This window comes from Mobula hypostoma, chromosome 12 (genome assembly GCF_963921235.1).
Source record: "Mobula hypostoma chromosome 12, sMobHyp1.1, whole genome shotgun sequence".
Taxonomy (NCBI): domain Eukaryota; kingdom Metazoa; phylum Chordata; class Chondrichthyes; order Myliobatiformes; family Myliobatidae; genus Mobula; species Mobula hypostoma.
Genome location: NC_086108.1, coordinates 47,796,292 through 48,913,711, shown reverse-complemented (window position 1 = coordinate 48,913,711; position 1,117,420 = coordinate 47,796,292). Strand labels below are relative to the sequence as shown.

At 40.9% G+C, this 1,117,420-nt stretch overlaps 6 protein-coding genes across 20 annotated transcripts; 2 read left to right on the top strand and 4 right to left on the bottom strand.

Annotated features, from left to right (window-relative positions):
- Positions 1-10,790: 10,790 nt before the first annotated feature.
- On the bottom strand, positions 10,791-70,510 carry npl (N-acetylneuraminate pyruvate lyase (dihydrodipicolinate synthase)). 4 transcript variants are annotated; one of them, XM_063064036.1, is made up of 12 exons: positions 70,387-70,510; positions 69,542-69,609; positions 69,368-69,441; positions 67,347-67,434; positions 60,016-60,073; positions 39,712-39,787; positions 31,878-31,970; positions 31,655-31,800; positions 26,090-26,136; positions 23,984-24,068; positions 20,599-20,638; positions 10,791-15,984 (listed from the first exon to the last, which is right to left on the bottom strand). In XM_063064036.1, exons 1-12 carry the CDS (start codon positions 70,405-70,407, stop codon positions 15,839-15,841), a joined length of 942 nt encoding a protein of 313 aa, XP_062920106.1. In that variant the 5' UTR covers positions 70,408-70,510; the 3' UTR covers positions 10,791-15,838. The 4 variants fall into 4 exon arrangements, with proteins under 4 accessions (XP_062920106.1, XP_062920108.1, XP_062920109.1 ...); XM_063064038.1 differs by lacking the exon at positions 70,387-70,510 and adding an exon at positions 70,097-70,299; XM_063064039.1 differs by lacking the exon at positions 70,387-70,510 and adding an exon at positions 70,117-70,299.
- A 56,681-nt stretch (positions 70,511-127,191) lies between these two features.
- Positions 127,192-205,000, top strand: tprb (translocated promoter region b, nuclear basket protein). 5 transcript variants are annotated; one of them, XM_063064035.1, is made up of 51 exons: positions 127,192-127,378; positions 141,678-141,782; positions 142,067-142,140; positions 143,086-143,182; positions 146,592-146,695; positions 148,680-148,844; positions 149,311-149,403; positions 149,799-149,879; positions 151,727-151,814; positions 151,926-152,066; positions 152,151-152,245; positions 154,840-155,037; positions 155,502-155,609; positions 156,004-156,230; positions 159,586-159,749; positions 162,486-162,637; positions 166,184-166,332; positions 167,006-167,168; positions 167,466-167,600; positions 170,409-170,549; positions 170,772-170,934; positions 171,570-171,736; positions 172,840-172,992; positions 174,602-174,718; positions 174,919-175,122; positions 176,190-176,374; positions 177,820-177,967; positions 178,177-178,314; positions 178,777-178,908; positions 180,810-180,940; positions 182,082-182,292; positions 184,148-184,294; positions 185,693-185,891; positions 186,586-186,812; positions 187,362-187,441; positions 187,756-187,964; positions 188,158-188,430; positions 190,057-190,187; positions 190,970-191,065; positions 191,466-191,654; positions 192,349-192,471; positions 193,550-193,622; positions 194,858-195,039; positions 196,852-196,923; positions 197,337-197,428; positions 197,782-197,888; positions 198,566-198,667; positions 199,880-200,039; positions 202,960-203,075; positions 203,848-203,946; positions 204,862-205,000. In XM_063064035.1, the coding sequence occupies exons 1-51, from the start codon at positions 127,225-127,227 to the stop codon at positions 204,915-204,917; spliced, it is 7,116 nt and encodes a 2,371-aa protein (XP_062920105.1). In that variant the 5' UTR covers positions 127,192-127,224; the 3' UTR covers positions 204,918-205,000. The 5 variants fall into 5 exon arrangements, with proteins under 5 accessions (XP_062920105.1, XP_062920102.1, XP_062920103.1 ...); XM_063064032.1 differs by having other exon boundaries at positions 197,334-197,428; XM_063064033.1 differs by having other exon boundaries at positions 188,155-188,430.
- Positions 204,744-243,157, bottom strand: prg4b (proteoglycan 4b). 3 transcript variants are annotated; one of them, XM_063064029.1, is made up of 13 exons: positions 243,135-243,157; positions 239,786-239,888; positions 232,127-232,243; positions 231,512-231,631; positions 230,408-230,584; positions 224,164-225,146; positions 216,698-216,788; positions 213,764-213,850; positions 212,801-212,940; positions 209,677-209,833; positions 209,001-209,147; positions 207,376-207,501; positions 204,744-205,192 (listed from the first exon to the last, which is right to left on the bottom strand). In XM_063064029.1, exons 1-13 carry the CDS (start codon positions 243,135-243,137, stop codon positions 205,107-205,109), a joined length of 2,337 nt encoding a protein of 778 aa, XP_062920099.1. In that variant the 5' UTR covers positions 243,138-243,157; the 3' UTR covers positions 204,744-205,106. The 3 variants fall into 3 exon arrangements, with proteins under 3 accessions (XP_062920099.1, XP_062920100.1, XP_062920098.1); XM_063064030.1 differs by having other exon boundaries at positions 224,188-225,146; XM_063064028.1 differs by lacking the exons at positions 224,164-225,146; positions 230,408-230,584; positions 231,512-231,631; ... (1 more) ...; positions 239,786-239,888; positions 243,135-243,157 and adding an exon at positions 217,636-224,149.
- A 59,072-nt stretch (positions 243,158-302,229) lies between these two features.
- On the bottom strand, positions 302,230-325,138 carry LOC134355160 (toll-like receptor 2). The gene is made up of 2 exons (XM_063064934.1): positions 324,932-325,138; positions 302,230-306,560 (listed from the first exon to the last, which is right to left on the bottom strand). The coding sequence occupies exon 2, from the start codon at positions 306,529-306,531 to the stop codon at positions 304,069-304,071; it is 2,463 nt and encodes an 820-aa protein (XP_062921004.1). The 5' UTR covers positions 306,532-306,560; positions 324,932-325,138; the 3' UTR covers positions 302,230-304,068.
- Positions 325,139-351,322: 26,184 nt separating this feature from the next.
- On the bottom strand, positions 351,323-902,347 carry hmcn1 (hemicentin 1). 4 transcript variants are annotated; one of them, XM_063064023.1, is made up of 107 exons: positions 901,834-902,347; positions 808,054-808,124; positions 802,768-802,926; positions 798,185-798,307; positions 772,523-772,694; positions 769,467-769,573; positions 738,879-738,999; positions 738,303-738,566; positions 735,563-735,707; positions 733,712-733,833; positions 723,248-723,523; positions 712,264-712,405; positions 707,287-707,414; positions 705,686-705,799; positions 700,115-700,273; positions 696,929-697,123; positions 693,714-693,809; positions 686,116-686,243; positions 665,200-665,344; positions 654,965-655,077; positions 646,088-646,247; positions 640,717-640,888; positions 639,495-639,622; positions 626,046-626,318; positions 623,134-623,229; positions 613,800-613,991; positions 612,779-612,909; positions 612,054-612,201; positions 603,011-603,137; positions 591,390-591,544; positions 585,769-586,047; positions 584,139-584,420; positions 583,033-583,141; positions 581,711-581,880; positions 581,230-581,384; positions 579,593-579,716; positions 575,632-575,733; positions 574,604-574,780; positions 572,211-572,362; positions 570,396-570,519; positions 546,149-546,324; positions 534,350-534,446; positions 532,205-532,327; positions 528,755-528,916; positions 526,092-526,373; positions 523,201-523,368; positions 520,343-520,456; positions 519,262-519,348; positions 518,563-518,751; positions 516,517-516,690; positions 515,177-515,290; positions 514,866-515,011; positions 513,215-513,365; positions 512,784-512,990; positions 508,618-508,731; positions 506,230-506,417; positions 505,536-505,632; positions 505,144-505,305; positions 503,622-503,735; positions 497,278-497,477; positions 491,832-491,913; positions 487,598-487,729; positions 483,787-483,936; positions 478,194-478,353; positions 475,912-476,036; positions 472,318-472,501; positions 466,931-467,028; positions 465,619-465,897; positions 464,988-465,184; positions 463,136-463,217; positions 461,008-461,144; positions 455,090-455,231; positions 454,417-454,558; positions 452,452-452,579; positions 449,816-449,972; positions 447,435-447,556; positions 441,834-441,998; positions 440,678-440,785; positions 430,540-430,677; positions 429,940-430,074; positions 426,950-427,219; positions 425,977-426,167; positions 424,962-425,175; positions 424,156-424,290; positions 421,420-421,610; positions 413,203-413,284; positions 409,904-410,173; positions 397,209-397,379; positions 388,841-389,011; positions 386,983-387,153; positions 386,356-386,526; positions 384,794-384,964; positions 383,125-383,295; positions 381,974-382,123; positions 381,275-381,412; positions 377,747-377,868; positions 375,875-376,112; positions 370,523-370,585; positions 370,294-370,413; positions 367,708-367,842; positions 366,986-367,099; positions 366,641-366,766; positions 363,332-363,460; positions 356,446-356,787; positions 354,823-354,942; positions 353,225-353,351; positions 351,323-352,109 (listed from the first exon to the last, which is right to left on the bottom strand). In XM_063064023.1, the coding sequence occupies exons 1-107, from the start codon at positions 902,111-902,113 to the stop codon at positions 351,743-351,745; spliced, it is 16,914 nt and encodes a 5,637-aa protein (XP_062920093.1). In that variant the 5' UTR covers positions 902,114-902,347; the 3' UTR covers positions 351,323-351,742. The 4 variants fall into 4 exon arrangements, with proteins under 4 accessions (XP_062920093.1, XP_062920094.1, XP_062920095.1 ...); XM_063064024.1 differs by having other exon boundaries at positions 429,940-430,071; XM_063064025.1 differs by lacking the exon at positions 356,446-356,787.
- A 174,122-nt stretch (positions 902,348-1,076,469) lies between these two features.
- ivns1abpa (influenza virus NS1A binding protein a) lies at positions 1,076,470-1,103,389 on the top strand. 3 transcript variants are annotated; one of them, XM_063064021.1, is made up of 16 exons: positions 1,077,335-1,077,496; positions 1,087,031-1,087,232; positions 1,087,504-1,087,766; positions 1,088,623-1,088,759; positions 1,091,007-1,091,176; positions 1,091,771-1,091,846; positions 1,093,120-1,093,293; positions 1,093,514-1,093,639; positions 1,096,630-1,096,737; positions 1,097,452-1,097,572; positions 1,097,812-1,098,030; positions 1,099,608-1,099,729; positions 1,099,982-1,100,108; positions 1,100,948-1,101,079; positions 1,101,244-1,101,417; positions 1,102,208-1,103,389. In XM_063064021.1, exons 4-16 carry the CDS (start codon positions 1,088,649-1,088,651, stop codon positions 1,102,465-1,102,467), a joined length of 1,920 nt encoding a protein of 639 aa, XP_062920091.1. In that variant the 5' UTR covers positions 1,077,335-1,077,496; positions 1,087,031-1,087,232; positions 1,087,504-1,087,766; positions 1,088,623-1,088,648; the 3' UTR covers positions 1,102,468-1,103,389. The 3 variants fall into 3 exon arrangements, with proteins under 3 accessions (XP_062920092.1, XP_062920091.1, XP_062920090.1); XM_063064022.1 differs by lacking the exons at positions 1,077,335-1,077,496; positions 1,087,031-1,087,232 and adding an exon at positions 1,076,470-1,076,740; XM_063064020.1 differs by lacking the exon at positions 1,087,031-1,087,232.
- Positions 1,103,390-1,117,420: the final 14,031 nt, after the last annotated feature.

The window sequence follows — 1,117,420 nt, the reverse complement described above, 5'->3', positions numbered from 1 at the left end:
CCGGCGGCAGTATCGGTGGGCGGGGGGGTCCGGCGGCAGTAACGGTGGGCGGGGCGTGTCCGGCGGCAGTATCAGTGGGCGGGTGGTGTCCGGCGGCAGTATCGGTGGGCGGGTGGTGTCCGGCGGCAGTATCGGTGGGCGGTGCGTGTCCGGCGGCAGTATCGGTGGGCGGGGGGGTCCGGCGGCAGTATCAGTGGGCGAGTGGTGTCCGGCGGCAGTATCGGTGGGCGGGTGGTGTCCGGCGGCAGTATCGGTGGGCGGGTGGTGTCCGGCGGCAGTATCGGTGGGCGGGGCGTGTCCGGCGGCAGTATCGGTGGGCGGGTGGTGTCCGGCGGCAGTATCGGTGGGCGGGGCGTGTCCGGCGGCAGTATCGGTGGGCGGGGCGTGTCCGGCGGCAGTATCGGTGGGCGGGGCGTGTCCGGCGGCAGTATCGGTGGGCGGGGCGTGTCCGGCGGCAGTATCGGTGGGCGGGTGGTGTCCGGCGGCAGTATCGGTGGGCGGGTGGTGTCCGGCGGCAGTATCGGTGGGCGGGGCGTGTCCGGCGGCAGTATCGGTGGGCGGGGCGTGTCCGGCGGCAGTATCGGTGGGCGGTGCGTGTCCGGCGGCAGTATCGGTGGGCGGGGCGTGTCCGGCGGCAGTATCGGTGGGCGGGGCGTGTCCGGCGGCAGTATCTGTGAGCGGGGGGGTCCGGCGGCAGTATCGGTGGGCGGGGGGGTCCGGCGGCAGTATCGGTGGGCGGGGGGGTCCGGCGGCAGTATCGGTGGACAGGGCGGGTCCGGCGGCTGCAAAGCGTGGCACCCCCGCCCCGGTCGAGTGCTGCAGGTGCACAGCTCACAGTTGCTCGGTTGTGACAACCACTGCTACGCCCACAGTAAATGTACTCTGTTGCAGATGATTTTGGGCGACGTTTTTTTTTCGACAAATATAAGACCAATAAATAAGTATTTTGTATGGATCTGGATTGTAAAAAATAGAAATGTACAAGAAAAAACTAAAAGTAGGCCAGAATAGACTCTCGATATTTATTGCTTATTTTTTTATGATTATTTTCTTTTTTTATATTTGCACACTGGTTGAACACCCAGATGGTGCGGTCTCTCGTTGATTCCATTATTCTATTAAGGATTTATTGACTTTACTTCTTACATCCTTCATATACATGAGCAATAAAAATCTTTTGTCATGAGGAGGTGTCTGGGAACGGACCCAAGTGCAAAACACAGACACTGAAGTACTAGGGACAGGACTAGGATATAGGGTGAGGGCTAGGACATGGACCCGAAAACCAGGAACCCAGAACAGGACTGGACAAGAGAGCTAGGAGCTAGGGCTTGGACTCCGAGCCAGAGACTGGACAAGGACCCAGAACCTGAGTCTTGACTCTGGCTCGGACCCCAGAACTAGGCAAGGACGTGACTTGGCTGGGAGGCAGGACGGGGCTGGAGTCTTCAGACTTGAGGCGAGGCTGGAGACCAGAGACTGGAGGCGAGGCTTGAGGCTTGGGGTCTTGAAGCTTGGCTTGGGGCGAGGCTCGAGGCTTGGGGTCTTGAGGCTCCTCCTAGGAAGGGCGCAGTACTCCTGGGCAGGACGTGGATCTCCACCCAACGGAAGGAAGGGACAGAACCCACCGCAGGGTAATGGCAATCTGGCCTGACTTACCCGACGGAGGCAAGGGACAGGACCCACCGCAGGGTAATGGCAATCTAGCCTGGCTTACCTGACGAGGGCAAGGGACAGGAAGGGAACTAGGTTCAGGGTGGCTCCAGGACAAGACTTCAGGCGAGACGAGGTGAGAGTTACCAGCAATACAAGGCAAGGCTTCAGTCAATGCAAGGCAAGACAAGAACTTCAGGCGAGGTGAGAGTTACCGGCAAGACAAGGCAAGGCTTCAGTCAATGCAAGGCGAGGCAAGAACTTAAGGGCAAGACGAGAGTTGCCGGCAAGACAAGGCAAGGCTTCAGGCAAGGAAACGGAAGACAGGAGAAGGGATACGAGGAGTAAGGACAAGAACAATCCAGCAGCTACGCCCTGGCCTCTGGAGATATTTATGCAGCCAGTCCCAACGAGAATCAGCCGCCTCAATTACTGCTCAACAGGAATAGAAACAGGGTAGACAGGAAAACCTGGAGCAAGGGTCGATGGACCGGACCATGAACTGGAATGCGGACTTCACGGACCGGACCATGACATCTTTACGCTACATCTCCATCTGAAAGCGCAATGTGCAAATTATAGTAATTTATAATAATTTATAATAAATATAACAGTCAATGTAATACAGAAATACACTCAAATCAGTGTAAGTTAATCAGTCTGAGGGCCTGGTGGAAGAAGCTGTCTTGGAGCCTGTTGGTCCTGGCTTTTATGCTGTGGTACCATTTCCCGGATGGTAGCAGCTGGAATAGATTGTGGTTGGGGTGACTTGGGTCCCCAGTGATCCTATGAACCCTTTTTCAAACCTGTCCTCATAAATGTCCTGAATCAGGGGAAGTCCACAACTACAGATGTGATGGGCTGTCCGCACCACTCTCTGCAGAGTCCTGTGATTGAGGGAAGTACAGTTCTCATAGCAGGCAGTAATGCAGCTGGCCAGGATGTTCTCAAATGTGCCCCTATAGAAAGTTTTTAGGATTTGGGGGCCCATACCAAACATCCTCAACCGTCTGATGTGAAAGAGGCACTGTTGTGCCTTTTTCACCACACAGCTGGTGTGTACAGACCACGTGAGGTCCTCGGTGATGTGCATGATGAGGAACCTGAAGCTGTTCACCCTCTCAACCCCAGATCCATTGACGTCAATGGGGTTTATCCCACCTCCATTCCTCCTGTAATCCACAACCAACTCCTTTGTTTTTTTGTGATATTGAGGGAGAGGTTGTTTTCTTGACACCACTGTGACAGAGAGATGACTCCTTTCCTGTAGGCCACCTCATTATTGTTTGAGATTAGGCCAATCAATGTAGTGTTGTCGGCAAATTTAATTAGCAGATTAGAGCTGTAGGTGGTGACACAGTCATGGGTATACACGGAGTAAAGGAGGGGGCTTAGTACACGGCCCTGAGGGGCCCCTGTGTTGAGAGTCAGAGGGGTGGAGGTGAGGGAGCCCATTCCTACCACCTGCTGGTGATCTGACAGGAAGTCCAGGATCCAGCTACACAAGGCAGGGTCAATGCAGAGGTCTCTGAGCTTCTTGTCAAGCCTGGAGGGAATTATGGTGTTGAACGCTGAACTGTAGTCCAAGAACAGCATTCTCAACTAAGCATCCTTCTACTCCAGATGTGTAAGGACGTTATGTAGAACAGTGGCTATTGTGCCGTCTGTCGATCATATTATACAAAGAAATGGCAACTATGCTTTACATGGCTGTTATGTTTTGTATCTCAAAAACATTAAAATAATTGAACCGAAATGACATAAGTCCAAAATGTGAGTCTAATTTGTTTACTAATAGACATTGTCTAATGTGTTTACTTCAAGTAAGGCGTGTACGTATCACGTGATAGCAGCATGATGTATATAATTCATGTATTTTTACCTATAATCCAGAACAAATTATTTAAACAAATAAAAATGCTTATTTAAACGATATATTTACAATATTACTGAAATATTAAATACACAACATTCCTCCCTGCTTAGCTATAAACTCCAACTCAACAGAGATTGCATCCCAACTATATACACAGTATATACAATACAATTAATATATACAGACATCCACAGCACAGCCAATTTTAAACTGTCCCATTCAGCCTAAAGATATAATTGCTGTGGAGGATTTCTTTCTCTTCTGGGATAACATCTTTCCTGACAAGGGAGGTCACTCTGCTTGGCAGGTGAGACTTGTGGCTGTGAAAACAACCTCAGTTCTGGGGCCTCCTCTGTACTGGTTGTAGAAGTTGACTCTGAGATTGTAGGAAATGGTTCTGACAGCTCTGGATACTTTTTTTCTCCTTCCTTTTTCTTCCTCTAATTTGTACATCTTGATCCTGGGAAGGTGCATTTAGTTCACTGGAGTATTCTCTTATTCATCCTTCTATTGCTCCCTTTGTAATCTGATGTCTCCTCTTGGTTTCCTCAGCCACCATATTATCTCATGAATCCTCTGTTTTTGTATCTCCATTGACTCCTTTCTTTTTGACCTTCCATTCATCCAGCTGGGCTTTGGTCCTTGTATTTACTTTTACAAGCAGCTTTTTGTCTCCCACTTGAAGTTCATGCAATAACCTTAATGCACTCAGAGTAGATTCTGGTTCTTTAAACTCACAGAAGCTAAATGCTTGCAACTTTCCCAAAATCCCTTGAACTCTCTTCCAGCATAAAACCAAGACACATTAATAATGGATGGGGTACGAGGGGGAGGTGGGGCATTAGCGGAAGTTTGAGAAGTCAATGTTCATGCCATCAGGTTGGAGGCTACCCAGACGGAATATAAGGTGTTCCTCCTCCAACCTGAGTGTAGATGAAGCCACACTCAGGTTGGAGGAACAACACCTTATATTCCGTCTGGGTAGCCTCCAACTTGATGGCATGAACATTGACTTCTCTAACTTCCGCTAATGCCCCACCTCCCCCTCGTATCCCATCCGTTATTTATATACACACATTCTTTCTCTCTCTCTCTCTCCTTTTTCTCCCTCTGTCCCTCTCACTATACACCTTACCCATCCTCTGGGTTCCCCCCCCCTTTTCTTTCTCCCTGGGCCTCCTGTCCCATGATCCTCTCATACTCCTTTTGCCAATCACCTGTCCAGCTCTTGGCTCCACCCCTCCCCCTCCTGTCTTCTCCTATCATTTTGGATCTCCCCCTCCCCCTCCCACTTTTAAATCTCTTACTAGCTCTTTCTTCAGTTAGTCCTGACGAAAGGTCTCAGCCCGAAATGTTGACTGTACCTCTTCCTAGAGATGCTGCCTGGCCTGCTGCGTTCACCAGCAACTTTGATGTGTGTTGCTTTCACAAGTAACTGCCGGATTAACATATCAGAAGCTTTCTCAGATTTGTTGCCTACAAAAACTGTTATAATCAGACCACTGCTTTTGTCACTTTCACGACTCCCCTGAGCAGCATGGTCCTTCCAATATGCTTTTCAACCAGAGGCACAGAGGTTGGCACCAACCCTCTGTTGGGCAATGGTTCATGGTGTACAGCATGGAGACAGTTGTGGCATCATCCAGTACCTTTCTTAATTTGCTTTTGGTTGACTCTTTTTCAGGGAATGTAACATGCAAGTCATGGATGGATGTCCAATCAAGCTGTTGTTGTCTCAGCCAGTCATGCCCCCACAATGCTAGTCCTATTTTAACCAATGTGGCTTGTTGGTTAATAGATTTCACTGCCACAAATGCCACTTCCACAGGAATTACCTTTTCTCCAATATAAGTTCTTCATTGGATATCTGCAGGCTTCAGTTTACTATCTTTGAAAAGCCATTCAAATTTGTTTTGTAGAATGACTGAAACAGCTAAGCTTATGTCTTAATTCCATTTCAATTAATTTGCCATTCACTTCTGGTGTAAGCTTGTCTATTGCTGGCTTTCACATTGCAAATCCAAGGCTTCCATGTCTTTTGTCACTGTCATCAGATTTTTCATCAACAGTATGCAGATCAGGGCTTCTTTTTTGAAAAAGCAGTTTGACTTTCTATCTTTTTCTCTTCCCTGTGCAGTCCATTTATTTTTTCCACCCAACATGCTCTTTGTACGTGTCCTACTTTGTTGTATTTTCTGCAAGTTTTGATTTTAAACTTGCATTAGTCTGATATATGTGATCCCTGGTCACAATGGTAACACAATTTGTTTGGCCAGGTCGGTTTCTGTTTAGACATTGCAATTTTGTTCAAGCTCACTTTCATTCCTGATTGCAAATTAATTGTGCATCTGTCTACTGTTTCCACTGATACAGCTATTTCAACTGCTCTTTGAAATGTGGGCTTCTGTTAGGAGCCATTTTTGAATGCTTTCTTGTGAGATTTCACAAACTAAGCAATCTCTTAATGCATTGTTAAGCCCATTATGGAACTGACAATGCTCAGACAATCTCTTCAATACAGCCACATACGTGGAAATAGGCTGCCTTTTGATTCTGCGTATGGAACCTAAAGCATTCTTCAATCAGCAATGGCTTTGTTTCTAAAAGTTTCTGCAATACTTTCATGAAATCAGCAAAGCTCATTTCAGTTGGTTCCTCATTGGTTATTCCGTTTGTGCTAAAATTTTGCTCAGTAAGCTCAGTAGATATTTTAGTTATCTGCTATGTAATCAAATGTGCCAATCTTTCTGTTGTAGACAGCCATTTCTGCTTTTTTAGGATTATCAACTTAGTTATCAATGTTTATGAACCCATGAATTCTTCCATTTTCTGCCTTTTATTAACTCAATCGCCTTTGCTTTTGTGAAGAAAACTAGCTGCGCTTTTTATTAACTCCACTGTTCCCACAGTACTTTTTTTTAAACTTGTACACCTTGCTGCAGTTCAATGGGTAGGTAGTTGTCTCAGGTTTGTTTCAAATTTCTTTGTCACCACTAACACGTTTTGTATCTCCAGATTAAATGAATTGAAAGGAAAAGTGTTTACTTTAAGTGAAGTGCATATCACATGGTAGCATCATGACATATGCAATTGAGCATTTTTACATAGAACCCATAATGAATTATGTAAACAAATAAGGATTGCTTACTCAAAAATATATTTACAATATTACTTAAATATTGCTGTCATTAAATACACAGCAACTGTAAGTCGATTTTGTTCATTGGATTGCACTGTGAAAGACAGTGAAGCAAACATCCTGATGATAACAGATGGGTTTATTTAAAATAGCACACAGAATTTGTGAGAATCCCAATTAAAACTGATAAGAAGAAAACATTTAGAACTAAAAGCAAACAAATCAGCAGCCAAGGGTTTGAAAGGGAGCAGCTTTAGAGGTGCTCTGAATATTATTGGTTAATGATTTGAAAAATTCACTGAATTCCAGAAGGGTTACAATTAGTTTTTATACTTAGTGTTGGTGAAATGTTGTATTCAACTATCAAAGAAGATTAGCAAGGCACTTAGGAATGCAGATTTTAAAAAAATCAACTAATCGCATTTGACAATGTAACCAATAGATTAGATAAAGGAAATCCTGTCGGTGTGATATATTTGGACTTCCAAGACATTTGGCAATGCTCTGTATACACTCAGTTGTCACTTTATTAGAAACCTCCTGTACCTAACAAAGTGGCTACTGAATGAAGGTATGTTCATGGTCTTCTGCTGCTGTAGCCCATCCACTTCAAGGTTCCATGTATTGTGCATTTAGAGATGCTCTTCTGTACAATGCTGTTGTAACACGTGGTTATTTGAGTTACTGTTGGTTTCCTGTCAGCTTGAACCATTCTGGACATTCTCTTCTGACTTCTCTCATAACAAAGTGTTCTCACCCACATAACTGCCACTCACTGGATTTTTTTTTTGTTTCTTGCACCATTCTCTATAAACTCTGGAGACTATTGTGTGTGCATGAAAATCCCAGGAGATCAGCAGTTTCTGAGATACTCAAAGCACCACGTCTGGCACCAAATATCATTCCATCGTCAGTCATTTAGATCACATTTCTTCCACATTCTGATGTTTGATCTAAACAACAACTGAACTTCTTGACCACGTCTGCATGCTTTTATGCATTGAGTTGCTGCCACATGATTGGCTGATTAGATATTTGCATTAACAAGCAGTTGTACCTAATAAAGTGGACAGACTATATCCTTCCAATCTGAAAAATATATTTATTTTGTTTTGTTTTCTATGCAATAATCAATTTTCAAACACTTTCAATAATCCCATGGTTATTGCATAGGAAAAAAGAGTGGGAATAAATGGGTGTTTTTCATGTTGGAAAAATGTTACCGGTGAAATATCATATACCACTTCTTGGCCATCAGATTCAGAATCAGGTTTATTATCACCAGCGTGTGTCATGAAATTTGTTAATTTAGCAGCAGCAGTTCAATCCAATACATAATATGAAAGAAAAAAAGAAAAAAACAATAATATTTAATAAATAATTACAGTATACGTATATTGAATAGATTGAAAATCTTGCAAGAAGTAGAAATAGTGCATTTAAAAAATGAGGTAGTGTTCATGCGTTCAATGTCCATTTAGAAATCGGATGGCAGAGGGGAAGAAGCTGTTCCTGAATCGCTGAGTGTGTGCCTTCAGGCTTCTGTACCTCTTACATGATGGTAAAAATGAGAAGGGGGCATGCCCTGGGTGCTGGAGGTCCTTAATAATGGACGCTGCCTTTCTGAGACACTGCTCCTTGAAGATGTCCTGGGCACTTAGTAGGCTAGTATGCAAGATGGGAGCTGAATAAATTTACAAACCTCTGCGGCCTCTTTTGGTCTTGTGCAGTAGCCTCGCCACCCCCGCCCCCCAAAACCCTCCCAATACCAGACGGTGATGCAGCCTGTCAAAATGCTCTCCACGGTATACTTATAGAATTTTTGAGTGTATTTGTTGATATACCAAATCTGTTCAAACGCCTAATTAAGTGTAGACGCTGCTTTGCCTTCTTTATAACTGCATTGATATGTTGCGACCAGATTAGGTCCTCAGAGATCTTGAAACCCAGGAACTTGAAACTGCACACTCTCTCCACTTCTGATTCCTCTGAGGATTGGTATGTGTTCTTTCATCTTACCCTCCTGAGGTCCACAATCAGCTCTTTCATCTTACTGATGTTGAGTGCAAGGTTGTTGCTGCGACACCATTCCACTAGTTGGCATATCTTGTTCCTACATATCCTCTTGTCTCCATCTGAGATACTACCAACAATGGTTGTATCATTAGCAAATTTATAGATGGTATTTGAGCTATGCCTAGCCACACAGTCATAGGTATATAGAGAGTAGAGCAGTGGGCTAAACACACACCTTTGGCGTGCACCAGCATTGATCGTCAGCAAGGAGGAGATATTATCACCAATCCGCACAGATTGTGGTCTTCTGGTTATGAAGTTGAGGATCCAATTGCAGAGGGAGGTACAGAAGCCCAGGTTCTGCAACTTCTCAATCTAGATTGTGGGAATGATGGTGTTAAATGCTGAGCTATAGTTGATGAACAGCATCCTGACATCGATGTTTGTGTTGTCCAGGTGGTCTAAAGCCGTGTGAAGAGCCATTGAGATTGTATCTGCCGTTGACCTATTGTGGCGATAGGCAAATTGCAATGGGTACAGTTAGGTCCTTGATGAGGCAGGAGTTCAGTTGAGTCATGATTAATCTCTCAAAGCATTTCATCACTGTAGATGCGAGTGCTACCGGGCAATAGTCATTCAGACAGCTCACATTATTCTTCTTAGGCACTGGTATAATTGTTGCCTTTTTGAAGCAAGTGGGAACTTCCGCCTGTAGCAGTGAGAGGTTGAAAACGTCCTTGAATACTCCTGCCAGTTGGTTGGCACAAGTTTTTGAGCCTTACCAGGTACTCCATCAGGACCTTCTGCCTTGCGAAGATTTACCCTCCTTAAAGACAGCCTAACATCAGCCTCTGAGATAGAGACCACAGGGTCACCAATTAATTATTATTTATATTTATTATCAAGAAGACAGAAAACAAGGTACACAGATTTGTCAATGACACAAAACTACATGGAAGTGCAAATTACAACAAGGATATTGTGACCCTGTAAAAGATGTAAAGAGTGAGTGGGTGAAAATTTAGCAAATGGAGTTTAACATGGGAAAGTGACTTCTGTTACAGAAATGAAAAGGCAGATTATTCTTGGTGGAACAAGATTCCAAATCAGTGATTCCCAGAGAGGTTGAGATGTTCTTGTGTTCAAATCACTTAGAAGTTCACAGATTGATACAAGTAGCTGGTAGATATGAGGTCAAATGGCATTTGGGTTTTTATTGTAAATATATTGGAATTAAGAAATAGTACTTATTTTACAATTGTATAAAGTGATGGTGAAGCCACAACTGGAGTACAGTGCACTTTTGGTCCCCTTACCCAGGGAAGGATAAGTTATGTTGGACACGGTTCAAATGGGATTCACTTCGTTAATGCAACGCATGCAAAATGCTGGAGGAACTCAGCAGGCCAGGCAGCATCTATGGAAAACAGTAAACTGTCACTGTTTCAGGTTGCGATCCTGATGAAGGGTCTTAGCCAAAATGTTGACTGTTTACTCTTATTCATAGATGCTGCCTGTCCTGCTGAGTTCCTCTAGCACTTTGTGTGTTGCTTCCAGTATCTGCAAATTTTTTCATGTTTGTGGTTCAATTCGCTAATTCCTGAAATGAGAGGCTAAACAGGTAAGGCCTGCATATTCGGGGTTGGAAGAATGATGTGATCTCATTGAAGCACACAAAAGTGTGAGGAAAAATGTCGACATTTTTGTTAATATTGAACAAGAGGACATAATTTTAAGAATGGGAAGGGTGGAGCACCACGGGAGAGATAGCAGAGAAGGAGCACGGGGCGGGGGGGGGTGGAGGGGTGTAGTGCGGGTACAGACACACCCAGCCCTGAGACACCAGGCAAGTTTATTTGATTCCCAACAATTAGGTTATTGATCATTAAAGAATGTTTCTCTTGTGCTTCCCACTCTCTGTCCAGGTTTATCATCACTCAGCCAAGATAACATTATTTTTTTTGTGGCAGCAGTGCAGTGGAATATATAAGATTGCTGCAGTACTCTGCAAAAATCTTGGGCACCTTAGCTCTATATACAATTGCAAGAAAAAGTTTGTGAACCTTTTGCATTATCTGGTTTTCTGTATTATTTTCTCATAAAATGTGGTCTGATCTTCATCTTAGTCACAATAATAGATAAACACCAATCTGTCTAAACTAATAGCACACAAACAACTGTACTTTTCATGTCTTTATTGATCATATTGTTTAATCATTCACAGTCTAGGCTGGAAAAAACAATTGAGCTCTTGTATTTAACTAGTGGAACCTCCTTTAGCTGCAATACTTCCACCAAACGTTTCCTGCAGCTGCTGATCAGACTTGCACAACAGCAAGGAGGAATTTTAGACCATTCCTCCATACAAAACTGTTCCAGTTCATCAGTATTTCTGGGATACCTTGCATGAACAGCCCTCTTCAGGCCATGATACAGCATCTCAATTGGGTTAATTTCTGGACTCTGACTTCGCCATTCCAAAACACAATTTTTTCTTTTTAAACCATTCTGTTTTGCTGATTTATTATTGTGTTTCAGATCATTGTCTTGTTGAATTATCCAACATCTGTTAAGCTTCAGATGATGGACCACTATGCTGACATTCTCCTGTAAAATGTCTTGATACAATTTTGCATTCATTGTTCCCTCAATGATTGCAAGCTGTTCAGGACCAGAGGCAGCAAAACAACCCTAAACTAAGGTGCTCCTTCCACTAGGCTTCACAGTTGTGATCAGGTTTTGGTACTGGTGTGCAGTGTCCAAAAAGTTCAACCTTTGTCTCTTCTGTCCACATAACATTGTCCTAGAAGCATTGTAGTACATCCAGGTGGTCTTTTGCAAACTTGAGACATGCGGCAATGTGGGTTTTTTTCTGGAGAGCAGTGGTTTCCTCCATGGTGTCCTTCCATGAATACCAGTCTTGTTCAGTGTTCTTCAGTGGGAGAGAGGCAACAGTACTGAGTTTCATCCACTTGTGGACAATTTCTCTTACTGTGGACTGATGAACACCCAGGTCTTTAGAAATGCTTTGTAGCCTTTTCCAGCTCCATGCATCTCTACAATTCTACTTCTTCTCAGGTACTTTGGAAGCTGTTTGGTTGAGGCATGATGCACGTAAACATATCTTTCTTGAGAAGAGCCGGTTCTGTCAGTAACCTGACTTTGTGTGTTTCCTTTATAGGGTGGGGCACCTGTACAACCCATACCTCCAACCTCACCCCATTAATTGGAATACCTGACAGGCTTTTTTAAAAGAAGGCATTACCCCAGAACTTGACTCTTTTTTTGAGCCGAGACTGTGATTGCTTAAATGGTGTACTCAGTATTGACAGGAAGAAAATGGTTTGTGTGTTATTAGTTTTAAGCAGATTATGTTTGTTCATTATTGTGATCAGACCACATTTAATGAGTAATTAATGCAGAAAACTAGATAATTGCAAAGGATTCACAAACTTGTTCTTGCAGCTGTATCTGACCAAGACTTTTGCACAGTACTGTACCTAGAAATAGATACAAATCTTTTTCTTTTTAAAAACAAATATTGGGAAATTGAAGGCTATGGGATCTAGAACAATGGGGGGGAGAGAGAGGGGATGGGGGAAGGGGGGGGAGAAGATCAACCTTAGTCATACTCTATGGAGGGACAAACTCGATAGGCCAGCAGGCCTAATCCTGCTCCTATTTTCTAGTGTTCATCTAGCTGTGAGACTCCTGGCTCCAAACAGCCCAGCCAAAAGAAACAACATCCCAAAAAAAAAAAATGAAGTGGTTATCTGAAATCATTAAACTCAATACCAAATCCCAAGGGCTGCCAAGTACCCAAACTGAAAATGAAGTGATTTTCCTTGATTGGACAATGAGAAATACTGAGGCAATATAGCAGTTAAAGGCAGATTGATTTTCTCTCTCATTCTGACTCAGATTTAAATGTCAGAGCACTGGAAGCTCAGGGTCACCTTTGCCTAATTGAGGTCTTCAAGAAGACTGTCACCCAATTTGCATTTCCCCTATATAGAGGAACTTAATCATGCCTGCCAAATGGATGTGCAACTGAATTGCTGAGGGAGTGGGAGGGATTGTATCCATCCCCGGATAGGGTCAAAGAGTAAAAAGGGTAGGTGTTGCACCATCTGTGGTTGCATGGGGAAGTATCAAAGGGGGAGGGGTGTTTAAGATGGAAATGCAAGGATGGAGCAGAGAGTCTCAGAAAGGAGAAAGTTATTTTCAAATGCTGAAAAGGGGAGGAAAAAGAAAGATAAACCTGGTACCTGAAACCTGTTGAAGGTGACCAAAAATATGGAAAGTGATTTGTTAAGTGCATAATCTGGTGTGGGGCTGAGGAAAGGAAATGATAATAGGAGGATATTCTGGCTGGAAAAAAGAGAGTAGCACCCAAAATAAACGGTATGAGGTTGTGGCACTATCAACTATGGGAAGAGGGAAGACGTTAAGAAAGGAAGACATCTTAAAGACTAATGTGAGAAAATCACATCACAGCAGTTAAAACAGAATTTGAGAGAATTGAATTAAATTTATTACTGGGAGCAAGATGTAGTCAACACGTAGGAACAGGTGGGTTTAGAAGAAATACTGCTGGATAATCTGCCCTTTGTGATGTTAAGGAAGTAAAAATGTCACATATGGACCATGCAAGAGCAAGAACAGCACAGAAAATGGCAAAGGTAATTAAATTTTAGAATGTTATGAGTACAAGCATCACCAATAGTCAATGTAATTTAAAGTACGTTGAGAGGAGGTCTGAATAGGACAAGGGGTATTTCCTGTATCCAGTGATGAGCCAGGTAAAGCTTAGACTGAAGTAATTCCCAATGCTGCAGCCTAAAGTAGCTTGTCTAATCTGCCATTGTCACAAAATCTTTAATTTTTAAATTAAAACCATAGTTACTTCTACAATTTTCCAGCATGCTGCTTCATTGTCCACTGCCACTATTAATAGTGTCCAAGAACCCACAATTTCAAAGGCAAAATATCACCATTTAGTACTGATAGGACACCCTATACAGAATGTCCACAATAAATATTCAACTTTAATACTTATTCTCTATAGAAAACACATTTGTGATAGGTGTAGTTTTCACAATATTAACAGGAAATTAATCTTCTCTTGGTTACTGATTGCACAGGAAATTCACTTTGTTTACTCGGAAGTCCAGTTTCACTTCACATTTGTTTTCCAGTAACAGGTTTAGATTTTTTGCTGGTGCAGCCTAGGAGCTTCTTGTTTAAAAACTCAATTTCCTTCCTCTGATAAAATGAGGCCTCAAGAATAGGAAACAATTGAAATAAGAAATTATTAGTAAATGATGATTATACTAAATATGCATGGTGGCTACTGTGATGAAAGGCATTGCTGCTGTAATGTAGTATACAGAATTTTTCATATGGCGTTGATGTAAATTTTGAAGTTGCCAAAACTAATTAGCAGTACAAGTCTAGTCACACTGCCAAAATTACTCCCTTCATAAACTCTTCAATAAGCAATTAAAATACAGGTCAATCTGCTTCATAACACACAAATGCCAAATTTTGACAAGTTTACTTTTCGTCAGCAAATGGAAAACAAATATACTTTAACATTTAAACCAGTGTAAACAGATTAATGTGTCATAATTAAAAAACACTAAAATAATGCAAAATTTAAAAATTATTTCAAAGTAACCTTGAAAACATCTGGAAAGAATACAATACTTTCAATACTCAATAAATTGAAAGCATTGTATTTTATGTAAACAGTATTTTGTTTTAAATAATTTCCCTTAAACTTGTCTCATTTAAGAATCAACAAACACACCCTGATGGCTGAATAGGTTTATGCAACAGAACAGATTAGTATAAAAGTCAATATTGTAAAGCTGATTTAAAATTTAACCGTCACTTTGAACCACTGCCCTCAGTTGGATAAGGTGGGAGAGGAATGTTGACACAGACTATGAGAGGCCCGCGTCGGGCATTTTCATGCCTTACAAGGCGCAGATTGGAAGTCTGTGGGGTGCCACTCCTCGCACAGACTACAGCAATGTGTGATTAAGTGCCTTGCTCAAGGGCACAAACACACTGCCACAGCTGAGGCTTGAACTAGCGACCTTGAGGTAACTAGACGAACGTCTAAGGTGAATAAACTCCTTACACTTGCCATTTAGAAATCTTGCAGAAGAGGTGAAGTACAGAAATTGGATGGGGGCAAATTTGCTTTAGTTACAAGGAACACAATGACCAAAAACAGTTTCAAACTCACTGCCATGACGGAGTGATTACAATTGGAATAGCAATAGATCCGAAGTATCTGTGAATACAGGTTTCAATGAGGAGCTTCTATGACCCAAAAAGCAAAGTTGTCGATGGAGAAATTTAAACAGTAATACATTTAATCAAGCTTGTAATTTATCAAAAGGAACCATCTCCTGAGGCTGATCCAGATTTTTACAATCTTTTGCCAACAGGTATCATGTGCTTCAGATGTTGACACTAAATTCCAAGTTTTAAATCCAATTTAATTGTCCAACCATCCCCTTGCATGCTCTTCCTCAAATATTTTTATTTTAAATTCTTACTGTAAGAAAAAATAAGCTGCTGCAATGGTTGGCAAGCTAAACATTGAATTCCACTTCAGCACAAATATAGATGCAACATTTTCCCTTCCTTTCCCATTCTAAGCATTTCACTGAAGCTTTCACATTCCCCACCTGAATATCCAGTTCCAGATGTGTAATTACTTGTAACACACCAGTAAATGACTGGCTAATTTTCAAGATTAAAATTTGTAAAATCTCTGATGCCCTTTCATTTCAACTGTGACCTGTAATCTGCTGCATTGACCATAAGTATGTTGCTTTGTCCAAATGTACAACTTCTGCAACTTTAAATCAAAAGGATTGTGTTAAATTGTGGGAAAGTTACAGTTATAAAACTGGCATGTGCCTTCTCAGCCTTTGAACCTGTAGATTAAGACAGCACATTTTAGCCACATGAAAGGTGCTGTGTTTTATGCCAAATTTACACTAATACAATTTACTTTCCCTCTCCAACGCAAATAAAATGGTCTCTGATACAGTGATGATAGCTAGAAATTGTGAACAAAGACACTTTCTCATGACAATGCACATCTATGATTCATCCCATACAATTAGGATTATTTAGCTCAACCATCCCAGGGTCTTCAGTTTGGCCAATATTTCTGCCTCCTTCTTCTCACTGCATTTCAACAACGGTAGCCTAGGTGGACCCAAAGGAATGTCAGAGATGAGTATCATTGTCGTCTTGTTTTCAGCCACACCAAAACCTGGGGGTGGGGGGGGGGGAATAAAATCGATAATGTACTGAATACAAATTTACAGCTGCCTTCATTCAAGATTGCTTGAAACAAATCCATAGTTTTTAAAAATCTAGATCAATTGTCACACTACAAAATAATTGCTCAATTCACCGCTTGCCCGGAAGATTAACAACTTCTCACATCAATAGAAACTAGGAACTATCACAGGTAATAAATTCTCTTTACAGCAATACAGGAGGCATGTCAAAAGAAAGCCGCACACTATTACAAATGAGGAGCAAGAGGACCATAACCTTGTCATTGGGTTTGGAGGCTTGTGTGCCTCAGTGACCTGGTAAGTTATGCTAGCTGGCAGCAGGGCCTTGTGCTTTGACTCCTGGTAGGGTCACCCGTGCCAAACAGGTCAAAGGGTAGAGGCCAGACTAAGAGTGGTCCACCGGTCCTCCAGGTTCAGGAGTCCAGCTCAGGGATAAGCTACTCAAAAAACAATTGTTATAAAAACAGCTATGAAGGTTCATTCGATATCTGTGTGTGACGGCATTCCCGAGTTTGCATGACAAACGGTAGTGAACACAGAGTGGAAGCTGCTAGCACAATGAAGGAAGCCCTGAACACCACCAAGACCAAACTAAAACTGGTTTCTGGAATGTATGACTGGTTGTTCGTCCATCGTTGACGTCGATGAGGACCTCGACACCATTATGATGGTGTCGAGACTAGCGCGTGATTTGGATTTAAGTGAGGGAGAGTTGCGCAGCGTCAGCCTCACTCTCTCTTCCCAATTCCCATCTGGATCCAGTGGCAAGACAGAGTCTAGATGGCTGGAGATGGGACTGGGCGCAGTGGATGACCAGGACGTCTTCTGTGTCTTGTCCTGCTCTACACGTTCCACGACGCTTGCAGAGACTGCCTTCTTGACCGTTGGACCTTCCATTGGTCTCATCCGCTCAATCCGCCGGAGTCTGTCTTCACATGCTGGGATAGACAACTCTCTATCACACCAAGGGTTTGAGACCCGTCGGCTGCCCTCATCTGGTTTAGCCGGCTTGTCGAAACCGTTCCGCGGGTTGTGGCCGCTGTCGCATGCAAACAGCTACGGGGAGCCACAGGTGACAGCTGAGTGCCAGGTGGGGACCAAAGGTGGACTAACCGCCCTGAAAAGGACGTGACATGTTCCCCCACCAGAGGTGCTACCCCTCCCTGACACCCCATACAACCATATATAACACTGGCATGCCAGCATAAATAACTGCAGAAATCCATCATTACAGCCTACATAGTCTGGGCATCAGTGAAAACAGATGGACTGGGTCTGGCAGACTAAAGGCAGCAACTGGTGAAACAGTTTTACACTTGGAAGGGAAAGATGTCAGCATCATGATGGTGTGGCTGTCATTTTGAAAAAAGGCCTCAAGCAGAAACCAATCAGTAGGCTGGTGAGAGTCAGGCTGAAAGGGAAGCAAGTGAACATGGCTAATCCAGTGCTATGCTCCAACTAACCACAGCAACATTGAAGAAAAGGGCGCCTTCAATGAAGAGCTGCAATCAGAGGTAGAATTAACACCAGACCTTGACATAATAATCCTGGGAGATCAAAATGCGAAAGTGGGAAGTAACTCAGTTCATTGGGGCCATAGGCATACATGAACGTGGAACGATGAACAATGGTGGAATTCTGTGCCATGAACAATCTGATCCAAGAAGGGACCATCTTTCCACACTGAAATCTACAAATTGACATGGTGCTCATCCAATGGATGCGACAAGAACCAGATTGACTATTTGATGATCAATGATACGTGGAGATGATCCTTGCAGGATGTAAAGGTGAAGAAAGGAGCAGATACAGGAAGTATCCACCTGTTGTAGCTGGGATGAAACTCAAGCCGAGAGGCACTGGAACCACAGCACATGTACGGAGACAATTTAATGTTGAGAAGCTCAAGGACACCTGTGTGAGACCTGCATTCACCGTTCAGCTTAAGAACAGAGTCCAGGCCTTGCAATACCTTGATGTGGATGTGTCAGTAGACAAGATTGCCAGTGTGGAAACCGATTGCCTCAGTCTTCAAGAAGAGCAGTGAGGCTTGTCTAGGATACAGAGCTGGAAAGAAGGAAAAAAATGGAAACATGGACAGCAATACAAGAAAGATGGAAAATTATCAAGGAAGTGCTAGATGGAAAACCAACTGGAATTAAAGTGAAACTTGAACTAGCATACACTGAAGCTAACATGAAAGTGAAGGGATTTGTAACAAAGGAAAAGAGTCTACGTGGAAGACCTTGCAGAGGCCAAAGCAGCAGGGAAATACATACAAGATTTTAAAACTGGTATGCGGAAAGTTCCAGGCCACATCCAGTGGTCCCGTGAAAGATGGGAACAGTCTGTTTCAATCATTGAAAAAAAACAGCAAGAAGCACGATACAGTATTTCAAAGAATTACCAAATGGAGCACAGCAGATGAAGAACTGGATATACACGAGGCTGCAGAGGACCTCAACATCACAGAAGCACCCAACAGGTTGTTGCTGCAATTCAATCATTAAAGCTCCCGTATATAATTTGAACACCAAACGTTCAAAGCTGAACCAGAAGTTGCAGTATTCATCCTACAACCACTGTTTACTCTAATCTGGGAACGGAGACCAGCACCCAGGAACCGGACAAAGGGAGTTATTGTTAGGATCCCAAAGAAAGGAGCGCTAAGTGATCGCAACAACTGGTGAGGCATCACACTTTTGTCAGTGCCCAGCATTATTCTCGCCAAGGTCATTGCCCAATGGATTAGATGCTGTGATATGTGATTGAGGAAAGAGCAAGCTGGGTTCAGGAAGAATGAAGGCTGAACTGACCAGAGCTTCACCCTGTAACATCATAGAACAGTATAGGGTGGCAGAGACAACTGTATGTGAATTTCATGGATGTTGAAAAGGCTTTCGATAGCATCCACAGGGAGTGCTGCTTGTGAATTCCCAGGTCACATAGGATCCTTTCCAAAATTGTCCATCTTTTGTCCACATTTTCTATGCTAATTTTACCTGCAGTTGGGGACCGCAATTTGAGCTTTGAAGTCAAGACAGGAGTCAGGCAAGGATCTGGGATGTTGGTGATGTTTCATAACCCACTCAATGAACAACAAGCAGGGAGACATTAGCTGGACTCTGTTCTCTACTTTAGAAGAGCTCGGTTGTGCGGATGACCTTGTATTACTATCACATACTTACCAGCACAAGCAAGAGAAAGCTCAGCTCCTGCAACTTTGGTGGATAGGTTAGACTTGGAGTCAGCCAGAGAAAGACCGAGAGCGTGACCTCAATGCAAGTCTCCAAGTCATCCTCCTCCTGTCATATGGTGTCGACTTACTCTGCTGATGCAGATTCACCTAGCTGAGCAGCATCCTTCAGCAGATGGTGGGGCCAAGGATGACATCCAGTGCAGACTGAAAGCTGGAAACATCTTCAGATCAATGAGCAACATATGGGGATCAACCGAGTACAGCGTCCACACCAAGGTGAAGCTGTACTAGAGAGGTGTTCTGTCAACACTTGTACAGGTCAGAATGCTGGCATATGACAGAACGACTTTGCCAAGCTGTTGCTATTCCATACCAAAAACCTCCAGAAGATCCTCTAAATTCTGGCCAAGGTCTCCAACCATGCCCTACACCTTCAGTGTCATCAAGGGGACATGGCCACAACTATGAGGAAATGCAGCAGATTGATTGGGCATGTGATGAGAAGACAGGCCAACTTCATCAAGACAGCACTCAACTGGAACCCTGAAGGGTAGAAGAAACCTGGGAGACCAAAGACAACTTGGCATTGTACTGCAGAGGCAGAAATGAGGACCCTGAGCGACACCCGTGGCACAACAGAGATGGAGGACCTTCATTGCAGCCCTAAACACCAGCGGCGTAATGGGCAGTAATTAAACAATTATGTAAATTGTCACTACAAAATAATGCTTAATTTTCTGCTTGCCTAGAAGATTAATAGCTTCTGACATCAATAGAAACCAAGAACCACAGGTAATTAATTTTCTTCACTGCAATACAGAAGGGACATCATGAAAGGAGCACACTGTTACAAATGCCAAAGTTTATGAATCCTTTTGATGAGATTAAAGAATCTTTCAAAAAATGTTTGAGGAATTGTTAAAAATTAATTTTTATAAAAAACATACACTATGGATTGAATTCAGAACACTGATATAAGTCATGGAAAATCTGATATTTCAAAACTGACCGTTTTCATAAAGTACTGCCACAGCCATAAAACATTCAGGCATATCCTGAAACAAATTTGATTGGCAATTTTCTATTATCAATATTGCACTCACACATTAACAAAAAGAATTATAGCGTAGTGATCAAGAGAGAGTATTCAAAGACAATTTTGCTTTTCTAAAATATTCATCACAGCAGTGAGCAGATCAGTCATGGATCAAACCTTAGTTTTGTAACAGGGAAAGAGTCTCCAGCACTGTAGTGCAGACAATCAAAATGCAAACCAGGAGTACATCTTGGAACAGTTAAGCACGAGAACTCACGTGTCATTAAATACTGACTTCAAACAGTACATTTATACCAGAGAGAATCTTGAATGTGTCAATCCACTCACCAAGTTTGCTCACATAACCAATGAATTCCTGAACTACAGCCTGCAAAAGAAAACAGTTCAAAGAAAAGTGCCCAATTATGCAGTCCTAAATGCATATATGTGACAGGAAAGGAAGCTGAAAATATGCAGGTATCCCATTCCCAGCAACATTTTTAAAAGACACACAAATATTCTATTTAATAAAAATTAAATCATTAGTTTCTCTTCAGATTTAAACATCCTTGCTTGTTTGACAATAAATTCAGAGCTGCTGCCACTTTGTCAAAGAATCCCATTCTGATTTCAGTTAAATCATTCTTTTACTTACATCCCTTAACTACTCTAGTTTTATATATACTAAAAGAGCAAAAATCAGTTACAGATTTAAGATTCATAATTGCTTTATCATAAATTACCATCAGAGGAAACAGCTCCAAAGCTCCCACCTGCTATTGCATGGCAGCTATTGTCAAACCCAGAGATACCATCTCAATATTCAAAAGAGAACCTTAATTTCTACCTCCGGCAGACAACTTTCACCAACACACAAAAGCCATGGATGATGTGGCCATTTTTTGGACAAATGAAATTTCTAGCCAAGTCAAAGCCAACTGTTATCATCTGCCATAAAGATTCCCATTAAAGTGACATGCCTATTGACTAGACTGGCAGACTAAACTGTTGTATGGAAGTTGACCAGAAACAAAGCTATGATTATGCTAGAATATGAAAGAAAAATAAAAATTTATGGAAATCAGGCAGCATCTGCTGAATATATATTAATTCTGTTTTAGTCTCCACAGACACTGCTTGCCCCATTTCCAGAATTTTCTGCTTTTACATCACACAGAAGGTCTGGATTTCATTATTTATTATTTTTAAACTAGTCCTCCTTGTCCTGGACTCTTGATGGAAATAGATTTTCCCTCCTACTAAAAGAGTTCCTTTAATATCATGAAACCTTCAATAGAAAAAAAGCCTGAAGCTTTCAAATTTCACAGCAAGAAAGAGGCGAGAGTAAGTATTGGACAGCTCAAAAATGATACTGGAGAGGTAGTAATGGGGGGGGGGGCAAGGAAATGGTGGACTAACTGAATAATTATTTTGCATCGGTCTTCACTGTGGAAGACACTAGCAGTATGCCGGAAGTTAGAGTGTGCTGGGGGAAGAAGTGTGTGAAATTCCCATTACTCGAGAGAAGATTCTTGGGAAACAAAGATCTGAAGGTGGATAAATCACCTGGACCAAATGGTATACACCCCAGGATTCTGAAAGAGGTGGCTGAAGAGATAGAAGGCATCAGTAGTGACCTTTCAAGAATCAATTAATCCAGGCATGGTTCTGGAGGAGTGGAAAATTGCAAATGTCACTTCACTTTTTAAGAAGGGAAGAGGGAGAAGAAAGGACATTATAGGCAGGTTAGTCTAACCTCAGTTGTTGGAAAGATGTTGGAGTCGATTATCAAGGATAAGTTGTCAAGGTACTTTGAGCCATATGATAAAATAAACCAGAGTCAGCATGGTTTCCCTAATGGCAAAATCTTGCCTGACAAATCCGTTGGAATTCTTTGAAGAAATAACAAGTAGGATAGACAAAGGAGAATCAGTAGGTCTTGTGTACTTAGGTTTTCAGAAAGCCTTTGACAAGGGGCCACACATGAGGCTACTTAACAAGTTGAGACCATGGCATTACGGGAAAGATACCAGCTTGGATAGAACATTGGCTGATTGGCAGAAGTCCGTGTTGGGACCACTTCTTTTTACTTTATTTGTCAATGATTTGATGACAGAATTGATGGCTTTGTGGTCAAGTTTGTGGATGATACAAAGATAGGTAGGGGGACAAGTAGTTTTGAGGAAGTAGAGAGACTTGGATGAGGAGAATGGGCAAAGAAGTGGCAGATGGATTACAGTGTTGGGAAGTGTATGGTCATGCATGTTGGTGATAGAAAGTGAAAGTGTAGACTATTTTCTAAACGGAGAGAAAATACAAAAACTGAGGTGCAAAAAGGACTTGAGAATCCTTGTACACGATTCCCTAAAGGTTAATTTGCAGTTTGAGGCTGTGGTGAGAAAGGCAAATGCAACATTAGCATTCATTTCAGAGGACTAGAATACAAAAGCAAGATGTAATGTTGACACTTTATAAAGCACTGAGGACTTACATAGAGTGTTGTGAGCAGTTTTGGGCTCCTTATCCAAAGAAGGATGTGTTGACATTGGAGACTATTCATTCATAAAAATGATTCCTGGATTGAAAATCTCACCTAGAGCAAACAAACACTCCTCAGATGACCTCTCCTCACTGGTGTTCAGAAGAATGAGCGTGACCTCACTGAAATCTACCGAGTATTGAAAGGCCTCAACAGACTGGATATGAGAGGATGTTTCCTATGATGGCAGAGGGGTGTCCTTTTAGAACAGAGATGAGGAATTTCTTTAGCCAGAATGATGAACCTGAGGAATTTGTTGCCACAGGTGGCTGTGGTGGTCAAGTCTTTGGGTACATTTTAGGCAGATGCTGATAGATTCTTGTTTAGTCAGGGCATGAAGGGATACGGGGAGAAAAAAGGAAATTGGGACTGAGAGGGAAGATGGATCAGATGTGATGAAATGGTGGAGTAGACTCGATGGGCCAAATTGCCTATTCTGTTCCTATATCTTACGGACTTATTTAAGTGTAATCTCATTCTAATTTCATTCTTGGAGTTACAGCATCAGTCTAAGTGTCTTATAAAGCATTTTCCAAAGAGTACAAAATGCAATAAATGATTGTACCTTGTGCATGATCCCAATTTTGGCAGAATATTTGATTACAGTTAGAAATAATGCTAATCAGCAATTTGCAAACCAAAATTCTGCAAAAATCTTAGATAACAATCACAAGTGAGAACAATGGCCACTATCACTCTTCTACAGTTCCTTTGCAGCTTGCTTTTCTGTAGTATTGATCCCATAGAATATGAAAATACCACAGGAAAAACAAACAAGTGCAGAAAAATGGAGATTGAAAGGTTGAAGAATGGGAATTTGAAGACATTTATTTTAAAGGTGGAAATTACAAAGAAGCAACTCAAAAGGATATACCAATTATTAGAAAATTAAAGGGTTATTAAATACAAGGCTTTTAGACTAGAATACTTGAGATGCAACTACAAAACATAATCCAGATCAATTGCTATTGTGTATTGACCTGTCAGCAGCAATAACCTAAATAACATCCAAGCAGGGATTCAAGTCATTTGTATACATCTCACATTTGAAACTGATGCAAAGCATCTTTATCTTCCCAGTGCGAGTTTTCTGCTTTTTCATGAATGCTAGAAAATGGAATACTAATGGAAAGAATATAAAAGGGTACGCTTTTTGTGCTAGTAAAAGTAAAATGTTAATGAGATTTAATTTACCTGCCGCTCTCCAGCTAATTTGTAGTCTCCTCTCTCAATATCCATCAGCATTTGGTTATACAACTTCCCAATGTAATTGTATGTGCTAAAGGAAAATGTCACATTAGAATTAGAAACACTGAAAAGTTTAAGGTTTTAAATTTTGTTAATTATTCAATAAACAACATTTTAAAAACCTGTGTAGGCTTTGTTTCCTTAGTGGTTTTCTACTAAAGAATTTATTAAGTTTCCCGAAATCTTAAACCCAAATGCTAATAATGAAAAACAACAAAAAGTAATAGCTCATAACCAAAGGCACCACCTTCGAGGGACTAAATAAATGAAATTTTATTTCCTCCTCAAAAAAATAACCAAGTGAAAGCCGGATACACAGGCAACAATTGCAGGTTTTACTTCAGCAAGTACTTCAAATGGAAATTGGCAATATTTTTATGAGAAGAAAAAGCATTTCAGGATACATATTGTATACATTTCTGACATTAAATGTGCCTTTGAAACCTTTTGAAATTTACTGGTTTATGAATAATGCTGTGATACATTTAAGGGTACAATGTGACACAGTGACATAACCTGTGGTCATCAGGAAATATTGGTAACATAACACAAAAACATACATACACTTCCTCAGTTATTGTTGGTTTGCATGTATTTGAGAGAGGTGAGGGAGGAGACTGTGCGAGAGTAAATGGGGGAGAAAAAGCTGTTTTGTACTCTTCTGCAACTTGAACTAAATGAAGTAGATCTGCCAGTTGAGGAAAGCCATTTTAAAATATTCCTATCTTTTCATTTTAAACAATTAGCCTATAAAATGAAATATTTTATTCACATTTAAAAGCAAAAATGTTTACAAAATGTTTCATTTTAAACAGCAATTTTAGAAATGATTTTTAATGTCTCCAAAGTATTGCTTTGGAGGTTTTATTTAGTTCTGCTCAACTTTAAGGGTGTGACAATCAAGTTGTAGTCAGTAATTTTCCTTTCAAAATTTCATTTAATGGATTGTGAACATCCTAACCATCTCAGGACACTCTCCTTCAACCCAAAGAGCCATCAGAACATTTAGGAACTTAACACTAAGAAACTCTTGCTTGTTTTTGCAAACTGCCACTGGGAGAATTACCCAAACTAAGTTGATACTTGATTGTCAGTGGGCAGTAAGAGACCCAACCACAGAAACATAAACAAAAAAAAAGTAACCATTACTTATGACAATAACCAATTTTAAAACTGCCATAGAAAAGGATCATGTTCTATACGTTGTTTAAAAAATGTGCTTTTACCAATGAACAGTAATCACAGCCTCAGTACTAAACTAACAAATCTAGTTATGTTAATCTTTACAATGTTTTGATTTTGTTTGTAAAGAGCATTCATGTTTACAGGGAAGCTACTGTAGAGAGGGAGTGTAGTTAAATCAACATAATTAAAGTGAGCTCCCAACAAACAAATGAGTAGCACAAGCTAAAAACATGACAGTCTTCCCCGGTAGTTCAAGATGTAGTCAATGCAAGCAGGATTTGCCGGTCGCAAGTCCTGCCCCCAAAAGGGCAAATAAAAGGAACCCCAAGGCTATAAAAATGTAAAAAGGGCAATTAGTGATAAAAGGACAAAAAGTGGAGATTAAAAGTACCAACAGCTAAACAACCTCAATAAATTCCTTGTTCTGCAACATATTAGAAGCAATGTTCCCTACCTCGAACACAATCTCGCATTACCTCACCAACCAAATTACCGCAGTGTAACATCACTAGCACTACATTACCTTAAAGATTCAAAATGGATTACTCATCTTATGAAAGACAACATTTATTCCTTCCTTCAAGAAGAGGCACATAAACAGGTGTACAGATCCAGATATTGGGATGAAAGAGGACATGCTAAAATATATTAAAGGCATAACACACCAAATGCATAATGACTTGTGGCTTGTGGATGCAGGTGGGATGCAATAGCTAAAAATAATGGCACAATTCCCAGAACCTCACAACAAAAAGTGAACTTACCAAGTCACCAAAAACTAATGCCCTATTGATGATTGTAATCAAGCAACTTCATTATTATCACTTTGAAAATATTCATACAAATTTGATGAAAATCAAAGGTTACCTGCCAACAGCGCCAGTTGCTCCCAATACTATTGCAGACAAGAGTATCTGGAGAACAAAACTTCTGGTTATATAAAAAAATTTTAAACTATCAAAGGTTTCCAAATTGCTAGAAGGGAATGGAGAAACGTCAAACCTATTACACTTGTATATCTGACCTGATTTATAGGACTAAAGGTCCTATATAAAAGTTAACACTAAAAAGCTTGCTCACTCTCGTTCTGCACAATGATTAAAGAGATTTGATGAAGACTCAAGGCAAGTTATTTCATCTTGCAAATACATTTAGAAATAAAAACATTAAGGAAAGAAATAAGCAAGGAAGCACAGAAGCATAGTGATTAACGGAACGCTTGACAGTGAAGGTTCAATTCCCACTGCTGCCAGTAAGGAGCTTGGGACTGCATAGGGCTCCTCCGGTTTCCTCCTGCAATCCAAAGACACACTGGTTGGTAGGTTAATTTGTCATTGTAAGTTGTCCCATGATTTGGCTAGGGTTAAATCAGGGGATGCTGGGCCTTTTCCACATTGTATCTCAATAAATAAAAAAAGTAAATAAATTTAGAAAACACAAATTTACTCATAATTGGCTATGTTTTCCTTTACCAAAGCATTAAAACACAGACTATTGTTAAATCTAGGGTTTAATTAATGTCCTGTACTAATTTGTTATTTCACTAGTCCTTGAGTGACTAAATTTTAAAACTGTGCAGAAATCAAAAAAATACCCAAGGAATGAGATGTTCAAAAAACCGCTAACAAATGAAGGACAGACACATTTACTTAAAGTGTACAACTCAAGGAGAGCTGTAGCAAACTGGAATGGTTCTCCTCTTCCTCCTGGTATGGTCGAGTACTTACGACTTGGATTTGCTCAGGCAAAGAGAATGCCTTTTCCTATCTGCTGGGGTTCACCTTCCATTGTCTTTTAAACCAACGATGCTAATCTGATGGAAAGCTCTTGAATGCACTTTCAATAAATAAAGTAATATTACTGTGCTGGGTTGAGCATCAAGCTAGCAACTGTGCCGCCAAATAAATAAATAAATAAACAGACAAAAATACTAAAGGAACTGAAAGATTGCCACCCGAAGTGCCACAAGGTGCAGAAGGGAACAACACTATCAACATTTAAAGAAACTCTTTGCAAGAAAAAAAATGCATCCTTCAAATTACAAGTTGACTTGAAGTATTCTTTGTGAAACATTGATTTGGCATTTATTTTTTTCTCTGAATTTTTATTAAAAGTTTCAAAGTACATTTTATTATCAAAAAATGTACAAGTAACACTCTCTTGAGATTTGTTTGCTTCCAAGCAGCCACAAAGCAGGGAACCTGAAACCTGTAATAACCCAGTTTAAAATAAACAATATCCCATGTGCAGAGAAAAGGGGAAAAAAATCATGTAAACAATAGAAGCGAGGAACAACATTCTGAACCAAAATGAGTCCTTAGATCCAAACACAGGAGTAATCGAGAGTAGGCCCAAAGCCTCGATATCAGTTCATCATATTAGCAGGTACAGCTAACAGCAGCCGGGGCAGTCTTCATAGCCTCAGTGCCATGGAGTGAGGAGTAAACATCATGGGAGAGCGAGCAAGATTGGCCCTCACTTCCGATCCTGACACCCTGTCTTTCCAGTCCATCTGGGCCAATGCTTAAATGGGCCAAACAACATATTGTACCTCGCACTACGACCTGAGCACTATTGCAGCAAAAGGCTCTGGGCCTAGACCACACCGCCTAGCAACTTGCTCCAGGCACAGATTTCTCCACCCGGTCCGAAGCTGCTCTTGATTTCTCCAAACAACAGGAATTCTGCAGATGCTGGAAATTCAAGCAACATACATCAAAGTTGCTGGTGAACGCAGCAGGCCAAGCAGCATCTAAAGGAAGAGGCGCAGTCGACGTTTCAGGCCGAGACCCTTCGTCAGGACTAACTGAAGGAAGAGTGAGTAAGGGATTTGAAAGCTGGAGGGGGAGGGGGAGATGCAAAATGATAGGAGAAGACAGGAGGGGGAGGGATAGAGCCGAGAGCTGGACAGGTGATAGGCAAAAGGGGATACAAGAGGAGCACCAGGCCATTGTCACCCACACCATCACCGACTTTATCCGCTCAGGGGATCTCCCATCCACTGCTACCAACCTTATAGTTCCGACACCCCGCACTTCCCGTTTCTACCTCCTACCCAAGATCCACAAACCTGCCTGTCCTGGCCGACCTATTGTCTCAGCTTGCTCCTGCCCCACCGAACTCGTTTCTGCATACCTCGACACTGTTTTATCACCCCTTGTTCAATCCCTTCCAACCTATGTTCGTGACACTTCTCACGCTCTTAAACTTTTCGATGATTTTAAGTTCCCTGGCCCCCACCGCTTTATTTTCACCATGGATGTCCAGTCCTTATATACTTCCATCCCCCATCAGGAAGGTCTCAAAGCTCTACGCTTCTTTTTGGATTCCAGACCTAATCAGTTCCCCTCTACCACCACTCTGCTCCGTCTAGCGGAATTAGTCCTTACTCTTAATAATTTCTCCTTTTGCTCCTCCCATTTCCTCCAAACTAAAGGTGTAGCTATGGGCACCAGTATGGATCCTAGCTATGCCTGCCTTTTTGTTGGGTTTGTGGAACAATCTATGTTTCGTGCCTATTCTGGTATCTGTCCCCCACTTTTCCTTCGCTATATCGACGACTGCATTGGCGCTGCTTCCTGCACGCATGCAGAACTCGTTGACTTTATTAACTTTGCCTCCAACTTTCACCCTGCCCTCAAGTTTACCTGGTCTATTTCCGACACCTCCCTCCCCTTTCTAGATCTTTCTGTCTCTGTCTCTGGAGACAGCTTATCCACTGATATCTACTATAAGCCTACTGACTCTCACAGCTATCTGGACTATTCCTCTTCTCACCCTGTCTCTTGCAAAAACGCCATCCCCTTCTCGCAATTCCTCCGTCTCCGCCACATCTGCTCTCAGGATGAGGCTTTTCATTCTAGGACGAGGGAGATGTCTTCATTTTTTAAAGAAAGGGGCTTCCCTTCCTCCACTATCAACTCTGCTCTTAAACGCATCTCCTCCATTTCACGTACATCTGCTCTCACTCCATCCTCCCACCACCCCACTAGGAATAGGGTTCCCCTGGTCCTCACCTACCACCCCACCAGCCTCCGGGTCCAACATACTATTCTCCGTAACTTCCGCCACCTCCAACGGGATCCCACCACTAAGCACATCTTTCCCTCCCCCCGTCTCTCTGCATTCCGCAGGGATCGCTCCCTACACAACTCCCTTGTCCATTCGTCCCCCCCATCCCTCCCCACTGATCTCCCTCCTGGCACTTATCCGTGTAAGCGGAACAAGTGCTACACATGCCCTTACACTTCCTCCCTTACCACCATTCAGGGCCCCAAACAGTCCTTCCAGGTGAGGCATCACTTCATCTGTGAGTCGACTGGGGTGATATACTGCGTCCGGTGCTCCCGATGTGGCCTTTTATATATTGGTGAGACCCGACGCAGACTGGGAGACCGCTTTGCTGAACATCTACGCTCTGTCCGCCAGAGAAAGCAGGATCTCCCAGTGGCCACACATTTTAATTCCACATCCCATTCCCATTCTGACATGTCTATCCACGGCCTCCTCTACTGTAAAGATGAAGCCACACTCAGGTTGGAGGAACAACACCTTATATTCCGTCTGGGTAGCCTCCAACCTGATGGCATGAACATTGACTTCTCTAACTTCCGCTAGGCCCCACCTCCCCCTCGTACCCCAGCTGTTACTCATTTTTATGCACACATTCTTTCTCTCACTCTCCTTTTTCTCCCTCTGTCCCTCTGAATATACCTCTTGCCCATCCTCTGGGTCACCCCCCCCCCGTCTTTCTCCCTAGGCCTCCTGTCCCATGATCCTCTCGTATCCCCTTTTGCCTATCACCTGTCCAGCTCTCGGCTCTATCCCTCCCCCTCCTGTCTTCTCCTATCATTTTGCATCTCCCCCTCCCCCTCCAGCTTTCAAATCCCTTACTCACTCTTCCTTCAGTTAGTCCTGACGAAGGGTCTCGGCCTGAAACGTCAACTGCGCCTCTTCCTATAGATACTGCTTGGCCTGCTGCGTTCACCAGCAACTTTGATGTATGTTGCTTGATTTCTCCAAGTTGGCTCAGTGCCCAGATCCAATCTTGCACCCAGGTCAGTTGTATGGGCATCAAAACTCAACAGCCTCAGCTTCTCTCCAAATGACTCACACCATCTGCGTTTATTCTGCACCGTATCAGCATGGTTCATCCTTTGCCTTCGCTTGCCTCTTCATTGTTTGCAGAGAGAATTCAATCACAATTTACTTTAGAAAAGGCGTTATTAGTAATGTTTAGTCAAATTTCTTGCCTTTTGAACTGGCAGTGAGCTGTTGCACGTGCTCGGTAGCACCATCTTAAACCAGAAGGATATCTTAGGAAGGATATGGATGCCCCCTCTCCACCCCACCCTCCCAAAAACACTTCTCCGAATCAGAATTAGGTTTATTATCACCGGCATGCGTCGTGAAATTTGTTAACTTAGCAGCAGCAGTTCAATGCAATACACACTATAGAAGAAAAATAACAATAAAATAACTAAGTAAATCAATTACAGTATATATATTGTACATATATAGAATATAGAATGTATGGTGATATCCAGAAAGAAGGAGAATCCTATCTACAGGCTGAGAATAAATGGGGAAGACATAAAACAAGTACAGAACTTTTGCTACTTAGGAAGCTGGGTGACATCAGATGGCAGGTGCGACATGGACATCAAAAGAAGAATAGGGATGGCAAAAGACACCGTTACGAGAATGAAGAGTATACTGACCAATTCTAAACTAGGCATGACAACCTGCCTCAGGGTACTGAAATGTTACGTTTAACCAGTTATGTTATATGGCTCAGAATGTTGGACAATATCTAGTAACATGAGGAAACGAATTGTAGCAGCAGAAACGTGGTTTTTGAGGAGGATGCAAAGAATATCTAACGAGGATGTCATGAACAGAGCAAACACAAAAAGAGAAATGACGTATGTGATCATGAAAAGGCAATGCAATTTCATTGGACATGTGATTAGCAAAGAGGAGTTAGAATGCACGGTAATTATGGGAAAGATTGAAGGGAAGAAAGCAAGAGGAAGACAAAGACAAATGATGATGGAGACAGCAGCCAGAGAACTGGAAATGAATACCAATGAATTGATCCACTTGATCCGAAACAGGAGAGTGTGGGCCATGGCAGTCAAAACTCAAACTGGGCATGGCACCTGATGACGATGATGATAATGATATATATTGAATAGATTAAAAATAGTGAAAAAAACAAATAATATATTAAAAAAGTGAGGTAGTGTTCATGAGTTCAGTGTCCATTTAGCAATAGGACGGCAGAGGAGAAGAAGCCGTTACTGAATCGTTGTGTGCCTTCAGGCTCATTCTCTTTCTTTCCATTACACACAAATGCCATATTATTATTCCAATAAAAGACTAATGCAACATAAATGAAATGTAATTAATAATCAATTAAAACTTCCATACCTCATCCTTTCCAAACAGAAAGTCAAACTTATCCTTGTAATTGTTAACACACAGACCAAAATCCAACAAGTCACTGCTGGTGAACTTCAACCCCTGGAAGGTTGGAATCTTTCTTTCAATCCCATCTAGCAGATCCACAACATTGACTGCAAGGAAAAAAAGCTCTATTGGATTTTAATTACCATGACAGTTGTGAATTCCAGCTGTACAGTTCAATACTTACAAGATACTCCAGTCATTTCAGGAAGATGGTAATAATAGAAAGGAACACCAGGAGCAGATGATGCCACTTTCTTCAGATACTCCACCAAAACATCTGAAATAACAAATGTGTTTACCAGCTTTATTCCTGATGAGAACATTGTAAGCCATTGCATTTCACTGTAAAATGTTCTGTAATGTTAAAATATAATAATTTCTTTATTATTGGTAAATTCCCTATTGTTGCTCATGGTAAAATTACTGATAGAACTCCTTGCTGTGGCAAAAGACATGAGGAAAAAACAGAGTGGGAAATTTTGTAAAATTGGTTTAAAATTCACATCCATATTAAGTGCAAATGTTAGGGATGAAGTCGTTTCAGAAAGGCTGAAATTTTCAAGAATGCGGTTAATTGGTGTTTCTTAGAACAAAAAAAAGATCTTTCCCCTCAAGTTACGTGTGAGAAATCTACAGTTACTTGCAGAAAGTCATTTGGATAATTATTTTAATACCATTACTAGAAGTTTTCAGTGATATTAAAACAATGGCCAAGATAATTTCTTCAAAATTGGTTTTGAGCCACTCTTGAAAATTCAGTTCTGGCATTCCCAAAATGTTAAGATCTAAGCTCAAAGTACAATTATCCAAGTATGTATACTTTATACAACCTTGAGATTAGTCTCCTACAGGCAGCCACAAAACAAAGCAACCCAATAGAACCCATTAAAACAGAAGACCGTCAAACACTCAATGTGCAGAGAGAAAACAAAGCCATTGTGCAATCAATAAAAACAAGGAAATAGCATTCAGATGTGAAGCATCCAAAAACGAGTCCACAAACATTAAGGCAGGCACAAGTGCAGCAGACTCAGGAGCAGGCCACTGCCTCAGTTCAGCACAGAGCCGAGTAAATGCCGTGGAGAAGTAAGCTGAATCAGCCCATCTCTTGGGTGCAGCTCAGACACCCTGATCTTTTCAAACTGGTATTGGGAGAAAATTCCAGGTAATCCTCATCTAAAATTTCCATCTTTAGCTTCACTCCCATCTTCTCCAACCCCCTTTGCAAATCCATCTTGCAAATTCACCTGCTGATTTCCCAATCCAGTTTCCAATGAACCACTGACCACCCAACCTCCCTCTGTGGTCTGCATTTTAGCTGATTTCATCTCCTCAGGATCATAACCTTCATCATCTATCCTCAAAATCCTTCAGACTTCTGACTTTGCAAGCCCCTTTCCAAACCTCCCTTTCTTTTCCCTAAACATTTCAACACATGACTTTACAAATCCATGTACTTGAACTCCTCTTCAGAGTCCCTGTATTCAGGTTAATCTTGACCAATACAAAAATATCACTGACCAAAACTACCTTTGACACCCTTTGTCATTACAATGAATATAACCTACATTTCATTAGTATTCCTAATGCCTGCAACCTTTGACACAACTGCCAATACCACTCTCTCTCTCTCTCAATACCTGTACAACTCTAGTTGCATTTGACCACATTTGCCAGTTCCATTTTTACTCTCCTCAATTTGTAACCAGAGCTACTGCAAAAAGCTTCCCATCCTTTGTGAAAAGCCAACATTACAGTACCCAAGGATCCATCCTTAACCCTTTCATTTATACTGATCCTCATGAATTTCAGAGCATATATTTCCTGTTCTGTACTGAAGAAAGTCAATTCCAGTTCATTACCACTAATTTATCACCATTACTGTTCAATATAATGGAGAAGTTTCCCCTTGGTAAATATTGGGAAGATTAACATCAGCATCTTCTATCCCAGTTAGCAGATTGCTTCCCTTGCAACGGGCTCCACTCCTTGCTCAGCTTCTGCAATTGAACCACACCACACAGAATTAGAAACACAGAAAATAGAAAATAGGTGCGGGAGTAGGCCATTCGGCCCTTCGAGCCTGCACCGCCATTCAGTATGATCATGGCTGATCATCCAACTCAGAACCCCGCCCCAGCCTTCTCTCCATACCCCCTGACCCCCGTAGCCACAAGGGCCATATCTAACTCCCTCTTAAATATAGCCAATGAACTGGCCTCAACTGTTTCCTGTGGCAGAGAATTCCACAGATTCACCACTCTCTGTGTGAAGAAGTTTTTCCTCATCTCAGTCCCAAAAGGCTTCCCCTTTATCTTCAAACTGTGATCCCTCGTTCTGGACTTCCCCAACATCGGGAACAATCTTCCTGCATCTAGCCTGTCCAATCCCTTTAGGATTTTACACGTTTCAACAAGATTCCCCCCTCAATCTTCTAAATTCCAACGAGTATAAGCCTAGTCGATCCAGTCTCTCATCATATGAAAGTCCTGCCATCCCAGGAATCAATCTGGTGAACCTTCTTTGTACTCCCTCTATGGCAAGAATATCTTTCCTCAGATTAAGGGGCCAAAACTGCACACAATACTCCAGGTGTGGTCTCACCAAGGCCTTGTACAATTGCAGTAATACTTCCCTGCTCCTGTACTCGAATCCTCTTGCTATGAATGCCAGCATACCATTCGCTTTTTTCACCGCCTACTGTACCTGCATGCCCACTTTCAATGACTGGTTTATAATGACACGCAGGTCTCGTTGCACCTCCCCTTTTCCTAATTGGCCACCATTCAGATCATCTGTTTTCCTGTTTTTGCCACCAAAGTGGATAACTTCACATTTATCCACATTAAATTGGATCTGCCATGAGTTTGCCCATTCACCCAACCTATCCAAGTCACCCTGCATCCTCTTAGCATCCTCCTCACTGCTAACACTGCCACCCAGCTTCGTGTCATCCGCAAACTTGGAGATGCTGCATTTAATTCCCTCATCCAAGTCATTAATATATATTGTAAACAACTGGGGTCCCAGCACTGAGCCTTGCGGTACCCCACTAGTCACTGCCTGCCATTCTGAAAAGGTCCCGTTTATTCCCACTCTTTGCTTCCTGTCTGCCAACCAATTCCCTATTCACATCAATACCTTACCCCCAATACCATGTGCTTTAAGTTTGCACACTAATCTCCTGTGTGGGACCTTGTCAAAAGCCTTTTGAAAATCCAAATATACCACATCCACTGGTTCTCCCCTATCCACTCTACTCGTTACATCCTCAAAAAATTCTATGAGATTCGTCAGACATGATTTTCCTTTCACAAATCCATACTGACTTTGTCCGATGATTTCACCGCTTTCCAAATGTGCTGTTATCACATCTTTGATAACTGACTCTAGCATTTTTCCCACCACCGATGTTAGGCTAACCGGTCTATAATTCCTCAGTTTCTCTCTCCCTCCTTTTTTAAAAAGCGGGGTTACATTAGCCACCCTCCAATCCTCAGGAACTAATTCAGAATCTAAAGAGTTTTGAAAAATTATCACTAATGCATCCACTATTTCTTGGGCTACTTCCTTAAGCACTCTGGGATGCAGACCATCTGGCCCTGGGGATTTATCTGCCTTTAATCCCTTCAATTTACCTAACACCACTTCCCTACTAACATGTATTTCCCTCAGTTCCTCCATCTAACTGGACCCTCTGTCCCCTACTATTTCCGGAAGATTATTTATGTCCTCCTTAGTGAAGACAGAACCAAAGTAGTTATTCAATTGGTCTGCCATGTCCTTGTTCCCCATAATCAATTCACCTGTTTCTGTCTGTAGGGGACCTTAACCAATCTTTTCCTTTTTACATATCTATAAAAGCTTTTACAGTCAGTTTTTATGTTCCCTGCCAGTTTTCTCTCAAAATCTTTATTCCCTTTCCTAATTAAGCCCTTTGTCCTCCTCTGCTGGACTCTGAGTTTCTCCCAGTCCTCAGGTGAGCCACTTTTTCTGGCTAATTTGTATGCTTCTTCTTTGGAATTGATACTATCCCTAATTTCCCTTGTCAGCCACAGGTGCACTACCTTCCCTGATTTATTCTTTTGCCAAACTGGGATGAACAATTGTTGTAGTTCATCCATGCGATCTTTAAATGCTTGCCATTGCATATCCACCGTCAACCCTTTAAGTATCATTTGCCAGTCTATCTTAGCTAATTCTCATCTCATATCTTCAAAGTTACCCTTCTTTAAGTTCAGAACCTTTGTTTCTGAATTAACTATGTCACTCTCCATCTTAATGAAGAACTCCACCATATTATGGTCACTCTTACCCAAGGGGCCTCTCACGACAAGATTGCTAATTAACCCTTCCTCATTGCTCAATACCCAGACTAGAATAGCCTGCTCTCTAGTTGGTCCCTCGGCATGTTAGTTCAAAAAACCATCCCACATACATTCCAAGAAATCCTCTTCTTCAGCACCCTTACCAAGTTGGTTCACCCAATCTACATGTAGATTGAAGTCACCCATTATAACTGCTGTTCCTTTATTGCACGCATTTCTAATTTCCTGTTTAATACCATCTCCTACCTCACTACTACTGTTAGGTGGCCTGTACACAACTCCCACCAGCATTTTCTGCCCCTTATTGTTATGCAGCTCTACCCATATTGATCCCACATCCTCCTGGCTAATGTCCTTCCTTTCTATTGCGTTAATCTCCTCTCTAACCAGCAATGCTACCCCACCTCCTTTTCTTTCATGTCTATCCCTCCTGAATAGTGAATATCCCTGAATGTTGAGCTCCCATCCTTGGTCACCCTGGAGCCATCTCTCTGTGATCCCAACTATATCATATTCATTAATAACAATCTGCACTTTTAATTCATCCATCTTGTTACGAATGCTCCTTGCATTGACACAAAACGCCTTCAGGCTCGCTTTTACAACACTCCTAGCCCTTATACAATTATGTTGAAAAGTGGCCCTTTTTGATTTTTGCCCTGGATTTGCCAGCCTGCCACTTTTACTTTTCACCTTACTACTTTTTGCATCTACCCTCATTTTACACTCTTCTGTCTCTCTGCACTTGTTCCCATCCCCCTGTTGTGAACTAACCTCCTCTCTCCTAGTCTCTTTAATTTGATTCCCACCCCCCAACCATTCTAGTTTAAAGTCACCTCAGTAGCCCTCGCAAATCTCTTTAATAGTGTCCTATTACTCCTGATTCAGATCTCACATCCAAGTTATAAGACTGCCGATTTAAATCTAAATAAAATCACTCACATCCACTCTCAGCTCACCAACTGTCATCATTTTCCTTACTACTTTTGTTAACTCTTACCAGCCCACTGCGTTCCAGGCTGGCCTGACCAGTCCTCCGGGCAAACCAGAGTTTATTCAAAACACTTCTTCCTGCATGCTAACTTGCACCAAGCTATGTTCACCTAGCACCATTAAACTGATGACAAAAAAAACAGTAGAGTTTGTCCCAAGTTCCTTGTCATAATCAGGTTTAACAGTAGTAATTAAACTAATTCACTCGCATCCAGAAGCCTCAGCTAATAATGTGAAGATGTGTTCCAATACCACCACGCAACATGATAAACTCAAATCCTAAAATTATCTGGAAACAAAATAAGAGAACAAAATAGTAAAGGCAGCAAGCGGGAATATTCTGAGGGGTAAAGCAAAAAGCAAAGCAAGACAGCATGGGATATCAAATGAGAAATTATAACAGAAATTGGGAGAGAGCGTGAGGGCAAGCCACTGAATACAGGTCTCCCCGGATTAGCAAATATTGGCTAAATGGAAGGTTTCATTTAATCTGATTCTTCATACAGGATTTCAGTCACTACATGAAACGATAGAGAATCCATTTCACTTCTTGAGACAGTCAAATGATGCGATATCAACACTGAAACCCAGCAATTCCATTGAATAAGTACTCAGTAACAGTGATATAGCTGGATTCAATGAGCAATATTTACAAGACAGGTCTGCACTAATTGAATTGGACCAGCCCTGTCTGAATAAGCTTCCCACCTGCTGGATTATGCTGCCACCAGACAATGAGCTGCCACACCAAGAACAACAGGTGCAAGTACTTACCTGGGAATTGGTGTTTGCACATGGCAACCGTGTAGGGAGCAATTCCAATTGGGACTGCAGTGACTTTTCATTCTAATGAAGTGCCGGAGATCAACCAGTTGATGGTTGTGGGTCAAAGAACAGCAAACCACCTCCTCTTAGGCTGCCTCGGGAGCACTGGATACACCAATGAAGAGGCCGCATCGGGAGCATCAGATATCTGGTGGCTATTTCCCGCTGGTTAACCATTTCAAATCCAGCCCATTCTCACATATTGATTCATGGCCTCTTCTGCCACGATAATGCCACTCTCAGGTTGGAGAAGCAACACTTTTCTGTCTGGGTCACCCCCAACCTGATGGTATGAACATCAATTTCTACTACTTCCAGTAAGATCACCTCTCCCCCATCTTCCATTTCCACTCAGGCTCTCCTGTTATCTCTTCACCTGCCAATCACCTTCCCCAGTGCTCTTCCTGCTCTTTCTCCCATAGTCCACTTTCCTCTCCCACCAGATTCTTTCACCAGCCTTTTACACCCATCACCTCCCAGTTTCTTACTTCATCCCCCCCACCCCCAACCACATGACTTCACCTGTCACCCATCTTGCACACCTTCTCCTCTCCCTTTTTATTCTGGAATGTTCCCCCTTCCTTTCCAGTCCCAATTAAGGATCTCAGCCTGAAACCATGACCATTTATTCTTTCCCACAGATACTGCCTGACTTCTAGCATTTTGTGTGCTGCAGAAATAATTTCTCAACCTTATCTCACTGTATCATTGCCATCAAGCCAAGAGATTTACCCAGTTTCACAAGCATAATCAGTGCCAAGAGTAGCACCAGGTATATACAGAACTGTGATATTGTTTTTACCAAACTGATATGCAGAAAATGCAAAGTAAGCAGCACAGGAAACCGACCACTAATAGAACTTCTTAATCTCAAAATTAACAGCCGTTGTAGCCCAACATACAACTGAGTGATGGTGGACAAACACGGAAGAACAGCCCTTGTGCTCAATGATAGCAAGACCAGTAACCAAATACAATAAACACAGCTGAACCATCTGCAATCACCTTGAACCAGAAATGTCAAGAGTTGATCCACCTGTCTCCTCCCAGTAGCACTGAAGATGTCCAGTAGCCAACCAAATGAACTCAAAATTTGCCAGCAGAACTCCAAGAATTGCAAACTCCAATACCAAAACAGCCATGGTGACAAGTGTACAGGAAAAGCAGAAACTGCAAACTTCTCACCAAATCGATTACCACAGCTGGATGCCACAATATGGATGAAGATGACTCCTCCCCCCAACAGGAAAATCCTAATTTTAAGACAATTAAGTATTTTTCAACATAACGGAGTAAAAATTCTGGGACAATATATATTCATTCTTCAATATATATATATTCAAACTTCATTAAGTTTGCAATGGTTCATCACATCCCTCAAGTATTATCAGGAGAAAAGTTAAATGCTACCTCATCAGCAATTTCCATGTCCCATGAGAAGAATAAACACGCAATCACATGACACCAAAAAGGGTCGGCTGCTGGCCGTGATACTCAAAAGCCTTGATTCTCAAGAGCACCGAGGTGAAATGTTGGGGAATTCATTGAGTTCAGGTATGTGCAGCAGGAAAATTTTCCCTTTAGACAAGTAGGAGGTGGAAAGAAATGAAGAGGCTCATTTAATTACAAAACCAGATTCATATTCTTTACAGTTTTTCCCTCACTCCAAAAATAATGTGGATGCATTCAAATTATATGATTCAATTAGATTTTTACAAATAAAATATTTATAAAGTGCTATTTCAATTATATCATTGTGGGTCCATTGTGCAAAGAAACTAATTTTACATGGATCTACTTTATATTGTACAAGCTGCACAAGGTAGCTACATTTAATATTGCAATTGTGTGGAATAATAACAAATAAACAACCTGCACTTTGAGGCTTGAAAAAGAACGGCGAGATGACGGCTATCCCAGAAGCTCTGCACTTGGCAGCATGTTCTGCCTGAAACAACAAGAACAAAACAAACTGAGTTACTTCATTTCAACCCTTGTGTGTATGAACTTCAACCACAAAATTATACATTTTTAAGATTAAAAATGATACTTTTTTTGAGTACACAGATCCATAATAACAAAACATGGTTAGATAGAAGACATTTTCCCCAGAATAGAACCTCATTTTCTTAAGGCCAAATCTGCTTAAAGTTTCAAAGTGTAACAATTATAGTTTATTATTAACAATTCACTTATGCAGTTTATCAAATCTTGAGCAGTTATTGCACAAACTGGAAAGAATCACTTCACTTGCTCGAGTCTACTACATGAATAAAGATAAACAGTTGTTGATTTTTTTTTAAAAACCATGTCAATAATTCTACTCAGTAGAGGTTCCCCTGCCACCCGCAGGTAGAGCGTTCCTATGAAACAGTTCGTAAGCTGAAATGTTGTAAAGCAAAGTAGCAATTATCATTTATTTATATGGGAAAATTTTGTGAGCGTTCGCAGACCCAAAAATAACCTACCAAATCATGCCAAATAACACATAAAACCTAAAATAACAGTAACAAAGTAAAAGCAGGAATGTGATAAGTACACAGCCTATATAAAGTAGAAATACTTTTCCACAATCATTGCCGGCACTGTTCTCCGTAGCAAAAATCTCACGCAAGCGCCGTCGGCTGAAAATCTCACGCAAGCACTGTTGGCAAAAACATGGTGCAAGCGCTGTCCGGTAAGCTTTAAACTATGGAGCTGCCAAATCATACCAAATAACACGTAAAAATACACAGCCTATATAAAGTAGAAATAATGTATGTACAGTGTAGTATCACTAACCTGAATTGGGAAGACAGCGCAGAGCACACTGATGATGGTGTGTTAGACTGAGTCGTCACAGGTTGGGTGGTGCAGTGGCCCCCACCCTCCAGGCTGCCGACCGATACATTGCCGCGAAGCACGCAGGGGTCCAGCGGTAGCCGGAAGGTACACAGCACATCTTTAAGAAAAAAGCCGAAATAAACAAGCTAATTAATTAGGTGCCGCCCGACACATAATTAATTAGCTTGTTTATTTCAGCTTTTTTCTTAAAGATGTGCTGTGTGCCTCCCGGCTACCGCTGCATTCTCCGCGTATTGGTATGTCTCCGTGGCCCGGGGGTTGGGGTGGTGGGACACTGGGGTGTCATCTCATCGTCATCTGTTTCCATTAGAGCAGGCGGCTCATCTTCTCCTATGACTGCCCACCTCAATGTCGAAGGTCGAGGTTCGTCGTCTGCTGTGGCTGATGTGGAAGGCTTGGTTGACTGCTGAGCCTCGCACATTTTTCTATCATACAGCTCTTTGTAAGCACTCAAACCATCCTGCAAATATCCCCTAAACCTACGTATGCTTTCAAAATTAAAGTCGTACTTTATCATTGCAGCGAAAATCTCACGCAGTTGCTTTACGTTCATTTCGCTACTGCATTCGGTTTTGAATGTTATCCTTTCCTCTTCCAATTGCATCAGCTCTTCATCTATCAGTTCTTGGTCATGGGATGCCAAAACCTCTTCAACATCATCTTCATCAGCTTCCACAAGCCAAACTCACTTAGTCCTTACTTCGTTCACCACGATCAAAACGCTTGATTATGTCTAGTTTTATGCTAAGTATAACACCCTTACAAGCTCTTTCAGGCTTTTCCAATACCTCAGAACTCATCTTGCAAACGGCTGTTCACAGGCATGTGTTAAAGCAATGCCGTTCCGAATCCGGGGGAGAGCGGCTGCTCGGGGCGCACACTGCCTTTTATCACGTGCTGATTTTTTTCGTAACAGTGAAAACACCTTCTGTTAGCGAAAACAGGGTACTAATGTAGGCACGTGGAATTCTGCAGATACTGGAAATTCAAGCAACACATATCAAAGTTTCTGGTGAACGCAGCAGGCCAGGCAGCATCTCTAGGAAGACGTACAGTCGACTTTTCGGGCTGATGGGACAGGAGGCCCAGGGAGAAGGAAAAGGGGGAGGGAGGGGAAACCCAGAGGATGGGCAAGGGGTATAGTCAGAGGCACAGAGGGAGAAAAAGGAGAGAGAGAGAAGGAATGTGTGTATATAAATAAATAACGGATGGGGTATGAGGGGGAGGTGGGGCATTAGCAGAATTTACAGAAGTCAATGTTCATGCCATCAGGTTGGAGGCTACCCAGACGGAATATAAGGTGTTGTTCCTCCCACCTGAGTGTGGCTTCATAGTTACAGTAGAGGAGGCCGTGGATAGACATATCAGAATGGGGTTGTGGATAGGCATATCAGAATCCTTTTTCTCCCTCTGTCCCTCTGACTATACCCCTTGCTCATCCTCTGGGTTTTCCCCCCCACCCCTTTTCCTTCTCCTTAGGCCTCCTGTCCCATGATCCTCTCATATCCCTTTTGCTAATCACCTGTCCAGCTCTTGGCTCCATCCCTCCCCCTCTCGTCTTCGCCTATCATTTTGGATCTCCCCCTCCCACTTTCAAATCTCTTACTAGCTCTTCCTTCAGTTAGTCCTGACGAAGGGTCTTGGCCCGAAACGTCGACTGTACCTCTTCCTAGAGATGCTGCCTGGTCCGCTGCGTTCACCAGCAACTTTGATGTGTGTTGCTTGTACTAATGTAGGTCTTTTGTAACAGTGAGGTTTCGTAAAGCGAACGTTCGAAAAGTGGGGGACACCTGTAATAGGGAGGTTTCTACATAATGCAAAAGGGAAGTGTTGCCCTATCAGGTTGTCACATAGTCACTCAAAAGATAATGAATTGAAGCTGGTCTGTATCCTAATGGCATGAATGTTTTCTAATTTAGGCAACTTTCCTGACCCTCCAGTCCTCCCATTACCCACCCACCTCCAGTTCTCCCAAAACCAGTCCACCTCTCGGTTCTAGTCACCCACAACCCATACGGTTTCCACACCAGCTTCTCCTGTTCACATCCTCCTCCCTCTCTTAACAGGCCCCCTCACCACCTTTTAGCCATCCACCTATAGTTCACGTTATAACCTGCTTAACCTGCATACCTCCTTTGTATTCCAATCACCTTCTCTCCAACCTTCACCCTCCTCTCCCCCACCCAATTTCCTCCATCTACCCCTTTTGCTTTCATCTCTGTCTACCCCCACCTACAACTGTCTCCCAACTCCACACTCCTAACCCCCCACCATGACACATCCTATCCATCATCTGTCACTTCTCCTCAGAACACCAATCACCTTGGTATCCTGTCTCACCATTCTTTTTCTTTATACTGACCATCTTCCTTCTCACTCCCAGTCCTGATGCAGGCTCTCGACCCAAAACACTGACAATTCCTTGCCACCTATCATCCCCACCCACCATCGGTACTGCCTGATCCACTGAGTTGCTCCAGATTGTTTGTTGCTCCCATTTCAACACAAAATGAAAGTGTTGACTCTGAGCTGTTTGTGTGGTATTCAGATGACCAAGTTATTAGGCGTTCTCCTTTGCACAAAGCCTTATCCGAAAGTTAAGTGAACATGCATGAGATTTTCAATTTTTTTTTTAAAACATTGGACTCTGACTAAAAATATAAAGCAGCTGACCTGATTGTTCGTAACATGACTTTTGGGAGCTTCTACATGGACATTATGGTCGCAGGAAGTGAATAGACAAGCAGTGACACACAAAATGTTTAAGGAACTTAGCAAGTCAGGCAACATCCATAGAGGAGAATAAACGGGCAATGTTTCAGACTGTCAGTCCTGATGAAGTGTCTCAGCCTGAAACATCGCCTGCTTATTCCACAGATGCTGCTCGACTCGCTCAGGTCATCCAGCATTTCGTGTGTTGCTCAAGATTTCCAGCATCTGTTTGAGGAAAACAGTCATAATGCTTCTAAAGTTCAATTTGGTACAATGCCCTTTCTAGTACATTACTGTGTATGACTATATAGCTGCAGATAAAGATATCAAAGTTCAATACTTTCAGAATCTTGAAGTTATGATAACATGATCATCATTCATCTAATGAAGCCAAAATAAACACCTGTTTTCACTGTGACAACTCTGCTGTTTCTGTTGCCATCACTAAAAACTATGATGCTTTAATAATGCGCAAGATTACCAAAGACATTACAATGCCCAATAGTGAAAAGGTGCTGCAACTTCAATAAAATATAAACTATTGGAACCACATCTTACTGCATTTTCACTGTCAACTTTCCTGACCAGAGGATTCTCCAGGGAGCGCTCATGGAGTGAAGTTGTCTTTGGCTTCGCTCCAATCCTGTTACTTTTTCTTTCAACTTATGATCTCCCTTACTTAACTAATTTTTGCCTAGACGATTTATTCTATACTACTGATCTTTCCTTGAACTGTAACTGTGAAATCTGAAGAAATGAGCAAAAAAATAAGTACAAGATCCAAAGTGCGTGAAACAAAAGATGGGAAGGATTCCGACGGGAACGGAGGAAAAAGGTGATCCTAAGCAAACGGAGCTATCTTATGAGATTATGAAGAAGCTTTTAGATGAAAAATTTGAAGAACAACATCAAAGTTTAACTGAGAAATTTGAACAACATCATAAAAGTTTTAAAGAAAAAGTCAATCACGGACTCTCTGAAATCGCTTGATTGTGAAGTTAAACAACATCGAAGTAAAATTATTGAATTAGATGCTGAATCTCAGAAGAGAGATTTAAAAATCGAGAAATTGGAGCAGAATTTATCTTTGACCACTAAACAACTGGAACATTTTAAATCCAAGATTATTGATCTTGAAAACTGATCTAGAAGACAGAACTTACGTATAATTGGTCTCCCTGAGGATGTCAAGGAAGGAGACCCTTCAATATTCTTTTCTCAATTTTTAAAGGATGTGTTTAGTTCTGTATTCCCCAATAATCCTCCATTGCTCGACCGCGCCCACCGCACATTGCATCCAAAACCGGTATCCTCTGAATCTAGACCGAGGCCAGTTATTCTCCGGTTCCATTACGTTAGCGTTAAAGAACATCTTATCCGTATTGCCCGCCAGCAAGGCATGATTAAATATTGACAACATCAATTCCGTTTGGTCGAGGACTACAGTCCCGAAGAAACAAAGGCACGGCTGGCTTTTAAACCTTTGACGTCGGAATGCTACCAAAAAAATCTCAGACCGGCTTAATTGTGTTCTGCATGTTTAAGAATTTCTCTTTCGGACTGATCTCATCGTGTCTTCCATTCCACAAGTGTGGCTCGAAGTTTTTTGGATGAGCACTACTCATCTGCTACGGATACCATGCTTTAATTAATGTTTTGCGCTCTCAGCATCGGCTCTGTTTTTCAGGTGCTTTTTTTTTTAAAAAGCCTTCGATTATTGTATGAAGAAAGTCTTTTATAAGTTCAAGATTTTCGTCTTTGGTTAGTAGTGTAGGTACTTTTCATAACTCAATTAAAGTTTATTTTCCCCGCAGATGATTTTACTTTTCTTTAATTCATTATTTTTTAATTATTTGATTTCAGACATTGTCATCAATGACTTGATGGTAAATTTTGACTGTATGGAGGAACATTTTCTTTATTTTTAGCTTTGTATAATTAAAATGGCGGTCTGTTTCCCTTTTCTCATAAGTTCCTTTGTTCTTTCTGTCTACGCCATTTTCTTAAGTTTCTTCTTCCCATAATTCCTCTTTTTTGAAGTGCCATTTCCAATTATTTATGTTTCTAATCGATTAATCATATGTATCGGCACTTATTTTTTTTTCTCGTTCATTTTAGAAATCATAATATGTAGATTATTATAGTACAGTTTAATTTTTTTTATTGGATTTCAGGGGGGTTCTTTTTAACATATATTTTTGGAGTTACCTTCTGGAGAAATGGGGTTAGATTTAGTATTAGTTCTTACTCTAGCCTTCTCTGGCTTAGCTTGGGGATTTCAGGGGTGGAGGGTGGGGGGGTTCTTTTTTTCTTTCTTATTAATTTTTTCTACTGGGCTGATTTAGTACCACAAAGATGTCTGCAGTGTCGTGATTTCCGGTTCCGCTCCCGCTCTTAATATTTATTCCTCTTCCGATCTCATGAGTTTACATTATGGTTAACTCTTTATATACCAAAGGGTTAACATTAAGTTATGGCTCACATTGTTAATTTTATCTCTTGGAATACAAATGGTTTAAACCATCCAATAAAACAAAAACAGATTTTTAAAGTATTCCAAAGACTAAATGCTCACGTTATTTTTGCACAAGAAACTCATGTGAGGAAAGAGGATAATCAAAGATTCTTTAGGTTTTGGAAAGAACAACAGTACCACTCGAACTCCCAAGGTAAAGTGAAAAGAGTTTCAATTTTTATAGATCCCTCAATAACATTTACTCATCAAGGTATGATTTCAGATCATAGTGGTAGATTTTTGTTAATTACTGGGTTACTTTTTAATTTAAAAAAGTTGCTATGGTTAACGTTTATGCTCCAAATGTGAATTATCCTGAATTTTTTAAGCACTTATTCACTTCCTTCCCTAACTTAAACGAAGATATGTTGATAATGGAGGGTGATTTTAATTGCTGTTTAAATCCCATGATGGATAGATCCATATCTAGTCCGGCTTTACCAAATAAGGTGGCTACTCTTATTAACTCTTTTATGATTGACTCTGGAATTTCAGAAATTTGGAGATTTCGACACCTTAAGGATAAAGAGTTTTCATTCTTCTCACATGTTTATCATTCTTATTCTTGAATTGACTACTTTTTTATTGACTCTCATTTAATTTCATCTGTAATTGATTGCAATTATGACATTATTGCCATTTCAGATCATATAACCATATAACAATTGCAGCACAGAAACAGGCCATCTCCGCCCTTCTAGTCCGTGCCGAACTCTTACCCTATCCTAGTCTCACCGACCTGCACTCAGCCCATAACCCTCCATTCCTTTCCTGTCCATATATCTATCCAATTTAACTTTAAACGACAACATCAAACCTGCCTCATCCACTTCTGCTGGAAGCACATTCCACACAGCTACCACTCTCTGAGTAAAGATGTTCCCCCTCATGTTACCCCTAAACTTTTGTCCTCTAACTCTCAACCCATGTCCTCTTGTTTGAATCTTACCCACTCTCAATGGGAAAAGTCTAACCACGTCAACTCTATCAATCCCCCTCATAATTTTAAACACCTCTATCAAGTCCCCCCTCAACCTTCTACGCTCCAAAGAATAAAGACCTAACTTGTTCAACATTTCTCTGTAACTTAGGAGGTGAAACTCAGGCAACATTTTAGTAAACCTCCTCTGTACTCTTTCAATTTTATTGACATCTTTCCTATAATTCCGTGACCAGAACTGTACACAATACTCCAGATTTGGCCTTACCAATGCCTTATACAAATTCAACATTACATTCCATCTCCTATACTCAATGCTCTGATTAATAAAGGCCAGCAAACCAAAAGCATTCCTCACTACCCTATTCACATGAGATTCCATCTTCAGGGAACTATGCACCATTATTCCTAGATCACTCTGTTATACAGCATTCTTTAATGCCCTACCATTTACCATGTATGTCCTATTTTGATTAGTTCTACCAAAATGTAGCATCTCACGTTTTTCTGCATTAAACTCCATCTGCCATCTTTCAGCCCACTCTTCTAACTGTCCTAAATCTGTCTGCAAGTTTTGAAAACCTACCTTATCATCCACAACACCAGCTATCTTAGTACCATCTGCATACTTACTAATCCAATTTACCACCCCATCACCCAGATCATTAATATATATTACAAACAACATTGGACCCAGTGCGCTGGGTCATGCTCCAATGAAACTTTCTATCAAGTTAATGGATACTTCTTCTACTATTAGACAATGGCAATTTAATTCTAATTTGCTTCAAGACCCAGATTTTGTTAAATTTATGAAAGAACAGATTGATCTCTTTTTTCCCCCCAACTAGTATTACGGAAGAAATTTCCAACAGGACAGCATGGGATGCTTTTACAGCTTATATCTGTGGACAGATTATTTCTTATTCCGTTGGTTTGAAAAAAAATATTGAGAATGAAATACTTCTGTTGGTTGACAAAATTAAAGAAATTGATAAGAAATATTCTATTGCTCCTCGTAAGGAGCTTTATAAACAGAGAGTCGAACTTCAAATGAAACACAGTTTATTATTAACATCCTCGATTGAAAATTAATTAATGAAAAGTAGAAGTGAATTTTACATTCATAGTGATAAATCGGGTAAATTATTAGCTAACCAATTGAAAATTACTAATTAAGCATCAAATTATCAAGATCCGTACACATGATGATACTTTGACAGTTGATCATGATGAGATAAACAAAACTTTTCAAGGTTTTTATACCTCTTTATACCATTCTGATTTTCCTCATGATTCTAACATCATGCATGACTTTTTAAGGAAATTGAACTTTCTGAAATTATCACCCAAAGAATGTTTAACATTAGAAACTCTTATTACAGATGAAAAAATAACAGCTGTTATTTCTTCAATGAATTCTGGCAAAGCACCTGGTCCTGATGGTTTTACAGTGGAATTTTTAAAGCCTTTTTCCCCCATTCCCCTCCTTGGTTGTCTAGAATATTTAAAGAAGCAATCAGATTAGGTAAATTACCACAATCATTTTATGGAGCTTCTATTTCTTTAATTCTTAAAAATAAAGATCCTACTGATTGTGCATCATACAGACCGATATCTATTTTGAATGTAGATTCAAAAATTTTTTCTAAAATATTAGCAACTAGGTTAGAAAAGGTACTACCTCAAATTATCTCTGTGGACCAAACAGGATGTATTAAAAACCATTATTCATCTTTTAATATCAGGAGGTTAATGAATATTGTTTATACTCCTTCACTTAGCACTCCGGAATGTATTATTTCATTAGATGCTGAGAAAGCTTTCCACAGAGTTGAATGGCCATATTTATTTAGTGTGTTTGAGAAAGTTAATTTTAGTCCGATATTTATATCTTGGATTAAATTAATATATCATACCCCTGTAGCTTCGGTTGGTACTAATAATCAAAGATCTCCCTTTTTCGTTTATCTCAGAGTACTAGGCAGGGATGCCCTCTTAGTCCATTATTATTTGATATCGTCCTTGAACCTTTAGCAATTAACATACGAGACTCACCTAACATCTTTGGTATTACCCGTGGAAATGAAATACATAAATTATCATTATATGCAGATGATTTGTTATTATATAGCTCTAATCCTGGGAAATCGATTCCCGTTATTTTATCTTTGCTGGCTCAATTTAGTAACTTTTCTGGTTATAAATTGAACCTTAAAAAGAGTGAACTATTTCCCCTAAATTTGCAGGTTCCTATTTATGGATGTTCACCATTCAAATTGGTTACTGATTCTTTTACGTATTTAGGAGTTTAAAAAAAAATCACAAAAAAGCATAAAGATTTATTCAAAGCTAATTTTTTTTATCTTTAATTGATCAGATTAAACTTTTGTTTACTAAGTGGTCACCAATGTCTCTGTCATTGATCGGTAGGAACAATGCTATCAAGATTATTATTTTGCCTAAATTTTTTTTAATATGCATTTTAAAAGGTGCCAATTTTTATTCCAAAATCCTTTTTTGATAATGTTGATTCCAAAATTTCCTCATATATATGGCAGAATAAAAATCCTAGGTTAGGTAAAAGACATTTACAGAAATCTAAAAAGGAGGGGGGTTTAGCTCTGCCAAATTTTAGATTTTACTATTGGGCAATTAACTTTTGATATTTAAAATTTTGGTTATGGGACTTGGATGTAATTTCAAGTCCACATTGGGTAAATCTTGAATGTAATTCTTTACAAGGGTTTTCGTTGGGTTCTATTTTAGGGACTTTGCTTCCCTTTACTCTTTCTAAATTGTATAAACAAATGGATAACCCAATAGTTAAACATACTTTACGTATATGGTTTCAATTTCAAAATTTTTTTTGAGTTGAATCAATTTATTTTAGCAAGTCCTATTACATCTAATTTCTTTTTTCAACCCTCTATTATGGATCAAGCATATCTGGATTGGAAAATTAAAGGCATAGTTCAATTTAGTGATTTATTTTTGGATAATTGTTTTATGTCCTTTGAACAATTAACTAATAAATATAATCTGCCTAGATCTCACTTTTTTTTTTAGATATTTACAGGTTAGAAATTTTTAAAATACTGTTTCTCCTAACTTTCCGAATTGATATTCAATGGATATTTTGGAAAAAAGTTTAGATTTAAATCTTTTTCAGAAACATGTTATAGCAATTATTTATAATACAATTATGAAATTATGTCCTGATGTATCTAATAAAATTAAGACTGATTGGGAAAGAGAACTTAAGATTATTGTACCGACTGAAAAATGGGAAAAAATTCTTCAATTAGTTAATTAATCCTCTGTATGTGCTAAACATGTGTTGATACAGTTTAAAGTAGTGCATGGGACTCATATGTCTAAAGACAAATTATCTCGTTATTATTCTTATATAAATCCTATACAGGTGTCCCCTGCTTTTCGGACGTTCGCTTTACGAAACCTCACTGTTACGAAAGACCTATATTAGTTACCTGTTTTCGTTAACAGAAGGTGTTTTCACTAATACGAAAAAAAGGCAGCGCGCGGGGAAAAGCAGCGTGCGCCGCGAGCAGCCGCTCTCCCCCGGATTCGGAACTGCATTCTCGCTGGCATTGCTTAAACACGTGCCTGTGAGCAGCCGTTAGCAAGATGAGTTCTAAGGTATCAGAAAAGCCTGAAAGAGCTCGTAAGGGTGTTACACTTAGCGTAAAACTAGACATAATTCAACGTTTCGATCGTGGTGAATGAAGTAAGGACAAAGTGAGTTTGGCTTGTGGAAGCTGACGAAGATGATGTTGAAGAGGTTTTGGCATCTCATGACCAAGAACTGATAGATGAAGAGCTGATGCAATTGGAAGAGGAAAGGATAACAATCAAAACCCAATGCAGTAGCGAACGGACCAAAAGTGAAGTCGTCCAGGAACTGAACATGAGGCAACAGCGTGAGATTTTCGCTGCAGTGATAAAGTACCACTTTAATTTTGAAAGGGTACATCGGTTTAGGGCAAATTTGCAAGATGGTTTGAGTGCTTACAAAGAACTGTATGATAGAAAAATGCTCAAGGTTCAGCAGTCAAGCAAGCCTTCCACATCAGCCACAGCAGACGATGAACCTCGACCTTCGACATCGAGGCAGGCAGACATAGAAGATGACCTGCCTGCCCTGATGGAAACAGGTGACAAGATGACACCTCAGTGGCCCCCACCCTCCGGGCAGCAAACTGATACCGATCTGCGAAGCATGCAGGGGTACAGCGGTGGCCGGGACGCACCCGGCACATCTTTAAGAAACACGCCGAAACAAACAAGCTAATTAATTAGGTGCCACTCGGCACGTAAATGTCGGCTCAGATCAGAGGCAATTGCCGATTGCGACATTTATGTGCCAGGCGGCACCTAATTAATTAGCTTGTTTGTTTCAGCTTGTTTCTTAAAGATGTGCCGGGTGCGTCCCGGCCACCGCTGTACCCCTGCATGCTTCGCAGATCGGTATCAGTTTGCTGCCCGGAGGGTGGGGGCCACTGCACCACCCCAACCTTCGACGACTCAGCCTAACACATCATCAGTGTGCTCAGTGCTGTCTTCCAGATTCCTGTAAGTGATACTACACTGTACATACTTTATATAGGCTGTGTATTTTTATGTGTTATTTGCTATGGTTTGGCAGCTTCATAGCTTAAAGGTTACTGGAGAGCGCTTGCGCCGTGTTTCTGCTGAGAACACTTGCGTGAGATTTTCGCTACGGAGAACAGTCTGGCAATGATTGTGGAAAAGTATTTCTACTTTATGTAGGCTGTGTATTTATCATATCATTCCTGCTTTTAATATATGTTACTGTTATTTTAGGTTTTATGTGTTATTTGGCATGATTTGGTAGGTTATTTTTGGGTCTGCGAACGCTCACAAATTTTTCCCATATAAATAAATGGTAATTAATTCTTCGCTTTACGACATTCCGGCTTATGAACTGTTTCATAGGAACACTCTACCTTAGGATGGCGGGGGAAAGCTGTATGTGATAGATGTCACTCCGAGATAGCTTCTTTAACCCATACGTTTTGGTCATGTTCTTTGTTGAAAAAATATTGGAAAAATATTTTTGATATTATCTCAACTGTTTTGAATATTGATTTACAACCTCAGCCAATTACTGCCATTTTTGGGTTACCAATGATAGAATCAAGTCATTTAACTTCTTCAGTTCGTCGGATGATTGCATTTCTGACATTAATGGCTAGAAGATCCATTTTGCTGAATTGGAAAGAGATTAAACCTCCTACCACATTTCATTGGTTCTCACAAATTATGCTGTGTTTAAATTTGGAAAAAAAATTAGAAGTGTTCTTTATAATCCCTCTATTAAATTTGAAAAGACTTAGGAGGCCATTTATTCAACATTTTCATATGATGTAATTTGACCTTTTCTAAACTTATTCTATTTCTTTGTAATATTTGTTGAGAGGAACGGAGTCATGACACTAATGGTTCCTTTTTTTTTTAAATGATGTGACATAACAGCCCATGTCTTTTTTCAGTTTAGTTGATTATCACTGTTTAGGTTAGTTTTTTTGGGGGGGGGAGGGCGTTATATTTTTATATTTTTTTCATGATTTTTTAAAAGATTTTTTTTGTTTTATATTGTTCATCTGCATCCTGTATGATTGGGAGTTTTAACATTTAAGTGTCAACTGGTCTTATATTTAACTATGTCAATTACAACGATGTATTCCCAATAACTTTGTATCAATACTATGCTATATTTATTATTATGAAACTAATAAAAAGATTGAAAAAGAAAGAACTTTCCTGACCAGCAGGATAAACATCAAGAAATTGAAATATTCAAAAGAAATCTAAAGGAAGGCCACAACAAAATTATGATTTTAGGAAATGGATATTATCACTCAATTGAAGATCCATTTAAAACTAAATTGTCAGAAATAACAAAAAACTGGAACCACTGAGAACATCTGTGGGGTGGGGGGGGGGGAAGAAAAAGCAGCATTCAAGTTTCAGGGTAAAGACTCCTCGCCTGAAGTCTAGTGAGTAAATAAGTTAAAATTTGGTTGGGGAAGGAATATACAATGGAAAATTCCTCATTATATATGGTCAGTATTGTTATAAATTACTCCAGCTTATCAAGCTACCTTGTTGATACTTTATTTCAAAGCTTTATATGCCTTTATTTTCTCTTCACCCACACTCACTAATCTTTTGACTGAATAGTTCCATAAACATTGAAATGCCCTCAGCAACGCTGCCCTCATCCAACAAAAATATTCCCATCTCTCCCTCACCACGTGCAAATCAAAACTAACTGGTCTTCATTTTTTAAAAAAAACACAAACACAAGGAAATCTGCAAATTCTGGAAATTCAAGCAACACACACAAAAAAAAATGCTGGTGAACACAGCAGGCCAGGCAGCATCTATAGGAAGAAGTACGGTCGGCGTTTCGGGCCTAGACCAGTCCTGACGAAGGGTCTCAGCCCGAAACGTTGACTGTACCTCTTCCTAGAGATGCTGCCTGGCCTGCTGCGTTCACCAGCATTTTTTGTGGTTTCATTTTCCCAGTTTGCATCAGGGTTGTACAGTCTGACCACAGATACCACCAGACCTGTTGAGTGTTACAACATTTCTGTTTTTACTTAGAATCTCCAGCAACTGCAGATACTGATTTTCATTTTCTGCTATTCACGTGCTGATTAAAAAAAACTTCGACCAAGATTGTCATAATTGCTTAATTATGTTCCAACGGGTATTACAACCTTTTAGAGAACTGTACTGACTTTACCAGTTAATTATTTCAATAAGGAGATTTATCGGCATTAATGGCACAAAGGCCTTCAGTGTTGCTAAATGTTTTGGTGTTAATACTGAAAAAATATACTGATGGCCAGCATCCAGTACATTCAACCCAGCCTCTGGGCTATATTCACTGGGTGGCACAAAGAACATGTTATATTCCATGCCTTAATGTTAACTGCACTGTGCAACGTTGAAACATTATCAGTGTGCCTGATTACATTGTTAAAGTTTCAAAAAATTATTTTAAACAGATCTGTAATGGGTAATGAATTGCAAGTTACAACTTGCTCAGGGTGGTTTATATTAAGTCTGCTTTAATTGACCAGCTGATAGTAAAGGTTGGATAGGTTAGGATTTTATTCACTAAAGAAGTGGAGAATGAGGAGAGATTTGATAGAGGTATACAAAAGTAGGAGGGGTAAAGATAGGGTAAATGAGGTCACGACTAGCTGCTATTTGATATGTCGAGGATGCAGCCAAAGACATTAGCTTGCCTTTGGAGTTCAATGTGTTGTGGGAGACAGAGGATCTAAGGCTGTGTGCCCAGAGACCCGAGATCTTTGGGCACAGAGCTCGGAAAAAGCAACGCAACGGACTTTTAACATCGTAAACCAGCGAGTTGTTTGCTGTCTCCCCCCTCGCTGTGAAACGGGACACCTCTTTCTCCCTTATTAGGGAGGGAGAGCCTGTGGTATGCTGAATACTGGATGAAAAGTACTCTTTGGGGTAATGCATGTCTGCATCTCTGCTGCATGCTTGAATGCTCGGTGGTGGGTGCTAATGCTTTTTTTTTAAATAATGCTGGGGGGGAGGATCATTGTTTTGCTGCTGCTTACAGGTGGGAGGGGGAGCTGGGAAGCAGTTTGGGGTTCTAACATTTACCTATGATTCCTTCTTTGGGGGCACTCCTGTTTTCACGGATGGTTATGAAGAAAAAGCATTTGAAGATGTAAATTGTATACATTTCTAACATTAAGTGTACCTTTGAAACCTTGAGACAAGAACTAGAGGTCACAGGTTAAGGGTGAAAGGAGAAATATTTAAGGAAAACCCAAGGGGAACTCTATTTCTCAGAGTGGATATGGATGGATCCGATTTTAACTTTTGAGAAGTTTAGTGAAGTACATGGACAGGTGTGGTATGGAGGGCTGGCGTTCAGGTGTGGGTTGATTGCACTAGGCAGAATAAGTTTGGCACTGCCAAAATGGGCCAAAGGGCCTGATTATGTGCTGTTGCACTTTATGACTATGAATAAAGGTATAGATTTTCTAAATGAAGTGCAGGGTTCCCTGAAGGGAAATTTGCAAGCTGGGCCAGTAATAAGGAAGGCAAATGTAATGTTAGCACTTATTTCCACAGAACTAGAATACAAACATCAGAAGTTGTAATGCTGAGACTTTATGTAGTGTGAGTTAATTAAGTCTGTTCTGCCAATTGACCATGGCTGATTTATCCTTGCACCCCCATCTTTCTGCTGTCTCCCTGTAACCTTTGACACTCTTCACTCAATGACTTGGCCTCCACAGCCATATACGTCAATGAATTCCACAGATTCACCACCCAAGAAATGTCTGCTCATCTCTGTTCTAAGGGATGTCCTTCTAGTCTGAGGCCATACCCTCCAGCTCTAGATTCTCACACTGCTGGAAACATCCTCTCCAAATCTACTCCACCTTGGCCATTAAATATTTGGGAGGTTTCAATGAGATCCACCTCCTCCCATCCCCACCCTCATTCTTCTAACCTCCAGCAAGTACAGGCCCAGAGAAGTCAAACGCTCATGTTAACACTTCCATCCCTGTAACCTCTGGCATATCCTTTCTTAGATGCGAGGCACAAAACTGTTCACTATTACCACCTTAGAAGAACAAGTTATCCTGAAACCCAAGGCATTATTGATTATGAATAGACTGAAAATTGGGGGGGAAACTGCTAATACAGGAAATAAAGCAGAAAATGCTGAAATAATTAGCAGATCAGGCAGCACCTGTGGAAAAAGAAGCTGAGTTAAAGTTTCAGGTTAAAGTACATCCTTTAGAATTGGGAAAACAATAAAAAACAAATACAAATTAGTTTCACATTGCAGAGATGAGGTGAAACAGATGGGACAGAGAAGAGTTCCCAACTGTCTTATATACATATGACTGAAAATAATTAATGCTCACCGACCAGACCTTGAGCTTCCATTTCAGGGGCGTATCTACGGAAAATAGTGCCTATGGCAAGCACTGAAACTGCACCCCTGTCCAAGCATCCGACACCCATCTTCTAGATAACTTTAACCATAATATCAGCTCAAAAATACAAGCTCGTTAATCTTTTAATTAACAAATTATGGCACTACATGAAAATTATAGCTGCACCTTCCTTGCTTTCACTGATGCAAATTGGTCTATGATGTGATCAAAGTCAGTTTTTTCCAGTTTCTTCTCTTTCTACACTCAGCAGAGCAAGATCACAGAGTCTGCCTTGACCCATGGAGGCTCTCAAATATGAAAGTATTAGTTTTAACTTGCTGAATGATCTCTCACAGCTGGCAATGGAAACTGCGACGGTTAGCATTATCTGAATAGCAATGCGAAGATTGGGGAAGAAATCATCTTCACACTGAACAATAAATTCAAGAAGCTCTTCAGGTCTTGATATTTTCATGTTGACCCACCTTGATAACAACATTCTGCAATCCAAAATTTCTTCATATAGCTGCTGTCCATCAACATCAGAACTGTACAATTCGCCCAAATTTCTGCACTTCTTTAGGTCATTACTGTCAGCACCGTAACACAGTCCCTCGACTGTGGAAGGAAACCAAACTTCAGTGTCGTGCAAACGAGTGAACCTTTTGTCCATTTCTCTGTGAAGACAGTTGTGTGCTCCCTTCATGACTCTTTCCATTTCCTCCTTAGCTTTTAACTCAGCGTCTTGAGTTCTCATCAGCCATTCGTTTCTTTCGTCTCTGACGTCTTTCAACTTCAATATTCCATTCTTGACAGAGACTAACTCCTTCTTTGAGTGGCTCACTGACCAACACTTCTCTTTCATCATAAAGATGATCTCAGAGGGCTTTCAAATCCAGGGCAGCATTGTGGAAGTTCGTGCCAGGATCCTGCAGCCTCTTTTGAATACGGTCAATATGAATGAGTACTTTGTTCCAAAATCCTAGCAAAATCAGAAAATCGTAACTCAACATGTGGTTGTACAGCTGCCTTGCGTCACTTCTTGTTTCACTGGTCTCGTTTTCATTGTCTATCATGTCCTGGAGAACTTGAACTATCTCTTCAAGGTACCTGCTCATGGTCTTCACTGCTTCTGTCCTTGCACTCCACCTGGTTTCGGACTCCGACTTAACAACCACAGGCACGGCGTTTCTGAGTTTTTCCCAGCGCTGTGTTGAACGAGAGAAAAACACAGAGAGCTTCGATGGTTCCAAAAAACGTGACCATCATTGTATCCTGCTTGGCTGCATGTACACCCATCAAGTTGAGTGAGTGATTGTCACAATTCACAAACACTGCCAGGTTGTTTTTCTCACTTATTGACAAACACCACTTCTGTGTCCAGCCATCACAGCAGCATTGTCATAGCACTGTGACCGACAATCTTGTAGCTCCATTTCGTCCTTCTCTAGCTGTCTTCAATCAAGATGTCTTCAATCAAGCTCCCAGCATCTTTCTGGCTTATCTGGATAAAACCAAGGAAGGACTTTCCAACACAGACTGTTTTCCTCTCAAAATCAACTTCTACGTACCTTACTACTTCTGACATCTGCTCACGGTGTGCCTGATCAGGAGTAGAGTTGAACATGAGACCATAGTACTTGGCTTTACAAATGCTTCTCAGTAAACTCTGGTGAACAGTGGATGCCATTATGTGGACGAATTCGTTCTGGACACCCAGTGAAAGACAAGATGTGGATCCAGGATGACTTTCCAAATGAGTGAGGTGTTCTTTTATGACAGGGTCAAAGATGGCCAGTAGTTTCAGTAAGCCAAGGGAATCTCCCACATTGGAGTCATCGTCTTGCTGAAGTGACTCCCTGTGTCCTCGCAAAGCCGGGTTTTGAGTCATAAGGAATTTTATGCAGTGAAGGATTCTCGTCAAGATATCACGCCACTTCTGCTTTTCCTTCTCAATCTGTGACTGAAATACTGCATCAATAACTCCCGTTTCCAGCTAAATTTCTTTCCATTTCTTTCCACTATGTGAAGCATTCCCGATGATTCTTGGCATTTGCATGAACACTAATCCTTTCAGGTGCTTTCCACTGGTTGAATCCACTTTCCTGCTCCAATCAGGATTGATGGTCTGACCGGGAATAGAGAAGACAACAGATACAAAACGCAGACTTTTTAAGAAGGGGAATAGACCAGCCATGAGCGAGTCACTTCCTCACCATGACCATTTCCCAATTTCCTCTTGAACCAAGTTTTGTTCATTGAGCAATTATTTGTTGGTAGGGAAGGCCCACCCCTCACTGTTCTGGGAATACTTCCAACCCAGCTTTATTATTTCTGTTCTCAATGCGTCAGGTAGAATTGCTTTTCCAGTACCCTTGTCGAACTTCAGAAGTCCAATGTCATGCTGTTCAATCACTTCTGGTTTGCCAGTTCGAGGCTCTTTGACACCATCCAGTTCACTAGGCTCAGTGTCGTCAGCTTCAATCTCGTCAGGTAAAATCTCATCAATAAACTCAACATCACCACCACCATCACCTTCCCCTCCTGTCATGTCCACGTTCTCTGTGGCAGCCTCACTCTTAATCCTGTCATACTCGGATTTATCTGACTTGACTTCCTCCTCGGCTTGTGACGCATTTGTACTTCATCCACCTTCGGATTCTAACAAACTTGTAGCAGGTGCAGGCGACTCCATGGAATGTGTCGAACTACTTGTTCCGGGGTTTTCAAAGAAGGGCATGAAGAATTTGCTCTTCTTGGCTTCCTCCACCTCCAACTTTCGTCTCTTCCGTCCTTCAGCTCCACTTTCCTTCTTCTTCGTGAAGAAACGTTTCATGGTCTTCTTACACAATGCTCTGAAATAAGGCCATCCTAGTGCTTCTCACCCATGATAATCAAAGACAGATCACACATCTGAAGAAAATTTTTTTTTTCCCACTATCTGAGGATGGCTTGTCTGACTTTAATAGAAATTGCTCAGTGGCGTCCAGGGAATGTGCCATACCTTAGATACACCACTGTTCCATTTCTTTTAGAAATTAAAACTATTTCCCATATCTTTGCACACGTCAGTCAATATAATGGCATAGATGCATTTAGCAATGGCAATTAAAGTACTCTTGATTTAATATCTTTCAGAAGACCAGAGTAAAACAAGTCTAAACAATGAGACCAAAAGTGTTTTCAGCACATGTAAAGTTCATTTTTAAATGTTCAAACTGTAATAGATTTGAAATGATGACCATTTATTTTGAGTGAGAAGCCTATTATACTGTTTCAGCAGGCCAACTTTAAGCCACCTGAAACAAAGGTGAAACTCCTCACTTTTTCCTCTCACGGTATTATCATTCAACATTCAGATTTGATCAAAGTATTATAATGCAATACAAAGTTGCTCACTACAGTAAAACCAGTCAGGTAGCAATTTATCTGAAGGCTACTTGTATTGTCTGGTTATAATATCATTATTTGCTCAGATTCTTAAGCAGCTTGCATAAGAGGTTTGATGTCCTCCTAATGACTTCCATAAAAAATACAGGCCTTAGAAGTGGTTGTTTGGATACAAGTTTTCCAGATTTTAGGCAAGGATAGAAGATAAAACAAGTCCCCTCAAAACAGTCACTTTAAAAGGAAAAGCAAACAAGCTAAAGAATACCATCTCAATCTAAAATGTTAACTAATAATTAAAACAATGCTGGAAACAGACATTTCAAATAAAATCTAAAAAGACAAAAGATTTATCCTCTTCTGCTGGGAATGGAAGATTAATATTTCAGCAATACTGTTTCAATTCTGATGAATCTTCTATGCATTTCAAAATTCTAATGTTTTCGTATCAGAAATTGTCAAAATTCATGTGTACTTTGCATCTCATTTTAAACCAGTTTTTTTTCCCTGCAAGTTGACTACAAACAAAATTTAAATGTACAACACCATTAAAAAACACTGGAAGATCTCTGAATTTATGAATGAAAATAAGCAGTCAATGTCTCAAGCTGAAATCCAGATTTGATGAAGGGTCTCAGCCTGAAACGTCAGCTGTTTATTTGCCTCCATAAATGCTGCCGAATCTGTTGAGATCCTCCAGTATTAAGTATGTTGTTCAAGATTTCCAGAATCTGCATAACCTCTAGTGCCTTCAAAATGTATACATAGCCATTTCATAAGTTATTGAAGCTCACCAATTCCTGAGATTCTTTTATACTCAAGGCACCAACGTGGATGATCACCTGATCTAACCTGCAGAGAAGGTGAGAAAGATAACATAATCAAGTTTAAAGTTCAAAAAGCAAGTGTCAACGTGACAAGTGGATGGAAAAACAGTGTTCAGGAATGAGAGATCAGCAACTGCAGTGTTCTATGGGCTTTTAGCACTACAGACTTATCAACAATTGAAATGGTAACAGCCTCCATGAATGATCAATGATAGATTCAAAAGGAGTTAAATGTAAACCATGTACAGAAATCAAACTAAAACTTGGCAACCACATCCTCGTCCTGAACAAGGGTAAGGGTCGTTGCCAAGTCCAGTATTTATTACTCAACCTCAAATTAATCCTGAAGATAAACTTTGTCACATGTACTGTACATCAAAGAAAATGCAGTGAAATATTTTGTTTGCACAATCATTTTACGAGCTGTCATGTTTCCAGCACCTACACAGTACGCCCAATTTGCCAATCCCACCGAATGAGAGGAATTTGGAGCACTCAGAGGAAACCGCAGTGGTTACAGGGAGAATAGCACCTTATAAACAGTGGCAGCAGTTTAACTTTGATCTTTTGATCACTGGTGCTGGTAAGTATTAAATTGCTATGCTATTATGCCTTGCAAGGTGGTTAAAGGGAAGAGAGAGTGAGGCTGACGCTGCACAACTCTCCCTCACTTAAATCCAAATCACGCGCTAGTCTCGACACCATCATTATGGTGTCGAGGTCCTCATCGACGTCAATGATGGACGAACGAACGGTTAAAGTGAACCACCTTATTAAACCACTGAAGCAGTTTTAGTGAAAAGCAGTTCATAGATTTCGATTTGATAATCATGAAGGAACGCTGATGTACTTCAATGACAGGAAGTATTTAATTTGAAGAAAACCTGCAGTCAATAATACTCACCTGAGGTTAATGCCTTTGTTATACTTAAACAGAACTAGTTTGCGAAGTCCCCTAGGTGAACAACAGCAATACATTTTACAGGCAGTAACACTTCAACAATGGAGGGAATAGGTGTTTATAGTGTAGATGAAGTGCCAATCATGCAGGCCGAATGTCAAGCTTCTTCAGAATTACTGGAGCTACATACATCAAGGTAAATTAACAGCAATCCAACACTCTCCTGATTTGTTGCAAGATACCCAGCATCTGACTTGTTCCGGTATTGATAAAGGTAGTACTGTTCTGTACTTGCTGCCTTTCTCATTCTTGATGAGAGAGGTTAAGTTTAGAAATGCTGTCAATATCTCTGTCTATATGAACTGAAAAATATTTTACAGATAGCAATCTAGAAATTTTAATTACCAGGGACTTTTGCAGGCAAACTTTTTTACCAATACACCTGTTGTCTACATTTTAGCTGCTTCATGTGCTCAGGAGTTGCGAATGGAATTGAAGATGATGCAATCATTTGTAAACATGCTCATTACTGACCTTACAATAGAATGCATTGATTAAACAGCTGAAAATGGTTGCTCCCCAAAAAAAACACTGAACCCGAGATTATTGATCCTCAACATCCATAACCATACTGCTTGATGAAAATTATCAAACAGCATTTTCCCCTCGACACCAATTCACTTCCATTTTCCCCTCAGACTCCATGCTCAACTATCAGATGATGGCTTGACATCCAGAGCTCATCTCTGTAATTTATACCTTGGATTCATTCTTGGACCAGGAACCTTAAAGTTAATCTTGTAATCTACATGCAAGGCAAAGGTATTCAAGTAATTGGCAAGTACAATTTAACATCACTGTTGATGACACATACTATTGCTCTGCTAAGGACTGAAAATAATTTAGCTGATGATTACTTGGATTTGGTTTGTCTGGCTTTTGTGAACAGGTAACACTGGACAATATTCAAGGTTTATACATGATACAGGTGCAGTTCATTCTGAAACAAATCTACAAATGGAAATGTTGTCCTGATACACAACTGTTTCTATTTCCACTGCGCTCAATCCTTTCTGACATCATGGGGAGTAATTGAAATTGGCTAAAGAATGACTTTTGTGATGGGGGGGGGGGAGGCATTTCAAGACAAAGCCAAAAATTACTCATTTACTTAGCATTTTCAGATGATCAGAATTGTAAACACTCATGCAAACAGAGTTAAAAAGTGGATGATGGGCCAAACATTAATGAGAATAAGCATGTCCTTGGAATCACCTCCTCTTGCTGGCTGATGAATAGTGAGACACAGCAGGGATGCAAGGGCTTATTCCAATTTATCTAGTCATTAAGCTCTATTATCTGTTGAGAATGCAGGGAGACCAATTCTGCAGCCTGAATGTCAAAGGCAAATTCTTTGAGTGTTGGGATGCCCTCCCAGGGGTGGTGGTAGAGGCAGATACATCAGACATTCAAGAAACCAAGACAAGCACATGAATGATAGAAAAATGGAGAGCTATGTAGCAGGGAACGTTAAGATTGATTTTAGACTAGGCTAAAAGTCAGCACAGCATCCTGGGCCAAAGGGATTGTACTGTTCTATATTCCGCGTTCTCCACTTCAACATATTTTTAGGCAATCCTATCGCTGGGCCCACTATGCCCTCTGAACTGAAGTTGATATTTCATTGTAGCAGTAATCTCAAGAATATGCCAGGACATAAAAGTTGTGGATACGAGTGGTGTACATTTCTGCTGATTTATGATCCTCAGAAACTCGTGAAAACTCAAGATTAGAGCTGCAGGTGTGTACCAAGTCTATCCGATTTAGTATAATTGTGTCATAACACAGTGGAGTGCCATTATCTTTTAACTCCAAAACAAATGTAATAAGAAAAATTACAATTACACATCTGCATAAATGCTAAAAGCGACCCTTTGAAAACTATCTACAGAGAAAAGACAAGAACTGTGGGGCACTACATTCTAAGGCATCTTCCCCCAATCCCAATGTGAGAGTCGGCCAAGGTCTTAGCTGCAAATAAGCAGTTATACAAGATCATAGAATGTTATTTTGAAATGTAATAAAATAAATAGAAAATATTTATTCATCGGACAAAGTTACCTGATAATTAGAATTCACAGGGCTTAGTGGGTGATAATTCATTGTTGAATTACAGTATCCCTGCATTTGAAAATTATTTCATATGCTCTTCAGCAGTTAAGGTCATCCAGATTGTGAAAGCCTCCATAAACTGAAATACTTATTTTTTTATATTAACATTTCATAGGAAAGAACACTATAGCTTTTTTTTATATAAATAAAATGTTGTGTAATTTAATATTCCAACTCATTAAATCAAAAAGATAAGGTCCTTTACTTCCCAAATAAATTCTAGTTGACCCAATGAACTGTAAGAATTATTTGTGCAGTCAAGTCATATTGACAAGATTCCTTTGCTGTCAACATGCAACCATCAAAACTCATGGAGCATACCTGATGTTCTTATGGCGAAGCCCAAGACTGGGATCTGCAGTACAATTTAAACAACAAGATTCTTAATCATTCTTAATAATCTAAATGAAAGTTGTATCTGTGACAAACCTATCAGAATTTTTTGAGGAAGTTACAAGTAGGCTAGACAAGGGAGATGCAGTGGATGTTGCAGTGAACAGAGCGGCGGACACCCCTGCTGAAATCTGGAGGAAAGCACACAGAGGATGCAGAGAGGGATCACAAAGGCGAGGAAAGAGGACCGGGTTGAGACAACAGAGACTTATGGAGAAGAGGAGTTCGGTGGGTAATGAAATGGACAAGTTGACAGCACTGGCCAGGAGTCGGAGAACATTTCCGGAGAGCAGAGTTGTGTGTTTTGCTGAAATGTGGCTGCACGAGGACATACCCGACCTAGACTTTTCCATGGAGGGCTTCCAGACCGTTCAGGCTGACCGGAAGTGCACTGAGAGCGATAGGCGTAAAGGAGTCGGGGGCTTGCTGTTCTGGTTAACAATGGATGGTGCAATCCTGGTCATATTACGATCGAGGAATGAGTTTGTAACCCGGATATTAAACGTTTTGCTGTTGGGCTCCAGCCATATTCCACTGAGATACCACACTGGGCTTCATGGGAGGTTGTTCCTGCCAGTGGCATTGAACTTTGCAGCTCATCCAGTGGAGGGTCAGACACCCTGAGCCAATAGGCTGGTCCTGGACTTATTTCCATCTGGCATAGTTTGCATATTGTTGTTTGATTCTTTGTGGTTTTTGTATTGCTATATTTATGCTCTATTCTTGGTTGGTACAGCTGTAATGAAACCCAATTTCCCTCGGGATCAATAAAGTATATCTATCTATCTATTTGGATTTTCAAAGGCCTTTGACAAGGTGCCACATATGAGGCTGCTTAACAAGATAAGAGCCCATGGAATTACAGGAAAGTTACATATGTGGATAGAGCGTTGGCTGATTGGCAGGAAACAGAGAGTGGGAATAAAGGGATCTTATTCTGGTTGGCTGCCAGTTACCAGTGGTGTTCCACAGGGGTCCGTGTTGGGGCCGCTTCCTTTCACTTTGTATACCAACGATTGGATTATGGAATAGATGGCTTTGTGGCTAAGTTTGCTGATGATACAAAGATAGGTGGAGGGGCCGGTAGTGCTGAGAAAACAGAGTCTGCAGAGAGACTTGGATAGATTGGGAGAATGGGTGAAGAAGTGGCAAATGAAATACAATGTTGGAAAGTGTATGATTATGCACTTTGGCAGAAGAAATAAACAGGCAGACTGTTACTTAAATGGGGACAGAATTCAAAGTTCTGAGATGCAACGGGACTTGGGAGTCCTCCTGCAGGATACCCTTACGGTTAACCTCCAGGTTGAGTCTGCGGTGAAGAATGCAAATGCAATGTTGGCATTCATTTCTAGAGGAATAGAGTATAGGAGCAGGGATGTGATGTTGAGGCTCTATAAGGCGCTGGTGAGACCTCACTTGGAGTACTGTGGGCAGTTTTGGTCTCCTTATTTAAGAAAGGATGTGCTGACATTGGAGAGGGTACAGAGAAGATTCACTAGAATGATTCCGGGAATGAGAGGGTTAACATATGAGGAACGTTTGTCCGTTCTTGGACTGTATTCCTTGGAGTTTAGAAGAATGAGGGGTGACCTCACAGAAACATTTCGAAAGTTGAAAGGCATGGACAGAGTGGATGTGGCAAAATTGTTTCCCATGGTGGGGGAGTCTAGTACAAGAGGGCATGACTTAAGGATTGAAGGGCACCCATTCAGAACAGAGATGTGAAGCAATTTTTTTAGCCAGAGTGTGGTGAATCTATGGAACTTGTTGCCACGGGCGGCAGTGGAGGCCAAGTCATTGGGTGTATTTAAGGCAGAGATTGATAGGTATCTGAGCAGCCAAGGCATCAAGGGTTATAGTGAGAAGGTGGGAGAGTGGGACTAAATGGGAGAATGGATCAGCTCATGATAAAATGGCGGGGCAGACTCGATGGGCCGAATGGCCGACATCTGCTCCTTTGTCTTATGGTCTTATGGAATTCAGCTCAAAATTTAAATTGTCAAAGGTAATGACTGAACACTTGACATGACCTTAGATACATTGGGCAAGAATGGAAAATAGCTGCCCTTCTTGCTTTTAAGCAACTTGTGTTGGGAAATGTGCATCATGAAGTTTAACTGTCGTACTCCTATCTCCATCTTTCATGAACATGGAGCATTTGAGGCAAAACAGTGGACAAGCATAGCTCATGACGATGTGCAACACACACAAAATGCTGGCTTCCTCGTGTTCGTGACAATGTGGCTGTGAAAAAAAAAATGCCTTCAACTGTATAAGGTCATGATGAATTATCTAAGAATGAGAAGCATCTATAACTACAGGTTTCCCCCGCCATCCGAAGGTAGAGCGTTCCTATGAAACGGTTTGTCAGCCGAAATGTCGTAAAGCGAAGAAGCAATTACCATTTATTTATATGGAAAAAATTTGTGAGCGTTCGCAGACCCAAAAATAACCTACCAAATCATGCCAAATAACACATAAAACCTAAAATAACAATAACATATAGTAAAAGCAGGAATGATATGATAAATACACAGCCTATATAAAGTAGAAATACTTTTCCACAATCATTATTGAACTATTCTCCGTAGCGAAAATCTCACGCAAGCGCTGCTGGCAAAAACACGGCGCAAGTGCTCTCCAGAAACCGTTAAGCTATGAAGCTGCCAAATCATACCAAATAACACATAAAAATACACAGCCTATATAAAGTAGAAATAATGTATGTACAGTGTAGTATCACTTACCGGAATCAGGAAAGCGCCGAGCACACTGATGATGGTGTGTTAGACTGAGTCATCGCAGGTTGGGTGGTGCAGTGGCCCCCACCCTCCAGCCCGCCGACAGATACCGAACCGCGAAGCATGCAGGGGTGCAGCGGTAGCTGGGAGGCATCCAGCACATCCTTAAGAAAAAAGCCAAAATAAACATGCTAATTAATTACGTGTCGGGCGGCACCTAATTAATTAGCATGTTTATTTCGGCTTTTTTCTTAAAGATGTGCTGTGTGCTTCCCAGCTACTGCTGCATTCTCCACGAATCGCAGGGTGGTGGGACACTGGGGTGTCATCTCATCGTCTGTTTCCATTAGAGCAGGCAGCTCATCTTCTCCTATGACTGCCTGCCTCGATGTCGAAGGTCGAGGTTCGTCATCTGCTGTGGCTGATGCGGAAGGCTTGGTTGACTGCTGAGCCTCGCACATTTTTCTATCATACAGTTCTTTATAAGGACTCAAACCACCTGCAAATATCCCCTAACCCTATGTACCCTTTCAAAATTAAAGTCGTACTTTATCATCACAGCGAAAATCTCACGCAGTCACTTTCGGTCCGTTCATTACTACATTTGGTTTCGATTGTTATCCTTTCCTCTTCCAATTGCATCAGCTCTTCATCTATCAGTTCTTGGTCATGGGATGCCAAAACCTCTTCAACATCACCTTCGTCAGCTTCCACAAGCTGAACTCACTTAGTCCTTACTTCGTTCACCACAATCACAACGCTTAATTATGCCTAGTTTTACGCTAAGTGTAACACCCTTACGAGCTCTTTTAGGCTTTTCCGATACCTTAGAACTCATCCTGCTAATGGCTGCTCACAGGCATGTGTTTAAGCAATGCCGGCGAGAATGCAGTTCCGAATCTGGGGAGAGCGGCTGCTCGGGGTGCGTGCTGCCTTTTATCGTGCGCTGATTTTCCCCGTGCACTGATTTTTTTTCTTAACAATGAAAACATCTTCTGAAAGTGAAAACAGGGTACTAATGTAGATCTTTCGTAACAGTGAGGTTTCGTAAAGCGAACGTTCGAAAAGCAGGGAACACCTGTACTCACTTCCCCTTTCCTTGCTTAATCCATTCTTCAGCAACCAATTTTCTTTCTTCAACACTAAGTGACATGCCCTCCCCAGTTGTTCCATTCACTGGAAAGCAACAGAAAGAAAACATTGTGGCACAAGAAGTTCTTAAATAAATTCAATTCTGGAAATAATTGCAGTAGATAAAAATGTTACAATAGATAAAAAAATGTTTACAATTAGTACAAATACTTTATAGAGAACATTAAACACAGCAAATTTAGTTGAACATTTACTTGCATCCCAAATGAAGTTACCTCACCCAGGTACAAGGAGAGAAACTGCAAACAAAATGCAACTGCAGATACTGTACCACTGAGGTGGAAGAACCTACATTTTGATATATTTAAGAAAAAACAATATTTGCAGGATCTCAGCAGCATCTGTGGAAGTCAAGAGATGGTCACTGCTTTGGACTGAGACCCACATTAGGACAGGGTGCAGAGGGAATATGCCAGTATATAAAAGCGAGAAGGAGGGGTGAGAGGGAGGCTGATACACAATAGGTAGAACCAGATTAATGAGGTGGCAAGTAATTGGGGGGGGGAAAGAGGGAAGGGAATAAATCCGATTAACAAGGGGGAACAAAGGAAAGGAGAACCCATGTGGATTACTGGGAGAAAGGGATTATGGGTATTGATTACCTGAAATTGTAAAATTCAATATTCAACACAAGCAACATGCGTATTTTATGTACTCAACACAAGGTAGGAAGGAGGGTGTTTTTTCCCCTGATTAGCAGTCTAATCAGCAGTGTTCCACAAGGATCAATGATGGGATGTTGCAACTGTATATGCAGCAGTCACATTAAGAATTATATGCTTGTCCAGTCATCACAGTACAGAAAGGATATGGAGGCTTTGAAGATACTGTAGTGCCAAAGAGGTTCACCAGGATGTTGCATGGATTAGAGACTACTACCCACGAAGGAGTTTAAACAAAGCCAGATTGTTTTCTGTGGAGAGTAGAGGAGAGGGGTAAACTTAAAGGTACATAAACTCATGGGAGGCACATAGTGGTCAGAGTCTTTTTCCCAGGGTGGAATTGTCAAATACAGAAGAGCATAGATTTAAAATGGTGTGGGGGGGGTGGGGGGAGGAGAGATTAAAGGAGATGTACAAAGCAATGTTTGTTTAGTGTTTTTTTTAAAAAGCAAAAGGGGTAGGTGTGCCTTGGGCATCTTGTCAGGGGAGATGGTAGAAGCAGACACAATGAACATGAACAGGCGGGAAAAAGAAAAATAATATGGATCACATTCAGGAAGCCAAGTTTAGTTAGACTGGTATCATTCCTGCACAGACACAGTGGGTCAAATGTTCTGTTCCTACACTTATCAGTTCTACATCTTATGGTTTAGATCTTCATCTCAGTTCAATTTGATTCCTAAGTATGTATGTATGTATTTATTTATTTATTTAAACATCTTGTGCGCACGCGCATTCTCTCCACTAAACCACATGAAAGACTACACATCACTTAAAATATCATTATTATATTTGATCTATAATTATTCTTTGGATGGCCTTGCACCATCCTATTTCTTATATTATTCACTCATTAGACAGTCTGCAACGAAAGTATAGAAGCCAGGTTCTGAAGTGTTGATATTGACAATTTTGCACCAAACTAGTAACCTTGCTTAGGAGGAGAGTTTGAATACACTCATACAAATGATTCCAACTTCAGTGGTTGTACAAGTCGAAGTCCCTAACACACAATTATGACCCACGCACAAGTACTTCCTACCCAAAATCAGGATTGACAGATTTGGCTACCCAATCTATAGTTCAGCATCTTCATCCTTGTGATCTTCAAGCACACAATAAAAATGACATCCTAACTTCTAAAGACTGAGCAATGAAATATTTAACACATCAGATCTATTTTGATTTTTTTTAATTATATAATAAAATATAATATTTTGGGAGATGACAGCAGCAGAGGAGAGAGAAATTACAAAAGTAGTAAATTTGTACCTGGAGTTCCAGGATAAACTTACCAAAAATCTTTCTAACCCCTTGGATCTTTACCAGATAATCAACGTATTGACCAATGACAGAAAGATTTATTTCACTGCAAGACAAAAATAAATATACATTTTATTTCCGGAAAATAAATTTGCTGGGAGTTGAATTAATGAACAATATAGTTTGAATGATGGCCATCTTCTTACTTATCATTTGTCATGGGTGTAAAAGTTGCTGCTACCAAACCGCTAAGCCTGCTCTTGCACATTGCCATCTGAAGAGAAAGCACATTGATTTAACGTTCGGAAGTTCAAAACTCAACTGCTCAATACAACGTACGACTGAGGGCGCAGTTGCAAGGTGTGTCATGAGGATACCATAAACAAATTATAAGAACAGATGATGAAAGATATTAAAGAGGATGAAACAAGACAACCTGTGAAGATCGACCGGAATCAGACAACTCTGATGAATTCCCCCGGAGAATTCAATCGCAGCTCTCAAATTTGAACTTGAAACGAAGTGCGGAAGGCAGTTAATTAGATTAAAGACTATTTCTAATGGAGTTTTTTTTTATTAAGCCTCCGGTCATCAAAATCCTGCCAAGCCTGTTAAGTTGCATTAGTGCCAGTTACCGGGAAGTAAACAAACAACACAGAATATAAGTTTTGACTTGTTTCTTTGATACAACAATGCAACATGTTATATCGGGACTCGGTGTTCGTGACAAGCAGAATAGAAATAAGAGCAACAACACGCACACGGAGTGACGGAGCACTACCAAGGCAATATCACGGGATCCGGGCTCGCCGCAAAGACGTCCCGTGATCGAGCAGCTGGAAAGTGCAATGTAATCACTAGCCTAATCATCACCGAAACAAAGAACAGTCAACTCTGAAACGCCAATACTTGTAAACGGCGGGCTCCTAGCTTTTAGATACATCAGTAACTTGGAGGCAATGAACAGGAATGGATTTAAACACTTCCGATTCACTCTACACTGCCTTCCGCACATGCGCTACAATCCTCAAACACACCGAGATCCTCTTACCTCCAACACATGATCCTCCATTGTTAAAGTACCAAGCGCTCCGACCGCTGGATTATATACAGTACACCCCGCGCCGGCGCTCTATCGCCCTGTGGCCTCGGCCAAATTGTGTGTCAGCTGATCGGCTGGAAATCGAGTTCCCTCTCCGCAGGAGGTGGAGCTGTGGGTGTCAGCTGCCGAATGAGCCTTCCCCTACACAGTCCAGCACTGGAAAAGAAATCGCACTTTTGGATGGAGACAATAACTTATCAAATTCTCTGCTTTAGAGGGCTGAGCACATGCAATTTTGAATACATGCGCTATTGAAATTAATAGATAGAAAGACAGATACTTTATTGATCCCAAAGGAAATTAGTGTCACAGTAGCATTACAAGTGCACAAATATAAAAACATCAAAAGGGAAGTAAGAAGGGATAAAAAAAAAGTTACCTCAAATAGTCTGACAAGAGGGAGTCATCACTTCCACAGCTATAGGTTGACTAATTTTAGAGCCTATTGGCCGACGGGTAAAGATGACCTCTAAGCACTCTTTGGAGCATTGCAGTTGTCTCCACCTACTACAAAAAGTGCTCCTCTGTTCGGCCAAGGTGGCATCGAGAGAGTGAGAAACAATGTCCAGAATTGCCAGGATATTCCGTAGGGTCCTTTGTTCTATCACAGCCTCCAGTGTGTCCAGTTTGACTCCCATAACCGAACTAGCCTTTCTAATCAGTTTATTGAGCCTGTTGGCATCACCCTTGGTGATCCTATTGTCCCAGCACACCATCGCATAGAAGATTGTTCTGGCGACAACAGACTGGTAGAATATGTGAAGGAGAGGCCTGCATAATTCCAAAGGACCTCATTCCCCTCAGGAAGTAGAGGCAACACTGGCCCTTCTTGTACACAGCTTTTTTTGTTGGTGTTCCATCCAAGTCCGTCATCCAGGTGCATTCCCAGTACTTGTAGGTCCTCACCACATCCACATCCTCACCATCAACAGTAACAGGGAGCAGTGCAGGCTTATTCTTCTTAAAATCCATCACCATCTCCTTTGTCTTACTGATGTTGAGCTGCAGATTATCCAGCTTGCATCATTTGACAAAGTCCTCTACCAAGGCCCTGTATTCATCTTCCCATCCTCCCTTTATACACCTAGCTATTGCTGAGTCATCAGAGAATTTCCGTAGATGACATGACTCAGTATTGTATCTAAAGTCCGGGGTATACACGGTAAACAGGAAGGGAGCCAATACAATACCCTGTGGGGACCCAGTGCTGCTTATAGCCATGTCTGACACACAGTTCTGAAGCTGCACAAACTCTGCTTTGCCAGTCAGGTTGTCCATTATCCCGGATACAATGGAAGCGCCAACTTGCATTGAATGGAGCCTTTCCCCAGCAATGAGAGCTGTATGGTATTGAAGGCACTTGAGAAATCAAAAAACATGACCCTCACAGTGCTGTCCTGCTTATCCAAATGGGAGTAGGCTCTGTTCAGCAGGTAGATGACAACATCGTCGACTCCAATGTGTTCCTAGTAGGCAAACTGCAGGGAATCGAGGACTGACCTGACCAGGGGTCAGAGCTGAGCCAGGACCAGCCTCTCTAGGGATTTCGTGATGCATGATTCTTAGATGTTTTGACAATCAACTGGGAATTAGGGGTTTGTGCAAATTCCAAGGAACCTGGAAAAACTGGGCCTGGCATAATGGAAGGGGTCATGTGAATTACTTATGTGTGTTACGTTCTGAAGGATAATCACCCTTGTAGGCAATTACAGGAGAAAAAACATTTTTTGAATAGTAAGATAACTCAACACCTTTGAGCTTAATGACTAAAAGAATTCAATTTTGCTGCTGTTTGAGGTACAAATGGAAACCATTTTTCACTTTCCATACATGCTGGGTGTTGCTCGCACTTTCTGCTTTTTTTTTCAGATTTCCAGCATCTGAATTTTTTGATTTTCAAAATTGACATCAGGGGCATTTACAGGATTTAAAACTTGCAGGCTTTTGGAGGGGCATGCATATCCTTTGTGAATATTATGAGACTGATATATATATTAGATTGTTTGGCTTCTTTATTGACTCCAGCCAGACTTCTTTAAGCCAGCTCCTTACCCATATGCCTTAGTGACAGACTACATGATGATAAGTCAGTTAAGTTTTGTTGTGAACAGGATATTATATATTTGAGAAACTGAGCAGTCTGACACAGACTAAGTTACTATATTTCATCACCATGTTGGAAGCTATTTCAACCCATTGGGTCTATGCTGGTTCACAGAGCAATCCCTGTAACTAAGTCAACCTGCATTCCTATTAATGATTTCTTAAAGTTGTTATAGTGGGGGTGGGGAGGTAGTGGGGTAAGCCCCCACTACCTATTAAATGTTCCCAATGGCGTACATCTCGTATACCCTCTGACAACCAAGTCCAGCTCTTGGCCTTCATACATGACTTAACTACTAAGCCCGGTGAAACCATTTCTACCAACAGGAAAAGGGGCAAGGACGTGTTACTGGCGCCTCAAAACCAGTTGTTTCGGGCAGATGCAGCTCGTCAGCTGTAGTTGGCAGCTCTTCTAGGAGAAGGAAAACTGATCTCAAACTCCTGCTGCCTTACTGCTCTATCCGTTCATGGGGAAGGCTTTGAGTGGAAGCTCCAAGGAAAAACCCAGAGCAGGAATCCCTAAGGCAGTCCTACGTTGAGTTCAACACTGGCTGACAACCTCTGTGATGCTGCTGGTGCCAAACTGTATTGATCTCTGCTGTACTTTTAGATTTATCAGCTGTGTGGAGAGGAGGAGCCTGTTACATGGGCAACAGCTTGCTCTCCATATCCTACTGCCTTGGCTTGCGCATCACGTAGATGGCTAGGATGCAACATTCCTGGTTGACCTGGACCAGTGGAGGGCTCCTATTAACTGATGTACAAATGAAGGGTAAACTGCAGCAGCCAATGAACCCTATCAGCTCACACATCTTTGGGATTTGGGAGGAGGCAGAAGCTCACAGATCAAGTTGGTGGAGGTCGTAGGAAGAATGTGCAAACTTCACACAGAATTGAAACTGGGGTGCCAGAATTGTAAGACATCAGCTGTGATAGATCTCTTAGGAGGTAGGCAGATGCATATCTCCCTGATACAGTTAGAGGATGCACACCGCAAGATCAAAACCCCCATCCTCAATCCAAATAAGGACAGTTATAAAGGTATGATATTGGAGTTGTCTAAGTTGAAGTTGAAAACTAATCTAAGAACGTGGGTGGAGTGGAATCGTTCCGAGACTGCAAGGACCCAACATACTGAAACAAAGAAGTAATTCGGTGTCAGGAACCCGGTTTCTTAAAGCAGTTGATGAAGTGTGGTGCAAGTAGCAGAGCCACTTTTTCACTAAGGGAGACCGGGGTTGAATGCTGTCCTCAGTGAGGGGCTGCCTGCTCCACGTTCTCCCAGTGCTGGTGTGACTGAGGGAAGTGGGATCTCTTGAAAATGAGCCTGATGAATTAATAAAAAGAAACAAAATAAAAATGACAGATACATTAAATTAATTGTTTTCATTAGTCTCCACCAGGTAGGGCACTGCAAAATATCCCTAAGAGTAACAATGGGCCAACTTTAAATAACATGGTGCAACTTGTAAGAATCACATTCATAAGAGATAAGCTTTCAGATAAACTCACTAGGGTAAAGGCAAACAAATTGCTATGACTTAACGCTGTGCAAAGGATTTTAAACGAAATGGCTGCAGAGGCGGTGAGCTGATTGGTTGAAATATCTTGAAACCTGCTAAATTCCAGAAGGGACGAGAAGATTTTAAAACAGCCCTCGAACGGACGAGAAGATTTTAAAACAGCCCTCATTCAATTAGCACACATCAAAGTTGCTGGTGAACGCAGCAGGCCAGGCAGCATCTCTAGGAAGAGGTACAGTCGACGTTTTGGGCCGAGACCCTTCGTCAGGACTAACTGAAAGAAGAGCTAGTAAGAGATTTGAAAGTGGGAGGGGGAGGGGGAGATCCAAAATGATAGGAGAAGACAGGGGAGGGGGGGATGGAGCCAAGAGCTGCACAGTTGATTGGCAAAAGGGATATGAGAGGATCATGGGACAGGAGGACTAGGGAGAAAGAAAAGGGGGGGGAGAAGCCCAGAGGATGGGCAAGGGGTATAGTGAGAGGGACAGAGGGAGAAAAAGAACCTGTGTATATAAATAACGGATGGGGTAGGAGGGGGAGGTGGGGTATTAGCGGAAGTTTGAGAAGTCAATGTTCATACCATCAGGTTGGAGGCTACCCAGATGGAATATAAGGTGTTGTTCCTCCAACCTGAGTGTGGCTTCATCTTTACAGTAGAGGAGGCCGTCGATAGACATATCAGAATGGGAATGGGACGTGGAATTAAAATGTGTGGCCACTGGGAGATCCTGCTTTCTCTGGCGGACAGAGCATAGACCTTCAGTGAAATGATCACCCAGTCTGCGTCGGGTCTCGCCAATGTATAGAAGGCCACATCGGGAGCACCGGACGCAGCATATCACACCAGCCGACTCACAGGTGAAGTGTCGCCTCACCTGGAAGGACTGTCTGGGGCCCTGAACGGTGGTAAGGGAGGAAGTGTAAGGGCATGTGTAGTACTTGTTCCGCTTACAAGGATAAGTGCCAGGAGGGAGATCGGTGGGGGTGTACAGGAGCGAGATGTACCAGCTAGTTGAGTGGTGTCGCAGCAACAACCTTGGACTCAGTGTCAGTAAGTGCAAAGAGCTGATTGTGATTGAGGGTAAGATGAGGGAGCACGAACCAATCCTCATAGAGGGATCAGAAGTGGAGAGAGTGAGCAATTTTGAGTTCCTGGGTGTCAAGATCTCAGAGGATCTAACATGGTCCCAACATGTCAATGCAGCTATAAAGAAGGCAAGACAATGGCTCTATTTTATTAGGAGTTTGAAGAGATTTGGTTTGTCACCTAAAATGCTTAAAAACTTCTATAGATGTACCATGGAGAGCATTTTGACAGGCCACATCATTGTCTGGTATTGGGGGGCTACTGCACAAGACTGAAAGAAGCTACAGTAAGTTGTAAAATTAGTCAGCTCCATCTTTCAAAGATTCAAAAAACTTTATTGTCATTCTAACCATACATCAGCTCTGCAGGGCAGAATGAGGCAGCGTTTCCCAGGAGCAGTGCAATCATAACATAACAAACACAACACAAAATAACAAACATAACAATAAATAGTAAACCACAACAGCGACATGTTAGTTAAAATCAAGTTATAAATGTCCAGTGCAAGTTAAAAGTGTCCAAAGTAGAGTCAGGTAGAACAGCTATTTAGCAGTCTGACAGCCTGTGGGAGGAAGCTGTTTAGTAGCCTTGTGGTTTTAGTTTTGATGCTCCTGTAATGTTTGCCTGATGGCAGAAGAACAAATAGTTCATGGAGAGGGTGTGAGGGGACTGGCCTCCATAGTATCCAAGATATCTTCAAGGAGCAGTGCCTCAGAATGGCAACATCCATTGTTAAGGGCCCCCATCACACAGGGCATGCCCTCTTCTCATTGTTACCATCAGGAAGGAGGTACAGAAGCCTGAAGACACACATTTGGCGATTCAGGAACAGCTTCTTCCCCTCTGCTGTATGATTCCTAAATGGACATTGAACTCATGAACACTATCTCACTTTTTAAAAAATGTATACTATTTCTTTTTGCACTATTTTGAATGTATTTTTATATACATATATATTTACTGTAATTGATTTATTTCTATTTTATCATGTATTGCATTGTACTGCTGCTGCTAAGTTAACAAATTTGATGCTATATGCTGGTGATAATAAACTTGATTCTGATTCTGATTTAAGTACCTCTCGGGTCCCTGCAGTTTCTGCACTAGCCTTCCATAAGGTCCAAGGGAACACCTTGTAAGACCCTGGAGATTTATTCACCCTAATTTGCCTCAAGATAGAAAACACCTCTATGACCTCGCTGCTACATTTCCTCACATCTATAGACTCTGTATCCATCCCCGGAGTAACTACAGATGCAAAATATCTATTTAAGATCTCCTCCATTTCTTTTGGCTTCATGCAGAGATGACCACATTAATCTTTAAGAGGACCAATTTTGTCCCTTGCAGTTTTTTTTTTCTTAATATGTCTGTAGATACCCTTGGGATTCTCCTTCACCTTGTCTGCTAGAGCAACCTCATGTCTTCTTGTAGCCCTCCTGATTCCCTTTTCAGTGTCCTCTTGTATTTCTAATACTCCTCAAGTGCCTCATTTGTTCCTTGATGTTGCTACCTGCTATGAACCTTGTTCTTCTTCTCAACCAGGGCCTGAATGTCTCTTGAAAACCATTGTTCCCTAAACCTGTTAGCCATGCCTTTTATTCTGACAGGAGCATACTGTCACAAACCCCGTGACGGGAATAAAGAACCAGCAGAGATGGAAAACACTTTGGAGTCTCGTATTGCTATAAACTAATAATATTTATTAGTAACTACGCAATACAGTAATATAAATGTAGATAAGTCAAACAGGTTAGCAATGATTTTATATATATAAGTAAGTAAGTCAGTAAGTGTGGAAATATATGTATGAAAAACCAAGCTTCTTTAAGTCTAGGGGTAAAAAGATACAGTCTTACGATGATGAGTAAAGTTCAGTTCAGTTCAGTTCGTGGTATTGAGTTGAGTAGTGATGGAGAGAGAGAGAGAGAGAGAGAGGGAGAGATTTGAGTCTTCAGGTGAGCTGACGCCGTCGATCTTCTCGTTGTCCTTCAAACTCCTTTAGAAGTCACGGACTGTGACTTTAACAAAGGGGACAGGTTTTCTGTGGTGGAGCTATCCCCCAGGCGAGGGTGGACACATGGACAACTCCCCACCAATCAACCCTTTTCCTCTTTCCACTGCAAGAGCGATGGATCAATATGCCTGATCAATCCTCCAAAACCCACTTTTTCTGCAGGAACAACAATGCTCATTCAGTGTCCAAACATGTGTCTGAGGTCTGTATCATCTGACCTCCTATTTTATCTTCCCATACTGGGTACCACCTATCATTCAAATAATCCTTCCTTCCATTCTCTGTGAAAGAAATGCAAGCAGGCAAAAATCCTTGAAGAAATATCAACAACCTGCCTAAAATCATAACATCGAGTGTCCATTAAATAACACGGCCTTCGGTCACCATAGCAACTCACGAGCTGCTCGGTGCTGTCTCCAACTCCATACTCAGTAGAAATCCAAAGTTACTTCCAGTGCCTTAAAGTGACAGTCCCACAGTTAGTCTTTGTCTCTCTCTCTCTTTTACAAACAAGCTATCGGTGGTAAATAACTCTCTCTCTCTCTCTTTTCAAAAGCACAGTTAACAGGGGTACTTCAGGATCCCCTCACAATACAAACTCTGTACAGTTTCACTTTTATAGACCTCCCACTTTCCATGCACAAATTTGCCAGAGAAGAACCTTGTTCCAATCCACACTTGACAGATCCTTTCTGATGTCAATGAAATTAGCCCTTCTCTAATTTAGAATCTCAATCTGAGGACCAGTCCTACCCTTCTCTATAATTATTTTTCAACTAATGGAATTATGAACACTAGATCCAAAGTGATCTCCTACACACAATTCTGTCATCTGCCCTGTCTCATTCCCTAACGGGAGATCCTCTATTGCACGCTCTGGTTGGGACCTCAATGTATTGTTTAAGGAATCTTTCCTGAGCACATTCGACAAACTCTATCCTATCCAGCCCTTTTACAGTATGGAAGTCCCAGTCAAGATGTGGAAACTTAAAATCACCTCTTATCACAACCTTATGTTTCTTGCAACCTTCTGCGACCTCCCACCAAATTTGCTCTTAAACGTTGTCCTATCAAGAGAGGCTAAACAGCTTGAGTTTATACTCCTTAGAATTTAGAAGAATGAAGGGCGACCTTATTGGAATTTGTGAGGTAAACTGGGAAAAACAATGAAATATCAATCTTTCGTGGTACTGGTCAACTGGCTGGCACATCCTTTGTGGACTGCCACAGGGAGCAGCTTCCATCTCTGTGCCTTCTGGGTTAGCTGGTTCGAGAAGAGTGTGCTGAAAATCTCTACTTCTTATGATGAAGTGTCCATTGGTTCACCTCCTGAAACACTGATGCTGTCAGCAGAGGACACACTTCTGTAGCTTCCATGGGTCCCCCATCAATTCGCTGGCATATATGTTCATGACTGTAGAAACTGCCTCCTCTCGTCTGCTTTGGATGTAAACTTTAACTAAGCAAGTCTTTATCCTCAGTCTCTCCATTCCACATGCCAGAGGAACATAATTTAGGTCATAATTTCCCTTGACTATTAATGGACCACTAACACTATTGAACTCCTGAGAATTTGTGCACCATGACCACTTTGCACTAAACCTGACTTTCCTGTTATGATCATGCTGTTTCTTGCTGTCTCAGATTCACCGGATTCTGGCAAGGTTCTGGAGGATTGGAAAATAGCAAATATCACTCCACTCTTCAAGAAAGCAGGGAGGCAGAAGAAAGAAAATTATGGGCCAGTAGACTGACCTCAGTGGTTTGGAAGATGTCGGAGTCGAGTGCTAAGGATGAGGTCTCAGGGTACTTGGAGGCACATGATAAAATAGGCCAAAGTCAGCATGGTTTCCTTAAGGTGAAACCTTTTTTTTAGATATAATTTTTATTTATTTATTATAAACAAAAAAACAAAAAAAAATACAGTACATCCACAAAAACCACAACCATAACTAATTCAAATTAAATATTGAGCAGCAAAAGGGAGAAAAATATAAAGACAAAAGTAAACATACATAGCAGAAGGGCACTGCACCAAAAAACCTCAGTCCTCACCCCGTAAGAAAGTCCAATACAGGACCCCATATCCTTTCAAAGATGTCCCCTCTGTCCTCATTACATAGTCTCAGTCTCTCCAAATGTAAAGTATTTGCCAGTTCTCTCAGTCACAGATCGTACATAGGCACAGAGTCCATTTTCCACATTTGCAGGATTAACTTCTTAGAAATCACCATTCCAAACAATACAGCCATTTTTTCATACATATTGGCTGAAGATGGGGAGTTTGTTGCTCCAAGGATGGCTATGAGCGGGTCTGGTTCCCACCGCTTCCCAAAAGCCTCAGAGAAACAGTGAAAAATACTTTTCCAGTATGCATAAAGCTTACAACATGACCAGAATGAATGTGACAAATTACTATTATTGTTACTGTTCACAGATTTACATCTATTACAAACTGGTGAAACATCAGGGTAGAAAGAGGGTAAAGTCTTACCTGGTAAATCTGTTGGAATTTTTTGAGGAAATAACAAGCAGGATAGACAAAGGAGAATTGGTGGATGTTTTGTACTTGGATTTTCATAAGGTCTCTGATAAGGTGCCACACGAGGCTGCTTCCCGCCACTGCCTGTAGGGAGTGTATAGCTTCTCCCCGGGACCAGGTTGTTTCCTCTGGGTGCTACGGTTTCCTCTCGTAGTCCAAATTTGTACCGGTTGGTGCGTTAATTGGTCATTGTAAATTGTCCTGTGATCAGGCAAGGGTTAAATCGTGGGTTACTGGACAGCATGCCTCAAATGGCCGGAAGGGCCTATTCCACACTGTATCTTAATAAAATAAGAACCTGCGGTATTACAGGAAAGATGTACAGAGGACTGATTGATTGGTAAGAGGCAAAGAGAGGTAAAAAAGGGAGCCTTTTCTGGTTGGCTGTCAATGACTAGAGGTGTTCCAGAGAGGTCAATTTTGGAATCGCTTCTTTTTACATTATGTGTCAACAAATTGGATGCCAGAATTCATACCTTAAGGTCAAGTTTGCAGGCGATACAAAGTGGAGGGGCAGGTAGTGTTGAAAAAGCAGGGAGGAAGGACTTAGATTAGGAGAATGGGCAAAGAAGTGACAGATGAAATACAGTGTTGGAAGTGTAAGGTCATACACTTCAGCAGAAGGAACAAAGGCATAGACTATTTTGTAAATGAGCAGAAAGTTCAAAAACCTGAGGTGCAAAGGGACTTGAGCGGCCTTGTGCAGAATTTGCTAAAGGTCAACTTGCAGGTTGAGTCAGTGGTGAGGAAGGCAAATGCAATGATAGCATTCATTTTGAAAGGACTAGAGGGCACAGCTTCAGAATAGAGGGATGTCCATTTAGAATGGAGATGAGGAGGAGTTTCTTTAGCCAGAAAGTGGCGAACCTGTGGAATTTGTTGCCGCATTTGGCTGTGGAGGCCAGACCAATGGTTATATTTAAGGTGGAGGTTAATAGGTTTTTGATTAATCAGAGCATGAAGGATATGAAGGATAAGGCATTCGGATATGGGGAGAAGGCAGGAGAATTTGGTTGAGAGAGAAAATGGAATAGCCAAGATGAAGTGGTGAAACAGGCATATTGGGCTGAATGGCCTAATTCTGCATTTACTACTTATGGTCTTATGGATTCATTGGGCCAAAGGACCTGTATCTGTGGTTTATTGGTCTCTGACTTTATGACTCTGTCTCTAGGGGGCTCCAAAGGGTAGATGTTGAGATATTGAGGGAAGTCGAAGCTAATGTAAAAGTAAAAGAGAGGGCATACAACAAAGCAAAATTAGTGGGAAGTCAGAGGATTGTGAAGCATTTAAAACCCTATAGAGAACACCTAAAAGAATCATTAGGAGGGAAAAGATGAAATATGAAAGCAAGCTAGCAAACAAGGTCAAAGTGGATAGTAAAACATTTTTCACGTATGTAAAAAAAATAAGAGAGATGAGAGAGGATATAGGATATACTTTATACTTTATTGTCACCAAACAATTGATACCAGAACGTACAATCATCACAGCAATATTTGATTCTGTGCTTCACTAGAAAATGAGGCTGGAGTAATAATAATGGGGGACAAGGAGATGGCTGATGAAATAAATGAGTATTTTGCATCAGTCTTCACTGTGGAAGACACTAGCAGTGGGCTAGATGTTGAAGGGTATGAGGGAAGAGAAGTGAGTGCAGTTACTATTACAAGGGAGAAGGTGCTCAAAAAGCTGAAAGACCTAAAGGTACATACGTCACCTGGACCAAATGAACTGCACCCCAGGATTCTGAAAGAGGTAGTGTTAGAGATTGTGCCAGTATTAGTAATGATCTTTCAAAAATCATTGAACTCTGGCATGGTTCTGGAGGACTGCAAAATTGCAAATGTCACTCCACTCTTTAAGAAAGGAGTGAGGCAGCAGAAAGGAAATTATAAATCAGTTAGCCTGACCATAGTGGTTGGAAAGATGTTGGAGTCAATTGTTAAAGATGAGGTTATGGAGTACTTGGTGACACAGGACAGGATAGGATAAATTCAGCAAGGTTTCCTTAAGGGGAAGTCCTGCCTGATGAACCTCTTGGAATTGTTTGAGAGATTACAAGTAGGATAGATAAAGGGGATGCAGTGTATGTTGTATATTTGGACTCTCAGAAGGCCTTTGACAAGGTGCCACATGTGAGGCTGTTTACCAAGTTAGGAGCCTATGGTATTACAGAAAAGTTACTGGCATTGACAGAGCATTGGCTGATTGGTAGGAGGCAGTGAGTTGGAATAAAAGAATCCTTTTCTGGTTGGCTGCCAATGACTAGTGGTGTTCCGCGGGGTCAGTGTTGGGACCACTTGTTTCTATGCTGCATATCAATGATTTAGATGATGGAATAGATAGTTTTGATGGCAAGTTTGCAGATGATATGAAGATTGGTAGCGGAGCAGGTAGTGTTGAGGAAACATGAAGGCTGTAGAAGGACTTAGACAGATTAAGAGAATGGCAAATGATATACTGTCAGAAACGGCATGGTCATGCACTTTGGTCGTTGAAATAAATGTACAGACTATTTTCCAAATGGGGAGAAAATCCAAAAATTTGAGATGCAAAGGGACTTGGGAGTCCTTGTGCAGAACACTCTAAAGGTTAACTTGCAGGTTAGGTCAACAGTGAGGAAGGCAAATGCAATGTTAGCATTCATTTCAAGAGGTCTAGAATATAAGAGCAATGGTGTGATGCTGAGGGCTTGTGAGGCACTGGTGAGGCCTCACCTTGAGTATTGTGAACAGTTTTGGGCTCTTCTTTTAAGAAAAGTTGTGCTGGCATTGGAGAAGGTTCAGAGGAGGTTCACAAGGATGGTTCCAGGAATGAAAGGGTTATCATACGAGCAATGTTTGATACCTCTGGGTCTGTACTCACTGGAATTTAGAAGGATGAGGAGGGGATTTCATTGAAACCTTTCAAATGTTGAAAGGCCTAGACAGAGTAGATGTGGAAAGGATGTTTCCCATGGTGGAAGAGTCTAGGATAAGAAGGCAAAGCCTAAGGATAGAGGGGCATCCATTTAATACAGAGATGCAGAGAAATTTCTTTAGCCAGAGGGTGGTGAATTTGTGGAATTTGTTACCACAGATAGCTGTGGAGGTCAGGTTGTTGGGTGCACTTAAAGCAGAACTTCATAGGTTCTTGATTGGACACGGTATCAAAGGTTATGGGGAGAGGGCCGAGGAGTGGGGCTGAGGAGGGGATAAAAGGATCAGCCATGATAGAATGGCAGAGCAGACTTGATGGGCCAAATGGCCTAATTCTGCTCCTACATCTTATGCTCTTATGGTCTTATGGGTTTCACTCATGGGAGAGATACAAAAAAGGGACTTTTTTCCTCAATAAATGGCTGGTTATATGAAACTAGATGCTTAGAAATTTGTTTTCTCAGTGGACGTCTCTGACCCAGAGAGTGGTGAAGGCCAAATAATTTGATATGGTCAAGATAAGGATAGACAAATATTTGAAAGATTGTAGAATTGAGACTTTCAGGGGACTGGCAGAGAAGAGGAGTTGATGTCAGCATAGATCCGTTATAATCAAATGGAGTGGCAGGGAACCCGATACCACTGAAATGGCATTGGGCTCTCCGCCTGCAAAGTCCTGAACTCAAAAGGAGATTTTAAGCCCTATCTGATATAGGTATCTACAGGTAACTTCACTATAGGGAGATTTTACTCTTTCAGTCTACTCATCAAAGACTAGTTTACATTCCTGTCTCTGCTGTGAGGTGCAGTTATCAATACCCTCCATTTGAGTGGAGGGTTCCCCCTCCCCTGCCAAGGTGTTGAAACTTACAGCTAACGAAGTAGCTTCAATACAGCTTACTTTATTTTTAATAATGTTAGACTAATAGTTCTTACAACACATTTAAAACTCATTTATAATCTTTTGTTACTAGTTGATATTATCTGTATGTGATATTTTTCAGATACCTTTATCAGGCCAGGTGAATGCACTGTTTAATTCTATTCATTGTTTTTCTCTTGCTCAAACACAGTTTAATCTGAACCTCATTGTTTACTTGTTTACAACAATGACTGTCTGGTTTGGGTTTCTTCAGAAGTTAATTCTGTTAATAAATTTTCTATTATTTCTCTTCTTGGTTCTTCAATTCCTCTATCCTTAAGTAATTTAACTGATAATTTTGTAGTTAAACATTTTTTGAGGATTTGGTTACAATTTAGAAAATTCTTTGGGTTATTTGGTTTTTCACTCTCTAGTCCCATTTTTTCTAATTTTTTTTAAACCTTCTTTGACTGATGTAGTTTTTAAAGAGTGGAATAGATTAGGTATTAAATGTTTTCAGAATTTGTTTGTTGGAAATAGTCTTTCCTCATTTGATCAACTATCTATTAAATATAATCTTCGTAAAGCTCACTTTTTAGATATTTACAAATTAGAGACTTCTTGAATTCTCAACTTTATACATTTCCTAAATGTCCAGTTAAGAATTTAATTGATACAATTTTTACCTTGAAACTTTTTCATAATGAATCTATGTCTAATATTTATAGTATGTTGTTGGCATTGAGAAACATTCCGTTAGACAAAATTAAAGATCTCTGGGAACATGACCTACAGATTTCAATTGATGAGGATACTTGGAATGAAATTTTTAAACTTGTTCACACCTCTTCGTTATGTGCACGCCACTCTCTTTTACAATTTAAAGTGGTTCATAGAGCCTATATGACTAAAGATAAGCTCTCTTGTTTTTACTCAGATTTTTCTCCATACTGTAATAGGTGTAATGTCAAAGCAGCCTCCCTAATTCATGTGTTTTGGTCCCGCCCACGGCTTAATAAATTTTGGAAAGAACTATTTCAAACTTTCTCGGAGCTTTTTGAAGTAAACTTTAAACCCAAACCTCTGACTGCCTTGGTTGGCATTGTTGGAGGAAATGATTTTACTCTTAAGCTGAATGATTTGCATATTTTGGCTTTTATTTCCCTTTTAGCCAGGAGAGTCTTTTGCTTAAATGGAAAGATGTCACTCTGCCTACTCATGCCCATTGGTTGATTGATGTTATGTCATGTTTAAACCTAGAGAAGATTAGGTGTTCTATTTCTATACCGAGACAAGATTTTTTCACATTATGGGGACCTATATGTTTGAATTTACGACTATATATCTGAGATTTTTTTTCTTTTCTTTCAACCAAACACCTGTTTTTTTCTGTTTTTTTCTCTCTCTCTTTTTCTATTTTGTTATGGGGTTTTGATTTTGCTTTATATTAGAATAAAATATACATTTTCAATATTATGGTTAATTTAAACACAGCATAGATGTATGTACACAACTATACATAGTTATAGGGAAATTCAATCTTATTTCTGTTTCCATAATACTATAATGTATTTTGTATTCATCTATGCAAGCAATTAATAAAAATATTGAAAAGATACTTGATCTCACAGAAACATTCCGAATGTTAAAAGACCTAAATAGATTAGATATGGCAAAGTTATTTCCTATGATAGGGGATTCTAGGACAAGAGGGCACGACTTCATGATTGAAGGACGTCCATTTAGAACATAAATGCGGAGAAACTACTTTAGTCAGAGGGTGGTAAATTTGTGGAATTTGTTGCCACAAGCAGCTGTGGAACCAAGTCATTGGGTGCAGTTAAGGCAGAGATAGATAGGTTCTTGATTAGCCACAGCATCAAAGGATATGGGGAGAAGGCAGGGGAGTGGGGATGACTGAAATAATTGGATCAGCCATGATTGAATGGCAGGGCAGACTCGATGGGCTAAATGGCCTACCTCTGCTCCTATATCTTATGGTCTTATGGTTTACAACAAGAGGCTGAGCAAGGAATATTAATGAGAAGTTTAACTTTGTCAAAAACAACCCTGACCCTCAGGAAGGTCATGCAGCTGTGTTAGGAGGCTGAGGTCGGCAATGAGCTCCTTGGGTCCTGAGAAGTGAATATCCATCACACTACCCCATCCCAATTTTCTTGTGTTCTTGTGAGACAGCAGCTCTGCTAACTGCACCACTGTGCTGTCTTATAGCTAGACTAGTATTTTGCGTAGTTAGTAAAATACAAGTTAAACAACAACCTCTTAACAAAAAGTATGGACAATGACCAACAAAATAAGTGTTTTAGTATAATAAGGAGCATTGTATAAGCATTATCAAAAAAAAACTTTCCACTGTCCCTCATGAGGACCTATTAAAAATATTGCAAAAAATTTACTCAGAGAGGTAAAGCAAGGCTAAGCCTCATATACACTATACTTCAGTGTCAGGTGAAAACTGAAATAAAACCATAAAACTATTAAAAATAGGAACAGAATTAGGCTAATTAGCCCATTGAATCTGCTCTCCCATTCCGTCATGGCTGATTTATTATCCCTCTCAACCCCATTCTCCTGCCTTCTCCCCTTTACCTTTAAATACTCTGTGCTGCCTGCCTGGAACGCGGGTTCAGGACATCTTATATGACCTGCAGAGGAATCTGCAGTGGGAGGGGAAAGATCCAGTTGTTGGGGTCCATGACATAGGTAGAATGAGGAAAGAGGTTCTGCTGAAGGAATTTGAGCAGCAAGGGACTAAATTGAGCAGCTTGGCAGAACCAAAAAGGTGGTAATCTCTGGATTTACCGATCCTTGAGCCACATACAAATTGACATAGGGTCAAGAAGATTAGAGAGGTAAATGCGTGGCTCAAGGATTGGTGTAGGAGAAGTGAGTTTGATTTCATGGGAAATTGGCACCAGTATTGGGGAAGGAGGGAGCTGTACCAATGGGACGGGCTTCACCTGAACCGTGATGGGACCTAGATCCTAGCGAATCACATAACTAGGGCTGTGGATAGGGCTTTAAATAAAATAGTGGGGGGTGGGGTGGGTTCAACAGATTGGAGAAGTATGGATAAAGTAAAAAAGAAATGTGTGGATAAAGATAAAGTAAAAGCAAAAGAATAAAAAGAGAAAATAAAAAGTGGAGTGAAAAAAGTCAAGTGCAAAAGAGTAAAATATTACAAGATTTTGAAAGCATAATGAGTGTAAAGGCACTTAATTTTTTTGAACTGACAAATTCAAAACAAGGTCAGTGAACTTGTGGCACAAAGCAATACAAAGGGTATTTAGTGGTCATTACGGAGACGTGGTTGCAGGGTGGAGAGGATTGGGAATTAAATATCCAAGGATATCAGGTAATACGGAAGGATAGGCAGGAAGGTAAGGGAGGTGGGGTAGCGCTCGATTAAAGATGAGTTCAGGGCAATAGTGAGAAACAATATAAGATCTAAAGAGCAGAATGCTGAATCCCTCTGGGTAGAGATTAGTAATTGTAAAGGGAAAATAAATCACTGGTGGGAGTTGTCTCTTGGCCACTGAATAATAACATTACAGTGGCACAGGCAATAAACAGAGAAATATCTGAGACGTGTAAGAATGGAACAGCAGTTATAATGGGGGACTTCAACTTGCACATAGATTGGGTGAATCAAGTCGGTCGAGGCAGTCTTGAGGAGTACTTCATAGAATGCATCCATGATGGCTTTCTTGAACAGCATGTTACTGAACCTTCAAGGGAACATGCTATCTTAGACCTGGTCCTGTGCAATGACACAGGTAAAATTAGTGATCTTGTAGCTGGGGATCCTCTTGAAAAGAGTGATCACAGTATGAGTGAATTTCTCATACAAATGGAGGGTACAATAGTTTGATCGATGGATAATGAGGACATGGAAGACTTTCAAGGATATTTTTCATGGTGCTCAACAAAAGGTTCAAAGGTACATTTAATGTCAGAGAAATGTATACAATATACATCCTGAAATGTTTTTTCTTTGCAACCATCCATGAAAACAGAGGAGTGCCCCAAAGAATGAATGACAGTTAAATGTTAGAACCCCAAAGCCCCCCCAGCTCCCTCCTCCCACGCATAGGCAGCAGCAAAGCAACAATCCCCCCTCCCCCACCAGCAAAAAAAAGCATCGGCACCCCCCACCGAACACTCAAGCGTGCAGCAAAGCATCAATAAAGACATAGAATTGCAGTACCCCAAAGACTACTCGCTCACCTGGTATTCAACATACCACAGACTCTCTCTCTCTCTCTCCCTAATAAGGGAAAAAAGAGATGTCTCCATTTCATAGTGAGAAGGGAGACATAACAAACAACTTGCTGATTTACGATGTTAAAAATCCATTGCGTCGCTTTTCCCGAGCTCTATGCCCAAAGAACTCAGGTCTCTGGGCACACAGCCAACAGCCAGCTTGCTGCTTTCAATTTTCCATCTCCCATGACACACCAAATCCTCGCAGAGGTACTGACCATGAGTCCTTCCGCCTCAGCGCCACAAAATCCCAGAACTCCAAAGGCAAGCTAATCTTCTAGGTCACGTCCTTGGTATATCGAATAACGGCCAGTCGTGAGATCCTGAGAGTGGGTCCCGTTCCTGCAAAGAACCGAAGTCAGCATATAACTCCTGGTCAGGTTCTTCAAAGGAACCCTGAAAGGGAGAAAATAGAGAGATTAAAGATAGAAATAGAGCTGTTTCTGAAGATGTAAGCAAAGGAGTTGCTGTTAGGCGCCATTCTTTATAAAAGTATATTCCAGTTAAAAGCAAAGACAGTGAGGGTGGGGAGAGCCAGCCTTGGATAACTAAGGAAGTAAAAGAAGGCATCAAGCTAAAAGCTCGTGCGTACAAAGTCGCCAAGAGTAATGGGAAACTGGAAGATTGGGAAATCTTTAAAAGGCGACAAAGAAACACTAAGCCAGCAATAAAGAAAGGAATGCTAGTTTATGAAGATAAACTAGCACAAAATATAAAAATGGATAGTAAGAGCTTTTATAATTAAGCAGAAAAGGGTGGCTAAAGTGAATATGGGTTCCTTGGAGGACGAGGTGGGGAATTAGTATTGTGTAATGAAGAAATGGCAGAGGCTTTCAATGACTATTTGGTGTCAGAGGACACGTCTGACATGCCAAAGAGATGTTATGGATGTGTTGGGAGGTTGGGACCTCGATACAATAGCTATCACTAAAGCATAGTGCTGAGTAAACTTGTGGGCCTGAAGATAGACAAGTCCCCGGGTCCTGATGGAATGCATCCCAGGGTACTGAAAGAAATGGCAGATGTTATAATAGAGGCTTTGGTGATAATTTATTAAAATTCTCTGGATTCTGGGCAGGACTCGGTGGATTGGAAGATGGCGAGTGCCACGCCACTGTTCAAAAAGGATGTAGGCAAAAGGCAGGTATCTATAGGCCAGTTAGTTTAACATCTGTACTTGGGGAAATGCTTGAAGCTATTAAAGAAGAAATAGTGAGGCATCTGGAAAGAAATGGATTCATCAGGCAGACACAACATGGACTCAGCAAAGGCAGGTCCTGTGTGACAAGCTTATTGGAGTTCTTTGAGGATATAATGAGCACAGTGGATAGAGGGGAACAGATGGAGGTTATTAACTTGGATTTCCGGAAGGTATTCGATAAGGTTCCACATAAAAGACTTATCCATAAGATAAGAATGCATAGAGTTGGGGAAGATGTATTAGCATGGTTAGAGGATTGGTTAACTAATAGGGAGCAGAGAGTTTGGATACATGGGTGTTACTCTGGTTGGCAATCAGTGGTGAGCGGTGTACTGCAGGAGTCGGTGCTGTTCACGATATACATTAATGATCTGGAAGAGGGGACTGAGTGGAAGATACGGTGAGTCTGCAGAGAGATTTAGATAGGTTAAGTGAGTGGGCAAAGGTCTGGCAGATGGAGTACAATGTTGGTAAATGCGAGATCATCCACTTTGGAAAAAAAAAATGGAAGAGCAGATTATTATTTAAATGGCAAATATCACTCCACTCTTTAAGAAAGGAGTGAGGCAGCAGAAGGGAAATTATAAGCCAGTTCTCCTGACTTCAGGGGTTGGAAAGACGTTGGAGTCTACTATTAAGGATGCGGTTTCAGGGTACTGAAGGCAGATGATAACATAGGCCCAAGTCAGCATGGTTTCCTTAAAAGGAAATCTTACCTGATAAAATGTATGAAAGTGCATAGTCATGCACTTTGGCAGGAGGAATAAAGACATGAACTGTTTTCTAAGTTGGGAGAAAATTCTAAAGGGACTTGGGAGTCCTCATGCAGCATTCCCTAAAGGTTAACTTGCAGGCTGAGTCGGTGATAAGGAAGGCAAATGCAATGTTAGCATTCATTTTGAGAGGATTAAAATACAACAGCAAGGAAATAATGCTGAGGCTTTATAAGTCAGTCAGATCACACTTGGGGTGTTGTGAGCTGTTTTGGGCCCCTTCTCTAAGAAAAGATGTGCTGGCATTGGAGAGAGTCCAGAGGTTCACAAGAATGATCCCAGGAATGAAAGCGTTAACATAGGAGCTGCATTTGTTGGCTCTGCGCCTGTATTTGCTGGAGTTTAGAAAAATGAGACGGGACCTCATGGAAACTTATCGGATATTGAATGGCCTAGATAGGGAGGGAACATCAACTCAGACCATGAGAGGCCTGTGTCGGGCATTTTCATGCCTTACAAGGCGCATATTGGAGGTCTGTGTGGGGTGCCACTCCTCACACAGATTAGAGCAATGTATAATTAAGTGCCTTGCTCAGGGGCACAAACATGCTGCCACAGCTGAGGCTCGAACTAGCAACCTTGAGGTAACTAGACGAACGCCTTAATCATTTGGCCACATGCCCAACACATGTGATAGAGTGGATGTCAAGAGGATGTTTTCCCTAGTGCGGGAGTCTGGGACCAGAGGGCACAGCCTCAGATTTGAGGGACGTCCATTCAGAACAGAGATGAGGAAAAATTTCTTTAGCCAGAGGGTGGCGAATCTGTGGAATTAATTGCCACAGACAAGTATGCAGGACACCTTCAATGGGTAGATTTAATGCAGAGGTTGATAGGTTCTTGATTAATCAGGGCATCAAATGTTATGGGGGGAAGGCAGAAGAATGGAGCTGAGAGGGATAATAAATCAGCCATGATGGAATGGTGGAGCAGACTTGATGGGCCAATTGGCCTAACCCTGCATCGGTGTCGATCTTAAAAGGAAAGCTTTATCACAACATGGAGTGGCTAGAGTTCAGAGATTAGTTTCCAAAGTGTCTCAAAAGTCCAGAGTTGCAAGGCTGTTTGCACAAGAGCTTATCAAAGGATGATACAGTCAGCTTTGCAAATTGCCTATGTTTGTCTAACGTCCTTGGGAATAAGCATGTCTTTATCATATTCACATAGATGAGTCGGCTGAAAATTTGTAATGGAAAAACAGAGAAAAAATAAAGACCATTTCAAAAATAGAGACTTGTATAAATTTATTAACTCTTCATTATCCAAACCAATTTGAAAATAAGAATTACATTTTTAAAAGTGAGGTATTTGTAAAATTGAATCTCTTGTCTAATCCCTACGATTCGATTGAAATAACTCTGATAAAAGTTCAGAAGAAGAGTCTCAACCAGAAACACTGACTGTCCATTTTCCTTCATAGCAGAAACTGATTTCAGGGAGGTAGCACCACCAATTTGCAGGAGACTCCCAGGAGAGGTGGGACGTCTGCAATAGAGTAGCTCCTTAGCAGCTGGCCAGCTAGTTTAAATAACGTTAGCTATGCTAGTGAACGAATGACACCTGTTAAACTCACCTCAACATGTCTTTTACAGTCTTAACCCACCACGGGCAACAGAAAAGTCACTGTTGCAAACAGCGTAGCGAGAAACACTGTCATTATTTTTGACCCCTATTAGGCAGGGGTGCACTTTAGTGTAGTCTGGGGTGACGTACATTTTATATTTTTTTGGAACATTCTGCCATGGCGCGCTCTCGCTCGCGGTCTCTCGTGCTCTCTCTTGTGGTCTCTCTCGCTTGCTTTCTCACGTTCACTCGCTCTCAAAAAATTGATTTCTGTGATATTGTATATAATTTGCAGGCATCAGGGAGCCACTATTAATATGCAGGAGACTCCCGGAACTTCCAGGAGAGGTGGGATGTCTGTCATAGATACTGCCTGACTTGTTTAATTCCGGCAGTGTTTTTTCTGTTGCTCCAGCTACCAATATTTGCAGTCTCGTGTGCTCCAATAAACGTGAATAGTTTTTTTTCCTTCAGTGATTCTGACAAAAGTAGTCTATCTCTCATCGACTTTTTATGACATGTTTATTTTTTGATAGGATTTACCCCTGTACAATGCTCCTTTGCCCAACATCTCCTGGATAGACCCTGAAACCATATATTACACTTCTTTTATGTGTTTTCTGTTTGTTTTCATTCTTGGATGTGATTCTTGAACTGCTGGAGCCTGTGATTTGCTGTTTGGAGATCGTTTAGATCTTCTTGCCCTCTGCAGTCTCTCAGAGGGTTCTGGGAGGCAGAGACAGCACGTGGCAACCTCGTGGTGACAGGCTGCAAGCCGCTGTTCGACTCCATTTCGCTGATTAAATCTTCCATTGTTTGCTGATTAAAGCAATGAGGGAGATCGAAACATTGAGGCAAATGTGGAAGCTTTGAGGTTGTTTGGGTGCTTCAGCATCTGTACTCTCCCAGAGGATTCCAGGAAACACAAACAGCGTGTGCAAATTTCGTGGTGAGAAGCCTGTAGAGTGGGGCGCGAGCCACTGTCCAACTCCATTTCACTAATTGAAGCTTCCATAGTTCTCCGATTCCCGAAGAGGGAGATTGAAACATCGGGGCGAGTACAGAGAGTATGCGCCAGATGGCTGTCTTTTCATGGCTCTGTTACGGAGAGGGTAAGGTCTGCTGGTGGGCCCAGAGTGTTCCTCAGGCTTTCTGCATTTTGGATGTGGACTTGGACTACAGACTTCTTTTAAGTCTTATTGTTTCTTCTATATTCTGTGTTTTTTGCCTGATCTTTCTTGTTTTTTTTTGTGTTGGGAGCGGGATTTGGGGGTTGATGTGCCTGCTCTGTTTTATTCAGTTTTTTGGATGGGAGGAGGGATTTGGGGTTTGATGTCCCTGTTCCGTTTTGTTTGTCTCGTTTGTGTGGGAGGAGGGATTTGGGGGTTGATGTGCCTGTTCCATTTTTTGTGCAGGGAGGGGGAATTTCTGGGGGCTGATGATTGTGCTGCCTTTGTTTTCGTTCTTGGTTTCATGGGTACCCGGAGAAGAATTTCCAGTTAGATACTTCGATAATAAATGAACCTTTGAATCATTTTTCTGAACGTTTATGATCTCTTTTTCCCCACCAGTTTTGCACCAGAGTAGAAGTGAGTGTGGAAATGATTAAATTGTGTAAATTATAAGAGGTGAAACAAAAGGCAAGTCTGGAGAAATTTGTTTTGAAAACATAATCAACAGCAATTTGAATCAGTTCTGTTAGAAGAACCAAAGGCAGTTAAATTGCCAGCTCTAACTGCAAGTAAGGCCAACTGAATTTCTTATCTGAAAAGCAAAACACCTGCAGATGCTGTAGATCTCAACTAAAATGGAAAATGCTGGAGATACTCAATGGGCCAGGCAGCATTTCAGGTTGTTGGCCTTTCCTTGGAACTGGCAAGCTAAGAAAACAATTGTGTCCTGAATGCAGAGACTTAACAGAGAGAGACAGAGATAGAGATAGAGAGAGAGATAGAGAGAGAGATAGAAACAAAGCAAAGGTCTGTGATCAAGTCTAGAGTCCTGGTGAAGGGTCTTGGCCCAAAACATTTGACTGCTTATTTCCCTACATAGATGCTGCCTGACATTCTGCTTTGTGTGTTTGCTTAAGATTTCCAGCATCTGCAGAATCTCTTAAATTCCAAATGGTCCTTTGTTTCAGAGAAGGGGACGAATGCTTGTTAATGATTGGGGCAACTTAGAGCAATATGAATGAAGGCTCAAAGGAGATGCTGAGTTTTTCAGTTTTAGCTAATATTCCAGTAAGATGGCAGTACGCTCGATCGCAACAGCTTCTACAGGGTCAACCAAAGCTGTTATTGTCTTTTTTTAAGGACTCTTTATGATCGCAAGACCATGCTGGACATTAAGGACTTTAAGTTCTGCAGGTCTACCCCATCAGCGAGTTGCCCGTTGGTGGAGAAACTGAAAGAGCTGGACTTGGTGCGGATTGTGGTGCTGCCTGAATCAGAGAGGCATCGGTGCGTGAAGGTGGTGTGCAGTCTCACACCGAGTGATTGTCTTAATCACTTTTCTTGTGATTGCAAGACCCTGTTGGACATTGTGAGTGTGGAATGTTGCAAGTCCGACTCATTAATATATTGGCGGACAGCAGGAGAGCCACGTGGCCTTGGTTGTAGCAAAGACTAGGCCTCAAGCCTGTTTAGAGCCACCCAGGGAAGGGGTGTTAGAGTCGGTGCACTCCAGCGGAGACAGTGAGGCTGGAGTCGGTGCTCGCTCGGCAGAAGAGAAGTTGTATCAACACTCACAACATGCTGGAGGAACTCAGCAGGTCGGGCAGCATCCGTGGAAGCGATCAGTCGATGTTTCGGGCTGGAACCCTTCGTCAGGACATACCTGTATTGTGTTCGACTGCAGACAGCTGCAGCATTCATGGATTCAGGGTCTTGGGCTACACAGTTTTTTGTGTGTCTGTATTTTACTGATATCTTATATGTGCTGTGCGTGACTGTGTTATGCACCTTTGCCCCATTGTAACACTGTTTCATTTGGTGGTATTCTTTGGTATTAATGTATGGTTCAGTGATAATTAAACTTGAACTTGAACTTTCCCCACTTTTTGATTTTCTTCTGGTTGTTACATTTTTTTGTCTCCTTTCCCTGAATTCTGCACCTCCCCCCCCCACCCCGCTATCACCCCTTCCTGGTTCTATTCACCCACTGCATACACACAGTTCACCCACAGGTTTCACCCTCTCCTCACCCTATCCCCATCCCCAGCTGGTTGTGGTTCTGTTTGCCATTCACCTCTTCCCTGATAGTTCCCATTTTCACCTCCTTTATTTTCAGATTCCAGCCACTGTTAGCCCTTTGTGTTCCACCACGTTGAGTGATGAGGTTCTGCAAAGGGAGTTCAGCGAGTTAGGTGCTAGGTCAAAGGGCAGGTCAGGTCACTGGTCTGAGTGCTACTGATACCATGTAACCCAGTACTAGCTGTCGCATGGTCGGGTGGTTGACGATTAAACTGGCTCCCCCACCAGGCTTGCCTGGTGAGGAGGGTGGCTAGACACCCTGCAGGACGAAAAACGAGACCTGTCAAAGGGCGGATGAACCCTCTCGGAGGGTCAACGGCCATCTAGCAAACATGTACTGTGAAGCGCGGAAAGGGCATCCCTTGCATCAAAGCTTGGTCTGGCCACTCACTGAAACAGAACTTCCCCCAGCCGTCTTGGACCCCACCATGCCGCTGGATCCGGAGGGGGATGTCGAGAGGGTGGGTCTGGACCTGTGCAACCCCCTAAACATGTAAATCCATTCACGCACACGCTGTTCCTTTCTGAGAGTGGGGTCAACCCCACTAACTGACTGAAAGGAACCATCATCATCCTATGGGATGGATAGCCAGAGAGAGAGGGGTCAAAGGGCAGTACTTCCAGGGTTGTGATCTCCGGCTTACTACCCGTGTCATATCTAGTGAAGCCAGGAAGAGAAAGATTATACAGCTTAACGCATTGCTAAGGATTTGGTGTAGGAAGGAGGAAATAAGATTTTTGGATCATTTTACTCTCTTCCAGGAAAGGTGGGATTTGTACAGAAGAGTCAGTTTGCACATGACCTGGAAGGGGACTAATATCCCAGCAGAAAAGTTTATTACTGCTGCATGGTGGGATTTAAACGACGGTTACAGGGGGATGGGAATCAGCGTGCCAGAACAGATAGTGGAGAGATTGTGGAGGCAGCCTCAGACAAAGCCAGGAATCAAAAGGTTGAGTATGGTGCGACTAGTGTCCTGAGCTGTGTATATATCAATGCAAGAAGTATCAAAGGAAAGGCAAATGAGCTCAGGGCGTGGATCAACACCTGGAATTATGATATCTTTGCCATTAGTGAAACTCAGTTGCAGGAGGGGCAGGACTGGCAGCTCAATATGCTATGTCTCCGTTGTTTTAGACGTGACAGAGTGGGAGGGATTAAAGGAGGAGGGGTGGCGTTACTAGTCAAGAAAAATGTCACAGCAGTGCTCAGTCAAGACAAACTGGAGAACTCCTTTAGTAAGGCATTATGGCTGGAAATGAGGAATAAGAAAGGCACGACCACATTAATGGGACTATATTACAGACCACCCAACAGTCCGAGGGTTTTATAGGAACAAAGCTTTAAGGAGGTCACAGACTGTTGAAAGATACATAAGGCTGTTATTGTAGATGATTTTAACTTTCCACATATTGACTGGGACTCCCATACTGTAAAAGAACTAAATGGGATAGAGTTTGTCAATGGGTTCATTAAAGTTTCCTTAATCGGTACGTAGAAATCCCAATGAGAGAGTGTTTGAATCTTGATCTGCTATGAGGGAGCGAGACAGGGCAGGTGACAAAAGTTAACGTAGGGAAACACTTCATATTTAGTGATCACAATGCCATGACTTTCAAAGTAAATATGCAAAAAAATAGGTTTAGGGGTTGAGATTGTAGATTGGAGAAAAGCCAGTGTTGATGCTATGAAAAATAATCTGGCAAGTGTGCATTGGGACAGGCTGTTTTCTGGCTAAGGTGAATTTGGTAAGTGGGAGGCCTTCAAAAGTGATATTTTGAGAGTATAAAGCATGTTATGTGCCTGTCAGAATAAAAGGTGTACCCCTCAATTCTACAGGAGCAAGTGTAGAAATTGGCGGGGCCCTACCCGAGATATTGAAATCATTCTAACTGACAGCTGAGGCCCAAAGGATTGGAGAATAGTTAATGTTGTTCTGCTGTCCAAGGAAGGTTCTAAAAATAAATTAGGAAATTATAGGCCAGTGAGCCTGATATCAGTAGTGAGAAGGTTATTGGAAGGTATTCTGAGGGACTGGATATATAAATATTTGGATAGACAAGGACTGATTAAGGGTAGTTAGCATGGCTTCATGTGTAGTAGGTCATACCTAACCAATCATAAAGATTTTTTCAAGTAAGTTACCAAGGAAGTTGAAGAAGACAAGGCAGTGAAAGTTATACAGAGAGCTATTGACAATTGTATTCTATCCAGGACCCTGTCCATCACAAATGGGAAACATGTTGTATATCTGCATATTATGTCTAAGTGTGGGATATTATATGCGCGTGAGATATAGAAAAATACTGCTTCAATATTTGTAACTCAGTGGTTTTTCAACAGCAGAGTTCCAGGGTATGGTTGGGACTTGAAGACCCAGAAATGGCATGGATTAAGAGACAGGAAACAAGAATGTTGGTGAGAGCATGGTTACGTCCAGCCTCAGGGCATGCAGTATGTAAGGTTGAAGGCAGGGGGTCTCTGCTATCTCCATGTTTTCATTTGTTGATACAGAATGTGCATTTTTTTTTGGGATTTGGCTGCTCTGAGTGGAACAGGAGATGGACAACGTGGTGAACACATCATCTTCTGGAAGAACAAACTGAAAGAGGCATGGCACGTTCAGTTAGTGGACTTTGCCATTATGAATAATAGTGTGGTGTCACAGCAATAACACCTGAGGGATAAGCGAAAACTTAATGACCTTCTAGTTCACTCTTACCAGCAAGCTACGTTCATGGGTGCACACAGTCCATCTCTGGGAGCCATGGATGAGTCTAAGGAGCATTGTTATTTTGACCTCAAATAATCCAGCCCATATCCAGAGGGAGACAAATTGATTCTTGTCATTTACTTCAATATCAGGGTGGGAAATAATGCAAACTCTCAGACAATGGGATAATCAAGGAGGGTTAAGGGAAAGATAAGTCAAGGTTGTTTCCCTGACAAAATGCTTGCATTTTAGTCTCATTCTGATCAATTTCTTGTTTGACCAGAGAGAGCTGCCACTTGTTAATCACAAAAAAAGGGAAAGACCTTACGGATGTCTGCAATAATCTGTGCAGTGCCTACGACTGTTAACTATTAGGCATGCCACTGCCTAATTTTATTTTCTACGTCATTCTGTCCTTTCCCCTCCCCATCTAGATGATTCCCCAACTCAGATGATTCCGAACAGGAGCCAAATGTCTGGAGTCCATGATAATTAGCACCTGTAAATAGACTTTGTTGCCTGTGAACAGTAAGTCCAAACATTTTTGAGCAACAATAGGCTCAGCACAGGTGGCAAGAAAGAGCACACCACCTCCCAAAGAAACTTTTGCGAATGTTGCTGCTAGAGTTGTTGATAGGGTTACTGCTAGAGGGCATGGGACATATGAAGTATTGGTGAGTGTCCTACTGTCATGAATGATAGGCTTAGTTCTTTCAAAGGAAGCACTACCAAAATTGTTGCACTTTGACATAACTCTGCAAGGATCATGCAGAATTGCCAGTCACGGTGGCGGCATGTGAGAATGTGATATTCCGAGGTGCAAAGAAGTATCGAGCCATCAAGTTGGCTGGCTACATTTTTGTACTGAAACTGCTAGCGTGGAAGTGAGATGCATTCAGCTACTGGATTGGTGCAGGTAGGACCTGAAGCAGTACTGAGATCTTAAAGCATTCATACGTAAAGATGAAATGGCCTTAATAGACAGGTGGGTTTGACCTTATCAAGTAGTCTACGGCTGGCAAAGATGTTACTGGAATGGGAGGGTTTGAATTGTAAGGAGAGATTGGATAGGCTGGGTTGTTTATCCTGGAGAGCAAGAGGCAGAGGGATACAATCATGAGAGGCATAGATGAGGTAAATGCTCACTGCCTTTTCTCAAAGGTAAAAAAAAGTATAAAATAAAGGATATTGTTTTAAAGTGAGAAAGGAAAGACTTAAAGGGGGCCCACAGGACCATTTTTTCCACAAAAGGGAGGTGGTCATATGGAACAAATTACCACAGGAAGTGATATAGCATATGGGAGATAAATTGAAAATCTGGTTGAATGGTGCCACAACAACAACCTCTCACTCAATGTTAGCAACACAAAAGAACTGATTATTCACAACAGGAGGAAGATGCCAGACATCCATGAGCCAGTCCTCATTGGGAGATCGGAGGTGGAGAGGGCTCAGTAACCTTAAATTCCTGAGAGCTGCCATATCAGAGGATCTGTGCTGCAACCAGCATGTTAGTGCCATCATGAAGAAGGTATGACAATGCCTCTACTTTCTCAGAAGTTTGCATAAATTCAGCATATCATCTAAAACTTCGACAATTTTTTGAAGATGCACAGTGGAGAAAATCCTAACTGGTTGCAGCGTGGTCTGGCATGGAAGCACCAATGCCCAGGAATAAAAATGTCTACAAGAATATAGAACATAGAACATAGAATAGTACAGCACAGTACAGGCCCTTCGGCCCAAAATGTTGTGCTGACCCTCAAACCCTGCCTCCCATATAACCCCCCACCTTAAATTCCTCCATATACCTGTCTACTAGTCCCTTAAACTTCACTAGTGTATCTGCCTCCACCACTGACTCAGGCAGTGTATTCCATGCACCAACCACTCTCTGAGTAAAAAACCTTCCTCTAATATCCCCCTTGAACTTCCCACCCCTTACCTTAAAGCCATGTCCTCTTGTATTGAGCAGTGGTGCCCTGGGGAAGAGGCGCTGGCTATCCACTCTATCTATTCCTCTTAATATCTTGTACACCTCTATCATGTCTCCTCTCATCCTCCTTCTCTCCAAAGAGTAAAGCCCTAGTTCCCTTAATCGCTGATCATAATCCATACTCTCTAAACCAGACAGCACCCTGGTAAATCTCCTCTGTACCCTTTCCAATCCTTCCTATAGTGAGGCAATCAGAACTGGACACAGTACTCCAAGTGTGGCCAAACTGTCGTTTTATAGAGCTGCATCATTACCTTGCGACTCTTAAACTCTATCCCTCGACTTATGAAAGCTAACACCCCATAAGCATTCTTAACTACCCTATCTACCTGTGAGGCAACTTTCAGGGATCTGAGGACATGTATCCCCAGATCCCTCTGCTCCTCCACACTACCAAGTATCATGTCATTTACTTTGTACTCTGCCTTGGAGTTTGTCCTTCCAAAGTGTACCATCTCACACTTCTCCAGGTTGAACTCCATCTGTCACTTCTCAGCCCACTTCTGCATCCTATCAATGTCTCTCTGCAATCTTTGACAATCCTCTACACTATCTACAACACCACCACCTTTGTGTCGTCTGCAAACTTGCCAACCCACCCTTCTACCCCCATATCCAGGTCGTTAAATAAAAATCACAAAAAGTAGAGGTCCCAGAACAGATCCTTGTGGGACACCACTAGTCACAATCCTCCAATCCGAATGTACTCCCTCCACCATGACCCTCTGCTTTCTGCAGGCAAGCCAATTCTGAATCCACCTGGCCAAACTTCCCTGGATCCCATGCCTTCTGACTTTCTGAATAAGCCTACTGTGTGGAACCTTGTCAAATGCCTTACTAAAATCCATGTAGATCACATCCACCGCACTACCCTCATCTATATGCTTGGTCACCTCCTCAAAGAACTCTGTCAGGCTTGTTAGACACTATCTGCCCTTCACAAAGCCATGCTGACTGTAGCTGATCAGATCATGATTCTCTAAATGCCCAGAGATCCTATCTCTAAGAATCTTTTCCAACAGCTTTCCCACCACAGACATAAGGCTCACTGGTCTATAATTACTCGGACTATCCCTACTACCTTCTTTGCACAAGGGAACAACATTCGCCTCCCTCCAATCCTCCGGTACCTTGTGGAGTTGTGGATAATATCCAGTCCAACACGAGGAAATCCCTTGCTTTCGTTGAGCACATTTACGAGGAGTGCTGCCATAAGAAAAGAGTACCCATCATCAAGGACCCCCATCATCTCAGCCATTCTCTCTTCTCGCTAATACCATTGGTCAGAAGGTACAGAAATCTTAGGTCCCACATTGCCAGGATGAGGAACAGGTATTATCTTTCAACCATCAGGCATCAGGCTTCTGAACCAGCATAGATAACTTCACCCAACTCAATGGTAAGCTGACTCCACAACCTATAGACTTACTTTGAAGGACTCTGCAGTTCATGGTCTCAGTATTATCTATTTACTCTTGTTATTATTTGCATGATTTATCATCTTTTGCGCATTGGTTGTTTTTCAATCTTTATGTGTAGTCTTCTGTAAATTCTATTGTATTTCTTTATTTTCCTGTAAATGCCAGGATAAAAATGAATCTCAAGGTAGTATATTCTGACACAGACATACTTGGTAATAAATTTACTTTGACTTTGATAGAAGTGGATACAATGACCACATTTTAAACTCATTTAGACAGCAACTATGGTGGAGAAAGGTTTCGAGGGATATGGACAAAATAAAGGCAAACAGGACTATCTCAAGTTGTGATGGATATTCACTTTCTTGCTTTCTCATGTTCTGCAAAGATCACTTTCTAAACATAGCGGCTGCCACTTGTAAGTTAACAAATAGATGTAAGCAAACTTCCAAATATTGCTTTGTTTAGTTTCTGGTTGTAAATGGAAGTCAGTCTTTAGTTCTTAAAATGTAAGTGGCAAGCAGTAATCAGTTTGAAGTTAAAACAAGTAATGTCTAGAGAACAGCTTTGCATACATTCTGTCTGTACGAAATAGATGTTAGCTCATCACACTTGCTTTATTACTGCTCAAGAATGCAGGATAAGACAATGGGGTTGTTTAATTTGGCTTGTTTCAAAACAGACAAGTTAACTGGAGAAAAGGCCAAGTTCACTCAACCTATTCTCATAAGGCATGCTTCCCAAACCAGGCAACATCCTTGTAAATTTCCTCTGCACCCTTTCTATGGTTTCCACATCCTTCCTGTAGTGAGGCAATCAAAAGTTGCTTATTTCAAGGAAGCTTGCAGACCACTTAGCATATCAAATAACCGATCTATTATTGTCGGGAGATTTATGTACTCATGGAATTTAGCTTTACACAATTAGCTGAGATCTGTATCTCCAAGATGTTTTTAGACCATTTATGTAAAAAAGGTATCTGAGGAAATATGATAGGAGTGTGAAGTCACCCGTGGCAGGAAAAAGGTATCAATGTAGAGAGCATTTCAGACCTATTGGGAACAGGGTAAGGTACATCAAGAAATATGGAAGAAACCTGGGGTAAGCGAGAATTAATTCCTTTGGTTTCAGTTTCTGCGATAGACGATTTGTTTATCTGCATCATTGTTATATCTTTTTAGTTTGTAGTAATTGTACTTGTGTTTTGGAAATCCTTTATACTTTGTGTGTTAGAAATGGTTTGTGTTTTCAAAATCATTCATATTTTAGAGATGGTTTGGAATTTGGAAATGTTTTATGATACAAATCCTCTGTGAGTTCTAAATGTGTTTTAAGAATGTGGAGTAACACACACAAAATGCTGGAGGAACTCAGCAGGTCAGGCAGAATCCATGGAAATGAACAAACATTTTTGCAGGAGACAGGGTGGGAAGAGGTATAGGCAAGATAGCTGTTGGAATCATTAGGTTCATAAAAGATGTTGTTTGACAGCTTGTCCCCAGAGATGGAGACAGAGAGAGTGAGAAAGGGGAGGAAAGTGTCAGAACTGGAGCAACTGAATTTTAAGGCAGGGTGGAAGTTGGAGGCAAAGTTGATAAAATTGACAAGCTCAGCATGGGTGCATGAAGCAGAACCAATGTAATTGTTAATGTAGCTGAGGAAGCGTTGGGGAGTATCACAATGGAAGGCTTGGAACATGGACTGTTCTGCATAGCCAGTGAAAAGGCAGACATAGCTGGTACCTATGAGGGTGCTTATGGCTACCCCTTGAGTCTGGAGAAAGTGGGGGGAGCCAAAGGAAAAATTGCTGAGGGTGAGGACCGGTTTTCAGACAGAGGAGGGCGGTGGTGGAGGGGACCTGGTTGGTTGGTTATTGAGAAAGAAGTGGAGAGCTTTGAGGCCTTTTTGATGGGGGATAGAAGTGTATAGGGACTGGACATGATGAAAATCATGTGGTCAGGGCCAGGGAATTAAAAGTTAGTAAGAGATTGAGAGCATGAGTGATGTCGCTGACGTGGGTGGGAAGGGACTGAACCAAGGGGGATAAAATGGAGTTGAGGGATGAGGACACAAGTTCAGTGGGGCAGGAGCAGATAGAGACAATGGGCCTTCCTGGACAGTCAGGTATGTAGATCTCGGATAGGATGCAGAAGCGAGGAGTGCGGGGTAAGAGAAGTATGAAATCTTTGGCAGTAGATGGGAGTTCTTCAGAGTTGATGAGGTCAGTGATGGTGGACCAGACAGTTCTCTGATGCAATGTGATTAAGAATATGGTTTGGGCTTAAACATTTATCACTGAAAATAATTGAATTGTATTTTAAATTACTTTATTAGCTGGAAGTATCATCTCCTTGGTAGGGAAAGGGGACACACTGCTCAAATAGTGAGTATTGGCAGCTAAACTCACCATGGAGGATAAACAGGGGAGTAAACTAGTCTGTGGAGATTGGGTAGTTACAGAATAATCTCCTTTTAATGAGATTACTTGTGTCTAATACGGACCAGATTGCATACACTCCGTTAGACTAGTTTTGTGAATATCTTTGCCCCTTGGAGCATCTCGAAAGCCATATTCATGAGTGGAAGGGGGTAGCGATTTTTGGCCTCTTTGAGGTTTAATCCCCTATGATCAAAGTACATCTACGAAGAAGAAGCCTGTGCCAGTGGGTGCGGTGGAGGGTTGAATGAAGCCCGTGGCAAGAGCTTCCTTTATACTTTCCTCCATTGCGCTTCTCTCTGGGCCTGAGAGTGCATATAATTGATCCTGGCTGGGGGGCAGCAGGTCTATAGCGCAGTTGTAGGGTTGGTGTGGTGGAAACTTTGAGGCACTGCCCTTGTTGAAGACCTCCAAGTCCTTGTAGATGAAGGGATTTCAACTGGTTTGGGTGACCTTCCTTTGAGGCTGACTCATGAGGCTTCTTAGGTGACAGGGATGACTTGATAGACCTCAGAGTCCTCTCCTTAGGCTCTCAAAGTTCATTTGCAGAAGCAGTGGCCAAATCAGAATCCAAATCCCCGTCTGTATCCTCAGGCAACAGCATCTTCTGGAAACCTAGTCCAGTCCTCAAGAGCGGACAAGCCGGTTCTGGCCAACAGGATTGTGCAAGTCCCAACACTATCTAGTCGGGATCCCACAGGAACCAAAGAGGGGGAATCTATAATTTAGGCGAGGTCTGAAGCAATGGCTTGGAGCCTAGACTCCAAGGATCAACGGAAAGGAATCTTTCCTTTCCTTAAGACTTGGCAGCTCAATTCCTTAAACTTAGCAGCAAGTTTTCTAGACTGCTCGGGCATCTCCTTGGATCTCTCCTTGATCTGTTTTGTTGAATAGGAAGATAAGGTGGATAGATGCACTGGAGAAGAAACTAAGATAAAACATTTTTTTTCCTCCCTGGTCAAGTGAAATTGATAAATCCATTAAGCTTTGTAGAAATTTTAGTCCCATAGAATATTGTATCTACACAAATTTCTTATTTGCCCTGATCAAACAATTGTGAATAGTTTGTGCTGTTGTGCGAATAATACCTTACAACAAAAATTAGTTCAGAATTATTTATGTCCTATAAATTTAATGATATTTCAGAATCAGAGTCAGAATCAGTTTTAGCATCATTGGCTTATGTGATGAAATTTGTTGATAAGTGGCAGCAGTACATTGCAATACATAATAATAAAAAACTAAATTACAGTAAGTATATATATCATTAGTTAAATTAAAAACATAGTGCAAAAAGAAAAAAAAGTAGTGTTCATGAGTTTAATGTCAATTCAGAAATCTGATGGCTGAGGGTAAGAAGCTAATCCTGAATCGCCAAGTCTGCACCTTCAAGCTCCTGAATAGAGTCATAGAGTCATAGAAAAGTACAGCACAGAAATGGACCCTTCAGCCCATCTAGTCCATGCTGAACTGTTTAAACTGCCTACTCTCATCGACCTACCCTTCATAGGACCATAGCCCTCCATACCCCTACCATCCATGTACCTATCCAAACTTTTCTTAAACATTGAATTCGAGCAATCAAGATGATTGTACTGCCACGATTTCTTTATCTTTTCCAGTCAATTCCATGTTTTATTCCTCTGTCATATTTTAAGCAATTGGTGTCAATTATTATACCCTTCATTTGGAATTATAATGCCATTAGAATTACTAATTGCCCAAGGAAGCAGGTGGTTTTGCCCTACCGAACGTTAAAATGTATTACTGGGCTGCCCACCTATTCATTCTTGCATGGTGGAAAAAAGGCCCACCCTCTAACTCAGACTCGTGCCCAGCATGGTTACTCATAGAGCGAGTGCTTTGTAAGAAGACATCCTTATCAGCTCTCCTTAATAGCCCCACTGCAGTTAATAAGTCACATTTTAGTAACAGCTTCGTGGTTGGCAGCACTATAAGAATTTGGAAGCCGATTCAACTACACATTAAGGCCCCAAAAACTTATATTGACACTCCGATTTGTGACAATCATTCCTTTTTGCTTGGCCTGAATGATACTGCTCTTTCTACCTGGAAACAGAGAGTCATCTGTACTGCAGGTGACCTATATATTGATGGAAACTTTGCCTCATTTGCACAGTTACAAGCAATTTACAATATCCCTGCATCTAGTTTTTTTTAGATATTTACAAATTCAAGATTATATTAGGAAATATATACCCAAGTTTGAAGTTTTAGACAAATCTGAGTCTCTGGAGGCAATAAATAAATTTGATTCTGTTAGTCGTAGTGCGGTATCCTATTTTTATCAGATCCTACATAATGGAGCTCGGGTGAATACTGCAGGTTTTAAACAGGCATGGGTGGATGAATTGAGTATAGAACTGATGGAGGAGGTCTGGGACGAGTGTTTAAAGAGTATACATGATTGTTCGGTCAACATCAGACACAGACTTATACAGTTTAAAACAATATGTAGACTCCATTATTCCAAAGAAAAGTTGCACAGTTTCTACCCTGATGTTTCACCAGTTTGTAATAGATGTAAATCTGTGAACAGTAACAATAATAGTAATTTGTCACATTCATTCTGGTCATGTTGTAAGCTTTATGCATACTGGAAAAGTATTTTTCACTGTTTCTCTGAGGCTTTTGGGAAGCGGTGGGAACCAGACCCACTCATAGCCATCCTTGGAGCAACAAACTCCCTATCTTCAGCCAATACGTATGAAAAAATAGCTGTGTTGTTTGGAATGGTGATTGCTAAGAAGTTAATCCTGCAAAAATGGAAAATGGACTCTGTGCCTACATACGATCTGTGGCTGAGAGAACTGGCAAATACTTTACATTTGGAGAGACTGAGACTATGTAATGAGGACGGAGGGGACATCTTTGAAAGGATATGGGGTCCTGTATTGGACTTTCTTACGGGGTGAGGACTGAGGTTTTTTGGTGTGGTGCACCTCTGCTGTGTATGTTTACTTTTGCCTTTATATTTTTCTCCCTTTTGCTGCTCAATATTTAATTTGATTTTGTTATGATTGTAGGTTTTGTGGATGTGCTGTATTTTTTTGTGTTTTTTTGTTTGTTTGTAATAAATAAAAATAAATAATTAAAACATTGAATTCGAGTTTGCATACTCCACTCGGTCTGGCAGCTTGTTCCACACTCTCACAAACATCTGAGTGAGGAAGTTTCCCCTCACCTTCCCTTTAGCCTTTTAACCTTTCACCCTATCCCATGACCTCTTGTTGTAGTCCCACCCAACCACAGTGGGAAAAGCCTGCTTGCATTTACCCTATCTATATCCCTCATAATTTTGTATACCTCTATCAAATCTCCTCTCAATCTTCTATGTCCCAATAATAAAATCCGAACCTATTCTATCTTTCCTTTTAACCTGGGTCCTCCAGACCCGACAACATCCTTATAATATTTTTCTGTATACTTTCAATCTTATTTACATCTTTCCTATAGGTAGGTGACCAAAACTGCAAACAATATTCCAAATTAGGTCTCACTAATGTCTTACACAACTTCAACATAACACTCCATGTCCTGTACTCAAACTTTGATTTATGAAGGACAATGTGGCAAAAGCTTTCTTTACGACCCTATCTACCTAAGCCGCCACTTTCAATGAATTATAGATGTGTATTCCCAGCTCTCTTTGTTCTTAGGCACTCTTCATTGCCCTACCATTTACTGTGTAAGACCTACCCTGCTTTGTCCTACCAAAGTGCAACACCTCGTACTTGTCTACATTAAATTTCATCTGCCATTTTTTAGCCCATTTACCCATCTTGGTGTCATCTGCAAATTTGTTGATCCAGTTAACCACATTACCATCTAGATTACTGATATGGATGACAAACAACAGTGAGCACAGCACCGATTGCTGTGGCACTCCATTAGTCACAGGCCTCCAGCCAGAGAGGCAACTATCTACCAACATTTGTAACTATTTATCTACTAATGCCGGAATTTGTCAAATGCCTTATTAAGGTCCATGTGGACAACATCCACTGGCTTGTCTTCATCAACTTTCCTGGTAACTTCCTTGGAAAAACTCGACAAGATTGCTTGGTTGTGACCTACCACGTACAAAGCAATGCTGACTATCCTTAATCGGTCCATGTCTATCCAAATACTTATATATCCAATCACTCAGAATACCTTCCAATAACTTTCCCACAACTGATGTTAGGCTCACTGGCCTGTAGTTCCCTTGTTTATTTTTAGAGCCTTTCTTGAACAACGGAACAACATAGACTATCCTCCAATCCTCTGGTACCTCAGCTATCGCTAAGGATGATTTAAGTATCTCTGCTCTTGCCCCTGCAGTTTCTACCCTTGCCTTCCGCAGGGTCCAAGGGAACACTTTGTCAGGCCCTGGGGATTTATCCACCATGATTTGTCTGATGACTGCAACACCTCTTCCACAGCAATCTGAATAGGGCCCATGAATTTGATGCTGCTTTGCTTGACTTCTATACACTCTGAGTCCATCCCCTGAGCAACTACAGATGCAAAGAATGATTTAAGATCTTCCCCATCTCTTTTGGCTCCACACTTGGATTAATCTCTCCCACTCTGCCGCATCTAAAACAGTAGAACCACAGAATACTGAGCTGCTAGTCCTGCCCCTCCTGCAACCAAGACTCAACCAAGTGAAATTAATGGCATTGTGATCGCTAAATGTAAGACACAAACTTCTATTATCTGCTCTGTCTCAATTCCTCATAGCAGATCAAGTATTGCGCACTCTCCTGTTGGGACTTCTGCGTACTGATTAAGGAAACTTTAATGAACATGCTGACAAACTCTATCCCATCTAGTCCTTTTACAGTATGGGAGTCCCAGTCAATATGTAGAAAGCTAAAATCACCTACTATAACAACCTTATGTTTCTTTAATCAGTCTGTGATTGCTCTACAAATTTGTTCCTCTAAATCACTCGGACTGTTGGGTGGTCTGTAATGCAGCTCCATTAATGTGCTCATACCTTTCTTATTCCTCATTTCCACCCATAATGTCTCACTAAATGAGTTCTGTCTGTCCTGACCGAGCACTGCCGTGACATTTTCCCTGACTAATAATGCCTCCCCTCATCTTTTAATCCTTCCTGCTCTGACACGTCTAAAACAATGGAGACCTGGAATATTGAGCTGCCAGTCCTGTACCTCCCGTAACCAAGTCTCACTGATGGCTACAACATCATAATTCCTGGTGTTGATCCATGTCCTGAGCTCATCTCCCCTTCCTATGATACTCCTTGCATTGAAATATACACAGCTCAGGACAACAGTTGCACCATTCTCAACCTCCTCCCTAATGATAGTAATGAGAAGAGGTCATGTCCTGGGTGATGGGGATCCTTAATGATGGATGCCACCTTTGTGAGACATTGCTCCTTGAAGATGTCCTGGATGATGGGGAGACGAGAGCCCATGACAGAGCTGACTGAGGTCACAAATCTCTGCAGCTTACCCTTTCTGAAGTCCAAAATCAATTCTTTGGTTTTACTGACATTGAGTGCTGTGACAGTGAAACCATTCAACCAGCTGATCTATCTTTCTCCCATACGCTTCCTCGTCACATATGAAATCCTTCCAATAATAAATGTGTCCTCAGCAAATTTATAGATGGTTTTTTTGACCTGTGCCTAGTCATGGGTGTAGAGAGCAGAGCAGTGAGCCAAGAACATTGCCACATCCTTGAGTTGTGGCAATGTTGATTATCAGTGAGGTGGAGATGTTATTTCCAATCCACCCAGACTATTGTCTTCTGGAGAGGGAGCTGAGGGTCCAGTTGTAGAGGGAGGTACACAGGCCAAGGTTTTGGAGCTTTTTCCTCAGTACTGTAGGAATGATTATAACATAGAACATAGAATAGTACAGCACAGTACAGGCCCTTCAGCCCACATTGTTGTGCCGACCCTCAAACTCTGCCTCCCATATAACCCCCCACCTTAAATTCCTCCATATACCTGTCTAGTAGTCTCTTAAATTTCACTACTGTATCTGCCTCCACCACTGACTCAGGCAGGGTATTCCACACACCAACCACTCTCTGAGTAAAAAACCTTCCTCTAATATCCCCTTTGAACTTCCCACCCCTTACCTTAAAGCCATGTCCTCTTGTATTGAGCAGTGGTCCCCTGGGGAAGAGGCGTTGGCTATCCACTCTATCTATTCCTCTTATTATCTTGTACACCTCTATCATGTCTCCTCTCTTCCTCTTCTCTCCAAAGAGTAAAGCCCTAGCTCCCTTAATCTCTGATCATAATGCATACTCTCTAAACCAGGCAGCATCTTGGTAAATTTCCTCTGTACCTTTTCCAATGCTTCCGCATCCCTCCTATAGTGAGGTGACCAGAACTGGACACAGTACTCCAAGTGTGGCCTAACCAGAGTTTTATAGAGCTGCATCATTACCTCGCGACTCTTAAACTCTATCCCTCAATTTATGAAAGCTAACACCCCATAAGCTTTCTTAACTACCCTATCTACCTGTGAGGCAACTTTCAGGGATCTGTGGACATGTACCCCCAGATCCCTCTGCTCCTCCACACTACCAAGTATCCTGCCATTTACTTGCAAACAACAGGAATTCTGCAGATGCTGGAAATTCAAGCAACACACATCAAAGTTGCTGGTGAACGCAGCAGGCCAAGCAGCATCTGTAGGAAGAGGTGCAGTCAACGTTTCAGGCCGAGACCCTTCGTCAGGACTAACTGAAGGAAGAGTGAGTAAGGGATTTGAAAGTTGGAGGGGGAGGGGGAGATCCAAAATGACAGGAGAAGACAGGAGGGAGAGGGATAGAGCCAAGAGCTGGACAGGTGATAGGCAAAAGGGGATACGAGAGGATCATGGGACAGGAGGTCCGGGAAGAAAGACGGGGGGGGTGACCCAGAGGATGGGCAAGAGGTATATTCAGAGGGACAGAGGGAGAAAAAGGAGAGTGAGAGAAAGAATGTGTGCATAAAAACAAGCAACAGATGGGGTACGAGGGGGAGGCGGGGCCTTAGCGGAAGTTAGAGAAGTCGATGTTCATGCCATCAGGTTGGAGGCTACCCAGACGGAATATAAGGTGTTGTTCCTCCAACCTGAGTGTGGCTTCATCTTTACAGTAGAGGAGGCCGTGGATAGACATGTCAGAATGGGAATGGGATGTGGAATTAAAATGTGTGGCCACTGGGAGATCCTGCTTTCTCTGGCGGACAGAGCGTAGATGTTCAGCAAAGCGGTCTCCCAGTCTGCGTCGGGTCTCGCCAATATATAAAAGGCCACATCGGGAGCACGGGACGCAGTATATCACCCCAGTCGACTCACAGGTGAAGTGTTGCCTCACCTGGAAGGACTGTTTGGGGCCCTGAATGGTGGTAAGGGAGGAAGTGTAAGGGCATGTGTAGCACTTGTTCCGCTTACACGGATAAGTGCCAGGAGGGAGATCAGTGGGGAGGAATGGGGGGGACGAATGGACAAGGGGGTTGTGTAGGGAGCGATCCCTGCGGAATGCAGAGAGAGGCGGGGAGGGAAAGATGTGCTTAGTGGTGGGATCCCGTTGGAGGTGGCGGAAGTTACGGAGAATAGTATGTTGGACCCGGAGGCTGGTGGGGTGGTAGGTGAGGACCAGGGGAACCCTATTCCTATTGTGGTGGCGGGAGGATGAAGTGAGAGCAGATGTACGTGAAATGGGGGAGATGAGTTTAAGAGCAGAGTTGATAGTGGAGGAAGGGAAGCCCCTTTCTTTAAAAAAGGAAGACATCTCCCTCGTCTGCCATTTACTTTGTACTCTGCCTTGGAGTTTGTCCTTCCAAAGTGTACCACCTCACACTTCTCCGGGTAGAACTCCATCTGCCACTTCTGCAACCTATTATATTAAATGCTGAGCTGTAGTCAATGAACAGCAGCCTGATATAAAACTAGTATTGTCCAGGTGATTCAAGGCCGCGTGAAGAGCCAATGAGATCGCATCCACTGTAAACCTGTTGTGATAATAGACAAATTGCAGTACCACCAAGTCCTTGCTTAGTTTGGAGTTCATTCTAGCCAGAACCAACCTCTGAAAGCACTGTAGATATGAGTTCTACTGTGTAATAGTCATTAACACAGCTCACATGCTCCCCTTGGGCACTGGTTTGATTGTTAGCCTTCTGAAGTAGGTGGCAACTTCCGACTGTAGAAAATACTTTTGAATACACCTGGCACAGGTTTTCAGAGCCCTAACAGGTACTCCATTGGAGCCTGTCACCTTGCAAGGGTTCATTCTCTTGAAAGACATTCTGATGTTGGCCTGCGAGACAGAGGTCACAGGGTCACTGGATGTTGCAGGGGTCCTCATAGCTGTAGTTTTATTTTCCCTTTCAAAACATGCATAAGAGTCATTGAGCTTGTTCGGGAGTGAAGCATCACTGCCGTTTATCATGTTAAATTTCACTTTGTAAGAAGTAATGGCCTGCAAACACTGCCAGAATTGATATGCATCCGATTCCACTTCTAGCCTCAATAGGAATTGCTCTTGCGATAGCCCTCTGTAAGTTGTACCTTGCCTTTTTGCATCATCCTGGATCAGGGGTCTATACACAGACTTGTATTTACCATTTATCTATTTCTCTGGTTTGTCCTCAACCCTGATAGAGTGAAGAGCAAAGACCACCCTGATCATGTTATCCGTCCTCTCCCTTTCCTAGACCTGAATACTAATGTTGTATGTATACGGATATGCATGTCTCTTGCTTCATCTTGGGCTGGCGGGGGGGGGGTGCGTTGGGATGTGTCTGTCTTGAATTATTGGTTTAATAAAATAACCTCAGAGAAAGATGAATCAACAAACATTATTTTATCACATACCTATTTGGATGTTGCTTACTTACTTTTTAATGTTGGTAACTTTTATATATATTGTTCTTAATATTTTATATAATGTACTTTGTAAATATGTTGTTCATTGCTAATGGTAGCATTGTGTTATCATGGTTTATACCTTTGACTTTTAAAACCATCTATCTTACTATATTTGTGTGTATAATGGTAAAAGACTTATCAGAAGGAGAAAGATAGCTACCCCAGAAGAATGCTATACTCCTGATACCATTTTTACTTATTCTGTTGTTATTTCTTCAGAAACAGAAATGTAATGCTAGCATCTTTGAGATCTACAAAGCTTTATATTGTTATAAGGTAGAACTATTTGAATGTGTATACTTGCAATTTTGGTATAAGCATATGTTGTGCATGTGGTACTCCTACAATGCAACAAATAGGACACCAGGCCTCCCAGTACTGCTATTCATGCTATATTTAAAGTTATAAGAACAATTTGTACATTTGGTTGATAAAATTCCATTGTTTGACAGAGCAGACTGAGTATTCTGGAAACCCACAGAAGTTGGGAAGAATGATCAATTCTTATCAATTAGGCCCAATACTTAACAGAGTAAAGGGGGAAACCTGAACAATTGTACCCAGAGTCCAGGGTCACAAAAATGGGAAGAAACTTATGCAGATGGTATTGTTGGTATTAAGTTACTGCTTACCAGTGGTGTTCACTCCCATGGGAGGGCCATAACCAACCCCTATGTTCTGACATTTTTTGTGGAGCTTAGAAATAAAAGTATAGACGGAATTTTAAACAGGACAACTGTATGCTTACTTCTGTAAATGTTTTGTTTTTAGGTATATTATTATATTGCAAAATCATGTAGCTGATGGATTTCATTTTCTCTAACCAAAATGTGAGATTACAAGTCCTTGGGCAAAAGATGACAGCACTACATAGTCAGTAACTTGTTTACAAGACTTGTTTTTTCAGAAAACCCAGGTGAAGTAGTGCACCACATTGAAAAGAATGGGAACATCCCCGTAAAAGCGTCGAACTATCTTATTGAAAGACATTGCCAGCTGACCTGATGAACTACCGGTGACAGAGACAGTGATTCAAAGTTGCATCAAGGAAATGGCAAGAATTGTTTGAGGAAGAGAATTTTAAAGATGGACTAATATGGACACTGATGTGCCGTTGCTGTGTATTTATGGAAAATTATAGAGGTGGCATTCCTTTCAGGTTTGGTAAATGTGTGCAGCTGAGATTAAGGAAGTTAGTACCCCAATGAGAAAATCATTGGGAAGTACTCAATGAATTCTTTGAGCATCCGATCGAAGAGAGCCTTTCCAGCACTGGTAACCTTGTGGAACGGCTGGTGGAATGATAGTCTGCTCCCAAGTGGAGTCTCAGCAGGAGTCACAATCTTGAAGCTGATACCCATTGGAAAAAGCTGGACTAGAAATTTTTGCTCAGCTGGGTGGGGATGGGGGGAGGGTGGTGTGATGGACATTCCCTTCCTTTCTGATATTTCGCAAAGCTCGCTTTCTAATCACAGCAGTTCTCAGCTGTAAGATCGCAAACCGATAAAGGTAAACTTCCATATATAGCTTTGCTTAGGCTCTGGTTGTAAATGGAAGTCAGTTTTCTTTTCTTAAAATGTAAATGGCAAGCAGTAATCAGCTTGAAGTTAAAGCTAGTATTGTTTATAGAGCAGCTTTGTGGACGCTCTATCTGTAGAAGCAGATGCAAGCTCACTACACCTGCTTTATTACCACTCAAGGGTGCAATATAAGGGGTTGTTTAAATTGGCTTCAAAGTTTAGAGTTGACAGTAAATTTATGATCAAAGTGCATATACATCTCCATATACAACCCTGAGATCCATTTCTTGTGAGCATTCACAGTAAGTTTGAGAAACACAATAGAATCAGTGAAAGACCAGCCTGAACAGAACAGGCAAACCAGCTATGTGAAAAAGGCAACAAACTGTGCAAACAACAACAACAACAATAATACTGACAGAAGGTAAAACGTATTTCTACCTAAAGGAGAAATCACAAATGACCCACCAAAATATCACTCTATTACTTGTTTACAAACTATAGGAAAAATTATATCATTATTTGTCTTGGAACAAATAACTCCTCTCTCGGACAACCACAATATACTGTATGCACAGAAAAGCAGAAAGGACGCTGTAAGCGCATGAAAAAATGTAAAGAACAACTGATAATAGATTCTGTAATTCTAAATCAAGCACAGTGGAAAAGCAGAAATCTTTCATGTTATTATATTCCTAACAAAAAGCATTTGATTCTGTTCCACACTCATGGTTAATGGAAGTTCTTTACCGTATATATATGTAAACTATCTCTTGCGAAATTCTTACAACATCTAATGAAGCATTGGCGTGTCCTGGACTTATTTCCTGGCATAATCTACATATTACTATTTAACTATTTATGGTTTTATTACTATTTATTATTTATGGTGCAACTGTAATGAAATCCAATTTCCCCCAGGATCAATGAAGTATGACTATGACTAAAAGCACACTATCTATTAACTAGCAAAAAAGAACAACCACTGTTACCATAATAAACCAAGTCGAATCCCTAAGCCCACCATGATTTTGTCTAGCTTTAAACCCACTCTAATTTACTGAACATTAAACAGAAAGAAAGGTGCAATAGAGAAAGTAGAATATAAAGCAGAGCAGCAGGATAAAATACAACTGTTGGATGAACATGAAATATATAAGTATCTGGAATATCAATAAGCAAGGAAAATAGGACATAGTGTGATAATGGAAAACTTTTGACAGAATTTACTTAAAGGCTTAAGAAAATCTGCCAAACAGAGCTCAATAATAAAAATACAACAAAGGCAATAAACAATTTCGTTATGCTCATATTAATGTATTCTTTTGGCATAATATCTTGGTCTGAAACTGATCTGTAAAATTTACAAAGAAAAATAAGAACTGAAATGCCAAATTTTAGAAAACACTATGTACAGTCAAACACACTTAGATTAACACTACCTAGGACAGAAGGAGGAATGGGGGTACGAGACATTAAAAATTACACAACAGTTAAATAAAACTTCTAAGGATATATTTTCAACAATGAAAACAGAATTCAGCACTCCATGCGAGAATATACAATTCTGATAAGTACCAACCACTAAACTTAAATGAAAGCAAAACCCAGAAAAATGACAAAATTATCACCATAGAAGGAAAAGTTAACCAATGGAAGAGCATAACTCTCCATAGAAGACATCCCCACGATCTGAGTGGAGTAGATGTTTACAAGAAAGTGTCAAATGCCTGCCTCAGAACTGGAAACCTCTTCCAAGAAACAGAAGAATCGGTTCCTTGTGGCAACACAGAACCAGGCAGTTAACACAAAAAATCATCAAAAATACATAATAAAAGACCAACAAATTTAAGATGATAAATGCAGAAATGCTAAGAGAAACCACAAACAATCCCCAACACAGTACAAGATCCTGCAACAGTTTAACTCAATCTGATTACTTACACAGGCATAATCAAGTGGAAAACATCATTCACCAAAATCTTGCTTTCATATACAAACTCACAAAAGACACCATAGTTTACTATAACTCCAAGCCTGATCCAGTTTTAGAGTCGCGGTGCTTCAAATTATATTACTACTGATCTCTTATTACAGATAGGACAATCCATAATAACAGTCCAGATATAAAATTACAGGATAAACAAGGAAGAACAACTTATTTAATAGATATAGACATTCGAAACACACACACAACATACAGAAATCAAGAAGTAAAAAAAAGCAGAAATATGCTTAATTAAAAGAGGAAATTGAAAAACTATGGAAAAGTAACAAGTAACACACATAAAAGTTGCTGCTGAACGCAGCAGGCCAGGCAGCATCTCTAGGAAGAGGTACAGTCGACGTTTCGGGCCGAGACCCTTCATCAGGACTAACTGAAGGAAGAGCTAGTAAGAGATTTGAAAGTGGGAGGGGGAGGGGGAGATGCGAAATGATAGGAGAGAACAGGAGGGGGAGGGATGAAGCCAAGAGCTGGACAGGTGATTGGCAAAAGGGATATGAGAGGATCATGGGACAGGAGGCCTAGGGTGAAAGAAAGGGGGAGGGGAGAAGCCCAGAGGATGGGCAAGGGGTATAGTGAGAGGGACAGAAGGAGAAAAAGGAGAGAGAGAAAAAGAATGTATATATATATATAAATAAATAACGTATGGGGTACGAGGGGGAGGTGGGGCATGAGTGGAAGTTTGAGGAGTCAGTGTTCATGGCATCAGGTTGGAGGCTACCCAGACGGAATATAAGGTGTTGTTCCTCCAACCTGAGTGTGGCATCATCTTTACAGTAGAGGAGGCCGTGGATAGACATATCAGAATGGGAATGGGATGTGGAACTAAGATGTGCGGCCACTGGGAGATCCTACTTTCTCTGGCGGACAGAGCGTAGGTTTTCAGCAAAACAATCTCCCAGTCTGTGTCGGGTCTCGCCAATATATAGAAGGCCGCATCAGGAGCACCAGACGCAGTATATCACATCAGGTGGGGTACAGGGGTTTTTTTATGGGATATGATGGATAAACAGGAATAGGGTACTAGGATGGTCAAAGATGGGAGGGTAAAGTGTAGGGGTGTGTGTGTGTGTGTGTGTGTGTGTGTGTGTGTGTGTGTGTGTGCGTGCGCGAGCGAGATTGGGTGAAGGGATTTAGATTATATGTCCAGTGCACATTCCAGAGCAGAAGGTGGCAGTAATGCATCATTAAGCTGGATGCCAACCACTGTAAAACAAGACACAGACAGACAGACTCACAGGTCAAGTGTCACCTCACCTGGAAGGACTGTTTGGGGCCCTGAATGGTGGTAAGGGAGGAAGTGTAAGGGCATGTGTAGCACTTGTTTCACTTACAAGGTTAAGTGCCAGGAGGGAGATTGGTGGGGAGGGATGGGGGGGAACGAATGGACAAGGGAGTCATGTAGGGAGCGATCCCTACAGAAAGCGGGGGGTGGGGGGGGAGGGAAAGATGTGCTTAGTGGTGGGATCCCGTTGGAGGTGGCGGAAGTTATGGAGAATTATACGTTGGACCCAGAGGCTGGTGGGGTGGTAGGTGAGGACAAGGGGAACCCTATTCCTAGTGGGGGTGGCAGGAGGATGGAGTGAGAGCAGATGTCGGTGAAATGGGGGAGATACGTTCAAGAGCAGAGTTGATGGTGGAGGAAGGGGAGCCCCTTTCTTTAAAAAAGGAGGGCATCTCCTTTGTCCTGAAATGAAAAGCCTCATCCTGAGAGCAGATGCGGCGGAGACGGAGGAATTGCGAGGAGGGGATGGCATTTTTGCAAGAGACCGGGTGAGAAGAGGAATAGTCCAGGTAACAAGTATACATTTTCTTAATTCTGTAGTAATGCTTACAAATGGTGTTATCCCAAAGTCACTACACAATAGCGTTAAACAATTCAGCTGATACAGAAATATTTAAGTAAATCTCCATAAAGTCATGATACTAAATGCCACCAGAATTGTCCAAAAGTTCCTAGCAATTGAGAAATGAGTGTGCTTGGCCATGTCCATACCTCGGTTTTTACCAGCTTGAGCTGAGAAAAAAATAAAAAATATAATAACAATAAATTAATAAGAAATAAATATCAAGAACATGAGATGAAGAATCCTTGAAAGCGAGTCCATAGGTTGTGTAGGAAGAGGTGCAGTCGACGTTTCAGGCTGAGACCCTTCGTCAGGACTAACTGAAGGAAGAGTGAGTAAGGAATTTGAAAGTTGGAGGGGGAGGGGGATATCCAAAATGATAGGAGAAGACAGGAGGGGGAGGGATGGAGCCAAGAGCTGGACAGGTGATAGGCAAAAGGGATATGAAAGGATCATGGAACAGGAGGCCCAGGGAGAAAGAAAAGGGGGGGGGGACCCAGAGGATGGGCAAGGGGTACTTAACTGAAGGAAGAGTGAGTAAGGGATTTGAAAGTTGGAGGGGAGTGAGTAAGGGATTTGAAAGTTGGAGGGGAGTGAGTAAGGGATTTGAAACGTCGACTGCACCTCTTCCTAGAGATGCTGCCTGGCCTGCTGCGTTCACCAGCAACTTTTATGTGTGTTGCTTGAATTTCCAGCATCTGCAGAATTCCTGTTGTTTCCATAGATTGTGTGAACAGTTCAGTGATGGGGAGAGTGAAGTTATCCCCTCTGGGTCAAGAGCCTGATGGTTGAGGGGTAATAACTGTTTCTGACCCTGGAGGTGTGGGTCCTGTAGCTCCTGTAATGGGAACAGAACACGGCCTGGATAGTGGGGGTCTGTGACGATTGATGCTGCTTTCCTGAAACAGCAGTCTGTACAGATATGCTCAGTGGTGGGGAGGACTTTACCTGTGATGGTCTGGGCCATATCCAATACATTTTGTAGGCTTTTCCATTCAAGGGCATTAGTGTTTCCATACCAGGCCATGATGCAAGTGACAGTCTATATACTCTCCACAATACATCTCTATAAGTTTGTCAAAGTTTTAGATGACATGCTGAATCTTTGCAAATTCCAAATAAGTTATAGCCACTGCTCTGCTTCCATCATAATGGCACTTTGGTGCTGGATCCAGGACAGGTACTCTGAAATGATAACACCGAGGAAAGTACAGTTACTAACTCTCACCATCTGATCCCCAGATGAGGACTGGCTCATGGACCACTGGTTTCCTTCTCCTGAAATCAATGATCAGCTTGTTTCAAAACAGGCAAGTTGACTAAGTTGCTTAGTTCAAGGAAGCTTGCAGATAGGGTTGTCAACTATCTTACTCCCAAATAAGGGACAAAAGTAGCAGTCAAATACGGGACACAAGGAAACTGGCAGATACTGGAATTTCAAGCAACACACATAAAAGTTGCTGGTGAACGCCGCAGGCCAAGCAGCATCTCTAGGAAGAGGTACAGTCGACGTTTCGGGCTGTACCTCTTCCTAGAGATACTGACTGGCCTGCGGCGTTCACCAGCAACTTTTATGCGAAATACGCGACACCCCTGTATACCCCATGAAAGACTACCATGACCATGAAGCCTTGCGCGGGCACCTGTGTGCGCATGCGTAACGTGTGCTTATGTGATGTGCGCCTGCGCGTACGTGCCGATTCCCCCCCCCCACCCAATCGGTTTTGGCTTAATCTTCCCGACTATACTGTACCTGTACATACATTGTTTCTACTTTATATAGGCTGTGTATTTATCATATCATTCCTGCTTTTACTATATGTTAGTGTTATTTTCAGTTTTATGTGTTATTTGGTATGATTCGGTAGGTTATTTTTTTGGGTCTGGGAACGCCGAAAACATTTTCCCATATAAATTAATGGTAATTGCTTCTTTACCTTACGCCATCTCGGCACGAAAGGTTTCATAGGAACGCTCTACCTTAGCGGGGGAAATACGGGACAAGAACGGTCCCGTATGGGACAAACCAATTTAGCCCAATATACGGGATGTCCCGGCAAATACGGGACAGTTGGCAACCCTACTTGCAGACCAGTTGGAAGCAACACTCAGCATATCAAATAATAGATCTAATTGTTGGGAGCTTTTGTCACAACCACGGATTCGGCAGCGCAGCAGACACGGCGACTGCGCTTGTGAATATGCACGTGTCAGCTAATTATTATTTCATTGTGATGGTATTTAACTCCATTCAGAAAATTCCAAGTGCACAACATTAACCAATTCTATCCTGCTTGTAACTTCTTCAAAGAATTCCAACAGATTTGTCAAGCAAGATTTTCCCTTGAGAAAACCATGCTAACTACAGCCTACTTTATCAAGTGGCTTCAAGTACCCCGAACCCACATCCTTAACAATCGACTCCAACATCTTACCAACCACTGAGATCAGACTAACTAGCCTATAGTTTGCTTTCTTCTGACTCTCCCCCTTCTTGAAGAGTGGAGTGACATTTGCAATTTTCTAGTCTTCATACCAGAATCTTGTGATTCTTGAAAGATCATTACTAATGCCTCCACGATCTCTTCAGCCACCTCTTTCTACCTATCTACTTTCAGACCATTCAGTTTTCCAAGAACCTACTCTCTGGTAACTTCATACCCACTGACATCTGGAACTTCTACCATACTGCCAGTGCCTTCCACGGTGAAGATTGATGCAAAATACTTATTCAGTTCATTCGCCATTTCCTTGTCCCCCATTACTACCTCTAATGCCATCCTTCCCATAGCTGGTGACCAGAAATGCACACAATTCTCCAAGTATGTACAGTTGTAATATGACTTTCCACATCTATGCCCTGACCAATGAATGCAATGATGCCAAAAGTCTTCTTAATCGCTAGGTAATCTATGGTAACCTACATGTAATTCAATAATAAATTTAGAATCAGAATCGGAATCAATTTTATCACCGGCACGTGTCATGAAATTTGTTAACTTAGCAGCAGCAGTTCAATGGTAACAGTGAGAAAAGGTCATGCCCTTGGTGTTGGAGGTTCTTAATAATGGACGCTGCCTTTCTGAGACACCGCTTCTTGAAGATGTTCTGGATATTTTGTGGGCTAGTACCCAAGATGGAGTCGACTAAATTTACAACCTTCTGCAGCTTCTTTCGGTCCTGTGCAGTAGCCCCTCCATACCAGACAGTGATGCAGCCTTTCTGAGTGCTCTCCAATGATACATCTATAGAAGCTTTTGAGTGTGTTTGTTGATATACCAAATCTCTTCAAACTCCTAATGAAGTATACACGCTGTCTTGCCTTCTTTACAGCTGCATAGATATGTTGGGACCAGGTTAGATCCTCAGAGATCTTGACACCCAGGAACTTGAAATGGCTCACTCTCTCCACTTCTGATCCCTCTATGAGGATTGATATGTCTGCCTTTGTCTTACCCTTCCTGAAGTCCACAATCAGCTCGTTCATCTTACTGACGCTGAGTGCCAGGTTGTTGCTGTGACGCCATTCAACTAGTTGGCATATCTTGCTCCTGTATGCTCTCTCATCACTATCTGAGATTCTACCAAAAATGGTTGTATCATCAGCAAATTTATAGATGGTATTTGAGCTATGCCTTGCCACACAGTCATGTGGATATAGAGAGTAGAGCAGCAGGCTAAGCACACACCCTGAGGTGCATCAGTGTTGATCGTCAGCGAGGAGGATATGCTATCACCAATCTGTACCGATTGTGGTCTTCTGGTTAGGAAGTCAAGGATCCAATTGCAGAGGGAGGTACAGAGGCCCAGGTCTGTAACTTCTCAGTTAGGATTGTGGGAATGATGGTATTAAATTCTGAGCTATAGTTGATGAACGGCATCTTGACATGAGGAAATCTGCAAATGCTGGAATTTCAAGCAACACAATAAAAGTTGCTGGTGAACGCAGCAGGCCAGGCAGTATCTCTAGGAAGAGGTACATTCGATGTTTCGGGCCGAGACCCTTCGTCAGGACTAACTGAAGGAAGAGCTAGTAAGAGATTTGAAAGTGAGAGGGGGAGGGGGAGATCCAAAATGATAGGAGAAGACAGGAGGGGGAGGGATGGAGCCAAGAGCTGGACAGGTGATTGGCAAAAGGGATATGAGTGGATCATGGGATGGGAGGCCTAGGGAGGAAGAAAACAGGGAGGGAGGAAGCCTAGAGGATGGCCAAGGAGTATAGTGAGGGAGACAGACAGAGGGAGAAAAAGGAGAGAGAGAAAAAGAAGCAACACACATCAAAGTTGCTGGTGAACGCAGCAGGCCAAGCAGCATCTGTAGGAAGAGGTGCAGTCGATGTTTCAGGCCGAGACCCTTCGTCAGGACTAACTGAAGGAAGAGTGAGTAAGGGATTTGAAAGTTGGAGGGGGAGGGGGAGATCCAAAATGATAGGAGAAGACAGGAGGGAGAGGGATAGAGCCAAGAGCTGGACAGGTGATAGGCAAAAGGGGATATGAGAGGATCATGGGACAGGAGGTCCGGGAATAAAGACAAGGTGGGGGGGGGGAACCCAGAGGATGGGCAAGAGGTATATTCAGAGGGACAGAGGGAGAAAAAGGAGAGTGAGAGAAAGAATGTGTGCATAAAAATAAGTAACAGATGGGGTACGAGGGGGAGGTGGGGCCTTAGCGGAAGTTAGAGAAGTCGATGTTCATGCCATCAGGTTGGAGGCTACCCAGACGGAATATAAGGTGTTGTTCCTCCAACCTGAGTGTGGCTTCATCTTTACAGTAGAGGAGGCCGTGGATAGACATGTCAGAATGGGAATGGGATGTGGAATTAAAATGTGTGGCCACTGGAAGATCCTGCTTTCTCTGGTGGACAGAGCGTAGGTGTTCAGCAAAGCGGTCTCCCAGTCTGCGTCGGGTCTCACCAATATATAAAAGGCCACATCAGGAGCACCGGACGCAGTATATCACCCCAGTCGACTCACAGGTGAAGTGTTGCCTCAACTGGAAGGACTGTTTGGGGCCCTGAATGGTGGTAAGGGAGGAAGTGTAAGGGCATGTGTAGCACTTGTTCCGCTTACACGGATAAGTGCCAGGAGGGAGATCAGTGGGAAGGGATGGGGGAGACGAATGGACAAGGGAGTTGTGTAGGGAGCGATCCCTGCGGAATGCAGGGGGGGGGGAGGGAAAGATGTGCTTAGTGGTGGGATCCCGTTGGAGGTGGCGGAAGTTACGGAGAATAATATGTTGGACCCGGAGGCTGGTGGGGTGGTAGGTGAGGACCAGGGGAACCCTATTCCTAGTGGGGTGGCGGGAGGATGGAGTGAGAGCAGATGTACATGAAATGGGGGAGATGAGTTTAAGAGCAGAGTTGATAGTGGAGGAAGGGAAGCCCCTTTCTTTAAAAAAGGAAGACATCTCCCTCGTCCTGGAATGAAAAGCCTCATCCTGAGAGCAGATGCGGCGGAGACGGAGGAATTGCGAGAAGGGGATGGCGTTTTTACAAGAGACAGGGTGAGAAGAGGAATAGTCCAGATAGCTGTGAGAGTCAGTAGGCTTATAGTAGACATCAGTGGATAAGCTGTCTCCAGAGACAGAGACAGAAAGATCTAGAAAGGGGAGGGAGGTGTCGGAAATGGACCAGGTAAACTTGAGGGCAGGGTGAAAGTTGGAGGCAAAGTTAATAAAGTCAACGAGAGAGAAAAAGAATGTGTGTATATAAATAATTAAATAACACATGGGGTACGAGGGGGAGGTGAGGTTTCCAAGAAAGGATATATGGCTGTGATAGCGAGTCTGAGTCAAAATGTGGTCAAAAAGTTGAAGAGCCAAAGAAATTACAGATGGGGAGCAGTGAGAGATGGTTTCACTGAACTCTCGTCGAAGAGAAGATTTAAACTTCTTCAGTGTAGGCATCACTGGAAGAGGCTTCCTTCAGTGTAGGCATCACCCGTTATTCATTTATTTATATACACACATTCTTTTTCTCTCTCTCCTTTTTCTCCCTCTGTCCCTCTCACTATACCCCTTGCCCATCCTCTGGGCTTCCCCCCTTCCCCTTTCTTTCTCCCTGGGCCTCCTGTCCCATGATCCTCTCATATCCCTTTTGCCAATCAACTGTCCAGCTCTTGGCTCCATCCCTCCCCCTCCTGTCTTCTCCTATCATTTCGGATCTCCTCCCCCTCCCACTTTCAAATCTCTTACTAACTCTTCCTTCAGTTAGTCCTGATGAAGGGTCTGGGCCCGAAACGTCGACTGTACCTCTTCCTAGAGATGCTGCCTGGCCTGCTGTGTTCACCAGCAACTTTTATGAGCATCTTGACGTAGGTGTTTGTGTTGTCCAGTGGTCTGAAGCCGTGTGAAGAGCCATTGAGATTGCATCTGTCGTTGACCTATTGTGGCGATAGGCAAACTGCAATGGGTCTAGGTCCTTGCTGAGACAGGAGTTCAGTCTAGTCATGACCAACTTCTCAAAGCATTTCATCACTGTAGATGTGAGTGCTACCAGGTGATAGTCATTAAGGCAGCTCACATTATTCTTCTTACTCACTGGTATAACTGTTGCCTTTTTGAAGCAAGTGGGAACTTCTGCCCTTAGCAATTAGAGGTTGAAAAAGTCCTTGAATACTCCCACCAGTTGGTTGGCACAGGTTTTCAGAGCCTTACCAGGTACTCCATCAGGACCTTTTGACTTGGGAGGGTTCACCCTGTTTAAAGACAGCCTAACATCAGCCTCTGAGACAGAGATCACTTTGAACTTCTTCACTACCCTATCTAACTGTGTCACCATATTCAGGGATTATGCACTTATTTCTGTTCTGCAAATATTTTTACGTGTATGTCAATAATTTGGATGCTGGAATTAATGGCGCTGTTGCAAAGTTTGCAGACGATATGAAGACCGGTGGAGGGGCAGGTAGTTTTGAGGAAGTAGAGTGGCAATAGAAGGACTTTGATTAGGAGAATAGGCAAAGGAGTGGCAGATGGAATACAGTGTTGGGAAGTGAAAGGGTAGACCATTTCTAAATGGAGAGAAAATACAAAATTCTGGGTGCAAAGGGATTTGGGAATCCTTGTGCAGGGTTCCCTAAAAGTTAATCTGCAGGTTGAGTTTGTGGTGAGGAAGGCAAATGCAATGTTAGCATTCATTTCAAGAGGACTAGAATAGAGAAGTAAAGATGTGATGTTGAGACTTTATATAGCAGTGATGAGGTCTCACTTGGAGTATTGTGAGCAGTTTTGGGCTCCTTATCTTAGAAAGGATGTGCTGAAACCGGAGAAGGTTCAAAGGAAGTTCGCAAAAATGATTCCAGGATTATACATCTTGTCACATGAAGAGCGTTTGATGGTTCTGGGATTGTATTCACCGGAATTCAGAAGAATGAGAGGTGACCTAATTGAAACCTATTGAATGTTGAAAGGCCTTGATAGAGTGGAAGTGGAGAGGGTGTTTTCTATGAGTCTAAGACCGGAGGATACAGACACAGAATAGCGGGGCGTCCTTTTAGAACGTAGATGAGAAAGTATTTCTTTAGCCAGAGAGTGAAGGAATCTGTGGAATTCGTTGCCACGGGCAGCTGTGAAGGCCAAGTCTGTATGTATATTTAAGGTTGATAGATTCCTAATTGGTCAGAGCATGAATTGATGCAGGGGGAAGGCAGGAGATTGGGGCTGAGAGGAAAAATGGATCAGCCATGATGAAATGATGGAGCAGACTCGACAGGCCAAATGGCCTAATTCTGTTCCTATATCTTATGGTCTTATACTCTGCCTGGGTTTTACAGGGAAAGGTTTTACAACCATCTTCAGGGTCCTGCCACATCTTGGCCTATTTTCCCAGTTGATTAAATCCTGTTGCTGTCTCAGACAATTTTCTTCACTGTCCTCCACACCACCATCTTTGGTATCATCTGTAAATTTGCTTGCTATGCCAACTACAGTCTCATCCAAATCATTAATGTCATTGACAAGTCAAAACAATCGTGTGTAGGTCTGCACATAACCAATTTGTTAATTTTATACATATTATCACTTCTCATGATGTAATTTAATGTACAAGGGGAATTAATGTTTTCTTACTTTAAAGAAAACAATCTAAGTGTAAACAACAGGAATTCTGCAGATGCTGGAAATTCAAGCAACACACATCAAAGTTGCTGGTGAACGCAGCAGGCCAGGCAGCATCTGTAGGAAGAGGTGCAGTCGACGTTTCAGGCCGAGACCCTTCATCAGGACTAACTGAAGGAAGAGTGAGTAAGGGATTTGAAAGTTGGAGGGGGAGGGGGAGATCCAAAATGATAGGAGAAGACAGGAGGGGGAGGGATAGAGCCAAGAGCTGGACAGGTGATAGGCAAAAGGGATACGAGAGGATCATGGGACAGGAGGTCCGGGAAGAAAGACAAGCGGGGGGGGGACCCAGAGGATGGGCAAGGGGTATATTCAGAGGGACAGAGGGAGAAAAAGGAGAGTGAGAGAAAGAATGTGTGCATAAAAACAAGTAACAGATGGGGTACGAGGGGGAGGTGGGGCCTAGCGGAAGTTAGAGAAGTCGATGTTCATGCCATCAGGTTGGAGGCTACCCAGACGGAATATAAGGTGTTGTTCCTCCAACCTGAGTGTGGCTTCATCTTTACAGTAGAGGAGGCCGTGGATAGACATGTCAGAATGGGAATGGGATGTGGAATTAAAATGTGTGGCCACTGGGAGATCCTGCTTTCTCTGGCGGACAGAGCATAGATTGTTCAGCAAAGCGGTCTCCCAGTCTGCGTCGGGTCTCGCCAATATATAAAAGGCCACATCGGGAGCACGGGACGCAGTATATCACCCCAGTCGACTCACAGGTGAAGTGTTGCCTCAACTGGAAGGACTGTTTGGGGCCCTGAATGGTGGTAAGGGAGGAAGTGTAAGGGCATGTGTAGCACTTGTTCCGCTTACACGGATAAGTGCCAGGAGGGAGATCAGTGGGGAGGGATGGGGGGGGGACGAATGGACAAGGGAGTTGTGTAGGGAGCGATCCCTGCGGAAAGCGGGGGGGGGAGGGAAAGATGTGCTTAGTGGTGGGATCCCGTTGGAGGTGGCGGAAGTTACGGAGAATAATATGTTGGACCCAGAGGCTGGTGGGGTGGTAGGTGAGGACCAGGGGAACCCTATTCCTAGTGGGGTGGCGGGAGGATGGAGTGAGAGCAGATGTACGTGAAATGGAGGAGATGCGTTTAAGAGCAGAGTTGATAGTGGAGGAAGGGAAGCCCCTTTCTTTAAAAAAGGAAGACATCTCTCTCGTCCTAGAATGAAAAGCCTAAGTGTAAATTTAATTTTAAGAACTGAGCACCACCTTTACTCATTATTTACAGAAGTGGACTCATCTGTTTGACCATAGCTGCCAACAGTTATTCTATTGCGAGGTCTATCTCATCTGCCCCGAAGACGTTCATTAAAATTGGAGGCGGCCATCGGGATAGATCATGGGCCGGTGTTTTTCCGCATTCCTGAGCACGGACGCGACAGCCGAAGCGCGAGCTCAACCGGCTGCGCGACGGCTGTTGGGAATTGTAGTTCAGTGGGGGGAGGACACAAAAGTACAATGTAATGTGTGGAAGATTCTGACCACGGTTGATGACCGTGAACAGCTCCCTGCATTGCGTGTGTGTAAGAAAATCTTGCAGGGAGGTGGTATTGCCTGCATTTTCCGGATTACATTTGTAGCTCCCCAAGGGAAATACGCGCTGACTTGCGTAGGCCTGATTCACAAGAGGCGCCTGTGGCGCATCGTAAGTGACGTCCCTGACGTGGCGGGCGGCGGGCTGGTTGTCGGCGCAGATGGTAACATGGCGGCGGTTGTGTTGCAGCAGTTGCTTGACCGTGCTGAATTTGCCAAGATACCAAAAAATGTTATTTGCAAGGTCGAGAAGCTAATCTCTGATAAAGATGTCGATATCGATGTGCTGAAGTCCAAGTATGAGCGTTTGAAAGTAGATAGCGGTATGTAAATAATACAAGTGCGCAAGAAGCCAGTGGGGTTGGCCTCAGGTTGCCACAGTTATCAGATGCTCTTTCGTTTCAGTTGTTTAGAGAGTTTGTTGTTTATTTCTAATCCATTCTAGGGCGTTTTTATAATGAAAGTCAACCGTCTTAAATAGTGACTCTTTCTTCTAGAAATGTTGCGTGGACTATTTCCGAACTTACATTTTAATGTTTTGCATTGTGTTACAAGTTTTTAAAAAGTTGCTGGAACTTGTCCTATTTATATAAAGGTTATAATTTCGTTTGATAGGGTTGTATTCACACTAATTAAGGATGCGTTCAGTCTTGTCCATATGAAATTATCCTATTATGTAAGATCACAAGGAACACGTGCAAACAGCAATTGAAAGAATTATAAACAATAGTGCTTTTGGATTTGGTGATTTTAAGCTCCCACTATTGATTTGGACCCTTCCAATGTCAGGGGCTTAAATAGGGGATAGTTTGTTAGGTTCATTTGGGAGTGTTTCTTGAAATAATAAAATACCATAGAACAAATGAGCAGCATTTGGCCATTGGGCCTGTTGAATCTGCTCCCTGCCATTCAATGATGGCTCATTTATTTTCCATCTTCACCCCATTCTCCTGCCTTCCCCCAATAACATTAGACACCCTTACTAATCAAGAACCTGTCAACCTCTGCTTTATCTAATGATTTTTCCCTCATGGCTGTTTGTTTCAATAAATTCCAAGGTTCACCACCCTCTGGCAAAAGAAATTCCTTCTTTAAAGGGATATCCTTCCACTATGAGGCTATCACGCACCTTTATTTTTTGAAAAAGCCTGTATTTGTTATTTCACTTCATAATTTAAGTCAGTTAAAATGTCCTCAATGTAAGCTGATAAGTTTTCTATCTTATCCAAGTATGCCTGGGTGTGCTTAGGCAGGATGGATCATGCATAGCAGGACAGGTTTTAGAAAAACTTTAAAGAATCATGTACACAGCTTTCAATGCATTGTTTACATGTATATCGGTATGTGATCAGGCTGATGCATGCGCTGTACGCGCATAGCATATTGTATGTACTCATTATCTTAAAGTAATTGAATTTTCAGAAGTAATTATGATAAAATGTCTTACCAACATTGCAACAACCACAATGCTTATATTTCTGGTGAATGTACGCTGAAACCTCAGAGACGGAACATGACTCTAAGAAAGCCTATTAGCTTTACTTTCAGTGTAAAATTGGTGACCAAGACACAGCCTGGGCTCCTCACATCTGTTGTGTAACATGCACTGTCAATCTTAGAGCTTGCTGTAGAGGTACAAGGAAGCCAATGTTGTTCGCTGTCGTGGTGATATGGCAAGAGTAGAATGATCATGTGACAGACTGCTGTTTTTGTCTGACTAGTGTGTCTGGTTTCATTGCTAAAAAAAACATGAAATCCATTGAATACCCCAATCTCCCTTCAGCCATGAGACTTGCTGCATAGCCACAAGAGACATGAAGTCTAGAGGAGGCAGATGAAGATGCCATGATGCATGAGCCAGGAATGTAAAATTGCACTGAAACTGATTATGAACCCTTTATGTCGAGTGAATCTCATCTGATAACTCAACTTGATTTAAATGTCCTGGTCAGAGACTTGGGTTTGTCAAAGGCAAAAGCAGAATTGCTGGGTTCAAGACTGCAAGGATGGAATCTCTTGTCATTGGGCACAAAAATTCCTGTGAAGTATTTTGATATTTTGAGGAAGGCATTTTTGTTGGTTCACAGGTCAAACGGGTCATCAATGACAGGCAATTTGAAGAACTTCTAATGAGACTGGAGAAAATCGCATGGAAAGCATTCAAGAATGTTGTTGAAAATTTTCTAGGCAACTACAGAGCACCAAACTACATGCAGCTGGTTGACAACATGCTTCAAGCATATAAAACCATGAACTACAGCATGTCACTAAAAATTAGGTTAGACATCTTGGCGCTGTCAGTGATGAACATAGTGAAAGGTTTCACCATAACATTGCAGTCATTGCGAATCGGTATCAGGGCAACTGGAATCCATCAATGCTGGCTGATTATTATTGATCACCTAAGCGAGAACCCTCAGACACTGAGTACAAATGAAAATCATCAAAGCATTTTTAGGTCAGTTGAACAATTGCAAAGTGTCAGTACTGTTATGCAATTAAACACATTATATTCAAAAAAGTTAATTATTTCTCCAATTTCTACGTTATACAAGTAGTCTGATGTTATATTTGTATCCAGCTTCAAGCTGTCTATCATAACCACAAAACGTTTCAGAGTATTTGGTATGTTTCAGTGAGATTTTCTTCTCATTCTTCTAGACTCCATTGAGTACAGGGTCAGAGCCATCAAAAGCTCCTCTTCCATTAACCCTTTCATTACCTGGATTATTCTTGTCAACCACCTCTGGACCCTCTCCAATGTCAGCAATTCCTTTCTTCAACAAGCATCCCAAAACTGCTCACAATGCTCCAAATGCAGTTTGACCAATGCCTCATAAAGCCTCAGCATTACATCCTTGCTTTTGTATTCTAGTAATTGGATAGTACAATGGGAAGGAGCCACACAAATCAAGTTTATTGTTATGTGGGCAGGTATGGTGAGGCACGGTTACTCTAGATTAGGGCTTCACTGACCCCTTTGTTAGTGGTAAAGGTCCATCGCATAAAAAAGGTTGGGAATCCCTGGTCTCGACCTTGTTTGGGAAATGAGCTTGGCCAGATGGTTGACATTCTGTGAGGAAGCATGGTGGGAGCTTAGGTCATAAGATTGTCGTGGACGACTGAGGTGAAAGCGCTAAATTGGACTTCGGCTTGTTACAATGGGGAGAGTATGTTGGGAGTAGTTGTTTACAGTAAATCTCCATCTGACCTGTGTGGGTCATGTAAAAGGTGAGCTCAGGACCAGCACGATCCTGTGAGTATGAAAGAAGGATGGAAAGTTTCGAGAATATCATTGGCAGATAAGGAGAAACTGAATGCATTTTAAATTACTAGCAAGAGGCTGGCTTGGGAGAGGTAGTTAAAGACAAGGGAAAAGGAGTGCTTCTATGCACGGAGGTGGGAAGGTTCTAAATGAGTATTTGGTTGATATTTACCAGTGAGAGGGACATGGATGATGGTCAGCTCATGGTAGAGTAGGTTGAATTAATGAGGAGATATTGGGTCTGTTGAAATATATTGAAATGTATGTGTCCAAGGGGCCTGATAGATCCTATCCCAATATACTGATGGTGGCAATGGAGGAGATTACTTAGTCCACGGAGAACTTTGTATCCTATTTGTCATAGTTGAGGTCCTAAAAGACTGGAGAATTTCCAATGTATTGTTTTAAGAAGGCATTGGAGGCATATCAGTAAATTATAAGGTAGTAAGGCATGCATCAGCAGGAGCCAAATTATGGAGAAGATTCTAAGGGACAGGATTTACTTGCATTTGGAAAGGCGTGGACTTGTTAGGGAAAGTTAGAATGGCGGTATGCAGGAGAGGTTCTATCTTATGAATTTGATTTTAAAACTGCAAACACGAGGAAATCTGCAGATGCTGGAATTTCAAGCAACACACATAAAAGTTGCTGGTGAACGCAGCAGGCCAGGCAGCATCTCTAGGAAGAGGTACAGTTGATGTTTTTGGCTGAGACCCTTCGTCAGGACTAACTGAAAGAGGAGCTAGTAAGAGATCTGAAAGGGGGAGGGGGAGATCCGAAATGATAGGAGAAGACAGGAGGGGGAGGGATGGAGCCAAGAGCTGGACAGTTGATTGGCAAAAGGGATATGAGAGGATCATGGGACAGGAGGCCAAGGGAGAAAGAAAGGGGGAGGGGGGAATCCAGAGGATGGGCAAGGGGTATAGTGAGAGGGACAGAGGGAGAAAAAGGAGAGAGAAAAAGAATGTGTGTGTATATAAATAAATAATGGATAGGGTACGGGGGGAGGTGGGGCATTAGCGGAAGTTTGAGAAGATGTAGCCACACTCAGGTTGGAGGAACAATACCTTATATTCTGTCTGGGTAACCTCCAACCTGATGGCATGAACATTGACTTCTCAAATTTCCACTAATGAAGTCATTGCAGCTGTATGGATTTTTAGTGAGGCCATTTGGAAGGAGTGTGTGAGTTTCACCAGTATGTTGTATGGATTGGAGAGTTTCACCTGTAAGGAGAGGTTGGACAAACTCAGATACTCATTGTTTTTGTTGGAGCAAAGGTATGACTGATGCAAGTATAAAAAATTATGAGACACAGGTAAGTCCTTTTTTTGAAATGTCATACCAGAGAGCATAGGTTTAAGGTTGCTTTTCAAAAGTTAATAACAATCAGTGGCAAGTAAATTCCATAAATTTAACTTGAGTTGATTACAATAGTATTTTTTAATGAAGTGGAATGAATAATAATATGAACTGTATGCAATTTTTTTAAAGGTTGAACTTTTTTGACCAAATGTTATGTGTATTGTATATAGACTGATAGAAACTATTGAATTAAAGGTTAATTGCAGCTTAATTGGGACACATAGGGACCAGTATATTTTGGCTGAACTAAGCAGCTGCCCCTATTAGCTGAAGAGTCATGGAAATATTTAAAGAAAGACAAACTACCATTTAACTAAGTGCAATTTGTATTTTTAAATGGAATACAGAACAAAATTAGAATGCTGCCAATACCTCTACTGTAAAACTGTATTCATTCCTAATAATTATCAATGGAGGAATTTATAATGGTGCAGTATTCTTTTGATTGGCAGTAAATGAACAAAATCAGTGTAGACACCTAGTACAGATAATGGGCTGCCTTCAAACAAAGTTTTCGATGATTGTATACTCCAAATCTTCATTTTCATTGTAACATTCAAAATAATTGTTGATATCTTCAAATTCTTTGTAATTCCTAACTTTTTGAACTAGTGAAATCATTTCATTTTCACTCCTAACTATTTTTGGCATCTTCAAGCCTGAATGCTTGAAACTGGAAAGAACTAAACAGTTCACTATTTCTCCCCAACTATCACTGACAAAAATCACTGCTTTTTAAACACAAGCACACACAAGTGACTCTATTTTAAAAACTGTTCATTCTAAGTATGTTGTTGTGTCTAGCAGCCACATAAATGCATACGATTGGCACTAGTTAAGTGTTTGGCAACTATCTCCTGTCCCAATTATGCGGCATAGAAACGAAAGGAGTCTTGGCTATTTTATCGATTAAGATGTTCTTTAAAATTTGTCCCAAATAAGCTGCTGCTTCAAGCAAAAGGTGCAAATGAGGAGACGAAACATTAGTTTAGAGAATAAGAATTGCCCTTCCCATGTTAACATTAAGGCAAAGTTTACAAAATAATATAGAAGGGAAACCTGTCTGAAGAGGACATAAATTTAAAATAAATTATATAAATGCATTTTACAAATTGTAATCTTTTACAGATAACGGCTGTAATCTACTTGCTTCACTCTTTAGGGTTTCGTATGCTACATGTCACGTTAATGGAAAGTTATATATTGCATTCTTCATTATGAAAGTTTAGATTGCTCTGTCCAATTCACATGACAGCATTCAATCAAAGTTTATTGTCCAAAACAAATTGAATTAGTGTTATTCTTCATTGCTTTTCAATGGAAAAGCTCACAAGCTTAACCGTACAAGTCAAAATACAGGGAAAATAAATACTGTGTCATTCTTGGTCAATTTTAAATGGAGCTGCAATACTCTGTTAGCTAGCCTATGCAGAACAGTCCAAGCCTCCCACAGTAATGCTCTCCATTAAAATTCTGCATTACATTGAGGACTGCATTGTTGCTGCTTCTTGCACCCATGCTGAGCTTGTTAATTTCATCAGCTGCCTCCAACTTCCACCCTGTCCTTAAATTCACTTAGTCCATTTTTGATACTTCTCTCCCCTTTCTCAACCTCACTGTTTCCAACTCTGGAGAAAAACTGTTTACTGACATGTTTTTCTCAATCTATTGATTCCTGTGGCTATCTTGGCTATACCGCTTCCCACCCTGTCTCCTGTAAAAAATGCTGTTCCCTTTTCTCAGTTCCCTCATCTCCATGGCACCTGTTCCCAGGACGAGACCTACTTTTCTAGGACATCAAAGATGTCCTCCTCCAAAGAACGGAGTTTTCCTTCCTCCACCATTGATACTGCCCTTATTCACGTCTCCCCCATTTCCTGGACATCTGTGATCACCCCTTCTTTCTACTACCTTAACAGGGATAGAGTTCCTTTAGTCCTCACCTACCATGAGTCTCCATGAGTCTCCACATCCAGCATGTTCTTTGCAACTTCTGCCACCTTCAATGGGATCCTACCCCTAACCACATCTTTACTTCTCCTGCACCCCCTCTGCCCCAACTCTGTAGGGATTGTTCTCTCTGTGATTCCTTTGTCCATTAGTCCCATCCCACTAATCTCTCTCCTGGCACACTTATCCCAGAAAGTGAGGTGAATGCTACACCTGCTCATCCACCTTCCTCCTCCCTCCATTCAGGGCCTCAAACAGTCCTTCTCTACATAGGTGAGACCCACTGTAAATTGGAGGATTAATTTGTCAAGCACCTCTGCTCTATTTGCCAAAAGTGGAAGTTCTCTGTGGCTAACCATTGTAATTCCTATCCCCATTCCCATTCTGACATGCTGATTCATGGCTTCCTTTTCTGCCATGATGAGGCCACTCTGAGGGTGGAGGAGCAATAGCACATATTCTGTCAAAGTAGCCTCCAACCTGATGTTATGAACATTGATTTCTCCAATAGATAATATTTCCTCTTCCTTTCCCCTCCCCCCTCGTCCTTCTTCTTTTCCCCACTTTAGCCTCTTGCCTCTGACCTCTTCTCCTCACCTGCCTACCACCCCATCCACCCCACCCCTGGTGCCCCTCTTTCTTCCCTTTCTCCCATGATCTACTCTTCTCTCCTATCAGATCCTTCTTCATCCTTTTACTTTTCCCACCCACCTGACTTCACCTATCACCTTCCAGCTTGTCATCCTTCTCCCTCCCCTCAGTGTTTTATTCTGGCATCATTCCCCTTCTTTCCCAGTTCTGATGAAGGGTCTTGGCCCAAGATGTCAGCTGTTTATTCATTTTCATCAATGCTGCCTGAGTTCCTCCAGTGTTCTGTGTGTGTTGCTTTGTCATTGATGCCCAATGGAGGCGGTTATCTGTCCTGAAGGGGCGTTAGGGGAAATAGAAGTTATCGGGGGGGCATTCCACGATTCTTTGGGGGGGGGGAGGGGATGGTAAGCGCCACCCTAACATGAGGCTGTTAGTAGGGCAGGCACTACCAAAAATAAGTATGAGGGACTGGAACACAGGAAGATCCATAGCTCTGCAGGCGGTAAGCACTTGTCGTCACAATGCATGTGAAGATCAGCAATCTCATCAGACCTTACCAACCAAACATATATTAGGGATGCATAAATTAGCAACCTGGTGCTCAACAGTTCCCCTTGGCTTGCAGCACAGAACAAGTTCACGCAATTTAACATTAAGTCAAATACACCCCCTCAACTTTCTCTACAGTTCTACGGGAAACATGCCTCGCAATGGTACGGCGCTGGCTGGAACCAAATGGTGAAATACAGCAAATCAGTGAACCTGCCGACCCTGAGGTGTTCAGAGCGGCCTTGGCTTCGTATATGCTGTCACGTACCAGCTCTGATTATTATGAGACCTTTGGTGATTGGTCTATCACACTAACTGGAATAGAATAAAGGTAGCTTGCTGAACCACAGCTCTATCGCACTAACGTTCAGATTCCAATCTGAATCCATGTCATCGTAATTTTCAATTCCACTGGATGAGTCAATTGTGAGACAACGAGGCATTGCTAATGCAATACGTATGGTTTATCAAAAATGGAAATGTTTATGAAGACCAACACACAGAAAATGCTGGAGGAACTCAGCAGGCCAGGCAGCATCTATGGGAGAAAAGTATAGTTGACATTTCGGACCGAAACCCTTTGGCAAGACTGGAGAAAAAAAAAGCTGAGGAGTAATTTAAAAGGTGGGGGGAGGGTAGAGAGAACCACCAGGTGATAGATAAAACTTGGAGGGGGAGGGATGAAGTAAAGAGCTGGGAAGTTGATTGGTGAGATGGGAAAAGGGGATGGGTAATGGAGAAGGGGGTTTTGGGGGCATTGCCCCCCACCTTTTAAATCTACTCAGCTTTTTTTCTCCAGTCCTACCGAGAGGTTTTGGCCTGAAAAATCGACTGTACTTTTTTCCATAGATGCTGCCTGGCCGGCTGAATTCCTCCAGCATTTTGTATGTGTTGCTCAGGTTTTCAGGATCTGCAGATTTTGTCTTGTTTGAAGCTTATGAAGAGATTCTCTTGAAAACGTATCAATAGAGGATCAATCTACCAAGAACTCAAAATGTATATTGAGGATAAAAGTACTCCAGTTAGGAACATGGTTTCTTGTGCAACACATGGCACCATATATGATAGGTTGCCATGCTGGTTCAGTGGCATTTATAAAAAAAGAAATTCCAAGTCCATTTGCAATCCATTCTGTAATTCATCATCAATGACTCGCAGCTGAAAACCTCACCCAGCAACTTTTTTCAAGCATGACTCTTGTAATAGAGGGGACGAACTAGAAACATAAGGATGGAGATGAGAATAAGAAAAGTTAAGAACGACAGCAGAATCGACAGAGCAGAAAGCTCAAGAAGGGATCGTACAGTATGGCCAAGTGAAATAGGAACTGATATGGGAGGTGAGGGGAGTAATGGATTAAAAGTAGTATATATGAATGCACGGAGTATAAGAAATAAAGTAAATGAGCTTGAGGCACAGTTGGAAATTGGTAAGTATGATATTGTGGGAATAACAGGGACATGGCTTCAAGTGGACAGGGCCTGGGAAATGAATATTCAAGGTATATGTCCTATCGAAAGGACAGACTGATAGGCAGAGGGGGTGGGGTGGCTCTGTTGGTGAGGAATGATATTCAGTCCCTTGCGAGGGGGGACATAGAATCGGGAGACGTAGAGTCAGTATGGATAGAACTGAGAAATTCTAAGGGTAGAAAGACCCTAATGGGAGTTATCTACAGGCCCCCAAACAGTAGTCTGGATGTAGGGTGTAAGTTGAATCGAGTTAAAATTGGCATGTCGCAAAGGTAATGCTACAGTTGTTATGGGGGACTTCAACATGCAGGTAGACTGGAGGAATCAGGTTGATACTGAACCCCAAGAAAGGGAGTTTGTGGAGTCTCTCCGAGATGGATTCTTAGAACAGCTTGTACTGGAGCCTACCAGAGAGAACGCAATTCTAGATTTAGTGTTGTGCAGTGAACCGGATTTGATCAGGGACCTCGAGGTAAAGGAGCCATTGGGAGGTAGTGACCATAATATGATAAGTTTTAATCTACAATTTGAAAGGGAGAAGGGAAACTCAGAAGTGTCAGTATTACAGTTGAACAAAGGGAACTATGGTGCTATGAGGGAGGAGCTGGCCAAAGTTCAATGGAACGATACCCTAGCAGGGATGACAGTGGAACTGCAATGGCAAGTGTTTCTGGGAATAATGTGGAAGGTGCAGGATCAGTTCGTTCCAAAGAGGAAGAAAGATCCTAAGGGGAGTAAGGGGAGGCCGTGGCTGACAAGGGAAGTAATGGACAGTATAAAAATAAAAGAGAAGTATAACATAACAAAGACGAGTGGGAAGCCAGAGGATTGGGAAACTTTTAAAGAGCAACAGAGGGTAACTAAAAAGGCAATACACGGAGAAAAAATAAGGTACAAAGGTAAACTAGCCAAGAATATAAAGGAGGATAGTAAAAGCTTCTTTAGGTATGTGAAAAGGAAAAAAATAGTTAAGATCAAAATTGGGCCCTTGAAGACAGAAGCGGGTGAATTTATTATGAGGAACAAGGAAATGGCAGACGAGTTGAACAGGTACTTTGGATCTGTCTTCACTAGGGAAGACACAAACAATCTCCCAGATGTAATAGTGGCCAAAGGACCTAGCGTAATGGATGAACTGAAGGAAATTTATATTAGGCAGGAAATGGTGTTGGCTAGGCTGTTGGGTCTGAAGGCTGATAACTCCCCAGGACCTGATGGTCTGCATCCCAGGGTACTTAAGGAGGTGGCTTTAGAAATCGTGGATGCATTGGTAATCATTTTCCAATGTTCTATAGATTCAGGATCAGTTCCTGTGGATTGGAGGCTGGCTAATGTTGTCCCTCTCTTCAAGAAGGGAGGAAGAGAGAAGTCAGGGAATTATAGACCGGTTAGCCTGACGTCGGTGGTGGGAAAGATGCTGGAGTTAATTATAAAAGATGAAATTACGACACATTTAGATAGCAGTAACAGGATCAGTCCAAGTCAGCATGGATCTACGAAGGGGAAATCATGCTTGACTAATCTACTGGAATTTTTTGAGGATGTAACTATGAAAATGGACAAGGGAGAGCCAGTGGATGTAGTGTACCTGGACTTTCAGAAAGCCTTTGATAAAGTCCCACATAAAAGATTAATGGGCAAAATTAGGGCACATGGTATTGGGTGCAGAGTACTGACGTAGATTGAAAATTGGCTGGCTGACAGAAAACAAAGAGTAGCGATTAACGGGTCTCTTTCGGAATGGCAGGCGGTGACCAGTGGGGGTACCGCAGGGTTCAGTGCTGGGACCGCAGCTGTTTACAATATATATTAATGATTTAGATGAGGGAATTAAAAGTAACATTAGCAAATTTGCCCGTGACAAAGCTGGGTGGCAGTGTGAAATGTGAGGAAGATGTTATGAGAATGCAGGGTGACTTGAACAGGCTGGGTGAGTGGGCAAATGCATGGCAGATGCAGTTCAATGTGGATAAATGTGAGGTTATCCACTTTGGTGGTAAGAACAGGAAGGCAGATTATTATCTAAATGGAATAAGTTAGGAAAAGGGGAAGCACAACGAGATCTAGGTGTTCTTGTATATCAGTCACTGAAAGCAAGCATGCAAGTACAGCAGGCAGTGAAGAAAGCTAATGGCATGCTGGCCTTCATAACAAGGGGAATTGAGTATAAGAGCAAAGAGGTCCTTCTGCAGCTGTACAGGGCCCTGGTGAGACCACACCTGGAGTACTGTGTGCAGTTTTGGTCTCCGAATTTGAGGAAGGACATTCTTGCTATTGAGGGAGTGCAGCGTAGGTCCACAAGGTTAATTCCCGGGATGGCGAGACTGTCGTATGTCGAAAGATTGGAGCGACTGGGCTTGTATACTCTGGAATTTAGAAGGCTGAGAGGGGATCTTATTGAAACATATAAGATTATTAAGGGATTGGACACACTGGAGGCAGGAAGCATGTTCCCGCTGATGGGTGAGTCCAGAACCAGAGGCCACAGTTTAAGAATTTCACCCAGAGAGTGGTGGATATATGGAATGCTCTGCCCCAGAAGGCTGTGGAGGCCAAGTCTCTGGATGCTTTCAAGAAAGAGATGGATAGAGCTCTTAAAGATAGCGGAATCAAAGGTTATGGGGATAAGGCAGGAACTGGATACTGCTTGTGGATGATCAGCCATGATCACAGTGAACGGCGGTGCTGGCTCGAAGGGCCGAATGGCCTACTGTACCTATTGTCTATAATATCTGCTATCAACAAAATTAAAGCTCATCCATTAAACAGCAGAATATTTCACCAGTTATACCAAGATAATTAATTTAAACACTTCTTCACACTGGAATGCACTGGCTGTCAAAAGGCTGCTGCTGAAAACATTTCTTTGATCTTTTTGACACTGATTGAATTTTTCATCAATGTTGATAAGAGCTTGGGAAACAAGATTGAATTTCTATGTGGAGATGTGGCATAGAAACTGACCATTTGAAATATGAAACTGCAGGGTGATAATTTCAATTTAGCCCAGGCAAGAAGTGCAGTGTCCACTTTTATCAGAAATATGTATGCAAAGCTTTGGGAGAAGAATGTTCTCAGTTTCCCTGCATGGAAAATATGGCACTCTTTCACAGACAGTGATTTGCACCTGCAGTCACTGAAGAAGGATTTTCAGAATTGATTCAAGGATTTGAATGATCTGGAAATTCTGAACTGGGTAATTAACCCATTTCTTTGCAAGATACAAGAACAGGAAGAGAGCTTGCAAGAAGAAATTATTGAAATTCAGAATGATGAAGAAGTAAAAATGCTTGTCAAAATGTCATCTTTTGTGGTATATGGCTACACTCTTGAAGTTTCTTGTTCTTTGGAGAAGACTCAGAATTGCTCTTTGCATTTCCATTCCTCCTACCTTATTAAGAGGCTTCAGTTCAGTGAACCAAATACACTCAAAAAGCAGAAACTTTGGACATTGTTACATGTGGGGACTTAAGGCTTTTGCTGTCACAACTTGAACCAAATATATCAACTCTTGCTAAAAAAAAACCATCAAGCTTAAGGATCACGTTGATATCCAAGCTGCTGTACAGTGCACAGGTACTGTGTAAGCTGGGTTTAAAGACAAATAAAAATTTAAAGCAGACTTATTTTTCTCATATTGGCATATGGTAGACATTTTTACACTACGGGGGGGCGCTGGAAAATATGTGGGGGCAAGTATGAAGGTGCTTTAGTGCAGTGTTGGGCTTAAAAAAAAGGTTGTGAAGCAGTGCTCTAAGTGAGCCACTTGAGATTTTTACTTTGGAATTCCAGTCAGAATCATCAGAATCCAGTTTAATATCACCGGCATATGTTGTGAAGTTTGTTATGCAGTAGCAGTGCATTATAATATATAAAAACTGAATTACAGTAAATGTTATATATATATGTGTGTGTGTGTGTGTGTATGTATATATATTGAAACAAGTAGTGTTTTTTTAAAAAAAAAAGGTAGTGAGGTAATGTTCATGGGTTCAATGTCCATTCTGAAATCTGATGGCAGAGGGGTAGACCAGATGATTCAGTTTTTTAAAAAAATTCCATATTGTGAATGATCTAAATTTAAATTGCAATGCTCATTTATGTATGCTTCTCAGTTGCTGGATGGGGGAAATTAACCATAGGTATATTTTAATGAAAGATCAGTAATTGTAATTATATAAAAAGATCCTGATTAGAATCATGATGAATCTGCATTGAAAAAGTTTTTTTCTTCAGCCTTTCGTGTGTAAAATATAGCTCCATAGCAACAGGTCCAGTGTAGTCAAGCCCTTATGTGAGCACATAATAGAGGCTTATGCATCATAATAGTATTACAATGTTTTGGTCACTACATTTGACAGCAGCATTTCTGCCTGCTCGTGACTATATCCCTGATCCCATGGCTCATGTTTGAACAGCAGGACCCCCTCCAATGCAAGACCATCCTTAATCTATAGACCAATAGCGCTGATCCCTATTTACAGAACATTGATCTCAAAGGTGATTGTGGGATTTTGTTCATAAATTATCTGCCACTAGATGCACTTTTTTGTGTGCAAAGTTGTTATTAGCCTGTTTAGAATTTTGTGATTTTCTGTAGGCAATGGGGGGGGGGGGTGGTGGTGGTGCATGTTATGTAAATAATCCTAAAATTGCAAATTACAGGAGGCTTCTGTTTCATATGAGGAGGGCAAGTGAGTTGCTTCTGATTTTATTATTTGGCTTTGTTTATTAATGGATGTTGAATTTGGTGAATCATTTGCTAATCAGTACTAAACATTTGTGGGGGAAAAATGGTGGTTTATTATATGATTATATATGGTCTATTGAATGATTAATTTTTTTTGCCCAACTTTGTTGACCAAACTCAACTGTATTAAACTGGGCTGCTGGTTTTATCAACCCACTTATGAAATTCTCAAAAGTCTGCCCACTACATTATTGGGAATTGAGTTTACATAATAATTGCTGCTCTGGCTAGTGATTCTCAAGGTTGTGTGATAGTAAAAATGATAGAATTGTTACAAATCATGTTTACTTCCTTGTCTTAACCATTACCATAATTTCATGAAATTGTACTGAAATTGTCTTTCCATTCGGACTAAAATTTTTTAACATTTCTGTTCCTGCTTAATAGATAGAATTAATTAGATTTCTCCTAATCCTAGCTGTGTACTCCTGTTTTGATTTTACACATCATTTGGGATTTGTGGACACATTTCTTGATGCATTGATATAATGTTATCATCTTTCATTAACTCTGGTAGCTTTTAATAGAGAACTGGTAGTTAGATAAGTATGTTGCATACACAGTAAGTTTTGCATCGTTGTTACAACTGCATGAGTAAAGTAGATTAAAAAAAAACTTTAATGTCTTGGTATAACAGCTGTAGAAAGTTCAAACTGAAAGTTTTAAAAAAAATATTTCAGAGCAACAGTATTTTGAAGTGGAAAAACGACTAACCCAGACACAAGAAAAGTTAGTATCAGAAACTCAAGAATGTCAGAAATTGCATGAGGAACTATCTACACTTAGTAAGTACTGCTGTACATTTTTTTTTAAGATAGCTTGATTTCTAAATCTTGATTTTAAATCTTGAATTTGCACGATATTGGGTATTGTCAGGTGGGTCCATCTTGAGATCCTGAGTTACGCTTGCAGGAGAACTGTTGCACGTTTGTGACTGGGTTCTAAATTTAAAAGTTATTTAATTTTCTGCATTGTGGAATGGGACTGAATATCCAACATTTTTGATAATGAATTATTACAATGTGCAATGGATCAATTATCTTTGCTTTATGGTATTTATTGCTTATAGGTGACGAATTAAAAGAAACTAAGAGTAAAAATAAGGATCTAGAATCTTCTAAGGAAAAACTGATGAATACAGAGGTATGTATTGGGAATTACAATGTTTTATTTATCCTTGACAAATTTAGTTAACAATGATAAGGAACCATGTACTAAGTTTAGGAATTTGAAATGGAATAGTGCCTTTGAGGATGGTAAAAGAATCAGGAAAGAAATTAAACAAGGAATTAGGAGTGTGATTGGGGCAATGAAACATCTGGCAAGTAGTGAGAATCCCAAGGCATTTTATATGTGTATTAGCAAGAAAGTAGATGAGATCCACACAAGGACAAAGGGGGAAATTTGTGTGTGGAGCCAGAGGAAATGGGTTAGGTCCTTAGTGGATACTTTGCATTGATAATCATCAAAGAGAAATTACTTGTGTAATAGTGAGATCACGGAATGTTATATTGATACTCTAGGGCATTTTGATATTAAGGTTAGGAAGGTGTTGGGTGGCTTTAAAAATCATTAAGATGGAAAAGCATTCAGGGCCTGGATACTGTAGGTGGCAGAGGAGGAAATTGCAAGGGCTGTAACAGAATTTTTTTTGTGATCTCTTTAGCCATGGTCAAGATCTCAGGTTTGTTTCTTTGTTTAAGAAGGACAGAAAAGATAATACAGAAAATTGTAGGTCAGTGAACCTTGCATTACTGGTAGGGAAGTTAGTGGCAAAGGTTGTTAGTGGAGATTTACTTGCATTTGACAAAGCATGGACTTGTTAGGGAAGGTCAGTTGGTTTTGTGTAAGGGCGAGTCATGTCACATTTTTTTTGAGGAAGTGACAGATGTTTACAGGTAATTGAGTGGTTGTTGTTGTTAAATTGAATTATAGCATTTGACAAGGTTCCTTTTGATCCAGAAAATGAAATCACATGGACCACAGTGACCAATTGTGGAAGCGAGGATGGAGTGGCTTGAACCAGCATTTTTTGAATCGAAAATGTAAATAACTGGTGTATTTAACTTTTATTTCATTTTGAAACAGGGCCAGCTTTCTCGTGCAAAAGATGAATTGGATAATGAAAAACGAGAGCTAGTAAGAACTCTTGAACGTAGATCACAGGAAGTGGAACATCTGAATGGTATGATGAGTACCTTCAATTGAAATTTAGCTTCACTTTGTACTTAAGGACACTATCTTTCTGAAAGATGTACCTAGTTTAATTCTGAGTTTTTAAAACAATTCTAATGCATATGATGTGCACAGTTGTTTATCAGTTAACTTTACATCTCATCTGCATATGTACCTGTTTCTTCTTGAAAGCTCTTGTGAAAGACAGAAAACTGAAATGGAGTTGGGAATAGTGACTTTGGTAAATGCAGATGATATAAGCAGTTGTGAGGAATGATCTTGCCTCTGAACAAGTTTAGTTCTAGTTTGGACAGAGATAGAAAGAGACAACAAACATCACTAATTGGAGTGATTGCACACATCTTCTCCCAATAAAATTTGTAGATTATTAATAAGAAAATAGGTCGTCGTGGCATGGTTAGATTAGTCTGCTTGCAAGAGAAGGTAGATGAAATTGATGAAACACTAAGTTCATTAGTTATATTTGGGATTATTTACTGGAGCACAACATTTCCAGCAGAATTTCTCGTGTTTACATGTTTAGATTTTGTTTCAGATTTTGTATTATGTAATGAGATGCAATGAAAGTGTAAGGGAGCATTGAGGAAAAATGGTCATGTGTAAAATATGATGTTACCCTCTTGGCAACCTTAGGTCAAAAACTAGAATAATAAATAAAACAAGTATAAGGGGTGGGAAAGCTGCACTTCACCTGTGTGTCTGTTGGGGTCATCTATTGTATCCAGTGGTCTCAGTCTGGCTTCCTGTATATCCGTGAGACCTGACATAGATTGAGAGACCACTTCGTTGGGTGCCTTTGCTCCATCTGCTACAAAGAGTGGGATTTCCCAGTGGCCACCCATTTCAATTCTACTTTCCATTCCCATTCCAATATGTTAGTCCATGGACGCCTCTACTGCCACGATGAGGCCACACTTGGGTTGGAGGAGCAGCATCTTTTGTTCTGTCTGGGTAGCCACCAACCTGATGGTATGAACATCAATTTCTTGAACTTCCGGTGATTGCCCCCCCCCCCCCCACCATTCCCCATTTCTGTTTTCCCCCTCTTATGTTGTCTCCTTTACTGCCCAACACCTCCCTCTGATGCTTCTCCCTCTTCACTTTCTTCCATGGTCTTCTATCCTCCTATCAGATCTCCCCCTCCTCCAGTCCTTTATCTTTTCACCAACTTCCCAGCTCTTTGCCAATCCTTACCCGCCTCTCCTGGTTTCACCTATCACCTTGTGCTTCTTCCTCCCCTCCTCCCACCTCCTTCATCTGACTTCTTTCCCCTTCCTTTCCAGTCCTGATGAAGTTGTGTGTGTTTCTGTTGGGTGGGAAAGATGTTTTGTGGTGGAAATTTGGTTAAGGTTAAGATTTCCTCTCTAGCTATGTAGACAAATGAAAGGTTCACTGATATTTTGAGCAACGCACAAAATGCTAGTGGATCTCAGCAGGTAATAGGTGATGCCAGGTGGGTGGAGAGGGGAGATGAAATTGGAAGGTTATAGATGGGGGGGGCGGGGGGGGAAGAAAAGGCAAAGGGCTGGAGGAGAAGGATTCTGATAGGAGAGAAGAGTGGATCATGGGAGAAAGAGAAGGAGGAGGGGCACCAGAGGGAGGTGATGGGGTAGGTGAGTAGGCTAAGAGGCTAGAGAGGGGAATAGAAGAAGAGGGAAGATGAGCGGAAAAGAAGAGAAAAAATATTGGAAAGGGGCTATTGATGTTTACTCTGAAATTGAAGGTCTCAATCCTCTTGACCTCAACATCATTGTAGATTGGAGCATGTGTGCTGCCTGCTTCCTGAAGTCAAGTTGATTTGTTAAAGAACAGAAATTGGACAAAGAATAATGTGTAATTTCAACATTTGTACTTAGCACTTACTGTAAGCTCTCTATAATTGTAGTTAATTTTGTATTCTATGTGTAGTAGGGTATTGAGTATTTGTATTTGATGGGAATCAAGTTATGTGGGAATAATTAATATATATCTAACATTTTTTGACCTCTGGAGAATTCGTAGTTAATTTTCGCAGATAGGGGACTTCAAATTTAAGAAAGTAAATTGAGTATGTTGCACAAATTGAAGTACCTTATAAAATTTGCTCAACATGAAAACTGGATGCATAGGTGTGAATTTTGATTGTGAGGAGCAAAAGTGAAAACGTTGAGAAAAAATTGCCTTGTATGATCAGCAAGTTTAGGAAATGTCATTGGTGACACCTTGTAATGGGAAGGCATAATTTCCTTTAACATATTGTCATTCCATAGCTTTCCTCTTTAACATACTGTAACTCTTCCCATCTATGAAAACAATTTTAAAATATTTTGTGTAGTTCTAAGAGCCATAAACAATGCAGTACTTTGACTGCCATCTCTTGATTTGTATCATAAATATAACATCTGGCATTTATCACTGAACAATGTTCAAATTCAAAGTGCATTTATTAAAAAAGACTATAAATTATACAATTTTGAGATTTGTTTGTTTACCGGTAGCCACAAAGCAAGAAACCCAAAAGAACCCAATTAAAGAAAAAAAAATAAATGACCAACATCTGATGTGCAAGAGAAAGAAAGAACCACAAATTATGTAAACAGTTGAAGTGTGCACATTTAATTTCCACCCTTTCACTCCCTTAAGATCAACTAGCTTGGCATAGATTGCTACCGGGTTTGTTTCCTAGTTGACTACCTTAAGTAAACGCGCGCGCATGCGCACGCACACACACACACACACACACACACACACACACACACACACACACACACACACAGAGCTTAGTAAAGGATGATGTTAAAAGACAGCATGAAAGCAAAAGAGGGGGCATACAATATTGCAAAAAGTGGGAAGCTTTTAAATACAAACAGGTGGCAATGAGGGGAGGAAAAATAAAATATGAAAAAAGCTAGCTACTGATAGAAAAGAGAATACCAAAAGTTATTTCAGATGTATGAAGAATAAAATAGAGGTAAGAGTGGACATCGTACTGCTGGAAAATCATGCTTCAATATGGAAGACGCTAGCGTTATGCCAGAAATTCTAGAGTGTCGGGGCTCAGAAATGACTAGATACTGTTACTGAAGACGAGCTGCTTGGGAAGCTGAAAATTCTGCAGGTGAATATGTCCAATGGACTGCACCCTAGAGTTCTGAAGGGGAGAGGTGAAGAGATTGTGGAGAGATTAGTAGTAGTCTCTCAAGAATTACTAGAGTCAGAAATCACTCTAGAGATCTGGAAAATTGCAGGTGTCACTCTTTAAGAAGGGAAGTGGCAAAAGAAGGGGAAATCGTGGCTCAGATATGTTGAATCATGCACTGTATTCTCTTTGATAGTCGATTGATTGTTGATTTGTTTAGTCATGAGTACATTTTGCAACAAAGCCGTTTATTGAATTGAAACATTTTGTCTTATTACAGCGGATTTAAAACGTCTAAATGATAAACTTGTGGAAGCAAATTCGGTTAAAATAGACCTTCAGTTAAAACTTGATGAGCTTCAAGTATCAGAAGTCTCTGTTAAGGTGAGTTTTTCAATGGCTATTGGATAAAATATTGCTGATTTAATCCTTTTTTGGTAAAACTGTTAGCTAATCACTAGACATTATGACATTTTCTTCTGTCATAGATGTCATGACACTGATTGCAATGTAACTCCAGACATACAGTTGTAAAAAAAAAGTTTGTGAACCCTTTGCAATTACCTGGTTTTCTGCATTAATTACTCATAAAATGTCTGATCTTCATCTAAGTCACTATAATAGACAAATACAATCTGCCTAAACTAATAGCACACAAACAATTGTACTTCCCCTGTGTTTATTGAACACATTGTTTAATCATTCACAGTCCAGGCATGGAAAAAGTATGTGAACCCTTGTATTTAATAACTGGTAGAACCTCCTTTAACAGCAATAACCTCCATCAAATGTTTCCTGTAGCTGTTGATCAGACTTGCACAATAGTGAGGAGGAAGTTTAGACCATTCCTCTGTTCAAAACTGTTTCAGTTCATTAATATTTCTGGGATACCTTGCATGAACAGCCCTCTTCAGGTCATGCCACAGCATCTCAATTGGGTTAAGGTCTGGACTCTGCCATTCCAAAACAAATTTTCTTTTTGTAGAATTTCTCCATATAAAATTTACTGGATGAGTGGGTGTAAGTTAACATCTTAATTGTTTAATAAGCTATGAATATTGTCCAAGCATAGACTATTAAGGTTATTTCAAAATTCCATGCTTTTAAATATTTGAATCTTTCCCCCCCACTTCTATACTTATAATGACTTCAATGTTGTTGAATGCAAGATGATCAAGCTGATACCTGAGATACAAATGAAAAGAGGAATAGTTGGATCTTGTGGTGGCTGCCTTTGAGGTTGGATGATGCTCCCTGGCAATACATTGGACTTTCTTATTAAGATTAAGATCCAGCCATTGCTGTGAATTGGATTTGATTCAGTGTACTTTTATGTTGTTTGAGTTAAACATCCAAAATGTACAAACCTTGAAAGTTATTGTAATCATAATAAGTAAGCATTGTTTTTGATACTCTTGAACACACTGGGTAATTATTCTTGAGGAATAGGGACATGAACTTCATGAGTAATAACTAGAACATGCTACTTCAAACATGCTCCAAGTATAAATATATTTCAAAAGCATCGACACAGATTAATAAACAAATTAAATTGTTTAAATGCTCCAAACGTAATTGATGTTAATAAACAGCTGGCCTCCATTGTCATGATTGGTAGTGATTTGACAAGATGCAGTCGTATAAAAAGAAACTTCTTTTAGACCAATGCACAGTATGGAGTCATTATCCAAGTTATATGAAAGCTGTTTACTTTGTATACAGTCACTGGTTGCTCATCATGTACATACAAAAATGGTTTGGAAAATTTCAAGGTGGTGTCTGGGGTTCACCTTGTATGTGAGCAGTGAGGAAAGATTGTAGCAATATCCTATTAGATGAGACTCCTGGAATGATATGGTGCTTTGAGAAGAGTTAAATAGGATTGGTATCATTTACTGGAGTAAATAAGTAGGATTGGTATCATTTACTGGAGTAAATAGGTAATCACAGTGAAAAATAGAATTTGAAAGGCATTAGTAAGTCAGTGCTGAGGGCCTATTTCTTCCTGTTGGATCAGTCACGTTAAATACAGTGGCTCCAAGTGTAATGGAAGACACTTGACTGGATCGAATACTGGATTACTACTCCAGTAAGTCTGCCATCTGGGACAAAGATTGCTGAACTGACAACCTATCCACTACCCTAAATGTTCTGCAGAATAGTCCAACTACTCCTTCCAAGCATGTGACCTCTACTTTGAAGGAGAATAAGTAGCAAGTGCATGGAACACCCCATGCAAGTTCTACCTCAAGGCTAGGATGTATATTGCCATTTCATCATCGTTAGATCTAAATTCTGGAGCACTCTGTCCAGTGGGCTTACCTTCAATGGGAATGATTCTGTGATTGGTAAACCAATTTTTTTGCAGTATCGTGAAAAGCGTCTGGAACAAGAAAAAGAATTATTAATGAATCAGAACAGTTGGTTGAATACAGAAATAAAAACAAAGACGGATGAACTTGTCGGACTTCGTCGAGAAAAAAGCAATGAAATTCTCGAGCTCCGATGCAATCTGGAGAACAAGAAAGACGAGGTAATCTGTCCTTTTTGCTTGGTGAATACAAACAATAACATTTCTATCTTTCTCAGCAACCCAAAGGTTCAAGACAAAGTTGAGTTTATTATCGTATGTGCATGTATATGCATGTGTAATCAAGCTTAATTGAAGCAGCATCACAGACATATAATACATTCAGAAGAAAAAAAACATAAATACAATTTTAAAAAGAAAGAACGAATTTAAAACAGTCCATTTTACTATTTTTTATCTGAACTTGATGGAAGGGTTTATTTAATTTGAAAGCTAGAAATTAAATCTACAACACTCAAACTCAGCACAATTACTAGGTTTTAATGTATCACATGCAGACTTGAAGGGAGTCTGCCACTTAATGCTTTTCTTCTTACTTTCACCTGTGAAACCTCTCTGAACGCATTCACATTTGATTCTCTGGCACTGACTAACCCGGTTGTTGATTTTTAACTGTTACCTTCTACAGATTTGCAGCCTAGAAGAGCAAATTCATACGTTAAAAGCAGCTAAGGAAAACCTTGAGGAGCAGGTTGAGGATTTAATGAATAAATTGAAGGAGGTTAGTCTTTGTTAACGGTAATTGAATGAGCAAAAATAATATTCAAAAATTGGAACATGTTTCCCCAGTTCAGTTATGGTGCACATTAAAATAGTTTCTGTCATTGTTCATCTTTCAAATTTATTTTTCTCTGTTAGCTTTCCAATGTACCAAGCTACACCAATAATCCACTACAATAGTTGGGGTAGAATTTAGCAGAAAGTTTTAAAAAATCAAGCCATTCAGTGTCTGGTATTTTCTGAAATCAAATCTGTAAACTTCTCTATATAGAGGAAATAGTGAAGCAGGTGTGTAGTAATAAATAAATTATACTTTCATTGGAAATTCATGTTTACGGCTATCTAGGGTTAGGTCTGTTTATACCAAGCTTACATCTGTTTCTGTTTTCTGATCAGTCCAAGGAACAGTCGGCAACTATGGAAGAGAGGTTTCGAAACGAATTGAATGCACATGTGAAGTTGTCAAATTTGTACAAGGTATAATCTTTTCTCTTTTAAATGTTACTTAGTTGCACAGAGCACTTGGAATTTCCAGAGAAATGCTGGTAAATTTTTCAAGGACTGTTTCCACCCATGGCAATCCCTCGCTTCTCATGCCAAAAGTAGATGAGGTGGTTTAGGATTCCATACAAGTGAACAAGTGACAGGATCCTGAAATGCTGGTAGTGGAAGTTTGGCGGGGGGGGGGGAGCCATTAATATCCCACATTAATTTATGCAAGGCGACAGTCACAGCTACAGGGGAGAAAACTAATTTTGAGGTAATATGTATGCCTGAAGATCTATCCTAGGCCCTATATATTGATGCAACTAGGCACAACAGTGGCTATATTTCAATAGAAGTTTGTTGAGACTGGTATGTCACCAAAGACTTGCAAATTTCTTAAGATGTACCGTGGAGAGCATTCAAATTGGTTGCATCACTGTCTGGTATGGAGGGCCCACTGCACAGGAAAAAGCTGCAGAAAGTTGTAAACTCAGCCAGCTCCATGATGGGAACTAACCTCTCCAGCATCGAGTGCATCTTCAAAAGTTGATGCCTCATAAAGGCATCGTACATCATTGAGGACCCGATTACCTAGAATATGCCCACTTCTCATTGCTACTATCATGGAGATACAGGAGCCTGAAGACATAAACTCAGCTTTTCAGGAACAGCTTCTTCTCTGCCATCAGATATCTTTTTGAATGGACATTGAATCCATGTAGGCTACCTTAATTTTTTTCCTTTTGTTTGCTCTCTTTTTGAACTAATTTCATTTTTATATGTATTTCTTATCGTAATTTATAGTTTTTTTAATTGTTTTGCAATATACTGCTGCTGCAAAACAACAAATTTTGTGACGTATCCAGGTGATATTAAACCTGATTCTGATCTTGAATCTGTCTTAGATTTTAAACAGATTTTAATGTTGGGACATCTTATATATTAACCTGCTCTTCGTGCGGGGGTGTGTGTGTGTATTGATATGGACTAGGAATTGGTTTAGGAAGCATGAATGAAAGCAGCAGGGTTCATGGGAGAAGGGTAGTATAGATGTTCAGCATGGTAATGGTTTAAAATGAGATGCCTCAGTTGTTGTGAAGTAGCTCGAGGGATTATGTAAAGGAGTAGGTCCAAGAGCTGGATGTGGCTACTGAGGCTCCTGCAAAGCAGCGGGTCACAGAAAATGACTCGCAGGTACTGTGCATTGCTGTAGTCCGAGACATCTATTCACATATTCTTTGACTGAACAGGGCATATCGTATCCAGATCTTAATTCTCCACTGTATGAGTGACGAAAAATAAAAAGGGACAAAATGTATCGTTTCTTTCACTTTTTGTGGTTATTGAATTATTTTCCTCACATGATTTCCGTGAGAATTCATTTTATTCCATAACTCAAATTTTTGTGCAATGTTGGGTGAATTCATAGAAGTGAATTTGCATAACCTGAATAATGAACTTGGGTGTTGCCTGTATGGATCTCTATCACTGCCATGTCTAACTTCATACTTCTCTATTAGCACAAGCCTGTTTGTTCCATTAACTTTAATGTGCTGTTTTGATGCTATTACAACATTCTTGCTTGTATTTTACACACTTCTTTGTGTCATCTGCCATGTTTTGGATTTTTTTGTCTCTTGACAGTTCCATGCTTTTGCTAATCTTTTTGAGTACCTGCAAGGTCCACATCAATATGACTTGATAATTTTGCATTTTTTAGTAATATTGATGGACCTGGCTCTCTTTTAAGAACATTCATTTGACCTCTAGTGATTGGATTTTAAGATAAACCACCAGTGAATGTTGTGTAGTAAATACCAAGCCTTCAACCTTTGCAGGGTGCAGCTGATGATTCTGAAACTAAAGCAACTGAACTCACCAGAGCTGTCGAGGAGCTTCATAGTCTACTAAAACAGGCAAATGAAGGTATATTCATTTCAAACATCTGTGTATTCTTTTTTGGTTCGAGTTGCTTTCGGTGTAGATGTTTTTGGTTTAAGTTCCTTGTAAAATTAACTTGCTTGATACTTGTTCTAGCTCATAAAGTAACCGAAGATCGTCTGATTGAGACAGAGACCTCCAAAACCAAAGCAGTTGCTGAACTAAATGAAAAGATTATCAAATTGGAAAAGGAACTGGAAAATGCTAACCATCTGCTTTCAACTACAAAGCTTAGAGGTGCCTGAGTAGATACAAAAACATATTTAGTAACAGTAAATATGTCTTGTTATGTACCAACTGGTGGTGTATTTTGTATGATAGGAGCTGCCGCTTTATCAGAAGAGGAGCTTGCAGCTATGTCACCCACTGCAGCAGCTGTTGCTAAGATCGTAAAGCCTGGAATGAAGCTCACAGAGGTACAAGACTGGTGCTAATTACTAATGTTCATTTCAGTTTATCTTGGAGAGGTCTACCATAGGAGGGTAATAATTGAGTTTCTTTGCTGGGCTTCAATCAAAAATTTTCAGAAGCTCATAGATAAATTATAACATACTTTATATACAGAGTGTCATGCATATTGTTTACAGTTACATTTTCTAGGACTCAAATTTTCACTGTCAGCCACTGAACTTTTCCTTGCACCTTTACAGTTTTCTTGAGCAATCAAAATTCACCTTTGTTTTGAGATACAGCAGCTTTTCAAAACTTCTGATAGCAGAATTTTACTTAAAGCACAGGATTTGTGACATAAGAGCAGTGATAATGAAACTGGATAGAGTTTAGAACCGTAGAACACTACAGCACAGAAAACAGGCCCTTCAGCCCTTCTAGTCTGTGCAGAATATATTCTGCTAGTCCCATTGACCTGCACCCAGTCCATAACCCTCCAGGCCTCTCCCATCCATGTATCTATCCAATTTATTTTAAAACTTAAGAGTGAGCCCGCATTTACCACGTCAGATGGCAGCTCTTTCCACACTCTCACCACTCTGAGTAAAGAAGTTCCCCCTAAACCTTTCCCCTTTCACCTTAAAGCCACGTCCTCTTGTATTTTATCTCTCCTAATCTAAGTGGAAAGAGCCTACTCGCATTTACTCTGTCTATAGCCCTCATAATTCTGTAAACCTCTATCAAATCTCCCCTCATTCTTCTACGCTCCAAGGAATAAAGTTCTAACCTGTTCAATCTTTCCCTGTAACTCAACTCCTGAAGACCCGGCAACATCCTAGTAAATCTCTGCACGCTTTCAGTCTTACTGATATCCTTCCTATAGTTAGGTGACCAGAACTGTACACAGTACTCCAAATTTGGCCTCACCAATGTCTTATACAACCTCACCGTAACAGCCCAACTCCTATACTCAATACTTTGATTTATGAATGCCAGGATGCTGAAAGCCTTCTTTACAACCCTGTCTACCTGTGATGCCACTTTCAGGGAATTATGTATCTGAACTCCCAGATCTCTTTGTTCCTCCACACTCCTCAGTGCCCTACCATTTATTGTGTATGTCCTACCTTGATTTGTCCTTCCAAAATGCAAAACCTCACACGTCTGCATTGAATTCCATCTGCCATTTTCTGGCCCATTTTTCCAATTGGTCCAGATCCCTCTGTAAGCTTTGAGAGCCTTCCTCACTGTCCACAACACTTCCAATCTTAGTGTCATCAGCAAACTGCTGATCCAATTTACCACATTATCATCTAGATCATTGATATAGACAACAAACAATAATGATCCCAGTACAGATCCCCGAGGCACATCACTAGTCACAGGCCTCCTGTCTGAGAAGCAAACATCCACTACTACTCTCTGTCTTCTCCCACACAGCCAATTTCGAATCCAGTTTACAACCTCTCCATGGATACCTAGTGTCTGAACCTTCTGAACTAACCTCCCACGTGGGACCTTGTCAAAGGCCTTACTGAAGTCCATGTAGACAACATCCATAGCGTTTCCTTCATATACTTTCTTGGTAACCTCGAAGAACTACAAGATTTGTTAAACATGATCTACCACACACAAAGCCATGCTGACTATCCTTAATCAGCCCTTGGCTGTCCAAATACTTGTATATCCGATCTCTCAGAACACCTTCCAATAATTTACCTACTACTGATATCAGGCCTGTAATTACCCTGGTTTACTTTTGGAGCCTTTTTTAAACAACGGAACAACACGAGCTACCCTCCAATTCTCTGGCACCACACCAGTGGCTAAAGACATTTTAAATATTTCTGCCAGGGCCCCCGTAATTTCTACACTCATCTCTCTCAAGGTCCGAGGAAATACCATTCAGGCCCGGGGGATTTATCTACCTTTATTCGCTGTAAGGCAGCAAGCACCTCCTCTTTAATCTCTATATGTTCCATGACACTACTGTTTGTTTCCCTTCCTTCCATATACATTATGCCAGTTTCCTGAGTAAATACTGATGCAAAAAAGAACTGTTTAAGATCTCCCCCATCTCATGAGGCTCCACATATAGACGACCACTCCGATCTTCTAGGGCAGTGGTCCCCAACCTCCAGGCTGCAGACCGATACCGGGCTGTGAAGAATGCAGCGTTCCGGCTACCGTTGCACCACTGCATTCTTCGCGGCCCAGAGGTTGGGGACCCCTGTTCTAGGGGACCAATTTTGTCCCTTACTATCCTCTTACTCTTAATATACTTGTAGAAACCCTTCGGGTTTACCTTCACATTATCTGCCAAAGCAACCTCATGTCTTCTTTTTGCCTTCCTGATTTCCTTCTTTAGTATTTTCTTACATTTTCTATTCTCTTCAAGTACCTCATTTGTTCTTTGTTGCCTATACCTGCTATACACCTCTCTCTCTTTCTTAACCAGATTACCAATATCCCTCGAAAACCAAGGTTCCCTATGTCTGTTGACTTTGCCTTTAATTCTGGCAGGAACATGTAAACTCTGCACTCTCTTGGGAGTTCTTTGGAATAAGAATGTATAAGTGTAATTTCGATGAAATAAAATGCTTGCTTAATGTTTCCACAGTTATATAATGGGTATGTTGAAGCTCAAGATCAGTTGCTATTGGCAAAGCAGGAAAATAAGAGAGTTAATAAATATTTGGATGAAATTGTAAAAGAGGTAGAGATGAAAGCTCCACTTCTGAAGCGTCAGCGTGAAGAATATGAACGTGTGCAAAAAGCTGTAGCAAATCTTTCAGCTAAATTAGAAGATGCCATGAAGGTAACTTTTGTTCTGTACTTCCTTAACTATTACTTGGTTTGAAGACATTTTCTGACCACAAATAACTGCAGTTTGAAAATATAAATAGAAAAATAAAGCTGGTACAAGCAAATGGGATTGCTATAGATGGGCAAGAATGTTGGCATGTATGTGGTGGCCTGAACAACCCGTTTCTCCGCTGTGCAACTGTGGTTCTGTAAGGCTGTACAAAGGCACAATGGTAGGAAGCTGGGTATTAGCTGTTTCCTTTTCAATAATGAATATCGTCTGTGCATAATCTGGACAAAATAGTTTTGTGAAACTTTATCACAACAATTGATTCTTATTGATCCATATTTTAAAAGCAGTTCTTGGGGAAAAATTGTCTTTGTTTAAACATTCCTTTAAAAATGCTATGCAAGCTAATTTATGTTGTAAAAGAATTGTATTAAAGTGAATTACATTGATAAAATCTGCTTCTGTAGGAAATTCGACGTTTACAAAAATGTACTGATGAAGCGAATAAGCAAGCGTCATTGCTTAGTAGAGAGAACCAGAGATACAAAATGCAAGTGTCAGATCTTTCACAGCAGGTTAGTATTTAGCATTATGTTACATTTTATTGTCATGCCAGTAAGTCAAAGCAGCTACAGCTGCTACGGTGTCTACAGCTCTAAATTTTAAAAAATTCACTTACGGGATGCGGGTGTCACCAGCTAAGCTAGCGTTCATTGCCCATTGCTAGTTGCCCTTGAGAAGGTGGTGATGAGCTGCCTTCTTGAACTGCTGACGTTCCTGAAATGTAGGTACACCTAGTGTTGTTAGGAAGAGAATATACTTTCTTTCATCTGCTGAATGGCCTATTGCTGTGCATTAGATGAGCTTTTGTATGTTTGAAAATTTAATTTACTTAGATCTAATGGAGCAGTTATATCCATGTGCCATTGCTTCTCATCTGACGTGGATATGTTTGTGCTCGTGATTCAGAATAGAATTCTTCTGATGGAGCTGGAAGATGCACGAGGAAATCATATTTTACGTGAAGATGAAGTTAGTTCTGCCAACATAAGCAGTTCCTCTGAGGTAATTTCTCAGCACCTGGTGACCTATCGTAGTGTTGAGGAACTGCAACAACAAAATCAACAACTACTGGTGACTGTTCGTGAACTTGCTGAAAAACAGGAAAAGGAAGAGCAGGAACAAACTTCTTCGCAGTAAGTTGTTTAATTGCTGATGACTTGTTGGTTGTTAATCTGTAAACACCTCAAACCAGTTGAAAAGTTGCTTTCCTTACACCACAAACATGAGGAATTATGCAGATGCTGGAAATTCAAGCAACACACATCAAAGTTGCTGGTGAACGCAGCAGGCCAGGCAGCATCTCTAGGAAGAGGTACAGTCGACGTTTCGGGCCGAGACCCTTCGTCAGGACTAACTGAAAGAAGAGCTAGTAAGAGATTTGAAAGTGGGAGGGGGAAGGGGAGATCCAAAATGATAGGAGAAGCTTCTCAAACTTCCGCTGATGCCCCACCTCCCCATCGTACCCCATCCGTTATTTATTTATATACACACATTCTTTCTCTCTCTCTCTCCTTTTTCTCCCTCTGTCCCTCTCACTATACCCCCTTGCCCATCCTCTGGGATTTTTCCCCCTCTCCCCCTTTTCTTTCTCCCTGGGCCTCCTGTCCCATGATCCTCTCATATTCCTTTTGCCAATCAACTGTCCAGCTCTTGGCTCCATCCCTCCCCCTCCTGTCTTCTCCTATCATTTTGGATCTCTCCCTCCCCCTCCCACTTTCAAATCTCTTACTAGCTCTTCCTTCAGTTAGTCCTGACGAAGGGTCTCGGCCCGAAACGTCGACTGTACCTCTTCCTAGAGATGCTGCCTGGCCTGCTGTGTTCACCAGCAACTTTGTGTGTTGCTTCCTTACACCTCTGTGTCTGTGTTTGTATCAGTTTTATCTCTGCGTTCCACACAGAGAAGAATTTCTTCTACAAACGTTTGTATATTTAATTGGTACTTTGGACATATTCTGAAAGATGACTCCAGTTTTTCAAATGTTTCTGCTGGAATCTAGCATAAAAGCAAGAATATGCTGGAAATAGTTATACTAAGCTGCATTGGACTGGAGGAAAAAATGTTACAAATCAATGATCTTTTGTCAGAGCTTGGAGCAGATCAAAGTAAATTTATTATCAAAGTACATATATGTCACCATATACAAGCCTGAGATTGTAGACATACACAATAAATACAAGAAACACAATATAATTAGAGGAAAATGAAGTAATAATAATAATAATAAATAAAAAAAATTATCGAGAACATGAGATGACGAGTCCTTGAAAGTGAATTCATGGGTTCTGGGAACATTTCAGTGATGGGGTGAGTGAAGTTCAAGTCAAGTCAAGTCAAGTCGTTTTTATTGCCATTTCAACCATAACTGCTGGTATAGTACACAGTAAAAACGAAACAATGATCCTCCAGGACCATGGTGCTACGTGAAACAACACAAAACTACGCTAGACTTCAGGCCTATATGGGACTACATAAAGTGCACAAAACAGTACATGACAGTACAATAATTAACAAACAAGACAATAGGCACAGTAAAGGACAAATTACAATATAATTGATGTAAATGTAAACAATGGTTCAAGAGCCTGATGGTTGAGGGGTAATAACGGTTCCTGAACTTGCTGGTGTGGGTGCTGAGGCTCCTGTTTCCCCATCCTGATGGCAGCAGTGAGAAGACAGCATTGTCTAGGTGGCTGGAGTCCTTGAGGCAAATGCTGCTTTCCTGCTACAGCGCTCCATGTAGATGAGCTCAGTGGTGGGGAAGGTTTTAATCATGAAGGACTGGGCTGTATCCACTACTGTTTCTAGGCCTTTCCGTACAAGGGCATTGGTGTTTCCATACCAGTCTGTGATGCAACCAGTTAAGATGCTCTCAACCACACATTATGGAAGTTAGCATTTTAGATGACATACCGAATCTTCGCAAACTTCTAAGCAAGTAGGGGTACTTATTCATAATGCACCTATGTGGTGGATCCAGGACCGGTCCTCTGAAATTATAACACCAAGGAATTTAAAGCTGTTGATCCTCTCCACTTCTGATCGCCTGATCCTCTGATCGATTGGTTCATGGACCTTTGGTTTCTTCCTCATGAAGTCAATAATCATCTCCTTGGTCTTGCTGACATTGAGGGAAAGTTTGTTGTTGTGGCATCATTCAGCTAGATTTTCAATCTCCTTCTTATGTGCTGGTCTGTCACCACCTTTGATTTGGCCAATAACTGTGGTGTTGTTAGCAAGCTAAATATGGCATTGGAACTGTCTTCAGAATAAAGCAAGTAGAGCAGGGGCTAAGCATGCAGCCTTGTGCATCTGTGCTGTTGTACAGGAGATGTTGTTGCCAATCTGAACTATTTGGGGCCTACAAGTGAGGAAATCATTGATCCATTCGCACAAGGAAGTATTGAGGCCAAGGTCTTGAAGCTTATTAGTTTTGTGGGATGATTGTATTAAATATTAAGCTGTAGTTGATAAAGAGCATCTCGAGTGTTAAGGAAATCAAAATAAACAGTGGAGTCCAAGTGAACCTGAATGATGCACATGGTATTGGTGCAAGCAGAGAGCTGGTGGTGAAGGCTTATTTATTAACTCTGGAGCGGTTGCATCAAATATGTGAACTGAGTGCTGCGGCTTTAAGCCTGCTCCGAGCTGCTCCGGTGGTTTGGACCTAAGAGCTCAATTTTGTTTGGATTGCTGTTGTTGCTCATTTCTAACTGCATGTTTTTTTTTTAAACCTCTGGGCACTGGTGGTTGGTCATATTTCCTTTTAAGTTGGGTTCTTTCGGATTCCGTGCTTTGCGACTACCTGTTAAGCAAACAAATCTCCAGGTTTTATAATTTGTACGTTTGTTGATGATGAATTGACTTAGAATCTTTGAATCTTTGGATCTAGCTGAAAGATGAATGAGAACACAGAGAGGGAAATGGTGGAAATGAGACGTAGAAGCAATAGTAGCTGGAATTGAAATTAAGGCCAATGTTGGCAACACCTAGCAGGATAATTAGCATCTGCTCAGTACATGCAAGCCAGAGATGACTGCTTGTTTTAATATGAAATTTCCCAAATGAACTTTCATTTCCTATGAATTAATGAATCAATTTCATAATCCACTAAATCCCTTTATGGCTTCACTGTAACTTCACACTATACCTTTATTTTAACTTTGGATACTTCCTGGCAGCATACTCTGCTGATATATTCCCAGTAATTGCATCGTAACAGATTGGATTTAGCATTATCAACATCAGTCCCTCTTACCCTCAAAACCTCATTGTCTCTCTGTTAAAGACCAGTTCTCTGTTGTCTCATGTCTCTGGGTTAAGTTTGTCATCAGCATATCCCCGCTGCTCCCTTATTGGTCTAGAGGTAGTGTTTTGTCTAACAGTTAGACAAAACATTTAATTCCGTTAGACTCTAAATGTTACCCATCAAAGTTGTCTTTTTTAGAAGTAATTCAATAGGTAGAATTAATAATCTCTTTGAACTGCAGAATTTCCGAACTTCAGCTGAATCTTGCAGAGGCTCTGAGTGAACTTGAACGCCTTCGTGAAGCCAGAAGTCATCAGATGCAATTAGTGGAATCAATTGTTCGGCAGCGGGACATGTACCGTACGCTGCTTACACAGATGACTGGAGTGACAATACCAACACAGGGTAAGGAGAGAATTACCAAATGTTATTTAATTTGCATGGCATGCTGAGTAATTCACAAAGTGAGATTTTGTGCATTTTTTTTTGTTATTCATGGGCAGTGTCAGAGGAATGAATGGGACATATGTACTTGTTTCTGAAAAGCATTGGAAGAAAATCAGTTACTTGTGTTGTGAACTGATAGAAAAATGTCACCAGAATACTTAAAAGCAATGAAGAAAAATTATTTTCAACTTTGTGATGCGACAAAATCAGTTATTAAAGGAATCTAGGGAAGCAAGGCTCTTTAGAGTATTTATTGGAGGGTAAAGTGTGAGAGTTTGAATTAGCTGGAGCTTATTAGGCCAGTGAAGAGTTAGAAAATGCTTGTATATCAGTCCAGAAGCATGTTGGCTTAAAGTCTAGAGTGCTCAACAAGCAAAATAGGCAGAGAGAGATCGCAACATTTAATTGAAACAAAAGTAGAACATGTAAAATGAATTTCAAATATTTAAATCAGATAACAAGCACTTCAGGATGAAGTTGGACAAGGGGTAATGGTGATGACTTAAAATTCAGTTTATTTGGCATTATTACACAAAAGGGCAAAGGTAAAAAAGTGGTATGTGTGAATAATTAGAATAAGCAAGCAAAATGCATTGGAAGTAGAAACTAGAAAGTAGTTGAGTAGCACAATTGCATTGCAATTAATGTTCCAAGGATCTCCAGGTTCTATCTGTGAAATTGCATATTTTCTCTATAACACTGTTTCGTTCGCATCCAAGTTGTAGCAGTAGATTGATTGGTACTGAAAATTTTCCCTCAGTATAGGACAAGAATAAAAGTAAGTTGATGTGCATGTGACAATGAGAATAGATTGTAGTGGTGCAGAGAAATAAGGTAACTGGAATAGTTTGCACAGAAATTGGTCCATAGTGGTTTCCAGAAGGACAATGTGTCAAATGTTTCTTGTGTCATTCTCAGTAAGTTTCAGTAAATTGGTCAGAGTGCGTTGAGGCATTTGATGATTGAGACTGAAAGTTTTGGGTTTGTTTCCATTATGAAAATGACTGGTCGCTTGAATATAACCCTTTCCCTTGGACCCAACAAGGGTTAGCTATTTCACAAAGCTTGTAGAAGCAAAAGGTGTAGGAATGAACTAAAGGATATTTGGAAGGCAAATAGTGCATGTAAAAATATTGGCAAGAAAAAAATCAAAGGTGGTTTTTACCTTTGAGGAAGAGGAAGAATAAAATCTGAGAGCAGAAAACATGAGTATGTTTTGTAGAGGAAATGAGTACTATAAATTAACCCTGACTACAGGAAGGTCTAAGCCACAGAGGGTACGGAGCATATTTGACGATGTTTTCACTGCTGGAGAAATTTATTTATGAGGTGATGTAGGCTAAGCTTAGCTTTTTGGCACTAATGCAGCTAAAAAATCAGGTGAACTGAGCTTATGGAGCAAGAAGGTTTGAGGGGATATGATCAAGGTGCAGACTTGACGTATGCATGGGCTAATTTAAATTAGGATTTCCTGTGATTGATATGAAAAAATTGATATGGCTTGCCTGCAGAAGGCAGAGGGTCGTGGTGGAGGGAGTACATTCAGATTGGAGGATTGTGACTAGTGGTGTCCCACAAGGATCTGTTCTGGGACCTCTACTTTTTGTGATTTTTATTAACGACCTGGATGTGGGGGTAGAAGGGTAGGTTGGCAAGTTTGCAGACAACACAAAGGTTGGTGGTGTTGTAGATAGTGTAGAGGATTGTCGAAGACTGCAGAGAGACATTGATAGGATGCAGAAGTGGGCTGAGAAGTGGCAGATGGAGTTCAACCCAGAGAAGTGTGAGGTGGTACACTTTGGAAGGACAAACTCCAAGGCAGAGTACAAAGTAAATGGCAGGATGCTTGGTAGTGTGGAGGAGCAGAAGGATCTGGGGGTACATGTCCACAGATCCCTGAAAGTTGCCTCTCAGGTGGATGGGGTAGTTAAGAAAGCTTATGTGGTGTTAGCTTTCATAAGTTGAAGGATAGAGTTTAAGAGTCGCGATGTAATGATGCAGCTCTATAAAACTCTGGTTAGGCCTTGCTTGGAGTACTGTGTCCAGTTCTGGTCGCCTCACTATAGGAAGGATATGGAAGTATTGGAAAGGGTACAGAGGAGATTTACCAGGATGCTGCCTGGTTTAGAGAGAATGCTTTATGTTCAGAGATTAAGGGAGCTAGGGCTTTACTCTTTGGAGAGAAGAGGATGAGAGGAGACATGATAGAGGTGTACAAGATAATAAGAGGAATAGATAGAGTGGATAGCCAGCGCCTCTTCCCCAGGGCACCACTGCTCAATACAAGAGGACATGGCTTTAAGGTAAGGGGTGGGAAGTTCAAGGGGGATATTAGAGGAAAGTTTTTTACTCAGAGAGTGGTTAGTGCGTGGAATGCACTACCTGAGTCAGTGGTGGAGGCAGATACACTAGTGAAGTTTAAGAGACTACTAGACAGGTATATGGAGGAATTTAAGGTGGGTGGTTATATGGGAGGCAGGGTTTGAGGGTGGGCACAACGTTGTGGGCCGAAGGGCCTGTAATGTGCTGTACTATTCTATGTTCTATGTAAAGAATCATGGATTTACAACCCATGAGGAGGCTAATTGACTTGTTTAAATCTATACTGGTTGGAAACTTGCCATGTGGTCAATTTTAAGATATTTTAAAAGACCTATTAAGATGTGGTTTACCCGTGCTGTCACCCAAAATTAGGAAATACAACAGAAGAGATGCCTTTAATATCATCCACTCCAAAACGGTCTCCAGGTCAAACAAAACAATTGCCACAGTTGACCTCCACACCAGTTCCAGTTCCTACAGTCGAGTCTGCAGAACTTGTTCAATCAAGGACAGCACTAAAACAGGTAAGGAGGGACCGCAGCACTTGTGTTCTATTTACTCATCTTAAACGTTGATTTATCTGGATTTATACTGGTGTTAATGTTGGTGTAATACAGTGAAAAATAGAGTAAACATTTAAAATGGCAAATAATATTATTTCATCTGTATTAGTGGTTGAGTTTTTAGAGATTTTAATCACATTTTTATTCTGCATAATTTAGCAGTTTCTGATATTTCATTAAATCATCTGGTTCCCACCACAAGCTTCAGAATAAGAAAAAAATCTTGCCACTGACATAATATGAAATTTATTGTTTTGTGGCGGCAGTATAGTGCAAAGTCGTAAAAATCTAAATTGCAAAAAAAGGTTGTCCAATAAAGGAATATCAAGGTAGTTCATGAACCATTCAGAAACTTGGTGGTGGCTGTTCTTAAATTATTAAGTGTGTGTTCTTAAGCTCCTGTACTTCCTCCCTGATGGATGTATGAGAAGAGGGCATATCCCAATGGTGAGTTGTTATTGATAGATGCTACCTTTTTGAGGCATTGTCTCTTGAAGATTCTGGAAGGTCGGGAGGGTTGTGTCCGTGATGGAGCTGGCTGAGTCTTGTAACTCTCCGCACCCTCTTGCAATCCATACCCAGCCTACAATGCAACCTGTATGGCTTTCCACAGTACACTTATAGAACTTTGCAGTAGTCTTTGTTGATGAAACAAATCTCAAATTCCAAATGAAATCAAGTTGCTGCATGTGATTGCTTCACTCTGCTGTGCCCAGGATGGATCGTTTGAGATGTCAATGCCCAAGAACTTGAAACTGCTCATTCTTTCCAGCCCTGACCCCGCAATGAGGGCTGGTGTGTGTGTTTCCTGACTTTCCCTACCTGAGGTCCACAGTCAGTTCCTCAGTCTTGCTGCTGCTGTTGTGTCACTCAACCAATTGATCTGTCTCGTTCCTGTATGCCTCCTCATTGTCATCTGAGATTGTACTAATAGCAGTAGTGTTGTTGCTAAATTTATAGATGGTGTTTGAGCTGTGCTGAAGCACACAGTCATGAGTGTCGAGGACTGGAGCAGTGGGCTAAGCACACATCCTTGGAGTATGCTTGTGTTGGTGGTCAGTGAGGGTAACACTAACTGTGGTCTCCTGATAAGTAGCTCAACAAAGAAACTTTGATTTTCATGAGAATATTTAAGGTTATCATTTAGTTTTCACATTGGGGATGAAATCAACAATACTGTGTATTAAAACTTGATTTTATTTGTTTAGACGTTGGATATGTGATTCTAATAATGTACTTTGACATGGGCAGATTGGAGCAGATGACCAACAACTTAGCTAAACATGAGTATATTTTAAAGAAAATGCAGAATCTGGACCCTAGACACCTTAAGCCAAAGTAGTTAAGAGTGCTCAATTTGGAGACTCACCTAACTTTCTATCTACATGGTTCAAAATCTTACATGTTGAGGATCACTGTTCATCGAAGAACCTTTAATAAATCTCATGGTTTTAAGCAGTTAATTCCAACCCATGTATATATTTTTCCAGATGAAGAATGTCATCCACTGCTCGTTTATTCTAAATATTAGCTTGTATCCATGCTCTTTAGTTATTTAGTTCAAATTGTGTCTTCTATTATTAAATACGTGATTTCCAATTGAATTCTATTTGTTTAACTAACTTGCATATGTGAAGATATCAGTAGACTTTTTAGAAATAGTAAGGCCTAATATATCCTACTTCCTGCCACAGCGTCTCAACCCAATTCCCTGCCATTGTATTTTTCTTGTTCCTCCTCAGATATGTTCATGAAACACTGAAGTAATTTAGAATCACAATTCTGTTTTCTGAGACCAAATCAACTTCAGCTATTCCTATTCCATGTGTAAAATCAAATTGCAGTCAATTGCAGTTGGCCATAAACCAGATGAGAAATTTTGCTGCTTGTCTCTCACTTTGTCCTTTTCAGTAATAATGCCAAATCAACTGAATTATGATCAGAATTACCAAAATGTTGTCACATTTCCCCTCCCTGTTCCCATAAACTGCCTTCGTTCCTTCTCTCTTGTAGGGCAAATAGTACTTCATAATTTGCATATTTTATTTTGTATCCTCTTGCCTTTTATGCATTTTTGAAATTCCCTTCTGTAAGTATCTGTTTAACAATTGCTGCCTCTTCAGGTTGACTGTCTTGTGGTTTATGATACATCCAGCATGTGGATCTAACCCCATAAGCCATGGGAGCAGAATTAGGACATTCGGTCCATCGAGTCTGATCTGCCATTCTATCATGGATGATTTATTCTCCCTTTAACTCCATTCTCCTGCCTTCTCCCTGTAACTTCTGACACCCCTCTCCCTTACTAATCAAGAATCTATCAACCTTTGCTTTAAATATACCCAATGACTTGGTCTCCACAGCTGTCTCTGGCCGAAGACCTTCCTCCTCATCTCTGTAAAAGGGAGACATCCTTCTGAGGCTGTGCCCCCCTCTCCCCCAGTCCTAGACTCCCCCACTATAGATTCAGTATTCAATGTTGTGTAATCTCATTTCTTGTACACAAGTGTAAAGGAGAATAGAATAATTGTACTCCCGATCCAATCAACACAATAAAAACACAATAAGATAAAGAAAGTAATAATAAGAAAACTATATGTTTATTCTCCTTTTAAACACAAATGATTTTAATGTTCTGAGCATACCATCCAACTCTGCAGCTGAATTCACTTCATGAGCTATTTGCTGTCTGGTCATGCAGTAGCCTGCAACTGGCAGTGATATTAGTGACCAACTGCTTTATGGTGATAAAATTGCAACACATTAAAATCTGGAGGTACCCAGCAGGTCCGGCAACATCTTGGAGGGGATTAAACAGATAAAGAGTTAACTTTTCAGGCTGAGACCCTTCGTCAGAACTGGAAAAGAAGGAGTAAAGTCAGAATAAGAAGGTGGGGGAAGGGCAAGAGTACAAGCTGGCAAGTGATAGTTGAAACCAGGTGAGGGTTCAGGCATCTGGGTAAGGGAAGGAAGATGAAGTGAGAAGCTGGGGAGTAGGGAACCAGAGGGATGTGATGCGTGGGTGGGAAGAGGTGAGGGGGGAAGAAATTACTAGAAATTAGAGAAATTGATGTTTATGCCATCAGATTAAAGGCTACCCAGAAGGAATACAAGATGTTTCTCTAATCTGAGAGTGGCCTCATGGCAGTAGAAGAGGCCATGGACTGGCATGTTGGAATGCAAAGTGGCATTAAAATAGGTGGCCACGAGGAAGTCCCATGAGTGAATGTGCTTGGAAAAGTCATTCTCCAGGCTGCATCGCGTCTTCGTCCAGCATCTGTAGATCTTTTTTAACGATAAATTTACAGATCAGGTTGATGTGCAGTTTGGAAGTGAACATGCTGCAGGTGGCACTATTTCATCCATAAATTTTGGGAACTTTAAAATTTAAAATTTTTGGTAATTGCTACAAAAGTAATTAAAATAAAATGAAATATTTATATTTGGTTGTCAAAAGCAAAGAATTTGTGTGTGGATTTCTAAGAATTTTAAAAATCACTGTTTCAGCTTCAATTACATTTTGATAATTACAAAAAAGAAAAGGCAGAGAATGACAAAATGTTAAATGATCAGAACGAGAAACTTCAAGAACAATTGACACAGATAAGAACAGAAAACACAAAACTGTCTACCCAACTGGAATTTGCCTCTAAACGGTATGTATGAGAATCTATCCTTTATAGTTTTCTTCAAAGGGTTACCTAAATTACAAATCTCTGATATGATGTAGTTCTCTGGTGTTTATTCCCTCAAACTCAAGCCTGCTTTTCCTGTATTCTGATTTTGAAAAGTTCTCTTCAGTGCATTAAAATATGCACCCTGAAGACCTATTAGCCTTGTGTTTCTGTCTTAGAATGGAAACTCTAATGACATTTTATTACTTGCACACAGGAGAAATTTGCTCCTTTTTCTGAATGTTTATGGGGCTACAGTACATCCAGTTCACTTTTTGTACTTTGTTTCTTTCTCAACTCAAAAAGCCTTGATATTTTTGTCATAATATTGTTCATATGGTACTTGCATTAATGTCACCCTCTTTATTTTATGTTTTTTTATGAAACCCTTTAACAAGGAATGCTGCTTAAAGTTGTGCTTATTATTTATGTTTACAGTTAATTCTGGAGGACAGGCATTGAAGCAAGCGATAGGGAGGAATTGACTTTTTTTTTGACTAGTTTTTTTTCTGAAAACACTGCAAGGCTCGATTGAAATAAAAGTATAAATCATGTTTGTCAGAAATTACCATAATTTTTTCTTATTTCTGTTCTAATCTGGCAAATGGCCTACTATGGATTATCACAAAATGTAACAATTCAATTTTAATGTTAGATATGAGATGCTGCAGAACAACGTAGATGGATTCCGCCGTGAAATTGCTTCTCTGCGAGACAGGTGTCAGAAGCTTACCACAACAGTGCAGAAGCAAGAACACATAATAAACAGCATGACTCAGGATTTGCGAGCATCAAATGAAAAATTGGCTTTAGAAGAGGTAAGAATTTTAAGGAGACAGTATACCTGGAGAAAACATTTTAAATTTGGAAGAGAGCACATAGTCACTTACCAGTTTTCCTTTTATTATACATACGGTGAAGTATTTCACAGGCTTTGTAACATTACTTGTTTATTAAATAAAGTTTGTCCAATGCTGCTACTTGGCTGTACCATGTTTTGTTTTAAAGTGTTTTATCTTTTTATGGAAAGAATCCATTTCATTTGAAATAAGTTGCAATAGTTTTAGGAAGCTGAGCAGTTGAGAACTTATTAATCTTCTGTAATGTTCTGACAGACCCGAGGAGAAAATTTGAGAAAAGAAAAAGATATGTTGAAGATGGCAGAAATACGCCTGACACAAGAGCGGGATTCAAAGTTCGCAGAACACAGGGGACAAAGTTTGTTACTAACGAATTTACAGTCCATTCAGGTATACTATCTAAAAATTTGTGATCTTGAAGTAGAAGTATTAGTTACAGAATATTTGGTGTAAGAGGTGACAGTAACTTGAATTATGGTGATAGCAGTTTATTAATACAGGTGGCCCCCATTTTCCGAACATTCGCTGTACGAAACCTGGCTACTACAAAAGACTTGCATTAGTTACCTGTTTTCACTCACAGAAGGTGTTTTTACTGTTACGAGAAAAGGCAGCTCGCGCCTGAACAGCCAAACTCCTCCCCTGGAACTGCATTCTAGCCGCGGCAGCCGCCATTGCTTAAACACGTGCTTTATCTCGATTTATTTTGTGCATCTGTTAGCAAGATGAGTTCTAAGGTATCGGAAAAGCCTAAAAGAGCTTGTAAGGGTGTTACACTGGTCGTAAAGCTAGACCTGATTAAGCGTTTCGATGGTGGTGAACGAAGTAAGGACATTGTCCACGCGTTGAACTTGCCTGCGTCCACCATTGGCACTATTTATACGCAGAGAGAAACGGCATTTGGTTTAACTGTGACAAAACTGCAATTTATTGGAAAAAATTGCCGAGCAAGACATTTATTTCGATAGAAGAAAAGCAGGCTAAGGGATACAAGGCATCGGAGGACAGGTTTACCCTAATGCATATTATTAACGCCACTGGTGATGCTATCCTTAAGCCTCTACTAGTGTACCATTGAGAAAATCCGAGAGCACTTAAAGGCGTTGATAAGAAAACACTTTCCGTTGTGTTCCGTTCACATCCAAGTGGTTGGAATACCCAAGTGCTTTTTTCTGAGTACATGAGTGGATACGTTAATCCTTTTGTTGAAAAATACTGCAGAGAAAATAACCTCGTACCTCAATAATAGGTGTCTTGTGATTGTCGGTAATTGTGCTGCTCATCCGCCTGGCATTACCGAGTAAGGCGGTAACATTCGTGTTGCATTCTTACCGCCAAATACGACATCATTGCTGCAGCTGTGTGACCGAGGCCTAATAGCCACAATTAAGGCTTACTATATGTAAAATGTGATGCGCTTTATCGTAAGTACCATTGACAGAGAGGGCAACTCCAAAGCGTCTTTGTGAGAGATTTGGAATGAATACAATATAAAATTGGCAATCATCAACATTGGAGATGCTCTCGATAGGCTAACAGTCTCAATGAGAAATGGCTTTTGGAGAAAATTGTGTCCCGAAGCAGTGAACGATTTTAAAGGCTTCGAACCATCAACAGTAAATATGGCATTAGTGAGTTTGGCTACTGTACATACATTATTTCTACTTTATATAGGCTGTGCATTTTTATGCACTATTTGGTATGATTTGGCAGCTTCATAGCTTAAAGGTTACTGGAGAGAGTGTTTCTGCTGAGCGCTTGCGCCAAGAGTGCTGCCGTGAGATTTTCGCTGCACTAGACAGTGCTGAAAAGTATTTCTAGTTTATGTAGGCTGTGTATTTTATGCGTTATTTGGTATGATTTGTTAATTGGTATGATTTGGCAGCTTCATAGCTTAAAGGTTACTGGAGAGAGTGTTTCTGCCAAAAGTGCAGCTGTGAGATTTTCGCTGCGCTAGACAGTGCTGAAAAGTATTTCTACTTTACATAGGCTGTGTATTTATCATATCATTCCTGCTTTTACTATATGTTACTGCTATTTTAGGTTTTTTATGTGTTATTTGGCATGATTTTGTAGGGTATTTTTTGGGTCTGGGAACGCTCAAAAATTTTTCCCATATTAATAAATGGTAATTGCTTCTTCACTTTACGACATTCCAGCTTACGAACCGTTTCATAGGAACGCTCTACCTTCGAATAGCGGGGGAAACCTGTAGTTCAGTGGTCCCCAACCACTGAAGCAAAGCATGTGCTACCGGGCCATGAGGAAACGATATGAGTCAGCTGCACATTTCCTCATTCCCTGTCATGCACTGTTGAACTTGAATGTAGGGTTGCCAATTGTCCTGTATTTGCTGGGACATCCCATATATGGGGCTAAATTGGTTTGTCCCGTATGTCCCCCGCTAAGGTAGAACGTTCCTATGAAACCTTTCGTGCGGAAATGGCGTGAAGTGAAGAAGCAATTACCATTAATTTATATGGGAAAAATTTTTGAGCGTTCCCAGACCCAAAACAAACCTAACAAATCATACCAAATAACACGTAAAACGGAAAATAAATAACACTAGCATATAGTAAAAGCAGGAATGATATGATAAATACACAGCCTATATAAAGTAGAAATAATGTATGTACAGTATAGTTGGGAAGATGATGGCAAAACCGATTTGTGGGGAGAAAAATTGGCACGTACGTGCATGTGCACACAGGTGCCCGCGCAAGGCTTCATGGTCACGGTAGTCTTTCCTGGGGTAAAGTGTCCCAGGATTTGACTGCTACTTTTGTCCCTTATTTGGGAGTGAGAAAGTTGGCAACCCTAACTGTAAAAGACATGTTGTGGTGAGTTTAACCCTACTTTAACACCCCCCCCCCCCCAGGTTGGTCGGTCCGCAAGAATATTGTCAATATTAAACCAGTCTGCGGTGCAAAAAACGGTTGGGGACCCCTGCTGTAGTTAATTTGTAGTTTGCCTTCAAATGAACAATTATTTTTAAAGAATATTTACATGTATAAAATTGGTCTTAGTAGAAACAATTCTCTTGGCAAGCATTGGAGAATAATCTATGGAGACTCGGAATAAAGATTTGGGATTATTTTCTCCTAGAATACATAGGATTGTTTTTTATGTTTTAAAAACCTTTGTTCATGTTTTGTTTTAAAGTAATTCTATTTACATTGAATTCTTGCCAATACATAGCTGAGTTTGGAACGTGCGGAAACTGAGACCAAGCAGCGCTTAAACAACCAGATTGAAAAACAAGAGCGTGAAATTGAGAAACTGAAGAAAAAATGCGAATATGAAGTGGATCAACGTCATTTACTCGTCAGAAACCAGGATGTAAGTTTACACCTTTAAAAATAATGGTATAGGATGTATAATTAATATTTTCAATAGTGTTTAGACAAATTTAAGAGGCCAGCAAATTATTGGAGGTCAGAGTAGAAAATGAAAGGGAACCAATATTCACAAATCATTTTACAATAGAGTAAATGTTGCTGTTTTGATTGGTTCTATAAATTTTTCCTTTAGATGTGTATTAATTTCTACCTTTTCTTGAAGATTCAACTTATGGAAATCAAGAAGCAGCTTGAGATGGAGTCTAATCTTCACACAAAGACGAAAGAACTTCTGAAAAACTCAGAAAAAGAAGTTAGTGCCTTGAAGCTACAATTGAACAATCTTGAAACTAAATTGGCAGAGACGAAGGGAAGTGATTCTAAAGGTAAGTCATCTATATGAACATGTGTAAATAGGTCCAAGTTCTTCTGTCTCTTGAGCCAGTGCTCACTCTCAACATCCCTCTATAATCTGGTGTAACCCTTCAATAGGAATATTTCATTTACAGCTTAATATTCACAGTTTTAATATCTGATTGTTTATGGATAATGTTTACCTGTAGGTATAATTTTGTATAAACTCTTAGATTACATAGTTTTAAACCAATTTTGTTATTGTTTTCCAATCGCTTATCTTGAGCAAGTTGTTATTGCTCTCATTCATAATGCATGGATGTAGCTTGCAAAGACTTAGTTTATTACCTAACCTGATGTGCTCTCAAGAACACAGAGCTGAGCTGCAAGGAAAAATAGAGTGAGTCTAGCTTAGTCAAACTTTAAAGAGTTTTTTTTTTCTTGAACCCTGCCCCTCCCCCTTCAACCCCCACACTACACATTTACATGGCTTGAGAGTTAGTGACTGAACTTGTTAGTGGAACTGCTCTTTAGGGAACAGTTACAACACTAGTTCACTATATGATAGTGAAGAAGAATAACATCAGAATAAATTACTTCCATAAAGAGTGAGGCGTTATTGTTGATTGAAATTTCAGTTAGCCATATAGCTCTGATCTATTCTCAGGTGACTCAAATACAGAAGAAGATATTGATAACCTTCGAGCACAGCTTAGGCATGCAAATGAACAGATGAGTGACTTGAGAGAACGCCTCAAAACTACTACAAGCAATGTGGAACAATACAGAGACATGGTCCTTAGTCTGGAGGAGTCTCTTAGTAAAGAGAAACAGGTAGGTAACTTCTTATATACATAGAAGAAATGTGTTGTTTTGATGATATGTTGAACGTGAGAAAATATGATGCAAGAGTTGACTTCCATTCGAGTAAGGTTTGAATTATGGCCATAAGACCCAGGAGCAAAATAAGATCACTCAGCCCATCAAATCTGCTCCTTGGCTGATTTATTATCCCTCTTAAACCCATTTCTCCTGCCTTTTCCCCATAACCTTTAATAGCCTGACTAACCAAGCACCTGTCAACCTCCGCTTTAAGTATACTCAATAATAGCCGTCTGTGGCAATGAATTTCACAGATTCACCCCCTTCTGGCCGAAGAAATTCCTCATCTCTGTTCTAAATGGATATCCCTCTATTCTGAGGCTGTGCCCTCTGGCTCTAGATGTTAATCCTTTCATTCCCGGAATCATTCTCATGAACCTCCTCTGGATCCTCTCCAATTATCAGCTCATTTCTTCTTAGATAAGGGGCCCAAAACTGCTCACGATACTCCCAGGTACAGTCTGACCAATCTTATAGAGCTTCAGCATCACATCATTGCCCTTGTATTCCAGTCCTCTCAAAATGAATGCTAACATTCCATTTACCTTCCTTACTACTGGCTCAACCTGCAAGTTAACTTCACAACTGATTTTTGAATTTTCTCCCCTTTTAGAAAATAGTCTATGTCTTTATTTCTTCTACCAAAGTGCATGACCATACACTTCCCTACACTATATTCCAACTGCCACTTTGCTCATTCTCCCATTCTTTCTAAATCCTTCTGCAACTCTGCTTCTTCAACGATACCCCTCCACCTCTCTTCGAATCATTTGAAAACTTGGCCACAAAGCCATCAATTTTGTCATCCGAATCACTGACATATAATGTTAAGAGGCAGTCCCAACACTGACCCCTGTAGAACACCACTAGTCATCAGCAGCTAACTAGAAAAGGACCCCTTTAAAATTAAGTTTGATATGCCTTATCATTTCAGTATAAATCTGCAATTTTAACAAGTTAGTACAAGAAGTTGTGCATGATTGACTAGATCAATGTCCCCTACGAAAGTAATTTTAATGGTGTAACTGATTTTTTTTTCTTTGACACATTCTCAGGTAACGGAAGAAGTACGGGCTGCAGTGGAATCTCGGCTCAAAGAGTCTAGTGAATATCTGGCGCAGTTAGAGAAGCGCATGTTGGAATCTGAAAATGAAAAACAAGCTATCACCGATGAGAAGCACAAGGCCATAGAAAATTTGGAGCAACAGGTATGACATTTCATTGGAAATGGCAGGAGTAATCCCTTGCAAGATAAAATAAAATGCTTTAAGTTGCTTAATATATGCCTAGTCGTGATTGTTGATTTTGGTGAATCCAGAGTTTGAATTTTAAGATTGCTACAGAGTGGATTAATTGGGCAATTGGTTATTCAGGGCTACTGCTTATATGGGACAATTCTTAAAGAACAAAAACAAATTGAGAAAATTGCCAAGAGTCCCTTCATTTGTTTGGGGCTTGATGCTGCTTCATTGGGGCAGGAGACTTGCCGAACAGGTTCTAACGAACATCAGTCGTGTACACTCTTGTGGCCGTCATTAACATAGATGACAAATAACATGGGCCCAACACCACTAGCCACAGGACTGGAGGATAGCTAATGCTGCTGCGTTGTTCAAGGAAAAAGAATAAGCTGGGAAGTTATAGGCAGGTGAGTAAGTAGTGGGTATATTATTGGAAAATTTTTCCAAGGGACAAAATACAGTAGTATATAAGTGTTTGGATAGTCATGCCCTAATTAAGGATAGTCAACATGGCTTTGTGCATGGTAGGTCATGTCCAACCGATCTTAGAGTTTTTCAAGGAGGTTACCAGGAAAGTTGATGAAGGACAGGCAGTGGATGTTGTCTACATGGACTTTAGCTAGGCCTTTGACAAAGTCCCACATGAGAGGCTGGTCCAGAAGTTTCAGTTGTGTAGCTCTCAGGACGAAATAGTTTAATTATTCATTTGCTTTGTGGGAGAAGCCAGAGAGTGATGTTAGATAGTTCCCTCCCTGATTGATGGCCTGTGGCTAGTGGTGCTGGGTCCATGTTTTTTGCCATCTATGTTAATGATTTGGATGATAATGTGGTGAACTGGTTCAGCAGATTTGTGGATGACAGCAAGATTAGGGAGGTAGTGGACAGTAAGGAAGGGCATCAAAGCTTGCAGTGGGATCTGGACCAGCTGCAAACAAAAGGGCTGAAAAATGGCAGGTGGAATTTAATACAGACACGTGTGAGGTGTTGCACTTTGGGACAACAAACCAGGGAAGGATTTATTCCAAGTATTGAGTACCCGAGTTGGGATGTTATATTGTATAAGGCATTGGTGAGACTAAATTTGAAGTATTGTGTGCAGTTTTGGTCACCTACCTATAGAAGAGCTATCAATATGTTTGAAAGAGACCAGAGAAAATTTGCAAGGATTTTGCTGAAACTTGAGGACCACGTTTATAGGGAAATGCTTTGTTTCTTTCAAAATAGAATGTGGAAAACATGGTTCCTTTTTGATCCACAAATATAGATTTCAATTACCTTAAGGCTTTATATATTTTTAATTTATCTTTTTGAATACTGCACTGATGTCATCTGCTGAATGGAATTTTGAGCTCGATGTATAATGTCATGAGCTTAAAGGGGTTAATTTCCCTCAAAGCTCTGCCAGTTGGTGTAAACCATAGAAACTTAAATATACGTTTTTTTTTGTTGCGTCAAGGAACCATCATGTCATGGATTTAATAATGAATAATTGTAATCCTTTAGCTGATATTTTATTGCTGGACCATTCATTGATGCAACTTTATTTCATTACATTATTCTATTGCATTGATTGCAGGCATCAGAACTGAGGAGGAATCTGAGCAATCTTCAGGCAGAGCTTCAGGATGCCGTTCAGCGAGCAGCTACTGCGGCAGCCAATGAACAGCAAGCAAGAGCTGATTGTCAGGAGCAGGTCTGCATAATTATCTTGGGCACTGTGGTTCTATAGTTGTATGAGTCATAACTGATCAACATAAAAAATTGTTTGACAATGATACATGCCTTATTTGATAGTGAAGTGGTTGGGGGTATTACCACAGTTTGTAAAGAATGAAACAGTTTGGTTTTTGCCCAATTTGTAGTTTTAACAGACCTTTTTATTGGTGTTTTTAGGCCAGGTTGGCATCGGAAGCACAGAATAAATATGAACGCGAGCTGATGCTGCATGCTGCTGACGTGGAAGCACTTCAGATTGCTAAAGAGCAAGTTTCAACAAATGCACAGGAACGGCAGAAGTTGGAAGATGCTTCTCAAAAGGCTGAGGCACAGATGTTGGAGTGCAAGGCTGCCAAGGATGAAATAGAAAGAATATTGAAGGTAAGTAGGTTTAAAAATTGTGCAAATAAGTCTTCTTATTTAGTTTGTTTCTGTAAGGAAATATAAACGGTCTCGGCAAATTAAATGTAGTTTGTATCTATTCAGAATTCGGTGCCAGTGACTCAATCGATTGTTTATTTGTCCTCCTGTTTGGCACTATTTAAATGATCTAAATTCAGTCACTTTGTAATTTTTGCTTTTGATCCATGTGGCCTGATTCAAGTCAGAGAAGAACAATCCAGTAAGTTTCCTGTCCTTTCATCGGCAAGATATTTTCCTTTTTAGTCTTTGCCCAAAATTCTACTTGATGCGGTTTCTTTCTAATCTGTGGGATTTTTGAAATAATAGGCATAGAAAAAGCAATATCCCTTGGATAACATCAACTAATCTTGTCTTTTATAATAGTCATTCTGCTGACAACTATTCAGTATAGGGAAATTTGCTGCAGTTTTCAAAGCACCATAAATATGAAGTAGCTAATTACTGATCTCTCAACCTGATAGCACAGGAATACTTTACAGTTCTTTTTGAACTTAATAATCTAATTATGGGTTTAGATAAAACGTGGGTACAGGTTGAATTGAAGCAGGTTATCTCTGTCAGAAAGCCAAGTGCAATTTTCATCTCAAAGCTGTACTGGGCTTTCTGACGGAGGGAACCCCCATTTGTAAAAGGAGTTTGGTGTAGAAGCATTAAGGAAGATTATGTGTTCATTGGCCACTTATGTCAGATCAAGGAAACTTGCTTATAGCCAATTAATCGAATAATTCCCTTCCATTTTGAGATCTGTTTACTTAATCAATTAGCAAAGCTTCAGATTATACAATTTCTGCCCAAGACTGGATATTTTGTGAGTGGCATGCCCATCTCCCCAAAGTTATTCATGTTATTCATTTATTTATTCAAAGTTATTCATGTCTTGTGTACCATCTACAACAATTCAGAAAGGATTGTCAGATAAGCATTGAAAGTTGACCAGCATGTGACTATCAAGGGCAGCTGGTACATGGGGTCAGCATGGTTACCAGGTATTCATCTAGATCAATATCATTTGTCTCATTGCGTAGGATGAAGTTTCCAAACTAACTGCACGTTGTGAAGATCTGCAGAAACAGAACAAACTGTTGCTTGAGCAAGTGGAGAGCCTTAGCAATAAGATGGTGACTACAGTGCAAGAAACAGCTCAAACCTCCTTCAATACATCTTTCAATGAAGAAGGAAAGTCCCAGGAACAGTTACTTGAAATTCTGAGGTAAATATAGGCAGAGTGTTGACATTTTCATTGATAGAACTCAGTTATGTGTACAAAATTGCATCTAAAACGTCATTTAGAGTTGCCTGCATCTTGTTTTAATCAAAATTAATTTTTCTTGTCTTTGTATGAAGTTTAATTTGTAATATAAGAAAGTTGGTGGAATAAATTGTTTGCATTGTTAGGTGGCACATTTGTAACTTACGATATTTATTTTAGATTGTTTTCTTAAGATATCTTAATTTTTATGTCGCTTAAATGACTTCATAATGGATGAAATGAAACAAATTTGGCAATAAGTATTTGTCTCATTTATTATTATTGGTCTGTAATTCATTTTCTTTCAATATGCACCGAATAGGCACCATCTAAAGGCAGCTTCTTTTGCTAGTTACCAAAGAGTCTTCATCCTGAGGCATGGCATTAAACTCCACATGTCAGCTGATATTTAGTTGATCTGCTGTGCTTCCTGTTATTCTTTAACTAATTGTTGTTGGAGGTTCATATTTGGAAAAGCTACAAACTTCCTTTCACTAAATGTTATTGGGAAGAAAGAGACCATTTTCTTGAGTTAAGTGTTCTTGTTACTGATTGCATTCCCTCTCCCAGCAGTGCTTTAGGCTGTACTAGATTGTGGAAGTTATACACATCTCACTCTACCCTCTACTTAATTCTGTCAAACTCCTGTACAATCTGTTACAAAGACCAACTCCTTGCATGTTATGCCACAGTTGATCTGCCACTGAAGACCTTTCTCTGTCCAGATTTGTAATACCCTGCTCAGTTGTAATTCTCAGTTTCTCCTTCTCCACCAGATGCCCTTGTGCCTGCCCATAAACTTCAATTCCTGGTCTGGATTTTACATATAGCTTCACTTCACCATTTGTTACGTTCAGCCTCTCTGCCTTTCCACCTCCCTTTTTAGCTGATTTGGTTCTGTGAAGTATCTTGGAACAGTTTTTTGCCGTCACTTGGCAATGGTTTTAGGAACATTTTGAATATGGGGATTGCCATAAATTGCTAAAGATTTGTATCACAGTTTGTCATAGCACTTCCCACTATATTTGGATAAAGTCTGCTGTATTACATCTCAGAGTAATTTGATGCCCTAATATTTCATCACTGTGAAAGATCCATCTCACAGTTGCTCTTCAGAACAGCTACTTTTGCTCATTCACTTCTGATCTACTGAATGCCTTCAATTTATAGTCTAGTTATGCTACTTTGGGATTTCCCACAATATTTTAACATTCCTGAATGTGCATCTGGATCCATCAGCTTCTTTTGCATTTGTAGTTGTGACCATCTTATTTTTGCCAGAAATTTCATTCTGCCTTCAGCCTTTATACTTAAGAGAGAAAGTAGATGCAAAAGAGAAGGAAAAAACACCTGGTTTCCAAAAAAAAATCAATGCTTAACATTTTAACCAAATCTGCATACCATAGGTTTGTGCGAAGAGAAAGGGAAATTGCAGAAACAAGATTTGAAGTGGCCCAAGTTGAGGCTCTGCGTTATCGTCAGCGTGTGGAGAATTTGGAGAGAGAACTAAAGGAGGTGCAAGACAGTCTTAACTCTGAAAGGGAAAAGGTCCAGGTAAACGTACTAGCTTTAATTATAAAATTCTTTCAGAAATTAAGGATGAGCTATAATATTAAGCAAATTAGGTGCCTTTGAACAATGGAGGTTATAGTTATTACTGGAAAGTACACCTTCCAAATGTTGCCTCCTTTAGCTCCCCTTGTTTAAATGTTTTAACAATTTTGAATTGAACAGTTTGCTTCACAGTTCTTTTTTGTGTGCAGGTAACTGCCAAAACACTGGCACAACATGATGAGTTAATGAAGAAGACAGAGACTATGAATGTTCTGATTGAGACCAATAAGATGCTGAGGGATGAGAAGGAAAGGTTAGAGCAAGAACTCCAACAATCAAGGGCAAAGGTCAGTATACCTTCCCAGAACAGTGGTTTGTGATGTGAGGGAATTAGTAGGATTATTAGATGGGATGATTGTTAGTATGGTATTTGAGTATAATGGACAAATCAGTTCAATCTGCCATGCAGAAAGGATTTGCAAATTATGAGAGCTGATTTGCTCTGAAATAGCAAAGGTGAAGCAGGTAGTGGTTTTAGAATACTGGGCAGTGCATTGGGGTAATTAATTTGGCTTACTTTTTGAAATTGTACTGAGATCTTTTGAGTGAATGGGTTACTGAGAGCAGAGGGGCCTTGATCCAGCACATTCGGCAGAGTGCAGTATCAGACAGGGCATCAATCAGATGCAGGCTTTAACTTCTGTTCCTATCTGTAATCTTTAAGTGAATTGTTACACAAGAAAAAGAATATTTTTAGGGAGCACTGATTTAAGACAGAAGTAGAATGATGTTTGTTATACAATTCTTAGATTCGTAAGCTAGAATCTGATATCCTACCTCTTCAAGAATCCAATATGGAGCTCAGTGAGAAAAGTGGTATGTTGCAAGCAGAGAAGAAATTACTGGATGAAGATCTCAAACGCTGGAAGGCCCGTGCCCAGGTATGCCTAATTTCCTTAAAAGTTTGCTTGACTTGTATTTCAAGGTTTAGTCGCTCATTGCTATTTGTATTGCTTTTGGTAGAAGAGCCCATATTAGTAACGTGCAGCTAAATTTGATGTCTTTGTCGGGAGCTAAACTGGGAATAATGAAACAAGCTTCACATTTATGCCATTGAAGTAAAAATATAGGACTGATCCATCCTATATATCACGTCATCTATAATTATTGTTTTTCCAAGTGCTTAATAACTTCCATTAGGTCACAGCCATGTTTAATTGATTGTTTTCCTAGTTTAGATTCATAATTATACAGCACAGAAACAATGCCATCAGCCCAACTTGTCAACACCAGCCAGCATGCCTGTCTATGCTAATCTCACTCACCTGCATTTGGCCTGCATCCCTTTAAACTATCCATTAATTTGTCCAGATTTCTTTCCAACATTGTAATTGTGTCTGTCCCCACCACCATTTCTTCCAGCTCTTTCCACATGTCCGCTTGCCTCTGATGGAACAGCTTGCCCTTCAGATTCTCTTCAAATCTTTTCCCTCTCACCTTCAACCTATGCCCTCTAGTTTTAGATGACTTTACCCTATCTATGCTTTTCATTATTTTATAAACCTCAGCCTCCTTTGCTCTGGGGAATAGAATCCCAACCTATCCAGACTTCAGTGAATCTTCTCTGCACCCTTCCTAGCTTACTCACATCTTGTGATCAGTGTGGTGATCAAGACTGCACATAATACATAAGGGGATCAGAGGTGGAGAGAGCAATGAATTTAAATTCCTTCAGATTAGCTTATCAGAGGATCTGTCCTGGGGCCAGCGTGTAAGTGCCATCGCAAAAGAAGGCACAGCAGTGCTTCTACTTTCTTAGAAGTTTACGTAAATTTGGTATATCACATAAAACTTTGACAGACTTCATTAGATGCATGGTGTGGGGTATCTAACTGGTTGCATCATGGCCTGGTGTGGAAAACCAGTGCCCAGAAGTAGAAAATTCTACAGAAGGTGGTCTGTTCAGCCCAGTCCGTAAAGGGAAAGGCCTCCCCACCACTGAGCACATTTGCAAGGAGTGGAGTGACTCCATCCAGGCCATACCCTCTTCTTACTACAACCATCAGGCAGGAGGTAGAGAAGTTTAGTTCCCAAGTCACCACGTTCAAGAACAGTTGTAACCCTACAACCATCATGCTCCTGAACCAGTGTGCATAACTTCGCTTACCTCAACTCTGAACTGTTTCACAACCTACAGACTCATTTTCAAAGACTCTACAAATCATGTTTTCAGTATTTTATTTATTTGCACGATTTGTCTTTTGCACATTGTCAGTTTTTGTTATCTATAGTTTTTCATAAATTCTATTTCTTTATTTTCCTGTATATGCCTACAAGAAAATGAATCTCAAGGTGTATGGTGACATATACATACTTCGATAACAAATTAAAAATATATTAATATTCCCAAATTTGGCTTAACCAATGAGTTACATGACTGTAACAAGACATCCCAACTCCCATACCTAATTCTTTGACCTGTGAAGGCAAGCACACCATATGCCATATTCACCACTGTCTTTGTATCCTGCTTTACAGAGCTATGTATTTGTACCCTAGGGTTTGACTATACAGTAACATTCACCAGAGTCCTATCACTCACTGTGTACTACACCATCAACTTCGGTGTCATCTGCATTCTTATCCAAATTATTGATATATATGACAAACAACAGGGAACCCAGCTGCAATCCCTGCAGGACAACATAGTTTGGATTGTTTTCTTCCTGTTAATACAATCTAATTCATAATTTTTTTGCTTTAAGATTTAACGAAATAATAATGATTGCTCACATTTGAAATTTGGATATTAAGTTTTTACTAAAATACTGTCGTATTTTAGCAATTAATCAGTCAGCAGAAGGAGACTGACCCTGACGAGTACAAGAAACTGATTTCAGAGAAAGATACAAATATCAAACGCATTCAACAACTAACTGAAGAAACTGGCAGACTGAAAACTGAAGTTGCTAGGTAAGCAAGTGTCTCATACATATGATGTTGAAACAAGACCAGTTGAAATTCTTTAAAGTACCTTGGGAGAGGGATTTTGATGAATTATGGTGGTGCAAATTTTTGTGCAGAGGTAAATGAATGAAGACCCAGAGGCTGAGAAAGTTTAGTGATGCAGCCAGAATATGAAATGGATTGTTTAAGTTTGTAAACAGAAAGGGGAAGTTGAATAACTCAGTATTCCTTGTGCATCAACCAGCCAGTACTCCATTATTCACTGTTTTCTGCCTTCTAGTCGTGCTCCAGCACAGTCCTTCCAGTTTGATTGTTTTCTCTAGCTGTTCCATTCTTCCATATTGGCTTAAGTGTTTTCTCACAGTCCCACCCTGTTGGACGTATAATAAAAATTCTGGCACGAGTACGTGGTTGTAACTTGTGGGCTAGCTACAGTGCCTTTATTTCAGACTTCTGTACATGCACACTAGTAGTATTATCAAATGGTTGTGCATTTTATCCCTCATTATACTTCTGGGCTCCCATTTTTGTCTAGGAACCATCTCTATAAGTTGGTGATCCAAAGAGCCAAGCACAATTCCTATCTTGCCCCTTAACTTAATGCCAGCCATTGTTGGTGGATACTTATTTGAAGGCGTTTGCTGGACATAGCTCTTAAGATAACCTTTTTGATTTTTACTCTCTCATGTTTTTTTTTGAGTTTCACATTTTTCAACTGTTGCGCTGTTTGAGACATGTTTGCCTGGTTGCAAAAATATAATATAGCCTCAGGGCCAGCATGAGCATAACCATGAGGTAGGTGCTAATTATTGCAATTGTGTCTAATTTTGTGATGAATGTTCACACCTATTAATCCAAAATGCTCACTGTACAATTAGCAATTGTGTTACAAAAATTGCATTGAAGACATTTTCTTTTTGTGTTGAAGATAAGGCAGATGACAAATATATCTTTGCAGGAATCCACACTTGCTGAGTGTTGATATTCCTTAACAGAACTTAAGTAAACAATTAGTGCACTCTTTTTCCCTTCTCAATTTTAATCAGACTTTCATATTAAATAAAAGTAATTAAAATTATAATGCAAGACCAGTAATTAATTATGTTACAAGAACTGATGCAATATTGTAATGCTGCTTTGTTTACAGACTGAATGCATCATCCTCTGTATCACAACGTGATGTGCAGACATTGAAGACTGAACTCAGTAGGGTGTCTGTTGATCGGGATAAACTAAAACAGGAAATGATGGCAAGGGTGGCAGATATTCAAGAAAAGAACAAAACTATCACCCAGGTTAAAAAGATTGGTCGTAGATACAAGACTCAGTATGAGGAGCTGAAAGCACAGTATGATAAGGTAACTTGTGAATAATTATTATACAGATATGTTTGTCCAACCTGGGATCAAATACTAATTTTTAATCTTTTAAGTCATTTCAGTTCAATGTCTTTTTATAGGTTAGTTATCTATTGTGACTACCATAACTCTGTTCATTATGGATTTTCCCTCTCCACAGTAAAAGTTGATTTCCTTGACTTAACAAATCTTGCTCTTAAAGATCATGTGGGAAAAAATATCTTCTAAGTGGTACAGGAAAGATTGTTTTGTTCAATAATGACAGAAAACTAGGATTGTCAATTGTACTTGAGCGCCCCCTTTTTATTTCCAAATTAGTATTATAATTTTTGGTATTTTTCTACTGATATATTAAGTTGAAAGCAAATATTCCAACAAGGACATTTAAACTTCAAACATCAGACTTTTGTCCTGGTTCAGTCTTTAACCTTTGTTATCAAAGACTATATCTTGGGCTACAGTTAAAGTTGGAAAAACTAATTGCAAACTGTAGTGGTAACTGTTCATAATGTATATAAATATTTTTAACAAATGGATCCATATCTTTTGCTAATGTTTGTCCAGCGTTAAATGTGGATGATTCAAAACTTCAATGTAATCCAAACGGGTAAGGTTAAAGTTTTTTTTTTGCATCAGAATTTTCAAACACCAAACCCAATGCCTGTGCAATCTTCTATATCAGTTTTTTCAGGAGGTATTTGAAGCCCACATCCTAAAGTAACTAATTTCTTTTATCTTGCATTCCCCCCCCCCAAAAAAAAACGTGCAGTTAGTGGATTTTCTGCCTCACAGCTCTAGCCATCTGGATTCGTTCATTCACTCCACGCATACTCCTAATCTCTGGTGCTGTATGTGTGGAGTTTCAGACTTTTCTCTGTGTCAAGATGTGTTTCATCCATTTGCTCTAATTTCCACCTATTCCCCAAATTCTCAAGGACTGGTACAATGGTAATTGGTTCCTCTAAGTTCTCCATAGTGTAAGTAAGTGATAAAATCTGGAGATAGTTGATGGGAATGTCAGAGAATTAGTCACATAGCAGAGAAGCAGATCCTTAAGCCTACCATGTCCATGCTGGCTTTTTTAGAATACAGGAGAATAAAATGGGGTTAGGGTAAATTTGTTTTTGGGGGGGGGGGGTTAAAAAAAAGTGGTGTTTTGTATTTGATGTGGACTTGGTGGGCCCAAGGACCATTTACCATGTCACTCATCCCCAAATCCCATTGCCTGCCAGCACTTTCTCCACCCCTACCCTCCACCTTTTTATACTATCTCCCATCTTTTTTTCAGTCCAGATGAAGGATCTTGACTTAAAATGTTGACAATTCCTTCGATAGATATGGTCTAACTCTCTGATAACCTCCAGCACCTCTGTTGTTCCAGGTTCCAGCATCTACAGGCTCTTGTGTCTTAAGGAAATGTCTTGGTTTGTTTTTGTTTCCTTCTAATTTCTTCAAGTATATTCCTACATCCCTGTATTCTGAGGTAATCCCATGTTCCCTGTTGTCTATATCTCCTCCTTTTTCATGACTGTTTCCACATAATCCCTTGTCAACCATGGTTGCCTAAATCTTTCCAGCCTTGCCCTTGAATGCTTGTAAATTCAGTCTTAACATTATTGTTCCTTCATACCTCCTTTCGTCAAAGAAAAAGATCAGATGTTGGTCTGTTTACCAGTTCTCTAAGTCTCAAACTTAAACCTGATCACCATTCCTAACTTCCCTCTGTTTGGCATCAGTTTTCATTATTAAATTAGTGAATGTTATTATGTTAAAAGGACAAGTGGAAACTTTAAGAGGACTACGCACATCATTTTATTATATAATTGTTTGCTAAAAAAATTGTCCTGTCTTCCAGATGGTTGCTGAGACTTCTTCTCAGCGTTCTGCAGATCAACAAGCAGAACAATCCTCTGCTCAAGCCACACAGGACTTGCAAGAAGCCTTTGCACAGTCTGAATCTAGAGCTAAGGCACTAGAGTCTCAGGCTGAAGCCCTGCAGAAGGTAAAATCACAGTGTAATTACTAACCATCCTGATATAGGCTTCATCTGACCATGAGATCAAAGTTTTGTCAGGATGCATAGTTTGCAGTGCAAGCATGTTAGTTGTCCATATTGAACATAATAAGAATGGAGTCAGATTTCTGTAATAGTCTGAGGTGCCCACTACCACCTGCCACCTTGTCAATTTTCTTGAGTAAGCTTTGAGTTATCTTTATTTTCCTTGCCTCATTGAATTTTGATTCAAGCTCTTAGTGTGGCTGGCACCATAGAGTGAGGGATCCATGAGCCAACAATATTCAGTGTAAACAATACTTCAGCAGGTCTGAGGAGTCACTGAGTGGCAGAGAAAGATGTGATGCAATTATGTTAGTGGGGGGGAAACAAGTAATTTAATAGATCACCTGCAGCATTAACTGTGAGCTTATCTTGTATCTTTTCTAAATCTTCACTAACCTGTAAATACTGGGAAGGTGTCATATGCTTTGTGAACTTCTTGCAACTTCCAATTGCATTGAAATATCAATATCAAAGTCAAATTTTGACCTTTGGAAAACCAAGTTCCATCTTGCCTCAGTCTGGAGATAACATCTAAAAGGCAGCTGCTCCTTAATGCCGATCTCATGCTTATCAAGTTATCCTAAATGGACGCAATGTGTTGGTAAAAATCCCTACCATGTAGCAAGACGGGTATTCCCTTCTCAGATTTTGTCACAAAATTTACAGTAGATTCCTTTCCTTGCTGGTTCGGAGAGACAATTCAAAGCTTACTCAAGAAAATTGATAAACTACAGTAAGATTTTTTTAAAACACTTGTGAAGAAGCCAAGAAATTCAAATGCTCTGCATGCAGATGATAATCCCCAAAGAAAACTGTTACTTAAATAAGGGAAAATATTGTGCATGGAAGCAAGAGATATAGAAATGACTACTGTATGTGACACCCATGTACAAACATACTACAGTTATTGGAAAGTTTAAATGAAAGCATCCAAAGCCTTATGGAAAAGGAAGCTAATACCGGGAGGTATCTTTTTCTCTTAAGAATTATCATCATTCTGGTTGACGCTATTTCAAAGTGACACAATTGTGTTAGGTGGCAGTTTAAAAACATCAGATGATAGAATGATTAAGAGATCAGTACTGAAATGAATGATTGGATCAACATTGATGCTACTGTGTTTATCTCAAGTCTTTTTAAAAACTTGGACTGATGAAAATCGTTTGCTGTGTTGGGTATAGAACTCCGTTGTCATTGATTCAGTAGTTCATAAGTTTGTTTATCCTTAATTGGTACTGCCTAACATATCATTGGGGTAATCTTGTATGCATAACCATTTGTCTTGTGCGCACAACCTACTGAATAATCACAACTTCTGCTTTCTGTAATTTCTTCCCCCAGTCTGTTACTGAGAAGGAATCCGAAGTTAAAAAATTACAGGAAGAAGTAATCCAGTTGCAAGGTGAACTTTCCCGCTTACGCCAGGAACTACAGGAGAAAGCAAGCCTTGAAGAACAGCTTCGGCAGCAGATATTGGAGAAAGAGGAAAAGACCAAAAAAGCAATATTAGTTGCCAAACAGAAGATAACACAGTTAGCTGGTCAGCCACTTGCATTTTTTAATGTGCATTACATAACGAATGGAGGAATTAATTGTAGAAAAGATTACTAGAATTTGAGCTTGTACCTTTGATTGCTTAATGCATGTTTCTGCACAACTCAGTGGTGCAGAACTACTTCAAGAACTTGGGTAGTGTTGAAGCATTTGCTTGTATTTTAACTTACTGTTTGAGTTCATTTCTTAAGATTGAAATAAGTGCAGAGTAATGATAAATAAACTCTCTCAGGCTTCTAGCCAGGTACAGGTATCTACTTTAATCGATGTTTCGATAACAAACTTTGCCATCTTCATCAGGGATGATGCCTAGGTATGTCTAGACCAGTGGCATATATACCCCCGTTGTCCGTCCCTCCTGATTGGTTAGTCCTCATCCAATCAGGTTTCTGCTGTCTCACCTTCTTTACATTCGAATTCCTGTTCTTTCTTCGAGTGAGGCCTTCATCTTTGTTAAAACTCTTCCTCTAGTTTTATTTCAATGGCTTCCCTGATGAAGATGGCAGAATTTAACATCGAAACATCCGTTAAAATCGATACCTGTACCTGGCTGGAGGCCTGAGAAGAGTTTATTCATGTACACCGGGAAAGCACTAGATCCTTTTTTCAGAGTAATGATAGTTTACTTATGGCTCAAATATTTAGTGGGATTTGTAATTAATCTGATTGGATTGTTTTAGGTCTGAAGGAGCAGCTGGCAAAAGAGAATGAAGAGTTAAAGCAACACAATGAAGAGTTTAAGCAGCGTGTTAGTAGTTTAGATCAGCAAAGAGAGGAGCTGGAGGTACGCATGAGTGCACTCAAATCCCAGTATGATGGTCACATTACTCGACTTAAACGAGAGCTGAAAGAACACCAGGAGCGACAGCATGAGCAACGTGAGGAACCTCAGGAACTGACTATTAAGGTATGTGGCTAAAGATTCTATGATAGAACTGGGGAACTGGAAATTCTTAGAAGTAATTGTCAAAATTAGAAAGAGAATTTGATATTTGGTTCCTTTATAATAGACTATGCTTTATTTTGGGATACTCAATATGACCAAATACTTGGAGAATTGTATTGCAATCAAAACTTAAATTTAGTATGTCACATTGATTTTTGTGCTGTGACATCCATAAAAATGCACCTAGTGTTTTTTTTTGAATTCTTTTCATCAGCTAATTCAGAGCAATTCTGAATTTAACACAACCAGGACGTTTAATTCATTTTGTGTTACTTATTTTCATCTTTGCAGCATGCAGATAATTGGTTCTGATCATCTTAGTAGCGCTTATTGAGTTCCGTGTTCTAATTGTGTCATAAAAAATCTAACGATTTGAGTCCTAATGGTATATAATGAAGAAATTATTAATGAGTTGTAACTTTGTTAATATACTGTGCATCTTTTTTGAACTGTTAAATAAAAGCATAACACAAATCGAGCTTAATGAGATGTATTTCTGTTTTGCCGTAGACTTCTGAGCCACAGAGACAGCTGGATCCACAGAGACAAATTACCTTGAAGCAAACTCCAGTATCAACAGACAGGGGAGGGTGAGGATAGCCATCATTCCCCTTTTTAAACTAATTGAGTATATTGCATATGACTGTCAGAAGTTTTAATGTAATTTAGTGAAGATCCTGTCTCTTTAAACATGAATTGGCCATTGGATTTAGCTAGATTTAGTGTTTAGAATCTTGTTTTACTTTTTAAAGAAAAACAAAATCCTCCTCTTAACCTTGCAGCTTTAGTAGTAACCTTGCAACTTAAATTTATTGTTTTCATTATGAAAGGTGATGTTTAATTTACAGCTGATTTACTTCTGAATGGGATACATTAACTAAATTTTCTTCAAACTTCCATGTAGTTCAAGCTCATCAGATCCACCAACAGCCAATATCAAGCCCACCCCCCTCGTGGCAACACCAAGTAAAGTTGCTGCTGGGCCAGTGCCTGGCAGTAAGTCCACACCGAGAGCCAGTATTCGTCCAATGGTTACACCAGCAACGGTCACTGGACCAGCCACAACGCCAACTGCAACAGTGATGCCAACAACACAGGTTGAATCTCAAGAAGGTATGTAGTTTAAATATTGAACCAAAGAGCAAGCAACCACTATCTGAAACTCGCTGCTCTGTAATATTTACAGTGGTTTATCACAGTAGAAAAATTTGATTTTTAAATCCAATTAATATTTTGTTTAATGGATAACAATGTTGGTTGTTAACTATGTCTTTGTATTAATTTCACATTCACCTTTATGCAGCAGCCATACAGTCAGAAGGACCAGTGGAACATGTAACTGTTTTTGGTAGCACAAGTGGAACTGTGCGTTCAACAAGTCCAAATATCCCAAACTTGTCACAGCCTATTCTAACAGTTCAGCAGCAACAGACACAGGCAACAGCATTTGTACAGCCCACTCAACAAACTCTTCAGCAGGTAGAGCCAGCAAATCAGGAGATTTCAACAAACCTAGCAGATGTTGTGCAAAGCTCCCCAATGGAACGACCATCCACTTCCACTGCTGTATTTGGAACAGGTTAGTTTATGCTATGATCTGAAAATTGCTTCAATTTATTCCTGAAAATCAAAAAAAGTGCATATGCTAATAGTCTAAAAGAAAAACCAAAATGCTGGAAATAACAAGTCAGTCCACATCTGTGGGAACATAAACAGTCCTTCAGGTTGGAGTTTCGATGCTTTATATCCAATATGAAGTATTGATTCACTTCTTATCCTGCAGCCTGGCCTGCTGAGTATTTTCCACTTCAGTTGTGAGTATGTTGACATGTAGGAGTGAGAGCTCTTGTCTGATCTGCCAATTCTGTAAGACAGTAGCTGATACCCTTCTTCATCTCTGGTAACATATATGACCTTGAAATGCTAAAATCCTATTGGCATCATTCTTGGAAGTGCCATTCGAAACATTGAAAAACTTGACAGGGTGTGTTGTGGGAGGAAGGTGGTGTTAGTTGAGGAAGAATTTTATTTTGACTGCCTCCAGATTTAAAATTGCATAACCAAATTCTTTGCTCTGAAACTCAAGAACCTAATTTTGGCTTCCCTGGACAAGGTAAAATTCTCCAGTTGAATGTGTTTAATCCCAGAATGAGACACATTTAATCTCCGTATCAAATGCAGTGGACCTTTGATTTCTCTATGGAATCTGTTCTGTTCAGATTAGTAGTTGGAAACTAATACATGATGTGGCTTCACTTGAAGTTCTACCTGAATGTAATGAGACTTGCTTGTTACTCTTGGGTCTCCTTTGTAAGAAAGACCAGTGTAGGGTCTCTGAATTCTTAGTGTAACCTTTTTGTGTGCAAAGATGCCCTAGTCCACTTAATAATATTTCCTCAACTCACAATATATAATTTTTAATAAAAACCTCTTCCATTTGGCATGGTCCTGCTTCATCTCATGGCCTATCCACAAATGACTTCAATCTTGTTACCTTCCCTGTAGTTGCCTTTCATATTCTGAATATTTGGATTCAATTTCTGGTATGAATGAGTATCAAGTTCAAATTGCTAAGGTCTAAATATTCTTTCATTATCCTCCAAGATGGTGCCAACCTGAAATTGCCGTTATTTGTATTGTTTTCTCCCTATTAATCAAACTTGAATCTTGGTAATTTCTTGCCCTTTTGCTTTATAGCCAATGAACTTTTGTATGCACTCAAATGGATTTTGCAGATTTTAAGTAATATTATGATGTGACATGACCAATTAATTTCTGACCACACTTAAATCACTTGTATTTGCCTCTACTTAGTTATTGTAGGAAACGAAAGCTAGGCAAGCTATTTCCAAGAAGCAAACGTTGTGGAAAGTTAATTGCAAATAGAATGCACTTTTTTCTTTTTGTGGGGAGCTGACTGCCTGATCTCCCTTGATCGAAAAAAGTTGAAACAAGTATTGTATAGGAAATTTAAGTTGAAGACCTGTACTTCTGCAAATCTACAATGCTACTTCAAACATTTTTGAAAGTTGATACTGGGTTCCTGAACAATGATACACTCTTACTAAATAATGTTACTGTAATCCACAGTAGCACTTATTAAGCTGTTTCCATGCAGTGATTGAACTTGTAGGCTTTGGGACTATTAGGTTCTCAAAATTTTTTAAAATTTGAAATAAAAGTATGAAAAAGTGTCACTTTTCAGTTTCAGGCTCCACTCCTATGCCTAAACGTCAACGTGAAGATGACGAAGAGACCAGTGCTGATAATACAGCTCATGGTCAGGATGAGTCTTCAGAACATCAGTCAAAGAAATTGAAACTCACCCAACGAGCGGTACGTAAGGTGGTTAATGTATTGCTGGTGTATTTAGAACATAGCCAGGATGTAGGGAAGGGAAGCTTCTCTGATTTGAGACTGCTTAAAATGAAAAATAACTCAATTACATAAATGGGGGAAAAGGAGTAAGATAAAATAATAGAAAAGGAACACAATTTGAAAGTACCTGTTGCTACAAAGAGTTACTGTAATCTGGAGCCTTTTCCCATTAAAGGTATGTGATTGGTGAAACAGGTACTATTTTCTGAAACATATCAATTATTAGAGAGCAGAGTATCAAAATAAAAGGTTGCACTATTGAATAGCAACAAATCAAGTTTATGTTCGGCTTGAAGGCATTTGTGAATGGCAAATAGATTAGAAATGTTAATGAATTTCATGGAGAATGTTGTAAAACTGGGGACTCCTGTGGTGCGGGACTGAAACATTCTTCGGACTATTGAATATTGCACATTTTATGTTACACAATAGTATAAATCAGATGCATTTCAAGGGAGCACCAGAAATGGAATCTTTGGTGAGCGGGAGGGATGCTTGGCAAACGTTACTCAACCAGCTAAATGCCAAACCGTTGAGATTGCTGGTAGTGGATTATCAGAGTTTTACTGAAGTTGGAAAAGGACAGTTCAGGTGTGTGGGGGGTGGGGGAGAGGGGTGATAATTTTCTCAAAAAATATATACACTGAAGTCCCTGCTCCATGGGAAGCTTTCATTTTTTTTTTGTAGAATTAATGTTAAATGCTCAAAGTATTGAACACCAGAATGTTTTTCATCTTCAGGAGGAGCATGTGCAAGAAATAGAAGCAAACACAGAAGCAGAAAATGAAATGCAGATCCAGTCTGAGAACCTGGATTCACAAGACTCTATCACCCAGGTCAGTTAATTATCACCAGTCAGTCTTGAGCTGTAAAGATATGGGTAATATTAAATCCTGATTAGGTATCCCACGGACAGTCTAGGAACCAAGCACAAGTTTAGATTTCATTCAGAGTCATTGCCATATTTTTTTAATTAACATTGATTTTCCTTTACATGAAACTCTTGCCATCAACTAAGGGAAAAATCCAAATTGCTGCTTAATTCCTTGTGGAACGAAATTAGCACATTAATTGTCGCCAATATTAGTCCCATGTTCAGAAGTTGATATGAAATAGGGCTACTTTCCTTTACTAAAGAAACATTATCACTCAATTTGCAGTGTCTTAAATTTCTTATTGCTATCTTAGCAATTTCCCCAATGAAAATAATTTCTTTTCTGACATTTTTTTTTGCAGGTGGTTATTGAGGAATACCCACCTTCTCAACTAATGGAAGATAATGAAGAGGCATCTCACCCTTTGGATTTAGACCCTCAACCATTAGAACAGCTAAGTACTCACTATTCACAGAGTTCTCAAACACCAAGTGAATACATTATTATTGAGAGTGATGAAGATCCAGACAATGAAGAGGACCAAGAGCAGGTAAATGTTATGAAGCTGGATGTGATTGAATTCAAATAGTGCTTGGCAGATTTATTAATCTGATTCACATTTTGAGCAGCATTTTATTGTTTTAGATTATCAGAGCTTCACTATATTTCTTCCAACCTGGAAAGGACACATTTTATACCTACTAATATTCAGTTGGTCTTCTGTCAATGCGGAACTTATTCACTTTGCTCTTCTTCTATTTGCATAAAGATCCAACCGACCGTTAAATAATCTTTTTACACAGTTTCCCCAGAGTTAAGTGTTGGGCAGCATGGTCAGTGTAACGCCCTAGTTAAAGCTGTGTGCAATGTCTAAATTCTGCACAACAGAAGGGTGAGAAGTAAAATTTTAAATAGCAGCAAACTATAAAAACTGATATTCATTAGAATTCTCATAAGTGTAACTTTTATTTCCGTAAAATAATTTGAGCAAAAATGGTCAAGAATACTCATTTGCACGAATAAACTTTCTACACAATTGGATAATCTTTCTGTAATATCAGAATTAGAATCCAAACCAGTGTCAAGCCTTCAAATATTTCCATGAAGAACATTTGTAGATTTTTCTTGCAAAACAGCTTACTTTTGAGTTCTAAATGTAGGAAGTCAACTAATCAAAAGATTTTTGCTTGGAGATTTTAATGATGAGAGCTGAAACGTTGACCCATATTCTCAATCATTTTTAGGGATATGAAGAGGACGATGAGGAAGAGGATGATGATGATACTGGTATTGAGGATGGTGATGGAGAGGATAGTAATGAGGGTAGTCCTGAGGGAGAAGATAATTATGATGATGGCAATGTTGAGGTATGCAATGCTTTGAGACCTGTGCATCTTAGATTGAAGCTGGCTAATGATAAAAACTTTTCATGGAAGATTTGGCTCAAGATATTTAATTTCCTAAATGTCTTTCCACTCTTGTCTGTCCTACCTTTGTTGAATTTACTGATTATTTGAAGTGCTTATTTTTGCTCACCCTCAAGCATCTCATTTCGAGAGAAAACTAGGCATGTTTGTGCAGCTTACCACCATGATTCCTGTTTGTGAACGAGCTGTTTTCTTCACCAAAAGCAAAGCCTTTTACTGCAGTTTGGTGATTATAACTGAGTGTATGATGCACCCATAGCTCCATATAATTGAAATGTCACTTTTTCTAATTACAAATTTTTTTGAAGTAACAGTCAACCTTCCATTAACCTTTTTCCCTCTTCTAACTACTTGTAACTTGTATCTTGTAACTACTTTGTTATAGCCTATTTGTTTGAAAAACTGAACTGTTATTTTTATCTTTTCACAATTGCTACCTCTTCGATCAATTGACCAATTACTGTTCACTCAAATAATCTTTAAAAAGGAGCCAAGATGCATATTGATTTTGGAATTAGAAACGTAAGCATGTCACGAACATACAACTATTCTCTTTGTTGGGAGAACTGTTTACAATTAGGATGAAATTGGAATATTTTAACTACTCCAGGTGAGAAGGCTTGGTATGGGAGCCAGTAGCTTGGTGTTGTTGCATGATGACCTGCTAATAACATTTTATTAAGGTTTTGGTTTGCTAGTATTTAAGTGGCTAAAATGATTCTATTGAAAGAGTAATAGTAGAGATGATAAGAGGTATAATGGTAAGGATTTGGCAACTTGAGTTAAGGGTCTTGAAATTAAACCACACTATGGGAACACTAAGAAATATATCCTCAGAATATATTTGAATATATTGGCTCACATATTTGAAGCACTCTAAATTGGTATGATCTGGGATTTGCCCTTTTTCAGTCATCATAAAGTTTTCTTACTGCTGAAATTAAGTTTTCACAGCTTGTACACTGGGTAGTATTTGTTCAAACCTCTGAGCTCTTAATCAAGGTTGCTTTTCACACAGGCTGCTGATGGGACAGATCCTAGTACAGATGAACAAGCTACAAAGGAAAATAGTCAGATTTCAGAGGATAATTGTAAGTCTTAGTAAATAACTGGCATTTAAAATGGAATTTGACTGGTAAAATGTAAAGTATACATAAAATGCATTGGAATTTAAATATTTTACTGAATGATCATAGTGACATGGCTTGTGAAATTTTTTTTTCTTGCCTCTTGAATACTGAATCATTTATCAGTTTCTTGGTTTCATTAAAATACACAAAAGTGGCAATTAATAATTAAATGCTGGAAGAACTCGGCAGGCGAGGCAGCAGCTATGTTTTGGGCCGAGACCCTTCATCATTCATTTTGTGTGTATTACTTTGATTTCCAGCATCTGCAGATTTTGTTCTGTTTGTAATTAAACATTAACTTTTGCTTCAAAAGGCCAGAGTTCCATTGCAGTGATGCAATGCACTGCTCATTACTCACTGAGTTCACACATAAGATGAACTAACTCCACCCTGGTGGGCCTTGCAGATGTAAGTGAAATTGTAATGAGAGGTCTTATGGAGTCCTGCCAATGTAAATGCTGAAAAATGTCTTCAGTAGCTGGCTAGGCCATGCTCCCAGCTTTAACAGCTGTTAACTAGTTTGAATAAAATTCAACAATTTTCAACATTCAAATCTATTGTAAGTTAATTAAGCAATCGATAATTCAGAAAAGTTAAAATTCTTTAATTGGTAACATACATATTAATACAATTCATTTAAAAACACAGCTGGAAATGACGTAAAACGTTGTCATTTGCAGCTATTCCATTCCTTTGAAATGAATAGTTACTGAATCTCTACCAAGTCCAACCTCCCTCTGGTGCTGGTTCAGCAGACAGATTCCCCAGTGAAAACAAATAGCAAGCTGGAACTCCCAACAATCACCTTTCAAGAATTTCCCATGACTTATGTCAAGGAATGCCAACATTTAAACTATTTCAATCCTATGTCCTTGTATAATTTAGAGGAGAATTGTATCCTTTGCAATCTTTTAAGATTGGTCACTCATGTTTGAATATGCAGATTTAGCAATATTATGTCATTACTTTGTGTCATATGCTTTCAAAGAATTAAAAATGTGGTTAGTTTTGTGTAGTTTCCTGTCCTGTATCAAGTAAGATTTTAAAAATTTAACTTAAATGTAATTGGATTAGCATAGAAATTTCAACCATGAAATAATTTTCATTTTGCAAAAATGTGTAATTTAGAAATTCTGTATGGTAAAATGTGCTAAAATTTCCCAGTAACAAGTATAATGTTCCCATTTTGTCTGTAGCTGGAGGTGAAGGTTGTGTCACCACCACGGAATCCTACACACCAGAAACTCCAAGAGAGCAACAGACAGTTGTTGAGAGACCAGCTTCACGAGCTCGGCGTTCACCAAGGAGACCACCACATCCTCTTCCACCAAGACTTACAATTCAACCTCCAGCCCCAGAACTGGGACCACCTGCACAGGTGCTTAAACCCAAGTTGTATATTTGATATCCACTCGTTTCTTACAGTTGTTCAGAAAATGAAATCATGGCATTTTTAAAGTTGCCCATTTTATTGTATGTTGACCTGCAGCTGTAAACAAAAGCCAATAGTTTTTGGATCAAGAAATTAGCAGCAAGCAAACGTAGTTTGTTTATATATTTTGTTTACTGGCCAATCTGTGTGTAAATTTCAAGATGCCTCTCAACTTAGTGGCATCTGTTCCAGCTATGTTGTTCATTCATCCAATCTGTAAAGTTTTTGTCATGTGCACTGTCATCAAATTTGCATGTATTAATATGCTATTCATCTACTTTCATTTCCCTGAAAGTAGTTTATTTCCCTGTTCTTAAATTATTTTCTAAATCTTTAGCCTTAAGAAGTAGAGGTGTTGGTGAGCTTCCTTGGCTGTGACATCAACATGTTTGGATCAAAACAGGCTATGTAGTAATGTTCACACCTAGGAACCTGCAGTTTTCAACCCTCTTAACCACTTAGTGTTGTAGACAGGAGCAGGTGAGCACCTCCCACCCCTTCTGATGCTTTATTGTCGGCATTGTTGTCGTGACACCATGTCACTAAGCTTTCTGTCCCTTTCTGATATTCCAAGATGTTATTATTTGAGATGTGGCCTGCTACAGCGGTATCATCGGAAGACTTGTAAATGGAGTTATTGCAGAATCTGACCATGCAGTCATGGATGGATAAGGCATAGAGTGCGGGGCTGAGGATGCAACCTTGTTGAGCACCAGTGTTTAGAATAATCATGGCAGAGGTGTTGCTGCCTTTTCTTACTGATTGTCCAGGAGCCCAGTCCTCTTTGGAAGCCATTGCTAAGGCCAGTAAAGTTGGTTGCTGGTTATGGTGTTGAGGGCATGATCCCATAATCAACTCCACTGCTTTTCTCCGATTAAGGCGTTGAGCAAGGTTGAAGAAGCCAATGAGGGTGAAGTATGGGTGGGTGTTCCGTGTCTGTGTTTAACTGGTTTTCCTCTCCTTTTTGCTTGCTGCTTTTGGAGGAAAGTGCCGGAATCTTGGGATCCACGTTGCAAGGATTGACCAGAGAGGCTGTGGACTTGTTTTTGGGGACTTTGGGGTTCATGTATATGTTCCTGGATTCTAGTTACTCTTTTTTTTGCTGTTTTTGAGTGGTTGGATTGGGGCAAACAATGTGGTCTGGGGTGTTTCAGCGTACAAGTGGGTTAGAGGGGCGACACAGAACTGAACTAAATTTGAATGTTATTGGCTTGATGTTTGATATTCTAGTTGTCCGCTTGCTTGGGCAATTTGTTCTTGCGCATTGGGTTTTTGATTTCCTGAGTGGGTTCCATGGTGTTTCTTTGTTTTGTGGCTGCCTGCGGGAGGACAAGTTGTATTTTGTATGCATACTTTGATAGTAAATGTACTTTGAATCTTTGAGTGGGCTTAGCTATATCCAGCTTTCATCATGCATGTTCTCAGATTTAGCACTGAGTTGGAGAATAGTGGCTTTGAGTTACACTCTGGATACCAGAACAAAAATGCAGTTTGAAACTCCATTGCATACCTCCTTGGAGGTGCCATTTTTAAATTGGGACAAATGTTAAATTCCAAGACACAATAAATATCGAGGCTAATGTTTATTTTGTAAGCAAAACCACTTTGCAAGGCCCCGATCAACTAGACCTTTTCCAAAATGTGTCCGTTTCATAAGCTTTGAATGATGTATATGACACTGTTTTAGTAGTTGATTATCATTTGAAGAATGGGATTTTTACATAACTTTTGTTTTCTGTTATCTTTTGTATTACTCAGAGATTTCCACCAGCGAGGCGACCTTCATCAAGTCGTGGGGGAATACAGCTTACTCCAGGCATTGGAGGTGTGGTAAGTAACGGAATTCTGAGTGTATATGTTAGAATTGTGAACTGCCACTTTGAGGTTATTTTTCTTCAAGCTGCTTTGTATTGTATTTTATGGTCTGACCATTTGGTGAACCAAAATGTGAACCATTTTTTGGTCTATTTTCTGATGGTTTTGTCCTGAGCACAACTATGATTTGTGGCATTAGATCTTTTGTCTGCATTAACATCAATTAATAAGACCCTATATTAGTCTCCTGTCCATCTTATTACTGATGCAGCATGCCCTCAGTTGTGTGTGTGGGAGGTATTAATTTTGAGTTTGGAAATGCTGTTGCGATGTTTATGAGCAGCATATACACTGTTGTTACTACTGGTCTTTTGTTTTCCAAACACTACCTTTTACATTGACTCACCTTTACCATTGTTTTTCAGCAGCAGCATTTTTTTGATGAAGACGATAGAATGGTGCCCAGTACACCAACACTTGTTGTGCCCCACCGATCAGACGGGTTTGCCGAGGCCATTCAGTAAGGATGTTTCTCTTTTATTGCCATCTATGTTCAAAATAAGACATCTTTTTTCAAAATGTCATGAGTAAATGGGGGGAATTTTTTTGGACAGTGATACAAGTAAAATTCTGAGTGGTGTAGATTTGTGGCAGTCGTTTGTTCTGATTAGTGTAGTTGGGGGAATTTGTGGAGTCCTTTTTAATGCTTGTGAGCTTTAAATAAGAAATGTGCGTCTTCCATGACATTGATATGTTTATGTGTTGCTTTCAAAATTCGGAAATTGATGCCCTGCCAGATGTTTTAAACTTGTTTGGTTGATGTACTTCTGTGCAATTCTGAATTTAAAAGCTCATTTCAGAAACTCTGGTTAGTTCTCCCCAGGTTGCAGGAGTCCCGCGGTTTAGGTTTGGACCACCTGAGGATATGAATCAGACTAGTTCAAGTCAGTCTGATCTTGGGCAGTTGGCGTCACAAGGAGGTAATATTTTTACAAAAGATTCTAAATCTTATCAACATAAATACTGCATATTATGCTCAATGGAGGTCCTTGAAACTAAATTGTAATCCTGAAGAGAACTGACATTCCGCTGATCAGTCAAGTAGGTCCTGGATTTGGTCAAGTTCTCTGGCAGTGAGTTCCATATATCTATAACTCTTTTCAAATTCTTTCCATTCATCTTAAATCTGTGCTTTCTTGTGTTTTTTTTTTATTCTCCTACCACAGCAAAAACAATCTATACCTCTATAATTTTATATTTTCTGTTTGGTCATCCCTCAGCCATCTCCACTCAAAACAAGCGTAATCTTGTCCAACCTGTTCGATATCTCAGGTCCTCAAATTTGGGCTCTGTATCCGTATTCCTGTGCTCCCTAGCTTTTAGTGTAATTTCTTACCCATAATTGACTTCCCAAGATGTATCACCTTGTACTTATTAAAATTAAATTCCATCTGCCAATGTTCCATGCAGCTTCCCATCTGACATTTCTGTTTTCAGTAGTCTCAGACAACCTTCATCACTATCTGCAGTATCAACATGAAATGTGAGATCATCTACTGTTAATTGTTTAATCAGATCAATGGCAGGTTATTTGCTTATTCTCATGATTTCACTGAGTTGGTTTTGTGTTAAAAGTATCCTCACCATGCTCCTACAGGATTGGGTATGTATGAGACACCAATTTACCTTGCTGCTGTTCATGAAGATGAATCTGGAGGCCGCAGTGTACCGACCACACCGCTGCAGGTTCATGCACCAGGTATGTATTTGTTGAAACTGCCCTAGTGGGAGGAAAAGCAATTGCACCAGGGATAGTGACTTTAATTTGCCGGTACTTTTCTGCTGAAAAATATATGAATTTTTCTTTGTTGCTTTTGACAATACAGTACAAATTTGGGCTTTTTTTTTTGTTGTAAAACAACTAAGACATACAAATTGCTAGTTTTGAATTACCTCGTCTAGCATAGTCTTTTTAACCTTCAGAAGGCAGAACTACACAATAAAAATAACTTTGCTATTGAGGTTGCTGTATGTAGCAACTCTTAATGAAGTTGGTCTGTTAATAATTTGGATATTTCTCTGCTATCCCTCCTTCCCGAACAACCTTCAGAAGGCAGCATCTGAAAACGCAGTAGCCTGAGCTTTACATCTAGCAAGTAACTATTCCATTTCATAACCCTGGCACTGTCACTGTCACAAATGTCTCTGATTTTTGCACAGGAGCTTCTATAATAGGAATGAAGAATTTTTAATGAAGTTAAGTTTGGATATTAGAGTAACTGCCAATTCCAGTGGAGATGTCAAAGTTGAAAGGGAAAGATGGATTGATGCATTTATAAATTTTTAAAAAAGCTATCTATCTGCTGTGACATTGAATGACGAGTAGGCTTGTGAGATTATTCAACCCTTTGTTGTGTTGCGAGTTTTTTTAATTGAATAGCTTTTTGTTTTACCTCACCCTTTTGTAAAATGGATCTATTTGTGGATTGCAATGATAGTTGAGGTTTTGTGTTGGTGAACTCAGTGATTACATATTCAATGTCAGGATTCTTTTGGTTATTGATTCTGAAGGCAGGTTGAGTTTTTGCATGTAAAAAAATTCCAAGGACACATGACCAGAAAAATGTTTACTTCTCTCAAAATGGCATCTGCTTTTTAAATAGCCCCCCCCCCACTTTTAGATTCTCCCTCAACAAAACAAGCATATAACTTTTTCAAGACCCCCAAGGACCTTAAATGTTTTAGTCAAGTTCTCTCAAACTCCTGCGATGCAAGCATAGCCTGTCTAAACAGTCCCTTGTGAGGTAACCTTTCCTTTTTGCAGGTAAACTTTTCTTTTGAACTACTTTCAATGTATTTGCATTCTTAAATAAGTATATTAATATTACATATTTGTTGCCTCATCATTTGATTTTTTAAAAAAATGTTGTAATCCCATATAGATACATAACAACTTTTTTTTTCCTTTCAGTGACTGTTTTCAGTGAGGGGCCACAGACAGATATAACTGAGCATGCCTCACAGTCTGTTCCTATGGTTGCAACATCCACAAGCAATCTGTCCAGCACAGTTGAATCTGGAGCTGGTGATGATGCGGATGAGGTGTTTATTGAAGGAGCAGACCAAGAAGGGTAAGAAGAAGGACTAGTGCTGTTCACTATCAGCACTTATTTTTAATCATTGACTTTTACAATTGATCAATTTGTTACGGTTTTCCAAAAATTAACTTACTTTGAAATGGCCTTTAGTGGTTTAATTTGACCAGAAATGTTGACTAAATTTTCAGTGGACTGTACATCAAAGGTGAATTGACCAACTGTTATGTGGAGCAAGACGGCATAGATAAGATCCTAAGTAATACTTTTAATTGGTATTTACAAAGGAAATTGACTTCGTAAAAGAAGGCATTAATAAGAAAGTAATAATTAATGCCTTGGTGAACTTAAAGGTAGATAAATCAGAGCAGGATGAGATGTAATCTGGGCTTTTAAGGTCGGGGGGGCAAGGGAAGAGATTGCTGGGGCTTTGAAATGTTTGCTAGCCACAAGTGAGATAGTAAATGGTTGGAGGATGGTAAACATAGTTTCCCTTTTCAAGAAGGACAGCGAGAATAGAGCCTGTTAATTACAGATAAATGAGCCTAATGGCAGTCATAGGGAAATTAATTAGAAAAACGAGCTGGATTCATGAGCATTTGGAAAGACATGGACTGGTCAGAGATGGTGAGCAAGACAGATCCTGTCTCAGCAATCTGTTTGAATATTTTCAGGAGTTTGTATGAGTGATGCCAGTGCAGAAGATGTGATTTACATAGACTTTCAGTTCAGTGCTTCACATTTGGGGACTAATCCAAAAGGCCTAGGGATCATGGGATCCAAGGGAAAGGGGAAATTTAGTTGAAAGCAAAATGTGGTAAATTGGCCAAGGGGCACAGCGCATGATGGTGGAGTGTTGTTTTTATGATTTAGATGTTGGTAACTAGTGGCGTTTCACAGGTCTCATTGCTGGCACCCTTGCTGTTTGTAACAAAAGTGAATAATGTTGAGGGCTTGATCAGTAAGTTTTCAGAAGACACAGGTATGGAATATATAGAAATCAATGCCATAGGCACAAGATATGCCCTTTATTGAGATGTGCTGTTGACCCCTCTATTCATGTTGATATCTTGGACTGCAAAATATTCAAGAATATACAAGCCCTAGTTAATAAGTTTGTAGATGACACTAAAATAGGTGGTATCATCAACAGTGAAGGTCATCAGGAATTACAGCGTGATCTTAGTTGTATAAGGGGCTTGGGAATAAAGTTTAATTTACTTGAATGTAAAGTGTGGCATATTGGAAAATTGAATCAAGGTGGAACGTTCATAGTGAGTAGTAGGTTCTTGCAGAATCTTGTAGAACAAGGGGACCTTGGAGTTACACTTCCATGAATGTTTGCAGTGACAGGTAGACACTATGATGGTGAAAGCTTTTTTGTATGGTGACCTTCATCTTTCCAGGTACAGAGTGTAGAAATTGATGTAATGCTGGGTATGCTTGACGTTGGTGAGGCAGCATTTGCAGTGTTGGTCATCCTGTCTATCATCTTGTTAAAGATGCTATTAAACTGGAAAGAATGCAGCAAGTTTTACAAGGAAATTGCCAGGGCTCAACAGTGTCATGACTCATAGGGTGAGGTTGAATAGGCTAGGAGTTTGTTCATTACAGCATCGGAGACTGAGTGGCACTATGTTATAGAGATTGAATGTAATCATGTGATGCATAGCTAAGATGAATGCACTTGTCTTTTTCCCAGGGTTGAGGAATCAAGAACTAGAGCATACAGCTTTAGATGAGAAGGGAAAGATTTAATAGAAACTGATGTCAGCTTTCTTTTTACACGAAAAGATGATATGTATATGCAGTGAGCTGCCAGAATAAGTGGTTGAGGCAGGTAAAATGACAGCTTTTAAAAGACAGTTGGACAGGTAGATGGATATCAAAGATTTAGAAGGATCTGGATGGAATACAGATACATTGGATTAGCTTGGATATGCATTATGGTTAACATGAATGAGTTGCGCTAAAGGGCTTACTTTCATGTTCTTTGACTCTTAATTACAAAGACTTATGTGAGGGGAATGTAGGTCTTGGGACAAGATAAAAATTCTTCCAACTTGCCATTATATAGGAATTGGTTTGTTGAGATGTTTTTGCTATGCTAACGATTTTCCATACCAATCTGCCTGTTGAATAGTGTAATGAATGTAACAATGACTTATCCTCTTATTTTCACCAAATCATACGATAAACTGTCTAACCAGTGCAGAATCTTGTTTCTGTTACTTTCATCTCCAAAAACCTCACCCCTCCCACCCAACACCTATACATTTCAAATAAAAGAAACAGTGTATTCTATGCTGTTAGAGTCCAAGTCCCTTATTACATGTCCCTATGTGGTGGAAAATCATGCTCACTGGAGCAATGCAGCATTTTCCATTTTAAATAATGTAAGTGAAGTGTGGCATACAGCATTTTTGCTGAACAACGTTTAAAGTCCATTTAAGAATTACAGGTCCAAGGGTGCAGAGCTGTTCTGGATGTTCATTGCGGGATCCTGAGATGAAAATCTGCTCATGCATTTGTTAACTGTTACACCGCAGTTGTGCTTGTTATGGTTTTAGTTTAAGTACATTTAGTTAACATTTTCCAAGCACTTTCTTAATTCTGGTTGAGGGAAGTGAATTGTATTCATCAGATCAATGATCTCTGCTATTGTGCATTTGATAGTTTGGTTTAACATCTTTTTTCATTTCCTATTCCGTTTTCTTTAAAGGCATCAACATAACTCAAATCAACTGTCTGTCCAGATGGTAGATTGGAAACTGTATATATTTATTTCTAGAAGTTCATTGACATGTTTATGCTCTAGTATAGTTTATTTATTTTTTTGTTTTAGTGTGACTTTAATATACGTTTCATTTGCAATTATTCATAATGAATCTTATGAGGAAAGTTTCATCCTCTGCAATGGTTAGCAGATAAACTAAAGGTACCTTTCTTTCCCTAGGCTTAGTTCAGATGTCATGTTGGAGATTGAAGGACATCAGGAGGAAGAATCTGCCCAGCCTTCAGACGAAGCTGATATTCCATCCACTAGTCAGGACCCTCCTTCTAGTTCAGCTGGTATGTAATTTGAAAGGGCTATGGTGGATTTATGTATTTTTTTTTTACACGGCCTGTAGATTCCACATGGTGCCCTTGTACCAAAAGGCATTGCCAGTCAATGAGAACAAATTCAGGGGGGGAGCAATGTTGTTAGTTCCACAAAATGTAATGGGAAGTATATTTAAAATTCGTGTAAATTTCTTTTTGCAGAAAGATGTATGCAATTTTGTAAGGCCTTTTCACAGTATCACACCTCTTAAGTCTTTGAGATTTATCATTGTGCTTTGCATCTGATGAAAATGTAAAGCTGGAAAGCTGGCAGCAGGGTCCCACAAATGGCAGTGTCATGATCAACATTTTCTGCATGGTGCTCATTGAAGGGTAAATTATCCAAGACACCAGTTCTTTTTAGGAACTCGTATCATACTGTGTCTTCTTTCTTGAATCAATTGAGGAAAAGTGCCCTGATTTAACACCTCTTAACACCACACCTCTAACAATTCTGAACTCTTTCCATACCATATTGGAATATCAGATTAATTTTGTATTAGGCTCTTCAGTGGGGTTTAAACCTGTAGCCTTCTGCTTCAGAGGTATTAGTTTACCTCAGTGGTTGATGCATTACTGTACAGATGACTTAAGATCACCTTGGAAGGCTATTTGTTAAAAAGAACACAAGAAACCTATTGTTTGTCATGAAGCTACCAGTATCATAAGTGTTTTTAATTTAGGTTTGATGTCCTTACTTATCCCCTTCTGTGAATATCGATTTGTTTATTTTTTTTGATAGATGCTGCCATCACACAACCTAAACCTTTAAGAAGAGTAAGGCTGTATCCACAGATGGGGAGAATTGCAGCTCGAGGACGACAATTCATTAGTCGAAGAGGCAAGAACAATTTCATTTTATATCGAGACCCTGCTTTACAGGGGAGAAATGAACACCAAGCAGGAAAAGGAAGGATTTTGACTGGAGTCTTTCGACAACAGTTTTGAGATGGGATTTTATGATATTTAAGTGTACATACAAAGTGGTGAAAAGGAACTCCTTCCTGATGGAAAAGCCAGGTTCTTCAGGGGGCTGTATATGTTTGTTCAGACCAGAGAATGTTTTTCTTAGGCATGTGGTGGGGTGGAAATCTAAGATTGGAGTCAATCTGTGACGGTGCCAACTGACCCAGCTAATATCTTTGTTAGGTAGAATATGGCCTCAGTTCTAGGTTAAGTATATTGATCTTTGCAGATATAATTCCAAGGAATGGCATTTGAGAAAGTTGTGCTTGAGATAACAGTATTTTTCTTTTATGATATAGAAAATATAGAAATTATCATAATCATAATCGTGCCAGACGCCGGTCCCCTAGGCCTGAGTCGACGTATTATTATATAGAAATGCATTGCACCAATGGAGTCCCATTTTTGTGTATTCCTACAACTCATTTTCACTCAGATGGCTATCAACTGCCCTTTGATTCTTTTGCCTTACAGTAGCCAGTTAACCTATCAGCACCTCCTTAAGATGAGGGAAGAATCCAAAGGAAACCCTTTGGGTCATGGGAGAAGGTGCAAACACCATACAGATGCTAGCTAACCATGCTAAACAGATCAGGGTTTCAAGAGTTGTAAATTTACCAGTAAATGAACATTTTGGAGTGTGCAATCTACAATAATGTATAAGGCTACATATTTATGCTTCAGTTTTTAATTGTACAGGGTTATATTGTAACACAGCAAGGAGATAATTCATTTTATAAAGCAGTTGTTCTCTGTCATAATTCCAGGTTATTATGTTTCCCATTTCCAGGTATGAACCTTTCAATGGGAGGAAGAAGAGGCATAAACAGAGGAAATCATAGTTGAAGAACATACTACTATGTGAATGAAGCATATTGATCTTTAGTCATTGGTTTGGCTCCTTGCTAAATAAAACAATTTTTTGAGCTTCCAACATTTGTGGGTTCCTGTCCTGTTAGTCTTTTTCCATGGAAAAATAAAATGCTTTCCTTTTTAATTTATGTTGAAACTTGTTATTCTTTCCTTTTTGGTTTGTTAAAGGCATTTGTACAAGTCCTTTGTTACACTTCTTTTCATATAAGTAGCTTTCTGGTTCACCGGATCAACCTTGTAGGATTTAGCTAAAATGGAGAGAAGTAAACGAAGGAATGATCAGACACATGAAATATTTAGTTTTCAAACTAGAAGTTGCTTCCTTTTACTGTGTGGATTGGAAAGGAACTTAAAACAATGTAAAGTTGAAATTTGAAATGCTTACATTGCTTGCTTGTAGTTAGCAAAGTTATTTTGATTATACTATACATCAGATCTTTATACAGTTAAATTATTTTCAATGGCTAACCATTCAGGGTGGAGAGGATAGGAAGGAAGCTCTTGTCAGAGTTCTAATGCTAGTGAATTAACTTTTAATAAGCAAAATTACTACAAAGGAGGGTTTTTTTTCTATTATTCGTGGTTTGTGATTCTAATGTAAGAACGGGGTTATTTTTCACCCACTATCACTACTGATGGGATTACGGAACCTTTGGCAATTCCATTATTTTAATCTCAAATAAACAATTTGTATCTGAAATCAACAGGCAATATTTTCTAGATTCTGGAAACCTGAAATGAAAACAAAAATGCTATAAGTACTCTGCAGGTCAGTCAGCATCTGTGGAGAGAGAAATGGAGCTAACATTTCCAGTTCTGGTGAAAGATTATCAAACTTCATTTCTCTGGATGCTGTCTGACTTGGGTATACAAGAGGTGCTGTGAGCTGTTTTCTTTGAAAGACTGGATGATGCAACACCTAACAGTATTATTACAATTCTTTATGAACAATTTGATGTTGGAATAAGACTAATCTTTTGCACATAAGCTCTACTGACCTTATGCTTTTATCTCTGCATATTGCTATCCTCAACAAAAAAAAATTGCCTTTGGTCTTAAGGACAGGAATATGAAATCTAATTTGATTCTGCTTTCTCATTTGCATTCCGTACCATTTCAAACTTGTCACCTTGAAAATTCTAAACACAAGTACATAGTCAGGTTTGTACAACTATATAGTGCTGCAAATTCTGCTGTCCCAGTAAATTAGTTGTATTAAGTTTCGAGGGCACTAGATCTTTGAGATAAGGTGCCAAGTACTGCTGCTGAGTTTTGACCAGGCTTTGTGTCATTAAAGCACACATTCTTATATGAGTTACAAAATTGGTGCTTTATGATCACATATTGTGGGACCCAAGTGAAATTGCTTAGGAGAAGTATGAACAGGCCTGGTCTCTTACCTAAAAGAGGAAATGTATGTAGTGGAATGGTTGCAACAAAATTTATCAGATTAATTCCTGTACTGAGAATTTTGTTATCTGAGGAAAGTCTGGGCCTTTTCTCTCATGCCTAGAAGACAGGATAGTTGCAATGATGTTCTCTGGTTGGAGATTGCAATACCAGTATCTCTCAAGTGTTAGCCATGTAGGGCAGAGGAGTAAAAGTTCCACCAAATTGATGTGAATCTTTGGTATTACCTATTCAGGAAACTGAGTATTTTTAGAACAGGTTCTTGGATGTTAAGAGATTGAGGGGTATGGGCTTAGTGCAGGCAAGTACTGAAGTAAAAGAATTAACTGCTCTTTTTCAGTGTTACAGCAACTACTTGAAATCTCCAGTTTTCATTTTATTCTTTCTGTATCTATCTGATGCCTTTTAGTATCTTGTGCATTAAGATGCCCACTTCCTTTTATGCCTTCAACTCTACATTTCGCCTTTAAGCAAATGTTTTGAACACTCTTCCACTTTTCCCAGGAGGATGATGATGTCATGCCTCCACCAAGAGATGTATTTCAGTAAGTTTACTTCCCGCAATATTTTTAGTGAATTTCTTGTTCTTATTTTTTGCAACTAGTTGGGCTTCTTAATGTTTTCTGCAAATTTGGAATTTAAATCTTTATTAAAATAATGGAAAAACTGATGTCTATGGTCTATGTTCTCAGATACAGTACTTTCCACATCTTACAATTAGAAAATTACCTTTATCCCAGCCTCTAAATGAACATTTTTTAAAAACTAATAAACAGTAAATGCCTCTGCCTACTTATGATCTTTCATACTTCCAGTTTATTGACCTGATGATTTAACAAACATCTGCTGTTCACAAATGCCTGCTAAGTAATGCATGTCTAAATACTCCCCTTCACTGAAATGAACTAATGCTTTCGACAGCTGCTGTTAAACTTGTTTAAATAGAGTAAAAGTTTTACTCATCCTTCTTAAATACCCTGTTGATAGCCAAGTGCACAAAAAGAAATCAGGCTGAACTTACCCCGTGAGAGCACATAATATTCGTATTTTTCTGGAAGTCCAGGATTTGGAAGTGAAATGGCTGATGTGACTGTTATAGGAAAGCCATGCCAGTTTTTCCTTATTGACATTTCAACAGAAAGTTCAGCTGAAAGAAAGTTAATTAGTAGTGGAAAGTAAATTATTTTATTGCGTAACACAAGAGAAGTAGTTAATGTATTTTCCTTTCTTTTGAGCTGGTTCAACTCTACCCAGTTCAGTCACTCATTTTGGAAAACTCGTTCTGCTCCAGAACTTCACATGATGCCTTGATATCAGATAAGTTCTTTGAAGCATAGGAGCACAGTGGCTAATTTGCATACTTCCGGTTCTTATTAGCTTGAGCCTGCTGATGAATTTTTTTTCAGTGATGTGGGGAGAAACTAAAAATATTGGCCTGAATGTAACTTTAATTTCTCCACTCTTTGAAATAGTGCCAAAGGAATTCACAGATTCCTGACAGAGCAACAGGACTTGACTTTCTGCTGTAGGATAAAATTGTTGCCCTTTCATGCCACAATCTCTCAGTACTGCACAGGATAGTCAGCTTTAGAGTTTTGTTCTTTGGAATGGGATAAACTCACTGTCTTCCGACTGAGATGTAGATGCTACCAGGCAAATCTCAGTTAATCTGCCTTGGTTTGCAACTAGGAAATTAATCTTCCAACAACTTCATGTAAATTAAGGCTTTCAACCAATGTTCCCATATGTTCAAATACAGCTACCTAGGGTGAGAAGGATCATTCAACATTATTCAGTTTTAATGATAAATTCAAGATTTATGACAATTTGCATTAATTTTAACTATACTGTAAGAGCCAGATGCTTATTTAAAAAAAACACAATTGCCCTCATTTTTCTCTCTCGACATTTGCTCTACTTGCGTATTCTATTCAAAAGGTTTATAGTATCTGTTTTGGGGGGGAAAAAATCACCAAAAAGCTGCAGATGAAGAATTAACATATTTCTGATCTGTTCCAGTGCAAATCTTTTTTTGATTTAAAAACTTAAAAACAAAATTAAAAAGTCCAGACAGGTCAATTCAATGGGTTGAATCACTAGCATCATTCCAGATTGTACCATTATATAACTTGCACCTGAAAAAATAAGATATTAAAAAGAAATAATTGCCCAATTTCTAAGCAATTATAAAAATTAGATCAACATTTATGAAACTCTCTCTCAATAACCACATAAATAGTAGCAATGTGCTTAGTTTTGTGCTTTCTGCAAAATTATCCATTGTATTTTTTGGGAAAAAGTACAAGATATGATTTGCTGTTCCAAAACTATCATTCTTGAATAGTTGTGCATGTCATACTTCAGAATGTGTTCAGAACAAAGTTTAAACTTTATATTTGCACAACAAATTTAGTAATTGAGCCAAATAAAATTTATTTTAATTCAGTAAAATTGTTTATTGGCATCTCCATTTTCCTTAATACTCAAGGCTTATGAATCTTAGCCTAGCCAATGAACGGAAAATAACTCTGACAGTCAAATACTAAATTTTAATTGTTTTGGAAGTTGACTAACTTTGAACTCCATAAGATGGCTTCAAAACCATGTGCTTTAGTTACTGAATCTGAGCACAGAAGAATTCTGTACCTGTAGTTTGAAGTTTCCTGCTTTTCTGTATGGCAACCATTGTTTGCCGCCTGTAACGTCTTGCCACCTGATAAGTATAGGGGTGAGTGCGTTCTTGTGGGCAAGATGTGATGGGTCTTTGATATACATATTTCTGGTATAATCCACCTGGAATACAGAATGCATTTAATTATGAAAATTAATTCCCAAATTTTGTGCATTTACAGTGCAGTTGCACAAACTTAAAGGGAATTACTTACAATGAAAGACTGCTAATTAGCCCTTCAAGTCCATGCTAACTCACGGCAAAGCAATCTACTCAGTCCCAATCCATGTCTTATTTCCCCCTCATTCCTTTCAACTCCCCTTCATTTCTCGTTCTATTTGCCTACACTAGTGCTATTTTCAATGGCCAATTCATGTACCAACATCTTTGGGATATGGAAGTAAACCAGAGTACATGGGAAAGCCACAGTTATAAGGAGAACGTGAAAACTCTACACAGAACACCTTTGATCAAACCCAGGTTGCCTGAGCTGTAAGTTTGCTCTTGTTAATAATGTCTGATGTTTAGTAATGAAATAGTGTACTTTTGAAGACAAACATTAAAATACGATACGATGCATTGCATGTGTAAACATTCATTAATCAGAAAAAATAAATAGGGAAAATATTTTTACAAGGGAACCGAAATAACCTTTTTTGAAGAAATACACCATTTCAGGTCTGTTACGGTATGCAGCCACTGAAAGTGTAGCCGTTATTTCCCCACTCAATCCTGAAAAGCCGGCTGCAATTCTTCGAGGATAGCCACTGTCCATGTGCCCATTCTGAAATCGCCAGTACTGGTCTCCCTATAAATTCAACAAGAATCGATGCTTTAAGAGAAGTTTCTATTGAAACGCAATTAATAAACTGACACACTTAAGTAGGTGGGAATTCAAATTAAACAGCCGTCGCATTGATAACACATTCCATTTGGTTCTTTTTAAACTCATTCTGCTGCAGATTGGATAAATTTGCAGGAAGTTCAATAAATGGAATTCATTGTTATCCACACTGCTCAGTTTTTACAGTACCTGAATTTGAGTACAAGGAGTCACTTACCAAGTAGTATTTCCAAGTACAATTCTGCTCTCAATTTCCTAATAGTTTTTGCAATGCACAACTCTTTGCTAGAGGTGCTACAAGATCCCCCCACCACCAGCTGAAAGCTGAGCCAATGGCCAATTAAACACATAGCGAATTGAACTCAAAGTACCTCTGGTTATGGCAGTTGCCTTTTTGACTTTAATTGTGGGCATGTCCAATACAAATTTATTGTCATTATCAGCTGTTGTGTTCATTGTTTTGTGTTAGCATTCTTGGAGAATAGGCTCTCTGCATTTTACCTGTACTCTTTCACCACCTCTCTTAATGGTAGCTTGTGTATTAGAATTAGATTTAAAATTTTTTTCATTTTTTTCTTGCAACAAGGGAGTAAAAATCTTTTATTTTACGTCTCCATTGCTATGTACAAGCAGTAAGGAAGGAAAATGTAGGATATTGCCCAAAAACTGATTGTGTTCTGTATACATGTATGTACAGTCAGATATGCAATCAGATCAATGTGTACTGATCAATCTGGCCTGGTGAAAGAAGCTGTCCTGGAGCCTGTTGGTCCTGGCCTTAATGCTATGGTACCATTTACCAGAGGGAAGCAGCTGAAACAGATTGTGGTTGGGGTGGCTGTAGTCCCTGTTGATCCTCTGGGCCCTTTTTACACATCTGCTGCTGTAAATGTCCTGAATAGAAGAAAGTTCACATCTACAGATGTGCTGGGCTGTCCACACCACTCTCTGGAGTGCCTTGTGATTGAGGGTAGTACAATTCCCAGACCAGGCAGTGACACAGTCAGGATGCTCTTGGTGATGGTGCCCCTGAAGAAAGTCCTGAGGGTTTGGGGATTCATGTGAAACTTCTTCAGCCACCTTGAGGTGAAAGAGGTGCTGTTGTGCTTTTTTCACCACACAGCTGGTACGTACGGTTCAGGTGAGATCCCCAGTGATGTGTATACCAAGAAATTTGAAAATACTCACCCTCTCAAATACAGTCCCATTGATGTCAATAGGGCCTAGCCTGTCTCCATTCCTCCTGTAATTCACAATTAGCTCCTTTGCTTTTTCGACATTGAGAGAGAGGTTGTTTTCCACTGTGTTGGCATTGACTTCTCTGTAGGCCAAATCTTAAGAACTCTCCCCACGTCCTAAGAACTTTCTACAGGGGCACAATTGAGAGCATCCTGACTGGCCGCATCACTGCCTGGCAGAGGAACTGTGACTCCCTTTGTCGCAGGACTCTGCAGAGAGTGGTGCGGACAGTCCAGCGCATCTGTAGTTGTAAACTTACCATTATTCAGAACATTTACAAGGACAGGTGTGTAAAAAGGGCCCATGAGATCACTGGGGACCCAAGCCATCCCAATCACAATCTATTCCAGCTGCTACCATCCAGGAAGTGGTACCGCAGCATAAACACCAGGACCAACAGGCTCCGGGACAGCTTCCACCAGGCCATCAGACTGATGGACTCGCGCTGATTTGAGTGTACTCTATATTACATTGACTGTTTTATTTATTATAAATTACTATGATTGCACATTGCACATTTAGATAGAGACATAACGTAAGGATTTTTACTCGTGTATGTAAAGGATGTAAGAAATAAAGTTAATTCAATTCAATTCATCGTTGGAAATTAGGCCTATCAATGTCGTGTCAAGTGCAAATTTGATCAGCGGATTGGAGCTGTGCACAACAACACAGTCATGGGTGTAGAGGGAGTAGAGGAGGGGGCTCAGGACATAGCTCTGGGGGTTTCCTGTGTTGAGGGTCAGAGGGGCAGAGGTGAGGGTGCTCATCCTTACCACCAGCCGGCGATTCGACAGGAAGCCCAAGATCCAGCTAGCTGTACAAGGCAGGGTGCAGGCCCAGGTGTCTGAGCTTCTTGTCAAATGCTGAACTGTAGTCCAAGAATAGCATTCTAACATAAGCATCCCACTTTTCCAGGTGAGTGAGGATGGTGTGTAGTGCTGTAATTATGTTATCATTTGTTCATCGGTTATGTCGGTAGGTGAATTGTAGGGGGTCCAGTGTGGGTGGTAGCATGCTGTAGACGTAGTCCTTGACCAGCCTCTCCAAGCATTTGCTTATGATTGAGGTGAGTGTGACAGGATGCCAATCATTCATACATACTATCTTGGTTTTTTTTGTCTAGCCTCAATGGTGAGTGCAGAGATTATGGATAATAGATTGCAAATGTAGGTGTGTAATTTCCAGCACCTTTCTGATGTAGTCTTAATTTAGAGGTGCAATTGGAGACCCATGTTTGCATGATCTTGTGATGCTTTTTGCATCAGTATGGTTGCTTTGCAATTCAGATTTTTGCAGTTCTTGTAAGCAACAACCTTGTAATTGATTGCATAGATGAAATGAAAGCAGTAGGCCAGAAACCTTTCGTAATATTATCTGGACTGAACAGCCTGGAAGTGTGGTGCAGCAGAATCTACACAAACTTCAGAATCAACCTAGATAAATAAATTGCCGGGCCAGAGGGATATGACGATGTGTGGGACAAATTGATCTTGTATTTCAAAGATCCTATGTTACTTTTTGTGTTCTGCATCTTTAGAATGAAAGCTGTGAGAGGGAATGTTAGGTTGGTTTCTTGAGAAAAGACATGGGAAAATGTTAAATCAGCAGCCATTCTGCTTTACAGCAATTACAAACACCATTGTTATTTTGATCTCCTCATTGGACAAGGAATAGGACAAAGAAACTTACCTTAAAAAAGTATGTATTTCCAAGGCAGTTGCACCTTGTGAAGACGGTGTCTATTGGGGATGGAATGCCCCACACATCACTGATCCTATGTGGATGGTCTAATAATTGTCCTTTCTGGTTTATTGTCCAAAATAAATGGCCTGAAAACATAAAATTAAGCCACAATTCAGCTTTGTCAAATGGAAAGGATAACTGGTGTTTACGAATATCTTAAATTAAGAACCCTTGCCATCCAGGTCATGCCCACTTCTCATTGCTACCATCAGGGACGAACCTGAAGACCCACACTCTCCATTTTAGGAACAGCTTCTTCCCTCTCACCATCAGATTCTGAACAGACCATGATCACTATCTCACTTTTTGCTTTCTTTTTGCGCTACTTATTTTTTATATTTCCTGTTGTAACATATTGTAATTTGTAATGTATTGACTGTTCTGTCATAAAGCAACACATTACTGGACATATGCCAGTGATAATAAACCTGATTCTGCTACTTCTTAATGATTGCTAGGCAAATAATCAATGATATGATCAGCACTGAGCATTTAATGCCATTATATTATTGGCAAAGACAGATGGATTTAAATTCCAATTTACTTAATCCTATATTCTACTGGAAAACATTCAACATCCTCTCCCAATCTTCCTGGTCAATGTATTAGCTTCATTTGGGCAGCTTGTGAGCTGTAACATTTCCACTTCAGCAGACCCGCCCATTCTGATTGGCATTCACTCCCTTTGGATTAAAAAAAATGAGCCAAACCTAAGACATAAAACATTCCTCTCTGTTAAATCAGCTTGTGATCAGTCCATCCATTTTTAATCATGTGTAACTTCTGAGATTTGTCCAGAGTTGAGGCACTGACACTCTCCCAGAGGTGGAGCCAAACATCAGAAAAAAGTATTCAGATTCGCATTTAGATTTTTTAAAATATATTTACAAAGTTTCTTTAACATCTTACCTCTAAAAATATATGTGGTTCCATTTTGTAGAGTTGTCATAGCATCTGAAGGCTTCTTATTACACAAATTGGGATCATTAAGGATGTCTAAATGATAATTTTAATAATAATTTGATTTTAAAATCAAGAAATCATCCACATCTCATAATTGTTAACATTTGTTGAAACTTTCATTTCATGCTTAGTTATATGATTCATTGACAACTTACCACTTGTGATATTCAACATCATGTGCCATAGAGATGCAGTGTTAAAGCATTATTCAAGTCAGAGTACTACAGTTCTTCAGCCATCTAGACCATACCAACCTAATCTTCTGCCTAGTCCCATCTACCTGCCACTGGACCATATCCCTCCCATCCATGCATCTATCCACAATTCTCTTAAATGTTGCAATTGTACTCCCATCTACCATTTCCGCGGACAGCTCGTTCTACACGCAGACCATCTTCTGAGCGGAGTTCCTCTCTAGATTCCACTTAAGTATGTCAACTTTCACCCTAAAACTACGACCTCTAGATCTCACCCAACCTCAGAGGAAAAAGTCTACATACATTCACCTTAACGATACCCCACATAATTTTGTATACATTTTTAAGATCTCATTCTCCTGTACCCCAGAGAATAAAATCCTAACCTTTCCATATAACTCAGGTCCTCAAGTCCCAACAGCATCCTTGTAAATTTTCTCTGCACTGTTTCAAGCTTATTGATATACTTCCTGTGGATATATGACTAGAAATGCACACAGTATTCCAAATTTGGCCTCAGTAATATCTTATATAACTAACAGAACATCCCATATCCTGTACTCAGTGCCCTGATTTATGAAAGCCAATATGCCAAAAGCTCTCTTTACAACCTCATCTACCTATGATGCCATTTTCAAGGAATTATGTGTTTCCATTCATTCTACTGCATACCTCAAAACCTTACCATTCACTGTGTTAGTCTTTCCAGGCTTGTCCTCCCAAAGTGCAACACCTTACACTTGTCTGCATTAAATTTCAATGGCCATTTTTCAGTCCATTTTCCCAGAAGGTCCAAGATCATGCTGCAAAATTTGATAGCTTTCCTCAATATCCACAATATCCCCCACCATGGTGTCATCTGCAAATTTACTGATCTTACCCCATTATCATCTAAATCATTAATATAGATGATAAACTATAATGAACCTAAGGCACACCACTAGTCACAGGCCTAGAGTCAGAGAGACAGCTACCTACTACCACTCCGTCTTTGCCCATGAAACAAATGTTGAATCTAACTGAGGACTTCATCCTGAATATCAAGCAAGTTAATGTTTTAACCAGTCTGCCTTTGTCAAAGACCTTGCTAAAACCTGTATAAATAACATTCACTGCCTTTTCTTGGTAACTTCCTCAAATAAATACGGCATATGTTTGGTTAGACACAACCTACCAAGCATAAAGCCATGTTGGCTATCCCTGATCAGGCCCTATCTATCCAAATATTTACATACCCTGTCCCTTGTGTGGGCACATGTCCAAGTGGTTAAGGCAATGGACTAGCGACCTGAAGGTCGTGAGTTCGAGCCCCAGTTGATGGAACGTGTTGTGTCCTTGAGCAAGGCACTTAATCACACATTGCTCTGCGACGACACTGGTGCCAAGCTGTATGGGTCCTAATGCCCTTCTCTTGGACAACATCGATGGTGTGGAGAGGGGAGACTTGCAGCATGGGCAACTGCTGGACTTCCATACAACCTTGCCCAGGCCTGTGCACTGGAGAGTGAAGACTTTCCAGGTGCAGATCCATGGTCTCGCAAGACTAACAGATGCCTGTCCCTTAGACCACCTTCTAATAATTTTTCCATGACTAATGTAAGACTCACACTGCCTATAATTTGTTGGCTTATTCTTAAAGCCTTTTTAAAACAACAGAACAGCATTAGTTATCCTCCAGTCCTCCAGCACTTCACCCATGGTAAAGAATGTTTTAAATGTTTCTGCCAGGACCGCTGCAATTTCTGCACTAGCCACCTACAAGGCCCAAGTAGACACCTTGTCAGACCCTAGGGGTTTATTCACCCTAATTTGCCGCAAGAAAGCCAGCACCACCTCTCCTGTAATCCAGATCTGGTTCATGACCTTACTACACATTTGCCTCAATTCTACAGTCTCTGTGGCTGTCCACAGAGTAAATACAGATCTTCCCTCATCTTCTTTGGCTCCATGCATAGATGACGACAATGATGATCTTCGAGGATCATTTTTGTCCCTTGCTATCCTTTTGCTCTTAATATAGTGCTAGAATCTTTTAATATTCTTGCTTACCTTGTCTGCAGAGAAACCTCATGCCTTCTTTTAGCACACCTGATTTCTCTCTGAAGTGTTCCCTTGCACATCTTATACTCATCGAGTCACTCACTTGACCCTAACTGCTTGTACCTGATATGTGCCACTTTCTTCTTCTTCACCAGGGCCTCCATGTTCTGTTATACCACATTACTGAAGTGACTATGTCCCTACAGAAGTATTCCAACATATTTGCTTCTTCTCTGGTGTTATCCTACATTATTTTTTGTAGTATTTATTTTATTTGTAAGTTATACATCTTTACATCCTTGCACTGTACTGCTATCACAAAACAACAAATTTCATGCCTTATGGAAATGATAATAAATCTGATTTTCATTACTGAATTCAGTTTCATAACTTGTCATGGATCAATTTGAAACCAAGATATAGGGGTTACATATCTGTAGACAATAGGTTACAGGAGCTTCCTTTCTGAATGTGCAACAATCATTAACTGCCACTGCACCTCTTTCCTTCAAACACTTTTTTACTGCTCATTTACTTATGCATATTTGGAGCCCTTTGCTTAATGTTTTCTTCTGTTCTGAGTTCCTACATGGATACCCTCAACATGAATTATAATCAACAGCAAATAAATTGAATGTCCTACCTTCATATGATTGGGGTTTTCCAATTATCCGATTTGTCCCTTCATGAGTTGGTTCAGTTACCATGTTATCACCCCTAGTAGGATTAGGGACCTATGAAAAATAACAGTTAAGTGTTTTTTTTTCTCCAATGAATAGCTTATTTGACTTTTATTTTCTGAAATGGATGACCTTTACCTGGGCTGAAATCTTTTGCAGGACAATGCTACAATTATGCCACTGACAATTGATTAGACCATTATGATGCTTTTCAATTAGGCATAATTATGACACTGTAATATCTCAAACCTACTTGAACCTTTTAAAATCTGTATTATGCAAATCAGATGAACCTACTTCTAAAAGAGCTGCTGATGAATGTAGTGCACACTTTCAAAGAAAGGCATTGTGCTTCCACCAAAAAAAATCTTTGTCAGAAATAACTGGGGTGGAAGAAATACTGTAAATTTCTCCTGTCAAAAGCACCAAGCTGACACAGTCCTCTCACTGCTGTTTTTCTGCATCCAGAACTTGCAGTGTCATTAATTGTTAAGGGGTTCTCCCTGGAGATGGAGGGGAAGGGAGTGTTGGCTTCTACTGAGAGCCTAAAGCACTGACCAAATTATTTCTGATTCGAGTAACAGCTTCTCTCTTGAGTACTTGAGAAATAACCAGCACAAAACTCTTTCCTTTGCAGATTTGTGCTGGAAGCAGGAGACTTCAATTTTAAAATTATTTTCTTGTGGAATTGCAGTTGGAGATAGAGCTGAATTCAACCTTCAAGGTGGACAATTAAGTTTCTTTTTAAATAACTATTTCTATTAGCAAGCATATAATTGCTGAAGCAATGGTTCTGCATTATCGAATTTTTTGATATTTAAAATAGAAAAACTATTTACTGTGAATTCTGGGAATTGATAATCTGCATGGTTTTGTTTTAATTTATGTTAAAATCTGTTACCTTGTGTTCAACAGGAACTTTGGGCTTTATATTTTCTCTTTTTAACTTTGAATTTGTAGCAACTAATTCTTCTTTACTGATCTTTATTTCTATATTTAAGTTAACAGGTTCCATTGTTACAGGATTCTGTAAGACATTGACCCATGCCATCTCCACGGTTTTCAATACTGGATCTGATGTTACAGGATGTGAAGGTACAATGGATTGTGATACTCTCCCTTTGTTTAAGTTTGAACCGATGGAACTAGTTTCCTGAGGAATTGTAGGCTGTATTTGTTCTGCAGTATGGAAGCTGTTAAGATGAAGAATACTTTTTTCTGAAGTGGGGCTTGTTACTCTTTCATTATGCAAGAGCTTGGAGATTTTAGGGTCATCTTCTGGAATTATGCCTCCTCCTTTGTTTACCACTTTAGACTCCATGGTTCTATACCCAGTGACGGAATGCTCTGCACTTCCTTTGTCTAAGAATTTAGTCTTTGAAAAAGCAATAGGAATAGAGGGTGCTGTAGCTCCTTTATTTGAGGCTTTAGGATCTGTGGAACTACGTTTGTTAATGGAAGATGCTGTCATTCCTTTGCCCAAGATTTTAGATTCTGTGTTCCTATATTCTAATTCAGGATGCATTGATGTTCCTTTATTCAAAGGTCTGGAATCTGTGGAAGTTCCAGCAGTTGTTGTCATTTCTTTAGCCAGGATTTCATAACTCATGGAACTATATATTTTAGTTAAGGATGCTACTTTTCTTTTATCCATGATTTGAGAATCTATAGTCCCATCTTGGGGCATACCAGACATTGAATCTATTCTCAGCTTGTCAGGAACTGCAAAGTCTGTTAATCCAGCATGCATGATTTTAGGATCTGTGGATTCATGCACAGGAGCAATGGTTGGTGCTTTTCCTTTATCCAAGACCATAGAATCTGCAGAAGCATCTTTATGAACCGAGGGAACTGTTGGTTGGTTGTTCAGGATTTTTGTATGAGTGGAATTTTCTTGAAGAACTATGGTTGTTATTCTTTCATCTGTGGTTTTAGAATCCATGGTTGCATCATCAGGAACAGATGGAACTGTCTTTTCATTATCCAAGACCTCAGAATCTGTGGAAACATCCCCATCAACAGTGGAAGTTGCCAGTTTATTAGCCAAGACATCAGAGTTTGTTGATGTTATTTCATTTTGGATTTTAGAATCTGTTATGCTACCTAGAGATACAGGTAGTGTGGTAACTCCTTCATCCAAGGTTTTCCGATCAGTGGAATTATTGGTGGGAACAGTTGTTGTTATTCCTTTATCCAAGATTTTAGAATCCATGGTTCCATCTTCCGCAACAGAAGAATCTGTCATTGCATGAACCAAGATTTTTGGTTCTGTAGAAATATCCTCTGTGATGAAGACTGTGGCCACTGTTGTATCCAAGATTTTAAAATCAGTGTTCCCATCTGCAGGAACAGAGGAAATTGACATTTTGCTACCTGAGATTTGAGAACTCATAGAAACACCTTCACTAACCGAAGGCACTGTCATGCCTTTGTTCTGGATTTCTGAATCAATGGAATCATCTTCCGTTGTTGCTAATTTATATTTAATTTTAGAACTACTAGTGCTATCTTCAGGGCTGGACAGATTGTCAATTCCTTTTTTTAATTTACTAAGTTTTAACGAGATTTCTTCCGGGAGGATCTGTGTTGCATTTTCTCTGTCCAACATTTTAAGTTGAATGAAAGCACCTTCAGTCATAAAAGCTTTAGTTATTTCATTACCCACGAATACAGAATCCATGGTACCATTTTCAGGAACAGTTACTTCTGATATTATTTTATATGGGATTTTAGAAGACGTTATTGTGTCTTGAAGAACAGGTGACACTGCTATTGTTTTAGCCATTACTTCTGAATCATTTTCAGGAACAGTGGTTATTAATTTTCTGTCCAAGATTCTAGAATCCATGGTCCCATTATCCAAAACAGAAGGAGTTGTCAATACACTATCCAAGATTTTGGAATCATTAGAAGCATTTCTAGCATTAATAGCGGTTGACAATATTTTACTCAAGGTATTATAACCTGTGATATCGTCAGTAAAAGAAATTTTGGTTACTCCTTTATTCATGGTCCCATTATTGGGAAGAGAAGTTGTTATTTCTTTATCCAAGATTTTAGATTTCAGGAACTCATCTTCAGGATCAGTGGGAGCTGTTATTTTCTTAGTCGAGAATGTGGATGCTGTATTTGCATCTTTGGGATATGATGTCATTATTGGATGAGAGGTTTTAGCACCTGTGGCTTCACCTTCTGGAACAGAGGATGTGATGTTTCTATTATCCAAGATTTGAGAATCTGTAGAAGATTTTGTCAAAATAGAAGGATCTGTCATTCCACTAATCAGTGTAATAGAACTTTCTGAAGCCTTATCAAAGATGTTGTGTGTTGTCAATCTTGTCACAGAGATTTTAGATTCCATTTTAGCATCTTCTCTGAAAAAGGCCATTGTCATTGTTTTACCCAAGGTTGTAGAATCTGTGGTCACATCTACAGGGAGAGAGGAATCTGTCATCTCTTTGTCCAAGATTTTAAAACCTGTGGAAATGCCCTCAGTAATAGAGGGCACTGTATGCCAGTTCTTCCGGAGCTTTGTATCTACAGAACTGTCTGCAGGAGCAACTGTTGTTACCACTTTATCTGGTAATTTGGAAAGATTGTTCTGATGTTCAGGAACAGGGAATGCTGTCATTCGTTTATCCAATGTAGTAGGAACTGGGGAAGCTTCCTCTGGGACAGTGGGTGTTGTAACTTGCCTGTCTGAGAGTGTGGGTTCTATCGAGGCAACCTCTGTGGTAAAGGCTGCAGTCATTCTTTTATCCAAGGATGAATAATCCGTGGTGTCCATTTCAGGAATTGTGTCAGTTGATGTTATTTTATTCAATATTTTAGAATGTGTTATCTTACCTTGAGAAATAAGTGATGCTGTGGTTGTTAGTCCTTTATCTAACGTTTTAGAAAGCATGGTCTCACCATCAGCAACTGGCAGAGCAGTCTTCGCATTAGCCAAGGTTTCTGCTTTTGTGGAAGCATCTGTCATATTAGTAGGTAATGTTGTACTATTTTGCATATTTGTGTTTTTGGGAAACAAGGACTGTGTCACTATTTGATGAAATGCTTTCAAATTTGTCTTTTTACTTTCTGGAACTGAGGATGTGATGGTTCTGTTATCCAAGGTTTTTGAATTTGTAGAAGCAAGTACAGGAACAGAAGGAGTTATTCTTCCAATAACTAATGTGCTAGAAGCCTGTTTAAGGATAGTCTGTGTTGTCATTTCTGCCTCCAAGAGATTTGCTTCCCTGGAAGTAACTTGAGGGATAAAGGTTGTTGTCATTACTTCATCCAAAATATTAGATTCTGTAGTCACATCAACTGGAATAGAGGAATTTACCATTTTATCATACAAAATTTTAGAACTTGTGTAGATGTCCTCAGCAACTGGGGGCGTTGTCAGCCTATGGTTTTGGGTATTTGAATAAATAGATTCATTTTCAGGAATATTGGCTGCTGTCTTGTTCTCCAGGATTTTAGAATTATTGATCCTTTCTTCAGGAACAGTGGATGTTGTCATGTCTTTGTTAAATATACTTGGAACTGAGGATGCTTCATCTGGGTCAATATATGTTGCTATTCCTGTGTTTGAAGTTTTAGGTTCTGTAGGAACAACATCAGTGTTTGAAACTGTTGGCAATCCTTTATCCGAAAACATAGAATCAGTGGTGCCATCTTCAAGAGTAGTGCCTGTTGATGTTATGTTGGAACTTGTGGAAATACTTCTAGTAATCAAGGACATTTTCGCCCCATTGCTTGTGATTTCTGAATCCATGGAATAATTTTCAGGAACTATGGTCGTTTTCATTCCTTCAGCCAAGATTTTAGGATCTGTGAACCCACTTTCAAAAATATTGGATTTTTTAATTATGTTATCCAAGATTTTAGAATGCATCTTCCCATCTTGAAGAACGGAAGTTTTAGTCAATCCTGTTTCCAAGAGTTTAGAATCTGTGGAACTACCTTCATTAGCAAAGGGTGTTGTTAATCCTTCACTGAATACTTTAGTAACCATTGTCCCATTCTCAGGAACAGATAATGTTGTCAATACTGTTTTAGAATCATTGGTTCCATTTTCAGGAATAGCTGATGTGCTGACCATGATGTTGGTGGTTTTAGAGTCTGCCATTCTATCATCAGTAACAGCAGATATTGCAAGTATTTTCATCAACATTTTTGAATCCATGGTTGTCACCGGAAGAACAAAAGGAGTTGTCATTCTGTTATTGACAATTTTAGAATCTTTGGAATAATCTGCTGGAAGAGAGGGAGTTGTAATTTTGTTCAAACTAATGGAAAGACTGTCAGTAACTGACTGTATATTTGTTCTATTTTTCAGGATTTTTAAATCCATGGAATTATTTTGAGAAATAATGGTTGTTGTTTTTTCCAAGATTTTATTATCATTGGCCATGTCTTCAGGAGCAGGAAACATTGTCATTTCTTTATCCAATATACTAGGAGCTGCTGTAGTCTCTTTTAGTGCAGTATATGTTATTTGTGTATTTGATGGTCTTGTTTCTCGGGAATCAACTTCTGCAGTAGAGACAGTTGTTATCACTTTATCCAAAGATATAGATTCTGGGATATCATCTTCTGGAGCATGTGAGGTTGTTATCCCTTTGTTCAAGACTTTTGAATCTGTGGAAGCCATTCCAGGACGAGAGGCTTTTATTCCCTTATTCGTGGTTTTAGGATATGTGAAGCTGTCTTCAGGAACGCTATATGTTGATGTGCTTTTATTTGAGTTCATAGAATCCCTGGTCCCACCTTCAAGAAAAGCTGATGTTGTCAATACGTTATCTAAAATTGTAGAATCCTTGGTGCCTTCTTCAGGAAGAGAGGGCACATCCAATATTTTTGAAACTGTGGATGTATCTGCCGAAATATTGAGTATTTCCAATTTTTTAACCAAAACTTTAGAATCTGTTATCCCATCTACAGGAAAAAGGGGAGTTGTTATTCCTTTTTCCATGACCCCATCTTTAGGAATAGGTGGTGTTGTCATCCCTTCAAATGAGATATTAGATTTTGTGGAACCATCTTCAGGAAAAGGGGATGGTGTCATTACTTTTAACGGTGGCTTTGAATTTATGGTCTCATCTGTTGGAGTTGGGAGCATTGTTGTTCCATTTTCCAAGAATCCAGTGTTGGATAAAGGGACAGAGAGAGTTGTAATTCCACTCTTGGGTATATTAGGATCTATGGACATCTCTTCAGGAACAGTGTCTGTTTTCATGCCTTTTTCTAAGATTTTATATTTTGTGGAATTATCCTGTGGGATAAAAGCTGTTGTCCCTTCTTTACCTAGAATTTTAGACATCGTTGAAGCATCAGTGGGAATGGAGGGAGTCTTCATTTTGTTATCCAAGGTTTTATAACTCATGGAAGCATCTTCAGTAATTGAAAGCATTGTTATTTCATTGTTCAGGATTTTTGAATCCATGGAATCTCTCGCAGGAACAGTGGGTGTTATTCCCTTATCTAGGGTTATAGATTCACTGGTCACAACTTTGGGAATGGAGCTTGTTATCATTCCCTTGCTTGGTTTACTAGGATCTGAAGAAGATATTTCTGGGACAGTGTGCAATGTCATTCCTGTATCCATGTTTTTAAAGTCAACAATCCCATCTTGAGGAACTGTTATAGAATTTGATCTCTCATAATCAGGAACCTTGGACCATGGCATTACTTTATGCAGCATTCTAGAATCTGTTGTCACCTTTCCTGGGATAGGAGAAGTTGGCATCCCTTTATAAGATACTTCAGACCCCATGATCCCATTTTCAGAACTAGTTGTCATTTCAGTATCCAATTGTTTTAAATTGAATGAGGTGTCTTCATAAAATTGTGTTGACAATTTGTGATCCAAGATTTTGGAATATGTGACTCCATCTTTGGGGAAAGGGGAAGTTGTAAATATTTGATGTGGGATTTCAGAATAAGTGGCCTCACCTATCTTAGTAGGGAATGAAGTCACTCCATCATACAACATTCTTGCATTTGTAGAGGCATCCACAGGAACATGGGAGGTTGACATTCTATTATCCAATATATTAGAACCCATGGAAGTCTCTACTGGGGAAGTGTTCTTTGGCATTGCAGTGTCCAGAAAGTTATAATTCCTGAACTCACCTTCAGAAGCACTATAGGTTGTCACTTTGCTAGCCAAGGTTTTAGAATACTTATTCCCACCTTCAAGAACAGAAGGTGTGGTCAGCCTTCTATCCAATATTTTAGAATCTGTGAAACTACCTTTATTAGCAAAGTGTGTTGACAGACCTTCATCTAAACCTTTCACATCTACGGTCCTATCTTCAGGAACTGAGGGTGTCATCACTATATCATCCAAGATTTTAGAATCACTGGTACTAGCCTGAGGAAATGGGGAAGATGTTATTATTTTGTGTAACATTTTAGATGCTATAGTGGCACCTACCGGAACAGAGAGCGATGTCATTACCTTGCCTGAGATTCCAGCATTTGTAGAAGCAGCTTCAGGAAGAACAGAAGTTGTTTTTACATTCTCCAGAACTCCAGGACCAGTGACCTCTTCAGGGTCAGTGTTCGTTGTCAATCCCTTCTCTAAAATTTTCGAATCTGTGGGCACATCTTCTGGGATAGGGGATGTTGTCATTCCTTTATGCAGGATTTTAGAATTTGTAGAATAATCTGCAGAAAGAGTAGGTGTTATCGTTTTATTATCTTGAGCTTCAGAACTCTTGGAAATATTTTCACTAACCAAGGGCGCTTTTATCCCATTGTTTGGAATTTTTGAATTGAGGGCATCGCTTTCAGGAACAGTCACTAATTCTTCATCTAGGGTGTTAGAATTGTCTTCAGGAATGGGAAATGTTATTGTTCCTCTATCCAGTTTATCAGGAACTGAGGAAGTCTGTTCTGAGGCAGAATGAATTGTTGCGTGTGCATCTGAGATTGTAGATTCTGTGGTGGTAACTTCCATAGAGGGTGTGGTCATTGCTTTATGCAAAGGCATAGAATCTGAGCTAGCATCTTTAGGAATAACTGTTGTCATTTCTTTATACAGAATTTTTGAATTTGTGGTAACGGCAGTGGTTGTTTTTTTTCCTTCATTCAGGGTTTTGGGGGTTGTAGACCTATCTTCAGGAACATAATGCGTTGTCATTCTATTTTCAAAGGTTTTAGAATCCATGGTCCCATCTTCAGGAGTAACAGATGTTGTCATGACTTTCGCCAAAATTTTAGAATTGAAGGTTCCATCTTTTGAAACAGATGGAGTTGTCATTCCATTATCCAAGGTTTCAGATTCTCTAGATGTATCTGTAGAAGAACTAGTTGTTGTCATTTCTTGATCCGAGATTTTAGAATCTTGTTTTCCAAGTTCAAGTCTGTTGGGATTGATGATGGTCGATCCTTCACTTACTTTAGCACTTCCATTTTCTGTAAAAATAAATCATGATAAATCAGAAAAAAATGATGATTCACTAACAAGTCATCTTTATTTGCTTGGGGCATACTCCTACTCGGCTATCAATAAATTACTTTACAATGGAAACATTGTTTTACGTTGCTTGTGGACAAAAATCTTAGAAATGATTTTGTCCTGTCTTCTTCCGATGGTTAGAACATAGAACAGTACAGGAGCTTCCGCCCATAATGTTGGGCTGATCTTTTAACCTACTCTAAGATCAATCTAACCCTTCCCTCCTAAATAAACCTCCATTTTTCTTGTCATCCATGTTCCTACCTAAGAGTTTCTTAATTGCCCCTAATGTATTTGCTTCTTCCTCCATCCTTGGCAGGCCATTTCACACACCCTCTACTCTGTGTAAAGAACTTAACTCTGACATCCCCCTGTACTTTCCTCCAATCACCTTAACATTATGCCTTCTCGTATTAGCCGTTTCTGTCTTGGGATGGGGGGGGAGAAAAAGCCTCTGGCTTTCCACTCTATCTATGGCTCTGTCAAGTTACCTCTCATCCTCCTTTGCTCCAAAAAGAAAATTCCAAGCTTGTACAACCTATCTTAATATTTCCTTCTGTCCCTAATTATTCACCCATTACCTTAAAGGACAAACCACTAAGGGGATCTGTAATCCCATGTTTAGCTAAGATTGTCTTTTGCTAATGTTCCTAGAAGATTGTTGTGACATACTGTCTTCTGGCTATTCAAAATATTCATTTGATATTTCAGCGGATCTTATTCTCCACGGATGCATTGCGGTGCCTCAGGAGTGCCTACCTTTGTGGCTGGATTTCCTATGCCTCTACCACAAATGGATTTCTTCATTAAGTGAGATCCATGTGTTTTATGTCCCTAATATTACCAGCGGACCAGGTCAGAGATTTGTTTGTCCTCTCCATTAAGATTTCCGGATCAAGGGGTTCCACTTCTAATCTGTCTACCAAAGTTGTCCTTCCTCATACAAGTTTCTTTCAACTATGATAAAAGTCATACCTACGTTGCAGGAGGCAGGTACCTGGGTTGCTGTCAGGAGAGGGAAAGGGAATAGGCAAAGTAGCCCTGTGGGTTTTTCCCTTAATACTACATATATCCACTGTTGGGGAATTCACAGGGACAAGGTCTCTGGCACTGAATCTGGTTCTGTGGCTCGGAAGGGAAGGGAAGGGGGAAAATAGGGGTACAGTAGTGATGATTCCGTAGTTAGAAGAATGGACAAGAGATTCTGTAGACATGAAAGAGACACCAGATAAGATATTGCATCCCAGGTGCCAACGTCAGGGATGTCTCAGCATGCTGAAGGGGGTGTGTGAGCAGCCCGAAGTCATGGTACATATTGGTACCAACGATATAGGTAGGAAATGGGAGGAGGTCATGAAGAAAGAATATAGGGAGTTGGGTAGAAAGGTGAAAAGCAGGATCTTCAGGGTAGTAATCTCCGGATTGCTGCCTGTGCCACACGGCAGTGGGGTGGCATGGTAGTGCAGTGGCTAGCACAGTGCTGTACAGTACAGGTGACCCAAGTTCAATTCGCGCCAGGGCCTGTAAGGAGTTTGTATGTTCTCCCCATAACTGCATGGGTTTCCTTCTGGTGCTCCGCCTTCCTCCCACAGTGCAAAGAGGTTCCGGTTGATTGGTTAATTGGTCATTGTAAATTGTCCCGTGAGTAGGCCAGGATTAAATTGGGGGATTGCTGAATCGAGTAGCTCAAAGGTTCAGAAGGCCTACTCTGAACTGCACCTCAATAAAATAAAAATAAATAAAAATAAGAATAGGTTGATTTGGCAGATGAATGTGTGGCTGAAGAATTGGTGCAGGGGGCAGGGTTTCAGGTTTTTTTTAGATTATTGGGATTTCTTCTGGGGAAGAAATGATCTGTTTAAAAAGGCTAGATTACACCTGAACCTGAGAGGAACGAATAGCTTTGCAGGCAGGTTTACTAGAGCTGTTGGGGAGGGTTTAAATTAATTTGGCAGAGGAATGGGAACAGGAGTGATGGGGCTGAGGATGGGGCAGTTGGTATACAAGTAGATGCAGTGTGTAGTGAAACTGTGAGGAAGGACTGGCTGATGTTCGGGCAAAACTGCAGTGATGGAATGAGGTGCAGTGTAATGTGGGAGCAAAATTGAAAAGGGTGATGAATGTAGGACTGAAGGTGTTATAATTGAATGCCAGTAGTATATGAAATGAGGTAGATGATCTTGTAGCGCAGTTAGATATTGACAGGTATGATGTTGTGGGCATCACTGAGTCATGGCTGAAAGAAGATCATAGTTTGGGGCTTAACAACCCAGGATACACAATGTATTGAAAGGACAGGTAGTTGGGCAGAGAGGCTGGTAAAAAAATAAAATCAAATCGTTAGAAAGAGGTGACATTAGATTGGAAGATGTAGAATCCTTGTGGGTGCAGTTAAGAAATTGCAAGGGTAGAAAACCTGATAGGAGTTATATACAGGCCTCCAATCAGTAGTCAGGATGTGGAACACAGATTACAATGGGAGATAGAAAAGGCATTTAAAAAGGGGCAATGTTATGATAGTCAGGGGGGCTTTCAATACGCAGGTAGACTGGCAAAATCAGGCTGGTGCTGGAACCAAAAGAGAAGCTTGTGGTTGAGCCCACTAGGGGAAAGGCAATTCTGGATCTGGTGTTTTGTGATGAAGCAGATTTGATTAGGGAGCATAAGATAAAAAAATCCTCAGGAGACAGTGATCATAATATGATAGATTTCACCCTGCAGCTTGAGAAGCAGAAACTGAAATCAGATGTATCATTATTACAGTGGAGTAAAGGGTATTACAGAGGCATGAGAGAGGATCTGGCTACGGTTGCTTAGAAAGGGACACTAGCAGGAATGAAGGCAGAGCAGCAGTGGCCGGAATTTCTGTGAGAAGTTCAAAAGGCACAGGATAGATACATCCTAAAGATGAAGAAGTATTTGAAAGGGAGGGATAACACAATTGTGGCGAACAAGGGATAAGAAAGACACAATAAAAGCAAATGAGAGGGCATAAAGTATAGCAAAAAAAAAAATGGGAATTCTGAGGATTAGGAAGCTTTTAAAAACCAACAGAAGACAACTAAAACCTGCAAGGAGAGAAAGGATGAAATATGAAGGCAATATAGCCAATAATATAAAAGAGGATAGCAAAAGTTTTTTGCAGATCATATAAAAAGTGAAAAAAGAAGCATGAGTGGATATTGGAGTGCTGGAAAATGATGCTGGAGAGGTAGTAAAGATAGACAAAGAAATGGTGGACAAACTTAAGTATTTTGCATCAGTCTTCACTGTTCTAGTTTACTGTAGCAATGTTCTAGAAATTCAAGAGTGTCAGGGGGCAGAAGTGAGTGTAGCTGTTATTACTGAGGAGAAGGTGCTTGGGAAGTTAAAAGGTCTGAAAGTAGATAAGTCACCTGGTTCAGATGTCTGCACCCCTGGGTTCTGAAAGAAGTAGCTGAAGAGATTGTGGAGGCATTAGTAATGATTTTTCAATGAAAACTAGATTCTGGAATGATCCCAGACAACTGGAAAATTACAAGTGTTATTTCACTCTAAGAAAGGGAAGAGGCAGAAAAGAATGGAAATTATAGGCCAGTTAGCCTGACGTCAGTGGTTGGGAAGATGTTGGAGTCCATTATTAAGGATGAGGTTTCAGGGTACTCAGAAGCACATGATAAAATGGGCCAAAGTGAGGATGGTTTCCTTCAAGGGAAATCTTGCCTGACAAATCTGTTGGAATTCTTTGAGGAAATAACAGGCAGGATAGACAAAGAAGAGTCAATGGATGTTGTTTGCTTGGATTTTCAGAAAGCCTTTGCCAAGGTGCCACATATGAAGCTGCTTAATAAGTTAAGAACCCATAGTATTACAGGAAGATACTAGCATGGATTGACGATTGGATGACAGGCAGGAGGCAAAGAGTGGAAATAAAGTAGGCCTTTTCTGGTTGGCTGCTGGTGAGAACTGGTGATCCTCAGAGGCTGGTGTGTGGAACTGCTTCTTTTCACATGATTTGGACAATGGAATTGATGGCTTTGTGGCCAAGTTTGCGGATAATACAAAGATGGGTGGAGGGGCAGCTAGTGTTGAGGAAGCTGGGAATCCACAGAAGGACTTGGAAAGATTGCAAGAATTGTCAAAGAAGTGGCAGATGGAATATTGTGTAGGGAAGTGTGGTCATACACTTTGGTTGAAGAAATAAGGACTATTTTCTAAATGGGAAGAAAATTCAAAAATAAGCAGTGCACCTCCTAGTGCAGAATTCCCTAAAAGTCAATCTGCAGGCTGATTCAGTGGTAAGGAAGGCAACTGCAATGTAAACATTCATTTTGATAGGACTAGAATATAAAGTCAAGGATATAATGGTGAGACTTTATAAGGCATTTGGCAGACTGTACATAGAGTATTATGAGCAGTTTTGAGCCCCTTATTTTAGAAAAAATGTGTTGACATTGGAGAGGATCTAGAGTTCTTAAGAATGATTCCAAGATTTGAAGGGTTATCATATGAGGAGTGTTTGATGGGTCTGGGTCTGTCTATACTTGCTGGAGTTTAGAAGAAAGAGTGGAATCTCAATGAAATCTATTGGATATTGAAAGACGTAGATAGAGTGCATGTGGAGAGGATATTCCCTATAATGAGATCGTCTAGGACCAGAGGGATGCTATTTAGAACAGAGATGAGAAGAAATTTATTTAGCCAGATGGTAGTGAATTTGTGGAATCCAGTGCTATAGATGTCAGTGGAGGCCACGTCACTGGGCATATTTAAAGCAGAAGTTGATTGGTTCTTGATTAATCAGAGCATCAGAAGTTACAGGGAGAAGGCAGGGAAATGGGGTTGAGAGGGATGAAAAATCGGCCATGATGGAATTACGGAGCATACTTGTAAGGCCGAATTGCCTAATCTGTTCCACTGTCTTATGGTCTTATTATTTCTGTGTCCCCTTACCCATTTCCAGACCTTTAGTTAAGATACCATTACCAATTATTTCTCTATCCGCTCTCCTTCCTAGAATTAGCTCTGATTTGTTTTGATAAGTATCTTGAGAAATTTTGCTCAATCCTTAGCCCTCTGTAAAATGATCATCCTGTCCTATAAGTTAAGCAACCTGTGCACACTGTAAAATATTATGCATTTTAATTATGAAGCACCTCCATCAAATAAATCAATTATATGTTAAAGTCCAGAATCTGCAAACAAAATCATTCATTTTGTTATAAATGCTTCCCCATACTTAGCTTCATGGATTCTTCTTTGATTTTTGTGTTATCATTCAAAAAGTTGGCAGCATCTTGTTGGAGCAATGTATCATTGATAAACTCTGGTTTCTCTGCTGTTGGCTGTCTTGTGGAGCTGGTGAACACTAAACTTGCTCTTGTTGTTGCCACGAATGCAGGATTTTTCCAGATATCTGTGATTATATGTAATAACAGGTCATGATCCATGACAAATTTTATTGTTTTAATTTCATCTTTTCATAATCAAGGTAGAGCTTATGCCAGCAATACAATAAAGGGAAACAGTGTGGCCGAGAAATTGATCTTCGGCTTTTAAATTGTGCTAAGAGGTTCTTGGAAGGCATGCCAAGAAATAATTTGTTCATGGGTTTTCTCCAGCAGAATTTAGTGGCACCTGTGACCCAGACCAAGGTTGGATCAAGGACAGGAATCGCTGTTAGCAGGGAAACTGATTGGAGCCGAGGAAAGGAATGGCTTTCTGTCGAAGCATGAAGGTGGGAAGAATAGATACAGGAACTTGGTGAGGAGTCTAGATAGAGATCAGTGCCAGCGTATTTGAAGAGGTTCAAGAGAGATAGTCATGATCATATTCCACATGGGCAAAAGCAACTTCAACCAAAACAATGATACACATCCTATTTCGTATGCTGTTCATTCATTGCAAGTTGCAACATTAGTCAGAGATGAGGAACAGAGAAATGGTGAAATTGATCTTTAAAAATTTTATTTTGAAAGCAAGTCTATAAATCCATTCAACCAGGAGCAATATTTTTGAATTCATATTCAGGAATTCAGAAATATTGCTGTAATGGGAAATGATTTCTTAATCTGTCTTCAAAATTACAGTAGAGTGAATGAAATTTACTGAATTTTTAAAGATTTGCCAGTAATTGAAGACAAATAACTTATCTGAACATGTTTAAGCAACATTTTTGAAACTATTCTGTGCTGCTTACTGAATAAAGCTCCTCATGGAACATTTGCTCATCCAACACTGAGGTTCCTGCACTACCAGAACTACCAACACAAACAAAGCACAGAAAAATGGGAAAAGCAAAAGATCTGTAGCTTCATTTTCACACCAGGAGACCTTAACCTACCTTTTCCACAATTTGCAACAAAATCAGAGCAGCAGTCCCCGTAGTTCATGCAGGAAGGATCACACTGACATTTCCGTCCACGCTCATGTTGCTCAAAGCAGCGTCCAGAACAGGAGGTTTCTGTCCAGAGTCAGAACAGATTTGGTACACAATGCAATGTAAAAGGAGCGTAGAAATACAAGGTTACTTTCAGTAGACTGGTGAGAGTGATATAGTTCTGAGTCAGACATCTTCGTTACATCTCTGCTGGAATAGTACTGGAAGTTTAGGATGAACACAACTATTGAACTTTTACCTCGGGCATGGACACAATTAAACTTACTAGTGAAACTTTCCTACCTTGCTAACAATATGCATAATGAATAACCAAATGGTTGAGATACACAAATGTGCCCAAGCCTCTTGGGGGTTGGTTGATCATCAACATGGGTTACCGCATTCTCCAGAAAATTTAGGGTTGAGCAATTCATTTTATTCATCAGGATCATGAAATAACGATATGATTAAGACTGTACTTAACAAAAATCCATAGCTATTAAAGAGGAACAAATGAGGCCACTCTTACACCCTTGGTTTATATGACACTGCCAAGAGATCGCGGTGGCTGCTGGTTACCTGACGTGCAGAGGATCCTGTAATCTTCGCAGCATTCACCATAACGAATACATTCACCGTCACAGTTACACTTGCTGCTTCGGTCGTACCCGGAAGCACATCTGCCGCTACAACTGTCTTCATTTTACAAAAATAAAAACAAATTGAACAGATATGAATAAGACTTTCAAATATTGATCCAATTTACCGAGACGCACTCTACGAGATCAATCGGAAATTGCCTATACCTATTTCTACACCGATTTTAAGTCATTTTCTGGATATAGCTATTTTGATAAAGAGCTCGAGAATTTCGCTCGAGAATGTGCGGCTACTGAAAATCGGCTTTTCCCATTTTCTGTGCTTTGTGTTGGTAGTTCTTGAGGTGACGAAATGTTTTATGTTTCACAACAGCGGGGCTTAAGGTATCATCTCAACTGCCCAAGTGAAAGAACGGAGAGAAAGCGGGGCTTCCAGCGGGTGGTGGGGCAGGCAGGGGGCATTACTGAGGCTCCGAGAAGGGTGTTGCCGGTGGAGAGTGGCGCTCTGATTACGAGGATCACGGTGTAAACTAAGAACATCAGGGCTTCTTCGTGCTGAGGCTGAGTTTTTGGAGGAAGCTGACTGCGGCACCTGCGTCTCGTTGGAAACCAGAAAAAAGTACTTTTCACATGGGGGGTGTGGTGGTGAGGGGCTGCACTTTAGACACTTTAGTCGCGAATGGTGGGACAGAACATTCAGCAAAATGGCATCATTTCTCGTGTAATGCATTTCGAATATTCGGTTTTTTAGAAGTAAAATGCTTCAAGTGAAATGTAAGAAAAAAGATTGCGGGGAATGGGAGGAGAGAAACGATTGAAAGAGGGTGTGTTTTGCATCTGTCTCAAGGGAAGTGGAGGTGGGTGGGGGATGAGTGACGGCGAAGCTGGGGCGGGTGGATAGGGTGGGGGACTAAGATGTCATGGGATATGAAGTAAACTCACGGAATACGTAGTGCGAGAATGAGTTTTGGTCATTTTAGGAGATCAGATTATTATTTAAATGGTGAAAGATTGCAGTATGCTCATGTACAGAGGAAATTTTGAGTGCTTGTGCACGAATGGCAAACGGTTGGTTTGCAGATATAACAAGTTATCAAGAAGGCAAATGGAATGTCGGCCTTCATTGCTAGAGAGGTTGAAATTGAGAACAGGGAGATTATGCTGCAACTCTGTAGGGTACTGGTGAGGTTGTAGCTGGAGTGCTGTGTGCACTTCTGATTTCTTTATTTGAAAGATATCCTGGCTGTGGAGGCAGTGCAGAGGAGGTTCACCAGGCTGATTTCCAAGATGAGGAGGTTAGCCTGTGAGGAGAGATTGAGTTGCCTGGGACTATACTCACTCGAATTCAGAAGAGAGAGAGAGGGGATCTTATAGAAACATTAAATTATGAAATGGATAGATAAAGTAGAGGCAGGAAAGTTGTTTCCACTGGTGAGTGAGACAAGAACCAGGGGCTATAGCCTCAAAATTCTGGACAATGAATTTAGGATTGAGTTGAGGAGAAATTGCTTTTCCCAGAGTAGTGAATCTGTGGAATTCTTTGCTCAATGTGGTATTAGAGGGGACCTCACTAGGTATACTTAGAACACTGTTAGATAGATTTTTGCATAGCAGGAGAATTAAGTGTTATGGGGAAAAAGCAAGTAGATGGAGCTGAGTCCACTGCTATGATCTTATTGAATGGCAGAGCATCCATGAAAGACTAGATGGCCTACTCCTGCTCCTATTTCTAATGGTCAAGGACAAAGTCCAATATATTTGGCTGCTTAGCGTCACCCCGAACCCATCTTCCTCTTAAAGTTTTTAGAATCAGACATGGATTTAACAGGGTTTTAGACCTGATAGAGCGGAAACTGTTAAAGGGAGAGGGGTGGCATTACTCATCAGGGAAAATGTCATGGCAGTGATCAGATAGGACAGACTTGGGGGCTTTTCTACTGAGGCTATGTAGGTGGAAATGAGGAATGTGAAAGGGATGGCCATGTTAATGGGATTATATTATGGACCACCCAATAGTCAGTGGTATGTAGTGGAGCAAATTTCTGGAGAGATCGCAGACAGTTGCAGGAAAATAAGTTTGTGATAGTTGGTGTGATTTTTACTTTCCACATATTGATTTGAACTCCCATACTATAGAAGAATTGTTTGGAGTTTGTCAAATGTGTTCATGGAAGTTTTCTCAATCAATATATAGGGGTCCCAACTAAAGAGAGCACAATACTGGACCTCCTTTTAGGGAATGAGACAGGACAGATGACAGAAGTGTGTGTAGGGGAACGCTTTGTATCTGGTGATCATAATTCCAATAGCTTCATGATAATAATGGAGAAGGATAGGACTAGTCCTCAGTTTGAGATTCAAAATTGGAGAAAGGATCTGGCAAGTGGGCATTTGGACAGGTTGTTTTCTGGCAAAGGGATTCTTTGTAAGTGGGAGTACAGATTTTGTATGTTCCTGTTAGAATAAAAGGCAAGACTATGAGGTTTAGTGAACTTTGATTTTCAAGGGATGTTGAGGTCCTGGTTAAGAAGAAGGAGGAGGTGCAAAGCAGGTATAGGGAGACAGGAACAAATGAGGCACTTCAGTATTAGAAATACAAGAAACACAAGAGAGGGAAATCAGGAGGGCTGAAAGAAGGCATGAGGTTGCTTTGGAAGATAAAGTGAAGGAGACTCTCAAGGATTTCTACAGATATATTAAGAGCAAAAGGATAGCAAAGGACAAAATTGGTTCTCTTGAAGATCAGTGCGGTCATCTGCTCATGGAGCTAAAAAAGATGAGGCAGATTTTGAATGGATTTTTTTGTGTCTGGATTTACTTGGGAGACAGACACAGAGTCTGTAAAACTGAAACAAAACAGTCGTAAATTCATGGACTGAATCCCGATTAGAGAAGAGGAAATGCTTGCTGTATTGAAGCAAATTAGGGTAAAAAAAAAGTCCCCAGAGACTGACGAGGTGTCTCCTTGGACTTTGTGGGAGGCCAGTGTAGGAATAGCAGGGGCCCTGACAAAGCTACTTAAAATGTCTTTAACTACGAGTGAGAAGAAGGAGGACTGGAGGATAGCAACTGTTGTCCTGTTGTTCAAAAAAGACTCTAAGAATAAGATGGGGAACGATAGGCTGGTGAGCCTGTTATCGGTAGTGGGTAAGTTATTAGAAGGTATTCGAAGGGACTGGATATGTAAGTATTAGGATAGGTTTGTGTGTGGTTGGTGGTGTCTGATCAATCTTATAGAGTTTTTTTTGAGGGGGTTACCAGGAAATTTGATGAAGGAAAAACAGTGGACATTGTTTACATGGACTTTAGCAAGGACTTTGACGAAGTCCCGCATGAGTGGCTGGTCAAGAAGGTTCAATTGCTTGGCATTTAGGATGCGGTAGTCAATTGGATTCAACATTGGCTTTGGGGAGAAGTCAGAGAGTGGTAGTAGATGTTTGCCTCACCGCCTGGGGGCCTGTGATTAATGGTGAGCCACAGGGATCAGTGCTGGGTCCATTGTTGTTTGTCATCTATATCAACGATCTGCATGATAGTGTGGTAAATTGGATCAGCAAATTTGCAGATGATATCAAGTTTGGAGGCATAGTGGACAGAGAGGAAGGCAATTAAAGCTTGTGGTGGTATCTGGGCCAGTTGGAAAAACGTGCTGAAAATGGCAGATGGAATTTTATGAAGATAAGTGTGAGGTGTTGCATTTTGGGAGAATAAATCAGGGTAGGACTTGCACAGTGAATGGTAGGGTACTGAGGAGTGTGGTGGAACATAAGGATCTGTGACTACAGATCATAATTCCTTGCCTCACAGGTAGGGTCATAATGAGAGATTTTTGTACATCGGTATTCATAAATAAAAGTCTTGAGTGCAAAAGTTGGGATGTTACGTTGAAGTTCCATATGACACCAGTGACAGCTAATTTGGAGTATGGCGTGCAGTTCTGGTCACTTACCCACAGGAAAGATTGAAAGTGTGCAGGGAAAATTTACAAAGATGTTGCTGGGTCTTGAGGATCTGAGTTTTTGGTAAAGGTTGAATAGGGTTAGGACTTCATTCCTTGGAGCATTGGAGAATGAGGGGAAATTTGATAGAATTGTACTGAATTATGAGGTAAATGCAAGTAGGTTATTTTTTCCACTGAGGTTGGTTAAGACTGGAACTAGAGGTCATGGGTTAAGGGTGAAAGGTGGAATGTTTAAGGGGAGCATGTAGGGGAACTTCTTCAGTCAGAAAAATGGGGAGAAGACAAAGGAAATCATTGTGGACTTTAGGAAGGTACAGACAAACCATCCCCTTCTGCCCTCTGCAAATACATGGCTCCTCTGTAGGATCCCACCCATCCATCCAACATCCTCTTTGACTTTCTACCATCAGGCAGGAGACTACGATGCATAAAAACAAGAACGGTCAGGATGAGAAACAGTTTCTTTCCCCAGGCCATTAGGCTTCTGAGCTCCCAGCCGCATTGTATCAAAATGTCACTGGTTAATCTGTTCCGTACCTTCCATTAAAAAAAATTAATGCATTTCTGTTTGTTATTTATGTGCGATTCATCTGTAGATTTTATGCCACCTTCATAAGACATTGTGTTATGTATACTACTGTACTTAACGCACTGGTTCGAAGAAACGTCTCGTTTCTAAATACATTTTATAGTTATATACATTATATACATATATGTAGTTAATGACAATAAACTTGACTTGAATGGGCTGGCAGTGGATGTGGGTTTGATTGTACCATGTAAGAGAAGTTTTGATTAGTACATGGATGGGAGCGGTATGGAGGGCAATGGTCCTGGTGTAAATCAATGGGATTAGGTGGAAGAAAAGTTCAGTTTGGAGTAGAAGGGTTGGAGGGCTTGTTTCTGTGTTGTAGTGCTTTATGATTATGACTCTCTGACATTTTGTCCCATGTTGTGTACTAGGTAAAAGGAAAGAAAGAGAAATTGAAAACTGAGAAGACAATAGAAGGAATAAAAAGGGAAATGCAGAAGCCCTAACATGAAGATTATTTAGTTGGTTAATACACACAAAGTGCTGGAGGAACTCAGCAAGTCAGGCAGCATCTGTGGAAGGGAATAAGCACTCAATGTTTCAGGTTGAGACCCTTCACCAGCCCGAGGAGGGTGAAGGCTTGATTTAGCATGAGGCAAAGGGACTCTGTCTTGTTTGGGAATCAACTACTGAAGTTGGTCAGGAAATCTCCAGTAGGTCAGATATCTCTGTGCGCAGACTTGTCAGACTTCTTTCTCTATAGTGTATCAAACATTCCCGCCATTATGATACTCCAATTTGTTTATCCTTTTTATTATAATAAACTTATGATACATGAGGAGGATATTTCAGCCTTTTGTGTCTAGGTCAGTGTACAGAGCAATCTCATTCCCCATATTCCTCTATTTTTGCAATTGTTTCATTCCCCCGTCTGTGTGTCTCCTTCTCCCTCTCCCCCTTCACTCTCCCCCTTCACTCTTCCCCCCTCACTCTCTCCCCCCTCACTCCCCCCTTTCCCCCCTCTCTCTCTCTCACACACACACTATGTACAGGTATTTTGGGGAAGTCAAATGGGATAGGAAATATCCAATCCTACACAGTTGGATATTATGGAGTGTTGAATGGAGATCCCAAGCAGTTCCCTGTAAATATCAGTTTAGGTTGCTGGGTGATGAAAAGGTAGATGACTTGCTTGCATTCATAGGTCAGGGCATGTAATGTGAAACCTGGGATGTTGCAACCTTACCAAACACTGGTTAGGCCTTTCTTGGTGTATTGTAATATATAGCTCTGGTTGCCTCGCTATAAGACAGGATGTGAATTGTGAAGGGAGAGTGCAGAGGAGATTCACCAGGACGTTGGAGGATTTTAGTTATGGGGAGAGACTGGGCTTGTTTTCCTGGACTGGAGGACACTGAGGGGTGGCCTGATTATTATAGATAAGAGGTTATGGGAGACATGGATAGTGTAGTTAAAATCATTTTCCATGGTGGTGTATCAAAACTGAGGGCAGAGGGTTAAGGTGAGCAGAAGGAGCTTAGAAGGTAATCTGAGGGCTGAGTATTTTATAAAGAGTGGTTGATATCTGGAAAGTGCTACTTGAGAATGTGGTAGAATCAGATGCAACAATTGCATTCAAGAAGCATATAGACACACATGGGTAAGTAATGCAATGGTATGAACCTAATGCAGGAAATTGGGATTAGTGCAATGGGAAAAAAAGATTGCCATGGATGTAGTGGGCCGAAGACTCTGTTCTGTATGAATCTAATACTTCCTTGTATCTTGTTCTTGCCACATCCCCATGGGCTTCATTTACAGTGCCTTTGGAAAGGAAATGGAGTACGTGGATGAAACCTATGTGTCATTGGAAGAGCAGATAAACTCCATACACAGGGCACTGGAGGTGGGCATTGAACCAGGGTGGCTGGAGTTGTAAGGTGTCACCGCAACTGTGGTATCCTTGTCCATTAGGGATGTCGATCATCTATTGGACATACAGGATGCCCCATTCTACTACTCTTTCACCACTCCTGATTTAGGTTGAGGGATGGTGGCCATGAAGGAATTAAAATGTGGGGAAAAAGATCTAACTGGAACAAGTTGGGGAGTGTGGAAGTAGACAAATCAAATGTCTCTATTCTTGCCATGTGGTTGAAGGAATGGAGCTGCCATTTTGTGAGACTGTTCTGCAGCCTTCATTTTGTGAACTGTTTTGTAAACTGGTTTTGTTTGGGAATTGCTTGATCAATTAAAGGGAATCGAGGGTTAGGTTTTTTACAGAGACCTCCACAGAGAACTATGGAGAGCGATTGATATCTGGCAATAAATGTAAATTCTCACTTCCAGCAATCAATTATCTTTGTCTCATGATGATACCTTGATGTCTGAGATTTCAGGTGAACTGCTTCTGATGCCACACCTGCCCTGAGATATTTTGCACGACTATAACAAGAATAGTACAAAGGCATGAACTGAATCTGCGTGTGGTTCTGAATATGGAAAATCTATTTCTGATTATATTGTAGGCATTATCTGACTTGCAATTCAGTATATTTTTTGTTTTCAGTAGTATTTACAAGTTGTCGCATTTATTCAAGTTCAATGTGTTCTGATAAATGATGAATGATGGCTGATGTTTAAGCTCACTTTCATCTCACAAGTATGATTAGCACATGAGGAATCTTTGTCAAGATGGATGAAAAACTTGCCCGCAAAGCAATTGCTGGGTCATAAATGAAAAGGTACCATATATGCTTTCTCTTGAACTCATTGGGAAAACTTTTGTGGCCTCAATTTAATACTTATTCACTTTGCAAATAGTTATCTTCTGGTTGACTGATATGTCAGAAAGCACGGGAGTCAAAAATTGAATATTAATTTGTAATTTGGAACATCAATGTGTTGTCCAGTTTTGGGTGTTCGGAGCACTGTAATAGGTGATTTGAGTTCTGGGGCATTATAATTTGGGGCTGTTTCTGACATATTATAGTTGTATGTAATAATAATAATTGTTTTTTTATCTTGCCTAAGTGGAGCAATACAACTCTGTTGTAGCAAAAGTGCCCCAATGTCTTTATCTCTGCAATCTTAAAAACTTAATGAAATCATTTTGTTGTTAACGTTATTTCATATCCATCACTTACCTTGAGTTTCGATCACTTTTAGCAAGCTAAGCGATGATACTGTTAAAAGGATTGTTCGCCATGTGATGAGATTTTGAGGATTAGCCATCTTATTTACTTCTAACTGCACAAAAGAAGAAAAGGTTTATGGTAAAGGAGGTGTAATCCAAGGTAATAAAGGCCAATTGTTATTTTGATTAAATTTAGTTCAATTAGCATAGAGTAAGGATGAACCTTGAGAGCAAGGATCAACTACCACTTGTACTGGCAGCTCATTCCACACTCTCACGACCTTCTGAGTGAAGTAGTTTCCTTTCATGTTCCCCTTAAACTTCTCACCTTTCCCCCTTAATCAATGACCTCTGGTTGTAGAACCATCCAACCTCAGTGGAAAAAGCCTGCTTGCCCTATCTATACCCTCATAATTTTGTATACCTCTATCAAATCTCTCAATTTTCTACATTCTTAAGAATACAGTCAAAACCTATTCAATCTTTCCTTATAACTCAGGTCTTCCAGACCCAGCAACAGCCTTGTAAATTTTCTGTACTCTTTCAGCCTTGGTTACATCTTTCCTGTAGGTAGATGACCAAAACTACACACAATACTTCAAACAACTTCAATATAACATCCCATCTCCTGTACTCAGTACTTTGATTCATGAAGACCAATGTGCCAAAAGCTTTCTTTATGACCCTATCTACCTGTGATGTCACTTTCAACAAATTATGTACCTGTATTCCCAGATCCCTCTGTCTACCGTACTCAGGGTTTTATTGCGTAATATTTATTTCCAACAGCAATAATTGGGTCATTTCATATATTAAAAGCAGCGTTGCTGCATTTTGTCTACAAGCAAGTGTCAAATAGGATGTGTTCTTCCTATAAGGAGCTGCATGTGATACTTAGTTGCTATTTTATTTTAGCTTTGACCACTGGAGCCACTGCGAGGAGAAGACTGTTAAAGGGTCGAGTGATTTGAACAAAAATAGTTAATCAATAAGGGAACCTTCAGTGAATTGATTTCCCTATTACTGATCATTGAAACAGAAGCTAGCGATATTGTGTGTGTTAGCTCAGAAATTCTTTTTTAAAATCGGTGTATCAACTCTGATCCTTGGTGTCATGCTTAGTTAATCTGTGAATGATCTATGGTTCAAGTTCGCACAAATCTAATTTCTGCTTGCGGTGGAGGTCATTGGGAGAACTCTCCTTTTTCTAATAGGTTCAGGGGTCTTCTATATCCACCCACAAGATGACAGATGGTATCCCTGATAGTAGACCACACTCTTGCCATTATATTCAAGTGTTACAACATTTTAGTCTTCAAGTTCTTGGAACAGGCGTGAACTCAAACCTTTGACTCAAGAGTACTGAATGCGATTTACCACAGAACACGGTGATAGTAAGCATGACATCCCCACAATTTGCCTCACTTAACTTCATCGCCTGCTCATTTTTGAAGGACTGAGTTCATCCGACTGCTTTCCTGGAATGCTGACGGGACAAGGTTTGCGATATTCTGAGATTTATGTGATTATTGGACTGTAATTTATATTGGTCTTCAGTTTTTTGGTGTTTTCTTTCTTGTGGCCGATCTGCAGGTGGTCAATATGTTTGTTTTTGTGAGAGGGAGGGTTTGGGGATTTAGGGTCTGATATTCATGGTGTTTTCTGTGTGGGCGATCTGTTAGTTTTTATGTATGAGTGAGGGGTCAGAAGTTTTGATGGTATTGTTGCTCTTCTTTTCTGAGGAGGAGGGGGTTGTGGACTTGATGTTATTGCTGATGTTTTTCAGCAGGGGAGGGAGTTGGGAATTTGATGTTATTGTTGCTTATTTTTCTCTCTGGGGGTTTCGGGGTTTGCAAGGTTTGTTTCTTTTTCTTTTTTGTGCTGGGGGTGTAAGTTGATATCTAATATCTATTTTTCCAACGACTCCCATGGTTTTTCTGTATTTTATGGCTATTTGGAGAAAGTAAATATCAGAGTTGTATTGCACATGCATTCTTAGACAATGAAATAAACCTTTGAACTTTTTATTCTTTTCTGTATTGAAAACTTGACTCAATATAAGGTTTGTAAGACTTTTCAACAAACCATTTTTTTTATTTGTGTAAGTTTTCTCCTCTTCCTAAAATTTCCACGCTTCAGTGCTGAAGTGGCTACTCACAGTAATTCTTTCATTTGTCATATCTTTCCTCTTTGTAGGAGGCATGATGCTCTGCATATTGATGTTGGTCATTCAATCACAGTTTTTAATTCAAAAACATTGTCAATGAAATGGGTAACTCTTAAGTTAACATCATATCTTTTAGGTTTGGAATTGTTCGTTCTTAATTAATCTGTTAACCTTAAGAACATTTGGAAAGGAATATATCTTTGTGTTAATATTTAACCTGGCTCTAATATTTCAGTGGGATTTAATCCATTTCTCATTAAGGCTTTTCTTTTAGACTGAAGACTACCATTAGTTAAAACATGCATCTGATTTCTGATTTGTAAAATCTGTGCTGAAAATGACTAATTCTGCTAATAAACTGCATTCTCATTAAATTCTTACAGGTGCAATGAAATACTTGCAGCGTCATTACAGGCATACAGCGTCATATCAGCAGCATTCACAAGAAAACAAAATAAGCAGAAATTATATACAATTTGTAGAAGAAAACACAAAAGAAATCAAAGTTGATTTTTAGTGCAAAATGGTCAAAGTAGTCATAGTCCCACTAAACTATAGTGATTAGGGTTTTGCCAGTTGATTCAAGAATCATTATCCGTTATATGTAAGCTAATCATTTATTGAAACTAGTGACAATCATTTGAATTCAGGGCATCAATTCAAAAATGCAAATATCATAGATTTAAAGATTGCTACCTTAAGAAAATATTCCTCCTGTAATTTGTGTTAATATAAATGAAAGCAATAGTTAAATTAATGAATTGTTTAAAAAAATGAATGTGGTAGAATTAACGTTGCTAATTGTTTGTCCTTTTGAACTGGTCTTTCTTGCACTCACCTCTTTGATGCATTCATATGAAATGCTCTGATACATTGTGATATTTTCAAAGCATTTTTAACATTATCTTTGTTAATTTCATGTAATTGTTAAATAACCAGTATATAGGATATATTCAAAAGTCACTATTATGTTGCCAGACAATTCACCTGGAGAATTTTGACAGTCTTTCAGAATTAATAACTTTATTTGGTCTAACATTATCCTCTTATAAAATGCTTAAAACTTTTTTAAAAAATAGAATGCGCGAGGAATATATCATCAGAAAAACGAATCTAACAAATAGTTGCATTGGCAAATAATGTTTAAATCAAAGGAACTGAATCAGTATTCTAATGCAATTTAAGTACTCACCATATCAATCGAGTCTCAAGAAATTTTATTAATATGAATTTCAAGGTCTCTGCTTTTATAGTCTTTTGCAAGGTGATGAGCATGACCAAACAAGATCTGATTTGTCAAACTTTTAACCTATTGCTGTCTGAACAGACTAATTGCAATATCCTGCCAATGAAGGCAGTTTTTCTCCATAAACATTGAGAAATAGCTTTCTTAAAATAAATCATTCATGTGGTTTTCAGTGAGGCTGATCTTGAATATTATTGGAGATGGCTTTAACTTGAAGATTACACACCAATTCCCAGTTTTGTGCCAAATATGTTGCAACTCACATCCACATTAGAAGAAAACATGTGTATAATAAGAAAAACAAAGTTACCATAAATGGAACGAATCATTTATTTGAGAAAAATTGAACCAGGCTTTAAATTAAGGTAATGCTCTAGCTGGAAAGAGGATTGTTCGCATGATATTTTTTAAAAAGATGGATTGACTACTCAAGGAGAAGCCCAAAATCAGGCAAACTAGGGCATAGATATTCACATAAGCATGCCCATGCAAGCTGATCAGGTAGTTAAGGGCTATTAGTTGCAAGGTATTGGTAAATATGGCTATTGAATAGGAAAATAGTTATGCTGGAAGTAGCAGAATCATTACCAACAGCTGCTGTCTAGGGGAAAATTAGAAGCAGAGATTATATATGAAATTATTGGACTCTCAGTGGAATCTGGGAGGCTGAGGTCTGCCCAATCAAAAGATGGGAATTACTGTTCCTTGAGTTTATTTTGTTCTGGTGAAACCCTGTGTGCAAGTTAGAGGATAGGGTTATATGGAAACATGGTGATTGGAAGCCCAGAAACTGTGCTTGGTCTCCCTGGTCTGGAAGAGATTAGGTCATGTGTTATAACCACATCCCTCCATTTTATGGAGAGCAATTGTTTCTACGTTTTCATACATATTTCCTCCCAACCCATCCTTATATTTACTTATCCTATTTTTACACCCTTTACTGTGTAGCATCATCCATTTTGACATTTAAACAATATTGTCCGACACCCATCATAAAATCACTTGTTCATCTTTCCTCACTTTACCTGTAACTGCACATCTTCATCTCTGCTTCATCTCTCTTTCCAGTTCATCCAAAAACGAATTATGCTTCTCCCTCAGCAGAGGCTGTCTGGCTAACTGAGTGTTCCTATTAGTTTTCTTTTTTATTTGATTTTGTGTGTTCATTATATTTTTCTTTTGTATTGGACTGGTTGCTTTATTAAGATTCAAACCAAGATCTCAAATCATCTTTATAAATGTAGGATAATATACTTTGCAGGTTTGGTTTAGTTTCTTTGCCCAATACACAAATATTTGATAATAGCAAAAAAAACTTCACCCATCATAAGAAAACTTCATTCTGTATCAGATTTCTGCTTTTTATTTTGTAGCATTTCATTTGACCAACTCAACTTTGTGTGTTGATAACTTGGAATCTTTTTTTTCAAATCCAAAGACCTAGTCGAAGAATCCTTCGAGGAAATAACTTTGAATTAACTTTACTTAGTACTTTTAATTCAACTAGAACACATTTAATGTAAAACAGAACCAATTAGAACTGTGTACAAAAATGTAAGCTGCCATAATCTACTAACTTGGTGACTCCTTGGTAATAGTAATTGTACCTCATTGGCAGAAAGTCCATCTCATTCAGATCAGGAAATTAATTTTAAGAAAGGATTAAATATTTTTTTTATTTGAAATTTTTTTGCATCATGATTTCTCTCAATACCTTGCAGCTGAGCAGTGGTTTTAAAGTCCTTTCACTATGGTAATGTAGGGAGGAATAGCTGAAAGCAGGTGATCTAGTGACATTACTTGGGATACAAATATTGGTTCAAATACCAGGTTTAAAAAATATATCCTATTCATCTTCTTGTGTGTTTAATGCATCCACTGGACAAGACCTTTGGTTTAATGTCTTTTGAAAGTTGTCACTTCTGAGTATGTGGCAACCAGATTCTGAGGTGGTGTCCATCCAGGTCTTCAGAAATCAATCCAGTGGGTCTGGAAGCAATGATGATCTGAAACTGCAGCTGAGCCATGCCTAACATGGTTTCGAAGCAGTGTGAGCTGAAGGTATTCTCAAGGTACAGTGAGCCTGCTGTTGGTAACAGACTGTTAGTGACTCTCTTCAGTAGCACTGTACTCACTAGTTTTTTTGGTCAACAAGCACTCTTACAAGTCCCTAGGTACTTGTCCTCTAGTTTTAATTGCTTCCAAGTTGAAAAGATTTCTGAATTCTACCCCATCTATACCACGTATAACTTTTACTGTATATATCTCAGTCATGACCCTCTCTTTACTTCCACTCCAGGGGAAACAGAGCTAGCTTCACCTGTCTCTCCTCATAGCTGAAAAGCACCATTTTTGTGAATTCCTTCTGCACTTGTTTGTTTTTAAGTTCCAAAGCATCTGCAGACTTGTAGCCCTTGTCGGAAGGAGTTATATATAACCAAAAATGCAGCTATCAAAAATGGTAGTTGCAATGGTTATTGCAAAATAAAGCAATAAAAATTAGTTCTTTGGGATATTTTAAAAATGCATTGAAAGTTGTTGGGCTTTGTATAATTGAAAGAAAATTCACAAAAACCTGAAGAGAAAGTTTGGTTTGTGTGAAAAATATCATTTAGTTGGTAATGAAAAAGAAGTTGAAGGATTTTAATACTCACTGTCACCTAAATCTGTTGTCATCATTGCACCAATGAGAGAGGTGCTATCATAAGGCCATAGGACATAGGAACAGAATGGGATCATTTGGCTTATTGAGTCTGCTCAGTCATCTGATCTGATGTATTTCCCCTCTCAACCCCATCATTCTATGCATCTTCTACAAAAAGTGACTAGAAGGATAACTGATGTCTTTCAGGACCCCGAGACCTCTAAGTAATGTAGCTTCAACAATTTTCTTCATACTACTGCCTTGATGGTAGTAATTTTCCTGAGATTTACCCTTTCTGTTAGTTTCTGATTTACAACTATTTCTGGGATGTCACTTGTAGTGTTATAGTGATAACTGACACAAGATATCTGATTAATTCTTCTACCATCTTCTGTTATTACATTGCATCAATGAGGAAAGTGAAGTTACCAGATGAATACTTCAAGATCTGTATGTTTAATTTTAATAAGCTTTTCAAATGTGAACTCTTCTGCAGGACCTTGAGATATTGTGAATTTTTCAATATCAGAAAAGAAGATGTCAATGTTCAGACATGACTTCAGTTCAGGGTCTGCATGAATCATGTGAAGCTAACCACTGAATCCTTAAAATTTTCCATTCACTGACTGGCCATTCTTAGCAGTCAGCCATCGAACAAACTTGGCAATCTAAGGATGTGTAGAAATGTTAATTGAATTTCCATTTGCTGAGTGAACATTCCTAGGAGACACTCGGAAGGATTTGAAATGTAACTTGGCACAGCATTAAATAATGAGCTCAAATCTCAATGGGTACCATTGCAAAATGGCAGACAAAAGCATTATTCATTTCCTGTTATGTCTATGAATGTACCATGTTTTCAGCTAACAAAATGTTGAATTTTCAACATCTAAGTTTCAACTTAAGATATTCTATGTTGCTACTACTAATGGGTGCAGAATTTCTGAACAGACACTTTGAAATCAATACAGTGCAAAGGTGAGTGTGAATAACAGGAAATATTTAGATGATGGATGATTTTGGCTCATTTCCTTGGAGCAAAGAAGGAGGTTAAGGATGATTTCTGATTTAAACTCATCAATAATGAATTGTAAATTAGTTTTGGTTTGTACATATTAATAATAGGGTCTTGCTGTTTTTATTTCAAAACTGAATTTTTGAAATGCTGATAGGTGGAGGTAATAACATTTCTATATTTGTGTGAATATAAAGATTACATTAACTTTAATGTGATGGCTGCCATTACCATTCTTTCTGTACCTTTGCATCTCTCTCTGCAGCAGACCAGGGGCTCCTTCCATCTCTGGAATGACTTGGCAGCCTTTCCACTGGTGTCTTCTTTAATCTTGGACACCGCTGAATCCTTGACTCCTTTAAAGTACTCAGGAATTCAGTTCAAGCCATTTCCTCTTTTGTTGGTGTGGTATTTTGATTTACATTTACCTTGATATATTTTTAATAGATTACAGATCTCCATTTGATTTGCATTTTGGAATGGCAAATACATCCCATAATTCTACGTGTTTGTGTACAACTAATTTTATTAATTTTTCAGCACCTCGTTCCTGTCTGATTGAATTGCTCTTCTGTCTGACTCTTATAATTCTAAGATAACAGTTGCGCTGTTGCATTCTGTTGAAACATTGATCATTTTCGAAGAAATATCTTTGGATGCAAATAATTCTGGGTTTATCTGCATGAATCCTGTTCATCTGCATGAATCCTGTCTGGTTGATGCCAGGGCTTTTAATTTCCTTTGAATTTTAGTCTCTTGCACAGCTATGACCACAGAGATTCAGAGAGAATCTCTGTTGTCCTCTCCTGAATCTGCCTCTCTCAAGTTCATTGGAAGATCATGACAGCCTCTGGGCTCCTCTTGGCATGCAGCATATCGAATTAAAACACTTTCTGTGTACGTGCATCATAGAACTTTACGACATGGAAATGGTCATTTGATTCAACTAATCCATGCCAACCAGTGGACATCCTTCTGCGCGAATATGATTGCCCAGTACTTATCAGCAGCTCTTTATACCCAAGAGATTTAAATACTATCTAGACCTGGCTTCAATCACACTCTCAGTAAGGTCATTCCAGGTACTTTCTGCTCTCTTGGTGAAGAAGTTCCCCCACATGACCCCTCTAAAACTCTTACTCCTAACCTTTAATCTATGTCAAGGCATAGGAGCAGAATTAGGCCATTCAACCCATCATGTCTTTCCTCCATCCTTCATGGCAGATTTACTTTCCCTCTCAACCCTGTTCTCCCGCCTTCTCCTCATAACTTTTGACGCTTTTACTAATTTAGAACTTATTAACCTTCACTTTAAACATACCCAATGACTTGGCTGCCACAGCTATTTGTGGTAATGAATTCCACAGATTCACCACCCTCTGGGTAAAGAAATGTCTCCTCATCTCTATTCTAAAGGGAAGTCCTTGTTTTCTGAAGCTGTGCCCTCTGGTCCTTGAATACCCCACTATAGGAAACATTCTATTCATATCCACTCTGTCTGGGTCTTTAAACCTTCAGTATGTTTCAATGGGATCTCCACTCGTTCTTCCAAACACCAAAGAGTACAGGCCCAAAGCCATCAAATGTTTCTCATTGTTAACTTTTTCATTCTCGGGATCATTCTCATGAATCTCCTCTGGACCCTCTCCAATGTCAGCACATCTTTTCTTAGATAAGGGGCCCAAAACTGCTCACAATACTCCAAGTGCGGTCTGACCAATACTTTATAAAGCCTCAGCATTAGACCTTTGCTTTCACATTCTAGTCCTCATGAAACGAATGCTAACATAGCATTTGCCCTCCTCACTACTGACTCAACCTGCAAGTTAACCTTTAGGGAATCCTGCATGAGGACTCCCAAGTCCCCTTACACCTCTGGTGTCTGAATATGTTCCCTTTTAGAAAATAGTCTATGCCTTTATTCCTTCTATGAAAGTGCATGACCATACACTTCTCTACACTGTATCCCATCTGACATTTTGCCCATTCTCCCAATCTGTCCAAGTCCTTCTGCAGACTTCCTGCTTCCTCAACAGTAGCTGCCCCTCCACCTATCTTTGTGGTATTCATAAACTGGGCCACAAAATCATCAATTCTATCATCCAAGTCATTGATAAATAAGATCAATACTGACCCATATGACACTGTTACAACCTCAGCTCTCAGGATGTGTCACAAAGGAGTCAGACGCCAACAGGAATTACAAACAAAAGATATTAAATTGAAGTTACAGTAAAGGGAAAGAGAGTGAAGTGTGGTGTGGTAGTACTGTCTGCAGAATGGGAGGAAGCGTGGGAGTAACTTTTAAGCAGTCCCCAGCAGGCACTGGCAATGGAAAGGTAACTGCAACACAGGTTAAAGATGAAACACAGGCCAGCACGTATACAGGACACTGGTCACCGGTAGCTAACAAGGCTGCTGCATTGCCTTCTGCAAGATTTCCCTGAAAGGAAACCATGCTGACTTTGGCATATTTTCTTTCTTTTCAAATCTTTTTATTGTTATGTTATACAAGAAAAATAACTTGAGTACATTGAAGTAACAACACTTACAATGCCTCAAAAAAAATCTTAAAGATTGAAAAAAAATTTGTGATAACCAAAAAAACCTACTAAGCAGAAAAGTGAGAGAGAAAAAAAGAACCCATTAGGTGTACAATCCCAGAGTCATGCGTCATACAAAAAGCTTCTAAAAATAAACATCAAACCGCCAGCAAGAAAAGAAAATATGCTCAAAAATTGACAATTAGATCATGGAAAAATTATATCAATTAACTCAAATGATAATAACAAGCAAATGAGCCCCATCTTTTCTCAAAATCAAATAAAGGTTCAAAGGTTTGACTTCTAATTTTCTCCAAACTAAGACATAGCATCACTTGAGAGAACCATTGTGACAAAGTGGGAGTTGATGTATCCTTCCACTTCAACAAAATGGCCCTCCTAGCTATCAATGTAACAAATGCAATAACATGTTGGTCAGACACAGAAATATCATGAATATCTTGAGGAATTATTCCAAAAAGCACAATTAATTTATTAGGTTGTAAATTAATTTTAAGTGCTTTAGAAATTGTTGAAAAAACCGACTTCCAGAACTGTTCCAATATAGAACAAGACCAAAACATATGTGTCAGTGTAGCTATCTCAGTTTTACATCTATCACAATGACTATCAACATTAGAAAAGATTTTAGAAAGTCCCTCCTTTGTAAAATGACAACAATGTACAATTTTAAATTGAATCAATGAATGGCTAGCATAAATTGAAGAAGAGTTAACCAACTTCAATATCCACATCCAATCCTCTGTCATAAAAGTCAAATTAAGTTCCTTTTCCCAATCCTGTTTAATCTTAGATAAAGGACGTTTATCCTATTGTAATAATAAATTATAAATTCTTCCAATAGAACCCTTAATCAAAGGATTCATACTCATAATAGTATCTAACAGGTCAGCCTCCAATATGTAAGGAAAATTACTTAAATATTTTTGTAAAAAGTGTCTAACTTGAAGGTATTACAGAAAGTGTGAGTATGAAAGAGAATATTTATCAATTAATTGTTCAAAAAACATCAATCTATCTTCTTTAAATAAATCCAAAAAAGAATTAATACCTTTATTTTTCCAAAGTAAAAAATTGGATCACTCAAAGAAGGCTTAAAAAAGTAATTTTGGTAAATTAAACTACAAAGTTTAAATTTTTTAAGATTAAAAAAATTGCAGAATTGGAGCCAAATTTGTAAAGAATACTTAATCACAGGATATACGTTTAAATTAACAACTTTAACTAATTGCATAGGTAAAGGAACTCCCAATAACGAGGTTAAATAAAACTGTTTTACGACTTTCAGTTCCAGGTCTACCCACATTGGCCGATCACTCTTATCAACTCAGTATAACCAAAAAGACATATATCACACATTAACAGCCCAATAATACATTCTTAGATTAGGCAAAGCAAGACTTCCATCCTTTTTCAATTTTTGTAAATGACACTTACTAATTCTTGGTCTTTTATTATTCCAAATAAAAGATAAAATAATAGAATCAAACCGATCAAAAAACTTCCTAGTCAAAAAAACAGGAATATTCTGAAATAAATATCATCATTTTAACTATATGAATATGACCAACAAGTGAAAATGTAAGTGGACTTCTTCTACTAAATAAATACTTCATAGAGTCTACTAAGGGAACAAAATTGGCTTTATAAAGATCCTTATATTTTTTAATAATTATAATACCTAGATATCTAAAAGAGTCTGTAACTTTAAAAGGAGTATTATCATATATAGAGACAGAATAATTTAAAGGAAACAATTCACTTCTACTAAAATTTATTTTATATCCTGAAAAACCTCCAAATTCTTTAAATAATTTTAGCAAGGCAGGAATGGATTCGTCAGGGTTAGATATATAAACCAATAAATCATCAGTGTAAAGAGAGACCTTATGCATGGTCTCATTCACAAAAATCCCATGGATATTTTTAGCCTCACGAAGAGCAATAGCAAGGGGTTCAAATATTAAATTAAACAACAAAGGACTTAATGGACAGCCTTGCCTTGTCCCCCGTGAAAGCTGAAAAAAAGGAGACCTGCAATTGTTAGTGATAACAGTAGCAATAGGGGCTTTATATATCATTTTAATCCAATTATTAAAATTAGCACCAAAGCCAAATTTCTCTAAAACATTGAATAAATATTTCCATTCGACTCGGTCAAACGCTTTTTCAGCATCCAAAGATACAACACATTGTGGAGTTTTAAAAGAGGACGCCTTAGTAATAGTAACTACACTCACTTCTGCCCCCTGACAGTCTCAAATTTCTAGTGTACTGCTAGTGTCTTCCACAGTGAAGACTGATGCAAAATATGTATTCAGTTTGTCCATCATTTCTTTGTCCCTCAGTAGAACCTCTTCAGTGTTATATTCCTGCCATCTGATATCCACTTTTGCCTCTCTTTTACTCTTTATATATTTGCAAAATCTTTTGCTATCTCCTTTACAATATTGGCAAGCTTTCCTTCATATTTCATCTTTTCTCTCCTTATTTCTTATTTTAGTCACCTTCTGTTGGTTTTTAAAAACATCCCAATCCTTTAGCTTTCAACTAATATTGAATACCCTCACTTTTGCTTTTATGCTGTCTTTGATTTCCCTAGTCAGCTACAGTTGCCTCATGCTCACTTAAGATTGTTTTCCTTCTTTGGGATGAGCTGATCCTGTGCCTTCCAAAAGATTTCCAGAAACTCCGGCCATTGATGCTAGTGTTCCTTCCAATCAAATTTGGCTAGTTCTTCTCTCATGCCCCTGTACTTCTCCTTACCCCACTGGAATATTGATATAACTTATTTGTACTTCTCCCCCTCAAATTGAAAGAAAAATTCTATCGAATTATGACCACTTTCTCCAAAGGGTTCCTTTACCTTAAGCACTCTAATCAAATTTGGCTCATTACACAACACCCGATCCACAATTGCCTTTTCCTTAGTGGACTCAACCACAAGTCACTCTACAAAGCCATCTCATTGGCATTCTATAAATTCCTTCTCTAAGTTTCCAGAACCACTTTTTTCCTAGTCTACCTGCATATTGAAATCCCCCATAACCATTGTAATATTGCCCTTTTTACATGCCTTTTCTAGCTCCTGTTATAATTTGTACCCCTCATGCTGGTTACTGTTCGGAGGCCTGATTATAACTCCCATCAGGTTCTTTTTACCCTTGCAGTTTCTTAATTCTACCCACAAGGAGTCTACATCTCCTCTAGTTTCTCTTCAGCTCTGATATGGAGAAAAGCTTCTGCAGTCAGTCCTGTCTATACCACTTGTAATTTTATATGCTTCAAATGTCCCCTCCTGAATTTCAGGATGTATATTGTATACATTTCTGTGACATTAAATGTACCTATTGAAACCTGTTGGCCTACTCCACTAGAGACATGGTCTGTCCATTCCCTCCTCATAATAAAACACTTAATCCAAGATGAACCTTCATTGTACCCTCTCCAGTGCTATCACATCCACCCTGTTGCATGATGACCAGAATGGTATCCAGTGCTCCAGCTGATGTTATATAAAATTGCATAATCTGAATCTGCAGTATCCTTTGACCAGACTAATGAAGACTAGTATCATATGCATCTCCTCCAATATTTTGCATTCATTGCTTTTGATGTGACCTCCTCCTCATCAGCGAGAGCAAATGTAGACGAGATGACCATTTAGTGAAGGACATGTGCTTTCTTCATCCTGATGAAGTGTCTTGGCTGTTTACTCTTTTTCATAGATGCTGTCTGGCCTGCTGAGTTCCTCCAGCTTTCTTCGTAAACTTCTATTTGCAAGTCATTTCAATTCTTTCCCACTTCCACATTGACCTGTCTGGCCTCTACCTTCTCCACTGCCACATTTGAGATCAAACACAGACTAGAAGAACTTTTCAAATTCCACTTAGGTAGCCTTCAGTCGAATGGTATGAACAATGAATTTTGAAATGTTACGTTACTCACACATTTTGTGTTTCATTCCCCTCTTCTACCAGTTTACCAAGGTTATTTCTCCCTTTGTTCACCTTTTCTATTCTCCATTCCCCTTTATTCCTTCTGCCCATCATCCACACCTATCCACCTGGATTTCTTCTCTCCTATCTCAAAACTCTCCCCTCTGCCTTCCTTTCCTGGCTCCACTATCCACTTATTCCCTCTTATCTCAAAACTCCCCACTTCTCTTAACTCCACTTGTCATCTATCGATCCCACTCCGACCCCTCCTCTTCTCCTGACTAGATCTTGACTCTACATCACAGCCCTGATGCAGGGTTTGAGCAAAGCCTCAAACCAGCCCTTGGCCTTCACATGTGCTGCCTGACCTGCTAAGATCCTCCAGGAGTTGTTTTTGTGCCCCCATGTGCTTTCCAAGCTACATTGTCACTTGCGTTGCCCACTTCAGAGGTGGAAAGGAACTTGGGACTCCTTATACAGGATTCCCTAAAGGTTAACTTGCAGGTTGAGGTGTTGGTAAGGAAGGAAAATGCATTGTTAGCATTCATTTCAAGAGGACTGAATACAAAAGCAAGGATGTAATGCTGAGGCTTTATAAGACAGTGTTCAGACTACAGTTGAAGTATTATGAACAGTTTTCGGCCCCTTGTCGAAGAAAAGATATGCTGGCATTGAAGAGGGTCCAGAGGAGGTTCACAAAAATGATCCTGAGAGTGAAAGGGTTAACTATGAGGAACATTTGATGGCTCTGGGCCTGTACTCGCTGCAGTTTAGAAGAATGAAGGGGGATCTCATTGAAACCTATCGAATATTGAAAGGTCTAATAGAGTGGATGTGGTGAGGGTGTGTCCTATACTGGAGTAGTCTAGGAGCAGAGGGCACGACCTCAGAATAGAAGATCATCCTTTCAGAACAAAGATGAGGAGGGACTTCTTCATTGCAACAAATGGCTGTGGAGGCCAGGTCATTGGGAATATTGAAAGTGAAAGTTGAGAGGTTCCTGATCAGTCAGGGTGTAAAAGGCTATGGAGAGAAAGCAGGAGAGTGGTGTTGAAAGGGAAAATAAATCAGCCAAGTTGGAATGGTGGAGCAGACTCGATGAGTCAAATAGCCTAATTCTGCTCCTATATCTTATGGTCTTCAAGAATCCATGGATTTGTACTCAAGGGCCCTCTGTTCTTTGTACTCCCTATGACCCTACCATTCATGGTGCATGCCCTGGCCTCAATTATGCTCCCAAAATGTAATGTGTTGTTATTGTTTGGATTAAAGTCCATCTGCCATCTTTCTAGCTCATTTCACCAATGCATCAATATCTCGCTGTGGGTTCTATTTTGCCCAGAAACAGATCCAATGCTCAAAGAATTTGCAGCCTATCCACCTGTTCCATCCTGACAGCCGCACATTCACTTGACCTATGCCTCTGTTTCCTTGTTCACAGGCTCCGGCAATGGACATAATATAGAGTTTACAGCCATTTGATGTCTTGCTCTTTAAGTTGTTACCTTGCTCCCAAAACTCATGTTGTAGATACATGGAGTTATACAGTACAGACACAGGCCCATGGACCTAACTAGTCCATGCTGAGCAAAATTCCCATATGAGCTAATCCCATTGGCCTGCTTTTGGCCCACATATTTAGAGTCTAAATATTTTGCATCCTTGCATCTCTGCAAAAGTCTTTCAAATATTGTCAATGTACCTTCCTCAGTTCATCTGGGAGCTTATTTCAGGTACTGATCACTTTCTAGATGAAACTTTCTCCTTGGGTTCCCATTAAATCTCTCGTCTTAAACCTATGCCTTCTAGTTCTTCATTCTCCAATCCTGGGCAAAAGACTGTGTGCCTTCATCTTATCTGTGGCTTCATAATTTTATAAACCTCTATAAGATCATCATTCAGTACTCCAATGAAGAAAGCTCCAACCTGCTCAAGTTCTCTCCATAACTCAAGTTTCATGAGTCCCGGCCATATCTTTCTAAATCTCCTCTGCACTCTTTCCAGCTGAGTGGTATATTTCCTGTATCTGAGCACAAGACTCCAAATGCTGCCTCACCAATATTTTGATCAACTGCAATATAACATTTTAACTCTATTCTCAATGCTTTACCCACTATTAATGACTCTGGTCATTTTAATAACATCTGCAAATGTTGCCAATCCTCAACCTTTGTCCTGTCAATGTGATTGTACCATGATCTCTGGTAGTTCTGTTCTTTGTCCCACTGTTCCCTCCCTTTCAGAATGTCCTTCAGCCCTGAGATGTCCTTGAACCTAGCACCAAGGAGGCATCCTATCAAGCTGGAGTTTCTTTTGCAGCTACAGCTGATCCCCTTATGATAAAATCCATTACTGCTATAATTTTCCTGGTCTTGTTTTCTCCCACTCCATCCTTCAAACAGGTAGCAGCCACTATGGTACCATGGACTGGGCTGTTGCTCTAGTTATCCACTGGGAGGCCATAGTTACACCTCTTCCCCACTCCCCCAATTCCAACAACAGTATCCAAACTGTTAGTGAGGGGAATAGCCACAGGATGCTCCTGCCCTACTTGCCTACTGTTCCTAATGGTCCCCCGTCTCCTGTCTTTCTACACTTGTAGAGATAACAGCTTACTAAACATATTGTCTACATCAGTCTCTGCATCTTGTATGCTCCATAGTAAATCCACCTGAAGAACCAACCAGTCTGGGCAGGTGGCCATGCCCATGACCTTTCACATTCTGAATGAGGAGTATACTAGCCTCCATTAACTTTATGACTTCTCCATTTGATTACGACAGTAAATTAGAGTACAAAGAATCTTGCCTTGTCACTAATCACTCTAGTCATTGAAGCTTGATGTTCAGCAAAACCCACACTTTGAACTCGATAGCCATTCTCAAGGTCGCAAGGCTATCTTTACTGTACAGCTACCTGGCCCCTGTAACACCTACCTGCACATTTATCACAGGTATGTGTACAATTGCTAAGACCTTCTGTAAATGATTTAAATTTCTGAATATTATTAAATACTTCATTAAAAAAAGAGTGCTGACTTGTTCTTTCATGCCTTCAGATAAGCCAGAAGCATTATGTCCCCCAGGATGAAGATTATGTTACTGTTCATTTGTGTTTAAATTATCATTTTATACTTGTATCAAGATTGTACTGTATGATACGCTTCTACCGACTTTTGCTAAGTTTTAAAAACAATTGCAAATTTTTAGAAATAATTTTGAAAATTTTAACAGCCACAAGCCACAGTAAAATGTTAATGCAACTCTGACAGTACCTGGGAAAGCTATAATAGTTGGTTTTGATTCTGACAGCAAGACTTATATTGATCTTCCTAATTTTGTTTGCTGTTTCAATTATTGATATTCATCGATTCCATAGGAATGTTCGTCCTTCCAACTGCCGACGAATCTCAAAGATCATCCCTCTTTATTGGGTTCCATGAGGAGTTTGCCATAATTGATGTTATAAATCTGTCAGTATGTGCAGAGCTTTTGCATGTGTGAACATAATAATAATAATATTTATAGAGTACTTTTCATACTGATGATGTAGTTCAAACTGCTTTACAATGAAATGAAGTGCAAACATGAAAATAAAAGACAAAAGATGTTAGTAAAAAGCAAGGTTAAATAAATAGGTTTTGAGCTGTGTTTAAAAGTGTCAACTGAGTCTGCATTTCTTATATTTTTAGATATTGAATTCCACAGATGAGGAATGTAGTTTAAAAAACTGACCTGTCAATTATCTTTTGAAGGAGATTGGTTAAATTTAAGAGACTGGCGGAAGAAGACCTGAAACCTCAAGCAGGATTGTAAAACAAAAGTGTTTCTGTGATGTACTCTGATCCCAGACCATTGAGAGTTTTAAAAACAAATAAGAGACTTTAAAATCAATTCTAAAAGGTACAGGAAGACAATGTAGAGTAGCTAGGACAGGGATGATATGTTCCCCCATTCTGGTTTTAGTTAAAAGTCTAGTAGTGGTCTTCTGAACGAGTTGAAGTTTGTCAATAGTTTGCTTTGGAAGGCCAGTAAAAAATGCATTGTAGTCATCTAATCTATTTGGCTATAAAAGCGTGAATTAATTTTTTAGCATCATTATGTGACAGAAGTGGACTCACTTTTGCTATATATTTTAAGTGTAGAAATGCTGCTCTGATCACTCTATGAGGGAGTTAAAATTCAATTCTGAATCAAAGCTAACTCCCAGGCTTGTGCTCTCTAATGATGTCTCCGAAGGAGAGCATGTGTAAGGAGAAGAGTAGGGGACCAAGACAGATTCCCTGAGCAACACCATCTCCCGGAACGGGAATGCTTCATATTGTGAACTTCATGATATTTAAATGGAATAAATGTTGATGGTTTAGTATGGAATTTCTGACATTGAATAGCAATATTACGGCTATTGTTGAAGCACTGATGATGCTTCATGTGCTATTTCTCTCTGTTTCAGAGGAACACTTCTAATGCCATTGCATCTCTGTGGCATTTTCCCTTCCTGCAGCACATATCTTAGTGGCATCTGAGTAATTTTCATGATTCTATATTAGGGGTGCCTCAATTCTGCAAGTTCAAACTGAGTCAGTCTTCTTTCATGGTAGAACTTTTCATAGTTAAAGTCAGTTTCCTGAGGGGTCCAAATCTTTGTGCCATTTTTTGAACTAGCCAGCCACTATTCTTCTGAACTACCCATGGCTTTATGGGACAGTGTCATATAATGTGTAATGCAAGAAACTTCATCTGGTTTTCAAGCTTCAAGATGCTTGAGTGACACAAACAATGCTGGGGGAGCTCTGGGTCAGGCAGCATCTATGGGGGGAAGTGGACAGTCAGCATTTTGGGTGGACGAGACAGAGGGTAGATAGGTTGTATAAACAGTGAGGGGACGTGGTGAAGCAGGAGCTGGTAGGTGATAGAGGAATCCAGATGAGAGGGGTGAAAAAGGCGGATGGGGAAGGGGAAGGGCTCGTGGATATGATGAACAAAGCTGGGGGGGGGTGATCAGTGAAACTGACAAAAGGGAGCTACTAACTCACCTGGCTCGTCTGCCATAATAGTCAAAATCTACTGGCTGTTCTAGCCTTTCTAAATCTACTTCCCATTTCCACACTGATATGCCTGTCCATGCCCTCTCTACTGTCAAACTGAGGCCAGGTACCGATTAGGGACAACTCGTATTCCATCTGACGGCACAAATGTAAATACTACATCCCCAACTTCCGTTTACTCTGCTCTGTATCCTCTTTGTTTCCCCTTATCTCACTGGCCCCATCACCCATTCTCTTCCCCACCCCTGCCTTTTTGATCTGTCTGTCACCCACACACTCTTTGCTGTGATTCCCTCTTCAGCTCCTTCCCTTTATTCCATTGTTCTCTCTTATCAGAATCCGTATTATTCGGCATTTTATCACTTCCCTCTATCACCTCCCAGTTTCTTCCATCATTCCCACTGCCCCCTTCCCCCATCTATTCGTCTTCTCCTCTCACCTGGATTCATCTATGACCCACCAGCTCTTGCTCCCTACCTCCCCCACCATTTCATATCGACCTCGTTCTTTTCCAGACCTGAAGAAGGGTCTTGATCCAAAAAAAATCCACTGTCTACTTCCTTCAATAGATGCTGCCTGACCTGTTGAGTTCCTCCAGCATTTTGTGTGTTGCTCCCAGATTTTCATCATCTGTAGTCCCTTTTCCTGTCCTTAGAAATTCCTGAGGCAGAGCAACTGAAGTCATTTCCTGCGTATATGGTTCAGGGGCTGTAAAGCTCCCTGAGGGTCCCATATGATACTGTTCATGTAGAATTCCCATCCACTGATTGAATTTTTTAAAGAATTTATTTAAATATTACTTTCTTTTAATCACTGGGTTTTACTTACCAGGTGTCTGTCATAATATTTTCCTATCTTTGCCTTTTTCTCTATTGATATTTTCCCTAATGTTCATTTCTTGGTGTTGCCTTCTCCCACAACATTACCTTCCCAATTTTGTTTTTCAAAATTCCTTCTTACGAAACTTATTGTTTGAATTCACTTGAAGACGTGAGTTTTTTTCTGGTCTAGATCACAACTTGGCATTTGTACACATGTTCTCTGATGCTTTGTTGTTCCTGTTGATGGTTGTGGAGACTGGCACAGGAATGGGTTAACACTTGGGGGCATATTTAGAGATTTAATAAATGTGTATGTTATTGTCATCAATTCCTGCCATCTAAATTTTCTACCTTCCAAACAACCTGTGAAGAACAGAGCTAAATAGGACCTGATGTCAGATTTTGCTGATCTTACTTGAGCTTATGGCGTAGAGAAAAGAAATGTCTGAAGATCATAACAGTTTGACCTTTTACTGAAAGTATTCTGTGTGGAAGCTGTGCCAGCAGACTTCATAGCTGCTGCACCCAGTCAACGAGGCTGACTCAAATTAACTGTACAAGGAAGAAGATGCTCAACTAACGTAATGTCTCCTTAGTCATGGAAAGAGGATATCTGGAAAACCATCTGCCTGACCCACACCCACTCCCACTCCAGTCTAGCTGATTAAAATAGTACATCATTTGAACGTAAACAAGTAAGGCATTATTAATAACACTATGCGAATATTATTAAGGAATATCAGTGCAATTTTTTGAAAAGGAAATTGTCTTTGACATACCTTAGTTTTTTGAAATGTGTTTCAAAAGCCTGTGGGTAGACCTAGAATTTTAGAAGACATTACACAGGATTATGTGTCATTGGTTGTAAAATGTTAGCATTTAGTGAAAAAAAAATAATTAATGGACAAATTATACTTGGATTTTTCAGTGTAATGTAACCAGCAAAGTACAGGAGTAACCAGCAACACTTGTGCAGCCTATATTAGAATCCAAACCAGTAACTTAAATGAAGGGACAAGGTGTAAAGTTTCCAAATTTGTTAATAAATACAATTTTCCATTTACCATGTGCCCTTAATAGAGCAAACATCTCCACTGTGAACTTTAGAAAAAAATAAAAACTGAGCCACTTCAGAAGATATGACCGATAACTAATTTGATCAAAAACTTGCACTTAACGCTTGTTTTGGCTGTGTGAATTCCCCACCACTTCCACAGCTGAAACCAAGACCTACTGAAAGGTTAATTGGCTGCTGTAGATTAACTGTAGTGAAAAAGATGAGGTGAATGTCTGAGAGAAAAAGTTACAGGCAAAGGAGGAAGAATGAAACTGACAGAATTACTCAGATAGTTTGGATAAACTCATTGGGTGGATGGTCTCTACAGAAAGAGTGGGAAAGAGAAAACAAACAATCTAGGAAGGGAATTTGGAGCTTGGGGCCTTAGCAATTGAAGGCAAGATGCAAGCAACAGAACTGTAAAATTAAAAAATGTAGGATATTTAGGCACCAAAAGATGGGTGTAGACAAATCCAGTATCTCTTGGATTACTGACTACCAGACAGATAGACCTCAGGTTTGTAGGACTGGGTAGTTCTCTGTCTGAGATGGTGGTGAGTGACACTGGAGTACCACAAGGGACTGTCCTGTTCCTGTTCACACTGTACACCTCAGACTTTCAGTACAAATCTGATTCTTGTCACTTGCAGAAGTTCTCTGATGACTCTGCGATGGTTGGGTGTTTCAGAGATGGGCAGGAGTCAGAGTACAGAGCTTGAACTCTGTACTCTGGACGAGCTTGAGGAATGTGGCCAAAACCAGGGAGATGGTGATTGATTTTAGGAGGAAGAGGACTGTGATGAGCCCTGTATACATTTGGGGAGAAGAAGTTGTGGTGGTGGAGGAGTACAAATACTTGGGTGTTCACCTCAACAACAGACTTGACTAGAAAACCAACATCAAGGCTGTTTACAAGAAGGGGATGAGCAGAATCTATTTTCTAAGGAAGCTAAGATTCTTCAATGTGTGCAGCAGACTGTTGGAGATCTTTTACCAGTCTGTTGTAGTGAGTGCAGTCATTTTTACAGCTTTATATTGGGGGGCAACATAAGTTTCCTTAAGGGAAAATCTTGCCTGAAAAATCTGTTGGAATTCTTATAGGAAATAACAAGCAGAATAGACAAAGGAGAGTCAGTGGATGTGATTTATTTGAATTTTCAGAAGGCATTTGATAACATGCCGCACATGAGGCTGCTTTACAGATAAGAACCATGGTATTACAGGAATGATACTATCATGCGAAGATCATTCATGCATGAGAAGGCCTTGGCGGACAGGATTAAGGAAATCCGCAAGGCATTCTACAAGTATGTGAAGAGCAAGAGGATAAGACATGAGAGAATAGGACCAATCAAGTGTGACAATAGAAAAGTGTGTATGGAACTGGAGGAAATAGCGGAGGTACTTAATGAATACTTTGCTTCAGTATTCACTATGGAAAAGGATCTTGGTGATTGTAGGGATGACTTGCAGTGGACTGAAAAGCTTGAGCATATAGACATCAAGAAAGAGGATGTGCTGGAGCTTTTGGAAAGCATCAAGTTGGATAAGTCACTGGGACCGGATGGGATGTACCCCAGGCTACTGTGGGAAGTGAGGGAGGAGATTGCTGAGCCTCTGGCAATGATCTTTGCATCATCAATGAGGACAGGAGAGGTTCCAGAGGATTGAAGGGTTACGGGTGTTGTTCCCTTATTCAAGAAAGGGAGTAGAGATATCCCAGGAAATTATAGGCCAGTGAGTCTTACTTCAGTGGTTGGTACGTTGATGGAGAAGATCCTGAGAGGCAGGATTTATGAACATTTGAAAAGGCATATGATTATGAATAGTCAGCATGGCTTTGTCAAAGGCAGGTCATGCTTTACGAGCCTGACTGAATTTTTTGAGGATGTGACTAAGCACATTGATGAAGCCGTAGATGTAGTATATATGGATTTTAGCAAGGCATTTGATAAGGTACCCCATGCCACGATTATTGAGAAAGTAAGGAGGCATGGGATCCAGGGGGACATTGCTTTGTGGATCCAGAACTGGCTTGGCCACAGAAGGCAAAGTCTGGTTGTAGACGGGTCATATTCTGCATGGAGGTCGGTCACCAGTGGCGTGCCTCAGGGATCTGTTCTGGGACCCTTACTTTTCGTGATTTTTATAGATGACCCGGGTGAAGAAGTGGAGGGTTGTGTTAAAGGTTGGAGGTGTTGTGGATAGAGTGGAGGGCTGTCAGAGGTTACAGTGGGACATTGATAGGATGCAAAACTGGGCTGAGAAGTGGCAGATGGAGTTCAACCCAGATAAGTGTGAAGTGGTTCATTTTGGTAGGTCAAATATGATAGCAGAATATAGTATTAATGGTAAGACTCTTGGCAGTGTGGAGGATCAGAGGGATCTTGGGGTCCGTGTCCATAGGACGCTCAAAGCTGCTGCACAGGTTGACTCTGTGATTAAGAAAGCGTACAGTGCATTGGCCTTCATCAATCGTGGAATTGAATTTAGGAGCCGGGAGGTAATGTTGCAGCTATATAAGACCCTGGTCAGACCCCACTTGGAGTACTGTGCTCAGTTCTGGTCGCCTCTCCACAGGAAGGACGTGGAAACCATAGAAAGGGTGCAGAGGAGATTTACAAGGATGTTGCCTGGATTGGGGAGCATGCCTTATGAGAATAAGTTGAGTGAACTCGGCCTTTTCTCCTTGGAGTGATAGAGGATGAGAGGTGACCTGATAGAAGTGTACATGACAATGAGAGGCATTGATCGTGTGGATAGTCAGAGGCTTTTCCTCAGGGCTGAAATGGCTAGCACAAGAGGGTATAGTTTTAAGGTGCGTGGAAGTAGGTACAGAGGAGATGTCAGGCGTAAGTTTTTTACGCAGAGAGTGGTAAGTGCGTGGAATGGGCTACTGGTGGTGGCAGTGGAGGCGGAAACGATAGGGTCTTTTAAGAGACTCCTGGATAGGTACATGGAGCTTAGAAAAATAGAGGGCTGTGGGTAAAGCCTAGGTAGTTCTAAGGTAGGGACATGTTTGGCACAGCATTGTGGGCCGAAGGGCCTGTATTGTGCTGTAGGTTTACTATGTTTCTATCTTTCTATCATTGCTGATTGGCAGGAGGGCAAGAGAGGGAATAAAGACAGACTTCTGGTTGTCTGCTGGTGACTGGTGGTGTTTTACAGGAGTTGGTGGTGGGACCACTTCTTTTTACATTATATATCAATGATTTGGAGGATGGAATTGGTGGCTTTGTGACCAAGTCTGCAGATGATATGAAGATAGGTGGAGGGCAGGTAGTGTTGAGGAAGAAGGAAGGCTGTACAAGGAGTTAGACAGATTAGGTGAGTGGGCAAAGAAGTAACACGGAAGCAAGGCAGTGTCAGGAAGTGTATGCTCATGCACTTTAGCAGAAGGAACAGAAGCATAGACTATTTTCTACATGGGGAGTAACTCCAAAAATCTGAGGTGCAAAGGAAGTTGTGAGTTCTTGTGCAGAATTTCCTAAGGATTGACTTGGTGGTGAGGAAGGCAAATGCAATGTTAGCATTCATTTCAAGAGGACTAGAATATAAGAGCAAAATGTATTGCTGAGGCTTTATAAGGCACTGGTGAGGTCTCACTTGGAGTATTGTGAGCAGTTTTGGGCCCCATATCCAAGAAAGGATGTGCTGACATCGGAGAGGGTTCAGACGAGGTTCATGAGAACAATTCCAGGAATGAGGAGGAATTTCTTTAGCCAGATGGTGATGAATCTGTGCAATATGTTACCATAGGGAGCAGTGGAGGCCAGGTCATTGTGTGTTCCTGATTAATCAGGATGTGAAAAGTTACAGGCAGGAGAATGAGGTTGAGAGGGAGCAGACCTGATGGGCCAAATGGCCTAATTCTGCTCCCATCTCTTATGATCTTATGTCTGCATGTTTTTGTGCATTGAGATGGTGCCGTATGATTGGCTGAATACATATTTGCATGAACAAGCAGGCATACAGGTGTACCTAATAAAGTGGCCATTCAGCGTATGTTGGAAATATGAAATGATGTACAAGGAACAGAAAAGCAGAACGTTTTTGAGTGACTTATGGTTGCAATATTTGGGAACTTGTGTACACATCATGAAGGCATAAAGCAAATTATTTGTTTTATTGCTATGGGTTGGAGAATTAAACAGATGTAGGTGCTTTGTCAGTTTGCCTGGGGAGCACCATACAGTTTCAGTTTGCACACCCAAGGATGTGCTTTCATTAGACTGGGTGCACAGAAGATTCTTTTGAATTGTAGCTGTTTCCTGATGAAACACACAAAATGCTGGAGAAACACAGCAGGTCAGGCAGCATCTATGAAAATGAATTAAGAGTCGATGTTTCGGGCTGAGACCCTTCATCACAACCTGTAGATTTCCTCGTGTTTGTATTTCCTGATGATGTCGGTTGAATATAATTCCTAAATTCCTATGCTCTTATCAACAAAATAAAAAATTCTAAGATTAAAGTTCAAAGTAAATTTATTATCAAAGTACGCATATGTTTAGGTAGTGGGTAGTGGCTCCATCTGTCACTACTACAGGGCGTGACGACCCTGCCTTACATGAGTCCCAGGCTCAGCTGGCTCCGGCTGACAGTACCCGGTATGGGCCCCTATCCAGGATTACGGATCCCACTGCCTTGTGGGTATCTTCGGGAGAGGAGAAGGCTAAGGAGTAAACCCTACACAAATCCGGAGTGGAGCCCCTGAGGCGGTTGGATGTCTTATCACATCACCTCCCAGCAGCTCCTGCAACCAAGCTGATGCCAAATGTACTGCTTCACATTCCTTTGGACCACATCCACGAGGCCGAGAGGGGGATCTTGATGTCTGGGCAGCCCAGAATCTCCATACTCATCGCCCAAGCCTGCGCCCTGGAGAACCAGGCGCATCTGTTGTCTACTTGGACAGACAGAGCCATTACATTTACATATATGTTACCAGATACTAGCTTGAGATTTGTTTTTTTGCACGCATTTACAGGAAAAAGTAAAGAAATACAATAGAAGATAGGAAAACCTATACATAAGTAAAGACTGTCAAACAACCAATGTGCAGAAGAAGGCAAGTAAAAGATAATACTGAAAACATGAGTTGTAAAGTCCTGAAAGTGAGTCTTTAGGTTGTAGAATCGGTTCAGAATTGAGGTGAGTGTGGTTGTCCTCATCGGTTCAGGAGCCTCATGGTTGTAGGGTAGTAACTGTTACTGAACCTGGTGGTGTGGGACCGAGGCTTCTCTACCTCCTGCCTGATGGTAGTTGTGAGAAGAGAGCATGACCTGGATGGTGGGGGTCTTTGATGATGGATGCTGCTTTCTTGCGGCAGCGCTCAATTTAAATACACTCAATGGTGGGCAAGGCCTTGTCTGCAATGGACTGGGCTGAATCCACCACTTTCTGTAGTCTATCCTGTTCTTTGGCATTGGTGTTTTAATCTGAGGCTATGATCAACTAGTTAGGATACTCTCCAATGTCTCCATGACTTCGTCAAAATTTTTGGTGACATGCTGAATTTACACAAATGTCTAAGAGAGATAATTTTGTGCCTTTTTTATGGTTGCTTTTATGGTCTCAGGACAGATCTTTAAATTTAAAGTTATAGACCCTCGCCACTTCTGATCCCGTAATGAGGAGTGGCTCGTGGACCTCCAGGTTATTCCTCCTGTCGTCAATCCTCGGCTCATTGGTTTTGCTGACATTGAACGAGAGATTGTGATTGAGGCACGATTCAAACGGATTTTCATTCACCCCCTTTTATGCTGATTTGTCACCGCCATTGATTTAGCCAAAAACAGTGGTGCCGTCAGCAAATTTAAATACGGCACTGAAGCTGTACGTAGCCTTACAGTCAGAACTGTAAAGTGAGTAGAGCCGGGGTTTAAACGCACAGCACTGAGGTGGACCTGTGCGGATGGTGATTGTGGAGGAGATGTTGCTGCCAACCTAGCCCTCCACAGATTTTGAATTTCTTGCTTTAACCGGGGGTACTGTTTGGGGAGGAGTTCACTGATTTTGTAAGGACACATCTGTCCACAAGTATCTTTATGAAGTCTGTGACAACGGAGGCATATTCATTCAGGTCCTCTTGTGCTTGAACATGGCTCTATTCACAGAATCAAAGCAATCCTATAGGTGTTCCTCTGCCTCTCCTGACTACCTCTTTGTTGTCCTTGACAGAGAAGTTATGGTAGGCAATGAGACAGGGGAGTTATGGTGGGGTACAGTGTACAAAGGCTGTAATAAGTCTAGTCAAGAAGAAAAGAAAAGCTTACAAAAGGTTCAGAGAGCTTGGTAATGTTAGAGATTTAGAAGATTAATAGGAAGGAGCTTAAGAAGGAAATTAGGAGAGTCAGAAGGGGCCATGAGAAGGTCTTGGCGGGCGGGATTAAGGAAAACCCCAAGGCATTCTACAAGTATGTGAAGAGCAAGAGGATAAGATGTGAAAGAATAGGACCTATCAAGTGTCCAGTATGTATGGATCCAGAGGAAATAGCAGAGGTACTTAATGAATACTTTACCTTGGTATTCACTATGGAAAAGGATCTTGGTGATTGTAGTATTGACTTGCAACAGACTGAAAAGCTTGAGCATGTAGATATTAAGAAAGAGGATGTGCTGGAGCTTTTGGAAAGCATCAAGTTGGATAAGTCGCTGGGACCGGATGAGATGTACCCCAGGCTACTATGGGAGGCGAGGGAGGAGATTGCTGAGCTTCTAGCGATGGTCTTTGCATCAGCAATGGGGACGGGAGAGGTTCCAGAGGATTGGAGGGTTGTGGATGTTGTTCCTTTATTCAAGAAAGGGAGTAGAGATAGCCCAGGAAATTATAGACCAGTGAGTCTTACTTCAGTGGTTGGTAAGTTGATGGAGAAGATCGTGAGAGGCAGGATTTATGAAGATTTGGAGAGGCATGATATGATTAGGAATAGTCAGCAAGGCTTTGTCAAGGGCAGGTCGTGCCTTACGAGCCTGACTGAATTTTTTGAGGATGTGACTAAACACATTGATGAAGGAAGAGTAATAGATGTAGTGTATATGGATTTCAGTAAGGCATTTGATAAGGTACCCCATCCAAGGCTTATTGAGAAAGTAAGGAGGCATGGGATCCAAGGGGACTTTGCTTTGTGGATCCAGAACTGGCTTGCCAGTCTGGTTGTAGACGGGTCATATTCTGCATGGAGGTCGGTCACCAGTGGCGTGCCTCAGGGATCTGTCCTGGGACCCTTACTTTTCGTGATTTTTATAAATTACCTGGATGAGGAAGTGGAGGGATGGGTTAGTAAGTTTGCTGATGACAGAAAGGTTGGAGGTGTTGTGGACAGTGTGGAGGGCTGTCAGAGGTTACAGCAGGACATTAATAGGATGCAAAACTGGGCTGAGAAGTGGCAGATGGAGTTCAACCCAGATAAGTGTGAGGTGGTTCATTTTGATGGGTCAAATGTGATGACAGAATATAGTATTAATGGTAAGACTCTTGGCAGTGTGGAGGATCAGAGGGATCTTGGGGTCCGAGTCCATAGGACGCTCAAAGCAGTTGCGCAGGTTGACTCTGTGGTTAAGAAGGCATACAGTGTATTGGCCTTCATCAATCGTGGAATTGAATTTAGGAGCCGGGAGGTAATGTTGCAGCTATATAGGACCCTGGTCAGACCCCACTTGGAGTACTGTGCTCAGTTCTGGTCGCCTCACTACAGGAAGGATGTGGAAACCATAGAAAGGGTGCAGAGGAGATTTACAAGGATATTGCCTGGATTGGGGAGCATGCATTATGAGAATAGGTTGAGTGAACTTGGCCTTTTCTCCTTGGAGCGACGGAGGATGAGAGGTGACCTGATAGAGGTGTATAAGACGATGAGAGGCATTGATCGTGTGGATAGTCACAGGCTTTTTCCCAGGGCTAAAATGGTTGCAACAAGAGGACACAGGTTTAAGATGCTGGGGAGTAGGTACAGAGGAGATGTCAGGGGTAAGTTTTTTACTCAGAGAATGGTGAGTGCGTGGAATGGGCTACTGGCAACGGTGGTGGAGGCGGATAAAAGTCTCTTTTAAGAGACTTCTGGATAGGTACATGGAACTTAGAAAAATAGAGGGCTATAGTAAGCCTAGAAATTTGTAAGGTAGGGACATGTTCAGCAGAACTTTGTGGGCCGAAGGGCCTGTATTGTGTTGTACATTTTCTATGTTTCTGTGACTCTGGTGCCTTGCTCTATAGTCTCTACCTATATGCAGGTAGGAAAAGGACACTCAGGCTGTCAGATTTCCAGAACTGCAGTCGAGGGTAGAGCGGTAAACATTCTTGATGCTAGTGTAGCAGTGGTCGAGTGTGTTGGTCCTCTGGTGCTGCAGGTAATGGGCTGATTGTAGTTAGGTAGTGATTTCTTCAAAATAGTCTGATTGAAGACCCTGGCAAGGATTGTAAAGGCATCAGGGTAGGCTGTTGATCATGTCATTCAATACATCAAGTGCTTACTTGACTTCTGTCTTTGGTGGTATGTAAATAGCAATCGGGGTCATAGCGGAGAACTCTCTTGTGAAGTAGAATGGTCGGCATTTAATCATTAGGTGTTCCAGGTCAGAAGAACAAGACAGAGACAAGACTGTTATGTCAAAGCGGTGTTTATACTGAAGCGATGAGTTTACACTGAAGCAGACACCACCACCTCTGATCTTTTTTTTAGTAATTCAAATTTTTATTATTATTTATTCTTATTTTACAAAGCACCACAGCATGTCACAGAGCAGATAGAGTACAGCATATTTACACAGCCATCCCATGACAGAAAAACAAGTAAAACTTAGAAACAGAAAGAAGTTCTAATTTAAGTTTAAACTAACATAGAACCAAAATTGATGCCACGCGCATTGCACTTTTTCCTCACTGTTAATCCTTTCCAACATGTGTTCATATGATGAAATCTTAATCATTTCCTCAGTCCATTCCTTCACAGTGGGACATCTGGTTTTGTTCCAGTTTTGCAATATAATTTTTGCAGCTGTGATGAGACCCACCTTTAAAATAGTGAACTTGTCATTGTTTACATTAGGTATCATTGTCCTGTCACCCGAGAGACAAAGCCGTGGGCACAAGGGCAGTGTGGAACCCGACCAACTCCCCAACAGATCAAGAACTTTACACCAAAATGGACGAACCACAGAACACTCCCAAATCATGTGAAAATATGTGTCCACCTCATTTTTACATTTCCAGCATAAATTATTATCAACAATCCCCATTTTGTAGACTCTAGTTGGTGTCCAATAATATCTGTGTACTGTCTTATATTGAATAAATTTCCCTCTCGCTTCCCTAATATGTTTACCCACATTTGATAAAATATTTGACCACTCATTATCTTCAATATCGCTTCCAAGATCCTTCTGCCATACTGCTTTGAGATTGTTACACGATTCACCCACAGAGTGCTTGAACATTTTATAAAACACTGATGCTTTATGAACTTCTTGTGGTAATGTAAAGTATTCAGTTAAAGGGCTACTTTGTGGGTCATCGTTCTTGAATATGCTACTAACGCAATGTATTATTTGCAAATACTACCAAAAATTCCCTTTATCTGCAAAGTTTTATTTCCTTTGCAAATCCACATATGACATAAAAATCCCATTCTCACAGAGATCACCTACTGTATTTACACCTTTAATCTTCCATTCTTTCCAGTACACCATTCTTTTCCCAATGCATATCTCAGAGTTATTCCAGAGCAAGGAGTATAACTGGTTTAAGTGTGACATTCTACAAGCTTTATGAATTGTACCCCACACACTCCTTGAGTGAGATAGTATAGGATTTAGATTAGTCTTGTTTTCCACATGTTGTGAGAGGATATTAAGGGGAGAATGTGGTGCGGCCAGGCTCCGTTCTATAATTACCCAGCCTAAATCAACATCAGCGCTGTCCCAATGTTTAGCTACCTTGGTCATTTCAAAAGATAATTTATATGCCCTGACGTCTGGTAAACTGAGCCCACCCATGTCCCTGGACATACACATCTTACTCATTTTAATTCTAGGTTTCTTCTTATCCCATAGAAAATCCCTGATAATTTTATTGTATTGCTTGTAGATCAAAACTGATATATTTAAAGGAAGCATCATAGAAAAATAGTTAAACTGAGGTGCTATGACCATTTTAACTACATTGACTTTAGCCCAGAGTGACAGTCTCAGTGCCCCCCACTTATCCAGATTATTTCTTATCCTACTCAATAACGGGTCATAATTTAAAGTAATTATTTCATCCAAATTCTGACTGAGTTTGACCCCTAGATACTTCATTCCAACTGGCACCCATCTGAAATTAAACTGAGATACTGAATTTGAAAAACACAATTTTGACATTGGCATAGCCTCAGATTTATTGCAGTTGATTTTATAACCAGATACCTCAAAGTATAATTGAATAGTTTTCATTAGTGGGAGTAAGGAGTTAGAAGTGTCACTAATCAGTAATAAAATATCGTCAGCATATAACATCAGCTTATGCTCCTTTCCACCTCCCTTCACTCCTATAACATTTGGATCTGCTCTAATCTTGATTGCCAGTGGTTCCAAAAAAATCGTAAATAACAGTGGGGAGAGGGGGCAGCCTTGGCGTGTACCGTGTGAAATGTTGAAAAATGGGGATATGATACCATTTGTATTAACTGCAGCCTTAGGGTTTTTATATAAAATTCTAATCCATGATTTAAAGATAGAGCCAAACCCAAAGAATGACAAGGCTGTAGTTAAAAATCTCCACTCAACCCTGTCAAAGGCCTTTTCGGCATCCAGGGAGATGGCAGTAGCTGGGATACTACTTGAGGAGTTCAGCCATATTAAGTGCAGTAATCTCCTTACATTGTCAGTTGAGGATCTGCCTTTAATGAAGCCAACCTGGTCAGTATTAATTATAGATGGCAATACTTTCTCTAATCGCAAAGCTAGTATTTTAGTCAGTATCTTACAGTCCACATTAATTAAGATTATAGGCCTATAATTGGAGGGATCTATTGCCTCCCTGTCTTTTTTTGGGATCAACGATGTTAATGCTTCATTAAACGTATTCAGTAGAGATTCCAAATTAAGTGCTTCTGAATAGATTTTTGTTAGAATAAGAGCCAATATGTCCAGAAATTTCTTATAATCAACTGGGAAGCTATCATACCTGGAGATATCCCCATTTTCATAGCCACAATAGCCTGTCTGACCTCATCCTCAGTAATTGGAGCATCCAAGGACTCAGCTTGTTGTGGGGATAATGTAGGCAATTTTATGTTAACAAAAAACTGATTCAGCTCCTCCTGGTCATGGTTAAACGGCAATGCATATAGATGTTCATAGAACTGTCAAAAGACTTCGTTTATTTCTTTAGATGATGACACTAATGTATCCCCTTTCTTAATTACAGGTATAACACTATTCGTATTCTGCTGCTTTAAATATCTTGCCAGCAGCTTACCAGCTTTGTCACCACCTTCGCAGAAATTTGTTTTTAATCTAAATAATGCATATTCTGCTTCTTTGTTATATATGTTATTTAGCTGGAATTTCAAATTGCACAGATCTTTGTATAAGTCATCGGTATATTGTCTTGCTAAAACCTTTTCAAATGTGGTTATTTCTGCCTCCAGATTTTTTTTTTGCTCCATACTTTCTTTCTTCCTTTCAGATGTCTGTGCTATTAATTTTCCTCTTATATACGCCTTGGATGCCTCCCATACCGAGGACAGCTTTACGGAGGTCCCTAGGTTCAATTCAAAAAACGAAGTCAGATCCTCAGCCAGTTTATCACTGAAATCCTCATCTTTTAACAGCATAGTATTCATTCGCCATCTACCCCTCCTTCCCCTTTCAGTATTTAAATCAATTTGAATTTCAACTGGTGCATGGTCTGATAATGCTATCGGGCCAATTTTACAGTCTATCACCTGTTCAACAATGGAGTTGGATATTAGAAAAAAATCTATTCTAGAGTAGGATTTATGTCGCTGAGAGAAAAATGTATATTCTTTTCCGGATGGATTCACCAATCGCCATATATCCACTAGACTGATATCCTCAATAAGTTGATGTAAGGCAGCCCTATCCCTCGGTACTGGTGATGTCTGAAATTTGCTTTTCTGAATAACAGGGTCCATTACTTGGTTAAAGTCTCCTGCTAAAATTATTTTTCCTTCCTTGGTGCCTAAAATTTCATTCACCTTGTTAAGAAAGTCTGTGTCTTCCTTTTTAGGTGCATATATGTTACAAAGTACTACTTTCACCCCATTAATAAGTGCATCTGTACAAATTATCCTGCGTTCCTTGTCTTTAAATTCCCCAAGCAATACAAGATTAAGTCTTTTGTTAATTAAAGTCATTGTCCCATTTTGTTTGCTATTAAGTGATGAATAGAATACCTGGCCCACACAATCTCTTCTAAATTTCAGTGCTTCGACATCTTTAAAATGTGTTTCCTGGACAAATGCAACATCAATTTGTTTACCTTTAAGGTATGATAAAGTCTTTTTCCTCTTGATTGGGTTTCCACACCCATTAATGTTCCATGATATGATATTAACCATTTTCATGTCCTAAACTTCATGCCCACATGTGCAAAAATATACATTTTCCTGGATGGCTGAGTCTGGAATGCAATAACTCCAAAAAAAAAAGTCGGAAAAAAACCTGCTGTACTCTATCCCCGTGCTCAATTATTACCAAGAAACACTGCAATTACTGTGCTCTCAAACAACAAGTAAACAACCAACATAACCCAAAGACAAATAAATAATATATTCCTGCCAGATTAACTAACAAATAAAAACAAACAGGCAGGATAAACTCCACAAAGAAACAGAAAAGAAAAAGACACGTAATATGGTCTGCAAAGTGCTGTGCCAACTAGCAAGCCTCACCCTAATCAGACCGCTTCATCCAGCTCCCCACCCACACTGTTATACCTAAAAGGTTATCTCCACCTATTACTGTGATCAAATCCTGTCTCTGAGTCAATGCCAGCGCCGCAGTTTTTCTGAATAAATTTCTCTGATTCTGCAGCAATAGTAAAGAACTTGTTCTTTCCTTTCCCCGTGAAGTGTAGAACTGCTGGATAAGTGAGTGTGTACCTCACATTGACTTTTTGCAGCATTTTCCGACCTGTAGTAAATGCCCTCTGTTTTTCAGCTAATTCTCTGGACATATCTGGAAAGAAGGAAACTTTGCATCCCTCCCACTCAACTTCTGTCTTTGCTTTGGCCACTTGTAGCAGTTTCTCTCTGGCTGAAGAGTGCAAGAAGCATATTAGGACCAGCTGGGCGTGGTGGGAGGGAATCCTCGCCCGGCCTGGGAGCCGAGGCCCGATGCGCCCTCTCAATCTCAAACTCTGTGTTCAGTTTGATGCCAAATCCTTCGGACATGATTCTTTGCACACACTTAATCAGACCGCCCGTTTCTGCACCCTCCTTTAGACTGCTCAGCCTGATGTTGTTGTGTCTGCTCCTGTTCTCAAGCTCCTAGACACAGTTCCACAGCAGGTCCAAGCATTTCTTACTCTGCTCGCTGGCACCCACCAGTTGCACAGTGGTGTCCTCCACACTGGAGAGACAGCCCTCGGCTTCCGTCAGCCTCTCTTGAATGGCATTGACGGAGTTCTCCAACTCTGTTGTTGTTTCCTTAATCGCAGATACATCAGCAGCCACCATGAGTAGAGTGGAACTCATACGACTAACCTCAGCCAGTAAATTCTCCATGATGGAGCCTTGGTCCGTCTGTGTCGTTAGCGTGGCTTGAACTTCGGATTGTGGGCTCTGTCTTGTAGCCACATGGCTCGCTGTAGTGCTCTTAGGTCTCGGCATCATACAGAATTATCTCTCAAAGTTGTTATTAGCCGTTTTAGTGAAAAAAACAGTTTTTAACTGCAGGACAGCTGCATCCGGACAAGGCGGGATAAATATGATCTAATTAATAGAATTTCATGGTGGGTTGTCAGAGTTCTGCTAACGTGCGGTCATCTTGCCTGGCACCCACGTGACTCCCCAACTCTGATCTTGATTGATGCCACTATCCTAATTTTCCACTGGATTGAGAACCCCTCAGGCTGGAGTGTGGTGTCTGGACTGTGTGGGTGAGCCATGTCTTAGTGAAAAAGAAGATGCAGCAATCCCTCATTTCTCTCCAATGCAGCAATCTGGCCCTTAAGTCCTCTATCTTGCTCTGTAATGAAAGTACATTGACCATGTAGACTCTAGGTAGAGGAGGTTGCGATCCCCATCGCTTCAATCTGGCCTGAAGTAGCCCCCACCCTTTGTAGCCTTGCTTCTGGTCACCTTCAGGTGCTTTACCTACATTTCTGAGAGTCAAGCTCTGGGCACCACAATTCCTGAGAGACAATCGATTGCATAGCGGGAAAGAGAGAGTTCAAAAAATGTGAATGGGGGGAGTTGGGATATTCCCAACATCTCCCAAGGAAATGTTGGATTGTGCATAATTAGGCACTTGGCAAGGGCCAATAAAAAGAAGTTAGGTTTAAGCAGAGGGGCCATTGTGGGAATGGCCATTGTGTGAGTGGTCTAGTGTTAGAGTGGGGAGCCCAGGCTTTGGGTCACTGTCTTTGTTGATGAGAGAGAGAGAGAGAGAGTGTAGGTACATTTTTTTGCTTAAAGTTTTTTTTCTTTCTTATTGCACACTTTGAGTGGCGGGGTTGCCAGGCAGTATGGCAGTATACTGGATTGCTCCTCTTGCAGGATGTGGGAAGGCAGAGAGATCTCCACTGTACTCCATGTCTACACCTGCAAGAAATGCAACCACATGTAGCTTCTTCCAAACCGTGTTAAGGAAGTGGAGCTGGAACCACATGATCTCCGGATCATTCTGGAGGCTGAGGAGTTGATTGGCAGGACATACAAGGAGGTAGTTCAAGGTGCAGGACACAGGTAACTGGGTGCCCGGGATAGGCAGCCAGTGCCGAGTACCCAGGTGGCAGTTCCCCTCAGCAACAGGTATAGTGCTTTGGATACTTTTGGTGGGGGGTGGGGGGATTGACCTAGCAGAGGAAAATCACAATGTTCAGGTCTCTGGCAGTGATTCAGCAGTGGTGGGGTGGGGGTGGGGGGGAGGGGAGAGGAGGAAGATAAGTGATAGGGGATGCTGAAGTTAGAGGAGCAGACAGGAGATTCTGTGGACATGAAAGTTAGTATGTTATCTCCCAGGTGCCAGGGTCAGGGATGTCTCAGAATGGGTTCAAGCATTCTAAAGGGGGAGGGTGAGAAACCAGAAGTCATGGTACATATTGGTACCAATGGTATAGCAGGATGTCCTGAAGAGAGAACGTAGGGCATAAGATTAAAAAAAACTGAAAAGCAGGACCTCCAGGGTGGCAATCTTGGATTGTTGCCTGTGCCATGTGCTAGTGAGTGTAAGAATAGGATGATTTGGCAAATAAGTGCATGGTTGATGAATTGGGGCATGGTTTCAGATTTCTGGATCATTGTAAACTCTTCTGGGGTAGTATGACCTTTACAAAAAGGATGGGTTACACATAACCTGAGGGACACTAATATCCTTGTTGGGCAGATTTGTGAGAGTTAAATAACTTGGCAGGGGGTTGGGAACCAAAGTGATAGGGCTGAGGATAGGGCAGTTGGTATACAAGTTGATGCAGTTTGTAGTAAGCCTTTGAGGAAGGTCAGGCAGACGATAGGGCAAAATCGTAGGATGAGATGAAGTGTAACATGGGGGCAAAATCGAAAATGGTGACAAATATACGTTTGTAGGACTGAGGGTGTTTTATTGAATACATGTCGTATACAGGGTGGCAGTAGATGATCTTGAAGTGCAGTTAGGGATTGGTAGGTATGACACTGTGGCATGACTGAGTTGTGGCTGAAAGAAGATCTAGTTGAGAGCTTAAAATACAAGGATGCATATTGTAGCCTTTCAATACAAAGGACAGGCAGATAGGAAGAGGGTTTGGGGTGGATCTGTTCGTCAAAAAATGACATCAAATTCTGAGAAAGAGATGACATTAGACAGGAAGATATAGGATCCTTGTTGGTAGAGTTAAGAAACCGCAAGAGTTATATACAGGCCACTGAACAATAGCCAGAATGTGGGGTACAAATTACAGCAGGAGATAGGAAAGGCTTGTAAAAAGGGAAATGTTATGATAGTCATGGGGATTTCAATATGCAGGTAGATTGGAGAAAATCAGGTTGGTGTTGGATCCCAAGAGAGGGAATTTGTAGAATGCCTATGAGATGGCTTTTTAGAGCTGCTTGTCCTTGAGCCCAGTCGAGGAAAGGCAATTCTGGATTGGGTGTTGTGTAGTCATTGAGATTTGATTGGGAAGCCTTATGTGAATCCTTAGGAGGCAGTAATCATAATATGATAGAATTCTCCCTGCAGTTTGAGAAGAAGGTAAAATTGGATGTATCAGTATTTCAGTGATGTAAAGGGAATTACAGAGGTGCGAGAGAGGAGTTGGCCAAAGATGATTGAAAGGGGACACTGGAAGTGATGACAGCAGAACAGCAATGGCTAGAGTTTCTGGGAGCAATTCAGAAGATGCAGGAATACATCTCAAAGATGAAGAAGTATTCATAAAGGATGATGAGGCAACCATGAGAAACAAGGTTTGTAAAAGACAGCTATAATGAAAAAGAGAGGTCATATAATATAGCAAAAATTAGTGGGGAGTTAAATGATTGGGAAGTTTTAAAAAACTAAGAAAACAGCTAAAAATGAAGTAAGGAGGGAAAAGATGAAATATGAAGGTTAGCTAGCTAATACTATAAACTTTTTTTAGATATTTATAAAGAGTAAAAGAAAGGCGAGTGTGGATATCAGACCATTATAAAACAATGCTGGAAAGGTAGTAAAGGTGACAAAGAAAAGGCAGAAGAACTTAATGAGTATTTTGCATCAATTTTCATTGTGCAAGACACTACCAGAATGCCAGAAATTCAAGAGTGTCAGGGAGCATAACTGAGTGTAGTTGTTAATACTAAGGAGAAGGTGTTTGGGAAGCCAAAAGACCTGAAGGTAGATAATGACCTGGACTAGGTGGACTACATTGTTCTGAAAGAAGTAGCTGAAGAGATTGTGAAGGCATTAGTAATGGTCTTTCAAGAATCACTAGATCCTGGAATGGTTCTGGAAGACTAGAAACTTGCAAATGTCACTCCACTCTTTAAGTGATGAAAGCAGGAGAAAGGAAATTATCGGCTAGTTAGCCTGAATTCAGTGGTTCGGAAGTTGTTGGAATCTGTCATTAAGTATGAGGTTTTGGAGTACTTGGAGGCACAAGTAAAATAGGCCACAGTCAACATGGCTTCCTTAAAGGGAAATCTTGCCTAACAAATATGTTGGAATTCTTTGAGGAAATAACAAGCAGGATAGACAAAGGAGAGTCAGTGGAAGTCGTATACCTGGTTTCTCAGAAGGCCGTTGAGAAGGTGCCACACATGAAGCTGCTTCACGAGGTAAGAGTCCATGATATTACAGGAATGATACTGGCATGGATAGTAGATTGGCTGACTAGCAGGAGCGAAGATTGAGGAAAATAGTGGCCTCTTCTGGTTACCTGCCACTGGTTAGCTGGTCTTCTGTAATGGTCCATGTTGGGACTGCTTTTCACGTTATGTCATGTCAATGAATTGATGGCTTTGTAGCCAAGTTTACAAATGATACAAAGATAGGTGGCTAGGCAGGCAGTGTTGAAGAAGCAAAGTCTGTAGAAGGACTTGGAAAGATTGGGAGAATAGGCAAAGATGTGGCAGATAGATGGACTATAGCATAGGGAAATGTATGGTCATGCACTTTAGTAGAAGGAATAAAGGTGTAGACTATTTTCTAAATGTGGAGAAAGCTCAATCTGAGGTGCAAAGGGACTTGGAAGGCCTCATGCAGGATTCCCTAAAGGTTAACTTGCAGGTAGAATCATTGGTAAGGACGGCAAATGCGATACTAGCATTAATTACTAGGATGTAATTGCAAGGATGCAATGGTGAGGCTTTATAAGGCATTGGTCAGATTGTACGGAGTATTATGAGCAGTGTCTAGCCCATTATCTAAGAAAAGATGTATTGGAAAGGGCCCAAAGGAGGTTCATAAGAATGATTCCAGATATGAACGGGTTAATGTATGAGGAGCACTTGATGACTCTGGGCCTGTATTAACTAGAGTTTAGAAGAATGGTGGGGGGGGAGGGGGGTCTTAATGAAACCTATTGAATACTGAAAGGCCTAGATATAATGGATGCTGTGCAGATGCTTCATATAGTTGGGAAGTGTCTGACAAGAGGGCACAGCTTCAGAACAGAGGCTCATCCATTTAAAACAAATACAAAAAGGAATTTCTTTATCCAGAAATGAATTCTGCAGATGGCAGTGGAGGGCAAGTCATAGGGTATACGTAAAGCGGAGGTTCTTGGTTGGTTAGGGCTTCAAAATTAGAAGCAGAAGGCAGGAAAAATGGGGCTGTGAGGGATAGTAAATAAATGATGATGGAATGATGAAGTAGACTTGACGGGCTAAATGGCCTAATTCTGCTTCTATGGCTTATGTTTTTAAGATTCCTGAGTCCTTCAGGCTCATCAGGTTGTATGATCGCTAATGCATTTAGATAACTCACATGTGTGTTTCTTAATGGAAATTACAGCCCGAAATTGCAGAGGTAAGAAGATGCATATTCAGTATTTTTTCTGTGAGTTGCCTGTAAACAGTTGTTGCATACTGCCAGCATTTTTGTTTTGTTTCCTTGTCAGGAGTAGGAAACTAAGGATCATAATTGCAAAATGAAGGGTTGATCTTCTTCACTGGAAAGTTATGTATAGTGAAATTCTGCAGCACAGGAGAGTGGGGATATTCAGTTGATAAGAATCGTCAACACAGAAAAGGCAGATTTTTTTTGCACTAACTGAAATAACAAGGGGAGATAGCTGGAAGTATTGAACTGTGAACTTAATAAATGATTATGGAACTAATCAATACAATTTATGCAACTGCTTTTCAGAAAATATTTTTAAAATTTATTACCAATTTTGTGACTTTTGATTTTGCTCGTAGAAGGCTTTTACTTTGTATTTCAATATTAAAGAAATGCAAGGTAAATTTATTTATTATCAAGATATACACACTGTGACCACTTTATTAGGTACACCTGTACACATGCTTATTAATGTAAATATCTAGCCAGTCAATTATGTGGCAGCAACTCAATGCATAATAGCATGCAGACATCGCCAAATTCCAGTTGTTGCTCAGATCAAACATCAGAATGAAGAAGAAATGTGATCCAAGTGACTTTGACTGTGGAATGATTGTTGGTGTCAGGTGGGCAGTTCTGTGGGTAAAAATACCCTGTTAATGGTAGAAGTCAGAAGAGACTGGCCAGACTGTTTCAAGCTGACAGAAAGGTGGCAGCATCTCAATTAACCACACATAACAACAGTGGTGCGTGGAAGAGCATCTCTAAATGCACAACACATTGAACCTTGAAGTGGATGGGCTACAGCAGCAGAAGACCATGAACATACACTCAGTGGCCACTTTATTAGCTACAGGAGATACTTTATAAAGTGGCCACTAAATGTATATCTCACCATATATTAGCCCGAGATTTTCTTACAGGCATTCATAATGGAACAAAGAAATACAACAGAAGCAATTAAACAACACACAAGGATTGACAAACGACCAATATACAAAAGAAGACAAAATGCAAAACTAATTAGATAAATAACCAATACTGAAAACATGAATTGTAGAATCCTTAAAAGTGAGTCCTTTGTTTGTGGAATCACTTCAGTGTTGAGGGTTATGAGGTTATCCACGATGGTTAAGGGTTGAATAGTAATAACTGCTTCTGAACCTGGTGGTGTGGGACCTAAGGCTCCTGTACTTTCTTCCTGATGGCAAAAGTGAGGAGAGAGCATTGTCTGAATGGTGGGGTTCTTTAATGGATGCTGCTTTCCTGTGCTCAAAGGTAGGAAGGGCTTTTCCTGTGATGGACTGGGCTATATTCACCAGTTTTTTTGTATGCTTTTCCATTCTTGGGCATCGGTGTTTCCAAATCAGGCTGTGATGCGACAGGTCGGGATATTCTCCACTGTGCATCTAAGTAAGTTTGTCAAAGGTTGAGATGACATACTGAATCCACATAAACTTTTAAGAAAGTAGAGGCACCATCGTGCCTTGTTTGTAATGGCACTTATGGTTTCGACCCAGGACAGATCCTCCGAAATGATGGTGCTGAGGAATTTGAAGTTGCTGAACCTCTCCACCTCTGATTGCCTTCTGAAGTCAAATATCGCTTTTTGGTTTTGCTGACATTGGGAGAGAGGTTGTTGTCGTGTCACCATCAAGCAGATTTCAATCTCCCTCCTATACGCTGATTTGTCACCGCCTGTCTGGAGGTAGAGCGGGTAATGATGGCACTAAACGGCGACTCCTTTGATTGCATCTTCAGAAGCAGCTCTATTTCTATCTTTAATATCTTTTTTTCCCTTTCAGGGTTCTTTTGAACACCCTGACCTGGAGTTACATGCTGACTTTGGTTCTTTGCGGGAATGGGACCCGCTCTTGGGGTTTCATAACCGGCTGTTGTTGTTTGGCATGCCAAGGGCTCGGCCTAAGAGTCCAGCTTGGATTTGGAAGCCTAGGATCTCGGGGCTCTGGAGACGGGCAGATTGAGGGTTGGTGTCATGGCAGGAGATACATGTGTTGTTGGAGGAGTCGGAATATCTATGAGTGTGTGCCTGGAGACCTGGGATCTTTGCGATCTTCAAGGCACAGAGCTAAAAAAAAAACAACGTAATGGACTTTTAACATCGTAAACCAGCGAGTTGTTTGTTATGTCTCCCTGCTCGCTGGGAAAATGGAGACACCTCTTTCTCCCTTATTAGAGAGAGAGTACCTGTGGTATGTCGAATACTGGGTGAACTAACATTTAACTGTCGTTCATTCTTTGGGGAACTCCTCTGTTTTCATGGATGTTTGCGAAGAAAAAGCATCTCAGGATGTATATTGTATACATTTCTCTGACATTAAATTGTACCTTTGAACCTTTGCAACACAAACAAAATGCTGGAGGAGCTCAGCAGGATAGGCAGCATCTATGGAAAAGAGTAAACAGTTGATGTTTCGGGCCAAAACTCTTCATCAGGACTGGAGAAAAAAAGAAGAGAAGTCAGATTAAGAAGGTGGGGGGGAGGGGAGAAAAGTACAAGGTGGTAGGTGATAGGTCAAACTGTGAGAAGGGGAGGGGTGAAGTAAAGAGCTGGGAAGTTGATTGGTGAAGAAGATAAATGGCTGGAGAAGGGGAAAACTGATAGAGGGTAGAAGACCATGTAAGAAAGGGAAGGGGGAGGAGCACACAGGGAGGTGATGGCATGTCAATTCCTTTTTTTTAAAATTTTATTTTTATTTGGATAAGGAATTCACAAGTATCATGTACTTTTTTCACACGTATAGCCTTTTCCATTTTTTTATATGTATAAAACTATAAATATTTATACATTCTTAAGTACACATTGAGATGATATAAAAGGAAATTAGACACTTAAATAGATAATTATGTACAGTGGTAATTCTAATCTATTAGGCTAAGTAATGGTATTAGTTGTTAAGAAAAATAGTAATAATAGTTTCCATATATCTCTTCTGGACCATTTCTACTGGTCCAAAATGTTGTATGTAAGCCTATGTAACAACCATTGTAGGTGTTTATATCCTAACTTGTACATGCTTGCTCCTGCCCCCAGACATAATTATCCAATCCCTATGTACTTATTTACTTAATTTTATCATTTTTTTTATCCCTTTCCCAAATCTTTTCCTTTACTTGTATTAATTCTCTATTTTCCAAAAGAAAACAAAAACAGTAAACATTTAGACTAGGGGTGCTTACGTTGGCAATATTACTGTGTTGATGAGAAGAACAGTATAAATCATTAGGAGAGTCATCTAAAGTTTGCTCGCATTGGGGTTATATATTCAATCCATTTATTCCAGATTTGATAAAATTTTCCTTTTTGAATTCTCAGGGAGTAAGTCAACTTTCCCATTTTAAATATTTCCAAGATAATTTCGTGCCAATCTTCTAATGTAGGTGGTATTGGATTTAGCCACTTTCTAGTGATTGATTTCTTACTTGCCGCTAAGAGGGCCTGCAGCAACTTTATATCTTCCTTCTGTTCAAAAAAACAATACATGCCCCAAATAGAGCGTCTCAAAGTTCAGAGGTATCTGGGACCTAAGTACCTTAACTAATGTTCTACGAATACCTTCCCAATATATACTTAATTTAGGGCAATCCCAGAAAATATGAAAATGATTTGCCTCCTTGGAGCCGCACCTTCTCCAACACATCACGTTTGTATCTTTATATTTTTCCTGATATGGGGTCTTGATTATATGGATTATTTTTCCAACAATGTTCTCTCCAAGTCAAAGAATTAGTCGAGGACCACTGAAAGCTGCATATTTTCCCCCAAGCCTCCTCTGAAAGTACCAACCCTGCTTCTTTCTCCCACTTCTCTTTAATATACAATGTGTTTACATTTTTAGCATGGGAGAGTGTATTATATAATCGAGAAATTGATTTACTTGGTATTGAACTGCAAGCTGAATTCAGAATCTTGAAAACTTCTAATTCTACTGTTGATAGGTCCGTATATCTACAACTCTGGTTAACATAGTTTTGTACTTGAAGGTACCTAAAAAAGTCATTGTGTTCTAGGCCATGTTTGTCCTGCAGGATTTGGAAACTTTGTAATACTCTTTTATCTATAAATGAGAGGTAGGTTGTAAGACCTTTCTTTATCCATAGTTCAAATCTTTTATCTCCTCTGTTGGGAAGGAATTCGGTATCATATGCATATCATCTGAAGAATTTTAACATGTTATTAATTCCACACAAATTAACCACCTTCTGCCATACTTTTAATGTAAGATTTATCCAACTGTTTTTAAATTTTTCCAACTGGGCCATCAATCCTTTGTCAGCTATTGAGGCCTGTAGAGGAAAACTGTCAACTAATCCAAATTCTATTTCCTTCCATCTAACCTTATATTCCCTATTACCCCAATATAACAGAGGGGTTATCTGTGAGGCAAAAAAATAATTTCTCAAGCAAGGAAGAACCATACCTCCTCCTTCCTTCCCTAACTGTAAGGTGTTATATCGAATTCTAGGTTTGTTTCCTTGCCAAATGAAGCGAGAAATCCATTTGTCCCATTCCCTGAATTGATTATCATCCACCTCCACAGGTAAAGTACAGAAAAGATACAGTAACCGAGGAAGAATATACATTTTTATAGTATTTATCCTTGAATTTAAACTTAAAAAGGGGACAAGATTCCGTCTATGCATATCTGCTTTTATCTCTGAGGTTAATGGCCCATAATTTACCTGTGACAGCGTTGAAAGATCCTTCGGCAGGGTTATTCCTAAATATTTTAATGATTTAGCTTCCCACTTAAGATCGTATGTATCCTGCAATTTTTTGGATGGTGTATAATTTAGGGACATAACCTGCATTTTCTTTACATTTATTTTATAACCTGATATTTTCCCAAAGTCATCCAACAGTGTAAACAATCCTATAAATGATTTTTCTGGTTCACTCAGATAGAACAAAACATCATCTGCGAATAACGCCACTTTCTGTTCAATCCCTGCCACCTTGATACCTTTTACAATTTCGCTCTGTCTTATTAGTTGGGCAAGTGGTTCAATATATAGCGCAAAAAGGAGAGGAGAAATTGGGCATCCCTGTCTAGTGCCTCTCTCTAAGATGAAGGAGTCAGAGAGGTCCCCATTTATCTTAATTCGGGCTGTAGGGCTGTCATATAGAGTCTGAATTACTTTAATAAACTTTTCTTGAAAGCCGAATCTTCCTAACACTCTGTATAGGGATGCCCAACTAACCGAATCAAAAGCTTTCTCAGCGTCTAATCCTACTACCATTGTCTCTGTCTCGTTCTTATTAACCTGTTCTAATATGTGTAGAGTTCTCCTTATGTTGTCCTGTGTTTGTCTTTGTTGAATAAATCCAGTCTGGTCTAAATGGATTAGGCCAGGTAAAAGCTTTTCCAATCTGCGCGCTAATATAGATGTAAATAGTTTGTAATCTAAATTAAGAACACTAATTGGCCGATAATTGCCACATTCTAGTTTATCTTTACCCTCTTTAGGAATAACTGAAATAATCGCTTCTCTCCAGGAAGGTGGAGTTTCTCCTCTCTGCAAGATCCAATTAAAGGTGTTAAGTAGTAATGGGGCTAACTGTGACTTCAGCGATTTTTACCACTCTGAGGTAAACCCATCAGAACCCGGAGACTTTCCAGCCTTTAACCTAGAGATGGCCACGTTCAGTTCTTTGGCAGTTACTGGTTCTAATAAACTTTCATTTCGTAAATCTGTAAGTTTAGGTAGATCTAAAGAATTCAATAAACTGTCTATATAGGGCTCATTGGGGCCCGGGGTTGGGAGTACAGCTCTCGATAATATGTTTCAAAACTCTGTTGAATTTTCCCTATTGTACTCTCCACAAGCTTTGTCTTTGGATTCTTTATTTTATGAATTGTATTGTCTGCTTGTTGTTTTCGTAATTTATATGCTAATAATCTAGCTGATTTTCCTCCTACTTCATAATTCTTTTGTCTCAGGTAAAGAAAATTTCTTTGAGTTTCCAATGTATAAATATCGTCAATTTCACTTTGCAATTTCCTAATTTCCTGTTTTAGATTTGAATTACTTTTGTTGCTATCTACAACTTGAAGTTGTTTTAATTTTCCTTGAAGGTCTTCTAATTTTTGTGCATTGATTTTTTTCATGTGAGTAGTAATGGAAATAATTTTCCCTCTCAGTACAGCTTTCAATGTATCCCATAAGATCACTGGTGATGTTTCTCCTGTGTCATTAAGGTCTAGATATTCTTTGATTTCGCCCCTTAATCTCTCCATTACTTCCGGGTTATTGAGTATATTTGAGTTTAGCCTCCATAGTGTTTTCCTCATTTTCCTTTCCAGGATTAGAGACATAGAGACTGGGCTATGATCCGACAGATCAATTGTTGCAATATTACAGTTTTTTATCCTGAGTCTATCTGTATTAAAGATAAAGAAATAGTCTATCCTTGAATAGGCTGAATGAGGGAAAGAGTAATGTGTATAATCTTTACTAGTGGGGTGTAATTCCCTCCACACATCTATAATTCCCAACTCCTCCATCAATAAATTCATTTTCCGAGTCAGAGGTTTATTCTGAGTAACTATTCTTGAAGAATCTAATACAGGATTTAATCTAATATTAAAATCCCCTCCACAAATTACTACCCCTTGAGAACTGACCATTAGGTCAAAAATGTGTCTATAAAATGACCATTCACAACCTGGAGGAGCATAAACATTCAGCAAGGTTATTTCTGTACCTTCTATTCTTCCTGTAATTTTTACAAATCGTCCATCTTTGTCTTTAGTCTCTGAAATATGTTCATAATTAAGAGTACTTGATATTAAAGTAGCTACCCCTCTTTTGTGGCTCAATTTATATGATGAATAAAATACATGCTTAAAGCCCATTCTCTTTAATTTTCCATGTTCAGATTGGCTCATATGTGTTTCCTGGAGGAAAGCTACTTGTGCCCTCTCTTTTTTCAATTTAGACATAACCTTATTTCTTTTAATTGGGTTCAAAACCCCACTAACATTATAGGAAATTATTTTTACCAATTCAGTTTGCATTTTTCTCTAGTTAAAAAAAACACTCTCCTTTTCTAACCAAACAGTAAGCAATCCCTTCTCAACAGTAAACCAAAACATATAACCACACCCTAGACATTTTTGAACGTATAACATTTGAAAATTTTTCCCGACTTCCCACAGTGAGGCCTGAGCACCGACCCGCCTCAGTTCAGAGGGATAACCTCTATCTTCACCCTGTGTTAGAGGGCCCTCAGCAGTTTGAATAATCATAGAGAATTTTCTCCTATTTATGTCTCGACCATATTGCTATCATTCAAGTTATTCCGCCTAGATTATTTTCAGTTACCAGTTTTCATTTTACTTTTAAGTCCGATTTACTCTTTTCAGTCATTTCTCTTAATTAATCTGTATTCTTTGTACATTCGCGTCTGAATACTTGCAGCTTTTCCTTGTAGTTTGACACTCTGGTTCGTGTGGAGCGTCCTCGCCACACTGGCTTCCACGACTTCTGCCGAATCCTCTCCAGTAGCGACTCCGGTTGGGTGATAACTTTAATAGGTAGTCCCCGGTCCGCCAAGTCCGACGTTGTCTCCTCCGCCGTAGCGTAAGTTTTTATCCCTTCATTGTAAAAGACTCTCAGCCAAGCTGGATACAGGGTCGGAAATCTGATGTTGTTTTCCTTCAGGACCCTTCATGTTTCCTCATATTCCTTCCGTCTGGCAAGGATCCCTGGTGCGTAGTCATGGTCTAAACTGATTTTACAGTTGCTCCACATTAAACCTTTCTTTTGCCATGCCCGTTTAAGCACCTCTTCCTTTGTTCTGTAGCTGAGAAATCTGACCAGAATTGATCTGGGTTGGGCGCCTGCCAGAGGCTGTGGTGCCAACACGCGGTGAGCCCTTTCTATCTGTAGGTCTTTTGTGGCCAGTATATCAAGGTTCTCTCTAAGCAGCTTCTCTACGAAGGGAATCATCAACCCGGGTTTACCTTCAGTTCCTTCGGGAACTCCGTAGATCCTCACATTTTCCCTTCCTGAGCGGCCTTCTTGGTCTATGAGCTTCCACTGGAGCTGCTCTTGCAGCTTTAGCATTTCTGCTATCACTTCCTCTGCGTTTTGTAGCTTTTCTTCAATTCCAACAATCCTTGCTTCGGCTTCATCTATCCTCGAATTAGTTTTTACTATTTCTCCTCTAATATCTTCCAGCTGTTTGCTGTTATCTTGTTGGAACTCGCGAATCTCTCTGAGAATCAAAGACAGAGTCACCGATTCCCCCTCATTCTCTCCATCCTGGCTTGCCGTGGGGGAGCTAGGCCCGTCGCCTTGCTGCATCTCTTTGTGCTTATCAGCCTTTGGAGCGGACTTTTTAATCTTGTTCTTAGACATCATCCTTGCCCCTTTTATTAATATAGTTATGCAATATTAAGTATTTGTCTAAATTCGATTTTGGGGCAGTTTACCTTCTTTTTTGTCGAGAGACCTTTTCCTTACGCCACCGTTCCCTTGATGACCCAGAAGTCTCCGGCATGTCAATTCCATGGCCGCCTCTAATGCTGCGATGAGGCCATACTCAGGTTGGAGGAACAACACCTTACAGTGGTGCTAGGAAGTTTATGAACCCTGTAGAATGTTCTCTTTTCTCATAAATATGACCTAAAATATGATCAGATCTTCAAGTAAGTCCTAAAACTAGATAAAGAGAACCCAATTAATTAAATAAATAGTGCAAAAAAAATTACACTTCATTTATTTATTTATTGAAAAAAATGATCTCATATTACATGTAGTTGTTAGAAAAGTATGTGGACCTCTGAGGTATTGCCTTCTACCAAAGCTATTTGGAGTCAGGTGTTCCAATCAATGAGATGAGATTGGAGGTGTGGATTGTAGAGGTGCACTGCCCTATAAAAAGACACACAAAGTCAGGTTATAGACAGAGCCCGCTCTTCTCAAGAAAGATCTGTTTACGTGCGTCATGCCCCAATCAAAACAACTTTCAGACAACCTTAGAAGAAGAATTGTAGAGATGCATGAAGCTGAAAAATGCTACAAAATCATTTCTAAAGACCCGAGTGTTCATCAGACCACAGTAAGAGAAATTGTCTACAAAGGGAGGAAACTCAGTACTGTTGCTACTCTCCCTAGGAGTGGGTGTCCTGCAAAGATCACATCAAGAGAACAATGTGAAATGCTGAAGGAGGCGAAAAAGGGTAACAGTAAAAGACCTGCGGACATCTCTAGAACTTGCTAAAGTCTCTGTTTATGTTTCCACTATAAGAAAAACACGCAATAAGGATGGTGTTCATGGAAGGACACCATGGAGAAAACCACTGCTCTCCAAAAAAACATTGTTGCACATCTCATGTTTGCAAAAGACCACCCAGATGTTCTACAATGCTTCTGGAACAATGTTCTGTGGACAGATGAGACAAAAGTTGAACTTTTTGGCAGAAATGCACATTGCTATGTTTGGAGGTAAAAGGTGCTGCACACCAACACCAAAACCTCATCCCAACTGTGAAGCATGGTGGAAAGAGTGTCATGATTTGGGGCTGCTTTGCTGTCTCAGGGCCTGGACGTCTTGCAATCATTGAGAGAAGAATGAATTCAAAATTCTAAAGGCATTTTACAGGAGAATGTCAGGGTAGCAGTCCATCACCTGAAAGTTAATAGAAGTTGGATAATGCAGCAAGACAATGATCTGAAAGACAGGAGTAAATCAACAACAGAATGGTTTAAAAAAGAAGAAAATTCGTGTTTTGGAATGGCTGAGTCAAAGACCTGACCTTAGTTCTATAGAAATGTTGTGGGAGGACCTGAAGCAAGCTGTTCATGCAAGGAAGCCCACCAACATCCCAGAGCTAAAGTAGTTTTGTAAGCAGGAATGGCCTAAAATTCCTCCAAGCTGATGCACAGAAAGTGTTTTGTTGAAGTTATTACTGTACAAGGGGTCACAGCAGTTACTGAAAGCAAAGGATCACATACTTTTTCCAACAAATACTTGTAATATTGGATCAGATTTTTCAATAAATAAATGAACAAGTACAATGTTTTTTGTATTTTCTATTCATTGGGTTCTCCTTATCTAGTTTTAGGACTTGCATGAAGGTTTGATCATATTTTAGGTCATATTTATGCAGAAATAGTGAAAATTCTATAGGGTTCGCAAACTTTCTAACACCACTGTATGTTCTGTCTGGGTAGCCTCCAACCTGATGGCATAAACATTGATTTCTTGAACTTCTGGTAATTGCTCCACCCCTTCACCCTTCCCCTACTCCTGTTTCCCCGTCTCACCTTAACTCCTTACCTGCCCAGCACCTTCCTCTGTGCTCTTCCTCCTTCCCTTTTTCTCTATTGTCTTCTACCCTCTTCTATCAAATTCCCCCTTCTCTAGTCCTTTATCTCTTTCACCAATCAAATTCCCAACACTTTGCTTCACCCCTCACCCTCCTCAGATTCACCTATCGCCTACCACCTTGTACTTCTTCCTCTCTCCCCCCCCCCCCCGCTCTGACTTCTCATCTTATTTCCAGTCCTGATGAAGGGCCGCAGCTTGAACATCGACCGTCTACTCTTTTCCATAGATGCTTCCTGGCCTGCTGGGTTCCTCCAGCAATTTGTGTCTGTTGCTTGGATTTCCAGCTTCTGCAGATTTTCTTGTGTCTGTCACCAGTTTGAATTTGGCCAAAAATAGTGGTGTCATCAGCAAACTTAAATTCGGCATTGGAGCTGTACTCAGCGTCACAATCAAATCTTTAAAGCAAGTAGAGCAGGGGGCTAAGCACGCAGCCATGTGGTGAACCTGTGCGGATGGTGATTGTGGAGCAGATATTGCTGATAATCCATACTGACTGGGGTCTGCACGTGAGGAATTTGAGGATCCAGTTCCACAAGGAGGTATTAAGGCCTAGATCTTGGAGCTTATTGATTACTTTGAAAGGGATGATAGTGTAGACGTATGCATCTTCACACTGTCCAGATATTCCAGAGCTGAGTGAAGAACTACTGATCCAAGATCCGAGTTAGTCCTCAGGCAGGAGTTGTGACCAGCCTCTCAAAGCATTTCATCACAGTGGATGTAAGTGCTACTGGATGATAGTCACTGAGGCAGGTCACCATGTTCTTCTTGGGCACCAGTATAATGGAAGCCTTCTTGAAGCAGGTGGGTATCTGAGGCTGCTAAAGCAAGAGGTAAAAGACGTTGGTAAACACTCCAGCCAGTTGACTAGTCTTCAGTGCTTGCCCAAGTACACTGTCTGGGCCAGATTTTTTTCCCATGGGTTCACCCTCCTGAAGGATGCTCCCACTTTGCCCTCAGAGACTGAAATCACAAGGTCACTGGGGGCTCTGGGAGTTCGTGAAGTGAAGGTACCTCCATGTTTTGTTCATCAAAATGAGATAAAAGGCATTGAGTTCATCTGGTAGCAAAACCTTGTTGCTACATTTGTTGCCTGGTTTTCTTTGTAGGAGGTGATAGCATTCAAGCCTTGGCACAGCTGTCAAACATCCTTCTGTGTTTCGTCAATATTTGTTGAGTCTGATATTAATGCATTGTAAGTATTTTTATTCCATATCAAGCATGACACCTACTGGTACTTGGCAAAACATCATGCATACACGTTTGGAAAATGGCACTTCATAAAAAAATGCTTATGATTTGCAAAATATCATTCTTCAGCTTGTAAAATATGATTGTGTCAAACAGCAAGGAATGAAGCAGCAGCATTTACCCACTAGACCCTTACACTTTTAACAGTAACATTCCATAAGTGGAAATGAAATCTATGTTGATTTGTTTATGTCAGAAGTAAGCAAATAATGCCAAAAGTTTGCAAATTGTGAAGTTTTTTTTGGTGGAGCTTAGGAGGAATGATGGCGCCTAACGGCGACTCCTTTGCTTGCATCTTCGGAAACATCTCTATTTCTATCTTTAATATCTTTGTTTTTTCCTTTCAGAGTTCTTTTGTAGACCCTGACCTGGAGTTTCACGCAGGTTTCGATTCTTTGCAGGAAGGGAACCTGTTCTCGGGGTTCCACGACTGGCCATTATTCGACTTGCCAAGGGTTTGGCCTGAGAATCTCAGTCGTGTTCGGAAGCCTAAGATCTCAGGACTCTGGAGACGGGCGGATCAAGGGTCGGTGTCACGGCGGAGACCCGCATGTCGAATCAGGGAGGCCGGAAAATCTTTCGCTGTGGGCCCGAAGACTTGAGGTCTTTGCGATCTTCAGACACAGAGCTCGAAAAAAGAAACAATACGGACTTCTAACATCGTAAACCAGTGGGATGTTGTTATGTCTCTCGCTCGTTGTGAAAATGGGGGACACCTCCCCCTCCCTTGCCAGGGAGAAAGAGAACCTGTGGGTTGTCGAATTCGGATGAAATGCAAAGCTTTTGGGGTAACTTTGGTCTGTGTCTTTGCTATTGCTTAGCTCACGGTTAGTACCGATGTGCGTTTTTTTTTGCTGGTTGGGGGAGGGATTATCATTGCTCGCTGCCGCCTATGCGTGGGAGGGAGAAGCTGTGGGGGGTTCTTTGGGGTTCTCACATTTAACTGTCATTCATTCTTTGGGGCACTTCTTTGTTTTCATGGATGTTTTGCGAAGAAAAAGCATTTCAGGATGTATATTGTATACATTTCTCTGACATTAAACTTGACCTTTGAACCTTTGAATGTACAAACAATGGATATTCAAACAAAATGCAAACATTTTCTTTGCTATTATATTCTTGTGATACTTGTTCATTTGGGCATTTTGGTTCAAACTGTACACTAGAATTTTTCCTCTGAATAAACAGATGTACCAACATCTTCTGCTGTCTTTTTGCCATGTCATTTCATAGCCATTTCTTTTAGCTGCTTCTCAGGTTCTCAGATACAGTCCAAGCTAGAGTGCATTTCAAAATATCATAATTTTGTTCTTTTCTAAAATAAAAAGGTGTCACATGCACTTTGCAATTTCTATATTTGGTCTTCTATCAAGATTCGCTATTTCAGATGATCAGATGAATGTTTAGAAGTATTGAGTATAGAGCACTATGCCCAGAAGCAGGACCTTCTGGTCTTTAGACCATGCCAAACTATTGTTCTGCCTAGTCCCAATAACCTGCACCTGGATTATCACCCTAATTAACCCTCCTATCCATGTACTTATCCAAATTCTCTTTAAATTGTTACGTACCCCGTAACTGGGTTGCCAAACCAGCAGAAATGGATCACTCAGTTGGAGTCTGGAGTACTAGAACTAAGAAAGTTTTATTACAGAAACAAGCAACACAGTAATCGAAAGGATAATAAATGCAACAGTTCAGTGATGATAAACACACATGTGCACAGAATTAAGATAACAGCATCAATCAAGCTCTATCGTTGTCTTGGGGTAAATGACCAAATTTCAAAGTGACTCAAACTTCAGTCCAGTTTAGTAGTTCAGTTCGCAGTAATCGTTGCCATGGCGGTGGACAATGTGGGGGAAGAGAGAGATAGAATAGGAACAACTCATCATTCAGAACGGCTTCACTCACAGACCAGCAGGATGGCTCACAGACCAGCGAGATGGCTCACAAACAGCTTTTTTGGGCGGGTCCTTGGTGATGTCACCTGAGGTCACCGACTGTGACCCCTCCTCCAGATGCGGTCGATCCTCTGCAGTGAACCCGGCACCCAGGCAAGGGCGGACACACACCGGGTTCCCGCTGATCGTACCTTTCCACCCTTGTCGTTGTCTGGGACTTCTCACCCACTCGTGAGAAGCGCACCGCTTCCAGGGTCTCGTTACCTCGGGTGGCGTGTGTGTGTGTCTTAGCGAACCTGTCCCTTTTTATCCCCCTGCTGGGGTATCGCCTGTCCATCACTTCAAACAGTTCAGGGTTCAAAGGGGGGAGCCGCTCCAGACAGCTCTTCCTCCCACATCCCTTCATTACACATCTCCAGACGCTGCTCCATTGTTCCTTATCTCTCCTTCCCCTGAGGGCAGGTGGCAGACCAACTGCTGATGCCACTGATGCTAGCCCAGGCCAGCAAACATCTTAATTTTATGTGTATTCTCGTAACAAAATGTTGAAATCAAACCCACATCCACCACTCTGGAATGGGCTGCCAGCAGTGGTGGTGGAGGCGGAAACGATAGGGTCTTTTAAGAAACTCCTGGATGGGTACATGGAGCTTAGAAAAATAGAGGGCTATGGGTAACCCTAGGTAATTTCTAAAAGGTTTTCTATGTTTCTATGTTTAACCTATGACCTTCAGTTATAGTCTCAGAAGAAAAAGGCCTGCTTGATTTTATCCTATCTATAACTCTCTTAACTTTGTATACCTCTATCAAATCTCCCCTCATTCTCCTACAGTCCAAGGAATAAAGTCCTAGCTAATCCAGTCTTTCTCTATAAATTGTGTCCTCAAGTTCCAATTGTATCATTGTAAATTTTCTGTGAATTCTTTCAATCTGCACACAGAAGTCCAAATTAGGCTTCACCAACAACAACATAATATCTCAACTCCTGTTCTGAATACTTTATGAAAGCCATTGTGCCAAAAAAGCTCTTTTTATGACAATGTCTATCAGTGACATCACTTTAAAGGAATTATAGATCTGTATCCCATGATCCCTCTGTTATATCACACCTCTCAGTGTCCTGCTATTCACTGTGTAAATCCTACCCTTGTTTGGCCTTCTAAAAAGCAACTCCTTACTTTTGTCTGCATTAAATCCCATCTGGCATTTTTCAGTCCATTTTTCCAGCTGGTCCAGATCCTGCTGCAAGTTTTGATAGACTTCCTCACTGTCCACTATGCTCCCAATCTAGGTGTCAGCTGCAAATTTGCTTATCCAGTTGACCACACTTTCATCCATATTGTTGACATAGATGACAAACAAGAACAGACCCAGCACCAATCCCCATGGAACACCACTAGTCACAGGCCTCCAGTCAGGAGGCAACCATCTACTACCACTCTCTGGCCTTTCAATGAAGCCAATGATTAAACAAATTTACTACCTCATCCTAAATACCAAACGAAGGAATCTTCTTGACCAACTTTTCATATGGGACCTTGTCAAAAGGCCTGCTATACTCAATGTAGTCAACATTCATTGCCTTTCCTTCATCAAATTTCCTTCGCAAAACTCTGTAGGTTTGGTTTGACACAACCTATCACGCACAAAGCCACGTTGACTATCCTAATCAGACCCCTGTCCAAATATCCAGTCCCTTAGAATACCTTCCAGTAATTTACCCACTACTGATGTCAAGCTTGCTGGCCTATAATTTTCAGGCTTATTCTTAGAGTCCTTCTTAAACAATGGAACACCATTAGCTATCCTCCAATCCTCAGGCGTTTCACCCACAGCTAAAGACATTTTGAATACCTCTGCTAGGGCCCCTGTAATTTCTGCATTAACCTCGCACAAGGTCCAAAGTAACACCTTATCAAGTTGCAGAGATTTATCCACGATAATTTGCCTCAAGTCAGCAAGCACCTCCTCCTTTGTAATCCATATATGGTCCATTAGCTCACTGCTGGTTTGCCATAGTTCTATAGACTCTGTCCGTTTCTCAAGTAAATACAGGTAATTTTACAATCATCATAAACAGTCCTAATTCATAGTTTTTAATAAATTATTTGCATTTCATGCCAGAACACATCTTGAATACATGTTGTTGTCCAGGTATTGCCTCAGCTTCCTTCCTGTGGTGTGGAGTTTCCCAGCTACAGTTGCTTTGGTTCTCTCTGGGCCAATTACTTTGCTTCTATGGAGCATGAGTTGTCTGCTTTGTACTCAAGATTGCTTTTATTACTGCTCCTGATGCTGCATTGGCATGGACAGCAAAGGCATTGGCGAATTCCCACTAATGAATAGTTGCTGCTTTAGATGGTTTTCGATAACAGCTGATTGCATGAACCTGGATGTTGATTCCTTTCCTTTCTTCTGTCATTTGGTCTAATGAGCTGTGTTGCTCAGCCATGGAAGGTAAAGGCAAGCTGTAAAAGAACTCGCTGTGGTGTGTTTGAAATGGAGCCATGCAGGCTTCAAGCTCCATATTGGTTTATTTTTATTTGGAGATGCAGCATAGTCACGGACTCTTCTGGCCCAATTAGAGCATACTGTCCAGTTACACCCATGTGACCAATTAACCTTCTAACCATCTCTGGAATGTTTTAGAAACTGAGCACCTGGAGCAAACCCACATGGTCACCGGAAGAACTTCCAGACAGTGGTGGAATTGAAATTGAGTCACCGGCACTGTAATAGAGTTACACTAATCACTATGCTGCTGTGCTGTCCATTTAAACAAAGCCATGAAATGTAGTGGGAAATCTGGAAGGGTGGGAAAACTTTAAAAGTAAACAAAGAACCACCAAACGAGCAATAAGGAAAGGGAAGATAGATTATGAACGTAAACTAGCACAAAATATAAAGTTACAGCAAAGGTTTTATAATTATATAACGCAGACAAGGGTGGTTAAAGTGAATGTACTGTAGGTCCTTTGGAAGATGAGAAGGGGGAATTAATATTGGGTAATGTGGAAATGGCCAAGCCCTTGAATGACTGTTTTGTGTCTAACATGCCAAAGAGAGATGTTATGGATGCAATGAGAGGTGAAGACCTTGATACAATTTAGTGATGAGCAAAGTAGTGGGCCTACAGGCAGTCATATCTTGATGGGATGTATCCCAAGGAACTGAAAGAAATGGTGGAAGTTGTATTAGACATGTTTATGATAGTTTACTAAAATTCTGTAGGCTCTGGGCAGGCCCTGGTTGATTGGAAAACAGTGTATGTCATGCCACTATTTAAATAAAATGTAGATAAAATGTGAGTAACTATAACTTAACATCTTCTCTTTCCAATATTTTTATTAATATATATATATATATACATGTATATATATATATATGAATACAGAGTACAGGAAAAAATATATACATGTCAATACATTAAACTAAATCGCATATAAAGACTCCTTACCCTATATTCGTACAAGTCAATTAGTTCATAACATTGAAAAATAATAATTTTATTATGTAAAAAAATTAACCCACTGCCAAGACCGAAGCTGGTTAGTAGAAAAAAAAAAGAAAAAAGATTGTTAGTCATCATCTGTACTTTAGCAGTAAATCAAAGATTTTGAAAATAATTCAGAAAAGGTCCCCTCAATGTTTGAAAGTCTTGATTAGATTCAAAAATTGAACATCGAATCTTTTCTAAATTTAAACATGACATCACATCACGTAACCATTGGGGGTGAATAGGAGGGGCCACATCTTTCCATTTAAGCGAAAGCGTCCTTCTGGCCATAAGAGACATAAAAGCCAAAATGTGCAAATCAGATGGCTCCAGAATAATATCCTGTCCTCCAACAATACCAAATAAAGCAGTCAAAAGATTAGGCTTGAAATTTACTTTAAAAAGTATTGAGAAGGTTTGATATACTTCTTTCCAATATTTTCCAAGACTTGGACATGTCCAAAACATATGAATGAGTGAAGCTTCTGTATTATTACATTTATCACAATACAGAGATATATCTAAATAAAAACGAGACAACTTATCCTTAGTCATATGGGCCCTATGGACCACTTTAAATTGAAGCAGAGAGTGACGGGCACATAACGATGAAGTGTTGACCAAATTAAAAATTTGATTCCAGGTTTCCACAGAAATTGAATGCTTTCAGGACTTGTTTGTAGAGGGAAGTCTTTTTTTTGTTTGAACAATTGTCAACTAAATATAGTTTACCTAAAACACATTTTTTTTGATATCTACAAATAAGAGATTTTTTACGGTCTCAAATAAGTACATTTCCTAAAAGTCCTGATAAGAATCTACCAGATGTAATCTTTAATCTGAAACCTTCTTATAATGGATCTATATCTAATATTTATAATATGCTGTTGGGAATGAGAAGTGTTCCTTTAGATAAAATTAAAAATCTTTTGGAACAAGATTTATAACTTAACATCTTAACATCTATAGTTGGGAAAATTCTAGGAGCTATCCTTAATGAAGAAATAACAAGACATCTGGATAGAGGTGGTTCTGTGGTTCCATCAGGCAGACAGCGTGGCAGGCCCTGATTGACAAACTTACTGTAGTTCTTCGAGGATCTAATGAGCACAGAGGATAGAGAGGAACAATTGGGTGCTGTCTTTCATTGTTTCTTGTATTTACTGTGAATGCCCACAAGAAAATTAATTACTTGTTGTGTATGGTGACATACGTGCACTTTGATAATAAATTTACTCTGAACTTTGAGGAGAAATTTCTTTACCCAGAGATTAGTGAATCTTTGGACTTCACTGTCCAGAGTAGCTGTAGACGCTACCTCATTAAATTTGTTAAAGACACGGATAGACTTTTGCATAGAACATTTTTCTTAAGTTTTTAAGAAAAGTAACCTCATAATAATAGTTCTCAAAGTATATTCATGGAGCTATAACTTTTCCAGGTTGTCTGCCTGCCAGCAAACCTTAGACCAGAGCTTCAGGGTCAGAAGATTTGTTTGGATGGAAAAGGAGTAGATGAATTGATTTATAATTCAACTGAAAAGTATATTGCTGTTTCACTTTTCCCTGCTCCTTGAAATAAGTAAATCACAAACATTGCTCTTCAAGCAGAGTGCCTATCATATAGATGCTATGATATATTGAAGATGTTGCTTGACTTATTGAGTTAGTCATAATGTTCTACAACATAGATAAATGGTCCAATGGTGCATGCTGACCAAGTTGCACCATCCAAGCTAGCCCTGTTTGTCAGCATTTGGTCCATAACCTTCCAAACTTTGCCAACCTATGTTCTTATCCAGCTACCTTTTAATAGTTGTTACTGTATAATGATGAAGGGGATGAAGCTGTTGCGCTTTGCTGGGGGTGGCACGGCGCGGTGTGCAGAACGGCGTTGGAGCTGCCCGCCCAGGGTTGCGATGGACAGAAGATGAGCTCTGTTATGGCTGACTGCAGATTCTTCTTTCTCGGCGGCACTCAGTGGACTCTTCGGGGCAGTTTGCTTTTCAGCCGTGGGAGGAAGAGGCGTCTGAGTTGGCGCTCGCTACTGGGGGCGGTGTATCGCAGTTGTGGTGACTGAAGATTTCAGATGGACTGAGGGGTTTGTACATATATATTTGTGCGGCTGTGATTTTACTAATATTCTATGTGTGCTTGTATAGGCAGGAACTGGGCCTCAAAGCCACAGATTCGCTAAACATGAGTCAGGTTCCGGACCAGGACTGAGCCTCAAAGTGGCAGTGTTGCCCAGGGAGCGTTGGGGCCCGCCGACAGATGGCATTGGTGGGTTATATATATGCATATTCTGCGTCATATATATTTTTACTGATATTTTATATAGGTTTGTTGACTTGTACGTACAAGGACTGGGCATCAAGCTGTGGCATTGTGGGGGGGGCGGGTAGTGTGGTGGGTGTCAAAACTCTTATTACGTGATTGTGATCTTGTGTATGCTTACTGTGTGACTGTTGGTAATGTGTCTGCATATTGACCCCGTAGTAACGTCTCATTTGGCTGTGCTCATGAATATTCATATATGGTTAAATGACAATTAAATTTGAATTGAATTGTACCAGCTTCAATCACTTTCTCTGGCAGCTCATTACATATAGATACTACCCTGGTGTAAAAAAAATTGCCCCTCAAGTTCTTCTTAGATCTTTCCCCATCACCTTATACCTATGCCTTCTAGTTGAAAATTTCTTCAACCCTGGGAAAAAGAGTGAGTGAATTCACCCTAACTATGCCCTTCATGAATTTGTACACCTCTGTCTCCTATATTCTAAGGAATAAAGTCCCAGTCTCTCCAACCTCTTTCCATATAACTTAGCACTTCAATTCCTGGCATCATCCTTGTAAATATTTTCTGTACTCTTTTTCAGTTCAGTAACGTCTTTCCTTCAGCAAGGTGACCAAAACTAACCACAATACTCCCAGTGTAGCCTCATCAATGACTTCATCACCTCCCAACTTTTATACTCAGTGCCCTGACTTGTGAAGATCAGCATGCCAGAAGCACTCAGGAAAAGGGGAGGTGCAACGAGACCTGGGTGTCATTATACACCAGTCATTGAAAGTGGGCATGCAGGTACAGCAGGCGGTGAAAAAGGCGAACGGTATGCTGGCATTTATAGCGAGAGGATTCGAGTACAGGAGCAGGGAGGTACTACTGCAGTTGTACAAGGCCTTGGTGAGACCACACCTGGAGTATTGTGTGCAGTTTTGGTCCCCTAATCTGAGGAAAGACATCTTTGCCATAGAGGGAGTACAAAGAAGGTTCACCAGATTGATTCCTGGCATGGCAGGTCTTTCATATGAAGAAAGACTGGATGAACTGGGCTTGTACTCGTTGGAATTTAGAAGATTGAGGGGGGATCTGATTGAAACGTATAAGATCCTAAAGGGATTGGACAGGCTAGATGCGGGAAGATTGTTCCCAATGTTGGGGAGGTCCAGAACGAGGGGTCACAGTTTGAGGATAGAGGGGAAGCCTTTTAGGACCGAGATTAGGAAAAACTTCTTCACACAGAGAGTGGTGAATCTGTGGAATTCTCTGCCACAGCAAACTGTTGAGGCCAGTTCATTAGCTATGTTTAAAAGGAAGTTAGATATGGCCCTTGTGGCTACAGGGGTCAGGGGGTATGGAGGGAAGGCTGGGTTCTGAGTTGGATGATCAGCCATGATCATAATAAATGGCGGTGCAGGCTCGAAGGGCCGAATGGCCTACTCCTGCACCTATTTTCTATGTTTCTATGTTTCACTACCCCATCTACCTGTGACTCCACTTTTAGTTAACGATGCACTGCAATACTCTTTTGTTCTACTACACTCCCTAGAGCTCTGCTGTTCACTGAGAAAGTCGTACCTGGACTGAACTCTCCAAAACAACACTGCACACTTAACTGATTTAAACTCCATTTGCCATTCCTCTGCCCACTTACTTGGATGATCAAGATCCCCTTATAATTTTTAATAATATACCACATGGTTTAGTGTCAACTGTAGACTTAATAACCATGTCCTGTAAGTTCTTATCTAAATTGTTGATATAGATGACAAACAACAATGGGCCCAGCATCAATGCCTGAGGTATGTCACTAATCATAGTCCTTCACTCTGAGAAACAACCTTCACCCCATTACTCTCTGCTTTCTATTATACATATTTAATTATGTATTCAATTAGCCAGCTCTTCTTGAATAGAACATGCGAGAGTTGTTTTATGTGCTTAACTAAAGCCGCAGTCCTTCACTTTCATTAAAAACAAACCAAAAGCAGTCACCTCGTACCGATGTCATTATGTCAGACACTGTCTCTTACAGTGAACACAACAACTCAATGACAGTATTTCTATTATGAACAGTAGGTGTCATCTGTCACCCATTACATTATTCTACAAAGCACCCGCCCACCCCCTGAATTCATCAAAACTGGCATTGTAAGTCTCTCTGGAGCTCGTGTGAGCTGCCTGGTTTGGGTCCAATGTGCCTTGGTTTGAGTAACAGCAGGTTCCTCTGGCTCATCTGGGGTGAGTTGACATGCCCAATATGACCCGTCTACAACCACGCTTTGCCTTCTGTGGGCAAGCCAGTTCTGAATCCACAAAACAATGTCCCCTTGGATCCCATGCCTCCTTACTTTCTCAATAAGCCTTGCATGGGGTACCTTATCAGATGCCTTGCTGAAATCCATGTACACTACATCTACAGCTCTACCTTCATCAATATGTTTAGTCACATCCTCAAAAATTTCAATCAGGCTCGTAAGGCGCGACTTGCCTTTGATAAAACCTGCTGACTATTCCTAATCATATTATGCCTCTCCAAACGTTCATAAATCCTGTCTCTCAGGATCTTCTCCATCAACTTACCAACCACTGAAGTAAGACTCACTGGCCTATAATTTCCTGGGCTATCTCTACTCCCTACTTGCCTACTACTGAATTTAGACTTTTTGTCTATAGTTTCAAGATTTTTCTTTGCCACTCTTCTTAAATAAAGGCACAGCATTCAGAATGATATTGCAAATATCTCAGCCAGGGCTCCTACAATTTCCTCTCTAACCTCCCACATTATTCTTGGATATGCATAGTCAGCCCTTGGAGATTTGTCTGTCTTCATACATTTTAAGAGATCCAATATTTCCTCTACTTTGAAGCATACTATCCCCAACACTTCCCCATTTACCTTTTCTAGTTCTGCTAGTTCTGAAGTTTTCTTGTCTTTTCCCACAGTAAACTAGAGGTAAAGTATTAATTAAGGACTTTGCCCACCTCCAGTGACTCTGCACAAAGATGTCCACTTTGGTTTTTGAGGACCTTATTCTCTCCCTAATTATTCTTTTCCCCTTAACATGCTTAAATCTATCTTAGAATTTTCTTAATTTTCTTTGCCAAAAGCTATCTCATGCTCCCCTTTTGCCCTCCTGATTTTCTTGTGATGCAGGAGGTATGGTAGTGGAACCATCCAGATCTTGGTGAGCCAGTCTAAAGCAATCTACGGAAATACATTCAGCTTTACCTTTCCTATCTACAATAAAAGTCTTTTCGCCATTCAAAATGCTTGAATATACCAAGGATTCACTTGATCCCAGCTCTCTCTACCTGACCCATACTCATTTATTTTTGGAGGGGGCCTCAATATCACTCATCATCCAGGGTTTCTATCTCCTACCTGCCTTGCCCTTCACTCTAAAAAGAGCACGCAGAACTTGAGTAACACAAAATTTTGTGGCAAATGCCCAACTAGATGTAGTCCACATTCAACTTTTGCCTGAGTTGGTTATTCACATATTGAAGCATTAGACATAACTCCTCTGAGTTCAGACAAAGAAAACTCCTAACGTTCCTGTACAGCTCAGATGACACATGGTGCAAACATTACAAGGTTGCAATTATATTCAGTTATTGTAGACAACATGTACAAATTTTGGTAGTGGTAACATACCAATGTCACAGGAATTAACTCCACACTAACACTGACACAGCCATGGGCTGTATCTTTTCTTTTACCTTGTTTCTTCATTTAATTTACGTGTTTGAATAAGACTATGAGTGGATTGCTACAAACATATTATGGGCACACTCCTGCCTTATCCAGAGCTGAAATCTTGTTTAAAAAAAAAGATGACTAGAATTTCCACCTGGTGAACAATAAATTACAATTACATTTTCACCATTATTCAAAACAAAATCTTACAAAGTGAAGTATACATACATGATGTATTTTATTTCAAACTTCTAATTGCTATGTCATTTATTGCACATATGAATGCACAATGTACTATATATAAGCATTGTAGCAGAAAGTACTTGGTATAAATATTCAGAGGGAAAGTAACAGTTTCAATGTAAGTAATCTTTGCCCTTTATTTTGAATGTTTTGAAGCCACATGGCTTTGTCAAATGCACATCCTGTCTGACCAATCAGTCTGATATGTTTTGAAGATGCACCCAAATTTATGAATGCGGGAAGAACAGTAGATGTGGTTTACATTGCCTTCAGTAAGGCCTTTGACAACCTTTCACATGGGAGATTTGTCCAAAAGGTTAGGGCCTATGAGATTAAGGAAAATTTGACAAACTGGATGCAAATTTGGTTTGACAATGGAAAAAGTGCTTAGTACTAGTCATGTTACTCAAGGACTGGTGCTGGAACTTTTGCTGTTTGTAATATATGTAATTGATGTGGCTGTAGGAGAAGTGGAACTAAGTCAGCAGATGATACAGAGATTATAGAGTCATGAATAGCCTGGTGGGGAGTCAATTTACAGAGTGATATTAATGTGTTGGTGAAGTGGGCTGAGAATTGGCAGATGCAGTTTAATCCAGATAAATGTAAGATGATGCATTTGGGAGAACAAATGAGGCTAGGACATGTCCAATAAATGGTTGGGTCAAAGGGAGCATTGTTGAATAGAGAGATCTTGGAGTACAAGCCCATAGACCCAGAAGGTAATTAGAAAGACAAATAGAATACAAGTCAGAATACATAAGCGGGGAGGTAGTGCTCCAAATTTATCAAACTATACCTGGGCCTCAGTTGGAATTATAGGAAGGATGTGATATTGCTACAGAGAGTGCAGAGGAAATTCAATAGCATGTTACCTGGGATGTAGAGTTTCAGTTAAGAGCAAAAATGGAGAAGCTACGTCTGTTCTCCATGGAGCAGAAGAGGTTAAGAGGTGATGAGATTAAGATGTAGAAAATTATGAAGGGTGTAGATAGGGTAGACTGTAGAAAACATTCTCCATATCAGGGCTAGAGGAAACAAAAGGATACAGATTTAGTGTAAGAGATTTAGACAGGATATAAGGAGGACTGTTTTTCACTAGAGAGTGGCGAATACCTGGATGTACTAAGAGAGTGGTGGAAGCAGATTCATTGACAGCATTCAGTGTCCAGACTAGTATTGTGACTATGAACTGAGTCACTGTAGGTGGTTGATAGAAAATATTCATCACAGAAAGGGCTAGTGGAGAATGTATTTTTGCTCTCACCACACTCAACAGTACAATGTTGTTTCATACTTTTCAAACACATAGATAACAGTGAATGATTAACCACAGTTTTAATTGCTATAATTGCCTACTTTCATACTTTGAGTATTGACAGATAACTTTTAGAGAATAACATAATTCCCATTGAAGTGACAAAACAGATATGTCCTGAACTGTGTATTAAATGGCAAGGATATATCTTTGATGTGTTAATATAGAAAATGACTACTTAATGCCTTCCCTGATCCCATCACCAGGTTTTCAATAATGGCCAATTATCATGAACTTTCAAGTATTTTCTTCTTCTGTGTAGTTACAATGTACTGAATCAGAATGTCATGAGCCCAATGATTGGTTTTGATGACTTTAAAGTAACAGTGGAAGTTAAACTGTGAACTTGAAGACTAGTTTGCATTTTAATTTATACCTGCTTTACACATAATTTCATAACTCTGGATTAATCTTCAATAATGAGCATTTGGACCACTTCGGCATAGAAGGGTATGGGGTAAATGTTGAAAGATGGAGTCAGAGCAAATGAGTTTCCACCACTTTCTGTGCTGCACAACTGCATGACTATACTGTATATCTTTGTGATATTTATGGATCTAATTGGCCCGCCTTATTATGCTCTCTTCTAGAACAATTTGAATGGAAATCCAAGTTTAGGACAGCTTTCAATCTTCTCCAGAAGAACCCCTGTTGAAACTCATTCTGGGGCCACTCCAGGTAGGTGTTGCGATTCATCAGCTTCCTCAGTTTACAGAATCGATCTGGAATAGAATTCTTTGGGATTGGTTCCAACAGGAGCAGGATAAGACTATCCTTCCTATAATCAAATACCTGTTGGTGGGCAAAGAAAAATTCATAGTGGCACCATTCACTTTGCACAAAGTGTTTTGACAGGATAAAGATGGTTTTGTAGCTTTTTGATATGCAGTCAATGATATTAGTAATGATTGGCTTTCCAGGTTTGAAATCTCTTTCGTGGATGCAGATACGATATGGTGGATCATTGTTCTCTAGCTGTACCAGCAATTTGTTCTTCACCCATAAGGCATCATGTTCACTGTATGAAATAAAAGCATTGAACTCATAATTGTTTTGAATCTGGCTGACATCTAGATTTCTTTTAGCCTTGAGCCAAAGCCAAAGTGTACGTATATACCAGGTGACTTTATATTTCATACACAAAATAACACATACAGCCACTATAAGTGCTACACATGTCATGAGGAGCCCAATAAATAAGGGGATGTTGCATTCAATGGGAGAAAATTTCAGATATTTGATAACTCCATTTCTGAATTTCAGTGGAACATAACATTCATACTGATCAGGCCAGTTAAGAACCTTGGTATTTGTTTGTTGAACATAATTGGAGAAAGACTGAATTGAACAGAAACATTCAAAAGGGTTATTGCTCAATTTCACCTCTGTTAGATTCCAGGACTGCAATAAGCCTACATTTATATTGGTTATTTTATTGTAGTCAATATGCACAGTTTTCAGTGAATGACCTGTGATTTCAGGTAAAGATGCAATGACATTTCCTGTCAAAAATATTTCCTGGAGATCTTTCAGTGTCTTGAGGTTTGGCACAGTGGCGATGGAGTTATAACTTAAGTCTAAAGATTCCAGTGATTCTGGCAAACATTCAAACACATTTTCTTCCAATCTATTGTGTGATAAATCTATACGTTTCACTGTTTGAAGCCATGCGCAAGTCACTCCATTTGGCAGGAATACATCATTATGAGTAACACTTATATTGGACAAGCTCCTTAACCTGGTTGTCATCCTGCTGAGTTGTTGTAGATTTGTAAATTTGTTCCTGTTTAGAATGAGGGTTTTAAGACTGGGTAAAGGAGTTGAACATGTTTCAGGAATTAAGGTGGATACTTGAAGTAAGTTGGAAGATACGTCCAAATATGTTAAAAAAGCCAAAATTTCTGTTACTGCACATGGAACATAGAACAAACTCCCCTCAGTTATTGTTAGCTCCCGAAGTTGTGAAAATAGATCAATTAAATAAGAAAGTGAGTAAAATTTATAGAAATTTGGATTAGAAACATCAGTTATAGAAATTCTACGCAAATTAACCTTCTCTACTGGTACAGCCTGTATGTTCCAATTGCCAATGCCATTCATTGTAATAGTGTGCAAATATAAGTCTCTTATTTTTGAGCTTAGGACACCATTAAAGAAATAAATAGCCAAAGAATCAGTGATGGAAATATTCTTTACAATTAATGTGGAAACATTTGATGTGCTTAAAGGGAAGAACAGATCTACATTATTACCATATTTGGCCAGATCGGTATTTAGGATTTCTAATGTGGTTGTCGTTATTGGAATATCCTTGAAAATATTAATCAATAATTGTGGTTGCTGCCCAAACTGTAAATCTAAAGAAAGTTTTTCCATGCTTTGTATCATACTGAGTGTTCCAGGTTCATATGTCCGCAGCTCTCCAGTGATCAAATAGATCTCCTTAATTTGGATTGCATGAAGGGCAAATAAGGAACTCGAATTCAGAGAATATAGCCTAGAATTTCCAAAACGTAAAGTGTGTAGCTTCTGCAACCTGCTAATCTCTGCTCCAAAGTGAGCTGTTTCAAACCTATTGTTGGTAATATCCAAGTGTCTTATTGATTGGAGATTGGTAAATGGCAAGACTGAAATATCATGCAGAAGATTATTTGAAAGATCAAGATACTGTAGTTCTGAATTTTTTGCAAATGATCCAGGTTCTATTGTTGCGATCCAATTGAACTGAAGAAACAAAACTTTCAGCTTGGTAAGATTTTGGAAGTTCTGCTGTTGAATCGTTTTGATGTTGTTGTGGGAGAGATCCAACTTCACTGTGTCTGAGCCCAGGGTACAAGGAGAAAGTGGATATCTAATCCCCGAACAATTCACTAAAAATGTTTCTACCTTCTTTGATGTTACACAAGTAGCAGGTGCGGAAAGATAAGTTAATGCAACAATTGCCACCAACAGAGTCATCTTCACCATGATGTATGTAAAGAAAATCCTGCTTCCAAGTTTCAACACTTCCATTTTCCACCAACAGCCATCTTCAAGAAGTTCTACCAAAGGAACAAATTTAATTATAAAAATGTCATTAATGCAACAACAGTATATTTACACATGTAACAGATTTTTCTGTAGCAGCAGTGTTTGGATTATGGCTAGAGATAATAGTGGCTTTGGAATATGCACCGTCAAATGAAGGGAGTGTCTTTTTCTTGTTGTGTGCCTGTGACTGAGGTGATCGGGGTCTTTTGTTCAGCGGAAGATGAAGAGAGAAGATGCCAGAAAGGAGAGGTTGTGGACACCAGAAAGGAGTGGAGTTGGAATGGGGCCAGGAGTTGACAAAGCCAGGAGAAATCGATGGAGGACCAACGGAAGGGAAACTGTGAGCTCCAACGTGCACATTGGACTGTTTCATTAAAATGGGCCCTTTTCTTTTTATTTTACTTTACTAATCCTTTAGTCAAATTAAGAATTATAAAGCTAAATCATTTAATTGCATATGGTATACTGTCTATTATTTTGTGGTACTGATTTGTAACAGGGTAACACATCACGCAGCATCCATCCAAACAGGAGGTTTTGCACCTCAGATTTCACACGTTTGGTGGGGCCAGAGACCGTCTTCCCTAGACTAACACCGATGGCCGAACCTGAGGGTTACACACAAAAGGGAACTTGGTAGTGAAACTCCAAGAAGTGTGCTGTTCCCATTTTGGTGGTAATTGATTTATAGGAGGTGCTGTCAGAGTAGATTGTAGAGATTACTGTGGTATATTTTGTCAGCTTTGAGATGCCAAGTAGCAAATCACTTACCTTGAGTTAGTTAATCTATGGCATGCTTTTACTGCCAGAATATTTTGTGGCAGATTCAGTAGGGGTTCTGCTCAGTCACAATGCCCAGGATACTTGTGTGGGGTAGGGAAACCAAATCTCAAAAGTTAGTTTGCTGACATATCTAATCTGGGTGGGAAAGTAAGTGATAAAGAGAATGACAATTGGCCACAGTATTATAGCATGGACAGTCCGAAGGTGGTAGATGGAGTATAATATGGGATATGAGATTATTGTTTTATTAAGGAAAACAATGTTTTAAATGCTGAATAACTATTAAATACTGATTTAATCTGCAAGTCAAAAATATGATTCCTCCTCCTCCAGTCCTTACCTGTTTCACCCTTTCACCCACGCACTTACATTTCCTCCTAACGTGGCTTTACCTATCATCTATCAGCTGGTCCACCTCCTCTCCACCCACCATCTTACCCCATCTTTTTCAGTCCTGATCAAGGGCCTCAGTTCAAAACCTCGACTGTTTATTCCCCACCAAAGATGCTGATCAATCTGTTGAGTTCCTCCAGCATCTTGCGTGTGTTCCTCTGGATTTCCAACATCTGCAGAATCTTTTGTGTTTAAAAAGTCAAGTGATTTGCTTATCTATTTTCCAAGGGCTTGCCAAGGAAATTCTGCTTAAACTGTACAGAGCTTAAATGAAACAACATCCAGACGTGTGTGTGTGCAGCTTGTGATTTGCGATTTTACCCAACACTTAGAAACATTGCAGTGAAAGTTATTTAGTCTGTTTCATGTGATGTAGAGAGATTGTGTAGTCAGGCCTGTAACATCTAGGGTGTTAATGCAATATTATCATTCATTTCGAGAAGACTGTAATATAAAAGCAAGGATGGAATGCCGAGGATTTATAAGGTAATGGTCAGACCGCACTTGAAGTATTGTGAGCAGTTTTGGACCCCTTATCTAACAAAGGATGTGCTAGCATTGGAGAGTGTCCAGAGGAGATTCCCAAGTATGATCCTGGGAATGAAAGGGTTAATGTATGAGGACCATTTGATGACTTTGGGCCTGTACTCACTGGAGTTTAGAAGAATTATGGGGGGGCGGGGATCTCATTAAAAATGATTGAATATTGAAAGGCCCAGATAGAGTGGACATAGAGAGGATGTTTTTTATAGTTGGGAGAGTCTAGGATCGGAGGGCACAGCCTCAGAAAAGAAGGACATCCCTTTAGGACGGAGATGAAGAGGAATTTTTTAGCCAGAGGGTAGTTAATCTGTGAAATTCATTTCCACAGATGGCTGTGGAGTCCAAATCCGATATATTTAAAGCGGAGCTTGATAAGTTCTTGTTTGTAAGGGTGTCAAAGGTTATGGGGTGGATGGAGTTGAGAGGGATATTAAATCGGATGATGGAAGGCAGAGCAGACTCAATAGGCTGCATGGCCTAATTCTGCTCCTATGTCTTTATGGAGGAAGAAGAAATAATCTTATTGGAACATAACATTTTGAGAGGCCCTGTTAAATTAGTTGAGATGTCTGTTCCCCATTCAAGGTAATACTGAGCCACTTAGTAATGAAGTCACAAGAGCCTGCAGACGTTAGAGATCTGGAGCAACACACAAAGGAACTGAAGGAACTCGGTGGGTGGGGCAGCATCGATGGAGGGAAATGGACAGTTGACGTTTTGGATTGAGAGCCTTCATCAGAACTGGGTGTGGAGCTGCAGAGTAAGAAGTCAGGATTAGTGGTCTCTTTTGTACGACTTTGGAATTCTCCGCCTCAGAGGGATGGTGATATACAAGATGTCACCAACGCTGAGCGCTGAAGCGACCTGCACCTTGGTCATCTCTGAGGCTGAAGTACGCAGGTGTTTCCAATGACTGGGCACTCTGTGGGACCAGACGGCATCCCAGGGCGGGTACTCAGGATGTGCGCGGCACAGCTGGCAGGTGTGTTTACAGACATTTTTAATCTCTCCCTCTCCCAGTGCAGAGTGCCCTCCTGCTTCAAAACATCCACCATTGTTCCTGTACCTAAAAAGACCCAGGTAACATGTCTGAATGACTGGCGTCCTGTCGCACTCACCTCAATAATAAGCAAATGCTTTGAGAGGCTGGTCAAAGACTACATCTGCGGCATGCTCCCACCCACACTGGACCCCCTACAATTCACCTACCGACATAACCGATTAATAGATGACACAATAGTCACAGCTCTACATACCTCTAGAGAAGAAGGATGCTTATGTGAGAATGCTGTTTTTGGACTACGATTAAGCATTCAACACCATAATTCCCTCTAGGCTTGACAAGAAGCTCAGAGACCTTGGCCTTCACCCTGCCTTGTGCAGCTGGATCCTGGACTTCCTGTCAGATCGCCAACAGGTGGTGAGAGTAGGCTCCTTCATCCCTGCCTCTCTGACTCTCAATACAGGAGCCCCTCAGGGCTGTGTCCTAAGCCCCCTCCTTTACTCTCTGTATATCCATGACTATGTTGCCACCCACAACTCCAATCTGCTAATTAAATTTGCTGATGACAGTACATTGATTGGGCTTATCTCAAATAATAACAAGGCAGCCTACAGAGAAGGTCATCACCCTGACACAGTGGTGTCAACAAAACAACCTCTTCCTCAATGTTGCAAAAACAAAGGAGCTGGTTGTGGATTACAGGAGGAATGAAGACAGTCTAACCCCTATTGACATCAATGGATCTAGGTTCAGAGGGTGAACAGCTTTAAGTTCCTTGGCATGCACATCACTGAGGACCTCACGTGGTCTGTACACACTGGCTGTGTGGTGAAAAAAGCACAACAGTGCCTCTTCCACCTCAGCTGGTTGAAGAAGTTTGGTATGGATCCCCAAATCCTAAGGACTTTCTACAGGGGCACAATTGAGAGCATCCTGACTGGCTGCATCACTGCCTGGTATAGGAACTGTACTTCCCTCAATCACAGGACTCTACAGAGAGTGGTGCGGACAGCCCAGCTCTTCTGCACATGTGAACTTCTCACTATTCAGGGCATTTACAGAGACAGGTGCATAAAAAGGGCCCGGAGGATCATTAGGGAACTGAGTCACCCCAACCACAAATGGTTCCAGCTGCTGCCATCTGGGAGATGGTACTGTAGTGTTAAAAACAGGACCAACAGGCTCTGGGACAGCTTCTTCCACCAGACTGATTAATTCATGCTGGCACAATAGTATTTCTAACCTATATTGACTGTCCTGTTGTATATCTTATTCTACATACTATTTATCACAAATTACTATCAATTGCACTTTGCACACTCAGCTGGAGACGTAACGTAAAGATTTTTACTCCTCACATATGTGAAGGATGTAAAAAATAGTCAATTTGATTAAAATTAATGTGGGGATTGATGGGAAAGTGGAGTTGAGGTCAAAGAACCAGCCAAGATCTTTTGAATGATAGAATATGCTTGAAAGATTATGTGGATGCAGTTCCCATTTCTTATGTCCTTAACAATGGAGCAGAGACATAATTTATTCAATTATTTTGAACAGGTGAATTTACATACAAGTGGACAGAGTGACTTGATGGGGAAATGTGAAAACCTACTATTAAAACCTCCATATAATTTACCATAAAAGCCCATTCATATTGCAGAGTTCCCATAAAGAGTGCCAGACAGAGAGAGAGAGAGCCTAAAACAGGGGTTCCCAACCCTTTTTTATACCATGGATCAATACCAATAAGCAAGGGGTCTGAGAAACCCAAGTTGGGAACCTCTAGTCTAAACGTTTAATTGCTGCAACACAGTCCAACTCCAACTTAAGTAAGCACGATATAAAATAACCTTCTCATAGTTAGGCGTAACAACATTTTCTGTTTAATTCCTATTTATTCATAACAACATTCCTATTGATCCATACTCCTGCTTAAAAAATGCAGTGCCTTTGGTGTTAGTAGCAGCTCTTCCCCAAACTGGGAAAGCATTATAATTTTTTAGATTCAATGGCTTTGCTAAGAGAAAGGAAGTACAACTTCAGAGAATTTGTGATTGTTAGTCCCTTCAATGTAGATGACACTGTGATTAACTTTTAGAAGTTCCAATAGATATAACCATATAACAATTACAGCACAGAAACAGGCCATCTCGGCCCTTGTAGACCATACCGAATGCTTTCTCTTACCTAGTCCCACTGATCTGCACTCAGATATGATGGAAGGCCAGGGGATTCCTGAAGAAAATGGGTGAGAAGTACTACTTACACCCACAATTTAGTTTGCACTGGAAAATATACATAGAAACATAGAAACATAGAAAATAGGTGCAGGAGTAGGCCATTCGGCCCTTCGAGCCTGCACCGCCATTTATTATGATCATGGCTGATCATCCAACTCAGAACCCAGCCTTCCCTCCATACCCCCTGACCCCTGTAGCCACAAGGGCCATATCTAACTTCCTTTTAAACATAGCTAATGAACTGGCCTCAACAGTTTGCTGTGGCAGAGAATTCCACAGATTCACCACTCTCTGTGTGAAGAAGTTTTTCCTAATCTCGGTCCTACAAGGCTTCCCCTCTATCCTCAAACTGTGACCCCTCGTTCTGGACCTCCCCAACATCGGGAACAATCTTCCCGCATCTAGCCTGTCCAATCCCTTCAGGATCTTATATGTTTCAATCAGATCCCCCCTCAATCTTCTAAATTCCAACGAGTACAAGCCCAGTTCATCCAGTCTTTCTTCATATGAAAGACCTTCCATCCCAGGAATCAATCTGGTGAACCTTCTTTGTACTCCCTCTATGGCAAAGATGTCTTTCCTCAGATTAGGGGACCAAAACTGCACACAATACTCCAGGTGTGGTCCCACCAAGGCCTTGTACAACTGCAGTAGTACCTCCCTGCTCCTGTACTCGAATCCTCTCGCTATAAATGCCAGCATACCGTTCGCCTTTTTCACCGCCTGCTGTACCTGCATGCCCACTTTCAATGACTGGTGTATAATGACACCCAGGTCTCGTTGCACCTCCCCTTTTCCTAATCGGCCACCATTCAGATAATAATCTGTTTTCCTATTTTTGCCACCAAAGTGGATAACTTCACATTTATCCACATTAAATTGCATCTGCCATGAGTTTGCCCACTCACCCAACCTATCCAAGTCACCCTGCATCCTCTTAGCATCCTCCTCACTGCTAACACTGCCACCCAGCTTCGTGTCATCCGCAAACTTGGAGATGCTGCATTTAATTCCCTCATCCAAGTCATTAATATATATTGTAAACAACTGGGGTCCCAGCACTGAGCCTTGCGGTACCCCACTAGTCACCGCCTGCCATTCTGAAAAGGTCCCGTTTATTCCCACTCTTTGCTTCCTGTCTGCTAACCAATTCTCCACCCACACCAATACCTTACCCCCAATACCGTGCGCTTTAAGTTTGCACACTAATCTCCTGTGTGGGACCTTGTCAAAAGCCTTTTGAAAATCCAAATATACCACATCCACTGGTTCTCCCCTATCCACTCTACTAGTTACATCCTCAAAAAATTCTATGAGATTCGTCAGACATGATTTTCCTTTCACAAATCCATGCTGACTTTGTCCGATCATTTCACCGCTTTCCAAATGTGCTGTTATCACATCCTTGATAACTGACTCCAGCAGTTTCCCCACCACCGACGTTAGGCTAACCGGCCTATAATTCCCCGGTTTCTCTCTCCCTCCTTTTTTAAAAAGTGGGGTTACATTAGCCACCCTCCAATCCTCAGGAACTAGTCCAGAATCTAACGAGTTTTGAAAAATTATCACTAATGCATCCACTATTTCTTGGGCTACTTCCTTAAGCACTCTGGGATGCAGACCATCTGGCCCTGGGGATTTATCTGCCTTCAATCCCTTCAATTTACCTAACACCACTTCCCTACTAACATGTATTTCGCTCAGTTCCTCCATCTCACTGGACCCTCTGTCCCTTACTATTTCTGGAAGATTATTTATGTCCTCCTTAGTGAAGACAGAACCAAAGTAATTATTCAATTGGTCTGCCATGTCCTTGCTCCCCATAATCAATTCACCTGTTTCTGTTTGCAGGGGACCTACATTTGTCTTTATCAGTCTTTTCCTTTTTACATATCTATAAAAGCTTTTACAGTCCGTTTTTATGTTCTCTGCCAGTTTTCTCTCATAATCTTTTTTCCCCTTCCTAATTAAGCCCTTTGTCCTCCTCTGCTGAACTCTGAATTTCTCCCAGTCCTCAGGTGAGCCACTTTCTCTGGCTAATTTGTATGCTACTTCTTTGGAATTGATACTATCCCTAATTTCTCTTGTCAGCCACGGGTGCCCTACCTTCCTTGATTTATTCTTTTGCCAAACTGGGATGAACAATTGTTGTAGTTCATCCATGCAACCTTTAAATGCCTGCCATTGCATATCCACCGTCAATCCTTTAAGTGTCATTTGCCAGTCTATCTTAGCTAATTCACGACTCATACCTTCAAAGTTACCCCTCTTTAAGTTCAGAACCTTTGTTTCTGAATTAACTACGTCACTCTCCATGTTAATGAAGAATTCCACCATATTATGGTCACTCTTACCCAAGGGGCCTCTCACGACAAGATCGCTAATTAACCCTTCCTCATTGCTCAAAACCCAGTCCAGAATAGCCTGCTCTCTAGTCGGTTCCTCGACATGTTGGTTCAAAAAACCATCCCGCATACATTCCAAGAAATCCTCTTCCTCAGCACCTTTACCAATTTGGTTCACCCAGTCTACATGTAGATTGAAGTCACCCATTATAACTGCTGTTCCTTTATTGCACACATTTCTAATTTCCTGTTTAATACCATCTCCGACCTCACTACTACTGTTAGGTGGCCTGTACACAACTCCCACCAGCGTCTTCTGCCCCTTAGTGTTACGCAGCTCTACCCATATCGATTCCACATCTTCCCGGCTTATGTCCTTCCTTTCTATTGCGTTAATCTCTTTTTTAACCAGCAACGCCACCCCACCTCCCCTTCCTTCATGTCTATCCCTCCTGAATATTGAATATCCCTGAACGTTGAGCTCCCATCCCTGGTCACCCTGGAGCCATGTCTCTGTGATCCCAACTATATCATAATCATTAATAACAATCTGCACTTTCAATTCATCCACCTTATTACGAATGCTCCTTGCATTGACACATAAAGCCTTCAGGCACTCTTTTACAACTCTCTTAGCCCTTTTTAATGCTTGCCCTGGATTTGTCGGCCTGCCACTTTTACTTTTCCCCTTTGTACTTTTTGCTTCTACGCTCACTTTACACCCCTCTGTCTCTCTGCACTGGTTCCCATCCCTCTGTTGTGAACTAACCTCCTCACACCTAGCCTCTTTAATTTGATTCCCACCCCCCAACCATTCTAGTTTAAAGTCACCTCAGTAGCCCCCGCTAATCTCCCTGCCAGGATATTGGTCCCCCTAGGATTTAAGTGTAACCCGTCCTTTTTGTACAGGTCACACCTGCGCCAAAAGAGGTCCCAATGATCCAAAAACTTGAATCCCTGCCCCCTGCTCCAATCCCTCAGCCACGCATTTATCCTCCACCTCATCACATTCCTACTCTCACTGTCGCGTGGCACAGGCAGTAATCCCGAGATTACTACCTTTGCGGTCCTTTTTCTCAACTCCCTTCCTAGCTCCCTATATTCTTCTTTCAGGACCTCATCCCTTTTCCTACCTATGTTATTGGTACCTATATGTACCAGGACCTCTGGCTCTTCACCCTCCCACTTCAGGATATCTTGGACACGATCAGAAATATCCCGGACCCTGGCACCAGGGAGGCAAACTACCATCCGAGTCTCTGGACTGCGTCCACAGAATCGCCTATCTGACCCCCTTACTATCGAGTCCCCTATCACAACTGCCCTCCTCTTCCTTGCCCTACCCTTCTGAGCTACAGGGCCAGACTCTGTGCCGGAGGCAGGGCCACTGTCGCTTCCCCCGGGTAAGCTGTCCCCCCCAACAGTACTCAAACAGGAGTACCTGTTGTTAAGGGGCACAGCCGCCGGGGTACTCCCCATCACCTGCCTTTTCCCCTTCCCCCTCCTAACCGTGACCCACTTGTCTGCCTCCCGTGGCCCCGGCGTGACCACCTGCCTTCCACTCCTCTCTATCACCTCCTCGCTCTCCCTGACCAGACGAAGGTCATCGAGCTGCAGCTCCAGTTCCGTAACGCGGTCCCTTAGGAGCTGCATCTCGATGCACTTGGCGCAGATGTAGACGTCCGGGAGGCTTGGAGACTCCAGGGCCTCCCACATCCGACACCGAGAACAGCAAACTGCCCTCACAGTCATAATGCCCCTCTCCTCAAATAGCAACAGAAAATGAATGTCAAACCTTCCTCACCTCGCCCGCTTCCGCCTAAGCCCGGTGAGCCGAAGCCCTTAAGTCTTCACCCTGCTCCTGGCTCACTCCGCTGCCCGCAAACTACGCTGCCCGCTCTCTGAGGCTCTGTTCCTTTTAAATCTGCCGCGCTGCACTGCCCGACGTCACACGCCTGCGCAGTCCCGCCTCTCAGAAAGCCGTTGGAGAAAAAAAATAACGAAAATTTCAAAAATCTCTTTCTCGGCACTCCCACTCAGACTCTCAGACTCCTTCTTCGAATCAAATCCGAAGCAGGATGTCTGCCCTTTTAAATCTGCCGCGCTGCACTGCCCGATGTCACACGCCTGCGCAGTCCCGCCTCTCAGAAAGCCGTTGGAGAAAAAAAATAACGAAAATTTCAAAAATCTCTTTCTCGGCACTCCCACTCAGACTCTCAGACTCCTTCTTCGAATCAAATCCGAAGCAGGATGTCTGCCCTTTTAAATCTGCCGTGCTGCACTGCCCGACGTCACACGCCTGCGCAGTCCCGCCTCTCAGAAAGCCGTTGGAGAAAAAAAATAACGAAAATTTCAAAAATCTCTTTCTCGGCACTCCCACTCAGACTCTCAGACTCCTTCTTCTGTAGGTTTTCGCAAATAAAATGGGAGAGCTGTCATAACGTCAAGAGCAACCATAACTACTCACTTTTATTGTCAAACACAGAACGTAAAGCGCAGAAAAAACCACACCATTACATCATCACATCAGACTGGCCTGTTAACGTGAATCCAACTCAATGTTGGTGGTTGTGAATTATGCATATGTTTCCAGCCGTTACATTACCCTGTCTGGAGCTCAGATAAGCTGCCTGGCTTGGGTCCTATGTCCTGTGTTCCATGGATGGAGTAACAGCAGGTGCCTCTGGCTTGTCCTCATGCTCAGGTCATGTTACGATGCTAGGGGAATGGTAGTGAAGTCTTCCAACTTTTTGTGGGCCGGTTTAAGGCAATCTACTGAAATCCATTCAGGATGACCCCTCCTATCTATGATAAAAGTCTTTTCTCTCTGTTCCAAAATGTGGAACAGGCCATCATAAGGGGGCCTAAGGGGATGTGCATCATGGCGGATGAAAATGAACAAGGCAGAGTGTAGGTCAATATGAACCCAACAGTGCCTAGTGCCATGATGGGAGGTAGAAATACACGCAGAAGGATGAGTTTACTGAGGAGGATGGAATGCTGTTGAGAGGACAACCAGGCCGTTGTGATGTCAGGAATAAAATCACAAGGCACTCCTAATGGCTGTCCATATACTCACTCAGCCCTGGCCTACAGCTGGTCCTCTTTTGGGGCCGTTCTGAGCCCCAGCAGGACTCATAGGAGATGATCATGCCACCACTCATCCATCAGGGAAAACCCTCAGAGCAACTTTGTGGTGTGTTCAGACTCTGAGAGTCCAAAAGACTGTGAGAGGTGAGTTTTCAGCATGCGATATTTTTCGATTTCTGGCTGGTGTTCAATCAGACTCACCACTCTTATGGCCATGGAACCACGCAGTGACACTACTATGTAATAATATCTAGTGTTATCCGTGGAGATTTCTTGCAGCATGAATTGGGCCTTGCTTTGTACAAGCCAAGTGACGGCATTTTGCTCCCAAAACTCCAGCGGTCTCAAAGTGACTGCACTGGCCGACACACTGAATAACACTGGAATCGTCCTAGAGCATCGGGGTCACCAATGTAAGTTTTTGCAAGTAAAACGATGGAGGTGTTTTACGTTTAAGGGAAATTGTAACAATTCACTCTTATTGTCAACCAAACATAGAACATAAGGCGCAGTAAAATCTTCATGTCATCACGTCAGACCAGCCTCTTAACTCCAACTCAATGATTGCGAATTATGCATGTATTTCCACCTATTGCATTACCCTAAAATACCATTGTTCTGGGCCCCTCTATTCAGAATCTCCACAGCAGTAGTTACCACTTTATTCAGCAGGAAGTGCTGCTAATGGGGGCAGGACAATACACTCTCCCCTTGCCTCTCTCCCTGATCTCCAGCTGTTCCTTGTAGTGCATTTCTGGATCACAGTACAATGTAATCTGAAAATTGGATTACACGTTGCCTGTTCTTTGGATAGTGTGTAGTTCAGTTTAGATCTTAACTATTATTCATTGTGCTGGAATCATGTCTGGGCCACATTGTGCCGGACATGAAACTGGACTGGGTACCTCCATATTGGCAGCATTGACATTTTCTTGGCATCAGACATACATCATATAACATTCTTAACCGCTAACTACCCACTCTCACCCTTACCAGAGAATCGCAGCCTTCTGCTCCTTTCTAACTGCATTGCCTCGACAGAACTTGGAACATGTTATCCTGATTCTGCCAGCAGAAGTGACATTCTGTTGAATGGGGAGATCTGACTGACAGCTCTAATATAATATGTCAGCCACCAAAGAATGCGCAAAATGTCAGTGTATTTTTACATACAAATTTAGCTACTGCAATACTCATGCAATATTTATTTCAGCTATGATATCACTGACAATAATTCATTACTGACAAGTGGATCAGTAAGTGGAGGCAAAGGCATAAGCAATGGAGAAGACCCTATGACACATTCTACCCAAATACATCTATGAGCAAACTTTTCAGGTTCAGGTTGAGAATTTCAAGTTGAGCTTTGAGGTACATTACATGTTGCAGGAAGATCTATGGCTATGTTCTCATGCCTAGACTGCTCTCTCCATGAAGGTCAAATTTTTCACTACAGGATCTTTCCGAGCATCTGCAACAGATCTCGGCCTTGTCTTCTAAGGAGCTGCTTACCACCCGGGCAGTGTATTTGCAAGCAGTAATTTCAAACAACATCTTGGATGTAGCACTTTGCCTCATAGGTGGCTTCCCATGGGTTTAGACAACCAATAGCTTCACTAGAATTGCTTCTCTTCAGAGCACAGATCTTCTTATGAACAGGAAAGTTTTTCACTGCCTCAGCCTACAGATGGTTATGGATTATAAAAGAAAGTAGCTCAAGGTAAGTGTTATGTTTTGAGGAAACACATAAATCATCTTCAATGAATCTTTGGCTTCCTATGGAGGCTCCAATGCACAGGATCAAAAGAAGCTTCAGAGGATTGTAAACTCAGCTAGGTCCATCATTGGCACAAGCCTCCCCCCCGCACCCCCACACTGAGGACATCGTTGAGAGAATGTGCCTCAAGAAGGTAGCATCTATCATTATGGATCCTCACCGTCTGGGACAGGCCCTCTTCTTATGAACTACCATCAGGTATGAGGTACAGGAGCCTGAAGACCCACATTCAATTTTTTAGGAAGTGCTTCTCCTCTGCCATCAGATTTCTGAATGGTCCGAGAACACTATCTCACCATCCATCCATCCATTCATGTATCATCGATATATCACTCTATTTCTGCCAGAAAGCAACAAATTTCACAACTAAGTTAGTGAAAATACATCTGATTCTGAATCAGATCCTGAATCACTTATCCAGAGGGATCCCATGTTGCCAAACATTTATAGCAGCTGATGTTGACACTTGACAAACTCCAGGGTACTTCCAGCAAGCCTTGCCATAACCAATGTCCTGACAGGCACATAGGTTAAGCCACAGTCCAAGGGCTCACTCCTGATAAATTATATCGCCATCCGAGTGGGGAACTGCAAAGTTGTTTGCAGTACTCTGCTAAGGTGGTGACTGATTACTACCTCATCGACTCCATTTCCATCATCATCCTGGCCCTAGAATGGCAGTGTCAACACAAGGATCAATGCCAGAGCTCTCAGGGATCTGAAAGAGGTAGTTCTTCTCCATCAGCACCTCACAGACGTCCTGTTAACTCTCCACCTTCGGGAACTACAACTTACTGTGAAGCATCTGGTAAGGTATTAACGACCAAAAAATATCCAGAAATGGCTTGATAAGATGACTAGAAGATGGAGGAACTAGTTAATCACAAACTTTAGGTGTAACTGAATTGGAAGCTCCATGTTCCTTAGGGTAAAGGAAAAATTTCTACTGGTACCTGAAGAGTAGGGTCCAGCAGAAAACGCTTAACCTAAAGACATGATGGATGGAAGAGCAACTCACAACCATTACATATGCAGGATCTTCAGTGCTGTAAAAGCCATCAGTGGCCCAGATAGTCAGGGACCCAATGAGAACCAACAGTGGGCGAGGTTATCAGTGACAGAGAAGCAGCTAAATTTGCTGAAAGGATCATATCAAACATAGAACATAGAAATTTACAGCACATAACAGGCCCTTCGGCCCACAATGTTGTGCTGACCTCAAAGACCTCATCAACTGTGTGGTGAAAAGTGGGAGTGACAAATCCAAAATTTTAATCACATCTGGGAAGGCAGCAAATTCCAGGCATGGTAGAGTTGCCTTATCTGTGACCAAATTCAAGAAAATTAGGAGTGACAGGGTAGCTAGTGGTTAGCGTGAAGCTATTACAGCTCAAGTGACTGGGGTTCAATTCCACTGCTGTCTGTAAGGAGTTTGTATGCTTTTCCCATGACCATGTGGGTTTCCTCTGGGTGCTCAGGTTTCATTCCACATTTCAAAGGTGTATGGGTTAGGGTGAATAAGTTGCGAGTGTGTTTTGTTGGCGCTAGAAACATTGCAACACTTGCGAGCTGCCCCAACACACACTTAAGATTGTTGGTCATTGACAAAAATGATGCAGTTCTCTGTGTGTTTCAATGTACAAGTAACAAAGAAAACTAATCATAAAATCTTTAAAAAAAAAGTAGACAAGTTCGACTGTGCAACCACATAAGGTTTCCCTGCTGTCTGCCACAAGAAAGTCATCACCAGCGTGTCCTCTGGGTGGTGTGGCTTATTCTGATTATCAAAAGTTGCTTCTGTCGTGATTGGTTAGTTTAGAAACTACAGCTGCATTTCCTATGGGTTAGCTACCTGGTGTCCATTTTCAAATATCCTGGGTATGTAGAAAGCACATGTAGGAGGTTCTACCTACCTCCCTTTGTTGAAGGCAAGTGCTGCACATGACCATTTGGAAGGTATGCTCTGTGCACATTTTTAACTAAGTTTGTTTCTTGAATATTCAGCTTTCTAGTGTCTATAACTTGGGGAACATGAATGTTTGGTTGAATTTTTACTGTTTGTGAATAAATGATTTAATATACTCATTCACAGTCCATGCATCTTCTGTCTCACTTGCCAGACCTGCAAACCTGACTCAACGTTACACAGGGTTCCTTCTAACTTGCTAAAGAACTGCTTCCGCAACTCACAACGTGGATTCTGTCTATCTGGAGGCACAGTGAATGTGATCTTAATTATGTGACAACTCCATGAAAAATACAGGGAGCAGCTTCAGCTGTGGCATGTGCCCTTTCTAGATCTCACTGAAGTTGTTGGCTCCATAACTCTAGGGAACAGTTTTCTCACATACAGCTGCTCACTGAAAGTCATTTCCATTTTATATTTGCTTGATAGTATGTCAAACATGAAACTTGCTAACAGATTAACAGTGGAGCAAATCTTAGTGAAGTCCCCTGTTGAGTAAGGCTGCTCTGTTGCCCAATTGCATTTCTCAAACTTTCATGCAGCAATATTGAAATTCACTTACACAAACCTTCCTTTATGGCTGGAGCTAAATTTCAAGACTAATTGAAACAGCTCAGTTTACAGTTCACTCCACAACTATAGTCACCCAAATCTCAGAGGTAGAGCTGCATATGCAGTCTACACTAACATTCACATATACTCATTAATCATCTTGGACTTGTTCATTGAAACAATACAAGACATTACACTCAACATCTACAGGACAAGGATTCTCCACCACTCTGCTTCCACTACATCACACTGGGGTCCACCTGTAAAGATTCTCACCAAGATACTGAAAAATATGTGAATCAGATCTTAGCCAAGAGAGATATCGGCAATGGTATTCACAACTTTCAAGTGCCGCCACAGCGTTTATGTCATGGTCCGGTCCATGAAGTTCGCATTCCAGTTCACAGTCTGGTCCATTGATCCTTATTCCAGGTTTTCAGGTTTTCCCTTGTCCTGTTGTGTGCCTTAATTGAGCCACACGATTCTCATTTTGGGCTGGCTACATAAACAGTTCCTGGGTTCAGCTTCAGTTGCTGGACTGTTCCTTTCCCTTCCCCTTCCTTCTGAAGCCTCGCCTGCTAACTTCACCTGAAGCCTCACCTGCTACCTTCGCCTGAAACCTCGCCTGCTACCTTCGCCTGTGTCCTTGCCTGTAATGCCGTCAGGTTCAACTGCCAGGGTGAGATCAGGGCCTTGCTGTGTCTAGATAAGAAACTGTCTTCCATTGTATGGAACTGGCTCTTTGTGTCCTCGCCTTCGCGAGGTAGATTGGGCTGTTTGCCGCTGCCTTGAGTTGGGAACTGTCTCTGTATCCACACCTTCGCTAGGTAGGTCCAGCCGTTTGCCGCTACCTTGAGTTGGGAACTGTCTCTGTGTCCACGCCTTCGCTAGGTAGGTCTGGCCGTTTGCCGCTACCTTGTGTTGGGAACCGTCTCTTCGTGCCCTCGCCTCTGCTGGGTAGGTCCGGCCATTTGCCGCTACCTTGAGTGGAGATCTATCTCTCAGTGTTCTGTGTATGAGTCCCAGCCCTACATCCTGCTCCCTAGGAAGGGTGATGACTCTGTGTTGAGCCCTGGCCCCAAGTCCTGTTCCCAACGACGGGTCCTGGCTCTGTGTTCCATGTTCCTGTTCTCTCATGACCAAGGCTCTGCATTCCTGTCCCCCTCGACCAAGGCTCTGCGTTCCTGTCTCCCTCGACCAAGTCAAAGCTTCGTGTTCTTGTCCTGTCCATGTGCCTCACCCAGCCCAGGAGTACTTCACCTAGCCCAGTGCTGGGGTTCCCTAATCCTGTTCAGGAGTCTCATGTCCAGTCCTGTTGCCACTCCTCGTCCTGTAGCTACGTCTTGTCCTAACCTAGATACGGGGTCCGAGCCAGAGTCAAGACTCGGTTCCGGGTCCCTGTCCAATCTCCGGCTCGGAGTCCTTGTCCAGGTTCCAAGTTCCTTGTTCCTCGTCCAGGTCTCGCTTTCCTAATCTTGTCCTAGCCTAGGCCCTGTATCCTGGTCTTGTCCAGGGCCTGTGTCTTGTCCAGCATCATTTCTTCCCCACTTCCCTTGCTTTCTTGACACACTTAGTCCTGTTCCTAGTACTTCAGTGTCCGTGTCTTGTATTTGGGTCCGCTCCCAGCGCCCCCCCCCATGACAGAGCAGTCCAGTCAAATATGGACCTAGTGACACCGACACTGTCATTTTACTCTTGCAATCCTAGGTTCCCTCCTGTTGAATGCCCCCCCCCACCCACCCGTGTTGTCCTTTGTCCTGGAGAGCCTGTTCTGTCACCAGGAGGCTCCCATAGAAGAGGGGCGGATACTGTCATGGTCCGATCTGTGAAGTCTGCATTCTGGTTCACGGTCCGGTCTGTCGATCCTTGTTCCAGGTTTTCTGGTTTTCCCTTGTCCTGTTGTGTACCTCAACTGAGGCACGTGATTCTAATTTTGGGCTGGCTACATAAACAACTCCTGGGTTCAGCTTCAGTTGCTGGACTGTTCCCTCCCCTTCCCTTTCCTTCTGAAGCCTCGCCTGCAATGCTGTCAGGTTCAACCGCCAGGGCAAGATCGGGGCCTTGCTGTGTCTAGATAAGGAACTGTCTTTCATTGTTTGGAATTGTCTCTTTGTGTCCTCGCCTTTGCTAGGTAGGTCCGGCCATTTGCTGCTACCTTGAGTTGGGAACTGTCTCTGTGTCAATGCCTTTGCTAGGTAGGTCCAGCTGTTTGCCGCTACCTTGTGTTGTGAACTGTCTCTTTGTGCCCTTGCCTCCGCTGGGCAGGTCCGGCCATTGGCCACTACCTTGAGTGGAGATCTGTCTCTCAATATTCTGTGTATGAGTCCTGGCCCTACATCCTGCTTTCAAGGAGGGGTCCCGGCTCTGTGTTCCAAGTTCCTGTCCCCCTCGACCAAGCCTCTGTGTTTCTGTCCTCTCCAAACTGAGGCTCTGCGTTCCTGTCCCCCTCAAGGCCGAGGCTCTGCGTTCCTGTCTCCCTCGACCAAGTCAAGGCTTCGTGTTCTTGTCCTGTCCGTGTGTGTCACGCAGCCTAGGAGTACCTCACCCAGCCCGGTGCTGGGGTTCCCTCGTCCTGTCCAGAAGTCTCACGTCTAGTCCTGTTGCCACTCCTCATCCTGTAGCCACGTCTTGTCCTCACCTAGATCCGGGGTCTGAGCCCACCAGGTTCCGGGCCCCTGTCCAGTCTCTGGCTCGGTGTCCTTGTCCGGGTTCCAAGTTCCTAGTTCCTCGTCCAGGTCCTGCTTTCCTAGTCTAGTCCTAGCCCAGGCCCTGTATCCTAGCCTTGTCCAGGGCCTGTGTCTTGTCCAGTATCATTTCTTCCCCACTTCCCTTGCTTTCTTGACACACCTAGTCCTCTTCCTAGTACTTCAGTGTCTGTGTCTTGCATTTGGGTCCGCTCCCAGCGCCCCCCCCCCATGACAGTTTAGTTGATTGAAGAAAAGTTTATTTTAGTTAAGGACCTCAGATATGCACAGAGCTTATGGCCAAGCTTCTGAGATCTGGACTACTGACAACTACTGAGATCTTGAATGACTGGAGGTATTATCACCAAAGTGGCCTCCGCAAAATGTGCTAATTCAACAGACAGACATGGAGACAACGTGAGTATCCACCCTGGGGCCAATGTCCTCAGTCATTTTCTTGGCCACATTGCAGACTCTCCATTCTAGGCTACACACACAAAAAATGCTGGTGAACGCAGCAGGCCAAGCAGCATCTATAGGAAGAGATACAGTCGACGTTTTGGGCTGAGACCCTTCGTCAGGACTGACTGAAAAAAGACTCCATTCTAGGCTATGTCATTGGAATAGACAACCACACAAAAGAAAAGATTCACAACCGTGCTCAAAGCCCCTTTGAAGACCATGGAGACCATTCAGTAAGCCACGTCCCCACTGACTCCTGACCACGTCTGGTTCACACCTGCTCAGGTAGGTAAAGGGGCGCTGGGGATGGCATTAGGAAACCCAACGATCGGGAACCCAACATGTAGAAACCCAGTGTTTAAGTGTCACAGCCGAGGAGTCGACAGCGCAACAGATTCGGCGATAGCGCTCCTGAATATGCAAGTGTCAGCTAGTTATTATTTCATTATGGCGGTATTTAACTCCCTTCTTTTTTGTTGTAGTGCTCGTCGAGACTTGCGAAAAGCCCAGCGACGTTACGCTGCCTGCTTGCATTCGGCCTTACCTGGGGAAGTGGGCTATCGAGTCGACTGACGCTGAAGACCAACGGTATTCCGTTGTATATTTCGATATACCTTTCAGCCGCGGTGTTGGTATCTAGTTGTCCGTTTGAGAGTCTTAATTAAAGACCGTGTTTGGCCTAGCGTTTATTGTTTTCTTTTCCCTTGAAATCCTGTTTGCATTAAAGTCTGTGAACTATCGACTCGCTTCAGTGTCTCTCTCTCTCTCCGCACTTGGGTCGTCTCCGAACGTACTGACGGGAAAAGGCAGAATGAGTGAATCATGTCACAACTTACTCGCCGACCCAGAAAACCTGAGTGCAAACAAGTTATTCCCCATCCTGGAGAACTGTTTAAAAAAAACCAGTACTCAGCACTTCCACCCGCCCGCTCCCTTTATGAAAGAATCAATAATTCTTTGTTGGTCTGATCATCCCCGAAAAATCCAAGTGCAAACAAGTTATACTCCACCCGGTACTGGCGTGTGCGCAATCGGCAGAGTTATTGCACAATATTGGTTGATCCCGATCAAAACATGTTCACTTTTTAAAGTAAATTCTTACCAATTAATTAATCGCCCGCGATGAATGAAATAACTATAAACATTTGGGAAGGGACCCTGCCGAGGTTAATGTTTCTCTCGAAGCCGGGCGAGTCAGTTTCCCTGACAGAACGCAGAAACTGGTTTTCTGCTGTACTGTACCGATTTCGGGCGGATCCACCTGACTCACACTTGATTGCACATTTCGGAGAATAGCCTATGGCTTCACCTTCCCGAAACATACCTTCAGACTGTTTTTCGAACACTACGCCTGTTATTTAAAGCTGCTTTTTCTCCTTGGAACGAGTCTGTTGGAATGACGCTGCCTGGGAGCAGGTAGTTTCGGCTCCTCCGGGAGTAATCGTTCCCAACAGGAGCTCGTTGTTCCTGTGTGCGTTTGTTCGCCGTTGTACATCCACAATTCTTTTCCCACACCCTGGATTCCGACTCCCTTCCGTACATCGCACTTCTGGAAATTATTGTAGACTCTGTTCCTACCCTTCTTTTCAAACAAGGAGGCGAGGTGTTTAATTTAAAACAACATTAACTGATACTGCCTCTGGTCCTTAGCTGACCACTCTAGTGCATGCACTTCGCCACTGGAAATAGACAGACACCCCTTTGAATCAGACAGACATCCAGGCTGTGATCAACACATCTGGCCACTGATTCGATGACAAAACCCTTCATAGCCTTGAAAGTCAGGCTTTAAATTGCTTCCTGATCCCTTCTGCCTGAAAGAGAACGGGCTAATGACTGCAGTCACCCTAACAAATGGTATCTGTGGTCAGTGTGGGGCTGACCCAAAGTAGCCCTCAAGTGGGTGCAGTTCCTGCTCTCCAGTGCTGGCTGTCCCCAGTTCATCATCACTAATGCAATGGATCCCTGGAGTGTAGAAGAATGAGGGGAGATTTGATAGAGGTATATCAAATTATGATGGGTATAGATAGAGTGAATGCAAGCAGAGTTTTTCCACTGAGGCAAGGGGAGAAAAAACCAGAGGACATGGGTTAAGGGTGAGGTGGGAAAAGTTTAAAGGGAACATTAGGGGGGGCTTCTTCACACAGAGTGGTGGGAGTATGGAATGAGCTGCCAGACGAGGTGGTAAATGCGGGTTCTTTTTTAACAATTTAAGAATAAATTGGACAGATACATGGATGGGAGGCGTATGGAGGGATATGGTCCGTGTGCAGGTCAGTGGGACTAGGCAGAAAATGGTTCGGCACAGCCAAGAAGGGCCAAAAGGCCTGTTTCTGTGCTGTACTTTCTATGGTTCTATGGTTCTATGGATGTGATTTCTGCTTTGTGCAGCTACACTGGACCATTTAAACTTGGGAATTCGGACTACAGTGGGTGTCAGGATGTAAGATTGTTATGCAGCCGTAGGCTTGGATTGCTTAAACAAGCTGAAGTAATTAAGGTTCTGGTTGACAGGATTTTGGGTTCTGACAGTCAGAATCACAAAATGATCATAGGGCAGAATCGGGTCCATTCAGTCTGTTAAATCTGAGAGTTCTGTTCCAAAGCACAAGCACAAGAAAGTCTGCAGATGCTGGAAATACAAAGCAACACGTGCAAAATGCAGGAGTAACTCCACAGGCCAGGCAGCGTCCAGGGAAAAGATGAGACCCTCCATCAGGACTGGTAAAAAAGATGAGAAGTCAGAGCAAGATGGAAGTGGGGTGGGGGGAGAGGAGGAAGAAATGCAAAGTGGTAGGAGTCATACTGCCAGATTCAGTGACAGTTACTACCCTCAACCTCTCTCGAACCAAACATTTAATTCCACATCCCATTCCCACTCTGACATGTCTATCCACGGCCTCCTCTACTGTAAAGATGAAGCCACACTCAGGTTGGAGGAACAACACCTTATATTCCGTCTGGGTAGCCTCCAACCTGATGGCATGAACATCGACCTCTCTAACTTCCGCTAGGCCCCACCTCCCCCTCGTACCCCATCTGTTACTCATTTTTATGCACACATTCTTTCTCTCACTCTCCTTTTTCTCCCTCTGTCCCTCTGAATATACCTCTTGCCCATCCTCTGGGTCACTCCCCCCCTTGTCTTTCTTCCCGGACCTCCTGTCCCATGATCCTCTCGTATCCCCTTTTGCCTATCACCTGTCCAGCTCTCGGCTCTATCCCTCCCCCTCCTGTCTTCTCCTGTCATTTTGGATCTCCCCCTCCCCCTCCAACTTTCAAATCCCTTACTCACTCTTCCTTCAGTTACTCCTGACGAAGGGTCTCAGCCTGAAACGTCGACTGCGCCTCTTCCTACAGATGCTGTTTGGCCTGCTGCGTTCACCAGCAACTTTGATGTATGTTGCTTGAATTTCCAGCATCTGCAGAATTCCTGTTGTTAACTTCACTCAACTTCACTTGCCCCATCATGGAAATGTTCCCATGACCTATGGACTCACCTTCAAGGATTCTTCCTCCTACGTTTCACTACTTATTGTTTATTTGTTTATTTATTATTATTTTTGTATTTGTGACGTTTGTTGTCCGGTTGTATGCCCTGTTGGTGCGGTCTTTCAGTCATTCTATTATGGTTATTATTCTTTGGATTTATTGAGAATTCCTGCAATGTGAGGGCTGTATATGCTGGTGTGTGTGTGTGCTTTGATAATAAATTTACTTTGAAGTTTGAACATTTTGTCAGTCTGTTTTGTTTTATATAGTCAGACGGTTGTTAGAAATTTTAAGTAAGTTATGTTAGATAGTTGAGAAGATTGAACTTAAAAGATAATGTCAGCTAATTGTATAATTTATTATATTATGACTAGATAGTATGCAATGAGGTTTCAAGGGGGTGGAATCCAAAGTAGAAGTGAGGTAGATCTGGAAGTTGAGATAGGATTCATTGAGATTAATGATAGTAGGCATGACTGGCAGCTGGGTGTAAGGATAAAAGACTGTTGGATTAATTTGCATTTATTTTCAAATAAATGTTGGCGCGTGGCCAAGTGGTTAAGGCGTCGGTCTAGTGATCTGAAGATTGCTAGTTTGAGCCTCAGCTGAGGCAGCGTGTTGTGTCCTAGAGCAAGGCACTTCACCACACATTGCTCTGCGACGACAGCGGTGCCAAGCTGTATCAGCCCTCGTGCCCTTCCCTTGGACAACATCGGTGGTGTGGAGAGGGGAGACTTGCAGCATGGGCAACTGCCAGTCTTCCATACAACTTTGCCCAGGCCTGCGCCCTGGAAACCTTCCAAGGTGCAAATCCATGGTCTCATATGACTAACGGATGCCTATTATTTCAATGCAAGAAGTCTGACAGGTAAGGCTCACAAACTCAAAGTTTGGATAGCTATATTGGACTGAAATATTATTGCCATTTCAGTAATATGGCTAAGGGTACAGTTTCTATGAGAAGGATAGAAGTGAGGATAGGGGTGAGGAAAGAGGAGAGAAACACACAGAAAACACTGGAGGAATTCAGTAGGTCAGGTGGCATCTATGGAAGGAAATGAACAGTCCATGTTTCATCAATGTTTTGAGGACACATTGCATTTCTGATTAAGGAGTACATCGTGGTAGTAGACTGAGGGATTGTTCAGTAATTACTGAGGCTTTAAGAGTAGAGCTGACAAAAAAGATGGGATGATAAGCTTGTGCCCTTTTTTAAGAAGGGCTGCAAAGAAAGACCAGTACACCTAGCAGCTGTGATAGGGAGAGTCTAGGACCAGAGGACACAGCCTCAGAATAGAAAAGGGTCTTGAGCCAGAGAGTCGTGAATTTCTGAAATTCATTGCCACAGACAGCTGTGGAGGCCAAGTTACTGGGTATATTTAAAGCAGAGGGAGATAGATTCTTGATTAAAGGCTCCAGGGAGAAGGCAGGAGAATGGGGTTGTGAGGGAAAATTAAGCAGCCATGGTGAATGACAGAGCAGACTTGAAGGGCTGAATATCTAATTCTACTCCAATGTCTGATGATCCTATCGTCTTTGAGAAGGGATTCTGAGAGATAAGATATACAAGCACGTGGAAAGATAAGGGTTGATTGGGGAAAGTCAGCATGGCTTTGTGCATGGGAGAACGTATATCATAAATTTGACTGAGTTTTTGAAAGAAGTAACTAAGGAGTCGATGAGGGTAGAGCGGTAGATAAAACCTATATGGATTTCCGTAAGACCTTTAAGGTTCTACATAGTAGGCTGCTATGGAAAGCTAGATCGTGTTGGATCCAGGGAGAGCTAGCTAACTCGATATACAGTTGGCCTGATGGTATGAAGTAGAAGGTGATGGTGAAAGATTGTTCTTTGGGACAGCAGGCCTGTGATTAGTAATATTCCTCAGGGTTCAGTGCTGTTTGTTTATCGATATGAATGATTTGGTTGAGAATGGACAGCTTGTAGCGATGTGCTACACACAGCGCTAGAATAACCACACGGAGTCGGTGAGTTAGAGTTGCGATGAAAGAGATTTATTCAAACTTCGCGGCCCGCTTTAAAGCCTTCCTGTTCCCGCCCTCCCTGGGCGGGACTACTGTGGGGAATGTATATTCCCAGACCCTTTCTGCGCGCGGGATTTCCCCCCTGCTGGTGAAGATGGCCTGGTGCCCTTTTTGCTGCCGGCCCCCCTGCCTGCGCGCGCTGTTGTGAGCCGGTTTGTGTGTGCCAGAAAGTGGGTCGCCACATAACCACCCCCCCCCCCAGAACCCAGAACCGGCGATACCTCCCCCAATGTCCACAGTCTGGATCGGCCTCTGTTTGGGAGGTCTGCCCCTGCGTCGCGGTGCCTGAGCCTGGACCGGTTGCGCCAAGTCCACATGGGCCGGTTTGAGTCGGTCCACTGTGAAAACCTCCTCTCTCCCCCCAATGTCCAGCACAAACGTGGACCCGTTGTTCCCGATCACCTTAAACGGTCCCTCGTAGGGCCGCTGTAGCGGTGCCCGGTGTCCGCCCCGTCGTACAAAAAGAAACTTACAGTTCTGCAGGTCTTTGGGTACGCAGGTCGGACTCTGTCCGTGCTGTGAAGTGGGTATGGGGGCCAGGTTACCGAGCCTCTCTCGTAGTCTGTCCAGGACTGCTGTGGGTTCTTCCTCTTGCCCCCTTGGGGCTGGTATGAACTCTCCTGGGACGACCAGGGGCGTGCCATACACCAACTCGGCCGACGAGGTGTGTAGATCCTCCTTGGGCGCCGTGCGGATTCCGAGCAGGACCCAGGGAAGTTCGTCCACCCAGTTAGGCCCCTCCAGGCGGGCCATGAGAGCCGATTTCAGGTGACGGTGGAAGCGCTCCACTAGTCCGTTCGACTGTGGGTGGTAGGCAGTTGTGTGGTGTAGCTGTGTTCCTAAAAGGCTGGCCATAGCCGACCACAGGCTGGAGGTGAACTGGGTGCCCCTGTCGGAGGTAATGTGGGCCGGTACCCCAAAGCGTGCTACCCAGGTTGCGATCAGTGCTCGGGCGCAGGATTCGGAGGTGGTGTTGGTGAGCGGGATGGCCTCTGGCCATCTGGTGAACCGGTCTATCATAGTTAGGAGGTACCGCGCTCCTCGTGACACTGGCAGGGGCCTCACGATATCCACATGAATGTGGTCGAACCTCCGGCGGGTGGGTTCGAACTGCTGCGTCGGAGCCTTGGTGTGCCGCTGCACCTTGGCCGTTTGGCACTGCATGCACGTTCTGGCCCATTCACTGACCTGCTTACGAAGTCCATGCCACACCAACCTGTTGGAGACCAGCTGGACGGTTGTCCTGATGGAGGGATGCGCTAAGTTGTGAATGGACTCGAAAACCCGCCGGCGCCAGGCTGCTGGGATGACGGGGCGGGGTTGGCCAGTAGCTACGTCACATAGTAGGGTCCTCTCTGGATCTCCTTCGGTAGAACAGGGAGCAATGGTGGTGGCAGAGGTTGCTCCGAAGAAGACAACGGAATTGCGCATGCGCAAAGAGGAGCGCATGCGCAAATCGACACAACGCAAACTACAAGAACCGACACCCACTTCAATTGAAAATGACTCAGAGTCAGAACTGGATTCTGCAGAGAACACAGATGAAGAAGAGGAGGAAGAATTGGAAGCGAGTGGAAGTAAAGGAGATGATAGAGACATAAGAGAGGCTGTATTGCGATCAATGGCTGAATTAAGGAAAGTAAGAGAAGAGCTTAGAGATACGAAGAGATGCTATAATAAAGTTATGGAAAGACAGGACAAAATGGAAAAGAAACTTCAGAAGATGGAAAGAGCAATGGGGCTTATGAATGATAGAGTGGAAAAAACAGAAAATGATTTGCTTGTCTGGAACTCGGAAAGAAACCGACTTGGAGAAAGTGGACATGTTGGAAAATTTCAGTAGACGTAATAATATAAAAATTGTTGGTCTTCCAGAAGGTATGGAAGGAGATAAGCCAATAGAATTTTTTCAAAGATGGATCCCGGATGTTTTGCAAATGGGAGAGGAGGCTCGATCAATTGAAATTGAGCGGGCACATAGAGCTTTAAGACCAAAACCAAAAGATGACGGCTTTCTGAGAGGCGGGACTGCGCAGGCGTGTGACGTCGGGCAGTGCAGCGCGGCAGATTTAAAAGGGCAGACATCCTGCTTCGGATTTGATTTGAAGAAGGAGTCTGAGAGTCTGAGTGGGAGTGCCGAAAAAGAGATTTTTGAAATTTTCGTTATTTTTTTTTCTCCAACGGCTTTCTGAGAGGCGGGACTGCGCAGGCGTGTGACGTAGGGCAGTGCAGCGCGGCAGATTTAAAAGGAACAGAGCCTCATAGAGCGGGCAGCGTAGTTTGCGGGCGGCGGAGTGAGCCGGGAGCAGAGTGAAGACTTAAGGGCTTCGGCTCACCGGGCTTAGGCGGAAGCGGGTGAGGCGAGGAAGGTTTGACATTCATTTTCTGTTGCTATTTGAGGAGAGGGGCATTATGACTGTGAGGGCAGTTTGCTGTTCTCGGTGTCGGATGTGGGAGGCCCTGGAGTCTCCAAGCCTCCCGGACGTCTACATCTGCGCCAAGTGCATCGAGATGCAGCTCCTAAGGGACCGCGTTACGGAACTGGAGCTGCAGCTCGATGACCTTCGTCTGGTCAGGGAGAGTGAGGAGGTGATAGAGAGGAGTGGAAGGCAGGTGGTCACGCCGGGGCCACGGGAGGCAGACAAGTGGGTCACGGTTAGGAGGGGGAAGGGGAAAAGGAAGGTGATGGGGAGTACCCCGGCGGCTGTGCCCCTTAACAACAGGTACTCCTGTTTGAGTACTGTTGGGGGGGACAGCTTACCCGGGGGAAGCGACAGTGGCCCTGCCTCCGGCACAGAGTCTGGCCCTGTAGCTCAGAAGGGTAGGGCAAGGAAGAGGAGGGCAGTTGTGATAGGGGACTCGATAGTAAGGGGGTCAGATAGGCGATTCTGTGGACGCAGTCCAGAGACTCGGATGGTAGTTTGCCTCCCTGGTGCCAGGGTCCGGGATATTTCTGATCGTGTCCAAGATATCCTGAAGTGGGAGGGTGAAGAGCCAGAGGTCCTGGTACATATAGGTACCAATGACATAGGTAGGAAAAGGGATGAGGTCCTGAAAGAAGAATATAGGGAGCTAGGAAGGGAGTTGAGAAAAAGGACCGCAAAGGTAGTAATCTCGGGATTACTGCCTGTGCCACGCGACAGTGAGAGTAGGAATGCGATGAGGTGGAGGATAAATGCGTGGCTGAGGGATTGGAGCAGGGGGCAGGGATTCAAGTTTTTGGATCATTGGGACCTCTTTTGGCGCAGGTGTGACCTGTACAAAAAGGACGGGTTACACTTAAATCCTCGGGGGACCAATATCCTGGCAGGGAGATTAGCGGGGGCTACTGAGGTGACTTTAAACTAGAATGGTTGGGGGGTGGGAATCAAATTAAAGCGGCTAGGTGTGAGGAGGTTAGTTCACAACAGAGGGATGGGAACCAGTGCAGAGAGACAGAGGGGTGTAAAGTGAGCGTAGAAGCAAAAAGTACAAAGGGGAAAAGTAAAAGTGGCAGGCCGACAAATCCAGGGCAAGCATTAAAAAGGGCTAAGAGAGTTGTAAAAGAGTGCCTGAAGGCTTTATGTGTCAATGCAAGGAGCATTCGTAATAAGGTGGATGAATTGAAAGTGCAGATTGTTATTAATGATTATGATATAGTTGGGATCACAGAGACATGGCTCCAGGGTGACCAGGGATGGGAGCTCAACGTTCAGGGATATTCAATATTCAGGAGGGATAGACACGAAGGAAGGGGAGGTGGGGTGGCGTTGCTGGTTAAAAAAGAGATTAACGCAATAGAAAGGAAGGACATAAGCCGGGAAGATGTGGAATCGATATGGGTAGAGCTGCGTAACACTAAGGGGCAGAAGACGCTGCTGGGAGTTGTGTACAGGCCACCTAACAGTAGTAGTGAGGTCGGAGATGGTATTAAACAGGAAATTAGAAATGTGTGCAATAAAGGAACAGCAGTTATAATGGGTGACTTCAATCTACATGTAGACTGGGTGAACCAAATTGGTAAAGGTGCTGAGGAAGAGGATTTCTTGGAATGTATGCGGGATGGTTTTTTGAACCAACATGTCGAGGAACCGACTAGAGAGCAGGCTATTCTGGACTGGGTTTTGAGCAATGAGGAAGGGTTAATTAGCGATCTTGTCGTGAGAGGCCCCTTGGGTAAGAGTGACCATAATATGGTGGAATTCTTCATTAACATGGAGAGTGACGTAGTTAATTCAGAAACAAAGGTTCTGAACTTAAAGAGGGGTAACTTTGAAGGTATGAGACATGAATTAGCTAAGATAGACTGGCAAATGACACTTCAAGGATTGACGGTGGATATGCAATGGCAGGCATTTAAAGGTTGCATGGATGAACTACAACAATTGTTCATCCCAGTTTGGCAAAAGAATAAATCAAGGAAGGTAGTGCACCCGTGGCTGACAAGAGAAATTAGGGATAGTATCAATTCCAAAGAAGTAGCATACAAATTAGCCAGAGAAAGTGGCTCACCTGAGGACTGGGAGAAATTCAGAGTTCAGCAGAGGAGGACAAAGGGCTTAATTAGGAAGGGGAAAAAAGATTATGAGAGAAAACTGGCAGAGAACATAAAAACGGACTGTAAAAGCTTTTATAGATATGTAAAAAGGAAAAGACTGATAAAGACAAATGTAGGTCCCCTGCAAACAGAAACAGGTGAATTGATTATGGGGAGCAAGGACATGGCAGACCAATTGAATAATTACTTTGGTTCTGTCTTCACTAAGGAGGACATAAGTAATCTTCCAGAAATAGTAAGGGACAGAGGGTCCAGTGAGATGGAGGAACTGAGCGAAATACATGTTAGTAGGGAAGTGGTGTTAGGTAAATTGAAGGGATTGAAGGCAGATAAATCCCCAGGGCCAGATGGTCTGCATCCCAGAGTGCTTAAGGAAGTGGCCCAAGAAATAGTGGATGCATTAGTGATAATTTTTCAAAACTCGTTAGATTCTGGACTAGTTCCTGAGGATTGGAGGGTGGCTAATGTAACCCCACTTTTTAAAAAAGGAGGGAGAGAGAAACCGGGGAATTATAGGCCGGTTAAGGAGGATGCTAAGAGGATGCAGGGTGACTTGGATAGGTTGGGTGAGTGGGCAAACTCATGGCAGATGCAATTTAATGTGGATAAATGTGAAGTTATCCACTTTGGTGGCAAAAATAGGAAAACAGATTATTATCTGAATGGTGGCCGATTAGGAAAAGGGGAGGTGCAACGAGACCTGGGTGTCATTATACACCAGTCATTGAAAGTGGGCATGCAGGTACAGCAGGCGGTGAAAAAGGCGAACGGTATGCTGGCATTTATAGCGAGAGGATTCGAGTACAGGAGCAGGGAGGTACTACTGCAGTTGTACAAGGCCTTGGTGAGACCACACCTGGAGTATTGTGTGCAGTTTTGGTCCCCTAATCTGAGGAAAGACATCTTTGCCATAGAGGGAGTACAAAGAAGGTTCACCAGATTGATTCCTGGGATGGCAGGTCTTTCATATGAAGAAAGACTGGATGAACTGGGCTTGTACTCGTTGGAATTTAGAAGATTGAGGGGGGATCTGATTGAAACGTATAAGATCCTAAAGGGATTGGACAGGCTAGATGCAGGAAGATTGTTCCCGATGTTGGGGAGGTCTAGAACGAGGGGTCACAGTTTGAGGATAGAGGGGAAGCCTTTTAGGACCGAGGTTAGGAAAAACTTCTTCACACAGAGAGTGGTGAATCTGTGGAATTCTCTGCCACAGCAAACTGTTGAGGCCAGTTCATTAGCTATGTTTAAAAGGAAGTTAGATATGGCCCTTGTGGCTACAGGGGTCAGGGGGTATGGAGGGAAGGCTGGGTTCTGAGTTGGATGATCAGCCATGATCATAATAAATGGCGGTGCAGGCTCGAAGGGCCGAATGGCCTACTCCTGCACCTATTTTCTATGTTTCTATGTTTCTATGTTAATATCCACGATCGATTTTAATAAAATTCTTAAGATTTCAAGACAAGGAAAGGATTCTACAGGTGGCTGTTCAAGCTGCCAAAGATAGAAAAGGGCCATTGATAATTAAAGAGAAAAGAGTTTTTTTCTACCCTGATATAAGTTACGAACTTTTGAAGAAAAGGAAGAAGTTTAATCCAGTGGAAAAAACCCTATGGGAGCATGATTATCAATTTATACTGCGTTATCCTGCAACTTTGAAGATTTTTTTGTCTGGTGGAGAAAAAAGATTTTTTGATGACTACCAGAAAGCAGAGCAGTTTGTGCAAGATTCTCTGAATATTCACCAGATACAAGAACAAACTCACGAGAGGGAGATAGATTGAAGATGAAGATTGGGTTTAAGAATGGATTTGTTGGATTTTTGAAGCTGGATGAATGTATAAATATAGTATTAATTATATGAGGGGGGTAAGAAAGGTTAATACTGGAGGAAATTAGCTGGGAATAATAATACTAATTTTGTTTATATATATATAACTTTTTTTTTGTTGCGGGGGAGCTGGAAGAAGCACTGATCGATTGCTACGTTAATCATGTGTGCAAGCGTGGCTTTTGCCGCAACCCGTAAAATGGAGGGGGGTAGTGTTGTGTATCTTTTCATTCACAACATTAGTGGGGGGGTATTTTGTTTTTTCTTTTTTTTCTCTTTTTGCCTGGAAGGTTGGAGGGGGGGAACACATAGCATCATGGTGAAGTTTAAAGTGATTCCCCAAGGAACTATGAGAGTTGAGAAGATAAGTAATATTTTAGATTGGAGTAACTTTGTTAAGAATAATGACTAATTTATTGAATTTTTTGAGTTTTGATGTTAATGGGCTTAATGGACCAGTGAAAAGAAAAAGAATCTTAACATATATTAAAAAAATGAAGATAGATTTAGCTTTTTTACAGGAAACGCACCTAACAGAAACAGAACATCAGAAACTAAAGAGAGATTGGGTGGGTAATGTTGTTGCGGCCTCATTTAATTCAAAAGCGAGGGGAGTAGCAATTTTGATCAATAAAACGTTACCAATTAGGATACAAAATGTAATAACTGATTCTGCGGGGAGATATGTGATTATACATTGTCAACTTTTTTCCGAACTATGGACTTTTATGAATATTTATGCACCAAATGAAAATGATGCAAAATTCATACAAGAAACTTTTTTGAATTTGGCGGATGCACATGAAAAAATATTAATTGGAGGCGACTTCAATTTTTGCTTAGACCCAGTCTTAGATAGATCAACCAAGGCTGTTATAAAATCGAAGGTAGTAAATCTAACTTTATCATTGATGAAAGATTTAAATTTGATTGATATATGGAGAAGAATCAATCCTAAAGAAAGAGACTATTCGTTCTATTCCCACAGACATAAAACTTATTCAAGGATAGATTTTTTTCTATTATCAATGCATATTCAACACAGAGTGAAAAATATGGAATATAAAGCAAGAATATTATCAGATCATTCTCCTTTATTAATGACAATAATAATGGCTGATAAGGAAGAAGTGGCTTATAGATGGAGATTTAATTCAATATTATTAAAACATCAAGATTTTTGTGATTTTATGAAAGAGCAGATTCAATTTTTTTTTGGATACAAATTTTCATTCAGTGGAGGATAAATTTATATTATGGGATGCGATGAAAGCATATCTTAGGGGACAGATAATAAGTTATACGTCTAAAATTAAGAAAGAATATATGGCAGAACTAGATCTATTGGAAAAAGAGATTACAAGAATAGAAAAAGAATCACAAAGATATATGTCAGAAGAAAAACGAAGACAACTTGTCAATAAGAAGTTACAATATAATACACTTCAGACATATAGAACGGAAAAAGCAATTATAAGATCTAAACAAAGGTATTATGAATTAGGTGAGAGAGCACATAAAATTCTTGCCTGGCAGTTGAAAACAGAACAAGCTTCCAAAACAATAAATGCAATTAGAACAAGGGCAGATAAAATATCTTATAAACCTCTTGAAATAAATGAAACCTTTAAAAATTTTTATTCTGAATTATATCAATCAGAATCCCAAAACGATGTTAATGAGATAGAAAGGTTTTTATCACAAGTTTCTCTTCCAAAATTGAATTTGGAAGAACAGAGGGGATTAGATATGCCTTTTACATTAAAAGAAGTTGAAGAAGCTTTAGGATCACTTCAAAGTAATAAATCTCCAGGAGAAGATGGTTTTCCACCTGAGTTTTATAAAAAATTTAAAGATTTATTATTTCCTCTTTTTATGGAATTAATACGTCAAGCAGAAAAAATACATAAACTTCCAGATTCTTTTTCAACAGCGATTGTAATAGTATTGCCAAAAAAGGACAGAGATCCTATGAAACCAACATCATACAGGCCTATTTCTTTATTGAATATGGATTATAAAATAATAGCAAAAATTTTATCGAATAGATTATCTAAATATTTACCAAAATTAATATATATGGATCAAACAGGATTTATTAAAAATAGACAACTGGCAGATAATGTAACTCGGCTACTCAGTATAATTCATTTGGCACAAAAAAGGGACGAGAAGAGTATAGTAGTAGCTTTGGATGCAGAAAAAGCATTTGATAGATTAGAATGGGATTTTTTATTTAAAGTATTAGAAAAATATGGGTTAGGAACATCTTTTATAAATTGGATTAAAAAACTTTAAATTCTAACCCTAAAGCTAAAGTAGTGACAAACTCTCAAATTTCAACACCATTTCAGCTAAAAAGGTCAACTAGACAAGGTTGTCCACTATCACCTGCTCTATTTGTATTGGCGATAGAGCCATTAGCAGAACTAATTAGATTGGATCCAGATATTATGGGTTTTAGAGTTAACCAAGAGGAATATAAAATTAATCTTTTTGCCGATGATGTTTTGATCTATTTAACAAACCCACAACATTCATTACATAAATTATCTTCTAGATTGGATGAATATGGGAAGGTATCAGGTTACAAAATAAACTGGGATAAAAGTGAAATTTTGTCTCTTACTAAAGGAGACTATAGTCAATGTCGATTAGTAACCCAATTTAGATGGCCGGTAAATGGTATAAAGTATTTAGGTATAAGACTTGATAGTGATGTAAAGAATTTATATAAATTTAATTATTTACCACTATTGAAAAAAATTCAAGAAGATCTTGACAAATGGATGATACTACCAATAACATTAGTAGGTAGAGTCAATGTTGTAAAAATGAATATATTTCCGAGATTAGAGTATTTGTTTCAAACATTACCACTACAATTGCCACAGAAATTTTTTCAAGAGTTAAATAAATCTGTGAGAAAATTTCTTTGGAAAGGTAAAATGTCAAGAATATCATTGGAAAAACTGACATGTAAATTTAGGTTAGGAGGGTTACAACTTCCAAACTTTAAAAATTACTATAAAGCAAATCAACTTAGATTTATTGCATCTTTTTTCGATGATCAAAAACCAGCATGGATTAAAATAGAACTAGACAAGATAGGAGAAAATAAACCTGAAGATTTTATATATAAATGGGAATCTAAATGGATACGGGAAAAGAAAGAATCTCCTATATTAACACACTTGATTGATCTATGGAATAATATAAATGTTGATAAGGAAACACAGAAATCTCTATTAGCAAGGAGACCTTTGTTTCAAAACAGACTTATTCCTTTTACAATAGACAATCAACTTTTATATAATTGGTACCAAAAAGGGATTAAATTTATAGGAGATTGTTTTGAGCGAGGTATATTGATGTCATTTGAACAATTAAGGGATAAATATAAAATATCTAATAATACTTTCTTTTGCTAATTTCAGTTAAGGGCTTACTTAATAGGTAAGCTGGGTCAAACAATGTTTTTGCCAAAAGCTAATGAAATTGAAATTTTAATTCAAAAAGGGAAAATTAAAAAATTTATTTCTTGTATGTATAATTTGATTCAAGAACAGACAATTAAACAAGGAACCCATAAGTCAAAGCAAAAATGGGAAACAGATCTGAATATTAATATTGATGAAATAAATTGGTCAAGACTTTGTCTGAACAGTATGACAAATACAATAAATGTTCGACTTAGATTAGTACAATATAATTTTTTACACCAATTATATATTACACCACAAAAAATAAATAGATTAAATTCAAATCTATCTGATAAATGTTTTCGGTGTAATCAAGAAATTGGTACTTTTTTACATTCTACTTGGTCTTGTTTTAAAATTCAACCCTTTTGGATAAATTTAAGAGTCTTATTGGAACAAATTACTGGAATTCAACTTCCACATAACCCTGTATTATTTCTATTAGGTGATATTGAAGGGATAAAACTGAAACTTAAATTGAATAAATATCAGAAAGAATTTATAAAAATTGCATTGGCAGTAGCTAAGAAGACTATAGCAGTTACTTGGAAATCTGATTCGTATTTAAGTATGGATCGTTGGAATAATGAAATGGCTAGTTCTATTCCACTTGAAAAAATTACTTATAATTTAAGAGATAATTATCTAACATTCTTGAATATTTGGCGCCCTTATTTACAAAAGATAGGATGTCATATTTAAGTGCTCCGACAAAGAATTTGGTTACTTGGGGAAAATAACGAATAATTATACCAAATTTATTTTGAATCCCATGGAGCATGTGGAAACCTTCCAATACCCAGGCGGCTCTTTTTTTTTCTCTTCTTTCTTTTAGGTAGACTACATATATGGGGGGGTGGGTAGATTTTATCTTTTCATGTATTCTTTTTGAAAATTCAATAAAAATTATATAAAAAAAAACATAGTAGGGTTCTCTCACCTGGGCCTACGGGGAGGTCTTGAAGCTGTAAACCGGAGACTGCAGTCCTGTAACTGGGGATCTCAGCGTCTGCCTGCTGTGTCTCTGCCAGCGCTGCATAGTCCACCCCCTGGGACAGGGCCTGTATGGTAGGTCTGGAAAGTGCGTCCGCCACTACGTTGTTCTTTCCAGAGACATGCCGGATGTCCGTCGTGTACTCGGAGATGTAGGACAGATGTCGCTGCTGGCGGGACGACCAGGGGTCGGACACCTTAGTGAACGCAAAGGTAAGCGGTTTGTGGTCTGTGAACGCGGTGAAGGGCCTACCTTCTAAGAAGTACCTGAAATGCCGGATTGCCAGGTATAGTGCCAATAGCTCCCGGTGGAAAGCACTGTATTTGAGTTCGGGTGGTCGTAGGTGTTTGCTGAAGAACGCCAGGGGTTGCCAGCGACCCTCGATGAGTTGTTCCAGCACTCCACCGACCGCTGTGTTGGATGCGTCCACCGTGAGGGCAGTAGGAACGTCCGTTCTGGGGTGCACTAGCATCGCGGCGTTTGCCAAGGCTTCTTTGGTTTTAACGAAAGTGGTTGCGGCCTCTTCGTCCCAGGTAATGTCCTTGCCCTTACCTGACATCAGGGTGAACAGGGGGCGCATGGTTTGGGCTGCTGAGGGGAGGAAACGGTGGTAAAAGTTCACCATACCCACGAATTCCTGCAAGCCTTTGATTGTGTTGGGTCGGGGGAAGTGGCGGACCGCGTCTACCTTGGCGGGCCGCGGGGTTGCCCCGTCTTTAGTAATCCTGTGGCCCAGGAAGTCGATGGTGTCGAGTCCGAACTGGCATTTGGCTGGATTGATTGTAAGGCCGAATTCACTCAGGCGGGAGTAGAGCTGGCGGAGGTGGGACAGATGCTCCTGACGACTACTGCTGGCTATGAGGATGTCATCCAAATAGATGAATGCAAAGTCCAGGTCGCGTCCCACCGCGTCCATTAGCCGCTGGAAAGTCTGTGCGGCGTTCTTTAGACCAAACAGCATTCGGAGGAATTCGAAAAGTCTGAACGGGGTGATAGTGCTGTTTTGGGGATGTCGTCCGGATGTACATGGATTTGATGGTATCCCCGGACGAGGTCTACCTTGGAAAAGATCCTTGCGCCGTGTAGGTTTGCTGCGAAGTCTTGAATGTGCGGCACAGGGTAGCGGTCTGGCGTTGTAGCCTTGTTCAGTCTGTGGTAGTCACCGCATGGTCTCCAGCCCCCCCCGTTGCCTTGGGCACCATGTGAAGGGGGGAGGCCCATGGGCTGTCGGACCGTCGTATGATCCCTAATTCCTCCATCTTCTTGAACTCCTCCTTCTCCAGTCGGAGCTTGTCCGGGGGTAGCCTTCGAGCACGGGCGTGGAGGGGTGGTCCCTGGGTCGGGATGTGGTGCTGTACTCCGTGTCTGTACTGATGGGAAATCCGCCAGGACCCTGGTGAATTCATCGTCGGACAGCGTGATGGAGTCCAGGTGTGGGGCTGGCAACTGTGCTTCACCCAGGGAGAACGTTTGAAAAGTCTTGGCGTGGACTAATCGCTTCCCTTGCAAGTCGACCAGCAGGCTGTGGGCTCGTAGAAAATCTGCCCCCAGCAATGTTTGGGCCACGGCGGCCAGTGTGAAGTCCCACGTGAACCGGCTGGAGCTGAACTGTAGCCGTAGTGCGGGTGCCGTAGGTTCGTATTGTGCTGCCATTAGCGGCCCTCAGGGTGGGTCCCGGTTCTCTGTTCCGGGTGTCGTAACTTGTTGGAGGTAAAACGCTGATCTCCGCTCCGGTGTCGACCAAAATGCGGCGTCCCAACTGCTTGTCCCAGACATACAGGAGGCTGTCCTGATGGCCACCCACCGTAGCCATCAGCGGCGGCTGGCCCTGGCGTTTCCCGGGAATTTGCAGGGCGGTCTGCAGCGGCAGGCCTCCATGCCCCACCACTGGTGGTAGAAACACCATTGTTCGTTGGGCTCCTCACTCCCATTGCCGGGTTATGTAGGCTCTGCTACCGGGCCTGGTCTGGTCTGTCGTTGGGCATGCGGCTTGGTGATCTGTGCGACGGGTGCCCCACTCCTTCTTGGCATTCCATAGCACATCTGCCCAGGCGACCACCTTCCGGGGGTTGCTGAAATCTGCGTCGGACAGCAGCAGGCATATGTCCTCGGGCAGTTGCTCTAGGAACGCCTGCTCAAACATAAGGCAGGGTTTGTGTCCTTCAGCCAGGGCCAGCATTTCGTTCATTAATGCTGACGGCGGCTTGTCTCCCAAACCATCCAAGTGCAGTAAGCGGGCAGCTTGCTCGCGCCGTGAAAGTTCAAAAGTCCTTATGAGCACGGCTTTGAATGCTGTGTATTTGCCGTCCTCCCGGGGCGACTGTATAAACTCCTCAACTTGTGCAGCTGTCTCCTGGTCGAGGGAGCTCACCACGTAGTAGTAATGAGTGGAATCCGAGGTTATCTGCCGAATGTGGAATTGTGCTTCTGCTTGTTCGAACCATAAATGGGGTCGCAGCGTCCAGAAGCTTGGCAGTTTTAACAAAACTGCATGAACAGATGCAGTGTCGGTCATCTCTGGTCCAAATATCGTTTGGGCCGTCGGGGTCACCAATTGTAGCGATGTGCTACACACAGCGCTAGAATAACCACACGGAGTCGGTGAGTTAGAGTTGCGATGAAAGAGGTTTATTCAAACTTCGCGGCCCGCTTTAAAGCCTTCCCATTCCCGCCCTCCCTGGGCGGGACTACTGTGGGGAATGCATATTCCCAGACCCTTTCTGCGCGCGGGATTTTCCCCCTGCTGATGAAGATGGCCTGGCGCCCTTTTTGCTGCCGGCCCTCTGCCTGCACGCGTTGTTGTGAGCCGGTTCGTGGGTGCCAGAAAGTGGGTCGCCACAAGCTAATAAGTTTACAGATGGCACCAAAATAGGCGAGTCATTGAGAATGAAGATTGTCATCAGGATTTATAGAGGGATCTTGATCTGCTGGATAAGTGAGCCAAGGCATGGCAAATGGATAAATGTGAGTTGTTCCATTTTGGGAAGACAAATGAAGATGGGACTTTCACAGAGTGTGATAGGGCCCTGGGGAGTGTTGTAGCAGAGGAATCTAGAAGTACCAGTATATGGTTCCCTGAAAGTATACTGTGTGATAAAGAAGGCCTTTGGTGTGCTGGCCTTTATTAGTAAGGGCGATGAGTATAGAAGCTGGGATGTTACATTTCATTTGTACAAGGTGTTGGTAAGATTTCATTTGGAATATTCTACTCAGTTTTGGTTACCCTGTTATAGAAAAGATGCCATTAAGGTGGAACAAGGCCTTTCAATATTTGATTGGTTCAATAAGAATCCCGCCCCACCGATTCTGCCAAACTCCTGCAAGTAGAGTCCCAAGCAATCACATGCTCCTTGTATGTTAACCCTTTCGTTCCTGGAATCAATCTCATGAAACTCCTTTGCACCCTCTCCAAGGCCAATATTTTCTTTCTTATATTAGGGGCACAAAACTGCTTACAATACTCTGTGTGGTCTGACCAATGCCTCATAAAGCCTTAACATTCCATCCTTGCTTTTACACACTAGTCCTCTTGACATAAATGCTAACATTTCATTTGCCTTCCTCACCACTGACTCAACCTGCAAGTTAATCTTTAGGGAATCTTGCAAAGGACTCACAAGTTCCTTTGCACCTCTGATTTTTGGATTTTTTTTACCTGTTTAGAAAATAAGTCTACACCTTTCTTCCTTCTACCAAAAAGCATGACCATACACTTCCCTACTCTATATTCCATCTGCCACTTTGCCTATTCTCCCAATCTGACTAAATCCTGCAGATTACCTGCTTCTCATTTTCTCCTCAGCCTATCCTGCCCATTAATTCCTCAAAAAAATACAGCACATCCACAAAAACCACGACCTTAACAAGATCAAATTAAATATTGAGCAGCAAAAGGGAGAAAAATATAAAGTTAAAAGTAAACATACATAGCAGAAGGGCACTGCACCAAAAAACCTCAGTCCTCACCCCGTAAGAAAGTCCAATACAGGACCCCATATCCTTTCAAAGATGTCCCCTCTGTCCTCATTACATAGTCTCAGTCTCTCCAAATGTAAAGTATTTGCCAGTTCTCTCAGTCACAGATCGTACATAGGCACAGAGTCCATTTTCCACATTTGCAGGATTAACTTCTTAGCAATCATCATTCCAAACAATACAGCCATTTCTTCATACATATTGGCTGAAGATGGGGAGCTTGTTGCTCCAAGGATGGCTATGAGCGGGTCTGGTTCCCACCGCTTCCCAAAAGCCTCAGAGAAACAGTGAAAAATATTTTTCCAGTATGCATAAAGCTTACAACATGACCAGAATGAATGTGACAAATTACTATTATTGTTACTGTTCACAGATTTATATCTATGACAAACTGGTGAAACATCAGGGTAGAAACTCTGCAACTTTTCTTTGAAATAATGGAGTCTACGTATTGTTTTAAACTGTATAAGTCTGTGTCTGATGTTGACCGAACAATCATGTATACTCTTTAAACACTCGTCCCAGACCTCCTCCGTCAGTTCTATACCCAGTTCATCCACCCATGCCTGTTTAAAACCTGCAGTATTCACCCGAGCTCCATTATGTAGGGTCTGATAAAAATACGAGTAACAGGATCAAATTTATTTATTGCCTCCAGGGTCTCATGTTTGTCTAAAACTTCGAAGTTAGGTATATATTTCCTAACATAATCTCGAATTTGTAAATTTCTAAAAAAACTAGATGCGGGGATATTGCAAACTGCTTGTAACTGTGCAAATGAGGCAAAGTTTCCATTAATATATAGGTCACCTACACTACAGATGCCTCTCTGTTTCCAGGTAGAAAAAACAATATCATTCAGGCCAGGCAAAAAGGAATGATTGTCACAAATCGGAGTGTCAATATAAGTTTTTGGGCCCTTAATGTGTAGTTAATTCTGCTTCCAAATTCTTATAGTGCTGCCAACCATGAAGCTGTTTCTAAAATGTGACTTATTAACTGCAGTGGGGCTATTAAGGACAACTGGTAAGGAAGTCTTCTTACAAAGCACTCGCTCTATGAGTAACCATGATGGGCACGAGTCTGAGGTAGAGGGTGAGTCTTTTTTCATTATATGCTGACGATGTCCTTTTATATATCTCCAGACCACAAACATTAATAGCCACCCTTCTGACTCTAATTACTAATTTTGGTAGTTTCTCAGGTTTCTCTATTAATTGGAATAAGAGTGAACTAATGCCAGTCACTGCAGTGGTTAATACAACGTATTTACAGTTCATTCCCTTTAAAATAACTTATGATATTTTTTCTTATCTTGGTGTGACTATTACATAAAACCCAGATGACCTTTTGCAAGTGAATTGGCGAAACAAAGCTGAGCAAGTTAAACACAATATTGACTTTTGGAAAACCCTTCCAAGTTCTTTGGTGGGGAGGGTTAACACAATCAAGGTGATTGTACTGCCACGATTTCTTCATCTTTTCCAGTCAATTCCATGTTTTACTCCTCTGTCATATATTAAGCAATTGGATTCAATTGTTATACCCTTCATTTGGAATTATAAAGCCATTAGAATTACTAAAAAAAACACTTGTCAAAGCCCAAGGAAGCGGGTGATTTTGCCCTACCGAACGTTAAAATGTATTACTGGGCTGCCCACCTATCCATTCTTGCATGGTGGAAAAAAAATTCCAACGGATTTGTCAAGCAAGATTTTTCCTTAGGGAAACCATGCTGACTTTGGCACATTTTATCACGTGCCTACAAGTCCTCTGAAACCTCATCCTTAATAATGGACTCCAACCACTGAAGTCAGGCTAACTAGCCTATAATTTCCATTCTTCTGCCCCACACACTTTGTAAAGAGCGGGGTGACATTCAAAATTTTCCAGTCCTCCAGAGTCATCCCAGAATCGAGTGATTCTTGAAAGATCACTTCTAATGCATCCACAATCTTTTCATCTTCCTCTTTCAGCACCCTATGGTGTATACCATCTGATCCAGCTGACTTACCTACTTTCAGACTTTTCAGCTTGCCAAACACCTTCTCCATAATAATGGCAACTTTTGCCCCTGACATTTTCAAATTTCTGGCATACCACTAGTGTCTTCCACAAGAAGACTGATGGAAAATACTCCAGAATAATTTTCCAGTTGTCCGACTTTTGCCCCTCTTTTACATTTTATATATCTGAAAAAAAAATTTGGAATCCTCTTTTATATTATTGGCTAGCTTATCCTTGTATTTCATCTTTTTGTTCCTTATGGCTTTTTTAGATGCTTCTGTTGGTTTTTAAATGTTTCCCAATACTCTACCTTCCCACTAATTTTTGCTATATTATATACCCTCTTGTTTCCTTTTATGTTGCCTTTGACTTATCTTCGGTACGGTCGCCACATTCTCTCTTTAGAACATTTCCTCTTTGGGATGTTTCTATCCTACGCTTTCCAAATTGCCCCCAGAAATTCCAGACATTGCAGTTTTTGCCATCATCCCTGCTATTGTCCCGTTTCAATCAACTTTGATCAGATTCTCTTTCATACCTCTGTAATTCCCTTTACTCCACTGCAATTCTGATACACCTGACATTACCTTCTCCCTCTCAAACTGCAGGGTGAATTCAAAGTACGAAGTACATTTTGATAGCAAAGTATGTATAAATTATACAACCTTGAGATTCATCTGCTTACAGGCAGCCATAAAACAAGAAGCCCAAAAGAACCTAACTTAAAAAGACAAACACCCAATGTGCAGAGAGGAAAAAAAACAAAACAAATTAAATCATGCGAACAATAAAACAAGCATCAACACTCAGAACGAAATTGAGTCCATAAATCCGAAGCTGGAGTAGATCCATAGTCTTGGTCTCAGTCAAATTGCCATGAAGCCTTACAGACACTAAGCCCTGAGCAACCTGGGCACAACACAGCCTCAGCACCAAAGTAAAACATTGTGGAGCAGAACCGGCTTGATGCTTGCCTCTGTTCCTGTCACCTTGTTATTTCAGTCCATCTGGCCCGGTGTTTAAATTGTCCAAGGACCGGGTTGCCCCCAGAACTCGGGTCCGGACTCTGCTGCAGTAATACACTGTGGGCTGCTTCCGGCTCATACTGGAATTTCCAAATTGGCGCGGTGCGTAGATGGATCAAACCTCACTTCTGGTTTGGGTGAACAGGCTCCAAAGCAGCTCTGCTTCAGCTTTTCCCTTTTCCTGCTCCAACTCCATCTTCCCCTGGAACGTGCATCAAGCTCACTCCTGTCTCGCTCCTACACACCTTGACCCATGGATCAGCCTTGCCTTCGCTTCCCTCTTCATTGTGTGCAGTGATAATTTACCACAATTTTATATATAAAAGTGTTATTAACAGAGTATTCAGTCGAATTCCTTACTGTGAGAAGCACCAGTAAGTTGTGCCCAAGTTCAGTAGCATCTTCTTAAACCAGAAGTCCTTCATGTTATGACTACTGCTTCCTAAGGTCTCCTAAATCTTAAGCTCCCTAATCAAATCTGGTTCATTACATAGTTCCCAATCCAGAATTGCTTTTCCCCCAGTGGGCTCAACCACAAGCGGCTCTAAAAGTGTCTTAGGCATTCTACAAATCCCATCTCCACCTCCTCCCTCACCACATTCAGGGCCTCAAATAGGCGACACTTTACCTGCCTGTCTCTCAGTGTCACCTATTGTAACTAGTGCTCCCATTCTACATTGCTGAGTCCTGATGTAGGTGGGGGACCGCTTCATTGAGCACCATTACTCCAGCCGCTGCAAAAGACACAATCTCCTAGTATCGTCCCATTTCAATTCAGCTTCCCATTCCCATTCTGACATAACAGTCCATGACCACCTCTACTGCCACGATGAGGCTGTACCCAGCTTCCCCGCGCCTGGTCTCACATATCACCTGCCAGGTGTATTCCCGTCCTCTCTCTACCTGTTTATTGTGGCTTCTGCCCCTTTTCTTTCCGGGTCTGATGAGGGGGCTTGGCCCGAAACACCCACTGTTTATTCACGTGTTGATGCTGCCTGTCTTGCTGCGTTTGTCCAGCATTTGTCTGTGCTACTCAAGACTTTCAGTATCTGCAGACTCTTTTGCGGTGGAAGTAGATTAAGATAGCTTATATGCACTGATTGTGCGCCCATAAAGTGACACTAGGCTCTATGTAAGGTGACTGATGGGAAATAATAAAGTGGTGGTGGAGGTGTTGTTAAGTCGTACTACCTGGGGAAAGTAACTGTTTTTGAGTCTGGTGGTTCTGGTGTGAATGCTAGGTAGCCTCCTCCCTGATGGGAGTGGGACAAACAGTTCATGAACGGTGTGTATGGGATCTCTCAGGATGATACTGTCCCTTTTCCAGTGCCTTTCTGTGTACATGTCCTTGATGGTGGGCAGGCTGGAGCCGACGAAGTGTTGGGCTGTTTTATCTACCCACTATAGAGCCTTCCTGTCTGCCACCGTGCAGTTTTTGTACCAAGCAGTGATACAGCTTGTTGGGATGCTCTCTGTTGCGCACCTATAGAAGGATGCAAGTATGGATATGCAAAGTCCAGCTCTCTTCATCCTCCTCAGAAGGTAGAGATGCTGGGGAGCTTTCTTGACTGTTTTCCATGTATTCTGGGACCATGAGAGATTGTGTGTGATGTGCACTCCCAGGAGCTATGCTGCCATTGTAAACGGGGTGTGAGTGCTGTGAGTTCTCCTGACGCTGACAATCATCTCCTTTGTCTTGTTGACATGATATTTATACATTGACAGAAGTTTCTGAGACATCAAAGCAGTTAAAATGTTTACTTACATTTTTCACATAACATCATTTGTTCTATATTTTTGCCCATTCAATAAATCAATCCATATGCCCCCAAATCTCTGCATTCTCCTGACAGCCTGAACTGTTATCTTCTTTTGTGTCATCAGCAAACCTGCTATATTAACTGAATCCCCTCATTCACATCAGTGATATAGATTGTCAACAGCTGGGGATCAGCATCAGTGACACTGCATGTTCTGATGAATGTTCTCAGCCCAAACGTTTCCTGCTCACTCCTTTCCATAGAAGCTGTTTGCCCTGCTGAGTTCACCCAGCATTTTGTGTGTGTTACTTTGGAAAAATGATCCATTTATTCCTACTTTTATTTTCTATTAATTAATGTATCCTCAATCCATACCAACATATAACCCAATACTATGCACTATAAGTTAATGTACTAATTCCTTTTACAGCAAGTTGTTAAAGGCCTGATGTTCAAACACAGTATCAATTGGTGTCCCTTTGTATACTCTACTAAGTATAATTGCAAAAAAAAACAAAAGGTTTGTCAAACATGATTGCCTTTCAAATATCCACATTGACTCTTTCCAGTCCTGTTATCATTTTCCTTTCTAGAGACTTAATAATATATTCCAGAAATTTCCCTGCTTTCTCTCTCCTCTTCTCAGATAATGGTGAGTGTGTTTGAATCTTGCAACACTGGGCATAATTCCCTTGTTATTAATAGGATTTTAATAAGCTGTCAGTAGCTGTGACGTACTTGCATGTTGTCCTATTAAGAGTGGCTAAACAGGTTCAGTCTGTTTTCTTCTGAATGAAAGATGAACATTTTGAAACAAAACAAGAGCCCAAGGGGCATTACAGATTAGATGGCAAGATGTTTTCACAAGTGAGACTGTCTTAAGGTAGTGGACAATTATTTAAGAATGAGAGATACAGGAATTTCTTTTTAGCAGAGAGTGAACCTTTGGAATTCATTATCTTGAGATTTATGAAGGCTAACTCATTAGAAGTATTTAAAGTGGAGGTAGACAGATTTTTCTTTAAAAGATAGGTAGATTGAGAGTTCTGAGGACACTTCCTGACAATGTATTCCATCTGCCACTTCTTTGCCCATTCTCCTAATCTGTTTAAGTCCTTCTGTAACCTCTATGCATCCTCAACACTACCTGCCTCTCCGCCTATCTTCGTATCATCCGCAGACTTGCCATCAGTTCTGTCATCCAACTCATTTACACATAAAGTAATAACAAGTGGTCCCAGTACAGGCCCTAGTGGAACACCACTAGTCACTGGCAGCCAGCCAGTAAAGACTCCCCGTTTTTTCCCAATCTTTGCCTCCTGCCAATCCAGGTGAGTACCTTTCCTGAAATGTCAGGGGCTGTTAACTTGTTAAGCAACCTCATGTGTGGCACCTTATTAAAGGCCTTCTGAATATGCAAGTACACAACATCCACTGATTTGGTGGTGGTGATGGTGGCATAACTATAGGTTTCAATAGGTACATTTAATGTCAGAGAAATGTATACAATATACATCTGGAAATTTTTTCTTCGCAAACATCAACGACAATTATTTAGCACTTGCAGGAAGATCTGATCACAGTTTAGGTCATATTTGTGCAGAAAATAGGAAATTCTGCAGGGTTTTCAGACTTTCTAGCACCACTGTGTACAATGCGTGGATAATGTTTTTATCCCCAGTCAGGTTTTGGATGGTTAAAGTATAATAACCCAATCAATAGTTTAGTGATCTTTGACTGCAACATTTAATAAGGGTAAATAAATGGAGTGCTCACAAGAAGTTAGAAAGGTGTGATCATTTATTACACTTCAGCCTTTGTGGGTAAAAAATAAATGATCCATAGGTAAATGCATATAAAATACACAGAATTGTTCATATATACATTTCATAAAAATAGAATACATCTTGATATTTGACTCCCAGAACTTGTCGCTTTCTTATACAGTGTAATGACTTTAAATGGCAGGTGGTCATTTGATCAGAACTTTGTTAATCATTCCACTGCTGAGAATGACCATTTGTCTCCCTTGTTCAAACAGCTTAGTAAAGCGTAGCCTGCTGCTTGCAACTTTCAGCTTGCATACTGCCAAAACGTAGCACCATTTTCACAACTGTATTAGACAATGGCAGATTTCAAATCTGTGCTTCCGGTTGATTTGACTCCTTTTTATTTGGGTGAATAAAAACTATATGTCGTAGTTTATTTTAGTATGGGTATGCTGACACTGCTATATAAACTATAAAAGTAGTCTGATATTCAATGTTTCCATTTGCACTGTATGATGAAGCTCGTACTTTCATCCTGTACGTCTGAGGCTCCTGTAGCGGTTTAATTGTGAATACAACTCCTTTCATGTTTTCATCTCGAATTGCGAAAGGTAGCAGTGGGTCCTCATCAACCACGTAGAAGACAGTTCTGGGATGCATCACTCCATCATGAGTATAAGCCACCAGACGGATAAGATCCTGGTTAGCGGCAATACCAAATGGAAGGGCAACAAGTTTATATTCCAAGGCATACGGACTGAGAGCACACTCCAGATTATTGGGCGGACAGTTTTTCAGGCAAAATCTACAAAACAAATACGTATTTCAATTCACAAGCTCGAAGAAGGAGAAAAGACTGATTCACTCTATCATTATTATTATGAAAGGAAGCACTGTTTCCAAATTTATTCCATTTTGCTATTGATGCCCCTGTCTGTGACATAGGTTAATCACTCCAAAAAGCAGCTTTAGATCCATTAGATCTATATTGAACTGGTGTGAACCTGTACCCACTTACCTGATTTAATTTGGTTTTCACTGAAATATTCTTAAATTTGAGCTACTGGGCTCTGGCTCATGAATTCAACCTTCCTGTGTTCAACCTAACACCACCAGTTTCTCTGGAATTTTGTTTTACATTTTGGAGCAAATATTTGAATTAGAAAAGAACAATGCAGTAAACCCTAGACACTAAATATCAAGGCAGACAAAAAATTTGAAATGCATAGTATGTCCTCCCATTCTTAACTGTCTAGCATATTATCAATTATATTTTTTAAGAAGCTAATGGGAGCTGGAAGGAGAATGACATTGGATATAGAAAACAATAATCCTTTCAGTCCTTTTATAACTTTTAGTCACAAAATTTCAGAACATTTTTTCATGCAAGTGTATAAACTTGTTTAAGCTATTGAAGTGAGTCATAATTCAAAACAACACAATCACAAACATTTCATGTGTGACTTAAGGATTGTATGATTGCTTTCTGGTTGACAGCTTCATTGGGCAAACTATAAGAAGGAAATGTTAATAATTATCATCCTCATGCAGTATTCTACTGGGAAATCCAGTTAATTAGGATTTGATCAGCACCTCCATAGACCGTTTGTTTATAAAGCAAAACAGAACTTCCTATCTTGTCTCTTCTAATTAGACACGAATATTGAAAATAAATATAGGGGATTATTTAAACTAACCTCCTGTAAGAAATTTTAGTCTTCAAAGAATGTGCTGATACATATACTTCTAAACCTTGATTTGCTTAAAAAGAATCAGGAGAACAATAGGAATGAATGGGAAATAATTTGTTAACTGGATGAGAAGTTGATAATCAGTTTCCTCTGTACATGTAAAAATGATATAAAACAGGGTAACAAAAGATAACAGTAGAACAAAGCTAATTGCATTTGTGAATCATACCCGGTAACTGGATCTCGCTGGTAGTTGGGTGGACAAGGTGTGTCTATGCACTGGTAACTGCCTCTCATATTAAAACACATACGATTCGCTCCACAATAGATGTTTTGTTCCAGACATTCATCAACATCTGCAGATGCCAGAAAAGAAAATATTACCGCAATGTTTAAAATTGCTTAAAATATGTGAGTGCTTATGACTGGAACATATCAAAAATAAATGAATTTTTCACTATTAGATTAAATTTTTATATTTTTTCACTGAAAAATTAAGGGGCATGAAGATCTTCAAGAGCCTACTAATGAAAGCCATAGGACTGGAGTTGTTGAGCTTTGTTAAAATAACAGATATATATCATTATATAGGAAACATGGATGTTCTGCTGTTTAAGATTGAAAGTAGTATCGGTTTTGTAAATTTTAATGCAATGTTTGACAACTAAAGCAAAATATGATGGATGTAAGACTATGCATATGTAACATTTATTACTGTTTCTTTTTCCCAATCTGTATAATCCTTTGCCCTTCATCCGATTCCAGTAACACATTTTTATTATTCTTTTCTCTCTCAGGTTTTCAAGAGAGTCCAAAAATACAGGTGTAGTTCAAGGTAACTTTAAGTGAGACATGTACATGTCATGTGGTAGCGTGATGACTTATGCAATTAATATATTTTATATATAACCTGTAATTAATTATTTAACAGAACAAGAATGCTTAATCAAACAATATATACAAGATTACTCAAATATTATTGAAATATTAAATACACAACAGCTTCCTCTTAAATCCATCCATGGTATTCACTTCAATTACTTATCGTGAGGAAATATACTCTCTTAGTAAGGTGCTTCTGCATTTTCCGCCTAGTTCAAATGTGAATTTTAACATTTGTAACCTTTGCTTTTGGTTTTAGACAAGTGGAAGTAGCAATTTCAGTGAAATTGTGTTGCGAAAATAACTATTTTAAGCATTTGGCTGGTGAGTCTACATCATAAATACTATCTCTGGGTCTGGTCAAAAATAATTGATACGAATTGATTTGTCAGATGAAGAAAGATTAAGTGATTTGGTTCTGTATCATCTTAAAAGAGGTTTCACTGATACCCACCAAATTTCTATTCAGCTTGTTAGATGGGTACGAGAATGTTATTTCACTAACTGGGGTTCTTGGAACAAGTGGTGTAGTGAAAACAAGCCAATGTGGTGAACTGATGCCGAATGTAAGTTGCTTTTACCTTTGCTCAACAGTCACAGTATCAAAATAAGGGGTTAACCATTCAGTATTGGGATGAGAAAAAATGTCTTCATCCAGAAGCTGGTGAAACCTTATTTCTCTTCCCAAGGGAGTTTTTGAGGCTCAGTTGCTGTGCATATTTAAGATAGACTGGTAATATACGTAGCTATCAAGGGATGTAGTGTTAACGCAGGAAAATAGTATTAGGATAAATGATCAGCCATGATCTTAGTGAAGACCACAGCATGTACAAGGAGCTAAGTGTCCTTCTCCTATTTCAGATGTGATTTTCTTAATTAATGTATCAACGATGAAAGTAATAACTGCACAAGTTATGACCAGGGACTTGTAAGACTCCACCCTACCATGACATGCTTTTCCATTGGACATGAGCCTGTATCCACTGGGGCAGAGACATTGGTAGCTCCCTGCTGTGTTCTTGCAGTCATGCTGACAAGGTTCCTTGTTTTCACATTCATCAATATCTGTGAATAGAAAAGCTGACATTCAGTAAGATCAACTAGGTATTAATCACAATCAATGATTAACAAGTGAAGGTGGTCTTCAATGACAGAATTTCTGCCATTGTTTAGATAGAATTCATGATTTAATAGATATTCAGGCATGAACTTTGCTGCATTATTGTTTAAAAATTAATATAAAACTTAATAGAATGAAATGAATTTTAAAAAGGATTGTATTTACTTTGGAAAATTTGCCCTGTCTGAAATAGGAGAATTAAAAAAAATTGGTCACTTTCCCACTTCCTCCAAGTTCTTCCTTTTCCTCTTCCCACAAATGTTAAGCTGCAAGCAGCCTTCTACCAGCTGTTTCAAGGGCTTGCTTTTCATAAGTGAGAACAGACATTGTTAGCTAGAAATCTATTGTGTAGTGAAGTGGTCGTAGTCTTGTATGTGCAAAGGAGCAGCTGAACATATATCGGTGATGCACTGCCTCTGTAATGCAGATTAAATAGTAAAAACGACAATAATAAAGAGTTTGTGTTGAAGAAAGAGCATGGGTCCAAAATAGGATTTGGCTATCTTCCTCTGACCTGTCCTTGGGTGCCCATTCTGATCTTACTGCTGATGTGGGTACATCCTTGTTTTTAAGTGGGAATGATGTCTGATACGTTTGATGCCTTCTATATGTAAACATTTCGGATGGCAGAATGTCCCATCATCCTTAAATTATGCTCAGTGGCCACTGCCATCTCTGCTTTGCCATTGCTCTAAACCAGCCCATTGCTCAAGGGCAGATCCCATTGGGAACAGTCTCCTTAAATCTAAAAGTCTCACTCGTAGATCTCTGTTGTTTGTCTGCACAGTAACCACAGCATACTTTCAAAGTCTTTGGAAGACACAATGCTGTCAATGCCCATCTACAAGACAAGTTTGCAGTGCTGGTTTCCTGAACAGAACTGTTTTAACAATTGTTTAAGTGCATGAAAATTTCTAGCCATTTATTTTTATTGTGTGTTATGGGACTCTGTAAGCACATCTGTTTTCTAAGTATCAAATTTCAGATCCCACACATCAAGCCATTCAGGATGTTGAAATGCATCTAACTGATACATAGATTCCTTTTCACTCGAAAATTAGGTATATTAATGACTTACTGAAACAGCAAGCCCACTGGTTCAGTAGCAGAATGAAAACTATTTGTACGTTTTTTATTCACTTAGATCAGTTCATACTGGACCCTGAGGCTATGCTGATGTTGAGGTTAATGCATATTCAGACTTCGGGAAAAATACCATGGCTTTATAAAATCAAATGATGAAGGTATATTATGACAGAAGGAAAATAAAAAATTACATTGCTCATAACCTGAAGGCAAAAGATGAGTTAGATTAGTGAACATAATCAAGAAGCAATTTCCTGTGCAGTGATACTTCAGCTTTCCAGCCTTAAATACATTTTATTAATATTTTTCCAGCTTATATTACATAAAAATGAAGTTTTTCATTTACAAAGGGTGATGTTTACCTATGCAATTGCCATGCTTTGCCTCATAGCCTTCAGGGCATGTTTTTCTAATGCTCTTGCCAGTCCTGGAGAAAGGTGCATGGTAAAGGCTTCCGTAGCCCATGTGGGATCTATACTGCCAGGTCTGATTAAAGTGTTGCTGTTGCTGGATGAAGGAACCCACACTGGGGAAATGGCCAAAATTATAAATTCCCCTATACTTTGGCAATCTTTCTAATCCAGCGCAAGATTTCCCATCACCTAACAAATGTTGTCCAGGTGGACACACGCACTTGAAGCTGCCAGGTGTGTTGATGCACTGGTATGCACAAGGTTTAGGCACCTGTTCACATTCGCCAATGTCTGCTCATATGACATGGGTCGCAGCATAACATACCATGAAATGGAAAGAAAAGAGAACACAGAAAAAGAGGATCAGTTTGGATAACACAGTAAGCCTATCATACATAGAGTAATCTGATTTTACTGATTTTACAGGTAGGATTTAGAATAAAAAAACTTTCAACACAGTATTATCTGTTTGACAGGAACATGTATAATGTGAATGTCTCTGACTGAGGCACATTTCCAACCTGCCTTACTTTTTGAACAATAATATTTCTGATGCAACCAGGTGTTATGGGAGTTTAAATGAACATATTACTAGGAGAGCTACAGACTGGTTATGAATCTTAGACCTTTTTGACCATAAAACATAAGACCAAGGAGCAGAATTAAGCCATTTGACCCATCGAATCTGCTCTGCCATTCCATCATGACTGATTTATTATCACTCTCAACCTCATTCTCCTACCTTCACCCTGTAACCTTAGATACCCTACTAATCAAGAACTTATCAACCTTCGCTTTAAATATACACATTTGAAATGGACGTCTCTCTATTCTGAGGTTGTGCCCTCTGGTCCTAGACTCACCCACTATAGGAAACATCCTCTCCACATCCACTCTAACTAGACTTTTCAATATTTGATAGTTTACAATGAGATCTTCCCTCATTCTTCTAAACTGCTGTGAGTACAGGCTAGGAGACATCAAATGCTCCTCATGCATTAATCCTTTCATTCCAGGAATCATTCTTGTTAAACTCCTCTGGACCCTTTCCAATGCCAGCACATCTTTCTTAGATAAGGGGCCGAAAACTACTTGCATTACTCCAAGTGTGGTCTGACCAATGCTTTATAAAGCCTCAGTATTACACCTTGCTCTTATATTCTGGTCCTCTTGAAATGAATGCTAATATTGCATTTATCGTCCTTACCACTAACTCCACTTGCAAGTTACCCTTTAGGGAATCCCGCAAAGGACTCCCAAGTGCCTTTGCGTCTTTGATTTTTGAATTTTCTCCCCATTTAGAAAATATTATTTATTCCTTCTACCAAAATGCATGACCATACCCTTCCCGACACTATATTACATCTTTCACTTCTTTGCCCATTCTCACAGTTGGTCTAAGGCCTTCTGCAGGCTCCCTGCTTCCACAACACTACCTGCTCTTCTAGTGTCCCCTTCCAATCAACTTTGACCAGCTCCTCTTTCGTACCTCTGTAATTTCCTTTACTCCACTGAAATACTGATACATCTGATTTTAGCTTTTCCCTTTCAAACTACAGGATGAATTCTATCACTGTAGAATTCCTCCTAAGGGTTCCTTTACCCTAAGCTCCCTAAACAAATCTGGTTCATTACACAATACCCATTCCAGAATTACCTTTCTGCTGGTGGGCTCAACCACAGGCAGCTCTAAAATGCCATCTCCTGGGTATTCTATAAATTCCATCTCTTGGCTTCCAGCACCCAATCGACCTATATATTAAAATCCCTATGATTATTGTAACATTGCCCTTTTTACATGCCTTTTCTCTCTCCTGTTGTAATTTGTATCCCACATCCTGGCTACTGTTTGGAAGCCTGTATATAACTCCCATCAGGGCTTTTTAACTCTTGCAGTTTCTTAACTCTGTCTACAAGGATTCCACATCTTCTGATCTGATGTCACCCATTTCTATGGATTTGATTGCATTTTTTTTACCAACAGACCTATCCCACCCTCTCTACCTAACTGTCTGAACTTTCGATACATTATGTATCCCTGGATGTTAAGCTCCAAAATACAATCTTCTTTCAGCCACAATACATCTACATCATTCCATATACAGCATGCATTCAAATATAACACCTTCAGTCCTGGTCCTGGATTAATCACCCTTCTTTATTTTGCTCCCATGTTACTCTTCAGCTCTTCCCAATTTTGTCCTATCATCTGCCTGTCCTTCTTCACAGTCTCACAACACACTGCATCTACTTGTATACCTACTGACCCGTCCTCAGTCTTATTACTTCGGTTCACATCCCCTGCCTAAATAGTTTAAACCTTCCCCAACGGCTCTAGCAAACCTGTCCACAAGGATATCAGTCCCCCTTGGGTTCAGGTGTAACGTGTCCTTTTTATACAGGTCCTTCCCCGGGAGGGAACCCAATAATCCAGAAATATGGAACTCTGCCCCACACCAATTCCTCCAAATCATCCTATTCTTATGCTCACTGGTGCGTGGCATGGGCAGCATCCAGAATTACTATCCTGGATGTCCTGCTTTTCAGCTTTCTACCTAACTCCCTATATTCTCTCTTCAAGACCTCCCCCCGCCCTTTTCCTACCTATGTCATTGGAGCCAATACGTACTGTGACTTCTGGTTGTTCACTCTCCCCATATAGAATGCTGTGAACCCAGTTTAAGATATCCTTGACCCTGGCACCCGGGAGGCAACATACCATCCGGGTGTCTCTTTCTCATCCATAGAATCTCCTGTCTGTTCCTCTAACTATGGAGTCCCCCATCACCGCAGCACTTCTCTTCTCCCCTGGCCCCTTCTGAGCTACAGCGCCAGACTCAGTGTTAGAGTCCTGATCTCTGCACCTTCCCCCAATAAGTCATCGCCCCCAGTACCGAAAGTGGTATACGTACTTATTATTGAGGAAAATGGCCACATAGGCACCCTGCACTGGCCTCCTATTCACTTCCCCTCTCCTGACAGCCATCCAGCTATCTGCCTCCTGCAATTAGGAGTGACTACAGCCCTTTAGCTCCTACCCATCAAGTCCTCATTCTTCCTTAGGAGCCAAAGATCACTGAGCATGGTTTCTAATTATACCATCCTGAGTTGGAACTTAGAGATGGCATGTGGTTAAATAACTGCAGGATGAATCTTGGCTTAATCATCTTGTAATTTTATTTTTTTAATGTAATTATCTGCTCATTTTAAGTGAATCTTGGAGTTCTTTCCATTTCTGACATCCATGATCACTTGTAACATTGTCCCTCCATTTATAACCTTATTAAAGAATCGTATAAGAGAACTGGTGTGGAATTTTATTTCTATTTAAAACGCATGCATGACAAATGAAAAGTTGCTAAATAGTACCAAATTATGAGTAATTTTAAGCAACTGTAAGTTTAGTGTTTTGGCAGTTTAATGCAGTTCAAAAAAATCTGACATCTTTCCTTCATCAAGTGGATAACACAGGTTTGTTACATGAGGCTGTGATTAAAGCAACACTAGTGATGTTGTTCATTGGATTGTGTATGTTAGTTAAAACCTAGCAGCTTGTGTATCATTGTTAAACATGAGATATCAAATGAATATTTAATAACAAAATAATTTTATGTATGCTGACCCTGCAGAAAATAGAACATTGATAAAATCAAATTTCTGATCCTGATCTACAGAAAATAACCACAAATAGGAATAAGCTGTATGATCATCTAATGATCCCAGACAAATATTACTTTGGAAATATCTGATAACAACTTTGAAAACTAATAATTTAGCATGGTGAAAACTATGTCAATAGTAAAACAGTAATTGATGATGCACTGTAAGTACAATATTAAACTGTTACAACAGCTAAATTTATTAAAATAGAAGAATGAATAATCATTACTAATTACTTTGGACTTAATATTCTAGAATAAAAATAGTTGAATATTCAAATAACTAATTGGCATATATTGTAAGTATACATTGGGCACCATGGTAGCATAGCGGTTAGGGCGATGCTATTACAGGCCGGGGCGTTCTGGAGTTTAGAGTTCAATTCCACCACTGTTCTATAAGGAGTTTCTGTACGTCCTCCTTGTGGAATGCATGGGTTTCGCCCTGGTTTCTCCCACAATCCAAAGGCATACTGGACTATATACGCACAGTCTATATTTGTTTGTATATACAAGGACTGGGCCTCAAAGCCATGGATTTGCCTAATGGGAGTTGGGCGTTGGACGTGGACTAGGCCTCAAAGCCACGGTGTCGCTTAGTAGGTTAAAAAGCACCAAAACCACACAGCATTCTCCTACAGGTAATGTGGGATCCGTGAACATAGAATGTGAATGTGTGCCTTCAGCCACAGGTTGAGGAACAGCTAATGAGCAGCACATTCCAAATTAGGAAATGCAAATTAGAATTGTGAATTCAATGTCAAATCGTACATAAAGTTAAATAAAATGAAGGAAAGAAAGACCAAAATCAAGAGAAGGATAAAAGAAAGTGAAGAGAAGTAAAAAGAATACTTATTTGAAAATAAAGAAATTAGAATCTACAATTGTTAAAAAAAAATACACTGAGATCTTATTAGTAATCATCAAGCTAATGCAATAGAACAAACAAGCCCTATTCTTCCCCATGTTTGGTAGATGGATAACATTTAAGTCCACCATTCCCTATATGTCAATGCAGTCTCTCAGCAAGTCACCTGTATAGCACTGGAACTGGAGGCTACTGGAACAGCAACTTTCTGATTCGATGTTTAGCTGTACATGTGCATACATTCACAAATGTGCAAGTTGTACAGAATTCCTTTTGGTGAACGCTTTTGACCTCAACATTATTTCTGCAGCAAAATCCACCTCATTTGTCTTTGGGGAAGAGACAATGAAGGCTTGTGGCTTGCCGTATTTTGCTGGCTGGTCCTTTTCAAACAATGGATCACAGAAACCTTTGCAAAATTAGGACATTAACTAACAGTGGGAACACTTAGAAAAACAGCCAGCAATAGAAAATACCATTACACAAAGTATATTAAGATTAAAATATCTGTAACCAAAATTATAATTAGGATTTGCGCAGGACCCTTATGTGTCTGAAATAGCACTTCTTTGGTTAGTACGGACAAGATGTTCTGAATGGACCCTGTTTATACTGTAAACCTCTGTGAAGTTGTTTTCTCTGCTCTCCAACCCAACTAAAAGGTTGAAACTTCTAAATCTAGAAACATAGTGTATATTGCTTTGATGTAATTTAAGACCTATTAGCTTATCAGCTCTTGTTGGCAAGATTCGGGAGTCTATAATCAAAGAAGGAACAGTTGGTCATATAGAGAAGCTTAGTGTAATCAAATTAAGTCCACATTGTTTATGAAAGATACATTTGCTGGGAATCTTTGAGGATGTAAAGAGCAGAGATGATAGAGGGGAACCTGCAATTGCAGTAAATTATAAGTTTAAGAAGGCTTTAGATAAGGTGCCACAACAAGCTAGTGAACAAGAGTACACTGTATCAGGGGGAATGTGTGTGGAATAAAGATTGATTATCACATGAAAGACAGAGTTGCATTATTTCTTTCACAGGCTGAAAGGATGCAACTATTGGTGTGTCCCAAGGACCAGTTCTTGGTCCTCAATTAGATACAAATTATATTGATGATCTGAAAGAAGGTTGAGTGTAAGGGATTCAAGATGGCTGACAATGTGGAAATAGGTGGGAACGTGATTGAATGTGTAAGAGGCAATTTGGTACATAGTTGAATGTGGGAAAGCGTGAAGTTAGATTCCATGAACCAGAGCGTATAAAGTGTCTAAATGGAGAGAGAATGCAGATGAGTGAAGTACTGACTGACCTGGAGGTACCTGCACACAATAGGCAAAAAAAAGAACATAGCAGGCAGAAGCATCAAGCAATCCAGAAGCATTTTGGCCATTATTGTAAACAGATTGAAACTTGGAAATGAGAAAGTATTGTTACAGTTTTACATAATACTGCTGAGGACATACTTGAAATACTCTGCATTATTGTTGGTCATTTTATTTAAGAAAGGATATATTGGCATTGGTGGCATTGAATTCCAAAGAAATTCATTAAGCTAATTCATTGAATGGAAGGCTTATCTTAATCACCAACTAAAGAAATAAGATCTATATTCTTTGAACTTAATGAAGGGTGTTTTTAGTGAAACACACAAGATCCATGGGGGTATGAGAGGTTAGATGTTGAAATGTTTCCAGTCTTGGGAGAACCTTAAATGCTGGACAGTTACAAGAGTAGGGAATAACACACATGTGTAAGAACAATCTTTCATGGAGATTATTGGAGAATCTCTGGAATTCTCTTCCCAGAGGGTTGAGGAGGTGAGACACTGGGAGTATTGGAAGAGGAAGTAGAAGCGTTTTTGAAAGATGGGCAATTGGTACCGAAGAGCTGAAGTTTAGGGCAAGTCAGCCATGTTTACTGTGAATGGTGGGGCAGTCCTGAGGCGTCAGGTGGCATCCATCTGCCCCTAGTTTCTTGTACTATAGTCTGAGAACTTCTGGAGCACTACTGGTTAAAAGAAGTGTGAAGCAATTAAAAGTAAAGTTTTTGATATAACTAAAACTCCAGCTTTGTCTTGCATCAGTAAAAGAAAATGAACAATAGCCTACGGCCACTCCACCTTCTCCTCCCCCTCCTCGAACAATTTCGACTGGTTTAATGCTGTACCCAGCCATCTATCCCAATGATGGTAAATTTCTATACTTTTCTTCCTCTGGTTACCTGATTTTCTTAAAAAAACAATCCGATCTGGTTTAACATACCAATGTTATATGAAAAAGGAAAACAATAATTACTAAATTTTACTGACCAATGCAGGGCCTTCCAACTCCCTGTGACCTGTAGCCTCGTGGACAAACACAACGGTAGCTTCCTCGAGTATTTTCGCAAATCTGGTTGTAACGACATTGATGGGTGCCATCTTTACACTCATTGATATCTATAGAGAAAAATGTATCAATGAAAACTGCATCAATGCAGAACATACTGTATCAAACTCATTTTTTGTGCAATGTTTGCTTCACAGATAACATTTCTTCATGCAGAACACTCTTTTTATGAACTGTGTTAAAACATAAAGGCTTTTCACGCTATTTGACCCAGTAAATTCAGTTTGTCATTTCATTCAGTTTAGCATTTAGATTGGTACCTGGAGTGGTAGGGTTTAGAGGGATATGGGGGATTGGGACTGGTTGGGTGGACTTACTGGGCTGAAGGGAGTGTATGCATGCCATATTGCCCTCTGTCTCTGACTATCTTAACTAAAATAGGATTAACACTTCAGGTTAAAGATGCTGCCTAACATGCTATTTCCTAAATCTGCAATATTTTGCTTCAGTATTTGGAGAAACTCCACAAAGAATTCAAATTCTAGCAGATATCTATCAATCAATCAATAACTGTATTTTGCAATCCCTCTGACAGAAGAGATTGGCAACAGGTGACTATCCTGAAAATAGGCAGCCAGCAGTGGAAAAGTGGATAGTCATTGTATGAAACAGAGGCTGTGAGCCCTGCAGTTCCTCAATCTATTCTGTCATTCTCTTTGTGAAATACATGAACAGTTCTATACTGCATCCACTTTCCTCCCCACTCCTATTTTTGATGAACAATCTACCAATTTTTGTCTTGCATACACTGATTGATTAGCCATAGGCCCTAGTGATAGAAAATTCCAAGGACTTAAAGCATAGAAGTATGAATCTCAGTCCCAAATAGCTGATGCTTTCTCCTCATTCCGCTACCCAGTTTCAGACACGCCAACCAGAAGAAAGAGTCTCCTGGCATCTACCTCGTCAACCCCCTTTAGAACCTTGAGCTTTAATGAGGTCACCTTCCACTTTTACAAACTGTAGATAAAGATCAATCATTTCCACTGAGTCTTTCTGTTAATAATACAACCCCTCAGCCTAGGGATCAGTTGAGTGAATCCATGCTACACTGGTTCTCAGCAAGACATCTCCCTCTTTGTCCAGAGCCTGTCGACTGCTCATAGGAATCCATGTGTAGCCTCAGAAAATATGAACACAATTTAGCAAGACTTTCTTACTTTGGTACAATTGTGCACCATTATTTTTTTGCTATTGTACCATTTTAAAGCCAGTTCTGTTCCTCACACCTTCCTTTCACTTTCCATTGTGTCTTGCTTTCTTATGCAATCCATGACCTCAGTGCTCACTTTCTCACCTAATTCGGTACCACCCGCAGTTTTGGGTATTCTAGCACAGTCCAGGTATTGTTGCAGCTTGAACACTATTGAACTGTCAACAATCTCACTCCTGTGCTCTGTCCTGTTAGGTAAGGTAGGGGATGGGCTGGCTATGGAGGGTTGGATTACAGTCTAAGGGGCAGAAGTAGAATTGATTACCAGCAGAAGAGTCACGCATACTTTGGGCAGGGGAAATATTGATGATGTTGTTGGTTGCGGTTGGTGACTGAGAGAAAGGAAGAATGTAATGGCACTTGGTATCATGAGATCCCTGTCCATTGCAGTGTTGAGAAACGAGGTTGTCCTAGAAGTGTCCAACTGGTTCAGGCACGATGTGGGCATATTTCCCCAATAATGCTTCAGGAGGAGCATTACATGAGGATTGATGTCATTTTATGTAGTTCTGCTATTAAATTCATGTCATTTACAGAAGCTTGAACCAGAAGAGCCTGGTCAAATTTCCCAAAGATCACAATTTGACCAAGCTTTATTTCGAGCATGTTCTGGTGCAGCAAAAGAAAAAAAAGACTTTCAGATGGAGGGTAATAATGGAATTCCATATGAATTTCTAGGCCATGGTCCCATAATCCCTATAGATGGTGATAAAAGGCTCCATACTGATCCCTAAGATCCTAAACACCTGTCAAATATAAAAAGGATTTGTTTATCATAGCGATTCCCAATGTGCCAGTCTCTTCAGAGGGTAATAATATCTCCATACTTCGACTTCTTATGTTAGATCAACAGTCTTTTCAAAATCCAGATATAGCACATGCATTGATTCTCCCTTAAATACCTTCTGGTTGCATTCTCAATGAATTAATCTCATCATTTATGATTTCTCTTTCATCATGTCGACTCTCATATTTTGATTTTCTAAGTAAGCTCAGTGTTAACTCATCCTTTATAACAGATAGCAGCAACTTCCTGTTAATTATGTCCATGTTCCCTGGTTTCTCATGCATTTTTAAATAATAATGCCACATTTGCTACCTGCTTCCAAATAGACAAAACATCTTCAGAGCTTAGGAAACTTTGGAAGATCACCAATCTATTCATGATGTCCACAGCTAACTCTAGGAGAACCCTAGGAATGTAGTATATCACTCCAGGGATTTGCTAGTTTCTAATGTGCTTTATTTTCCCCATCTGCATTCTTGTACTCGCTTTTGTCCAGCTGAACCAATTTACAGTTAAGCTTTTAGATGGACACTCACTACCCTCAGTCTTCCCTCCACCTCCAAACAAAACACAGGCAGGAAATTGTTTAAGCACTCAGTTTCCATCCTTAAACGTGCCATCAGAGCCCAACTGCAATTATCTTAAAAACCTACCGGCAGCTTCAAGCAATCCTTCCTTTAAGCATTATACAGTATTCTTTAAAGGATATTTCACCAGAGAACTAAGTTTTTGTTACGATTTTGTGCTCAGGCAAAATAGCAGTATTCTCCTATACCCACAAAAGTCTTTAGCTGACTACAGCTGCCTTGTTTTCCCAGGAGCTCCTTGAGGCAAATCTATGCAGCCAAAATAGCAGAACATTAATATATCTCTTAAAGAGTTTTTTTTTGGTGGGGGTGGCGTAAAGGTGGCACAACAAAGTTCTCAGACAATTTCTACCACCAGTTCCTTCCCAGGGATTAAGCAATTTAAATTTATTCCCTCTAATCTTGACTAGGTTAATGCAATATATTAGAAAGGTTAATGAATCCTGGCTCAAGGTAACTAAGTGTTATAAGCCTTTAAGGAATTGATGATTCTGAGGTGCAACTGCACTAAGTACTAGCTTTACTAACTTTTAAACAAACTGCAGTGTCAGCATCTATTGATGCAGAAAAAAATATGATCCATTTTATTCCAAACTACTACCAATGCTTAGAAATCAGAGCAAACACACTGCTTCAAACTTACCAATACAGCTTCCATTTTCAGCTTTGGTCATTCCACTTGGACACAGATCAATGCACCGAAATCCCCCTCGAGTGTTCTTGCATTGTTGATCGGGACGGCATACATTCTGTCTGCACTCATTGATATCTGCATAGTACAATCAATACAAGGTCTGCGGCGTTGATGCTTGTGAATTGTAGCTTTTATAGAGCTTTTAGCAATTAACTTTATTGGAATCCATTGTGTGAATAACGGCCTTTTAAAATTTGCTCATTTCTGCAATGTTTACACATTGTTTTTTTTTCTGCTTGCAGACAAGTTGGAATAATGATGGTTAATGTAAAGTTTCCTACACTTTGTACCTACCCATACATCTTCTCCCTCTTAACTGATAGCCTCTGTTGCATGCACACCGGTAGCTCCCAATGGTGTTCAGACAACGATGTTGACAAGGATTAAATTCTTGACATTCGTTGATATCTGGCACAAAGTAAAAGAAAATATTTCATTTTGTATGCCAAGGTTTGCTTGGTTCACTCTTGCAGAGGCTAAAGTTCTATTATGCAGAATTACTACTTCATCTGAAATAGGATAATTCTCCAAAGCACACTCTGAAGGAATAGGCAAGAAAAAGTAATTAATTAAACCTTCCACTGTCAAGAGTCCACATCCTTTTTATAATGTAGTTGACACAGCTGGAACTTTGCATCCTGGTTAGATACTAATAACAATGGCCACCAACTAGAAATAAGTTTATACTGAAAAACTGAATTAAAATAAAACGATGAACTAAACTGTTTTTTTCTCAAATCAGAATGAATACAAATGGAGGAGAATTGATTCAGGTTGTCAAAGCTGTTCCTTCCATTTTTTCTCCTTTAATGTTGAATGGATAGGTTGTCTGTTTGGATCATTTCCCTAGGTCCATATAAACTACTAGCTTGAGGGATATTTTAATATGGATTGTTTATTGTGGTCACAGTTAATTTTCCCACCCTCCCTTTAACCACACGTGCACTGGAAAGCAAGACCCAGAATGTGGCAAATATTCCTTGTGAATTGTTTCAAGGGATGTAAAACAATAATACCTTGGCAACTTAACCCCTCTGGAGTCCGACTGAAGCCAATACTGCACCTCATTATGCAGCGATATGAGCCAATGGTATTTTCGCAGTCTTGTCCTGCACGACAAATGCGACCACTTGAAGCACATTCATCAATATCTGAAAAAAAACAATGACTAGTGTTAGTGGTTTAGTTTCACAATGATTTGAGGAAGGTTCAAGTTATCTCTCCAGGTAGAGGAATTGTTTATAAGACCATAAGAAATAGGAGCAGATTTAAGCCATCCAGCCCATCGAATCTACTCTGTTATTCTATCGTAACTGATTTATAATCCCTCTCAACCCCATTCTCCTGTCTCATTTTCCTCATCTCTTTTCTAAATGGATGTCCCTCTATTCTGAGGTTGTGCCCTCTGGTCCTGGACTCTAGCACCATAGGAAACACCCTCTCCACATCTACTTTATCTAGGATTTTCAATATTTGAAAGGATTCAATGAGATCCCTCCCCCACCACCTGCACATTCTTCTAAACTCCTGCAGTACAGGTCCAGAGCCATCAAACACTCCTCTTATGTTAACCATTTCATTCCTGGGATTATTCTCATGAACCTCCTCTGGACCCTCTCCAATGCTGGCACATCTTTTCCTAAATAAGAGGCCCAAAACTGCTCACAATACTCCGTGTGGTCTGACCAATGCCTTATAAAACCTCAGCATTACAATCTTGTTTTTGCATTCTAGTCCTTTCGAAATGAATGTAACATTGCATTTGCCATCCTTACTACTGACTCAACCTGCAAATTAACGTTTAGAGAATCCTGCACGATGACTCCCAAGTCCATTTGCACCTCTAAGTTTTGAATTTTTTTCTCCATTTAGAAAATAGTCCATGCCTTTGTTCCTTCTACCAAATTGCATGACCACGACTTCCCTACACTATATTCCATCTGCCACTTTGTATTTGGAGTTACATGACAAAATAGGCCAAAGTCAGCATGGTTTCCTGAAGGGGAAATCTTGCCTGCCAAATCTGTTGGAATTCTTTGTGGAAATAACAGGCAGGAGAAACAAAGGAGAATCAAGGCTGTTGTTCATCTGGATTTTCAGAAGGCCGTTGACAAAGTGCTGCACATGAATCTGCTTAACAAGGTAAGAGCCCATGGTATTACAGGAAAGATGCTAGCATGGATAGAAGATTGGCTGATTGGCAGGATGCAAAGACAAGGAATAAAGGGGCCTTTTCTCATTGTGCTGCAGGGATTGGTGTTGGGATTGCTTCTATTCACGTTATATGTCAATGATTTGGATGAAGGAATTGATGACTTTGTGGCTAAGTTTGCAGATGATACAAAGATAGGTGGAGGGGAAGATGGTATTAAGGACGGTAGGGTGTCTGCAGAAGGACATACAGATTAAGAATTACAGTTGGAATGATAAACAGATACAAAAGTGGTCTTGGTATCCTACTTCTGATATCTAGTTTCTGAAATCAATGCAAGCAAATACTGAGAGAACTACGAATCAATACCATCGATGAATATTTGTCAGCAAAGATGCATTTCTACACCATCAGTGACCATCAGCTATTGTCAAATATTTAAAACAGCTTTGCTGCTTAACTTTGTTTCTGAAATTTTCATCATTTATGTTTACCTTAAAACCAGAACCAGAAGCTACTTTGGGCAATATATTGCTTTCCCCCATTTATCCCTTCAAATATTGGCAAAATCATAGCTACCAAGTTAGTAATTAAGAGAATACATTTCTGCCCGTCCTGCTTTGGAGTGTGCATCTTAACTATGAACACAAAAAAAATAAGTTCTTGTTCCTCCACTGATTTTTTCTCATTGACAGATACTGGCAATTTCAATGTTGCTGTAATGGGATAGAATAGAGAAGGGCATTTTAAGACAGCAAAAATTCCCTAAAGCTCATGAAATGACCTTAACACTGCAAGTGCTGGGCGACAACATGTTTCAAGCAGCAAGTGCTGGGCTTCAATGGAAAAGACAAGAATCTGCTACAAAGTACTTCTTTAAATAGTGGACCACTGACCTTTGCGAGCATACGTGTTTCAAAGACTAGCATCTCTTTCCAGATTGTAACTGTGGTGTTGGCGGGTTATGCAAAATATTTGTCATGAAAAGAAAACCTTAAGAAATACTGTTTAATGTTTCCGTTTTTATGTGGCAAGTGGGTAGTAGATGAAAAATAATGATGGTGTGAGAGAGAGAAATTTGTTGAAGGTGTATTAGTGATAATAGATGCCTTGCCCACAATTTTTATCCTCTTGTTTTCTAAATTTAGAAAGGATTGTGTGGGAAAATAAAACCCATTGTGTCCTTATACCCATTGTGTCCTTATGACTCCTTATACTTCAAGAGTAATTAACTTGCTCTGTGCGTGAGTCATAGCCAATAAAGAACAAATAATTGGAAATGGAATTTTATGTAACCATCTCAGTAAACCAAAGCAGACTCCAATATTAGCATAATTGAAGTTTTAAGGATTGGGAGTCAAAAGAAATACCAAGTTACTTTCTTAATGTGTTTATTTTTTTTCGCTGTTGAACACTGATTTGAACTTTGTTCAGTCAAAATACAGTTTACCTTGGCAAGTTCTTCCATCAGCAGATATGGTGAGACCTTCAGGGCATGAGCAGTAATATGTCCCCATTGCATTGTGGCACACGTGAGAGCAGGGATTCCTGATGGCACACTCATCTTCATCTGTATGCAATAAGCAAAGGTTTTAAAAAAGATTTTGTCCCATTTGTTTTTCTCAAAGTATCTTTGTCAAATGAAAAACCTTTGAGATGAATGACAATATTCAACCCACCTGAGCAAAAAGGCCCAACTGAATCCAAAACAAAACCACTCGGGCATTGGTTACTATGGTCACCTGCATGAAACAAATAACTTTTAGTCTTGGAGAATTTGGGATTTAACTACTTATAGAGAATTGTTAAGACAAACCTCTCATCTTGGCAGTCTTTTACCTTGGCCAAATGGCAAGAATGCTTGACTCAGACAAATAAGTGAGATATTTTGATATGGTATTTTTTTCTAAATCCATATAAACAAAATTATTTTATATATTAAATGATGTTGCTATAATATAAATTGTAACAGAAAATCCTGAAAATATATAGCAAACCTATCAGCTGTACATTATGAAGACAGGCTGATGTTTTGAAATAGTTGCATTACTGGTGATATTTCTGAGGTACAGAAGATATCCAAAAAGTGAATCTTTTTGGCTCTATATTTTCACTATTGTGTTCTTTTTTCAGTGTCATAGTTTCAGACTCTTTTTATTGTATTTTTTTTAACTGGCCAGTTTTGTTGGAGAGACAGTACTGTCAAACATATCACATGCTCATTTAACACAATGATAAATGTGGAGGCTGCTGAGGGAGTTCTCCGCTGTCACCCTGGCAGTGCTGTACCTTCCACCTCTGGCCAATGTCAGGCAGGTACTGGAGAAGCTGAGCAACGTACTCAGCAGGCTTGAAACACACCCTGATACCTTCCCTATCACTGCCGTCGATTTCAACCAGGCCAGCTCGATGAAGTCCCTGAACAACCACAACCGCCATCGCCCCTGTGGAACCAGAGGAGCCAACACACTTGACCACTGTTGTGCCACCACAAGAATGCTTACCATGCCACCCCACGTTTGCACTTTGAAAAGTCCGATTACCTGGCTGTACTTCGACTCCCGCTGTGCAGGCAGAGATGAAAGACCACAGTAACAGTGGTGAGAGCCAGAAGGGCATGGTCAAAGGAGGCGGAAGAGTGCTGACAGGACTGCTTTGAGACAGTTACTGGTCAATATTCAGAGATTCATTTTCAAATCTGAATGAATATGCTACAGTTGTCACTGGTTTCTTCAAAACCTGTGTGGATGAGTGTGTGCCTTCGAGAACCTACTGGACTTACAGACATACCCTGGTTCAAACTAAAGGAAGTGGATAACCAGGAAATTAGTAGAGGGCTAGATCTGTAGCATTCAAGACTGGTGATCCAGGGCCATACCGTAAGTCCAGGTACGACCTATGGAAGGCTATTTTAAGAGTGACAAAACCATTCCGATTGAAGTTAGAGATGGAATTGGATACATGTCAGTTCTGGTAGTATTACTTCCTAAAAGCAGACCATTACTTCCTACAATCAGACCAGTACTTCCTACAAAGCAAAACCTAACTTCATGAATGGCTGTGATACTTCACTTTCAGATGAGCTCAACACCTTTCCTCATTCTTTGAAAGGCAGAATAAAACAGCACCTGTGCAAATCCCCGCAGCATCTAGTGACCTAATTTCATGATGTATAACGGTGATACTAAACCTGATTTTGATTCTGTATTTGAAAGCTGTGAAAGCGCTCTTTCTGTTAACCTGTAGAATATAGAACAGTATTGCACAAGGCCTTTGGCCCACCATGATGCCAATTTCACATATCTCATCTGGCTGCACTTGGTCTATTTCCTGTCTGTTTATGTGTCTGTCAAAAAGCCCTACCCTCATCAAGTATCTTTGTCAACTCAATGAGATCTGTGACAAGCAGCCTCTCTGTACAAGTCCACACTAATTTTCTCGAACAAGTCCATGCTTTTCCAAATGCAAGGAAATCTTGTCCCCAAGAAACTAATGCAGTCATTTTTCTGCCAGTGATGTAAGGCTCACTGGCCTGTAATTTTCTAGTTTGTTGCTTTTCTTGGCTAAATAGAAACATAGAAACATAGAAACATAGAAAAATGAACAACATTGGCTGTAAATTGATGCAAACCATCAAATTTGGTATGGTAGTTGAATAATTCTGTCAAATATTTTAGGTATTTGTGGTCAGTTAACTAGTAACAGGCTGATTGTTGCTTCAGTCAAAAAATCTGTCCGAGACAAGAATTTTGTGTCTTGGTGTAATTGTTTTTGTGAAGCTACGGAGTAATTATTTTTTTATATTTCCAACATTAAGGATTACTTGTATCCCAAATACAAAATACAGTTAAATCTGTATCTATTTTTTTAAAATCTATAAAAGCTCAGATAAGATTCCTATTTCTACTGGAATAAAAATTAACAGCTGGAGAGCATACAATATGGAGCTGTGTAGCAGTGACAACCTCCCCATTGTGATCTGTCATTACAACAATGAACTAAATCTGGAGGCATCCAGATCATTGAATATCAAAAACTGTGACTCAACATCACAGAAAACATTCAAAATAAAGGTTATTGTTAAAATCTGCTCTCTTAGAGCAATGAAATTTGAAGAACAGGAGTAAAATACAAATGGTATGCCAAGGAAAAGGTGAATATTAAGTGAAATAGTTCTGAATTTGTAATAGAACACATTACTAAGTCTTTATAACACTAGAACAGCAGACTGAATTGAACTTTAATGCTTTGAAATATATTAAGGAAGCTATTGTTATAAAGCAATAGACATCAAAGTTGCTGGTGAACGCAGCAGGCCAGGCAGCATCTCTAGGAAGAGGTACAGTCGATGTTTCGGGCTGAGACCCTTCGTCAGGACTAACTGAAGGAAGAGCTAGTAAGAGATTTGAAAGTGGGAGGGGGAGGGGAGATAAAAAATGCTAGGAGAAGACAGGAGGGGGAGGGATGGAGCCAAGAGCTGGACAGGTGATTGGCAAAAGGAATATGAGAGGATCATGGGACAGGAGGCCCAGGGAGAAGGAGAAGGAGGAGGGGGAGGGGGGAAAAACCCAGAGGATGGGCAAGGGGTATAGTCAGGGTCTCCTTTTTCTCCCTCTGTCAATCTGACTATACCCCTTGCCCATCCTTTGGTTCCCCCCCACCACCTTTTCCTTCTCCCTGGGCCTCCTGTCCCATGATCCTTTCATATCCCTTTTGCCAATCACCTGTCCAGCTCTTGGCTCCAGCCCTCCCCCTCCTGTCTTCTCCTATCATTTTGGATCTCCCCCTCCCCCTCCCACTTTCAAATCTCTTACTAGCTCTTCCTTCAGTTAGTCCTGACGAAGGGTCTCGGCCCGAAACATCGACTGTACCTCTTCCTAGAGATGCTGCCTGGCCTGCTGCGTTCACCAGCAACTTTGATGTGTGTTGCTTGAATTTTCAGCATCTGCAGAATTCCTCGTCTTTGCAGTTATAAAGCAATAACTAGAATTCCAGAAATTGAAAGACCACTTATAGTTTAAAATGCATGAAACTGATAAATTGGTCCATTATTTTCTCAAACACGAGAAAATCTGCAGATGCTGGAAATCCGAGCAACACACACAAAATGCTGGAGGAATTCAGCAGGCCAGGCAGCATTCATGGAAAAAAGTACAGTCGACATTTCGAGATGATACAGACTGGAGAGAAAAAGCTGAGGAGTAGATTTAAAAGGTGGGGGGAGGGGAGAGAGAAATACCAGGTGATAGGTGAAACCTGGAGGGGCAGGGATGAGGTAAAGAGCTGGGAAGTTGATTGGTGAAAGAGACAGAAGGCCATGGAAGAAAGAAAAAAGGTGGAAAAGCACCAGAGGGAGGAGATGGGCGGGCAAGGAGATAAGGCGAGGGAGGGAAATGGTGAAGGCGGTTGAGGTTCTGAGGGCAATACTGGAAGTTTGAGAAATCTAAGCTCTTGTCATCAGGTTGGAGGCTACCCAAACGGAATATAAGGTATTGTTCCTCCAACCTAAGTGTGGCCGCATCACGACAGTGCAGGAGGCCGCGGATGGACATACCAGAATGGGGATGGAAGGTGGAATTAAAATGGGTAGCCACTGGAAGATCTGCTTGTTCTGGTGGACAGAGTGTAAATGCTCGGTGAAGCAGTCTCCCAATTTACATCGGGTCTCACTGATACACAGGAGGCCACATGGGAGCACCAAACACAGTAAATGACCCCGAAAGACTCACAGGTGAAGTGTTGCCACACCAGGAAGGACTATTTAGGACCTTGAATGGTAGTGAGGGAGGAGGAGCGGGGACAGGCGTAGCATTGTTCCGCTCGAAAGGATAAGTGCCAGGAGGGAGATCAGTGGGGAGGGACGAATGGACAAGGGAGACATGTAGGGAGCGATCCCTACAGAAAGCAGAAAGTGGGGGAGGAGGAGAAGATATGCTTGGTGGTGGGGTCCACTTGGAGGTGATAGAAGTTTCGGAGAATTATGTGCTGGATGCGGAGGCTGGTAGGGTGGCGGGAAGATGGGGTAAGAGTAGACGTGCGTGAAATGAAAGAGATGTGGTTGAGGGCAGCATTGATGGTGGAGGAAGGGAAGCCCCTTTCTTTGAAAAATCAGGACATCTCCTTCGTTCTAGTATGAAAAGCCTCAACCTGAGACCACATGTGGAGATGGAGGAACTGAGAGAAGGGGATACCAAAGTACAGTGGAAAACCTGTCTTGCATAATGTTTATACAGATCAATTCATTACAACAGTGTATTGAGGTAGTAAAAGGCAAAACAATAACCGAGTGCAAAATAAGGTGTTACAATTGCAGAGAAAGTACAGTATAGATGGACAATAAGGTGCAAGGTCATAATAAGGTCATTGTGAGAATATCCAGGATCACAAGATGCTACAGAGGGTTGCAAATTCAGCCAGATCCACCACAGGCACAAACCTCTCCACCATTTGTCGTCGTGGCTATCCCTCGGGGTCGAGGATGATGATCTTCGTTCTGTTGTGGCTCTCAAGTGGCCATTGAGGACATCTTCAAGAGGTAGTGCTTCAGAAAGGCAGCATCTATCATTACGGACTCTCACCATGTGGTACATGCCCACTTCTCTTTATTAATGGAGCCTTAAGGCCCACACATTCAACGGTTCAGAAATAGATCCTCTCCCTCCACTATCAGATTTCTGAATGGTCCATGAACACTACCTAATTGTTCCTTTCTTTGCACTATTTACTTATCTTGCAATTTATAGTAATTTTATGTTTTGAATTGCACTGCTGCTACAAAACAACAAACCTCACATCCTATAAGACAGTTTCTAATACTGATTTTAATCTTAATGTACCAGGGAACTGTTTGATAGTCTTCTAACAGCAGGATAGAACTGCCCTTAAGCTTCATGGATGTGTTTTCATGTTTTTGTATCTTCTGTTGTTGGGAGGAGGGAGAAGAGAGAATGTCCAAGGTGGGTAGGGCCTTTAATTAGATTGGCTGCTTTACCAAAGCAGTGCGAAGTATAACTAGGTTTCTGTTTCATTACCTTTTGTGATGATAGCATGAACCTTGTACTCCAGAATTTCATCCAGTGGGCTATAAGTTGCCTCAATGGCTGTGGCTTGGAGCGTCTCCACAAGAAACGGCATTCCGCCTTGATTATGATCATAAGTAATGGTGTGATTCCAAGAATATGGTATGCTGGCATCATCTACTGTAAACATCCTGGTGGAGAAGGCATAGATTTGACCTGGTCCAGTCTGAATGTAGTCCTCTGAGTAATCCTGAACACAACAGAATTGCATGCATTTGTTATGCTTGAGTATCTAAACTACAGCTAAGGTTTACATAAGTAGTGCTTATTGATGATCAGATTCATTGTTTTTGCTTCAGTACAGATACACCATAAAGCCCCAACTTTGTTGCAATGTATAACATATCTGAGCACTAAACTGTTATTAATTTAAAAATTGCCCAACAGCTTGTGAGGATGAGGTAATCCATGAATTGTAAATCATTGCAAATTGCTGGCCTGTTTATGCCTCTATCCCAGGGGTCCCCAACCTTTTTTGCACCGCGGACCGGTTTAATATTGACAATATTCTTGCGGACCGGCCAATGGCGGGGGTGGGGGGGTGTGTTCAAGTAGGGTTAAACTCACTTCAACGTGTCTTTTACAGTTAGGGTTGCCAACTTTCTCACTCCCAAATAAGGGACAAAAGTAGCAGTCAAATCCCGGGACACTTTACCCCAGAAAAGACTACAATGACCATGAAGCCTTGCGCGGGCACCTGTGTGCGCATGCATGACGTGCGCATGTGATGTACACATGCGCGTACATGCTGATTTTTACCCCCACATATCTGTTTTGCCTTCATCCTTCTGACTATACTGTACATACATTATTTCTACTTTATATAGGCTGGGTATTTATCATATCATTCCTGCTTTTACTATATGTTAGTGTTTTTTATTTTCGGTTTTATGTGTTATTTGTTATGATTTGGTAGGTTATTTTTTGGGTCTGGGAACGCTCAAAAATTTTTCCCATATAAATTAATGGTAATTGCTTCTTCGCTTTACACCATTTCGGCACGAAAGTTTTCATAGGAACACTCTACCTTAGTGGGGGAAATATGGGACAAACCAATTTAGCCCAATATACGGGATGTCCCGGCAAATACGGGACAGTTGGCAACCCTATGTTCAAGTTCAACAGTAAGTGACAGGGAATGAGGAAAGGTGCAGCTGACTCATTTCGTTTCCTCACAGCCCGGTAGCACATGTTTTGCGGCCCAGTACTAGTCCGCGGCCCGGTGGTTGGGGACCACTGCTCTATCCCATCTACTTTGTGTGAAATGACAGCTGGCACTTTTATTTAAGTCTAATAAGAGCAAAATCTTGTTAAACTCTCTTTAATAACACATACTGATGCTTCTCATTCAATGAAACAGAATTATAGACTCTCAAGATGTTGAGAAGATTTGAATTACCACACCCTTTAGTCTCTATTTTTATGCTAATTCAGTTTTCCTTCCCTTCATTTCTTTGGTACTTCCTCTTTTTCTCACTTCCTCAGTCAGATTGCATAGGGTATTTGTCCCATCATACACCAAAACCCTACCAAATGTTATTAGCCTGAACTTGCAGCAACTTGGAACATAATCTTTTCAAGCCACCTCACATGAAGGGGACCACACTCCTGCAAATTGAACATTTAAATGCTGGAGTAATAATGGACTGAGGCTTAAGATGGGCTAGTGCTTGACTGGTTGTTTCCAGATATGACAGACTTTAACAGCTTTAAGCACATCGCAGCACTGGAAATTTGGTAGGAATTTGCATGCATTTTAACTTAGCATTCTAAGTTGCTCTTGTTCTCATATTACAAAAAATCATAATGCATTTCTTATTGTACCTTAACATTAAGGTTTATGGATGAGGGAAGTTGCAACACATATCCGTTCACCACAATGTCCAGTAATAGTGCCCCATCAGAGTCCAGGCCTCTTGCAATATGCGTCATTCGCAGTATTTCTCCTAGAAACCAAAGCGACCAAACAAAAGCAGAATTCTCATTGATGCCGCCTATGCTATTAGTAATCCTTCACCATGTGGTATTCAATTCAACGGTAAGAGATTATAGTATATAAATACATCATGTCTGCTGCATATAAACTTTGTGAAATGGGGGACAATTCAGATATTCAAGAACTTATAGGCATTTCTTCAGAAGTATTCACTACTACTGATTAATGGTATGTGGAGCTAATAACAAGACAGTTTAACAATAAGAAGTGCTTAATACCCTGGAGATAGGACTCCAACCTCAGACCCAAGGTCCAAAAAAATTTGGTTTGCACATCCCTTAAGTGGTTTGCCCTGTATGAATTCTGTGAAATTAAGTTTCAGTCATGGTTTTTCAGCATTGTTGGACAAATCCTACAATAATATGTGATGAGGTGAATTAAAAGAAACTTGATCTTGATGGATATTGTGGGTAACAAAATTTCTTGGTATATGCTGTACAAAACTCAAAAGGCAAAGCCAGTCAAGTATGGACACGTTTCTGGTGACCAAAAGATGTTTTTAGAACTCTGAACCATTTAGGTAGAATGGATACAGAGAGAATGGTTCTACCTGTGGGGAGACTTTTGGTGAGCAAGAAATCCAAAAAAGTAATTAAGAAGAAACTCCTCTCGAGAAAGAGTGGTAAAAATGTGGAAGTCACTGTACTAGAAGGTAGGACGTACAGCTATATCTAAGGGAAGCCAGAGAAAGGGAGAGTGAAAGAGGGTGAGAGAAAGTGAGAGAGTGAGAGAATGAGGGAGGGAGAGGAAGAGAGAGGGTGGGAAAGGGAGGGAGAGGAGGACAGAGGTATAAAAGGTTACAGTATAAGATGTAACTGAAGTTCAAATCTACCATAGCTGTTGGGATTGACTGGTTGGGTTGAATGTTTCTGGATCAAATACCTTATATTGTCCCTTGAAGGGGGGAGGGGGTTGCTGTTCAAGGCAAATTAAAGGGAACATTGTTCAAATTAAAGGGTCCATTAAAGGACACACAGAGAAAAATAGGGTGGGTGTAAAACATTTCGGGGTTCTCTTAGTCATTTTTTTCTAGCTGTTCCTGCTAGGAGCTTATCAGTACAGGTGTCCCCCGCTTTTCAAATGTTCGCTTTACAAAATCTCACTGTTACGAAAGACCTACATTAGTTCCCTGTTTTCGCTAACAGAAGGTGTTTTCACTGTTATGAAAAAAGTGCATGCGGAAAAAAGCAGCGCGCGAGAAAAAGGCAGCGCGCACCCCGAGCAGCCGCTCTCCCCTGGATTCGGAATGGCATTCTCACCGGCATTGCTTAAACACGTGCCTGTGAGCAGCTGTTAGCAAGGTGAGTTCTAAGGTATCGGTAAAACTAGACATAATTATGCGTTTCGATCGTGGTGAACGAAGCAAGGACAGGGTGAGTTTGGCTTGTGGAAGTTGACGAAGATGATGTTGAAGAGGTTTTGGCATCCCATGACCAAGAACTGATAGATGAAAAGCTGATGCAATTGGAAGAGGAAAGGATAACAATTGAAAGCCCAGTGTCCCACCACCCCAAACACCAGGCCGCGGACAGATACCGATTCGCGGAGAATGCAGCGGTAGCCAGGAGGCACCCAGCACGTCTTTAAGAAAAAAGCCGAAATAAACAAGCTAATTAATTAGGTGCCGCCCAGCATGTAAATGTCGGCCCAGATCAGAAGCGATTGCTGATTTCACTTGCTCTATGTAATCGGCAATTGCCTCTGATCTGGGCTGACATTTACATGCCGGGCGGCACGTAATTAATTAGCTTGTTTATTTTGGCTGTTTTCTTAAAGATGCACTGGGTGCGTCCCGGCTACCGCTGGACTCCTGCATACTTCACGGTATCAATTCGCTGCCCGGAGGGTGGGGGCCACTGCACCACCCCAACCTCTGACTCACCCTAACACACCATTATCAGTGTGCTCAGCGCTGTCCCAACTCTGGTAAGTGAAACTACACTGTACATACATTATTTCTACTTTATTTAGGTTGTGTATTTTTATGTGTTATTTGGTATGATTTGGCAGCTTCATAGCTTAAAGGTTACTGGAGAGCGCTTGCATGAGATTTTCTGCCGACGGCGCTTGCGTGAGATTTTCGCTACGGAGAACAGTGCAGGCAATCGTTGTAGAGAAGTATTTCTACTTTATATAGGCTGTGTATTTATCATATCATTCCTGCTTTTACTATATGTTACTGTTATTTTAGGTTTTATGTGTTATTTGACATAATTTGGTAGGTTATTTTTGGGTCGCGAACGCTCACAAATTTTTCCTATATAAATAAATGGTAATTGCTTCTTCGCTTTACGACATTCCGGCTTACAAACCGTTTCATAGGAACGCTCTGCCTTCGGATGGTGGGGGAAACCTGTACTAATTTGAAAAGTCTGTTGTAGAATTTAAAGGTCCAGGTAAGTGACTTCTATTAAAATAAAGCAAAAATTCCCTCTAAGGGTACAAGGTGCAAATATCTTAATTCTTGATATCAAAGCTCAGGATAGTTACAAGTCAGATTGCAAATGAGAATCTAGGTTTGGGAAATGTGACCAAGGAAATCCATTTAATTTGACTTCATATTATATTTGAATCAGAAATCTATTTTAACCATATTTGAGCTTTGAATTCTAATGATATGTACTTGCTCATGTGTTTAATATTAGGTTTATTTAATTACCTCAGATTTTCCATTGGAGAATTCTGATTTGATTTCTGTTGTGCATTATTATTCCATTATGTAATATGCTCGCATTTATCTGTCATTAAGCTCTTTAAAGTGAACTGTCTATTAAAGTAATTTGGGAAGGAAGTTAATACAAGTACTTCAGCAACAACATTAGAAGTACTGTACTGGACATTAAACTTTTCAGATGCAGCAATATGAAATGTCCCCATGGGTACTCATTAATTTAAAGCATGCTTGTTTGTCAGCATAATATAGGTTCCCATACATTATTAGAAATGCTTATTACTTCAATAAGCAACGAGTTAAAATGGTTAGAGCATGAGAAGCTCTCCTAGATAAGAAGAAACAGTGTCTAAATATAGCTATACCATATAATTAGCAGCATGTAAGATCAATTAAGAAATTTATTGTTACCATATTTCATAACAGCAAAGGAATTTCCTGAGAGCTTATATTGGAAAGTTTTGATTTTCAGACATCCATATTTAATGAAAAAAATTCTCCACCTAACATTGATATCAATACTTAAAGGGACAGCCAACTATTTTGCATTGACCAGGCTGTATGGTAAAGAGAAATCAGTCAGAGAGTTATAACTATTTCTAAGACAACAGTTGTATCAGATAAAATGATTAATCTCCTCTTCCAATTTTATGCACAATGGAAAAATTAAAAATATTTAACTAACCAGTAGCAAACTCAACTTGTGTCTCCCGCCTGAATACTCCTTTTGTTAGCGTGTATCCATTAAAAGCTTCCCCAATTTCCTTTGCAGTTGTCCAATAAATGGGGTTTAAGATTGAAATGAGTTTCCTCATGGCGGGGCCTAAAATACAGCGGAATTTGTAACACAAAACAGTATATTACAAAATAGCAATCAACCTAATACCTACAGCATGTATACCATAACTCCAGGCAACTCTGGGAATGTGTGTCTCCCAGATGTAAGATCATTTTGACCCATTTCATGTATTAATAGTAGTTTATCGGTAAGAACACACTTTAGGGTTGTTGATAAAGGAAGGGTCACATTCTTACTTATGAGAGAATTAGAAAGTGAGAAGTGGGTTGTTCATTGCCATGTCAAAATATATTATGCAATGAAGGTGTTCTCTCGCATATTATGTCAGCGACAAAGGCAACAAATCTGTTCAGTTTCAAGTATTATCTCCTTTCCCTCCCATGCCTTCACTCCTAGTCTCTTTATTCAATTTCTTCCTTTGATTTCAAATATTCTCTTCTGTCATTTTGCTTGATTTAAGGTAAATGTCAATTGAATTGATCTCAAATTCAGTTTCTGAATACAAAACCCATTGAACAGCCATGACCCTTCAGTTATGTTCACATCAAAGAGGTTCTATTGATGAATTAAATAGCAGCCACTTACCAATGCTTCTTGGTACATTGAAGATTTGTGCTTGTATATTTCGTGTCCCAGTTTCTGAACTGTCATAGATGGTGGCATTTAGCGAGGCAACACCAAATTCCACATTATTAATATTGCCTATAACACTTCCTCTGGCATATTGAGGACCACCTGAAGCGAAGGAACAAAATTGCAGCACATTACCTGTCACCCGAGGCACAGATTAAAATCTGTTAATAGCACAATTCATCAAAATTGCGAAGGCTGATAAGTGTTAACTTTCCACCAGAAATTCGTAAGATTACACCAGAAAATTTATTACCCAATAATAATATTACTGTTTTTTGTTTTCAGAAGTTATGTTGGACTAAATCATGTGAAGAATATTTGCTTGATAATGTTCTAATTTTAAAATAAGACCTCTCACTTTGATCAATCTTTTGGTCACTTGCCCTAAAGGTTCTTATTGGACCCATTTTCACGTTGTATTTGACATATGCTCTTGTGCAGTGTCCTGGGCTGTTTCATAATGTTAACAGTGGTATTTAAATACAACAGCCCTGTTCAACACCAGGAATCCGACCGGCTCCTTGCACGCTTTCCATCCATGCTGGGTTCAGGATCAAGCTAGCAACTTGGCCTCATGAAAAACAGACAAATGCTAAATAAACAGCAAGTTTGCTGCCCGATGTGCCACAAGATGTGTAAAGGATCAACAATTCAACACCGGATTCATACAGCACAGAAAGAGGCTCTTTGGCCCAACTGCTACATGCTAGCCACATTATCCTCCCTACCAGTCAATTACCCATGTTTGGCCCCATGACTCCCCATGTCCTTTCCCTCTATGTACTTCTAACCCCATCTCATAAATGGAAAAGGTAGTGAAGAAGAGGAAAATATCTGGGTGAAGAACTACTGTTGGTTATAATGGGTTAGCAAAATTTATTTAACATTCAGGGTAAAGCCAAGGTCATTCATTATCAGCAAGTGTCTCTATTGTAGAAATGAAAGCACAGGCGATGGTCATGTACCCAGAACTAATTTCAACACAGTCCAGTGATATAAAATGATGATATCAGTAAATGTAATGATAAAGAAACCTTTTTAAAGTGGACTTTGTTAACTTCAAAGCCAGTCTCCCTGACCATTCAATAAAAAACCTTACAAACCTGGACAAGGTTGAACTTGACACCTGGAGACCTGTGAACCATCTCCTGGGCACGAGCGGCCCCCATTCAGTGGTACTGGGTTGTTGCACACACGGAGTCTCCTCTGGTCCCCACCTCCACAGGTTGCTGAGCAATCATTCCAAGCCTGCCAAGGACCCCAGCTTCCATGCACTTTGGGAGAAGTAAATGAGATTATTGGGAATGGTGATTATTAGCGTATCTCTTGGTGATTATTGCTGTAACATGAGGCCATTTGTCCGGCAGCAATAACACCTCTTATGATGAGCGGCAAATCAGTTTTCTATTATAGTTCCAGTGCACCGACTTTTTCATTTGCATTAAGTGAGAATGGAAACAATATAACAGAACAATATTCTGTCACCTGTGTTGTACAACTCTACAAATACATCTGAGAGCATCTTGTCGTGTCTTAGAACAAAGTGAATCTTGAATAAACAGTACTTGCTCACCAGTTCCTGCCAAGGACTACATTACACTTGATCCTGGATTTGACTCTGAAGTCACAGGATACTTGGTTTGCTCTTGTGAGTTGGGAAGGTGAATTCCCTACCACACAGTAGCTGTATGAAGCACATGTCATGAGAGTATTATTTTTTACAATATATATATTAAGCAAACAATAGCTTGAACTGATTACTCATCCATACTGTCGTCCAGTAGGGCAAACTATGTAAGCAGCTCTGAAAAGAGTAGGGAAGTAAATTTATTTTTTTATTTAGAGGTAGAGCATGAAACAGGCTCTTCTGGCCCACTGAGCAACCAACCCACTGATTTAGCCTCAGCCTAATCATAGGACAATTTACAATGACCAATTAACCTAGTAACTGTCACATCTTTGACCGTGGAAGGAAACCCATGCGCTTCACGGGACTGACATACAGACTTTCTGACAGAGGACGCTGGACGCTGGAATTGTACTCCGAACTCTGACACCCTGAGCAGTAATAGTGTCACGGTAACTGCTATGCCACTGTGATACCCCACTTCTCTAACAAAAGCCTCTGTTGGGTTACCTCCATGTTTGCAGGGACAGTAGAAACTTTCAGAGCACAAAAGATTGAGTCATTAGTTTGGATAAACCTCTTGTGCGATCTCCCTCATGTGGCTATAGCATGTGTTCCAACACAAAAATAACACATAGAGAAGAAACATTCAGAGGAAATCTTCATCCAGACATCACACATCCCTTTGATTATACCTAAAGAGGATGTAACTTTCGTGGCTACTGTGGTATCTGATGCTGCACTGTATATGCATCTCATCTGACACATTGCTCAAATCTGCACACTTTCAGCACAGTACTTCTTTCCTGAAAGACAATAAATAAAACTGCAGATGGGAAATCTACAAAAAAAAAAGACTCAGAAAATACTAGAGACAGAAGATCAGATGGCATCTATGGAAGAAAAAACGAAGGCAAAGTTCGGTCTCGTTAGAACTCTTCACTAGAACTGAGGGAAAAGGGAGTAGAGAGTAAAGAGAAAAACTGCACAAAAATCACATATTGATGACAGGCAGAAATGTTTGGTTCTGATACAGACAGAAAAAGTTAGTTAACAGATTGGAGTTTGATACTTGCACCTGAAACTAATTAGTTTTCTCTTTTTTCTCCCAGTTATATATACTAATGTAAAATCAACCAGCTAACCTGGGCAAAGATCAGTGCTGCACCGATGAATCTGTGTGTCGGCACCTGCACAAGCCCTTCCGCCACTCGCTGGCCTGGGATTGTCACAGGTACGATAGCGTCGCATTTGGCCTCTGTTGCACGTGCGACTGCAGGTTCCCCAGCTGCTCCACGGACCCCAGTTCCCATGAACTGAAGAAGGAAATGTTATTAGCATTATTAACACTGTTGTGACTTGTAACAGAAGTGTGTGGAAGATAGGACAAACAAGACCACTGTTGAGCATCCAGGGCCGCTAACAATCTAATCAATCTCATATAGTTTTTAGCCTTGATGAACAGCCACCATTATTGGCATATTGTCTGCGGAAAAAGAATTAACAAATTTGGAAGTAGGAAAATGACAAACATTGGAATGCATTTCTTAATCAGAGAGATGAAGCACTTGGAATGGGCCTTTGGGTAAGGCTTGTGAGATGATGTGATGAGGAATGTACATTCAGCCTTCTATCAATCGTGTTTATCTTATAATGTTGCAAATGATATGTAAAATAGCTGATTATTTGTCTTTGTTACTGCTCAGATAATGTTACTTATAAAATGTGAAAAACAACCACAGACATTGTGATAGTTTTGGGTTCCCAGCCTGCAAAGCCCTAAACTCAAAAGAAAATTTAAAGCCCTATTCAGTATAGATATCCACGAGTACCCTCACTACAGGGAGGTTATACTCGATCGACCTACTCTTCAGAGACTACATGATTTCCCTTTCTAGTCTCTGCAGTGAGGTCCAGCTGCCAATACCCATTAGAGTGGTGGGTCTCAACAAGAGGTTGAGCAAGGAATATTTATTAGAAGTTTAACTGTCATGAACAACTCTGACTCTTTGGAAAAATTACAGTACTGTAGTGGAATGCTGAGGTTAGCAATAAGCCTCTCAGGCTCTGGAAAGTGAATATCCAGCACAACTTTAAATTCATGACTGACTCAGTCCAGTTAAAGATACACTGCTTACCGAGCCTTCATCAGTTCGTGCATGTATGTAATGATGTAACTTGTTTCCTGTAAAGACAGCCATGTAACACCTAAACCAGTAGAGTTTTTTTGTCAACATGCCAATTGATATGGAAGATCATTTAATTTAATTACTTTGAAGCTAGAAGATACTTAACAAATATGCAAGCCATTTCCTGGCCGATAAAACTTCAAACCACAGGAATCCTCAAAAGGAAGATTTTCCACTTACTTAATTTCACATCAGTGTTTAATTACAAATTGACAACAGCAAAAGATTCCCAAAACTTCTGCTAGATTATTATAAATTTGGAGTGTTAAATACAGTAATAGATTAGACACTGGTGACATGAAAATCTAATCCTAAATTTGTGACCAAAAGGAAAACGGCAAAGGAAAATAAGCATCTAATGAACAATAATTAGATTTCAGGCCGAGACGATGTTTAAAACCTCTGATCTCAATGTTAAAGCACCTGATACTAATTTTGATTTTCTCTACGGATAAGTAAACTGGAAGTGTTGAACTGGGGACTGTAATAGTTCAGCTAATTCTTTCACTCATACTCACTTGGACATGGATCACTATTACAGAAGTCCATTTGTACATCACTTCCTTCACAGTAGCGGCCTCCATACCGAGGGGTGGGGTTTGAACATGTCCTGGCCCTTTGGCGAGTGCCTCCTCCACATGACACACTACAAGCACTCCAGCTGACCCAAGGTATCCATTTCCCATCCACTGAAACAGTGAGATACCACAAAAACAAAAGATCAAGGTTGCTGATCTTCAAAGCCTCATTAAGCCGACGGGGATTAATGACATGTCAAACAGGTTGGAATAGGATGACCCAGGTTATATGCAATGAGTAATGACCAACTTTGTGATCCATTTCAAATATTTCCTAATATAGGCTCCTCTCACTTAAGATTAGAACTGAGCAAGCACTTGAAGAATATTTGTACAATGTCTTCATTTTGTTTCAAAACCAGTGGCCTTTATTGTAGTTGTGCTCAGTGCTGATATGCAGGGATGTAACCAGCATTTAGTCTTTTGGTCTGATTCAGGTAGTGTTGGCTGAAGTATAAAACCTTTGTCTAAATGCAGAATGCCAATTCCATCCCAGAGGCTAAAAGTACTTGCTGCTCTGTTTTACACAGCAGACTCTCTTATGCTCATTATTTGCCACTTGCTTACCTGGACACATCCTGTTCTTGCAAACGCGTGTCTGTGCATCTTGCCCTTCACAGTGCGTCCCGTCAAATGATGGGGGAGGATTGTTGCAGAGTCTTAATCTAGTCTGAGTCCCCTTCCCACAAGTCTCACTGCATGGACTCCATGGCAACCAGGAACTCCAGCCGCCAGTTACTGGAGAGAGATTAATAAAACGGAGAACAATATTTCAGTCTAAAAAAACATACATAATTAGGATATCTTATCTAGAAAGCTAGTCAGTAAGTTAGAACTGGACAAACCTGTGCTGTCACTGAGAAAAACAAATCTTAGTCTATTATTTCCATATATTTGACCAGGAAGGAGGTAATTTGGCCTATTCAGTAAGTTGACTTTCAAAGCATTCCTGTCAGCCATATTTCCATGACCACTCACTATTACAGGTCCTCTCCTTGATTCTTCTGCAATCCCACCTACGCTAGAGGGTAATTTACTGTAGAAAATTAATCTATCAGAACAACTTTGGAATGTGGGAGGAAACCTAAGCAATCATGTGAAAAAATCCACTCAGGCAGCACCAAAATAAGTATCAGACCAAGTCAGGAGAGTAGCTCTATCTGCTTCATTGCTTTTCTTTCATACCCATCTTGTGGAATTGACTACACTAGCCTGGCAAAATCATTGCATAATCTGGAGAAGGTGAGAACACTGATTCAATATGTCAATCATTCCACCCCACCCTGAATCATCCATAAAGGATGTGCACTGACTGAACAGTAGCTGAAGGCATATTTGAAAGTAATATGTTTAGTCTTGACCATTGGTTTGCAAACATAAGACATGATGTCACAGAAGTACTGAAATATAACAAATATGACCTAAGCTGCACTTTGCAACTGGGTGTGTACATAACCAAGAACAGGAGATTCCTTTTCACCTTCAATTTCCTAAGTTAACAGAGACTCTTAGAGAAATCCAGGAGAATCCATTCAATGTGATTGAAGTTCAATATTTGTTTAGCGTGGATTGTATTTTGCTACCAAGAAATTTTTAGCAGGATCTCCCTCCTAAGGAGTATTAAGGAAAGTGATAAAACACTGGTCACCTTGGGGAGCTTGTCAACTGTATTCACCTTCTTTGGATTGAAAAATCTTACTCTCAAATTCAATGTCACACCATTCCTGTCTCGTGATTTATTTAATTTGCTCAGAAGCATTTGCTTTTGAGCCACAATATGGATCAAGGACACATCGTGGTGCAGTGATCTGAATATTTTGGAAGCTCTGCTAATAACTTGCATAGAATTAAGTAGATAAAACATTTTGCAACATTTCAGAACACTATATTTAATTCTATATATATATTTTTTATTGGATGCCTGGAGCTTACCTCAATACTAATATCTTTTAGACAAGGCAATGAAAGAAAGAGGCCACACAACTGGAAAAAAGGGCATGCTTAAAAACATTTAAACATTTATGAAAGGAAACAGTGTAGAAAAGAAACTTCGTTTCAATTATCTAAAGATCAATGCATCATCTTAAATTTCTAATGAGGAGCGTGTTGCAATTCATGGCTTTTGTTAGAAAAGGAGCCCTAAGCCAATCTATTCTTTTCATTTTGTGGAAAGTGGGTAGCTCAGAGTTAAAGTGTGGGGCTGGACTCACAATAGTCACACCAGATAAGGAAGGCAGGTACCCTTCTATGAAGGAGCCAGAATTTTTTTTTATTAACACTGGTCCTTCCAAACCATTTAATTATTTAACTAGTTTTAAATTCCTTGGGATAATGAGAGCATAGGTACAAACACAGTATTTTCCAGAGGTCCTGGTGAAGGGAGCAAGTGATTGTAGGATTGAACATTTGGAATTAACTGGTTCACCTGGACATGGCTGGATGTTGCACATGATGGCCTCCACTGCCTTGCCTTCACATCGTCTCCCTCCGAACTGCATGGTTGGATTACTGCAACTCCTAGTCCTCGTCCTGTTCCCCTGGCCACAAGTACGAGAACACTCTTCCCATTGACCCCACTCTGACCAACTGCCATCCACTAAAGACAGAAACATTCATTAACACCAAGTCTTAGTAAACAATATCCGCAAATTTCTCATCCTACTAAGAATGTTTACAAGAGGTCATGTATTGGAATTCATTTGAAGCAGGTGATAATGCTAACGCAAATAATGTATAAAAATTAAATATAAAAGTTAGCTTCCCTTCTCTGACATTATGCTGCATGTACCTAAATGTGATTCTACGGCTTCTGCTCCCTTCTGATACAGTGGCATGCAAAAGTTTGGGCGCTCCGGTCAAGATTTCTGTTACTGTGAATAGTTAAGTGAGTAGAAGATGAACTGATCTCCAAAGGTCATAAGGTTAAAGATGAAACATTCTTTTCAACATTTTAAGCAAGACTAGTGTATTATTTTTGTTTTGTACAATTTTAGAATGAAAAAAAAAGGAAACGAGCACCATGCAAAAGTTTGGGCACCCCAAGAGATTTGTGCTCTCAGATAACTTTTACCAAGGTCTCAGACTTTAATTAGCTTGTTAGGACTATGGCTTGTTCACAGTCATCATTAGGAAAGGCGAGGTGATGCAAATTTCAAAGCTTTATAAATACCCTGACCCCTCAAACCTTGTCCCAACAATCAGCAGCCATGGGCTCCTCTAAGCAGCTGCCTAGCACTCTGAAAATTAAAATAAATAATGCCCACAAAACAGGAGAAGGCTATAACAAGATAGCAACGTGCTTTCAGGTAGCCGTTTCCTCAGTTTGTAATGTAATTAAGAAATGGCAGTTAACAGGAACGGTGGAAGTCAAGTTGAGGTCTGGAAGACCAAGAAAACTGTCCGAGAGAACTGCTCGTAGGATTGCTAGAAAGGCAAATTAAAAACCCTGTTTGACTGTAAAAGACCTTCAGGAAAATTTAGCAGACTCTAGAGTGGTGGTGCACTGTTCTACTGTGCAGCGACACCTGCACAAATATGACTGTACCATATAACCTACTGTATAAAATAGGACTACTTTATGTTGTACTAATACATAGTATTAAACATGCGCTATTAGGCATGTATGGATCTGTATATATGTGTGTTCAGTTCGGTTTTAGTTAGGAAAAAACCCTGTTAATTTAGCTCCCGTCTCCAGCGTTTTTATTAATGATATTATTGTGTAAACCGGCCAAATACACAACAAATTGGCGACGAGGTTAATGAACCTACATCGTATCAGAATGCCGCATTATAAGTGATAACGACACTCAGAAGAAGAGAGCAAGGTACGAGTCCGAAAGGAAGCGGAAGACACAGTCGGAAACGCAACACGTCCAGCCGAGGCCAGAGCCAGCGCTGACCTAAGGGGCTGAGGGTCTGCCTGCTTCAGAAGGGAGATTTAAAAAAAGGAGCGACACACCCATCTAGCCAGAGTACGCTTGCGAAGCTAGCAAACAAAAAGATCACTTGAGTCAAAAAGAAAACAAGGGACTGGGGCTAAATTAACAAGGGACCAAGCCTAAATTAACATAACAAGAATGGCATTAATTGGAACCATTACAGCATTTGATAGTGGCATTGAAGACTGGGCAACTTATATTGAAAGAATAGAGTTATATTGTGATGCTAACGATGTTAATGAAGAAAAGAAAGCCAGCATCTTACTTAGTGTAATGGGCGTGAAAACATATGGCCTACTATGGAGCTTGTTAACCCCTGAAAAGTCAGATGACAAAAGGTTCAAGCAAATAGTAGACACTCTCCAACAGCACTTAATCCCCAAACCACTGGTCATTGCTGAAAGATTTAAATTCCATAAATGGAATCATATCAAAAATGAAAGCATTTCTGAATATTGTGCTGAATTGCTCAAATTATCAGAACATTGTCAATTTGGAGCTGGTCTATCAGATGCACTGAGGGACAGATTAGTGTGTGGCATGCACTGTGAAACCACACAGAAGACGCTCCTGTGTGAAAAAGACCTTACATTCGAGTAAGCACTAAACATCTCAATATCATTAGAATCAGCCTCATGAGGTGCTTCTGAGATACAACAAAAATCTATGGAATATGCCACAAATAAAATGTCACTGAACAGAAATGAAGGAAAGAAATGTTACTGTTGTGGGAACAGGTCACATGACCCTGATGATTGTTGGTTTAAAGATAAAGAATGCAGAAACTGTGGCAAATAGGGCCACATTGGCAGAGTATGCAAAGCTAGTAAACAGCAGAAAAAGGACAAAATACAGAAGGAAAATACAATAATGTGCACAAAATTAAAGAATACAATGCTGATGAAAACTACTCAGACAAAAGTAAATTGTCTTGTCTGCAACTTCACAGCATGAAAGACACAGATGATCGAAGAGTAATATGGATCACTCCACAAGTGGCAGGCATGAGACTGAAAATGGAGTTGGACACAGGCTCAGCTTTAACAGTGATCTCTACACGACTACAAACGACTGTTTCCTCACATACCTCTGAAACGAACTAAACTACTGCTAAAGACTTACACAGGACAGAAAGTGCGTCCCAAAGGTAAAATTAATGTGACAGTGACCTACGGAGACAAAACCCAGCAGCTGAACCTCTATGTACTGAAAAATGGAGGACCACCGTTGCTGGGACGTGAATGGCTGAGGAAAATCCAGTTGGACTGGCACACCATCAAGGCACTAGATGTGTCAGCAAAGTAGGGCAGCAAGGCTACATCTGAGAGACTGTCACAAATACTTGCTGACTCTGAGGAAGTGTTCATGAAAGGAATAGGAACGCTTCAGGGCATGAAGGCAAAGATTGAGATTGAGGAAAATACATATCCAAAATTATACAAAGCCAGACCAGTGCCATATGCAATCCGTCCAACAGTAGAGGCAGAGCTGAAAAATCTGGAGCAGACTGGGGTCCTATCAAGGTGGTTTGGAGTGAATGGGCCACGCCTATTGTTCCAGTGATGAAGAAAACCTCCAGCACAAAACCAGGAAAACCAAGCAAGGTGCACATATGTGGTGACTTTAAAGTGACTGTTAACCCAGTTCTCCGCACAGTACAGTATCCTCTACCTCGTATTGAGGACATCTTTGCTTCCCTGTCAGGAGGGAAACATTTCACAAAAATCAACTTGACCCAGGCTTACCTCCAAATGGAAATCGAGGAAGCATCCAAGAAATATCTGACAATAAATACACACAAAGGACTTTACCAGTACAACAGGTTGGTGTTTGGGATAGCATCAGCTCCTGCAATCTGGCAAAGGGCAATGGACCAGGTTCCGCAGGGGATTCCAGGGACCCAGTGTTAACCTGGATCACATCATTGTCACCGGCAAGGATGACGACGAACATCTTTCTAACCTAAAACAAGTGCTCACCAGGTTACGAGAATATGTGCTCAAAGCTAATAGACAGAACTTTTGAGTTTTTCAAAAAGGAAATTTCATACTGTGGGCATGTGATCAATGAGGATGGCTTACACATGTCTCAAGACAAGATAGAAGCGGTGCTTAACGCACCACCACCTGAAAATGTGTCTCATCTGAGAGCATATCTTGGCCTAGTGAACTACTACCACAAGTTCTTGCCTAACCTATCCACAGTCCTACACCCACTAAATGCATTATTACAGACAGGGACACAACGGAAGTGGACTGAGAGCTGTGAGAAAGTGTTTCAAGAAACTAAAAGACTCATAATTTCAGAAGGAGTGCTCGCGCACTTTGACCCCTCCTTACCTATCCGACTAGCTTGTGCTGCCTCGGCCCATGGGATAGGAGCTGTGTTATTGCACAAGTTTCCAGATGGCTCCAAAAGACCAATAGCCTTTGCATCAAGAACGCTAACTTCAGCTGAACGCAACTATGCACAGATTGACAGAGAGACCCTGAGCCTCGTGTGGGGAGTCAAGAAATTCAGTCACTACCTGTATGGCCAAAAGTTTACTCTGTTGACTGACCATCAGCCTCTTGTGTCAATCTTCGACCCAAGGAAAGGTGTTCCAGTGATGACAGCACAAAGGCTGCAGTGATGGTCCCTTTTCTTAGGAGGTCACAGGCATGGCATTGAACACAAAGGGACCAAGCAACACAGCAACGCAGATGGTTTGTCACGTTTACCACTGCCCACTTCCAAGGTAACTACACAAGTGGATTCAGCAGAGGTCTTTCACACAACAATAGTTGAACAATTGCCAGTAACAAACAGCCTTATTGAAAGGGAAACATGCAATGACCCTATGTAGTCAAAAGTGTATGACATCACGGTAAAGGGGTGGCCAGCATGGGGTAACACACTGTTTCCAGCCTTCTCAGCGAGGAAGGAGCAGTTGTCAGTGTGTCGGGGAAATCTAATGTGCGGTTCACGAGTTGTGATTCCTCCCAAGCTACGCACTAGCGTGCTGGAGGAACTGCACGAGGGGCACCTGGGTACCGTGAAAATGAAAAGTCTTGCCCGTGCCTATGTGTGGTCGCCAGGAATCGATAACAAATTGAGGACTTGACCAAGAACTGCTCTGGATGTCAAAAGATCTAGAACACACCACCACAAACCCCCCTCCATCCATGGGAGTGGCCCTCATCACCATGGCAATGAGTGCACATTGACTTTACTGGCCCATTCATGGACTCTATTTTTTTAATCGCAGTCGATGCACATTCCAAATGGCCAGAGGTCATCAAAATGAAATCAACCACATCAGAAAAGACCATTACAGTTCTGAGGACCATGTTCACCAGGAATGGCATACCAAAACAAATCTGCACAGACAGTGGACAACAATTTGTCTCTGAAGAATTCTAAAATTTTATGAAGAACAATGGAATCAAGCACTTTACATCTGCCCCTTATCATCCATCCACAAATGGCTTGGCAGAAAGATTTGTATAGACATTCAAGGAAGCCATCAAGGCAATGGACAGTGAAAATTGACCACTGCAACACAAGATAGACAACTTCCTCCTTGCCTATCGTAATGCAGTACATGCAACCACCAATCAGACTCCAGTGATGATGTTTCTGAACAGGAACCAGAGGTCCCGCATGGATCTTCTCAAACTAGATGTACGGCGTGATGTGGACAACAGACAGTTCAAACACTTGAATGCTAAGTCAACACGGAGCTTCAGTGTGGGACAGTCAGTTCTTGCACGTGATTACCGGACTGAAAAATGGCAGCCAGGTACAATTTCCACCATAGACGGACCACTGATGTATACAGTGGAGGTGGGAGAGAACGTATGGAGATGTCATGTGGACCAGATCCGGGATGCTTAGGTGAAAAACTCAACAACACCTTGCCCGGACTTCCATGACATAGAAGCACATAATGTGGATCAAATCCTGAATGCTCAGGTAAAAAATACAACACCACCTTGCCCTGACTCCCTGGATATAGAAACAACTACATCAGTTTCATCCACAGATAAGCCTGTCATCAGTGCTGAGGACCCACCTGATGTACCTGTGGAGACTATTTCCCCAAAGCAAACGTTTCAGGGCAGACATTACCCGGAGTGCTATAAGAAGGCCCCCCCTCAAAGACTCGAGTTATAATTATTATAATTATTATTACTACATTATTCTATTATAATTTGATATTATTAAGTTACTAAGTAAACAATTGGTAAGTGTTGTATGTTAAGGGTACACATAATTATTTAGCGTAGTGTCCCCAGTTAAAAAAAAAGTTGATACACTATTAAAATAAAAGGGGAGGAGTTTACCATATAACCTACTGTATAATATAGGACTACTTTACGTTGTACTAATACATCGTATTGAGCATGTGCTATTAGGCGCATAGGGAACTATATATATGTGTGTTCAGTTCTGTTTTAGTTAGTAAAGAACCCTGTTGAATTAGCTTCCGTCTCCAGTGTTTTTATTAATGATATTGTTGTGTAAACCGGTCACATACACAACAATGACCTTCATGGAAAAGTCATCAGAAGGAAACCTTTCCTGCGTCCTCACCACAAAATTCAGCGTCAGAAGTTTGCAAAGGATCATCTAAACAAGCCTGATGCATTTTTGAAACAAGTCATGTGGTCTGATGAAGTTAAAATAAAACTTCTTGGCCGCAATGAGCAAAGGTATGTTTGGAGAGAAAAGGGTGCAGAATTTCATGAAAAGAACACCTCTCCAACTGTTAAGCGTAGGGGTGGATCGATCATGCTTTGGGCTTGTGTTGCAGCCAGTGGCACGGGGAACATTTCACTGGTAGAGGGAAGAATGAATTCAATTAAATACCAGCAAATTCTGGAAGCAAACATCACACCATCTGTAAAAAAGCTGAAGATGAAAGGGGGATGGCTTCTACAACAGGATAATAATCCTAAACACACCTCAAAATCCACAATGGACTACCTCAAGAGGTGCAAGCTGAAGGTTTTGCCATGGCCCTCACAGTCCCCCGACCTAAACATCATCGAAAATCTGTGGATAGACCTCAAAACAGCAGTGCATGCAAGACAGCCTAAGAATCTCACAGAACTAGAAGCCTTTTGCAAGGAAGAATGGGTGAAAATCCCCCAATCAAGAACTGAAAGACTCTTAGCTGGCTACAGAAAGCATTTACAAGCTGTGATACTTGTCAAAGGGGGTGTTACTAAGTACTGACCATGCAGGGTACCCAAACTTTTGCTTCAGGCCCTTTTCCTTTTTTATTATTTTGAAACTGTAAAAGATGGAAATAAAAAAAGTAATCTTGCTTAAAATATTAAAGCAATGTGTCATCTTTAACTTTATGCCTTTTGGAAATCAGTTCATCTTTTACTCACTTAGCTATTCACAGTAACAGAAATTTTGACCAGGGTGCCCAAACTTTTGCATGCCACTGTATGTTTTGGGGAATAAGAAACCATTATACCCTGCGGTCTTTGAACAATAGTAACTGCAACAGATTTCAGGAAATTTACAAGGTCTGTAACTGGATTTTTTACCGTATTGTCATTTCAGAGGATCTGTCCTGGGTCCAGCATCAAGTGTCATTACAAAGCATAGCAGCACCTCTGCTTTCTTAGAGGTTTGCGAAGATTCAACACGTCATCTGAAACTTTGACAAACTTCCATAGATGTGTGGTGGACAGTATCTTGACTGGATCACAGCCCAGTATGGAAACACCAATCCCCGTGAACGGACGAGCTGACAAAAAGTAGCGGATACGGCCCAGTCCATCATGGGTAAAGCCCCTGACCCACCTCCCACCATTGAGCACATCTATATGGAGCGATATCACAGGAAAACAGCATCCGTCAACAGGAATCCCCACCATCTAGGCCATGCACTCTTCTCACTGCTGCCATCAGAAATAAGGTACAGGAGCCTTTGGACCTACACCACAAGGTTCAGGAACAGTTATTAACCCTCAACCATCAAGCTCTTGAACCAGAGGTGATAACTTCATTTACCCCATCACTGAAGAGTTTCTGCAACCTATGCACTCACTTTCAAAGACTCTTCACCGCATGTTATTAATGTTTATTGTTATTATTATAATTTCATTTTTTTCTCAGCCTAAGCTGGTAAAACCTGAGGTACGGGCATAGCCAAGCACACTCATTTTGCAATTGTTAGGAATTTTTGGACTATTCTAGTGGTGTTTTGTATTGTGGCTTTGCAGAGATTTATATAAACATTGCTACATAGGCCTAATTGTTTAATGCTATTACACAGTGACCTTGTGATGATACCAGTTGTAGATATTACTACTGGGACACTGTATATACTGTTTATGTTTCATGGTCTTTCAATTTTCTCTTTTAATTCTGCATATTTCAGGTGTCTTTCACTTTTTGATTTCTGTATGTTGCGTGTGTTTGGAATGGCTATATCTAAGTTGTTCTTGCTAGTTTACCCCGCAATATTTTTATTACTTTATATATAAGATTATTATTATTATTATTTCTTTTTTATTTTTGTATTTACAGTTTGTTGTCCCTTGTACATTTGTTGGGGGTGGATTTTCAGTGATTCAATTGTGTTTCTTGTATTTACTGTGAATGCTGTTAAGAAGAAGAATCTCAGGGTTGTATATGGTGACATATATGTACTTCAATAATAAATTTACTTTGAACTTTGAATATTTTCCCACTGCAAACAGATGAACACCTGGTGAAAGCACCATTTCCCTCAGGCATTACTCAGTGCAAGAACTGGGTCAATGGCAGAAGTTTAATTCACATTAAAGCATAATTTTCATTGACATTCTAAACTATTATGTAACATTATATTGTGAAATTAAAACAGACCTGGGCAAGGTTTGGACTGACATTCCCATGTTTCTGAATCAGCGCCCTGGCAATGCCGTCCTCCATTTGCAGGTATTGGGTTATTACACAGTCGCAGCCGTTTCTGCACTCCCTGTCCACAGGTCACACTACACGGTCTCCACTTCAGCCATTCCGAAAACCCACCATGCACTGTTGGAGAGAATACAACAGGAATTCAAATAGGCAATACTTCACTTGGCTCCTGTATCATGCCATAAAATTCAATGTAGGAACTGGCATATGTGCTTAAAGTGGTTTCACCTCAGAGGAACAATGCTTTATTTCAGATAAACAAATTCAATTCATGGCCTTTAATAAGATTAGAGACATAAAACTGTGTAACTGTGTGGTAATTTAAAATAGTCTTTGACTTGAACTGTTAGCTCTGTTTCTCTTCCCAGGCTAGACCTGTTGAAAATTTACAGCATTTTCCATTTTCCATAAGTCCAAGACCATAGGACATAGGTGCAGAATCAGGCCGTTTGGTGCATCGAGTCTGCTCTGCCACTCAATCATGGCTGATGCTTTTTTTCCCACTCCTTAGCCCAGCGCCTCAGTCTTCTCCCCATAAGTTTGGATCTGTGGCCATTCAAGAACCTATCAATCTCTGCCTTAAACACCCAATGACCTGCGGTAACAAATTCCACAAATTCACCACCCTCTGGATAAATAAATTTCTCTGCATCTCTGTTGTAAATGGGCATCTGTCCATCCTGAAGCTGTGCCCTCTTGTCCTAGACTCCCCCACCATGGGAAACATCCTTTCCACATCTACTCTGTCTAGGCCTTTCAACATTCAAAAGGTTTTAAAAAGATTCCTCCACCCCCATCCTTCTAAACTCCAGTGAGTAAGGGCCAGAGCCAATGCCAGCACATCTTTCCTTAAATAAGGAGCCCAAAACTATTCATGATATTCAAGGCAAGGCCTCACCAGTGCCTTATAAAGCCTCAGCATCACATCCCTGCTCTTGTATTCCAGATCTCTTGAAATGAACATCCCTGCCAGCATCTCCTTCCAATTCACTTTGGCCAACTCCTCTCTCATTGAAATACTACTATGGCAGACTTTACTTTTTCCTGATCAAATTCCAAGTTGAACACAATCATATTCTGATCACTGTCTCCTAAGGGTTCCTTTACCTTAAGCTCCCTAATTGCCTCTGGTTCATTACATAACACCCAATCCAGTATAGCTGATCCCCTAGTAGGCTTAACAATAAACTGCTCTAAAAAGCCAACGCATAAGCGTTCAACAAATTCATTCCCTTGGGATCCATTACCAACCTGATTTTTCCCAATCTACATGAATCTTAAAATCTCCCATAACTATTGTAACATTGGCCTTTTGACATGCCTTTTCTATTTCCCATTGTAATCTGTAGACCACATCCCAGCTACTGCTGGGGGGCTTGTATATAACTGCCATCAGGGTCCTTTTACCCATGCACTTTCTAAACTCAACCCATAAGGATTCAACATCTTCTGATCTTATGTCACATCTTTCTGATGATCTGTTGGCATCCTTTACCAGCACAGCCACGCCCCCCCCCGCCTACATTCCTATCCTTCCAATACATTGGACATTCAGCTCCCAACTACAACCATCCTTCAGCCACGATTCAGTGATGGCCATATCACACCTGACAATCTGTAAAAGTGCCACAAGATCATCCGCCTTATTTCTTAAACTCTGTGCATTGAGATATAATACTTTGAGTACTGTACTTGCTACCCCTTTTGATTCTGCATCCCTAATGCACTAACACACATCCTGCTGGCTGCAATTTTGTCTTATCATCTGCCTAACCGTCCTGACAGTTTGACTGCACACTACCGTTTTTTAACCATCCATCCTATCCTGAGTCCCTTCACTCTAGTTTCCATCCAACTGCCAAATTAACTTATATCCTCCCCAATAGCTCTAACATACCTGCCTGTGAGAATATTGGTTCCCCTCATGTGCAGGTGTAACCCATCCATATTGTACAGGTCACCTCACCCAGAAGAGATCGCAATGATCCAAAAACTTGAAGTCCTGCCCCCCGCACCAGCTTCTAAGCCATGCATTTATCTGCAAAACCATCCTGTTCCTACCCTCACTAGTGCGTGGCACAGGTAGACATCCAGAAATTACTACCCTGGATGTCCTACTTCTCAGCTTTTTGCATGGATCTCTAAATTCTGTCTTCAGGACCTCATTGCTTTTCTTTCTTATGTCATTGGTATCAAAATGTACCAAGAAATCTGGTTGCTCTCCCTCCCTCTCCAAAATGGTGTGTTTTCTTTTATAATTCGGTTACTTCCTGTCCTTCCATGCATTCAAACACATTGAACGATTAACTTACAAAAACGCTGTAAGCTCCACAGACTAAGTAACCTGCTTTCTCACCTTTGGCTAGACCAGTGGTTCTCAAACTTGGCTCTCAGACCACATCCCCAGTGCCCCCCACCCTTCCAGCCATTACATAAAAACTATCAAGAATTTTGATTTACAATGGACAGTGAAAGAAAATAAAAACTACAAATTCAAATCAGTGACAAATAATTGTAAAAATTATTCAAATCTATTTAAAGCTACAAATAAAATTATTTATTTAATTGAAGTAAAACAATTTTAGATTGTACATTAGTCCAACTATTTACTATTTCATTGCTTTTTCACCTTTCAGTGGATGTACTTGGTGCGGTGATGTTAGCCTCTTAACATCAGGCTAAATGTCACTCAGAAGGAATCTCAGATCCCCAAGTTCAATAATTTGCATTTGGTTTTGTTGCTTTGAAAGAAGTTGGGTGACTGTACTGAAACCACGCTCTGCTAAATATGATGTTGAAAAGGCGATAAAGAACATTTTGACCAATGCTGGATAGTGTTCTGAGATTGCTTTCTCCAACTGAAAGTCTGGTTATGATTTTTTAAACCTCTGCTTTAGCTCTAAGTCATTCTGTACAAGGTCAGTTCTTTCTCAATCCTTCCTGTTAATTCCTCATTACAAGTGTTCAAGAATGGATTTATTACCTAATCTTGAATTTAGATCAAAAGAAGACCTTGAAGTCTCTCTTACGGGTCTTTATACAGTTAACCTAGGTGGTTACAGTACACTTAAAGATCATCATCTGGTATTCTTTTTCTCTTCCAACTCAGAGATATTCAGAAATTGGAAAAGGTCATGACAACCCGAGTTAAATAGGGTTAACTTGGACAGAAATGTGGAGACAACTGATTTGACTTTGATAAGATTTACATCATTTCCTTGCAATTAAAAATTGATTTAATTAAACTTTGTGAATAATTTCAACAGTTAAACAATTCCATGCCTAGTATTCTTGAGTTGATTACTGAATGAAACATTTGAGTCTTCAAAGAATTTTATCACAGTTTCAAAAAGCACACGAAAGCATTTCAGGAAATTTCCTTTTGCGAGCCATCTGAATTCTGTGTCCAAAGCAAACGTTTAAACTGTTCATCATTCTCAACACAAAGCTCTCGAAATAGTCGAGAATTGAGAATATAGAATTTGATTTTATTTACCATTGTGATAACAGTATTTAATGACTTGGGTTTTCTTAAAACAAGATGTTGTCTGTGAAGTACACATTGAATTATAAATATGTTAGGTACAGTTTTTTATCAAGGAAGTAATAATCAATTCTTCTCCAATTGTATGGGGCTTTCCAGATTTAGCAATGAGCAATGAAATGTTGTATGACGTATGCAAACCATCACTGTTTGGTTGTGAAGCGCTGGCAAACATGCTTTGAAGTGCTTTCCATTCCTGAATGTTATCACGGAGTGAATGCAAATAAGCCAGTTTCTTGTTTGCTTTATCAAAGTGCATTCACTTCAATTGTTCAAGGAGCCTGGACTCATTTGAAAAAAAGCGCTTTTTCACACAACAGACACATTGGCTACTGCTGGTTGCTTGGTGCTGGTATAAATCCTATTTCTAATACTCCACACTATATTGTCTGTACTTCATTTTCATTTGCTTCTACCATTTTCATTATGGATTAATGACCACAGTCAATCGCCTTTTATTTATGTCCAACCTTAAGCATTGTGATCAATAAAGGGAAAAGTTATGACATCATCATAGCTTAGGCAAAACCTGACTCTCTGTCTAAGGTACATAAAGTGATGCAGCATATCTTGATTGGGCTATGGGCCAAAGAAATGCAGTCAAGACCATTTAAAAGGGCAGATGCTGAACTTTACCCCATTGAATGCCACACCCTAATTCACGGGAACTGTGTCACTATGTAATGAGAGTATGGGAATTGTACTAGCTAACACTGTACTGCAGTAGTGAATGTCAATAATGTGTGGGCCAGGCCCAAAAATAACAAAATATCTTCAGTCCAGATTTCTCATGATTTGCCAAATACAGAAATATCACATTGCTTTTCAACAACTATAATGCACCGAACAAAGTCCAAGAGGACAGTGGGATAGCAGGAGATGAGGTGATCTTTATTACGAGGCACCTAGGATCAAATGCTTATAATATGTAATAAATTTCTTAAGTTCAGCCTGTATCCCTCAACTGTCCCCCTTGTCACCGAGCAACTCTCCCCTACAGTCCCCTTTATCTTTATCACCTTCTTAGAAACTCTCACTGCCCTCCCAGGGGTCGATATCGCCCACTTTGAGAACCACTGGTCTAGATGGTGATTTGGTTAAGAGGTAGTTTGCAAATAATTGTAACATTTTAGAAACATAAAAACACAGAAACATAGAAAACCTACAGCACAATACAGGCCCTTTGGCCCACAATGATGTGCTGAACAAGTACTTACTTTAGAAATTATGCAGGGTTACTGATAGCCCTCTAATTTTCTAAGCTCCATGTACCACCAAGATCCTATTGTATCTGTCTCCACCAGTGTCGCCGGCAGCTCATTCCACGCACTCACCACTCTCTGCGTAAAAAACTTACCCCTGACATCTCCTCTGTACCTACTTCCAAGCACCTTAAAACTGTGCCCTCTCGTCCTGGCCATTTCAGCCCTGGGAAAAAGCCTCTGACTATCCACATGATCAATGCCTCTCATCGCCTTATACACCTCTATCAGGTCACCTCTCATCCTCCGTCGCTCCAAGGAGAAAAGGCTAAGTTAACTCAACCTGTTCTCATAAGGCATGCTCCCCAATACAGGCAATATCCTTGTAAATCTCCTCTGCACCCTTTCTATAGTTTCCATATCCTTCCTGTAGTGAGGTAGACCAGAACTGAGCACAGTACTCCAAGTAGATTCTGATCAGGGTCCTATATAGTTGTAACACTACCTCTCAGGTCTTGAACTCAATTCAACGGTTGATAAAGACCAATACACCGTACGCCTTCTTAACTACACAGTCAACCTGTGCAGCAGCTTTGAGTGTCCTATGGACTCAGACCCCAAGATCCCTCTGATCCTCCACACTGCCAAAAGTCTTACCATCAATATTATATTCTGCCATCATATTTGACCCACCAAAATGAACCACCTCACACTTATCTGGGTTGAACTCCATCTGCCACTTCTCAGCCCTGTTTTGCATCCTATCGATGTCCTGCTGTAACCTTTGACAGCATTCCACATCATCCACAACACCCCCAACATTTGTGTCATCAGCAAATTTACTAACCTACTTCCTCATCCAGGTCATTTATAAAAATCATGAAGAGAAGGGGTCCCAGAACAGATAGCTGAGACAAACCACTGGTCACTGACCTCCATGCAGAATATGATCCATCTACAACTGCTCCTTGCCTTCTGTGGGCAAGTCAATTCTGGATCCACAAAGCAATGTCCCCTTGGATCCCATGCCTCCTTACTTACTCAATAAGCCTTGTATGGGGAACCTTATCAAATGCTTTGCTGAAATTCATATAAACTATATCTACTGCTCTTCCTTCATCAATGTGTTTAGTCACATCCTCAAGAAATTAAATCAGGCTCGTAAGGCACGACCTGCCCTTGACAAAGCCATGCTGACTATTCCTAATCATATTGTACCTCTCCAAATGTTCATAAATCCTGCCTCTCAGGATCTTCTCCATCAACTTACCAACCACTGATGTAAGACTCACTGGTCTATAATTTCCTGGGCTATCATTACTCCCTTTCTTAAATAAGGGAACAACATCTGCAACCCTCCAATCCTCCAGAACCTCTCCTGTCCCCATTGATGATGGAAAGATCATTGCCAGAGGCTCAACAATCTCCTTTCTCACCTCTCACAGTAGCCTGGGGTACATCTTATCTGGTCCCAGTGACTTATCCAACTTGATGCTTTCCAAAAGCTCCAGCACATCCTCTTTTTTAATATCTATATGCTCAAGCTTTCAGTCCGCTGTAAGTCATCCCTACAATTGCCAAGATCATTTTCCATAAAGAATACTGAAGCAAAGAATTTCACTCTTAAGCTCCTTCCTGCTAGCCTTATAATCTTTTAGATCTTTATCATTGCCTAGTTTTTTGAACCTTTTGTAAGCTTTCCTTTTCTTCTTGACTAGATTTTCAACAGCCTTTGTACACCATGGTTCCTGTACCCTACCATCCTTTCCCTGTCTCATTGGAATGTACCTATACAGAACGCCACACAAATATCCCCTGAATATTTGCCACTTTTCTGCCGTACATTTCCCTGAGACCATTTGTTTCTAATTTATGCTTCCAAGTTCCTCCCTGATAGCTTCATATTTCCTATTCCTCCAATTAAACGCTTTACTAATTTGTCTGTTCCCATTCCTCTCTAATACTATGGTAAAGGAGACAGAATTGTGATCACTATCTCCAAAATGCTCTCCCACTGCGAGATATGTCACCCGACCAGGTTCATTTCCCAATACCAGATCAAGTACAGCCTCTCCTCTTGTAGGCTTATCAACATATTATGTTAGGAAACCTTCCACCTCATCTAAACCCCTTGCTCTAGGGAGATGCCAATCAATATTTGGGAAATTAAAATCTCCCAGTACGACAACTCTGTTATTACTGCACCTTTCCAGAATCTGTCTCCCTATCTGCTCCTCGATGTCCCTGTTACTATTGGGTGGTCTATCCCAGCACGTGAAGACAGACTCCGGCGGATTAAGCGGACGAGACTAATGGAAGGTCCAACGGTCAAGAAGGCGGTCTCCGCAAGCGTCGTGGAACATGTAGAGCAGGACAAGACACAGAAGATATCCTGGTCATCCACTGTGCCTAGTCCCATCTCCAGCCGTCTCGACTCTGTCTTGCCACTGGATTCAGATGGGAAAAGTACTAAGGAGAAAAAGTAAAAGTGGCAGGCCGACAAATCCAGGGCAAGCATTAAAAAGGGCCACTTTTCAACATAATTGTATAAGGGCTAAGAGAGTTGTAAAAGAGCGCCTTAAGGCTTTGTGTGTCAATGCAAGGAGTATTCGTAATAAGGTGGATGAATTGAAAGTGCAGATTGTTATTAATGATTATGATATAGTTGGGATCACAGAGACATGGCTCCAGGGTGACCAGGGATGGGAGCTCAACGTTCAGGGGTATTCAATATTCAGGAGGGATAGGCATGAAGGAAGGGGAGGTGGGGTGGCGTTGCTGGTTAAAGAAGAGATTAACGCAATAGAAAGGAAAGACATAAGCCAGGAAGATGTGGAATCGATATGGGTAGAGCTGCGTAGCACTAAGGGGCAGAAGACGCTGGTGGGAGTTGTGTACAGGCCACCTAACAGTAGTAGTGAGGTTGGAGATGGTATTAAACGGGAAATTAGAAATGTGTGCAATAAAGGAACAGCAGTTATAATGGGTGATTTCAATCTACATGTAGATTGGGTGAACCAAATTGGTAAAGGTGCTGAGGAAGAGGATTTCTTGGAATGTATGCGGGATGGTTTTTTTGAACCAACATGTCGAGGAACCAACTAGAGAGCAGGCTATTATGGACTGGGTTTTGAGCAATGAGGAAGGGTTAATTAGCAATCTTGTCGTGAGAGGCCCCTTGGGTAAGAGTGACCATAATATGGTGGAATTCTTCATTAAGAGGGAGAGTGACATAGTTAATTCAGAAACAAAGGTTCTGAACTTAAAGAGGGGTAACTTGGAAGGTATGAGACGTGAATTAGCTAAGATAGACTGGCAAATGACACTTAAAGGATTGACGGTGGATATGCAATGGCAAGCATTTAAAGGTTGCATGGATGAACTACAACAATTGTTCATCCCAGTTTGGCAAAAGAATAAATCAAGGAAGGTAGTGCACCCGTGGCTGACAAGGGAAATTAGGGATAGTATCAATTCCAAAGAAGAAGCATACAAATTAGCCAGAGAAAGTGGCTCACCTGAGGACTGGGAGAAATTCAGAGTTCAGCAGAGGAGGACAAAGGGCCTAATTAGGAAGGGGAAAAAAGATTATGAGAGAAAACTGGCAGGGAACATAAAAACTGACTGTAAAAGCTTTTATAGATATGTAAAAAGGAAAAGACTGGTAAAGACAAATGTAGGTCCCCTACAGACAGAAACAGATGAATTGATTATGGGGAGCAAGGACATGGCAGACCAATTGAATAATTACTTTGGTTCTGTCTTCACTAAGGAGGACATAAATAATCTTCCAGAAATAGTAAGGGACAGAGGGTCCAGTGAGATGGAGGAACTGAGCGAAATACATGTTAGTAGGGAAGTGTTGTTAGGTAAATTGAAGGGATTGAAGGCAGATAAATCCCCAGGGCCAGATAATCTGCATCCTAGAGTGCTTAAGGAAGTAGCCCAAGAAATAGTGGATGCATTAGTGATAATTTTTCAAAACTCGTTAGATTCTGGACTAGTTCCTGAGGATTGGAGGGTGGCTAATGTAACCCCACTTTTTAAAAAAGGAGGGAGAGAGAAACCGGGGAATTATAGACCGGTTAGCCTAACGTTGGTGGTGGGGAAACTGCTGGAGTCAGTTATCAAAGATGTGATAACAGCACATTTGGAAAGCAGTGAAATGATCGGACAAAGTCAGCATGGATTTGTGAAAGGAAAATCATGTCTGACGAATCTCATAGAATTTTTTGAGGATGTAAAGAGTAGAGTGTATAGGGGACAACCAGTGGATGTGGTATATTTGGATTTTCAAAAGGCTTTTGACAAGGTCCCACACAGGAGATTAGTGTGCAAACTTAAAGCACACGGTATTGGGGGTAAGGTATTGGTGTGGGTGGAGAATTGGTTAGCAGACAGGAAGCAAAGAGTGGGAATAAACGGGACTTTTTCAGAATGGCAGGCGGTGACTAGTGGGGTACCACAAGGCTCAGTGCTGGGACCCCAGTTGTTTACAATATATATTAATGACTTGGATGGGGGAATTAAATGCAGCATCTCCAAGTTTGCGGATGACACGAAGCTGGGTGGCAGTGTTAGCTGTGAGGAGGATGCTGAGAGGATGCAGAGTGACTTGGATAGGTTGGGTGAGTGGGCAAATTCATAGCAGATGCAATTTAATGTGGATAAATGTGAAGTTATCCACTTTGGTGGCAAAAATAGGAAAACAGATTATTATCTGAATGGTGGCCGATTAGGAAAAGGGGAGGTGCAACGAGACCTGTGTGTCATTATACACCAGTCATTGAAAGTGGGCATGCAGGTACAGCAGGCGGTGAAAAAGGCGAATGGTATGCTGGCATTTATAGCGAGAGGATTCGAGTACAGGAGCAGGGAGGTACTACTGCAGTTGTACAAGGCCTTGGTGAGACCACACCTGGAGTATTGTGTGCAGTTTTGGTCCCCTAATCTGAGGAAAGACATCCTTGCCATAGAGGGAGTACAAAGAAGGTTCACCAGATTGATTCCTGGGTTGGCAGGACTTTCATATGAAGAAAGACTGGATGAACTGGGCTTGTACTCGTTGGAATTTAGAAGATTGAGGGGGGATCTGATTGAAACGTATAAAATCCTAAACGGATTGGACAGGCTAGATGCAGGAAGATTGGCCCCGATGTTGGGGAAGTCCAGAACGGGGGGGGGGGTCACAGTTTGAGGATAAAGGGGAAGCCTTTTAGGACCGAGATGAGGAAAAACTTCTTCACACAGAGAGTGGTGAATCTGTGGAATTCTCTGCCACAGGAAAACAGTTGAGGCCAGTTCATTGGCTATATTTAAGAGGGAGTTAGATATGGCCCTTGTGGCTATGGGTATCAGGGGGTATGGAGGGAAGGCTGGGGCGGGGTTCTGAGTTGGATGATCAGCCATGATCATAATAAATGGCGGTGCAGGCTCGAAGGGCTGAATGGCCTACTCCTGCACCTATTTACTATGTTTCTATGTTTCTATGAATTGGTAAGAGAGAGTGAGGCAGACGCTGCGCAATTCTCCCTCACTTAAATCCAAATCATGCACTAGTCTCAACACCATCATAATGATGTTGAGGTCCTCATCGACGTCGACAATGGATGAACAACAACATAAAAACACCCAGTAGAGTTATTAACCCCTTCCTGTTCCTAACTTCCACCCACAGAGACTCAGTAAACAATCCCTCCATGACTTCCTCATTTTCTGCAGCCATAACACTATCTCTGATTAGCAGTGCCACGCCCCCACCTCTTTTGCCTCCCTCCCTGTCCTTTCTGAAACATCTAAAGCTTGGCACTCTAAGTAACCATTCCTGCCCCTGAACAATCCAAGTCTCTGTAATGGCCACAACATCATAGCTCCAAGTACTGATCCACGCTCTAAGCTCATCCGCTTTGTTCATAATACTCCTTGCATTAAAGTAGACACATCTCAAACCATCGGTTTGAGCGCATCCCTTTTCTATCACCTGCCTATCCTCCCTCTCGCACTGTCTATAAGCTTTCTCTATTTGTGAGCCAACCACCCCTTCCTCCATCCCTTCAGTTCAGTTCCCACCCCCCAGCAATTCTAGTTTAAACTCTCCCCAATAGACTCAGCCAGGATATTGGTCTCCCTGGGATTCAAATGCAACCCGTCCTTTTTGTACAGGTCACACCTGCCCCAAAAGAGGTCCCAATGATCCAGAAATCTGAATCCCTGCCCCCCTGCTCCAATCCCTCAGCCACGCATTTATCCACCACCTCATTCTATTCCTATTCTCACTGTTACGTGGCACAGGCAGTAATTCTGAGATTACTACCTTTGAGGTCCTGCTTCTCAACTTCCTTCCTAACTCCCTGTCGTCTGCTTTCAGGACCTCCTCCCTTTTCCTACCTATGTCATTGGTACCAATATGTACCACGACCTCTTGCTGTTCACATTCCCATTTCAGGATATCATGGACGCGATCAGAAACATCCTGGCACCTGGGAGGCAGACTTCCATCTGCATTTCTTTCCTGCGTCCACAGAATCTCCTGCCTGACCCCCTAACTATGGAGTCCCCAATAACTGCTGCCATCCTCTTCCTTTCCCTACCCTTCTGAGCTACAGGGCCAGACTGTGCCAGAGGCACAGCCACTGTTAATTCCCTCAGGTAGGTCCCCCCTCAACAGTACTCAAACAAGGAGTATTTACTGTTAAGGGGGACAGCCACAGGGGTACTCTGTAGTATCTGACTCCTGCCCTTCCCTCTCCTGTTACCCACTTATCTGTCTCCCGAGGTCCCAGTGTGACTACTTGCCTATAGCTCCTCTCTATCACCTCCTCACTCTCCATGACCAGACGAAGGTCATCGAGCTGCATCTCCAGTTCCCTAACACGGTCCCTAAGGAGCTGCAGCTTGACGCACCTGGTGCAGATGTGGCCGTCCGGGAGGTTTGGAGTCTCCCGGACTTCCCACATCTGACACCCAGTAAAGAACACTGGCCTCACAGACATACTTCCTATTCTTCATAAGTAACTTACCTCGCTCGAAAGCCCTCCAACTCTGATTCTGTTTACCTGTCGCCTGCTCTGCAAAGCTGTCTTCTTTTTAAACTCTTCCCGCTGGTCTAACTCACTGACGTCCATGCGCTTGTGCAGTCATGCCTCGATTTTAATACAGTAAAATGCTCCAAGGCCCTGTACGAGCAAAATTTGACATTGGGCCATTTAAGGAGACATTGGAGCAGATGGCCAAAAGCATCATTAGGGTGATAGAGGGGGAAAGAGGGTGGATAAAATGGTTTAGGGAGATCATTATGGTGTTCAGCACCACAGTAGGGACGATCAATTGACATTGAAATCTGGGATTACTTTATGTTCCCCTTTAGTCTTGGAATAAAGCTGTAAACAAGGAGAAGTGACCAAGGCAACTTTGCCTTTTGCACTAATCTCAGAATAATTATGGACATATGAATTATAATATAAGCATACTTTACACTCACTTTTTCCATACAAGTTAAACAGTTGAGTGAAAGGTGGGCTATGACGGTTAAAAAGCACTTTTTAAATTCTCTGCATTCAAAATCCAGGCAATGCCAATCTCCATTTGCAGACATGAGGTTATTACAAGATTGCAGCTATTTCTGCAGACCCTGGTAAAACTATACAGTCCCTACTGTATAATTGCCCTGGCATTGTGCGAGACCAATCCACAGTAAGTGAACGACAGTCCCTGGTAAATGATCATCTTCACCTGCCCATCAGGGCAGAGAAGTGAAGACTGACTAAGATGTGGATAGGTAACTGCTTTGGCACCTATGTTTTTCTGCTCCCTAGCTGGGCAATAGCGGTAACCACCACTATTCCACGAGCACTTATCTTGTAGAAGTAAAAGGATTCAAGAGGATCGGTCCAAACCTTGTACAGTTAGGGTGATTTTGATAAGCACTGAACCCAGCAGGTTCCTGGCCACACACTCGTATTCTGACGTGTCTTCCTTCTGCACAGCAGTGAGCCGCAATGAGCTGTTGGATAGGACTGTGATCCTGTCATTTCCTATCAGGGGCCGTCCTTGCCGGGACCATTCGACAGTTGGAACTGGCTCTCCTCCCGCTTGGCAGTTCAACATCACTGTGCTTCCAGCATCAGCAATGGTATCCATGGGTTCGACCGTGAAGACTGGGGAACCTGCAGGAAAATAAGGAGAACTTAGGGACTAAAATTAAAAGAACCCATACTCATGCATTCTGTTAAACTGAGTGATCTCTGTGAAGATCTCTGGGACTCTTCTGCAGGGGACAGTCATGTGAATAAAATGTCTCTATTAAGTTAACAGCAACATTCAGAACTTCAGAGAACAGATATAAAGGCTGTGGTCAAAGGAGAAATTGGGGATAAGTCCATAAAAATCAACAGAGGTGGAAAATAAATGTGTAGGAAAGAGAAAAATTGCAACAGCAAGCAGAAAGGGAAAGGCTAGATACCAGGGGTTCAAGGAAGCACATAGTAAACAACAGTGTTTTATAACCATTCTTAAACCATATCAACACAATCACATACACCATGGGGCAGAATATGTGCTATAATGGCCTGTGCCACACATTCACCTCCTGCACTAGACTTTTAGGGTCCCTTGGGTGGAATTGGGGTAAAAGCTAAGCTGCCCCACGAAGCAGAGTTGCCTGTGATTAGTAACTTGACCTCTGATAACCCAAAGCTCCCTGAAGCTTCGGCTGTCAAAGTCCTTTACAACTATTTCTCAGTCTCCCAACTGTTGTTGGGAATGAGAAATGATTCTTTAGACAAAATCAAAAATCTTTGGGAACAAGATTTACAGACCTCAATTTCTGAAGAAGCTTGGAATGAGATTTTTAAATTGGTTAATACTTCATCGTTATCTGCTTGTCATTCCCTCCTACAATTTAAAATGGTTCATAGGGCTTATATGACCAAAGATGAGTTATCTCAATTTTATAGGGATATATCTCCCTACTGTGATAGGTGTAACAATGGAGAAGCTTCACTTATTCATATGTTTTGGACGTCCCCAAGTCTTGGAAAATATTGGAAGGAAGTATTCCAAACTTTTTTTGTACTCTTTAAAGTAAATTTTAAACCTAATCCTTTGACTGCCCTGTTTGGTGTTGTTGGAAGGAAAGATATCATCTTGAAGACATCTGATCTGCACATTCTGGCTTTTATCTCTCTTATGACGAGGGTGCTTTTGTTTAAATGGAAGGATGCTGTTCCACCTCAGTGGTTACGGGATGTTATGGCATGCCGAAATTTAGAAAAGATTCGTTGTTCAATTTCTGAATCGAACCAAGAATTTCGAAATTTGTGGGTGCCGTTTTTAAATTCCTTTTTTCCCAAACGGCTTCGACTTTGGTAGAGGGTGTAGATTTTTTTAAATAAAATTGTTTATACTGTATTCTAATACATGAATTAATCTAATCTATATGAATATAGAGTAAGGAGTTTGTTAATGTGATTCAATATACTGTATCTGGTATTATTATATTTTTTCTTTTGTTTTCTAATATGTATTCTCTTGGACTCTGTATTCTTCTATATAGAAATCAATGAAAATATTGGAAAAATAAAGAAAAAAAAGAAAAAGAAAGAAAGAAAGAAATTGTTTTAATAATGCTTTAAAGAGAAAGACAAACACTACCCTCTTTCATTCAGGTCAACATTCTGTTATAAAGAATGTGGCCCATCCCATGATGTATCTGACCCTCAGCATGGACAAGTGCCCAGTCTCATGGTGGAGCAAGAGCTCATGTGCACCAATGCTCTCATTACATACATATTCACGTGACCGGAGGGCAGTCAATAGACTAAAAGTATAATTAGAATCTAAACCAGCAACATGGCTACTAAACAGACCAATAACAGAAGTAACGATTCACCTTTTCTGATTCTATGTAAGTTTTATATACTTTTACATAACCCTACTGATGTTGTCAATGTTTGGTTGCAATTGTTCATCAGATGGATGCCTATAACCACATTAGTAATGCTGGTCATTGGCCGAATCTCAGGTGGCGACAAGGTGGCAAACAAGAGCGACATAGATCGGCTGATTGAGTGGAGTCACAACAACAACCTCGCATTCTACTTCAACAAGATTAAGGAATTAACTGTGGATTTCAGGAAGGGGAAATCAGGAGAACACACACCAGTCCTTATTGAGGCGTCAGTGGTGGAATCCTGGGTCCAAAACAAAGAAGGCATGATAGTGGCTCTACTTCATTAGGAGGTTTTGGCAATTTGATGACCTTTGCAAATCTATAGAAATCACCAAGGACTCTTGCAAATCTCTACAGATGCACAATGGAAAGCATTCTGACTGGTTTCATCACAGCCTAGTTTGGAGCCTTCAATGCACAGGATCACAAAAAGCTGCAGAGGGTTAGACTCAGCCGGTTCACAACTTTCCTGCTGTCAAGGACATTTTCAAAAGGCACTGCCTGAAGAAATCAACATCCATCACGACCATCCTGAACATCCCCTCTTTCACCATCAGATTTTGGAAAGGTCCATTGAACCCCATGAACACTACATTGTCTTTTGTAGTATTTATTTACTTTGCAACTTAAGGGTAATTTTAACTTTTTGCACTGTGTTGCTGCTGCAAAACAACAAATAAATAATAAACGTTATTTTGATTTTGACTTGGCAATCTAGTACTATAGCCTTAAACACAAAACAGCATTGTATCGTATGTTGATTTACTGCAAGAGTAGATCCAGAATCATGGGTGAATTAGGAAGTTTGAGCTTTTTTTCCCTCAGTGGACAGGGATATCAGGAGGCATCTGGAAATACACCAATTCCTTCGTACATTCTGCAGCAGTGCTGAGTAAAAATCTGGTACTATTTGGAAACCAAAAGATCTGCAAAAGAAGATTCTGTTGGATATAGAAATTTGATTGCACAAATCTAAGCCAATCTGGAAAGAAGCGCAATGATGGTTAAACTTAAAGTCACATTTTTAATAATGGAAGCATATCTTAAATCCAAATGGTTTAACCTTGGCCTGAATAAAATGTTGTGATAAATGATTTAAAACTATTAAATATTTCTAAATGAAATGATGTGAATTTCCATTTACAACAATTTGTTTTGGGATGGGCATAAGATTCAGTTTCCTCAATCAATATGAATATTTTAATGCACGAGTTAACGCAAGCAACCTCAACAATATAGACTTACTCTGCAAAGTCAGGGTCACGCTCCGCTCAATCACACCAGCATCATTCGTGGCAATGCATTTATAGTCTCCAGCATCTTCATTCTAAAAAGGGAAAGGATTGAAACCGAAAGGGAGCTGAAACTTTCGAATAATTTCAGGCCACCTGCATTCATTTTTCTCATACGAGGGCTGTGTGGATAATCTATATGGAGAGCAGATGATGATTAAATTATGTAACTTGTACCAATTGCTATTACTTTGTATTTATTTAGAGATACAGTGCAGAACAAGCCCTCCCAGGCCAATGAGGCACATCGCCCAGCAATCCACCTATTTAACGCTGGCCTAGTCATAGGATGATTTACAATGACCAATTAACCTATTATCCAGTACGTTTTTGGACTGTGGGAGGAAACCGGAGCCCCAGGAGGGAACCCACACTGCCACGAAGAGAATGTATAAACTCCTTACAGATGTCACTGGAATTGAACTCTGAACTCTGATGCCCGAGCTGAAATAGTGTCATGCTAACCACTATGCTACCCTTAAGCAAGTTAGTTATTTCCACGCTAAAAAAACCCTGGGCCAAACATATGAAGAATATGTTGCATTTATGTTTGTTTCAAAAAATTAGCATCATCTTATATTGCAAAGTTATAAAATTTAATGTGCTTATGGAAATCTTTTATTGTCCATTTCCATCACCATGAAAATTGGAACTTTAGCAACTTCGGTAAAGACTGCACTGTGATCATTCCAACTACGAACAAAAACATGCTACAGTATATAACTAGAACATGTTGTGTCTTCCATTTTGATCAGTGCCGTGATGCAGATAGCGAGCTGTTGCCCCACTATTCCAGTGATCTGGTTTCAATCCTGACCTCCGTTGCAGCCACTGTGACTTTTGTTCATTCTCCATTGGCCACACGGGCTTCTGCCAGATGCTGCAGTTTCCTTCCATGTCCCAAAGACACAGAAGTTGGTGGCCTAACTGTAAGTTGCACCTGGTGTGCCGGTGAATAAGTGGAAGTGGTGGAACCTGGGGAGAGTTGATAGGAGAAAAAAGCTGAATTTCCCTGTGCATGCTTGCTGGTCAGCACGGACCTGATGGGCTGAAGGGCTTGCTTTCATGTTGCATGTGATTGCAATTACACAGTGACTCAAATGACATGAACATTTTATCTCTTCCTCACTCCAAATGGATAGAATAATACTTTAAAGGATTGGTATACTTTGAAGAAGCATTCGTCTGCTTCTTATGTTATATTTATAGTAACGATTTGTCTTCAATGTAAGCATTGAAGCGAAATAAAACTTTAACTATATTCAAAGAGACACAATAAGGTTCTATTTAAATGTGAATTTAACATCTTAGCTGAAAATAAAAGATCAGAGTCTGTCAATAAATCAAAATATTATTACAAAAATATGGCACAATTAAATCTTTTAAATTTCTGGTTCAAAAACCAATCATTCTTGGACAGTAAGATCAGTTCAATAAAAAATAAATCTTTGGCTTTTAGGTGTGATAAAAAACATTCCTCTAAATAACTGATATATTTATGACATTTCGTGATGAAGTTTAGTATTACAGTCAGTAAGAAAACAGGACCTATGGTCCAGCATGTCCATGTTTATCATTTGTCTTGAGTTTGCCCCGTATCCCTCTAAATCTTTCCTATGCATGTACATGTCCAATATCCTTTAAATGTTGTTATTGTGGAGGAGGACTTCTGGGTCATCAAGGGAATGGCGGCATAAGGAAAAGGTCTCTCGACAAAAAAGAAGTTAAACTGCCCCAAAATCGAATTTAGACAAATACTTAATATTGCATAACTATATTAATAAAAGGGGCAAGGATGATGCCTAAGAACAAGAATAAAAAGCCCGCTCCGAAGGCTGATAAACATAAAGAGACGCAGCAAGGCGACGGGCCTAGCTCCCCCACGGCAAGCCAGGACGGAGATAATGAGGGGGAATCAGTGACTCTGTCTTTGATTCTCGGAGAGATTCGCGAGTTCCGACAAGATAACAGCAAACAGCTGGAAGATATTAAAGGAGACATAGTAAAAACTAACTCGCGGATAGATGAAGCCAAAGCGAGGATTGTTGGAATTGAAGAGAAGCTACAAAATGCCGAGGAAGTGATAGCAGAAATGCTGAAGCTGCAAGACCAACTCCAGTGGAAACTAATAGATCAAGAAGGCCGCTCGAGAAGGGAAAATGTGAGGATCTACGGAGTTCCCGAAGGAACCGAAGGTAAACCCGGATTGATGATTCCCTTCGTGGAGAAGCTGCTTAGAGAGAACCTTGATATACCGGCCGCAAAAGACCTACAGATAGAAAGGGCTCACCGCGCGTTGGCACCACAGCCTCCGGCAGGTGCCCAGCCCAGATCGATTCTGGTCAGATTTCTCAGTTACAGAACGAAGGAAGAGGTGCTTAAAAGAGCATGGCAAAAGAAAGGTTTCATGTGGAACAACTGTAAAATCAGTTTAGACCACGACTACGCACCGGGGATTCTTGCCAGACGGAAGGAATATACGGAAACACGGAGAGTCCTGAAGGAAAACAACATCAGATTCCAGACCCTGTATCCAGCTCGGCTGAGAGTCTTTTACGATGAAGGGACAAAAACTTACGCTACGGTGGAGGAGGCAACGTCGGACCTGGCGGACCAGGGACTACCTATTAAAGTTATCACCCAACCGGAGTCGCTACTGGAGAGGATTCGGCAGAAGTCGTGGCAGTTAGTGGGGCGAGGACGCTCCACTCGAAACAGAGTGTCAAACTACAAGGAAAAGCTGCAAATATTCAGACGCGAATGTACAGAGAATACAGATTAATTAAGAGAAATGACTGAAAAGAGTAAATTGGACTTAAAAGTAAAATGAAAACTGGTAACTGAAAATAATCTAGGCGGAATAACTTGAATGATAGCAATATGGTCGAGACATAAATAGGAGAAAATTCTCTATGATTATTCAAACTGCTGAGGGCCCTCTAACACAGGGTGAAGATAGAGGTTATCCCTCTGAACTGAGGCGGGTCGGTGCTCAGGCCTCACTGTGGGAAGTCGGGGAAAATTTTCAAATGTTATACGTTCAGAAATGTCTAGGGTGTGGTTATATGTCTTGGTTTACTGTTGAGAAGGGATTGCTTACTGTTTGGTTAGAAAAGGAGAGTGTTTTTTTTCTACTAGAGAAAAATGCAAACTGAATTGGTAAAAATAATTTCCTATAATGTTAATGGGGTTTTGAATCCAATTAAAAGAAATAAGATTATGTCTAAATTGAAAAAAGAGAGGGCACAAATAGCTTTCCTCCAGGAAACACATATGAGCCAATCTGAACATGGAAAATTAAAAAGAATGGGCTTTAAGCATGTATTTTATTCATCATATAAATTGAGTCACAAAAGAGGGGTAGCTACTTTAATATCAAGTACTCTTAATTATGAACATATTTCAGAGACTAGAGACAAAGAAGGACAGTTTGTAAAAATCACAGGAAGAATAGAAGGTACAGAAATAACATTGCTGAATGTTTATGCTCCTCCAGGTAGTGAATGGTCATTTTATAGACACATTTTTGACCTAATGGTCAGTTCTCGAGGGGTAGTAATTTGTGGAGGGGATTTTAATATTAGATTAAATCCTATATTAGATTCTTCAAGAATAGTTACTCAGAATAAACCTCTGACTCGGAAAGTGAATTCATTGATGGAGGAGTTGGGAATTATAGATGTCTGGAGGGAATTACACCCTACTAGTAAAGATTATACATATTACTCTTTCCCTCATTCAGCCTATTCAAGGATAGACTATTTCTTTATCTTTAATACAGATAGACTCAGGATAAAAAACTGTAATATTGCAACAATTGATCTGTCGGATCATAGCCCAGTCTCTATGTCTCTAATCCTGGAAAGGAAAATGAGGACAACACTATGGAGGCTAAACTCACATATACTTAATAACCCAAAAGTAATGGAGAGATTAAGGGGAGAAATCAAAGAATATCTAGACCTTAATGACACGGGAGAAACATCACCAGTGATTTTATGGGATACATTGAAAGCTGTACTGAGAGGGAAAATTATTTCCATTACTACTCACATGAAAAAAATCAATGCACAAAAATTAGAAGACCTTCAAGGAAAATTAAAACAACTTCAAGTTGTAGATAGCAACAAAAGTAATTCAAATCGAAAACAGGAAATTAGGAAATTGCAAAGTGAAATTGATGATATTTATACGTTGGAAACTCAAAGAAATTTTCTTTACCTGAGACAAAAGAATTATGAAGTAGGAGGTAAATCAGCTAGATTATTAGCATATAAATTACGAAAACAACAAGCAGACAATACAATTCATAAAATAAAGAATCCAAAGACAAAGCTTGTGGAGAGTACAATAGGGAAAATTCAAGAGAGTTTTGAAACGTATTATCGAGAGCTGTACTCCCAACCCCGGGCCCCCAATGAGCCCTATATAGACAGTGTATTGAATTTCTTAGATCTACCTAAACTTACAGATTTACAAAATGAAAGTTTATTAGAACCAGTAACTGTCAAAGAACTGAACGTGGCCATCTCTAGGTTAAAGGCTGGAAAGTCCCCGGGTTCTGATGGGTTTACCTCAGAGTGGTACAAGTCCCTGAAGACACAGTTAGCCCCATTACTACTTAACACCTTTAATTGGATCTTGCAGACAGGAGAAACTCCACCTTCCTGGAGAGAAGCGATTATTTCAGTTATTCCTAAAGAGGGTAAGGATAAACTAGAATGTGGCAATTATCAGCCAATTAGTGTTCTTAATTTAGATTACAAACTATTTACATCTATATTAGCGCGCAGATTGGAAAAGCTTTTACCTGGCCTAATCCATTTAGACCAGACTGGATTTATTCAATAAAGACAAACACAGGACAACATAAGGAGAACTCTGCACATATTAGAACAGGTTAATAAGAACGAGACAGAGACAATGGTAGTAGGATTGGACGCTGAGAAAGCTTTTGATTCGGTTAGTTGGGCATTCCTATACAGAGTGTTAGGAAGATTCGGCTTTCAAGAAAGGTTTATTAAAGTAATTCAGACTCTGTATGACAGCCCAACAGCCCGAATTAAGATAAATGGGGACCTCTCTGACTCCTTCATTTTAGAGAGAGGCACTAGACAGGGATGCCCAATTTCTCCTCTCCTTTTTGCGCTATATATTGAACCACTTGCCCAACTAATAAGACAGAGCGAAATCGTAAAAGGTATCAAGGTGGCAGGGATTGAACAGAAAGTGGCGTTATTCGCAGATGATGTTTTGGTCTATCTGAGTGAACCAGAAAAATCATTTATAGGATTGTTTACACTGTTGGATGACTTTGGGAAAATATCAGGTTATAAAATAAATGTAAAGAAAACGCAGGTTATGTCCCTAAATTATACACCATCCAAAAAATTGCAGGATACATACGACCTTAAGTGGGAAGCTAAATCATTAAAATATTTAGGAATAACCCTGCCGAAGGATCTTTCAACACTGTCACAGGTAAATTATGGGCCATTAATCTCAGAGATAAAAGCAGATATACATAGATGGAATCTTATCCTCTTTTTAAGTTTAAATTCAAGGATAAATACTATAAAAATGAATATTCTTCCTCGGTTATTATATCTTTTCCGTACTTTACCAGTGGAGGTGGATGATAATCAATTCAGGGAATGGGACAAATGGATTTCCCGCTTCATTTGGCAAGGAAGGAAACCTAGAATTCGATATAACACCTTACAGTTAGGGAAGGAAAGAGGAGGTATGGTTCTTCCTTGCCTGAGAAATTATTTTTATGCCTCACAGATAACCCCTCTGTTATATTGGTGTAATAGGGAATATAAGGCTAGATGGAAGGAAATAGAATTTGGATTAGTTGACAGTTTTCCTCTTCAGGCCTCAATAGCTGACAAAGGATTGATGGCCCAGTTGGAAAAATTTAATAATGCTTGGATAAATCTTACATTAAAAGTATGGCAGAAGGTGGTTAATTCATGTGGAATTAATAACATGCTAAAACTCTTTAGATGGTGTGCATATGATACCGAATTCCTTCCCAACAGAGGAGATAAAAGATTTGAGCTATGGATAAAGAAAGGTCTTACAACCTACCTCTCATTTATAGATAAAAGAGTATTACAAAGTTTCCAAATCCTGCAGGACAAACATGGCCTAGAACATAATGACTTTTTTAGGTACCTTCAAATACGAAACTATGTTAACCAGAGTTGTAGATATACAGACCTATCAACAGTAGAATTAGAATTTTTCAAGATTCTGAATTCGGCTTGCAGTTCAATACCTAGTAAATCAGATTCTCGCCTATATAATGCACTCTCCCATGCTAAAAATGTAAATACACTGTATATTAAAGAGAAGTGGGAGAAAGAAGCAGGGTTGGTACTTTCAGAGGAGGCTTGGGGGAAAATCTGCAGCTTTCAATGGTCCTCGACTAATTCTTTGACTTGGAGAGAACATTGTTGGAAAAACATTATAAGATACTTCAAGACCCCATATCAGGAAAAATATAAAGATACAAATGTGATGTGTTGGAGAAGGTGTGGCTCTAAGGAGGCAAATCATTTTCATATTTTCTGGGATTGCCCTAAATTAAGTCTATTTTGGGAAGGTATTCATAGAACATTAGTTAAGGTACTTAGGTCCCAGATACCTCTGAACTTTGAGACGCTCTATTTGGGGCATGTATTGTTCCTTGAACAGAAGGAAGATATAAAGTTGCTGCAGGCCCTCTTAGCGGCAAGTAAGAAATCACTCACTAGAAAATGGCTAAATCCAATACCACCTACATTAGAAGATTGGTACGAAATTATCTTGGAAATATTTAAAATGGAAAAGTTGACCTACTCCCTGAGAACTCAAAAAGAAACATTTTATCAAATCTGGAATAAATGGATTGAATATATAACCCCAATGCGAGCAGACTTTAGATGACTCTCCTAATGATTTATATTGCTCTTCTCATCAACACAGTAATATTGCTAATGTAAGCACCCCTAGTCTAAATGTTTACTGTTTTTTTTGGAAAATAGAGAATTAACACAAGTAAAGGGAAAGATTTGGGAAAGGGATAAAAAAAAAGGAAAAAATTAAGTAAATAAGTACATAGGGATTGGATAATTATGTCTGCGGGCAGGAACAAGCACGAACAAATTGGGATATAAACACCTACAATGGTTGGTATATAGGCTTGTATGCAACATTTTGGACCAGTGGAAATGGTCCAGAAGGGTTGTATGGAAACTATTATTACCATTTTTCTTAACAACTAATTTCATTACTTAGCCTAATAGGTTAGATTTACCACAGTACATAATTATCTATTTAAATGTTTATTTTGCTTTTATATCATCTCAATGTGCACTTAAGAATGTATAAATAATTGTAGTTTTATACATATAAAAAAATGGAAAAGGTTATATGTGTGAAAAAAGTACATGATAATTGTGAACTCCTTATCCAAATAAAAATAAAATTAAAAAAAAATGTTGTTATTGTACCTTCCTTAACCACCTCCACTGGCAGCTCTTTGCATATGCATATTGCCCTCTGCAAAAAGTTGCCTCAGGTCCCTTTTAAATCTTTCACCCTCTCACCTTAAACCAATGCCCTTTAGTTTTTGATTCTCTTTCTATGGGAAAAGGTTTGCATTCAATCACCTTATTGATGTCTCTCATTATTTTATACACCGCTGTAAGGCCACCCCTCTGTAAGGCACAGTCTCCTGTGCTCCAATAAATATAGTCCAGGTCTCCCATTCTCCTCCTAACTCAGGCCCTCAAGTCCTGGTGCATTCTCATAAATCTGCTTTGCAGTCTTTCTAGTTTAATGCTGTCTTTCTTGTAGCAGGATAATCAACACTGCACACACAATGCTTCAGGTACAACCTCACCAATATCTTGTACAACTGTAATGCAATGTTCCAACTCTTATACTCAATGCCCTGACTGATGAGGGCCAGCATCACCACCCTGTCTACATGTAATGTCACTTTCAGGGAAATATTGTGTTTATATATTTAAGGTAAGGATTTTACGATGTTTTTCAAAATTACTTCATAAACAATTTATTGTGAGAACTAACCAGTTTCATAATTTCTTGATTGGCTATTAGTATTGAAACTGTTAGATTATCAAGATATAACAAATCTTTTTCAGTTTCTCTGGCTTACCACTGTGCCATAGATGGCCAGAGAACCATTGTGAAGTTGACGGATCCTGTTGCTGATCGGAATATGGATTCCTTTCTTACTCCACTGAATAGTGGGGAGTGGATCACCTCGGACCTCACAGTTGAGGATCGCGTTCCCTCCAAGAGGCTCAATGCGGTTTGGATTAAAGTCACCATCAAAGATTGGAGGCTCTGTGCAGAAAGTTAGTGCTTAAGATTCAACAGTTGTAATGTGACATATACATATACATTTAGGTCATGACACCAAAATTTGATGCACAGTACTGACAAATTATTGAAAAGTCATGGTAGTTTTCTCTCCAATGTTCCTTATGTTGGCATTTGTTGATGTTGATCTTTCACCAGTCTATCAGTAGGTACATTAAATTGTAAATGTCGCTCCACTCTTTAAGAAGGGAGGAAGATAAAAGAAAGGAAATTATAGGTTGGTTAGACCAACTTCAGTGGTTAGGAAGGCGTTAGATTCCATTATTAAGGATGAGGTTTCAGGGTATTTGAAGACTAATGACAAAATAAGTCAGTCAGCATGGTTTCTGTAAAGGGAATCTGTAAAGGGAAATCTTGCCTGACAAAGGTGTAAGAATTCTTTGAGGAAGTAACAAGCAGAGTGGACAAAGGAGAGGCAGTGGATGTCATTTACTTAGATTTTCAGAAGGCATTTGATAGAGTGCCTCACATGAGACTGCTTAACAAGATAAAATCCTATGGTGTTACAGAAAAAAAAACTGGCATGGATAGGGGAATGGCTAACAGGCAGAAGGCAGTGAGTGGAAATAAAGGGGCCCTTTCTCGTTTCCTGCCAGTGACTAGTGGTGTTCCTCAGGGGTCAGTATTGGGACCGTTACTTTTCACAATCTTTGTCAATGATTTAGATAGAGGAATTGCTGGCTTTGTGGCAAAGTTTGCAGATGATACAAAGATAGGTGTGTGGGGGGGGGTAGGTAGTGCTGATGAAGCAATGCAATTGCAGCAGGACTTAGACAAATTGGAAGAATGGGCAAAAAAGTGGCAGATGGAATACAGTGTTCGGAAATGTGCGATAATGTATTTTGGCAAAAGGAATAATAGTGCAGACTATTATCTAAATGGGGAGAAGGTTCAAACATCAGAAGTGCAGAGGGACTTAGGAGTCCTCATCGAAGACTCCCAGAAGGTTAATTTACAGGTTGAGTCTGTGGTAAAGAAGGCAAATGCAATGTTGGCATTCATTTCAAGGGAAATAGAATATAAAAACAAGAGGTAATGTTGAGGCTTTAAGACACTATTCAGGCTGCACTTGGGAGTGCAGTCAACAGTTTTGGGCCCCATATCTCAGAAAGGGTGTGCCATCATTGGAGAGAGTCCAGAGGAGGTTCACGAGGATGATTCCAGGATTGAAGGGATTAACATATGAGGAGCTTTTGGCAGCTTTGGGCCTGTACTCACTGGAATTTAGAGGAACGTGTGGGGATCTCATTGAAACCTACTGAATGTTGAAAGCACTAGATAAGGAGGATGTGGAGAGGATGATTTCTCTGGAGGGGGTATTCAGAACTAGAGGGCACTGCCTTAAAACTGAGGGGCCACCTTTTAGAACGGAAGTAGGGTGGAATCTTCTTAGCCAAAGAGTAGTGACATTGTGGCATACTCTGCCACAGACTGCGGTGGAGGCCAAGTCTGTGGGTATACTTAAGCAGAAGTTTATATCTTCTTGATTGGTTGGGGAATCATGGGATATGGTGAGAGGGCAGGTGCGTGAGGTTGAATGGGATCTGGGATAGCCATGATGAAGTGGCAGAGTGGACTCAATGGGCTGAATGGCCTAATTCTGCTCTTACGTCTTATTGTTTTATTATTTTTCAGTTGGATTTCTCTGAAGCCAGGTCAATTTTCACAATTAATATAAAACATCTAGCGATTAATTTATTAGCTCAGCCCCTTTAAAAAAGCAATGATAATTAATCTTCATTTAGTGTCATTGATGCAAATTCTTTACTGTATTTCTGCTCCTAGTTGTGCGTTTCACCCACTTTAAATGCTTAATGAAAATTCAGTGGCTGTGATTTTGGATTTCCTAACCAGGAAATTAAGCGCAGGCTCTCAGCTACTAATTTAGTTGCAACAGGTAAGTGATCTCATTTGAAGCAGGAAGTTGGAAATGTAAAACGTGCATTCTACTTTTACGAAATCTTCACTCTAATTTGAAACAGAAAGCAGTCTTGCCAACACAAAACAGTTGATTGGGCCCATCAATATGAACAGGATTGCTTATCAACTCAAATGTCTTTCTGTACCAATCAAAAATATTTTCACATTTTAACAAGAAAAGCAGACACGCTTTTTGGGATCATCTTAATTTTTTGCAACGATCTAATCTTATATCAATTGCAATGAAATGTCATGTAATACTTGTAATATGTTATGATACAGGCCTGAACGAGCCAGTTCACTGGAATCTAAAGACTATGTGTGGTTTTATCTGAGTGCACGCTCAGATGCATCATTTTACCAGATATTATAATGATATTTTCTCTTTAAAGACACTAATAGCTCTCAATTAAAAATTCAGGATTTTCCACATTCATTTCAATATTTAAAACAAATGTTTTGGGTTAGAAGTTCATCATCTTTTCATGTAAATGCTGACAAAACAGTCTTTTACAGTGGTGGGTAGGCAAGCTGGTGAACTGCATTGAAATGACTGAATCAGGAAAATAAAATAATTCCCTTAATTCACCTTTGACGTATACAAATCCAATGGCTTTGATAGATCCGACTCTGTTTTCTGCTGTACAAACGTACGTGCCCGAGTCATCCTTTGATGTCTTTTCAATGACCAATTTGCTGTGTCCGTTGACATCATCATATTGGGCTGTAGGAACAAAATGTGGTCATTTGTCAAAATACATCTGCCAGTTGCTTCTGAATTTAGGATTTCAACATATCATTCAAACTAAATTTATTATCAAAGTACATGTATATACTATCTTGAGAGTCATTTTCTTGTGGGCATTCTCAGTAAATACCAAGAAAGACGATAAAATCAATGAAAATTCACACAGCAAATATGGACAAACAACCAATGTGCAAAAGACTACAAACTGTGCAAATACAAAATAGAGAAAAAAGTAATAAATAAATAAACAAACAAATAGATAGATAGATAGATAATTAATACCAAGAACACGCTGTAGAGTCTGTAAAAGTGAGTCCATAGATTATGAAATCAGTTCAATGTCAGGGTGAGTGATCCACTCTGGTTCAAGATGGTTGAGGGATGATAATTACAAAGTCCAAAGTGATTTTTAGCTTCTGTTAGGGAAGATAGGATAATTCAGAATTTTCTGTGTCTAATGTAATGATAGGTTTTCCAAATTTTTAAATGAACAAAGGATCGTGCAAATTTAGAGAAGAGAAGCTTGAAGGTACACTGTGCCTATTCTTATGACCCTGCTTATTACCCATAACCTTGTTAAAGTTCTTCACCCTGATCTAACAGTAAAACAGACTCTCAGTTTGCGCCTTTGCCTTAGGAATTCTTACCAGGTATAATGTTGTTGTTGAAGGTCCAGGTAACTTTGGGTGTGGGAATACCATTTGCTGCACAATTCAATTCCAGACGTTCCTCCCTGTTTAAGGATACATCTCCAGGCAGCTCTGTAAAAGTAGGGTGGGTGTAGACATTCAGGGTAATGGTCTTGGTGTCACGACCGGCCATGTTGGTAGCCATGCAAGTGTAGCTGCCAGTGTCGTCAGGCTGGCAGAGAATAAAAGAAAATTAGAATTAGGATATCAACAGAAACAATATAGATTAGCTTTATTTGTTACAGCACATCGAAATATCGAAAGATACAGTGAAATGCATTGTTTTGCATCACTGACCAACACAGTCCGAGACTATGCTGGGGGCAGCCCACAAGTGTTGTTATGCTTCTGGTACTAACATACATGCCCACAACTTACTAACATTAACCTGTACACCTTTGGAATGTGGGAGGAAACTGGAGCACCTGGAGGAAACCCACGTCGTCACAGGGAGAAGTTACAGACAGGCACTGTAAAGCTTTATACTGACTCCTACGCTATTCTGCCTCCCTTAGTCAGCACATGAGGAAATCATGAGCTATCAACATTCCTGCTACTCTATTCCCAGAAAGATGGCAATCTGCATCACTGATACATTCCAGAGATACAGTCCAACAGCTCCCGGGCACCAGATTTATGTGGACCAGGAAGCATTACCACATTGCAATTACCATACATCTTCAAAATATGTTGCATCATGTCAGCAGCTGTACCGGTTATAACCAGTAAAAAGCAAAAGAAACGGAAATGGGTGTTGTCTTGCTGACCTCAGGGATTGCTCCAACATTCAATCCTATCATGGCTGATTCTGTACCTCAATCCATTTTCCCTCTTGATTCCCACATCCCTCAATTCCCTATGCATCCTAAAATAAATAGGTGCATTAAAGTACATGTGCTCATCTAAACAATCTCATAGAACCATAAGCATCATTCCACATTCCATGATAAAAGGCAAGACTTTTCTTACTTACCACCGCATTTTCCACAAGGAGCTCTCCTGACGGCAATAATTTATATTTTCCTAATTTGTTCTGCAAGATTTTGCCATCTTTCTGCCAGGTCAGTGCTGGCTCAGGTACACCATCAGCGCTGCAAGGAATTATTATCTGAGACTGCTCAATCGCCACAAACTCAGTGGCAGAGGTGTGCATGGATGGTGGAACTGTAAAAGGAAGATTGTGTAAATCGTAACTTCACACTGGGAGCATCATGAGACAAAGACTTGTCCAAAACCTTCATACACACTGATATCTCCTTTCCAACTTTTGTGACTCTATTCCATAAACAACATTTTTCCCAGTTCATAGTCTGTCTACAGTACACTATGAACCCTATGGAATGAGAGTGTAGTTAGGAGATGAAAATGCATATCACTTTCTAGTAGATGATTGATAACTTGACACTTGATAAGTTTCTTTCTGGCTTTTGTGCAAGTGATTACCTCTCTCTCAACCTCATGGCTGAGAACTTCTGTTCATTTAATCTCTGTTACCCTAGAGCTGAGCTAGCACATGCTGTGCTAGTCAGATAGATCCGATCAACTAGGATGGGGGATCTGCAGTCGAATCAGAATGAGGTTTCACCATTAGACTAATTTCCCCAGTGTTTGGCAATCTACTTATGCATTTCAAATACTCTGTCGATCAGATGGGGTAAAAATCTTAAGTCCATTGTAGAGTCTGGGAAATGCAGACTAGCTGAACAATGCTGGAAAAAGTACAGTGTACATTTGACTTTAGTTTGAGTCAGGAGAAGAATTAACATTCTTACTGTTACAACAAAAGTAATTTTAAAGTTAGGAGCTTTTGATTGGTGTGCTTCCGGCGATTACTTCAAAGACCTCTTGGTAACTCTGTTACAAGCACCGACAGGAGGAGCATGCAGTTAAAGAAATCCAACTGATCTTAAAGATGAGGATGTTGACATAGGTAACGTAACACTTACTGTGAACCGTTAAAACCATGACTGAACTGCTGGAACCTGCAGAGTTGGCTGCTGTACAGGTGTATCGACCAGTGTCCTGGGGTTGGGCAAAGGCAATCTGGAGGGCTCCTGTGCTGAGGATCCTCTGGCGAATGCTCTCGGAAACAGGATGTCCATCTTTGTTCCAGGTGACTTCGGGATTTGGGTAACCCTTGGCCTCACATACCATAGTGACGGGTTTATCCAAAGTAACAACATAGTTTGTTGGGTGTGCCATTATGACTGGAGGCACTTCAAAAGGAAAGTAACTTAGTCAAAGGTACATCTAAGCAGATTAATAAATACTTAGGCATTGCATTATATATTCCTCCAAAACTTATGGTGAAGACAGTGTTAATTAAGAAGCAATCATGGGACAACATCAAAAACATGTTACCTAGCAGCAGGATTTCACAAGGCCAATGAGACCTACTTCATTATGCGTTAAAGGAGATCAGCCTGAGCAAGTCTTAATAAGGTAGTTGCAAATAACTAGGTTATGTCATCTGCTTTTCTGGTTCTCCTTTAGATCTTCCACCCAGCCCCCCAGTCAAACTCCTGATCATTGTCTAACCCTGCCTATCTACTAAAAGCATCTGACACCCACCATCTGCAGACCTAATCCATCTTGACAACCTCACCTATCAATCCTTGGCGATCAGTCCGAGGTCAAACTGCAAACCTCACTGTTCCCATCTGTAACCATTGATTTAAACTCTGCCCCAGTCCCCCCTTTCTCCTTAGCACGAACCCATCAGTGACAGCCAATTCCGCATCTTCATGACTCCCAGAATGGCCACTCTTCCTGTGACCCAATGAGTCCAACTCGCGTACTCCACCACACTGGCCTCAGTGTTACCACTCCCTCAGTCACTGTCCAGAAGCAGAGCATTAAATGGGCTGGCACAAACCATTTACTTAATAGTCCTTGACAGACACTGACCCATATCCAGTAATACCAGGAGGAAGGGTTGCTAACTACTTCAGGACAGCAGAGTGGTGCAGCTGGCAGAGACGCAGGTTCAATCTTGACCTCAGGTGCTGTTTGTGTGAAGTCTACATCTTGTTCTGTCATCACAAAAGCTTTCTCCCTACATGTTTCAGCTTCCTCTCACATCCAAAGTGCTAATTGTTTATTGTAAGACCACCCAAGTGTGCAGTAAAGTGGTAGAATCATGTGAGGAATATGGGGACCAACATCTTAGGAACAGCTTGATCTCCTCTGCCATCAGAATTCTGAATGGTGTGTGTGTATATATATATATATATATATATATATATATTACAATGTACTGCTGCTGCAAAACAACAAATTTCATAACATATGTCAGTGCTAAGATCAAAAGACCATAAGACATAGGAGCAGAATTAGGCCATTCAGCCCATCGAGTCTGCTCCACCATTCCATCACGGCTGATCCTGGATCCCATTCAACCGCATACACCTGCCTTCTCGCCATAACCTTTGATGCCCGGACCAATCAGGAAACTAATAACTTCCATCTTAAATTTACCCACGGAATTGGCCTCCACCACGGACTGGCAGAACATTCCACAGATTCACTACTCTCTGACTACAGAAATTCCTCTGTACCTCTGTCCTAAAAGGTTGTCCCTCATTCTGAGGCCGTGCCCTCTAGTTATGTATACCCCCAACATAGGAAACATCTTCTCTACATCCACCCTACCTAGTATTTTCAACACTTAGTAGGCTTCAGTGAGATCCCCAAGCATCCTTCAAAATTGCAGTGAGTAATAAAGCTGATTCTGACGGTAGGAAGCAGGATTAATGTAGGATTAGTGTACTTAGGTGACTGGTGTTCAGGCAGATTCAGCTAGATGAAGCGGCTGTTTCTACATCTCTGTGACTGTACTAATGAGACTAGATTGCTATGCGGAAGAGACAGGTTGTGCAGACAATTCCACAAATTAACCAGGGTATACTATCTCTGTAAGCTTCAAGAGAGCAAAGGGCTGTGAACGTCCAAGTTGCGGGTAGAGATGGAGAGAAGCAGAAGGTTACGTTGCCCTGTGTGCTTGTTAACTATCCACAAGTACAGTACATTATTGGCAGTATAGGAATGAAATAGGTTCCATTGTAGGAAGTGATTATCTTACAAATCATCAGCAATTACTGCAGCTGTGTCAGAAGAACTTGTTTGTTTACACAAGGTATTTCATGTTAAACTATGATTAGGTGGTTTCAATAACAGAAGCAGATAAGCTTTGATGTTTGAATTTTCCCTTTGGCAATGCCATTGTTTTCTGAATTTGTTATTCACTTGGTATTTCCCTACCAAACAAAATTCCATTTTAAACTAACCCTACTGTAATTCCAGAAGTTGCATCTGACCACCTGGAATTCAGAAATCATAACATTTTGATACGTTGGAAATTGTACCAGATAGCTGACAGAGATACCAGCAGGAAAGGAAAACAGAGCTCGTGTCTGTTGATTCAGTCCTGGTGTGAGAGCGGAAGTTTGGCAAGGTTTGTTGTTAAATCAAAGGAGAAGCTGCACTGGTCATTGCTTAAGGCCAGCAGGTTTACTGCACTGCGAGAGGAACACTGTTGTCAGCCCAGGTGACCAGCCCTGTGACCGCAAGCTATGCCTTATACGGCTGCAGGTAGATTGAACCTAAAGTAATCCTGCGTATACATGGGGTCCAGGTCACAGAGTAAATTGTTGGAAGGGAAGGGTATTGTAGAGTCTGCTGTTAGGCCAAAGACAACTTTTATTTCTCAGTAAAAGGTATTTCACAATGGAATAATGAATCCTGGTCTTCTGCTAGAAATTGTGACTCAGGCCTTCTTCACAACTGGTGGTAATTCAATTACTGGCCTGTTGCAAACGTGAGCAGCTGAGAAAAGATTACTGTCTTATAGTGTGTTACAAAAATTATTAAAGTGAATGACAAGATTACCTGTCATTTGGCTCAATGTTAAGAGTTCAGAATTTACAGAGCAACTTACCCTGCACTCTCAGCCTAATCTTTCCCAGCGCTGTGCCAGATGGGTTCTGTGCAACACACATGTACGTCCCAGTGTCTTTCACTGCAGCTCGTGCAATCTGAAGACCTCCATTGAGTAGGACAGTGTAAGCTCCTACTGCAAAGACAAAATATTACCTTAAGAACCACTGGATGAAATCATGCTAAGCAATGATAATAATTCAAACAAGAGAAAATCTGCAGATGCCGGAAATCCATGCAACACACACAAAATGCTGGAGGAACTCTTAAAGCCAGGCAGCATCTATGGAAAAGAGTAAACAGTCGACATTTTGGGCAGAGACTCTTCAGCCTGATGAAAGGTCTCAGCTCAAAACATCAACCGTCCACTCTTTTCCATAGATGCTGCCTGGCCTGCTGAGTTCGTCCCGCATTTTGTGAAGGATAGTAGATGTCCATTCAATTTTTATGAAGAAATGTTACTAATTCATGGTAGTTCAAAGTAAGGATATAGAAATGAAGTGAATTATTTGCCTGATGATTTCAATAGCCTTACTACTTTCAGAATTTAGTAAACTTCAAAGTTTTATTTGGAATTAAGAAATGATGATGACTACTTTACCTGTGGTGTCAATACTAATGCCTTCTTTCTGCCATGTAATTGTGGGGTTTGGGTTTCCAGTTGCCTCACATGGAAGAGTAATAGGATTATTCAGAATCACCTCCAGAGTGCTGGGCTGAGGTTGAATCACAGGAGGTTCTAGATGTAAAATTGAATCACATTGATAAAGAACCATAAAACTTGCAACCAATCAAAAAGTAAGGTCACTCATTTTCAATGTTTAAACTTCAAAGCCAAGATAAAGAGCACAAGTCTGTTCTAGTGCTTCTCAGTACTTTCCACTCCAAACTATATTTGTTCTAATTGCAGATCAAGTCAATCAAGTTTGTGATTCAGAGTTTTGGAAATTGCTGTCAATTTGTATAGAACCATAGTTTATGTTCTCCCTCAAGGTAAATGGAATGCCAAGGCTATCCTGGTGCATTTCAAAATCAGATTATGATAGCATAGCCATGAGGTTATCATTGAAATGCCACGGAAATGATAAAGCCTGCCGTACACTCTGGTGGCCATTAATGAGGGCACTGATGTCATGGATCAATGGCTTGGAAAGGAAGTGTGGATTCAAACAAGCTTGCGGTCCTTCTGAGCAAGACTTTAAGTGCTGTCGAATGCCCAAAACGTTTTATGAATTTTGCATATTATGTTGAGTACTTTATAAAGTCATACAGACCCTTTGGCTCACTAATTACAAAGTCGCCCAGTAATTACAAAGTCAAGTTTATTGTCCAATACACAAGCACATGTATGCACAGGTGAAGAGAAAAACTTACTCTGCACAGCATTACAGGCACATGGCATATATAAGCATCATTCACAAGAAAAACATAGAGTAAGCATAAATTATACACAATAAAACACAATCAGAATAAAACAAAACAAAGCCGATTTTAATGCAAAATGGTCAAAGTGTTGCTAAACTGTAGTGAAAAGGTTTTACCAGTTGGCTCAACAACAAAATGGTTGAAGAGGAGTTGTCATTGAACCTGTTGGTGTGGGATTTACAAACTTAAGGGGCTGGAAGCTTAAAATTCCTGGCTACAGGGTTCTCATGTGACACAGAGGAGTAAGAAATGAGACAGCAGCCATATTAATTCAAGAAACAATCTGTCAGATGGAATAATATTTTACAAGGATCATTAAATAAAATAAGATGGGTTGAACTAAAGAATCAAAATAAGGGAAATAGACTGTTGAGAGTGTATTGGGAAAATAGAAGTACAAATCTGGTACACTACAGTAGCAATATGTGGGTGAATTCAGTCATTCCAATATTAACGGAGATATAACCAGTGTAAATGATAGAGGACACAGATTTCCAGAATTGCATTTATGACAATTTCTTTTGCACATTCAACAAAGTAGCTGGGTGTCAATTCCAGATTTAGTTTTAGTGAACAAATCTTGTAGGGTGAAAGGAATATTTGTGCAGATACCAAGAACCTAATTCCAATTTAATGCAGCAGAAAGCCCAGAGACTATAAGGATAAGGGGAAGGCCTGTAAAAATAAAATAGGTAAAAAAAAGACTCTGTAAGTGTGTAAAAGATAAGAACTTAACATGCATGGCTTGTTAGCAATCAAAAAGGTAAGTTCAGTAAGGTGTTCGGACAGGTACTTAGATAGGACAGATATAAGGGGTTACAGGCCTAATACAGATGGCCACCATGACCAGTACAAGTGTTGTGACTGAAAGAGTCAGTTTCTGTGCTGTGTGTTTCTCTGATCTTATAATCATTAACTAATACTTAGCAGCTGTCTTTACAAAAGATATGGATAATACCAATGCTGTAGATAAGGAGAAAGAGTGTGAAATATTGGACAGATAATGCCTTAAAAAGAGAAAGTATTACTGGGATTAGCATCGGGAAAAGTGGATAAGCTTCTAGTTTTGAATGAAATACATCTCAATCAGCTAAAACAAAGAAGAGAAGAAACTGTAGGGGAAGGGATAAACTAAGAAATTTGATTCAATCTGCTTGTTTAATTATCAGAATGTATTCTGCACAACAGTAAACATTAATTTAGGAAAAAATAGATTAATTGAGGACAGGCTACGTTATTTTGTTCAGGGAAGGTCATGTCTGACCAAAGTCACAGACTGCCACTGCTCAGATGCAGGCTTTTCTTCCATTTCATCGCTAATATGATGAGCTGATAAGTGAGGCTTTGGAGCTGCTCTGGGCTGTGGATCTGAGGACTCATTCTTGGTTCAGAATGCTGTTGTTTGCCTCAATTGTTTGCATGGCTCGTATTTCTTTGTCTCTTGCGCATTGAGTGTTGTGGTCCTTTATTTTTGTTTTTACTTTTTTTTTTAATTGGATTCTTTAAACTAGAATGGTTGGGGGGTGGGAATCAAATTAAAGCGGCTAGGTGTGAGGAGGTTAGATCACAACAGAGGGATGGGAACCAGTGCAGAGAGACAGAGGGGTGTAAAGTGAGTGTAGAAGCAAAAAGTACAAAGGGGAAAAGTAAAAGTGGCAGGCCGACAAATCCAGGGCAAGCATTAAAAAGGGCTAAGAGAGTTGTAAAAGAGCGCCTGAAGGCTTTATGTGTCAATGCAAGGAGCATTCGTAATAAGGTGGATGAATTGAAAGTGCAGATTGTTATTAATGATTATGATATAGTTGGGATCACAGAGACATGGCTCCAGGGTGACCAGGGATGGGAGCTCAACGTTCAGGGATATTCAATATTCAGGAGGAATAGACATGAAGGAAGGGGAGGTGGGGTGGCGTTGCTGGTTAAAAAAGAGATTAACGCAATAGAAAGGAAGGACATAAGCCGGGAAGATGTGGAATCGATATGGGTAGAGCTGCGTAACACTAAGGGGCAGAAGACGCTGGTGGGAGTTGTGTACAGGCCACCTAACAGTAGTAGTGAGGTCGGAGATGGTATTAAACAGGAAATTAGAAATGTGTGCAATAAAGGAACAGCAGTTATAATGGGTGACTTCAATCTACATGTAGACTGGGTGAACCAAATTGGTAAAGGTGCTGAGGAAGAGGATTTCTTGGAATGTATGCGGGATGGTTTTTTGAACCAACATGTCGAGGAACCGACTAGAGAGCAGGCTATTCTGGACTGGGTTTTGAGCAATGAGGAAGGGTTAATTAGCGATCTTGTTGTGAGAGGCCCCTTGGGTAAGAGTGACCATAATATGGTGGAATTCTTCATTAACATGGAGAGTGATGTAGTTAATTCAGAAACAAAGGTTCTGAACTTAAAGAGGGGTAACTTTGAAGGTATGAGACGTGAATTAGCTAAGATAGACTGGCAAATGACACTTCAAGGATTGATGGTGGATATGCAATGGCAGGCATTTAAAGGTTGCATGGATGAACTACAACAATTGTTCATCCCAGTTTGGCAAAAGAATAAATCAAGGAAGGTAGTGCACCCGTGGCTGACAAGAGAAATTAGGGATAGTATCAATTCCAAAGAAGTAGCATACAAATTAGCCAGAGAAAGTGGCTCACCTGAGGACTGGGAGAAATTCAGAGTTCAGCAGAGGAGGACAAAGGGCTTAATTAGGAAGGGGAAAAAAGATTATGAGAGAAAACTGGCAGAGAACATAAAAACGGACTGTAAAAGCTTTTATAGATATGTAAAAAGGAAAAAACTGATAAAGACAAATGTAGGTCCCCTGCAAACAGAAACAGGTGAATTGATTATGGGGAGCAAGGACATGGCAGACCAATTGAATAATTACTTTGGTTCTGTCTTCACTAAGGAGGACATAAATAATCTTCCAGAAATAGTAAGGGACAGAGGGTCCAGTGAGATGGAGGAACTGAGCGAAATACATGTTAGTAGGGAAGTGGTGTTAGGTAAATTGAAGGGATTGAAGGCAGATAAATCCCCAGGGCCAGATGGTCTGCATCCCAGAGTGCTTAAGGAAGTGGCCCAAGAAATAGTGGATGCATTAGTGATAATTTTTCAAAACTCGTTAGATTCTGGACTAGTTCCTGAGGATTGGAGGGTGGCTAATGTAACCCCACTTTTTAAAAAAGGAGGGAGAGAGAAACCGGGGAATTATAGGCCGGTTAGCCTAACGTCGGTGGTGGGGAAACTGCTGGAGTCAGTTATCAAGGATGTGATAACAGCACATTTGGAAAGCGGTGAAATGATCGGACAAAGTCAGCATGGATTTGTGAAAGGAAAATCATGTCTGACGAATCTCATAGAATTTTTTGAGGATGTAACTAGTAGAGTGGATAGGGGAGAACCAGTGGATGTGGTATATTTGGATTTTCAAAAGGCTTTTGACAAGGTCCCACACAGGAGATTAGTGTGCAAACTTAAAGCACACGGTATTGGGGGTAAGGTATTGGTGTGGGTGGAGAATTGGTTAGCAGACAGGAAGCAAAGAGTGGGAATAAACGGGACCTTTTCAGAATGGCAGGCGGTGACTAGTGGGGTACCGCAAGGCTCAGTGCTGGGACCCCAGTTGTTTACAATATATATTAATGACTTGGACGAGGGAATTAAATGCAGCATCTCCAAGTTTGCGGATGACACAAAGCTGGGTGGCAGTGTTAGCAGTGAGGAGGATGCTAAGAGGATGCAGGGTGACTTGGATAGGTTGGGTGAGTGGGCAAACTCATGGCAGATGCAATTTAATGTGGATAAATGTGAAGTTATCCACTTTGGTGGCAAAAATAGGAAAACAGATTATTATCTGAATGGTGGCCGATTAGGAAAAGGGGAGGTGCAACGAGACCTGTGTGTCATTATACACCAGTCATTGAAAGTGGGCATGCAGGTACAGCAGGCGGTGAAAAAGGCGAATGGTATGCTGGCATTTATAGCGAGAGGATTCGAGTACAGGAGCAGGGAGGTACTACTGCAGTTGTACAAGGCCTTGGTGAGACCACACCTGGAGTATTGTGTGCAGTTTTGGTCCCCTAATCTGAGGAAAGACATCTTTGCCATAGAGGGAGTACAAAGAAGGTTCAACAGATTGATTCCTGGGATGGCAGGTCTTTCATATGAAGAAAGACTGGATGAACTGGGCTTGTACTCGTTGGAATTTAGAAGATTGAGGGGGGATCTGATTGAAACGTATAAGATCCTAAAGGGATTGGACAGGCTAGATGCGGGAAGATTGTTCCCGATGTTGGGGAGGTCTAGAACGAGGGGTCACAGTTTGAGGATAGAGGGGAAGCCTTTTAGGACCGAGGTTAGGAAAAACTTCTTCACACAGAGAGTGGTGAATCTGTGGAATTCTCTGCCACAGCAAACTGTTGAGGCCAGTTCATTAGCTATGTTTAAAAGGAAGTTAGATATGGCCCTTGTGGCTACAGGGGTCAGGGGGTATGGAGGGAAGGCTGGGTTCTGAGTTGGATGATCAGCCATGATCATAATAAATGGCGGTGCAGGCTCGAAGGGCCGAATGGCCTACTCCTGCACCTATTTTCTATGTTTCTATGTTTCTATGTTTCTATGTTTTTGTGTTTCTTGCTCTGTGGCTACCTGTGAGCAAGCAAATCTCAAGGTTGTATAATTTTTACGTTCCTTGATAATAAACGTACTTGAATCTACTCCATGCCAGCCTGGTCTTCTGCCTAGTTTCCTCTATCTGCAACTGGATCATATCCCTCCATAACCCTCTCGTCCATGTACCTACCCAAACTTCTCTTAAATATTACAATTAACCTCACATCTATCACTTATGCTGACAGCTTGTTCCATCCTCACACAATCCTCTGAGTGAAGAAGCTCCCCATCATATTTCCCTTATACATTTCACTTTTCACCCTAAACCTATGCTTTCTAATTCCAGTTCTACTTAACCTGCAAACATTTACCCTTCCTATAACCCCCATAATTTTGTATACCTCAATATGATTTCCCCTCATTCACCTGTGCTCCAGAGAATAAAGACCAACTTGACTGATTTTTTTTCAGAAAGTAAGAAGTAGAGTTGATGAGAGGAATGACTGTAGTAGGTCAAACGGATTTCAGTGAAGTTTTTGACTAAGGTCAGCATGGCAGAGTGGGCAAAAAAGTTGAAATGCATAGGATTCATGGGAAATTGGATTCAAACTCTGCTTAGGATAGTGGTTGAGTTGTGCTTTTGTGACCGGAGGATTGTTACCAGTGGGTTCTACAGGTCTCAAAACTAGTCTCTTGACTTTTATTGTGGGGAGAGGTATATGCAGGGGGCACGATCGAGAAATCTGTAGCTGACCCAAAGTTTAGCTACACACATCAAAGTTGCTGGTGAACGCAGCAGGCTAGGCAGCATCTCTAGGAAGAGGTACAATCGATGTTTCAGGCCGAGACCCTTCGTCAGGACTAACTGAAGGAAGAGTGAGTAAGAGATTTGAAAGTGGGAGGGGGAGGGGGAGATCCAAAATGATAGGAGAAGACAGGAGGGGGAGGGATGGAGCCAAGAGCTGGACAGGTGATTGGCAAAAGGGATATGAGAGGATCATGGGACAGGAGGCCCAGGGAGAAGGAAAAGTGGGGGGGGGGATCCCAGAGGATGGGCAAGGGGTATAGTCAGAGGGACAGAAGGAGAAAAAGGAGAGTGAGAGAAAGAACGTGTGTGTATATAAATAATGGATGGGGTAGGAGGGAGAGGTGGGGCATTAGCTGAAGTTAGAGAAGTCAATGTTCATGGCATCAGGTTGAAGGCTACCCAGATGGAATATAAGGTGTTGTTCCTCCAACCTGAGTGTGGCTTCATCTTTACAGTAGAGGAGGCCGTGGATAGACATGTCAGAATGGGAATGGGATGTGGAATTAAATTGTGTGGCCACTGGGAGATCCTGCTTTCTCTGGTGGACAGACCGTAGGTGTTCAGCAAAACTATCTCCCAGTCTACGTCGGGTCTCGCCAATATATAGAAGGCCACATCGGGAGCACCGGATGCAGTATATCACCCCAGCCGACTCACAGGTGAAGTGTCGCCTCACCTGGAAGGATTGTCTGGGGCCCTGAATGGTGGTAAGGGAGGAAGTGTAAGGGCATGTGTAGCACTTATTCTGCTTACAAGGATAAGTGCCAGGAGGGAGATCGATGGGGAGGGATGGGGGGGACGAATGGACAAAGGAGTCGCGTAGGGAGCAATCTGTGGAAAGCTCCCCAATCGATGGGGAGGGAAAGATGTGCTTAGTGGTGGGATCTCGTTGGAGGTGGCGGAAGTTACGGAGAATAATATGTTGGACCTGGAGGCTGGTGGGGTGGTAGGTGAGGACCAGGGGAACCCTATTCCTAGTGGGGTGGCGGGAGGATGGAGTGAGAGCAGATGTGTGTGAAATGGGGGAGATGCGTTTGAGGGCAGAATTGATGGTGGAGGAAGGGAAGCCCCTTTCTTTAAAAAAGGAGGACATCTCCCTCGTCCTGGAATGAAAAGCCTGATCCTGAGAACAGATGCGGCGGAGACGGAGGAATTGCGAGAAGGGGATGGCATTTTTGCAAGAGATAGGGTGAGAAGAGGCATAGTCCAGAAAGCTGTGAGAGTCAGTAGGCTTATAGCAGACATCAGTAGATAAGCTGTCTCCAGAGATAGAGACAGAAAGATCTAGAAAGGGGAGGGAGGTGTCGGAAATGGACCAGGTAAACTTGAGGGCAGGGTGAAAGTTGGAGGCAAAGTTAATAAAGTCAACGAGCTCTGCATGCGTGCAGGAAGCAGCGCCAATGCAGTCGTCGATGTAGCGAAGGAAAAGTGGGGGACAGATACCAGAATAGGCATGGAACATAGATTGTTCCACAAAGCCAACAAAAAGGCAGGCATAGCTCAGACCCATGCGGGTGCCCATAGCTACACCTTTAGTTTGGAGGAAGTGGGAGGAGCCAAAGGAGAAATTATTAAGAGTAAGGACTAATTCCACTAGATGGAGCAGAGTGGTGGTAGAGGGGAACTGATTAGGTCTGGAATCCAAAAAGAAGCGGAGAGGTTTGAGACCTTCCTGATGGGGGATGGAAGTATATAAGGACTGGACATCTATGATGAAAATAAAGCGGTGGGGGCCAGGGAACTTAAAATCATCGAAAAGTTTAAGAGTGTGAGAAGTGTCACAAACATAGGTAGGAAGGGATTGAACAAGGGGGGATAAAACCGTGTCGAGGTATGCAGAAACGAGTTTGGTGGGGCAGGAGCAAGCTGAGACAATAGGTCTGCCAGGACAGGCAGGTTTGTGGATCTTGGGTGGGAGGTAGAAACAGGAAGTGCGAGGTGTGGGAACTATAAGGTTGGTAGCAGAGGGTGGGAGATCCCCTGGGCGGATAAAGTCGGCGATGGTGTGGGAGACAATGGCCTAGTGCTCCTTAGTGGGGTCACGATCGAGGGGCAAATAAGAGGAGGTATCTGTGAGTTGTCGCTGTGTCTCGGCAAGGTAGAGGTCAGTGCGCCAGACTACAACAGCACCCCCTTTATCGGCGGGTTTAATAATAAGGTTAGGATTAGTGCGGAGGGAGTGGAGAGCAGAGTGTTCGGAAGGAGTGAGGTTGGAATTGGAACAAGGTGTGGTGAAGTCGAGACGGTTGATGTCCCGTTCGCAGTTAGCAATAAAGAGATCCAGGGCAGGCAGAAGACCAGAGTAGGGGTGTCCATGAAGAGGAGGAGGGTTGAAGGCGGGAGAAGGGATCATCGGTGGGGGTGGAAGAGTCCTTGCCAAGAAGTAGGCTTGGAGACGGAGACGGCAGAAGAAGAGTTCCGCATCATGGCGAACACGGAACTCGCTGAGGTGTGGGCGAAGGGGGACAAAAGTGAGGCCCTTACTGAGGACAGAGCGTTCTGCCTCAGACAGTTGAAGGTCGGAGGGGATGGTAAAGATCCGGCACGGATGAGAGCTGGGATCAGAGGGGGGAGTTCAGCTGTGTGCTTCATAGGAGAGGGAAAACTTTTGACTGAGGAAGGAGAAAAAATTATCTAGTCAACTGTGCAGAAAAACGTAATTAGTCTAAATGCAACAAAGAAATATAAAATAAATGAAATGGTACTGGGAAGTGTAAAGAAATCGAAAGCCATTGGAGTGAAGCAACTGGACAGGGAAATAAGATGGATATAAAACTTCAGAACATAAGAATACAGCAGTATGCAGAGGTGTTTTGGCCCCTCAGGCCTGCCCTGTACTCACATGTCTCCTTTGTGTCAGTTCCCCATCAGCCTCTCTTCCCTGACTGTTCAAAATTTTATCTACTTCTCTTTTACATATCCTAAAAGATCTAGCCTCTTCAAACCTCCAGGGTAGAGAATTCCAGAGGTTCTTCATGCTCTGCAAGAACAAATTCCTCCACACCTCAGTTTTTAAATGACCAACGACTAATCTTCTAACTATGTCCCATTGTTTGAGTTCCTCAATTGTGACAACATTTTGATATTTATCCTTTCATGTCAGCAGGAGTCTTGTGTGTTTCATTAAGATCACCTCTCAAGGAGAATCTTAAAAGGAGGAAAGATGGATAGGGGAGCAGTTTCACAGAGAATTCCAAAGTGTTGGCAGCTCAGAGTAAAGCTGCCAATGGTGGGTTTGATCTGGAGATCAGATTTGGAGGAGCACAAATATCTACAAGGTTTGTAAAGCTAGAGGTTACTGAAAAAAAGGCCAGGAGTGATATCACATACAGATTTGAAGGCTAGGATGAGGATTTGAAATTTCAACTTGTACCTATTGAAAGCCATGAAACATAAGCGCTGATTGAGACTGTATGAGTAAGAACCTGGGTGAGAGTATCTCTGACAATCTCGCTTCCAGACTGGGAGGAGGTATGATGGCCAGAATTTGGTTGAACAAGTTAAACCTACTTTTCAATAGTAGATAAAACTAAGGCCAAAGTTAAGAGTCCTAAGAGTAAGTAAAAGTAGAGAGTGTTCTGAAATGTGACTATTAGCTCAGTCTAAAACCAACTGGAGTTGCAAATAGTTGTTCTTTCTTGAAGAGCTATATGCTTACAATATGTTTGATTTCAAAATTATGCAATCCAACAAAGAAAAGCAATGCAATAAACTCCCGGTGACTGGAGATTCTTATACAACTGATTAAATAGTCCCTTGAATGATTGAGTAAATTGGCATGACTGTGATATTGGGAAGGAATAGTGATGAAAACAAAAGTAATTTACTTCACAATGAATGGTGTTTTAATTCCTGATCATGGAAATAAAATTGTGTAAATATAACTACCTACCTTGCACACGGAGATTGACTTGCCTACGTGCAGAGCCAGCAGCATTCTTTGCAATACATGTGTATCTTCCTGTGTGATTGAGCTGGGCAGCACTGATCTCAATTGTTCCTGAATTAACAAGAAGTTGTGGTGAAAGAAAAGCTAACTGTACAATAATAATATATTTATAGTTTACTTGTTGTACAATAATAAAGATCTGTCACAAGCCAAAAGGTGCCTACATGTTAAAGTAATCAGAAAAGTAACAAAATAATTAAAATGGATAAAATCTTCCTTAAAATTTAAAGTCAATGAAAATATATTTTTACTTGCAGGCTGACTTAATCTCTGCGGTGTGTCTTTATATAGGAAAATATCCTTAATGTCCTTAGTATTCCGCATGCTCAATTTATATGATCTTCCATTCAAAAGCCTTGGTGTTTCCATACTAGGTTATGATGTAGCCAATCAATATATTCTCCATGTATAAACTTTATGCTTAATATTGGCTGATAGCTCATTCCCAGTGGTATCGCAATATTAACCTTGAATTCATTGTCAGCAAAAACTGATTGTAGACTTCAAACAGGGGAAGTCAGGGGAGCTGCACCAATCCTCACTGAAAGGTCAGTGGTGGAAAGGATGAACAGCTTCAAGTTTCTGGATATCAGCATTGCAGAGGATCTACCCTGGGCCCACCATGTTCATGTAATCACAATGAAGGCACGCCAGCAGCTACACTTCATTAGGAGTTTGAGAAGATGTGGTATGTCACCAAAGGCAAATTTGAACAGATGTACTGTGGACAGCACTCTGACTGGTTGCATCATCCCCTGGTATGGAGGCGCCAATGCACAGAATGATAAGAGGCTTCAGAAGTTTGTAGACTCAACCAGCTCTGTCACCGGCACGAGCCTCCCCACCATGAAGACATCTTCAAGAGGCAGTGCCTCAAAAAGGCAGAAAGACCCTCACATCCAGGACATGCCCTCTTCTCATTACTACCATCAAGCAGCAGGTACAACATTGCAGCTTCTTGGCAAACAAAGAATGGATTCTTATTTTTATTCTGGCAGATTATCAGTTCTTATATATAGAAGCTTACTTTTCTCTATCTTTCAGGTATTGTACCCCTCCATAATTTCCAGAACTTCAAGGAATCTGTTCACACTATTACCTGTGGAGAGAATGAGATAGCCTTCTCCTTGTGCTGGCAGCCTGACCCCATCTTTGGTCCAGTGAATCCTTGGTTCTGGGACACCAGAGGCAGTGCAAGTAATAACAGCTGGTGTCAACCGTGTTACCAACAAATCAGTCGCCTCATCAGCAATTGAAGGAGGAACTAAACAGAAAGTTCAAGTTCAGTTTATTGACATTCAACTGTACACATGTATACTGCCAAGCGAACCAATGCTCCTCCGGACCAAGGTGCACAATACAGTACATATAATTCACACATGCAATACAAAGTAATATTGCCAACATTAAATTAAGAAATAATAAGGTGCATTTACTACACAAGTTAAAAAACAAACAGTATAATACTTCTGCCGCCTCATATGTGATAAGATCTGGGTGGTGGCTGGGAGTTCAGCAGTCCTCTCAGCCCAGGGGAAGCAGCTGTTTCTTCATTCTAAAAGTCCTTGTCTTAATGCTATCATACCTCCTGTCTGATAGTAGAGGATCAAAGAGATTGTTGAATGGATGGGAAGGATCATGGACAGTGGCAAGGGCCCTGAGTAAACAGCACTCCTGATAAATATCTCAGATGGGTGGAAAAGAGACTCTGATGATCCTTAGGGCCAATAGTTCTACTTGAGCTGAATCAATCAAACACAAGAAGAACAACTGGCACTCTTGTCAAGAGGCATTTTATTGGTAGGAAAAATAAGTAGCTTTGATATTAATGAACCCAACTTCCAAACAAAAACCACTCAACACTAATTTTTCAGTTTTTACTTGAACATGAGTGTGGCAGTTACCCATGAGTTGGAATGGAGATGATCTTAACCTGAAAAATGCACATGAACTAACACAATCAAAGACACATACACACACAGTTACAGATGTCTTTTTATTCCCATCCACATTTTAAACCAACTAATACAGTTTAATACATAGCTAAGGAGTTGGTGTAGGAGGGAAGGCATAAGATATTTGGATTGTTCCAGGAAGGTGGGACCTGTACAGAAAGGGCGGCTTGCACCTGAACTGGAGGGGGTCAATATTCTAGCGGGAAGGTTTGTTAATGCTGCACGGTGGGGTTTAAACTAGAGTTGCAGGGGGATGGGAACCACAGCGCCAGAACAGTTAATGAAGAGGTTGTGGAGGTAGATATTGGCAAGACCTCAGGTAGAGTTAGGAATCAAAAGGTTGAGCATGGTGTGACCAGTGTCCTGAGCTGCCTATATTTCAATGCAATAAGTATCATATGAAAGGCCGATAATAGTGCTGATGATGAGCTAGCTGGTTTACAAACAGAGGCAATGTGTAGTGAGGGGAGGCTGTTGATAGGGCAACATTGTAGTCAACAGAATATGTCGCAATGTAAAAGGCGGACAAAATTGAAAAGGTTGAATACAGGACTGAAGGTGTATTTCAATATGTGCAGATTATGGAATAAGGTAGATGAACCTGCAGCACAGTTCCAAATTGGCAGGTATGATGTTGTAGGTGGCTGAAAGATTATAGCTGGGAGCTTAATATCCAAGGGTATACATTGTATCAAAAGAATAGGCAGGAAGGCAGAGGGTATGGCGTTACCCTATGGTAAAATATGAGATCAAATCATAAGAAACAGGTGACATAAGGCCAGAAGGTGTTGAATCATTGCGGTCAAAGCTAAGGAACTGCAAGGGTGAAAAGACCCTGGTAGGAGTTGTATACAAACCTCCAAACAGTAGTAAGGATATGGCCTACAAGTTACAATGGGAGATAGAAAATACATGCCAAAAGGACAATGTTACAATGGTCATGTACTTTAATATGCAGGTAGATTGGGAAAATCAGGTTGGTGTTGGATTACAGGAGAGGCAATTTCTAGAATGCCTACGAGATGGCTTTTTAGAGCAGCTCATGGTTGAGCCCACTAGAGATCAGTTATTTTGGATTGGGTGTTGTGCAATGAACCGGAACTGATTAGGGAGCTTAAGGTAAAAGAATCCTTAGAGCAAGTGATCATAATATGATCGAATTCACCCTGAAACCTGAGAAGGAGAAGCTAAAGTCAGATGTATCAGTATTAGAGTGGAATAAAGGGATTTACAGAGGCATGAGAGAGGAATTGGCCAAAATTAATTGGAAAATAACATGGGCAGGGACGATGACAGAGCAGCAATAGCTGGAATTCTGGAAGGAATTTGGAAAGCACAAGATATATACATCCCAAAGAGGAAGACGTAATCCAAAGCAAAGATGACACAACTGTGGTTAGCAGGAGATGTCAAAGCCAACATAAAAGCCAAAGAGAGGGCATATAATAGCACAAAAACTAGTGGAGAGTTAGACGATTGTGAAGCTTTTAAAATCAACAGAAGGCAACTAGAAAAGTATTAAGATGGCAAAGATGAAATACAGAAGTAAGCTAGCCAATAATATTAAAGAGGATACCAAAAGTTTCTTCAGATACATAAAGTGTAAAAGAGAAGCGAGAGTGGATATTGGACTGCTGAAGAAAGGTGCTGGAGAGGTAGTAATGAGGGACAATGAAATGGTGGACAAACTGAATAAGTATTTTTCATCAGTTTTCACTGTGAAAAACATTAGCAGTATGGTGGAAGTTCCAGGAGTCAGCGGGCATGTGTGTGAAGTTACCATAATTAGAGAGAAGGTTCTTGGGAAATTGAAAGATTTGGAGGTAGATAAGTCACCTGGACCAGATGGTGTACACCCCAGAGTTGTGAAAGAGGTGGCTGAAGAGATCATGGAGACATCGGTAATGATCTTTCAAGAATCATTAGATTCTGCAATGGTTCCAGAAGACAGGAAAATTGCAAATGTCACTCCACTTTTCAAGAAGGGAGAAAGTCAGAAGAAAGGAAACAATGGGCCAGTTAGTCTGACCTCAATGGTTGGGAAGATATTGGAGTCGATTATTAAGGATGAGGTCTCAGGGTACTTGGAGGCACATGATAAATTAGGCCATAGTCAGCATGATTTCCTTAAGGGAAAATCTTGCCTGACAAATTTGTTGGAATTCTTTGAAGAAATAACAAGCAGGATAGACAAAGGAGAATCAGTTGATGTAACGTACTTGGATTTTCAGAAGGCCTTTGATAAGGTGCCATATATGAGGCATTACAAGGAAGTTTCTTGCATGGATAAAGCAGTGCCTGATTGGCAGGAGGCAAAGAGAAGGAATAAAGGGAGCCCTTTCTGGCTGGCTGCTGGTGAATACTGGTGTTCCACAGGGGTATATGTTGGGACCAATTCTTTTTATGTTGTATGGCAGTGATTCGGATAACGGAATTGATGGCTTTGTTGTAAAAGTTGCAGACAATATGAAGAGAGGTGGAGGGGAATGTACTTATTTTTCTACAAAAGGACTTAGACAGATTAGGAGAATGGGCAAAGAAATGTCGGATGGAATACACTGTCGGGAAGTGTATGGTCATGCACCTTGGTAGGAGAAAAGAAAGGTTTGACTATTTTCTAAATGAAGTGAAAATTCAAAATACTGAGGTCCAAAGGGACTTGGGAGTCCTTGTGCATGCTTCCCTAGAGGTTAATTTGCACATTGAGTCTGTGGTGAGAAAGGCAAATGCAATGTTAGCATTCATTTCAAGAGGACTAGAATATAAAAGACAGGATATAATGTTGCAACTTTATAAAGCACTGGTGAGGCCTCGCTTGGAGTATTGTGAGCAGGTCTGGGCTTCTTATCTTAGAAAGGATGTGCTGAAACTGGAGAGGGTTCAAAGGAGGTTCATGAAAATGATTTCATGATTGAATGTCTTGTCATATGAAGAGTGTTTGATGGCTCTGGGCCTGTATTCACTAAAATTCAGAAGAACGAGGGGTAACCTCATTGAAACCTATTGAATAGTGAAAGGCAAACATGAGGAAATTTGTTAGTCCTGACGAAGGGTCTCGCCCAAAATGTCGACTGTACCTCTTCCTATGGATGCTGCCTGGCCTGCTGCGTTCACCAGCATTTTTGGAATAGTGAAAGGCTTTGATTGAGTGGATGTGGTGAGGATGTTTCCTATGGTGGGAGAGTCTAGGTCCGCACCCTTAAAATAGAGGGGTGTCCTTTTATAACGGAGATGAGGAGGAATTTCCTTAGCCAGAGAGTGTTGAATCTGTGGAATTATTTGCCACAGGCAGAGGTGGAGGCCAAGTCTTTATGTATATTTAAGGCAGAAGTTGATAGATCCTTGATTGGTCAGGGCATGAAGGGATACAGGGAGAAGGCAGGAGATTGGGGCTGAGAGGAAAATTGGAACAGCCATGATGAAATAGCAGAGCCGCTTCGATTCTGCAGCTCTATCTTTTGGTTTTATGGTCTAATTAACCAACCATTTTTCTAAGTATAGCAATAAACATTAAATCGCAGCAAGTTATTAACTGAGGTAAATGATTCCAATAGCAACAGATGGAATTCCATACTGAGAGGTTATTTGTATCAATGGGACTCTGCATATTTTATGCAACAGGTGATGTGACCTGATACATGAGTGTACAGAGGAATATAAATTCAGCAGTATTTGTGAAGGGAAGTGGAGAGTGGCCATTCCCCCTTCATGTACATCTGGATTGATATCAAAACTCACAATATATTTTTTTCAGAGTAAAGAATTGACTAACTTACTTTAATAAATTGTGGTTCCATTAATATTACTATGGGTAATACAGTGGATTCCACTTAATTGGCCATTGGCTAATTGGAGCAGTCACTTATTTGGGACAACTCTTAAAGGACAAAAACTAATTGAGAAAATTGCAGGGATTCCTTTCATTTATTTGGGACACTTTGCCACTGGAGACTGTTGCCGTATAAGTTCTAACTAGCACCAGTCACGTGCTCTTCTGTGGCTGTTAGATGCTACACTGCACTTAGAGTGATCAGTTGTTTAATGGCATCAGTAATGTGTGTATTGTGCATTAAAAAAGTGATTTTTTTTGTCAGTGACAGTTGACGAGGAATAAGCAGCAAGACAATTCAGAACTGTTTTTCTCACTGTCCTTTCAAACATTCAGGCTTGGAGATACCAGAATCGTCCAGGAGTGAAAATTAAATGATTTCACTACTTCAACAAGTTAGGAACTATAAAAAATTTGAAGGCATCAACAGTCATGCTGAATGTTACAATTAAAGTGAGTATTTGGAGAATGCAGTCATTGGTAACATTGTATGAAGTCAATCCATTATCTGCACTTGGTGTCCGTAATGATTTTGCTCATTGTGCATTAGGGATGAATTCTTCTATTGATTACTATTAGGCACTAATACACAGTTTTATACTGTAGTACTATTGGTAGTGTTCTAATTTGTTCCATTATTTAATTTAATACATAATTTACTACTCAGTTTGTCCTTTTATACCATTTTAACTGTTTCCATGAGACTTCGACCAATTATGGCAGCGGCTTAACTGTGCCAAAATGTTCTAATCCTGATGTGTTGCAATTAACCCGCAACTACTCTAGTTATTAAAAGTAAATAGGTTGTCAGCTGTGTTAAAATAAAGCACAAAAGCATGCATTAAACAGGATGAAGCTGTAAGTATCATGCTCTCAAAGTGAAAAATCAGCTGCAACTTAACTTGATAATACCCACCTTGTACAGTAAGCTGGATGGCTTTTTGATCTTCTCCAGCATGGTTCGAGACTTTGCACTCATAACGTGCCGTGTCTTCCACAGTGGGTGAGATGATTACAAGTGAACCAGAGGAAAGCAGTCTAATGCAAAGATATTAAAATAGTTAACTCATGATAAATGTTTTCTTTTATCACATTGTTTTGGTCCACTGCCTAACTGAATCCTCCTTCAATCAGGAAAGATGGGTAGCCTAGGCCTAGTTGTAGTCTCATCCAACCTCTGTGGAAAAAGCCTGCTTTATTTACCTTTCCTGTACTCCTCATAATTTTGTATACCTCCATCAAATCTCCCCTAAATCTTCTACATTCTAGGAGTAATGTTCTAACCTATTCAACCTTTCCTATAACTCAGGTCCTCAAGTCCTGGCAACATACTTGTAAATTTTCTCTGCGCCCTTTTAATCTTATTTATATCTGCTTTTCTTTCTCTATGTACTGATTAAAGAAACTTACCTGAACACATTTGACAAACTTTTTCCCATCCAGTTCTTTTACAGTATTCCATTCCCAGTCAGTATGTGGAAAGCTCAAATCACCTACTATCACATAAGGCTTCTTGCAACAGTCTGCCATCTCTCTACACATTTGTTCCATTAAATCCCATGAACTGTTGGGTGGTCTATATACAATCCTATTAATGTGGTCATACCTTTCTTATTCTTCAGTTCTGCCCATAAAGCCTTACTAAACAAGCTATCCAGTCTGGTCTGACTGAGCACCGCTGTGATATCATATAGCATTTTTTATATAATGAAGTAATATAGCATTTTTTTCTTACTGCATTAACAAAAGGACAGAATTTTTCACAGAGTAAACACAAAAGAGTCTTCAGCTGCTGGAAATCAAGGGTAACACATACAACATGTTGGAGGAACTCAGCAGGTCAGGCAGCATCTATGGAGAGGAATAAACAAACAACATTTCAGGCTGAGACTCTTCATCAGGACTGGAAAGGAAGGGGAAGGAACCCAGAATAAGAAGGTGGGGAGAGGGGAAGGAGTACAAGCTGGCAGGTGATAGGTAAAGCCAGGTGAGAGGGAAGGTAGACGAATGGCGGAGGGGAGGATGAAATGAAAAGCTGGTCGGTGATAGGTGGAAAAGGTAAAGGGCTGAAGGAGGAGGATAGGAGAGGAGAGTGACCATGGGGAAAAGGGAAGGAGGAGGGGTACTGGACGGAGGTGATGGGCAGGTGACAAGAAGAGAAGAGGTAAGAGGGGAGCAACAATAGAGAATGAATGAAGGGGGAAGGGAATAAAGTACCATTCACTGGAGAAATTGATGATTATTCTGTCAGGATGTTCAAGGGTATCCTCCAACCTGAAGACAGTAACACTGAATCACCATTCTGGTTCCCTCTTACCCCTTCTCCTCTCCTCATATGCCTATTACCTGCCTATGGTGTTTCTCCTCCTCCTGTTTCTCCCATGGTCCACTCTACTCTATCAGATTCCTCCTTCTTCAGCTTCTCACTTTATTACCCCCCCCCCCGCCCCAACACCTACCTTCGCCCTCACCTGGCTTCACTTATTACCTGTCACCTCTTCTTTAGTATAAACTTCCAGTTTCAGGAACAGTTTCTTACCACCCACCATCCGACTTCTGAATGGACAATGAACTCATGAACACTACTTCAATTTTTCCATCTCTTTTTGCACTAGTTAGTAATAAAAATTATAAATTATGATAAGGACATATAAAAATAAATTATGTATTTCAATTGCTGCAAAACAACAAATTTCACAACATATGCCAGTGATATTAAACCTGATTCTGATTCAGATTCAGTTCAGCAAATGATTATTTTGTCTTACGAGTGTAAGGACCGATGTGAAAATAATAAAAAACAGTCAATCAAACAAGGGCAAATTTATCGTCATTGCCTTTCTGAGAAGTTGCTGAGTTCTTTGAGACACTTTGAAGCTTCTGAAAAGAGACTGGATTGGCTGAGTTTGTTTCTCCTGGAGCAGAGGAGGATGAAAAGAGATATGAAAGGAATGGGGGACATACTGTAGATAGGAAGCAGGATTTCACCACAGCAGGATTATCTGAAACCAGACAACAACATTTTCAAGGGATCTTTGGAAGAATCTTTTCACCCAGGATGCTGGAATATGAAACGCACTACCTGAGTGGATGGGTAAGGCAGGTGCTCTCACACATTCATAAAGTACTTCGATGAGCATTGAAACAGCAAGGCACTGTAAGTTCTAGATGAAATGCTGGATTATAGATAGGTGGTTGGATGGGTGTAGTGAGCTGAAGGGCCTGTGACTGTTTCTTATGATTCCATGATTTTATAAATTATAAATCATTATTTTCAGGACCACGAGGTATAATCACCTGTACATATTCTGATTCTGATCAGTGCTGAGTAGGCGTCCATTTTTCTTCCAGCTGACTGTTGGCTTTGGGATACCAGAAGCTTCGCAAGCCAGAGTGGTCTGCACATTGACTAGAATGGTGATATTGTTGAGGCCAGGAGCAATGGATGGAGGAACTGGAAGAAATCATGGAAAACTGACTTGGACAAACGGAGCTGTTTAATAATACAATGAATGCTTCAATGGAACTGTGTGGCTCATTTGCACAGATAGATAACAATCTGTAAAGGTTGCTTAGTTCTAATAACGAAACATTACTGATAAGAAATGCGATAGCAATTTAACATAGACAGTACATCCTGTACTGGAAGTGAGCAGGACATATTAAATACCATATCTTCTGCTTCTTTTGAGCAGTGGTGGTTGGTGCATTGAAAGTAAGAGAAGGTAATTAGCTGGAGACACATTATGTGGTGCACATCCAAACTGAAAATAGACGATTCAGCTCAAGTAACATTTGTGGAGAGAGAAAAATGATAACCTTTCATCTTAGTGACCTTTTATAGGAACAGTGTAAACTATGTGCCAGAAAATGAAGCATCATTCGTAAATGGGTCTGAAGTGCCTGATGAACAAAAATCAAATTTAACAAAGAAATACACATGATAAGGGTGGTATTGCAATTAAGGGGCTTAGGAAACTCATTCTATTCAAGAAGTAAAGTTTATTTGCTCATGTGAAAAATTCTTCCCAATGTTTTTAATTGTTTACAATTATTTGGAAAGTAGCAGGTCTCCTGAGATTCCTCAGCCTGTTCTAGTACAAAATACAGAAGTTGATCTTCCCTGTGAGAGCAGAAATGTGGTATTGAGATGACAGAGCAGTGCTGGGGGACAAATGCTCTATTCCTGCTCCTATTTTTAGCATTTCTATGTTAATCTAAAAGCAGACAAAGATAAAATAAAATGTGCATTGCATGGGATTCTGCCTCACATTATCAACTGATTTTACAATGGGGTGTCACAGTGGTTTAGTGGTTCGCACAGCAGCTCGGGGCGTTGGAGTTCAGAGCGCAGTTCCGGCGTCCTCTGTAAGTGAGTTTGTACGTTCCTTCCTATGTGTGCATGGGTTTTTCCCAGGGTGCTCCAGTTTCCTCCCACAATCAAAAGATTTACCGGTTAGTAAGCTAATCAGGCATTGCAAATTGTCCCGTGATCAGCCTACGATTAAATCGGTGGGTTGTTGGCTGGTGCAGCTCAAAGGTCCATTAGGACTTGTTCCAAGCTGTAACTCTAATAAAATAACTTAACTGAAGACACTTATAGCTGATGTGACTTCAAAAGAAGCAGCCTGTGAACGCAGCCGGCCAGGCGGCATCTCTAGGAAGAGGTACAGTCAACGTTTCAGGCCGAGACCCTTCGTCAGGACTAACTGAAGGAAGAGTGAGTAAGGGATTTGAAAGTTGGAGGGGGAGGGGGAGATCCAAAATGATAGGAGAAGACAGGAGGGGGAGGGATAGAGCCAAGAGCTGGACAGGTGATTGACAAAAGGGATACGAGAGGATCATGGGACAGGAGGTCCGGGAAGAAAGACAAGGAGGGGGGAACCCAGAGGATGGGCAAGGGGTATATTCAGAGGGACAGAGGGAGAAAAGGGAGAGTGCGAGAAAGAATGTGTGTATATAAATAAATAACAGATGGGGTACGAGGGGGAGGTGGGGCATTAGCGGGTTAGAGAAGTCGATGTTCATGCCATCAGGTTGGAGGCTACCCAGACGGAATATAAGGTGTTGTTCCTCCAACCTGAGTGTGGCTTCATCTTTACAGTAGAGGAGGCCGTGGATAGACATGTCAGAATGGGAATGGGATATGGAATTAAAATGTGTGGCCACTGGGAGATCCTGCTTTCTCTGGCGGACAGAGCGGCCACACATTTTAATTCCACATCCCATTCCCATTCTGACATGTCTATCCACGGCCTCCTCTACTGTAAAGATGAAGCCACACTCAGGTTGGAGGAACAACACCTTATATTCCGTCTGGGTAGCCTCCAACCTGATGGCATGAACATCGACTTCTCTAACTTCCGCTAATGCCCACCTCCCCCTCGTACCCCATCTGTTATTTATTTATATACACACATTCTTTCTCGCACTCTCCCTTTTCTCCCTCTGTCCCTCTGAATATACCCTTTGCCCATCCTCTGGGTTCCCCTCCCACCTTGTCTTTCTTCCCAGACCTCCTGTCCCATGATCCTCTCATATCCCTTTTGCCAATCACCTGTCCAGCTCTTGGCTCCATCCCTCCCCCTCCTGTCTTCTCCTATCATTTTGGATCTGCCCCTCCCCCTCCAACTTTCAAATCCCTTACTCACTCTTCCTTCAGTTAGTCCTGACGAAGGGTCTCGGCCTGAAACGTCAACTGTACCTCTTCCTAGAGATGCTGCCTGGCCTGCTGCGTTCACCAGCAACTTTGATGTGTGTTGCTTGAATTTCCAGCATCTGCAGAATTCCTGTTGTTTGCGTTTTTAAAAGAAGCAGCCTTCTATTTTGAAAGTGAAACCTCCCTGTGCATAGGTTCAAGACCTTTAACAGCAAATCAGATAGGATCCAAGATGCTATCAGCAATTTATGCCAATGATTTGAAATGCATTTACCATAGATCTGTACATCAATTCTCTTACGAGCTGTTCCTGCTGCATTGGTTGCCATACATAGATAACGGCCTGTATCTGTTACTTGAGCTGAGCCAATATGCAATGAACCATCCTCTGAGAAGGAATACCTGGTTTAAAAAAAAGAAACAGGAAGTGCATCTAAATAGGGCTTCTCTTTTGTCTTTTCATTAGTACCTGTGCTTCAGGACCAATTAGTTACTTGTAGATTGCAGCAGCAACTGTGCATTTTCTGGTTTAACATTTTGCAGAGTTTACAATCCCACATAAGGTCTTTGGTTAACAACTGCTGTCCAGCTAGATGTACAAAAGACTAGCAGGATATAGATTTAAGCAGGTGGTTTTCAACACGATGTGAGCATTTAAGTAGAGGCAATGGGCTGTGGATGGCAGGAACATGGTCGTGCCTCCCAAATGGTAATCCAAAAGTCTCAGCTATCATTTCGGAAGGGCCAGGCTCAAATCCCATCATAGTGGATTAAGAATTTGACAAGTTAAATTGTATTGTTACAAATCTGGAAAAAAGCTTGATATCACAGTTGTTACTAAAAGCTAATTAGTTTGGTCACAGTCTTTCAGGGAGTAATTATGTCACCGTATACGGCCTGGCCTTCGTGTAATTCTGTTGGCCAGGTGAGTAGAGCTGAAAAGAGCTATCTGTGCACTAAAGTAACCTGAGCTCAGCAACTGGCTTGAGGCGGCCAGAACTGATTTGAATGGGTCTGGCTCTGGGAGAGAAAAAGGTGACATAAGGCACAAATTCTCCTTTGGTGGAAGATTAATGAGCTAAAGTAGCCTTGGGTCAGATCCAATGAAGGGTTGACATAAACTAGCTAGATAAATCAGAAACAATGAAATCAAAATCAAACTGATAAGAAAAGGGGATAAGAATAAAGCATTTTGTATGTCGAAGTTGCAGGGACTGAGGGATGTCTGGGTAACGTGAACTTCACTTCCTGGACATTAGCCTTTTTATTCTCAAGGAGTGTTAGAGAAACCTAGTGGGCATGCACACAGACATTTAACATTGTATGAAGTGCATTCTTGCTTTTAACAAAACTGAATTTAGCTCCTAACTAAATCAGTAAAGGTAACTGTTAGTTAATACATACTCTCTCTGGGTCTAACCAACATTGTTGTGGGCAGTGGAAACTAGGAACAATTCCACACCCACACCAATGCAATTGACACTTCTTTCTCCAGTAACTTTGCAATCCAATAGATCATACAAAGTAGCTACAAGGAATAAGGATTGTGGTCACACTAAATAGACTGCTGTGATACAAAGAGAGTGGGAAGTGCCTGGGACACACTGTCAGGGGTCCTGGGAGAGGCTGATACATTAAGGGAAGCCTAAAGCTTCTGTTTACATACTGGGGAAGGGAATGGCATGTGTATCAAGCATTTGTCTGATGTTAAAAGAAAAGGTGGGATAGATTTTTGCATAGTAGGTGAATTAAGGGTTATGGGGAAAAGGCAGGTAGGTGAAGATGAGTCCATTTGCCAGATCAGCCACGATCTTATTCAATGGCAGAACAGGCTTGACGGGCCAGATGGCTTACTCCTGCTCCTATTCCTTATGTTCTGGTGTTATTGACTGTAATCCTCACAGGATTAATAATTCAGTCTCTTTGTGGTTTGGATTAGTTTGGCTCTTAATAATCCTTTCTTTAGAGTGAGACAGGAAACAGAACTGCACTCTGTTTGACCAGTGCCTTCCAGATAGGCCGGGAGCAGAGGCCACAAGGTATAAAAGCATGCCTACCAAGGACTGACTGACAGGGAAAAGCTGCAAATGATTCCTGAAGTGCCTTATTATTTAACAGAGCTATACAAGGAAGCAAAAAAAGTGTCTGAAACTATAAAAAATATTTGCTCAGCATTTCCCTGGAAACCATCCCCATCACATAAAAAAGAACAAATGCTACATAAGCAATGGTTCCCGACCTCAGGTTGCTTGCTGAAAGAATGGCACCGTCCTTTCTCCAGGTAACTTGGGGAACTGGTAACCCATTCACAACACATTTGAGCAGTACTGGTTGGTTCACGTGGGCAGTCACCATCTGCGGACCTTCGATGGTCGGAGCAACTGCATGTTAAAAGCAACAGAGTATCAGCACCAGTTCAGCATGTTTAAAGGCACATTTGTAAACAATTAAAATCCTTTTTTTTAAAGTGCCTTTTATTTATCATACGTTTTGTATAAAACAGAGTTCCTGCACCTTTAAAATTCATTTTAACTCTTTATACACATAAATTATTTGATTTTACCATTCAGAAAATTATGCCAAATGGGTGTCAGCTTTGCAGTTATGGTAGGCGTTCTCTCGGCATCATGAGAAAGAACATACATAAAACTTGGTGCAGACCATTTGGAATTTCTCAAAATATTGCTTTAGCACTGCCAACCTTAAGAAATGACTTTTGGATTCTGATGATGCAATAGGTTCAATTTCTTGTTAAGCTAAATCTCAAGCCAGTACTCTTATTGTCTTTCCAATGAATCTTTTACAATCGCAGTCGAATTTCATAATTCTATCTACCTCTTCCATGATTACAAATTGTGCTGATAATTGCTGTATTGTAGGAAGCTGGGAAAGATTTGAATGCATATACTCACCGTTCACTGCTACAGTGAACTCTCTTGTCATTTTCCCTGCAACGTTGCTCGCGACGCAGATGTATCCAGCTGCATCGCCAAGCTCCGCATTATTAATCTGAAGGTACCTCCCACTAGACAGGATACGAATACGAGGGGTGGCCTGCAGATTGAAGTAATGAAGCGTTAGCTTTGCAGCTGCTATGGCAAGACGCACGTTAGGCTACATCCACATTAGACCGGAAAAATCTGTAACCGAAGCTTTTTCTCTTCGTTCTGACCCTCCATCCTCACTGAAACGGCGTTTTCCTCCCCCAAAAACAGAGTTTTTCAGAAATGCTCTCTAGAGTGAATAAATCTGAAAATGCCTAATATCTGGTGTAGTGTGTACGGGGTAACCAGCTATTTTTAAAACCGCTGTCATGACGTGCCGGAACAGATGGTGACGGCAGCGCGACATTTCATTGTTTTCTTGAACGCAACCTCCAACACCACAACGACAATATCTGACAATAGATGTGTAACCGTCTAATGTAACATTGTATGGAAATACAAGATAACACTGATGCAGACATGTTTTATACATTTAACAAGGTGCTTTATTAATGTATTGCTTGTGCAAACATTCAATAGATGCAATTGTCACTTTTGCCCAGTAACTTGTTTTATTGCACATGTTAAATACAGCAAAATAATACAGAGACATGGCAAAAGTAAAGGCAAACAAATGAGATAACAGCATATTTCACTTTTGCCCAGTAACAAGCCTTATTGCATTTAGTTGTAGCTGTCATCCCTTTCATTGGTGAAGAGACTATGGTTGTAGGAAATGTTTCTGAACAAACTCATTCCACCGAGATGCAACACTGAGCATCATAGGAAGTCATTCCTGCCTGTGGCCATCAAACTTTACAACTCCTCCCTTGGAGGGTCAGACACCCTGAGCCAATAGGCTGGTCCTGGACTTATTTCCTGGCATAATTTACATATTATTATTTAATTATTTATGGTTTTATATTGCTATATTTATACTCTATTTTTGGTTGGTGCAACTGTAGCGAAACCCAATTTCCCTCGGGATCAATAAAGTATGACTATGACTTTGACTATGACTAAATGTTCACCAAGTCTTTCGTTTGGCAATTTCCTTTTAAGTTTTTCTAGTCTGTAACTGGACAAACACGCACCAAGTCTTTTGTGTGGCAATTTCCTTTTAAGTTTTTCTAGTCTGTAACTGCACAAACGTGCACCAAGTATACTGTTTCCTCTTCACTTGTTTTCTGTGTATCCTGCGCATGCCCATTAGGGGGAGATTTGCCCAAAATATTCGTTCTAATGTAGACGGAGGTATTTTAAAAAAATGCCTGGTGTGGACGCCTATTGTTTTTCAAAATTATCCGGTCTAGTGTGGATGTAGCCTTAGGGAACAAAAAACAGCACAAAATCTTGAAGTGATCAGTAGCACCCAAAATTGAATTTAAAATACTGCTCAGAACAATGGTCTTCCTGGAGCTGCAGACTGGGGTTGAATGCAAACCAGGAAGTAGCTCATTGACCTGAGATGTCTGCATATGTATGAATGCAGCTCAGAGTCAGCAGTGATTAACATTGACTTTGGGTATCTGGAGTGTTGGTGTGAAGAGCTAGGTGTTTGAAAATTTTATGTAATTCAAAGAAAGCATTATGAATGCATTGTAACTAGATAAATTATCCTGCTGTTACCTTTGATCCTTAGCATACAAAATTGTGATTAATATTGGGTCAGGGATCCTCTCTCCAGAGTCACTCCAAATGCTGTCAGCTTGTGTGTGCTGAAGAAAGACTTTTATCTTACAAGCTGCATGTCTCTCTGGTGGCTTTCATTGACAGTCACAGCATTTGGGGGCTCATCTGGGATATGCTTGTTCTGCATTGTGTGGCCAGCAATCTCAGCAGTCTACATGGGTGAGTATTTTTAAGATTAGCAACCATGATTAGATCTGTTCAGGTCAATGGCTATGAGATCACAAAGTATCATGGATACGGCAGAGAGCTGAACTGGTAGATATAATATATGGGACACCAGTGGGGTTTGGGGAACTATAGTAGCAGACTCGTTTGTGAGTGTGTTTGTGTGTTTTTTCACAATAAGTCTGTAACCTTGGTGTAAGAGTTTTAAATGCAAAGGAATACAACAGGCATTATGTGCTCAGATACACACAAGTGGCAGGTGGCAGATTGCAGAGTAGATATTCTGCGGTTTTAAGTATGTACTGTTTAATTATTATCCATCATTTATATTTTTTGTAGTGTGGGAATTAGTGTAAAGATATTTGAGGGAGAGGTTATACCCAATTCATGACCCATTGTGTGGTCAGTGATCTCAGCAGTCTTGACCCTGATAAGCCCTATATCCCCCAGGGAGAAGCAAACCTTTTTAGAGCTGCCCTCACTTAAAGTCATCTGCGGGAAAACAAGAGTTCTGGTGCAAGCTCGAGGAAATGATTGAAATTCATCAGATGCACCCCAAAGGTTTACATGTGTTGGTAAAAGTGAAATGCCCAAGGAATATGTGGTACAGTATGGGCCAGGGAGTGTAGGATGGTACATGGGCAACTGCTGGGAACTCCAGCAATGAAGAGAGATATCACTTGTTTTAGGGGAATGTGAGGTAGGGACTGGGAGGAGGTAAGAGTAACTGGGGAACAATAATGTCAGTGGATCAGAGAACTGATAAGCCTGCCATAGATTTTGCAGAATGTAAGTGTCAAGTGTATGAGGACTATTCATGGTTGGATAATCCAGGGAGGGTTGAACAAGTTTTCCTGAAAATGTTGAAGGAAGGCCTGAGCTCAGCCCACCAGGAAGTTTTACATTTGGCGACAGTGGTGGGATCGACCTACCCAGCAAAAGAATTGAATGGCTTGTCATATGAAGAGTGTTTGATGTCTCTGGGCCTGCATTCACTAGCATTCAGAAGAACGAGGGGTAACCTCATTGAAACCTTTCAAATGGTAAAGGCCTTGATAGAGTGGAGGTGGAGAGGATTTTTCCTATGGTGGGAGAACCTAAGATCAGAGGACACAGCTTCGGAACAGAGGGGTGTCCTTTTAGAACGGAGATGAGGAGGAATTTGTTTAGCCAGAGCGTGCTGAATCTGTGGAATTCTTTGCCACAGGTAGCTGTGGAGGCCAAGTCGTTATGTATATTTAAGATGGAGGTTGATAGATCCTTTGTCGGTCAGGGTGTGAAGGGATACAGGGAGAAGGCAGGAGATTGGTGCTGAGAGGAAAACTGGATCAGCCAGGATGAAACGGCAGAGCAGACTCGATGGGCCAAATGGCCTAATTCTTCCCCTATACCTTATGGTCTTACAGGCTGGGAAGATACATCAGAGGGAGAAGAGAAGTGATAAGGCGGGTCCGATGGATGCAGCTGCTGTGATGTCAGGGGACTTGCTTGGTGTGCTAGCAATTGGGCACCTAGCAAGGAACTGCAGGAATAGACGTGGAAAGGTAAAGAAGATAATTTGTTATAGCTGTGGTCTCTCAGGTCACAACTGGAAGCAGTGGCCTGGAAAGGGCAGAAGGTGTGAAAATCACTCACTAATGCAGGCAGAACCAACAGCAGTGGCCTCTTTTCGATTTGACTGCTGACTAGATTATAGAGCTGGTGAAGTCAGCATCCAGGTCAGATAAACGGCTAGTGGCAGCTTTGATTGCCAGTGGTGGTCATCCATCGATGTACACAAGAGGTTTATTGGGGGGGGGTGGCAATGTGATATGTAGTGGACACAGGGTCATCAGTATCGATGCTATCTTAGATTTGGGAAAGGGAGAAATACAGTGGAAAAGACAGGAACAGCGAACGTCTATGATCCACAGACCAGTCAACACAACTCACAGAGAGACAGCAGCCCCAAGCAGGGGTAGGAGGTGGAACAATGATTGTGAATCATGTCAGGAGCTCCCAAGAGTTGGGGCCAAACACAGTGAAGAGCTGTTGGAAGTTGTGCAGCTGCCTGCAGAGGTAGCAGCAATTGAAGTAAAGACACACCAGAAAGGGGAGAGTAAGATACAGAAAGGGAGTGAATGTGCAGATCAATGGACAAAGATAGCAACAGAAGAACATGAATGACAGAAATTGAAGAGGAAGAAATTACTGGAGCCACATTAGTAAGACCATATGGAGATGTGAAGGACCATAGTAATCAGTTTAATGCATTGAGGGACAGAGAAAACAGCAATAACATATTGCTGATCAGGGCAAGCTGGGGGGGTGGGGGGGAGGATAGTCCTCCCACAGCCAGGTGGCCAAGTCATGGTGAGAGAGCTGCCTGAAAAGGCAGGGTTTTCTCCCAGATGGATAGGACCACAAGTGGTACTTCTGACAAATGACACCACGTTTGTGTGCAGACCTGACAAGCTAGCCCGGGGAAACACTGGACTCAGGTTAAATCATATGACTCATCTTCTTGTCGCCTCTCAAACAGAGCAAAAAAATAAGTGTTCCCATTAACAGTGTCATTGCAGGGAACCCAAGTGACTAACACCAGCCAGCTGTGTCAGATCTGACCACAGCTGACAGAAGCAGACCCACAACAAACACAGATGTAGAGGACACAGAGAGTGTGACAGCAAGCTGTGAGCAGCGCAGTTACAGTGTAACAAAAACTGAACTCTGTAATGAAGGCTGGCTAGATGATTAGTTGTAGAGATCAGATTAGAAAGATATTGGGGAAAATTGATGGGATGGAATCCGAGTTACAGCAGAGACTTCAGGTTCCACAACTTCGACGGTGTGGCAGACCTGAGAAAGAGAAGAAATTACACACAGTGCCTGAAGGCAGACACCTCAGCCTGAATGGTGAGTGAACACAAATGAGCTTTGTGTGAGTGATTGGGCCAGCCATTGAGTGGACAGTCAGGGGTGAGGTGCTTGCAGCCATTCAAACAGAGATCACCCCAACCCTCCTATACATCAATGAAAGGGTCTGAGAGACCAGTTGCCAGATTCAGTCACATTTTGATCACAGCATGGACTATGAATTGTTGCCTGTGAGCTTGAAAATAGTTAACTTGTTGGTGCCCCTGACCAGAGAGTAACCACTGACAGCCACTGCTGAGTTTTAGCAGTGAAGAGGCGAAGATAAGAACATGATTAATCTGCAATCGGCCAGCAGGGAAGGAGGCAACAGACATACAAATGATAAAGCTGCATTTTAAAGATTGTTGGTAAAACTTCTGGAACAATCTCTGCTTAGAGTCTTGTAGGTAGCATTAGGGATGAGAGCGTAGATGTAAATGCACATGGGGATATGACAGATAATTGAAAAGGGGGCATTTTTGCTGCCCTACTTGTTAGATCCTCCTTAAAATCTGGTGTGTCCTGGAACAAATTTATTTCTGTTCAGGGTGGCCAAGAGGAAGGGATGTTAGGGTGTGTTCTGGCGTTGTGGAATATAGCAAATATTAATTTCAACAACAACAAAATTTGCCTGAAGGTTCTTTAGATTAATTGTTGGAATGGAGAACTGAACCGCAGGGTAGGAATGAACCAACTGGGCTTATATTTTCATGAGTTTAGAAGAATAGAAGGTGGTGTCATTGAAACAGACAAAATCATTCTGAAGCATGGTAGGGTTAACCTGACTGGGTCTCCTATACAGAACCAGGAATTCAAGTCTCAGAATAAGTGACCAGCCATTCAGGGTGGAGATTTCTCCATGCAGAAAACAGTGAAACTATAGAATTCTTAACATATGAGATGATAGTGCTTGACCACTCAGGATGGTCAAGACTGAAGATCTTAGATCTCTTGATTCTTTGAGTATATAAAACTATTTCAATCTCAGTCTTGAACATAGTGAGGAGAGCCAGGAGAGCCCAATAGCCTACTGCTGTTTATATTTCGTCTATTCTCAAGACTCCCAAAATCCAGCTGCAGAATTTGGCTCCTACCTTTAATGATTTGCCATCCTTTAGCCAAGACAGTGTTGGAGGTGGTACAGCATCAGATTTACACTCCAGGGTTATCTGCCCATTCTTGAACACAGCCAAGTCCTGTGGTCCACTTTGACCAGCAATATTTGGTGGAACTGCATCAGAAGTACAACAGCAACAAAAATAAAACCAAACAACAATGTCTAAGTAGATTCCCATGTACTCATAGAAATACAATTTGCTTCAGTTTTTGTAAAATATTAGGGGTATTACATAAAGTAGGATGCTATCAGAATAATGATTTCACAATTGACTTTCCCAGCTTGTATTCCACAGAAACCTAAGCTTGCAGGTGACACTGAAGGAAGAGAAGTTCAGCTCAGAGCATGGCCAAACACAGGATGGTATATACCTCCTGTAAGATCTTCAATTTATTCAAATGTTGGAACAACTCTCAATAGCAGTGTTCTCAAATCGTAGAGTTCCCCAGAATCTGCCAACAAATTCAATTTATCTGTACAGTTTTCCTTTAGAATATTGTAAAAAAAAAATCAGTGTCACAAAAGATGTACAGAAGGGTATCAATATTCAAATTAGCAAATGACAAATGTTATTTTTGGCTGGAAATTCTTTTTCCTCATTTGAGGGCATTGTAACAAGTAGTCATATCAAGAATCTCAAACTATGCAAAATACATCTAGCACACATCTGCTGGTCTACAATGCATTTATCAGATGTAGAATCAGGACTAGGTCAGCCAGAGGGCCTGTTTCTGTGCTGTAGTGTTCTAAATAAGAACTAGAACGAACTTAAAAAGATTATACAAATCCTCAAAGGAGGCAGTAAACAAGGGTAGAATTACAAATTTTAACAGATATTTAGACAGGTGCATGGGTAGAAAAGTTTTAGAGAGATTTAGGTCAAGTATGGACAGATAGGAGTAGCTCAGGTAGGCAGCTTGGTTGGCAAAGGGCCTGTCTCTATGCTGTATAACTCCAGCACTGAATCACATTGTATAGCCATATATTTGATACTTCTTTACATTTCAATGCTGGTGAAAGTCACTGATCAACATCTAGCAGGATTCAAAAGCATGAATCAGATGAGGGACAAGTCCACCTGTACTAGCAAACAGTGAACTTCCATGTCAGCAATCTGACTCAATCTACTCCAGCCTCTGGAAGCCAAAGTTCTGCTTCTTCTTCTCCGTCTTGTTTTATGGCGGTTGGCACCCAGCTTAATGGTGCCTTACCGCTACCTTCTGCTCCGGAGTGTGCAATAGACTTACATTCTAAATCCCTTCACCCAATCACACACACACACACACACACACACACACACACTCTAACCTACATGTTATCCTCCCATCTTTGGCCACCCTAGTACCCTATTCCCGCTTATCCATCATATTCTATAAAAATCCCTGTACCCCTTAAGAAAGCTAAAAATACCCTGACCTGTGCTCTCTCACCTATGCCCAGCAACCCTTTTAATGTGAATTCCTGCACCCCCAAATCCCTTAGATTAATTCTCATCATCTCTGTCTGTATCCCATACTTCCTGCAACTCAGAACTACATGTTCTACTGACTCCTCTTCCTGACATTCCTCACACAATCCTGTCTGGTGTTTCCCTATCATCTTCAATGTTTTGTTTAATGTACAGTGCCCCAGCCTTAACCTAGTCCACACAGTTTCCTCTCTTCTGTATCCACTACGTACCCTAGTACCTGCAACACTCTTTTGTATTTGATATAAATGCCTCCCTTTCCCCTCCCTGTCCCAACTTTCTTGCCACACCTGGAAGCCAAAGTTGAAAATCCTGACTTAAATGTTCAAGCGACCGCGCATTCTTTACTTAAATTCTTTCTGCCGGTGTGGTGAATTAAGTCCAATATCATGTATGGCTAATCAAAATGACACAGTTATATCCATTTGGCATGAGGTTTCCTGTGTTTGGTAAACCCATGAAGGGTCAATGTCTCTGAGTTGCATTGTCATGATGGAAATTGATCTGGTCAGATGTACAGTGAAATTCAGTCAAAAGTTTATGCCACAAGGACAGACAATAAGCTGTATGAGTTAATCAGAGATTCTAATGTCAACAGCCCATCTCTACGGCATGTCCATGTATTCTGTTAACTTACCATGCACCCTCACCAAATATTCTCTGTCATCATCTCCTGCTATACTGGATGCCAGGCAAGTGTATCTGCCTGTATCTTGCACCTGCCATAGGGGAAAAAAAACACAAAAGCCTTAAAATAATCTACATTTATTTAATATTGTTAGGGCCTTTACATTGGCACATGGATGATAGAAAAATGGTGAGCTATGTAGGAGGGAAGAGTGAGATAGATCTTCGAGTAGGTTAAAAGGTCGACACAACATTGTGGGCTCAAGGGCCTGTACTATGCTGTAATGCTCTATGTTTATTGTATCATAGCAACAATAACGGGGAGTGAAATGCCGGACTAAAGTATTGATGTGATAAGCTTTATTCTCACATCACTTCTGTGAAACAGTCACTATCAGATTTATAAAACTTCATTACTTTCCAGTTTTATTGGAGAACCTTGTAGACATAATGAGGAAACCTCTGTGTGCCTGAATAAAAATTGACACAGAGGTACATTAGCAATTCTACCACATAGGTTATAAAACCCAATGTATAAACCATTACATTTTTGAGGACTTCAGTTTTAGAAAACAATTCTTTAAAAATCCTGCATCCTGCCATAAACTGTTCAATATCCATGTGGCTGAGAACTACACACTACAAGGCATGGCCTATCCTTAGAATCATAGACAGCAGAGAGTAGGAGCAGGACATGGCTTTTTATCCCACCAGGCTCCTTACTAATGAAACAGTGGGAGTGAATATAGGCACGGGAATTACAAGAGGAAGGATCTTCATGGGCAGGTCTGGCTCAGATCAGAGAGAATAATTGATGAGGGGTGGGGTGAAATGGAGAAATAGAGTGGGTAAAGGAATATTTAATGTTTGGATCGAGAGAGAGGGGGTGTGGAGAGATGTAGAAGAGAGAGAGAGAGAGGGAAAGAGAGAAAAGAGGGAGAGAGAGAAAGGAGGGAGAGAGAGAAAGGAGGGAGAGAGAGAAAGGAGGGAGAGAGAGAAAGGAGGGAGAGAGAGAAAGGAGGGAGAGAGGGGGAGAGGAGTGGAGAGAGGACGGGAGAGACAAAGTGGAGGAGGAGAGAGATACCAGTGATCACTTGGTCTCAGACCCCTCCCTTTGTTGGTCTCTAGCCCTCCGTCAAATTTTCTCCAGTCTTGCCCTCAAGGGTTCTATTAAATTTTCCTTTTCTCAGGCACACCCAGTGCTTCTCAGATGGGGATCACCAGCAGGGGAAAGCCCTACCTTGAAATATTGCGCCTAACTAGGCACTTCCCCCAAGTGAAACCCACTCCTGCTACTGAAGACAGTCTGCTTCCTAACATCGTGTGGCAGGGGTTAGGGGAGCGGTGCTGTGCGCTGGAAGAGATAAGGGGTCCATTTGACAGTAGATGGGTGGAAGGAGGACTGTGCCTGACATCTAGGGCAATGTGACAGTAGGCTGTGGTTTGAGAAGCGGGAATACTCCTCCTGCTGATGGAGCAGCTCATTGTTTGGGAAGACTTTCCAAAATACACATCGTGTCTGAGAAAACCAGTGTATAATTGCACCTCCTTTTTGGACCTTCAGAAATATTTCCAGAAGTATCTAATATGCCGGATTTTAAAAACTATCGGGATTTGTAAGTTTTATTTCCTCAATGGCGCAAATAGTATTAGTATCTCTCTGTGAACACTAAAACATTTGACGATAACTTATTTAATTACAGTGATAAAGATTATTTAAAGCAGGTCTATTAATGCATTCCTTCTGCAAGCTCTAGTGTTAAAGCAAAGCCTGCAATGAAATATGCAATCATCACATGTCTCCACACTGTTTGCAACTATTACAGAGAAAGAGCCAATTTGCATAGGAGCTTGCACCACACCTGAGCGTTCTCTATTCTCAACACTTCGCCACCACGGAGAACGTGAATGGTGTCTGTCTGAGGCAGTGGTCGTCCATCCTTAATCCAGGTCAATTTGGGAGCTGGGATGCCCGTGGCAACACACTGAAGTTCTAAGGGATTGTTCACCACCACAGAGGTTTCCTCCGCAAAATCAGAGCCATTAATATGAGGTGGATCTGCAATATGCCATAAAATAAAACTTAAACGAGTTTTCTTGAAATTCTGTAAAAGAGTGAAGCAAGTGATCCAATGCATGGAAACTAAGTTTCTTAAACAAATAAGTTAAAAAATCAAAACCGATAATAAAACTAGTCATATGTTTTTAACTTTTCACTCTGTAGGCCAGTTAATCTTCATGCATTGTCTTACCACTGTGACTGGCTTTAGTGTCAAAATTTACCACTTGCCATTTCTGCAGCAGCAGATGATGCAATGGCAACTATCAATGATATATCTGTGAACTCTGACCATGGGGATTTTTCCGTAGAACAAACTTCTGATGTCTCTCTGCCTAGGAGATGGCTGCCTCCATCAATTGCCCATGGCCAGTGCCCAGACTTATTTGCCAGAGCTTTCCTTCATTCGTGGTGGTGTGTTATGTCTGACTTACCAAGCACTTTCAAGCTGAAGTGTTTGCTGACCTCCCCAGCTTCACTGACAGCCACACAGGTGTATGTTCCACTGTCTTCCACCTCCGCTGCAGAAATCTGCAGTGACATTCCCTGGTTTCCAACTGTCATGTGAGGACTCAGCTTAAGAGGTTGTGTTTCTTTCAGCCAGGCTAATGTTGGCATTGGTATTCCATCAGTGATGCATGTTAGGGCTGCTGGATTCCCCTTCACTATCGTGAGGTCTTTGATGCTACCAGCGCCATCCATCCTTGGAGGGACTGCGTTCGGCAAAGAAAACAATGGAAAGTAATGAATCGTTTTGACTCTGCTCATGCAATAACTACGGTGAATGTGTAAACAACAGGAATTCTGCAGATGCTGGAAATTCAAGCAACATACATCAAAGTTGCTGGTGAACGCAGCAGGCCAAGCAGCATGCTGCTTGGCCTGCTGCGTTCACCAGCAACTTTGATGTATGTTACGGTGAATGTGTAGTCTGTGCGGGAGTTTATCCCTGCTTGTCTCATTCAACATTGCAAACATGTTCTTTATACGCATGCTCATAAATAGAGTGGACAGCCAGTGCCTCTTCCTCAGGATGGCCATGGCTAATACCAGAGGACATACTTTTAAGGTGAGTGGAAGAAAGTTTTGGGGAGATATCATAGAGGTAGGGTTTTCTTTACACAAAGAGTTGTGGGTGCCTTGAAGGCACTGCCAGGAATGGTAGTAGAAGCTGATATATTAGGGACATTTGAGAGTCTTGGTTAGGCACATGGATGAAAGACAAATGGAAAGTTACGGACTGTGTCGGCGGGAATGGTTAGACTGATGTCTGGCACAACATCACGGGCCAAAGGGTCCGTACTGTGCTGCCCTGTTCACATATCGATCTGCCATACCCACTAAATCAAATACACACACATAATAAATTCAACCCATGAGACACACGATATTACCCTTGTTCAATAAAATAAATCCTAGGCAGCAGTCCCTGGGTGTCCAGGTGAGCCCAGAGTTTCAAGAAGGCAGGGTGCTGGGGAACCCAAGGGAAGGGAAGAAGACTGTTAAAGGATGCGACCTTTCTGCACAATGGGAAAAGCAGCTGCCACGTGATAAATAGTCAATAATGCAGGATCACTGCCTGTGGCCTCATTGCTGTTCACCCTTACAGCAGTCTCCTGTGCCAATGAAACTGTTCAACGATTCAAATTTGCAATGTAAATAAACTCTTTTCCACAACATATGCTTAGAAACTACAGACTAAGAGAATGCTGTAAAGTAATGCATGATCCCTGTTAGTAAACTCACCATGCACTATTAAGTTGTAATGCTTGTTGTCCACACCAGCTCGATTAGATGCCACGCAAGTGTACGTCCCATCATCTGACACCTGGGCCCGCACAATTCTGTGAAAGAGTGATAGACCATAAAACCATAAGGTAAAGGAGCAGAATTAGGCCATTTGCCCCATCGAATCTGCTCTGCCATTTCATCATGGCTGATCCAATGTTCCTCTCAGCCCCAGTGTCCTGCCTTATAATAATAAATAGTTCTGACTATCTAGCTTCACCTGGATTTGGGGGTTGGGGACAACGGTATTTGTTGTGGTTACATTTTTGGCTATTTTTACCATTGATGCTGCTGACTCAGGTGTCTATCCCACGTCTTTTCATGCAAGCTCCCCAATGGGAATACTTGATTGTTGCTCAAGTCAATTAAGTTAAGCTAATTATCAAGTTCAAATCAGGAAATAACAAGTGTGAAGAGTTCCTTAGGATATGGATTAACCTAAGACTTCCAATTAAACTTGACTTCTGAGCCCAAATATTATTCTTAGGTTATATATTCAACCTGAAATAAAACCAGAATTGCAAACTCAGATCTTTTGGCAAATGGAGATAGAGAGAATCATTTCCAGTTTAGGCAGACATTTTGTACCAGTATCGCTCCTCCTTTATGCTCTAGGAGCTGTCTTTCTCTCCACACCTATCCAGCTGTTTCCACTTTTATTTGAATGCAAAATGGCACTTCAGTGGAACGGTCTGGGCCTGCCATTACACTGACACCCTGTCTGGTGCTGCCTCCTGGAGTGCTGATTTATTGCAGTGCTTGAGGTTATACATGCACAGGTACATAACACTGAAACTTGGCATTAACTTCGGCTACGTACTTGGTGTGACTCCTTGCCCTTCCTACTGTTGTGCTGCACTCCTGGAGTAACTGCCTACCTTCTGCTTGCACTCTCTCAGTAACGAGTCACACCACAGGGTTGACATAGTTAAGCTGTGGTGAGTGATGTAGTTGTTCGGTGATGGGATGTGGGGCTAGTGGCTGCAGTCGATTGGCACGGTGAGATGAGTACAGGCCAGTACTGGGGAACAAACAGCTGGCCGCAGGGTACTCTCTAGACTAGGGCAACTGGACAAAGAAAGAGGGAGGCATTACAATCAGTAGGTGATGAGGGAGATCGTAGGATCTGGTAGTCATAGAGTACCACAGCTTTGACCATAAAGCTGTAAGAAACAAGAGCAGAATTAAGCCAGTTGGCCCATCAGGTCTGCTCTGCTCTTTGATTACAGCTGATTTATTTTCCCTCTCAACTAGGGTTGCCAACTGTCCCGTATTAGCCGGGACATCCTGTATATTGGGCTAAACTGGTTTGTCCCATACGGGACCGCCCTTGTCCAGTATTTGACTGCTACTACTCTGTAATCACCAGAGGGCACGCTTACAGACAGATCCTAGATCTGATACAACAGCGTGTGTGCGTGTTGTATGTGCTGTTGACGCCACGCACAAGTGATTCACCTGTCATCCAATCACAGGTCCCCTTATGCGCATCAGTTGTGTGCTATATTTTGCCAATTCCTGTCAAAACAAAAAGTTTCAGTAACGTCCGGTGTTGTTTGGTTGGTTTGGCATGAGCCAATATGGATAAACCGCCAAAAAAGAAAAGACTGTGCAGCTGTAACAAGCAATGGGAAGGAAAAACGACGTGGGTTAAGCCCGTCAGCGGTGACTCGACGTCGACGAGTCTTTATGCCGTCGGGAATTCTCAATTGGCCATGGAAGTGAGAATGACCTAACTCAGCATGCTTCCACACAACTGCACAAAAAGGCCACACTAGCTAAAGGTGCAAACAATATTGGTGCATTCTTCGTGAAATCTACTGCGGAAAATGACAAAATCGCGGCAAGTGAAGCCTCATATGTGTATCATACGGTTAAAAACGGACTCAGCTACAACAGCACCTACTGTCTTGCTAAGCTCAACGGTGCTTTGTTTAACAACTCAAATGTTGTGAAGAAGATGCACTTGGGAAGAGCGAAAGCCGAGATGATTACAATGAATGTTTTAGGACCAAAGACTGTGCGGGATATTATGGATGATCTGTCCCTGACCGAAGAAGGTGAGCCCACGGACCCCGCGTATTTCTCAGTTGGCACCAATGCCTCAAACAGGGGAGATAGAAAAATGTTTCCAGTGTGCGTGAGATATTTCTCTCTGTCTGATGGAGTGCAGTGTAAGTTACTTGACTTTTATGAAGACAGTATGAAACTTTTATGAAACTGCAAATGGCATACATCAAGCTCTGATGAGCTGTCTGGAAAAGTATGAACTGGATATTAGACACATCACAGCCTATGCAGCAGATAAAGCCAATGTAAACTTTGGAAAACCACACTCAGTTTACTGGTTACTGAGCAGGGCCAACAATCGCATTCTGAAAGCTAATTGCTCAGCTCACATAGCTCATCAGGCCTGCAAACGCGCCTGTGGTCAGCTGTCAGTGGATATTGAGACAATTATTCTCAAGGTCTACAGCCACTTCTCAATATCTGCTTCCCAAGGAGAGGACCTGCATTCATTTTTTGCCTTTGTTGACATTGAGTGGTGTGAAATTCTGCGTCATGTTTGCACACGATGGCTCTCTCTTCATCTAGCTGTCGAACGTCTCCTGCAAAGCTGGCCAACTCTTACATCATACTTCAGGTCCCTTGAGACCTGTCCTGTGGTACTGAAGAGGATTTTTGAGGATGAAGAAAGACTGGAGCTACAAAAATTTATCTGTGCTTTTTCCACGACATGGGGTGTGTTTTTGACTAACTCATAAAAAAGCTGGAGGAAACAAAACTCTGCATCACAGATGTTTACTAGGAAGTCCGAAAGTTCAAAATGAAGATGCTTCAGCGGAAATAGGACAGCTTTTCTGGATACCAGACCAAGCAGCTGATGGACAAACAAGTGCCAGCACAAAGGTTCAAGCAGCAACAGGACTTTGTGAAGTTCTATGACTCTGTCATTACATACATTGATAAGTGGTTTGTTTTTTCACCAGTAAATGTAACGATGAAACTGAAACCAATCGGCCTCTATGAGGAGCTCTCCTTCACTGACCTGGAGCAGGTGGTGGCTGCCCTCAAAATGACAGAGACAGTCAATGTGGACCAACTCTATGAAGAGTTTTGCGCTAGCCGGGAGGAAATACAGAAAGCCAGACAGGATACCACAAAATCCACCAGTGAGAAATGGGTGGCAGTTTTCCAAAACATAGGGAAAGCCAACTTGATCAACATGTTCAGGATTGTCTCATTTGTCCTCAGTGAGCCAGGCTCAAATGCCTTTGCAGAGAGGATCTTCTCTCTGATGACCATGAACTGGTCAGACTCAAGAAACAGATGCAGCACAGAGCTGATCAAAAATGAACTTCAAATATCTGTGAACTGTCACTTGTCATGTAAGGACTTCTCTCTGGCTGTGCAAAAAGACAAAGGAATGCTTGAATCAGTCAAGAGCAGCAAGAAATATCCATGGAAAAAGTAGACTTAGAGAGTCCCTTCCTCTTTTCCTCTTTTGCAGTGATTATACGTCTACTCTATAGGCACGTACAGATAGGGTTATTTGGTGTTATTTCACGTCTGACTGGTAGTCAGATTATGTTCTGTTATAATTTGGTGTTACATTTCGTATATAACACTGAAGATATGTATATATGGTTCATATACTGGATTTGTTTACCTACTCAGGGTTGTTGTTTTTTTCTCTCTCTCTCTCTTTTGAAAAAAATTACCATGTTTACAAATCTGCTAGCTGCCAGCCTCCTCAGTCACTTCATCCTGGGCCTGCACCATACCCACACCGCCGTGGCATGCCACCTTTTGTCCCTTATTTGGGAGTGAGAAAGTTGGCAACCCTACTCTCAACCCCATTCTCTTGCCTATCAAATTCCACCTTAAACATACCTCGTGACTTGGTCTCCACAGCCGTCTGTGGAAATGAAATCTACAGGTTCACCCCAACATCCTACCTGGATAAAAATATTCCTCCTTGTCTCTGTTTTAAAAGGACATCCTTCTATTCTGAGGTGGGGTCTTCTGGTTCTAGACTCTTCCACTATTAGAAGCATCCTCCCTCTGGAAACTCTATCTAGGCCTTTCTATATTTGGAAGGTTTCAATGAGGTCCCCCTCATCCTACTAAACTCACTGAGTACAGACCCAGAGTCATCAAACACAACTCATACATTAACATTTTCATTCTTGGGATCTTTCTTGTGTATCTCCTCTGGAACCTCTCCAATGCCAACACATCCTAGCTTAAATATGGTGCCCAGAACGGCTTATAATACTTCAAATGTGGTCTGACCAATGCCTTATAAGCCTCAGCATTACATCCTTGCTTTATTATTCTAGTTCTCTTGCAATGAATGCTTAAATTGCATTTTCCTTTCTTACTACTGACTCAAATTAAAAGTTAAATGTTTAAGCTTCACTCAAAGCCTATGACAACTGGTTCTAGTCTCACCCAGCCTGAGGGGGGAGACCATCAACACATGGAGTAGGTGCTGTCAGTCCTCAGCAATAACTATCCTTTGGAGTGTAGCCCCGTGCCCCACATCTCATTGCTGAGCAGGCGAACTGCTCACCTGGGCCCACCCAACTGCAGTTTGTAGTCCTCACAGCCAGCCTCTCCATACTAAGCCATGTCAGTGATTCATTGCTTGGCCAGGTTTCAGTACAGAAGTACTGTCGGCAGCACATCATGGTATGTCATCGATGATAGCTCTGATTCCTGAGAAGGCATCCTGAGTGGATTGCAGAGTACCAGTGTAGGAAGTCCAGAAGGTAACCTCAGTGCTCACTTACTGATTCCTAAAGTGCCTTTGTAACCTCTCAGTCTTCAGAATCCTCAGAGTAAATCGAGCCTCAATGAACTGTCTCCAATTCAGGGACCTTTCATCCATCATTAACCATAGTGGACATGGTCTTTTCACATTACAACCATTAGGGAGGAGGTACAGGAGCCTGAAGTCCCACACTCAATGTTTTAAGAACAGCTTCATCGCCTCTGTCATCAGATATCTGAACGGTCTGTGAACCCATGAACTGTACCTCACTATCGGCCTTTTGCACTATTTATTTGTTCTATTTTTATTGTAATTTATGGTAATATTTTACGTCTTGCACTGTACTGCTGCCACAAAACAACAAAGGTCACGACATATGTCAGTGGTAATAAATCAATTCTGGTCCTGATTTCCCGGGATTACCTCTTCAGCCTTCTGACTGGCTTGAAAAGTTCAGATGTGGCAGAACCTAGGCCTCTGACAACCTTGGGTATCCTGCACCAAACGGGCTTTGAATCTTCAGATTAAAAAAATTCAATGAAAAGTCATTGCCCTCCAGAAAACTAACCTCAGAACTTTCCCAGCGGAGAGCAGCCGGATCTGAGATGAAATTGGAAGAGGAAGACCGTTCTTTAACCAGTTCAGCTGTGGAGGTGGGGAGCCAGTAGCCTTACACTCAATATTAATAGAGTTATCCAATATAGTTGTCAGTTCCTGGTTCCCCATCTGATTACTGTGAATGACTGGTGGAACTGGAGAAGAAATGGCATTGATTTATTAGTTGATATCGTGACTTACTACTATATAAATAGATCATATTGAAACCCTGCCTCGTACTTTAACAATTATACTTTAAAACAATTATTTCCCATATCTCTAAGTTTTTAGTTGAATAAATGGTATAAAAGAACTTAAAAATGTTACAAGATATATTGAAAAAGAGAATTAAATACAATTTATGATGATACATTAATAAACAATAAGACACAGATGTACTTTAAATGCATCAAGTTAAATTCAACAGGTCATTAGTTTCATTTCTCATTCTTCCTTTTTCTGAAGCTTCTAATGTTCTAGATGTTGAGGTGACCTGGTACTTCACTCAATGTTGACCTGGTTGTGAGCCAAGTCAGTGAATTTGGGCAAGCTATTTCACTTGGAAGGGTCTCAGCCCAAAACGTCAACTGTTTACTCTTTTCCCAGTTTGGCAAAAGAATAAACCAGGGAAGGTAGTGAACCCATGGCTGACAAGGGAAATTAGGGATAGTATCAATTCCAAAGAAGAAGCATACAAATTAGCCAGAAAAAGCGGCTCACCTGAGGATTGGGAGAAATTCAGTCCAGCAGAGGAGGACAAAGGGCTTAATAAGGAAAGGGAAAAAAGATTATGAGAGAAAGCTGGCAGGGAACATAAAAACTGACTGTAAAAGCTTTTATAGATATATGAAAAGAAAAAGATTGGTTAAGACAAATGTAGGTCCCTTACAGTCAGAAACAGGTGAATTGTTCATGGGGAACAAGGACATGGCAGACCAATTGAACAACTACTTTGGTTCTGTTTTCACTAAGGAGGACATAAATAATCTTCAGAAATAGTAGGGGACAGAGGGTCCAGTGAGATGGAGGAACTGAGGGAAATACATGTTAGTAGGGAAGTGGTGTTAGGTAAATTGAAGGGATTAAAGGCAGATAAATCCCCAGGGCCAGATGGTCTGCATCCCAGAGTGCTTAAAGAAGTAGCCCAAGAAATAGTGGATGCATTAGTGATAATTTTTCAAAACTCTTTAGATTCTGGACTAGTTCCTGAGGACTAGAGGGTGGCTAATGTAACCCCGCTTTTTAAAAAAGGAGGGAGAGAGAAACCGGGGAATTATAAACCGGTTAGCCTGACATCGGTGGCAGGGAAACTGCTAGAGTCAGTTATCAAAGATATGATAACAGCACCTTTGGAAAGCAGTGAAATCAATGGACAAAGTCAGCATGGATTTGTGAAAGGAAAATCATGTCTGACGAATCTCATAGAATTTTTTGAGGATGTAACTAGTAGAGTGGATAGGGGAGAACCAGTGGATGTGGTATATTTGGATTTTCAAAAGGCTTTTGACAAGGTCCCACATAGGAGATTAGTGTGCACACGGTATTGGGGGTATGGTATTGATATGGATAGACAGTTGGTTGGCAGACAGGAAGCAAAGAGTGGGAATAAATGGAACCTTTTCAGAATGGCAGGCGGTGACTAGTGGGATACTGTGAGGCTCAGTGCTGGGACCCCAGTTGTTTACAATGTATATTAATGACTTAAATGAGGGAATTAAATACAGCATCTCCAAGTTTGTGGATGACACGAAGCTGGGTGGCAGTGTTAACTGTGAGGAGGATGCTAAGAGGATGCAGGGTGACTTGGATAGGTTAGGTGAGTGGGCAAATTCATGGCAGATGCAATTTAATGTGAATAAATGTGAGGTTATCCACTTTGGTGGCAAAAACAGGAAAACAGATTATTATCTGAATGGTGGTCAATTAGGAAAAGGGGAGGTGCAACGAGACCTGTGTGTCATTATACACCAGTCATTGAAAGTGGGCATGCAGGTACAGCAGGCGGTGAAAAAGGCGACTGGTATGCTGGCATTCATAGCAAGAAGATTCGAGTACAGAAGCAGGGAGGTACTACTGCAGTTGTACAAGGCCTTGGTGAGACCACACCTGGAGTATTGTGTGCAGTTTTGGTCCCCTAATCTGAGAAAAGACATTCTTGCCAGAGAGGGAGTACAAAGAATGTTCACCAGATTGATTCCTGGGATGGCAGGACTTTCATATGATGAAAGACTGGATCGACTAGGCTTATACTCGCTGGAGTTTAGAAGATTGAGGCGGGATCTTATTGAAATGTATAAAATCCTAAAGGGATTGGACAGGCTAGATGCAGGAAGATTGGCCCCGATGTTGGGGAAGTCCAGAACGGGGTGGGGGGGGGTCACAGTTTGAGGATAAAGGGGAAGCCTTTTAGGACCGAGATGAGGAAAACCTTCTTCACACAGAGAGTGGTGAATCTGTGGAATTCTCTGCCACAGGAAACAGTTGAGGCCAGTTCATTGGCTATATTTAAGAGGGAGTTAGATATGGCCCTTGTGGCTAAAGGGATCAGGGGGTATGGAAAGAAGGCAGGTACAGGGTTCTGAGTTGGATGATCAGCCATGATCATACTGAATGGCGGTGCAGGTTTGAAGGGCCGAATGGCCTACTCCTGCACCTATTTTCTATGTTTCTATGTTTCCATAGATGCTGCCTGGCCTGCTGAGTTCCTCCAGCACTTTATGTGTGCAACTCTGCCGGATCCAGTTTATGGACACATGATGTGGAAAAGATCACTGGAGAGTAGAGATTTTTCAGAAACTTGGCAACAAGATACCGCTGAGGGTCTCTTTGGCTTAATGAAGCTCAAACTTTACTTCAGAACTTCAACCTATGATCCACACAGTAATTCTACAGTGCTTGAAGATATTCCACTGCACGGTATGTGGTTTCTCAGTTGATGTCTGAAGCAAGACATGAACGTTTACTCATAAACTGTATTTAGTTCCCTTTTTCAGTATTTCTTGTGGTCATGATTAACATTGTTCCTTGCATTGTTGAGAAAACAGAGGAGTGTGTCCCATGTCCTGATGAAAGTGACAACTTGGCCAAAATTGTCAGATGTTCACATTGAATTTATCACCATAGCTTTGCTATAAACAGTAGTTGCATACTGTAGCCTATAAAAACAGTTGCTGCTTGCTTTGAAGTAATTGATGATATTTGTGAATAAAATGAAAAAATGGAAATACTTCATTTTGACTTTTTCCATTTGTAACCTGGGGACAACTAAATCATGAGAGCATCACCTCCATTCCAGTCATCTCAGTTCAGACCAGGCACTGAACTTCAGCTCACCTGAATCCTGAATTACCTACTCAGCATCACACGGATTGCATTGGGTGACGTCCGTGAAATCAGTTCAGACCAGGCACTGAACTTTGGCTCATCTGAATATTGAACTATCTACTTAGCTACCTAGGAATCTTGCAGAATCTGTCTCTGCCACTTTTTGTATAGCAAAAACTAAAAGCATAATAGAGAACGGTAAACTTTAAATAAGTTTCATCTCGTCATTGACATTACTCACCATAAACATTGAGGTTAAAAATTCGATCTTCCTCACCAGCAGAGTTGCTGGCCACACAAGTGTATTTGCCAATGTCTGTAGTCATTGTCCTATTAATGTGGAGGGTGCTGCCATTTGAACTCACTCTGGAGGAACATAGTCACACATTATATATAAATCACAACAACAAACTTTTCTTTATTGAAGTACACAATATATAATACCCTCCATGGCCATGCCTGACCTCTCCTGGAGTTGCTGCAATGGAAGCTATTTGGCAGCTGTTTTCACAACAGCTTTGATCACCTGCGTGACACTTGGCGGGAGATTGAGAGCATAGCCACAAGAACTCTACATACACTACAATGGTTAACCTAAGACTAAACTGTTCAGAATCCATTGAGAAATATTTTTAAAAGTACATCAGGGACAAGAATTGCCTGATTGTGTGGATTATGTGAATAAATCTACAACTCAATGATAAGCCTCAGGTGAATTTGTTGTTAGTAATTGCAGTTATATTAATTTGTAAACTACACATCAAGGAAAATATGGAAAATAGGTTTGCAACTAACATTTGAAAAGAATCCTGTGCATTGATTTCAGTTCAGCGTTCAATACCATCATCCAGCAGAGACTAGTGGAGAAACTGTCGCTGCTTGGCCTTAACACTACCATGTGTCGCTGGATTCTGGATTTCTTGACAGAGAGACCACAGTCAGTCAGTGTTGGCAGGAACATCTCTGACTCCATCACGCTGAACACTGGATCCCCACAAGGCTGTGTGCTTAGCCCATTGCTGTTTACACTGCTAACACACGACTGTGCAGCCAGATTCAAGGAGAACCTGATCATTAAATTTGCTGATGATACCACAGTGGTGGGGCTCATCAGCAAAAATGATGAAACAATGTACAAGGAGGAGGTCAAACACCTAGAGAGCTGGTGCAGTGATAACAACTTGATGCTTAATGTCAGCAAAACCAAGGAGATGATCGTTGATTTCAGACGGGCTCAGCCTGAGCACACACCCCCCAGCATCAGCGGCTCCACAGTGGAGAGAGTGGAGAGAGTGGAAAATATCAAGTTCCTTGGGGTGCAGATCTCGGACAATCTCACCTGGTCCAGGAACACCACTGGGATTGTGAAATGGGCCCAGCAGAGATTGCACTTTCTGAGGAAGCTTAAACAAGCATCACTCCCCACTAACATCTTAACTACATTCTACAGAGGTGTGGTTGAGAGTGTGCTGACCTTTTGCATCACAACCTGATACTCCAGCTGCAGTGTTGTCGACAGAAAAGCCTTGCAGAGGGTGGTTGGGGGAGCAGAGAAGGTTATTGGGGTCTCCCTACTTTCTGTCCAAGACCTCTTTCAGAGTCGATGCCTCCAGAAGACTCGATACATCATTAAAGACCCCTCACACCCTCTCCATGAACTGTTTGTTCTTCTGCCATCAGGCAAATGTTACAGGAGCATTAAAACTAAAACCACAAGGCTACTAAACAGCTTCCTCCCACAGGCAGTCAGACTGCTAAATAGCTGCTCTACATGACTCTGCTTTGGACACTTTTAACTTGCACTGGACACTTACAACTTGATTTTAACTGACATGTGGAGGTTGTGTTTTACTATTTATTGTTATGTTTATTATTTAGTGTTGCGTTTGTTATGTTATGATTGCACTGCCCCTGAGAAACACTGTCTCATTCTGCCCTGCAGAGCTGATGTATGGTTAGAATGACAATAAAGTTTTTTGAATCTTGAATCTTGAATCGTTGAAAAGCATTATTATCTCCGGGGCTTGCAACAAAAGACACTTATGCAATAGTGTGAAGACAATCTGAAGTTAAATGGATTTGGTTAGTGTTTCATGAAACTAATTAAGTGTTTGTTCACTTCACATTGTTAGGCTTGTTGAGACCGACAGATAGAATATGCCACAGATCTTATGCAATTGTTTTTTTAGATTCTTGTGTCAACCTTTGGAGTAGATTTCAAGTAAGGTTTAACTTGTTCAGTGCCCTTACTGTGTCTTACACAATTGGGGATGTTTGCTACTGCACCTGACTGTAAAGAGAGAAGTATTGCTCTTCATCTCAAAGTGCAGACATTGCTGATTATGATGAAGGTTGAGAATGAATGGAGATGAAAGGAAATAAGAAATAAGTAAACATAAGTATTTGGTTGAGTCTGCGGTCTGTATATGGCAATTAATATTACATGGTCTGCAAAGAAAAACATGGTGAAAGAATTTACTAATTGCTTCTACAACTTTGAAAAGATTAAAATTTCTAAATTACCTTATTCGTTTATCGTCAGTGTCATTCAGAAGTTTGCTGTCTTTAAGCCACTGTACTGAAGGTCTGGGAATGCCATCTGCAGCACAAACCAGCTTCACGTTTTCACCCTGTAGAACACTGACTTCACTGGGCATCTCGGAACCAGAAATACTAGGAGGGACTGTAACACAGCAGTCAGGAAAACTGTACAGAGCTATCAATCACAATATCAATTCCAATCACATCTCTAAAACTAAACAGTTATGAAATTACGGTGGCTTTCAGAAAAAGGGAATGTTAGTGTGCCGGATACCTTATGCATCACCGCAGCTTCAAGGACTTTGCTTCTTATTTTAGCCTCAGGTTTCTCTCTTTTACATTAAGTTTCTTATTTGCCCTTTGACCGAACTTACTACGATTCTACAGCAATTACCTTGCAATGTTCTGCACAGGTCTATAATTCCTTGGTGGGAAGAATCTGCTTGATTATTCTTGGTTTATTTTATTTCGAGCTGGTATTTGAAACTTTCACAAATTGTAACAATCGATCCAACCTTCCCACTAATCTCTCTATAATCTTGAAAATACATGGAGGATATGCAATGTTTTGCAAAACTTCTTTGACCTGGGGTTCTAAGCAATATCAGCATTAGCTCTATTCTGTTATCATATTTGATTTACAGCTTTTACTCCAAATAAGCACTCAGTCCAATTGTTTCTAATTTCCCTTCAAGTCCCTCAATTATGGATGTGGGAGCCATCAGATTTTAGTTTTTTTTAACAAATATAAATGTATTTGCTATGGAAAACACTATGTTTCTTTTTAAGCAATACACACAAAATACTGGTGGAATGCAGCAGACCAGGCAGCATCTATAGGAAGGGGTACAGTCGACGTTTTGGGCCAAGACCCTTCGTCTGGACTAACTGAAACTCTCACTATCTCTTCTTTCAGTTAGTCCTGATGAAGGTTCTCGGCCTGAAACGTCGGCTGTACCTCTTCCCATAGATGCTGCCTGGCCTGCTGCGTTCACCAGCATTTTGTGTGTGTCGCTTGAATTTCCAGCATCTGCAGATTTCCTCGTGTTTACATTTCTTTTTAACTGTTCAGTAGGAGATTTTCTTTCTACTACTTCATGTTCTCAAGTTTTCCAGTTTTTCAATGTGTTGGAATAAATTGGAATGAATTAGAGAGATTCAGGGACCAAACTGTTCTTTGGATAATTACATCTCCTTCTTTTGTACCTACTCCACTGAGGTGTGTCAAGTCATTGTTCCCTGATTCTTTCCCTTTGTTGCCTAAGCATTGTTATTACTTCAGATGGTCACATTAATGAATTCTCAGGAGAAAAGACATCTAGACTAGAACAAGGTAGCATTATTCCTCTTTTGAAAAGTTACAGAATCAACACCTACATTCTACCGTGTAGTATTTTTAACAGAAGCAGCCAGGCAAATGCTGAGCAACAGCAGATTTAATCAAGATTGTTACAAAGCAAACACCAGAAATGAGGATGGAGAGGGGAAAGTGTGCAGTGAGAGATGAAAGTCTGGGATGAGCTTGGATGCTGAGTCAGGATGATCCAGTTCCAGAGAGGTTTTTAAAACTAGGAGCAAATAATTTGGAAGGTGCATAGGTTGTAGAATGAGGTAAGAAGCATTACGATGCATTAAACAACAAATACCACAACATACTGTGTGTCAGTGATATTAAACCTGAACCGGACTCTGAGGAATGGTGGGGGCAGGTGGTTATTCTTTAGGACTTTATGAAGTTAGAGCTTACATAATGAAAGCAACCTCAGAGAAACTAAGCTCAAAGTTTAAGAAAGTCAAGGTAGAGTGGGGTAGGGGTGAGGTGGAGGTTTAAAGGATGCTGCAAACGTAGTGAAAACAGAGCCTGATCTTAAAATTTTTGATTGTTATCTGTCTGGTTTGGATTGAACAGATAAAAGGTAACTGGACGAAATTAGGTGCCAGGAGTATGTCATGAGCAAGTTCAATTAACCATAATTTTTATTAAATCTGATGCTGTTCTATGTGATCATTATTAACATTAACATGAAAAGGATTGGGAGGGTGAAAGTTGGTGAAGGGTTCTCGTATGTTCTTCGCTCTTGCACTTGCTATACAATTGCCTTTGTTTCGTTCTTCCTCGTTATGCACACAAACTAAGCAAATTGATTATGACAGCAACCAGACTGATATTATGATCTAATGATAAGCTCAAAGCAGAAGGAAAAGTAGTTATAACGCAAACAACAGGAATTCTGCAGATGCTGGAAATTCAAGCAACATACATCAAAGTTGCTGGTGAACGCAGCAGGCCAAGCAGCATCTATAGGAAGAGGTGCAGTCGACGTTTCAGGCCGAGAACCTTCGTCAGGACTAACTGAAGGAAGAGTAAGTAAGGGATTTGAAAGTTGGAGGGGGAGGGGGAGATCCAAAATGATAGGAGAAGACAGGAGGGGAAGGGATAGAGCCGAGAGCTGGACAGGTGATAGGCAAAAGGGGATATGAGAGGATCATGGGACAGGAGGTCCGGGAAGAAAGACAAGAGGGGGGGGTTGACCCAGAGGATGGGCAAGAGGTATATTCAGAGGGACAGAGGGAGAAAAAGGAGAGTGAGAGAAAGAATGTGTGCATAAAAATGAGTAACAGATGGGGTACAAGGGGGAGGTGGGGCCTTAGCGGAAGTTAGAGAAGTCGATGTTCATGCCATCAGGTTGGAGGCTACCCAGACGGAATATAAGGTGTTGTTCCTCCAACCTGAGTGTGGCTTCATCTCCACAGTAGAGGAGGCCGTGGACAGACATGTCAGAATGGGAATGGGATATGGAATTAAAATGTGTGGCCACTGGGAGATCCTGCTTTCTCTGGCGGACAGAGCGTAGATGTTGAGCAAAGCGGTCTCCCAGTCTGCGTCGGGTCTCACCAATATATAAAAGGCCACATCGGGAGCACCGGACACAGTATATCACCCCAGTCGACTCACAGGTGAAGTGATGCCTCACTGGAAGGACTGTTTGGGGCCCTGAATGGTGGTAAGGGAGGAAGTGTAAGGGCATGTGTAGCACTTGTTCCGCTTACACGGATAAGTGCCAGGAGGGAGATCAGTGGGGAGGGATGGGGGGGGACGAATGGACAAGGGAGTTGTGTGGGGAGCGATCCCTGCGGAATGCAGAGAGAGTGGGGGAGGGAAAGATGTGCTTAGTGGTGGGATCCCGTTGGAGGTGGCGGAAGTTACGGAGAATAATATGTTGGACCCGGAGGCTGGTGGGGTGGTAGGTGAGGACCAGGGGAACCCTATTCCTAGTGGGGTGGTGGGAGGATGGAGTGAGAGCAGATGTACGTGAAATGGGGGAGATACGTTTAAGAGCAGAGTTGATAGTGGAGGAAGGGAAGCCCCTTTCTTTAAAAAAGGAAGACATCTCCCTCGTCCTGGAATGAAAAGCCTCATCCTGAGAGCAGATGCGGTGGAGACGGAGGAATTGCGAGAAGGGGATGGCGTTTTTGCAAGAGACAGGTTGAGAAGAGGAATAGTCCAGATAGCTGTGAGAGTCAGTAGGCTTATAGTAGACATCAGTGGATAAGCTGTCTCCAGAGACAGAGACAGAAAGATCTAGAAAGGGGAGGGAGGTGTCGGAAATGGACCAGGTAAACTTGAGGGCAGGGTGAAAGTTGGAGGCGAAGTTAATAAAGTGAACGAGTTCTGTATGCGTGCAGGAAGCAGCGCCAATGCAGTCGTCGATGTAGCGAAGGAAAAGTGGGGGACAGATACCAGAATAGGCACGGAACATAGATTGTTCCACAAACCCAACAAAAAGGCAGGCATAGCTAGGACCCATACGGGTGCCCATAGCTACACCTTTAGTTTGGAGGAAGTGGGAGGAGCCAAAGGAGAAATTTTTAAGAGTAAGAACTAATTCCGCTGGACGGAGCAGAGTGGTGGTAGAGGGGAACTGATTAGGTCTGGAATCCAAAAAGAAGCGTAGAGCTTTGAGACCTCCAAACTAAAGGTGTAGCTATGGGCACCAGTATGGGTCCTAGCTATGCCTGCCTTTTTGTTGGGTTTGTGGAACAATCTATGTTCCGTGCCTATTCTGGTATCTGTCCCCCACTTTTCCTTTGCTACATCGACGACTGCATTGGCGCTGCTTCCTGCACGCATACAGAGCTCGTTCACTTTATTAACTTTGCCTCCAACTTTCACCCTGCCCTCAAGTTTACCTGGTCCATTTCCAACACCTCCCTCCCCTTTCTAGATCTTTCTGTCTCTGTCTCTGGAGACAGCTTATCCACTGATGTCTACTATAAGCCTACTGACTCTCACAGCTATCTGGACTATTCCTCTTCTCACCCTGTCTCTTGCAAAAACGCCATCCCCTTCTCGCAATTCCTCCGTCTCCGCCGCATCTGCTCTCAGGATGAGGCTTTTCATTCTAGGATGAGGGAGATGTCTTCCTTTTTTAAAGAAAGGGGCTTCCCTTCCTCCACTATCAACTCTGCTCTTAAACGTATCTCCCCCATTTCACGTACATCTGCTCTCACTCCATCCTCCCACCACCCCACTAGGAATAGGGTTCCCCTGGTCCTCACCTACCACCCCACCAGCCTCCGGGTCCAACATATTATTCTCCCTAACTTCCGCCACCTCCAACGGGATCCCACCACTAAGCACATCTTTCCCTCCCCCACTCTCTCTGCATTCCGCAGGGATCGCTCCCTACACAACTCCCTTGTCCATTCGTCCCCCCCATCCCTCCCCACTGATCTCCCTCCTGGCACTTATCCGTGTAAGCGGAACAAGTGCTACACATGCCCTTACACTTCCTCCCTTACCACCATTCAGGGCCCCAAACAGTCCTTCCAGGTGAGGCATCACTTCACCTGTGAGTCGACTGGGGTGATATACTGTGTCCGGTGCTCCCGATGTGGCCTTTTATATATTGGTGAGACCCGACGCAGACTGGGAGACCGCTTTGCTCAACATCTACGCTCTGTCCGCCAGAGAAAGCAGGATCTCCCAGTGGCCACACATTTTAATTCCACATCCCATTCCCATTCTGACATGTCTGTCCACGGCCTCCTCTACTGTGGAGATGAAGCCACACTCAGGTTGGAGGAACAACACCTTATATTCTGTCTGGGTAGCCTCCAACCTGATGGCATGAACATCGACTTCTCTAACTTCCGCTAAGGCCCTACCTCCCCCTCGTACCCCATCTGTTACTCATTTTTATGCACACATTCTTTCTCTCACTCTCCTTTTTCTCCCTCTGTCCCTCTGAATATACCTCTTGCCCATCCTCTGGGTCAACCCCCCCCCTGTCTTTCTTCTCGTACCTCCTGTCCCATGATCCTCTCGTATCACCTGTCCAGCTCTTGGCTCCATCCCTCCCCCTCCTGTCTTCTCCTATCATTTTGGATCTCCCCCTCCCCCTCCAACTTTCAAATCCCTTACTCACTCTTCCTTCAGTTAGTCCTGACGTAGGGTCTCGGCCTGAAACGTCAACTGCACCTCTTCCTATAGATGCTGCTTGGCCTGCTGCGTTCACCAGCAACTTTGATGTATGTTGCAGGAAAAGTAGTTAGACTCTTGGCTTTTGCGCACCTTGAATTGTCAGGATGTAGGTTTTGTGAGCCATCCCCTCCACATTTCTTGCCACACAGGTGTAGGAGCCACTGTCAGCAAGCTGTGACCGAGCAATCTGCAGTTTGCTGCCCCCAGAAAGAATGTGCATCTCCAAGGACTCTGCATTTTCTGAAGGAAAAAAAAACACAATAGAAAGTTATTTTACTGGTACTCTTGTCAGAAGCCATTGTCCATTTTAGGGTTAAATGATAATAGAAAGATGAAAATTCAAACAATTTGCATTCATTTAAAATCAGTTGATTCTGATTAAAGAGTTGGAAGAGGAGTAAATGCCTCCTCATTTGTTAGTCTTTAATAAGGACAGGAGAGGTACGTTGCATCCGGAGTTTCTCCGGTTAGTGGATGATTTCCCTCCATTCCTCTCTGACGTAGTGAGAAGCCGTGTACGAGGCAAGTTACAGCAGTGGTCTTTAATAAAAATATGAATTTAGCTTATTGATGATTGAACTGCTGAATCACTTACCAGTTGAATCCAGCTTAGATGATTGTACATTGTGAAGAATACCTTAACTTTCAGAAAGTGTTGCTGTTGTAAATATGAAAGCTATCCATACAAGATCAACCAAGAAGTAATTAAAAAACCATATAAAGGGTAGAATTAGTTCAAAATGAAAAGTAATTAAGAATTTCATTCTGAACATTTTATGTTACAGCATGTAAAACTTTATAAAATGTCAGTAATATGAATGCCTATTGCTACTCAAACCAATTAAAGATCGATTTATTCTACAAAATGTATTTTTAAAGTAATTGATGTGTTGTTACTTTATCAGCATTTTGTTTTTCAGTGAACAAATAAAACTGGAAAATTCTGGAAGTACTTGGCTGGGTAGGCAGCAGCGGTGGAGAGGGCTAATGAGAGAGTGCAGCAAAGGTTCACCAGACTGATTCCTGAGGAACTGCTGTATGAGGAGATGTTTTGTCATGAACAGGAATGTGGTATTGAAGTAGATGATCAAATTGAATGGCATAGAAGGTTGGAGGAACTAGGTAGCCTACTCCTGCATTCAGAGTCACAATTAAGTAGCCCAAGCAATTCCCATTTCTTTTCCCTTTTGGAGGAGTGGAGTGACTTACTGATTGCTGTGGTCAACCATAAATGTGAAATCACTAAGAGATGATCGATATTACAGGTTAATAACGGTGGTATATTCATCATGAAGTTACTCTCAATACAAATTTTTATTCCAATGTGCGAGAAATAGAACAAAATTCTGTTTGATTGAAGTTCATCAAGGGCACATCTTTATTCCGTCTTTGAGAAGAGTTAAAGCGGATTGGCAACTCTTCAGTTGGTCTGGCTATCTCCAGGAACACTTGACAGATCTCCCAGACGGTGCTGCCAGCATTGCAAGAGAAACTTACCTGTGGTTTGTGGCAAACAATTTCCTTTCTCCTGTCTGCGCACTGTACTCCAATTCTTGGAGCCACTCACACTGGGAATTCAATTATAGGGACTGCAGTTCACGTTTGTAAGGAATTCAGCTCCAATAAGGCAAGTTAAAATAACATTTGCAAACTGCAGGCAAGTGCAGCTGTCACACAATAAGATGTCATGTGCTTAAGGTACCACCATATCCCAAGGAAACAGAAGGTTGTCAAAACCAATAGAAAGACCCCTTCCAACATAATTTGTTTCAGGTAACTTTAAAATTAGTCAGAAGATCTTTATGGATTCAGCACCATTACCTGAATTCTAACAAAAGGTCCTTGACCTGAAGCATTAATTCGCTTTCTACCTCCACCTATACTGCCTGACCTGCCAAGAATTTGCAGCAATTCTGCTTTTGTTGTAATAGTGCAGCAACTGAATCCTTTAAGTCAAAATTAAAAACTGTGTTCAAATGTACTTTGTTTCCTATATTGTATAGTATTACTGTGCCAAAAGAAACAATCTTACACGCTTTAGCACTGATTTACACAAAAGCTATTTTAACCATTCCAAAAGAAAGTAAAATCAGTGGTATGCTGACATTCACTGGGTCTACTGGAAGTACAGTACTCTGCAAAAGTCTTAGGCACATACATACATATATGAGAGAGAGAGAGGGGGAGAGAGAGTGGGGGAGAGAGAGAGGGGGGAGACAGAGAGGAGGAGAGAGAGAGGGAGAGAGAGAGAGGGAGAGAGAGGGGGAGAGAGTGGGGAGAGAGTGGGGGAGAGGGGGAGAGGGGGGAGAGAGAGGGGGAGAGAGGGGGAGAGAGGGGAGAGGGGGGAGAGAGGGGGAGAGAGGGGAGAGGGGGAGAGGGGGAGGGGGGAGAGGGGGGAGAGGGGGAGAGAGGGGGAGAGTGAGGGGGAGAGAGAGAGGGGAGAGAGAGAGGGAGAGAGAGGGGGGAGAGAGAGAGGGAAGAGAGAGGGAAGAGAGGGGGAGAGAGAGAGAGAGGGGGGAGAGAGAGGGGGAGAGAGAGAGGGGAGAGAGAGGGGGAGAGAGGGGAGAGGGGAGAGAGAGAGAGGGGGAGAGAGAGAGGGGTGAGAGAGGGGGAGAGAGAGGGGGAGAGGGGGGAGAGAGAGGGGGGGAGAGAGAGAGAGGGGGAGAGTGAGGGGGTGGGAGAGAGAGACAGAGAGAGAAAGAGGGAGCTGGGTTGCCTAAGACTTTTGCACAGTACCGTATTACCTTTATGCACTGCCCTGTACTGCTGCTGCATGAGAAAACGTATCTCATGACATGTGTGACTGATTCTGATATGGGTCTCTACGGCGCATTGAGAGTGGGAAGGGGGCAGGGAGAGGACAATAATGTTTGGGAAAAGGGGAAGGGAGAGGGGAGGAAGCGTGAAGCACCAGAGGGACATCCTGTAATGATCAATAAACCCAATTGTTTGGAATCAAATTACCTTGGCCTGGTGTCTCAGGGCTGGGTGTGTCTGCACCCATGCCAGACCCTGCCCTGGCACTTCGTCTCTGCCAACTGTCCCACACCCCTCCTGCGGCACTTCACCCTCGTCATTCCCAACATCCCTTACTTACACCAGATTTACAAACTCGCTCTCCACCCTACGTTGACAAATACAGTACTGTGCAAAAGTCTTAGGCACCCTAGCTATATACAGTATATGTGCCTAAGACATCTACGCAGAAATGTATGAGGGGTGATTGATAAGTTCGTGGCCTAAGGTAGAAAGAGTCAATTTTAGAAAACCTAGCACATTTATTTTTCAACATAGTCCCCTCCTACATTTACACACTTAGTCCAGCAGTCGTGGAGCATACGGATCCCTTCTTTGTAGAAGTTGGTGTCTTGGACCTCCAATAGATGGTCCACAGCAGGGGTGATTGATAAGTTTGTGGCGTAAGGTAGAAGGAGATGATTTATACAGCTCTCGTTACATGCACGTGCAGTTCAACTCTTTGAGTGATTATGCAGAAGGTCTGAAGTTAATAACAGCTCCTTCTACGTTAGGCCACAAACTTATCAATCACCCCTGCTGTGGAGCTCTTTCTGGAGGTCCAAGACGCCGACTTCTATAAAAAAGGGATCCGTATGCTCCACGATCACTGGACTAAGTGTGTAAATGTAGGAGGGGACTATGTTGAAAAATAAAAATATGTTAGGTTTTCTAAAATTGCCTCCTTCTACCTCAGGCCACGAATTTATCAATCACCCCTCGTAAGTAAACAGAGAGAACAATAGCTGGGAATAAAAACAATTCTTTTCCTCAAAATAATGCTGAATTTATGCTATTATTTCAATTTAACCACCAGGGGGCAATATCTGACTATCTTAATACAAGCAAAAGTATGAGTTCTATATTTAGTGCCACAGTATCTTACCAATGGTCATCCCATTCTTCTGCCAAGTTAATATCGGTGGAGGAATGCCAGTTGCATCGCAGGCAAAAGTGACGGGATTGCTAATAACCTCATTGACTGTTTCCTCTGCCAGGCCTTCAATTCTGGGTGGGACTGCATGAGAAATAGAACAGTTGTGAATGATGTAGAATTATATTGTTTTTTCACTGGCAAATACTGAGTATAACAAAGCTGCACTGAAAACTGACCAAGAATTGCAAGCCTATTAATGTGCCTTGAGCCTCACCTTTTGCACGTTCAGAGATACTTATGATTGAAGTTCTTGCCGTGATACAGTTTGACATTAAACTACGTTGGGGAAAGATCAATCATCTACTCTTGAAAGTGGCAAAAACATACATTATAATAAATGTGTACACAAAGACATGCATTCACACAAAGTTATGAGCTGGATTAATTTCACCCAGTTTAATCTGGAGGGGTGAAATCAACTCCTGCGATGGTTGGGAGCAGCTAATTTCAGACAGTACTGAATTACATGGCACATTGGGTAAAGTTAGAGAGACATCTGGCCACCACAGGTATGGTTCTTTAAAAAGAAAGCAACACCTGCTTTAATGGGAATAGAAGCACCACACAGTGTATAATTTTATGCTCTGATGACATTCCTTAGCAGTATTTAATATCTTCAAAATGCTGAGAAAAGAATGCCAGTGTCAATGATGTTCTTCAAATGTACCACATGAATGTGCAGTATCAGGTGCGCTCATCTGGGGAAACAATAATGACAATAAACACAAGAGATTCTGGAGATGCTGGAAATCAGAATCAGATTTAATATCACCAGCTTATGTCGTGAAATTTGTTAACCTTACAGCAGCAGTACAATGAAATACAAGGTAAATAAATATGAAGTTACATTAAGTGTGTGTGTATATATGTATGTATATCTATTAAATAGTTAAATTAAAACAAGTAGAGCAAAATAACAGAAATAAAAATGTAGTGAGGTAGTGTCGCAGGGTTCAATGTCCTTTAGAAAGCAGATGGCAGAGGGGAAGAAGCTGTTCCTGAATCACTGACTGTGCGCCTTCAGGCTTCTGTACCTCCTACCTGATGGTAATAGTGTGAAGAGGGCATGCCCTGGGTGGTGGCAATCCTTAATGATAGACAGTGCTCCTTGAAGATGTCTTAGATACTACAGAGGCTGGTAGCCATGAGAGAACTGACTAATTTTACAAGTCTCTGCAATTTACTTCGATCTTGTGTGGTAAACCCCCTACTACCCCACACTAGATGATGATGCAGCCAGTCAGAATGCTCTCCACAGTACATTTGTAGAAGCAGTACAATCAAATACATTTGTGGCAATCTAGAGAGCAACACACACAAAATGCTGGAGGAATTCAGCAGTTCAGGCAGCATCTATGAAAATAAATAAACAGTCGACGTTTCAGGGCAAGACCTTTCTTCAGTTCTGGAAAGGAAGGAGGAAGACACTGGAATAAGTAGATGGGGGAGGGGAAGGAGGACTAGCGTGAAGGTGAAAGGTGAAACCAGATGGTTGGGAAGGTTGAAGGGCTGGTGAACTAGGAATCTGATAGGAGAGGAGAGTGGACTGTGGGAGAAAGGGAAGGAAGAGGGGCACTTGGGGGAGGTGAGAGACAAAGGAGGAGAACAGGTACAAGGCCAGAGTGGAGAATAGAAGAGGGAAGGAGAGGGAAAAGCAAAACAAACAAAAAATGACAATAATAATTCTGCTTCTGCAAATAGCTGTGAAGTAACAATTTTCCATATCCCTGATTCTGGCACTGAGCTCCTTCTGTCACCATTTGAAGTGCCAGGGAAGAAGTCAAAAAGTTGGGTCTTGAATTTTTGCAATTGTTCCTAATAATTTTCTAACTTAGGTTTCTTCTAAGCACCTCACATGCACAGAGATACCCTCAGGGCATGGAGAATGTGGATGTTGAAGGAGAGAGGACTCACATGTTGGCATTGGTCCTAACAAAACACATGTTCCTGAGCCAGAGGGTTGCTCATTCAAGACGGCTGAGCATTTATTTTGTGGTGTTGAGCTCAGAAGTTGAAGTAATCCTCCAGAAGCTGAGTTTACTACCGCAGGATAAAAGTGCAGTGCAGTACTGCGGAAGTCTTGTACTGTTGGAGGTACAGGTATTCCCAGATTTACAAACATTTTCACTTTAATGTCACAAACTCTCTGGGGCACGTGATTATGATTTTTTTTGCAATAAAGAATAGTGTGTCACCCTCTTTTCAGAGAAGCACTCAATATAGAAGAACTCTTCAGCAATTTCCCCCAGTCTTTGGAGTTATGAATTTTTTCTTTATGAAGAGATTTCCAGAAGCGCACTTGTGCAATTTCATGAATGTGTACCCTCAACTCAAACAAACCAATGCGGCTACTGGCAACCTAGCATGGGGTGGTTGTTATCCTTGTACGATGCGCCCTCTGATCAATCCAATAATAATGTTCCAAAACGTCGAAGAACTGTAGTCTGCCTTTTATTAGCAACTAGCAAAATATACAATCTTGAAGCAATGCGATTAAACCATCAACAAAAGATATGTCACCCGATGGGCCCCAGAATAAAGCACAAATACGCAACTTATTCCCTTTGCTTTTACCACGCCACCACACATGTGACTTGTTGTCATAATAAATGTGCAACACAGAATACAATGCAGGTAGAAGAGAGATGCATGGATCCTACTGAATAGCTGTGCTATCTTTTGCATGAGGTGAAATACCGGCCAGGTCTCCTGCTCCAATGAATGTAAAAATATGCAGAATTTTCCCAAGTGCAGATAGTTTCCATGGTGGTTTGGAGCAAGACAAATTTAAGCATTGCCTAAAGAGAAGTACAGATTATTGAACCACATGTCTCCCCAGTTTGCATAATCCGGCCACATGCATATTAGTTTTCACTTTGTCCTATATAATAATTTCAGAACTTTTGTCTCCTCCACGGGATGACCAAGATCATGAAAGGCTTTAAACAAATCATTTCTTAGCCTGATACTCGAGTGCCATGCAGGAAACGATTTGTACATTATAGAACTCCATTTAGTATAATATGAAGTGTGCTCCACTGTTGGAAGTACTGCTCTTGGAACAGGATATTAAATTATCTTTAGTTTGCCTTTTGACTTCACCTTGTGGGATCTTGTGCCTAAGAGACCAACTTCAATGTTTGAACGACACTTCAAAGGATTTGGTTGTTTATGAGGTAGTCTAGCCTGTCCAATATGTTCCTTTTTTTTTAGTGGAAGTGGACTTTTGAAGCCAGGAGGAAGGTCATATGGTTGGTTTATTTAGGGAAGGAAGAGATTTTGATGAAGGAGTGGAAATTCAAACATAAAGGAATGAAGTGGGTGTGGGCACACACTCTGCAGCTGTCTGGATAGTTTGTAGCTTAAGGGAGAAAATGGGAGGTGACACCTCAGTGATAAGGAAACCTACAGCTGTGCAAATATACTCCAAATAAATAACTCTTATTTGCATCCAAGTTGTTATAATTAACACATAAGATGTCAAGATGCTGAAATACATCCTAGGATGCACTGGGACACATCATCAGTGATGTAACCTGGGGTCATTGGGTGTTAACGGTCTTTCAACATCAGACATTCTCACAAGGATGTCTTGCACCCCACATTTTCTGCATGCAGTAATTTCAGATTTCGTGTTTCTTGTCCAATATACACCTTCTCCTGACGTAACAAAAGCAAAAATAAGTGGCAGATGCTGCAAACCTGACATAAAAGCTGAATGACAGAAAAAAAAATCAGGTTAGGTAGCATTTTTGGAGAGAGGAACTAAGTGAGGGTCAACAATTTCCCATCAGAACTGAATGCCTGAAGGAAGGTCATTAACATAAAATTATCAGCTGTTTCCTTCTTTACAGATTTTTCCTGACCTACTGAATCTTTACAAAGCTCTTGTTATTCACTGGCCCTTGCCATCCTCTTTCAGCAAACACTGTGCACCCCCTGCCCCCCCCCCGTTCATCTTAACATTGACCTTTTCCTTTCTCCTATCTCCTCTCTATCTGTCTCCCTCTTTCATGTTTTATTTTGGATTTTTCCTAGTTCTGAATTTTCCCAGTTATTCTCCCTCCACAAATGTTGCCTGACCTGCTGAGTATCTTTCATATTAAACAGGAAACAATGTTGGATTTTGATTAGATGTATACTCCACGTCGACATAAACTATACATCTTCAAAACAAACTTACCATGTACATTGAGGTGGAAATTCTTATTCACTTGCCCAGCAATGTTTGTGGCTTTACAGACATATTGGCCTGTGTCTGAAACCTAAGAAAATAAAAGAAAGATAGAAATTTTCAAAAGAAAAAATTGAAAATAGTTTAGTATTTTGGGGATTAATAACTCACATAAATTAGTCTCAAAGAGGGCTCTGTGGCTATTCAAATGGATAACAATTTAATGCTACAGAATACAAATTTAGTTATACATTATGGAAGACATAAAGACATGCTCTTCAAACCGGCTTTCCAGCTGTGCTATTATTCCAGTAATGTAAGTTTCATGCTTTGAAGTTGATCTCCATATATTTTGGTAAATCTGAAAGAACAAATTTAACTGTATTTTTCTTTAAAGAAGGATTGCAACTGAGAATGTATTAAAATGTTACAAAATGCAAAATATTTGGGATTAAAAAGATCTAATTAGTGAAAAGAAGATGTATAATGGATATCAGAAACAGCGTCTGCAATACGGAGGTTGATTACTAACACAGCTCTAGATTTTACATGTTGAATCCCTGCCTTGAGGACAGTTGGTATAAAGATTGTGCCTGTTTTCACTTGAATATGTCTTGCAAAACTCACAGACTGAATTGACCACCTGTCAACAATTGCTTTAACCACTTTCCTACATTTTTTCCCCCCACTATGGAATTTCCACCCTCATTTCCTTGACTCATAGAAGGTAGCTATTGGTTTTCCATGACTGCCAAGTTCAAATTTCATACATAAAAATCTAATCATGGAGCAATCAAATGTCTAAAATTCCTTTCAATAAAACCCAGGAAAATGCCTGATTTCTTTTGGAATGCTAATGAAATTACTGGAATGCATGATTTTAAATATATAACCTCTGCACATCTAGCTTCAGTATTGGCTTTTAAACACGGCAGTTAAAAGCCACCACTGAGAAAGCCTGTCAGGACATGTAGAGGAGGCTTGATCCAAATGCAGAGCAGCAGAGATGAATTAGCGGGATGTGGTAACTGTAATAATAAACCACAAAATAACATGAAAGGCCACAAAACAAGAGAGTAAAGACACTTAACACAGCAAGGTAACAAGGTAACTGAAGCCTAGGAGCTGAGGCTAGCTGGCTTGATGAGTGAACTGTGGCTGAGAATTGGGTTTAAATAGATTGTAGGTGATCAGCAATCGACGCCTGTTAGCTGGGTGTAGACTGTAAAGGCCTGATAGATTCTGGGAACGAAAGAACTTCAAAATGATTTTAAAAGCTGATCCTTAAGCACTAAATTATTGTAGATCATAGTGGAAACCGATATAACATTTTAAAATTGCAGTAACTATATCACTCTGTAGTTACTGATCATGTATAGGAAAAGCTTAAATGCGCCTGGAACTTCTGACAAGAAAGTATGATGGGTAGTAATCGAAAAGAAAGCAAACAATAATAACCAATGAACTTTGGACAACTAAACAGTATATCCTATTTTCTATTAGGTGTCCTTTTCATGGTTGATTACAAAGTGACGATGAAAAATAAGCTATTCATTAATAAAAGGCACAATTCAACAATCACAGCCCACTTTCTGATGAGCATCCTCTGTGCAATCCAGAACAGAATAAAAATTTTAAGAAAAAAGCTGTTTTCTAATCACTTTGGTATGTAGCATCTCCAGAGGTGGCAAGCATATGGCATGCACGCTAAAGGTGGCACATGCAAAAGCTTTGTAAGCACACGGCATGCAGTGTTGCCTTTTGATTCTTTAAGCCACACTCATAATAAAGATACATAATGATTATCTTTACTGCCAAAGAAGCAGCAAATGATTTCTCACAACCCAAGAGCAGTGAAGTGTTTTCACAGGAACTGTCTTGCGCTGGCTTTACACCAACTAGACAGCTGTGAGAATATGTGATGTTATTTTGAAATCCTCACAGGACTGGGTGTACACAACAGTATTTGAATAGTAAATGGTTGGGCCAGTTGACATGGGTTTTGCTCTGCTTACATTTTTTCTTCTGTTGTTTGTGAGTGAACAACGGATATCCAATGATAGTAATGGTAAAGAGTGTATGTAGCTTAGTGCCTCCATGAATAAATAACTTTTTCAATAAACATTTTACTTTATAAGTAAAACTGTTATTTAAGTTAATTGGTGAGATATTTTGAAATTGTTAACCCTTTTCAGATTGTTCAGCAAACTAACAAAAATATTCAAATGACGGGAGAAGCAGCAAAGATTTTCGAGCGTGTAATCAAAAAGGGTAATAAAGATAATGCATCTTACGATCCTACACAGTGGGTGTGCAGGACTTCCTCATGAGAAATGGCATTACGAAACTCTTCATAAATGGCTTTATGATAAAAGTGAACAAAAACAAAAAAAGAACACATTTCCCAAGAAATCAGCAACAACAAAAAAAATGCAGTCAAATATTTTGATGACATTTAATTCACGTAGTTCAAACTTAGTTGCTCTTAATTTTAAAGTCTCAAGTTTATTGCTTAACGTGGAAAATCACTGAATGGACAGTATATTATAGAATCATGGCTAGAGTGTGCTCCTTTCCTTTTTGAAAGCTTTCCACCAAAAAAAAATCAGTGCATTAAGGTTTTGCCATTGAGCAGCAACAGAATAAAAGAATATTAATGACGGGAACAAACATAGCGGAAAAACTAACAAGAGATATCGGCTTATTTAAATGTCTTTCCATTTGCCTTGAGAACACTAATTCATCAGCTAGGCTAGCTATTATTGCTTGATTTTGTAAGGGACAATGAAATATGCAAATTACTGATTAACCCAATACCATTACCTGAACACACCCCAGGGATTGAAATATGTAAGGCAGTAGCAAAATAATGGTCTGGTCGACAAGTTAACCTTTCAACAACAGTTTCCATGACAACTGACGGTGTACCCAGCATGACTGGAAATGAGGCAGGTGCTATCAATCTATTTGCAAAATTTGTTGGACATCTACTGGTAGGCTTGCATAGTATAGTGCACGAAGAGGCTTTGTCTGCAAAAGCTGACCTGAGGGAAACTTGAAGAAGTGATGAAAATTGTAACCAAGGTAATTATTTTTATTATCGGACATGCTTTGAAATAAAGACAATTTCAGAATTTACTGAGTGAAGTGAATGCAGTTATACAAGACTACTTGTGTACAACAATGTTTGATGGCTTAATAGATTTTCTATTTTTAGAAGTAACCTTTATGATTCTTCATTTAAATTTGAACAGATTTGGGGACCTTTTATTCGATATTTTCATTTAATGTAATATTTACCCTTCTTGTTTTTTTTTCACTGTTTTTAATGGAGGTCGGGATTGAGGACGTGATTTTAAGTTTAACTCTGTTTGGTTTCAAGTTAGCCCATTGCTTTGCCTTGCTTTTAGTTAGCTGCACGGTGGGTTTTTTTGGGGGTTTTTTTTTCTTTTTTTTCCATTGATATATATAAAATTTAGTATACTATTATGTTATCTTGGTTTCTTATGCTTAAATTACATTGTTTGTAGTATTTTCTTTTTGGTATTGATATCTTTTGGAATTTTATTATACTTTAACATTGTATTAATGTTTATATGGCTTACCTTTTTTGTATACTTACTCAATAAAAAGATTTAAAAAGAAAAAGAAAGATTTTCTATCCTTAAACAAATTGCTGAGTGTTTGAATGAAATTTGCCTGTTTCTGAGCAATGAAAATTTTCGTGTAAAGAATTTATGTTGTGTGGATTCATGTATTTTTTTGCAGATTTCTCCTCACATTTAAATGACTTGAAAACCAAAACACAAAGGATCTGACAAGACACTTGTTTTGTTTGATAATATGAGAACCTTTGAAATCAGACTGGAAGCATTTAAACGTGATGACATGTTTAAATATTTCCCAATCCTTAAAAAAAACCACAAGACAGATATCAAAATTCCTGAAATGCTAGAGCCTTCCAATGCGAATTTTGAGTATCATCCATCCAACTACTAAATAATTTTCTTTAAAATTCACAAAATTAAGATCGTTTGAAGAAACTGCACATTTTATGAAGTATGAAGATAGTGTAACATTAGACAAACTGAATTTGGAAATGTTGCAGGGTATTTATTTGGTTAATTTTGAAATGCATTTGATTGATTTACAAAGCAGTTCAATTTGGAGGCAAACATTTGCTGATTTAAGAGATGAACTAGAAGACATTGAAAGAGATTTGTTTGTGATTTGATCAAAGCAGAAAATCCAGACAATGAGGTTCTGAAACTCTGGAATTCTTGACACTCCTAACTGTCTGAAAATTCTTGCAATGGGAATATTAACTGTATTTTACTGACATACACTATGCGTCATTGTTTTCAGTGATGAACTTGCTCAAGCCTATTATAGGAGTGGACTTATACAAATCAGATATAAAATATTTGTCATTGTAGTGCAGCAACAGAAGTCTCACTGCGTGTGAAGTGTGTTTATTTCCCTTTCCTTGATCTTTTACAGATATGCACAAAAGTTTATGAGTTTACCTTTATGTTTCTTATGTTATATATAACAATACTATTTAGAAATGATATTATTTTTCAATTCTTTTTAAAAGATTAAAATTAATGATATTTGAATATGTTTTCTAAAATGTTTCATTTATTTCAATCTGGGTTTGTTATATTTTTATTAATAGAAAAATAATGAATAAATATAAATAAGCAACAAGACTTGTTCTTTTTCTTTAAAAATCCATAATTATTGTTACTAATTCATTAATCAATGATATTCTCTGCTCAAATTACTATAGCGTGCGAGAGAATTTTTTTAGAAGGCTATCGCCAGTTTGGGCACACAGTCTCAAAAAGGCTTACCACCCCGGTCTAGAAAATAGGCTGGCATTCCAGACTGACCCACCAGGAATATTATCAGAAGATTGAGAAAAAAATTTGTTCAAGGGCTGGATTTGTATTTTTGGAAGCAGATGGATATTGTGTTTCATCTTTTACACGTGGCTATATTCCTAACCTGTGCATTTTGGATGAAAAGTCAAACAAATTAACAGGGTAATTGCATTTCTATCCTTGTTACCATTTACTCCCCCCCCCACCCCAATCAATGCTGTTGAATTAAGTGAGCCGTTTGCTCTCTGCTGCTGATTGTGGTTTCTTGATCAGGGTTCGATCAGTGATGGATAACATGGGTTTATCATAGAAATAGAGCAAAATGTGCTTCATGGCCTTGGTGGGCTGAAGGGCTTGTTTTGGTGCTATATGACTAGATAGTACTCTATCTTTATTGGTTTTATTGCAATTTTTTATAATGTCTATAACTTGTTTACTATCAAATTAAAAATTAAATGTTACCTAGCTATAATTAGGGATCTACTTGGTGGTGGGATGTGATATTGTTGCAAAAGGAGAGTTTAGACTGTGAGATCTAGAAGCACGTTCCACTCTTTGAAAGACCTTACCTCAGCATTTGTAATCTCCAGACTTTGGCCATTGGCCAGAGTTCGAATGTTGCTGGACTCAATAACCGGGCGGCTGTTCTTAAACCAGGTGATGATGGGTGGTGGCACTGCATTTGATTCACACTCCAGAATTGCTGTATTCCCAGTGCGGACACTGACTGAGTGAGGGGAATCCCCTGCACCCTTTATAGTTGGTGGAACTATAAGAAAAGAAAAACCTTGAAGATGGCTGAAGGCGATGTTTCTGCAACGCACCTCAAACAAAAGTGGAATATGATCATTTTAACACATGCTGGATGCAGACTACTTTATTAGACCTCCACAAGCAATAAGTAAATAGCAATGACCTGCATTTTTCTACTGAGAACTATTCTGTGGGATACCAGTGGTGATAGATGCTGTAAATACACCAATTTTTGTTTTGCAAAAAGCAAACTGCTGAAGGAACTGATTATTCCAGATGCCAATAATTGCTCACCCCTTCCACCCCCAAATGCTTCTCCAACTGTGGAGTTGTTGCAGTGGTTTGAGTGGCTCCAGGCTGCAGCAGGGACGAAGACAAAGATCAAAAGCAGCAGGAGATCATAAAGCCCCTGCAGCGTGCCAAGACATATTCTAGTCAATGTTTCTCTCTAGTTGTCTCATTTCATGATGACCCTCCGTGCCCAAAATCCTACCAGTCTTAGGCCACGTCCACACTAGACCAGACAAATCCGTAACCGAAGCCTTTTCTCTTCATTTTGACCCTCCGTCCACACTGAAACGGCGTTTTCCTCCCCCAAAAACGAAGCTTTTCTAAAACACTCTCCAGAGTGTTTAAATCTGAAAATGCCGGTTGGGCGTTGTAGTGTACATGGGGTAACCGGCTAGTTTTAAAAACGCTGTCATGACGTGCCGGAACAAATGGTGGGGGCAGCGCAGTATTCCATTGTTTTCTTGAACGCAACCTCCAACACCACAATAGATGTGTAACCGCCTAATGTAACATTGTATAGAAATACAAGATAACACTGATGCAGACATGTTTTATACATTTAACAAGGTGTTTTATTAATGTATTGCTTGTGCAAACATTCAATAGATGCAATTGTCACTTTTGCCCAGTAACTCGTTTTATTGCACATGTTAAACACAGCAAAATAATACACAAAGACATAGCAAAAGGCAAACAAATGAGATAACAGCAAATTTCACTTTTGCCCAGTAACAAGCCTTATTGCATTTAGTTGTAGCTGTCGTCCCTTTCATCGGTGAAGAGACTATGGCTGTAGGAAATGTTTCTGGACAACACGCACCAAGTCTTTCCTTTTAAGTTTTTCTAGTCTGTAACTGGACAAACGCACACCAAGTATACCGTTTCCTCTTTGCTTCTTTTCTGTGTGTCCTGCGCATGCCCAGTAGGAGGAGATTTGCCCAAATATCCGTTTTAATGTGGACAGAGGCATTCTGAAAAACGCCTAGCGTGGATGCCTATCATTTTTATGCGAAACCGGCATTTTCAAAATTATCCGGTCTAGTGTGGACGTAGCCTTAAAGCTGATTTATACTTGTGCGTCAAATGTACGCCGAAGGTACTGCGTACTCTACGCCGTACCCTACGCCATAGGGTGACATGCACTGCCTCAAAAATGTAACTTACGCGTCGCAGCGACGCAGACTGCAACAATTGTGATTGGTCTGCTTGGTAGCATCGCATTTCCCCCTACGCATTTCCGGTTGCTTTTCTCCGCCATGTCTGTACACTGATGCGAAATAAATGGTTGGAGACGATGAACCAAATTGTCAAATCCACCTGCCAACATCCGAACATATTTGAAATGCATTTCCTCGTCCATGTCTCTCACGAAGAAACTCAACACAGTGGCATAGAAACCCCACCGCCAACCAGCGCTTTGGCGGTGAATTCCAGAGAGACGCAGACACAACTACGCATGCTCACTACGGCGTAGGGCTACGCAAAAGTATAAATCAGACCTACGGCGTAGCCCATACGCACAAGTATAAATCAGCCTTTAGTCTTCAATTCCATTGACAATATAGCCACTGTTCATTGAGATGTAGTATTCCAAAGCAAACAGCCTGGGGGCATTCACTGTGATGGGACTGAATTATAAGTGTGACTATGCAACTGAAACAATGCAGTGTGTAGTTTGGGTTTTCAAAGCTGAAATACGTTGCATGGATGTGGTGCGACAAACGTTTATTAGGTTGATTCCTAGGTTCAAGCACTGTCCTCCAAAGACAGATTGAGTAGGATTGTATTCACCCTTTGAACTTTACAAGAATGAGAAGAAAAAATATAAGGTTCTGAAAGTCTGTTAGAATGGAGGGTCTAGAGGGTAAATCAGGGAATCGGTATTGATTACAGATGTGGCAAGAAGTTTCTTTCCCTTGAAGATTTGGCTCTCCCCATTGCTGCATTATCATTTATATATAACAATACAGAATCCTGAAACTATATGAACGTGTTGATGGATTAGATGGTGCATGCTGATTTTCCCACTACGATGGCCTGTGACAGGTAGATCAGATGGGACTAATAAACTATTTAAAACACTTTACAATCTGCAGGAATATTTATAGAGTACTCAGTTCAGTTATGTGGGTTAAATAATGACTGTCTATATGCGACAAGCGACTTCCCTATCAATATAAACACAAGAGACTAAACTAAACCATATTCTGTGTTCACAGAGAAGCATTAAGGGTGAAACAAAGAGTTGATCCATACATGGACAAAGCTTTAAAGTGCATTTCTCTGAGTGTTCTGTCAGTGTACAGATGATAGAATGACCAGCCTTTACCTTATAGCACCTCTGATAATTAACAACTTCTATTATGTAGAATGTTTATGTCCAGCTTCATGGTGTTTATTTAAACTGAGACGGACCTCTTGACAAGAGTTGGAATTGGGCCAGTCGCATGCAGATTGTCAACAGTTTGTAAAAAGAGCAAATCTAACTGCACTTCATTACTGTGGATCCAAAGCCAGATGGACGATATTCTATTACAGGGTAATATTAAAACCATAAGGTGTTACTTCTGCTCTCCAAACCAGATTTGTGGGATAGTTTTCATTATAGTGCTTGTGTGGGCCGTAAAGTAAAATGAAAATACTGTTTAAAAATGCTGATATTCCAATGACGCAGTGACAGTTCTTCAAACGTATCAACAAAATACAGACTAAAATTACCAAAGTTCAATTCTCTGTACAAAGCCACAATGAAACAACTCATTTAATGTACATATACAAATTAAGACTATATGAGCATTTAACAATTTGATTAAAAATTAGCCAAAAATTGATAAGTATTTGTATGATTGAAAAATCATTGAAACGAATTGCTGGCCAAACTTACAGATATTTATCTGAAATAATTTAGGCTTCAGTCTTCATAATTATAACAACTGATCGGAAGTTTGAGTGTATTAAAATGTAACTGACAAAGTTATTAATTCAAAATGAATTAAACAAACTTCACTATATAAAATAAATAGGGTCAACAAGTATTTAGTTGAGCTTGAGTTCACTGGTATATATATCATGGTTGTGGTCAGTCATAAGATGAATTGGGCAAATGAAAATTGATGGTTAGATTGGACTGTTTGGTTTAAGGTTAAGTGGAAGAAAAGAGCGATTAAATGAAGCAGGTTTTAAACAAATCTTTTATAATAGATAAAAATTCTGCTGAATTTTGTAGTTTTAAGTATAGTTGACGAATTCAAATCTGTTGATCACATCTATCCTCATGCATAGCAATAGCTGAACAAGTTTGCTGACATCTTTAGGTGTTTTATGAATGGGAACACTGTCGCTCGGAAACAACACAAATTTTACAGTAATATTTTGCATTATCAATTGCAAAGCAACAAAACATTAGCAAGTCGGTACAAGTAATTTACTTACAAGAAACTTAAAGCTACTAATAATGCAATAAATACAATTTTTGCCAGTTATACAAGCAATGAGCTATTTTGATTAGCTGTGTGTTAGACACGGTTTGTAATATGGCAATAGAGCTTTTTCATTTTAAAAGCATTAAACTCAAGATATTGATACCTGTGTTCCTTCTTCATGACAATGCTTTAAAAGTGGGAATGCCATCAACCATCCTAATAACAAGGTAATCCTCAGTTAATTTTCCCATGATTGGAATTCCTTACCCATTGATGATGGGAACACTGCAACAAGAGTTTGCCCACTGAACCTATTCAACCCATCACCTTTATCTTTACTAAACTGCAGCTCAGTTCTATTTCCTAGCTATGCTACCCAGAGATGACAGAAATTTTTCCAAACAAAAATCTATTGGACTCAATGTTGTTCAATTAGTCTGGATTCTTCTGGATAGCCAAGAATTGAAAAATAATTATATGCAAAGAATGTAGCTTCAATACTTACCCTTTAATGTTATAAATAAGAATTTATATATGTTTATCTTTTTCTATAAATACGTATAAGAATTCCAAACCTTGTTTTCAGCCAGCGTTCACCATTCCAGCTGTAATTGCATAAACCTTATGGAAATTCACAGGTTCAATGCTCCAGTGGAATGACTGGCTGAGAATCAGCGGGATCTGTAACATTACATCTCCACTCATTTCCATCTTTACAACAATTAACTGCTATGGTATCTCTCGATGCTGGAAACATACCCCACCCATTCATTAGACATGAGCACAGGTACAACTTTCTGCAGGTAACAGTGATGTCTCAGGGCAAAACTCATGGCTGGTTTCTGGAAGACCTTGGAAATTTCTTCTGACTCCTCAAAAAAAATGAAGCAAAAACAGTGAACTACACAGACTATCACAACCTTCGTGTAACAGACACTAGATAATTTATTGTTTACCAAATGTGTATCTGTCATCCCAACATTCTGTGATTCAGTTTAACTAATCTTTTGAGGATATTAAATATGCCAGTATGGTCATCTTAGTGGAAACACAACCTCTTTCCAATGTAAGCGCCTGTGCCAGAACAATTTTCCCTTCCTCAGAGCTAGAGTGCCCAATTCCATTTGTCAATTTATCAAATGTATCACAACATCTAAAAGATACATAACATACAATTTGAAACTACACAACACAGGCGTCTTTGGGATTTCTTTTGTTTAAATTGAAACATTTGAAACAAATTTACTGTCTGGTTCCAGTTGATTTACAGTAAAATAACAACAGATAATCCTTTTATCTGCATACTTACAGGTCATGCATCCCACATCCACATCATTCCTTTAAATTACAGACAGTAAGGGTCCCAGCAGATCCCTGTGGATCACCACCAGTTACTGGATCCCACACATATCCAACCTTCTAATATCACCCTGTGTCTCGTGTTCCTGAGTCAATTATGGATCTAATTTACCAATATGCTCTGAATCCCATCAGCCCTCGCTTTCTGAACAGACTTGTCATGTGAGACCCTGCCAAAGGCCCAGTTGAAGTCCATTTAACCATATCTACTGTATTGCCCACACTAATACACTTGTTTATTTTTCTAGAGACTGGTTCGACAAGGCATGTCATAAAGAAGGTTCCTTTTCTTCCCTTGCTCTGCCCTTATGATCTGCCCATCACCTTACTATGGCTCGCCAACTCCTTCCTTTTATCCCCTTGCCCACTGCCCTCTAGTATTAGATTCCTTCTTCTTCAGTACCTTAACTTTTCTACCTACCATCTCCCAGCTTCTAACGTCCTCTCCCTTCCTGCCTCCTGCTAGCATGTTCTCCTCCTCCACCACCACCACCCCCCACCCATCTTCTTACTCCGGATTCTGTCTCCTTTCTTTCCAGTCCTGATGCAGGGTCTCGGCCTGAAATATCAACTGTTTATTTCTCTCCTTGGATGCTGCCTGACTTGCTGAGTTCCTCCTGCCATTTGTGTGTGCTGTGCAAGATTTCTAGCATCTGCAGCGTCTCTTGTGAGCCTGGGATAAATCTCACCTGTCTCCGGTGAGTTTAAGCTCCCTAAGGCTTTGAGTACCTGCTATTTATTTACGAAGGCTTTCACCTTCCCGTTTATTGAATCCTCCAGGAAAACAGTCTGTTTCCTTGAAGAGAACCAATGAAAAGCATTCGTTTAGGATCCCACCTTTACCTTCTGGCCCCTGTTCTTCCTAATTGGGGCCTGGTGTTTCCCTGAAACAATAATTCCTAGATCAACATTCCATTTTCGCAGACCTTGCTTCATTCATTTCCTTTTTAAAGGGTACTTCACCTGGGCAGTACTGTTTCCTGTGCAGTATTACGTGTTTCTGATGAAAACTTTATAAATTACTATTGCTGTCTTTCATCTTTTTGGTGCCACTACACCCAATTCTGTTTGTCCTGATGTATACTAACCATAAACTGTGAGATAAATCTGCTTTTCAGCCCCTCCTGCTTGATTCATGGCCAAACACGTGTATTTTCCTCCGTCTGAGAGCTTAGCCCGAGGCAACTGAACAGTCCGGCCTCCTGAGAGACAAGAGGATTTCAAAATCAGAAACAGATCTCACTGTTCATCAAACCCGAGAACTCACAGGATAGATTCTGTGGGTATTATACACATTTAGGTCAATGAAAAACCACAGGAACATGCTAAGCACTTCACCCTCCCCAGGATACAGATTTAGAGTAAGAGACAGAGATTTAGAGGGGACCCTTCTTCACCCAGATAGTGGAATACATTACCTGAAAGGGTGATGGAAGCAAAGTCACTGACAACACTTAGCACAGAACTGCCTAGCACTTGAATCACCACAACATTGATGACTATGCTGGGAGATTAGCTTTATTATTTGTCTACATTGAAACATAAGGTGAAATACATTGTTTGCGTCAATGATCAACACAGTCTGGGAATGTGCTAGCGGCAGCCTGCAAGTGTCGCTATGCTTCCGGTGCTGACATTGCATGCCCACAACTTACTAGCTCTTACCCCTACGTCTGTTGGAACATGGGAGGAAACTGGAGCACTCAGAGGAAACCTAAACTGTCATGTGGAGAACGTACAAACTCCATACCATCCGTGGTGGGAGCTGAACACAGATTTTCCGGTCACTGGCGCTGTAAAGCGTGATGCTAACCGCTAATGGTTGGCAGGGAAGGAGTGGACCAGATGGTCTGTTTGTGTGGCTCATTGACTATTGTGGATTCCATGCATGATGCTATGAATGATGTATAATGGAACATCAAGTTGGGCAGATTCTACTTCTTCAACACGCATAAATACCATCTCCACTCTGATAGCTAAATTATATTTTTATTTTTTATAATTATATTTTTAGAAAGCACTACTCAATCCCTGGCTGTCAGTGGGGTTGTGTTTCCTTTGAATAACAGAGTGCTAGTGACAAACACCAAAGAATTCAGGTACTCTATAAATGTGGTGGCTGCTTTGCAGGAATATACATTGTGTTGAGCAGAATGCGAGACATGTGTAACACGGTCACAACTCTCCCCGTCATTGAGGGCATCTTCAAGAGATGGTGACTCAGCATTCAACATTAAGGACCCTCATGTTCCCAGACATGCCCTGTTCTTGTATTACTGTCAGGGGGAGCTACAGGACTCTGAAAACTCACATACAATGTTTTAGGAACAGGTTTATCCCCTCCACCGTCAGATTTCTGAATAGCCCATGAATACTGTATCATTGTTCCATTTTTTTGCATTATTTGTTCTGCAATTTATAGTAATGATATGAATTGCACCATAGTGCTGCTGAAAAATAACACATTTCACATCATATAAAACATTAGTAAGATACCTGATTCTGATAGTGGTGAGTGTATTCGGTTCCTGTCTTAGCAACAGGATCAACCAATTGGCTCATTAATGAAAGATTCAAAAGAAAATTCCACAAAATGAATCAGCTTCCTACCAGGCAAAATAAGAACGTTGGTGTTGGAACGTAGAGGCTTCCCGTCCTTAAGCCAGCTAAGGCTGGGTGGTGGGAAAGCTGTGGCTTCACACGTCAAAGAGAAGAAGTTATTTATCACAACAGTCATGTTCTCTGGGTTGATGCCCATGATACTGGGAGGCACTATTGAAGAAAGTGAATTTCAATTATATTTCAAAGTTTTCTTCATGAAATACAAAAGAAGACAACTTAGGTTAGCTTGTTGAATGTCAGGGCCCAACTTAGTCTTTGGTGATCATTTATACCATTTCCATGGCATCTGTGGTAATACAAACTATTTTAGAAACTATATCATGGGGTTTCTGATTTTCTCAGTGCAACTAAAATTGCTGTTTAGTATTGGTATCACTCACCATGGACATTTAAATTGAAGTATTTTTCGGTATTTCCAGCTATGTTTTCTGCAAGGCAAATATACCTGCCAGTATCTGACACTTGAGCATTGAGAATCTGTTGGTAAGAGCAATAACATAATCAGTAAGACCTTAATAACTTGTACAATGACACAGAAATATTATTTACCTTTACGAATTACTTTGTACAGTAGGTAGTCACAGTACTTTTCAGCAATGTGTTTGATAATTAATTCTCTGTCCAACTACTTTTCCTTCAGTTTTCTCACCTTTCCTTCAAAAGAGATATCTCATCGCTTGTTTCCAAGACATTAGAAATCTTAATGGAGACTGGCATCAGATCAATGAATTATGAAAGATATTGTGGCCAAGTCCTATCAGCTGTGAAATAATGTCCAGATTAAGGCATCTTCCAATCTTAACCTTGTGTGCACTTTCCCTCCCTAACTTGGATTCACAGGCTGATAAAGGAACAGTATTACAGCTCAAGCAAGGAACAAAGTCAGGAAATCTGGCACACAACATCTATAGGATTCAACTCCACACTGAAAAATGTACCAATCCTTTGAATCTTGTGGGGACGATCCCACTCTCTGAATAGTGATTCTTCTGAAGATACTGGGAGTAACCAAATTCTTGATTTTAGCTACGAACTGTTTTAACACCGACCCATTAGACAGAAGATTAACAACACCTGAAGAGTTCGTCCATTGGACAGGAGTTGGTTGGGACCACTTGCTCGTAATTGCTGGCCATCCTTGAGCCAGGTGATATTGGGAGTGGGTGTTCCACTGACCATGCAGTCCAACATGGCAGTTTTATTCACCAGCACAATGATGTCTTCGGGTAAATCATTGTCAGCCCGTTTAATAGTAGGAGGAGCTGGGTGGAGAAGCAAAATGAAGAGAATAATTGATCAGCAATATCTTTTGAACTCTTTGTGTGAAGCAATGAAACTTTCTGTTCCAATTTCAGCCTTATATAAATTACAGATGGCACTCAAGTTCCCAAAAGAGACATTCTTGACATCATAAAGATTGACCTAAGCTAATCAAAATTTGTGATACATGTGGAATTTCTAGTTTCCAGTAAAATAGCACCCCTTCAATTGCTGGCCATGTGTTTGGTTTATTCGTCACAGTGTACCTTCTGTCAGGCACATAACTTACATTGATGACTGTGACCACAAGAGAGATGAAGGGAAGAGATTTACCCATGATTTTTTTTTAAATGCATTGGCCTAGGCATTGGATAACATGGTGCTACACTATAATATGTAGGAATGAGTTAACTCAAAAAGTATTTTCAACAACAAAATATAGACTTAATAATAGTTTTACAAGGTCCACAGTTTTTCTCCATTCAGTCTATAATAGACCTAACCCGTTGTTGTTGTGTTTGTTATTAAGGGATAGTGCACAGCACACCAGGATGCCAGTCTGCAGGATATTCAACTGAACTTTATTGATAACACTGCTTGTACAGAATATAACCCTCCATCCTACTGCCAGTCTACCCTCTGTACTTATCTTCTCATACTGTTCCAGCAAAGCCCGAAGAAGCTCAAGAAACAGCACTTCTGCTTCTAATGTCACATATTATCTCCTTCATGATTTTACAGTGAATTTGATGATTTTGGAGAAGCAGTCTTTCCAGCTTGTTTGAATACTGGCTAGTTCTGAAGAAAGGTTATCAATCTGTTATATTAACTTTGTTTTATTCTCTCTATAGATGTTGCCTGACCTGCTGGGTATTTACAGTATATTTTGCTTTTGTTTCAGGTTTCAAATATCTACAATGTTTTGATTTTCATGCTCCCCTTTATCTCTACGTCTCCTTAAGACAGATCAGCTGCGTCCGAGAAACCCTTGTTACCCTCTCAAAGTCAATACCACCATCACTTGTAATCTTCAGTGACTTTTGGTCTGTACCTTTACGAAGACTTTCCACCTGTTCTATCACCTTCTCAAATAGATGCATGGAAACAGTCCAAGCTAAGCTGCATTTGGCTTGAATCCCTTTAAAGGTGCACCAATCCTGGCATTGCTAAACCACTTCCGTTGGTGTCACTTTCCAGATGCCCACCATCTGATGACCCTCCAGTTCCTACTGAATCTCTCCCCTCTCACCCAAAACGTACATCCTCAAGTTCTTGATTCCCTGAGCCTAGGAAAGGTTCACCTTACCTTTGTCCCTCTTGAGATGTTTTAAATGCTAAAACCATGTTTGATTTCTAACCCTTCTCAGTTCTGATGTTTCTGACCTGTGGAAAACTTACAGCTTTCTGCATTTATTCAAGCTTCCAACATCACTCTTCTGTTTTCTGCAATAGTTCTTCCAAATCCCCAGGGATTTTGATCACAAAATGCACAGAACAGCCCATCAATAGACAGCATAAACCTCTCACGCAGAGACAGACCTCCCCAGTCTATATGTGCTCAGCCTCATTGTAAACCAAAAGGGACCTGCTACTGTGGGAAGGTGGAGTTCTGCACCCAGAATCTGCCCCATCTAGGTCCTCCTGACTTACCCTCTACAATAGCTCTTTATGATAGACTTCTATCTGGAATACACAATAGGAGCAAGACCCTGGGCTCCAGCATTCTGATCATGTCCCTGCAATACAAATGAGTCTCAGCTTGAATCTTTCCCCTCTGTCACCCAAACTTTAGGTCCTGCCCTACCATTCTCCCCATCTTCAATCTGCTGCCCCACCCTCGCTCAACACCCAGCAGCCAATCACACTCTTCCCCAGTCCAGACAGCCATGCCTTTTCACAATCCCCTCATTAAAACTAATTTCACTCTCTCCCTCTACTTCCAACCCCCACCCTTAATCTATTCCACATATTTAATCTGTTTCCTGCTGGTGACCTGAGATGTGCCCAGTTTCCTTTAGGTGCTCTGCCATCGTGAAATGTGCAAAGGAAAGACCCTGCAGACTTCAAGGCACTTTGGGCCTCATGAACTGCAGAGTCTTCCAGCAGCAGACCATAAAACAAAGGGTTAAAGTTCCATTAAAACGCGAATTAGGCGTGATTGTGTTGTGAAATTGATCGACTTGGCTGATCTATGATACTCACTCATAACCCTCAGTTCATACTGAATAGAATCTTCGCCTGCTTCGTTCGTTGCCACGCATATGTATCTGCCAGCATCCTCAACTTGTGCTCTGGGTATCTGTAGAACACGTCCTCCTAATGGGTAAAAAGCACAAATTAATGTTATCTCTTTTTTCATAATATGAGGATGATGGTAGGAATTCAATTCCATTCAATTCAAATTTAATCGTCATTCAACCACACATGAACACCTATGAATACAGCCAAACAAAACAGCCTCACTCTGGGGTCAAGGTGGAAAACACAGTACCAACAGTCACACAGCAAAAAGCACACACAAGATAGCAAGCACAAATAGTATCATAATCACGCTATAAAAGAGACCAAAACTTACACCATAAATCCACAGTTAACTACAATAGAGCTCATCTCCAGCCACGTGAACAATGGCAGGGGGTGTCGGCAGCACCGAATCAAGCCTGTCCCCCCCAGGTTCTGTTATGAGCTGCAATTTTAGCTCATGTTTTGTAAAGTCCAATCGATTGCATATGGTGTTGTTCACAGGTATTCTGCATTCTGAATGCACACTTTTGGTAATTCAGCTTGTAATACCATTCCTACTCCCCTATTTCTCCCTCTATACCCTCTCCCATATGGCATTAGAGGAAGAAGTTTAAAAGAGTCCTAACATAAACCAGAAACTAATTACATTTGAGAACTTCTCACGGTTGGCAGCTGTGTAGCAAATCTTTGGGGGAGTACATGATTATCTTATTTCAAGAAGGGATAACTGGGTATGAACATAAACTCATATTTTTGCATTTCTTACACTGTGCAGTTGTAATGAATTGACATTTCATACAAAGGATGAAATCTTTACTGTAAGGTATAATCAAAACTTTATCAAGTTTAGCCAAGCAAGAAGATCTTGCATTATTGCAGCAACTTTGATGGTCTCCAGATGTCCACCATTGGCTACTGGGCAAGAAATGCCAAACTTACAATAATTTCTTTGCCTCAGTGGTCAATGTTAATAGCTATTAACAGTGGAACTGAAATTATATTAAATCAAAACTGCAAGGAATCAGTACAAAAAAAAAGAGGAAGTGCCTTGATTTTCTGCCGTTTTGGAATCCCAGCAGGTTTGGAAAGTATGAGACTGCAAATACTGGAATTTGAAATAAAATTTTAAAAAATCATATAGTCACAAGTCAAGCAGTATCAGTCCAACAGGCAAACCACAAGAAGGTCTAGAGATGTTTGTTCCTAGCTGGAGGAGAGCACTCTGCGTGCAGTAAATAAAGTGAATAAAATTGGAGGAAATGCTTGAAGATTTCAATCTCATGCAATAAAGCTTGTCATTTGGTGGGGGGGTGGTATGACTGAATGTTAATACAACTGCAGGGGCTTCATGGGAGGGTGTAGCAGATAGTTTGGCAGATACAGGGAGACAGAGTGGGACAGAATGGGGAGGTGATTAGGGGGCTTAAGATAAAATAACCCTAACCTTAGGAGGCAGTGATCACGATATGATTGAGTTCAACTTGAAATTCGATAGGGAGAAAGTAAGGTCTGATGAAGCAGTATTTCAATGGAGTAAGGGAAATTACAATGATATGAGAGAGGAGTTGGCCAAAGTAAATTGGAAGGAGATGCTGGCAGGGATGACAGCAGAACAGCAATAGCATGAGTTTCTAGGAAAAATGAGGAAGGTGCAGGATAGATGTATTCCAAAAACAAAGAAATACTCAAATGGCAAAATAGTACAACTGTGACCGGCAAGGGAAGTCAAAGCTAATGTAAAAGCAAAAGCAAGGGTATGCAACAAAGCAAAAATTAGTGGGAAGACAGAGGATTGGGAAGCTTTTAAAACCCTATGGAGAGCAACTAAAAGGATCATTAGGAGAGAAAAGATAAAATATGAAAGTAAGCTAGCAAACAATATCAAAGTTGATAGTAAAAGCTTTCTCAAGTATGTAAAAAATAAAAGAGAGATGAGAGTGGATATAGGACCGCTAGAAAATGAGGCCAGAGAAATAATAACGGAGGCCAAGGGGATAGCAGATGAACTAAATGAGTATTTTGCATCAATCTTCACTGTGGAAGACACTAGCAATGTGCCAGATGGTGAAGGGTGAGAGGGAAGAGAAGTGAGTGCAGTTACTATTACAAGGGAGAAAGTGCTCAAAAAGCTGAAAGACCTAAGGGCACATAAGTCACTCGGGTCAGATGAACTGCACTCTAGGGTTCTGAAATTGGTAGCGGTAGAGATTATGGAAGCATTAAAAATGATTTTCCAAAAATCATTGGATCCTGGCATGGTGCCAGGGGACTGGAAAATTAGAAATGTCACTCCACTCTTTAAGACAGGAGGAAGGCAGCAGAGAGGAAATTATAGACCAGTTATCCTGACCTCAGTGGTTGGGAAGATGTTGGAGTCAATTGTTAAGGATGAGGTTATGGAGACAGAGGACAAAATAGGACAAAGTCAGCATAGTTTCCTTAAGGAAAAATCTTGCCTGACGAACCTTTTGGTTTTCTTTGAGAAGATTACAAGTAGAATAGATAAAGGGGATGTTGTATATTTGGATTTTCTGAAGGCCTTTCATATAGTGCCACACATGAAGCTGCTTACCAAGCTAAGAGCCCATGGCATTACAGGAAAGTTACTGGAATGGTTGGAGCACTGGCTGATTGATAGGAGGTAGCGAGTGGGAATAAAAGGATCCTTTTCTGTTTGGCTGTCAGAGACCAGTGGTGTTCTGTAGGTTCAGTGTTGGGACTGCTACTTTTTATGCTGTATATCGATGACTTAGATGATGGAATAGATGGCTTTGTCGCCAAGTTTGCAGATGATACAAAGGTTGGAGGAGGGGCAGGTGGTGCTGAGGAAACAGGCTGCAGAAGGTCTTAGGTAGACTTGGGACTACTTAGAATCCATGTGCATAACACCCTAAAGTCTAACTTGCAGGGAGGGTTGGTGGTGAGGAAGGCAAATGTAATGTTAGCATTCATTTCAAGAGGTCTAGAATATAAGAGCTAGGATGTGATGCTGAGGGTTTATAAAGTAATGGTTGGACCTCACCTTAAGTATTGTGAACAGATTTGGGCTCCTCATCTAAGAAAAGATATGCTAGCATTGGAGAGGGTCCAAAGGAGGTTCACAAGGATGTTTCCGGGAATGAAGAGTTATCATATGAGGAACGATTGATGGCTCTGGGTCTGTACTCACTGAAATTTAGAAGGTTGAGGGGGGATCTCATTGAAACCTTTTGAACGTTGAAAGGCCTGGACAGAGTAGATGTGGAAAGGGTGTTTCCCATGATGGGGGAGTCTAGGACAAGTGGGCACAGCCTCAGGATATAGGGGCGTCCATTTAAAACAGAGATGCAGAGAAATTTCTCTAAACAGCGGGTGGTTAATTTATGGAATTTATTACCACAGGCAGCTGTGGAGGCCAGGTCGTTGGGTGTATTTAAGGCAGAGCTTGACAGGTTTTTGATTGGACATGGCATCAATTGTTATTGGGAAAAGGCTGGGGAGTGGGGCTGAGGAGGGGAGAAAAAGGATCAGCCGTGGTTAAATGGTGGAGCAGACTCGATGGGCTAAATGGCTTAATTCAGCTTCTATGTCTTCTGGTCTTATGGAAAATGAAGCAATGTTAGCAGAAGACACAGGAAGGAGAGAACCTTGCTTGGACACAGCAGTGAGATGGAGAACCTACAGTAATTGATGCGGGTCATTATACGGCAAGGAATACGTGCTGGAATTTGTTTGATAAAAATCATACAAGTTCAAGATTTACCCTGGTGGTGAGAGAATTTCCACCCTGTGGGTCCTATTTCACCACATGTTCATAATGGGCTTGATTTGCCAAAGTAATTCAGATTGTCAATTGTGCTAAATGAGAGTTCTCCTGCCGTGATGAAGAATTGCCACGATAATAAAAAAAATCATGAAATTCACAAACATATATATTAACTCTAACATTAACTTCCCTGCATTTTTGGATGTAGCCACAAAACAAAATATTTATTCTCAAATATTAGCAAAATAATTATAACGAGTGATCTGCATTAAAATTTCATGGTACGTGTACTAACCAACATAATGGTTTGATTGCAGCTATCATAAGATTTCATATAAAGAGGGTTTTGATTCCCTCGGTCTATGACAATAATACATACCTGGCAGTATCTGAACATGACTATTAGATGTCAATGGCATGCTGTCTTTGTACCAAGTGAGAGATGGTGGTGGGATAGCATTTGTCTCACAATACAAGGAGATGGGGTTGTTAATGACTACATCCTTGAAAACAACTGTCCTGCTCCCTTCCAGTGTATTTCCAGTTATATCATAGCTATTTTCTGGTTTCACAAAACTTGGCGGAACTAAATTGAGGATTAAAAAACAAACAGATATTAAAAATGTGCTTTGTTACAAATCTCCATATTAAGTTATTTCTCTGTGATAAAAGGATAAAAACAACCATTGAACAGATATCTAATAAGCAAAAATGATAACTTGTAGTAAAGATGAAAATAATGGAGATTTACTTAAAAGGATCACTGCAACACAAAACACATTTAGGAGTAAGCAAATAATGCAATCTAACCTTGAACATTTACATCATAATCTTTCTCGTCCTCTCCAGCAATATTGGTGGCCACACAAGTATACCGTCCTGTATCTGAAATCTGGGCATTCTTGATTTGAATAATCCTGGTGTTTGCTGTGATGGTGTTGTGCTCATCTTTCTGCAGAGGCTTGAAATTGAAAGATTTGACTTTTTCTTCCAATAAAAAAATTCAGAGTGCTTGATCTTTATTTATTTACCAGAAGCAATCTCAGAAATACAAAGAATGCAATTTGATCTGTACATTTGCTGAAATGTGGTATGATTGGAAGCAGAGACTATGTCTTACTAACACAATTTGAATTTCTTCTCTTCTCTGAAGGCACCCATTCCATCAATTTTTCTAATGGCAGTCCGAGAATATATGACTACTCTATGCATTAGAGCCATGCCTGAAACACTTCTAATTTGGCCATAACCTAAATAAGTACACAGTACTTTTTAACAAGACCAGCAGTTATTGTTCAGCCCTGACTGTCTATGAGAAGGTGCAGCCGAGCTATTGAGTGACCCTACCTGGGGAGATCCAAACCTTTGACCTAGTAGTGACAAAGCAGTAGTGATGTATTTCTAATTTCGGATGGCATGTAACTTGAAGGGAACTGCAGCAGTTCAAAAAGGCAGCTCCTCTCCACCTTCTCAAGCGATTTAAACATGGAACAGATGTATGCCTTGCCAACAAAGTCTGTACGTTTGTCTATATTAATGTCAGGTAATAAGAGATTGTGGCAAGGCTTTTATGAACATTAACTCATATATAGTCTGGGATCAAGACTGAGCAAGAACTGGGTGTAGTGTCCTGTGTCAATAATTTTCTTGCCCTGTTTGGTGGTTGAAGATGCAGAGAAGGCAGTGAATTGCTGAAGTGCAGTGTGTAGACAGGATGCCCTGCAGGCACAGAGAGCTGGTGGTGGAGCAGTGGATGTGAAAGGGGTGAATTGGATTTCTTCTTGCACTACTTTAATCAATGATAAGTGTTACTTGATTCATAAAGAATAATAGAATATTATGTTTCAGCAATCACACACAGTATGATTTTCAAATTATTACTTATAACTGGGGATCATTTCATCAAACTTTGAAAAACTATGATGTTTCTATCACTATTCACCCTCCTCTTGTCTATGCTGGCTCTTTGCTGGATGAATACAAAATTGTTCTAGTTGCTTCATTCTCAATTCAAAAGCCTGTGCTTTCTACCACCTCTAGTATTCAATCAACTCCTCTCCACTTATTTATATTTTAATCCATCTGCAATCTTTGATCCCGGAACTAGGATTCCTGTCAAGATAAAGGGATGGGCAGATCCCACTTTGACAACATCAATGAAATTTAGGGTTTACTTATTCTATTCCATCCTCAATTGCTATGAAGATAAATACACCACATCACCTAAAGTATCAGGGCTCAGGTTCTTTCAAGGTTCTGATAAGTCATTTAAGAAAAGCAAGATAATCGGTCTTTCAGATTTCATGAAATTATTAATCTGCTGCTGTTCATTGTGGTACTTGAATGGTTAACACAATTGTGCTCTGGACAATGCAAACTGCAGTACAAACACATTCTCCTATCGTGCAAGACCATCATTTTAAACATTCATTCAGTATTATACATGAAGGGCTAAACACACCTGTCCATCTTTGTACCAGTGAAGTGTGGCTGCTGGAATTGCGTAAGATTCACACTCGAGAGTCAGGGTGCTGTTTACTTTTATCTTAACTTCTTTCGGTGACAGACCAAAATCCGGGATATCATCTTTGTTGATAGTAGGAGGAACTAGGAAAATTAAATGGAACAGCAAGTCATTATACACCCAGCTTCCTGAATAAAGTGGACACCAGCAAAATTCAACATGATCTTATTTACTGTATTGACTGCTTGCTAACCTATTAGGTCTGTCACAGTTTTTCAGAATAAGTGATCCACATTGTAAACACTTACTGTAGACCTTCACTTCATAATTTTTTAGCATTTCTCCAGCCTCATTAGTAGCAATACAAGTATATCTTCCAGCATCCTTCTCCTGAGCTTTGAGAATTTGAAGCGTTCGCCCGCCTGACATTAGGAAGAAGAACAGGGGAATATCTGAGTATATTGTAATCAGTGAAAGTCATGACTTGATTAGTGCGAAGATTCAGCATGAACCAATCACAACAATACAGGACAGGGACCTCCTGTCTTCCATGTATGAAATCTACCAGAATGCTGACTTGGGTATGATAATGGGTTATATTATTTCTGAAATGAAATACTAGTGAATAATATTCAGTAAACAAACTGCTTAACTGAACTTCAGAATTGTTAATGTTTTTCACTTGGGTGTGCCAGCTTAGAGCCAACAACTTCACCAATCATCTGAACTTGGTCGATAAAGGGCCAATTGATCCGGCAGAAATTTTTTGAAGGGGATGCCAAAAGGATGGTTTGGCTGTATGACCAAGTTAAGTGTTCAGAATGTTTTAGAGCTCAAACCTCTGAGATGATGGCTACACTGCAGAATGGCACGTTGCTCTCTAGAAGCCATACACTGATACTGGTACAATGTGAATTTGATCTGGCCCACTTATCAAACCCATCGCCATCAGCTTTACTCCATTCCTATGACAAAACTAATGTTTTACAGCCCCACAAATTAAACTGTTCTCCAGGTCTCACTGCCATGGCTGTACTGGGAAGTAGAGCTTGTATTGAGGTATTGTTAACTGTTTTTTGAATGCCTCTGATAATCAAAGACAAATAAAACTAACTGAAAGATTTTTTAAATTATACTGAAAACTCAATCCAGCCTGATACCCATTATCTCTAGAGTCCGTCTTGAGCTCAGCAGCAAGTGGGAGATCACATAAACAAGCGTAGGAGCTACAACAAGTTCCTAACTCACAAACTGAAACGTGCTGATTCACACACTACAGTTAGTAGGCAGTTCCCTATGGAATTATCAGCTAGCTGTCGTCATGATCTGGAATATTTGTCATTCACTCTAATCTTTAAGAAGCAGAGAAGCCCTTGGAACCAATAAAAAGTATGGCTCAAGCACTCTGGCCATAAAAGGAAGCTTAAACCAAGAGCTTGTGACTAAGTTGAGAGCCACCACCTGAAGCAAGCCTTGAGTATTTCCCATTAGAGTCGAAAAATTAAACATCTACCTATAGTTACCTATCAAAACAAAAGCAAGTGGCATTCAGCTCCTTGGGGATCATTATTCCAACTCACCTGCTCTGCATGATTTAATAATTTGCGTGATATAATTATAAACTTGGTTCTAATATTCTTTTATTTACCTGGAAGAATCTGCACATGATTGTTGGATTCGAAAGGTGCTCCATCTTTAAGCCAGGTGATAATTGCAGGTGGGTATGATTGTGCCTCACACACAAGGGAGATGGGGTTATTCAGAATAACTGTGACTTCCTCTGGAATGCCTTGTCTGTCAACGCCAGGAATTTTAGGAGACACTAAATGGTGAACAAGGAAACTGAAAATAAGTTTTTAAACTGATTCAAACTCGGAAGAAAGGTCTCAAAACCAAATTGTTGACTTGTTTCTCTCTCCACAGATGATGTCAGACCTGCTGAATTTTTCCAGCATTTTCTGCTTTTCATTCAAGCTCTAGCTATGGTAGAATTAAAAATAAATGTTGAATATATTTTATAGCAGAAAAATATTATAGGTGCCATCAAAATGGTTCCTTAATGATTCCTGAAATCTCATCAGATGTTACATTTATCTTTAATCAAACATTTTAACTTCCCACACTAACTCATTATTTTAGGGTATTACTTAAGGACACGAAGAACACTGACATCACTGGAGTGCTGAAGTCAAGCCATGAACACATATAGGGTGGCTACATACAGCATTTGTGGGCCAATGCAGGTAAGCTGGATGGTCCTCGTGAAAATTTAGCACAATCTAGAATGTCCCAACTGCCTACCTTGTCAACAGAACATTATGTTTGACAGGCCTTTTTTGCATTGTGATAAGCTTTGTACAGTTAAGAACAGAGTAAATTTCTTGTTTCCTAGGTTCTTCCCATCTTCACAACACAGACACAAGAGAAAACCTCAAACTACTGTGCCTATACTGGTTGGATATATTACTGGTCAAATGACAGTTGTCCTGAAGCAAAAGACTGCAGATGCTCTCGTATGGCTGAGTAACTTTGCCTGTACACTAGCAATCACTGTGCAAGATCCTCAGTTTTCTGGCAGTGATAAACAAAATCAGGGGCAGGTAAAGCTTCAGTTTTCATCAGTTTCCGTCCTTGAGTTCCTGTTTCCTCATCTTCCATCCCAGTACCCATCTCTCCTGTTGTTGGACTTTTCAACCCTCACTCAAAGCTCATCCTCATGTCCTTCCTTAGAACCTTATCTCCATGGTTACCTGAGGTCCCAGCCCCATTTCCCAAAGCCCAAACCATCAATCTCCATTCCATAGCCCCCTCCCCAAGTTCTCAACTCCTAAACTCTCATTTCCGGACCTCTACTTTTCTGTTCATACCTTCACTTTTCAACATCTTTCCCACCATCACCCTCTCCTACTGCAGCAGGGAGAAGGGAATGGGGGCACTGGAGACAACGTCTGGAACTTGTTACCTGGGCAGCAGCCAGCAATGTGATGCTTCAATCTCATGGGCTCCAAGAAGCAGAGCTGAGAAATGCAATCCAGATTCTGGTAGATTTGACAATAATACTTTAGGTCCAATAGAACAAGATCATAATGTCCAATAGTTTTAGGCGTTGCAGACCTACTACTTGTAGGCCAAAGCTCTGTTCAAAGTAAAATTTCATCATTCTCATTCTATAAAAACTATTTACCTGAATAGTGTACCCAGTTAATGACTAATCCCTACTTTGCTCTTTAGAAATGAAAAGTCAGAGTCATCAATTCCAACTGTTGTTTGTAAGGAGCTTGTACATTCTCCCTGTGACCACGTGGGTTTCCTCTGGGTGCTCCAGTTTCCTCCCACAGTTTAAAGACATACCAGTTGATAGGTTAATTGGTCATTGTAAAGTGTCCCATGATTAAGCTACGACTAAATCGGGGGTTGCTGGGCAGCCCAGCTTGAAGGGCCTAATCCATGCTGTATCTCAATAAACAAAGAAAGAAAGAAAGAAACAAACAAACACTTTCTGACACATATATGAGCTTGAGTTATATCAAAATTGCTTAAGTACCAATGTCAGATGACTGGTGACAACAAGGCACTCTTTTAATTAAATGCCTTCACTCTGAGAAGTTCAAATGCATAGATACCTAGAAATCTAGGGAAGTTTTATCTTGTCTAGTGGGTTTAAAATTCGAGGAACTGTGTTAAGTGTACCAACCTAGCACATTTAGGTTGAAGTTCTTGTTCTTGCGTCCTGCTGTGTTAAAGGCTATGCAAGTATATCGACCGGTGTCAGACACATGTGCCTTTTCAATCTGTAGAAAACGCCCACTGGAGAGGATCTGATGCTGATCTTCAGTCAGAAGTTCACCATCTTTCAGCCATTTTATTTGTGGAACCGGATTACCTTTTCATGAAAAAGAGCTTTGTAAATGATTAGTAGTACATGTAATTATTATCTTTGATCAAACAGCAGTAGCACATCTACATATATAGACATTTACTTAAAACTATTAGTATATTAATTCCTAACAATATACAGTGATACTTTTGTGGAATGTTGGATGGATTAGCTGAAAAGAAAATGCCTAGTTTTGCCATCAGTTAAAAAAAAAAGCTTATTCACATGTTTCTAACATAGAAATAAATGAACTGGCTGTGTGGACTGGAATATTACAATCATAATAATTTTTCATCCTTTATGTGGGGTGCACATGGGAATGTAACGTCTCTGCAAGGCTTTGGCTGCATAACACATACATAATTCTAAAAGATGCCACAAACATTCTTCATGCCTCTGCTTCACATGCTCAGAATGTTGTTCAGCGTGTACTCGTGCACCGGCATCACACATAAATCATAACTTTTACCAGCCAGGTTAACAAGCAGCTCATCTCAGAATCGTTTGTGTGCTTACCTGAAACCTCACAAGAGAGTGTAATACTCTGATTCTCCTTGACTTTCGCATCTTCTATCTTATCTTCATTAACTATGCTGGGTGGTACTATTTACAGACAAGAGTAATGGAATTAAATACTATAGTGCAGCAAATAGAAACACTTTATATCTCTTCATAAATTGCTGACCTGTTGGCAAATACAGCAGTCAAATTGCTCGGAGCAAGGTTTCCTCATCGTATTAATTGAATAAATATATTTGGTAATTTTGGTCAAGGAAGCAACATTTCTTGGAACTTCATCTTTTCATGTATGTGTATGATTTCATCCACCCAGCTGAAGAGGCTTAACTTAATGTCTCCTGATTTACAGTAATCTAATTTCTAATTCCTACATATATTTTCTAGTTTATACTCTCCCAGTCTCTTGGAAGAGTTTTCAATCCATTGGATTGTCAGGGCTTGCTATTCTTACCCTACTCACAGATGCCAGGTTGAGGTTGCTATAGGGGGGCAAATGCCTGACCCTGAATATCTTTGTGCAAGAGCCCAAAACAACTTTGTTATTAATTGCCAATGCAGTGAATGGTGAGTATCATTTCGTAAGTACTGACTAAAGCATCCATCCCAATGTATAATTGATTTGTAGAAAGGAATCCTGGTAGTTCAGCAGCTCCGATGAAACTAAAAAATGACAATGAAAAATGAGCCTTGAATTTTTTTTATGTTATTGAAAATGAAGCCCGAACAGTCGAGCTTTCATAAGGAGGCAACATTCCTGGAGCATCATCTCACATAAGTGGGATGACGTTTTCCAAGCATGGTTCAAGCACTGGTGATGATGATGATGATGATGATGTCGACTCAGACTTGAGAGGCCAGCGTCGGGCATTTTCATGCCTTACAAGGCACAGTTCGAAAGGCTGTGTGGGGCGCCACTCCTCCCACAAGCACTGGTAAATGTTTAAACATTTGGCTGTTACCCCATTTTCACAATACCATGAAGGTTTGTTTGATTTATATTGTCACTGACAGGTTTTGCAGTGTGATCAGGAGGCAAGTAAGTGGAAGTTGATTTGTTGAATTATTTTTGCTCTCATACCTAAGACGTTGAGGTCAAAGCTTTTGATCTCTTCCCCTGCAGCATTTGTGACCACACAGGAATACAGTCCAGAATTTTCCTCTGCTGCATGAATCAAGCGTAGTATGCGACCTCCTATTGGAAAATAAAATGTCAAATGTTACTTAAAGTCAGCCATTACAACCACAAAAATAAATGCAATATAGCAGAATGTAGCACATATCGCAGACTTTCTAACAATGTTGAAGTGGAGTCTCCAAAATAATTCTGACTAAACTTTAAGACAGAAGAAACAACATTAAAAAGGGAGCAGGAGGGAAACAGAAGGCCTTTCAAGCCTGCCCTGCTATTTATCTAGGTAACGGTTTATGTTCCACCCCATGCTATGCTATCGAGGGAATTTTCACTACACTCTCTCAATGGCAAATGTATCCTTTTTCATATCAGGAGACCCACACTGTAAACAATTCTTCAGGTGCGGTCTCATCAATACCCTGCATAACTGCAATAAGATATCTTTATTCCTGCACATCAGTCATCTCCTATTAAAGGCAACCATTGCGTCCTAATAACTTCCTGGCTTTTAGCAACCTGTGAACAATGACTGTTTGAAATTTAACATCACTCAGTCTCGTCCCATTTAAATTTTTGGTAGATGCTTTCCTGTTTGTACACCAAAATGGATAGTTTCCCATTTTTTCCACATTATATTACATATGCCACAATTCTTGCCCATTTACAAAATATGAAGCCTCTTTACATCCTCCTTCCTCCTCACAAATCCCAACGCGTTGAATCATCAGCAAGTATGGGACTACGACATTTGATCCCCTCAGCCAAAACACTAATGTTGATTGTGAATAGCGGAGCCCTAGCTACAGATCCATATGGTATCCTACCAGTCACAGATGGCCAACCTGGAAGAATCCGTTTATTCCCATCCTTTGGTTTCTGTCCAACAACCAACTCTCAATTAATATCATCATGTTATCTCTATTTCTGTTTGCTTTGTCCTTGTTCTAAGTTCAAAGTCCAAAGTAAATGTATTATCAAAGTACATATATGTTACCATATACAATCCCAAGATTCATTTTCTTGTGGGCATACTCTATAAATCCATAATAAAATAACAGAATCAGTAAAAGACCATTTGTCTTTTGTTCAATCAGTGTGCAAAAGACAACAAACTATGCACATACAAAAAGAAAGAAATAACATAAACAACCAAATAAGCAATAAATATCTGAAGAACATATGATGAAGAGTCCTTGAAAGTGAGTCCATAGGTTGTAGGAGCTGTTCAGTGATAGGTCAAGTGAAGTTATCCCCACTGGTTCAAGAGCCTGATGGTTGAGGAGTAATAACTGTTCCTGAACCTGGTGGTGTGAGTCCTAAGGCTCCTGTACCTTCTTCCTGATGGCAGCACTGAGAAGAGAGCATGGTGGAGTCCTTGACTATGGATGCTGCTTTCCCGCAATAATGCTTTGTGTAGATATGCTCAATGGTGAGGAGAGCTTTACCTGTGATTGACTGAGCTATATCCACTACTTTTTGTAGGATTTTCCATTCAAAAACGTTGGTGTCTCCATACCAGGCTGTGATGCAGCCAGTCAATATACTCACCACTACACAGCTACAGAAGTTTGTCGAAGTTTGTCAAAGTTTTAGATGTCATGCCAAATCTTTGCAAACTCCTAAGGAAGGATAGGCACTGTTGAGTGTCTTCGCAATTGCACTTATGTGCTGGGCCCAGGACAGGTCCTCTGAAATGATAGCACTGAGGAATTTAAAGTTCCTGACCCCCTCCACCTCTGATCCCCCAAATGAGGTCTGGCTCATGGACATCTATTTTCTTCCTCATGAAGTCAATAATCAGCTCCTTGGTCTTGCTGACACTGAGTGAGAGGTTGCTGTTATAGCATCACTCAGTCAGTCAGACTTTAAATCTCTTTCCTATATGCTGATTCATCACCACCTTTGATTTGTCCTACGACAGTGGTGTCATCAGTAAACTTGAATATGAGATTGGTACCATGCTTAGCCACATAGTCACAAGTGTGAAGTTAGTAGAGCAGAGAGCTAAGCACACAGCCTTGTGGTGCACCTGAGATGATGGAGATCGCGGAGGAGATGTTGAGATGTTGCCAATCCAACTGACTGGGGTCTGCTAGTGAGGAAATCAAGGATCCAAATGCACAATTCTCCGCTCTCTTGTGTGGGACTTTATTAAAAGCTGTATCAAAATCCAAATTCACTATATCCACTGCTTCTCTATAGCTGTAACTACTGGCCATATCCTTAAAAAAAACACCAGCACACTAGTCAATCATGACTTTTCTTTCATAAATCCATGTTGGCTCTTCTTAATCATACCATTTCATCATTACATCCTTCATGTTGCTTGCCGATGATATTATGCTAGTACATTACTGCTTTCGCTCTGCCTCCATTTGCTGTTGTCTGATCCACAGAAGCAATCCTAGAATTTAACTTTGTTATCAATTTCTTGAAAGAAATACCTAAAATCTTGTTAGGATTATTTTACAATAAATCTGCTTCAGTGAATCTGGTAGAGGCTGAAGTTACAGCAAGATTGGTAGTAAATCTAATAGCGGACAAAAGAATTGTGCTAGACCGATGAAGAAGCTGGCCAGATCAGGGCTTTGTACAGATTTCTCTCTATTGTTCACAAAATGAATGGTTTGCTCACACCATTTCAATATCATGGAAAAGTGATGGCACTTTATTGCCGAGCATTTACTGGTGCATGCAAAAATGGTACAGTTCTGCTGTTAAGATTCATGTCAAACTTCAAATTAGCCTTAATGCCTAATCTTTTGTAAAAACATGCAAGTACTGCTTTGTGATACAAAGCTTACCTGAGAGTATTCTCAAAGCATTGCTCAGACTGATTGGCTGTCCATCTTTTAGCCATGTGATTGATGGAAGTGGAATGCCTGAAGCTTCACAGATCAATATAACTGGATTTTTAACCAGAACACTGACATTCTCTGGTACTCCCAAGGCTCCACTAATACTTGGTGGCACTAAGAGAAAGAACATGAAGACCGTGTGATAAAAGTTATATTTATGCAATAAAGATGTCATTACAAAATCCAGATAGACTTGTCTTACTGATCAACAGTGAAAGATACCACTCTTTAAACATCTTTGAAACTGAGTTAGAATTATGTGAACTAATAATCAGCATTTACTGAAGATCATGGTCAAAATTATGTAGATAAGTAATTCATTATTTCTAAGATATTGTCATTAAAATGTTTCCATCTTTCTTTTTAATATCTTTGCTTTCAAAATACAATTTGTTTTCAAAATCCTGTGAAAGGAGACAAGGATTGATTAATAAGACTATAAGACACAGGATAAGAATTAGGCCATTTGGCCCATTGCATCTGCTTTGCTATTTGATCATGGCTGATTTATTATCTCTCACTCCTCCATTCCCCTGCCTTGTTCCCATAACCTTTAATGCCCTTACTAATCAAGAACCTATCAACCTCCACTTTAAGTATACCCAATGACTTGGCCTCCACAGCAAACTGTGGCAATGAATTCCACAGATTCATCACCCTTTGGCTAAAGAGACATCCCTCTAATCTGAGGTTGTGCCCTCTGGCCCTAGAATCCCTCATCATAGGAAACATCTTCTCCACATCCACTCCATCAAGGCCTTTCAATATTCAATAGGTTTTAATAAGATTCCCTGTCATTCTTCTGAACTCTGGCGAGTACAGTCTACAAGCTATCAAACGCTCCTCTTATGTTAACCCTTTCATTCCTGGAATCATTTTCCTGAATCTTTTTGGACTCTGTCCAATGCCGTCGTGTCTTTTTTCAGATAAGGGGCCCAAAACTACTCACATTACTCCAAGTGCAGTCTGACCAATGTCCTATAATGCCTTGGCGTTACATGCTTGCTTATATTCTAGTTATTTCAAAATGAATGCTAACATTGCATTTAACTTACTTACCATTGACTCACTCTGTAAGTCCACTTTTAAGGAATCCTGCATGAGGACCCCAAGTCCCTTTGCTTCTCTCTGTTTGTAAAATAATCTAATGCCTTTATTCTTTCTACCAAAGTGCATGACAGTACAGTTTGCCCATTTCCTAATCTTTTTCCATCCTTCTGCAGACTCAGTGCTATCGCAATACAACACCCCCACATCTTTGTAACATCCACAAACTTAGCCACAAAGCCATCAATTCCATCATCCACATCACTGACATATAACATGGAAAGAAGGGTTCCTAACACTGACCCCTGCAGAACACCACTAGTCACCAGCAGCCAAGCAGAAAAGGCCCTTGTTATTCCCACTCTTTGCCTCCTGCCAGGCAGCTAATCTTCTATCCATGTTAGAGTCTTTCCTGTAATGCTTTGGGCTCTTATCTTGTTCTCATGTGCTGAACCTTGTTAAAGGCCTTCTGAAAATCCAAGTAAACAACATCCACTGACTCTCCTTTGTCTATGCTGCCTGTTATTTCCTTAAAGAATATCAACAGACTTGTGAGGCAAGATTTCCTCTTAAGGAAGCTATGCTAACTTCAGCCTACTTTATCATGCACCTCCAAGTACCCTGAAACCTCATCCTTAATAATTGACTCCAACATCTTCTTGAGCATTGAAATCGGGCTAACTGGCCTGTAACTTCTTTTATTTTGCCTCCATTTTTTCTTAAAGAGTAAAGTGACATTAGCAATTTTCCAGTCCTCTGGAACCACACCAGAATCTATTAATTCTTAAAATATCACTACTAATGTCTTCTCAATCTCTTCAGCTAACTCTTTCAGAACCCTGGGGTGTAGTCCGTCTGGTCCAGGTGACTTATCTACCTTCAGACCTTCCAGCTTCCCAAGCGCCTTCTCCCTAGTAATAGCAACTACACTCAGTTCTGGCCCCTGACCCTCAAATTTCTAGCATTGTGCTGTTGTCTTCCACAGTGAAGACTGACACCAAATATTTATTAAGTTCATCCACCCTTTCTTTGTCCTTCATTACTACCTCTATGTTGCTGTAATGTGCTCTGTAATATTGCTGTAAAACTCATCTCCATGTCGTTGAGGTGAGTCCCTCCAATCTCATCCCTTTGCTTGGACTCCACTCAGTTTCCCTTTCACTGTTCAGCATAGCTGCAAGATTGGATTTTTATTTTAAAAAATGGTGATGGCATTCCATTTGAGGAAAGTTTTACAGTTCCAATTAGATTATTTGAATTATATAATTATTGCCTGGACATTTAATCTAAACCTTTGGCAGAAATGCACACACATTGGTTCCAGGGTTATCCCTTGTTAGATCTGATTTTGCAGTCAGACTAAATTCCTTTAATGTTCTCTTAATTGGTGTCTCAACAGCCAATAATGTTTGTCAACCACTGAGTTCAATCTGAAAGTATTGATGAAGCTGAGGAGATTCAAATCAGCTTTTGCTCTCAATTTTAGAGAAAATTGCAGACAAATAGATAGTGAATAATATGTAATTGACATATCCAGAAAGCCAAATACTAACCAGCTGACCCAGAGGACTAACCCTCATACTTTAAATATCAAACTACAATATGAGGAAAAGAGTACAGATGAAAGAGTTTGTACTGACAAAACTCCCTGGCTGCACAGCAAGGAACCCTGGGAAATGTAACACTTAGGCAGAATCTATTTCTTTCCCTGCTAGTGGGAACCTGTAACCAAGAATTGGGAAATAATTTGTCCATTCCAGTTTAGCCAAAAGATGAACTATATTACTTGCCATGTACGTTGAGGTCATATTTCTTCTCAACTTGTCCTGCTACATTCACAGCCACACATGTGTACCGCCCCGTATGGTAAACATGTGCATCCTTAATCTGCAGTAGCTGTCCACCATTCAAAATGGTCACTCCTCTGTCATTCACAAGGGGGCGGTCATCTTTCAGCCATGTCAGTGCAGGTTGGGGAATCCCTTGGGCTTTGCATTCTAAGGTAACATCATTTCTTCGGATAACAATCACTTCTGTTGGATAACTTCTGCTGTTGTGAATGATTGGTCGGGCTGTCAAGTGAAAACAAATTAAACTCTAAAGAGAAAACATGATTATTGTTATATTTACTTAGCTGTCTTCAGTTTTCTTTCTTCAATGTTTTAATTTAATTTATTGTTTGAGAGATGTTGCCTTTCAAAATAGAAGCAACTGAAGACCCTACAGAATATAAAGTACAATACTAGAACAGAGGTAGAAAGGAGAGAAAAAACATTCAATTTGCTCTAACTATTTTTATTTCATAGAGATGTTTATTTTACTTTCAGCATGTTAGTTTCTTTATTTTTTATAGTTCAGTAAAGACAACTATTAAAACAAAAATACTTCTGTCGATGTACTTAACTCAAAAATGTATAACCCATTTTGAATAAATTGTTACATTTTTTTGTAAGATGTATCAGTCATAAATGGTCAGTGTTATGTTTGTTCTTAGTAAAGACAAACTTAGCATGGGTAAAACTCTAAAACATTTTATTCTGAACACTGTTCAACCAGCGTGTGTGACCAGCTCACCAATATAATTTCCAGTTCTGGGTGTATAATATTACAGGACACTATCCAGCTGTACTTACAGCTAGGGCTTAGGGCTTAAGGTTTTTAAAATATCAATAAACAGAAATAAAGAGAACAATTGTCAATCAAAATGAGATGCAAGTGCTGTTCACTCATCAATCTATCATTTGTGGTTATTTTGTTGATTCACACAGAATATTTAAATTCTCCTCATGTGAATGACAATCAGAATATTTTTTTGCAAATTGAGAATGAAAATGAAAGTATAAGACACAGCCACTTAATGACAATTATAAGAGATCATTCCAAAAGGATAATTATCCTATGTTTCATAGGGAAGGTGGCAAACTTTATTTGCTGTAATTTTCAGTGCATGTATGGTTATCAAGCCAAGAAATCTCAAATAGAACTTGCGAATATTCAAAATACCTTCAATACATCATTACACAAAATTAGAGCATAAGTTATTGGAGTAACATCATAGTAAGGAATTAAAATTAATTAATGGATGGAGTGCAGAGAATAATGAAGTAAATGGGCTGTGCAATGGGGAACCCCACTATTCACAACCTATATAAATGAGTTGGATGAAGATATGAGTGAGGTATCTGGACTGGCTGATAATACAAATCTGAAGAGGCAATGTACAGAGAAGCTTTGGGGAGATAGACAGGTTGATTGAATGGGTAAGGACAAGGATATAAGGAGGAAGGATGTTTAGATGGAGCACACAAAATGGGAGGAAATCTTATTGAAATGTCCAAAGTTCTGATGGGCCTTGACAGGGTATTAGTGGAGATGTTAGTTCTCAGATTGGAGCATCGAGAACCAGGGGTCAAAATCTCAAATTTTTGTGACTTCACCCAACTGCTTGTGAATCTTTGGAACTCTCTAACCAAGAAGGCAGTGGAGGCTCAGTGGGATGATCAACCTACAGAGCTATGTACCAAGAGAATGGCAAGTGAGGTTAGGCTGGACCTTACAATTCCCTTGCCTGCAATAAATTTTGAAAATTCTATTACCATTCTTCAAATCATTCTTCATAGCACACATAAAAAAAAATCACTGCAAGGAATTGTAACTATGTTATGCACTAGCTAGCCCAGGCATAGGAAGGTCAGTTTTAACTCCTTGCTTACTGGCTAGGCTTTTTAGCCATTTGGCCATTATGGAACCTTTCACAAACTGACATCTAATTATAAATGAAAATTAATTTTATCTGATGTTAGCTGCAGTGCACCAATGTAAAATTGTTTTAAATGTTCTTCAGAAAGGGAATAAAGATTGAGAAAAACAAACATTTATTAGAGACAACATACAATAATTTATCCTACTTGGAATTAAACATGGATCAAAAACTATAAAATCATTTTGTGTTCAGTTGATAAGAGGCATACTTAGCACATACCAAAGGATCAATTATGTCTGAGGTAGCAAACCAAGCTAATAAAATCCTTAAACCTGTTGTTCACTGCCAAATGATTCTGAATGCTCAATGCAGATGTTTCCACTTAATGTGGATAAGACAGAGCTCTAGTTTGAATCACAGGAATTCATTTTCTATTTATTGAACACTATCCTTTTGTTACACTCGTCAAGAAAAGATAAAATAAATGTCAATAGGAAGCAAAGAATTTCACTTCAATGGTCCATAAGTCTGTCAAGAGTCTCCTCATTTACTAATAAGTAAGTGTAAGTGGATGTGCGCCTTCAATCAATATGAAAGATTATTATTCCTTTACCTTTCCAGTTTGATTCACTTTTGGCAAACATTAAAGATAATGGCAGTAATATCCCTATATATCAATTGTTAGATAATTAATAATTGGAAGAAATTGAATATATTAAAATTCCATTACGGTAATGATCAATTGCATACCATAGACTTCCAGCACGTATTCTTTCGTTGCAGTTCCAGCAATATTGGATGCCACACAAGTGTAGGATGCACTGTCTGATTGTTTAGCATTGGAGATCTGCAACTGTCGCCCACCTGAGACAATGCGAACTTGTCCATTCAGATCATTCAGCAATACAGAGCCTACAAGTAAGAACAATTAACAAAATAGGTTCAGTGAAAAACACTGTGGTAATACCTTAGTACCTTCATTATTTAGTTTCACACAACATCATCAAGTTCTATTAGTGATATTAAAGAGAATATTAGAACTACAGAATTCATATACACCTTTGTAAACCTTTGCCCTTTGAAATGTGTCTTCTTGAAGCTATGAATCACCTCTTAATACTCATTAATGCACAGAGAGGATTGGCAAACTGGAAACAGGTGATGAAAGAACAAACTGGAAAATAATATTAGTTTAAACAAAAATGCTGGAAAGCTAAGCAGGTCAGGCAGCATCTGTAGAAACAGAAAGAGTCCACTTTTCACATCTTGGACCCTTTATCAGAACTCATCAACGAAGGATCTTCAACCTGAAATATTAACTGTTTCCCTTTCCACAGATTCTGCCTGACATGCCAGGTCTTTTCAGCGTTTATTTTTGTTTCACATTTCCAACCTAAACAATGGTTTTTGATTTTAAAATTTCATACGATAGTGGAAACTTCTTCACTGCACGCCTGACATTCCAATGAGGTGAAATGGAAAACATCTACATTGGCAAATTGGACAATTTGTCATTACTAACAACTGCAAAGTGCTGTAATAGGAACAAGATTTCAGTGCTGGGTATGAACAAATGTTTATTCAATTCAAAAGAAGCTCTTTAAAGTTGAAACTGAAACCTGGTGTGTCAGCAAATTTTTATGTTGGCCTAGTCTCAAAGAGGCCATGAAACTACTTCCAAGTATTTAAGAGGCTAAATTGGTTAAATCTCTTTAAAACACCACAGAATCTGTACTATATGATTAACCAACATCCATTGCTTGAAGCCTGCATTGGAAACTATCTTCATGCTGTCTGCTCATTTGTATGGCAGCTGTGTGCAGACTGCACTGTTGAATGACTTACTACTCAGCAAGTGGCCCAAATGTTACTGTGGTGAACTTCACTCATTTATTATTAAACCCATTCCACACTTCTGAAGAAGAAAGTGTATTGTGGCTGGAGCAAGTGGGGAAAGTCAGAACGGAGATTATGATCTGGTGTGAAAATTGTAAAAGGCTAATACTGCACAGAGCAGGAAATGCAATTTTCAGCCAATAAAGAGCAGGACTGCTTGGCAGAGGAGGACTAAAGAAGAAAAAATGTACTCTCTGCATAGGTCAGAGAAGCTTATCAAACAAGCAATGTAATGGCATTGGGAAGAGACAGCTGTGACAGTACAAAAATATAGGACAAGTAAGATCAGGCTAATCAACATCAGGCTAGGCTTGTTCATCAGCAGAGTCTAAAAAGCAGTGGAAAATGTAATTGATAATGCTGCCAAGAAGCATAAAGTTACCTGTGACCCAGCTTGGATTTTGCCGAGACTGCCTGGTTTCAAAACTTGTCAAAGCTTTTGTCCAGAAATAGATGAAAGGGCCAAAGTGAAGTTGACTGTTTTTAACAACAAGGCAGCATTTGACTAAATATTCATCTAGGAATCCTCATAAAGTTGAAGACAACGAGAGCCAATGTTGAAATGCTCCTTTGGCTGGTGTCATACCTTGCAATAAAGGAGATGGTCCTTAGGAATCAGTATACCAGCCCCAGGACATTCTTGCAAGAGTTCCTCTGAACAGTTTTCTGGACTCGTACCTTCAGCCACTCCACTAATGACCTCTCAGCATTAGATTAGAAATTGGGATGTTCAGTAAAGATTGGCACAATGTTCAATACTTTTCAGTATTTCAGAGAAAATTCTACAGACAGGACCTCAATGACATTCTGACCTGATCTAATAAATGCAAGTAATACATCTGACAAACAAGTGCCCAGCAAAGATCTTCTTCACACATAGATTCTAACCATCTCCTCTTGATAGTCAATGGCATTATCATCACAAAGTCTCCAACCAGCAATATTTTGAATTTGTCATTGACCAGAAACTTAATTGCACTGAGCACATAGACATTGTGATTCCAATGGCAAGACAGATATTGAGTACCTTGCACCAAATTATTCACTTTTCTTGGTTCCCAAAAGCCGTTCCATAATCTACAATCCAAAGGTCGGGAGAACTGTACAAGTAAAGCTCCACTAACACAATAAAAGCTGAATACTAATGTAGCAGATACATTGGTAACAAATGAGAAACAAATCTGTTTACACTTCCAAATCTTCTTAACAAGTCAATTTTTAAAAACTGAAGCCCTGAATATGCTGCTCTCACATCAGATGTGCTCACCTCTGCTGGACAGGGATTTTCAAGCCAGAGTCCCATGGATGTAACAACTTCAAAACAAAATGGATGATTACATTTCTGCAACGAGCACCTGGAAGCAACACAAACCTCCCTGTGATACAGTCACTTAGAATTGGATTAATGTTTACCACCTCTGGATCATAAGACCGTAAAATACAGGAGCAGAATTAGGCCATTTGGCCCTTTGAGTCTGCTCTGCCATTTCATCATGGCTGTTTCAATATTCCTCTCAGCCCCAATTCCCTGCCTTCTCCCCATATCCCTTCATGCCCTGACCAACCAAGAATGTATCAACCTCTGCCTTAAATATACAAAAGACTTGCCCTTCACAGCTGCTTCTGGCAAAGAATTCCACAGATTCACCACTCTCTGGCAAAAGAAATTCATCCTCATCTCCATTCTAAAAGGACATCCCTCTATTCTGAGGCTGTGTTCTCTGGTCTTAAACTCTCCCACCACAAAACGCTCTTCATAAGACAAGCCATTCAATCTTGGATTATAATGCACAATAGGATCAGAGCTATGATGCACCAGATTGCAATAGGATAGTACAACAACTTGATACATCCAGACACTGGCTGTGTCCTGGCAACAAATTGCAGCTGCAGTATCAGATCTTTCTTCAATTCAGAGGCAATGTTGTTGCAAACTGTCTGTAATGAGCTTTGCTCAAAAACAACGATGCTTGGGAAGGGTCTTTTCCAGACAGCATCAATGTGATACCAGTGGCAACCGGGAGCAATGGCACCAAGGAAGCTGGTCTACTCCTGGACAGAAGCAGCTAAGGGGTAGGTGTGCCAATGCCAACAAATGAGATTGGCAAATAAATCCCATAACCTTTATAGGAATTTATAGTATGGTGACAACATGTTGTTACTGTAAGTTACAAGTCAGTTTAAAAAAATAAAGACACAAGTTGCTGGATTTTAGTGATCACTTGGGTGTTATCTAACAGCATCTGATACTTATACATTATATTAATGGTACACAACTACTTCAACCAAGTTTTAGTCACTCACCATTCTTCTTCCACATCAAACTTGGTGGTGGAATACCACTGGATTCACAAATTAAGCTGATTAAGTTTCCTTCTATGACTGTCATCTTGGATAATTCATTTGATCCTTGAATACTGGGTGGAACTAAACAATCAAATATAATTAGGTTAATTTTACAGAACAGTTATGTAAACGTAGATACTTGTTAACTTAAACTGCATATAGGGTGAAGATGTTAAATGTACAAAGAGGTGAACTAATCGTGAACAATTCTAGTCTGATGCATGGATAAAATGCCTATAAAGTGAATTTAATTGAAGTGTTTAATGTAGAAATAACTTCAGATTTCATTATTAAGTTCAATTCCTATTAAACGAAGTAGCTTCAACTGGCCCCAGTCAAAAGTGCTTGGAACATGTTCTACAATTTTATTAGCCTGAACTGAAATGAACTCTTAATTTTCAGGAGGCTTCTGGCCAATTATTTACTGATCTACAGTGTCTTAACATTTCTCATATGTTTCAGAATAATCACTTTGTGAGAAATTGTCCAAAATTAAGAGCTATATTGCTAAATTGTTAAAGCAACAATCTTTTTAACTACTTTTTAATCTCCTGTGAATTTCACATGAAATTTAGTAGAATCAGCATTAATGACTGGCAAATGTAGCATTTTAATTCAATTACACTACTAATCTCATCATCCCAAATATATCAACCATGTATCAGTTTAATACTTGGTACAGAAGAAAGTAAACTGACAATGGGAACACATAAAAGTGTATTCTGGATGAGGTTGCTGAGATGCATCAATTCATGGTTCATTTTGAATGAGCTTTAATCCTTGGGTCAAAATGACAAATTTAGCTAAGTTAAAAGATGCCAGAAAACAGGAGCCCCTTTACTTTTTGGCACCATTCTTCAGATCGAGAATTCCTGAGTGAAAGATTGTCCAGCCAGACATAAAAGTAAAATTGCCTGTTACATTATCCCCACAATGTTCTTGAAATTTAACCACAGAAGAGTAAGTTCACTAGTCTGAATGTTCAATTTCCCACGCTAATCATCCTTGTAGCCTCCTGGAATTATAATATCAAGCTCTCAGCAATGTGGATATTTTTGGCCAGCTTCACACATAGTAATGTGGAAGCACAGCCATTAGCAATTGGATTAAAAGCTTGTTCACCCATTTCATTTGAGATCTGCAGTATAAATTAAACTGTACCATTGGACTGGTTAATACCTCCGTCGAGGTGGTACAGTAATGGTTAGCACAATGCTACTGTAGTGCCAGCAACCATGGTTCAATTCCAATGGTGTCTACAAGGAGTTTGTACGTTCTCCCCGTGACTCCATGGGTTTCTTCCGGGTGCTCCAGTTTCCTCCCACATTCCAAAGAAGTGCTGGTTAGTAGGATAATTGTCACATGGATGTAATTAGGCAACATGGACTTGTTGGACTGAAGGGCCTGTTACCCTGTTGAATACCTGAATAAAATATCTCCAAATCAGGTGTTCCCAACCTGGCGACAACAGACCCCTTGCTTAATGGTATAGGTCCACGGCATAAAAAAGGCTGAGAACCCATGTTCTAAATAAAAAAATAAAACTTCAGCTTTACAAAAGAAAAGTCGCTGAGCTCTAGACTAACCCAACATTCTCCAATGCAATAAAGTTGAACATTTCCTTCTCCAATTTCTTGCACAGTTGAGGTGAGTGTGACAGCCCTGTGATATCAAGACAATGCTTGACAACATGGTGAGGTGCCAGCAGCCAAGTCTCTCCTCTCACCAGCCACATTCAGAAGCAGTAAGTCTATTCCAGTCTCTACACTTTCTTGGTGGGAATTTCCTGTTGCTGAAATAGGCTTCTGTCATTCTCAGTCCACGTGATTCCCATAATATGGCAAGGATTTTTCTGGAGCTTGTAATTACTCACTGGATAAACCACAGTCACTCTTTTAATTCAATGGTTGCAGGAATGTGAATGTGACAAAAAAAACCTACTCTGCAGACAGCAGTGGAGGAATTCTGATACTATGAAAATATTACCCAATGATACTGGAAATGAAACGGAATAGTAATCTACTTACAAGTTGTACACAAATGCTACTTACAATAATTTATGGATGTTCTTAAGCATACTTGAGCAGTAGGAAAGCAGCTTACCCAAAATGTTTAAATTGTAGTTCTTTTCTGTTTTACCAGCTATGTTTATGGCTTCACATGTGTAACGTCCTGTATCCAGGACTTGTGTAGATTCAATCTGAGAGATAAGGGAAAAATATATTTCATATTTGGAATGAGCTTCCTTTTTTAATAAATTTGATACTTATACTGAAGCACATTAATGTTATGTTAGCTTGTCAGATAACGTAAGTTTCTTGCTTCTACATTTCCCAATAACTGACTTTTTTCAAATGCAGGCGATAGTGTCAAAGTCAGGAACTTTTCAGGGGGTTTGAGGATCAGTGCCTCAATTTACTGGAGCCTTCTCTCACCAACCTGAACATTTATGTCAAATGCAGTGAAATTTTATTTATTCTTTTACAAACACAGCAGATTCCAATTAATTGGGACACATTGAGACCATTGCATTTGGCCCAATTAGTTTTATGGAAATAGTTTTAAAACCTACTGTTCAAGTGAGTCATAAATTATGAAGTACAGAACAAATTATAACACTACTAATGTTACTACAGTACTATAAAACTGTGTATTAGTTCCTAACAGGTATTGACGGATTCATTCATCCAGTGAGTCTGCCGTGTTCTTTTGATGGACTGTAAATGAACAAAATTAGCACAGACATCTAGCACAGATAGTGGACTGCCTTCATTGCCTTCCTGCATGAAGTAGCGTTAAAAATCACTGCTCTTTAAATTCAGTATCAGTCAGCCCAAATGAATAGCATAACACAAGCACACGCAATTGAAGCTATTTAATAAAATGTTGCTCTAAGCAGGGTGTAGTGTCTCACAGCAGCACAAGTGCACACGACTGGTGCTGGTTAGAAACTGTTGCATCCTCCAAGACTTTATTTTCATTGTAACACTGTCAATACCTTAAAATTCTTCATGGTTCTCAACTTGCTGAAGTAATGAAATCGCCTCATTTTCACTCCTGGCAGTTTCTTGCATATCCAAGTCTGAAATCTTGAAACCGCAGTACGCAAAACAGTTCTGAACTGTCTTACTGCTTATTTCTCACCAATTATTAGTGACAATAATCACTACATCTTGAACACAAACAAGCAAAACTAATGCTTTTTAAAAACTGTTCTCGCTAAGCATTTAGTCTATAATGGTCACACAAGGTGCAAGCATCTGACGCTAGTTAAAAACTGTTTGGCAACAGTCTCCTGTCCCAATTAAGCAACATAGTGTCTCAAATAAACAAAGGAAATCCGGGCTATTTTCTCGATTAATTTTTGTTCTCTAAGAGTTTCCCAGATAAGCACCTGTCCCACTAACCAGGATTCACTGCATCTTAAATTATTTGGTGCGGTACACCAAATGCTGGAGGAACTCAGCAGGTCAGGAGGAAAATGGATAGTTGACATTTTAGATCGAAACCTTTCATCAGTACTGGGTTAAATTATTTGGTCCTTATTTATTAGTGCCTGATATCATTTTGCATTTTATTATTGCCTCTTCCTGCACGAAGTTCAAAAGTCCAAAGAAAATTTAATATCAAAGTACATACTGAGATTCACTTTCTTACGGTCATTCACAATAGATACAAAGAAACACGATAAAATCAATGAATGTGCGTCTATGCTCCCTTTAACTTGGAAAATGCCTTTACCAGACCAATTGGTAAATAAGTATTGGGCATAATGAACATGCAACAGTTGGCATGACAGTTACCCAATAACGTGGAAAATGCTGCAGTTACCAACTGCTCACAAAAAACAGGGCAACTTCAAACCTGCTAATTACCCCTATTCAATCTTCTCTCATTCACTCGCAAAGTGCTGGAAGCAACCAACGCTTAGTCACCAACAATGTGCCCACCGAAGGTAGGTTTGGGCTCCACTAGTGCATCTCAGTTCCAGATCTCACTGCAGTCTTAATCTAAAGCAAGGACCTCGAGACAAATTCCAAAGGTCAGCTCAGAGTGACTACCTTTAACAGCAGGCACCATTTCACTAAGTGTGACATCAAGGAGCACAGCAAACCTTTGAATAAAAACTATACAATAATCAGCACCATGCTGTACAGAAAGGAAAATGGACACTATTGTGGGAATAGTCTGTGAGCCAGTCGGGTTGGTTGGTACTATCTGAGGGGAATAATGCTCATAGTGATTTTTGGCAAGGTATATTTCTCTAGAGTTAGAAAATATGTGATAGCATTGCATCAGTGGTAGCTTTACGTGTGCCATCATGCATTTTATAACACTACCCTAAAATAAGCATTTCTGAAAAGTGGCCAGTATAAAGTACAACATATATATTCAAGCTAGTGGTATTTTGTCATCAGTGATCGTTAACATTGAAATTTGTCACAATGATAGCTGAGTTCAAGCACTTTTCATCAAATGTTATAAAATTCTACATTGAAAACTATGTCATTGGTGGCACTCCCAGTACAGTTCCCAATTTCAGTAAAGTGAATCATTTCGTTTTTAGAAAAATATTTTTCTGTTTTTTATTTTGGAAATGTCAATAAAAACCATAGGACACATATTACCACATGGATTTGTAGAGAATTTATTCAGGAACTCAAATAAGTAATCACTTTTTGTATATATTCCACATTAACATTAGTACAGCAGAAAATTACCCCACCCCCCCAAAGGTAAAAAACCTCATTTGGAGAGATTTCTGGAGTTTTATCAATGTCATGATATTTTCCATATTGTTGTATCAAATCAAAACAATCTTAAGCTTTTGTCATAGCATATAGAATTACTGTACAATAATTCAAACGTGGAGTTCCACACGACCATAACCTAGGATCCATTTGGTTATAAAATAAATATATTTAATCTAAGGCTGCTTTCCATACTTTGTTTTCCATACTTTCATAACCTATTAATTATCATAATAATTTTCCACATCTTCCACATCTTCATCTGAACTTTCCACACTCTCTGAGGTGGATGCCTGGTTCTCACAGTCTGCCAGTCCACACATGTCAATACACCTGAGGCCATTTGCAACACACATACATCTTGGGAGTAAACATTTTTCTGGACAGTTACAGGCCGGTAGATCCAGGCCGGCATCGGGTGCTGGTCTTTGTTCACTGTGGCTTCAATAGCCTGGTCCACAGGGACCTGCCCAAAGGGGTTGTTACCTGACAGCTGCACTGAGAATTGACCTGTCTTGAAGGCCTCATACACAGAAGGATTCTTCTCTGGGAGGTTCATCATCTGAGCAAAGTAAGGGGACAGGTACCTGGCATAATTCATCTTATCATAGGAAAAGCACCATGGGATCATGGTTCTTATAGCATGGAGGTGCAACTCCCAGACCCCCTCACGAGAGGTGTGCAGAAGCCCAAGTACCCGTTCTCTTCCATGCTAATGTATGATATGCAGAATGCGAATCGCTCTCCATTGTTGTGACGGAGGTGTTCCAGAATGTCTGTCTACAGGGTTATCAGCTCAGCTAAGAGTGGACTTTGCAGCAGATTGTTCAACTTCTGTTGGTTCAAGTCATTGGCCATGTCGTTCACATGGTCTAAGAATGATTTGATCATCTCATTCCTCTCTGGAACGTTGTCCTCAACCCATGGAGTGAACTCTGCCCATGCGAGTCTCATCAGTGCTTCATAGATGTACTTGTGGACCCTGACAGCACGACTGTAGTGTTTACCATCAAGGACTCCATTGATGGACCCCTCTGTGACAATTCCAGCCTCTATGCATACGTCCTTTAGACCAGCATCCTGAAATCACTTTCCTAGGATGGCTAAGGCATTACATATGGTATGGAATGTCCCCATCCTGAGAAGAATGTTGGAGAAGCGCTCTTTGTGCTTCCAGGCAATTTCAGTGGCTTTTGCATAGAGTGCTTGATCCATGACTGCCACAATTGTTTCTAGATGAAGTTCCCTCCTGATTAGCTCTGATTGGTTCAGGATTTCAGATACTGTGGTCAACTCTGTGGCTGGTGAATTGATGGTTGGCAGATACCCAACAATATCTTGTGAGATTGGTTCTTGGTCCCTGGTGTTGATAGTAAAACCAGTCCAGCTTGGGATTGTCTAATTCTCTGGATCTGTTTGCCATGCAAGTGTCCACACCTGCAGGCAGGAAGAGCAGCTTTCTTGGTTTCCTGGACACAGTGTTCCCTGGTGGGGAAAGGCTGTGGGCCCACATGTGCACCTGCTACATACACTTCCAGTTCTTGGTCCTCAATGGTGACTGATCTCTGCTTCAGTTTTTCAATGTGTGGAAGCTCAGCTCTTGGCAGATGTGGTCCATAGACATTGGCCTGTACTACTATGCCATTGATTCTATGTGATGTACCCTTTCCAGTGAGGGTTTCCTCAAGTCTATCGATATTGTCCCATGCAAGACTGGTGAAGACGTGAGACTTGATGGAGGCTGGAAATATAACTCCCTGATTGGAGGCTGTTGCTATCTTTTGGGGACACAAAGCAGTGTCATTCTCTTCAAGTTGGGAGTGAGACACCCCATGCCCAAGCCTGTTCAGTGTTTGGATGAGCTCAGTGTTACCCGTCAGTGTTTTTACTGCATAAGGAAGCAGAAGGTGCTTTGGTGGTTTATGTTGACCACATGTCACAGCATATATTATGTCCTGACTAAATGACTGAACCAGAGCAGTGACCCTCTGTGTTTGAGTCTTGGTGTCAGGATTTCCAGTGAGCAATCCAACAAGAAACTGCTCTAGTTGATCCGGTATGGAGGTATGAGCACTGTCTTTCACATCTGATGGATGGAATGGTCAGGGAGTCACAGTCATCTCCTGTCTCATGATTGATCTGATATGTGATGATCTATGATCTTGTCGAAATTGGTTGCCTTGGCCCTCCAAACTTTGAGTTCCCTCTGTAGAGTTTGATTTTCCAAGATAACGTCCCTTAATGAGACACTTTCAGGAACCATTAACAATTTTCCTTTGTCATCTGGAAATATATTTACTGAATTGCCCAGCTCCGATTCCAGTTTCCTACGAATGTGCTTCCTTGTAGAACCTTGCAGGAGTGTAACTCCACCAGGTAGCATGAAAGATTTGAGTTTCATGACCAAAGAAGTGACTTGTACAATCATCTTGTTAGTTATGATATCAGTTCTGATATACACAGAAAGCTGCCACTGCTGCAATGCTATCACATATTTTCTAGCACTAGGGGTAATAACCTTGCCAAAAATCACTATAAGAGTTATTCCCCCCAGATGGTCCTGGCTCACGGACTAGAAGTCAGTCATGTTATTTCAGGAATTCCTCAAGATAGTAATTACAGCCTTAAAAACTCCAGTTGCTTCATGAAAGACCTTCCTTCTGTCATAAATTCACATGTTCGCTATCTAGTGCACAGTTTTCTATTGTATTTCTATCTCCTCAGCAAATGATTAGCCAATACTATCATTCTGTACAAATGAGACAACATTCAGTCATGGGATCATGAGGGACAAATAGCATTCCTGGTGTAGAAGTGTATCACAAATATTACTTCAGTGCTATCTATTCTTGCCATTCAAGGTTTTCCCATCAATACAAAATTGAGATGGGCAATAAATGCTGGCCCAGATCCTGAAAAATGAATAATTATAAAATGTAAAGAAGCCCAAGAAATTAGGCAGGAATTCCCATCACAGTGGATAAACTACATTCTTGTATGGATCCCTTGAGTTCAGACTGGGAGATAGAATGAAGTTGCAATTAGGTTGTAACTTAGGCAAGAAGCTACTATTTGGCTAAATACAGAATAATTTCAAATATCGTATTTCCAAGATCTTATATCAATAATGAATATACAATCAATTCTCGGAACACAGAACCCCCTTACATCTTTCATGGCTGTTCATTTAAAATATTTCAACTTTGCTTTAACAATGCCACTTTTGAGAAGGTTAATCTCAGGTAATTGATTGGAAACCTTTTGAAATGCATCAGAACAAAGACCAAAGACATCTCTAACAATATGCCATAATTTAATTTTAGACAACCTATTATTAGTAGCATGTCCCCCAATGCAATCAAGTTTGAGATATTTTTTTGGAGACAAATAGCTGAGGTTGAGAATTGCTGATATTCCATCAATCATACCAGGGCACCTACAATGTGAGTGAACAGGAAAGAAATGGTGAACCTCCTAAACCAATCAGAATATCATGAATCAAGAACAGGATGTAAACTGAAGACAGGAAAGAGAGAACTACTGGATGTTTGAGATGAATCATACATTTGTCTCAGACCTGTTAATAGCAACTTCCTACTGGATATAAATATCAACAAGCCCCTTTGAAAATAGTTGGCTAGCCATTCACAATACTTGGAATGGCTTTTATTCACCCATAAATTGAGCCAAAATAAATAGCTGCTTTCCAAAGTACATCTCAGTTTTTGTATCAGTCACTAAATGATGTGATCAATTGAATGGAATTGTCTTGAATTGGGTGATGTGAAATATTGCCCATAATGTGAAAGTTCTTCCTTGTTGATCTGAGTTGTTCCAGGCTGCAGCAGTGGGGTCTAGAATAATAAAGAAGTGGGGACACCCATGCCCACCAAAATAAATTATCACGCAGCTTTGATACCTCATATCGGCCCAACCAAAGCTTTGTTGGCCATTAAAATGACAAGGAAATATAAATATTGCTGAATATCCTTGACATTCAAAAACAGTTCAAAAATATAAAATATAAAATGTAAAATGTAAAAATAAGAATAAACTAAAATCTAAAACCTGTTCAAAACTCAATTTACATTAACTACAATTAAACTATTATTAACCATATAACCATATAACAATTACAGCATGGAAACAGACCATCTCGGCCCTTCTAATCCGTGCCGAACTCTTACTCTTACCTAGTCCCACCAAGTAAAAGTAAAAACAGTAACAATTTCAATATGCTAACAGAGTAATTAACTTTTGGACTTGCAGCTCCATTATCCCTTTTGAAATAAATTGTGGTTTGACACAGAATAAACCTCATTAAGATGGAGCTGTGGCATTGGGCTGTTACATGGTCCTAATGTCCTAATACCCAGTGGCTACAGGGCCTGAGACACTTCCCTTTGCATTCGCTAGACTAAGCTCCAATGTATCTCTCAGCATATACATTGGCATGCACTGAACAGGAATGTTTCTTGTGGGCATCCCCTTATACTAGAAGGCTAACGAGGCTTGGCAGAGCAAAATGTGTTTTCCACCATAGCATTCCAGAATCACATGGCGCTGCTGGATCTAAATAGTTGGTTTATCCTTATCCATAGATATGAATAAATTCTTTATTTTCTTTATGGATATACAGTAGCTAAACACAAAACAGCACCATCTTAATCACAATCTTCTTACTCTCTTATCTATAAGCTTTCTGCTGCCGTTCCGCTGTTCTATCAACACTTAATAAAACAATTATGAAGCAACAAGTTTTATGCCTCGTTCCTGACTTCTAAAAGAACCGCAGATTAAAACACCAAAATTCATCAGTGCTTGTGTCTGGATGTTTCCCTGGGAACAAACCATAGATCACAGGGTCACCTGTCATGCACCGCTTGAGCTGAACCTCTGGAAGGACAACCGCACCCTTTTGTAGGCCTCACTGGGAAATAAACAGTGCATGAAAAGATAGACAACCATCTCATCCGCACTGCAGGCATCCCGAAGTTAGCAGTCAGTGGGACTGCAGTCCTAACTGTGCACAAAGGATCAGACGGGAAGGGCCCCTCTCACTACCAGCCAAGCAAGGGCTTGGGGTTTGCATGTCAGTTCCTGCAAAGAGGCATGGAACCTGGCCACCATCTTCTTCTCCAACACGGTCTGGTGGGCTTGTGGTCAAAGGGGATTTTCCACAGGCATTTTTCATCAAAGGCAGGCGGTGCAGTAAAATCCAACTGAATGGAATGTTGCACAGGAACAAAACCAGGGTCATCCTTTGTAACTCCAGCACATTACCTCTGAAACAATTCACATGATAGCATTGTTTAAAGAGGCAACATGAGTGGTACTGATGCATTGTAAGATAAAGTACTGAAAGGATGTACAATGAATGTAAGAACAATTCATATCCCAATTGTACTTACAGTATATATTATGAAAAAAGTTAATATTTTGGAAGAAATGGATCTCACGAGAACCCAGTGGTAGAATGTACTGAAACACAGAGTGCCAGCAAATGGTCAGTTAGTTAAGGGCTTGAGTGAAGGTCCTAAAATTGCAGTCCTTCAAGCTGACATATAGTAGCAGCTCACATTCAGAAGTAACAGCATTTGCGAGCAAAAAGCAAGTGTAAAGAAATCCATTTAAAAAATATCAACTTATAATTCACTCTCAACATAACAGAGACTAATAACACTTACTGTTCTGAAGCAGAAATAGTACCACAGTAAATGCACATGCATGATAAACAGGAAATGCGGGAGTGAGAACATAGAACAGTACACCACAGGTACAGGCATCAACCTATTACGTTGAATCGAATTGACTTCATTACTTACATCCTTCACATACATGAGGAGTAAAAATCTTTACGTTACTTCTCCATCTAAATGTGCAATGTGCAATAGTAATTTGTAATAAATAGTATGTACATCAGGACAGTCAATATAACACAGAAATACAATTGTATCAGCATGAATTAATCAGTCTGATGGCCTGGTGGAAGAAGCTGTCCCGGAGCCTGTTGGTCCTGGCTTTTATGCTGCAGTACCGTTTCCCAGATGGTAGCAGCTGGAACAGTTTGTGGTTGGGATGACTCGGGTCCCTGATAATCCTTCGGGCCTTTCTTACACACTTGTCTTTGTAAATATCCTGAATCATGGGAAGTTCACATCTGCAGATGTGCTGGGCTGTCCGCACCACTTTCTGCAGAGTCCTGCGATTAAGGGAGGTAGAGTTCCCATACCAGGCAGTGATGCAGCCAGTCAGGATGCTCTCAATCGTGCCCCTGTAGAAAGTTCTTGGGATTTGGGGGCCATACCAAACTTCCTCAACCATCTGAGGTGAAAGAGGTGCTGTTGTGTTTTTCTCACCACACAGCTGGTGTGTACAGACCACACGAGATCCTTGTTGATGTATATGCCGAGGAACTTAAAGCCGTTCATCCTCTCAACCCCAGATCTATTGATGCTGAACTAATTAAGCTAATGTCTGAACATGGTCTACATCCTTCCATTCTCTACAGTTTCACGTGCCTATTTAAGAGTCACTTAATTGCCTCTATCGTATCCATGTCTGCCACCACTCCATTCAGCATATTCCAGGCACACACTACTCTCTGCATGAAAAAAAACTTGCCCCACACATGTCCTTTGAATGGTCTACCTCTCATCTTAAATAACTATCTATACCTCTCAACTTCATTTAACTTCAAAAGTTACTGTTGAATCGCAGAGTACAGCATCGGCTTTGTATAATCCTCTTGATGTCACTAAGCTGCAATCTGCACTGTACATTCAGACTAAACCCAAAGTTGTACATTACAATTTAACAACATTTCAGTGATATCATAAGTAATAAACATTTTGTATTGATAAATTACAATCAACAGAGATAATTTCACCCCCTTAGTATTTTAATTATCAAAGATTTTATAGATTTCTCAATATAATTCACAAGAAGCTATCAGGCAGGTCCAACAAATATTTCAGAAGGCAACAGCATTTTGGCATTCACTGTGAAGAGGTTGCAGTTAAAAAAAGGGGGGTTTTGTTGCAATTGTATAGATTGTTAGTGAGACCTTACTTGCAAATATGGATAAAGTTTTGTTCCCCATATCTGACAACATATGCAGTAATATTTGAGGCAATACAAGGGAGATTCATCAAGCTAATTACTGGGATGAGAGGGTTAGCCTGCCAGAAGAAACTAAATAGGTTTGGCCAATATTTATTAGAGTTCAACAGTGTCATGGTGCGGTCCGTGAAGTCCACATTCCGGTTCACCGTCCGGTCCATTGACCCTTGCTCCAGGTTTTCCGGTCTACCCTGTTTCTGTTCCTGAGGAGCACTAATTGAGGCAGCTGATTCTCGTTGGGTCTGGCTGCATAAATATCTCCAGAGACCAGGGCATGGCTGCTGGATTGTTCTTGTCCTTACTCCTTGTATCCCTTCCCCTGCCTTCTGTTTCCTCGCCTGAAGCCTCGCCTCGCCTCGCCTCACCTGAAGTCTTGTCTTGGAGCCACCTTGTACCTAGCCGTCTTGCTGTTACCCTGTGGTTGGTTCTGTCCCTTCCTGTCCTTTGCTTCCGTCGGGTAAGCCAGGCCGTCTTGCCGTTACCCTGTGGTTTGTTCTGTCCCTTCAAGTCTCTTGCCTCCATCGGGTAAGTCAGGCCAGATTGCCGTTACCCTGCGGTGGGTCCTGTCCCTTCCTGTCCCTTGCCTCCATCGGGTAGAGTACTGCACCCTGCCCAGGAGTACCGTGCCCTGCCTAAGAGGAGCTTCAAGACCACAAGTCTCTAGCCTCGCCTCGCCTCGAGTCTCTAGCTGAGTCTCACCTTGAGTCTCTAGCCAAGCCTCGCCCCAAGCAAAGCTTCGAGATCTCAAGCCTCGCCTCAAGTCTCTGGTCTCCAGCCTCGCCTCAAGTCTGAAGACTCCAGTCACGTCCTACCTGCCAGCCTAGTCACGTCCTTGCCTAGTTCTGGGATCCGAGCCAGAGGCAAGACCCAGATTCTGGGTCCTTGTCCAGTCTCTGGCTCGGAGTCCAAGCCCGGGCTCCTAGCTCTCTTGTCCAGTCCTGTTCCGGGTTCCTGTTTTCGTGTCCATGTCCTAGCCCTCACCCTTTATCCTAGTCCTGTCCCTAGTACTTCAGTGTCTATGTCTTGCACTTGGGTCCGTTCTCAGCCACCACCTTATGACAAACAGAGCCTTATTCAAGCATCCAAGGTCCTAAGGGAGATTGACAAGGTAGGTGTTAGGATGGTTTCTCTTCTCCCATGGCAGGGAGGGCTTGATGGCCAACACCTGCTCTTATTTTCATGCTAAAAATGTTAAGTTCTGAATTTTTTAAATTAATGTTTTTGCCCTTAATCCATTCTTTCTTTTCCTTTTACTGTATATAATATAGCATCAAATTCAGCCACACTAACACCCTTCTTTGTCTTTGTGTAGTTGATGTCACAATATTTTAATCAAATTTACTTTATGGACTTCACAATGCTTGTCCTGTTAACATAGAACAGTACAGCACAGAGAGACGCCCTTCGCCCACAATGTTGAGCGGAACCAGCTAAAAAGTAAATTTAAAAAGAACCTCAAAAACTAAAAAGAACGAATGTTCACTCAGGTTTCCCTGGACCATGTGCCCCACAAAAAAAAAAACACTATGCAATACCAAAAACCTAAAACTGTTGGGTAAAATCTAACCATTATCACACTCCAGTACATGTATTGTGCTTCTACAGTTTGTTATCCTCCAGTAATTCCTTAGATAATTTGAGGTTTATTTATTGCAACTCATAGCAATAGTTAAAACTTAAAACTACAGCATATTTGTTTTGTAAAGATTTTAAATAAATAGATATTATTCTTATGAATTTGACTCAATGTCTCAATTTTTTTACGCCTCAGGGCATGTTCAGTGGTTCTACCCAAGCTCGGTGAAAATATCAGTCACTTATTCATATTTACTCCAGCATTTTTCTTCAAGTAAGACCACTGAGGTAAAATGATAACCTAATATGAAGAGCCTTCCTTGATGTCATTTTGACTTATTTAGAATGTCATAATCAGTGCAACTCTGTGCAAGAAAAAATCTATTACAAATCATCTGTTACAAAGGTAAAGCTACAGTCGCATATATATGTAGGTAACATTGTTGTAACTTACCTGCAGGGTACTTCCGTCATCGGAAACAGTGAGGCCTGGCTTCTTGAACAGCGGCTTTCCATCTTTCAGCCAGTTGAGCATTGGAGGAGGGATTGCATTGCTTTGACACTTCAGCACAACACCTTGGTTGATGGCAACTGAGACATTTTGCTCCTCTCCCATGATATTTGGGGGAACTGCAATAAAAAAAAAAGGTTCATAGTACTCTCTGAGATGGATTTGTATCCTTGCTATGTTCTACAGTAATTAATTTATACATAACTTTAACATGGAATTCATTTATATTATGTTCATTGAAACACTGTTAAAAGCATACAAAATCAGGTATAGAATCCAGCTAAAGTTCAATACATCACATGTTGGAGGGCTGAATTGTGTACTTAATATTTCAGTAATATTTGAGTAATCTTGTAAATATGCTGTTGATTAAGCATTTTTTGTTTGCTTAAATAATTAATTGAGTTTTATGTATACATATATGCATTGCACACATCATCACGCTACTATGTAATATGTGCGCGCCTCGCTTAAACATGAAGTTAGACCTGCATTTCGGACTCCCATGCCTTCCTCTGAATTAATTTAATGTTTTGAAACATTGGTGATGAGGAATTTTAAAAAATAAACTTGAGCCACCTGCCGACTTGAAATGCAGCGATACGTTTGAACTAAAAAAAAATGCAGCGAGGAAAGTTAAGTTTAAAAATAAAACAATGCAGTATGTGTTCTTTGGAAGGGAAGTCATGATTGATTAAAAAAGGTAATAAATGGAGGAATTCACAAGTTCATACAGGTGATAATAATCATTAACAAAAAACAGAAATGGCTGGCTATGTTGGGAAAAAATTACATTTGGTTACACAAAAGATAGCTGAAATATGTATTCTGAGATAATTCAAGAATATTTTGAAACAAATGAAATAGACAATGAGAAACAAGTACCAATTTTGCTAAGTTCATTAGGTTTAAGGGCATACTACTTTGCTTCAAAGTTTAACTGCTTCAATCAGACCAGCAGAAATGAGATTTGCTGATTGTCAAAGTAATGCAGAACATTTAGAACCAAAGCCATTGTTGATTGCAGAGCAGTTTTGGTTTATAAGCCAAATCAAAAAGAAGGGGAGTTCACTTCAGCGTAGGTGGCTGAATTGAAGAGATTGTCAGTTCAGTAATGGGCTTAATGATGCACTGAGAGATAGTTTAGCTTGTGGAATCTTAAAAGAAAGCATTCAGAAATAGCTCCTAACTGAAACACAACTTACATTTAAAAGAGCAGTTGAAATTGTTGTTTCAATGGAAATCGCAGAGATGCAATTGAGTTGCAGTCAAGAATGAAAGTGAGCGTGAACAAAAATGCACCAACTAAACAGAAACCAGCCTGTCTAAGCAAATAGTATTATCTTTGTGGCAGGGGCTCAATTACACCAAACAAATGCAGATTTAAAGGTGAAACTTGCAGCAAATGCAACAAAGCTGGACACATACAGAGAGCACGTTGGGCAGATGACAAAAAATGGACTGCTCAGGGAAGAGAAGAAGCTAAAAAGTCAAGTTGCAGTTTGAAAAAGAGCACTAATCTGCATGCTGTTCATGAAAAATCAGATAATGATGACAGTCTTCACCATTATTTTGGGGGATTTTAACCAGGCCAGCTTGAAAAAGTCACTAAATAATTACCATCAACAAATCACTCGTAGTACCAGAGGAAACAACACACTGCACCACTGTTATAGTACTATTTAGAGTGCCCACCATGCTTTTCCATCCCCACTCTTCGGAAAGTCTGATCACCTGACTGTACTTCTATACTCCCTGAGTATAGGCAGAGACTGAAGTCTAGTACCAATAGTGAGGACTAAGAAGGTGTGGCCAAGGGAAGCACAGGACTGCCTTGAATCGGTGGACTGGGCTGTATTCCGGGATCTATCTTTGAACCTGGATGAGTATGCAGCAGCTTTTACTGACTTCATGCAAACCTGTGTGAATGAGTGTGTGCCATGAAACCTTACTCTACGTCCCCAAACCAAAAGCTGTGGATGAACCAGGAGGTTCGTCATCTACAGAGGGCTAGATTGTGGCATTTAAGTCTGGTGACTCAGGTCTGTATAAGAAAACCAGGTATGACTTGTGGAAGGCTATTTCAAAAGTGAAGAAACAATTCTGAGCGAGGTTGGAGGTAACATCAGATGCACATCAACTCTGGCAGGATTTGCAAGACATTACTTCCTACAAAGTGAAACCCAACAGCATGAATGGCAGCGATGCTTCACTACCAGATGAGCTCAACACCTACTATGCTCACTTTGAATTGGAGAATATAACTACAGCTTGAAGATCCCTGCTGCACCCGATGACCCTGTGATCTCTGTCTCAGAGGCCAATGCCAGGCTGTCTTTAAGAAGGGTGAACCCTCACAAGGTGGCAGGCCCTGATGGAGTACCTGGTAAGGCAGTGAAAACTTGTGCCAACCAACTGGAAGGGGTATTCAAGGACATTTTCAACTCTCACTGTTCAGAAGTTCCCACCTGTTTCAAACAGTCAGCAATTATACCAGTGCCTAAGAAGAGAAGTGTGAGCTGCCTTAATGACTATTGCCCACTAGCACTCACATCTACGATAATGAAATGCTTCAGATGGTTGGTCATGACTAAAATCAAGTCCTGCCTCAACAAGGACCTGGACTCACTGCAATGTCCATCACCACAATGAGCCTAGGTGTACACAATCTCAGTGGCTCTGCAGATGGCCTTGGATCATCTGGACAATACAAACACCCATGTCAGGATGCTGTTCTTTGACTATATTCAGCATTTAACACCATCATCCCTACAGTCTTAATCAATAAGCTACAGAACCTGGGCTCCTGTACCTCCCTCTGCAAGTGGATCCTTGACTTCCTAACTGGAAAACCACAACCTGTATGGATTGGTGATAATATCTCCTCCTCATTGACAATCAACACTGGTATACCTCAGGGGTGTGTGCTTAACCCACTGCTCTACTCCCTCTACACCCATGACTGTGTGGCTAGGAATAGCTCAAATACCACCTACAAATTTGCTGATGGTACAACTATTGTTGGTAGAAACTCAGATGGAGATGAGAGGACATACAGGAGTGAGATATACCAGCTAGATGAGTGGTGTTGCAGCAACAACCTTGAACTCAAAGTCAGTAAGCACTTCAGGAAGGGTGAGATGAGAGAACATGAACCAGTCCCAATGAGGGATCAGAAGTGGAGAGAGTGAGCAATTTCTCATTCCTGGGTGTCAAGATCTCAGAGGATCTACCTGGTCCCAACATATCAATGCAGCTATAAAGAAGGCAAGACAGTGGCTATATTTCACTAGGAGTTTGAGCAGATTTAGTTAGTTATCTGACTAACTCTCAAAAATTTCTATAGATGATGTACCATAGAGAGTATTCTGACAGGCTGCATCACTGCCTGGTATGGGGATGCTACTGCACAGGACCAAAAGAAGCTACAGAACTTTGTAAAATTAGTCAGCTGCATCTTGGATACTAGCCTCCATATTATCCCAGACATCTTCAAGGAGAGGTGCCACCGAAAGGCGATGTCCATTATTAAGGACCCCTATCACCTAGGGCATGCCCTTTTCTCATTGTCACCTTTGGGAAGGAGGTACAGAAGCCTAAAGGCACACACTCAGCAATTCGGGAATCACATTTTCCCCTCTGCATACGATTCGGGAATAGCATCTTCCCCTCTGCATAAATGGACATCAAACCCATAAACGTCAGAACATAAGAAATAGGAGCAGGAATAGGTTATCTGGCTTGTCAAACCTGCTCCACCAGTAAATAAGATCATGACTGATTTGGCCATGGACTCATCTCCACTTACCTGCCTTTTCCCAATAACACTTAATTCCCCTACTAAGCAAAAATCTATCCAATCTTGTCTTAATTATATTTACTGAGGTAGCCTCCACTGCTTCATTGGGCAGAGAATTCCACAGATTCTTTTCCTTTTAAATATTTTTATTAATTATTATTGAAAATCAACAAGAGAGAAAAATACATCAAAATAATCAAGATAACATATCTATATGTAGAGTAAGAGTTAAACTATCAACCAGGCTAAACAGTATATCAATAATAATCAAAAAAACAAAGTATTAAAGCTATGGAAAAAAGGAAAGAAAGAAAAAAAAGAACACCTACTAACTAAAACAGAGAAAACCCCTAATAACTAAAAAAAGGGAAAAAAAAACATTTGGAGCACGAACCCGGAGCTATGCGCCATACAAGCTTCCATTAAAAAAAAAGACATCAAACTGCCAACCAAATCCATATACCCAAGCATCAGAAAAGGACCATCTTTATTAACTCAAGTCAAATGATAATAACAGGCAAAAGAACCCCACCTTTTCTCGAAGTCAAATTTAGGATCAAAAGTTCGACTTCTAATTTTTTCCAAACTAAGACATAACATCACCTGAGAGAACCATTGTATCAAAGTGGGAGCAGAGGCATCTTTCCATTCTAGCCAATAATGTGACAAATGCAATTATGTATTGGTCAGATATAGAAATACCATGAATATGTTGAGGAATTATACCAAATAAAACTGTCAATTTATTAGGTTGTAAATTGATTTTTAAAGCTTTAGAGATTGTAGAAAAAACAGATTTCCAAAACTGTTTCAATACAGAACATGACCAAAACGTATGTGTCAATGTAGCTATCTCAGTTTTGCATCTATCACACTGACTATTTACATTAGGAAATATTTTAGACAATCTCTCCTTTGTCAAATAATAACGATGTACAATTTTAAATTGAATTACAGAATGACTGGCACAAATCGAAGAAGAGTTAACCAGCTTCAAATTTCTCAACCAATCCTCTGTTATCAAGGTCATATTAAGTTCTCTTTCCCAATCTTGCTTAATCTTAAGTAAAGGATAATTATCCTGTTGTAATAGTAAATTATAAATTTTCCCAATAAAACCTTTCACTAAAGGGTTCATTTGTAAAATAATGTCTAACATGTCAGAGTCTTGTATATATGGAAAATTACTTAAATATTCTTGTAAGAAATGTCTGAACTGAAGATATTGCAAAAAACATGAATATGAGAGAGAGTATTTAGTTACTAATTTCTGAAAGGACATCAATCAACCTTCTTGAAACAAGTCCATAAAGGAAAAAAATCCTTTATTCCTCCAAAGAGAAAAGGTAGGATCACTAAGTGAAGGTTTAAATAAATAGTTTTGATAAATTAAACTAAAAATGTTAAATTGTTTGAGATTAAAAAACTTACGGGTACCAGATTCGAAATGATTGATTAATCATAGGATTTATATTTAGAATAGAAATTTTGGCTAATTGTACAGGTAAAGGAGCTCCTAATAACGAAGTTAAATGAAATTGTTTCACAGTTTTCAATTCCAAATCAACCCAAGATGTTTGTTCCTTTTTATCGGTCCAATATAACCAAGAACACGCATAACATATATTAACCGCCCAATAATACATTCTTAAATTAGGCAAAGTAAGACCTCCATCCTTTTTTAATTTTTGTAAATGACATTTTCCAATTCTTGGTCTTTTATTATTCCAAACAAAAGATGAAATAATAGAGTCAACCTGATCAAAAAACTTCTTAGTTAGAAAAACAGGAATGTTTTGAAATACATATAAAAACTTTGGTAAAATCATCATTTTAACTGCATGAATTCGATCTACTAACGAAAGTGTAAGTGGATGCCATCTAGAAAAAATTGTTTCATAAAATCCACTAAGGGAACTAAATTAGCTCTATAAAGGTCTCCATAATTTTTAGTGATGATAATACCTAAATATTTAAAAGAATCCGTAACTTTTAGAGGAACGTCATCATATATAGAAGCAGAATTATTTAAAGGAAATAATTCACTTTTATGCAGGTTTAATTTATATCCTGAAAAACAATCCAAATTCATTTAATAATTTCAATAAGCTAGGAATAGATTTTTCGGGATTCGAAACATAAACCAAAAGATCATCGGCATAAAGGGACAACTTATGAATAGCCTCTTCCTATAGATGCTGCTTGGCCTGCTGCGTTCACCAGCAACTTTGATGTATGTCGCTTATGAATAGTCCCATTTATAGAAATTCCTAGAATATTTTTAGCTTCACGAAGTGCAATAGCCAAGGGTTCCAACATCAAGTTAAATAACAGAGGACTTAACGGACATCCTTGTCTCGTACCCCAGGAAAGTTGGAAAAAGGGGGATCTACAGTTATTAGTGATAACAGTGGCAACAGAGCTTTTATATATCAGTCCAATCCATTTATTAAAATTAATACCAAAGCTAAATTTCTCTAAAACTTTAAATAGATATTTCCATTCAACGCTATCAAATGCCTTTTCAGCATCTAGAGAAACAACACATTGGGGAGTCTTAGAGAGGGATGAGTATATAATATTTAACAATCTCCGAGTATTAGAAAAGGAATAACGGCCTTTTATAAAACCTGTTTGATCCTGAGAAATAATTTTAACTAGTATATTCTCCATCCAATTAGCCATTATTTTTGAAAGAATTTTGGCATCCACATTTAATAATGAAATAGGTCTATATGAAGCACAATCAGTAGGGTCTTTATCTTTCTTAAGAATTAAAGAAATAGAAGCTTCATTAAATGTGGAAGGTAACTCTCCCAACAGAAAAGAATCTTTAAGCACGTCCAACATATAAGGAGTAAGCAAATGTTCAAATTTTTTATAAAATCCTACAGTAAAACCATCCAATCCAGGAGCTTTACCAGATTGCATTGAAAGAATAGCTTTCTGAATTTCTCTTTCAGTAAAAGGAGCATCAACAGATCTTCAACAGATATTCTAGGAAAATCAATCTTTTGTAAAAAGGCATACATATTAGAACGGTCAGCTGAAAACTGAGATTTGTCGAGTTCACTGTAAAGTCTTGAAAAATTTTATTAATCTCTTCATAATTATAAGCTAAACTACCATCTCCCTTACGAATTTTTAAAATTTGTCTTTTAGCTCTAACTGCTTTAAGTTGAGATGCTAATAGCTTGTTACTTTAATCTCCAAACATATAAAATTGACTTTTTAATTTAAGCAAATTTCTTTCAGTAGGATAAGTTAATGGTAAATTATATTGTGATTGAAGTTCAACCCTTTGTTTAAATAAATCAACATTAGGAAAAACTGCATAAGTATTATCCAAATCTTTAATTAGTTTGGAAATTTTATCTAACTATTTTTGTCTGTTTCTTGAGTTTAGCCAAATAAGATATTATCTGACCTCGCAAATATGCTTTGAGTGTATCCCATATAATAAATTTTGAGACATCTCCCGTATTATTAAAAAGAAAGAAATCTTTTGTCTGAATCTCTATAAATTTAACAAAGTCCAAACTTTGTAATAAATCTTCTGGATAGTGCCAAGGCAAGTTTACATTACTAACATCATTTAACTCAAAAGTTAAGCTTAAAGGCGCATGGTCCGAGACTGCAATAGCATCATATTCACATTTCTGGACTTCGGACAAAAATCGGAAATCAGCTACAAAATAATCAATTCTCGAATAATTATTATGAACATGTGAATAAAAAGAATAATCTCTGTCATTAGGATGTAAATTTCTCCAGATTTCTATCAAACCATAATCAATTAAAAAGGAATTATTAAGTGTTGCCGAATGACTCGGAAGCTGCTGATTGGTTGAACTTTTGTCAATCAAAGGGTTTAAACAACAGTTGAAGTCACCTCCCATCAGTACTATATATTCACTTAAGTCTGGTAATAAACCAAATACATTTTTAAAAAAAGAAGAATCATCTACATTAGGTCCATATAGATTAACCAAGACAATTTTTCTATTACAAATTGTTCCTTTAATAACTAAAAATCTACCATTATTATCTGAAACAATGTCTTCTTGAATAAATATCAGATTTAATAAAAAATAGATAGCCCCTTTGTTTTATTTTGACAAGTAGCATGGTATTGAAGGCCCTTCCATGTTTTAAAAAATCTATTTTGATCGCCCGTTCTGATATGCATTTCTTGAGCAAAAACTATATTGGGCTGGAATTGATTAATAACTTTAAATGTCTTCCTTCGCTTAATAGGGTGATTCCAGTCATGTACATTCCAACTAACAATGTTTATCTGTGTAAGTACCATTGGATTTATTCTTAAACATGACAATACACGCATACCGTCGCGTGCTAATCAAAGATGGCGGTGATGAATATAACCAACTAGAAAACGCGCATGCTCCAGAACTGCATAATGGAAAAAATACAAAAAGTGTGTGTGAAAAAAAACCCCCACAATAAACCCCAAAATACAAAAATACCCCAAACCTCCCACCATCCCCAAAGAAGGAAATCCGGCAAAAGAAAAAAAAAGCCGGAATGCATCCCCAAGAAAAGACCTAAGAACGGAATTTCGCGTGCAGCTCAATTTAAATAATGATTAAAAGTTTTTTCTCCCAATTCCCCCTCCCCCTTACAAAGAAAATACGTAACCTTAAGATAAGAAAGCCCAGCAAAGAAAAAAAATGCTTATACTTAATTATTGAAAATAAGCTAAAGGAATGCGAAGACAGCCTCCAAAGACACCAAAACAATACTATTAACCCAAACAGTTTACTCTCTAAAGAGAGAAAAGCAGTGCCATTATTCGTTAACTTACTACCTTATTTAACAAAAAAAAATTAAGGCTAATTATCTATTACTAAACACTCCTTAATATAAGAAAAAAGTCTATATAAACTGTAAGCAAACTATCACTTAATTAATAAAGAAGAAAAATAGAAACAGATAATCAAACCAGTTCACAATCTATCCGCTGTATTAATTCACTCCGTATACTAAACAGTCTTCAAAAAAAAGTCATTCTTTAGTCAAACGAAGAAGATCACCTCTTCTTTAAGTAATCCATCGATCAAAAGATATCTTCAGCATACCGAAATCTTCAAAACCTGTTTTCTTTCAGAAAAGTATTCAGAAACTCTAATATCCTTCATACATCAGCCGATTCCACAATAGAATTGACAAAATCCGATGCCGCTTGGGGATCCAAGAAGACACGAGGGGTAGAATCTTCACGAAATAACTTTAGTCTCGCTGGATATCTCAAGGATGGAAAAAGTCTTTTTTCATGAGCGATCTTCATGACTGATATGAACTTGATCTGTTATTCCATAACTTCCCGTGGATAATCTTCATAAAAACAGATCTCGGAACTGTTAAATTTAAAAACTTTCTGTTTTCTTGCACATTTTATGATTTGGTCTTTAACTTTAAAGCGAAGAAAGTTGACTAAAATTGGTCGAGCTTTATCTGACGAAATGAAGATTTTGTGAGCTCTTTCAATATCGGGAGGCTGAGATAGATTATCCGGAAACAGAGATTGAAACAGATTGGCAAAATAATCCAATAAATTCCCATTTTCGGAGCCTTCCTGAAGACCCAGAATACGAATGTTATTCCGACGAGACTTTGCCTCTAAATCGACAATTTTGTGTTGCACCTGTTCCAATCGGGTTGAAATATCCGCAGTCTGACGTTTCGGTTCTTTAAACTCAGTATTCAAGGAAAGAATATTTTCCTCAATAGTCTGTAAGCTCTGTCGGAACGACTTCAACTCAGAAGTGTTATTGTCCATTTTGTTATCGAGACCCATCAACGCACGTTCCAAACGCTCAGCCCAGACAGGCGTATCTTCTGATTTCCCTTTTGAAGTTTTTCCCTTTCCATTGTTGGGTTCAAAATGCTGTTTTCCACTTCTTAAAGGATACGACATAATGACCACCATTTCCCTCCAAGATCCAAAAAAAAAAGTTGAATAATTCAAGGTTTAGATTGGGGAAAAGGAGGAATTAAAGGCAGCCACAAAATTTATGTGTTACTCCATTCAGCTACAGGTGGAAATCCCTTCCACAGATTCACCACTCGCTGGGAATAGCATTTCCTCATTTCTGTCCTAAATCAACTCCTCAGAATCTGGAGGCTATGCCCCTAGTTGCAGTTCTGAACACTAGTTCACTTTTTAAAATATATATTATTTCTGTTTTTGCACTATTTATAATCTAATCTAATATATATCACTTACTGTAATTGATTTACTTACTTTTTTCTTTCTATATTATGTATTTTTTGTACTGTTGCCATAAAGTTAACAAATTGCACAACACGTGCTGGTGATAATAAATCTGATTCTGATTCTGAGTGACACCGGACTGACTAGCCTTGAGCTTTAAATGTTAAAACTAACAATAGATAAGTAACATAGTTTACATCCAAAGTGAACAGCAAATTAATTAAATGAAATTGGACGCTGCTTCTGTTGTTTCAGTCATTCCACAAAATAAGTTTGAATGGCATTTCAAAGATACCAAGCTGAAACCCTCAGATATTTTTCTAAGAACTTATACTGGAGGAAAGATCATTCCTGTGAGAATAGCATTCGTAACTCTGAAATACAACAACCAACAAGCCAGATTGAGCTTGTATGTGGTAAAAGCAGAAGGACCAGCACTGGGATTGGTTGAGACAACTATAATTTAATTGGAGACCCATCCACCATTTGCATGCCACATACCCTACAATAAAGTCAACTGAAAGCAAATTAAAAAAGGTACTGGATGATGCCATGCTTGTCTCTATGCTGAACACCATGAACCGTCACCTAACAGAGTACAAACAGGTATTGGTGCGACATCTGTGTCTCTGGTTGCAAAGCATATTAGACCAAGGATGGGCTGTACTGTTCAGAGAAATCATGAAAGTGACAAAAGCAGTGGACTGACTACAACAGCTTTTGTAGGCAACATATCTGAGGAAGATTCTTATGTTAACCAGGCAGTTACTTGTGAAATGTGTCTTGGTTTTAGCTGGAAGAGAGGTCAATGTGCTTCAAGTGTAAGCATTCAGCTTTTGTGAGTATAAAGAACCAGGATCTACTCCGAGTCCAGTGGATTCCGGTTAATTGGGCCGTCAGTTAATTGGGACAGCAGTTACATTTGGGAAACTCTTCATTAGTGGGCAGAGATGTTAATCCTTTTATGAAATATGCACTTGGATTGGCTTCTAGTTTTAAACATTTGATGTTTAGGAGCTGGGCGGATACGGTGAGGTGAAAGAACAGAACAGGAGTTTCTGAGAGAACAGAAAATTCAGACAATTTTTGTGCAACAGAAAACTGAATTTTACAATTGTTGCCTGACATGCAAAGTGTTTTAAACATGTTTTTTCTATTTTGCAAAAGATTCAGATATTGTTTGATTCCGCACGTTACATTTTGTAACTCCAAATTATTAGATTAATTAAAAGAAAGATATTGTTGCTGAGAAATGAGAGTACATTAGTTCATGTCTACGTTCAGCGAGGCACATGCACATCACGTGATAACATATGAAGTCAGTTTTCAGGTCAATAAACCTTACTGAAGACTTGCAGATTTAAAAAAAAATATAAATATTTGTTTTGCTTTCACATGAATATAACATTAAAGTCACATTCTTTTCGTGCCACATAACTCTAAGGTGAACTTGAATAACACAATCTTAATCCAAACACTTACAATTGTGAAATAAAACTAACACAGTCTATCTTCTTTGAATTTATGTAGTTTGAAACTGTAGATTTAAAAGTCATGTTAATGACCATATTCTAATATGGTGGGTGATTTTGCTGGCTTTTGAACTTGCAACAGTAGTGATTATTCAACCTGACATAACATATTGGACTGGATTATCTTGTCACATGGAAGCAGCCAATATTCAGTTCCTAGCCAAAGGTGGCCAGATCACAGAAACTGATGAGACTGCTCCTCCTTTCAACTGCCAGACCACTGGTGAATCTGATCCCTCAGCTGGCTTGAATTCCTGGCCTGTGAATTGGCTGACAGCCTGTACTTTCAGTTCTACCAAGATTTTTCAGCTGACCGCAGTCACTGAGTAGCAAGAGGCTTCAGAATGAAGTGACTGTGGAAAGGAATGGGTAATGGAGCACTGGGATTGGTTGCATGGGGAATGGTAGTGGGTGTATAGAGGGATTGGAGAGGGGTAATGAGTGGGGAAAACTAGAAGGTTTTAGCCCATTTGAAAAAAGATCTACTACAAAATATTTATTTAATTTGGGATGTATAAAATGCATTAAATCCATGTTATGCTGCATTTTATGCTTTGTTTTGATTTATTGATTTCACATCATACACACACAACAGTGATTTTAGTGCCAGACAATATGATACAAAAATTTTGTCTTCCAAGATAAAGGTTGAGTGATGACATTCTCATTATAGATAAGTTCCATTTCCCACTGCAAATGGGGTCAGCTTGTTGAACTCAGTTGAAAGTTGCAAAAGCAAAGGAGCTGGTTGTGGACTACAGGAGGAATGGAAACAGGCTAGCCCCTATTGACATATTGGATCTGGGGTTGAGAGGGTGAATAACTTTAAGTTCCCTGGCATACACATCACCGAGGATCTCACATGGTCTGTACACACTGGCTGTGTGATGAAACGGGCAGAACACTGCCTCTTTCACCAGAGATGGTTGAAGAAGTTTGGTATGGGCCCCCATATCCTAAGAACTTTCTACAGGGGCACAATTGAGAGCATCCTGATTGGCTGCATCACTGCCTGGTATGAGAACTGTACTTCCCTCAATCACAGATCTCTGCAGAGACTGGTGCAGACAGCCCAGCGCATCTGTAGGTGTGAACTTCCCATGATTCAGGACATTTACAAAGACAGGAGTGTCAAGAGGGCCCGAAGGATCATTGGGGACCCCAGTCATCCCAACCACAAACTGTGCCAGCTGCTACCATCCAGGAAACGGTACCGCAGCATAAAAGCCAGAACCAACAGGCTCTGGGACAGCTTCTTCCACCAGGCCATCAGACTGATTAATTCACGCTGATGCAATTGTATTTCTACGTTATATTGTCTGTCCTGTTGTACATGCTATTTTTTACAAATTACTATAAATTACACATTTAGACGGAGACGTAGCATAAAGATTTTTACTCCTCATGTATGTGAAGGATGTAAGGAATAAAGTCAATTTAATTCAATTCAATACAGGACAGTTGTGAACAAACATCAGGACAAGTGATTTGTCCCTTCTTTAAGGTGCTTAGTGAAGATTGTAGACTATCTTACTTTGTTCAAAGCAATATGTGCATGGAAACTGTTATTTAAAAACATATTTGGAGGTGAGGATGGGCAGACTAATTAACTTGTTCAGTTCCTTTTGAAAGATTCTCTCAAACTACTCATTGCTATTTCACTGCACATTTTACTCTTTTCACATTTCTCTAATTATTTTTCCCTTAGTATCTACCCATGACTAAACTTTCAGCTCTTGGGCCTAACATTTCCTTATTTTGTTCAGAGCCAGCTTTTGGTCATAACCCAGAAAATATCTTAGATTGTTTCACTAATTTAAAAGGTGCTTTCAAAATACATGTCATTGCAGTTACTAAACTAATTATTAGAGAGATCGTTCCCAAACCTACAATTTTTCACAGTCTGTTTTATTGAAATAGCTGACAAACTTATTTGACAGTTGGCTTTGTCTTCATCACTTTCTTTTGCATTTTTATTTCTTCGTTGTTACTCATCCAGTTCTTCTAACCACATTGCTGAGCTGCAGATTTCACGGCAACCGGTCTTTATGATGGTCTGTGCTGAACCACCTGGAATCCTCAACTGATGAAGTTGTCTCCTTGTTAAGTATGTCTTTCCTTTTGAAACATGGCATTAATTCAATGTTACATGTCTCGCCGTCCAGTAGCTTTCCTGAAGAGTGGCCAAACAAACTCAAAGAAAGTGGATTTTAATGAAGGCTAATCAAGGTACCTTATTGCTCAATCTCCAAAGCTTAGCCCCTTCAATAAAAACTTAAACTGTCATTTGTAACAACAGAATATTTAGTTCCAGCAGTGTCTCTGAGAGAGAGAGTCCTGTGTGCTGCACTGGAATATAAATACCTGCAGCGTGCAATAAATGGAACCTTATTAAACAATAACGCAACTGCAAGTAAATTTACTAAAAAAAAAAGTACCAGATTTCAGTAAGAATCTGCTTCCTAAACTAAATTTATGGCTTTGTGTACACTGCCAGCAACTAAAGTGGAATAACAAGCAGCAGGAGGCTCGGGGGATTGCTGCATCCTGGAGTTGCAGCAGAAATGGATTGGAGTTCTAACATCTGGCAAGACATATAGTGTTGGCCATGTGAATCAATAACTGGAATTAATAACTAACAGCTTCTTCTATTTATTCAAAAGAACAGAACAAGCTATACCTGGTTGCATGAAAAGAGTTTGCCAGACTTTTCAACTACAGCTGTGCTTGATTTTATCAAAAGCTTTCTCTAATTACAATATTAAATCCCTATTAGCCTGTGTTGCATTAGTAACACCAAACATCTTAACCCCCATGAACACTAGAAACAAGGATTAAACTAGAGAAAAAAAATATTTTGCACTTAGAGATTCTGCAGATGCTGGAAATCCAAATCAACACACATAAAATGCGGGAGAAACTCAGCAGGTCAAGCAGCATCTAAGGAAATGAATAAACAGTCGACTCTTTGGGCCGAAGTCGAAGTCTTCTTCAGGATTGAAAAGGAAGGGGAAAGATGCCAGAATAAAAAGGTGGGGGATGGAGAGGAAGGAGGACTAGCTAGAAGGTAATAGGTGAAGCCAGGTGGGTGGGAAAAGTAAAAGGTCTGGAGAAGAAGGAATCTCATTGGAGAGGAGAGAGGACAATGGGAGAAAGGGAAGATGGAGGGGCACCAGGGGGAGGTGACAGGCAGGTGAGGTGAAGATCCAGAGTGAAAATGAAAGAAGAGGAATGGGGAGGAGGGAATTTATTTTTTACTGGAAGGAGAAATCAATGTTCATGCTATCAGGTTGAAGGCTACCCAAACAGAATATGAGGTGTTGTTCCTCCACTCTAAGAGTGGCCTCATCATGGCAAAAGAGGAAGCCATGGACCAATATGTCAGAATGAGAATGGAGATAGAATTAAAATGGTTGGCCACCAGGAAATCCCACTTTGGGCGGATGGAGCAGCAGTGCTCCAATTTATGTCAGGTTTCACCAAAGTAGAGGAGGCTGTTTCAAGAACAGAGGATACAATAAACGACCCCAAAAGATTTGCAGATGAAGTATTGCTTCTCTTGGAAGAACTGTTTGAGGCCTTAATTTTACACTTATGCCACAGGTCTGGGTGGAAGATATGAAGTACCTTTAGAAAAGCACACACTGTACTCTAAAATGATTAAAACAGTCTCAATGTCTTAATTTTCATAATTCTCTTTTGAAATTGTGATTAAGAGAGATTTATATGCTGGAAGATATTTTACAATGATATAATCTGATATTAATGCATCACATTTATTTCAATCTTAAAATAACCTTTTAATTTTTAATTATTAGAATGTGAATTACAAAGTACAGTATTACTCATGAATATCCCATATCAGAATACATCCCTTAGATTGGATGCTTCACATATGATCTGAAAACTATTTCATTTGTGGTCACTATATGCAATGAATTGACTGTGAATATTTTTATTGCTAATTAATATTAATTAACATTCTTCAATCTACTCATGCGTGTTTCTAGAGCTGAATGTGATCCGGATCATCTCTCTACACATCTTTCATTCCATTTCTGTTACTAACACAAAATGATACAGTTGTGGATAGTGAGGGAGGCTGTCACAGGATTCAAAAGGATGTAGACTAGTTGGGAATACTGTCAGAAAAATGGTAGATAAAATTCAATCCAGACAGTGTGAGGTGTTGCACTTTCAGAGGTTAATTGTCAGAAGAAAGTACACAGTAAATAGCAAGACCCATAGGAGCAGGAGCACCGATGTACAGAGGGAGGTGCGTAGCTTCCTGAAAGTGACAACACAAGAATTATGGTGGTAAAGGCAGTGTTGGGCATACTTGTCTTCATTGGATGGGGTGTGGAATATAAAAGTTATGAAGCCATATTGTGACCCGGGGTTTGAGGCTGAGGGGCAACTTGATCACAGTAAATGGAATTACGAGAGGAGAAGATGGGGTAGATAGCCAGAGTTTTATTTGCCAGGGTGGAAATGTCAAATACTAGAGGCCTTAGCTTTAAGATGGGAAAGGAAAAGTTTAAAGGAGATTTGCATGGCAAGTTTTTACTTCCATAAAAAGTGGTAGGATTCTGGACCGTGCTGTCAGCTGAAGTGGTGGAAACAACAATGTTCAAGAGGCATTCAGCCAGGCACATGAACAGACAGGGAACAGAGGGATAGAGATCACATACAGTTTAACCTTGACATCTTGACTGGCACAGATGGCGTGGGCTGAAGGACTCATTCCTGTGCTGCACTGTCCTTGATTTCTCAAATGCAACTTTTCTAAAAGCTCAAATTAGATTTGATGAGCTCATATAAACAATGTAGTTGTTTATATATGTCTAATATTCTACAGTTCACAAGACTGGCAATCTTTTAGCTTTATCCATTGCACTCTGATGGATAATGGCTCAGAAAACAGATTTCTAAAAGAAAATTATTTAACAGAATAAGTGTACAAAGTTGCTCCGTCATTTCTACTGCACTGTTTCTAAAAATCTGGAAATCTGTAGAATATGTGGATTGACAAAATATGGTACTTTGTGGGTTGATTTGAAACTGCATAAGGTGATTTTATGTAAAAAAAAGGTGTATGATGTACTTTCTATACTGTTAAATGCAGTATAATTCTGTATTTTATTAATTTATTGATTTTTGTTGAAACAGAGTTTATATAACTGTCTTCCATTGCTGCAAGTGGAAACTGAGACCTGAACACTGCAACATGCCCACATGAAGGACGAGGTCTTCATCAAGTTTACATTATTCCTAACCCATTGCTTCTCCTGTTGTTTTTTCCTTGACTGTGACCTCCCCACAACACAGATGACAATGACTTCATAAACAACTCATCATTTCCCCTCTCCTCTGCTCTCATCCTTTTCTCCTACCCAGTCAGGACAACAATAGAGTTTCCTTGGTTGTCACCCTCCGCCCCAGCAGCTTCTGCATTTCATAGCTATATTGCTCTCAGTAAAAGTGAGGGAACTTTGTGACTACTTCAATCAATAAAACAACTCCATAACCAGATTGCACAAACAGTTCATCTATTTCACAACAGTGACTCACAGCTATGGGAACATGTTGTTCCTCCTGGAATGTAAATTAAAGGCATCCATTAGTCTTGTGAGACCATGGATCTGCGCCTGGAAAGTCTTCACTCCCCAGGGTGCAGGCCTGGGCAAGGTTGTATGGAAGACCAGCAGTTGCCCATGCTGCAAGTATCCCCTCTCCACAACACCGATGTTGTCCAAGGGAAGGGCAAGGGCCAATACAGCTTGGCACCGGTGTCATCACAGAGCACTGTGTGGTTAAGTGTCTTGCTCAAGGACAAACACGCTGCGTTGGCTGGGGCTCGAACTCACGACCTTCGGGTCGCTAGTCGAATGCCCACACTGGAATGTACAGCAAAACTAAACTCTGGCCTCACAATACACAAATATGTTCTGACACATCTACCCATCAATATTTCAGCAGATGGTCTGTTCTGTAATTATGTGAACATAATGGCATTAGAAGCAGTAGGCCATTCAGCTTGCCAACATTGCATTTGCCTTCCTCACCACCAACTCAACCAACAAACTACACTGTTATTCCTTCTAAGAGCATGACCATACACTATACTTCACCTGCCTCTTCTTTGCCCATTCTCTCAATCTGTCTAATTCCCTCTGCAAATACTATGCTTTACAAACACTACCTGCCCCTCCAACTATCTTCACATTGTCCACAAACTCGGTCACAAAGCCAAGAATTTCAGCATCCAAATCATTGACATATAACATGAAAAGAAGCGGTCCCAAACACCAACCCCTGCAGAACACCACTCGTCATCGGCAACCAACCAGAAAAGGCTGCCTGTTATTTCCTCAAAGAATTCTAATAGATTTGTCAAGTAAGATTTCCCCTTAACGAAACCATGCTGACTTTGGAGAAGATGATTCTTCTTTCCATTTGGAATGTGATCATGACCACTTCAGTTCCATAAATGAACCGTGAAAATCCACATGCATCCTTGACCAGGTTTGTTCAGCCAAGACATTGGGATAAGAAGAATGAATGATGAATTCTTGAGATGTCATAACATTGTTGGTGTTTCTTTCTTCGGTGTTCTCTGACTTCTTGTCCATTCCAGGGCACCAGACCAGGATTCTGGCATCTTTGTACTTGTGGTATATACATGGGTGACATTCACACAAGTGCTTTAAATAACTGTTTTTCTATAGAGGAGCAACAATTCTACATCCTCAAAGAATCACACAATTCTGGAAGTTGAGCCACTACCTCTTAGTGTAAAATGATAACAAAACATTAACATAACATTCTCCTTCCCATTCATACTGGATGGGTCATGCAGAGGGTGGTCATATCTCCTCACTGTTGCAAGAAACTGAGATGTGACTGCAGTACTGCCCATCTATTCCAGTCGTGACAAACCTCAACCAATATTAGAGCATCAGCTCAAGATGCATCAGCCCAGAGCATTCGTATTCCGACTGCTTTCCACAAAAACTTGTATGCAGCCAGTGTTAATGCTTATCTCTCTACACTGGCTGAGGCTATCAGAGGAATCTCAAAGGTTTCACCACAAACATCCAACAGAAGCTTGTACACATGAAAATTGTAACATTATGACCACACTGGGACAGGTTCTTCACTCTGTAGTTACCTTGCTCATCTCCATTTTCTGAGTAGTGTGATTAAACTACACAAATATAAAGGACAACACATCACAGGTTGTTGGGAATAATTTGATGGCTCAGAAAGAAGTTGTTGTGAATTCAAAGCAGCTGATTGGATGCCAGAACATTACTTCTTGTTTCTTTGACCACATCCTAATGGTTTGTGATTTAGCAACTCATGCCGAGGTCCTAAGAGTTTGTTTAAAGATTGTATGATCATCCACATAGCAATAATGCCCTAGTTTTTATCTCAATCATTCTCTTCCTTCTTCAAAATGTTGATATACTGCATACCTACTAGATTCATTTTAATTTACTCTGTATTCCCAGTCACCTGCAACATCTGGCAAACCTTGGATCAACACAAAACTATCTTTTGTTCTCCGGAAGATGTCTAGAGCTGATGCCACCCCAAATAGAAATCTGCTGTACTTGGACAATCTAAAGTGAGCACTGCCTGAACCTCCAATCTGAGTCAAACTGTGGGTGAGCACATGAAGTATGAACGGCAATGAAAATTTGTCCTCCACCTAGCTGTAGTGGGTATCTGTCTGCATTTATTATTGTGAACTTAACCGTATCTATATATCCATTCGAAGTAGGCTGCCGTGGGTTTATTGCATTCACTCTCCAGAAGTGGCTGCGTGACCTTGGCTTCACTAGAAGAGAGATCAAGTCAACCAGCAGGTCTGTAGCTGAGGCAGCAGAGAAAGGATCAGCATGGGTGTGGACCAAGTATGTCCAGAGGGGCAGATAGTCAGACAGTGTATACATATCTTGCAAACACTTCAGTAGTTGCATAGACACCTGAAGAGCAGACTATCTGTTGGATGGAAGTGACCAACAACTCTGACAGAGGCAGATGCCAAGTGTTTAAGCTCACCAGTGGGAGGTTGTGCTTTAGCAATGCTGGCCCACCACCTCGAGGGAGTCTTGATCATAGCGGGCCGAGACTCCTGAAGACAGGTGGCAGATCAACTGATGATCCCACTGGTGATAGCACAGGACAGTTAACATCTTAGTCCACGTGTATTTTGTAACTCTATCGTACAGGAAACACTGTAGCAGCCTAATCAGAAAATTTAATTAGCTCGATACTTGCTTTCCATAGCATCATAGCTCTTCCACAATTTTAACTTCTTATGTAATGCACATGTTATGTTTTTAAAATCTATGCCACGTTATGCTTTGAATACTGCAATTATACCCAAAGCCTTCGAGCTCCTGCTCTTCCTCCATTCACGCTGAATTTTGTTAGCTAGTTCTGACTTACCAAATTGAATCTTTTCCTTCAGTCAAAGAAGCCGGTATTTCCTCCACCCTCCACCATTTCTCATTCTGATCTCACCCATCCCTATTACCTTAATCCTTTCCCCAGTCTGGGTATGAAGAAAGTGGAAGATCCCACTGCACCAGCTGGCTAACGGCACTTCAGCTCCTGCTCATACATAACCAATATTCACTTTTCACTGACACTGCCTTCTCATCAATGTATACAACGTAGAGAGAACTTCAGTAGAATTCTCACCTATTGTGAGCAATCCAAGCAGATCACCTATGTGAATTGAATTGAATTGACGTTATTTCTTACATCCTTCACATACATGAGTAAAAAACTTTATTACATCTCCAACGAAATGCACAATGTACAATTTATAGTAATTTGTAATAAATAGTATGTACAACAGGACAGTCAATATAGTACAGAAATGTCATTGTATCAGTGTGAATTAATCAGTCTGATGGCCTGGTGGAAGAAGCTGTCCCAGAGCCTGTTGGTCCCTGACTTTAATGCTGTGGTACTGTTTCTTAGATGGAGGCAGCTGGTTGGGGTGACTCGGGTCCACAATGATCCTTTGGGCCCTTCTTACACACCTGTCTCTGTAAATGTCCTGAATAGTGGGAAGTTCACATCTACAGATGTGCTGGGCTATCTGCACCACTCTCTGCAGAATCCTGCGATTGAGGGAAGTACAGTTCCTATACCAGGCAGTGATGCAGCCAGTCAGAATGCTCTCAATTGTGCCCCTGTAGAAAGTTCTTAGGATTTGGGGGCCCATACCAAACTTCTTCAACAGTCTGAGGTGAAAGAGGCGCTGTTGTGCCTTTTTCATCACACAGCTAGTGTGTACAGACCACATGAGATCCTCAGTGATGTTCATGCCGAGGAACTTAAAGCGGTTCACCCTCTCAACCCCAGGTCCATTGATGTCAATAGGGGTTAGCCTGTTTCCATTCCTCCTGTAGTCCACAATCAGCTCCTTTGTTTTTGCTGCTTTGTCACTGTTACGTATCAGCAGCAATGGATCACAAATTGAGTCAGGTTTTAATGTTAAAACCACCATCTTTATTAGTACCTACTCAGAAATATAGAAAATTAAACAAAATGAACTTAAGTTAACAGTGTTATGTGTGTGTAGCTCCCAAACTGTCAAGCTTAGAAACAGTTCTTAAAGTCTTAAAGATGGCAAAGTAGAAAGGTCCAGTAATCCACAAAATAAGTGAGGGGAGAGATTTGTAAATCCACATTAAAATGTAGAGAGAAGGCGATTACGAAGAATTCCACAGGTTCCACACTGGGAAAACAAAGTAACAGTTGTCGAAGATCTTATCCGTCGAGTCGTTCTGAAATCCACGTAGAAATATCCCAAGGTGACAGTCACAGAATATCCCTTCACACAAGTGGTTACCACTTAACACACCCAAATCCAGGTAAGGGTTGCCACAGGATACTCCAACAAAATCCACATATGGATCATACGAAGTGACAGTCACACATCCAATGTGCACGGTGTGCCTTTAATCAACCCAATCCTTTGGGCATGGAAGAGTATCAGACTTTACCCATTTTTACAGCAAGCTACGGCTGACAGCTTACGGTCCAATACTTACTTTTACTTATCTTTTTTTCCTCTCTCTCTCTCTCTCTGTCTCCTCCTCTCCCTCTCCTCTGAAAGTCCCAGTGGTCTGTCACAGCTTGTTATACTGACGTCATAGTCCCGCCTCACACAGGTGCTTCAATGTGACACTCACAGTAAATGAAACTATGGTCATGTAACACCACCAAGTTCCTACAACACCATTAACCCTTCTTTGTTTTCAAGTCAACTTTACATATGTCCCTTGGTACCACAAACATGACAATCACTTTGGCTCTGTACTACTCAAGCCAGCATTGTGTGCTCTCACAGTGATAACATCAGTCTGTCCAATGGCACTTCCCTTTCCCAGATGCTGAACAGCCAGTTCTGGGTCTGTTGACCTCACCGAGGGATGTTATACATCATATGCTTGCTTGGCCACTGCTTCCATTATCTGAACAAGATCAATCACCTGCTTAAGATTCAGTTTCATCTCAGAGCAGCCTCTTTTGACGATGTACATCTCAGAACACACAAACCATTCAATCCAACAACACCTGTAAACTTGCACCTACTTGCAATGTTTTTTTTCCAGTTATCCTCTGTTCAATGACAAGATCACTGTCAGTTTCACCTGACTTTAAGCTCGTGCTTTGAACCATGGGACTGCGGTGGGATACTTATGGTGTTCAGTTAGCTAAGCTAGTTCAATCAGCTCTGCAAACTTTTTATCTCCTGGTGGACTGGCGCCAACAATATCTTCATCAACTTCTACGTCTTAGCAACGATAACTGAGATCAAAGTAGGCAGCTTCCCATATGGATGGTCATTTGCAGTCATCTTTACCACAGATCAGATAATTAAAAACCAAACATTACAATCTAGAGGATTAAGAACTGCGTTTTCAAAGACATACTGTATATGGAACATGAGTGACATGAGCTACTCAATTATATGGAAGATCAATACATGTGAGGTGTTTAAATGAAAAAAATATTCAGAGGGAATGTAGAATCCAAAAAAAATCACAGAGAGTTGTGTGTACTCAGACCAGTTGTCATGAAAACTAGCTTTCCCTCTAGTGACTCTATCTATGCTTCCTACTGTTTCCATTGCACTGCTTCAATGTACAGGTGGCCCCCATTTTCCGAACGTTCGCTTTACGACACCTTGCTGTTTCGAAAGACCTACATTAGTTACCTGTTTTCGCTAACAGAAGGTGTTTTCACTGTTACGAAAAAAGACAGTGAGCGCCCGAACAGCCAAGTTCCTCCGCCGGAACTGCATTCTAGCCGCCATTGCTTAAACGCGTGCTTTATCTCGATTTATTTTCTGCATCCGTTAGCAAGATGAGTTCTAAGGTATCGGAAAAGTCTAAAAGAGCTCGTAAGGGTGTTACACTTAGTATAAAACTCGACATAATTAAATGTTTCGATCGTGGTGAACAAAGTAAGGACATTGTCCGCGCGTTGAACTTGCCTGCGTCCACAATTCTCACTATTTATATGTAGAGAGAAAGAATTTTGAAAGTTGCCGATGTTACTGTTGGTTCTGCTCATAGCAAAGTTGTTTCTCTTAGTTGGCATCCAATAATGGATAAAATGGAAAGTCTATTGCTTGAGTGGATTGATGGGTATACAAAGCGTGGTGTTCCGTTAAGTTTCCTTATACTTAAGGAGAAATCAGCCAGCCTTTTTAATAAGCTGAAACAGAGAGCACTGGACGATGGTGATGAAAGTGTTGCAAAAGTGGAATTTAAAGGTAGTCATGGGTGGTTTGATCAGTTTCCGAGGTGAGGGCAGCTTCATAGTCTAACGTGTACTGGAGAGAGTGCTTTGGCTGATACTGAAGCTGCTGAAAAGTTCCCAGCAGAACTGAAGAAAATAATTACAGAAGGTGGTTATTCATATAAGCAAGTGTTTAACTGTGACGAAACTGCAATTTATTGGAGTCTTCCCGAAACTACACTGTACATTATTTCTACTTTATATAGGCTGTGTATTTTTATGTGTCATTTGGTATAATTTGGCAGCTTCATAGCTTAAAGGTTACTGGAGAGAGTGTTTCTGCCGAGAGCGCTTCCGCCGAGAGTGCTGCCGTGAGGTTTTCGCTGCGCTAGACAGTGCTGCAGGAAAGTATTTCTACTTTATATAGGTTGTGTATTTATCATATCATTCCTGCTTTTACTATATGTTACTGTTATTTTAGGTTTTTTATGTGTTATTTGGCATGATTTTGTAGGTTATTTTTTGGGTCTGGGAATGCTCACAAATTTTTCCCATATTAATAAATGGTAATTGCTTCTTCACTTTACGACATTTCGGCTTACGAACCATTTCATAGGAATGCTCTACTTTCCGATAGTGGGGAAAACCTGTACTTATGCCTGGAATTATCTGTTTGGATGACATGCAAAGGAAAACTTTTCATTGTATCACCGTACGTGACAACAATAAACTAATTACCAGCAAATTGGTCCTTGTTTGTGTTTGTGAATCCCAGAGTACTTTAAACCTATGCATCAGGGAACACCATGCAAAAAGGATTGGAGGAACAGGTGGAGTCTGTAATAACATTACCATAAACTCTGAGATCAATGTCCCTCTGCTGTTCTCCCGCAGCATTCACGGCTACACAGGTGTATTTGCCAGTGTCACTGATCTGAGCACTGGTGATAGCAAGCACTCGACCCCCAGACACAACCTGCAAGCAAATGAAAAAGCTTAAAGCAAAGAACTTTACAGAACACTAGTGTGAACTTACTGACATCTTTAGCTTTCACTTTATACAGGAACGTAATAGAAGTAGAAGTAAGCCTGACATCTCTCCTGCCTGCTCCGCTATTCAATTAGATCATTACATTTGTTTATTTTTATTTCAGCGTCGCCTTTTTGTAGTATCTCCATGTCCCTTGATTACCTTAATATTCAAAAACTGATCCATTTACCTTGAAATTTTCTCTGTCTTGAATAGCTTCACTAATTGAAATGCCACAAATTTTACATTTCAAAATTTAAAGGATATGAGCAAGCATCTGTTCTGGGGGTATTGGTCTTAACATTAAGTGGTCCTACTGAATGTAAGGATAGTGAGCTTAAATGTACACCTCTTTTGGACAATTTTAAATGACTGCTGAAATAGCTCACAGAGTTAGGGTGCACCACAGAACCTCCTGATGGACTTGGTGAAATGTCCATCAGGCCTTCTTAGAATTCAGTCAGCAAAGTGTCCATCCCTTCCAGACTACTCACCGGAACAGAGTTGGGTAGACTGCAATTTTGTTTCCAACCTGAGTCCTCCTTTCCTAACATCATAGGAACAGTCCTACATCTTGCCACCTCAGGGACTATTCAGTACTATCTCATTCTGCAGATTGCTTGTGGTCAAGAATTCCAAAGCAAGAACATCAACATTTCAGTCACCACCCAGCTCACAAATAAGGCGTCAAATGTGTAAGTTACGGATTCCAACAGTCCACATAAGTAGTCACCACCTTCCTGGCAGTGAATGTGGTCAGTTAGATTTGTGGCAGGAATGTGCAGTTTGCTCCTGCTGATTATTTATTCATTACCAGAGGACTGCCTATTTCAGCACAGGAGGAACACAAATCTAATTTAATGCAGATGTAATCAAATATTATAACACAAAATTGTGCATAAATAGTAAAAAGAATTCAAAAACACATATTTACATTTACAAAGGATTATACTTGTTTGTGTTAATTCAGCTTTCAACTGTAGCTCTGCATGCTGGGAATGCAAAGCTGAAGAGGTTTATATCATAATCAATGTTCAGTTTTACTGAGATTTTTTTTTAGGCATCCGTTAGTCTCGTGAGACCATGGATTTGCGCCTTGCAAGGTTTCCGGGGCGCAGGCCTTTCCTGGGCAGGGTTGGAGGGAAGATCGGCAGTTGCCCATGCTGCAAGTATCCCCTCTCTACGCCACCGATGTTGTCCAAGGGAAGGGCACTAGGGCTGATAGCACCACACCTGGGTTGTATTAGACTGGTGAGGGACAACTCTTCTTACCAAAGGCGGAAAGGTATAAATTAATATCCCACTGCAACTTTTTAAACACATCAATTTAGGCAAAAATAATGCTGCAAGTTCATCAAATGGCTACATTGTGAGGGGGGCAACTTTGGTACAATGTTGAAATAGGGCCCTATGTGCCTACTTAGTGAAAATTCCATAAAGTACTATTGGTAAAAAGCAGGAAGCCTCCCAGGGTTCAGGTAGATGCAGACTAAATTTCATTCATCTTATTTGAGGTTGAAGGATTTTTCTTCCTGAAAACTGGTTGATGTGTAAGTTGCTTCCTTTTGAAGAAAGTCAGTTCAGCACAACTCTATGTTTTCATGTAATGAGTACAATAAAGCACAAATTAGAATTACCTGAACAGCATCTGAAAAGCTGGCAATTGGGCTGCCATCTTTCAGCCATGTCATGCTTGGCATCGGGATACCACTGGCCTCGCATTCCAATCTAACAAGGTTGTTTACCACCACAGTCACCATGTCACTGCTGCCAGATATTGTTGGAGGAACTGCAGAGTGAAATCATCAACATGAGAACTCAATAATGTGGTCTGGTCAGATAATGACCATTCTTTCATGTCAATTAAAACACAGTGCATGGGTTGCCTTTACTGCAAGCCAGCTGATATAAACCATCATACAGGGATGGCGAACCTGTGGCACACATGCCCAAGATGGTATGTGCAAAAATGTTGTTGGCATGCAGCATACAGTGCCACCCCTTGATTCATTAAATTCCACCCATAATAAAAAAGATACACAGTCATTATCATTACTGCCAAGTAAAGCAGTAAATGATTCTGGTATGACAGTTCGAGGCTCTTTTAGACACCATCCAGTTCACTAGGTTCAGTGTCGTCAGGTTCAATCTCGTCAGGTAAAATCTCATCAATAAACTCAACATCACCACCACCACCACCATCGTCTTCCCCTCCTGTCATGTCCACGTTCTCTGTGGCAGCCTCACTCTTAATCCCGTCATACTCGGATTTATCTGACTTGACTTCCTCCTCGGCCATGATAATCAAAGACAGATCATACATCTGAAGAAAATTCTTTTTTCACTATCTGAGGATGGCTTGTCTGACTTTAATAGAAACTGCTCAGTTGTGCGCCCCTTCAAGTGCCATTCCTGCCATACCTTAGATACGCCACTGCAATTAACATAATTATAACATCAGAATCAGTGCAATATTTTATAATATCACTTTCCTGAACTTTGTAGGTATATATCTTTGTATATTTGGGCAGTTTTTCCACCGTCTTGATCTTTGCAAAAAATTCACTAACGTCACTTTGGTTTCATGTCAGTGCTGTTGTTTTTGGCACACTGAACACTGATAATATGCATTGGCTGAAATACTTTAACATAAATTGGAAGTTATTTCCAGAGCTATGTTTGACTATGCATGTGAAATTGCCATAGGTTTTTTTTGTATTAAAAGAATCAGTTAGCTCAGTTGTTAAACAATGCCTGAACGGAACTGAAGTGACGGAGGAAAGGGAGGTTGGCTCACAAATAGAGAAAGCTTGGAGACAGTGCAAAACGGAGGATAGGCAGGTGACAGAGAAGGGATGCAGTCAAACCGATGGTTTGAGATGTGACTATTTTAATGCGACGAGTATTATGAATAAAGCACATGAGATCTGCTGATGACAGAAAGGTTGGGGGTGTGTGGATAGCGTGGAGGGCTGTCAGAGGTTACAGCGGGACATTGATAGGATGCAAAACTGGGCTGAGAAGTGGCAGATGGAGTTTAACCCAGATAAATGTGAGGTGGTTCATTTTGGTAGGTCAAATATGATGGCAGAATATGGCATTAATGGCAAGACTCTTGGCAGTGTGGAGGATCAGAGGGATCTTGGGGTCTGAGTCCATAGGACATTCAAAGCTGCTGCACAGGTTGACTCTGTGGTTAAGAAGGCATACAGTGCATTGGCCTTCATCAATCGTGGGATTGAGTTTAAGAGCTGAGAGGTAATGTTGCAGCTATATAGGACCCTGGTCAGACCCCACTTGGAGTACTGTGCTCAATTCTGGTTGCCTCATTACAGGAAGGACGTGGAAACTATAGAAAGAGTTCAGAGGAGGTTTACAAGGATGTTGCCTGGATTGGGGAGCATGCCTTATTAGAATAGGTTTAGTGAACTCAGCCTTTTCTCCTTGGAGTGACGGAGGATGAGAGGTGACCCGATAGGGTCTCAGCCCGAAATGTCCACTGTACCTCTTCCTAGAGATGCTGCCTGGCCTGCTGCGTTCACCAGCAACTTTTATGTGTGTTACAACATGCTTGAGCCACTTGAATTATTCAACAACTTTTTAATACTTCTAGCTACTTCAATATTTTTTTCAGTCTACTCTCATTTCCAGAGCAAGATTATGTGCATTTATGAAAGCTCCTAATTTGTCATAAATTAATGCCTAAAGTCACGTGCAGGAAACAAAGAGCTCTAGCAGGCATTTCTGGTCTGAGGTTCTTCACAATTATGTGCGTTATCTAATCAGGTAAGTCAGGCAGAGACATCGCTTTTATTGATAGGACTTGATTATCCAGTCCTATCAATTATTATTTGGTATGTCACTGTAAGTTTATGTTGGAATTTAAAGCAAAATGTATAAATACAGCTATGCTCAGACTAACACTATGTGCAAAGTACTGGTTCACTGCACTGTTATGCAAGCGTAAATTTCCATTAAAATTCAATTATTATATACTAACTTAAGAAATGCACAGTATGTATTTGCTTACCATAAACATCCACCTTATAGGTTATTTCGGCAGCTCCAGCCACATTGATAGCTGCACATCTGTACACACCCATATCTGTTACCTGGGCACTAGCAATCTGGAGAAGTTGTCCCCGATTTAATATGGATGCTCCAAATCTTGTGTTGATTGGCTGGTTGTCTTTGAACCATGTTATAGCTGATGTTCAAAAAAAACACAAAATATGCTTTAAATAAGAAGGGTTTGACAGGGATTGAGTTATTACAGAAGAGAATATTTTGCAAATGACACACCAAAAATGTTGTTCCACTTTTGCCATATTCATTAACTTCACAAGATTTCATGTTCCTATTACTTGTACACTGTATAAACATTCCATTTTATATGTGTAATTCATGAGCTTCCTGTGGTCAGATTAAATCACATGTTCTGAAATGTTAATGAACCAGACCATCACATCTATTTATTTAATCCAGAGTTTCCCTGGTGGATTGATATTAACTGCAATCTTTACATTTTCCACCTGTTCCTGCTTCTCTGAAGTTGATGTATCACAGTGGAGTGTACTGCTATAAATAATGGCCCCTGCATAAGACCTTGTGTGTTCGATATCAGTCCTTGGGATTTTTAAACTCAGGAGTCGTTGTGACGAAGCCTGGCTTGCCTTAGCCATCTGTGCTTCTTTCATTTTGAGTGCACTTACCACATTGATACAGAGAACAGCCAGAACCAACCACCAGCTTTGATGTCTACCACATTAAGCTTGGTTGAGGTCTGTGATGCGCCATGATCAAAGCCACATCACATATCGTTGTTGCAGCATTTACATTTTGTCAACTAAGGATTTGTAAAAAAGAAGTCCATTTTTTAAAAAAAATTTATGAATGTCTACCTTTGAAACAATTGAACATTTTCCCCAAACTACAAGTACTTAAATGAAGGTTTCTGGTGAAATTCTAACACTTGAAACTGGATGCTATTCATTCCATTGATCAAGCAAACAAGCAGTTCAACCCCTCTGCAGTATGGGTTGGAATTTCCCATCCTACCTGGTACTGGGGTTCCTGATGCTCTGCATTTCAGTTCAATGGGATTTCTAACTATTACCGTCTTGTTCAGAGTTAGGCCCCCATCTTCGATGGTCGGAGGTTCTGGAAAACAAAATAATTTCCCATCAGTAATAAAACGGATTGCTACATGGAGTGGTTGAAGCTGATAACATCGAATGACAGGGGGAGTGGGGGGTTAAGGCGAATTTGACAAAGGTGGAAATATACCGCTCGGGGGTTGAGAGAAGAAATAATTTAAGTGAGATAGATTATAAATAACAACCTGGTCTGTTTGGCTGAATGCTGAGCATATCCATGTAAGATGACATATTACAAACACAAGCAACCGTAAGTGTGGAATCTGGTGCAATAATTAAACTGCTGGTAGAACTCAATGGTTCAAGCAGCATCTATGGAAGCAAAGGGATGTTTGATGCTTTGGGTCAAGACACTGTGCCTGGTCCCAGAATGTCGAACACCCTTTGCATCTATAAATGCTGCCTGATCCTCTGACTTCTTCCTGCAGTTTACTTTTTTATTCCAGTGTTCATAGTCTTTTGTATCATATATGCCTCTATGTTCTCTAAGCTCAGGATCTTTACCATGAAATTTTAATCTGTTTTCTCAAACTGGCTTGCTATATTCATAGCTCTGTGTACATTTTCTGCAAAGTCTCTCTGTTTCTCTACCTACCGTACCCTTTATATCATTCAGCCTTCCCTGTTCTTCCTCACAAAATAAGTCTCTTTCTACTATTCTGATTACATTTGACAGACAGGTGTCTTCCATACCATCATTATATTTTCTCTGAGTCCATTATTATTATCCTCCTCACTATTTATCACATGTAGAAGTTTTATGTCACTTGCAAATTTTGGACGATGCATGCACATCTAAATTACCAACAGGTAATCAGGACCTTACCATCAAAGGAGACAATAATCTTTCTTCAAGCTCAAAAAACTACCATAAATGTTTCTTGTCAATGCTAATTTTGCAACGACGCTGTCACTATCACTTTTCTTCCATTAACTCAATTTTACTGAAATCATGTGGCACCTTATCAGAACCCTTCCGAAAGCTGATCTACACTCACTGGTTACTTTATCAGGTACACCTGCACACTAATGCAAATATCTAGTCAGCCAATCATGTGGCAGCAACTCAGTGCATAAAACCATGATCAAGAGGTTCAGTTATTGTTCAGACAAAACATTAGAACAGTGAAGAAATAAGATCTAAGTAACTTTGACCATGGAACGCTTGTTATTGCCAGATGGGATGGTTTAAGTATCTCAGAAACTGCTGACCTCCTGGGATTTTTGTGTACAACAGTTTCTAGAATTTACAAATAATGGTGCAAAAAAAAACAAAAAAAAACACTGAGCAGCAGTTCTATAGGTTAAAAACACTTCGTTAATGAAATAGGAGCGAGGAGAATGGCCACATTGGTTCAAGCTGACAGGAAGGTGACAGTATCTTAAATAACCACGTTGTTACAACAGTGGTGTGCAGAAGAGAATCTCTGAACGTATAACACATCAGACCTTGAAGCGATTGGCTACAGCAGCAGAAGATCATACCAGGCTCCACTTCTGGGGCCACTTTACACCTTACCAGGTACACTCCTGTACCTAATAAAGTGGCCACTGTGCATATGTATTGACCACTTTGCCTCATGAATTGCCTCAACCAATTTATTTATGGGTGACTTTTACCAAATCATTACTAGTTTTCTTTTATTAATCCATAATTATCCAAATGACAATTCCTGCAGCTGCCTGTAAGGAATTTGTACATTCTCCCCGTGACCACATGTGTTTCCTTCGGGTGCTCCAGTTTCCTCCCACAGTCCAAAGACATACCGGTTGGTAGATTAGTTGGTCATTGTAAGTTGTCCCGTGATTAGGCTCGGATTAAATCGACGGTGGCTGGGCAACGTGGCTTGAAGGGCCAGAAGGGCCTACATTACACGCTATCTCAATAAATTAATCAATTCCAACTAATTTATTATCACTACCAAGTTAAACTGATTGAAATGTGTTTGTTAATCCATCTTGATATACATTTTATTTTAAAACAATTTCTGCCATCTTCTAGTTTCTTGTCATCATTCTAGAGTCTGAAAACAATTGCAATAAGTAAAATTTTGAATCTTATTTCCCATCCAGACACACTGCCAGACTTTATCAATGTTTAGCTATCCAATATTTAATTATCTTCCCTTTTATTCTGACTTCGGCAGTATTGACTTCATTTGCTACCTTTGCCATCCACTTTCTCTCCATGCATTAATCTCTTTTTTGGTCCCTAATCATCTTCCTTTCTCTCATCCTGTTACCTGTTTGTTATCAATAGGACTTATTTTCCAAGTAAGTTAGACATCAGCTCATTCATTATCTCTCTGCAACGCTTAGTTTACAATACTTCTGATCTTTCTCTATTCAGCTAGTTTCTTGTATGTCTTGTCTGGCATTTGACATCTGAAAATCAAAAAAACATCAATTTCTGGAAATTTGACATAAAAACATAAAAAACTCAGTTGGTCAGGCAGTATCTGTGAAAAGAGAAAGACTGTTAGCTATTCAGTTTGAAAACCCTTTATCAGAACTTTCTTTTGCTGTATTTTAATGTTTCTCTTTCATCATACAGAGAGCTTTGGATTTTGCGGATCTACGTCCTTCCCGGATGAGAATGCACCGAACCACTTAATCTTTAAGAACTACTACCCTCCTCTCACTGAATTGCCTGACAGTCTTTGATTTCACTTACCCATGGCCAGATTCCTGGAATGTGCAAGCTTAACTCCACTTTTGAAATGTATTTAATATATTTCCACTGAAATGCATTCAATTAATAGTTAAAAGCTGAGATAATGCACAAATATCAATACATTGCATGTCAAGTGCTTATATAAGAAAGGATGAATTTCTTCTGCACGGTATCTTGTTGTAGCAGCAACCAACAGCACCGCACATTTAATAAGTTGAAGAACAAGAGAAAACTTTCAATCCATGGGATATATTTTAAGATGACCCATACCAGCAGATACTCTTGCTACAGTTTAAATGATGCTTGAGGTAGGAGAGAACAATCACATCCAGATGGATCAAGAAAAGTCATGGCCAACTATACTACCGTCTGCAAGCAGGCTGAGTTGAATATGGAGGGACAAACTTTTATCTGGATAACCAGTCCATGACATTTTTGTGACTTTGATACAGACTGCTTCTATCATGGTCAGCAGGGAAAGAAACCTGATTGGTGAGGGTGAAACATGGTTGAGAGCCCAAGTCGAGGAGGTAACAATTACCTTCAAGGGTCTTGGAAAGGAAAACTAAAGCAGGACCTGGGCTGGTCACTTGCACAGGCAGGGAGGTGAAGAGTGGGTTCTCTGAGGGGAGAGCGATGGGGTAGAAAGCAGTTCCACAAATAAAAGGAACATTGAGCAAGTGCACCATCTGGAAGACACTGGTGGAGTCACTTGATCATTATCATGAGAGGAAGTGATAAGCACACATACCCAAACAACTCAAACAAATTTTGATCGCTCTTTAGTTTTCTTTTTGGCAACAAAATCTTTGAAGAATGTGGCAATGTAACATTATGCTTTCCCTTTTGACAGCTATAGACATTTTTAGTCTTAGGGTTTTTATATTCTACGTTTTCATTTGTTCTTTCTCATTTTTTTGTGCAGGAGGAGAGGGTTTGGGGATTGATGTCCTTGTTCCGTTTTGTTAGTTTCTTTGTGCGGAAGAGGGGCTTTTATGGGTTGCTGAGCATGTTGCCTTTCTGTTTTTGTACAGAGGGTGGGTTTGTTGTTTCTCTTCTATGCTTCTCTTTGTTTTGTGGCTATCTGGAAAAAGCAAACCTCAGAGTTGTATACTGCATACACACTTTGATAATGTGAACTTTGGAAGGAGAATGGAGTTGGCATACATAGTAATTATGTATTTCTTACCATGCACATTGAGTCTGATGTGCTGCTGGGCTTCTCCAGCTGTGTTTGTGGCCACACAGTTATACTGGCCTGCATCTTCCAGCAGAGCGTTCATAATCTGCAGCTTGTGACCCGTATACTCCAGCTACAAACACAGTAATATCACGTAATGTTACCAATCACCTACCCGCGCTGCTTGTTGAGTTCAAAACAGCGATCTGATCCCCAATACTCATTTTAAAATCTCTTTTAACCCCGCATTCTAATCTGACATAAAACTTTGGAATGGAAAATTTACAAATATAGTTTTTATGTAAATTTAATCTTTACACCTGCTTGATTTTATGCTTTTCCAGTTCAATGGAGCTAAAATTGCTGACCTCAGCTGGAAGGTGAGATACTTGCTGTAGTCGGAGCAACCTCTGATGTACTCCTGTACTGTACCAACTTTATTTCTATGGTTACTGTTTAGCAGCTGCTCTGATGTGTAAGAAGGAAGGAAGGAACGATCTGGTTTAAATTTTTATAAATTTTTTGACAGTAGGATACATGGCACCAAGTGAGCACAGGGGAGGAGCGAGGAGGAGATTGTGTGTCATAGAGAAGTTATGAAGAAAGGGTGGCAATGCAAGGGAAAGATTTCAAGCATCCTGTTTAGATTAATGGATAAATTACAAGAGACAATAGTGCAGGAGATACAGAATTGGGAAACACTATCTTGAGAGGCTGGGCTGACATACCCATTTTAAGCAGCAAGGGACAGCAATAGAAGGGAGAAACACTTGTGTGTAAGTGGCCTCTCCATGCTGGCCTTGCTGCTTTTTATTCTTCAGAATGATTGAAATAAAATCCCTGTGTTGATGCATCCCAGCTGCCGATGTTTGAGTCAATAAAGTAGTCTTGCAGAACAGCAAGCTGCAAAAATGAATATGGTGTAGGACGGCAGCAACTAAGGCACGGGAAGAAATGTATTTGTAAGAGGTTGGTGTGATGCATAGATTGTTTTTTTCCTTCACATAACCACAGTTGCTGTCTGCTTCCACCTAATTGCTGAAAGGTCTGATCTTCAACATTTAGGATGAAGTATCACTGACATTTCTGGAAAAAATGTTTATAGAAACAAGATAGAGTAAGTCAATGAATAGGTTCCAAATAGGTTGTACAGTGTAAATCAGACTTGAAGCACATTGTGTCAGGGTTGGAGTCATATTTAACAGCAAAGGAGAAAATCTGCTAATCTGCAAGTCAGGCAGTGTCCTTAGAAAGAAGAGTTATAGTTTTACATTGAAGGACCTTTGTCAGACCTCTTATTAATTGTAATTAAGTTAGGGTCCACTTTTGGAGATGAAATGAGTCACTGCACTATCACCCCACTCACCACCCCTAGGAATGTTAACAATGGTGTTCTCATTCATTCCAGAGATATCATAGACTACCACTCTGGTGAGACACTGCTGCACCATTAGCAGTGTTGTGATTCTGATGAAATGCACCTAAAATTGAGAACAATGTATTACTGTCTCCTTGGGATATATTTCCTTTGGAAAGAGCTATCTCTATAATTTCTTGACCACGTATCACTAGCAACATAAAATTACAGGTAACAGCTAAAATATTTTACACTATTTAATGTGTTTTTATTTACTGAGTGAACAAACCTTGATGTTTCCTCTTGCAGTGTTTACCGGCCTCCCATCTTTAAGCCATGTAATGGTAGGGTGTGGAATGCCATTAGCTACACACTGCAGGATCACTGTTTTATGAACCACAACTGATCTTTCCAAAGGGCCTGTTGATCTAATTGTTGGGGAAACTGTATTGAATTGGGGAGAAAAAGCATATTTTATTCCAGTTACACAGTAATATACATAATTTTTAGCTGTCAATTTCTGACATAAAGCTAACTTAGTGAATCCTAAATCAGAAGAGTGGAACAATGAATGGACAATAAACAATGGACAATCATTACAGAAGGAATTACCTTATAAGTTATTTCTTTAATGAGGGAATGCCAGTTGAATAGTATTTAGAAAATTTTAAAAACATGGCTTCTAATTGATGTTAATTAAGGCAAACAGAGTCATAAAACAAAAATTCAGAACAGAATTTGAAACTCTGTTCTTGACATTCAGGGGTTACCTTGAACAACAACATTAAATTCTCGCTGCTGACTGCCTGCTTCATTGGTAGCTACACACTGGTATCTGCCTGTGTCAGTGATCTGGGCTTGGGAGATGATCAACTTCTGGCCATTGGCTGTAATTTGAACACCAGCTGCACTTTTAATTGGTTGCCCATCTTTCATCCACCTAAAACATAATGTATTTTTAAATCAACAAGATTCAAATAGTTGCAGTTTCAAGTTGTTCATTGTAAATGCGCAGAGGATCAATGCATTTCTTAATAATCGTAAGCTGAGAAAATATATCATTCATTTTAAACAGTAATTTCTGCAGGCTAATGAATTTTAAAGACCAATTTTCATCAACATTTAACTTCTCCAAAATGTAAGTTCGACTTTTCTTAATTCCATGTCAAGGTCACCAACCCAAAATGTATTTCTATTCTCCCCTCTGAGTATCATCTGTTTTAATGAACATTTCCAACATTCTCTTTATTTTGTTATTATTGTGAACTGCTCAGCCTATTTTCAAGACACAGCCTTTTATTAAGTACAATTAGGAAACTTTTTGAGCAGTTGAGGGCCTAAAATTTCTTCAAGGTTCTTAAAAGGTTGCAACAGCCAGTGTGTGTAGAAATTTTTAGATGAAGTTTTCCTTGATAATCACATGCATTCCTGTTGTTGGGTTAACAATTAAAGTAGTTCTACCAAGAGACTTCTGTGCTGGCTCTGGTCATGGTGTCAGATGTCATTTACCACAGTCAAAGGGTCTCTACTTTTACACTACTGCTTTACTTCAGTTAAGGATTCTGATATATAATACTGTGTTTTTTTATATGGTTGCCCCTGGAAATATGTTACAAATGAAGGAGCAGCCTTGGAAATTCAAACAAGCACATAACTGGTAGAGCCCTTGAAAAATGAGTGGAATGTCACTCTGTACAATTAACATTGCATACAATGCACTTATCTATTTCAGACTGGATTCACTTCCACATGTCATGCAGGGTCCAGAAAATACGATGAAGAGACAACCCTACCGGGACCTAAAATACCTCTCCTACCACCGCACTGAGCGCTGAAACCTATAGGGTATTTTATCCAGGGATCACCCGTCAGGTTAGCCCTGTAAGCCATCACCTCCACTTATCCTGTTATGAAAGGATGGATATTCAGAAAGACAACAATAGAAATGGAATAAAGAACATGAACATATTAAAAATATTAACTGATGTTGCTAGTTGTTTGCCTCATGGTGAGGGGTTCTTTTTAAGGATCTTATCGCTACTACTTCCGTTTGTTTATTTTGTGATCGAGGCATTTGCAATGACTTACTCACATGATATTTGGAGGAGGGCTTCCAGCTGCATTACACTCAAGTTCCAGAGGATTATGGACAATTACTGAGGCATTGGAGGCTTCTTCATTCCCTTCAATGGCTGGAGGCACTGCAGAAAGGTAAGCTGTGCAAGTACTAGCGCAAGTAATTGCTTACATATTGCACAATTACCAATCTATTGGTTCTTGGGCACTTCGGGCAATCAGCTACATTCTGCTGAACAATGCCAAACATTTCAAAGTACAAATATACCTGCATGCTCCAGGAAACAACCACTGCCACTTGCTTTAACTTCTGTGAAAATTATGGGCCCATTAGGTGAATAAATGTGGAACTATCTTCAAATGACATCATATCTGTTGTATCTGGGCATCTACATATCAATTAAATAAAGGCATTCACATTGCAGAGAGAAGGAGAGAGCGGGCTGCAGGACGTGCATGCGCAGAAAACACAAATCAATGCAAACAGGTAAGTTATCAGTCCATAAGTAGTGCTAAAGGGAATCACTGCTCTCAAAAAATAGATCCATACATTACAATATCCTTTGTAATTATCGAATCAAGTCATAAAGAAAAAACGGAGAAGTATAGAAGCATTCTCTTGCTGAAATATTCTCTGCATGAGTAACAGAAAAAATGATATGTTTGCATTTGTGTACCAGTTTTGCCACTTTATTCTGAAATGTATGGACCAAGAAAGGTTTTACACTTTTCAGACAGAAATCGGTCCAATGGGAGTAATTCAAGTCTTTATGCCTGCTTGGAGAAGTTTCACTTAAACAATGGAGTTCATAAACAAGGATTAAAGTAAACAAAACCTGGTTTAATGAGTGTAGCAAAGGCTGAATATGAACAAATTTTTGCCTTAGCATTTAGACATATTGGGAGCATTCAATGTGAGTGAGGTGACAGACCAAGAAAAAGCACTTCATCCATCAGATTGTCTGAATGTAATCTGATAGTTACCTTCAAGCTCATTCAGTGATCTTCAAGCTCATTAGGCAAATCAGTGCTGGAGATCTACTCTCATCTCTGATCTTAACAAATACTATCCTTTTGCAATTGTGAATTTACAGGAATAACTCATGTTTTTTAATACCTTACCTAGAACATCTAGGGTGTACTTTATTTGGCTTTCACCAGCAATGCTGCTTGCTACACACGTGTAGCCACCGGCATTTGACACGGCTACACTGAGAATCTCTAATGTCCTGCCTCCCTGCAGGATACGAGTGTTGTTACTTGCTTTCACAGGTACCCCATCCTTCAGCCACGTAAGAACTGGAGGTGGGTGGCCAGATGCTTCACAATGCAGAACCACCATGTTATTAGTAATGACCTTCTTGAGCTGGGGAGTTTCAAGCTGTCCTTCAACATTAGGAGGAACTGGAAAAAGAAATGTAATCAGAATAGATTAGTCTTCTTAAATATATAAGAAAAATGTTTTATTAGAAAGTTGTGTATGGCCTTTTGTTGGGGATTAGAATCATTGATCTGAACACTAAAGCACAGTGAAGCATTTCTGCTATAGAAATTCATGTTAGCTGTGACTTTATGACTTGACTTATGCTTCTCATATATGAGAGGTAAGAAATTTGCAGGAGTCCTTTATTTGATTGGTTCTGGGAAATTGATTATTAGGAGTAGAACTGAGACTTTACCCAGGATCTGAACAAAGATTGCTTCCTCAAAGAGCAGTAAACCAAAAAGATCAATTCTTCCCTCATCTCATTCTCTGGGCATAAAAAGTCAATCAAGTACATTTCAGCTGTGATATAATGTTGCACTTCTGAAAGAAGCAACTTGTCCTTGTATAAAATCCTCATATGCTCAGTTCATCCTAACACTTTCCTGCCTATGTGGTTTTATAGTCAAAGCTAACAGCCCATCTCAATACAAAAACCTAAAAATAGCAGGGTGATGAATGCCTATTTAATCTTGCTTTGTTGAGAAAGGGGCAAAGTAAATATAAATTTACTGAGAATAGAGCAGCTTTTTTTCTCTGCTGGCTTCCTTTGATGAGCAAGTTGCTTCCACTTATAGATTCAGGCAAAAACTAATGCCCAATGCTGGAGACATTATGTCATCAATTAATTCCTAAACTACAAAGAATCACCACCACTGGGAAAATAAGGACCAGTGACAGTCAAGGAACAGAATTTCATTTTGATCTGACTAATTCCTCTTCTTGTATTTAATTTGTTTCAGCAGAGTTTCTAATTATCTTAGACTTTTAAATTAACCACATATTCAGCCTACTGCAGTCCAAATATCACTTCTTTCCATATAACAAGAAAAAAGATATTCTTTGTACTTTCTCTTCTTAGGGATTAGTTAAACTGCAAGAAAAGTCAGAATTTCTTATGGGTGTCAGTGCTGATAAACTAGTCAACACTGAGTGAACGGGAACGTCCACAGTAAATCACCTCCAAACATGCCTTGACTCACGAAGGTTCTATAAATGGGTGTGAAAATGATTGTTTGAGAAGCTGGCAAAACAGCATCAATTGAGATTATCCATATTCAGGATTCTTTTGTGTGGTGGGAGAGGGAGATGCTTTAAATCTACTGCCAAATACCAAAATAACCCACAAATTTTATCATAAAAATGCAGGCCAAAATTGCCTTTAGAAAAACAAAAGAGTGTTTTGTTACTTCCCTTAACAGAAAATAAGATGTTCCAAAATGGATATAAAAATAGGAAAGGAAATGTGAATAAAAGTAGAATTATTACCATACACATCCAGCTCATACAGCTTTTCAGCAGTTCCAGCGACACTGGTGACACGACAAGTGTATTGACCAGCATCTGACATATGGGCCCGAGGTATTTGAAGGAAGTGCCCTCTGTCTATATACGTAGCTTGCGGACTGGAGATGATTGGCCGATTGGCTCTGTACCATGTTATGGCAGGCAGGGGAATACCACGAGCTTCACATTCCAGGAGGATGGGGTTATTTAGCAGAACAGTCAGGTCAGTTGTGGTATTACCTCCTTTAATGGTTGGTGCAACTTTTGGAATGAAAATGAAAACAACAGCATAAATATAATAATTGAACAGTTGAAAGAAATGCTTCTATAGTTTCTAAATACTTAGATAACTCAAGTAATAGAAAACATTCTGGCAGATTTTAAGACTGGGGCTGCAAATTTAAGTTTAAACAGCAAAATTCAGCAGGCAATGTGACCAAATGACATGAAACTGATTCATATCAAGAAGGACTGAGTTAATAAGTTAGCTGATCTCAAATAAAGCCAAGGCACAGACTTCAGCACCATTGAGTAAACTGGGAGAGATTTCAGAATATTCCATTGAATGAATTTCATAAATTTAACAGAGCTCCCAGAGCAGACAGTTTATCAGTCGTCAAAGCACATTGACTGGATAGTCAATGACTCAGTTTGCTGTGAGTTGTATTACAATGATTGTCCAGGTGATTATGGTTCTCTCACATTATCACTGTCAGATACCTCATCATTTCACTGTCTGTAAATGTTCACTATCAACCTGTGCTATAATATGATTACCTCTGTTTGAAAAGTAAAGGTTGTTCATTCATTTGATGATGAACAGTGGTTAAACTGTAAATATTTCATATTTTTACATCTAACTGTACTTCGCACTTGGACCTTGGGTAAGTTAGGCATTAAATTGTCTAATTGAAACTTTCAAGAGACAATTTTCAAATGCAAGTAATTTTTGTCTTAATCACAGAGTAATAAACTTGCTATAATTGGGTACTTAACCTTAACTTTAGAAAAACACCCTTCACTTCAGTTGCCTACAACAATAAACCTCAAGTCCTCACAATACAAACGTAGTGCTGGTTTCTGATCAATTATACTTAATTTGATGCTGAATGTTAAGTTGTAGCTTTGCATTAATTATGAACTGGAAAGAGAATGTCCCAGTTAGGTTGTAAACAGCCATCCTCAAACTCGTCTGGAGCCCAGACTGGATACCCACCAACCGATGTTGATTTCTCTATATTCAAACATTCATTCACCTAGCATAGTTGCACAACTAAGAACATCTACATGCAAGGGCAAAGAGTTATTCAAATAACACAAGAACATTATACCTACCTGTCAATCTAGTCCCTCTAATAAGACATAAATATTCTAGTATTATGAACTTTATCTAACGTGTACAATTTCCCAAGGTGGTTATATCAATTATATGTTAGAGGAAGCAATTCCTCAATTTTCAAACACACGTGAATATGAATTTACATACATTAATCTCATAATACAACTGGGTACTGAAAACCTGTGCTGACCAACCGGCTGGAATATTCAAAAATATCTTCAACCTTTTGCTGCCATGGTTCTGAGGGCCCACAGCATCAAAAGGGCAGCAATCGTTCAATGCCCAAGAAGAGTAGGGTGAACTGCCTCAAAGACTGTTGCCCATTAGCACTCCTATCTACTGTATGAAGTGATTCAAGAGGTTGGTTGAAGCTCGAATTAACTCCAGCCTGAGCAAGGACCTGGACCTGCTGCAATTTGCCGACCACTGCAACAGGTCTGTAATGGGTGCATTCTTACTGGCTCTCCACTCTGCTTCGGAGCACTGAGACACCAGCAAGACATACTACATATCAGACTATTTTTCCCTGATTACAGTTTGGCTTTCAACAATATCATTCCCTCAGTTCTCATAACCAAGCTTAATAACCTGGGTCATTTGTACCTCCCTCTGTAGCTGGATCTTCAACTTCCTTATTGGTAGACCATAGACAGTGGGGAAAGGTAATAACACCTCGTTGGCTGTCAACGTTGGTGCATCTCAAGGATGTATGCTTATCCCACTGCTCAACTGTCTCTACACTCAGGACTGTGAGACTAAGCACAGCTGAAATGTCATCTGTTATTGGTGGAATCCCAGGTGCCAATGAGGAGGTTGACAGGAATGTGATAGATCATCTGATTGAATGGTATCACAACAACATTGCATTCAATGTCAGCAAGACAAAAAGAACTGACTGTGGACTTCAGAAATGGGCAGTCTGAGGAGAACACATACCAATGCTCACTGCAGGGACAGCGGTGGAAAAGGCGAACAGCTTCAAGTTCCTGGGCATCAACATCTCAGAGGATCTATCCTGGCCCAAACATATTAATGCAATCACAAAGATGGCACCTCTACTTCATGAGGCTTTTGTCCAGCTTTAGTATGTCACCAAAGACTTACATCTTTCTACAGAGAAACAGTGGTGACTGGGTTGCATCACGGCATAGTACAGAGCCTCCAAAACACTGGATTGCAGGAGACTGTAGAGGGTTATAGACTCAGCCAGCTCCATCACGGGCACAAGTCTTCCCCACCACTCTTCATGGCCCACTCTGCTCTGCAGCGACAGCCTCAATATCCAGGGTGCCTGGCCTACTGAGCACCAAAAGGCAAGTTCAGCCATGGGAAAAGTGTGGCAATTCAGGAACAGACCAGGATGAAACTTCATCCTCACTCAAAGATTAATTTTCCACATTTTCCAAATTTGGGAAGCATGGACAACACCAGGCATTGGAACTACATTTTGGGATATTATGCTTGCGCTGTGCACTATGCTTTAACTATGGAATTTGTGACTAAGGAACTAACTATAGGTAGCACCACAATGACTTTTCCTTGTATTTGACTGATTGACTAAACTGCCAATAGGTAGCATACGTTTGTTGCTCCATCTTATGGTGTCCTTAGCAAATCCAGTCATTTATTGCAATATATAATCAACATGAATGCCATTCATTCTTACTTCTTACTTTCTCAAAAAATAGAAAATAACAGAAATGCTCTTGATTGAATGTGATGAAAGACAACATTTGAAATGTTAACTAATTTTTTCATTCCAATGTCAATTAACTGCTTATATTCAACAGCATTTTCAATTCCTTTTAAATTTGCCAGCTTTTCATTTTTGATATATAAATACTTCTAATCAACAAAGCATTATCAATGCATAATCTTTAATAATTAATATACGTCATTCTTGTAGAACTGAAATATTTTAAAAGTATAGAGAGAAAACAGCATGAATACTCAACAGGTCAGATAGCAACTGCGAGAAAGTGACAGGGTCAATGTTGAAAACTTATCAGAACAACTAAAGGTGAGAATTTGAGAATAATACAGTATATACAATGTGACAGAGGAGGGGAAGGGGTGGGAGAAACAAAATAAGTATCCGTGATAGGGTGAAGACCAAGAGAGGCTGATTTTGTCTGTTGGGTCAACTATTCTCAGAGCCATATAAGTATGTGAGAAAGTGCTGGTCTTCAGAATTGTAAGTTAGATAAATTGCAACTGTTGTGAGGGATTTTTTTTGTAGCAGAACATTGCAAAAGCCTCTGAAATGTTGACAAAACTGCATTATAAGATCTCCTACCACAGGCTATTCATGGTTGTGTGGGCCCTCTGAAAGCATTAGCCATTTAATTAAACTTCATTGCCCTTTTCCATGGCCCCACAAACCTTCCCTTTTAAAGTATTTATTTATATATAGGCATCCGTTACTCTCATGAGACCACGGATTTGCGAGTTTCCAAGGCGCAGGCCTGGGCAAGGTTGTATGGAAGACCAGCAGTTGCCCATGCTGCAAGTCTCCCCTCTCTACGCCACTGATGTTGTCCAAGGGAAGGGCATTAGGACCCTTACAGCTTGGCACCGGTGTCATCCCAGAGCAATGTGTGGTTAAGTGCCTTGCTCAAGGACACACACGCTGCCTCAGCCAAGGTTCGAACTAGCGACCTTCAGATCACTCTGAAGAGATTTACACATTGCTCTTTTGAAATTGCTTTCAGGCAGTGCATTCCAGATCATAATACATCAGTGCATTATACAAAAGGGTTCTTCAGCTCCCTCTTGGGATTCTATTTATTTTGTTAGAAACCAATGTTTTGATTTATACCATCAATTGCAAATTTCCTGACATTTAAGCTTCATATTCCCCTTCCTCTGATGAAGAGGTAGATGCCAGAGGCTATCAGGAGTTCCTGCTATCCACTGCAACTTTATGAAAGTACTGGATGGTACATTGGAGAGCATAATTCAAATATTTAGATATTATTTAAATACACTTTTTCATGTCTCACTGCTTGTATTGAACATCAATCATCTTTTCTGGTAGGAAATCAAAAACATAGCAACATATTTGGGGGGGATGGTGGAATGCACCTCTTGAACATCTCCTTCCCTGGGAAGCATAAATAATTGTTCCAATCATTTACTGGTGTCCCAGAACCATGGAGTTTTTCTGTGTATTGCTCACTGAATATTCTGCAGAATAGCTTGATGTGTGATTTCAGGTTGAATTGATCAGCATTCTTCCAAATATCCATGTGTATGAACACTTAGATAAAGAGGAATGAATCAAACAGTATTTTTCTTACTCAGTTCTCATTAAAATTGTTCATTGAATGTATTTGATTCTTTCATTGAAAAAGTAAATGATTAAAACAGGATAAATCATTTGCTGAGGGCATGAATTTGCAAACTCTAGTCATAACTGCTCACGGCTCTCTGAGAAGCCCAATTAACTCATTAGTTTGGTAAGACATCATGTTTGATAATGTAAGTCTATCCAGCTGTTTTGTTGTTGAGATAGTTGCTCTTCATAGCCAACAGCTGGTTTCTTGCACCATGCAGTACAAGGTGTCTTTATCATAAGACTTTATCTACACACTCTGTTCGTAAATAGGTATTTATACAGTGACTCTATAATTCCTGGGTATGATTAGCAGTATGAGAGTTTAACTAAATTAACATTGCAGCTAGCCTGAGGTGGGGGTGGGAAAACCTGTTTTCACTAATGGTGTTCTTTTGCATTTTGACCCTGCGTCGAAAGCATTTTGAGAATTGCAAATTTCCTCTTCTATCCATTCTTAACAATTAAAAGGCTTAGAGTGTAGTCACAGAGTGGTTATGTCATGGAATAAGAAATTCAGAGGCCTGGACTAATGACTCAAAGATATGAATTAAAACCCCACCTTGTTCAGTCAATTAAGCATATCTAGAATTAAAAGGCTGATGTCAATAATTAGGTTCATCTAAGTACTGGTTTATCATATGTATTTTGGAGAAGGAATTATATAATCCTGATATGGTCTGAATCCTGAAGCAGATCATATTTTGGTGTGAAATGTAAAGTTCAAAATCCCACCTATGACTGGATAACTCAGATTTGAATCATCCCCTGAGAAAGCTGAATACCAGCACCACATTTTTATGACCAGCCTCTGAGAATGTGACTCTTTACCAGTTTTTCAGTTTAGTAACTCAACACAAAATATAACATGTGCTAAAATTCAAACCAGCAGGAGCAGTTAGCTTTTCACATTGGAAGAGCTGCACTAACCGTAGATGTTGAGTTTGAATTTCTTGAATCGTTTTCCTGCAGCATTTACTGCACTGCACTGGTAATGGCCCTGTTCAGATAGACGTGCATTCTTTATGTGGAGCATCTGGCCATCATTTCTTACCTCTATGTTGGGGCTGCCCAGGAAAAGAACCCTGTTGTGCAAAGCATGAAGAACTGTTATTACTATTGCTTCTGGTACAATGCAATGACAAATTTGGAACCTGATAACACATGACCCCTACAAGAAAACTCTGTGAGTTTTGAAGGACAAATTTAATACTTAATGGTCTTCTATGATAAAAGTGCCAAAATTACATTCTACTTAGACTGTTGTGCTGCATTTATTTATTCTCCTGGATGTTTAGCATCACTATTATGTAGATGAGGGAGCATTAATGCTGTTAGAAGAGCTTGCAAAAACAGAAAAGGTATTTCACCATTTTGTTAAAGACATCAGATATGAACTGCCAACAATGGACTATGTCACTGTTACACTAGGGCTGTCCTATCATGTATGTTGCTGCAAATATTTTTCAAGCTGTTCTGCATAATACAATCAATTCTAGATAATTGGAATGCATTGGGACCAGTACATTTTGGCCCAGTAAATGGCTGCCCCAATTAGCCAAAGTTTAATGGAAAAAGACAAACTACTGTTTAAATGAGTAACAAATTATGCATTTAAATGAAATAGAGAACAAATCAGAACACTATCAATACTACTGCAGTACCATAAAATTGAATATCAATTTCTAATTGTTATCAACAGAGGAATTTCCAGCTGCAGACACCTAACGTAGATAACGAACTGTCTTCACACAATTCTTTCGACGATTGCATCCTCCAAATTTTCACTATCATTACAACATTCAAGATGGGTATCGATACTCTCAAAATCTTCATAGTTTCTAACATGTTGAAGTGGTGAAATTGTTTCATTTTCACTCCCAGCCGTTTCTGGCATCTCCAAGCCTGAATGCTTGAAACCACGGTGAGCATTGTCTTACCGCTTATTTCTTGCCAACTACCAGTGACAAAATTACTGCTTTTTGAACACAAGTACACGCAATTTACACTATTTAAAAACTATTTGCTTTAAGCGTGGTGTAGCGTCTAACAGCCACACCAGTGCACTTGACCGATGCTAGTTAGAAACTGTTCAACAACAGTACCCTGCCCCAATTAAGTGGTATAGCGTCTCAAATAAATTAAGGCAATCCTGGCTATTTTCATTCAGGGCCTGCCCCTACTCTTCCTTCCTCACTACCACTCAGGGTCCTAAACAATCCTTCCAGGTGAGGTGACACTTCACCTGTGAGTCTGCTGGGGTCATTTACTATGTCTGGTGCTCCCAGTGTGGCCTCCTGTACATCGGTGAGACCTCCTGTATAATCGGTGAGATCCGACGTAGATTGGGAGACCGCTTTGCCGACCTATATTCCCAGTGGCCACCCATTTTAATTCCACTTCCCATTCCCATTCTGATATGTCTATCCATGGCCTCCTCCACTGTCATGATGAGACCACACTTAGGTTGGAGGAACAACACCATGATTCCCTTTGGGTAGCATCCAACCTGATGGCATGAACATCAATTTCTCAAACTTCCAGTAATGCCCCCACTTCACCATTTCCCCTCTCTCACCTTATCCCCTTGCCTGCTTATCTCCTCCCTCTGGTGCTTCACCCCCTTTTTCTTCCTTCCATGGCCTTCTGACTCTTTCACCAATCAACTTTCTAGCTCTTCCCTTCATCCCTCCCTCTTCAGGTTTCACCTTGTGTTTCTCTCTCCTCTGCCCCCACCTTTTAAATCTACTCAACTTTTTTTCTCCAGCCCTGCCAAAGGGTTTCGGCATGAAACGTCAACCGTAATTTTTCCCATGGATACTGCCTGACCTGTTGAATTCCTCCAGCACTTTGTGTGTGTTTCTCTATTAGTGTTTGTTCTTTAAGTGTTGGCCCCAATAACTGGCTGCCCTGATTAACCAATGGCCTACTTAACCAGAAACCACTGTACATCTACTCTGTTTGTTCTGTAGGCTAAGAAAATTCACAAATTTCATACCTTATGAATATAATTTTAAAAACTGGATTTTGCTCTGACGTCTTGATTCAGTATGAAGATGTAGGATGTTAATGATGGGTTCTCAAACTGTGCAACGGCAAGAGTTTGGGCTTGGTCCATATTCTTACTGGTCCCATCAACATATTCACTGATTTGCAAGAATAATTTCTCCAACATTTAATTATTCAAAATCTTATTAAATGTTTCCTTCAATACAAAATGTAAGTGTCCAGTTATACACTTAACATCACTTTAATCCTATCATACCCTGAGGACATCGACCCTAATGCTCTTTAAGACCATAAGATAAAGGAGCAGAATTAGGCCATTTGGCCTATTAAGTCTGCTCTGCAGTAAGAGACTAAACACTACCCCTTCCTTTACCTTGAACTGGCCTAGCATATCAGTACGCTCGGCCATGATCTCCTTACCCTCCACATCCTTCTCCTTGGTAAATACTGATGTAAAATGTCTATGAAGGTTCTCAGTCATTCAGGTCTTTGTATATCAAGCAGCAATAAATCAAGGTAACTGGACTTGCTGTGTTGTCTAAAAGACGTTTTGCAGGGCTAGAGATGTTAGGACTACATCGTAAACAGCTGATAGGTGGTGTCGTACCCCACCACCTCTGTTCAGGGATGGGTTTTCCAGTTTGACGAAGATGCCCTCTACCTTGGCGAATCCACAACAGTTCACACCTCCATTCATGCAAAGACGAGACTATTGACCCTCTCATTACCTCTACGATTCTTAACGACCCTCATGTGAGTGTTATACTTTTAAACAACTCACAGAGTTTATAAGCTGGTAAACTACCCACCATGGATCAGAACTGAAGAAGCCTCTCGAATGAGTGGTGAAATATCTTCTAGACAACACAACAAGTCCATTTGCCTTGATTTACTACTGCTTCATATACTGATGTAAAGTACTCAGTAAGGACCTCACCCACATCTTCCACATTCAAGCAAATGTTCCACACCCCTTTATCCTCGAGTAGTCCTACTCCCTCCATAATTATTCTCCTGCTCCTGATGTCTGTAATAGAATGCCTTGAGATTCTCTTTAATCCTATTTGCCAAGGACTTTGCATTGCCCCTCCTGGCTTTCCTAATTCCATTCCAAGTTCTTTTTTGGCTTCTTTATAATTCGAGCTTCCTAAACTTTACAGATTTTTCCTTTTCCTTCTTGACTAAATCCCTCACCTTTCTCGACATCCAAGATTCTCTTACCTTGCAATCCTTGTCCTTCTTTCTGACTAGAACATACTTTACCTGTCCTGAACTCTGCACGGATGGTCCTTAAACACACTCCACGTGTTGGTTGTGAATGCCCATGAACAGCTGTTCCCAATGAACTCTCCCTAGTTCCTGCCCAATGTTCTCATAATTTGCTCTGCTCCAATTTAATACTCTCCTGCAAAGTCCATATTTATCCTTATCTATAGCTCTCTTAAAACTTAGGGAATTGGGGTCACTGTTCCCCACTGAAAGGTCTCATTATCCAGTGCTAGTTCCAATGCAGCCCATCTTCTTCTTGGATGATCTACATATTGATTCAAGGAACCCTCTTGGATGCAACTAACAATTTCTGCCCCCTCTAAACCTTTTACACTAGGAAAGTCCCAGTTTATATTAAGAAAGTTGAAATCCCCATGACAACAACACTATTGTTTTTGCACCTTTCCTTAATCTGCCTGCCTATCTATTCCTCAAAGTCCTGGTAGCTATTGGAGGTTCTGTAGTATAATCCCAACAGGGTGATTGCACTCTTAGTTATAGTCATAGTCATACTTTATTGATCCCGGAGGAAACTGGTTTTCGTTACAGTTGCACCATAAATAATAAATAGTAATAGAACCATAAATAGTTAAATAGTAATATGTAAATTATGCCAATAAATTATGAAATAAGTCCAGGACCAGCCTATTGGCTCAGGGTGTCTGACCCTCCAAGGGAGGAGTTGTAAAGTTTGATGGCCACAGGCAGGAATGACTTCCTGTGACGCTCTGTGTTGCATCTCGGTGGAATGAGTCTCTGGCTGAATGTACTCCTGTGCCCAACCAGTACATTATGTAGTGGATGGGAGACATTGTCCAAGATGGCATGGTCAACTTTGACTTCTATCCAAACAGACTCAATGGATAGCCCTCCATTATATCATCTCTAAGTGCAGCTGTGATATTATCTCTAGCTAGTAGTGTAATTCTCCCACCTCTTTTACTTTCCTCTCCATCTTTTCTCAAACATTGAAATCCTGGAACTTTCAGCAACCATTTCCGTCCCTCTCTCAATCAAGTCTCTGCAATGACCACAACATCATAGTTCTATGTACTGATCCTTGTTCTAAGGTTATCACCTTTATTCATAATACTCTTTGAAACACAAACACTTCAAACTATCCATCCCATTGTATCTATTATTTTGCTCCAGCCTGTTTTTACTGGCCTTGACACATTCCTTCCTCTCCATCCCTCCACTTTCTGATCTGGTGCTTTGGTTCCCATCTCCTGTCAAACTAGTTTAAACCCTCCTGAGAAGCACTTGTGTACCTTCCAGCCAGGACGTTACTTCTCCTCCTATTCAGGTGCAACCTGTCCCTCTGGTATAGGTCACCCCTGTCCTAGTAAAGGTTCTAATGATACAAGAACCTGAAACCCTGCCTGCTGCATCCCGCACCAGTTCCACAGCCACTCATTCATCTGTACTATCATCCGATACCTGCCCTGACTAGCACATGGCACTGGGCATAATCCAGAGATTACTACCTTGGAGGTCCTCCTCTTCAGCCTCTTTCCTAACTCACTGTGCAGGTGCTCTTCCCCATTTCTACCCATGTCATTAGTGCCAAAGTGCACCATGACTTCTGGCTGCTCTCCCTGCCCCTTGAGAACATTCTGCAGTCAGTCTGAAACATCCTGGACCTTAAATACCTGAAAGGCTACAAACCATCTTGGTTTCTCATTTGCAGCCACAGAATCTCCAGTCCATCCCACTAACCATAGAGTTTTCTATCATTATTGCTTTGCCTGAATTTAACCTTCCCTGCGAAGCCTCAGAATTGGCACAGAGATACTGGCCTGGCTGTTGCTGCTGTGCCCTGGTAAGTTGTCTATCCCCAGCAGTATCCGAAGGAGTATTCCTGTTGCTGAGGGAACTGCAACAGGGGAACCCCCCAACTAACTGCTTACTCCCTTTCCTCTCTCTGGTGGTCACCCAATTACTGTCTGAAGTCTGCACTCTGGGTATGATCACCTTGGCAAAAGTTTCATCTATGAGGTTTTCAGCATCCTGGTGGTCCAAAGTACATCCAGGAGCGATGGGTAGACCATAAAACCATAAGACATAGGAGCAGAATTGGCCCATCTAGTCTGCTCCACCATTCAATCAATCATGGCTAATCCTTTATCACCTTCTCAGTCCCACTCCCCGGCCTTCTCCCCATAACCTTTGATGCCATTTCCAATCAGGAACCTATCAATCACTGCCTTAAGTACACCCAATGACTTGGCTTCCACACCTGCCTGCGGTAACAAATTCCACAAATTCACCACTCTCTGGCTAAAGAAACTTCCCTGCATCTCTGTTTTAAATGGGCGCCCCTCTATCTTGAGGCTGTGCACTCTTGTCCTACACTCTCCCACCATGGGAAACATCCTTTCCACATCTACTCTGTCTAGGCCTTTCAACATTCGAAGGGTTTCAATGAGATCCCACCTCATCCTTCTGAATTCCAGGGAGTACAGGCACAGAGACACCAGATGTTCTCTTTCCAGAAACATCTTTGTGAACTCCTCTGAACCCTCTCCATCTTTCCTTAGATAAGGAGCCCAAAACTGTTCACAATACTCAAGGTGAGGCCTCACCAGTGCCTTATAAAGCCCCAGCATCACATCCCTGCACTTATGTTCTGGACCTCTTGAAACGAATGTTAACATTGCATTTGCCTTCCTCACCACTGACCCAAACTGCAAGTTAACCTTTAGAGTGTTCTGCACAAGGACTCCCAAATCCCTTTGCATCTCAGATTTTTGGATTTTGCTCCCCATTTAGAAAGTAGTCTGCACATTTATTTCTTCTACCAAAGTGCACGGCCATGCATTTTTCAACATTGTATTTCATTTGCCATTTTCTTGCCCATTCTCCTAATCTGTCTAAGACCTTCTGTAGCCTTCCTGTTTCCTGAACACTACCTGCCCCTTCACCAATCTTCATATCAACTGCAAATGTGGCAACAAAACCATCTATTCCATCATCTGGATCATTGATATACAGCATAAAAAGCAGTTCCAACACCAACCCCTGTGGAATACAACTAGTCACTGGCAGCCAACCAGAAAGGGATCCTTTTATTCCCACGTTTGCCTCCTACTAATCAACCAATGCTCTAACCATGCCAGTAACTTTCCTGTAATACCATGGGCTCTTAACTTGGTAAGCAGCCTCATGTGTGGCAACTTGTCAAAGGCCTTCAGAAAATCCAAATATACAATATCCCCTTTATCTATTCTACTTGTAATCACCTCAAAGAAAACCAACAGGTTTGTCAGGCAAGATTTTCCCCTAAGGAAATCATGCTGACTTCGTCCTATCTTGTCCTGTGTCACCAAGTACTTCACAATCTCATCCTTAACAATTGATTCCAACATCTTCCAACCACTGAGGTCAGGCTAACTGGTCTATAATTTTCTTTCTGCTGCCTTCCTCCTTTCTTAAAGAGTGGAGTTACATTTGCTATTTTCAGTCCTCTAGAACCATGCCCGAGCCCAATGATTATTGCAAGACCATTACTAATGCCTTCCCAATCTCTACCACTACGCCTTTCAGAACCCTTGGTGCAGTTTATCTGGTCTGGGTGACTTGTGTACCTTTAGGTCTTCAGCTTTTTGAGGACTTTCTCCCTAGTAATAGTAACTGCACTCAATTCTCTTCCCTCACACCCTTCAACACCTGGCACACTGCTGGTGTTCATTAGTTCATCTACCATTTCCTTGTCCCCCTTTATTTCTCTGGCCTCATTTTCGAGTGGTCCTATATCCAATCTCATCTTTTATTTTTTATATAATTGTAAAAGCTTTTTTCTATCCACCCTTGATATTATTTGCTAGCTTGCTTTCATATTTCATCTTTTCCCTCCTAATGATTTTTTAGGTTGCTTTCCATAAGTTTTTAAAAGCTTCCCAATCCTCTATCTTCCAGCTAATTTTTGCTTTGTTGCATGCCCTCTTTTTAGCTTTTACATTAGCTTTGACTTCCCTTGTCAGCCACAGTTGCCATTTTGCCATTTGAGTATTTCTTTGTTTTTGGAATACATATGTCCTGCATCTTCCTCATTTTCCCCAGAAACTCAAGACATTGCTGCTCTGCTGTCACCCCTGCCAACATCTCCTTCAAATTTTCCTTGACCAACTCCTCTCTCATACCACTGTAATTTCCTTTACTCTGCTGAAATACTGCTATGTCAGACTTTACTTTCTCCTTATCAAATTTTCACATTGTGATCACTACCTCCTAAGGGTCCCTTTACCTTAAGCTCCAGAATCACCTCTGGTTCATTACATAACATCCAATCTAATATAGTTGATCTCCTCGTGGACGCAATGACAAACTGCTCTAAAAAGCTGTCTTGTGGGCATTCAAAAAATACACTCTCTTGAGGTGCATTACCAACCTAATTTTCCCAATCTACCTGCATGTAAAAATCTCCCATGACTAGCATAACATTAACCTTTCGACACGCCTTTTCTATTTCCCATTGTAATCTGTGGTCCACATCCCAGCTACTGATTGGAGGCCTGTATATAATTGTCATCAGTGTCCTCTTACCCTTGCAGTTTCTTAACTCAACCCACAAGGATTCAAGCAACATACATCAAAGTTGCTGGTGAATGCAGCAGGCCAAGCAGCATCTGTAGGAAGAGGTGCAGTCGACGTTTCAGGCCGAGACCCTTCGTCAGGACTAACTGAAGGAAGAGTGATTAAGGGATTTGAAAGTTGGAGGGGGTGGGGGAGATCCAAAATGATAGGAGAAGACAGGAGGGGGAGGGATGGAGCCAAGAGCTGGACAGGTGATAGGCAAAAGGGGATACGAGAGGATTATGGGACAGGAGGTCCGGGAAGAAAGACAAGGAGGTGGGGGGTGACCCAGAGTATGGGCAAGAGGTATATTCAGAGGGACAGAGGGAGAAAAAGGAGAGTGAGAGAAAGAATGTGTGCATAAAAATGAGTAACAGATGGGGTACGAGGGGGAGGTGGGGCCTTAGCGGAAGTTAGAGAAGTCGATGTTCATGTCATCAGGTTGGAGGCTACCCAGACGGAATATAAGGTGTTGTTCCTCCAACCTGAGTGTGGCTTCATCTTTACAGTAGAGGAGGCCGTGGATAGACATGTCAGAATGGGAATGGGATGTGGAATTAAAATGTGTGGCCACTGGGAGATCCTGCTTTCTCTGGCGGACAGAGCGTAGATGTTCAGCAAAGCGGTCTCCCAGTCTGCGTCGGGTCTCGCCAATATATAAAAGGCCACATCGGGAGCACCGGACGCAGTAAATCACCCCGGTCGACTCACAGGTGAAGTGATGCCTCACCTGGAAGGACTGTTTGGGGCCCTGAATGGTGGTAAGGGAGGAAGTGTAAGGGCATGTGTAGCACTTGTTCCACTTACACGGATAAGTGCCAGGAGGGAGATCAGTGGGGAGGGATGGGGGGGGACGAATGGACAAGGGAGTTGTGTAGGGAGCGATCCCTGCGGAATGCAGAGAGAGGGGGGGAGGGAAAGATGTGCTTAGTGGTGGGATCCTGTTGGAGGTGGCGAAAGTTACGGAGAATAATATGTTGGACCCGGAGGCTGGTGGGGTGGTAGGTGAGGACCAGGGGAACCCTATTCCTAGTGGGGTGACGGGAGGATGGAGTGAGAGCAGATGTAGGTGAAATGGGGGAGATGCGTTTAAGAGCAGAGTTGATAGTGGAGGAAGGGAAGCCCCTTTCTTTAAAAAAGGAAGACATCTCCCTCGTCCTAGAATGAAAAGCCTCATCCTGACAGCAGATGCGGCGAAGACGGAGGAATTGTGAGAAGGAGATGGCGTTTTTGCAAGAGACAGGGTGAGAAGAGGAATAGTCCAGAAAGCTGTGAGAGTCAGTAGGCTTATAGTAGACATCAGTGGATAAGCTGTCTCCAGAGACAGAGACAGAAAGATCTAGAAAGGGGAGGGAGGTGTCGGAAATGGACCAGGTAAACTTGAGGGCAGGGTGAAAGTTGGAGGCAAAGTTAATAAAGTCAATGAGTTCTGCATGCGTGCAGGAAGCAGCGCCAATGCAGTCGTCGATGTAGCGAAGGAAAAATGGGGGACAGATACCAGAATAGGCATGGAACATAGATTGTTCCACAAACCCAACAAAAAGGCAGGCATAGCTAGGACCCATACGGGTGCCCATAGCTACACCTTTAGTTTGGAGGAAGTGGGAGGAGCCAAAGGAGAAATTATTAAGAGTAAGGACTAATTCCGCTAGACGGAGCAGAGTGGTGGTAGAGGGGAACTGATTAGGTCTGGAATCCAAAAAGAAGCGTAGAGCTTTGAGACCTTCCTGATGGGGGATGGAAGTATATAAGGACTGGACATCCATGGTGAAAATAAAGCGGTGGGGGCCAGGGAACTTAAAATCATCGAAAAGTTTAAGAGCGTGAGAAGTGTCACGAATATAGGTCGGAAGGGATTGAACAAGGGATGATAAAACAGTGTCGAGGTATGCAGAAATGAGTTTGGTGGGGCAGGAGCAAGCTGAGACAATAGGTCGGCCAGGACAGGCAGGTTTGTGGATCTTGGGTAGGAGGTAGAAACGGGAAGTGCGGGGTGTGGGAACTATAAGGTTAGTAGCAGTGGATGGGAGATCCCCTGAGCGGATAAAGTCGGTGATGGTGTGGGTGACAATGGCCTGGTGCTCCTTGGTGGGGTCACGATCGAGGGGTAAATAAGAGGAGGTATCCGCGAGTTGTCACTGTGCCTCGGCAAGGTAGAGGTCAGTACGCCAGACTACAACAGCACCCCCCTTATCGGCGGGTTTAATAATAAGGTTAGGATTAGTGCGGAGGGAGTGGAGAGCAGAGCGTTCCGAAGGAGTGAGGTTGGAATGGGGACAAGGTGCGGTGAAGTCGAGACGGTTGATGTCCCGTCGGATTCAACATCTTCTGATCCTATGTCTCATGTTTCTAATGATTTGATGCCATTCTTTACCAGCAGAGCTATGCCATCACCTCTGCCGACTTTCCTATCCCTCCAATACAATGTGTAACCGTGGATCTTCAATTTCCAACTACAACCATCCTTCAGCCACACTTCAGCGATGGCCATAACATTATTCCTGGCAATCTGTACAAGTGCACCAAGATCATCCACTTTATTTCTTATACTCTGTGCATTGAGTTATGTACTGTATTTGCTGACCTTTTTTGATTTTGCATCCCTAATGCACTGATACTCACCCCACTGGCTGCAATTTTGTCCTATCATCTGCCTGCACTTCCTGACAGTCTGACTGCACACTATCTTTGCTTTTTTACCATCCATCATTTGACCCTTCACTCCGGTTCCCATCCCCCAGCCAAATTAGTTTGCACCCTCCCCAACAGCTCTAACAAACCTGCCTACAAGAATATTGGTCCCCTTGGATTCAGGTGTAAACCTTGTTTGTCAGGAGCTGTTCCTCGACCTTGTCAGTCAGGAGCTGAAGTTGGGTGTACTTCCTGCGGATGTAGTCATCAGAGAAACTGTTAGGTATCCTGTAATCCAACATTTTACAGGACAAGTATTCCACTGTTTGAACTACCATCTTGCCTACACTTCTTATATCTTTGTCTCTCAAGCCTTAGCTTCTCAAACTAAGTTCTACAATCAAATAAGTAACTCCAAAATACCCAGCACTGTTAACCGCTGCCTTTTCTTGCCAAAGCCTGACAATGCTAATAGTGGCCCACTCCAACAATGGCCACTCTGCTTCAACCTAACTTATTTTTGTTGGCCTTTGCTAAGTTACTAATAACCTAAGTGATCTCCCATTCCACAGACAAGTCCCAATAGGCACTACTCACTTTTTAAATACTAGTACGTAAACTCAGGAAGTAACTATCTCCAACACTTTTTGCAACCTCCTGGTTTGCAGACAAATTCCGAGGCATCGCTTACTTTTTAAAACATGGGAAGGATCAGTGAGGCAGCATGAACACAATAGGTTGAATAACCTTTTAAATTGTAAGAAAATAAGAGAAAATGTTTCATAATTCTTAAGTTAAAAAAAAATGAAATACATTGCTAACCACTGCTCCAAACTTTACTTCAGGGTAGGCTGATTGCTTGAAGCAGATCACGCATAAACATCCAAAAAGCTTGCAAAGGAGGGAGAAAAATGTACATGTTTCTATTTTGCTCTATTTCTCTCTGTTTCATGTAGTTCTGAGCAATATGACCTTGAAGTCAGAGAACATTAGCTTGTACACCTAGACCACTGTGATTAAAGCACCTCCAACAGCAGATTATTGGTATGGTAGGCAAAGGAGCTTACCTGTTGTCTTTGTACCACTGAATGTGGGGAAAGGGAATGCCTTGGACTTTACACTCAAGCGTTGCTTCCTGATTCAGAATCACTGATACTTCACTTGTAGTGCCAGCGCCCATTATACTTGGAGGGACTTCGGGAAATCAGATGCAGGAGAAGTAAAGGAAGAAAGATAAACAAAACAGACTGAGGTAAGTGGTATGAAAACTAACAGAAACTTGGTTCATTACATATTTAGAAAAATCTGGGTGAAGGGCAAAAACAAGGCAATAAACAGGGTTGTAAAGATTAGGATCTGGAATTAATCAACCATTAGTGATGATATAAGATGAAGTAAATGCTTTTAAATTTATAGAAGGAATGAACATCAAAGGAGATGAGGGATTCCCTGGCTTCAAGATTCTCTGAAGAGAATTACACTGCATATCTGTCAATAAACAATTGAATACAGTTGAAGTCAGAAGTTTACATACACCTTAGCCAAATATAATTAAACTCAGTTTTTCACAATTCCTGACATGTAATCCTGGAAACCATTCCCTGTTTTAGGTCAGTTAGGTTCACTACTTTATTTTAAAAATGTGAAATGTCACAATCATAGTAGAGAGAGTGATTTATTTCAGCTTTTATTTCTTTCATCACTTTCCCAGTGGGTCAGAAGTTTACATACACTTTGTTAGTATTTGGTAGCATTCCCTTTAAGTTGTTCAACTTGGGTTCAAATGTTTTGGGTAACCTTCCACAAGTTTCTCACAATAAGTGCTGGAATTTTGTTCCATTCCTCCAGACAGAACTGGTGTAACTGAGTCAGGTTTGTAGGTGTCCTTGCTCACACATGCTTTTTCATTTCTGCCCACAAATCTTACATCAGATTGAGGTCAGAAAATGATGTCAAGTCTGGTTCATCCTTGGGAGCAATTTCCAAACACCTGAAAGTACCACGTTCATCTGTACAAACAATAGTACGCAAGTATAAACACCATGGGACCACACAGCCGTCATACCGCTCAGGAAGGAGACGCGTTCTGTCTCCTAGAGATGAACGTACTTTGGCGCGAAAAGTGCAAATCAATCCCAAAACAACAGCAAAGGACCTTGTGAAGATGCTGGAGGAAACAGGTAGACAAGTATCTATATCCACAGTAAAACAAGTCCTATATCGACATAACCTGAAAGGCTGCTCAGCAAGGAAGAAGCCACTGCTCCAAAACCGCCATAAAAAAGCCAGACTACAGTTTGCAAGGGCACATGGGGACAAAGGTCTTACTTTTTGGAGATATGTCCTCTGGTCTGACGAAACAAAAATTGAACTGTTTGGCCATAATGACCATTGTTCTGTTTGGAGGAAAGAGGGTGAGGCTTGCAAGCTAAAGAACACCATCCCAACCGTGAAGCATGGGGGTGGCAGCATCGTGTTGTGAGAGTGCTTTGCTGCGGGAGGGACTGGTGCACTTCACAAAATAGATGGCATCGTGAGGAAGGAAATTTATGTGGATACATGGAAGCAACATCTCAAGACATCAGGCAGGAAGTTAAAGCTCGGTCGCAAATGGGTCTTCCAAGTGGGTAATGACCCCAAGCATACCTCCAAATTTGTGGCAAAATTGCTTAAGGACAGCAAAGTCAAGGTATTGGAGTGGCCATCACAAAGCCCTGACGTCAATCCGATAGAAAATTTGTGGGCAGAACTGAAAAAGCATGTGCAAGCAAGGGCAAACTTGATTCAGTTACACCAGTTCTGTCTGGAGGAATGGAACAAAATTCCAGCAACTTACTGTGAGAAGCTTGTGGAAGGCTACCCAAAATATTTGACCCAAGTTAAGTAACTTAAAGGCAATGCTACCAAATACCAACAAAGTGTATGTAAACTTCTGACCCACTGGGAAAGTGATGAAAGAAATAAAAGCTGAAATAAATCATTCTCTCTACTATTATTCTGACATTTCACATTCTTAAAATAAAGTAGTGATCCTAACTGACCTAAGACAGGGAATGTTTTCTAGGATTAAATGTCAGGAATTGTGAAAAACTGAGTTTAAATGTATTTGGCTAAGGTGTACGTAAACTTCTGACTTCAACTGTATATGGTCACTTAAGTCTGATCTTCCAATCAATAAGATTGTAGCTGATCAAATTGTAACCTTTACAATAAGTTCCCTGTTCCCCGAGATAACATATAACCCCTCGTTTATCAAAAATATATCAATTTTTGCTCTACAAGATATTCAGACTTCTTTCAATACTCTTTGAGGAAGATAGAGATACAATTCTGATGTTGGATCCCATCCCAAAATGTCACTGAGTTTGTTTTTTGAAAAATAGTTCCAAAGAGTCATGTGTCTCCAAAAAAAATTTCCACATCTGTCTCAAATTCAACTCCTTAACATATATTAAAAAAAACTTAGAGATACAACACAGAACGTACCCTTCCAGCCCAACAAGCTACACGGCCCAGCAACCCACCTATTTAATGCGAGATTAATCACTGGACAACTTATAATTAGCAATTAACCTACTAACCAATACGTCTTTGGAATGCGGGAGGAAACCAGAGCAGCCAGAGGAAACCCACATGTTCACGGGGGCAGACGTACAAACTCCTTACAGACGGTATCAGAATTGCACTCTGAACTCTGACGTCCCAAGCTGTAATAAGCCTTGCAGTAATCGCTATGCTACCCTGGTGCCAATTTTACATAATGACCCAAGTTCTAGTTTCAACCATGAGGGTGTATCCTCTACATTGACCCTGTCAAGAATCTTCAGCACTTTAATATGTTTCAATCAAGTACCTTTTTATTCTTCTAATCTCTAGAAGATATGACCCAACATGACACGATGTTGCAGCAGCTAAAACTGCTGTCCCTTAGCTCCAATAGCCAAGGTTGAACCTGGGTCTCGGGTGCTGTCTGTGTGAAGTTTGCCCATTCTCCTTGTGACCACACGAATTCTCATCAACAGCCCTGGTGTCCTCCCATATCCAAATGACATGCTGGTTGGTTGATTTGTTATTGTACATTACTGCATTGTACAGATGATTTGTAAACGAATCAAAGGGAAGTTAATGGGCATAGTGTGAATGAATAAGATGCTAGGCTCTAGAAAAACTGGGAGGGGGAATTGGACTATTAGGATTGCTCCCCTGGGAGTCAGCATGTTCCAATGGACAAAATAGCCTTTTCCGTTGTGACTAGTGGATCTGTTCTGGGACCTCTACTTTTCGTGATTTTTATTAACGACCTGGATGTGGGGGTAGAAGGGTGGGTAGGCAAGTTTGCAGACAACACAAAGGTTGGTGGTGTTGTAGATAGTGTAGAGGATTGTCGAAGATTGCAGGGAGACATTGATAGGATGCAGAAGTGGGCTGAGAAGTGGCAGATGGAGTTCAACCCGGAGAAGTGTGAGGTGATACACTTTGGAAGGACAAACTCCAAGGCAGAGTACAAAGTAAATGGCAGGATACTTGGTAGTGTGGATGAGCACAGGGATCTTGGGGTACATGTCCACAGATCCCTGTAAGTTGCCTCACAGGTAGATAGGGTAGTTAAGAAAGCTTATGGGGTGTTAGCTTTCATAAGTCGAGGGATAGAGTTTAAGAGTTGCGATGTAATGATGCAGCTCTGTAAAACTCTGGTTCAGCCACACTTGGAGTACTGTGTCTAGTTCTGGTCACCTCACTATAGGAAGGATGTGGAAGCATTGGAAAGGGTACAGAGGAGATTTACCAGGATGCTGCCTGGTTTAGGGAGTATGCATTATGATCAGAGATTAAGGGAGCTAGGGCTTTACTCTTTGGAGAGAAGGAGGATGAGAGGAGACATGATAGAGGTGTACAAGATATTAAGAGAAATAGATAGAGTGGATAGCCAGTGCCTCTTCCCCAGGGCACCACTGCTCAATACAAGAGGATATGACTTTAAGGTAAGTGGTGGGAAGTTCAAGGGGGATATTAGAGGAAGGATATCAGAGAGTGGTTGGTGCGTGGAATGCACTGCCTGAGTGAGTGGTGGAGGCAGATACACTAGTGAAGTTTAAGAGACTACTAGACAGGTATATGGAGGAATTTAAGGTGGGGGGTTATATGGGAGGCAGGGTTTGAGGGTTGGCACAACATTGTGGGCCGAAGGGCTGTAATGTGCTGTACTATTCTATGTTCTATGTTCTATAATAAGAAGCCTGCAAATCTATCTTCTCAGGATAAACCCCTAAAAGAGATTTCAGTCCAGCAACAACAGGAATTCTGCAGATGCTGGAAATTCAAGCAACACAGATCAAAGTTGCTGGTGAACGCAGCAGGCCAGGCAGCATCTTTAGGAAGAGGTACAGTCGACGTTTCAGGCCAAGATCCTTCGTCAGGACTAACCTGATGAACGGTATTGGCCTGAAATGTCGACTGTACCTCTTCCTAGAGATGCTGCCTGGCCTGCTGCGTTCACCAGCAACTTTGATGTCTGTTGCTTCAGTCCAGTAATCTTTCTCTGAACTGCTTCCAATGCATTTACGTTCATCTTGAAAAAAGGAGACTAATTCTGCATACATTACTAATGTTACTGCCCTATGTAATCGAAGCCTAAACTCCTTCCTTTTGTATTCAAATCTCTTCGCAAAAAACTATAGCAGTATTAGCTTTCTGAACATTTGCTGGATTTCTATGCTTGTCTTCTGTGATTCGTGAACTAGAACATTCAGAGTAAAGAGATTTATACTTATGCGTACTAGCTTACGCTGTAGCCTACGCAAGTGGGCTACGCCGTTGTGAGCATTTATATTTGTGCGTTGGTGTGTCTGCATCGCTCTGCAATTCACCACCAAAAGTTGGCGGTGGGGTTTCTATGCCACTGTGTTGAGTTTCTTCGTGTTGAAACTCAACACGAAGAAACTGAAACTGAAGGAGGGTGAATTTTCTGTATGTACAGTGTAGTGTCACTTAACAGAATTGGGAACTTTGAGCCAAAATCGGATTCAAAAGGCTTCATGGTCATGGTAGTCTTTCTCGGGGTAAACAAGCTTAAGGCGAGCGTCTTTTTCCACAAAAGCAAAAATCCTCTTTTGGTTAACAAAATCAGGTACTAATGTCGGTCTTTTTTAAATTCAAAATGTATCCTCCACAATTTCGGAGGTCTGTAAAGCTTTATGGAAAGCATTGCAGCCAGAGTTGCTACCAAACGGACCAATCACAGTTGTTTCGGTCTGCGTTGCCATGACGTGTAGTTACATTTTGGGAGAGGTGCATGTTAGGCTACAGCGTAGGTATCTACGGCATTGATTTGACGCACAAGTATAAATCAGCCTTAAGGCACATAAAATACTGGAGGGACTCAATAGGTCAGGCAGCATCTATAGAAATGAATAAACGTCAACATTTTGGGGTGAGACCCGTCTTCAGGACTGGAAAGAAAGGGGGAAAGATGCCAGAATAAAAAGGTGGGGAGAGGGGATCTAGGACTTGGTAGAAGATGATGTGTGAAGACAGGTAGGTGGGAAAGGTAAAGGCTGAAGAAGGAGGAGTCTGATAGGAGAAGAGAGTGGACCATGGGAGAAAGGGAGGGGAAAAAGGAAGAAGAAAGGCCATCAGGGGGCAATGATTGGCAGGTGAGGAAAAGAAGTAAAAGGCTAGATCAGAATTAGAATCAGGTTTATTATCACCAACATGTGACGTGAAATTTGTTAACTTAGTAGCAGCAGTTCAATGTAATACATAATATGGAAGAAAATAAATAAATAATAATAATAATAAACAAACAAATCTTATTCAACATATATATAGAGTATACGTATATTGAATAGATAAAAATCACGCAAAAAACAGAAAAACTATATATTTTTTAAAAAGTGATGTAGTGTCCAAGGGTTCAATGTTCATTTAGGAATTGGATGGCAGAGGGAAGAAGCTGTTCCTGAAATGCTGAGTGTGTGCCTTCAGGCTTCTGTATCTCCTACCTGATGGTAACAGTGAGAAAAGGGCATGCCCTCGGTGTTGGAGGTCCTTAATAATGGACACAGCCTTTCTGAGACACCGCTCCTCAAAGATGTCCTGGGTACTTTGTAGGCTAGTACCCAAGATGGAGCTGACTAAATTTACAACCCTCTGCAGCTTCTTTCGGTCCTGTGCAATAGCCCCTCCATACCAGACAGTGATGCAGCCTGTCAGAATGCTCTCCATGGTACATCTATAGAAGCTTTTGAGTGTATTTGTTGACATGCCAAATCTCTTCAAACTCCTAATAAGGTATAGCCACTGTCTTGCCTTCTTTATAACTGTATCTATATGTTGGGACCAGGTTAGATTCTCAGAGATCTTGACACCCAGGAACTTGAAACTGCTCACTCTCTTCACGTCTGATCCCTCTATGAGGATTGGTATATGTTCGTTTGTCTTACCCGGAACCCTTCCGGAAGTCCACAATCAGCTCTTTTGTCTTACTGACATTGAGTACCAGGTTGTTGCTGCAGCACCACTTCACTAGTTGACATATCTCACTCCTGTACGCCCTCTTGTCACCACCCGGTGGAGCATCAGCAAATTTATAGATGGTATTTGAGCTATGCCTAGCCACACAGTCATGGATATAGAGAGAGTAGAGCAGTGGGCTAAGCACACACCCCTGAGGTGCACCAGTGTTAATCGTCAGCATGCAGGAGATGTTATCACCAATCTGCACAGATTGTGGTCTTCCGGTTAGGAAGTCGAGGATTCAATTGCAGAGGGAGGTACAGAGGCCCAGGTTCTGCAACTTCTCAATCAGGATTGTGGGAATGATGGTATTAAATGCTGAGTTATAGTCGATGAACAGCATCCTGAGATAGGTGTTTGTGTTGTCTATGTAGTCTAAAGCCATGTGGAGAGCCATTGAGATTGTATCTGCCATTGACCTATTGTGGTGATAGGCAAATTGCAATGGGTCCAGGCCCTTGCTGAGGCAGGAGTTCAGTCTAGTCATGACCAACCTCTCAAAGCATTTCATCACTGTAGATGTGAGTGCTACCAGGCGATAGTCATTGAGGCTGCTCACGTTATTCTTCTTAGGCACTGGTATAATTGTTGCCTTTTTGAAGCAAGTGGGAACTTGTCCGTAGTACTGAGAGGTTGAAAATGTCCTTGAATACTCCCGCCAGTTGGTTTGCACAGGTTTTCAAAGCCTTACCAAGTACTCCATCGGGACCTTCCGCCTTGCGAAGGTTCACTCTCTTTAAAGACAGTCTAATATTGGCCTCTGAGACAGAAATCACAAGGTCTTCAGGTGTAGCAGGGAACTTCACACCCGTAGTTGTATTCTCCCTTTCAAAGTAGGCATAGAAGGCGTTGAGTTCATCTGGTAGTGAAGCATCACTGCCATTCATGCTACTGGCTTTCACTTTGTAGAAAGTAATGTCTTGCAAACCCTGCCAGAGTTGCTGTGCATCTGATGTCGACTCCAATCTTGTTCAAAATTGTCTCTTCACCCTTGAAATAGCCCTCCGCAGATCATACCTGGTTTCCTGGTACAGGCCTGGGTCGCCAGACTTGAACGCCACAGATCTAGCCTTCAGCAGACGACGTACCTTCTGGTTCATCCAAAGCTTTTGGTCTGGGAATGTGCAGTAGGTCTTTGTAGGCACACACTTATCCACACAGGTTTTAATGAAGTCGGTAACAACTGCAGCATATTCATTCAGGTTCGAAGATGAATCCCTGAATACAGTCCAGTCCACTGATTCAAAGCAGTCCTGTAGAGTTGCATCTCTAGCACCAGTCCCTGAGGTAACCTCTCATTACATCGTGCTAACCAGAACATTACCCATGCATGTCTCCTGTCTGTTTCCTGTTCACCAGCCAATCTACTATTCACACCTAAATGTTTAATTCCACACCATGAGCTTGCTGCAAAAACCTTTGATGTGACACCTCATTGAATGCCCCTGGAAATCTAAATATGGTGCATTCACTAGTTTCTTATTAACCACAGCATATGACTTCTTCAAAGTGCTCCAATAAATTGATCAAACATGATTTCCCTATCACAAAACTGTGCTAACTTTGTCCATTTATCTCAAATTTTTCGAATTGCTCTGCCATAATTTTTTTAATAATGGCTTCAAACATTTTCCTTTTAGCTATTTTCCCTATTAAGATAAGCAGTATCCAGCTTTCTGCCTCATCCTGTTTGGAATAAGCAGTAAATTGCTAATTTACTATTATGAATAGCTTTATAAGAAATAAAAGTGGTGCATGTTGCACGGCAGTAAGAAACCCTGGAAGGGCAGCAGCTTAAATATGATAACGTGGACCGCAAATTATCCTCTCTAATCAAAATAGGTAAAACCTATAAACACATAATGGCCTTAGGGTTAATGCTAGTCAATGTCAAACCATGTATAATAGTCTGCGTTCATTGTTCTATGGCTGAGAACTTCAGTAAAATTGTTTGACGTATAAAATTATTTGTCCATGAGTTCAGATGTATTATGTTTATTGAAAACACATACTACATGCACTGGAACTGATCAAAGATGACAACATCTGGGCAGACTGGACATGGAGAAGCTGCTGCCAACAATGGCCCTCCCTCCCTGCGGGTGATGCACTGGCCGTGGAGGTACTAGCAGAGGGCAGGGATTCATGCTAGTTCCCCAGCACAGCAACATGGAGGGCCAGGAATGCCCAGATTCCTTCCTGTCACCGTGGGTGCTGCCCAGGCTGGTGTCTGTCATAAAGAACAGCATGGTGCAAGTATTTGGAATGGATGACCAAGAGCATTAGATTGAATCAGTATTCTGCAGGGTGATGCTAGACTGGGAAACAGTGTCCGTGGTATATTGAGGTATGCAAACAATGAGATACACAATAAAAAGAACAGACAATAGTGGATTTGCTCAGTAGATCAAGCTGCATCAATTGAGTGATAAACAGGGAGAATATTTCAGGCAGCTACCTGAGGTTCTAAGCACTCTCTGCTTTTATTTCAAGTTTCCTGTAGCTGGTGTATTTCATTTCTAAATTACTGTATGATGTGTAATATTTTTGAAAGTCTCTGATATTCAGCCCTGCTTCAAATCTATGTCTACTCACCCAACACTTCCAAGTTGAAGCTCTTCTCTGCAGTTCCGGCAATGTTGATTGTTCGACACGTGTACCTCCCTGTGTCACCAGCCACAGTCTTGTGCATTCTCAGGATCTTTCCTCCACTCATTATCTGTATGGCATTACTTTCTCTAACCTTGAGGGCATATTGCAAACATATTTTACCATGAACATTTAGTCTTCAGCTCTCATTATATGTACACGAGATAATATCAGGTTTTCCGAGATATGTTTCTGACATCTTGTACTTCTGATCTATTTGTGGGTGGGTATTCACCCATAGCAGCATTAATATATTTCTAATACCTCTAGGACCTATAGATATCCCAGTACCAACTCTGCATCTATTTATTCATGTTGATAAAAATAAAACAATTCTCTCATGTCTGGTTTTGGATGACCTTGGTACAAGCCCTTTACATCTCTGCTTTAATCCACCTGCATCCACAAATGTTACTGAGGCCTTCTTCCTGAGAACTTTACCTTGTACATTTATTACTGTCCATGAATATCAATCATGGACAAAGATATTTCAGCTGATTCAATTCTTTCTTTGAATCTGCCAGTAAAGACAGCATTCATTTCCAAAACCAGGCTGCATCTGAAAAGACTGTGTGCCAGTTATTCCATATTCCTGATTTTAATACAGGAATCTAGATCTCTGAAGGATCATCAACAAAGTTATTTGCATAATTTGACAAATTACCACATACAGGCAGTCCATCTTTGTACCAGGATATGATGGGAGTAGGGTGTCCTGACACATCACAGAAGAGGCTGATTGGCTGGTTTATGACCACTGACAGGTTAGCTGGCTTTTCATTATCCCTGATATCAGGAGGGACTAGAAAAAGACAATTAAAGTTATTTCTCCAAGGAGAAAGCAAACAAAATTATCATCTTAATTGAATGAACAAAGGATAATTTGTAACCAAAAAATGTGTGAATTTCCATAGAACTGCAGGATAGAGTGAAGATTTATTTGGGGCAGCTTATACTATATAAAATTAATATTTATTACTTGTACTGGGATGGGGGTGCTGGGGACCTTGCACAAAATTGACAGAAATACCTCTATAAGAAGCTGTACAATTTCCAGTCTTGTTTTCTGCTTGTGCTCCATCTCCAAAATGCTCAATGGGAACCAAGAGTAAGAAGTGAACTGAACAAGTAGAGAAATACTTGCCATATATATCATCTCGATACGATAGTGGTTCACAAGCTAATAAACATTTCTGAAATGAAGTAACGTTAGAAAATAGGCAAAAAGGGCACTTGGTTTACCTACAGAAGGGTCCTAATAACAATGGTGATATCAATGAACACTGGTGAAGGGTTAAATATGACCAATCCCTTGGTAGGACTGGGAGAATATTTATTCTTTCTCACCCATTGGAGCAAACAATGTGCAATTCAGTTTAATGCTCCTTCAAAAGACAGCACCACAAACAGAAACACAATCCATTAGCATTTTACTCAAGCATCAACCAAGAGTGTGTGCTCAAATGTTTTGGAGGGATTAGATTTCAAGCCCTCTGACTCACTGAGCCAAAGACACACTGAAGTTTAAAAATCTCTTTAAAAGGGTTAGAAAGGGCACGGTGGACAGGAAAAAGGTACAACTAAAATCGGTTCCAGTCAAGCATTTAAGGGAATTATGAAGTATCTTTTCTTTATCTACACAAGGAGTACTTTGGTCTTTAGATTGGAGAGCATGAACATTTCGTTACCTACCATGGACCTTGAGCTGGTATTTCCTTTCTGTTGATCCAGCCTCATTGACTGCCACACAGACATACTCTCCATCATCATGCAGTGAAACTGTATCAATGAGCAAAGTTCCATCATCCAAAATGGACACACCAGGTTCACTTCCAGTTAACTCTCTTCCATTACGTAGCCACTTGATCACAGGCTTCGGGATACCTAGTAACACAGAATTACAAATTACATGATAAAAGAGTCTCTTTAAGTAGTACAGTCTAGTTACATGTTCAAGAAAACTCAGCAGTTATCTTTGATTTAACTGATTTCATTTGGACTGTGTAATTGTTATGGGACATTATATAAAGCTACCACAAGAGAGAAGTACTATTTAGATGGTGGTGTCTCCAATAAAGAACCCATAGAAATGCTTTCCTTAAAAATGTACAGCATTTTCAAATACATTTTGGTGACTAGAACTCATCTTTTAACTTTAATTGTCTTTTTTTCTGATATTTGACAATATTTTAATAGGACTGATCAAGTTTACCTTCCTTGTTGGCTCCAGATATGTAACAGATGACATGACATTATTAAATATGTGCATTTGTGATCAGTGTACTTCTGCAATATTTCTCAATGATAAAGATCATTTCTTGGTAGGTGGATACAATGAACAATGAGAATAGAACTGAAAGTTTTTTGAAAGAAAGGTTTTCATTTTAAGCAGTGACAGAAAGAGTTTAGAAAAATTACATATTACTGTATTGTCCCCATTTTACTGCATTTTCTTGGTAAGATCATCCCTTAAAGAGACTGAATGCCCTATTATTGAAAAGGTTAAATCCTTGCTAAGATTAATTCAGTGGCTGTACAATATATTTAAAATCATATTGGATTGGATCTTGTTTGGATTTAAGCACCACCAAATGCATTTTTAATCTTATTACAACTTGACCAATACCATTCACTGACTGTATAAAAGCTTCAATCAGGATATATCCACTGGGTACCTAGTCACTCCTCCAGATTTCCAGTTGGATTCCTCCAGACAAGAGAATGAAGGCAGAAGTTGGGCAGGCTAAGATTAGTGGCTAGGTTCACACAAAAGCTGATTAGCAGTCACTGCAAGACTGGCACTGTTCAGGACAACTGTTGCCATACCCGATGTAGTAAGTGAGACAGCGAGCTCAGGAAATAAATCAGTAACAAATGACAACCATGTTTCTACCACTATGGTGTATAAAGCTCTGCTACCCACTGTAATGTTGATAGCAGAGCTTTATGGACCATCACAATGCAGATTCATTATAAGCAGTAGGGTATCTGTCTCCTTCGAAATAGGTATAATGAAGTATGACAATCTTTTAATTCCACTAAATTCTTTGATTAATAATTGAGATTTGAGTTTAAAGTTATCTGCTAGAGTGTTTCTCTCTACTCTTTGTTTATGGAGATGCCTTCATATTAGTTCTGGTTGTTAATTCTTCACCTGAGGCAGTTAGCTTATTGTAAGGCATCCATTTCAGTTGTATTTCATGCTCTTCCCCACCCCCACCCCCAACTCTACAACTTCATTTTCCACAAGTACATATTCAAGTCCCTTCTAAAATTCTCAATTAAATTTGTTCCAGTTGCCCTCACAGGCATTGAATTCACTCTGTGCATGCAAAACAAAGGAAATTTTTCATATTTCCCATATGCAAATTATTTTGTATCTGCCTGTGTCGACTCTCAAGCCAGTGGTAATGTTGACAACTTCTCTCTTTTTACCCATTTTAAATCAGTCACAATTGTATACTTGATCAAATCTCCCCTGAAGTTTCCGTTCCTCCACTTTTGCAGCTGGAATCCCTCATCCCATGAACCATACAAATGAACCTCTTCTGAAATCTCTTCAGGATTTTCAGATCCATTCTGAAACATGACATCTAGAATTGGATGCAGTACTCTCAATTTGGTTTAACCAGCACGTTATAAAGGTTTCACATCATATTCACGTCTCTGTATAAAGCTCAGGATTCCATATGCTTTATTAACAGCTTTCTTACGTGACAGCATTTTCAAAGTTAAAGGCAATGTGTGCACATCCTTTAGAATGGGTTAACATTTAGCCTACATCGTCTTTTCCCTTTCCTTCTGCCAGAAATGCACCACTTCACAGTTCTTTTTAAATTTATTCTGCCACTTGCCCGTCCATATCCTCTGGTAGCTTCTACTAAAATTTTGGAACTTTATCCAGCATCCTCATGTTAATTTAATCATAAAAAACAGTGGTCTTAGCCCTGATACTTGGAGATGGTTACTTTCCTCTTGTCTGCAAACAACTATTAATATTAATTTCCGGAGGACTTCCAGTAGCGCTCATGGAGTGAAGTCGCGTTCTTGACTCGCTCCATTACCTCTGAGTTTTTTTTCTTATGATCAGCTATATTTTAATTAACCATTAAGGCATCAACTTTTACAATACTTTGAAATAAATTGGGCTCTTCGATAACTGGATGCGTTTAAGGTCTGCTATGTCTAAGAATGGGAAAAACGGGAAGGATGGCAAACCTCCGGTTAAACCGAAAGGTATTGATTTCCCTCCGACTGAACCACCGGTGACTTTGAAAGCTATATCGGAGTTAATTCAAAGGGAAATTTCAACCTCTGTTACGGAGCTGATTCGTGCGGAAATTTCAATTAATTTCCAGAAAATTGCCGATTCAATCAATAAGATACAAACATCTATTACGGAACATCAGTCGGCTATATCTGATCTTCAAATATCCACGCAACAAAGTGAGCTTAAGATGGGGAAAATCGAAGAAACAATTAATGTAATGAAGAAGAAACTTGACTTTTTGACCTTTAAAAACTCTGACTTAGAATCTAGAATGCGACGGCAGAATCTACGAATGATCGGGGTGCATGAAGCTGTTGAATCTGATAACCCTATGAAGTATTTTTCTCAACTTTTAAAAGATGCATTTCCTACTGTATTTCCTGACCAACCACCGCTATTGGATCGCGTTCACAGAGTTCCATCATACTCGCTTAGGTCAGATAAACCTCGACATGTCATTTTACGGTTTCATTACTTTCAAGACAAGGAGAAACTGTTTCGATTCGTTCGATCTAAAGGTTTCATTGATTTTTTGGATCTTAAGTTCCGATTCGTGGAAGATTTCAGTAAACCAATCCGGGATCAACGGGTTCGTTACAGATCTGTGATGTCGGAACTCTACAAGATGGATTTAAGACCAGCGCTTCTTTACCCTGCACGTCTAAGGATTTGTACGTTGGATGGAGCCCTCCGTTTTTTTGACTCTCCATCGGATGCCCAGAGTTATCTGGATCAATTTTCACCTTCAACATCTTAATTGTAATTTTTTAACTATCTCCGTTGATTGGAGGCTGTGAATTTGTCGGTCTTAATTTTTTTTGCCTTATTTGGGCAGAAAAGTTTATTTTTGATTACTTAATATGGTTGCTAAACTTTTTTTTAACTGCGTTATTTCTTTCTTTTTCCCAGGGGATTCTGGGTGGTTACTTCCTTATTGTCATTTTATGTATTTCCTTTGTGGCCTTAAATTTTGTAGTTTTTTTTAAAATCTATTTTGTTTCGTAGGTTTTTATAATTAGTTTATGTTAATAATCTTATTTTTTTTGTTGTTCTGTTTATTCATGGGTCTGGGGTTTATTGTGGTTTTTTTATATATTTTCTGGCTTTTATTCTGTTATGTGTTTATTTTAATTGAGTTAACTTTTTTTTTATTCTTTTACTGTTTTATAATCAGCTGATCTTTTTTATATTTACACTTTTTTTTTAGGGAGCGTATACCGGAAGTCATGGGGGTAGTTTTAGTGCTTGCTTCTTTCGGGCTGGTCTGCGTTAGATTTAGCCTTGAGGTTATGGGCTGGGGGGTGGTGGGAGGGGCTTCACGTTTTAGTTTCTTTCTTCTTGGGCTATATACATTATTGAAGTATTGGTTGTGTTCTTCTTCCCGGTATCTCTTGTATGTTCTGTTCCCTCTCCGGGTTCGTGGGTCGAGCCTATCGTCAATCCTCCTTGTTGTGGGTTGACTTTAGGGTTTATGGAGTCTATTATTAATTTTGTCTCCTGGAATACTAATGGTCTTAATCATCCTATTAAAAGGAAAAAAGTTTTTAAAGTGTTCCGGAGACTTAAAGCACAAATTTTATTCTTACAAGAGACCCATGTGCGGAGGGGGGACAGACTACGTTTTTTTAAATTCTGGAAGGGTCAACAGTTTCATTCGAACTCCAATGCTAAGATTCGAGGCATCTCTATTTTTATAGACTCCTCAGTTACTTTTATACAACATGATATTATTTCTGATCCGAATGGTAGATTTCTATTGGTTAGTGGTTTACTATTTAATAAAAAAGTAGTTTTGGTTAATGTTTATGCTCCTAATATGGACTGTCCGGAATTTTATAAATCATTATTTAATCAGTTTCCGAATTTGAATGAGTTTTCATTGATCTGGGGCGGAGATCTTAATACCTGTTTGTCTCCAGCTTTGGACCATTCGGCTCCTTTACGGACCTTACCTAATAAATCTGCAACTTTGATTAATTCATTCCTTTCTGATTCTGGGTCGACGGACATTTGGCGTTTTTTGCATCCTCAGGAAAAAGATTTTTCTTTTTTTTCATATGTTCATCATTCCTATTCAAGAATTGATTATTTCTTTATTGATTCTCGTCTTATTTCCTCAGTGATTAAATGTGATTATGATTCTATAACCATTTCGGATCATGCTCCACTTAAGCTTTCTATTAAAATTCTGGCCAACATACAAAATAATAGACAATGGCGTTTTAATTTGTTGTTGCTTCAGGACTCGGACTTTGTTAACTTTATGAATGAACAGATTGATCTTTTTTTTACAATTAACCATACAGAGGATATTTCTGTTAACACTCTTTGGGACACTTTTAAAGCTTATATTCGTGGTCAGATTATCTCGTATTCTGCTGCTTTGAGGAAGAAGCAGAAGCAGGAGGAGTTGGTAATTGTGGACAAGATTAAGGAAATTGATAAGAAATATGTTATAGCTCCTTCTGAGGAGTTATATAAACAAAGAACTGAACTCCAAATGGAACACAGTTTATTACTCTCGTCCTCGATTGTAAACCAATTAAAGAAAACAAGAAGTGAATTTTATGTACACAGTGACAAAATTGTCAAACTGTTGGCTAATCAATTGAAGTCTAATTATGCTAAATCTCAAATTAATCAGATTTATAACCAAAATGATCGACTGATACTTGATCATGTGGGGATTAATCAAACCTTCTGTGATTTTTACTCTTCCTTATATCAAGCAGAGTCTCCTCGAGATTCTAAATATATGAATGATTTTTTAGATAATTTAGACTTCCCTGAGATTTCACAGGATATGGCTTCTATGTTAGATACTTCCATTACCATGGATGAGATTAAGAATGTTATTTTCTCTATGAATTTGGGGAAAGCTCCTGGCCCTGATGGGCTTACCGTAGAATTTTATAAATGTTTTGCTCGTTCATTAATCCCTTGGCTCTGTAGGGTTTTTGAGGCTTCATTGAAACTTGGTAAACTTCCTGAATCTTTTAATAGAGCGTCAATCTCTTTAATATTAAAGAAGGATAAAGATCCTGCTCAATGTGCATCTTATAGACCAATATCTTTATTAAATGTTGATTCTAAAGTTTTTTCTAAGTTATTAGCAAATAGATTAGAAAAAGTACTTCCCTCTATTATTTCGGAAGACCAAACGGGTTTTATTAAAGGTCGTTACTCTTTTTATAATATTCGTCCACTGTTAAATATCGTTTATACTCCCTCACAAAATGTTCCTGAGTGTGTTATCTCTTTAGATGCCGAGAAAGCTTTTGATAGAGTAGAATGGCCTTATTTATTTAAGGTGCTTGAAATGTTTAATTCTAGCTCGGAATTTATATCCTGGATTAAACTCTTATATTATTCTCCTGTGGGCTCGGTTCGTACTAACTCTTTAAGTTCACCTTTTTTCCCTCTTTTTCGAGGTACTCGACAAAGTTGTCCTCTTAGTCCCTTATTATTTGATATTGCATTAGAACCTCTTGCAATTGCCATTCGAGAATCTCCAAATATTACTGGGAAACTCGGGGCTTAAAGTCCCATAAATTATCACTCTATGCTGATGATTTACTTTTATATATTTCTAATCCTCAAAAATCCATCCCGGCTGTTTTAGAGTTATTAGCACAATTTGGTCTTTTTTCAGGTTATAAATTAAATCTTAGTAAGAGTGAACTCTTTCCGATTAATAAACAACTTCCCTTATATTATAAATTTCCATTTAAATTTATTAATAATTATTTTTCATATCTTGGGATTAAAATTACTTGTAAATACAAAGATTTATTTAAGACTAACTTTTTACCATTAATAGACCATATTACTCAACTTTCATCTAAATGGTTTCCTTTATATTTAACTTTGATTGGTCGTATTAATGCAGTTAAGATGTTTTTTTTGCCAAAATTTTTATATATATTTCAGGCATTACCAATCTTTGTTCCAAAATCTTTTTTTGACAAAGTCGACTCTAAAATTTCTTCATTTATTTGGCAGAATAAAAACCCGAAACTGGGTAAAACACATTTACAGAAAGCTAAGAGAGATGGAGGCTTAGCATTACCTAACTTTAGATTTTATTATTGGGCAATTAATATTCGACATATGAAATTCTGGTTATTGGACCAGGATATACTATCCATTCCTAAATGGGTAGCATTGGAATTACAATCTGTTCAGGGTTTTACACTTGGCTCTATTTTAGGTTCCTCTCTTCCTTTTGATTGGAAACGCCTTAAACAGGTGTCTAACCCGATAGTTAAATATACCTTGCGTATTTGGTTTCAATTCAGAAAATTTTTTGATCTTAATCAATTTGGGTTAGCGATTCCTATTTTAGGTAACATATTTTTTCCTCCCTCTTTTATGGATCGTGCTTTTCAAATTTGGAAGACTAAGGGTATTTCACGGTTTTTGGATTTATTTTTAGATGGTTCCCTTATGTCTTTTGAACAATTATCTAATAAATATAACTTATCAAGAATACATTTTTTTAGATATCTACAAGTTAGAAATTTCCTAAGTACTATACTTTCTTCCTTTCCAATGCTTCCTCCTACATACATTTTAGATACTATAATCAACCTTAATCCATGTCAGAAAGGTGCATCGGCTATGATTTATAATATTATTATGAAACTTAGGAAAGCTCCATTTGATAAGATTAGGGTAGATTGGGAACAGGGATTGGGGTTTACCATTTCCGTGGATGACTGGGGGCAGATTTTACAATTAGTCAATACTTCCTCTATCTGTGTTAAACATTCCCTAATTCAATTTAAAGTTGTTCATAGAGCACATATGTCCAAAGATAAGTTAGCGCGCTTTTATTCTCATATTAATCCTTTTTGTGATAGATGTCCGGGGCAGATAGCCTCTTTAACTCATATGTTTTGGTCTTGCCCTACTTTGGAAACTTTTTGGAGAGACATTTTTAATATTATCTCCAAGGTATTGAATATAGATATCTCTCCTCACCCTATTACTGCTATCTTTGGACTACCTAAAATTTCCAGTAATCTCTCCCCTTCAGCCCGTAGAATGATTGCATTTCTTACTTTAATGGCGAAAAGATGTATCTTACAACATTGGAAAGAGCTTAATGCTCCAACTACCTTTTTTTGGTTTTCTCAGACGATATTATGCTTGAATCTGGAGAAAATTAGAAGCAATCTTTATGACTCCTCATTTAAATTTGAACAGACTTGGAGATCTTTTATTCAATATTTTCATTTAATGTAATATATACCCTTCTTGTTTTTTTTACTGTTTTTAATGGAGGTCGGGATTGAGGACGTGATTTTAAGTTTAACTCTGTTTGGTTTCAAGTTAGCCCATTGCTTTGCTTTGCTTTTAGTTAGTTGCACGGTGGGTTTTTTTTGGGGGGGGGTTTCCTTTTCTCTATTGATATATATATAAAATTAGTATACTATTATGTTACCTTGGTATGTTATGTTTAAATTACATTGTTTGTAGTATTTTTTTTGTATTAATATCTTCTGTAATTTTATTATATTCTAACAGTGTATTAGTGTCTATATGGCTTACCTTTTTGTAAACTTATTTAATAAAAAGATTTAAAAAGAAAAGAAAGAATATTAATTTCCTGCTTTCTGCCCTTAAGCCAATTATTGATTTTCAGGCTATCACTGGTTCCTTTATTCCATGAACCTTAATTCTGCGAATTGGCCTTTCTAAAAGATATTTGGTTTTCTTTACACAGAAAACACAAGTTTATGTGGCACTCCCACTGAAATCAATGGTTTTACAGCAAACACACAATAACATCTGTTACATATAAGCTGCAGCTATTGGTCTCTTTGCATTGATTCAAATAGTCAGGGTATACTTAGGAACCACGGGTTGCATACTATTGAAAACTCTGGCTTACTGTTTGGATTACTAACCCCTACTCACCATTATGGATGAACTAAGATTATGGGTGATGATTGTGTCTGAAAGAAACTTCGACTCGAGCTCACAAACTCTACTCCACACACAATCCATGACATTCTCCCAGTGGATCAAACCAAAACTTGATAATAAAACATTTTAATCAATCAGTATTATTTTTAAAAAGCTGCCTAGCTATCTCTTATCCCAGAATTATGTTACATACCAAACTCTATGAAACTGTGACAAATAAAGAGTTCACAATATCCCAAGGAATTAAGCAAAGCTGTGTGCATGCAAGAGAAAGGTAACGTATAAAGTACAGCATATACATTAACCAAAATGATGTGGATTTGAGATCATGCCAGTTCTCACAGCACAACCTGATACAGTGTGCAGCATCTCCCAGAAGATCACGTGAATCATGATATGACAAAGTGCTATAAATTCACATGTAGAGTGGAAGATCAACGATAAACCCTTCCCAAAGCTGTGTTCCCAAGGACAGGCTATCACCTCACTTCAGAGTCCACTGATATTTCATTTGCAGTTCTTATATTTGTAAGAGCATACAATGAACTAAAACAGCACATAGAAACTTCACAACAAATCTATCCTCAATAGCATATGCTGAATATTACCTGCATGTTCCTATAACCCATGTTATCCTATATAACAGAAAGCTTTAGGTTCTGCACCCCAGGACATTCCATGATTTTCCCTACCTGCAGTGTTAATCTGGGCACTGGAAAGTAATGCAATAATACCACCTAAAACACAAAGCATCTTTACTGAGAATACAATTGACAATATTCAATGGATATCGAAATGCAGTATTAATGCATTTCATAGACATACCCTTGGCTGGACATGGAAATGCAATACGCTGGTTTGCCATTCTCTCTTGGAAAGGAGTATTAAATGGAGGTCCTGGGTCTTCAACAGTAGGAGGTTCTATAAACAAAATGGAAATAATACCTACAATTTATTCAATTCACCATGAACAAAAGACTAAAATATGAGCTTGGAAGACTCACAACTGGTTTAGTCAATCTTCGCTTGGATTTTCAATCTTCTTGCAAAAATCACCTATTACATTTAGGACAACCAGGAATCCAAAGATAATCCAGCCTTCAGCTCAATCATTTTCTGAAATATCCCTCCCCTTCAGCTACCTTTTGCCCACTTCGTTTCCTACATTATGCAAAGAACTCCTGGATATCTAATGTACAGCCAACATCACTATTCTGACCTGAACCTGGCTCATTCCTCAGACACTGTCTTTAGCTTATCCATGAGTTCCATCACTTGCTCCATTGACTCTATTCCACTAAACCATTTAGTTTCAGATTTCCTTTTCTGGCCTCCATGCTGGTATTGGCTGGGGTTTTACTGGTATCTGCTGTTGGTTCAATCCACTGAACCCACCTGATTCTGTGATAAAGATTTCAGAGCCAAAGTGTGGTGCGGTCCACTGCAAGGCCCAGGATAGCAGCAGTGCAAAAGAGAAGCTTTTGGCAGCTTTTATCACTGAAACATATGTTAGCTTTCACACCTTTTAAAATGCCTTCAATGTTGAAGTAAACAACTGTATATTGCCTTGCAGTTTGCATGGGAAGAATTGCAATTTGGAAATAAAAATAAAAAAAGAACTTTTAAACAATTAAAAACATCCAACAAAAGATCCCCAAGTCATGAGGGTTGGTAGATTGATTGGCCATTGTATTTGCCCCTTGTGTGTAGGTGAGTGATAAAATCTGGGGTGGGGAGAGTAGTAGAGGAGAATGTGGTGAAAATAAAAATGGGATTAATGTAGGAGCAGTGAAAAATAGGTGATTGATGTTCAGTGTGGACCCGAAGGCAAAAGGACCTGTCTCTATGCTGTATCTCTCCATGATGAGCAGGTTATTTTTAGTAAAGGAACTTATCTTTCCTTACTTTTCTTCTTGACATCCCCACAATTTATCCTAAATGCCCTGTGGTTGTAGATCACGTGCCAAGTCTAGCCTGGTACATGATCCAAGAAAAGCCAGGACTAACAGGCTCTGGGACAGCTTCTTCCACCAGGCCATCAGATTAATATGATTTCACATTGCACATTTAGATGGGGATGTAATTAAAAGATTTTTACTCATGTATGTGAAGGATGTAAGAAATAACGTCAATTCAATTCAATGTAATTCCCCAGCTTATTGGAACACTGAGTTCTGAATCAGGTTCTCCTACCTTGAATCATTCACATGCTGAAAAAGCACTAACGGGGTTAGCAGCTCCATCCCTTCACTCTAAATAGTTACATGTCTTCTGATATATGCTTCCTTACATACCAACTCTCCTCTTCAAAAGTAAAAGCATATGCTTGCCTCTGCCCCCTTTTTCCTTTTTATAATTCCTAACAATGCTTCATCAGCCAAATCTATGCCTATTTAATTCATCAGACCATCATCTTCTCCTCCTTATCCTCTACTATCTCTATCAGTGGACATAACCTTGATTGGTTTTATCCTGATTTATTTAATCATATACAGGACAATGCAATCCCCAAATAATCCAGTGAATGAAGAAAATCTACTTAGTGACCAAGACATTGCCAAATGTGGAGCAGAAGATGAAATTGAAAAATGGTGCAAACAAAATGCATTTTCACATGCTTGTATACAAGCATATATTAGATCATGATAAAACATAGGTGGCCTACATAAATAGCCTCTCCTGAGCGGTGAAAATTCAGTGCAAAAGTTCATCAATACTGTAAGCTTTTGCATTGAGGAAGCTGCAGGTCCGAATACAGAAACATTCGCAAATCTTTTTTGACCTCTTGGCATTTTGGAAAGTAGAGGAAGATTTGAGGATGAATTTTGAGAGGTGGGAAAGGCTGGGAGAATGGAGACAACCTCACAGCAAAGGATATAAGACTGCAAGAGGGAGAAGAAGATTGGGGGAGTGGGTAGGCAATGTGCTGAGCATTCCAGGGTGGTATGAATCTTTGCTGGAGAGATGACCAGGAACTAGGAGGGCCAAGAAGTTGACTGGTGGTGAAGTCCACAATAATAACTGTGGGTTGGGAATCCTGAGGAAATGAGGGGATAGAGCCCACATTGGACGGTGAGGGAGCAAGATATTTGAATGAGATATTTGAGAAACCTTAACCATTTAGTCTATAGTTGGGGTAGTGATGTCAACAATCACTCAGGAAGTAAGTTTAGGGAGAGATCTACACGTTCTTGACTTCCAACAACATTACCAAAGAAATAACCTAAACACTCTGGTTAAAATATACTTCCAATGTTCAGGCTTCAAATATGTAGATTATATCCAAGTCATGTTAATTGAGCTTTATATGACATTGAATGTGAACGCACGTGCCTTGTGGCCTGCAAGCATAAACCCCGATCAAACTTCCATAAGTCAGATGGATTTAATAAAAAAAACTTTGCTCACATAACTCATAAAGTTTTGTACTATGTGATAAATTTTTCAGGTCCCCATGCTTCCTATAAAAATATCATTATTGCAGTTAATAAAATACGTGGTCTATTTGTTGTATGTTGGCATTGCTTAATTTTTAAGACCTCTGACTAATACCATTAATTTTTCCTTTTTAAAGTGTATGCTAGTTAAGCCTGCAGAGCCAGTGAATACCAACATTTTATACAAAAGGTTCTCCACACCTTTGTGATCAGTATTCAACTCAGTCAATGGTAGGACATTTTGCTCTTCATATTTTCACTACTTTGCCAAAAATGTCTTTATTTTTCATCGGTACCTACCATGAACCTGTACAGTTGTATTTACTTCATGTTGTCCAGCCACATTCTTGGCAACACATGTATAAACTCCATCATCATTGAGTTGGACCTTCTTAATAGTCAACGTTCCTTCTGTGTCCACACTGTACTGTTCTTTATTGAATGAAATGTTACTCTTTTCTTTATACCAGCTTACGCTGGGAGTTGGCACGCCCTGTGCATTGCAGGGGATATCAATCCTTTGACCTGCTTGGACTTTTATAATGCGGGGTCCAGACCGAATTCTTGGAGGAACTAAAGAACAACAAATAACATAATTTTTAGAACACAAGAACACATTTTTTAAGATAGAATCTCTGTCTTTCAGCATGATACCATATCTAGTAGTAACCACTTCGGACAAAATAGAGATTGTACTCTCTGACTTTGTTGGATTTAGTTAGAAACTTGTGATATAAAATATTATTCAATTTTCCCCAACAGTGGTATCCATTAACACTACTCTGTTGCACAATTTTACCTACTTCATTCAAATTAAAAGCAAGCAGAAGAGAGTTGAGTCTAAACTGTTGCTCAAAACTTTAAATATGCAGAGAAATACAGATTATACTAAGCCAGCACTTCAATCTTCTCAGTTACATTCTCTTTAATAGTGCTTGCTGTCTTATTGTGGAAGACTGCATTAACATCAAGGTTATGACTAAAATTACCTCTCAGGATGTGACAGCTTGTTTCTTATTGGGAGCTATTCCACCACCACATCCTTCCCATTGATCCTCTCCATCCACCACAAACCCACCTTCCCTATATGAAAATATTCTCCATTATTGGCTTTGCACAAACTAACATGATGCCTGTGGCCCTCATCACCGAATAATGTTTCAGTATGTTTCTCTGCTAACCTGGCAGCATCTCCTTTGGGCATCCTCACTTTATTTTAGGACTCGCGCTGGCCGTGTGAACAGAATCCTCTGAAAACCTGTTTTCTCAGAGTTTTTGACCATGGTTTGTATATAATACAGTAAGTGGTCCTGGACAAATGAAGATATTTGGATTTTGCAGAAGGGGTAATGCAAGGCAACAAGCACCCAGTTATTGCAGGGTTAACCAGATATCACTTCCAACATGTGCAAAAATTCAATTAAGCTGGATATTAGTGTCTGAGATACTTCGTCCTTTCACAGGTTCTTCGATTAGCAGCCCTCATTGATAGCTTAGACACTCTTAATCAATATAGTAGCATCATTTTTGAATTTTTGCTCAATAAAAACATGATAAAAGCTTTAAGTTTGCTGTATACAGGTATTGTTTAGTATCAAATGACATTTACTATCAGCAAACTCTCTGGCCTTGCAAATGTAACTGTGCGGCTATAGTTAAAAGGTGTTGCAGGTAACATTCATGTTTGTTTTCCTTTCCTTTGGCCTCATCTAAAGTAACATGCTCATTACTGGTTATCATATCAGAGTAATAATGTAAGAACTTTCGAAGTTTTACAAGAATACCTTCTGGGATGAGGGACGATGGTTACAAAGGCAGATTAAAGAGACAGAGTAAACCTGATAAAGGATCTGGATGGATGGTGGAGGCTGCACCCTCTGATGGAGGAATTGTGGACAAGCTGTCACAGGTATTAAATAAAAGGGGAAGCATAACATGAACAGAAACTTCCGTGCAGAATCTGGAAAGTACTGCCTGTGAACGTGGAGGGGTCAGGTCCCATTGTGGCCTTTCCAAGAGAGATGGATAGATTTATGATGACGAAAAATATTGCAACGTTGGTGATAAAGAGTCAGGGGTGGAATTAGTGATTTTACTTGTAGGAAGATGGGACAACATGCAGAATAATGTTCTGTGCTGTAACCATACTATGATTCTCATAAAACACCATCCATATTCAATGTCAAGAGAGAGATAATGACACATTTTATTGCCTGATTTCATAACCATAGTCTAAATCATTTGAGAGTAGATGGCAGTGACTGATGTTTTCCTTACACCTCACAAGACAGAGCAGCTCATTGCCAACGACTGGTAGTTTAAGTCAGTGGTCCCCAACCTCCAGGTCGCGGACTGATACCAGGCAGCAAAGCATGCAGGGGCACAGCGGTAGCCTGGATGCACTCAGCACATGGGCAGGAATGGATTCTCAATATTCCTGGATTTCAGTGCTTTAGAAGGGATAGAGAGGGCGGAAAAAGGGGAGGAGGGGTGGCATTACTGGTCAGGGATACTATTACAACTACAGAAAGGGTGGGTAATGTAGCAGGATCCTCTTTTGAGTCAGTATGGGTGGAAGTCAGGAACAGGAAGGGAGCAGTTACTCTATTGGGGGTATTCTATAGGCCCCCTGGTAGCAGCAGAGATACAGAGGAGCAGATTGGGAGACAGATTTTGGAAAGGTGCAAAAATAACAGGGTTGTTATCATAGGTGACTTTAACTTCACTAATATTGATTGGCACCTGATTAGTTCCAAGGGTTTAGATGGGGCAGAGTTTGTTAAGTGTGTCCAGGATGGATTCCTGTCACAATATGTGGACTGGCCGACTAGGGGGAATACCATACTAGATCTAGTACTAGGTAATGAACCGGGTCAGGTCACAGATCTCTCAGCGGGTGAGCATCTGGGGGACAGTGACCACCGCTCCCTGGCCTTTAGCATTATGGAAAAGGATAGAATCAGAGAGGACAGGAAAATTTTTAATTGGGAAAAGGCAAATTATGAGGCTATAAGGCTAGAACTTGCGGGTGTGAATTGGGATGAAGTTTTTGCAGGGAAATGTACTATGGACATGTGGTCAATGTTTAGAGATCTCTTGCGGGATGTAAGGGATAAATTTGTCCCGGTGAGGAAGATAAAGAATGGTAGGGTGAAGGAACCATGGGTGACAAGTGAGGTGGAAAATCTAGTCAGGTGGAAGAAGGCAGCATACATGAGGTTTAGGAAGCAAGGATCAGATGGGTCTATTGAGGAATATAGGGAAGCAAGAAAGGAGCTTAAGAAGGGGCTGAGAAGAGCAAGAAGGGGGCATGAGAAGGCCTTCGCAAGTAGGGTAAAGGAAAACCCCAAGGCATTCTTCAATTATGTGAAGAAAAAAAGGATGACAGGAGTGGAGGTAGGACCGATTAGAGATAAAGGTGGGAAGATGTGCCTGGAGTCTGTGGAAGTGAGCGAGGTCCTCAATGAATACTTCTCTTCGGTATTCACTAATGAGAGGGAACTTGATGATGGTGAGGACAATATGAGTGAGGTTGATGTTCTGGAGCATGTTGATATTAAAGGAGAGGAGGTGTTGGAGTTGTTAAAATAAGTCCCCAGGGTCTGACGGAATATTCCCCAGGCTGCTCCACGAGGCGAGAGAAGAGATTGCTGAGCCTCTGGCTAGGATCTTTATGTCCTCGTTGTCCACGGGAATGGTACCGGAGGATTGGAGGGAGGCGAATGTTGTCCCCTTGTTCAAAAAAGGTAGTAGGGATAGTCCAGGTAATTATAGACCAGTGAGTCTTACATTTGTGGTGGGAAAGCTGTTGGAAAAGATTCTTAGAGATAGGATCTATACGCATTTAGAGAATCATGGTCTGATCAGGGACAGTCAGCATGGCTTTGTGAAGGGCAGATCGTGTCTAACAAGCCTGATAGAGTTCTTTGAGGAGGTGACCAGGCATACAGATGAGGTTAGTGCAGTGGATGTGATCTATATGGATTTTAGTAAGGCATTTGACAAGGTTCCACACGGTAGGCTTATTCAGAAAGTTAGAAGGCATGGGATCCAGGGAAGTTTGGCCAGGTGGATTCAGAATTGGCTTGCCTGCAGAAGGCAGAGGGTGGTGGTGAAGGGAGTACATTCAGATTGGAGGATTGTGACTAGTGGTGTCCCACAAGGATCTGTTCTGGGACCTCTACTTTTTGTGATTTTTATTAACGACCTGGATGTCGGGGTAGAAGGGTGGGTTGGCAAGTTTGCAGACGACACAAAAGTTGGTGGTGTTGTAGATAGTGTAGAGGATTGTCAAAGATTGCAGAGAGACATTGATAGGATGCAGAAGTGGGCTGAGAAGTGGCAGATGGAGTTCAACCCAGAGAAGTGTGAGGTGGTACACTTTGGAAGGACAAACTCCAAGGCAGAGTACAAAGTAAATGGCAGGATACTTGGTAGTGTGGAGGAGCAGAGGGATCTCGGGGTACATGTCCACAGAGCCCTGAAAGTTGCCTCACAGGAGGATAGGGTAGTTAAGAAAGCTTATGGGGTGTTAGCTTTCATAGGTCGAGGGATAGAGTTTAAGAGTCGCGATGTAATGATGCAGCTCTATAAAACTCTGGTTAGGCCACACTTGGAGTACTGTGTCCAGTTCTGGTCACCTCACTATAGGAAGGATGTGGAAGCACTGGAAAGGGTACAGAGGAGATTTACCAGGATGCTGCCTGGTTTAGAGAGTATGCATTATGATCAGAGATTAAGGGAGCTAGGGCTTTACTCTTTGGAGAGAAGGAGGATGAGAGGAGACATGATAGAGGTGTACAAGATAATAAGAGGAATAGATAGAGTGGATAGCCAGCGCCTCTTCCCCAGGGCACCACTGCTCAATACAAGAGGACATGGCTTTAAGGTAAGGGGTGGGAAGTTCAAGGGGGATATTAGAGGAGGGTTTTTTTAGTCAGAGAGTGGTTGGTGCGTAGAATGCACTGCCTGAGTCAGTGGTGGAGGCAGATACACTAGTGAAGTTTAAGAGACTACTAGACAGGTATATGGAGGAATTTAAGGTGGGGGCTTATATGAGAGGCAGGGTTTGAGGATCAGCGCAACATTGTGGGCCGAAGGGCCTGTACTGCGCTGTACTATTCTATGTTCTATGTTCTACATCTTTAAGAAAAAAGCCGAAATAAACAAGCTAATTAATTAGGTGGTGCCCAGCACGTAAATGTCGGCCCAGATCAGAGGCGATTGCCGACTGCCGCCTGGGTGCGTCCCCGCTACTGCTGCACCCCTGCATGCTTCGCGGACCGGTATTGGTCCGCGGCCCAGAGGTTGGGGACCACTGGTTTAAGTCATGGAAGAGTATGAACAAATTAACTTTCTGATACATTTCTGGACACATTAAGGCGAGATGAAGAGAAGGAAAGAAGTTCTCTAATTTTAGGGACCAGTAAATTCTCCAGACAGAGAGACAAAGTTGCTGTGGGCAGAGAGGTCACGAATAAGTTCAGCTCCAGGTGTTAATCCCAGAGGACAATGATGCAGTGTTGCAAAGAAGTTTAATAACTTGACAACTGTAGTCAAGATCAGTGAAACCATTATCAAATCCCTTCTACAGCTGCACTACCAGAATTACACATTGCTCTATACAAGCCATCACTCATCTCACAACAGCATCTATCAGACAGGTCTTTGGCTTCATATTCATGAATTCAACTGAACCTCATATTTACTACCATTCCAAATCTGACACCAACAACTTGCAACATCTGCACACCACCAGCTGTTCAAACTTGGCACATCACCCAGACACATTGTAAGGCAACCATACAGAGGTTCGTCTGTTCTGTGGGAGAAGGTTCTGTGCAACAGGTGCCAGCAGCAACAGACTGGTGCAGAGACCACAAGGATGAGAGAATCCATGTGTTAGAAGCTAATGAATGTTTTCCTGTATCCTAATGAATATCATTCCCAAAGTTAATAAGGATTAACATATGGCTTTGATTATATCATGTGGCCCAGTCTAGCGATGCCACTGTCAGCATAGATCAGTATCATCAGTCACCCAGTTTGCAAACCTCTGTCACTTGCTATACCACTGAATAATCTTCCATGTGATGGGAATTTCTCAAAAAAGCGCTTGGCACTCACAAACAAAACTGGAGGCAAATGATTGTCCACAGTACTACACAAAAAAGCACAGCCTGTCTTCATGTACCGAGGGAGAATCTTATACCTGATAGGTTGAAAGCCTCTCGTTTTCTCAAACTACTGATAAAACCACAAAATTATTATCTTTCAGCACAGTCAACTGTGAACACTATTCCTTTATTGCTAACTGCAAAGTCTGGACTATGATCTATAGAACATCTAAGGAATCAAACATTTAGGTAGTTTTTTAAGTTTAGCGTCATAAAATGTCAATAAACACTAAAATATGATATCAAACAAATATAGCAGTCTCAGGATCTTTCTTGTAAATACAACATGCTGACTCCTCTAAAAGTGATCTACCTTCATTACCTCAACACAATTTTATCACTTGAAAATATCCCATGAATACCCTTGCTCCCAAACGTAATGTTCCAATAATGCATTTCAGAGTGCAACAACTGTTATTTCTGTTAACAATATAAATAGCAACCTTCCTACAAAAGGATGGTAAATATTTGAAAACAGACATTAAGACTCTGTTGTAGAATATTATATTTCTTTTCAAGGAAAGTGAGATGTTGGTTATATCATTATTTTGGTATTTATAGGCATCCGTTAGTCTTGTGAGACTATGGATTTGCACCTTGGAAGGTTTCCAGGGCGCAGGCCTGGGCAAAGTTGTATGGAAGACCGGCAATTGCCCATGCTGCAAGTCTCCCCTCTCCACGCCACCGATGTTGTCCAAGGGAAGGGCACTAGGGCTGATACAGCTTGGCACCGGTGTCGTCGCAGAGCAATGTGTGGTTAAGTGCCTTGCTCGAGGACACAACACGCTGCTTCAGCTGTGGCTCAAACTAGCGACCTTCAGATCACTAGACCGACGCCTTAACCACTTGGCCACGTGCCAACACAATTTTGGTATTTATTGGTATTTTATGATGTCTCCAGTTAATTGTGAGTCACTTATCTGGCATGCTACAAATTTAGGTAGCACGCTGTTCTTGTCAACCATTTAGTTTCAGAAGCCTAAATCCCTTAACCCTTCCTTTGACCAGGATCGTTCTCCCCATGGGTATAACCACTAATTTTTCAGAGACTAATTTTGGTCACCATTGGACAAAAGGTGAAAATCTCAGGAAAGGGTGATTCAGGAAGCAGCCAGTAGATGTATTAATCTAGGTTCATTTCTGTACTTAGCAATTTTAGTGCCGTTGCATTGGAGCAGGGCTCCCCAACCTTTTTATGCCATGGAGCCTTACCATTAACCAAAGGGTCTGTGGTTTCAACAGTCTTGTCACAGGAAAAATAAAAATAAAATTACAGGGTTAGGTCTAGATTTAGATTATAATGAAAAGAAATCAGAAGAAATTATTCCACTTAATGATGTGGAATGTAACTAGGGAAGGGGGCATTCAGAGGGTGCATGGATGTTAATCTTTTCTGAAAGTCTCCTTTCTGTTGGACCAAATGGCATTTTCCTGGCGCTATAAATGCACGTTGCTACTGTGAACGCTTCATATTAACTAATTTTAATTTAAAAATCATGCTAATTCCACTGCCAATCTGTGTTGTTAGTGAGAAGTTAAACTTTTCAAATATTGTGTCTTTGGGTTTATCAAATCCAATAAGTATTTATAACAATTGGCCTTCACATGTTTGTCTACCGTTATTCCTCATAGTACCCAGAGCCACTTTTTTTTCGTAACGAAGGTAGCCAACGTATTGCAGGAAAACTACATTCACACCATTGGTTATCAGCTTCCAGTTGTCTAGAAAGGGAAATATTTACTTCTTGGAAGTTGGTGCTAAATGTAAAATTTGTGGGACCTGCTAAAAATGGCAACTAATCCTTGAGTGAGTTCTGACAAAATTGCATTTAGCTTAGCTGTGTTGTTGCATATTATTCACCGCTGCATTACCCAAATGAATAACGATTCATTTCTTCAAATTTGACCCACTGGCGCTGAATACACTTTCCACATTAATCTGGCAAATTTACAAATAGGCGTTTGAAGGAATTCCAAGAAAAATCTAAATTCCCATAAAGATTTAAATGACCATATTGAGTCAAGATAATGTTTTAAAATGATCAATTTGCCATAAACAACATACCAGTGCTGATGTGCCGTAGCATAGTAAGGTTTAATTTCCATACCTAAGAGCACAGATGCCTGGACTTCCAATTCAGAGAGTGTGAGTTCTAATCTTATTTGGTCATTTGCAATTATGCATTCAGTTTCTTGAAATTTAAAAAAAAACTTGTCTGTGAAGCTTTGGAAAGGGACTCTGCCATCCTTAACCTATCAATCTATGGTTATTTTTTCCAAGTGCTCTTTCAGTTTAATACGTCATTTCATGGCTTAAGGAAGCAACCTAGACCCTGACTTTCTGGGCAACTGAGAATAATCAACACATGTGAGTACCAGTTTAGTCAAAAACAATTGCAGTTGAAATGAAAATTTAGATTATTAGTGTACTTTTAATGTTTATTTCATTTGCTAGTTTTCTATCAGAACAAATAAAAATTCCCCGATAACTCCTACTTCAAAATCACCACTGAAAGTAACGTTGAGAGTGGAATGCAAGCTGAGGTTGGACAGAAAACTAAACATATGGAAGAGTTTTAGAACAAAAAATGCATAAGTGGTGCTTGCAAAGGAAAATTCAATGTGTTTTTAGGGACAGATGTCTGGCACATCCTCCCCTTTCCCTGGGTCAGCCCACTTTCTCACATCATACAGCAGTTTCAGACGAGGACACTGTATGTATGGGCAGTGCATTCACATACACTTAAACACGACCCCATAAACCACTGTATGCTTTTGTGACTGTAACTAGAAGGCATGATTCAAAATCAGAATCAAGAGGATCAGTTAGATTTATTCCAATAACTACTTTTCGCTCTACAGACTTAACATTAGACATGCTCCATTGAAAGGAGTAGATAGCAATCTTGTTCCTTCACCCCTGGAGATGCACTACTGAACTGAATGCTAGAGGGATATGCAGAAGTCAGTGGACAATTTTCCATCAGATTTCCCACTCATTGGTAATTATATCATTTGCTCATTATCTCAGAGACACATTATCCTCAGCAGTGTCAAGAAGCCAAATCATAGCCAATGGATGTGGGTACTTCAGCTTACTTGATTTCTGAGGTAAAAAAAAGTTTAGCTACCTCAGGAAATTTCATGATGGTTAGACAGCATTTAAAAAATTCTTCTCCATCTGCTCTGCCTCGTTCTGGAATTCCTTACATTAACAGTTGGGCTAAGGACTCTGCCACTACACCAGCACCTAATTTAGCATTCAGTTTATGTTCCCAAGAGTAAGAGTGCTAGTGGAATCAGCACTGAAAGAGTCATGACAGCATGTCCTATTTACCAGTAGATACACGTCTGGTGGTACAGAGAACTGACGTTGTGCTCTGCTGCGCCAGGGACCCGATTGCGAGCACTGTCCTCTGAGGCTGTCCCACGGCAAACAAACAGTTAAAGTGATTTAATTATTTCATGGCTGAGTGTGAAGTGATCTACTGAGGCAAAGTGCAATAGCTGCCTGTGGGGGTAGGTAGTGCAAGCATGACAAACGGACCAGCCACTCTACTCAGCTGTAACCTGACAAAAATATATATTAGACTATAGGGATAAGAGTAGGGGCTTGGGACTAATTAAGCAAATCTTTCATGAGGTTATCATCTGCATAATGGTTAAATATCTCCTCTCTGCACAGTTGGGATCTATGCTTTTGGAATTCCATTTTAGTACTTCGGCAAATATTCAAGATGAAGTCACCAACAACCTTCAACAATGCAGTTGCAATTTTTAAGTTCCAAGTTCAAAGTCCAGATATATGTCTCCATATAAAACCCTGAGATTCATTTTCTTGTGGGCATACGCAGCAAGTCCAAGAAGCATAACAGAATGAATGAAAGGCTGCACCCAAAAGGACAAACAACCATGTGTACAAGACAACAAACACTGCAAGTACTAAAGAAAAAGAAAGAAATAATAATAATAATAAATTAATAAGCAATAAATATTGAGCACATGAGATGAAAGAGTCCTTGAAACTGGGACAATATATTGGGGGGAAATCTCAATGATGGGGTGAGTGAAATTGAGTAAAGTTATCTCCTTTTGTTCAAGAGCTTGATGGCTGAGGGGTAGTAACTGTTCCTGAACCTGGTGATGTAGATTCTGAGGCTTCTGCACCTTCTTCCTTATGGTAGCAGTGAGAAGAGAGCATTGTCTGGGTGGTGGGGGTCCTTGATAATGGATGCTGTTTTCCTGCGATAGCGCTCCATGTAGGTGTGCTCAATAGTAGGGAGGGTTTACCCGTGATAGACTGGGCTGTATCCAATACTTTTTGTGGGATTTTACATTCAAGGGCATTCAGGATGCTTTTGCTGCTGCCTGTGCATGGCAGGGGTTTCCATACCAGGTGGTGATGCAGCCAGTCAATATACTGTCCACGACATATCTATAGAAATTGGTCAAGGTTTTAGATGTCATGCCGAATCTTCACAAACTTCTAAGGAAGTGGAGGTGCTGCTGTGCTTTCTTCATAATTGCAATTACGTGCTGGGCCCAGGACAGATTCTCTGAAATGATAACACCAAGGAATTTAAAGTTGCTGATACTCTCCTCCTCTAACCACCACACCTGGCCCCCTATGAGGACTGGTTCGTGGACCTCCTGATTCCTCCTCCTGGTCAATAATCATCTCCTTAGTCTCGCTGACATCGAGCAAGAGGTTGTTGTTGTGGCGCCACTCAGCCAGATTTTCAATCTCCCTCCTATAGGTTAATTCATCACTGCTCCTGATTCGGCCAATGACAATGGTATAGACAGTAAACTTAAATACTGCATTGGAATTGTGCTTAGCTTCACAGTTATAAGTATAAACTGAGTAGAGGGCTAAGCAAACAAACTTGTGGTGCACTTATGCTGATGAAGATTTTAGAGGAGACATTGCTACCAATCCAAAAGATGTTTTTGTAGACCCAAGTGACTTCATCAAGTTCATCTATGAAACAGTTTCTTCTTTTTTTTCTCATCTCTCTTTTCTTTTCAAGGTGGCTGGGGTCCTATCAGAGTCCATAACCTACAGCTGCAGCTCAAACTACGGTTCTCCATGGGTGGTGGGTTCTTGTTCTCGGACGTGCAGTGTGGCCTGCTGTTTTGAAATCTCCAGGTGCAGCCTGGAAGATGTGCACCTTCGACAACCGATTCCTTGTTGATCTTGCTGACAGAAGCATCATGGGAGATTGAAACACTGGGATGGCAGGCGGTGTGTGCTGCTGGTGGAAGGCCCCTGCACCCCAGCGATCTCTCTCTCTCGAGTGAGAGGGGAGGTTGGATGCTTTTGCTGCTGCCTGTGCACGGGAGGGGTTGTGGGGCTTTGGAGTTCTGATGTTTTCTGTCATTCATTGTTTAGGGTTTCTTCTGTTTCGTGGATGTCTGTGAAGAGTAAGAATTTCAGGTAGTATATTGAATACATTCTGAGATATTAAATTGAACCATTGAACTGACTGGGATCTGCAAGTGAAGAAGTTGAAGATCCAATTACCCAAGGAGGTATTGAGGCTAAGGTCTTCAAGCTTACTGATTAGCTTTGAGGGGATGGTGGCATTAAATGCCAAGCTGTAGCCGATAAAGAGCATCCTGATGTATGCATCATTGCTGTCCAGAGCCAATGAGATGGCATCTGCCCTGGACCAGTTGTGCTGGTAGGCAAATCGGAGTGGATCCAATTGAACACTCAAATCAGTATAATAAATACTAATTGCATTTTTAATGAATGCCAGTGTTCCTACTTTGTTGATTATTTGATCCTCTTCCAATTTGAGAAGCTTAAGATTAAAAGAAACAGGCCACTCAGCCTCTCAGGCTTGCATGACTATTCAGTAAGATCAGGGCTGACCTTTAACCGCACTACAACTTTTCTGCTCTATCGCCAATTTCCTCAATTCCAGTAACATCTAAAAATCCATCCATCTCTCTTTGTAATGCCAAGCAAATGAAGAGACCAGACTAAGTACAATAACATAAATTTAGTTTCACTAGGGTTACAACACAATTGAAGCAAAATATTTCTACTCAAGTCCTCTGGCAATGGAGTCCAACATAGTGTTTGTCTTTCAAACTGCTTACTATATCTACTTGCTAACCTTCACAAGTATACTTGGCCACCCAACATCCCCCTGAACACCAACACCTTTGAGTCTTCCACAACTTTAAAAAAACACTCAATTATTTGGAATTTTAGCATAAAAATTGATGCCTTGCATTCTTCCACATTATATTCCAACAGCTATGTCTTTGCCTACATTTTCATGAAATCTCTCTGTATCCTCTTATAGCCCACACTGCCATCTAACTTTGTATTATCAGCAAATTTAAACATATCACATAATCCCCTCATTCAAATTATTAATGTACATTGTGGACAAATGGATCCACATAAAGCCATGGTCTCATCTCTTTATTCCTTATCTCTTTTCTCTATTCATTAACCAATCCTCAAACTATCACATTATATTTACACCCTACTCCTTCACCCTGTCTTAACTGCAATTTAAAATAGGTTTGAGTAATTTCTACAAGTGATTGTAGATGCAGTTGAAATAGATGTTTGTAATTAAATTCAAAGATTTGTTTCAGGATGCTATAAAAAAATTATTTCATTATAGAAATGAGAGTGCAAACCTCAGTACACTCTGTAAGAAAGCATAAAAAATGGGCAAGGAAATTTTTGAATGAATTGATTTTGAAACTAAATGCATGATCAAGTCTTGAATTTCTACCCAACACACACAAAATGCTGGAGGAACTCAGCAGGCCGGGCAGCATCTATGGAAAAGAGTACAGTCGACGTTTCGGGCCGAGACCCTTCGGCAAGTCTGGAGAAAAAAAACGAGGAGTCGAAGTAAGAAGATGGGGGGAGGAGAGGAAGAAAGACAAGGTGACAGGTGAAACCAGGAAGTGGGTGGGGAAGGGATGAAGTAAGGAGCTGGAAGGTTGATTGATGAAAGAGAAACAGGGCTGGAGATAGAGATACAGGGCTCTCCTATCAGATTCCCTTTTTCAGCCCTGTATCTCTTTCACCAATCAAATTCCCTGCACCCCCTCTCCACCCCACCCTCCTGTTTTACCCGTCACCTTGTCTTTCTTCCTCCCATCGCTCCACCTTCTTAATCTCTTTTTTTTCCAGTCCTGATGAAAGGTCTCTGCCCAAAACGTCAACTGTACTCTTTTCCATAGATGCTGCCTGGCCTGCTGAGTTCCTCCAGCATTTTGTGTGTGTTTCTCGGATGTCCAGCATCGACAGATTTTCTCTTGTTTGAATTTCTACCAGTTGTGTTTGTTTATGTGTGTTTGTGCGTAAGTGTGCATGCGTGTGAATTTTCAGTGCTGATTGAACCTCAAATTTTCTGCAAGATGCATAGTTTTATGGGACTCCTTTGTGAGCAATTAGTAAACATTAAAGCTTGTTGAGCTGGTATTGTTTAAACAGTGATTAGCAGTTCTCTGAGAAGCTAGTCCCTAGAGTTTGAGTTTTTGACATCTGAAGAAAGAACTGATGTCATTATTGATTTGCACTGCAATGGAAACATACCATGCACACTTAACCTAATGTATTGTGTAACATTCCCAGCAATGTTTGTAGCAACACACTGGTATGTTCCAGAATCAGACAGTCTGGTTTCAATAATCTTCATTGATCCAGTGGAAAGTTGGGTGTGTCTGGAATACAAAGTATATTCCCATTAAAAAATCATCAACATCTTAAGTATACAGAAATATGTTAAGATAACAATATAGACAGTGACTAAACCAACATAAGTTGAACAACATAGAATTGTAACAACTGCTCTGATGTTTTTTCTGTACTGACCAAATGGAAAGATTCCATGATTTGGAGCTTGTCCAGATTTCTCTTTTGTTTCTTGATTTGAAAGCAGCTAATGCATCTAAACAGCAGATCTTTTGTTGTTTTTTAAATCATGCAAACAGTAAACCAGAAAATGTTGGAAATGCCTTACATGTCACTGTATGCATGAAAAACAGACAGGTCAACGTTTCTATCATCTGCCTACTTAATGGTTGAAAACTGAAAGACAAGAAAGACAGCCAAACAAGGGGAAAGGAGGGATGAAACACTTGTATGTACTCTAATCACAACAAGGAATTGGGCCGAAGGATTTGCTACCCATTATGAAATCAACTTATAGAATGGAGAAATCTTACAAATTTGGTCAAGAAGAAATCAGAGAAACAAAAGAATGTGCAAACAATTGAACACTGGGAAATGTTGGATATTCAAAAATAAATAAATGAGTATATCAAGCAAAGCCTGTGATCATTAATTTGAAAATGTATCATCTTGTAAACTGATTAAGATGAGCTCCACAGTACTTCCTTACAATTTGAAAAGTTCTTTGAACATTAATAATTCATATTGTCGATCGGCTCTTCTGTGTTGTGGTTTTCATTAACGCATATCAAAGCTATTCAACTTAAGGACCATGTGGGCATGCACTGAGGGGAAGTACACACAGAAGTTCAAAATACTCATCCCAGTCAGCAGTGCGGTTGCAATACTATGAAAAGCAAGGGAAAACAATGAAAAGATTTACTGGTCATTTCCTAATCTGTAAAGAATTTAAAGATTAAAAAATCAGTGATGTCAATAATAATGACTATTACTCAAACGAAAATATGACAGCTATGTTTATTTGCCTCATATTCTTGCTCACTATCCACAGCTGTACATAGCACACTTCATAGTAAAATATAAGAAATCCCATAATTCAGACCTCTGTTTAATCTCAAATTACCTTGGTGAAAAAGGAGAGATAAGTTGCATATTTTTGGCCCAGTGGATAATGGGAGGTGGGAAGCTATGGACTTCACAAGGCAATGTGATATCTTCTCCTTCGATCACTGATAACTCTTTTGGACTTCTTCTCTCAGATCCTCCTCTTGACTGAGTAACGATTCTCGGTTTAACTGGAATTTAAATTTGAGTAAGTTCTACAAGCCATCTTACATGCAGTAGGAAGTTATTCTGAATTAAAATGGTCAAGCATTCCATTCATTTGTAAACAAAACAACCAAGTCTCACTGCTATACTTGGTCAAAATAGGCTTATTAGTAAAATGCATTTTATGTTTTACATGTTTTGATTATTGAATAAGAATATAAACTGATATTACGTGACTTGGGAAGAGGTATGTTGAGAGATACTGGATACCTCTTAGCCTTCAATGCGATCGAGTCAACTCTTTTCAGAAGTGCTCAGATACATTGTGTGTGAAAGCAATGGAGAGGCACTGGTGATGTCCCCCAGGTTTTTAATTTAGCAAGATATTATACTCACTCACTGGTGTGGCGCGTGGCCAAGTGGTTAGGGCGTTGTGCTCACGATCTGAAGGTCGTGTGTTCGAGTCTCGGCCAAGGCAGCGTGTTGTGTCTTTGAGCAAGGCATTTAACCACACACTGCTCCAGTCCACCCAGCTGAAAATGGGTACTGGCAAAATGCTGGGGGTTAACCTCACGATAGATTGACATCCTATCCGGGAGGGGGGGTGTAGTCTCATACTCTCAGTCGCTTCACACCACAGAAACCGGCATAAGCACTGGCCTGATGGGCCACAAAGGCTCGGGACAGACTTTAACTTTTTTACTCACTCATCTAGGATGATGGAGTTGAAGGATTCCTGTTTTTGATCCCATCTAATTACCACTTGCATCAGAGTATGAATTCTTTTTCTGTTTTTATCCAAAATGACGATCAGCTATAGGCCCATGCATGCTAGATTCACGAACTCTAAGAACATGCTAATTATTGTGGTTGGACCAATAGGTAAAGTGTATGGACTGTCATTAAGGTGTACGAAAACCGACAGTTGAAACCATCTCTGCCATTGAATGGGAAAGTTTGGTCACAGGAAAAGAAATTGCAGTAAATTGTTTGAAGTTTTATTTTCTTGCAATGTTATGCATGGCTGTCTGCAGCAGTACTGCCTTATGCAATGGAATAACAGGGCGGTTTTATTCCTTGAACTCTTGTCACTGAGTTCCACTTTCTTGTTAGATTGCTGTGGCAAGGTACCAAACGGAAATCCGGCACTCTTTATTTGGGAAAGTTAAAAAAAACTGTAGCAGAGGGAAGCACACTGGATGAAGTACATATTTCTCTAAGAAGATACTTCATTGAAATAATAGGAAATTAGCAGCTCATAAGGAGCAACTAATCCATTTACTATGGAACTCTAACCAAACAAGAGGATAAGGAATTGGAAAAAGCTGCCTGTTAATTAGACCTGTAATATAATTTCTGTGTTCATTCTAATACATTATCTTTAATATTTCAGCATTTCTCGTGCATCTCATGTGAGCCACATTAGGATAGTATTTAGCATTGACTGGTTCCCTCTGTGAGTATTGCTGATTCTTCTTGTGACTTGATCAATCAGAGTTAGTCTGGCTTTGTGATTACCTGTGCCTAAACTGAGTTTTATAAAGTTGTACCATGATATCCATGTTCTTCTAATTCTGTGGCCAGGCCAAAGGCAGCCCACTTCCTTTATGTCAGACATCCCACCTCTCCCAGAAGTTCCGGGAGCCTCCCGCATATGAATAGTGGCTCCCTGATGCCCGCAAATTATATACAATATCACGGAAATCAATGTTTTTGAGAGAGTGCGAGCGAGAGAGAAAGCAAGCGAGAGTGCAAGAGAGTCTCCCGCAAATTGATGGTGCTACCTCCCTGAAACGAGTTTTTGCAGGGTGGGATGTCTGTTATGTCATCTTCACTGCCTGCATTGCAGCCTTCACAGAACTACGGACTTGAATACCAAAGTCCTTCTGATCCTAAATATTCCTTAAGACCCTACCATTCACTGTATATGCTCTATCCTTACAAGACTTCCAAAAATACACCATCTAGCACTTATCAGGATTGAAGTACATCTGCCATTGCTCCAGCAAAATTACCAATTGATCAATATTGTTCTGTAATTTAAGACTATGCTCACAATCAACAAAGTGTGGAGCCAAGAAATTTTATATTCTTTACTTAGCTGCAAATCCCTCTTAGTTTTGTTGGTATGTTACTAACACTGCTATTTTATCACTAAAATTGTCATTTTAGAATATCAGATTTCCTTTGAAAATCATGTATTATTGGAAATAATTCTGAATTAAAACTTGCAATGGTCACCATGGGTTATTAAAAAACATGAATTTTTCAGAAATATTGAAAATACAGTGCAATAACAAATAGGAATAGCTCAAATAGCTCTTTGTTTTGTAATTTTTCAAAAGCAGGGACATCTGCACTCAGTAGCCATTAGTTATCTCCTGCCTCTAATAAAGTTCAGAGATGCTCTTCTGCACACCACTGTTGTAACATGTACTTATTTGAACTACTGTCGCCTTCCTGTCAGCTTGAACCAGTTTGGCCATTCTCCTCTGACCTCTCTCATTATCAAGGCATTTTAGCCCAAAGAACTGCCGCTTGCTGGATGTCTGTTTTTAGCACTATTCTCTGTAAACTCTAGAAAATGTTGTACGTGAAAATCCCAGGAGATCAGCAAGTTCTGAGATCCTCGAACTACCACCTCTGGCATTAACAATCATTCCACGGTCAAGGCCACTTGGCTCAGTTGTATTCCCCATTTTGATGTTTGCTCTGATAAACAACTAAACCTCTTGACTACGTCTGCATGCTTTTAGGTATTGATTTGCTGCCACTTTGGCTGATTAAATATTTACATTAATGAGCAGGTGTACAGGTGTACCTAATGAAGTAGCCACTGAGTGTACATGCAGGATAGAGAAGGCACCGATACGTCTTGCAATCTGCCACCTCTCACAGTGTACAAGGTTGGACGGTGAAGGAAAACAATCATCAGACTTGCATGTCAGTCAGTGTCTGGAGAAATGTGGAGCGGGATAATTCTCTGAAATTGTTTGCCCATGAGCTTGGAGGAAGAAAAGCCATTAGATATACAAGGTGGAGACAGAGAAATATTTGAAAGATTGGGAACTGAGGGTTATTGGGAACTGAAAGAGAAGAGGAGCTGAAACGAGCATAGATCAGCATGATCACTCTGAATATTGGGGCAGGTTTGAGGGGCCTGAAGGCCTAATCTGGATCCCATACTGGTACAGATGAAAGGTCTCAGCCTGAAACAATGATGTTTGTCTCTCGCCACAGATGCTGCAAGATCTGCTGAGTTCCTTCAGTATTTTGTGTGCATTGTTCATGATTTTGAGCATCTGTAGAATCTCTTTTATCTTCTGAATCCTATTTTCTTGTATTCTTATGATTCAGTGATCCAGAGAAACAAAAAGTAAATGCACAATAATAGTGTCTATAAAAAGTATTCACTCCGCCCCTTGGAAATTTTCATATTTTATTGTTGTACAACATTGAATCACAGTGGATCTAATATGGCTTTTTTGACACTAATCAACAGAAAGAGACTCTTTTGTGTCAAAGTAAAAACAGATCTCTACAGAGTGATCGAAATTAATTACAAATATAAAACACAAAATAATTGATTACATCAGTATTCACGTCCTTTAACATGACATACCAAATCATCACTGGTACAGCCAATTGGTTATAGAAGTCACATAATTAGTTAAATGGAGATCTGTTTGTGGAGACCAGTGTGCAGTCAAGGTGTTTCAAATGATTGTAGTGAAAATACACCTGTATCTGGCAGGTCCAACTGGTGGTGAGTTAGTATCCTGGGAAAATCTACACCATGAAGACAAAGAACACTCCAAGCAACTCCGTGAGAAGGTTCTTGAGAAACATTAGTCAGGAGATAGATACAAGAAAATCTCCAAGTCACTGAATATCCCTTGGAGTACAGTGAAGTCAATCATCAAGAAATGGAAACAATATGGCACAGCTGTAAGTCTGCCTAGAGTAGTCCATCCTCAAACACTGAGTGACCTGTAAGAGGGGGACTAGTGAGGGAGGCCACCAAGAGACCTGTGACAGCTCTGGAGCAGTTACAAGCTTCAGTGGCTGAGATGGGACAGACTGCGCATACAACTGTTGCCCGGCTGCTACACAAGTCACAGTTTTATGGGAGAGTGGCAAAGAGAAAGCCACTGTTGAAAAAAAACTCACATGAAATCTTGGCTAGAGTTTGCCAGAACACATGTGGGAGACTCTGAAGTCAGCTGGAAGAAGGATCTATGGTCTGATTAAACCAAAATTGGCCATCAGACTGAACACTATGTTTGGCATAAGCCAAACACCGCACATCATCAAAAACACACCATCCTTACCACGAAGCATGGTGGTGGCTGCATCATGCTGTGGGGCTGCTTCACTGCAGCAGGCCCTGGAAGACTTGTGGAGGGTAAAATGAATGCAGCAAAATACAAGGAAATCCTCAAGGAAAATCTGATGGTGTCTGCAAGAGAACTACAACTTGGGAGAAGATATGTTTTCCAGCAAGATAATGACTCCAAGCATAAAGACACAGCTACACAGGATTAACTTAAAAACAACAAAATTAATGTCCTGGAGTGGCTAAGTCAGAGTCCAGGCCTCAATCCAATTGAGAATTCGTGGCAAGACTTGAAAAGGCTGTTCACTCACAACCCCATGCTTACACAGCTTGAGCAGCTTTGCAAAGAAGAATGGGGAAAAATTGCAGTGCCCAGATGTGCAAAGCTGATAGAGACCTATCCACACAGACTCTAGGCTGTAATTGCTGCCAAAGGTGCGTCTACTAAATACTGACTTGAAGGGGGTGAGTAATTATGCAATCAATTATTTTGTGTTTAATACTTGTAATAAACTTAGACCAATTTGTAGAAATTTGTTTTCACTTTGACATGAAAGAGTCTTTTCTGTTTATCAGTGTCAAAAGCGCCAAATTAAATCCACTGTGATTCAATGTTGTAAAACAATTAAACATGAAAGCTTTCAAGGGGGTGAATACTTTTTAAAGGCACTGTACATAGCCTCATTTGTTAAATATAACAACCAGAAATTGTTATATTTTATAAGATCAGGGGAGGGGATTAAACATTATTGGAGAAGTATTAAAAATATGATTACCGGGTCAGTATAAAAGAGCTGCACTACCATCAACAGTTAACACATTCTACAAGCTAGTGCCTGCAATTTCTAATATTTTTTATCGTATGAAAAGATTAAAAATGTACTCATACCATAAACAGTCAGCTGAACTTTGCGTGTGGTGTAGCCTGCAGCATTTGTGGCTGTGCACACAAATTCCCCAGTCTCTGCACCACTTGGAGAAAGAATTAATAAACTGCCATCTGATTCCACGCTGAAATTCCCCAAACGCTGGATAATGAGTTCATCGTTCTGTAAGAGAAGGTACAAATTATTTGCACAAAATGAATCCTTTTGCTTTTATGGACTTTGATGAACATGGGCAACACAGGATTATCATTTGATATCACACTCATCACGGTCAACCCTGCAGTGCGATTGTCAAAGGACCAGTATTAAACAATGATCTCACACCACTTTGCAAAATATTTATCAAAATTTCTACAATTTCAGAGGTATTCTTGTTATCACCTTCTCAAATTATTGCTAGAGGCTTGAGCCAAGTTGGTATAAAGCATCGTACAAATTCAGAATAGAGATATCTAAGATAATTCTGAAACTTAAGGATTTTGTCAAAAATCATAAAATTCATTGTATATTTTGTCATACTTATAGAGATCTGTATCTAATACATTTTGTTCACACTTTAGCTGCATAAGCATTTTCACAGACTATAGGTGGGGCCTCATCAGTTATCAAAGTGTGATCGCGGGACCATCGCAGCAGGACAAGGAGCAAAGGGCTCGGGAGAGTGCTGAGTGCTGGGAAGCAGCTGAGGAGCTGAGGTGAGTGTGCTTTAAAAGGAGTGTGGAGGGCAACTGAAAGGCTAAACAGAGTGTTGATTAGGGGGAGTGAGTACTTAAGATAATTGGCAGGGACAAATAAAAGGAGAGATAACTGAAGAGGAGCGGCCAGTGTGTGAGTGGTTCAGGGCAGGAGTGGAGCTTTGCGGCTTTGGCTCGAGAGGCTTCGGCGAACAGATGCTGAGCCTGCTCCCAGTGAGGTAAGGCTGGGTAAGTTCCTTTAATTAACCTAATTAAGAGGAGTAGGAAATGGAGGCAGCAGTTAGAGCAGTCGAGTGCTCCGTTTGCAATATGTGGGAAGTTAGGGCGAGCACAATTTTCCCTGATGATTACACCTGTGAAAGGTGCATCCAGCTTCAGCTCCTGACAAACCAAGTTAGGGAGCTGGAGCTGGATGAACTTCGGATCATTCGTGAGGCAGAGGCAGAAATAGACAGGAGTTACAGGGAGACAGTCACCCCTAAAAGTCAGGAGGAGGTAGCTGGTTGACTGTCAGGAGAGGGAAGGGGAATAGACAGAAAGAGCAGAGCACCCCTGTGGCTGTTCCCATCAACAATAAGTATACCATTTTGGATACTGTTGGTGGGGACGACCTACCAGGGACAAGTTGTAGTGGTCGCGTCTCTGGCACCGAGACTGGACCCTCAGCTCAGAAGGGAAGGAGGGAAAAGAGGAGAGCAGTAGTGATAGGGGATTCGATAGTTAGGGGGTCAGATAAGAGGTTATGTGAGAGAGATCGAGAATCCCGGATGGTCTGTGGCCTCTCTGATGCCAGGGTCCACGACATCTCAGATCAAGTTCTCGGTTCTCAGGAGGGAGGGTGAGCAGCCAGATGTTGTGGTCCATATAGAGACCAATGACGTGGATACGAAGGAGGAAGAGGTCCTGCAAAGAGAGTTTAGGGAGTTAGGTGCAAAGTTGAAGGACAGGACCTCCAGGGTTGCAATCTCAGGATTGCTACCCATGCCACGTGCTAGTGAGGCTAGAAATAGGAAGATAATGCAGCTAAGTACGTGGCTATGGAGATGGTGCAGGAGGGAATGCTTCATGTTTCTAGACAATTGGGCTTTGTTCCAGGGAAGGTGGGACCTGTTCCGACGGGATGGTTTGCACCTGAACTGGAGGGGGACTAACATCCTTGCGCGTAGGTTTGCTAGTGATGCTCCCGGGGGGGGGGCGTGCGCGGTTTAAACTAGATTTGCAGGGGGAGGGGAACCATAGTGTTAGAGCAGATAGTGAAGTGGAGGAGGACAAAGGTCATGCAAGGACTGCATACATAGACAGAAATCAAAGGTTTGTACGTGATAGAGATGTTCTCAGGTGCATCTATTTCAATACAAGGAGTATTGTAGGTAAGGCAGATGAGTTTACAGCGTGGATTGGCACGTGGGATTACGATATTATTGCTATTAGTGAGACTTGGTTGCAGGAGGGGCAGGACTAGCAGCTTAATGTTCCGGGGTTCCATTGTTTCAGACGTGATAGAGGGGGAGGGATAAAAGGGGGAGGAGTGGCATTACTAGTCAGGGAAAATATCACAGCTGTGTATAGATAGGACAGCCTGGAGGGCTTGTCTACAGAGGCCATATGGGTGGAAAAGTGTGACCACACTAATAAGGTTGTACTATAGACCGCCCAATAGTCAGAGAGAATTGGAGGAGCAAATCTGTAGAGAGATAGCAGACTGATGTAAGAAACAGAAAGTTGTAATGGTAGGGGATTTTAACTTTCCACATATTGACTGGGACTCCCACACTATGAAAGGGCTAGATGGCTTGGAGTTTGTCAAATGTGTTCAGGAAAGTTTTCTAAATCAATACATAGAGGTATCTATGAGAGAGGATGCAATACTTGATCTCCTATTAGGGAACCAGACAGGTCAGGTAACAGAAGTATGTGGAGGCGAATATTTTGGGTCCAGTGACCATAATGTCATTAGTTTCAAGTTAACTATGGATAAGGACAGGTCTGGTCCTTAAGTTGAGGTTCTAAATTGGAGAAGGGCCAACTTTGTGGAAATGAGAAAGGATCTAGGAAGAGTGGATTGGGATAAGTTGTTTTCTGGCAAGGGTGTGTTCATTAAGTGGAAAGCCTTCAAAGGCGAAATTTTGAGAGTGCAGAGTTTGCATGTTCCTGCCAGGATTAAAGGCAAAGTTAACAGGCATAGGGAACCTTGGTTTACAAGGGATATTGGCGATCTGGTTAAGAAAAAGAGAGAGGTGTATAGCAGGTATAGGCAACAAAGAACAAATGAGGTACTTGAAGAGTATAGAAAATGTAAGAAAATACTAAAGAAGGAAATCAGGAAGACAAAAAGAAGACATGAGGTTGCTTTGGTAGATAATGTGAAGGTAAACCCGAAGGGTTTCTACAAGTATATTAAAAGTAAAAGGATAATATGGGAAAAAATTGGTCCCCTAGAAGATCAGAGTGGTTGTCTATGTGTGGAGCCTCACGAGATGGGGGAGATCTTAAACAGTTTTTTTTGCATCAGTATTTACTCAGGAAACTGGCATAGCGTATATGGAAGGAAGGGAAACAAGCAGTAGTGTCATGGAACACAGAGATTAAAGAGGAGGTGGTGCTTGCTACCTTACAGCGAATAAAGGTAGATAAATCCCCTGGGCCTGACATGATATTTCCTCGGACATTGAGAGAGATTAGTGTAGAAATTGCAGGGGCCCTGGCAGAAATATTTAAAATGTCCTTAGCCACGGGTGCAGTGCCGGAGGATTGGAGGGTAGCTCATGATGTTCCGTTGTTTAAAAAAGGCTCCAAAAGTAAACCAGGTAATTACAGGCCAGTGAGCCTGACATCAGTAGTAGGTAAATTATTGGAAGGTGTTCTGAGTGATCAGATATACAAGTATTTGGACAGCCAAGGGCTGATTAGGGATAGTCAACATGGATTTGTGCATGGTAGATCATGTTTAACGAATCTTGTAGAGTTTTTCGAGGAGGTTACCAAGAAAGTAGACGAAGGAAAGGCTGTGGATGTTGTCTACATGGACTTTAGTAAGGCCTTTGACAAGGTTCCACATGGGAGGTTAGTTCATAAGGTTCAGACACTAGGTATCCATGGAGAGGTTGTAAACCGGATTCGAAATTGGCTGTGTGGGAGAAGACAGAGAGTGGTAGTGGATGATTGCATCTCAGACTGGAGCCCTGTGACTAGTGGTGTGCCTCAGGGATCTGTGCTGGGACCATTGTTGTTTGTTGTCTATATCAATGATCTAGATGACAATGTGGTAAATTGGATCAGCAAGTTTGCTGATGACACTAAGATTGGAGGCGTTGTGGACAGTGAGGAAAGCTTTCAAAGCTTGCAGAGGGATCTGGACCAATTGGAAAAATGGGCCAGAAAATGGCAGATGGAATTTAATGCAGACATGTGAGGTGTTGCATTTTGGAAGGACAAATTAAGGTAGGACATACACAGTAAATGGTAGGGCCCTGAGGAGTGCGGAGGAACAAAGGGATCTGGGAGTTCAGGTGCATAATTCCCTGAAAGTGGCGTCACAGGTAGACAGGGTTGTAAAGAAGGCTTTTGGCATCCTGGCATTCATAAATCAAAGTATTGAGTATAGGAGTTGGGATGTTATGGGGAGGTTGTATAAAACATTGGTGAGGCCAAATTTGGAGTACTGTGTGCAGCTCTGGTCACCTAACTATAGGAAGGATATCAGTAAAATTGAAAGAGTGCAGATAAGATTTACTAGGATGTTGCCGGGTCTTCAGGAGTTGAGTTACAGGGAAAGATTGAGCAGGTTAGGACTTTATTCCTTGGAGCGTAGAAGAATGAGGGGGGATTTGATAGAGGTTTACAAAATTATGAGGGGCATAGACAGAGTAAATGCGAGTAGGCTCTTTCCACTTAGATTAGGAGAGATAAATACAAGAGGACATGGCTTTAGGGTGAAAGGGGGAAAGGTTTAAGGGGAACATTAGGGGGAACTTCTTCACTCAGAGTGGAGCGAGTGTGGAATGAGCTCCATCTGATATGGTAAATGCGGTCTCACTCTTAAGTTTTAAGATTAAATTGGATAGATACATGGATGGGAGAGGTCTGGGGGTTATGGACTGGGTGCAGGTCAATGGGACTAGCGGAATAAAGTTTCTGCACAGACTAGAAGGTCCGAATGGCCTGTTTCTGTGCCGTAGTGTTCTATGGTTCTATCGTTCTAAAGGTTTACTGGAGAGGAACTGGCCTTTTACTTGCCAATCCACCTCTCTGAGAAAGACAGCCCTGGCTGGGGGCGGGGGGGGGGGAGCGCGGGGGCAATGCTGGAAGGAATCATGTACTACAAAATCTGAACATCTCAATATTCTGTCCAAAAAGCCAAAAGATTTGTCATTTCTTCCATCTTCTTTGTAATTTCCTTTCCTGCAATTTATCATATGCCTTGAAATTGAAAACTACTCCAGTATTGTGAACACTGAGTTATGAAAGACCACAATCATTATATATACTTGCTTTGGGGACAATGTACTGTACCTGCACAATTATCATAATATTCCAACCTAAATGACAACCATTATAAATGTTGAAGCTGCAGTTAACTTGTCTCTTTCACGAATCCTCTTCATTTTTGTAATTAACAAGACCTACTCTGGTACTTGATTTTCTGGGCGATAGAAACCTCCAGAAGCTTGCACAGTGTGTGGTTATGTGTGAAAGCCTCAAAGTGATGGTTTACAGACCACTCATGCACAGCACTTTCTTACAGTGCATTCCACCAATCATGGTGACTTTTAATGTAACACCCTTTGCCTCTGGTCAACAGATCCATTGCCAAATTTTGGAAATCTGATTATTTCACATTTGTGAACAATTATTGTTCAACTATTCACAATTTTGCATCTAGTTACGAACATATTTAATGAGTTTTAATTCCCTAGAGACATAGAACAATACAACATGGATACAGGCCCTTTGTTCCAAAGAATCCACACTGCCTACAGTGCCCACTCAGTTACTCCCAATTACATGCATTCAGCTCATCCCCCTCCAAGCCCTGACCCTCCATGTACCGATCTACGTGCTTCTTCAATGACACTATTCTACCTGCCTCAACCACTTCTTCTGGCAGCTTGTTCAACACACTCACCACCCTTTGCTTTAAAACATTGCCCCTCAGGTCCCTTTTAAATCTATGTGGCTAGTTTAGGAATTCAAACCCTGGGGAAAAGACTGCTACAATCCTCATTACATATGCCTCTCATCTCATAATTGTAAACATTTCTATAAGGTTGCACGTCATTCTCCTACATTCGAAGGAATAAAGTCCTAGCCTGGTCATCCTCTCCCTCTGGCTCAGGCCCCCTAGGCCTAGCAACATTCTCATAAATCTTTTCTGCACTATTTCCAGTTTAACCACATCCTTCCTATAACAGGGTGATCAAAACTGTACATAGTATTCCAAGTATGACCTTACCAACTGCAACATAATTGCCCAGCTCCTATACTCTGTGTCTTGGTGAAGGCCAGCATGCTAAAAGCCTTTTTCATTACCTTTCCTACCTGTGATTTCAATAGATTATGCACTTGTACTCCTGGGTTCCTCTATTCCATAAACTCCCTAGTGCCATACCATTCATAGTATAAGTCCTACATTGGTTTAACTTTCCATAATTGCATCACCTCACACTTATCTGTATTGAAATCTATTTGCCATTCCTCGTCCACTTCCTTAACTGATCGAGATCTCCCAAGAATCTATGATAACCTTCATCACTTTCAACAACACCTTCTGATTTTGTGACATCTGCAAACTTAGTGATCCAACTTTGTGTACTTGCATCCATGTCATTTATATAAATAATGAATGACAGGATTACCTACACCTGTGGCACACCACTAATCACTGGTCTCCGTTCAGAGAAAGAACCTTCAACCGTAACCCTCTGCTTTCTACCAATGAGCCAATTTTCAATCCATCTAATCAGCTAACCTGGATTCTGTGGACCTAAACTTCCAAACCAGCCTACCGTGAGGTACCTTGTCAAATACCTTGCTGAAGTTCAAACTGACAACATCCACTGCCCTAACCCTCACCTATCCTTTTGTTTACTGCTTCAAAAAAACTCACAAAACTATGCTGAATCCTGATCAGACTCCGTCTATCCAGATGCTGGGAAATCCTGTCCCTCAGGAATTCCTCCAGTTACTTCCCCACTACTGATGTCAAGGTGACCAGCCTTGTGTTTCCTTTCTTGTCCTTGCTACCCTTCTTAAACAATGGAACATTAGCCATCTTCCAATCTTTGGGAACCTTACCTCTGCAAAGAACAATACAGCACAGTACAGGCTTTTCAACCCACAATGTTGTGCTGATTTTTCAACCTTAGATCATCCTAACCCTTCCCTTCCACATAACCCTCCATTTTTCCTTCATCCATGTCGCTATCTAAGAGTCTTTTTAAATGTCCTGAAAGGGAAGAAGGTTATCGCAGATTACAGGGGGACCTCGATCAGTTAGGGAAGCGGACGAAGAAAGGCCGAAGGATTTTAATATAGAAAAGTGTGAGCGATGCATTTCTTAAAGTTAAACCAATCGTGCCTCTACCGCCACCCCTGGTAGCGTGTTTAATGCACCTACCATCCTCTGTGTAAGAAACTTAACTCTGACTTCCCCACTATATTATCCTGCAATCACCTTAAAATTACATCCCTTGTGCCATCTATTTCCACCTTGGGGCAAGCAGCTAAGTGTCTCTGGATACCATACTCATGGTAGACTTTCTGAATGAGGCTACTCTGGGGAACCTTACCAAAAAGCTTATTAAAATCTATATCCACCTCATCCATTGCTCTGCCTTTGTCGATTTGTTTTATCATTTCCTCAAATAATTCAATCAGGGTTATGACCTGCCCCTTAGAGGTCATGCTGATACCCCTGGCCTCTGCAATTTCTTCTCCCATTTCCCATGAAGTCCAAGGATGCACGGTGAGGCCCTGGGGATTTATCCACTTAAGGCATTATAAGGCTGCAAATACCTCCTCTCTGGCAATATGAATTTCCCCTAAAACATCACTTTTTCCCCCCCTCATCACTTGAGCAACTGTGATTTGCTCCTCAGTAGACACTTAGAAATACAGTTTTCACTGAAAATCTGATCATCTTCTGTGGCCTGAGACATAGGTAGTCATGCTGATCTCCAAGGGGACCTGCTCTCTCCATAGCCACCTTTTTATGCTTAATACATCCAGAAAACCTCCAAATTTTCCTTAACCTTACCTGCCAGATCCATCTCATACCCTCTTTTTGCTCTCCTGATTTTCCTTTTGGGATAATTTTTAAATCTTTTTTTATATTTATCTAGAGATTCATTCACCCTTGACCCCTTAAACCCAATGTAGACTTCTTCCTTTTCCTCGACCAGATTTGTGACATCTCGGATCAGCCAAGAGTCCCTGATATTACCAGGTTTTCCCTTCATTCGAACAGAAATATGCTGCTCCTGGACAGTACTGCTCTTAAAGCTAAATATTCAAATCAAAATCTCAACAAGGTGAGTTATCTGCAGAAATCATCTGCTGTCAGGATCATTATCAATCATATAATGTTTTGAGCCTTATGACGTAGAAGTGGTCTAATGAATAACACACTATTTCATTTTTTACATTCCAACGCCATGATATATTGATGCATGCGAACTCTACATTGGACAGCTCAGCTTTTATGTGACTGATGCAGTTCAAATGTGACTTGAATTTACCAATGCTGGAAATAAATTCTGTTTCATACAATGAGAGTCTTTTGCAGCATCAAAGGAACACAGGCAACTCTAATGTATTTCCCAGACATCAGCTATCAGCTAATTTGTGTTTCAAATAAATGTTTTAGGAATATCTCAAAATGGCCTGTTGTGCACGTAGAGGAGAAATGCTGCATAATATGTGAATTCCTCAAATGTATTTCAATGGGAATCTACTCTATTCCATTATAATTTAAATTGTGAAACATGTACATGATGATATTTCAGCTTGAATTTAGTAGTGTGTGATTATATTATTAGCAGAACAACAGAGGAATGCGTACTTATGACATTGGAACACTAATCAATTTCAGAACAAATCATCTGGGGCAAATATTTCAGAATGAGTTTCCTGGCAATTCTAAAGGCAGGAGATTTTGGCAGCCTGCTTGCAAATTAGGGCACATACCTTTGACCAGCTAATGGAAGGCTTGGGAATACCATGTGCTTTGCAGGGTAGCCGAATTGGGACTCCCTCAATGGTACTGAATATCTGAGGTCCATGTTGGATGGTGGGCACAACTGAAAGAGATGAAGCAATCCATTAATGACCAGATATATAGGACAGGATCCAGATCTATTTGGACGATGGTCCACTGGGAACTGGTGCCTGTCCACCCTTCTATATTCAACAGGTCTTCAATTTCCGACTCTAAAAATTGAATGATCAGTTCAGAAATATGCTGGGGCCCAGATATTGGTACACTGGACTGCCCCTCCCCTTAAAGACACCACTCATTCCAGGCTTCAAGCTCCTTCACCAATATCTTAACAACTCTTTATCACCATCACCAAGGTCGTAAGTTCAAGCTTTCTGCTTAAGTTTTGCACCTCACTTGCTATTTAAAAAAAACGTATTCAATAATTAATTTATTTTCATTTTTTAGAAGTTTTATAATACATCTTGAACAACTTTTAAAGAGATACTTGAAAAGATATTAGGGCAGTGACCAGAAACCTGGTCAAAGAGGTAAGTTTTAAGGATCATTTTAAAGGAGAAAAGAGAGGCATAATGGCAAACGGGTTTCAAAGCTTTAAGCTTAGAGTCAAAATAATATAAGAAAAATTAGTCATCATTACTGGAGACCTTAGACACCACTGCAGGTGTTTGAGAGGGCAGGTTCCTCGACCTCACTGGTGTCATCTCTTTTTCACAAGTGGCTGTTAGCTATACTATACTATACGCTCCACTATATTGGCTCGTATGTGTCTAGGGGAAATCCCGCCCGGCGCCTGCCTGGATGCTTCCCGCTTGGTCGGTTGCTGTACCACAGCCACCCGAATCAATCCCAAACATCAATCATCAGCCAACACCCACAGTACCTTTTACCAGGTACACTTTATAGATATTACTACGTCTATGAAATTAATATAAGTTTGATACAGAAAAGGAAGTAATGGAGGAAAAAAAGCACCAGACTTATCAAAGTCCAAGTTCTTTGTGCACAAGTTGGAGCTCAGAAATTCTTGGCGACCACCCGGACCCTGTCGACTCGCAGCTCGGGACCACCCGGACCCTGTCGATTCTGGGCTCGGGACCGCCCGGACCCCGTCGGCTCGCGGCTCGGGACCGCCCAGACCCCGTCGGCTCATGGCTTGGGGCCGCCCGGACACTGTCGGCTCGCAGCTCGGGACCACCCGGACCCCATCGGCTCTCAGGACCACCCCGAATGATCGACTGGAGCCTTTTCGCACGTCCGTCGTCCTCCTTGTCTCTCCTCTGACTCCCCACCAAAAAACCCCACACGTCCACCGTCCTCCCCGTCTCTCCTCCGACTCCCCCCAAAAACCTCCGTTCCCAGTCATATGAGACAGCATTATCACCCCAAGAAATAATAACATGAATACCCATTGGCTAATAGCACCTGCTATCTGTATTAACCCAAGCAAATGTCTAGCTAGAGAGTTTCCCAGCATTTAACATAACAAAGAAGCCATTTTAAACCTAACATACAAAGAAGAGACCTTGTATACTAACAATGTGCTAACATGATGTCCTGCCCTAACACTGTTCCCCAAGCAATGCAGCAGGACCTATACAACATAAAACACATCTATTTGATGGCAGCTGCAAGCAGTTTGACTCTTGAGGACCTAAAGAAACTAACTACAGTCCAAGTTTGAAAAGTGGCTTGAAATGTGCATTATATCCTTGTACAATGGGGCAACAGCAAATTTTTAAGTATATGCGTTGGATCTGAACCAGTATGACTGGCAATTAATGCTTTGAGGAATGAATGGTGGCTGTCACAGCCATATGCTTTATGCTTGTAAATGGGGTAAAAGGCAGTCCAATTTCTAAGCCACTATCAAATTATAAATGGAACATTTTATCACATTTGGGAAATAGAATATTCTGCTGCTAAAGTGTTTATGATACTTAAAACTTACAAAGTTTAACATTTCTGCTGGACTTCATTTATTAATTTCAAGTATATACTTGACACAAACTCAACATTGTCATTTATTATCTTTGAACTTGCAACATTTTTAAGTATGACACCTGAAGATGACAGAAGTGATGGAAAGACCTGCAGTGGTTTGTCCTGTGCATGACACTTAGTTAACAGCTTTTCAGGTTTAGCCCTGTTTTGGGCATTTTGTAGATAAGGTGGTCTAGTCCTGCTATTTTCTCATTTGCTTTTTTTCCCCTAATTTGATTTCTATAATTATACAAATGGTGTGAATGATGGAGGTGAACTGGAAATAGCCTTTCAATGAGATGTTATCAATTGCATTTTGGAACCCGTACCAGTGTATGGGAGTAAGAAATATTTTCCAGACTAAGTCGCCGTTCACAGATTTAAAAAGGAAAAGAGGGAATTCTTAAAGTGTTGATGAAAGTAGTCCAAATCATTACTGATAGTGCACAAAAGGGAGAATTTTTCACTGCTCATTCCATGTTGTGTTTATTCCAAGTACATGTGATTATACAAAGTTTGAAGAGAGATTTAAAACCATAAGACAGGAGCAGAATTAGGCCATTCAGCCCATCGAGTCTACTCTGCCATTTTATCATGGCTGATCCCAAATCCCACTCAACCCCATATACCTGCCTTCTCGCCATATCCTTTGATGCCCTAACCAATCATGAAACGATCAACTTCCACCTTAAATATACACACAGACTTGGCTTTCACTGCAGTCTGTGGCAGAGCATTCCACAGATTTACTACTCTCTGGCTAAAAAAAATTCCTCTTTAGCACTGTTCTAAAGGGTTGCCCCTCAATTTTGAGGCTGTACCCTCTAGTTCTGGATACCCCCACCATAGGAAACATCCTCTTCATATCCACCCTATCTAGTCCTTTCAACATTTGGTAGGCTTCAATGAGATCCCCCCATATACTTCTAAATTCTAGTGAGTACAGGCCCAAAGCTGCCAATGTTAAACCCTTCATTGAGCTCTTATGTTAAGCCCTTCATTCCCAGAATCATCCTTGTGAACTTTCTCTGGACACTCTCCAATGACAACACATCCTATCTGAGATACAGGGCCCAAAACCATTGACAATACCCTAAGCACGGCCTGACTAGTGTATTATAAAGGCTCAGCATTACCCCCTTGCTTTTATATTCTATTCCCTATTAAATAAATGCCAACATTGCATTTGGCTTCCTTACCACAGACTCAACCTGTAAATTAACCTTCTGGGAGTCTTGCATGAGAACTCCTAAATTCCTTTGCACCTCTGATGTCTCCCCATTTAGATAATAGTCTGCACTATTGTTCCTTTTACCTAAATACATTATCATACATTTCTCAACACTGTATTCCATCTGCCACTTTTTTGTCCATTCTTCCAATTTGCCTACGTACTGCCACAATCACCTTGCTTCCTCAGCACTACCTACCCCTCCACCTATCTTTGTATCATCTGCAAACTTTGCCACAAAGCCATCAATTCCATTATCTAAATCACTGACAAGCAATATGAAAAGTAGTGGTCCCAATACTGACCCCTGAGGAACACCACAAGTCACTGACAGCCAACCAGAAAAGGCCACTCACTGCCTCCTGCCTGTCAGCCATTCTGCTATCCATGCCAATATCTTTCCTGTAATGCCATAGGATTTGATCTTGTTAAGCAGCCTCATGTGTGGCACCTTATCAAACGCCTTCTGAAAATCAAAGTAAATGACATCCACTGCCTCTCCTTTGTCCACCCTGTTTGTTACTTCCTCAAAGAACTCCAACAAATTCGTCAGGCAAGAATTCCTTTTACAGAAGCTATGCTGACTTTGCCTTATTTTATCATTAGTCTCCAAGTGCCTTGAAACTTCATCCTTAATAATAGACTCCAAAACTTTCCCAGCCACTGAGGTTGGGTTAACTGGCCTATAATTTCCTTCCTTTTGCCTTCTTCCCTTCTTAAGGAGTGGAGTGACACTTACAATCTTCCAGCCCTCCAGGACAATGCCAGAATCAAGTGATTTTTTAAAGATCATGACCAATGCATCCAGACTCTTAAGACTTAAATGTTCCAAGCAACAAAACAGTAAGCTTTAGCAGAAAAGTTTCATAAGTGTGTGTGTGTGTGTGTGTGTGTGTGTTTTTGTTTGTGGGGGGGGCTAGACTAAGTTAATTTTGAGTACTGATGAAGTTGGCTTTAAAAAGTCAATGTTAAAAGAACTTTTTATTTAGAACATTTTATGTTCATTTTTGTGCTGTGCATATAAAGCAAGTGCTAGTTTTTTCTAAAAACAGAGGAACTAGTACATAGATTTATCTTTCTCCCAGATTAACTCTGCAGTACAAGCATATCATTCAGTCTGGGGAAGTCATTAACTGGAGAGGACACAAGCTGGTCTGCCAGTTTCCTGTTGAGAACTCTGTGTGGACCTACTGAAGTTATTAAGAGTTGCTCATTTTTATCTGTCAAAGTCATCATAACATTCAATGGACAAGTGTTTCAATGTTATTGTTATCAATATTTTAATCACCACTGAACTCAGTTAACAGAATATCTATGAAGTGTAACATAACCTTCATTTCAAAATAGAATTTTAAAGTCTTTTTTTTGGATTAGAAAGCATAATGCAATGGTAAGACTTTGATGAATTTGTCTTCGATTAGCTAAAAACTTTCTTAAATACATTCCTTTAATTTGCTGTGCCAGCCAAGGATAACTAAATGATAAAGATGAAGGAGGAAACAGAGTGCAAGAGTAATCTATAAAGTAACATAAAAGCACACAGTAAGACTTTGACAGGTTTATAAGGAAAAAAGATAGTAGGTAAATTCAACATTGGAAACTGAGGAATTAATAATTGGAAATAGAGAAATAGCTGTGATTTTAAATTATCATTTTGGATTGATCTTCAAAATAAATATTAAACATATGGAGTCTAAAGGGGTTAGAGGTGAAGGAACTTGTAATAATCTCTTTAGAAAACAATTCAAGGCAAACCCATAAGACAAAAAGAAAATTGTAGAGAAACTACAGAAGTTGGAAATCTGGAAAAAAATACAGAAAAGGAAACAAAGATTCAGTAGAAGAGAAAACACTTCAGAGAGGGAAAACTGAATTAATATTGCAGATGGATAGCGTACAGTAGAACATCTATCTATTGTCTGTTCATTTATCTCTACTTCAATCCAACTACGTATGCGTACATGCATGCATCTACCTCTCTCTCTATCTATTAGCTACCTATCTGATACAAATAAAGGAAGTGAGTAACCTGAAATTATTGAATTCAGTGTTGGAAGGTTTCAACTTGTCCCAACAGGAAATGGCAGGTTGCTTGTCAAAGATATCAGCATTTGGAAACTCATGGCCTAATTAGGGAGAGCCGGCATGACTTTGTGTGGGGCAGGTCGTGCCTTACCAACTTGACTGAGCTCTTTGACAAGGTGATGAGAGAGGTTGACGAAGGTAGAGCAGTGGAGGTTGTCTACATGGATTTAAGTGAGGTGTTTGACAAAGGCCCTCATGGGAGGCTCATCACTGGCCATATGTGATTTGCTTGCTAAATGACACTTTAAGAAGTCAAGTTTCCAAATATCACTCCACTTCTTCCCATTTGTAAATTCCCCAGCAACTTTTGCATTGTGCCAAGACCTGTATTGTACATCAATATTTCTCATAGCTATATATTTTGACCTCGTGAGCTTTCAGTGTAGAAGTTTCTACTATTTCATTAAGCCATTCTGCTTTAAATAAACTAACAGTTCTTTTGCACTTCAGGCCCTTTGTTTCTTTGGAATTCAACTTAATGAATCAATAATTTCTTCAATAAAAACAGTATAAATAAGCCAGTTCTAAAATCTGCAGACAAATCATCACAAATTCCATGTTGTCAACACTGTTTGCATCAGAAACCGGAAAAGGAAGTGTGATTGTGTACGATCACGAAATATACTTCACATGCCTCCGAAGTATAGGGTGACAACCTTTTGTGCTCAGTTTAAATTCCTTTGTGCGCTAGCGGCAAAAGAGGTGTTCACGTGCGCACTTAAGAGGGAACATAGGTTAAGAGGGAACATAGGATTGGAAAATGGACATGGACTTGGGGGAAAAAAGCTTGTGTTTCCCCCAAACATTGCGGCTACAACACTCCGGCCAGACATGGTCCTGTGGTCCACAACAGCCAAGCTGGCATATGGTGTCGAAGAAGTTTGAGAGGAAAAAGACCAAGTACTCTGAACTGGCAATTGAAGCTGCCCAAAATACCTGGAAGACCAAGATTTTCCCTGTAGAAGTGGGATGCAGGGGATTTATTGCTACATCTACGACCAGCCTATTGAAGAAGATGGGGGTGAGGGGTCACTCCCTCCAACAAGCAATCAAGTCCTTGTCAAACGCAGCAGAAAAAAGCAGCAATTGGATTTGGATTAAAAGGAAAAACTACAACTGGGCTGCAAGGTGAAGACAGGAGGGTATGGAACTGAGGGGGGTGTATCTGGGACGCCAGGTAGCACCGTTGAGCCCTCTGGAAACGTCGTGGGCTTATCAATGAAATGTCAAAAAAGGAGGGTGCCCACCTGAAGACCCCAATGACATACCTACCCTCCCTCCTTGTCACCACTCCAAGCCCACTGCCAACATTGGGAGTGCCGACTTACCATAGGGATTGAAACATCAAGTCCTAGTAGCGCTACTGCAGCAAATTGGCTGTTTGGATTCAGAACTTGCTTGAACATAGAAGACAGCGGGTGGTGATTGAAGGGATTTATTTGAGTTGGCAGTCTATAATTAGTGATGTTCTGCAGGGATCTGTGCTGGGACCCCAGCTGCTTGTGATGTATATAATGACTTGGCTGAAAATGTAGTGGGTTAGTAAGTTTGCAGATGATACTAAGATTGGTGGAGTTGTAGATAATGTAGAAGACTGGCAAAGAATACAGCGAAAATATAGATCAGTTGCAGATATAGGCTGAGAAATGGCAGGTGGAGTTCAACCAAGATAATTGAAAGACCTTAGCAGTCTTGCTGAGCAGAGAGGTCTTGGGATCCAAGTTCACAGCTTCATGAAAGTCGCTACACAAGTCAATAAGGTGGTTAAGAAGGATGGAATGCTTGTTTTTATTAGTCAAGGCATTGAGTTCAAAAGTCAGGAGGTTATGTTGCAACTTTATAAAACCCTAGTTAGGCCACAACTGGAGTACTGTGTACAGTTCTGGTCACCCCACTATAGGAAGGATGTTGAGGCTTTGGAGAGGGTGCAGAAGAGGTTTACCGGGATGCTGCCTGGTTTAGAGGGCACATGCTATCATGAGAGGCTGGATAAACTTGGGTTGTTTTCTTTGCAGTAGCGGAGGCTGAGGAGAGATTTGATAGGGGCTTACAAGATTATGATAGGCGTAGATAGAATATACAGGGAGCATCTTTTTTCTAGGGTAGAAATGTCTAATACCAGTGGGCATGCACTGAAGGTGAGAGGGGGTAGGTTTGAGGGAAATGTGAGGGGTAGCCCCATGGCTTCCAGAGATGACCAAGGAGACTGGTAAATTGCAAATGCAACATCATTGTTCAAGAAAATAGGAAATTATTGGCCAGTCACCCTAACACGTGTAATGGAAAAAAATGTTGGAACACCAGGAATCAATAAGAGAAATAGGCCCTTCTGCCCAATAAATCTATACGAACCATCAAGTGCCCATTTATCACCCATATTCCTCTCAAATACTCACCTATGCATCCACTGGGATCAACTTACTGTTTTACATTACAAACCACAAGACTATAAGACATAGGAGCAGAATTAGGCTATTTAGCTCATCCAGTCTGCTCTGCCATTCCATCATGGCTAATTTATTATCCCTCTCAACCCCATTCTCCTGCTTTCTCCCCATAACCTTCGACGCCATGACTAACCAGGAGCCTATCAACTTCTGCTTTAAATATACTCAATGACTTGACTTCCACAGCTGTCTGTGGCAATCAATTCTACAGATTCACCACCTTCTGGCAAAAGAAATTCAGCCTCATCTCTGTTCTAAATGGACATACCTCTATTCTGAGACTGTGCCCTCTGGTTCTAGACTCCCCCACTTTTGGAAACATCCTCTCTGCATCCACTCTATCTAGGCCTTTCAATATTCAATAGGTTTCAATGTGATCTCCCCTCATTCTTCAAAACTGCAGGGAGTACAGGCCCAGAGCCATCAAATGCTCCTCATGTGTTAACCCTTTCATTCCTGGAAGCATTTTTGTGAACCTTCTCTGGACCCTCTCCAATGCAAACATATCTTTTCTTAGATAAGGAGCCTAAAACTGCTCACATACTCCAAGTGCAGTCTGACCAATGCTTTATAAAGTGTCAGCATTACATCTTTGCTTTTATATTCTAATCTTCTCAAAATGAATGCTAACGTTACATTTGGCTTCCTTTCAACCAACTCAACCTGCAAGTTAACCTTTGGGGAATCCTACATGAGGACACCCAAGTCCCTTTGCACCTCTGATTTCTGAATTTTCTGCCTGTTTAGAAAATAGTCTATGCCTTTATTCCGTCTACCAAAGTGCATGACATTACATTTCCCTACATAATATTTCAACTGCCACTTCTTTGCCCATCTCCTAACCTGTCTAAGTCTTTTTGCAGACTCCCTGTTTCCTCAACACTAGCTGCCCCTCCACCTATCTTCATATCATCTGCAAATTTGGCCACAAAACCATCAATTCGGTCATCTAAATCATTGACATCTAACACGAAAAGAAGTGGTCCCAACACTGACACTTGTGGAACAATTTTAGTCACCAGCAGCAAACCAGAAAAGGCCCCCTTTTTTTCTACTCGATATGTTGATGATCTGGATAACAGAACTGATGGCTTTGTGCCAAGTTTGCAAATGATACAAAGATAGGCAGAGCAAAGATCTGGTAGATGGAATATAGTGTAGGGAAGTGTATGGTCATGCACTTTGGTAGAAGGACTAAAGGGGTAAACTATTTTCTAAATGGGGAAAAAATTCAGAAATCAGATGTACAAAGGGACTTGGAAGTCCTCATGCAGGATTCGCTAAAGGGTAACTTGCAAGTTGAGTTGGTGGTGAAGAAGGCAAATGCAATGTTAGCATTCACTTTGAGAGGACTAGATTACAAAAACAAGGACAGAATGTTAAGGCTTTATAAGGCACTGGTCAGATGGCACTTACAGTACTGTGAGCAGTTTTCAGCCCCTTATCTAAGAAAGGGTGCTGGAATTGGAGATGGTCCAGACGAGGTTCACAAGAATGATTCAGGAAATGAAAAGTTTAACATATGAGGAGCATGTGGTGTCCCTGGGATTGTAATCACTGGAGTTTGGATCTCTTGAAATCTACGGAATATTGAAAGGCCTGGATAGAGTGGATGTGCAGAGGATGTTTCAAATAGTGGACAAGTCTAGAACAAGAGAGCAGAGGCTCTGAATACAATCACAAGGGTGAGAAGGAATTTCTGTAGCTAGAGGCAGGCGACTCTCTGGAATTCATTGCCACAGATGCCATGCCATAGGGTATACTTACAACACAAGTTCACAGGTTCTTGATGAGTAAGGGTGTCAAAGGTTAAAGGTTGAAGGCAGAAGAAAGGGATTGAGAGGGAAAATAATTGGCCTAATTGTTTTCCCATGTCTTGTGGTCTAACTTCAAAACTGAGAACAAAAGTTCCACTCTTGAACTACTGGTGATGTCATGGGAATGGAGCCGAGGCTAGTAAATCAAGATACATGTTGCCCTTGACTTTACTGATTGGTAAGGCAGGTGGAGAGACGGAAGGGTGAAATAATTCCTCCTTTTCCAATACTCCTGTGAATAAAACTAACAGTCAGGAGTAAAAGCATTCAGCCATATCTTTTTTATTGTCCCTCTAGACAAAAACATAAAAAGGAAATGACATTCATTGGAAGGGGACAGGAAACCTACCCAAAAAAAATGTTCTTGTACATAATCTGTTATTGTACACCTGGTTGCCCCTGGTGACACATCTGGTAAAGTTAACATGTCATGTGGAAATCACTTACAATTCATTTACCATTATGTTTTTTCACAATCGTTAAATAACAAAGGTAAAATGTAACATAATTTCAATGGCTCCAAATAAAAAGGCAGAAATAGGGATCAACATTATCTCAAATATTTCACAACTCATCAACTTGCAGTGCTCCTTCTACTCCAATCACGTGGTCTCTTGGGACAGCAGTCGAATCACACTCACCAAATATATTCACAGTAGTAGTTCTGTTGCTTGTTCCAGCAACGTTACTGGCAAGGCATGTGTATTTTCCACCATCTCGTAGGCGAATCCTTTCAATATGAAGACTTCCATCTCTACGTACGGTCACGTAACCATCTGACGTCACCTAGAGGAGGGCAGAAAACTTGTGGCATTGACATAGAACCAACTGATTCGCTCACAGATTTACGCTTCTCCACAGTAAGATATCAGAGTTGCAGTTCTGTGGTGGGAAGTGAATTGCCACCAGAAAATAATGATGATGCACAGAAGTCGATAAGCAGTCCTGAGGAAGATTCGCAGCCTGAAACCTCGACTGTTTGTTTCCATGTATACTGCCTGACCTGCTGAGTTTCTCCAGCATTTAGAATGTGTTGAAGTAGATAAGCAGTTTACAATTTTGGGAATAACTTACACTTGGAAGAATTACATTGACAGCTTTTTCCCATGTTTTCCTTATCCCTTTACTTCACTATGTACATCTGGCTCAGCTTCACCTACTCCTGGTTCCTGCAGCTGCCTGGAAGGAATTTGTATATAATCCTCAAGATCGCGTCGGTTTCCTCCGGGTGCTCCAGTTTCCTCCCACAGTCCAAAGACGTATTGGTTAGTAGGTTAATTGGTCATTGTATATTGTCCCGTGATTAGGCTAGGGTTAAAGCAGGGGATGGAGGGCAGCACAACTCGGCATGACTGTGTTCTGTACCACAATAAGTAATTTTTAAAAACTTCATGTTTCCTCTTTAGGGGCCACTGATGAACACAGGTGTCTCTGAGATACGTCTAGCAGAGTCCTGCTTTATCCTTCAAATCCTGTTAACCAGCTGTGAATATAATTGCGCTGATTTCCGAAAGCCGAACCACACCGCATCCAATTTCTCATCCAAGCAGTGTACAATGTGCTTCCAAGCCCATCAAACCTGTATACATGGGGCAAGGCAGAGTCACCTGCGTGCCCACTGTGCTCCAAGCGAGGAACCCTGCAGCACATCCTCAGCGGCTGTGCAAGGGCGCTTGGTGAGGGACGGTACAGGTGGAGGCATGATCAGGTCCTGAAGACCATCGCTGAAGCCGTCAGCGCAGGAGTTGAGTGGGCGAAGCAGTCCCGACCCTCCAAGCAGACCATTGCCTTTGTCAGAGCTGGGGAGCAGTCAATACCCGCCAAAAGAACATCTGCAGGCATTCTGACCTCTGCAAGGGACTGGCAGCTGTTGGTGGACCTCAAAGGGCAGCTGAAGTTCCCCAACCATATCGCAGCCACCACCCTGTGAACAGACATTGTCCTAGTGTCTGAGTCTACTAAGCAAATGGTGCTGCTGGAGCTGACAGTCCCATGGGAAGATCGCTTGGAGGAGGCCTTTGAAAGGAAGCTCTCCAAGTACACAGGACTGGTCAGCAACTGTCAGCAGGCTGGATGGAGAGCGAGGTATCTCCCAGTGGAGGTTGGTTGTAGGGGATTCGTAGCCCGTTCTTTAGTTAGAGCCTTCAGCATTTTGGGCATCGAGGGAGAGAGGAAGAGGAGAGCCATCCGCAGTACCACCGATGCGGCAGAGAGGGCCTCAAGATGGCTGTGGCTCAAAAGAGTGGAGCCATGGAGTCATAAGTAGCTAGCCATCTGGACACAAGATGGGGTCTGATCAGCCCCGGCTGGGTCACCTGGAGGAGGTTGTATGATGTTGAAAGACCCGAAACAGGAACATCACTGAAGGTGTGTCCAGAAGCATCAATAGATGTATGTACACAGCCACTCCCAAACTTCCCTTTGTAGGTTTCAGCGTATTTTTACTCATTCAGTTTCTTTTAAAGTGGGAAGATGATGGTATATGTTGTACCTTCTTTAATCGATGTAATTAATATACAGCAATAACCATTTCCTATTGGAACTGCTTAATTAGAATTTCCACTTCCATATTATAGGCTGGTTTATGCCTGATCTGGCCTGTGTCTTGCACTAACTTCCTGCAGCTGTAAAAATCTTTTACAGCCTCGCGGATCCAAGCAACTTCAGAAACATAGAGTGTAATCAGGCTCAGCTATGATAGCTTTCCCCCCCGCCCCCAAAGAAGTGCTGATAGGTTAATTGGTTACTGTCAATTATCCATAGTGTAGATGAGTGGTAGGAGAATACAATGTAAGAGGTGGGCAAATGAGACCATGAGACTGTAAGACATAGGAGCAGAATTAGGCCATTCAGACCATCGAGTCTGCTCTACCATTCAATCATGGCTGATTTATTATCCCTCTCAATCCCATTCTTCCTCCTTCTCTCCGTAACCTTTGATGCCCTGGCTAATCAACAACCTATCAACCTCTGCTTTAAATATACTCAGTGATTTATCCTCCACAGCAGTCTGTGGTAATGTATTCCACAGATTCACTACCCTCTGGCTAAAGAAATTCCTCCCCATCTCTGTTCTAAATGGATGTCCCTCTCGTCTGAGGCTTTGCCATTTAGTCATAGACTCACTCTTATTGAAAACACCCTTCCCAGATCCAATCTATTCAGGCCATTCAATATTTGATAAGTTTCAATGAGATCTCCCATCATAACTATAAACTCCAGAAAGTACAGGCCTAGAGCTATCAAATGCGCCTCATATGTTAACCCCTTTTTTCCCCGGAGTCATTCTTGTGAACCTTCTCTGGAAGGAAGAGGTTCCAGCTAACCCTGTGGGGAAAATACCGTCCTTGAGAGTTCACTCTGAGCTAACATTGTTTGGATGGGTAGAAAGGCCTCCTTCTATATCACAAGAATATATTGACTGGCTGCATCACAACCTGGTATGGAAACACCAATGCCTTTGAACAGAAAATCCTACAAAACGTAGCGGATACGGCTCAGTCAATCACAGGTAAAGCTCTCCCCACCCCTGAGCATACCTATATGAAACATTGATAGATGTGCAGGAAAGCAGCATCTATCATCAAGAACTCCCACCACGCAGGACACGCTCTCTTTTCACTGATGCCATCAGGAAGAAGGTACAGGAGCCTCCGGACTCACACCATCAGGAAGAAGGTACAGGAGCCTCCGGACTCACACCAGCAGATTCAGGAACAATTATTATCACTCAACCATCAGGTTCTTGAACCAAAGGGGATAACTTCACTTGCTCCATCACTGAAATGTTCCCACAACCTATGCACTTATTTTCAAGGACTCTTCATCTCATGTTCTCAATATTTATTGTTTATTTATTTATTATTTCTTTCTATTTGTACTTGCAGTTTGTTGTCTTTTTCACACTGGTTGAACAAAAGACAAATGGTCTTTCATTGATTCCATTATGGTTATTATTCCATTACGGACTTACTGAGTATGCCCGCAAGAAAATGAATCTCAGGGTTATATATAGTGACATACATGTACTTTGATAATAAATTTACTTTGAACTTCTGAAAAGCCATTGAATAGTTTTTAAATGTCACTGATGTTCTAAGACATTTAAAAACAGCTTGAAAGAATTAAAATAAGCTTAAAGGTTTTTTTTAAAGTCAGTAATAAATTTTTTATAAATACATTTAAGTGATATTAATTCATTGAAAGTGGCATTATTAAGTAAATTAGATAACGAACACTTGGCATTAACCCTTTCACATCCCCAACATTTTAAGGGAATAGCAAAACTGACTTAACCCCAGAGTGAAACACGACTGGTGTAGATATTCAGTGTTCAGTCCAGTGGCAGAGCGGGGTGCGTATGCAATGATGCCCACCTTCAGCTGGTCTCAGACATCCACGCTACACCATGGTATCGCCTACAGAGTGCAGATCGCAAAAGAGTTGCATGCTGACACTTCTTTACAAAACTACCAGCAAAAGTAGTTTCAGCCCAATTTTTACATAACATCAATGCTGGAAAAAAAAGAGGATATTCTGTCTATTTTGCATCTGAATGAAACAGTAAAATCCCCTTCAAAAATGTAATTGAGTGATCTAGATAACATTCATACCAAATTTGTTCGGACAGCTGATGCATATCGAACAGTAGCCTTTACCTTTATTGTGATCATCTCATCATAATCCTTGATTATGGATCAGAATGTAACTACGATCTAGTCTATTCTCTTGGCAGAAGTATTAAAAAGCAGGGGAAAGATTTCCGTTGCTCAAAGCCTCAGATATGTTCTGCTCTTGGCCACTGGCAGAGGAAATTGGAATATCTGCTCTGTGCCACATGTAAATGTCATAAAGCTAATCCGAGAGTGAATGGGGATTTCCTGCCATGGAGGATGGGTTTCTTCTAGGCAAATATCTAAATGGAGGAATGCTAATAAAAAAAAATTCAAAACAAAACTGCTGATTCCTCAGATTGCCAGGAACTTAGGGGTCCTGTTTTATTATTGAACAAAGAGGTTTAGACATGAGGATCAAGCAACATACATCAAAGTTGCTGGTGAACGCAGCAGGCCAAGCAGCATCTGTAGGAAGAGGTGCAGTCGACGTTTCAGGCCGAGACCCTTTGTCAGGACTAACTGAAGGAAGAGTGAGTAAGGGATTTGAAAGCTGGAGGGGGAGGGGGAGATGCAAAATGATAGGAGAAGACAGGAGGGGGAGGGATAGAGCCGAGAGCTGGACAGGTGATAGGCAAAAGGGGATACGAGAGGATCATGGGACAGGAGGCCTAGGGAGAAAGACGGGGGGGAGGGTGACCCAGAGGATGGGCAAGAGGTATATTCAGAGGGACAGAGGGAGAAAAAGGAGAGTGAGAGAAAGAATGTGTGCATAAAAATGAGTAACAGCTGGGGTACGAGGGGGAGGTGGGGCCTAGCGGAAGTTAGAGAAGTCAATGTTCATGCCATCAGGTTGGAGGCTACCAAGACGGAATATAAGGTGTTGTTCCTCCAACCTGAGTGTGGCTTCATCTTTACAGTAGAGGAGGCCATGGATAGACATGTCAGAATGGGAATGGGATGTGGAATTAAAATGTGTGGCCACTGGGAGATCCTGCTTTCTCTGGCGGACAGAGCGTAGATGTTCAGCAAAGCGGTCTCCCAGTCTGCGTCGGGTCTCACCAATATATAAAAGGCCACATCGGGAGCACCGGACGCAGTATATCACCCCAGTCGACTCACAGGTGAAGTGATGCCTCACCTGGAAGGACTGTTTGGGGCCCTGAATGGTGGTAAGGGAGGAAGTGTAAGGGCATGTGTAGCACTTGTTCCGCTTACACGGATAAGTGCCAGGAGGGAGATCAGTGGGGAGGGATGGGGGGGACGAATGGACAAGGGAGTTGTGTAGGGAGCGATCCCTGCGGAATGCAGAGAGAAGGGGGGAGGGAAAGATGTGCTTAGTGGTGGGATCCCGTTGGAGGTGGCGGAAGTTACGGAGAATAATATGTTGGACCCGGAGGCTGGTGGGGTGGTAGGTGAGGACCAGGGGAACCCTATTCCTAGTGGGGTGGTGGGAGGATGGAGTGAGAGCAGATGTACGTGAAATGGAGGAGATGCGTTTAAGAGCAGAGTTGATAGTGGAGGAAGGGAAGCCCCTTTCTTTAAAAAATGAAGACATCTCCCTCGTCCTAGAATGAAAAGCCTCATCCTGAGAGCAGATGCGGCGGAGACGGAGGAATTGCGAGAAGGGGATGGCGTTTTTGCAAGGGACAGGGTGAGAAGAGGAATAGTCCAGATAGCTGTGAGAGTCAGTAGGCTTATAGTAGATATCAGTGGATAAGCTGTCTCCAGAGACAGAGACAGAAAGATCTAGAAAGGGGAGGGAGGTGTCGGAAATAGACCAGGTAAACTTGAGGGCAGGGTGAAAGTTGGAGGCAAAGTTAATAAAGTCAACGAGTTCTGCATGCATGCAGGAAGCAGCGCCAATGCAGTCGTCGATATAGCGAAGGAAAAGTGGGGGACAGATACCAGAATAGGCACGGAACATAGATTGTTCCACAAACCCAACAAAAAGGCAGGCATAGCTAGGACCCATTCGGGTGCCCATGGCTACACCTTTAGTTTGGAAGAAATGGGAGGAGCAAAAGGAGAAATTATTAAGAGTAAGGACTAATTCCGCTAGACGGAGCAGAGTGGTGGTAGAGGGGAACTGATTAGGTCTGGAATCCAAAAGGAAGCGTAGAGCTTTGAGACCTTCCTGATGGGGGATGGAAGTATATAAGGACTGGACATCCATGGTGAAAATAAAGCAGTGGGGGCCAGGGAACTTAAAATCATTGAAAAGTTTAAAAGCGTGAGAAGTGTCACGAACATAGGTCGGAAGGGATTGAACAAGGGGTGATAAAACAGTGTCGAGGTATGCAGAAACGAGTTCGGTGGGGCAGGAGCAAGCTGAGACAATAGGTCGGCCAGGACAGGCAGGTTTGTGGATCTTGGGTAGGAGGTAGAAACGGGAAGTGCGGGGTGTGGGAACTATAAGGTTGGTAGCAGTGGATGGGAGATCCCCTGAGCGGATAAAGTCGTTGATAGTGTGGGAGACAATGGCCTGGTGCTCCTTGGTGGGGTCACGATCGAGGGGTAAATAAGAGGAGGTATCCGCGAGTTGTCGCTGTGCCTCGGCAAGGTAGAGGTCAGTACGCCAGACTACAACAGCACCCCCTTTATCAGCGGGTTTAATAATAAGGTTAGGATTAGTGCGGAAGGAGTGGAGAGCAGAGCGTTCCGAAGGAGTGAGGTTGGAATGGGGACAAGGTGCGGTGAAGTCGAGACGGTTGATGTCCCGTCGGCAGCTGGCAATAAAGAGATCCAGAGCAGGCAGAAGACCAGAGCGGAGTGTCCATGAAGAAGAGGAGGGTTGAAGACGGGAGAAGGGGTCATCGGTGGGGGTGGAAGAGTCCTTGCCGAAGAAGTAGGCTCGGAGACGGAGACGGCGGAAGAAAAGTTCCGCATCGTGGCGAACACGGAACTCGCTGAGGTGTGGGCGAAGGGGGACAAACGTGAGGCCCTTACTGAGGACAGAGCGTTCTGCCTCCGACAGTTGAAGGTCGGAGGGGATGGTAAAGACCCGGCACGGATGAGAGCTGGGATCAGAGGGGGGAGGGGGGAGGCTGGGGGTGTCAATGGAGAGGGGAGGGTTGGGGTGAGAGGAAGATGGAGCCTCTGAGGGCCCAGGAGTTGACGGTGGGATCTGAGGAAGACGGGGTTGCAGAGTGGTGGTGGGGGAAGGGGAGACGGGAGTCACAACAGCAGCACATAAAGACCCGGCCTGGAGTTCAAGGCTGGAGTCGCAGTTGGTGGTTGCGTAATCACTTCGAATGTGTCCATGGTCGTTGAATATGTCCTGAGGTGTTGGAGCCGCCGAGATCAATGGTAGGCGCCTCCGTCGCCAACTTACTCCAGTTGGCTTTAGGATTCGTTTCCAAGCCTCTCAATTTGGACCTTCTGAGGATCCCAGGTACTCACATTTTATTGACTCTGCCTCTCGCCGCTTCTCCCGTCAAGCTCTGAAGGCGACGCTCTCCGCCATGAGGAGGTACTTGGTGTCCCTATCCCAGACCCTTCCACACCTTCGGGACACTTTCTTCGCCTTCTGTAATGGTCCTACCCAGTATTTCATCCTCCGTCGGATCCACGCCTGCAATCGCCGTTTTTTTGACTTTGTCATGTTAGGCAAAGATCGCAAGATCTTACATCTACGGACTCCAGAGCCTGCCGGCCCCGACGCTAGCAGGCATGAACTTTCAATTGCGGCACCTACCATTGATCTCGGCGGCTCCAACACCTCAGGACATATTCAAAACCTGGACTCCAGCAACGACCATGGACACATTCGAAGTGATTACGCAACCACCAACTGCGACTCCAGCCTTGAACTCCAGGCCGGGTCTTTATGTGCTGCTGTTGTGACTCCCGTCTCCCCTTCCCCCACCACCACTCTGCAACCCCGTCTTCCTCAGATCCCACCGTCAACTCCTGGGCCCTCAGAGGCTCCATCTTCCTCTCACCCCAACCCTCCCCTCTCCATTGACACCCCCAGCCTCCCCCCTCCCCCCTCTGATCCCAGCTCTCATCCGTGCCGGGTCTTTACCATCCCCTCCGACCTTCAACTGTCGGAGGCAGAACGCTCTGTCCTCAGTAAGGGCCTCACGTTTGTCCCCCTTCGCCCACACCTCAGCGAGTTCCGTGTTCGCCACGATGCGGAACTTTTCTTCCGCCGTCTCCGTCTCCGAGCCTACTTCTTCGGCAAGGACTCTTCCACCCCCACCGATGACCCCTTCTCCCGTCTTCAACCCTCCTCTTCTTCATGGACACTCCGCTCTGGTCTTCTGCCTGCTCTGGATCTCTTTATTGCCAGCTGCCGACGGGACATCAACCGTCTCGACTTCACCGCACCTTGTCCCCATTCCAACCTCACTCCTTCGGAACGCTCTGCTCTCCACTCCTTCCGCACTAATCCTAACCTTATTATTAAACCCGCTGATAAAGGGGGTGCTGTTGTAGTCTGGCGTACTGACCTCTACCTTGCCGAGGCACAGCGACAACTCGCGGATACCTCCTCTTATTTACCCCTCGATCGTGACCCCACCAAGGAGCACCAGGCCATTGTCTCCCACACTATCAACGACTTTATCCGCTCAGGGGATCTCCCATCCACTGCTACCAACCTTATAGTTCCCACACCCCGCACTTCCCGTTTCTACCTCCTACCCAAGATCCACAAACCTGCCTGTCCTGGCCGACCTATTGTCTCAGCTTGCTCCTGCCCCACCGAACTCGTTTCTGCATACCTCGACACTGTTTTATCACCCCTTGTTCAATCCCTTCCGACCTATGTTCGTGACACTTCTCACGCTCTTAAACTTTTCGATGATTTTAAGTTCCCTGGCCCCCACCGCTTTATTTTCACCATGGACGTCCAGTCCTTATATACTTCTATCCCCCATCAGGAAGGTCTCAAAGCTCTACGCTTCTTTTTGGATTCCAGACCTAATCAGTTCCCCTCTACCACCACTCTGCTCCGTCTAGCGGAATTAGTCCTTACTCTTAATAATTTCTCCTTTTGCTCCTCCCATTTCCTCCAAACTAAAGGTGTAGCTATGGGCACCCGAATGGGTCCTAGCTATGCCTGCCTTTTTGTTGGGTTTGTGGAACAATCTATGTTCCGTGCCTATTCTGGTATCTGTCCCCCACTTTTCCTTCGCTATATCGACGACTGCATTGGCGCTGCTTCCTGCACGCATGCAGAACTCGTTGACTTTATTAACTTTGCCTCCAACTTTCACCCTGCCCTCAAGTTTACCTGGTCTATTTCCGACACCTCCCTCCCCTTTCTAGATCTTTCTGTCTCTGTCTCTGGAGACAGCTTATCCACTGATATCTACTATAAGCCTACTGACTCTCACAGCTATCTGGACTATTCCTCTTCTCACCCTGTCTCTTGCAAAAACGCCATCCCCTTCTCGCAATTCCTCCGTCTCCGCCGCATCTGCTCTCAGGATGAGGCTTTTCATTCTAGGATGAGGGAGATGTCTTCATTTTTTAAAGAAAGGGGCTTCCCTTCCTCCACTATCAACTCTGCTCTTAAACGCATCTCCTCCATTTCACGTACATCTGCTCTCACTCCATCCTCCCACCACCCCACTAGGAATAGGGTTCCCCTGGTCCTCACCTACCACCCCACCAGCCTCCGGGTCCAACATATTATTCTCCGTAACTTCCGCCACCTCCAACGGGATCCCACCACTAAGCACATCTTTCCCTCCCCCCTTCTCTCTGCATTCCGCAGGGATCGCTCCCTACACAACTCCCTTGTCCATTCGTCCCCCCCATCCCTCCCCACTGATCTCCCTCCTGGCACTTATCCGTGTAAGCGGAACAAGTGCTACACATGCCCTTACACTTCCTCCCTTACCACCATTCAGGGCCCCAAACAGTCCTTCCAGGTGAGGCATCACTTCACCTGTGAGTCGACTGGGGTGATTTACTGCGTCTGGTGCTCCCGATGTGGCCTTTTATATATTGGTGAGACCCGACGCAGACTGGGAGACCGCTTTGCTGAACATCTACGCTCTGTCCGCCAGAGAAAGCAGGATCTCCCAGTGGCCACACATTTTAATTCCACATCCCATTCCCATTCTGACATGTCTATCCACGGCCTCCTCTACTGTAAAGATGAAGCCACACTCAGGTTGGAGGAACAACACCTTATATTCCGTCTGGGTAGCCTCCAACCTGATGGCATGAACATTGACTTTTCTAACTTCCGCTAGGCCCCACCTCCCCCTCGTACCCCAGCTGTTACTCATTTTTATGCACACATTCTTTCTCTCACTCTCCTTTTTCTCCCTCTGTCCCTCTGAATATACCTCTTGCCCATCCTCTGGGTCACCCCCCCCCCGCCTTTCTCCCTAGGCCTCCTGTCCCATGATCCTCTCGTATCCCCTTTTGCCTATCACCTGTCCAGCTCTCGGCTCTATCCCTCCCCCTCCTGTCTTCTCCTATCATTTTGCATCTCCCCCTCCCCCTCCAGCTTTCAAATCCCTTACTCACTCTTCCTTCAGTTAGTCCTGACGAAGGGTCTCGGCCTGAAACGTCGACTGCACCTCTTCCTACAGATGCTGCTTGGCCTGCTGCGTTCACCAGCAACTTTGATGTATGTTGCTTGAATTTCCAGCATCTGCAGAATTCCTGTTGTTAGACATGAGGATGCTGCTTCTAACAGGCACTGGATAGATCAGATACTGACAATCACTTTCACTGGTACAGCCATACACAGTGCTTCTTTTTTCCCAATTTGGCCCTCGTGACTGGATCAACACCAGCCTGTTTAAGTTACTTGTGCTGGATGTAGGTTTGCCTGGATGTAGGTTTATTAAGTGTGTGTGCGTGTGCATGTGGAGGAAGGGTGGTTGGGAAGGGAAAAACATGAAGAAAAGACAGTCCTTTTGTGTTTAATGCAGCTCCAATTATCCTATTGCATACGTGCAGCTCTGCAGTGGGCCACTCTGAGAACAGTGCTTGGCTCATCGTCCCTTTGTACAGTAACACATACCCTTTAATTATTCTCATTAGGTCCATGGCAGTGTGTTCTGTCTGGGAAATGGAATATCTGGCAAGAACACACTCAGCTTCCCGCCACCCGCTCCATTGCAGTGCATACCTCCTGGCCACTGAACCCTGATCAGAGCAGAGCAGCAGTGGAAACTTCACAGGCCAGACCTTGACAGCTATTGCAGTTGAAGAAAAAAGTGTAGTGGAAAAAAAAAAGGAGGAGAGATTCTCTTTAGATCATTACATGTTATTCTGTGTGCTTCAGGAACTAAATTAGCAATCATTTGATTTAGTTTTTTTAGCCTTTCAGATTGTTTGCAACTTGAAGAAGCAACAGTAACAAGAGATGATTGATTTGTAGCAACAGACTGAGATGTCATTAACCCAGTCAAAAATGAAGCCAATTTCAATAAAACACAATACTAAAACCTTCAGGTATCAGGTATCTTTTCAATTTCACATCTTATGCACTTTGGAAACAATTTTAATCATTAATGCAAAAGTACCGAAGATGCAGATTATACGGTAATCTTTCACATGTCAGATCCTAGGAAACAGTCTTTCCAAGATAGCTAAGATCTGTTCTATCTGACTTAGACAAGCAGCATTACAGCGCAAAGCCATCCTCCTACAGGCAGGACTGGACTGAGGGACCATTGTATTCAACGATTATGGGTTGGTCTTTGTGGAATAATGTTAAAATTGTAATTTATGTCAAAATAATAAACATTCTTTTGACTTGTTGATTTTATTTAATTTCAAGCAGTCTGCATCTTTCAGTGCCAACATTTGCAAATTCTATTGGATAGTCCAACTACTGGTCTAAGGACAGAAAACCCTGTGCATACTGCTACAAATATGGACCACAAACTGCCTGAGAAAACCCATAAGTCAGCATAATTTAGTAAAGAGCCCATCATTTTACTTGGGCTGATGTGCTGGGTTGATTTTTACAACTTGTCTCTCGTTGGGTGGGACCCCTTTAGGGTTTGCATATTCTGCTCCACTGTCTATTCCCTGGCTTCATTCTGGATGTCCTTCAAAGAGCAATGATAACAACAGACCTCACCCTATCACATTGTGGGCAACTCCCACCTAACCTAAACTGAGTATAGGTCTAACCTCCCCAGATTCAAGTCTCTTTTCGATCATCACTCCACATTTTCAATCTACCTACTTTCCTGATCTAACTCCACAATGGTGCAGCTTGCAGACAAAGGGCACACACATAGTGTAATAGAAGATGCCTGCTGGGAACCATGCACAAGATTGCCTTTAAAATGCTGCCTCTGCTTCTCTGCCAGGCATAGTGTATTTCATTAGCCAAGACATTCCAGGGACAAAGTTCCTCATTAAACACATTAAAAAAGCAACACAAGACCAAATATGCCAGAAATGAGAGGAGACACCGCCATAATATTACTACTCTAAGCTGTCAGAAGTGTGTCCTTTACTCATATTTCAAGGCTAGAGTAGTCTTAGTGAGGCCCCAAAAAGATACGTTGCCTCTTGTTTCAGGAAGATAGCACTATGAGTTAGGTAGAAAAGCAGAAAATTACACCCTATCCTCGTTATATGTGTCTTCAGACAATGCGGATTCACAGTTATGCGAGGAATCTATTTCTACCAGTGTTGGCGCGTGACCAAGTGGTTAAGGCGTCGGTCTAGTGATCTGAAGGTCGCTAGTTCGAGCCTCAGCTGAGGCAGCGTATTGTGTCCTTGAGCAAGGCACTTAACCACACATTGCTCTGCGACGACACCGGTGCCAAGCTGTATCGGCCCTAGTGCCCTTCCCTTGGACAACATCAGTGGCATGGAGAGGGGAGACTTGCAGCACGGGCAATTGCCGATCTTCCATACAACTTTGCCCAGGCCAGCGTCCTGGAAACCTTCCAAGGTGCAAATCCATGGTCTCACGAGACTAATGATGCCTATATATTCCTTATATGCATCCAAAACTCAGTTATGCGAGGAGCACCGCTTTCCCGCCAAAACAAGTCACGTATGCACACCTCACAGTCTCACTCCCGCCAGTCTTGCATTGGTTTTGGCAATGTGTGGATGTGCGATTTTGCACTCTTAAACTTTTGTTGTTTTTACCTATGGTGCAGTGATATTGTGCTTGAAATATTTAACTATGCTTCCTAAGCGTCCGATGTCAAGTCCTGGGCCATCCGCCAAGCATCAGAGAACCGCTTTAACGCTTGAAAAGAAGTTGGAAATTATAAACAGGGCAGTGTCAGGTGAAGGTAACACAGCTCTGGGACGCTACTTCGGCCTGGGTGAGTCCACGATCAGAAACATAAAGAAAAATGCTGAGAAAATAAAAAGTGCAGTGATTGATTCATCACAAGTGTCTTCAAAGATTGTTACCAAAGTGCATAAACCGATTATGACAAAAATGGAAAAAGTGTTGAGTTTGTACATTGAGCATGAAACAAAGGAAAAAACAACACTTAGTTCCGATCATCTTCGTGTGAAAGCTTTGGAAATTTATCATCGCCTTTGTTCAGAGGCTAGTGAGGAAGTGTCAAGTGATATTGTTAGCGTTAATGCAAGTAGGGGATGGTTTTCTAAGTTTGTTAATCGTCACAGGCTTCACAACTTAGCTGTGCGTGGTGAGCAAGCTAGTGCTGACCACAAAGCTGCTGAACGCTACCCTTTGCAGTTGTGGGCTATGATAGCTGAGTTAGGCATCACGCCAAAGCGGGTGTTTAATGTAGACGAGACCGGGCTTTTTTGGAAACGTATGCCGAAACACACTTACATCAGTAAGGATGAAAAACCTGTGTCAGGTTTCAAAGCAGCAAAGGATAGATTGACTTTGCTTATGTGTTCTAATGCCGAAGGAGACTGTAAGATGAAGCCTCTCTTAGTTTACCATTCACTAAACCCCCGTGCTCTTAAGGGTTTGAGTAAGAATATGCTTCCTGTCCACTGGGCAGCTGACAAGAAAGCATGGGTCACTGGTCAAATCTTTGCAGATTGGTTTGCTAATCATTTTGCTGTTGAGGCTGACCGCTACTGCCGGGAACAGAATCTTGCCTTTAAAGTTAACAACGATGAAGAAGGAAGTGTCGAGTTGCAGGTGAAAGATTTTACGGTGAAGCAACTGGCAGAATTTTTTAAGGCTGCGGAACACTTGGCACAAATGGTGATGGACACAGACCTAAGTTTAGAACGGAGTCAGCATTTCAGTCGTCCCCTGCAGTCAATCATTCTTCCCTACCAGCAAATTTATGCTGAAAAACAAAATGCTGCCAAGCAAACAGCCAACACCACTTTCTTCAAACTGGTGTCATCTCCTGCTGCCGGCAGTTCTTAAGAGTTCTGTGAGTCTTCCTTCACCCCTTGCTGTCCTTGATGATCCTGATGACCCACAACCATCCACCTCATCCATGTAAAGCTGCCCAACACCACAACAACCACTCTTCTCCCAGAGCGAACACACCTGTTAGTGAGTACTGTACACCCTAGTATGTTAACTTTCTATGATTTATTACGTATATGTTTAGGTAGTGGGTAGTGGCTCCATATGTCACTACTACAGGGAGTGATGACCCTGCCTTACACGAGTCCCGGGCTCAGCTGGCTCCGGCTGACAGTACCCGGTATGGGCCCCTATCCAGGATTACGGATCCCACTGCCTTGTGGGTATCTTCAGGGGAAGAGAAGGCTAAGGAGTAAACCCTACACAAATCCGGAGTGGAGCTCCTCACGTCACCTCCTGGCAGCTCCTGCAGCCAAGCTGATGATGAATGTACTGCTTCACATTCCTTTGGACCACATCCGCGAGGCCGAGAGGGGGACCTTGATGTCTGGGCAGCCCAGGATCTCCATACTCATCGCCCAGGTCTGTGCCCCCAAACAGGCGCATCCATTGTCTACTTAGACAGATGGAGCCATTATTAATTTGTTGAATATTACCTTAAATTGATGAAATATAATACAAATGTTGCCTTGTGGTACTGCTTTTGTGTTGTATTGGTATGAAAATGTGAATAAATTACAGATAAAACATATTTAGGAAGCCCTCCAGAATGCATCCCTAATTTCTCCATTTAAATAATTATTCACATTATGCGTTTTCACACTATGCATCGACTGCGAGGAACGTATCCCCCGCATATAACAAGGATAGGGTGTATTAGGTTTCTTCTTTAACACTTTAAGAGCAATGTACTTAGTACCAACTACACTATATACATTCCATGCCATTTTAACTATTTCTAAAGTTAACCATCACCCATTCCCTTTTAAAAAGGTATTTAGTAGTCCAGTTGATCAAATGACAATAGACAATAGGTGCAGGAGTAGGCCATTCAGCCCTTCAAGCCAGCACCACCATTCACTGTGATCATGGCTGATCATCCACAATCAGTACCCTATTCCTGCCTTCTCCCCGTATCCTTTCACACCACTATCTTTAAGAGCTCTATCTAACTCTTTTTTGGAAGAATCCAGAGAATTGGCCTCCACTGCCTTCTGAGGCAGAGCATTCCACAGAACCACAACCCTCTGTGTGAAAAAGTTTTTCCTCAACTCCATTCTAAATGGTCTACCCCTTATTCTTAAACTGTGGCCTTTGGTTCTGGACTCCCCCAACATCGGGAACATGTTTCCTGCCTCTAGCTTGTCCAATCCCCTAATAATCTTATATGTTTCAATCAGATCCCCTCTCATCCTTCTAAATTCCAGTGTATACAACCCCAATCGCTCCAATCTTTCAACATATGACAGTCCCGCCATCCCAGGAATTAATCTCGTGAACGTACACTGCACTCCCTCAATAGCTAGAATGTCCTTCCTCAAAATTGGAGACCAAAACTGTACACAATATTCCAGGTATGGTCTCACCAGGGCCCTGTACAACCGCAGAAGGACCTCTTTGCTCCTATACTCAACTCTCCTTGTTATGAAGGCCAGCGTACCATTAGTTTTCTTCACTGCCTGCTGTACCTGTATGCTTACTTTCAGTGACTGATGAACAAGGACACCTAGATCTCATTGTACTTCCCCTTTTCCTAACTTGACACCATTCAGATAGTAATTTGCCTTGCTGTTCTTGCCACCAAAGTGAATAACCTCACATTTATCCACATTAAACTGCATCTGCCATGCATCTGCCCACTCACCCAACCTGTCCAAGTCATCCTGCATTCTCATAACATCCTCCTCATATTTCACACTGCCACCCAGCTTTGTGTCATCTGCAAATTTGCTAATGTTACTTTTAATCCCTTCATCTAAATCATTAATGTATATTGTAAATAGCTGCAGTCCCAGCACCGAGCCTTGCAGTACCCCACTAGTCACTGCCTGCCATTCTGAAAATTAATCCCTACACTTTGTTTCCTGTCTGCCAACCAATTTTCTATCCATGTCAGTACCCTACCCCTAATACCACTTGCTCTAATTTTGCACACTAATCTCCTATGTGGGACCTTATCAAAGGCTTTCTGAAAGTCCAGGTACACTACATCCACTGGCTTTCCCATGTCCATTTTCATAGTCACATTCTCAAAAAATTTCAGAAGACTAGTCAAGCATGATTTCCCCTTCGTAAATCCATGCTGACTCTGACCTATCCTGCCACTGCTATCCAAATATGCCACTATTACATCTTTTATAATTGATTCCAGCTTAATTAAATGCTTCTAAAAGGCACATCCTTAACAAAATACTGATTACTTTCTTTCATGCACTCAGTTATAATCACACCAAACTAATGGAAAAGAATCCATCCCATTTCTGTGTCAACACAATCATCTCTATTTAATTTTTTTCATGACTTCGTTTGTTAATGTAAAAGTAATCCTGGTCTCTCCTCAGCATCAAGGCCTTCATCCTTAGTAAAGTACAACTCTAATAATCTGGTACCCTTGGGACCTTTTTGAATGTTGGACTGACAAATTTTCTTGAGTTTAAAAGGAGCATGGGAATGAAGTGAGTTAAAATGAAGCATGAGAACGGCATCCAGATGTGCTTAAAGCGAGGGAAACAGGGCTGCAATGCATTAAAAAGCAGTAGGGGAGCCGAGCTCTAGTGAGTTCAAAAGAAGCCTGGGAAACAGGCCCCAAGTGAGTCCAGAAGAGAGTGGAAAACACACCCCAATGAGTCTAGAAGGGATTGGGAGTCGGGGCCCTTGTGAGTTTAAAAGAGAAAGGGAAACAGGGCCCTGGTGAATTTAAAGAGACTGGTATCAGAGTTCTTTTGAGTTTAAAAGAAAATGGAAAGAGGGCCCAGGTGAATTTAAAGGGACAAGTAACAGAGTTCTTTTGAGTTTAAAAGGGAAAGAGAAAGAGGACCCAGGTGAATTAAAGGGATGAGTATCAGAGCTCTGGTGAATTTAAAAGGGAAAGGGAAAGGGAAAGGGGCTCAGCTGAATTTAAAGGGACAAGAAACAGGGCTCTGTTGAGTTTAAAAGGGAAAGAGAAAGTGGCCTAGGTGAATTTAAAGGGACTGGTACAGAGCTCTAGTGAGTTTAAAGGGAAAGGGAAAGGGAAAGGGGCCCAGCTGAATTTAAAGGGACTGGTACAGAGCTCTAGTGAGTTTAAAGGGAAAGGGGCCCAGCTGAATTTAAAGGGGCCCAGGGGTACAGGGCTCTGTTGAGTTTAAAGAAGCCTGGGGATGCTGCTCTGCTGATTTTAAATGGAGCCCTGGTACTTAGAATGAACATGGGAAACAAGCCAGGTGAGCCAGGCGTTGAATCAAGGAGATTTCTGAACATTACCACAACGAGGATTTGGGAGTTTTGCTGCATCTGCTGACTGAACTCATTCTGTGCTTCCTTCATGGCTGTGACAGCTTCCTGAAAGTAAACCTCGTCAAAATGTGTGGGGACACAAGGGACTGTAGATGTTTTAATCTGCAGCAACGCAAAGTTTATAAACCTATTTATTCAACTTATCCTTCTATTTTTAACTTGAATATTGAAACAAATTCTCTGTTAGTCTCTCCAATGAAATTAATAATATAAAGTGACCTTTAAAGGTATTATCAATAGATCCTTTTTATAACTGTTGTTTCTTTCTCTCTTTAAACATGCTTTGACTTTTTTTCACCCAACACCTGATATGTCATGATACTGGGTTTTGCACGGGAGAAAGGGGAATACTGTGGAAGGGACAATAGACTTGGAATTAAGAATCACCTTCTCACAATCCTATTTAGTTGGAAGTGCAGAATTTTCCAGCGTGATACTTCTAAAGCTAGGAACAATCACAAATTGCCAAGCAAAAGCAAGTTCTGCCTGCCTGTCATACTAGATATGTCATAGTGTAACATCAGCATGTTGTAAAATGTCTCTAAAATTCACCTTCACTGAAGTCATAGAGTGAATTTCAATGCTAGAGTACAATACATTATTGCTACCATATGACACGGTCGCCCTACTGTTCAAGTTCAAGTCCAAGTTTAATTGTCATTCATCCATACGTGAATATCCATGAATACAGCCAAACAAAACAGCATTCCTCCAGAGTCACACACATCAAAGTTGCTGGTGAACGCAGCAGGCCAGGCTGCATCTCTAGGAAGAGGTACAGTCGACATTTCAGGCCGAGACCCTTCGTCAGGACTAACTTAAGGAAGAACTAGTAAGAGATTTGAAAGTGGGAAGGGGAGGGGGAGATCCAAAATGATAGGAGAAGACAGGAGGGGGAGGGATGGAGCCAAGAACTAGACAGGTGATTGGCAAAAGGGATACGAGAGGATCATGGGACAGGAGGCCCAGGGAGGAAGAAAAGGGGGAGAGGGGGAAAAACCCAGAGGATGGGCAAGGTGTATAGTCAGAGGGACAGAGGGAGAAAAAGGAGAGTGAGAGAAAGAATGTGTGTATATAAATAACGGATGGGGTACGAGGGGGAGGTGGGGCATTAGCAGAAGTTAGAGAAGTCAATATTCATGCCATCAGGTTGGAGGCTACCCAGACGGAATACAAGGTGTTGTTCCTCCAACCTGAGTGTGCCTTCATCTTTACAGTAGAGGAGGCCATGGATAGACATGTCAGAATGGGAATGGGATGTGGAATTAAAATGTGTGGCCACTGGGAGATCCTGCTTTCTCTGGTGGACAGAGCGTAGGTGTTCAGCAAAACGATCTCCCAGTCTGCGTCGGGTCTCACCAATATATAGAAGGCCACATCGGGAGCACCGGACGCAGTATATCATCCCAGCTGACTCACAGGTGAAGTGTTGCCTCAGCTGGAAGGACTGTCTGGGGCCCTGAATGGTGGTAAGGAAGGAAGTGTAAGGGCATGTGTAGCACTTGTTCCGCTTACAAGGATAAGTGCCAGGAGGGAGATCAGTGGGGAGGGATGGGGGGTACGAATGGACAAGGGAGCTGCGTAGGGAGCGATCCCTGCGGAATGCAGAGAGAGGGGGGGAGGGAAAGATGTGCTTAGTGGTGGGATCCCGTTGGAGGTGGCGGAAGTTACGGAGAATAATATGTTGGACCCGGAGGCTGGTGGGGTGGTAGGTGAGGACCAGGGGAACCCTATTCCTAGTGGGGTGGCGGGAGGATGGAGTGAGAGCAGATGTGCGTGAAATGGGGGAGATGCGTTTGAGAGCAGAGTTGATGGTGGAGGAAGGGAAGCCTCACTATCAAGCCTCTTTAAAAAAGGAGGACATCTTCCTCGTCCTGGAATAAAAAGCCTCATCCTGAGAGCGGATGCGGCGGAGACGGAGGAATTGCGAGAAGGGGATGGCATATTTTCAAGAGACAGGGTGAGAAGAGGAATAGTCCAGATAGCTTTGATTCCTCCAGAGTCAAAGTGCAAAACACAGTACTGACAGTCTGCTGTCTTATATGTGCTATGTGTACACATAGACAGAAGGCAGCAGCAAAATACAGTCACACACAAAAAATATATTCCACATTCCTGGGTCCATGAGTGTTGCTACAATTTGCAGTTGAACACAATATATCTTGTCCTCTGCTGAGTGAGCACTGGTGAGCAGCATTGACTCCAGCATGCATGCCATGCCTCACCGTCCCCAGCACTCCAGTGAAGTGCAAACTCCGACACCTCTCTCCTGGGCAGCTGCAAGCAGGCAACACTGTGGCTTGAGGCCTAGTCCTTGCTACGACCGAGGCCACACAGCTCCCCCCCCCCCGCCATTCGCACCCACTATTCGCCAAGACTCCAGTGCAGCATTCCACATTAACAACGTCCAAAGGGCTCTTGTGATCACAAGAAAAGCAACTAAGATTATCACTTGCTGTTAGACTCCACATCTCCTTTGTACATCCACTCTGACACCTCTTTGATGCAGACAGCAGCACAATTTGCAGCAAGTCCAACTCCTTCCGTTTCCCCACCAATGACTAACTTGCTCATGGGTTAGACCTACAGTACTTTAAGTTCCTAATGTCCAGCAGGGTCTTGTGATTGTAAAGACATACATTTTTTTAAAAAAGATAACAACACCTTTGTTTGGCCCCATAGAAGCCGTTGTGTCAGAGTGTGCCAGTGTGCCAGTGTGCCACCATCATACCGGAAGCATCCCTCCCTGATGTAGAGATGTTTCCAGGTAGTGGAAAAGCAAAAAAAATTGGAGATACTAGACAGATGTAGTAAGAAAAGATTCTGCGGACTCTCCAAGAGATCATGCAGCAAGGTGAAGAGCAGAAGTGTCAATTTTTCAAGTCAATAATCATTCGTGAGAAATTCCGGCATTTATTTTCACTGCTGGTTACCTGCTAAAAGCAAGCAAATCGACCCAAGGAAAACAGTGTGTGAATAGAAATCAAGAATGTTGCCAGCCTCAGGTTCCCCAACTTGCAGTTGAATGGTCCAGTGGCATTTGTTGGCTCATTTGTCACAGTACTGGCTTTGTTTTGAAAACACACTTCCACTGAAGGCTCAAAATGAAATCCTACACTGATCTGTAAAGGATAATGGGAGGATGGTCATTTCCACATTTAACCACGTCTTTTTGCTGGTTTACCTACCTTAAAATTATTTTTTATCCACAGTCGCCCTGGGAGGGGATTTCCAGCCAATAACACACATGGCAAAGTCAGAGGCTGCCCTTCAATGATGTTCACCACAGCTGGTCTGATTCCAATCAGTGGTTTAACTGTGGGAGGAAAGAGCTGTAGCGTCAGAACTTACAATGATAATCACCATACTCTCATCAGTAAAAAGACAAGCAGTTACAGCCTTTCAGGATGTCTCAAAGCCCTTTGTAGCCAACTAAATGTGTCTGAGATCCATTCATTAATGAAGTATAGGAAATATGGCAGCAGATCTGAGCTTGGTAAGGATCCAATGATTTAACAATTGTCCAAGCAGCGGGCAACAAAACTATAATGAATATGCTTTCACAATTTGTTTTAGATTGGTTACTGTTATAATTGTTAGCAATAATGTCAAGTCTCCAAATCTCCCATCCACCCATATTTAATTGAGTACAAAAACTGTTATTTCATTACAAAATTGGTCAAGGTTCTGTTTATAATTTGCTTTCTCCAAATTCTCGTGTTTGATGCTGTAGCAGCTCACCAACTCCAGGCCAGTGCTTTCCTCTTTCCCTCCTAGACCCATTTTTCTTAGCTGCCCACTTCCTGGCCTCATCCTTGCCCAGACCTCTCCAACCTCCCACAGGGAAGCCTCAGGGTAAAATACTGGTGCTGTGTGGTGGGTAGCAGTTAACAGGTGGGTTGGTTGGCTATCAACAATGGAACTGGATTCACCCAGCAAAAGTGTCTCAGTCAGCTGCCACCATTTTGTAAAGATAGCCAGACACATTGGCCCATGGAGCCATGTGTCATAATACTCTGAACTTTCAGAATCTCAGTGTACTCAAGTTTTGTACATGATTTTTTTTATTGTTAAGACTCTACCTTCTAAATGTGTGGCAAATTACTATATTGTTTTAAAATGGCCAGGAGAAGTCAAGAGGGATATGGTCCAAACGCAGGCAAACGGAACTAGTTCAGGTAGACAACTTGGTCAGCATGGAGAATTTGGGTTGAAGGGCCATCCTGTGTAACTCTTAGACTCTGATTCTGAAGCCACAAAACTTAGCTGCAGCATCAAGGTATACTGTATTCTGACACAGTTAGATACTTGTGAGTCTCTATCTTGGTCATAAACCTTTGGAAATTTGGTAAACACATTGTCAAGGCTGGGTGGAGGAACTCAGTTATTTTGCGTCTACAGACTTCATCAGTGGATACAGCAATTCACCACAAAATGTTGTGCCAAAATATAAACTTTACCACACCCTGGTCCTCCAGAATTGATGATAATTCGTGGTAGTTCTTGCAGAATTTGTCCATACACTGTGATTCATGTACCTTCTTCAGCATCTGATCCTCCTGGAACTTCAGTAACCTGACATCTACAGGAGATGTTTCTGTGTCCATGATTTTGGAAACAGGACAGCTTTCAATAGTCATATCAATTATAGATTAGTTTAAAAGGAAGGCAAAATAGGATCTCCACTTCTGCAAGTATTCAGACATGCCCTTGATGTTATTAAGTGGTCCTTGAAATTACCCTTTATATTCCACAAGTTAATGATGATTTGCATGATTTCCATTTATGCCTTGAGACGAGGAGAGTGGCTGAAATCACTGACACTGTCTGTGATGATGATTCAGTTTGCTCTGGAAACTGAAGATCCGATGTAATTTTAACCTTTCCCTGGGATGCTAATTTGAAAGCTTCAACATTACCCAAATCATCTATGAAATATCAAGTCAAGTCAAGTCACTTTTTATTGTCATTTTGACCATAACTGCTGGTACAGTACACAGTAAAAATGAGACAATGTTTTTCAGGACCATGGTGCTACATGAAACAATACAAAAACTACACTGAACTACATAAAACAACACAAAAACTACACTAGACTACAGACCTACCCAGGACTGCATAAAGTGCACAAAACAGTGCAGGCATTACAATAAATAATAATCAAGACAATAGGCACAGTAGAGGGCAATAGGTTGGTGTCAGTCCAGGCTCTGGGTATTGAGGAGTCTGATGGCTTGGGGGAAGAAACTGTTACATAGTCTGGTCGTGACAGCCCAAATACTTTGGTGCCTTTTTCCAGATGGCAGGAGGGAGAAGAGTTTGTATGAGGGGTGCGTGGGGTCCTTCATAATGCTGTTTGCTTTACGGATGCAGCGTGTGGTGTAAATGTCTGTAATGGCGGGAGAAGAGACTCCGATGATCTTCTCAGCTGACCTCACTTTCCGCTGCAGGGTCTTGCGATCCGAGATGGTGCAATTTCTAAACCAGGCAGTGATGCAGCTACTCAGGATGCTCTCAATTCTCTGTAGAATGTGGTGAGGATGGGGGGTGGGAGATGGACTTTTCTCAGCCTTTGCAGAAAGTAGAGACGCTGCTGGGTTTTCTTTGCTATGGTGCTGGTATTGAGGGACCAGGTGAGATTTTCCGCGGGGTGAACACCAAGAAATTTGGTGCTCTTAACCATCTCTATGGAGGAGTTGCCAATGTTCAGCGGAGAGTGGTCGCTCTGTGTCCTCCTAAAGTCAACAACCATCTTTTTGTTTTGTTCACATACAGAGACAGGTTGTTGGCTCTGCACCAGTCCGTTAGCCGCTGCACCTCCTCTCTGTATGCTGACTCATTGTTCTTGCTGATGAGATCCACCACGATCGTGTCATCGGCGAACTTGATGATGTGGTTCGAGCTGTGTGTTGCTGCACAGTCGTGGGTCAGCAGAGTGAACAGCAGTGGACTGAGCACTCAGCCCTGGGGGGCCCCCGTGCTCAGTGTGATGGTGTTGGAGATGCTGCTTCCAATCCGGACTGATTGAGGTCTCCCAGTCAGGAAGTCTAGGATCCAGTGGCAGAGGGAGGTGTTCAGGCGCAATAGGATCAGCTTTCCAATCAGTTTCTGAGGAATGATTGTGTTGAATGTTGAACTGAAATGGCAATGGCGTCATCCGTTGAATGGTTGGGATGGTACGCGAACTGCAGAGGGTCCGGTGAGGGGGGCAGCAGAGTCTTGATGTGCCTCATGACGAGCCTCTCGAAACACTTCATGATACTGGATATGAGTGTGACGGGATGGTACAGGTGTCCCCCGCTTTTCGAACGTTCGCTTTACGAAACCTCACTGTTACGAAAGACCTACATTAGTACCCTATTTTCACTTTCAGAAGGTGTTTTCACTGTTATGAAAAACAATTCAGCGCGCGAAAAAATCAGCACACGATAAAAGGCAGCGCGCCCTGAGCAGCCGCTCTCCCCCAGATTCTCGCCGGCATTGCTTAAACACGAGCCTGTGAGCAGCTGTTTGCAAGATGAGTTCTATGGTATCGGAAAAGCCTAAAAGAGCTCGTAAGGGTGTTACACTTACGGTAAAACTAGACATAATTAAGCATTTTGATCGTGGTGAATGAAGTAAGGACAACGTGAGTTTGGCTTGTGGAAGTTGACGAAGATGATGTTGAAGAGGTTTTGGCATCCCATCACCAAGAACTGACAGATGAAGAGCTTATGCAATTGGAAGAAAAAAGGATAACAATCGAAACTGAATGAGTAATGATAAAGTATGATTTTAATTTTGAAAGGGTACATCGGTTTAGGGGATATTTACAGGATGGTTTGAGTCCTTATTAAAGAACTGTGTGATAGAAAAATACGCGAGGCTCAGCAGTCAAGCAAGCCTTCCACATCAGCCGCAGCAGACGACGAACCTCGACCTTCGACATCAAGGCGGGCAGTCATAGGAGAAGATGAGCTGCCTGCTGTAATGGAAATAGACGACAAGATGACACCCCAGTGTCCCATCACCCCAACCCCCAGGCCACGGACAGATACCCATTCGCGGAGAATGCAAAGGTAGCCGGGAGGCACACAGCACATCTTTAAGAAAAAAGCCGAAATAAACATGCTAATTAATTAGGTGCCGTCGGACACGTAATTGTCGGCCCAGATCAGAGACACGCAATCGGAAATCGGCACTGATCTGTGGGGGGGGGGGGCGGTGTTCAAGTCGGGTTAAACTCACCTCAACATGTCTTTTACAGTTAGGGTTGCCAACTTTCTCACTCCCAAATAAGGGAAAGTAGCAGTCAAATCCCGGGACACTTTACCCAGGAAAGACTACCATGACCATGAAGCCTTGCACGGGCACCTGTATGCGCATGTGTGACCTGCGCATGTGCGTACCTGCTGATTTTTCTTTCTCCCACAAATCCGTTTTGCCTTCATCTTCCTGACTATACTGTACATATATTATTTCTACTTTGCATAGGCTGTGTATTTATCATATCATTCCTGCTTTTACTATACGTTAGTGTTATTTATTTTCAATTTTATGTGTTATTTGGTATGATTTGTTAGGTTATTTTTTGGGTCTGGGAACACTCAAAAATTTTTCTCATATAAATTAATGGTACAATAATTGCTTCTTCACATCATGCCATTTTGGCACGAAAGGTTTCATAGGAACGCACTACCTTTGCGGGGGAAATATGGGACAAACCAATTTGGCCCAATATACGAATGTCCCAGCAAATACGGGACAGTTGGCAATCGTATGTTCAAGTTGAATGGTGCGTGACAGGGAATGAGGAAAGGTGCAGCTGACTCATATCGTTTCCTCACAGCCCAGTAGCAGATGCTCTGCGGCCCAGTAGTTGGGGACTACTGATTTAAACTATTGCTAAGTCCACCTATCTGGGAGAACTGATCATTTCAAGGCAGGAATTCATAACATTACAATATTTCAGTTTTAAACTTGCAACGTGATCTCCAACAGGTGATGCAACAAACAGAACAAGATTCTGGAAATTTGTCATCACATTTAAGAATTCAATGAGACCTAACTATTTCCCTGTCTTCCAGACATCCATCCAGTACACCATTGAGATGGTCTATGTAATGGTTACGGAATATTACGCACACTAAATGCTGGCAGAACTCAGCAGGGCAGGCAGCATCTATGGAAAAGAGTCAACAGTTGATGTTTTGGGTCGAGACCCTTCATCAGGATTGGAAAAAGCAGATTAGAAGTCAGAGTAAGAAGGTGGGGGGAGGAGAGGAAGAATCACAAGGTAGTGGGTGATAGGTCAAATGAGAGGAGGGGCGGAAGTGAAGTAAAGAGCTGGGAAGTTGATTGATGAAAGGGATAAATGGCTGGAGAAGGGGGAATCTGATAGGAGAGAACAAAAGGCCATAGGAGCACCAGAGGGAGTTGTTGGGCAGGTAAGGAGATAAGTTGAGAGAGGGAAATGGGAATGGGGAATGGTGAAGGTACACTGATTCCCACAGCTACCTGAACTATATCTCTTCCTACCCTGTCACTTGTAAAAATGCTATCCCCTTCTCCCAATTCCTCCATCTCTGCCACACCTGCTCTCAGGATGAGGGTTTTTCATTCCAGAACTAATGAGATGTTCTCCTTCTTCAAAGAAAGGGGCTTTGCTTCCTCCGCCATCATCACTGCATTTATCCACATTCACGCATATCTGCTCTCCCCCCATCCACCCACCACCCCACCAGGGATAGGGCTCCTCTTCCCCTCACCTACCACGTCACTAGCGTCTGCATCCAGCACATAATTCTCCATAACTTCCACCATCTCCAATGGGGTCCCACCACCAGGAACATCTTTCCCTTCCCCTGCCCCCCACTTTCCGCTGGGATCACTTCCTACACAACTCCCTTGTCCATTCGGCCTTCCCCACTGATCTCCCACCTGGTACCTATCCTTGCAAGCAGAACAAGTGCCACACCTGCCCCTACACCCCCTCCCTTATGACCACTCAGGGCACCAAACAGTCTTTCCAGGCGAGGCAACACTTCATGTGTGAGTTGCTGGGGTTTCTACTGTATCCAGTGCCCCCGGTGTGGCCTCCTGTATATTGGTGAGAGCCGACATAGATTGGGAAACTCCATCCGGCAGAAAAAGCAGGATCTCCTGATATCCACCAATTTCAATTTTACTTCCCATTCCCATTCCGGCATGTCAGTCCATGGTCTTTTCTACTACCACAATAAGGCACAGTCAGGTTGGAGGAGCAACATCTTATATTCCGTCTGTGTAGCCTCCAACCTGATGGCATGAACATTGAGTTCTCAGACTTCTGGTAATTGCCCTCCCCTCACCTTCACCATTCCCCATTCCCGTTTCCCTCTCTCACCTTATCTCCTTACCTGCCCAACAACTCCCTCTGGTGCTCCTCCCACTTCCCCTTCTTCCATGGCCTTCTGTCCTCGCCGATCCCATTCTCCTTCTCCGGCCCAATTGACTTTCCAGCTCTTTACTTCACTCCTCCCCTCACCCAGTTTCACCTATCACCTACCTCCTTCCTCTCTTCCCCCACCTTCTTACTCTGACTTCTAATCCTTTTTTCCAGTCCTGGTGAAGAGCCTTGGCCCAAAACGTCAACTGTTTTCTCTTTTCCATGGATGCTACCTGGCCTGCTGAGTTCCTCCAGCATTTTGTGTGTATTACTTTGATTTCCAGTATCTGCAGAATTCTCTTGTTTGTGATAACAGTATTATCTTCTCTTCAGCAATGTTTTCTTCCTGTCAACATCATGGGTTGTTCCATTAGCAACACACATTCCAACGTTCATCAGCAGAAGTATTACAATCAGGTATTGCTTGTGATTCCTCCAGAACTGGGCTGACTACAGGTTGTTTGCAACACCATCCACCTTCTCTCAACATCATCTGCAACATCTCTCTGTACTATGGCACAACACTGAATTTTGCTCCGTCTGTCATTTGAAGCAGAGAAAGCTGGGGAGGGGGGTCGATTTAATCAAGATGCATACAGGCCCAGATAAGGTGAATAAGAAGGACTTTCTTCTCCTCAGCAGTGAGTCTATTAACCTAGCATTCATAGATTTAAAGAAATAGTCGGAAGTTTAGAAAAAGTGTGAATATGGAATTCATATCCTGTAAGGAATGCTGAGGTTAAAACCTTCATTATATTTAAAACATAGCTGGGCGAACAGTTTGTGTGTTATGACCTTGTAGGCAATGGATGGAACATTTGTAACTTGGATTAGTTTCAATAGCTCCTTAACTTTGAACATGGACACAGTGAGCCAAGTGGTTTCTTCCTGTGCTACAGACATCTGGAATTCTGATTCTTTCCATATCAAAACTCAGCATCAATGAAACCTTCCTTAGAAAACCTGCTATTTACACAAATGTCATCAGACAACCTGAAACCCCAAGCATGCTTCGTTAGAATCCGGGACTCAAACTTCTTAAGATTTCATAGCAGAATCATGGTATTAAGTACACAGTTGCTAGACAATTTCCTCTGGTGACAAATGACTGCACCTGGAGCACCATCTAGTTCATCAAGTTTGCTCTCAGAGCTGTGAAGCAAAAAGCTATATGAATAGACATCCCCAAATCATGTACGGTCATATCTCATAGAAAAGGCAAAGTGAAACATTAGCTTAAAAAAACATATAGGTAGAAAGCTTTTGCAAACTCCTTTGGTAACTGAAAACTCATCAATTTACTGTCTATGCTTTCACCTAACTTGTACATTACATGACATCTGCCAGGAAATATTACTTTTCTCAGGTCTAACCACTTACCCAGTCCTGTGACTGTTACTGTGGCTCGAGCCTGGATCTTTCCAAACTGGTTTTCAGCTTCACAGATGTATGTAGTTTCATCGTCCACCCAAAGATCTGATGCAAAGAAAGTCAATCAACTTAGTTCTACTGATTCCTACCATTTATTTGATCATTCATTCTTGGCAATATATTTATAACGTATTTCCATACTATAACTATTCCATACTATCCAATGGTGAGAGGCCTTGATAGAGTGGATGTGGAATGCACGTTTCCTTTGGTGGCAGAGGCTGTGACAGAGGGGTGTCCTTTTAGAATGGAATTGAGGAGGAATTTCTTTAGCCAGAGAGTGGTGAATCTGTGGAATTCTTTGCCATAGGCAGCTGTAGAAGCCAAGTCCTTATGTATATCTAAGGCAGAGGTTGATAGATTCTTGATTGGTCAAGGCATGAAGGGATACAGGGAAAGGCAAAAGATTGGGGCTGAGAGGAAAATGGCGGAGCAGACTCGATAGGCCAAATGGCCTAATTCGTCTCCAACATCTTATGCTCTTATGATCTTATAACACAAAGAAGTGGAATGCCATCCCCTTTTAATTAAGGTGGAGAGCATTTTTAAACCAGGACTTCTTTTAAAAATATGTTAAAACAATGAATCACCTTCAAAGAATAATAGTCAATTCTGTAACAATGCATTCCACCATTGTATAGTGGAGATTAAGTTTACTGAGAAATCTCAACAGTTTCACAAGAAACCTGAAGCACTAGGAGATCTGTGGCTGAAGTGCGAACATAGGAGTTCCAGTGGTGCAACTTACACTGAGGCATCTGATGGAGATGGCATCACAGTGGATGAGCCCATGGAAGAACCTCCCATGGTTGCCAGAAAGAAAGATAAGAATAAGGTCAATTTTATTCTATTTTAATATTGCTGTTATGGAATATATCATACAAAGCTCTGCCAATGGGATATCCCATGTCATAACTAGCAAGACTATCCATCCATAAGGATAGCATCGAAGGAATTGTGCGACAACAGCATACTTTAGTAGTGAGTGCTGGAAATGAGTCACATTCAGTCAGTTCTGGGTCATTAGTTCAGAGCCAAATCAATTCCTTGGTGCACAGGCTCCCTGAAAATAGTTAATACTCCAGTAGCAATAAAGGACAGATAGAAGGATAGATATTGACAGTTTGACTAAAACAAATAGAATGGAAGATCAAAATAGCTTCCAACTTGACAAAGTCCAGCTAGAGGGTTGGAGTTATTCAAATGCTGAATATCTTCAAACTTATTTTACGCCATGGAGCCTTCCCTTACCATTAACTGGGGGTAGGGGTGGGTCAATGGACCCCACATTGTGAACCCTTGTAAAGCTGAACACATTGATTTTGAACTCTGATATAATTAAGGGATCTGGAAGCTCCAAAGGAAAGTATATATGAGTTAGTGGATCAACTATGACCTTAATGAATGGCGGAGCAAGATCAAGGGACTGACTCTTAGTCTAGTTCCAATTTTCCATGTTGCTTAGTTTAAAAGCGGAGCACAGGAGCCTGAAGTCCCACTCTGAATGATTTAAGAACAACCTCTTCCCTCCACTATCTGATTTCTGAACAGTCCAGGAACCGATGAACACTGCCTCGGTATCCTGTTTCTTTTGCATCATTTATTTATTTCTGTAATTTATAGATTTTTATCTCCTTGCCCTACACTGCTGCTGCAAAACAACAAATTTCATGTCATTAACAACAAATTTCATTTCATATGTCATATCAGTGGCAGATGGAATACAGTGTTGGGAAGTGTACAATAATGCATTTTGGTAAAAGAAACAATAGTGTGGACTTCACTCTAAATGGGGAGAAGGTTCAAACATCAGAGATTCAGAGGGACTTAGGAGTCCTCGTGCAAGACCCCCATAAGGTTAATTTACAGGTTGAGTCTGTGGTAAAGAAGGCAAATGCAATGTTGGCATTTATTTCAAGGGGAATAGAATATAAAAGCAAAGAGATATTGCTGAGCCTTTATAAAACACTGGTCAGGCCGCTCTAAGAGTATCGTCAACAGTTTTGGGCCCCATATCTCAGAAAGAATATGTTGTCATTGGAGAGAGTCCAGAAGTGGTTTGCGAGGATGATTCTGGGAATGAAGACGTTAACATATGAGGAGCGTTTGGCCTGTACTCACTGGAATTTAGAAGAATGCATGGGGATCTCAATGAAACCTACTGAATGTTGAAAGAACTAGATATAGTAGATGTGGAGAGGGTGTTTCCTATAGTGGGGGTATCCAGAACTAGGGGGCACAGCCTCAAAATTGAGGGGTGACATTTTAGAATAGAGGTAAGGAGGAATTTTTTTAGCCAGAGAGTAGTAAATCTGTTGAAGGCTCTGCCACAGACTGTGGTGGAGGCTAAGTCCATGCATATATTTAAGGCAGAAGTTGATCGTTTCCTGATCAGTCAGGGAATCAAAGGATATGGTGAGAAGGCAGCTGTACGGGGTTGAGTGGGATCGGGATCAGCCATGATGGAATGGCAGAGCAGACTCGATGGGCTGAATGGCCTAATTCTGCTCCTATGTCTTATGGTCTTATAAATCTGATTCTGATGAATACATATTAAAACATAAGGAATAATTTATATTCACATATGCTATCTTTTGTCCTGTAAAAATCTCTGTCTTAGATATCACAATATAGCAGTTTGAAAATGTAGTTGTTAACTCCTGCACTCCAAATAGAATTCAGTAATACAAAAAATGGACGGAAAATAACGGAGTCCAGAAACTCCTCATGATTGTACATTCTTTATATGTTTTGCAAGGATATCACACATTAGAAATTTAATGGCACCTGCTTGGGTATGTTAATTCTTAGTGTATGGCAGGCTGACAACCCTGATTTCCTTGGACAAAAGTGCCAGAAGTAGCATCCAAGAGTGTTGTGCGCACTGCACACATATGCTCCGGCATGTATTACCTGTCAGATACTTAGAAGACCTGGTTGGAAAACCATGAACTTCATACAATTTACAGTAAATTCCTTCATTGTTTATTTAAATTAAATCAACCAATGAAGGAAAATGGTGCAGTGCAATATGTAGATACTAAAACAAGTAGACAGGACAGTAAAGAAGGTGTATGGTAGCTTTTTCTTCCTGGGTGTTTTAGCTCAGTAATGAGTGTGGTGGAATGCTTATAGGTCTGATGAAACATCTACAAGTGACTTACTTCTAAAGGAGAGACTTCCTGTTCTCAGCTGAGTCACAAAACTAACTGCAGAATGCCTTGAGAAGATGGACTTCCCATCTACTCGCCGCCACCTGATCCGGGGAGTGGGGTATCCCTGTGCCTGGCAAGGCAAAGTCAGGTTTGAACCAATATCCATGGAGATATCCAATGGGGCTTGTGAGAAAACAGGTGAAGCTGTGGAAAAAAAAATCATAAGTAGATTAATGCTATTGGTATGGAATTTTCCCACAGTAAAGAATCAATATTAAGATTTTTTAAAAAAACATGATAATCCTGATTATTTTTATGGAAATACTAGTCAAAGGACACAAGTTTTTATAATTTTATTGCATGTAGGTCAAAGGATGGTATCTTTAAACAAAAAAGACAGTAATTTAAACCAGTATAGAAGAAAACGTTGGCATTTTTCCCATGATACCATAAAATGTGACAAACACACGTTACGATTGATAAATGAGGCAGGGAAAGCTGAAAGGATACTTTTGAAAACAGGATGGTTTTGATGGGCCATGTGCCTTTCTTCAGTCTTTTCCTTTCTTTTTCTATTAGCTGCTTTCTTCTCCAATACTTCTGAAGTATGGACCACAGCAGTGATCGCTAGCTTTAACCCGGCCAGTTGCTTGACCATAATGCATCAAGTGGATAATTGTTCACAATGCTAGTCGATTACATACTGCTGTGTTCATTGAAGGACATTTACCATTCATTCATATTCTAGACTGGAGGTTAAAGGCTTTTTTAACTCCTATTTTCTCAAACTTGCTCCCAACAGGAGGTGGTCGGCCCACAGAGTCGATACCAGCTCTCAGAGCAATCTCAATAACTTGATTGCCCTGTTTATCTCAGATATTTATTAACACCCTCCATGAGCTACAGCATCATTTTTCTGTAAATGGGAATCAAAGAAAGCCTTCATTTAAAATCATCCAAAAGCCTTAAATGGGGTGTTGTTAATTTAATGTGAGAGACCCATGACACCTGAGTTTGCAATAGTCCAGCTTCTCAAGCAATGACCAATTCTGCATTGTACAAAGCATTTAAAATAACTTCTGAAAAATGGGGAACGGGTAATTCTTGTGATATCATTAACTTTAGAAAAATAGATTTTTATCACAGCTTTTACTTTGAAAAATACTCAGACCAAAGAGTTGTTGGGTCCTACTCTGTAAGGTATGTCGATGTCATGTTGAAGTTATTTGATGTACTCCAAAGGACCACAAAGGCAGAAGTACAAGTTCAAATTCAACTATGGAATCTATAGATTTTAAACTGAGTTAATGAAATAATCTGGTATATTAAAACACACAAAAATATAGCTGATCAATATACACCATGTCCTGGATGGATGTTGTGAAGTAAGTGGTTCATTTCCAAACAAGAAGCAAATCAGAAGCATGAAAGAGTATTTCCCAGTTGCCCATTCTTTGAAATGTTCCCACAACCAGTGGACTCACTTTCAAGGACTATTATCGATATTTATTGATTATTTATATTATTGTTTCTTCTTTTTTCATTTGCACAGTTGTTGAATTCCACACTCTGGTTGAAAGCCGTGGTTTGGCGATTGTTCATTAATCCTGTTATCATTCTATTTTATAGACATGTTGAGAATTCCCACAAGAAAATGAATCTCAGGGTTGTATATGGTGACATAAATGAAAATAAAATTTACTTTCCTCTGTTGTGCTGTTCATTCCCTCTATCGCAATCTCGCTGTCATTACTCACCAAGGTTAATCTACCATGTCAGTATCTTCCCAACCCAACCCATGACCTAGACTTCACTTGCCTTACTTCTGGAATTCAGTTCCTTGGTCCACGTTTGGGCCAAGGCTGCAATGAGGCTTAGAATATGGTAGTCCTGCTAAAATCCAAAAAGGACAGCAAACAGGTTATTGGCGAGTAAGTGCAGCTGGACAGCTCTGTCAATGATGGTTCTATCACTCTGCTGATCACTGAGAATTGACTGATACATAGGTGTATAGTCACATTAGCTTTTTCTTGCTTTTGATGAACAGAACAAACTTAGGCAACTTTCTACATTGCTGTGGTTGCCAGTATTGTTAATGTATTAAACTAGAAACAGCAGAGGCATAAGAATACCAATCAACAGGTTCCCCTTCAAGTCAGCACCATTTTGATGAGAAATATCCCACTGCCCTTTAATTATCATTGGGTTTAATTTTGGAACCCCACCCCCAACAGCACTATGGGAGAACCTTCACTGGAAGGACTGCAGCTGCTGGAAAAGGCACAATTTTCTCTGAAGTAACAAGGATGGGGATCAAATATAAAACTCTAATAAATCCTCAAAGTATCAATCTTCCTAGAGTTAACTGCTCCAGACCTATTAAAGATTTTACCGTTCAGAGGTTCCCAAAATTACTTGCAGGAATCTCACCTTGCACTAGATAAGCTAGTCTAAGGAATGTCTAGGAATTCCCTTCTCATGCTCTTCTAAAGCCATTAGGAGTTCGGCAAACATTAATGAAGTGGGCAGATGATCCATCAATGAGATCATCACTGGGAATTAAGAGGACAGGAAAAATAGAGTGGAATGTGTGGGCCACCTAATTCTAGGTTATTCTGGACAGAATTCACAATATTTACTTCATTAACTTTAATTTAAAAAAATAGGTGAACTGAAAATAATTCATTTTTCTATGTAATTCAATAGTAATCTGTAAATACCAACATTTCTGGAACATCTTCTTGTGTACATGTCTTGCATCCTTCATCTCAATATACAAAATTCACAATGTTTGACGGTTTGCAGAATCTGACTTACTCAGATTTCCTTTCCTGTAAGAAATTATGATTGTTCCTAAAACCATACAGATTGAAAAAAACTGGGGAAATTTTTAGCAGCCATGGGAAAGTATTCTTTCAGAATATACATTTCTGTGAAATTTTAGAAATTCTCCATTAAATGTTGTGGAGATAATTGATTCCATGTTCCATTTGAATCCATGTCATCAACTAGCCAAAGATTTATTTTGGTAAAATTTAATTTTGCTCTCTGAAACTAATTCTTTCAAAATTTTAATCTGTACAGTAGAACTAGCAAGTGAAAGAGCAAACAACCTTAAATGAAAAACACAAGAACAACTACAATTGAAATAAAAATAATAAAATAAAAATTAAAAATAATTTGGATAAAACTTACAGCCAACATCCAAAGTAATCTGGCCAGAAGCTCTTCCAGCGTCATTCACAGCCAAACAAGTATAGTCTCCAGCATCTAATTCCTGTGTTTCCTTTATCTCCAGAACACCCCGATGTGTATCAATGCTCAGAAAATTGGAAGGATTCAACTCAAGGTCACCTGGAAATCATTGAATGTGGATATTTAAAAATAAGAATAATGAATCTTACAGGAAGTGAAATATCACCCACAGCTTTGACTTTTCTTGAACACAATGACACTATTATGTCACAAACATTTTGAATGCTCTTATCAGACTGCCAGAAGGATCCCCTTATCATAATACATAAACAAAACAATAATCTATTGCAGAATTACCATACTTCTTACAGCTTAAGCCAGAAATGTATGTAAATGGAAAACTGGTTAACTGCTTGCCAATCATTACAAATAAAACAGACTGAATTGCCAACAATAACCAGATGAAGTTCCCTGACTTTTACATTAACTCTTTTGACTGATCTTCTGGACAAATGAACTTTGCAATTGGACTTTACAAGTCTGGGCAACATTTATATGTTTGCATCCAACTGGCAAGCATATCTGCCAAAATCACCACTTTTAGGAGCAATTGCCCAATTGTCTTCCATTTTTACAGAATCTATTCTCAAAATGGAACATTATGGAAAGCAGCACATCCATATAAAATGAAATGAGATAACAATGAAAGTCGTTTATTATGTTGTGAAAACTAAAGGAATCTTAATCACAGAGACTGTGATGTTATGAGTATCAATTCATTGCATATTTTCAATGGGCTAGATATATTATTGCAGAGTGAGGAAGGTGGGACGGTGTCATATGTGGTTCTACTCTAGCTACTCCTTAATAGAATATTTCATTAGATATAAAATGGTACATGATGCAACACAGTAGTGTAATTACTCACTAACCGTTTCACCATGTGGGGGTCAAGTGACAAGTTTAGACCCACATTTAGCAACACGTTGGTAAACAATACTTGTTAAGGAACTTAAGGAAAAACCATCAATTCAAGATTATCAATAGTTCAGTCATTTATTCCTCAGCATTCCCTATGGTTTGTTTCTAAAAATGTAGCAAAACTTCACCGTCTGCGTACTCAGCAGGAGATTATGCATGATACTTAAGTGGGCAGGACATAAAAGTGGCAATTCTTAAACAAAGAGAGGAACAGAGAAGCAAATTAAATAAAAATGTTGCTTTGAAACTGCTCTGTCCCAACAAGATCTTCATTGCAATAGGAAGACATGGTCTTGTGTGTTCAAGCCCTCATTTTTATTCTCACAAGTAAATTTGCTAATGATTTCCACACTGGAAACACTTGGCTGTACTTATATTTTTTCTATATTTTCCCCTGCCTCTGCTCATTCATCTAAAGGCAGTGCCAAATTTTATGACACAGTGCCACATTGGAAACTTGCTCAACAGATGGATATTTAAGATTCAAGATTGCTTAATGTAATTTCTAGTACACATGTGTAAGGAGAACAAAAATTGTTACAATTATTACTTCATATATAGAAAATATGAACCATTATGAACCAATATGAACCATTATTTCAATGGTATAGACAACTGGTGACTTGTAACAAAGTCACAGGGGGTGACCAGTGAAGTGTCTCAAAACCATTAGTGGAACCTTTAAATTACCTTGTGTGTACATGGTTCAGAACTGAGTACAGAGGAAAAATAGACTAAAATTGGCTGAGACCATGATAGAAAGATATTTGAAAGTGATGAGAAGTTACTTCATTGCAAATTGAAAAATAGAAAACAAAATAGCATTAAAATTCTTCAAATTGACTAAACTGGGTAAGGATTTGTGGGTATTCATGAAGAGACCTTTAAAATAGTCCACACAGGGACAGGACTGCATGGTACATGGAATCAGAAGTAAATGAGAAGGAATAGTCTTGGATCGACACAGGATATTGACGTTAAGCAACACTGTTTATAAGAACTGTGGATAACCTGGCTGATGTACAACTGAAAAGATATCAACAGAGAGCTGCCATCAAAGAGGTGAGGCACAAAATGAGACCACAACGACAAGTTTCTTTCAACTAAAAGCTGAGAGTATTTTAGTGTGACATACATAATACCACAGATAAATGAATATTGTTGCAGGCCAGCCAGCCTAGTCATCATATGGGAGCCCAAGCACGGGAGGATGAACCCTGGGCACCCTCCCAAGGCTATGATCAACACGCTCCTAGAAGACAGCGGCACGGCTAATGTAGATGAACTGAACACACTGACGAAGGAGAGGGAGAAGTGGAGAGTCTGTCATCGTGCCTGACGCCGGCCCCCTAGGCCTGTGTCGACGTAGTAGTAGTAGTAGTTGCAGGCAAGGATAACCCACTTCAGTCTGGTTCTATGGATTCTAAGCTGACTGATGGAGGCCAAAGTGGGAAAGTCAGACTCCTCAGAAGCTAGAACAGGGCAGAAGGTGCCCAACAAGCTGGCAGATTATGTTATGACTCTATCTCTTGTATGCACTGGTTTTCTGTATGGTCTCCTACGTGGACTTGAGGCCTCCTATGCCGTCTAAAATGTCCCTCTTCCCTTTTGAGTGGTCCTCGCTTTTCAAGAGTACATCAAGAACATCCTAAGCACAAGAGATACTGCAGATGCTAGAAATCTTGAGCAACACACTCGGAACTCAGCAGGCCAGCAGCATCTATGGAGAGGACGTTTTGGGTCAAGACCTCCCAACAAGACTGTTGGAACTTCTTCTGTCCAACTGCTAATCTCTCCCCATGAAAGAAATCTAAATATATAGCCATCAAATAAGAAAGCTCTCCAATGGCACAAAAAGTACCCTCCAGGCAGTAAAGAGCTTAGCTGAAGTTCAATAAGTTCAATGTTCCTTCTAAGGTGTGTGTGTGTGCGCGCGCGCGCATACACAAACATCTTTGTTAAACTGCGCACAAAAGGTTGTCACCACCTATCTCGTCAGCATGTTAATATATTTCACAATCATACACAATCACATTTCCTTTTCTGGTTTCTGATGCAGATGATGTTGCCAACGTGGAGCTTGCAATGATTAATCTGCAGATTTCAGAACTGGCTTATTTATACTGCTTTTATTGAAGAAATTATTCAGTGCACATATGTTGTTGTCACTGGGCAAAAAATTGCACAGCACAAGATTTTTTTGCACAGACTGGTCATTACATATTAGAGGGAATGTTGCTGAAGTTCATGAGTGGAAGAAAATCTAGATGACAATTATACTGTTAAATCAGCTATTCTATTGTAAAAATTCAGACTTATTCAAATGTAAGTCAGGCCAGTGGATTATAAATATGTCAATTATACAGTCCAGTTACTGAACAATGCAGAACTGATCTAAATAATACAAACACCACAAATATACAGTATATATTCCTTTGCAACAAAATTGAATGATCTCACTTTAAAATTCTAAACAGTTGCATTATTCCCATTTGAAAATGCATTATTTTCAAACAAGTGATGAATTTCTCAATACTTTATACTTACAACAATTTGCAGCAATATTTTAGTAAGAGGCATCACAATCAATTCATAAGCATTTTTAGTGCGTGGATTGCCACATCATTAAAACATTGACTTAAGCGAATGGGAAATGGTTGCTGACAGAGCCAGAAGGACTTCTTGTAGTTTTATTTGACAAATCTATGTATGAAGCTAATAGATGGCTCATGTGGCTAACTCCCGGTCTGGAGTCAGTACATGATGTTCTGGAATTCCAGTTCATTTTGCCATGATTAGTCAAGCTTATCCCATTCATGCCAGAATGCTGAACGACTCTTTGTAACCATGGCGCACCTTGCTGTGGTAAATGAGGCAACAATTCGTAGTGAAGACACAAGAGACTGCAGATGCTGAAATCTGGAACAATGATCCAAAACAAACCAAACATCAAGTGATTCTTCCAGCTCAGGATAACATGAAGTAGCAGGAAGGCAGCAATCATGAAGGGAAGATAGGAAACCAGACATTTATAATGTAAGTCTGTTTTATGAAATAAAGCAAAGACAATTCTGGAAATACTCAAGTTAATGAGCTGTCAGAATTATTAGAGATTTTACTGTTTCGAGTCACAAGAGAAGCAGAGAAAGATGGGGAGGGACTGTGAAAAGGCAGGGAAAGGGATGGATTAATGTCTGTTTGGCAAAGGCAGTATTATAATTGGACACATGAGGGAGGAGGAGCTGTTAACAGCAACAGGTAAATGACGTCCAGAAACTGCAAACCAAACCAAAAACAAAATTGAGTAATGATTCTGGCGTGAGAATCTGAAATCATTGCCGATTTCAGGAAGATACATTGATTCCTCAGAAGATCAGATGCTGTCTCCTAACCTCCATTGAGCTACAAGACAGCAGTGGGACATTGAAGGAGACATCAGGAAGAATGGGATTGAGGGACAGAGTTAAAATGGCAGGAACTGGAAACCTGAGGGATATTCTTGCAAAGCAAATAAAGATGACTGATAGAATGTTTTCCCAATTTGCATTGTTCTCCAGTGTCAAGCAGACTGTAATATATAAAATATTTTAAATAATATGTGGTTAGTGTAGATGGATGTTTGATCGTTAGGGTGGACTCGGTGGACTATAAGCTCTGCTTCTGTGCTGCATGACTATATTCTAAAACTACTATTTGAAGGAGTAAAAACAATAGCTTGAGAATATGTTCTGTATATACATGCTTAGAAGCATTTGGACTGTTCCTTACGACACAGAGTCCATACGCTTTAGGACAGAGAACATTAGAGCACTGTACATGCCCTTTGGCCCTTGATGTTCTGCTGACCTTTTAACCTACTTCAAGGTCAATCTAAACTCTCCTTCCTAAATACCTCTCTATTTTTCCTTCATCTACGTGCCTTCTGAGAGACTCTTAAATGTCCCTAATGTATCTGCTTCTACCACCACGCTGGCAATGCCTTCCATGCACTTACCATTCTCTATGTAAAAAAGTTTCTGACATCCCCCTGCATTTTCTTCCAATCACCTTAAAATTATTCGTTCTCAATTAGCCATTACCACTGTGGGAAAAAGGCATTGACTCCAATCATGCCTTTTATCATCTTATACACTTCTATCAAGTTGCCTCTCATCTTCCTTTGCTCCAAGAGAAACATCCTAGCTCACTTGGCCTTTCTTCATAACGCATGGTCTCTAGCCCAGGCAGCATCCTTGTACATCTCCTCTGCACCTTCCCTAAAGCTTCTACATCCTTACTATAAATGAGGTGATCTGAATTGAACACAATACTCCAATGCATACAAAATAATATTGCAAAGTCCTTTGACTCAATTCCACAAACATCCAGCAAGTTAGATCAGAAGTATTAGAAATAAGTCTGAAGCAAAGTACACACAACTGAAAATATTTGACGCTCTTCAAAATTCCAAAAGCTCCTGGTTACAAATGGACAAACAATGATCACACTGTGTTTTTTGACATATAATGGTACCATACTTGTACCAGCAGGCAGCTGGTTTTTTTGAAGTGGTGAATCCCGTGGGAGTTTCAGTCCAGCTAGTTCTCTCACCTTTGAACCATTTGACCTCTGGCTCTGGAACACCAGTGGTTTTACATTTCAAAACTGCAGTGTCCCCAAGGCCAATAAGGATTTCCTTTTGGACAACAGTAACCTTTGGAGCCTCTGTGGAGAAGAAAAGTAACATATTACAACTCCTAATGGAACTGCTTTCAGAACCTAAAATGAAAACCATTCTTTTGCATCAACTTTCACCAAACATTTTATCTGGCTTGGATCTAAGCTTATTTTTGCTGTGGTATGTTAGGCACAAGCTAACCTTGGTCGTTAAACTAGACTTTCATAGCAATATGAAGGTACTCTGAAACCCTGCTCACTTCAGTCTAATAAAATCACACAAATTATATCTAAATTTAAAAAGAGTACAGAAGTCCTGAACTTAACTTTCCTCATTATTGTATTGAAATATTTTGGAGCTACCTTTCTTGCTACCTTGAGAATAAGCTTAAGACTATGAAACTGAACAAGGAGTAATGAATTGAATGATGGTCAACAACACATTTTTACAAAATTGAGAAGTATAAGAAGCATTAAAGCCTTTTTCAGCTCTCGATCCAACCAGCAATCTTCTTAAGTTGCACAAGTATCTGCTGAAAGAATGAAAGTAAAAAGTAGCTCAGCCTCTTGTTGGTATTGGGCAAGAATCAAAGCCACAGGTCTGATAATCTGCTCATTGCCCAGACCTAGCAACAATCAGCTTCTAATTTTACCCAAATGCATGATGCACAAAGTTTACAAGTTACTTGTCAACTCAACAAAATGTAAGGTTTCAGCAAACTTTTTGCTAAAGTTCACACAGCACAACTGCAGTTTGATTTGCTTAGGGGATTTATTGATAAATTATATCAAAATCTGTCCTGTTTCAAGGAAACAGCCTCAACATCAATTTGACAGATATACAGCTCATGTAAGAAGCCAGTTTTACTCATCTAGTAAGGGGCTGGACATTTTTGGAATGACATGGTGTGCAATTTATGGCATTCTATGCTGACTAATTCTGCCACTGTACAACAACTTTGATCAACTTGGACGTTATTCACAGAGCAACCAATGTTTTGCTGAGCAACAATACGGTAAGTGAGAAATGATGCCAGAAAATCAGATGGGCTCTGCCTTGAGAGGAAAATGAGTTCAACCACCAAAATCATCTTAAATCAAATTGCCTTTGTTGACACTGCTGCAAGAAGTAATTCCAAGTAGCTGTTGGACAGGTTTTCACAGAAATGTCATGACAAAGGCTCAGGGAAAAGTTTGGAGAATTATGAGCACAAGATTACTTGCATGTTGTGGATTTTTTAGGGTGTAAACGTTTTCAGATAGGGTTACCACCAAACATCTCATATCAAGTGTCAGTCCAGGATTTTAATATAGCTTGCTGATTATCACAATGATGACCTCATCTCCTCGTACCGCAATTTTGTAGCAATCTGCAATACATTTAACTCCTGCAGGACAACACCAGCTTTGTAGTCCCACCTTAGTCAATGCATTTTCCAATCAGGACTGGCACTTTGCTGGCAGCATAGGACAAAAGTTCACCCTTCAGCACTTTAATGTATAACGCACAGAAATAGGAGGATTTGCCCACTGACCTATATAGGTGAGAATGGATGCTTGTCTGTCTGTTCCTGCAGAGCTACTGCCCAGGCAGGTGTAAATCCCAGAATCCTTCTGAGAAGCTGGTCTAATAATTAGACTGCCACTCTTGCTCAGCATATGTCTTTAAAACAGAAAGAAATTAAACTTATTAGACATGCATTTGCTGTAAGATAGATTTTACTGTTGATAAAGTTTACTATTGAAGGCCACAAACTTAAAATATAGCTTCACTGTAAATAATTCTTTCAAAACCATGGAAGAGACCATTATATCGTGGTATTTAAAATGCTCTCTGTTTTAACCTTCTATTGTATGCTGAAACACAGATCCATTGGTGACGTTCTATACAATCTAGACATATTCATTTTTTTTATCTTGGAGATTTACATGTGGCAGGAAGTGAGATGTGAGGAGACGTGGACCTTTTGTTAGTGGTTTGCTTGGGGGCGGGAAAGATGAAGAGTGGATTACAGCAGAATCACTTGTCACCAACGCCCGCAATCACATACATTTCTCAGCAGTCATGACTGGTAGCATAGAGGCACACTCCAGACCCCCACTTCTTCCCCACTCCCTCCAAACCGCTGCCTCCTTTGCCACTGATGAAGTTATTACTCATTCTGACACCAGCTGGGGTCAGTTACCCCAGTACAAGCTTGGAGATAAACTAGGGTCTTGTGTGTTCTGTATTTTTGGACCCCACAGCAAGGAGCTCTTACTAGCTAATTTGAGATGCTGAACAGTCTTGTCTTCATTGGCAATGTGGATATACGCCAAAGAGGCTAGCAGGCCATACCACAGTTAAACCCACAGCCTCACTCCTCTCGCAGATTTACATTTGATAGCAACAGATTCATAATTTTTTGATTTAGGCAACAAAACACTGGAATGGCACTGGCTCCGCACAATTCAAAGAGGGCCTGCCAGAAAATTAGAAATAGGGCCACAAATCAAACAAAATTCCCTTGGTTAAGAGAACTATGCCATCATGTGATTTCACATTGCTCTGTAATGCTCTGCTCTGTTTGCTTCACAATACCAGATATTTTCACACCACAATCTCACTCCTAACACTGTCAATTCCAATTTTGCTGTGAGTTGCACTTGATTTTTCCATACACAAAATTTAATAGTAATGAAGGTCAACCAAACAGATTTTCATGATTCTAAAGGTTTCTAATTTGCTTCAGTATTGTCCTCAGTGCAGAATCCTTCCCTCTCATTTTTATCTCCTTACCCAGTGCTAAAAGAGTAAACCATGAATCATTTGTCGAATGTTGAAAGGCCTAGACAGAGTAGATGTGGAAAGGATGTTTCCCTTGGTGGGGGAGTCTAAGACAAGAGCGCACAACCTCAGGATAGAGGGGTGTCCATTTAAAACAGGGATGCGGAGAAATTTCTGTAGCCAGAGGGTGGTGAATTTGTGAAATTTGTTACCACAGGCAGCTGTGCAGGCCATGTTGTTGGGTGTATTTAAGGCAGAGATTGACAGGCTCTTGATTGGCCATGGCATTAAAGGTTATTGGAAGAGGTAGGGGAGTGGGGCTGAGGAGGGAAAGAAAGAGGATCAGCCATGTTTGAATGGTGGAGAAGACCTGATGGGCCAAATGGCCTAATTCTGCCTTTATGTCTTTTCTTCTCATGGTCTTATGGTTTTCGACCTGATGCGTGAAATTTAGCGTCAATAGTGTAATAGTGGGTGAAAATGGATTTTCTTGGCACAAGAACCTAACAAAGAATCCCCTTTCTTCTGTCATGTCAGGAGAGCGAGTGACAGGGATGTGAACGGTTTGGCCAAGCATAATAACCTTAAAGAACAAACATCGGTCAGAAACAGAAGTAAAATCAAAACTCTTTTCTAGTACTTGTTTCAAGAGTTTTTACAAATACTACAAAAGGAAACGATCTATTAAAAAGAATATGGTTATTTAACAAATCGCACAACTGCACAAGACACTGAGAATAATAGAAGCAAATTTTCAAAATGCAGATGGCAGCAGCAGTGCTGAGAATTTAAAAACCTCCAGACACCGAATATCCGAATTTAAAAAAATGAAAATTGTAGAAAATGATTATTCAGCTCAACTGTTCCAGGGTCAGGACTGGCCAATTCTGCAACATGCTTCACACATAAAAATTGCTGGTGAATGCAGCAGGCCAGGCAGCATCTGTAGGAGGAGGTACAGTCAGCATTTCGGGCCGAGACCCTTCGTCAGGACTAACTGAAAGAAGTTAGTAACAGATTTGAAAGTGGGAGGGGGAGGAGGTGATCCAAAATGATAGGAGAAGACAGGAGGGGGAGGGATGAAGCTAAGAGACATGCTTACCATCTGTAATATTAAGTCATTTGTTTTTCTCCACTGACACTGCCTGCTCTTCTGGACATTTGCTACCACTCTGAATTGCACTTCACATCTTTTACGTGTTGCTTTGTTCCTTTTCTCACTCTTGGTAACTGCTCATGAATCATTTCAACAGTCTACTACTACGGCAACCCTGACCCCGCTTCATCATGTTCTATGTATTTCTTCACCTTGCCCTTGTTTCTTCAACCTGAAATGTCAACTATGTTGCTCCTTCCACAGATGCTGCCCGACCTGCTGAAGACTCTTAGCATATTCTGTTTGCATTCTAGCAGCATGTCTGCATGCATCAGCTTTTGGCACAAGGTCCCGCACAAGTCAGGGCACTGAGTATAAAAGTTGGGAGGACACAGTGCGGTCATGCAAGATGCCAGTGAGGCAGCACTTAGAGTGTTTTGTTCAGTTTTGGTTGTCTTGAAATAGGAAAGGTTGTTAAATTGGAAAGAATGCAGAAAAGATTTACAAGGATGCTACCAGGATTTGTGTGACTCAGTTACAGGAACAGGTTTGACAGGTTACAACTTAATTTCTGAAGCATAAGACATGGAAAAGTGAGCTTATAGAGGTGTATGAAATTATGAGGGGCATAGACAGGGTGAATACACTCAGTCTTTTTCCCAGAGTTGGGGAATCAAAAACCAGAATGAACAGACTTAAGGAGCCCGGGCAGATTTAAGGGGAACTTGAGCAACTTTATTTTACATAAAGGGTGGTATCTGGGTGGAATGAATTGCCAGAGGAAGTGGTTGAGGTAGGTATAATATCAACTTTCAAAGGACAGTTGGATAGATATGTCAATTGGAAAAGTTTAGAAGGTTATAGGCCAATCACTGACAGCTTGGATGGAGCACCTTGGACAGCATGGACCAATTGGGCCAAAGGGTCTGTTTCTGTGTGCATTGATTCTATGCCTATTTTATGAATCCACCCCCCGCCCCCCCACCCGCCGCCCCAACCCCAGTCCTGGAAAATCAGTAATAGGGAATTTTCAGATTATTGCCACTGGAGGGCACCAGAGCACTGGGCTGGCACATCTGTAGTCACAGACACGAGTTCAGTCTGTTCTTATTTCACCAGAAAACATGTATTAAAAACGTCACTTTCTAAACACCTACCAACCCCATTCCTCCTTGCCTCAAAGTTAGTGTGAAGTTCTACAAATGCCAACTAACCTCAAAGGCTCTTCCAAATTCTGACCTTCATCTGAGTCGCTCAATTTTTGTTGATTGCAGGTGAATATTGAAGCCAAGTCCCTCTGCCTCATTGTGGTCCACACAGACTTGTTCGCAGAAGTTACTGGACTGTAGTCAGCTGTATAGATGCTGACTTTTATTAGTTCCTCTCTTTAATTACGACCTACTGTACCCTAAATGCTCAAATGGAACTGACTTTGTAGAGATTGAACATGGAGAAATGGGGTCTGTTCTGTGCCTTTTTCTTCAAGGCATAAAAAAACACTTTTATTTCATAACATTGGTATTTGCCTTCCAATACATATACCCATTGTTTGAACCCATATTTACCCAGTTGATCAGCTGCATACAAATGAGGGCAATGACATGTCAACCTTAGGAATTTCTTTAGAGCATGTAAGTCTCTCCTGGTGGAGTTGGTATGTTAAGGAGCCCGAGTACCATCATCACCCACTCCAAGGTTTTGCACCTGGGAAGCCTGGTAGACAGCAAGGTAATTTCTACTTGGGTACTGAAATTCAAATCAGAGATTTAACTGGGCTGAATACATGTTTCGACAGACCTAGTTATTAAGCAAGGCTCAGTTATCATAAAGTTCCTTTCAAGTGTACAATTGCTGGGAATTAATAAAACCTATATTCATACAAGTGAATGATTAACTTTCCTCCAGTGTTTTCCCAGCACTGATTTAGCTGTGGCTCAATTGTTATCACTTTTGCTTCTGAATGAGGTAACAAAAATAAAATGTAATAAAAATGTACAATAAACGCAGGTTGTTCTTCTCCCTCCTTTCGATACTGTCTCTGCTCCAGTCCAGCTGTTAGAGGAGTGGGAGGGGCTAAAGATGTCGCCAGAGGTTTTTGCAGACCCAGGCAACTTCTCCAGTTTGGTCACTCGGGGGGGGGAGGGTTAATGCTTTTCCTGCTGCTGCTTTTTGTGGGGGGGGGAGTTGGGGTTCTGACGTTTTCTGTCATTCATTCTTTGGGGTTGTTTTTGGCTTCGAGGAGGTGTACGAAAAGCAAGAATTTCACATTATATACTGTATACATTCTCTGATATTAAATTGAATAGAAATTTATCAAACTGTTATCTGTCCCACATGTTTGACAACTTCTACTTGAGCAGGCAACTCAACACTGTAAAGACAACAAACAACATCATCTCCACAAAATGCTGCCAATCTGCTGAGAGGATGTGAGCTAACATCGGCAACCTCTCACAGGCCAAAACTGAGTCCATCAGGAAATGACATCGGCAGGAGTTTCCTGTGCGGCACGAAGTGGTCACCTCAACTGACAGCAGGAAGCGGACCTGGTATCCATGTAGAATAATCCAACGGCTCAGTTCGGTACAATTATTGACGGCAAATGTGACAAAATATTCAATCGTCAGAAAACATTACAGCAATTCCTACCTGCTTGTTCCGATTAGAAACATGTCATTATGAGTCCAGACTGTGTGTGGACGGGGGTAGCCAGTGGCGGTACAGCTGATTCGCACCTCCCTCCCTTCTGTGAAGGTCTGGTTCATGGGATACACTGTGACTCGTGGAGGTTCTGGTTTAAAGCACAGCATTATCACTTACTTGGAATATAACGGTTTTGGAAAAAGCAAATCATAGAAGATTCAGACAAGGACTATCAATTTGAAGAAATCCACTTAACCGCTTGTTGAATTGAACAGGAGACTTTCATGGTACACAGATTCTCAGGATTATGAATCCAGGCCATTGGATTCTGGTACAGTTACATAAGCCATTGTGCTAGGTAAAGCTATGATTAGCTTCATTTGTCACATGTACAGGTGAACATGCAGGTGAAATTTGAACGATCAACGCAGTCTGAGAATGTGCTGGGGGAAGCCAGCAAGCATTGCCGTGCTTCGGCTGCCAATGTAGCATGCCTGTAACTTACCAACCCTAACCCGTACGTCTCTGGAACGTCGGAGGCAACTGGAGTACCCAGAGGAAACCCATGTGGTTATAGGGAGAACGTAGACAGCCCTGCCAGAAAGCGGCAGCAATTGAACCCTGATCAATGATTGCTCACACTGTCACAGCTGTGGAATAGTGGAACCCTGCTATCTTCCAGTTACACCAACAGCTACATTACTGGCTTCAAGGTCAAGGTCAACTGCTCAATAATGCTGCACCTCAGACCATCTTTGACAATATTTATTTTGATTCAAAATCTGCTAATATTACCAAAAACAAAAGGGAAGCTCTAGATCTCAATAGATGCCCCTACTGCATCAACACCTGGAAGAACGTCTCTAGTTTTAGGACTGAAGGACATTTCCCCCTACCTATCCCAGGACTTCAGAGCTCCCCATTAAAACCATGAGGTCCAAAGGAACATCCACAACACTTTAAAAATAACAAATGAAATATCAGCAATCCTGCTTGAGACATCACACAAATAGGGTAAGTGATTTGTTAGAGCAAACAATGCAAATTCCTGCACTGATTAAATGTCATAATTTTTTATAAAACATCCCAGAGGTCACAAAATGCTAATTTCTGAGACCCAGCAGTTTAAATCCTTTTCCCTACAAATAACTTGAGATAAGGACATTGTCAATGCAGTCAAACCTCACTACACCGTGCTCCTTCACAAGGGATACTTGTTGACCCCGTGATATTGACTTCAGTAATTGAAGGTTAAAAGTGTAATTGTCTTGTAAGCTTGGAAGTTGATATTAACCCTGGGATTCAAAGTATTTAGTGTAGATCTATCTTCACAGTTAAATTAGTGCCAATTTTATTTCAAACAAAACATTAAAGAGAAAATCACCATCATGCAGGCAAAAGAGGCATTTACCATCTCAGCTAAATGTTGAGCATATCATTTAAATAAAGCATGCGAGCCATTTTGGAAAGTATAGATGTTATCAACTTCACAGTCTCAGTCAAGATAGCAGAAATGTGGTTCCACTTTACTGTTAAAATATACTTTCCTGCATTCCTGAGGAAGGGAAGGCAGAGTCAAATTAATTTTACGTGCAGCAGTTTTGTTGTGTATTAGCTCACGTTCACTGGGGAGATATTATTGCAGATATTACCCAGAGACTGTGGGTAACAGCCGGAGCCAAACTTATCACCTTCGGGGTAACGTAGGTGATGTTATCACAGCCATCACGTGGGACACTCACAAGTGCGGGGAAGCTATTAACCTGCTTATGATATGAGCTCATTCGTTACTGTTTTAAAACATGCAGATCTGAGTCTCATGTTCAGTGCTGAACAGTAAACCCATGACACTGACCAGCAACTTCAGATTCATGATTTTCAGTCACCTGATATGATCCCTCTATCACTGACATTTTCTGTTTGACCGTTATGACTTGAAATGACAGAAACTTCAAAACAATGCACATGGAAGCAGTCATAGTGAATATTTAGAGTTGCAAATTATTTTGTATGCAATATCAACATAGATTTAGAATGTACATTACTTTCTTGCCTTCAGTTATATGTGATTCAAAAGCTGAAGTTATACTAGTTTAGTTTAGTTTAGTCATACTTTATTGATCCCAGGGGAAATTGGTTTTCGTTACAGTTGCACCATAAATAATAAATAGTAATAAAACCATAAATAGTTAAATGGTAATATGTAAATTATGCCAGGAAATAAGTCCAGGACCAGCCTATTGGGTCAGGGTGTCTGACCCTCCAAGGGAGGAGTTGTAAAGTTTGATGGCTACTAGATGACTCAAAAGAAAATCGGAGGTACAGGAAAGACAGAGGGATTCCTACTTTGGAGAGGTCAAAAGAATAAACAGGTGCAAAAGAGATATTGAGAAGAAAAGTCGGTCTTCATTTATAATGACATACATTTCGCAGCCTTTTTATAGAATACTCTTTACATGCTTTGCCAGTGTATGATTAATGCTCCCATTAGCTATGTCATTAGCAACCAAGCCTAGGAACTGCATTCTTCAACAAAAGAAAACAATCAACTATTTCACTTCCATGCCAAAACCAATAATTTTAAAGAAACTAAAAACGGACGTCACTGTTTAACAGTGACAACCAAATGTGGACCAAGTTGAAATATTCAAGTAACCTCAGCTGAGCCTGAAGCAGGACTGGGCTTCATTAAGCATTTCGTCTCAACTTCAGGAAATCAATGTACTAGTTTGTCAGTTTTAAAGGCCAATTTTTTAGAAAATGTCTGTGAACGTAGTCGGGGACTGTGAGCAGCAAAAATATTGTAACAAAAAGCCTGTGTGCATGCACTTAAAGAAATTTAGACAATTATCACCCCTTAAATTACTTATGTGGCTCATCTTGCAAAATGCACAGTATCAAGATCAATTGAAAAGCTCTGATAGAAATTCTTGAGCCTCAAGAAGGCGGTATCCATCATTAAGGACCCTCATCATCTGGGACATGCTCTCTTTTCATTATTACCATTGAGGGGTGGTAAAAGAGCTTGAAGACGCTCACTCAACAGCTTCCACCGTCTGCTGTCAGATTTCCAAACTGTCCATGAATCCATGAACATTACTTCATTATTTCTCTTTCACTCTATTTATTATCACACCAGCCAAAGTTTCCCTCAAAGTTTCTTTCAAAAACAAACAAGTTTCATGACAAGTGTCAGCAATAATAAATGTGACTCTGATTCAGTAGTTCGCTCTCTACTTTCCCCATGGATCTACTGGTGCAAACCTCCTTTCTGAATTTGTTTCAGTTCTCATTGGTGAGGTACTGCAAAATGCAGGGTAATGTCCAAGTAAACTGTATCACATGGGAATGGCCAAACACACTCTTCCCATTCAACAGCTGAAAAACGTCAACACACAGATCAAACAATGTCCCTTGATTTAGTTCACTATGAAACTTTATGCATTTGAGTGTTTTTGAAATCTTATTCAGAAGTATTGAAAGATCAAATAAAAGATTAAAATAATTAAAACAGGATTTGAAAGCTTACAAAGTTAAAAAAGAACGTTTAGCAAAACGCAGTTAATTTTAAAAAATTAACTGAAACTTACATTTATTCTTGCAGGCAATTCCCTCCTATTAAATAAAGGCAAGAGCAATACTCCCTACAAACTGGCACTCAAATGCCAGATTCCAGTGCTGAAATTTAGCTCACAAAAGGCCAGAGATGAGAGGTCAACAAGTTTGCAACATCCACATTCATGACTGGGAGTTCTGAACACTGGCAAATCTACATGAAACCACTGTTTGGAAGTGATGGACGATCATGGAGCAGTTCCTGTACACCAGCTATTTACAATAGTTATTTACTATATTTATTCATTTAGAGATGCAGTGTGAAATAGGCCCTTCTGGCCATCCGAACCGCATTGCCAGCAACCCCCGATTTAATCCTAGCCTAATCACAGGACAATTTACAATGCCCAATTAACCTATTAACTGGTACATCTTTGGACTGTGGGAAGAAACCGGAGCACCTGGAGGAAACCCACGTATTCCGCAGGGGTGGTGGTGGGGGGGGGGAGTGTACAAACTCCTTCCAGAGTACACCGGGATTGAACTCCAACGCCCCGAGCTGTAATAGCATGGCACTAACCACTACGCTGACATGGTGCCATTTAGAAGGATATTTGATCCATTAGCTGCAGCCAACCCACTGGAGTTTCTGTCCAATCCGCCTCAATTAGACTTGGAATTTCCTGGGATCGAAGTTGCTGATCAGTGGAGATCTGAGCAGTATACTGTCTTCCCACCGAAAGTGGTGAGCAACTCCTCCCAAAATGCCCTGACAAATTGTCAAGGGTTTGAATGTCTTCAATATTCAGAAACATTGAAACAATATCCCAAAATTCAACAATTTATATTCCAAAAATTACATCCAATAAGAATTAAAAAGTTTAAATACTCAAATTGAAGTAGTAAACTTTTCAAACACTAAAAGGAACAATTAAAGTAATCAAATACATTTAGAAACATCTAAATAAATTCAATTAATTCAAAAAATGCAAATAATATGTCATGTACCTCTCTTCCTCCTTCCATCCATGCAGATTGATTAAGTTACTGAACCTGAGCCAGGTCTAACATGTCACAGATTCCAACTAAGATTTCCCAGCGAAAGTGCTGGGAAATTGGCACTTCATCATTGGATTCCATGAGGAGTGCAGCAAGGGGTCACAGTCTAAAAGACAGTGTTTGGTAACGCTCTGGATGCACAAAGTTTCTGTGCTGCTTTCTCTTGTGAAGTTGTATATCTTTTTCATTTTTCTTACAATTTTTCACCTATTGTCCAACTGCTCCCCCGGGTTTACCTCCTCAGCATTCTTTCTTCTCCCAGTTCACCAACTGCTGTTTTAGATTTACCTAATCCATAGACACAGTTGAGGCCAGACTACCAGATAATTGAGCTGAGGCTAGGAATATCCAATCCAAACAACTACAGTACGAAAAGGAGACAAAGCAAATATGCACTTTGGGAAAAAGAGTCTAAAATTACAACACTTGGATTTCAAGCATTTAAATATTTCTTCATTTACCTACATGTTTCTGTTAATTTAAAACATTTCAGATAAAATGCAAAGTAGAGATATAAAAAAAATGAGCTTTTGAGATATGACCTTAGTGGTAGGTTGGTTCAAAAAACACTAAAATAGTTTCATGTAAACAGTATATATTAATGTATTTACAAAGGTGGAGGGCACTTCGGCAGTGCAGACAACCAATTTGGTGAAGGTCACGCTCAGTCTCAATTTCTGCATCTACCAGGCGTGGGAAAGAAGTGGGATATGGAGTCGAAGGCTCAAAGGTTGTACAAATCATTTATCAGCTTTGCAGCTACCCATTTCCCCCTACAGTGAACCAATCCAGCACAAAGCAGAAAAGATAAGCATTCAATAAAAAATATAGAAGCTAGGTAGATTGAAGACATGGTCATAAAGAAGAGATTATAGGAAAAGAGGTGAGGAAGGGGATTTACATCGAGTCCAATAACTAAACTGTCATGTTTAGAGTAGTGAATGTGCAGTCACTGGGTGATGAAGAGTGGGCAGAGAATGAGTGAAGTATAAAGGTTTTCACACCCACACGTAGACAATGGTGATTGGTATGGGTGCTGTGTTTGGCCAGGTGCATAGGCCCCTCAAGTGAACACTCAAGGGCTTTGATATGTGTGGAGGCAACAAGATAACATTAGGAAATGCTAAAAACACTGCTTTTTATTGCTCATGCTATTCCAGTTTACCCATTACAAATTTTACAAAACAAAATAGAGAAATCTGCAGCACATGATTTTGCTTTCAAAACCTAACATTTCCTTTCCTTACATCTCTCATCCACCTTCCTGTGGATGGTAAACCTTCTGCAAATCATAAATGTGCATAGGCAACGATAAAGAAATGGAAATTTAAATAGTTCTGGAAGGGCAAACAAAAATTTGAGATTAGCCCACTAAAATGCTGAATTGTTTTTACTATCTGAACTAGGGTGTTGCACAGATTGGAGGACTTTGCTTCCAGAAAAAAATTGGATAGGCTGGACTTGATTTTCTTGCAGTGTGTCCTGACAAAGGGGTACAAAATTATATGGGACAGAGACGATGGAGAGCCAGAATCTTTTATCCCTGGTGGGTTTATCAAAAACCAGATGGCCGAGGACTAAGGTTGGAAGAAGTTTTAAAGAGGATCTGGAGAGAAGATTATATTTACTCCAAAAATATTTGATATCTGGATCTCACTGCCAGAGGCAGCAGTGGAATAAGATCCAAGTGGTATGTTTAAGAGACACTTAGAGGCACTTGAATAGAAAAGGCATAGGTGGATAATGTGGATAATGTGTTAGTGCGGTTGGGTAAAGAGTCTGACATGGATACTGTCGTTAAAGTATCCATTTCTTTGCTCTACAACTCTTTGACTTTCTAACTCTACAGTCCTATGTTTTTAATTATGTAAAAATCTTCTTAAGAAAGTGTGCAGTTATCATAAATAATTTCAGAAATAGTGATTTGATAAACATTTTAAGTGCACTTTTATTCTATTTAAAATCTATATGAATTACCATTTTAAAATCTAAGTGGGAATCATCTCCTCCTTTCCTAGTCTTGTTAAATGAATAAATCGCATTCAACCCACCCTACCTCCCAACTTTAAACAGCTTTCTGTAATGATCTTACATCAAAGGAGGTTCAATGACTATCATCCAGACTGAAGAACATGGCAAATGACTGTCTTTAGCCATCCAGGCAGCTGTTTACAGGAGAAAAGCATTCTAGTACCCAAGAGATAAATTACTCACAACAAAGAACACGGTATACAGAAAGAGGGCTCAACACTGCATTTCCCAAATTTTTGTATTTCAACCCAGGCTAAAAAGAGCAAGGTAGTATTCAACACTCTCCTCTGAAAACACCTGTCTGACTTATAACGTTATTTACAACTTACAAATGGTTAAAAAAATGTGAATAAACAAAGGCAACAGTTTTCTCTTGCTTATTTCTGTTACACCCCCTCTCCTTCCATGGGCAAATCCCACTGCAGCTTTTTGAGAATTTATATCCCTCATTTATCAACAAAAGTAAAATGTAGTTGTTAATTTTACATTATCAGAAGATATCAGAAGCCCAGATGCAAAGTTTCAAGATTTGAAATTGTTTAATGTCATTTACAGTACACAAATGAAAAGGAGAATAAAATAATTGTTACTCTGGATCTAATGCAGCACAAAAAAGTACAAGAGAACACAATATTAAAAACACAATAAATACAAAACATATCTTACATACACATAGATTGATTATAAGTGATGGTAGGCACAGGAGTGTTGTATATAATGTACAGACAGGAAATGATAAAGTAGTGGTGGTTGGGGGCTTGGGGGAGTGGGTTAGTGGTTGAAGGTGTTGATCAGCCTCACTTACTTTGGGAAAGTAATTGTTTTTGATTTTGGTGATACTGGCTTGGATGCTATGTAGTCTTCTCCCTGATGGGAGTGGGATAAAGAGTCTATGAACAGGATGGTGGGTGGGACCCTTCATGATGTTCCTGGCCTTGTTTGAGTACCTTTCTGTATATAATGTCCTTGATAGCCGATAGGCTGGTGGCAGTGATGCATTGGGCAGTTTTGACCGCTTCTTTCGAGCTTTCCTGCCTGCCACAGTGCATTTTCTGTATCATGCGGTGATACAGCATAATAGGATCTGAGCATCTGCAGAAGGTTGAGAGTATTGATGTGTATAGTCCAGCTCTCTTCTGCCTCCTCAGAAAGTAAAAGCAAAGATGAACTTTCTTGATTGTGTAGAATTTGTTTTGGCACCATGAGAGGTTGTGGGAGGTGTGCACTCCCAGGGGTCTGAAACTGCTTGCTGTTTTTACCGCTGTGCCACCAATGTGAAGAAAGGTGTGAATGATGTGAGTTCCCCTGAAGTCAATGACCATTTCCTTTACCTTCGCAAACACGAGAAAATCTGCAGATGCTGGGTTCCCCTTGTCCTCACCTACCACCCCAGAAGCCTCCGGGTCCAACATATTATTCTCCCTAACTTCCGCCACCTCCAACGAGATCCCACCACCAAGCACACCTTTCCCTCCCCCCCCTCTGCTTTCCGCAGGGACCGCTCCCTACGCGACTCCCTTGTCTATTCATCCCCCCATCCCTTCCCACCGATCTCCTTCCCGGCACTAATCCTTGTAAGCGGAACAAGTGCTACACCTGCCCTTACACTTCCTCCCTCACCACCATTCAGGGCCCCAGACAGTCCTTCCAGGTGAGGCGACACTTCACCTGTGAGTCGACCGGGGTGATATACTGCGTCCGGTGCTCCCGGTGTGGCCTTCTATATATTGGTGAGACCCGACGCAGACTGGGAGACCGTTTCGCTGAACACCTACACTCTGTCCGCCAGAGAAAGCAAGATCTCCCAGTGGCCACACATTTTAATTCCACGTCCCGTTCCCATTCTGACATGTCTATCCATGACCTCCTGTACTGTCAAGATGAAGCCACACTCAGGTTGGAGGAACAACACTTTATATTCCGTCTGGGTAGCCTCCAACCTGATGGCATGAATATTGACTTCTCTAACTTCTGTTAATGCCTCTCATCCCCTTCTTACCCCATCCCTTATTTATTTTTATTTTCCCCCCTCCTTTTTATTCTCTCCTCTCCCTGTCCCTCTCACAATCACTCTTTGCCTGCTCTCCATCTTCTTCTGGGCTCCCCTCCCCCTTTCTTTCTCCCTGGGTCTCCTGTCCCATGATCCTCTCCCTTCTCCAGCTCTGTATCCCTTTTGCCAATCCACTTTCCAGCTCTTAGCTTCTTCCCTCCCCCTCCTGCCTTCTCCTATCATTTCAGATCTCCCTCTCCCCCTCTCAAATCTCTTACTATCTCTTATTTCAGTTAGTCCAGATGAAGGGTCTTGGCCCAAAATGTCGACTGCACCTCTTCCTAGAGATGCTGCCTGGCCTGCTGTGTTCACCAGCATTTTGTGTGCGCTACCTCCTTTATCTTGTTGACATTGATGAAGGGGTTATTTTCCTCGAACCAGGCCTTGAGCTCAGTCACCTCCTCTCTGCAGGCCATCTCATCGTTGTTGGTGATGAGCCCCACCACTGACGAAATTGACAATGTGATTGATCGGGTGCTTGGCTGTGCAGACATTTGTGAGCAGAGTGAACAGCAATGGGCTCAGCAGACCCTGGGGGGGGCGCATGTTAAGGATGATGGGGAGGAAAGACTGGTTGTGCATCCTGATATCTGGGGTCTCTTGGTTTGGAAGTCCAACACTAAATCGAAATATGGTATACTTAGATCAAGGGGTAGGAACTTGTTTGCCAAAGGGTCCTTGGAATTCTGAGTGAATACAGTAATAAAATCAAGAAAAAAGATTGCTCCTTGTTCAACCTTCTTTTGCTCAGAACAGACATAGAGAGCCAAGACAATACGATGCTTTTGGTTCATTAATATGTGCTGTAAAGTAAAGCAGAAATATGGCCTTATTCACTGCTCTTCAGCACAAGTCCTGTTATCGCAACTTTTGCTTAACTATTCTAGGTCCTCGTTTTCAACTTCAATGCTTCATTATTAAAACATCAGCCCGCACTTCCCTCTGAGCTGATGTTTTTACAGCGTTTAGAGCTGGTTTTAACCTGTAAATCCCCCTTCTCTGATGATGGAGCCTCTAAGGACTCACAGCCTACTTTCAATTCTTTTTCTAAACTTTTCTTCTTATTTCCTGCCTCACTGTGCCTATAAATATCATTCAATGTCCCTTCAAGTGAGCTTTAAATCACCCATTATTATTCAGTTTTCCCTCATTCAGCCAAAGGGTAATTACCTTCATTTAGAAACCATATGAATACAAATGGAAGTACAATATTTTCAAGATTATTCTGTGGCTATGGCACAATACTGGCTTTTAAACATACTCTGTTGTTGAAAGACTTTTCTAAGTTTGATATTCTCATACTGAAACATGGACTTAGAATGAATGTGATAATAACTGGCAATAGTTCCACAGGCAATATTATACAGGGGAAAACATTAAGGTTTAATTAAAATATATTCCTCATAGGTAAATAGGGCAAAGACCATTCAGCCTATCATGTCAGCACCATCTCCCTGCAGAGCAATTAACTAGTTGCACCCATTTAGTCTTTCTCTGCAGCCTTGTCATTTTCCTTCAGCATGTGTCTCTTCTGAAGGCCACTTTGGGACCCTTCTCCACCACATCTGCAGGCAGGGCATTCAGACATGTTACATAAACAAGCTAGGTCACTCACTTCTCTTCCCTTTCATCTTATTCCTGTTTCCTCCAGTCCTCAACCCCTCCACCAAAGGGATACAGCTGCTCAATATTCGTTGTGTCCACACCTTCCCTGAGCCTCTGAACCATTCTTGTAACAGTGCTTCTTCATCCCCGGAACCACTCTCGTAAATCATTACTGAACTCGTTCTCATATTTTGTGATGCAGTGGCAAAATGAGCACTATACTCCACTTGGGACTGGACCAATGTTTTATAAAAAATTCAATTTAATTTCTTAGTTTTTAAACCCTACACAACTATTGATAAAGTCCAGATAATGAAAAAAAATGATTGAAACAATGGGACAAAATAAAACTGAGTGGTCCTTAATCTATACACTATATTCATATCAATTTGATGGTATACCAGATCAGCTTTATTACTACTTACCTACTGTATGTCATGAAATTTGCTGTTTGTGGAAGCTGTACAGTGCAAGACATAAAAGTTACTTTAAGTTACAAAAAGAAATAAACGGCGCACACGATGTTGTCCCTTCTATAATTTAAGCAGCTTTTCGCTCTTAACATGTCCATAGCTTACTGAAATTATGGCAAGCTGAAACTTGTGCATTGTTTCGAAGATATGCCATCTGCTTTTACATTGGTATGAAATGAAGCAATGATTTATCTGCATGTTACAATTGTGCACTTACCTTGTACTATCAAATAGACAGCAGCAGATGCGACACCCCCTTCATTTGCAGCAATGCAGCTGTATGGCCCAGCATCGGCTGGCTGCACGTTCCTGATCTCCAGAGACAGGTTGCTCATTACTCTCACCCGGTGCCTCTCTGACAGTCTTGGGTCAATGCCATTTCTCTGCCAGGTCAGGTTGTAGCGTACCGTGCTCAGCGTCAGGCAGGTGAGGGTGGCCCGCTCCCCAGGAATGGCAGTGACATTTCTGGGCACCTGAATGGTTGGAGGTGGTTCTGCACATGTAATGAAAAAGAAAAGGTAAATTATTCAAAATGAAATAATTGATCAACGTCCTGTTCATTGGACTTCATTGCAAAAGCTGTCAAAGGTTCCTTGCTGAAGTAACTGCATAAATTGTTTTTCCTAACTAAACCTAAAATCTCAAAATATAATTAATTCCAATTAGACTATGAGGTAATACTATCTGACTCTGTTCCGCAACTTGATGAATTAGAGTCTGTGTTGACATCTTCCAAAATTTACTTCTATGCTTTAGCCATCCATGGAGAGTGAAAACGAGTTAACAATTCAGGTTCAGGAACTGCATTGATCCAAAATGTTAATTCACCTTCTCCTGATCTGCTTGATCTGAAAAATATCTGCAGCATTCTCTATTTTTCTAATAGAAATAAAATCCAAATTACTTGTCTCCCAGAAAGTGTCCAGGGTCCTGCTGTCTGACACTTCCTGTGCAGGCAGCAAGGATACCTGTTCCAAGTCAATAGGTCCCTTTTTCAAAAGCAAAATCATGATTACACTGGGTCCCACTAATGTTACTTTACAAGCAATACACATCAAAGTTGCTGGTAAATGCAGCAGGCCAGGCAGCATCTCTAGGAAGAGGTACAGTCGACGTTTCGGGCCGAGACCCTTCGTCAGGACTAACTAAAAGAAGAGCTAGTAAGAGATTTTAAAGTGGGACGGGGAGGGCGAGATCCAAAATGATAGGAGAAGACAGGAGGGGGAGAGATGGAGCCAAGAGCTGGACAGGTGATTGGCAAAAGGGATATGAAAGGATCATGGGACAGGAGGCCCAGGGAGAAAGAAAAGTGAGGGGGGGGACCCAGAGGATGGGCAAAGGGTAAAGTGAGAGGGACAGAGGGAGAAAAAGGAGAGAGAGAGAAAAAGAATGTGTGTACATAAATAAATAACGGATGGGGTACAAGGGGGAGGTGGGGCATTAGCGGAAGTTTGAGAAGTCAATGTTCATGCCATCAGGTTGGAAGCTACACAGAGGGAATATAAGGTGTTGTTCCTCCAACCTGAGTGTGGCTTCATCTTTACAGTAGAGGAGGCTGTGGATAGACATGTCAGAGTGGGAATGGGACGTGGAATTAAAATACGTGGCCACTGGGAGATCCTGCTTTCTCTGGCAGACAGAGCATAGGTGTTCAGCGAAACAGTCTCCCAGTCTGCATCGGGTCTCGCCAATATATAGAAGGCCACATCGGAAGCACTGGACGCAGTATATCACCCCAGTCGACTCACAGGTGAAGTGTCGCCTCACCTGGAAGGACTGTCTGGGGCCCTGAATGGTAGTGAGGGAGGAAGTGTAAGGGCATGTGTAGCACTTGTTCCGCTTACAAGGATAAGTGCCAGGAGGCAGACTGGGAGATCGTTTCACTGAACACCTACGCTCTGTCCGCCAGAGAAAGCAAGATCTCCCAGTGGCCACATATTTTAATTCCACATCCCATTCCCATTCTGATATGTCTATCCACGGCCTTCTCTACTGTAAAGATGAAGCCACACTCAGGTTGGAGGAACAACACTTTATATTCCATCTGGGTAGCCTCCAACCTGATGGCATGAACGTTAACTTCTCAAACTTCCGCTAATGCCCCACCTCCCCCTCGTACCCCATCCATTAATTATTTATATACACACATTCCTTTTCTCTCTCTCCTTTTTCTCCCTCTGTCCCTCTCACTATACCCCTTGCCCATCCTCTGGGTTTTCCCCCCTTCCCCCTTTTCCTTCTCCCTGGGCCTCCTGTCCCATGATCCTCTCATATCCCTTTTGCCAATCACCTGTCCAGCTCTTGGCTCCATCCCTCCCCCTCCTGTCTTCTCCTATCATTTCGGATTTCCCCCTCCCCGTCCCACTTTCAAATCTCTTACTAGCTCTTCCTTCAGTTAGTCCTGACGAAGGGTCTTGGCCTGAAACGTCGACTGTACCTCTTCCTAGAGATGCTGCCTGGCCTGCTGCATTTACCAGCAACTTTGATGTGTGTTGCTTGAATTTCCAGCATCTGCAGAATTCCTCGTGTTTGAATGTTACTCTACAAATTACCTTCCAGTGTCAAATATCATATCTTATGAAAACAATTAAACTAATAAAGTGCACCTGTGAATGGGAGTAACAAAATCAACTGATTTTTGTAAGCTCCTCTGTCTGAGTTGATCTATAGAGAGAAGCAGTTTTAAAGAAAGACAAGATCACGCACTGGACCTTCCTTGTTTAGTACGAAAGCACAACAAACATCAGCACCCCTGTGGCCAAACTTCGTATTTCAATCTCTAATTAGGAGGCCATATTTTAGAAGAGAATTAAAGGCTTTACTGAGGCCTCCTCATTAATCACCTAACAAAACAAAAAATGCAGAGTGGAAGCAAATCAAACTCAGTCCCAACGGGCTAAGAAAATGCAAAAACAGCTCTTCAAACTGAAATCATTAGTGGTTCAATTCATCTACCATTTAAATACTCACAAATTACACCAATTATCATTGAGTATTTTTAGAAGCAAGTGTACAGGCCTCCTAAAATTACTGGCGTTTAATATGTGTTCAAGGGGAAATCCACGATTAGGTCATGCTGAACACACAAATTCCTATTTGACACAAGATAGAGACGGCAGATATGGGAAACACTGAGCAACACACATCAACTTCTGGAAGAACTCATCAAGTCAGGCAGCATCAGTGAAGGGAAATGAATAGTTGATGCTTTGGGCTGAGGCTCTCCATCAGTACTCCTACTGAAAATCACACACGTGGTAGTACGACACAGCTACTCCATCTTGCATCACTTTAGCACATGGTGTCATGTTTCAGTGAATTTCTAGGCCATGAGTTATTTTATTTATATACTATTCTAGGATTTATATATGTGCATGAAGCCCTTTGATCACTAATCTAGGGATTTATTTACTCTTTTAATCAGTAAGTGGTATTTCTGGGTTGGACTGCGACTTATTCCTATGAGTCCGATCTCTTTCAGTCGTCTGTTCCAACTTCACATGTGTAAGCAGAAAGCCAGCAGCTCATGTCATAAATATTTTAGCTTTTGTCTCATAAATTTATTGGACCAGGAGAAATGTTCCAGGCAGTGTAATAAAAGGGCATTTTTCATTTTTAATTGAGCGCTAAATCCCACTGGTGAGTACATGTCCCTTAAACAGTCTGGCATCCATGGATAATTTATATAATCAGATAGAATCCGTAACTTTGGAAGATCTGGCTCAAAGATTCAAAGTACATTTGAAGTGTCTTTTGTTTTAATGCCAAGAATCCATAAAGTCAATTTTTAAAAATTTAAAGTATTAATTCAAGTTATGAAGCAAAGCATAACAAAACAATACAGGGATAAATACGACTGCCTTTACCTGTCATATCAGTCTAATGATATACAGTGGATTCCGGCTAATTAGTTCACACTGGGACCGGTAGACTTTGGCCCCAGTTAGCAGTTAGTTCATGGAAGTAGTTAAAAAGGTTTTTTAAAAAAAGACTAACTGAGTAACAAATTACGTATTTAAATGAAATACAGAACAAATTCTAACACTACTACAGTACTATAAGACTGTGTATTAGTTCCTAATAGTTATCCAGTGTCGAATTCATCCAGAGTGCACAGTGAAAGTAATTAGACCAGGCACCTAGTGCAGATAACTGACTGACTTCACACAATACTACCGATGATTGCATCCTCCAAATCTTCATTTTCATTGTAACATTCAAGATGGTTGTCAACACCTTCAAATTCTTTGAAATTCCTAACATGAAAGTAGTGAAATCGTTTCATTTTCACTCCGGCCACTTCTGGCATCACTAAGCCTGAATACTTGAAATCACACTGAGCAAAACAGTTCGGAATTGTTTTACTGCTTTTTACTTGCTAACATCACTGCTTTTTGACACAAACACTTGCAACCAACACTATTTAACAACTGTTCACTCTAAGCATAGTGTAGCATCTAACGGACACACAACAGCATGCGACTGATGCTAGTTAGAACCTGTTTGCCAATGGTCTCCTGCCCCAGTTAGGCGGCAGATTGTCCCAAATAACTAAAGGAAATCCCAGCTTTCCTTGACAGATTGATTTTCGTTCTTTATGATCTGTCCCAAATAAGCAGCTGCTCCAATTAACTGGAATCCACTGTATTTACACACAAGCTGTATTCATACTCTTTCAGATGAAGCTATATTTGTCTCTCTATTTGGTATTTTCTTAGCTGTTGGTTTCCAAATAAGACCAATCCAACTGAATCTTACTTAAATGGAATCACTAATGTTAAAACTATTAGTGCTCCAGGCCTAAGTATTCTCCTGTACCATAAACAGTCATGGCAGTAAAGCTCGACTAACCTTTAAAGACCCAGGCCCTCAATCTCAAATCTCAGTAGCACCCTAGGGAGAGATGAGGCCTCGAGTTTTAAGCACTAACAGAAACCTTGGTGACAGCAAAGGAAATGGGGTTCTGGGGTTTGGATCAATTGGGGGCTGGAAATCAGGATGTTGGCATGAAGAGGAGACTGATGTTGCCTGCTTATCTTGGCCACAAGTGACCGATTACTCTCCTGATGACTAGGATTCTGGACTTTCCCCTGCCCTCCTAATGTGGCTGGATAGTTCAGAAAATAGACATCAGCTCACCATGAGACTGTTTAGAGCTCCCAGCAGAGAGATTTACAAAGATGTGAAAAAAAAACAATGGCCTTCAGTTCATTCAGTTGTTCCTGGCTTAAATGATAGGACTGATAATCAACAGAGAGGAGGGAGATTGTAAATCTGACTGAATGGTGCCACATCAACAATCTCTCACTCAATGTCAATGAAACCAAAGGGCTGATTATTGACTAGAGGAGGAGGAAACTGGAAGCCCACGAGCCAGTTCTCATCAGGGATTGGAGACGGGCAGGGTCAGTAACTTCAAATTCCCTGGCATTATCATTTCAGAAGCTCAGTCCCGGGTCCAGTACACAAGTGCCATTTGCAAAGAAAGCACGGCAGCACCTCTACTTTCTCAGAAGTTTGCAATGACTTGGACTATCATCTAAGACTTTGACAACCTTCAAGGGCATGGTAAAGAGTACACTGATTGATTGCATCATGGCCTGGTATGGAAATGCCAATGCCCTTGAACAGTAAAGCCTACAAAAAGTAATGGATACAGCCCAGTCCATCACAGGTAAAGCCCTCTCCACCAATAGGGCATCTGCAAAGAGCGATCTCACAGGAAAGCAGCATCCATCATTAAGGACTCCCAACATCCAGGCCATGCTTTCTTCTCACCGCTGCCATAAGGAAGGAAGTACTAGAGCCATACCACCCACACCACCAGATTCAAGAATAGTTATTAGCCCTCAACCATCAGCCTCCTGAACCAGAGTGGATAACCTCACTCACCCCGAAACTGAACTGATTCCACAACTTATGGGCTCACTTTTAAGAACTCTACAACACATATTCGCAATATTATTTATTTATTTATTGTCCCCCTTTTTTTGTATCTGCACAATTTGTTGTCTTTTGCACATCGGTTGCTCGACCAGCTTTGAGTTTATTGATTCTGTTGTGTTTCTTTGTATTTACTGTGACTGCCCGCAAAAAAAAAGAACCTCAGGGTGGAATATGGTGACATATATGTACTTTGATAATAAGTTTACTTTGAACTTTGATTTTATATTTGCCGACGGTTCAAAAATGAGAATCACAGAGGGAGCGATCCCTATGAAAAGTGGAGGGTAGGGGTGGGAGTCGGGATGGAGGAAGTAAAGATGTGTCTGCTGGTCAGATCCTTTTGAAGATGATGGAAGTTGCAGAGAATGGTGTGTTCGATGTGACTGCTCTATCAAGTAGATTGAAAGAATTTTGTAAACTGAAGATAATAACGGATACAGAGAAACACACAAAATGATGGAGGAACTCAGCAGGTCAATCAGATACCGAGCGATGTCAAGGAGTTAAATCGCAGATCAGTCATAACCTTACTGAATGGAAGAATGGATTTGAAGTACCAAAAATCCTTTCTCTTGTCTTTGCATTGCTAACCGTTCATTGAATAAGTGAAGATACATGCAACATACTAACTTAAGGATGAAGCATGAAAAAGAGAACGACTGAATGGAGAATAATGGGGATGAAGCCAAGGACTTACTGTAAATTGTAGAATTCGTAATAAAGAAAATATGTTTCAGTGACTGCGATTGGGAAACGACTGTATTTCCAAGTATGCTGTGATTATTTAAAATAGTTTCCTTACCAAAGATGATTTAATTTTAACTGAATCAACTGCAACATTTTAATTGCAGCTTTTATGTTAATTACTATGATCTTGTCTACCTCCTCAAGGAATCCCTAGCAGTGCTTGAGAATGCCTGCAGATTGAGATGAAATCACTGGGGAATATATATAATCCACATGTGTCATCCATGAGGCTTTACCAAGGCAATTTTGTAAATTCAATTTCAGGTATTTCCAATTTATAAGGAGGAGATTAATCCAGAATGGGAATGGACCACCAGGCAGTACGTTGGCATTTATCCAGAAGTTCACACAGTTACACGTTGGGCTCATTCATCATCTAAACATTCTAAAAAATGTTCTCTATAACCCTGAAGTTAGGTCACAATAAAATCAATACAGAGCTCCAGCTCTTTCCAGTAGTCTGCACTGAATGGAACTGAGCATAAGTACAATAGTAGCAAATTGGCTTCATACTTTCACTTTCATAGAATGTCATGCAGACTTGACATACTGCAGATTCCGGACAATTTCCTGGTTGCACCATACCCTCACAAAAAAGTCCTTTATAGCCTGGGACCAGAATTCACACCAACCTCACCAGCAAGCCTTTGAATTTGGGTCAGTCTAATGTTCTATGCAATGAGGTTTTCACATGCATGTAAAAATGCTTCAATTGAGCAAAACTCCACGGCTTTTGTGAATTAAGTAACTGATTGCCTCTGGTAGGACCTCAGAATATTAGGACAGAGATTAGGAGGAATTTCTTTGGCCAGAGGGTAGTGAATCTGTTGAACTTATTGCCATGAATGTCTGTGGAGGCCAAGACATTGGATATATTTCAAGGTTCTTGATTAGTAATGGTGTCAAAGATTATGAGGAGAATGCAGGTGAATAGGGTTGAGAAAAGGATAGTAAATCAGCCATGCTGAAATGGCAGAGCAGACTTGATGTTCCTATGTCAGATGGTATTATTATTTGTTAGTTGGCCAGTGCTTCACTTGATTTTGATGCAAAAATGTTTTTTTCCTATTTTAATAGCACAGATTTTCACGTCATCAAAGGTATACCATGGGTTCTGATCACTGTCAGTGAGCAATATGGCAGCAATAAGACTCTTCCTTTCTTATCGTTATCCTGGCATTAATCACATGGGATCTCTGAAGTACAGAAAATCATGATGTCATCAACATAGACAGACATCCGTTTGCATTGGAGAGTGCTGACAAACAGGAAATCCAGACTTCCAATGTTTTTTTTAAACCACTTCAATTACTCCTCCATCAAAAGGCATAGCAGTTTCTGAATTTTATGCCGTGATAACAAGATGAGGTTAATGCCAGACCAACAGTTCTGTATTAATTGCCTCCAAATAAAAAGCAATGGCTCATCTTCAATAGCAGCAAGAACCTTCTGGAGCTAAAGGCAATTACACAAAGGAATTCTGGGTTACTACAACCCCAATACTAGAACGATAGAACCATAGAACACGACAGCAAACAGGCCATTTGGCCATTCTAGTCTGGGCCAAAACTTTACTCCGCTAGTCCCATTGACCTGAACCCAGTCCATAACCCTCCAGACCTCTTCCATCCACTTACCTATCCAATTTATTCTTAAAACTTAAGAGTGAGCCCACATTTACCACGTCAGATGGCAGCTCGTTCTACACTCCCACCACTCTCTGAGTGAAGAAGTTCCCCCTAATGTTCCCCCTAAACCTTTCCCCTTTCACCCTAAAGCTATGCCCCTCTCGTATTTATCCCTCCTATCTGTGGAAAGAGCCTATACACATTTACTCTGTCTATACCCCTCATAATTTTGTAAACCTCTATCAAATCTCCCCCATTCTTCTATGCTCCAAGGAATAAAGTCCTAACCTGTTCCATCTTTTCCTGTAACTCAACTCCTGAAGACCCGGTAACATCCTAGTAAATCTTCTCTGCACTCTTTCAATCTTACTGATATCCTTCCTATAGTTAGGTGACCAGAACTGTACACAATATTCCAAATTTGGCTCAACAATGTCTTATACAACCTCCCCATAACATCCCAACTCCTATACTCAATACTTCGATTTATGAATGCCAGGATGCCAAAAGCCTTCTTTACAACCCTGTCTACCTGTGACACCACTTTCAGGGAATTATGTATCTGAACTCCCAGATCTCTTTGTCCCTCCGCACTCCTCAGTGCCCTACCATTTACTGTGTATGTCCTACCTTGATTTGTCCTTCCAAAATGCAACACCTCACACTTGTCTGCATTAAATTCCATCTGCCACTTTCTGCACCCATCCAGTTGGTTCAGATCCCTCGGCAAGCTTTGAAAGCCTTCCTCGCTGTCCACAACGCCTCCAATCTTAGTGTCATCAGCAAACTTGCTCATCCAATTTACCACACTTCTAGGCCGAACACTCCTGAATTTTCCTAGTGTTTAAGCTTGATCACAGAATCCTCTGGCAATTAATGTTTAGTGTTTCCAGCTATGACATCTATACAAAGATATTTTAATGGTTTTTGAGGAAACCTATTCCTAATAATGAACGTGTTTGCCTCTTGTCCATTGCACTACGGAATTAGTTGATATGATTATTGAATACCAATACATTTGCCATTTGAAAGATTACAATAAAATCATATGTGGCATTGATCTAAAACCCAAAAGCACGTGTTCCGTTTTAAGTAAGGGATAAAGAGTATCATTCCCATGTGATTATTATTTTATTATTCTGTAAAGGTACTTATAAAAACTCACTAGAGTTTGCGATGGAGTGAGAAAGCATTGTGAAATGCCATCCACACTGGCATCTCCTTATCCCAAATGTAACCACCAGCTATAGAAATTCAGCAAGGATTTGTAATCTGGTGCAGCCTGGAGACACAATGCAGGATAGTTTTCAGTGCCATTCTAAAGCGGGATGATTGGTGAGATTTCATTTATCTGGATCAGTGAAGACTAAAGATGCTTCTAGACAGCGAACACTGATACATGAGCACTGAGTGCCCACTTCCCTCTGCAGAAACTTCCTGACCTGCCGAGTTCCTCCAGAATGTGGCATCTGCGGTCTCTTGTGTCTCCATAACATATATAGAGTCACAGGGCCGAAGATGGACTCGGCTCCTCCAGTAACAACTTGAATTTATAGTTAATTCTTCCCCTTATCCCTTATCTTCAGTTAGCAACTGAAAACTGGTTTTAAACCTTAAACATAATATTCAACTTGGAAGGTGTCCTTTGAAAATCACGTTTAACTGCTGAGCAAGAAGAAGCAATGTATTAGAAGTTGCCAAGCAGTAATGTGGGATTCTTAAAATGCAGTAACTCGATTCAGAGCCTTATTAGCAATGGCTGAAACACATGAAAGATAAAAAGCAAATGGGTCAAGCAATGAAGGGCAGTTATGGGAGATTCCACAGAATGGGATATGGGAAACAATGACCTTTCCTCACAGGCTGTCCTGTCAGACATTTGGACCACAGGAGGATTAGCACAATGGCTTTGGTTAAAATCTACCTGGTAGTGGGGGTGAGGGGGTGGAAAATGTCTCAGTCACAGGACCAGAACCTGACTGCATGAGCATAAACAGCTCCTATCAAGCTATCGAGGTGTATTTGGTTAACAGCCTGCCATGAATGGTTAAGATGGCAGTCAGTATGGCACAGCCCTGTTCCCTGTTCTGCTGGGATGGGATGGATTAAAATTATTTCCTACTACCTTGGTAATAACATTGAAACCTGACATGACTGCCATTATCAATTAGTGAAAATGGTGAAGATAGGCAATTTAACATGATTATATCTGTTAAAAGCCATTCGAGAAAAATCCTGAGAAGGAGCAAATCAGCAAAAACCATCTTGTTGTTAAAATGGTGCAGAACACCGAATACATCTCTGTACAAGTACCATGGTCACAAACTGGAGATACAGGACACATTTGACTGGGTTCTTACCTGACACATCCAGGAAGGTTTGGGCACGCCCAGTTCCAGCACTGCTGATTGCTATGCATTCATAAATACCTTCGTGCACTGCAGAAACACGAAGGATTTCAAAGCTTGCAGAGGCGGATTCCCTTTGAGAGTGGAAATAAAGATAAGACCAATAGAAATGTCATCACAAAATAAAATAAACAGTTTGAAAAGGTGAAGTATATCGCTAATCTGACAAATCTACAATAACTAAGGGAATTAAATGCTACTAATTGTGTGAATTTAAAGATTATGTTTTTGCATTGACGTTTACATAAGTAATATACTTAGTATTCTGAGAAACATGATCTCTCAGTGATTGTCAGGTATCTTCTCCTTCTCTCAGTTTGAAAAGAGCCACATTAACAAGGCTGAGTGCCTCTCCACAGGATGAAACTATTGTACTTGTGGATTTGTCAGGTCTGTTCTCCTGGTTTAAGTACAGAATCACTCACAAATTTGGAATTGGCTTGATTTAGAAAAAGAACACTTATATGCTGGCTTATGTTCTCAGCGGATGAAGGCACCAAAATACCTGAATTGGAAAGATCACATTGCGATTTGGGTTCCCGCTCTATGTGAATTGGCTGCTTTGATTTCAGGGATACAACAGTAACTACTCTACTGAAATATTTTATAAGTGCAGTGGAACACCACGAATGCCAACTTGGTTTTCTTTTTTTCTGGGTTGCTATGATGTATATTTTTGAGTTAAACAAAAAAAGAACATTCTGAACCCTAGCAATGACATCCCTGATTGTAGGCAATACACAGCTAAAATACAAATGAATGAAGCTTATCAGTAGAGCCAGCATTTGTCTGTTAAATACAATGGCACAGTCTCTGAGCCAATAACCAGCTAATAGATTGTTGTAACCATATTTTATTTTTAATAATGGTGACCTATCACTTGGAAATCAGACTCCTTTTCAGATCTGCCAAGTGACAAGAACATAATTGCCCATTTTACTTCACAAATTATTTAATCCAAACTTAATGTCTATTCCTCTGCTGATCACCAAAATGCAAATCACCAAAGGCAGCAGGTCCAAGTCTGGCTCACCCTGCCAACTACCGTAGTGGTTACGTCACTGAACTCTCTATCTAAACACAAAGCTGTGAAATTCAATTCCACCATGGCAATTGGAGAATAGAAATTCACAGAATTAAATATATCTGTATTTAACAAGCTGCCGTCTGTAGTGGTAACCACAAAGGTGATGGGTTTTCATAAAAACTTGTTTGGCACACCGATGCATTTCAAGGTGAAAAGTTTGCCATCTTTACCAGATCCGGCTAATCCATAGTGCGCAGAAAAGCATCACTGAACACACAACATGTTGATCCTTTTAGTGGAAGGGCTACAGCAGCAGAAGACCACGAACATACACTCAGTGGCCACTTTATTAGCTACAGTAAGTACCTAATAGAGTGGCCACAGAGAACATATTGAAATATCTATATATTCTAATCTATATTTCAATCATCTCTATATATTCAAGTTAAGGTGGCCAATTTCCAAAACAGTTAGATGTTGTGAATCAATTCAATTACCTGGTGGTTTAATGAACTGCAAATGATCAGATTTCCTGTTGGTGTAACAGTGATATTACATTGGAAATAAGAGTACAATCAAGTGCAAGTTTTCCACTTTGAACATCATTTCTGTTTCCTGTCCCTACTGGGTACACCGCTGTATCTGATATCTCAGAACACTTTATGCAGTTAAGGGGAGAAGTATGCCTGAGAACAAGTGGCAGTAGGAGTTAAGGGACTGACAGTGGTAGTAGAAAGCATGATAAATGATGTTAAAATTTATCCTTTTATACATACTTGTAAAACTGGTCTGTTCCAAGTTTTGAACCAGCTCTGCTGAAACGCAGTGTGAAGGGGATGAGGCTCTCCACGGTACATGAGATGTAGCCTGGCTGCATGTAGTAACCTGGAGTCTGTGCCGGCATTGTGACCTTTGGAGCACCTATGGAAATATGACAAGCTCTGTAATTTTTCTAGTTAAATCTATGGAGGGAGTCAGTACATATTTGGCACCAAATTAAATCATAAAGCTCAAGTCATGTTTCACGGAAAATCTTTTACTGTGATACCACTTGTGACAAAGCAGCATAATTTGGTGTAAACCAGGGGTAACCAACCTGGGGTCCATGGACTCTTCAGTTAATGGTAGGCGTCCATGGCATAAAAATGGTTAGGAACTCCTGGGTTAGCCTAATTTGTTTCATAAAAGCAACTACAATACTGTTTGGTAGAGGTAAAACAAAGCTGGTGTATTTGCCTTTGCCTCACAATATTCCAACCCAGCTGCCAGCTGCAAAATAGCGCCAATAGCAAGCACAAGTGACCGCATATTTCAGATGAGCAAACTGTAAACTGTATATGTGGAGATTTTCCAGGAGCAGCACTCCTGCCTTGGTAGCTGTGTTACTGGCTGTCAAGTGTGAAACTAGTGGACTCCAAATTGAGTCCAATGGGGTACCATGAACTTCCACAGATTTCTCAACTGTGCCTTTGAGCACGTCTGTAACTATCTGAGAGCGTATTTATTAAATACTTTTTAAAATATTGCGGGGGAATGCTGGAGGAAACGTAATGGCTCAGTGGTCTAAGCCAGAGATCTTTGGCCAATGAAAGATCTGCCACAATTAAAGTGTTGCATTGTTGGCCAGCACAGCCCTTATGTCAACAGCCAGCAAATAAAGTTGATAAACAACACCTGAACATTCTTACATCTACTGTATAGTTGTTTTTCCAACTGTAAACATTGGGTCTGGATTCATCAAGAAACATCTGCATTCCAACCCATGTGAACAAACTCAAAACACTCACTAATGCCTGTAAATTTAAGTATCTACACAACCAGCGCGCATTAAATAATAACAATGCAGGACAGTACATGGAGGATGAGACTGGGTATTTATTGGAGTTTTAAAAGGATGCTAATTCACTGCCAAAGTTTGCAGTTAATATGGTTCACTGAGAATTTCTGATATGTGCGTTTCTGTTCTGTCCGTTACTTTGTGGACAGGTTCGTCCTAACTTCAATTTCCCAGTAATGAAAGTAAAGGTCCCCTCACATGAAGCACTATTGCAACCACTGTTCAAAATACTTCCGAATTCCCTTATTTTCTAAATCAAGGAGGTTATAAGTTGAAAGATTATCAACTGTGCACATATAACATATAAAAAATAAAATGTTTGAAATGACGAGAAAATAATAGAAATACCTAAAGCTTAAGTTTTCAATCAGGAACTCTTTCTAAGGACAGTTTTGATCGAGATGAGAAAGCCTCATTGGCCAATTATTAACTCAGCTTGAGAGAGTCTATCCTCCAATACGTCAGCTTGACTCCAAAAGTAATTGTTGTTTTCCTGAAGCTGATGAAGCCATTTCATTTTATTTGACAACTCCTTTTAAGTGTAATGTATACTGTGATCCTTGTGGATGCTGTTAAACTTAACACTGCTAGAAGTATCAATAGTACAGAACCTTTCCAGTGAAATGTAAGCATCATTTGTAATTGTAAAATGACAGGGTGGGAATACTAGAGCATGTAAGCACCAGGCTCAATCTCTACAGCGTGTGTAAGGTGTCCCTTGTTGCAGAAAATCTGATTTAAATGCTGCTGATAATCAACAACTACCCTGGTTCTCCCAGGCAGCAGGTCTCAAGATTGCTCCAAGTGATTACAGGTAATCTGAGAACACAATGGTAATTTCATCCAACAAATCTACCTAAACCTTTTTGATTAAAAGGCATATAGCTGTTATCACGACTACATCCATGGAGTAGCAATGTGTTCGCAGTGGTACAATGCTATGGAATTTTATGTTTCCTGAAAGATTACTTGCAGTGGTCCATCACTGGCTCTGATGAGGTCGCCACACTACATTAATCACCTGGAATTTCCTTTGCTCAAAAATGCTGTAACAGTTGGAGTATTTCCCCCCTTTTCAGTAAATAAGCACATAATGTGATGAAATTAAAGTGGAAATGATTATTTGTACATGAGATATTCGCTCAATCTGACATGTAAGTATTTCAGCAAAGATTACTTCCAGCATACTTCAAAGAGCCAGAGTTTAGCATTGATTTAACTGATGCAGAAACCTATTTTAAGGAGGAATGTGAAATGCAGGTTCTCGAATGGCTCAGTTGATAAAAATCTTTGGTGATTTCCGCCAAATCCCACTTTGCATAGAGAGCTTTCATCATCAATAGGGAGGCATGAGTAAACTAAGGGAGAAAGCTGGCAAGGTTACATTGCAAATCCTGTTTAGCATCCAACAGCCGTTCTCTTCTGAATAGGACCGAGCACAGATATACTACTGATGTTTTTATAAGAAATATTACATCAGCAGTGTCTGTTGCTATGGCACCTGTAAAATGAATGTAAAATGAAGATGCTTATGTTAATTAAACCATTTTTCTACTGTTAAGCAATCCATGTTAAGCACAAGAAAATAATTTTATATGGAAATGGTAGTATGTTCATTACTAATACAGTAGCAGGATTATTGTAAAAACTACCTGATGATTCAGGACTTTAGGTCTCACCTGGAACAATGTTGGAATATGACACACTGGATACTCGCTGGAAGAGGTACTCTTTGCTGTCGTATCCAGTAATTTTCAAGAAAAAAGCTTCGTCGGGCGGAATAAATTCGGTGACATTCAGGATGCTGTAAGGCTTTCGATCAGGGTAATACCTGATCGGAAGAGTCTTCAACGAAACACCTGAGGTGCCGAGGAGTTCCACACGATCTACTCTAGCAGGAGGGGCGAGTCCACTTGTATTCAGTAGTAAGTATGTTGGGATACCTGTGAGTATAAAAAATATGGGATGCATAATCAAGATGAAATAGTTCAGAGGTATAACATAATAGCAAAATACTACCATATGAAATAATCTGAAAAAGCATCGTCTCATCATCTGCTTCAAAGGTGGGATACATACTAAATACTGAATCAGACTTGGATAAAGCACTGCCAAACATCACGGCTCAGAACACGTGAGGTTGTAAATGGTCACTTCATGCTCTAACTTCCAATTATGTGCATTGCCTGTGCCATTATTAAGTCCAGTCATGAACGCGCCCTCAGTGGTTCAAAACAACTTCAGGGAAGACTGACCTTGCACAGGTCTGTTGCCAATTTTCTTAAAGTTCATTGTTCGTTTTTGTGAAAATCCAGCTCGAAAGTCAATGGTACTGAGGCCTGTGATTCGAACTGAATGTCTCCCAGCACTTGCAGTCTGCAGAGAAAAGAAAACACAGGATATCTACATCTGGCAATAAACAAGACCAAATACCACTATACTGCATGTCTGATAAGACAAAGAATTGTACCCTAAACCAAAGCCCTTGGTTTTGCAGAGTAACAGTGTTTGGATTTGTTTAAGGTTGTGTTACTGTCACTGCCCCCACCAGTTTTGGTTACCAGTAGTTGCAAAACGCAAGCAGCCGTATTGAACTCCCTATGAAGCACAAATTTAGCAGCACTCTCTGCAGTTCCATTAGTCTTCATAAATAATCAGCCAACTCGATTCTAACAGTATCCCACTGGTTGGGTTGGGTTATTACCCCAAAAGGCCAACTACAATATTAGTAGACTACACTGTCTACTCTCTCTGTGCCTCGCATAATATTCTAAAGGAGAGATAGTTGGTGTGAAACTATTTCCATTAACACTACACAGGTATCAAGATATCAAAAAGAGGGGAAGGAAAATCTGCTTTGCTGTTGCTGCTTGTACGTCTTCTTTTAGCCTGGCTCAGTACTTGCCCCTTGCACGCCACTCTACAACAGGCGTAATTGCAGATGATGTACTGCCAGATTACAATCATTCATCTAACGAACATAACTTGCAGCAGAATTGAATCACTACACAAATTAACTTTGTGTTTCATTCGACACCACTGTCATATCAGGACATCTTTGAAAGTGACAGTTGGATTCAATTGAAAGAGCCTTAAGCGCGGGGGTTTTCTAGAACATAGAACAACACAGCACAGGAACGGGTCCTTCAGCTCACAATGTTGTGCTGAACTAATTAAATTGGTAATCAAATGGCCAACTAAACTAATCTCTTCTGTCTACACAATGTCCACATCCTTCCATTTTCCTCACATTCATATGCCTACTATCTAAACGTCTCTTGAAAGTGTTTAAAGTTTCTGTTCTTACCATCACCCCAGGCAGCAGATTCCCCAGGCTGTGCATTCCAGGCACCCACCACTCTTTGTGTGAAAAAACTTGCCCCTCACATCTCATTTGAGATTAACCCCTTCGATATTAGACATTTCAACTCTTGGAAAAAAACACTGTCTACTCTCTCTGTGCCTCTCATAATATTGTAAACCTCTTTCAGATCTCCCTTCAGCCTCTGCTGCTCCAGAGAAAACAACCCAAGTTCACCCCAACCTCTCATTATAGTACATGCCCTCTAATCCAGGCAATATCCTGGTAAATCTTTCCTGCATCCTCTCCTAAACCTCGACATCCTTCCTCTAGTGCGGTGATCAGAACTGTATGCAATACTCCGGATGTGGCCTGACTAGAGTTTTAAAAAGCTGCAGCATTTTGCACATTTTGGCTTTTATGTCTCTTGTGGCCAGAAAGACGTCTTTGCTTAAATGGAAAGATGTGGCCCCTCCAATTCACGCCCAATGGTTACATGATGTGATATCATGTTTAAATTTAGAGAAGATTCTATGTTCAATCTTTGAATCTAATCAAGATTTTCAAATATTGTGGGGACCCTTTCTGAATTATTTTCAAAACCTTTGATTTGCTGTTAAAGCACAGATGATGACCAACAATCTTTTTTCTTTTTTTTCTATTAATCAGCTTCGGTCTTGGTAGTGGGTTAGATTTTTTTAATATAAAAATTATTATTTTTCAATGTTACGAACTAATTGATTTGTACTCAATGCCTCAACTATTAAAGCCAAATATGCCATATGCTTTCTTAACGATCCTATCAACCTGTGTAGCCACTTCTCATATGGCCAGTTCAACACCTTCTTCCATTTCTTTGCCTGTAGCAACTTCATTCTCCGCCCATAGCGGCTTCATTCTCTGCAGCTGATCTATATCCGATTGTATTCTTTGCCTGTCTTCTATTCTATCCGCAACACCACCAATCTTCATAAAATCCACAAGCTCTATCTTCATCAATCATCCTTGTCAACTCATCAAAAAACTCAATCAAGTTAGTAAGTCACTCCTTCCTCCTACAAAGCCATGCTGGCTCTCCCTAATTAGGCAATGTTTTCTCAAATGCTAATAAATCCCATCCCTAAGAATTCTCTCCAGAACTTCGCTTCTATGGATGTGAGACTCACTGGTCTATAGATTCCAGGATTATCCCTGTATCACTTCTTGAATAATGGAACATTGTTCTATATTTTATTTTATGAAGTGATATAACAGTAGTAACATGCCACACATAGCTTTCTCTCTGCATCTGCACTGTTTAGCAAATCATTTGCTGTTAATTTTTCAGTAACTGGCATTTTCAAGGCTGTTTTTAAATGTCATTCGTCCTAATATCTATCTGTTCATTACATCTGGTTGCATCTGGCATAAGATTTGTGTTAAGTAAAACAAATAATGTTTGCCTGTGCTGCAGTGCCCCAGTAGTTGTTATGTATCTTCATCATTATAAATACTGACAGCTATAAAGTTCATTCTGAGTACATTGCCATTAAAACTCATTGTTGGTGAAGGGAATGGTGTGAAACTATGCCAAACTTAATTCAGACCACTCAACTCTTAAGAACGCAAAAGAGAGGAGAAACAAGCATTTTCGCAAATTTGCACAAAACTTGCCAATGTTATTGAGAAATTGATTCAACATGGGTGTCATATTAAATTATCTTACATGGTTAATTAAATCATTACTACTGTCAGCATCTAGATAGGACCAAGCATTTCCATTAGACCTTTGTTACCAATGTAACTAATTTTTAAATTCATAGGTCTTTTATTCAATAATCTATCCACAAGACCGTAAGACATAGGAGCAGAATTAGGCCATTTGGCCCATCGAGTCTGCTCTACCATTCAATCATGGCTGACTCGTTTTTTCTCCCCCTCTGCCCCATTTCCCGGCCATCTCCCTGTAACCTTTGATGCCATGTCCAATCAAGTATCCATCGATCACAGCCTTAAATACGCCCAATGACCTGGCCTCCACAGCTGCATGGGGCAACAAATTCCACAAATTCACAACCCACTGGCTAAAAAAATTCTCTGCCTCTCTGTTTTGAAAGGACGTCCCTCTATCCTGAGGCTGTGCCCACTTGCCCTAGACTCTCCCACCATGGGAAACATCCTTTCCACATCTACTCTGTCTAGGCCTTTCAAAATTCAAAAGGTTTCAATGAGATCCCCCCCTCATCCTTCTAAATTCCAGTGAGTGAGTACAAACCCAGAGCCATCAAACGTTCCTCGTATAGTAACCCTTCCATTCCTGGAATCATCCTTGTGAACCTCCTCTGGACCCTCTCCAATTGCCAGCACATCTTTTCTAAGATGAGAGGCCCAAAACTGTTTACAATATTCATCAGTTTGGAACTCGCGGGTCAGGAAGAGAGATTTTAGGAAAGGAGAGTTAGTGGGCTTTTGATGTTTTTCCGGTAGTCCAATCAAATCAGGAGTGGCAGAGGAGGCAAGTCACAGACTGGGGAGAGAGATTTTATAAGGAGTGTTCACGGGCTGTCGGCTTTTTTCTGGCAGGATAATCAAATTGCTATTCATTAGCAAGAGCAAATAGAAGTAAGACAGGCCATTGTTGGAGTAGCCATTGGGTGAGTGGACCAGTGTTACAGTAGGGAGGTTTTGGCGAATACAGGCTTGGGCAAGGTAAGTATCTGATAAGTTGCTTCATTCGTCATCTGTTAGTGCACAGTTAGAGTAGTGAGAATGGCTCCAGGGCCGTGTTGTGCTCTTTGTGTGGGATTTGAGAATTCTGGGAGACCCCAAACCTCCCAGATAACCATATCTGCACCAGGCACACCAAGCCCTAGTTCCTTAGAGAACGTGTTAAGGATCTGGACTGAGAGCTCGATGACCTTCAGCTCATACAGGAAACTGTGGATATGATAGATGGAAACCACGGGGAGCTAGTCACCCCTAAGTTGCAGGAAGCAGGTACCTGAGTGCCTTAAGAGAGGGAAAGGAAATGGGCAGTCAGCCCTGTGGCCGTTCCCTTCAATAATAACTATACCATTTTGGATACTGTTGAGGGGGATGACCTATCGGGGGAGCCACAGCAACCAGGTCTCCGGCACGGCATCTGGCACCATGCCTCAGGAGGGAAGGGGGGAGAAGAGGACTGCAGGAGTGATGGGGGATTCCACAGCTGACATGAGATTCTGTGGACACAATAGAGACACCTGGCTGGTACGTTTCCTTCCAGATGCCAGAGTTAGGAACACCGCGGATCAGGTCCATGCCATTCTAAAGGGGAAGGGCGGGCAGCCAGAAATCTGGGTACATAATGACATTGAGGAGGTTCTGAAGAGAGAACGTAGGGAGCTAGGTAGGAAGCTGAAAAGCAGAACCTCCAGGGTAGTAATCTTTGGATTGCTGCCTGGGCCATGTGCCAGCGAGGGTAAGAATAGGATGATGTGGCAGATGAATGTGTGGCTGAGGAACTGGTGCTGGGGACAGGGTTTCAGATTTCAGATTTCTGCATCATTGGGATCTTTTCTGGGAAGTTATGACCTGCACAAAAGGGATGGATTACATCTGAACTCGAGGGAGGGGCCCAAATCCTTGCAGGCAGGTTTGCTAAAACTGTTGTAAACTAATTTGGCATGGGGACGAGAAACTGAGTAGTAGGAATGAGAATGGGCCAGTTATACAAGCACAGGCAGTGTGTAGCGAGACTATTAGGAAGGACAGGCAGATGATCAGGCAAAATTCCAATCAGTGGGATGAGTTGCAGTGTAACATGAGAGCAAATTCAAAAAGGATGATGAATACAGGACTGAGGGTGTTGTATTGAATGCACGCACAATACGGAATAAGGTAGATGATCTTGCAGTGCAGTTTGAGATTAGCACGTATGACGTTATCGTTCAAAGAAGATTATAGTTGGAAGCTTAATAACCAAGGATGCACATTGCATTTAAAGCACAGGCAGGTAGGCAAAGGAGACGGCGAGGCTCTGCTGGTAAAAAATGAAATCAAAAAGAAGTGAGATAGGATCGGAAAGTATAGAACTTTGTGAGTAGAGTTAAGAAACTGTAAGGGTAAAAAGAGACCCCGATGGGAGTTGTATAAAGGCCTCCAAATAGTAGCCAGTATGTGGTTTACAAATTATAATGGGAGATAGAAAAGACATGTCAAAAGGACAATGTTACGATGATCATGAGGGATTTCAATATGCAGGTACATGGGAAAATCAGGTTGGAGTTGGATCCTGATAGAGGGAATTTGTACAATGGCCATGAGATGGCTTTTTAGAGCCCACTAGAGGATCAGCTATTCTGGATTGGGTGTCGTGTAATGAACTGGATTTGATTAGGGAGTAGTGATCATAACATGATACAATTCACCCTGCAATTTGAGAGGGAGAAAGCTAAAGTTACATGTATCGATATTACAGTGGAGTAAAGGGAATTGCAGGGGCATGAGAGAGGAGCTGGCCAACATTGATTGGAAGGGGACAGTTATGGTAGGCAGGTCATTGGGTGTATTTCAGGTGGAGGTTGATTAGTTATTGATTTGTCAGGGTGTGAAACTTTGCAAGGACAAGGCAGGAGAAGGGGTTGGAGTTCGAAATAGATCAGCCATGATGAAATGGCAGAGCAGACTCGATGGGCTGAATGGCTTAATTCTGATCCTATGTCTTATTGTCTTATGCTCTCATGGAATCTTAGCACCTGAAAGACCAGTAAAATCCTGGTTTCAATTCGTACTAAGCTCTGAGTTAGCTAACCACAGGAGAGAGGCAAGGCATTGAATGGATGTCAGCATCACCAGACAGGAGGATAAATCACTGTTTCCTCATTGTAGAAATTGCATTATTTGAGCACTTTGCCACCCAGCTCTGTGGAAGTGACATCTGGGCCACAAATGCAAGGCTACAAGACTTGAGTTGTGTTTGTCAGACATTCCCCATCTCCAGTCTTACCTCCTTGCCCCATTCTATTATCTAACCAAACTAATTTAGCTATTTTATCATTCCTTTATCAGATTCACATTCCATTATACTGACTCAATCTCCCGCCTTTTTCATGTATCCAATCAAGAATCTATCAACCTTTGCCTTAAATATACATAAAGGCTTGGCCTCCACAGCTGCCTGTGACAAAGAATTCCACAGATTCACCATTCTCTGGCTAAAGAAATTCCTCCACATCTCCATTCCAAATGGACACTTCTCTATTCTGAGGCTGTGTCCTCTGGTCTTAGACTCTCCCATCATAGGAAACATATTCTCCACATCTACTCTATCAAGGCCTTTCACCATTTGATAGGTTTCAATGAGATCACCTCTCATTCTTCTCATTTCCAGTGAATACAGGCCCAGAGCCATCAAATGCTCTTTATATGACAAGTATTCAATCATGGAAATATTTTCGTGAACCTCCTTTGAATCCTCTCCAACTTCAGCACATCTTTTCTAAGATAAGGCACTTAAACCTGCTCACAATACTCCATGTAAGGCCTCACAAGTGTTTTATAAAGTTTCAGCATCATGTCCTTGCTTTTATATTCTAGTCCTCTTGAAATGAATGCAAATATTGCATTTGCCTTCCTCACCACAGACTCAACCTGCAAATTAACCTTTAGGGAATCCTGCACAAGGACTTCAAAATCCTTTTGTTCCTTGCTTTTTTGTGTTTTCTCTCCATTTAGAAAATAGTCAACCCTTTCATTTCTTCTATTAGTGTATGACTATACACTTCCTGACACTGTATTCTATCCTTCATTCCTTTGCCCATTCTCCTAATTTGTCTCAGTCCTTCTGCTGCCTCTCTACTTCCTCAGAACTATCTGCCTCTCAAACAATCTTCATATCGTCTGCAAACATTGCAACAAAGCCATCAATTCCATCATTGACGTATAACATAAAAAAGAATCAGTCCCAGCACAGACCCCTGTGGAACACCACTAGTCACTGGCAGCCAGTCAGAAAAGGCTCCCTTTATTCCCATTCTGCTTCCTGCCGATCAGCCATTGCTTTATTTGTGCAAGATTCTTTCCTGTAATACCACGGGCTCATAGCTTGCTAAGCAGCCTTAAGTGTCGCTCCTTGTCAAAGACCTTCTGAAAATCCAAATACACAACATCAACGAATTCTCCTTTGTCTATCCTGCTTGTTATTTCTTCAAAAAATTCCAACAGATTTGTCAGGCAAGATTTTCCCTTGAGGAAACCATGCTGACTACAGTCTATTTTATCATGTGCCTTCAAGTACCCTGAGACCTCATCCTTAACAATCGACTCCCATTTCTTCCCAACCACTGAGGTCAGACTAACTGGCCTACAGTTTCCTTTCTTCTGACTCTCTCCCTCCCTGAAGAGTGGAGTGACATTTGTAATTATCCAGTCTTCTGGAACCATTCCAGAACCTAGTTGGTTGATAATTGGTTTTGACTTCTCTTGTTAGCCACGGTTATGTCATCTTTCCTTGAGAATACTTCTTCCTCTTTGGGATGTAATATATCCTAAGCCTTCCGAATTGCTCAAAGAAATTCCAGCCATTGCTGCTCTGCCATCATCCCTGCCAGTGAATTTTTCCAATCAATTCTGGCCAACTCCTCTTTCTTGGCTCTATAATTCCCTTTACTCTACTGTAATACTGATATATCTGACTTCAACTTCTTCTCAAATTTCAGGATGAATTTGATCATATTTATGAGTACTTGCCTCTGAGGGTTCCTTTTTTTTAAGCTCTCTAAACAATTCTGGCTCATTGCACAACACCCAATCCAGAATAGCTGATCCTCTCGTGGGCTCAACCACGAGCTGCCCTAAAAGGCCATCTCATAGGCAATCTAGAAATTCCCCTCGTATAATCCAGCACCAACCTGATTTTCCCAATCTACCTGCATATTGAAATCCCCATGACTATTGTAACACTGTCCTTTTCGCATGCATTTTCTATCTCCCACTTTAATTTTCAGGCCACATCCTTACTACTGTTTGGGGGTCTGTACAAAACTCCCATTAGGGTCTTTTTAGCCTTGCAGTTCCTTAGCTCTATCCACAATGATTCAACGTCTTCCGACTCTATGTCATTTCTTCCTCATGATTTGATTTCATTTTTAACTGACAGAGTTATGCCACCTCTCTGCCTTCCTGCCTGTCCTTTTGATACAATGTGCATCCTTGGACATTAAGCTCTCAGCTATAATCTTTCATCCATGATTCAGTGATGCCTACTGCATCACACCTGTCAATCTTCAACTGTGCTGCAAGCTCATCTACCTTATTCCATATACTGCATGCATTCAAATACAACACCTTCAGTCCTGTATTCACCCTTTTCCATTTTGCCTGCCTTTTACTTTGCAAATCATCCTGTTGATTGCAATTTTGCCCTATCAACAGCCTCTCCTCACTACACATTGCCTCTATTTGTAAATGAGCTACCCCATCTTCAGCACTATCATCCGCCTTTCCTATGATACTCTTATACTGAAATACAGGCAGCTCAGGACACCAGTCACACCATTCCCAACCTTCTGATTCCTAACTTTGTCTGAGATCTTACCAACATCTGCCTCCACAACTTCTCCACTAACTGTTCTGCCACTCTGGTTCCCACCACTCCCCCTAGCCTGCAACTCTAGTTTAAATCCCACTGTGCAGTATGAACAAATCTTCCTGCTAGGATATTAGTCTCCTTCCAGTTCAGGTGCAAACTGTCCCTTCTGTACAGGGCCCACCTTCCACTGGAATAGAGCCCAATGATTCAAAACTATTATACCCTCCCTCCTACACCAGCTCCTTGGCCACATATTAAACTGTATAATCTTCCTACTTCCAGCCTCACTGGCACGTGGCACAGGTGGTAATCCTGAGATCACAACCCTGGAGGTCCTGCCTTTTAACTTAGCACCTAACTCTCTGAACTCCCTATGCAGAACCTCGTCGCTCATCCAACCAATGTTATTGGTATCTACACGGACCATGACTTCTGGCCGATCACCTTCCCACTTGAGAAAGCTGAGGACTTGACCTGAGATATCCTGGACCCTGCCACCTGGGAGGCAGGATCCCATCCGGGAAGCTTGTTCTCGCCAACAGAGCTTCCGGTCCATCCCCCTAACAAAATCCCTGTCACCACAGCGTACCTTTTTACCCCCTTTCCCTTTTGAGTCACGGAGGCAAAATCAATGCCAGAGACCCGACCACTGTGACTTTCCTCTACAGGTCATTGTCCCCAACAGTGCCCAAAGTGATATACCTGTTGTTGAGTGGGATGGCCACAGGGGTACTCTGTACTGGCTCCTTAACCCCGTTCCCCTTCCTGACTGTCACCCAGTTTCCTGTGTCCTGCACCTTGGGTGTAACTACCTCTCCATACGTCCTATCTATCACCCCTTCAGCCTCCTAAATGACCTTGATTTCATCCATTTCCAGCTCCAACTCCTTAATGTGGTTTGTTAGAAGCTGCAGCTGGATGCACTTTTTGTAGCTCTAGTGGTCAGGGCCACAGGAGGTTTCGCTGCCTTCCCACATCCTGTAAGAAGAGCATTCAATTATCCTGCCTAGCATTGCTACTGTCTTAGCTGAGCAGATATAAAGAGAAGAAAGAAAAAAACTTGAGCTTTTCTTTCCTTTGCTTTCTCTGAGTGAAGCCTCTCTTCGCTGAAGGTTCGAAGTTCTAAAGCCTCAAGATCACCACTCAGACGATGGCCGCTGCGATGATGGCTGCTGCACTTGCCCCTGCCTTCCTTAAATTTGCTCTTACTAATCAATCTCAAACACTGATTATCCTTGAGCAGTGGACCTGATTGAAGTCCCCTTTCTCCAAACTTCTGATATCCAGTTTACACACTGGTCAAACATCTTTCTCGCTGCCATGACCCAGTGCTGTATTTTATCCTCGGGCAGTGGACCTGATTGAAGTTCCCTCTCTCCAAACTTCCAATGTCCGGATTGGCCGCTGGTCATATGGAAAAAAATGTTGTATGGATAATGCTCAACTCCGTCACACAGCACAGGTTGGATGGTATAACTGTGATCAGCTCTCGGACATCATTGCAGCACTCCTCAGGTAGTGTCTTGGTGTAAACAAATTCAACTGCTTCATCAGCAACTTTATTTCCATCATAACAGATCACTGATATTTGAACAATGCTCAATTCCATTGCAATTCCTCAGAAAATCTAAAGTTTCATCCCAATATACCGCAAGACTGAGACAATAGCCAAGTGAGTTCTAACTGGCAAATAACACTGCCTTCAAGTAATGGCAGAGACCATCTCTGATAAAAGACTGCCCAGCCACTCCCCTTGGCATTCAAGAGCATCCCTATCACAAAATCCTTATTCATCATCATCCCAGCCAAAGACAAGAAAATAGCAGTAGTATTTGCATGCCACTCCACTTTTCAATATGACTACAACTATTTTACCACAGGACTCAAACCATTCTCTGTACTGGATCCCTGTGAACTTTGTATCACCCATCTTCCAAAAGTTAACCTACTTACACTTTAAAGAATTTTAGCTAGCCTTAATGTAATGTACCTGCTGTCAGGATGAGGCTTTTCATTCCAGAGCTAATGAGATGTCCTCTTGGTAACCTCCAACCTGATGGCACGAATATCGATTTCTTGAACTTCTGGTAATTACAACCTCCCTCCTTCACCATTGCTCCATTCCTGTTTCCCTCTTTCACCTCATCTCCTTACCTGCTGATCGCCTACTTCTGGTGTTCTTTCTCTTCTTCCATGGCCTTCTACCCTCTCCTATCAGATTTCCCCTCCTCCAGCCCTTTATCTCTTTCACTAATCAACTTGCCAGCTCTTTACTTCACCCCTCCTTCCTGGTTTCACCCATCACTTATCACCTTCTATTTCCTCCTCCCCTCCCTTCTTGCTCTGACCTCATCTTTTATTTCCAGTCCTGATGAAGGGTCTCAGCCTGAAACATCGACTGTTTACTTTTTTCCATAGCCGATGCCTGACTTGCTGAGTTCCTCCAGCATTTTGTGCATGTTGCTTGGATTTCCAGCATCTGTGGATTTTCTCATGTTTTTATCTAGATCCCTCATAATTTTGGATACTTTGACAAGATCTCCCCTCATTCTCCTGTGTTCCAGGAAATAAAAGTCCAAACCTATTCAACCTATCCCCACAAATCAAGTTCTCAGGTTACAACAACATCTATGTAAATTTGCTCTGCACTCTTATTGATATCTTTCCTGTGGGTAGGTGACCAGAGCTACACACAATTCTCTTTGTTTTGCCTCACCAACATCTTATACAACTTCAACAAAACATATTAAACTCAATGCCCTGATTTAAGAAGGCCAATATGCCAAAAACTTTCTTTACAAACCTATCTATCTGTGATGCCACGTTCAAGGAATTATGCATCTATATTCTGAGGTCCCTTTGTTCTACCACAAACTTCCATGCCCTACCACTCACTGTGTAGGTTTTACCCTGCTGTGTCCTCCCAAACTGCCACTCCTCATTCTTGTCAGCATTACGTTCCACCTACCATTTTTCAGTCCATTTCCAGCTGGTCCACATCCTGCAGTAACCTTAGATAGCCTTCTTCACTGTCCACTATGCACCTCCCCCCCCCCCCCGCCGCCCCGCATCTTGGAGTTATCCACATATTTGCTGATATAGTTTACCACATTCTTATCTAAATCATTAATATAGATGATAAACAGCAATAGACCCAACACCAATCCCTGTGACACACCACTGGCTATTGGCCTCCAATCAGAGAGACAACCACCTACTACCACTCTCTGGCTTCTCCTGCTCAGCCAGTGTTGAATCCAATTTACTACTTCATCACAAATGCCATGTAACTTAACCTTCTGGAGCAGCCTTCCAAGCAGGTCCTTGTGAAAGGACTTGGTCAAGACCCTGTAGACAATGTCCACTGCCTTCCCTTCATCAACTTTCCTGGTAACTTTCTTGAAAAGTTTGCTTAGACATGACCTGCCAAGCACAAGACCATGGTGACTATTAATAATCAGGCCCTATAACTCACTCTTGACATCATGTGCACCAGTTTATAATTTGCTGGCCTATTCTTACAAACTTTCTTGAACAAGGTTACTTGCTCACCTCCAGTTCTCCAGCACCTCATCCATGGTGAACCATGCTTTAAATACCTCTGTCAGGGCTACTACAATTTCTGCATTAGCCTCCCACAAGGTCCAAAGGGACCGTTTGTTGATCTTGGGGATTTATCCACCCTAATTAGCCTCAAGACAATGAGTACATCCTCTTCTGTAATCTGGAGATGGTCCAGACCACACCACTCCCTTTTTCTCAATTCTATAGACACTGTGTCTGTCTTCCAAGTAAAAAAACATCATTTAACATCTCTCTACCTCTTTCAGCTCCTTCATAGATGACCACGCTGATCTTAAAAAGGACCAATTTTGTCCCTAGCTATCCTTTGCTCCTTAATATATCCACAGAAGCTTTTGGAATTCTTTCACCTTGTCTATCAGGGCAACCTCATGTCCTCCTGATTTCTCTCTTCAGTGTTCCCTGGCATTTCTTACACTCAAGTGCCTCATTTTATCCTAACTGCCTACCGCTGAGATGCACCTCCTTTTTTTTATATAGGACCTCAATATGCCTCGATAACCAAAGTTCCATAAACCTGTTGGCCTTGTCTTTTATTCTAACAGAAACATACAAATTCTGTACTCTCAACATTCACTTTTGAAGGCCAGCCATCCACTTTCCAAGCATCCATTTGCTGGAAAATAACCTATCCTAATTCACGCCTGCCAGATCATTTCTGATGCTATCAAAAATGGCCTTTCTCCAATTTATAATCTTAACCTGAGGATCATTCCTATTTTTCTCCATAATCATCTTGAAAGTAATGGAATTATAATCAATGGATCCAAAATGTTCCCATACACTACTTTCTGTCACCTATCCTGTATCATTATCTGTATCTGTAAGAGTAGATCAAATATCGCATTCTCGCTTGCTGGGCCACCTATATATTGATTAAGGAAACGTTCCTGAACACATTTGACAACCTCGTTCCCAACCAGTCCTTTTACAGTATGGGAGTCCCAGTTAATAAGGGGAAGTTAAAATCACCTACTACCACAGCTTTATATTTCCTGCAACTGTCTGCTACCTCTCTACAAACTTGCTCCTCTAAATCTCACATACCATTGGGAGCCTATAATACCGTCCCATTAACACTGTCATCAAGCTGGCAGGTGGTGAAATGGCATCCGCACTGGACTCAGGGGCAAGTGGTCCCGACCTCAAATCCGGACGGCTCCTTGCACACTTTCCATCTGTGCTGGGCTGAGCATCGAGCGAGCAACTCGGCCTGGTAAAAGCAGACAAATGCGAAAGAAACTGCAAGGTTGCTGCCTCATGCACCACAGAGCATGGAAAGGTACGATGACAATATTGCCGTCCCTTTTTCGTTCCTCAGTTCCACCCATATTACCTCAGTGTATAAGCCCTTCAGTATATCCTCTCTGAGCATTGCTGTGACATTTTCCCTTTAATATCTCCACCTCTATCATGTCTGAAATAGCAGAACGCCAGAACATTTTGCTGCCAGCCCTGGCTCAGTCCTGAACCAAATGACAGTAATAACTTCAATATCATAATTCTGTGTACGGATCCATGTTCTAAGTTCATCTGTCTAACCTACAGTACTCCTTGCACTGAAATAGATGCACCTCAAGATATTAATACCACCATGCTCAATCTTTTTGTTTCTATTTTTGCTAATTATCTTAACATCTACTTTCACCACAGCCACTCCATTTATTGTCTTGCCACTCCAGTTCCCCCTCCCGCCCCCCCCAACAACTCTAGTTTAAAACCCCCTAAGCAGCAATAGCAAACCTGTCTGCAAGGATATTGGTCCCTTCCAGTTCAGGTGCAAACCATCCCATTTGTACAGATCCCACCTATCCTGGAAGAGAGCCCAATGGTCCAAAAACCTGAAGCTCTCCCTCCTGCACCATGTGCTTAGCCAGGTGTTAGATCGCATTATCTTCCTATTTCTTGTCTTATTAGCATGTGGCACGTCATAATCCTGAGATCACCTCCCTGGAGGCCCTGTCTTTTAACTTCTCATTACTTCTCCTGCCGATGTCCCTGGTGCTAATGTGTACCATAACCTCTTGCTACTCACCCTCCCCCTTAAGAATGCGATAGACTCGATCCAAGACATCCCTGACCCTGGCACCTGAGAGGCTACATACTATCCAAGAGTCTCATTCTCATCCACAGAACCTCCTGCCTGCTCCCTTAGCCAATGAATCCCCTATCATTATTGTCCACCTCTTCTCACTCCTTTTCTTTTGTGCCAAAGAGCCAGACTCAATACCCAGGATCTGCCCACTTGGGCTTTTCACTGATATGTCATTAACCCCCACCATACACACTATCTAAAATAATGTTCCTGTTATTGAAGGAAACAGCCAAATGGGTGGTCTACACTGACTGCCTATTCTCCTTCCCTCTCCTGACAGTCACCCAGCTACTTGTCTCCTGTAACTTGGGTGTTACTGGCTCTACGCGACTCCTGTCTATCTACTCCTCACCCTCCTAAATGATGCAAAGGTCATGCAATAACAACTCCAGTTCCCCAACATGGGCCTACAGCAGGTTGCACTTACCAATTCATCACCAAAGGCCGGGAAGATTATAATTACCCATGGTATCAGGTCAAATGTGGTAAATAAAATTTAATCACTTGCCCAATGCCAAGGATTCTAGACGTCCTCCCTCCTGACCCTCTACCAGCACTATTTCTCTGGGTGTGCGGAAGCAAATATCATGAGAATTCACAGTTGCATATGTAGTCAAACTGCAGTGATCTGTGTTCAATTGTGAACTCTAGTGCTGCCCGCGAAGTTTGGCGTCCATAAGACCATAAGACATAGCAACAGAATTCAACCATTCAGCCCATCCAGTCTGCTCCACCATTATATCATGGCTGATCACGGATCCCACTCAACCCTCTACACCTGCCTTCTCATCATATCCTTTGATGCCCTGACCGATTAAGAAACGATCAACTTCCACTTTAAATATATGCACAGACTTGGCCTCCACCGCAGTCTGTGGCACAGCATTCCCACTCTCTGGCTAAAAAAAATTCCTCCTTCCCTCTGTTCCAAAAGATCACCCTTCAATTTTGAGGCTGTGTCCTCTCGTTCTGGATACCCCTACCATAGGAAACATCCTCTCCACATTTACTCTGTCTAGTCCTTTCAACATTCAGTAGGTTTCAATGAGATCCCCCACATTCTTCTAAACTTCAGTGAGTACAGGCCCAAAGCTGCCAAATGCTCCTCATATGTTAATCCCTTCACTCCCGGATTCATCCTCGTGAACCTTTGCTGGACCCTCTCCAATGACAACACATCCTTTCTGAGGAATGGGGCCCAAAACTGTTGACAATACTCAAAATGCAGCCTGACTAGTGGCTCAGAATTATCTCCTTCCTTTTATATTCTATTCTCCTTGAAATAAAAGCCAACATTGCATTTGTTTCCTTTATCACAGACTCAAAATGTAAATTTACCTTCTGGAAGTCTTGCAAGAAGACTCTTAAGACACTCTGCACCTCTGATGTTTGAACATTCTCTCCATTTAGACAACAGTCTGCACTATTGTTCTTTTTACTAAAATGCATTATCATACATTTCCCAACCCTGTCTTCCATCTGCCACTTTTTTGCCCATTCTTCCAATTGACCTAAGTGTTGCTGCAATTACATTGCTTCCTCAGCACTACCTACCTCTCCACACCTATCTTTGTATCACCCACAAACTTTGTCACAAAGCCATCAATTCCATTACCCAAATCATTGACAAACAATGTGAAAAGTAATGGTCACAATACTGACCCCTGAGGAACACCACTAGTCACCGGCAGCCAACCAGAAAAGGTCTCCGTTGTTCACTGCCTCCTGCCTGTCAGCCATTCCACTATCTGTGCCAGTATCTTTCCAGTAACAAAAGTCTCCTCGTAAATATATGGATTCCCTCTGGGTATCTGTTTCCTCCCAAATTCCAAAGACATGCCGGTTGGTAACTTAACTGCAACCCACATGTATAGGTTGATGGTGGTATCTGGCAGGAGGTGGGGAAATTACTGGGGGAATAGGACTGCATTGTGAGCTGGTGCAGACTTGATGAGCTTACATTGTCAATAGAAAATATAGTGAATATACTTAGCTGAAATGTTTCTAGGAGTCAGTTGTTCATTCACTGGTATGCAAGACACCTGCAATCTCACAGATGCCAAACAGTGTGAGGTCATTGTGGAGGTCAGCTGGACAACTGGAGGCTATTAGACTTCTAGTGCCTGGGTTAATGCTTAGCCCAGTCTGCATCAATCTTACTTTTAACTGATTGATAAAATGGAATGCCTCACAGGCTATTTGAAAGGATGATTATGAAATCATATGGAGGACAGACTGGATAAAAATGACAGATTGCCTGCCTAAATCGTGATTTTTTTAAAAATCAAAATTTAGTACTTTCACTGCTACCATAATGACCTTGTAGTTCCAGATTTATTTTATTAAATTTATTTAAGTGCTGTTGCTGTGGAAATATATCATTGGCTTCAGATCACTAAGCTAACTCTCTAGGTCAAAATATTTCTGCCACATTGGCAGAGATGTCATTTTTTGCATGATTTCACAAATACAAGCAAAGAGCAAGGAGCCAAGAGGTCATATTAAATGAGTGCAGATCAAAGGTGGAACACAGCTATGTTACCCTGTGCAGATTTATAGCACCCAATTATAACAAGCTTATTAAAGCCACAGACAGTATTTACATGGGAATGTCAGCAATGAGAAACTAATATTCCAATGCTGTACCTACCAAACCATTCAAATCCCTCCATCCATAGAGACTCAACATCAACATGTACATCAAGGAGTTTGGGGTGGGGGGAACACAGGTAGAACTTTTTCCACAGAAAGAGCTTAGAATTGGAATGGTTCCAAGTAAGGAAATAAATTTTACATTCCACTTTAATAGTCTCAGGTTACAGCTTGAAGACATAAATTAATAAGATAAGAGATCAAGGGCTGGAAGGGTCTATTCCACACTGTATCTTAATAAATAAATACATAAAATCCCACCAAACAGAAAATATGAGAATACCAAACCCTCTTCATAATTAATGAGCCATTGTCAGCATTACAAAAAAGCACACTTTGAAATGTGTCATTCCAGAGAATGCTACATAATTGGTAAGCTGTTATATCATAGGAATATGTAATACACAAGTTAAAGCAAATTTTAAAATTACTGATGGTGGGATGGACCAGTCACCAAGAGAGCAAAAAAACATACACATTATATTGCTTTAAGGTTCCCCTGCCTTAATTTTTGATGAGATCTTGAAAATACCACTGTGCCTGAAATAATGAATTAGGACTTCTTCTCCAGCCCTTTACCTTGCCCACCTATCACTTTCAGCTAGTCGCCCTGCCCCTCCAACCACCTTTTCAATCTGGCATCTTGCCACTTCCTTTCCAGTGCTGAAGAAGCAACTCAGCCCAAAACATTGATTGCTCATTCATTTCCTCAGATGCTGACTGATTTGCTGAGTTCCTCCAGCATTTTCTGTGTTGCTGTAAATTTCCAGCATCTGCAGAATCTCATGTTAATGAATTAGGCCCTCCATTGGTCAAGGGTGTTCCTAGCTTTCTAAGTTTGATATGCAAGCCAGGGTTGTACAATATAGAGAACAAGCTGTTGACTGTTCAGCAGGCTCCTACTCTCCACACAGCTGAGAAATGCAAAGGAATGGCAAACCGATACCATTTGGCACCAGTGGCATTGCGGGAGTTGCCAGTCAGCATTGAACTCAATGTAGGACAGCCTTAGTTACTACAGCTTTGGATTGTTCCTCAGAGTTTTCTCCCAAAGCCATCCCCATGAGTGGGCATAGCACAAGGCAGTGGAAGTCTTGAGATCAGAATTTTTCTTTTCCTGTATGAGCTACCAGCCATGGCAGACGAGCCTCATCTGCCTAAAGCAGCTGGTTTTAAGGTGTCAGTCACCGACCTTTGCCCTTCTCCTATCAGTATACGGTTCTGCCAGGTTTAATAGCTAAACCACACATGAAGGCCAGGATCTGGACCTGGTCGTCAGAGGTTAATTGAGGCACCTGCCTTTGGGAGCATTTAATAAGCAGTCAGAGTTTATCTATGCTAGTACTTCCCCCCTCCCCATCCCAGCTATGACAATATAAAGGACTTAATGAATTGGCAATACTTAAGAACTACCCAACGTTCTCGATGGAACCAAATTTCAGTATCAATGAAGTAGTTAGGGAAAGCAGGGTGAGCGATATAAAGGTGGAATTCCAGAGATTAATATCTAGTCATCCAAAAGGAATAAAGTAACGCTGAGTTTGGGGAATTTATACTGGGATCTGGAGTGAAGCAAAGCATGATCTTGGAATGTTGTAGGTCTAAAGGAGTTAACAGATTTAAAAAAGGGTAAAAAAAGTAAAAAGATCCGAGATCCTGCCAAACAAGTTGCCAAGTTTGTTTCAGAGAGTACGGATATGGAAGGTGAATAGTCTGTTTCAACTCAAAAGAAATCAATGTGGCACTGGTAAACCACAGCAACATGTTGTGGGCTGTTGACAACACCTCTCAAAATACTTTTGAATTACTCTTACTCCAATCTGCAGCCTATAATTACCCTTTAAGCAATGTACTTTTGAACCATCTTAATGACCTAGCAATTTCACGATCTTCTGGAGGACTGAACTCTCAAGAACACAGGTAAGGCACCTTTAAGTGGATGAAGGTACATCACCATGGCTGTGAGAGAGGGAGGAGGGTAGGACTCCAAGCCAGACCGGATCGCTGTGGAGTGAAACTCTCTCTATCCAGCAGTTTGTTAGCAAATGTACAGTCACTGGAGAACAAGACTGCAGACTGAAGATTGTTGTATTGGAGGGAAATGAGGAAATGCTGCATTCTGTGTTCCATGGAGACATGGCTCACTCCAGACACGCCGGATAAGACCCAATGGCTCCTTGACACACATGCCCAAAAAAAGGGAAAATTGTAAAGCATGAACAACTAAAAATACAAAAACTGGAATGTCAAAAGTATTCATCCCCCTTTGCTCAGTACTTAGTTGAACCAGCTCTTGCAGCTTTTATAGCCTGCAGTAGTTTTGGATAAGTCTCTATTAGCTTTGCACAACTTGATGTAACAGGATTTGCCTATTCCTCTTTGAAAAATTGCACAAGCTGAACCAGGCTAGTTGAGGAGCAGTGATGGACAGCAATCTTGAGGTCCTGCCAAAGGTAAGACCATAAGATAACGGAGCAGAATTAGGCCATTTAGCCCAATGCATCTGCTCCACCATTTCATCATGGCTGATCCAATTTTCCTCTCAGCCTCAAAGTCCTACCTTCTCCCAGCATCCCTTCATGCCCTGACCAATCAAGAATCTGCATTAAATATATATATTCTGCGAAGCACAGAATCAAATATCGCTGTGATGATTGTATGTTCTAGAATCAATTGTTTGGCGACAAAAAAGTATAAAGTATAAAGATGTTTGATCGGGTTAAGGTCAGGACACTGACTGGGCCACTCAAGGACATCAATTTTCTTCATTTGAAGCCACTCCATAGTTGCTCTGGCAGTGTGCTTTGGGTCATTGTCCTGCTGAAAGACAAACTTCCTCCCCAGTTTAAACTTTCTGGCAGGGGTTAACAGGTTTTTATTCAGGATCTCTCTGTATTTAGCAGCGTTCATCTTCCCATCAATCCTGACCAGCTTTCCAGTCCCTGCTGCTGAAAAGCATCACCATAGCATGATGCTACCTCCACTCTGCTTTATAGTAGGGATGGTGTTATCTGGCTGATGTACAGTATTAGATTTATACCTCACACACATCTCAGTGTTGAAGCCAAAAAGTTCCACTTTAGTTGTATCTGACTCCAAGACATTCTTCCACATCTTTACAGTATCTTCTAACTGACTCTTTGCAAAGTCTTACGGGCAAGCATTGCTTTTTATTTTAGCCAGGGCTTCTTCCCTGCCACTCTTCCATAAATTCTATTTTTGTGCAGTCTTAGAGATTGTGGAATCATGAACTTCATCTCCAGTTGCAGCCACTGACTCTGCAGCTCAAATTCTAAATCATTAATGTAAATAGTGAATGACAATAATTCTTGCAAAGCATCACCACTCACTCTGCTTCACTGTGAAAAGCTAGCCTTTATTCTATTCTGCTTTCTGTTCTGAAGCTAGCTTGCAATACATTTCACCACCGTGTCTCCTGATTCCATGTGCTCTGACATGATGTGTTAGTCTATTGTAGGGTACCTTACAAAGCCTTCTGAAAACCTTGAATTTATCATTACTTGTTCTACTATTCCTTTGACAACAAATGCTATAGGGTTAATCAAGCAAATTGTTTCTTAAGAATCTACAATACTTAGTATTAGACTTTCAGTTTCTATATACAGAGGGAAGGTAAAGCTTTTAATAAATTCCTCTCAATTATTACAAAAGCCGCGATTTCATGTGTGGTTATGTCGTAAAACATGTTCAAGGCAAGTACTTTCAAAGTATGACCTATAATCTGTGACATCCAGAACAATCTTCCTGATATGACTTGGGACAAATTATGCAGCTGATTTAATAGAAACCAACTTGTTGCAACTATATATCTGCTAAAAGTTAATGAAATCAGTAATTTCAAACTATAATAAAGTTCACATAGAATATGACGTTATTTTAGCAGTAATTGGACTGATTTTCAATCAATGCCGATTTACCTTTGTGGCAATCCATGGCTCGCAGTAGATTTACAAGCTGATATACATCTGTGAACCATATTTGGTATTTCCTTGATGGTGTAATGGACAGTTGCCAGTAATGTTAGCTCTACTGTATCTAATTGTCCAGACTGTTAACGGTTATTACAAGGAGGTAGCCGCACACAGCACTGTTTGAAGCTGAAAATGTTTCACAGTAACCAGTTTTTCAGTGCAGCCAAGGAGAATCAAACCATGTTGGCATGTTCTTCGGTGTGGGCTGATCCATACTGTAGCACACATTACAGTGAGTGATCTGCAGGTTTATAACATTTCATCATTTTCCTAATCTGTGTTCACTGTGTTGCGTTTAGCATTAACAAGAGATAAAATAGAATGCCATTCACCTTTGGTGTTAAGCTTACATTTGAACTCATTTGATTTTAACCATATATAACAATTACAGCATGGAAACAGGCCACCTCAGCCCTTCTAGTCCGTGCCGAACTCTTACCCTATCCTAGTCCCACCGACCTGCACTCAGCCCATAACCCTCCATTCCTTTCCTGTCCATATAGCTATCCAATTTAACTTTAAATGACAACATCGAACCTGCCTCAACTGCTTCTGCTGGAAGCTCGTTCCAAACAGCTACCACTCTCTGAGTAAAAAAGTTCCCCCTCATGTTACCCTTAAACTTTTGCCCTTTAACTCTCAACTCATGCCCTCTTATTTGAATCTCCCCTACTCTCAATGGAAAAAGCCTATCCATATCAACTCTCTCTAACCCCCTCATAATTTTAAATACCTCTATCAATTCCCCCCTCAACCTTCTATGCTCCAAAGAATAAAGACCTAACTTGTTCAACCTTTCTCTGTAACTTAGGAGATGAAACCCAGGCAACATTTTAGTAAATCTCCTCTGTACTCTCTCAATTTTATTGACATCTTTCCTATAATTCGGTGACCAGAACTGTACACAATACTCCAAATTTGGCCTCACCAATGCCTTGTACCATTTCAACATTACATCCCAACTCCTATACTCAATGCTCTGATTGGTAAAGGTCAGCATACCAAAAGCTTTCTTCACCACCCTATCCACATGAGATTCCACCTTCAGGGAACTATGCACCATTATTCCTAGATCCCTCTGTTCTAATGCATTCTTCAATGCCCTACCATTTACCATGTATGTCCTATTTTGATTAGTCCTACCAAAATGTAGCACTTCACATTTTTCAGCATTAAACTCTATCTGCTACCTTTCAGCCCACTCTTCTAAGTGGTCTAAATCTCTCTGCAAGCTTTGAAAACCTACTTCATTATCCACAACGCCACCTATCTTAGTATCATCTGCATACTTACTAATCCAATTTACCACCCCATCATCCAGATCATTAATATATATGACAAACAACATTGGACCCAGTACAGATCCCTGAGGCACACCGCTAGACGCCGTCCTCCAATCTGACACACAGTTATCCACCACTACTCTCTGGCGTCTCCCATCCAGCCACTGCTGAATCCATTTTACTACTTCAATATTAATGCCTAATGATTGAACCTTCCGAACTAACCTTCCATGTGGAATCTTGTCAAAGGCCTTACTGAAGTCCATATAGACAACATCCACTGCTTTACCCTCGTCAACTTTCCTAGTAACCTCTTCAAAAAATTCAATAAGGTTTGTCAAACATGACCTGCCACGCACAAATCCTGTTCCTAATCAGACCCTGTCTATCCAGATAATTATATATACTATCTCTAAGAATACTTTCCATCAATTTACCCACCACTGGCGTCAAACTCACAGGCCAATAAATGCTAGATTTACTCTTAGAACCCTCTTTAAACAATAGAACCACATCAGCAATATGCCAATCCTCCAGCACCATCCCCATTTCTAATGACATTTGAAATATTTCTGTCAGAGCCCCTGTTATTTCCACTAACTTCCCTCAAGGTCCTAGGGAATATCTTGTCCGGACCCGGAGACTCATCCACTTTTATATTCCTTAAAAGCGCCAGTACTTCCTCTGTTTTAATCATCATATTTTCCATAAATACTCTTCTTGTTTCCTTTACCTTACACAATTCAATATCCTTCTCCTTAGTGAATACCGAAGAAAAGAAATTGTTCAAAATCTCCCCCATCTCTTTTGGCTCTGCACATAGCCATCCACTCTGATTCTCTAAGGGACCAATTTTATCTCTCACTATCTTTTTGTTATTAATATAACTGTAGAAACCCTTGGGATTTATTTTCACTTTACTTGCCAGAGCAGCCTCGTATCTTTTTTTAGCTTTTCTAATTTCTTTCTCAAGATTCTTTTTACATTCTTTATATTCCTCAAGCACCTCATTAACTCCAAGCTGCCTATATTTATTGTAGATCCCTCTCTTTTTCCAAACCAAGTTTCCAATATCCCTTGAAAACCATGGCTCTCTCAAACTTTTAACCTTTCCTTTCAACCTAACACAAACATAAAGATCCTGTACCCTCAAAATTTCACCTTTAAATGACCTCCATTTCTCTATTACATCCTTCCCATAAAACAAATTGCCCCAATCCACTCCTTCTAAATCCTTTCGCATCTCCTCAAAGTTAGCCTTTCCCCAATCAAAAATCTCAACCCTGGGTCCAGTCCTTTCCTTCTCCATAATTATATTGAAACTAATGGCATTGTGATCACTGGACCCGAAATGCTCCCCAACACAAACCTTCATCACCTGACCTATCTCATTCCCTAACAGGAGATCCAACACTGCCCCTTCTCTAGTTGGCACCTCTATGTATTGCTGCAAAAAATTATCTTGCACACATTTGACAAACTCCAAGCCATCCAGCCCTTTTACAGAATGGGCTTCCCAGTCTATGTGTAGAAAATTAAAATCTCCCACAATCACAACCTTGTGCTTACTACAAATATCTGCTAGCTCCTTACAAATTTGCTCCTTCAGTTCTCGGTCCCCATTAGGTGGTCATAATACACGTGTTTTTGTTTGTAGTTTCACCCAATGTCCTTTCCACTGTAATTCTTGTTCTTGACAAATGATCATTTGGCATCATTGTTGTTGCTGTCTAAAATGGCTATGACTCTTAGCTCCAAGAACTTTCAAGGTGTTGTGAGGGAATAAATGGAAATAAATGGTACATTAGGATGTATGTTTGCTGTATATTGTTGGGTCTTGATTCTCAGATAATACTGAAAGAAGAAGTGTTGCCATGCTGTGTTGCAAATATAAATTAACCAACAAAGGACAATGTGAACATGAGGAAGTCTGCAGATGCTAGAAATCCAAAGCAACTCATGTAAAATGCTGGAAAAACTCAGCAGATCAGACGGCATCTATGGAATAAAATAACCAGTTGGTGTTTCGGGCCAAGGCCCTTCTTCAGGACTACATAAGAAGCAATACAGACTATTCTTTACATTTTATTTTATTTCACTGATTGCTGAAATAAGAAATCAAGATCATAAATCCCCAGGGCCTGACAATGTGCTTCCTCAGACTCTCTTCGAGGCTAGTGCAGAAATTGTAGGGGCCGAGCAGAGATATTTAAAACATCCTTAGGCATGGGTGAGGAGCCAGGGGAGAGGTAAAGTTGTTCCATGGTTTAAGAAAGGCTTTAAGAAATTTTAGGCTGGTGAGCATGACAACAGCAGTGGGAAAGTTATTGGAAGGTAATCTAAGGGACTGGTTATACAAATATCTGGATAGACCTGGACTGATTAGAAATAGTCAACATGGCCTTGTGTGTAGTAAGTCATGTCTAACCAATCTTAAGAGAGTTTTTTGAGGAAGTTACCAGGAAAGCTGGTGAAGGCAATGCAGTGGATGTTGGCTGCATGGACTTCAGCAAGGCCTTTGACAAAGTCCCACATAGGAGGGTAGTCAAAGAGATTCAGCTGTTTATTCAAGATGAGGTTGGAAATTGGATTAGATACTGACTTTGTGGAAGGAGCCAGAGTGTGTCTGTAGATGGTTGCTTCTCTAACTGGAGGCCTGTGACTAGTTGTGAGCCACAGACGTCAGTGTTGGGTCTGCTATTGTTTTTCCACAATATCAATGATCTGGATGATAATTTGTAAACTACATCAGCAAATTAGCAAATGACAGCAAGATTGAGGGCGTAGTGAACAGGAAGGAATAGTATCAAAGCTTGCAGCAGGATTTGGATCAGCTGGACAAATAAGCTGAAAAATGGCAGATGAAACTTAATGTAGACGAGTGTGAGGTAGTCCACTTTGGGAGGACCAACCAGGGTAGTTCTTACACAGTGAGTCGCAGGACCCTGAGGAGTGTGGTAAAACAGAGGGATCTGGCAATACAGATCCATAATTCCTTGAAAGTGGCATTAGGGTTGATAGGGTCATAAAGAAAGCTTTTGGCACTTTGGCCTTCGTAAATCAATGTACTGAGTGCAGGAGTTGGGATGATATATTGAAGTTGGATAAGATGTTAGTGAGGCCTAACCTGGAGTATTGTGTGCAGTTTTGGGTACCTACCTACACGAAAGATGTAAATAAGATTGAAAGAATATAGAAAAAAAATTACAAGGATGTTGCCGGGACTTGAGGACCTGAGTTATAGGGAAAGGTTGAGTAGATTGTGTAGGTCAGAACGTAGAAGATTGAGGAGAGATTTGATAAAGGTATACAAAATTATGAGGGACATAGATAAGATAAATGTAAGCAAGCTTTTTTTTATCCCCACTGAGGTTATGTGACACTAAAAATAGAGGTCAAGGGTTAAGGGTGAAAAGTGAAATGTTTAAGGGGAACATGAGGGGCAACTTGTTAACTCAGAGCATGGTGAGAGTGTGGAACGAGCTGCCAGCGCAAGTGGTGGAAGTGGGATCAATTTCACCATTTAAGAGATATTTGCACAGGTACATGGATGGGAGGGGTGCGGATGGCTATGGTTTGGGTGAACGTTGATGGGACTAGGCAGATTAGTCGTTTGGCACAGACTAGATGAGCTGAAGGGCTTGATTTGGTGCTGTACTGTCCTATGAATCTACATATGGTTTCTACCAATACCTTGTAGCTCAAATGACACTGGACAATCTTCACTAAAGGGCCACTACAGATTACCAACTAAAAGCAATAAATCAGGCACCGGTGTCGAGATGATGATCCAGTATTCTAGCTTGCATACTTTTCCCATTGACTGGCCCAATGGGAGAAGGATACCTTAAAATAAATTTTCACACAAGAATTAATATCAGTGCTACAAACTCTAAATATTTCAAGCATTTCTACACAACAGCCACAAAATTCAAATCTGTTAATAGTACATGGTACTGCCATAGTCAAGGTTTGCAATTGGATAGGGTTCTGTTTCATCAAATAAATTACATGATTAAACTCCTGGACCATTGCTTTTTTTAAAATAGAGGTGTCATGCTTTTTAAAGCCCTGTTCTCTAAGTAGGCTTTTTCTTCACTTTGGTAATCTTTATTAATTTCTTCTCATTAATCTACCTAAACATTTAGAGGTCTTGACCATTCTAGAGTGCCACTATTTTGAACTGAAAGCTTAGGATCATTTTTAAAGAACATTTAGAGTCCAGTGAGTTTGATCCAAAATTATTACAAGATACCAACACTTAACCTATCCTGGCAGAAAGGAAACAATGAAATCAGCTCCAGAAAACATGCAGTCCCAACCTTTTCACCATCACCAGCCTGGCAAGTGGAGCAGAGGTGTGAGAAATACTTGCTTCGCAGCATAAATATTTCATCATGTCTTATCAGTAAGGTCATCTTCCTCTGCCCTTACCAGAGATCCTTTTTATCTCCCCACATTCATAATGTACCTAATTACTTGTGTCGTGTTATTTGACCAACCTCAAACAGCAATTATTTTCAAACTTCAAGGAGGTTACAGGGGAAGGCAACAAAGGTAAATAACCTTTGACAACAAAACCACCTACTCTTCTGTACTGCTGTAAAAAAATCTTTTGAAAACTGTATTAGGCCATATTAGTTCAATTCCCTTGGCGAAGGGATCTTTAAAATCCACACAGGAAGAACAGAGCATAGTTTCCATGTAAAAGAATTTGATTTGGATGAAGCTGAAATAGCCCACTTACAACTACATTGAAACTTAAATTTAACCAATTTCATCTGATTTTTGTCATCCCAATTAAACTAGAAGGAAATTTCAAAAGCTGAAGGTTTTCAGCAGTCTGGTGAATACAAATCAAAATTATACACCCTGTCTAATTATCCCTAATGCATTACTGAGGTCAATATTTTCAGCCAGGGATCTCAAGAGTTAAGGGTAACCTTTAATGTGCCATTGGTATAGAATGGCAAGTAGCCATTGCTACCCCTTGTGACCCAGAGTGGAAAAACAAACACTGCAGTAAGAACAATACCATCTATAGGCCTCTACAAATGAAACCCATACCTGTTCAAAGTTGGAGCTTATTTCCCAGTATGCACTTCTTGCTCACCAAATAAGGCCCATTTTGGAAAGACTATCAGCTGGGGTAACCAAGTCAAAAAGAGCTATTGTTTGTAATCTTCTTTCATATATCTGCCAAGTTTTATGTAGATTTTTCTAAATGTCTGCATGACATTTGAGTTGGAAACCAAAAGCACTAGAGTAATACAAAAAGAGCTCCGGGTTCTGTTTTCAATAATGAATTAGCACCACACTGTGAGTGACTTTGTTTCAGGAAATGATGTGTTCTATTTTTCACAAAGACCGGAATGCAAGTAACAAAACTCTCTATTGAGTAAATCTTATTGTAATTAGAATGATCTGCTTACCAACAAATCATATGACAAATAAATGTATAAATTCTGACATAAGAAATAATTTTTCAAGCATGATAATTGATTTATAACATGGTACCTTTGCCAGACACTGTATTGTGATCATCTGCATCCCTGTTGTAGCAGTAAGATGACCAGCAGTCAAATTACAAGCCTAAACTACTCACAGACACAACTTTTACATGAATCACTTTGCTCACATAGAATTTTTCACAGATTAGACACAGTCATAGTCATACTTCATTGATCCCGAGGGAAATTGGTTTTCGTTACAGCTGCACCATAAATAATTAAATAGTAATAAAACCATAAATAATTAAATAGTAATATGTAAATTATGCCAGGAAATAATTCCAGGACCAGCCTATTGGCTCAGGGTGTTTGACCCTCCAAGGGAGGAGTTGTAAAGTTTGATGGCCACAGGCAGGAATGACTTCCTATGACGTTCAGTGCTGCATCTCGGTGGAATGAGACTCTGGCTGAATGTACTCCTGTGCCCACCCAGTACATTATGTAGTGGATGGGAGACATTGGCCAAGATGGCATGCAACTTAGACAGCATCCTCTTTTCAGACACCACCGTGAGAGAGTCCAGTTCCATCCCCACAACATCACTGGCCTTCCGAATGAGTTTGTTGATTCTGTTGGTGTCTGCTACCCTCAGCCTGCTGCCCCAGCACACAACAGCAAACATGATAGCACTGTGAGTGTTAGCAGGTGTGATTTTATGAGGTAGAGATTAACCATAACCTCCCCTACTCACCACCCCCATCGTACTGCTAAATGGCTGCATACAGTTTTATGCCTTGAACTTGCAACCATCCCGGAGTCATGATATGCTCAGGCACATTTACCGGGTCAAGGTGGCAGCAGGCTGTGACATCTGTGGAGGCAGTGGCTCAGATGTAGTTGCTTTTACATTCGTAGGGATGGTTTTGGGGCAGCGTGGGAAATTAGGGGACAGATTTGGGTTTAGGCTCAGAGGTCAGAAGCAGTAAATGAAAAGCTGGGGCAGAAGCTCGAGACCAGGTCAGAGTGTTCCGTGGAAGAAGGCCAGCGATCTCCATGGAAAGATGTCAGGTCAGCCGGTGCTGAAGATAAAAACCTGCGATCCCCATGGTCAACGACCAAGGTCAGCAGGCCTCTTGGACATGGGATAGTGATCCCGGCCCTGCCCTCACGTCGGCAGGTCCGGGGATCGTAGTCCAGGTGGACAAGAAGCATGAGGGCTGGTGACAACCCCTCACCCCCCACCAGGTCCACGTGAGTCCAGAGTCTGAGAGAGACCTGCAGTTCAAAGTCCACGATCAGTGAGTCCTGGGGTCAGTACTGGAAGTCAAAGCCTTAAGGCTGAAAACACAAGTTGGCGAGTCCAGTAGTCGAGGCCCGACAGCAGCCTGTCCTGGGGGTTGGAGGCCTCTCTGCATGTGTCAGTGAGTGCGTAGGTGGGAGGGAGGAAAGGGTTTGTTTTGTTGCTGCTGTTGTGTTGTTGTTGCTGTTGCTTGTGGACATGCCATGTTGGTACCACATCCTGAGGTTGTGCTGTTCATTAATGGAAACAACACATTTCACTGTATATCTTGATGTTTGTGTGATGAATAAATGAATCTAAATCTAATTCGGATCTGAATCTGAATCACAGCATTCCAAAATCCAACAATCCTCCGTTCTCCAGCTTCCCGCACAGCATTTCCAAAATCAAGCACTACTCCTGGTAAATTTCTGGATCTAGCATCACATAGGATTCCAAGGGACCCAGGATTTTCTGGCCATTGATGATCCTAGCACAAATGCTACTCGCAGTGGAAGCCCGATTTTTAACCACAGCTAATGAGGAAACCAAATCCTGCAATCACCATGCAACTTCTCACTCAACTCCAAAAAATTGTCCAGAATGTACCATCAAGAACAAGCAATGCCATACGACATAGGAGGAAGGGTATACAAGAAAATCCTCATGACTTTGCCTGTACATATAGAAGATGATGTTTTCAAATACAAACAAGCTTGGTTTGGTCCATATTGTTTGAGTTTCCAGCAACTAACAATGACGTCTGCAAAAATCAAGCTGTGATGATGCTGTATACTTAGTAACCACTTTATGAGATATACCTGTACATCTACTTGTTAATGCAAATACCTAATCAGCCAATCATATGACAGCAACTCAATGCATAAAAGCATGCTGACATGGTCAAGATGCTCAGCTGTTGTTCAGGCCAGACACCACAATGGGGAAGAAATGTGATCTAAGTGACTTTGATGGTGGAATGATTGTTGGCGCCAGACGGGGTGGTTTAAGTATCTCAGAAACTGCTGATCTCCAGGGATTTTCAAGTACAGTGTCTAGAGTTTACAGTGAATAGCGCGAAAAACAAAAAAAAAACTTTCAGTGGCAGTTCTGTTCGAACTGACAGGAAAATAACAGTAACTCAAATAACCATGCATATGCATAAGGGCAACTCTGAATCAACAACACATCAAACCTTGAAGAGGATGGGCTACAGCAGCTGAAGGCCACAATGGGTTCCACTTCTGTACCTTATAAAGTGGCCACTGAATGTATGTTTAAATGGAATTTCCTCCTTCTCCCATAATAACAAAACAATAACACAATAGAAACATACCTTCTAATGTTCTCTAATGACACTGGGTAGTGGCACAAATCAAAGAAATGGATAACTTGGATTCCAAGCTATGAGGAGGTGGACTGAACATTAATAATACACTATGGGTCAGGGATGATAATTTCATGATGTGGGAATGTATTGATTCATGCAGCACCATGAGTAACAGAAGATTGCTTTGTGTTTCCCAAACTTCCCTCAAGGTTCCACTGACTTCCTGCTGAAATTATGGTGTGAAAGTGATGGCGTTCATAATAAATTAGGGCTGAGGTCCCGAGGAAGATATCAAAGGTTTTTACACATGCCATTACCATAAAGACTTACCTTAATGGTCCAGAGTCCTGGTTGTGGATTCTTGATGTTTACCACCCTGGCAGAGTTTGCAATATGTAAAAGCTCATTAAGACCAGATCCTTTCCTGATAATTTTTCCTGCAGGCCGAAAGAAAAGCTTAATCAATATAAATTTTGTATTCTTGTTAACAACTGTACTAAAACTGAGAATAACATTTTCCCAAAGCAAAAAATGAGTTTTCAGTTGAAATGTTAATGAAATTTTTAAACATGTATTAATATATTTTTAATGTTCAGCAGGTTGAGCTTACTGTCTGAGGAAAGCTGGTTTGATTAGTACATATATATACCTGGACAACCACCACTGATATAAGCTAGACCACATTATTCAGCATGTCAAAATCGAAGACTATTTAGGTCACCAAGGGGTTAAGAAATTGATGGTTAACTAACGCACAGATCTGGTGTTTGCTTTCCTGTCCTTCATAGAACTGTTAGACTACTTTTGTAGATAATATTAGAAGATCATTTCCTTTGGGATAAGCATCCTTATTACATGCCAAGTGCAGAGAAGCATCAGTGAGGTTTAAAACCACCAAACGGTTTCCATGGTTATAGCTTGGAGATCTATCATCTCAAGTCAGAAATATGAAAAACTTATTTTCTCACAATGCAAGACTGTTATTTTAAAATAAATTGCATCTGGGTTTTATCCCAAAACAGCACATGGCTCATTAGCTAGTTCCAGGAACCTGAAACTAGCTGAAGACATAACTAAGATCTGCAAAGACACGGTTGCATGACACATTCAAGAGAAATGTGATTATCATTAACACAGAAATCTTCCCACATAAGAGACTAACATCACATTAAAATCCTTAAATGACATATTAAAAAGGACAACAAAAAAGGTGGTTAGCAAATTACTGAGAGAGTTTAGCCATTGATTTCCCCATTAATTAAGATCATAGGACCATAAGATACAGGAGCAGAATTAGGCCATTTCAACCATCAAGTTTGCTCTCCCATTTCATCATGGCTGATCCAATTTTTCTCTCAGGCCTAACCTGCTCCCTTCTCCCTGTAACCCTTCATGCCCTGACCAATCAAGAATCGAGAAACATAGAAAACCTACAGCACAATACAGGCCCTTTGGTCCACAAAGCTGTACCAAACCTGTCCGTACCTTAGAACTACCTAGGATTACCCATAGCCCTCTATTTTTCTAAGCTCCGTGTATCCATCCAGGAGTCTCTTAAAAGACCCTATTGTTTCTGCCTCCACCATCGCCGGCAGCCCATTCCACACACTCACCACTCTGCGTAAAAAACTTACCCCTGACATTTCCTCTGTTCCTGCTTCCAAGCACCTTAAAACTATGCCCTCATGTGCTAGCCATTTCAGCCATGGGAAAAAGCCTCTGACTATCCACACAATCAATACCTCTCATTATCTTGTACACCTCTATCAGGTCACCTCTCATCCTCTGTCACTCCAAGGAGAAAAGGCCGAGTTCACTCAGCCTATTCTCATAAGGCATGCTCCCCAATCCAGGCAACATCCTTGTAAATCTCCTCTGCACCCTTTCTATGGTTTCCACATCCTTCCTGTACTGAGGCAACCAGAACTGAGCAAGGTACTCCAAGTGGAGTCTGACCAGGGTCCTATATAGCTGCAACATTACCTCTCAGCTTTTAAACTCAATCCCATGATTGCTGAAGGCTAATGCATCGTATGCCTTCTTAACCACAGAGTCAACCTGTGTAGCAGCTTTGAGTGTCCTATGGACCCCAAGATCCCTCTGATCTTCGACACTGCCAAGAGTCTTACCATTAATACTATATTCTGCCATCATATTTGACCTACCAAAATGAACCACTTCACACTTATCTGGATTGAACTCCATCTGCCACTTCTCAGCCCAGTTCTGCATCCTATCAATATCGCACTGTAACCTCTGACAGCCCTCCACACTATCCACAACACCTCCAACTTTTGTGTCATCAGCAAATTTACTAACCCATCCCTCCACTTCCTCATCCAGGTCATTTATAAAAATCACAAAAAGTAAGGGTCCCAGAAAACATCCCTGAGGCACTCCACTGTCACTGATCTCCATGCAGAATATGACCCGTCTACAACCACTGTGTGCCTTCTGTGGGCAAGCCAGTTCTGGATCCACAAAGCAATGTCCCCTTGGATCCCATGCCTCCTTATTTTCTCAATAAGCCTTGCATGGGGTACCTTATCAAATGCCTTACTGAAATCCATATACACTACATCTACGGCTCTACCCTCATCAATGTGTTTAGTTACATCTCAAAAAATTCAATCTATCAACCTCTGCCTTAAATATATATGAAGACTTGGCCTCCACAACTGCTTGGGTCACAGAATTCCACAGATTCACTGCTCTCTGGCTAAAGAAATTCCTCCTCATCTCCATTCTTAAAGGACACCCTTCTATTCTGACACTCTCCGCTCTGGTATTAAACTCCCTCACCATAGGAAACATCCTCTCCACATCCACTCTACCAAGGTCTTTCACCATGCGATAGGTTTCAGTGAGGTCACTCCACATTCTTCTGAATTCTAATGAACACAGGCAGCTTGTTAAACTGATCCCTTTGTGCATTCCTAATTATTAACTGCTGTTGAATAAATAAATTTTTGATTTTCTTTCATGAAATTGAAATACAGTATATGTCACAACATGGCATTCCAGCTATCTTTAATCAGTTGCTGTAAAGTTCACTATATTGAAAGTGCCTGTTATTGCCTGTCAAATCCTGGCCTGAAACAGCACAACCCTTGAGAGCATAGTTAACTATTCTTTTAAAACACCCATGTGGATTGCAGTCACTTTAAGATAAAAAACCAGAAGAACAAAAAGAGAAATAAATTGCCAAATCAGTACCAAACTTCATTGTGTATTCACCATGGCATGTTTCTTTGAAAAGCAATAATGCTCATAAAGGCATAACACTACATTGTAAGTTGACAAAATGAATGCTTCTGATAATTGCCCAAGTTTATTCACAGACACTCATTGTGTTCAATAATCTCTTTAATACTCAAGAACCATACCTGAGGGATCTCTGATCTCAATAAAAGGAGCAGGACCACTGAGAGACACGGTCACCTGTTTCAGACTGGGATCGAAGGGGATTTGCCAGGTGTTTACAGCTTGGATGGCATGGTCTGTGGATAGCAGGTGAACTTTGGATGCTTGAACTGCTTCTTTTACCCATTTTAGAACCTGCAACAAAAAAAGAGGAAATGTAAACAAAATCCTACAGACAGTGGAATGCATGATTTAAGGAGAAGGAACAACAGTAACAAATTCAATATATTGGCTTCTTGTGTGATGTTGCTTCTTCCACAGTGTTTTTCTCCCCCCCCCCAGTGGAATTGACAGAGCTCGCAAACATTCCCTACACTTTGGCTTAATATCCAGGCATCTCCCATCCACAACAAGGACAACAGACACAAAATACCAGAGGCATTCAGTGGATCAAACAGGATCTATGAAGGGACATGAACAGTCACAATCAACTGAAGGATCTCTGAAACATTGACTATTCCTTTCCTTCCAAAGATGCTGCCTGGTCTGCTGAGTACCTCCAGCATTTTGTGTGTGTGTTGCTCAAGATTCCCAGTATCTGCAGAATCTTTTGTGTTTCAGAACAAGGATTTCTCTTCATAGTCGCTCAAGAGATTCAACATAATAACGTCATCAGATACACCGTCTCCTCCGCTTTCAGCATATCAAAGGGACTACTCCCTCTGCAATATTTTAGTTCATTCTTCCATACCTTCTTCTCATCATAGCTGCTAAGGCAACTCAGGAGACACAACACATTTTTTCCCCTTTTCCAGATCGCAACACAAGTTTAAGAAATAACATCACTTCTTCTGACCTAGCAACTTTACAACTTTTGGAATTTAATATTAAATTTAACAATTTTGGATAACCGACCCTTCATTACTCCAATTAATCCAGGAAATGTTAGTAACTTCAGACTGACGGAGACTTTCTTTGGGGCAATTGATCAAAGTCCTGCTTTTGGTCAGCAAGAGCATAGAATTGGGTAGACCTCATTTTCTTTAAATCATAAAATCTTACCTTCGTTCAATCCAACACAAAACATCATGTGGAAGCAATTCTGCCTCTTAAAATTATCCCTATTCTTTCAGATACTAGGCTGACTTCTCCCTGAATTGCTATGTTAACCATGCTGGCAGATACCACTGGAGCCCATCCTATTAACAAACTCCATCCAACCAAACTGAGGTGTGATCACAAATAGGTCAGTGGAACATACAGCAGACACAGCACTTCAACTTGTCATGGAGTCAGCTTCCCCAGACAGTGGAATCCAAAGACGTGACTTCAATCTGCCTGTTGCATAACAACTGCCTGCTTACCTCCCAACTCCACTTACACCAACTTGGTCAACAGCAAAAGGCACCCGATGCCTCACCTGATCCTGATCCATGGAATATCACCTTCTGCACTAATCAGAATAATTTGTTTCTAAATTTCAAAGAGAGTTTGACAAAGACTTCCAACACCAGCCCACCCTATACCTGCTAAAATCTATGAACACACCTCAATTTGGTCAACGTTTAAAAAGCAGTTTCCTCCCGTAAGGATGATTTAATACAGGCTGTATGCCAGATCTAGCTGAGCACTTTGAAGATCCCATTAATGGTCGCTGAGAGACATTTCAACTCAATGCAGATATTACTCAAGTATTAATAACTGCTCAATGAATTGAAAATCAACATCAATAATCCATGTCACTGCCACAGTTGACCATCATCACAGAATCTTCTTCAACTCCAAAACATCACGTTTACTTTGATTCTTAAATAACTCAACAAATATTACAGTACTTTAGCATCTCAGAAACATCAAGCCCCATACTTGCGGTAAAACGGAGCAACCTCTTGAGGGCCAACCAAACGTGTTTTTTCCTTTGTTAAATGTCTTTTTTACAATAGCAAGACAATGCTGGACTCCAAGGAGTTCGGAGACCGGAGACCACAGACCTACCCCATCAGTGAGCTGCTCATTAGCAGAGGTGCTGGACTGGGTACAGACCATGTTGCTGACTGCTACAGGAAAGGCATTAAAGGCATCAGAGTTAGTGCACGAGGTGGCATGCGGTGTAACCATGGGTGATTGTCCTGAACATTTCTCTTGCTATCGCAAGACCCTGGGACATTGATAATGTAAGATACCATGGTCTCCCTTGTTTAGTGGTGTGACAGATGGCAAGGGAGCTGCATGGTCTCACTCATAGCGAGGACTGGACTTCAAGCCACGGGCTTGCCTGCTGTTACAGACCAGGAGAGGAGATCCCATAGGTGTTGTAGCTTGGCATCTGTGCTCGCTTGGGAACTGGCCTCTCCCATCAGTGTTCGATTGGTGAAATGACAGGTTGGATTGCATGCGTATGTTTGCATACTGCCGAGAACTACACCAGCAATTTGTGGGACATGTTGCTCAAGGACTTGGGCTGTATATGTTTTTTTTCAATATTGAGTGAGTGGTTGCTATTTTGAATGTGCTGTGTATGTTTTGTACCTGGCCTCAGAGGAACACTGTTTCGTTCAGCTGTATTCATATATAGTTGATGATAATTAAACGTGAACTTGATTTCATTTGATTTTGTTTTCCTTTCTCTAGGAATTGCTCACAGATCTTTCAACATCCTCTCTCTCAATAATTAAGCAGAGCTAACTGCGCTAGTAAATGCAGCAGTAACCAGAACCCGCATCGAAGTGCAAGGCTCCCTTTCTTACAAAAACATGCATTATCCAGTGGGACTATTAATTTAATTTATTCAAGTGAGCCAGGGCAACTTAAATTGATGTAAATGGCCATTCCATCATCATCATCTGCTACTTTATTCCCACTTCACCAGGTGTCAAGAGTTGATTTACTTCAGGCAAAGTGAGAAAATCATACTGCAAATGACACCCAGCCACACAAACAATTACACAATGTCTGATGGGACTTTTGTAACATTTACAATGAAGCACATAGGGTCACCAGCTGCTAACTCAGTAATTGAGCTATTTAGCAGGACTTTACTCAACTGAAGGTGGTAGAAACTCAGTAATTCTGTAACCCTGCACCATACAAAATAGTTGTGGATACAACTGGCTGCTATAATGGGGGAATTAGTAAGTGATGGGAACAGGCTTTGAAGAAATAAATACTTATGTTTCTTTATTCACATCTTATATATTCTAGGGGTGAGAACAGGATTGAACAATGAGAATAATGATGGACACTGTGGCATCTGATGATCTCTGAATGTAGGAGCAATGGCAAAAATTAGTTTCTCTCTAAATTTCAGATTAACTGTTTTACAAACTTATTTTCAATCTTATGCAGGAGCTCATTTAAAAATATTAGGAGCAACTCTGATCACCGGATGGTGAGAGAGCATGCATTATGTACACTCACTGGCCTCAACCAGAAGTTAGGGCCACTTCGCTTCCATCCTATTAGCAAAATGTAACACTGACACTGCTCCACTCTTCGTAGCGTGCTTACTGGTGCATCTCCCCACCTTGCAGGGCTTTAACCCAAAATACCAACAGATCCTTTCCTCCCACAGATGTTGCTTGACTCAGATTTTCCAGCAGATTATTTGTTGGAGTAGATGGTGGTTGTCTGTCACGTCTGACAATGATAGGAAACCCGTGCAGGGGGGTTTTTACAGTGGAAAAGCCATTGCACTGGGGAAGTTCCACTCTCTCAAATTCAGAAGACCAGGTCCAATGGTACAAACAATCATCACAGACTGGAGTTTTCCTTGGTTGTAGTGGATGACCATGACGTCTTCTGTGCCTCGCCATACCCTTCGATCTCCATGGGGCACTACAGTACCGCCTTCCTGCCCATTGGATCTCACCTGTACATCTCGTCTGCCCAGTCTGCCAGAGCTAGCACAGGTATGTCCCTATCTTATTGGGGTACAAGGCCCACCGGCTACCCTTACCTATCGAAGGGGTGTACCGGGGTGTACAGCTACTTGGAGCCACAGGTGAGAGTTGAGTGTCCAGTGGAGACCAAAGGTGACTGAGCTGCCCTGGAATGGACACAATATGCCCCTTCAGCAAAGGTGCTACCCTCCCTGGACATCCCTGTACAGAAGTATGTAACGTTTCTGTGCTGTATGACTCTAATCTTGTGTTATAGCCTATCCCTGTGATCATTCAAATGTGCTCTCACAGATATTCCCCTATCCGTTGGTCCCTGCAGCTTTACAATCCTACTTTGACTCCTTCCCTGTTCTGAAGAAGGTCTTTGACCTAAAACATTAGCAGTTTCTCTCCTCACAGATATAGCCTGACCTGCTGAGTATTTCCAGCATTTATTTTTTATTTTAGAATTTAGCATCTACAGTTTTTTTTAAATATTTTTATCTGTTGAATCCACTGTGCCTTCTCTTACAGGAATGCCTAACCCAAAGGAGTCCTTCTCTGCTCTCTGATAAGGCTTCTGTCTCTCTTTCCTTATTCATCTTTCTTATCATTGATACAGTATTGATCAAAACCTGCTTCCGCAGATATATCACTTTCCTCAGCAAAAGCCACCATCTGTAACTTGTTCCAAGTGGATTCCAACTGTAATGATGGCCTTCACCATTCAGACTCTCCCAAGATCAAGGGTAAGGTCTGGATGGATGCTATCCAAGGTATCGACACACTGTGCTTTTCACAACCTCAGATTCACACTCAACGCTATGTATCAGCTCATCAATACTCTTGACCTCTCTCTGCAACAATGTTGACTTACTCTGTATCAAAGTTGTTGTGGTCCACAAACTCTTTTTTTGCTGCATTCGGTGCTGCAATAGAAGATTCTACTCCCTTCAATCGGACGTCAAAGATCATACACACCAATATCTTCTGTTACTTTCTCACAATTCACCCTCCATCATGTTCCCTCCTCACCACCAGTCACATACCCAATGCATTTTACGTGTTTACACCTTCTCTTTTGATCTTCTGCTCTGTGATCCTGAATGATCGGTCTCAGCAGAACCTCAGCTTTGCCCCCCCCCCACCCTGCCAAATGCATATCTCAACCAATTTAGAGCCCAAAACAATAAATGCTTCTTATGCCACCTATACATCCATTTGTTTCAGCCAGGATCTTTCAACCCATCTGTGGACTCTTTCAATCATTTTCCATAAATGTACACACTCTGCCTATTTACCTATTCAAGATCTAACTGCCGGCATGACATTAACTATTTTGACATTTCCATTCTCTCCTCTCACTCAAACCTATCTAATTCTGAATTTTAAGCTCTCCAAAGAATGAACCAACTCTGACAAAGAGTCCTCACTTTTCCCACAGATGTAGCTTCTTCACCTGCTGAAAATTAACAGCACTTTCTGTTTTATCATCTTTGTACCCCAACTATTCTGCTACTAATGTCTTCAGTAATGAGCCTGAGGGAATGAATGGCCCACTCCTGCTAGAATTCAACTGCTACAAGATTACATTTGCTAAGCATTACAAGTAGCAGGGGACATAACAGATTATGCAGATGGTGAAAATCTTGAGTAACACACATAAAATGCTGAAGGAACTCAGTAGGTTAGGCAGCATCTCTGGAAAGAAATTGATAGTCAACGTTTAGGGCTGAGACCATTTGCAATGCCACCACCAATGGATCTGATAGAGCTCTGCAGTACTGCTAGTCAGCAGAATTAGCAATCAATGAAACAGGTAACAGTAAAGGAAGAGGATGATTTAGCAATATTTCCATTTTCAACTATATCAGGGCATTTTCACAGCAAAAAATACAGCTTCCTTTAAATGCAAGTTTACCAGATTTTGGGAAATAGGCTTCAATGGACCCATCATTTACATTGATTTTATGTATATTTTATTTCAAACAATTTGGATGACACATTTTCCTTCCAAGGAAGTAACGATGAGGCATGTACAGATTATTAAAATAATGCAATTAAACCAAAAATTTCTTATCTTATGATTATTGGCTGGTTTTTGATTATTCTCTTAAATTTGTCCATTCCTAGCTTGCTGATAAATTTCTGTTCATTCAGTCTTGCAGTAGTCAAAAGAGAATTTATAACGAAGTGCTCAGAGTGATGAATTGCCACAATTGCTGAAACTGTGAAATCATTCATCAAATATGTCAATGAAACGCCCGTGGTCCTCAGAAAATTGCCTTAACTAACCTTATAAGACATTCAAATAGGCCATAATTTTCAGCAAACTAAATCACTTGTCGTATATAAAAGGAATTCTGTTTTGAGTAAAGTGCGGACTAGAACAAGTAACAGGCCACATGTACAGACCATGTTGACCCACTGGCAGTGAAGCTCAGCACACATGTTTCATCTTAAAGTGCTGGATTTATGGTTCGAAAGTCATAGACTTGCATTGAATCACAAAATTCAAAATGTGCTGACTTAATTCTGGGTGCAAAATGTGATTCTGAAGCAATCCACCTTAAAAAATATCTTCCTTAGACATTATAAGTATTGAGCAACTATTACTACTACCAATTCTGAATTTTTCATATTCTTTTAAAAATGAACATACACTTATTTAATGCCTAACCATCACAAAATACTTCAAGATCCTGCGCAAATCAATTTTATGTAACCAGATACAGTGGCCATATTTTAAAAAGCAAGGTCACAGCAAACGAATCAACAGGCACAGTATTAATTTTTGATGATGTAATGAGCGAGAGAGAATTACTGATCAAAAGCATCCTTCTCTCTACAACATCGTGCTATGCTTACATCTCACTGGTTTAACATCTTATCCAAAAGCCAGAATCTCTAACAATACTACCATTGCCTCAATTCTCTACAATCCTTGCAAGGTCACAGCCAATGGTAGCTCCTATCTACACTGAATGCTGGTACTTGGCCGTTTCATGGCTAGGAATGGAGCTAGGCATACAGCCAGGATCAGGAGATAAAGCTGGGAGCATGGGAGAGAACGTAGTCTGGCATCTGCAGAGCATGGAAGGGAAGGAGATCATGTGACAGCACAAGAAAGTCATAGAGCAGAGGAGAGAGGGAAGAAACTCCAAGATGCAAGCATGGAGCAGAATATGGGCAAAGTGATGAGAAGAGATAAATTAAGAATATTGGAGATAAAATCTATAACATAAATGCAGAGAGTGGGCACAAAGGACACCAGAGCAGAGAGAGGACAAGAGAGGAGGATGAGAAAGCAAAAGAGAGGCAACACCACTGCTGTATATGGGGACAAGTGCTCTGCCCTGCTTCCTGAAGTAAATTGAACAGGTTTTTTGTTTTACTGACATTGAGGAAAAGGTTGTTGTCATGACACCATGCCACTAGGCTCTCTATCTCCATCCTTCATTCCACCTCATTATTTGAAACCAGCAGTATCAGTGTAGATGGAGTTCAAAGTTCAAAGTATACTTATTATCAAAGTACGTATACAACATACATTCTTGAGTTTCGTTGTCTTACAGGCAGCCACAAAACAAGAAACCCAAAAGAACCCATTAAAAAAAAGGAAGACTGACAAACACCCAACGTGCAGAGAGAGAAAAAAAACAAATTGTGCAAACAATAAGGGTAAGCAAAGTGAGTCCTCAGACACAAGACCTGGAGCAGGCCCAGATCTTTCGGCCTCAGTTCAGTACATAGCAGAGAAAGCGTCGCAGAGCAACGAGCAGAACTGGCCCGACCCTCGTCTTTGGTCCTGACACCCTGCCTTTTCAATCCACCTGGCCCAGCGTTTAAATCAGCCAAACATCGGGTCGTTTCTCGCTCTAAGACACAGGCCCTTTCGCATCAATACGCTCTGGGCCTGGACCCTGCCACCACGTTTCGGCCCGTACCTGACCTTTCCAAATCGGCCCGGCGCTTAGATCGATTAAACTTCACTCTCAGTTTAGGTAGATGGGCCCCAAATCTGCCAATCCTTCACTCCGACTTTTCTCTGCATTGTTCACCCCAACTTCATTTCGAACATACCTCAACCTTACTCCGACTTTGCCTCACACCTGTACGCTTTGACCCCTGACTCAGCCTCGTCTTCGCTCGCCTCTTCATTGTTTGCGATGATTGTTTACCATAATTTTTTTACAGTGTTATTAATGAAGTATTCAGTTGTATTCCTTGTCTTGGAAACCACCAGTAAGTGGTCGCTTGCCCTCAGCAATGCCATCTTAAACAAGATTTAGAGCAGAATGGGGTCACATAATCGTCAGTGTATATGGAACAAAGTAAGGGTCTGAAAACACAGCCTCATTTTTAAGGCACCAGTGTTGAGGATAATCGTGGCAGGTGTGTTGCTGCCTATCCTTTCTAATTGCGATCTGTTGGTCAGGAAGTCAAGGACCAACTTTGAAATGTGATATGTGTCTATTGAATGTGATCTTAAGTGCAAGTTCAAATTCAATCATCATTCAACCATACATGAATATAGCCAAGTGAAACTGCATTCCTCTGGGTCCAAGTGCAAAACACATCACCACCAGCACACAGCAAATTACACATATGGCTATGATTTCAGGAAAACATACAGTCACAAAGAAAAAATAATAATATAGCCCAAGTCCCTGAGTGGCATGACTGCAGATTGTCCTGGTCCATCCTGTTCTTCCACTATGCAAACACTGGAGGACAGCACCGAGCAAACACCAGAGGGCAGCACTGGCAAGAGAGGCCAGTTCCCAACTCAGCACAATTCCAGTGCACCCAGCAGAAGATCCTGCTCTCCCCCCTGGGCAGCTGCAACAGGTTGCTTTGTCCAAAGCGACTCCATGGCCAAGGCCCAGTCTTCGCCACAACTAAGGCAACGCAGCTCCCCCACTTGGTCTCGCCAATGAACAGACTTGCAGTAGTCTACATTACCAATGTCCAACAGGATCTTGCAATCCCAATAAAAACGTCCAAAATATTCAATCGCTGTATTGGTTAGATCATGCACCATCTTGGCACAACTGTATGCAAAATGTCTAGGCAACATCAGGAAAATAATTTGCAGCAAGTCCAGCTCAGTTACTATCTAGCAACTTGCTGATGGGCTGGTCCTGCTGTACTTGATGTTTTTCAAATCCAGCAGTGACCTGCAATTGTAAAACAGACCTACAAGACAAACAAATGCACCTTTAGTTGAATCTCAAGTAGACAGTACATCTGAGCATGCCACTATCCTATCAGACATTAAAAAACAATTAATAATTAGTTTATTATTTTCATCTGTACCAAAGTACAGTGAAATCTTTGTTTTGCCTGCCATTATACCAAGCATTTCATAATGTCAGTATGATGGTCTAACCTTGCAATTGAAGTGAGAATTGAACATTGGTAAATTAGTTGTCACATTGTCTCATGTACCGAAGTACAGTTAAAAACTTGTCTTGCATACTGTTCATACAGATTAGTTTATTACAACAGTGCTTTGAGGGACAAGGTAAAACCAGTAACAGAATGCAGAATATAATGCTACAATTACAGAAAGTGCTGTGCGGAGAGACAGTAAGATGCAAGGCCATGCTCATGTAGATTGTGAGGTCAAGAGTGCATGATGCTGTATAAGAGGTCCATTCAAAATTCTTACAATAGTGGGAATGGAAGCTATCCTTCATCCTCGTTGCATGTACTTTCAAGTTTTTGAATTTTCATTGTGATGGAAGGTGGAAAGGAAAGAATATCCAGGGTGGAAGGGATCTTTGATTATGTTGGCTGCTCTTCCAAGACAGCAGCAAGTGTAGGCAGAGCCCATGGAGGGGGGCTGGATTCTGTAATGCACAACTCTGCAGATTCCCACTGTCTGGGGCAGTGCAGTTGCTATACCAAGCCATGAAGCATCCAGACAGGATGCTTTCTGTGCTACATTGATAAAGATTGCTAAGGGTCCATGGGGACATGTTGAATTTCCCTAGCCTTCTGAAGTACAGGCACTGGAGAACTTTCTTGGCCACAGCATCTACGTGGTTGGACCAGGACGAGCTAAGGTTTCTACATTGGAACCATCAATCAAACAGGGGCATGTGCTTCATCTCACTTACTGAATCAATGACTAGCTCTTGTTTTTTTTAAACTGCTATTGAAGGAAAGGCTATTGTTGAGACACCATGCCACTGGGCTCTCTTTCTCCTTCCTGTACTGAGTTTCATCCAACTACAGTAGTGTCATCTGCAATCCTGCAGATGGAGCCGCAGCAGAACCTGGCCATACTGTGGTGAGTGTATAGGGAGTAGAGTAGGGGGCTGAGGACACATCCCCCAGGGGCACCAGTCCGAGTATAATTGTGGTGGGAAGTGTTAATGCCTATCCTTACTGATATCAATCTGTTGGTCAGGAAGTCGAGTATCCAGTTGCACAGGGAAGTGTTGAGTCCCGGGTCTAGGAGTTTGGAGACGAGTTTACTTGGAATTCAGCATACAGTAAATGGGCCAAAATGTACGCTTCTGTGCTGTAGCATCCTATCACTTCTATAGCATTGAGGGCAGAGCTGCAATCGATAAATAATAGTCGACTTGGATATCTTTATTATCCAGATGCTCCAGAGATGAGTGTAAACCCAGGCAGATGCTGTTGACCATAGACCTAATTCAGCAGTAGTTTGAGACTGCCTGGGAGGTTGGAGTTGATGTGTACCATGACTAGTCTTGCAAAGCACTTTATGATAGCAGATGGAAGAGCTACTGGACTGTAGTCTTCAAAACATGTTACCTTATTTTTCTTTGACACCAATATGATAGTTGTCTTCTTAAAGGTGGGAACCTCAGACTGAAGTAGGAATAGGTTTAAAATGTCTGCAAATGCCTCCACAAACTGATCTGTGTGGGATCTAAAGGACAAGGTATGGGTCAGATTCTATCCACAGTTCACTCTCCAGGACTTCATTTAGTAGCTCATTGTAAGATGTAAGCCCCACCACAACTGATGACTGGTCTGAACTCTATTTTGGACTAACATTGTCTCTTGGCATTCCCAATAGTTTTACATAGGTCAATGTCACTGAATATGAATGTTGCAGACATGGACTGCAGTAAGGATTGGATCTCTTGGTTGATCCATGGTATCTGGTAATCTGGAATCTGGATTGATCTCTTTGGTACACAGTCCTCTTCACATTTGCTGATGATGTAGTGTATTTAATATTTCAATAATATTTGAGTAATCTGGTAAATATGTTGTTAAGCATTCTTTGTTCAACTAATTCATTACGTGCTATCTGTAAAACTAAGTGAACTGCATACATCATGACACTACCATGTGATATATGCACCTTGTTTAAAATAAAAACACGCCAAGTTTGACTTGCATCCCTGGTCCCCGTCTTTCTTTTAAATAGTTCAGAGTTTTGGGTTTATAAAACATAACAGTGGCGACAATGTAGTTTTTAAAATGAACCCAAGGTGAAGCACAGCAAAACATTTGAGTGTTTTCTTTTAAAGTGCAGTAAAAGAAAAACAGTGTAGTACATGCAGAGACAGGAACGGAAGAAAATGGAAGAATTCACAGGTTCATTAACAGTGAGCACTGGGTGATAATAATCATAAATAAATAAAAGAGCAGAAAAGGCTGGCTTTATTGAAAAGATTGACACATTTGATTCCACAACATTTTGTATACTGAGCAAATTGAGCAGTATTTTGAAGCATTTGAAATCACCGATGAGAAACAAATGCAAATTTTACTGAGTGCATTGGAATTAAAGGCATACAGTTTACTTCAAAATTTAACTGTTCCAATGAAACCAGCTGAAATGATATCTTGAAGGTAATGCAGGAACATTTAAATCCAAAGGCATTGTTGATTGCAGAACACTTAGATTTCATATGTGGAATCAAAAGGAGGGGGGTCCACTCCAACATACATGCCTGAATTGACTAGATTGCCTGAGTATTGTCAGTTCAATGATGGACTTAATAGTGCACCGAGAGATCACATAGTTTGTGGAATCTTACAAGAAAACATCCTCCTAACTATAGCACAATTTAGAGTTAAAAAAGCAGTTGAAATAACTATCAATGGAAACTGCAATTGTGTTGCAGTCAGGAATGAAAGTGAGCATGAACAAAATTGCAACATCGAAACAGGAAACCGGCCTGGCTGAACAAATTGTTTTACCGTTGTGGCAGATGACAATGCACACCAGATTAATTCAGATTAAAAGGCAAAACTTGCAGAAAATTCAAAAAGTAGTAGGACATATACAAAGAGCATGTCAGGCAGACAAAAATAAATGGACTATATAAGGAAAAAATATTTTTTTAAGTTGCAATTTCAAAAAAGTGCACTAATCTGCATGCTGTTGATGAAAAATCTGATAATGATGAGAGGGACATGGGACTGTGTAGCCACGAGATTTACAGTGTGAAAATTAATAATAGACAAGCAATATGACTTACACCAGAAGTGAACTGCAAATTAATCAGAATAGAATTGGACTCTGGTACGGCTGTATCAGTTAATCCACAAAATTAATTCCATTGGCATCTCAAAGATACTAAACTGCAGCCTGCTGATACTGTATCTAACTAAGAATTTACATGGGAGAAAATACAATTCCTGTAGGAATGACATCTGTAACTGTGTAATACAGCTACCAACAAACCATATTGGGCTTGTATGTGGTAAAAACAGGACAGTCAGCATTGCAGGGCTGTGACTGGCTGAGACTACCACAACATGATTAGAGATTCATCCACTATTTGCATACTACATCGCTGGCAATAAGGCCAACTGGAAGAAAATTAAGCAGGGTACTGGATGATGCCACAACTGTCTCCATGTTGTACACCATGAACCATTGCCCAAGAGGGTAATCATTTGTTGGTGCCAACCTCTTTGCATCTGGTTGGGTCAAGGAAGGAACATGTTATTTAAAGGAAGATGAAAGTGACAAAAGCAGTGGTCTGACTACCACAATTTTTGTAGGCAACGTATCTGAGAAAGCTTCAGATTTGTTAATCAGGCAGTTACTTGTGAAATGAGGCTTGGTTTTAAGTTGGAAGAGAAATCAATGAGCTTTAGGAAAGTTGCAAGCATTTGGCTTTTTTTTTTTAAGTATAAAGAACCAGAATCTACTCTGTATACATTCTGTTTATTGCATGAACTTCAGGTGGGAGACAAAAAGCTGCTTGTAAAAGTTGATGCAAAGGACCAAAGCCCAGCTGGATGCATGGAAAGCCAAAAAGAAAGGGGTCAATGGAGATATGAAAACAGGGGATGATGTTGTGGAAACCAAGAGGAGAGATCAGATCATAAAGGAATCAATAGGAGGTTTAATAAGATAGTACTCCAGTGAACGAACGAACCTTCCCAAGATCAAGATGCACAAACTAGGAGAAAAAGAAAGGTATTCGGAACTGTCAGAACCACTTCCTGCAGTCTCAGAGTCAACTCCCAAAACCACCACGGAGGAGGCTCCAGACCCCGAGACTGCTTTCATAGCCTCAAGTCTCACCTACCAAGCAGGGTGACCTCCCTTGTTAGGAAACACGTTATCCCACAAGAGTAAAAAATCCTCCACAGCAAATAAATCTTTAGGCCTGAATGGGGCAGTTTAAAATCTGCTGTGCAGTGGATTTCAGTACAGTCGTTGTATTATATTGTATACTGTGTGTATAGTTGAGATGTCTTCTATATTGAGTTGGAGTTCATAGCTAAGCAGGAAGGAGTGTTGTGAATTTAATATTTCAGTAATACTTGAGTAATCTTGTAAATGTGTTGTTTATTAAGCATTGTTTGGTTAAATAATTCATTATAAGTTACATCTAAAAATAAGTGAAATACGTTCATTATGACACAACCATGTGATATGTGTGCACCTCACTTAAAGTAAACAAACACAAAGTTAGACTATGTCTTTTTATTGAAATTAGTTTTTAATGTTTTGGTGTACAAAACATAACAGCTGACATACTTATTGCGATTGGCTGCTGAGTCTTTTTGAAAATGAACCAGTCTACAGAGCCACTACAGTCACATAGAAGCTACCTCTTCAGACCAGCACAGTACACCTTCTGCATTGAATACTCTTGCTTCAGTTTCTGTTTACAGGGAGAAGGAGCACAGCCTGGCTGATTGACTTGCAAAAAATACGTACGGGGGAATGGATCAGCAGGTATCTCTAATGAGTGTGTGGCAATGGTCAATAGTCCTGGTGGGACAGGCAATGTGCTGGTGGTATCTTGGTAACATACTCTTGAAGTTGGCAAAGGCAAACTAAAACAAGAACACCAACCATGAGCCAAAATGAGATCCTCGTGGCAAAAAAGCTGGTTCTCATCTCCTTCAGGTCCAGCTAATTTTGCATGATCACCACAATTGCTTCAACATTGAAATGAATGCTCCTAAAAATCTCACCATGAGGTTATGTTTGCACTTTGTTTATAAGTATTAAGTACCTCATCCAAATTGGAGGTAATGAATGAAATTTTAAACTCACAATTATTCATAATAATAACATAATGTTCCAGAATACAACCACAAGTATTTGTAAATGGAACATTCCTGAAATGGAGCTAATACAATATTATTATACATATAATCACACACATTACACTTGGCAAAAAGGGCTAAGCAGCTGACCTTTATTATTGGTCTAGAACATTGCATTATATTACACATTCCTGAAGCAGATTACAGCTTATCCAAGATGGGGATACTTATTTTGAAGCTAAACCAGTTATCTCACCATCACTTAGAGTATATCAGTGAATTATTTATAAGATCTTGTATTCAAGCAGTCCCAATAATTTAATTAATTTGCATCATTCGGGGAATCTGGTGCAGAAGAATATATCAGCCTGTGCAAAAACCATTTCTGTCCTCATCCTAGTGTGATACTTCAAACCTATTTAATGCACTCAGACCAGCACCATATTTCATGTGGCACTGAGTCGCATTGCATAGTGCATCTTAAAAGGAGAGGGCGGCCACAGTGGTGTGGAAATCTCAGGAGGGTGGTGGTTGGTCTCACAAGGTTTGCTCAAAATATCTAAATATTTATTGGTTGTAACATGCTACTACAATTAAATCTTTTATTAGCATAAAACTGTTAAATGGTACCAGAATACATTTGACGCAAAACAATACTTTGTCTTGTAATATTGTGGTGCATTTTAATATGGGACATATACCTACTTGAATGCCAACAACTCCATATGCTCATAACCTCTTAAGAACTGAATTTCTTCCTTGTTGCACACCTGAATGGTCACATTTTATTGAGGTTATGCGTTCTGGTCCAAAACCACTTCATGGGGAAAACATCTTCCTAGCATTTATCTCATCAGATGGGAATCATACGTCACCTCTCATTCACCTCTGTTCAGACTTTGTTCATAAGGCAATCCTTCAGTACCCAAGACCATCCAAGTAAATCTTTTCAGGACCAGTAATATCCATCCTTCAACTACTTACAAAAGAAGTACACAGTACTCTTCATGAGGCCTCAGTAATGGCTTGCACAATTGTATTAGGACTTCCCAACTCTGTTATTTCAATATGCTTGTAATAACAGTGAGCATTTATTAGTTTTCCTGATTACCAGTTCTACCAGTTTGCTACCTTCCTGTGATTCATGTTTTCCTGTGTTACTCCAACTCCAAACCTGGTGTTTAACTCTTGAGTGTCAATATATCTGTACAAAGGTACAGACTGTGGCAGACATTAACTTCACAAGAAATAGGTTTCAATTTAAATAAACTATTTTATTACTCTTCCATTCAAAGTGGTCTTTATTTTTCCTATTTTATATTCCATCTGCGATTTTTTTGCCGTGTTTAATATATCAATCTCTGTAAATTCTTTACGTACTCTTCACAACGTGCTTTCTGCACTACTTTAGCAACATTTGCAAATGTGGTTACAAAACTTTTGTTTCCCTGCTACAAGTCATTCCTGTAATCTATTAAAAACAAACTTATGACTCCACCAATAATCTCTGTGGTAGCCCACTGCTTATAGGCTGCCAAACTGAAACAGGCCCCCCCATTTGCTGAGGAATATGCTGCACATCATTGAGAGTTCTTCAAGCTAACTATGGAACCTGCCTCGTTATTATCTTGCTTATTCCAAAAGGCCTCATCGGTGGCAAATGAGACACCTGCTCTCAGGTAAACTAAGCATCATTCACCTGTCTGATGCCTTGTTGTGACTACTGTGAGAACCTGAAACCCCTGGAAGGATTACACGGCAATGAAGTGGAGGTGAGTGAAGACACAAGTGGAGCATGCTCACGGGGCACAGAGGCCACAGGTTTTGGTCCAATCTGTGTAAGTATCAAGCACTGACGGGAAATGGTGAGCCTCCTCAGATAGTGCTGTTCAATGGAGGAAACCCACACTCCACCTACACAGCCAAGACAACGACGCAGCTGTTTAGAAGCTGGACTTTTTCACAGAACCAATGCACCCAGATTATAAACAACCCAAATCTCTTACAGCTGTACAGGTTTCCCTCACCTTCCGAAGGTAGAGCGTTCCTATGAAATGGTTCGTAAACTGGAATGTTGTAAAGTGAAGAAGCAATTACCATTTGTTTATATAGGAAAAATTTGTGAGCGTTCGCAGACCCAAAAAATAACCTACCAAATCATGCCAAATAACACATAAAACCTAAAATAACAGTAACATATAGTAAGAGCAGGAATGATATGATAAATACACAGCCTGTATAAAGTAGAAATACTTTCCTACAATCATTGCCGCACGGTTCTCCGTAGCAAAAATCTCACGCAAGTGCTCTCGGCAGAAATACTCTCTCCAGTAACCTTTAAGCTATGAAGCTGCCAAATCATACCAAATAACACATAAAAATACACAGCCTATATAAAATAGAAATAATGTATGTACAGTGTAGTATCACTTACGGGAGTCGGGAAGACATCAAGTACACTGATGATGGTGTGTTAGGCTAAGTCGTCGGAGGGTGGGGTGGTGCAGTGGTCCCCAATCTCCAGGCAGCGAACCGATACCGATCCGCAAAAAATGCAGTGGTACAGCAGTAGCCGGGACGCACCCAGCACATCTTTAAGAAAAGAGCTGAAATAAACAAGCTAATTAATTAGGTAACACACATCAAAGTTGCTGGTGAACGCAGCAGGCCAAGCAGCATCTGTAGGAAGAGGTGCAGTCGACGTTTCAGGCCGAGACCCTTCGTCAGGACTAACTGAAGGAAGAGTGAGTAAGGGATTTGAAAGCTGGAGGGGGAGGGGGAGATGCAAAATGATAGGAGAAGACAGGAGGGGGAGGGATAGAGCCGAGAGCTGGACAGGTGATAGGCAAAAGGGGATACGAGAGGATCATGGGACAGGAGGTCCGGGAAGAAAGACGGTGGGGGGGGGGGGACCCAGAGGATGGGCAAGAGGTATATTCAGAGGGACAGAGGGAGAAAAAGGAGAGTGAGAGAAAGAATGTGTTCATAAAAATAAGTAACAGATGGGGTACGAGGAGGAGGTGGGGCCTTAGCGGAAGTTAGAGAAGTCGATGTTCATGCCATCAGGTTGGAGGCTACCCAGACGGAATATAAGGTGTTGTTCCTCCAACCTGAGTGTGACTTCACCTTTACAGTAGAGGAGGCCGTGGATAGACATGTCAGAATGGGAATGGGATGTGGAATTAAAATGTGTGGCCACTGGGAGATCCTGCTTTCTCTGGCGGACAGAGCGTAGATGTTCAGCAAAGCAGTCTCCCAGTCAATTCCTCCGTCTCCGCCACATCTGCTCTCAGGATGAGGCTTTTCATTCTAGGACGAGGGAGATGTCTTCCTTTTTTAAAGAAAGGGGCTTCCCTTCCTCCACTATCAACTCTGCTCTTAAACGCATCTCCCCCATTTCACGTACATCTGCTCTCACTCCATCCTTCCGCCACCCCACTAGGAATAGGGTTCCCCTGGTCCTCACCTACCACCCCACCAGCCTCCGGGTCCAACATATTATTCTCCGTAACTTCCGCCACCTCCAACGGGATCCCACCACTAAGCACATCTTTCCCTCCCCGCCTCTCTCTGCATTCCGCAGGGATTGCTCCCTACACAACTCCCTTGTCCATTCGTCCCCTCCATCCCTCCCCACTGATCTCCCTCCTGGCGCTTATCCGAGTAAGTGGAACAAGTGCTACACATGCCCTTACACTTCCTCCCTTACCACCATTCAGGGCCCCAAACAGTCCTTCCAGGTGAGGCAACACTTCACCTGTGAGTTGACTGGGGTGATATACTGCGTCCGGTGCTCCCGATGTGGCCTTTTATATATTGGCGAGACCCGACGCAGACTGGGAGACCGCTTTGCTGAACATCTACGCTCTGTCCGCCAGAGAAAGCAGGATCTCCCAGTGGCCACACATTTTAATTCCACATCCCATTCCCATTCTGACATGTCTATCCATGGCCTCCTCTACTGTAAAGATGAAGCCACACTCAGGTTGGAGGAACAACACCTTATATTCTGTCTGGGTAGCCTCCAACCTGATGGCATGAACATCGACTTCTCTAACTTCCGCTAAGGCCCCACCTCCCCCTCGTACCCCATCTGTTACTCATTTTTATGCACACATTCTTTCTCTCACTCTCCTTTTTCTCCCTCTGTCCCTCTGAATATACCTCTTGCCCATCCTCTGGGTCCCCCCCCCGTCTTTCTTCCCGGACCTCCTGTCCCATGATCCTCTCGTATCCCCTTTTGCCTATCACCTGTCCAGCTCTTGGCTCTATCCCTCCCCCTCCTGTCTTCTCCTATCATTTTGGATCTGCCCCTCCCCCTCCAACTTTCAAATCCCTTACTCACTCTTCCTTCAGTTAGTCCTGACAAAGGGTCTCGGCCCGAAACGTCGACTGCACCTCTTCCTACAGATGCTGCTTGGCCTGCTGCATTCACCAGCAACTTTGATGTGTGTTGCTTGAATTTCCAGCATCTGCAGAATTCCTGTTGTTTTTGTAATTAATTAGGTGCCACCTAGCATGTCAATGTTGACCCAGATCAGAGGAGACATCAACAATCGCCTCTGATCTGGGCTGACATTTACGTGCCGGGCGGCACCTAATTAATTAGCTTGTTTATTTCGGCTTTTTTCTTAAAGATGTGCTGGGTGCGTCCCGGCTACCGCTGCATTCTCTGCGGCAATGTATCAGTCCGCGGCATCGGGGGTTGGGGTGGTGGGACACTGGGGTGTCATCTCATCGTCGTCTGTTTCCATCAGGGCAGGCAGGTCATCTTCTTCTATGTCTGCCTGCCTCGATGTTGAAGATTGAGGTTCATCGTCTGCTGTGGCTGATGTGGAAGGCTTGAAAAACGACAGTATGCTTGACCCCCTAGCCCTGTGCATTTTTCTATCAAACAGTTCTTTGTAAGCACTCAAACCATCTTGCAAATATGCCCCTAAACCTACATACCCTTTCAAAATTAAAGTTGTAGTTTTTTCTGTAATCATTGCAGCAAAAATCTCACGTAGTTGCTTCATGTTTGCTTTGTTCGCTACTGCATTCAGTTTTGATTGTTATCCTCTCCTCTTCCAATTGCATCAGCTCTTCATCTATCAGTTCTTGGTCATGGGATGCCAAAACCTCTTCAGCATCATCTTCGCCAACTTCCACAAGCCAAACTCACTTTGTCCTTACTTCGTTCACCGCGATCGAAACGCTTAATTATGTCTAGTTTTACGCTAAGTGTAACACCCTTACGAGCTCTTTTAGGCTTTTCCGATACCTTAGAGCTCATCTTGCTAATGGCTGCTCACAGGCACGTGTTTAAGCAATGCCGGTGAGAATGCAGTTCCGAATCTGGGGAGAGTGGCTGCTCTGGGCACGCTCTGCCTTTTTTAGCGCGCTGCCTTTTTTTTTGTAACAGTGAAAGCACCTTCTGTTAGCAAAAACAGGTAACTAATGTAGGTCTTTGGTAACAGTGAGGTTTCGTAAAGCGAACGTTCAAAAAGCCGGGGACACCTGTACACCACAATCTGGCAGCATGAACATCACCTCAGTGCCATTGGGAGCTGGAAAGCCCAGTTAGAAAATGGACAGTTCTGATGTTCAGGAGTGAATGTCAACATCCACAACGTTAACCAAATTGCAATCAAACATTCTCCAATGTTTCCAGTATGCAAAATAGAGCTTCTGCAAATAAAAAGCCTTTCAGAAGTTATTGAGAGCCTGCAGCATTTCTTGCTGGGTTAGGCCAATTTATTGCAGAATTTTCATGAACTCAGAAAACCTGAGCACTTCACATTAAACTCAGTGACATGTTGAACTTGCCAACATGCCTCTTGCGTAAGTTAGGTAGGTGAACTTGTTTCACTCAAGATAAATGTGGAGTTTAGTGGGTTAGTGTTAGATTTTTAAAACACACCATCACCCTCAGCAGACTTTAGATTAGATTATGAGGACACGCAGTCCTCTTTTATTGTCATTTAGTAATGCATGCATTAAGAAATGATACAATGTTTTTCCAGAATGATATCACAGAAACACATAACAAACCGACCTAAAAACTGACAAAAACCACATAATTACAACATATAGTTACAACAGTGCAAAGCAATACCGTAATTTGATAAGAACAGACCATGGGTACAGTAAAAGTCCCATCATCTCACGCAGACAGTGAACCTCCAGCGCTGCAAACTTGCCGATGCAACATACTGGAAGCATCCGACCACAGTCCTACTCCAAGTCAATCCAAAAACTCCGAGCCTCCAACCAGCTCTCCGACACTGAGCACCAAGCACCATCTCTGCCGAGCACTTCGACCCCGGCCCCAGCAACAGGCAATAGGCAAAGCTGAGGATTTCGGGCCTTCCCCTTCAGAGATTGTCGATCGCACAGTAGCAGCGGCAGCGAAGCGGGCATTTCAGAAGTTTCTCCGGGTGTTCCTCCGTGCTTCTCTCGGCTGTCTCCATCAAATCAGGATTGTGCATGGCCCCATAGTTAACACATATCGATATCATTCGGAACGGCCGTGGGCACTGCGTCGCGCCACCATCTTCTCCTCCCTCCAAGATATAATATTCTTTTTACCACTCCTCTCTCCCCAAAAGTCATTCAGGCAAGAGGGGTGATAATAATTTTGAACAAGGATACAACTAATTTCAGTTCAATCACAAGGTAGATACAACATTCTTAAAACATTCAGTCTTAGCTGTCTTGGTTTATGAACTGCTTAACTGTTAAATCAACACAGGTTTGTTTCCCACTGTTGCCAATTAAATACCTGAACATTCGCTCATTATCAAATATTAATTAATTCCCTGTTATGATTGTATTTATTTTTCTATTTGCATTTATTTTGCCAGAAGAAAGAATATGGCATTAATCAACAGAGTATTAAGTTTTTTAACATGATAAAAAGTATGCTTGCATTACAGGGCATTTTAATAAAGTAAGTTCCGTACCTCAGCTTAATATTTTTACCACACTAACCAAAATGACATTCTTTGTCCCTAAAAGTAAACCACAAATATTGAGAGCAATGCTTTCTTTGGATTTGTTCAAGACTTTCTTCGATTGAAGATTGTATCAACATCTGTTCCCGAAGATTCTTTCTTGCAATTTTTCCATTACCATTTCAGGTTCTGTGAAGGATTCTTCATGTGATAATAAGTACTCAATGTACATGCAATGGAGCTTATTAGAAACATCTGGACAATAATTCAAAGCATTCCCCAGAGTGATGGATTGTTAATGTGTACTGACGATGAAATGCAATAAGTGAAAGGGGAAAGAAAATGCAACAGCAGGATTCTTTTGTACATACAAAGAGAGCCATGGATCATAGGTACCATGAGTCCAACAAATAGCAATGTTCTTTGAATGGAGAAGGGGGGAAGGGGGCTAGCTCTGAAATCTTCATTACCCAACATATAAACTGCACTCCCGTTAGTTAGAAATTCCATTATTTAACTTCTGACACGAGGCGGTTAGCAGGCAAATAGCATCTGCTGCCCAGCAACAGGAACAGGATGGGCAAACTTTGCCCCTTTAACCCATAGATTTTCAGAACGGGGAGGACACTGCTAAAAATCAAGTATAGGCATAATATAGGTAATGGATGGGAGAAAATAGCGAGGCGGGTGACACTGGAAGGGTCATCTGTGCTTAAAGTAAACAAGTCATCTCATTCAGAAAATACATGTCCATGGTGGCTGAGAGAAGTGGAAGAGATTGCAGAATAGATTGCCATAATCGTCAAGCTGTTCCCAAGATATTTGGGAAGTGCTGGAAGAGAACTGGAAAGTGGCCAAAATAATATCTTGATTTACAACATCTATAGATTGGTAGGTTTAACTTCGGCAGTGAGAAGCTGTTAGAGAGAGAAAAAAAATCAGACATAAATAAAGGAAAATGGAAGAGTTCAAATTACTAAAGAGCCAGGGATGATTTGTTAAGGGTATTTCATGTGTAACAAACTTCATTAATTTTCTTTTTAGTAATGAAGATAAAGGAATTGTAATGGACATTGCTTTTATGGATTTTCAGAAAGCATTTCATCAAGTGCCTTGATAGGAAGGTTAGTCATGGATTAATACCATCACTGGCAGCTTGAAAATAAAATGACAAATTTATGGTAAAAAATTGTTTTTTCAGATTGGTAGAGACACTGCTTCCTTTATACATACACTAATGAACAGATTAATTCATATAAAAATACAAAACATACTTGTATGCTTGATGCTTTGGAAACTAATGATAGCGCACTTTAGAATAATACATTACTTTTATGAACAAACTACCTGCTCTCCCATAGTATTGCTCATTGTATGACACATCTGATCATTGTTATTTAGTTAAGTAGCAGTGAAGGGAGACAACTATCAGAGGTTCAAGAATAAGCAGTAATATAAGGACCTAAAATGGTTGACTCAAAGAAAATTTGTTCATGAATCTTGGTTCCCTACTGCTGGTACCTAGGACTTTTGCAATCCAGGGTTCTTCAGAAGTCAAGAATGGCCATAAAACTTGTAGCTTATGGCCATTTTATCAAGTGTTACAAGAACAAAGAATAAATAAATAAAAACAAAGAAAAACAAGTCATGATCAGTTTATACTCAGACTAAATAAACAAAATTCCAGTGATAAACAATTAACCTATAAAATAACCAGATTCAAGTGATGTGACACAAGAAAATGAAGAAGCTTCTAGGAAAATATAGAAATAACCATAGCTCAATTACTGGAAAATTTAATGAACAATTAGATTATATATAGGTTATTATATAAATATACAAGCAAGCATAGGAATGTTAAATAAGAGAAATAACAACTCTACATCCTAATCCAACACGACATACCGTACACGGGTAGATCTGTAGAATGATGGGTTTATCCTCATTAACTATCACATTGAGCAGAACAAAATTTGGGGGCTGGATGCCTATAACTAACATTGTGTAACGTAAAGATTTCACTACTTTCAAGCTGACTTTATAATGGTGACTGGCTCCAAAAGCTACCTGTTCTGATAAGATCTGAAGCGAAGGCAAAGCAAGTTACAAAAGAATCCAAGTCTGCATGCTGTAGAAGAAAAACTAAGACAATAAGACATAGCAGAAGAACCAGACCATTCAGCCCATTGCGTCTACACCACCGTTTCATTATGGCTAATCCACTTCCCACTCAACTTCATTCTCCTGCTTTCTCCCCAAACCTCTCGCTCCCTGACTAGTCAAGAACCTATCAACCACCTTAAGTGCACTCAGTGACCTGGCCTCCACAGCCACCTGTGGCAATGAATTCCACAGATTGACCACTGTCTGGCTAAAGAAATTCCTCCTCATCTTTGCTCTTAGACATCCCTCCATCTTCAGGCTGTGCCCTCTGGTCCTAGACTCCCCCAAAAGGAAATACATTCTTCACATCCACTCTATCAGGGACAGGGGATCCCAACTTGGGGTCCATGCCCTTGCATTATGGTATTGGTCCACGGCATAAAAAAAAGTTGGGAATCTAGGCCTTTCAACATTTGGTAGGTTTCAATGAGATCCCCATTCATTCTTCTAAATTCCAGCAAGTACAGGCCCAGTGCCTTCAATTGCTGCTCACACGATAACCACTGCATTCCCAGAATCATTCTCGCGAACCTCCTCTGAATCCTCTCCAATGTCAGCACATCCTGTATCCTGTCTTAGATAAGGGGCCCCAAAACTGCTCACAATGCTCCAAGTGAGGCCTCACCAGTGCCTTATACAGCCTCAGCATTGCATCCATGCTTTTGTATTCTAGTCCTCTTGAAATGAACGCTAACATTGCATTTGCCTTTTTCACCACCAATTCAATCTACAAATTAACCTTTAGGTAATCCTGCACCTCAGATTTTTTGAATTCCCTCCCCATTTAGAAAACAGTATACTTTTATTCCTTCTAACAAAGTGCATGACCATACACTTCCTGGCACTATATTCCATCTGCTTTCTCTTTACCCATTCACCTAATCTGTCCAAATCCTTCTGCAGCCTTTCTGTTTCCTAAAACCTACCTGCCCCTCCACTCAACTACGTCTACAACCTTGGCTCAAATCTATCATCCTATCATTGACATACAACACACAAAAAAACAGTCCCAGCACAGACCCCTGTGGAAAACTAGTAGTTACCAGCAGCCAATCCAAAAATGATCCCTTTATTCCCACTCTTTGCCTCCTGCCAATCTGCCAATGCTTTATTCATGCTAGTATCTTTCCTGTAATACCCTGGGCTCTTATGTTTTGCAGCATCATGTGTGGCACCTTGCCAAAGGCCTTCTGAAAATCAAAGTACACAACATCCACTGATTGATTCTCCTCTGTCTATCATGCTTGCTCTTTCTTCAAAGAATTCCAAAATATTTGTCAGGCAAGATTTTCTCTTGAGGAAACCATGCTGACTTTGGCCTATTTTGTCATGTGCCTCCAAGTACCCTGAAACAACATCTTTAACAATTGACTCCAACATCTTCCCAACCACAGAGATCGGGCTAAATGGCCAATAGTGTCCTTTCTTTTGCCTCCCTCCCATGAAAAGTAGAGCAACATTTGCAATTTTCCAATCCTCCAGAACTACTCCAGGATCTAGTGATTCCTGAACGATCATTACTAATGCCTTCACAATCTCTTCACTGCCTCTTATAGAACCTTGGGATATAGTACATCATCCAGATTACTTATCTATCTTCAGATCTTTTAGTCTTCCAAGCATCTTCTCCCTAGTAACTTCTGGCATACTGTTAGTGGCTCCCACAGTGAACACAGATGCAATGTCCTCCCTTATGTTTTTTTTCTCGTTGCCTTCTGTTGGCTTTTAAAAATTTCCTAATCCTCTAACTTCCCACAAATTTTTGCTCTATTATATGCCCTCTTTTGCTTTTATGTTAGCTTTGACTTCCCTTGTCAGCCACAGTTGCATCATCCTGCCTTTAGAATACTTCCTCTTCGTTGGAATGTACCTATCCTGTGCCTTCCAAGTTGTTCCAAACAAGTGAAGAAGGACTTGAGACACCAGGAAAAAGTTAGCATTGATGTTCCAGTTAACCTCAATTTTAAACAGTGCAGCAGGTAAAAATAGGTCTTCTGATCTTTCATTTTCTGAAAAATGGGCACCACTCATAAACCAGTATTAATTGCACATTGCTAATTACCCCTGAGAATGCATCATGAACTTAAAATAAACACAGGTTGAATGAATTGATTCTGAGAGAACACCATTTCAGAAAAGGTCCTTTATTGACCAAAGTGAACATGCCAGCCTACAGCATGCTTATTTCTAACTTTACCTCGTTCACTTGTTTCTTGTCAAGATGGAAGACCTGGCCAGAACTCGTGGAGGCAATCTCTTCATAGACTTTATAACCAACATGGCTTCGATCATCACAGTCACCAGTGAGCACAAATACAACCTAAAACAAAGCATAGTAAACTTAAATTAAATCATGACTTGTTTTGCATTAATTCCAAACTTCTTCCAGGCCATTTAGTATGACAACTGAAAGAGCTAACTGAATAGGTCAGTGATGATTCTTTATACTTAACATCCTCCAGTTTCCCATTTTATCCCTTCATAAGTAGAACCAGGTATTAAAATGAAATGAGACATTAAAATGTTCAAAATACTTTCAACGCCTGAAAATTTGCCACAATTACAATGGTCACAAAATCTCTGAAAGAGAAAAGAAAATTTCAACTCACAACATTCTTCCTTTAGTACCCCTTTCTAGAAAGCAGTGACACAACTCTGAGTGTATGATATGGAAGGTCCAGATCTCAGTAAACTCCAGGTCCTTGCATTGTTATGTGGCCTCAGACAATGAGTGCTAACATACACATTTTAATGGGGTAGCCTTCAGTTACTCAGCAGGACATTTGGACGTTTGCAGTTGAAAGTTCTCAGATAGCAAATTGAAAATGAAGGATTTTCCTTTATCTACATTATCCATAAGGTTACCATGGCAAAGTGTCTTTACTGATATTTCACAAGGTATTGAAAAGTATGGAGATTTGGAGGACAACACAGTAATTTTAAATGATATTTTCTAATTCAAAAAAAAATCAGTCTGAGAAGTTAAATATTGAGTGACTTGCTGAATATTTCCAAAACTCAGATTTTATTACTCGTTTACAGCGTTCACTCTGTTTTGCACTTGTACACTTATTTTAATCCTGTTTTCATATCAGATTGCTTATATTGCATTTGAACTGCAGAATGTTATTAATTCCTCCCAAGAAGTACATGATCATTAACTTAACATGAATTAAAACTGAGTACCAATGTAGCAGACATTTATCATTACCTCAAATGATTCCAGGAACAATATATCCATTCAGCAAAATTGTTGAGAGGTTTGCTGACCCACAAATGATAGCTTTGTGGTTTCTAAGTTTAGATTTCCAACCAACAGGATAACTGAAATTTATTACATGGAAGGAAACTATTCATCCATCATGTGCACAGTTCTCCAGAACAGTTATTCTGGTACATTTCATTTCCCATCTCTAGGTTTCTGGCATTGAAAATTACCACACTTCAAATATACATTTACTATTATGAAGCACCTATCCTTTCCCTTCTTTCAGGCAGTGAGTTTCACACACTCTCTCTGGTCATAGAAACTCTCATTCATACCTTAACCACCTATCGCTTACATTAAAACCATAAAATCCATAAAAGCCAAGATCCTGCTTATCCAATCTAAACCCCAAATGTTAAACTCTTTCACTAAATCTCCCCTCATTCTCATCATCTTTTCCAAGTGTGCCCAAGCCAAGTTTTCCAACCAACTCAACCCTTTACTGGCAATATTTCTTCATCTCTTGCACATTACCTTTCCAATTCTGTGTTGACCAAAACCTATAGTATAGACAATACCTGTGTGTTGTCTAATCAATGTCTCATACTGCTGTAACATAAGCATCCTGCTCGTGTTCAATGCCTCTGCTTTCCCATTTGCCTCCAGAAGACATGAGCATACAATCTAAGTCTCAGATCCTCCAAATCTCTTGCTCTCCTCCCAAGCTTTGTGCCATCCCTTCCCCTGTTCAGAGTCCCAAACGTATAATCCTGCATTTCTGTTAACTGTGTCTCATTAGACACTTGCCCTCCCACCAGACCAGCTCACTGTTTTCTTCTCAATCACTTTCCTACAGTTAAGCCAAAGTCCTTTAGATACCACAAATTGCAAAGGGACCTAGTGCTGAGCCCTGCAGAAGGCACACAAACTGCTCACCAGGTAGATGGTGTCCTGCTGTTGCCAAGTCAATTTTATATCCATCTGCCTTGTTTGTGGTGGTTTAGCAAAATCCTTGAAAGATTTTTCTTTCAAACATTTACTTTATCCTTGAGCAACCAACTGATTAATTTAATTAAAGTCATAAACCTCTCAATGTGATGTTACAACATCAGCAATCCTTTAGCTTTTGATCACTGTGCTTGCAGTCAGACATTGAGATTAGATGCAGTCAGCTAGCCAACCAAATTATCTACTTGACGATATGGAATTTTTTTTAAAGTTAGTACTGGAACTTGATTTGTTCAAGGAGTTCCAGATAATTTTATAGATCATGGCATAACCCTTGTGCAGACCATTTTCAAATTAATCCCAAATTAGGCTTGCAATTGATTTGGTTCAAATTTTAGATTAAATATAGTTTCTATTTCTTCTAATCTGAGAATCACCAAGAGTGGCAAAAAAAAATAGAATTCCCTGATCTCTGGCAATACCCTTCTCGCAAGGTTTATTCACTGAAACAGAAGATACAGCTCAATTACTTTAATCTACAGCAGTCTTGACTTTGGAACACAGCAAAAGATTTCTTGACAGACAGATTGGGAACTTGAAAACAATTCTTCATTTCAATAATGAATGCTGTGACTGATATAATTCAGTGATTATAGAGTCTGGATATTCCATTCACCATTTCTGCTTCCTCAGAAGCAGTGAAAGCACGAAGTTAATAAGCTCAGCTCAGCTTTGCACTGTTCACTCAATTTAATGGATGCCATCCGAGGTGAAGTTATCGTGTTTCTTAGTTAGAAGGCAGTTCAACCATAGATACACCTCAAAGAGAAGCAATAGAGGATTAAACACAGATGAAGATGTTTGTTATATGAAAACAATTCTGCCCTGCTAGCCACATCAACAATAAATTAAATGAATTTTAGCAACCCAAATTAGCTTTCAGATTGGAAGATTTCATTTCAATAAACCACCTTTGAGTAGCACCAAAATAACTGCTGCTCACAATCTCCATCCCAAGGATATAATAATGTTTTGTAAGGGAACAAAACAGATTAATTCTGGTTCTGTTTGAGTCAGTTTGAGAAACAAGAAATTTATTTTCATCAGAAGTGTAACTTCTCTGTATTTCACTGTGTTGAGGGAACTTTGTTGTACATCTGACTTGTGCTAATAAATTAAAAGCTAAAATTGGGTAGAGGAGTCTTTAACTTCTAATATTTAAACACAGTAATTCACAAAACCCTTCAACCATGCTCTGCTTCACTTTAAGTATAACAAACTCTTCCCATTTCAAAAGGATTGGGATTTCTGAGAAGCATTACCCGAGTTAAATTACAATGATTCATTACCTCTACATCTTAAATTGATGGGCCAAACTGATGTATGGTTGAAAGGCTGATAGCAAAATTGGTACATGTGAGAATGAAAACCAATTATCAATGAAAAAAGGCAAACCTGGAAATGTGGATCAAGATTTTTATAACTTATTCAAAACAATCTTGTTTTTATTTCCACTACATGCTAAATCAGGTGTATGGCCAATGCTATGCAATGTATTAGCATGAAGTCAGTACACGGAATCACAGAACACCACAGCACTGAGCCAGGCCATTTGGCCCATCTAGTCCATGCCAAATCATTAATCTGTCTACTCTCATCAACCTGCACCCACCATACCTCTCCCATCCATGTCCCTACCTAAATTTCTCGAACTGACTAACAAAATCCAAGTCCCTTCACTGGAACACTGAGAAAATAAATGATTCCAAAGCATACAAGGCAACATCAGGGCAGATTACTATCAGCCAGGTCTAACAGGCAAGTTTTTGAGAAAGGCAGACAATTCTGGAGGGAATTCAAAAGGCTTCAATAGCTGAAGGAACAGCCCACAATGGATTAGCAATCGATGTTGGAGATGCTCAGATTTTGGAGCAGCACAAATAACCAGAGAAATTACAGACTAAGAGAAGGGTATAATCACAGATGTATTTGAAAACAAGAACAACATTTTTAAATTCATGGCACTGCTTAGTTAGGGACCAAAATGCACAAATAACTTAGGTATCCACAAATGAGCTGAGGGAAGGGTAACGCGAGGCAATGTTACAAAAGTAGAAGAATATGACATGATTCAAAGCTTCACAATTTAACTCCCCAAGGCATATGACACGTAGTAAAGTGAATATAGACACATTAGTTTCCAAGTTGCAAAAGCAAATTGAGCAGGGACTAGAAGGAGAGTTGGCTGGCTAATTGTCATTTCAGGAGACAAGGTCCTGTGATATATTATTTTTACATGTCAGATTACCAATGCTTTGAAAAAAAAGCGAAAGCATGTAACAATGTACATTGTCATGGGGACGCAAAATGTAACCAAACTTTTAGGTGAATATAGTTGACAAAGAGGATTACATTGCCTGAACAATGGACAGGTAAAATGTACTTAGCAAATGAGTAACATTATCTTGAAAATAAAGGAGTAAATTTATTTTACTCTGAATATTATACACTAAGTTTAGCGTGAAATAGGGGAAATAATACAAAACATTATGTGAATCACTGAAATTTTCAACATTGCCAGTTCTCGTCTGAGGTTACAATAACATCCTGTGAAAGTGGCTCACCTGAGATTGTTTCTGCTGGATTAGCTGTAAAACATGGTGAGCAAGCCTGTAGTCCTTTGACCGTGCATCTGTGAAGACGTAAATGAAAGACCCAGGAAGGGACATTTCCAAAGCCATTTTGATTGCACTGATGCTCATTTCTGGACAGTCACCACCACCCTGTTTTTGAATGATGAACAAAAACATTGTCAACAGAATTCAACTTCATCTTTCAACAAGGATCAGTGGATCCAACTTAGAGCTAAATTTGTCACAACATTAAAAGGCAAAGGAAAAAAGTTTTTGGCAAACTTCATCACAAATGCAACAGGGAGGAAATACATAATGGTCCGAAGGAAAAAACAGCCATCTATTTTACCCCAACAAGTCATCTCTTGATGGAGATCTACCTTTCTCTTTCCTTGCCTTTCATCAATTAACTGACTCCAAGATTATTCTTAACGCTGCTTCCAGCATCCATCCAGATCAAGTGCTTTTGCAATTTGGAACGAACATTAATTTTGTGATCTTCTATTGATTTATTTTAAAGGATATAAAATATTTATAAGTGTAATTAGTTGAGCTATAATGGTCATTTTTTTCTGTGACATACATTGCTTTAGGGCCAGCATCAGAATACACATCTATATACTATCAATCTATAAATTAATGTACAATTTGACTTTTGGGCTCAACAAAAGGGCACATCTGGAATTAAGATATGTGCATCAAAATGAATGGAATGCTGGCTGAAAATTGTTCTTTTCCCCATTAGCAAGTATTTGGCAAGAGCTAAATAAAAAACAAGCCCTCAAGCACCAACTGAAAATCATTCCAATATCTCCCTTTAAAAAGAAGTAATGTTTCCTGCTGTTCCGAAATCATGAGGAATGTGACAGTTAGAGGGCTGTTGGATTGTTCTCCTTAATCACAAGGATCTACACAAAAACGCAGCCTTGACTTTCACAGGAAAAGCTCGGAAGACTGGAGGCAGACATAAAATCAAAGTAACTTAAATTACATGGATAAAAAGTGTTCACTTATAATTCAGGGGTTTCCAACCTGGGGTCCCCAGGCCCCTTGTTTAATGGTAATGGTCCATGGCATAAAACAGGCTGGGAACCCCTGACTTATATCTTGGATTCGTCATTGAAAGAGAAACCCATGTTAAGGACGGCTAGCTTGCACTGGTGGTCTGCACATTAGCCCTATGATAATTAGCTCCATTTCCCCTGCTGCTCCAACATACGAAGTGTGATATCTTAAGTTATAAAAATAATGAAAGCTTCATAATGAAACAATTTTTTTCACTATTTTGAGCTCCATGATGTTAGCAATTGTTGTCTCTTGATTAACAAGCTGAGATTTGTTTTGCTACTGCAATACAATAAAGGACCAATTTGATCATCACGGGAAGCCGTTAATTCCTAACTTGTCTTGCCTAGGGGATGGACTAGGTAGCACATCAAATGGAGTATTCAAAAGCTCAAATGTTCATCTTCATAAGACATCAAATTCACACTTATGGACTGAGAGATACCCAAAAATTCTTAACTAAGATGGCCGACCAGAATCACCTAAATATACTAATGTGAAAAGCTGGCAAAATCCAGATCAATGGCTTTAATTTTTTTTTTAATGGTTTAATTCTGATGAAGGGTCTCCGCCTAAATCATTGATCCTTTATTCCTGTCCATAGATGCTGCCTATCTTGCAGAGTTCCCCCAATGTGTTGCTCTCGCTTTAAAATAAAACTGGACAACTTGGAAATAACCCAGATGTGTAGAAGTAAGAAGGATATGTAACTTAAATTATTTGCAACAAGGCTTCTTTTAGAAGGAAACGCATTGTCATTTTTCCTAATAAATTTCCTCTCTAGTTGTCCACAAAACACCAATGCAATCAAGTCTGCTTCATCTCTAGTTCCCTGCCTACACATTTACCTCATTAGCCTTTACATTCTCCTTGTCATAATTAGCTATTCCAGCTAATTATAACATGTTTAAAATAAGTACATCGTCCACTCAGGAGGGTCAGCCCGCATGAAGAATACTGTGTTTAGTGTTGTGTACTGCTCATTTGGACAGTGAAATCACCTTAGAAGGAAATACAAGACTAGAATAATTAAACTGATGCTGTTTAAAAGCTAATCTTATGAGAAAATACTGCATTAGCAGCAATCCCTCCAGTTTAGATGTTTGGAGGTAGGGCAGGATTGATGATTTAATTGAGGTGCTTATAAATGAATAAAACTATTCAATAAAGAAAAAAACACTACCTTCTTTAGAGGAAACTTAAATCAGGGTCTCAAAATTAGAGTATAGCTATTTAGGAGTGGATTAAGAAGGATGTTTTTCTACCCACACACAAGAGATACTGGATCAAAGAAAATTTTGAAGACCAAGACTTATTCTTAATTATCAAGGAATGCAATTAAAAGCAGGCAAATAGAGTTGATATCACTGATGAGCATTGTGCAATGGAATTGTCCACTCCTATTCAAATACTCTCCTTGCTTCTTGCTGAAGGAACCAATGACTGTGGTCCTGTTAGTCCTGACGAAGGGTCTCGGCCCGAAATGTCGACTGTACCTCTTCCTAGAGCTGCTGCATTCACCAGCAACTTTTATGTGTGTTACTGTGTTCATGCTCTGCTTTTTACAGTGAATGTGAATCTCCACTTGGTTCCAAGGGTGTGGGGAGCTCTAACATCAGTTAAATTTATAAGCATGTAAAAATCAAGGGGCAAATTTGAAAAATGGAGACACATCTAACAAGGGAAGTACAACAACCATAAAAAAAATCTTTATCAACTCAATATTCTAAATTTGTTAGAAGTATGGATAATTGATTCACAGAGGATACAAGAGGTGCCTTTCTAGGTCAGTAAATTGAGGATGCAATGATGGACAGATTATTTGAAACTTACAATGTACCACTCAATAATTTAGGGAATAGTGACCAGAGTATGAGAAAAGTCAACACAATGTGACTTAGTTCCACCTGCAAGTATGATCTCACATCCTTGTTATTTATAACCTACAAGTGTCTGAGATGCAAGGAGGCTCTGTTGGATTGGAAAACTATGTTAACTAGTATAGAGGCGGGAGGAGAAGATGGCGGTGTGCCTGCGTGTGCACAGCCCTCCGGTGAAAAATGATATCATATCTGTTAAATAGGGGCCGTGGACAATTCTGATTTGATGGAGAATGGATGTGAAAGCACAGAGGAACATCTGGAGAAATTTCTGAAACGCCCGTTCGCTGCTGTCGTTACTGTGTGGTCGGGAATCTTTCGGAGGGTAGGCCTCAAAATCCCCGGCCTTGCCTGCTTTTGGCGACCGAGAAGGAGGTCCAATCATTCGGACAGAGATGGCGCTCAGTACTCGGTGTTGGAGAGCTGATCAGAGCTTGAGGTTTTTGGATGACTCAGAGTTGGATTGTGGTCGGCATGACAGGGAGAGTTTTTCTTCCTTCTCTCGTCTGCGTGAGATGTGGGACATTTGAGAAACCTTGAACTTTACTGTGCACATGGACTTCTTCATCAAGTTATGGTAATTGCTGCACTGTTGTAACTATATGTTATAATTATGTGGTTTTATCAGTTTTTTCAGTCTTGGTCTGTCCTGTGTTTTGTGATATCACACCGGAGGAAATAATGTATCATTTCTTAATGCATGCATTACTAAATGACAATAAAATAAAATAAAAGGACTATGTGTCTTCATAATCTAATCTAACAGCAAGTAACTGATCTTCTGGGGGCAACAAGGAAGATTTGTGCCCATAATCTGGTCTTGTTTACATGTCAGCTGTGCTTCACCTCTGAATGGTGAGCACTCTGAGTTCAACCCCAGTGCAGGAACTTGTGTAGAAAGTCTAGGCTGATATTCTGAAGCACAGCTGTATGATATTTCATATGGGAACTAAACTGAGGACATTGTTTATTCTCTGAGATGGACACACACAAGTCTATCAATGCTAACCTTTTGGTGCTGGTGAGAAGGCTGTCAGGATTGTTGTAACAGAAGGTAGCTACCAAATTTAAAAAACAAACACCATTTATATAACAAATAATTTTACAGCCAATTAGCCAGTTCTGAAGTGTAATCATTATTGTGAGGAAGAGCTGAAAGATTGTCCCTAGTGTCCTAGTTGATTTCTATCTCTCATTTTCAACGGCAGATGCTGATTCAGATAGCTTCAAAGTAAACAAGCAACGAGAGAAGAAAAATAATACCCTTGTTGCAAACTATAATCACTAAAGCACAAAGGCGCATACAGGCAAAATCATTCAGCTGTGGATAACAAGTTAAGTAAAATATTAGATCAAAAGAAGAAAGGTTGCAAATTGCAGAGAGTTGTGGACAAGCTCAGCACATTTCATATCACCTTGATGTAGTTACATTCTGAATAATCTGGTTAGAAGACAAACAAAAGCTTTTCACTGGATCTTGGTACATGTGACAATAATACACCAATTACTTCCCTCCCATATAACCACATTTGTACTTGCTTAAAACATGCTCCGGAACTTTTCCCAGCTCTGCTGGAAGGTCACCAGCTGGTAAGATTGACTCTTCTCCTCTCTTCACTGGCAATTCCAGACTTCAGGAAAAACCTGTTTGGGTAAATTGCTCAGGAGTAGCGTCCTCCATCTGTTAACTTGGTCAGTGTTGCTAATGCATTGGGTCTAACCCTGCTCCCAACGTGTACAAGTTCAGTGGACAAAAGCCTGGATTATTGTTTCTGCCCTGCCTGCTTCAAACCGGCCCAATTACAGGATTCTCTATCAAATAACTAAACAATGACCAAGGACTTTATCTGCAGCCTTCCATATAAACATAGTGCTACACTTCAAGGGAATTTACCTATAAAGAGGAAGGAGAGGGAACTACTTTTTACTTATTTTTAATAATCTGGATGGATAAAAGTATATGTAATGTCAACTCTTCCCCACAGCAATTTTCTGATTTATACGTTTGTAAGAAAGACATATTCAGCATATTGTTTGATTTTAAATGGATATCAATTCTAATCTTGCCAACATGCAAAGGAGGAAATGACCGAATTAAATGTCAACTGTGAATAAGCGCTGAATATTCCTGGAAATCAGCCAGATACCAAACAAAGCACACATCTCCTAAATGATATTTATTTCCATTTTGATCCCTTTTAAAAAATGTAACCTAAAACTTAAAGCTCATACTATTTGGGATTGGGGGCATTGGTGGAGGAAGATTCACTTATAGCTCAGAGGAACAATTTAGATCACCAGTCACTGCCAAGTTTTAGTAATTTTATCTTACCTGTACGTATAGTTCCCGGAGTTCATACTGAAACTTCTTTGGATCTGTAGTGATGGTGACTGGTCCAACCTCTGCAAGAAAAGAGATTAAAATTTAAACAAAATGGCAGGTAACTTCAGACCCACATAAACAAGATTTTTCATTCACTAAATTGAATGATAGCACTATTCAAAAGGTTCAAAATAAATTAATTATCAGAGTTTGTGGAGGTTCAATCGAACCAGGAGCGGGAAGGAAGGCAACTCACAGGTCCATGAGTGAAATGCTAAAAAAGAACATTCACAGGCTTGTGGCATTTTCCTGCAGCCCAATCAAATCAGAATTCATTAGCAAGAGCAAATAAAAGGCAGGGACTAGTGGAGCAGCCATTGTTGGAAAGGTCATTCAGCGAGTGGACCAGCGTTGGAGTGGGACGGCTTTGGCTGATCAGGCTTCGGGGAGGATAGGCTTGGGTGAGGAAACTATCTGGTAAGTTTCTTCTTTGTCATTCTTCCCGTTAGCACATAATTAGTGCAATGAGGATGGCGCCAGACCTCCAGCAGCCCAGATAACCACATCTGCACCAGGAGCACCAAGCCGCAACTCCTTAGAAAAGGTGTTTAAAAAAAACTGGATCTGCAGCTTGATGACCTTTAGCTTCTATAAGCAGCTGAGGAGGAGGTAGTTAGGAGCTACAGGGAGATAGCCATCCCCAAATTGCAGCAGGCAGGTACCTGGGTGACTTTCAGGAGAGAGAAAGGAATTGGATAGCCAGTGCAGAGTACCCCAGTGACCATTCCTCTCAAAAATCAGTATGCCACTTTGAATATGGTTGGAGGTGGACAACCAAGCAGGGGTCTCTGGCAATAACTCTGACACCATGACTCAAATGGGAAGGGGGGGAAGAGGAATGTAATAGTGACAGAGGATTCCATAGTTGGAGGAGCAGACACAAGATTCTGTGGACATACAAAATGCTGGTGAACGCAGCAGACCAGGCAGCATCTCTAGGAAGAGGTACAGTCAACGTTTCAGGCCGAGACCCTTCGTCAGGACTAATTGAAAGAAGAGATAGTAAGAGATTTGAAAGTGGGAGAGGGAGGGGGAGATCCGAAATGATAGGAGAAGACAGGAGGGGGAGGGATACAGCTAAGAGCTGGAAAGTTGATGGGCAAAAGGGATATAAGGCTGGAGAAGGGAGAGGATCATGGGATGGGAGGCCTAGGGAGAAAGAAAGGGGGAGGGGAGCACCAGAGGAATATGGAGAGCAGGCAAGGAGTTATTATGAGAGGGACAGAGAGAGAAAAGAGAGAGAAAAAAAGGGGGGAAAATAATAAATAAACAAACAAACAAACAAATAAATAAATAAATAAATAAGGGATGGGGTAAGAAGGGGAGGTGGGGCATTAACAGAAGTTAGAGAAGTCAATATTCATGCCATCAGTTTGGAATATAAGGTGTTGTTCCTCATCTTAACAGTAGAGGAGGCCGTGGATAGACATATCAGAATGAGAATGGGATGTGGAATTAAAATTTGTGGCCACTGGGAGATCCTGCTTTCTCCAGCAGACAGAGCGCAGGTGTTCAGCAAAACAGTCTCCCATCTTGCGTCGGGTCTCGCCAATATATAGAAGGCCTCATCGGGAGCACCGGACGCAGTATATCACACCAGCTGACTCCCAGGTGGATCACTGGGATCTCCTCTGGGAAAGGCGTGACCTGTACAAAAGGTGTGGGTTACGACTGACCTGAGCGGTACCAATATCCTGTTGGGGAGGTTTTAAATTAATTTGGTGGGGTGGGGTGAGAAACTGTGTGACAGGGCTGAAGATGGAGCAGGGAACAAAATCAATGGGTGATGAAACCAGGAGTAAAGTGTTGTATTTGAATGCATGCGGTTTACAAAATAAGGTAGATATTCTTGTAGCACAGTTAGACACTGTGGGCATCAGAGTTGTGGCTGAAAGATTATAATTGGCAGCTTAACATCCAAGAATACACATTGTATTGAAAAAGCAGCAGGCAGACAAAGGGGGTGGCGTGGACCTGTTGGTTAAAAAATGAAATCAAATCCTTAGAAAGAGCTGATATAGGATCAGTGATGTAGAATTATTGAGGGCAGAGTTAAGGAACTGCAAGGGTAAAATGACCCTGATGGGATTTATATACAGGGTGTGGGCTACAAGTTACAAAACGAGATAGAAAATACATCAAAACAGCAATGGGGGATAGTCATGGTGGACTTCAATATAAAGGTAGATTGGGAAAATCAGGCTGGTGCTAATTTTGGATCCCAAAAGAGAGAATTTGTAAAACGCATATGAAATAGTTTTTAAAACCAGTTTGTGGTTGAGTCTAATAGGGGATTAGCTATTCTGGGTTAAGTGTTGTGTTGTGAACTGGATTTGATTAGGGAGCTTAAGGTAAATGAACCCTTAGGAGACAGTGATCATAATATGATAGAATTCACCCCGAAATTTAAGGAGGAGAAGTTTAAGTCAAATGTATCAGTATTTCAGTGGAATAAAGGGAATTACAGAGGCATGAGAGAGGAGCTGAACAAAGTTAATTGGAAGGGGAGACTTGCAGGGATTATGGCAGAGCAGCAATGGCTGGAATTTCTGGGAGCAATTTGAAAGGCGCAGAATAGATATATCCCAAAGAAGTAGTAGTATTCTAAAGGCAGGATGGCACAACCATGCTGGCAAAGGAAGTCAAAGCCAACATAAAAGCCAAAGAGAGGGTATGTAATAGAGCAAAAATTAGTGGGAAGTTAGAGGATTAGGAGCTTTTAAAAAAACAACAGAAGATAATTAAACATAAAAGCCGTAACAAGCAAAAAGATGAAATATGAAGGAAAGCTAGCCAATATATCAAAGAATACCAAAAGTTTTTTCAGATATATGAAGAGTAAAAGAGATGCGAGAGTAGATATGGACCACTGAAAAATAATGCTGGAAAGGTAGTAATGGGGGACAAGAAAATGGCGGATGAACTAAGTAAATAATTTGCATCTGCCTTCACCGTAGAAAACATTAGCAGCATGATGGAAGTTCAAGGAGTGGCAGGGAGAAGGTGCTTGGAAAACCAAAAGGCCTGCAGGTAGATAAATCACCTGGACCTGATGGACTATACACAGGGGCTATTAAAGAGGTAGCTCAAGAGATTGTGGAGGCATTATTAATGATTTTTCCAAGAATCAGTAGATTTTGGCATTGCTCCAGAGGACTAGAAAATTATAAAGGTCACTCCACTCTCAAGAAAGGGAAGGAGGAAGAAGAATAGGAATTATAGGCCAGTTGGTCTGATTTCAGCGGTTGGGAAGATGTTAGAATCAACTGTTAAAGATGAGGTTTCAGGGAACTCAGAGGCCCATGACAAAATAAGCTCAAGTCAACATGGTTTACTTAAGGGAAAGCTTTGCCTGAAATCTGTTGGAATTCTTTGAGGAAATAACAAGCAGGATAGACAAAGGAGAATCAGAATATGTTTGGTATTCGGATTTTCAAAAGGCCTTCAACAAGGTGTCACACATTTGACTGCTTAGCAAGATAACAGCTCACAGTATTACAGGAAAGATACTAGCATGGATAGAACTTTGGCTGATTGGCAGGAGGCAAAGAATGGGAATAAATGGAGCCTTTTCTGATTGGCTGTTGGTGACTAATAGTGTTCCATAGGTATCGGTGCTATGACTGCTTCTTTTTACATTATATATCAATGATCTGGATGACATAATTGATAGCTTTGTGGACAAGTTTGCAGATGATAAGAACATAGATGGAGGAGCAGTAGTGTTAAGGAAGCAGGGAGACTGCAGAAGGTCTTAGACATCAGGAGAATGGGCAAGAAATGGCAGATGGAATACAGTGTCGCGAAGTGTATGGTCATGCACTTTGGTAGAGGGAATAAAAGCATAGACTATTTTCTAAACAGGCAGAAAATTCAAAACTTAGAGGTTCAAAGGGACTTGGGAGTACTTGTGCAGGATTCCCCCAAGGTTAATTTACAGATTAAGTCAGTGGTAAGGAAGGCAAATGCAATTTTAGCATTCATTTGAAGAGGACTTGAATATAAAAGCAAGGCTGTAATGCTGAGGCTTTATAAGGCACTGGTGAGGCCTCACTTGGAGTATTGAGAGTAGTTTTGGGCCCCTTACCTGAGAAAAGATGTGTTGACATTGGAGAGGGTTCAATTCCACTCCAATGTCTTCTATCACCATATACTTCCTAGAGATTCATTTTCTTGCAGACATTCACAGGAAAAAATATTAATGAAAAAACTTCACACAAAGACTGACAAGCAACCAATGTTGAAAAGACAAATCTTTTAAATAAAAATAAATGAATAAATAAATAGTTAATGCTGAGAACACAAGTTGTGGAGTCCTTGAAAACTAGTCCACAGGTTGTGGAATCAGTTCAGAGTTGAGATGGGTAATGTTATTCACATTACGGAGCCTGATGGTTGTAGGGTAATAACTGTTCCTGAACCTGGTGGCTCCAGTACCTCTTGACAGAGGGGAGTAGCGAGAAGAAAGCATGGCTTGGACGGTGGGGGTCCTCGATGATGGATGCTGCTTTCTTATGGCAGCACTCCTTATCGATGTGTCCAGTAGCAGGGAGGAAATTTCCTGTGATAACTGGGCTGTATCCACCACATTCTATAGACATTTCTGTTCTTGGGCATTTGTGGTTACAATACAGCCTGGTATGGGAACAGTCAGAATAGTCTCCATTTTGCAACTATAGAAGTTAGTCGAAGTTTTAGAAGACTTTGTTGATCTTATTTTATTTTAGAGATACAGTATAGTGACAGGCCTTTCTGGCCGAACAAGCTCAATTACATCCGCCTGGCCAATGATCCCACTAACCCGTACATCTCTGGACTGTGGGAAGAAACCGGGATCACCCAGAGGAAATCCACATAGTCACAGCGAGAATGTGCAAACTCCTTGCAGGCAGCAGAGGAAATTGGCATTATAATAGCGTTGCACTAGACACTCCGCTACCGTGCCTCCCCTTCAACATACTGAATCTGCACAAACCTCTAGGAAAAAAGAAGTGCTGTCATGCCATCTTTGTGAAGACTCTTAGGTGCTGGTCCCAGATCTTCTGATATGATAGGAATTTAAAGTTACTGATACTCTCCACCTCCAACCCCCTAACAAGGGTTGACTCATAGCTCTCTAGCTCATCTGCTTCTCAACAGTATTTCACATACAGCACTGCAGATTGTAACTAATTGTTGCTTGCCAACCTAAAAAATACAACTGAACAGACTGATGGCAATTACAGGAAGTACACACTGCTCTCACAAAATAACAGAGTTCATCTATTTCAATTGTATATTGATATGTGAAAGGAAAAGTATTTAAGACAGCAACCACATGTTCAGAAATTTGGAAACTATTCCAAATGATAAATATTAGATAACTCCAGACATTCAAAAAAATAATCTTCACAATGCTGCAAGATATTTGTTTTACAGATATTTTTCTTGGAGTATGAAATTTTGAACAGCCACAAAAATAATTTTCTGATCCTCTCAATCTTCAGCCTTTCTTATTGAAAATGTCTAATTGATGTTTTGCAGCACTGATTACGGGGGTCAGCTGAGGTGAAAACATTTTTAATTTTGTACGGGCTTTTCCACAAGCTCATTTATCAATATCAACTAGCCATCTGACCTTTTAACTTTCTCCTGAATGGAGAGACTCACTACATCATGTTTCACACTAATCAGGAAATTGAAGTGCTCATGTTTGCAATTTTATTAGGTACTTTTATTGAATAAAGGCTTCCTGAGACCTGAGAGAAATTTGTCGGTAGAATGATTGAATTAGTCTCATGCAGAGAAAGCACAGCCTGTTCTGAATGACACCTCACATATGGGTCAGTATGAAGCGGGGGCGGGGGGGCTGTAAGCAGCTTTATACCTTCCATATCCAATTTAATCGCTACATGGCCAGATTTCAGGAAAAGATAAAAGGTGGGAATCACTTTTAATCTCACTAACATTCATTGGAGACTTCTTTCTCCACCTCATATCCTAAAACAGGGGTTCCCAACCTGGGGTTCACAGACCACCTGCTTAATGATATTGGTCCATGGCATTTAAAAAGAAATTGGGAACCCCTGCCCTAAAACTTTATTTTTAAATGACTGAATGGTTCACAAATCAAACCTTCACTACCTAGCTAACTAGCTGTGGGATTTTAATTCCTGTCTTCCCAGTGGAAATCAAATAATTTTAAATACCATGAGTGTCATGAGAATCTAGGAAGTGTTTAAACGTTGACTAAGACAAGCAATTGCATCTACAAGTGACATGCAAATAAAAACCTGGTGTGAAGGAAACCCTCAAGCAAGAAAGCAGAGAAAAGTCTTTAACAGTGCAAGAAATGTGTTATGCGTTCCTCCAGGGAATACTACTAACCCAATTTCTGCTTTATTAAGTGATCACAATTGCACCTAATAATATCCCAAATCTCCCTTGCCAATCCCAAATCTAGTCTTAATAAAAAGATATCCCACAGCATTAACACGTTTCTGACAAGGTGCTTCTACCTAACATTTTGGAGGGCAGCCAATGTGATGCAAAAAGGAAACAAAGGACCTCAGGAGGGATTGCATCAGGAAGGTCCTACATTGTTCACTCTCCTTCCACTCCCAGTTAAAATGATTCACCATCTTCATAAATGCTCCTTCACATATCAGACTTTATATGGATGGTGAAATACAACTTCAAACCAATAATCAGTAGAATAGGGATTTCATTCATGATTTGAACAACTATGACTGTCTTCAACATGTCAAATACAAAGCAGAACAGCTAAGTAAAGCAGAATTACTTTATACTTTATACTTTATTGTCGCCAAACAATTGATACTAGAACGTACAACCATCACAGCGATATTTGATTCTCCGCTTCCCGCTCCCTGGATTACAAATCGATAGCAAATATTAAAAATTTAAATTATAAATCATAAATGGAAAATAGAAAACTGGAAAGTAAGGTAATGCAAAAAAACCAAGAGGCAGGTCTGGATATTTGGAGGGTACAGCCCAGATCCGGGTCAGGATCCGTTCAGCAGTCTTATCACAGTTGGAAAGAAGCTGTTCCCAAATCTGGCCGTATGAGACTTCAAGCTCCTGAGCCTTCTCCCGGAGGGAAGAGGGACGAAAAGTGTGTTGGCTGAGTGGGTCATGTCCTTGATTATTCTGGCAGCACTGCTCCGACAGCATGCGGTGTAAAGTGAGTCCAAGGACGGAAGATTGGTTTGTGTGATGTGCTGCACCATGTTCACGATCTTCTGCAGCTTCTTTCGGTCTTGGACAGGACAACTTCCATACCAGGTTGTGATGCACCGTAGGAGAATGCTTTCTACGGTGCATCTATAAAAATTAGTGAGGGTTTTAGGGAACAGGCCAAATTTCTTTCGTTTTCTCAGGAAGTAAAGGCGCTGGTGGGCCTTCTTGGCAGTGAACTCTGCTTGGTTAAACCAAACTAGGAGAATATAGAACAGTACAGTATAGGAACAAGCCCTTCAACATAAGACATCTGTGCTAAACATGATGCCAAATTAAACTAAATCTCTTCTGCCTGCAAATGATCCATATTTCCCCATTCCCTGTATATTTGTCTACTTACCTTAAAACCTGTTAAAATGTCACTATTGCATCTATGCTTGGAGTCCCTTTCAGATACTTACCACACTCTGTGAAAACTCACTTCACACATCTCCCTTAAATTTTCCATCTCTCACCTTAAATGCATGTCCTCCACATTTGACATTTCTACCCAGGAATAAGATTCTGGCTCTATCCTATCTGTACCTCTTATCATTTAATTTAAAACAAGGAGGATGTACCGATTCCTCGTTTTCTCTGACACTCCAGAGAAAACAAGTTTATCCAATTTCACTTTACAGCTCATCCCCTCTAATTGAGGCAGCATCCTGGTAAACCTCTCTTGTACCACATACAAAGCTTCCAGATCATTCCTGTAATGGGGCAACCAGAAATGCACACGATACTCCAAGTGGGGCTGAACTAAATTTTAATGGACTTCCTGATTCTTACACTCAGCACCCTGATCATTAAGGTAAGACCATAAGACACAGGAGCAGAACTGAGCCATTTGGCACATTGAGTCTGCTCTGCCATTCAATCCTGGCTGATCCCTCTTTCTCCCCCTACCCTCCTCAGCCCCACTCTCCGGCCTTCTCCCCATAACCTTTGATGCTGTGTCCAATCAAGAACATATCAAGCTCTGCCTTAAGTACACTCAACAACCTGGCTTCCACAATTCCACAAATGAGCCACCCTCTGGCTAAAGAAATTTCTCTGCATCCCTTTTTAAATGGACTCCCCTTTATCCCAAAGCTGTGCCCTCTTGTTGTGGACTCCCCCACAATTTCCACATCTACTCTGTCTAGCATGGCTGTGCTTTCTTTACCACCCTACCACCTTGTGTTTTATTTTATTTAGTAATACAGCACTGTAGGCTCTCTTGGCCCTTTGAGCCATGCCACCCCCGACAAACCTGATTAACCCTAGCCTAATCACGAGACAATTTACAATGAACAATTAACCTACCCAATAGGTCTTTGGGCTATGGGAGGAAGCCGGAGCAGTCAGGGAAAACTCACACCTTCCTCAGGGAAAACTTACACCTTCCTCAGGGAAAACTCACAGCTTCCTCGGGGAAGACTCACACCTTCCTCGGGGAAGACTCACACATTCCTCGGGGAAGACTCACACATTCCTCGGGGAAGACTCACAGCTTCCTCGGGGAAGACTCACAGCTTCCTCGGGGAAAACTCACACCTTCCTCGGGGAAAACTCACACCCTCCTCGGGGAAAACTCACACCTTCCTCGGGGAAGACCCACACATTCCTCGGGGAAGACTCACACCCACCTCGGGGAAAACTCACACATTCCTCGGGGAAAACTCACACCTTCCTCGGGGAAAACTCACACCCTCCTCGGGGAAAACTCACACCTTCCTCGGGGAAAACTCACACCTTCCTCACAGAGAACTCACACCTTCCTCACGGAGAACTCACACATTCCTCACGGAGAACTCACACATTCCTCACGGAGAACTCACACCTTCCTCGGGGAAAACTCACACCTTCCTCGGGGAAAACTCACACATTCCTCACGGAGAACTCACACGTTCCTCAGGGAGAACTCACACCCTCCTCGGGGAAAACTCACACCGTCCTCGGGGAAAACTCACAGCTTCCTCGGGGAAAACTCACACCTTCCTCGGGGAAAACTCACACCTTCCTCGGGGAAAACTCACACATTCCTCGGGGAAAACTCACACATTCCTCGGGGAAAACTCACACATTCCTCGGGAAAAACTCACACCTTCCTCAGGGAAAACTCACACCTTCCTCAGGGAAAACTCACACATTCCTTGGGGAGAATGTACAGACTCCTCACAGGTGGCAACGGAACTGAGCTCCGAAACACCCTGAGCTGTAATGGCGCTGTGTTAACCGCTACACCACCATGGTGCCCCATCTTGTTGTATTAGTATTAGTGTCAGTCTTAGTGTTGGATTTCAATTCCTCTGAACATCAATGCTGTCGGGAATCCTGCCATTAACTGTATATTTTCCCTTGTCCCATTTGCTCGGATTAAATTCCATCTGCTCTTTCTCAGCACATGTCCGTAACTGATCTATAATCATGTGGTAACCTTTGAAACCTTCTTCACTGCCTGTATCTCCACCAATCGTGTCATCTGCAAACATTAATCATCCAACAACATTTTCTTCAAGATCATTTATATCCATAGCAAGCAACAGAGGATCCCAGTACTGAACCCAGCAGAACACAGCTGGTCACCGATCTCCAGCCACAATAACACACTACACTTGCACCATCACCTTGTCATCGATGAGCAAGCTGATTCCAAATCCAAATGACCAAGTCATTATAGGTCTATTGCTTCTTAATCTTCTGGGTCAGCCATGGAAGTCCTTGTCAAATGCCTATTTGGATTTGTAATCTAACTTTTTATGCACGCTTACACAAAAAATAAACTATAATCTGTCCATATTTTTGAAACAATTACATAATGTTGGAAACACTGCAGCAAATGATGGTTCATCTTCCATGTGCTTTGCAAGCTAAAGGGTAACCAAGGAGCAGCTTCTTATTCAAGCAACACACATAAAAATTGCTGGTGAACACAGCAGGCCAGGCAGCATCTCTAGGAAGAGGTACAGTCGACGTTTTGGGCCGAGACCCTTCACCAGGACTAACTGAAAGAAGAGCTAGTAAGAGCTTTGAAAGTGGGAGGGGGAAGGGAGATCCAAAATGATAGGAGAAGACAGGAGGGGGAGGGATGGAGCCAAGAGCTGGACAGGTGATTGGCAAAGGGGATATGGAAGGATCATGAGACAGGAGGCCCAGGGAGAAAGAAAAGGGAGACGGGGGTAAAAAAAAAGCCCAGAGGATGGGCAAGGGGTATAGTGAGAGGGACAAAAAAAGGAGAGAGAAAAAAAGAATGTGTGTATATAAATAAATAACGGATCTAATGCCCCACCTCCCCCTCGTACCCCATCCGTTATTTATAATTTCCTTTCTTCTGCCTCCCTCCCTTCTTGAAGAGTGGAGTGACATTTTCCATTTTCCTGTCCTCCAGAACCATGCCAGAACCTAGTGTTTCTTGAAGCATCGTTACCAATGCCTCCACAATCTGCATGCCACATCTTTCAGAACCCTGAGGTGTGGTCCATCCGAGTTATCCACCTTTAGACCTTTCAGCTTCCTAGGCACCTTCTCCATAGTAATAACAATTGCACACACTTCTGCCCCTGATTCCCTTGAGCTTCCAGCATACTGCTAGTGTCTTCCACAGTGAAGACAGATACAAAATACATATTTATTTCATTCAGCATTTTCATGACCCCTATTACTACCTCTTCAGTGTAATTTTACAGCAATATCTACTCTCACCTCTCTTTTACTCTTTATATATCTGAAAAAAACACTTCTGGTATTCTCTTTGATATGAATGGCTAACTTACTTTTGTATTTCCTCTTTTCCATCATTACAGTTTTTTTAGTTGCCTTCTGTTGGTTTTTCAAAAGCTTCCCAATCCTCTAACTTCCCACTAATTTTTGCTCTATTGTATGCCCCCTCTTTTGCTCTTATGTTGTTTTTGACTTCCCTTGGCAGCTACAGTTGCATCATTCTGTCTTTAGAATATTACTTCTTCTTTGGGATGCATCTATCCTGTGCCTTCTGAATTGCTCCCAATCACTCCAGCCATTGCTGTCTGCCATCATCCCCGCTACTGTCCCCTTCAATCAACTTTGTCCAGTTCCTCTCTCACGCCTCTATATTCCCTTTATTCCACTGTGATTGTGATATATCTGACTTTAGCTTCTCCCTCTCAAGTTGCAGGATGAAGTATATCATATTATGATCACTGTTTCCTAAGGGTTCCTTTACCTTAAACTCTCTAATCATATCTGGTTCATTATGCAACACCCAATCCAGAATTGCCATTCCCCTAGTGGGCTCAACCATAAGCAGATCTAAAAAGCCATCGTAGGTGTTTTACAAATTCTCTCTCAAATGAGGCACCAAGCTGATTTTCCCAGTCTACCTGCATATTGTAATCCCCCATGAATATCATAACTTTGCACTTTTGACAGTCGTTTTCTCTCGCCTATTGTAATTCGTAGCCCACATCCTGGCTACTTTTCTAAGCCCTGTATATAACTCCCATCAGGGTCTTTTTACCTTTGCAGTTTCCTAACTCTACCCACAAGGATTCTACATCTTACAATCCTATTATCAGCTCTTTACAAGGATTTGATTTCATTTTTTTGACCAGATCCTGCCCATCCTTTTGATACAATGTGTCTCCTTGGATGTTAAGCTCCCAACTATGATCTTCTTTCAGCCATGACCCAGCGATGCTCTCACATCTACCACTCTCTAACTACACTAGAAGATTTTCTACTTTATTCCATACAGTGTGTGAATTCAATTATAACTCCTTCAGTCCTGCATTCATCACCCTTTTAGATTTTTTCCCTATGATGCACGGCAACTCCCACTGACTGCAATTTTGCCCTATCATCTGCCTGATAATTTCAAAAAGGGGAGGAGGACACTGCACTTCATCCTGTTTACATCAATGGCACTGAAGTTGATAGTGTCAACAGTTTTAAGTTCCTAGGAGTGAGCATCACCAGTAGCTTGTCCTGGACCATCCTCATTAATGCTACAGCCAAGAAAGTTTATCAAGGTCTCTGCTTCCTCAGTAGGCTAAAGAAATCAACCATGTCCCATTTGACCCCAGCAATTTTTAAATTGATCCTACTGAGATGCAGCACAGCTTATCATAGTAACTACTTTGCCCATGACTACAAGAAACCGCAGAAAATTGTGGAAGCACATCATAGTCACCAGTCTCACCCCCACTGACTGAAAAAGCCTAAGAACGCTGCAAAAGACACAAAGCCAAAAAGTACGTACCACCGGGTTCAAGGACAGTTTCCAAACTGTTTTTAAAAAATGCTAAAGCATCCCCTAGTACGATAAGATGGACTCGTGACCTCATAATCTACCTCATTGTGGCTTTGCACATTATTGTTTGCCTGTACTGCATTTCTGTAACTGTAACACTTATTCTGGATTTTGTTATTTTTACCTTGTACTACCTCAGGATGGACAGAATGCTGGACATGTTTTTCCAGTGTACCTCAGTACATGTGACAATAATAACCCAATTAGCCATCTGTGCTGTATTACTGACTTTAGGTCTTAAATAGAGCCAAGTCAGGTTTCAACAATCAAGTGTAATTAATATTTCCAACGTACTCCTTAAAGTTAATGACTGAAATAATCTTATGCGGACAACAAGATCTTAGAACAAACAAGATGAAATAGTTGATAATACCACAAATTCCTGACATAGGAAGTTGATGTTTGGAGATATTGGCAATCAACTTCTGTATTACAAGCATGGCAGGAAGGAGTTAAGGTCGAGAGCCTGAGCCATGAAATTTCAATTAATACCATATTGTTATGATGGCAGAAGATAGATTTGTAGAACAAGTAGATACTGAAAACGAGTCAATTCATGTCACATTCCAAGAGGGACAAAAAAAAATACACAGGAATTCTCAATTCATTAATCTTCCATTCTGTGAGAAGTGGGAACTGCTCTTCAGGAGTAAACTTGAGAATTACCTGTACATTAACCTAATAAAAAGTAATCAACCTGGATTTCAAAATTATTCCCAAATAAGATTCGCAACTTCCAAAGTGGCAATCCAAAGGTAATTGAGTAATTTCTGACATGGCATGTGTCTGAGCTTCAAGAGACATTTAAGTACCACAAGTCTACTATGTTCCAAATTATATGCAAGATAATCTCAGAACAGGTAAAGAATTGACAGAGGATATCAAGTAAATACAGATGATATGATGTGAAATCAGACAAGAGAATTGAAGATGTACTTAGTAGTGTTACAGTTTTAATTTCCATTTGACACAAATAAAATGGACTATGAAACTGCAAAAGCAAGATGATCATATCAGCAGGAAACTACTCAAATCACATTATTTTAGAACAAAAGGAGATTTATTACAGACAAGTTCAATCCACTTCACATTCACAAAAAATAATTTGTGAAATGGGTGCAAGTCATTATAGCTTATTTTTAAAAATTCTTACAGTTAATGCTGCCTAAAATAATAACACTGAGCCCTTCATGTTTGCTTGCAGTTTCATATCGAAGGATAAGTGAATGTGTGCTCCACCAAATTCTGAATCTTGCATCTAATTCTAATTTTCTTAGCCACGTTGGTACCTATGAACTTCTAGATAAAGCAATGGAAGTGAAAATCTTTTCTTAAGATGCTCAAGTGGAAGGCTGACAAGAATCCTGAATGAATGAGCACCCAAGATGTAATGTGGCATTCCTTAGCCACTGTCTATCCTGAAATCTATAAAACCAGAGGAAAAATACATACTTCAAACCAAAAAAAGGTGATATTTTCTTCATTTTTCTAATTCAGTTGTGCTACTTAACAAGCCAGGCGTTCAGAGATGCTCCCACAAATTAACTTTCACAAGCAGTCTTCAGACTCATTCTTCTTTCATTTCCTGGAAATGGAGTTACCAACAGGCCACTCTTAGTTTAGTAACTGGCACAAGGGTAATTTTTTCATTAGGCAATTTGCCATTAAGAATCCAAGCAAATGGCAGCAGCTTGTCTAAATTAATGAAGCATACGGACACTCTAGAAGAAGTGTGAGGCTTCCTGGTTGGAGTGAAGACATCAATGAAATTTAAGCCCAACATTATTCAGCTACACCTGATGGAAACAGGATTTTTTGGATGTAATATGCTGTCCCTTTGCCATTTGAAGTCACTGTTATGAACAATTAGTTGTGGCCAATTTTGTTTGCTCTAATGATGACAAATACACTAGATTAAAATATGTTATCTGATTTATTTGACAACAAGAATTCACACTTTTACTACATTGAAAATACAAAAATTCTGCTATTTTCATCAAGTGCATAATGTGCAACATATGTTCCTAATTCTATATTAAAATAGGCTCCATTCCCAAAATAAACAGAAGGCTAAAGTTTTCTGAAAACTTGTGTAATAAATTATAGTCCATATCTGCTCAGACTGTAAAAAAGAACAGATCATTAAAAAATGTTTGCTGTCTGCTAGATATTGGGGTTCCATTATACAAGGATGACAAGTAAGCATTAGACCAGTTCCCAGATAAAGTTGATGTAAACTAGACAGCTTCTGAGCATTTCACAGGGACTGGCCTCAAGGTCAACTTAACTTGAATCCAAGAATTCATTGGGTTGGTCATCTGTATGTAGTAGGGCAGATAAGGTTATTAATAAAACAAACAGGAGACAAGTTCTATTTGGCCAGACAGGGGCATCTGCAAGAACTTCACAACACAGGAGTTAAAGAATAACAAGTATAATTCTGCACACTAAATTAAAGAAAGATGCTGTCAGAACTGCCTTAGTTATGACAAATAGTTAGGCACACTGGATCTAGACAGAGGATGATGAATTTATTTGGCATGTATACATTCTTAGAAGAATAACATCTTTTCTATTTAGCATTCCCTTGGGCTCAAAGATGACTTACTTCCATTCAGCTGATGACACCAATGTGGGGAATGCAGACTCTTTCACAGCTGATCAGGAAGTGGCTGACAGAGTAGGTGGTCAGAGGGGTTTGTCGAAGTGCACTCCTTACCCAGAGTTTCCATGTGCTCCCAATGCAAGGCCCGGAGGTCCTCACCACAAGAGTGTTCCTGCTCCTTTTTGAGCTAGAGGTTGTAAGGAGTCACTGCATTTCTTTCATAATTTGAGCATATCCCTAAACTATTTTCTGTCTGGCTGGTGATTTCCTCTCATTTTGAGCTCAGAAGAGTGTTTTGGGAGTGAGGAATAAGACAAATTCTATATTAGGATAAGGTTAGCAAAGGCCTCGACTCTCAGCTATTGTCCGGGAAGGACTCTTACATTGGATTATGCATCATTCCAGAAAACCTACAGCAGTGAGGAAAGACCCATTTCTCTCATCAGAAGTCAATAACTTTAAAAGAAAACAAGAATTAGAAGAAAGCTATTTTCATCCAAGCTATGATGACTTCTGAAGAGGTCATGATGGTTGAGTATTTTCTGTATTCTGATTATCTCCAAGAATTTTCCATCCCCTCCCTCTCCCACCCTCCATACATACAATGTCTGAGCAAAGTTCTCAGGATGCCTGGTATGATGTGTGCTTTTCGGAGGGATCAGACAGGGGTAATGATCACTTTTCCTTGCCCTGATGTGTAGTAAACTCTGCCTCAAAACCCACCCCCTTGGCCATAAGCTTAACTGCAATGTAAAAGAAATGTCAAATCAAATGCAAGTGACTACGAGTTCAGTTTTAATGATGCAAGATTTAATTACTTACTCTAAATAACAGTCAAGGCTCAAGTTCCAACACTTCAGAATGGGGCTAGCATTGCCCCAGGGCTCACATACACACAGCTACTTAAGATGGTCAGAAAATGTTCCCTGAGATAAAATCCATACATCATAGAAGCAAGCCCACACTAAAGTTACTGACAAATGAAATAGGCTATTCTGGATAACCTCTTACTGTAGACTTTGTCACAAGGAACAGTTGAGAGAAACATGCTGAAAAATGGAAAAGGTCAAGAAAACGTGACAGGGAAAGTTACAGAAATAACTGGATGGAGAGGATCAGAAACTTTGCAATACCTCATGGAGAAAATAATTTGTTTCCAAGATGTGATTCAAGAATGAACACTTAAATATAAACCAGTAAATTCTAAATAGCATCACTAATAGAGTCACTCAGCATAGAAAAGTTTCAAGGATTTAGTCAAAGGCACTATAGCAAACTTTCAATTAAAGATCTTAACTACTTATCAATATCTCCAGTGTGTTATTAGTTATTTCACAAGAAGTTGCCCATTAATTTAGGTGATAAATTCAGTTCACTTTTGCATGAGGTCAAACAACCACTGCAGTCAAAAAACTTGAGCAAACTAGAAAATGACTTGCAGCTAGAAAGAAAAACAAATCTCAGAAATGTTAATGTTGCATCACTTCATATTGCACTTAATCCATTAATTATTCCAGTGAAGGACCCATTTACCTCCAGCGGATTCGATGAACTAGACTCTCAAAAGTGCAGGTTATGCTAGGGCAGCCATCGATGGGAGTGGATGCTGCATCCAGGCCTGATGATAGAAGACTAACTTGTGCCTGGCTTCACTATGCCACGCTGATTAACGTGCAAGGTTAAAAATGTCGAGGATGAGCAGAAAACGAACAGATATGTTGCATTGTCTGCCTGTGTTTGACCACTCTCCCTTTCTTCATGCCACTACCACTGGGCAGAAGGTGCAGGAGTCTTGGGTTCCACCTCACCAGCTTCAGGAGCAGTTCGAACTCCTGGACAGGCTTCATGGATGTGGACTCTGCAGTTCATGTTTCACGCATTTTTGTTAATTTTTTTTACTATTTGCGCAATTTGTCATCTTTTGAAAATTAGGTCTGTGGCAGTCTGTGTGTGTGTTTTTTAATGAATTCTGCTGTTTTTTTTTGTTTCGACAAGTGTCTGCAAGAAGATGAATCTCAAGGTTGTATATGGTATACATACTTTGATAATAAAATTGAACTTGGAAATTTGAAACTATAAATGGTCATTTCCAGCAAAATAGCTCCCCAATATCCTCTGTTTAAAGTAGAGTCTAAGACCAGCCAACCGTTGTGGCAGAGCTTACACGTGTAAACAAAAATTCCAAAACTTCAAAGTAAGCTTATTTTCAAAGTACATATGCCACCATATACGACCCCGGCATTCATTTTCTTGCAGGCATACTTAATAAATCCATAACAGAATAATAATCATAACAGAATCACTGAAAGGCTGCAGCAACTTGGGCTTTCAGCCAGTGTGTAAAAGACAACACACTCTGCAAATACAAAAAAAAAGAAACAACAATAATAATTTTCTAAAACATGAGAAGAAGAGTACTTACAAGTGACTCCACAGGTTGTGGGAGCATTTCAATAAAGGGGCAAGTGAAGTTGAGTGAACGTATCCTCTTTGATTCAAGAGCTGGATAGTTCGGGAGTAAAAACTATTCCTGAACCTGGTGGTGAGAGTCCTGAGACTTCTGCTGTACTTCCTGATGATTACAGCGAGAATAGAGTATACGCAAAATGATGGAGGAACTCGGCAGGCCAGGCAGCATCTAAGGAAAAAAGTAATAGTCGATGTTTTGGGCCAAAACATCAACTGTACTTTTTTCCCACAGATGCTGCCTGGCCTGCTGAGTTCCTCCAGCATTTTGTGTGTGTTGCCTGGATTTCCAGCATCTGCAGATTTTCTCTTGTTTGAGAAGAGAGTTACTCAATATAGATGTGCTCAATGGTGGGGAGTGCCTTACTCATGATGCACCGGGCTGCATCTATTACTTTTTGTAGGATTTTCCATTCAAAGGCATTGGTGTTTTCGTGCGATGCTGCCAGTCAATATGCTCTCCACCACACATCTATAGAAGTTTGTCAGTTTTGGATGACATGCTGAATCTTTGCAAACTTCTAAGGAAGTAGAGGTGCTGCTGTGCTTTCTTCGCAATTGCACTTATGTGCTGGCCCTGGGCAGGTCCTCCGAAAATAATAACACTGAAGAATATAAAGTTGCTGACCCTCTCCACCTCTGACTCTCCAATGAGGACTGACTCATGAACCTCTAGTTTCCTTCTCCTGAAGTCAATGCTCTTGCTCACATTGTGCAAGAAGTTGTTGTTGTGGTACCACTCAGACAGATTTCAATCTCCCTTCAATATGCTGATTCATCACCACCTTTGACTTAGCCTGCACAGTGGTGTCATCAGCAAACTTGAATATGGCATTGGTGCTGTGCCTGGCCACACAGTTGTAAGTGTAAAGTGAGTGGAGCAGGGGGCTAAGCACCCAGCCTTATGGTGCACCTGTGCCAACCCCAAATGACTGGGGTTTGCACGCGAGCAAAAATCAAGGATCCATTTGCACAAGGAGGTACTGAGGCCAAGGTCTTGAAGCTTGTTGATTAGTTTTGAGGGGATGATGCCATTGAATGCCAAGCTGTAGTCAGGTTTGTAGCCTGCTAGAACAGCATATCCTTTCCCAATGAGCTTAATCCATTCTACACGTTTCAAACTGAACAAGATTGGAATGTCAACAAGGGCCTGGCATCCTCCAACAGACCTGTACCTAATCGCTATTACCAATGTCAGATTAGTCTAAAGGAGAGTGAACTTTGGAAAGCATCTTTCTCAAATGGGCTTCCCAACTGTGTCTTTATATTCTGTGCCGATCAGCTGACAGGGGTATTTGCAGATTCTGTTAATGTCTCCTTGTTTCATTCTGAAGTTTCCACCTGCTTTAAGACCATAAACATCCTAGAACTAAAGATAATAGTTAACATGCCTTAATGACTACTACCCAGTGGCTCAGACATCCACCATCATGAAATGCTTTGACTGTTGGTCATAGCACATATCAACTCTAGCTTCCCAGGCAATCTTCCACCCACTGCAGTTTGCCTATTGCCAAAAGTGGTCTACAGCAGATGTTATCCCCTTGGCCCGACACCCATCTCTGGAGCATCTGGATAATAAAAGAAACCCATGTCAGACTACTTTATATTGACTACACACCTACCTTCAATACCATAATTTCAAGCAAGCTCGTCCCAAACTGAGACCTGAACTCAACATTAAAATCAGCCGAGGAGCTCTTTTCATTCAGGAGTGAGAAGACTTGACTGAAGCATAAAACTGCCTTGACAGGGTAGATGTGGTGAGAATATTTCTTCCACCCCACCCCCCAACCACCCCCAACACGGATCATTGCCTAAAAGATAAAAATCTTTCAGAGTGTGCCTTTGCTCTTTAAGAGCAGTAGAAGCAAAATCTTTGAATAGTCTTAAAGGAAGGAGACATTTTATTAATAAGCATGTAGGTGATTGTTGCTTCAGATGAATGGGAATGTTGAGGTGTATCAGTGATATAGTGAAGTACAGGGAGCTACAGAAGCACGAGAGGAGCCAGCTAAAGTTGATTGGATGGAAACACTAGCAGGAATGACAGCAGAGCAGCAATGGCTGGAGTTTCTGGGAGGAGTTCAGAAGATGTAGGATTGGTTCATCCCCAAGACATATTCTAAATGAAAAATTAAGCAACTGTAGCTGACAGGGAAGTCAAAGACAGCATAAAAGGGTACACAATATAGCAAAAATAAGTGGGAAGCCAGAGGATGGGAAGCTTTTAAAAACCAACAGAATACATCAAAAAAAAAGCAACAACCAGAGAAAAGATGAAATATTAAGGCAAGGTAGCCAACAATATAAAAGAGGCTACACAAGCTTTTTTTAAGTAAAGAGTAAAAGAGAGGCAAGAGTGGGTATCAGACTGCAAGAAAATGATGTGGGAGAGGTAGTAATGGGGGATAAAGAAATGGCAGATGAACTCAATGAGTATTTTGCATCAGTCAGCACAGTGGAAGATACCAGCAGTTCAATGGTGTTAGGGGGCAGAAGTGAGTGTAGTCACTATTACTAAGGATAAGGTACTTAGGAAGATGAAAATGTAGATAAGTCATTTAGACCAGGTGGTCTACACACCAGAGTTCTGAAAGAGGTGATCTTACTGAAAGGCCATGCTGATTTTTTGGAGATGAGTGGTCTATTTCTGTTGTATATTATTGTTAATATTGGAAAAAATGCTACAAGTGATCTACAGTACATAATATAGGATGGTCAAAAGACCAACAAATTCACCAATGACAGTTAAGTCAAAACCTTTAGGAATGTATTATGACATCTTGTCTCCAGAGAGCGAGCTAGTGGTTTTTCCACTTTGTAATATTTTTAAAAAATTTTCTCCAAAGTTTCTTGCAGTGATATCCAAACAATTTGTTTTGAAATTCCTGAAGGTTCAAGGGGAGATGAACCTTTTAGTGTTTGCAATTCATTTAACTTAGAGTTGTGCTGATATCTGTGGGTGTTAGCAGATTGGTAAACTATTTATGTAAACAGACCCTGGAATTCCCCTGCTTTGTTTTGGTCATCAGAGACAGTGGTTTTCTTTGGAACAGAAGTTGTTGCTAAGTACAACAGCACCACAACATTCTGAAAAATAACATGAACATACCAAACCTTCCCTACAACCTCCTGTCAACATAAAGTTGACAGCTTGGTTATCAACAAACAAAATCCTTATTGATGTGGTAAAGTCCATGCATAAAGTAGATAATGGGTTCTTTCCACTCTGGACAGTGAAGATACATGATAGGCCTTCAAACCAGAGATGCACAGCAAGAGCAAAAGGAACAATTACATGAAAGTTTGTAGCATTCAAAGAGTAGAAGTTTCATATCTAAGGCCTAAAAATGTTGTCCAATAATGAGGGGGGTTACAGTATATTACAAATAGCACATATATTTTTTTTATTAGGAGTCATTAAACACAAAATCAGTTGCAATTTTATTGATATAGGACAAATCTTGATGGGCCAAATGGCCTAGCCCACTGTGTTATTGCTACAGCAATAAAGTCAAAAGAAAATTAAGAAAATGCAGAGTTCCTTAAACAAAGTATATTAATACCATGATTAAGTGTATTAACCTTGAGTTCCAGCTTTGACTTAAGTTTGAGCAAGCAATGATTGGAGGCTGTAAGCAAGATTCTAGTAAATTTTTTTTTCCCTCTGTTAGTACTTAACTAGTCCGCTGAGAATGGGTCCACAGTTAGTAGCACGTTCCTTGTGTGAGATGTGGGAACTTCGGGAGACCTCCGGTCTACCTGATAACTACATCTGCATGAAGTGCATCAAGCCGCAGCTCCTTAGAGACCATATTAAGGAATTAAAGCTGAAGCTGGATGACCTTTGACTCACACAGGGAAATGAGGAGGTGATAGACAGGAGCTAAAGAGAAGTTGCAGGAGGTAGCTACCTGGGTTATTGTCAGGAAAGGAAAAGGAATAGGCAGCACCTCTGTGTTCCCTCCAATGACAAGATTGGTGGGAGGAACGACCTACCAGGGAGAGCCACAGTGATCAGGACTCTGGCATTGAGTCTCATTCTGTGTCTCAGAGGGAAGAGTAGGGGATTCCATAATTAGAGGACCAGAAAACAAATTCTGTGAATATGAAGGTATAACCAGAACATAAAGGCAGGCTACACTTAAACCCGAGGGGAGACCAATATCCTGGTGGTCAAGTTTGTTAGAGCTGTTAAGGAGGGTTTAAACTAATTTAGCAGGGATATGGGAAGCAGTGACAGAGCTGGAGCAGTTTGTATACAACTAGGAGAGAGACTGAGGAAGGGCAGGCAGATGATAGGACAAAATTGCAGAGAGTGGGATAAGTTGAAATGTAACAAGATGCCAAAATCAAAAAGGGTGGTAAATACAGGACTGTTGGTGTTATATTTGAAAGCATGCAGTGTATGGAATAATGTAGATGATTTTGTAGTGCAATTAGAGATTGCAGATATGATGTTGTGGGCATCCGAGTTGTGGTTGAAAGAAGATCATAGTTGGGAGCTTAACATCTAAATATACACATTGTATTGAAAGGACAGGCAGCTGTGTAGAGTGGATGGCATGGCGCTGTTGGCAAAAAATGAAATCAAATCCTTGAGAGGTGACATAGGATTCGAAGATGAAGACTCCTTATGGGTAGAGTTAAGAAACTACAAGGGAAAAAAGACCCTGATGTGAGTTATATGCATGCATCCAAACAGTACCCAAGATGTGGGCTACAAATTACAGCAAAAGATTGAAAAGTCATGTAAAAAGAACAACGTTACAATAGTCATGGGGGATTTCAAGATGCTGGTAGACCGGGAAAAATCAGGTTGGAGTGGGATCTCAAGAGAGGAAATTTGATGGAAGCATTTCAGAGCAGCTTGTTGTTGGGGAAAATAGCAAATCTGGATGATGTGTTATGTAATGACCCAGTCTTGATCAGGGAGCTTAAGGTAAAAGAATCCTTAGAAGATAGTATTCATATGATAGAATTCACCCTGCAGATTGAGAGGGATATACCAGTATTACAGTGGAGTAAAGGGAATTAGAGACATGAGAATGGAGAAAGTCAAAGTTGACTGGAAGGGAACACTAGCAGGTACAATGGCAGAACAGCAATTGATGGTGTTTCTGGGGAAATTTGGAAGCACGGGAAAGATACATCCCAAAGACGAAGAAGTATTCTAAAGGGAGGATGAGACAAAGTGGTTGACAAGGGAAGTTAAAGAATGCACAAAAGCTAAAGAGAGGGCATATAATAATACAAAAATTATAGGGAAGGTAGAGGATTGGGAAGCTTTTAAAAACCAACAAAAGGCAAGTAAAAAAAAGCCATAAAGGGAAAAGATGAAACATGAATGGAAGTTAGCCAATAATCTAAAAGAGGATACAAAAAGACTTTCAGATATATAAATAGTTAGAGACTAGAGAGAATATTGGACTGCTGAAAAATTATGCTAGAGAGGCCGTTGGACAAAGAAAAGTCAGACAAACTTATTAAGCATCTTGCATCAGTCTTCACAGTGGAAGACACTAGCAAAAAGCCAGAGTGTCAAAGAGCAAAAGTTGGTGTTATTATTAAGGAGAATGTGCTTGAGAAGATGAAAAGTTTGAAGGTAGATAGCTCACCTTGATCTGATTGACTACACCCAAGGGGTAGCTGAAGAGATTGTGGAGGCAGGAGTAATAATCTTTCAAGAATCACTAGTTTCAGAAATGGTTCTGGAGGACTAGAAAATTACAAATCTCATTCCATGCTTTAGGAAGGGAGGGAGACAGAAGAACAGAAATTCTTTGAGAAGATAACAGGCAGGATAGACAAAGGAGAGACAGTAAATCTTGTTTATTTGGATTTTCCAAAGGCTTTTGACAAGGTGTTGCACATGAGGCTACTTCACAAGTGCCCATGGTATTACAAGGAAGTTACTAGCATGGATTGAAGACTGACTGACAGGAGGCAAAAACTAGGAATAAAGGGGGCCTTTTCTGGTTGGCTTCCAGTGACTCGTGGTGTTCTGCAGGGTCAGTGTTGGGATGCTAACACTGGGGAGAAAATTCCAACAGAGGTGCAAAGGGATGTAGCAGTCCCCGTGCAAGATTCCCAGAAGGTTGATTTACAGGTAGAGTCTGTGGTAAAGAAGTCAAATGCAATGTTGGCATTTATTTCAAGGGGAATAGAATATAAAAACAAGGAGATAATGCTGAAGCTTTCTAAGACACTAGTCAGGCCTCACTTGGAGAACTTGTCAACAGTTTTGAGCCCTTTATCTCACTCTGGGAATGAAGGTGTTAACATACGAGGAGCATTTGGCAGCTTTGAGCCTGTACTCACTGAAATTTAGAAGAATGCATGGGGTTTTCATTGAAACCAACTGAATGTTGAAAGGACTAGATAAGGTGGATGTGGAGAGGATGTTTCCTAGAGTGGAGGTATCCAGAACTAAAGGGCACAGCCTCAAAATTGAGGGGTGACCTTTTAGAACAGAAATAAGGAGGAATTTTTTTGGCAAGGGTGGAGGCCAAGTCAGTGGGTATATTCAAAGCAAAAGTTGATAGATTCCCAATTGATCAGGGCTTCAAGGGATATGGTGAGAAGGCAGGTGTATGAGGTTGATTGATATCTGGGATCAACCATGATGAAATGGTGGAACCGGCTCAATGGGCCTAATTCTGCTCCTATGTCTAATGATCTTATGGATCCCTTTTCCCATTATATGTCAATGATTTGGATAACAGAATTGATGGCTTTGTGACCAGTTTCGCAGACAACACAAAAATAGTTGGAGCAGCAGGTAACATTGAGGAAGCAGGGTATCTGCAGAAGGACTTAGATTGCGGGAATGGGCAAAAAAAAGTGGCAGATGAAATATAGTGTTGGGAAGTGTATGTAGAAGAAATAAATGCAGAGACTATTTTCTAAAGGGGAGGAAAATTCAAAAGAAAACAACAGAGGTACATAGTGACTTGAGAGTCCTTGTACAGGATTCCCTAGAGGTCAACTTGCAGGTCAAGGAAGGAAAGCAAATGCAATGTTGTCATTTATTTCAAGAGGACTAGAACACAAAAGCAAGGATGTGATGCTGAGGCTTTTTAAGGCATTGTTCAGGCCACATTTGGTGCAGTTTTGTGCTCCTTATCTAAATGATGTGCTGGCATTGGAGTGGGTCCAGGAGGTTCACGAGAATGACCCCAGGAATGAAAGGGTTAACATATGAGAAACATTTGATGGCTCTGGGCCTGTACTCGCTTGAGTTTAGATGAATGGGTCGGGGGAGCTCATTGAAACCTACTGAATATTTAAAGACCTAATAGAATAAAAGAAGCTAATGTGGACAGGATATGTCCTATAGTGGGGGAGTCTAGGACCAGAGGGCGTAGCCTCAGAATTGAGAAATTTCCATTTAGAATTAAGATAAATTTCTTTAGCCAGATGGTGGTGAATCTGTGGAGTTAAGTTGGCGTTTGATAGGTTATTGTCAAAGGTTACGGGGAGAAACATAGAAACATAGAAAATAGGTGCATGAGTAGGCCATTCGGCCCTTCGAGCCTACACCGCCATTCAGTATGATCATGGCTGATCATCCAACTCAGAACCCTGTACCAGCCTTCCCTCCATACCCCCTGATCCCTTTAGCCACAAGGGCCATATCTAACTCCCTCTTAAACATAGCCAATGAACTGGTCTCAACTGTTTCCTGTGGCAGAGAATTCCACAGATTCACCACTCTCTGTGTGAAGAAGTTTTTCCTAATCTCGGTCCTAAAAGGCTTCCCCTTTATCCTCAAACTGTGACCCCTCATTCTGGACTTCCCCAACATCGGGAACAATCTTCCTGTATCTAGCCTGTCCAATCCCTTTAGGATTTTATATGTTTCAATAAGATCCCCCCTCAATCTTCTAAATTCCAACGAGTATAAGCCTAGTCGATCCAGTCTTTCTTCATATGAAAGTCCTGCCATCCCAGGAGAAGGCAGGAGAATGAGGTTGAGGGGAAATAATGAATCAGCCATGATGGAATGATAGAGCAGACTTAATAGATCAAATGGTCTAATTCTGCTCCTATCTTAGTGTTAAAGACTATGTGGAGAAGACAGGGGAAGGGTTTGAAAGAGAAAATAAATCAGCCATGATTGAATGGCAAAGCAGATGCAATGAGCCAAATGACCTGATTCTATTTATGTCTTATAGTTAGTGATACACCTATAAAAATTAGGGAAGGTCAAAGGGGATATGACAAATTTCTTCAGCTTCCTGAGAACGTAGGGGAGCCGATGAGTTTTCTTGGCCATAGTGTCAATGTGGTGAGACCAGGACAAGCTACTCGTGATATTAACACCTAGAAACTTGAATCTATCAATCCTCTTGACCTTGGGGCCATTGATACAAATGAGTGTATAAACCATCACCCTTCCTGAAGGATCAGCTCTTTTGTTTTTCTGACATTCAGGGAAGGGATATCCTTTCTGTACCTTGACTGATCATTATTTGAGACCTGCTCTGCCATTCCCCCCACCCCATCACCAGTGGTATCATCTGCAAATTCACAGATGGAGTTGGCACAGAATCTGGCCATAGTTGTGAGTGTAGACTAGGAGGCTGAGGGTACAGCTTTGTGGGTCACCGGTGTTGAGCATAATCATGGCCCAGGTACAGCTGCCAATACTTGTGGATTATGGCCGGTTGATCAGGAAGTTAGAGATCCTTTAGCAAAGAGAGGTCACAGAGTTAGAGTAATAAGAGTACTACAGTACAGAAAACAGACCCCCCCACAGTCCATGCCGACCTTAAATCTGCCTAACCCCAACTACCCACACCTGGACCAAATCCCTCCTTCCCCCTCTCGCCCATGCACCTGAACAAACCTCTTAAATATTGCAATTGAACCCGCATCCACCACTTCTTCTGGCAACTTGTTTCACACTCGTAAAGCCTTCTAAATGAAGAAGCTTGACCTCCAGTTCTCCTTCAATATTTCAGCTTTCACTCTGAGCCTGTGGCCTCTGGTTCTCTTCTTATTCGACCTCAGGGGAAAAGCCTGCATGTATTTACTCTGTCTATACTCCGCATAATTTTGGATAACTCTATAGGAGAGGGAAAAGATCTTAAAGCCCTAAACTATTCAACCTTTTCCTGCAACCAAGGTCCTCAGGCCTTGGCGACATCATTCATTGCCTCCCTGTAATAATAATACTGGGTGTTGGAGTGGAGATACATCTCCACCAAAGGAGGTGTAAGACATTCCTTCCCTTCGCTAACCTGCAGGTCACCCTTGGACAAGGTGTAGTACCTGCTTAGCACCAGCCCCCCACAATCAGGGTCATGTAAAGCTATGGGAGCATAGTCGTCTTTTTCTTATTCCTCATTTCCACCCATATTTTCTCTGTAGACAGGCTCTCCAGTATCTCTCTGGCCACTGCCATAAGTTCCATTCCTCCCACAATAATACCGCTCCCTCAATCATATCTAAGAAACTGTGGCATCAATTACATGCCAGTTCTTTCCTCCCACAACTGAGTCACACTAATGGCTCCAACATTGATGCATATCCATGCTGTAAATTCACCTGTCTTATCTATGGCATTACTTGCACCAAAACTCATGCAACTCAAAATATTAGTTCCACCATGCTTGGCCTTTCAGCTCCTCTCTTTATTTGTCAGACTCATGTATACTTTCCCCACAGCCATTCCAGTGTCTGCCCTGGTGCTCTGGTTCTCAACCCTGACAACTCTAGTTTAAACCCCCCAGAACAGCACCAGCAAACCTTCCCACAAGAATATTAGTTTCTCCTCCATTTCAGGTAAAACATCCCATTTGGACAAACCCAACCTTCCCTGGAAGAGCACCCAATGATCCAAAAATCTGAAGCCTTCCCTTCTGAACTGTCTTCTTATCAATAGGTTGAACTGCATGATCTTCCTCATTTCTGGCCTCACCTGCATGTGGGCCATGTAGCAATCCTGAGAAGGCAACTCCAGAGGTCCTGTCCTTTAACTTAACACCTCGCCACCCTTCCTTCCTATGTCATTGATACTGGTGCATTAGGGATGTCTCTGACCCTGGCACCTGAGAGGCAACATACCACCCAAGTGCCTCACTCCTGCATCAGCTGTAAAGTTAATAGTCCTGAGGTTTCCTACACCATTTCCTTTTCTGAATAAAAGGAATTCCTTTTCATGTTTCCAATCTAATGAAGCCTTGCAAAGCCTAGGCAATTTTCAAATAAATGAGTATACACTAAGAGGATACTTGCTTTTAAGACCCTAGTACGAAGTTCATCATGACCCATATTTCATTCATCAACTTGCTTGATGACTTCCATGGCGATTGTAACTCCTTTCTTCCTCCCTCCATCTTCCCTAGAGTTTCTCCATCCCAATTTGAAAATAATACAGGTAGGATGTTCTTTGCATCACAGTGCTGCTTCAAATTTCCAGTTGCCTGGATTCAATTTCATTGAAAACTACCAAATATTGAAAGGCTAGATAAAATGGACATTGAGCAGATATTTCAAATAATGGGACAGTCTATGAGCACAGGGCACAGCCTCAAAATAGAAGGATGTCTCTTTAGAAAAGAGATGAGAAGGAATTTCTTTAGCCAGAGAGTGGTGAATCTATGGAATTCATTGCCACAGATGGCTGTGGAGGCCAAGTCAATGGGTATGTTTAAAGCAGAGATTCATAGGCTCTTCATTAGTCTGGGTATCAAAGGTTACAGGGAGAAGGCAGGAGAATGGGGTTGAGAGGGATAATAATCGGCCATGATGGAATGGCAGAGCAGACTCCATTGACTGAACAGCATAATTTTGCTCTGTTTTATGATCATCCCAGTCTTTGTTGCTGTGTGGAGTTTTCCCCTCACAGCCAAATTAGTAGATTATTTGGCTGCTCTAAAGTGTTCCTATTGTACAGGTGACTGGTAAGATTCAGGGTGGCATGGTAGTCATTGGGAGTATGGGGAGGTCAACATGGAGTAGGGTGTGATTAATGTAAAAAAAATGTAGTCAGCATGGAACTCTGGCCTGAAATGGCCTGTTTACATGTTGTACCTCTGTGTTTCTATACAATGTCCTCAAGTTTAAAATAGGATGTTTAGGCACAACCATTGATTTGGCTAAGCATTTGAATAAGACAAATGTAAGTGGTAAAGTGAGAGGCAGAAAATGAGATGGGGGGGATCACTGCACTGGTGTATCTAATGGCTTCCCCCTCTGCCCTCCAACCCGGCTGTCATTTCTACAAATTTATTTACAAAAAAAAACTTTCAAATGTTCAAAGGTTCATTTGTTATCAAAGTATACAACTCTGAAATTTTTCTTCTCCAGGTAGCCATGAAAGAAAAGAAAGGCAACACAATCAACCCCCAAATCCCTGCTCCCCACACAAAAAAAACAAACAAAATCAGAACAAGCATTATTGACCACCCCCAAATCCTCCTCCAACGCAACAAAAGAGACAAGAAAGCTTAAGTGAAAAATACAAAACACAAAAAAAACCCATAAGACTGAAAAGAAATCCACAGTCCAAGTCCACATCAAAACTGCAGAAAACCTGGGCAACGTTCTCCCTTCTCCATTGCAGAGCAATTTCACTAGTGATGAAAGGGAAATCTCCCCCCTCCAGCAGCAGAGTGGTCTCACCAGCAACAAAAAGGCAGGCAGCCAGTGTTTCAATCTCCCTCATCACTTTAATCAGCAAACAATGGACACACACTGCCTCTGCCTCCCAGAATCCCCTCAGAGGCCGCAGAGTGCTGAAACACCCAAACAATCTCCAAACTGCAGATTCCAACACTTCCAGAATCACATTCAATATTAAAAACAAACGTAAAAGAAATGAAATGTATGGTTTCATGATCTATCCAGAAGATGTTGACCAAAGGAGCAGTGTACACAGATGTCATGTTGACTGGAAGGTCAGACGCTTCGGATCAGATCACAGTGAACAGTTCAGAAACCTCAGTAGTGGCTCTGGTTTCTCTATGGAAAGTCTTCCGCTGCCACCTAGTCTCCTTCCTCCTCACTCACTTGCTATCAGCCACCTAGATCTCTTAGGATTTCACAACTCCTTGCACAATAGGTGCTATTCCAAATTGATGAAGATAATCAACAGCAGGTATAATCCCTCTTTTGCTACCCTATCTTTTTAAAGGAAGGGTGATCCAACCAGAATTGGCAAACCTTACTTGATGCTATTATTGATCTCAGTTCGTCAGTAAAACACAAGATTTTGTGGAAAATCCACACAAAATCACACTCCGCTTTTTTCCTCTCTTCACAAATTGGCAGCAATTATATTTTAATAAAATTAAAACTCATTTGTGGAAACTGTGATAGCATATGGAAAAATATAAACTTGGAGTTCCAATACAAGGCTCATTATTGTCTTAAAGAAAATTGAATACAATTTAATGAAAAACAAAATCTGTAACAAAGAAAATCATCCAGGCCTGTATGTGCAATGAACTTCTTACTTTGAAGTGAAGATAAAGTTTACAGCTTGAATTGTATTTCAGGCATTAAACTACAAAGCTTAAGGATTTAACGTAACGACTTAACAGCCATTTACAAAAGCAAAATAACAAATGGTATAGATCTGAAATGAAAACAATGTTAAAATAAGTAGGTCAGAGACAAACATATTAATGTTTAAACACAAGTCATTCTGCAGATGCTGGAAATCTTGAGGAACGCATACAACATGCTGGAGAACTCAGCAAGTCATGCAGCATCTATGGAGGAGAATAAGCAGTCAACATTTCGGGCTCAGACCCGTCATCAGGACTGGACAGGAAGTGGGGAGAAGCCAGAACAAGGTGAGAGGAGGGGAAGTGGTACAAGTTCAAAAGGTGATAGGTCGAGCCAGGTGAAGGGGAAGGTGGGGGGGGGGGAATGAGTGAAGCTGTGAGGTAACAGGTGCAAGAGATAAAGTCCTAAAGAAGAAACCTAATAGGAAAGGACAGTGGACCAAGAAGAAAGGGAAGGAGGAGGGGAACCAGAGGGAGATAAGGGGCAGGTGAGAAGAGAAGGGATGAGAGGGGAGCCAGAATGGGGAATGGAAAAAGAGAAAAGGGGGACAAAAGTTAGAGAAATCAATGTTCATGCCATCAGGTGGAAGGCTACCCAGATGGAATGAGGTGTTGCTCCTCCAACCTGAATGTGGTCTCATCGTGGCAATAGAGGCACCCATGGACCAACATATCAGAACGGTAAGTCAAATTGAAATGGGTGACCACCAGGAAATCTTGCCTTTGGTGGCAGATGGAATGATGATGCTCAAAGTTGATCCCACCCCTTAAGCAATCTACATCAGGTTTCACTAACTCAAAGGAGGCTGCACCGGGAGCAGCAGATATAATAGATGACCCCGTCAGGCTTGCTGATGAAGTCTCACCTCACTGAGGAGGGCAGTTTTTGGCCCTGAAAAGAGGGGACATGCCAGATGTTCTTGAATGGAAAGCTTCATCCTGAGAACCAATGTGACAGACCAGGGAACTGAGGGAAGGGAAAAAGCATTTTTACAACTGACAGGGTGGATAAAGGTACAGTAAAGATAACTTTTAGAAATCTACTGATACTCCCAGTTATCAGTAGACAGTCTGTCACCAGAGATGGAGGCAGATGGAGAAAGGGTAGAGAGGTGTTAGTGATGGACCAGGGAACTTTGAAGACAGGGTAGATGTTGGAGGCAGAGTTGATGAGATTGACGAGCTCAGCACAGGAAGTAGCATCAGTGCAGTGCAGAAAGAGTTGAGGAGTGTTACCAGTGCAGGCTTGAAACATGGATAATTCCACATAGATTTGGGAACAGCTTCTTTCCAACTGTGATAAGACTGCGGAACGGATCCTGACCCGGATCTGGGCCGTACCCTCCAAATATCCGGACCTGCCTCTTGGTTTTTTTTTGCACTACCTTACTTTCCATTTTTCTATTTTCTATTTATGATTTATAATTTAAATTTTTAATACTTACTAATTCTTACTATTTTTAATATTTAATATTTGTAATCCAGGAAGTGGGAAGCACAGAATCAAATATTGCTGTGATGATTGTACGTTCTAGTATCAATTGTTTGGCGACAATAAAGTATAAAGTATATAAAGTATAGCCAAAAAAAAAAACAGGCATAGTTGCGACCCATGTGGGTGGCCATGGCTACATGCTGGATTTGGAGAGAGTGGGAAGAGGAGACTTCCGGTAGCGCTCATGGAGTGAAGTCGCGTTCTTGACTCGCTCCATTACCTCTGAGTTTTTTTTCTCTATGGTCAGCTATACTTTAATTAACCATTAAGGCATCAATTCTTACAATACTTTGAATTAAACTGAATTCTCCGACAATTGGATGATACTTAGATCTGCTATGTCTAAGAACGGGAAAAACGGCAAGGATGGTAAACCTCCGGTTAAACCGAAAGCTACGGATTTCCCCCCGACTGAATCACCGGTGACTTTGAAAGCGATATCGGAGTTAATTCAGAGGGAAATTTCAACCTCTGTTAGGGAGATGATTCGTACGGAAATTGCAGGCTCTGTTAAAGACCTGATTCATACGGAAATCTCAACTAATCTCCAGAAAATTGCCGATTCAATTGATAAGATGCAAACATTTATTGCGGAACATCAGTCGGCTATATCTGATCTTCAAAAATTCGCGCAACAAAGTGAGCTTAAGCTGGGGAAAATCGAAGAAACAATTAATGTAATGAAGAAGAAACTTGACTTTTTGACTTTTAAAAACTCTGACTTGGAATCTAGAATGCGACGGCAGAATTTACGAATGATCGGGGTGAGGGAAGCTGTGGAATCCAACAACCCCATGAAATATTTTTCTCAACTTTTAAAAGATGCATTCCCTACTGTATTTCCTGACCAACCACCGCTTCTGGATCGTGTTCACAGAATCCCATCATACTCGTCTAGGTCAGATAGACCTAGGCATGTTATTTTACGTTTTCATTACTTTCAAGACAAGGAGAGACTGTTTCGATTCGCTCGATCTAAAGGTTTCATTGATTTTTCGGATCTTAAGTTCCGATTCGTGGAAGATTTCAGTAAACCAATCTGGGACCAACGGGTTCGTTACAGATCCGTGATGTCGGAATTCTATAAGATGGACTTAAGACCAGCGCTGCTGTACCCTGCACGTCTAAGGATTCGCATGTCAGATGGAGCCCTTCGTTTTTTTGGTTCTCCATCGGATGCCCAGAGTTATCTGGATCAACTTTCATCTTCAACATCTTAATTGCCTTTTTTTAATTATCTCCGTTGATCGGAGGCTGTGAATTGGTTGGTTTTAACTTTTTCGTGCCCTATCTGGGCAGAAAAGTTTACTTTTGATTTCTTAATATGGTTGCTAAACTTTCTTTTTAACTGCGTCATTTCTTTCTTTTCCCAGGGGATTCTGGGTGGTTACTTCCCTTTTGTCATCTTACGTATTTCCTGTGTGGCCTTAAATTTTGTAGTTTTTTTTAAATTTTATTCTGTTTTGCTTTTTATAACCACTTTATGTCAATAATCTTATTTTTTCTTGTTGCTGTGTCTATTCATGGGTTTGAGGTTTATTGTGGTTTTTTTTAAATATATATTTTCCGGCTTTTGTTCTGTTCTGTGTGTATTTTAATTGAGCTACCTTTTTTTTTACTTTTTTACTGTTTTACAATTAGCTGATCCTTTTCATATTTATACCTTTTTTTTTTAGGGAGCGTATACCGGAAGTCATGGGGGCAGTTTTAGCGCTTGCTTCTTTCTGGCGGGTCTGCTTTAGATTTTGCCTTGGGGTCTTGGGGCGGTGGGTGGTGGGAGGGGCTTCACGTTTTAGTTTGTTTCTCTTTGGGCTATATACATTATTGAAGTACTGGTTGCGTCCTTTTTCCCGGTATCTTTTGTATGTTCTGTTTCCTCTCCGGGTTTGTGGGTCGCGCCTATCGTCAATCCTCCTTGTTGTAGGTTGACTTTAGGATTTATGGAGTCTATTATTAATTTTGTCTCCTGGAATACTAATGGTCTTAATCATCCTATTAAAAGGAAAAAAGTTTTTAAAGTGTTCCGGAGACTTAAAGCACAAATTTTATTTTTACAAGAGACCCATGTACGGAGGGGGGACAGACTACGTTTTTTCAAATTCTGGAAGGGTCAACAATTTCATTCGAACTCCAATGCTAAGATTCGAGGCGTCTCTATTTTTATAGATTCCTCAGTTACTTTTATACAACAGGATATTATCTCTGATCCGAATGGTAGATTTTTATTGGTTAGTGGTTTACTATTTAATAAAAAAGTAGTTTTGGTTAATGTTTATGCTCCTAATATGGATTGTCCGGAATTTTATAAATCATTGTTTGATCAGTTTCCGAATTTGAACGAGTTTTCATTGATCTGGGGCGGAGATCTTAATACCTGTTTGTCTCCAGCTTTGGACCGTTCGGCTCCTTTACGGACTTTACCTAATAAATCTGCAAATCTGATTAATTTTTTCCTTTCTGATTCTGGGTCGACGGACATTTGGCGTTTTCTGCATCCTCAGGAAAAAGATTTTTCCTTCTTTTCACATGTTCATCATTCCTATTCAAGAATTGATTATTTTTTCATTGATTCTCGTCTTATTCCTTCAGTGATTAAATGTGATTATGATTCTATAACCATTTCGGATCATGCTCCACTTAAGCTTTCTATTAAAATTATGGCCAATATACCAAATAATAGACAATGGCGTTTTAATTCGCTGTTGCTTCAGGACTCGGACTTTGTTAATTTTATGAATGAACAGATTGAACTTTTTTTTACAATTAACCATACAGAAGATATTTCGGTTAACACTCTTTGGGACACTTTTAAAGCCTATATTCGGGGTCAGATTATTTCGTATTCTGTTGCTTTGAGGAAGAAACAGAAGCAGGAGGAGATGGCAATTGTGGACAAGATTAAAGAAATTGATAAGAAATATGTTATGGCTCCTTCTGAGGAGTTATACAAACAAAGAACTGAACTTCAAATGGAACACAGTTTACTACTCTCGTCCTCGATTGTAAACCAATTAAAGAAAACAAGAAGTGACTTTTATGTTCACAGTGACAAAATTGGCAAGCTGCTGGCTAATCAATTGAAATCTAATTATGTTAAATCTCAAATCAATCAGATTTATAACCAAAATGTTCGATTGATACTGGATCATGTGGGGATTAATCAAACCTTTTGTGATTTTTATTCTTCTTTATATCAATCAGAGTCTCCTCGAGATTCTAAATATATGAATGATTTTTTAGATAAGTTAGACTTCCCTCAGATTTCACAGGATATGTCTTCTTTATTAGATACTTCCATTACAATGGATGAGATTAAGAATGTTATTTTTTCTATGAATCTGGGGAAAGCTCCTGGCCCTGATGGGTTTACCGTTGAATTTTATAAATGTTTTGCTTCTTTATTGATTCCTTGGCTCTGTAGGGTTTTTGAGGCTTCTTTGAAACTTGGTAAACTTCCTGAATCTTTTAATAGAGCATCAATTTCTCTAATACTAAAGAAGGATAAAGACCCTGCTCAATGTGCATCTTATAGACCAATATCTTTATTAAATGTTGATTCTAAAGTTTTTTCTAAGTTATTAGCAAATAGACTAGAAAAAGTACTTCCTTCTATTATTTCGAAAGACCAAACGGGTTTTATTAAAGGTCGTTACTCTTTTTATAATATTCGTACATTGTTAAATATCGTTTATACTCCCTCACAAAATGTTCCTGAGTGTGTTATTTCTTTAGATGCCGAGAAAGCTTTTGATAGAGTAGAATGGCCTTATTTATTTAAGGTGCTTGAAATGTTCAATTTTAGCTTGAAATTTATATCCTGGATTAAACTGTTATATCACTCTCCTGTAGCCTCGGTTCGTACTAACTCTTTAAACTCACCTTTTTTTCCTCTCTTTCGTGGTACTCGACAAGGCTGTCCTCTTAGTCCCCTATTATTTGATATTGCATTAGAACCTCTTGCAATTGCTATTCGAGAATCTTCAAATATTACTGGGATAACTCGGGGATTAAAGTCCCATAAATTATCACTCTATGCTGATGATTTACTTTTATATATTTCTAATCCTGAGAGATCCATTCCTGCTGTTTTAGAGTTATTAGCACAATTTGGTCTTTTCTCAGGTTATAAATTAAATCTTAGTAAGAGTGAACTTTTTCCGATTAATAAACATCTTCCCTTATATTATAAATTTCCATTTAAATTGATTAATAATTACTTTTCATATCTTGGGATTAAAATTACTTGTAAATACAAAGATTTATTTAAGACTAACTTTTTACCATTAATAGACCATATTACTCAACTTTCATCTAAATGGTTTCCCTTATATTTAACTTTGATTGGTCGTATTAATGCAGTTAAGATTTTTTTTTTGCCAAAATTTTTATATGTGTTTCAGGCATTACCAATCTTTGTTCCAAAATCTTTTTTTGATAAAGTTGACTCTAAAATTTCTTCATTTATTTGGCAGAATAAGAATCCGAGACTGGGTAAAATACATTTACAGAAAGCTAAGAGAGATGGAGGTTTAGCATTACCTAACTTTAGATTCTATTATTGGGCTATTAATATTCGACATATGAAATTTTGGTTACTTGACCAGGACATACTATCTATTCCTAAATGGGTAGCATTGGAATTACAATCTGTTCAGGGTTATACACTTGGTTCTATTTTAGGCTCCTCTCTCCCTTTTGATTCGAAACGTCTTAAGCAGGTCTCTAACCCAATAGTTAAATATGCTTTGCGCATTTGGTTTCAATTCAGAAAATTTTTTGATCTTAATCAATTCGGGTTAGCGATTCCTATTTTAGGTAACATATTTTTTCCTCCCTCTTTTACGGATCGCGCTTTTCAAACTTGGAAGACTAAGGGTATTTTACGGTTTTTGGATTTATTTTTAGATGGTTCCCTTATGTCTTTTGAACAATTATCTAATAAATATAACTTATCAAGAATACATTTTTTTAGATATTTACAAGTTAGAAATTTCCTAAGTACTATACTTTCTTCCTTTCCAATGCTTCCTCCTACATATATTTTAGATTCGATAATTAACCTTAATCCATGTCAGAAAGGTGCATCGGCTATGATTTATAATATTATTATGAAACTTAGGAAAGCTCCATTTGATAAGATTAGGGTAGATTGGGAACAGGAATTGGGGCTTACCATTTCTGTGGATGATTGGGGGCAGATTTTACAATTAGTTAATACTTCCTCTATTTGTGCTAAACATTCCCTAATTCAATTTAAAGTGGTTCATAGAGCACATATGTCCAAAGATAAGTTAGCGCGTTTTTACTCGCATATTAATCCTTTCTGTGATAGATGTTCGGGGCAGATAGCCTCTTTAACTCATATGTTTTGGTCTTGCCCTACTTTGGAAACTTTTTGGAGAGATATTTTCAATATTATTTCTAAGGTATTAAATATAGATATCTCTCCTCACCCTATTACTGCTATCTTTGGACTACCTAAAATTTCTAGTAATCTTTCCCCTTCAGCCCGTAGAATGATTGCATTTCTTACTTTAATGGCGAAAAGATGTATTTTACAACATTGGAAAGAGCTTAATGCTCCAACTACCTTTTTTTGGTTTTCTCAGACGATTTTATGTTTGAATTTGGAGAAAATTAGAAGTAACCTTTATGATTCTTCATTTAAATTTGAACAGATTTGGGGACCTTTTATTCGATATTTTCACTTAATGTAATATTTACCCTTCTTGTTTTTTTTTTCACTGTTTTTAATGGAGGTCGGGATTGAGGACGTGATTTTAAGTTTAACTCTGTTTGGTTTCAAGTTAGCCCATTGCTTTGCCTTGCTTTTAGTTAGCTGCACGGTGGGTTTTTTTTTGGGGGGTTTTTTTTTCTTTTTTTTCCATTGATATATATAAAATTTAGTATACTATTATGTTATCTTGGTTTCTTATGTTTAAATTACATTGTTTGTAGTATTTTCTTTTTGGTAGCGATATCTTTTGGAATTTTATTATACTTTAACATTGTATTAATGTTTATATGGCTTACCTTTTTTGTATACTTACTCAATAAAAAGATTTAAAAAGAAAAGGAGAGAGTGGGAAGAGCCAAAAAGTGAAATTGTTGAGGGTGAGAAACAGTTCTGCCAGACAGAGGAAGGTGGAGGTGCAGGGGAAGAGGTTAGTCTATTGTACAGAAAGAAGCAAGGCACTTTAGGGCATTCCTGACGGGGGACAGAAGTGTATAGGGACTGGATGTCCACAGCAAAAGAGTGAGTCAGGGCCAGGGAACTTAAAGTGATTGAAGTGATCAAGAGCATGTGAAGTGTCATGGATGTAGGTAGGAAGGGACTGAACAGGAGGGGAAAATGGGGTCGATATATGTGGACACATTCCATGGGGAAGGAGCAAGCAGAAACTATGAGCCTACCTGGTTAGTCAGATTTGTGGATCTTGGGTAGGAGGTAGGAATGAGCATTGGGGGTACGGGAACTATGAAGTTGGGTACAACTGATAGGGGATCCCCAGAGGCACCGAGTTTGGTAATGGTGTGAGAGACAATGGCTAGATCCTCCTTAGTGGGGTCCTGTTTAAGGGGTAAGTAAGAGGAGGCATCTAAGAGTTGCTGCCTTGTCTCCACAAGATAGAAATTAGCCTGCCAGAATGCAACAGATTTCTTCAGCCCTTTAATTCTTCCATCTATCACCTCTCAGATTCTTACTTTATCTGCCCTCCCCACCTCCCCCTCACCTGAATTCACCTATCCCCTGCCAACTTGCACTCCTTTCCATCCCCTTCTGGCTTCTCCCCCCCCCCCACCCCCACCCCCTTTCCTGAAGAAGGGTCCAGGCCCAAAATATCAACTGTTTTGGTCTGGTCCTCCAGGGATGCTGGATAATTACTTTCATCAGTGAAGTCATCAGTATGAAAGAGAGGGACAGAATCTGATTAATGCCCCTTGCTGCCCAAGAAACCCTGGAGACTCAAGCTCATTTGGTCCAGATGCAGAGAGCCATTTTCAGAAACTTCTGCACACACTTTAGTTGGATACTCAGATCTAAGCAATAGCTAAGCCTTAGAAGTCAAGGCACCAATGCTCCAGTACAGGACACCCTGACAGCACTTGACAGAAAACAAACCTGAGGACAGAATTTTCCATTCAAAGATTTTTTGTTTGATCAGTAACTCCATTGCTAAAAATGTCTACAGTCCATTGAAAATAATAGAAATTCCACAAATGTTTCTGTTAAGCAACAATCTTAATGCACAAAATCTTTCAGATAATTGGCCTTGATATTCCTTGTTCTGCAAATAATGCTATTTGCATTAATGGCATAGTAAATAGCATGTGCTGAAGAATAAATTTTTCATACAACTTTGAGGTAATCAGCTTGTTTATCTACTGTAGCACAATTACTCCTTGTTCATATTCCTAATTAGCAGCAGCTGAATAGGATGCTTCATTGTTTTCTCAGGACAGGATTAGATTAGGACAGTTTATCTTCAATACTCTCACTTCTTTAATGAGAAACAGGTTGTTGCATCAAAGTGTGTGGGATCATAAATCATGCTGGTTTGACTGCATTTTAACAGTATTTGGCAAGGAATGTGTGACAGTATTTGCTACAAAGACTCAAGGAATGCACCTATAAAATATTCTGTCTAGTCACTAAAGGATTTAAGATACTATTGGAGGCCTCTTTAATAGATTTCACTAACCTTCTGCAGCACTCTCCAAAATGTTTCATCCAGCTGCTTAATGCAAAAGAAAAACAAAGATAGTTGAGGGCAAAATCAATAACTCACATCTGCATTTAACTTCCACAGCCAGTATCTCAACAACTCTTTAAAAAGTAGCTTAAGAGCAGGAAGAAAAGTGATTGCAGACTTTTTCCCAAACTTAAGGCTTTTAAAACATGGTTCTGCTATTCTCAGTAAAAAAAATATACATTTTTATGTAACCCATTGTAAATAAAGTGCATGTTATTTTAATCACTTGACAGTAAAACATGTTTGTTTCAATAATAATAATATAGATGTAATGCTATATTGTTAAGTTTCTTAACTTTGTCACACTTAAAGGTCTGTATTTTCAGTAGTTGGCAAAAATATAGTAGACGATTAAAATGATACATCACAGCAGACTACAAGTATAGAACTGTGCCACTGACAAACATTTCATTGGACACTGTTTTATTTTTGCACTGCAGGTTATGAACCAATTCATATCATTTTACTCATCTGAGATATAAACAGACTGACTGCTAGTTGCCTTTTTTAAAAAAGATACACATCTAGGCCTACAAAAGCATCACAAAGAACCATTTCAGCTCCACATTACAAATATTAGAAAGTACAGAAACAATTTGGTTGCTGCTCTTGTGAATTGGTTGGTGGCAACAGCTCTAAGAACAGGTTTTTTTAAACAAAATGTTCTGGTCCTAAATTGCAAAAAGGAAGAATCACGAAAACAAGTGCAATTAGCAATTGTATTGCCAGAACTTGGCATGATTGTGACCCAAATACAGGTCAAAAACTGTGGCTCATTTCTCAACTGCGTGAGATACAGGTGTGGTAAACCATGTATATATGTTGTAACTCGGTTACCTGTCTGGATACACACCTCTGCTGACTGCTCCTGTGGCTCCTCTGACTGCCCCTGGATAACAATCGAAACCGAATGCAGTAGCAAACGGACCAAAAGTGAAGTCGTCCAGGAACTGAACGTGAAGCAACTGCATGAGATTTTCGCTGCAATGATTGCAGAAAAGTACGACTTAAATATTGAAAGGGTACGTAGGTTTAGGGTATATTTGCAAGATGATTTGAGTGCTTACAAAGAACTGTATGATAGAAAAATGCATGAGGCTAAGCAGTCAAGCATACTGTCGTTTTGCAAGCCTTCCACATCAGCCACAGCAGACGACGAACCTCGACCTTCAACATCGAGGCAGGCAGACATAGAAGAAGATGACCTGCCTGCCCTGATGGAAACAGACGACGATGAGATGACACCCCAGTGTCTCACCACCCCAACCCCCGGGCCGCGGACTGATGCATTGCCGCGAAGAATGCAGCGGTAGCTGGGATGCACCCAACACATCTTTAAGAAAAATGCTGAAATAAACAAGCTAATTAGTTAGGTGCCGCCCGGCACGTAAATGTTGGTCCAGATCAGAGGCAATTGCCGATTGTGTCGCCTCTGCTCTGGGCCGACATTTCCGTGCTGGGCAGCACCTAATTAATTAGCTAGTTTATTTTGGCTTTTATCTTAAAGATGTGCTGGGTGCGTCCCGGCTACCGCTGTATCGCTGCATGCTTCGCGGATCGGTATCGGTCAGCGGCCCGGCGATTAGGGACCACTGCACCACCCCAACCTCCGATGACTCAGCCTAACACACCATCATCAGTGTGCTCAGAGCTGTCTTCCCGATTCCGGTAAGTGATACTACACTGTACATACATTATTTCTACTTTATATAGGCTGTGTATTTTTACGTGTTATTTGGTATGATTTGGCAGCTTCATAGCTTAAAGGTTACTGGAGACAGTGTTTCTGCCGAGAGCGCTTGCGTGAGATTTTCGCTACGAAGAACAGTGTGGCAATGATTGTAGAAAAGTACTTCTACTTTATATAGGCTGTGTATTTATCATATCGTTCCTGCTTTTACTATATGTTACTGTTATTTTAGGTTTTATGTGTTATTTGGCATGATTTGGTAGGTTATTTTTTGGGTCTGCGAATGCTCGCAAATTTTTCCCATATAAATCAATGGTAATTGCTTCTTCACTTTACAACATTCCGGCTTACAAACTGTTTCATAGGAACGCTCTACCTTCGGGTGGCGGGGGAAACCTGTACTTTAAAATGGATAACAACCACTTACATCTGGTCATTCACTACAAACTACCTTACTATTCTAAATTAGTTAAGATGACTTCCTTATACCCTAAATATCACTGATAATTTCTTATTTCTTATTTATCTTATTTACAGACACTGTGCGGAACTGACCCTTCCGGTCCAACAAGCCACACTGTTCAGCAACCCATCTATTTAACACTAGCTGCGTCCGGTGCTGAAATCTCTCAACAACCTGCCAGCGCATGTTTTAAGTCAGTGATCTGTCATTAAATTTGAGAGACACACAAACAGACCAAATGAAATCTATGATCGGATAGACATCAAATGACAAGTGTTGAGGGTGGTGGTACGGACTCCTCCAAGAAAATAATCCCAATCATCACCCTCCCAATATTTCCCATTTTGACTGCTCCTGCACTTGCATACCCAGATGTAGAGCTCACATTTGGGATGGGAAGCAGATGCTTGCCACATTGGACTTGGTGAGTCCATCTTGGTGAGACCAACACCTTGAGCCAGGTGGATGGGAAACCCTCCCCTGTTTTACATCAGCCATGTCTGGCTTAAATAGCATGACCCCATTCTTTATTGTGTGTCCTTCAGACAGAAAGGCTGGCAGTATATCTCTCTTTATTGCAATGCTATTAAATAATTTTGAATGCTTTCACAAATGGTGTTCTTATTTTTAGCTTAAACTATTGAAGTATTTTAAAAAGAAACATTTAAGAATATTTAAGGTCTTTGAGAGCAGTGAGTTCCATGTCAGATTAATGTGGATAGATAGGCAAGCACACATTCTCCATGGTGACAAATTGGATCTCGAACAATCTGCGACTGCTGTTATGGAGGGGGATTTCACCACGAACTAAGCCAGAGAGCAACAGCGCTCAGGTTTGAGCAGATGATTTGGCTTAGGAAGTGACCTAGTCCCTGATTTAGGACCCATCTTCTTCCCTTCCCCCACCTCTCCCTATTTTGGCCATGCTTTAGTACCACACTATTAACATATAGACCAAGTAATGAAGGCAGTGTAGAGGCTGCAGAAATGGAACTTCTTTTTTAATTAAATACAAACGTACTTGCTTCTATCCACGAGGATGGTTAAAGTCTGACCCTGAATAATCAGCAGAATCTAACTCCTCTGTGGTGATATCACGTGCAATGATGTGCCAGTACATGATTAGACAGAGCACTGAGCACGCGTGGGATTGCCAGAATGTTCCAGCACGTGGCTGGGTTAAGACGTGTTTGTTTATTACTGTAAATAAAAGGTCTCTAATTCTTCCAGAATATGAGTCTTTATTGTTAACCCACGGTACGTTTAAACAGAAGTAACATAACATGGTGTCAGAAGTGGTTCTGGAAAAATAATACAGGAGAATGGAGAATCGAAGATAATCGAGAAAAAAGAGAAGAAGAAAAAAGTTCGAACTGTAAATGGTAAAATGGAAGGTTTATAACCCTCACTAAAACTTCAGCTGACTGGCAATGTAGTTGACAGTTGGAGGATATTCAAGCAACAGTTTGAACTGTACTTATCAGCAATCGATTATGAAGAAAAATCAGAAACAACCAAAGCTGCGCTTTTGCTCCATGTAATCGGGAATGACGCAGTAGATGTATATAATAATTTTGTCTTTGAAGATGGAGGTAACTTCAATCTAAAGTTGATAATGGACACATTTGAAGTATTTTGTATACCTAAGCGTAATTTAACATATGAGCGATATAATTCTTCACATATGCGCAGAGAGCTGCTGAAACAATTGATCAGTATGTTACCGAGTTAAGAAAGCGTAGTAGAACATGCGAGTTTGGATTGCTCATGGACTCTCTCATTAAAGATAGACTTGTTTGTGGCATTCTTTCTTTTTAAATCTTTTTATTGAGTAAGTATACAAAAAAGGTAAGCCATATAAACATTAATGCAATGTTAAAGTATAATAAAATTCCAAAAGATAACAATACCAAAAAGAAAATACTACAAACAATGTAATTTAAGCATAAGAAACCAAGATAACCAAGATTCCGGAGACTTAAAGCACAAATTTTATTTTTACAAGAGACCCATGTACGGAGGGGGGACAGACTACGTTTTTTCAAATTCTGGAAGGGTCAACAATTTCATTCGAACTCCAATGCTAAGATTCGAGGCGTCTCTATTTTTATAGATTCCTCAGTTACTTTTATACAACAGGATATTATCTCTGATCCGAATGGTAGATTTTTATTGGTTAGTGGTTTACTATTTAATAAAAAAGTAGTTTTGGTTAATGTTTATGCTCCTAATATGGATTGTCCGGAATTTTATAAATCATTGTTTGATCAGTTTCCTAATTTGAATGAGTTTTCATTGATTTGGGGCGGAGATCTTAATACCTGTTTATCTCCAGCTTTGGACCGTTCGGCTCCTTTACGGACTTTACCTAATAAATCTGCAAATTTGATTAATTTTTTCCTTTCTGATTCTGGGTCGACGGACATTTGGCGTTTTCTGCATCCTCAGGAAAAAGATTTTTCCTTTTTTTCCACATGTTCATCATTCCTATTCAAGAATTGATTATTTTTTTATTGATTCTCGTCTCATTCCTTCAGTGATTAAATGTGATTATGATTCTATAACCATTTCGGATCATGCTCCACTTAAGCTTTCTATTAAAATTATGGCCAATATACCAAACAATAGACAATGGCGCTTTAATTCGCTGTTGCTTCAGGACTCGGACTTTGTTAATTTTATGAATGAACAGATTGAGCTTTTTTTTACAATTAACCATACAGAAGATATTTCGGTTAACACTCTTTGGGACACTTTTAAAGCCTATATTCGGGGTCAGATTATTTCGTATTCCGTTGCTTTGAGGAAGAAACAGAAGCAGGAGGAGATGGCAATTGTGGACAAGATTAAAGAAATTGATAAGAAATATGTTATGGCTCCTTCTGAGGAGCTATACAAACAAAGAACTGAACTTCAAATGGAACACAGTTTACTACTCTCGTCCTCGATTGTAAACCAATTAAAGAAAACAAGAAGTGATTTTTATGTTCACAGTGATAAAATTGGGAAGCTGCTGGCTAATCAATTGAAATCTAATTATGTTAAATCTCAAATTAATCAGATTTATAACCAAAATGATCGATTGATATTGGATCATGTGGGGATTAATCAAACCTTTTGTGATTTTTATTCTTCTTTATATCAATCAGAGTCTCCTCGAGATTCTAAATATATGAATGATTTTTTAGATAAGTTAGACTTCCCTCAGATTTCAGAGGATATGTCTTCTTTATTAGATACTTCCATTACAATGGATGAGATTAAGAATGTTATTTTTTCTATGAATCTGGGGAAAGCTCCTGGCCCTGATGGGTTTACCGTTGAATTTTATAAATGTTTTGCTTCTTTATTGATTCCTTGGCTCTATAAAGTTTTTGAGGCTTCTTTGAAACTTGGTAAACTTCCGGAATCTTTTAATAGAGCATCAATTTCTTGTTTGTGGCATTCGAGATAATGCTCTGAGAGAAAGGCTGTTGAGAGAGTAAGATTTAAATTTCGAAAAAGCTTTGGCACTTTGCAAAGCTTCTGAGACCGTGACATTGCAGGCTGAAGAGCTTTTTGTCGAAAACTGCAATTTAAATGCTGTAATAAAGCACAAGTATATCAAGAAATATAATAATACGTCGACGAAACCGAAAGAGAGCAGGATGGCATTGGAAAACATAGAACATAGAACATAGAATAGTACAGCACAGTACAGGCCCTTCGGCCCACAATGTTGTGCCGACCCTCAAACACTGCCTCCCATATAAGCCCCCACCTTAGATTCCTCCATATACCTGTCTAGTAGTCCCTTAAACTTCGCTAGTGTATCTGCCTCCACCACTGACTCAGGCAGTGCATTCCACACACTAACCACTCTCTGAGTAAAAAACCTTCCTCTAATATCCCTCTTGAATGTTGTATTGAGCAGTGGTGCCCTGGGGAAGAGGCGCTGGCTATCCACTCTATCTATTCCTCTTATTATCTTGTACACCTCTATCATGTCTCCTCTCATCCTCCTTCTCTCCAAAGAGTAAAGCCCTAGCTCCCTTAATCTCTGATCATAATGCATACATTCTAAACCAGGCAGCATCCTGGTAAATCTCCTCTGTACCCTTTCCAATGCTTCCACATCCTTCCTATAGTGAGGTGACCAGAACTGGACACAGTACTCCAAGTGTGGCCTAACCAGAGTTTTATAGAGCTGCATCATTACATCGCGACTCTTAAACTCTATCCCTCGACTGATGAAAGCTAACACCCCATAAACCTTCTTAACTACCCTATCCACCTGTGAGGCAACTTTCAGGGATCTGTGGACATGTACCCAGAGATCACTCTGCTCCTCCACACTACCAAGTATCCTGCCATTTACTTTGTACTCTGCCTTGGAGTTTGTCCTTCCAAAGTGTACCACCTCACACTTCTCCGGGTTGAACTCCATCTGCCACTTCTCAGCCCACTTCTGCATCTTATCAGTGTCTCTCTGCAATCTTTGACAATCCTCTACACTATCTACAACACCACCAACCTTTGTGTCGTCTGCAAACTTGCCAACCCACCCTTCTACCCCCACATCCAGGTCGTTAATAAAAATCACAAAAAGTAGAGGTCCCAGAACAGATCCTTGTGGGACACCACTAGTCACAATCCTCCAATCTGAATGTACTCCCTCCACCACCACCCTCTGCCTTCTGCAGGCAAGCCAATTCTGAATCCACCTGGCTAAACTTCCCTGGATCCCATGCCTTCTAACTTTCTGAATAAGCCTACCATGTGGAACCTTGTCAAATGCCTTACTAAAATCCATATAGATCACATCCACTGCACTACCCTCATCTATATGCCTGGTCACCTCCTCAAAGAACTCTATCAGGCTTGTTAGACACGATCTGCCCTTCACAAAGCCATGTTGACTGTCCCTGATCAGAACATGATTCTCTAAATGCCTATAGATCCTATCTCTAAGAATCTTTTCCAACAGCTTTCCCACCACAGACGTAAGACTCACTGGTCTATAATTACCCGGACCATCTATATGCCTGGTCACTTCCTCAAAGAACTCTATCAGGATTGTTAGACACGATCTGCCCTTCACAAAGCCATGTTGACTGTCCCTGATCAGACCATGATTCTCTAAATGCCTATAGATCCTATCTCTAAGAATCTTTTCCAACAGCTTTCCCACCACAGACGTAAGGCTCACTGGTCTATAATTACCCGGACTATCCCTACTACCTTTTTTGAACGAGGGGACAACATTCGCCTCCCTCCAATCCTCCAGTACCATTCCCGTGGACAACGAGGACATAAAGATCCTAGCTGGAGGCTCAGCAATCTCTTCTCTCGCCTCGTGGAGCAGCCCGGGGAATATTCCATCAGGCCCCGGGGACTTATCTGTCCTAATGTATTTTAACAACTCCAACACCTCCTCTGCCTTAATATCAACATGCTCCAAAACATCAACCTCACTCATATTGTCCTCACCATCATCAAGTTCCCTCTCATTGGTGTATACCGAAGAGAAGTATTCATTGAGGACCTCGCTCACTTCCACAGCCTCCAGGCACATCTTCCCACCTTTATCTCTAATCGGTCCTACCTCCACTCCTGTCATCCTTTTTTTCTTCACATAATTGAAGAATGCCTTGGGGTTTTCATTTACCCTACTCGCCAAGGCCTTCTCATGCCCCCTTCTTGCTCTTCTCAGCCCCTTCTTAAGCTCCTTTCTTGCTTCCCTATATTCCTCAATAGACCCATCTGATCCTCGCTTCCTAAACCTCATGTATGCTGCCTTCTTCCACCCGACTAGATTTTCCACCTCACTTGTCACCCATGGTTCCTTCACCCTACCATTCTTTACCTTCCTCACCGGGACAAATTTATCCCTTACATCCCGCAAGAGATCTCTAAACATCGACCACATGTCCATAGTACATTTCCCTGCAAAAACATCATCCCAATTCATACCCGCAAGTTGTAGCCTTATAGCCTCATAATTTGCCTTTCCCCAATTAAAAATGTTCCTGTCCTCTTTGATTCTATCCTTTTCCATGATAATGCTAAAGGCCAGGGAGCAGTGGTCACTGTCCCCCAGATGCTCACCCACTGAGAGATCTGTGACCTGACCTGGTTCATTATCTAGTACTAAATCTAGTATGGCATTTCCCCCGGTCGGCCTGTCCACATACTGTGACAGGAATTCGTCCTGGACACACTTAACAAACTCTGCCCCATCTAAACCCTTGGAACTAATCAGGTGCCAATCAATATTAGTGAAGTTAAAGTCACCCATGATAACAACCCTGTTATTTTTGCACCTTTCCAAAATCTGCCTCCCAATCTGCTCCTCTGTATCTCTGCTGCTACCAGGGGGCCTACAGAATACCCCCAATAGAGTAACTGCTCCCTTCCTGTTCCTGACTTCCACCCATACTGACTCAAAAGAGGATCCTGCTACATTACCCACCCTTTCTGTAGCTGTAATAGTATCCCTGACCAGTAATGCCACCCCTCCTCCCCTTTTTCTGCCCTCTCTATCCCTTTTAAAGCACTGAAATCCAGGAATATTGAGAAAAAGGTCATGTGATCACTGTGCGCGGGAACATTGTCCAAATCACTGTCCCACACATGGCAAAATTTACAATGGCTGCGGTAAGATTAATCATTTTCCCCGCTGTTGTAAAAGTGGAAAGAAGGAAAATAAAATGAAACAAGTAAATGCTGTGCTTGAAGATGAATGTGAGGAATTTTATATAGATGTGCTTTGTGAAAATAAACAAAGTAAGAATGACTGGACTATTCCGTTGCAATATTCTGTTTAAACTTGATACTGGAGCACAAGTAACTGCCCTTGCAGAATCTGAGTTTAATACTTTAAAGCCAGACCGAAGTTACATCAGACAAATATAAAAGTGACTGGGTATTCAGGTGCAGACATTCCAGTTAAAGGAACATGCATGGCAAAGGTATCACACAAAAATATTGTGCACACGCTTTCATTTGTGGTCATGCCAAAAAATGTACAGTCAATTCTGGGTTTATCTGCCTGTGAAAAACCTAATTTGGTGAAAAGAATTTTTGTCTTGATAGTGACACAGAGCTGAAGTGACAGAATGTTGTATTACAGTCGGCAGAAGGTGAAGTAACTCGACTGCAGATCCAGCTCATGCAGGCAAATGCTGACATGGAGAACATAAGAGCAGTAGCTGCAGTTTCTGAGACGACCAAACAGGAGGCAATTGATGATGTGAAGAAGCATGGCAGGAGGAGGTTGCTTCAATGCAAGCGATAATGAAAGAGACACTGAGAGAATATGAGATTCAGTTTCATCACCGTCTAGAGCAAGAACACTCACAGTGGGCACAGTATAAGGAAACAGTGAAAGCACAAGTGAAAGAACTGAGAAATATTATTGAAATGATAAAGTCTCAGCATAAAAAAGAGATTACACAGTTAATGAATGAATTAGATGAAGAAGATTCATATTTCATTACAAATGGAAGTGGAATGTGAATTGACTGATCTAAAGGAGACGTTTGTCTGAAGGACAAGGAGACAAAGTGAGGATACAAGATAAAAGGAACACATGGACACAGACCAGATCATACATAGTCCAAACAGAGCGGGGAGCAGTGTTAAGAAAGAATCGCAAAGGGTTTAAAAAAGAGCCAACTTCAGAGTTTCAGTTATCTGATATAGATGTGTTTTGATTAATGTTGGTAATTGTTTTTCTTTTTAAGGAAAGGAAGATGTGGTGATATCACGTGCAATAATGTGCCAGCACGAGGAATTCTGCAGATGCTGGAAATTCAAGCAACACACATCAAAGTTGCTGGTGAACGCAGCAGGCCAGGCAGCATCTCTAGGAAGAGGTACAGTCCACGTTTCGGGCCGAGACCCTTCGTCAGGACTAACTGAAGGAAGAGCTAGTAAGAGATTGAAAGTGGGAGGGGGAGGGGGCGATCCAAAATGATAGGAGAAGACACAAACCTGCCTGTCCTGACAGACCTATTGTCTCAGCTTGCTCCTGCCCCACCGAACTCATTTCTGCATACCTCGACATGGTTTTATCCCCCCTTGTTCAATCCCTTCCTACCTATGTTCATGACACTTCTCACGCTCTTGAACTTTTTCATGATTTTAAGTTCCCTGGCCCCCACCGCTTTATCTTCACCATGGATGTCCAGTCCTTATATATTTCCATCCCCCATCAGGAAGGTCTCAAAGCTCTCCACTTCTTTTTGGATTCCAGACCTAATCAGTTCCCCTCCACCACCACTCTGCTCCATCTAGCGGAATTAGTCCTTACTCTTAACAATTTCTCCTTTGACTCCTCCCACTTCCTCCAAACTAAAGGTATAGCTATGGGCACCCGTATGGGTCCTAGCTATGCCTGCCTTTTTGTTGGCTTTGTGGAACAATCTATGTTCCAAACCTATTCTGGTATCTGTCCCCCACTCTTCCTTCGCTACATCGATGACGCATTGGCGCTGCTTCCTGCACACATGCTGAGCTCGTTGACTTCATTAACTTTGCCTCCAACTTTCACCCTGCCCTCAAGTTTACCTGGTCCATTTCCGACACCTCCCACCCCTTTCTAGATCTTTCTGTCTCTATCTCTGGAGACAGCTTATCTACTGATGTCTACTATAAGCCTACTGACTCTCACAGCTATCTGGACTATTCCTCTTCTCACCCTGTCTTTTGCAAAAATGCCATCCCCTTCTCGCAATTCCTCCGACTCCGCCGTATCTGCTCTCAGGATGAGGCTTTTCATTCCAGGACGAGGGAGATGTCCTCCTTTTTTAAAGAAAGAGGCTTCCACTCCTCCACCATCAACTCTGCTCTCAAACGCATCTCCCCCATTTCACGCACATCTGCTCTCACCATCCTCCCACCACCCCACTAGGAATAGGGTTCCCCTGATCCTAAGCTACCACCCCACCAGCCTCCGAGTCCAACATATTATTCTCCATAACTTCTGCCACCTCCAACGGGATCCCTCCCCCCCCCCCATTTTCCACAGGGATCACTCCCTACGCGACTCCCTTATCCATTCATCCCCCCCCCATCCCTCCCCACTGATCTCCCTCCTGGCACTTATCCTTGTAAGCGGAACAAGTGCTACATATGCCCTTACACTTCCTCCCTTACCACCATTCAGGGCCCCAGACAGTTCCTCCAGGTGAGGCAACACTTCACCTGTGAGTCAGCTGGGGTGATATACTGCGTCTGGTGCTCCCGATGTGGCCTTCTATATATTGGTGAGACCCGACGCAGACTGGGAGATCATTTTGCTGAACACCTACGCTCTGTCCACCAGAGAAAGCAGGATCTCCCAGTGGCCACACATTTTAATTCCACATCCCATTCCCATTCTGATATGTCTATTCACAGCCTCCTCTACTGTAAAGATGAAGCCACACTCAGGTTGGAGGAAAAACACCTTATATTCTGTCTGGGTAGCCTCCAACCTGATGGCATGAACATTGACTTCTCAAACTTCTGCTAATGCCCCACCTCCCCCTCATACCCTATCCATTATTTATTTATATACACACATTCTTTCTCTCTCTCTCCCTTTTCTCCCTCTGTCCCTCTGACTATACCCCTTGCCCATCCTCTGGGTTTTTCCCCCCTCCCCCTTTTCCTTCTCCCTGGGCCTCCTGTCCCATGATCCTCTCATATCCCTTTTGCCAATCACCTGTCCAGCTCTTGGCTCCATCCCTCCCCCTCCTGTCTTCTCCTATCATTTCGGATCTCCCCCTCCCCCTCCCACTTTCAAATCTCTTACTAACTCTTCCTTCAGTTAGTCCTGACGAAGGGTCTCGGCCCAAAATGTCGACTGCACCTCTTTCTAGAGATGCTGCCTGGCCTGCTGCGTTCACCAGCAACTTTGAGGTGTGTTGCAATAATGTGCCAGTACATGATTAGACAGAGCACTGAGCATGTGCAGGATTGCCAGAATGTTCCAGCACATAGCTGGGTTAAGACGTGTTTGTTTATTACTGTAAATAAAAGTTCTCTAATTCTTCCAGAATATGATTCTTTACTGTTAAGCCACGGTACGTTTAAACAGAAGTAACATTACACTGAAAATCTGCAAAAGGAATGGTGAAGCTGGGTTTGAACCACCAAGGCATTGAATCATCTTGTGGAACCTAATTTAAAATGAGGGCCACTACTGGATAATTTCCTATCTGCTTGCAAGGGAGGCTGCCATCAAGAATTTCCAGCAGCCGTGACCAGAGCATGAAGAGCAGAGAGAAAAAAAAATTCCGACAAATATTTCCTGCTTGTTGCTGTGGCAGAACCGTGTTGATCACATAAAGAAATCCCTTCTTCAACAGAACAGCAAGAACTAGCCATTTGGAAGCAGGAAATTCTACAATACTACATCCATGGAACTGTACCCCAATAGGCAGTCCTTTTGGCAGAGACAGGGATGATTGTGCTCTTTTGAAATAACATTTCAACAGCAGTGAACGATATTTCAATTTGTTTATTTTTAGCAAATTGGTTGCAAACTCCTATTTGTGAAAATTTCTCCTTGATATGTATTTTCACATTCAAAGATCAGCATGCAAGCTGAACAGTCTGGCTCACACAGAAGAAAAAATCTTATTGACAAATATCCATGGCAACAGATCCAACTTGCAAAAGAGACAGTCTGCACCACTATTACAACAACATGTCTTGCAAAGTCTTATTGAGTTTGTCAGGAAAAATTTATCATTTACTGAGAAAAAACAGACATTACTAATATGTTTACACAAAATAGAGGAAGTTGCTGCATTTCTAAGTACACATCATGCTTGCAAGAATTTGTACAAAAGCAGCTGTTCAGCTGAATAATGTTATCACAGAGTGGTAACTTTGAAACCCATTTCTAACTTGGCATTTAGAAATTAATCCAACGAGTTTTAGCTTAAAAAAGCAATACATTTTACTATATTATCTTATGTTTATCCCTGTCCATTCAACATACCCATCTCTTTATTGGACCCCTTACAACTCTTTAGACATCAATACAAATAGATTTAACTTTGAAAGACATCAGGGCTGACTCCACTTCTGCCCTGAGTATCCTCATATCTACACCACCAATAATATGTGTACTCGAATATAGAACAATACAGTCATAAACACCATGTCTCCAACAATCATAATGCCTATCTAACAGACCTTATCTGCTGGTACTGTACGTCAGGGGTCCCCAACCTTTTTTGCACTGCGGAGCGGTTTAATATTGACAATATTCTTGCGGACCGGCCAGCCAGGGGTAGGGTTGCCAACGGACAAGAGTAGCAGTCAAATGCGTTGTTTACCCAAAAGACTGCAATGACCCTGAAGCCTTGTGCGGGCACCAATGCGCATGCGCGTCGTCACCTGCCGATTTCCTCCCCCCCCCCACCCCGCCCCAAGCAAATCCTTTTCGGCGATTCTGTTCATGGGGGTTGGGGTGTTAATCACGACCGGAATATAGGTGATAAGTGGGTAATACACTTAATTTTGTTTCTAAAAGGGTTTATCTAACGAATTTAATATTAAACACACAGCGCATATTTTCCTCGCATAAATATAATGATAAGTCAATTATCAGGGGAGCTTGAAGTGTTGAATGAACTTCCAGTAGAAGTGGCAGAAGCAGGTTCAATATGATCATTTAAGGAAAAATTGGATAGGTATATGGACAGGAAAGGAATGGAGGGTTATGGGCTGAGTGCAGGTCGGTGGGACTAGGTGAGAGTAGCGTTCGGCACGGACTAGAAGGGCAGAGAACGCCTGTTTCCGTGCTGTAATTGTTATAGGGTCACTTGTAAGTCAATAGCATCATAACATTTTAAGTAACATTTGGATATTAAACGCACAGCACATATTTTCCCCGTATGAATATATAAAATCATTGCAACACACCAATATCGCTGAATCAGTGGGAGCCCTGGGCTTGCTTCCCTGCAACAACACGGTGCCATCGAGGGGTGATGGGAGACATCGATACTCGAAGGGGGTTCCTTATGTCCAGTCTATTTCTCAATTTAGTTTTCGTTGCATTCATTGCAGAAAACCCAGCTTCGCAGAGATATGTTGGAAATAGAAGCAATGTTTTCAGTGCTTTCATGGCTATCTCAGGATATTTAGCCTTGACTTTGATCCAAAATGCCGACAGAGATGTTATGTCAAACATACTTTTCAGCCCGTCATCATTTGCAAGCTCAAGGAGTTCATCACCTTCCCGCCCTGACACGGATGACGCGCGGGTCATGACCTCGCATGCGTAATGGCTGATCACTGGGCGTGACAGGGAATGAGGAAAGGTGCAGCTGACTCATATCGCCTATCATATCGCTTGCTCGCGGCCCGGTAGCGCATGCTCTGCGGCCCGGTGGTTGGGGACTGCTGCTGTACGTGACCCATATCCCTCTATGCCCGGAGTGATCATGTATGAAAAATTGCATCTTGTATGTCATTGTTGTGTCCACTTCCAACGCCTCCCCAGCAGAATATTGCAGGTACCTACCATACTATAAATAAAACTTGCCTCAAACACCTCCTTTAAACTTCAACCTTCCTCTCAAAGAATACATGAAGGTATTCTACCTTATTTTAATTATGGCAAGTAGCACTTACATGAAATGGTCCACTTTTAATTCATCACTAATGTCATCTGAATGATTTTCTTCCAAGGTTTCTGAACCAATATCACATAGAAAATTATGCTCAACTACTACTTTCATTTCCTCTTTTACTCATGTAAAGAGACTGCACACTTACAGTTATCCAATAATAAATGCTCTCATGAATATTTCCCAGTTGACCATGTGAGCAAATAGGTAATTTAATAAGACACAGCATCAGAGGCAATTTTAGCACTCTGTATCACCTGCCTTTTACGCAAGAGATGGAGCACTAAAGTTCCATTGAAGAAACTGTTCAGAACAATATCTAGTTTTTGAAATTCATTACGACAGTAACTTAATTTATGAAAAATCAATCTAGTCCTAGAAAACGTTGTTGAAAAAAAGACTGGCTGAAATGCACAAAAGTGAATTTGGTATAGTGCTTTCATTTGTTGAGAATTTTGTACTATTCGTATTACAAGTATAAACTTTCTAAATCAGAGATAAAGCCATCAAGTATCATTAGTAATATAGTAAAATATTCCAGATATTCATAAATCAAACAAATAATAGATGCTTGGAGATTTGTTGACAAATTTGCATCCTCTGTCAGATGAAAGTAGTGGGTTAGGTGGGCAAATGGGTATTTTTCCCCTCACGTGGGAAAAAAGCCCTCTCGCAGTGGGTTTCTTCAAAACACATTTCAGTTACATGAAGGAAGATAGGGATGCATTACATCAGTTACTGAGAGTCACTGATATGGAGCAATCTCCAGGAACAAAATATTTATTTCTACCGGTTTGTTATGGTCAAGAGTCAGAGCAATGGGAATTCTCAACATCCAGCTGGAAATTACTTCAAAAATATTAAAAAAGCCATACAAGATTTCCCACAGATGTAAAACAGTTAAAAAAAAAGCTGAATTTAATTAATCTTCAAGATTTTAAAAAATCCAAAAACAACTTAATCCAAATATCACAGATTACAACAGAAACAAAACAAATTAGATCTGTTGACGTACAATCCATGATCTAAAAGTTCATTGGCAATTGGGAGCTGGCTGAAGGGTCAAGGCATACCCCCATGACAACTTCAGCAGTAGGCAGAGTATGGTGAATTCACCACCACCCAAAGCTTTGGATACCATTGAAAAGCCCGTATATGCTTTACAAAGTGCAGAATACAAGGGAAAGGGAAAATGCACGAAGTGTCAGCATCCTGGTGCTATACTGGGTCAAGGGTAGTTTGGCTTGGGACTTCAGAAGAATACAGCCAAGTGGATCTATTGAACACTGACTGGAGAATCAAATACATTATAATGAATCAGTGCTCTACCTGTAACATCATGAGGAATTACCAGCGTACTGAGTCTCAAGCACATGCATTATTAGCTTTAAAAAGCAGTTGAATTATTTGGGAGACGAAATATAAGATGACTGTACACAATTAATAGCAGGGCCCTTAACAGCGTTGATGTACAGACAGATCTTGGGGTCCAAGACCAAAGCTCCCTGAAAGTGGCCAATGGCAGAGAAAAAAAAGTATTGCCTAATTGTCTTTATTAGACAAGGCAATGAGTTAATGAGTCAAGAAATTATTTTGCAGCTTCATAAAGACCACATGAGGAGTAATGCATTCATTTCTGGTTGCCCCATTACTGGTTGCCCTATTACAGAAAGAATGTTGAGCCACAAGACCATAAGACATAGGAGCTGAATTAGAGCAAGTGTGCTATACAAGACAAACTAGGTTGGACGAAATAGGGTGCTTTCTTTGGAAAGGTGGAGACTGAGGAGGGATCTGATAAAAACTTACAAAATCAGAAGGCATAGGTACAGATTTGATATTTGCACTCCCCAACCATCTGCCCACACCCCCGAGCAAGAGTCAAAATATACAAAACAAGAGAGTATACATTTGAGGTGCAAGAGTGAAGTTGAAAGGAGAATTGTATACACTAGTGCCTATTTTCAATGCACAGAAGAGAGTTCCACTAACAACAGCAGCACAAATGCAGAGATGGGCTCTGTTTCTTGGAGGACACAGTTACAAGATCAAATTCAAGATGACCTCTAATAATGGAAACGCTAGACTGTCTTGTTTTCCCTTGGAAATAGAAATACCCGAATTTTTTTCCCCAAAAGAGGACAATCCTCTTGCCATACTTTCCCTAATGCAAATCGAAAATATTCATATTATGACAGAGATTATCCAAAGGGAAAACAGAAAAGAAATAATATTTCAGTTATATTGTAAATATTGTTTGGTTGAACATTCATTTACATAGTTCATTATGAATTATATGTAAAAGCGCGTGAATGGATACATCATCACACCACCAGGTCATATACCTGCATGCCTCACTTAAAGTAAAAACGAAAGAAAGACATGTTCTCCTGGGCTCCCATCTTTTTCTTGCAATTAGTTTATGCTTTTGAGTTACAAAACACAATTTACAGTGTGCTTCATCTGCAAAAATGAAATTCAATTACGCCAGTAATCTTGTCTGACAACACCACCAAGCGCCATGTCTTCCATTATGAAGGATATTGAACACACAAGAACACTATCTGAAGATTCCCCTCCAAAATGATATCATCATGATAAGGAATGACATTACTCTGCCTTCATTATCACCATGCATAGATTTTGAACTCTACTCAGCAGCTACGTGGCAGTACCTTTACCAGAAGGACTATAGAAGTTTAAGGTGGCAGCTCAGCACCACCTTCTCAGGTGCTGCAACAGGATGTGAAACAAATACTAGCTTTGACAGCAAATTACATTCTGAAGATAAATGAAAAAAATGTCAGCATACATTAGTTATTATTATTTTCTTCTTTCTTTTGCCATTGTGGTGTTGAAAAGGAGGCTATTACTACCAGGCAGCAGAACAGTCCCCATTTACGTCACCTGCAAATTAAACCAGGCTTCATTATATGGAAACTTTGCTAAACACAAGTGTGTTTCCAATTTGCAGTCCTGTCCAGTGAAGCTTCACTTCACAAATCAACCTCTGAACAAATTTACACCGACATGAATATGAGTAACCAAATTGTGGAGCAAAGTATCTTCACCCAAAAGAAACTGTCAGAAAGTATTAAATACCATATCAGACGCCTCACAGCAAACCAAACTCAGAATGACAGAGGGATTGAGAAAAACTATCTTCCTACATCATTTTAAATTATGCCATAATAACTTACAAGTGTTAACTAACCATTGTATCAGTTCTATTACAGAAATTTTCCATAAAAGTTTTTGTATTTAAAGAACTAAGATATTACAATACGATAGCTTTAGTATAATTATCTATTCCTGCATACACACAGAATTCCCCCAGTCCCAACTGCATCTCCTGCTCCCCAAAAAAATGGTCTTAGCTTTCTAAATGACAATTTGAGATGCAACTCCTTGATATTACCCTTTTTATTATTGATGTTAGAATTTTGAACCAGCTCAGGCTTACTTCCTCAAATTGATCTTGGCACCATCTACCCTCCCTTTGTGCTATTAAATTTTATCTCAGGAATCATTTAATTGTTTCTGTCCATTTCTATCAGCAAGCAAAATTCCATGTAAAATGTCTTGGAAAATGTTAAGAGGATTAAAAATAATGGTTAAGTATAAATAATAGACAGGGAGACACTCAAGAATGCATCTGGTAAATTAAAACTGTGTTGAACCCATAACTTTTCGATGATATAATGAACCACAAGAATGAGGCTCTAGTTGTTTACGAGCACAACTTAAATCCTGAGAACCGATTCCTACAATTGATGGTCTTAGCATTTGTGCAGAAGGTTTGATCTTTAGCTTGACACAGTAAATGTGCGCCAAGACTGCAAGTCATTTAATTCATTTGCAGAGAATTTTCAGATGGAGTTAAAGAGATAGATTCAAAACTCCAGTTATTTCACTGGAGAAAACAAGAGGTCATTATAAAAGGATATTGAACAAATCAGTGGAGGAGTCAAGAGAAACATTGTTGAGGTAAAGCTGCATGTCATCTGCATACTTGTGGTTATTGACACTGTGTTTTGTATGATTTTGCAAAACAAGGATTTTTGCTTTCAAACTCAATCCAACATACCATGTGGGAAGCCTGTACATGTGGCAGGACCCAGATCCGTTATGATAACCTCACTCCAATTGACTAGCTAAATACTTGCAAATTAGTTGAATAGCACTGGAGAAAATACCTCAGGCTATCTATCATCTGGGCAAACACATCTCCAAGGGATCTTCTTCCACCGCCTCCATCTCAGAGCCTATTTCCTTGGCAAGGACTCTCCAGCCTGCACTGATGACTCCCTTCTCTCCTCTTCCTGGACACCCCACCCTGGTCTTCTGCCTGCTCCGGGGCTTTTCATTGCTAACTGCATTAACCATTTGGTCTTTAACACTCCTCTCTCCAACTCCAACCTCATTCCTTCTGAACACAATGCTCTCCACTCCCTCACCGTCAACCCCGCAGATGCTACTGATGCCGTCTGGTGTACTGACTTCCACCTTGCGGAGGCCCAGTAGCAACTCCCAGACACCTCCTCTTACTTGCGCTTCGAACAAAACCCCATTAAGGAGCACCAGGCCATTGTCTGCCACACCATCACCAACATTATCAACTCTGGGGATCTCCCAACCAATCTCATAGTTCCCACACCTCCTGTTTCTACCTCCTACCCAAGATCCACAAACCCACTCGTCCAGGTAGACTCATTGTTTCAGCTTGTTCCTGCCCCAGTGAACTCATATCTGCATACCTTGACTCTTGTTTTATTCCCCCCTGGTTCAGTCCCTTCCTACCTACATCTGTGACACTTCACACCCTCTGGATCTTTTCAATGGTGTCAGGTTCCCTGGCCCATATAATCTTATTTTTACTGGTTCCCTGGATGCCCAGTCCCTATACAGCTCCATCCCCCACAAGAAAGGCCTCAAAGCTCTCCATTTCTTTCTGGACACCAGACCCAACCAGTTCCCCTCCACCACTATTCTCTTTAGCCTAGCGGAACTTGCCCTCAATCTCAATAATTTCTCCATTGGCTCCGCCCACTTCCTTCAAACAAAAGGTGTAGACATGGGCACATGCATGGATCCCAGCTATGCCTGCCTGTTCATCAGCTACATGGAACAGTCTATGTTCCAAGCCTACACTGGCATCCGTCCCCTACTTTTCCTATTCTACATCAATGACTACATTGGTGCTGCTTCCTGCACCCATGCGGAACTCGTCAACTTCATCCACTTTGCCTCCAACTTCTACCCTGCCCTCAAACTTACCTGGTCTATTTCTGACACCTCCCTCCCCTCTCTTAATGTCTCTGAATCTGTCTCTGGAGACAGCTTATCTACTGATGTCTATTACAAACCTGCAGACTTCCACAGCCAGCTGGACTATACCTCCTCCCGCCATGTTACCTGTACAAAAACCATCCCCTTCTCCCAAATCCTCCATCTCCGCCACATCTGCTCTCAAGATGAGGCTCTTCATTCCAGAACGAAGGAGATGTCCTCCTTCTTCAAAGAAAGGAGCTTCCCTTCCTTCACTATCAATGCTGCCCTCAACCGTATCTCTTCCATTTCACACACATCTGCTCTCACCCCATCCTCCCGCCATCCTACCAGGGATAGAGTTCCTCTTGTCCTCACTGACCACCCCACCAACCTCCGTGTCCAGCACATTAATTCTCCGCAATTTCCACCATCTCCAACAGGATCCCACCACAAAGCACATCTTTTCCTCCCCTCCACTTTCTGCTTTCCACAGGGATAGCAGTGGCTTCCTCCATGATGTCCTTCCATGAACACCATTCTTGTTCAGTTTTTCTTACCGTGGACACATGATCAGAGACTTTAGCAAGTTCTAGATATTTCTGCAGGTCTTTTACCGTTACCTTTGGGTTCTCTTTCACCTTCTTCAGCACTGCACATTGTATTTTAGTGTGTTCTTTGCAGGATGCCCACACTCATTGGGAGAGCAGCAACAGTACTGCTATCGCAGACAATTTCTCTTACTGAGAACTGATGAACACTCAGGTCTTTAGAAATGCTTTTGTCCCCTTTCCTAGCTTCATGCATTTCTACAGTTCTTCTTCTAAGGTCCACAAGGCATGGTGCACATAAACAGACCTTTCTCAAGAGCAGGCTGTGTCAGTAACATGATTTCGTGCATCTTTAAAAAAAAATAGGGCAAGGCACCTCTACAACCAACACCTCCAATCTCATCTCAATGATTGGGACACCCGATTCCAAATAGCTTTTGTAGAAGGCATTACCCCAGAGGTTAATTTACTTTTTCCAACAAGTACATGTAATATTGGATCATTTTTCCCCTCAATTAGTAAATGAACAAGTGTAATGTTTTTGTGTTATTTATTTAATTGTGTTCTCTTTATCTAGTTTTAGAACTTACATGAAGATCTGATCACACTTAAGATCATATTTATACAGAAATAAGAGGAAATTCTACAGAGTGCGCAAACTTTCTAGTATCACTGTATGTGAGATTTACAACTGTAAGACAAAAGCTGCTTGTCGGTAGCACATAAATTCAGAGTCAGAAATGATAACAATCCCAGGCTATCTCATTTCAAATTCCAAAATGTGAAAAAGATCTGAAATTCAAAGCAATTCTGGTCACAAGCATTTCAGCTAAGAAGTAGTCAACCTGTATTGTCAATTATTCTTATGACTAGTGTTAACCAAAGTATACACGTACATAACAGTCCATAACTATGCCATGTAAACAAGATTAAACTCGTGGAGCAACAATATCTTAATAGCAATAAACATAATATTTCCTTCAAAATGTATCTACTAAATGCTTATCAATATTAACAGAACATAAGACTCATAGATACTACATTTAAGGGGCAAGCAGAGGATGAAGGTAGATGTCTTTCCACCATGAGCTTCAAAGTGAAATTCAAATTAATCCACAAAGGAAGTGATTAAGAAGCAGTCCCCAACAATGACCCCTGCTGTACACCACTAATCACCAGCCATCAACCAGAAAAGCCCCCCTTTATTCCCACTCAGCCTCCTCCCTGTTGGCCAATCCTTTGTCTATCCTGCCTGTTATTTTCTCAAAGAATTCCAACTGACTTATCCTTGAGGAACTCCTGTTGATTTCAGTCTATTTTATCATGTGCCTCCAAGTACACTGAAACCTCATCTTTAATAATGGATTCCAACAGCTTTCCACCCATTGAAGTCAGGCTAATTGACCTTTAATTTCCTTTCTTCTGCCTCCCTCCCTCCTTAAAGAGTGGAGTGACATTTGTAATTCTCCAGTCCTCTGAAACCATTCCAGAATCTAGTAATTCTTAAAAGATCATTACTAATGATTCCACAATCTCTTCAGCTGCCTCTTTCAGAACACTGGTGTATAGTCCATCTAGTCCAAACAAGTTATCAGCTTCCCAAGCACCTTCTCTTTAGTAATAGCAATAATATTCACTTCTGTCCCCTGACAGTCTTTCACTTCTGGCATTCTGCTAGTGTCTTCTTCAGTGAAGTCTGATGCAAAATTCAGTTGTTCTGCCATTTCTTTTCCCCCATTACTACCTCTCCAGTGTCATTTACCAGTGGTCTGATATCCACGCTTATCTCTATCTTACCCTATATATCTGAAAATACTTTTTGTATCCTCTTTCATATTATTCGCTAGCTTCCCTTCACATTTCATCTTTTCTCTTTGTATTTTAAGCTGCCTTGTTGTTTTTTTTTTAAAAGAAAGCTTCCCAGTCCTCTACTTTTCCACTAATTTTTGCTGTATTATAGGACCTCGCTTTAGCTTTTATGCTGTCTTTGGCTTCCCTCATCAGCTGCGGCTGCATCATCATCCCTTTAGAATAATTCACCTTTGGGATACATCTTTTCCGTGCCTTTCAAATTTCCCCCAGAACACCAGCAAATGCTGTTCTGACATTATCCCTGCTTGTGTTCCCTTCTAATCAAGTTTGGCCAGCTCCTCTCTCATGCCTCCATAACTCTCTTTACGCCATTGTAATACTCATACATCCAATTTAGCTTCTCCTCCTCAAACTGCAGGGTGAATTCTTTATATTATGATCACTGTCTCCAAGGATTCCTTTACCTAAAGCTTGCTAACCAAATTTGGGTCATTACATTATAGCCAATCCAGAACTGCCATTCCACTAAGGGAATCAATCAAAATCTGCTCTAAAAAAGCCACCTTTTAGGCATTCTGCAAACTCCCTCTCTTGGGATCCAGCACCAATCTTATTTTCCCCCAATCTACCTACATTTTGACATCCCCTATAAATATCTCAAACTCCCCATTTTACATGCCTTTTCTATCTCCTGTAAGTAATTTGTCACCCACAGTCTGACTACTGTACTGTATTGTATACAACTCCCATCAGCATCTTTTTCACCCTTGATTTCCTAACTCTACCCACAAGGATTCTACATCTTCTGATCCTGTGTCATCTCTTTCTAAGGACTTGATTTGATTTTTTTTAAACCAACAATCCTCCGCCTAGCTGCCTATCCTTGTATTTAAGCTCCCAACAATGATATTGTTTCAACCACAACTCAGATGCCCACAAGAAATATACCTGCCAACCTCTAAATGTGCTACAAGGTAATTTGCCTTACTCCATAAACTACATGCATTCAAATACAACACCTTCAGTGCTGTATTCGTTGCCCATTTTAATTTTGGCCCCTTGTAACACTTTAACATCTCAGCGATTGCAATTTTGCCCTATCATCTGTCTGTCCTTCCTCACAGTCTCACTGCACACTGCATCTAGTTGTATACCAACTATTGAAACTAAAAGTCAAATAATCATTTCATTAAGTATTCGGTAAATTCTCAGAGACAGTTCTTAAAAGCAGTCTTATTACATCATCTTTAACTGTTCTCATGTCAAAAATAACAGACTTGATAAGAAATGCTGAGCCAGGTAACCATGGGGCCAGAATAAGCTAATTAGCTTGGAGCCCCCATGAGGCATGATCAGCTGGGTTGACATCAGTCGGGACATACTTCCACTGGCTCTTCTGAGTTGATCGCTTGATGTGTTGGAGCCTATTATGTACAGGAGCATAAAATCTTCTTGCTTCATTAAATATGTAACTGAGCACAACCTTGCTGTTGGTAAAGAACTTCATATCATTTAGTTGTGTCCAGTTCTTCAGTTATCATCGCTGGCATCTCAACTGTAAGAGCAGCAGCACTGAGTTCACACTTGGTATGGCAAGATCTGATTCGGGAGCAAGCTTTGCATTGCCCAGGACGAATCCAACTTCACTATATCCAGCAGCATCTGTTACCTTTAGGAATGCAACAGCAATAGCTTTAGTTGATGGGTCACAGAAGGAGCAGACCTCTCTCTTTTGAGCTGTAGACAGCGGAATTGTTAGGTAGTTTCTTGAAATCTTCAAGGCTGCATCTCTTTAGAGTGGGACATCCCAGACAAAAGTGTCCAATAGCACTGTCTTAATTTCAAACATCCCTTGATACAGATTGGAGCAGCAAATCCAAGATGGTCAGATAGACTGTTGATAGTCAGGAGCATGTTATGACGTATAAAGGGTCTTTCAGTATCAGCAACATAGAAAGTAAAGGTGTCAGTAATGAGGTCCCATCCGAGGCCTAGAATGTGCTGCAGAAGCGAAATGTCCTATTCAAGGTCAAGATTCTGTAGACCTTTGGCCAGATCTTCAGGTGGGAAATGTTGCATGACTGCGGCACTGTTGGATGTGGCCTAATGCAGTCTGAGGTTATACTCAGCCAACAAGTCTTGTGCTGAAAGCAGCTCACTGACTACTTCTTCTGCTTCAGAAAACGATTGAAGACCATCACCCATGTGGAAGTACATTTCTACATACCCCTATTCTTCAGTCCTAAATTCCTTCTCTCCCTCGATAGCTGTCTCTCAAGGCCATAGATTGCCATAGCTGGCAAGAGACAGTTACCAAATACATGAACTCTCCTGCAGTACTCCAGAATCTCATTGTCCAGTTGGTGGTCCTGAAACCATCTCACGAGAAAGCTGTGGAACATTTGTTCGATATCTGCCATCACTGCAACTGACTCTTCTGAAGCATACAAGGAACCCGAGCAGATGATTATCGTGGTCTGGGCCCCACAAAAGCATATTGTTTAGTAATTCAACTTTTAACTGTGCATTTGAATCAAATTCAATCTGCATTTGTGCAGCTTTCATGGGGTGGTAAACACTGATGTTGGAAAAACACCAGTTTTTTTTTACTATTGGGGTCTGGTGGAGGCAACGATTCAATGTGATAGTTCCTGAAGACTCTCTCTATGAACTTGGTGTAATGATCTTTCATTTCTGGTTGCTTTCTCAGTATGACTGAGGAACATGAGTTGACCAAGGGCCTACTTCTGTTATTGTGGGGAGCAGAAAGGAAGGGGAGCTATCCAACTGTTTGGTTTGTCTTTGTTGAACTTGCTCATGATTCAAAGGAAAACCTCATCTTTGATGGAAGGGGCCAACTTAAAATCATCTGAGTGACAGAAGACCAGCTTGCCTAAATCTGGTTGAGCTGAGGGAAGTACGTCAGGGCATTTGGCTTGCTTACCTACAATCTTCTCTTTCAGACAGATTCTACTCACAGGGTCAGAACAGACTTGGGCACCCATTCTCCAGGATATTTAGTCCGAAATATGCTGAACGGGCAGTTGAGCACCATCGGGGCAGACATCGCCCACTATGACCCAACCCAGGTCCAGCTGTTGGGCACAAGGTGCATTGTGCCAACCATTGCGCTGATCACATACCTTGTGTGCACAGATGGCGTCTCTGACAAGCAAATGGAGAATCTCAGTAGAAGAGTCAAGTGGGGGAATCTTGTCAGCGATGGCCTTGAGATGTGAATGACTGTGTGCCACTTCAGGGGTTGTGATTTCATCCCTGTAGTTAGGAATAAGGCTGCACTCAATGAGTGTTAGCGAGGGCAAGCAGACCTTCCCCCCTATTGACTCCACAATAAATCCACTGGCTTTTTTTCTGGAACTTCTGACGATCCAGAGTAGCCTTTAGAGTGTACGGGGAAACAAAACTTTGAACACTGAATGTGTCAAAGGATGTTTATTCTGCGAATGACACATTGCTCTGATCTTCCAACATCGCATATGCCTTTATTCTTTTGGCTCAGGATGCTCTTTTAGGTAGATGTCGGCCAGATGCATCTTACAGCAGGATTTGCCTTGGAAATCTTTCCCACATACCCCTGGGCATGAAGAAACAGCTACATTTAATGAATGCTCAGTTGACTCCCTGCTGTGCTCTGCTGTGGGTGCACGGGCACCAGTAGTAGCCCAAGGTGTTGGCTCTGAATGAAGAACTGATACATGCTGGTCACTGTTTCATTTAGTGCAGTATATGATAGCTTTTTCAGTATTTTGCTTGGTGTGCTGTTTTCATTCCTAAATTTGTTGAAGCTACTAGAATGAGACTTACACATTTAATGTTCTAGTACTTTGGGCACATTTACTACCGTTGAGCAAAGCTTGACCAAGTAGTTCTGTCATGCCAACATACTTGGGAAGGTCTTGGGGAAGTGACCCTAACAGCATTAACCAGTGACATCTGCTATTACTTCGAGAGCCCACTGACTTGATTGCACAGATTGATCACACCCGAGATGCGACTGAGCCTCAGTACACTGTAGGACTGTTCTTGCCACACTAGAGCGCATCGATTCACCCTGCCACCTCCATTCAGACAGCAGCATTACATTTGAAAGGCCATACATGGCCCTTGCCCCTTTCCGCTCAAGATTTCAGCCTCTTGGGCAGTTTGCTGAGAAGGAATATTACCTTTAACCTCCTTCTGCTGAGCAGCAAAATCCAATAGTGGACAGTTTGCTGGCCACCAAGCATGTCAAATAATGATTAACAGTGATTTCACAGGGTCAGAGGTGAAGACCACCACATGGCAAACCCACTGATATAGACAATGCAGTCCAAACGTACACAGTTGTTCAACCTCACTTTATAAATAACTATACTTCAAAAAGATCACAGATTTTATAAAGCAAAAGGGGGTAAAATCTCCATTTAAGGTTACATCTGTCCCAATATAAAAATATCCAATATCAGAAAGTGATGGTGAGATTCATAAGGAATACCAGTAAAAGCAACAGAGGCTCTGGGGGTTGGATCAAGAAGCTCAGAGATGACAACAGCTTTACAAGGAGCAACCAGTGATTTACCACCTAGACAACCAAGGCCCTATACACAAAGTGACCTGAATGTTCCTTTTACTTTACTTTCTTTCCATGTGCAGTACATGAAAATTTTGGGACCAGCATATTACTAAAGTGTACTGGGACATGTCAGCTGATGGACAGTGGCACATTCACACAGCAAGAGTTTCAGCACATTGGACCTCCATACTAGGTAACGATGCAAACCGTCAAAATGCTCCACACTGTACAGCTGTAAAATTTTGCAAGAGTGTACCAAATCTCCTCAAACTCTTAAAAGGTAGAGCTACTGGCATGCCTGCTTCTTGATTGCAGTCTTCGGGCCAAGATAGATTCTCAGAAATATTGATGCCAAGGAATTTGAAGCTGCTCACCCTTTCCCCAACTGACTTAACCCCCATCCCAAAAAATGAGGAATGGTGTGTGTTCTCCTGACTTCCCCATCTTGTGGTCAACAATTATTTTTGTGATCTTGCTGATGTTCAGAGAAAGGTTGGTATGGTATCAGCACTCAACCAGTCAATCCACTTCACTTCTGTATGCCTCTATTCTTTGAAGATAGAACAGGGAGATTTGTTTGAGGGAAACCTGACACTGTAATTAGATTTACAAAAGGCATCTGATAAAGTGTCACACAAGAGGCTGGCACATAAATTAAAAGTGTACGGTATTGGATGAAGGATTTTAGAATGGATTGAAAATCAGCCATCTCAGTAAACAACTGGAATAAATAGGTCCTTTACAGACTACAAAAAGACAACTGGTGCAGTACTGTAGGGATCAATTTTTCCCCACAGTTGTTCACTGTTTGCATTTGTGACTTCGAGAAATGAAAAGAATGCACCATTTCCAAATTTGTTTAATATACAAAAATAGATAGAAGGCATGTTGTTACAAGGATGCTGAGATCCTGCAATGATAGATAAATGGAATGAGTGGACAAAAGACTTGACAAGTGGAGTTTAATATAGGGAAGTACAAGGTCATGAACATCGGAAATGGAAATCAAAAAGGCAGGTTACCCAAATGAGAGATAGTGCAGGTGAGTGAGTGATGTGCATAAGGATCCAAGTGCTCTGGTGAAGTTATCATGAAAAGTTTAAAAAGTAGTAATGGAGGGAAATAACATTTTGGCCTTTATTGCAAAAGGCTGGAGTTTTGTTGCAATAGAGAGCTTTGTTGCAATTGTTCAGGGTGTTGGAGAGGCTTCACGTGGAAAACTGTGCTGTTTGGTCCCCTCAACTGAAAAAAAACACTAAAATTATTGATAATACAAAGTAGATTCACCTAGCTAATTTCTGTAGTGAAATGATCGTTCTATCAAGAAAGATTCAATAGATACTCATAGACACAAGAGGTATTGCAGATGCTGGAAATCTAGATCAGTACGTGCAATGTGCTGGAGGACCTCAGCAGTCAGGCAGCATCTAAGGATGGGAATTAACAGTCGACAGTTCCGGCTGAGATTCTGACCCGCTGAGCTCCTCCAGTACATTGTCTGCATTGCTCAATAGTTGCTCCCTATATTAGAGTTATAAAACACTACAGCACAGAAACAGACACTTCAGCACAACCAGTCTGTGCTAGGCTATTATTCTAACTAGTCCTATTGACCTGCACACCCAGACCATACCCCTCCCACTCCCATTTTAAATTCCTTTATTTAAAAGAATAAGATACAAGAACCTTAGCAGGCTTGAGAAGGTAGATGCTGAAATGTTTTCTCCAATGGGAAAGTCACAAACAAGGAGACATGATTTCAAGTGGAGCATCATTTAAGGCTGGAAAAGATAAGACACTTTTTCTTGTAGCGAGTGGTGAATCCCAGGAATTTACTGCCCTGGCAAGTGGTGGAACCTGGATCATTAGAAGTTTAAGGTGGAGGTGGATAAACAGTTGAAGGTTGAGGGATGGAGCATTAAGGGGAAATTGCAGAGGAGTTGAGGTCAGCACAGATCAGCCATGATCATATAAATGTTGGGTCAGGCTTGATGGGCCTGATGGCCTACATCTGCTCCAATTTTCTCATGCATGGCTTTCTACTGCCCATTCGTTAAGCTCTCTACTGCCTTGTTTAAACAATACATGAAAGTGCCTCAGTACAAGGCTAGTACAGAAATAAAGACATATCTACTTCAACCTCTTGTAGGAACAAACCTGGTTTTCTGTTCAACAAAAAAAAACAACAAACAGGGAAGGAAGTTCAAAAAGTGTTTGTTAATTCATGATAGTGACCTCGATCTGCTTTTCTTGCGGCATTTGTATGAAAAGAGATGCTTGGGGGCTGATTTGAGTAGGAAAACTTCTCCATCTTTTAGAACCTAAAGCATATAAATAAATGGAAAATCAATTGTCACTCCTTGCCATTAATTCCATTCTTGGAGTTCTTAAATTGATGTTTAGGTGATGTTACAGTTGAAGTACCAAAGGAGTAGTAGCAACATGTAGACTAATATCTGAGCTTTAAAGTCCAGTAATGGCATCTGTTGCACCATTGGCACTTAAAAGTGGCCTTTGACAGCTTGCCATTGTTTGCAACTAGAACCCGATTTGAGATTCCATTGATGGGCATATCTTCCCTGCCTGGTTTTTGTCCAGTTTAGAGCTATAACTATAACTTGAATGAAGAAGAAGAAGAAAGCCCTTAACTCCGAGTGGAGTCATCGGGACGCTGTCATGACAGCATTTTATTAGCAGGCTTTCTTATTTTTACAAGGTTGCATTGCTAGCTTGACGCTCAACCCAGCACAGATGGAAAGCCTACAAGGGAGCCAGCTGGATTCGAACTCGGGAGCCTTCTCTCCCAAGTCCGGCACTGATGCCACTACGCCACCAGCCAGCGATAACTTGAATACTATATTTTGATGAACACAAACTGAAAGAATAGAAATAATAGTTGCTTGCCAAAAGGGAACTTCAGAATTTTTCCTCAGGTGCTTTTAGTAAATATCTAGAAGGGTGGATCTCAGAATGATGACTAGACATTGCTGGAGCAAGTTTCACCAGCTTATAACCTCCAATATAGTTTTTTAAAAGTTCATACACATTAAACTGCAGGAAATAATACATTTTGAGGGGTCAAAGTGCAAACCATTGGCTCATTCTGGGAGTTGTAAACGTAAACATGAAAAGAAATTAATCAAAAACAGAGTTCAATCCTTGCACATATTTAAATATGGTAAAATGCCCTCAGTACACATAATTTGCTGTTGATGTCATGTACTACTCTCATATAGAAATGACGTCAAAACCAGAAAAAAAAGCTGCAGATGGAGGAAACCTAGTAAAATGTTAAAATTATACCGGTTAGGGGACATCTGAGTGGAAAGAAAATTAATGTTCAAGTTTGAAGATCTTTCCGCAGCATGTGTTTTTATTTCCTAAAACATCTGTTTTCTGGAGTGCCATGAAGCACTGGGCACCAAATAGGAAATGGAGCTTAAGGAATAAAAAACAAGCCAGGTCCAAGTAATTTAGAAAGATTTTTTAATAAAGAGGGAGTATGGAAAAGAGATTCAGAGGGCTCTGCACAGTTGCTGAAAGAGCAGACTTGAGTGGTGAATGAGACAAGTGATGTGCAGAGACAAGAGTGCATTTCAAAGATTCAAAGTATATTATACAGAATACCAGACATCCCACCTCACCCGGAAGTTCCGGGAGTCTCCCGCATATTAATAGTGGCTCCTTGATGCCCGCAAATTACATACAATGTCCCGGAAATCAATTTTTTTGAGAGCGAGAGAGCATGAGAGTGACCACGAGAGACAGCGAGAGAGCAACCACGAGAGAGAGAAAGAGAGAGAGAGAGAGAGAGAGTGCACTTGCAAGAGAGAGAGAGAGAGAGAGAGAGAGAGAGAGAGAGAGAGAGAGAAAGAGAGAGAGCGCGCCATGGCAGAGTGTTCCAAAAAAAAGAAAATATAAAACATACGTCACCCCAGACTACACTAAAGTGTACCCCTGCCTAATAGGGGTCAAAATAATGACAGTGCTGCTCACTGCACTGTTTGCAACAGCGACTTTTCTTTTGCCCATGGTGGGTTAAGACTGTAAAAGACATGTTGAGGTGAGTTTAACGGGTGTCATTCATTCATTAGCATAGCTAACGTTATTTAAACTAGCTGGCTAGCTGCTAAGGAGCTACTCTATTGCAGACATCCCACCTCTCCCGGAAGTTCCGGGAGTCTCCCACAAATTGATGGTGCTACCTCCCTGAAATGAGCTTTTGCAGGGTGGGATGTCTGGAATACGACTGAAATTTGTCCTCCCACAGGTAACCACAAAACTAAGAAACACCATAAAGCCTGTTCAAAGAAAACATCAAACATTCAACGCTTAAAAAAAACTGCTGAAAGGGCAAAAAGTAAGCAAACAACAAAATATCAACATCAAGCCAGGGGTGAAGGAGTATTTGGTCTAATTCAGCACCACTAGCTGACGCAGACCACAGAGCTAGACTTTGCCAAAGTGCCCCATTGATCGTCACTCAAACAACAGCAAAATAAATGTAGCCCAAATCCAGAAGCACTTGCAACATGAACCTCAAAAGGCCCCAAAATAAGCCCACAGCCTCACCGATCCATCTTTGCAATGTGGATCCCAAGTCTCCTGCACTTTCCTCTGACAGCAGCTAGTGAGAGAAGGACTGGTCAAGCACAGGCAGACAGCATCCAACACTTGCCCGTCCTCCGGTATAGTCTCCATCGACTCTAACCCTTCTCGACGTCTCAATTGGAGAGAAGCAAGAGAGTTCATTGTGAGCCTGCACACTCCGCTCCCAACCTCACTACACTCCCTCAGAGACAGCAAAGCACCAGATCGCTTACTCAGCCTAAAAACACGCCATTAAAATGTCAATCACAGACATTTGGAGCTCTTGTAGGACTTCAAAGCTATTCCTACTGCTTCAGTAGCACAAGCTCCAAGTGATCTACTAATTGTGGGCTTTGTATGAAATTACAAATAAGTGAAAGTAGTAAAATGTTACATAGCCCCTGTCCGATTCCAGAAACCTAGCCATTGAATTCTAAGGCAACACTTCAGCACATTCAGAAAAGATACAGTTAGCCTTTCAGAACGAAAGCTGTTCACTCATCACCCACAAGTCAGAAGACTCCTTCCTATTCACCTAAGCAAATTGATTCTTTTTAATCCATTTATTAATATCACTGGCAATTCAGGCAGTTGGTAATTATCTTCAAGGTGGCTTTGTGTGACAGCACCATGAACCAGTGCAGAGTTTTTAAAGGTAATCTCATAATGCTATTGGGTAGGAAATTCCAAGGTTTTGACATCCAAAGGAGGCAAAGTGGCAGCACAGCCTTCAGCCATTGCCCAACGTTAATGTTTGAAGATCGCAGGTTTAGACCTGATAAAAAGAAACTCATGGTCACGGTGAACCAGGCAGCACAATCTCCACCTTCATTTGCTTGGGACACCCACAATACATCTCAAAACACTTGAGAAGCATCAACATCTCCCCAAAACCCACCAGCAGGATAAACCAGTCAATATTTACTCCCAATCCAATCCAACTTTGACAAAGGCTGCAAGTTGCACATTGGCCCTCAAAACTAGAGTAAAGGCAAGTCACCTTCAACCATTAGAATCCTAATTAGAGCCAACAATTCAAAAGCACCAAGGAAAAAATATTATAAAGGAAAATGTTGTGTCTAATCTGAACATGGGATTGTTACATTGATTGAACAGCAGCACCAACAAAACATTCTAAACAACGCTGCTGGAATGCAGTTTTGATTACAGAATAAACAACTGATTTCTGAAGATGGGAAGAACAGAGCATCAACAGATTCCAAATCCATTACGTACATCCACTCAGCTGTTTCCTGACGGCAAGGCCAACAAATTCTGGTTCTGAACATGCAACCCAAAGGACAATTCGTATGCTGTTCTGATTGAGCTGCTAAAGTCCATTTCAAAACACAAGGACAGCCTAGCTAAATTGAGAGCACCTCAAAATCTTCCTTTTATCAAGTAATTCAGAGGGAGAACAAATTCTACCCAAATTTAAATATCATCTTTCACAACCATGCGATAAGTGTTTCCCACATGGGTAAAAACAACAGGTATTGAATGTGCCTGAAGCATCAAAACTTGCCTTGCGTGCATGCCACCTACTGGCAAAGAGGTAGAAGAAAATTATCTTATGCAGTTTTTCTCCTTCTGCGAGCAATGAACATGTGCTGGTGGTAGTGGGGGGGGGGGGGCGGCGGCAGCAAAAAAAAAAGACTTTATTTGACATACTCATTCTTGCTCCAATAAATGGACATCCACACAGGAGGGAACAATGCTGCTGCTTGGCAACTCAACTCAAATTGCATCTCAAGTTTAGAACTCAGTCTGAAAAAGCAAACTGTAGGTGATACTCTCCTTCGGACCTCAGCTCCCATTACATTTCTGGATTCTACTGTGAGGCCACAAGATGACATACCAGTTGTCTATATTTACTTAAGTAGAAGCAGCTGCTGCACCCTAATTTGATTCCAAAGGGACTCCGATTTATTCCAATAGTGATGTTAGCATCTCATTGAGCCAAAGTTGCATTACACCATAGAGATCATCAGCTGACCAACTACAGACAACCCCTGCATTGCGGCCATTCAGGTAACAGAAAGCTGCCCTCACAGACTGTACAAGTCACTGCTAAAAATTTGAGATACATGGAATAAAAGTCACTCTTGTGGAATGTGGTCAGTGGTGGAAAGGGTGAACAGCTTGAAGTTCATGGGTGTTAACATCTCAGAGGATCGATCCTGGATCAATGTATTCATGACGAAGGCACACCATTGGCTATACCTCATTAGGAATTTGAACAGATTTGGTATAGAGTTATAGAACAGCACAGAAACAGGCCCTTTGGCCCATCTAGTCTGTACCAAGCTATTAATCTACCTAGTCCTATCGACCATACCCCTCCAATCCACGTACCTATCCAAATTTCTCTTAAAAATTGAAATTGAACCACATCCACCACTTCTACTGGCTGCACATTCCACACACTCACCTCCTTCAGAGTGAAGAAGTTCCCCCTCATGTTCCCTTTAAAAATTTCTTTATTCACCCTTAACCCATGACCTAGGCGCACCCAACCACAATAGAAAAAGCCTGCTTGCATTTACCCTATCTATTCCTCACAATTTTGTGTACATCTACCAAATCACCCTTCATTCTCATACCCTCTTGGTAATAAATTCCTAACCTATTAAACCTTCCCCTATAACTCAGATCCTCAGGTCTTGGCAATATCCTTGTAAATTTTCTCTGCACTCTTTTAATCTTATTGATATTTTTCCTCCACGTAGGTGACAAAAACTGCACATAATACTCCAAATTAGGCCTTATCAACATCTCATACAACTTCAATATAACATCCCCACTGGTGTTCTCAATATATTGATTTATGAAGGCCAATGTGCCCAAAGCTCTCTTAGCGAGTCTATCTACCTGTGACACCACTTTCAAGGAATTATGAATCCTCTGTTCCACCACACTCATCAGCGCCCAACAGCTCATTGCGCAAGTCTTATCCTGTTTGTCCTCCCAAAGTGCAACACCTCACACTTGCCTGTATTAAATTCCATCTGCCATTTTTCCAGCTGGTCCACATCCCCAACTGTCACCAATGACTCTTACAAAACTTTGCAGATGTCACGTGGAGAGCGTTCTGACTGGTTACGTCACCGTCTGGTATGGAGGGTCCAAGGCACAGGACCAGAAGAGGCTGCAGAGGGTTGTAGCCTCATCCAGTTCCATCATCAGCATGACCTTCCCCACCATCGTGGACAACTTTGTCGAGAAGACCACATCCATCATGAAAGACCTTCACCATCTGGGACATGCCCTCTTCTCTAACTACCACCAGGTCGAAGGTACGGGAGCCTGATGACACGTACTCAATGTTTTAGGAACAGCTTCTGCCCCCCTGCCATCTGCCCATGAATACAACCTCGGTGTCCCTCTTCAGCACTATTTATTTCTTTATTGTAAATGATAATTTGTCTCGCACTGTACTGCTACCACAAAACAAATTTCACAACATATATCAGCAATATTAAAAGTAATTGTGATTCAAAAAATAGTGCAAGAACATTTTTTTTCCCAGCTTTGCAGTTACAATGCAGACAGTTTGCCAGAAAACAACCCATTCTCCATCCCCTGGGTCCCTTGTAATGAACCCAAACCGGTAACAGGCTACACTCATGTAAAAAAACTCTGAAGAAAATTTACATCCAGCAATTCACATGAAAGTACCAGGTTTGCTGACTGTTACTGATTTGAGGCTAAATAAGTTCCTGTAGTTCAGGATGCTAGAAATATGGTATACACTGCAGATTCCAGAGCTGCCCCAAGAGGTTTAACAAGAACCCATTGCACAGCTCAGCACAGGATTTTCTCAGAGGTCTGGAAACAGCAAATGATGAATTTCACATCTTTTCTTTATTCCTTAGGATTTTAGTTTACTCTTTAACAAATGCTATTCATCAAAATTACATATTATGCTCTGCCTTGGTAATCTCCAACCTGATGGTATCAGCATCAATTTTTCTAACTAACCCCATCTCTCGCTCCCACCCTTTGATTTCCTTATCCACCTGGCGCCTTTACCCCTTCTTTCCCCTCTTCTGCTTCATGACCTGCCCATCTTCCTCTATGGCTCCCCATCTCCTTCCCTTTATTCCATGGTCCACTGTCCTCTCCTATCTGTTTCATCATTTTAAGCCTTTTGCCTCTTCCAGTTATCACTTCCAAGCCCCTCACATCAGTCTTACCTCCCCACCCACCTACTCCTCCCCCTCCCTTTCATTCTGGCTTCTTCCCTCTTTCATTCCAGTTCTCATGAAGGGCCTCAGCCTGAAATATTGACCGTTCATTCCCTTCCCTAGATACTGTCTGACCTGAGTTCTTCCAGCATTTTTGTGTGTTATTACATATAAAGTCATTGAATATTGGTTTCATACCTGCTTGCACACTTCTATTGTTCATGCATCCTGCTCCAGTTCCTTCCCTGCATTCCCTTGTCTTGTCCTTATAAGTTCTTCTACTGCTTTCCTTATAAGTGAGATATGCAGTGTCTGGAGGGAAGGCATTAACCAGGTCTTTCTAGTTGAGTAAGGACATAATTAATTTGGACAAGTACCTTATCTACATCTCCCTAAACAATCATTTTTCTTCATTCCATTCTCTCACTCGGATTAACACTTCTGTCCACGAAAGTCATTACCCATATCAGTCCCATCAAACATTCAACTTTTTAAAATTATCAGCCATCCAGCCCTCAAAACTACTCCACAGGTTGTTTTAAGAACATAGCTGATTCAATGAAAATCTTAGCTCCACATCCCCATCCACCCACAGTAAACCTTTCACACCTTTGCTTATTAAGCATATACAGGTGGCCCCAGTTTTCCGAACATTCACCTTACGACACCTTGCTATTACGAAAGACCTACATTAGTTACCTGTTTTTACTAACAAAAAGTGTTTTCACTGTTACGAAAAAAGGCAGCGCGCATCCAAACAGCCAAGCTCCTCCCCTGGAACTGCATTCTAGCCGCCATTGCTTAAACACATGCTTTATCTCGATTTATTTTGTGCCTCCGTTAGCAAGATCTAAGGTATCCAAAAAGCCTAAAAGAGCTCATAAGGGTGTTACACTTAGCGTAAAACTAGACATAATTAAGCGTTTCGATGATGGTGAACGAAGTAAGGACATTGTCCGTGCGTTAAACTTGTCTGCGTCCACCATTCGCACTATTTATACGCAGAGAGAAAGAATTTTGCAAGCTGCCGATGTTACTGTTGGTTCTGCTCGTAGCAAAGTCGTCTCTCTTAGCCAGCATCCAATAATGGATAAAATAGAAAGTCTATTGCTAAAGTGGATTGATGGATGTACAAAATGTGGTGTTCCATTAAGTTTTCTTATACTTAAGGAGAAATCAGTCAGTCTTTTTAATAAACTGAAACAGAAAGCACTGGACAATGGTGATGAAAGTGTTGCGAAAGTGGAATTTAAAGGTAGTCATGGGTGGTTTGATCGGTTTTTGAGGCGAGGGCAGCTTCATAGCTTAACGTTTACTGGAGAGAGTGCTTCGGCTGATACTGAAGCTGCTGAAAAGTTCCCAGCAGAACTGAAGAAAATAATTACAGAAAGTGGTTATTCGTATAAGCAAGTGTTTAACTGTAATGAAACAGCAATTTATTAGAAAAAATTGCCGAGCAAGACATTTATTTTGACAGAAGAAAAGCAGGCTAAGGGACACAAGGCATCGAAGGACAGGTTTACCCTAATGCCTATTATTAACACCACTAAGCCTCTACTAGTGTACCATTCAGAAAATCCGAGAGCACTTAAAGGCGTTGATAAGAAAACACTTCCCGTTGTATTCCGTTCACATCCAAGTGGTTGGAATACCCAAGTACTTTTTTCTGAGTACATGAGTGGATACGTTAGTCCTTTCGTTGAAAAACACTGTAGAGAAAATAACTTCGTACCTCGATAATAGGTGCCTTGTGATTGTCGATAATTGTGCTGCTCATCCGCCTGACATTACCGAGTAAGGCTGTAACATTTGTGTTGCATTCTTACCGCCAAATACGACATCATTGCTGCAGCCGTGCGACCAAGGCCTAATAGCCACAATTAAGGCTTACTATATGTAAAATGTGATGCGTTTTATTGTAAGTACCATTGATAGAGAGGGCAACTCCGAAGCATCTTTGCGAGAGATCTGGAAAGAATACAATATAAAATTGGCAATCGCCAACATTGGAGATGCTCTCGATAGGCTAACAGTCTCGATGAGAAATGGCGTTTGGAGGAAACTGTGTCCCAAAGCAGTGAACGATTTTAAAGGCTTCGAACCATCAACAATAAACACGGCGATAGTGAGTTTGGCTACTGTACATACATTATTTCTACTTTATATAGGCTGTGTATTTTTACGTGTTATTTGGTATGATTTGGCAGCTTCATAGTTTAAAGGTTACTGGAGAGAGTGTTTTTGCCGAGAGTGCTGCCATGAGATTTTCTCTGCGCTAGACAGTGTAGAAAAGTATTTCTACTTTATATAGGCTGAGTATTTATCATATCATTCCTGCTTTTACTATATGTTACCGCTATTTTAGGGTTTATGTTTTATTTGGCATGATTTTGTAGGTTATTTTTTGGGTCTGGGAACGCACAAAAATTTTTCCCAAATTAATAAATGGCAACTGCTTATTCACTTTACAACATTCCGGCTTACGAACCGTTTCACAGGAATGCTCTACCTTTGGATAGCGGGGGAAACCTGTATTCTCAGAGACTTTGCTGTTACTACCAATTGAAGAAATATCCAAAGATTCACAGACCATTTATTTCTGTAATTTATTAATTTACATCTGTAAAACAACTAATTTCATGTCTGTGATAACAAATCTAATTCTAATACTGTACTTCTAAAAATAGTTTACCTTACTGCCATCACAAATGGACAACTGCTAAAATATAAAGACACAAACGTGGTGTGTTAGAGAAGGTGTGGCTCCAAGAAGGCAAATCATTTCCATATTTTTTGGGATTGCCCTAAATTAAGTTTATATTGGGAAGGTATTCACAGAATATTAGTTAAGGTATTTAAGACTCAGATACCTCTGAACTTTGAAACTCTCCACTTGGGGCATGTATTGTTTTTGGAACAGAAGAAACATATAAAGCTGATGCAGGCCCTTTTAGCGGCAAGTAAGAAATCAATCACCAGAAAGTGGTTAAATCCAACATCACCTACATTAGAAGATTGGCATGAAATCATTTTGGAAATATTTAAAATAGAAAAGATGACCAAATTTTATCAAACTTGGAATAAATGAATTGAATTTATAACCCTAGAGTGAGCAGACTTTAGATGACTCTCCCAATGGTTTATACTGTTTGTCTCACCAACGTAGTAATAGTGTTAACGTAAGCACCCCTGGCTCGAATGTTTACTGGTCTTTTTTTGGGAAAATGTTGAATTAACACAAGTAAAGAAAAGATCTGGGGAAATTTTGGACCAGAAGAGATACATGGAAATTAGTATTCAACCACTATTATTAATATTTTTATAACAACTATTATCATTTAGTTTAATAGAGTGGAATTACAATTGCACAGAAACATCTATCTGAGTGCCTAATTATTTTCTATATTATCTCAATGTGCACTTGTGAATGTACAAATTAATATAGATTTACTCACATAAAAAATGGAAAATGTTATATATGGAAAAAAAAGTTTGTGTATTACTTGTGAATACCTTATCCAAATAAAAATAAAATATAAAAAACAAATGAACAACTCCCTAGTTGCAAATTGACACCACCATCACCACCAAGCCACAGCACTCAACTTACCCTGAATTTATTCATTCACAAAAGGGCAGGTGGCAGGAAGCCATTAGACCCATCCCCCACCACACCAATGTTCCTCAGCCCCTTTGAGCTTCTCCCCCCTCTCAAAAAAAGGCTTCATTTGTTTTCAAAATCCAACTTTCCCCTTTTCTGTCTCCCTCTCCTATTTCCACACACGGTGGTTCACAATGAGATCCTCTGTCTCACAGGTGAAAGATGTTATCATTGACCTTTACTAATTGCCAGAAAAGCGCTGAAGTAATTAGCAGGCTTCAAAATTCAACAGGTGTTCTTTGAGCCTGGAGTAGAAGTGACTGGTCTCTCACCCCTCCCCCACACCCCACTGAAACCCCGGGATCTCCAGAGCCCTTGAATCCTCTTTCTGTTTCTTCAGCGTTGCACAACATAAATCCAAATGATAGTTTGGGTGTGTAATTTACACATTATCAATCTTCTCTCTGTCACTCACCTAAAAAGAACCTACTTTAATATAATTCACTTCAGTGAAGCTTTGAAAAATTTGCTCCATGACTTTTCTTCAAATAATTTTGAAGATATTGAGCCAATTGTGAGATGAGAAAGATAAATATTACTGAGCATACATGGGTGACAGACCAATCCTGAGCAGTCAGCTGCACATTCAATGCCTCAAACCAAAAGGCATTTACTCCACAGCCAGGCTTTTGGAGGAGGCTGGAGATCGTAACACTCAGAAAATGCTGGAGGAACTCAGTAGGTCAGGCAGCATCTATGGAAACTAATGATAGTTGATGTTTTAGGCTGAAGTCCTTCTTCAGGACATGGTGTTAGACAGTGGTCTTCAAGTAAAAGCAGAAAGGAAAGCCTTGAATTTTCAAAGAAGTTTCATATGCAAGTTTGATTCGGCTATTACAATGAACATGTATGTACTTTAAACACTCAAGTGATCCTAATAGTAAGAATATACCTCTCTGAAAATATACAATGGATAAATCTTTTCCATTGAAAGTACTTATCACTTAGAATGGTTATCACCCCTCTGTTGTGTTAAAAAATTCTCACAATTCTATGATTAAACCTCTTCATTTTCTCAATATTTCATTCATATCCAGAATAGGAAATAGTATTGAGGTTTTATGTTTGTCTTTCATTATTATAAAGATATTATAGCAGTTCTCCAAATCAAAATGTTCAGGAAATAAATGATATATTTGTCTCTTGGGCATTGCATTTGTGAAAGCTCAACTCAGTCAAAGCATTCGGGTATGCAGAAGTAAAGATATTCACAGTTAAATTCATCACCCAGGGTCACATTGCCAATGTGATAAAAATGCATATACATACATACATACATAGGATTGCAAGAATCCGGGCCAAACAAATGCTGCATCTCCTAATGTTCCTGACAGGTATCTGTCTAGTTCTGGAGAAATTAAGTTATTATAACTACACTCTAGATTGTATTTCATTTCAGTCTTTAAGAGACTTCTTCTTCTCATTTGCTAACATTCCCAGTCACATAAAATATAGCCTTTTCAGTTCAGCGGCCAGTATGATCTTTAAATGTTAGGGTCAATGAGAAGAAACACGAAAGACAGAAGAAACGACAGATGTTGGAAATTTGGAGCAATGGAGAAAATGCTGGAGGAACTCAATGGGTCAGGCAACACCTATGAAGGGGAATTGATGCTTCGGGTTAAAGTGAGTCCTGATGAAGGGTGTAATGAACACAGTATACAAAACAAAGTAGATGAGTACAGGTTTCCCCTGCCATCCGAAGGTAGAGCGTTCCTATGAAACGGTTCATAAGCCGAAATGTCGTAAAACGAAGAAGCAATTACCATTTATTTATATGGGAAAATTTTGTGAGCTTCGCAGACCCAAAAATAACCTACCAAATCATGCCAAATAACATATAAAACCTAAAATAACAGTAACATATAATAAAAGCAGGAATTTTACGATAAATACACAGCCTATATAAAGTAGAAATACTTTTCCACAATCATTACTGAACTGTTCTCCGGAGCGAAAATCTCACGCAAGCGCCATCAGCAGAAAATCTCATGCAAGCGCTGTTGGCAAAAACACGGCGCCAGCGCTCTCCAGTAACCTTTAAGCCATGAAGCTGCCAAATCATACCAAATAACACGTAAAAATACACAGCCGATATAAAGTAGAAATAATGTATGTACAGTGTAGTCACTTACCAGAATCAGGAAGACAGCGCCGAGCACACGGATGATGGTGTGTTAGACTGAGTCATCGCAGGTTGGGTGGTGCAGTGTTCCCCACCCTCCAGGCTGCCGACCGATACATTGCTGCGAAGCACACAGGGGTGCAGCGGTAGCCGGGAGGCACCCAGCACATCTTTAAGAAAAAAGCCGAAACAAACATGCTAATTAATTAGGTGCCACCCAGCACGTAATTGTCGGCCCAGATCAGTGCTGATTTCCGATTGCATCATCTCTGATCTGGGCCGACATTTACATGCTGGCAGCACCTAATTAATTAGTATGTTTATTTCAGCTTTTTTCTTAAAGATGTGCTGTGTGCCTCCCAGCTACCGTTGCATTCTCTGCGAATTGGTATCTGTCCGTAGCCTGGGGGTTGGGGTGGTGGGACACTGGGGTGTCATCTTGTCGTCTGTTTCCATTAGAGCCGGCAGCTCACCTCCGATGACAGCTCGCCTCGATGTCGAAGGTCGCGGTTCGTCATCTGCTGTGGCTGATGTGGAAGGCTTGCTTGACTGCTGAGCCTCGTGCATTTTTCTATCACACAGTTCTTTGTAAGCACTCAAACCATCCTGCAAATATCCCCTAAACTAACGTACCCTTTCAAAATTAAAGTCGTACTTTATCATAACTCATTCGGTTTCGATTGTTAAACTTTTTTCTTCCAACTGCATCAGCTCTTCATCTGTCAGTTCTTGGTCATGGGATGTCCAATCCCCTTCAACATCATGTTCATCAGTTTCCACAAGCCAAACTCACTTTGTCTCGTTCACCACGATCAAAACGTTTAATTATGTCTAGTTTTACGCTAAGTGTAACACCCTTACGAGCTCTTTCAGGCTTTTCCGATACCTTAGGACTCATCTTGCTAATGGCTGCTCACGGGCACGTGTTAAAGCAATGCCGGCGAGAATGCAGTTCTGAATCCGGGGAGAGCGGCTGCTCGGGGCGCGCGCTGCCTTTTATCGCACGCTGCTTTTTTTTTGTAACAGTGAAAACACCTTCTGAAAGCGAAAACAGGGTACTAATGTAGGTCTTTCGTAACAGTGAGATTCCGTAAAGCGAACGTTCGAAAAGCGGGGGACACCTGTATATAGTGCAGTTAGAAATTGGCAGGTATGATGCTGTGGGCATTACAGAGTCGTGGCTAAAAGAAGATAACAGCTGGATTCTAAACATCTAGAATGTACATCCTATTACAATAACCAAGTAACACACCAACTGGTACGTCTTTGGTCTGTGGGAGGAAAGTGGAGGACCTGGAGAAAATGGGGAGGGTGGACAGACTCTTAGAGATGACGTTACAATTCAACTCTGAACTCCGACGTCCCGAGATAATGTTGTGCTAACCGCCATGCTACCGTGGCACCCCAATACAATATTGCAAAAAATAAGCAGGAAGCTAAAGTACTGGGAAGCTTTTAAAAGCCAACAGAAAACAACTAAGAAAACAGTAAGTTGAGAAAACAGGAAATATGAAGGCAAACTCAGAAATAACAAAAGAGGATACTGATTTTTTTCAGGTATGTAAAGAGTAAACACCAGTCAAGAGTGAACATTGGATCACTGAAAAATGATGCTGGAAAAACAGTAATAGGGAAGAAAGAAACAGCAGACAAAACGGAATAAATATTTTGCATCAGTCTTTATTGTGGAAGACACTAGCAACATGCAACAAAATTTGAGACAGTCAGGGGGCAGAAGTAAATATAGTTGCTTTTACTAAGAAGGTGATGTTTGGGAAGCTGAAAGATCTGACGATGGATAAGTCAACTGGACTGGAAGGACTACACCCAAGGGTTCTGAGAGAGATAGCTAAGATATCCAGACAAGATAGTGCCAGTGAACTACGATTTCTTGGGCGACATCTTCCGGATAGCAATCTCTTCCATTATTTCACTTCTTCTACGCCTTCTCCTTGTCCTTTTTGTCTTGATTGTGTTTCGGAAACTGTTGGAGCCTTTGACGTGCAGTTTGGAGTTCGATCAAATGATCTTGCACTCTGCTGTCCCCAGAGATGACCGAGGGCTGCCTCGTGGAGAAGACCAGAGATGGGGCGCGGGGCCATGGTCGACTCCATTTCAAAGCGTTGAAGAAGATTGAAGCATCCAGCGAATGTGGAGGAGGCCAGCTCTCCAAAAAGGCCACAGGTCATTGGGCTGGTAGCCGGGTCGGGGAGACTTGGAAGGCTGTAAGACAGTGGTGTGGCAGTCGCTCTCCATGGAAGGACAGAACTTGATTCTGACTGGAGGGCGTTTTCGAAATTCAAAGATTCAAGTATTATTGGGCTGCAGTTTATATTGCTCTCCTTCAGTTTTCTGTGTTTTCTTTCTTGTTGCCGATTGGCGGGTTGAGGTTCCGGGTGGACGATATGTTAGTTTTTGTGAGAGAGAGGATTTGGGGATTTGGGGTCTGGTGTTTTTCTGTATGTGAGAGAGGGGCTTGGGCTTTTATGTTATTGTCGTTGTTCTTTTCTGCGAGGGAGGGTTTGGGGTTTGATGCTATTACCCCTGTACTTTTCTGTGAGGGAGGGGGTAGGTGCTTGGTGCTCTTGTTGCTGTTTTTGCAAGGGAGGGGGTTGCAGGTTTGGGGTTTGAGATTCCAGCTTCCATTTTCCGTATAAATGATCTGTTAGTGTTTCTGCGAGGGAGGGGTTTGGAGGTTTGATGTTATTGTTGCTATTTTTTGCAATGGGGGATGCGGGTTTGACATTATTGTCGCAGTTTATTTTGCGAGGGAGGGGGTTGGGGGTTTTGGGTTTGATGTTCCATCTGCCATTTTCAACATGATTTTTTACCTGTCAGCTTTTGTGCGAGGGAGGGGGTTGGGGTTTGAGATTTGTGAGTTTTGTTTACTTTTCCTTTTCGTGCAGGAAGGAGGTTCATGTCTTTTCTTTCAATGACTCCCATGATTTTTTTTGTATTTCATGGCTATCTGGAGAAGAGGAATATCAGAGTTGTATTTGATATGTATATTTTGACAATAAAATGAACCTTTGAAGAGATGAGGAGGCACGAGTAGTGGTCTTTTAGGAATTACTTGTGTCAGGAATGGTTCCAAAGGACTGGAAAATCACAGATGTCACTCTACTCTAAGAAGGGGGGCAGAGTGAGGAGAAAAAAAGACAGAAAATTCAAAGCTGGTTAGTCTGACTTCAGTGGCTGGTAAGATTTAAGACCATTTAGATAACAAATCTTTTGGAGTTCTTTGAAGAAATAACAAGCAGGAGAGATAAAGGAGAATCGGAGGTTGTTGTTTACTTGGATTTTCAAAAGACCTTCAACAAGGTGCTGCGCATGAGACTGCTTAACAAGATAAGAGTTCATGGTATTACCGAAAAGGTACTAGCATGGATAGAAAATTGGCTGGCTGGCAGAAGACAAAGTGGGAATATGGGGGGCTTTCTCTGGTTGGCTGCTGGTGACGTGTTGGGTTCGCTACTTCTCATGCTACATCTTAATGGTCTGGATGATGGAATTGATGGTTTTCTAGCCAAGTTTGTAGATGACACAAGGATAAGTGGAGGGCAGGTAGTGTTGAGTACTGTAAGCAGAAAGCCTGCAGGAGGAATTAGACACGTTAGGAGAATGGCTAAAGAAATGGCAGGAGGCATACAGCACAGGGAAGTACCTGGTCATGTACCTTGGTAGAAGTAAGTGCTTTGACTATTTTCTAAATGGGTAGTGAATTTAAAAATCAGAGAAACAAAATTACTTGGGAATCCAATGCCAAATTCCCTAAAAGTTAACCAACAGGTTGAGTCAGTGGCAAGGAAAGCAAACGCGATGTTAGCATTCATTTTGAGAGGACTAGAATATAAACACAAGTGAATAACACTATAACTTCATAAGGTATTGGTCAGACCATACTAGGAGTATTATGAGCAGTTTTCAGTCCTTATCTATGAAAAGGTATGCTGGTATTGGAGGGTATCCAGAAGAGGGTTACGATAATGATTCCGGGATTAATGTACAAGGGGCATTTGGGGGGCAGGGGAGGCTGAAATCTCACTGAATCCTAGTGAAAACTGAAAGGCCTGGATTGACTGGACATGGATAGTGAGAGAGTTTGGGAACTGTTGGGCATGTCTTCAGAATAGAAGGACTGCCCTTTAGAACAGAGATAAAGAGGAATTTCTTCTGTAACAGGATGGTGAATCTGTGGAGTCAAATCACTGGGTACATTTAATGCAGAGGTTGATAGGTTCTTTATTGGTAAGTATATTAAAGGTTTGAGGAGAAGGCAGAAGAATGAAATTGAGAGGGGAAAGTAAATCATGATTAAATGATGGCGTAGACTTGGCAGGCCGAATGGCTTAATACTGCTCCTGACTCTTGTTATGTTATGGTCTTCACAGAAGCATTACCAAATAACAATTTAAACTAGGCCAAAAACTTGGGACGTGCAGAGAGACTGTAAAGAAATTTGAGAGGTGGACATATTTTGAGAAGAATTTCAGTTCTTATTGTTTTGGCCTCTGAATGTGAGAACAAGGTTTCCCTTCCTCCACCATTGATGTTGCTCTCACCCATCGCAGACATTTGCTCTCACCGCATATTCCCACCATCTTAACAGGGATGGAGTTCCTCTTGCCATCACCTACCCACTCCATGAACCTCCGCATCCAGCACACATATTTTTACCTCTCCACACACATCAAAGTTAATGGTGAACGCAGCAGGCCAGGCAGCATCTCTAGGAAGAGGTACAGTCGACGTTTCGGGCCGAGACCCTTCATCAGGACTAACTGAAAGAAGAGCTAGTAAGAGATTTGAAAGTGGGAGGGGGAGGGGGAGATCCAAAATGATAGCTGACTTCATTAACTTTGCCTTCAACTTTCACCCTGCCCTCAAGTTTACCTGGTCCATTTCCGACACCTCCCTCCCCTTTCTAGACCTTTCTGTCTGTCTCTGGAGACAGCTTATCTACTGATGTCTACTATAAGCCTACTGACTCTCACAGCTATCTGGACTATTCCTCTTCTCACCCTGTCTCTTGCAAAAATGCCATCCCTTTCTCGCAATTCCTCCGTGTCCACCGCATCTGCTCTCAGGATAAGGCTTTTCATTCCAGGACGAGGGAGATGTCGTCCTTTTTTAAAGAAAGAGGCTACCCTTCCTCCACCATCAACTCTGCTCTCAAACGCATCTCTCCCATTTCACACACATCTGCTCTCACTCCATCCTCCCGCCATCCCACTAGGAATAGGATTCCCCTTGTCCTCACCTACCACCCCACCAGCCTCCAGGTTCAACATATTATTCTCCCTAACTTCTGCCACCTCCAATGCGATCTCACCACTAAGCACATCTTTCCCTCCTCCCCCTCTCTGCTTTCCGCAGGGATTGCTCCCTACGCGACTCCCTTGTCCATTCGTCTCCCCCATCCCTCCCCACTGATCTTCCTCCTGGCACTTATCCTAATAAATGGAACAAGTGCTACACATGCCCTTACACTTCCTCCCTTACCACCATTCAGGGCCCCAGACAGTCCTTCCAGGTGAGGCGACACTTCACCTGTGAGTCGGCTGGGGTGATATACTGCGTCCGGTGCTCCCGATGTGGCCTTCTATATATTGGCGAGACCAGATGCAGACTGGGAGATCGTTTTGCTGAACACCTACGCTCTGTCCGCCAGAGAAAGCAGGATCTCCCAGTGACCACACATTTTAATTCCACGTCCCATTCCCATTCTGATATGTCTATCCACGGCCTCCTCTACTGTAAAGATGAAGCCACACTCAGGTTGGAGGAACAACACCTTATATTCTATCTGGGTAGCCTCCAACCTGATGGCATGAACATTGACTTCTCAAACTTCCGCTAATGCCCCACCTCCCCCTTGTACCCCGTCCGTTATTTATTTATATACACACATTCTTTTTCTCTCTCTCCTTTTTCTCCCTCTGTCCCTCTCACTATACCCCCTGCCCATCCTCTGGGGTTTCACCCCCCCCTTTTCTTTCTCCCTAGGCCTCCTGTCCCATGATCCTCTCATATTCCTTTTGCTAATCAACTGTCCAGCTCTTGGCTACATCCCTCCCCCTCCTGTCTTCTCCTATCATTTTGGATCTCCCCCTCCCCCTCCTACTTTCAAATCTCTTACTAGCTCTTCTTTCAGTTAGTCCTGACGAAGGGTCTTGGCCTGAAACGTTGAATTACCTCTTCCTAGAGAAGCTGCCTGGCCTGCTGCATTCACCAGCAACTTTGATGTGTGTGGCTTGTATTTCTAGCATCTGCAGATTTCCTCGTGTTTGCATTTTTACTTCTCCCCTACTCTCCGCTTTCTGCTGTGAGCACTCCCTCCATGATTCCCTTGTCCATTTGTCGCTCCCCACTAATCTCTCTCCTGGCACATATGCCTGCAGGCAACAGAAATACTACACCTGCCCATTTACCTCCTTCTTCATGCCCATTCAGTGCACCAAACAATCATCCAGGTGAGACAACACTTCACCTGGGAAACTGTTGGGGCCTACTGTATCTGGTGCTCCCAATGCAACCTGCTCTACATTTTCATAGATATTGCCCGACCTGCTGAATTCCTCCAGCATTTTGTGTGTATTGCTCTCGTAATATGCCTAGAGGTGGTGGAAAGGCATTGGGAATTTAGAAATTAAGCTACTTTGTACAGGATATCCAACCTCTGACCTGCCCTTGGAAGCCACAGTATTTTTGCATAGTTCCAATTGATTTTATGATCAATGGTATCAATCAAGGTGTTGACAATAATGCCTTTAAGCACCAAGACTAGTCATTGAACCCTGCTGTTAGAGATGGGAGTTGCCTGGCACTTATGTGGTACTACTGTTACTGGCCACCTATCATCGCCCACTGGAATGCTGTTCAGATCCTACTGCAGGTGGAAGCTGTGAATGGATCCAGACATTATACAAATGTCCTACATCTGATTTTATGATGGAAGGAAAGTCAATGATGAAGTACCTAAAGATGGTTGGATCTTGGGCATCATGTCAGGAGTTCCTCAGGACAGAGTCCTCAGACCGACTTTACCGACTTCCAGCAATTGCAAACACCCTCCTCTGTGTGACTCCAAAAAGCAAAGCAGTTTCCCCTGGAGGCCCACTGGCTTCAATTTTACCCTGACCGATGATACCACAGTCAGTCAAACATTGCTTTGATTTCAAGGACAGTCTGTCCTAGCTTCACATTTGCACTCTTTGGGACCACAGTCAGAGCCAGGATAAGCTCAGTGATTCTGATAGAACCCAAACTGAGCATCAGTAAGCAGGTAACTAGAGTATGCTTGATAGTACTGTGACCCTTCCATCAATGTCCTGCAAACTAACAGCAGAATGATTAAGTAGCAAATCAGCTGGACTGGACTCCTCTTGTTTCACCCTTCCCCTACCGCATTTCCCTTTTTATTTACAACTAGAACATTTCCATTGGTGTAAGGTCCAGGAGTGCTAAAATTAATGGAACTGTACGACTGAATATACATTGATACACATTTGGGGGAATTTATATCATAAATAGAATCAAAGCAAGACTAGCAAAAGGAATAGCTCCCACTCAAATGCCCATCAATGCAAAGAAAATTTTATTTTCAAAAATATACCTTATTCATAAAATTTTTCTTTAGACACACTGTACACCTGCCACAATTGACAATAAAGCATACAATGTAATTTCCTTGCAAGAAATTGGAATGATACCAGCATATCGTAAAGTTTTCCCCCACCGCCATTCCATGAGTGATAATAATTGCAAAGGGCTTTTTTTGTTGCATATGTTCCAGACACTCAGTGTAATGGCAGGAGGACTTGCTAATGTGGCCTTCTTCATATTGCCTGTGTGGAAGCTGCAATGCATAGCCCTGCGCCTTGGAATGTGCCAGACTACAACACTAAGATGTGAGCATCTCTTCGCACTGGAAGACCTGCAAGTTTTGGGCAGACCAAGGAACGCCATTCACCAAGTTGGTAATTTTTCATCAGCATCTGATGTTTTCCTCAGAGTGTGTCCCTGGAAATAGAGCCATGTGTCCCATGTTTCACAACTGCATAGAATGAATTTTAATAAGGGGCACTGCATCTCTTTCCAGACTGCTTGTTAAATATATTTAGAAGAAGATGGATGATGGTCTTATTCTCACTGTAGCTACAGACAGACTCCTGTTGTACATGAAGGTTCTGTAAAGGAGTGCCCACTTCACCACCAGCCAAGCTAAGTCTTGATGCTTCTTTGAGATTTCTGGTTAGGAAAAATCCAGCCAAGTGATTTGGACAGTTATTCTGACATTTTCCACCTCTTCCTCCCAAAGGGCTTTGAGAACATTCCCTCCTGACCATTGCACGATTAGCCATTGTCTGTTGTTCACTTTATTTTCTTCTCTGTCAATAATCACACATAACTAGGATAAAGTAGGGCATATTTATGTTTTCTTAAGATCATCTCTTTTTCCGTGATCTTGAGACTTGTTTTCTATCACAATCCTGTAGAATTATTATTTTAGCCTACATTGTTCAAGCAGTTCCATCACTTCCTCAGATTTAGTCTGATAATTGACTCCATTTTGGGGACATATTTTGGACAATTCTTTAACCTTTGCTCCTATCATTGCCTACTCTACTTAAGGGTGTATTGATAATGCAGTTGAGAAATTGAGCAGAAAACAACATTGTTGTTCTTTGTTAAGGGGGTAAAATTAAGTTACCCACGTCACTGAAAGCCCCAAATGCCATTCTGACCAGTCTTGACCCTGCTACAATGATCACTATTTGGGTTGTGTTAAATCCTCAGTGAAGAAGTTCCCCTTAAGTCATCATAAAAAAAAGTCATGGAATTGGAGCAGTCTTAGTAAAATTACAAAACTTACAAGGTTTCAGAATTTGCAACGTATATGTTCATGTAAAACAGTGCCACCATGATGTCCTGTGATATTCTAAACTGGAAAACTTTAGTTGAACTGGAAAGGAAAACCTATTGATTGACTGGAAAATTGGCAATAATTCTTAAATGCACATTAACTAGAGTTATGCTATATTGAAGGTGCAGGCACAGCACTGAGTACTGTCCATCAGTAGCCACCAGGATCATATACAACATTTGTAGTCATTGAAATAGAAAGAATTTAAAAAATGAGGCACCAAAGCTTATTTTAACAAAGTTCTGTAATGTATTTTCAGTGTTGATGTAAAACAGGTCGTAGAAATACTACCTCTCTGAATATTTCTGTCCATTGTAAGATCCTGCCCAGCTGATTATTCAGAGCCTAGACAAATAGCTTATTCTTAAAATGTTGGAGTGTACCATCCTTATTCAAACAATATTTAAGGGTTTTATAGGGGTTATATATATGGTTTAGATATAGGTGTTAATATATAGGGTTTTCTGTCCATGTGGGCATGAAAGCCAAATAATTTGAATTGCATCTAATTTGTTTTCTCTCTTTCCTGATTCTGATTAAAGGTCTTTCACCTGAAACATTAATTCTATTAATCTTTGCATAGTTGTTGCATTACCTGCTGGATACTTCCAGCACTTCTAGTTTTAGTTTTGAATCTGCACTGTGGTTCTTTCTTTTTAACCTTCAAAATGTGGAATTCCAGCCTCTCGAATCCAAACTACAACATTTCAGGAATTTTCTTTAAAAATCCAGTCTAGTTTGTTTTGCTAATAAAACGATCCTTTAACCATCCTAATTCACGTGAAATTTAATCAAGACTGCTGCCTCTGCCTTTTGTTCTTTTCAATCATCTTAGCCTTCTTTTAAAATTCAGTATATACATTATGTCTCTAAACCCATTTCTTCTCTCCTCAAGCAATCAGTATTGCAAACTTATTACCACTCCAGTTGTGGCTTCTGAGGTGACTGAAAAGATCAATTTGAAACCCACAGATTGTGCCCCAGTTGGTCGCAAGGCTGTGCTGAGCGAGGTGGATGGGGACCTTGGCAAGGGGTGTGTTATTTGCATTGTTAATGCTGGGCATCTCTGTACCCTTAATGGACTCGAGATTCTCAATGCCATTCCTGTGCGGTCCTTTCCCATTTGGATTGGGCCATGGATTCCCAGGAATCACTAGGCACGTCATGGTTTTTTTTGAAGGGGTTTTGTGAACATCTTTCAATCCTTTCCTCGGTCCACCTAAAAATCTCTTCATGTCTCACGGTATTTCAGGCATTTAGTGTCAGACATGCAAACAATGGGGCTAACTGAGTAAAATTTGGACCTCGCTTCTGGGGATACTAGCCTAGGAGAGTATGCACAAATTTTGTCTGCACATTCTACCAGTGAACTTGTCATGAAAACAGTAGTCAATAAGCTGGTCTATGAATTAATGTAGCCTAACCAACACCACAAAAATAAAATTGGTCAGACTATACCAATCTTCCATCCATTTTAAATACATCAAACTAAAATGGACTACTACTAAACGTATTCCTTTAACAGTTCCAAGATGGCCTCATTCTGATAGTTTATTTGCTAGCAAGAGTTGGTGTAATTTTGGTTCTAATTCAGTTTCTGAATTAGTGTTACAGTCTCAAGTATACATTGTTTATTTATTTATCGAGATTCAACACGGAGTGGGCTTGTCCGGCCCCTTGAGCCATGCTGCCCAGAAAACCCCCAACTTAACCTTAGCCTAATCACAGGACTACTTATAATGACAAATTAACCTACCAACTTTGGACTGTGGGAGGAAACCAGCGCACTCAGAGGAAACCCATGCGATTACAGAGAGAATGTACAAACTCCTTCCAAGCACCGGTGGGAATTGAACCCAGGTTGCTGGTATTGTAAAGCGTTGTGCTAACCATTTGCTACCATGCCGTCCCAATATATACATGCCTCTCACTATTGATTCTCACATGCAAGGACCAGAAAAATAAGGTATCGTTGTCGGATACAAGTGAGCACTATAGAAATCTCTCAGATTAACTTGATGTTGCTGTGATAACCAAATCAATGGTACAGCATCTCCAGTATAGTTGCAGTGCTTGTGGTCTGCACTAATTGTTCAGAAGATATTGTACATGTTAGCCCAGTTGAGCTCCACAGACACAGTGTAACTGTAGGGATGCAATCTGGAGTTTGTAGGACTACTCTCTGCATAAATGGTCCAACTTGATAAAGCAGATCCTATTGGATTAGAACATTAGAGGATTCCAATGTTTTACTATGGAACATTTTTTTTATAGAGTCTGTTCTATCCCTCAAAGACCCTCATCATCCAGGCCATGGTCTCTTCTTGCTGCTACCAATGGGCAGGAGGTACAGGAGCCTTAGGTTCCACATGGCCCGGATTAGAAACGGTTATTAGTACCCTTCAACCATTAGGCTCCTGTATGGGTCAGTTCACTCACCTCAGCACTGACTCCACAACCTGCAGACTGAATTCCAAGGACTCCACAACTCATGTTCTCCCTATTCGTTATTTATTTTTCTATTATTTGCACGATTTGTCTTTTTTGCACATTGGTTGTTTGTTAGTCTTTGTCATTTATAGTTTTTCGTAGATTCTATTGTATTTCTTTATTTTCCTGTAAATGCCGTCAAGAAAACGAATCTCAAGGTAGAATGTGGTGACAGAAACATACTTTGATAATAAACTCACTTTGAGCCTTGAACTGAGGAATTACTGCCCTATTTAAAAATTACGATTTCTATATATTTATGTAAGCACTTTTCACACTCGAGCAATGAAACATTAACAATTAAACAGTTTTGCAGTGCAGTTAACTTTGTCACATTCAAAACTTGCAGTCATAAGTGCGCAATAAGGTCACAAAATGAACAACGTGATAATGCCGAGCTAATTGTTTTGAGTCATGCTGATTAAAGGATAAATAACGGCCAGGACACCAGGAATAACCAGAGAGTGATGAACAAGTTATTGTCGCTGAATTATTTCTGCCTGCGACTTCTACTGTCTTAGCGAAGTGCACCGCACTTCTAAAATCGCACTCCCTTACGCAGTTTTACCAGCAACGTTTTATTGATGTGTAAACAACTTCCTCCCATTCCACCCTCTATCAATGTGCAATGTCGCATCCTTTCACCAAATGAGATAAATCCCTGCCACCGCCCTCCCCAAAAAAATTCGGCGGGGAATGTGAACTTTTCCCAGCAAAAAAGGGGATCTACAGTATTCGACATTGCTGTGGACCCCTGTGGTTTGGAAATGTGAGATTGCTGAGAATGTGGCTTCTGCAGTTGACCTCTAGCTCATGCTGGGGGGGGGGGGAATAATCCCGGGTCTTGTTCAAATCGGAATTATAGCATCAATGAAGCTGACTTTTATTCAACCCACCTCAATGACAAATTGCCTGCCAAGTACAATATACTCGATATTTCCCATGATCCGGGGAACGGCATGGATTCCAGTTCTCCTGCTGTTGGTCCATTCCATGTAGTCCCCACTACAAACTGCTCATTTCATCCTGCTGAGAAATGGCATTTAATTTGTCCCAGATTCTGAACTCTGTTTCCCTGCCCTTTCATAGTCTGACACAAGTCCTCACTCCCCGAGGAGCTGAGCGTGTTTCAGACAGCTCGCCGCTCAAAGCAGCAGGCGTTCGTTCCGAGGACAGCGGTGTGTTAAATAGGGCCCTAAGTCTACTCAGCGGGACAAAGAGGTGCTGGGGGTGAGGGAAGTGTCCTTGCTAACTTACATTTTGCCAAAGAAATTGCAAATGTTTTGAAACAGTGGGGAGAACTATTCTCGGTTCATTCAACAGTAAGAACAGCAATGTGTTTAATGAAAAAAATAGTAATCTGGGTGTGTTTCGAACACCCGAAGAAATGCGCCCAAAACGTCACTACGATAAAATCGGCCCGTGTCAGAAATCAACATCAACCTTACCTGGGTCGTGAAAGGGTATAAGAGCGAAGTTATACAGAGGCTTCTTGGGTCGGCTTAAGGATGCCTCCAAGATCTTTGAAGCTCCTTCAATAACTTGGACCAAGTCATCATACATGGACCCGGTCACATCAAACACAAAAGCCAGGGTGGAGGCTCCCTCCGGGACATCCTGCGCCTCCTGCCCGCCCTCAGGAGCATCTTGAACGGTCGGACAGAAGAGCAGGGCAAGGCACACGATGAAAGTTTTAATTTCCCATCTCATGTTCATTGGTACAATCATCTTAAACTCCGTCCTCCAAAAGTCAAACGACGTGTAAATCTAGGCGATGCATTTAAAAAGCAAAGATTTGATCTGCAAGGCAATAGAAATGAACTTTTCTCACATCTGGTTCTGATCTCCAGAGGTTGTTCAAAGGTGCAGATGCTCCGCCGGTCTCCCCTTGCCTCCTGTTGTACAGTTAGACTGGGGTGAAGTGGCCGGATCTGAGGAATAGCCTGACTGTGAGAAGAATTGGTTCAGACTGTAAGCTCTACTGCTCGGGTCAGCCTCTTCCCTCTCCGCAACAAGGCAAGATGATACCCTGGTGAGCGCTGTGTGCCGATTGGAGCACACTACACAGGAGTCATTCGGATTTTAGGGGCCCGCTTCGGGGCGAGTGCTAAGTTTAAAGGTCAGCCCTCAGTACTGTTGACTCCAGGGATCAATGGAAAAATGCACCGCGCGTTCAGCACGTTTTTAAAGTTTTTTTTTCCAAAGCGAGTTCGATAATTATAAGTATGTTTGTAATTAAAATTGATGGAGTTGGGCTGGGAGCCGGCATTTAATTACATCACTAGTTGCAGATCCAACGTAATTACAAGAAAACAGATTAGCTCTGGGTCATTGATGAAGGCGCGGACGTGAAGCTTCTACTTAGCAGAAATACTGGAGAAAATAGAAGAGACTGCGTTATCTCTGTCTTAAACTGCACACCAGATCGGCATTGAGAAATCTCAGTAGTACCTGCTGACAGCATGCTTCTGGACTTGGCGAACTGCGTGTCAATTGTGTTGCCCATTAAGATCGGTTGCTTTTTTAATAGAATAGACATTTTCCTTTAGATGAGCGCCTCTTCTCGAAAAGAGAGAAAACGTTTTACAATAAGATTATTATTAAACACAGAGACAAACGGGAAAGTCAGATTCCGGATTTGAGTTGCAGCGTCACGATCCTTGCCTTCCCAAGACGGTTTCTCTTCCAAGTGAAATCATTTTCTTATCAGCATTAATATCTCTTTGGTCATTAGCAGTGTGTGGAATAAGAAAGTATGTTACATTAAGTAATTGCACACAAACTACTGAATGTTATATTTTGGTGGTTGAAATATTCCCTGCAACCTATTCCATAATGCTATTTCTTTAAACCTGTAACAAAGAAGAGCAGTGAGTTATAGGCTCGAGTGCTATAAAGGTGTGTAGTATTGAGATGGTTGTTTCTGGAATTCACCCACCCAAATGCTGTCAATGAAGTACCTGATAAAAATGTAAACCACATATGCACAGACACAAGGGATTCCACAGATGCTGGAAATACAAAAGCAGGGCTGGTGAACCCTTTTTGAGAGCGTGAGCCCAAAAAATCTAAAGTATTCTCTCACATGCCCTGGTAATTTTGATTAATTTAGGATACTTTTGAAACTTTTTTTAAAAGGGTGAGTACTGCTGGTTATTTACGTAGATCCATTGTTTTACTATGAATAAAATACATTGAAATAAATGAAGCATTTTAGAAAATCTGATCAAAAATTATTAATATTAATCTTTTAAGTAGACAATTGAAAAATCCTCATGTAGGTACTAAACTACATATAAAGCATTTATAACATTATTTTCACTGAATTTCCAGTGTTGGATTACAAATGACAGCAGAAAATATATAAGCAGAGCGACGCCAATGCCAATCGGCCCAGAAGTTTATTATACAACTACTGATGCATACACCAGGTCTGTCACGATTTCAAAACATATCAACCAGTTTTGATTAATCACACATGCAGATACCATTCAGAAAACAACTGTTGGTTTCTCTGTCAAAGGCAGACCTGATTAGCTACAGGTTTGGTTGGCTTATACCCAATATAGCCAATCTTGCCAGATGGACTGGCATAACTGTCTGCAGATGTTTACATTTGAATGTACAGTTCTCCTTGACTGATGGAATGAAAAACTATGAAATACAGCAAATGAATTATTGCAAGTTTAGCCTCTTCGTCAAGACAGAATGAATTTGTGGAATATTTATTTTGCGGAAATGTCAATAGAACGAGGACTGCTTTGGAAAGTTGTCAGGCTTTTCTCTTGGATTAGTCCTCTCCATGAAGTACCAAATGGCACATTGCAAGTTGTAGAAAATCGGGACTTCTGCTGACAACCAATGCCGTGATCATTACTTGAGCTGTGTCTCCCCCTACTGGTAGATGGGCTGCAATTAAATAATACTAAGTCGATAGAAGAGATTTAGATGACTCCAATGTGCTTTAGTGCATATGGAGACTGCACATTACGGCACAATGGAGCATCTGGGGATGTCAATAAACAACTAGATGAATAATGCATCAGAAATAAACTGAGTAACACAAACAACAGGAATTCTGCAGATGCTGGAAATTCAAGCAACACACATCAAAGTTGCTGGTGAACGCAGCAGGCCAGGCAGCTCCGTCAGTCCTGACGAAGGGTCTCGGCTTGAAACGTCGACTGCACCTCTTCCTAGAGATGCTGCCTGGCCTGCTGCGTTCACCAGCAACTTTTATGTGTGTTGCTTAAACTGAGTAATAATCTGCTTTTTGCAAGGTATTATGAAATAGAGTTCCTTTATATATAGTTAAGTACAAACATCTAGTTTGTCTACAAACACAACAGTCAGTCTGTGTTTGCAGGAACATCTCTGACTCCATCACACTGAGCACTGGATCCCCACAAGGCTGTGTGCTAAGCCCATTGCTGTTTACACTGCTAACACATGACTGTGCAGCCAGATTCAAGGAGAACCTAATCATTAAATTTGCAGATGATACCACAGTGGTGGGGATCATCAGCAAAAATGATGAAACAATGTACAGGGAGGAGGTCAAACACCTATAGAGCTGGTGCAGTGATAACAACTTGATGCTTAATGTCACCAGAACCAAGGAGATGACCGCCGATTTCAGACAGTCTCAGCATGAGCACACACCCCTCAGCATCAGCGGCTCCACAATGGAGAGAGTGAAAAACATCAAGTTCCTTCGGACAATCTCACCTGGTCCAGGAACACCACTGGGATTGTGAAACGGGCCCAGCAGAGATTGCACTTTCTGAGGAAGCTTAAACAAGCATCACTCCCCGCTAACATCTTAACTACATTCTACAGAGGCATGGTTGAGAGTGTGCTGACCTTTTGCATCACAACCTGATACTCCAGCTGCAGTGCTGTCAACAAAATAGCCTTGCAGAGGGTGGTTAGGGGAGCAGAGAAGGTTATTGGGATCTCCCTACCTTCTGTCCAAGACCTCTTTCAGAGTCGATGCCTCCAGAAGACAGGTACATCATTAAAGACCCCTCACACCCTCTCCATGAACTGTTTGTTCTTCTGCCATCAGGCAAACGTTACAGGAGCATTTAAACTAAAACCACAAGGCTACTAAACAGCTTCCTCCCACAGGCTGTCAGACTGCTAAATAGCTGCTCTACCTGACTCTGCTTTGGACACTTTTAACTTGCACTGGACACTTATAACTTGATTTTAATTGACATATAGCTGTTGTGTTTTACTATTTATTGTTACGTTCATTATTTAATGTTGCGTTTGTTATGTTATGATTGCACTGCTCCTGAGAAACGCTGTCTCATTCTGCCCTGCAGAGCTGATGTACGGTTAGAATGACAATAACGTTTTTTGAATCTTGAATCTTGAATGTTAGTTTCTTTACAATAACACATCACTGTTAACGATTCCTCTCAGCTGGCCTCCCCTCTTCTGATCAGGATGTTAAACTGTTCTGGTGAGAAAAAGAACAGTAGGGACAATGACAACTTTCAAAAACAAAGCACCTTTCTTATCTCAGCTAGGGAATTAGTTTGAACAGCTAAACTGTAGGCAAACCTCAAGGCCACAATGTACTCTGCAAGGTCTTGCAAACAGCAATTGGCTTTTTATCATTTACATTTCAAAAGAAATTTGAAGGAAGGTGTAAATGAGTGGGAAAAACCTACTGTTACACTGGTTAAACCAGATGGGAGCCCAAATCTTACTGTTTCAGACACCATAGCAAGAGTGCCCTTGTTGCAACTCTGGGAGATTTACTAACTGCAGATCCTGCAATCCCCTTTCACCAAGCAAGCCTTTCCATCTGGGTCTAACAAAGGAAGAGTTAGTGAGGGACACAAGGAAACAAATAAGCCTGAGGTGTATCAAGAAGCGCCTCACCATATAACTTCACAGACACGCATGGGATTCTATGGGTTTTCAGCAACATACAGAAAATGCTGGAGGAACTCGGCAGGTCAGGCAGCACCTAAGAGGGGAAATAAACAGTTGGCATTTTGGGCTGAGACCCATCATCAGGACTGGAAAGGAAGGCAGAATAAGATGTGTGGGGGGAAGGGAAAGAGTACAAGCTGGCAGGTGATAGGTGAGACCAGGTGAGGGGCAAGGTGGGTGGGGGGGGAGTTGAAGTGAGAAGGTGGGAGTTGACAGGCGGGAGAGATAAAGGAATCTAATAGGAGAGGACAGTGGACCAAGGAATAGAGGGAAGGAGGTGGAGAACTAAAGGAAGGTGACGGGCAGGTCATGAGGGCAAGGGAGGGGAAGAGAAGGGGTAAATAGATTGCATGTTTTGCAGCAGCAAGTCAGTGCAATACAAAAAAATTAATATAAATTACAATAAGAATATATTTAATAAGTGCAAAAAGAGAGCAAAATACTGAAGTAGTGTTCATTGGTTCATGGACAATTCAGAAATCTGGAGGGAAAAAAAACTGTTCCTAAAATGTTGAGTGGTCATCTTCCGGCTCCTGGACCTCCTCACTAATAGTAGTAATGAGAAGAGGATGGTGAGGGTGCCTTATGATGGATGCCGCTTTCTTGAGGATCACCTTTTCAACGTGTGCTTGATGGTGGGGAAGCTAGCACCCATGAGTGAGCTAGTTGGGTTTACAACACTCTGCAGCTTTTTCGGATCCTGAGCATTGGTGATTCCATACCAGATGTGATGCAACCAGTTAGAATGCTCTTCATGGTACATCACTATCTCAGAGGACCTGTCCTGGACCCATCACATAAATATAATTGCAAAGAAAGTGCAACAGCACCTCTACTTCCTCGGGAGTCTGCGGAAATTTGGCATGTCATCAAAAATCTTGGGAAAATTGTATAGAGGTGTGGTGCAAAGTGTGCTGACTGACTGCATTACGGCCTGGTACCAATGCCTTTGAGCAGAAAATCCTACAAGAGGTAGTGGATTTAGCCCAGCACATCAGGGGTAAAACCTATCAACCATTGAGTCCATCTACACGTACATTGTCATAGAAAAGCAACATCCATCATCAAAGATCCTCACCACCCAGGCCATGCTCTTTTCTCACTGCTGCCATCAAGTGGAAGGTACAGATGCCTCAGGACTCACAACACCAGGTTCAACAACAGTTACTACCCCTCAACCATCAGATTCTTGAACAAAAGGAGATAACTACGCTCATTTAAGGACTCTTTTTTTCATGCTCATTATTTATTGTTATTTATTTACTGTATATCTGTATTTGCACAGTTAGTTAAGCATTGATCCTGTTTACAGTTACTGTTCTATAGATTTACTAAGTATGCCCACAGAAAAAGAATCAGGGTTGTATGTGGCAACATGTATGTACTCTGATAAAAAATTTTACTCTGAACTTTAAACTGTAAAAATTTGCTAAGAGTCTTTGCTGATATACTAAATTTCTACAAACCCCTAATGAAATATAATGTTGCCATGGCTTCTTCGTAATTGTATCAATATGTGATAGACACAGGAACTTGAAGCTGCTCACCTTTCCCACTGCTGACCCCTCAATGAGAACTGTTGTGTGTTCTCCTGATTACCTCCTTCCTGAAGTTCATAATCAATTCCTCAGTCTTACGGGCATTGAGTGCAAAGTTGTTGCTGCATTGCCCAAACAGCCAGAGTACCGCACTCCTTGTCACCATCGGAGATTCTGCCAACAACAGTTGTGTCATTTGTGAATTTATAGATGGCATTTGGGCTGAGTCTACACTTTAAGTGATAATTCATGCACAAGAGCAGGAATTTCATAAAAATCACAGTAAAATTATGCACATGATACCACTTTTGTGGAGTTAACAAGGATGTAACACCATCGGTCAGCAGCTTATGTTGATCCACAACTCATGGGCTTTCCTCACCATATGTTAGCATATCTTTGTTTTACACAACAATGGTACAAACTATTTTCAAGAAAATTTGTCCTAGAATAACTGCTATAAAGTGATGTTTCTTTTGGTAAAAGACATTTGTTAGCACAACTTCAGAGTTAAACCTTTTAAGAAAAATAAACCAACTGTCAAGTAGACAATATATGCGTTTTTAACTATGCACTTGTATTCTGAGATGAACTTATAAACCAATATCTATGTTAAAGACTCTATGGCAACATTTTTATGAACAACAGAGTTCTCTCCAGAGTTCCGGTCAATATTTATCCCTCGGTCAATATTTATCCCTCAGTCAATATAAGTAACAGATCATCTGATCATTAGTCTATAATATGGTAATAGTTTGCAGTGGGCAAATTGGCTGCTGCACCTCCTACTTCATAACAGCAAACACACTATAAAAGTACTTCATTGGCTGTAAAGGTGTTAATATGTCAGTTAACCAATAATATAATTTAAGTAATTGCTTTTGAATTTTTAAAAATATTGTAATATAATTATACAAGACAGAACACAAAGCCTATACAAAATTTTAATACAATCAAGAGCTCTCCTAAAAAATTCTTGTAACTCCTATAAATAGTAAATAATTATGCTTGGTATCTATTTTCATGAGTTGTGGATCTTACAGCCTTTGTTTGCAATTATTTAAATAAATAAGCCAAATTATTTCATTGTTAAAAGGAATTTTCAAAACAATAATCTATTGGAAGTTAACAGCAATTATTAATCTTAAGCAACACACACAAAATGCTGGAGCAACTCAGCAGGCTAGGCAGAATCTATGGTAAAAAAGCACAGTTGACATTTCTGGCCGGGTTTTTCCTGGTGGTAGCTGATGGAGTAAGAGCAATCTGCCGTTGCTCCAACTCTAATTATCTTACTATTTCCAACCTGTCTTGAAGCTTATTTTTTAAGTGTGATATTCTTTCATTAGGACTGGAAGGAGTGTCAGAGGTACTAAAAAGGATGATCTCCCTACTTCTTTGGATTCTATTATGGATCTGCTGCAAAGTCATACATGAGAAGCCTCTGAGAAGTTTCAACAATTCAGCTCTGAATTTAAACAAATAGATGGTAAATTGGATTCTATTCAACAAACTCTTAACGAACATGATAAATGTATAAAAAATAATGAAACAATTTTGTCGTCTCTGGAAACGGAAATGGATGAATTGCAAAAGCTTTGTAAAAGCAATCTCAGTCCAACGAAAAGTTAAGACAGAAGATGATCAACCTAGAAAGTAGTAGAAGAAACAACCTACGGGTTCTGGGTCTCGAAGAATTAATCAAAGGTAATCATCCTATGGAATTTTTTGCAAACTTTTTGGGAGAATTATTTCCAGAAATTTTGACATCTTTGCCTATGATTGATCAAGTTTACAGATCTCCTGTGTTTAGACCTCCTAAGGGAGATAGACCAAGATCAGTAATAATCTGTTTTCATGAATTTCAAACAAAGGAACTGTTAATTCGCGAATCTCTCCTGAGGTTATGCAGGAACATGCTAAATTCAAAGAAGTTATGTCCGTGTTTTTTAACAAGGGTTTCAAGCCTTCCCTTCGCTACCCAGCCTGACTCAGAATCACACTTAAAGATGGATCTTCCAAATGGTTTTGTTCGACTGTTGAAGCACAAAGGTTTTTAAAATCCGAAGGCTAGCTGTTTAATTTGTCTTTACATGAAGACACAAGATTAAATGAGAAACGTTTAATTTGCGGATCTCGTCGAAGGGGCATGATTGGTTATAGGTTGGAATATTAAGATCCTCGAAGATTATTCATTTGAGGTTATGCAGGAATATGCTAAGTGTAAACAAGCTTTGAGGGATTTTTTTTAACAAAGGTCTCAAGCCATCCCCTGGCTACCCAGTTTGACTGAGAAACTCATTAAAGATGGATCCTTCGAATAGTTTCGTTTGAATGCTGAAGCACAAAGATTTTTTAAATTTGAAGGCTAACTGCTTAGTCTGTTTTTCATGAAGATACAAGATTAATGGTTAATGTCTTTCTGTATGAATAATTGCATCTTTTACTTTTGGTAAACCTTTGTAACTAATTTCTTTTTGTATTTTTAATACTGTATTTTTGATATATGAGAATTGAATTTCTTGTTTGGATATTGTTTTGTCTAGGTTGGAATATAAATAACCTTGAAACTAATTGGAGCGATCACCAGGTTTTTTGGGGGGTTGTCCGTAGTTGTAGATGCCGGCTTTCTATTGGTCGGCCTTTTTTCTTTGGGAGGTGGGCGGGGGTATGGTTTTTTTTCTCAGAAGCTGTTTTCGAATTTTTAGCCAACTTGTTGCTTGGTTACCATTTCTCAAGATTTATGGGTTGGTTTTAACTTACATTTTAACCCTTCCTTTAAATAATATTAAAAATGGACCAAGCTATTAATTTACTCAGTTTTAATGTGAAAGGGTTAAATCACTCTGTTAAATGTAGAAAGATTTTTTCTTTTATTAGGAAATTTAAGGTTCCTATTATTTTCTTACAAGAAACTCACATACGCAAATGTGATAATTTACGGTTTTTTTAGCCGTTGGAATGGACTTTGTTTTCATTCTTCTTTTCAGGCTAAATCTAGAGGAGTTTCAACTCTTATAGATAATACACTTTCCTTTGTCCAACATAAAGTAGTGTCTGATACCAATGGACGTTTTGTTATAGTTTCAGGCAAAATGATTCAGGATTCTTTGAGCATTTGTTTTTCATTTTTACCAGCTCTGAGTCTTTATTCTCTGGTGATGGGAGGAGATTTTAACAGTTGGCTAGACCCAATTTTAGACCGATCATCTTCTAAACCAATGTCTCTTAACAAATCAGCTTTGTTTATTCAATCTTTTTTATTGAAGTGTGGTATTGTTGATATTTGGCGTTTTTTACATCCTTTAGATAGGGAGTACTTGGTTTTTTTTTTGCCATGTCCATCGTACATATTCCAGGATTGATTTTTTTTATCGATAGTCAAATGATTTCATCAGTTCGTTCCTGTGAATATAAAGAGAATGCAATCTCAGATCACGGTCCTGTATTTCTATCTTTAAATCTCCTTGGTTTTCCCCAAACAAATAGATTTTTGCGTTTTAATACAACTTTGTTATCTGATAAGGAATTTTTAAAATTTCTAGAGAGGCATATTATTTTGTTTTTGAAGAGAATAAAAAGGAAGTGACTTCTAATCTTATTGTATGGGATACTTTCAAGGCCTATATTAGAGGACAAATTATTTCTTATACTGTGAGTGTTAAGAATAAAGCTAATAAAGAAAGAATTCGCCAATCAATTGAAACAATTAGATCAAAAATATGCTACAGCTCCAGATTCTGTTTTATATAAAAGACGTGTTGAAGTTAAAACTAAATATGATCTTCTGTTAACATATCCAATTGAAACTCAAATTCTTAAAGATAAAACTCATTTTTACATTCATGGAGATAAATCAGGCAAAGTATTGGCCAACCAATTAAAAATTTCTGTTGTTAAACGACAAATTAAAGAAATTTGTAAAACTAATGGTGATAGGACAACTGATCACTCTGAAATAAATGATACCTTTGGAGAATTCTATTCTAAACTTTATAGTTCTGATTCTCCCAAAGATAGTACTGTAATGAATAATTTTCTGGATCAATTAAATATCCCTGCACTTTCTGCAGATAATTGCAAACAGATGGATCAACTCATTTCTTATGAGGAAATTGCTGAGGCTGTACGTTCATTACACTCGTGGAAGGCTCTGGGTTCAGATGGATTTTCTGGAGAATTCTATAAGGCTTTTTCCTCATTAATTATACCGCAGTTACACTTAGTTTTTTTGGATTCTTTCAAATTGGGTAGCTCGCCTCAATCTTTCTATGAAGCTTCTATTTCACTTATTGTGAAAAAGAACAAGTACCCAACTGAAAGCTCTTCATATAGACCAATTTCATTACTTAATGTTGATACTAAAATCCTTTCTAAAGTTCTGGCTCGTAGGATTGAAAATAATTTACCTTCTATTATCTCTGATGATCAGACTGGATTTATTAAAAAACCGACATTCCCATTTTAATATACACCGTGTTTTAAATGTTACCTACTCTCCTTCTCAGGAGATATCAGAATGTGTGATATCCTTAGATGCTGAGAAGGCCTTTGATCAGGTTGAATGGAATTATTTATTTAAAACCTTAGAAAAATTTAATTTTGGACCAGATTTGATTCAATGGATTAAATTACTTTATCTATCTCCTTCTGCTCAAGTTCTTACTAACTTTCAAAGTTCCAAACCATTTAAACTTCACCGCGGAACTAGACAAGGTTGTCCGTTGAGTCCTTTGCTCTTTGATTTAGCTTTAGAACCCCTAGCCATTGGAGAATCTAGTGATATCTGTGGTATTTTAAGGAGAGGATTTACTCACAAAATCTCGCTTTACACTGATGATATATTGCTTTTTATCTCCTATGTTGAGACCTCATTTCCTTGCGTACTTTCTTTACTCTCCCGTTTTAGCCAGATTTCAGGATATAAATTGATCCTACATAAGAGTGGATTATTTCCTTTAAATAATTTGGTATCAATTAATACTAATCTCCCTTTTAACATTGCAAGGAATCAATTTACTTATTTGGGTGTAACAGTCATTAAGAGTTACAAACACCTGTTTAAAGAAAACTTTCTTACTTTATTGAACCATATAAAAAGGATGTCATTGAATTGGTCACCTCTGTCAATATCATTGATTGGATGAATTAATTCTATTAAAATGAATATTCTAGCTAAATTTATACATCTTTTTCAGGCTTTACCCGTTTTTATTCCTAAATCCTTTTTGGACTCCCTTGATTCTATTTTGTCCTCTTATATATGGAAAAATAAACATCATTCATTTAAATAAAGTTCATCTTCAAAAATCTAAAAAGTCTGGAGGTTTAGCCTTACCTAATTTTAGGTTTTATTACTGGGCAGTTAATATATGATGTCTTACGTTTTGGCTATATTATATTAATTATGTAGACTGTCCGGTATGGGTTTCTTTAGGAGCTAACTCTGTTAATAAATTTTCTATTATTTCTCTTCTTGGATCCTCACTTCCTTTATTTGTAAGTAAACTAACTGATAATTTAATAGTTTAACATACCCTGAGGATCTAGATACAATTTAGAAAACACTTTGGTTTATTGAGATTTTTTCTTTCAAATCCCATTTATTCTAACTTTTTTTAAACCCTCCATGACTGTTTTAGTTTTTAAAGAATGGGACAGGTTGTGTATTAAATGTGTTACATAATCAGCAACAATGAATATATAATTGAGTCAGGTTTTATAAACAAACAAACATTTATTAAACTCTGCTCAACAATAGCGGAAAAAATATTCAAACGACTAACTTAACCGGAAGTTAACTGCTATACGGCAACTCTGGAACAGTTCTTAAAGTGGTAAATTCAAAAGTCCAAGTGATTTACACAGTCAATAAGGAGAGACTTCTCCGGAAACGGATTTCTTCGAAAACGTGACGTTACTGCTAATTCTCCAAAGGATTCACGACGAAGGAAATAAAATGGCTTAAAGGAACTGACCTTTTCCTAGCGAGTGAACACTGCACAAACTTCCCTGCTGTTGCAGGAGTTATCTCAGATGCATGTCACTATTTCTGAACAAAGACTCAATAAGGTCGATTCTTTATAAAACCGCCGAACGACTCCGACTTTATTCGATCCTTCACTCTCCAATACTACTGTAAAGGAAAAATTATAGATGCAACACACAAAACTGGCAGCGACTGGCAAAACTGCTAGCACCAATCTTTGCACCTTAAAATAGAAAGTAAAACTCCATTTTAAAGCTAAACTGCGCCATGAGACAAATACGCAGCATAACGGAGTAACTGACGAACTAAAAAAAACTGCGTAACAACAGGGGTTTCCCGTTATATACCTGTTGAGAACAGGTCATCATGTGACCTCACGCTGGCGGGGAAATTACATCATGTGACCTCCAGAAGACCATTACATCACGCTCACAAGACACTCAATTACATCATGGTCATAAGACAGTCACAAGATACCCACGAGGTATGTAACACATGTTTTTGGGATCTGTATGTTGGAGGAAATCTTTTTTCATTTGAGCAATTGTCAGCTAAATATAGCTTACCAAAACCCACTTTTTTAGATATTTACAAATCAGAGACTTTCTAAGATCTCAATTATGCACATTTCCTCTAAGCGCAGATAAAAACTTACTAGACGTAATTTTCAATTTGACACCTTTTCATCATGGTTCAACATCTAATAGTTATGGTATGTTACTGGAGACAAGGAATGTTCCTTTAGACAAAATTAAGAATCTCTGGGAACAAGATTTACAGACATCAGTATCTGAGGAAACTTGGAGTAAAAATTTTAAACCAGTTAATACTTCATCATTATGTGCTCGCCATTCCCTCATACAATTTAAGGTGGTACATAGAGCTCAAATGACTAAGGTTAAGCTGTTTTGTTTTTATTCGGATATATCTCCCTACTGTGACAGATGTAATAATGGAGAAGCTTCATTAATTCATATGTTTTGGACCTGTCCGACTCTTGAAAAATATAGGAAGGGAGTTTCTCAGACTTTTTCTTTACTTTTCAAAGTCAATTTTAAGCCTAATCCTCTGACTGCCCTATTTGGTATTGTTGCAGGACAAGATATCAAGCTGAAGACATCTGATTTACATATTTTGGCCTTTAGCTCTCTTATAGCTAGGAGGGTGCTTTTGTTTAAATGGAAACATGTTTTTCCGCCTACTCATGCTCAATGGTTATGCGACGTTATGTCATGCTTAGATTTAGAGAAGATTTGTTGTTCAATTTCTGAATCTCGTCAAGACTTTCAAACATTGTGGGGACCTTTCCTGAATTATTTTCAAAACCTCCAATTGGTTGTTTAAATTCAGATGTTGGCTATTATTATTTTTTATTATATGAGAAAGTATTATGTTTCAATATAACTGTTGAATAACTTACAGGAATACGAGGAAATGAGATTGTTATTATGAATAGATATAATGTAATTGGTAGTTTTTAATCTTTTTTGACCTTTTATATATATACTTTCTTGTACTCTGTATTCTTCTATGTAGAAACTAATAAAAATATTGGGAAGAAGACATTTCTGGCCAAAACCCTTGGGCAGGACTGGAGAAAAAAGCTGAGGAGTAGATTTGAAAGATGGGGGGAGCGGAGAGGAGAGAAACACAAGGCAACAGGTGAAACTTGGAGTGGGGGGCATGAAGTTGATTGGTGAAAGAGACAGAAGGCCATGGAAGAAAGAAGAAGGGGTTGGGGGAAGAAGCACCAAAGGGAGATGATGGGTGGGCAAGGAGATAATATGAAAGGGGGAAAGGGGGATGGAAAATGGTGAAGGGGGAACATTAGTGGAAGTTTGGGAAATCGATTTTCATGTCATCAGGTTGGAGGTTACCCAAATTGAATATGAGCTGTTGTTCCTCCAACCTGAGTGTGGCCTTATCACAACAATAGTTGTTCATCCTTATAGACTTCTCTGTGCTTTGAAAGCTTCCAGAATTATTTTGCCCATAGTATAACTTTAATTGATGGTGGAGATTTTTTTGTCTGGTGGTTGAGTAATGATACTATTATCAAGAGACTTTGCAGGGAAGAACATTAAAGCTCCATTTTGTCATGGAATTAAGTTAAGATGATTCATTAATTCAGATCATTCAATGAACTGATTGTGACCTCCTGCTGAAAATTAAAATATTACTGATGTGCTTAAATTGTAAGCATTTTGTTTGAAGGGAGATTTTCTGTCTTTATGATTTATTTATATTTATGTGTGGCTAAGTGACAATAAAGAGTACTATTTTACTTAAGTGACTTTCTAAAGTTACAGGAAGTTTTAAGGAAAAATGATCATAGAATCCTTGATGTCCAAAGGACAAGGGAGATACAAGGCTATAATGTCAATAAAGCAACAAATGTTCCTCATCTATCTAGGATAATTTCCCTTACAAAATTTACTTCAGCTGAGGAATGAAAACTGCTACAACATCAAGCAAAAACCTTGGCAGACTTTAGAAAACATCAAAGGATTGCAGTTTATAGCTGATGTTTATTTGAGATGCTGTAAGACAATAATAACAACTTACGTTTGTATAGCCTCTTTAAGTTCTAATTATCTCTGTGGGAACAATTAGCCGTAAAAGTGGATAACATGCCTCTTCTTGGCAAAATGACCTTGCTTTCAATTAAGATGATCATATCATTCAGCTTGTTAAGTTAATGCGTAATTAACATAGAAATTCCTCTCTTGTAAGCACACTGTTAACTGAGCACTAATTTATTCCCCAAAATCTGAATATCATATTCCCATTGGTATATTCTCCAGAATGTAAGATGCAAATGGTATACACTCCATGTTGCATGTTGCATTGGGAATTGTATCCCATTCTCAAGAGAAGTTGCAAAGCCAATACCCACTCACCCCACCTCAAGGCTCAAGGTGGAAAAAAATTTTACTCATTGCATTGTTGCCATTACTGCAACCATATATAAATATTAAAGAATCATCTTGCAACAACTTCCAAAAGGGCAGTGAAATATATTGTATCCTTTCTTAATGCATGCATTACTATATGACAATAAAAGAGGACTGTGTGTCCTCATAATCTAATCTAATCTAATCTAAATATACAAATAGAATAAAAATATGAATCTCATATTTTTGCTATCTTTAGATAAAATAGCTTTCTTTTCAAAATTGCCTGTTTTACTTGCACCAAGTAGTATTCTAGCCTCTCAATGAAAAGAATAAAAATGAAGCTACCAGTCTCATGAAATACAATATATCTACTGCAATTCATAAAAATTATTAAACAAAGTGTAGTCTGCCCTCTCAGGTTGTTATCAAAAATTTCATGGCACCATTCAAGGAGCATGGGGTTCCTGGTATCGTAGCCAGCTGTTATCCCACAACCAATAAATTAATGCAGATTTTCACTGTTTTCCAGGAGAATTGTTCCTACATTCCTTCAGTAAGTTTACACTAAAAACACTTAATTATCTATAAATCACTTGAGACATTCTTAGGTCATGAGTGGCTTTTTGTAATTATGAACCTTTATTCTGAGTGGGAAAATGAAGGAATAACATCACATTGGAATGATAGTCAGAGTAAGGCATGAACGGAATTCAGATTGAACAAATTTTATAGAATGAATAGAATGAGGTGGACAATAAATGTGTGCTGAGGGATTGGAGCAGGGGGCAGGGAATCAGATTTCTGGATTATTGGGACCTCTTTTGGGGGAGGGGTGACCTGTACAAAAAGGACGGGTTGCACTTGAATCCCAGGGGGACCAATATCCTGGCGGGGAGGTTTGCTAAGGCTACTGGAAAGAGTTTAAACTAGAATTGTCGGGGGTGGGAACTGAACTGAAGAGACTGGGGAAGCAGAGGTTGGCTCACAAATAGAGAAAGCTTAGAGACAGTGCGAGAGGGAGATAGGCAGGTGATAGAGAAGGAACATGCTCAGACCGAAGGTTTGAGTTGTGTCTATTTTAACGCAAGGAGTGTTGTGAACAAAGCAGGTGAGCTTAGAGCGTGGAACAGTACTTGGAGATATGATGTGGTGGCCATTACAGAGACTTGAATGGCTCAGGGACAGGAATGGTTACTTCAAATGCCAGGTTTTAGATGTTTCAGAAAGGACAGGGAGGGAGGCAAAAGAGGTGTGGGCATGGCACTGTTGATCAGAGATAGTGTCACGGCTGCAGAAAAGATGGACGCCATGGAGGGATTGTCTGCAGATTCTCTGTGGGTGGAGGTTAGGAACAGGAAGGGGTCAATAACTACTGGGTGTTTTTTATAGGCCGCCCAATGGTAACAAGGATATCGAGGAACAGATAGGCAAACAGATCCTGGAAAGGTTGAATAATGAGTTGTTGTGATGGGACATTTTAATTTCCCAAATATCGATTGGCATCTCCCAAGAGCAAGGGGTTTAAATGGGGTGGAGTTTGTTAGGTGTGTTCAGGAAGGTTTCTTGATACAATATGTAGATAAGCCTACAAGAGGAGAGGCTGTACTTGCTTTGGTATTGGGAAATGAACCTAGTCAGGTGTCAGATCTCTCAGTGGGAGAGCATTTTGGAGATAGTGACCATTTTGGAGATAGTGGCTAAGGAGTTGGTGCAGGAGGGAGGGCTTCATGTTTCTGGACAATTGGGCCTTGTTCCAGGGAAGGTGGGACCTGTTCCAACGGGACGGGTTGCACCTGAACTGGAGGGGGACTAACATCCTTGCAGGAAGGTTTGCTAGTGCTGCTCTGGGGGGGTTTAAACTAGATTTGCAGGGGAAGGGGAACCAGAGTGTTAGAGCAGATAGTGAGGTGGAGGAGGATAAAGGTCATGCGAGAACTGCAAGTATAGTGCATGGAGTAAAGCCAGATCTAACATATGAAGAGGCTGTGAGGAAAAAGAAACAGAATAAAGGGTGTAAAGGTAGTAAGGAAGAAGGGCTAAAGTGCGTGTACTCAATGCAAGAAGCATCAGAAACAAAGGTGATGAACTGAGAGCTTGGATACGTACATGGAATTATGATGTAGTGGCCATGACACAGACTTGGCTGGCACCATTGCAGGAATGGATTCACAATATTCTGGATTTCAGTGTTTTAAAAGGGATAGAGAGGGGGGAAAGGGGGAGGAGGTGTGGCATTACTGGTCAATGATACTATTACAGCTACAGAAGGGGTGGGTAATGTAGCAGGATCCTCTTTTGAGTCAATATGGGTAGAAGTCAGGAACAGGAAGGGAACAGTTACTCTATTGGGGGTATTCCATTGGCCCCCTGGTAGCAGCAGAGATACCGAGGAGCAGATTGGGAGGCAGATTTCGGAAAGGTGCAAAAATAACAGGGTTGTTATCATGGGTGACTTTAACTTCTCTAATATTGATTGGCACCTGATTAGTTCCAATGGTTTAGATGGGGCAGAGTTTGTTAAGCGTGTCCAGGATGGATTTCTGTCACAGTATGTTGACAGGCCGACTGGGGGAATGCCATGAACCAGGTCATGTCACAGATTTCTCAGTGGGTGAGCATCTGGGGGACAGTGACCACCGCTCCCTGGCCTTTAGCATTATCATGGAAAAGGATAGAATCAGAGAGGACAGGAAAATTTTTAATTGGGGAAGGGAAAATTATGAGGCTATAAGGCTAGAACTTGCGGGTGTGAATTGGGATGATGTTTTTGCAGGGAAATGTACTATGGACATGTGGTCGATGTTTAGGGATCTCTTGCAGGATGTTTGGGATAAATTTGTCCTGGTGAGGAAGATAAAGAATGGTACGGTGAAGGAACCATGGGTGACAAGTGAGGTGGAGAATCTAGTCAGGTGGAAGAAGGCAGTATACATGAGGTTTAGGAAGCAAGGATCAGATGGGTTTATTGAGGAATATAGGGTAGCAAGAAAGGAGCTTAAGAAGGGGCTGAGGAGAGCAAGAAGGGGGCATGAGAAGACCTTGGCAAGTAGGGTAAAGGAAAACCCCAAGACATTCTTCAATTATGTGAAGAACAAAAGGATGACAGGAGTGAAGATAGGACCGATTAGAGATAAAGATGGGAAGATGTGCCTGGAGGCTGTGGAAGTGAGTGAGGTCCTCAATGAATACTTCTCTTCAGTATTCACCGATAAGAGGGAACTTGATGACGGTGAGGACAATATGACTGAGGTTGATATTCTGGAGCATATTGATATTAAGGAGAGGAGGTGTTGGAGTTGTTAAAATACATTAGGACGGATAAGCCCCCGGGGCCTGATGGAATATTCCCCAGGCTGCTCCACGAGGTGAGGGAAGAGTTTTTTGAGCCTCTGGCTAGGATCTTTATGTCCTTGTTGTCCACGGGAATGGTACCGGAGGATTGGAGGGAGGTGAATGTTGTCCCCTTGTTCAAAAAAGGTAGTAGGGATAGTCCGGATAATTATAGACGAGTGAGCCTTACGTCTGTGGTGGGAAAGCTTTTGGATAAGATTCTTAGAGATAGGATCTATGGGCATTTAGAAAATCATGGTCTGATCAGGGACAGTCAGCATGGCTTTCTGAAGGGCAGATCATATCTAACAAGCCTGATAGAGTTCTTTGAGGGGGTGACCAGGCATATAGATGAGGGTAGTGCAGTGGATGTGATCTACATGGATTTTAGTAAAGCATTTGATAAGGTTCCATCCACACGGTAGGCTTATTCAGAAAGTCAGAAGGCATGGGATCCAGGGAAGTTTGGCCAGGTGGATTCAGAATTGGCTTGCCTGCAGAAAGCAGAGGGTCATGGTAGAGGGAGTACATTCGGATTGGAGGTTGTGACTAGTGGTGTCCCACAAGGATTGGTTCTGGGACCTCGACTTTTCGTGATTTTCATTAACGACCTGGATGTGGGGGTAGAAGGGTGGGTTGGCAAGTTTGCAGACAACACAAAGGTTGATGGTGTTGTGGATAGTGTAGAAGATTGTCGAAGATTGCAGAGAGACATTGATAGGATGCAGAAGTGGGCTGAGAAGTGGCAGATGGAGTTCAACCCAGAGAAGTGTGATTTGGTACACTTTGGAAGGACAAACTTCAAGGCAAAGTACAAAGTAAATGGCAGGATACTTGGAAGTGTGGAGGAGCAGAGGGATCTGGAGGTACATGTCCACAGATCCCTGTAAGTTCCCTCACAGGTAGGTAAGGTAGTTAAGAAAGCTTATGGAGTGTTAGCTTTCATACGTCAAGGGTTAGAGTTTAAGAGTTGCGGGGTAATGATGCAGCTCTGTAAAACTCTGGGTAGGCCACACTTGGAGTCATGTGTCCAGTTCTGGTCGTCTCACTATAGGAAGGATGCGGAAGCATTGGAAAAGGTACAGAGGAGATTTACCAGGATGCTGCCCGGTTTAGAGAGTATGCATTATGATCAGAGATTAAGGGAGCTCAGGCTTTACTCCCTGGAGAGAAGGAGGATGAGAGGAGACAAGATAGAGGTATACAAGATATTAAGAGGAATAGATAGAGTGGACAACCAGCGCCTCTTCCCCAGGGCACCACTGCTCAATACAAGAGGACATGGCTTTAAGATAAGGGGTGGGAAGTTCAAGGGGGATATTAGAGGAAGGTTATTTACTGAGAGAGTGGTTGGTGCGTGGAATGCACTCCCTGAGTCAGTGGTGGAGGCAGATACACTAGTGAAATTAAGAGACTACTAGACAAGTACATGGAGGGGTTTAAGGTGGGGGGTTACATGGGAGGCAGGGTTTAACATTGTGGGCCGAAGGGCCTGTACTGTGCTGTACTGTTCTATGTTCTATGTTCTATAATTCTATCTCCTTTACAATAGCATTGGAGAGAGATAGGAACAGACAAGTTAGAAAAGCGTTTAATTGGAGTAAGGGGAACTATGAGGCTATCAGGCAGGAAATTGGAGGCTTAAACTGGAAACAGATGTTCTCAGGGAAAAGTACAGAAGAAATGTGGCAAATATTCAGGGGATATTTGTTGGAGTCCTGCATAGGTGCGTTCCAATGAGACAGGGAAGCTATGGTAGGGTACAGGAACAAAGGCTGTAATAAATCTAGTCAAGAAGAAAAGAAAAGCTTACAAAAGGTTTAGAGAGCTAGGTAATTTTAGAGATCTAGAGGATTATAAGGCTAATAGGAAGGAGCTTAAGAAGGACATTAGGAGAGCCCGAAAGGGGCCATGAGAAGGCCTTGGCAAACAGGGTTAAGGAAATCCCCAAGGCATTCTACAAGTATGTGAAGAGCAAGAGGATAAGACGTGAACGAATACGACCTATCAAATGTAACCATGGGAAAGCGTGTATGGAACCGGAGGAAATAGCAGAAGTACTTAATAAATACTTTACCTCAGTATTCACTATGGAAGAGGATCTTGGTGATTGTAGTGCTGACTCGCAGCAGATGGAAAAGCTTGAGCATGTAGATATTATGAAAGAGGATGTGCTGGTGCTTTTGAAAAGCATTGTTAGATAAATCAGACCAGACGGGATATACCCCAGACTACTGTGGGAAGCGAGGGGAGATTGCTGAGCCTCTGGCGATGATCTTTGCATCATCAATGGGGACGGGAGAGGTTCCGGAGGATTGGAGGGTTGCGGATGTTGTTCCTTTTATTCAAGAAAGGGAGTAGGGATAGCCCAGGAAATTATAGACCAGAGAATCTTACTTCAGTGGTTGGTAAGTTGATGGAGAAGATCCTGAGAAGCAGGATTTATGAACATTTGGAGAGGTATAATATGATTAGGAATAGTCAGCATGGCTTTGTCAAGAGCAGGGCATGCCTTACGAGCCTGATTGAATTTTTTGAGGATGTGACTAAACACATTGATGAAGGAAGAGCAGATGTAGTGCAGCTGTCCCCAACCACCAGGCCGCAAAGCATGCGCTACGGGGCCGTGAGGAAATGATATGATTTGGTGATATGAGTCAGCTGCACCTTTCCTCATTCCCTGTCACACACTGTTGAGCCATTACGCACGTGAGGTCATTACGCACGTGTCGTCCATGTCAGCGCGGGAAGAAGATCAACTCCTCGAGCTTGCAAATGACGGCGGGCTGAAAAGTATGTTTGACATAACATCTCTGCTGGCATTCCGGATCAAAGTCAAGGCTAAATATCCTGAGACAGGCACAAAAGCACTGAAAACGTTGCTTACAACATATTTCTACAAAGCAGAGTTTTCTGCAATGAATGCAACGAAAACTAAATTGTGGAATTGACTGGACATAAGGAGCCCCCTTCGAGTATCGCTGTCTCCCCTCACCCCTCGATAGGATCGTCTTGTTGCAGGAAAACAGGCCCAGGGCTCCCACTGATTCAGCGATATAGGTGTGTTGCAATGATTTTATACGTTCATACGGGAAAATATGTGCTGTGTGTTTAATATCCAAACGTTACTTAAAATATTATGCTGCTATTGACTTACTTATATAACCATATAACAATTACAGCACGGAAACAGGCCAACTCTGCCCTTCTAGTCCGTGCCGAACGCTAGTCTCACCTAGTCCCACCGACCTGCACTCAGCCCATAACCCTCCATTCCTTTCCTGTCCATATACCTATCCAATTTTTCTTTAAATGATAATTTTGAACCTGCCTCTATCACTTCTACTGGAAGTTTGTTCAATATTTACTTCAAGCTCCCCTGTCCTCCCCTGATAATTGACTTATCACTATATACATGCGAGGAAAATATGCACTGTGTGTTTAATATTAAATTCGTTAGATAAACCCTTTTAGAAACGAAACTGAGTGTATTAGCCACTGATCACCGATATTCCAGTCGTGATTAACATCACCCCCCCTCCTCGGAACAGAATCGCCAAAAACGATTTGCCAGAAAGAACCAGCAGGCGCAGGCGCATGCGCACTAGTGCCCGCGCAAGGCTTCATGGTCATTCTAGTCTTTCTTGGGGTAAACACAACGTATTTAACTGCCACTCTTGTCCGTTGGCAACCCTACTCCCCCTCCTCCCCCGGGTCGGCTGGTCCGCAAGAATATTGTCAATATTAAACCGGTCCGCAGCGCAAAGAAGGTTGGGGACCCCCGATGTAGTGTATATGGATTTCAGCAAGGCATTTGATAAGGTGCCCCATGCAAGGCTTATTGAGAAAGTAAGCAGGCGTGGGATCCAAGGGGACCTTGCTTTGTGGATCCAGAACTGGTTTGCCCACGGAAGGCAAAGAGTGGTTGCAGACGAGTCATATTATGCATGGAGGTCAGTGACCAGTGGAGTGCCTCAGGGATCTGTTCTGGGACCCTTACTCTTCGTGATTTTTATAAATGACCTGGATGAGGAAGTGGAGGGATGGGTTAGTAAGTTTGCTGATGACACAAGGTTTGGAGGTGTTGTAGATAGTGTGGTGGCCTGTCAGAGGTTACAGCGAGACATTGATAGGATGCAAAACTGGGCTGAGAAGTGGCAGATGGAGTTCAACCTAGATAAGTGTAAAGTGGTTCATTTTGGTAGGTCAAATATGATGGCAGAATATAGGATTAATGGTAAGACTCTTGGCAGTGTGGAGGATCAGAGGGATCTTGGGGTCCGAGTCCATAGGGCACTCAAAACAACTGCACAGGTTGACTCTGTGGTTAAGGAGGCATACGGTGTATTGGCCTTCATCAATCGTGGAATTGAATTTAGGAGCTGAGAGGTAATGTTGCAGTTATATAGGACCCTGCTTAGACCACACGTGGAGTACTGTGCTCAGATCTGGTCACCTCGCCACAGGAAAGATGTGGAAGCCATAGAAGGGGTGCAGAGGAGATTTACAAGGATGTTGCCTGGATTGGGGAGCAGGCCTTATGAGAATAGGTTGAATGAACTCGGCCTTTTCTCCTTGGAGAGACGGAGGATGAGAGGTGACCTGACAGAGGTGTATAAGATGATGAGAGGCTTTGATCATTTGGATAGTCAGAGGCTTTTTCCCAGGGCTGAAATGGTTGCCACAAGAGGACACAGGTTTAAGGTGTTGGGGAGTAGGTACAGAGGAGATGTCAGGAGTAAGTTTTTTACTCAGAGAGTGGTGGGTGCGTGGAATGGGCTGCTGGCAACAGTGGTGGAGGCGGATACGGTAGGGTCTTTTAAGAGACTTTTAGATAGGTACATGGACCTTAGTAACATAGAGGGCTATGGGTAATTCTAGTAATTTCTAAAGTAGGGACATGTTCGAGACAACTCTGTGGGCCGAAGGGCCTGTATTGTGCTGTAGTTTTTCTATGTTTATATGTTTCTAAATAAAAGTTTGAGCAAATAGTAAACTGAACACAATGTTGGTGCCAGAATGGCTGTGAGTGTGTGGAGAAGTTAATCAGCTCATCAATTCCAAGCCAAGTTTTTGGAGAGTAGTCCAGTTTGTGCCAAATCCAGCACTTTCACTGCAGATATACACATTTATACTTTTGAATATTGATCAAATTCCTTTGTAAATCTGTAACTGAATATCCACCCATTTCACTTTTAAGCACCTTGGTGGTACGAGACCAGCAGATTTTCTGGATTATTCGATATTATTCTGGACTATTCGATATTATTCTAATAATACTCCAGCATACTTTGAATTAGGTTGTGTTTCACAGTATTATAATAAAATTTCCAGTGAACCTGATAAGATAAAGGAGAGTACAGGTATTGAATGAGTTGAAGGAGAGCGTGTGAAATGGGATGAAGAAGATAGCAGATATTGGGAAATTAATGAGCTGAAAGGAGTGTGGGAACTGAGACTCTATGAGCTAAGGCGAGAGTGGCAAACATCACCTAGTGAATCAGATGCTGAATGATTGGGATATCCAAATACTGGGATAGTGTATTATTACTGTAGTTAGGCTTTCCAAATATGTTGTGTTTTTGGACCCGCAATTTTTCTGCTCTCAGTAGTACAACCAATTTCTCTAGTCTATCTTGGTAACTGAAAACGCTCATTTCTTGAGCTGTTCCATACCTTCTTAAAGATCCAAATAACATTCTTGAATTGTGATGACCAAAATTGGACAATATTTTGGTTATAGCCCAACTAGTGTTTTACAATTGTTTAACATGACCTCCTTGCTCTGTGCCTGTCAATCTTGGTGTCAGCTTCTGTAAGAGACAGAAATGATAATTGTGGAAAAAGTAATGCCAAAGGTAGATGTTTGAGGAATGGAGTGGGAATAATGAAGGTGCTTGTTTTTATCTATGCTGCTAATTACAGGGGCAAGAGTGAATCAAGATGAGCATAGTTCACATCAGTGGATAATGGATGAGATGGAACAGTATGATCAACTATATTATTGCATTGGCTTCAGATAAACTGAGTAGAAAAAGTTCCCAAAAGTTATATGTTAAATAGACCTAAAGGACTCAAAATGTCTCTCCACCTACAAAAACCTGGATCTACTTCCAATTTGAATTTGAAGCTGTAGAACTGAAACAAAAATTAAAAATATTAGAATTGAGAACCCTTATTGGTTCTCTAATTATTTTAGCATCTTTAATGAATCATTTAATTTAGTATTAGAGTTAGGTCTGTAAATGACTTAAAATATTCCATTGGGGAGTGGGGACTGGATGGATGATATGGGAAGTTCTATTGCTGTTTAAGTTATTTGGAAAATCTTAAGTTTTTTTCTCTGAAGATGCTCCACAGTAGGATCAATGTCCTGCTCCTGGGGGCATTGAACATCTGCTAAAATGATCATTGGAAAAATCCCTTGAACAGAACAAATTTGTAAGCAAGAAAAAGAGACGATTGAGCTTTGTTTCCCCGAACGAGCTTTTAACTTGTGCTTTGATGTAAACATACCACAGGATAATTTCCAATTTCTGGTTCTCAAATAAAAATAAAAGAGGGCAGTGAAAGCAAACTCAGCAGATTTTGCAAGGCCTGCATGTTGTAGTCTTAATTTGAATAAATCAAAGTCCTTTGAAGTTTATAGCCTTTAAAACAATGGGAATTTGTGGTTGAGTCCAGACCAAACTACGGCTGTACAAAGAACAAATTCAAGCAAAGAGTGGAAGCAACACACATAAAAAATGCTGGTGAATGCAGCAGGCCAAACAACATCTATAGGAAGAGGTACAGTCGACGTGTTGGGCCGAGATCCTTCATCAGGACTAACTGAAAGAAGAGCTAGTAAGATATTTGAAAGTGGGAGGGGGAAGGGGGAGTTCCGAAATGATAGGAGAAGACAGGAGGGGGAGGGATGGAGCAAAGAGCTGAAAAGTTGATTGGCAAAAGGGGTACGAGGCTGGTGAAGGGAGAGGATCATGGGACGGGAGGTCTAGGGAGAAAGAAAGGCGGAGGGGAGCCCAGAGGATGGGCGCTGGAGCCCACTGTAGTATTTGCACCATACTAGACCAAAGGGTGGCCTTTGTGCACGAAGAGATCGCTGCTAATCATGCACTGATAACACAAGTGCACAGACCTAGTGCACTCTACTGTTTGCCTACAGTGAACATCACCCTGCCACATGATATCTGACAGACCAGGTCACTGGTGTGCTGAAACAATGCTTCTGCTGCCTTGGCTGCAGTGGAGCAGGTGTCAGATCCCAGTAGTCTGCACAATCATAACATCGGAATGGAATATCCCTTGTTAACAGCTGCAAATCAGGAAAATAAGGAAAAACAAAGAAGGTTATAACCTAGATGTGTCTTTCCCATTGGTGAAGAATGCTTCCAACTCATTGCTTTCTCCTCACAACATAGAAGGAAGCCATTCAGTCCTTTGATTCCATGCCAGCTCTCAGATAAATCATATCAATCCCATTCCTCTGATATTTTTCCTGCACCCCATTCTCTCACACCCCCATCAAATGATTCTTGTACCATCTAGCCACATTAAAGGAAATGCATGGTAACCCAAGGAGTACATCTTCTGCAGGAAACCGGAGCACCCAGGGAAGAATGTGCAAACTCCACGTGGACACCAAGGTTGAGTTCAGGTCACTGGATCTGAGAGGCACCGAGACTTTGCCAGTGTGTTGCTCTGTTCACCAACAGTCCCACCCCTAATATGCTCTCTGTAAGAGAGAATCACGAAGTCTAAAAACCAACTTTGGCTTTCACTGCCATGCTATAGAATCAGAATCAGGTTCATTATCATCGGCATGTGTTGTGAAATAACAATAATAACAATAAATAAATAAGTAATTCTTATTCAGTGTACTTTGTACAGTGTACATATATTGAATAGATTAAAAATCGTGCTATAGCAATAAGCATTGAAATAAGGAAAAGATGACAATGATGTAACAAATGTTACGTTAGCTATTAAACTGAAGTCTCTCTCACGTAAGTAGAAAACATTAATAAATGCCAGCTACCATCTTGTGGAATATACACCCACAAGGTCCATCAGATTTGAGGATTGAACTGATTTTATTCTTGTTTCTTTTGATAAGGCTCAAAGTGAAGTTGAACTTTTCCATTTTGCCTTGTAAGATTGCTGTATTTTTTGGTAAATCAGTGCAGCATACCTGCTCTATACACCTGCAGCTCCATGCATTATGTACCTAACTACACTGACACAGATAGGCTGATAGGGATAGAAGGATTACATGGTCACTTGATCTGCTACACAAATGCAGAGACTCAAGCTGCTACCATTCTTCAGAATTTAGAACCAGGTTTAGTTTCACCACATATACGTTGTGAAATTTGATGTCTTTGTGACAGCAGTACAATGCAATACATAATAATAGAAAAAAACCCATGAATTACAGTAAGCATACTACATATATATATATTAAATAGTAGTTAAATTAAATAAATAGTGCAAAAATAAAAGTAAATCAAAGTAGTGAGGTAATGTCCATGGGTTTAGTGCCCATTCAGAAATCAGATGGCAAAGGAGAAGAAGCTGTTCCTGAATCACCGAGTCATTCCTTCAGGCTCCGGTATCTTTTCCTGGTGGTAGAAATGAGAACAGGGCATGTCCTGATTGATGGGTGCCCTTAATAATGGATGTGGCCTTTTTGAGGCTTCGCACCTTGAGGATATCCTGGATACTACAGAGGCTAGTGCCCATGATGGAGCTGACTAAGTTTTCAAGTCTCTGCAGTTTATTTCAATCCTGTGCAGTAGCACCCGTCTCCCCATACCAGACGGTGATGCAGCCAGTTAGAATGCTCTCCACGTCACATCTGTAGAAATTTGCGAGTGTCTTTGGTGACATACCAAATCTCCTCAAACTCCCAATGAAATATACCTGTTGTTATATCTTTTTTTGCAGATATATTGATATATTGGGCCTAGAAGTTCTAAACACAAATAAAGATCTTAAATCCTATCCCCTATAGCTAGTCATGGGAACATTCACTAAAGGAAGGTTATACTGTAGCCACCTACTCTTCAAAGGCTAGATCACTTCCCTGTTTATTCTCCACAGTGAGTTTAGCTGCCAATACCCACTCTCACAACAGTGGGATCCCCATCCCTGCCAAGGAGGAGGTACTTCCAGCTAACAAAATAGCTTAAACTCAATTCATTTATTTTTAGTGATACAGATTTAAATTTAAACAAAACACAATTTAAGGCTCACAGAGTTCTTTTGTACTTAAAGAGTTCTTGTGTTTAAAATTCACAGGAGATTTCTATCTTTATAAAAGATTTCCAAGTTACAAACCATTTCTAAAACACAAAGGATTTCCAAAACATGGGTACAATTCCTACAAACTAGAAAGAAATACCACGGGTTGCAGATGAACCCACCATCCTTTGTGGAAGTTGAAAGCAAAGCAGGGGATTCTGGTTCACCCCATGCTTCTATCATTTTCTTGATGTTCCTGGACCATTCCTAAAAAAAACTGACCTGTTCTCTACATTTATACTGTTTCTCTGCCACCTGGGTGACTTTACACGCATATGATATTTTTGCAGGTACCTATTAACACAAGTGGTCTAAAAGCTTCTGGAGACAGGAGTCCCAGGTACCCACAGTTACTGCTGTTTAGCTGACTCTATTAGTACACAAATCTTCCAACTAGTAATGGAACAGCTATTTAATATGTTAAGTGATAATACCAATCTGCTTGCAACCTTCCCTGAACTAAATAACTTAGGCAGCGTTGTCTACTTTGAAACAAACCAAATTAACTAACCTTATAATGCCTTATAACCTTATAATAATCTTATAATGCATCTCCTGAGTAACAAGCGTGAGTGCTGCATGTCTGCTCTATAGACAGTACTTGTTTTCAAAGCTGTCATTTTAACTTCAAACAGGTTATTGCTTGAATTTTACATTAAAAACTGAAGACTGGCTCCCACTTACGGCCAGAGCTAAATAAAATAGGCTACTCAAAAACAATGCCTTGATCTTTAGAAATGTCAGTTGCTGTACTTAGAAAGTTGAGCCTGGGGAAAAAGAAAGGTCCCCTGGCCCAGGATAGTGAATATCCATCACACTGCCACAGGGAAAACAGATAGCTTTCCAAAGCAGAAAAGTCAGAGCATGTCGAAAACAGAAGCTACATTCTCCATATTTACAAATTATTCCAAGAAGCACTTAAAATGCAAAGGAGGTTATGAACTAAGTGCTGGAAATTAGGATCACTACAGATAGTTTTACTCTTGGACTGCTTTTGTGCTGTTTTATTGTTTAAGAAAGTCAATAGGGATCATCTGGAAGACAGACCAGAGAGCCTTCCAACAGTGGTAGGGAAATTACTAGGTTTTACTCACATTTGAAAAGCAGAAATTTATCAAGGATCGTCAACAATGCACCATGCGGGGAAGATCATGCCTTATAAACCTTTGAGGAGGTAATGAAATGATTAATAAGGTATGACAGAGAATGTTGTCTACATGGACTTTAAGTAAAGCATTCAATAACATCTCTCATGCAAAGTTGATCCAGAAGATTGAAATCCGCAGTGACTTGGTCATTTAGACTCACCATTTGTTTGTTCATAGAAGACGGAGGGTAGTGGTGGAGGGGTGTTATTCTGGCTGGATACCAGTGGTGTTCCACAAGGACCAGTTCTGGGACCTCTGATGTGCATGATTATTTACAAAGAATTTAGACACAGTGTAGGTGGGCTGGTTAGTAAGTTTGCAGATAATACAAAAATTGGCTAAGTTTTCAACAGTGAGGACAGTTGTCAAAGGCAACTAACTACCAGGATATAGTTAGATAGTTTGGAAAAGGGGATAGAAAAATGACAGGTGGAGTTTTATCTGGATGAGAATGATGTGTTGCTCTTCGGGACATAAAATCTAAGAAAGCATACAGTGAATGGCAGGACCCTCGAAACACTGATGTATGGAGGGATCTTGGGGTAGAAATAAAGCCTCCAAAAAGTGGCAACACAAATGGATAAGATGATAAGGAAGGCATGTAGCATGTTTGCTTTCATTGATTATAAATGTCAGAAAGGCATGTTGTAGCTGCTTAAGACTTTGGTTGGAGTATTGTGCACTGTTCAAGTTGCAGCATGACAGGAGTATTTGGAGGCTTTGGAGAGAGTGCAGAAGAGATTCACCAGAATGTTGCCTGAATTAGAGAATATTAACTGTAAAGAAAGATTGGACAAACTTGGATTGTTTTTTTTTTCTGGATGCTAGAGAGTGAGGGGCAATCTGATTGAAGTTTATAAGTTTTTTAAAAGGCATAGATAGGGTAGATATACAAAATATTTTTTTCTAAGGTGGAAATTGAAAGTGCCGAAGGACATAGCTTTCTTTTCTTTTTCAATATTTTTATATATTGATTTCTATATATAGAAGAATAGAGTTCAAGAGAATACATATTATAAAACAAAATAATTCCAGCTACAGTATATTGAATCACATTAACGGACTCCTTACTCTATATTCATATGAATTAGATTAGTTCGTATATTAGAATATAAACAATCTTATTAAGAAAAAAAAAGATCTACACCCACTACCAAAGCCGAAGCTGTTTGGGAATGAAAAGAAAAAAGAAACTTATCAGATACTAAAATATACTATTAACTAACTTCTGTACTTTAACAAGAAGTCAAAGATTATGAAAATAATTTAAAAACGGCACCCAGAAATTTCGAAAATCTTGGTTAGATTCAGAAATTGAACATGAATCTTTTCTAAATTTAGGCATGCCATAACATCCCGTAACCACTGAGCATGATTAGGCGGAACAGCATCCTTCCATTTAAACAAAAACACCCTCCGAGCCATAAGAGAGATAAAAGCCAAAATGTGCAGATCAGATGTCTTCAAGATGATGTTTTTCCCTCCAACAATACCAAATAGGGCAGTCAAAGGATTAGGCTTAAAAGTTACTTTAAAGAGTACAGAAAAAGTTTGAAATATTTCCTTCCAATATTTTCCAAGACTTGGGCAAGTCCAAAACATATGAATAAGTGAAGCTTCTCCATTGTTACACCTATCACAATAGGGAGATATATCTCTATAAAAATGAGATAACTTATCCTTGGTCATATAAACCCTATGAACCACTTTAAATTGTAGGAGGGAATGATGAGCACATAGCAATGAAGTATTAACCAATTTAAAAATCTCATTCCAAGTTTCTTCAGAAATTGAGGTCTGTAAGTCTTGTTCCCAAAGATTTTTAATCTTGTCTAAAGAATCATTTCTCATTCCCAACAACATATCATAAATATTGGATATTGAACCACTATAGAATGGTTTCATATTAAGAATTTCATCTAATATGTTCTTATCAGGTCTATTAGGAAATGTACATAATTGAGATCACAGAAAATCTCTAATTTGTAAGTACCAAAAAAAATGGGTTTTTGGTAAACTATATTTAGTTGACAATTGTTCAAATGAAAAAAGACTTCCTCCCGCAAACAGATCCCGGAAACATGTAATGCCCAATCCTTCCCAATGCTTAAAGACTACATCAGTCATAGAAGGCTTAAAAAATAATTTTAAAAAATGGGACTAGAAAGGGAGAATCTCAATAAACCGAAGTGTTTTCTAAATTGTATCCAAATCCTTAAAGTATGTTTGACAACCACATTTTCAGTTATCTTACTGAAGGATAAAGGAAATGAAGATCCCAATAGGGAGAGGACATAGCTTTAAGGTGAAATGGGAAAAATTTAAAGGAGATTTACAAGGCATTTTTTACAAAGAGAATAGAAGGTGCCTCAAAAACACACAGCCAGGGGAAGTGATGGCAATTTTTAACAGACATTTAAGCAGGCACATGAACAGACGGTGTATGGATGCAGACAGATGGAATTCCATGCTTTATCTGTCCATGGTTATCTATGATTCTGTTACTGAGATCAGCATACTTGAAGAAGAAATAGCTCTATCCTGCTATATTTACAGCTTGTACAGTTGGGTGTTTAACTTACTCTTGTAATGAAAGATATGTTTCCAGTTAAATAATTTTTATATGCTTACGGTAGATGTGAGCTTTTAGTGAAGAATCTCAAGTCTACTTGAATGTTGTTTAGTTTAAGATTTTAAAATGAATTATATTGCATTCCTCTTTTTAAGAAAAAAAACACTAGATTTGGGATAAATCCAACTTCAAGCAATTTTAATTCCAAGAGAAAAAAATAGTTTTCTTGCTGAAATAACTTTCCTGTCATGAGGAGTTGGCTGAGCATTAAAATAAGAAAAATGCACTGACTTTTAACGTAAGGTTAAGTACATGGAAATAAATACAAAAACAAAATCTGGGAAACACAATTCTGTCTCAGCATCTGTAAAGGTGATGTACTGATGTCTCTCTGCTGGCCTCATTCAGACAAAGGATCTGCACAAACCTGGCTATTCTCGAATCAGATGTTATCAATTCTGACATTCCATGTTTATAATTCCAAATTTCATTCTTTGTCACTTTTATGCCCAGCAATTTAACTCAAGTGGAAATACTGTGGTGACATTTGAGTCATTTCATTTATGTCCTTCACATAGCCGTGAGGTGAATTTCTTATATTAATTGAATTATCAATGAAGTCGGAAGGGTAGTAAGACTATATGACTACAAGACATAGGAGCAGAATTAGACCACTTGGCCAATCAAGTCTGCTCCGCCATTCCATCATGGCTGATTTACTATCCCTCTCAAACCCTTTCTCCTACCTTCTCCCCATAACCATTGACAACCTTACTAATCAAGGGCCTATCAACTTCTGCTTTAAATATACCCGATGACTTGGCCTCCACAGCCATCTGTGGCAATGAATTCTGCAGATACACCACCCTTTACCTAAAGAAATTCCTCATCATCTCAATTCTAAAGAACGTCCTTTGATTCTGAAGCTGAGCTCTGTGGTCATAGACTCCCCCATTATTGAAACATCCTCTCCATGTCCACCATCTAGGCCTTTTAATATTTGGTAGCATCCCTAGTTCTTCTAAACTCCATTGAGTACAGGCCCTGAGCCATCAAATGCCCTTCATATGTCAAGTCACCCTTCAAGGAATGACTTGGCCTAAAAGCACTAAAGACTGGGGTAACCCACCAGCTAAGACAAAGAGATGTTGCATGTAATTTGTCTTTTATGTTTAGTTGATAGCTATTCTCCTCTAAGCCAGCAGGGGTCATAGGGCTCGTGTCTTAGGCAGACACTGTTATGGTCGATCACTGTAGGTGGTTATATTTGCAGATATCTGCAATCTAAAGGATAAAATTCAGTCTACATCTTTTTATATGTTAGGATTCAAAAAGAAGAATGAATAACAAAGCATAGATTGGAAGCAGATGATTAATTAATCAGAGCAGCAGAAATTTCACAACAGCAACTCTAACCCAATTTAACTGAGGCATTTCTTGGCTACATGTGAATAGCCAGTTTATTAGAAAACTGTATACTGATTGGTGCAGGGAGATATCATTAACCGTGACAACTGGATGTAATTGAATTCCTTTTCTAAACTATAGCTGAATCAGTGTTTAACACCTTTGAACAGGTTTCCAGAAGTTGTGAAAATGGCTAGTTAAAAAGGACATGTTGTAAGTGCACTACTTGGAAATCCATCCATTCTGGGTGGGCAGTTTTCTGTAGCTGACATCTTGCCAACTTGTCAACAATGTAAAAGAAAAGAAGAGCTGTAGAGCAGGCATCTGGGCACTTTAACTAGAATGCTGAAGCCATCTTTCATGTGCCTACTTGTCTGAGACTACTTTCTATTCTTGCCAGCAAGGAATCAGAGTAACAGCAGTGGGCAGCACTTACACAACGTTCTGGAGCAGACTCGATAGCATGCGGAGAATGACAAAAACATTATCATTCTTCTTCTGCTGAGGAAAACATTGAACAGGACAAGATCAGGGAATTAGGAAAATAAGAACACCTTAGGAGGCCATTTGTATGTGACAGTCAGCCTAACCCTATTTGTCAGCAAGGTAGTCCTGAAGGTCATTCTTGTGAAGCACACATCTAAATACTCCTTAAGTACATAGAGGACTTCTACCTCCCCCATCCATTCAGACAGAGATTTCCCGATCCCAGTCACCTACAAAGTGAAAATATGTCCTCATCTCCCCTCTGTCTTCTACCAAGTTATATGCCCCCTGTTTTTTTGCCTTTATCATACATCCTTTTTTACAGGCCACACAATTGAAAACTCATTTCGTTTGTTCCAGTCTCCCTGGTCTATCCAATCTTTCTTCATTGTTAAAATATTCTAGTCCTGGCAGTATCACCAGACCAGATATAAATGTTGCCAACAAATATGACAAACATCAGAAAGGGTCAGAGCTCCTGGTGACTAATGAATAAAAACACTAAAGATGAAGTTATCCAGCCTGCCTACATCACCAACACCAAACCCTTCCCATCAACCTCAAATCCACATATTGTGCATTTACTATACTGCAGAGAAATTGGCACATCTTGAAACAATAGCATAAATCCCTGTGGTTTTCCCTTCTATCAAATTGAATAGGACACTTCCTCAGTGTGGCCTTCCATTCTCTACATTCATTTATGCCTGGAATGTTGTCAGCAGCGTGACTCTGCCTTACCAAGGCCTTTGATTATGACTCCTAATAAAGCAAGGAGCAGGCTCCACACAACTAAGCATCACTGCATTCTTTTCTACTTGGTAAGGCACATAACAATGATAAAGCTATCAACTGAAACCTCCTTATTGAAGGCAGCAAGTTCTCAGCTGAAGACTGTATCTGGTACAAAATGTATCAAAGGTCATACCACCTGGTACACACACAATTATAGAGTAAAAAGCAATAAATGTAAAGAAATCTGGAACTAAACATTTATTATTAATTCCACCACCTGTCCTTGGTCCCTTTACTCGGTGAATTCTTCACTAAGATTGCGCTGGACATTTCCAATATATCCATTACATGCAACAAAAATTCCAGTAGGTCGCTTCTCCAGATAAGTTTTACAAGCATCTGTTCTCACATCTTGATTTGCAGTTGTTGCTTCAACATAACTGTCTTGTGTGTATTATATTATATGCTTTTGACTGCCATCTTCCTGATGTCACTTACGTACACCACACTGTTCACATAAAACTTAACACATATCTAATAACAACAATTCTCAGTGAGCAACCATATTAATTCCACTTCCCATTCCCACACTGACAGGTCTTTCCATGACTCCTCTACTGCCAAGCTGAGGCTAGACTTAGATTAGAGGAACAGCACCTAATATTCTGCCTTGGTAGCTCCTACCAGCACCACCCCTTCTCCTGGTTTTTTATACTGACTATTTCACTCTTTCTTTCCAGTGCTGATGAAGGATCTTGACCCAAAATGTCAACTATCCATTTCCCTTTCACTGATGCTGCCAGACCCACTAAGTTCTTCCAGCATTCGGTGTATTCTCCATTTCTAATTTCTCTGAAGTGAGAAAGCAGTTACGAGTCATTAATTGGACTGGAGTCTCATGTAGGACTGTAGATTGCCTTCGTTGAAGCACTATTGGTGAACGAAAATGGTTTATGAAAATCCATTGGTTTCATGATTATTGTTACTGTCAATGATATATTTAGATTCATTCAATTACCTTAATTAAATTCCTCAGAGATCCTGCTGGATGTGAATTCAACTGGTGGAGATCACTGGCTGTTAATAAAATAACATAATCACTATGAAAGGAAATTTTGTAGTTTCAGTGGTAGAGCCATCAACGGACATCCTTTATTAAAGCAGTACTAAAGACAGTGACCATGTATCTAAAGTCTTTCCACAGGGTACACTCAGCTCATCACAGTACACTTAATGCATAAACGCTACAGAGGTGAATTAAGTGGTACTAATTGGGACATCAATCATTGCTGTCTTCATATGCCCAGCTGGCTGTTAAATATTGTGAATATTTGTTCCATCACTGATGGATTTAACCAGCACTTGTTTCAGACTTTTTAAATAATGCAGAGCAGAGATAGAATGACCTTTTACAGTGTGGAACTCATTCAGTGAGGACAATCATTTGGGAGGAGCCATACGTCAAAGTGGTCACATGTGTTCCTCTACTCCTCTATGTTTTCCCTCACCTCCATGGCAGTTTTTCTGTTATTGAAGAGAGTCCTTCAAAACATGAGACCCACTCCCCATGATTCCTAGCAGCAAAGATACAGCAGATCTGACTGCCTGGAAACCTTGGAGACCAAACTTCAACACATCATTCAGGGTGAAAATCGCCCTGGTGAATCTTAAAAAGTAAACCTTCCCTGTGTTGAGGCAAGGGATTCCCTGATTGGGCATTATAACTAAACACAGCCACTATTTATCACACCAAGTAAAGTTGAAATCCAGTTTCTAAGCATTTGTAACGTGAGTTGTGTATTGAACTTCATCATGAGACTCCTGCATAGATACATGAATACATGGAGCTTGGAAAAATAGAGGGTGATTGATGGTAAGCCTATGTAGTTCTAAGGTAAGGACATGTTCGGCACAGCATTGTGGGCCGAAGGGCCTGTATTGTGCTGTAGGTTTTCTATGTCTCTATGAACAAGTCAAACAAAGATAATTATAGGCAAGACCTGATAATAATGCTAATAAAGGCATATAATATATTTAATTAGGAAGGAAAAAGAATATGAAGTTTTATTAATATCATCTTCCTTCCTTTACATGAACAGGGCCAGCCTCTTTAGTTCGCCGCTGAATACCTTGAAGAAGGTGGTGAGCACCTTCGTGAGCCACAGTGCGGTGTAGGTACTCACACTGTGATGACGGGTCTGCAGTTCCATAATTTAGCTCTCGTAATAATAACAAAGCAGCTGTACATTTTCAGTGAGCGTGGTGAGTGAATTGGAGGGCACTTGCAGGTGATGATATTCTATGCCTGCAGCATCAAACGATCTGCTAGAAGGAGGTAGAGCAAGGTCTGTGGGATCTGTGGCAACCTCTTGTATCTCCAACGTTCTCATGCCTGCTGGCCTTGTCTTACTGGGTGGTAGAGGACGCAGCTATGAGAGGTGCTGCAGAGGAACCATGGTGATTTGCCGCAGTGTACTTTACAAACTGCAGCTACGGAGCTCAAAAGTGAACGGGAAGCCAATGAACTGCACTGGCTCATCCTGCATGCCCAGCAGGGTGCTGTGCTTTTTCAGGCAGGTGGATGATGATGGTAAGGCTTTGATGTGCCAGAAGACGAGTCATTCACTGTAAAACACCTGGACTCTGAACTGTGGGAACAAAGATTTTTTTTTTGCATCTGGATGCTTCTGGTAAGGCCTAGAATTTTTGTGCTGTGTTTTAGTGATGTTAGTACTATATCTCATATAAAAATGCTGGCTCTGCTCATTCTAACATACCTAGCTTGATGTTGTATAGATTCATAGAAATACTACACCTGGAAGTCATTTCTCTCAGCAGTACATGTAATCAATGTGATGTCTCAGAGGGCTGATGAATTACAAATCATTTCCAGCAGAGGACAGCAAATCAGAAGTTAACAGCATCAAGAATAAAATATAGAGCATTGCTATGATTCAGTCAATATCTCCACTCAGATTTTATGAGACAAGATTATTTTAATTTTAGTTTAATTTAGAGATAACAGATAACAGTATGGTAACAGGCCCTTCAGACTCAATTAGTCTGCATCAACCAGTTACACTGTCTGACCAATTAACCTACTAACCTGTGTGTCTTTGAAATGTGGGAGGAAACTGGAGCATCAAGAGGAAAGACACGCAGTCATGGGGAGAACATTCAAACTCCTTACAGGCAGCAGTGGGAATTGAACCCCAATCGCGAGCGTCGTAAAGCGAGGTTCTAACCACTACGCTACCATGCTGCCTGCATATTGTTCTATTGCAACCGAAACCTAAGGGCATTGTACATCAAAAGCCATATCCCACTATTTGCTGTGAATGCAACCTTCTTCCTGTGGAGTCTCTTGAAGACAAGGATGACTTGCCTCCACTCTGGGGCTGAGGAGCGGGAAGAATAGGTTACAGGAGAATTACTGGAGGAATGGGATTGTTCCCTGCGCAGGTTTCGATTTAGTGAGCTAAGGTGGCCTCCTTCTATGTCATAGGAATGAATATGGAGGATGTTTACATGGATCTGATAATGTGAAGGGACCATTTCACGTCAGCTACCATGTGTATTTGACAGATGGGGGTCTTGGTCCAATGACGGGGAGGTCCAAGAAGATTGGAGACCTGACTCTGAAGCATCTATTTACCACAGTCACACCTATATTCACACAAAGCCGCAATATAGTCCTTTAATTCTGCCCCTTATTTACAGTCCATACCCTGATCCTCTCGCTCCTTCATTTTTCCCTCTCAGCTTCTCTACCTTTGCCTTCTTTCCCCATTTGCCTCCCTTCCCTTACTTTGTCTCATCCTCTCAATTCCCTCCCGCTCCAGCAATCTTCTTTTCAGTAGCCCCATCTGTTGCTATTGAATTCCCTGCTTCACTCAGACTTCCCCATGCTGCTCGCTCTCTCCGGCAGTGAGACCATCCACTGGCTATTGCCAGACCCCATCTCCCTCCTGTCAGTCAGCTCCTACCCCCACCCAAGAAGCCTGTGGCCTTTTCCTGAACACCTCAGAAACCCTTCTACCACTGATCTCCTGCTGCCCAATGTCAGCAGAGTGCTGTCTCCTGATCTTCCGCAGAAGGGTTGTTGAGCCTCAATGAGTGACTTCCTGGCCTGTGGAATAGTGTCACAGTGCACAGGTGTGAAAAGCTCACCTGGGCACTACCATCGGTCAGCATATACAATGACCCCAAACTCAGAAGTCTGCCTCCTGCATCCTCCTCACCTCAGAGGTCTTTGCCTGCCATGCTCCTCTTCCACTCAATCCTATGTGTCAGTAGTCTTAGAGTACGATCAACTACCTCACTAAACATTTCGAGTTGCATCAGACCACACAGATCAGTACCCTGACAGATGATGCATTTGCTTCGTCTTTTAAAGGGTTAACTTTTAAACTTTGATGGACCACCTTAGAATCCAGGGTTCAACACCTCCTTCATTTGACATGTCTACCTGAGTGACTGCAAACAGAAATTAAACTCACTTTGGTGACTAGAAGTATGGTTTAAACTGCAAAGGTCAAATTGCAGAAGTTGAGTTGGTTATTTTGTATTAAAGCTGAGAATTCTGTTTCAAGTGCACAATCGTGTCAATGCAGAGTGAGTGTGGATATTTGCTGTAGAACAGATGTGTGAAGTGATAAGAGATGACTTCATTCAAAAGAGCTCTTATTCCTGAGGAGTATTCACTAGGTAGTTAGGAATTAATTCTGCACATCTCAGCTTATCTACCTGAAAATCTCCATCACTACTTCTAGTTCTCCCACAAATTAATTGCATCTACAAATTCTGTTTGCATATTAAGCACGGGTATATATCACAGATAATCCAATAAATTTAAAAGCCATATTTGTTGAACATTATCTATGTTATAGCTGCTAGTATTTCCATCCTCTAGCCCTTCTATGTGGACCTAGGGAATGGAAATACCAGCAGCTATGATAGAGATAATTTTCAAGGTATATGGCTTTAAAATTTAATAGATTATTTGTATTCTACAGTTAGTGAAGATTCCTAGTTGGGATGGACCAAGAGACGAACTCCATCCAATGAATACCAGTGAATAAGATAACCTATCAATATTAGACCATTCTTCAGTGCTCAAATTAGAGGATAATTTAGTGACCAGCTAACATTATAAATTGATATGGAGTAAAATCAGACTAAAATATCTCAGAAAAGGAAAATACAGTCTGTAAATAAATGCATGCTGGATTACTCCTTGAGGCACGGATGTATAAGTACGTGATGATGTAATTTATTGCTGTTAACATTTCATGCACTGCATCAGGAAGTTTATGAGGACCTGTCAATATCTTCGGGCTGTATTTCTTAAGTAAGAGTATTCAACCAAACAATACAGTCATTCTGGGTACACCACTGCTGAACTATTCTACGTGCATTTTCCAACCAGAGTCGAGCCAGGAACCTTGCTTGATTATTTTTCCCATCCCTTGCCATGGATACTGGTATCAATTTGAGTGCTGAGCTCTCTCTTTATCGTCGGTTTATTCAGCAAAGTTATCCGCTGAGATGCTGGGAATCCTCAGAAATGTATATATTTTAATATTGTGTATTTGCATTATTCTATTCAAATTTAACTATTTGCATGTAGGCAAAGACAAATAAACCTCAATAAGGAGATATCTCAATAAATAATTGAACAAATAAATGATTTGGGAGAACTCTGCAGCTCTTTTTTGAACAGTGCAATGCAATTACCCAGATCTACCTGAGGGGGCAGTCAATGTCTCAGTTTCACATTATGAACCATCATGGAAAGGCAGCACATTATTAGTGCTGCTTTAGATTGTGGCTCTCAAATGTGGCTGCAATCCACAGCTTTCTCATTCAGAGGATGCATCTTGAAAGATAAGTGAATCACATTAGTTTTCCAATGTTTGAAATAATAACATACAGTAGTATTCAGTGGTGTTTGCTCTTGTAGTCTGCCTGTCCATGCTGGATCTAACTGGCAACTAAAATAATGTTTTCAGTTGGAGGCTCTTGAGGAGATAACTCTAGATTTTATGGAAATATTCAGACTTATCTATGTGCAAACTCTTTGTGTTACATTAATTAACTGAGCTGGAATGTGCTCATTCAGAGTGAAGAGTGACTGTGCTCGTATATTCCACCCTTCCTACTACATTTGCAGAAATTGCACTCTCAAGGGAGATGGTCAAGGTTACTGATACCTCAAACAACCTTGCCTCCAGTAAATTCCCACCTGTGACAAAGGAACACCAGTCTGCACTTCACACTTGACTGACAGAGAAGTAAACACTGATTGCATTCCATTCTATTGCATTGTATTGCAGCCGATGGACTCACTTTCAAGGATTCTCGTCTCATGGTCTTGATATTTTTTACTTCTATTATTATCTTTTTTTTCTTTTGTACTTGCACAGTCTGTTGCCTTTTGCTCCGAGCATACTGAACAAATCTGTAAACACATTTCAGTTAATGGTAACTGTAAGCACATTTCAGAACTCTCACAGGCTTGCAGCACCAATGAATGTAACTACATCCTTACAAGACCCTTCTGATGACAATTCGGCCTTTGTGTATATGCTTCATGTACTATTAATCCACAGTTAGTGGGCGACGACTGCAGCAAGTTAGAGATAACTGAAGATTGTATGGATAAACAATCCTTTTTAAATATTTATTTCATAGTTATACATGAGTTATAAATACTTGAATGTGCACTGTCTTGACTGAACTCCTCTCCATTATGTCAAACGTATTAGTAGATGTCTTCACTGCTATGTAATGTGTCAGTAATTCGGCCTTGGCCTGGGCAAGGCTGGTTTGTTTCGAAGAGGCCACAGGATGAAGCCTTGGCCTAGGCCCGGAGCTGGGGTTTGGTTCTGATTGGTGAGAATTGAAGATGGCCAGCAACTGGAAGGCAGTATTGGGGTAATCAAATGCTTCTTGTGAGTGCATTAAAGCTGAGAAACTCTAACGTATAACACCTGTGCACTTTAAGATAATTTATAAACATAGAAACACAGAAAACCTACAGCACAATACAGGCCCCTTGGTCCACAAAGCTGCGTCTAACCTGTCGCTGCCTTAGAACTACCTAGGCTTTACCCATAGCCCTCTATTTTTCTAAGCTCCATGTATCCATCCAGGAGTCTCTTAAAAGACCCTATTGTTTCCGCCTTCACTGCCGCCGCTGGCAGCCCATTCCACGCACTCACCACTCTCTGTGTGAGAAACTTACCTCCGACATCTCCTCTGTACCTACTTCCAAGCACCTTAAAACTGTGCCCTCTCGTGCTAGCCATTTCAGCCCTGGGGAAAAGCCTCTGACTATCCACACGATCAATGCCTCTCATTATCTTGTACACCTCTATCAGGTCACCCTTCATCCTCCGTCGCTCCAAGGAGAAAAGGCCGAGTTCATTCAACCTATTCTCATAAGGCATGTTCCCCAATCCAGGCAACATCCTTGTAAATCTCCCCTGCACCCTTTCTATGGTTTCCACGTCCTTCCTGTAGCGAGGCGACCAGAATTGAGCACAGTACTCTAAGTGGGATCTGACCAGGGTCCTATATAACTGCAACATTATCTCTCAGCTCTTAAACTCAATCCCACGATTGATGAAGGCCAATGCACCATATGCCTTCTTAACCACAGAATCAACCTGAGTAGCAGCTTTGAGTGTCCTATGGACTCGGACCCCAAGATCCCTCTGATCCTCCAGACTGCCAAGAGTCTTACCATTAATGCTATATTCTACCATCATATTTGACCTCCCAAATTGAACCACCTCACACTTATCTGGGTTGAACTCCATCTGCCACTTCTCATCCTATCAATGTCCCGTTGTAACCTCTGACAGCCCTTCACACTATCCACAACACCCCCAACATTTGTGTCATCAGCAAATTTACTAACCTGAATTTAGCTCATCATTAAACCAAAACAGCAAAATTCTGAGCTTCATGTGGCATTCAAAATTGTCATCAGTAAAAGACAAGTGAGTTCAAGGAGAATTGACAGGGATTTCCTCCCTGATGCAAGCCCATACCAACCAACGTGACAATTCTTCTTCCAAAAATATCATGGGACTTGTGAAAGGGTCTGAACAGTAATTTCTTCCAGCAGTGGTCATATCCACAGCAAACTCACACCACCACCCCACTCCCAAATTTTTCAAAGGCACTGGAGAAAGGAGAAAATTTAAACATTCATTTGCCATGTGGACCTCCCCTGTTAACAAATATTTCCTTAATTCCACCAGCAGTCGCCAGGAAAGGAGGTAATGAGACGCCACAAATGCAAATTGCTCACACAACCAGATAGAATACACATTAATAGGGCAATCAAAGTTCCAAGTAAATTTGTTATCAAAGTATGCATATATCACCATACACTACCCTGAGATTTATTTTCCTGCAGTAGAACAAAAAAATACAATCGAATCAATGAAAAACTACACACAAAGTTTGGCAAGCAACCAATGTGCTAAAGAAAACTGTGCAAATACAATAAATAAATAAATAAATAAATAAGTTCATCCATTAGTCTCGTGAGACCATGGATTTGCACCTTGGAAGGTTTCCAGGGCTCAGGCCTGGGCAAGGTTGTATGGAAGAATGGCAGTTGCCCGTGCTGCAAGTCTCCCCTCTCCACGCCACTGATGTTGTCCAAGGGAAGGGCAATCGGACCCATACAGCTTGGCACCGGTGCCGTCGCAGAGCACTGTGTGATTATGTGCCTTGCTCAAGGAAACAACACGTTGCCTCAGCCAAGGCTCGAACTGGCGTCCTTCAGATCACTAGACGAACGCCTTAACCACTTGGCCATGCGCCAAATAAATAAATAAATAAATAATGCTAAGAACATGAGTTGTAGGGTCCTTGAAAATGAGTTCATAGGTTTGTTCAGTAAACAGTTCAGTGTTGAGGTGAGTGAAATTATCCATGCTGTTTCAGGAGCCTACTGCTGAAGAATAGTAACTGTTCCTGAACCTAGTCGTGTGGGATCTAAGTCTCCTGTACACTCTTCCTGATGACAACAGCGAGAAAAGAGCATGTCCTGGATGGTGGGGATTCCTGATGATGGATGCTGCCTTCTTGTGGCAGCACAACTTGTAGATGTGTTCAATGGTGGGGAGGGTTTTGCCTGTGATGGACTAGGCTGCATCCACCACTTTTTGTGGGTGTTTCCATTCTTAGGCAGTGCTGTTCCCACACTAGGCTGTGATACACTCTGTTAGGATATTCGCCACTGTGCAACTATAGAAGTTTGTCAATGTTTTAGATGACGTGCGGAATCTATGCAAACATTGAAGAAAGTAGAGGTGCTGTTGTGGCACTTACATGCTGGTCCCAGGACAGATCCTCTGATATGATTACATCTGATTATTACTGACTCTCTCCACTACGATTCCCTAATGAGGACAGTCTCACAGACCTCTGGTTTCTTCCTCCTATAGTCAATAATCAGTTCTTTGGTCTGAGTGAGAGGTTGTTGTTGTGGCACCATTCATGCAGATTTTCAGTCTCACTCCCCTATACCAATATATCACCACCTTTGACTTTCGGACTTTTAAAGTGGTCTAGTCTAAAACCTAAAACCCAATCTAACAGTTCTCCAGGAAAACATTCACCTGAAGGACTGCTGCATTTGAACAAGATGGCTCTCTATCATTTTCTCACGGGACAGACAGTTAATGTCAGCCTTGCCAGTAATGCTAGTTTCCTAGTTAGGTTGCAATTGCTTCCTTATTTTTATGGGCCATTTCAGCTGTGTGCTATAACATACAGATCACAATGTCCACAATTATACATATCCCACTCTAGTAAAAATAAGTTAACACATGGATCCCAAAATTACTTTGCAAAATTCCAAAAACTGGGTGTTGTGCAACAATATCAGCTTTAATTAATAAATGGCCATGAGTGAAGCAATGTTGTACCCATTCCTGTGTGAGTTATTGCAATCAGAAAATATTATTTGCTAGCTTTCTGGTAGGATTTTCACATACTCCAGCAATTTTTCATATGTAGAACTTCCCAAATGACATTAACTGCAGCGTAATATTCACATCAATATGTTTTCAACCTCATTGTTCTTAGTTATCTACAGAACATAAACATGGAAACCATGTTACTTTAAGGGCCAACATTGAAACTGTTGTTTTGTCCTCAATGAACTAATTCTCTACTTACAGTAAGACTTCATATACTTCATATACAAGCTCTCAGGTCCCTTTTCTGCTTTGTCAATGGAGAACAGGGTCTCTGGCAATTTCACCTTCCTGGAAGAAAAACAAAAGTGCTGGTAGAACTCAGTCAGTCAGGCAGCATCTGTGGAAAGAGAAGTCAGTCATCATTTGAGTCAAGTCATCATTTTGGGTCAGGGCCCCTTCCTCAGAACTGGGGGAAGAGAGGAGGATGTATAGTTAGAGGATTGGGTTGCTGTGGAAGGGGTGAGGTGTAAGACAGAAAACTGTGTAGAGAGATAAGTTAAGACAGGTGAGATAGCAATGAGTAAGAGTACTAGCGATTAGCAAAGCAAACCCAAGATATTTTGTAGGCAGCCCATAAAACCTCTGGAGATATTTCTTTTGAACTACAATTGCTGCAATCTGCAGCCTGTAATTTCCCTTTAGGTAATGTACTTTTGAACCATCTAAGTGAACTAGCAATTTTACGATCTCTTCAAGGACTCGGTGGACCCTCTCAAAAATGCAGGCATGGCCTCTTTAAGTGGACAAATTTCCATCACCATCATGGCCAGAAGAGAGCGGGGAGGGGAGGACTCCAAGCCAGACTAAAATGTTGGGCTGTGAAACTTCTTCTACCCAGCATCTACTGCACAGGATCAAAGTAAGCTGCAGAAAGTTGTAAAATTAGTCAGCTCCATCATGGGTACTAGCTTCTGTGGTATCCAAGGCATCTTCAAGGTGTGGTACCTCAGAAAGGTGGCATCCATTACTAAAGACTCCCACTACCCAGGACGTACCCTCTTCTCAATGCTACCATCAGGCAGGAGATACAGAGGCCTGAAGGCACACACTCAGTGATTCAGGAAAAGCTTCTTCCCCTCTGCCATCCGATTTCTAAATGGACATTGAACTCATGGACAAGTACTCAGAGGATCTGAACAAATATAACACAGTTGTCACGGACTTTATAAAGTCACTCATGGATGAGTGTGGCCCCACAAAATTTTTCAGGGTCTTCAATTACCAGAAACCCTGGATGAACCAAAAGGAGATCCACAATCTGCTGAGGGCCTTATCAGTGGTGTTCAGGTCTTGCAAACAAATAAATTTCAAGAGGTCCAGGTACAACTTCCAGAAAGTCATCTTATGGGAAGTGGCAATTCCGGACCAAACTAGATTCACAGAAGGATATTCAACAACTGTGGCAGGACTTGAATGACATCACCTCCTACAAAATTAATTCAAGTGACATGTAAAACAAGATTTCACTCCCAGATGAGCTCAATGCCTTTTATGCTCACTTGACCATCAAAACATGGAGGCACCTTCACAAACTCCCACAAGCCCCAACAAGCCTGAGATTTCAGTCTCTGAGACTGACATGAGAGCATCCTTCAGGAGGATGAACCCATGGAAAGCATTTGACCTAGGCAATGTAACTGGCCAAGTACTGAAGACCTGTGCTAATCAACTGGCTGGAATCTGAATGAACTACTGATTTTATGATCTCCTGAAGTTCTCAAAGACCCAGGGTTTTAGCCATCAGGCTTCGACTTCTGGACTTCTGGTCAACCTTTAGGCTTTGCTCTTTGGTATCAACCCCAAGATTAGCCAATGACAGAGCCAAGTCAACCTCCAGACCCACCAATGATGGGACCCCAAACTCAAGCCGTGAACTCCAGAATCGCCGACTTGCATACCTAGGGGGTCATTATGTCTGGTACTATCTTCATGCACAGACATCTGATCCTAGGCCCCACTGATCTGCATCCTTGCTGGTCCTTGTCTACAGTGTCTGCCAGCACAACATCCACAGAGGTCCTTCACCTTACGTCCACATCGCTTTCCTTCAAATGTGGAACAAAAGAACTGGACACCAATTGTCCTTTATCATCCTTCCACGTCGCTGGCCTTCAAGAGAGGCATGTGGAGTAGAGGGGTAGATTCCAGCCTGACCGCAACCTCCTCCACATTTCTGTCCCTAAACCCAACGCTAAACTTCTAACTATCTCTGGCTCTAAAACTACCCCTCCAAACTTTAAAAACAAATAAATCTGAGTGACAACATTGATGGAAGCTACAGATCAACACTAACTTACCAGAAGCCTTATCCTTTCTTATATAGGTGGGGAGCTATCCTTTGGGTGGAGCATACAAAAATTGCTGAAGGAATTCAGAAGGGGTCGGCAAGAATTTAGGGAAGGAAATAAACAGCCAACATTTTGGGCTGAGCTCTTTATCAGGAAGCAAAAGAAATTTCTATGAATATTTGGGTCCCACTGAGTGTTTTGAATGTACTATCCATCAAGAGGAGAGGGTAGCAGTTCCTAATGGTAATTTTGTTGAGTCCACAGTCATCAATGCAAGGACAACCCTCTTCTTGACAAAGAAGAACCCTACACCGGCTAGGGACTGGCTGAAAGAAGCTGTGCCGTAGTGCTTCAGTGAGGTAGTCATTAATTGCTTGGGTCTCAGGAGGGGAGAGGGAGAACAGACGTCCTTGAGGAGGGGTGGTGCCCAGGAAGAAGTCAAATATGCAGTCATGTCGTCTGTGAGGTGGCAGGATGGTGGCCTCCCCTCTACTGAAAACTCCCCTGTGTCGTCCCCCTTTTGTTTTCCCTTATCCCTCTGGTCTGCTTATCCTTTCTCTTTCCCGTTCCCTCAAGACTTGCCCATCACTCATACCTTCCTCCCTCTGGTTCCCTGCTTTCTTCCTATTATTCCATTGCCAATTGCACTCTCGTATCAGGTTCCATCTTGTTCAGCCCTTTGCCTCTTCCACCAATCATCTCTCAGCTTCTCACATTATTCCCACTTCCTGCCCTCCACCTGCCTACCTTCCCCCTCTCACCTGCATTCACCTATCACCAACCAGTCTGTGTTCCTCTCTCTATCCTCACCCTTTTATTCTGGCTTCTGCCCTCTTTCTTTCCGGTCATCATGAAGGATCTTGGCTCAAAGAATCAAATGTTCATTTCCCTCCATGACTGCTGCCTGACCTATTGAGTTCCTCCAGCATTTTGTGTGTGTGAGTGTGTTGCACTGGCTTCTGCAGTCTTTATTGTGAATCATATTGGGTGGTGAGAATTTCAACAGCAATCAGGCTGAGGAGTCAATAATATCCTAGAGCTTGGCCGCAGAAGCTTTTTTGGTTCTTGTGGCTTGTCTGGATTTCAAACGAAGAGGTTTGTTTATCTGTCAGGCAGTATTGGAAATGCAGTTGGCGAAAGCTATGGAAATATTTCTGAGAAATGTAGAGTTGTTTAAATTGGGGGCGGGCTGAGCTAAACTAGGTTAAATTACACCATTACACAGATTCCAGCACCATACTTCAGAACCACCGAGGCAGGATTGGTGCAAATGTTATTCCTTGGGGAAAGTGTTTTGCAGTTATTATTGGTAGCCATTTATGGTTGAATGCACACTTCTCATAAAGCTTGGAAACATTATGCATACAGTATATTTTGAAAATATGCTGCAAGTTATAAGTGTGTTGTTTTGAATTACCAGTCTAATTTTAGTTGCTTCTTATTTTTTGACGTCTGCCATTTTAATTGCCAGTTTACCTGTTGGGAAATGTAGGTGGTTGACCCCAAATCAGAGCAACAGAGATGATCTAGCAGTGAATGATGCTTTACTAACAAACTGCAAAATAACAAGCCACAAGGGGCCACAAAACAACAGAGAACAGACACTAAACACCACAGGCAACACAATCACTGAAGGCTCAGAGCAACTGGTTGAGGCTGGCTGGCTTAATGAGTGAAACAGGACTGTGCATGAGAGGTGAGTGTAATGAGGTGGCAGGTGTTGAGTTAGAAATGAGTGGCAGGTGACTCCTATTAACTGAATGAAGTATACATGTGCAAGTCTGACTGGGCCACCACCCTCCTGCCTCTATGGCTGGCCCCCAACAGCCCAGGATGATCCAGATGAGCCTGGTGGTGATGTAACCGGACAGCACCCAAGACCTCTCCTGTGGGCCGTACCCTTCCCAGTCAAGCAGGCACTGCACACCCCATCCCTGAATGATGTGAATCTATCAACCAGCAAACCTGTGTATGCTGGACCACCTTCCCACCCTAGGTTCTAGCGGTGGAGGTCCCCAAGTCGGCATAGTCCAGCTGGGTGACGACATCAGTTGGTCTGATGGCGGTAGGCAGGGTTGGTACCTTGCTGCCAGCTGTCAACACCCAGGGCTGTCCTCCAAGCACTTCAGCAGAGATGAACCAGGGCCCTAGCAGGCATAACCCCCACTGTTCGCTCTTGCACAGGGAGCAACAGAGACTGGTAACCATGAAGCACTTCAAAAGGTGGAGAGGAGGTCTGTAGATTGTGAGACAGCTCGGCCCAGAGCAAATACTTGTTCCACGGTGAGGGGTTAGAGGTGGCGAAGCATCACAGAAACTTCTCCATTTGCCTATTGGGACAGATAATTGACACAATAGGTAACTGAAGGCTCGGAGTAACTGACTGAGACTGGCTGGTTCAATGAGTGAAACAGGACTATAGATGAGAGTTGAGTTTAATATGGCTACAGGTGATAGTTGGAAATGAGTGGCAGGTAACTCCTAGATAGAGACTGAGAGGAGCCTGCATGTGCAGGCCTGACATTACCTTTATTTATGTACGTTTCCCTCCAGTATTTTTCCACTCTGCATAGCTTTGTTCACTATGTAAACTTGAAATAGCTAAGTCGAATGGGTAATCTGCTTCATCTCCAAGTTTGCGGATGACACGAAGCTGGGTGGCAGTGTTAGCAGTGAGGAGGATGCTAAGAGGATGCAGGGTGACTTGGATAGGTTGGGTGAGTGGGCAAACTCATGGCAGATGCAATTTAATGTGGATAAATGTGAAGTTATCCACTTTGGTGGCAAAAATAGGAAAACAGATTATTATCTGAATGGTGGCCGATTAGGAAAAGGGGAGGTGCAACGAGACCTGGGTGTCATTATACACCAGTCATTGAAAGTGGGCATGCAGGTACAGCAGGCGGTGAAAAAGGCGAACGGTATGCTGGCATTTATAGCGAGAGGATTCGAGTACAGGAGCAGGGAGGTACTACTGCAGTTGTACAAGGCCTTGGTGAGACCACACCTGGAGTATTGTGTGCAGTTTTGGTCCCCTAATCTGAGGAAAGACATCTTTGCCATAGAGGGAGTACAAAGAAGGTTCACCAGATTGATTCCTGGGATGGCAGGTCTTTCATATGAAGAAAGACTGGATGAACTGGGCTTGTACTCGTTGGAATTTAGAAGATTGAGGGGGGATCTGATTGAAACGTATAAGATCCTAAAGGGATTGGACAGGCTAGATGCAGGAAGATTGTTCCCGATGTTGGGGAGGTCTAGAACGAGGGGTCACAGTTTGAGGATAGAGGGGAAGCCTTTTAGGACCGAGGTTAGGAAAAATTTCTTCACACAGAGAGTGGTGAATCTGTGGAATTCTCTGCCACAGCAAACTGTTGAGGCCAGTTCATTAGCTATGTTTAAAAGGAAGTTAGATATGGCCCTTGTGGCTACAGGGGTCAGGGGGTATGGAGGGAAGGCTGGGTTCTGAGTTGGATGATCAGCCATGATCATAATAAATGGCGGTGCAGGCTCGAAGGGCCGAATGGCCTACTCCTGCACCTATTTTCTATGTTTCTATGTTTCTATTATAACAACAGAATACATTTTGCACTAGACCATGGAGGTGCAATTAGAATGTGGCAAGAGAGGAATGTACCATGCTGGGCTCTTTTGTCTCCAGATTAGTGTGCTGTGCAGGGTTTGAGCTATGTGGAAATTACTGCAACATTTAGTCAGGAGATCAGAACATGCTGAGAAAGTTAAACCATGCTTGCATAGTTGCTGAGGTGGCATTTGAACAAAATCCATCTAATGTTTATCTTTGGAAGCATAACTATCAATTATCGACTGAAAGGTAATATTATATATAGTGCAGAAGAAAGGAACGCTCTATAAATGGTCCGGTAGTAAGACATTATGGTGATAAGGGTTACTAAGTATGGCTGCTAACAACAAAGTTCAAATGAGTCGTAGCTCTTTTATCTTAGGTAGGATTTCCAGAGAATGTTAGTCAGGTTAAACAAGGATATCTTTATAAAGCACACTGCCATTTTCATGTTGATATAAATTGTTTTTTTGGAAATGCAAACAGATAGCGTGACTTTGGAGTTACTTCCTGATGAACAACACTAAAACCAGTCTTAATATATAGCATTAATGAATAATGAAGATCAAAAGCACAGCTGATTTACGTCAGTGTCATTTTCCAGCAGTATCTCATATTCAGAATTGTCCAGAAAATAGTGAATATTGCTTTGAATGTATTTACTGCACATATGAACGAGCCTCCACAATGCCTGGAGAAAAGAGTACTAAAGACTCACTGTTCTCGGAGTAAAGAAACGTCACCACAAACACCATCATTTATTCCAGTTCAAATTTCTTTTTTGTCTTAATATATACACAGCATATAAATATGGACACAGGAATTATGTACTGTAAAAATTACAAAACAAGGATAAACATGAGTTGACAAACTTAGATTGACAGAAATTATATTAACTTGCATGTGTGCAATAAAAGCAACAAAATGAACATAGCACCATTAGTGCGAGTTCAGGGAGAGAGAGTGTGTAGTTGAGGCTTTTCGGGTCAGTTCAATAATGTGATTGCAGTGAGAAAGAAGCTGTCGTTGATCCTGTACCTCCAGCCTGACAGGAGGGAGTGGCGCAGATGGCGGGGCCCCTGAAGATGAATGTCTCCTTCCAAAGACATCGCCCCTTGTAGACATTGTTGATAGTGGGGGAGAGATGTGCCCATGATGGAGCTGGCTGAGTTCACGCCGTTGTCTGTAGCCTCTTGCATTCCTGTGCATTGCGACATCCATACCAGGTAGTGATGTAACCAGTCACAGCACATCTACAGAAATTAGTGAGAGTCTCTGATAAAATGCCACATCTCCTTAATCATCTAGGAAAGCATAGATACTGGTGTGCCTCTTCATGGTTGTATCTGTATGTTGAGCCGGGCAGGGTCCTGGGCTCATTGGTCATAGAATCTTCTGTCAAGGAAAGCATCTTCTCTAAACCTAGCCTATCAAGTACTTTAAGAAATATGTATTTTTCCTTTTATTAAATTCTAGAGAATACAGTTCTAACCCACACAATCTCTCCTCATAAAGCAAATCCACCAGCTCTGGAAGCAGTTGAGTAGACCTTTGTTGTACTCCCTCCTGAGGCAAATTCATCCTTTAAGTAAGGAGTCCAAATTTATCAACAACCAGTTTTTAAGCTCACCTGTTTCTCTCCCACTACTTTTTGACAAATGCTTAGTTCCTGAGGATCTTCATTCTCACCAGAACACTTGATTCTTTAATGTATATGGCAGGTTTTGTGTGTCTTTTTATGTCACAACAGGTGAAAAATAATTGTTACAATCTTCTGTTGTTTCTTTCTTACCCGCTATAACTTTTTCTATTTCATTCTGTAAGGAGCCTACATCTTCCCTCAGTAACATTTCTCCACCCTACATATCTATAGGGCTATATTGGTCTGTTTTGTGCTCCTCACTTGTCTACTCTTGTCTTTCTAGTTTGCCTTTTGTAGGCTCTTTGTTCTCCTTTACTGAACTCTAAACGCTCCCTGTGCTCAGGCCAGTTGCTATTTCTTCTGAGTGTATCAGCCTCTTTCTTGGATCTGATGTTAATATTTTCAATCTCTCTTGTTAGCTACAAATGAGTTACATTTCCTGTGGGGGTTTTGCGCCGTATCGCTCAGTTTTCCAAACTATATTATTTCCCTAAATGCTAATCATTGCCAAAATACGTTTGTTAAAACTCCAGAGTGCCACAATATTTGTTCAAGTGTTTCCACCCAGCCCAGATATTCTCTGTTCTCTCCCCAGAGGATACGAAAGCCTGAAGCCCGTACCACAAGGCTCAAGGACGGCCTCTATCATACTGGATTTTCAGTATGATAAAATGGACTCTTGACCTCATAATCTACCTCATTATGACCTTGCACCCAATTGTCTACCTGCACTGCACCCTGCACTTTGTTGTTTTATTTTGCAGTTCCTCGATACACTGTTGTAATGAGCTGATCAGCCAGTTTGTGCTCCTCCCACTCCCCCTGCCTTCTTATTCCAGCCTCTGTCCCCTTCCTTTCTAGTCCTAATGAAGGGTCTTGGCCCAAAATATCAATTGCTTATTTCTCTCCATAGATGCTACCTGACCCGCTGTGTTCCCCCGGTATTTTGTGTTTGTTGAATATTTAGTGCAGGCAGCAAAGTGCAGAACAGGGAGCAAAAAGTTGGCCTGGTGCCTGCATCAGAAGCAACTGGCACAGTTACATCATGTTTCACAATTCCTGTTCAAAGAGGCTGCCAAATTTCAACCACACCCTGGTCCAACTCAATACATCTTTTGTGTTGTAATTCCAGTGCAGTGGAAAGTAATTTCCTTCAGTATGTGTTGCTGGTTCTCTATTATCATTCTGCCAGCTGTAATTTGTCATATTCGCAAGTGGCAGGTTTCCAGTTAATTCTGTGGAAGCAAACCACGCACACAGTCTTTTGTAGGATGAAAGAACTTCCTTCATTGACTGGAGACCTAAGAGACGATAGATGCTGAATTCTTCAACTTTACCCTTCCAGTAGCTTTTACAATTTATTTTACTTTTCTATTGTTTTACCTTATTCTAGCTCAATGTACTGTGTAATGATTTGATCAGAAAAAAATTAGTGTGCAAGACAAGCTTTTCACTGTCTCTTAGTACATATGATAATAATAAACCAATACCAATATCAATACACTCCCCACCCACCTGTCCCCATCCTGGCACATCCCCTGCAACCGTAGCAGATGCAACATCTGCTTCGAAGCTACCTCCCTCCATACCATCCACAGATCTAAACAACCCTACCAGGTGAAGCAGCGTTTCACCATAACCAGTTCCAGTCTTGTCTATTGCATTTGGTGTTCATTGAAGCATAGCAGTTAGCACAATGCTATTATAGCTCAGTGCATTATGGAGCTTGGAGTCCAATTCCGGCAACGTACGTAAGGAGTTTGCACATTCACCCCAGGAGCATGTGGTTTTTCTTCAGCTCCTCCGGTTTTCTCCCACAGTCCAAAAGACATACTGGGTAAGTAGGTTAATTAGTCATCATACGTTATCCTGTAATTAGGCTAGAGTTAAATAAGTGGGTAGCTGGGTGGTGTCGTTCATTGGGCTGGAAGAGCTTGTTCCACACTGTATCTCTGAATAAATGAAAACATGGTCTCCTCTACATGGACCTGACAAAGCAAAGCTCAGCTCGGGTCACTGCTTTGCCAGACACTGCATTTGGACTCCCAGTGGCTACTTTGATCTTCTGGTTGCATATCACTTCAATTCCCTCTTCATTTTCACACTGACCTTCCCAATCTCAGCATCCTTCACTGCCACGTTGAGACCAACTAGAAGAACGGTTCCATATGTTCCGCCTGGGTGGTCTTCAATCCAACAGCATCAACGATGAATTTTCCAATTCCAAATAACCTGTGTTCCTTTCTCTCTGCTTTTGATCCTCCCAGGTTCTCTTCCCCCATTGCCCTTCTTTCTAACCCTCCCATTCTCCTTCTAGCCCCCTGTTACCCAGTTTCTTTCCTCTCTTCCACCTGATTCCATTAACCCATTGCGGCCTGTAAGGAGTTTGTACATTCTCCCCGTGACCGCATGCGTTTCATCCGGGTGCTCCAGTTTTCTCCCATAGTCCAACAATGTACCAGTTGGTAGGTTAATTGATCATTTTAAATTGTCCCATGATTAGGCTATGATTAAGTTGGGGGATTGCAGGTCGGCAAGGCTGGAAGGGCCTATTCAGCAAAGTAACTCAATAACAAACAAACAAATAAATAAATAAATAAATAGATTGCTGAGTATCCTCTCTCATCCCCCAGTGGTTCCATCTGCTGATTAAACTTCCCTTTTCTGATTATCTTCCTTACTTATGGGAATCTAGAATCTGTCTCTACTTCCACTTCCTTGCCTCTTCCTTCCTTCACACCCATCAATCACCTCCTCCCCATCTTTACGTGCCTGTTCTTGCCTTGTCCCTCTCACTTGCATTGTTACACTTGCGATTTTGCCTCTCCAGTTTTGGCCCTGATGCAGATTATTTGCATTGACTTAAATGTGAATGCTTTAGTTTTATGGTAGTATTACAGTAAAAGACACAAAATTAAAATAAATTACAAAAATAATTAAGTATCGCAAATAGAAGGAATAACAAGGTAGTGGTCATAGGTTCATGGACTATTCAGAATCTTGATACAAGGTGAAGAAGCTGTTCACCGAGTGTGGGTCTTCAGGCTCCTGTACCTCCTCCCCGGTAGAAATAGTGAGAAGAGGCTCTTTTGACTCGTCCCACTTTCTCTAAACTCCAGGTGTATCCATTGGCACCCCGATGGGCCCCAGCTATTCCTGCCTTTTCATTAGCTATGTGGAACAATCCAAGTTCCAAGCTTCCCTGGAAATGCTCTACAACTCTTCCTGCACTACATTGACGACTGCATTGATGTTGCTTCATGAACCCAAGCTAAGCTCGTTAATGTCATCAGTTTTGCCTTTAACTTCCACCCTGGCCTTAAATTCACTTTGGTCCATTTTCTGTCACCTCTCTGCCCGTTCTTGAGGCAATCAACTCTACCACCTCTGGAGGCAAACTGTCTACTGTAGTCTTTTATAAACACTTACTGACTCTCACAGCTATCTTGACCATACTTCGTCCCACACTGTCTCCTGTAAATATGCCTTTCCTTTTTCTCAGTTCCTTTGTCTAGGCCATATCTGCTCCCAGGGTCAGGTTTTCCTTTCCAGAAAATTAGAGATGTCCTCCAGTTTTGAAGAAAGGAGTTTCCCTTTCCCCTCTATTGATGCTGCCCTCTCCTTCATCTCCATTTCCCAGACATATGCCCTCACCCTATCTTAGACAATAGACAATAGGTGCAGGAGTATGCCATTCGGCCCTTCGAGCCAGCACCACCATCTTCCCGCCACCTTAACAAGGATAGAGTTCCTCTTGTCCTCACCTACCCCATGAGCTTCAACATCCAGTACATCATTCTCTGCATCTTCCACCATCTTCAATGGGACCCTACCATAAAACACACCTTTACCACCATCACCCCCCCGCCACACTTTCACCCCTTTCCATAGGGATTGCTCCCTCCATGACTCTCTACTCCATTCATCCTTTCCCACTAATTTCCCACCTGGCACTTATCCCTGCAACTGGAAGAGGTGCCACACCTCTGCCCATTCACCTTCTCCCTCACCTCCATTCAGGGCCCCAAACAGTCCCTCCAGATGAGATGAACTTCACCTGCAAATCTGTTGGGGCTTTCTACTGTATCCAGTGCTCCTGATGCAGCTTCCTCCACATTGGTGAGACCAGACGTTGATGGGTGGACTGTTTTGTTGAGCACCTTCACTCCATTTGCAAACAGAAGGATTTCCTGGTGGCCAACTATTTTAATTGCAATCCCCATTCCCATTCCAACATGTGGGTCTGTGGCCTCCTTTACTGCCATGATGAGGCCACAATCAATGTTCTTACATTCCATCTGGGTAGCCCCCAACCTGATGGCATGAACACTGATTTCTCTAGCTTCTGGTAATTTTCCCTCTTCCCCCTTCCCTCTTCTTCAATTCCCCATTCCGGATCCCCTCTTACATCTTCTCTTCAACTCACCTGCTTATCACCTTCTCCTTCCCTTTCTCCCATGGTGCTCTCTCCTCTCCAATCAGATTCCCACTTCTCCCGCCCTTTAACTTTTCCACCTATCATCTCCCAGCTTCTTATTTCACCCCCTTCCCCATCCACCAGACCACCAATAACCTTCTAACTTGTACTTCTCCCTCCCCAACCTTCTTATTCTGGCTCCCATCCCTTCCTTTCCAGTCCTGATGAAGGGTCTCGGTCCAAAATGTTGACTGTTTATTCATTTGCACGGATGCTGCTTGACCTGCTGAGTTCCTCCAGCATTCTGCGTGTGTTGCGAATGAAAGGAGGACATGTCCCTGACGATAAGGGACCTTAGCGATCTGCTTTCTTGAGGATGTCCTTGACGGAGAGGAAGTTTGTGCTTGTGATGGAGCTGGCTGAATCTACAATGCTCTGCAGCTTCTTGAGATCCAGTGCACTGGAGCCTCCATACTAGGCTGCGATGAAACCAGTCAGAGTGCTCTCCTCCGTACATCTATAGAAATTTGTCGGAGCCTTTGCTGAATCTCCTCCAACTCCAAATGAAGTGATGTAATTGGTGGATTTGTAAAAGGTGTTTGGCTGTGCTTAGCCACACAGTTATGAATGTAGAACAGTGGGCTCGGCACTGTACAAAGCAAAACATAGTGATTACCCCTTCGTCTCACAGATGCTGCTTTACCCTTTGCCCTTTGAGTCCCTCCAACAGCTTATGTTTTGCTCATTCACTGAACTCAATGAGTATAGTTATGTCAGAAACTCACAGCATTTTAGCATTTAACAAAACACCTACACCAATAGGAAGAAACATTTACCAGGGTTTGAGTTCCTCTTGGCTACCTCCTCTCTTCAGATATTCATTATTTCTATATTTTGGTTTAAGGTTTCTGAAGTGAAATAGATCTTCTTGAGGAATGTGCGGATATTTCAACAGAGGTCCAAATAAAATCCCAAAGTGGGTGAGCAGTCTGGTTCTAGCTGACGCAGTTCTGAAAATGAGATTGAGTCGTTGCCTGGGGAACAGAGTTTGTGACAGCAATTGAAGAATATGCATTCAGTTGTCTCAATATTTGGTCAGAAGGAGCTTCTCTTCAATCAGCAATGACCTCAGACTAGCAAACTGACAATTCAGTGGTCACTTGGAACCCGGCTGTCTGTTTTCTGATCTTTACATCAAAAAGTCACCTTCGCTGAGCAGAAGAGCAGAAGAGAGAAGGAGGGAAGCTGGGGCGTACTTTGGGGTTCTAACATTTAACTGTCTTTCATTCTTTGGGTCGCTCCTCTGTTTTCGTGGATGGTTGTGAAGAAAAAGCATTTCAGGATGTACATTGTATACATTTCTCTGACATTAAATATACCTTTGAAACAATACAAAGAGAGGCACAAGGGGAACCTGCAGCAGGATGAAACAAATGGAGAAAGATAAACCATACAATGAAGTTAAAAGCAGTCTCTGAATGTAAGTGGGCAAATAAATGTGGCATCAGGAACAGTGTTAGCAGGGTGTAAGTTATAGTCAAGGAACAGAATGTAGATGTAACAAAAGGCTAAAGTTTGGATGATTCAATGTGATGTTACAATGTAATAGAATTTTTGCTGTCAAAAATATAGGAAGTGGTAAGCATCATCCTTCCATAAGTGCTTACCACTTCCTGTAACAAATCATTCTTAAACAACAGGTGGGAAATGGCAGGAAGAAATACACTGAAGGGTTTCTAGGTCCTTATCTGCAAAACAACACCTCTGACAGGCTGGGATATCTTTAGTTCTGCACTGAAGGATCATCTTGGTTTGTGTGTTGAAACCTCCAGACTGACAATGAACTCACAACTGTCTGGCTCAGAGACAAGGGCATTATCACTGGAATGCAAAGATTTTCTGCGTGGTGCCACTTCTTGGTTGCACAGAAATGACTAGAACAAAACAACATGGTACTATTGACAAAGTATATAAAATTGGAGGGATAGAGAGAACTGACAAGTTCTTCATCAGTCATAGTATTATTTGCTAAATTATAATATTAGTCAATATTATTTATTAAATGCATTTTTTATCATCATAGAAACCATAGAAAAACTATAGCACAGAAACAGGCCTTTTGGCCCTTCTTGGCTGGGCTGAACCATTTTCTGCCTAGTCCCACTGACCTGCACACGGACCATATCCCTCCATACACCTCCCATCCATGTATCTGTCCAATTTACTCTTAAATGTTAAAAAAGAACCCGCATTTACCACCTTGTCTGGCAGCTCATTCCACACTCCCACCACTCTCTGTGTGAAGAAGCTCCCCACTAATGTTCCCTTTAAACTTTTCCCCCTCACCCTTAACCCATGTCCTCCGGTTTTTTTTCCCTCCCCTTGCCTGAGTGGAAAAAGCCAATATCTTTTCACAGTAATTTTATTTTTCAGGATAAAGCTGCCAGGGGATTCTAATTGAGGTGAAAGTTGGAATTTCAATACAGGTGTATTTTTACAACAATCAATTGAAACACCTTGACTGCTCACAGGCCTCCAAAAACATATCTCCATTCAACTAATTATGTTGGAGTCTATTATTAAGGATGAGGTTTCTTGGTACTTGGAGACTAATGATAAAATAAGTCAAAGTCATCATGGTTTCTGCAAAGGGAAATCTTGCCTGACAAATCTGTTGGTGTTCTTTGAGGAAGCAACAAGCAGGGTGCACAAAGGAGAGGCAGTGGATGCCATTTATTTGGATTTTCAGAAGGCATTTGATAAAGTGCCAAGCATGATGCTGCTTAACAAGATAAAATGCTGTGGTGTTACAGGAAAGATACTGGCAAGGATAAAGGAATGGCTGACGGGCAGGAGGCAGGGAGTGGGAATAAAAGGGCCTTTTCTGGTTGGTAGTGGTGTTCCTCAGGAGTCAGCATTGCTTTTCACATCGTTTGTCAATGATTCAGGTAATGGAATTGATGGTTTTGTGGCAAAGTTTGTGAATGATACGAAGAAAGGTGGTGGGGTAGGTAGTGCTGAGGAAGCAACGCAATTTTAGAAGGACTTTGAATTGGAAGAATGGGCAAAAGAGTGGCAGATGGAATACAGCGGGAAATGTATGATAATGCATTTTGGTAAAATGAACAATAGTGTGGACTATTATCTAATGGGGAGAAGATTCAAACATCAGAGATGAAGAGGGAATTGGGAGTCCTCATGCAAGACCCCCAGAAGGTTAATTTACAGGTTGAGTCTGTGGTAAAGAAGGCAAATGCAATGTTGGCATTTATTTCAAGGGGAATAGAATATAAAAGCAAGGAGATAATGCTGAGCCTTTATGAAACACTAGTCAGGCCGCACTAAGAGTATCATCAACAGTTTTGGGTCCCATATCTCAAAAAGGATGTGTTGTCATTGGAGAGAGCCCAGAGAAGGTTCACGAAGATTATTCCGGGAATGAAGGGGTTAACATACGAGGTGCATTTGGCAGCATTGGGCCTGTACTCACTGGAAATTAGAAGGATGTGGGGGAATCTCATTGAAACCTGCTGAATGTTGGAAGGACTAGATAAGGTGGATGTGGAGAGGATGTTTCCTGTGCTGGGGGTATCCAGAACTAGAAGGTGTCAAAATTGACGGGCAGCCCTTTAGAAAAGAGGTAAGGAGGAATTTTTTCAGCCAGAGTGTAGTAAATCTGTGGAATGCTCTGCCACAGACTGCGGTGGGTCCAAGTCAGTGCATATATTTAAGGCATAAATTGATCGTCTCCTGATCAGTCAGGGCATCAAATGATATGGCGAGAAGGCAGGTGTATGGGGTTGAATGGGATCTGGGATCAGCCATGATGGAATGGCAGAGCAGATTTGATGGGCTGAATGGCCTAATTCTAGTCCTATGTCTTATGGTCTTGTGGACTTCTGAAACCAATTGGCTGAACCGGTGATGAATTAGTGTGTCATATTAAAAGGGGTGAATACTTATGCAATCAATTATTTTGTGCTTTATATTTGTAATTAATTTAGATCACTTTGTAGAGATCTGTTTTTACTTTGACATGAAAAAGTCTTTTTCTGATGATCAGTGTCAAAAAAGCCAAATTAGATCCATGATGATTCAAGGTTGCAAAACAATAAAACATGAAGACTTCCAAGGGGGATGGGGATGAATACTTTTCATAGGCACTGTATCCTCTCTTCCATGCAAGGATAGTTGCACCATAGTCCCATGCAAACCACACCACACACTCACCTGGTTAGTCATCAGAAATGGATACATTAGCTGATTGTTCTTCTTTCATGTTGGTGCTTACCACCTTCCTAAAACAAATCATTTGCCCTACAGAAATCAAGAATTATACATTATCTGAAAGAAAGAGAGAAAATTAGCTTTATTTGTCACATGCATGTCGAAACATCAAAACATACTTTTTTACTTTATTTATAGAGTGGGTCCTTCCAGCCCTCCAAGCTGCGACATCCAACAATCCCCTGATTTTATCCTAGCCTAATCACAGGACAATTTACAATGACCAATTAGCCTACCAATTCATACATCTTTGGACTGTGGGAGGAAACCAGATCATCCAGAGGAAACCTACGCAGTCACGGGGTGAACGTACAAAATTCTTACAGGCAGCAGTGGGAATTGAACCAGGTGACTGGTACTGTAAAGCATTGTGCTAACCAATATGCTACTGTACTCACTTTGTGTTAAGAACAAACATAGTCTGAGGATTATGCTGGAGGCAGCCCCTAAATGATGCAGCACCAACATAGCTTGACCACAACTTGGTAACCCTAATCTGTACATCTTTGGAAAGTGAAAGGAAATTGGAGCACCAGAACAAACCCATGCAGTCGTGGAGAGAATGTACAAACTCCTTACAGGCCGTGGCATAAATTGAACCCCAATCAGTTAATGCTGCCACTCTAATAAACCGCTACGCCACTGTGTTGCCAATCTCCATGAATAAAATCGCCATGAATAGATACCTTGGCATTGAAAAATACAAGAACTGAGTGCAGTTGCTGGTTTGATTGCACGGTTACTTGTTGACACTGCTATTAAATGAAAGTTACTGCCACCAACAAGGGATGATGAAAGCCTATGAAAGCAGGACCACTTTACACTGCACACTGGAACGATGTTAAATACGAGAACAAGATGGTCAGAATGGTATTATGACCTTGTGCTCCTGAGTCGGGGAAACAGAATCCATCAGGGCTCGAGAGGTCCAATTCCATCTTGTAACTAGAGGTGCAAACGTTACTCCCTTCCCAGCTCTTTGGTACATTTTTTTGCCATCTCCCACCTGCTTTTAAAAAAAATGATTTGTTATTGGAAGTGGTAAGCATCATTATAGAAGGAGGAAGCTTACCATTTTCTGTACTTTTTTTGCTGACCATCAAAAAAAGGAGCAGAGGAATGGGACTGAAAAGACTGCCGTGCTAGGAACCTGCATAAACTTGCCGGGCTGAGAGGCTTCTATCTGTCCCCCGACTATTCCATGAATCTATGTTTAGGGCTCAATGCTGAAACTGGATTGCTTGCCTGTATTGTTCAGGCTTGAGGGCTCAGGCAACAGGTGGAAATCAGGGATACATTTTTAATTTGCCCCTTTGGGGATTGACCATCTATTTAAACAATGAACAGTAAATGAAAGTCAGTTGATTCCCATCAGAGCTGGCCATACCAGAATGCCAGGTTTACCCCTGTGTGGTGTGTTGAAAAACTGATCCTATGGTTGCAGTCTGTTTACTTATTCTCCAAGTTTATGTGGCTTTTTTTAAAATCTTTGTCATTTTGTCATATCTACACTCAGGTACAAGTTTAACAAATAAGTAAGGGTTGAAAGGAAAGAAAACATGAAAATATTCTGCCTTCAAATTCCTACATGATTCTAGTCCTAACCTTATTGGTTCATGAAAGTGTTCTGATACAGCCCTTGGCAATGATTAATGCTTGTATCCTGCATAAAATATTATGTCTTAAGCTTGGCTTAATTTAAACAGGAAATTGTTTTACTATGGGAACGTTCTCAACCCACAAGACACAGAGTTCCAAAAATAAAACTTTAACCAAAATAATATGAATGCTAACTTGTTATTGACACATTTGTGTGGTGTGTCTGGTAAACTAAAATTTTGAATGAATAACTTTTTTTGAAAATGAACTCAACTGGTTTCAGTATACTGGAAATAATGTTTCATGCTGTGTTCACATTTAAATCAGCTTTTTAAGAAGTAAGTCTAAAAGTTATACTAAGTTTTGAATTTGGTTAAGCAGTTATCTACATGCTTCTTTGTTTTCCTCTTCACTGGCTGTGAATAATTCAGAAAAGTTTATCAGAATTTAGGGTTTGAAATCAGGACAAAGTATTTTCACAGAGCCAATTTTATCTGAAGTACAGGAAACGACTTATGGTGAGGCAAGAAACTGTTTATTTCTTTGAAAGGCAATACTTCAAACATAACACGAGCAGATTCTCCATCCAGGGTACTTCATTGTGTTTCATACAATGAGGCAAATTAGAAATGGAAGGAGATCACTTGGCCCTGAAATGTGCTCCACTATTTGATTAGACACAAAGTGCTGAAGGAAATCAGCAAGTCACACAGCAGTTATGGAGGGAAGTGCACAGGGGACATTTTGGCTTCAGACTGGCCAGATGAAGGGTCTCAGATGGAAACATTGACTATCCATTTCCCTCCATAGAGATTGCCTGACCAACAGAGTTCTCCAGCAAGGACTGCTGTTTTAAGACTTTTAAAGGTTGCCTAGTACAAAAAGATGGATGCTTGACCTTACAACCTTCTTTGTTTTGGCCTTACACTTTGGTATCTGCCTGCACTGCACCCTGTAACTCTGTAACATATTATTCTGCATTCAGTTGTTGTTTGCCCTTGTACTACCTCAATACACTGTTGTAATGAAGTGATCTGTATGGATGGAATGCCGAACAGTTTTTCACTGTACCTTAGTAATGTGACAATAGAACTAGTTTACGAATTTATTTTCCTTTACTCTAAATAGAATAGAAAAGCAGGGAGGTATGTGTGTACAAGATGGAAATGATAAAATAATATTTGCTGTAGCTGGAAATCTGAAATAAAAGTGGACAATACTGGAATGCTCAGTATTATGAGGACAAATAAAAATAGTTGATGTCTTACTTTGATGACCTTTCATCAAGAACTTGCCTACTACAAACCAGAAAAAAAATTCCGAAATTGCTGAATTCACTGTTGAGTCCTGAGAGCTGTAATGTGCCAAGTCACAAGATGAAATGTTATTCTCTGGTTTAGTTTTGGTTCCTTTGCAACAGTACAAGAGGCCAAAGACTTGGAGATCAGAGTAACAGTAGGACGGACAATTTAAGATACAGGCAAGTGGAAGGTCAGGATCACCTTCACAGAGTGTACAGCGGCGTTCTCCAAAGCAATCACTAGATTTGCCCCTGACTCCCCAACATATAGGAGAACTCTGTATGCTAAAATGGAAGAAGTGCAAGTGAATTGCTGCACTTGGGATCAATGTTTGTGTCTCTGGATGTGAGAAGGATATTGCAACTCCTGTGTTTGGGTGGGAAAACACCATGAGAGAGAAGTGAGTGTTAGTGGAGGTGGGGAAAAGAATGAAGTAAAGCATGAAGAAGCAAATGGTCACTTTGGTATGCTGGAACATGAGGGGAAAGGAAACGTGTCCCATGTTGGTACCACACTGAAGGTGAAGGAAGTTATAAGGATCATTAAAGTTACTTTTCATCAAAGTAACATACACAAAATGCTGGAGGAACTCAGGACAATGAAGGGCCTCGGGCCAAAACATCAGCTCTTCATTCCTTTCCATAAATGCTGCCTGACCTGCTGAGTTCCTCCAGCATTTTGTGTGTGCTACCCTGGATTCCAATTCTGTGGAATTCCTGGTGTTTTAAAATTTTCATCAAAACTAAGTTGTGAAGTGCACAAAAGTTAGATGCTACTCAATTGACTTTACCAGAGGTGTTTCTTTTGATATCATAAAATGTATAAACAGAAACAAAATAAAATAGATTTTATTTTTAAATCCAGGTGTTAGCTGCATTGCTTACATTTTAAATTCTGTGGGTCAACCCACACACAAAAAAAAACAAAAAGTCTAGTGTGGGTGTCCATCCTGGAATCAGCGCTGACCACTGTGATTGGATTTATGAAAGGTGAATCAGAGCAGTGTGGCCAAAGCCCAGAATCAGAACAAATATCTAGCCATCTCTCCTAACGGGAAGTAATGTTAAACTAAGGGTGAAAAGGATTGCAGCTGATACTGATTGCTTGCTTCTGACAGTGGCATTTCAAGTTGCATAACAGAAATTCCAAAGGTGACGTTAGGTGCTGCATTGGGTAGATAACAAAATAAACTTTAGACTGTGGTAGTTGTAGACACAAGACTATACTAAAGTTAGGCAAAACTAATTCCTTCTGTTCCTCGGCTTGTATTAGCATCTGCTAACCAAGTGACAACAGTGCAGTCAAATGAAGTGGGATCTACTCATTTCCTGCATTTTTAATGTCAATCTCATAAGCAACAGATTTTCTCTATATTTTGAAGGGAAAGCACAATTCATCCTTGGATGTTGTTCGCAGTTGCCTGCCTGAATTTATTTTGTGCATTTTTTGCCAAGCCTCTGGGTGGCGCATTGACTGTGAGCATGGAATGTCTTCCCTTGTACAAAGGGAGGGGTACTTCATATACCTTGATACAGCCTTCAGTTTGTAACTAGCCAGGGAACAGGAATGCAAATGTAAGGGAAAATTGATGCTGGTTTGCAATCTAACCATAATTTTGCAGCAGTATCAAACAAATCTCTTTGTCATAGTAACTCGCCTCTATCTCTCATTCCCACTAATCCACCAACACTATCCTGGGCATTAAACCCAATGTATTAAAATGGGCTTCTCTACATTTACTTTTGAGGTTTTATGTGTCATAATAATATTGGAGATTAGGCATAAAGTTTCATACAAACAAAAAACAAAGAAAAAAACATGTTTCAGTTGGTGAGACTGACTTCTATCACAAACTGCTACGCAACAGCCTGGTGTGAAGTGAGAAGGTCCTGTGATGGGATGTTCCCCTTCTTTCTTCTTTAGCAGTTTCTTGGGATTGTGGTAACTTCAGTTTGAATATTCTCAGGTGACCAATCAGGCTAATGTGGGTGAATTTCCACAGTTGGGGCAGGAGAATGGTATGAGAGATGTAACATTCCTTTCGCCATATATACAGGGCCTTCGCCTAGCACCCCTTTCCACTTTTGGACTTCCCAAGAGTCAGTAGGGATGTTGTATTTCTTTGAATGAGGCACTGAGCACATCCTTGCTTCTGTTCCTCTGTCTGCCCAATAATCTCTTCCCATTTCAGAGCATCGGTTTTGGATGGCTAGTGTCAGGTATGTGAATGTCAGAGCCTGCCCAACATAGCCAGCTGAGTGCTACCGAAGCCTCAGTTGGTCAGATGCCTCTATGACACTACTGAGGATGTTGGCCTCAGGGAGGATACAAATATTGGTTCACTTATCCTCCCATGAATTTGGAGACTATAACAGAATGGCATTAGTGATGCCTTTTCAGTGTCTTGGAAGTAGGCCAGATTTCAGATGTAAAGATTAAAGATTAGCTGTTTTTGTCATGTACTTCAAACTACTGTAAAGTGCATTGTTTGTATCAATGACCAACACAGTCAGAGGATGTGCTAGGGGCAACCTGCCAGTGTTGCTATGCTTCATGTCCAAAACTTGCTAACCCTAGCCTATACACCTTTGGAGCATGGGACGAAACTGGAGCAGCCACTAGGAGATAGTACAAAACTCCTTGCAGTTATTGTCAGGAATTGAACCCTGATCACTAGCTCTATAAAGCGTTACACTAACCATTGTGTTTCCATGCCATATAAAAGGACATGGATCTCTGCTGCCTAGTCGACCATGGGTTTTGTGCCAGGTCTGAACCTTGATCATCAAGCACTTTTCTCCTCAGGCTACCAAAAGGCATTCAAAGAACTAGGCTGTGGGAAGCTAAGTATTTGTCAGGTTTGGTGATGCAGGACATGCTCTTCCAAAGAGTACACGGACCTTTTCTTGCTTGTCTGCAAGGAATGCAACTAACAATATTTCCCCAAAATGGAAAGGATTCCATTCATCAGGCCTGAGATTATTCACTTCAATGAATATGTATTTTATCTGAAAGGTTCATAGGTAGGAAAATTCAGTCAATTCATTAAGGCAAAATATGAAGCAGAATTAAGGAACTGCACCAGAATTGATTTTAAACTGCAAAATCAAAAAGGAAACTGGGAATTGGAAGGGGGAGAGGAACTCAAGAAAATTACATCAAAACGAAACTACGTCAAGCAGCATTGATAGGAACAACTCATCTCTCCCTGATGAGCTCAATGAATTTGATGCATGTATCAAACAGAATGTCAATGAAATGACACCACCTGCCCCACAGCCTCTGAAGCACCTGTACCCATAGTCACTGCCACAGATGTCAGATCAGCTGTCTTGAGAATAATCCCATGGATAGCAACTGATCCTGATGGTGTCCCCGGTGTGTCCTTGGGTCCGGTGCAGAGCAGTTGATGGTGGTACTCACAGACATTTTCAGCCTCTCCTGACCTCAATATGAAGTTCTCACCTACTTTAAGAAAACCACTATCATCCTGGTGTCAAAGAAAAGTAAGGTAACTTGCTAAGAGGCTGGTTATGGCACATATTTACTCTGACCTCCCCGACAAACTTGACCCATTGCAATGCACCTACAGCCAAGATAGTTCCAAAGGCGACACCATCTCCTTAACCCTACGCTCATCTCTGGGACATCTGGATAACAAAGACACTTATTTATTGACTATAGCTCTGCATTCAATACCATAATTCCAAACAAATTCATCTTCAAACTCCGAAAGCCAGGATCCAGCAACTGGATTATTGAGTTCCTGACCAACACGCCTCAATCACTAAGGATAGCCAGCAACACCTCCTCCACAATTATCCTCAAAACTGGCGCCCCACGAGACAGCATCCTCAGCATCTTACTTTATTCCCTATACACTTAAGCCCATGTGGTCTGATTCTACGCTGACTCTATTTACAAGTTTGCGGATGACACCACCTTAATAGGCCAAAGCTTAAACAACAAGAGGATGGAGTACAGGAAGAGGATGAAGTGCCAAGCCTTGAGGGCAACCTGTAGCACATCCTCTGATTATGTTGGTTGTTAGTGCAAATTACACATTCCACTAATGTTTCAGTGTAAATGTGATTAATAAATAAATCTAATCTAATCTATTGGCATGGTGTCAAAACAACAACCTTTCCCTGAATGTTAGCAAGAAGCGGGCCAAGAGCGCACATGTATTAATTGTGCTGAGGTGGAGATGGGTTTGAGCTTCAAGTTCTTTTGTGTAAACATCAGCAACGACTTGTCCTGGTCCCACCATGTAGATATCTTGGCAAAATTAAAGAAAAACAGCATCCCTACTTCCTCAGAAGGCTAAGGAAACTCAGTACACTTTCACTACTCTTTTGTACTTGTGCCAACAATAAAGTTTAAAGTAAATTTATTATCAAAGTCAACACCCAATGACAGACCAATGTGCAAAAGACAATAAACTATGCAAATACAAAAGAAAAATATTAAATAAATAAGCAATAAATATCCGAGCACAAGATTGAAGAGTGCTTCAAAGAGAGCCTTGATAATGGATGCTGCTTTCTTACGACAGCGCTCCATGTAGATATGCTTAATGGTGGGAAGGGCTTTACCCAGGATGGACTAGGCCATCATGATTCCTTTTGTAGGATTTTTACATTTAAGATCTTTGGTGTTTCAATACCAGGCCATGATGCAACCAGTTGACATACTCTCCACCACACATATCTATCAAGTCTGATAACGTTTTGGATGTGATGTCAAACGTTCACAAGCTTCAGGAAGTTGAGGCATTGCTGTGTTTATTTGCACCTAAGGTTCAAAAAGGACCGTAAAGAATGATACCATTAAGAAAGTCTTTGACTACAAGTACCTCTGGTCAAGAGTGATGAGTTCGGAGAAGGACATAAAGATACGGAAGGGGTTGGCATGGAGGGCTATGAACGACATGAAGGAAATCTGGAAGTTGAACCTGACCAGAGGGCTTAAAAAGAGGATCTTCATGGCAGTCATAGAGTCCATTTTCACGTACGGATGTGAGACGTGGACACTCACCAAGACTATGCAAAAGTCTCTAGATGGTTGCTATACACAAATGCTCCGGATGGCTCTTAACGTGAGTTGGCAACAGAACATGATGAACATCGAGCTCTATGATGACCTACCGATGCTCACCACTAAAATCGAGGCGGGAAGACTGCAACTAGCGGGGCACTGTCTACGCCACCTCGCGCTATCTGCCAGCCTGGTCATCATATAGGAGCCCAAGCACGGGAGGATGAACCCTGGGCGCCCTCCCAAGACTATGGTCAACACGCTCCTAGAAGACAGCGGCTCGGTTAATGTAGATGAACTGAACACACTGATGAGGGTGAGGGAGAAGTGGAGGGTCCATCATCGTACCTGACGCCGGCCCCCTAGGCCTGAGTTGACGTAGTAGTAATAGTAGTAGTTAGGTTCAAAGTACATTTATAAGCAAAGTATGCATTGTGTATACAACTCTGAGATCCATCTTCACTAGGCAGCTATGTAACAAAGAAAACCATGGAGCCGTTCAAAGAAAAGTATCAACTACCACCCCACCATGCACAAAAAAAATCATGCAGATGGCAACAAAACATCAAATCCCACATCACGCAAAAATACAAATCACGCAAAAAGCAACAACAGCATCAAACCCCACTTCACACAAAAAACAAACTAGGTAAATAGCAACAAGAGCATCAAACCCCACCTCATGCAAAAAGAACAAATTGCACAAAGGGCTATGAGAAAGAACGTGTAGAAACACAGAATATAAAAATATAAAACATGCTGGGCCGAGGACAGGCCCTCTGAAGTGATAAAACCGAGGAATTTAAGGTTGCTGACCCTCTCCACCTCTGAGCCCCCGATGAGGACTGGCTGATGGACCTCCAGTTCCCTCCTCCAGCTGCATGGGCTCAATGAGTGAGTGTGAGGTGGTTGTTGTGGCACCACTCAGCCAGGTTTTCAATCTCCCTCCAATACGCTGATTCATCACCACCTCTGATTCCGCCAACGACCGTGTTGCTGTCAGCAAATTTAAATATGGCAGTGCAGCTGTGCTTAGCCTCACAGTAAAGCGAGTAGAGCAGGGGGGCTAAGCACACAGCCTTGTGGTGCGCCTGTGCTGATGGAGATTATAAAGGAGATATTGTTGCCAATCTGAACTGACTGGGGGCTACAAGTGAGGAAATTGTGGATCCAATTGTACAAGGAGGCATTAAGGCCAAGATCTTGAAGTTTATTGATTAGTTTTGAGGGGATGATAGTATTGAATCCAAACTGTAGTTGATAAAGAGCATCCTGATGTATGCATCTTTGCTGTCTAGATGTTCCAGGGTTGAGTGAAGAACCAAAGAGATGTCATCTGCTATGGACCCGTTGCTCCAGAAGGCAAAACGGAATGGATCCAAATCACTTCTCAGGCAGGAGTTGATATGCTTTATCACCAGCCTCTGAAAGCACTACATCACAGAGGGTATAAATGCTGCTGGATGATAGTCACTGAGGCAGGTTGTCATGTTTTTCTTTGACACTGGTATAACTGAAGGCTGCTTGAAGCAGCTGGGTGCTTCAGACTGCTGAAGCAAGAGGTTAAATATTTTGGCGAACCCTCCAGTCAGTTGATCAGCACAGGTCTTTAGTACTCGGACAGGCGCACCATCTGGGCCGGATGCTTTCTCTGGGTTCATCCTCCTGAAGGATATTCTCACGTCAGACTCAGAGACTAAAAATCACAGGGTCAGGGGCTACGGGAGTTCATGAAGCCTCCTCCATGTTTTGACGGTCAAAATGAGCACAGAAGGCGTGGAGCTCATCTGGAAGCAGAGTCCTGTTGTCACCTCAGCTCTCACGTCAACCTCAGACACTGAAATCACAAAGTCATGGGGGGCCATGGTTGTTTCTGAAGTTTCCTGCATGTTCTGATGGTCAAAGCAAGCATAAAGGACATTGAGTTCATTTTGGAGTGATGCATTGTTTTTTATGTTTTTATGTCGCTTGATTTCACTTTGTAATTGGTAATAGTATTCAATGCCTGCCACAGCTGTTGAGCATCCTTCAGCGATTCAAGTCTGGACTGGAATTGCCACTTCACCTGTGAGATGGCTTTCTGGAGATTGTACTTGGACCTCTTGTGTTTTACTTGGTTGCCAGACCTGAATGCCTCTGATCTGGTCCTCAGCAGATTCTGGATCTCATGGTTCATCCAGGGCTTCTATTTGGGGAAGACTCTGGTTGATTTTGTGGGGACATACTCATCTACGACTTTTTTAATAAAGTCTGTGACAACTGAGGTGTATTCGTTCAGACCCTTGAACATGGCGCCATCCACTGACTCAAAGAAATCCGATAGCCATTCTTCTGCCGCCCATGGCCACCTCTTCATTGCCCTTTCTTCTGGAGCCTTACTCTAGCCTCAGAATGTATGAAAGTAGGAGTAAGACAGTCAAGTGATCAGATCTCCCGAAATGTGATCTAGGCATGGAACGGTAGGCATTCCTTATTGTGGTCGAGTGTGTTGGGTTCTCTGGTGCTACAGGTTATATGCTAATGGTCATTGGGCAGAGATTTCCTCAAACAAACCTGACTGAAGACATCAACTATGATTTGAAATGCAATGATGTGGGCTGTTTTTAGCTTAGTGACAGCAGTATTCAAAATCTTGAGTGCCTGAATATTGGCAGCTTTTGGCAGTATGTAAACTGTGGTCAGGATCCAGGGAAGATACAATAACATAAAACAACTACTGTACTAAATACCAATCACCAAGAAAGTGATAAGGAGAAAATTGTTGGAGCTGTGGATTGAAATAGACTCGCATTCCGATGAATTTCATCTGTGTATCTTAAAAGGAGAGGTTTGTGAGATTGTTGATGCTTTGTCTTAATTTTCCTTTGATTCTTAGATTCAGAGAAGGTCCCATTAGATTGGAAAATAACAAATGTAACTTTACTTAGAACAGGAGAATGATAAAAGACAAGAAAGTATAGGGCTGTGTTCTAACAATTTTATTAGTACTATTATTGGAGTGGATAAAGTGGAACTGGTAGATGTACTCTACCAAGATTCCCAGATGGCATTCAGCATCAACTTCTTACATTCTAATTAAATGATTTGAAAAAAGGCAATGAAGCTAGGTTTGCTACAATTGCTAGTGGCATAAATATGGATATGAAAGGTAAGTAGTGAAGATTGACAGTTCAGTGATGGCCCGGGTGCAGAGGGAGAGACACAGACCCGGAATGAACAATTCACTGAGTTTTAATAGAACTGTACAAAGCAAAAGGGGAAACATAAACGCTAGGTCAACATGGACGCTAACTAAACTCCCAAGCTAACTCAAAACTAATGCCATTAGTTTGGCTCAAAAGCAGTAACACAGGGCTAAATTAATACCATTCCTTTAACAGCACCCATCTAAATCAGTAATCTTCTTGCCCAGAATGTGGACTAAGGTGAGAAGGAAAAATATGAAAAGCATATTATCTAGATAAAGGGTGAAAAGATCTGTATCACAGATAGATCTGGGTGCCCTCATCCATGATTTGCAAAAGGCTTGTATGCAGCTGCAACAAGTAAATGAATACTTTAACAAAATATTTCTGTGTGTTGAATACAAAAGATGGGAGCTAATCCACTCAGTGGCCAAGTTATTAGGTACCAAGTGGAATCCAGTGTGGATTTCTTCTGCTGTAGCTCATCCACTTCAAGGTTTGATGTGTTGTGATTTCAGAGATGCTCTTCTGCACACCACTGTTTTAACATGTGGTTATTGGAGATACTGTTGCTTTCCTGTCACCTTGAACCAGTCTGGCCATTCTCCGCTGACCTCTCATTAGCAAGGCATTTTTGCCAACAGAACTGCCATTCACTGGATTTTTTTTTGCTTCTTTGCAACATTCTCTATAAACTTTAGAGACTGTTGTCTGTGAAAATCCCAGGAGATCAGCAGTTTCTGAGATACTCAAACCATGCCATCAAGCCCCATTCCATGGTCAAAGTCACTTAGATCACATTTCCTCCCCATTCTGATCTGAACAACAACAGGCCCTCTTGATCATGTCTGCATGCTGCATGCATTGAATTGCTGCTACATGATTGGCCGATTAGACATTTGCATTAATGAGCAAGTGTACAGACGTACCTAATAAAGTGGCCACTGAGAAGGACATGTGGTGAGACTACATCTTAGGTACTTTGTACAACATAGTCTCATTGTGCAATGAAGGGCATCAATGTGTTGGAAGCAAGTCAAACAAGAATTATTAGACTCACACCAAGAAAGTGCAGGTTATCTTATGTTAAGCTTTTATCTGTTGGAGTTTGGAAATGCAAGGGAGATTTAATGAAAACATAAACAATCCCAAAGATTCTTGACAAGACAGATGTAGAGTGGATGTTTCCTCTTGTAGGAGAACATAAAACAAGAGGTCACTGTTTAAAAATACAGGGTTGCCCATTTAAGATGGGAAAATGAAATATTTCGTGGAGGATTGGAACCTTTGTTTTCAAGGAGCATGGGAAGTGGAATCATAGAATGCTCTTAAGGCAGAGGCAGATAGACACCTGGTAAGCAAGGGGATTGATGGGGATTTAGGGTCAAGGTTACAGTCAGATTAGCCATGTTCTTGTGAAATGGCAGAGCAAGCTCGAGGGGGACAAACAGTCTATTCTTCCCTGTTATCTGTATGGTTCTATTTAAAAGCCACATTATATTAAAAGCATAAAAATTTCAAAGTTACTGTTCTGTGAAGTTACTGTTTTGTGAAGTAATTTGGACCAACAATCATTTGCTAAACCCCTTTTATTCATCAATCCTATTCACAACAACCCTGTATTGTTACACCATAGTAAACACTGGTATGGTGATTTAAAAAATAACTGTAAAAAATTAAACTACCTTTGCTCCATCCACCAGAAAAAGCAAGATCTCTTGAGCCACCCATTTCAGTTCTACTTCCCATTCCTATTCTAGCACCTCAGTCCATGGCCTCTTCTACTGCCATGACGAGGCCACACTCAGGTTGGAGGAGCAATACCTTGTATTCCGTCTGAGTAGCCTCTAACCTGATGGCATGAGCATCGATTTCTTGAACTTCTGGTAATTGTCCACCCCACTTTCACCCTTTCCCATTCCTGTTTCCCTCTCTCACCTTATAGAAACATAAAAGTCCTACAGCACAATACAGGCCCTTTGGCCCTCAAAGCTGTGCCGAACATGTCCTTACCTGAGAAATTACCTAGGATTACCCATAGCCCTCTATTTTTCTGAGCTCCATATACCTGTCCAGGAGTCTCTTAAAAGACCCTATCATATCTGTCTCTACCACTGTCAGTCCATTCCATGCACTCACCACTCTCTGCGTAAAAAACTTACCCCTGATATCTCCTCTGTACCTGCTTCCAAGCACCTTAAAACTGTGCCCTCTCGTGTTAGCCATTTCAACCCTGGGAAAAAGCCTCTGACTATCCACACGATCAATGCCTCTCATCATCTTATATACCTCTATCAGGTCACCTCTCATCCTCCGTCACTCCAAGGAAAAAAGGCTGAGTTCACTCAACCTACTCTCATAAGGCATGCTCCCCAATCCAGGTATCTCCTTACCTGCCCATCACCTCCCTCTGATGCACCTTCCCCTTCCCTTTCTTCCACTCCCCTTTCACCAGCCCTTTATCTCTTTCAGCAATCAACTTCCCAGCTCTTCACTTCACCCCTTCCTCTCCCTCTCAGTTTCACCTATCACCTGCCACCTTGTACTCCTTCCTCCCTCCCACCCCACCCCCACCTTCTTACTCTGACTTCTCCCCTTCCTCTCCAGTGCTGACGAAGGGTCTCAGCCCGAAACGTTGACTTTTTACTGTTATCCACAGATGCCACCCGGCTGCTGAGTTCCTCCAGCATTGTGTGTGTGTGTTACTTTGGATTTCCAGCATCTGCAGATTTTCTCCTGTTGGTTAAAAAATAAAATGTCAACATCCCGAGACAAACTGCTGAAGTTTGGAACTCTGCTCCAGAACCAATGTGGAAAACGTGCCGATTGTGACAGCCAGAACCAGTTAATCACACAGCTCCAGACCGGCATGATCAGGATTGAGCAATAACCATTATCCATTTACTTATTAACTCCAAGGACAAGCACAAGACTCAAGTTAAAAAGCATTCATTGCCTACAAATGACTTGCACAGTTAAAAAAACAATAGATAACAAGCTTGAACTCAATCACCTCACTAAGCTGTAAAATATTTTCTTACATTTCAGAGCCTACAAGAACATTTTTATCTTAGGAATTTAAAATGAAAAAGTGAATCTATTTTAACACTTCCCTGCCCCCTATTGTACTTCATGTGGTTATTATCTCCATTTTTCTCTTTGCCAGCCCTTTGGGAATCACATTTATTATCATTGACATGAAATCTGTTGTTTTCGGGCAGCAGTACAGTGCAAAGATAAAGGATCATGGAAGATTTTCTCCCACTAAAATTCTGATGCTAATCCAAGTGGAAAGTGCAGACAGTGCCATGGGCAAGGCAACAATTGCTGAACAGGGTAGATGAGTAAAGAATATGATGTGCTCCTTTCATTGAGTTTCTTTGTATATGGATGCAACCCTTAGGTTCTGTCGGCTGAGTAAGTCTAGGGAAGACGGTCTCTGGCCCCACCAAGCGAGTGGGATTGAAGTGCAAAACCACCTGGTTGGGTGGATGTTGCGTGATGTGTTACCCTGTTGCAAATCAGTACCACAAAATAACAAACAGTACACCATATGCAATTAAATGATTTAGCTTTATAATTCTTAATTTGACTAAAGGGTTTGCAAAGTAAAACAATAAGAAAAGGGCCCATTTTAATGAAGCAGTCCAATGTGAGCATTGGAGCTCACGGTTTCCCTTCCGCTGGTCCTCCATCGATTTCCCCAGGCTTCGTCGACTCCCGGCCCCACTCCAACTCCACTCCTTTCTGGTGTCTACGACTTCTCCTTTCAGGCATCCTCTCTCCCCATCTTCCGCTGAACAAAAGACCAGGATCACCTTGGTCTCAGGTACACAACAAGAAAAAACACCCCCTTCATTGGACAGCACACATTCCAAAGCCCCCGTTATCTCTAACCATAACCCAAACACTGCTTCTACAGAAAACCCATTACATTAGAGTGAAACCTTTCCAAGGGCATTACACTCTCCCCCCCACCACCAAATTTAGTCCTCATGACATTGAGATAATTTGCCAACTCTTCATGCAAAGCACAAAGTCCAACCCAGGTGTAAAAGACAGTGACATAGCTCCCCAAAGCAGTAGGTGCCACATTCTGTTCCCCCGGTGTTATATAGTCCAGCCAATCCGGTGGTTTCCTGTTTCTTTGCGACCGCTGTACCCCCTCATCTACTTCTTCATGTTCCGACCAGTCTATCACTCATGCCCTCCTGCAACTCCAACCCCTCTGTCCCTTGTCTGAGCCCTGCTTCATCCCTTGCAAGGTCCCACTGAAACACAGATAGCCCACACCCCCCCCCCCTCTGATTTCACCTGACTCTGCGTGAGAGGGGTTGGGAATCTCTTCCTCAATTAGTGGGGAATTAGCAAAAGGCAGCATATACCACACCCCCATTTCCTCATCCTCCGAATCAGTATCACATTCAGAGGCGGGGGCCGGTCTAATCTCTCCTGCTGTTGGTCCTTCAGTCGCCTTGCATTGCTGAAGGGTCCTCTTACTCTGGTTCCAGGTTGGGCTCAGGGTCAACCCACACCTCCTGTCCCTGAGGCAAAAGGTGGTTCTGATGGAAAATCTTGACAGGCCCATTCCCAGCCTATGGTTTCATCCAGAAAACTGTTATGTTTGATTTCTGACTCTCCACTACATAGGAGACAGCTGCCCAGTGGTCAGCCAACTCCTGCTTCCCAGGTAGCCCCAAATTCTTATGAGGACTCGGTCTCCCGGCATAAGTTGGAAGAACCTAAGCTCTTCATCATACCTCTTATTTCCTTGATTCTGCTTGGCAGCTGCGATCTCAGCTAATTTATAAGCTTTTTCTGCTCCCTTCTCATATCAAACATTCTTCAGATAAATCTTCGGTAGTAGGTCTTCCTCACCAGTCCCAAAACAAAGATCGATGGGCAACCTCGCCTCGTGCCCAGACATCAGATAATATGGTGAGTACCTGGTAGCTTCATTTCGTGTACAGTTGTAGCAGTGGACCAGATGTCCAATATGTTGACTTGTTCTTCTTGCTGATGTCCAAGGTTCCGAGCATGTCCAGCAAGTTCCAATTAAATCTCTCAGGCTAGGGATCACCCCGCAGGTGATAAGTAGTAGTCTTTGACTTCTTGACTCCGAGCATGCTAAATAACTCAAGGATGAGCCTACTTTCGAAATCCCGTCCCTGATCACTGTGTATCCACCTGGGAAGGCCATAATAAATGAAATATTTCTCCCATAACACTTTGGCCACCGTAGTCACCCTTTGGTCCTTGGTAGTGAAAGCTTGCACCTATCTGGTGTAGTGATCCGTGACGACTAAGACATTCGCCATGTTGCTGGCATCTGGTTCTATTGACAGGAAATCTATACACACCAAGGGGAAAGTTGACCGCTGAGTCATTCAATTTTGGGGACTCCCCAGTACCTGTGGGTTGGAAGAGAAAATGCTGAAATTGGGAGGTGTCTTTTCCACTGAGGAGTTTGATATGGGTTGTTCCAAAAGCACTCGTCACACTATCCGGGTGACCGAGGACACCCTGTTCAGAGTGAGGTCGCGGCGACTGGCCCCTGCAGAGGTAGAAGACGTTCAGCAGCATTTGTGTAAGTTGAAGGAAGCTGGGGATCATCACTGAGTCCCGAAGCCCCTATGCGGCCCCAATAGTAGTGGCCTGGAAGAAGAATGGGAAGGTATGGATGTGCGTGGACTATAGGACTCTAAACAGCCATACCGTCCCCAATCAGTAAACGTTCCCAAGGATCGAATATGCGCTGGCCTGTCTGAGTGGTGTGAAGTGGTTCCAGTGTGCTGGACTTAAGGAGTGGATATTACCAGATCCCCATGAGTGAGGCTGACAAAGAGAAGATGGAATTTATATGTCCACTGGGATTTTTCCAGTTTGAAAGGATGCTCCAAGGCATATCGGGAGCCCCTGCAAACTTCCAGTTTGTCAAGGAGAAAACGATGGGGGATATGAACTTGCTTGAGGTATTGGTGTATCTGAATGACCTCAGTGTTTGGTTCCACCTTGGAGGAACATGAAGCGAGGCTACTGAAGACAAACTCTGGCCCCACCAAACATATGAGATTGAGGTGCAAAACCTCCTGTTTGGGTGGATGCTGTGTGATGTGTTACCCTGTTACAAATCTGCACCACAAAATAACAAACAGTACACCATATGCAATTAAATGATTTAGCTTTATAATTCTTAATTTGACTAAAGGATTAGTAAAGTAAAACAAAAAGAAAAGGGCCATTTTAATGAAACAGTCCAATGTGCACGTTGGAGCTCATGATTTCCCTTCCCTTGGTCCCCCATTGATTTCCCTGGGCTTTGTCAACTCCTGGTCCCACGCCAAGTCCACTCCTTTCTGGCGTCTACAACCTATCCTTTCAGGCATCTTCTCTCTTCATCTTCCACCAAACAAAAGACTCCGATCACCTTGGTCTCAAGTACACAACAAGAAAAAAACACCCCCTTCATTGGACAGCGCACATTCCAAAGCCCCCGTTATCCCTAACCATAACCCAAACACTGCTGCTACAGAAAAACCATTACATTAGCAGTGAAACCTTTCCAAGGGTGTTACATGGACATAAATGTTTCTTCTGCATTCTGAGTGGTCATGGGCCAGGGACTCTCATGAGTTGGTGGGAAAGTTACTTGTTCTTAGGGATCTTTAGATTTTTTAGATTATGAGGATACTCAGTCCTCATTTATTGTCATTTAGAAATGCATGCATTAAAAAAATGATACAACGTTCCTCCAGAATGATATCACAAGAAAACACAAGACAAACCAAGACTAAAACTGACAAAACCACATAATTATAACATATAGTTACAACAGTGCAAAGAAATACAATAATTTGATAAAGAGCAGACCATGGGCACAGTAAAAAAAAAGTCTCAAAGTCCCGATAGACCTCACGCAGGTGGCAGAAGGGAGGAATTCTCCCCGCCATGAACCTCCAAGCGCCGCCAACTTGCTGATGCAGCACCATTGGAAGCATCTGACCACAGCGGACTCTGAGTCCATCTAAAAACTTTGAGCCTCCAACCAGCCCCTCCGACACAGCCTCTCCGAGCACCATCCTCTGCCGAGCACTTCGACCCCACCCCAGCCGTCAAGTAACAAGCAAAGCCAAGGCCTTCTCCTCCAGAGATTCTGGACCACACAGTCGCAGCAGCAGTGAAGCAGGCATTTCAGAAGTTTCACCAGATGTTCCTCCGTGCTCTCACGTCCATCTCCAACAAATCAGGATTGTGCATGGCACCCTACTTGACAAATAACAGACATCACCAACGGAGTGGCCGCTGTGAGCTGCATCGCTCCGCCATCTTCTCCTCCCAAGAATATCTTCTCTGTGCGTTAGAAGGGTCATATCACATCCTTGTGCAAGAGTAATAGTCAATGTCTTGGAATTTAATACAGGTTAATTTACAAAGCTTATAATGATTTTTCCTGACAATCACTTTATCATCAATGGAACTTTTGTTAATTTTATAAGGTGAGCCATAGTTAGCTGCAAAAGATTGTGAAATGTTGAAGGTTTACAGTGTGGTCATGTTTGTTTCACACGTGATTTAGATAAACCTATTTGATATTTAATTTTATCTCGAACCATTGAGCTTCTAATTAGTTCTACAATATCAACTTGAATATTCTGCTTGTTGGCGCGTGGCCAAGTGGTTAAGGCGTCGGTCTAGTGATCTGAAGGTCACTAGTTTGAGCCTCAGCTGAGGCAGCGTGTTGTGTCCTTGAGCAAGGCACTTAGACACACATTGCTCTGTGACGACACCGGTGCCAAGCTGTATCGGCCCTAGTGCCCTTCCCTTGGACAACATCAGTAGTGTGGAGAGGGGAGACGTGCAGCATGGGCAACTGCCGGACTTCCGTACAACCTTGCCCAGGCCTGTGCCCTGGAAACCTTCCAAGGCACAAATCCATGGTCTCATGAGACTAACTGATGCCTATTCTGCTTACATTTTATCTTCCTTTTTAATCAAATACTCACCTGCCTATCACCTCCCCCCTGGGACCCCCCCCTTCCTTTTCCTTTTCTTCACCAATCACCTCAAAAGATTCAAAGGTTCATTTATTATCATAGTATACAACTCTGAGATTCTTCGTCTCCTGATAGCCACAAAATCAAGAAAAAAAAATGGTAACATGACAATCAACCCCCAAATCCCCCCTGCCCCACACAAGAAATGAATAAATACAGAATGGGAACACCGATCCCCCCTAAATCCCCCTCCCTGCACATAAAAATGAGAAAGAGTGAGCAAAAAACACAGTATATAAAAAAATCTATAAAACTGAAAAAAAGCCCATAGTCCAAAATCCATAGCCATATCCATATCCCACCCCAAAACACAGAAAACCTCAGTAACATTCTCTGGGCATAGCAACAGGCCACATAGTCTCCCCTTTGGCTATTCTCCTCACCCTCCCCCCAGCTTTTTATTCTGGCATCTTCCTCCTTCCTTTCCAGTCCTGAGGAAGGGTCTGGGCCCAAAACATCAACTGTTTATTCACTTCCATAGCTGCTGCCTGACCTGCTGAGTTCCTCCACCATTTTGTGTGCGTTGCGTTGGATCTCCAATACCTGCAGAATCTCTTGTGTTTATGAATACCTGTACAGCAGTCATTTTCACCTTGAACAAGAACATAAACCTGGTATGACACGTACTGGCACTCAGTAGTTGATTTCCTGATTGACTTCCCTGATTTTGGTCCTACTGCAGTCATGTGATATTAGTAATTACTTTATCAAGTCAAAGTCATCACTCCTAGCCATACAATTTGTTTTTCTGTTGTCTACACTGCAGTCTATGAGACTGGTGGCAGTTTTCTCCTTCCTTATTCACTCACTGCCCATCTTCTTTATAGTGCAAGAGCAGGAATAAGTTATTAACCAGCTACACCACCCTTCCCACCATCGAGGATATTTTCAAGAGATGGTGCTATAAGAAGGCAGCATCCATCAGTGCAAATCCTCACCACCCAGGAAACGCCCTCGTCTCGTTACTACCATCAGCAAGGAGATACAGGAGACCAAAGACCCACACACAATCATTTACAGACAGTTTCTTCCAACCTACCACTGGATTTATGAATGTTCTGTGAACACTACCTTATTATTCCCTTTTTTCCATTATTTATTTACTTTTTGTAACTTACAGATTTTTATGGCTTTGAGCTGTACCACTGCCGCAGAACAACAAATTTCTTGTCATATGTCAGTGATACTAAATCTGATTGATTGCAGAAAACCATACCTCAAGCAAATCTGTGGAGTACAGTGCTGACAAGCAATGGAACATATCTTGATGACCGAGGTTGTTCACTACAATATAGCTATTGGTTTTACTGTTCTTGCTCTATCAAGGTCACAATAATTGTGTAATTATGATGAAATTGTTGATTTTGTTGGGATAGGGCTGAATATAACTAATGCATGTTGACATTTTCTTAGTCAAGGGAGGTGAGATATATGACAAAGTTGCTTCAAAACCTGATGATGGAGATATTAGTTAAAAGCATTCCACAAATGGATGGCAACCTCTGTTCCTTTAAGGAGAAGCTGTATACCTGAAAACTCCATTTCATTTATTTTTCACTCCTCTGCTTCAAGCTCAACCTCCTTCCTATTCCACAAGCTCCTTGTGGCTTCTGAACTAAACTTTTTGGCAAAATCGTTGGTGGTCTCTAATGATGACCGATTTTTGAAGCACGCAGCAAGTCCTGAACTTTTCTTGACCTCCTCTTTGCCTTCTCTTCCACTCCCCCCTACCCACCTCAGCTCCATTCTGTGCCCTGACAGTGATGCTGCTCTTCCCAGCCTTAAACATCCCTCACTCTCCAAATCACACTCCAACAATATGCAAATGACATACTTCTCCGGGAATCCCCTTAAGATTTCCCATGAGCTACAATAATATAATACTGCTTTGCTCCAAATCAGATAATTTTCAGAATAATTTTTGAGCAGATGTTGGTTGCCTCAGAAAGCTTTCTAGTGAGTGCACAAATGTATTTGATCACTTGGGCAATATCCTGCAGCAAGAGAATAGTAAAGCTGAGTATGGCTGAGTATGCCTTTCACCTCCCTGCCTCCCCTCCCCCACCCCCACCCCTTTATCTTTCCCCTTACTGGTTTTTCATCTGGAACCTACCAGCCTTCTCCTTCCCACCCTCCCCGCACCTTCTTTATAGGGCCTCTGCCCCTTCCCTCTACAGCCCTGACCAAGGGTTCCGGCCCAAAACGTCAACCAATCTTTTCCACGGATGCTGCCCGACCTGCTGAGTTCCTCCAGCGTGTTGTGAGTGTTGCTTTGACCCCAGCATCTGCAGATTATTTTGTGTTTACCACTCTCCTGTTAGATTCCTTCTTCTTCTTCAGCCTTTTATCTCTCCCACGTATCCCCTCCTAGCTCCTCACTTCATCTCCCCTCCTCCACCCACTCACCTTCCCCCTCATCTGGTCTCACCTCTCACCTACCAGCCTGCAATGCTTGCCCTCCCTCCACCTCTTATTCGGGCTGCTGCCCCCTTCATTTCCAGTCCTGATAGAGGGTCTCCGTCCAAAACATCGAGGTTTATTCCCCTCCCTAGATACTGCCTGACTTGTTGAGTTCCTCCAGCATTTTCTGTGTGTCATCCATTCTTATTCCTGTTCAACTTGCTGTCTTTGGGAATGATCATTCGTTGCAGTGCTAGCCAGATACATGGCATCCTTAATGAGTTTGAAGGGCTAAATGAATTGATAATGAAAGAATTAATTAATTTTTGTGTCCATTTTGAGCAAATGCAGTACTTCAAATTCTTCATCAACATCATGAAAGGTGATTTTGGATTAGATTATGAGGGCACACAGTCCTCTTTTATTGTCATTTAGTAATGCATGCATTAAGAAATGATACAATATTCCTCCAGTGTGATATCACAGAAACACAGGACAGACCAAAACTGAAAAACTAACAAAAACCACATGACTATAACATATGGTTAGAACACCATAACTTGATGAAGAACAGGCCATGGATTTGCAAAGTAACTTTAAAATTCAGTCTCAAATAAGCACTCATACCAAAACAATGTAAACTAACTTGTGTACTGTATCTCTATAACCTCTCTATGACTGTGTCTATTCATTTCAAAACACAAATCAATCTCAACAAACAGATCAGATTGTTCCAGACTCAGAACACGTCAATTTAAACAACTCAAAAACCCAGCCTAAATTTGCAGTACCAATTAACCGGAACATTATGTACATACAGTCTATATTTAGAGCAATAGTCAAATAACACAGTTTGAGCATGTGGTACAAATTCCTATTAGAAAAGGAACCTATTAGCAGTCAATCATATGACAGATTTTCCAAAGAGCAAAGGACTTTCGCAATCAATACTGAGCCATGAAGGCTTTAAAGTTCAAGTCTGAGTTTAGATAGCTGGCCTCTGTTAAGTCAGCAGTCGTACACCAGAGGTGGTGTAATTAAATCCAACCTTAGGGCAATTAACTCCAAGTTTCATTTCCTGATTAATTCTCAAATAAATTGCTTTATGTAGAATTTGAATGAAAGCTACTTCAATTTCAACATTTTTCCCATTCAGATAGATTATGATAAAGCACAAGAATGAAAGACTTGCAAATATAAAAAACATTTTTTCAAGCCCAGAATTTTTTTTTTACTGGTGGATAATAATGACAAATTACACAGAGGAAGGTTCACAAACAGTAGATAAATGACCAGGGCATTTGTATATTTAACTAAAATGTTTAAGAATCAAATTGGGCAGTTTACTCAGCGAGGTCTACTGCTCTTCTTTAAATAACTTTGTAGCCAAGATAAACAGACAAGGTCTTTATTTTGAAACCATGTCCAAAAAAATTGTACCTTTGACAATAAAACAGTCATAGAGTCCTGAAGCAACAGTGTAGATTTTGTACCCAGGTATTTTGGATTATGTACAAGAGATTGCTTTTCTGCTTTAAACTAGATTTGTCACAATGGGGTGCTGGGAACGGACCCAAATGCGAGACACAGACTCTGAAGTACAAGGAACAGGACTTGACTCGAGTAGGGATGTGACAGGATACAGTCAAGGAACAGGGACAAGAACACAGACTTGGGCCAGGGAAAGCGGGACAAGGACTTGAAACCATGGAATAGGAGACAAGGCTTGGACTTCGAGCCCGAGACTGGACAAGGACCCAGAACCTGGGTCTTGCCTCGGGCTCGGACCCCAGAACCAGGCAAGGACATGACATGGCTTCAGGACAGGACGTGGCTGGGGTCTAGAGGACCGAGCTTGGAGACAGGCTGGGCTCTCGGGTCTTGAGCTTGGCTGCAGGCTGGGGACTTCAGGCTTGGGTCCTTGGAGCTTGGCTTGGGATCCTCCAGGCTAGGGTCCTTGAAGCAACTCCTGGGCAGGACGCGAAGGCAAGGACAGGGAGGGTTGGACCCAACCACAGGGTAAAGGCAAACAGCCTGCTTACCCAACAGAGGCAAGGGACAGGAAGGGACAGAACCAACCGCAGGGTAACGGCACTCGGCCTGGCTTACCCGACAGAGGCAAGGGACAGGAAGGGACGGGACCAACTGCAGGGTAACAGCAATTACAGCCTGGCTTACCCAACAGAGGCAAGGACAGGAAAGGAGCTCAATCCCAGGTGGCTCTGAGTCTCGGGGCAGCCAGCAACCTTGGCTGGCTACAGAAACAGCCAAGTCCATACCACAATGACTGCTCCAACAAGCAGCAACAAGGCTCCATGAAGCAGTGGTCCTCCAACCAGGCCTAGAAATCACAAATGGTTTCACTAGCCTTCCAACAGCAGGTTGCTCCAAGGGGGACTGACAAGACAAACCAGCAGCCCACTGTCAACCCCAAGGCTACTTATATTCCAAGCCCCAAGATGGGAATCGGGTGCCTATGCTTAACTCAATCAAAACAAGGGACAGCTGGAAGACCCACAGTCCTGAGTCCACGGACCGGACTGTGAACCAGAATGCGGACTTCATGGACCGGGCCATGAGAAGATTATCATGCATACTTCTCATTCATAGTGATTTTGTTGAAGAAGGATCTATTCTGATCTGAAGAAGTTTAGAAGTAATACTAAAAATTGCCACCTCATTGTGTTATGCTTCAAATGATGGATTAAATTTAAGAAAATTACTTTATAATGATTCCATAGTATGTGCATTCCTCCACTGACCATCATGTACTGTGGATTAAATGAAACTAGGGATGGGAGATGCCCACATCCCGTAAATTAACAAATAAAAAAAACACATCTCCTAGTTCCCAGCTGCTGCACCAATATGAACAGTTCCCTTTATCTACTTTGCTGATATACTCCTTGATTTTAAGTATATTTGTTAGATCTCTCTGTGGTCTCCTCTGTTCTAAGGAAAACAACCCCAGCTCCTCTAGTCCCGCTACATAACTAAAGTGCATCCTTTCTAAAACCTTCTCATTTTTCCTAACAACACACACAAAATGCTGGTGAAACGCAGCAGGCCAGGCAGCATCTACTGTACGTTGACTGTACCTCTTCCTATAGATGCTGCCTGGCCTGCTGTGTTCCACCAGCATTTTGTGTGTGTTGCTTGAATTTCCAGCATCTGCAGATTTCCTCGTGTTTGCGTTGTCATTTTTCCTAAAATGTGTTATCAGAACTGAACACACTACTGCAGTAAAGGACAAAACAATGCTTATTAAAGGTTCATCTTGACTTCTTCACTCATATATTCCATATAAATAAAATTTGCCATCATCAACCAAGAAGGATCAAAGCCTGAAGTCCTTACAAGGACAGCTCAAACAGCAGCAGTGCTGGGAAAACTAAAACCAATCTGGAGAGACATTAACATCACTCTCAGATCCAAGATGAAACTCCTGCATGCATTTGTGCTTTCCATCTTTCTGTATGCATGCGAACCATGGACTTTGACTGCAGAACTGCAAAAGGAGATCCAGGCAGCAGAAATGAGATGCTTCAGAAGGCTCCTCAGCATCTCCTATACAGACATTGTCTCAAACCAAGAAGTACAAAGAATCATCACCCAGCACATGAGACAGCACAAAGATCTACTGTCTACATTAAAGAAGAGGAAGCTGAGATGGTATGGCCACATAACAAGATCATGTGGACTCTCAAAGACCATTCTTCAGGGAATGGTGCAGGGAAAACGAAACAGCAGCTGACAGAGGAAGAAATGGGTAGACAGCATTGCACATTGCAGAGTGCACTGGAGAGAGCTTTGCCACAACCGAGGTACTCGCTCAGAACTGTGAGAGATGAAGACAACTGGTACAGCGCCCCTACGACCCAGGCAGGTTGTGGGATCTGTAAACGCATATTTTAATTAGCCACTTTCAATAAACAAGACACATATAACCTTCAGATCCTGGAGGTTCTTGTATCCTCCAGTTTATATTGCCCTTTCTCCTTTTTTTCATACCAATACGTAATATTTCACATTTTCAACATTAAGTTGCAATGACTGCACATTTCATCCACTTGTCTATGTCTCCTGGAAGTCTATCACTATTCTCCTTATGGTTCACTATGACCCCAGGTTTTGCGTCATCGACAAATCTGGAAATTATGCTCTAAGAACCCAAAACTGCTGGTACATCTATATGAGGTATCATGAGAAAAGACATGTTCTTGTTACTGAGCCTTGGGGAAACCTCAAACAAGAGAGAATCTGCAGCTGCTGGAAACCCGAGCAACACACTTGGATCCTCCAGCGTTTTGTATGCGTTGTCTGGGGAAATCCATTGGAAAAGTGACCAGGAGAAGGGGGATTTGTTAAGAAAAACTAGAAGTTGTCATGCAAGAGATTTTCACAAGATTTTGTGTAGTCTGATCTGGGTGATAAAAGAGCCAGAAATACCTCTCCTATCAGATCTAGACATCATTCACTGGGTTAATCTGGGTCTAGGTTATATTACATAATGACGAAGAAGGAAGCCCCTCAACACATTGAGCCAATGCTGGCTCTCAGAGCATTCCCATCAGTCCCATTCCCCACATTTCCTTCTCACATGCTGGTCACCTCCTGTCTGCTTCTTTTTCCATCTATCCACATGAGGTACAATTTAAAACCACAAATTAAGCAATCAATCTGAACATCTTTGGGTAGCAAGCTCTGGGCAGGCAGCATCTGAGGTCAGGAGTGAACCCAGGTCATAGCTGCTGTGTAGCAACAGTACAAGCAGGCCAGTTATGTTCATAGTTCAATTATGTGGTCACAGCTCGCCCATAGTAATTAATTAAATGCACATTAGTCATTAAAATATCAGGTGTATTTATGAAATCTTACTTAGATAAAGATTGATACCTTAGGAGGAGATCAAGGTAATACGAGAGAGGCTTCAAGAGCAGAGAATCATGCAAAAGGGTCAAAACCTTCAAAAACATAAAAAAGTAAGAATTTGATTTTAATTATGAAATTAAATAATTTAGGAAAACAATTCAAAAGCTGCGACATAAAAATATCATAAAACCTTAGATAAATTTATTATGGCAGCATCTTTGAAAATATAGGACAGAATAAATGAGAGGGAATATCACCATTAGTTTAATTAGTAAAATTTCCTCATCTAATTTAACAGTAAACAAAATAATAAAAATGAATATTTGATCAGGCGATTTGGTTCCTCTGAGGTGACCTGTTATCCTTGTTTATACTGTTCACTCTGCGCCAATTGATGTAATTTAGTAGATCTCTTTCCTTAATCAGTGATTAAATACAGAAATGTTGTCACTGAATGCTTATAAAACAAAATACACATATAATCTTATATTGTTCTACTTAATTAACCTTTGCAATTTTTTCAAATATATGCATCAAGCTTGGAGATGCCATACTTATGAACAAAATACATCATTATTAAGAAGTGGAGATTTGATTTAAATAAGTGTCTTTCTATGGAGTCATCAGAGAAAATGATTGTTCAAGGGTTATTTCAGTTGTTAATGTCCTGAGAAGGTGGTAGATTCTGAAATTGTTAGTGAGCAAAATAATTCACAAGGATTAATAAACAGCAACATTAGGAACTGGATCTTGGATTTGATAGGCAGGTAAAAGCCTGAAAATTCTAGGAAAAAAATGAAATGAGACTGCAGTGTAAATTAAATACCTGAATTCCTGCATTTATGCTGATGACAAGATGCAGCTTGTCTAATTGATGACGTGAAGAGGGATTTGTTGTAACTTAATTCCTGATTACAAGCTTGAAACTGTCTAGCTAGATTGAACCAGTGGGTTCACCTTTATTGGATAGTTTCCAGTTTCAAGTCGGCTCTGCTTCCAAGCTGACCTGGTTAGCAATATATGGAAAACAGTTTACATGTGCAATTCCCACACCTGTTTGTACTAAATTACTGGAAAGCACAAAGGTCACCATACATGATGTGGTAAGTAGTCCTTGAAATGTTCTCTGACAGCTTGCATATCAGATCAAGAGAGATTAATTGCCACATAAAATTATTGTGTCTCCTTTTAAAATCCATCTCTTTCACAGTAACTGACTCACCTTTAACAGAATCAGTTTTTCTGTTGCTATGATACTTCATATTTACAATGATTTTGACATATCACTAATACTTGTATACAATGTTTTAGTCCATGTGGCAATTCTAGAGAAAGATTGTTTTTTTAAAATTAATAGCCCAGCAAATGTCATTCATGAGAATAAAAATACCTTTAGGTTCTACTGACATCCTGTGCTTTATAATCCCTTCATGTCTCGTTATCTTTAGCAAATTATTTTGAATAAAAAAGATTTAAAGAGGGTGTGTAAAAAACCATTAGACCTGACTCAAACAATCTTAAAATCATGCAACGTGTAAAGTTTGGAGGCACCTTGATTACAAAACAGAAGTGATTTTGCTACCAGCGGTTCAATAGGGAGAGCAAGTAGCAACAGAACATAGGAAAGCCTTATCAAAAGGTGAATTCAGTTATGACCCGAGCCCACGCCATGAATCTAAAGTGTAGAGTGGACAATCTCCCATTCACTTTCATCACTAAAGCTAACATAGCAACATCTTATTGAATTGACTTTATTACTTACATCCTTCAGATACACAAGGAGTAAAAACCTTTACGTTACATCTCTGTCTAAATGTGCAATGTGCAATTTATAGTAATTTATAATAAATAGTATGTACATCAGGACAGTCAATATAACATAGAAATACAATTGTATCAGCATGAATTAATCAGTCTGATGGCCTGGTGGAAGAAGCTGTCCTGGAGCCTGTTGGACCTGACTCTAATGCTGTGGTACTGTTTCCCAGATGGTAGCAGCTGGAACAGTTTGTGGTTGGGGTCCCCAGTGATCCTTCAAGCCCTTTTTCCCACTAATGTCCTGATTAGTGGGAAGTTCACATCTTCAGAAGCACTGGGCTATCCGCACCACTCTCTGCAGAGTCCTGCGATTGAGGTAAGTACAGTTCCCATACCAGGCAGTGATGCAGCCAGTCAGGATGCTCTCAATTGTACCCCTGTAGAAAGTCCTTAGGATTTGAGAGCCCATACCAAACTTCTTATTCTGTCTGAGATTGAAAAGGCGCTGTTGTGCCTTTTTCACCAGACAGCCAGTATGTACAGACCACTTGAGATCCTCAGTGATGTGTATGCCGAGGAACTTAAAGCTGTTCACCCTCTCAACCTCAGACCAATTGATATCAATAAGGGTTAGCCTGTCTCCATTCCTCCTGTAGTCCACAACCAGCTCCTTTGTTTTTACAACATTGAGGGAGAGATTGTTTTCTTGTCACCACAGTGTCAGGGAGATGACTTCTTCTCAGTAGGCTGCCTCATTATTATTTGAGAGTAGGCCAATCAGAGTTGTGTCATCAGCAAATTTAATTAGAAGATTGGAGCTGTAGGTGACGACACAGTCATGGGTATACAGAGAGTAAAGGAAAGGGCTTAGGACACAGCCCTGAGGGGCATCTGTGTTGAGGGTCAGAGGGGCAGAGGTGAGGGAGCCCACTCTTACCACCTGCCGACAATCTGATAGGAGGTCCAGGATCCAGCAACACAAGGCAGGGGGAAGGCCGAGGTCTCTGTGTTTCTTGTCAAGCCTGGAGGGAATTATAGTGTTGAATGCTGAACTGTAGTCCAAGAACAGCATTCTCATATAAGCACACCTCTTCTCCAGGTGTGTAGAGCTGTGGCTATTGTATTGTCTGTCGATTGGTTGTGTCAGTAGGCAAATTGCAGGGGGTCCATGCTGCAGATGTAGTCCTTGACCAGCCTCTTAAAGCATTTGTTTATTACTGAGGTGAACATGACCTTCTTAAATACTAATTCTGTAGTTTTACTGCATTTTGAAGTTAATGCTGCAAAATCTTTTCTATCGAAGTCTGCTAAATTCTCTCTTTTAAAGTTATGCATTTTGTAACCATCTGCTTCCATGACCATTACACCTCTCCCCTCTTCTACATACCATTGCCAATCCTCCCCTCAACTCAAACTGATTGAGATGCTGAGAAACTCGGGAATACAGCTGGACCATTGGCAAAGCTGATGGTGTCAGATCATAAGAAAGATAAAGTCAGATAAATTTGAGATCTTGGTATTATGTTTATCCACCAGAGCAGAGAAGACAATGAAGTGATTAAATAAAGGTTTTTAAATTATAACAGGTTTTGAGGGTGCAAGCTATTTCCTCTGCTTAGAAGAGCGTCCAGATGCCTAAGAGACTGAGGGAATGGGTCATCAGGGTGTGAAATACACTGCAGAGAGAGATGTCTTCTCCACAAGATGATGAGAAGAATCAGAGGCTGAAATGAAGCTGAATTCTGGCTAATACATCTTAAGAGAGAACAAAGGCCAGTTTTTTCCAGAATGTTATGCACAACTTTTAGAATTAAACCAAGCGCAGGAAATATTATTTATTTAGAGACACAGTGAAGAACAGTACCTTCTGGGCCTTTGACCCACACCACCCTGTGGCCCCAGTTTAACTCTAGCCTAATCACAGGACAATTTACAATGACCTACTAGCCAGTATGCCATTTGGACGGTGGGAGGAAACCAGAGCATCCAGAGAAAGCCCAGGCATTGCACAGGGAAGACATATAAACTCCTTCCTGAGGACACCAGGATTGAGCTCGGAACTCCGACACCCCCGAGCTGTAGTAGCATCACACCAACTGCTACACCACTGTGGTGCCCAGCAGGGCCGGATTAAGCTAGTACGGGGCCTGTAGCATATGTTATAAAGGGGCCCTAAAATTTTTTAAATGCACATAAGTATTAAAACATTAATTATTTACTTACATAGTAAAGTAATTCAATTTTTTTCACTTTCTATACAGCCAGATAATACAACAAATGTCTGATACTTCAGTAACAGTATTACTTACATGTAGGTATCAATTTCAAATGTCAAAAGTAACAAAACTACAATTTAAAAGTTAGATTTTCTAGATTTAGCATGAGCAAATTTGTTGATGATACTGGAAATGTCTATTTCACACAGAAGTTCTTGTTCAATGCTCATTAGAGTGAGATTGTTCAATCTGTTTTGACCCATGGTGATCCTTAGTTCATTTTTAATCCTTTTCAGTTTTGAAAATGAGTGTTCTCCACTGCAGTTGGCAACCATGAGTGACAAATAGACGCACAAGGCATTTTCTACATTTGAAAAACATGACTCCAAAGAATTGTCAGTTATCAAACGGTACAACTGTAACTCCACAAGGTCTTGTTTGGCGCCAATATGAGAAACAAGATCAGATTTCAACAGTTCAGTAAACTGCACAAACTCTTCATCAAGACTTTCTTCCGGATATGATTTAATAACATTTGATTATCTCTTTATAATATCTTCAGGTGTAAACGACCGTAACTGATGAAGGAATCCAAAAACACCATTCACCTTTAGATAAACTTTCTGCCTTTTTGACAGGGCAGAAAGCAAGCTGTCAATAATGACAAGAAATGTTCGGCTTTTAACCTTCTGAGAAGGCATTTGAGATTCAACAGGTGGATCAAGAGTGCTGGAACTACTGAAATCATCATACACGCGATTTTGCTTGTGTTTTCTTCGAGTTTGCTGTTGATAATCTTCACACTTAGTCAGATCCTTGGCTTTTTGCTCAATGTCTAATAAAGTAGACCACATAGCTTAAATATATCCATGCAAGGATTCATAGAATGCACAAGATGTGTTCAAGTCTTGGCCAGAAGATTGCAAAGAAGCACTGGTCATTTGAAAATGCTGTAATACTTGATCCCACAATATGACCATTATTCCTGTTTCCAACTTCATCATGGTTGAAAGTAGTCCACGAACCTGTTGCCAACACTCTGCCTTCTCATCATTGTTATTTGAAATGTCATCCAAGACTTGTTTTATTGCAGAAAAGCTGTGTAAAAGTGCTTTTGTTGCATCTGCACGAGCTGACCACCTGATATCTGACATTCTTTTCACAACGGGCAAATGAGCACCACCATCAGAAAATGCAGCAGAAAGGAGATCCCACTGATAAGTAGAAACAGAAAAAAATGTGTACAGGCTTTCTACAAATTGCAAGAAAATTAATGCTTCTTGACAACATTCAGCAGCACATTTTCCAACCAAATTTAGTGAATGTGCAGAACATGGAATGTAATCAGCAAACTCATTCAGCTTGTAAGCCACTATACTTGCCACTCATGTTGCTGGCATTGTCATAACTTTGACCACAGCAGTCGTTTGTATCAATGTCATTTTCCTTTAAAAAGTCAAGAAAACTTTGGGCGAGCTGTTCAGCATTATGACCTTCCATATCCAAAAAACTTCACAAATCTTTCAACTGGTCCAGACGGCAAAACATAGCGCACAGTCAAAGTCAGCTGGTCCACATTAGATATATCTGGAGTAGAATCCAATGAAACAGAATAATACTTGTATTCCTTCACTTCGCCAATAATGTGATCCAGTATGCTGGATCCAATCAGACTGATGAATTCCTCACATGTTGTTTTAGATAGGTATGATTTATGTCCCCTTCCTTGGTTTGCATGAGCATTTATACCATAACACAGCAAGGAGCCAACACACGCCAACACACACATATTGTACCATGCAGCATGCAGCTCCTCCAACATGAAAACAACAGCATTGCCAGATCGTCGTTGTTGTGGCGTGGATGAAATCACAGAGCGTTGCATTACCGGGAGGTACAGGGCAGTTTATTTATTCGACAAAACAAGGTTACAGCAGGCAGAGACCCTGGGCAGAACAGGTCTAACCTCCTTGTGATTGAGGCTCGATATTCATTTGCTAAACACAAAGGACAAGAAAGGAAGAAGGAAGTCTGAGAATCAGATCGGGAGTGCGGAGGAAGCCATTTTTGAATTTTTCGGTTTTTTTTCCATTGGCATTCAGAGAGGCAGAACTGCGCAGGCGTGTGACGCTGGGCAGTGAAGCGCAAAAGATTTAAAAGGAACAGAGCCTTATACAGCAGGCAGCGTCGTTTGCGGGCTGCGGAGTGAGCCGGGAGCGGAGTGAAGGCTTAAGGGCTTCGGCTCACCGGGCTTAGGCAGAAACGGACGAGGCGAGGAAGGTTTGGTATTCATTTTTTGTTGTTATTTGAGGAGAGGGGCAGTATGAGTGTGAGGGCAGTTTGTTGTTCTTGGTGCCGGATGTGGGAGGCCCTGGAGTCTCCAAGCCTCCCGGACGGCCACATCTGCGCCAGGTGCGCCGAGATGCAGCTCCTAAGGGACCGCGTTAGGGAACTGGAGCTACAGCTCGATGACCTTCGTCTGGTCAGGGAGAGTGAGGAGTTGATTGAGAGGAGTTACAGGCAGGTGGTCACAGCGGGGCCACGGGAGGCTGACCAGTGGGTCACGGTTAGGAGGGGGAAGGGGAAGAGCCAGGTAATAGAGAGTACCCCGGTGGCTGTGCCCATTGACAATAGGTACTCCTGTTTGAGTACTGCTGGGGGGGGACAGCTTACCTGGGGGAAGCGACAGTGGCCATGCCTCCGGCACAGAGTCCGGCCCTGTAGCTCAAAAGGGTAGGGAAAGGAAGAGGAGGGCAGTTGTAATAAGGGACTCGATAGTAAGGGGGTCAGATAGGCGATTCTGTGGACGCAGTCCAGAGACCCAGATGGTAGTTTGCCTCCCTGGTGCCAGGGTCCGGGATATTTCTGATCGTGTCCAAGATATCCTGAAGTGGGAGGGAGAGGAGCCAGAGGTCGTAGTACATATAGGTACCAATGACATAGGTAGGAAAAGGGAAGAGGTCCTGAAAGGAGAATATAGGGAGTTAGGAAGGGAGTTGAGAAAAAGGACCGCAAAGGTAGTAATCTCGGGATTACTGCCTGTGCCACGCAACAGTGAGAGTAGGAATGCAATGAGGAAGAGGATTTCTTGGAATGTATGCAGGATGGTTTTTTTGAACCAACATGTCAAGGAACCAACTAGAGAGCAGGCTATTCTAGACTGGGTATTGAGCAATGAGGAAGGGTTAATTAGCAATCTTGTCGTGAGAGGCCCCTTGGGTAAGAGTGACCATAATATGGTGGAATTCTTCATTAAAATGGAGACTGACATAGTTAATTCACAAACAAAGGTTCTGAACTTAAAGATGGGTAACTTTGAAGGTATGAAACATGAATTAGCTAAGATAGACTGGCAAATGACAGTTAGAGGGTTGACGGTGGATATGAAATGGCAAGCATTTAAAGATCGCATGGATGAACTACAACAATTGTTCATCCCAGTTTGGCAAAAGAATAAATCAAGGAGGGTAGTGCACCCGTGGCTGACAAGGGAAATTAGGGATAGTATCAATTCCAAAGAAGAAGCATACAAATTAGCCAGAAAAAGTGGCTCACCTGAGGACTGGGAGAAATTCAGAGTTCAGCAGAGGAGGACAAAGGGCTTAATTAGGAAGGGGGAAAAAGATTATGAGAGAAAACTGGCAGAGAACATAAAAACTGACTGTAAAAGCTTTTATGGATATGTGAAAAGAAAAAGATTGGTTAAGACAAATGTAGGTCCCCTACAGACAGAAACAGGTGAATTGATTATGGGGAGCAAGAACATGGCAGATCAATTGAATAATTATTTTGTTTCTGCCTTCACTAAGGAGGACATAAATAATCTTCCGGAAATAGTAGGGGACAGAGGGTCCAGTGAGATGGAGGAACTGAGGGAAATACATGTTAGTAGGGAAGTGGTGTTAAGTAAATTGAAGGGATTAAAGGCAGATAAATCCCCAGGGCCATATGGTCTGCATCCCAGAGTGCTTAAAGAAGTAGCCCAAGAAATAGTGGATGCATTCGTGATAATTTTGCAAAACTCTTTAGATTTTGGACTTGTTCCTGAGGATTGGAGGGTGGCTAATGTAACCCCACTTTTTAAAAAAGGAGGGAGAGAGAAACCGGGGAATTATAGACCGGTTAGCCTAACATCGGTGGTGGGAAATATGCTAGAGTCAGTTATCAAAGATGTGATAACAGCACATTTGGAAAGCGGTGAAATCATCGGACAAAGTCAGCATGGATTTGTGAAAGGAAAATCATGTCTGACGAATCTCATAGAATTTTTTGAGGATGTAACTAGTAGAATGGATAGGGGAGAACCAGTGGATATGGTATATTTGGATTTTCAAAAGGCTTTTGACAAGGTCCCACACAGGAGATTAGTGTGCAAACTTAAAGCACACAGTATTGGGGGTAAGGTATTGATGTGGATAGAGAATTGGTTGGCAGACAGGAAGCAAAGAGTGGGAATAAACGGGACCTTTTCAGAATGGCAAGCGGTGACTAGTGGGGTACCACAAGGCTCAGTGCTGGGACCCCAGTTGTTTACAATATATATTAATGACTTGGATGAGGGAATTAAATGCAGCGTCTCCAAGTTTGCGGATGGCACGATGCTGGGCGGCAGTGTTAGCTGTGAGGAGGATGCTAAGAGGATGCAGGGTGACTTGGATAGATTAGGTGAGTGGGCAAGTTCATGGCAGATGCAATTTAATGTGGATAAATGTGAAGTTATCCACTTTGGTGTCAAAAATAGGAAAACAGATTATTATCTGAATGGTGGCCGATTAGGAAAAGGGGAGGTGCAACAAGACTTGGGTGTCATTGTACACCAGTCATTGAAAGTGGGCATGCAGGGGCAGCAGGCAGTGAAAAAGGCGAATGGTATGCTGGCACTTATAGCAAGAGGATTCGAGTACAGGAGCAGGAAGGTACTACTGCAGTTGTACAAGGCCTTGGTGAGACCACACCTGGAGTATTGTATGCAGTTTTGGTCCCCTAATCTGAGGAAAGACATCCTTACTATAGAGGGAGTACAAAGAAGGTTCACCAGATTGATTCCTGGGATGGCAGGACTTTCATATGATGAAAGACTGGAAGAACTAGGCTTATACTCGTTGGAATTTAGAAGATTGAGGAGGGATCTTATTAAAACATATAAAATCCTAAAGGGGTTGGACAGGCTGGATGCAGGAAGATTGTTCCCGATGTTGGGGAAGTCCAGAACGAGGGGTCACAGTTTGAGGATAAAGGGGAAGCCTTTTAGGACCGAGATTAGGAAAAACTTCTTCACACAGAGAGTGGTGAATCTGTGGAATTCCCTGCCACAGGAAACAGTTGAGGCCAGTTCGTTGGCTATATTTAAGAGGGAGTTAGATATGGCCCTTGTGGCTAAAAGGATCAGGGGGTATGGAGGGAAGGCTGGTACAGGGTTCTGAGTTGGATGATCAGCCATGATCATACTGAATGGCAGTGCAGGCTCAAAGGGCCAAATGGCCTACTCCTGCACCTATTTTCTATGTTTCTATGACAGTTCATAGTTACAAGTATAGACAATTCTTTGAATTTTTCACGTCATTTTTGATTAAATTCATTCTACCGGCGCATGTATGCCTAAACTGGCATTCATGGTCTTTAGGAATGCAAGTTAAAATCCATGATACATTATTTGGTATGTTACGTGCTAACATAGAGGACAATTCATATTCAAAAAGCATAGATATGGTGTCTTCGCAACTACCTGTAAATTTAGCATTCTCATCTCAGAGGCGCCAGAGATGCATTGTTACAAATGAAACTGGGTTCACAGCTTTTAGGAAATGCATTGTTATGAACTCAATCCACAGTACTTTGTCAAAGGACAGAAGACTGCTGGCTGAAGTCACTTATTTAAGTGTAAATGAATCACCTACCCAAAACTCACTCTTAACAGTCGTGAGAATACAGTGAGATGCCGCACCAGACTGCAGCTTGCAAGCACTTAATGTGGGCGGGGCCCATAGCATATGCTACTTTTGCTGCTAGGTTAATCTGGCCCTGGCGCCCAGTTATTATTACACCAAAGGACAAGAAAGAACTGAGAGCTTCCTAGTGAAAGATATGCCCAGACAAGACACTCCTCAAAGGAACAAATCCAAATAAAAACCGAAACACCGAATTCCATGTCGTGTACAGTAAGTCAGTGATAACAAATCTGATTCTGACCTTGTCATTATTCTGACCTACGCCTCATAAGGTCGACATAAAAATTAACCAGCCGTCAGACAGAAAGGCAGAAGTTCCAAAAAATGTCTTCCACCTGAGAGCTTGGCTATTTCTCTTTCCACAGATGCTATCTGACCACTAAAGTTTTCCAGCTTTTTGTGATTTTATTCCAATGTGGCTAGAATGGCCTCCTTTTGTAATGAAGGGTCTTTAATAAGAATCAGAATCAGTTTTATTTTCACTATATCTTGAAATGTGTTATTTTGTGGCAGAAGTACACTGCAAGACATAAAAAGTTACTATGTTATAACTAAAACTAAAATGCATAAATAGTCCAAAAGAGCAGTGGTCCCCAACCACCGGGCCGCAAAGCATGTGCTACCGGGCCACGAGGAAGCAGTATGATTTGGCGATATAAAACGATATGAGTCAGCTGCACCTTTCCTCATTCCCTGTCACGCCCACTGTTGAACTTTAACACACGCGAGGTCATTACGCACACGAGGTCGTCAGTGACCCAAGACACAAATGACCCAAGATGTGCAAAGGAATGGGTCTGTGACCCATTTGTGAATGTTTCCGGTGAAACTTCCATGTCTGCGCGGGAAAAAGATCAACTCCTCGAGCTTGCAAATGACGGTGGGCTGAAAAGTATGTTTGACATAACATCTCTGCCGGCATTCTGGATCAAAGTCAAGGCTGAATATCCTGAGATCGCCACAGAAGCACTGAAAACGTTGCTTCCATTTCCAACATCATATCGCTGCGAAGCAGAGTTTTCTGCAATGAATACAACGAAGATCCAAATAGGCCCAAGACTACGCCCAATTTCACTCTATAAAGCAGTTGCCAGTCAGATTTTGCCCCATTTATTTAATTTTGCTTTCTATAATTATAACTGTTTTACTCTTACTCTATTTTTGCCAGAAAGCAGATATACAACTAAAATGTGTGAGTTGCATCCACATTCTGAGCCTCTGCAAGGGAAATATCCAGACTGTATCCAAAGTGTTAGGGAAGCAATGCTCTTGTTCTTATGATTATCCGCAAGATGAAGATTGCATATGAACACACCGAAAATCCATGCACTTGCTCCAATGTATCAACTCAGAAAGAATTTTCAAAATTTAAAGCTTTATTGCATCTGAGCCATTTTAAATTGCTAATAGTACATTCTTCAAAACAAAACTTCGTCTTTAAAATAATATTTTGTGCTAATATGACTTTGCACTAATTTACCTTTTAGTGCTTCACATGCTGTGTAGCAAGGGCAATTTTAAAACCATTGGTTCCTGGTGGCATCTGAACTGTTCCCTGCTTCAAGCAATGAATATTACATAGGCTGGTTACCTCCATTCACAGCTCTATCGTGCATACATACTGTATTCAGGCAAAGATCACGTCAGCAAGCAACAAAGATATTCTGGGACACATCATTCTTATTTAATCTAAAATGCTCTGATTAAAGAACAGTATTTATTAAAACATACTGGAAGCTCTAGAAAGGCAGATATTGTCTAAGTTTAGCTAGTCCATTAATCAAGGTGTGGTGAACAGAATTAAACTAGAATTTGATAGAAAATCTTTACAGTTGTCTGCAAACAAAAGACCTAATTGATTTTCAGAATCAGAATCAAGTCTTATACATATGACATGAAATGTTTGTTTTGCTACAACAGTACAAATACATAAAATTACTAAAAATTTACAGAAATACTTTGAAATACTTTATAATTTATTGTCGCCAAACAATTGATACTAGAACGTACAATCATCACAGCGATGTTTGATTCTGTGCTTCCCGCTCCCAGGATTACAAATCGATAGTAAATATTAAAAATTTAAATTATAAATCATAATTAGAAAATAGAAAATTGGAAAGTAAGGTAGTGCAAAAAAACCGAGAGGCAGGTCCAGATATTTGGAGGGTTCGGCCCAGATCCGGGTCAGGATCCGTTCAGCAGTCTTATCACAGTTGGAAAGAAGCTGTTCTCAAATCTGGCCATATGAGTCTTCAAGCTCCTGAGCCTTCTCCCGGAGGGAAGAGGGACGAAAAGTGTGTTGGCTGGGTGAGTTGTGTCCTTGATTATCCTGGCAGCACTGCTCCGACAGCATGCGGTGTAAAGTGAGTCCAAGGACGGAAGATTGGTTTGTGTGATGAGCTGCGCAATAAATAAATCATGCAAAAAAAGGAATAATGAGGTAGTAGTGGGTTCCTGAACCGCTCGGAAATCTGATGACGGAGGGGGAGACTCTGTGTGAAGTGTGGGTCATTGGGTTCCTGTACCTCCTCCCCAATGGCAGTAATGAGAAGAGGGCATGTCCTATTTGGTGAAGGTCCTCAATGATGGGTGCCAGCCTCCTGGTGAGCAGAGTTGTACCTATCATTGAAACAGCTGAGTCTATAAATCCCTGCAGCATCTTGCCGTCTTGTGCATTGGAGCCTCCATAACAAGTGGTGGTGCAGCCAGTCAGAGTGCTCTCCAAAGTACATCTGTAGAAATTCGCAAGAGTTATTAAGGATATACCAAATCTCCTCAAACTCTTAATGAAGTAGAGCTGCTGGTGTCCGTCTTTATGATTACATCAATACGTTGGGCCTAGGGTAGTTCCTCAGAGATGCTGACAACCGGGAACTTAAAGTCGATCACCCCTTCCACTGCTGTCCCGTCAATGAGGACTGATGCACATTCTCCCGACTCACCTTTTCTGAAGTGCCATAATCAATTGCTTGGTCTTGCCGACATTGAGTGTGAAATTGTTGTTGTGACACCACTCAACCAGCAGATCTATCTCTCGCCTGCACAGCTCCTTGTTGTCATCTGAGACATTACCAACAACTGTTTTGACATCTGCAGATTTATAAATGGCATTTGTATAGTGCTTATCCACATGGTCCTGAGTGCAGGGGAGTGGAGCAGTGAGCTCAGCGTGTATTCTGTGTTGATCGTCAGTGAGCAGCAGATGTTATTACTGATCTCCACTGACTGGTCCCCTGATAAGGCAGTCGAGGATCTAGTTGCAGAAGGAAGTACAGAGGCCCAGGTTATGAAACTTGTTGATTAGTAGTGGAGTTGAACACCAAGCTGTAATCAATAACTGGCAGCCTAGTGTATGTTTTGCTGAGTGGAGAGCCAGTGAGATTAGGTCAGCTGTGTATTTTTTTGCCCCAGTTTCTAGCAGCTACCCTCTCTTCCGCATCCTATATAACCATGCCTCCAGATCTATCCATTCTAAATGAACATAGAACAAAGAATATAGAAAAGTACCGCCCAGGAACAGACCCTTTTGGCCCATAATGTTGTGTTGAACTAATTAACCTAGTAATTAAACTCCTAACTAAACTATATCCCTTTATTTTCTGCACATCCATGTGTTTACCTCAGAGCCTCTGACGTTTGCTCCACACTACCTCAGACAGTAAATTTCTGACACCCACTGCTCTCTCTGTGTAAAAAAAATTGTCCTGTATGTTTCCTTTGACTCCTCTCACCTTAAATGCATGCCTTCTGGTATTAGACATTTTGAGTCTGGAAGGAAGATACAGGCTGTCTCCTCTATGTCTCTCATAACCATATAAACATCCATCAGGCCTCCCTCAGCCTCAGCTGAAATGGTGATCACCGGAGACTCGTCACTTCTGGAGAAACCAGCTCAACTGGGCTTCCATGCTGAAGTTCAAAGTCTGCAATACAAAGACTACACAATTGCCTCAACAATTCATCCCTTTCTCTCCCAATGGTGATAAGGCACAATCTTCAGCGCAGCAGATATTAGAGATTACGTAATCCAAATGATATTCTGTATTTTAGTATTGCTGAAGCAGATTAATTCACGAGACTTCTTTTGCTTAGTAACAACTGCAGGACTTGTATGTCACCAAGACAAAGACACAGCAGGAAAAATCATTGCTGATACTTCCCACCCTCCAAACTGCCTTTTCCAAAAGGTCCCTTCTGGAAAGCACTATAGGGCTACTAAAACACAAACTTCACACTTTTGTAAAAGTTTCTTCCCCCAGGCAGTTAATCTGATCAATCCCCCGCCATCTATTACCTCAGTCACTGCAATGCACTGTTAATATTTTAATCCACTTTTTATAATGCTGTTTACATTGTGTATATGTGCTGGTATTGGTGTATTTATGCACATTTTATTCCATAGCTATACTTAACCGATTTATTTTTAAGTAATTCGTTATTCTTTATAATTGTTGAATGTTGTTGTATTTTTGTTGCACGTGCCAACACACTACAGCAAATTCCTAATATAGGCAAATAAAATTGAATCTTGATCCTTGATCCTGGATTTCCCACCTCATATGCTCCCTGCTCAAAACGCACAACCTGAAAGGAACAATGTGACTAAATATCAATAGACTCCCAGAGATATCACTGAGCGGATGGAATTCCTTTATTCCCAAAATTCTAGAATCTATACTTTCATTCTTCGGCACGTACAGTTCCTCTGCAAACCATGAAACAACAAATCACTTCTTGACCAAGTAACAAAAACTGCTCCTGATGCATAAAATATGTTTAACAAGGCGCCAAAAATACTTCTTGAAGAAAGAGGTATTCTTGAACACATATGTGACATTTATTGAACAATGAGATTGATATATATATATACAGTACATGTGTATGGTCCCATAAGGCCCACTTCATGAACCATCCTATTCATTCTGGTATAAACCAGCAGTTAATCATTTTCAAACAGCTACAGATAAAATCAGTAGAACAGCTTCATATCAGCCAGAGTGGAGAAACTAATGTGCATGGCCAAGCTGAGTTTGGGTGATGCCAAGGATTATTTATATTGTTCAGTGCTGGGCATTCCTCTTATTTTAATTTGTTTTGGCAGAATGAAGCAAGAACAAATAAAATTCTGTGCTGGTTGATGCAGGACACAATGGATTTAGATTTTTTTCTGGAACATTGGCAATATTCTTTTAGCATGATATAAACTGCATGACTGCAGAATTACTCTGAATGCCTTTCTGTTCTGTATGAATGGCTTTAGCAAAGAGCAAGCCTGGAAATTTGCTTGAGGGCACATCGTTTTCATGAATTCCTGAATATTCCAACAGGCAGATTACTTTACTGAAACCACACATTGTGGTAGCCAATCACTGGGAAGGAACAACTTACAGTGGGCCAAAACTTGGCACAGGCCCATGGTGCAAGTTGCTATCATGTGGTACGTTACTCTTGCAAAGCACAGAGAAAGAATTGGGCAAGAAATTCTGTAGATGCTAGAAATCATGGGCAACACACACAAAATGTCAGAGGAACTCAGCAGGCCAAATAGCATCCATGGAGGGGCATAAACATTTGGTGTTTTATACCAAGATGATTCATCAAGAAGGGAAAGGAAGGGGCAGACTATGAATTGGCGGTGAGGAAGAGGAATACGAGTTGGGAGATAGGTGAGACCAGGTGGATGGTGGGAAGGGAGACATTTAGAGGGTGGGAGGTTGGAATAGGTGAGGGTGAAGTTCTTATTCTGGCTTCCACCCCTCTCTTTCCAGTCCTGAATAAGGGTCTCAGCCCAAAGCATTGACTCTTTATTTCCCTCCATAGATGCTGTTTGACTTGTTGAGTTCCTCCAGCATTTTGTAGGTGTTGAGAAAGAGCTATAACATATATTAAACCTGCTATGGAGACCCAAACAATTTCTCCATCAATTAAGTATTTCGCAGAAACAAACAATTCAGTTAATTTATATAATAATATAAGTTTTTGTACATGTTAAGTAACTGGTCATAATTGCAAATAAGTGACCTCAATTTTAATACCCCCCACTGATCTAATGTGGGAGAGGAGACTTCCCAGCTCTTTTTCTGTCCTGATTTACCTTAGCACAACAGCAGAGTTCTCTGTGATAATCTGTTGATGGCATCTTAATCCAAGGCCAGGATAGAAAGCTTCCTTTCCTTCTCAAACCTGCCAGCACCAGGAAAAGATCAACAAGGTAAATACCATGCAAAATAAAAAAAATGCTGGAGCAACTCACTGGGGTCAGACAACACCTGTAGGGTCTCAACTCGAAATGTCGGCTGTCCATTTCCTTCCACAGATGAAGCCTGACCTGTTGAGTTCCTCCATCATTATGCTACTTTTGCTCCAGATTCCAGCATCTGTAGTTTCTTATTTCTGTAAGCTAAATTCCAAACTCTTTTGTCAATGTAATATAGTTCATTGTAAACCTATAGAAACCTGAATGTAACACAGACATTACATCTTCCCTGTCCCTGGGTTCTTCCTCCCCACACTGCCAATACCCAGTACAAACCACAGACCAACCCGTGCTAAACCCCATCATTCCATTCTTTTTGTGCCAGGATCTGCACCAGCAACCCCCCTCCCCCCACTCCATCCCCACTGACATTTGTCTGTCAGTCTAACACCATTGTGACTCTGAACTAAAAGAGAAAAAAAAGAACAGTAAAAATTGAGCTGCATTAAGGAAGATTTCTGAGCCAATTCTACAGGAAACTACAGATCTGTAGAAGCAAGACTACGCATTCATCTCCTCAAGCCCGCCTCAGCATTCTAAATCATTGTGGTTGATCTGCTCTAGGCCTTAACTCCTCTCGAGTCAATTGCAGACAGCTCTCAATTCCCTGATCTTTCAAAGAATTTTCTTCTTTCTCTTCAAATACTTCCAGTATCTAGTCTCCACAATCCTCTCGAATGGAGAATTCCAGTCACTGCTTCTACATGTAGAAATTATTATGCATTAGAGTTTTAAATGACTAGTCCTTATCTTGTCGCCATGTCCCTTCTCTGAATACGTTCATATTAAACTCCATTTCTCAAAGTTTTGTTGATCTCTAATCCCTACAAAATCTTAACAACAATATCTCTCAGTAATCGTACCTCATTACACATCACCAAACCCAAAGCAGCCTGTTCCTAGATATATTACCTAATGAATTGTTTGTAGTTACAATCTACAATGCACTCTTTCTGCTCCTATCCCACAATACTCTTGCTAGTTTGATTGTCCAAATAATAATTGAATAAGACACCTTTGATAATTGCAATTCCCATTTTACACACCTTCAGTATTTTCTCATTTAAGCTGTATTTTATCGTGTGGCAACCCCTCTTACCATGTGGCAATACCATGTCTTCTTTCTTCTACTCCTTGACCTTCCTGATTAATCCCCACCTTTTTACTGATACTTTTGGAACATCAAGTAACCTGGAGAACTGAGTTTGCAGTCCTAGCTACCCTGCAACTGTGGCTCTGTAATAGCTGATGAATGAAACTCGTTTATTTTGATTTGAGCTGTCAGCTCATTTATCTTGTTACAAGTACTGTGCGCATTCAGACATAGAGCCTTAAGCTCCAACTCCTTATAATTGTTACTTATTCTCATCCCTATTTCTGATACACATTTCTGCCCTTTCCTCTCATGCTTTGATTTTCGTTCTTTGCTACCCTGGACCACAGGTCTTTCATTTCTTTTTGACTTATTAAACTTCCCATTTCTCCTCTCCCAACCCCCAGCAACTAATGAGTTTAATTCCTGATCCATAACCTCGGATATGCAGTTCGGCAGGGAACTAATCATAGCAATGTTTGAATGAGCCCTCTCCCAAAGGAACAGCTCTCCCCTCCCTTGACACTGCTGCCAGTGGCCAATGAATGGGAACCCTTTCCTCCCCTACAATCTTTAAACAAAGCATTTATTTCTCTAAACACAAGAAATTCTGCAGATGCTGGAAATCCAAAGCAGCACACACAAAATGGTGGAGGAACTCAGCAGGTCAGGCAGCATCCATTACGCATCCAGGTCTTGGCCCGGAAGGTCGACTGTTCATTTCCATGGTTGCTGCCTGACCTGCTGAGTTCCTCCAGCATTCTCTATGTGTGCTATTGCTCTAATCTTGTTTGCTCACTATCGATATAGCATGTAATAATCCAGAGATTACTACCTTTGTATTTCTGCTTTGTAAGGGTCACAATATGTCTCTAGGCATTTATTAATGTTGATTATATGGTTTTTGGGAGTAATTTAAACCTTCAGCAGTGACCAGATCACATTGTCCATCCATCTTACACTCCAGCTAAGTTTTACTTTCCATTGAAGGCTGAACAATTCACTTCAGTTTTGGGCAGGGTGGTGAGGTTAAAATTACCTATATGCATACTTGGTTACATCTTCACATATATACTGTACTTGTTGCTGATAAACCTCCCATGGAAACTATTAGAATAGTAGTTGTTTCACTGCAGGCAAATGCATTGGCACAGAGCATAATTCTGGAATAAACATCTAATAGATTAACCTTACCAGTCCAATAATCAATCCAGCAGTCTGGCTGCCTAAATTGTAAAGTATTGTGAATGAGAGCAGGGCAGATCTGTCTAATTATCATCCCATCACTTTGCCATCAATCATTAGCAAGATGCTGAAAGGTGTTATCAGTGATTGTGCTAAGTGTTATTTCATACCAATAATCTATTCATTAATGCAGTTTGGCTTTGTCGTGTCAACTCATTGGCTTTGGACCTCAATGGCAACTTGAGACAAACATGGTGGAAAAAGAAAAGCTGAATTATAGAGGTGAGAGTGACTGCCCTGGACATCAAAAGATGATTAGATTGGCTTTGGCTTTAAAGAACCCAGGTAAAACTGAAGTATATGGTAATCCGGAGAAAAGACTCCAATGGCTTGGAATTCAGTCAGAGCATGTATCATTCTCTATACAACAAGACTTACACTTAGGGAAGGGAACCCTACAGCAGTTTCAGGAGAGAGCGAGAATATTGGATGTGGTAGGCAGAGGTTTAATAAGCTCTTATTAATTTTATTAATAATTATTATTAATCTTATTATTAAGGTTTAATAGGAGGCTTGATGAATGAGTTTTGGACATAGAGGAAGCAAGGAATGGGAGGAAGAAAAAGCTTTTTAGGCAAGGCAATATACTTTAATTCAAGGGATCTGGCTATAAAGGCTACAAGGGTCTGCATCACTGTTTGGTATGGAGGGGCTTTGGCACAGCACCGAAAGAAGCTGCAGATGGTTGTAAATCTAGTCAGTTCCGTCTTGGGCACTAGCCTACAAAGCACCCAGGACATCTTTGGGGAGCAGTGTCTCAGAAAGGCAGCGTTCATTATTAAGGACCTCCAGCACGCACAACATGCCCTTTTCTCACTGTTACCATCAGGTAGGAGGTACAGAAGCCTGAAGGTACACACTCAGTGATTCAGAAACAGCTTCTTTCCCTCTTCCATCCGATTCCTAAATGGACATTGAACCCTTGGACATTAAGTCACTTATTTTAATACACAGTATTTCTGTTTTTGCACATTTTAAAAAATCTATTCACTATATATAATTGATTTACTTTTTTATTTATTATTGTTTTATGCATTTTTTTTCTCTCTGCTAGATTATGTATTGCATTGAACTGCTGTTACTAAGTTAACAAATTTCACAACCCATGCCAGTGATAATAAACCTGATTCTGATTCTGATCTGAAGGCTGAGTTAGACATGTGAATATTAAAGAAATATGGGTTAAAGGTGGGTTGGATAGTGGCTGAAAAATGCTGTTCATGGGGATTCAGGTGATTAACAGAGCTTATTCAAAAACAGGAGAGGTAGCAACATTGGTAAAGGAGACAATTACTGCTGTGAGAAGGAATGTGTTTGGAAATGAAAAACAAGTGCCATTATATGAGTTAAATTGAGGAGCAAACAAAAAGAAAATCACATTGTTGGAACAATACACAAAATGCTGGAGGAACTCAGCAGGTCAAACAGCATCTATGAAGGGAAATGAACAGTCGACGTTTCAGACCGCGTCCTTCACCAGTCATGTGTGTGCATTTTGTGTGTGTTGTTTAAGATTCCCAGCATCTGCAGAAACTCTTGTGTCACCACCTTGTGAGAATATACTGTAAACCCCTAACAGCAAGAGAAAGATAAGAGCAAAGATCTAGGCCAGTCCCTCTTGAGCTGATCACTACAAACCTTGATAAAAGCTAATACTTTGGGCATTGATAAATCATTGTTGTACCTTTTCCTTCTGTACTGCAGACCGCACAAGTGAAAATATGCTACCCTGGACCCAGGCCAGTTCTGGAGGATTTAGGGAAGTGGGAGACTGTCAGAAATCAGCACGACTACTGACCTTTCATGATTATTCTGGTGATCAGAGGATCAGGACTTCATAGGAGACTTTCAAGGGTACAGGACTAGATGAATTGGATTCATTGAAACAATCAGAAGCTAAAGCGTTGAGCAACCAGAGAGTGAAGGAATTAAAGTTTTCAGGGCAACGAAGAGCTGGCATTCTTGAGTTTCAGGATTGAGATCTTAGCCAATCAAAGTGATGGCTTGATTCAGTTGGTGATTGGGAAGAGGATTAAAAATAAAGATTAGCTTTATTTCTCACATGTATATCGAATCATACAGTGAAATTCCTCATTTGCATCAATGTGGTCTGGGCCCGCTGCAAGTGTTGACGAGCTTCTGATGCCAAAACAGCATGCCCACAATTTAGTGACCCTAATCCATACGTCTTTTGGAATGAGGGAGGAAACCCGAGCACTCGGGGGAAGCACGCATGATCACAGGGAGAACACACAAACCTCCTTAGAGACAGTGGTGAGAATTGAACCCTAATCACTGAGCACTGGCACTGTAAAGCATTGTGTGAACATGCAATGGTGCTGTTACTAGGGAAAGAGGCCCAAAGAATGGAATGCTCAGCATGTACTTTTTTATATCTTTGTGTAGTCTGTGCAAAAAGTGCTTTGTTGCAGAGGAGCTAACAACAGCCACTCTTAAGACCACATGGTCTAAATCCTACACACAAGAGATTCTGCAGATGCTGAAAATCTTGAGCAACACACACAAGATGTTGAATGAACTCAGCAGGCTAGACAACATCTATGAGGGAAATAAACAGTTGATGTTTCAGGCTGAGACCCTGCATCAGGACTAGAAGGGAAGGGGAAGAAGGTGGGTGAGGGGAGGATTACAGGCTGGTAGGTGACAGATGAGACCAGAAGAGGGGAAGGTAAGGGAATAGGATAGGGGGATTGATGTGAGAAGATCTAGCTAAATCCTCTGGTTATGTCCAAATACTGAAAAAGTAGTACTACATATCTGATGGTGAAATTACTTTCACACAACTCACAGCAGTAATTGCCCGGTCAAATCTCTGCAGCAAATCTCTGTAGACCCACTTGAGAAAGGTCATGATCACATTCACTCTGTCCACAATACATTCTTATTCTGCTCACTGAAGTAAGCAGAAGCAGATGGAGGAATTTCTATGCTTTATGTTATATTATGCTTACTATTACGTTTAATAGGAGTAAATGTTTAGTTCGTTATTTTGTTCATAGGAAGTGAATGTTCATGTCAGCTTCTAAATAAAGAATTAAGGTTCCACTTTGGAAGTTAGTATGTAATGAGAATCTGGAAAAGTCAGATGATAGAGAACTATATGACCACTGAGTAGAACATAAATGAATAATTCCTACAGCACTTCAATTCATTTAGATGTAATGTAATGATGTATGTTTCTTAAATTTAAAATAGATATAAACTCACCAATTAGCTCCACTGATTGCCAGTGTACAATAAAGCACTATGGTAAGATCTCACTTTAGAGTTTCCACCTTATGGTAGTAGTTATGTTCTATCATTCATGATTTTTTCTTTAATTCAATCAAGGAATCACTTACTACCCTATGAATAGAGGCTTGCTAAGCCAATTCAGAGAGCAGGTAAGAAATAACCACACCATAGATCTGGAGTCAGACATAAGATAGGCCGGTTATGAGCGGCAGAATTCCTTTCCTCAAGGATAATAGCAAACCGGGTAGGTTTTTAATAACAATCAAATAGTTTTCTGGGTCTCATCATAATTTTTAACATTATTCCTTATTTACTTAGTTACTTTAATTTAAATTATCCAGATGTCCTTATGAGTTTCAAGGTAATTTCACCAGATTAACAACACTGAGTAATTTAGATAGACAGGTAGATACTTCATTGATCCCAAAGGAAATTACAGTGTACAGATATAAATATTAGAAGAGAAGTAGAAAGACTAAAAAAATTAAAAATGGATTGCCATTATATTGCATTATCTCTCATTGAATTGAGGCTGAATGGCCTCCCCTTGGTCATGTAATGCAAGTTAGATGTCAGTATAACAGAAGTGAGCTCAGCAAAGCTAAAGGAATAATTCAGGTAGCATCCACATTCTAAAATGCTGCCTTTTGATCTGAGCTTGAAATTTGTCTGTAGGGACATTGAGTGAGAATGAGTCTGATGATTATATAAGAATGACATGGTACCTCACATTTGGTGTGCTGGGCTCAAGAAGATAATCTAGCATGAACTAACAGGGTTTGGTATAGGATACTGTTAGGTGCTTTCAATCCTCATTGCCTTGTCTAATATTACCAGCATCCAAAGTTCAAAGTAAATTTATTATCAAAGTATATACTGTATTTGTCACCATATACAACCCTGAGATTCATTTTTTTCAGATTCATCACAATAAATACAAGAAACATAATAGAGTCAATGTGAGACAAACAACCAATATACAAAAAAACAATAAACTGCAAATACTAAAAGAAATAGAAATAATAATAATAATAATAAACAATGAATATTGAGGACATGAGATGAAGAGTCCTTGAAGGTGAGTTCATAGGTGTGGGAACATAAGGTGAGTGAAGTTATCCCCTCTGGTTCAAGAGCCTGATGGTTGAGAGGTGATAACTGTTTGTGAACCTGGTGGTGTGAGTCCTAAGGCTCTAGTACCATCTTCCTGATGGCAGCAATGAGTCCTGGGTGGTGGGGGTTCCTAATGATGGATTCTACTTTCCTGCAACAATGCTTTTTGTAGATGTGCTCAATGATGGGCAGGGCTTTCCCAATGATGGTCTGGGCCATATCCACTACTTTTGGTAGGATTTTCCATTCAAGGGCATTGATGCTTCCATACCAGACTGTTTTGCACCTAATCAATCTACTCTCCAGCACACATCTATAAAAGCTTGTCAAAGTTTTGGGTGTCATGACAAACACTCACAAACTCCTAAGGAAGTCGAGATGCTGCTGTGCTTTCTTCATAATTGCACTTGCGTGCTGGGCCCAGGACAGGTACACTGAAATAATAACACTGAGGAGTTTAAAGTTGCTGACCTGCCACAGCTTTGATTCCCTAATGAGGACTGGCTCATGGATCTCTAGTTTCCTCCTCCTATAGCCAATAATCATCTCCTTGAACTGACAGTGAGTAAGAAGTTGTTATTGTGGCACCACTCAGCTATACTTTTAATTTCCCTCCAAAATGCTGATCCATCGTTACCTTTGATTTGGCCAATGACAGTGGTGTCATCAGCAAACTTAAAGATGCAATTGGAGCTGTGCTTAGCCACACGGTCATAATTATAAAGCAAGTAGAACAGTGGGCTAAGCAGACATCCTTGTGGTGCACTATGCTGATGGAGATTGTGGAGGAGGTGTTGCTACCAATCCAAACTGAAAGAGGTCTGCAAGTGAGGAAATCAAGAATCCAGTTGCATAAGGAGGTATTGAGACCTAGGTCTTGAAGCTTATTGATTAGATTTGAGGGGATGATAGTATTGAATGGCAATTTGTAGTCATTAAAGAGCATCCTGATGTACACAGTCGTTCCACGGTTGAGTGATCCCTCAAATAAACTACCATTAGTTCCTTGGATGCTTTCTGGCCTGAACTGGGTAGGGAATATACTGAAAAGACATAGGAAGCCCTGTGCTGTTAAGTGTTATAGGCCAACTGGGAATTCTGTATTCTATATTTACCATACACAAACCTAGCACCTCCTCAGCTACTGGGGATAATTCCCAATGCAATTGAGCAGGAAGGGTATCAAGCCGAAAAAGTCCACTGTCTATTCCTTCCATAGATGCTGCCTAACTGGCTGAGTTTCTTCAGAATTTTCTGTGGGTTGCTCAAGATTTCCAGCATCTGCAGGAGCTGTTGTGTTTGTTAGTTTTAAGACATTGTTCAATTATCCAGGAAAGGAAATTGCGCTGTTACTATACTAAAGGATAAGTGTTCTAAAAGGAATAAGGCAGCATTTTTCTAACATTATGTTTATGCTTGTGATGAATGATTCCATTTACAGATAACATCCAAAGTGTCCAGGCCGCCTATGCAGCTGAAATCCTGAATACGCCATTGATGAAATACATTATTTTATTAATGGTTGAGTAAAATTTAGGAATTTTTGGTAATTACTTTATCTATGGATCAATTACTTAGTTCAAAGAGTTCACACATGCATGTGACATGGAAAAGTCTCATAGTACAAGGGGTGACTGATAAGTTCGTGGCCTAAAGTAGAAGGAGCAAATTTTAGAAAACCTAGCACATTTATTTTTCGCAAACAACAGGAATTCTGCAGATGCTGGAAATTCAAGCAACACACATCAAAGTTGCTGGTGAACGCAGCAGGCCAGGCAGCATCTCTAGGAAGAGGTGCAGTCAACGTTTCAGGCCGAGACCCTTCGTCAGGAGTCTCGGCCTGAAACGTCGACAGCACCTCTTCCTAGAGATGCTGCCTGGCCTGCTGCGTTCACCAGCAACTTTGACATTTATTTTTCCCACATTTACACACCTAGTCCAGCGCTCGTGGAGCATACGGATCCCTTCTTTGTAGAAGTCCGTGTCTTGGACCTCCAGAAATGGTCCACAGCAGGGGTGATTGATAAGTTCATGGCCTAAGGTAGAAGGAGATAAGTTATTAACTTCAAATTTTCTGCATTTTCACTCAGAGAGTTGAACTGCACGTGCATTTAACGAGAGCTGTATAACTCATCTCCTTCTACCTTAGGCCACAAACTTGTCAATCACCCCTGCTGTGGACCATTTCTACAAAGAAGGGATCTCTATGCTCCATGACCGCTGGACTAAGTGTGTACATGTAGGAAGGGACTATGTTGAAAAATAAATGTGCGAGGTTTTCTAAAATTGACTCCTTCTACCTTAGGCCACAAACTTATCTATCACCCCTCGTTTTTAAAATAGCGCCCATAAATTTAATACAGGCTGAACATTGGATCCATTGCTCTTGGAGGAGTTCCACTGGACTACTCTGGATCATCCTGGGCCATCGGAAGCCAGCCATAGGAGGAGGAATCCTGTCAGGGCTGAAAAGGCAGCACCTCCCAGTTTCCACCCAGCAAACAGAAACCACCAGACATTCATTTCCAACTCATCCCCTGCAGCCTATTTAAACCCAGCCTCATCCACAATCCTTGTTCACTCATATGTATCAGCCAGCTTCAACCAGCTATTCCTAATCTTTAGTTACTTGTTGCCTGGTTGTGTTAAGTATCTGTTCTCCCTTGTTTTGTGGCTCCTCGTGGCTCACCATTTAGTCATCTCTGCTGTTCTATGTTTAGGTCAAGCCTCCTCTACATTTCCTAACAAGAGACAAAGTACTGCGGTATGGTTTCATTTGACCATTCCAGTCCACAGCTGGTACAGGATTCTTCTTTATCGAAAAGAAAAATGCTGGTCTTTGTGAAGGGGTGTTCTCCCTGCTGCCAGACAATATTCATCTCTTAACTGATTATCTGGTTATTAATGCATTGCTACGATCTTAGCTCCCGCAGTGCACAAATTAGCTGAGTGATTTTCATCATTATTGAAGATATTAATGGCTGTACAATGCTGTACATATTTGTTGTGACTGTGAACAAAGACACTGAAGCTGGTGATTGAGAAGTCTTTATTCATCACAACAAGCAGCTATTCTTGTGGAGACACTCACGGTAGAGTGTCACAAACACAAAAGTACATAACATTTTTATACCCTTAAGATCAAAGGTAACAGCGGTGATTCAATACGATTTCAATAGTTGTAATGATATCAGTTACTTCAGTATTTTGGGTTGACAATTACATATCTTGAGTGCTGGACATGTTTGAAATGCAAAGTGACAACATCAGTCCAGTTTGCCACCTTGAACTCAAGTCACAATGATGCAAATTACTTAAGTCTATAATTGCTTCGTTTAATGCAGGCTAATCAGCACAACCCCATTGTCTTAACATTTGGCAGATGCATAAGTAAATATTTCATGGCCACCATTTTGTAAACCACGTCTCTTAGTTTGTGAGTCAGCCTGTGCTCCACAGACAGTGCAAGGGTGTGTTTTTAACTTCAATTTACTGCATGCAATTTACAATCCACATTAGGAGCTGAAGACTGGTTCTTGTTTGAATTAATATCTGCTATATTCAGGTAACTCCAGAATACTCCCTAACAATCTTGAGGTCATGAAGTGTGGCACAGGGATGTAAGCTGCTTCTCTCTTTTTAGGCTTTTCCTTTTCAGTTATTTTTGACTTTTGACTGTTGGCACAGAACCTCACCGTTTGGACACGCATGTTCTAATACTGGAATGGTACCAAGCCTGTTCTTTAACTTTTAGACTTTTCTTCTTATTTAAACAATGCACTATAACAAACTGAACATAGCTGCAGCCAAATATTTGTCATTATGAACTCACTATCATTTTTCTTATTGAAATTTCAGTGAACTTTCTGCTGGTCTCAAGGACTGAAAGTTGAAGGTTTCACCATATGACAATAAACTGAGGCTCCATCATATTGTTTTCTTCATTTTATCAGGATGTTTAAATCCCAAGTAACTGCACAAAGCAGGTCAAAACACCCACAAAACATTGACCAAGAGCAGATGAGATAATCATTCCCTTCCACTCCCACCCACCTTCTCCCTCACCTATCACCTGCCAGCTTTTCTTTTTCCCCTTCCCCCCCCCGCACCTTCTTATTCTGACTTCTTCCTCCTTCCTTTCCAGCCCCGATGAAGAGTCTTGGCACAAAACATTGAGTATTTATTCGTATCCCTTGATTCTGCCTGACCTGCTGAGTTACTCCTGAATTTTGTGTGTGTTGCTCTGCATTTACACCATCTGAATTATCTCTTGTGTTCATGAGATTGTCCCCATTTACTTGAGATCACTTTACCACAGACGAACGACTTCCATCTTTATTTTATTCATTTGCAGCTTGAAAGCTTAGTTGGGAGATCAGCTACTATTTATCATATTTATCATCCTTATTTACCTTAAGAAGATGAAGGTAAGATGCCTCTGAACTACTACAGCTCATGATACTGCCACACTGTTATCAGCAAATGGTTTCCCGGATTATGACCAATCAAAGAAGCTTGAAGGCGATGCACTCCCAAGCACAAATAGTTCACGTCCTGTGATATAGTAAAAATAACACATGTTAATAACATTGTCTAGGAAACACAGGAAAGTGGCTGAGGCACAAAAGAGATGGCAGATGCTGGAAATCTGGAGGAACTCAGCAGGTCTTGCAGCATCTATGGAGGTATATGAACAAGTTGACATTTTGGGTCAGGACGCTTCCTGATGAAAGGGGCCCTAAATGAAGGATCTCATTCAAAAATGTCAACTGCTCACTTCTCTATAAGACGAAAGAGCTGATTGTGGACTTCAGGAAGGGTGAAACGAAGGAACACACACCAAACCTCATAGAGAGATCAGAAGAGGAGAGAGTGAGCAGTTTCAAGTTCCTGAGTGTCAAGATCTCTGAGGATCTAACCTGGTCCCAACATATTGATGCAGTTATAAAGAAGGCAAGACAGCAACTGTACTTCATTAGGAATTTGAAGACATTTGGTACGTCAACAAATACACTCAAAAACTTCTATAGAGGATATGCCGTGGAGAGCATTCTGACATCACTGTCTGGTATGGAGAGGCTACTGCACAGGACTGAAAGAAGCTGCAGAGGGTTGTAAATTTAGTCTGCTCCATCTTGGCTACTAGCCTACAAAGTATCCAGGACATCTTCAAGGAGCGGTGTCTCAGAAAGGCAGCATCCATTATTAAGGACCTCCAGCACCCAGGGCATGCCCTTTTCTCACTGTTACCATCAGGTAGGAGGTACAGAAGCCTGAAGGCACACACTCAGTGATTCAGGTACAGATTCTTCCCCTCTCCCATCTGATTCCTAAATGGACATTGAACCCTTGAACACTACCTCACTTTTTAAATATATATCATTTCTGGTTTTTGCATAAATTTTAATCTGTTCAATATATATACTGTAATTGATTGATTTATTTATTATTATTTTTTCTCTCTGCCAGATTATGTATTGCATTGAACTGCTGCTGCTAAGTTAACAAATTTCACGAGACATACCAGTGATAATAGACCTGATTCTGATATACTGCATGCCGCCTGACCTGAGCACCTGCAGCATTTTATGTGTGTTGCATTGGCAAGTTGCAGTAGCACATCTTGTAGAAAATCAGTGGATTACACTGCAGCCGTGGTGCACCAGGAATCAAACATTAAGATTGGTGGTATAAGTGCCAATCAAATCTGCTTCCTTATCCTGGATGACAGCAAAGCGGTGTTAAAGTTGAACTGAGCAGTAAGATGAATAAAAAGTAATTCACCTGAAACAGCCTAGCAGGAGGGGATCATCACTTCCCCAGCTATAGGTCGACTCATTTTAGAGCCTAATGACCAAGGGTATGAATAAACTCATACTACGCTTTTCTGAGCAGCACTGTAGTCTGTTACTAAAATTGTACCTCTGTTCAGCCGAGGTGGCATGCAGAGGATGGGAAACATTGTCCAGAATTGCCAGGATTTTCCAGAGTCCTTTGTTCTACCACAGCCCCCAGTGTGTCCAATTTGACTCCTGTAACAGAGCCAGCCTTCTAATCAGTTTATTGAGCCTGTTGGCATCACCCATCTTGATGCCACTTCCCCAGTACACCACCGCATTGAAGATTGTACTGGCGTCAACAGGCTGGCAGGACATGTGAAGGAGAGGCCTGCATGCTCCAAAGGACCTCAGTCTCCTCAGGAAGTAGAGGCAATTCTGGCCCTTCTTGCACACAGCCTCTGTGTTGGTTCTGTACTCTCAAGTCTGTCATCCAGGTGCGCCCCCAGGTACTTGTAGGTCCTCACCACATCCACATCTTCACCATCACCATCAATAGTAACATGAAGCAATGCAGGTTTAGTCTTCCTAAAGTCCATCACCATCTCCTTTGTCTTACTGATGTTGTGCTGCAGATGATTCAGCTTGCATCATTTGACAAAGTCCTCCACCAGGGCCCTGTATTCATCCTCCCATCCTCCCTTTATACAGCCAACTATTGCTGAGTCATCAGAGAATTTTTGCAGACGCCATGACTCAGTGTTGAATCCAAAGTCCGAGGTGTACAGGGTAAACAGGAAGGGAGCCAATACAGTCCCCTGTGGGGCCCCAGTGCTGCTTATAGCCATGTCTGACATATAGCTCTGAAGCCTCACAAACTGCGGTTTGCCATTCAGGTTTTCCATTATCCCGGATACAATGGAAGCGCCAGCCTACACTGAGTGGAGCTTTTCCCCACCAGTGAGGGCTGTATGGTATTGAAGGCACTTGAGAAATCAAAAACAGTGCTGCCCTGCTTATCCAAACAGGAGTTGGCTCTGTTCAGCAGGTAGATGACAGCACTGTTGACCCCAATGTGCTTCTGGTGGACAGACTGTAGTGGATCGAGGGCTGATCTGACCAGGGGTCAAATGTGAGCCAGGACTAGCCTCTCTAGGGTCTTCATGATGCGTGAGGTCAGAGCCACAGGTCAGCAGTTATTCAAGACTTTCAATTGGCCCTCTGGGGTACTGGGACCAGACGATATTTTCCACACAGATAGGACCCTTTCCAGGCTGAGACAGATTGAAAATGCACTGGAGATTTCCACACAGCTACTCAGCACACTCCTTCAGGATCTTGGGGTTCACACCTTCCGGTCCCAATGCTTTGCTATGTCAGAGTTTCCCCAGAGCCCTTTTCACCTGCTGTGTAGTGACGATGAGTCCATGATGACTGGGGGGTTGGTGGGAGGTGGGAACTGTGGGAGGTGAAGATCGGGACGATAGCGGATGGTATGCGGAGGTGTGGATGGTAGGTGCAGGGTGAGGAAGGGATGTAGACAGTGATAGCCTGTGTTGTTCATCCACGTGTTGAATTGGAGGGGGGGAGGAAGAAGGAGGGGAGACGTTGGTGCTAAGGGAGCATTGGGTGCCTTGGCACTGGGTTGGTGTGCTGAGGCGGGTGTGAACAGGAGGGTAATTGTCAAACCTATTGATGAAAGCAACACGCGCAAAATGCTGGTGGAACACAGCAGGCCAGGCAGCATCTATTGGAAGAAGTACAGTGGACGTTTCGGGTCGAGACGTTTCGGGTCGAGACCCTTCGTCAGGACTAACTGAAAGAAGAGATAGTAAGAGATTTGAAAGTGGGAGGGGGAAGGGGAGACCCGAAATGATAGGAGAAGACAGGAGGGGGAGGGATGGAGCTAAGGGCTGGGAAGTTGATTGGCAAAAGGTATACAAGGCTGGAGAAGGGAGAGTATCATGAGATGGAAGGCCTTGGAAGAAAGAAAGGGGAGGGGAGCACCAGAGGAAGATGGAGAATAGGCAAGGAGTAATTGTGAGAGGAAAAGAGAGAAAAATGAATGAATGAATAGATAAATAAATAAACAAACAAATAAATAAATAGGGATGTGGTAAGAAGGGGAGGAGGGGCATTAACGGAAGTTAGAGAAATCAATGTTCATGTTATCAGGTTGGAGGATATCCAGGCAGAATATAAGGTGTTGTTCCTCCAACCTGAGTGTGGCTTCATCTCGACAGTAGAGGAGACCATGGATCCCTTTTACCAATCAACTTCCCAGCTCTTGGCTTTATCCCTCCCCCTCCTGTCTTCTCCTATCATTTCAGGTCTCCCCCTCCTCTCCCACTGTCAAATCTCTTACTATCTCTTTTTTCCATTAGTCCTGACAAAGGGTCTCGACCCAGGACGTCAACTGTACTTCTTCCTATAGATGCTGCCTGGCCTGCTGCATTCACCAGCATTTTGTGTGTGTTGCTTGAATTTTCAGCATCTGCAGATTTTCTTGTGTTTGCATTTTTAAACTGATTGGTTCAAGTCATTCGCCCAGTCACGGCTGCATTCCAAGGCTCTATACCTATCTGATTAAAGTCAGTGATGTCCTTTATACCTCTCCACACCGCTCATGCGCTACTCTGCCCAAGCTTGCTCTCCAGCTCTCTCCTGTATTCCTCTTTAGCTACCTTGATTAGATCTTACCAGGGTTCTCCATTTTTTGTGATCAGAACATTCCTAAGCAGCATTTCATTTGCAAGGAAAAAGTGTTGCAACCAGACTAGAACAATTAGGCTGGAGGAGTTGTTCACTATGGAGTATATCTTCAACAACACAGATAGGATGTTACGGGGGTACAAAGCCTTTGCTGTATCAAGTGCGTTCACCTATTTCTTGAATTGAATTGGCTGAACACTAGTGTCTGCAACAGAAGTTAGGACTTCAGGAAGAAATCAAAATCAACCATCCACTTGGCAGTTCTGCCAGCAGTTTGTCACAAATATTTCAGCCTTGTCTTTTACACTTAAGGTTCAAGTTCAACCAAGTTTTAAATTCAAGTTTATTGTCATGAACTTACAGTACATATGCAAGGCATAAATGCCATGAAAATCATCCTCTTTTTTTTAGCTACATTCCAGTACATTACACAGATGACAAACATAAATTAACATACACTTGAATTAATATAAATTATATAAAACAGAGATCACAAAAATAAGAACATAAGAAGTAAACACAAAATAATCTGCAGATGCTGGGGTCAAAGCAACACTCACAACATGCTGGAGGAACTCAGCAGGTTGGGCAGCATCCGTGGAAAAGATCGGTCGATGTTTCGAGCCGGAAACCTTCGTCAGGACTGTAGGGGGAAGGGACAGGGGCCCTATAAAGAAGGTGGGGGAGGGTGGGAAGGAGAAGGCTGGTCAGTTCCAGGTGAAAAACCAGTAAGGGGAAAGATAAAGGGGTGGGGGAGGGGAAGCAGGGAGGTGATAGGCAGGAAAGGTGAAGAAAGAATAGGGGAAAACACAATGGGTAGTAGAAGGAGGCGGAACCAAGTGGGAGGTGGTAGGCAGCTGGGGGAGGGGGCAGAGTGACATAGGGATAGGGGAAGGGGCGGGGAGGGAATTACCGGAAGTTGGAGAATTCTATGTTCATACCAAGGGACTGGAGGCTACCTGGACGGTATATTAGGTGTTGCTCCTCCAACCTGAGTTTAGCCTCATCATGGCGGTAGAGGAGGCCATGTATGGACATATCTGAATAGGAGTGGGAAGCAGAGTTGAAGTGGGTGGCTACTGGGAGATCCTGTCTGTTTTGGCGGACGGAGCGGAGGTACTCGACAAAGCGGTCCCCCAATCTGCGTCGGGTTTCACCGATGTAGAGATGGCCGCACCAGGAGCACCGGATGCAATAGATGACCCCAACAGACTCACAAGTGAAGCATTGCCTCACTTGGAAGTACTGTTTGGAGCCCTGAATGGTGGCAAGAGAGGAGGTGTAGGGACAGGTGTAGCACTTGCGCTTACAGGGATAAGTGCCAGGTGGGAGATCTGTGGGGAGGGACGTGTGGACCAGGGAGTCGCTGAGGGACCGATCCCTGCGGAAAGCGGAGAGGGGTGGAGAGAGAAAGATGTGTTTAGTCATGGGGTCCTGTTGAATGTGGCGGAAGTTGTGGAGGATAATGTGCTGGATCTGGAGGCTAGTGCGGTGGTAGATGAGGACAAGGGAACTCTGTCCCTGTTGTGGTGGCGGGAGGATGGGGTGAGAGCCGAAGTGCGGGAAATGGAGGAGATGCGGGTGAAGGCATCATTGATGACAGCAGAAGGGAAACCACGATCCTTAAAGAAGGAGGACATTTGAGATGTCCTGGAACATAAGAAGTAGCAGGAGTAGAACATCTTGCCCGTCGAGCCTGCTCTGCCATTCAATAAGATCATGGCTGATCTGCCTGTAAACTCAGCTCCATCTGCCTGCCTTTTCCCTATAATGTTGCTTCCATCAGGTACAAGATTCACAGGACTCACATCACCAAGTTCAAGAACAGTTACTACACCACAACCATCAGGCTCTTGAACAAAAGGGGATCACGATACTCACTTGCCCATCCATTGAGATGTTCCCACAGCCGATGATCTCACTTTATACTTCATACTTTATTGTCGCCAAACAATTGATACTAGAACGTACAATCATCACAGATATATTTGATTCTGCGCTTTCTGCTCCCAGGATTACAAATATTTAATATTAAAAATATTTATAATAGTAAAAATTAGTAAATATTAAAAATTTAAATTATAAATCATAAATGGAAAATAGAAAAATGGAAAGTAAGGTAGTGCAAAAAAAAACAAGAGACAGGTCTGGATATTTGAAGGGTATGGCACAGATCCGGGTCGGGATCCGTTCAGCAGTCTTATCACAGTTGGAAAGAAGCTGTTCCCAAATCTGGCCATAAGAGTCTTCAAGCTCCTGAACCTTCTCCCGGAGGGAAGAGGGACGAAAGTGTTTTGGGTGGGTGGGTTGTGTCCTTGATTATCCTGGCAGCACTGCTCCGACAGCATGCAGCATAAAGTGAGTCCAAGGACGGAAGATTGGTTTGTGTGATGTTCTGCGCCGTGTTCACGATCTTCTGCAGCTTCTTTCGGTCTTGGACAGGACAACTTCCATACCAGGTTGTGATGCACCCGAGAAGAATGCTTTCTACAGTGCCTCTATAAAAATTAGTGCGGGTTTTAGGGGACAGGCCAAACTTCTTTAGTTTTCTCAGGAAGTAAAGGCGCTGGTGGGCCTTCTTGGCAGTGAACTCTGCTTGGTTGGACTAAGTCAGGTCATTTGTGATACTGACCCCGAGGAACTTAAAGCTTTTGACCTGTTCTACTTGCGCACCACCGATGTAAATTGGGTCGTGCGGTCTGCTACTCCTTCTGAAGTCAACAACCTATTCCTTCGTCTTGCTGACGTTGAGGGATAGGTTATTATCTTCGCACCATGCCACCAGGTTCTTAATTTCCTCTCTGTACTCAAATTCATCATTACCCGAGATACGGCCTACAATTGTTATGTCATCAGCAAACTTATATATTGAGTTTGATGGAAACTTGGCTACACAATCATGGGTGTACAGTGAGTACAGCAGGGGGCTGAGTACACAGCCTCGTGGGACACCGGTGCTCAGAGTGATTGTAGAGGAGAGCTTGTCCCCTATTTTTACAGCCTGGGTCCTGTCTGTGAGGAAGTTGAAGATCCAGGATATCAGTTTATCACAAGTATTTGTGCCACAGTTAAGGACTCTTGATACTGTTATCTCATGTTCTCGTTATTCATTGCTATTTATTTATATTTGCATTTGCACAGTTCATTGTCTTCTGCACTCTAGGTGATCCTTCATTGATCCTGTAAGAGTTACTATTGCTAAATTGACACTGAACCTTTGAACAATACCTCACATTTTTATGTATTTTCTCTGTTTTTAATCTATTCAATATACATATATATCATCATCATCATGTGCCATACTCTGCCAGAGCCTCAGCGACCACTTTCTTCCACTGCGATCTGTCGGCAGTCAAACCTCTTGCATCTCTGGCGGTGAGGCTGGTCCACTTCTTGATGTTGTTGATCTGGGTTGTCCTCTGTTGTCTCAGAAGAGAAGCAGCTTCCTTCTACTCTGTCTTCAGGCACAGTGTGTTCCAGTGTGTCATCAGTGTCCAAAATAGCAAAGTTTCCTTTGGATAATGATTTCCAGAAGTGTTGGTTTCATGCCAATCTTTTCTAGGATGAAATTGTTGGATCTCCTTTCAATGTATGATACCCTGAGGATCCGTCTGTATGTCCACATCTCAAACGCTGTCAACTTCTTTTCATCAGCTGCTTTTAGGGTCCATGTTTCACAGCCATATCGGGTTACTGGCCAGATGAGACTCTTGAGGAGGCGCATCTTGGTGTCAGTGCTCACAGATCTATCTTTCCAGATGTTCCAGAGTTTGGTAGTGCTTGTGCGTGCCATTGCTAGCCTTCACCTTATTTCCTTGCTGCATTCGTTTGTGTCATTTAGTTCTGCACCAAGGTATATAAAGGAGGACACTTGTTCAATCTTGTCATTTCCAATGTAGATGTCAGCTTGAATTGCAGTTTTGCTTATCACCACAACTTTGGTCTTTTGGCCATTTATCAGCAATCCAAATTCAGTAGATACTTTTGCAACATTATTGAGTCGTGCTTGTAGGTCTTCTTCTGTTGTGGCTAGCAGGGCTGTGACATCTGCGTATCTCAAGTTACTGATGGTTCTTCCTCCTATTTTAATGCCAGTGTTGTCTGGAATTGCTAGTCTCATGATCATCTATATATACTTTCTGTAATTGATTTACTTTTTTTTTTCCTTTCTATACTTTCTGTTTTTGATTTACTTTTTTTCCTTTCTATATTATCCTGTATTGCATTGAACTGCTGCTGCTAAGTTAACAAATTTCATGAGCTGGTGAACCTCTTCTGCACTGCCTCTGAAGTCAGCGAATAAAGAGACCAGAACTGCAGGCAGTACTCCAGGAGTGGCCTCATCAGTTTCCTGTGCAGTTGCAGCATAGCCTTCCTGGTCTTAAATTCAATCCCTCTGACAATGAAGGCCAACATTCTGTTTACAACCTTGATAACCTTTTGCACTTGCAAACTAATCTTTTGCAATTCATACACAAGCATTCCCAAGTCCCTCTGCACAATAGCATGTTAAATAATAATCTAATCTGCCATTCCTCTGTGCAAAGTGGATGACCTTACATTTACCAACATTGCACTACACTCGGTCCCTTCATCCAAATGGTTAATGTACTGTACATCACGAACGGTTGCCGAACCGATATTGACCCCTGCAGCACTCCGCTCACCACTGACCACCAACAAGAGCCATACCCACTTATCCCAACTTTCTGCCTCCTATTAATTAACCAATCCTCTATCTAGTTACTACATTAATCCATTAAAGACATAAATGGATCTGGGGCTGAGAGCTTTATGTTCTTCGGCATACACATCACTGAGGATCTAACGTGGTCTGTACGTACCAGCTGTGTGGTGAAAAAGGCACAACTGCGCCTCTTTCACCTCAGACGGTTGAAGAGGTTTGGCATGAGTCACCAAATTGAAGAACTTTCTACAGGGGCACAATTGAGAGCATCCTGACTGGCTGCATCACTGCCTGGTATGGGAACTGTACTTCCCTCAATCGCAGGACTCTGCAGAGAGTGGTGCAGACAGTCCAGCGCATCTGTAGATGTCAACTCCCCACGATTCAGGACATTTACAAAGACATGGGTGTATAAAGGCCCCAAAGGGTCATTGGAGACCCGAGTCACCCCGACTACAAACTGTTCTGTCTGCTACCATCTGGGAAACTGTACCGCAGCATAAAAGCCAGGACCAACAGGCTCCAGGACAGCTTCTTCCACCAGGCCATCTGACTGCTTAATTCATGATGATGCTACTGTATTTCTATATTATATTGACTATCCTGTTGTAGATAATATTTATTATAAATTACTATAATGGCACATTGCACATTTGAACAGTGATGTAACATAAAGATATTTACTCATGTATTGAAGGATGTAAGTAATAAAGTCAAGTCAATTCAATTCAAGACAAAAAATCAACTCTATGCATCCTTATCTTAAGGGTAAAGTCTTTTGTGGCACCTTATCAAATGCCATCTGGAAATCCACATTTGTAATCTACCTGTTTCCTTCTATCCACTATGCTGATTATATCCTCAAAGAACTCCATTAAGCTTGTCCAGCAGAACATACCCTTCATGAATCTGTGTTGTGTCTCCCTGGTGGAACCACTTCTATCTAGATGTCTTGCTATTTCTTCTTTAATGATACTGATGCAAGTTGAGAGAGAGAGAGAGAAAGAGAGAGAGAGAGAGAGAGAGAGAGAGAGGGGGAGAGATGTACTCTTGGGTAGTGTAAGGGTTTTTCAGGTTGATTCACGCACCTCGTGTCAGTGGGGAAGATGCTTTTGTTGAACCTTGAAATATGGTTCTTCAGCTCCTATACCTCCTGCCTAGCGGCAACATCAAGAAGAGGGCAAGAGCCAGATGATGAGAATCCTCGATGCCTCTAAGTGATGTCCTCAGTGATTAGGGGAGCTGTACCATTGATGGAACTGGCTGATTCCACCACTCTCTGTCGCTTCTTATATTCCTATGCATTGGCATTTCCATGCCAGCCAGTCAGGATGCAATCCACTGTAGAAGATTGTCAGAGTCTCTGATGACATGTCAATCTCCTTAAACCTTCTATGAAAATAGGGACACTGGATAGGTTTTCCAAGCTATTGGCACCCAGGAACTTGAAGCTGTTAATCTTTTCTACCACAGACCCTTCAATAAGGACTGATGCATGTTCCTTTATATTTCCCTTCCTAAAATATATGGTCATATACCATTGAATGCAAAGTTGTTTTAAGAACACCATTCAACCAGCTGACTTTTCTCACTGCCTTGTCCCCATTCACGTTTCTGCTGACAACAGTAGTATCATTAGTGACCTTGTAGATGGCGTTGGGACTATGCTTATCAATGAAGTCATAGTTCTAGAGAGAGTAGAGCAGGGTGCTGAGCATGCAGCCCTGAAGTGCATCTATATTGATGGGCAGTGAGGAGGATGTGATAATTTTGGTCTGCAATGATTGAGGTCTCCCACTCAAGGATCCTATTGCAGAGGGAGGTGTTGGAGGATGATGATGTTTTGATGGGATGATGGTGTTAAACACTGACCTGTAGCCAATGAACAACAGCCTGATGTAATCCAGAGCAGAGTGGAGAGCCAGTGAGATACTATTTGCCATAGACCTATTGCATTGATAGGTGAATTGAAGCTGATCCAAGTCCATACTGAGGCATGAATTGATTCAAGCAACAACCAATCAAATAACGGCATTGTGATGTGCTTAAGTGGTATTGGACAGTATTTGTTGAGGCAGGTCATTCAAAGTTCTAAGTACATTTATTATCGAAGTACTGCATGTATGCTGTACAACTTTGAGATTTATCTTCTTGCAGGGAGCTGCAAAACAAAGAACCCCACACACAAAATCTGTCAAGTACCCAATGTGCGACAAAAAAAGAACAAATCGTACAAACAATAAAAAAGTAAACAAATAACACACAGATCATGAACTGCAGAGTCCCCGAAAGTTAGTCCACAGACACAGAGCCAGTTCAGCACGGAGGTGAGTAAAGCCATTCCAGGAGCCCAGTGACTACAGGCCGTAGCCTCAGAACGAGGGCCGATGGCTGCAGGCCGTAGTGACAGAGCCAGTCCAGTGCTGAAACGAGTAAACCTCACGGTGTAGTTCAAATGGCGCAGGTAGTGAAAAAAAGTAAACAAAAACACACGGAACATGAACTGCAGGCGTTCCCGAAAGTGGCTCCGCAGCTGCAGAGCCCATTCAGTGCTGAGGCAAGTGAAGCAGGTCCAGGAGCCCAATTGGGCAGGGCGACAACTGCTCCTGAACCCGGTGGCATGAACCCAAGACTCCTGCACCTCCCACCTGTCGATAGTAGCGAGAAGAGAGAAAGCGTGGTCAAACCCTAAATAACCCTAAGCATACATCTTTGGAATGTGGAAGGATTCCAGACACTGATCTTACAGAGAGCATTGTGATACCATTTTGCCAATTGCTACGGCACCATGCTGCCAGAACATCGAAACATCCAGGGAAATGTTTCATTTGCGCTATCAACCAGTATAACCAAGGACGTGCTGGTGGCAGCTTGCAAGAGTCATCACACATTCTGATGCCAGCACAACATGCCCATAATATTCACCAGAATCACTTGTGTCCAGAAGGAAACTAATGCTTTGTTAAAGCAGACAGCTCCACAACTCCGGAAATCTCTCACAGAGACTCTTTGCCTCATTTACAATGCACGGCAAGAAATTTTACGGATAGCAATTATTTTACAGTGCTTGGAAATAACCATTTGCAATGTGCAGTTAATTCCATGGATGTGCTTATGGCCATTCTGGGATGAACACTGATTGTGACTGAAAGCACAGTAACAACTAAGAACGGATGGAAGCTACAGCTCTTTTTTCCGTGCTGCAATTATTCTTGACATCGGCCTTCATCATTACATAGCCCAAGGCAGAGTAATGAATTCCTGTTCCATGGAAGGCAAGTCACCCACCACATACTTTCCAGAAGAATAATTATGTACAGCATGATCTGGTGAGACGATTGACAGAACAATGTACTAACAAGAGGAGCCCAGAATTAAGACTGTGGAGGGAAATACCTGAATAAATCTAACTACTATTACCTTTTTGTGCACTCTGAGAACATGCAGTGTGTTCATTATTACGACTAACAAATGAGTTGCGTGATGTCAGCCATGTGTTAGAGGAGGCCAACACTCATGAGAGGACATAGAGTTAACAATTTAGTATCTACAGATATATCTTTTTGCTGTCCTCCCAGCCCTCCCTAATCCTTCTTTCCTTATCTACAAAGACTGCTATTGTTCAGAATTGGAGACTCGAGAGACTGCAGATATAGGAGTGGCACACCCAAATGTGCAGCCGAGGGCAAATGGTTCAAATGGTTCCATTTAAAATCAGAGAATGTATATATTATGCAACCCGAAATTCTTGCGCTTCACAGACATCCACGAAAACCGGAAGTGCACCCCAAAAGATGAGTAACAGTAAAAATGTTAGAATTCCATAGTCCCTTTCTCTCCCCTTCCCAGACATCCCACCTCTTCCGGAACTTCCGGGAGTCTCCCGCATATCAATAGTGGCTCCCTGATGCCTGCAAGTTATATACAATGCCCCGGAAATTGATTTTTTTTTTAGAGCAAGCGTGAGAGAACGCGCGAGAAAGAGTGAGAGAACAAGCGCAAGAGCAAGAAAGCAAGCGCAAGTGAGAGCGATCGCGAGAGAGATCGCGAGTGAGAGCGACCACGAACGAGAGAGAGAGCGAGAGAGTTCCAAAAAAAGTCAGAGTAGTAGAGTGTTCCAAAAAAAGAAAATATAAAACGTACGTCACCCCAGACTACCCTAAACTGTACCCCTGCCTAATAGGGCTCAAAATAATGACAGTATTGCTCGTTGCACTGTTTGCAACAGTGACTTTTCTATTGCCCATGGTGGGTTAAGACTGTAAAAGTCATGTTGAGGTGAGTTTAACAGGTGTCATTCGTTCATTAGCATAGCTAACGTTATTTAAACTAGCTGGCCAGCTGCTAAGGAGCTACTCTATTGCAGACATCACACCTCTCCCGGAAGTCTCCCGCAAACTGATGGTGCTACCTCCCTGAAATGAGTTTTTGCAGGGTGGGATGTCTGCCTTCCCATGCACAAGCAAAGCATCAACCCTCTCCCTGTTATTTCAGCAAAAAGCATCAGCACCCACCACACATCGAGAAAGCAACAGCAAAGCCCTCAAAAAGAGACCATGATCTGCAGTACAACAAAACCTAATCATTCACCCTGACAAATTTGACATGCCACAGGCTCTCCCTCTGCTTAATAAAGGGACAGAGAGGTGTCACAGCGAGAGAGGAGATGAACAAAACAAACAACAACTCACTGATTCTGATGTTAAAGTCTTTTTTTCTGTGTTCTGTGGCTTGAGAAGAGAGAGAGAGAGATAGATAGATATCCAAATACAGAGGCCTTCTTCAGCTGACCCGCTGTTTGCGATGTTCTGTTTCCTCACACGACACTTACTAGCTCTTCTTTCAGTTAGTCCTGACAAAGGGTCTCGGCCCGAAACGTCGACTGTACCTCTTCCTAGAGATGCTGCCTGGCCTGCTGCATTCACCAGCAACTTTGATGTGTGTTGCTTGAATTTCCAGCATCTGTAGAATTCCTCGCGTCCACCCATTGAAGTTGATTTTAGAAAAATTAAATTTAGTCCCTTGATTGTTCAACAGTGGCATTTGAAATTATTACATGAGATTGGATTATCACTTCTTAGCCTTAACTGGGAGGAAATAGAACCTAGTTTAAGAATTGAAGTTCTTTTCCTTCCCTCAAAATAAAGGACAATTTGGTTCCATTTCCATCTATGGGTTTTGAAGTGACTGTTCAAGCCATTATGGGAATTCACTGACAGGCCAGAGGGAGCCTGATGAGGTGAGTACTGCTGAAATAGTAAGCTCCTGCTTTCATTTTTGCTGGACTTCCGTGAGCTTCCAATGCACAGACTGCAAGCTTTCAATTCAACCCTGAATACAAATCCAGTTTGAGCAGTCATGGGTCAAGGATTTCCAAGGATCAGAAGGGACGTTCCTTTTTTTTCTGAGGTTTTTGAGCACATCCCAATATCTTTGCCTGTCTGCGTGATAATCTCTTCCCTTGACAGACCCTGGAACAGAGCCTCTGCTTTGAGAGTCTGGTGTCAGGCATGTGGCCTGCACAATGGAGCTGGCTGATTGTAAATTCTAGCCTCAAAGCTGTGGATTTTGGTGTGCAGAGAACATTTGCTTATCCTTCCAGCAGATTTGGAGGATTGGCAGAGACAGCAATGATGGTATTTTTCCAATATGTTGAAATGTCTGTTCAAGGTAGTTCAGGTCACAAAGCATATTATAGAGCAGGGGTCACTGCTGCTCAGTAGATGAGGTTTGATTTCCAAATCCCCTTTCCTTCATTTGGTGAAATGTTTAGGGTGATGCACTAAAAGCAATGGTCAATTTAATCACTGTTGCTTACCTTCATTAACAGGTGATTTCCAGAATCTGAATGGCGGCCCAAATGTGCCAGGGTCGAGTTCTGAATATTATCGGAGGACATGCATACATTGACTTTCGGGCCCCTTCTATTGTATGCTCCTGTGAATGAGTTGAAGATGGCTCGGAGCTCTGACCCTGTGTGAACACTCAGGCGGCATCTACTGCAGCTCAACCATTGAGGCTGTGGTGATCTTGGTCTGGAGTGCAGGTGCCAGAGATTGAAAAAATTCCCATTAGCACTTTAGAGTAGCTCCACTCCCATTGAATGTTTGTTGGAGTTGATGATACAGCATTGACATCGGTCTACACTTGGCTCTGTTATGGGTCTGCTGCTTAGGATCATGGCTTGCCCATCCTCATAAAGCAAACATCCAATGGAGGTTAAAATCTTTAGGCAGCTGAATCAGAGGATATTCATCCATGGCATCTCAAGTGGAATTAATCTTGCGAGACCATGGATCTGCGCCTGGAAAGTCTTCACTCTCCAGGACGCAGGCCTGGGCAAGGTTGCATGGAAGACCAGCAGTTGCCCATGCTGCAAGTCTCCCCTCTCCACGACACCAATGTTGTCCAAGGGAAGGGCATTAGGACCCATACAGCTTGGCAGCAGTGTCGTTGCAGAGCAATGTGTGATTAAGTGCCTTGCTCAAGGACACAACACATTCCCTCAGCTGGGGCTCGAACTCACGGCCTTCAGGTCGCTAATCCAATACCTTAACCACTTGGCCACGTGCCCACAATTAATCAAAGACATCAATAAGATCTAAAAAGATGGATGATCCTGCTCCCTGCATTTCTCCTCCAGCTGTCATGTGGTGAAAATAAAGTTCACATGCTTCAAGATGGACAGATTCCCAAATGAGTATGTGGATGCACGAGTTTTAAAACCTTAGCAGGAATAATATCTTCTCCTGCTGTCTTGATCTTTTCAATTGATAGTTTTTTTTTTACTTCTTGTTCAACAAGAGTGATGGTGTGTGATAGGACCATCCAGGATGCTCAGACCAAAGCAGAGTTGTAGCTGAGGAGGTCATCAAAGTGTTTGAAGTTAGGGCTCAAACAGTGATTGAGTCTGATATGTTCATTTCCATTTTGGTTCTCAGTGAGGTGAGGCCTTGGCCACAGTTGGTCTTGACAATGTGGGTAAGACTTGTGGCATGACCATGTCAGCAAGTTACTAGATTGCAGGTTTTCTATTGTAACTCTGCTTTCAGGTTGCTTCAGGGCTGTTTCTTTCCCACTGTGACACAGAGGATTTCTAGTCCAGAAGCACCTTGTTTTTGTGATTAATTACTTGGTCATCCTCCTGATCACTGTCATCAAACCAGTTCTGATTTTTCTTGGTAGAGAAGCCAAGAGCCTTGTCACAGCTGAAGTTATACTCTATACTTCAGAAAACTCTACACTCCGGGTCATCATTTTATCTGTGAAGTGCTGTTTAAGAAAAGCTGCCTTTGCAAGGTCCTTGAGAGATTTTTGTTTTGTTTATCTTTCTTGCAGCAGCATTTCTGTTGATAATAATGCTTTGTGGCAACATTGATAGAGATAGCTGGATTAGGTGATGACAGTTCTCTGTCTGTCATGTGCAAATAATGCTGGCACCCTTCCAGCCCTTCACTCTGGCACTGATGTAATCTAAAAGGCTTGTTTCTTAATGCAACTGGATGTTGGTAATGGTAAGGTTGTGCTCTAAGTGCTTTGTCAGAAAGAGGACTTGTTGGAGTTAGTTTTCCCTACTTTAATCTTGCTTTACCAGAGGGTGGCCCATTTTCCCACCTTGGTATTAAACTGATCCAGGAGGATTAGGGCTTGTTCAAGGTTGGAATCTGGCCTAACCCATAGTGACCAGGGTTGGAGTGTGCAGCAAAGACCATTGTATATTTGTTCCATGATAGAGTGAGTAAAAGTATCATCTGCAGAGAGAGTCTCCCTTACAGTAGTCTGTGATAGTAACACTCACACCATGAAGACAGCTTTGTTTTTATAGTTTGCCCCTCCAGAATGCTTATCCACCATTTCAATCTTTGAGTTGACCATCTCCTGCCACCATGTCTCATTCAGTTCAGTAATGTCAAATCATGTGAGTTTCCTAGCAGTGATGTTAAGATCTGTTATGTAATGGAGTGGATGTTGTTTATGGGTGATTTATTTCAAGTGGGAGAGCCACTACATACCAGCGACGAATGGACTTCACAGAGTGAGACTGTGATCCAGTGCAAAGTGGGTGGGGGGGGTGGTGTTGAAGGTGTGAGCTTTAACATCAGGCACAGGCAACTGCTACTCTTCTCCCTTTAAGATTCAAAATAATTATCAGAGGGTAGACAAGTAGTGAAATACAAGGAGTCATAATTATAGGACAAACTATTAAATCTAATAAAGAATTCACAGGAAACATGGAAACAGATGATATAATTCACTACTGTAGGAAGCACATCTGAGTGGTATAGGTGCATTTAGGAAGAAGTCAACTTTGCACAAATGAGGGAAAAGAATGGAGGGGAATATGAAGAAGGCCAGAAAGAGCTTTAGAATAAACACAGAGATTTCCCAGTTGAATTGCTATTTCTGCACTGCAAATATTTCATTGCAGATCAACTAAATTAACACAGGGGATCTTCTTTTTGATTCCTTTTCATTCATTCATAAAGATTATTAAGAGGTCTAGTTTTGTTAATGAGACTGCAAAAGCAAAATCCTTCACTGTGTTCTATAGTACTTGCTTTGAAAAGAGTCACAAATAAACAATATGATTACAATTTCTTCAAATGACAAGTAAATATAGTTAAAATATGACCAAACTACCTTTACTAATGTCTGATTAGCAGGGAAAAATATAAATCCGATTTGAACTGAGCACCCAACCTTAAAAACAACAAAATCATTTGGGGCACGGTATAACTTGTACTTTTGTTCAATCTTTTCTTGTTAGTTCCTGTAAAATCCTGTTACCAAGCAGAAATATTGTTTATTGTGTAACTGTATAACTGCATAATGCCTGGCAATTAATTAGAAGGTGACTCATGGAACTGGCTGGGGTGTTGACTATCCCACACACAGGTTAATGTAAAAGAGCTGAAGCACACATCATCAACAAAGGCAGTCCAAGTACTGAGACGGGTACATTTTGTCTCTGTTATTCTGACTGATGCAATCTCATTGCACACATGCATCAGCAAAATTCATATGCACAGCAAAATTAATTTTGTTTTTAATTGTTCAGGATACATTCGGCTTTTGTGCACATTTTGAGATTTCCTATTTATAATATTGCAATTATTTTTATGAAACTCATTGAAAAGAAAATTACTCACCAGTGGGTGACTGTGGTAAAAATGAAATATAATTTTGATGTATTTTGTACATTTGTTTTTTACTTTTACATCTATGGAAATGAGTAGTGTATAATTTATATATAATGCTGACTACTGGGTTCTAAATCTTCTAAACGAGCTGTTTGGACATGTTACAAATATTTTATGAAGGTATTTTAATTACATTGGAGTTTACTCAAGAGACAGTCTCCCTTGGCTTCTCTTCATTGTATTATTGCAGAGTTTAATAGCTTATTTCATCTTTTTGCCACAAAGCTAAACTGCAATTGAAGCCCACAAGAGCAATATAATGACCAAAATACCATTGTGAGAAAAGAGGAAAATTGTGATTTCTTTCCACTTACTACACAATCTGCTAGGACTTTACAAACAAGAATACATAAATTCAAGATTCTATATTCCACATTCAAAGTACATTTATTATCAAAGAGAGTATAAATTATACAATCTTGAGATTTCTTTGCTGACAGGCAGTCACAAAACAAGAAGCCTGAAAGAACTGAATTAAAGAAAATGAAGACCAACCCCCAATGTGCAGAGAAAGAGAAGAAAAACACAAATCATGCTCCAGGTCTAGAAAATGCTGCCCAGCAATTCTCTTTGGGCCTAGATTTTGCTGCTGAAGGAGCCGTTCTAGACCTCTCCCAATCGGCTTGGTGCTCAGAGTGATCCACCCTCGCACCTGAGTTAGTTTGATGGGCATCAGAACTCCTTTGCCTTGGCTTCCTCTCCGAATCACCCACTCCAACTCCAAGGGCATGGATTTTGCAGTGCTCCAGCACAGCACATCTCTCAAATTTGCTTGACCTTCGCTTACCTCTTCATTGTTTGCGGTGATATTTTACCACAATTTCTTCAAAAATATTGACAATTATTCCGAACTATGTGTATGTCCTGTTTATTCAGCATTTGTATAATGATTACAATTAACAAATAAAATGTCCTCATTGGATGTGAGGGGAATTATTGTTTGTAAGTTAGATGTATGAAGTGAAAAATAAATGTATAAATTACATCAAAATTAAATTTTGCTTTTGACCATAGCCATCCACTGTTAAGTAATTTTCTTATCAAAGAGTTTCATAAAAATGATCATAACACAACGAATTAGAAACCCCAAATTGTGGAGAGAAGTCAACCTGGGACAATTGGAATTTTGCTGCTTCATGGCTTACAATGAAAATGCATCAGAAAGGGTCATTGAGACAAAATTTTCAGCAGGATATCCTTTTAAATATCCTGTGTGATCTGTTTCAGAATAGATTTTGGTCAAATTGGGAAATGAACCTGGTCAGGTGTCAGGTCTCTCAGTGGGAGATTATTTTGGAGATAGTGATCATAGTTCTATCTCCTTTACCATAGCATTGGAGAGGGATAGGAACAGACAAGTTAGGAAAGCATTTAATTGGAGTAAGGGGTAATATGAGGCTATCAGGCAGGAACTTGGAAGCATAAACAGGGAACAGATGTTCTCAGGGAAATGTATGGAAGAAATGTGGCAAATGTTCTGGGGATATTTGCGTGGAGTTCTACATAGGTACGTTCCAATGAGACAGGGAAAGGATGGTAAGGTACAGAAATCATGGTGTACAAAGACTGTTGTAAATCTAGTCAAGAACAAAAGAAGAGCTTATGAAAGGTTCAAAAAACTAGGTAATGATAGAGACCTAGAAAATTATAAGGCTAGCAGGAAGGAGCTTAAGGAAGAAATTAGGAGAGCCAGAAGAGGCCATGAGAAGACCTTGGCGGACAGGATTAAGAAAAACCCCAAGGCATTCTACAAGCATGTGAAGAGCAAGAGGATAAGGCGTGAGAGAATAGGACCAATCAAGTGTGACATTGGAAAAGTGTGTATGCAACCAGAGGAGATAAAATTGTATATGGAACCAGACGTACTTAATGAATACTTTGCTTCAGTATTCACTACAAAAAAGGATCTTAGCGATTGTAGGGATGACTTACAGTGGACTGAAAAGCTTGAGCATGTAGATATTAAGAAAGAGGATGTGGTGGAGCTTTTGGAAAGCATCATGTTGGGTAAGTTACCAGGACTGGATGAGATGTACCCCAGGCGACTATAGGAGGTGAGGGAGGAGATTACTGAGCCTCTGGCAATAATCTTTGCATCAACAATGGGGATGGGAGAGGTTCCAGAGGATTGGAGGGCTGCGGATATTGTTCCATTATTCAAGAAAGGGAGTAGAGATAGCTCAGGAAATTATAGACCAGTCAGTCTTATTTCAGTGGTTGGTAAGTTGATGGAGAAGATCCTGAGAGGAAGAATTTATGAACATTTGGAGAGGCATAAAATGATTAGGAATAGTCAGCATGGCTTTGTGAACGGCAGGTCGTGCCTTACAAGCATGACTGAATCTTTTGAGGATGTGACTAAACATATTGATGAAGGTAGAGCAGTAGATGAAGTGTACATGGATTTCAGCCAGACATTTGATAAGGTATCTCATGCAATGCTTATTGAGAAAGTAAGGAGGCATGGGATCCAAGGGGACATTGCTTTGTGGATCCAGAACTGGCTTGCCCACGGAAGGCAAAGGGTGGTTGTAGATGGGTCATATTCTGCATGGAAGTCGGTCACCAGTGGTGTGCCTCAGGGATCTGTTCTGGGACCCCTACTCTTCGTGATTTTTATAAATTACCTGGATGAGAAAGTGGAGAGATGGGTTTGTAAATTTGCTGATGACACAAAAGTTGGGGGTGTTGCAGATAGTGTGGAGGGCTGTCAGAGGTTACAGCGGGACATTGATAAGATGCAAAACTGGGCTGAGAAGAGGCAGATGGAGTTCAACCCAGATAAGAGTGAGGTGGTTCAGTTTGGTAGCTCAGATATGATGGCAGAATATAGTATTAGTGGTAAGACTCTTGGCAGTGTGGAAAATCAGAGGGATCTTGGGGTCCAAGTCCATAGAACACTCAAAGCTGCTGCCGCAGGTTAAGAAAGCATACGGTGCATTGGCCTTCATCAATCATAGGATTGAGTTTAAGAGCTGAGGGGTAATGTTGCAGCTATATAGGGCCCTGGTCAGACCCCACTTGGAGTACTGTGCTCAGTTCTGGTCACCTCACTACAAGAAGGATGTGGAAAACATAGAAAGGGTGCAGAGGAGATTTACAAGGATGTTGCCTGGATTGGGGAGTATGCCTTATGAGAATAGGTTGATTGAACTCGAACATTTTTCCTTGGAGCAACGGAGGATAAGAGGTGACCTGACAGAGGTGTATAAGATGATGAGAGGCATTGATCGTGTGGATAGTCAGAGGCTTTTTCCCAGGGCTGAAATGGCTAACATGAGAAGACACAGTTTTAAGGTGCTTGGAAGTAGATAGAGGAGTTGTCAGGAGTAAGTTTTTTACACAGAGAGTGGTGAGTGTGTGGAAAGGGCTGCCAGTGACGGTCGTGGAGGCGGATACGATAGGGTCTTTTAAGAGACTCCTGGACAGGTATATGGAGCTCAGAAAAATAGAGGGCTATGGGTAACCCTAGGTAAATTCTCAGGTAAGGACATGTTTGGCACAGCTTTGTGGGTGGAAGGGCCTGTATTGCACTGTAGGTTTTCTATGTTTCTATGTTTCCATGTTTCCATTGTAACTCACACATTTCGGCATTTGGATAAGTACCTGACTGTTGCCTCATTATTTTTAAATCAGAGGCCTGAAATTATATACTTAACAATGTTGAAGACCCAGTAATTTTTTTATCAGCTGAGAGAAATATACATAGCCCATATTTCTGTTCAGGCTTCCTGATCTGGCTGAGCAAAAATCCTTCTTGAGCAAAAAACATTGCCATCTTGGATATGCTCCCCTCCAATCCACTTTGTTCGCTCTCCATTCCCAGGATTACTGAAGGATACATGCACATAATGTGACGGAATTTCCCCAGAACCTGATTGGTGAGCTGCACCCAATCTCACAAACAGCATCAGCAGCACCGTCTGGTTTTCCAGTTAACCTTGGACTCCAGTTCTGCACTGACCTCTCGGCAATACATCTTTCTCCAAGTTGCCAAACTACTACCACCTTAGTGTTTGAAAGTGAACATTGTTTGACCTCTGCTCTAAATAGTATCCTGTTTATTTACCATTCCTTTTTGTTCCAAAGGATGAGCTCATTTGCCAGTTTCTCAGTTTGACTTGTGGCAGTAGACTCACTGCTGGATTGGAATACTATGTACAGTACCTGTGATGCTGCTGTAGGTAAGATTTTCATTGCTCCTGTCCATTTGCGTACTTGTGCATATGTCAATAAATTCAACTTGGATTTTGATGTCGCAAGCTCCAGCTTTACTCTAATTTTTTCTCATATAATTTTTTTTCAAACTGGGGGAGAGTATTGTTGTCTAGGAGCTGTCTTCTAGAAAGGAATATTGTGGGTGGGTGGATGTGGAAACCCAAACACACTATTCCAGAATAGCATTCCACCTCATGTCTGGCCAGCAATCTTTCTCAAAACCAGCAATTCCTCAACAGCTTTGCCAATGAAACTACTTTAAAGATATTTAGCACTGCAATGTATCTTTAAACGTGGAACATACTTGTAACCGGGTGACCGTTGGATCTTATTCAGTATCGTTAAAAGTGTACTTAGGCATCCATCTGGGTAATGCTAGAATAGTTGTCTGTGCCTTTAAGGGAGACGGTGATGTCATCACACACGCACGGGATAGTGGGGAGACCATTTTGCTTTCTGCTGAAGACGTGGTAGGGCACTGGTATTGGGTTGCTCCCAGAATGTGCAGGGCATGGTGAGGAAAGGTGAGCATTAATTGACCATATCCATGTGAATTCATTTACTCTTGCTGGCGAATTGAGAATATCGGTAGTTTGACATATTTTACATGTGGATGCTTTAGATTTTCTCGAGTGAATGACTCAACGCTGGATCGCGTGGCTTGGGCAAAGTTCCTCACCATCCAAGTAGGTCAGGCTTCCTGTAATTTAACTACCAGGCAATATCTTGTAAAAGTTGTGCCAAAGTGTACCTTTTGTCTAACTTCATTGTATCAGGACTGATTGTGCATGTAACCGCGTAACGTGAATGTTTAGTCTCTGTTCGGAAGTCCAGCATGTGTGTACATCTTAGATGAGATGTATTTGCTTACATTTTTCGCTGTTATGTATAAGATGCAGGGTGGGTGGGATTCTAATGTTTGCATTGTGTTCTTTCAGGATTGCCACTACCGTATTTGTACCGTATTAGTTCTGGTATTTTCATACTGCATACGCAATTCTGTCCATACACAAGGGTGTGAATCAAAAGTTAAACTGAGATTGTAATGGCAAGAACTGGTTGTAAATTCATTTGTTTTGTTTCGCGACCCTCTTCTGGCACTTAAACATCGAAAACCGATAAAAGAATTAAAACCCGAAGAAGTCTTTGTTGTCCTGAGCGTGTACTTTTCCCCAGGCTACAAACTCTTTTCTTGGAAGCCATGCATGCATCTGTATAGTGATTTTATAGGTTAGCAGATACATGAGGTGTGGTGGCTTCTTATTAATGCTACTACTTCACAGACTTTCAGCTTGGAGTATCAATAAGTAAATAGTTTGTATGATGTTTTGTAAAGAAACTTCTTTCTCTCTCTCTATACACACACACACACACACACACACACACACACAGGTCAGGTTTGACTTCCAGATTTCCTTCATGTCATTCATAGCCCTCCACGCCAGCGCCTTCCGTATCTTTATGTCCTTCTCCAATCTCATCATTCTTGACCCGAGGTACTTGTAGTCAAAGACTTTCTTAATGGTATCATTCTTTACGGTCTTGAGAGTACCTTTGCTGCAGTTAAGCGCCATGTACTCTGTCTTTTTAGTGTTTAGGTGAAGTCCAAGTTTATTGCACTCAGTTTCCATTTTTGTCAATCGCTGCTGTGCTTCCTCCATCTGGTCAGAGAGCATGACTATGTCATCTGCAAAATCAAGATCAGTGAGCGTAACTGGTCTGACTCTTTTGGTTCGTCCTGGTTTTATGGTAAAACCAAGCTTGTCATGATCTTTGATAGCTTGACGTAGAGTGTAATCAAGGACAATTATAAAGATGTAGGGTGCCAGAGTATCCCCTTGCAGCACACCAGCTAGGAGCTCAAACACTGCTGTTTCTCCATCTGGTGATACAACGTTCGCCATGGTTTTGCTATAGCTGGACTCTATTGCTCTCAATGGATGGTCTGGCACTCCGCAAGCTTTCAGGATCTTCAGCATTTTACCTCGGTGAATGGAGTCAAAAGCTTTGTGAAAATGGATGTAAGTAAGCACGGCTTATATATATATGTTTGTATATATATACAGGATGGCGGGGTGGAGATATGCCTCTACAAAGGAGGTGTAAGTCACTCCTTCCCTCTGCTAGCCTGCAAGTCACCTTTGGACAAGGTGTAGCACCTGCATAGCCCCACCCCACCCCCCGATCAGGGTCACATGAAGCCCCAGGAGCAGGAGGTGGATGGTCAAATGAGCAGCTGGTGCATATCACCCTATCCTTCTCCTTAATTATCTTTAAACTAATGGAATTTTGATCACTGGATCCAAAGTGTTCCCCAACAAACACTTCTGTCAACTGCACTGTTTTGTTCCCTAAGGGAAGATTCGGTATTGTTTTGGGACCTTTAAATATTGACTAAGGAAACTTTGCTGAAATCATTTGACAGACTCTATCCCATTCAATCCCTTTATGATTTGGGAGTTCCAGTCAATATCTGGAAATTTAAAATCACCAACAATCACAACAATATTTCTTGCAACTGTTTGCTCTTTCTCATCAAATTTGTTCCTCCAAATCTCAGACAGCTGTGAGATCTATAATATAATCCCATTAACCTGGTCATCCATTTCTGTTCCTCAATTCCACCCATATAGCCTCAGTAAATGAGCCCTCCAGTATGTCAACTCTGAGCACTGCTAGTAAGTAATGTCATCCCTCCCCCTCTAGAATATCCATGACTGACATCAGGCTCACAGGCCTATAATTTCCCACTTAATCCTAGAGCCTCTCTTGAACAATGGAACAACATTATCTGTCCTCCAATCCTTCAGCAGCTCATCTATGCCTAAGAGGTGAGAGGTGTGGGTTTTTTACATAGAGAGAGAAAAGGGAAAGATGACAGATTAGTCTGAAGATTAGCATTATTTGTCACATGTACATCGAAACATTGAAACATACAGTGAAGTGTATCATCTGTGTCAATGACCCACACCATCCAAGGACGTGCTGGAGCAGCTCGCAAGTACCATCATGCTTCCAGGGCCAACGTACTATGCCCACAACTTACTACACTAACTCGTAGGTCTTTGGAATGTGGAAGGAATCTGATGCACCTGGAGGAAACCCACGCGGTCACGAGGAGAACGTACAAACGCCTACAGGCAGCAGTGGAAAATGAACATCAATCGCAGGCGCTGTAAAGTACTATGCTAACAGCTAACCTGCATACTGTGCTGTCCCCAGTAGCATAGAGTGGTAAGTACCTGGAATGGACTGCCAAGGGAAACGGTGGAAGCAGATATGACAGTGACATTTATGAGCTTGGTAAATGGACACATGAATTTGCAGAGAATGGAAGGATATGACTCAAGGTTGTGGTTGTCTGCTTGATGCCTGGGTTCAGGACATCTCATCTGACCTACAGAGGAACTCGGAATGGGAGGTGCAAGATCACATTGCCATAGTCCATGTGGGTACCAACAGCATAGGAAGAAGAAGGAGAAATGTTCTGCAAGTAAAAATTTGAGCAGCTAGGGAATAAATTAAAACACAGAAACAAAAAGATAATAATCTCTGGATTGTTTTCTGAGCCGTGTGCAAATTGGCACAGGATTAATAAGAGCAGAGAGTGAAGTGTGTGGTTGACAGATTAGTGAGTGAAGTGGGCTTGTATTTGTGGGACATTGCCACCAGCATTGGGAAGAAGGGAGCTGTTCGAATGAAATGGGCTTATTTGAACTGTGCTGGGACCAGGATCCTGGTGAACTGTATGACAAGGTCTTTGAACTAAATAGCATGGAGGTGGGTTTAACAGTTTGGAAAAATATGGATAAAGTAAAAGGGATGGAACATGCATGAGAGGTTACTGAAATCTCCAGAATAAAGAATAAGACAAACATTTAGAAAGGGATAAGAATACAACTTCAGACAACATGGAGGCAAAATTGAAAAGAAGGGTGATGAATACAGGACTGAGAGTGTTAAGACATAAATGCATACAGTATATGAAATAAAGTAGATGACTGTGCAGTTAGAAATTGACAGGTACGGTGTTGTTGGCATCACAGAGTTGTAGGTGAAAAAAAATCACAGCTGGGGCTTTACATCAAAGGATACACATTGCATCAAAAGGACAGGTAGATGAGCAGAGGGATGGGATGGTTTTGTTGGTAAAAAATCAAATCAAATCCTTAGATTTGACATAGGATCTAAAGATGTAGAATCCCTGTGGGAGGTGTTAACAAACCGCAGGAGTGAAATGACCCTGATGGGAGTTAAATACAGACATCTGAACATAGCCAGGAAATGGCATACAAATTACAATAGGAGATAGAAAAGGTATGTAAAAAGAACTATGTTATTTTGGTCATTTGGGGATTTTAATAATCGGGTAGATTGGGGAAGTCAGATTGGTGCTGTATTCCAAGAAAAGGAATTTGCAGAATGCCTCTGAGCTACTTTTTAGAGCAGCTTATGGTTGAGCCCACTGGGGATAAGCCAATTCTGAACTGGGTGTTGTGCAATGAACCAGACTGATTAGGGAGCTTAAAGTAAAGGAACATTTAGGAGGCTGTGATCATATTGACCCTGCAGCTTGAGCGGGAGAAACTAAAATCAGCTGTATCACCACTAGAGTTGAATAAAGGAGCATGAGAGAAGAGCTGGTCAAAGTTGATTGGCAGAGTTCAGTAGCAGATATGAAGCTAGATCAGCAATGGCTGGAGTTTCTGGCAGCAATTAGGAAAACATAGGATTGTATCATCATAAAGAAGAAGAATTCGAAGTGGGGGGCATGAGACAACTGTGGCTGACAAGGGAAGTCAAAAAAAAACATGAAGGCATACAGTATAGCAAAATCTAATGGGAAGCTTGAGGATTGGGAAACTTTAAAAAAAAAACAGAAGGCAACTAAAATAGCAATAAGGAGAGAAAAGATGAAATATGAAGTTAAGCTAACCAATAATATAAAGGGACACCGAAGGTTTTTTCAGATATATATAGGGTAACAGAGAGGCAAGGGTGGACATCGGTCCACTGGAAAATGATGGTGGAGAAGTAGTAACAGGAGACAAAGAAAGGACAGACAAACTGAATAAGTATCTTGTATCAGTTTTCACTGTGGAAGACACCAGCAGTATGCCTGAAATTCGAGAGTATCAGGAGGCAGGAGTGAGCGTAGTCACTATTACTAAGGAGAAGGTGCTTGGGAAACTGATCGGTCTGAAGGTGGATAGGTCAACTGGACCAATTGGACTACAAGTCAGAGTTCTGAAAGAGGTCACTGAAGCTATTGTGGAGGCATCAGTAGTGATCTTTGAAGAAAAGCTAGATTCTGGAATAGTTGCTCAGGACTGGAAAATCACAAACGTCACTCTACTCCTTAAGAAGAGGTGGCGGGGGGTGCGGGGGAGGAAGAAGACAGGAAATTATAGCCCAGTTAGCCTGACTTTAGTGATTGGCAAGATGTTAGAGTCCATTAATAAGGATAAAGTTCTGGAGTACTATGAGGCACACAATAAAATAGGCCGAAGTCAGTATGTTCTTTAAGAATAGATAAAAGGAGAGTCAGTGAACATTGTTTACTTTTTCTCAGAAATCCTTTGTCAAACTGCTGCACATGAGGCTGCGAAGCAACTTAAAAACCTATGGTATTACAGGAGAAATACTAGCATGGACAGAAGATTGGCTGACAGGCAGAATGCACAAAGTGGAAATAAAGTGGCCTTTTCTGGTTAGAAGTTGGTAACGAGCAGTTCCAGAGGGGTCAGTGTTAGATCTGCAACTTTTCACAGCATATTTAATGACCTGATGATGGAATTAATGGCTTTGTGGCCAAATTTGTGAATGATACAAGGACAGGTGGAGGGGCAGGTAGTGTTCAGAATGCAGAGACTTTGCGGAAGAGCTTGGATAGATTGGGGGAATGAACAATGAAGTGGCAGATGGGAATGCAGTTAGAGAAGTCTGCACTTTGGTAGAAGGATTAAAGGCAGAGGCTGTTTTCTAAACAAGGAATGAAATGAAAAATTGAGAAGTAACTTGGGAGTACTCGTGCAGGACTCATTAAAGGTTAACTTGGAGGTTGAGTAATAAGTAAATACAAAGTTAGCGTTCATTTCAAAAGGACTAGAATATAAAAGCCAGGGTGTAACGCTGAGGCTTTATAAGCCATTGGTCAGACCACATGTGGAGTATTGTGAGTCGTTTTGGACCCCGTAGATATGGAAGTATGTGCTGACTGGAGAGTGTCTAGAGAAGGTCTATGAAAATGTTGATGTATTAGAAGTACTTGATGGCTCTGGACCTGTATCCTCTGGAGTTTGGAAGAATGAGGGGGATATCATTGAAATCTATCATATATTGAAAGGTCTAAATAAGGGTGAACATTGAACAGATGTTTCCAATAGTGAGGGAGCCTAGGACTAGAGAGCACAGCCTCAGAATAGAAGGGCATACCCCACAGGTGAGGAGGAATTTCTTCTGTTGGAGGGTGATGAAACTGTGTGTGAGCATTGCCACAGAGGGCTGTGGAGGCCTAGTCATTGGGTATATTTAAAGTGTAGGTTGATAGGTTCTTGATTAGTCAGAGTGTCAAAGGTTATGGGGAGAAAGCAGGAAAACGGGGTTGAAAGAGAAAGTAAATCATTCCTCAGCTCTGGAAGCTGTCAGGAAGTGTGGCGAAGGCAGAGCAGCAGAGGCAATTCACCGTTGAGTAATAACTTTGATAATAAACTGCAAAATAACAAGCCACAAGAGGCCACAAAACAAAGAGAACAGATACTTAATACAACAAGGCAACAAGCTAACTGAAAGCTGGGTCGAGCTGTCGTGACAGTGTGCATGCCTTGGTGTTCTTGGAACCAGGTCGGTAGGAGATGGTGAAGTTGAATTGCTCGAAGAAGAGGGCCGACAAGCCTGATCTACTTCAGTTAGAGGGCCTGTTGAATAGATATGAGGTACCGGTGGTCAGTCCAGACTAGCCAATCAGCCAATTTCTCCCATCCTCCAAGTCCCATTTGACGATGAGTAGCTCCCTGTCACCTGCTCCATAATGGCACTGTGTAGAGTTGAATGCATGAGAAGAAGGCACAAGGGTGAGTCTTTCCATCTGATCCTCACTGGGGAAGTATGGCCTCAGCGCTCATGGCAGGTGCGTCCACCAGTGTTCTGTCTAATGATCTTTAAAATCAGAGGGCCAGAGTGATAAGGCTTATGAGGTCAGTGTGCATCTCCCGGGTAGATAGGTCATCTTTCAAGCACTCCAAGAGGCCATTATGGTAACGGACCAACAGTCCCTCCACATTTCAGTTGCACTCCATCGCAGAAGTCCTGAATTCCACGGTGTAATCCAGCACCGAGCGTGAGCTGTGAAACAGGTGAAGCATCAGAACTTCTGTTACCTTCCACCTCCTGGATGGTCGAAAACACGGTGAATTTTTCATATTTATTGTAAATGGTGATTTTATCGTCCCATTTAGTGGTGGCCCGGGTCAGAGCTCTCCCTGTCAAGGATGAGATGATGAGGGCAAACTTGGCTCAGTCTGTAACATACAGAGATGTCTGGAGCTCAAAGTGTAAAATACTCTGGGACGGGAAGTTGTAGCATGGGGCTGGGGATCTGTTGAAGTGTTTGGGTCTCGGGGGGAGGAAGTTGACTGTCACATGGTTGGAGAATGGAAGAGAGTGCCAAGCAGATGATAAGTGGTTTCCTGCTGCTTCGGGATTGTGTGCTCATGTCAACAGATGACTTCCTTTAGGTGAGCAGACTCTGCTGGGTCAATCACTGGTTCACTCATCCTGTCAGGAAATGTTCAAAGTTCAAGTTCAAATTAAATTTATTATCAAAGTAACCATATACAACCCTGAGATTCATTTTCTTGCTGGCATACACAATAAATCTAAGAAACATGATAGAAACAATTAAAGACGACACCCAACAGGACAGGCAAACAGCAAATGTGGAAGACAAAAGAAAATACAAAAGAAAAAATAAATAAGCAATAAATACCAAGAAAATGAGATGAAGAGACCTTGAAAGTGAGTTCATAGGCTGTGGGAACAGTTCAGTGATGGGGCAAGTGAAGTTGAGTAATGTAGAGGAGACTTGACCCAAATGCAAGCAGAGGAAATGATTCTGTGGTGAGTGATAACTTTAATAATAAACTGCCAGATAACATGCCACAACGGGCCACAAAACAAGAAAGAAAGCAGATACTTAATAGTAAAAGGCAACAAGGCAACTGAATGCTAGGAGCAACTGGTTGAGGTTAGCTGGTTTATAAGGATAGTAGATGACAGTTGGGTTAAAATAGGTTGCAGGTGATGAGTTATAAATGAATGGCAGATAACTGCTGTTAGCTGTGTGGATATTGGGAGGAGCCTGCATGTGCCTGCCTTACAGAAGCTGGCTATATCTGCATACGGCTAATGTGAGATGAGAATATGGGGGGTGATGACATGAAAATTCAGGTTCATAAACAAATATCCAGATATGGCCAAGGATGCTTCCTGCTGATTATCACTTACTGTTTTCCCTGAGTCCATGAATCATGAATCAGATCTCCTCCAAGTTGAGCAATGCTTGGAAGCAGCACAGGGTGGGGGGGGGGTGGTGTGGGTGGTTCCAAGGTTCCCTCTAGGATATGAGGCATAAAACCATCACAAGTGACTGAGATGTCTGAATTCAGAAAGACGCAGTTTCCAGACTAGTTTGAGGCAGGTAAGGAGAGGACCAACGCATGGAAAAATACCAACAGAGCGATCTGTAGTTCTGATACTTTATGATGTTGACACCTGCGGTGGAGCTGTGGCAACCATTGATTAACACAGGGACTCATTCCTGCACATAGCCATTGTCATGTTAACTTACACTTTCTTGCTTGTGATGCAAACTATTGAAGGTTTCTTGTGCATTTTATTAAATCCTTAAAACAACTTTGACAATCCAACTGTTCCCTTAGTTTAGGCTACCACTCAATTTAGTATATGGCCATCTTTCATCTACACATATACTTCATAGTTCAAAGTAAATTTACTATCAAAGTGTGTATATGTCACCATATTCAAAGTAAATACAAATAAAAAAGTAATAATAATAATAATAAATATTCAACTTTTGTTCAAGAGCCTGATGACTGAAGGTTAATAACTATTCTTAAACCTGGTATTCCGGTCCTGACACTCCTGTACCGCTTTGTTTGATGGCAGCAGCAAGAAGAGAGCAGGCCCTGGATGATGGGGGTCCTTGATGATGGATGCTACTTTCCTGTAACAGTGCTCCATATAGATGTGCTCAGTGGTGGAGGGTTTTACCCGTGATGAACTAGGTTATATCCACTACTTTTTGCAGGCTTTTCTGCTCAAGGGCATTAGTGTTTCCATACAAGGCCATGGTGCAACCAGTCAATATACTCTCCACTGCACACTCAAAGAAGGTTGTCAAAGTTTTAGATGACATCACAAATCTGTGCAAACTTCTAAGAATGCAGAGGCACTGTCATGCTTTCTTTGTAAAGGCACTTATGTGCAGGAACCTGAAATGATGACACCGAATAATTTAAAGTTGCTAACCCTCTCTTTGCCCCCATCTTAACCAACTTATCTGTCATTGAGGCACCTATCCATGCCAGTTTTGGTGAGGGATTGGGCAAGTGCATGATTCCGCCATGAATCAAACTTCACCCCCTATCGTGCTGTTAAGCAATACTGCCGTGTTAACAGGGCTACATACAAAACAAACTGAACTAAAACAAAGCATCCATAATTCAGTGAGCAATGTACAAAACTATCAAGGCACTATCTGAACCTGAAAATAAACAGCCAATCTGGTAAATTTACAACATGGAACCAAATATTCACTAAACAGTGGAAGAAGCAGGCTGCATACAGAATTAAAAGTGAGCTGTAATATGTATATGAAATAGGTCCACTCACCTTTCCAAGGGAATTGCAACCAACATCCAAAAAAGTGTGCTGGTGCACTTTTGGATATTTAAAACATTTTGCGTGGGATTTCTGGATATCCAAAGCTTGACATCTAACACTAGTTTCAGGGGGAAAAAATTAATCACTGGCTTCTGAAATTCTTTCCATCTCCACGTTCTTTCTCAATTTATCTGCAGGATTTCAGTTAGCAATTGGGTGCTCCATCAATTTTTTTCCAGTATTCTGGTTCTGACCGGTACAGCATCCTATTTATCTTTCATCTGATTCAATGCATTCACTAGCTGTATCAGGAGACTGCCTTTGAATGTTCTAATCCTAGAACCACAAAACAAGGCTTATTATAGTTCATATGAACACTGACTTCCTATTAAATTTAGCCTTCCTTATAGCAAAGCATTAGGTGAAACTTGTTTATGATCACATGATCATCCACAGTAGATGTCAAAACAGATCATGATGTAATGATTATGAAAATATTTTGGTGCATTCCATTGAGAATCCAGGTTTCCCTAAATCAAATTTCGCTTTATTAACATTTCATGTGATCATCTTTCCTCCTTTCACAAATTATTTTCTAGGGTTTCTTGGTAGTTTATTAGTCTTTGTGGAACTTACTTTCTGTTGAATGACAGAATTAATCTAAATTCTTCTTGGTTTTCAGACTGAGGAAAATAAGTCTGAATTTGAATAATTTCAGGCAGTAATATGAATATATTATAATTTTATAGAAATAAATACATATTCTGAAGCTCTTTATTAGCAACAACATAGTTTTATTTGGAATGTAGCTGTGTTTGACTGTGGGAAAATCAGTTGCTGATTAGCACACAGCAACCTCACACAAACTACAAGTTATAAACAATCATCATTTCAGAAATTGGTTAAATGATAAATTACGATAGGATCTTGGAAAAAGTTCCCTGTCATTTTTCAAAAGGAGTTGTCAGATCATTACTGACTATCTGAGAAGGCAAACAGACAACAATGCAGCATTTGTACAATACTTAATAGCAAACTTTTGCAGATATTCTTGTCATAAATATTTGAACATGAATATTAAAGCAGATGATTCATAGGCCCTCAGACAATAGGGTCAGCAAAGCAGAACCCAGGAGCTTAATGATAGGAAGTGGGAGTCAAATAGAATGGTGACTCATCTACTATTCTGCAGAGCTGATGTAGAAATGCTGACATAGGCCTGCTAGCTGGTTGGTTTGCATGAATTCTCAGTCTGAATGACTTCTCATCAATTTAATTTACATTAAAAGTTAATCATTTGCATTTTTTCCCAGCCTGAAGAAAGTCTCACTCATGGGTATAATTTTATAGGCATTCAATGTCATCCTCATTTTTAAACAAAAAAGCATAACATATAGTATCAAAGTGCTGTGCTGGGCTGTAGCGTAGTGGCATCAGCACCAGACTTTGAGGTGAGTGGTCCAGGATTCCTATCCAGCTGGCTTCTTACATGCTTTCCATTCGTGCTGGGTCAAGACTCAAGCTAACAATTTGGCCTTGTAAGTAAAAACAGACAAAATGCTAAAGAAACAGCAAAGTTGCCTCCCGATGCACCACAAGGCGAGGAGAGGAATAACAATCAATAAGCAGTAATATGTAACTGAGGTGCTTTAGCTACCGTGTGATAATATCACCACTGCAACACTCACCATTTTTGCATGTACGCATGCTTAATCTAAAGGCTTCCGTCAGTACACCATCAGAGATTAAATCACCGACACATAAAAGCTGAAACTGTTCTGATCTCTATATCTCAGTGGCACAAAGTGCATTTATTTGTTTTAACTTTAACATGTGAATGAGACCCTTCCTTTCATATATTATATACCTACTCCATGATAGTAACTTTGCAATAAGGACATTAACTTACCCAATTTTCATTTGGACATTGCTGGCAGGTCAACATTTATCACTCTTCCATGCTGCCCCTAGGAAGGCAGTGACAAGATACGGGTGTTAGATTTCCTCTCCTGGTGGACAGCAATAATACAGATTTTTTTAAAGACATTTTGGTAATTTTTGAGATTAACAGCTGAGATTAGATGTTTTTCTAAATTCTGATAAAACTGTATTTAAATTATACACAACAGTTTATGAAGGAGGATCACCAACATTTTCTCAAAGGCATTTTAGGGGGCTAAATAAATACTCTACTTAGCAATGACAGCTACATCAGATATATAACAAACAGCTTCATATTGAAATAGCAGAAATTATGCTAACAAGTGTATCTTGAAATTACATTTTTACTTCATTATGCTCAAGAAAGAGTCTAAAGTCAAGCTTCCCATTAAACAAAGTTTACTGACTTTTCCCCCAGTTTTGATCTTCATTATACATAGGAGGGGTAGAAGGGTGAAAAAGTGCTTCTTCATAGATCTACATTTTCCATAATTATAACACAAATATAAGCTCAGAACAAAAAAAAATTCACAATCATTATTTCTATGAGGATTGGTTCTTCGTGAGATTCCCAGTTTCAAATAGACTGTGAAGAGCTTGTGTCAGTCAAAGTTTCGAACTCTCTATACACTAATGGGCTTACAACCAGCAGTTGTGTTACATTATTCTCAATGAGAATCATATGCAGTTAGCTCAACACCCTCCCTAGCGAGAGGGCAGTGCTTTCCAATAAACTTTCTTTATCCTCATGAAAAAATGCTTTGGCTTTTTTCCCACTTGTTTACAAAGTGATGGCTGTAAATGTTCAAACTTGATTTGCATGTTACAGTGATTGTACAGCGTTTTTCTTAAAATAGGAAAGAAATGGCAGCATGGAGGCATGCAGGAGTGTGATAGGTCAGTTGGTTGTGTGGTGTTGCAACAACAGCCTTCCATTTGATGTCAACTGATGGTGGACTTCAGGAAGGCAAATTTAGAAAAACATGCACCAATCCTCAATGAGGGGTCAGCGGTAGAAAATCTGAACAGTTTAATATCCTGGGTATCATCATCTCAGAGAATCTGCCCTGGGCCCAACACATTGATACGATCACAAAGAAGACATGCCAGCATCTCTACATCATTGGATTTGGAGGAGATTTGGTATGTTCTCAAAGACTTTTGCAAAGTTCTATAGATGTATGGTGGAGAGCATTTTGACTGGTTACATCACAGCCTGAAATAGAGGCTCTCTTCCACAGGATCGCAAGAGGTTGCAAAGGAATGTAGCCTCAACCAGTCTATCATGGGCACAACCCTTGCCACTATCAAGGATATCTTCAGGAGGCAGTGTCTCAAGAAGACAACATCCATCATTAAGGATCCTCATCATGAAGGACATGCTCTCTTCTCATTACTACTCATCAGGGAGGAAGCTCAAGAGCTTGAAGACTCATACTCAATGATTCAGAGACAGCTTCTTCCCTTCCGCCATCATGGAACAATCCATGAACCGATGAACACTGGGTTATTATTATTCCCTCTTTTTTCCCTCATTATTCCCTCTTTTTGTAATTTATCATATTTTTATGTCTTTGCGCAGTAACACAGCCACAAAATAACAAATTTCATATCACATTAGACAGTGATAATGGACTTGATTCTGATTCTGTATCATGGTCGCAAAAGCAACTCATGATAGGAAGGACCTGATCAAAACTCTTGATTGGCATTATATCAGTCTGGAAAAAGGAAAAGAAAGGTATGTTGCATCCTGAGCTTCTCCGGTTGGCAGATGATTTCCCTCCACACCTCTCTGACGAAGTGGGAAACCGCATATGAGGCAAGTTACAGCAGTAGTTTGCCATTGCCTTCTGCCGGGTGAGTTTCCAAAGAGATCACCAGCTCGTAACCCAGCACAGACGGAAAGCGTGCAGGGGAGCCGGCTGGATTCCAACTTGGGACCTTTCGTCCTGAAGTCCGGCACAGATGCCACTATGCCACCAGCTAGGTCTCATCAGTCTGGAAATGATTGCAAAATTTCAGTTAAATCAATGTTCAGCAAGTACTTCTGGAACAAAGCATATTTTTGTGATCTAACTACCAGACCCGAGTTATTTAATTCCACATGAGAAGTAAAGAAGAAATGGGTATAGATATTTGTTTCAGGCTAGAGTGTGAAGATAGATAGATAGATAGATAGGTAGATAGTTTACTCACTGTTCTTAGCTTTCCCAAGGAAAAGGTCATGGGGATGGCAGAATCACATGGAGGTAGTATTTTTGAGCTGATGCAGAGGATCCTGTGAACAGTACCTACTGCAAACACTGACTGAAGGTGAGAATGCTGTATCTAGTCAGCAGGAGCTTAATGTTGCAGGGAAGGTGATTGATGAATTAAACTTAGAAGGCTGAACCAACAATACTATTTGGAGCTTCTGCTGCAGTGATACCCTAAGGGATGCTCTGGTTATCCGGTGTGCATGTGTGCGTGCGTGAGTGTATGTGAGATGGCACATTCCAATTTATTTTCCAACATTTATTATTGAATTGTGCACTATATTTTTCCATTAAAAGCAAATGTTTTGTTCATTATGTAAGATTGTTGAATCAAGTATGATGAGTTAATAGGGAAAATAATGATGAGACTGACATTGCAGAGTTTTGCTTTGCCCTCTGAAGTAAGGTCAGTCTCTTCTAAATCAATGCACTGAATCATCAGTTGCAGCATAAGCAGGTGTTATGGAAACAACTGCTGTAATACATATATAATTTGTATGCATGGTTACAATACAGGTTGCACTTAAGGTGGATTAAATTAATTTAAAACCACTGTCAGGACTTTAAATACATATAAAGAATGCATCGAGTCTTCATAAACTAAGGATTACAGTAGCCACGGTGGTTGTGAAAGCACTGACATCAACACAACAGCTTTAGACAAAGAAATCATAACAACAAAGCATCTCAGATCTAGACCTCGCAATAAGGAAATATATAAATGGTGAGAGAACACTGAAGATTAGCAACAAGGAAATAAGACAAAATAAATTCTCCTAAAGCTTTTACTTCTACTTTTAGATTCTCTGACACCAATTATATTGTAAACTTTATCCATTATTCATTGATTTTTCAATATTGTATTAACATTAACATTAATTAAAACTACATTTTATCACAAATAAGTAAAAATAAGGTAATTGTTATTATTGCTTCTGTTGTTCTGCTGTTCCCCTCATTTTCTTTGCAGATCTCTTTATTCATTTGATGGTACAGTAAATCCCACCAATATGTGATGGAGCATGTACAACCGATATCCATTTTGTTTCATCTCTAACTGTTTAATGAATCAGTATGGTTTGTTTCAGGTGCTATTATAAATGCATTGAACTGTTGTGCTTTTAGTTTTTCATGTAAATGTTTGTAGCTCCTTGATAATAGAGGAGATCATCTGTGTTCAGTATCAAAGGGTACAGGGTCAGATTTAGATGAGGAATATAAATCCAGTTGCCAAATCTCTATTACTGTACCCACTTTGCAATTTGACACAGTCAAAATTGTATTTTAGATGCCCCTGCAGCCAATGAATGTATTATTGAAGGCCATAGAGAAACATGCTCCCCATTAATGGAAAATAAGTTAACATACCAATAGAAGAATAATAAAGAGACTAAAACCTATTTTCAGCTATTATTCCAAATATATGTTAGCATATTAATTTCACTGCACTCTCTAAACATTATTCGTAGAGGGTCACTCTGCACGGTGCCTGTTTTTTCTCCCCAATTGATGTTGCTAACTGCACACCAAATATAAAATTCTGTTTATTTTGTCACTCAGATTTATATCATTTGTTATCTCAGGGGGCATGTGGTAATAAAAGGAAAATAAATTTGCTTGTGATAGGGATTTAAAATGTTTTGAAAGACAGGCATTATCAGTTACTTCAGCTTGCTGCTAGCACTCACTTTTATTGCCGGGATAGCATCTATCATATATGTAGGTTAGAAATCTTCTAATTGCACAGACATTGGGTGTCACTAGAATTTTGTTTATGTGTGAAAAAGCTGTTCTATTACTGATGCCAAGTCTGAAAGTGATAGCATTTACAAAATGACAAATTAAATATTAAATATTTGGGATTTTATATTCACTTGCTAAGTTTTAGAATTTATAAACATAACAAATCAAAGGAGTATACCAGTCACCCATTGGAGTTTGCTCTGCAGTTCAATATAACTATCAGTTGATTATGTACCTTCTTCACCTTTCCTGACCAATCCTTTTGTCTCCCTAATAACATTAATGTCCAAAAGTCTATCAATCTCAATCTTGCATAATACAACTCTCTGAGAAAGAAAGCTACTCCTCCCCTCTGCCCTAAATTTCCAGTTTATTTTAAGACTTTGCCCTTTAGTTCCACTGCCTGAGGTGTCTGTGTAGGTGTAGGTCTTAAATTAATCCCTTTTGGATTTCTATGTGTTTCGCAACTCATTAGACTCCAATGAATAGTGGCCAATTTTGCTGAACATTCACATAATCATCCCAACCTTCCCAGAACCAAACTTGTGATTTTCCTTGACATGCCATCCTTTCTTTGGTATAGAGGCCAAGAAGTGTTCTCACCAAAGTCCTGTACAGTTCCAAAGATACTTCCTTCCAAATTGCTTGCTGTTCATGCAAGCTAGCCTACCATATCTCATTAACTAACACACCAAGATTGCCTGGTGTACCAGCATATCTTATTGCAAACATGGAAAAATATAAAGCTATTTAGTTTGCTAAGGAAAATATTTTTTTCTGAATCTGAAATCAGTGGGCCATCTTCTTGTGATTCTACAATTAAAAAGAAACTCAGACCATTCACCGAAACTGGTAATTATTATTGTCACATGTAACGAGATACGGTGAAAAACTGTTTTGCATACCTAAAATACCAATCATTCCAAACTTTCTGATAGGCAGCAACACGTCTGCCAAATTATCTTCAACACTGGTGTTCCACAAGGCTGCATCCTCAGATCTACTCTACTTCCTGTACATAATAACTGTGTGGCCAGATTCTTCTCTAACTCCACCTACAAGCGTACAGATGATACCAGTGCAATGGGCCACATTTCAAATAATGATGTGTCAGAGTACAGAAAGAAAAATATGAGCTTAGTGGCATGGGATCATGACAACAACCTCTCTCTCCCTCAGTGTCATCAAAACAAAGGACTTGGTCATTGACTTCAGGAAGGAGGATGATGCACATGCTCTTGTTTACATCAAAGTTGTTGAGGTCGAGAGGGTTGAGAGTTTCAAGTTCCTATGAGTGGACATCTCTAACAGCCTGTCCTAGTCCAACCACATTATCGCCACAGCCAAGAAAGCTCATCAGAGCTGATACTTTCTCAGGAAACTAGAGAAATTTGGCACGTCCCCTTTGCCCCTCCCAATTTTTACTGATGCACCCTTGATGGCATCTTATTCAGATGCATCAGAGTTTGGTATGGCAACTGCTGTGTCCATGACTGCAAGAAACTGCAGAGAGTGGTGAATACAGCTCAACACATCACAGAACCAGCCTCCCCTACAGAGACCCTGCATCCATATCTTGCCACTTCAGTAAAGCAGCCACCATAATCAAAGACCCTACCATCCCCACACATTCTGTCTTCTCCCATCTCTCATCATGTAGAGGACATAAAAGCCTGAATACACATACTAGCAAGGTTAACGACATCTTTTAACTTGCTGTTATAAGATTACTAAGTGGTTCCCCAGTATGATAAGATGGACTCTTGACATCACAAGCTACTCATTTTGGCCTTGCACCTTATTGTCCACCTGCACTGCACTTTCTCTGTAACTGTATCACTTTAACTGTATTTTGTTATTGTTTCCCCTTGACCTACTTCAATGCACTGTTGTAATGAAACGATCGGTATGGAAGGTACGCAAGGCAAAATTTCACTGTACTCGATATATATAATGATAATAAACCAACTTAACTCTTTAGTCCAAAGGAAAAAACAATACCAGAAGGCAGAATATACTACTATAGCGACAGCTACAGAGAAAGCATAGTGCAAGTAACCAAATATCCAGTTATTTATTTATTTAGAGATACAGCATGAAACTGGCCCTTCTGGCCCACCAAACCATGTCGCCAGCAATCCCCTAGCCTAATCACGGGACAATTTACAACAACCAATTAGCCTACTTACCGGTACATCTTTGGACTATGGGAAGATACCAGAGCACCTGGAAGAAACCCTCATGCACATGGGAAGATTGTACAAACTTTCTTACAGAGAACATCAGAATTGAACTCCGAACTCTGACATCCCAAGCTCAAACAGTATCGTGCTAACTGCTACACTACCAATATGGTGCAAGGACTACGATAACATAGACTGAGTGATCAAAAGTTCATCTTCATTATGTTAGAAATTTGTTCAAGACTCTTGCAACAGCAGGATGGAAGCTGTCCTTGAACCTGGTGGTACGCAATTTCAAGATTTTGTTATCTTCTGTCCAATGAAAGGGAGGAGAAGGGGAGAATGACCAGGATGAGAGTGGTCTTTAATTATGTTGGCTATTTTCCCAGGGCAGTGGGAAATGGATTGGTGTGGCAGGGGGTTGGTATTGGTTTACCCTAACTGGCTGACATCATCTTCCCACCATCACCAGCAATGTCCATCAGTCCCAATCTGTCCAAATCCAAACCCCGTTACCATCTTAACTCATGCAAAGCCTAAAATCAATGACGATTTACTAGCAGATTTGCCCTCTGCGAAAAGGAGGCATGAAGCCAAATCATTATGTCACTTTTCCATATAAGTAACTCTATACTGTGCATCCCAATAAGCCCAGAAATATCCTGCACTTTAATATTTCTTCTTCATCACAATTGTGGATAACTGGTGATGAAAAGGAACTATTAGGGTGACTGAAAAGCCCAAGTCAGATTCACAAACTCTGACAGAAGCAGACCACTGGCTATTTAGAGGAGTGAACAGCTGGGTAAATTGAGATCTTCTTATGTACTGAATCCTCTGTTTGTGAATGGCTGTTTGTGCCTTCCAGAAGCTTCTCTTCCATTCTGAACTACCAACTACCACAGGCTTACAATTCAGAGTGGATGTTGCAATTTTCAAGATTTAAGGATGTTCCTAGAATCATCCTCAATGTCCTCCTGGAAGCATTTTCATAGATTCATATAGCATGGAAGCAGGCCCCTAGGCCCAATTCATCTATGCCGACTGTGTTGTCCAGCGTGCGAGTCCCATCTGACTGCGTTTCACCCAAAGCCCTCTAAACCTCTTCTATCCATGTACTTATCTAGAAAGCTTTTAAATGTTGCTAATGTGCCTGTCTCAACCACCATTTCTGGCAGCACCACTCTTTGTGTGAAGAAGCTGCTCTTCATGTCTTTTTCAAATCTCTCACCTCTGACTCTTTCTAGATTAATAAATTCTTTCCTGTAAGAGGGTAAACAAACTATATACAATAGCAAGTGTGGCCTCACCAACATCTTATCTTACCTGTAACATAAATTCCTAACTCCTATATTCAGTGCTCTGACTGATAAAGGCCTTTATCTACCCTTTATCTACCTGTGACAGAGCTGGGATTAGATGGCACATTTCACTGTCAGACGTACAGAAAATGTACCAGAACAGACTGCTAGTGACCAGGGTGTAGGATGCTGAGGATGTTGACCTCTGAGAAGATAATGGCATTGGTTTGCCTGTTGACCATACAATTTAGAGGGATCTTTATGAGACAATATTGTTCATATTTTTCCAGTGTTTTCACATGACTACTATAGGTTTTCCTGACAAGGAGGAGGGATCCTTGTTGCTCAACAAACAATGAACTTGGTGACTTGTATGAAGTTCTTGCTTTCAAACATCATTTTCATCAGTTTGAGATCATTGATGAAATTTGTCATCAATGTCTTCCCCTATGAGAGGTGGATCCTGAAACTTAGAAACTGAATCAGTACCTCACCTGGTTTATGTTACAGCTAAGAATGGGAAAGGTATATTTGCCTTCTGTATGTTTATTACCAAATCTATTGTTTAAACGCTTCAGTGAATGAGTCAATGATGAATTGGAGCCTGAGCTCAGTTGTGCTTGTATACAAGGTTCGTCATAATGTAACTTGATGAATAATATTGAGGTGATCATGGTTCTGGAGTGAAAACCAAAAAGAAAGAACAGTTTGTCACTTGTTCTATTGATCAATACCACTCCATGTCTGGCACTGAATGTGTTTCTGAAGGAAGATGGAGAAGAAGGTTGAAATAATGATATAGGCCTGCTAGAACCTGGTCTATATTGGCAAATGTTGTTGGTGGACTCATTTGTTAGGATCATTGCTCGTGTGTGTCATGTAACAAATGCAAGGAGTTTATAAGTTTCTGAGAACTATCCAAATTTGAGAAGGATTCTCCATAATTCCTCTCAATTGATGGAAATGTGTACACTTCATTATTTCAAAGGAACTACAGGGAAATTAGTTTTTGTAGTCAGTATTTAAGATATGGCATTTTCAAAACAATACATCCATACATCCTGGTAAATGGACATTATGTGTTTTTTACCCCTTTTACTTGAAATATTTTAGCTCCTCAAAACGGGAGATAAACAGCAATAGTCAGTGTCAGTGACTCAGGTATCAGTTTTAAAGAAATGTACATCAGGCTGCCAATTCACTATTCACTATAACACTGACTCACACTTACCCCCAGCATCTTCAGAGGGGAGGATGAAATATGGAGGAGACAAAAAAAAACACTACACAATCACCTTTTTATCTGTTATTTTTGAAGCTGTATATTATTGAGGACAATTCACAAAGAAATTCCCCTTGCATGGATAATAAGCTAACAAATTTTGATGAGAAAAACACCTGTTTTTAGTTATCATTCGAATTGATCTTTGGCAAATTATTTCAACTAAGCATTTTGGAAGTCATTGAGATATGTAATTCTTCTTATGAAATCTTCTTGATTTACTGAGGATTTCTGGCAGTCAATTTACCACAGAAGTCTTAAGAATTAACTTAAGGATTATCAGGCATAAAATTAAATGATAATAATTGCTCACTTGGATCTTTAAAAATTGCATGGAAATCAGCCAGAAATATAACATGTAGCGCCACTACAGTAATACTTTAAAATACTGATGCATTGAGAAAGTGCTATATTCAAATACCTTGCTTGTGTACAAAACTAGAACCACTACTTTCAATCGTCTAAAAGTGGAAATGGGATCAAATAATTGTAAACAGAGGAAGTGCCAGTTAGAGGCAACTCATGCCAACTGTAAACCAATACACAGGAATCTAATGTTCTCCATGATTACATTGCTTGGTGACACTTAGAGCCAGAAATCTGATCATGTTCAGAAACTGTACACTCCTATTAGTGTTGATTCAGGCAACAACTAATATTTATACCATCTGATAATTACCATGAACTAGGAGTGTAGTCAGCACTTCTGTACCACTAACCATTGGGTACAGGCCTGGATGAGAATCAACTGACCAAATATCAGACCTTTGTGACCACACTTCAAAACTATCAGCGACTCTTAAAGGAAGGCACCATTTTTTTTCCAGGACAGACTTTCAGATGAGCCAGGACATCCTGGGCAAACTGTTTCTCCTAAAGCATTCTGGATTAACAAGATACATTCTCATCAGTTCTGCAGATGTACTGGCAAATTGCTGATATCTAGAGTGACTCCTGGCATGAAAAACAAGAGCCCTTCTGAGCATGTGCATGTGTCAGGAAACCTTAAGCATCGTCCTGCATCCCTTTGGAGCTATGCATGTGTAACAAAATATGACATCCATAAAACTACCGAGCTGTAGCCAGCAGCTTGAGACATATTTTCTCCCTTTGACCAGAGCAAGTGGACGAGGCAGGTACTGTACAGTAACAACATTTAAAAGCTAGTTGAACTGGTGCATAGACAGGAAAAGTTTAGAGCAGGGATTCCCAACTCTCTTTTATGCCATGGACACCTTACCATTAACCGAGGAGTTAAAGGGATATGGGCCAAATGCAGGCAAATTGGATTAGTGCAGATTGGAATCCGGGCTAGCGTGGACATTTGGCTTGAAAGGTCTGCTTCTGTGCTCTATGACTCAAAACCAAGCATTATTCACCATCTTCCTCCTTTACAGGAGGTTGAGAGGTAAGAGACTAGGAAGAGAACAAAAGAAAAGAATGACGTCTGCAGGCCATTTTAGACAGAAAAGTACATTCTTGATATAAAGTTTCTAGCATCTACAACAAGGAGACCATGATTTCAGGGTGTAGGAATCATGCTCCTTTTTTTCAAATAGCAGGAAAGCCTATAGCTGTTGAGAATAGTATAAAACCATGAGGCAATGTGTAAAGAATATGGCTGCAATGGCCCAAAAAGGTCATTAAGCCCCACGGGAAAGAGAATATAAAAAAACTTTTTGGTTTTGTTTATGCCTCCATCTATATTCTCAGATCATATTACCCACCCTGCATTACTGCACCGCAGTACTCCTCCTTCCCCTTCCACCTTTACGCTCATTACTATTTATAATCTTCCTTTCAATACCCTAAATTCCATTCATATTGACAGATTCTCAAAATATCTACAGTAATACACTTCAGCATCATGGGTTTGTGACAGTGGAGACTGCATTGAAGGAAGCACACTCCATAGAAAACCATAGAAAAACTACAGCACAGAAACAGGCCTTTTGGCCCTTCTTGGCTGTGCCGAACCATTTTCTGCCTATTCCCACTGAGCTGCACACGGACCATATCCCTCCATACACCTCCCATCCATGTATCTGTCCAATTTATTCTTAAATGATAAAAAAGAACCCGCATTTACCACCTCGTCTGGCAGCTCATTCCATACTCCCACTGCTCTCTGTGTGAAGAAGCCCCCCCTAATGTTCCCTTTCAACTTTTCCCCCCTCACCCTTAACCCATGTCTTCTGGTTTTTTTCTCCCCTTGCCTCAGTGGAAAAAGCCCTCTCTGGAGGGCTAAAATAGCGAGGAGCAGATTATCATCTATAATAAACAATAAACCTGGAGAATATAATATCCTTTTGTTTTTATTGCTTGGTATTTCGCCCTCTATGATCTACAAGACTAATCACAGGTGCTTTCAACAAATATTTCTCTTAGTGCTTTTCCTTTACAACAATCTAATCCAAATTTACCTCTTTAATTTCAGTGGTGGAAATATGGAGATGATGGCAGCCTTCCTCAAGATGGTACAATATTGAATCTTTTGCATCTTCTCGAAAAATGAAGCAGTACATGCCTAAATACAACTAGACAATGTCCAGGCTGGGGCTGATAAGATATAATGAAAATTTCCAATGAGAGACTGGTCATCACCCTTAACTTAGAAAAGTTTATAAAATCATCATGGACATTGATAGGATAGATAGAATATTTTTCCCTAGAGCAGGGGAGTCTAGAACTGGAGAGCACAGGTTTAAAATGAAAGTGGAGAAATTTAAAAGGGATCTGAGGGGCTTATCACACAGAGAGAGGTGATTATCTGCAAGAAGTTGCCAGAGGAGACGATGGAGGCAGTTGGTCCATTAAGTCTGCTACATTTGATCATGGCTGATTTACCATCCCTCTCAACTCCATTTTCCTGCAGATACAATTCAACATTTAAGAGGCATTTAGATAGGTACATGGATGGGAAGGGGATAAAGGGATATAAGCCTCAAGCCAGCAAATGGGTTTAGGCATCATGGTCAAAGTTTGGGAGTTTTTTTCTTTCTTTTGTTTTTGTATTTGCACAGGTTGTTGTTTTTTGCACATTTGTTGTTTGTCTGTCTCTGTAGTTGGCATTCTCTCATTGATTCTATTGTGTTTCTTTCTATTTACCACAAATACCCGCAAGAAAATGAATCTCAGGGTAGTATATGGTGAGATATATGTACTTTGATAATAAATTTTCTTAGAACTTTGAAGATTCAAATTTATTTGTCATGTGTACATTGAAACAAAGAGTGAAATGTGTCATTTGCATGAACTATAAACACATCTAAGGGTGTGCTACCAGCAGCCCACACGTGTTGCCACACATTCTGGCTCCAACATAACATGCCCACAATGCTCAGCAGAACAACACAGAACAGAATAACAACAGCAAAACAAGTCCCTTCCTCCCTCCCATCCATGAACATACACAGCCCTTTAACCCTGGGATAGGCCTCCAGCCTCCGACAAACACAGACTTGGGCCTGCAGACATTGGGCTTAGACCTCCCCAGTGGACTCGCAGAGATTCATAGACTTGGCTCCAGCCAACAGGCCTCCAATTCTGTACTTCCCATTCAACCCTTGGGCCTTGATCCTCAGCATCAATTTCAGCACATGTCATTCATCAAACACTAGGCCTTGAACTCCAGACTTGCCGATGATGGTACCCCAACACTTGACTTCAAACTCCGGACTTGTTGGGGTGGTCACAGGGACTCATTTCTCCTGCTAAGCAATGACTCTGGAACATGCTGACAATTTGCTGACCAGGGAGGACCGTCATCCACTCTCTGCCATTCTGATATCCGACATCCGACATCCGACCACGGATGTCCCATGTCCATCTTGCTAGTCTTTGAATACAAAGTGGAGATGGACTCTGGCCTGATCTCTAATTCCCCTACATCCCTGTCCCTAAACCGTAACATGACCCTTAACTCCCCTGTGTCCTCATCCTCATGAACCTAGATAACATTTTAAAAACAATTAATTCTGAGCTGCAACTCAATGAAGGTCACAGATCAGCGCCATCTTGGAGCATTGTGGAAGTTGGGCTGAAAGAGAAATTTCTGTGCGGTAGAATTCTATGACAATTACAATGCCTTACCATTGTTGAACCTTCAACCTCTGATAACCACATAGGTCGTCATTAACCAGCTACATAAAAATACTACAAAAACATTATTCACAAAAATGTTCTGTGAATAATAGACCTATTGATTTCATCCCCCCCCCCTCCAATCTTTCCACCATTTAAAAGACAGAAGTGTGTTGGGTGTTCGCTCTATCTACCTGGATGTACAACTCTAAAAACTATCCAACATTTGAGCACTCAGTTGAATGGCACACTATCTGTTGTGACAGTGAACTGAGTCACCAGAGAGACACTAAAGTTGATTGATATAAATGGTCGTTATTCATCTATTCATCATGACAAGTAGGTATTCTCCTGGAGACCTTCATAAAGGATTCTCCCAGACTCAAAGTACATCAAGTTTCTTTATTTTTACTTAGAGATACAGCATGGAACAGGCTCTTCTGGTCCTACAAACTGTGTTGCCCAGCAACATTAGCTTAATCACATGACAATTGACATTGACCAATTAACCTACTAACTGGTACATCTTTGTAATGTGGGAGGAAATCACACTATGCTGAGGAAACCCACATGGTCATGGAGAGAATGAACAAACTCCTTACAGATGATGTCAGAGTTGAACTCCAAACTCCAACACCCTGAGCTGTAATAGGGTCGCGTCAACTGCTACGCTACAGTGGTGCCCTTTTATACTCTTAAGGACAAAGGTAACAGAGGCCATTTGATACAAGTTCAGTAGCTACAATGGCATTGTTTACTTCAATATTTTGAGCCTGGCAGTGTTTCTATTGAGTTACATATCTACAATGGGACACACCTTAATGTTTAAACACCTTTGCTAGAATAACGTAATTCACAAGGATGGTGTCAAAGCTTGAGGACTGAGAACCCAGCCAGCCAAAATTAATGTTGAGAGATGACTTGGTGAATACAAAATATGCCAATAATTGATTGAGTAAGTATGCTTGTGACAATATTTGATGTGCTAAGTGAAAAAAGTATCAGTGTGGTCTGGAAACTTCCTTGAACTCAGTCCCAATGGTGCAAAATAACTTAGCCATAGCTGCCTAGTTTGATATAGACCAACTAACGTTCCTCCATTGTCTAACATTTAGATGATGCATACAAGAACATCTCATGGTCAGTTCACTTCGCAAACCATAACTCTTGCTATGTGCTGCTAACCCGTGCTCTGTAGATAGTACTGTTTGTTAACAAAGCTGCCCTCTTATTTTCAAACTACTTGCAACTTATATTAAGAACTGAAGACTGTTCATGTTTGAGTTAGTGTCTGGAATATTCACATAATTCAGAAATGCTGGATCCTGAACACCATCAAAATTCTAAACATTCACAACCTCTACTATTTCTACACTTTTGCTGCAGTATGGGCCATCTACAAATATGTACTACCAAAACTACTGACATTGTCTGCAGAGACTATTATCACCGTAACCAACAAGGGCAAGGACTTGTGCAAATGTCACTACCTTACTTGAAATATATTTTCCTTTACTACTGTTAAGTCTAAACCCAAGAGGTCACTGCCCAACAACGCTTCACCAGGAGAGGAGTTCAAGCAACGAGTTCACCAAACATTCCCAAGGGCTAGTTGTAATGCATAATAACTGCTGGATTTTCCAGTAATAATCAAAACCTATAAATAGAGTCACAGATTACTACAGCACAGAAACAGGCCCTTCAGCCCATCTAGTTCATGCAGAACTGTTATTCTGCCTATTAGCATCCACCTGTACCTGGCCTTACATACCACATCCATGTACTCTACTTATCCAAACTTCTCTTAAATGTTGAAATTAAATCGGCATCCACCACTTCCGTTAGCAGCTCATTCCACAATCTCACTACCCTCTGAAGGAAGATGTTCCTCCTCATGTTCCCCTTAAATACTTCACCTTTCATCCTTAACCCATCATCTCCAGGTCTCACCTAACCTCAGTGGAAGAAAACTGCTTTCATTTACCCTAACTATACCCCTTATAATTTTATATATCTCTCCCAAATCTCCCCTCATTCTCCTACACTCAAGGGAATAATGTCCCAACCTATTCACCCTTTCCCTACAACTCAGATCCTCAGGACCTGGCAACAACATTGTAAATTTCCTCTGTACTCTTTCAATCTTATTGATATATTTCCTGTAGCTAGGTGACCTGAACCTCACACAATACTCAAAATTAGGCCTCGCTAAAGTTTTATACAACTTCAACATGAACTTATCTAACTTCAATGAATATGAAAAATGCCATTGCACATACTGCACCTACCATCATGTACTCACAATGTTAAAATTAAAATTCAATTCTTGCATGCATTAGAATATTTTTCCTTTGGATTTCAGAACTGTGAGATTTGCTAAGGCTTTCTCATACAATCTTCAAGTTTTAAAGCTGAAATAATGTGCTCTAATCATCTTTACTACATTTACTTGTCTATCTTCCACATAACTCTCTACCACTGCCCCCAAATACACTTTTCATATTGGGTGGTATCCTGCACCACGATCAAATCCTTTTGCTTGGTCTCTAAGTAATACAAATATTTCGTATACTGACAGTGTTTCATTAAGTGACTCATCTCAGATTGAGTAACTTTGACTCACTGCCTTTCATTTTCAATGACCTCTACATGCTTTGTGGGTTTGCTTGTTCACAACCTTTACATCTTTCTTGTTGATCTGCCAGATGTCATCTGCTCATCTTCGGAATTTCATGTCAAGTTCTATTTCAGTGTCAAGTACAGTCATGAAAGTGAAAAAAAACAGGAGGAATTATATGAAGCATTTTTTTAAAAACTAACCAACTGATCATTAGCTTGGGAAATGCTGGGAAATTTAGCACTTGCTTCACCTCTCCCATAGATAACAAAGGAAAATGAGTCTGAAGTGTACAGCATCTACTTTCTTGCCCATGTTACTCTGTCAATTCTCAAATCTGTGACCTCTAACACTGAGAAGGGCAAGGATAGTAGATACGTGGGAGCACCCCCTACCTGCAGGTTCCTCTCCAAGTTGCACACCACCCTGACTTGGAAATATATGACTATTCTATTATCTAAATCCTGAAACTCCTTAGCCGAGTTTTATGGGACCACCTTCACCACAATTTAAGAAAGCGCTCACCAGCATTTTCAAGATTCAGGATTCATTTATTATCAAAGAGTGTATTATAAATTATACAAACTTGAGATTTGCTCGCTCACTAAGCAAGAAACCCGAAAGGACCCAATTGAGGAAATAGGAGAATAAAAAAAATTTTTTAAACCAACACTTGATACACAAGAGAAAGAAAAAAATACAAATCATGCAAACATTTGAAGTGAACAACAGCATTCCAAACCAAAATTCTCGAGGCCTGTTTGGGATAGCAATAACTGCTGACGTTCATATCCAACAAAAATAAAATTTGCAAGGGGAATGAGCAAAGTGTATCTTAAAACCGGATGTGACAGGTAAATAAGTCAAATGTTACCACTAAACATGGCAGCATTTATATATCAGCAGGTATCTCTTGGTCCTTTTCCAGGAATATATTTGGGAGCACCTGTCTCGAATAGAATATTTCCAATTAGTGCTTCCATTCACAGAAAGAATGGCACCAGAGATAATAATAAAAAATGGACAGTTTGTTTATATTGAAAGCTTGACTTCATAACAAAACAAACACCAACTAGAATAATACAAATAATCTCTGGCTTAACCAAATGGTTTACTGACTAGTATGAAATCCTAATACAAATTTACATTTTATTTGCATATTTGAAATGTTTTATTTTACGTCTGTCCTAAGTTGTTACTTATTTTTTGCCCCATTAATCTTACACTTAAATTGCACAAGCCCAAGGTTTGGGAATTGTTCTCTGCTCAGCTACTGTTTAATTTTAAGTCAAGCAAATAGCATCAGAAACACCCAATCTGAAAGCTAAAAGTGAAGAAACCTGTATTGTAAGATACAGGCCCAATTGTTGTGTGTTACTGAGCCGAAATAAAATAATTGGAGGAACAGTAGTCATAGCTGGATGAAGCAAAGAAACAATGACTGCACTCAGTAAATCAAGACAAAGATCAAATGGTTTGGGTAAACAAGAATGGCCACAGCTGATTGGGTGTGAGAGAAGGAATTAGATGGAGAAGATTAATGACTTGATTGGACATGACAAGAAAAGAACCTAAATATAAATTGTACCAAAAATTACAGCAATTTGAATAGTATGTTGAGAACTTATACAAAAAATTAACTGAGTGTTTTGTTAGTACAATTAACTCATACACTATCAAATGATTAAACAATTAAAACATATTAAATATAAATATTATTACACAGAGCTCAATCCACAATTCATACTTTTAACAGAAAAAACATCCATGAAATTTGATGGAACACGTAAAAGCTATCTTTCAAAAATATGTGAAGAAAATATCTGACTTCTAATAAACTGACCTTAATTTTCTGATTTAAGGGATCTGAAATGCTCCTTGCAAATTATATAAAACCTGCCTTTGCATTCTTTGCAATTAAGATTGTTCCTAACAGCAAACTTCATTAAGCACAGTGCAGGAAGTCTTGTCCGCTTACTGCACAGGATCAAGACAGTATGGTAAATAATGAGGACTGTGGTAGATGTCAGGACATCATTGACAGGCTGATGAAATAGGCAAACAGAGTATGAAGTATCTTTTTTTGTTGGTGTAATATGGAGTAAATAGCAATATATACAGTAAATGAATCTATCATGCAGTACAAGAGCAAGGCCAATGCATTATATTCTGTGGATTCCATTTAATTGGGCAATGTCGGCACCAGTACATTTTGGCTCAATTAAGCAACTGCCCCAATTAGCCAAAGTATTTATGGAAGAAGATAAAAAGATATAAAAAAGACAAACTACCATTTAACTGAGTAACCGATTATGTGTTTAAATGAAATATGAAACAAATGCAAACACTACCAATACTACTAGAGTACTAAAAAGCTAGCGGACAACACATAGAATATCAAACATCAAAACATGAGTCCAGTAGTATTCAGTTTAGTTCAGTTCAGTATCACCCTGCTAGCCCATTGCAAGTAGCAGGTTAAAGCATTTTTCATTGAAGCACCTCAGACCCCATTGATTGCCTCAATTCTTCATAGTTCCTAACTTGATGAAGTAGTGAAATCATTTCATTTTCACTTCTGGCTGTTTCTGGCATCTCCCAGCTTCAATGCTTGAAACCGCAGTGAGCAAAACAGTACTGAATTGTCTTAATGCCAACTAACACAAAAATCATTGTGTTTGAACAGAAATACACGCAATTGATGCTATGTAAAAACTGTTCACTCTAAGAACGCTGCAGTGTCTAATGGCCACACAAGTGCACACAGATGATGCTTTTTAGAAACTGTTCGACAGTCTCCTGTCTCAATTAAGTGGCATAGTGTCCCAGATAAACAAAGGGAATCCCAGCTATTTTCTCGATCAGTTTCTGTTCTTTAAGAGGTGTCCCAAATAAGCGGCTGCTCTAATTAATCAATGGCCCAAATAACTGGAATCCACTGAATTACAAATTTCGAAAGAGACAAGGCACAATTAAAAGCTGTTAAAGGAAGTATTTGGGACACTTGGCTTTCTAAATAGGAGCATTGAGTTCAAAGTTGCGACTGGATTCATACTGGAGCATCCACGATGCTGAGAAAGTCCTGAATAGCACGTTCAGTTATTGGCCACACCGCAGGTAAAGGCTACACAGGCAGAAAGGGAATGGGTGGCCACTAAACAGTGTAGCAGTAGGCAGGTAGTGCAGGAGTCCCCTGAGGTCATCTCCCTCCTAAACAGTTATACTGTTTTGGATACTGCTGGGGGAGATGTCTCATCAGGGGAAGGCAGCATCAGCCGAGTTCATTGCGCCATGGATGGCTCTGTGGCACAGGAGGGAAGGAAAAGGAGTGGGAGAGCTATAGTGATAGGGGATTCGATTGTAAGGGGAATAGATAGGCATTTCTGCGGCCGCAAACGAGACTCCAGGAGGGTATGTTGCCTCCCTGGTGCAAGGGTCAAGGATGTCTCTGAGCGGCTGCAGGACATTCTGGAGTGGGAGGGTGAACAGCCAGTGGTCGTGGTGAACATAGGTACCAACAATATAGGTAAAAAACGGGATGAGATCCTACAAGGTGAATTTAGGGAGTTAGGAGATAAACTAAAAAGTAGGACCACAAAGGTAATAATCTCTGGATTACTACCAGTGCCACGTGCTAGTCAGAGTAGAAATAGGAGGATATTTCAGATGAATACGTGGCTTGTAAAATGGTGCAAGGGGGAGGGATTCAAATTTCTGGGGCATTGGAACCAGTTCTGGAGGAGGTGGGACCGGTACAAACAGGACGGTCTGCACCTGGGCTGGACTGGAACCAATGTCCTAGGGGGAGCATTTGCTACTGTTGTTCAGGAGGATTTAAACTAATGTGGCAGGGGGATGGGAACAAGTGCAGAGAGACAGAGGGGTGTAAAATGAAGGTAGAAGCAAAAAGTAGTAAGGTGAAAAGTAAAAGTGGCAGGCCGGCAAATCCAGGGCAAAAATCAGAAAGGGCCACTTTTAAACATAATTGTATAAGGGCTAAGAGTGTTGTAAAAGCAAGCCTGAAGGCTTTGTGTGTCAATGCAAGGAGCATTCGTAACAAGGTGGATGAATTGAATGTGCAGATAGTTATTAATGAATATGAAATAGTTGGGATCACAGAGACATGGCTCCAGGGTGACCAAGGATGGGAGCTCAACATTCAGGGATATTCAATATTCAGGAGGGATAGACATGAAAGAAAAGGAGGTGGGGTGTCATTGCTGGTTAGAGAGGAGATTAACGCAATAGAAAGGAAGGACATTAGCCGGGAGGATGCGGAATCGATATGGGTAGAGCTGCATAACACTAAGGGGCAGAAAACGCTGGTGGGAGTTGTGTACAGGCCACCTAACAGCAGTAGTGAGGTTGTGGATGGCATTAAACAGGAAATTAGAAATGCATGCAATAAAGGAACAGCAGTTATAATGGGTGACTTCAATCTACATATAGATTGGGTGAACCAAATTGGTAAGGGTGCTGAGGAAGAGGATTTCTTGGAATGTATGGGGGATAGTTTTCTGAACCAACATGTCGAGGAACCAACTGGAGCAGCGGTCCCCAACCATAGGGCTGTGGACCGGTACCGGGCCGCAAAGCATGTGCTACTGGGCCGTGAGGAAGCTATATGATTTGGCGATATGAGACAGCTGCATCTTCCCTCATTCCCTGTCACGCCCACTGTTGAGCCATTAAGCACGCGAGGTCATTACCCGCGCGTCATCCATGTCAGCGCGGGAAGGAGATCAACTCCTCGAACTTGCAAATGACGGCGGGCTGGGAAGTATGTTTTACATAACATCTCTGCCGGCATTCTGGATCAAAGTCAAGACTAAAAATACTGAGTTAGCCACGAAAGCACTGAAAACGTTGCTTCCATTTCTGACATATCTCTGCAATGAATGCAACAGAAACGAAACTGCAGAACAGACTGGACAAAAGGAACCCCGTTGGACTATCGCTGTCTCCCATCACCCTTCGATAAGACCGTGTTGCTGCAGGAAAACAAGCCCAGGGCTCCCACTGATTCAGCGATATTGGTGTGTTGCAATGATTTTATATGTTCATACGGGAAAAACATGTGCTGCGTGTTTAATATCCAAACGTTACTTAAAATGTTATGCTGCTATTGGCTTATATAACCATATAACAATTACAGTATGGAAACAGGCCATCTCTCCCCTTCTAGTCCGTGCCGAACGCTACTTTCACCTAGTCCCACCGACCTGCACTCAGCCCATAACCCTGCATTTCTTTCCTGTCCACATACCTATCCAATTTTTCTTTGAATGATAATATCGAACCTGCCTCTACCACTTCTACTGGAAGTTCGTTCAACACTTACTTCAAGCTCCCCTGATAATTGACTTATCACTATATTCATGCGAGGAAAATATGCGCTGTGTGTTTAATATTAAATTCATTAGATAAACCCTTTTAGAAAGGAAATTGAGTGTGTTAGCCACTTATCACCAATATTTCTGTCGTGACTAACACCACTCCTCCCCCCCGAACAGAATCGCCAGAAACGATTTGTAGAAAAAAATCGAACATGCATGCCAAATCACACATGCACACTGGTGCCCGCGCAAGGCTTCATGGTCATTGTAGTTTTTCTCCGGGTAAACCCAGCATATTTGACTGCTACTCTTGTCCGTTGGCAACTCTACCACCACCCCCTCCCCGCCCCCGGTCGGCCGGTCCGCAAGAATATTGTCAATATGAAACCGGTCCGCAGTGCGAAAAAGGTTGGGGACCCCTGAACTACAGAGCAGGCCATTCTAGACTGGGTATTGAGTAATGAGGAAGGGTAAGTTAGCAATCTTGTCATGCGAGGCCCCTTGGGTAAAAGTGACCATAACATGGTGGAACTCTTCATTAAGATGGAGAGTGATATAGTTAGTACAGAAACAAAGGTTCTGAACTTAAAGAAGGGTAACTTTGAAGGTATGAAACGTGAATTAGCTAATGATACTTAAAGGGTTGACAGTGGATATGCAATGGCAAGCATTTAAAGATCGTATGGATGAACTACAACAATTTTTCATCCCAGTTTGGCAAAAGAATAAACCAGGGAAAGTAGTGCACCCGTGGCTGACAAGGGAATTTAGGGATAATATCAATTCCAAGAAGAAACATACAAATTAGCCAGAAAAAGCAGTACACCTGAGGACTGGGAGAAACTCAGAGTCTATTAGAGAGGACAAAGGGCTTAATTAGGAGAGGGAAAAAAGATTATGAGAGAAAGCTGGCAGGGAACATAAAAACTGACTGTAAAAGCTTTTATAGATATGTGAAAAGAAAAAGATTGGTTAAGGCAAATGTAGGTCCCTTACAGTCAGAAACAGGTGAATTGATCATGGGGAACAAGGACATGGCAGACCAATTAAATAACTACTTTGGTTCTGTCTTCACTAAGGAGGATATAAATAATCTTCCGGAAATAGTGGGGGACGAGGGTCCAGTGAGATGGAGGAACTGAGGGAAATACATCTTAGTAGGGAAGTGGTGTTAGGTAAATTGAAGGGATTAAAGGCAGATAAATCCCCAGGGCCAGATGGTCTGCATCCTAGAGTGCTTAAGGAAGTAGCCCAAGAAATAGTGGATGCATTCGTGATAATTTTTCAAAACTCTTTAGATCCTGGATTAGTTCCTGAGGATTGGAGGGTGGCTAATGTAACCCCGCTTTTTAAAAAAGGAGGGAGAGAGAAACCAGGGAATTATAGACCGGTAAGCCTGACATCGGTGGTGGGGAAAATACTGGAGTCAGTTACCAAAAATGTGATAACAACACATTTGGAAAGCGGTGAAATCATTGGATAAAGTCAGCATGGATTTGTGAAAGGGAAATCATGTCTGACGTATCTCATAGAATTTTTTGAGGATGTAACTAGTAGAGTGGATAGGGGAGAACCAGTGGATGTGGTATATTTGGATTTTCAAAAGGCTTTTGACAAGGTCCCACACAGGAGATTAGTGTGCAAACTTAAAGCACACGGTATTGGGGGTTTGGTACTGATGTGGATAGAGAATTGGTTGGCAGACAGGAAGCAAAGAGTGGGAATAAATGGGACCTTTTCAGAATGGCAGGCAGTGACTAGTGGGGTACCGCAAGGCTCAGTGTTGGGACCCCAGTTGTTTACAATATATATAAATGACTTAGACGAGGGAATTAAATGCAGCGTCTCCAAGTTTGCGGATGACACGAAGCTGGGTGGCAGTATTAGCTGTGAGGAGGATGCTAAGAGGATGCAGGGTGACTTGGATAGGTTAGGTGAGTGGGCAAATTCATGGCAGATGCAATTTAATATGGATAAATGTGAGGTTATCCACTTTGGTGGCAAGAACAGGAAAACAGATTATCTGAATGGTGGCCGATTAGGAAAAGGGGAGGTGCAACGAGACCTGGGTGTCATTATACACCAGTCATTGAAAGTGGGCATGCAGGTACAGCAGGCGGTGAAAAAGGCGAATGGTATGCTGGCATTTATAGCGAGAGGATTCGAGTACAGGAGCAGGGAGGTACTACTGCAGTTGTACAAGGCCTGGTGAGACCACACCTGGAGTATTGTGTGCAGTTTCGGTCCCCTAATCTGAGGAAAGACATTCTTGCCATAGAGGGAGTACAAAGAAGGTTCACCAGATTGATTCCTGGGATGGCAGGACTTTCATATGATGAAAGACTGGATCGACTAGGCTTATACTCTCTGGAATTTAGAAGATTGAGGGGGGGATCTTATTGAAACATATTAAATTCTAAAGGGATTGGACAGGCTAGATGTAGGAAGATTGTTCCCGATGTTAGGGAAGTCCAGAACGAGGGGTCACAGTTTGAGGATAAAGGGGAAGCCTTTTAGGACCGAGGTGAGGATAAACTTCTTCACACAGAGAGTGGTGAAACTGTGGAATTTTCTATCACAGGAAACAGTTGAGGCCAGTTCATTGGCTATATTTAAGAAGGAGTTAGATATGGCCCTTGTGGCTAAAGGGATCAGGGGGTATGGAGAGAAGGCAGGTACAGGGTTCTGAGTTGGATGATCAGCCATGATCATACTGAATGGCAGTGCAGGCTCAAAGGGCCAAATGGCCTACTCCTGCACCTATTTTCTATGTAAAGTGAGGAAGTTATGCTGCAGTTTAGTAACAAAGATGCAGCAGATTCTATTCTCATTAGAAATAATCCAGAATGGTATGAAATTACATAGTTAAAATCACAGGCTCTCACTATGAAAATTGTTTTCTTATTCTCCATGGTGGATCATTATAACTGAGTGAAGTACTTGCAGTATGCTTGCAAATATTACATTGTATGTTCATTTGACAATGAAAGCAACCAAGTGCTATTATCCTTGTTGCAGAGTTCTCAGTCAACATACTCAGAGGCTGAAGAAGCTGATAGGCAAAGGAAATAATCACATTCCGTTCTTGAAGGGGTTGGTGGAGGGAAAGGTATGTGGTTTTAAACTTAACTTGTCCTTTCAAGTAATAAAATATACAATTATGTAAGCTCACTTCTGAACACAATATAACTAAAACCTCACAGAAACAAATAGCACTGTTATACCTGGGTAAATATATGTCATGTAAGAAGTTAGTATCTACAAAAGAAACATTTACATTATACAATAACTAGTTAACTAGAAAACTAGTTAAGACACCTGGCATCACCATAAGCATATGACACATTCATTACAAAGGCCTAGCTAGCCGAGTTAATGTTGCAAAATCCTGTATGTGAACTTTTGGAACATACATCGATTGAAGGACCTTGTGTTAAGTAAAGCAACATTCTGAATAACCATACTCAAACTTTCCAGATCATTTCCCTACTTGGGTGCATCATGTTTAAATACCTATATAGCGGGGCAATAATACATAATCATGAGTGGATCGCCTTGGGAATCCACAAAATTGACCATCAATTCCTAAGAAATCACCTGGCATTTGTCAAAATTGGGCAAGGAGATCCAACAAATCAGCTTATCAGGAACAGCTTCTTCCTCTCCACCATTAGATTTCTGAATGGTCATGAACACTACCTCAGTATTTTTCCCTTTATTTTTGCACTTCCTATTTAATTCTCTTTCTTTCTATAGACTTCTTATTGTAATGTATAGTTTTTATTATAATGCTATGCAAAGTACTGTTGCTGCAGCAGAACAAATTTCACAACATATGCCAGTGATATTAAACCTGATTCTGAATCTGAACAGGTCGTAACCAATCTCATCTTGTCCTCACTAACTTAACTATTGCCTGGTGAGTCTGTGATTGGTAAGAATTCTGTGAACATGAATTCCCTTCTTCATAATAAGGACCACTTGTGTGTCATGATTAGCTTTCTAATTTGGATATATTCAGAAAATATCCAGTTACTTGCAAATATCCATGTGAACTTCTGCAGTGGCAAATTGTATTTCACTAATATTACTATCTCATGTGTAGCATATTCCTCAGTTTATCATTACCAATGATCCAGAACAACCTAAACTTAATCCATGGGAAATATATAAGAGAAAATCAAGGGCAGCAACAGATTGATCCAAAAATGAAATGTCAACCTGATAATACACGGCTATGTATCGGGAAATCAAAGCAACTTAATAATTGACAGGCCTGAACTAAGCACTATAATCGTTTCACATACAAGTCATACATTTGGCAGATAATATAGGAGGATCCATGAACATCTCCATCTTCAAGATAGTGCAACCCAGCACATGACTGGAAAAGACAAGGCAGAAGATTAATTTCAACTCCTCTAGAGTTCCTCACAATCACAGAAATTAGTCTTTAGCCGGGTTGATATCAAGAACTTTGGCATTAAAGGGAAAGTTCATTAACTAATGCATTAAACATGCTTGGTACACTGAGGTCAACTAGGAAATAAAGTAGAATTTTCAAAAAGTTAGAGTCCTTTCAGCAAGAAATGAAGATGGATGTGGTTGCTGGGGATGAACCTGTACCAAGAAATCAGTGTCTAGGCCTATTCACCTTCATCAATGATCCTCCATGTTCCATAAAGCAAATATTTGCCAGTGATTTCACAATGCATAGTTCTGTTCACAAATCCTCAAGCAATGAAATTGTTCATGCCCATGGGCAGCCAAATCTTGATAACTTTCAGCTATGGCTTGTAAGTTTGTCATGCAAATGACAGGTAATGGCCACGTCCAACAAGAGTTTAATAAACAACTTCCTCCCATTTCCCATCCCCCCCCTCAGAAATTCAGACATTCAGAATCATCACCCAGACCCTCCCCATCAATACTCTGGCCAGAATCTTAACTGGACCAGCCATACAATTTTCCCCCCTCATAAATTCCCACAACTTTTTCACCATCTTGAGGACAGTAATAGAATCCTTAACATGTTCATGAATTAATAGACCCGTAACAATTCAAGAAATCTTAACACATTGGGTCTAAGCTATCTTCCCCTCATCCCATCCATCTCCCTGAACATCCAATTAGCACACCAAGGTTGCAGTGTGTACCAAAAACAAAATACACTCTTGCACTTGGCCAAGGGTTTTTTTGAAAGCATTTCCCAATATATGCTTCAGTCCTGACGAAGGGTCTCAGCCTGAAACATCGTCTGTACCTCTTCCTAGAGATGCTGCCTGGCCTGCTGCGTTCACCAGCAACTTTGGTGTGTGTTGTCCCAATATATGAGCTCTGCTCACTAAAAGGAAACACCCAGCATCCTCTGTTGGAACACTTCCACTTTAAAATCAGACACCATTCAGGAGCAGTGAGATGTGGCATTAAAAACTCACTTTGATAGTGACCTGTGAGAAATGAAAGAAAATCAGTACAGCGGACATTTATGGTCTCCGTATTGTTTAGAGAGTACTCGACAAAGTAGAAAATACTGACAGAATTCCTTAGTACTGTATATTGATAGGGGTTCATAGGTTCAACTTAGAGAAAATATTTCCAGGTGATTAAAAAAACTAAAGAAAATCATTGATATAGTAAACTACGAATTAAGGAGATATTTCTATTACAAAGATTGAGTATAATAGGGGAACTGCTACTTTATAAAATTATTTTGATGAACAGATCGTATGAATTTAAAGGATAAGTGCATATGAAATTATGTTGACGCAACAGATTACAGCTGCTGAAAATCTGGAGCAATACACAAAGGAGGAAGTCAGCGAGTTAACTATCATCAAAGGAGAGAAATGGACAGTCGACGTTTCGAATTGGGAGCCTTCATCGGGACCCGAAAGGACCCTTGTCCATTTCATTTTATAGATGCTGTCCAACTTGCTGAGTTCCTCCAGTTCATTTGTGCGTTGCTAAAGTTATGCTGATGCCGTTGTCTGATGAGTAAAAGTGGAAAAAGTATACTTGGGCGGAAGTATAGTTAGATCCATTGCCTGAGGCTGTATAGCTGCAGCATATGTAAGGTTTAATTACTGAACAGTATTTGTCTACAATTCCATGTCTGGCGGATACGGCGTGCAAGACCGCGAAGAACAACGTGTGCCAATTCTATGGAGAAACAAAATTGGTTTTGATGGAGAATAAGACGTAAGACAAAAACATTTCCTGCCTCATCGCTATCATTTCCTTTCTAGGGATTTCTTGAAGTGGGTTGCAGCAAAGCACTATCGCTTATAGTTTAGCACTATTGACTTAGCTATAGCAAAAGTGGAATGGATCCCATTCCTCCGATATCATTACCCTGACATGTTAAATCTGTTTTCTCACTATAGATGCCGCATAACCTCCAAATTGTAATCGACAATTGTTTTCTGCTTTCATTGGCGAGTAAAATAAAGCATTCAAGCGAAACAGTCTTCCGGCCATCGTTGAGCTTCGCCAAAAACCGTAGCTGTGTCGATGAAGAAACGCGAGCGAGGAGGATAAACCTCGTCTTTAATAAGCATAAGCAAGCGGGGGGAGGGGGGCGTAGGCGCGAAGAAATGCGGTGAACGGTGCTCCAGTAATCGGTCTGTTGAATGCAGCACCACCGGCCCACCATCTCCCGCGCCGCGAGCCGAGCCGAGCCGAGCCGAACCCGAACCCGGGTCCGCGCGCAAACACTTCGGGCTGGTGGTGGGGAGGAGCGGACTCAACCCGGGCGCATGCGCACTGCGCGCACACAACTCATTACACGTCACTATTTATCTGGGCGCGGGGGAGTCAGCAGTTGCAGCGGTCTGTCGGAAGCTGTAGGCTGCTGGGGAGCCTCTCGGTAATTTACTGCGGTGAGGGCGCTCAGCAGAGGATAGAACGTTTACTTCATCAAATATGATTTGTATCCTCCGTTTTATCCTCAGAAAGGTACGATTTATTTAGACGCTTCCGAGTTAGCGTATGCGGCTCGTGTCGAAGGTCTCTAATACTTCTGCTTTTCTTTGTTGAGGCGTGAGGAATTCATCTTCCCCCCCCCCTCACGGTTCCAATGACAAGCTAACTTTGCGGTTGTGCTGCTGTATGGCGCCTTGATCGACCGTCCGGGTGGTCGTTGTGAGCGAAGCCCGTGGCCAATCGGCCAGATTTTGGAGGGCGGGGGTGTTGTGGGGGGGGGTGGTGAGTGGTCTCGTGTTGCGAGCTGTCGAGTTTGGTTGAATCGGGTCTCGAAGAACGCAACGGGTTAACTTGTGTTTTAAACGCCAACAGTCGCGGCGCGGTCCCGGGCTGGAGACCGTGAATAGAACGTGGGCGGTGGGGGTGTCAGAGCCCGTGGGCCGACCAGCCTGCGGTACGGCCACGTCCGCTCGCTGCGCAGACCCGCCTCCCTCGTTCTCTCCTACCTGTCTCGGTGTGGTTTCAGGTTGGGCGATGGCAGGGCACACGGCATTGTTTGGTTCTGCCATTCTCCTCGCGTCGTAGAGGAGGATCACAGACCCTACGAAACAAAACGTTTAAGGGCTAGGGAGTGACAAAAGAAATCAAACAGGGGTTCTTTTGTTAGATGGAAGGCCTAGGATACGGTTAACGTTTGCATTAGGTGGCGGTGGGGCAGGTTGAGACTGAGCGGGTGACTTGTTTAGTGGTATGTGCGTGGAGGGAAACGGAGGCTGCCAATCACTCGTTAAGATTGGGGGAACTGTAGTGCGGGGGTTTATTTTCTCTTTTTTAATGGGTGAGCTAGTTTAGATGCCTCTAGAGAATGGGCAGAATTCATCGAATAAGCGAACGTAAGATCTGCGGCCACAGTTGGGTTGGTGGGTGTACGAAGAACAAAGCAAAATTTTTGGATTCCAGTTGTGAATCTGCGGACCTTTGGTATTGCGAGGGGAATGTGGCTAATGGGGGAAATGCGTCAAACAGAAACGGAGACTTTCCTATAACATGGTGTTTTGTCCCGTATTGTATTGTACTTCCATGAGGAAATATGTAATCTTGCAGTCGAACAATCTGTGGATCACAGGTCCACAAGTTATCGCCATTCTATAGATAACGTAGGCTATGTATTAGAACAGGCAATACCGAATCCTGGCAAAATTTTGCTGAATTCTGGACTAAGGATTGAGCAGTAAATTCACATGGCGTCAATTGCGCTTTGGTGAATTCTAGAAGCTATGCTAGACCAAATCAATTTCGGGTAGAGAGCATCACCTAGTGTCTTGGTGTATTATTACAAATCACAAGCCAGTAATGATTTCCAAAAGTTTTCGTTCACGCTGTTGCGTACTTTCAAAATAAGGGTATAATATTTTAACTCCATGTGCATGTAACTTGATTATATTGGAGACAAGCGTTTAGTATTACAACTTGTAGGTTAAATTGTACTACTTTAAGAATATGCACAAATTTTTAAAATGCCAGTTTTCGTACAAAATAAGTTCACATTTCTTAACGAGTCTAGGATATGGTCAGCAAGCTATAGTAGTCGAATAGTGTACATTGAATCAAAATAAAGGCAGAAGTGGCTAGTTCTTATACAGTGAGTTACTTGAAATGCAGCGTTGAGTCTAGAAGGTTGCATTGTGTCCAGGTGGAAGATGTGCTGTTCCACAAATTTGCATTAGTGTTTATGTTGAGGAAGCCATATATTGGTCAGAGTTTGGAGAGTTAGTGACGGGCCGCTTTAAACAGGGGGGGGGGTGGACAAGTGATTGCCCATTGTGATTGGTTTCTTTACTGTTATAGAAACTTGTTCCAAACATGAATTAGCCATGTGTTAAAGTGTAATACTAACTTTAATACAGCATGATCCTGCCAAATAACAATTTTTGGTCTTCTATCCCCTGCATAAATTTGCGGTAGTCTCTTGTTAAAATTATTTTGGAAAAATTGTGAATTGCATACTTGAAGGCAAGATGGCAGTGTACATGCAGGTGGTGATTCAAATTGGATCCAAGGTTGTGCCCATTATGTTGAGGCTTGAAGAAAAACCAGCATTTACTGTTTGTATCATTTACAAATTTCTATTAACTTTTTTTTTGTTCTCCCCAAGGGTTCATTTTTAACCATCAGAGTACTCTTTGCCATTTACAGAATAGTAAATACTTTCTGAATGCCACTATTCCATCCATATTAAAATAAATACTTCCTTGTAAAACAACACATTGCTGGAGTAATAAGTAAATTGGTGCTTGATCTTGGTGTCACCCTTCCAACTAAAACTTTCCATCAACCCTGCCATCACAGTTGCACTCAGCAGCAACTGTTTCTTTGTTCTGTTCAAGCTCGTGTAATGTGCATGTTTCAACCTCAGAAGAGGAAAAGAGCTAAATGTACTTGTTGCCTTTAAACTGCATTTGACGGGAAATTACAATTGGGAATGACACTAATCAAACTTGTGTAAACTAATCACAAACAGAAAATCTGCAGATGGTGGAAATCCAAATGCTGGGGGAACTTGGTGGGCCAGGTAGCATCTATTGGGGGGGTGAGGTGAGTACAATTAATGTTTTGGGACAAGGGTCTTGGCTTGACATGTCAGGCATTGACCTGGGTGTTTTTAAACATACCCTTTGAATTACTTGGTACAAATTAGGATCAGGAAATCATGGCAGTTGATTTTTTTTAAATGTGTAATTGGATCTTTTTAAAAAGCTGAAAGGGGTAATGTCATTGGTTAGCCCTACTAATGAGGGTCTCCACTGGTTAGTTGGATATGGTCTCCTAGCTGTCTAGATATGCAAGCCTGGGCAGTACAATATGGAGAGTAAGCTTGTACCCTTGTAGCAAGCTTCCCCCCCACACATCTGATGAACCCAAAGGAACAGCAGCAACCAACACAGTTTGGTACCAGTGGCATCGCAGGAGTTGGCAGTCAACATGAACTCAATGTAGGATTGCCTTGGGGAATCCAACTCTGAATTTTTCCCCCCTCTGGGTTTACTCCAGTCTTCCCCGAGTGGGTATAGCTGCAAAGCAGTGGAGGTTTGAGATCAGAGTTTTCCTTCTAGATGAGCTGTCAACCATGGCTAGCAAGTCCCACCTGCCCTACTAATAGGATACTAGAACTTGGCAGAAACCTGTGTGGTCCAAGAGAGAACATTGAAAGTGCCATGTGCAGTGGCAGAGCATCAGGTTTGAAAACGCAAACGCAAACAACAGGAATTCTGCAGATGCTGGAAATTCAAGCAACACACAAAAGTTGCTGCTGCCTCGGCCTGAAATGTCGACTGCACCTCTTCCTAGAGATGCTGCCTGGCCTGCTGCGTTCACCAGCAACTTTTATGTGTGTTGCATCAGGTTTGAGGCTGCTTTGCTGCCTCAGAGCCTGGACAGCTTGCAATTGTTAAGGGGGTGATGAACTCCAAATTGTATTAAGACATTTTGCAGGAGAATGTCAGGTTAGTTGCCAGTCACCTGAAACTTACAGAAGCTGGATGTTGCAACAAGACAATGTTCCAAAACCAAGAGTAAATCAACAGAATGGTTTAAAAAGAAAATTTGTTTTGAAATGGCCACATCAGAGTCCAGACCTTAACAGCATTGAGATGCTGTGGCATGACCTGAAGAGGGGAAGGTATCCTAGAAATATTGAAGTGGAACAGTTTTGTATTGAGGAATGGTCTGAATTTTTCCTTGCCATTGTGCAAGTCTGATCAACAGCTACAGGAAGCGCTTGGTGGAGGTTATTGCTGCTAAAGGAGGTCCTACCAGTTATTAACTTTTAAGGGTTTGCATACTTTTTCCAGCCTGGTCTGTAAATAAACAACAAGTTCAATTAAGACATGAGAAGTACAATTGTTTGTTACTAGTTTAGGCAGATTCTTTGTCTGTTATTGTGACTTGGATGATCACACCACATTTTGAGTAACTATTGCAGAAACCAAGTAATTGCAAAATGTTTGCAAACTTGCAACTGTCTGTACTTGCAACGCTCATTATTTTGCGTAGTATTAGGGCTCAGACTTGTGAGGGTATGATTTGGAGAAGCCACTTCATTTTCTAATGTACAATATTCACAAGTTTTGCAGTGATGCTTCATTTCATAAATTTGTGTAGTCAATCTTGTGCTAGTGACTATTTTCTCTTTTTTGGAGGTGGCCCTTCACCTTTTCAGATGGTGATCAGGTGTACGGGAGTGAGGGATCAGCTGTTGAGTGGTGTTGCAATGACATTGTTTCACTTAACATCGGTAAGGCTGAGGAATTGATTATGGATTTGAGGGGTAAACAACCAAGGAATCAGAAGTGAAAAATGGTGTGCAGTTTCACGTTCCTGAGTGTCATCTTTGAGTATCTATCCTGGGTGCAATGTATTGATCCAAATGCAGAGAAGACATGTTAACAGCTGTACTTCATTAGATTTTGAGAAGACCTGCTCTGTCACAAAAAACTGTTGCAAGGTTCTACATGTATATTGTGGAGAGTGTTCTAACTGGTTGCATCCCTGTCTGGTATGGAGGAGCTACTGCATAAGATGGTAAAGGCTGCAGAAAGTTGTGAACTCAGAAAGCTCCATGATGGTCACTAGTCCCTCCAGCACCAAGGACGCCTTCAAAAGGTGATGCCTCAAAAAAGACAGCATGCAGCTCCATTACCCAGGTCATGCCTTCTCTCACTTCAGCCGTCAAGAAGCAGGTTCAGGAGCCTGAATGTGTACTCAACATTTTTAGGAACAGTTTCTTCCCTTCCGCCATCCAATTTCTGTATGGGAATAAACCCAAGAACACTAGCTCCTAATGTTTGCTGTTCTTGTGCTACTTTATATTACAATGCATAGTGGCCTCAGCAAGGGACTTCGAGGCAGATAGTTCTGTGTTCGAATCTGGCCAGATCCCAACCTGGGTGGTGGCAGCAGTATCTGCACGGAAGAAAGATCTGGCAATCTCCTTCTGTATCTTTCCATGAAAACCCTATGGACAACTACACTATTTATGGGGTTGCCATGAGTTGACAATGACTTGACAGCACAACTACTATTATAGATTTATATCTTTAATTGGGGTAGTATAGACAATTCTGTCACAAAGAAAGGGCATCCTGAAGGCTGTGTTGCTTGCCTGATGCCTTTGTTCGGGACATTTTATCTGACTTGCAGAGGAACTTGCAGTGGGAGGGGAAAGATCCAGATGTTGTGGTCCTTGTGGGTACCAACAGCATAGGTAGAATGAGGAAAGAGGTTCTGCTGAGGGAATTTGAGCAGTTAGGGTCTAAATTAAAAAGCAGAACCAAAAAGGTGGTAATATCTGGATTACTACCTGAGCCATGTGCAAATTGGCATATGGTCAAGAAGATTAGAGTTAAATGCATAGCTCAAGGATTAGTGTGGGAGAAGTGGATTTGGATTTGTGAGAAATTGATAGCAGTATTGGGGAGCTGTACCAATGGGACGGGCTTCTGAACGGTAATGGGACCTGGATCCTAGCAAATCACAAGGGGGTGAGTTCAACAGGTTGGAGAAGTATGGATGAAAAACAAGATGACAAGGAGTGAAAGTGGTGTGAAGAAAAGTCAAGTGCAGAAGAGTAAAAGATTACAAGATTACATCATTTTAAAAGCACGGAGTGTAAGAGCACTTTATTTGAATGCCTGTAGTATTAGAAATGAGTTCAGTGAACTTGGGCTCAAATCAGTACTGGGGTATGCTTTAGTAGCCATTACAGAGAGATGTGGTTGCAGGATGGAGAGGATTGAGAATTGAATATACAAGTGTATCAGGTAATATGGAAGGATAGAAAGAAAGGTAAGGGAGGTGGGGTAGTGCTCAAAGATGAGATCGGGGTGATAGTGAGGGACAATATAAGATCTAAGGAACAGAATGCTGAATACATCTGGGTAGAGATTGGGAATGGGAAGTGGGGGGGAGAAAATCACTGGGGGTTGTCTATAGGCCACTGAATAATAACATCAGTGGCACAGTTAAATTTCGGAAGTATGTAAGAATGGAACAGCAGTTATCAAGGGGGGCATTAACTTGCACAAAGATTGGGTGAATCAAGTTGGTCAGGGTAGTCTTGAGGAGGTCTTAATGGAATGCATCTGTGATGGCTTTCTTGAACAACATGTTACTGAACCTACAAGGGAACGTGCTATCTTAGATCTGGTCCTGTGCAATGAGACAGGTAAAACTAATTATCTTGTTGGGATCTTCTTGGAAAAGGTGATTACAATATGATTGAATTTCTTATACAAATGGAGGGTGTAATAGTTCAATCTAAAACCAGTGTATTATGCCTAAACAATGGAGACCATGATGGGATGAGGGAGGATTTGGCTAGTGTAGACTGAGAACACAGGCTATATGGTAGAACAGTGGAAGACATTCAGAGCTTTTTCAGTGCTCAAGAAAAGTATATTCCAGTTAAAAGTAAGGATGGTAAGGGTGGGGAGCGCTAGCCTTGGATAACTAAGGAAATAAAAGAAGGCATCAAACTAAACACGTGTGTACAAAGTTGCTAAGACTAGTGGGAAACTGGAAGATTGGGGAAACTTAAAGCAACAAAGTACCACTAAGCAAGCAATAAAAAAAGGGAAGCTAGGTTATGAGAATAAACTAGCGCAAAAGTATAAAAATGGATAGATGTTTTTGTATTCCGCGGAAAAGTGTGACTAAAGTGAATGTAGGTCCCTTGGAAGATGAAGGGGGGAATTAATATTGGCTAGCGAGAAAATGGCTGGGGTTTTGAATGACTATTTTGTCTGTCTTCATGGTGGAGGAAATGTCTAACATGCCAAAGAGATGTTATGGATGCAATGGGAGGTGAGGACCTCGATACATTAGTTATCACTAAAGAGGTAGTGCTGAGCAAAATTGTGAGCCTGAAGCTAAATCTCTTGGTTCTGATGGAATGCATCCCAGGGTACTGAAAGAAATGGCAGAAGTTACTATAGAGGCTTTGATTTATCAAAATTCTCTGGACTCTGGGCAGGTCCCAGCAGGTTGGAAGATGGCAAATGTCACGCCACTGTTCAGAAAAGGAAGTAGGCAAAAGGCAAGTAACAATAGGCCAGTTATTTTAACATCTGTAGTTGGGTGGTGGGGGGGGAATGCTTGAAGCTGTAATTAAAGAAATAGCAAGGCATCTTGTGGGGGGATAAATGGATCCATCAGGTACATGTAGGAGGAATTTGGCAAAGGCAGGTCCTATTTTGACAAACTTACTGGAGTTTTTTGAGGATGTAATGAATGCCGTAAGTAGAGGTCAACAGATAGACATTATTTACTTGGATTTCCAGAGGTGTTTGATAAGATACCACATAATAGACATCCGTAAGATAGGATGCATACAGCTGGGGGTGATGTATTGCATGGATAGGGGATTAGTTAACTAATAGAACATTGAGTTGGATACATAAGTGTTACTCAGGTTGGCAATCAGTGGTGAGCAGTGTGCTGCAGGGGTCGGCACACATCTATTTGTGATGTACATTTCACTATCTGGAAGAGGTGACTGAGTAGTGTATCTAAGCTTGCTGATACTAAATTGAGTGGAAAAGCAAACTGCTGAAGATGGTCTGCAGAGATATATGGATAAGTTAGGTGGGTGGGCAAGGGTCTGGCAGATGTGGTACAATGTTGGTAAATGTAAGGTCATCCACTTTGGAAGGGAAAAATGAGAGGGCAAATTACTTAAATGGTTTTAAAAAAAAAAAATAGCAGCCTGCTGCTGTGCAGAGGGACTTGGGAGTGCTTGTGCATGAATCACAAGGTTGGCTTACAGGTGCGGCAGGCTATCAGGAAGTCAAATGGAATGTTGACCTTCATTACTAGAGGGATTGCATTTAAAGAGCAGGGAGGTTATTCTGCAACTGTTCAGGGTACTTGTGAGGCTGTACCTAGAGTGCTGCATGTGGTTCTGGTCTCCTTACTTGAAGGATATACTAACTTGAGGTGGTGCAGAGGATGTTCACCAGGTTGATGCAGGAAAGTTGTTTCCACTGGTAGGTGAGACTAGCACTAGGGAACATAGTCTCAAGATTCAGGGGAGTAGATTTGGGACGGAGGTGAGGAGGAACTGCTTTTCCCAGAGAATGGTGAATCTGGAATTCTCCACCTAGTGGAGAAGTGGAGGCTATCTCAGTAAATATATTTAAGACAAGGTTGGATATATGTGGGGGGGGGGGGAAGAAGGCAGGTAGGTGGAGATGAGTTCATGGCCATATCAGCCATGATCTTACTGAATTGCGGAGCAGGCTGGGCGGACCAGATGGCCTACTCCTGCTCCTATTTCTTGTGTTCTGACATGCCGGTAATGTTAAACATGGTACTGATTCCAATGTGCTACAGATTCTTTAATAATTGTTTGAACTTTTAGTTGCGTAGTTGGTTTATACAACAGTATTGTGCTGTTCCAGTCATCCAACTGCAGGAAAGATGCAGTTGAGCTATAGGTGTTCAGAATCCTCCCTGGAATGGACAGCTTCAATTGGAAGATGAGATTGATTAACTGGGTCTGTTTTCCCTGGAGCAGAAACTGATGTGACATGATGGAGCATTTGAAGTATAGATGAACATTTTCCCATGATGGTTGTGTCCAATACTAGGTGTAGATTTAAGGTAAGAGGGTGGAGGATTAAAGGGGATTGAGGGGCAAATTGTGTATCTGGAATGCTGCCAGTAGAGGTTACTGTTCCGGCTGCCATAACACCTGTGGCATCTAGATAGGTACTTGATTTTCATATCATAATGCTTTGCTTATTTAAGTTCAAGGATGTCTGGGTTTGTATAGATGTATTTGATAATCAGCATAAACTAGGTGGGCTTCTACCAAACTTGAGACTTGATTCAGTTTTGTCAGCTGAATTGTTTTTGCTCAGTTAAGCTTGTGCTTCATATTTGAAAGAAAAGGATAACACAACTTGGTTTGAGGACTCACAAGGAAAATAAAAATTATTGTGAAACGGTACTTGCCAAGGCTAATTCATGTATAATGGTTTGCAATTCATGCCATCTGTGAAAATTGTTGCAGTTAATGTTTTGAACAGTGGTGGCTCATTGAGTACAGCAAACTTCAAAATTCACTACCTGAAAGACAACATTGGAGAGAAGTGGCATGTAATCTATTGGAATCTTTTGCTGAACTAATGGAGCTATGCAGATCTAATTATAAGACTTCTGGTCACTTGTATAGCTGATCTGGACATGTGTGATAGCTTCGAATGTTGCTATCTGATTTGTTAAGCACATGGAATTTCATTTTTAGAGGGTTGTAATGCCCAATTCAGTTCCATATTCTGCAAACTTGGATATTGCAATATATAAAAATAACTGGCCAGATTTTTGTTCCAGATTAAAATAACACACTCAAAAACACTGTTTTCATAATGTATTCTCTTTGCAGTTATCTTGTGCAGTTACCTTAATTTATTGTTAAGCGTTAGTGTTGGTTCGGCACAGCCAAGAAGGGCCAAAAGGCCTGTTTCTGTGCTGTAGTTTTTCTATGGTTTTCTATTGTTCCTTCCCCAGATGGGTACATTATGGAGAAAGACTGAATGGATTGTTTGCTGGTAGTAATTATAGTGCTTCTTGATGTCAAGTGATGCTGCTTGTATCCCCTATCACCACCTGAGCCACCCAGATCTACAGATGGAGCAAGACAAGATGCTGGAAGAATTTAGCAGGCCAAGCAGCATCTGTGGATGAAGCTGGGCAGTCAACATTTTCCTCTGTAAATACTACTTATCATAAGTTCCTACGGTACCTCTGTTGCACTGGGTTTCAGTATCTGTAATCTCTGTAGCTGTACTATCTTAGTAACGTCACAAGAATGTCTACATGAGATTAAAATGTGCTCAAATAGTTAAAATGTTTTACTGCATGTTCATTAGTTTTAAAATAAAGGCTCAATTGGATGGTAAACAAGGGTTTTAAAAAGAATTAGAGGTATGAAATGATGAATAATAGCACATTAATGTGTTTTTTCTTTTTGTTCTGTTTAGGATAATATGCAAGACCAAGGCAATAGAAGCATGTGTCTATAGCCTTGGTGTACTTTTGGGACTCCTCCTTTCACCAGCTGCAGGCCTAATTTTAGTCAACACCATTCAAGACTTGCCCTTGCTGGATTCGTCATTATCTGCCTACATTGTTACATAAGTTACTTTGCAGAATTTTCTTAAAGCTGGATCCAGAGTTCCTGAAAAATAAAAGTGCCTTCGCTTTTTGAGAATCTATTCCTTAATTTCAGAAACAGCAGTATTAAGTAAGTCTTGATGTTTTCTAAATGTTCTCCCTAGAGAGATGGTGGAAATAATTTTAAAATAGTGCAAAGTAACTTTATCCTTGTTTAGAAAATTGTATTGGTTTGATGTTTGGTTTCTTTGATGTTTAGAGGTACTTCTAATGTGTTTTAGGAAACAGCAATAGTATATAATGCAAGGGCTTTTGTGTGCAACAAACTGGTGCAAAATTAAAGTTTATTTTTCCACTTTGTAGATGGCATCTTCCAGAATCGTATCTATGGGTAGACTAGCAATTGCTTTTCCTACATAGTCTTAAAGAATTAACAATGCTAACCTGAGATGTATTGTACAATTGTGGTTCAATAAATTGCATGTAATTAGCACTGGTAATGGGTTACTAATGAAAATGCTAGTTGAAACTTGGCAATGTTCAAATTTTGCTTGCAGGTTTTATTACACCATGTAAAATAGTTGTGTTAATGGTTTGTGCTTAAAAATTTGAATTGAGCATCAGAATAGTGTTTCCACCGGGGGGGGGGGGGGAGAGAGAGAATAACTGACTTTCCTACTGTGCACCTTAAAAGTTTGAAATAAAGAATTTTTTCTCTGTACAGACTGTTCATCCCACCTCCACACCCTGGTTTGTGTGTGTAATAAAAATTCAGTCATCTTGAAATAAACATTATTCTGTAATAGAAATATCCTACATGTTATTTTTTTCAGTGTCTGATTTCTTTACATCACCTGTACTGAAGCAGTAATTATTAATATCTAGACACTGACTTGCCACAATTACAGTAGTCAAACTTTGATTTGCATGGAAAGTTCCATAAACTTGGAGGGATAGAAATTCAGCTAAATGTCTTGTTTTAACAGGTTTCCCTGCCCACAAAGAAAAGAAAATGATCCCTAATGGGTATTTAGTTTTTGAAGATGAGAATTTCATTGAATCATCTGTGGCCAAACTCAATGCTCTAAGAAAAAGTGGACAGTTCTGTGATGTGAGACTGCAGGTATTCATAATACTGAGTGAATGAATAATTTGAGTGTTTATTAGTTGATATTATGCAGCTAGTTTAATCAAGTTTGTATTTAGCACTATGCCCCTAATGTGTTCAGAATTTGAAATTTAAAGATGACCATAAGGCTTTTCATGTTCCTTCAGCACAGTTGGTCCTTCTCACAAAGAATGGGCTTGCTTTTGCACCATATCCAACCCAAGTTCAGTTTGCTGACACCTCATTCCTGTAGCTGGTAAATGGCTGGACAAGACCAGTTTCAGAATGTGGGTAGATGGGTTTTGCTGGCTGAGTTCTACTAAAAGTAGAATTTGTACAAGTTTTCAAATTACTGTTTATTTGGGGGCGGGGGGGAAAGATGAAGGAAATTTAAGTTTTGGGGTGAAAGCTTAGTAATTTGCTTCCCACTATTTTAATCCACATAAAATTCTGCTCATTTATTTCCAAATGAAGGACAGATCCTTGCAGACTTGTACTCATTTTATTAGTCTAGGCTCTTAATCAAATAGCTGATATTAATTGGATTTTATTCCTGTAGCTATCAGCATTGGCTGACCAGTTCTCTTGTGTAACTTTCTCAAGTGCCCTCATCCTATGTGATGACTTGGTTTGTTCCATTTCTACGTCATTAATATCCCCTTATAAAAAGTTGAAAATAGATACCAGATGGACTGGTCTAACTTTAACCTCCATTTCAACTGTCTTTAAAGCAGGAATTGAGTGGTATTTTCAGTTTAGATTCATTCCCAGTTATTTTTCAGGGGCTCCTAATAATCTTCAGTGGCATAACTTTTTTTTGTTTTTTAAAAATGCCTGGTTTCTTTAGGCAATTTGCACGTAAATTTTTCTTCCATCTTGCTTCCTCTAATCTACTTTTGACTTCAGTATTCTGCTGCAGGGCATGGGAGCTGTGTCAGCATCCACTATTGCCTTAATTTGACCCATACTATAGTGATTATTTATAGTGCTGTTCCTACATTGAGACCTTTGCTTCTCTGGTTATAAATAAACATAGGTCTGTATTGTTGATCTCTGCAGTACTTAGCATGTCTCTTGGGCCTGGGACTCAATGGGAGCATGGACGTACACTACTCCTCAGTGTAGGAGGGGGCAGGGTCACACTTACCAATAATGCAATTGTTGGAAAGTGTCTTAACTTCATATTCCAGACCAAATCAGAAATGCAAAGGACAACACTTGTAAAATTAACAGTTCTAGCAAAGGGTTTCATGGACTCTTAAGTAAGCAGAACCTTTGAATATATCTATAGCTAGAAAGCTACAATTGAAATTGTATTCCCTGTGGATACGAGGGGTAAATCTGAAGATGGATACAAGTGCAAGGCTGAGTGATATTAGCCATTAGCATGTGATCTTTGTAGGGGTATTGAATGATATCTTTTGAAGTTAGTAAAGATAACTTGTTTTTAAACTGGATTTTTGCCAATTATGCCTGTTGTGGCATAAGAGGCTGCCTCATCCATCATGCCAACCTTTTGACACTCATCCAAGTACTATTTTCATGTCACCCCCTTTACATGCTTCAGAAAAACTATAACTGTAAGAACTATAGAATAATCATCCAGTGTAGACAACAGTGTGGGACAAGTCCTTTGCACTCTCCCCAGTGCACCCACATTCTTCAGCTTCACTTTTTTTTTCCTCCTGTTACTCCTCCAGAAAGAATTGATTGGTGAATTGTTTAGTCTGCAACCCAATCCACGTTTTTTTTTTAAAAAGTTAAGTCACACATGAATAACTTTGCATGTTCATTGTCTGGCACACTATCTCAGGTCCTTGGCTTTGTGGATATTGACATCATTCCCTAGCACCCTTTTTAAGTTTCAGGGAGTGGGGGAAGAGAGAGTTGTGGAATAACTGATTCCTGTCTGAAAATGCACTATTCTGATGTGCCAAATTGCTTCCCTAAATTGAAGGGAGAGTTTAAAAACCCACAAGTTAAAGAAAATGCTCCTATTGTCCAAGTCATAATAGCAGCACTTGATAGTCTTTGGTATTAAGTGAGTATGTTTGAATTCAGTGGCTAGTTTCAATCTTGTCAGTGGTTACATTGAATTTGCCCTAACTGCAAGTTACTTATTTATTATGAATTAGGAAATTAAATGCACTGAAAGATAAAATGAAGCATGTAGCTGTGGCAAAAGATTACAAATTCCTCAATATAAATTTTCATCATAAAATTAATGCAGAAGTTATTAATGCAGGTGTTTCTCATTTTTAGGTCTGTGGACATGAGATGCTGGCTCATAGAGCTGTCCTTGCTTGCTGTAGCCCGTATTTGTTTGAAATTTTCAACAATGATAGTGATCCCCATGGATTTTCTCATGTGAAATTTGATGACCTCAATCCGGCTGCAGTTGAGGTGTTAATGAATTATGCCTACACTGCACAGTAAGTATGTCTATGTAAAGTTCTTAAATTATATTTCAAAGTAGCTATAATTGCAAACTTAAAATTGTTAAAACAATAACATTTGGAAGCCATCAATTCTAAGATTTATTTACCTTAGTTTTTTTGGGGCAATATTCTGCCTTATTTTCCTGTTAGGGCATTGCAAACCCCTAATATTTCAATGGTAGATTCCTGAGATTGCATTGGACAGCTTGATTGAGACTACTTAACTCTTTGGTGTTTAACTGCCTTACTGTCTGATTTTGGTTTTTAAACTTCATAGGAATGAGTTGCGCAGAACCCATGTCTAGGCTGATCAGAGCAGTGAAAAATTGGCTCATTCTGTGATCGGAAACCTGAGATTCCTTCTTTAATAAAAGCAATTTGACGTGACAAAAAATTGAAGCAGTCATTGATTTGTAATAACATTTAATCTGTGAATGTACTTGCTGCAGTAATCAATGTATTGACAGTTTTCTACTGCTAACTAGTTACACTGTTTAATCGGCATGTAGATTGAACTGGTATTCAGGGACTTCACCTGACTTGTGGGTTTAAATTCTGAAATGGAAACATGTATTTATTACTTTGCAGACTAAAAGCAGACAAAGAACTTGTAAAGGATGTATATTCGGCTGCCAAAAAATTGAAGATGGACCGGGTGAGACAGGTATGTTTGTGTTTGTATAGCTGCTCTGAGATTTTGGGCAAAATGCTTTACCTTTTGGCAGTGGGATTATCTAGCTCACACTTGTTTTGAATAAATTATTTTATTTCATATTTTAAAAACTAATCACTTCATGTTCATAGTTGGACTAGGTCAGCATTAACCATCAATTTGTCAAGTGAGTAAATAAATTCTGCAAGTCACCCTCAAACATACTGTGAAGTTTGAGCATTCTACTATGACTTTGCACATACGGTGGATTCTGATTAATTGGCACATCGGTTAGTAGAGGCATCTGCTTTATTTAGGACAGTTTTTAAAGAGCAAAGACTAATCAAGGAAAATAGCCAGGACTCCCTTTGTTATTTGGGACACTATGCTGCTTAATTGCGACAGGAGACTTGCCGAAGTTTCTAAGTAGTGTCAATTACATGTTTGTTTTCAAAAAGCAGTGATTTTTATCACTGATAGTTGGCGAGCAAAAGAAGTAGTAAGACAATCCAGAACTATTTTGCTCACTGTGGTTTCAAGCATTCAGTCTTGGAGATGCCAGAAGCAGCCGGGAGTGCAAGTGAAACAATTTCACTACTTCAGGTGAACTATGAAGAATTTGAAGGTAATAATAATCATCTGGTGTGATGCTTGGGTTGGTTCCAGACAATGCTAGCCATGTTCCAATGTTTCCATTCCCAACATTTGTGTTATGGAACAAGACTTTAACTTAGAACTTAATATTTTGGATGTATTACATTGTGCACGTATTAGTGTAACTTCAGTGCAATTGATCTTTATCTTGAGTGAAGAGAATCTATTCCCAGAAGGTGTTTAATTTTCTGGAAATTGATCACAGGGTTGGTGAAGTGTAAGGTGGGTATTTCTGTTATGAGATAGTGGGTGTGCTAATTGCTAAACGAAGAATAGATTCTTAAGGACATGAGAAAATTGAGTCATTGATACAAAGCCGAATCCATAAATTGAGGATTACCTGTATGCGCATTAGATTGTACTGAAGCATTGCCCTTTTCCTGTCCTGTGCCAGCCACTCCCAGCCAATTTAACCCCCTCCTCCCCCCCGTGCATGTGTTCAAACACACAATGCCCGCTCCTAAATTCCTGTGTCTGAAAAGTTGTGGATGAACTGAAGAAATACTCAATGTTCAAATAACTTGATGTAGAATTTCAGATCACAGTACGAGTCCTAGTGTGTACGTACCCTCACTCTCACTCTCTCTCTCTCTCTTTCTCTCAATAAGTATCATCTTGCCCTGCTTTTTAGGTCTGTGGTGATTATATACTATCCAGGATGGATGTCCAGAACTGTATTTCTTATCGAAATTTTGCCAGTCAGATGGGAGATTCCCGGTTGTTGAGTCAAATTGACAGTTGTATTCAAGAGAACTTGTTGGAGATGTCTGAACAGGAAGAATTTTTAAAACTTCCACGATTAAAGGTGAAGTTTGAGATGTGTTAAATTAATTTGTCTGATTTTTGTTTTGTTTTTCAAGCCATGGCACAATTTTGATGTATAGTTTGAGTTGCTTCTTGGTTTTTATATAAAACGATCTTCTCTCCATTTTCATTTTTTTTCACCTTGTGTTAACTGCATTCAGTATTCATGTCATTTCTTTAAAACTTGACAAACCAGTTTAATTGAATGTATCTTTTCTCAGTTGGAGGTGATATTAGAAGAAAATGTATGCTTGCCAAGTAATGGTAAAGTTTACACAAAGGTAATCAACTGGGTGCAGCGTAGTGTCTGGGAGAATGGAAAGAACCTGGAAGATCTGATGGAAGAGGTTAGTATCACAACAGTTATTTATGTTTATATGGAGGCTTATACCTATGACAGTGTGATTTTTTAATATATAAAAGAACTGATCCTAAAGAATTTAAATTTTGCTGTAGGTGCCCCTAAGCTGAGAAAGTGGGGGTGTGAAGGTGAGCAGTATAATTTAGTCTTTTTTCCTGCTCTCTGCTACCTTATTTATGATTTTTTTTTATAAAGCACTTTGTTTTACAGTGTAGGAAAAGCTTTAGAGAAAGGGAGAAAAGGTACTTTTTTTCCTATGTTTTAATTGCTTTCTTCCACAGCTAATCCATATGAGTAAGTACAATATTCTAATTTCTCTCCTTCCCAATTGATTTTTATTTCCTTAGGTTTAATCTAACAAAACTAGGATACTACAAGCCTGAAGAAAATGGAAGATACTGCGAGGGTAGTGGCTCATAACGAAGCAGCGACCTTTCCCTAAAGTCTGCAGAATTTTGCTTTGGGCAAGAGTTGATTTAATTGTGTTTGCTCCTTTGCAGGATTAATAAGGTTACTTAAATTAATGTTATGACAATCTGACTAAAATTGCTTAATATATTGGTAATTTTTTTTGGTAATGTTAAGAAATAGATGCTTGGAGGGGGCGGAAGAAGGACACAGTAAACTAAGCAGAGAACTTTTGACTTTCGCAAGACTGAATTATACTCTATCTGCAAAAGCTGTGAACTTTCAAACAATTGAATGTACAAATCCATGGATTTGTTTGTATTAGCAATATGAACGTCTGGTTGGCTGTTGTCAGATCAGTAGAATTTTATGACACAGAAATGGATATTTAGTCAATTGTATCTATGCTTCGTGGGCTTCCTGAAACCTTATTTGATACTGTCAGATAAATTTCACCTTTGTACTAGTTTGGCTGCTGCTTACAGGGTACTTCACTGCTCTACTCTTCAAATCTAGTTCTCAACTCAGTTCAGATTTGAGCTACTTGCAGCACATGTGCTTCCAAAGGTTCTTTTGGAGATTAAAGCCATAATCTGGTTTTGGCATATTCAAGATTTGGGAAATGATAGTTGTAGAAGATTTATTATTCAAAACAAACTACCTGTATCTTGTTACAGATTTAGTCCTGGATCCAAATAGATTTACATACGCGGCCTACTTGTCTTTGCTGCTCCATAATCATACCCCATTTTAGTATTTTGTTTTCAACAGGAAAATTATTAGTTCCAGTTGATGCTAATCCCTAACCTAATTTGGTACAGAAACTTTTGTTCTTGGGTACAGGAAAAACGGGTAGGAAATCTGCTTAATGTTGCACTCAATTCTGAAAATGTTTTGACTTCAGATTTTGGAATTTTTGGCACTAATATAGCCTAAAATGAGAACACGTACACAAAGCTGTTTTTGAATATATAACCATGTTTAATGTGCAAGATGCAGTGCTGATCTAAATGTACTTAGTTGAAGAGAACTGTACATACAATATACCTGCACAACATGCTGATTTATTATAGCACTCCTTCTCCATTTACACTTTTTTCATGCAAGTACTGTCCCCGTCCTGTGTTTTTTAAAAGAACTGCTAGGAACCTTGTGCAAACCCCCTGCCATCCAGGGGAGGATTCCCAGCTGTGAATCTCCCACATTTCACTGTGTAAAGGCTGCATCTGCTGCTGGTGTCGAGCATGTTGATGGAACTAGTGTGACTGCTTAGCACTGACATGCAGATCAGCATCACCCTGGTCAGAATAGCAGGTGGGGTCCATTGCTTACGATTGACTACACTGCTTCTGTTGAAACACTACGTAGATCATTGGATGCTTGCTGTAATTGAGCATATTACCATTTGAGAAATCTCCAGGAAATTAAGGAAAATGGCAGCATGCATGTACCACACAAAGTGAGAGGGAAACCGTAGCATTCAAGTAGTTCAGCAACACGGCCCACACCAGTTGCCAACAATGGCTCAGACTCACTGAATCCTGAGTCCCCAGTCCTGGTACTGAGCAGCAGCAGTACTTGTTACTTGCAGGCAGCCTCGCTATAATAAGCCCTGGGCAAGGTCATTGATGTCTTTAGATACTACAGTAAGTACATGGCAAAGGGAAAGATAAAAGTTTGCTCCAAGCTCCCCAAGCCAGATAAAAGTGACAATCCATCAGAATAATTCAGTGAGGAAATGTAATGGACCTGAACCATTTTGGTTGCTGTAGTTCTGGCTGCTTGTAAGATCTAACCATGGGTGAACATTCTCGACGTCTTAGTTGCAATCAAGAACCTGTTCTTTGTAAGCTTCTCGGCTGACCAACATTTCCAAATGCATTTCTAATTAATGACAAAATGTAGGTTCTTTTTGCTTTACAGTATTACATGGCTCATGACTACATAGATCTGTAATACAATTAATTTTGCTCCTTATGTTTGGCTTTGTGTATATTGGAGCGGTAGCAAATGATGCCTTAGAAGGCTTGAAGAAAATGCCTTTAATTTGTGCTTTACATTTCATCAGCATCTAATTATAGGCCATAAATTCAGTCACTATTTATGGGTGGGTTGAAGAATAACTTTTCAAAGAATACTTTGTTCATTCACCACCCTCATAAACATCCTCTCCCAATCAATTCTCTGTGCACAAGGAAGAGATCTTAATATCATTAGTTTTTCTGCATTTCTTGCATTTCCTGTTTCTTGCAAAATTTCTTCCTAGCAACATCGAGTGTGAGCTCTGCAACGTAAAAGAAAACACCTTGCTTCATTTGTTGGAGTGAATTTCTTGTGCCTCAGGTTTCCAAAGCAATCAAGTGGACAATGGACCAGTCATCCCATTATTTAGAGTGGACGGCCACCACTGTGCAAATGTCTCTTAATTTTCTATCAGACAACGGCAGACCTCCTCAGGAAAGGAGAAAGCTTCCAGCGCTGAGAAGCTAAATGCAAACAGGAGCTTGCATAACATAACTTGTTGCTATGGAAACAGTAGCCACATGGGTTTTTATTGCTGTTTTGCAGGTTCAAACCTTGTACTACTCTGCTGATCACAAACTGCTTGATGGGAGCGTACTAGATGGACAGGCTGAAGTGTTTGGCATTGATGATGACCACATTCAGTTTGTACAGGTACTGAATATTAATGGGTGTACATAGACACTAAATGTCAGGATGGTACATTCAATTATCAAATTGGTCTAGCACAGAACTTTAGTAGAATAACCTGAGTATACATTAAGGAATAAAACATAGGATTTGGTGGTTCACCTGAGGTTCTACAAAAGTGTATGCTCAACCAGGCCATGGATCCCTTTGTGATTGTGAAAATGGGACAGCAAGTAACCTGTGGAATGTTGACTGGTGTTGGCAGTCTTGATGTTGCTTATGGAATTTTAAGGAAAGATTATGGGATAATTCCTTAACCTGTAGAAATATCAGACCTTGTGTTGGCAGCCCATCATTAGTATTCTCTGATATTAGATGGAACTATTGAGGTCCAGTGCAGATTGAAAATGCATAAACTGTGCATTATGTTTGTCACCTAGTCGCTGGCATTTTCTGGCCTGTGTTTGTCCATCACTTTCTCTCATTCTCTGAGACCAGGGGTTTAATTCTGATTTATCTGACATTTTAGCACAGAACACATCTGTTAACAAAAAAGTTTTTTGCAGAGTTTGCAACTTCTTTACAACAGATGGGTTTGAGGAGGTGAATTAGAATCTGTTGGACAAATTTCTTGTCTATGATGCAGTAACTGGTGCATCAGTAAGAATATGGTGAAGATAGTAGCTGAGTACAAGTGCAGCTTAGCTAGGTTTTCTAGCTACTCATTTGATTTTGCAGAAGAAATCTCCGCGGGAGAGCAATCACCGGCACATATACAGCAGCACTTCTGGAAATCTGTCTACTCAAGTGCAAACAAACAAACATGAGTGGAAAATCATTGCCTCAGAGAAAACGTCAAGTAAGTTTATAATTCCAGTGATTCTGATTTGGAATGAAATGTTTATACAACTAGTGAAGAGAACACTCTGTTCTGCCTAATGTTGCCAACAGAGAGGGCTGTAGTTTAAACTGGGAGAAAGGCAAATTAGGCCTCCCTGCCTGCCCACCCTTTTGCAACATTTGTGTTATTACAATAAAGTAGTTGTGTTTTAATACAAGTATTGCCACGTACTCATTGGCAATTATTTTGCTTTATAGGCACTACTTATCTATGCTTGGCTGTTCTAAATGGTGTGCTGTGTGTCATCTTTCTTCATGGCCGCAACAGTCCGCACAGTTCACCTGCCACCACTCCTTGTCTAATAAAGAGTATAAGTTTAGAGATTCAGGCTGAAGATGATAAACTCCTGTCTCCCATGCAGTACGCTCGCTCTGGTCTAGGAACAGCAGAGCTGAATGGCAAACTAATTGTTGCTGGTGAGTGTGAACATTCCAGAAAGGAATTGCTGTTTTTAGAGGAAGGGTGATACGGGGATGGTAGAAACTATTTCTATTTTTAGGTGGTTTCTCAGAAGACAATGGAAATCTAGTACAACATCACCTACTAGTTTTGTATAACTGGGTTGTTTGTTAATTGCTTGGTCTTTATCCACGGGTTTTTTTTTGGGGGGGGAGGGTTGTGTAATAAAGGAGTCTAAAACATGGAAATATAGCTCCACTATCAAACAGCAAGTCCAGATGGGCACAAAAATCAGCACAGATGGGCTGGTCAAGTGCTTATTTCTGTGCTGTAGTCTTTCCACTCCAGTTGCCTGTCTAAAAGGCTTTAAAATGCAGTGATTATATCTACTCCCACCTCTGGCAGCAGGTTCCAACACATAGTCAAGTTCGTCATATTCACAGGTGCAATGAAAAGCAGCATCTCAAGTACATGCATTAGATAGAAACATAAAATTCACAAGAAAAGTTGTGCAGAACTGTAGAAAAGAACATAATTAAAACAAGTGCTGTAGAGTAAAATGGTCAAGTGAGTGCTATTACCGAGGCAGCGATTAGGGTTGTGTGGGTTCCATTTGCTGTGTCAGGAATGAAAACATTCCCCTTGTCCCCCTTTTAAACTCCTTCCTCCCACTTTAAATAAACATTTGCCTTTTTAATATACCCCTATCATGGGAGGGTTGGTGGCAACATCCTGGTGAATCTTGACACCTTCCAACCTATCTATCCTTCCTAAAGTGTGGTGGGCAGACAGCACTCATCACTCCTGCTTGTGGGTTAACCAGTGTTTTTCGAAGTTGCAACATAACATCCCAACTTCGTTCGATTCTCTGACATATGAAGGCAAGTGTACCATATGCTGCTTCACCATCTTATCTGTGTTGCCACTTTTGGAGAACTGTGTTTGTACCCCTACAACACTCTCCAGGCACCCGCCATGTACTATGTTAGTCCTGCCCTGGTTTAACTTAAACAAAAAGAAACAATACTCTGTTCCTCAACATTTCTTAATACTAAACCATTTTCTGTATATATCCTTTCCCTAATTGACTTTAGAAAGTCCATCACCTTGGACTTGTCGTGATTAAATTTGAGAAGCCAGTATTCCACTGGATTTCCTGTCTTTCCTTTGCAGTAATCCTATTATGAATGCATTCAGCAACTCCATATGAAAACCCATATGATTACAGTATTCTGTTTATCAGCAGCTTATTTCCTTGAAATAGTTGCACATACTATGTTTCCACAAAATGTTCCTGTAAATTCAAATTGCTCCCTGTATCAACAGTGATAACTACCTACTATTATTTGTGCTGGAGAGAAAGCTAAAGAGCCAATGGTTTCATTGCTGAGCTATCTTAACACAAGTATTTCTAACTTGATCTTTTAACATTATACTTTAAACCTGTATTTGTCTATTCTTTAGACGTGCAGAGAACTTGCCCTGTCTTCAGTTTGAAAATTGTACTTTGAAGCTGTGTTCTGTGGTGTAGAATCTTGTTTCCATTGGTATTTTCAGGCTAAAGATATAAGTTGTTAAATTGACTGATTATTAGGTGGCTATAACCGTGAGGAATGCTTGCGAACAGTCGAGTGTTATGATCCAGCAACAGATGGATGGACTTTTATTGCTCCAATGAGGACACCACGGGCACGGTTTCAGATGGCAGTTTTAATGGTGAGTGATTAGAAATTTTTTCAAGACAGTATGAAGTAGGAGCAGGAGTTGGTCAAGCTAAAGGAGTTGCCTCTAGCTTGATCCACTTTTCAATAAGAGTAGCTGAATAAATTCCCCAATTCTTTTTTCCACCCTTTCACCATTACACACTGTTCCCTTGACAATATTTCAGCCATGAATATAAATAAACTTCATATAAATTAATTCATCTTTAAAAAGGCTTAAAATCTACAATGCATTCTTCTGTTGTAGGGTCGGCTGTATGTAGCCGGAGGATCTAATGGCCACTCAGATGAGCTTTGCTGTGGTGAAACTTATAATCCAAATACTTGTGATTGGACTCCGGTGCCTGAGCTTCGTACTAATCGTTGTAATTCAGGTAAGTATTCATGATATAGTCAAAGGTTCAAAGGTACAATTTAATGTCAAATGTATACAACATACATCCTGAAATGCTTTTTCTTCGTGACCATCCACAAAAACAGGAGTGCCCCAAAGAATGAACAACAGTTAAATGTTAGAACCCCAAAGTCCACCCCCCCGCTTCTCCCTTCCATGCGTAAGTGGCAGCAAGCAACAATCCCCCCCACCAGCAAAAAAAAAAGCATCAGCACCACCACTGAGCACTCAAGCGTGAGCAAAGCAATAGCAAAGACACGCTTGCAGTTACCCCCAAGGACTTTGCATTTCACCTGGTATTCAACATACAGCAGGTTCTCTCTTCCCCTAATAAGGGAGGAAGAAGTCTCTATTTTCACAGCGAGTGAGGAGACATAACAAACAACTCACTGGTTGACAATGTTAAAAGTCTGTTACATCACTTTTTTTGAGCTCTGTGCCTGAAGATCGCGAAGATCCCGGGTCTCCTGGCGTGACACCGACCCTTGATCCTCTTGTCTCCAGAGCCCCAAGATCCTAGGCTTTGGAATTTGACCCAGACTCTTGGACCGAGCCTTTGGTATGCCGAACAACAGCCAGTTATGGAACTCCAAGAGTGGGTCCCATTCCTCCAATGAACCGTAGACAGCATGTAACTGCAGGTCAGGGTCTTCAGAAGAACCCTGAAAGAGAAAAATAGAGATTAAGGATTGAAATAGAGCTGTTTCTGAAGATGCAAGCAAAGTTGTCGCCGTTAGGCGCCATTAATATCCTAAGCATCGTTGATAGAATAATTGATTTCCTGATTTGTTTAGTAACTGATTTTTGGTTGGTTGACAGGTGTATGTTCACTGAACGGAAAACTATATATTGTTGGTGGTTCAGATCCATATGGACAGAAAGGATTAAAGAATTGCGATGCTTTTGATCCAGTCTCAAAAACCTGGACAAATTGTGCTCCTCTGAATACACGTATGTATGATTGTACATTAAACTAACAGACTTGTAGTACTTTCACATTTTAAGTATGTAGGGACTTAATCAGAATATTTTAAAATCTTCCCGTGCTAAATGGCTACTTTCACTTTCTAGCACCATTTTATAACATGTATTCCCAAACATCATTGAAATATTAGGTAGACATCAGGCTGCTGTATGTGAACTGGATGGTTACCTATATGTGGTTGGAGGTGCAGAATCTTGGAATTGCCTGAATACTGTGGAACGTTACAACCCTGAGAACAACACTTGGACTCTGGTTTCACCCATGAATATGGCTCGCCGTGGAGCGGGAGTGGCTGTTCACAATGGTGAGAATAAATGTATTCTTGTGTCTGGATTTTTATCAATTTATTGACTTGGGCTAAAGTCAAGGAACAAATGCTGAATTGATTCATTTAGTTATGCACTCAAGTTTATTTTTGAGGAGGGATTTGAGCAAATTGGGCTTGAACATAGTTAAGATCTTTCATAAAATGCTTATGGATCTTGATGGAATTGTGTGTCTCTCGTGCACTCTCACTTTCAAGGAAGAGGGATGTGGGATCAGCATAGAAAATCAACTATTACCATTTGCTGTAGATTCTGTGAGACTAATACCTGATTCCTGTTGCTTTGAACAATTCAGCTTCTGTGCACCATCAAAGCTGAGCTTGAACTAAAGTAATGAAATAGTAGTGGAACAACTCTTAACAGGAGGCTGCTGTTTGGACCCAGAATGCATGTGTGAATAAGAGATGATTGGAGCTGTCCTTTTTGTCTGTTTTCCTTTGGCTTTATTCCAGCCTCAACTTTTATTTCATGGGATGGATTCTGGTGGTCTTTCCTGTTTTCATCAGGAAATGTTGACGGTGTTATATGTGGTTCAGCTTTTTCTTAACTTCCACATCTGAACATTTGTACATGCAAATCATAAACAAGCTAGAGGTCAGAATCTGGTGTATTTGACCTTATATTATTGCTGGGCTTGGCAGTCAAAGTAGAAATACAAATAGCCTGAGCTTGGGGCTGAATGCACATTGTATTTGTTTCCCTAGCTTTGCCAGGGTTTTTTTTTCCCCTCCCTCAACTTCATTTATAATGTAACCCTTATTTTTGCAGGAAAAGTGTTTGCTGTTGGGGGTTTCGATGGAACCCATGCACTCTGTTGTGTTGAGATGTATGATCCTACCAAAAATGAGTGGAAGATGATGGGAAGTATGACATCAGCAAGGAGTAATGCTGGAGTTGCTGTAGTAAATGGACTCCTTTATGCTGTGGGAGGCTTCGATGGCAATGAGTTTCTGAACAACCTGGAAGCATATGATCCAGAAACCAATGAATGGAGCCCATGCACCAAAACAAATATGCCCAGTTTATAATATTTTGCATTTTCTCAGCAGCTTGAGTTTAGTGATTTGTGTTATACTTTTTTTTTGCAGGGGTTGTAATGGGAAGAGAGACTGTTTATGGTTGGATGTAGGTTTCTAGAACAACTTGAAGCATGAAGTCTGGATTTTTATAGTAACATAAAACTTCTTTGTGTTTGCTTATAATTAATTTGAGCTGTATATACTATTATCCCAAGATGTAGGTATGTTTGTGTATTCCTAGTGGGTATTTTGGTTAACTGCAAACCTGATATGCAGCAGATTTTTGTTTCAAAATTTGGAAAATAGGAAAAAGTGTTTATTCAATGGAGCTTCCCCAGAATCTTGTTTTGCATCGTTTGCACATTATCTCATCATGAGGTTCTCTGGTTTGAAGAAATACAATGGTAATCTTGGGGTTTGTAGGGGAAGGGGTGTGACAGGAATGGAGAGCAGGATCATATTTCCTATCTTCCCATTTGTTTTTAAATCCTTCCTTGGGGTTTAAACAAGTCATGGATAAGCTGACCAGCCTGCAATTAGAGCATTTTTTTGTTTGTTTTGGGTTCAATGTTTTATCATCTTTTATAAACAATTTTTATACTTGGATGAATATAAAGTAGAAGAAAACGATTGTTTGGAAGCATTAAACTAAAAGCTTACAGTTAGAATTTGAAGTGCCAGAGTGGGACATACACAATTCTAGAAAGAGCTTTTCAATGTTTGCCTCTGCTATAACTTATTGTACTACTCTAAATGCTCGAACTTGACAAGGGTTTTCAAATGTGTACTTGTATTAGGATGGATTAGTGAAGGATTAAGGAGCACCTTTGTGAGAATCAAATGTTCCAAACTATGTAGCTAACAATCCTAAAACAATAGATGACATAGGCAATTAAATATTTGAACTCTTGACTTTGTGGAATTTGTGTTTCTTTAAGTTCCTTAATCAAATTATAAGAACCATTTAGTTAGAAATTTTCAGTTCATTAATTCTGCAGAAGTTTGTGGCACAGAAGCCATAATCCACTGGTTCTACAGTATTTCCCAATATAAAAGTAAATTTATTATCAATGCACATGCATCGCCATATGCTACCATGAGGTTAATTTTCTTGAGTGTTCAATATAAATAAATGAAGGAACATAATAGAATCAGTAAAGAAAACTGCTTGCAACAAAGATAGATAAACAACCATTGTGCAAAAGACAACAAATTGAGCATGTGATAAAGGAAAAAATAAGTAATATTGTAAACATATTTTCTCTGATTCTCTTGATTTGTTTCTTTACTATGTTTGGATTATTTGGTGCAAAGAATCTGCAAGTAAATGAGCTGATCAAGTTGCAGTGCTGTGGATGCTTATAAAGGGATTTTGAACATGAACAAATCATACATCCAATGTCCTGGTTACTATAGAGTGGCATGCAAAAGTTTGGGCACCCCTGGTCAAAATTTCTGTTACTGTGAATAGCTAAGCGAGTAAAAGATGACCTGATTTCCAAGAGGCATAAAGTTAAAGATGACACATTTCTTTAATATTTTAAGCAAGGTTACTTTTTTATTTCCATCTTTTACAGTTTCAAAGTAACAAAAAAGGAAAAGGGCCTGAAGCAAAAGTTTGGGCACCCTGCATGGTTAGTAACACCCCCTTTGGCAAGAATCACAGCTTGTAAATGCTTTCTGTAGCCAGCTAAGAGTCTTTCAATTCTTGTTTGGGGGATTTTCGCCCATTCTTCCTTGCAAAAGGCTTCTAGTTCTGAGATTCTTGGGCCATCTTGCATGCACTTCTGAGGTCTATCCACAGATTTTCAATGATGTTTAGGTCAGGGGACTGTGAGGGCCATGGCAAAACCTTCAGCTTGCACCTCTTGAGGTAGTGCATTGTGGATTTTGAGGTGTGTTTAGGGTTATTATCCTGTTGTAGAAGCCATCCTCTTTTCATCTTCAGCTTTTTTACAGATGGTGTTACATTTGCTTCCAGAATTTGCTGGTAGTTGAATTCATTCTTGCCCCTACCAGTGAAATGTTTCCCGTACCACTGGCTGTAACACAAGCCCAAAGCATGATCGATCCACCCCTGTGCTTAACAGTTGGAGAGGTGTTCTTTTCATGAAATTATGTACCCCTTTTTCTCCAAACATACCTTTGCTCATTGTGGCCAAAAAGTTAAATTTTAACTTCATCAGTCCACAGGACTTGTTTCCAAAATGCATCAGGCTTGTTTAGATGTTCCTTTGCAAACTTCTGATACTGAATTTTGTGGTGAGGATGCAGGAAAGGTTTTCTTCTGATGACTCTTCCATGAAGGTCATATTTGTGCAGGTGTCACTGCACAGTAGAACAGTGCACCACCACTCCAGAGTCTGCTAAATCTTCCTAAAGGTCTTTTACAGTCAAACGAGGGTTTTGATTTGCCTTTCTAGCAATCCTACGAGCAGTTCTCTTGGAAAGTTTTCTTGGTCTTCCAGACCTCAACTTGACTTCCACCGTTCCTGTTAACTGTCATTTCTTAATTACATTACGAACTGAGGAAACGCTTTGCTATCTTCTTATAGCCTTCTGCTTTGTGGGCATCTGTTTGTTTTAATTTTCAGAGTGCTAGGCTGCTGATTGTTGGGACAAGGTTTGAGGAGTCGGTATTTATAAAGCTTTGAAATTTGTATTACCTGTCCTTTCTTAATGATGACTGAACAAGCCATAGCCCTAACAAGTTAATTAAGGTCTGAGACCTTTGTAAAAGTTAAATAACAGCTCAAATTTCTAATCTTAAAATGTTGAAAAGAATGTTTCATCTTTAACTTTATGACTTTTGAAGATCAGTTCATCTTCTACTCAACTATTCACAGTAACAGAAATTTTGACCGGGGTGCCCAGCCTTTTGCATGCCACTGTAACTGCAAAAACTGCATCCAGCTTTCGGGAAGTGGGTGGTGGTGGGGGGGTGGGGGTTGGGAGGGAAATGATATAGCAGAGGAAAGCCACTGCAGTCAGAGCTGTGGCTCAGAAGGGAAGAAAGAGGTGAGCTGTAGTGATAGGGGATTCATTGGTTAGGGGAACAGGAAGTTCAGTGGACAAAAACAAGATTCCTGGATGGGATGTTGCCTCCCAGATGCCAGCGTCAAGGACATCTCGGATCAAGTCTACAACATTCTTAAGTGGAACAGTGAGCAGCCAGAGGAAGTGGTCCAGCAAAGTGAGTTAAGGGAGCTAGGGCTAAGTTAAAGGACAAGACTGCCAGAGTCATGATCTTAGGATTGCTGCACATGCCACGTGCTAGTGAGGCCAGAAATAGGAAGATCATACTATTTAATGTGGTTAATCAGCTGGTGCAAGAAGGAGGGCTTCAGATATTTGGATTATTGGGCTCCCTTCCAGCAAAGGTGGGACTTGTACAGAAGGGATGGTTTGCATCTGAACTGGAGGGGGACTAATATCTTAGCAGGAAGGTTTGTTAAGCCTGGTTTATACTTCTGCATCAACAGGTTGCCGTGTTGCATAGGGGAGGGGGAGAGAGACAAGAATTTTCAAAAATTTCATTAGGGAGTGAATAGATGATCGATTCTGTATTGCACCAAAAACATGACAGAGGCTTACAAATGTGTAAAGAGGTGAAGAAAGGGCTAGGGTGGAAATCCTTGTTAATCTATCTTGATTAAGTGAAACTGAATGTGTGACTAAAACACGAGGAAATCTGCAGACGCTGGAATTTCAAGCAACACACACAAAAATTGCTGGTGAATGCAGCAGGCCAGGCAGCATCTATCGGAAGAGGTACAGTCGACGTTTCGGGCTGAGACCCGAGGCCCGGATGCTGTGTTCACCAGCAATTTTTCTGAATGTGACTACTTGGCATTGTCTTGTTAAAACCTAAGTGGCCAAATGCTTTTAATCATTAACATTTGGATGCAATTGCCAAAGGAAACAAAGAGTTTGGTTTATTCAAACAATTATAAACTTCCCATAAGTTCATATTGGAATAAGTTTAGCTCTTAAATAATGAAGCATTTAGTATGACAATTATAGTGTTATTTCATTCCACAGTTCTTAGTATAATCTTTTTATTTAACCTGGAAATATGACATTTATTCAGTTTATGCTAGTTGCACAATATTTTATCAAAGTATATTTGGCAGAAACAATACTGGAGAAAAAGTTTTAAAAGTAAAAATCCAAGCCATTAAGTTAGATCAGTTTAAGACAAATAAACATCCCCATAGTTATTTTGAAGTGTATTTTGAAACTTGTTTTTAGTTCATTCAGTCTTTACTATCAAACTTTAAGCTAGGATTCAACGATCTAGTGAATTTTAACCATTTTAGAAAGATCCAAATAAATAATACATTTGCAAAAATAATAACACAAATCACCATTATTTTGCTGTTTGTTCAGCTAAACCAAAAAAATGTACATTTTTAACCTCAGCAGTTGAGAAGCAAGGATGGGTTATAATACTTAAGCTCACAACTTGTTCTATTTTTAATCCCATTATTTTAAATATACATCTGTTTTAAATGTTCTATCACGGAAAACAGGCTAACAATGGAATTATTTCTCAATAAACTGGTATATAAATTGAGCCTTGTGCAAAGTATTCCAGCACTATAAGCTGCAGTGTAAAAGTGAACTGAAATTACCTGAGAACTGAGTTTGAATTTCTGCCATAGAAAGAATGGGGAGAATGAATCCACTCTAGTATAACTGATAGTCTTGCAGGCTTATCTTTTAACTGGTCAGTTTTTAAATCTGGTTTGGCAAGAGCCGGTGCCCAACAATTACAAGATCTGCAATTTGATCCATCTGGAGACTACCATAACATAACTTCTCCACAATATTTGCAGTAGTTTTAAAATTGGTTAATGACATAATTCTTTTAGGAAGAGTATTCAATTCCTTGTGAAATGCCAGCTATACCTTTCTAGTATGTTTGTATTCATTTTTTAATCGTAGCTCCCAACAAGAACATGTTATCTCCTTGCAACCAGTAAAGTTGCTTATAGTGCTCAAAGCTGCCAGGTATTGAATACAAATGTTGATTGCTTCTATAGCTCCAAAAGAATCAACATTTTAGGAAAAATCAACTTTTCTTACTAGCCAGCCATGATGCTCTATTGAAGATGGAAATTATTCAAAATCATGCCATTCAAATCCCTCTATCCTCCCAAAACCATATTTCTTAAATAGTTGGTGTTATAAAATGAACTATTATATAAATAGTTTTGATGCAATGGAAGAATGCTGCAAAAGCCAGAGCACCATGGGAAGGAATGTTGGTCTGATAACACAGGTTCTCACAGACATTGCTCATTTTTTTTGAATCATTTTCATTTTATTTCTGAAATCTGGCAAATCTCTGCATTTATCTCATGCTTAAGCAGACTTGGAAAGTAAGTTGTGCAAAAAGCACTGTAAGGACAATGGGAAAATGTTTTTGACTGATTTCTCCAGAGATTGTGGGAAATTTGAACCAGTGGAATGTTAGACAACATAGACAATGAATACATATGGTGTGTTGATAGTGTTACAGACATGGTTTTTGCTCCCTGTGTACAAGTCCTGCAAACATGTCCATGCCACCAGTGTGGCTTAACATGACAGTAAAAATCAACCTACTTACTTAACCAAAGGCACTAATCTTCAAATTGAAACCCTTAGTTGTTTTTATATGTTCTGCTTTGCATTTGCATTCCTGTTTAAAAACACTACGGCGAAGGATATCCTTAGCAATCTAATAAGGTTATGGTTAGCTGAATGAAGTTCTACGGAACCAACATGGTTTGAAAACAATACAGCCAGAAGCTGTTAAGAAATAGTACACAAGAACCACCTTGTAGTAAAATACAACACTTTTAAATATGGAAAGACCGATCAGAACATTGAGCATTAGTTTATATTGGGGAGCCTCATCTACTAACAAAGCTAATACCACAGTTTACTCTGGCATTTTCATTAGAATTTTTTTAAACTACCCAATGTTTACTAGCATATACTCAGTAAAACACAAGAGACAACATGTACAGTTGCTATTGTAAGATGTGTGTCAAATTCCATCAATGTTTGCATTCAGCGATGGTGTAAATGTGCCAGACCTGCCAGTTAACCTGACTTAGGCTTTGTTAAAGTTGAAGGGTAAATGTAAGGTTGTCTTCCAGCTGGGGACTGCTGTCACATAAAGGAGCAAGGTTTGTGGTGTTACAATACACAAAAAATAGTGACCAAAACTTGCAGCCTCATTTCAACATCAGCTCAAAAGAGGTGATGTCAGACATAGAACTGTCTAATTGTATTGGGGCTGGGGTGTGTGTTGGAAAGGTGGAATCATCCAAGTACAAAGGGTTTGGTATGTTGAATATAAAGCATATGGAATATGATGCTGAGAGACATTGGTTGACCTGAAAGTGTCAATCTTCCATTACACCAGTTAAAATGTGCTGGAAACCCCAGTGACATTTCTGTATTTGAAAGACAGGAGAACCATGGTTAGAAAGTTGTTGAGTGGGGTTTTTATATGCAACTGCCTCCAAAAAGCTTTAAAATGCCCTAAGGAACCATTCACTGTGGCCATTGCACTTTGAAGGCACTATGACAATGTCGCAGATACAAGAATCAATTTGATCAATCAGCTGATCTGTGATCATTACCAAATTAGAAACCATAGAAAAACTACAGCACAGAAACAGGCCTTTTGGCCCTTGGCTGTGCTGAACCATTTTCTGCCTAGTCCCACTGACCTGCACACGGACCATATCCCTCCATACACCTCCCATCCATGTATCTGTCCAATTTATTCTTAAATGTTAAAAAAGAACCCGCATTTACCACCTCAACTGGCAGCTCATTCCACATTCCCACCACTCTCTGTGTGAAGAAGCCCCCCCACTAATGATCCCTTTAAACTTTTCCCCCCTCACCCTTAACCCATGTCCTCTGGTTTTTTTCTCCCCTTGCCTCTGGAAAAAGCCTGCTTGCATTCACTCTATCTATACCCATCATAATTTTATATACCTCTATCAAATCTCCCCTCATTTTTCTATGCTCCAGGAAATAAAGACTTAACCTATTCAACATTTCTCTGTAACTGAGTTTCTCAAGTCCCGGCAACATCCTTGTAAACCTTCTCTGCACTCTTTCAACCTTATTAATATCCTTCCTGTAATTTGGTGACCAAAACTGAACACAATACTCCAGATTCGGCCTCACCAATGCCTTATACAACCTCATCATAACATTCCAATCTACCTGTGATGCCACTTTTAGGGAATTTTGTATCTGTATTCCCAGATCCCTCTGTTCTACTGCACTCCTTAGTGCCTTACCATTTTCCCTATATGTTCTACCTTGGTTTGTCCTTCCAAAGTGCAATGCCTCACACTTGTTTGTATTAAACTCCATCTGCCATTTTTCCAGCTGGTCCAAGTCCCTCTGCAAGCTTTGAAAACCTTCCTCACTGTCCACTCCACCTCCAATCTTTGTATCATCAGCAAATTTGCTGATCTAATTTACCACATTATCATCCAGATCATTGATATAGATGACAAGTAACAATGGACTGATCCCTGTGGCACACCACTAGTCACAGGTCTCCACTCTGAGAACCAATTCTCTACAACCACTCTTTGGCTTCTTCCATTGAGCCAATGTCTAATCCAATTTACCACCTCTCCATGTGTACGTAGCAACTGAATTTTCCTAACTAACCTCCCATGCGGGACCTTGTCAAAGGCCTTACTGAAGTCCATGTGGACAACATCCACTGCCTTCCCTTCATCCACTTTCCTGGTAATGAATTATGATGGTGAATGTCTAATGCACAAAGAGCTGCCAAGATAAACCTTGCTGCATTCCATTCTTGTCCTTACTTCGAAGCCAACATCAAGACCCAAGAATATCCACCTATGGACTAATGTCTGCTGAATATCTGTTTACTCACGGTAAGGTTTGTGGTGTTACAATTCACAAAAGTTGGAAACCAAAACTCACAATCTCATTTCAACAGAAAACTCAAAAGTCATGATGTCAGACATAGAACTGTCCGCTCGTATTGGGGTATATTGACACACAGGTCATCACACAGCAATGCAATTTGATTGTAATCTGGATCACAAGAGGTGTCTTAGAGCAAAGAAAAGTTTTAAAAATTCTCTTAACTTCCCCTCACCAACTACCCGCCCGGAATGGAGCAGGAAATGGCAGGACCCACATTCTAACTCCACCTAGAGCCCCTTAGAAAGTGAAGTAGTACAATACAAATCTGCATATATTATGATCTGGTTGCAATCAGTCATGGATTGCTAAACTGCAAGTGAAGTACATGCTTCAGGAATGTCAGCCACTTCAATAAGTCCAATATCCTGGCAGGGAGGTTTGCTAAGGCTATTAGAGAAGAGTTTAAACTAGAATTGCTGGGGGGTGGGAACCCAACTGAAGAGGTGGAGGAAGGAGCGGTTGGCTCACAAATAGAGAAAGCTTGTAGACAGTGTGAGAGGGAGGTTAGACAGGTGATAGAGAAGGGATGGGCTCAGACTGATGGTTTGAGATGTGTCTATTTTCGTGTACTGGGTATCATGAACAAAGTGAATGAGCTTAAGTGTGTGGATCAGTAGTTGGAGCTATGATGTGGCCATTACAGAGACTTGGATGGCTCGGGCAGGAATGGCTACTTAGAGTGCCAGGCTTTAGATGTTTCAGAAAGGACAGAGGGAGGCAAAAGAGGTGGGGGCGTGGCACTGCTGATCAGGGATAGTGTCACGGCTGCAGAAAAGGAGGAAGTCATGGAGGGATTGTCTACTGAGTCAGTGGCTGGAAGTTAGGAACAGGAAGGTGTCAATAATTCTACAGGGTGTTTTTTATAGACCACCCAATAGTAACAGGGATATCGAGGAGCAGATGGGGAGACAGATTCTGGAAAGGTACAGTAATAACAGGGTTGTCATGATGGGAAATTTTAACAGTATTGATTGTCATCTCCCTAGAGCAAGGGGTTTAGATGGGGTGGAGTTTGTTAGGTGTGTTCAGGAAGGTTTCCTGACACAATATGTTGATAAGCCTACAAGGGGCGGTACTTGCTCTGGTATTGGGAAGTGAACCTGGTCAGGCGTCAGGTCTCTCAATGGGAGAGCATTTTGGAGATAGTGATCACAATTCTATCTTCTTTACCATAGCATTGGTGCGGGATAGGAGCAGACAAGTTGGAAAATGTTTAATTGGAGTAAGGGGAAATATGAAGCTATCAGGCAGGAACTTGGAAGTATAAATTGGGAACAAATGTTCTCAGAAATGTATGGCAAAAATGTGGCAAACGTTCAGGGGATATTTGCGTGGCGTTCTGCATAGGTTCATTCCAATGAGACGGAAAAGGGAAAGGATGGTAGGGTACAGGAACCATGGTGTACAAAGGCTGTTGCAAATCTAGACAAAAAGAAAAGTTTATGAAAGATTCTAAAATCTAGATAATATTATAAATCTAGAAAATTAGAAGGCTAGCAGGAAGGAGCTTAAGAATGAAATTAGGAGAGCCAGAAGGGGCCATGAGAAGCCCTTGGTGAGCAGGATTAAGGAAAACCCCAAGGCGTTCTCTAAATATGTGAAGAGCAAGAGGATAAGATATGAGAGAATAGGACCAATCAAATGTGGCAGTGGAAAAGTGTGTATGGAACCAGAGGAGGTAGCGGAGGTACTTATGAATACTTTGCTTCAGTATTCAGTTACAGAGGACTGAAAAGCTTGAACATGTAGACATTAAGAAAAAGGATGTGCTGGAGCTTTTGGAAAGCATCACGTTGGATAAGTCACCGGGACTGGATGAGATATACCCTGGGCCACTGTGGGAGGCAAGGGAGGAGATGGCTGAGCCTCTGGCAATGATCTTTGCATCATCAATGGGAACAGGAGAGGTTCCGGAGGATTGGAGGGTTGCAGATGTTGTTCCCTTATTCAAGAAAGGGAGTAGAGATAGCCCAGGAAATTATAGACTAGTGAGTCTTACTTCAGTGGTTGGTAAATTGATGGAAACGATCCTGAGAGGCAGGATTTATGAACACTTGGAGAGGCATAATATGACTAGGAATAGTCAGCATGGCTTTGTCAAAGGCAGGTTGTGTCTTACGAGCCTATTGAATTTTTTGAGGATGTGACTAAACACATTGATGAAGGTAGAGCAGTAGATATAGTGTATATGGATTTCAGCAAGGCATTTGATAGGGTTCACCATGCAAGACTTATTGAGAAGGTAAGGAGGCATGGGATCCAAGGGGACCTTGCTTTGTGGATCCAGAATTGGCTTGCCCACAGTAGGCAAAGAGTGGGCCTCACCAATGTCTTATACAACTTCAACATAATACCCCATCTCCTGTTATCAGTACTTTGATTTATGAAGGCCAATGTGCTAAAAGCTTTCTTTCCAACCCTATCTACCTGCAATGCCACTTTAAATTAATTATGGACCTGTGTTCCCAAATCCCTTTGTCCTACAGCACTCTTCAATGCCCTTCTGTTCACTGTGTAAGACCTAGGCTGGATGGTCCAGTCAAAGTGAAACACCTCACACTTATGTGCATCAAGTTCCAATTGCCATTTTTCCAGCTGGTCCAGGTCCTGCTGTAAGCTCTTTCTCACTACAACCCCAGTTTTGGTGTCATCCACAAATTTGCTGATCTAATTAACCATATTATTATCCAGATCATTGATATAGATGCCAAACAACGGACCCAGCACTGATTCCTGCGGCAGTCTATTAGTCGCCGCCTCCAGTCAGAGAGAGAGACAACCATCTATTACCACTCTGGCTTTTCACACAAAGCCAATGTCTAATCCAATTTACTACCTCATCTTGAATGATGAGCAACTGAAACTTCTTGACCAACCTCCCCTGTGAGACCTCGTCAAAGGCCTTGCTAAAGTCCATGTAGACAATATCCACTGCCTTGCCTTCATCAGCTTTCCTGATAACTTCCTCAAAATATTATAAGATTGGTTAGATATGGCCTACCATACACGAAGTCATGCAGACTATCCCTAATCAGTCCACGTTTATCCAAATAGGTTTATCCAGTCCCTTAGAATACCTTACAATAACTTTCCCACTATTAATGTCGAGCTCACTGGCCTATAATTTCCTGGTTTACTGTTAGAGCCTTTCTCAAACAGCGGAACAACATTAGCTATCATCCAATCCTCAGGTATCTCACCTGTCGCTAAGAATGATTTAAATATCTCTGCTCGGGGCCCTGAAATTTCTGCATGCCTCCCACAGGGTCCAAGGGAACACCTTGTCATGCCCTGGGGATTTATCCACCCTAATTTGCCTCGACAAGAAACATTCGATCAACACTATCCTATCTAGTTCTTTTACAGTATGGGTATCCCAGTCAATATGTTAAAAGTTAAAATCACCTACTATAACAACCTTATGTTTCTTATCTTTCAGCAGTTTGCGATCTCTCCATAAATTTGTTCCTCTAAATCCCATGAACTGTTGGGTAGTCTGTAATATAGCCCCATTAACGTGGCCACACCTTTCTGAATCCTCAATTGCACTCATAACGCCTCACTAGACGAGCTTTTCGGTCTGCCCTGACTGAGCATTACCCTGACTAGTAATACCATCCCTCCCTCTGTCACGTCTAAAACAACGGAACCTCGGAATACTGAGCTGCCAATCCTGCCCCTGCAACCAAGTCTCACGAAGGGCTACAATATCATAATTCCATGTGTTGATCCATGCCCCGAGTTCATCTGCTTTTCCTACGATAAAATGGAATATACGCAGCTCAGGAAATTAGTCGCACTAAGCTTAACCTTTTGATTCCTGACATTGTCTTGAGTTCACAACAACATGTCCCAACAACTTCTCCACTATCTCTTCTGGCACTCTGGTTCTCATCCCCCTGAAACTCTAGTTTAACCCCCTCCCCCCACCACCATGCAGCACTAGCAAATCTTCCCGCTGGCATATTTGTCTTCCTCCAGTTCAGGTGCAAACCGTCTCTTCTGTACATGTCCCACCTTCCCTGGAAGAGAGCCCAGTGATCCAAAAATGTGATGCCCTCCCTCCTACACCACTCCTTAGCCAAGTGTTTAAACTGTACGATCTTCCTTTTTCTAGCCTCACTAGCAAATGACACTGCTAGCAATTCTGAGATCATAACCCTGGCCCTGTCCTTTAACTTAGCACCTAAGTCCCCAAACCCATCACTCATTCTCCCTATGTCATTGGTACCTACATGGACTACAAACTCTGGCTGTTCACTCTCCCTCTTAAGAATGCTGAGGACTTAATCAGATATCTCAGACCCTAGCACCTGCGAGGCAACATACATTCTGGAAATCTCGTTGTCATCCACAGAACCTCCTTTCTGTTCCTGTATTGCCACAGTTTGCCTCTTCTCTCTCTCCACCTCCCCTGCGCCCCCCCCCCCCGCCACTTCCCTTCTGAGTCACTGAGCCAGACACAGCACAGTGCCAGAGATCTGACTGCTGTGACTTTCCTCTGCTAGGCCATCCCCCCCCCCCAACAGTATTTAAAGTGATATATCTATTGTTGAGGAGGATGGCCACAGGGGTACAATCCATTTCCCTTTCCTGACTGTCACCCAGTCTCCTATGTCTTGCACCTTAGGAGTAACTACCTCTCTATATGTCCTATCTATCAGATCCTCGGCCTCCTGAATGATCTACAGTTCATCCAGTTCCAGCTCCAACTCCTTAACACGGAGTGTTAGAAGCTGCAGCTGGGTGCACTTAGTTGGGTAGTTATTACCCAATAACACCCAATAGTTTGGTAGAAAACGGGTATACTTTGGTCCACCTCCTGACACCCCAGATTCTGTCCATCATCTGTAAGCTGGAATTCATTCTAGCTCCTGCATTGTCCAAAAACTAAAGATTATTGGCACTTTTTGAAAGTGTTCACACCAGTCAGTGTAATCTGTACTATCACTGCCACAATTTAGCCAGCTTTGACAGCATCTGCTATCACACAGCTGCACCTCCATCTAGTAAGATAATGGCAACAGTTTCAGATTCCCTCCAAGACACACACCAGTCTGACTATATTAACATTCCTTCATCATCGATGTAGGCATACTGTCACTAGAAGAATTGCTGAAGGATGATGAGCATTAAATTCCACTGGGAAATGAAAAATACCTCATTATATCACAATTCCTATTATCTTTGTTGATTATCTCACCACAATTTTAGAATAAAAGAGGCCAACTTATTGCACATCGATTACTCCCTAAAAACACTTATCAGCTCTGTGCATACCCTTTGTGTGCATCATCCACACATATCTGGGAAGGTTTGCTATGCTAGTTTTTCCCCAGTGGCTGAAATGTGCCTGGGAGAAAATTACTGAAAGCTGGGGAGGTGTGGGGGTGTTTCTGATAATAAATCAATACCATCTGAATGGGAACATCTGTTGGGTATTTCCCATGGCCTTACCATTAGCAGCATATTACACAAACATTTAATCTAATCTTAACTGCCACATTAGGGTATGCAGTCCCCTTCTACCAGATAATTTTCTTTGTTCCACCTATTCCCTACCCCTACTTTCTCTACAGTCTGAATTAACTTGTTTCCTCTCCAAATTGTGGTGAAAAGGTCTCTATCTCTTATCTGTTTCTCTGTCTGACTTTGTGAGTACTTCCTGCAATTTTCCTTGTGACACATGTTTCGTGCCATCAATAATTAAGTGGATGAGTTCTCCATTCCTATATCTAACAGGAGTCTCCTGGGATGGGGTGTGAAAAACCTGTTGTAACATTCGAATTTTATCAAGCACAGAAGGTCATTTTAAATACCAAAATTCAAAGCAATTCTAGGTGGTACCATGGGCTTATTTTCAACTGCTTCATCTATGACATTTTCTTTAAAGATGTCTGAACTGAAAATGTTTGCTGATTGTTGCAGAGTTCGATCCCATTTGCAAAACATCAAATGAAGTAGCCCATGGCTGCATCCGCAAGATATGGAAAACATTCAGCTCAGGCTTAAGTTACAATATCAATAATATTTCTGTAACTCAAGAATCAGGCAAAAACTATTTCTGTGGAGCACAGTTCTAACCACCATACCTTGATAATCAATTACCTTACCAGGCACAATAATTTGGGGCCACTATTCAATAGAGTCCTGAATGTCACATTATTAAAGCAACTACCCTAATCAGAGCCGGATATCCACACAGATCCAGGCTAACAATGACAAATAGAGTATTAATGAGGGAATTGTAGTTGATGCAGTACACAAGGACTTCTAAAAAGTGTCTGATAAACTGCTACAGCTTTTAAAAAAATATTTCTAGTTACCAAAGGCCCTTCAACTGTTTAAACTACACTGGGTGTCAGAGCAATGACATTCCCCATGCCCCCTCCACCCATTTATTTCTCTGTATCCCACTGTCTGACACTACTTCCTCCATCCTCAAATTCTCCTGCCAACCCTCTAGGTTAGGATTACAATGTCCAATAAACTCAATAACTGCACATCTTTGGGATGTGGGAGGAAAACCACCCAAGAATGTGCAGGCTCTTTCCAATGATACCAAAGGTCAGGATCGAATATGGGTCATGGGAGTCATGAAGCAGCTGCACTACCTGCAGTATAACACTGCCACTGCCATAATAGGCTTGTCACAAGACTGATACTCATGAAAATGGAAGCAACACATACCAAAGTTGCTGGTGAACGCAGCAGGCCAGACAGCATTTCTAGGAAAATTGCTTGAATTTCCAGCATCTGCAGAATTCCTCGTGTTTACCTCATGAAAATGGGTTATAGCAGCATGGATAGGAAGTTCACTACCTAATAGGACATCTAACTGTCATGAAAGGTCATTTCTTGGATTGTGTGTACAGTGGTCAATACTGTATGACTGTTTTTTATTTAAAAAATAACACTGAATTTCAGTGAAGGGGACACAATTTCCAACTATATAGCTGATATAAAGTTGAAGGTGAGT

What these genes read in the sequence shown, in the direction of transcription:
- tprb (XM_063064031.1), top strand. Translation starts at nt 127,225, where the DNA reads ATGGCGGCGGTTGTGTTGCAGCAGTTGCTTGACCGTGCTGAATTTGCC. An exon ending in CGAATTTACAGTCCATTCAG is followed by an intron (nt 167,601 to 170,408) that starts GTATACTATCTA and finishes GCCAATACATAG; the next exon opens with CTGAGTTTGGAACGTGCGGA. An exon ending in CAGTTACTTGAAATTCTGAG is followed by an intron (nt 176,375 to 177,819) that starts GTAAATATAGGC and finishes TGCATACCATAG; the next exon opens with GTTTGTGCGAAGAGAAAGGG.
- prg4b (XM_063064028.1), bottom strand. Translation starts at nt 224,139, where the DNA reads ATGTTACACAAAATAATAACATCTTCCCCATTTCCTCAGGCTAGTACC. An exon ending in GAAATACATACTTTTTTAAG is followed by an intron (nt 209,834 to 212,800) that starts GTAAGTTTCTTT and finishes TTGAATTTATAG; the next exon opens with GGAGACCAGTACTGGCGATT. An exon ending in ATATTATGTGCTCTCACGGG is followed by an intron (nt 205,193 to 207,375) that starts GTAAGTTCAGCC and finishes TCTCCATTTTAG; the next exon opens with CTAAATCCTACAAGGTTGAT.
- npl (XM_063064036.1), bottom strand. Translation starts at nt 70,407, where the DNA reads ATGGAGGATCATGTGTTGGAG. An exon ending in GCAACTGGCGCTGTTGGCAG is followed by an intron (nt 24,069 to 26,089) that starts GTAACCTTTGAT and finishes ATTTTCCTTTAG; the next exon opens with CACATACAATTACATTGGGA. An exon ending in TGGTTATGTGAGCAAACTTG is followed by an intron (nt 15,985 to 20,598) that starts GTGAGTGGATTG and finishes CCCCACCCCCAG; the next exon opens with GTTTTGGTGTGGCTGAAAAC.
- ivns1abpa (XM_063064022.1), top strand. Translation starts at nt 1,088,649, where the DNA reads ATGATCCCTAATGGGTATTTAGTTTTTGAAGATGAGAATTTCATTGAA. An exon ending in TAAAACTTCCACGATTAAAG is followed by an intron (nt 1,093,294 to 1,093,513) that starts GTGAAGTTTGAG and finishes ATCTTTTCTCAG; the next exon opens with TTGGAGGTGATATTAGAAGA. An exon ending in TTCAGATGGCAGTTTTAATG is followed by an intron (nt 1,099,730 to 1,099,981) that starts GTGAGTGATTAG and finishes CTTCTGTTGTAG; the next exon opens with GGTCGGCTGTATGTAGCCGG.
- LOC134355160 (XM_063064934.1), bottom strand. Translation starts at nt 306,531, where the DNA reads ATGGAAGTGTTGAAACTTGGAAGCAGGATTTTCTTTACATACATCATG.
- hmcn1 (XM_063064023.1), bottom strand. Translation starts at nt 902,113, where the DNA reads ATGATTGTACCAATGAACATGAGATGGGAAATTAAAACTTTCATCGTG. An exon ending in CAAGAACAGGATGTGTCCAG is followed by an intron (nt 386,527 to 386,982) that starts GTAAGCAAGTGG and finishes TCACTGTTTCAG; the next exon opens with TGGATGGGAAATGGATACCT. An exon ending in CAGCGAGATCCAGTTACCGG is followed by an intron (nt 352,110 to 353,224) that starts GTATGATTCACA and finishes TTTGTTTTGTAG; the next exon opens with ATTTTGCCTGAAAAACTGTC.